Below are 1,153,433 nucleotides of genomic sequence, written 5' to 3'. Positions count from 1 at the left end.
GTCCACAGGCCGAAGCTCTATCCACTGAGCCAAACCAGCTAGGGCTATATATTGAATAATTATTAATTAAGGCACTGAGGTTTGAATTTATTTAGTCCTCATAATCTGCAAGTTAGTGTTCTCCCAATTTTACAGGTAAAGAAATTAAGACCCAGAGATATCAAATAATTTTTCTGAGATCTCAGAGCTAGAGAGATGAAGCCTGGATCCAGGTCCATCTCAGGCCAAATTCCATATTGTTTTATTCACAACCTGATGCATTTGTATTTACACATACATCACAATAATCAGATGGTTAATTGGAGGCTGGATTGTGGAAGAATAATGCAGAGAGGATAAGATGGTCTCACACACACACTCACACACTCCTTCCTCCCAATTCAAGGCCTTCACCAACAGGGACAATATCGTCTTGCAAATCCTTCATCTTCATGCACTGGATGCACCTGGTGAACCACACTACCATCTGTTTTCCTTGAATGCTCCTCTCTTTCTTGCTGCACAATGTCCCCCATCTCACACATCCTGCTCCCCACAGCGGGAACAACTCTCTCCCTCTCCCAAGCACACTGTCTGTCCTGGTCTTTTGCACAGCAGCTGTTCATGTACCTCTCATTGCCTCTTATGTCTGTTAGTAGTTTGATTGCCATTGTACACTCTGCCCTCATCACTAGCATGATGGCCCTGCATAGGATAATTGCTCATTAATTGTTAGTTGAATGAATACACATGCATGAGCATATAAAATGCCAACTGGTATATAGTTTACCTATAGTGATGAATTTCTGTTGTCAAATCCTAGATTTCACTTTTTTGTTATATTATGCAAATTTGTAAAATTTATGAATATTCTTTAGCTTTTTTCCTTCCTCCTCGTGACTTTTATAACTTAGTTTGATATCATAACAGTCTGGAGGAAACTGACTCTTCAGTTAAGAGTGCAGGATCTGTCATTAGATTACCTGGATCAAATCCTGGCCCTAACATTTAACATTGTGACTCTAGGCAAATTGCTTCATATTTCTCTGCCTCAGTTTCCTCATCTGTCAAATGGGATGAATAAGAATACCTACCTGCCTAGAAAATTGTCTGGAACATGAATAATCACAGAGAAAATATTAGCTCATACTGAAATGATTGTAAATCTGATTACCTTATTTCCCCACACTTACTCTTATTTCACTTTATTTATAATCTTTCTTTCAGGAAAATGGAAATCTAACGTAAGGTTATAATGAAAATTAAGATGGACTTGCTTTCCACATTGAGTTATATTAAGCTCACAAACAATTATTGATAACCTACTAGAGGCCAGTACTGCCTGGTGCTGAGAGATACAAAGTGGACGAGACATAAATATCTACTGCTGACCCTGGTGAACTCACGGCAGTTATAAGAGCAGAGAAGCAGCTTTAAAATAACACTATTTGGTGCTCTAAATATAGAACTGTTTAGAATATGTTCTCCAGATGCCAAAATAGAATTTATTACCAGAACTCAGTTTTTTACTAAATAAAGTGATTACTTTGTGAATCACTTCACTGCCTTTCACCCAAATATCAGCAAAGAGCAGAGTAAAACCCTGGGTTATCACAGCTTTTACCTGACAGCATACACTGGCCTTCAACTCTAGCTCAGGCTCACCTACCAGAGGAACCAGGGACAGTCCTCTGCTAAGGGCAAGCACCTACTTTGCTAAAAATATTTGGCTCTTCAACTCCTAATCTAGATTTTGTTCTCCCTAGGCTATGGAGGAGCACTCTATCCATTCTTTTAGACAGATTCTATGTGAAACATACTAAACCTATTCAAAAATTACTACTTAATGCATATCTTAAAAGCATTATCTGGAAGAGTATATTTGGAGAGCAATATATACATTTATTGGTAAAAGTAGTTTAGTAAGCTTCCTAAATAAAGTATACTGAACATATATATGAATACATAACATATTACATAATAATGTGGGACAAAGTTGTAACTGAATATATCAATATTTTCTTATATATTTTCTCAACTTCAAAGATAAATACAATGAAACATCTATGTGTGTATGCATAATTCCCCCATATATACATACACACACACATATATAAGTATATATGGATCCCCGTTTGTTTTAAGGAGTAAATTGCTATGTATTGCTTATTATGTTATTATGGAGTGGATACAATTTTATGAAAATTGTGAATTGCAGAAAGCAAGACAGATTGTACATGAGCACGCCTCTTGATGACCTTCCAGCGTGGCTGTCCTCATCTTCCCCTGACATCTCAGGACAACCAACACAGGTTTTAGATTCAAGGTCTCCTCTCAGGAAGAGATAAGAGGAAAATAGATAGTTTAAGTCTCATGTAGCTTATTACAAAAAGGTTTTATCATGTTTAACATCACTTAGTAAAATTGTATATTTCTTGTATGATTGCATAAAAGAGTGTCAGTGGCAAACATCTAGTGAAATTGTTAAAATATTTTATTTTTATTCTAAGCAATAAAAATAATTCTCATTATGGTTCCCATTGGAAAAAAGACTAAGGCCATATATATATATGAGAAAAGAAAATTAGTTTAATTTATCTGAAAACATAATATTCAGTGACTAAATTTAATTTCTGGTTAGTGACTAGTAGTGGTTATATCTATAGTATCAATATGATAATATTTGTCGAGGCAAGGCTAGCCCAGCTATCATCACTAATGTACATTGGACATTATTTGCTTAATGAGAATATATTGAGCAACATTTAAGACCAGGATTCTAATGTATAGGTTAATTATATTAATAATATTATTAAGGTTAATTAAGATTAATAATATTTCCTCAAGGAGCTTACATTTTGGTGCTTTGAGGAGAAGGAGGCACAGATCTCAACACAGATAACCAAATACAAGCCATGGTGACAGGTGTATTAGAGCAATATGAGTGTAGGATTTCAAATTGAGGAAGGAAAATGAGCTGCACATTAATAGAAAAATATTATGGAATGGATAAAAAGTTTGAAAGGGGGTGGAAGGAGGAAAATATAAGACAAAAGGAGGAAGAGAAGCTGCTTTACCAGCATTTATCTTTAAAAATAAGAAAAATATCTAGATAATGAACTCTTAATATATGTGCCCTATCAACTGTGCCATGAGGAGAGAGATAATGTCTATTTTTATTCCCAATCTAATCTTAAGCACCTGGTACAGTTTCTTGACATACAGAAATAGGCACTCAATAAGTTTGTTGAACGACTTCTCCGTATCTACTCCTGCTCGCTCTCTCTCAATCTCTGTCATGCTTCAGGACATTTACCATGTTGATTAAGCTCCCTATTTTTCTTTTCCTGTTTTTTAAAAAATATATCTTACTGATTTTTTACAGAGAGGAAGGGAGAGGGATAGAGAGTTAGAAACATCAATGAGAGAGAAGCATCGATCAGCTGCCTCCTGCACACCCCCTACTGGGGATGTGCCCGCAACCTTTCAGTCCCCAGGCTGGCGCTCTATCCACTGAGCCAAACCTGCCAGGGCTCTCTTCCTATTTTAATAAGGTTATATTAGGTTGAGCCAGATGAAATTCTGCTTTTAAGTCAATGGTTAAAAAGAAATAATTTTATATGGTTCAAGCTAATAATTCAAATGGTGTACAGGAGTTAATCTATTCACTCCAAGAAAGGTGAAGACAACTGACTATTGAACTAAAATAACATGATATATTTTCTCAGAAACAATCTTAACAGGAAGCCTTCCTGGAACCTTAATCAAAATGGCCCCATTGGACTAAGTGATAAGGCTATTACTAGTGATACTTATATCATCAATTGCATATTCCCTCCAAACTGGAGGCTTTGAGTATGTAACTGGGCCTGCACTAGAAATTGACTTCCAGCATGGTGACACTCAGTCTAGATCAGCCGTGGGCAAACTACGGCCCGCGGGCCGGATCTGGCCCGTTTGAAATTAATAAAACTAAAAAAAAAAAGACCGTACCTTTTTATGTAATGATGTTTACTTTGAATTTATATTAGTTCACACAAACACTCCATCCATGCTTTTGTTCCGGCCCTCCGGTCCAGTTTAAGAACCCATTGTGGCCCTCGAGTCAAAAAGTTTGCCCACCCCTGGTCTAGATGCTCTGCTAGGTGACCAAATTGATTGTGATGTCTGGTTTTGGTTCAGAATTATGATAGAGCCCTATATATTCTCAAGACAAGGGCTTGTGTCCTTAAGTGACAGGATGATGATATAATTTATCACCCAAATATAGACACCTTTTGAGAGTGAAAAGGTGACTTATTAATAATTTTATTAGGACAATAAACCTAAAAAGAGACCGTCTCAGGCAGAGACATATAGTTACACTATAATGTGAGCATTTCCTAAAAACACATTCTGTGAGGTGCTTTATGTATAAAATGGGTAATAAAGTGAAATGACTGATTCACTAGAGAGTGATTTAGATATCAAGAATGAAAAGTCAGCTCTGGCTTCTGTTGCTGAGTGGTCAGAGTGTTGGCCCAAGCACTGAAGGGTTTGATTCCCAGTCAAGGGCATGTACTTGGGTTGCAGGTTCGATCCCCTGCTTGGTCTAAGCATGTGCAGGAGGCAATCAATCAATTGTCTCTTTCACATAGATGTTTCTCCTCTCTCTTCATCTCTCTTCATCGCTCTTCCCCTCCCTCCCTTCCACTATCTCTCAAAAAAAAATCAATGGTAAAAGTATCCTCAGGTGAAGATTAACAACAACAACAAAAAAGAATGAAATGTCACATGTATTTATTATCTATACTAGAGACCTGGTGCACAAAAATTTGTGCACTCAGGGGGTCCCTCAGCCTGGCCTGTGCCCTCTCGCAGTCTGGGACCCCTCGGAGGATGTCCACCTGCTGGCTTAGGCCCACTCCCTGGGGGATCAGGCCTAAGCTGGCAGTCAGACATCCCTCTGGCAGCCCGGGAGCCCTCGGGGGATGTCCACTTGCTAGCGGGGAGCAGGCCTAAGCTGCATTCGGATATCCTTAGTGCTGCTGAGGAGGTGGGAGAGACTCCTGCCACCACCGCTGTGCTGGCAGCCATCAGCCTGGCTTGTGGCTGAGCAGAGCTCCCCCTGTGGGAGTGCACTGACCACCAGGGGGCAGCTCCTGCATTGAGTGTCTGCTCCCTGGTGGTCAGTGTGCGTCATAGTGACCAGTGATTCCCAGTCGCTCTGCAATTAGGGTCAATTTGCATATTACCCTTTTATTATATAGGATAGCTTAACACTATCTTTTTCAATTTCATATTCCTGATTTTTTTTTCTGTAGAACTTTGTGGTAGATTCTGCACATTTTGTTTCATGACTAATGGCAGAGTACTAATTTTTCCGAAAATTTTTTCTTGTATTTTCCCAATTCATTTGGAAGGGAGGAAATTTTCCTCCTTGAGATCATATATTGCTCTTTTACTTACATACCCCTTTGTCCTAGATCACGCTTCTTCAACTATAGTCCTTTCTAATTTGATTAGAAAATGAGTAAATTATAGTCATGTGAGAATATTTGGTAAATTATCTTTAATTGTGAGAAGCAAGGTATAGAGTGTACCAATTCAGGCCAAAAGTCAAAACTCTCATATTTTAATTGTATCTTTGCTGTTAATCATCTATGATGTTAGTTAAGCCCCCATATTCTCAAAGAAACACAGTAAAGGGAATTCCAAGTGCCTTATTTGTGCTAGGATTGTATGAGGCTGTGTATAAATCTTATTTCCTCCCTACAATAGACCTGTAAAAGTAACACTACATTATCGGTTTGCAAGTTCATAACTGAGGCTCCTAGAAATTAAATAATTTGCTCCAAACTCTCATCAAGTAATGGTAGGGCAGGATTCAAACTCATCTCTGTCTGCAAAGTCCGTGCTGCCAGCCAATCATTCATTTACTTACCTTAAAAATGGGAATCTTTTCCATGATTCAAAAGATTGTTGTAAAGATTCAAGGAATAATTGAATGCTAAATGTTTAAAAAATCTACTACATATTTGTGTATTACAAAATCCTTGTATGTATTACAAAATCCCTTATATTTTTCCATTCATTCTTAATTCTTTAATTCAGGATTTAAATACAAATTTTGAAAAATTTATAACATTTTATAACAAGAAAATGCCTCTCAAACATTTTCCAAAGTAGTGTTTAATTTCCTGTGATTCCAAGTCCAGGGCGTGGCCACCATGCTGGAACAGTATCTGTTCTTGGGGGCTCTGTGCCATGGACATTTGCATCTTTCTATTATCACTACCCCAGGTCACCTTGACATTTCAAAACAACTGCTTCGTCTTATGTTTTATTGGGATCCTTTATTAAACTAAGGTACAATTTGTTTTTAATTATTATGTCATTTGACCTTCATCTATGCTAGTTAGATGACATTCTAGCTAATCAGCTACAACATTACTATTAAAGATAAGAGAAGAAGGTGAAAGGAGAACAGGGCAATTACAAGGTTAGTCTCTATTTTCAAAGCATTACCTGAGGCTTCATTCAGGTAATTTTAATTAACTTTTATGGAAGTTACTCAGCTAAAACCCCAGCAAATGCTCTTGTAACTAGATTCAGTGCTTTAGAGCTTCACAACTGCTGAAGAATTTAAATTATAATTTTTTAAAATGTGCCAAAAATATTGCTCCCAAGACTGACCTATGTGACATGTTCCCCATGGTCTAATGTAAATTAAGATGATGGTGATATAAATATCTCGGAGACCAGGATCATAATACACACATTAGCAAACCCTTCACTGCAGAAGTCCTGCAGGGGGCCATTAAAATATTTTATGGAAGTGCTAGTGCCAGCCAGAAAGCAAATGACAAAGACAGGGAAACATAAGTGACTGTCCAAAGAAAACAAAACAAAACCCAACAAGACACAATGAAGACATCATTAAAAACATAAAGGCAATGAAAATGCCTATGGTGTGTTTTCCATTACCTGTGCCCTTGGGTTTCAGTGTTAGCTCTGTGTTCATTATCCATTTTACAAAATATTGCAGCCTGGCCGGCATGGTTCAGTGGTTGAGCATCAACTTATGAACCATGAGGTCTCGGTTTGATTCCCGGTCAGGGCATATATCTAGGTTTCGGGCCCAATCCCCAGTATAGGGCATGCAGGAAGCAGCCAATCAATGATGCTCTCTATCTTTGATGTTTCTATTTCTCTCTCTCTCCCTTCCTTTCTGAAATCAATAAAAATTAAAAAAAAAAAACACCTTAGACTCCCATGATTCCTTAGAAGAGGAGGAGCAAAGCCCTAAAATAGCTGTCAAAAAACAATTTAATATAAATTGTAAGAAGTAAAAAATCCTATAAGAGTGTTCCTCTGCAGTCTTCATTATTTTTTCAGAGAATTCACCCAGAAAGACAGAAAGATAAAAATTAGGCCTTTTACACTGTTTTCACTGTTTATATTTAAAAAGTTCAGTTTTCTACCTCATAAAGGCAGAAAATATCCCCATTTCTTCCATTTGCTTTGCATATATTAATGCAGTCTTTACATATTTTTTATAGAACACCAAGTTAAATGTGGCCAAGAATTCAGTATTTTTCCAATATTTAGTTGATATTTGATGAAAAATTTGGCAACTTAATTCTCATAAAAATGATTAAGTAGAATTATATTGGCAAGACTCAACTATGACATAATGGAAAAGTGGATAAAAAGTAAGATAGTGAATAGGAAAGTCTCTCTCTCTCTCTCTCCAAATAACATTTCTATAAAATTCTTCCATAGTGAAAATTTACATCCTAAAGAATTAAGCAAGAACGCTATTGGGATTTACTCATTGTGATTAGTCTAAAATAGATAGCATTCTGGTCAAGGGCATGTACCTTTGTTGTGGGCACATCCCCAGTGGGGGGTGTGCAGGAGGCAGCTAATCCATGTTTCTCTCTCATTGATGTTTCTGACTCTCTATCCCTCTCCCTTCCTCTCTGTAAAAAAATCAATAAGATATATTAAAAAATAAAAAAATAAAATAGCGTTGTTTTTCCTTAGAAAGTGTTACTTTCCAGGTAAATTGAATTATACTAATAATTTTCTACTGGTGTAACTCTAAGTAAAACATTTACTTTAAAAAATAATTATATTTAATTCAAAATATAAAAATTATTTGCAGAGACAATTGTATTTCTGTTCATTTTTAAAATCTTTCCAAAATGACCTATAGCATTCTTGAGGCTTATATTTAGGTAATATTTAAGGATTTCTCTTTGAGGTTCAGGACATGCTAATCTAAAAATATGTGGCTTGAGATATTGAATATTTTAAGCTGAAGGAGTTTGAAAAATGACAAAGGCAGGAAGATCACTCTGACCTTCACCTCACTTCCTCCCTTCTCCCCTGAAACAGGTCATAAAACCCTAATGTGAGAAATTCCCTCCCTGTACCCAGAGGAAAAGAGCGACCTTATCTTTAAAGTCAAAAGGATCCCAAGAAGAATCATAACAATTTCCCCAGGTTTACTACTTTCCTCATACTCTCTTGGGGGAAAACTTCAATAAAAGTCAAATAGAGAGACACCTATGGTCCTGGATAGAAGTTCATTACATTATGCAGATGACAATATTTCATATAGTATTCTAGAAATTGAATACAAACTCAATTTAAGATCTATTTAGATTTTTCACAAATTTAATTGAAAGTGACTTGGGAAATTGTGGTCCATATTATCCTTAAAAATAAAGAATAAAAAGCAAAACTTGTCCTACCATCTTTTAAGACATACATTCTAAAATGCAGGCCCTGGAACCTGAGCTAGATGTACCTTCCCAGGGTGAAAACATCCAGGTAAGGATCCTATTAACTTTCTTTTATGTCCCCAACAAGGGCATCTGAAGGAAAAGAGAGAATAAAATAAAGGCCTAAAACTCTGTCCCTAGTTGCGAGGTAAAGTAATTTGATACTAGTGAAACGGTAAACTAATGAAGATTGGCTTCTTACTGACAAGCTTAGCAACTCCTCCAAATAAAACACAGAGAAGAAGGCAGAGGTTCCCTTATAAGCCAAAGGGTGGAAAAGATGAGGGTGAGAATCAGAGCATGGAGAATAGGGAAAAGGTTTCCCATCTGTAAAAATATTCTATCCTGAGAACATATCTTTGTCTTTGAGCCATTTTCAGAATCTTAGAAAATCAGTCTGTGTCTAATTTTTAACACAAATGATACATTTCTATACTACTAAAAGCCTATGTGGTCATCACGCTCTCACGCCATGATGCCCTCATGCCCTTACACCATAACAATCCATCACCAGGAGGCTGCGTGCGCAGTGGGCACGCACAGGTGGGCAGGGACTTGATGCTGCGTGCGTGGCGCAGAGGTGTGCTTGGTGCAGAGGTGGGTCCCACAGCTCTGTGGGCGATGCTGGGGGCGGGACCCCTAGCTCCGGCCTACTTCTTTGGGGCAATCCATCGAGGAGCCCCAGATGGGTGGGCGGGGCCTACCTCTTTGGGGAGATCAATTGTGGGGCTCCCACACTGTGAGAGGGTACAGGCCAGGCTGGGGAACCCCACACAAGTGCACGAATTTCGTGCACTGGGCCTCTAGTGTAAATATAAAGCATTTGATACTTATTTCTATCTATCTATCTACCTATCTATCTATCTATCTATCTATCTATCTATCTATGTATCTATCTATATTTATCTATTTACTTTGCTTGCAAAAATGTATTTTTTAAAACCCTAAACATTTTTTTCACATAAGTGTTTGTAAGATGAACATTTACTTGCCCAATGAGCAGGCTCACATTTGCACTGAGGAAGACTAATGTACTCACTTTGCACCTTAGCTTTCTTTCCATTTGTTTACCATCAATATTGACTCTGAAGTAAATAGGATAGAGTTGACCATCAGTAGGCACCCTTTTGATTCACCAATTAGCATTTACATCAGTGGTTCTCAACCTTCCTAATGCCGCAAGCCTTTAATAGAGTCCCTCATGTTGTGGTGACCCCCAATTTCATTGTTACAAATTGAACATAATTAAAGCATAGTGATTAATCACAAAAACAATATGTAATTATATATGTGTTTTTCCAATGGTCTTAGGAGACCCCTGTGAAAGGGTCGATCAACCCCCAAAGGGGTTGCGACCCACAGGTTGAGAACCGCTGATTTACATAGACAACTGAGAACTGCTTGGAATCTCAAAATGTTTGCGATGAGAAGACAGGACTCAGAGAGGACACCTCCTTAAGGCCAATTTTCAGATTAAGGATTTTGCTATTTTTTCATCCTTGTTCTAGAGTTTGGCCTAAAGATTGCAGAAAAAAAAAAAAAAGTTCTTTTTAAAGGCTGTTCTATCCACAACTCAGTATGAAATTTGAGCTCAGATGGAAGCAATTGTAGTTCCCATAGTTATTTAAACTCCATGACTTTCTTTTCTCAATAATTGCACCCAAAGTCTACCATTCTCAGCTTCACTGTTTGTGGAAAACTATTTTTAAATATTCTAGAGGCTGCTTCCTGTTTGCCTTCTCAAACAGTATTTGTATATTACAATGGTGATTAGTTAAGCTATTAATACCTGTTTTTTTATTTCATTCCTTTACTAATTCATTCAACAAATATTTATTGAGGGCCTTCAGTTTGCCATTCAGCATTCTTGATCCAATGGTGAGGAAATGGGTAGGATCTGTGTCCTTTGCAGTTGATGTAAACCAATAAATTAATTATAAATTGTGATGAATGAGGGCTATGAAGTAAATTAAAAAGGAGTGCCATAGAAACTAATGGAAATAAATTACTCTAAATGGGGCTTTTTCATTGGCAAATCTAAGTGGGGAAGACTATGTGAAATTTTTTTATGCTAATACATACATTCATTTAAATTTTAGTAGCAAATCAGCAAAATGTGAATATAGTACATGCATATTATTTAATAAACTAGGAGAGAAAAAATCATTGCAATTCTATTAAGTCATCTTTGTGCATTAAATAAGTTTCAAGGTTCTAAACAAAGACTTGTCTTAATGGTATCATTATTAGTAACTGGCAATGGCAGATGTGGGCTGTCTCATTCTAGTCATGTCACTAAGTGGGACTCATTCTTCTAGAAGCTATCTTCTTGACGTGGAAGTAGCACCACGTCAAGAAGGTAGAACTGCTATGGGAAGGAATTCTGAGAATGGAACACCCAAGGACTAGGAGCCTAGATGTTTAGCAGAGAAGCTCTATGGCAGAAGAGCTAAGTCACCAGTCTCTACTTCCTAACCATGCACTTGAGGAGTGTGTGTGTGGATGCACACAGACAAGCCATTGGAACTATTCTCTCTAAGTGTCATCTGAAGGCAGTGTAAACCTGACACACTTTCGAAAAGACAGTGTTTCCTGTCTGCATCCAAAACTATTTTAGCAAAACAGTCATTTGTAGATAACAACATTACATCTTTCACAATTAATTTCTTTACCTAAATACTAAACATGAAGCACAAAAGATGCCTTAATTCATGCCAAATCCATTTAAAGCTGCAAAATGTCATTTTTGGAAGACAAATTACATTTGCTCTGGAGCTTTCCACACACATGCAAAAAAAACAGCCCCAGCAAATGTCTGCAGCCACTCAAACACAGAGCATCTCCCTTGTTTCTCCATCTATTAAGTGCAGCTAGGGTGATTTGAAGATTATTTGTTAAGAATGCATCTAGTCCACATTTTAAAAAATATACAAGGTCTATCCAATAGATAAGTGAAATACTCTTTATTGCCACACAGCTCTTGTTACCGCTCCTAGAAATCAGCAGTGTAAATAGTCCACCCTGTGTCAACTAACAGAAAGTGGTACAGCTAGGCTGCTGGAAACTTGGCATGCTGTGTAAATTCACAAAAATCCATCAAGCTCTTCTATTATTCATACTGTAAGATTTGTAGGTTGTCTATAGAGTAACAGGTGTAGCCCTATGGGTCAACAACTATCTGAATTATGCATGAGAAAAGGAAAGCAATACCATATACAACACAGTTTGGTGTTGTTCATTTGAGGGGGAATAACTTTTCCTATTTTGGCTGTCTGAAAATCTCCCTTAGTAGTGGTCGGAATGCTGTATGGTCATGAGTGATGATTAAGGCTATTTCCTTTGTGCTTGACAGACCAAGAGTTTAATCCTGGTGTCACCTTTAATTCTTTGCTGTTTTTTTGTTTTGTTTTGGTCAAGACATTTTAAATTTGGTTACACTAAATGTCAGTTTCATTATCTGAAGAATGATTAATTTATAGTTAGTACAATACTAATATCTGGATTCTATCATTATTGAATACATATCAAGGTTAATAATTAAATAGAAGGTACAGAAATAGAAAGATAGCTTTTGTTTGTTTTTTAGGATTTTTAAATTGATTTTAGAGAGAAAGGAAGGGAGAGAGAGAGCAACATCAATGTAAGATTGGAACATTGATTGGCTGCCTCCTATATACCCCCTATCCAGGATTCAGCCAGCAACGTGGGCATGTGCCCTGACTGGGAATTGAACCTTCAGCCTTTAAGTGCACTGGACAATACCCAACCAACTGAGCCACATAGGCCAGGGGAAAGGCAGCTGTTTTTATTTGGAAATTACTGCAGTCAAAACTATGCTACTGCCATGAAAGGTTGTATATTATAACTAGAGGCCGAGTGCATGAAAGTCATGCATGGGTAGGGTCCCTAGTGACTGCCAGCAGGGGCACCTCCCTTCCCCAGGCTGCCTGCCACCTCTGCTGCCGGCCCTGCCCCCTGGGTCGAACTCCTGGTTGAGGGGACGAGTTGCATATTAGGCTTTTATTGTATAGGATAAGCCATTGTGATTATGTCTTAATTTAGTATAGACCCTGGGTATCAACAACAGAAATAAGGAGAACCATGATACCTTGAAGTTTCTTTTTTAATTCAAACTTCTGACCAGAGAACTAGCAAATCAATCAACCTCTGTAATTAAATATAATTTGAACAACATAATCCTATCTCAAAATAGTTTACTGGGGGTTAAGTAGCTATTATAACCCACTATGTAAAAAAACAAAAACAAAAAAACCCTCACATATAAGAACATATATGAAAAATAAGGAAGGCTAAGTGACTTGACTTGGAGGAAAATTACACTGATATTCAGCAGTTACAAAAAAATGGAAATGCACAATGATCATAGCAATAACATTATCTAATATTTACTGGTAATTTACTCTGTGCCAGATATGCTGCTAAGTGTGCTTTATGTGTAATTTTCTCATTTTATTTTTATAATAACCCTAAGAGATAGGCACTGATGTTATTCATCTTCAGACAGAGAAACTGAGGCCTAATGAGATTGCATAAGTTGTTTAAGGCTGCACAAGGAACAAGGGACAAAACCAGATCTCCTTGACTCCAAAGTTCAGAATTGTGTGGCTCTTTCAAATTATTTAGTGTAAACTTAACAGGATCCTTTGCTTTTCTGTAAACAACCAGATGAACATTTTTGCCATGACACTCAATGCAATCGAGACAAGGACATACAAGAGAGATGAATGTCTACTTTCCTCCAGTAAAAGTGTTTCTTTTAAAAGTAATGGAATAAAATTTCCATAAATCTTGTCAGCTGTGTTTTTAAATTTTCTTACTATGACTTATAAGCATAAAAATCAAAGCTGCCATGAAGGATGGAGAATCTAAACACATTTAGAAAATATGCAGTTTTTGAGCTTCAACAAAACAGTTACTTGCTTTATTTGTATGACCTTGATTTCTCTAAGATATAAATATCATGTTTATATCTATATGGTAGGTACCACATAGGTGAGCCACATTCTTATTTATCTATTTTTATCCTCACGCAAGTATATGTTTATTGATGAGAGAGAAAGAGAGAGAGAGAGAAACATAAATGTGAGAGGAAAACATTAATCAGTTGCCTCCAGTATGTGCCCTGACTGGAGACTGAACCCACTACCTGGGTATGTGCCCTGACTAAGAATCGAACCTGCAACCTTTTTGGTGTATGGGACAATGCTCCAACCAACTGAGCTACCTTGCTAGGGGTGAGCCACATTCTTTATGAGAAGTTCATTTTTCCCCAAAATGATAAATTATCTCCTTTTTAGCATTCTCACTGATCTTTAAGTTTGAAGATTAAATTTCTTACAGAACCCATGCTATAGTTAGTTAAGAGTTAAGGAGCAGCAAGTTCCAAAGCATCATTTCTGTTCTAACTTCACATTTATGATGTCTGGCCCATTACCACTAGATGAGCCTTAAAGGCAAGGACAGGAAGCCCCCAGAGCTAAAGGCTGATGGTTTGCTTGTTTTTTGTATGTTTGTTTACTAGAGAGAAATGCCAAGAAGCTAATTATTTTCTCTCCTAAAAACAGTCTTGACTGAGAAATGATAAACAGCCCCTCCCATTATATTATACAGAAAGTTGGTGAAAATCTTGTAGAGATATAGAAAAAGTTGAGCCCAGGAGCCTGAATACAAATGTTGGACATGACAGCAGATGGAAGTGAGGAAAGATGGGGTCTTGGAGGGGGAGAAAGAAAAGAGGGAGAGGAAGAGGAGGAAGCAGTGATAAGAGAGGAAGAAGTGGCACAAGAAATAAGGAAAACAGTGAAGAAAATGAGAATAGGAGGTGCTTCAGGAAGAGAAGTGAGTCTCGATGCCCTTTAAAGATCTACCTTTGTGTGGTGCCTGAGCACTCTTGCAAAACACAAAGGCAGAAACATAGAGATTGTGAGCACAGCAGGAATCACAAAGATGGAATGAGACTTCTATAGAGCTCAGAAGAAACTAGCTGAGCAATAAATGTAGAAGGAGAGGCTAAAAATAACCATCCACTCAGGGGAGCCTGGATTAGTAAACAAAATTGAACTCTGCCATACATATGAAATTAGATAAAGCCTGAAAAAAAGCACAAGAAACCCATCTGTCTTAAGCATAGGAAACAGTTGATAATATGAGAAATAATTAATTAATTAGTAAACAAACAACCTTGGCTGGGTGGCTCAGTTGGAGCATCATCCAAACACCAAAAGGTTGCAGGTTCAATTCCTGATCAAGGCACATTCCTATATTTTAGGTCCTTATGGGAGGTAACCAAATAGTGTTTCTCTCTCACGTCAATGTTTCTCTCTCTCTCTGTCTCTCTCTCCCCTTTTTCTCTCTAAAACATATTTTTAGCTAAGGATTAAAAATAACAATAATAAGTTAACAAATAACTATAGACAGAAGGATTTCTACCTACTGGGTAAGAATCTTCCATTCAAACAAGAAAATACTGTTTTTCTCTTAAAGCCAGGGCAATCTATAAAATCTCTACCAGTAAAATTGTAATATGCATATGGGAAAATACTTTTTATTTTAATTTTTGTGATAGTTTACTAAAGACTTTAACAGAGACAGACATTCCAATTAGTGGAGACATTCACTTCCCAAAGTTCATGTTTTTGCTCACAGCTCACAAAAATAGAATATTAGAAATATAACTTGAAAACTGTAATTGAAACCTATCATTAAGCAATTCAGGCAATTAACTGTGCCATTAGCACCTTGGTTACCAGAAAGCTAACAGAAGTGGACCAATGAAGTCAGAGAAGAATAAAAATAGGATATTTTGAAAGAAAAGTATATTTAAATGTTGAATTCCAACCAATTGGCATTGTCATTATCCTGTCTTATATATGAAATTAGGTAGATAACACTGAAAAAAAAAAAAAAGCATAAGAAACCCATCTGTATTAAGCAGAGGAAACAGCTGATAATATGAGAAATCATTAATTAATTAATAAGTAAACAAACAGCCCTGGCTGGGTAGCTCAGTTGATTGGAGCATCATCTATACGACATAACTATGGATATATTGTCTTGACTTGGGCTGTCATAACAAAGTACCATATAGTGGGTGGCTTAAACAACAAAAATTTATTTTCTCCAGTAAGTTTATGGTCAGGATGCCATCATGGTCAGGTTTGGGTGAGGGTTCTCTTTGTAACTCGTAGACAGACACCTTCTTGCTGTATCTTTACATGTCCTTTCCTCAGTGAGTGAGTACAGAGAAAGAGAAATCTTCCTCTTTCTCTTTTTATAAGGCCAGTAATTCCATTTTAAGAGCCCCAACCTCATAACCTAATCTAACTCTAATTACCTCCCAAAGACTCTATTTCAAATGCTATCACATGGGAGATTAGGACTTCAGCATAGTAATTTGGGGGGAACACAAGTATTTGGTCCACAACAGATATCCTATATAATAAAAGGCTAATATGCAAATTTTCCCCTTGATGGGGAGTTAGACCTGGAGTTCGACCAGGGGTGGGGCCGGCCCGCCAACCGCCCACAGCCCCTCCCTCCCGGCCAGCTCTGGCCCTATTTTCCCCCCCACCACCACCACCACTGGGGGTAGGGCCAGCCCACCAACCTCCAGCATCCCCTCCCCCCAGCCAGCCTGGCCCGTTGGCCCCGATCGGGGCAGGCCTGCCGGACCCCACCTATGCAGGAATTCATGCACCAGGCCTCTAGTATGTTTATAATCATTCAATAAAAACTAAAATATTTTCATTGGTCTCTATAATTAGGAAATTATATTCCACTCCTGATACTTCTTATCCTTATACTCAGCATCTTACTTACTGTTTCAGCCATGATGTCTTTGAATCCTCTGAACACACTACAATTACTCTCATCTTACTGTGTTTGCACTTGCTGTTCCCCTAACTTGAACTGTTTTTTTCATAGGTAGTCAACTGACTCACTCTTACTTTCTGAAGATTTCTGCTCAAATGTTCCTGTATCTGAAGGATCTTCCTGAACATCCTATGTTCACCCTCACCCAACCTTGGCATGTTATCCCCTTACCTACTTCATTGTTTTTCTACACTTCTCAACATTCTGAGAGAGATATATTTGTTGATCATCTTAGTGTCCCATCAGAGACCAATGTATTTTGTTTACTGCTATATCTCTATCTCCAGTCCTATATTGGCTCACAATGTAGCATTCAAAAAAATCATTGCATTAAGTATTATTATGTGAATAAGTTATTAGCTGTGTGTATTTTACACACACATAATTAATGAATCCTTGTGCTAACTATTGTTACATAAAGGCCCTGGACTATTCTTCTTTTAAATATACCACTGTGCCCTGGGGAGTATGTTTTAGAAAGCAGTTTTTTCCCACATACCAATCTTTATAGCTGTAGCATGTTACTCACTTAATCAAAAAAGTCACCCAGGCAAATCAAAATTTTGTAAAGAGTGTTGTTTATGTGGTGTACCACTTTGGAAGCAACAGGTTCTTAACCATTGTTGTTATTTAAAGTTGAACATCCCATATAGTGAATTAAAGCTACTTATACTTAAAGTGTCTTTTAGTTCAAAATTTAAAAAGGATTGCATACATAATCAAGTGATGATTCTCTACACATACTTTATTAAGGAGGTAATAAATTATAGAAAACCACAAATACTAAAAAAAAATAATAATGATGAAAACTTGCAATTCTTCCTCCCAAAGAATGTGCAGAAACTCAGCTAGCTCAGGGTAGGTAAGTAATACCCTGTCAGTCCTGTTCTGCTTATCTATTGCTGCTTAAAGAACCAACCCTCCTCTAAACTTAGTGTCTTAAAATAACCATCACTTATTTAGTGCAGAATTTGCAGTCTGGGTAGGGTTCAGTGGAAAGGACTAATCTCTGTTCCATGTGCTGTCAGCTCAACTGGACATCAGATGATTTATCTCCAGAATGGCTCACGTATTTGGCTGGCAATTTTATGTTGGCCACCAGCTTGAGCTCAGTGAGGGTTGAGAGCCCAGATCTTCAGTTCCTCTCTGTATGGTTCTCCTCATATAAAGGTATCTGGTTTTAAAGAAAAAGTATCCTAAGAGAACAAGGAGAACAGGGCATTTTTTAAAAATAACCTATACTTGTAAGTCCCATAGCCTTACTTCTGTTATATTCTTTGAGAAGGCAGTCACAAAAGTCTGCCTGAGTCCAAGGGGGAGGGGCAGAGATCTTCCCACTTGATGGAAGGGTTGCCAATGTCATTGTAAATGGAGCATGGGGGATGAAGTCTACCGTGGTGTTGGTCTTCAGCATATACAATCCACTAGAACATATCCTGGTTTTTCTTCTTGCATTATTCAAATTGTTGTCTCTGTTGGTGTTTCCTGCACCATTTCTTTTCTCACACCTATCTGCTCTAGTGGTTGCTTACTTGTATATTGAGCCCTTATTATTAACTATAGACAATTCATCTTTTCCACTTGTAGGTATCAAACCTTTATCAACAGTGTTCCTTAGGAGGTTGGTTTTCTCTGTATAACTGGCAAGATTTCTTCCATTAAACACTTAGTACTCTGAGAATTGTTTATTTGTTTATTTTTATTTTTATTTTTATTTTTTTTGGTGACCCTAATATTCTACTTGATCTTTCCCTTCTTAGTTTGTGTTCTTTGGCTATCTGCTTCTGGGTTCTGTATTTTCTCTCCTCTTATAACAATAAAGAATGTCTTAATCTTCTCCTACATTGATGGAAAAATAAATAAAAAATACTAGGTTATTTGCTGATAAGGGCTTGAGAAGAAAATGAATGTTTCCCTCACATGAGCAGATATGTGGGTGACATGACATTGTCTCAGAAACTGGATTAACTCACCCATACTCAAATATTATGAACACCCCCACCGGACTGTTTGACTTTTACAGCTGACTGGACACCACAACATCTCTAAATTGAAACAAAAGAAATGGTCCAGGAGCCACCTAGCAGTCTCAAGGTCCACTCTTTTCTAGTACCCTTCATGATCCTTTCCATGAAGCTGTGGAAACCACTGGCGTCTGTGTCACACTATGGAGGATCATAAAAGAATTGGAATAGGGTAGGATTAGCACCATCTTCCTCCCAGCTACACTACACCACCATTCTTTTAAGTGTTGCTGATATGGATGTTTTTGTTACAGACAGCTAAAAACAACACTCCATCTCCATGTAAACTTCCAAACTTCAGAGACACATTTATTCTTCCTCATAGTGGCTAAAGAGGACAGCAAAGGATAAGGCTCTAAGCTTCAGATTTCCAGACACCCTTCCAGAGTCTACTCTCTCTGACTATGTTCAGCATTAATGATGGTACTTAAGAGGAAGTTTGGCCGAAACCGGTTTGGCTCAGTGGATAGAGCGTCGGCCTGCGGACTGAAGGGTCCCAGGTTCGATTCCGGTCAAGGGCATGTACCTGGGTTGCGGGCACTTCCCCAGTGGGGGATGTGCAGGAGGCAGCTGATCGATGTTTCTCTCTCATCGATGTTTCTAACTCTCTATCTCTCTCCCTTCTCTCTGTAAAAAATCAATAAAATATATTTTAAAAAAAAAAGAGGAAGTTTGTATTCTGCAGCCAGAACACATCCTGCTGAGATTTGGGTTGCCAGGCTCCCCTTGCAAGCACTGTCAACCATTATGAGATCCTCCTGGAGTGCTCCCATTGAGCTTGTACAAGGGGAAAGTGGTGCTTTCATTTCAGAGTTCTCTCCTCAACTCTGCTCCCTCCACAAGGCTTACCACCTCTCTCCCCACTCAATCTTCCTCTTACTTTGGGATGATGCTGGGGAGCAGGGAGAGTTGTTGGCTACATATTTTCTGAACTGACTCACTAATCCTTGGTAGGAAGATGCTGGGCTTTCTCAACATAGAATATGAGGTTCATTTGGCTTTGAATCTTAGCAAATATTCTGGAAATTGAGTAACCTATTTGACATCCTATTATATGTATTATAAAGTTTAACATACTGGTAGTACTAATCTATGTATTTTTTGTTAAGAATTTGGGCTATGAAACTACTAGAATATCTCAGGCAATATGAGTCTTTAAATATTCAAATGCATCTCTTATAACCATCATACTGGGTTCTCTTACCTGATTCCACAAACAAATACTTTGTTGTATAAGCTGCTTCTGTGGTTTCACACCTTTCCCCTGAGGTGGACACACCTCCATTCACAGCATTTCTTCTCATGCCTGAAGATGACTCCAGAGACAGTAGGGAAATCCTCTCTCAGATTCACTCAGGATCTACCAACTCTCTTCTTTATAGTTCCTAGATTCACAGTGTTTTTTTCTCATCTTTTCACACACATGATAATTTTGTCTTTTTATGAGAAAGGGTTATAAGAAGTTAGAATTTTCATAACACTACCCTAGAAACAAACCTAGTGAAACTTTTCTACCATATTTTCTTTTGGGTGGCATAAACATGGACATAGACATGAAGGTATGGGTAAAGATATAAATGGTGATGTGTAAAAAATATGCCATGAAGCTCACCCTTGTGTACATTCTATGTTGTTTGTCACATGATATTGATTTGGCTTTCATTTACCTTGCTATTGTTTTGTCTACTGCCACAAAAATTCCTTCAGTTTCTTCTAAAGGAGAACTAACTGAATGGGTTGAATTTATCCAAATTTGGCCCTGAGATCAGGCAATCTAGGATTGAATTCTGCTCTGCCTTGGAACCAACTCTACCCAATGAAGAAATAGTTCATTAAAAAGTTGTTTGCATGCAGGTGGTTGTTAGAAGTACCAATTTCACTTTGAAGTGCTCTCCTTGAACGTGTAATGGGAAAGTAGAAAGTGCACTGGGTAGATGCAGTTCTCTCACTCAACAAATATTGATGTGAGGCACACTTTGAGGGTTGAGGCAATAATAATGAGCAAACGAGAGAAAAATTCCTGCTCCCAGGGAGATCATGTTCCCACAGGAAGAGGTAAATAATAAATGAATTAAAGTAAAATATATAATGTGTTTGATAAAAATTAAACATGGGATCTTCACTGATGCTTATCAATAATTTGATGACTTTGGGTCTATCATGCACACTTTGAGATTTGTTTTGTTTTGTTTTTTTCTCCATGAAAGATTGTCTGTGTGGATGATCACTAGGTGGCCTCTGGCACTGACATCCAGTGAGACTTTTCTTTAACTCTTTTCTCATTTCAGATAGTTCTTTGGTGTAAATTCAGAATGGCCTCCAAATAGGCAACACTCCAGCTCCACTCACTAAGGGAGAGAGAAATTTAGGTCAGGAGACTGATGTCTGGGCAACTGTATGTGATTCATAAATTTTCAGTAATTTTTTGTCCTAAAACTCAGACCTGAATAATCAAGTAACTTTACCCAACAGACCATGGACCACCTGTCTGTTTCCTGTTTTCCTAGCCAAGTACCCCTTCTGGGAAAAGTTAATGGGAAACACAGCAGGATAAAACTCATTTCTCCCCTTTTTTGTTCCATCTGTCTCTCTTCTCTTCTGGGAGATCTCTTGTTCACTTCCCAATTACTTCTCACGTTTAAGGCTAAATTCTCCACCTGTGCTCCTGATCCGCTGCTTCCCATTTTCTTCCAGATGTTGCTCCTATGGCAAATCCTACTCTTCCCTATCTCCCCGCTATTTTAGCTCTCTCCCTCTAATGACTCCTTTCACACAAACTAAAAATATTACTATGTCTTTTCCATTGAAAAGCCCTTCATTCCCTCTGGGAGATGCTATAATATTAACTTTCCCTTCACCAAGCAAGTTCCTCTGAAAAATGGGCTGCATTTCACATGCCCTCCCACTATCATCTCCTATTGTCTTCAAAGCATATATGCAGGTCTCCAACTAGAACTGCATTTCAGACGGGTTTCACCAAGGTCTTTAATGATGTACCAAATATTGTCACTACTCTTGGCAGCATTTTGACATTATCAGTCACAGTGTCCTTGAAGCTCACCCCTTATTCATATCTGAGATATTATTCTCTCATCTGCATTCACTCTTACAGAGTTTTCTGTTTCCTTTCTGATTCTGTTCTCCCAATCCTCAGGACTTTTTATTTCCTAATTCCTTCTTTTCAAATTTTATCTACTTGCCCAACTCCCACTATTACCTAATAACTCTAACTCTTCAGATCCAAACTCCTTTTTTGAAATCTTTTTTGAATAGTCTGATTGCCTCCTGGAGAGTTGCATATATGACTATGGGGCATGGTCCTTTCCTTATCTTCAGTACTGCCTACTCCTAAATGAACTCATGAAGATTTCTTCACTCTCAACAAACGCAGTCTATTGTTATATTTCCTTTTACATTCATGATTAAGCTTTCAATATTTTCCAAACTGATGCATATGAATCAAATTTATTCATATTAACTGCTATTTAAATACAGGATTCAAACCTTATCTCTTAATAGATTTGTGACTGGGTAAATTATTTAATTTTTTTTGCTTCAATATTTTTCATCTGAAAACTTACACTTAGGTATTATATTAGATTTCTGTTTTATATATATATTTACATATATGTATATACAGAAACATACGTAACACATAGCTTTATGAACACTTTTTATTACCAGATCTTTCCATTTTGGCCTGGTTTATGGGTATGGAATAGGATGAAATTGCTGTCTCAATTCAAATGTCTAACCCACATAGGGCTTTTTGATGGAAAAATGAATATATATTGGGCAAGTGCTTAGCTGAATGCCTAGCACATAGTAATACATTCATAAATGTTACATATTACTCTTATTAGTAGTAGTATATAATATTCTATTATAATGCTATAATATAAAATGTTATCCATTTGCTTATTAATGAATATTTAGTCCAACTTTTTGCTAAAACATATCTTGCTTCAATGATTATGTTATTCCATTCTCTTTGTCAATAATTGATTTGAGAATGGGTGCATGATGAATGCTGACCAAAGAAACATGAGTTTCTAGAAATGGTTTCCTCAATCCTAAAAAGAGGTTACAGGAATATAGAGGACTTATTTTTCTTCTGAACATTGTCTGTCTGGATGAGATCTATGGAAAATCTGTGGCATTCTTATCAACAAAAGAGAGAGACTAGTCTGTGATAGGAGCTGATATATTAACAATTATAAGAAGAGAACTGGAAAGCACTCGGTTCTTAAAGACTTGTTCATCTCCTGATCATTATAGGTATGGTTTTTTCCTAAACTCTAGATTCAGGCAGTAATAGATGTTATGTTAAATAATGTTATAAATCAATTTGAAACAAGAATTCCATTGCCAAGAGTCAAAAAATTCTAACTACATACCCAGTGAAATAGTTTCAAAAATTTATATTCCCACTAGCAATGTGAGGGTTTGTATTTTTCCATGACTTTATCAACACTTTATATTATCAGACCTTTTAATTTATGACAATCTCATGGGTGTGAAATTATAGCTTATTATTCGTGTTCCATTGTTAATCTCTGTGATTTTCTATGTATATAATTATATAATTCTCCAAACCTCAATATAGGCATACTAGAGGCCCAGTGCATGAATTCATGCACCAGTGGGGCCCCTCAGCCTGGACTGCAGGATCAGGCTGAAACCAGCTCTCTGATATCCCTTGAGGGGTCCTGGATTGTGAAAGGATGCAGGCCAGGGTGAGGGACCCCACTGGTGCACAATAGGGGCTGGAGAGAGACGCAGGAAGTTGGCCAGCCGGGGAGGGACTGCGGGAGTGTTCCAGGGCACATCTGGCCCAACTTGCTCAGTCCCAATCAACCAGACCCCAGCAGCAAGCTAACCTACAGGTCAGAGCATCTGCCCCCTGGTGGTCAGTACACATCATAGCGACTGGTTGACTGTTCTACCTTCTGCCCCCTGGTGGTCAGTATACATCATAGCAACTGGTCAACCAGTCAACTGTCTGCCCCTGATGGTCAGTGTGAGCAGTTGAGCGGCCTTAGCATATCATTAGCATATTATGCTTTGATTGGTTGAATGGACAACTGGACAACTGGACACTTAGTATATTAGGCTTTTATTATATAGGACTAGAGGCCCGATGCACAAAAATTCGTGCAAGGGTAGGCCTTCCTTCCCCTGGCTGCCGGCACCAGCTTCCCTCCGGCACCCAGGACCTGGGTTTCCCTCCTCTGGCCACCCACAGGCACCCAGGACCCGAACTGGCTTTCCTCTGGCCCTGGCATTGACAGGAAGGACATCCAGAATGACGCCCAGAATGATATCGAGTCTAATTAGCATATTAACCTTTTATTATTTTAGATTATTTATAATTTATATCTCATTTATTTTTATTTTCTCATAATATTTGCTAGTACTTTCCAGTACAGTGTTATGGTAACAACGGCTTAAAGAAAACAGTTTATTTCTTAAATTTCAAGAAGTCTAGCAGCTGCGAGTTTAGAGCTGATATGGTGCTACCAGTTGTTAGGGACTCAGATCTTCCAGTTCTGTGAGCACCGAGGTTCTGAGCAGCCTCCACCTCAGCAGTGACAGGAAGGAATAGAAAAGAAAAGGACAAAAGCCTCATGCCAGGTATTTATTAAGGAAGGCTCTTGGAAGCTGCCACATAAAATTTGCACTTATATTTTATTGGTCTAAATTTAGACTTAGAGAGAAACATGTGGAGGCTTAATTAAGGTAGGAATGCTTCTAACATTTCAACATCATTGCATTTTCCTACTTTTGGGGTAGATATAGCAATCAATTTGGAAATTTACCTTGTATTACTTCTTTGTTCATTATTCTTTCATAAGTTGGTTTTGAATTTTATTAAATGATTAATGCATTTATTGATATAAAATGTTTCTTTACTTTGTCAGTTGTTATGTTACATTAATATTACCCTTTCTAAATTTATGTCATCTGAATATTCTCAGGATAAAACATATTTAGTCATGAGGTTGTCTTACCTGTGTACACATGTGCACACACCCAGTTTGAATCAGCTTACTATTTTATATTGTATTTTTGTGTCTATTTCATAAATTGTAGTTGCTAATAATTTTCCTGGCTCTATTTATTTGCAGTGTTGCTAGCAAATTCATACTAGTTTCATAAAATGTTCTGAACTCTAGAAGAGTTTTATAAGAAAAGGGTTATCTATTTTTTGATAACTTGACAAAGCACACCGATTAAAACATCAGGACTTGTTGCTTTACTTGTATGTAGATTTTTCTGTAATGATTATATTCTTCAATTGATATAGGTCTATTTAGATTTGTTATTTATAATGAGTACATTTTGTTAATTTACCTATTTTTAGATAATTAATGTGTCTTTAAATTTATCATAAAGCTTCTCATACTTTTAACAAGTTTGTAAAATGCTCAATATTCTCTATACCAGGGGTCCTCAAACTTTTTAAACAGGGGGCCAGTTCACTGTCCCTCAGACCGTTGGAGGGCCAGACTATAGTTTAAAAAAAAACTATGAACAAATTCCTATGCACACTGCACATATCTTATTTTGAAGTAAAAATACAAAACGGGAACAAATACAATATTTGTATTTGCATGTGACCCGCGGGCCGTAGTTTGAGGACCCCTGCTCTATAGTTCTGGACCTCTTTTCAGTATCTATCTATCATTCATAGTATCTCTCCCCCACTCCCCCCGCCACATTCTCACTCTCTTCCTGTTCAATGTTGGCAGACTTTTGTCTATATTAATAGTATTTTTCTAGAATTGAGTTTTTATTTAATTGTTCTCTATATTTTTTGCTTTCATTTTTTGTCTTCCATTAGACTAATTTTTCTTCCATTTGTTATTTTTTGTACTTTCTTTAGTTTCACTTTATTATTTTTCTAATTCCTTGATTATAATTTATATTGTTGTTTAACCTGTTAATTCATGTTTAACCTATTCAATTTGCTATTAGTTATGATTTGCTCTGGAGTAATACAATGAGAGAAACTACATTTTCAGAAATATTTTGAATTGGAGTCCAGGCTTAAAGGCTTTGGGGCCTGAGATCCTTCTGTTTTGCTCCCCTCTTATTCCTCAGAAATTGCCCTCATATGCATAGCAGAAGATTACTCAACAGCACAGCTGCATTTCAGCCTCAAATCATAACATCGCTTCTATTCACCGATATCTCATTCTCTGAATCTGGGATAACAGAACTATACTCTCTGCTCTTTGGCTGGCTTGAATAGGTTGCCCACCATATGTATGCACATACACACACATACACATGTACATATGTAATTTAAAACATGAAATAAATCATCATACATATAGAGCTTCACTTCTAGTTCCAGGTTCAAATCCTGGCTCTAGCATTGCAAACTATAGCATCCAACAAGTCATTTAAATTTTCTAAAACTTGGTGTTCTTCTCTGGAAAACAAGGGCAATAAAACCCAATTTAAAACGTTGTTTAAAAGCTTAAAGTAGGGAAAGTGTACAGTTGAGTGTCTAGCACCTAGTATCATTCAATAAAAGGGCACCACTGTGTACTTACAGGAAGTGCCTCAGTAAAGGGATCACCAAACATAATTCCAAAGAAGTTCAGGAGAAAATGCTTTGCAGTTTTCTTGTTATATTTCTGCTTTGGGCACAAAGGACATTGTTTTTTAAAGGTGACAATTCTCTAATGGTGGTAAAAGGAGATAAATACTCAGTTTCCCTTCAGGGAGAAAAAGAGATGCAGTAAATGTGTAATGGCATTTTCTTCAGTGCCACCAAGTTGGTGACTATAAATCTTGAACACAAGTTGAATTATTGTTGACTTTTTATTTCCTTAGGGTGTTTTTATCACATCATTAAACTGTATCACCTTCATTGACCTAATTTTATCATGGAGTTCAAGGCATCAAAGGGATACTTAAGTAAAATAAAATAAAATATAAAGTTTATTCCACGAGATAAATCTGATGTTCTTGCTAATTCCTATAAATTGCTATTAATACATTTTTTGTTGCTCAGAAAAGTATACATTAAGCTAAATTAGTTCTGGCTTTCCTTTCTGACACATTATCTCCCTAAGAGGAAGGAGGCTGGAGAAATTGAGATTAATTGTTTTTATTATTTTATTTAATATTTATCAAGAGCAATATCTAAGAAGAATAAAATGGGCGATGTTATTCTTCACGATGTCATTTCAAAGAATTTTGAAAATATAGGGGTGGGCAAAAGTAGGTTTACATTTGTTGTGAGTACATGACACAGTTTATTCTTATATTATTATTGATTATTCTATTTATTTGTATTACTACTAAAAACCTAGCTTTTACCTCACAGATCAGTATACTTAAACCTTGGAATTCAATGTCATCCCTTACACAGTGCTTAGAACAAGTGTTTACCACACAAAACATAAATCAGTTAGGATGTGACATTTTCCCCTTGACTGATTATGCAGTGAGGCCTGAGAAATATATCTTTACCAAGCCTGAAGAGCAAGTAATATAATGTTTTAACCCATAAAATCTTACCTAGAAAAATAATCAGTTACTTCTAAAGTTAATATTATTGCAGAGGAAATATGAGAAGAGACTGTGGAAGAAAGAGAGCCAAAACAAGAGAGAGAGAGTGACAGAAACAGAAACAGAAACAGAAACAGAAACAGAAACAGCCAATACAAATAGAGAACGAATCAGAAAGAGAGGTCACTAGAGAGAAAGGCATTTTCCCCTGACAACTACTTGAAGCCATCTGCTCATGTGGTTTGAATCTCCAAGATACTAAATCCAGAATGGAGAACAGAGAAAGTGTAAAAGAATTAACTTGACAAAATACCAGAAATTCGTTTTAATCAAAATTTAGCTCTTCTTTCAAAACTATTTTCTTCTTCTTAAGATGAGTGATATATTCCATGTGAAAAACTAAGACATTTAATGTTTGCCTTCTTTGCCTTCCTTATCTGTCTATAGGAAGGTGCTATTGCTCAAAGAAAAATGCTCAGTTCCCCCAAAAGAACAAGAAGAACAGACTCTACACAATGCCACATCCTAGATTATCATCATCTTACCAGGATGTTGGGTCTTTTTTCCCCCAATCAAATGTGTCTGGCTTCCAAAAGTTAAATATAGCTTATATAAGCAAAGTATGTTCTTTATTTCTTTTCCTCATACTTATTTTATATTCATAGGTATCATTACTTGATTTTCCAAACAAATCAGATTTTCCCAAATTAAATGTCAAGCTTTGTTGAGTGATATCTTTAGCACAAAATATCATAAAGGAGGCTATTTTTGAAAAATATAACTAACATTCCCAGTAGTGATGCATATACCTTGAATTAAAGAAAAAGTATACTTTGAGATAATGATGAAGAGGGGAGAACCTAAAGGAAGCAGTACTTTTACCTGGTAACTTTCTTAATTTGCATTCTCCTTTTGACACTATTTGCAGCTCAATAAATAGTTCTCTTTCATAGCCACGATGTCCTTCTGTTCATCCCTGCAGCGGAGGCAGAATCCTGTGTGTGCGACACTGCAATCTGTCACATGGCATGACTGTAATCCACAGACATTCAGCGTTAGCCATACCAAGTGTAAGGAAAAGAAGAACAATATCCTCCACACTTCGTTAAAATGTCATGGAAAACTGTGAAAAACACACACACAAAGTGTTCTGTGTCCATTTTTCAGCATGATGTATTTTTAGTTTTCTGCAGCCGGCAAGCCTTAATTCAAACCAAAGAAAAGTATCAATGGACTGCATATGACACACTTCTCAGACTCTGTAGACATTTTTGAACTAAATATCATCATCCTTATAGTATTTTCCAGGACTAAACTGCTCACGTTTGTAGTGCCAATTCAGGAAATGGAAAGGCACCTGGAAGAACCACTGATGGGTATTCCTATCTTTCTGGATGCTCTTTCTCAGTCTTTTTAAACATTCTTCCTCATCTTCCTCACCTCTAATTGAGGGAGTGTCTCAAAGTCCAAACCTTGGACCTCTTCTCTTGTATGGTCTTTCCTATTTGCACTCCCTCCCTAGATAATCTCACCTAGACCCATGTCTATCATCTGTATACTGATGGCTCCAAATTCATATCACTGGTAGAGACCTCTCCTTGAAATTTGCATTCATATATCCAGCCACCTCCTTGACACCTCCACTTGGATGTGTCAGAAGCAGCTCTAACTTAATATGTCACATATGTCCAGCCACCAATCCCCAAACCTGCTTTCCCATCAGAATTCATGGAAACTTCATTTTTTCTAGTGGTCCTGCCTCAAACCTCTTTACATTGCTTAACTCCTTTTTATTTTTCGACAACCTACGTCAAATCATCAGCAAATCCCATTGGCTTAACAAAATATATCAAGAACTCATCTACTCACAACTGATCTAATTGGTCTCTCTGATTCTGCCTCCCCCTACCCCCAATCTATTCTCATCACAGAATCAGTAATCATTTTAAATGTAAGTTAAATCATGTTGCCTTTCTGTTCAAAACCTTCCTTCACCCCAGTATCTTTCCAGCTCTTCCAGCCTCACTGGCTTCCCTGAAGTACATTCCCAATGTTAAGACCTTTGCTGTTCCTTCTGCCTGGAATGCCCATACCTCAGACATCTGGAAGCCAGTCTTTATTTCAGATGCCATTGTAATAATCTGGTTATTATTTAACAGAAAAGGAGTAAAAGGGGGAACCAAATAATATAGACAAGCCATTTATTCTGCTTTGCCAAAAAGCTGCATTTAACACTCCAAGTCTATTCCGCACTAATTGATGGGGGAAGGGACTAGACAAGGCAGTTTAAAAGCATGCCCAGTAAGGTCTAAGTAACGTGGGAAGGTGCCTACCTGCCTGCCAATCACACCTGCTTGTCAATCATACCTGCCAGGGAGTAAATGACTAGAATAAGCATGGCCATTGCAAGCTCCAGAAATCTAAATATATAAAATTTGAAACAAAAGAAATTTGCTCCCTCTTCTCTCTTCTCACTCTTGGGACTCCTGTGGCAAGGGATGCTCTGCCCTGTGCCCACAAGGCGCACAGCCATCTTGGACTCCACACATGAACTAATGGGCTTTAATCTGGCCTGAATGCTGAACCACACCCAGCTGCAACATGGAAGGAAACTCAGGCCCTGTTTCTCGCTCCACTAAATTCCCAGCTGCCCCTCTTTCAGGACTGGCTTGGGGGAAATGGGACATTGCAACCCAAGAAATGTAACTCCAGGCCAGTAGAATTTTCCACATCCTATCCTCCCATGCCAGTCTTAGAAAATTCATTTTCTGAATATAATCACAAGAACTTCATTCCCACTCATGTCTGGGAAGTCTGGCCGATTATTTTCTCAGGCATCAAGTGTTCCTTCCTTCCTTCCTTCCTTCCTTCCTTCCTTCCTTCCTTCCTTCCTTCTTTCCATCCTTTTCCAAAATATCCTTTCAAAAGTCACTTTCTCAATGAGGCCATTCCTTACCAACCTATTTAAATCCCACCTCCCTGCTCAGAAATGTCATATCTTCCTTCTCCTTTATATTTTTCTACACAAAACTACTATCACTTAGCACTAACATAATTTATTTATTTTTAACTTACTTTATTTGCTGACTATCCTTGTCAACACAAGGGAATATAAGAAATATGAAAGCAAATATCTATCTATCTATCTCTCTTTCTCTCCTCTCTCTCCTCAGCACTGAAAATAGTGCATGGAATATTATGAGAGAGAGGGAAAAGGACAAATAAAAAGAACAAAAGAAAGGGAAGGTAGGAAGGAAGGAAGGAAGGAAGGAAGGAAGGAAGGAAGGAAAGAAGGAAGGCAGGCTGAAATTATTTTCCTTTGGTACTTGAAAAATAGCCTACTAAGGAAAGGTGATATTTTAATTGGAGGTGTACTTTTCTTTACTTTTCCTCTTTATGAGAATATTCATGATGTTTTTAAATGACTATTATGTGTCATTTTATTTGTTTCTTCATTTTCCTCTCTTTTGTTTTTCTCTAACTTGTTTTTATCTCCTTTTCATCAGTCTCTCAAAATAGCCAATGAAAAGTGTTGGAGGATGAGGAGGGGCAGCAAAGCATGGAAAATGGTGCAGGGCTGAATGAAATTATGATGATGTAGTAAATACCACACACACACACACACACACACACACACACACACCTGATTCATTTTTCCATTAAGGCAAGCTCTATTCACAGTAATCCCTGTAGAGTCCCAAAAGTCTTGTTTTACTTCTAAAACTTCCATAAAGTCATACGTTTAAAATATATTCTTAGTTAGTAATCCCTGATGTCAAAAGCACTAGAATCATGTGTTCCAAGTTGAACAGGGAGCAACAAAATGGAACCCACAAACTGATAGGATTATTAAAGCACCCAAAGCTTAACGCTTATGCAGTAGGGCTCAACGAATGACAGCATAGATGAATAAATAGAGGACTGTGTATTTATAACATATTAATATTTAAAGTATAGTCACCATTTGACAACATAGAAAATGGATGTGAAAATGGAACAATTAGCCCAGTTGGTTGGAGCATCGTTCTGTACACCAGAAGACAGAGGGTTTGATTCCCAGTGGGATCACGTATCTGGGTTGTGGGTTTTATCCCCATTCCAGGCACATTTGGAGGCAACCTATCTATATTCTCTCTCATATGCATGTTTCTTTCTCTCTCTCTCCCCCTTCCTCTTTCTAAAATCAATGAAACAAATATATTTTTAAATGGAACAATTAAACCTCTACCCCTTAACCCAGGAAATCAAAAAGTATTTTACTATCATTTCTTTGTCTTATATTTTGAAAACTCAGCTGGAAAAATTGACTCAAATAAATGCATTTTTTTTCAATTTTGAATAATAGCTAGTACAAAGTTCGTAAATAAAAAACATCCCTTAGAAAGAAAAATTTCCCCCAAAATGCATACATTGCTTAAACTATATACCTAGTTAATGTTTATTAGTAAATTAGCTTTAAGAAACTATTATTTATCAGTATGTAGTTATTGAACTCACATGATAGTATATAATACATAAAAACTGGTAGAGAATTCTCCAAAGTGTTCCTTTGTCAAGGTAAATGTTTAATCACAAACATGTACAAAATATGTTGATAAGTATTCCAAACTGTAATGATTGGTTTAGGCCAAAAATAATTATCTTTTCAGACTGCTAAAGGCAAAGGACATTGGCTTAGAATAATGTTTTTAGTAAATAAAATAATACATTGCATTATATAGAAAATCTATTTATGCTAATTAGACCAGATGAAGCTGGGGCTTTGAGAGAAGCCTGTGCTGGCAGCTGGGGGGAAAAAAAGGCCTATTCTTGCACAAATTTCATGCATCGGGCCTCTAGTCAATTATATTCAAACTAGAGGCCTGGAGCACGAAATTCATGCAGGGGGGAGGGCCCTCAGCCTAGCCTGCAACCTCTCCAATTTGGGACCCTCAGGGGATGTCGCCGGTTTAGGCCCGATCCTGGGGATTAGGCCTAAACCGGCAGTTGGATATCCCTCTCACAATCCAGGACCACTGGCTCCTAACTGCTCACCTGCCTGCCTGCCTGATCTCCCATAAATGGCCCCCCTGCAAGCCTGATCACCCCTAACCGCCTCTGCCTGCTGACCTGATTGCCCTTAACTGCCCCTCCCCCCACCCCGCTGGCCTGGTCGCCCCCAACTGCCCTCACTGCCAGCCTGGTCGCCCCCAACTGCCCCACCACTGACCTGGTCACCCCTAACTGCCCCCCTTGCCAGCATGGTCACCCCACGCAGCCTGCCATTCAGTCATTTGGTCGTCCCTCACTAACCCCCCTGCCGGCCTGGTCGCCCCATGCAGCCTGGTTGGTCGTCCATTCCGTTGTTTCGAATGTGATGGCCCCTGGCTCTTTATATATAGAGAGAGGGTCAAATATTAAGAAAATACTTGAGACAAATAATTTTCCTTATTTAAACATTAAATAAAAAACAAGATCTAGCAGTTGGTTTAATAACTACCATAATTTCAAAATAGTGACAAGAATGAAATTTCTATATATCTATAATACATGTAAATATGACATTATAAAAATACTTTTAATTTTTGTTGTGGACAAAGTTGTAGATATTGCTAATAATAATGTAGTTGGTTGCCTACATTTATAATGGAAGGAGGTGCTAAAATTTGAGTGATAGTTTAGCAAAAATAAAAAATGTACTTTTTTTCCATCTAAATGTGCAAACCCCCTTGAGTACTAACAGATCTCTGGAGGGCAAATGGTCCCTACGTAAGAATGTGTGGCTTAGCTCTTCTAATTACAGGCTTTTAATGCATCAAAATGGTGTTTTATGAGCCTGTCAAATCATACTTATGTTTTTCTTTTTCTCTTTGAGGATTGATGTTAGGATAAAAAAATATATATCCCTTTTGTAAATATTAGCTGTCATCTTTAGCTGTGATGGATATTCACTGATCCCAGGATGGCATATCCATAAATATATTCATGTTTCTGTGTTTCTCCTCATATCCCCAATAAAACTTTTAGTCTACTGTGTTATTTTCAAAATTAGTTAGCAGACAGCATTTGCTCTAAATAAAATTCTCATTTGTTATGATTAATCAAAAAGGGGATTTTTCCCCCCATCTTTTTCCAACTTTACACAAGAAATAGCTTAACATATTTTCAAGGAGACTTGGGTTATTGCTGATAAGTATAGTGGGCTGCTCATCTGGGGGGATAGATAATTGCTTCTGGTGTATCAGGAAGGGGAGCTTTGCCAAATTTAGGAGTTGTTTCACCTTTATGTGGTTGGTAGTTTGGAACAGAAAAATGAGGCTTTGGGTGTATAAATTTGTTTGCACGTGGCAAAATACATCTCAAAAGACTTCCTAGAGATCCTATAAATCTTAAATATTAACCTTGATGACTTCAATGACTCAAATTGTATTAGAACTTTCAGGGTGTTTTTGCTTTTAATGAAGAATAATCCCTTGGCAAAATATGTATGGGCTTAAATCAAGCCTTGGCTGTGCACATGTTATTTTGAGATCTTCAGCATACCAACACAGTTCTAAGTCATTAACCCAGGGTTGATTTGGAGCATAAAGAGCTGCCCTCGAATTGAAAGACTTATGTATCATCTTACTTTTATATTTGCCTAGAGGCCCAGTGCACAAAAATTTGTGCACTCGGGGGGGGAGAGGGGTCCCTCTGCCCAGCCTGTGCCCTCTCGCAGTCTGGGACCCCTTGGGAGATAACGACCTGCTGGCTTAGGCCTGCTCCCGGGTGGCAGAGGGCAGGCCCAATCTTTAGGTGCAGCCCCTGGTCGGGCTCAGAGCAGGGCTGATTGGGGAGTTGGGGCGCCACCCCCTGTCATGCACAGAATAGGGCGGATTGGGAGGTTGCGATGCCACCCTCAGTCACACTCAGGGTAGGGCTGATCAGGGGGTTTGGGCGCTGCCCCCTGTCACCCTGCTCCAGGGGCCAGGAGGCCTTGTGGCTCCGCTGATCCCAGTGCTCGAAGGACTCGTGGCTCTGCTTGACACTGGGGCAGTGAGGCCTCACGGCTCTGCTGATCCTGGTGCCAGGAGGCCTCGCGGCTCTTCTGATCCCGGTACCGGGAGGCCTCGTGGCTCTGCTGATCCCGGGGCGTGAGGCCTTGTGACTCCGCTGATCCTGGTGCTGGAAGGCATATTACCCTTTTACTATATAGGATAGAGGCCTGGTACATGGGTGGGGGCCGGCTGGTTTGCCCTGAAGGGTGTCCTAGATCAGGGTGGGGGTCCCACTTAGGTGCCTGGCCAGCCTGGATGAGGGGATGATGGCTGTTTGCAGCTGGTCACACCCCCTTCAGGGTGGGGTCCCCATCTGGGTGCCTGGTCAGTCTGGGTGAGGGGCTGAGGGCCATTTTCAGGCTGGCAGGTGACTAAAGCTCCCAACCTCTCCTTTTTTTCTTTTTTTTTATTCTGGGATTTATTTACCTTCTATGGCTGTCACTGGAACTGAGAGCCAGCTTTAGCTCTGAGGCTCAGCTCCAGCTCTGAGACCTTGGCTGCTGAAAGCAGGTATCTGGTTTGTTTGGCTTCTATAATTGAAACACTGTTGCAACCTCAGCTCGGCCAGCTGGCTGAAAGCATGGGGTTTGTTTACCTTCTATAATTGCAACATTGTTTCTTAGAGTGCAAGCTCAGAGCCCAGCAGGCGGGGAACCTTGGCTTCCTCCTTCACTGGAGCAAGCAAGCCTCCCGTTTGCTTCAGCTGCCTGGCTGCTGGCCGCCATCTTGGTTGGCAGTTAATTTGCATATTGCCCTGATTAGCCAATGGGAAGCATGTCGATGGTAAGGTTAATTACCATGTTTGTCTATTATTAGATAGGATAGTCTTCAGGGCTTGTCACTTAATTACAAGGTGTCTTAAGTTTCTGTGATTGTAAAATAAACTGTATAAGGTCTGATAACTAACACAGTTTTCCTTTGGCAGCTCACTGGGAACTAACAAAGGAAAGGACTTTCAACACATACATCAGGGAAAGATGGAAGTTAATGTTGAATGAATATGACAATTTATTTAAGATCAATTATTTGCTGAATGCCAACAGACACAAAGTACTAATTGGGAGTTTTGTATATAACTTAAATAAGTTACAGATATCTTTCCAATGTATTCACTGTAGATTGTGTTTGTTTAAAAAGTTTAATGCTTACTGTCATCTTCATTCATTCAACAAATATTTACTGAGCACCTACAATGTAATGTCATAGGCATCAAGCCAGGTAGGCAAAATATGAAAATGGGAAACTTTGGCCTTTTTCCTCAATGAACGCGCAGTGTGTAAAGGATGTAACCAATAAATATTCTTTAAGAAGACTTGTTCTATTTTAAGGTAGTTTCCTTCCATCTTTAGATATAATATCCTTGTTTTTTCTGTCTTTTTCTTGGAACCAAATAAGAACTCCAAAAGAAAATTAAAGACATCTTTAGCACTCTGCTTTGTTTATTTCCAAGATAAAATTAAAGAATTAATACTAAGAAACACATTTTTCATTCTTATAGAAACTTATTAGTGGTGTGAGGCATGTACTAAGATAAATATTATTCTACCTACTAGAATCCTTTGACATAAAAAAGTGCTTCCTCAGTTTACTAGCATTCTTCCACTTTCATAACCAGTTACTTCTACATTCTAAGAAACAAAATTATCAAAAAGGAAAAAGAGTTGAAATTTTAATAAATTCAGTTCTTAAAAGGGGTTTGACAATGAGGGCAAAAACCTTGAGATAAACATTGTATTGTCAAGAGCGGATATTCTGCTGCTTTATTTAGTCATGCTTTGCTTTGATTTATTTTTTACCTAGACAGTTAATTAACAATTGCATTATGTAATCCAGCCTTAAAAAGCCTACTCATCCAAGAAAGACTACAAATTGTTCCTTACTGTTTATGAATTTTTGTTTTTTACCACAACAGATTACTGTCACCCTCTATAATAAGCTAATACTCTATGAAAGGAATTATGGGTGAAAATGATTTTGGAAATGCTTGAAATGGATTCTAGCCATGTAGACCAAAAAAAAAAAAAATAAGTATAAAAGAAGAAAGAGGGAAGACTAGGCCATGAGACAGGAATGATGGAAATGAAACAGGAATAAACAGAAAGCATAATGATGGAAGAAGAGAAGTGCAAAAAGAGAAAAAACAAACAATATAAATTAGAGCATTCAAAGTGCCTGAAATTAAGTGTTAAAACACAAGATGGAGTTTGAAAAAATTAATTTGGGAATCCTTTTACTATCATAGACTTAAAGAAGCCTTATAGGACTGAGAGAAATTAAGAAGAGCAAAGTTCAAAAGAAATATGTTTCTATTTCCCTTTCTTATGTAAAAAAATTATTTGAGAAAATCATTTCTTTAGCTAGATCAGCAGTTCTCAACCTGTGGGTCGTGACCCCTTTGGGGGTCGAACGACCCTTTCACAGGGGTCACCTAAGACCATCGGAAAACACATATATATTTACATATTGTTTTTGTGATTAATCACTATGCTTTAATTATGTTCAATTTGTAACAATGAAATTGGGGTCACCACAACATGAGGAACTGCATTAAAGGGTCACAGTATTAGGAAGGTTGAGAACCACTGAGCTAGATAATAAAGAACATTAGTAGTCACAGTGCTTGTAGAACAAAAGACAATTGGGAGGGTGAAAAAGTAGGGCGGTAAGGAGGAGAAACTGTGTGAGTAACTTTTGAAAGTTTGTTTTGAAGTACAAGAGTCCAAATGAAATTCACTTTTAACTTTATCTATATATATAAAAACCTAATATGCAAATTGTCTTCTCGAGAGTTCGACCAGGAGACTGGGAGTTGGATCACTCACTATGACATGTGCTGGCCACCAAAGGTGGTGTGGAATGAAGGAAGGCACTGGCCAGCAGCCAGCAGCTGGGGTAGGGAGACCCTGGCAGGTAGCTGGAAGGCCTGGATCAGCCCTGATTGCTGGCCAGGCCTAGGGACCCTACCTGTGCATGATTTCATGCACTGGGCCTCTAATTATAAATAAAAAGGAAGAGGGTAAGTTTTCTTGATTTTGAAGAAGCTATTAAAAGACTATGTGCCTCAAAATGAAATCAGTTTCAGTTAACATTGGGTCACTATGAAAAAACAATTATTTTGCTCTTTGTGTGGGGGGGTCTCAATTATTAGGTTGAAAGAGTGCAAAGTACATTTTTCAAATCATCAACTATAAAAATTTATATGTGACATGGTTTACATGGACACAACCCACATTTCAGTTTAAGTTATTGTTATCTTATTCCTTAATTACTTCTATTCCTTCCCATAGCTTTCAGAATAAAAAAAATAAAATAAAAAAAAAAAACCTGCTGCAAACACACATACACACACACAAAGTTCTGTGTCAAATAGATTTTCAAGTGCAAAGATAAAGAGAATATGAAAGACATTTGTTAGAAAATCTCCATTAGTTCTTCAGTGTCATTTCATGAGCATTACCCTGAGCCCTTCTGAGGTCTGGCCCTGTAGAATGGCTCTTATTTTGAGAGTGAATCAGTCTCCTCCAATGTTTTTCTCTCATTTTACATATTTTGTAATGAGCACTAAATGGATTAAGTACATTGGAGTTTACTAGCTTGGAGGGGGAATTTTAATTTACTTCTTTCAGAAAATAAAAACAACTGGGCGTGGTTTTCTACATGACTGAGGAACTATTGTGGTGTCATAGTCTGGGCTTCTGTAACAGAATGAAACAGATGTCTCTGGCCAGCTCTATCAGAGCACTGTCTTCCAGGGATCTGCCTATGCCAGCAACCTGCCTTGCCCTCTTCAAGAGTTGCTACTGTTGCCCTAACCCAGTGGTCAGCAAACTGTGGCCCCTTAAGTGTGGCTCTTCCACAAAATACCACGTGTGGGCGTGCACGTACAGTGCGATTGAAACTTCGTGACCACACTTACCGGGCCAAAGAGCCGCATGTGGCTCGCGAGCCACAGTTTGCCGACCACTGCCCTAACCGGTTTAACTCAGTGGACAGAATGTCGGCCTACTGACCAAAGGGTCTCAGGTTTGATTCTGGTCAAGGGCATGTACCTCAGTTGCAGGCTCCTCCCCGATATTTCTCTCTATTTTTCTCTTTCTCTCTTCCATTCACTCTAAAAATCAATGAAAAATATCCTCAGATGAGGATTAAAAAAAAAAAGTTGCTACTGTAAAGGAATGGCACATGAATTAAATTAAGTTGGTGTTCTGTCAACCTCAAGGACTCGGGAGGTAATTAGAACATTTGCCACTTCAGGTGTGGTTGTCAAGAATTTTGTACACTTACTTTTTATCATATCACATATATTAGGCTTAAATCCATAGCAGTATTTTTAATAGATTTAACCATTAGGACCAAAGGCTTATTTAAGGGGGTGGGTTTCTGGCTAGAGTGTAATTTCTAAGCCAGTTCACTCATAATCTGTCACAAGAAAGTGAAAAGTTCATCATATTCAACTTGAGCCTTTTTAGCTAATCCCTGGAGTGAGTCTTTTCACTTAGGCTCAACATTAAAGCTTAAACAAGCACCAACTGACATCAGTTTTCAACATAATTCTACTTAGAGAATGTTCTTGTGAGCAGCTGACAAGAAACAGAGGGAGTGTACCCTGTAGCTGCCCCTCCCTGCCTGCTCAGTCTTCAACAAGGGAAACTCATCTGACAGAGTTGTCTGTTTCTTTTCAAAATCAATTTCCCTCAGTGTCTTCCCATCCTTATATTTATAATTACATCTGGTTCATTAAGACATGGAAATCCATAGAGGATGTGCTGTTTTTCTCAGAGGGGAAAAGGCAGCCCCGTGCAAATACCAGCCTGTCTCTCCACTCTCACTTTGCAGTGAGGCGCTGGGAGTCAACACCTCGTCTGTAGTACTCAGTTTCTCCGTCTGTGATTTGGCCTCCATCCCGAGAAATTGCAACTCCTGGAATGAAAAAAATAAAATATCTGTGGAGTTATGATCTATGAGGGAAAAGTATTAGATATAGTTTGTGTTGGGGACACAGAGCAAGCGGGCATTTTAGAAGATGCGTCTATGTTTTGCTAATTTCAAACATTGTTTTCCATTGAAATAGGAACAAGCCCTCTTCTAATCCAATCACGGTTTGGCTACAGTTTATTGAATAAGTCACACCGTTCTCAGCAGATCATTTGATGGTTGTTGGAATGAATGGATGAATGGCATTTGTCAGAGTTCCCACCACTGCTGTCCCCCTCTCACTTTCCAAGCTCGGAAGGAAGATGGAGCTGCTCTCAGGATTTTCTCCTTCCACCAATTCTGAGCTAGATGATTGAGAGAGACAGAGGCAGAGGAAGACAGAGAAATTCCCCTTCCCCTCAATTATAGGCAACTAGAAACCGTGTCACCAAATGCCTATCATTCATACTATTCTGAGTCCTTGCAGCTGTGAGGACAGATCTCAGCAATTTTCAACTCTAAAAAATAGACATGCTGGGGGAGGGCAGGCCTAAGGTAACATTTTTATTCCCACCTTCACTGTCCTGTGACCCAGGCTGAACATGATCCAAGAAACACTAGTTTGTCACATTTATAACACAGCTGTGCATAAACTGGGCCAAAGCTTCATACATCCAGCTCTGGCCTCTCTCTTTGGAGGTCTCATGTTCTTATATCCTAACCTCCGGGACCACCCCTTACTCCCCTGAGCCATCTCACACAATAGCGGGACTGTGTCTTTCACATGGAAAGTTCCAATGCTTTTGTCCTGTGGAAAGTTTTGCATACAACATGGCTTGTTGTTTTGTTAAGAGCTGTGGATATATACAGTGACATAGCTTTCCTGGATTGTATTGGACATGAAGGTGGACTCTCTCACAGATACGTTATCCAAGACAGACTCTTATATAGACAAGAGAGCAGGAGACTATTTGAACTGTGTTCCAAAATGTATAGCAAAACCCTGGCTTTAAGTCAAGAACAGCAGGGGCTGAGGGGCAGGGGGGGGGGGGGGGAGTGGATGTTAGAAGGAGGTTAAAGCTCCCTCAGCCTTTATAATATAGACCAGATTTGAATCCATATGGCATTGTAGCAATAATCATTATGGTTTCATTCTCTAGCCATTTGTGATTTTAACAGGGAAGGAGTGTTTCTTTTGCTGGGTGGGGCCTTCTGTTTTCTGAACCTTGGGGTTTGTACTGCCTATCAAATAGTTGAAAAAGTGGAAATGTTTAGTTTTTGCTCCATTTCCATAAAAGTGTTGAAGCTATCCAAAATCTATTCAGTTTTTAAGAAACCTCTTTAACATTTATTGTTGAGGTTGATTAGTGATGATGAATTCCTTTAAGCTTCTGCTTGACTGATAAACTTTTTATCTCATTTTCAATTCTGAAATGATAACTTTGCTGGGTACAGTATTCGTAGTTGAAATTTTTTTTCTTTCATCACTTTGAATAGATTGTGTCACTGACTTCTGTTGAAAAGTCTAAGAGTGTTATGGGGGTGGGGTCCCTGTATGTAATGAGTTGTTTTTCTCTTGATGCTCTCTTAAGATTCTCTCCTTGTCTTTAACTTTTTTTTTCTTATTTCTTTTTTTTTTAAATTTTTTTTATTGCTTAAAGTATTACAAAGGGTATTGTCTTTAACTTTTAACGTTTTAATTATAATGTGTCTTGGTGTGGATCTCTTTAGGTTTATCACATTTGGAACTCTGGGCTTTCTGGTTATAAATGTCTGTTTCTTTCTAGGGAAAGTTTTCAGATGCTATTTCTTCAAATAAGTTTTCTTTCCTTTTCTGTCTTCTGTGAATGTTAACTTGCTTGATGTTGTCCGATAAGTCCTTTAAGCTATGTTCACTTTTTAAAAAAATCACTTTTCCTTTTGCTGCTGTGATTGGCAAAATTCTTCTGCCTTGGCTTTGAGCTCACTGATTCTTTCTTCTGCTTCATCTATTCCACTGCTAAACTCTACTATATTTTTCAGTGCCTTGTATTTTTTAATGCTATGACTTCTGTTTGTAACTTTCTTATATTTTCCATCTCCTTGTATGTAAACAGAAGCCTGCCTCTCTGGCTATAGCTATGGTGATGAACTAATAGGCTTCTTAGAAAGATTGATTTCCTAGGTCTCATGACTTTTTGCTGTGCCCTAGGAGTAGAACTGTTTTTCTGTTGGTTACAGCCCTGTGGGACCTGCACCTATGAGCCCAGCCCGTTAGTCTCAAAGCCAGACAATGTACAGGTGTCCCCTGGCAGCAGCCACAAAATTCAAGGCACTAGATCAGGGTACAGGCTTCTTTCTGTAAAACAGCAGAGTGTCGGGTGAGGCAGAGGGAGAGGGCAGAGATTGCATCCCCAGGCTCCATTCCCTAAGAGACCTTCATAGGCTCCTATAAGTGTGCCAAACCAGAAGCCTGTTCCTCAGGCCAAAGCTCCGGGACAGGCCCTGGCTGGGTACTGCAGTTGGTTAGAGCACTGTGCCAATACCAAAATTGTGGGTGTGAGAGCTTATACAAGAATCAGCCAATGAATGATAAATAAGTGGGACAACAAATTGATCTCTCTCTCTCTCTCTCTCTCTCTCATCCCCTTCCACTCTCTCTTTCAAATCAGTTTTAAAAAAGCTTCTAGACAAGCAAATAGGCCTCTTTCTTGTAAAGACTGAAGGTGCGTTTCAGTCTGCTGTCTGTGCAGTGCCCTGCCAAGAACTGTCTCTCCGATTGAGATGGTCCTCTGAGACCAAGGAACACAAGCCCACCTGTCCTCAAGAGCCAGGTGTGTGCAGAAGCTCCTCTCTGGAAGATAACGGCATGACCCAGTGTGCTGAAGGGAAGCAAGAGGATGGCACACTGCTTAGAGCTAGGCAGTGGTTCTCAACCCTCTGGCCCTTTAAATACAGTTCCTCATGTTGTGACCCAACCATAAAATTATTTTTGTTGCTACTTCATAACTGTAATGTTGCTACTGTTATGAATCATAATGTAAATATCTGACATGCAGGATGGTCTTAGGCGAACCCTGTGAAAGGGTCGTTCGACCGCCAAAGGGGTCGCGACCCACAGGTTGAGAACCACTGAGCTACATGGCACCTGGTGAAAAAAAAGAAAAAAATAAAGGAGAAAAGGAAATGAAAAAAGGGGGTGCGGTGGGGGTTAATAAGATGGCACCTGCCAGTGTTAGCAAGGCAGAGGGAGAGCCGGAAGACGGTCCAGCAGCCTTCCCCGCAGAGCGTATCCCAGCAGGCACCAGCTCCTCAAACCAATGCTTTACGATGAGAATGTGAGTCCCTTGCACAGGGGCAGGTGAGAGTGTGCGCGGCCCCTTTAAAAAACTGTTGCGTCCAGCACAGCCTCATGGGTCTCGCGGGCGCCATGTTGGCTCTCAAAGCCAGCTTCAGGGCTCGTTTCTCAGGCGCCGCCGGTCTTACAAACCGGGAGTGCCCGATGTGGGGTACGGACCCCTTCTTCTTCAGAGAGAAGCCGGGGTTTTGAGTTTGCTCGTGGTTGTGAGTCTGGGGGCGCTGAGGTGGCTGTGTCTCCGGCTCTCGCACCTGCTTCCATGGGGCTTCCCTCTCCTTGGCTCTGAGTGCGAACAGGCCCGGAAACACTGAGGTAAGATATGAAAGGACAGTCACGATGTCCTGGACGCACTTCCTCTGTTCTTGTCATGCCTGCGGGCATTTGAGTGATTGGCTATGGGAAGGAAACACCAGTTACTTGTTATTTGGTGAGAGAGAGGGGGTGGGGGAGAGAGAGAGAGAGAGAGGGATTAAAAGGGAGCCAGGCATCCAGGCTCAGAACAGGAAACAGAGAACAATGTAGCAAACATCAGCATTAGCCCAGACAACCCACTTTCCTGCTTAGACACTGCACAGCCTCTGTGCTCAGGGGAGTGGGAGGCCGCGGAGGGAAGAGACCGTCCCCAGGCGGGGGTGATAGCAGGAACCTTCTTAGGTCAGCTGGCAAGGCTTCCGAAGGGGAAAAACACGCATGCGCAGATCGGCGTCAGCGCCTGGTGCCACTTTAATCGCCCATGCTCTGGTCCTTTTCTGCCACCGGTAGGAGATAATTTTGTTTTAATATATATATTATTGATTTTTTTACAGAGAGGAAGGGAGAGGGATAGAGAGTTAGAAACATGGATGAGAGAGAAGCATCCATCAGGTGCCTCCTGCACACACCCCACTGGGGATGTGCCTGCAGCCAAGGTACATGCCCTTGACCGGAATCGAACCTGGGACCCCTCAGTCCGCAGGCCGACTCTCTATCCACTGAGCCAAACCGGTCAGGTGGGTAGGAGATAATCTTGTTCTCGAGGACTCTCTCCCGTCCCCTCTCCCCCTTTCTCTCTTTCACTCCCTCTCTCTCCCCCTCCCTTCCTTCTGCCCTCACTCCCTTGTTGTGTCCATGTGATCATAATTTTAACTTCACAGTGTGCTTCAAAGTAACCAACCACAAATTATTGGGTCAGCAATCATATCCATGCTAGTTAGAATATAGCTACCCTAACTAGTTCTGAAAGCTTTTTCTAAAAAAAAAAAAAAAAAAAAAAAAAAAAAAAAAGTCCTCAGGGAGCTTCATTGCCTGCTGATTTTTCACACTTGCTTGTTTAAAGGTCTCCAGGTGAGACAGGAAAGGGGGCATTGGTGGGACTTTTTAAAATCTAATAAATTGACTTTAAAAGAATTTATTTCAACCTGCCAAGCTTTTAAGAAAAATGGGGTAGCCTTTTATAATAGGCAACAAATGCTATTATTTCCCTGGGTGTTGCTTCTGAGAATCACATTACGCCCCAGCAGCTCTCCAGGTATTCACACAGCTGTGAGGGGTAATTCCATAGCAGTTTAGACACTCCGTTGTAATTTATAGTAACAAGAATTAATATTCATTTACTATGAAATGTTGATGAGAAAAATATATGTGGAAGCTTCATGTAGTACTGTATTCTTTAAGGAAAAAAAGAAAGCCTTACATACAGTACCATTTTCCCTGGTTATTCATATTTTCTTTTCCTTTATTCATAATGAAAATTTACTAAATTGCCATTTTCTAGCAAATAATCTGAGGTTACTTAAAGCTAAGGACACATTAACAATTGATGAGATATTGGCGACTTGGTAAAAATCCCTCAATTGATTGCATCAGTCAAATAATTAAAAAGAAGCAAAACAGAGTTGATAGAAGGTTTCCAGGACATATTTGATTGCAATGACTTTTGGGCCATCATAAAGTCTCCTTTTGATGCCTCTAGCGTTATATTCCAATAGAGCTCCTTCATATGCATGCCTACCCCATATGCATTGACTCACAGCATGGTCATGACTTGATTTGGCCAATGGATTGTGATAAGTGACCATGTGCCTTTTCTTTTTCCCTCTGTCATGAGTTCAGCAGTCCCAGATTGGGGCTGTTCAATCAACCTGGGTCACTGAATAAATAAGAGAAGTAGCAGAGGTTTTCCAGATAAGCCAACCCACAGTAGATATGGACTGAGAGCAAGCAAAACCAGATGATATGGACAGTTTTTCATTACTGCAGCTTAATTTGTATAAAATAAATGATACATACTATTTCAAAGAGGTGAAAATTCCTTCCACCTAGAAAAAGGAGATGATTTAGGTTGCAATCATGTTCAGTTTATAACACAAAAGGCCATAAATGTTTTCAAAATTAGCTGCCAGGGAAACCTTCTTAATATTTCCAAGACTACAAAAACTTCCTTTTGGCCATGTGCAATTTTTTTGTCTTTATTTCAACCAAAATATAAAAGGAATATAATTAATTGATAGTTGTGATGTTATCTGTGGTAAGATATTAGATGTAAGTAAGAATTCAAAATTAGATTTTTGTGTTAACAATGGAATTCACAAAGAGATTTCAGTTATTTTCATGAACAAAGAGCTGAATTCGGGGACAATTTAATTTGCCTTTTAGACAAGAAGGATAGGGATTAAAAACTCTAGGAAGGCTATAAAACCATGAAGCCCTAACCGGTTTGGCTCAGTGGATGGAACGTCGGCCTGCCGACTGAAAGGTCCCAGGTTCGATTCTGATCAAGAGCATGTACTTTGGTTGTGGGCACATCCCCAGTAGGAGGTGTGCAGGAAGCAGCTAATCAATGTTTCTCTCTCATCGATATTTCTAACTCTCTATCCCTCTCTCTTCCTCTCTGTAAAAAATCAATGAAATATATTTTTTAAAAAATTAAAAAAATAAAATCATGAAGAGCCTCAAAAAGGAAAAAGCTTTATGTTATTCTGGATGCAAAATGCTGGGTGTGTCTTTTAGGATAAATTTATACCTTAAAATGATATATTTTAAGGAAATTCCACATGTTGTTTCTACCAAATAATGGAGCCTTCTACTAATTTTTGATTTAGTTGAAAAAGTTATGAAAAAAGAACTATTCCATTGAATTCCAATAGGGATGTCTTTTCAAATAAGTTACCCACACACACCCAAGGTTATTACATTACCCAGTTTGGCAGCCTGGATGCAAATTTGCTGATCAGTTTTGGGGGAATAAATAGTAAGCTAATATCTGATACTTTGTTCAGATGTATAGGCCCTGATTCTTAGTCATTTCTGCAGCGTGAAGGGAAATATATTGCTGTGTTCGAGAAACCAGCATGGGAGATATGTTTCCACTGCAGCAATGAAAACCTGTGCTTGCCACTGGGCTATCCCTCAGATCTCTCTCTCCCCCTCTCTCTCAATTAAGTGCTTGATGTTTTCCAAGGAAATCAAACAAATATAGTTCATATTTCTAGTGAGAAGATAACTTATACAGTAGTAGTCTTTCATAGACAGGAACTTTAAATAAGAGTTGTTTCCCACCCTCTTTCCCCAAACAATGCTACAGTATCCCTGCAACCTGGATACTTGGTGTGCTCATACAGCTGTAAAGATTAGGAACTTAGTGTCTTGCATTTCTGCGTAGCTGCAGCTATAGGAAAATATTTCCTTATACTCAACTATCTCTTTTTTTAAAAAAATATATTTTATTGATTTTTTTGCAGAGATGAAGGGAGAGGGATAGAGAGTCAGAAACATCGATGAGAGAGAAACATCGATCAGCTGCCTCCTGCATACCCCCCACTGGGGATGTGCCTGCAACCAAGGTACATGCCCTTGACCGGAATCGAACCCGGGACCCTCCAGTCCGCAGGCCGATGCTCTATTCACTGAGCCAAACCTGCTAGGGCTACTTAACTATCTCTTGTTTTACACATTGACACTAGTATTATCCCTGCAGTCACAGTGAATAAGTTTGATTCCTCTTCCACACAAAGAAGCTGAAATATTTACTGCCATCTAACTTATCTTTGCCTTCATCACCAGGGACTCATGTTCCCAAACAAGTCTTCCATTTTCTAAACAAATAAGTCAGCATTTTTCTATTCGTTATTTGAAAGGGTTCATAATCTACTTGCTATTTTGACATTCTTTCTAGAATATACTAAGGTTTTTTTATTTTTCTTAAAATAGTAGTCTAATAATCTATATAGAACCCGAATATGCAAATAGATTTAACAGCAGAACAACCAAACAACCGGTCACTATGATATGCATTGACCACCAGGGGGTTCGCGCAGAACACGGCAGGCATTGGCCACAGCAGGATGGTGGAGCAGGTAAGTGGGGGCGCCAGACCAAGGTGGGGCACCAGTCGCTGTCATCAGCGTGAGCCACTGGTGGTTACTGAAAATTCTTTGCTCCCACACGCCGCGGTCTCATCCGGCACTCAAATTTGCTGCCAGCGCTGACCCCACTTGCACCCTCTGCTGGCACCAGAGCCGCCACTTGCTCCTGCTGCCAGCACCGAGCGCCAGCCCCAATTGCTCAGCGCTTTTGGTGGGTGCTAGAGGCAGCTTCCAGCCCCGATTGCCCCTCAGGGCTTCTCCACCTCCCCCTGTTCCTGAGGGGCAATCGGGATCAGCAGCCACCTCTTGCACCAGCTGCCAGTGCCGGCCCCACTCACACCCGCAGCCAGTCCCGATTGCTCATCACCATCAGTGGGTGTGAGCGGCAGCTGCCGGCCCCAATCACTCCTGAGGGCTTCTCCACCTCACCCTGCTCCTGAGGGGCGATCAGGGCAGCAGCTATTGCTCATACCCACTGACGGTGCCGGCCCTGCTCGAACCGCTGCTGGCCGTAATCGCTCTGCACTGTCAGCAGGTGGGAGCGGGGCTGGTGCCATCAGCACATGGGAGCAGCGGCGGCGGGAGCAGGACTGCCGGCAGATAGGGGATGGGGCCCACTGCAGGAGGGCCCCAGCAGGGCATGGAGGGTGAGCCAAGACTCACCCCCGTGCCCACCGCAGCCTCATGGCCAACAGTTCCATTCAACGTGCACAAATTCATGCACTGACCCCCTAGTCTATATATATAAAAGCCTAAGTGATCATTCAATCTTTCAACTATTTGACCGGTAGCTATGACATGCACTGACCATCACGGGGCAGACGCTCAATGAACAGGCATAGAAACATGGAATAGACTGATGAATCTCAGGGGGAAGGGAGGAGGGGGGAGGGTGGGATGAGATTAACCAAAGATCTTATATGCATACTAGAGGCCCGGTGCATGGATTTGTGCACCAGTGGGGTCCATCAGCTTCGCCTGCAGGAATTGGGCCAAAACTGGCAGTCTGACATCCATTGAGGGGTCCTAGATTGCGAGAGGGCACAGGCCAGGCCTAGGGACCCCACCAGTGCACGAATCTGTGCACCAGGCCTCTAGTAGTTTAATAGGTGTCTACTGGTTCCCAGTACTGAACCCAATTATCTGAAAAATGTAGAGCAAAGTAAGATCATACCCTTCTCATTTTAGGTATTTCATCAATGGATTATATGAGCAACCATATCACATTACTGATCTGTTAGTGCTCTTTATTAAGGAAATTCCTTAAATTACATTTATATGTATGGTTCTGAAATTTTCTCCATTCTAGGGTAGAAATTTGGGAATATTTTGATCATAAGTTTCAAATCTTAATTGAATAACATTAAACATGGTTGAAGAAATCAAAAGAGATTTATAGATAGCAATAATTCCTACAGGTCATTGAAGATAAGCCTTAGGTATTAGGTTCTTTAATGGTATCCACCTGCCCCTGTAGAATTATGGAAGGGAAAGCATTCAGATCTGTTATCACAGAAGGGCTATTCATCCTTCTTCAAATCCCTTGTACCCAATATAAGCAAAGCTCTGTTCACTTTTGTCTGTTTATTCCCCTCCCATGAAATAAATATTGTAAATGACTGGTAAGTCATCTTGTCAAGCCTCTGGTTAGACAAGGAACTCCCAGCAATAGCAAACCACTACTCCACAAAGAGAAAGATGACATTTTAACACTACTCCTTACCATCTTATTTCCTACAGAAATGTGTAGACACTGATTGTGATTTTGTAAACATGACAGTTCCTTCAAATGTGAGCTGAATTAATTGACTTATGAGGAACAAAATAGCTATGTGGGCTGGACTAAATTGGCTTATTAAGGATTCAGTTGCACTAATTGCTTGCATAGTAGTAGGCAAAAGAACAAAGGGAGGAGGGAAGGTGCCTGCCAGAGGGACCCTCATTAGTCAGCCCATAGTGAAGGAGAATAACCTATACTTTGGTGTGCTACCTGTCTCATCCTGTGTGTACAGATATTTGAGCACAAACATTGAGAAGAAATGGGGCTCACCTTTCTTATAAGAAACTAGGCTCTCTGAGATGAAAAGAACCTGGGCTCTGAGCTGAGGGAAGCAGGAGATCATTGGGTGACTAGGAAGTGTATACAAGCAAATTCAGACTTTCCCCAGACCATGAGATAATGGAGAATCCATTTACAGGTAGGCTACTCATGGATAAGAGCATAGGTTTTGGAGCCAAAGAGAGATGGGTTCAAGTTCTGGTTCTGCCCTTTTCTGTGTGTTTTAAGCAATTTATTTAATTTTCAGGTACTTTGGTTTAATTAGATGAGGATTATAACAATGACTAATTACAGCACTTTTCTGAGATGTATATAAGATAATATGTGAGGGTAGTTTAGTGCCTGGTATATAGTATGCACCCAATAGTTGGAATGTTTTCAAAAAAAAAATGCTTTCATAATTTTCAGGAGAATGAATCTATAACCCACTTCAGAATATCTCCTATATCCCAAATTCTATCAGTTTCTATCTTAGAGATAAAAGGGACCTTAGAAAGCATCTATTTAAACCTTTTTCTATTACATATGGGAAAATCAAGGTCCAGACCAAAGTTTAAGTGCCTTGTTCAAAGTCCCTCTAAAGTAGCAGTAGCCAACCTTTCAGACCACATGGACCACCAGTGGTCCGTGGACCACCGGTTGGCAACCGCTGCTCTAAAGGAATTCTTAACAGGAGAAGGTGAATCTTAAATTTTTACTAATTAAAGAATTATATTTAAATTTTTTTTTGCATGTACCATGTACTGAAACTTTTATCTACAGAGCTCTGCAAGCATCAGTCAATTAAAGAGCAAATCACCATTGCACTGTAGATAAGTATTAATTCTCATTACTTATTTAATAGGTATTCAACAGCCACAAATATAAATTCAAAACATAAAAAATTACCCTTGCTTCATGAAGTTTGCTCATAGATCTTTCTAGTTAACTTTGCCTTCTTCCCCTACCTACTGTACCAATATTTATCTCTATATAAATGAGCCTTGGTGTCATCAGGGTTGATAGTCCTTGCTAGTAATGATCACCTGTTGTGCATATTTGACTGCTGGTGCAAGACTGCAAATGGGAGAAAAGAACCTCTGGCCTTGCATTTAAACGTGGGTTTACACTGCTCACCTGTAATTATTGGGCCTGGTTATAGCTCTGTAAATAGTCAATTGAATAACATTTGCTTATACTTCATCCTCTTCAAGACTTCCGTGTCCACTTAGGAAACTGCACTTCCTGGTGTGCATCGTGTCCATTATGCTAATACCACATTTAAAAATAACCTGTGGGGATAATACTCAAGTGATGGTGGCCAGTTGCTCTCTCTCTCTTGAGAGGAGGATTTATAGAAAGCCATCTGGTGATGGTGAAAAGGATTCCAGACAAAACCAGGCAAAAATCTTAACTGTAGTGGACCAATGGAAGTTTTGACAACTTTGTACCCAGAATGATGAAAGTAGCTCTATTTGCATATTTTGTTCACTGTTTTGTACTCAGCCTGTTGAGAGATAGAGGGTGGATCTTGTTCCCTGGAGGTTTCCTTGAGCACAATGATTACATGACATCTATATATATAGAAACCTAAGCCAGTGGTCGGCAAACTGCGGCTCGCGAGTCACATGTGGCTCTTTGGCCCCGTGGCATGGGCCACGAAGTTTCAGTCGCACTGTACATGTGCGCCCGCATGTGGTATTTTGTGGAAGAGCGATACTCAAGGGGCCAGTTTGCCGACCACTGGCCTAAGCGACCTTTATGACCTGAATGTCCGGAATGGCAGGTTGACCAGTTGCTATGATGTGCACTGACCACCAGAGGGCAGGCACTCAATGCAGGAGCTGTCCCCTGGTGGTCAGTGCACTCCCACAGCCAACCTCCCATGGCTGGCCAACCTCCTGTGACCCCTTCCCCCAGCTGGCCAACCTCCCGCAGCCCCTCCCCTTGGCTGGTCGGCCCCCACATTAGTTCTGACCATGTGCATATTTGACTGCTGGCCAGCGATCGAGGCCTTTTGGGGAGCCAGCCAGCCAACCTCCTGGGGTTCCTCCCCCTGGCTGGCTAGCCCCCCGATAGGCCTCAGTCACTGGCCAGGCCAAGGGACCCCACCTGTGCATGAATTCATGCACTGGGCTTCTAGTATTATAATATCTTCAGAGATCTTGTAAAAATCAAACTATGTCTTGAAAAGAATTTTCTTTTTTTTTTTAAATATATTTTATTGATTTTTTACAGAGAGGAAGGGAGAGAGATAGAGAGTTAGAAACATCAATGAGAGAGAAACATCGATAAGCCGCCTCCTGCACATCTCCTACTGGGGATGTGCCCGCAACCCAGGTACATGCCCTTGACCGGAATCGAACCCGGGACCTTTCAGTCCGCAGGCCGACGCTCTATCCACTGAGCCAAACCGGTTTTGGCGAAAAGAATTTTCTTACCCTTGATTGCACCGAAGACAAATATGTCAACCACATCCTCCCTGGATATCACCCTTTTTTTTCCTGAAGAAAAAGAACATGAAAATAAATGGTACTTTCCCCCAAAAGAAAAAGGGTCTTTCTGTAAATGAAGCAGAGGAGAAAAGAAGGTGCTTATTATGTAAGATCTCTCAACCAGGAGAGATACAAAATGAAGGCCTTGGCCCTGATATGGTTATTGTAGAAATCCAACAGACCCAGGGCTGGCAGCCCTACCCCATGTGCTTTTGCTCTCTGGGGCATTGCAGGAGAAATTACAACAGAGAATGAAGGCTGGGTTGGATTCAGGGATTATAGTGGGTTAGAAATAAGCCAGTGTTTATATTGCCTCTGAAGAGCTTAATAGCTGTAGAACCTGAATTTTTGTGTTTGTTTAAAAAATGCCAGGGAACAACATTTTTTCATTTTCCTTTTGCAGTAACTGTTGGTTGCTTCAAATCCCTCCATGAATTTATTATGGAAAACTGGGACAGATTTTTCTCCTCGTTAGCCAAGTGCATGCCTGCTGAGGTTTTATGTTAGAAAATAATTTTTTTTAAAGGACATGTACAGTAGAAATTTAAGCCACCAAGCACAAAATCATGTTATCCAGAAATGCATGCCAGTACCTACCTACTTTTTGGCCAAACTCTCTTCTACCTTCCATTAATTTATAAAACACGATAAGCCAAACAATATATTTTATAATATTTTAATGGGTTCAAGTTTAGAGCATTTACCTTTCTGTGGAATTGAAATGAATTCATTTCACAAAAAGGACTCTATGCCCAGCTGGTGTGACTCAGTGGATTGACCATCATCCCATGCACCAAGAGGTCGCCCAGGTTGCAGGAGGCAGATGATCAATGTTTCTTTCTCATCATTAATGTTTCTATTTCTCTTTCACTCCTCTTTACTCTCTAAAAATCAATAAAAAAACTTTTTTTAAAAAAGTGAACTTTATTAGGTATTTATATGAATTTTTATTTTTTTAATCTTGTTTATAATTTGATGCTCAGAATATAGTTCTGAAAAAAATATATTGAATATTATATTTGCCTGCTTATGTTAACAAAAAGGGGGGAAAAATCTCTTAGTCTATAAAGCATGTTGAAAATACCCAGAAAGACTTCTAGTCCCTTAAAATGTATAGATGTTCTTATTTTGACAGCCTGCTTTTTGGTACCACATATTAGTAAAGAAGCTCTCAAAAAATGCATCGGTAAGGTAATGTAAATTGTTTAGCTTTCCATCCATTCAGACTCACTAAAAGAGGCATTGTTGCATTGTAGAAGTGCATGAAGTTTGGAGTTGGACTGAGGTTCAGGTCTTGTTTTGGTGTTCATATAATCTTGAGTTCCTAATCTATTAAGTATATATACCAAGACCTACCTCATAAGGTTGTGATGAGTATTAAATCAAGTAACTGGTACAGAGTTCAAACTCATTACTGGTACCTAATGGGCCATTAATCAATAGTAGTCATTGCTAATATTTCCAAAGATTTGCTCTAAGGATCTATTCTGAAACCTATGCATACTTCTATCTGCACAAACTCAGCCCTGCAATATGATGGAGAATGACTCATTAAAATATTCAGGAGTCCTTTGAAAGGGTTTTCAGTAATGGATGTTTAGAAGTCACATATCTGAAAGGTGTTTTTTTTTTTTTCCCAGTATTGGTTCCTCTAACTAATGAATACAAGCTTTTGTGTTATAAGTCACATGTATTCTAGCCAAATATTTCAGAAAAACAACATTGTAATAGTTCTTATTTTTCAACTCTATGATGTTTCAATTTTTCTGGTTCTTGGACAAGTTCATATAGTATTAACCACAAATAATAGTTCATGGAATTTTCATCTCTCCAGAAGAGGAGTAAACTTGTAATTGCTCTGTCCTCTGCAACTCATATGGTTAAAGAAAATCCTTCCTAGCCCCAGCCGGTTTTGCTCAGTGGATAGAGCAGTGGTTCTCAACCTTCCTAATGCCACGACCCTTTAATACAGTTCCTCATGTTGTGGTGACCCCCAACCATAAAATTATTTTCGTTGCTACTTCATAACTGTAATTTTGCTCCTGTTATGAATCGTAATGTAAATATCTTATATGCAGGATGTATTTTCATTGTTACAAATTGAACATAATTAAAGCATAGTGATTAATCACAAAAAACAATATGTAATTATATATGTGTTTTCCGATGGTCTTAGGCCACCCCTGTGAAAGGGTCGTTCGACCCCCAAAGGGGTCGCGACCCACAGGTTGAGAACCGCTGGGATAGTGTCAGCCTGTGGACTGAAGGGTCCTAGGTTTGATTCTAGTCAAGGGCACATGACCCAGTAGGGGGTGTGCAGGAGGCAGCCAGTCAATGATTCTCTCTCATCATTGATGTTTCTATCTCTTTCTCCCTCTCCCATCCTCTCTGAGATCAATAAAAAATATATCTTATTCCCACCAGCAGTGCAGGAGGGTTCCTTTTTCTCCACATCCTCGCCAGCACTTGTAGTTTGTTGATTTGTTGATGATAGCCATTCTGACAGGTGTGAGATGGTATCTCATTGTTGTTTTGATTTTCATCTCTCAGAATATTCATGACTTTGAGCATGTTTTCATATGTCTCTGGGCCTTCTTTATGTCCTCTTTCAAAAAGTGTCTATTTAGATCCATTGCCCATTTTTTGATTAGATCATTTATCTTCCTTTTATTAAGTTGTATGAGTTCTCTGTAAATTTTGGAGATTAAACTCTTATAGGAGCTATCATTGGCAAATATGTTCTCCCATGCAGTGCTAGTGCAACCACTGTGGAAGACAGTATGGAGTTTCCTCAAAAAGTTAAAAATGGAACTCCCATTTGACCTAGTGATCCCACTCCTAGGACTATATCCCAAGAAACCAGAAACACCAATCAGAAAGGATATATGCTCCCCTATGTTCATAGCAGCACAATTTACAATCGCTAAGATTTGGAAACAGCCTAAGTGCCCATCAGCAGATGAGTGGATTAAAAAACTGTGGTACATCTACACAATGGAGTACTACGCTTCTGTAAAAAGGAAGGAACTCCTACTATTTGCAACAGCATGGATGGAACTGGAGAGCATTATGGTAATCAAAATAAGCCAGTGGGAGAAAGATAAATATCACATGATCTCACTCATATGTGGGATATAATGGTCAATATAATTTGATGAACAAGAATAGATCCAGAGACAAATGGTAGGGGAGGGGGATGTTAGAGAGCAACCAAAGGACTTGTATGCATGTGTATTAGCATAACCAGTGGACACAGACACCAGGATGGTGGGGGCTTGCCTGGGGTGGGACTGGCTGGGGAGCGGGGGGAGGATCAGTAGGGGGAAAAAGAGACATATGTAAAACTTTATATATATATATATATATATATATATATATATATATATATAAAATTCCTTCCTAGAAGGCTATTTTATCAATGCAGACATATGGGAATCACAGTTGTCCTCCCACCTTAAAGAATGACTGGAATTTGACATAAATATAAGTTTATCAGAAGATTTTACCTTTTGAGGCAAGAAGTTGCTGTCATTTAATTTTTTAAAAATATTTTAACTTTAATGTTAGCTGTACATTTCACATGACTCCTGGCATTTTTGACACTCCCCTTCAGGACAATAGGTGGATAATTAAGTGATAAGATTACAGTGTGACTTTTTTTTAAAAGCACCATATATTCTGTGCATCCCAAAGACTTACCCTTCTAGAAACCATGATCTTTCTGCTAGAAATAAGCTCTATATAGGCAGGGATCTTTGTTTTATTTGCTGGTGTGTCTCATGTACCTGTAACAGCAGTTTCTAGCACATCATAGGTGCATAAAATTACTCATTGGATTACTAAATCATCATTTAGATAAGGATGCAACTTTATATTGTGTGTAAATTATCCATAGTCTATTAAGGGAAGGCAACAACCCTTGCTTTATTTATCTCTCTGTTCTTAAATTTTTCCTGCTATTGCACTTGAAAATAACAGAATGGAGATCTGTTTGGTGTGATCACACAGCCCTCCAGCTCCACTGTGGAAGTCATGCTCTGCCTATTCCCATCGTCATCCTGGGACCTAACTAACAGTTTTAGTTTATTTTTTCAAATTACAGATTCTCTTACCAAACATCCAATAGGTCTATTAAAGCACAGCAAAGGGTTGAAAAGCAAATTTGAATTTCCAAAAGCACCAAATATGAATCGAACTTTAAAAGGTTTATTTTTTATGCTTCATCCTCTGTCTAAATTCCACAAATTAATTTCAACATTTGCTGTAAACCAGACATATAGCAAACATTGTGCTAGACACAAATGAACTCCTATAATCTTAGGGGGAAATTTTTCTGTACATCTAACAATAGGCAATTTTCAGAGCTCCTTGGTGTTTAGTTGCAGAGTTTGATGTTGCCTTATTGTGTGGATGTATATTAGCAAAAGCATGTATATGCATAATATATATGTGGTTATTTCCTCCAGTTCCTCTGTCTAAGAACAGCTGATTTTCATGTTTCTTTTAATAAGTCATAAAGGTCCTCAAATTGGAGGGCTTCATATATTGAAATGTAGTGATATAGTGAAAATAAAACAAAACAAAAAACCGTCAACAACAAAGAAGCCATTTCACCAGCAACTTTAAATCTTAATCTTTAGGGTATTAGGGTATTTTTTTTTCCTCTCCTTGGTGTTCAAGACATTTGTATTCTTCTCACAGCCTCACATAATTTCCAGTACTCATCTTCTGTACTACCAAGCAGAGAAATGTTGGGAGTCCAGAATCATTAGGCAAACTACACAGCTGCTGTCATATCCTTTGCTCTATAATTTCCCTGATTGATATATTTGTGCTCAGAATGGGTAATCTATCATTGAAAAAGGTTAATATAAAGTGCTCACAATGGCAATTTTCTCTGTACTTGGGTTAATTCTATCTCCTCTTCCTCTTCCTTATTTTGTCATGTTCTTCAGGATTGGGCTAGCTTACCCCCTCTAAAAAGCACAGTTGGAAATATTTGGCTGTTGCCCATCAAATGCAATATGGTTATAGTGAAAACAAAGGACATTTATACACAAAGATGACTGGGACAGACACAAAGACAAATTTCTAATGAATTGGGACTAAGAACAGTAGAATAGAATGAGAGGGTTTTTTTGTGTTTTTTTTTTTTTTTTCAGATTGACCATGAATTACGTCAAGAATTTAGAATGCCATCTAGCCTCTTTCTCTTCTTTCAATGTGAAAATCTCATTTCCTCATGTATTCATTAATAAATCAGCACACTTTTGTGAAGTGCCTCTCTTGTATCAGGAATTGTGGAATATACTGGGGACAAGGAAAAAGGTAAATAGGATATGTTTCTACCCTTGAAGAAATCAAATTAGTAGGAGAAATACAGGGGTTGGCAGAAGTAGGTTTACAGTTGTAGGTATGTAAAACAGTTTTTTCTTGTATTATTAATTATTGTATTATTTTCCATATGAACAACTGTAAACCTACATTTAATCATAATATGATTTTATAAAAGCAATGGTATTGTAGTAAACTACAGGGACATTGTACCAGAAGTAATGAAATCTGCCCAAAGAAGTCAGGGAAATTGCCAGACAAGAGGTGGTATTGAAATTGACTTTACAAAGAAGGGAGAATAATAACGCCAGTAGAAATTGCTGGTGCCAGGCTGCTGAGATAAAACAGCTAGAATGTTAGTTTTGGGGAATGGACAGAAACGATGCTGGGAAGATGGAATAAAGCAGTATTGCATTGCTGAGGCATTTTGACTTAGATGCAAAATCAAAGGTTATGGAGCAGGGACCAATTTTAACTTTTCCTGGAATAGCTTTAATACTGGAAGGAGAAGAAAAGAGGGAAGGAATGAGGAACTGCTGGGAAGAAGAAGTGTTAGGAGGGATTCTTTTTTTTTCCAATGTTGCCATTCATTAATGAAGCATTCTCAGATGTTATTTTATCAATTTCAGTCAGTAGAGCCTTCTTGTAGAATAAAGCAAGATTGTCATATTTAATGCCCAAGCCTGTCATGGAAGAATGAGTTGTCTCCTCTAAAATTAAAATCTCAAGGTAATATATATATATCCATTAAGAACCATTTACGGATATTCGTCAATTCTTCTAAGGTAACGGCCTCTGGAAGGAGCATTGCACAGATCCTGTTTCTACTACCTCATGACTCCCTCAGGTAGTATCTGATATTCGCCAGGATGATCTACAAATTATTTTCAGGTACTTCCCAAACTTTCTCAAGGACCTCAAGAGACCTGTTGCAGGGCAGATTTAAGTCATTCTCCTCCATCTGCTCTGTCCTCTCTCCCCTTTCTTCTTTCCTGTGATTTTTCTGTCCTTCTTTTGTGGATTTTAGAGTTTCTCCAGCTTTCTCGTTGGTATTCCTTTGGGATCTCTTGACTGTGCTGAGCAGTAAGGCTTGAATATACACAGCATCGATTGGAGAAAAATGTTCTTCTTCCTTTTATTGTTTCTTTATATTTGTAGACCAAAGAATGCAATAGTCAAGGTTTCACTAGAGAGTTCTGTTAAGTGACTAACCATTACCCTATAAAAACAAAATGTTCTATGTAGTGGTTTTGTGTGTGTGTTTTCATATTTGCCCATCCATATCTGTTAGAAGATTTTTTTGAAATTTCCCTGGGGTTGATTGCATGCTCTGAAGAAGGGTATTTCTACCTACAAAGTTTGCCCAAATGTCTGCTTCATTATTCTGGGCTTTGAGAAGGGCACACAATGTGTGACCTCTCTCTCTGCTTCTGGAAAAAGGGAGAAGGTGCTTGTTCCCCTTCACCATTTCCTAAGAGCAAATCCTGAAATAAACAAATTGCTAAATGATGCAGCCATTTTGTTGATGAGAATTTCCTATATTGACCTCTCAGTGTCACAACATATTATTTATTGTCCTATTTATTTATGTTTGTGTTTCGTTAATTTTTCTAATTTAAACATCACAATCCTGTTTGCTGGAGAAGCAGTGTTTCAGTAAAAATCTGTATAATGCAATCACACAAATTCACAACTTCCCTTTTTTAATTATTAGGTTTATTATCAACAAAATTATATGTGAACATAAAAATGAAAATCAAACATTTCTTCCCAGCTTACAATGTGAAAACAGTGGTTCCCTCCCCCCAAGCCTTCCAAAGAAGCACCATATCAGCCCAGTGATCTTGGAAATAAATGAGAGAAATTTATTTATCTTTTACTTAAGTCATAGTAAGTATTCTTAGGCTTAGTGTTTTCATGGTATAATATTTTTCTGTTCTTTTCATTTTAACCTACCTGCATCTTCATAGTTAAAGTTCATTTCTTATAAAAAGCAAATAGCTAGGTCCTGTCTTTATATTCAGTCTATCAGTTGACTTTAAATTGAAATTAAAAAGGTAGAAAAATATAGCTCCTGTGGCTATATTAATATCAGATAAAGTAAACATCAAGAGCTTTGTCAGAGTATTACTGGAGACCAAAAAGGAATATTTCATAATGATAAAAGAGCAATCCTCCAGAAAGAGGTCATGATTATAAGTGCATATGCCTTAAAAGCAAAGCTTTAAAACACATGGAGTGAAATTTGTTAGAACTAAACAAATCACAAACATAATTGGCTATTATTTTTGTTAATCCTCACTTGAGGATATTTTTCCGATAGATTTTCTTAAGAAAGAGTGGAAGGGAGGGAGGGAGGGAGGGATGAAAGGGGGGGAAGAGAGAGAGAGAGAGAGAGAGAGAGAGAGAGAGAGAGAGAGAGAGAGAACGAACGAGAGAGAGAACGAGAGAGAACATTAATGTGAGAGATACATCAACTGGTTGCCTCCTGCATGTGCCCTGACTGAGGCTGGAATTGAACCTGCAACAGGGTATGTCCCCTTGACCACCTGGAATCAAACCCACGAGACTTTGGTGGGTAGATTGATGCTCTAACCACTGAACATACTGGCCAGAGCCATAATTGGCTTTTTAATACCCCTCTCTCAGAAATTAATAGAACACACAGACAAAAATCAGTAAATATTTAATATTTGAACATTATCATGCAAGTTGATGCAATTCTTCTTAAATGTGCATGGGATATTCACCAGAATAGACCATATGCTGGCCAAAAAGCAAATCTCAATACATATCAAAGAATTAAACTCATGCACACAATGATATCTAACCACACCTAGACATCAATAAAATAAGATAGGTATATTTCTATCTACTTAAAATTAAATTATTCCTAAATAATGCAGAGGTAAAAGTATTTTAAGGGAAATAACACATTTTAACTGAGTAATAATGGAATTAAAACTTACCAAATTTGTGAGAATTATAGAATGTTTCCTATAAAGAATTTTACAGTTTTAATATTAGAAAAGAAAATCATACAATCAGTTATTTTAAGTTCTCATTTTAAGATGTGGTTTTTAAAAAGGGGAAAGGAGAAGAGATTAGTGGTTGCCAAAGGTTAAGGAGGGAAGGGGGAGCAGAAGGATGTGGACTTAGTCTATAAAAGAGCACAGTGCGAGGTCCTTGTGGTGATGGAGATATTCTGTATCTTAATTATATCAATGTCAAAATCCTGCTTGTGATATTGTAGTATAATTTTGCAAGATGTTACTATTGAAGGAAACTGTACAGATACATGGACTTTCTCTGCATTATTTCTTTTTTTTTAAGTATATTGATTTTTTACAGAGAGGAAGGGAGAGGGATAGAGAGTTAGAAACATCAATGAGAGAGAAACATCGATCAGCTGCCTCCTGCACACCTCCTACTGGGGATGTGCCTGCAACCAAGGTACATGCCCTTGACCAGAATCGAACCTGGGACCTTTCAGCCCGCAGGCCGACGTTCTATCCACTGAGCCAAACTGGTTAGGGCATCTCTGCATTATTTCTTAAAACTGCACATGAATCTATAGCCATCTCAAAATAAAAGTGTAATTAAGAATATCATATGCAATATATTTTTGACTTAGGTATGATTGTAGGTGTATTTTGAATTCTGGGAACAAAAGAAAATGCCTCCACCCAAAAAGCAGTAAGTCATACTATAAAGTTTGTCTTAATGCTTTTCTGTTTAACTGAGAAAAATAGTATATATTCAGAAATAAATGCATAAAACATAAATATACAGTTAAATATTGGAAAGTGGAATACCCATATACTACCACTGAGTTTAAGAATTAGACCATTGCTAATACCCCAGAAACTATAGGTATCCACTCTTTGGATTACTATTGCATTGTCTTCTCTAGTGATGATCACCTCCTTGACTTTTATGACATACATTTTCTTTTTCTTTTCTCATACATTTCTTATCTGCTATACATCACTAAAGAAAATATTTTTATTTAGACTATTTTGAATTTTACTTGGAGTTTGTTAATGTGGGGTCAATATTATATATTTAAGGTTTCTACATTATTTTATATGCTATACATTTATTTTTAATTTCATTGCTGATAGTATTCTACCTTATTAAAAAGACCAAATTTTAATTCATTCTGTTGCTGATGGACATTTAAGTTGTCTTTCATTTGGGGCTAATGCAAATAATGTTGCTGTGAATATTCTTGCACATATTTTTAACAAGTATGTATGCCTTTCTATTATGTATGTAAACATTTCTATTTACCTGTGGGTAGAAATGTCTACTCATAAGTTACTTGTACTTTAAACTTTAATAAATAATGCCAACCTAATTTCCAGTATGGTTTCACTTGTTTATACTTCCACCAGTAGTTTATGAGAAAAATATTGATCCATATCCTCGCCTGTGCTTGGTATTAACAGATTTTTTTTCTTAACATTACCAATCAAGTAGGCGCATAGTATACCATGAAACTTAGATTCAAGAAGAGCAATAAAACACATATAGATTTCTATGTTGCCTTGATGGTTTGACTATTTCCCATAGAGACCTCCTGATAAGTTAATGTTTATTCAGATATCTCTTGGGGAATTTTTTCGTGCCCTGTTTTTTACTGGGTTCCACCTTAAAATGTTTTATTTATAGTCATTTTAAAAAATGGAAATTTTGTAGTTGAATTGTTTGAAGAAGAAAGCCAAATGTTTGATGAGGGGGACACGGTTCTGATTATTCATGGTTCCTTCCCTTATGCCCATCCTCTAGCTGTGCCTCCAAAGCATGGTATGCTGAACCCAGAGAGGATCACTTGTGAGATTGGCCCAGAGCATCCCAAGCACAGTGCATCTTTCCCACAGAAACTGCCTGCAACATAAGTAAGGTAGGGAAGTACTTCAGTTTTAAATTCTACCATTTAGGCTTTTGTCTTAGAAAGTCTGGATTCATAGAGGCGATATGAGCTGCTGACCTGGTAGGTGTTCATTATCTATAAATACAGATGCTCCCCAACTTATGATGAAGCTACATCCTGATAAAGCCATGGTGAGTTGAAAATATCCTAAGAGGAAATGCATTTTCTAACCTAACCTTCTGAACATCATAGTTTATCCTAGGCTGCCTTAAATGTACTCAGAACATTTACTAGTACATTAGCCTATAGTTGGGTAATTAACTTGAGTTTCATCTTAGAAGTAATTGCCTTCCTTTTCTTCTCACTAGATGCAGGAGACACAGGTAGGTGTTTTGTGGACATCAGAGATGTGAAAATAGAATATCCAAAAAACACTGGCAGTACAATACACAGTAGAGAATTGGTTGTTCACCCTTGTAATTGAGTGGCTGACTGGGAGCTGTGCTTACTGCCACTGCCTAGCATCAGGAGAGAGTATCGTACTGCATATCACTAGCCCAGAAAATATAAAAATTTAAAATTCCAGTTTCTATTGAACATGTGTTGCTTTTGCACCATCATAAAGTTGGTGCAAAATTATAAGTCAAACCAACCTAAGTCTGTACAAGATTTGCCTCAGGTAAACTGCACCAAGTAGACAACTTGCCTGGAAAGTCTGAGTTATCCAAACAAAACATACCCCCCAGACAAATATAACCCCTACCATAGAGCTATCAAGAATGAAAACATATTTTGCTAGTCTCTGAAAATTTCTATTGCTGATCTCAAGTTCCATTGACCCTTAGTGCATAAAACAGTAGCTTTTGACACAAAACATAGTAAGTGCTGAGAAAGGGTTACTCCCCATGATACTGATAGTGATCAAACTGTCGATGGATAGTTATACCTAAGAATGAAATCTCTCTTAGTTATTAATATATCCTGGTTTCATGTGTATGTGTATTATATTTGTCACATACTTTGACAACTTGGGGAATTTCAAGGAAGAAATATGTCATAGATATACTAGCTCATCAAAAGTTATCATGAAAAAACAAAAAGAAGCAATATGTTAACAGTAATAATAATTTAGTTATACAGTGCCTGTATTTTCTTTGCAATGTCTATCATTAATACTTAGCTCTAAAGCTATTAATGACTAACAATAATACTGATATCCTTTCTTCCTGAAACCATAAAATATAAATTTAAATTATTTAAAATGTGTAAAAAATTATTCCACCTTTGAACTAATTCATTTATTTTCTACATCATGTCTATTCCATAACCTGTTGCTCACATCTTCAGCCACTCAACTGCATTGGAGATGTTTATGCCTCTTCAGGATCAGAAAGAAAACAGCAGATTTCTTTTTAGCTTTTGAGGAAAACCTGTGTTTGTGCAACTTTGTGACATGGTTATACAATACCAAACTATTCTTTAACTCAATAACAAAAACATCAATAAAATTGATCTTTGATCAACTGCATTTTCAATTAAAAACATCAAGATGTTTAAATAGCATACAAATGCATCTTAGAAATGAGAAGATATAAAACTTCTACCTAATTTCAAGAAATTGCATGGGAAAGCAGCATCATGATACCTACACAGCCTAATTTTTGGAGGTTATCCAGGGTTGACTTAGTTTTATTGCTTGTTTCATTTCTGTGGATAATTTAGTAATCCTTTAATTGTCCTGAGTTTTTTTTTTTCTCTACAGTTTCCCTTTAAAATAATTTTGTGATGTCCATGTACACCAAAAGTTGTCTGAACATATATACATAATATTCTAAGATACATAAAAATGATGATGACATATTTCAGCTTGTTATTTTTTAGAAGTGAGAATGTTTTCTAAGTTAGAATACAAATGATGGAGTTTATATATAAAAAATGTCTAAATATGTGTTTTTTTAATGAGGCATTTCTGTATTTCCCATGGCAATTTGAGATAATCACTGTGTACAATCTTCTAAAACAATTTTCCACATTTATTTTTAATTAAACTTGAGTAGGCTGCAAAATTTCTCATTTTACCTTCAAATGAATGCTATTGAATTCAGCTCTCCCTCTCCTCCCTCCCCAACTGCTCCCCTACCCATCGCCCCCAACAATAAGGTGAACAACATTCTCATTAGTTTTTAAATATGGATGCGTGGACAGTTTATCTGCAGTATAGGAAAAGTTATAAATCTTTACTTCTGGAGTTGTGATAGTGATATTTTAAGGATTGTTCTTGAGTAGAATATAGCATATGATTTTTTGCCTCCTTTTAAATCAGAATTATAAATATTCTAGAGAAGTCACATGCATTTATTGTGACATTCTAGTCATATTTATTAATCAAATATGAAACATAAGTATAATTTTTGTTGAATTGACTCTATATTATTTTCTGTCTGGTTTTTATATACAAACTCGGGGGGCGGGGAGAGGGCAGAAGGCTCATTTGATAATTGTTATGTAAAAGGGAAGATCAAGGGGAAATTTTGATATTGATCATTCTTATGCATCATAGCTTTTCAGTGAGGTGGAAGTAAAAGCTCATTTAACAGGTGGAATAAATGGTATAGAGAATATTTGCAGTTGATGTCAACAATTTTAAGCACAAATTCTGAGGAGATAAAATTTCATCATATGCTATCCCTGTGGTCTATGTGGCTGCAGTTGGAAAACTATTTCTCCCCTAGTAATTACTGCCCCAAGCAGTACAGCCCTCTGAAACTAAATTCTATGATTTTCCTATAGTTCAGGAGAAAACTGGAGGCAGAAACATAGCTCCAGAGTTCACAGCCCATCCCATAGCCCAGGGAACCTCACTGACTTTCCCCATGGCTTGCAAAACAAGAAGTAACAGATCAAACCTTGCCTCACAGGTAATTGGTGTAATTACCTGTGAGGGCAAAGAATTGATGTGACTGACCAGGAGCCGCCCTTTGTTCTCTAGGACACGAATTGAAACAATTAATGTGATTTTTCTACATAACAACAAGGGAACCACTTTGCATTCAGAGAGGCTTTTTATCTGAAGCCCTCCAAGTGCACTGCTCCAAGGGAATGGCTCATAATTACTTCCTTATTATCCTCATGTCAAGAGAATATTTGAATCATGATCAAAGGGAAGGCAGGTTGGTAATTAATCCATATCAACTATCATCCAACAGATTCATGATGTAAAATATTACCTGAACTTTTAAAACAAATAACTGTAATTTCCATTTAATTGATTTTTGACCTTGAACTACGTTTTTTAATTGTCATTTTAACTGAAGTTAAAGCAAAACTGAGCTAGCAGGTGATTATGAACCAGCAAAGAGGGCACTGCAGGGAAGAAGAGACTCGATTTAAGCAGATGAACATTTCTCCACTTTCACTATTGCTTTAATAATATGTTTCCTTCTAACAAAATGTCTGTAATTAGTCTATCTATTAGTCTTAAAGCATAAGTTTTCATAGAGTAGAGCTAAAATAGACCATATAGTCACCTGATCTAAACCTTAACTCTGACAGATGAAAAGACCAAGACTCAGTTTTTTACAGTGTGCTCAAAATTACACCGTTAATAAGTGACAGAAATAGTAGTGAAAGTAAGTTCTGCTACTGTATAAAACTCCCCCCCCCCCTAAATTAGAAGTCATTTGTTCAAGCTTAAGTTCTTGGTGGAAGGGCCAAAACTAAAGCTTGGGTCACTTCCAGGCTGTTCCTGATATATTCTGGATTTGAGGCAAGAGTACATATGGAAGCTACAGGTCATAAAGCTAAAGACTTGAACATCATTAACCAAGCTCACAAATTGTTAAATGATATATGCTCTATACTTCTCCTTCAACAAGCATACCTCACCTTCACCTGAAATATCAGGTTTGAATGAAATTCTTAGTTGTAAATTCCTCAGAGCACATAATGACAACTAGTCCTTGGCATCCAGCTCCTGGTCTGCAGTCCACCACCATTTTTCATCCCTGCCTCCATCCCACATCATATAGGCCTCATAGACAGACATACTCGTGGACAACACAGTCTGCATATTCAGGCATGTCTGAGACCCATTTATACTCTCTATACACTCTTGGCTAACTGTAAGGCATAGGGGAGCACTTGACAGAGGTCGTCAAGTGGCCTGCTCAGTCCACAAGAGACAGCTCATAACAGGTGCTCTGAATATTTCAGAACCACGGCTAACCAGAATGCGGTCTAGTGGTGGTGGTGGGTGCTGCCTATGGCTGGGCACATCCTATTGGCCCTATGGACTATTTGTCTTAATGGCATGTAGACAGAGGAGAGCCAGAGTTGGTGGCTTGTGACATGAGAGGCTCCTGCTGTAGGGGCCTCTCTTGCCCTGATCTAAAGGAAACAATAGTATCTTTACCCCTTAGTCCTGTGTTTTTTTTTTTTTTTTTTTTTTCCAAAATATATTTTATTGATTTTTTTTTACAGAGAAGAAGGGAGAGGGATAGAGAGTTAGAAACATCGATGAGAGAGATCGATCAGCTGCCTCCTGCACGCCCCCCACTGGGGATGTGCCCGCAACCAGGGTACATGCCCTTGACCGGAATCGAACCCGGGACCCTTGAGTCCGCAGGCCGACGTTCTATCCACTGAGCCAAACCGGTTCGGCAGTCCTGTGTTTTTCTCACTTTACTTGAATAACCCTCTAGGACAGCGGTTCTCAACCTGTGGGTTGCGACCCCTTTGGGGGTCGAACGACCCTTTCACAGGGGTCGCCTAAGACCATCGGAAAACACATATATAATCACATATTGTTTTTGTGATTAATTGCTATGCTTTAATTATGTTCAGTTTGTAACAAGGAAGGTTGAGAACCACTGCTCTAGGGTATCATTATTCAAAATATTTTATTGTCCTTCAAAAAGAAAATTCAGAATATCTTAATTTCTCATCCCATTTTCTATTTTAATTGAAGCAGAGATCAACATTGTTGAGCTGATAATTCTCTAACTCTTCTCAGAATAGAATTTATTACACTTGCTGACAACCTTCTTTTTTTTTTAATTGCTTAAATACAAAGGATATTACATATGTGTCCATTTTTCCCCCCCGCCCTAGACAGTCCCCTAGCCTCTCCTATCCCCCAGTGTCTTATGTCCATTGGTTGTGCTTATATGCATGCATACAAGTCCTTTGGTTGATCTCTCACCCCCCTACCTCCTGTCCCCCAACCCTCCCCGGCCTTCCCGCTGCAGTTTGACAATCTGTTTGAGGCAGCTCTGCCTCTGTATCTATTATTGTTCAAAAGTTTATAATGGTCTCTATTATCCATGAATGAGTGAGATCATGTGGTATTTTCCCTTCATTGACTGGCTTATTTCACTTAGCATAATGCTCTCCAGATCTATCCATGCTGTTGCAAATGGTAAGAGTTCCTTCCTTTTTAGAGAAGCATAGTATTCCATCGTGTAGATGTACCACAGTTTTCTAATCCATTCATCTACTGATGGGCGCTTAGGCTGTTTCCAGATCTTAGCTATGGTGAATTGTGCTGCTATGAACATAGGGGTGCATATATCCTTTCTGATTGGTGTTTCTGGTTTCTTGGGATATATTCCTAGAAGAGGGATCACAGGGTCAAATGGGAGTTCCATTTTCAGTTTTTTGAGGAAACTCTATACTGTCTTCCATAGTGGCTGCACCAGTCTGCATTCCCACCAGCAGTGCACAAGTGTTCCTTTTTCTCCACATCCTCTCCAGCACCTGTCGTTTGTTGATTTGTTGATGATAGCCAGTCTGACAGGTGTGAGATGGTACCTCATTGTTGTTTTGATTTGCATCTCTCGGATGATTAGTGACTTTGAGCATGTTTTCATATGTCTCTTGGCTTTCTGAATGTCCTCTTTTGAAAGGTGTCTATTTAAGTCCTTTGCCCATTTTTTGATTGGATTGTTTATCTTCCTTTTGTTAAGTTGTATGAGTTCCCTATAAATTTTGGAGATTAGGCCCTTATCAGATATGACATTGGCAAATATGTTTTCCCACACAGTGGGTTTTCTCGTTGTTTTGCTGATGGTTTCTTTTGCTGTGCAGAAGCTTTTTATTTTGATGTAGTCCCATTTGTTCATTTTCTCTTTAGTTTCAAGTGCCCTAGGAGCTGTATCAGTGAAGAAATTGATTCGGCATATGCCTGAGATTTTGTTGCCTTTGGATTCTTCTAGAATTTTTATGGTTTCCTGTCATACATTTAAGTCCTTTATCCATTTTGAGTTTATTTTTGTGTATGGTGTAAGTTGGTGGTGTAGTTTCACTTTCTTGCATATATCTGTCCAATTTTCCCAACACCATTTATTGAAGAGACTATCTTGGCTCCATTGTATGTTCTTGCCTCCTTTGTCAAATATTAATTGAGCATATTGGTTCGGGCCGATTTCTGGGCTCTCTATTCTATTCCATTGATCTATATGCCTGTTCTTGTGCCAGTACCAGGCAGTTTTGAGAACAGTGGCTTTGTAATACATCTTGATATCTGGTATTGAGATCCCACCTACTTTGTTCTTTTTCAGGATTGCTGCAGCTATTCGGGGTCTTTTTTTATTCCAGATAAATTTTTGGAGAGTTCGTTCTAGATCTCTGAAGTATGCCGTTGGTATTTTAATGGGAAGTGCGTTGAATTTATAGATTGCTTTGGGTAGTATGGACATTTTAATGATGTTGATTCTACCAATCCATGAACACGGTATGTTCTTCCACCTGTTTATGTCTTTCTCTATATCTTTTTTCAACGTCCTGTAGTTTTCTGAGTAGAGGTCTTTTACCTCTTTAGTTAAGTTTATTCCTAGGTAGCTTAATTTTTTTGGTGCGATGGTAAACGGGATTGTTTTTATAATCTCTCTCTCTGAAAGTTCACTATTGGTGTATAGAAATGCCTCAGATTTCTTGGGGTTAATTTTGTATCCTGCTACATTGCCAAATTCATGTATTAAGTCTAGTAGCTTTTTGATGGAGTCTCTAGGGTTTTGTATGTATAATATCATGTCGTCTGCAAATAAGGACAGTTTTACTTCCTCTTTTCCAATTTGGATGCCTTTTATTTCTTCTTCTTGCCGAATTGCAATGGCTAACACTTCCAGTACTATGTTGAACAGGAGTGGTGAGAGGGGGCATCCCTGTCTTGTTCCTGTTCTTAGGGGAAATGGTGTTAGTTATTGTCCATTGAGTATGATGTTGGTTGTGGGCCTGTCATATATGGCTTTTATTATGTTGAGGTATGATCCTTCTACTCCCACCTTGCTGAGAGTTTTTATCAGAAATGGGTGTTGAATTTTGTCAAATGCTTTTTCTGCATCAATTGATATGACCATGTGGCTTTTTTCTTTCAATTTGTTTATGTGATGTAGCACGTTTATTGATTTGCGGATATTGTACCATCCTTGCATTCCTGGGATAAATCCTACTTGGTCATGGTGTATGATCTTTCTGATGTACTGCTGGAACCGATTTGCTAAGATTTTGTTGAGGATTTTGGCATCTATGTTCATGAGGGATATTGGCCTGTAATTTTCTTTCATTGTGTTGTCTTTACCTGGTTTTGGTATTAGGGTGATGCTGGCTTCATAGAATGAGCTAGGAAGTGTTCCTTCCTCTTGAATTTTTTGTAGTAGTCTGAGGAGGATAGGTTTTAGTTCTTCCTTGAATGTTTGGTAAAACTCCCCTGTGAAGCTGTCTGGTCCTGGGCTTTTGTTTGATGGAAGCTTTTTGATGACTGCTTCAATTTCTTCCATAGTTATTGGCCTGTTGAGATTTTTAGATTCTTCCTGATTGAGTTTTGGAATGTTGTATTTTTCTAGGAATTTGTCCATTTCCTCCAGGTTGTCTAGTTAGTTGGAGTAGAGCTGTCCATAGTATTTTTTAACAATCATTTGTATTTCTGTGGGGTCTGTTGTTTTTTGCCTCTTTCATTTCTGATTTTGTTTATTTGGGTCCTCTCTCTTTGCTTCTTGGTAGCCTGGCTAGAGGTCTGTCAATCTTGTTTATCCTTTCAAAGAACCAGCTCTTGGTTTCATTGATTTTCTGTATTGTTTTTTTGGTCTCTATGTCATTTATTTCTGCTCTAATCTTTATTATCTCCTTCCTTCTGCTCACTCTGGGGTTTTCTTGTTGCTCTCTTTCTAATTCTTTGAGTTGTAGAATTAGATGATTTACTACCATTTTTTCTTGTTTTTTGAGATAGGCCTGTAGAGCTATAAACTTCCCTCTCAGGACTGCTTTCATTGTGTCCCATAGGTTTTGGATTGTTGTGTTTTCATTGTCATTAGTTTCCAGGATGTTTTTAATTTCTTCTTTGATCTCATTGGTAACCCAATCAATATTTAATAGCATGCTATTCAGCTTCCAGGTGTTTGAGTATTTTGGGTTGTTTTTATTGTAGTTTATTTCTAATATTATGCCATCGTGGCCTGTGAAGATGCTTTTTATGATTTCAATCTTCTTGAATTTGGGGATACTTTGCTTGTGACCCAATATATGGTCTATTTTTGAATATGACTTATGAGCACATGAATAGAATGTATATTCCCTGGCTTTGGGGTGAAGTGTTCTGAAGATGTCAATTAAGTCCATCTGATCTAGTGAGTCATTTAGGATTGCCGTATCTTTGCTGATTGTTTGTCTAGAGGACTTATCCAGTGCTGTCAGTGGTGTATTAAAGTCCCCTACTATGATTGTATTGTTGTCGATCTCTCCTTTGATATCCTCTAGGAGTTTTTTTATGAATTTGGGTGCTCCTGCATTGGGTGCATATATGTTTACCAGGGTTATATCTTCTTGTTGTATTGATCCCTTTAGTATTATGAAGTGGCCTTCCTTATCTCTTGTTATGGCCTTCACTTTGAGGTCTATTTTGTCCGATATAAGTATTGCTACCCCAGCTTTCTTTTCCTTTCCATTTGCCTGAAAGATATTTTTCCATCCTTTCACTTTCAGTCTGTGTGAGTCCCTTCTAATGAGGTGGGTTTCTTGTAGACAGCAGATGTATGGGTCATGTTTTTTTATCCATTCAGCCACTTGATGTCTTTTGGTTGGAGCATTTAGTCCGTTTACGTTTAAAGTTATTATTGAAAGGTACTTGTTTGTAGCCATTTCTGTTTTTGTGTGGCTGTTTTCTTTCTGAGCTTTTTATTTCTTCTTTTTATACCAGTCCCTTTAGCATTCCTTGCAGTGCTGGCTTGGTGGTGATAAACTCCCTTAGCCTTTTTTTGTCTGTGAAGCTTCTTATTTCCCCTTCAAGTTTGAATGATAGCCTTGCTGGATAGAGTATTCTTGGATTCAGTCCTTTGCTTTGCATCACTTTGTAAATTTCTGTCCATTCTTTTCTGGCCTGATGTGTTTCTGTTGAGAAATCATTTGATAATCTAATGGGAGATCCCTTGTATGTAACTTTCCATCTCTCTCTTGCATCCTGTAAGATTCTCTCTTTGTCCTGAACATTTGCCATGGTAATTATGATGTGTCTTGGTGTGGGTCTTTTCAGGTTCACCTTGTTTGGGACACTCTGGGCTTGTGTGACTTTTTTCTTCCCCATCTCAGGGAAGTTTTCTGATATTATTTCTTCGAATAGGTTTTCTAATCCTTGTTCATCTTTCTGTTGTTCTGGCACCCCTATTATTCGTATGTTGTTTTGTTTCATCTTGTCCCAAAGCTCCCTTAGGCTCTCCTCCTGTCTTTTAATTTTTTTCTCCAATTGCAGTACATTTTGGGTGTGTTTTGCTCCCTTGTCTTCTAATTCACTAATTCGGTCCTCCGCTTCTCCTAGTCTACTGTTGATACTTTCAATGGTGTTTTTTATTGCAGCTATATCACTCTTCATTTCTTCTTGGGTCTTACTTAAGTTGTTGATTTTTTCATCTGTTTCTTCTAGTTTCTTCCATATGTTATTGATTTTTTTCATCTGTTTCTTCTTGCTTCTTGCATAGGTAGTTGACTTTTTCATCTGTTTCTTCTTGCTTCTTGTTGAAGTTGTTGATTTTTTCCTCCATCCGGTTTATGCACTCTAGGACCCTTATTCTGAATTCTTTTTCTGTCATGTTGCATGCCTCTGTATTACTTAGCTGCTTTTCTGGAGAGTCCTCCTTCTCTTTCTTTTGGGGGTTTCTTTGTCTACCCATGTTTGATCTCACTGACATATCTAGATGTTGAGTTGTTCAGTGGCTGCTCCCTGGGTGGCAGTGACTCCTTGGTCTGTGGTTGTTCTTCGGGCAGTTGCGGTAGCAGCTGCTCCTCAGTTGGCAGCAGCTCCTCTGGTGGGTGCTGTTCACAGCTGTGGTGGCTCTTCTGGCTGGTGGGGGGAGGCTTCACGTACAGCTGCTGTTCCTCAGCAGAAGGTGTGGTGCTCAGGAGGCTGCTGTTGCTTGGATCTGCTGCGTTGATTTAAAGGTACAAAATACAACACAACAAGGCACCACGTACCAGGCACTAAACACAAATATATTCACGATATTAATAATCCCAAATAAAGGTGACCACCCGAATTATGAGAATTAGGGGGTAAGGAAGAAGGAAGAGAAAAAGATAAAATAGAAAAAAGAAAAGTAGGGACCAAAAAAAGGAGTGCAAAAATGAAATTGGGAAAAAGGAGGGGGGGAAATAAAAGCAAGAAAAGAAAAGAAGAAAAAAAAGAGCGAAAAGAGAGAATGAAGTGGAAGAGGGGAATAGACTTTTTATATGCAGAGAATACTCCTATAGAACCGCCACTAATCCCAAAAAATTCCAGCAACAGCTCCCTGGAGATGGATGCAAACTAGAAACAACTAATAATATAACGATGAAAATAGAATGGAGGACACTAATCCCAAAATAAAATAAAGAAAAAATAAAATGGCACTTTAAAAAATGGTAAAATGGTAGCAGTAATAATACTGGTTAACAATAAGAAGGTAGTAATTAAAAGGGTAAAATCAGGTGATGGAAAAAGAAGGGGAAAAAAAAGAAAAGAAAGAAAAAAAAAGAAAAAAAATTGCTTTCTTAGTTAAAAGGTGAAAAAAGAAAAAAAAATTTGCAGTAGTGAAGGTCCTTCGGTTCTTCTATTCTTCAGTCTGGCTCGCCTTTAGTCCTGCCAGATATTCAGGAGAGTGTTGAGTTTCCCTGCGATACACTGTTCCTCTGTGTTGTAAACCACAGTCCTTATTTTAAAGCAGGTCGTATTTGTTTCCCAGACTGCCTTATTTTGTGTTTAGCAAAGAGTCAGTTTGTGGCTCAGCCTCTGGGTGGCAGTGTTCTGGGGTTGGCCTCTGAGGGTATATGGCTTCTTATCACATTTAAAACTGGTTTGGAGAGGTCAACTATCCAGAGCTGGTTCCCTAATAGTTACCCGCTCTGTGTTGTTGCTGGGATTGAAAATCCCTCTATAGGCCAGACCCTGTTAACTCCCAGGGACTGATCAGGTTATTTTAATCCTTGATCTCGTTCAGGGTGGAATCTGGGTGTGGCTGTGCTCCTTGCTTGGGGGCTGGGGGGAGGAGTCTCACTCTCTGGAGAGAATGGCTGCCCCAGTCCTGGGCTCAGGGGTGTCTCAGCGCTCAATTCGCTGCCACCTCTCCCGGCCCCCCTTCTCTCCTCAGTCTCTCCCCAGATTCCACTCCTCTGCACCCTCTCCCTCTCTTCAGCACAGGTGAGTGTCTGTATCCGAAATATCTTATGAACAGGATTCAGTGAAAACAAACAAACAAACGCCGGCTGCGGAAACGGGGAAGGCTTGGTTTCTGTAAGCTCTTCTCTTATGGGCACTGCATGGTCTGGTCAGCTCTTCAGGCTGCCCCCTTTAGGCTCAGTCCTCCGTGATCACAGATCCCAGCTCTCAAATCCCCTGGCTGCGCCAGCAATCCCGCGGATCTCCTTTCCCCAGTCAGGGGCTGTGCCTGTCCCAAGGGATGCTGCTCTCTGCCACTCGGTCTCCCTCCGACTCTCTGGGCTCAGAGGTCTGGCAAACTTTCCTGCCCAAATCCCTGGTTTTTTTTTACCTTTCCAGGGGAGTTCTGCCCTTCCCGGCTGCAAACGGTCTCACCAGCTGAGCATTTCGCCAATTCTGGGTGGGTGTTATTAGTTTCAGCTGCTCACTCCATTTGCTCCGGGACAGGACCTGGGACATGTCTGCCTATATCGCCGCCATCTTCCTCCGACAACCTTCTTAAATCTCAATTATATATACCGTTATCAAGAATATATCTTCTTTTTATTAGACATCTATGAGAAAAGTATGCTGATTTTCTATTTCAAATATTTAAAGGGATTTGTAAAACTTAGGAGTATTTTTAGAATATTTATTAAAGAATTTATAAAATATATAGTGAAAAGTAAAAGTGGTATTTGTCTTATCTTAGAGATAATGGGGCTAAAGATAAATTAGTAATTGTCTTCAAGTGTATGGTTGATACTAAATGAAGGAAGAGGACTAATTATCTCTCTGGTTTCAACTGTGGGTAGTGCCAAAAATTTGAAAAGCAAAAATTGAATAAACGATCTTGATTTTCTAACAGTATAAACATTTGTTATAGACATCACCCACTCATCTACACATACCCACACATATGCTCATATCTCAATAATTTAATCTGTTATTCTTTTCCTGAATATTTTCTGGTGTGTAGCTATTACTCTATCCCTTTTCAGATATGATTTCTTTAAAACATCCCACATCCTCTTACCTAGAGGGGATAAAAGTAGAAAAAAATGTATTAAAGATATTTTCTTCATTTCTTCCTTAACTTTATGATACCTTATGAAGTAAATATTGTTATTCCTACTAGTGGCCCGGTACATGAAATTCGTGCACATTAAAAGGGGATTAATTAGAGGAAATACTTTAATATTGCAAATATCCTATTTGCCCTTTCTCTATAATAGAAGTGTCAGAGATGAAAGAAAATTGGTAAAATGTATATGAAAATCTTCCTCCTGTCAGAGTCTGGGGCGTGCCACGGGACCCAGAGTCAAGTTCCTGCCCACCCATGGTGCCTCAAAATTGCGTGAGAACCAGACCCAGCCAGCCCAACCCCCATTGGGCGAGATCCAGACCCGGCTGGCCCCACCTTGTCAAGCCCTACTGGGCGGGGGGTGCAGCCTCAGGTTCCCCGTCAAGCCTCGCTGGGTTGGGGGCACAGTCTCAGGGCCCCCGTCAAGCCCTGCAGGGTAGAGGGGTGCAACCTCAGGTCCCCCATCAAGCCCCTCTGGGTGGGGGGCACAGCCTCAGGTCTCCCAGTGCACCCTCAGGTCCCCCAGCCTGGTGCTGGGGAGGGGGGTGCAGCCTGAAATCCCTCGGCCTGGTGCCATGGTGAGCAGTGCGACCTGAGGTACCCTGTCAAGCCCCACTGGGCAGGGGGCGTAGCCTGAGGTCCCCCATCAAGCCTCACTAGGTGGGGGGTGCAGCCTCAGGTCCCCTGGTGCTGGGCTGGGGGGCACGGCTTGAGGTTCCTTGGCTTGGGGTGGGGGTGCAGCCTGAGGTTCCCCAGCCCAGCACCGGAGCTGGAGGCACACCTTGAGGTCCCCCGTCAAGCCCTGCCGGGTGGGGGGGCACAGCCTCAGGCCCCCTGGCCTGGTACATTCTTGGTACACATATTTATTCATGGACTCCTTTTAATAGCTCTAAAATTCCATGACCTGCAGTTTGGATACTCCTAGTTTATAGGGAAAATAATGGCAGTATACTGAGAGGACTTCAATGATCATTTAAAACAAGTATGGCAACTTTGACTTCTAGCCATGATTGCATAACTGGTTTCAGACTTGCCTTCTCACCATAAACAACTGTAAAACTTGAAAAATTATATGAAACAACTTTTTCTTAGGGGTTGAATAATAGACAATCCAAGACTATAATCCTTTAGATAAGGAGACTACAGGCATCAACCCCATGTTTGTCCTTGCTTTTTGCCTGTAGGGGGGTAATTTCTGGAGGGGTAATCAAGGAAAGATCACAATTCAGAGCTACTAAAGTGCCAGAAATGTGTGGGGCAGGGTACCAGCATGTAGAGAACTGTGGGAAAGTTGGCCCAAATCCACATAGGATTTATCTTTGGGTCTTAAGCCCAAGGCTTGTCTGTGTAGCCACAAGTGCAGACAGTCTGAGGCCAGCAGCGTAGTTTCTAGGAGGTTGAGAACTGAACAGAGACAGAGGAGGTATGATAGAACAGATAGCAGAGGTAATGCAAGTTGAGAAGACATTTGTGTTCCAGCTTAACCAGAGTGGAGAAACCATATTGAGATTTTCAGTAATTCTTTTTAGATATCAGAAAGATCATGTCTTACAAGAAGCAAATCCTTAAATAAGGGCCATACCCTAGGACTAAGAACAAAAATCTAAAGGATTCCAATCAAACAAGCAATAAAACCAAGCCTGAAGGGCTCTGAGTAATCCAACAGTCATTTTTTAAAAATTCCAGTTTAATTAAGATTTAATGACATATAACATTGTATTAGTTTAAGGTATACAACTCTATGTTTTTAAAGGTCTCACATGTTTACGTTAGATCCAACCAGATAATCTTCTTTTTGACTAACTTATAGTCAACTGATTAATTACTTTAATTACATCTGCACAGTCCCTTTTGCCATTTAATGTCACATAATCAGAGTACTCTGTTTCATCCTATTCACGTTCCAAGAATTAGACTTAGCAAATCTTGGGAGGTAGGTGGTATTTTGGAATTCCACTACTAGTACACTACAAGCCAGAGAAATATTACATAAAGATCAGTAGTTATGCCTGATTCCTTATCAGAATAATGTGTGACAGTAGACAATGAAATGACATTTTAAAGACAAAAAGGAATAAAATAAAATAAAAAAATAACAACCCAGATTTCCCTATCCAGTAATATATTCTTTGAAAATGAGATAAAAATAAAGCATTTTCAGGTAACTAAAAGCACCACAAGAAGTGTTAAAGGAAGTTATTCAGGATGAAGGGAGATGATTGCAGCTTAAATTCACATTTGCAGGAAGAAAAAAAGAGCATTAAAATGATAAATATAAAATTAATTTTTTTCTTACATTAATTTCTTTAAAAGACAACTGAAATTTTTAGAATAGAAGCTGGCAAACTTCAGGAACCAAGGGCCAAATCCAACTTATATTTTATATGGTCTGATAGCTAAGAATGCTTTTTACATTTTTAAAGGGTTATAAACACAAAAGCTAGAATGAACCAAACAACAAAAAACAAATGAATAATATGTGACAGAGACCGCATGTTGCCCCTAGAGCCTAAAATATTTACTATTTTGTTCTAAAAGAAGTATGCTAACCTCATTTTTAGAGGGAAAAAAAGCATTGTATTATAGGATTTATAACAGATATTGTAGTTAAATATATGACAAAAGTAGTTCAAAGGATGGGGGAAAATAAATGGAATTATAGTGGGGCCTTGACTTATGAGTGTCCCGACTAATGAGTTTTTTGAGATACAAGCCGTCTCTCAGCTGATTTTTTGCTTTGAGTTGCGAACTAAAATTCGGGTTACGAGCCAGCTTCAGATACCCCACCGCTAGTTGGCGCAGTGAACGTCACAGTGAATGCCACAATATCAGCCCAGCATTTCAGTTCATTGTAATGGTGAAAATTGATTTGACATACGAGTAATTTGAGTTACAAGCTCCGTCACAGAACGAATTAAACTCGTAAGTCAAGGCCCCACTGTATATTTTCAGAGATTCATGCATTTTTTAGTGACTGTTAGAATAACAATATTAACTCTAGGAACATTGTAATAAGAAAGTATGCACATTGTACTCCTGAATAATCACTAAGAAATACTAAGTGGTATAGCTAGAAAGCCAAAAAAAGATTCAAAATAATCCTAATATATAAAGAGCTAGGGTTTGTCACGACCTAAATGTCTGGATGGATGGGCGACTGAACACCTGGCTAAGGTCCCAGCCAGTGCGACAGAAGTCAGTCTTGGGTCCCGGCGGCCTGCAGCAGGAGTTGGTCCTGGGTCCCGGTGGCCCATGGCGGGAGTCAGTCTTGGGTCCCAGCAGCCCGTGGTGGGAATCTGTCCTGGGTTGGCAGCGGGCGGTAGCTGTGGGCCCCAGCCACCGTGGCGTGGGGGCGAGAGGGGACTGTGGGAACAGAGCCAAGCTGCCATCAGACTGGCCTCTTGGTCCCTTCCCCCCAGCCCACAGGCCCAGGGAACCAGAGCCACGCTGTGATGGGACCTACCTGGGGGTTCCTGGACTGTGAGAGCATGCAGGCTGGGCTGAGAGACCCCTCCCGAGTGCATGAATTTTCGTGCACCGGCCCTCTAGTAAAAATTTTTTGAATAACAAAAATAAAATGCAGGATAGGAAGAAAATAGAAGACAGATTGGAAAATTAAAAAAACAAATAAAAGAAAAAAATATATATATTAAAAATAAAGATATAGAACTAAGTCTAGCCATAACAAATATTTTATTAAATATAAATAGACTAAACTGCAATTAAAAAGTAAAGATTATCAGACTGCATGAAAATTAATGTCTAATTATATGTTGTATACAAGCAACATGCTTTAAATGTAGAGGAATAAATATGTTGAGAGTAAAAAGTTAATGCTGTGGTTGTGCTTGCCACCCCTAAATTCATATGTGGAAGCCCTAACCCACAATGTAACTGTCTTGGAAAAAGTTATTTAAAGAGATGATTACTGTCAAATGAGGTCACAGGGGTGGGGCCCTGGTCCAATATAACGGATGTCCTTATAAGAAAATGAAGGGACACCTGAGACAATTTCCCTATCAAGGTGCCAAAGGAGTTAGAATAATATTTTTAATAAATAGTGTTTAAAAAATAGATAAAGCATATGGCAGACAATGAAACACAGATCTTATCATTTACCATAACCAAACATTAATTCCAGAAGGATTATGGATCTAACCATTAACTCTAAATCTATAAAATTTTCACAACGAAGACATAGGCAAATATCTTAAAAGAATTGAAGTAGGCAAATATTTCTTACGGAGCATGAAGAAACCAATAACTATAAAAAATGATTAATTAGATTTCATTAAAATGTAAAACTCTAGCCCAGTCAGTGTAGCTCAGTTGGTTGAGCATCCTCTTGTGCACCAAGCGGCTTTAGGTTCAATTCCCTGTCAGATCACATGCCCAAGTTGTGGGCTCAATCCCTGGTGGAGGCGTGCAGGAGGCAGCCAAGTGATGATTCTTTCTCACCAATGTTTCTCTTTCTCCCTGTTCTTCTCTCTCTCACTAAAAAAACCTATTTTTAAAAAATTTAAAGCTCTGCTCATCAAAAGACACCATTTAAAAAAATAGACAAGCCACTAACTGTGAAATACATATATAGAGACCTGAGAAAGCACTTTTACCCACAATATACAAAGAATTCTTATAAGTAGAGAATAAAAATAAAAAGAATAATAAAAATGGCAAGAGATTTAGACACTTTGCAAAAAAAGATAAACAACTAGTGGAAAATGTGCACAAAAATGTTCTCATTATTAGGGAAATGAAAATGGAAACCACACCTACTAGTATCACATTCTGCACACCTGCTCCAGAAGGGTAAAATTAGGACAAATTATATCCCATGTCAGTGAGAATGTGAAGAAAAACTGGACCATCCATTCATTGCTATTAGGAATATTAAATGGTACAGTTTTTTGGAAAATTCTTTGGTAGTTTCTTTCAAAATTAAATATACACTTACCCCATGACCCAGCATTTAAAATCTTATGTATTTACCTAAGAGGATTTAAAATGAATATCCAGAAGAAACTTGTGTATGAATGTTTATAACAATGTCATTTATAATAGCCTCCAACTGGAAACAATCCAAAAGGTCTATCAACAAGAGAATGAATGAACAAATTACGGTATATTCACACCATCTAATACTTCTCAACAATAAGAAAAGAATAAACCACAGTACCCAATAACATGTATGAATCTCAAAACTGTTATAACTAAAAGAAGCCAGGCACAAGAGTATATATATTGTTCAGTTACATTTATAGAAAGTTCAAGAATGTGGAGATATAGATCAAAATAGTGGTTGCTTATGAGTTGGGACTTTATTGAATAAAAAGTAGAAGAAACTTTGGATGGATGATGAAAATATTTTTTTATCTTGACTACAGTGTTTAATTTGTTGGAATGTGTTGAACTGTACACATAAGATATATAAATTTCTCTCTATGCAAAATTTACCAAATTAAAAAGACAGTATAAAAATTAAATAAGAACTGTCTCCAAGGTCTAAAGTAACATATTTAGACATGAGGATACATGTGAGCAAAGTAATAAGCTGAAAAATCTAAAAAGAGTAGGCAGGAACGTTAGCTAGTGTCATGCCAATACCGCCCAAGCTGTTTACAGCCTTTCTGTAAGAGGGTCTCACAAGTGGAAAAACAGACAGCCTTGCATTTGCACTGCCAGCTTTGATTATGGAGGACATCATGGGGATTGGACAACTGCTGCCATTATCATCCATCACCAGCAAACTACCTCCAGGATTATCCAGCAGGTAATCTTTGAATACAGAACAAACATTGCAGGAGAAACATTGACAGTTCTGGACCCATAAAAGGATGTATAATGAACCACTCAATAGGCAAAGTTGTTGATGAATTTAAAAGACTGTTCAGAGTATCTCGGGAGAACAGAGTGAGTCCAGACGGAAGAAGTAAATCAAAGTACATGACCAGATTGAGATTTTTAAACTCTGAACCATGAAGATGGCTTGAATCTTGACTTTCTTAAGAGAAAAGTGCTGTAACCAAAAAGGCCTCTGAGGGAAGTTAAAGACACATACCCAACTCTGATGAAAGGAATTAGCAAGAGAAAAATGTACCACAATTATTTTTGAATAGCTTTACCAGTGACATAGACATCTATTGTCACTTCAAAACTGTATTAAGAATATAAGGAACTTATTTGTGGGTGAGATCTATGGCAAAAGCAGGACATTTTCAAAACTGACTTAGATTAGTGCTGTGACCAGGAACAGAAAAGGATGTAAAATGTCAGGAGATAGTGGAATGCTGCAATCAAAGCATTTACTAGGCTAAAAAAAATAAGTAAAACAAGATGGTGACAAGAAGATCCTATATAATAAAGAGCTAATATGCTAATTAGACTGGACAGCAGAACGACCTTCCAGAATGACCTTCTGAAACGACCAGCGGGCAGGGCTTCGGGGCCCAGAGGCAGCCGGGGCAGCGAGGGCCCAGGCAGCCAGGGCCATAAGGGCCGACTTCCTTCCACAAATTTCATGCATCGGGCCTCTAGTCCATTTTGAAGAGGCTTTAAGTAACATTATTAGAGATCCACTGATAATGGGAGCAGTTTTTGATAACATGCAGGCAAGTTTGCATGATTTCTGGGTTTTGGATTCTTAGGGATATGACCCGGCTGCACTTCTTACTGGCCATGCTTAAAAAATTCACCTAAATGGTAGTCTACCTAAAGCTGTATTTCAGTGAAAATTAAAAAAAAATCATCTCTCATATCTTTTTCCTTTGCAAAGAAAAAAAAATCAGTGCATTTGAAGATGTAATCAGCACCAACAGGTTCAGTTAACACCTCTCCCATTCATTTTAAGCAAATCAAAGGAATAAGCTTGACATTAAAAATTACATTTGTAGCCGAAACCGGTTTGGCTCAGTGGATAGAGCGTCGGCCTGCGGACTGAGAGGTCCCAGGTTCGATTCCGGTAGAGGGCATGTACCTGGGTTGGGGGCATATCCCCAGTGGGAAATGTGCAGGAGGCAGCTGATCGATGATTCTCTCTCATCGATGTTTCTGGCTCTCTATCTCTCTCCCTTCCTCTCTGTAAAAAATCAATAAAATATATTTTTTAAAAAATTACATTTGTAGTGTTATGCAATTTTATTCCATTGTAATAATCACATTCTCTACATTTTTTAAATCTAAGCTCCTGAGCCACTAAGTGAGGAAGGACAGCTATACCTTATTAAAATACCTTATTAAAAAGCAAGCAAGCCACAAATGCATTGTCAGCACAGTCTTCATTTTGATATATTGTGTTAATGACATTTTAAATGGACATATAGATGCCATATGAATTTCAGGATAGAAGAGTTAGAGTTACTCAGCAGTCAGGACTCCACTGATGGAGAATGAAATATTTTATAGAACACAGGTGAATGTTTTCTGTTAGGAGTAGTGATTAGGAGGTGGCCCTCAGAAACCTTGGTCACAAGCCCTTGCCTCTCTCTTTCTTGAGGGCTTGAGGTTAAAAAAAAAAAAAAAAGAAAAAGTGGAGTGCCACTGTATGACCATGACCACTTGAATGTTCCTAGCCAGCCCACAAACTAATGAGGCTCCAGGAAACAGAATTGTAAGGCTGTCTCCTGATTTTCTCCACTACCAAGTAGGATGAATGCAGCTTTGAATTGTTCAGGGTTAAGGATGTTTTTATAGAGACTGTGTTAGGTGGTAGAAGCTTTCACTATGTTAAGAAGCTCAAAAGTGAACAACAGGGAGGTGGGAAGGAGGCTGATATTTTTTCCCCTTTATATCTTAAAACCCCTTCTCTTATACTTCAAGAGAGGTAAGGCAAGACCCCAGATCTGTTCTCTCTTGGAAACCACTTGTGTTTTATGCAGCCTGCTCTTGGAATCTGAGATCTCTCTTTCTCTCTCAATATTCTGTTTCTTTGCCAGCACTTGAAAGATGTGTTACTCCTGTACCATCCCCACCAAACATTAAAAATAATATTAGCCTAAGGCATGAAATTGGGCTAGCTCTGACCTAGACACTTAGCGGAAACTTTCTGATCTGCTTTCTCTCCTGCCTTTTGTCTAGTCTTCTATATGAATCTAGATTACCTCACTATCAAATTGCATTGAGATTTAGATCCCAAGTCTCAGTTACTAAAAAAAAAAGTATTTCTAGGCCTAGAGTATCCTCTAGACCTCTTATGTGAACTCCACAATTCGAAGGTTTAGTTCATCTTTGACATCTCCACTTGGCTGTCTCATGGGCACTTCAAACTTAATATATTAAAAATAAAACTCTCATTATCCCCACCCAACCTAGTTCTAGCTTTCTCTTTCCTATTTTAGTAAAGAGCATCTAGTTGTTAAAGTCAAACTTAGAAGTTGTATTTGATCTCCTTTCTTACCTACCCCATATTGAATCCCCCAATAAGTCCTGCCCAAAATACCTACAAAGTATATCTTGAATTTTCCACTTCTAGATCAGGCTTGTGATACATTTTCTCCTGTCTTGTCTTGACTATGGAAAAATAATTTTTTGTTATTTTAGGCCACTAATTTTTGTGGCAATTTCTTACACAGCGATAGATAACAGACACAGTTACTCACCTATAAAATGTGGATAATGATACTTAACTTGCAGAACTATTGTAAGGATTAAAAGTAATATATCATGATCATTTCACACATCATAGGTCTTCAAGGTCTGAACCCGAACATGGAATATATTACTGTGAGAAACTGGAAAGGGATGCCACCATAAAAATCAAGGGGTGGTCAATAATTGCTTTTTGATAGTATATAAATATTTTCCGTCTGGAAAGAAAAATTTAGAAAGTATTCTGAAAAGCTCAAGGAACAATGTGTTTTATTTTAGAATATGTGAAATAAAACAACTCTTTGGACATGATCATAATCCTATTATCTTCATCCTCACCATCATCAAGTAATGTCAGCAACAAATATTTTCTATTTTATTCATAGAAATACTTCAGGCTACCACCCAGCTCCTAAGTTCCTTCCACATTAAGAAAGCTCATTGTTGCCCTAGCTGGTTTTTCTCAGTGGTTAGAGCATCAGCCTGCCTGTGGACTGAAGGGTTGCAGGTTCAATTCTGGCCAAAGACAAGTACCTTGGTTTCAGGCTCAATTCAGGCTTCAGTGAGGACACTGTGGGAGGCAACCAACCAGTGTGTCTCTCTCACATTGATGTTTCTCTCTGTCTCTCCCCCTCCCTTCCATTCTCTCTAAAAATCAATGGAAAAAATATCCTCGGATAAGGTTTCACAACAATAAAAATAAAGCTCATTATTCATAGCTCATTTCCAACAACCAATATGTTCCCTGTTAAGGCTGTTTAAGACTAGTGGCAGTCAGTGAACTCATAGAAATTGTTCTCTTTCTCTTCCAAGACTCCTTCCATTTATTTTGGACAAGGCAACCTTTCTTTTGAGGGAATACTCCTCCTCCCACCCCTACACAAGTGTCGGCCTTTTTCCTCTTCCCTCAGCCGCGGTGGGAACATGACTTAGATGGATCGGAAGTCTCTAGTATTGACAATGAGACACAATGATTGGAAGGGACATTAAGAAAATTTCTCTGGATTAAGAAAAGAGGAAGAGAATTGTCTGGTATTCCTTTACTTGTTCAGTTTATATTTACTATTTATAATTGAAAAAGCTCTGTTCTAGCCATAGGGACTTAGCAGCCATCTACATAGCCAAAGCACTTATCTTCATGGATATTATACTCTAATAGAAAGAGGAAGATGATAAATAAGCAGTAATAACTTCTATGAAGAAGTATAAAATAAAATAAGGCAATGAGATAAAGAATAATGTGAGTGAATCTCAGAAGACCTCTTAAAGACAATGAGGGGATATGATGAAAAAGCTTTTAGCCAGAGAGACCAGCAAGTGCAAAGCAGGAAGGAATATGGAGTATTGAGGAGAAGCAGGGAGTTTATTGTGGCTTGGAGCAGAAGAAAAGATGGAAAGAGTAATTAGAGATTGCATTAGAAAAGTAGCCAAGAATTAGATCATAGAAGGACTGTAGATTATAGTAAGGATTTTAAATTTTATCCTGTCAGGAAAAGCCACATCAATGTTTTAAGAACTAGAATGACATACAAAGATTTATATTTTTAAAGGGTCCCTCTGGCTGCTCTGAACAGACGGTAGGGGGTCTTGCACAGGAGTGAGGAGACCACTCCCCCAGTAACTTCTGTTTGCTACTCCAGAGCCACTCTCTGGTTGGCTCCATTCTGGGCCCCTGGAACCTGACCTTTTCTGTGCCACATCAGAAAGTTTCTTTGACCACTAGCCTCCGATTCTATGCACCCAGAGGAGTCACCTGCAGACAATTAGGAATGAAGTCAGGATATTCAATTCTGTAGCTTCTACCTGCAGGGTTGCTGAGGGCTGACTGCATCTCTCTACCAAAGGCCACGGCTCAAGTCAGGTAGCGCCTCATTTCCCTGAATATTGGTACCTGTTCCCTCCCTTTGTCCCTTCAGGTCTTTGGGTGGAAATGACTCCCCATTAATGTCTTTGGGTGGAATGACCCCCCATATTAGTAGTTCTGGGTTATAAAAAATTTCTTTGTTGGCTTATCTAACCCTGCTTATACCTGTTCAAGTAATTTCTTACTTAAAATGTCTCCTAATTCATCAGTTTGAATGTACTACCTTTTATTCTGGCCAGATACTGACTAGTACAGTAATCTGATGTTGTCAAAGACTACCACATAAGGTAGTATTTGCTGTTTGGGTCATTGTTAGAGATGATATTTTCCTTTTATTATTCCTTTTCCTCACATCTCTACAAGGTTATACCATATTCAGCAGGTCTGCTGAGGCCTCTAAAGTTGTTTTTATTTGATTATTCCTAGAAGTTCCTAAATAAGTTGACTTTGTTCAAAGATAAAGTTTGCTGTTTTGATTAAGATCATTTGGAATTGATTTTGCAGATGGTATAGGGGTAAATTCTTAAAGGAAAAACAACTGAGAAAAAATATTCCAAGTTTGTTGTGATTGTCTCTGGGTTATGAGAAGTTGAAAAAGAGAGAAGAGTGAGAGAGCGAGGAAGAAAACAAAAGATAAAGCAGGCAGATGGGAACCACAAAGCCATTCTGTATACTCCATAAACAAGAAGCTACAATCTGTGGATCTGGGTTTGGTCTGTGCCTTAAAAAATGGAAAGAAACTGAAGTAGAAGGAAAAGACAGTTGACAATTTTAAATATATCAGACTATTTTCAAATTGATAAATATGAATATGTGATTTTAAACTGTTCTTCATACTGATTTAAGTAAAAACAGAAACTTAGCTGTATTTTTTATTCACTTTTTCAGTGTCCCTAATGATAGTTTTGTTTTCTGAAATTATACTATTCTTCTCTAGTTTGCCTGACAATAGACATATTTTACAGCATATTTCTAGCTGTTTCATCAGTAGGCAATTCTACCAGTGCATAATTTGAAAGCATAGCAGTTGTATCATTTTGCCTGTGATTGTTTTATAATTTTCTCTTTCTTTCTTTGTCTGGTTTTCTATTTTTTATTTTTACCCCCCCCCCCGATATATCTTTTTCTCCCTATTCATTCCTTCCTTCCACTCTCTCCTTCTATCATTCTGATTCCTCTCCCTTAATTTTTACAGTGATAAAATAATGTCTGATGCATTAGAGGCAAGCCTCTTCTTTTGCCTCTTGCTTTGCAGGAGGATGCAAAAGGGAAAGAGCTAGCAATCACCCATTACATTATGAGAATGCAGCTAATCACAGAGTTTCCTTCACTAGCAGCAAACATAACTGGAATTGTAGAGAATATGGTAAACTTAAAAAGAATACTTTCAAAAAGAGTCATGCTTTTATTGGTTGAGTTGAAAAGACACAGTATTATATATTCTACCATGGTAATTCCCTAAGGCACAGAGTAGAAATTCCACTTTTTTAAATATTGAAACTATCTCTAGTATTAAGCTATTTTAGAAAACTAGAGTTAAGCCCTTTATCTAAAGATTCAGTCCATAAAACATCCTGAGTCATATAGGATGGTCTCCATTGACCCCTTGATGGTGGAAATGTACAGTAAAAGGAGCCTGGATCTTGAGTTTGCTGCTTGGAAAAGAGCCACCCAGGAGAACCCCTAATCAGGAACATCATGAGACTCAGTGTGAGTAAGAAAGAAATCTTTGTTGCACTAAGTCTCTGAGAGTTTGAAATTGTTTGTTATAGCAGTTAGCTGATCCTGAATAACACAGATACAAATCATGGAAATACCAAGTTAGCCTATTGCAGTCAATTTCATTTTTTCTTTACTTTTCAGAGCTTACCCTTAGAAAAATGTTATGGGTATAATACCCAATGATTTCCTAAAATGTCTGTAGCAGAAGTATTATAACATGAACTGTAAAACAGTCTAATTGTTCAGCAATATGCATTGGTTAATACAATGATATATTTTTAGGATGAACTATTATACAGACATTAAAAATGGCATGGGAAAATGTTCACACATACTTGACTAAGTTCATGCTATCTAATGCCTTAAAATTACATTTACTCATGGAAAAATTATTCTAACTATGTATATGTAAAAATGTTAACTGATTACTCTGGTTGATGGACTTAGGAGTGATTTTTATCTTTGTTATTTGTTGAGTTTTCCAGTGTTAAAAATGGTAGCCACACACACACATGTAAATAATATCTATAATCAGGCATTTTATGTTATTTTTAAAGAGTCTCATAGACAACAACTAGTTGAACTTCAAAAGTTGACACACTACAGTAGCAAATATTCAATGTTGGGGAAATGGCCAGTGGGAATCCAGGACCAAGAAAATGCTCCCGCAACGAAGAGATATACAATGTAGGTGATCTGTTGCCTTCATCCTACCTGGCTCTTTGTTCCTCTCACTTTTAAAGTGTATACTGACCCAGTTTGGGCATTTGCTGTTGATATTTATAAATAGCTGAGTAGTAAATTTAGAGCCCATGATCAGACAATACTTTGGCAGAAGCATTTTCCTTAAACTAATCCTGCTTATGGGGTAAAAAGTAGGATGTTGGACGAAAATCTTGGAAGTCATTTCCACATATTGCCAATTATCAGTAATCTTATTTAATTCAATGTTTCTTGATCTAAAATGATAATAAACTTTTTAATGTCTACTCACTGGGATGTACACCTGAAACTAATTTAATATATGCCAACTGTAATTGAAAAAATTATTTTAAAATGAAAAAATAAACTTTGAATCTCAAAGGGAAACAGAAAACAATAAGAGATTCAAATGTTAGTTTTTTCAGTTTAATGCTAGATCAACAAAACAGTTTTTAAACATTCACTATCAGATTCATGTTTTTTAAGTCTTTCCATAACCTTCAAAATTTGGGCCTTTGCAATTTGGTTGCTTTAAGAAAATGAAATTGAAAGTTAACAAAAATGTCTCAATATTCCCAAATTGCATACATGGCACTTAATATATTCAGGGTTTCTTCGTTGTTTCCTTGTGTATTTGGGTATGTTTTAAAATTGATCTTCATTTGACTTTAGTTTTTTGACTAATAGGCTTTGTGCTTCCCATTCTTCTTTGACTTGTTAGAGGTTTTCAAAAGTGGTAATCCAGAAACAAAAGTCAGAGAAATCAGACACTCTAACATTTCAGTGAAGGATTTAGCTAATCCCCTTTCATAAATGTTCAGAATTCTGGCAATGAAGAAAGAAGCACTGCAGGCTGAATTTCACCAAGGAGGCATTTTTTAAAAAAATATATGTTTTATTGATTTTTTACAGAGAGGAAGGGAGAGGGATAGGGAGTTAGAAACATCGATGAGAGAGAAACATCGATCAGCTGCCTCCTGCACACTCCCCACTGGGGATGTGCCCACAACCAAGGTACATGCCCTTGACAGGAATCGAACCCGAGACCCTTGAGTCTGCAGGCCAACGCTCTATCCACTGAACCAAACCGGTCAGGGCTAAGAGGCATTTTTATAAGAATTATAGCTTGACTATGTTTGAGTCTTTAGTCTATCCTTCACTCATATGATTTCTGATTGTATAGTAGAAGATGCTTCATTCAGGAATCCCATCATGGGAAACATTCCAGACCAAAGAAACATATTCTTTAAAGCATTAGAATTTTGTTTGGTTTTTAAAAGCATCCTTTGTTTAAATACAACTTCTGTAATCATTTCAGAGAAAGTTTCTATAATCTATTATACATGGTAATGGTATGCCCCATCTGATGTACTAGTGGCCTAATGTTTTCAATAAGAATTATAGGAAGCAAGGTTATATAGATCCCCACTAAGCAATCTCTGTCATCTTGAGTGTATCTTATGATTTGTTAAAACAAATTGGGTGTTTTACTAGGTACCAATTGTTTTAAATCATTAAAATGAAATTGTGCCAACATGTGTACTGTCTAAATATATATACTTTTCAATCATTTTGCTCTTGGACTTAAAAAACATCGAATGTCCAGAAATAAATCCATGCCTCAGATATTTTTAATTTTGAATTCATTTCTAATGAAATTTAATGAAAAATTTAATCCATGCTACCTTATATAACTTAGACTGATCATTTCACTGGAAACAGTGTGGCCAGCTCTAACTTTCTGACCTAGAAGTATAGCCATTTTTTATTTTTTATTTTGCAGGGGAGGGGCCTGGAGGAAGGCTTTTCATTGAAACCAAAATGAACCATTGAGTCACTTGTCTGAACAGTGGTTCATGTCCAGACTTCAAAATAAATGTATTGACAGAACTAGGCTAGAATTCCAAGAAAATATAACTACAAGCAAGTCCAAAGTCATAGGGTCACTTTCAGAGTCAAACTGAAATATGTGAGCATACAGGGCAAATGAATAATTTGGCAATCTTTCAAAATAATATTATCTGAATATGAACATATATTGGCAGACAAGCTGAACACTGAGAAGGGTAGGAGTAGAGAAGTATTGGTTCAGAAATCAACCTCTCCTCTAATGTTTAGAGCAATTTAGCTTGCATTCTTCACTCAAGAAACATTCTTTACAAGGCATTTTAGAATGAGAGCAATGTTCCTTAGAGGGACCCCTCTTTAGAAAACATTTCACAGACCATAAAGTGATCATTTCCCTCTTGAACGTGGCTCTGGAGGTCATGCTTCCCATAATTTCTGCTTCATGATTATTATTTCTAGAATATTATTTAGCACCTACTTTGTTTTAAGCACTCTGCTTGGCTGAGACTACAAAGCTTAAGGAAGCACCTTCTTATGGCAATTATTTGCAGTTCTCTCTGAGAGGAGTCTGAAAAATGCAATTTGCTGCAGCTCCCAGCATTTTCAGTCACGTTACCATGGTCTCAGTAACATTTTATTGCCCAGGTGCTAGCTCTGCTGGCCTGTGATTCCTTATTCTGACTCTGAACTACTACATCCCTAAGGACAGAAATAGCTTGACCTTCAAAAGGCCATTCACATATTTCCTCTCTGCCAACCTCATTTTCATAACAACCCAGGAAAGAAGCACCATCCCTGTGTTTTACTAACCATTGAAGCTGGCCTAGCAAAGCTCCCTGATATCAGACGGCAAGGATGGAGTCCAAGGTTAAAGAGAGCCCAGGAGCAGAGCTCTGCCCCACCGCTGGCGTGGCTGGACTGTGTGGGGTGTGAGGGCTTGCCGATGTCCACTGCATTTTCTCTCCCCAGAAGGCATAGACAGACAGGCAATTTTATGCAAGTCACTGTTTAACTCCCCAATTATAGGCTGCTCCTTTGATGTCAACACTTTTACTAGAGGGAGACTTGAAATGTGTTTGTAAATTTAAAATCTGTAACTTCACCGAAACTCAGGAAGAATAAAACAAACAGATCAATAAACAAAAAAGCCTAAAGCCTATTCCACCCTTGTATTTCAGAGTTCAGAGCAGAAAAGTGGTTTACATAACAGGTGTTTTAGAGGTGGTAGAAATACTTTGTACTGTATCATATTGATTCATTCATAGAGTATAATACCAACTGACACTGTTTGCTAGAGTTGAACCTGTTTCTGAGGTGTCTCAAGCCATCCTGTAGAGCACAAATGCATTGTTTTGTGTTTCGCTATTTCAAGTACACTCTTTTAACCTTAAAGCAAAGGTTAATTTACTTCCTTTAGATCATGTAGTAATCATAGTTTTTTTATTGCCATGACTGAATGGAAGAAACATAAGGTTCCACATCAGCAGTACAGAAAATATTTTCAGTCTATAGAAGGAGGCCAGTTTTGTGTTTTTTTTAAACTAGTTTATCTGTACTACTTGGCTTGCTTGAAAAGAACAAAAATGCAGCATACCTATAAACTAGCAAAATTGGAATTTCCTCCTTCTTGAGAGAGTAAATAAAAAAATATTATTGGGCCCCAGGAATAAGTGTTGTATTTGTATTTTTAGCTGAAACACACCCCAGTATTGGTCATTATAAAGCAATAGGACATTACTATTACAGTTGAGTGATCTGCACATGCCTTATTTTCTGATTTCCACTAATGTCTCACCCAGTACCTCCCTTATTTCTCTCTTTCCTTACTGCAACTAAGGATCCAAGTTTTCCAATTGGGTTTTTTTTTTTTTTCTTCTGATTTCATATTCACCACTAGTACATTTAGCTTGAACTCAGAGGTCAAATAGAAATGTGAAGATTTGGAGACTGGGCTGGGCTATAGCATCAGGAATGTACATTATCAACCAAATGACAACTGTTAACTGAAGTTTCAAAGAAATTATGATTAACAGCTGGGTAGCTAATAACTATACTTATCTCAAGATGCCTCAGGTTTTTATTTTTTGTTGTATACATATAGGATAGGAACAATAGAAAACAATTTTTTTTTTTTATAATGTAGCAATTATTTTTCAATAGTTGTATTGTTCTATGTGTTGTGTTATTGTATTTCCCAAATTCTAGGTAACTCTGTTGATGTCATAGTAATGTTTTTTATGCAAACAGATGGAGTAATTGAAAGAATAAATAAAAATATTCAGTAAAACTTCCATGTAGAAGCAGCATGTTTTTCTTCTGCGAGGCTTCAATAATGATGAATATTATAAACTAGTGGCCTGGTGCACAAAATTTGTGCACAGGGGAGGGTGTGTCCCTCAGCCTGGCCTGCACCCTCTCCAATTTGGGACCCCTTAAAAAATGTCCTGCCAGTTTACAGGGATTGGGCCTAAACCAGCAGTCGGAGATCCCTCTAGTAATCTAGGACTGCTGACTCCTAACTGCTCACCTGCCTGCCTGCCTGCCTGCCTGATTGCCTCTAACCACTCTGCCTGCTGGCCTGCTCGCCCCCAACTGCCCTCCCACCCGCTGCCGGCCTGCTGGTCCCCAAATGCCCCCCCACCAGCCTGATCACCCCAAACTGCCCCCCCTGCTGGCCTGCTCTCCCCTACCTTCCATCCCCACTGCTCTGCCCATCCCCAACTGTCCCTCTGCTGGCCTGCTCACTCCAAACTCCCCTCCCCCCCGCTGTCCTGATCACCTCCAACTGACCCCCACTGATGGCCTTCTTGCCCCTAACTGGCCCCCCTGCTGGTCTGCTTACCCCCAACGGCCCCACCCCCCACCAGCCTGATCACCCACAACTGCCCTCCCCTCTTGGCCTCTAACCGCCTCTACCTCAGCCCCGCCACCATGGCTTTGTCCAGAAGAACATCTGGAAGGTCTCCTGGAAGGTCTCCCAGTCTAATTAGCATATTACTCTTTTATTAGTATAGAATATATTTGTCTGTAAATATGATTATGATTGCAGATATGAGTAGGACCAGGTAAAATTTTATAGAATAGGCCTTTTATTACAGATGGTTTGCCATGTATGCATTTTTTCTAAAGAAGTAAAAATTACTTTAAAAAATGTTTCAGGAAGACTTTGAAAAATTTACAGTATCTGCTTTTCTTCCAAGAAAGTTGTCACTTTTATGCCAGAGTGAGAATTATGTGTATGCTTTGTATGTTAGCATTGGGCCACTGTGACTGGGGGGCACTTAGCTTGACTTGAGAGTAATTATCTTGCTCACTGGCTGGGAGGGAGGGTGTGTGGCAGAGGAGATAAATACTCGGTTCTGGATTATTCATAGATTGCTGACTTTCTGGATTGATTGTGCAAGCCCCTCCTTTTATTGATGTCCACCTTCTGTTGACAGACATCTACTCTGGGAGAGAAATGAGATGAAACTCTCTTTCTTGTCATTGTAAAAAGCATTCAAATTCCTAAGGTGTGATAAGGCCACCCAGCCATCCACAGTCAAGGTACACATTTTCATAGAGGATGTTCCCACTCTTGAATAAATTAAAACAATTTTTTCCTTTTAATTTAAACTTTCTTCTATAACTGTATTCTTGTTACTTAAAAGCTAGTTTTTTATGAAACTACTTCCAAAGCTTTTCAAGCTGTGTATGTCCTTGGAATGAATTTATAAATAAGAATTGAGCCTGGCGGGTGTGACTCAGTGGTTTAGCATCGACCTGTGAACCAGGAAGTCACAGTTTGATTCCAGGTCAGGCCACATGCCCAGGTTTTGGCCTGATCACCAGTATGGGTTGTGTAGGAGGCAGCTGATCAATGATTCTCTCTCATCATTGATGTTTCTGTCTCTCTCCCTCTCCCTTCCTCTCTGAATCAGTAAGAATATATTTTAAAGAGAGAGAAAGAGAGAGAAGGGTGATATGTTTGTTGCCGGGGTCCAACCCCAGCAGGTCCAGGGGTCCCCAAAGTTGTGGATGGAGTCGGCGAAGAAGGAATGACACAGAGGCAGCGTTCAGGTGATCATCATAGCTGGGTTCTCTTGTCAGGGTCTCCAGCCAAGTTCTGTTCAGGATCTCCAGTGAAGTTCTGGTTAGGATCTCCAGCCAGGTTCTGTGTCCATGTTCTCTTGCTAGGTTCTCCAGCCAGGTTCTGTCACCAGGTTCTAGTCAGGTTCTCTTGCCATGTTCTATAGTCAGGTTCAGTGCAGGATCTTTTGCCATGTTCTCTCGCTAGGTTCTGTCTCTAGGTTCTGTTGCCAGTTTCTGTTCAGGATCTTTTGCCATGTTCTCTCCAGCGAAGTTCTTCTGTCTCTAGGTTCTGTGTAGGTTCTGTCTTCTAAGTTCTGTGTTGTTACATCTGTATTTATACCAGTTGATTCCAATCCTATCAATCTCTATTCCAAAGGTTAGGGCGTTTCTTATCTCCATTCCAGGGAGTAAAGATTATGTAGCTTAAGCATGATTGTTCATAGTTAAAGTGATTAATTACCCGCCTGACACTTAGTTAAGAGGTTTTATTCCCTCCCTAACTTCAGGGGAAAATCCCTACCTGGGGAAACAACCTTTCTCGGAGACCTTGGTTAAAACACATAGTGCCAAGAAGGTGAGCAAACATATTAAGAATAGTATGCCATATATGCCAGGTCCCTTGAAACAGCAAGCATGGACCGGCTCCCGGCAGTTTGTAAATAAGAAAACATGTATTTGATGCTCTTAGAAAGTCTTATTTTCTTTCATTAAAGCTTGTGCAGTATAGGGAACTCCATAGATTCTCTTAATTTGAAGAAAGTTAGAGGGAAAGGTACTAATTCAGAGTTCCTTGGGAAAATGTATCACTTATATATATATTGTTTATGTTTATTTTTTTAAAATCAAAAACTGAAATATTTTCTATTCAGAAAATATATTTGGATCTAAATATCTTCTATAATTTTAACCCTAAAATATCAATTTAAATATTTTAAAAATGGTTGGGATGTTTGTTTTTTTAAATAAGTTAGGTTACTGGAGTTCTACATGTTATTGGATCACCTGGGGTAAATTGGAAAATTAAGAATTATAGTCAGAGGGAAGGACATCAGAATTTTAAAAGAACATATTCAATTTACTTTAGAAGCCGACCCGCTCTTATCATGTGACTTGTTTTGTATGTCTGTTAAACTATATTATCACATAAGCATTGCTGCTATTGGGACAAACAGTGACAGTTGATTCAGGCTCTCTCTCCCTCCGATCACCATGGCGATCACAGGGCTGCAGGCCAGCCAGCAACCCCGGCCCCCGGGGTCTGGGGTTGCTGTCTGGCCTGTGCCCCAGCTCTCTCTGCCTCTGATTGCCATGGTGATCACGGGCTGCAGGCATCCGGCACCCCTGGTAGGGGGTATCGCCTGGCCTGCTGCCCGGCTTTCCGATGGCAATCACCGGCTAGGGGGTGGGCAAAGGCGGCCTTTGCCCACCCCCCAGCTCTTGCCTGCCGCCTGGGTTGCTGATCACCATTCTTCCATCTTTCCCCTTTTGCCTCCCATCATTGCGCATATGCAAACTAACCGCCATCTTTGTTGGCAGTTGACCGCCATCTTTCTTTCTTTTCTTTTCTTTTTTTTTTAATTAAATCTTTATTGTTCAGATTATTACATTTGTTCCTCTTTTTTCCCCCCATAACTCCCCTCCTCCCAGTTCCCGCCCCACCCTCCGCCCTCACTCCCCACCCACTGTCCTCATCCATAGGTGCACGAGTTTTTGTCCAGTCTCTTCCCACATCTCCCACACCCCTTTCCCCCCCAAGAATAGTCAGTCCATTCCCTTTCTATGTCCCTGATTCTATTATCACCAGATTATTTATTCACTTGATTCTTAGATTCACTTGTTGATAGATGCATGTTTGTTGTTCATAATTTGTATCTTTACCTTTTTCTTCTTCTTCCTCTTCTTAAAGGATACCTTTCAGCATTTCATATAATATGGTTTGGTGGTGATGAACTCCTTTAGCTTTTCCTTATCTGTGAAGCTCTTTATCTGACCTTCAGTTCTGAATGATAGCTTTGCTGGATAAAGTAATCTTGGTTGTAGGTTCTTGGTATTCATCACTTTGAATATTTCTTGCCACTCCCTTCTGGCCTGCAAAGTTTCTGTTGAGAAATCAGCTGACAGTCGAATGGGTATTCCCTTGTAGGTAACTGAGTTTCTTTCTCTTGCTGCTTTTAAGATTCTCTCTTTGTCTTTTGCTCTTGGCATTTTAATTATGATGTGTCTTGGTGTGGTCCTCTTTGGGTTCCTTTTGTTTGGGGGTTCTCTGCGCTTCCTGGACCTGTAAGTCTATTTCTTTCACCCGGTGGGGGAAGTTTTCTGTCATTATTTCTTCAAATAGGTTTTCAATATCTTGCTCTCTCTTATCTTCTGGCACCCCTATAATTCTGCTGTTGGTACGCTTGAAGCTGTCCCAGAGGCTCCTTACACTATCTTCGTATTTTCGGATTCTTTTTTCATTTTGCTTTTCTGGTTGGGTGTTTTTTGCTTCTTCGCATTTCAAATCTTTGACTTGATTCTTGCGCTCCTCTGGTCTGCTGTTGGGAGTCTGTATAGTATTCTTTATTTCAGTCGGTGTATGCTTAATTTCTAGTTGGTTCTTTATCACAACATCGAGGGTCTCATTAGTTTTCTTGAGGATCTCACTACATTTATCGGCAGCTTCTAGACAGTTCTCAAGAGACCTTAAAAGTGTGGCTCTGAACTCAATATCCTCCATTGACAGTTTTGTCCTGTTTCTTTGTCTCCGCATTTTTTTATCTTTTCTTGGTACACCCCCTAGTGGTCTTTGTGCGAAGTCTTGTTGTAGTTAAGCCTTGATTGTTGACCGCAATACTGGGGGTGATTTGACCTCCAGGGTAACTGGCTATGAGAGTCTGCTGTGTCTGTAGTGGGAGAGCTTCTGTGCTGGATCTCTAGGGCGGTGCTAATCTAGCGTTTGCCTGAGGCTATCCGGCAAATGGCTCTGCGCAGGGCTTGGGCAGGGCAGGTCCCAGGGGATCTACAGGGCGGGCCAGAGTGAGCAGTTATGGCTGCTCTCAGTTCCGTCCCTAGGGGCTCTGCCTCACAGAGTCCCAGCAACCGCTGCAAACCTCGGAGAGAATGCTGCCTTTGAGTTCCGACCGAAGCCAGACAGTCCCGCTTCTCCCGTTTGAGTCTGGGTCCCTAGAGACTCACCCGGTTCTGGAGCTCAGAGTCTGAAACTCCCTTCCGATTGAAAACAGCAACCGCGCCCTCCGCCGCCAGCCCTCTCGCACGCACTCCGCACCTGAGTATTTCACTTCAGCACTGTACCTCCTCTGAGTCTGGGTATGATATTCTCTTTCCTCCTAGTTGTAGAATTTCCACTCAGCCAGCCTTCCTGTGGTTCTGGATGATGTCTTTTCCGTCTTTAGTTGTTTTTTGAAGTGGTTGTTCGAGGCAAGAATCTCCGGCGTTAACCTATGCCGCCATCTTGGTTTCTACCGATTAATTCCCCAACCACCATCTTTCTTGACAGTTACTTTGCATATCGCCCTAATTAGCCAATGAAAAGCGTAGCGGAGGTACGGTTAATTACCCTTTTTGTCTTTTATTAGATAGGAGGATATCAGAAACGATGAGATCTTGTCAATAAAATAAAAATTATATTTTGCTTTAAAATAAGAAAAAATACTTTAATTATTTGACTTTGGCAGATTATAGTTAATGAATTTTAAAAATGTAACACAATATACATATTAAACTTGATACATGACCTCTGAAAATAAATAAAGCAGCCAAAGTACCCCTATATCTTCTGATCTCATGGCATAGGTACAAAATGCAGAGCAGCTGGTAGAAATATTTCATTGCTCCATATTCACTCATGAACAGAGGAATCCCCTGCACCCCAAGAAACTGCAGGACCAGTAGGCAGCCCTACTCTGTATTCATATTTCAGTAGGTTGATGAGTGTGTGCATGTGGACTCAAATTGTTTAAATAAACCATTCCATGCACTTAACACAGTGGCATATACCCAGTATGGAAAGACCAAGTAAAAACAATTAAGGTTGATGAGATGGATGGATACCAAGAAATAATTGACTGCTGATTAATGAATTGATGTCTCTGCAAATAGATATCTGGGGGGAAATGTATATTTCTGTGAATTAATATCTACATATAATAGCTCAAGTTTGAATCAGGATATTATATATAGTCAAATGGTATATAGTTCATTTTCATATTTCAAAAGTGAAATTTCTGAAATCCACTATTGTCTGCTAAAACTGAATAGGCATATCTTTTATAATAAAAGGCTAATATATAAATCGACTGAACGGTGGAACAACCGGTCACTATGACGCATACTGACCACCAGGGGGCAGACACTCAATGCAGGAGCTTCCCCCCTGGTGGTCAGCACCACTCAGCCAGAAGCTGGGCTCACAGCTGGCAAGCACAGAGGTGGTGGCGGGAGCCTCTCCTGCCTCCACAGCAGGGCTAAGGATGTCTGACTGACAGCTTAGGCACGCTACCCTGTGGTGGGCCTGTGCCGTCAGTTGGACATCCTCTGAGGGCTCCCAAACTGCAAGAGGGCACAGGCTGGGTTCAGGGACCCCTTTCCCACCTGGAGTGCACTAATTTCATGCTCTGGGCCTCTAGTAAGAAATAAAAGATACAGTCTAAATTTTGTAATTACTGTGCTACTGAATGTTTATGAATAACATTTAAAAAAACCAGATTTTCAAATAGATTTTGTCACAGCCTGAGAAATTTATGTGGTTGCATTTCTGTCATGTAAGGGAAATAAATGCTAAAATATTTCAAAATGTAGAAAATTTACATCAAGTATATAATGAAGAGATGATAGTAAGATTGTGAATTCATAGTAAGAGAAGTGTATTTTGTGAACAAAACAATCTTGAATTGCCTGGGTACTTTTCATGTTTGCCTCATACTATTTAAAACATAAGATTTTAAAGACAATGTGATTGTATCAGTATCTTTTCATAGATACATGTCATAACCATAGTATTTTAGGAAAACCTTTTATGTAATTGTTTGTGAACTGACAACCAATCATGTACTGAGATAATTTTAAATATATAAGCTTATTTTAAATAATATTCCTTCATAAAATAATCATAGGAGCATATGAGTGAGGGTTTATAACCTTCACTTGTGATCATTCTCAGTGTTTTGTATATTTAACATAGTATAAATGCTGGTTTTCACTCAGAAAAATTCAAATCACCATGAAATTACTATAATATGCATCTGTACTTAATGATGGACCCCCACTGTCTGCAAGAAACTGTCTGCAAGAAACATGGATGAGGCTTACGTTTTACAACTTGATGTCTTTGTGATTCACTTACTGCTCAATCCAAGTCATTGCAGAAAAAGCCATTTCCTGAATAGCACACACCTTCTGTGTGCAAGGAAAGCCCCTGTGTTGCCTGTGCTAGAAGTTCAGGTTGCACCACCTCATTGGCTATTTTGTTGTTGCTTTCCGTTCAGCTGTGTGAGCCATTTTATTTTGATGTTTTAAATATCAGCCTTCCTAAGACAAAATGTGACTAGGTTCTTTGGAGTGCTTCCTGGCATGGATCCTTTTTGTAAAATGGATGTGCATTAATAATATATACTATTATGAAGCTACTGCTGGGCTCCCACCTTTAGCAAACGTCGTAAAAGAATTACAGACCTTCAATTTGGTAGTTGCCCAGGCTGAGCACTGACCAACTTGGAGAGGCAAGGAGAGGTGGGGTATAAATATGCCATAGGTTTACTTACTTATTTATAAAATGGGAAGAAAAATACTATATAGAGTCCTAAATTATTGCTACATAAGACCAAGTGGCTGCTGCTCTCCAATTCAGCTTTTAAAGCTAATAGAAGCAATATATTTTTAGTCTGTTCATTTGCCTCTGTCTGGTAGTTGTGTGAATGTTCTCCTGTTTGAACCACAGAATCACTGCCTAATGCTGCAATGGGATGTCTGATAATATTCATAATTTAGAACCTCATATTAAGAGTAACGGCTTGCTGACACTGCTCACATAACATGCGTTACTGTATTTTCTGAAATATTAGTCTAGAAAAGCAGGTGCTGGAGACAGCATCCAGTGCTCCCAATGTGAAGATGACAGATTGCTCTAATACATAACTGACATGCAGTGTAATTTCTGAAAAATCTAATCTCATGCTGCATGTGAAAGGAGTATACAGGAGTTACCCAAAGGGCAAACAAAGAAAAAAAGAGAGGAACAAAAGAAAATCTTATGAAACATTTTTCACAGCCCTTTTTTGAAGCAACAGTAAGGAGAGAAAGCTATCATCCTGTCATGAAAAATAGGTCCAAAACAAGCAGTGGCTGTGGAGGGCTGTGAAAATGCAATAGAACATCAGGCATCTAAGGAGACTAGGGTAACACTTCTGGAATAGTAAGCAGATTGGTTAGATAGTAACCAAGGTATAACTGAAGACTGTTCTGAAGAGCCCACATTTTACTTGCTTCTGGGTTGCACTCCCCCTGTACAGAGCACACAGTCACCATTGGTCTGTGCTGAGCAGACCCAACACTCAGGTAACTGACTTTGACTTCAACTTTGAGAGTCACCCTAAGGAAGCTAATACTAGATAGAATGAAAAATGTTATCAACTCTAGATCTCACTGTCTTTTCTGTTTCTTATTTTCTTAACACAATAACTTAACACTGGAAGATTTTATTAACTCACTTTTCATTTTTAAAGATATGGATTATTTGAAACTATGAAAATATAGTGCCAATTTTCTGTTATAAATACTACATTTGCAAACATTTAAAATAAGCTTGTGAATCATGCTTAAATGGGTATTTTAAATGCAACCATGGGGCGGGAAGGGGAGTATTTTTATTAGTAATACCGCATACAATCAAATTGTCAAACATTTTTCAAGAAGAATTTGGGGCTAACAAACATAAGAGGGAGTTTGTGGAGAATGCAGAAACCAGGTATTAACAGATAAGAACTATGCAACTCACTTCTAGATTTCATGGACCTACAGATTTCTAAAACCCAAACTTGCATTTTAAAAGCTATTTATTTTCCATAGCCATCGTGGGTCATCACAGAGACTGGTGTCCTCACATACATTACCAGGAATTGATGGAACTGTGGGAGGACAGAAATGAAACCCACAGTCCTTTCAACCTCGTCAACCACAAGGCCGACAATCTGTTGATGGTTGAGCTTGGATCTTCCTAGCTGTCTCCTTGAAATGAAAAATCATTTTCATCAAAAAAGAGAAAGCATGCAGTGTTCATAGGGGAGAAAGGTGGCTACTAGAAAGTGTTTTCCTTAAAAATACAATTTGATCTCTAACAGGGGAAAAGAAAGGGGAATCAGATAGCTTTGATATGACAAGAAGAGGCAATAAAGCCTCTTCTAAATACTAAAAAAAAAAAAAAGTTACTTAAGGCATTACACTTTCCCTCAAAATTAAGCTCTGAGTTTATTTTTTATTCCCTACCTGTGGTTTGTTCTTTTCATTTGCAGTGGGGAAGCTAAGAGCTAAACTTTCTTTGGCACCTAAACACAATTCAAACATATATTGAACCAGTGTGCCTGGCAGGATGGAGGTGATGGAGGAGAGGCAGCCACAAAAGGGCAGGAAAATATACAAGAAAGAATAGGAATGATTAGTGACCTCATGGGCAGGTAGATCTCTGCCCAGATACAAAGGAGTCCTGTTCACACCCAAGTATATCAGCTCCTTCTTGACCAAGACTGACTCTGGAACTGTTAACCTTGGTTCACTTTTAGACTCTTGTTCACCTCAATGAAGGTGCTCAAAAGCTAGTTCCATGATCAGTGAGGAGGCTGTGAGATTAAAGGAGCCGGAGATCCTATTCATCCATAAATCAGACAAGCATTGTTGGAATATTTGAAATTTTTTTCACAGCTATTTTCCCCAGAATGATAGAAAGAAAACAGTTTCACATTTCATACATAAGTTTAGATTATACTGTTGGGAAGATTAAATATTGTAACAATGCCAGTTCTTCCCAAATCATTTTGCATTTTCAAAATGAAATCCCAATGGAATTTGTTTTGTAACTTTGAGAAAATGATTCAAAAATATATCTGAAAAAAATAAACAGTGGGAACTGTCCAAAAATAATTAATTAAATACTGGAACAAGAAGACTTATTCTATTATAAGAGCAAATGATTAAAAACAGTGTGATATTGGCATAGAATAAGCTGACAGATCAAGGAAACAGAGACGATAACCCTAAAACAGATCCTGGAATACAAGAGGCAGAAAATACTGCAAACTACTGGTGTTAGTTCATGGCCTCTTAGGGTAAAATAAATTGTGTTTCAGCCTTTCACCATACAAATTACCTTTCATCAGATAGATAGATAGATAGAGAGATAGATAGATCGTACAATCTGAGTTGAATTCATGATATTAAATGTGAAAAATAAATTCATAAAATTGAAAAGAAAATACCAGTGAATACTGAATTAATCTCAGCATATGAGAAAAAATTCAAAGCATGAAAGCATTTGAAGAGTTTGCATCTTACAACTAGATATGTTCTTAATTGTCCTAAAAATAAAAATAATACCAGTCAATCACTAAGAGAACTTAAGTAAAGATGTATAGTTTGCCAAGGACTACCAACTAGCCCTAACAAAGAAGTGCAAATACTGAGTACATGCCTGACGCAAAGGATATATACACAACCGCTCTGTGATAGTCGTGCTATAAAAATGCTTGGCCAAATCTGACACACAGATGAGAAGCCCAGATTTTAGTCTGTGATTTTCTCAGGGCCATGGAGTTTGCAATTTGTAGGTTATACTCTATAATAACAGTAGATACCTGAAAATAAGTAGAGCTTAAAAAAAAAACAGGGCAGAATCTGTTATTAATTGTTCAAGTATTTCTGAATCATGTTCTGAAGTAATTGATAACTGAGTACAGGATCTTGCTCAGTAAATTACTCCATTTTCCACTGACTTGGAAAGTTTTAGTTTGGCTGGAAAGAGATTCAGACTATATAAGCTGATATGTTTAGACTTACAGATTTAACACATATTTAGCATGTGAATAAAATAAATTTAAAATAATGTCATATAGATCAAGTTACTGACTTCCTAATGCAAGCCAAAAATTTGCATCAGTTGACATTGGTTTATAAAGTACAACAAAAGGAGAAATTTTAAAAAATGTTTCTATATCATGGTACTTACTAGTCCTACTTTCCTAAGAAAAATAGTAGGGAAGGGAAGGAAGGAAGGAGGAAAGAGAGAAAAGGGAAAGGAAGGGAAGAGAGGCATTATTATGATGATTCTTATGATTATGATCATTATTACAAAAATCAGTTAAGTATCTAGCCCTGAACCTGGCACATTTCAAGTACTGAATGGTAGTTATCCTTATTATTAGTGAATCAACAGACATTTATTAAGCCTCACCTCTCAGTTCTCACTATCTTTCACCTATCTAGTGAACTTGGGAAAGTCTACATAGTATCAGAGACAGAATCTGCCTTCACACTACTATCTCAGTCTTAGTTTATAAAATACAACACATGACATGAAAAACTCATTAAGCAGAATAAAATAAATTTAACCTGGGAAAATTATGTATTATTGGATGTTCTGAAGAGGAAAAAAACCCACACAAAACCTTAGATGTTGTGACTATAGAAATATGCCCAAAGCTATGACAAATGACCAAGGGGAGGAGGGAAAGGGCCATACCCCTGGAGGAGAAAGGTCTGAGAAAAGGTGGGGGAGTGGTATTGAGCACCCTGCAGGAATGCTGAGCATAGGTAAGTGGTGAAGGGCAGAGAAGTGGGAAGCAGAAGAGAAGTGAGGAAAGGGATGGAGGACAGGTCATGTGGGTAAAGGAGCTGTGGTGCACACTTAAGCTCTCTGTCCTTTGTCCCCCTGAAGGGCAGACTGTGTGGAAGTAGAATTATAGAGAGTTTCCTTCAGAGACCCTTTCCAATTTTTTCTTCACCATTTTATTTTATCTATCTGTTTTGGTTAAACACTGAAAAAAATTAAAATCCATTTACAATTATCAGCATTTTCAACAACCAAGCAAGATACTTCTCTGTTATATATATTTTTTTAGTTTATGTTATTGTTGAGGGTATAACAGATATTCCCCACTTTTATTTTTTAAATCTTGGACAAGGACTTTTTCCAGTTGCCTAAATATATGGCCCTTGAATAATGTGCTTTATTCTCTAGAACACTATTATATTCTAACACAAAAGAAGTATTCCTCTTCTTGTTCAGTATATTTACAAAGATATTATAAATATTCCCTTCTTGTGTTCATCTATTTAGTTTATAATTTGCCCCCCCCACATCCTCCTTTATCTTAAATTCTAAGGCTTAACGTTTTTATAGCTATTTTTCCTTACCAAATATACTTCCCTCTCTCTTTTCATAGCCTCTCTTACATAGCTTTATATTCCTAGTTGAGATTTTATATGCATATCCAAATAAAAAAGAAATCTGAAAAGGTAATAAATTTCTGAAAATCTGAAAAGGTAATAAAAATCTGAAAAGGTAATAAGAAATTATATATTTCTTATAATCTCATTTTACACTCCAGTGAATTAATTTGGGGCTGAAATAATCCTTTTTCTTGGCATGTTATATCATGTCTACCTCAAATTCACTATTGAAATTTAAAAATCTTATATTTTCCTTTAAAACATGAACTGGTGAATAGGGCAAACCATGTTTAGGAACCAGTGAACAAAAGGGACAGTGACCCTATTACCTTCTAGAGATCAGCTCTGGTGTATGTGCCCTCATATTGAATTTGTTCCCCTGCATCCACCACCTCCTGGCACTTACTGATCTTAAATGTCCTATTAGTGAACCATGTTTATTTCTTCTCAGTAATCTAACTGCTTTAATCCTTAATTACTGTCAAGTGAATAATTTGTTCTCTACAATTTTCTCTCCTTATCATGGTGGATCAGATAATACATAAAAATACAAACAGGATATTGTAATATTGTTGAAAATGAGTTTAGAGAATGACCCAGCCTCTTCACCACTCATCAGCTTGTACAGTTTTCAGCTATACTTTACCTCTATAGACGCCGTTACAGTTGCCACCATCAAAAGTGCTTTGCTCATGTGGCTGTAGGGCAACTGCTGGTGAAGAGCTGGTCTGAAGCACACACAGATATTTGAAAGAGTAAAGGTTTAAATACTCGTATCAAGGATTGCCTCCTTTTTGCAACCCCAAATAGATCTCTGCCTTGGTAATTAAACAAAGAAATATACTTTACCTGATCATAAACCTTCATTTTCCTGTAATTAGAAAATTCTCATTTTAATCTTAGTCAAAGATGCAGTTTCTCAACTATGGTGATCAATATATATATAAGTGTGCATTCAGGCTAGAAGAGCAGATGGAAAAAACTAGTATTCTTATTGCTGTAATCATGGTTTGGCACAAGCATAAAGCTACAGAAGTCCCGAGTGCTCAGAATTCCACTTTGTGGAATAAAGTAGCTCAAACTCTATTTGAAAAATAGAGATGTGTAGAAATTAAAACAATAGATTTGCCAGTTCTCAAAATACATTCCTTTAAATAATTTGTAATTAAATATCTTCTTATCTTACATCAAGAATTTCTTAATTTTCTTATAGCATTGAAATAAACTTTAATAAAATATTTTGTTGTTATGTATAAAGGAGCCACATCACTAATTATAAATTTGTATGGACATAAAAATTTCCACCATGCCCAAGGAAAGACATGCCTTATCTTCAACAACATAGAAAAACAAAGTTCAGAATTATGTTACATGCAGTTATGGACTGTGCATGCGACATAATTGGCAATTTACAGAGACAGTGTGGTCTAGCTGATAGAACACCAGATGGTAAGGCATGGGACCTGGTTTCTGTTCCCAGTTGTATCACTGTTAGAGATCTGGCAAGGGATTTCTCTCTGTGTCTGTCTTATGTCAAAGTGCTAATAATCCCTATTCTCACTTTTCTCCACAGGTATGACATAAAAGTTTGTCCAGAAATTAGCTAGTGGATCTCAGAATAATATTAATAAATAAATAAAAATGTTTTAGTGTCAGAGTGTTATCTGAAGCTGCCACTCACTCTCTTTGAGCTCCAAACACTTTCTTACCACAGCAGGTGGTTATGGTGGCTATTGACAAGCTTGGTCATGGTAACATTGGCTTAGGCTTAAAAATAGTTCTCAAAACTCTGCAGTCTTCAAATTTGTCTTATCCCTTACATTGCACTGTTTTTCTATCATCTTCATAACTCAATTCCTTTCTTTACTTACAATATCTTCCTTCAAAAATGCAAGCAGGGGAAGGAAGGTTTCTTTACTTTACAATCAATACTAAACTTACTAAGTTGTGCTAAGTCTGTGACACTGTGCAGATACACTAGGGAATACAAAGGAAGTCCAATATATGCTTTCAGTCGAATTTGAGAGGTAAATCTAACACACATGAAGCATTTAGATAAATGACCTGATATCAAATATAAAATATGAGGAGTCATAAAAGCAAAATTGGTATGGACTGAAACGAAGGCTTTATGAAGTAGTGGAATTTTATCTAGTCAAAGTTAATAGGATTTGGATTTTAAAAGAGAGCAGAATGAGGACCATTCTGAACGGGCAATATTGGAAGTAAATTCAGGATGGCAGGTATGGGGACGCTAACGTGATTGTGTGAAGAGTCAATATTAAGGTTGGAGGGAAGTAGATTGCACATAGATACTATAACTCCATTATAGAATGCCTAGTTAAGCATGGAGAGGCTTATATTTAGAAATTCCAGGACAATTAGAAGCTTTTGGAGCTTTAAAAAAAAAATGTCCTCTTAAAAGGATTGACTTGGGTAAATTAGCCTTGGGGAAGCCTGAATGTAAGGAGACCAAGCACAGGGGAGATGGAGAAGGAAAAAGAAATAGTCAGTAGACATTTTTAAAACAAGAAATGACCCTATCATTAGGAGGTGTATTAAAATAGAATGTGGCGATTCAGGAAGATGGCGGCGGTATAGGCAGACGCGTCCCAGGTCGTGTCCCTGAGCAAATGGAGTGAGCAGCTGAAACTAGTAACATCCACCCTGAATTGGCAAAATTCCTCAGCTGGCGAGACGGTTTGCAGCCGGGAAGAGCAGAACTCCCCTGGAAAGGTAAAAAAAACCCAGGGATTTGGGCAGGAAAGTTTGCCAGACCTCTGAGCCCAGAGAGTCGGAGGGAGACCACGTGGCAGACAGCCGCGTCCCTTGGGACAGGCACAGCCCCTAACAGGGGAAAGGAGAACCGCGGGATTCCTGGCGCTGCCAGGGGAATTGAGAGCTCGGTCTGTGATCACAGAGGACTGAGCCTAAAGGGGGCAGCCTGAAGAGCTGACCAGACCATGCAGTCCCGGTAAGAGAAGAAGCTTACAGAAACCAAGCCTTCCCCGTTTCCGCGGCCGGCGTTTGTTTGTTTGTTTTCACTGAACCCTGTTCATGGGACATTTCGGATACAGACACTCACCTGTGCTGAAGAGAGGGAGAGTGTGCGGAGGAGTGGAATCTGGGGAGAGACTGAGGAGAGAAGGGGGGCCGGGAGAGGTGGCAGCGAATTGAGTGCTGAGACATCCCTGAGCCCAGGACTGAGGCAGCCAATCTCTCGGGAGAGTGAGACTCCTCCCCCCAGGCCCCAGGCAAGGAGCACAGCCACACCCAGATTCCACCCTGTAGGAGATCAAGGATTAAAATAACCTGATCAGTCCCTGGGAGTTAACAGGGTCTGGCCTATAGAGGGATTTTCAATCCCAGCAACAACACAGCACTGGTAACTCTTACGCAGCCAGCTCTGGGCAGTGAACTTCCACTGGACAGAGAGGCCCTGTAGCCTCAGAGGCCAACCCCAGAACACTGCCACCCAGAGGCTGACCCACAAACTGACTCTTTGCTAAACACAAAATAAGGCAGTCTGGGAAACAAATGCGGCTTGCTTTAAAATAAGGACTGTGGTTTACAACACAGAGGAACAGTGTATCGCAGGGAAACTCAACACTCTCCTGAATACCTGGCAGGTCTAAGGCGAGCCACACTGAAGAATAGAAGAACCAAAGGACCTTCACTACTGCAATATTTTTTTTCTTTTCTTTTTTCACCTTTTAACTAAGAAACCAATTTTTTTTTCTGTTTTTCTTTTTTTTTTCTTTTCCTCTTCTTCTTTTTTTTTGCTTTTTCTTCTTTTTTCCATCAACTGATTTTACCCTTTTAATTACTACCTTCTTATTTTTAACCAGTATTATTACTGCTACCATTTTACCATTTTTTTTTTTAAAGTGCCATTTTATTTTCTCTTTATTTTATTTTGGGATTAGTGTTCTCCATTCTATTTTCATCGTTATATTCTTGGTTGTTTCTAGTTTGCATTCATCTCCAGGGAGCTGTTGCTGGAATTTGTTGGGATTAATGGCTGTTCTATAGGAGTATTCTCCTCATATAAAAAAGTCTCTTCCCCTCTTCCACTTCATTCTCTCTTTTCGCTCTTTTTTTTTCTTTTCCTTTCTTTTCTCGCTTTTACTTTCCCCCCTCCTTTTTCCCAATTTCATTTTTGCACTCCTTTTTTTGGTCCCTAATTTTCTTTTCTTTTTTTCTCTTTTCTCTTTTTCTCTTCCTTCTTCCTTATCCCCTAATTCTCTTAATTCAGGTGGTCACCTTTATTTGGGGTTATTAATATCGTGAATATATTTGTGTATAGTGCCTGGTACGTGGTGCCTTGTTGTGTTGTATTTTGTGCCTTTAAATCAACACAGCAGATCCAAGCAACAGCAACCTCCTGAGCACCACACCCTCTGCTGAGGAACAGCAGCTGTACGTGAAACCTCGCCCCACCAGCCAGAAGAGCCACCACAGCTGTGAACAGCACCCACCAGAGGAGTTGCTGCCAACTGAAGAGGAGCTGCTACCGCAACCGCCCGAAGAGCAACCGCAGACCAAGGAGTCACTGCCACCAAGGGAGCAGCCACTGAACGACTCAACATCTAGATATGTCAGTGAGATCAAACATGGGTAGACAAAGAAACCCCCAAAGGAAAGAGAAGGAGGACTCTCCAGAAAAGCAGCTAAGTAATACAGAGGCATGCAACATGACAGAAAAAGAATTCAGAATAAGGGTCCTAGAGTGCATAAACCGGATGGAGGAAAAAATCGACAACCTCAGCAAGAAGCAAGAAGAAACAGATGAAAAAATCGATAACATATGGAAGAAGCTAGAAGAAACAGATGAAAAAATCAACAACTTAAGTAAGACCCAAGAAGAAATGAAGAGTGATATAGCTGCAATGAAAAACTCCATTGAAAGTATCAACAGTAGACTAGGAGAAGCGGAGGACCGAATTAGTGATTTAGAAGACAAGGAAGCAAAACACACCCAAAACAAACTGCAATTGGAGAAAAAAATGAAAAGACAGGAGGAGAGCCTAAGGGAGCTTTGGGACAACATGAAACGAAACAACATACGAATAATAGGGGTACCAGAACAACAGAAGGATGAACAAGGATTAGAAAACCTATTAGAAGAAATAATATCAGAAAACTTCCCTGAGGTGGGGAAGAAAAAAGTCACACAAGCCCAGAGAGTCCCAAACAAGGTGAACCCCAAAAGACCCACACCAAGACACATCATAATTACCATGGCAAATGTTCAGGACAAAGAGAGAATCTTACAGGCTGCAAGAGAGAGACGGAAAGTTACATACAAGGGATCTCCCATTAGATTGTCAAATGATTTCTCAACAGAAACACATCAGGCCAGAAAAGAATGGACGGAAATTTACAAAGTGATGCAAAGCAAAGGACTGAATCCAAGAATACTCTATCCAGCAAGGCCATCATTCAAACTTGAAGGGGAAATAAGAAGCTTCACAGACAAAAAAAGGCTAAGGGAGTTTATCACCACCAAGCCAGCAATGCAAGGAATGCTAAAGGGACTGGTATAAAAATAAGAAATAAAAAGCTCAGAAAGAAAACAGCCACACAAAAACAGAAATGCCTACAAACAAGTACCTTTCAATAATAACTTTAAACGTAAACGGACTAAATGCTCCAAACAAAAGACATCGAGTGGCTGAATGGATAAAAAAACATGACCCATACATCTGCTGTCTACAAGAAACCCACCTCATTAGAAGGGACTCACACAGACTGAAAGTGAAAGGATGGAAAAATATCTTTCAGGCAAATGGAAAGGAAAAGAAAGCTGGGGTAGCAATACTTATATCGGACAAAATAGACCTCAAAGTGAAGGCCATAACAAGAGATAAGGAAGGCCACTTCATAATACTAAAGGGATCAATACATCAAGAAGATATAATCCTGGTAAACATATATGCACCCAATGCAGGAGCACCCAAATTCATAAAAAAACTCCTGGAAGATATCAAAGGAGACATCGACAACAATACAATCATAGTAGGGGACTTTAATACACCACTGACAGCACTGGATAAGTCCTCTAGACAAATAATCAGCAAAGATACAGCAATCCTAAATGACTCACTAGATCAGATGGACTTAATAGACATCTTCAGAACACTTTACCCGAAAGCCAGGGAATATACATTCTACTCAAATGCTCATAGGACATATTCAAAAATAGACCATATATTGGGTCACAAGCAAAGTATCCCCAAATTCAAGAAAATTGAAATCATAAAAAGCATCTTCGCAGACCACGATGGCATAATATTAGAAATAAACTACAATAAAAACAACCCAAAATACTCAAACACCTGGAAGCTGAATAGCATGCTATTAAATATTGATTGGGTTACCAATGAAATCAAAGAAGAAATTTGAAACATCCTGGAAACTAATGACAATGAAAACACAACAATCCAAAACCTATGGGACACAATGAAAGCAGTCCTGAGAGGGAAGTTTATAGCTCTACAGGCCTATCTCAACAAACAAGAAAAAATGGTAGTAAATCATCTAACTCTACAACTCAAAGAATTAGAAAGAGAGCAACAAGAAAACCCCAGAGTGAGCAGAAGGAAGGAGATAATAAAGATTAGAGCAGAAATAAATGACATAGAGACCAAAAAAACAATACAGAAAATCAATGAAACCAAGAGCTGGTTCTTTGAAAGGATAAACAAGATTGACAAACCTCTAGCCAGACTCACCAAGAAGCAAAGAGAGAGGACCCAAATAAACAAACTCAGAAACGATAGAGGTGAAATAACAACAGACCCCACAGAAATACAAATGATTGTTAAAAAATACTATGGACAGCTCTACTCCAACAAACTAGACAACCTGGAGGAAATGGACAAATTCCTAGAAAAATACAACATTCCAAAACTCAATCAGGAAGAATCTAAAAATCTCAACAGGCCAATAACTATGGAAGAAATTGAAGCAGTCATCAAAAAGCTTCCAGCAAACAAAAGCCCAGGACCAGACGGCTTCACAGGGGAGTTTTACCAAACATTCAAGGAAGAACTAAAACCTATCCTCCTCAGACTACTACAAAAAATTCAAGAGGAAGGAACACTTCCAAGCTCATTCTATGAAGCCAGCATCACCCTAATACCAAAACCAGGTAAAGACAACACAATGAAAGAAAATTACAGGCCAATATCCCTCATGAACATAGATGCCAAAATCCTCAACAAAATCTTAGCAAATCGGATCCAGCAGTACATCAGAAAGATCATACACCATGACCAAGTAGGATTTATCCCAGGGATGCAAGGATGGTACAATATCCGCAAATCAATAAACATGATACATCACATAAACAAATTGAAAGAAAAAAACCACATGGTCATATCAATTGATGCAGAAAAAGCATTTGACAAAATTCAACACCCATTTTTGATAAAAGCTCTCAGCAAGGTGGGAGTAGAAGGATCATACCTCAACATAATAAAAGCCATATATGACAGGCCCACAGCCAACATCATACTCAATGGACAAAAACTAACACCATTTCCCCTAAGAACAGGAACAAGACAGGGATGCCCCCTCTCACCACTCCTGTTCAACATAGTACTGGAAGTGTTAGCCATTGCAATTCGGCAAGAAGAAGAAATAAAAGGCATCCAAATTGGAAAAGAGGAAGTAAAACTGTCCTTATTTGCAGATGACATGATATTATACATACAAAACCCTAGAGACTCCATCAAAAAGATACTGGACTTAATACATGAATTTGGCAATGTAGCAGGATACAAAATTAACCCCAAGAAATCCGAGGCATTTCTATACACCAATAGTGAACTTTCAGAAAGAGAGATTATAAAAACAATCCCGTTTACCATCGCACCAAAAAAATTAAGCTACCTAGGAATAAACTTAACTAAAGAGGTAAAAGACCTCTATTCAGAAAACTACAGGACGTTGAAAAAAGATATAGAGGAAGACATAAACAGATGGAAGAACATACCGTGTTCATGGATTGGTAGAATCAACATCATTAAAATGTCCATACTACCCAAAGCAATCTATAAATTCAACGCACTTCCCATTAAAATACCAACGGCATACTTCAGAGATCTAGAACGAACTCTCCAAAAATTCATCTGGAATAAAAAAAGACCTCGAATAGCTGCAGCAATCCTGAAAAAGACCAAAGTAGGGGGGATCTCAATACCAGATATCAAGATGTATTACAAAGCCACTGTTCTCAAAACTGCCTGGTACTGGCACAAGAATAGGCATATAGATCAATGGAATAGAATAGAGAGCCCAGAAATTGGCCCGAACCAATATGCTCAATTAATATTTGACAAAGGAGGCAAGAACATACAATGGAGCCAAGATAGTCTCTTCAATAAATGGTGCTGGGAAAATTGGACAGATATATGCAAGAAAATGAAACTAGACCACCAACTTACACCATACACAAAAATAAACTCAAAATGGATAAAGGACTTAAATGTACGACAGGAAACCATAAAAATTCTAGAAGAATCCAAAGGCAACAAAATCTCAGACATATGCCGAAGCAATTTCTTCACTGATACAGCTCCTAGGGCACTTGAAACGAAAGAGAAAATGAACAAATGGGACTACATCAAAATAAAAAGCTTCTGCACAGCAAAAGAAACCATCAACAAAACAACGAGAAAACCCACTGTGTGGGAAAACATATTTGCCAATGTCATATCTGATAAGGGCCTAATCTCCAAAATTTATAGGGAACTCATACAACTTAACAAAAGGAAGATAAACAATCCAATCAAAAAATGGGCAAAGGACCTAAATAGACACCTTTCAAAAGAGGACATTCAGAAAGCCAAGAGACATATGAAAACATGCTCAAAGTCACTAATCATCCGAGAGATGCAAATCAAAACAACAATGAGGTACCATCTCACACCTGTCAGACTGGCTATCATCAACAAATCAACAAACGACAAGTGCTGGAGAGGATGTGGAGAAAAAGGAACACTTGTGCACTGCTGGTGGGAATGCAGACTGGTGCAGCCACTATGGAAGACAGTATGGAGTTTCCTCAAAAAACTACAAATGGAACTCCCATTTGACCCTGTCATCCCACTTCTAGGAATATATCCCAAGAAACCAGAAACACCAATCAGAAAGGATATATGCACCCCTATGTTCATAGCAGCACAATTCACCATAGCTAAGATCTGGAAACAGCCTAAGTGCCCATCAGTAGATGAATGGATTAGAAAACTGTGGTACATCTACACGATGGAATACTATGCTGCTCTAAAAAGGAAGGAACTCTTGCCATTTGCAACGTCATGGATGGAACTGGAGAGCATTATGCTAAGTGAAATAAGCCAGTCAATGAAGGAAAAATACCACATGATCTCACTCATTCATGGATAATAGAGACCATTATAAACTTTTGAACAATAATAGATACAGAGGCAGAGCTGCCTCAAACAGATTGTCAAACTGCAGTAGGAAGGCCGGGGAGGGTTGCGGGGCAGGAGGTGGGGAGGTAAGAGATCAACTAAAGGACTTGTATGCATGCATATAAGCATAACCAGTGGACATAAGACACTGGGGGATAGGGGAGGCTAGGGGACTGTCTAGGGCGGGGGGATAAAATGGACACATATGTAATACCCTTTGTAATACTTTAAGCAATTAAAAAAAAAAAAAGAAGTGGGGTAGCTGTGTTGTGAAGAGATTAACTAAAGGACCTTTATTCATACATACGTCGCCCTTGGACACATGTAACAGGGTGTTGAAGGGCCAGGGTAAGGCTGGAACCTGGCAGAGTGGACACTGGGGGCAAAATCGGGCAGGGGATCAGTAATATTTTCAACAATAATAAGGATACAAAATAAAAATACACATTGTTAAAAGCAAGCTTTTGTATGTTGCTTCACTTGAATATTTGAAAGGCTGTGTAATAAAAATTATGTTCTTTGGCTTATAACTAATAAAAAAAATAAAATAAAATAGAATGTGGCCAAAAAATGGACAAAGTGCCAAGAATTCCAAGGGAAGATGGGTAGCCTTTCCCATCAGGGAGATTATGTTTTAGGTAATGGTGTAAGGGATGGAGAACCAAGCTGATAAGTTTGGTGAGAAAATTTGATCATTGGCATAATCAGAGAGGGGCACTCCAAGGAAGTGTTCATCTGAGGAACAGCACTAGGTAGTGGTCTAGTGGGGAGCCATGCACGTGTACAGCTATCAGTATAAAGTGGACAGAGATTTGCAGGGTCACATGAGACTGAAGAATCCCACCAATGTGAAGTCAGTAGGAGCAATGACAGGGAAGTGATTCATGTCTTTCCTTGAGCATGAGTTCCTAAAAAAAAAAGCAAACCAGAATAGAAAAGAATGAAGAAAAGTCTGGTTGAAATTCTCTTAATCTAATACTTGATTCTTATTAAATTACCATCTTGATTTTACTGAGACCCTTTTAATTTCCTTTAGATCTTTTTCACAGGAGACAGATATATTTTGGTGAGAACACTGGCTGAACTGACACATATATATCTATATCTATCTATCTATCTGTCTATCTATCTCATATCTGTACATATATCTATCTATATTGTTACAAGAATCAGTGAATAGAGTTAAAAATGAGATTGAAAATTTAATAAGGCTGGGTAACAGCCATCCATCCACCCATTCACCCTGCTTCATTTATTCACAAAGCAGTTGTTACAGTCCATAAATATAGTAGTAAACAAGAGAAGCATGGTCCTGTTCTCATGGAGCTGAAATTACATGGGAATCGTTTTACAGAAGGTGAAGTGAAAATTGCTATAAGAATCTGTCAGCAGGATGTTTTTCTAGCCCATGGTTTCAGGAAGTGTTCCAGGGCAAAATATCACTTTTACTAATTACTAGGGAAGGAGATTAGTATAAGGACAGCAACATAAATAGAGAGAGAGGCAAAAAGAGAGATAGAGAGATAGAAACATTGATGAGAGAGGAAGTCATTGATTGGCTGCCTCCTGCGTAGTCCCCATGGGGAACTGAACCTACGACCCAGGCATGTGCCCTGCCTGGGAATCGAACCTGTGACATCTTGGTTTGATCAACTGCTGGGCAAAATCAGCTGGGCCAGCTATAGTCTTGAAGATCTATTCTTAAACATAAGGAAAGGAATTCCTCTTCTTTTTTCATATTTTGTATTTCATTGAAGAGGAGATTATTTTCTTTCTGTCTTTCACTTATACACAATATAGAATTTGAACTAGTTTGTATACATATGGGACATCTATTAACACATTCATTAACTAAAACCTTCTTTGTTGACTTATTGCTATATACTTTTAAAATATAAAGAATTTAAAGTATTCTGAGAGTTGTGATGAAAATACTAAGAAAACATCCTCAATAGGAACTGTAAAAATATTAAACAAAAACAACAAAAATTCTTTTCTACTGAGGTCAGTGAGGGTCACTAACTAAAGTAATAATTAGGATAAATTAAACATGAGTCTTAATAATGGTTTTATACATTGTAATTCTTCCTAAAAGGAGACCATACCAAATTACACTGTTAATTATAGTATCAGTTGGGGTTTAATCCAGAAAGCAGAGCCATTATGAGTGATATTGAAGTATAAATTTATTAAAGAGGCAAGATCATAATTGTTGAAAATATCTGTGGAAAGATATTGCTGCTGCATCGATTTACGGTTCTGAAGTAGTTGTAGGTCATCAGGGCTGGCAGTCGGGAAGAAATGCTTCATGTGAAGCAGAGTACAGCAAGGACCCACTGGGACCTGCAAGGAAGAACTGGAACACACATCTGTCTCTTACCACCTCAACCCTAAATGACCTAGGTGACCTGAAGAAGCAGACACACTTTCCCGCAGAGGTGCACATGCTCCTCACCCAGGACTTGGAGAAGCTGATGGAGGATATCCACAAGCCCAGTCGCTGTCCTCTGCCAAGATGAGCCAGCAAGGCCAGTGACGCCTGGCACCCTACATCAACATCAGTCTTGAGAGTGTAATGGCTGTTGCTTCCTTTTCACCTTCCACATCTTGTACAAATTACTCTGTGGCTAATCATAATCTGGAGCCATAAAGGCAAGAGCATCCTCAACAATGTATTTCCAGCTCAGTTAAGTTTTAACTGAACACAGAGCCCACTCCTTGTCAATTTGGTATCCCTACATACCTATTTTAAGCCTGTTTGACTCCCATGCTTTATTAGCTTTTAAATGAGTTTGTTGGTCAGAAGTAATGCTATGTGGACTGCCATGATAGTGAATAAAGTATATACAGATTATACTTTTTAGTAGAACAAATGTATACAGTGAAGAAAAATCCATATCTTGACCAAGTGTCTGTTTGAGTAAGGACAAGTACTGTGCCTTCTCTTATGGAAATAGTCCAGTATAATCAGCCTAGACACATAGCTGGCTGATCTCTCTGGAGAAAGGTGGTGCCAGAAGATATTGTAGGCTTTTTAGTAAATCAGATGCAAAAATGTTTTCAGTTTTGGCCAGAGGTAACTCATACCTATGGTTGATAAGGAGGAGGCCATGTAACAGGAGTATGGGCCATAAGCATCTGGGCAGCTTGCTCATGAAACTTACTTATGCCTTTATGACTTGCTCACATTGGATATCAAGTCTACTTGATAAAGGAGTGCTGCTGTATATATCCAACTTCATGCTTTGGTGGTCAGACAACACCCAGTTTATGCTGAGTACCTCAGGGAGCATGGCAAATTGATGATCCCTTGGTCTAGCTTTCCATCTCTTTTGGGACCCAGTAGCAGACCAGAAATTGGTTATTAAAAGGAAAATTTATGTCTCCATAATATGACATAGACTTATTCAAAAATGCTAAAGGTCTTCACAGTCATTTACCTATAAATTCCCGGTAATGACTTTCAACATTCCCCCATCCTACAAAGATACTTCAAGCACTGTAAGATGATCTAGGTCATATGGCCCAAGTGGAAGGGAAGAATGCATATTAGCCTGGACCTGTTGCAGAGATATGTCTGCTGTTCTAGGATTCACATAAAACGCATCATTTTGAAGTAATTTGCTAAATGAATATATGAAGCATGTACAAATGAAACATATACTTCCAATATCTAAAGAGATCTCATTATGCATTGTGTCTCTATTAGTATAAATGTAAGATGTAGAAACTTTTCCTTAAGTTTGGGAAATATATCACACTAAGCTTCAGACACTGTTTTCCTAGATATATCTAGGGATAGCAGGCCCTAACTTTTATAGGATTTCTCACTAACTGGTATGCATCTATCTTACCCCAAGTGTCTAGAGTAGATACCACTTCTCGTCAAGTTCAATCAGCATTATTTCAATAAGATAACGGTCTAGCATGATGTTCTTTGGAATAGTGAGGCAACTAATGCTTCCCTAGACTAGATTATGACATAGGGCTAAGGAAATAGTATAGCCTTAAGGCAGGATAGTGAAGATATAACTCTGGCCTATTCTACTAAAAGCAAACTGCTTCAGAGATCTTTGCTAAAAGGCATAGAAGATAAAGGATTTTTCAGAATAATAGTTACATACCTGCAGCTGAGTTTTGAAATAGCAGCTGGAATAGCTGTCATTATCTGATTTTGTGGCTACCCACTGCATACTTCAAAATACAGCTATCTTCTGCACTAGCCAAATAGGCAAATTGAATGGGGATGTGGTAGGAATCACCACCCCGGTACTTTTTAAGCCTTTGATATTGTCAAGAATTTTTATAATCACTGCAGAAAGTTTTATTGTTTTGTTTTACATTGTTGGCAGAGTCACTTCCAGTGACTTCCAGTTGGCTTGATTTATAATATCAGGTCTGGCTGCATGGGTTAGGGAATCAACATGGGCAGTCTGCTTGTTATTAAGTATATTAGTTCACCTATACATTCATAATCCCAGCATAGGTTTGGGGAAACACAGGGCCCACTGTGAGATGAATCTGACCAAAAGTGTTCACCTGACTGCAGCAGTCTTTTAATCTGACTGGTGAACCATAGCAACATTCTGTCTCTCCAAGAATTAAGGTCAGTTCACAGCAAGTAGCCAACAATTCCCAAAAAGTTTAGGTTGTTTCTTTATCTGAAATGCACAGTCACCTTGAGAAATGGCCACAAATTCTATTTATTTATTTATTTTTATTTTATATTTTACATGCAATCAACATTAATATTTCAAGAAAAATAAGTGTAAGTATAATAATGTTACATGCAATAAAATTAATATTTCAAGAAAAAAGGATTTTAAATATAATAATATTACCAAAACTGTACTAACATAGTATAATATCACAAAAGTTGTAGGAAATATTAAAAATCTGCAAATAACAGGATTCTATTATATTCTAAAATATTTTTTTTTCCTCTGGCTCTACTTGGGTTCATCCATTTATGTTGTTCATTATATTGCACAAATGACAGACCATGTGATATTTATCTTTCTCCGACTGACTTATTTCGCTTAGCATAATGCTCTCCAGCTCCATCCATGTTGTTGCGAATGGTAAGAGTTTCTTCTTTTTTACAGAAGTGTAGTATTTCATTGTATAGATGTACCACAGTTTTTTTAATCCACTCATCTACTGATGGGCACTTAGGCTGTTTCCAGATCTTAGCTATTGTAAATTGTGCTGCTATGACCATAGGGGTGCATATATCCTTTCTTATTGGTGTTTCTGATTTCTTGGGGTATATTCCTAGAAGTGGGATTACTGGGTCAAATGGGAGCTCCGTTTTTAAATTTTTGAGGAAACTCCATACTGTTTTCCACAGTGGTTGCACCAGTCTACATTCCCACTAGCAGTGCAAGAGGGTTACTTTTTCTGTGCATCCTTGTCATTTATTGATGTGTTGATGAGAGCTATTCTGACAGGTGTGAGATGGTAACTCATTGTTGTTTTGATTTGCATCTCTCAGATGATTATTGACTTTGAGCATGTTTTCATATGGCTCTTAGCCTTCTGTATGTCCTCTTTTGAAAAGTGTCTATTGAGGTCCTTTGCCCATTTTTTGATTGGATTGTTTATCTTCCTTTTGTTAAGTTTTATGAGTTCCCTGTAAATTTTGGAGATTAAACCCTTATCTGAAATAGCATTGGCAAATATGTCCTCCCATGCAGTGGGCTTTCCTGTTGTTTTGTTCATGGTTTCTTTTGCTATGCAGAAGCTTTTTATTTTGATGTAGTCCCATTTGTTTATTTTCTCTTTAGTTTCCATTGCATTAGGAGCTGTATCAGTAAATATATTGCTATGACATATGTCTGATATTTTGCTGCCTATGGATTCTTCTAAAATTTTTATGGTTTTTCATCTTAGGTTTAAGTCTTTTATCCATTTTGAGTTTATTTTTGTGTATGGTGTAAGTTGGTGGTCTAGTTTCATTTTTTTTGCATGTATCCATCCAATTTTCTCAGCACCATTTATTGAAGAAACTATCTTGACTCCATTGTATGCTCTTGCCTCCTTTGTCAAATATTAATTGAAAAATATGGCTTGGGTCAATTTCTGGTTCTCTGTTCTGTTCCATTGGACTATATGTCTGTTCTTGTGCCAGTACCAGGCAGTTTTGAGAACAGTGGCTTTGTATATAACTTGACATCTAGTATTGTGATCCCTCCAACTTTGTTCTTCTTTCTCAGGATTGCTTCAGCTATTAGGGGTCTTTTTTTATTCCACATGAATTTTTGGAAAGTTTTTTCTAGGTCTGTGAAATATTTCATTGGCATCTTAATGGGGATTGCATTGAATTTATAGATTGCTTTGGGTAGTATGGACATTTTAATGATGTTGATTCTACCAGTGCATGAACATGGTATATTCTTCTGTTTGTTTATGTCTTCCTCTATCTCTTTTTTTCAATGTCCTATTGTTTTCCAAGAATAGGTCTTTTACTTCCTTAGTTAAGTTTATTCCTAGGTATCTTAATTTTTTTGTTGCAGTGGTAAATGGGATTGTTCTTTTAGTTTCTCTTTCTGTGAGTTCATTATCTACATATATAAAAGCCTAAGTGACCGAATGACAGATTGACTGTTCGCTATGATATGCACTGACCACTAGCAGACGCTAAACACAGCAGCTGCCCCCTTGTGGTCAGTGCACTCCCACAGCCAATCTCCTGTGGGCAGCTAACCCCCGATGGTCCTCCTCCCAGCCGGCCCTGATTGGCCCTGATAGGGCCGGCTGGCCAACCTCCCGCAGTCCCTCCTCCCAGCTGGATGGCCCCGATGACCCCAATCAGGGTGGCCAGCCAACCTCCTGTGGCCTCTCCCCCCAGCCAGCCAACTTTCTGTGGCCCTGATTGGCCCCGATCGCCGGCCAGGCTGAGGAACTCCACTGGGGGCAGATGCTCAATGCAGGAGCTTCCATGATGCGCACTGGTCATTTAAAGAGACACAGCACTCCGGACCTGGTGGCCACAAAGCAATACTCGGCTTCCCCCAAGTGGGACACAGGCCCTGCCACCACCCTGGAGCCCATCAAATTACAGCCAACACTGCCGAGACCCCATGGCACAATATGCGGCCCACAGCCCAGCCCAGCCTGGAAATGGTGGCTGTGGGTGCCAGGTAATGATATCATATAGCAACACCTGGCTTCCTCTCCCTAGCAACGACCAGACTCCTTGCAGTTTCTTCATCCCAGGAACAAAAGTTGCTTTATAGCCAGATGGAAACATTTCACACTTTAACCAAATGTCTGTGAAGCATTTTCCCATGCTTCATCTCATGTAATCCTCACAGAAGTCCTGGAATAGGTAGATAGGAGACTCAGTGGAATCCTATTTTCTTTTCATTAGCCAGAAAATGGAGATTTAGAAAGCTTAGAAACTTGACCCGACTGAAAAGAAGTAAGAAATGGTGGACCTTGAAAATGACTTCAGGTTTTCTCACTGCGCAGGATATAGTCAAACACTGCTGCAGTTAAATATTTTACCCTTTGTTCTCCCTGCGTGATCCACAATAATAATCTGCTTCATGTTGATATTTACTACTGTGTTGCTGACAATTACCTGAAAAAGAAGTTACGGTAATTCACTGGGCTGGAAAAATTTTAGCTAAAAAAATCAGCAGGTCTAATTAAGCAAGTTTATATATCTATCTATCTCACTGGTGTGAATTGCATGTGTGTGTTTCAATCTGTCTTTGTCAATCGTGAATTTGGTTGACACTTTTATAGAGAAAGGGCAAATAGCAACATTAAAATATTTCTTCTAATTAATTTCCTTTCGATGTGCACGAATCCATGCACCATGCTACTAGTTGGTGTATAAAAATGCCAAAGATTTCTGGGTGTTAAGTTTGTATCCTGTTATGTTGCCAAATTCATTTATTAAGTCTAGTAGTTTTTTTATGGAGTCTTTGAGGTTTTCTGTGTACAATGACATGTCATCTGTGACTAATGACAGTTTTACGTCTTCTTTTCCAATTTGGATGCCTTTTATTTCTTCTTGTCTGATCACTATGGCTAGCACTTCCAATACTATGTCGAACAGGAGTTGTGAAAGTGGGCATCCCTGTCTTGTTCCTGTCCTTAGGAGAAATGGTCTTAGTTTTTGCCCATTGAATATGATGTTGGCTGTAGGTTTGTTATATATGGCCTTAATCATGTTGAAATATGCTTCCTCTATTCCCACTTTGCTGAGAGTTTTTATCAAACATGGGTGTTGGATATGTTGAATGCTTTTTCTGCATCTATCGATATGATCATGTGATTTTTTTTCTTTCAATTTATGTATGTGATGTATCACGTTTATTGATTTGTGAATATTGTACCAGCCTTGCATCCCTGGAATAAATCCCACTTGATCATGGTGTATGATCTTTTTAATATATTGCTGGATGCGATTTGCTAATATTTTGTTGAGGATTTTAGCATCTATGTTCATCAGGGATATTGGCCTGTAATTCTCTTTCTTTGTAGTATCTTTATCTGGTTTTGGAATTAGGATAATGCTGACCTCATAAAAAGAGTTTGGAAGTGTTCCTTCCTCTTGGATTTTCTGAAATAGTTTGAGGAGTATAGGTGTTAGTTCTTCTTTGAATGTTTGGTAAAACTCCCTGTGAAGCCGTCCAGTCCTGGGCTTCTGTTTGGTGGGAGTTTTTTGATTACTGCTTCTATTTCATCAGTAGTTATTGGCCTATTCAATTTTGGGAGATTGTATTTTTCTAGGAATTTGTCTATTTTATCCACATTGTCCTGCTTGTTGGTATATAGTTAGTTGTTCATAGTTTTTTCTTACAGTCCTTTGTATTTCTGTTGTGTCAGTGGTTATTCCTTCACTTTTGTTTCTGATTTTATTTATTTATTTATTTATTTATTTATTTATTTATTTAGGTCCTCTATCTTCATTTCTTGTTGAGTCTGACTAATGGTTTATCAATTTTGTGTATCCTGTCAAAGAACCAGCTCTTGGTTTCATTGGGTTTTTTTTTCATTTTTAATTTGAACAGTTTTAGTTTTAATTTCCAAAATCTCTAATAGTTTCTTATTGTATGACTAGGGGCACAGTGCACGAATTCGTGCACCTTGAGTGGAACTGTGGGCTGAGAGGCTGCTGTGGACACAGGGGTGGGTCTCGGCCCATCCTCCGGGCCCATGCTAGGTCCCTCCCACCACAGCCCACGATCCCCTGTCTGCCGGCAGCCCTGCTCCCGCTGCTTCCGCTCCCACATGCTGATGGTGCTGGCCCCACTTACACCCGCTAATGGTGCAGAGTGATTGGGGCCAGCGCCAGCAGTGGGTGCAAGTGGCGGCTGCTGCCAGATAACCCTTCAGGAGCAGGGAGAGGTGGTGAAGGCCTCAGGGGTGATCGGGGCTGGCAGCGGGTGAGAGCAGCAGCTCCAGCTCTGGCGGCAGCTGCACATGCTAATGGGGCCGGAGCCAGCAGTGGGTGCAAGACATGGCTGCTGGCCCCAATTGCCTCTCAGGAGCAGGGGGAAGTGGAGAAGCCCTGAGGGGTGATCGGGGCCTGCAGCAGGTGTGAGCGGAGGCTCTGGTGCTGGCAGCAGTGTGAGCGGGGCCAGCACTGGCAGCAGGTATGAGCTCCCAGTGGGACCACAGCGTGTGGGAGTAAAGAATTTTCAGTAATCACCAGAGACTCACCCCAATGACAGTGACCGGCACCCTGCCTTGTTTTGGTGCCCCCACTCACCTGCTCCACCATCCTGCTGTGGTCAATGCCCGCCATGTTCCGCACTCTGCTGCCAACATCCACCATGTTCCACACGCACCCCCCGGTGGTCCACGTACATCATAGCAACTGGTTGTTCGGTTGTTCTGCTATCCCGTCTATTCGCATATTAGAGTTTTTATATATAGATAATCTCTAATTAATGGATTCACATTCTTCATTTATATTTCTGAGAAACAAATGAAATACAATTATTTTAAAATTATTTCTAAATATACTCTTATTCTTCTTTTGCTTTGTGTATTTCTTTTTTTTTCCCTTTATTGATTAAGGTATTACATATGTGTCTTTATCACCCCATTGCCCCCCCTACCCACTCACTCATGCCCTCACCCCCCTGGTGTCTGTGTCCATTGGTTAGGCTTATATACATGCATACAAGTCCTTTAGTTCATCTCATTGATTTTTTTGTATTTTTTTTGGTCTCTATGTTACTTATTTATGCTCTAATCTTTATTATTTCCTCCCTTCTACTTAGTCTTGGCTTTTCTTGCTGTTCCCTTTCTAGTTGTTTAAGTTGTAGGGTTAAATAGTTTATTGATGATTTTTCTTTTCTTTTTTGAGTTATGCCTGTAGTTCTATGAAGTTCCCTCTCAGGACTGCTTTTGCTCTGTCCCAGAGATTTTGGGTTGTTGTGTGTTCATTTTCATTTGTTTCCAGGAAGTTTTTTATTTCTTTCTTGATCTTGTTGGTAACCCATTTATTGTTTAATAACATGCTATTTAGCCTCATGCGTTTGAATGTTTCTGGGTGTTTTTACTGTAGTTGATTTCTAATTTCATTCCACTGTGATCTGAGAAGATGCTTGATATGATTTCAGTCTTCTTGAACGTGTAGAGACTTGTTTTGTGTCCTAACATATATCTTTGTGAATGATCCATGTGCACTTGAGAAGAAGGTATATTGTGCTGCATTGGAGTGAAATGTTCTATAAACGTCAATTAAATCCATCTGATCCCGTGTGTCCTTTAGAATCTCTGTTTCCTTGTTAGGTTTTTGTCTGGAAGAGCTATCCAATGAAATCAGAGGGATGTTACAGTCCCCTACTATGACTGTATTTTTGTTGATCTCTCCGTTAAAGTCCTCTAGAAGTTTTTTTTATATATTTAGATGCTCCTATATTGGGTGCATATTTGTTTACCAGGGTTATATACTCTTGTTGGATCAATCCATTTAGTATCATGTAGTGACCTTTGTTGTCTCTTGTGATGGCCTTTATTTTAAAGTTTGTTTTGTCAAATATGAGTATTGCTACTCCAGTTTCTTTTTTCTTTTCCATTTGCATGGAAAATTTTTTTCCATCCCTTCACTCTCATTCTGTGTGTGTCTTTTGTTTTGTTTTGACCTAGGTCTCTTATAGACAGCATATAGATGGGTCATGCTTTTGTATCCATTCAGCTACACCTTTTGATTAGAACATTTAGTCCATTTACATTTAGGATTATTATTGATAGGTACTTATTTATTGCCATTATATTTCTATATGGCTAGGTTTCTCTCTGTGTTTTGTTTTCTCATTACAGCAATCCCTTTAGCATTTCTTGAAATGCTGGCTTGGTGGTGATGTAGTTCTTTAGCCTTTTTTTTTCTGGAAAGCTCTTTATTTGACTGTTTATTTTGAATGATAGCCTTGCTATATATTAGGCAGATCCTCTACACCTCTCAATCTCTAGTGCAGGACAGTGTTAAAGGCTTTTTCTGACTAATTAGATCAGGCAAAGACTCAAAGCCTCCAGAGCCTGCCTCTGCCTACAGACTGATAGGATTCCAACTTGAATTGCCCTCCAGGCAGTTGTCCTCAGGCCCAGTGAGAGGTTTTGTTTTTTTTTTTGTTTTTGTTTTTGTTTAACAGGGTGGGGCAGTTGCTTCTGCCTGGATGCTAATTGTTATTTTTAATCTCTTAAATGGCCTCAGGCCAAGGTGTTTTCAATAGGGTGTGTCAACTGTCTCTCCCCTCCACCCATCCCTACCACAAGGCAATGTCTATGTGGGAAAGATGTCCTTTGTTGCCTGAGAAAATGACTCAGCCCAGGAAATTTGGGGTGTCTACCCTCTGGGCTCTATCCCCTGAGTCCCCAGTCTTCGCTTCTGCCCTCACAGTTCCAGTGCACTTCACCCTCCCTCTGCCAGAGTACTAGGTGGGTTGCTCCACAGGGAATTTGGTGCATTGGCCCTTTAAGAGGGTGCCTGAATTTTCAGCTGTTACTCTCTGGCAGACAGTGTCCTGCTGCTTTTCACAGCCAGATGTTATGTGGGTACCCTCCTCAGTTTTGGTGCTGTCTTCTGGGGGGCCCAGCATGGGGATTAGGTCCCAAAGTTGTCATTGACAATGCCCCACAGCTGAGCTATTTCTCAGGGACTTCAGTTGCTGTCTGGGGGCGCCTGGTCAGCCCTTTCACACCTCTGCCCCTCCTACCAGTCTCTAACCAGTCTCCACTTTTGGTCCTTGGGTGTCATGGTTCTTTCCTGCGAGATTTCCATTGATTATTCAGTATGTTTTTCTGTATTTTAGTTGTAATACCAGTTTGTTCCTGGGAGCATGTCCATGCAGCATCCACTTACTCTGCCCTGGCCACAAATTTTTTTGCGGCAAAGCTTGATAAGAACATTTAGAGTTTAAATTTTTCGCTATGAGACAGGATCTTTCCTCATGTATGACTTGACCTCTGCTTCATTCAAAGAAATTCTAGGTTGTAATTTAGTTCAATGCTGAGAAGTGGTTGAGAGTTGTGACCATTATAATGATTAAAGTTAGATTTCCATTCACCAGGAGAAATCTGTACGTCTTATTCATATCAAGTAGTACTTTGAAGGCTCTCGACCTATTTCTGTGTTAAGGAAACAGTATTCACCAACCCACAGCTTTCTGTGGACCAAACAACCTGATTTCTAGCCATAGAGTGCCAAAATTTGGTCCCTACTATTGCAGTATCCCATTGTCCCTGCTGAACTCAAGGAGTCTAGTTTGATTGCAGCAGTTCCCACTGGACAACTTCCCTGTAGCTCCCTCACAAATATATGCTGGAAAGCTTTAGTGAAGAGGATGTTCTTTAAACAGTGATTAGCAAGTCCTCTATAGCATTATAACCTGAGTTGGGTTAGACAATTCAATTGTCTGTCTAATATGACTGTTAGCTAAAACTAACACATTGAATCTAGTATCTTTTTTAAGTACACTTATACCAAAATAAAAACCGGCCTAATATGTTTTTTCCACCTTTATCCATACAACTTAGGATCCACTCTTGTATATGTTCCCAGGCATGTCAATATAAATTAGAAAAATCCTGCATTCATTTTTGTCTTATGGGCAGTAATATTGCTTGTTTGTTGCTATCGGAAATCATTTTGTTCATCCTGCAGCTCTTGCCCAAGCTCCTCCTGCAACTCTTCAAGTTCTGAATTAGTAACCATGGTTTGTGGCAAAGCTTCTTCAGTGGGTAACCCACATTGTCAATATCAATAATATCCTCCTTTGTGTTCCTGCCACTTGAGTAAATCTATATTCTTCCAAAATGAGACCCTTTTGAAAGAAATTATGATATGTGGGTCCCCATCTATGACTTTCTTTATTCTTTGACCAGATCAACTATTTTGGCTATTAATTTATTTAGAAAATGAACCTGTTCAGGCAGAAAAAATTAGTTAAAGCAATAGACCTACTTAACTAGGTTTTTTTTTTTTTTTTTCAATTTTACATCTAATGTTTTTCAATTACAGTTGACAATATTATATTAGTTTCAGGTGTACAACATTGTGGTTAGACATGTATATAACTTATTAAGTTATTCCCCCAAAGTTTAGTACCCACTTTGCACCATGCATAGTTAATACAATATTATTGACTATGTTCCCTATGCTATTTTTTATCCTGTGACTATTTTATTTGTTGGAGAGTAAATATTATTTATTTTAATTCAGGAATGTTTCCCCAGAGTAGAAGAATTTTAGAGAGAACATTTCTGTAAGAGAGGACAAAAGTATTTTAGAGTGAAGATGGAAAGTTACCTTTATTTTTTAAAATAAATTAAAAAAATAGTTGATACATGATGTATTAATGGCATAGTATTTTTTTTTTTTTACATTTTCAGTAATTGTTATGTATTGGATCCTGGCATATACCATAACATAGTATTGGGAACAACTATTTCTTCAGCTATACAACTGTTCAACATAATCTTTAAAAAATAATTTAAAAAAATTAATTACAGTTGATGTACAATATTATATTAGTTTCAGGTGTATAATACAGTGATTAGATATCTGTATAACTTACAAATTGATCACCCTGATAAATCTAGTATCCATCTGCCACCATACATAGCCATTACAATACTATTGACTATAGTCCCTATGTTGTATCTTACTTCCCTATGACTATTCTGTATATCCAATTTGTACTTCTTAATCCCTTCATGTTTTCACCTATCCCCCAAACTCTCTCCAATCTGGCAACCAGGAAAATTTTCTCTGTATCTATGCGTCTGTATATATGCACCATTTCTTCTTTATTCATTTAGCTCTTGATGGACACTTAGGTCACTTCCATATCTTGGCTATTGTAAATAATGCTACAATAAATATACGGTGCATAAATCTTTTTTAATTTGTGTTTTGAGTTTCTTCATATAAATACTCAGAAGTAAAATTGCTGTGTCCTTTTTATATCGTTATAGCCTTTGTTTTAAAATCAGTTTTCTCTGGTGTAAGTATTGCTACCACAGCTTTTTCTTTGTTTCTGTTTTCATAAAATAATCTTTCTCCATCCCTTTTCTTTCAGTCTGTGTGTGTCTTTCAATCAGAAGTGAGTCTCCTATAAACAGCATATGTAAGAGTCTTGTTTTGTTATTCACTCAGCTATTGTATATTTTTAAGTTGGAGCATTTAATCCATTTTCATTTAATTGTTGATATGTATTTGTTGCCATTTTATTATTCATATTTTTTTAACCTTTTTTCTTCTTCTTTAAAAAGATCCTTTAACATTTTTTGTAATACAGGTTTGGTGGTGATAACTTTAGCTTTTTCTTGTCTGAAAGCTCTTTATCTGACCTTCAATTCTAAAAATAGCTTTGCTGGTTAGAGTAATACTAGTTTTGGTCCTTGCTTTTCATCACTTTGAATATAACTATTTTCCTCTTGATGTTTTGATGTTTTAAGATTATTTCTTTGTCTTAATCTTTGGCATCTTAATTATTATGTGTCTTGGTGTGCACCTATTTGGGTTCATCTTGTTTAGGACACTCTGTGCTTCCTGGACTTGTATGTTTATTTCAAGTACAGCAAGAAGGTGCACAGGTGGCCTGTGTGTACCCTCTTATGGTAGTTGAAATAGGCATACATGTCCAGGGAGCACAGAATTAGGGAATTTATCCATAATTATTTTTTCACATTGGTTTTCAATTTCTTGCTCTCTCTCTTCTACTACCAGCACTTCTATGATGTGAATGTTGGTGGGCTTGAAGTTGTCCCAGAGGCTTCTTGAACTGTTCTCATTTTTTTTGGATTCTTTTTTATTTTATTTTCTATGGGTGTTTTCTATTCCTTATCTTCCAGTTTGCTTATTCTCTGCTTCATCTATTCTATTGTTAATGCCCTATAATATATTATTAATTTCAGTTATCACCAGTCTTCATTCCTGACTGGTTCTTTCTTATGTTTTTTTTTAACTCCATTTTTATGTTTCCTATCTCTTTGTTGAAGTTCACATTGAGCATCCTTATCACAAGTGTTTTGAACTCTTTATCTGGTAGATTGCTTGTCTCTGTTTTGTTTAGTTCTTTCCTGGAATTTTAATCTGTTCTTTTATTTGAGACATGTTTGTTTGTTTCCTCATTTTGGCTGAATTTCTGTGTTTGTTTCTAAATATTAAGTAAAGCTGCTATGTCTCCAAGTTTTGGTAGAATGACTTACATTGTAGATGACCTGTAGGGCTCAGTGGCACAGCCTCCCCGGTCACCCTAACTGGGTGCTCAAGGTGTGCCTACCATGTCAGCTGTGTGCACCCTCTTGTTGTAGTTGAGCCTTGATTGCTGTTGATACATCAGTGGGAGGGATTTATACCTAGGCTGATTGGCTGAAAGGACTAGCTGCAACCTCCATGGAGGAGCTTCTGTGCAGGGGCTGATGCCTCAGAACAGGACTCACTTTAATAGGGCTCTGGTGCCTGATGCATTTATCCATTGAGTGTGCTTCTGATGGAGATGGTTTTGTGGTGCTCCAGATAGTCTGAATCTGGCCACAAGATATGCTGGCTGTGGGGCCTCCCGGAAGGTGCAGACCAATATCAGCTGCTTTCGGTGCACTGCCTGGGCAACCCAGCATGAGCTACAAAGCAATTTGCAAATGACTGCTGCTTGTGCTGGGTGTGGAGGTGTCCAGTAGAGGCCAAGCTGAGAACCAAGGCCGGTAACCATTATTGGTGGGCCTGGGATCACTTTGTAAGAAGTACAGGGTATGCTGAGGCCAGATGCTGCTTGTTGGGGATTCTGAACCCTTGAGAGGTTTTTAGGAAAGTCCACAACATGATTGTTTGGGAAAGCCACTCGAAACGTCTTGGGTGGACTGCAAGTTGGGTGGGCAGGGTTTCAAGGAGTCACCAGGGCAGGGTAACAGTGTTAGAAAGCTTGATGGAGTCTCAGATATGGCACCTGCCTGTGGGACCTGTGTGTGTGTGTGGGGGGGGGGGGGCGGGGGTTGGAAGGGGGTGCTCAGCAAAGGAACAATGGCCTGTGCCAGAAGTTTTGTCTAGGAGAAAGCTGGCCCTTCAGCCATCACCCTGAAGCCAGATAACTTAGTTCCTCCCCTGATTCAGCTTTCCAGCTGCTGCCCCAGAGCTGGATCTCAGAGTAAGTCCAAGTACACCATGCATGGGCCCTGTAAGAGGAACTCCTGGGACTCCAGCAGACCTTCCATGTCACTCAGCCATAATCTCCTCTGGTTTTTACAATTGTAAGTTATGGGGACTTTTCTTCTTGGCATTGGAACCCCAGCCTGGAGAGCTTGGTGTGGGTTGAGACCCCTCACTCCTTAGGGGAGACCTCTGCAGTTGAGATATCTCCTGATTTTTAACTACCACATGTGGGTGTGGGAACAGCCCACTTGGCATTTCCACCCCTACTACCAATCTCAGTGTGGCTTCTTCTTTATATCCTTAGTTTTAGGACTTTTGTTCAGCTAGATTTCAGGCAGTTCTCAATGATGGTTATTCTGTAATTTAGTTGTAATTCTGATGTGGTTGTGGGAGAATTTGAGTACCACATTTATTTATGCTGCCATCTTGACTAGAATTCACCCCCTATCCCCATGACTGTTTTGTAACTATCAATTTAGAGTTTTTAATTCCTTTACTTTTTGTAACTTGTTCCCCAAACCCCTACCCATCTGACAGCCATAAGTTTATTCTCTGTGTCTATGAGTCTGTTTTCAGCTACTTTTATTTTATTATATTTTGCTTTAAGATGGATTGAATTGAGCAGAGAACATATTTTGGAAAAATAGCCTAATGAGTAATAATGTAGGTTCTGTCAAGAGGACTTTTCCATGTAACACATATCATTTGTGCTAAACAGACAGAGTTTTTCCTTTGTTGTTGTTTCCATTCTTGAAGTAAATGAGCATGTCTACCCAACAATCCATATCTGTGGACAGAAGCAAGTCCCCAAACATCTCTAAGTCATTACTAGAGCCAGTGGGGATTGTCTCAGCCCTTTCCCCTGATGCCCAGGCAACTCTCCTGCCTAAATCCAAATGAGGCCAATTAAGTGACATCTAACAGGACTTGAGGATTAAAATTGATACTGTAAACCATGATAACTCATGCATCTGGATTAGTTCCTCAGAGACATTCCTCATAGATTTTCTGGTTTTGAGTTCTGAAGGGTGATTCCTTCAGTGGATGTTCACAAACTGCAGATCTTTTAAAGAAGTAATTGCTTTGCTCATAAGAACCTAAAAGAAGAAATGTCTGCCTTCTCTACTTGGCATCACTGCCACCTCATGGATTAATGATTTCTGTGTCCATAATTGCCTCATTACATCCTTCTTTTTTATACAAATAGCCAAATGTATCAGAATTCACTTTAATGAATGTGAGTCATTCCTTATATTTTTATGACTTAGTCTCACTGGTTTGTAAGTAAGCCATTAACTGGGCTAAAAATAATAGATACTACCTGCCGAAAAGCTGTGTCGTAAAAGAGCTCATTGCTAAGAACCCCAAAGAAAGGGGTGAGGAGAAGAGGGTCTATGATGCTGGAAAAAAATAAAAATACTCCTACCAATTTTTTTAAGGTTAAAAAAACAGTCCTTTTACCAGAAAGCTTAATTTTATAGTGCTGTGGATTCATAGAGCCAAACAATTTTGTGACCATATTCAGAACCACACTCAGTCTATTTTATAGTAAAGAATTCAAAATATCCATGTTTGTTTTCTCAGAAAAAGAAGCTCAGTCTTTCTATGCCTCTCCTGAATTCTTGTTAGGCATCCCCAAGAGGAGCAAACAGGAGTCTGTGGTCTGAATTAGGTGTTTCAGTATTTTAACAACTCCTTTAGATAAATGATAGCTTCTTCTTAATAGTTAGTTTCAACTTAAGCCCAAAGTTTATAAAATGCATTTCTTTAAAGAGAGTCTCTGTCTGTATATATTTTTGTCTGGTTTAGTATCAGTCTAACCCTTTAGAATGTAAGTTCCATGAAAGCAAGTATTTTGATTATTCCTAGTGCCCAAAGCAGAGAGGGTTTGGCACATAGTGAATTATCAATAAATATTTGTTAAATAATTGGCCAGAATATGGGTTTAAAATATTAAAACTATTAACATAATTTTATTAAGGTGTAAAGGTTTTCCTTAACTGGATTTTATGACATGGTTATAAAATATACAGTTTGTAAATGGAAAGCAGATAAATTAATTCCATGATTTTCATTTGAAAGGTGTAATTTAAATGGACTTCTGAGATCAGATTTATTTTTAGATAAAACACCATGAGCTCTCTCTCATTATATTGATTAGTTTCTTTGGCCAACTAGTTTCTGTAATGGTATAAGTCAAATGCATTAGCCAAATTCATTCATTCAACAAATTAGTATTAGTACCTCCTCTGTGAAACGTTCTTTGCTAAGTATTAGGCACATAAAGCTAAAAAAGATATGATCTTTTCCTCAGAGAAGCTTGTGATCTAAAAGAGACACAATCAGTCAAAATCATGGCATCACATGTTAATCACATGATAAATATTCATATAAAGCGCTACCTGAGCTGAGAGCGTTGCACACTAATGATTTTGGGGGAGTCCAGAGAATGCTTGCTTTCTTGAAGAGATGATGCTAGACCTTTATCTTGAAAAATTAGTAGAATGTGTTAAAATTAAGAAATGGCAAAGGGCACTTTAGGCAGAAGAGATGTTTGATGAAGGCAGAGTGGCCTGAAACAGCATAATGCAATTTGAATGTTGCTAGTAGTTGCCTGTGACTGAGAAAAGATCACTTCAACAAAAGAAAGGAGATAACCTCACGCTTCCAGTGTGTACAGTCTTCCATAATCAGTCTATGGGGCCCAAGTAGGGAACTCACAGATACATAAAGTCCTACTTTTGTTTGTTTGGGGTATCATTTATATAAACAAAGAAGGAAAAACATGCTTTTTCTCATTTTTTAAATTTTTGAGATGACATTATGTCTGAGGCATTTTATATGTATCATCTGTTGAAATATTGTTAGGTATTTAGTTAGAGCAAATAAACTTACATAAACTAATTCTACTGCAAAATCAGTGTACTATATAACTCAGAATGGACTTCACTAATAGGATATTAGGTCAATCTCTCCACACGGTTATTCTTCCAATCCAATTTACCAGTGTCCTAATCATGAGCTGATCACAAACTCTAGTTTTTCAGTTATAATTGCAACTACACTTTATATGCAGTATAAATGAATTAAAAAGACAATTATATTTAGTTATTTACAAATCATAAAATTATAAGATTATATTTAAAAAGAAGTGTCTTGAAACAGGAAAGAGTGTAGCAAGTATAGAAAATTTCTATCAAACTATGCAAAAAGGGAGAGAGAGAGTTAAAAAAGAAAAGAAAAAGAGGATGAATATAATAGATGGCAATCTGCATCCTGTATCCTGGAATAAAGTACATATGTGGTGTCCTGGAGGGAGGTTGGACTAGAGTTATCGTGGAGGACCATAGACTTCACAGCCATGGAGATAACTTATAGTGTCTTTAATCATTTGCAGTAGTATGCTTCACTGTTCATTTAAAATTCTAATGGTAAAAGAAAATGCTACCAGAAAATGTATTTCCATTAAATAAATTATTTTCAGCATTTTCTTTTACTAGTGTTTAACATCAGACAGCACTTGCCATTATGCACTACTATCTAAAGAATATAAAGTATTTCTCTATTATCCTTAATATAATTATTCTTGTTTTACATAGTTACATATGTATGTAATGGAATAATCCTATATAATAAAGAGGTAACATGCAAATTGACCATCACCCCAACACACAAGATGGCCACCCCCATGTGGTCAAATATGGCTGCCCCCATGTGGACACAAGATGGCCAGCAGGAGAGGACAGTTGTGGGCGATCAGACCAGCAGGGGAGGGCAGTTGGGAGGACCAGGCCTGCAGGGGAGGGCAGTTGGGGGCGACCAGGCCAGCAGGGGAGGGCATTAGGGGTGACTGGGCCAGCAGGGGAGCAGTTAGGCGTTGATCAGGCTGACAGGAGTGGTTAGGGGCAATCAGGCAGGAAGGCAGGCAGGCAAGTGGTTGGGAGCCAGCATTCCTGGATTGTGAGAGGGGTCCCAGATTGGAGAGGGTGCAGGCTGGACTAAGGACACACACACCCCGTGCATGAATTTTGTGCACCAGGCCTCTAGTACCTTTTATAATATCATATAGGGTTAATATTTCTTTAAGCTTTTATGAGATTTCTAAATAAGATAATTTGATTTTTTTGTTGTGGCAACATTCATGCCTCCTGATACATATATATTTGGACCCAAGCAATATCACCATTGTTTTTGTTTTCTTTAAATGCAAAAGGAGTTGGAAGGAAAAGCTCCCCTTCTTTCTGCCAGATAGGTGCTTTTGTACTAAAAGACATTTGTTGAAGCATCTGTAAAAATCTTATATTTAATTAAGCACATTTTCATCACAATGAATAAAACAGGAGAGGCAGGGTTTTTCAACCTAAGGAAAAGTAAGAAAATAATAAATAAAAACAGAAGCATAAAAGCTGGTCTTCTACCCACCCACCTAGGCAAAATACTAAAACAATGACAACTAATTAATGTTGGCCCTGGTACTGTTTTAAGAAGCCAAAAATGAAACACCCACAAAAGAAAATGATTATTTGTTCACTGCATCTAGTTTGTTTGTACTTTTGAATAATGAATAAATATGTTACAAAAGATAATGAAGAAAATATGAAAGTGGATTGGGGTCATAACAAGAAAATGTTAAAAACTCATCCTTACTCCATAACCAAACCTGTAAAAATTTTAATTGAAAAATTTAGCATGTTCTAAGATTTTCCAAAATGAACATTTCATACTTTTCTTTATCAAGTGATTTAGCAAAATGAAAGAAATTTTGGAAATAAGTTTTAAAAGGAAAGGAAATATATCACTCTTCTACATGATATAACACTAAAGAATATGGCTGTTCTCTTGAAGCAAGAACCCAGTTACCTTGGGCGCTCTCCTAACATACCTCACAAATATTGTGTATTTCCTGCCTCCTCTGTCAACAAACTGACATACCATGGGTGGTACACAGAAATCCTCTGAAAAGCTAAAAAATTGGATGACTTTAGTTATTGTGTCAAATGTATTACTTTTATTTCCAAGTGAAGGTCTGTATCCAATGTCATTTCCTGTTTGCATTTTGTTTCTTTTCTTTGGTCCCTGTCCCTTGTCTGTAACCCAGCTGAGGAACCTGCAAGTCAAAGTGGGGATAAGATCTGAAATTTTTAGAGAACAGAAGCGGCATAGGAAAGCAGTTTATTCACTGGTCCTAAGAGAAAAGTCAGTCACCTCAGAAGAAGATTAAATCTAAGGTGACATATTTGGGATGGATTCACTGGGAGATGGTATAATATACAAGCTTTAATTCATTTTCCAGCTGAAAGTGAGGATAGTAAAGAAAGTATCTTTATGTGTATATTGTCAACCATAGTAGTATACATTAGTTCTCTTTAAGAAAAATAAAATAAAGCACAAAAATAATTTTACAAATGAAATAGCTTCACACAATTGCAGGCACTCAGTCAGCACTCAATAAATATTGATTGATGATGCTGATCATCAGAGAAACCCACTTACACCAAACCCCAGGGGACTTAGGAAAAATAGCAATGTCTCCTTTGCCAGAAGCAGGTTAAATGCCATGTCAGGAAAAAGTATTAACAGTGCTAACAGCAGTAAACCTGAACATTGTATTTCATTTGAAATTTAACCACAGCCATCAGTAAAATACAACTTCCAGATTGTCATATATCCTAAGTGACAGGGACTCAGGTTTTATTCTTTAAATATACATATTTAAAGACTAAAATGAAATCAATATATATATATAATTGATTTCAGAGAGGAAGGGAGAGAGGGAGAGAGTGGAACATGAATGATGAGAATCATTGATCAGCTATTTCCTGCACCACCACCCCCCACCCTCACTAGTGATCAAGCCTGCAACTCAGACATATGCCCAGACCAGGAATCATGATCTTCTGGTTCATAGGTCAGTATTTAACCAATGAGCCACACTAGTGGGGCTTGGGTTTTATTCTTAATTCAGGTTAAGCATCAAACTTAAAAGGTTCTTATTTCCTATTATAGTTTTTTTCTCCCATCATTTTTTCCTCAGAGCTTTATCAATTCCTCCTTTCTCAGCTGTGAAAATGTTGGTTCTCCACTATACCAGCTAGTTCCCTGTTAAGGGAACACACATGTGGAAAAAAAGGGTATTTGCTCTTTGACAATTTTCTTTAAATTACCTGAAATGATTCTCACTATTGGCAGACAAAGAAACAAGCAATTATTAAAGCCATTTGCAAGTTTTTCCCCAATTGAATGAATAACAAAGATAGGTTGCCCTCTGCTGAAGGAGATAGAAAGAACTGGAAGTCTTGATGTTGAGAATTGCTGCAGCCATAAATCATTTTCATAAAAGAAAGACCCATTCTTCAAATCCTGCTGCCAACTCAAGTATGAAAAGGAGAAGCTCCACTCAGCAGACTACACAGCATGAACTATGAACCTAATGCAAAGTGGACTCTTCTAGAATGTATCTTTGTAGAGTCAGCTTGTCTTTGACAAGTTCAGTTTCCATAGATGTTAGGATTACTATGTATTCCATGCTGGTATCATAGCTTCAGGAAACCATACTGTATGTTTGAGAAAACCGTTACTCTTTGTACTAAAAAAATAAGTAGATCTGAGTGCAAAGGGCCACCTCGTTTTAAGCCCAGTGTAGAGGCTGTTTAGCTATGTTGGCTCTGAATAGTTTGTTTGGGTTAAACATAGTCTTGGAACTGTATTGGAATTTTCTTTATCATTTACAGATTTCCATTCTGAATATACTCAATGCTGTTTGGGAGTGTTTTCAATTCTGAGAAGCAACAAAATGCGAATAAATAAGCAATATGATTTGAGGTTATATAAAAAAGAGTGAAACAATAAAGCAAAGATTAAAACTGCAAATGACTATAGGGCTCAGCAGATGAGGAAGCAGGCCAGGTACGAGTGTGCGTGATGGCGTGGCAGAAGTGGTGTGGCCCACTGAGACCATCAGATCACTTGGACTCCAGCAACTGCCTCTTTAGACAGTTATTGCTATGTCAGATGCAGTGTTGTGTAGGAAAAAAATCTCCTGATATTTTAATATTGTGTATTATTTTTCTATTTCTGCATAACAAGTAACCAGAAACTTGGTGTGTTAGTTTCCTAGTACTGCCATAACAAATTACCACAAACTTGGAGGCTTAAAAAAACAGAAATATATTCTCTCACAGTTTTGGAGGCCAGAAGTCCAAAATGAAGGTGTCAGCAGGGTTGATTTTGTTTCTAAATTCTGAGCCAGAAACTATTCAGTGACAACTTCCTAAGAACCTTTAGTGTTGCTTGATATGCGGAACTTCAATCTCTGCTTCCATCTTCACCTGGCCTCCTTTCTGTTTCTCTGTGATGTCACCTTTTCTGCCCACCCTCATCCAGGATGATCTTATCTTGGGATTCTTACCTTAATTATATCTACAAAGACTCTCTTTCCAAAACAGATCATTCTGAGGTTCCTGTGGACATATATTTTTGTGGCCACAATTCAGTCCACTACACTTGGCAGCTTCAAACAACACAAAATTAATCTTTCATAGTTTCTGTGGGTTAGGATTCCTAACTGGGCTAGCTGAGTTTTCTGCTCAGGCTCTTACAGGCTAAAATCAAGGTATCAGCTGTGACTACAGTCTAGTCTGAGGCTTTCAGTCTTCTTCCAAGTGCACTAGATATTAGCTGATTTCAGTTTCTTTTTTAAAAAAATATATATTTTTATTGATTTCAGAGAGGAAGGGTGTGGGAGTGATAGAAACATCAATGATGAGAGAGAATCATTTATCAGCTGCCTCCTGCATGCCCCACACTGTGGATTGAGTCCACAACCTGGGCATGTGCCCTGACCAGGAATTGAACCATGACCTCCTGGTTTATAGGTCGATGCTCAACCGCTGAGCCACACCAGCCTGGCCTGATTTCAGTTTCTTGAGGGTGTATGACTAAGGCTCACTTTGTGCTAGTCTTCAGCAAGGGGTCACTCTTAGCTCTTAAAGGCTGCTTGACATTCCCTGCCACATGGTAAACCCCCAGACAAGGCAATTTCCTTCTTTAAAGCCAATAGGAAAATATCTGCTGCAATATGGACTCTGTCTGACATTGTCTCTGACCTCTAGACTAAGATTTAAAGGGCCAGGCCCACCCAAGGGAATCTCCCATTTGATTAACTCAAAGCAGGGGTTCTCAACCTGTGGGTCGCGACCCCTTTGGCGGTCGAACTACCCTTTCACAGGGGTCGCCTAAGACCATCTTGCATATCAGATATTTACATTATGATTCATAACAGTAGCAACATTACAGTTATGAAGTAGCAACGAAAATAATTTTATGGTTGGGTCACAACACGAGGAACTGTATATAAAGGGCCAGAGGTTGAGAACCACTAACTCAAAGTCATCTGATTAAGGATCTTAAAAACATCTTTGCCAAATAACATAATCTAATCCCACAAATGATATCTCATAATAGTCACAAGCCCCTTCATACTCAAGGTGAGAGGATTATACAGGTCTAAATACCAAGAGCAAAAGTCTTAAGGGCTATCTTAGAATCCTACTTACCAAAATGGGCTTTCTGTACATAAAGCAAAAAACTACATGCCCATTTGCTCTGAGATTTCCAAAGCAAAGACATGGGTTGTCTAATCTGCTTCTTTTAATATACTTTCAGGATTTCAAAAAAGGGAAGTATTGTAGAAACAATGTAGCTAGACTTCCAATGGACTTAGAATAAAGAGAACAATTTTGGATGATAATTAGTTTGAGAATAACTTGGAGTTCTGTAAATACTTTTTGGTACAATCTATAATTGAATATTATGATATGCCATTTGTCCATAATACATTATTGGGTGAAAAGCTAGCTGGAGGCACTATATTGTATAATTCCATTTTGAACAAAAAAATCCTAGTAACAGCCGAAACCGGTTTGGCTCAGTGGATAGAGCGTCGGCCTGCGGACTGAAAGGTCCCAAGTTCGATTCCAGTCAAGGGCATGTACCTGGGTTGCGGGCACATCCCCAGTAGGAGATGTGCTGGAGGCAGCTGATCAATGTTTCTCTCTCATCGATGTTTCTAACTCTCTATCTCTCTCCCTTCCTCTCTGTAAAAAAATCAATAAAATATATTTTTTTTTAAAAATCCTAGTAACAACACCACAGCCATACATATTTCTATATGGTACATGTGCTTGTGGTTATGTATAGAAAAAAAAAGGTTGGAATGCATGCATATTAACCTGATAACAGTGACTAAGAAAGAAGAAAAACTCTGTGTGTGCTGCATTCAGTGAGCATGGGATGTCCTGAGGCCAATAGATGGAGAATTACTTGATTTTTTATAAAAACGTATCTCATTGTTGGGGAAAAATTTTAAATACACAAAAAAACCTGCTTGGCCACTAGGACCTGCTCCCTAGAGCACCTCACAATCCTCCCAACACATTAGAGGATTATGAATTGTGAAAACTCTAAAGACCTTAGGAAACCTGATGGGTCATTGAACATTATTTGAAAAATAATGGCCTTTAAGTTACCACTATATATTAAGAGTTAATAACTAACTGAAACCTCACTAATCACCATGATTTTATGGGCAAAAATCTCAAACAGAAAATCAATTTTCTTGTTCAAGGTGGAGAGTTTGTTTAATTAGAATCAGCATTTAATAAGGGATAAACATTAACATCTTGCACAAGACCATCATTTTTAAAAGCCAAGCCAAATGAGTTGATTAAATGAACTTCCTTTCCAAAGGAAAATAATCAGAAGAGAAATGTCTCTGTCATTAAGCATCTTTATCATTGGAGAGCTGAAGCTTTCCCTGGGTTGGATATGGACAGTTTAGAAAGAGGGTCTCTGTGTCCAGAGGCTGAGCCTGTGAGGCACATTCTCAAGGCCTTGCCTTTCCCCACACAGGCAGGCTGTGTGGCACCCACAGCACAGCATGGCATTCCTCACCCTGCCCCCCATTCCCTCCTGCCCGGAAACACAGAGGCAAATAATGTGGCCAGAGGAGATGTCCCCAAAGTTCGCATTTGCCCTTTGAATATAAATGAAACTGGCAAATATTTTAAGAGGGTAAATTCTTAACTTAGGTGCCAGAAAGAAAAGGCAAACCAGATCTTGTGAAGGTATTTACAAAGTGGTCAAGTTTTTCATAAAGCCTTGAGTCAAACACTAAGAATGCAGATTGAATGGCTTTTCCCCTTGGAAGCTGCAGAAAGTGAAAGAACTCAGAAAGATGTAGTTGCCACTTACATATTACTCTGGAGAGTTCCTTGTAGAAGGGCCCTTCTGTCAGTGAAGTTATGTCACCACTGATTTTGGGTCTAATTAAAGTCCTGGACCCATCAGAGAAGTTCCCAGAAACTCTGGAGTGAATATATAGGCACTTTATACGGAAGCCTTGGCTAATACAAATCTAAGCAACTGCATTGTAAAGCAAAGGCCAAAGTCATGCATGCACAAACTTCTTAGAATTAGCCACAAATGAGAAGCATGAGGTTTTGTTTACAGAACACTATGTAGAACAACAATTCCTCATTTTTGTGACTGACATGACCCATTTTAATATATGTATGTCTCTAAGAACCAAATTAACCATACATTTTCCAGTTCCTTCTATCAAGTTGCTATGTACAGCTAAAGTCTGAAAGACAGCAAGTAAATTTATGCATACTTCCTTTGCCAAGTGTGATTAATTGATGTAATCTGTCAATTCCCTTTATGCAAATGTTAAGAATGCATTTTTACTTATATCCATATATATTGTAGATAAATGCTTTCAGAAGGGATGATCTCACTGTTGCAGTCGTGAGCAGTAGCTTCTTCACGGTTCAAATATTTATTACACTTATTATTCAAAAGACACTGCTTTGTGCTATGAAAGAAAGTAGATAAAGTTCTTCACTGCTCTTAAAGAGCTTAAAATCTAGTAGAAATTATCAGCTTTGCCCCTTCCAAATCTGAAGCCTGCATCTTCCTGTCTTCTCTACTACCTCAGTAAATGGAGCTACTATCTACTATGTTACTAATGCCAAAAAATTTAGGACTCATCCTTTAGTCCCTCTTCTTCACTCCCCAAATCCATTTTATCAGCAAATCTTATAGATTATATTTCCAAATAAAATATGAATCTTACCATCTTTTGTGTCACCAATTCATTTTCTATCTATTGATAAAAACAAATTACCCCCAAACTTTAGTTGCATAAAGCAACTAATTTTTTAATGTCTCTAGGTTCTGTGGATCAGGGCACAGCGGGGACAGGCTGGAGGCTAAAGCCATCTGAAGGGACATTCATTCACAGGTCCAGTGGTTAATGCTGGCTGGGGGCTGAAGGTCTCCCTTCCTGTCCATTTGGTCTTTCCATGTGGTCTTACTATATAAGGTAGTTTGGGCTTCCTCCCAGTATGGTGGCTGGCTTCCAAGAGAGTGCGCCAAAGAGAAAAAGCATGAAGGAGGCTGTATCCTTTTTATTGTCAAGTCTACAAAGTCATAACATCACTTGCATAATACTGCAATGTTTGGACCCATCACAAGTCTCTATTCAGTGCAAGTGGTATAATCATTGACCCAACTCTCCATTCAAGCAGAGTTAAAACATGTTTGATACAAAATATTGTCATGTAAATCTGTCATATGAGGATGACTATACCATCCTTCAATTTAACCTTCCCCATTCTCTACTATCTCCCTCAATCTATTTTCCCCATTAAAAACAGACTGATAATTTATTTTACGTTGCAATGATTAAAACAGATACTGTGTGTTCCTCATATAGTATCCACCAATGACTTCCCATTGCACCTATAATAAAATCCAAACTTCTTGCTTTGGTCATCAAAGCTCTGCATGCTCCCCTCTTGCTTTATACACAAGTAGTCTGTCATTTTCCTCAAGCATGCCAAACTCTTTCCTCCTCCTCACCTTTCTTTCTGTCTGCAATGTTCTTCCTCTGCTCTTTCCATAGCTGCATTCTTACTTATTGCTCAGATTAAATTTCATCTTCTCAGGGAGGCCCTCCCTGACTACCTGTAGTGGTTGTGTGTCAACTTGACTGGGTCATGAGATTCTGAGATATTTGACTAAATAATATTTCTGGGTGTGTCTGTGATGCTGTTTCTGGATGAGAATAGCATTTGGGTATGTAGACTCCTCAATGTGGGTGGGCATCATCCCATCTCCTGAGGGCCTGAATAGAACAAAAGGTGAAGGAAAGGAAAATTCATCCATTTTCTGCATGACTGATTGAACTGATTGAGCTGGAACCTGGGTCTTCTGCTAACCTTCAACTGTGATTGACTCCATCTTCTCCTCTGGTTCCCAGACCTTCAAACTCAGACTAAACTACATCATTGGCTTTCCTGGTCCTTTAGTGTGCAGACATCAGAAAGTGGAACTTCTCAGCCTCCATGATACTGTGACCCAATTCCTAATAATCTCTCTCTCTTTCAACTCTCTCTCTTCTGTTTCTCTGGAGAACCTTTACTAGTATATTCCTATCTAAAGTGTCTTGGCATCTGTGATAGTTATAATATCAGCCCTTTGTTTTCTTATAGCATTTCTTACAGTATATCATTTCTTTATTTCTGTTTATTTGTTTCTTTTCTTCTCTCTATTCTTGTCCTTTTCCCTCTACTTCTTTTTTTTTTTTTTCGTTCTGTTCCTCCCAATAGAATATAAGGTTGATGAGGTTGTTCTCTTTCATGTTCTAATACCAGCATTGTTCCTGGCATATAGTAGGCATTCAAGAAATATCTTTGAAATAAAAAAAAAATGTAAAAATATTTTTGACAATTATAGAAGAATTTATAATGTGAAAGTTCTAAAGAAAAGCATAAAGTTTAAAGTGTAATGGATTACATTTAACCAGAAATATCAGAGAAGGTTTCATGAGGATAGATTTGAGTTTTGAAGTATGTATGTGAGAGGAGAAGGAAGATATGATGGGGAAAGAGAGTCACTCAAATGGGGAAAGCAGAGATATTGAGGAAAATTCCAAGAGGCCATGTAGACAGAAAATAGGACAGTTAAGAAATTAGTAAAGGAAAAAATGAGGAATAGTAAGGAGCTAGATAATGAATGACCTTCAAGACTATATTAGGGAGTTTTGACATTACTCTACAATCAATAAGGTCCTATTTAATGGTTTTCAGCAGAGATTGAGACTCTAAGTAAATTGTATCAACAGACTGTCCTGGCAAAAAAAATAAATAAATAAAAATAAAAAAAATATATATGGCTAATACGCTAAGTGTCCCTCCAACCATCCAACCGGTCACTATGGCATGCACTGACCACCAGGGGGACACTGGCTCAATCAGGACACTGGTCAACGCAGGAGCTGCCATGATGTGCACTGGCCATTTACAGAGAAATGGCACCATGGACCTGGTGCCCACAAAGCAACACTCAGCTTCCCCTAAGTGGGACACAGGCCCTGCCACCACCATGGAGCAATAGCGCACCTAATCACAGCTGACACTGCGGAGACCCATGGTGCAAAATGCGGCTTGCAGCCCAGCCCAACCCCAGAAACGGTTGCTGTGGGTGCTGGGTAATGGTGTCACATAGCAACGCCTAGCTTCCTCTCCCTAGCGACTAGCCTCCTTGGAGTTTCTTCAGCCTAGGAACACGACTTGCTTTATAGCCAGGTGCAAACATTTTACACTTTAACTAAAGTCTGTGAAGCATTTTCCCATGCCTCATCTCACTTGATCCTCACAGAAATCCTAGACTAGGTAGATAGGAGACTCAGTGGAATTCTATTTTCTTTTCCTTAGCCAGAAAACAGAGATTTAGAAAGTTTAGAAACTTGACCCGACTGAAAAGAAGTAATAAATGGTGGACCTTGAAAATGGCCAGGTTTTCTCACTGTGCAGAATATAGTCAAACACTGCTACAGTTAAATATTTTACCCTTTGTTCTTCCTGCGTGATCCACAATAATAATCTGCTTCATGTTGATATTTACTGCTGTGTTGCTGACAACTACCTGAAAAAGAAGTTGGGGTGCTTAACTGGGCTGGAAAAATTTCAGCTAAATCAGAAAGCAGGTCTAATTAAGCAAGTTTATATATATAAAAGGCTAAGTTGACTTGCACATGTGTGATACATATACAGCTCTCACTGGTGCCACTTGCACGGGTGTGTTTCCATCTGTCATTGTCGATTGTGAATTTGGTTGACACTTCTTTTATAGAGAAAGGGTGAAGAGAGATATTAAAATATTTCTTCTAATTAATTTCCTTTCAATGTGCACAAGTCTGTGCACCAGGCAATTAGTAGTGTATATTTTAAAGGGATGAAATTAATTGTCATTCCCCGCCCCGCCCCCCCTCCCCCCAGATATGTTAGCTGCCAAAGGCCTAAGTTACCTTACAGTACTTTTAACTAAAATGCAACCCAGAAACCTGAAGCAATTATTCTACTCTACAAACTAGGAATATGACACCATTTATACTTCTAGAAAGCCAAGAGACCAGGGATATTCTGAAGTAGAACCTTATTTTCCATGGAATTAACCACCCAAATAATAAAATTTCTCCCTCATAACATGGGTAGGATTGGGTTCTAAAGGTAAACGTTATGATTTGACAGCTTTCTCTTAGACAGTAACATCATTTGCCTAAAGGAAACATGAGTTGTAGAAAATTATTCCCCTCAGCTTTAGGCTTTAGTACCTCACTGTAGGAAAAAAGCCATTCTGGTAAAAATAAAAGAGAGTGCTGACCACTATAATAATGAAATATTTTAAATAATTAATTTAAGGTAAATGATCTCTAAATTTGGAAACCATGCGATTTCCAAGTTCATGGAATGGCAATTTGTTATGTCCCATTTTGATTAAGCCAACTCAAGAAATACAGGTAGTGCTTCTTCCCATAAGGGACAATTCAGTTTTCTCTATTGCAGTTTCCAATGTAAAAACTTTTGCAGAATCTGTTTACCTAATGGTAGGAGACCTGAGGGCTTGGGGCAGTAATGACAATGCCAAAACTATAGATCTTCTCAACCAGGAAGATTTTGCCCCATGGTGCTCTTTTCTGAGGACAAATGTACATCCAAAAGGCAAAGAGGTACTCAAATACAACAACTGTGAGTAGCAGTTCCTGGGCAAAGCCCTATTGTTGGTCTCCACTATTTAGACCATTTTTATTGTCACACTTTGGAAGAATATTTTTAGATTTGTCTTCCCACTCACACTCATTATAGCTGTTGCTGCACTTGGTTTTACTCATAAATAAACTCATAGCATCATAAGAGGAAGTCAGCTAATATCTAACAAATTGGTGTTTACTGAGAAAATCTTTTTTTTCTAATTCCTCCTGGGAGAGACTTTTCTCTTACTACTAGTTTATTGGAAGAATAAATTTGCTTCTGGATGTCCCACATTTTGATCAACAAGGTCCTTACTTGCTTGTTGTTGGTTTGATAAAGAAATTTTAGAATCAGCCAAAAACAAAACAAAACAAAACAAAAAACCTGATTAAGTTGGAGTATAAAAACTTAAATTGGGGTATAAAAATTTCCTAAGATCATGTTGAGTTTAGCAAATGCCTTATTATCTTTTTAAAAATCACAAAACCTAGAGTATAATAAATTCTAGTGGGAAGCCTGGATTTCACAGTTAGGACTAATAATTATGGTAGATTTTGGAGCATAGTTGCTGACAGTATGGCTCTGAGTAAAGTTTCTCTGTGAGCACAGATCTCTATTGACATATGGGAAGCTCATTCTCTCAGCTCCCTGCCCCCGTGGCACCCCACAAATCACCATTATGCCACTATTATAGCATATTGTCTTAGAACTGTTTATTTGTCCATCCTCCCTACTAGATTGTGAACTCTGAAGCTAGATATTTAATTTTATCTATCTCTATAATCCTAGTAACTAGCATAAATCTGATCCATAGGGGAAAAAAAATTGTTACATACTTAACTGTGTATATGTGGTTTTTAAAAATAATCAGGAAAAATCATCTCTAAAGTTATACAATAAACTGCTTTTTCTATGTGAGATCAGTAACATTTTTAGTCCTGACTCATGTTATTAGGTATCTGATGAAATAAAAATCCAGGTAGAATTTCTTTGCCCTCAAAGTTGTTTAAATTTAGATGGATTTTAATCCTTGTCAATCACTTCCAGTAGTTCCTCAGGCATAGTAACTCTTTATTCATGCAATGGGTTTTTCTTATACTGTATATTTGCTGCATATTCTTTTAAGAGATTAATCTGTTTTCCACTTCCTAAAATATGAAATGAAATATTTCAAATACATCAATTAAAGTAGAGAATAAGTAAAACACCAGTGTATCCACATCCAGTAACAAATCCTCATATTGTCATACTTGTTTTTCATAATTCTTAAGGTAGACATCATATATACCTCTCCTAGTGATGTCTAGTGACTTCTCTCCTTCCCTAACATCCTATAGATGTTTTTATACTTTTCCCATATACTTTGTAAGTACTATAGCATAGTAATTTGTAGATTTAAATCTTTATATAAAATATAAGATGTTATATCCCATTTATTGCACACTCGTTTAATTTCTTTATGCAACTAACATCTATTGACTTTCTACTATGGGCCAAGCAAGGTCCTGAAGATAGAGCGTTAAAAAACATCAATAAACTCCTGCCTTCATGGTACATTCAAAATGGTAAAGAAAAATAATGAACAAATAAATATGCAGGCATCTACTATGTCAAATAGTGATACTATAAAGAAAAATCAAGCAGGAAAAAGGAAATACATAGTACTTGGTATGTAAGGTGATCCAATGGTTGTTTTTGCTTTTTAACGGAAAACCTTAAATGATGAGATATTAAAGCACAACGATAAGGCCATGAAAATATGAACCTGGAAGACAAAAGGAGAATGCAATTCCAGGAGAGAGTACATCAGTGTAAAGACTGAAGTAGAAAATTTCCTGGTATGATTGAAAAACCATAAAAATATATTGTATTTGGAGCAGGGAGCCACATTATGAAGGGATTTGCAGCCATTATGAAAGGACATGGGTTTTACCATGATGAAGCAGACAGACTTTGAAGAATTTTGAAGAGAAGTGATGTGATAATACTGGCATTAAAATGGTATTAGTTTGGCTAATAGAAGAGAAACGGCAAAAGCAGGGAAACCAGGTAGGAGGACATGTCAGTAGTCCAAGCTGACGTGTTGGTAGCTGATAAGAAGTGGTCAGATTCTGGATATATTTCTAAGGAAGAGCTGACAAAATTTGAGGGTGACTAGATAGGAAGTTTGAAAAACAGAGGGATAAAGAATCACCCAAGTTTGGGACCTCAATAACTATAAAGAGTGAGTTTTAATTAACTGAAATGAGAAAGGCAGTGAAAAAAATTACAACTTTTTGCAGATGTTATACTTGTATATCTAGAAACCTGATACAAACAAGACAACTTCATCAGGTGACTTAGCATAAAATTAATATTTGAAAAGCAGATTTCATATATACTGACAATCAACAATTTGGAACCATATTGAAAAAATACATTTTTCATGAGCCATAAAAAGTAAAATATCTGGGAATAAAAGGATATATGCAAAATTATATGAGAGAAACTTGCCAGAAGAAATATGCAAAACCAGATGAAGGAAATGTTGCTCAAATGAGTAACATACCAAACTCCTGTGTTAGAAACTCAGTGTTACAAAAATATCAGTTCTCTGAAAGTTAATTCATAAAGTTAATTCATAAATGTAATGAGTTCCCAATAAAAATATCAATGGTATTTTTGAGGTACTAGAAAAACAGATGCTATATTCATGTGGTAAAAATAAATAAGAATAGCAAAGAAATTCTGAAAAAGAAGGGCAATGTCGATTAGCCTAATTAGATATTAAAACCTCATATTTAAAGCCTCAATCCTGCAATTAAAACAATGTGATACTGGTTCATAAATAGGCAAACAGACCACTATATAAGAATAAAGAAATCTAGAAATAGCCCAAAGTTGACATTTGAAGGTAGAATCTTCTATAATAATAAAAGCATAATATGCAAATTGACTGAACAGCCGAACAGTGGAACAACATTCTGGACGACCTTCCAGAAGAAGCCAGGGCTGTGAGGGCTGAGGCAGCCAGGGCTGCAAAGGCCTACTCTTGCATGAATTTTGTTCATTGGGCCTCTAGTATTCAATAAATGAAATAACTTGGTAGCTAGCCATCTTAAAGGGGAAAAATGAATTTATATACTTATGCCATATTCTAAGAGTAAATTCCAAGGGATCAAGATATTTAAATATTTGAAATAACCAGTCAATAAAAGCACTAGAGGAAAGCTTAGGAAGAATTTATTTTATAACCTGATGTGAGGCCAGTTTTAACCAAGGTATAAAAGCAACAAGTAAAAAGGACAAAGAAACTTCTGCCTGACAGAAAAAAATAGTAAACTAAGCTAAATGCCAATGACAAGTTAGCCTTATCATGACCTACCCAGAACTAAAGACTATTTTTCTTTGTGATTGTCAGAATAAGGTATAACTCAGAGTACAGACGGCAAAGAGGTTGCTATCTCAGAGGGTTGAAGTGAGCCATCAAATATGTGTTTACTAGAAAAACTCATTACTGTCTTACTCATCAGACCTGTGTGTACAGGGGAGAGAAATGAGAAACATCGTCTCAAATTAGATATCCCAAGTTGGACAGAAGACTTTATTTTCTTTTCAAAATACGTATTTATTGATTTCAGAGAGAGAAAGGGAGAAGGAGAAAGGGATAGAAACATCAGTGATAAGAGAGAATCGCTGATCGGCTGCCTCCGGCACCCTCCTCTATTGGGGATTGAGCCTGCTACTCCCAGGCATGTGCCTTGACCTGGAATTGAACTGTGACCTTTTGGTTCACGTGTCAACACTCAACCACTTAGCCACACCCGTGGGGCTGAAGACTGTTTTTCTTAATGAAGATAAGAGGACCTTGTACTTAACATTATTTATTGCTATAGGCATTTGAATAATTTGAGAAATTGTATATATTTATTGTCCAATAATTGGTCAATTTGTGTCTATCACAAAGAAAGGCCCATTTAAGGAGAATATAGTTGCCTGTGAGGGGTATCTGCTCTGTAAGGATTTCTGGTGCTGTAGTCTGTACCATTGCACGCTTACACCTTATGCAATAAATGGGTTGCCTATATCATTGATTTTGATATTACTTGGCTTGTTGAGAATATCACCCAGATGCAATGCCTGTTTTTATGGAGAAAGATGTTGAACCATGTGAATAATATGTTTGCAGCAGCATCTAATGGAGGCTATGAGGAAAGTTTTAGAGCCAGTTGCATTTTACAAGACTCAGCAGGCTACACAAAACACAACAGATTCTTGCTCAGATCTCAGTGGGACTTTTCAGCTTGTCTTATAGAATATACAATGTGTGGTTGCATAGAAGCCCAAAATGTCAGATCAGGGACAATTGGATCACAATAGATGGCTTTAATCATATAAAATTCATGGGTCTTACTTTATATATAAATATACAGTGAAAATGTTGAATGTTTGACTATATTGTCATGAACAGGACATGACTAGGCTATGAAATTATTATAATTGGTTTCTAACTTGGAGCCAGGTTAGCAATTTAGAAAATTATATATAGATGATAACTTCTTGGCATTTAACTGACTGACAGTTTTTCTGGAGACTTTTCAAAATGGATGCCCTTAGATAAAATGTGATTTTTTAAATTGTTTTTCCTATTAAGTTACAACATTATTAGCCTGAGTTCTTTGATAATTGGCCCCACCATTCATTCAGATCATTAACTGTTTTGGGATTTATTCTGACCAAACCAACACTAACCACCATTGTGAATAGACAATGAATAGTATAAGGAAAAAGGAGAATATAAGTTTAAGTCCAAATTCCTGAGAATTTTTAATGAACTTATTTTTAAAGTCAGAAAGGTAGTATATGTTTATTTTAGACAAACTAGAAACAATGTATAAATGTTTAAAAATCAAAATCTCCCTAACTTAGAATTGATGCTCTATATTTTAGTACATTGCCTTTTGCTTATTTTTTAGTACTTTTGCACAATCAAATCATATAATGTACTCAATATGGTATCATTTAGGTCACTTAAAATAGTGAAGTATAAATCATAACCTTCTTCTTGAATATATTTTATAATTATAAGGTATTATTTAATTCTGTGGATGTTATAATTTTTTCAACAATTTTTTTTGGGAGGTGACTTTATTTTCAGACTACTTTTAGTATTATTCATTTATCAGGATATCAGGAAAAAAACAGGTCATTTTTTTATGAAATTTCAGGCAAAAGTGAGAACAGAATCTAACTTTAGAAAGAGATTAATTACCCTTGCACTTGACAAAAACATTTAATAGATTCTTTGGTTTAAGAGAAAAATATGTCCCCGCCAAAGATTAGAATGGAGATGTCAAAATTAAGATTTCTAAACTGCTCTTCAAAATAAAGTAAAAGTGCATTCTAGAGGCTAAAATTTTCCCTGGTACTTTATGAGGTAATGATTGCCCACATGTTCAGTCTGGTGACAGGATGCAAGTTTCAGGCCAAAGCAGGACAGAGATTTTAGTTACACTGTACTGAGAAGGTTTTGTTTCTTCCAGACACTCTTATTTAGAACAGCTTTCAGAAGAAAATAATCAAAGAAAGTGTTTTTTTAATGCAATGTCTAAATAGAAGGAAAAAAATGACAAGAAAACAATATTCGTTTTTGGGGAAACATATTTTTTATCAAAAGTTGTATGGTAATACAAGATAATGTAGACAGTTTTGTTTTAGCAAGAACAATTGTCAAAAGTTTAGCAACTTTGAACATTCATAAATCATTTCAGTTCCCCGAGGCTTTTATAAGTTTTGATTGTTCAAGGATAAGAAAGATCTGGCTCAACTCTAGAGACATTTGGTGTTTTGTATTTTGTTTAGTGTCTGAATGATAGATGTGTGAACATGGGTGGTTACTACAAGTCCCTAATCATGCATTTGGACATATGAATGGGATTTAAAAAATTGTCTCCCATGGGATGGGCATATTCTCATGATGCCAGTCCAATAATGGAGTTTCCCAGGATGCCAACTCACTGCTCTCTCCCACCCACCTCTGCATAAACAAAAATTGAGGTTGCCTTGTGGAAGAGGGGCAAACCTCAGTTTTCGCCCTGAGCCCCTTTTGGGTCTGTGATTTAGCACCAAAGAAAGAGATCCAAATAGTTTTGTATATGTCTGGGTTTTTCTGTCTTTATACATATCCATCCTCCTTCACTCACCACTTCCAACTGTTCTTCAGCCTCTAAGTTTCCTTGATATTCAGACCTCTCAAATGTCACTTATACAAGAAAAACCTGCCTTCCTCGTTTAAAAACAAATGTTCATATTAATTTTTTTTTAAGTCAGAGAGTAGATGATCTCCAGTCTTGCAAGCTATCATATTCTCTTTACTTCTACAGCATGAATCAGGGAACATATGCCCAAAGCTTGTCTGCACAGAAATGTTTTCCTTTAGTTTAATTTGTTGGTTTTTTGTTGTTGTTAATCCTCAACTGAGGGTATTTTTCCATTGATTTTTAGAGAGAGGGCAAGGGAGGGAGAGAGGCAAAGAGAGAGAGAGAAACATCAATGTGAGAGAGACACATCAATTGGTTGCCTCCTGCATGGGCCCCCAACCAGATCCCTGCCCTTGACTGGAATTGAACCTGGGATCTTTCAGTCCACGGGTCTATAGTCTATCCATGAATCAAACCAGCTAGGGCTCCTTTAGCTCTTCACTGTCGGTTTTTGTACAAAACTCAATAAAGAGTGATTGAATAAATTACTCTCATTTAATTTATTCTCTAGCCCACCAGAGTTGACTGTTCCAATTTTCTTATGCCACCATGTCCATCCTCACATTATATTCATCTATATATAAATGTATTTCTAATAGCCTTGACCGGTTTGGCTCAGTGGCTAGAGTGTCGGCCTGTGGACTGAAGGCTCCCAGGTTCGATTCCAGTCAAGGGCATGTACCTTGGTTGCAGAAACATCCCCAGTTGGGGGTGTGCAGGAGGCAGCTTATCGATGTTTCTCTCTCATCGATGTTTCTAGCTCTCTATCCCTCTCCCTTCCTCTCTGTAAAAAATCAGTAAAATATATTTAAAAAAATAAATGTATTTCTAATAAAGAGAATTATATTCACATTTTTAAAACCATGAAAGTTGTGCATAGAATAATTTTGGTATATTTTTTGTTTTCCCAGAATACCTCAAACAGAAAATGTCTTATTCATTCATTTGAATATTGTCTGTTCTAAATAATTAAATGTTTTACCTCTGGTATGCCAGGTTGTATTGAAAGCCATCATTGAGATGTTCAACCTGATAAGAATGCATATAGCAATTGAGGTTATTCCTTTAAGTTGCTCTGAAATTCTTGCTTTGGGAGGAGAGACAGTGAGACATCCAGGGGTTACAGGAATATGCTATGACCTAGAAAGATGGGCTGTTCAGATAAGTCTGTCAGCCTTAGAAATGTGTGGTACATCTGCCAGTACAGTAAATACATTCAGTTCCAATTTCCTCACATCATGCATCATTCTGTCTCCATCGCATGAGAATCTTCAACACAATGCTAGAAGTGCCAAGGAAATAATAAAAAGAGTGAGAGGGGAAACACCCCAACACCCAGCAACAACATAGCAGCCTATAAGTCATTGAAGCCTGTTTGATGAGGGCTTTCATGAGTGCTCCTGCAGGCGTGGACGTATCCACCTGGGAGTCTGGGACTTGACACAGTGGTTTATAAGCACAACCAACTCCCTTTGTCATTTTCTTGATCCAGAATAAAGAATGGAAAAAACCAAATGCACAAAAGGAAAAAAAATGATGATTTATGCCATCTTCAGACACCATATCCAATCAGTATCCCAGGAGTGTTAACTAAATAAATATGAAACTTGTTGACAATACCTAGTGAAAAATCTTGAGAACAATTTATCTGGAGATGATAGAGACCTATTCCACAGACCACACTTACTGGAGAACCTATAAACAGCCAAATGATTGACATTCCTTCTGTTTCTTTTGGAGATGGAAGCCCTTATTAAATTTAAAGGGATCAAATGTTAGTCTACTGATTGACACCAAGAACCTGAGTCTGAATATCTTCACCTCTCCCCTGTGTGTGAATATACACAAGCACATACCCACACAGTTATATACAAGGTCATTGCTTTTATTTTTACACTTCTCTATGGAGAGTCGTGAGAAACTGCCATTTTAGTCAAATTTTCTGTTCAGTTAACATACAAAATTTTCCAAAGGCATTGAAAGGTGAGGTGTTTGGTGATTGTTGTTATACGCATGTTCACATCAACAAGAGCAAGACCACTTTACATTCCTCTGTAGAAGCAGGAATTGCAGTGTGCACTGGTTCATGCTTAGTATCTCTTCCAGCACTTCTATTTCCCTGCTGCCTGGAATCATGAGCCAAGAGACTCCTGAAAGCCAAGAGCTTGCTGTTAGCTTGTTATTCATTTTCTTTCTTTTTTTCTCCATTTTACTTGAATGTGCTTAAACTGTTGCATAGAACAAGCTATTAGTTGTAAAAATGTGAAGACATTTGACCCGGAGTTCTTTAATTTATTTTTCCATATCATAAGGGAGAAGAATAGAAATATTAAAATAAAAAAATTGTTAAACTAGCTCACACAAGTTTGTGTGTGTTTTAACTTTCTAGATTAAGGAAGAGGGCATGAGCAAAATATCTCAACATACTAGCTAAATGCGATCAATTCCCTACAACTAACCTCAACAATAGATCTAACTGGCCAGAGTGAAGAAATAGTATGGGCTGGGACCAGGAAGTGGGTTTATCATTTATACTTGAAAAAAAATCTAGGCAGTATAATCATTTTATGTTTGAACTTCCCAAAAGTCATAAAGCATCCAGTTTAGCTTTCCAGAAAATAAAATCAAAAGCCATGCACAAAAGAAAACCCAAATGATTTAGACAGAATTTCAGGTCTTTTCCATCAGTAACAGAAATTGGACTCACTCACTTTTCACAGCTTTTCAGTGCTCTTGAGATTCCAGCTGTACTCCTTAGGAAAATGAATCATAAAAAATCAGACCTAAAAGTGGACTTAGAAGTCAGCTAGTCCCTTTCTCTATAGCTGGTCAGCAGTGGAACCTGCACTAGACTTCAAGTTCCCTGAATCCTGATCAAGGTCTCTTACCAGGGTGCCTTATTTTTCAATGACATTTGTTTGTATTTTTTTTGTTTTAAATATTCATGTCCCTTCTTCATCTCTTGGGTTTGCCTCCCATTATTGAATGTCATGACTCTTTACTAGATGGAATATGCATGGTGTATTTAAGTCTTCATGTGGTGATATCCAAAACATTCAAGACTCCGATGTCCTTAGGAATTTAGGGCATAGTTCTAGTTTGGTTCATTCACATTGAATTTGAATGAGAGTTATGACTGTTTTTTCATTTTCTTGGTGCAAGACTGCTTTCCCAGATAATATTTTGGTCAAATTAATAAGTTTCAGATATTGAGGGGGAGACAGAGCTCCTATTTTCACCGTTTAATTCCACCTTCGAGTCATGCTTCAGGGTCTTTGCTTTTGCCATCTCTCCTTGGAGTGGATGGCACCTGTACTTGGGTACTTCCCTCATCAAGGTTACATGCCCTCATGCCTATGGTCATAGAGTTTCACATCATACATCAGTGCCAGTCATTGAGTAGGGTCTATTTGACATGCTTATTCAACATGGAAGTCCTTAAGAATGCCAGTGACTAGCAAGGTTATGTTAAAAGTGTACTTTTTCAACTAGCCAAAATGCCCCATAGCCCCGTTACTTCCTATTACAACTAAATGAATTAAAATATATTTATGAACTTGGTAAATGAAATTTAGCACAGTAAGGAAAAAGGACCAGGATTCATTTGTAGCACAAAAATTATATTCTTGCTGTTTTAAAATTTGCCTGTGAAGCCATGCAATATCTTTGCTCCTCGCTTTTGTTATTCATGACATTTTCTCTACTCATTCCAATCTTAAACATGCCCTGATAAATCTTCTTTCCTCATTTTTGTCTCTCTTGGTCTCAGCTTTCGTGAACTTTCCTTCTCTCACTAGGTAGCTACATGCAGAAGTTCTCTGCCACATGGCACTCTGATGGCTTATAAATTCTGCTCCCTAAGTAAAGCTTTCAGGTCAAGATTCCCAGGCTCCACTCCAGACAAGCAGACAAAGCAGCTGAGTCTTCTGAATATCTGCTCCCACACAGATGACATTCTAAATTCCTAACAGGGTCAGCCGGTTACCAGGAAATGTTTCCCGTCGGTTTTTCTCACTTCCCTCAGTTCCTCCTGATGTTGTTTTTATAGACGAGCCAGATTTTCAGCTTTAGAAACATGTGTGACCTAAAGAAAAGCTGAGCCTGCATTCAGTTGCATATCCCACTCTTTCCCTGATCTGACATCTATCCTGACAGCTTGACAGTCATCCACAGTTCCTATTTCCAAAAGAATCTGATCACTGCAACCCAGGGCCAGGCAAGGGTCTGGTCAGGTGTTATATCAGAATTCCTGACCATGTCCCAGAGAAGAGACAGACATAGAATTCTCTATCATCAGGTTTCCTTTTACTTCTCTGCAACTCTCATTCTAACCCATACCAGAAGATTCTGGAAAATTTTTGGCTCTTCCAACAATAAAACATTTATAAAACATTCCTCCTGGGTAGGCTAAGCATCCTAGACTTCCCCAAGCCACATTTCTTCAGCTACTGTCAATCAATGCCCATGGTAGCCTGTTTTTTTGTTTGTTTGTTTTAAAAAAAAAGCAATGAATGAGGGAAAGGGATAGGGCAGAATCTGAAACCTGCCAAAGAATGAAGACACTGCTAAGAACTTCTTAATAAGAATAAATTAATGAAAGCAATTCAATGAGTGTTTTTCTGTATGTCACCATTGATGAGGTTTTATGGGTGTGATATCATAATTTGGCTGCCTTTGACCTGCCCCTCCTGGCTATTCTAAATTCTGCAGACATTATGCAGATATCTTGCCAGCTAAGAGAACTGAATGCCAAAGGCATGCTTTATTTGGGCAGAAATCAAAGGCCCTGTGGTTTAAGGAAAGGCAGGCACAGTTACTTTTCCCAGCTCCACACTGCTCAGCTGTGACTGGAATCTGTTTGTAAATATAGCTAGAGTTTGAACTAGTCTTCCCCCAAAGACAAATGAATTTCTAAGCATGTTTGTACTTGCAAATGCGTAGTGTTATACACTTCATGCCATCTTAATCCCTATTAAACTAATCTGAAGTCATGTCAGGCCAGCCTTCCACAGTCAAATGAATTAGACATTCCAATTGATCAAATATAGGAAAAGACTGAGCACTTTTCCTGTCTGGCATCCATGCCTTTAAAGCATAATTTTTACACCAGTATTTGTTCTTTTCCATTCTTTGGGAGTTTAGCGTATTGACAAATGAAATTTGTTCCTTGTGAATGATGACAAAAAAAAATAAGGCAGAGTCAGATTTATATAATTTTTAAATACTTATGAGGAAAATAAAAATATTATAAAACACTTAACTGGGTTTTAAAGAACTAAGGATATCTCATGAAAAAAAATTGGAAAACATTCAACTTAAAGCAATTTGGCATCTACCCCTGTATTTTCCTTTATTCTTCCAGTGCAGGACAATGGAAATCTGCAGGGATTTGGCAAGATCAGTGGTGAGTGAATCCAAATAATACAGTATTTTTACAGTAGTCCCTTTGTGTTTTGTTTTGCCTTGACTGTTTCCCTATATGTTGATGCCAGCACAAAGGACAAGTCAAAACCCATTTATTAGTGTCACAAGCTACAAATGCCATTACCCATGATGGAAGGTGTGTCAAAGCAACATGCACCTCACCATATTTCAAATTAAAAAAAATTATTGGACTTTTATTTAAAAGAATATTGTCCTCATCTCTGACTTATATTAGTTCCTACCACCTGATTTTTTTTTTTTTTGGCCTCCAACCTCTAAGCTCTCTTCCCTTCAGCCAGTTCAATCTGCTAATAAAATATTTAACTGCTGCATCACCACCTTGTCCCTAGTCCACTCATGAGGATTCTACTGGCTTTCCAATTAAAACCATATTTTTGTGAATCTCATGTATATATTCATTGTGGCCAACTGCATTCCCTAACTTATTTCTAACCCCCCTTTTTACCATTTGTCTTTCTTTTCCACACTTACTCTCAAAGGAAAGCTTTCATACATTATTATGAGTTTTGTTATTACCTTTCCAGATTGTAAGATCTTTGAAATAACTGGGCAAACCAGGAAATATGGACAATCAAAACTCTTTGGGGATTGAGCAACGGAGGAAGTGTCAGCAATCAATAATTTGAAGAGCCAAAGAAAATTATTTTAAGATAATTGTTAAATTCACAGTCTACCCCTCCCTGGAAAAAAGTCATGCAATGGTTAAAGCACAAAACCCAAAGCTGCCAATGACAGCTTTAACAACCCTGCTGCTGACAAAGCAGCTGCTGAATAGTGGAACCTAGGAAGTGCCTGAAGAATAATGGTATTTTACACATTTCACGTGGTACTGGAAGCCCTATTGAGGTGCCACTCAGCATAGAAGTTTTATTCTTGCATAAAGTTAAGAAGATATTTGAAGTCCCTTCTATCACTTCTGTGTGCAGACCAAGAAGATGTTCCCAAGCAGCATTGCCAGACATATTTGGCAGGGCAGGCTCTGGAGAAAAGCTGGACTTTCATTGATGAAAATTCTGTACTTTACAGCCTGATTCTGAAGCAATTATTGACAGATGCTTAAGCTTCTCAGCAGTGGATCTATCAGGCAGAGCACACGGAAAGGGTGAGGGTAGATCTGGGTGGGACATACTTTATCAAAGACCCAGAAAAGGATGAGTAAATGGCAGGACAGGGAAAGGAAAAGTCTGCTGCAGAGCCTAGCAGATATCCCTCCCTTTGCCAGTCCTATCTACACAATATTTTGGTGTAGCTGGCATTTAACAGGGGAATTGTATGTTTGTTTATTATTTGAAGTTGTAAAAAAAGTTTTTTAATAAGTCATGTAGGGTTCTTTCCATATGCTGTTTCAGATTTCAACTTCTTGCTTTTATTACCCCTCCAAAGTCCATTTTTAAGTTATCTCCTTGTCTCTGTTTAAAGTAAATGAGAGAATAAACTACTTGAATTCAAATTCTGACTCTACTGCTTATAACCTATATGATCTTCTACAAGTAATTGAAGCTTTATAAGCCTCAGATTCCATAAAATTGAGGTAATAATAGAATCTACCTCATATGGTTGTTTGAGGAGTAAATGACATAAACTATGTAAATTTCTAAGTACCATGCCTAGAACAAAAGTATGTGTTCATTCATTGGTGTGACAGATATTTTTTGAGTCTTTTCTACAAGCTAGATACTGGGCTAGGAACTGAGTCTGCAGTAATGGACCAGACATGCTCTCTGACTTGACAGTGCCTGTTAATTAGAGATGGTAATTATAACTTTGAAGAGAGATGATGTTTTCTAGGGAGACGACCTAACATGAGTAGAGAAGAGAACTTAAGTTTTTGCACTATGAAGATAAGCAGTCATTTCAAAAGTCTGGAACTTGAGCTGCCTTTATGGGCGTGTGACTTGGAGAGTCACAGGGGGGCCTAGTAGTCAGAAGGGCCCCATGCCTGGTTTTATGCTCTATGGTCATGATCTTGAAATGCTTACCAATTTTGTCTTTGAACTTGTGTTTGGAAACAGGTCTGATAGGACAATGTGGCATATGTGTGAGCAAAGGATATAAGTTCAATACATCTTTTGCCATTCCTTGCTGTCCCATTCACATACAGTGTTTGTGATGCCCCATGAACACAGAATTCTTGTGGACTTACAGTGTATAGGAGTTCAGTGAGACTCAAAGCAAATGCAAGTTAAGTATATAATGTTTTCAACTGAGTAAGCTGACAGCCCGTTTAGGCCATGCTGTCTGTTGGAACCAGATTTTATTTTTGTTTTCAAATACAAGCAAAGTTTATTTAGAAAGTCACAGAGGTAGAAGAAGTGAACCAGCTGGGCTATGTGGGCTTAGGAAACAAGTTACAGAGGCAGTAGAAAGGCAAAGAAAACACACCTGGAAGAAGGAGAAAGGGAAAGACTCGGGTGTGCTCCAGAGAGTGAATACTTGTTCTGGGTTCCTGGTCTTGAGGGGTTTTAACTGAAGGTGTCAGCGGAGGAACTCAATAGAATATTCATCAGCTTTCCAGATGTGTCCCCTCAGTGTTGTGATTGGTCAGTGCCAGAGTAGGGAGTCATTAGTCAATGCAACTGATCCTGAGTCAGCCATGGTGCTGCTGTTTTTCTGGGCCTAGAGCTGAAATACAACTGAGGCCTAGATGTTATCTTTAGGGCTAATGCTTAAGGCAATGGTCATGCAAGGGCTTCTATGGGGGTCGTATGAGGTTATCCTCTGGCCCCCTTTTCCTTCCCTTAGGGCAGTGGTTCTCAACCTTCCTAATGCCGTGACCCTTTAATACAGTTCCTCATGTTGTGGTGACCCCCAAACATAAAATTATTTTCGTTGTTACTTCATAACTGTAATTTTGCTACTGTTATGAATCGTAATGTAAATATCTAATATGCAGGATGTATTTTCATTATTAAAAATTGAACATAATTAAAGCATAGTGATTAATAACAAAAACAATATATAATTATGTATATGTTTTCTGATGGTCTTAGGCGACCCCTGTGAAAGGGTCATTCAACCCCCAAAGGGGTCGCGACCCACAGGTTGAGAACCCCTGCCTTAGGGGATCTACTGCCAGGGGAGGAAAGGTCAGGGTAGGGTCCAAACTGAATTACCAATGATATGAAAGGTCAAGGGGTCTAAACCACATGGCCAGAATTTGCTTCAAATACGGAAGAAGGCAGTGCTATTCTAGGAAACATAAATAGCCAAGGCACCTTATCAATCTTTTCTTATTTGTATTATTTCCTTGTATTAGCCAACCATTTAGGCTGAAAATGATGGCATAGCAGGAAAGGGAAAGATGGCTCCTTTTCCTTTCAGTCCTTCCTTATTCATAGAACGTGATTATATCACAAAGTAAGAAAAAAGATCAGTTGAGTTAGTTGTGTGCATCATTTCTACTGTCTGGTAAGTACAAAATACATATGCAAATACAAACCACAAAACAAGACCTGTGTAAATTCAGTGATATGACTTCAAAATGCCTTTAAAACTGGAATTGGTTAATATAAAGGTGAACAGTAATATTCTTACCAATTATGTTAAGTTTTAATTTTTTTCTCTACCTAGTAAAACATTGAATAACAAATAAAAAGGGCCATGACAAATTGAGAAGGAGTCTAGGGGGAAAATGCAAAAACTTTATATTGGAATTTTTTTAATGGCACTTTTTTTTTTTTGGTGCTTTTGAACAAGGGGCCCCAGGTCAAACTTATATAGAAAAGATGGACACCAACTATTTGAAAATTATATAGGCAATCTACAAAGTTCAGTACTCAGTAGAGTTTGGTGTGGCCAGGCTTAAAACTTTAATTAATTAAGACATCTCCAGAATAGTTGAAAGGGAATTTATGCCACATTTGAGAAAAGTGAAAATGACAAAGTAATCAACTCATCTAACTAGACAGTTGACATGTGTTTCTTGAGAAGTTGCATTTTTTTTTTATTAAAAGCAAGCAAAAATATGCAGTAGTCTATACAAATGCTAATAACCTAAATAATAAAAATGAGTTTAAATGATGGACAGCACAACAAAGTCTTAAAATAACTTGTTACTAAAGACTTGATATATGAGAGGACCCAGTTAGACCTGTTGCTATTTATTTACAAACTCTAAAGGAAAATTAGTAAAAGTTACATGTAAAGCACACTTCTTATTTGCATCATTGATGTTTTCCAACATCTGAGATGTTTTATTCCAGGGTACATGTGACTATTCCTCATTTTTTACAAGAAAAAATGTATAATGTCTACCTCTTTTGGTGAAGATTGATTGGGATAATTTAATAGGACAATAGAGTTTTATGGAGTTCTGCATGAGAAAGTCAGCAAGTTTACCCTCTGGCCAAGTGACTCACTTGTCACACCAGCCTTGCAGCACTGTGATCCTCTTTTAGGAATAAATGCATGCAAATATTTGCTACCAGGATGACCATTGGCACATTATTTTTTTTCAATAAATGAATATATTAATAAATATTTAAACAGGTGATCAATTAAACAAATACTGGTCTATCCATAAAATGGAATTCTATATCTATAAAAATGGCATTGTAGGTCATACAAAAGATATAATAGGAATATTTACTGGTTTCAAAAGATTTTATGCCCTGTTGAAAGTAAAGAGTAACTTAGTGAACATTATTTATTGTATGAGCACATTTTAAAAAATATACAATAATTTCATTGAAAGACAAAAACAAAACAAGGCTAAGTATATCTGCCTGCCCAAGTGTAAACAGATTATCACTTATGATAGTGTGATTAATGTGTATTTTCTTTCTTGCTTTTATATATCTTCTAAATTGTACACCATAAACAAATTTTAGCTTTATAATTTTTCCAAAGAATAAAAAAAAAGTATTTTATATTTGAAAAATATCAACAAAGTGCCTTGGTATTGTTTCCAAGGGCTACATATTTTTCAGGGTTTTTTTTTTTTTTATAAAGACTACAATTGCAAATATTAAATCCACAGTGGCATAGAGTTTTCTGCAGGAGTTGCAAGCTTGAATACCTATATGGGCTACAAAGATAGTAAGTGATGAATGTGGAGAACTAAAGAGAATGTGCCCTTTCAAAAAGCATTTGAATAGTAGCCCACTATGCCACCCCCAAATTTGCCATTTTGGCATAAGTATTATTTGAGCTGAAGGTAGTTAAAAAGAAATAAATACAAAAAAATCTCCCCTTATTTTCCTGAAAACAGGACATGAATTTGTAGAAGTCCCCCCTTCCATTTCTTCTAGGAAGGACAGAAGTTAATCACTAGAGATAGCTCTAGATCCTTATCACCCTAGGGACAGCACCAGATGAATCTATATAACAACATTTACCAACTAACCCTTACCTTCCATTAGTTTCCTCATATACTTACCTTCTCACAATGTCGCCACCCTAGAAAAACTTAGTCTTTTTCCTTTGTCTTATCCCTTTCACTTCTCTAAAAATGAATCGTTCTTTGTAAACCCCAGTTTTAACCATCCCTTTGAGTTACTCATCACTGAGTATGTATGTATGTACTCCCATGTCTACCTATGATGTGCATGTTAATGAACTTGTTTATTTTTCTCTTATTAGTGTCTTTTGTCAGTCTAATTTACATGGTTCCAGCCAATGAATCTAAGATGGGGAGAGGAAAAAGAAAAGTCTTCCTTTTCTACACATTCAAATTCAAATGTTGCTAAAATACTGAAGCCTAAAACAAATGTCTCATCTATACTGCTAATTCTCTCATCTTCAAAAATAAGTATTGACCCACTTTCCCATTCAGCCCCTTTTCTATATTTCTGCTCCTTTTGCTTTCCTATAAAGAATTTTCATACTTTTTGATTTCCAAAAACATATGACAAAGTTGATCAGTCTTTCTTGAAACATTTTTTCCATGGCTTCCTAAGTGTTTCCTCCTACCTCATTGGCCATTACTGACTGATTCCTTATAGCAGTGATTTTCAACCTTTTTCATCTAGTGGCACATAAAGTAATTACTAAAATTCTGTGGCAAACCAAAAATTATATATTTTGCTGATCTGACAAAAATACAGTGTAATTTTGATTCATTCACGCTGACAGCTATTGTGGTGCACTGGTGTGCAACAGCACACGGTTGAAAATTGTGGCTTTGTAGGTTTCTCCTCTTTTGGCTTTACAATGAAGCACCCCAGTGCTCAGTCTTCAGACCTCTTTTCTATATTAACATTCTGTCTCTTTTTAAAGTTTCCCAGCATCATGGCTAAAAAACCCAGAGGCTACAACAGTTCAAGCTCCAGATAATTCTTTTACCTGAACTCTAGTTTCTATATCCAATTGCCTATGTAACACCTCTACCTGCCTATCTAATGAATGTCTCAAGCTTACCCTGTGCCAAAGTAAACTCCTAATTTTGATGCCTTGCAGTTAATAGCTACTCTATTATTCCAGTTGTCCAGACCAGTAAAAGTTGGAGTAGTTTTGATTTGCATCTCTCAGATGATTAGTGACTTTGAGCATGTTTTCATATGTCTCTTGGCCTTCTGTATATCCTCTTTCGAAAAGTATCTATTTAGGTCCATTGCCCATTTTTTTGGATTGGTTTGTTTATTTTCTTTTGTTAAGTTGTGTAAGTTCCCTGTAAATGTTGGAGATTAAACCCTTATCAGAGATAACATTGGCAAATATGTTCCCCCATGCAGTGGTCTTTCTTGTTTTGTTGATGGTTTCTTTTCTGTGCAGAAGCTTTTTATTTTGATTTAGTCCCATTTGTTTATTTTCTCTTTAGTTCCATTGCCCTAGGACAGTGATGGCGAACCTTTTGAGCTCGGTGCGTCAGCATTTTGAAAAACCCTAACTTAACTCTGGTGCCATGTCACATATAGAAATTTTTTGATATTTGCAACCATAGTAAAACAAAGACTTATATTTTTGATATTTATGTTATATATTTAAATGCCATTTAACAAAGAAAAATCAACCAAAAAAATGAGTGTTCGTGTCACCTCTGACACGCGTGTCATAGGTTTGCCATCACTGCCCTAGGAGCTGTATCAGTGAAGATATTGCTTCAGCATATGTCTGAGATTTTGGTGCGTGTGGATTTCTCGAGTATTTTTATAGTTTCCCGTCTTATGTTTAAGTGCTTTATCCATTTTGAGTTTATTTTTGTGTATGGTATAAGTTGGTGGTCTAGTTTCATTTTTTTGCATGTATCCAATTTTCCCAACACCATTTATTAAAGAGACTCTCTTGACTCCATTGTATGCTCTTGCCTCCTTTGTCAGATATTAATTGAGCATAGTGGTTTGGGTCGATTTCTGGGTTCTCTATTCGATTCCATTGGTCTATATGTCTGTTCTTGTGCCAGTACCAGGCAGTTTTGAGAACAGTGGCTTTGTAATACAGCTTGATATCTAGTATTGAGATTCCTCCTACTTTGTTCTTCTTTCTCAGGATTGCTGCAGCTATTCGGGGTCTTTTTTATTCCAGATGAATTTTTGGAGAGTTTGTTCTAGGTCTTTGAAATATGCTGTCACTAATCATAGGAGAAATGCAAATCAAAATGACAATTAGGTACCATTTCACACCTGTCAGAATGACTATCATCAACAAATCAACAAATGACAAGTGCTGGCAAGGATGCGGAGAAAAAGGAACACTCGTGCACTGCTGGTGGGAATGCAGACTGATGTAGCCACTGTGGAAAACAGTATGGAGTTTCCTCAAAAAGCTAAAAATGGAACTCCTATTTGACCCAGTGATACCACTACTAGGAATGTATCTCAAGAAACTAGAAACACCAGTCAGAAAGGATATATGCACCCCTATGTTCATAGCAGCACAATTTACAATAGCTAAGATTTGGAAACAGCCTAAGTGCCCATCAGCAGATGAGTGGATTAAATAAACTGTGGTACATCTACACCAGGGGTCCTCAAACTACGGCCCGCGGGCCACATGCAAATACAAATATTGTATTTGTTCCCGTTTTGTTTTTTTAATTCAAAATAAGATATGTGCAGTGTGCATAGGAATTTGTTCATAGTTTTTTTTTAAACTATAGTCTGGCCCTCCAACGGTCTGAGGGACAGTGAACTGGCCCCCTGTTTAAAAAAAAAAAAAAAAAAAAAAAAAAAGAAGGCGTTCTTATCATTTGCAACAGCATGGATGGACCTGGAGAGCATTATGCTAAGCGAAATAAGTCAGTTGGAGAAAGAGAAATATCACATATCTCACTCATTTGTGGAATATAATGAACAATGTAAACTGATGAACAAAAACAGATCCAGAGAAGCATGGATCAGACTGTCAAACCTCAGAGGGAAGGCAGGGGAGGGTGGGGGTAAGAGGGAGAGATCAACCAAAGGACTTGTATGCATGCATATAAGCCTAACCAATGGACACAGACACTAAGGGAGTGAGGGCATGGGCGGGGGATGGGGGGCCGGGGCGGGCAATGTGGGGATAAGTACACATGTGTAATACCTTAATCAATAAAGAAAAAAATTGGAGTAGTTCTCTGTCCCACACTCTTTCCCCAATTCATCAGAAAATCTTATTGTCTCTCTCTTTAATATATATTTTTCCCCCAGCTTTTTAATTTCTCTATTGCTGCCACCCTGGTCCAAGCCACTGTGGTCCGTCACTTGAATTGTTGATGAAATAGTCTCCTAACTGATCATTCAACTTGACATAGCTCACACTTGAGTCTTTTCTCAACTCAGCATGTTACTTATCTGCTTGAAATCTCCACTCTCTCCCTGTTTCAGACAGAATCAAAGCCTCTCTTATCTTTCCCTCTTACACTGCCCCTTTGTTCACTCTACTCTGTCATCCTGACCACCTTGCTGTTCTTTGAAACCATTAGGTATGGCCCTGCCTTGGGGATTTTGCCCTATCTCTTATACATGAACTATTCTTACCTCAGATTCTCACATGGCTTACTCCCATACTTCCTTCAAGTCTTTGACCAAATATTGCCTTTTCAGTAAGGTCTGTCGTGCCCATGTAAATTAAAATTTTACATACATAGTCCCCAGCACTCTGTATTCTTGTTACCCTCTTTTATTACTGTTTATTGTGCTGTTAATATTCTTATATGTATTATATTTTTCTTATTGCCTTGCTCCCCCTCTAGAATATGAAGTCAATGAGGATAAAAATTTGTGTCTGTTCGGTTTAGTACTTTACCTTAGAGCCCGGAGCAGTGCCTGATACATATTTTTTATCATAAAAGTATTCAAAAAAACCTTAATGAATGAAATAATTAACTTACCAATTTGTGATACTTTAACTACTGTATATCTCCCAATTTAAACTTTCAGCTTCTTAATTTTAAAAAAAGGATATTTTCTCACATTTCTTTGTATCTCTACACCAGTGGTTCCCAACCTTTTTTTGGACATGTCCCACCTAAGCATCTCTAAAATCCTGATGCCCCGTCCCCATGACATATAATTCTTACTATTAAAAAAGTGAATTCCTATTCATGTGGAGGAAGCCTAAAAGGCCATTAACTTGGTCTAAACCAGCTTCCAAAGAACATGTCATCCATGAAAGAAAAATAAAAGAACGAAAGGACAATTGAAGTACTGAGGAATAAATCACTAAGAAATTGTTAAAAAATAATAATAGGAAGTGATATGAAAAAATAGCAAAGTTTCAAAACATATAATATAGAACTCAAATGCATAAATATGTCACAAAATATATTTACGCACTTTATATGAGCCCCCCTAGAACCATAAGAAATGCAAAAATTCACTGTTAATAACTCATTCTCTAATTGCCCCCCTTAAAAATCAAATTGCCCCCCTCTCCCCATGGGCCTTGTGCCCTATGTTGGGAACCACTGCTCTGCACACAGTACCATGGAGATCATAGACTTTACTAAGGGATATGTTGATGAGAATGACAGTGGAGATAATGCTGAAAGACAGAGTGAAACAATGTTTCATGAGAGCAAAACAACATGAGATTGCAGTTGGCAAAATTCCATTCTTAAATAATATGCATGTAATAATAGAACTAGAAATATTTAATGGGGTTGGGAAGGCTTTAGAATTTATCTTAGTAGTTATAATAGGGCATTTTAAATTGGAAGTAAAGTAGGTGACTGCTTCCTGTCAAAGCCAAAGTAAAGGGAAGATACTTGGCTTCTTAAGCAGTAAATAGAAACCAATAAAGCTAATAGCCCTGTATGAATCACTTCTTCAGTTTCCAATTTCCAAAAGTGTTTCAAAGAATATTGCCGATTGGGCGTTTGGAGTTCAGTAAACATCTGAATCTCCATTATTTAACTAATTCTCCCAGCTGTATTACTAATACTGTCCACTATCATTTCTCACCTGAATTGTTACAATAGATGGGTGATTTTGGAAGTAGTAATTTAGTTTTCAGGATAATATTTTTGTTCCTGGAAAATCAAACAGAGCTATTAATAAATGTTAAAGAAATTAAAGTTTAACTTAACAAAGTTGCAAAATCATGTGTATGGTATGAGTCTGTCTTTGGTTACATATACATGAAAAGGCATGGAAAGACAAAACCCCAACTGATAATAATGATGTTGTGGTGATGGGGTAAGGAAAATATTTAGAAGAGAGGGATAAAGGTTTTTTTACTTTTTACTTATATACAGGATGAAATGTCTACACATTTTAACAGCTGATAGCTCAATATAGAAAATGAAATGTATTTTAATAAGCACTGCCTTTATAATTATTCAAAGTGTGTGTATATATTTTTGGGGATACCCAATATGTCCAAACTTTTTAATGTTTTAACAAGTAGCATGTGTTACCTTTGTAATTGAAAGTAAAATAAAGTAAATATGTCAGAGTCACTCATAAAGAGTGCTCTAAGCACCCACAGTGAGTCAGGAATGTGGTCTCACAGGTTGGGACACCTTGAAGTCAAGTCAGAAAAAAAAGCTAATGAAGCCATGTTCTTAGAATTCAGTTCTTTGTTGTAGCATTTTTAGTGGACATTGACCATGGTGATGGGAATTTAAAACTTTGACACTTTCTGAACCAGGGTTATCACAGCCAGGTGGGGCAGGTGATAAATGCTGTTGTGGCAACTCTGCTGTCTTTTTATCTGCCTCCAAAGCTGATGCCTCTGAAGTTGAGTCCTCCTGTGTTTGCCTCAGCTCCTCATTAGATCCCTGTGACATAAGTGTCTCCTACAGATGGTGTAGTGACTTGAATTGTGGTCCCCAAAAATTTGTATCTCCGTCCTAATCCCTATGATTTGTGAATGTTATTTTATGTGGCAAAAAAATGTGATTAAGAATCTTGAGAGATGACGCATAGTTGGAATTACGTTGGTGAGCTCTAAATACAATCCATGTATTCTTATAAGAAAGAATCAGGGGAGTTTGTGAGATAAGCATGCAGAGAAGAAGACAACAACAGAGGAAGAGCTGATATAAAAGTGGAGGTAGGGATTAGAGGGATGCAACCACAAGCCAAGGAAGCCAAATCAAAATAGTTGCCATGTATATTTAGATGCTGTAGTGGGCTAAATAGCATCCTCTCAAATTCATATCAACCTGGAACCCTAGAATGTGGCTTTATTCAGAAATAGGGTCTTTGCAGAGGTACTTACGGTTAGCATTAAGATGGGATCATACTGCATTCTCATATCCAATGAGAATATCTTTCTAAGAGACAGAAAAGGATATGCAGAGACAGAGAAAAAGGTCTTGTGAAGGTAGAGGTAGGCAGAGAATGGAGTGATGCACCTCAGTTACAAGCTAGGGAAGCTGGTCCTTCCCTAAAACTTGCAAAGGGAGCATGGCCCTGCCATCACCTTGGTTTTAGACGTCTAACCTCCAGAACTGTGATAAAGTTCTGTTTTAAGCCACCAAGTTAGTGGTAATTCGTTACAGCAGCCACAGAAAACTAATGCAGATGCATAGTGGAGAATTACAGAAGCAAATACCATGCCATCAGATGCTCAGTTCCAAGTCCCAGATTAAAGAAATAAATTACTACTTTCTTCCATGCATTGAGCATAACCAAAGGCCATAGACAACTGAATAGTGAATTGAAGTGTCCAAAATTCTCTGAAATTCTCATTAAGCCTGTTATATCATTGATCCTCACCACTATCTTAAGTACTAACATCTCCCCTGCTTTTGTAGACTCTGGTTCCAATGACAATTTAATTTTTGAGCCTTTGCAGTGCTATTGTGATGTGTTTGGTTTATTTGGTGCTGTGAGGCTGCCACTGTCTTTGAAGATGCTGCTTGAGGAGAGAGACGGAGCTTCTAGCTGAGTCACCTGGTAGGGGAAGGATGTCTCCAGCCCACAAGCCAGTCTGTTTGTGGTGGTGGATTCGCCTTATGGTGCTGCCCAGTTGCTGGGTGTCTCTCCATAGGAAGAGGAGTCCCAGGAATGCAAAGACAAAGTCTTCATGGGCTGGAAACTTGCTGTGAATCCTCTCTTCTGACAACCCCTGACCTTGTTAGTGTTTCTCAGTGGGGAGGGAAGGATGGCACTTTCGGTGAAGCAACTTTTTAATTACTTAAGATAATCAGTGATATTGTTTCAATTGAAGTGTACTTCTTTCCAAAAATAAAATGATCTATTTCTCTAGATCAAAGTTAACGTTTTTTTCTGTAGAGGGTATGATAGTACCTAAATATTTTGGTTGTACAGACCATAAGGTCTTTGTCACAACTACTCAACTCTTCATGAATTTTCCAATTCATAAAGTTTTCCCTTATTGGTTTAGTTTCTGTTTTATGAAAGTTAATACCATGTTATAGGGGGAATTTTAGCATTAGCACTATAAGGTCTCCTTTTGTGTCTCTTAATGCATTTGGTCCTAATTTTACTTTCTCAGATATCTAGTATTTATCATAGTATTCAATTATAACTTGTTAATCAGTCAAAGTTTTTTTCATTTCACTGGATGAGTTAAGTTTATTTACATTTATTGACATAAATGTAAATATATATTGATCAATATATTACTATGTTTTGCCTTAGTTCTGTTTTATACAAATAAATGTATATATTCATATATATGTAAACACATACTAATATGTTCAAAAGCTTACTTTAATATGTTTTTATAGAAACCTTAATTTTATTTCTATTCATTTACTGATTCCCTACTTTGATCTATGTTGAAATTAGGCAGTACTCTTTCCTTCCATCTTACCCTTTGCACAATATCCTATATGAAGCAATATTATTTTCCTCTCAATTAATACTTTTAAAGTAATCAGCAAGCTTATTCATATTTTCATAAACATGCTCCATATTCTCTCCATTTTTTATCATTGTTCCACATCTGCATTGCCAGAAAATATAGCTGTTACGTTATAAATTCAAAGTCTCTCCAATCTTTTAGTTAGCTGAAGCTCATTCTTTAGTAAATTACTCAGGTTGAGCTCATGGTAATATTTCCTAAATTACTACATGATCATAGCCATATCTTTTCAGCCTTTGTGTTGATGGTTGATTTGCCTACTAGGAAACTCATTTTACATTTTCTTTCATTTGAGTATCTCAAATGTTACTTCATTGATCTCTGAAATAAAGTGTTGATGTTGAAAACTCCAATGACAATCTAATTTTCATTCATTATGCATGGTTTTGTTTTTACCTCAATGCCCAAGGGATTATTTTAATCCAATATTATTGCTAGACAATACCTTGATGTTTGTCTTTCTGTGTAGATTTTCTGAGGTATATATTTTTTATATATTTTAATACATTTCAAATAACTTTTCATTTCAAGAACTTGTTACAATTTTTAGTTGTTAGAGTATATTCTGTTCTCTTTTTTTTTTAAATATATTTTATTGATTTTTTACAGAGAGAAAGGGAGAGAGATAGAGAGTTAGAAACATCGATGAGAGAGAAACATCAATCAGCCGCCTCCTGCACATCTCCTACTGGGGATGTGCGTGCAACCCAGGTACATGTCCTTGACTGGAATCGAACCCGGGACCTTTCAGTCCGCAGGCCGACGCTCTATCCACTAAGCCAAACCGGTTTCGGCCTGTTCTCTTGATTTGCTTTTCATATAATGACTCCTATCAAAAATATGTTGAACCTTTTCTATGAACCTCTATCTCTATCACTTCTCTTGGAATTCATTTTAAATCTCCTTCCTAATTTATTTATTTTTCTCCTTTCTGTCTTCAAATTTCTATTAAGGTGATAACAGTAATTTTATTCATTCTTGTAATTTTTGTGCTGAATGCTTTATGAGATACATTTTTAATTCTTTATTTTTTCTGTATCTGTAATTATTTTTTCAAAATTTAAAAATGTAGTTTTTCTTTCATAGCTTCTATAATTGTATTACTTTATTTTAGATAATCTTGAAATATTCATGCATTAGCTTCCCAATCCTGCTGTAACAAATTTAATGGCTTAAAATAATACATATTTATTATCTTACAGTTCTGGAAGTCAGAAATCCTAAAGTAGTCTCACTAGGCTGGAATTAAGGTATAAGCCAGGCTGAGCTTCTTATGGAGACTCCCAGGGAAAATCTGTGTCCTTGTGTTTTCCCATTTCTAGAGCTAACCCACATTCTTTGGCATAGTCTCCTTCATCCATCTTCAAAGCCAGCAATGTTGAACTGAGTTCTCATGTGCACATCTTTTGGGTTTCCTCTCTTCAGCCTCCCTCTTGCATTTGTAAGGGCCCTTATGATCACACTAGAGGCCCGTTGCACAAAAATTTGTGCACTCGGGGGGGAGGGGGGGTCCCTCAGCCCGGCCTGTGCCCTCTTGCAGTCTGGGACCCCTCGGGAGATAACAACCTGCTTGCTTAAGCCTGCTCCCGGGTGGCAGAGGGAGGCCCAATCCCTAGGTGCAGCCCCTGGTCGGGCTCAGAGCAGGGCCAATTGGGGAGTTGGGGCGCCGCCCCGTCATGCACAGAGCAGGGCAGATTGGGAGGTTGTGATGCCACCCTCAGTCACGCTCAGGGTAGGGCCAATTGTGGGGTTGGGACACCGTCCCCTGTCACACTCAAGGCAGGGTCGATGGGGAGGTTGCAGTGCCACCCCCTGTCACACACAGAGCAGGGCCAATCAGGGGGTTGGGGCACCGCCCTCTATCACCCACAGAGCAGGGCCGATCAGGGGGTTGGGGCGCCGCCGCTCTCACACTCAGGGCAGGGCCAATGGGGAGGTTATGGTTCTACCCTGTCACACACAGAGCAGGGCCCGTGGGGGGGGGGGTTGGGGAGCTCCCCCCTATCAGGCACAGAGCAGGGCTGCTCAGGGGGTTGGGGCCCCGCCCCCTGTCACACACAGAGCCGCAGGGCGATCAGGGGGTTTGGGCGCTGCCCCCTGTCACGCTGATCCTGGTGCCGGGAGGCATATTACCCTTTTACTATATAGGGTAGAGGCCTGGTGCATGGGTGGGGCCGGCTGGTTTGCCCTGAGGGGTGTCCTGGATCAGGCTGGGGGTCCCCACTGGGGTGCCTGGCCAGTCTGGGTGAGGGGCTGAGGGCTGTTTTCAGGCTGGGAGTGAATGAAGTTCCCAACCGCTCCTTTTTTTCTTTTTTTTTTTATTCTGGGCCAGCTTTACCTTGAGGCTTGGCTCCAGCTCTTAGGCCTCCGCAGCTGAAAGTAGGTTTCTGGCCTTTGCTTACAATGTTGCGAATCTGCTGGCTGAAGTCCGGCGGTATTTGTTACAATGTTTCAAACTGCAGGCTCAGAGGCCTACAGCGGCAGGCGGGGAACGTTGGAGTCCTCCGTCACTGAGGCAAGCAAGCCTCATGTTAGTTTCAAGCTGCCTGGCTGCCGGCCGCCATCTTGGCTGACAGTTAATTTGCATATCTCGCTGATTAGCCAATGAAAAGTGTAGCGGTTGTACGCCAATTACCATGTTTCTCTTTTATTAGTGTAGATTAGGTCACGTGGGTAATCCAGGCTAAAGTCCCTATTTTATGAAATTTGAATCTGATTGGCAACCTTAATCCCATCTACATCCTTAGTTCCATATACAACCTAATTCTTTATAGCCGGGCAACCTAACATGTTCAGAGATTCAGTGAATTAGGATGTAGATATCCTTAGGGGTCATTACTCTGCCAACACAATTAGCATACAATTTTCAAATGTTTTGTGGGTTTGCCATTTTTGCATGACTTTATTTTCTGTAGGAATATTACACTCCTTATCTCTTGTTTAATAATTATATGGGGTCCAACCATAATCCTTTTTTGTAAAAAAGTTTTTGCAAAGGACGTGTAGGCCAGAGAACTCTTCTAGGTTCCTGGTTCCAGAGCTTCCTCTCTGTTGTTTTCACACAAAAACTATATGATCTAGTCCATTTTGAGATCTGCCTCTTCCCTCACCTTGTTCTGGCCTGTCTAGTCCTTTGGCCCCACTGTCTCTATCCTACTCAATTTCAATTCCAGTCCAAGCAGTTTTTCCTCAGTGCAGGGCTTTGTCTGGGAAGATAGATTTATCTTGATAATACTGAGTTTAATGGCCTCCAGCACCATTAGAATTGGTAGTAACGCAATCCATTGTACTCACCTTCAAATTGAATACTGCAAAAACCTGTCATAGTTTTTTTTACTGTTATTCTCAAATTAGCCCAATGCTCACCATTCTCAGAACTAACAGAATCCCAGTAATCTTTCTGCTTCTCTCCACACAGATATGGACACAACATATTGTAAATTGTTGGTGGTTTGTCACCACTCACATTTGGAGGTTTGGAAAGATGCTTTTTCATATAGTTTTGTATGTGGTCTTTGGTTTTGCTATAGTCATTGCTTTGTTTATTTTAATGGGTAGGCTGTGTGATTCTAAAGCTAGGCCACTGCCGCCTTAGATTCCTCTCTCCCTTTTAGGGATATCAGCAGAACTAGGTACAGCAGGTCCAAACTCCCTGTGAGCAATACAGGGAGTAGTAGTAGCTCTGTAATTCATGCCTGTTGTAATGAGGAGAGAATGGTATCTGTTATTATGGAGCTTCTATTTCTTTAACTCTGTCTTTTTTCTTTAAGGGGTGCACATTAAGGTAGGAGAACAAGAGTTGGCAGTTGTGGAGAGACAAACAGTTCATTCAGAAGGGATGCTTATCTGGTGTAACCTTCCCTCTTTCCCACCAAAGGAGTTCTTACCCAGTTCATAGCTTGGATTCGTTCATCAATTTGTTAATTGTTCATTTATTCAGATATTTATAATTTACCTCCTATGTGCTAGGTTTATTCTAAGACATACAAAAATGACTGAAACTTGGACCCAACTCTCAAATGTCTTAAGTCTAGTGTGGAAGATAAAATGATTCTACAAATAACTGTAATATAAAAGCTATAAAGGTATGTCCTCAGATGAGAGGGCTAATTAATAATAATAATAAAGCCAAAAGAAATAGCAAAATAACATTTTTCTCTACCTCATTTCCATCTGAATTGTCCCAATAACTCAAGGATTTACTTTTAGGTAGACCAGGAAGCCTTGGTTTTCAACTACCTCCAAAGAGGGGACATGATGGCTTTATTCATTCATAGGGATGTGCAGAATGGAGAATTTGTCCCTCAAGGAGTGCCTGTTTAACAGCAATTACTATGTGATTAATTCCAACATTCTGGCAAGAAAGAAAAACCAAAAATATTTATAATGAAATTACTCAGTTTCAGAAAATGGAATTATTACAAAATATGGGCTTTTCTTTAGGGGAAATAAAAACCTGAAAGAAATAGTTTTGAAGTAAATAACCATGAAGAAGCCTGGAGACTGTATAAGAATAGCTGATTGGAAACTCAGGAAAAATGTTTGCCTCAGCCCCAAAAGAAAAGGCATTTGAAAATAAACACTAAATGCCTAAGTGGCAGAGGAAAGAAGCTATTTTAAAAAAGGAGGGAGTGGGTGAAGGAATCTTTATAGGGAGGAAAAGAATTTTCCAGGAAGAAGAGTGGGAATCCTTTAAATGTGATAGGTCAAATTTACACAAAATTATACAGGTCAAAACTGCTTACCTACTTGCAAGAGAGTTCAAGACCAAACACAAAAGTCTTCAAAGAAGGAAATAAAGCCCATAGAGGATTAATGGAACTACTTGAGATCCCAGGTTTAAAAAAATTGTACTCAAGCACATGAAGGCAGTAGCAAAAAAAAATTTGTCATAGTATGTAATGTAAAAAGTAGATCTTATGGAACCTTCCCATTTTATTTTAATTTTTAATAGTCTGAAGAATTTTATAGATTAATGCATGTTATAAATGTTTCTGAGGGGACATTGTATATATAGCATATACTTTAATTTTATTTATATTTTATTTTTTAATATATTTTTTGTTGATAGTGTTACAGATATCTCCATTTTCTCCCCCTCCCCCTTCTGCATTTAACCCCAACCCCCTAGGTCTTCACCGCCCTATTTCCTGTGTATTTTAAACAGAGAATCTATGCCAGTTAGCTTTTGCTGCCTAACAAAGTACTCCAAAGCTTAGCTGCTTAAAACAGTTATTTAATAGATTATGAATCAGTGGGTTGGCAGTTTGGGCTGGGATCAGTTGGGCAGTTCTGTGGGTCTTCTCTGTGTCTCACTCATGTGGCTACAGTGGATGGTCAGAATGGCCTCACTCACCAGTCTGTAAACCCTCAGTTTCTTCTCCCTGGTTCTCCTTCATGTGATCTCTCCAGCAGGCTAGCTCAGGATTGTCATATCCTTGTTTGAGGATGACATGTGCAGACACAGAGAGCAATTCCTAATGTGCAAACATTTATGAACCTGGGTTTGGGTTTTATTTTCCTCATTTCCCATTACCCAAAGCAAGTTGTCTGGCTATGCCAAGATTCAAAGGAGCAAGAATGGAACTCCACCTCTTGTTTCTTAGAATGGCAGTTACCAAACAGAGAGATGTGTATATAAAGATAGAATTATTGTGGCCATTTCTGTAAACAATCTACCACAGTTTGCCCTCTGGCTACAAAATAAACTTCCTTCCCACATGCAAAATACATTCTCTCTCTTCCCCCCAAATTATATCTTATTATGGTATCAAGCTTGAAGTACAGGATCTTTATCTAAACAGGTACAGCTAGGGAAGAGGGTCTTCAGGTTCAGCTCCTCAGGTGTGGCTCCTTTTTATCCAAACATTTATACATTAAAATTATTCATCTACTTTACACACACACACAACATATAATAGTGAGAAGGGACAAGTAACACTAATAGATACTCCCACGCAAAATGGGAAGAACAAAAGTACAGAGCAGTCACACTGGTTTACAGTCGTGAAATCTTGTCACGCAAATATTAACAAGGCCTCTACTTCTAGAGCAGGGAGTGGTCCTTAGTTGGGGACCAATTATAATCCACAGGGATGGTTCCCAAGTCCATTGTTCTGTATGGCTCTTAGCTATGACCTCTAGAAGCCTGAGTCCTATTCATAGACAGTTGGGGCCCAGAAGCTTCTTTTGATTTTGAACTGTTTCTGTTATTTTCAGCCAAACCTTGCAGTGTTTTCATCAAGCTTTAGAAGTTCCCCCAGGAAGCAGAATAGAGCCCTCTCCATACCCAAAAGCTATATCCACAAATTCATTAGAAATAGACACCGTCTGTTTGAGCTGTCTGTGGAACTGATAGGGGAAAGTACTATTAACATTACTAAAACATCTTTTGTTCAAGTCTGTTAGGCACTACCTTAAACCTTCCAGAGGACTTTTAAAAGGATCTGTTAGCTGTAGCCTCAATTTAGCTTTTACCAAGAATCACTTCTTATTTTGAGAATCTTTTGCTGTCTGGATAGACTAGAGATGAAAAACAACTTTATTTTCTAATCCAGAAAATTTGGCTTCCCTGTATATCTCTAATTCTGCTTGCCAAATCTTTCTTTAGCTTATCTTTCTCTCGCAATAGCATATTCAGTGCCACTAGGAGAAGCCAATGGATGCTTTAACCATTTGGCAATCAAAGCATCTTTGGCATATCTACAAGTTTATTGGGTACACTTATTTTTATATGGTGACAGTTTTGCTGATTGTTTTGCAGCTACATAATATGGATCTCCATCTTCTTAGCCAGCTATTGCTGTTTCCTCACCCTTTTCCTAGCCTCTGCTCACACCTCATTTGCCTTTTCCCCCCATATTTTACCAGCAGTTTCTTCATTGCTTTTTCATACTCCATTTGCTATATGATCCCAAAGACATTGCTATATATATGTTCTGAGTTTTGTTACAGCAACCTGACACTTCTGGTCCCAATTTCCATATCAGTTTAATTTTACTGTATAAATAAACCACTCCCATAAAAATACTGGCTACTAGGAAACAAGAATTTATTTGAGCATGATTCTGTGGGTTGAGTAGGCAGTTCTTCTAGTCTCTAGATCAGTTCACTGGAGGCTGGAAAGTTTATGATGGCCTTCCTTAGATGACAGAGGCTGAGCTGGCATGGACCTCTCTACACATTGTCTTTCTTCCTCAAGGAAGTGAATCAAGCTTGTTCACATGGCAACAGCTTCCCCAGCACAGGGAAAGAAGATGAGCCCCAATGTACAAACACTTTTCAAGACTTTGCATAATTGCTATTATTCTATTGGCCAAAGCAAGTCACATGCCAAGCCATCTTCAAAGGGTGGAGAAATAAACTCTGTATCTTGAAGAGAGAAGCAATCAAGCCACTTTGCAAAGGGATGTACTTATAAGAATGAAAAGAATAATTGTGACCCTCTTTGTAAACAGTCTTCCACACAAGCTAGTAATGATAGTTCTAACAACAGAAAATACACACAAACGTGCTAGACTGGTTGATAGACAGTTGAGTTCACAGTTAGGGACACATAGGATCAATGAAAAGCAGTGTTTTATATGCCCCCACTATACAAACAGTCCCTTAAATGTATTCAAATGAATCAGGTCAAAAGCCAGATGAAGGGCACCTCAAAGAGAAAAGAAAACAATATATCCCAAAATGACAACCTGAAGTTTAAGGAATGAGATGTGTGGGTGTAGTTAACCTAAAGGAAGTGGAAGTCCTGTCTCCCCTGATATCCCTAACACATCAAAATTATATCTGCTAAATGTAACCATAGAAATGTTTTAAGTAATTTTAGCCCCTGTTTAGGATTAAATACCTCCTTTTCCTCTTCAGTTATTTATCATAAATTTCAGGAATTTGTTCTCCATTGAATTATGGATCTTCCAAGAGTATGAAGTCTAGAGTGATGACCCCAGTTATATAAACTGGGAACAGCTCTGAGCGAGAGCCATAATTAAAAGGTAGAATGTCTAAAAATGACTTGGGAGGAAAGGCACCATTTGTAACCAATCTAAAAAATGCTATATTCTATCTAATAAAGAGGGAATATGCTAATTGACCCTCACACTATTGCAAAGATGGCGGTGCCCACAGCCAGTAAGAAGGGAATATGCTAATGGATTACCCCGTCCTCGAAGATGGCGGGGCCCACAGCCAATAAGCCAATAAGGAGGGAATATGCTAATTGACTGCCACACCCTCAGAGATGGCAGCAGCCACAAGATGGCGGTGCCCAGTCACTCAGCACTGCCAGGGTGGCAGGCACACGGCAAGGCCAGGCCCGTCCCTGCCGTGCGCCTGCCTCCGGAGTCCCCCAGTCCCCTCAGCCCCCTTGCTGCCCAGGTCTGGCCCGAGGGACAGGCAAGCCTTGGATAGTGGCTTTCCAGCTGCCCACAGCTGGCCCGAGGGACAGGCAAGCCTTGGATAGTGGCTTCCCAGCTGCCCAGAGCTGGCCCGAGGCGCTGGCAAGCCTTGGATGGTGGCTTCCCAGCTGCCCAGGGCCGTCTGAGGCTCAGGTAACCAGGGCGGCTGAGGCTTGCACTGCCAGCAGTGGCAACAATAGAGGTGTGATGGGGGCATCGCCTTCCCCTGATCTCCGGGTCGCCTTCTGCCCCTGAGGGCTCCCGGACTGTGAGAGGGGGCAGGCTGGGCTGAGGGACCCCCCTCCAGTGCATGAATTTTCATGCACCAGGCCTCTAGTGTGTGTGTGTGTGTATATATATATATATATCTCCTATCTAATAATTGACAAACGTGGTAATTGACTGTATCTTCGCTACACCTCCCATTGGCTAATCAGTGTGATATGCAAATTAACCACCAACAAAGATGGCGGCTAATTTGCATACTGCAGGCAAGGCAAGACAGTTCGAGCCCCCAGCGCGCTGCCATCCAGGGCAGGCCCTACGCCGCCTTGCCACCCGAGACCAATCGGGGGGTCCCTGGTGGCAAGGCAGCCCCGCCACAGAAGCCCCAGAAGCTGCCTGATATGGTAGTAACTCTATCAGTAAGCACTCTGAAAGTCAGTGGCATAAATGCACCAATTAAAAGACAGATTATGAGGGTGAATCTAAAACAAAACCCACTTTAAATATAAAGACACATATAGATTAAAAGTAAATGAATTAAGCTGCAGCCTGTTTTGCTCAGTGGATAGAGCATTAGCCCATGGACTGAAGGGTCCCAGGTTCGATTCCAGTCAAGGGCATGTACCTCAGTTGATGGCTTGATCCCCAGTCCCTATCAAAGCATGTGCAGGAGGCAACCAATCAATGTGTCTCTCCCTTTCCCTTCACTCTCTCTAAAATTCAATGTAAAAATATCCTTGGGTGAAGATTAACAAAAACAAAGTAAATGGATTAAGTAACATTAAAGAGATTATAAGAAAAATATATTCCAAATTTTGTTAGTCGTATAATGGTTATGTTTAAATTATTAACACCTAAGAAATTGGGTGAAGGGTACATATAATATGCTGTAGTATTTTATAGTGTTTTTTTACATGTATGAGATTATTTCAAATTAAAATTTTACAAAATAAAAAATTAATAAAATATTAATTGAAAAGTATCTCCATTACATGAAAAATCCCCTGATTGCTTCTAGCATAATTTATTAAATTGTGCTAAAATTTACAAGGGTTCAATTAAAAAATATCTTAATTCTAAATGATATAAGAGAAAATATATAATGGTGCAGTTATAAGCACTTATCTAAAAATAAAAAATTTAAAGAAGTGAATTTAAAGAAGGGATTAGCCAAAGAAAATATATGCACAACCCATGGATATAGACAATAGTATGGTGATGGCCAGAGAGAAGTGGGGGGCAAGAGCTGGGTAGAGGGGGCATAAGGGGGGAAATAGGGACATCCTATCTAATCTAATAAAAGACAAATAGGGTAATTAACCATACCTCTGACATGCTTCCCATTGGCTAATCAGGGTGATATGCAAATTAACTGCCAACCAAGATGGTGGCCGGCAGCCAGGCAGCTGAAGCGAACATGAGGCTTGGTTGCTCCGGCGATGGAGGAAGCCAAGGTTCCCCACCTGCCGCTGCCGGGCTCTGAGCTTCACTCTAAGAAACAATGTTGCAATTGTAGAAGCTAAACAAACCCAGATACCTGCTTTCAGCAGCAGAGGCCTCAGAGCTGGAGCTGCAACAGTGTTTCAATTATAGAAGCCAAACAAACCCCAGATATCTGCTTTCAGCAGCCGAGGTATCTGAGCTGGAGCCGGGCCTCAGAGCTGGAGCCAGCTCTCAGCTCCAGTGACAGCCATAGAAGGTAAATAAATCCCAGAATAAAAAAAGAAAAGAAAAGAAGGAGAGGTTGGGAGCTTCCGTCACCTGCCAGCCTGAAAACGGCCCTCAGCCCCTCACCCAGACTGGCCAGGCACCCCAGTGGGGACCCCCACCCTGATCCGGGACACCCTTCAGGGCAAACCAGCCGGCCCCCACCCGTGCACCAGGCCTCTATCCTCTATAGTAAAAGGGTAATATGCAAACTGACCCTAACAGCAGAAAGACTGGGAATGACTGGTCACTATGACACACACTGACCACCAGGGGGCAGACGCTCAATGCAGGAGCTGCCCTCTGGTGGTCAGGGAACTCTCACATGGGGAGCTCTGCTCAGTCACAAGCTAGGCTGATGGCTGCCAGTACAGTGGTGGTGGTGCGAGCCTCTCCTGCCTCCTCAGCAGTGCTAAGGATGTCCGACTGCAGTTTAGGCCTGCTCCCCGCTGGCAAGTGGACATCCTCCGAGGGCTGCTGGGCTGCCAGAGGGATGTCTGATTGCCATCTTAAGCCCAATCCCCTGGGGAGCAGGCCTAAACCAGCAAGTGGTCATCCCCCGAGGGGTCCCAGACTGCGAGAGGGCACAGGCTGGGCTGAGGGCCCCCCTCCCCCCGAGTGCACAAATTTTTGTGCACCTGACCTCTAGTATATATATATATAGCTAATATGCTAAGTGTCCGACCATCCAACCAGTCACTATGATGTGCACTGACCACCAGGAGGCAGATGCACACCGCAGGAGTGGCGGTGACATTCACTGGTCATTTACAAAGAAATGGTACCATGGACCTGGCGCCCACAAAGCAAAACTCGGCTTCCCCTAAGTGGGGCACAGGCCCTGCCACCACCCCGGAGCAACACCCCACAAAATCACAGCCGACACTACCGAGACCCCATGGCACAAAATGCAGCCCCCAGCCCAGCCTAGCCTGGAAATGGATGGTCGCTGTGGGTGCTGGGTAATGATGTCATGTAGCAACGCCCAGCTTCCCCTCCCTAGTGACTAGCCTCCTTGCAGTTTCTTCAGCCCAGGAACACAACTTGCTTTATAGCCAGGTGCAAACATTTTACACTTTAACCAAATGTTTGTGAAGTGTTTTCCTGTGCCTTGTCTCATTTGATCCTCATAGAAGTCCTGGAGTAGGTAGATAGGATACTTAGTAGAATCCTGTTTTCTTTTCATTAGCCAGAAAATGGAGATTTAGAAAGCTTAGAAACTTGACCTGACTGAAAAGAAGTAAGAAATGGCAGACATTGAAAATGACTTGAGGTTTTCTCACTGCACAAAATATAGTCAAATACTGCTGCAGTTAAATATTTTCCCTGTGTGATCTACAATAATAATCTACTTTGTGTTTATATTTACTGCTGTGTTGCTGACAATTACCTGAAAGAGAAGTTGGGGTGCTTTACTGGGCTGGAAAAAGTTTAGATAAATCATAAAGCAGGTCTAATTAAGCAAGTTTATCTATATAGATAAAGCCCTCACTGGTGCCAATTGCACTCATGTGTTTTGATTTGTCATTGTCGATTGTGAATTTGGTTGACACTGCTATTACAGAGAAAGGGCTAATTAGCGATATTAAAATATTTCTTCTAATTAATTTCAATGTGCACAATTTCATGCACTGGGCCACTAGTAAGAATTCATGAAGCTGTTTCTTTCATCTCATAGTTACTGAGAAGACTAGAAAGAAATATATTAAAATAACACTTTTTTATCTTTGTTGTTTGAACTCCATGATAATTCAATTTTTCTTTGTATGTTTTACGTTATAATTCTCTAAAATAAAAGCAGCTTACACATTAGAAATGACATTAACTAGAACATGAACTTATTCAAGATAGTCATTAATGTACTTCAAATACTTTGTAATGAAGACATAATATAAAACATGCATCGTTCTGGGATTACCTTTTCTAAAGTTAAATAATAACACTTCTATGATTGGATAAATAGTCTTTCACACAGCAATTTGTCCTAAGAAACAAATTTTGTGTAGCACTTTTATAAATGATTAGGAATGCAGGGAGAAACTTTTCAATTGTGTAGATGGCTCTGGATAGTTAGCTAAATAAAAAATAAAATGGTGAAGTGTCACCATGGGAATAATTTGCAGAATGATCAGGAAAAGTTGAGGAGGCCTTTAGAGCTTGTCTGGTTGCTGCCTTTGAATAGATTACATTCCAGATAAAATAAGGCAGAGGACACTGATTAAGTCAGGGGTATGCATTTGATTTTACTATAAAAATACATTGACACGTTGGGCAAAAATATATTTATGGGAGACAGATATGAGTCTAAACTCACTTAGCATTCCTTATAAAGATTTCATTTTGACTTTGAACAAATCTTTACATAAACCTTAAATTAAATACCCTTTCTACTTATGATATGCCATGTTTAACTCATGTTTTCCAAAAAGTAGGGGATTTATGGGAAATAAATAGAACTACTACATTGCATACTCCTTACTTAATATATTATTATTACCCTCTGCTCCATAACTGTGTTAACATCTATTGCAGTGTAATGTAACTGTTAAACATTTAGACAATGAGGTCACCTGGCTGAGTCTTTATGAGAATTTCTACATTGCCAAACACACTAGGAACTATTTAAACTACATATAAAAGAAAAACGTATTCAATCACACAAACCATTCCAAAAAATATAAATAAAACAATATCAAACAATGTATCTATGTCTGTTCTATATACTAAAGTTCAATACTTCTGTAATCATTTTTTTTCTGTTTTGTTCGTTGCTATATCCCCAGTCTCTGAAAAAAATAGATGGCATAAATAGTAGGCACTTAATAAACAAATGCTAAATGAATTACTGAATAAATGATAAATATTTGTGTATGTAGAAACTTCCTAACTGAGAAGAGGCAGCTCCAGAGACACATGGTGCCAACTATTGGGTTCTTTCAATAGGGGACATCTCATCTTTATCCTTGTGTACATCTAAATTCCACTACTGTTCACTCCAGCCTTCACTGGTCAGCCCATCTTATAGGTATGTAGTGCTTTTTATTGTTTACAATTAGTTCACACTTTCTGAATGGACTGTGTATGTCCATTTAAAGCTATGTCTTCTCCCTAATTTGTTGATACAAAGATTAACAAGACATGGCCCCTGCCCTTGAGATGCTTACTAACTGGTGGGAACACACATCCTATCTAATAAAAGAGAAACATGGTAATTGGCGTACGTCCGCTACCCTTCCCATTGGCTAATCAGCGAGATATGCAAATTAACTGCCAGCCAAGAAGGCGGCCGGCAGCCAGGCAGCTTGAAACTAACATGAGACTTGCTTGCTTCAGTAACGGAGGAATCCAAGATTCCCCACCTGCCTTGCCGGCCTCTGAGCTTGCAGTTTGAAACATTGTAACAAATATAGAAGCTAAACAAAACCCCAGAAACCTGCTTTCAGCCTGCAGGGATCTCAGAGCTGCAGTTGATACAGTGTTTCGATTATAGAACCCAAACAAACCAGATACCTGCTTTCAGCAGCAGAGGCCTCGGAGCTGGAGCCAGAGCTAAAGCTGGCCCAGAATAAAAAAGAAAAAGAAAAAAAGGAGCAGTTGGGAGCTTCAGTCACCTGCCAGCCTGAAAACAGCCCTCAGCCCCTCACCCAGACTGGCCAGGCACCCCAGTGGCGACCCCCACCCTGAAGGGTGTGTGACCAGCTGCAAACAGCCATCATCCCCTCATCCAGGCTGGCCAGGCACCCCAGTGGGGACCCGCACCCTGATCCAGGACACCCTTCAGGACAAACCAGCCGGCCCCCACCCGTGCACCAGGCCTCTATCCTATGTAGTAAAAGGGTAATATGCCTCCCGGCACCGGGATCAGCGTGACAGGGGGCAGCGCCCAAACCCCCTGATCGCCCTGTGGCTCTGTGTCTGACAGGGTGCGGCGCCCCAACCCCCTGATCGGCCCTGCTCTGTGTGTGACAGGGTGCGGCACCCCAAACCCTTCCCCACGGGCCCTGCTCTGTGTGTGATGAGATAGAGCCATAACCTCCCCATCGGCCCTGCCCTGAGTGTGAGAGTGGCGGCGCTCCAACCCCCTGATCCGCCCTGCTCTGTGTGTGACGGGGGCGGTGCCCCAACTCCCCTATCGGCCCTACTCTGTGAGTGACAGAGGACAGCGCCCCAACCCCCTGATTGGCCCTGCTCTGTGCGTGACGGGGGACAGCGCCCCAACCCCCTGAGTGGCCCTGCTCTGTGCGTGACGGGGGAGCTCCCCAACCCCCTGATGGGCCCTGCTCTGTGTGTGACAGGGTACGGAGCCCCAACCCCCCTGATGGGCCCTGCTCTGTGCATGACAGAGGACAGCGCCCCAACCCCCTGATTGGCCCTGCTCTGTGCGTGACAGGGGGTTGCGCCGCAACCTCCCCATAGACCCTGCCTTGAGTGTGACAGGGGGCAGTGCGCCAACCCCTCAATTGGCCCTACCCTGAGTGTGACTGAGGGTGGCATCGCAACCTCCCAATCCGCCCTGCTCTGTGCATGACAGGGGCCAGCGCCCCAACTCCCCAATCGGCCCTGCTCTGAGCCCGACCAGGGGCTGCACCTAGGGATTGGGCCTGCCCTCTGCCACCCGGGAGCAGGCCTAAGCCAGCAGGTCGTTATCTCCTGAGGGGTCCCAGACTGCGAGAGGGCACAGGCTGGGCTGCGGGACTTCGTCTTCCCCCCGAGTGCACAAATTTTTGTGCACCGGGCCTCTAGTCCTATATAATAAAACCCTAATATGCAAATCGACCAAATGGCAGAATGACCAGTCGCTGTGATGCCCACTGACCACCAGAGGGCAGACACTCAATACAGGACCTGCCCCCTGATGGTCAGTGCACACCCACAGGGGGAGGGCCGCAGCAGTGGTGGGAGCCTCTCCTGCCTCCAATGTAGCGCTAAGGAGCAGCAAGCCGGCTTCTGGCTGACTGCGGTTATGGTGGCGGGAGCTCTCCTGCCTCTGAGGCAGTGCTAAGGACCCCTTGGGGGATGTCCACCTGCTGGCTTGGGGAGCGGGCCTAAGCAGGCAGGTGGACATCACTCAAGGGGTTCCGGACTGGGAGAGGGTGCAGGCTGGGCTGAGGGACCCCTGCCCTCGAGTGCACAAATGTCGTGCACTGGGCCTCTAATGTAAAATAAGTGAGTTCAGCATGCCAAATGGTAGATGGTTAGGTTGGGCCTCTTAACACCAATTCTACCCTTCCTCTATTTAAAGAGATTGGAAAGCTGATTCCTACATTTTTCATATGTGTTTAAAGCTAAGTGTCTATGTCTGAACTTAGATGCACCAGACATACTTGAATAACAGTTTAAAATGAATGTGTGTTTGGCAACCATCTTTCTGTCTCTATTAATACTAGCAAGCAAGGTCAGCAGGTGTGTTTGTGGTGATAGGACTCTATGCCCCAGAGTCTAGTTACTAGCATTATAGCCATGGGAGAAAGTATGATAGTCGCAGCAATTTCTGACCTTTGGGAAGCAGTTATGGTGGTGTGACCTTCAAAGCCATAGTCCAGTAGTGGCTGAATTAAACACTGCTTGAAATCACTAGTATTTCCTATCTTGCAATGATCCCAGTTGATCTACCTTGTATGGTACAAATACATGGATAATAAAGTAGGGACACTAAAAAGAGAGCAAGTGGCTGTCCCAGAGGTAAAGAGTATTTAGGAAAATATTAATGGAAAGATAATTATTCAACTGAGCCAGGCAGGTGATGGGAGGAAACATTCATTGTAACCCTGAGTGCTACTAGTAATTCAAGAATCAGAGAATGTTTATTCCAGGACACTTAGAGAAGATTCACTACAGCCCTTTACTTTAAACTGAAGGAAAAAGACACTTAGAGAGGGACTTTACCTGAAAACCAGAAGGTGTGAGTCCAATGGACAGCAGGCCCCAGGGGAGAACCAGACCTTCTGATCTTCTAGTCACAGCAACCCCCCCCCCCAAAAAAAAACAAAACAAAACACGGGAAATAAAAAAGTTTGTGTGTGTGTGTGTGTTTTTTAACTCACTGTTGTCATAATTTATTATTACTGAGTATTCATCACATGCATGTATTATATAAATAGAATTTTACTTAAATTATAAATCAGTTTAATTATTTGAAACTTTCAAAAGGAGAATTAAATTTTATTCCACTTGTGACAAATATTTTTGATCTACCCTTCATCTTTCTCATCAACCTATACAAACAAAACATTTTTTTAAAACAACAGGTTACCAGAATGTCTTTTGCATACTTTAGAGACAACTTATATGAACATATCAATGATTGTGCTTGGCAAAGAAGAGGCACATGTTAAAGATGTATAAAACTTTCTGGATCAAAAAAGAAAAATTAGCATTCAGAAAGGCCCCTTTGAATTTAGTCATTCATTTACTTGTATTAGTTACTGTGGTTGTGATTGAAACTATCATATCTTCTGGATCTTGAGCTTATTTACAACTGTCCTTGATTTTGAGCATGCAGAAAGAAAGTTATTGGTGATGTGAAATTGTTCAGGTTAATGAGAACATGATGGGGTCATTTTGAATGTGGAGAAAGGGGCTATCAAGCCAAGGCAAATGAACTTGAATCTGTAAAATAAAAAAATTTAAAAGAGAGGAAGAAAAAAGGAAACATGTATTACCACAGAGAAAGCCAAGAACAAAGACTGTGTAAGAGTAGCAGAGAAGCTAACATCCAGATAGGACTTTAAAAACAAAACTAAAGTTCACAGCAAAGTGAAAGTGGTGCCTGGAGACAGAGGCAGGGGCCTCAGGGGCACCTCCCATTTTCTCTGCAGAGTTCAGGATAGCTCTGTGAACTCTAAGTGACAGCCAATCAGATGGACTTGCAAGCATGGCCTAGTTTGACATTTGTATCAGTTACATGATTGGAAATATAGGGGGAAAGATCTATGAAATGTGGTGATGTCAGAAAGTTGTGATGGCTAAGAGAGGATTCAAGCATCAAATGATGGAAACAATTAAAAAGTATACCGGTTGGCCAGGTCGTTGTGTATAAACTTATACAAAGAGTATAAAGTTTCATATTGGGTTCAAAAAGTCAATCTCAGCATGGGTGAACTACTTACAAGAGACATTTATGTTCTTATTTATGTTTTACATGATCCCCAACTTATATAATAATTCAGGCACACGCGCACACACACACACACACACACTCACAACCACTTGAGTTTACATGTAAAATAAAATATTTCCCAAATTAAATCCTCTTATTCTACATTCATTCAGACTTCCTATGACTCTAGAGTGCCCTGTTCTGAATTTATTATGAAGTCCCCTGAATGATCTGGAAGCAAGGAGTTGGAAAGGTTTTACCCAGAGGAGAAATCAATGCAGGGAATTGGTAGTGTCCTCAAACAGCTGAAAGTATCACGTGGAGGAAGGATTTGACTAATTATGTTATTACGGAAGGTAGAAAAAAGACAATGGGTGAAAGTATAGGAGATACTTCACTTGTATATAATGAATCATATTCTACCATTAAAGCTGTTCAACAGTGGTCTGCTTGTCTTAGGAATACATGAGAGCTAGTAGGGGCTGGATGACTACTGACAATGAGGGAGAGTGGATAATAGATTCTTTATGTCATTTTCTGCTCTAAGGTAAATAATATAGATACTAGAAAAATGTGAAATAAGAGAAGCATATATTCACATACATACCATCTCTATAATGCCAGACAGCCTTTTAAATCTCTGTAAAAACTTTTTTCAAACCTTCTTTGTTTTTAGGAGAATTAGATTAAATAACCTCTATAAAGCACGTGTATATAGTGTATGCTAAATAAATCATGAAAAAATATATATATAATTATTTTGATAGTAATGATATAGTCTCTACAGAGTAAAACTGGCAAGTATCAAATATCTACCACTAGATAAAGGAAAAGAAAGACAAAGAAGTCAGGTAATGTTCTTGGTGTTTTCTGATTCTACCTTTGTAATACACAACTAAAGGTCACCCTCTCATTGCCTTCTGACTGCTTAACCAAGGGATCCTCTAGCTGTAGAAAACATTACATTTACTTGAATAAAAATATTCATACTTCACAGAGGAATCAGCTTTGCCTGTAGAAATAAAAAGCAAAACCAATAAACTAAGATTCAGAATTCTAGTTTCAGACAAGCACTTTAAATATAAGGACATAAAAAATATGCATTTGAGGGTGTGGATTTTTTTCTTAAATATTTTTATTCCTCAAAGCAGTATCTAAAGAAGGGGTCCTTTACAGAAAGATAAATTTATCATCCTATATAATAAAAGGCTAATATGGAAATAGACCAAACAGCAGAACAACTAAACAACCTAACAACCTGTCACTATGGCATGCACTGACCACCAGGAGGCACGTGCGGAACATGGTGGGTGTCAGCAGCAGGGGGCAGAGCACAGAACATGGCAGGCGGAACATGGTAGGCATTGGCTGCAGTGGGATGGTGGAGCAGATGAGCGGGGACGCCAGATCGCTGTCATACGGGCAAGCCTCTGAAAATTCTTTGCTCCCGCATGCTGCAGTCCCCCTGGAACTTATACCTGCTGCCAGCGCCAGCCCTACTCATACCTGCTGCTGGCACCAGAGCTGCTGCTTGCACCCACTGCTAGCGCCTGGCGCCAGCCCTGATTGTCCTGAAGGCTTCTCTATCTCCCCCTGCTCCTGAGGGGCGATCGGGGCAGCAGCTGCCACTCACAACTGCTGCCACTGCTGGCGCCGGCCCCAGTGGCTCTGAGCTATCAGTGAGTGTGAAAGGCACCTTCAGCACGTGGGAGTGGCGGTGGCAGGGGGAGGGCTACAGGCAGACAGGGGATTGAGGCTGTGGCAAGACGCCGGGAGGGGGCGTGGAGGATGGGCTGAGACCCACCCCTGTGCCCACTGCAGCCTCGCGGACCACAGTTCCATTCGTGGTGCACGAATTTGTGCACTGGGCCCCTAGTTTAAGATAGTCTTTTGAGGTTACCTAAACCATGAAAGTTGATGCTTGATTAATAACTTTGGAAATCTTTCTACCTTTTATTCTAGAGAAAAACTTGCTTGAGCACAGTGTTAAGAAGGAAAAAAAAACACACACAACAGAATTGCTCTAATATGGACAGAGTGAAAAATATAGCTTTACTATCTTTTAGCTATCCCTTAGAAAAAGTGGACAGTCTTTTGGATAGTTTAGCATATAGACTAATTTTTTTTAAATGAATTGAAATGCCCTTTAAGTGTTGGTGAAATATGATCTGCAATTAAAAGTATATCCTAGAGCAGTGGTTCTCAACCTGTGGGTCGCGACCCCTTTGGCTGTCAAAGGACCCTTTCACAGGGGTCGCCTAAGACCATCCTGCATATCAGATATTTACATTACGATTCATATCAGTAGCAACATTACAGTTATGAAGTAGCAACGAAAATAATTTTATGGATGGGTCACAACATGAGGAACTGTATTTAAAGGGCCAGAAGGTTGAGAACCACTGTCCTAGAGGGTCGGCCTGTGGACTGAAAGGTTCCAGGTTCGATTCCGGTCAAGGGCATGTATCTTGGTTGCGGGCATATCCCCAGTAGGAGGTGTGCAGGAGGTAGCTGATCGATGTTTCTCTCTCATCGATGTTTCTAGCTCTCTATCCCTCTCCCTTCCTCTCTGTAAAAAATCAATAAAATATATATATTTTTAAAAAGTATATCCTTATGTATAAGTGAAACTGTGCTGGGTGTTCTGATTATGAACATACCTAATAAATCATAACTAAAATACTCATAATAAAAGCATTTATTTTAGAGAAAAACTTGCTTGAACAGAGTGCTAAGAAGAAAAAAAAGAATTGCTCTAATATGGACAGAGTGAGAAATATAGCTTTACTTAGAGAATTTCACAAAACTGTCTAAAATTATGCACAAAAATTATTTGAAGAAACTTCACAAACTTTTAAAATTTGTTTTGAGAGCAGATGAAAGACATTTGCAATACTGAAAGCTATAGCTGATCAGTGTTCACCTGGTCTATGAACTCTGCCAATTCCAAGGTTCTAGGTAAAACTTGTGTAATGAGAACTGGTTCCTGGATAACAGAAGACATAAAGTTTATCCAGTGATCCACAGAGGCAGGCAAATAGGAAGAAAATAAGGAGGGAAGGTGCAGGCGGGAGGGGTACACAGGGGGAAGGGGGTAGAACAGTGACATTTGGTGATGAACCATATGTGCGTGGTTTGAAAGACATGACTGAATTGTTTTTGGTGCAGTATTATTCTGACATTTAGAATGAGGCAATTTTCCATTTCCATTAATGTACTGCCAAATAGAAGGGGAACTGTCGCGAATTAAAGACTAAAGAAAGCTGTTCCTCAAAGTTGTATTAAATCATTGCTGATGAACTCATTAAGAACAAATTAATGAGGTAAATTGTACTAGGATTAACCAGCAAGAAAACCCAAGTAAAATTCTACACCTTCACTAGTTGTTGAAGGGCCCCACATTAAGTACTGCTAGCACATGATGGGAAGTGAGGTATCTTTAGGCTCTGTAAATTTCTCAGTAGCCTTAGAAAGGGCAGGATTAGCTCAGAGATGAGAGCAAATTTGATGTAGTATCTCAACAGATCCCCTAACAACCAGAAAACATTAGGGGAAATACTCCCTGCTTCCAACTCACCCCAGGATTCAATAGAGAAATAAGCTAAAAGTTGCCTACTTTGTGTGCAATAAGAATAGAGGCAAAGGTAGGTTATGAGCAAGCCATGCACTCCACTCCTCTTTCTAATGTCAGCATAGAGATTATTATAACAAGTCAGTCTGCTCATCGTACTTGAAATCAGGTAGATGTAGTATTTTGCCTTCCTCAGAGGAGGGTGTAAAAATCTTCTCTGTGGTCTTCAGAGACATCTAATGAATTTCAGGTTTCAGATGGATGGCCTGAAAATAATCTTTAAGGTACTCCTGGTCTCAAGATGCAGGATTCCCAAATCCTCCAGCATGATTAGCCCTTTATATATCTGGGTACAGAGCAACTTAGACTTACCATTTCTATATTGTCCTCAGCATTGGAACTCTTCGGATTGTAGACCTGCTGGGGAAAATAGCAAAAAACACAACAGTTAGAACACGTCACAGTATGCTCCTTAATTTATTCATTGGCTACATTCCACATTTTCTTATCATGAGTCCATGCTCTAGAACTCAGCCATATAGTCCTGGAAACATTTCATGTGATGATGCTCTGTCCTCTTATATCATATTCTTCAGTAGTATTTTGATAGGTCTTCTGTCATGGGAAATGGGGACTCAAATCAGATCTTTATGATGGCCTGCATGTAGGCCCTAGGCCAGTGGTTGGCAAACTGTGGCTCGCGAGCCACATGCAGCTCTTTGGCCCCTTGAGTGTGGCTCTTCCACAAAATACCACATGCGGGCACGCACGTACAGTGCAATTGAAACTTCGTGGCCTGTGCGCAGAAGTCTGTTTTTGGAAAAGAGAGGAAACAAGTATACAAGATGAGTGTGGATGGGAGAGTTGGAAGGGGTCGACCTCAGCAAACGTACCTCAATCAGATTGAGGACGTTTTTAGCAAAGGCCAGCTTAGGAGTATCCTAATTAAGTTAATAACAATGTACCTACCTATATAGTTTAAGTTTAAAAAATTTGGCTCTCAAAAGAAATTTCAATCGTTGTACTGTTGATATTTGGCTCTGTTGACTAATGAGTTTGCCGACCACTGCCCTAGGCCATCTCTTTGTTTCCATCCCACAGTACTCCCAATGTCTTAGCATGTTGCTTAAAACACAGAAGATACATTATAAGTGATTTGTTAAATTTTAATGGATGACCTAAAAATGTTCTGTACTTAAATTATAACCCAAATGCAGAATTCTACCCACAAATCAACCATCATTTGAAATTTCTGGAAATACTGGTTCTAACTTGAGATGGAGAAAAAAACAGTCATATCTTAAATACAAGTTAATCTATTGTCTTTTATCTATTTTTTCATAGCCATTAAAGTAAAGCTTAGCTTCTCAAAAGTAATTCCTTCAGAGTATATTGCAATGTGTGCTTTTTTAATTTCAATTGATTCAATTCATTTATAACACCCCTTTTTAAAAGTATAATTTCAGTTGAATTTATTTTAAGTGAGTGAATCATTTTCATTGTTAATCTCATGATCTCAAAGTCCATTTACAAGTTATTTATTTATAACGTAGGGAAGGATGGAATTATTATTTCCATATTACATACACTGTATATAATAAAATACCTGTATATATGTGGCTTTCAGTAAATCACTCAGCCATGGGAAATTTAAAACGGAATCAAATCCATTCATTTTCTCCTAAGAAATCGCATTTCTGCCCTGGCCGGTTTGACTCAGTGGATAGAGCATCGGCCTGCGGACTGAGGGGTCCCGGGTTCGATTCCGGTCAAGGGCATGTACCTTGGTTGTGGGCACATCCCCAGTAGGGGGTGTGCAGGAGGCAGCTGATCAATGTTTCTCTCTCATCGATGTTTTTAACTCTCTATCTCTCTCCCTTCCTCTCTGTAAAAAATCAATAAAATATATATTAAAAAAAAAGAAATCGCATTTCCATCTCTTTGCTTCTTAAAATTTTATTCTTCTATTGTAATTTAGTTTCCCTCATAAAGCATCTAACCTCTGTTTACTAAACTTTAAATGAAAATGTGAATGTGAATTACTTCATCTACTCCTCACCAATTCTCAAGGTCATTGGATATGGTCAGTTGCTGTTAAACCAGTGTTAAAGAAAGTTCTGCTGTAGTCCACAGGACAAAAAAGCAGGCATTTGTTGAAAAGTTTGAAGCCTATTTATGATCTAGGCATCTGACTCAAAAAGCCAAAGCCCCTTTAAAATAAAATTTTTAAAATTATTGAATGCTGACAAAGACATGCTGCCTAGCCTTTTCCATATTGAGAGACAGCAACATGAAAAATTATCATATCTGGACATGTTACTCCAACTTGGTTTATAATAACACACTAAGTTTAATATATCATCATCAAAATGTTCAAAAACGAGATGACCCACTTTTGCTTTTCAAATAAGATAATTCCATTTGCTTTTGCTAGGGTTCATGGTTGCAGTTTACTGATCTGATCATTATACCAACAGAAAAAGTGACCTTAGCAAAGGAGAAGGTTCTAGAGAAGAAACCTAAAAAATCCCCTTTGATTTATTTTGTTTGATTGATATTTTTCAAACTATTTTTTATCATTTGTCTTACAGACAAACCCAAAACTGCTTGTTGAAACAAACAAACAAACAAAAACATTTAAATAAAAGAACCTAAGTCAACTGGACTGAAAATGTTCTGACCTACTAGCAAGAGTGCAGCTTTCCAGCTTCATTCCTTGTCTGCACAAGGGCAGGCCTCCTATTGAATGTTATTTCCTGAAATAAGGCTGCTTCATTTGTAATCTAAGTAAAGTCACCAAGGACCATAAATAGTCTGACCTCCTTGGGGCTGAGCTCCATGCTCTGTTTGCTTGCTAAGCAGAGCATAGTGAAGCCCCTTCTAACGCTGCATATACATACTTCCAATGATTATTGCCTAGATTCATGCTTACAAGGAGACTTGTAAATGGAAAGAGGATCCCCTTTGACTTTATAAGCACCATCTTCATCAATGCATTGCTACAATTAATACCTTTTTAATGACCCTTTTATACTTTTCTTCATGATTACATTTACATTTGCTTACTTTACCATAATAACTTTCATAATTTTAACAAAAATAAAGGTATTAGAATTAGATTATTTTTATTAAACAAAAAAGTGTATTTTTGCCTCTAGTATCAGATCATTTATACAACTTCATTTATATGTGATTGTTTCTTTACTTACATTATGAATGTAGACAGACCTCCCTCTAATACTGGACTTGGATTCTATGAGTTTAAGAATAAAGAATTTTTACTTTCATCTTTATAACTAGAGGCCGGATGCACAAAGATTCTTGCAAGGATGGGCCTTCCTTCCCCTGGCTGCTGGCACCACCTTCGCTCTGGCTGGAGCTGCCTTTCTGCCTTCGTTCTGGCCTGGAGCCGCCTTTCCACCTTCCCATGCTGCCCAGAGGCCCAGAGCAGCTGGGGCAGTGCAGGCTGCCCCACCCCCGGCAGCAGGGCACCTGTGCAAATTAAGCTGCCATCTTTGTTGGGTTAATTTGCATACTCACTCCTGATTGGCTGGTGTGTGTCACATGTTGCGGTCAATTTGCATATTTTTCTTTTATTAGTGTAGATAGCCCAACATTTACACTGATCCTAATGGTGTATATTAGTTGCAAATATTGAAGAAGAAACTTATGTCCATTAAATTTGCTCCTGACCACTTTGGTCTCCCCATAGACTTTCAGGCCAATTGCCATGGCTTACTGTCTAGCATAATTATATTCTATACATTTTTTCAACTTTTACAAATTAAGTCTCACCTACCTCTTCAAAATACTCTCCAGTCTTCTCACTAGTTGTAACAATCCCCAAAGATTTTTATATTCTTCTTATATCATTTTCTTTAACAAGTCATAGCTATTTCCATATATGATTATCATGTTCCATGGGATCTAAATTTGAACTTCTTTACAGAAAAATAAATTTTGTTTAGTTTCATGTTTGGGAAATCTGGTTTTATTTTGTACATAAGTTGCTGTGATTTTTAGCTGACTTTGGCACATAGCTTTCCTTCTGGCTCCTCTACAAGTACAAATCTTCCTATTGAGAGGCATTCCTTATGACAGAGCTCAATCTTGACTCCTCCCCACCTGAGACTGATGAATCTTATTCCAGGTATTTTATTTATGTCTCTTGATAACCACCAATTCTTTTCCTTAGATTTGGCTCATCATCCTACATCGTCAAGACAGCTCCACATTCATTCTTTAGTTGCAACCTCTATGTTTTCTAATCAGTACATACTATTTCTGCTAAAATAAATCTGCTTTAAAATCTAACATTTAGTTTGCTCCCCTAAATTCTTGTGTTATCTTTTCAACGCTTTCCCAAATTTATGAAACCCATACAAGTGAGGTTACTTCTTCCTGCTTTATATCTGCAACCCACTATCATGAACTGTCTTTCTAGGGACCATTTGTATATTTGCATAAGTCTATGGCTGTCATGTTTGTCCCACAGTAATAGAGATAAGAAGGTAATATCCTTAGAGATAGAAGAATACAGACCTCACTGGTTATTTGCTATTGCTAAGCATGGTGATAATGTACTACCAGCCCTCCTGCTTTGAGCTCCTCTGAAATGCAAGGCTTAGTTCTTTACAAATTGTTTTGCTCCCATCTCTTATTCTATATCTCTTTAGATGAGTAACACACTCAATAAAGAACCCAAGCCAGTTTCCTCAGCACACACTAGTAATGGACATGTGAAGCTCACCAGGTATCCAGAAATTGTCCTAAAGGAAGGAGAGGCAGAACGTTGAAAGCTATGGTTGTTAGAATTAGAAAAACTTCAGATTGAATGTCAGTTTTGCCACTTACTAACTATATGATATTGTGCAAGTGACTTAAATTTTCTGAGCTTCAATTTTTATATAAAATGAAATAATAAAGCCATATTATATGCCAACATTTTGCAGGTAAAGCACATTTAGCATAATACCTTCCATGCAATAAGTATAAACAAATATTACCTCTCAATAACATGTCATATACTACATTTTACCATCTCCCATGGATCTAAAGTCATATATTTTAGGGCAATTTAAAATGTTATGACCAAAAATGTTCCCAAAGGAATATTTTCAAAATAAATTAATAATCAGAATATCATGGGGGGCGGGTCAATGGGGGGTGGGTAGGAGACATATGTGCTACTATTTGTAGTACCTTAAACAATAAAATAAAAATAAAAGAATATTATGGAAAATATAGTTGAAAGAGGCTGAGAAATTAATTAATTAGCCATTTGAAGCTTTGTTATAGAGTCTGGACAAGAATTCAGAGTGCCTGACACCTGGTCAGCTGCTAAAATAAATCTTCTTTCAGATCTAACATTTAGTTTGCTCCCCTAAATCCTTGGTTTTACAGAACTGGAGGTGATCTACTTTTCCCTAAAAATTATTAATAGTTTTCATTTCAGGGAAAAGGACTTATTTTGGAAGTAGAAATAATTTTGTATTCTTAACCTGAAAGGCCAACTGAGTTTCTTGGAGGAAAAAAATAAGTCAGGTTTTAAGGTAAAATGCCCATCAGCTTCCAGAGCAACTTCAGCTAGAAGAAATGTCTGTGATCTGGAAAAGACTCCACTGTACCTCCTCCACTCAGCATAGACCTCTGTCCATAATAGAGTCATTTCTTCTCATTGAACTTTTCCTTTGTTGCTATTGCTGAGCATTATAATTAAACATTCCTTCTGAATCTGCTTGGCAGCTGCCACTGTGTTCTAAGGAACCATTCAGAGCCCTGTATATATATTATCCTAATCCTCTTTTATAAAGAAAACTACTTTATGCCAAAAATTAGATACAAATACTGAAAAGGCTTTATATTTTATTATATTAGAATGAGGGGTGGAGGTGGGTCCAATTCTTTAAGGCATAGGACCTCTGTTAGGTTAAAATAAGCATGCAATTTTGAGTTCTACTTGATTATATTCAGCTTATGTGTTAACTTCAACATAGATTGGGAAGTATTCACTGCACTGAATATTCATATGGCATGCATGATACACACATTAAACCCAATTTAGTAAATGAATACTTGTAATTTTACCAAATCCCCACCGAGATATTATTATGCAGATTTATGAAGGAATAGCACTGAAGCAGTTCTTGACTCTATATCTTCAGTCACCAAAGGCTCAAAGTATATAAACCTCAAATAATTTCCATGTATTTTCTGATACCAGTTTTATCTTCTGAACTTTTCTGACATTACTCTTGCTCTCTCTTTCATCTCTAATTTCCCTTCAGTATTCTTGCCCTTGAGCAAAGAGCCAGCATCATAACACCTATGAGCACTGCCAAGTTCCTCCTGACAATATCCTGGCTGCCATAATGCCAGCAATCTGTTCCAATCCTGTCACTGCAAAATCTTGTAAAGGCAAAAGGAGGCCCAGTCACAAGCATATAGGTACACAGTAAAAGTAGGCTCATGTTTCCAGGAAATGCTATGCCCTTTGCTGGGGCCTCCTGATGTTTTCCAAGAAATTATATGTTGGCAAGGAGTTGAGCTCAGAGAGCAGAGGCTGGTGTCAGTTGCACAAACTGTAATTTGGAGACCTAATGTACCCATTCCTTTAAGGGGTGTTTAATAGGTAATAGAGACCAAATTCTGGACCAGCACATTTTCCCAAAGGTAAGTACAAAGGGAGTTGCAACATAACCTGGTTGAATAAAACCTGGAGTGAATGTCACAAGACCAGGATTCTGGGTCAAGTCCCAAACAGTCACTGGTCACTGTAGAAAAGTCACATCGATTTTACCAGGCCATTGGGATATCCAGATATTCAATTCCATTATAATTTTCTATATGTTACAAGTGAAAAGATTAATTTTTAAGTGACAAACCCCCACTCATACTTCAAATTAGCAGGACACCCAAAAATGTATAATACCACCTCATGTAATTACAAACACTTAAATTCACATAGTAGTTCATATCTGAAAAAGTATCATCACATCTCAGTGAATGTATGTTAAAAGTTTATAGAAAACACCAAATACTTGGGGGCAAATCTCTTTAGTACAACTTACAGAAGTATTTTACTAACAACCATCTCTCTCTCCTTCTTTCTGCAGCCCACTGGAATTATCTTTATTTTTCTAGGATTAAAACAAAAAAAAAATATATTGTTGTAGCAATATATACCACAACATAGGGTTAACAGCTTGGGATTTGGAGTGAGACAGCCTATAATTCTAATCCCAGCTTCTTTTATTCCTTAACATCTCTGAATCTAAATTATACTATTACTGCCTCTTGGGTAGAAGTAAGATTAATAAGATATTGAGGATATTATAAAGTCCTCAGCACTTAGTAATGCTTAATAAACTTAAGTTGCTATTTTTGTTATTGTAGGCAAGCAATTCCATGACAGTCTTTGTGAAAATTGGGCTTGGATGTCAGGTGTGAGTACTGTTGCACTAGCAATAACCCTTAGGGGAAAAAAAGTTGAAAAGAGATTGGACAGACTAGTTTTTTTTCTTGGTTTTGATATGTATAGCTATGTAACCTTGTTTGGGTTATTAACTTCTCAAAGCCTCAGTTTCTTCATTGGTAAACAGAGGTAATATCATTAAAGTTTATTGAAGATGATGGTGGTAGATATGAAAGAAGACACTGAAACACAGTGAAATGATGCCATCTCTGAACCAAGAAGTGAGCTCTCACAAGTCACCTTGATCTTAGACACCTAATCTCTAGCACTATGAGAAATAAATTTCTATTGTTTAGAAGTCACCCAGTCTATGGTACTTTGTTATAGCAGCTCAAACAGAGTAAAACAGTCCGAAGAGGAATCACTTGAAAAGATTAGGGTCTCAACCAGAAGGGGAGTTGACATTTTATTTATTTATTTTTCTTTATTGTTAAGGTATTACATATGTGTCCTTAACCCCCCCCCCATTTCCCCCCTCCCCCCACTCATGCCCTCCCCCTTCCCCCACTGTTGTCTGTGTCCATTGGTTAGGCTTATATGCATGCATACAAGTCCTTTGGTTGATCTCTCCCCCTTACCCCCACCCTCCCCTACCTTCCTTCCCTCAGAGGTTTGACAGTCTGATTGATGCTTCTCTGTCTCTGGATCTGTTTTTGTTCATCAGTTTATGTTAATTATATTCCATAAATGAGTGAGATCATGTGATATTTATCTTTCTCTGACTGGCTTATTTCGCTTAACATAATGCTCTCCAGTTCCATTCATGCTGTTGCAAATGGTAAGAATTCCCTCTTTTTTACCTCAGCATAGTATTCCATTGTGTAGCTGTACCACAGTTTTTTAATCCACTCATCTGCTGATGGACACCGTTTCCAAATCTTAGTTATGGTGAATTGTGCCGCTATGAACATAGGAGTTCATATATCCTTTCTGATTGGTGTTTCTAGTTTCTTGGGATATATTCCTAGAAGTGGGATAACTTTCTGATCCATTTGTGACTACTTGACACAAAAAAGAATAAACTGAGAGGAAGTAGTAGAGTAGACAGGGGGATCACCCAGCAGGGCAGCTCCGTAACCTATATTTTGAGGGGCTCAGATACCTGAGTTTCTATATGCCAAGCAACACTGCTAGAGCTAACCAGGCTTGAGCCTCCATCTGCCATCCAGAGTGCTAGCTAGACACAGAGAAAAGACTAGGAGGTGGGAGCTGAGGAGTATGAAAGTTGTTCAGTCAGACTCAGTCCCTGGCTCTTCCACATCAGGGAACTCCATCATGGAGCAGTCCCTACAGGGCCTTCAAAAGAAGTCTCTTGAACTCAAGTTTGAGTTTTAAACCAGGAAGACATTTAATGAAAATAATCAGAAATTTACGGAATTTTCTTTGGATCTCATGCATAGAACTGCTGTGTAGCAAAGAACAAAGATCTAAAATAACAAGTTTGGGGAGAATGATTGCATAAAAATGAATTTGTTCCATGTCAAGACCTAGTGAGACTGCTCAATAAGCTTATTGTTTAATAAAGTGCATGGTAGGCTGTAAACAATTAATGGTATATATTATAAAAGTAAATGATTAAAAACTATTCAAATATAATTTTCAACAATAAGATATCAGCTAAATAAATTATGGTACATAATATAAAAGAATATTACACTGATCAATATTTTCATGAAAACTGACATAATACATGGATAGAGACAGAAAAAGACAGACTAACACATTACATATTTAAATAAATGGTTTGATATTTATCTTGGTATTTACATGTGCCTACTAAGTTTGTGAGGAGAGATTACATGGTATAAATATAATGTTATCAGTGTTTGACTTTTTGAATGGATTTTATTTTGTAATTTTTTTATCTGTACTTTTAAAATTTTTGTCAATGTAAGTGTTCATTTTGTAATTAGAAATAAGTGTATTCTCAGTTTTCAAATATCTTGCTATAATTTTAACTCTATCACATATCTTAGAGCATCCTCATTTGGACTCATAATTTTGTTTGTAGTTACAAAACATTCGTGTGCTGCAGGAAGGGACCAATAAGTAACAACATGAGAGTCAATGCATGCATAGATGAGATCCTTGCACCCCATTGTATGAAAAATAATCTGCTAATTTGCCTTTTGTTCTAAAATGAGTCCATTATATAGGCCATATCATCATTGCTTCTCAATATCTTTTTGTATCTCAATATGTTTTCTGTTTTAAAACTATCTGATTTGCCTTAGATTTCCTAGTTCTAGAAACACCAAACTTGGATAACTTGACCCCCATTTTCTGTTTCATCAGTAAAACTTCCTTTCCCTTCTTTTTCTACTCTTTGTGGATGGAAAGATAGGCTGTGTATGACCTATGAACCCTGTGAGTATAAAGAGTGTTCCAGGCTAACTGGGCCTTGGAAGGAGCTGGGAGAATTTTCCACTGGGACTTTGTCTGTGAACCTGAGGGAGCCAGGATGACTAAGCCTGAATTTTCCTACTTTGTTATGTTTGGTCATTTCTAAGATTTCTAGATTGCAATCCTGTATTAAAAGATGACATTGTTAGAAGTGAAGCAATGATTTAGTTCTCATAGTATACTGTACCACACCTAGCTCAGTGTTCGGAGTAAGCAAAGTATAGGCTAAATTGGTGTGAATTAAACTGAATTCTTAAGTATGTGAAAACATTAAAGCTTTGAAATTTTATATGACCCTGTACTAAAACAGATAAAGATCAGTATAAACATATTGAGAGTCTGGAATCAAAACAAGAAGAGATCATTATAGAGTAAGGGTGCAAATAACATTTTTATTTATATACAGAATGTTTTTAGTTTCTTCTTTTTATAACCACAACCTAATGGTTCAATGTCAATGGCCTTTACTTAAAAGTTGAATCCTTCAAAATCATTGAGTTATATTATTGCTTTCTGTCTCACGTGCAGGAAAACATATCTAGGATGAAGAACTCAGGAATATAAGGAAAGCTGTATTTTCAAAGGTCTCCATCACCTACTTTTTCTGTTTCCTTCCAAATCATAGATCCTGAATTTTGAATTACCAATAAAATAGAAGGAGCTCAACTTGGCTCTACAACAATAGTTAAAATAACCTTTAGCTAACAGCCCTTTAATCAACCTATGTCCTGTTGGCCTCCCTTCTGATATAACATGTTTAAGAGTAAGTTTGCAGAAGGATTGGCATGAATCAAAGACAACCCACAAAATTTGTTCTGCATGACACCATTTGTGAGCATTTCCAAATCTGTGAGGATACAGGAAATACACACTTCATTTTTAACTACTGTATTTTTACTATCGTTCTGACCCATTTCTACAGCAAACCATAACTTCCACAACCTTGCTGTCTTTGTCACTGTCTCTAACTGCATTGCATGATAAAACAGTAAGAGCAGAATGGATGTATTTATATTCTATTTTCTAGGACCCTCTATATTTGAGCTTCTTTCTTTCTCCAATAATTTCAGAACCTGCGCTTGGGAATTCCTGTCCCTCCTTTGTATTTACTGGGTGTGTGAGAGGGTGTGTGTATGATGGGTTGGTAGTGAGTAAGGGGGCATGGGAAGCACCCAGGAAACTGCTAACAATTCCTCTCAGAGCCACCTTTAGCTAAGTAGTAAAAAGAAACAGAAGATGCTCCACTTCCAAATGAGTGTAGCCTACTTATTCCGCAAGGAACTTTCTGTCCAGCCCACTCCTCCATGGCCAATTACAGAGGCCCTGCTAATGACTCTCAGAGGTTCAGAGCTGGCATCCAAGAGATCTCATACTGCTTATTCTAGTACACTTTGCTAAATACCACATGGATCCATACCCTTAGAGTCATATCACTAAGCAAATGAGAAACAGTCCCCCTAAACAGAAGTGTTTTAAACATGGGACAAAAGGGACTTAACAGAGCAAGTGCATAAGGAAAGAAGTAATTTATATATCTAGGGACACTGCACACACACACACACACACACACACACACACACACACAAATCGTTTTTGGAAATGTACAAGAAACTAATGAGAAAGAAGATAAAGGAACAAACTTGTTACATTTCAAACAAAGAGAGAGTGCTGAGAAAATTTTTAAAAAGCACAAAGCAGGGTTTTTAGTTAAAATGAGCATTTATATATAGTGTTCTTGACCTAAAGGAAATTGGTATTAAGGATGAAAAACATTAATTAGAGGAAAAGGAGAAAAGAAACAGGTAACTTTTTAATTAGAGATAGTTACTTATTTATGCTTTTATTAGTGACATTTTTCTTTACTTTTAGAATTCAGCCAGAATAAATTATCAGACAAGACCAAATTTAGAAGTAGTCTACAAAGTAATTGACCTGTGATCTTCAAAAGTATCTAGGCCATCAAAGTCAAAGAAAGACTGAGAAAGTCTTCCAGATTAAAGATAACTAAAGTGACAAGGTTCTTGAATGCAAATCACGATCTAGTAGTTTCTTTTGTTATAAATGACAATGTTGGGACAACTGGCTTTTGCCCCAATATGTCTATAGATTAGGCAATATTGTGTTGATACTAAATTTCTAAGTTTGATATTTGCACTATGGGATGTCCTGATTTTTAGGAAACAGAGAAGTATTTAGAGTAGAAAGAACACTATGTCACTGCCCTAGCCAGTGTGGTCCAGTTGGTTGGGATCGTCCCATGAACCAGTGGGTCTCTGGTTTGATTTCCAATCAGGGCACATACCTAAGTTTTGGGCTTGATCCCTGGTGGGGAGTGTACAGGAAGCAGCTGATCCACGTTTCTCTCTCTGTTTCTCTCTCTCTCTCTCTCCCCCTCTCTCCCTCCCTCCCTTCCTCCCTCCCTCCCTCCCTCCCTCCCTCTCCCTTTCTCTCTCTATGGAACCATTAAAAAGACATTTTTTAAAAGAACACTATATCACTGTATCAGCAACTTACTCTTGTAAAGTTCAGGAAAAAATATACATGGGTTGAGATGTATGTATGCACCTGTATGCATATAGAATAAAAGAGAAAGAAGGAAAGGAAAATGTAGTAAAATGGGATGAAATATATATTGGAATTCGGTATACTATTTGGGTGAATTTTCTGTGTGTCTGAAATTATATAAAAGTTAAAAGTAAAAATAGAAGATAACTTGAATATTCTGCATTCCCCTTAAAGCTTTCTATCAGGTTCTGTTGGAATTTTCAGGAAAATCAGAGAAACTCAAAGTTCTTGTCTCATCTCCCACCCAAGACCTAAGCTGCATAATCACAGCAAGGGATGAAATTTGATTGGCAATATGTGCCAAAGATGTGCAAAAATGCATTTTCCTCCAGTCACCTCTGTGCTCCAGAAGAGGGGAGGGAGAGCCAGCAAGGATGTCTCCTGTTCACATCAGACATATCCTGGCTGCCAGTACAGCTTTTCCCATGCTAACCTCTCCTTCTGCAAACAGAGAAAATTAACCTCATTTTGTGCTAGTCTATTTCCATTTTAAATGTTCCCCAGTTAAAAATCTATAGGTTTTACAGTGATGTACTCACTTAGCACTTTCTCTATGTAAGTGAGGCAACTGTGAAAAGGAATAAGGATGCCAGGCTTTGTTTCAGAAATCCTGAATTTGTGCCTTTTCATCCCAGCTGTTCATTAATGAGCTGTCTTGCTTTGTACAACTCATGTGACCTTTTTTAAACTCAGTTTCCACATCTGGAAAACAGAGGCAGCCATACCTATTGTTGCAAATATGAAATGCTGCATAAAAATGTATATGAAGCACTTCACAAACTGTAATATACTGTGTGTTACTATTTATTTATATGAGTGTACCAAAGAAAGAGCACTCATCTCTGTCACTTTTAACATGGTTAAGGAGAACGGTACTGCAAACCAGGTGTTCTACTGCTGGCTCTGAATAATGACCTTGTGGCTTTAGTTGGTCTTTTACATCAAGAGTGAGTAGGGGAGGAGGCAAGAGATTAACTGAAGGACTTGTATGCATGCATATAAGTATAACCAATGGACGCAAGACACCAGGGGTGGGGGGTGGGGGCTGTGAGAGCTTGTGCCAGGGGTGTAGGGGAGGCTGGGGGAAGGTCAATAGGGAAAAAAAGGAGACATATGTACTACTATTTTTAATACTTTAAACAATAAAATAACATTAAAAAAGAGAGAGAAGCAAATTACAATTTTTTATAACTTATAAGCTAAGGTAAGCAGTGTGTTCCTTAGGGTCAAACTTTCTCTCTTCTCTTCCTCTAAGAGTAAAATAAATCTTAGTGCACAGCTATTGCTCAGAAAATGTTATCACTTGAGCTAACAATTACCTGAGCTGGTCATCGGGTAAGCACTAGTGTTTTATGGTTCACTAAGCTGCCTTGTGAGGAGCCTCAAAATGGCCTTTGATGTCTGAGACAACAAAAGGTTCATCCAAGTTCAAGTCCACCAATGACTAAAGATGACTGGGAAAGATACCTTTAACCAGGAGATCCACTGGGCAATAGTGATTCATCATAATGTCACTGATATTCTGTGGACACTGATTTCATTCTCTTGCTTTCCTTCTGACAACATGATTTTCCAAAAAAATATTTTCTTGCCTCTGCCCAAGAGTTTTCACACAAAACAAAACAAAACAACCCTGCAGTTTCCAGGCACATAAATAAATAATATCAAGACAGAAAACCCAAGTGAGTGGCAATTGGCAAAGTCCTGCGACCTCAAAGAGCCCTGGCTGTACGTGGTAGCTTGCAGTATCCATGCTTTCTCAGAGCACATTTGCATTATCATAATGGTTTTTGGTCAGAGTGTGAGTAGGGCCAAATCTGCTAGGAAACTCAGTCTCTGCACCCTCTCCAGCCAGCTAACCAGCTGGTCAGCTGGCAGTATCCAGGTTTTAAGATAAGGAGCTGTGCAGGAGATTTCTCAGTCCTATGCAAAGTCACCTAAAGTGAGGTCAGGTTATTCAGCTCGGTCCTTGGCTGCATTTCTCAAAGCCTATTCCATAGACACAGACCTCTGACAGTGTTCTTCCTACCAAGGATTTATGCAGGCACTCTGGAAGCCCACGCCTTTATGACCAGTGGTATGGGCATACACATTTCCCCATCCTCTTTAGGCTGTCTGGGTCCTGGGTTTCAAACGCAGCAAATGCTCCCAACAGACTGTTTAAATGAACTGGCATCCCCACCACACTGCTCAGACTGGGAACCTCTTCTCACTAGACTGGAGAAGCATGGGTGTTCCAAGAGTTGGCACAGAGCCTTGTAAAACGAGGCTGTTTCTCTCTCTTTGACTTTAAATATTCTATTTGAATATCCTCCTCTCTCCCCCACTGACCCCCAAAATGTAATACTGCTGAAGAGACCATCTGCCACAAACACCCATACCCAGTGATCAAAATATTTTAGCTTCTTTCCCAGCTTGGTGTCAGCGACAAAATATGTGAGGTTTGCAAACTGGCCTATCAGTGTTTAAGCCTCTTCAAAAGCCAGGTGACAATACTATCCTATTTGGCTTTGCCAGCCATGTCCAGAAGACATCATGTTTTATGGTAAATTTCTCATCATCAGACAAAAACCAAGTTTAAATATGAAAGGATTTGAGAAGAGGCACAGCTGTGGTCGTGTGCTTTGCCATATTATATCAGGAAGATGAAAATGAAACAAATGACAAATAATGGTCCTGGCAAGCCCACAGAGCCTGGGAGGAATTTGGATGTCAGGGAGAGCCACTAGCTTTAGAAAGCCAACATCTGTTCTCAGATGGCCAGCAAGTCACACACATACCCCCATAATGTTATGCTTAGAGACGCCACAGCAAATGGGCTGCTCTCCTTCCCAACAAACACAGATGCCCATCAAAGCCTTTCTGCGTTTCTCAGTGGTCAGTGAATGTCAAACTACAGGATCAAGATCACCTCTAACTGGACTCCACTCTAACATTGTTCTTTTAACTTAAATATCTCCTTCTGGTACGAAAACTGTCATTTTGAACTTTGACCCCAAGGACTGGTCACCCTGGGTTATGAAACAGCTCTAACAGACCCTAATTACAGTGCGATGACCTCCACTCAGTAACATTTGAGGCTTCTCCGGGGCTTTCTCATTTCATCCCTGGACAGTGCCTGTGAGGTGGGCCTCACAGAGCATAATTTTTGACAATGAGGGAATGTATACAACAACAATTCAAATTAAATTTACTACATAACATCTGTATCAAACCCCATGAGGTATGCTGTTCAACATTCTCTGCCTGTTTTACAGAGAGGTTCCTGATGTGTAAACCATCATTTATGCTGTCTTGGATTCTTTTCCAATGACCTTTTTTAGAGTAGTGGCAATATAACTCTCTCACCATGGCAGTTTCCAACACTATTCCAGAATAGGTCTCATAAAGTCAGCCTTTTACATTAATCGATCACCTTATTATGGGAGTAAATCAAAGCAGTTAAGCCCAGGTTTCCCAGGAATTAAAGGTCAAATTGGGGGAGGGGAGACCAACCTTATTCTAATAGAAAATTCTGTAAAAAAAATTCTTTCAGGCATTTTTCCCTATGTCCACTGGCTTTAACAATATAATGTATATGACCTGTAAATAACATGTCTCAGACTTCCTGGATCACTTTTCAGGTAGCATGGGAGAGACAAAGTGTCATATAAGTTAGTCTACACGTGCTGATGCTTAGAACAGAAAATATGATTATCATCTGGGTTGTTGTATGTATTGCAATATATACTTTTCAGAAAAGTAAATGTGGGGCTTACCGTAGTTACAGTAAACCCTTGGATTCAGTTTCACCAGTCAGTTCAAACAACCTCTAAAGGTCCATGATGTAACAAAGTGTCATTTGGCAGAGGTTCACATGTCTATTTTATGATACAAGAAGTTGCCCCAGAGTCACTTAGCACTAGGAACCACTTTGTTAGTGTGGGAGCCTTGTGGTTGCTACACATCTCAGCTTGAAGAGTCTTTACATTGAAAGGCAGGTGAAAGCAATGGTTAAGAACATGCATTCCGGAGCCAGATTGTATGGAAAACTAGTGCTGTCTCAAAGTAACTTTGTGACCTTGGGCAAGTCATGTAAGCCCCTGTGTCTCAGTTTCATCATTTACAAAATGGAGAAAGAGTAGTGTCTACCTAAGTAGAGTTTTTACGAGGACTAAATCAGTTGATGTATAGATCTTAGCTGGAGTCCTCTGGGAAGATAATCCAGAGGAACACATTATGGTGAGGGTGCTCATGTGGGAGTTATAAGCCTGAAGTGGTAACAGTGAGGGTAAAAGGGAGTTGAAACAAGAGAAGGTACAATGCATTGCAGCTTGATGTCTTAACATGTTGGCTAATCCACCAACAGCTAAGGAAGCAGCACATTGCTCAGCAGGTGTTCTTTCCACACAAGACTTTAATGGGATTTGTGTGGAAAGGTGACAAAAAGGAGATGCACTTCACAGCTATCCTCAAATGACATAAAGGAAGGGGATTTACCAGTCTGGTTCCATTCTTGAGTTGCAGTGGTTCATAATGGATAACTCCCCTATTCTACCAATAGCCTCATCTGGTTCCTTGACAGGCATTTTTAGAAACCCCACCCTCTTCCCCAGCCAAGTCTGAAAATGAAGAGGTACCTAGTGTAAGTTGAATGTTGAAAGATAAATACACACACACACACACACACACACACACACACACACACACACACACGAGGCCCAATGCATGAAATTCGTACAAGAGTAGGCCTTCGCAGCCCCGGCTTCCTCAGCCCTTGCAGCCCAGGCTTTGTCTGGAAGGTCGTCTGGATGGTCGTTCTGCTGTTGGGCCATTTGGTAGATTTGCATATTACGCTTTTATTATTATAGATTAACAAGGAACTGTGTTTTTAAATATATTTTTTTTATTGATTTCATAGAGGAAAGGAGAGGGAGAGAGAGATAGAAACATCAATGATGAGAGAGAATCATTGATCGGCTGCTCCTGCACACCCCCTATTGGTGATTGAGCCCACAACCTGGGCATGTGCCCTGACTGAGAATTGAACCCCAACCCTCCTGGTCCAAAGGTCAGTGCGCAACCCCTGAAGCCATGCCTGACAGGCAGTGATTGAGGGATTTGAAGAGGCACATAAGCTTTGTACACCTAATAGTCTGCAAAGTACTTAGAACAGAGCTTGGCACATGGCAAGCACTGTCCAAGTGCTTCCCATCTTTGTACACTGCTGCTTGCCTCAGAGTAAACCACAGAGAGGTGAGACAAAACAAGCTCTGAACAGAAAGTCAACCGATTGTGCTGGTAATAAAAGAAAATAAAGCCAAAGATCTGGGAAAATGACTCATTCTTGGTGAGAAAAAAAATCCTGGATAAATTATAGAGAACATAGAAATCAGTAGCTGCTCAACTCTGTGATAGGAGCAAGTCCATCCATGCTTTACATAGAAATAAGAAGCTGCTCATAAAAACTTTTCAGGCCGAAACCGGTTTGGCTCAGTGGATAGAGCATCGGCCTGCGGACTGAGGGGTCCCTGGTTTGATTCCGGTCAAGGGCATGTGCCTGGGTTGCGGGCACATCCCCAGTGGGGGGTGTGCAGGAGGCAGCTGATCGGTGTTTCTCTCTCATCGATGTTTCTAACTCTCTATCTCTCTCCCTTCCTCTCTGTAAAAAAATCAATAAAATATATTAAAAAAAAAAATCTTTTCAGTACCTGCTTCTCCCTAACAGCCATGTGCTCTAGTGGCATTCATAAAAAAAAGTCTACATCAGGGATCACACTGTTAAGAGGAAAAAAGTGGTAAGATAGTGAAAAGGAAGTAGGAAGCTATAAAGTAAGGAAGGAATCCATATTCTTTCAAACACTCACATGACAAAAGATTAAAAAGTTGAAATGAAAATCTTTTTAAAATAAAATTACTGGAAATTATTTTAGGTGAATGTGGAGAATTTTTGTTTGGGGGGGCTGAAGGAGGAAGCAGATTAAACATTCACTCATGGATCAATGCAAAGCTCTTAGAACAATGCCTGGCACATACTAATGCTATGGGAATATTTGCTACTGGTATTACTTCCTCTACTTTATAAAAAAATCTCTTCCTTAACCCAAAATAACAAAAGCACATATCATTAGAAGCATAGGTTCTTAACAAAACAAGCAGCTTATATTTGGTGATTTGTCTACTAACATTCATATATAGGAAAATTTGCAATATCTTTCAAAATAAATGTACTTTGTGTCATGACTTAACAATTCTACTGCTAGGAATTTATCCAATTGAAATGGATTCTCACATGTGAATGAAATAACCAATGTGGAGAGTTATTTATCATAACCTTTTTTTTGTAATGTCAAGTGTTGAAAAGAGCATCTAAGTGTCTATTAACAGGAGACTGGTTAAATTATGATATATCCACACAATGAAATACTCGGCAGCCATTAATACATAAAGAACTACTTTACATAATGAAAGGAAAGAGTTCCAAGTTCTGTTATAAATTAAAAAAATCAAAGAGCAGAACAGCATGTATAAAATGCAATAATTTGTGAATAAAAGGTGAATTAAGTATGTGTGTATAAGTATATACATATATATGCATACACACATGCACACACACTAGTATATGTATAAAATAATTTTGAAAGAATGCATAAGAAACTTAATCTGCCTACAGAGTGAACTGGATGACAAGGAAGGAGAAACTATAGAGTGCTTCTTTTAAGTGAAAAAGTACAAGTTTTTTACTTATACGGAAAGAAAAAAAAAATTGTATTCTGAAGTTGCTAAGACCTAAGGTAAAATAAGTATTCTGTCTGTGAAACTGTGAAGAAGGGAAAGAAATTCATGCTAGTTTGCTGAGAGAGAGACTACCTCCAGCAACCCAGGCATGTGCCCTGATTGGGAATTGAACCATGACCTTCTGGGAAAAGGGAGGGGAAAGGTTCCAAGACACCCATTTGATCCCTAAAACTGCAGGTAGTACTGAGCCCTATATACAACTATGTTATTTTCCTATACATATATACGGGTGCTAAAGTTTACTTTATAAATTAAGCACAGTAAGATATTAACAACAGGCCCATCTTTTGTGGCCCAGTGATTTAGCGTCGACCTATGAACCAGAATGTCATGGTTCAATTCCAGGTTAGGGCACATGCCCGGGTTGCTGGAGGTAGTCTCTCAGCAAACTAGCATTAATTTCTTTTCCCTTTTTCACAATTTCACAGGTAGAATACTTTTTTACCTTAGGTCTTAGCAACTTCAGAATACAATTTTTTTCTTTCCTTATAAATCAAAAATTTGTACCTTTTCACTTAAAAGAAGCACTTTATAGTTTCTCCTTTGGCATACTTGAATTGCCAGAATCACTACTCTTGCACTTTGAAGCCATTATTAAGTAAAATAAGGGTGTCCTGAACACAAGCAATGCAATACTTGACACTCCTTAGTACCCAAGGAGGGTACTAAGTGAATAATGGGTGGAAGCATCTGCAGCATGGAGATGCTGGACAAAGGGATGATTCACGTCCCTGGCAGATTAAAAATGACAGCATGAGATTTCAAAATTTAGGAATTGTTTATCCCTGGAATTTTTCATTTAATATTTTTGTACCATGGTTTACTGTGGGTAACAAACTGTGGAGAGCAAAACCGCAGATGAGGGGGGACTACTGTGTACTTCATCTTATTTACTTTTCAATGTCTGTGAAACATCATGTGAATATATTACTAATGCCAAGTAATAGAATGAAATTAAAAGAAAGTGATTTAAGCTGAGACCGGTTTGGCTCAGTGGATGGAGCGTCGGCCTGCGGACTGAAAGGTCCCAGGTTCGATTCCGGTCAGGGGCATGTACCTGGGTTGCGGGCATATCTCCAGTAGGAGATGTGCAGGAGGCAGCTGATCGATGTTTCTCTCTCATCGATGTTTCTGACTCTCTATCTCTCTCCTTCCTCTCTGTAGAAAATCAATAGAATATATTAAAAAAAAAAAAAAAGAAAGTGATTTAAGTTGTTTATTTTAAAAATAATTAAAATAGAATGAATGTGCTTACAGCTCCCTTTCCTCACCTGGAATTCTGAGTTCCTTGGGGATTCTGAATGGGGATGAGCAGAGCCATGATTGCTTTGCTTATGAAGATGGATGAGGCATCTGAGGCCTGTGGGGATTAGTACTAGCAAAAGAGGGAACATATACATTTTATAAGATGGATAAAAACTTTATCTGCCCAGAAATAGTTTCAGATCAATGTTGAAGTTGGGTATAGGTCTCCACTAAGTTTCTTACCAGGTAAGGCATTTGATGATGATACCGGAGGTGAAAACTATTGATAACCATAGTCCAATCCATGGCAGAAGTCTGTATAACTCATAAAATGTAACTACCAGTATACTGCAAAATAAAACAATAATAGAGATGCTGATTTGTTCTTAGATTAACACCTTCATTCTGAGTCTGAGTCCTGTGAAACAATATAAGTATCACAAGCAGATATTCAAGCCCCAACTCAGCCCCTAAGTGCCTCTGTCAGTCCCTTAACCTTCCTTCTTCAGCCCAGCTTTCCTTTTAACTTGAGCTCAGCATACTCTTAATTATCAAAGAATCAATCACAAAATCAATGGTACATGCTTCCCATTAAACAAGAGCAAGCCCCAGCTCCCATCCAGCATTTATCCAATGCTCAATTAGAGTCAAATGGTGAAGTTTTATTAAGTCCTGAATTAACTAAAGGGTGCTGGACTGAGATCCCAAAAGCAACGGATCTCTCTTTATCCTGACATCACCCCAAATTCATTGGGTGACCCCAGCCAGTCACCCACTTTCCTTGACCTCAAGTTCTATAAACAGAATCAGACTGCATAAAGTTTCCTCCCATTTCTAAAATTCTAATTTTTGAGATACTTTTATATATTCATTTAACCAGTATTTTTTGAGTATCTATGTACATAGCACTGTTGCTTTATAAACCTCAATTCAAAGTGACACAGAGTTATAAAGGCAGTTCAATGAGTGGCAAATTTAAATGTAAATATTTGAATTTATCTTCTTTTTTCAAGTTATTTGAGAACTGATGATCATGGAAATGAGATTAAGTTACCAGTGAAAAAATATCAAGTACTCAATTATACCAAGAAACCACTTATTTTTAGAATATATTTATTATTATCATCATCATTATTATGTTCCTTTGCTACTCATTTAAATGTATTTTTAAAATGTGCTCTTTCTTTATTTTGCAATCACTCTCACTCCCATTTCCATTTGTGGAGGTGAAAAGGCTGTTCTTTTGCTTGTGCCTTGCTCTCTAATTGTTAAATAAACCCACAGGTGACATATTAGGCCTTGTTCTAGAGCCATTAATCTGTCATGGGGACACAGTGCTAGATCTGCTGTGCATACAGGAAGATGGATAGCAATCTAGTTATTAGACATATCTAAAGGAATGGAATGTTTTATGTCTTTTATCAGCTTTTTTTACTCATGATGTTCTAAGAGTTCTTTTGTGGCTTGAAATTTATGGCATAAACAATGTCAAGAGACAAATAAGAAATGCAGAAAAATACAGTTAGTATAAAAAAACAAAACAACATTAACACCCCCAAGTATTCAAAGAACTTCTACAAATTGATGAGGAAAATTCTAAATTTTTAGATATTTTTTAAACTGTTGGGAAATAGTTATCTTTTAAATATGTTTTTATTTCAGAGAAAGAAAGAGAGAGAGAAAAGGATAGAAACATCAATGATGAAAGAGAATCCTGAACACCCCCTGCTGGGGATCACGCCCACAACCTGGGCATGTGCCCTGACCTAGAATCTAACTGTGACCCCCTGGTTCATGGGTCATCAACTGACGCTCAGCCATGGAGCTACAATGGCTGGGCAAGATATTTTAATTTATGCATTCAGCCAGTATTAATGGAGACCCCATGTGCACAGCACTGACACTTTATAAAAAGGGTATGAATAATCAGCAAAATAGGAGAAGTAACTGGCCAATAAATGTGTGAAAGATGCTCAACCTCACTAAAATACAGAAAAATGCAAACTTAAAGTAAAATGAAATAACATTTTTAATGTAACAGATTGGCAAAATAATTAAACGAGGGATTAAGTTCAGTGCTGATAAAAGATGAGGGGAAAGAGGCACTCTTTTCCATTCTGGTGGGAATGTGAATTGCTATATACCACCCTGTAAATTTTTTGTTAATATGTATTAAGAGTAAAAAATTCACATAAAATACATAAAAAGTAAAAGTATATATTATTTTATCTACCTGTGTGTATACACACTAATACATAAAAATATATGAACAAGTGTGTTAATTACAGCACAATTTTATAGTGTTAAAAAATACTATAAATAGACTTAGAGAACATAATAGGTTGAACAAATAGTGGTGTATTATCATTGGATAAGGTAGAGCCATTAAAATAATACATTATTGTCCAAGAAGACCACTATGATTTCTAAGTGAAACAAGTAAATTGTAGAATGATGAGTTTAGTATAGTCCAAGTTTCATAAAAGCAAAACAACCCCGCCCTAACCGATTTGGCTCAGTGGATAGAGCATTGGCCTGCGGACTCAAGGGTCCCAGGTTCGATTCCAGCCAAGGGCATGTACCTTGGTTGTGGGCACATACCCAGTAGGGTGTGCAGGAGGCAGCTGATCGATGTTTCTTTCTCATTGATGTTTCTAACTCTCCGTCCCTTTCCATCCCTCTCTGTAAAAAATCAATAAAATATATTAAAACAAACAAACAAAACCCCCCCAAAAAAACCCAGCCCAAAATGAACATGTGTATATACATTTCCTGTACATATAGATGTATAATATGAAGAGAAGTATACAAAAGATGCATTCCAGGCTGTTAACATCACCACTGACTAAAAGTTGATTGTGGCCATCAAGAATGGGGTGCAGAGAGAGAGTGTGGAAGATATTAATTATTCATTTTCTTTATGTATAATTACATTGTTTCACTGATGGCAGAAAACATAGATTTCTCTTACATTTTTTTTCAGGGAAATTTGATAAAAGAAAACACAAAAATTACAGCAAAAATTAGCATAAGGGCCAGAGAGAAGAAGATGGGGTCTAAAGGACTTAAAGACAGAGGGCAGAATATAAGCTCTCACATGCATTGGCCTCCCAGACAAGATTGGCCAACACTCAGATATGGAGTAGAATCCTTGTCTGGCTATATATCACTTGTATAATATGTCCATATGACTTCCAAAGTATCTGCATCTGATTTAATAAAAGACAGGATTTCTTTCCACTGAAAATTTCATATAAACCCGGATCTATTTAACTATCTCCTGTTATCACTCCTGGCTCTATCCACAATTATATCCAGTGGCATTCCATTTGTAAAGGACTTTGTAGTTACGAACTGCTTTCATCATCATCCTGTTCCTGTGGGGGGATAGGCACTGTGCTTCCCACTTTACAGATTAAATGTAAGCTCTTTACTTAACAAACTACAAATGATAATTGAGTCACATTGGAACATTTCTGGGGTTTTTCCTCCTTTATCCTAAGGGGACAAGGAAACACAGCTTTGCATTTCAAGTCCCCACACTATGATTCTGACGACACAGGAAACATGGCAGGATAAATTAAAGGATAAACAAAGTGAAATCCATCAGGAAAGGCTGCTAGTTGAGCGATTTCAGATTAAAATCAATCACAAATTCTTTAACAGGTAGCTGTATTTTTCACGCCAAATATTACTCAGATATTTCCTGAAATCTCCACTTCATTTTATTCATACAGACTTGGACTCAAAAATTCTATAAGGAAGATGAGAAGCAATCCTTTCAGTTAATATATTATTTCTGCACAATTTCAACTATGAGCAGAGCATATTAATGCATTCACTCACCATCTGTGTCTGTTGGTACCATGGCCAGTTACCCCAGAGAACTAAGGCGCCCCACTTTGTGATAGGCATTTGGACAATAATAGGGACTCCCAAATGAACAATGTGAGGTCTACATTATGTGCAGATGGAAGATAGATAAATAGGCAGACACTGCAATTCAGCAGTTTACTCAGAATCCTCAGTCCTGGAGGATTAAGATAGGCACACAGAAATGTGTCAAAGCTGGTCTCCATTCTTATAAAACTAAAAGTCAAGCATAGAGGATATTTTTATATTAGCTTTTCCATTTGTACCAACAAAGAAAACTGTCAGATTATTTAGAAGTACTCTTTCTTGGGGAAAGCTTGGCTGCTTGCTCATTCACAATGTCCTTTAAACATTTTATTTTGTTTTCTCTGTGGGCAGCTTCAGGTAGGGGGAGGGGGAAACACCTCATTGATGGAGGAGCGTACGTACAAAGCATGAATGAAAGATTGGAAAACAAAATGGCTAGGCAGCTCTTCTCTTTTGGCATTTAAGTGTAAGTCATTTTTTTGGCAGATTCATCACTTTTAAAAGAAACGAGGATAATCACCACATTTGTATATTTTTTGTTTTAAAATGGTGAACTTCTCTGCTCTCGAAACCAAATGTTGTGCTACTTAGTCATGCATTGTTCTCATTGGCTTTGTAGAGAATTGTGTACAAATAATTAAGACCTAAGGAGCCCTGAACATTTTTGTGGGCTGCATTATCCTTTGCTTAGTATAAATGACTCACTATTATATTACTTGGTCCACAACTCCAAGATCTTTAAGTTTTTTGTTTACTATTCTATCAATTTCACATAGGTAAGTTATTATACTAGTAAAACTTAAATATGCATTTCACATAAATACTGAAGGTCCTCCCTGCAAGTTTTCAGATAGCTGGATAGAATGCTGCAGAGTTCATCTGCAGAATCTTCAATCCAGAGCAATGAGCCCTGCTTCCCCAAACGTATATATCTTATTCTCAATAGCTTAGTTATTCATTTATTCAATACGCATTAATTGAGTACTTATTATGTGTCAGACACTGTAAATATACTGGAAAAAAGTTGATAAATTACTTCACTTGATCTTAGCCAAAAGGCCGAGAAGCGATGATAAATTACTTATTATCTACTGTGGAATATCCCATAGTCCAGAGGAGGACAAAGGAAGCATATTAGATAAATTACAACTCAATGTAATAGGAACCAAAGTAGAGTTATATACAAAGTACTACTATGAAAACACTGCGAAAAAGTAATGGATCCTAATTGAGGAAGTCTGGTAGGGCTACATAGGAATGGCAAAATTTCACCTGGGTCTTCAAGGATGTAGAGAGGTTGGTCAGGCAATGAAAGAATGAATGAATGAATAGTTTGACAGGATGTCTGAAAAGACAGTCATCATACTGGTTTTGTTCTAGGCAGTCTTGGGAAGATTTTCCCAGTTAAGGAGAACAGCATTTGCAAATGATGTAGAGATGCATTAAAAAATACAGCAAGCTTATGGAATGGCAATATATTCAGCTTACTTGAACAGAAGGTTTGTGCAGAAGAAGATTAGATGAAATGAGGTAGAAAGCCCGGTTGAGGTCAGTATGCAAAGTGTCTTAAATCCAATGTTAAGATGTTTGTACTTCATCCTGAAAGAAATGGAAAGGCAAGGTAGATTTTTAATCAAAGAATATCAGACATTCACATGTATTTATTGAGAACCTGGTATATGCCGGACCTGTTCTAGGCTCAGCTTTAATAGCCATAAAGAAACAGGCAATGATTCCTGATTTCATGAAGCTGATAAGTCAAAGGGGGGATGACAAACAATGAGCAAAATAAAATAAGAAAAATATAAGGTACATTTAAAGCCAGTAAGTGCTAAGGAAAGAAATAAAACAGGAACAAGTGAAAAGAAATTGTTTAGAACAATTCTTTTGGATCATTTGAAGATATTAGAGAAAGACTGGAGACAGATATATAAGTTAAGATTCCATTAAAGCATTCACGCAGATCTGAAGAGGCTAAGAACTGCGATTATACAATGGGAATGAAGAGAAGGTGATGGACTTGAAAGGATCAACAGGCCTCCATTGGGGATGTATTAGATATTAGATTGAAGAAGAAAATGAAGGCTAAGGATTATGTTGTTTTCTCATCAGAATTTGAGTCATCATTAGAAAGTGAAGTTAAAGAATCAAGTTTTTGTTGTATAATTTTATTATAGTTGTATGTTGCTTGACTTCTGTTAGACCAATAGAGGATATTCCAAAAAGTACCAAATAGATTAAATTGCTTGAAATAGTTCAGTATAGCCAACAATATCATTGTTTCTGGGAAATGGCTTCTTGGCAGCTGAATGGTTGTCCAATGATGTTCATGGGTCATCTTGAAAGAAACATTTTGAATATTTTTGTACATTTTTATAATTATACTGTGAATCCTAGAGTTAGAGACCTTGGCCCCAAGAAGATACATTCTGTCTTAACTCTGTAAATCAAAGAAAGCACTAAAGTCTGGTGGTTTATAGCGAAAACTTATGGTAGATTTTCAGTGAATGGCAACTGATATTACATTTGTTAACATCTCTGTGAATGTGATGAGAACACTTTTTGGATCAGTATCCATCATTTGGCTCATATTTCCTTAAACGAGTCAAGATTGTGATGCCTTCAGATGCATCCCATCCCCATAATGTCTTCTCTGAATCTCCTTGGTGACTCTCAGTGCTCCCAACCACCTGTGTCGTCTGGCATCAGTGCCTGTTGCCACAGTCCTGGCTGCTGTATCAATGACAGTTCCGTCCTTGTGTGGGCGAACTGTGGAGACAGATGGTTACTCAGTACAGGATAGGGACTGTCGGGTGGGGAGGGGGGAGGGTTGAACACGAAGCTGGAGTGTGGCATGTGGATCAAGCGCACTAATATCAGAATATAAACTGGAGCAACTCCATGTCTATTCACTTTCAAAAAGTTCCTGGATCAATCTGAAAGACTGTTGAATTTTTCTTTAAACTAGAAGTAGAGAGAAATTAACAACTAAATAGGGACTACCCTGTTCATTGTGCTTCTCTTCTAGCCAGGACCCAGTTTAGATTTGCCATTCATTGGTCACTGAGGAAGTGTTGTTTCTAATGTAAAAGTCCACTCTGGATGGGTACCAGATTGACCGCATTTCTTCCCAGGTAGAAGGAATAACCACTCCTCTAAGGTGAGACCGGAGTCTAGAAAGGAGGCACAGAATTGCAGAAGAGAGAGTCCCCGTGGAGACTGGTTGCAACAGGTGTAAGAGTACATTCTATAAACTTTACCTGACTGAAGCAGTAGTAAGTTTTTTCTGAGGGGTAGGAGTAATTTGTAGTAGTGAAAGTAACATAATATTTTATTTCTTTTACTTAGGAAGAGTGCTTGAACCAAATCTCCTTTTACTATGACCATATTTTTTCACTTTCTGCTTTTGCGTATTAGTTATGGGGATAAGGAGAAGAGAAAGATTCAGGGTAACATAAAGACACCTTAAGTGTGAATATAGAAGTGCATCTGAGAAAACTCATTCTTGCTCTGGGTCTTCTTATAGCAGAATGAATGAATGAGTGAATGAATGAATAAATGAATGAAAGGAAAAAAGAAACTCATCCCTGGTCTTAGGGAGATGAAAGGCAGTTTCTACAGAATATTTTCTTTGTGCAGGGTAGGTCTTTGTCACCTATTGGTTACCTAGCTAAAGAAAGGCTTGTCCAAGGTAAAGTGGTTTTCTAGAGAGGAAAACAAGGATCTTGAGTAGAACTGAATTATCAAAGTGTCAGTTTGTCCTCAGGCTGGAAATTGTCTCTTCATTTGAGTTTTATCATCTCCCTTCTCTTTTTCATACATGTTATGTGTGTGTTTGCTTACACATGTATGCACGAAAACTTGCAGGCACATGCAAATGGGATTGGAGAACAGGAATACAGAAAGAAACATTCTGGGTGTGCACAGAGCTGCATAGACTAATACTCAAGCCTCTAACAAGGCCAGAAAGATATAGCCAAACCTGCCCTCGTGAAACCCAAAGCTCTGCTCCTTTTCACCATATAAAGATGAAGGTAGACACAAGAAAGTCGGACCTAGAGGAAGTCATATGAGTTTGGTATGCCTCTCATCCACCTTGAAATGTATTGCTTGTAAAATCCTGGTATAATCATTCAGCATTTAGGATTATTTTCTTCACTGAGAGAGATTGAGAGATCATATGCATGTAGTACTGATACCCAAGAGCAAGGCAAGGACAGGAAAAAGGCAAATTTGGGGCAGTAGAAACTGGCAAGGAAGAGGTGAGAGGGAGGAAGCCAGTACTTTACTGATTGTGGGACTCCCTGCAGCCCTCTCCAAATCAATACAACAAACTGAGGTCTCAGCAATTCCTTTTCTTGTGTTAATAAATGTACAGACCCCGAAGCAAGAGCTTTGGGAGGCATATTATCGGTTTAGATTCAACAAAAGGGACAAAATAAATTAAAACACACTCATATGTTGGCCAGAGTACCAACAAGAAGTCTCCCTGAGATATTTCTCACTTCCTTCCCACCTCATAAATTATCTGATAAGCAAGAACTTCAAGGATTCTGGGAAACTCCTAGGGAATTCCTGAGTTCTACCCTTGGAAAATACTTAGACTTTATTTGTTTCAAGGTGACAGAAAACAGTACTGATAAGTGCCTATTTGGTTTGCACACCCATTCTAAAGAATTAAGTCCAAATTCTGTACTGATTATTTAAAAATATTACAATAGTAATTTCAGAAGGTTACAGCCAGATGCCTCATTTTCTGTGCCATGGTGACTACCTGATTTCCCAGCCTTTTAAGAGTTTTTAAAAGGTAGAGAACTGCATATCATCAATCCTGAGATAACCTTTACAAGTCAATCCCTCACACAAGCCTCCTCTCTGGTAGACAGATGCATCATGGAGAATTTGGCAAGGTTCAATCAATAACTGCAGTAATGCAAGTAATGACACCAGTGTGAATACTGCTGGCTTAGATATTTCCTGTTTTTCAGAAGGAACAAATACCCACTATTCCTGTCATTTTAAAGGAAAGAAACAGGGACCATTTTTTCCTTGGCTTAATATTAATATTAAGTGGATGCCCATGGAATGTCATCAATGAAAATCTGTGTTTAAAGTAGATAATGTATTCTAAATGCTTGGCCCAGAGTTTTCTTAAGAAACGGCTTTTAAAATCATGAACTGTATGACAGCATTTCTGAACATCCTCAAGTTGTGGGCATTTGGGGAAGTTATCCACTTAATGTGGCTACTGACTGACAAATTAATAAATTAATGGAGATCCACTTTATATCTGCATCATTCTCATTGATTGGATAGGGCTCACAGAAATCTTACTGTTGAATGGAAGTCAGGAAGGAAGAGTGTGTGCTGTTATAAATGGTTGGCCTGCAGGGGGCTGGCCTCAGTCACATGCCAATGCTATTTTTATAGTTTTCAAAGTCATAAGAGTGGTTTTTTTCCATGAGGGATTTTTACTTTCTTTGTGGTTAGAAAAACCAACCTGCAAGATAGTCAAAAAAAGATTAAATTTTCAAAGAAAGCTGTCATATAAAACTAGGTCATCATTTTAAATTGATAAAAGGTTGTGAGTTTGTTTGTTTTTTCTTTTAGATGATAATTTTTGGGAGATAAACAGCTAAAAATTTCCTAGTTGGCAGGAGGGTTTTCTTGGACCTGTTTTTATTTCAAACATGGCTTGCATGGAATACATACATACATACATACATACATAAATAAAAACACCCTAAGTATTCTTATTCTAACTGGATGGGAAAAGGACATGGTGAAAGAACAATAATGGATGATTGACAAGGTGACTTAGGATGTACCTGGAATCTTGCTACCAAATTGTGGTTTGCAGATCAGCAGCATGAGCACCATCAAGGAACTTGTTAGAAATGTGGAATCTCAGGATCTACTATAGACTTACTGAATCAAAATCTGCATTTTAACAAGATCCCCACATGTTTTGTCTGCATATTAAGTTTGTGAGAATTTAATTCTACTGTTAGTGCTGTCTGTAGAGAAGAACAAACATTTTCATGTGGCATATAACTGAAGTCATTACTACCTGTAAAATATCTAATAAGGGAGAGAGAGAGAGAGAGAGAGAGAGAGAGAGAGAGAGAGAGAGAGAGAGAGAGAGAGAGAGAGAGAGAGAGGAGAGAGAGAGAGAGAGAGAGAGGGATATTCTGCAGGTCCTTTGCAGAGCACATTTTGCAGCAGAGCTAATTTCTTATGGTTCTAACTTTGCATAAATCTGCAGTGGCTATTAGAAGTCCATAGGAATATAGATATACAATTAGTGTAGACATTTACTTCTTTATCTCTTTTTATTTGTAAACATTTAACAACAATTGAGAGTCTCTGTAAATTAGTATAATATCCAAGTCCTCTCACAACTCTGAGGATAATCAGTAACTAACAGAAAAAGTAAAGAAAAATAAGATAAGGAACCAAGCTATAAAAGTGCAGCTCCTTAGCCAAAATTGGTCCTCAAGTTTTACCAGTATTTTGTTGAACATCAGCACCACACCACATTTTAAGTGAAAAAGGAATTAATAGTTATTGGGCATCTACTATATTCTGGGTTCAACTGTAGGCTCCAGAATAGGTTTGTTTGATTTTATTTATTTTTTTTAGGTCTCATAGCAACCCAAATAAGGAATAACTTTCCTAATGAGGAAATTGTGGCTTAGCAAAGGTAAGATAATTTCTCAAGGTCACAAAGCTAGTAAGTGAAAGAGTTTGGATTTTAAATCTATTTAATCTGACTCTAAAACCTCTCCCAACCATGCCATGCTGCTAAGTATAGTTATTGTATAAAAATGTTAAATATTTAGTAATGTATGAACAGTTATTAAGATGCTCTGATTTACATGAAACCAAACATTTCTTTTGCCTTTTTTATAGTCTTGAATTTTAAAAAAGTGTTCTGTATTGTTAAAAATAGATATCTGAACTAGATGGGCCCAAATGATAATTTTAGTAAAAACTCCAGTACCCACAGCCAGAGAACAGATAGACATCCATTAAAGCATTCTGCCTGAATCAGGCTTTCTCACAGTTAGGTGTACCACCCTTTATTTATGGAAGTGTGATCTCCAACACAATTTGAAGGATCATTATTGTTCACTACATCAATATTAACCCCCTTTCATTTTGAATTGTCAAAGGAATTTCCAGGAAATTGCAGGTGGAACTCTAAAGACCATTGTCATGTATAATCCACATAGGACATGTATTGATCCAAGAAATAGTTAATGATTTTAAGGTGCTAAAAAGATGTGTGTGTGTGCGTGTGCATGTGTGTATGGCATGCACTTGTATGCACACATTGGTGCACCTGCACTAATTGAAAGTTTGAAGGAGTGCCAAGCCTTTGACATAATTAACACAAAAGAGCAAGAAAGGTGGCTCTGGGCTTTCTGCTTTCACTTCAGTCAGGACAGTTTAGCTTTTAACTGTTTAATATACCCCTATTCCATGTAAACTATGTTGCTGTCATACACATAAAAAAATCTTGAACACTATTGTGTTATAGAAACTCCTCACTTCATGGGTGAGGAAACTGAAGAAGATTCAGAACCCATGACCACTTCATGTGTACCTGCTGTGTGCTAGGCGATGTGCCAGGAATTTCCAATGAGATCTCATGTCTTTGTCCATATGCTGACTAAGAAAGTAAATCTGGTAGAGATGAGTTACTTTTCCCAGGTCCCCCAAGTAGTCAAGATAGGCCAAAGGCTAGAGGCCAGGATTATTAACCACTGAATTCCATGCTTTTCCCAGAATACCTTATTGGTGGCATAAAGATAAGACACTTTGACTTTTTGATCTTATTCCCAGGTTGGATCATTGAACTCTGTTTTATATTCTTTCTCTCTACATAAAGGTTACAGTACTAACTGACAACCCATAGGATATACATATGCTTAGCTGTTTTTCCAATATTAAGCATAGATAATGCATAGAGTCACACTTGCCTATTTTTTTTTCCTATGGTCAAGAATACCAATTAACAGGATGGTTAGTTGATATCTTAAGCTGCCATTTTGACTCTGGAACATTTTTATTTTACCCAGATATGTAGAGATATACTGTGGGGTAGGAAATTCTTATTATTTCGATAGACCTTAACCCAGCGGTTCTCAACCTCTGGTTGCAACACCTGAAAATACATCCTGCATATCAGATATTTACATTATGATTCATAACAGTAGCAAAATTACAGTTATGAAGTAACAATGAAAATATTTTATGGTTGGGGGTCACCACAACTTGAGGAACTGTATTAAAGGGCCACGGCATTAGGAAGGTTGAGAACCACTGTAACCCATAATAAAATGGGCAATAAAATGTATCTCATCTTCTTGTTTTACATTTAAGCAGAAAAAGTGATTCTTCGCCATATGGATAAAACATTAAATACAAAGCTACTTTGCTCATTTACTTCACATATGGGAAATGAATAAAAATATGTGAATGAATTTCAAATATAGTCTTAAACTTGACCCATGAGCCTGATGTTACAATGGATTAAGTCTCTTCACACTATATTTTTCCATGAATTTTTCCCCAGTTAAACCATAAAAGAATCAAGGCAACAAGAGGGAAAAGGTGTCCTAGTTGGCCACCATTTGAGTTAACAGTCAGTGCAGTGTGAGATACAAGTTAAAGAGGAAGTGTGATCCACTCAATATTATTGGGTAGACAGTGATCAAATTAATTATAATCTGGTAAATTCCTGGTATATTTACCTTCTTTTAATGGTGCCTTGCAGCTTAAAGGGGTAAGATAATTAAGAGAGAGAGCAGTCAAAAGAGAAGGAAGAAGAGAGTTCTGTAGGAGATAAAATAATGAACTTTTTAAAGGGTTCCTTTTATTTGAAGTTTTGGAAGATTGAGCATTTTTGGTCCCCAAAATGTCTGGGTGGTTGACTAAATCTTCTGATTGCACCTGGATTAGAAATATACTTATGAGCTAATGTATTATATATATCCTTATATTCTGCCCAGGGGAAAAAGAGGAAAGCATATATGAGGGGAAGTATAAGGACACTAAATGAGATTTGGAAAAATAAGCAGTGAATAGCTCTTCCTTTCCAAAGATCAGCAACTAAAATTTTAATTTGACCTTCTTTCTATGATGACAATGACAAAGCATGTTCCAATTCATAGAAGTTTTGAGTGGCAGCAGTAATTGCTATTTCAAAGAAAAAAAATAGAAAATTATTAAGAGAAAACTGTTTTCCTTAATTTTTTTTCTTATTCATATTTTTAGTAGCAGGAAAGCTATACAGAAAGTTAGCCTAAGTATAACTTAATGTAATAGATGCTAATGAACTTAGAAGTTCATTGGAATTTTACAGATTTTCCAACATCTGTTAGTGGGCTATTGCCCCAAGTGTCTAGTGTTTCCTAAATGAAAAATAGGTCCTTGGAGGACTTTTAGTTACTTCTCAGCCATTAGGGAAATAAAAAATTATGACATGCTCCAGTGGGAAGGAACCTTTAGTATCATCTAATCCAGTATCCTTATTATCACATTACTAGAGGCCTGGTGCATGAAATTTGTGCATAGAGTAGGGGGTCCCCTTAGCCCAGCCTGCACCCTCTCCAATCCCTTGGGAGATGTCTGACTGCCTCTCGCAATCTGGGACTGCTGATTCTTAACCGCTCGCCTGCCTGCCTGCCTGATCGCCCCTAACCCCTCTGCCTGTCTGTCTGATCACCCCTAACCACCTCTCTGCCTACCTGATTGCCCCTAACCACCTCTGCCTGCCTGCCTGATTGCCCCTAACTGCTCCCCTACTGGCCTGACCGCCCCTAACCACCTCTGCCTGCCTGCCTGATCGCCCCTAACTGCTTCCCTGCTGGCCTGATCGCCCCTAACTCCTTTGCCTGTCTGTCTGATCACCCCTAACCACCTTTCTGCCTACCTGATTGCCCCTAACCACCTCTGCCTGCCTGCCTGATCGCCCCTAACTGCTTCCCTGCTGGCCTGATCGCCCCTAACTTCCTCTGCCTCACCCCACACCCAAGACCCTGGATTCCCTCCCTCTGGCTATCTGCAGGCACCCAGGACCCAGGCAGGCTTTGCCTAGGCTGGCCACAGCCACTGGCACCCAGGACCATGGGGCGGGCAGCTTATTCCTCTCCCGGCCCCAGGCACAGCTGCTGGAGCCCAGGACTGCAAGGACCGTGGGGCATGCAGCTTGTCCCTCTCCTGGGCTGGGCCATAAGCGCAGATGCAACCACTAGCATCCAGAACCGCGGGGCAAGTGCCTTGTCCCTCTCCTGGACCACAGCCTGGCTAGTCCCCATTCCTCTCTCGTGAGCTCATTTGTGCCTGGCTGGTCCCCATTCCTCTCACCCCAGTGTTGAGTGTCTGAGCTGTTAAGGCGTGAAGGTGTGAGGGCATGAGGACCATTTACATATTAGCTCTTTATTATATAGGATAACTAAAACCCAGGGAAGATAAGTAACTTGCCTGAAGTCAAACAGGATCCATTTTAAAACTTCTTCAGTTTTTTTCTACCTTTGTCCTCTGACTTATTTTATATTACCTGAGTGATTTATGCGAAGTTAGAGTTTGAAGAAAAATTAAAGATTATCTAATTTCTTCTTTCCAATGAGTAGCTACAAGCATTTGCTTGACAACCTTTAGTGAGAATAAATTCACTATCAAAAGATTGCAGGGCAGTTTTTATTACCACATTGAATGCTTTCTGAGAGATTCCTCACTATTATTTAAATATACAGGCATTATAAAAAGTAATTAGTTGACCCATTGCCAAATCATTTTTAACCTTTTGATTAAGATAAGAACAGGAGTGGTAAACATTATGATTAATATAAAATTGGAGGATCTAGTGAAACAGATCATGTTTAATAATGCATTAAAAGGACACTTATCAACCAGCAAGAGTTCATTTACTGTCCTAAAGAGTGATTGGGCACTGGGAAAAAAAGGGCTAAGTTAATAGGATTATTTAATGTCCCAAATTTTTCTTATTTCTATTCAGTATTACCAGTTTCTGTCTCTCTCTCCTAATTGAACTATGGAAACAGCAACTGCATTGGCAATAGATCAATATCTAATTTTCAGAAGTTAATTTTTTAAGAGAAACTTGGGTACTTTTAGGGGGAAAGGCATAATGATACATAATGAAAAATACTGTAACTATCCTGGCAAATTTTCTATGTGAAATTCCAACAGAATCCATCAATTATAGTAAATGACCAATAAAAATGTTCAATCAAAAACTCATTTTAAGATACATTGTTAATGAACTGTATATAATGGCGCTTAATCAAAACTCGACATGATTGCACAGGAGAAGTTCCTCAGGACCTCAGGAGCACCATTGTTCCGAACAAAGATAACCATAAAACTCTATAATTAATAGCCTACAGTCATGTGGCGCTCTCTGGGGAAACTCAATTTCATAACAAACTCTATTGTTTTTCAAAGCACAGGAATTGTGTTTCATAATAGCACTAATGCCATAAGCATCATTTTTCAGACTGTTTTTATTTGACATGGAGCTTTTGATGGTCTTTCCACAAAAAATCAGTAAATGAAGCTGCTGACCACTAAAGTTGAAACAAATAAATTCAGCCTCTTATTTTACATCATTTACAATCTAGAAATGACACACTATCTTTAAAATATATGTATTCTTAATAGTATATTTGTGTCGAATAAGTCTATAGGGAACATTTATCATTTCCTGGGTTGACAGTGTAATAGTGACAGGTAACATAGGACAAAATTTTGAGATACAGAGCCCTCAAGGTACAAAAGCATATACAAAAGAAAAGTTTAGAATAAGAAGCTGTAGCTTTCACATGAGGTACATTTGTTGTAGACTTAGGTCTTACCCAGAACTCATTGTGAAGCAAGCATGTTTTTGTTATCTCTGCTGCTACTATAATGTTCTATAGCAAATTCTCTGAAATGGTACCCCTTTTCTACTTCTGGCATCAATGTACAGGCAGTGGAAATAAGGTTGTTTCTCTGTTGTCCTAATTGTTTTTGTGGGTTTCTTGGTAGACCTATTTAAATCCACATTGGGGATACTTTTGTTAGTCGTTGCTTTTTTTCCTCCTAAGGTTGATATAGTGTACTATTTACCCATAGTAACCAAGGGCGATGGTTATTTTCAATTCTAGAACTCATCAGTTCTGCTTCTCCATTTTTTAACTATTACTTTTTATTCTTTCTGTACCCTGCAGCATCTCATGAAATATAAAGCATAATGAAACATTCAGACATTTGACATTCTCCTTACGGATTTTCAGAGAAGCAAAAGCTTTAGCTTTAGCTTTCATTTCATTAGTTACCTCCACTCTCTGACAGCATTCTCAGAATCGCAAAGCAGATCCACCTGTACTTGCTGGTTGGCAGGGGCAACCTGCTTTTACCATTGTCCTCATGGTCATTATCATCATCACCACCACCATCATTCTACTTCCTCTTTCATGGGGGATTATACAAAAGCCAGATTAGCTGTACTAACAACCATTTATTGTAAACCCCACTTCATTCATTCCTGGTTCCAGGTCAGCCTTAATGGAGGTGGAGAGATACAGACAGGACGTGGAAGGTCGGAAGGTGACCAGTGACAATGTGAGGGCACCTAGTTCCCAGGAACTTGTAATGCATAATGTTCTCTCTCCCAATTCTATGCTACAACTTTTAGAATTTCCCCAGAAAGAAATAATTTCATAGAAAAATTCGTGTGCATGCACATGATATTCAGCAAATAAAAAAATAACTAGTACAAAAATTAAAATGGAAAGTTCCTCAATTAGTGTCCTTGTAATGACCTCAATAAATTGGTACTTGGAGACATTTGTGCCCACACAGAGAACCAAGCCTGGGTCCTTCTCAGTCCATAATCCATAGGAAGGCATGCCAGGCTTCTTTAGAAATAAGGTAATTTCTCAAAGGCAGGATGGTGTATAGGGAAGAAGAAATATCAGAAGTCAGGAGACCCCTATGCTGAGGATCACTTCTGTTACTGAGCTGTTATTTCGACTTGAGGACCTTCAGGTCTCCTGCATGTAAAGAAGAATGGATTTTTCTACTAAGATGCTAGAATCTCACCTACAGTCCCATGGGTCCTAGGCCTCACCCTTGGCTTTTAGCCACAATGCAAATGTTTGCAGAGCTTAAGCTGGTATGCACCACTGCCCTTGTCGCACAGCTTTCTCCTACTTTCTCAGAAAAGAAAAGCCTTACTTTATTTGCTGCATTCCTGGCCTGTCTGTGGGTAGCAGGGATTTCCCAGTAGCCCCAACTATGCTACAACATTTAATGTGGCACTTCCAGGTGACCTTCAAGCATTTTCTCCTTCAAGGTGGCTTGAGGTTGCCATGAAGGATTCTGCAGTTGGTGTTTTCCTTCAGGACAGACTATTTGTGTCATTTAAGTCAGGATAGGGTTTTAATGTTCACCTTTGTCCTTTGTAGCATCTGAGTCTCCCATCATAGGGTCTTTTATTATCTGAGAGAACTCACAATTTACAGCTCAAGCAATTTGTTCATCATTATTATTTTCTGGCCAGAGTTGAGTGGTAACAGAGTCTTTTTCTCCTGGAATTTTCAACCAGGCATCTTAGATTCAGAAACAGTCAGCATCCTTTCTTTCTTTTTTTTTTTTTTTCCTAAAAAGTCTACAGGTGAACCAGTGAGAGAAATTGAGGCCAGAGCTGGAATGGAACAAGAGTGAGGGGGAGTGGGGGAGAGAGAGAGAGAGGGAGGGAGGGAGAAGAGAGAGAAGAGAGAGGGAAGAGACAAGAGAGAGTTATGCCCTGCCTGAATTTTAGTATTAACCATCCCACTGATCATATGCAATAGCTCAAATATTTTCAGTAACTTCCTCTTTTGCCTAAGAGGGCACTATTGGGGTCTGTTATTTGCAAGAAAAAAGAGTCCTAAACAAAACATAGCCAGAAGAGATACGTCATCTAGTCTGAAAAGCCTCTCAATGCCTAGATTTCCTTTGCCCTGCTTTCCAGTGAATGCCCTTGGACAAGAACTAGCTACTCCCTAAGGCATAACTTTCCACCCATTCTATCCTTTATTATTAAATTACTAGAGGCCCGGTGCACAAAAATTTGTGCACTGGGGGGGGGGGGGGGTGTCCCTCAGCCCGGCCTGTGCCCTCTCGCAGTCTGGGACTGCTCGGGAGAAAATGACCTGCTGGCTTAGGCCTGCTCCCGGGTGGCAGAGGGCAGGCCCAATCCCTAGGTGCAGCCCCTGGTTGGGCTCAAGGCAGGGCTGATTGGCGAGTTGGGGCGCTGCCCCCTGTCATGCACAGAGCAGGGCAGATCAGGAGGTTGCAATGCCACCCTCAGTCATGCTCAGGGTAGGGCCTATTCGGGGGTTGGGGCAGCGCCCCCTGTCACACTAAAGGCAGGGTCGAAGGGGAGGTTGCGGCGCCACCCCCTGTCATGCACAGAGCAGGGCCAATCAGGTTGGGGCGCTGCCCCCTGTCACGCACAGAGCAGGGCCCATCAGGGGGTTGGGGAGCTCCCCCCTGTCACTCACAGAGTAGGGCTGATAGGGGAGTTGGGGCACTGCCCCCCTGTCACACACAGAGCAGGGCGGATCAAGGGGTTGGGGCAGCGCCCTCTATCACTCACAGAGCAGGGCCGATCAGAGGGTTGGGGCACCGCCACTGTCACACTCAGGGCAGGGCCTATGGGGAGCTTATGGCTCTACCCCATCACAGAGCAGGGCCCGTGGTGGGGGCAGGACTTGGGGCACCGCCCTCTATCACCCACAGAGCAGGGCTGATCAGGGGGTTGGGGCGCTGCCACTCTCACACTCAGGGCAGGGCCGATGGGGAGGTTATGGCTCTACCCCGTCACACACAGAGCAGGGCCCGTGGGGGGCGGGGGGGGGGGGGGTTGGGACGCCGCATCCTGTCACACACAGAGCAGGGCCGAGCAGGGGGTTGGGGAGCTCTGCCCTATCAGGCACAGAGCAGAGCTGATCAGGGGGTTGGGGCGCCTTCCCCTGTCACAAACAGAGCAGGGCGGATAGGGAGGTTGTGGCTCCGCCCCCTGTCACACACAGAGCTGCAGGGCGATCAGGGGGTTTGGGCGCTGCCCCCAGTCAGTGCCGGGAGGCCTCTCGGCTCCGCTGATCCCGGTGCTGGGAGGCATATTACCCTTCTACTATATAGGATAGAGGCCTGGTGCATGGATGGGGGCCGGCTGGTTTGCCCTGAAGGGTGTCCTGGATCAGGGTGGGGGTCCCTACTGGGGTGCCTGGCTAGCCTGGATGAGGGGATGATGGCTGTTTGCAGCTGGTCACACACCCTTCAGGGTGTGGGTCCCCACTGGGGTGCCTGGCCAGTCTGGGTGAAGGGCTGAGGGCTGTTTTCAGGCTGGGGGTGACTGAAGCTCCCAACTGCTCCTTTTTTTCTTTCTTTTTTTATTCTGGGACAGCTTTAGCTCTGGCTCCAGCTCTGAGGCCTCAGCTGCTGAAAACAGGTATCTGGTTTTTTGGGGTTCTATAATCGAAACACTGTATCAACTCCAGCTCTGAGATCCCAGCTGGCTGAAAGCAGGTTTCTGGGGTTTTGTTTAGCTTCTATATTTGTAACAATGTTTCAAACTGCAAGCTCAGAGGCCGGCATGGCAGGCGGGGAACGTTTCAGTCCTCCATCACTGAAGCAAGCAAGCCTCATGTTAGCTTCAAGCTGCCTGGCTGCTGGCCGCCATCTTGGCTGGCAGTTAATTTGCATATCGCCCTGATTAGCCAATGGGAAGGGTAGCGGACGTATGGCTAATTACCATGTTTCTCTTTTATTAGATAGGATTATACCGATTTGAAGCCTTTCCCATGGGCACTTTCCTCGTATTATCCCTTGCACTATTCCTTAGACAGAATAAATATACCTTCCAAATGGCAGTTCTTTAAATATTCCAAGGCAGGTAAAATGACATCTCTTCCTCAAGGTGTTAACTTGCTTTTTCACAAACTCTAAATATCCAATTTCTTTTTATTTTAAATATATTTTTATTGATTTCAGAAAGGAAGGGAGAAGGAGAAAGAGATAGATACATCAGTGATGAGATAGAATCATAGATTGGTTGCCTCATGCACTCCCCCTTCTAGGGATTGAACAGGCAACCCGGGCATATGCCCTGACTGGAATCAAACTGTGACCTCCCAATTCATAGGTCAGTGCTCAACCACTGAGCGCCACCAGCCAGGCCAAATATCCAATTTCTTTCTCTCTTACTCAGATGATGTCTTTTGAAATTCCTCCTGATAACAGTTTTCAGACTACCCAATGTTATGGGTCCCAGAATTAAACCCAATACTCCAAGTAGGGTCTGAGCAGGGCAGAAAACAGCAGAATCCCCTCTTCCCTGATTCCCAGACTGCACTTTCAGCCTAAGTTTGTACTCACCCTCTGAACTTATTGACTAACATCTCTAATTGCTTTTACTCATGCTATAGATCTGTTCCCATCTCTTCAGCTTTGTGCTTATGAAGTTGGTTTTTAGGTTCAAGGGTACAATTATATGCACTGTCCCTACAAATTTTATCTCAAATCCAGTGAATCAGAAATAGAAGATGAAGATGAAAAAGTTCTAGTATTGGATGATGGTGATGATTGCACACAATAACATAGAAATATTGAATGCCACTGTACCATATATGTAAAAATGATCAAAAGGGCAATGTTATTTATAGTATGAATATTTTATCAAAATAATAAAAGGAAATTTGAATCTGGACTCGATATATTATCTAGGGAATTATTGTTAATAATTTTCTTAGGTATAATTAATAATACTAAAGTTATATTGGAGAATGTATTTTTAGAAGATACTGAGCATTTAGTTAAATTTTTTGTAACTTGCTTTCAAATGGCTAAAAAATATATTTAGGAAGATATATAAAGAAAATTGATTAAAAATGTTAACAGTTGTTTAAACTAAGTACTCAGTATATAGTTTTCATTATAGTATTATTTCAAACATTTTATGCATGGACTTTTTCTTATTAAAAAGTTGGAGAACTTTCAACTCAACTTTGAAAAACCATGTCAGTGTGTCTGCTTTAGAAACAGCTTATTTACATATTTCAACTAACAACAGCTAGAGCTCTGTGATGTTCTTGTAAAATCTGCCCAGTATCTGTGACGAGCTGGAGCAGCACTTTCTACATACAGCACGATAATCTTAGATTGTCCCTGAAGCACACACTAATTGAGATCACTTGAAAAATATGGCCACATTTTTGTGCCTCCTCTTCCCTCTCTTCTTTGAATGAAAGATGACACAGTGGCATATAAGACTTTCAAAAAGCATCATATGATTTGCAGATATTTCTAAGGTCAATTTCTCATTTCTAATATCCCCAAACAGTTGCATTTGCCACTTTGTCTAAGTCTACTTTTCTTTAAGACTTCTTAGTCTCCACCAGCTCAGATTGCCTTTTACATAGCCCATTTTACAGATAAGCTCTCCAGATCCCTTATCCAGTAGCAAAGCCCAAACTAGACTGGCTCCAGTAGGAGTTCCTGTTCGCTCCATAGACCTACTGCTCAATCTAGGTCACACTATAAAGAGCTCCCACTTCCTTTTCTGGTTGCCTCTAGTTATATTTCCAGTCTCTGTGTACTTCCCAAGTTTGACCCATATTGCTTGTTCTCTTTGTTCCACTTCCATCCCTTAATCTTTCCCTCTGCCAAGCCCTCAAGCCCAGTTTGAGATCTGGTTCCCTCAGTTTCCAAGAAGAAAGTTTCTACTTATTGCCATTGTGAAGGTATCTTCTCTGATTAGTTATACCTCTCCTAAAGGTTTAGAAAAGGCCAGTAAACCTTGGAGACATGATGCTAAGTAAAATAAATTAGTCACAAAAAAGACAAATACTATATGATTTCACCTATATGGGATATCAAGAGTAGTCAAGCTTATGGAAACAAGTGATTGGCAGGGGCTCAGGTAAGAGTAAAATGGGGAGTTGTTAATGAGCATAGTTTCAGTTTTGTAAGATAAAAGTTCTGGATGTCTGTTTCACAACGATGTGAGTATACTTAATGCTACTTACTAAACAGTACACTCCAAGCGATTAAGATGGTAAATTTATGTCCATTTTATTATAATTTTAAAAAGGAAAGAAAAAGGCAAATAAATTACTTGTAATTCCAGGCAGCATTTCCCAAAACTGCTACTTTTCTACCATTTGTAGCACCTCATTTTTGGTTTCCCTTTAATCTGTTGGAAGTAAATGGCTCTCACAAGTCCACCAGGGAAATGTATGACTTCAGAAGTCCTTCCTTTACTTGTGCCATTATTGTAACAGTGGAGTACACTATTTCACTTTGGAGTGATCTGTTACACTTTGGATTAGGATTTACCTGTTTGAACAATACTTCTTGATTCTTCTTTCCCTTAGATTCCTTTATTCCCTTTTGTAACTTTGCTCTGCTTCTCTGAGCACATGGGCAAACAGCCTTCTTCCTATTTGCATTCCACTTCCACCCACAGCCAAACCTTCTCCCAAGCTGCACTCTAAATGCAAAACATCCTCTCTGTCTACACTCATCTACTTTTCTCCCTCCCCTTACTTAAATTGCTCATAAAAAAACTATTTTTCATAAAGGCTTTCTAAAACAATGAATACTGTGTATTTATAGTTTATTTTCCAATGTCTCCCAAAAGAGAATTTATGGCATATATGATCAGTTGGGGAAAAATTATTCTTATATATAAGACAAATTATATCACACTATCTATTTACACTTTTCTCTCTTACTTAAGTAACTTAAAATTTCAGTTAATTATATTATTAATATCAATTTATTTATTACAGGTACCACTATAATCCCATATTACACATTTTAGAAGATACTATGGAATAATAAATAGCACTTATGAATATTTACAATGTGTTAAGTTATAGTGGTTATTTTATATAGTATCTAATTTTCACAATAACCTTTCAAATTTGGGGAAAATAATTAAATGATTAATTATATATCTCTTAATCTAAAAAATGAGAAGTAAAACTTTACTCATATTTGAAATACAATTAATACTAGTCTCTAGCTTAGATTTCTGAAGGACATGAGTTCTGTTTTGCTCTTTATTATGTTTAGCACCTAGCACATAATGAACATGTATTATATACATGGTAGATAAATTAATAAATAAGTGAGGAAAATTGCTTGAGGTTACATAAAAGATAAATACTAAAATTTGAATTAGTTCAGCCTTCTAAGACATAAAAGTTAATGTTTTTTTGTGTGTGAGGTTTTTTCCCCCCAGAAAGAAATGATATCCTGGTCCTTTCCATTATCATATTTATTACTACTTTTACCCAATTTTACTATACTATTACTAAATACCTTTAATTTTACAGATTTTGAGTTGAGTTTAATGACTCAAAATGATAGACCTACAAAATAGGTGAGTTTCCAAAAGGTGGCAGTAGCATGTCAGTCACATGACCCAAGCTTTAGGCTTTAAACTACAGGCTAATTTGCTTGACAGAGATAAGTAAACATTTTTCTTCTTTTTTGATCCAAAAGAATATAGTATTAAAATAATTTAACTTAAGCAATATTCACTACATAGTAGAAAATATTTTAGATATATTTTGAAAGGAAAAAAAAATCTAAGGTGCACTTTAAGAGCTTTTTCACTATTTCTACCCCTTCAGAAAGTCAAAATCACTTCTCAGCAGTTGGTTGTCCAATGTGAAGCTTGTTCTAACAAAGTTTTCCTGAGCTGCTTGTTTATTAGAAGTCTTGGTTTCCTCTCTTTTCTCAGCCAAGTCACCTTTCTTACACTGGCATACTAATAAAAGAGATACCCCCAGTTTACCTTTTTAACTTCCTTTTTTTAAAATATATTTTTATTGATTTCAGAGAGGAAGGGAAAGGGAGAGATAGAAACATCAATGATGAGCCCTAACCAGTTTGGTTCAGTGGATAGAGCTTCAGCTTCTGGACTGAGGGTCCCAGGTTCGATTCCGGTCAAGGGCATGTACCTTGGTTGCGGTACATCCCCAGGAGAGGGTGTGCAGGAGGCAGCTGATTGATGTTTCTCTCTCATCGATGTTTCAAACCCTCTATCCTTTTCCCTTCCTCTCTGTAAAAAATCAATAAAATATATATTTTTTTAAAAAAGGAACATCAATGATGAGAGAGAATCATTGATCAGCTGCCTCCTGCACGCCCCCTCCTGGGGATCAAGCCCAAAACCTAGGCATGTGCTCTTGACAGGAATCAAACCCGGGGCCCTTCAGTCCACAGACCAATGCTCTATTCACTGAGCCAAACTATCTGGGGCCTTTTTAACTTCCTTTCTCTCAGTTTGGTTTATTTTGTTTGTTTCTTCATTCCTTCATTCGTTTGTTCATTTGTTCCTTTGTTTTTGCACATTGCAGAATCAGAAATGGGGAAATAGCCACATAGTTGCATGACATTGTTGAGAGACTGTTTTTACCCAGTTAGAAGACAGTATTTACACCATACTCGTGTTCCTTTTCTTTATACCACCTGTTAAGATTCTGTCTCCCCAACCCACAATGAGCACAGCTCATTAAAAACACACATGGCCACGCATCTTGAATGAGTGCCAAGGCAGAGTTCCATACTGGAAAGGACATTGAAAGTTCAATGAAGTAAGACATTTATTGAGCCAAGTTCAAGATCCATTACAGAATGGAACCGGAAAAATCAGTGTCTACAAAGACACAGAGGAAAGAAAGATTGTGTCACCTTTAGGAAGCTGGAAATAGTTCAGAATATCTAGATAAACATAAGATGTCCATCAGCACCTACAAATCCACAGGTCCTTATTAGTGAGATTTCCATGCCTAAGGTCTCTTGCTGCCTAGTCGGCAATGTTTTGTACCATATAAACTTTTAATCCCCATTGACCAGAACTGGCCAAACCAGGGGTGGCACTATCTCAATAATAGCCAGATCTTCCTGCTAGCTTAGCATGGACAATAAACTGGACCAATAAGTTTCCTTTCTCAGAAATTTGAACCAAGAAACATTAGAAAATGAGCAAGATATGACTGAGAGTTAAAACTATGTATATGATTGGACATATACAAGGTAAAATTATGAAGGAATGAAAGTTATTAGTAACGATAAAAGGTTACTTGAGATAATAAAATGTAACAGATATGCAGAGAGCAATACACACTCCTCTCAATGCTTTCTCTAAAAAAAAAAAAAAAAATTGTATTTTTAAAATCTATCCCATAATTTTACCTTCATAAACATTAACAACAAGGCTATGTGGTTGACCTGGCCATGGTCCCTTTCACCACCTTTGTTTTTCCATTACTTTTATAGCAACATTCTCAAAGTGTGTTTGCATTTCTCTTCATATTCCATGGTCCAAATGAGCCCATTTTACAGATTGTAAAATTAAGCACTAAGTGGATAAGTGACTGGCCCAAGTTAATTTTTGGTGACCTTTCATCAGAATTTACATGTTTTATTCCTTTAGCATTATTTGCTTTAATGTGCCATGAATGAATCGCAAGACTATACATTAAAAACATTCAGACCCTACATTTGCACTGGCCAGATATTTTTCAGTTATTCCCTGCTTTTCTTCCAAATTTTAGTTGCATAGTATAAATTATTTATATACCTAAAAGTATAAACAATATTTTTAGTAGTTGCTTAATGACTTTCTAGTGTATGCCCCTATTCTGATGCTGCCATTCCACTGAGCTTCATTTAAATGGCATTATTAAATTGTACTGGCAGTATAAAATTACATTATTTTAAATCATATGCTTCAGAATATTTTATTTTAATAAAACCTTTGCAATAGAAACCTTCCACCACCCACGAAAAAATTTGCTCTAGGACTTTAAATGAGGGCCAATTGAAAAATTAATTATCATTGCTATAGTAGTGACAAAGTTGCTTTGAAATGCTTTTTAGTATTTAATTGACTATCCTTTGCAGTAAGCATCAAGTCATGAAGGTGTGATAGAAAGAGGAGGAACCTAAGTAAGTACATATCCTGGTAAATTTCAAAATGACAAAGGATTAGTTAAATTAATTTGTCAAATTTTGTTAATTGCTCTATTTCACCTTCAATTGTTGCCATGGAAACACATACATAACTAAAACACTTACACTTGCGAACACACAAACTCACAGTATTTTTGTACTTAGATGTTTTTCTACATTCCCATTATATTCAATATGTATGAAATATTCCTCAGGTGTCTCATTGCTGTTGCTATCAGATGTCTGTAAAAGGTAAAGTAAAATATGCAACTGGCAGCGAACCATAATGAATCTTTTAAAATGTAGCATATTACACAAAACTCAGATTTTTAAAATCAGCATGTGTTGATATATAATGTGAGATTCCAAATAATGTTTTATTCAAATAACCTAATTAGAGAAAGCCTTTGTGGAGTAGGTTGGATTTGAGTTACAGTATCTGTGTTTTCCAGGTGCATCTTTACTGAACTTGAAGGTAACAAATAGGTGTAAAAGACATCCAGGCTCCTCCACGCCCGCATTATGAGTTCTTTGTGATTGTGCAGGAGATGCATTAGCATGGCACTGTGGCTACAAGACTGCTACTGCAGGGGAACCAAAGGCCCACCTCTTTGAAATTATTGCATTATAGCTCTGGCTGACACTTTGAAGGCAGGAAGCTAATGGAGAACATAATATGTTTTTAAATTTCCAAAACTTCATTTTTCTCCCAAAGGGAGAAAGTTCTAATGAAGAGCCACCATTGTCTCTTCGATTGTTCCTCTGGACTTTCAAGGAAGCTGCTGGTAAACTGGCCTCTCCTATGAGCAGTTTTCAGTTCTCAGGAATCTTGGCAATAGAACAATTTGAGTCATTACTGTTCGAGGAAAACCTGGCTACTGCAGCCCAGCCAACTAAGCCAGAGATTGCCTTCCTGATATGGCTTGAGAACCCCAGTAATATTTTAACCCACGATTGCAGATAACCATTTACATGCCACTCACTTGGGGGTCAGTAGTGTTTTTGAGTTGGATACTTAATTTTATTTTTCTTAACACTAAAGCCTCCTGGCTATGGGGGTGACAGTTGGGGAAGACAGGGAAGAGGATGACTTGTTCTGAAGAGCTAGAGAAAGTTTATAAGTTAATGACATTATTAATCAAATCTCAATATCTCTCTCTCTCTCTCTCTCTCTCTCTCTCTCTCTCTCTCTCTCTCTCTCTCTCTCTCTCTCTCTCTTTCTCTCTCTCTCTCTCCTCTCTCTCTCCTTTCTCCTTCCTTCACTTTCTCATCAATTCTCATAGAATCTACGTCTTCTAAGAATGTTTCATTTTCAGCCCAACTGGTATGGCTCAGTGGTTGAGCATCGACCCATGCACCAAGGGGTCACCATTTCAATTCCTGTTCAGGGCACATGACCAGTTTCAGGCTTGATCCCCAGTGGGAGAGGGCTGTGTAGGAGGCAGCCCATTGATGTTTATCTCTCATTGATATTTCCATCTCTCTATCCCTCTCCCTCCCTCTCCCCCCCCCAAATTAAATAAAAGAATGTTTAATTTTTAAAGAATTTTCCACATATTAAATACATATGTCACCAAATTGTCCCCCAGAAAGATTGTGCCAAGTGACACTCCTGCCAACAGGACCTGAGAGGGCCCACCTCCCAGCAGTCTCCCAAGCTTTGTAACCAGGCTCTCTCCATGTTTGCCACTTTCATAAAGAGATATATTTATATGTTTAATTAGAGAGACCATTTCATCATTGGTTTAAACTATCCCATTTGTAAATCTAACTTTTTAGTGCTTATATGAATATGTTTCACAATAGTAAATCTATCTTGCATCCTTAGGATAAAATCTACAGGATGAAGATGAATGATTCTGTGAATACCCTGCCAGTGTCAGTTTGAACTCATTTCATTTAAGATTTCAACATCTAGGGAGATTGGTGTCTGCCAGTCTTCAGTAGGTGAGAACACTAAAGCACACAGTGCATAGAACACTTGGGGCCATACATTTCCTAGTTATTAGGTGTACAGTATGGTGTAGAAAAAATAAGGGAGGGTGTTTCATATGGTCAATAAATCACAGAAACTTACAATGCATTTTAGTATTCTATAGACCCTAAGATAGCCTGTACTAAAGAACTCTTGTTAAGATTTGCTTTATTCATGGCTTATTAAATTTATTTGGCTAAATATACAGAATGCTTTCTATATAGAATAACTGTTAGCCTCTGACAGGAATCAAGTGTTTCATTTAGCATTTGGAAAAGAGGATAGTTTTCTTTCTATTCTATGTTTGGCATAAGTTTTATGTTAGCTTCACAAAATTAAACCATCTTTTCCTGCTCTCTGAAACAGTTTAAATGGAAAGCATTTAATTTTTTCCTTGACAGTTTGAAAAAAAATCCTCTTATTAAATCAACTAGTCTCAGTGATTTTTATTGATTGTTTTGTTCATGTTTTTTTTTTCCAATTTTTTTTATGGTTATTGATGTTTATTTTTTTCTTCTTAATAATTTTGGAAATTCTTTTCTTCAAAAGAATATATACACCATTAAGATTCTCATATTAGTAGGAAAATATTATATACATAATGTTGTTTTTTTAAATATCTTTGTCACCCTGGCCAGGTTGCTCAGTTGGTTGGAGCATTGTCCCTATGCCAAAAGGTTGGGGGTGTGATTCCAGGTTAGGGCATATATCTAGGTTTCAGGTTTGATTCCAGATCAGAGCGAATAAGGGAGACAACTGATCTCTCTCTCTCTCTCTCTCTCTCTCTCTCTCATCAATAAAAACATATCCTCAAGAGAGGATTAAAATATTTAATTTTATTTGCCTCTTCTCTCTTTTTATGAGATTTTCCAAAGTGTTTTATTATATTTCCTTCTATATGATTTTATTATTTAATTATCAGTACTACTTAAACTTACCTATTATTATCCTTTTCTTTTTTGAATGCTAAAAAGGTCTTCCTTATTGGCTAATTAATATAAATTTAAGGCTCTGGATTTGCTTTAGAGTGAGATTTTGGCAATCTTTTATAAAGTTTGGCCTTGAGTTTTACTTCACTTGAATTTTAATATTGTACTCATAATTTGTGTTTGATTATTTTTAGTTTTTGGGTTTTTTTTTTTTTTTACCTGTAACATGTTTTTAATTTAATTTTATTTATTTTTAATTGAATTATTGGGGGTGGCATTGGTTAAGATTATATAGTTTCAGGTATACAATTCTACAATACAATACCACCCCAAACTGAGTCTCCTTCTTTCACCATTTATCCTCCCTTAATCCTCTTCTACAACCCACACTCCCCAACTCTGCCTCTGGCAATCACCATATTGTGGTCTGAGTCTATGAGTCTTTTTTCTTTTTCTTTGTTTAATCCCTTCACCTATGTTACCCAGCCCTAGCCCCCTCCCCCTGATAGCTGTTGATCTGTTTTCTATATGCATGAGTCTGTCTCCATTTTGTTAGTTTATTTTGTTCATTAGATTCCACATATAAGTGAAATCAGAACCAGCGATTCCACTTCTGGGAATTTATCCAAAGAAACCCAAAACATTAATTCAAATGAATATTTTCACCCTTGTATTTATAATAGCCAAGATTTGAAAGCAGCTCAGGTGCCCATCAGTAAGTGAGTGGATAAAATAGTTGTAATACATTTACACAGTGGAATACTACTCAGCCATAAAAAAGAAGGAAATCTTACCTTTTGTGATGGCATGGATGGACCTAAAAATTATTAAAACTTTATGTTTAAATCCATGAGTCTAAAATGTGGTCTAGGAACTCCTTGGAGTCCCTGAGACCCTTTCAGAAACCTCTTAAGGTCATTTTTTTCAGAATAATTCTAAGATGTTATTTGCCTCTTCACTCTCATCCTCTCAGGAGTGTACAGTGGAAATTTTTAGTCTATATGATGTATGGCTCTGATTCAGACATATAGCACATTCTGATAGCTAATAGTATGTGTGCTTGTATATTTTTGTGTTTTAAAATTTTCTCAGTTTCTAAAAACTTCTAGAAGAAAGTAATTGTGACCCTGGATTAGGCAAAGATTTCTTAGAAATGATGTAACAGTGTGAACCATAAAATTAAAAATTGATCAAATAAAATTCAATATTTAAAACTTGAGCTCTTTGAAAGATAGTGTTAAAAAAAGGAAGGAAGGAGGGAGGGAGGGAAGAAAGAAAAGAAAGAAAAGAGAAAGGAAGAAAGGAAGAAAGGAAGAAAGGAAGAAAGGAAGAAAGAAAGAAAGAAAGAAAGAAAGAAAGAAAGAAAGAAAGAAAGAAAGAAAGAAAGAAAGAAGAAAGAAAAAAGGAAAGAAAGAAAGAAAGAAAGAAAGAAAGAAAGAAAGAAAGAAAGAAAGAAAGAAAGAAAGAAAGAAAGAAGAGGGGAGGGGAGAGGAGAGGAGAGGAGAGGAGGAAGAGAAGGAGGGGGAGGAGGAGGGGGGAGGAGGGAGAGGAGGAGGAGGAAGAGGAGGGGGAGGGGGAGGGGGAGGGGGAGGAGGAGGAGGAAAGAAAAAAGAAAAGAAAAGAAAAGAAAGAGGAAGAAAGAAAAGACAAGCCACAGGCCCTAGCCGGTTTTGCTCAGTGGATAGAGCATCTGCCTGTGGACCAGAGGGCCTGGGTTTGATTCCAGGGTCTGGGTTTGATTTCAGTCAAGGGCACGTATCAGGCTCCTTGCCCTGGGCCTGGTCAGAGCTCATGCATGAGGCAGCCAATCGATGTGTTTCGCTCACGTCTATTATTCTCTCTGTCTTTCCCTCTCTCTTCTCCCTAAAAATCAATGAGGATTAATAAAAAAAAAAACAAAACAAAACAAAACAAAAAAACCAAACAAAAAAAACCAACTAGAATGGGCTCACTGCACAATCCATACCAATAAAATCATGCCTCTGATATTTTTCATTTTCTTAGTTTTCTCTTTAAAATATTTCCAGGGTCTCAAAATATAGATTTAGAAGAGAATAGTGATTTCTCTGGGCCCTGAAAAAAAGCAATAAGCAACCCCACAGAGGAAATATATGGAGGCTTATTTGTCATGAAATCATAAGACTGGAATAAAGCCTAAGAGAGCCCAAGATCCATTCCTCTATCACTAAGCCTTTCCTGGAGATAAGAAGTTATCTTACAAAGGAAGGTAAGAAGGCAATTTTGTATCTCTCTTCTCTGCTATCTGCTACTTGGAATTGCAAAGGAGAGAGGAAAAGATGTAAAGGCTGAGGAAATACATTAATAACGCTAAAAACCCACATTCATATGTTACAAAGTGATTTTTGTACCTCTTACTTTATAGTATCCTCTCAGCAGCACTATGAGGCAGATATTATTATTATCTTATTTTTACAAATTAGCAGACATGAAGCTCAGAGCTGGCTCAAGTTTATACATCTAGTAATTACCTGCTAAAACCTCATATTCTGAACTCCTAGCCCCAAATCTTATTTCCACCAAGACATGCTGGAGATAAAGGCAGCAAAGAGAAAGACTGGGTAATATAGAAAGGGAAGGGAAAGATTTATGTAAGGAAAGTGGACTTCCTCATCCTGGGAGCAGAATTAGTCTGGCCTGACCTTCTCTGCAAATAAGACTGCCAAGCTGCACACTTCCTTTTCAACTCTTAATGATTTTAGTATCATTATTGTCCAGCCTTCACTCCAGGCTTTATAATCACTTTCCCATTAGCATGTCTTCTTAGGCTTCCCTTTCCCACCTCTTGGCGTATTGTGTCTTTTCTCTGAACCTTCTGTATATTGTCTTTATCCCCCCTCAGATGTAGAAGTCAGAGCTGGATGACATCTTTCAAATCAGTTTTACCTTCTATCTATCACTTTCTACCTCAAATGAAAGTCTGTCAACAGATTAAAACATGATCTAATTCAACATACATCAGTTTTAAGTAAACTACATTTCAAGTAATGAGATGTATGCCTTGGGACCAGTGTTTTATTTAGCTGGTTTCATGTTAGCTGTCTCTCCACTTACTAATAACACCTGATAATCTCTCTATATAAAAGCCTACATGACCATCCAACCGGTAGCTATGATGCACAAAGACCACCAAGGGGCAGACGCTCACCACAGGAACTGCTGAACTATGGTGATTTGGCAGCTGAGATTCTCAGGTGACACACCTGGAACCAGAGAGGAGGGAGCCCAATTCCAGGGTGCGTCACCTGAGAACTGCCCTCTCCCAATCCAGGACCCCTCGTGGGATGTCGGAGAGCTGGTTTTGGCCCAATCCCCACAGGCCAGGCGGAGGAACCCCACTGGTGCATGAATCCTTTAGTTAGACCATAAAAGAGGAAAATAAATTATATTGATTCTAAACAATACTATGTATCCCCATTTCCCAGATTGTCTCTCATCTAGGGTTATTATTTTTCATTTCAGATAACAATGAATCCTAAAAAAAATAAAATCCCTTCTGATTTAAGCCTTGGATAACTTGGATTCTAAACAAGGTGATACTGCTGTCAGAAGATTATCCTATATAATAAAAGCCTAACATGCAAATTGTCCCCTCGACCAGGAGTTCGACTAGGAGTTCAACCAGGGGGCGGGGCTGGCTGGCCAACTGCCTGTAGCCCCTGCCCCCAGCCTGCCCTGCCTGATAAGCCATGATTGGGGCGGGCCAGCTAGACCTCACCTGTGCACGAATTCATGCACCGGGCTTCTAGTTTTCTAATAATAAAAGTAATTGTAAAACAAAAAACAAACAAAGTTAAGCCGAAACTTTCCATTAGTGATGGGAAAAAAGGCTTTTGGTCACTATGTTACACCCCCAGGATACAGGAGGTATACTGGACTGCCTAACCAATAGAGAACAAAATGCTGTTGTAAGGAAAGAGGAAACATATGTTTTAAAGCTTTCTAGAATCAATAATGCTAACTTTACAAATGAGAATATAAAAGAATGACAAGAGAAAATTTTTCTTTAGAGTATTGATGACAAAACTAATATGGGTTTGATAATTGGGTTTGATATATGGGTTTGATAATTTTACCAGACTAGTGTCTTCATCATCCTGTTTTTGCTGTCCCTCTCTGAACCATGATAGTGGGGCTCATATTTATGTCTCAGTTAACCAGAGCATAGAATAGTCAGTCTGGCTATTTTAATTAACTTTGATGGCTAAAGGGTAGGTCAGTTCAATCACTAAGCAATCCAGTTGATAGATGAGAGTAAGTAGCAGACTGAATGGCCATGCTAATTTCATAGTTGCCTGTTGATTTTTTTAGTAATTGACCTGATCTATCAGGCAGCTGACCTACTTGGTTGTTAAGATACTGGGAATACTGTGTATAGCGTTCTTGCTATTTCATTAATATAATATGGCCTTGAAATGCCTCTTTCTCAAAAAAGAACCAGCCTGGAATGAAATCAAATATGTATTAGACCTATCTGATTTTTTAATGGATTCTATATCTGAAATAAATATAATCTTTATCTTTTATCTCCAATATGAAAAATATGTAACCATAAATTAAATTGCCTTAAGTGATTGTCTTGTACACTAGAGTCCTTTGAATTGTCACACTGATAACTAACAAGCAATATTGGTTATTATTAATTAATTATTTATAGGGTTTTACCTGTTATTTTCACATAAGATATTCTACTTTTACCATGTTATTTTTCATTAAGACATTAACAAATCTCCATTATCATAATTCTATCTATTAAGGCTTCTGTGCAAATAAAATAAATTTATTAAAAACAACTAAAAAGAGTGGCTAATGATCCAATAAAACTACATGGTTTTATTTTTAAAATTTATCTTTATTGTTGAAAGTATTACAGTTGCCCCCCTTCCCCCGCTCCCCATGAAACCCTCCACCTTGCACATACCTCCCCTGCCAGGCCTTCACCACACTATTGTCTGTGTCCATGGATTATGTATATATACATATAAGTTAATCTCTTCCCACCTGCCAACCCATGCCCCCCTTCCCTTTGAGTCTGTTTCTTGCTTCTGTCTGCCCAGCAGCAGATAAGTGGATTAAAAAGCTGTGTTACATTTACACAATGGAATACTATGCAGCTGAAAAAAAGAACTCTTATTATTTGCAACAGCATGTATGGACCTAGAGAGTATTATGCTAATCAAAATAAGCCCATCAGAGAAAAATAAGTATCACATGATCTCACTCATTTGTGGAATCCAATGAACAAAATTGTTACCAGGGAACCCCCAAGTGGGCTCGGGCTGCCTGTCGCAATGTCCAATAATGAAGGCAGTGTTGAATCAAGGTGTTTATTGAGAAGGCCTTCAGGTGCTCTATGTATCAGATTCTAAGTCGCCTCTATCAAAATAAACTGATGAACAAAATAGATCTAGAGACATAGAAGCATGGAACAAATTGACAGATTTCAGAGGCAAGGCAGGGATAAGGGAATGGAAAGGGAGTAATTAACTGGGGAACATATATGCATATGCATAGCCCATGGACACAGGCAATATAATGGTGAAGGCCTGGGAGGGGTGGATGTGGGGTGGAGGGGGTCAATAGGAAAAACCAAACATACAAATAATGGGGACATCTGTAATACTTTCAACAATAAAGGTAAATTTTTTAAAAAAATACATGGTTTTAATGGAAAGCCCACTGCTCCACATTCAGGAAACCTAGATGATAATTCCACTACATCATAGACTCACTGAGCTCAGAGAAGCCAGAGTCAGAAGGAAATATATTCTACATGCTTTTTAGTTTAACCCTTCAAAGGAGAAATTCTGAGGCTCAGAGAAGTTAATTGTCATATCTCCTGATTCTTATACCTATAAAACGTCCACGTGTACAAGTCGGAAAAAAATCATTAAAAATAGAGAGTACATGTTACAACTAATTAGATTATGGAAATATGTCTTGATTACTACAAGTGAATCTTCAAAGTACACTATGATTAAGATTATATAGTTAGTGTTAGCCTTTAAATTTTGAAATATAAATGTAAACCCAATTTGTAAGTATATCTTGAGTGAGACCAATTATAGCAAGCCATTAAATTTTGACCCATATACTTTCATTACATATTCCACATTACATTTTTTTTGGTCCTAATATTACTTTTTAGTATTAATAGCTAAATAAGATTGAGTGAGTATAGTGAAAGTGGGTGGAGAGTATAATGTGTGAATTCATAGATTTAGATCCTGCTATCAATTATTTATTCATTGCTTCACCTAATTATTCCGTACATATTGATTGACTGTCCATAAACTCTAGGATACAGAAATAAACAAGACATGGCTACCTCCAGGTCTGGAGGAAACTTACATGCCAGCCTAGGATTACAGTGCGGAACAGGGTGTTCTGTGAGCAAGGTAAGAACAACGTCTGACAAGCACACAGGATGATGCCGATACAGGCTGCTTAGGAAAGGACAGGCTTCCAGGAGGACACAACACCTGGATTTAAAGGCTTAAAGGATTAAAAAGAACAATAATAACACGTAATATTTTATTGATGTTCACAACATGCTACGCGCTATTCTAAGCACTTTACATCTATTGATTTATTTAATCCTCACCACAACACTTTGAGGTAGGTCCTATTATTATCATCATTTTATACATGAAGCAGCCAAGATTCAAGGCCATAGAGTGATTAAGTGGCAGAACTTGAATTTGAACTCAAACAGATTTGGGATTGTGACAAAGAAATGGGAATGAGAGGGAGCAAAGACATAGAATAAGATAAGGTCACAGACTTCAGCAACCTGCAAATCACAAAAGCTTTGTGTGACATATGAACAACTGTGAATTTCTCCCCGGGGCTATAATTATGCAAGGCTCTTAAGTGTATCAAAAGTATAACTCAAACACATACTCTCTCACTTCCAGCCCTTTGCTCATGATGCTACCAGACTACACCCCTGCTCTTTAATTTTTTTCCATTCTTTACAGTTTATCTACTCTGTGACATTTTCATTCCATAAATCCATTCACTATTCAACTCTTCCAGCACATAGCCCTTATCACATAATCCAATAATTCTGTCTGTTATTGTGCACTAATTTTCACATGCATTAATCCAGTCACCCCTTTGTCCTATTCCGCTTCTGTATTCCCACAGTATCTAGTTCAGTTAGTGAGCATCTAGAAGTTACTCATAAAATAAAACTTACTTTTGAATAAAAACTGATAAATTGATAAGCTTTAGGAACAGTGCAATCAGTTGCTATTACTGTTGCTCAAAACAGAAATTTCCCAATCTCTCTACCAGGTCATTCTGGGTGCTTGTTGCATAATGAAGAGATTTAAATCTCAACAATAGATAATTGTAACTTGCTTGGCAAATGCCCAAATTGCTTCCCAGATTAATGGGGGGAAGAACTGTATAATAAGAATAAATCACAACACACATATTAGTTCTCAATGATTTTCTAATATCCTACTTTGAAACTATTATTATTTTTAAGATAATTATCATATATTCAGACTAGAAGGGCTCCTCAAGGTTTATGTTTTTCTCCTACACCTTCCAATTCACCACAGCTATTTAAAATTGAAATTTTTAAATTAGCCTTGACACTTGAGAGACTATTTTTAAAGATCTCCCAAGTAGGAAATTCCATATCCTTCCATAGTAATTCATCCCACTCAGCCACTTCTCCCCTGTAGTTAATCTGAATCCCACACATTGTAGTAGGGGCTCATTTCCTCTTGTTTTGACCCCTGCTGTGTAAATGGAGAATAGTGGTTACTATCAATTATTACTAAACCATTATTTTTTAAAGTACTATTAATAACCCAGGCCTCTCTTATTTAGTTAAGTGATCATTGTTATTTTAACCTGTATATGTAGATCTTATTTTCTCATTATTTTTATCTTTCAAAACTCTAAGTCCTCTACATTCTTTAGTGCAGAATTTAAAGCTTAAAAACGAGTCCTAGGGACTCTGGCTGCTAGTCATAAGCCTAACAAGAAAATGACCTTAGGTTTTCTGATTTCTGCACTTCTATTCCTGCCTCTCTTTATGGTGCCTCCACCTTTCCCTTACAAGGCTACTTTCATGTTTCATTGCTTGATTATCACCTGTAAAATATCCATCAGACAGACTGAGGAAGATTGTAGAGCAAGGATTCTCTCTTAGTAATTACTGCTCTGACACTCTTAATGGAAATTCTCAGTGAATCTCCTACCATTTTCTACATCAGCGGTTCTCAACCTGTGGGTCGCAACCCCTTTGGGGGGTCGAATGACCCTTTCACAGGGGTTGCCTAAGACCATCGGAAAACACATATATAATTACATATTGTTTTTGTGATTAATCACTATGCTTTAATTATGTTCAATTTGTAATAATGAAATTGGGGGTCACCACAACATGAGGAACTGTATTAAAGGGTTGCGGCATTTGGAAGGTTGAGAACCACTGGTCTACATGAATAAGGAATTTACATTAATAATGCTGATTCTATCCTTTAATATCCACACTATTATTAGCAGTAAATTTAGTATGTTTTTTAAAATTTGTTTCTATTGATTTTAGAGAGAGAGGAAGGGAGGAGAGAGAGACACACACATCGATGAGAGAGAAACATCAACATCAACTGGCTGCCTCCTGTACAACCCCTACTGGGGATCGAGCCCACAACCCCTGCATGTGCCCTGACCAGAAATCAATTAGAGACCTCTTGGTGCATGGGTAGACACTCAACCCCTTGGCCACACCAATGAACATTAAGTATGTTTTTGTTTTTTCTAAACTACTGGACACTTTGTCTTGACCACCCACCCCTCTTCCATGTATTTTCTTAACCACACTCTATGTTTAGTTCTCTGTTCAGTCAGCCTCCATACAGTTGTAATCTGATTTCCTAGTAGAAAAATGAGTGTATATTATTACATTACTACATATAATATAAGTATATATTATATTTCTTACAAAATGTAATTTTAAACATGTTAAAGTCAAAATAGACTGCGAGTCTTCCATAACCACCTTTGAAGGTCATAATGAATGAGTTTATAAAGTTTTTTTCTCCATGAGTACTCAGTAATCTGTCCAAGTTAAAACAAACAACAACAACAACAACAAAACTTTAATTGGTCACCCTTTTTTTACCTGAAAAATTGTATTAGTCTATTGTCTGTTAGGACTGTCTTAACAGCATGCCACAGATCATATGGCTTAAACAGAAGTTTATTTTCTCATTGCTGTTTAAGCTAGAAGTCCAATATCAAGGTGTTGGCAGGCTTGGTTTCATATGAGGCCTTTCTCCCTGGCTTGCAGATAACCATTTTCTCCCTGTGTCTTCACATAGTTGCCTATCTGTGTTTTAATGTCTTCTTAATAGAATACAAGTCATATTGGATTAGGTCCCACCCTAATGATCTCATTTAATCTTGATTACTGCTTTAAAGACTCTTCATTAAAATACAGTTACATTAGAGGCATTTGGTGTCAAGACTTCAACATATGAATTGGGGGCAACACACTTCAGCCCATAACAGAATACATACTTATTCATTACTATCTTTTTCCCTCTGTTAAGTTACCATATTGACAATTTTCTAGAAATATTTTTTGCATTGCTTTTCCCCCCACCCAAAATTACTTCCCAAGCCCTAACTTGGATTTTTGTTGTTGTTGTTATCCTTACAGGCCTCAGTAATTCTCTATTTTTCTTTTTTAAAATCTCTTCGATTTTTTTTTTTTTTTTTTTTTTTTTAATGACAGCAAAGCAGCTCATCAGTTCAGTCAAACTGGGCAATTCACTGAGAAAAAATGGAGCTGATTGGTCTACTTTGTCAAGATCTCTTACACCAGTGAAAATATAGCCTTGACAATGTTCCAAATTATTTCTATTTCAAATGTAGTTTTGTGTTCAGGAACTTCTTTTTTGTTTCCACCTTTCATTATGTTTTATGGCATTTTTAAAAGCTATGCTTAGCTCTTTTGTACTGCTTTGCTCCTTAAGCCCTTTCAGTATAGAGATTTTTAAACTAATTCCCTAAAATTATTGAAACCAGATTTCTGAAACACATTAATTTTACTTAACTGGTAGAAAAGAATCTGTGAAGTAACTGTAATCGCCAAAGATATAAATAATTGAATTACAAGACTAAGAGCCAAGATTCCCCAGTTACAGATCCACTGGAATTGCTGGTTAAAATGCTGAGAGGTTTTTTTTCAACATTGTCTGATCCTCTTCTTTTAACCAGTTCCCCTTTACTAATTTTTTTAATGCCCCTGTTCAGATTATTCAAGTCTTATCTTTAAAAAAAAAAAAATATATATATATATATATATATATATATATATATATATATATATATATTTCAGAGAGGAAGGGAGAGGGAGAGACAGACAGAAACATCAATGATGAGAGAGAATCATTGATTGGCTGCCTCCTAAACATCCCACACTGGGACTTGAGCCTGCAAACCTGGGCATGTGCCCTGACCAGGAATCGAACCATCACTTCCTGGTTCATAGCTCTATGCTCAACCACTGAGCCACTCCAGCCAGGCATAAGTTTTACCTTACATATCCATGTTTTTAGCTTTATTTGGGGCATCTCTAGCTAAATATCTCCCCACATCAATAATGATCATTTAAAATCTGCTTCTCCTGGAATTTCCATTTTTCTTGATCCCCACTCTCTTGGTTACCCAGGCCGGAAAGTTTATGAACCAGGCTGTGGGTTTTCTCTTCCTTCATTAAACAATCTTTCATTTTGCCTTCATTTCTATTGTCATCACACTCTTTAAAGTCTTCATTACCTCTGACTTAAACCATTTGTTGTTTATATAACAATCATCTTAGTTTGAAAATTCCTCTCCCACCACCATAATCACAAATTCATCCCAACTCCTATCTACACAGGTGTTTCCAGTAACAGGCAGCATAGAGAAAGTAATGCAGATAAAGGAAGACCACTTTCTTTGAGATGAAGGGAGATGTTAAAAGAAGGAAAAGTTGATTTCCTTAATTAAATACCTCCCAGTTCAAAGAGTATATACATAACGCCTTCTAAACCCTACTAAGTAAAGTTCATATTCTTAATAAGATACTCAGTGCCTTTCATATTATGGCTCTAATTACCCCACAATTTTTCTTTGATGTTCTAATATAATGGACATTTCATTATTCCTCCAGCATCCCCCGTGCTTTCATGACATATATATGCCATCCACCCTCTTCCAAATGCTTACTCTCCAGTTTCTACTCATCATCCAAAGTTAAGTTAAGTTCTTATATGAAGTTTTCACCAAGGGAATTCATATCCAAACCATCCTTTACTCTAGGGCAGCAGTTGTCAACCTGTGGGTCACGACCCCTTTGGTGGTCAAACGACCCTTTCACAGGGGTCGCCTAAGACCATCCTGCATATCAGATATTTACATTACAATTCATAACAGTAGCAACATTACAGTTATGAGGTAGCAACGAAAATAATTTTATGGTTGGGTCACAACATGAGGAACTGTATTTAAAGGGCCAGAAGGTTGAGAACCACTGCTCTAGGGTCTCTGAACTGATATGCACACACTCTAGGGCAGGGGTGGGCAACCTTTTTGTGAGTGTGTGCCAAAACCAGCAAAATCTCTGACTCAAAATTCTTCTGCGTGCCAACCCTAATTTTTTGAGAACAAGTTACGCCTACTTGATATCTCTTAAGGTGTATGTATGTGAAGAACCTTGAAGAAATAATAAAATTCATTCGAGCAACAAAAACACAGTATATGATGATGAAAAATACATTTATTTTTTAATGTATACATGTACACTGATAGTCCGACAGAAAACTTTATGACTCCGTTTGATATTATCAGTGGGACTTTTGCTGCTGCATCACTGATGACAGAGATTTTACATCAGGTTTATATTTCGTGACCTTCAGAGATATGCAAGAGCTACTACTTTCATCTGTCAGGCTACTCCTATTATGAGACTTAACAAAATTCATCACTGAGAACAAAGATTCACAAGCATATGTGGATGAAACCAAAACACTGGTCGGATCTAGGAAGGCAGGGGGAGTTAAGGCAGAGGCATAGAAATTGCTCTTCCCCCCTCTCGTCAATCCATGTCTATGGTCTTTAAGATAACTTGTTATGTAAAATTATTTATCTAAGATGCACCTATACTAAATTTATCTGAAAAATAAAAAAGTCTATATTGAGAAAAAAGTTGTAAATGGAAGATTCTAAGAGAGGGTTTCGCTTGCCAGCAAAAGTTACTGGTGTGCCATGTTTGCCACGCATGCCAGGGGTTGCCCACCCCTGCTCTAGGGGGAGAGCCAATGATCTACTAGAGTGTGGGTAGAAACTATTTGAACATCTGTTATAAGTACTTTAAAGAATAGGAAGTAAAGTAAGGATTACTTTTCTTTAACATACAAATTGTCATTAGGACCAACACCAGGCCCATGCATTAGACGTGGATGCCATGGAAAGTAGCCACTGGGAAGTCTGGAGTTCCACAGTGAGGAAGCATTTGCTGTGACACAGATCCATCAGTCATTTTCAGTATATTATGACATATTGCAGATTATGTAGGTATTCAAATAGCCTTACCTAGTTGTTAAACTAACTCTCACAACATGCTTTTTTTTCTCCAACAAGAACCTGAAATTTTAAAAATAATATTATATAGTGTAAGCACCAGCAAACAAGAAATGATGGATATAACATTCCCCATTCTCCTGATATGAACTTTATTTCAATCACATTAGATGCAAAGACAATAACTGTTGAATCATATCTGACATAAAAATCATATTACCATCACCAAAAATTTTAATAGTATATTAAAGAAAGTAAAAAAAATTATATTGCTCAATAAGATTAAAATAATTTCAAAAATATTATCTATTTCATATTACATTATCTTTTTAATTTATAGTTTTGTATGTAATCTTAATGTATGTAATATATTATTATAAACTACATACACATAATTTTATATAAATATGTATTATAGGTAGTTTTGCAAATAATAATTAATGGACTATACAATCAAAAGGTGTGATTACTCTTCTGACCTGATATAGCACTGTTTATACCTCTGTTATACTTTCTTCCTTTTATTATAGTCATTTAAAAACAGACATTGTTTCCTCCCTATCTCTTCTAAACTATAATATCTTGGAGAAAAAGGATATCTTATCTTATTTGCAGTTATTTGTCCATTATGCTTAGTACATTTATTAAGCACACTAGAGATTGATTACTCAATAAATGTTTGTTAGAAGGATGAATGGAAGGCTGGGGGAGTAAGTGGGAGGATGAGTATGTTGTGGCTTAGGTTTTATGTTGTTCTTAGTTGGATTACCAAGAAAGAACACTTAACATAGCACTCCTAAGGCAAGAGGGGTTAAAGAGCCCTTTGCGGGTTGGACTCCAGATTTCCCTGAGAACAATGTCACGTTTCAGGAAATAGAAAGAAGGTAGAGTCCAAGTTAGTAGTGGCAACAGTTTCTCTCTTTGAAGAAAACCAGGGCTCTTGGCATGTTCTCCATTGCCAAAAAGGAAAGTGCCTGGCAGCTCTCATCGTCAGCAGAAGTTTTTTGTTGTTGTTGTTTTGTTTTGTTTCTGACATATAGTCTCTGAATCTGCCATTTCTGCTGTAACCCAGGTCTAGTTTGTTACCTAAAATGAACTGACTCATCAGGAAATATATTTTCACTGCTCTTTTTAGCTGAGTATCACAGCTCTGTTTACAGCATAAATGCTCACCACAGCATCTACATTAAAAAAGAATCTCATGCAAGATAATCACTGACCATAAAACATTTTAATCACAAAAGTTCTTCACTGTAATTATCAAGGATTCAGTGTCTCCTGCATTTAAGGAGACACAGCCATGCAATAGTAGATGATAACATCATATGACACCAATCAACCTGAAAAGGAAGAGTAGGAATGAATCTGAAGGAGAGGAGGTTGCTAGGGAGAAGTGTCTTAATCTGATAAGAAAACTGCTGCACATAGTGCATTCAGAGAAAGGGATGAGGTAATAAGTGCAATAGTGAGGGGAAAAAAGCCCAACAACAGTGTCCACAAAGATAGAGCAAAAGGAGGGGAATGCACACTCCTAGTCTTGTGTAAGTGCTATTTTGGGGTATAGATGCTTTACTGTATTTCAGAACACTGAAGAGTTTTGCTTCTGACAATTCTTAGGTAAACACAGAGCTCACAAAGCCCAGACATCACAAAGACTAGAGCCAGGTTTAGCCATGAAGCAGCCTCCAATGGCTTTCCTGGAAGGTGACAAGAAAAACAAGTCAGATCAGCCAAAAGCAAAACCCTGCCCACTCACCCACTTCTCAGCACCATAGCATATCATGGTTGTAGAGGATTAAAATAAACTCTGAAACTATGAAGTCTCAGGAAGTCTGTGGAGGTAATAATGCTCCCTCACATATGTCAAATTCAGCTGCAGTTGAAGTATGACAATTCTATTAGATGTCAAGAATTGACAAGCTGCATGGTTGAAGAAGGGAAGGGGAATTTGGGATATAACAGGAACTCTGAGAGTAAGGATGTGGGCTTGTTATCACTTCGCTAAAGTTTACCTAGAAGCCTAAGAAGCCTAATCTAAGTAGTTCAGAGATCCCTGCGTTCCTTCAAGCCAATCCAGTCCTTTCTATGGAGGACACTCATACAGTGAAGGAGGCCATAAAGCCCCATACTAGTTACAAAAGAAAGGCATTAAAGTGAAGCAAAACAAAAACAGACTTGAGGCACAAACACTTTGACAAAAGACTTAGCAATTTCTTCTTTTAAAGTTATATATACACCTACCCATGCCACAGCAATTCCATTTGTGTATATCTAAGAGAAATGAAAACATATGTCCCACCTAAGACTTGTACAACACTGTTTGTAGCAGCTTTATTCATAATAGCAAAAAAACAAAACAAAACTGGAAACATCCCAAATATAACAGGAGACTGAATAAACAAATTGTAGGATATATAGATATTAGGAGATACTTCTCAGAAAAAGGAAAAAGAACTTTTGGTATACAAGGCACATATGAATCTCACAGAATGAGCAAAAGAAGCCCAACACAAAAGAATGCATATTGTATTATTTCATTATTTAAAGCTGTAGAACAAGCAAAACTAATATACAGCAAAAAAACTTAAAACTGTGGTGTTTTGGGGATTGATTGTAAAGGGGAACTTTCTGGGATAGTGAAAATGTTTTAATGTTTAATACCTTTATAGGGGTGTAGATTTCATTAAGTGTTTATTTATCAAATTCATTGGATTATACACTTAATATTTCTTTATTTTCCTATATGTAAATTTTACCTTAAAAGCAGCCAAAAAATGTTGAAGTCTAATTAATAGCTTTAGTTTTTATACTCCTCAGTAATACAGGTTAACAATTCTTGAACTAATTTTTATGTATTCTAATCTTGAGCAAATGAGTAAATATATTAAGGATAATGAGATTCCAGTTCCTCACTGTTATTAAAGAAAGGTAACAACTATGGAAAAGGGAAGATGGAATGTACATTGGAATTGGAGGCATCAGTATACTAGTAAACTCTATGTTTTTAATAAATGAATGAAAATTGAAAGAAGGAAAGAAAATTAGTTTCCCAGCTCTGTCTACTTGAAAGGACCTAGAAGCAATGACACTAGCAGCAATGAGCATATCTAGTACTCATTAAGCTTCGAAACAATAGTGGTTTCTACAGTAAAAGGAACCTAGGATCCATGGGAAAAGGCTGATTACAGAGCTGGAGCAGGGAAATTATTCTGGAATATCTAGTTATACAGAAAATAAGAAAGCGGCCAAGGCAATAAGCTGTACACCTGAAACTAGTATCATTTTAAATGTCAACTATCATTGAATTTTTTAAAATTTTTATTTATTGATTTTTAATGAGAGAGAGGAATGGAGGGTAAGAGAGAGGGAGAAATGGAGAGAGAGAGAGAGAGATTTGATGTTCCACTTATTTATGCATTCATTGGCTAATTCTTATATGTGCCCTGACCGAGGATTGAACCTGCAACCTTGACGTATCAGAACAATGCTCTAACCAACTGAGTTCCTTGGCTAGGGCTGAAATTTTTTAAATTTTATTTTAAAACAAAGAAACTAGTCAAAGAATGATGAAACTATACTCGTGGTCGGCAAACCGCGGCTCACGAGCCACATGCGGCTCTTTGGCCCCGTGAGTGTGGCTCTTCCACAAAATACTGACTTCTGCGCATGGGCCACGAAATTTCAATTGCACTATACGTGCATGCCCGCACGTGGTATTTTGTGGAAGAGCCACACTCACGGGGCCAAAGAGCCACATGTGGCTCACGAGCTGCGGTTTGCCGAGCCGCAGTTTGCCGACCACTGGTATTATACCAAAAGGACAACAAAACCTAATTTCCACTTCTACTTCTACCCTGATATCCTAAGCCAAATAACCTACAAGGTCATTTTAGTTTTTAGTAAGTCCATCCGTTAGCTGAGGATGGGAGAAACCAAAATGAACTAAGATCTAGAAAGTGACAAACCCCTCATAGGAAATGTCCTGTAGCTTCTATCATCTTTTGTAAGGCAGTGGGAAAAAGAAGCTAACATGAATGGCTTTAAGGAAAAACTAATTGAATATTATAGGAATTTTACAGACCAAATAACAGTTGGTATGATGTTTAGAATCCTGAGGAGTTCTATGCACAAAGAGAATCTACACTTGTTAATCAAATCTTCCCCAGGAGCTCTCACTAAATACTCATGCAAAAGATTAGGAACAGAGCAAGAGATTTGAGATGGAACCCCTAAAACACAGGCACTTGCTGATTGCCAAGTGAAGACAGGAGAAGAGAGAGGGACCCTCCAAGTCACTGTGGGTCCTCACTATATACTTCTTAGAGATTTCCCATAGCTGGAGGAAGGACAGGAGTGCTAGGAAAGACCACTTTGAGGAGCTGTCTCCCTGTGCCTGAGCGGCTCTTTTAGTAATACTGCTCTGTCTGAGACATACCATGCCCAGTCCCTTACAGGCACTCTAAGCATTCACTGAATGTACTTCTCAGCACTTGAAAGAGAAAGGCAAGGCAGAAGAGCAGGAAGAGATCCCTTGAACCACAGAAAGCCAGGGAGCAGAACTGGATAGCAAGGGCAGCTCCTTAGCAATATAAAAAGCTGGAAGCAACTTTATAGAGCAGAATGAGATTCCAGTTGGTTCAGAAAGCTGGAGAGGTCTTGCCCTGCCAAAGGTAAAGTACTGGCAACCCCCTGAAGCATTAATTTAATGGTGAACTAAATCTAATTAAAAGTTCTAGTCCCAGCTCAACTATGGTTTGCACAGAAAAAGTTTTCCTTTTCATGAGAAGAAATATTAATTGCTTCAGTCTCTGCTGGTTGTTTTACTTCTTAATATACACAACACCCTACATATAATCACAAATTACAAAACACCCATGGAAAAATAATATTTCCTTAAAGGAAATGGAAGCAGACTCAGAGATACCCCAGAGGTTACAATGATAAGACAGGGAGTTTAAACTAACTTTGATAAATATGTTAAAGTACCTAGGGGAAAGGTACATAATGCAAGTGAACAGATAGGTAGTCTTAACCCAAAAATAGAAACTATTTCTAAAAATGAGCCAAATAAAACTGTTACAAATAAAATATGGTATCTGGGGTGAAAAATCCATACAATCAGCTTATCAACAGACTGGAAACATCAGTGAAAAGAATAAGTATACTTGACAACAGGTCAATGGAAATCATCTAAATGTTAACAAAGAAAAAAAGTGAAAAAATGGAGTAGCAATATCAGTCTAAATTATGTGTAACTAGAACAGCCGTGGGCAAACTACGGCCCGGGGACCGGATCCAGCCCATTTGAAATGAATAAAACTTTAAAAAAAAGACCGTATCCTTTTATGTAATGATGTTTACTTTGAATTTATATTAGTTCGCACAAACACTCCATCCATGCTTTTGTTCCGGCCCTCCGGTCCAGTTTAAGAACCCACTGTGGCCCTCGAGTCAAAAAGTTTGCCCACCCCTGAACTAGAATCTCCTAATGTTAATTAAAATTATATTAATTAGGAAGGGAAAAATCATAACTTTATTGTAAAAACACCTCACAGACACTACCTGAATCACATTATCAGAGTTATCATTATCAATCTGTATATAGAAAATCCTAAGCAACCATTATGACCAAACAACTGAAATGATCCATTGACCAGTCACTATGACATGCACTGACCACCAGGGGGCAGATACTCAATGCAGGAGCTGCCCCCTGGTGGTCAGTGCGCTCCCACAGCTCACCTCCCATGCCCCACCCCCCCTCAGCCAACCTCCTGCAGCCCCTCCTCCTCCTCTCCAGCTGGCAGGCCAACCTCCCACAGTTCCTCCCTGCAGCCAACCAACTTCCCAACTGGCCTCGATTACAGGCCCGGCCAAAGGACCCCACCCATACACAAATTCATGCACTGGGACTCTAGTATTAGAATAAACCAATATTGTGCACCACCTGGTGTGATACACTGAGAAGGACACAATGCATACCAATCGTTAACTGAGAAGTATGTCAGTGGTCAGTGCATACCAACTTCAGGTGTATAAGTTCACTCAAAATGCATAATCTGAATCTAATTATAGGAAAACATTAGGTAAGCTAAAATGGAAGGACAGCCTACAAACATTTGCCCTATACTTCTTCAAAATTTTTTAAATCAAGAAAGGTTAAAAATGGCTAAGGAGCCATTCTATATTTAAAGAGACATTATAACTAAATGAAGTTAGGGATTTTGGATTGTATACTGGGCAAGGGAAAATATATGTAAAGGATATTATTGGCATAAATAATTAAAATTCAATATGGAGTGCTTATTAGATTAATATATATATACCAATGCTAAGCTTTCTGGTTTTGATAATTGGACTGCAGTTATATAAATATACAATAAACTACTTAAGGATAACGGGTCACAATTTTTCAACATACTCTCAAATGGTACTCTGTTTATAAACATGTAATATATATTATCCATTTATACACACAAAAAGAGATTAAACAAATGAAGCAAAATGTAAATGGTGCATCTGGAAAAAGTTTTATTGGAGTTCCTTAGGCAATTCATGCAGCTTTTTCATAAGTTAGAAATTATATCAAAACATACCCAAAGAGCATCCTTAAAAATAATTGATACTGCCAGAGAATACTATGCTGTTGAGAAGTGGTTATAGAGCGGGCAGGGAGCTGTTGGGGTCAGGCAAGCAACCTTGAATTTCTCTGGTGATCAAGGACATATGTCAGTTCTGTGCAGATTCTGAAATGACATTGGTTTAAAACCATAGGACTTTAAAACAGGAAAGAACCTTAGCACTGCCCCAGCCTACGCTCCTCTTTCAACAGACAATGAAACTGGAATTAGGTGTGGATGCAAGTTTCTCTGAGGAAGATCCAAGCCTTCTGATTCTCAGTCTTCATTTCTCGCACATTTCATTCTTCATTTATCCATCATGCTACCTTCTCAGGACTTTTAAGGCTTTGCTATCAGCCTTGCCACAGCCTCCTTCTCTTTAAGGCACTCTGAAACTAACCCTTGTCTGGGCCATCCCTATAGTTTGTCATACCTGCGAGGTGTGTATCTACTTAATGTCATGGCATTTCTCACAAAGGGAGATGTTGGAGTTGCAAAGAGCATGAAGGCTTTGCTGACTCCTGAGGGCAGCATAGCTCTACACCTTTCCCCCCTCTCAGGTTACCTCAGGTTACCTCTTCCAAGTGGAGATTCATCTTAATTACCGTCCCTCCTATTTTTATTGACCGGCTGTTGAGATTTATTGAACACTCAGTGTGTACTTATCACTCCCCTATCACATTGATCATATGACATATTACTCCCAATTTAGTTATTCCCTGATTAAGCACTCTTGAACCAAATAAAGGTGTGGTGTATGTATGGGGAGGGGTAGAGGGATAGGGAAAGTTGGAACTTCCTTTCCCAAGAAATACATTCAGTTATATGTGACTAAAGTAACTTCTGGTGGATGCACCATGTTAATAAGGAGAAATTTTGGATCCCAAGCCCATGTTAACCTATAGCTAGCCTGATTATTTTCTGTGGCCTAAACTTCATAGCCATATCATAATGAGACTCAACAGAAATTACTCCTCCCTGGAAAAAAATATTTTATGGCAATGATTCCACTAGAAGCCTGATAATCTCTTCTTTCTGTGTGAAAGCCTGTTTAGCTACAACTGTAATAATTATTATGACCATTAGTCTCAATAAGAGCAGTGTTTTCCTAGTTCATCGACACTAATAAAAGAGAAACATGGTAATTGGCGTACGACCGCTACCCTTTTCATTGGCTAATCAGCGAGATATGCAAATTAACTGTCAGCCAAGATGGCGGCCGGCAGCCAGGCAGCTTGAAACTAACATGAGGCTTGGTTGCCTCAGTGACGGAGGAAACCAACGTTCCCTGCCTGCGGCTGCAGGCCTCTGAGCCTGCAGTTTGAAACATTGTAACAAATACTGCCTGACTTCAGACAGCAGATTCGCAACATTGTATGCAAAGGCCTAAAACCTACTTTCAGGAGCTGCGGCCTAAGAGCTGGAGCCAAGCCTCAAGCTAAAGCTGGCCCAGAATAAAAAAAAAAAAAGGAAAAAAGGAGCGTTTGGGAGTTCAGTCACCCCCAGCCTGAAAACAGCCCTCAGCCCTTCACCCAGACTGGCCAGGCACCCCAGTGGGGACCCCCACCCTGATCCAGGACACCCTTCAGGGCAAACCAGCCGGCCCCCACCCATGCACCAGGCCTCTGTCCTATATAGTAAAAGGGTAATATGCCTCCCAGCACCAGGATCAGCGGAGCCGCGAGGCCTCCCGGCACCGGGATCAGCGTGACAGGGGGCAGCGCCCAAACCCCCTGATCGCCCTGCGGCTCTGTGTGTGACGGGGGCGGCCCCCCCCCCCCAGCCCTGCTCTATGTGTGACGGGGTAGAGCCATAACCTCCCCATCGGCCCTGCCCTGAGTGTGAGATTGGCGGCGCCCCAACCCCCTGATCGGCCCTGCTCTGTGGCCGATAGAGGGTGGCGCCCCAACCCCGCCCCCTGCCCCCCCACGGGCCCTGCTCTGTGTGTGACGGGGTAGAGCCATAACCTCCCCATCAGCCCTGCCCTGAGTGTGACAGTGGTGGCGCCCCAATCCCCTGATTGGCCCTGCTCTGTGTGTGACAGGGGACGGTGCCCCAACTCCCCTATCGGACCTACTCTGTGAGTGACAGGGGGGAGCTCCTCAACCCCCTGATAGGCCCTGCTCTGTGCGTGACAGGGGGGAGCTCCCCAACCCCCTGATGGGCCCTGCTCTGTGTGTGACAGGGGGCAGTGCCCCAACCCCCGATTGTCCCTGCTCTGTGTGTGACAGGGTGTCGCGCCACAACCTCCCCATCGACCCTGCCTTGAGTGTGACAGGGGGTGGTGCCCCAACCCCCCAATCTGCTCTGAGCCTGACTAGGGGCTGCACTTAGGGATTGGGCCTGCCCTCTGCCACCCGGGAGCAGGCCTAAGCCAGCAGGTCGTTATCTCCTGAGGGGTCCCAGACTGCTAGAGGGCACAGGCCGGGCTGAGGGACCCCCCTTCCCCCCGAGTGCACAAATTTTTGTGCACCAGGCCTCTAGTTATATATAATAGCTGTTAATATCCGTCTTCTATTTTTTTTTAATTTTTTTATTATTAGTTAAGGTATTACAAATGTGTCCTCATCCCCCCCATTAACCCCCAACCTCCCCCCCACACACACTCATGCTACCATCCCCCTGTTGTCCATGTCCATTGGTATGGCTTATATACATGTATACAAGTCCTTCGGTTGATCTCTTCCCCTTACCCCCGCCCTCCCCTACTTTCCTTCTGGGGATTGATAGCCTGATTGCTGTTTCTCAGTCTTTGAGTCTGTCCCTTTTCATCAGTCTATGTTGTTCTCTATAATCCACAAATGAGTGAGATCATGTCGTATTTATCTTTCTCTGACTGGCTTATTTCACTTAGCATAATGCTCTCCAGTTCCATCCATGCTGTTGCAAAAGGCAAGAGTTCCTTTTTTTACCGCAGCATAGTATTCCATTGTGTATATGTACCACAGTTTTCTAATCCACTCATCTGCTGATGGGCACTTAGGCTGTTTCCAAATCTTAGCTATGGTGAATTGTGCTGCTATGAACATAGGGGTGCATATATCCTTTCTGATTGGCGTTTCTGGTTTCTTGGGATATATTCCTAGTAGTGGGATCACTGGGTCAAATGGGAGTTCCATTTTTAGTCTTCTGAGGTAGCTCCATACTGTTCTCCACAGTGGCTGCACCAGTCTGCATTCCCACCAGCAGTGCAGAAGGGTTCCTTTTTCTCCACATCCTCTCCAACACTTGTTGTTTGTTGATTTGTTGATGATAGCCATTCTGACAGGTGTGAGATGATAACGCATTGTCGTTTTGATTTGCATCTCTCGTATAATTAGTGACTTTGAGCAGGTTTTCATATGTCTTTCGGCCTTCTGTATGTCCTCTTTTGAAAAGTGTCTATCTAGGTCCGTTGCCCATTTTTTTATTGGATTGTTTATCTTCCTTTTGTTAAGTTTCATGAGATCCCTGTAAATGTTGGAAATTAAACCCTTATCGGTGGTATCATTGGCAAATATGTTCTCCCATGTAGTGGGTCTTCTTGTTGTTTTGTTGATGGTTTCCTTTGCTGTGCAAAAGCTTTTTATTTTGATGTAGTCCCATTTGTTTATTTTCTCTTTAGTTTCCATTGCCCTAGGAGCATTATCAGAGAAGAAATTTCTTCGGCATATGTTTGCGATTTCGCTGCCTGTGGATTCCTCTAGTATTTTTATGGTTTCCCGTCTTACGTTTAAGTCTTTTATCCATTTTGAGTTTATTTTTGTGTATGGTGTGAGTTGGTGATCTAGTTTCATCCTTTTGCATGTATCTGTCCAATTTTCCCAACACCATTTATTGAAAAGACTGTCTTGACTCCATTTTATGCTCTTGCCTCCTTTGTCGAATATTAATTGGGCATAGTGGTTTGGGTTGATTTCTGGGGTCTCTATTCTATTCCATTGATCTATATGTCTGTTCTTGTGCCAGTACCAAGCTGTTTTAAGAACAGTGGCTTTGTAATACAGTTTGATATCTGGTATTGAGATCCCACCTACTTTGTTCTTTCTCAGGATTGCTGCAGCTATTCGGGGTCTTTTTTTATTCCAGATGAATTTTTGGAACGTTCGTTCTAGATCTGTGAAATATGCTGTTGGTAATTTAATGGGGATTGCATTGAATCTATAAATTGCTTTGGGTAGTATGGACATTTTGATGATGTTGATTCTACCAATCCATGAACACGGTATATTCTTCCATCTGTTTATGTCTTCCTCTATCTCTTTTTTCAGTGTCCTGTAGTTTTCAGCATATAAGTCTTTTACCTCCTTAGTTAAGTTTATTCCTAGGTATTTTAATTTTTTTGGTGCAATGGTAAATGGGATTGCTTCTGTAGTTTCACTTTCTGTAAGTTCACTATTGGTGTAAAGAAATGCCATGGATTTCTTAGCATTAATTTTGTATCCTGCTACATTGCCGAATTCATTTATTAAGTCTAATAATTTTTTGATGGAGTCTTTAGGGTTCTGTATGTACAGTATCATGTCATCTGCAAATAAGGACAGTTTTACTTCTTCTTTTCCAATCTGGATGCCTTTTATTTCTTCTTCGTGTCTGATTGCAATGGCTAGTACTTCCAGTACTATGTTGAACAGGAGTGGTGAGAGGGGGCATCCCTGTCTTGTTCCTGTTTTTAGGGGGAATGGTTTTAGTTTTTGCCCATTGATTATGATGTTGGCTGTGGGTTTGTCATATATGGCTTTTATTATGTTGAGGTATGATCCCTCAATTCCTATCTTGCTGAGAGTTTTTATCAAGAAAGGGTGTTGGATTTTGTCAAATGCTTTTTCCGCATCAATTGATATGACTATGTGGTTTTTCTCTCTCAATTTGTTTATGTGATGTATCACATTTATTGATTTGCGGATATTGTACCATCCTTGCATCCCTGGGATAAATCCTACTTGGTCATGGTGTATGATCTTTTTGATGTACTGCTGGATCCGATTTGCTAGGATTTTGTTGAGGATTTTGGCATCTATGTTCATGAGGGATATTGGCCTGTAATTCTCTTTCATTGTATTGTCTTTATCTGGTTTTGGGATTAGGGTGATGTTGGCTTCATAGAATGAGCTGGGAAGTGCTCCTTCCTCTTGGATCTTTTGACATAGTCTGAGGAGGATAGGTTTTAGGTCTTCCTTGAATGTTTGGTAAAACTCCCCTGTGAAGCCATCTGGCCCCGGGCTTTTGTTTGCTGGAAGCTTTTTGATTACTGCTTTGATTTCCTCCATAGTTATTGGCCTATTGAGATTTTTAGATTCTTCCTGGTTAAGTTTTGGAAGGTTGTATTTATCTAGGAATATGTCCATTTCCTTCAGGTTGTCTAGTGTGTTGGAGTAGAGTTGTTCATAGTATTTTCTAACAATCCTTTGTATTTCTATGGGGTCTGTTGTTATTTCTCCTCTTTCATTTCTGATTTTGTTTATTTGGGTCCTCTCTCTTTGTTTCTTGGTGAGCCTGGCTAGAGGTGTATCAGTCTTGTTTATCCTTTCAAAGAACCAGCTCTTGGTTTTGTTGATCTTTTGTATTGTTTTTTTGGTCTCTATGTCGTTTATCTCTGCTCTGATCTTTGTTATTTCCTTCCTTCTGCTTACAGTGGGCTTTTTTTGTTGCTCTCTTTCTAATTCTTCGAGTTGTAGAGTTAGGTCATTTATTCTCATTGTTTCTTGTTTCTTGCAGTAGGCTTGTAGAGCTATGAACTTCCCTCTCAAGACTGCTTTTGCTGTGTTCCATAGGTTTTGGATTGTTGTGTTTTCATTGTCATTTGTTGCCATGATGTTTTTTATTTCTTCTTTGATCTCACTGGTGACCCAGTCGTTGTTTAATAGCATGCTATTTAGTCTCCATGTGTTTGATTTTTTTGGATTGTTTTTGTTGTAGTTGATTTCCAGTTTTATGCCTTTGTGGTCTGAGAAGATACTTGATATGATTTCAATTTTCTTGAATTTGAAGAGACTTTGTCTGTGACCCAATATATGGTCAATCTTTGAAGATGACAAATGTGCACCCGAGGAGAATGTATATTCTGTGACTTTGGGGTGAAATGTTCTGAAGATGTCAATTAATTCCATCTGATCTAGTGAGCCATTTAGGATTGATGTTTCTTTGCTGAGTTTCTGTTTAGAGGATTTGTCCAGTGGAGATAATGGGGTGTTAAGATCCCCTACTATGATTGTATTGCTGTCAATCTCTCCCTTGATCTTCTCCAGAAGATTTCTTACGTATTTGGGTGCTCCTATATTGGGTGCATATATATTTACCAGAGTTATTTCTTCTTGTTGGACTGCTCCCTTTAGTATTATGAAGTGGCCTTCTTGATCTCTTTTTATGTCCTTCACTTTGAGATCTAATTTGTCAGATATAAGTATTGCTACCCCGGCTTTTTTTTAACTTCCATTGGCCTGAAAAACCTTTTTCCATCCCTTCACCATCAGTCTGTGTGCATCTTTTTTTGTGAGGTGGGTTTCCTGTAGACAGCAGATATATGGGTCATGTTTTCTTATCCACTCATTTACCCTATGCCTTTTGACTGGGGAATTTAATCCATTTACATTTAAAGTTATTATTGATAGAAACTTGTTAGTCGCCATTTTTGTTCTTGACCGCTGCGTTCCTTCTTTGTTTCCTGTTTTTTCTATTTACAGCAGACCCTGTAGCATTTCTTGCATTGCTGGTTTGGTTGTAATAAACTCCCGTAGACCGTTTTTGTCTGTGAAGCTCCTGATTTGACCCTCAATTTTGATTGATAGCCTCGCTGGGTATAGTATTCTTGGATTCAGACCCTTCCTTTGCATGACTTTGTATATTTCATTCCATTCCCTTCTTGCCTGGTGTGTTTCTGTTGAGAAATCGGTCGCTAGTCTGATGGGGGATCCTTTGTAGGTAACTTTCTGTCTCTCTCTGGCTGCTTTTAAGATTCTTGCTTTGTCGTTGGTGTTTGCCAATTTAATTATTATGTGCCTTGGTGTCGGTCTTTTCGGGTTCATTTTGTTTGGGACTCTGTGAGCTTCTTGGATTTGTGTGAGTTTTTTCCTCCCTATATCAGGGAAATTTTCTGTTACTATTTTTTCAAACAGGTTTTCTATTCCTTGCTCAGTTTCCTCTCCTTCTGGCACCCCTATGATTCGGATGTTGTTTCGTTTAGCATTGTCCCAGAGTTCTCTTAGGCTCTCCTCCTGCTTTTTAATTTTTTTTTTCTAGAAGCTGTTCTGTTTGGGTATTTTTTTCTACCTTGTCTTCTAGCTCGCTGATGCGGTCCTCTGCTTCTTCTAGTCTACTGTTGATGCTTTCTATTGAGTTCTTTATGGCAGTGATGTCGTTTTTCATTTCTTCTTGGTTTTTCTTCATTTCCTCTTGGTTCTTCTTCATTTCCTCTTGGTTCCTACACATATTGTTGAATTGGTCTTCCATTTTTTTCATCCACCTTATGACCATTACTCTGAATTCTTTCTCTGACAGGTTGCTTGCCTCCATTGCCTCCATTTCGTTTACTTCCTTTTCTGATGATGCCTGTTTTTCTTTCATATTTGGGTTGGTTCTTTGTTTCACCATGATTTCTCTTCTCAAGGTGTTTGGTTATGTAGTTCTCTCTCTGCTGCGCTGATTCAAAGGCACAAAATACAACACAACAAGGCACAACGTACAAGGCAACAAACTAAATGCATTCACGATATTAATAACCCCAAATAAAGGTGACCCCCCGAGCGAAGAGAATTAGGGGATATAGAAGAAAAAAGAGAAAGAGATTAAAGAGAAAAATAAAAAACAAAAAGGAGTGCCGAAATGAGATTGGGGAAAAGGGAGAGAAGAAAAAAAACAAAAATACAAAAAAACCAAAAAACAAACAAACAAAAAAACCAAAAAAAAGTAAGAGAATGAAATAGAGGTGGGGAAGAGGCTATTTGTATGGGGAGAGCGAGGGATTGGAAATTAGATATATAAGTAGGGTGAAATTTAGACAGTGGGTAGAAAGAAGGAATAGGTAAAATCCAAAGCAGGAATAGGGTAAGAGAAACAGGACAACAAAAGGGGAAAAGTGAGGAAGAGAGTTTTGGCTTAAGGGTAAATGTGAGCTAGAGAGAAATGATGCTAAAGGAACGATGAAAATAGTGTGTATAACACTAATCCCAAAATAAAATAAAGAAAAATTAAAAAAAATAATAAAAAATAAAATGACACTTGAAAAAATGGTAAAAGGATAGCAATAATACTGGTTAAAAAAATGTAGTAATTAAAAAGGTAAAATCAAGTGATGAAAAAAAAATAGGTTCTTAATGAAATGGTGAAAAAAGAATTTAAAAAAAATATATATATATATATATATATATATATATATATATATATATATATATATATATATATAAATATTCGGAAGTGAAGGTGCTTCAGATCTTCCACTCTTCTTTTTGGCACGCCTCAGTCCTGCCAGGCATTCAGGGGAGTGTTGAACTTCCCTGCGATACACTGTCCCTCCGTGCAGTAAACCACAGACCTGATTTTAAGGCAGCTTGTATTTGTTTACCAGACTGCCTTTATTTGTGATCGCAGAAGAGACAGTTCGTGGCTCTTCCTCTGGGTGGCAGTGTGTCTGGATTGACCTCCGAGGCTATAAGTCCTCTCTATCAGTAGGGTTTTTTTTTTTTTTTTCCTCTATGGTATTGGGAACTGATTCAGGAAAGACCACTGCCCAGAGCTGGTTCCTTGCCATTGCCCGCTGTTTCCCAGGCTCCCCAAAAAGAACTTTCCCCTACAGGCTCTGTGAATGACCCCAACTGGGGAATCCCATGCACTGGGTTTAATAATCAAATGCACGGATCTAAGGGGAACTGTAACAAGAGCCTGATAGTTGTGCGAATTCGCAAGCCTCCACCTTCCAGCTCTGCGCACAGTCTCCGCGCGCCCACTCGCCCCTCGCACCAAGCAGCCAGCAGATTGGCAAAGTCCAAGGCTGCTCCCTTACATCCAGTCCAGCTATGGGCTCATTTTTCGCGTTCCCTTCTGCCAGCAGCCCTGTGGGGCCCCTTCCCCACTCGCGGGTCACGCTGGTCCCAACGGCTGCAGACTCTGTGGGGCACAGATTCCGCCCCGCGCGCGCGCGAGCTCGGTCCTCCCTCCAACCCGAACTGCAAACCGCACCTTTAGGGGATGTCCAACCTTTCCGTGAGAAGAAGCAGTGCTCGTCTGAGTTCAGGCAGTCACGCTGCTTGAGATCCCTTGTTTCCAGGTTAGTAGCTGGTCTCTGGATGCCGGCAGCAACCACCCAAGATAGCGCAGTCTCCGCTGCTTAGCTGGCGCACCACGAGAGGCTTCAGCCGCAGTCTCCAACCGTCCTTTTTTTCCTGGGGGTTCTCGGTCTTTCCTAGCTGCAGACAGTCTCTCAGCTGAAAATCCTCTGCCTATTCGGGCTGCATGTTACCCGTTTCAGCTGCTCACCCTTATCTGCTCCAGGACAAGGCACAGGACACGTCCATTTATACCGCCGCCATTTTTCCTCCTCCAATATCTGTCTTCTAAAACATGATTCATCAATAGCAATATCTTTACAGTCATTCTAAAAAATGACTCATCACTAACAACGTGGAGGAGGGCAATGGGGGGAAAAGGGGAGGACATCTATAATATTTTCAACAATAAAGATAAAAAATAATTCGTAATACCTTAACTAATAAAGAATTAAAAAAATAAAAAAATAAGTAAATAAGTAATAAAAATAATTCATTAATAGCAATATCTTGCCCTGACCGGGTGGGTCAGTTGGTTAGAGCACCATCTGTGTACACCAAAGTTATGGGTATGAGTTTGATCCCAGTCCAGGACATATACAAGAATCAACCAATGAATGCATAAACAGACTGGAAACATTAGTGAAAATAATAAGTATACTTGATACAAAGAGGTTTGGAGTAAGGATATGTTTCTCTTGCAAATCATTGCACCCCTTAAATCTCCCTTCATTCCCCCTATCCTCATATCATCAGTAATCCTGCTTTTTCTTTACTTTTTAATGTTTCCTACATCTTGCTCTATCACTTAGTTCCAAATGAGAGTTCTCTGATGTATGCCCCCTATCACTTATACTTGAATGAAAAATAATTGCCTTGATGGATTAAATGAGCTGATATTCAAAGAAAAAGTATAAAGAGAACATTGAACAAGAAATAAAAGGGTGCTGTAGAGATACTGAGTCAAACATTCCAACTACCAGCTGGCACAAGGTGCTGAGGGTCTGTATAACTTGGCATTCCTGGACTCTTCTATCTCTTCATATCCTATAATGCTTTTAGCAGTATTTTTCACAGTCTTAGTAACTCATATTCTCAATAACATCTGTTAACTGAAAGACCTCTAATGTGTATATATAGAAGTGACTCCACTCAGCTTCTACTGGAACTATGAGAGGGAACCATTTTACAGGTTTTTATTCTTTTCAAACACTCTTCCCACCCCCTCAAACTGCCCCCCCCCCACATAATAATGTATAAAGATCAAGCATTTTGGAATCAGACAAATTTGATTTCAAAAATCTTATTACATTTGATCTTGAGAAAGTTACTGTATCTCTGTAAGGTCTAGCTTTCTAGTCTATGAGTAAGATTAAGCGAGATAATCTGAAATCTGGTAATATAAAAGCTAGATATTATTCCATCTCTTTCTCTAGTATTTTTCTTTTGAATAAATCATAATAAAGTAATTATTGATATTTATACATATTCAATTATTTTCTTCAAATGGCCAGTTTGGTAGTGGTTAGAGCACTGGCCCACAGATCGAAGGGTCACAAGTTCGATTACCTTTCAGGGGCATTGCCTCAGTTGTAGGTTCCCCAGTGCTGATGGGGGCATGTGTGGGAGGCTACTGATAGATGTGTCTCTTATGTGGATGTTTCTCTCTCCCCCCTTCATCCCTCCCTTATACTCTCACCAGAAATCAATGGAAAAATATCCTCAGGTGAGGATTTTCTTTTTAAAAGTATGTTTTGTATGTTCCACAAAATGTTATAAACTTTCCAGAAACTGGTTATACCATAAGCTCATGATCATATGGATACAGTTTCCATGAAGTAAGATTGTTCCACTATCCTCAAATAATGCCATGTCAATTTTCAACCATGGCTGTCTGGACTTAGAGAAGCTATGCACCTATGGGAAAAGTATTCTGCTCAAGGTTTTCCATGGTTGTGTACTCCTCTCCCTTCAGTCACTTGGTGTATATCGCAGCAGCCCAGGAATAAATTAACACCTGTGGCTAATATCATGCATGCATTTAATGTGTTGGAGCCAACACCCACCATTATTCATGGGATGTCCTCAGGGCTTCAAAGAGCCATGTTGGAAACCCATTGCTATTTCAGATAACCATAAAGAAATGATGAGAGAAGGCAAGTTCCCAGAATTATCCTGCCCCCAATATATTCAGTCCCCTGGAGTAGATAAGGGCAAGTGTCTGGAGTCAAAATGCCTGAATTCTATTTCTAGCCCTTCTGTTTCTTTTCTCTATGACTTTCGGGAAGTTACTTAGTCTCTTAGTGCTTTAATTTTCTCATCTGCAAAATAGGGATAATCATAGAACCTACCTCAAAGGAACAGTATGAGGATTAAATGCAGTCATACATAGACCACTCCTGGCACACTGGTAACTATCATCACAAGGTAAGGAAGACTTAGTAAAGGTCCTGGGAAAGATCAGGCTCTACCTGAAGAAACTTAAAATCTTAGTCCACCAATGACTTGTGTCACAGGTGATTATTTCTTAGCTCAGAAACAAGTACTTGTGTTCTCATCAGAAAGCATTGCTGTGTTGCCTAATCTTATTTATTACTAGAGTAAACAGACCAGCTGGTATGTCACAGGTATTAGTTGCACCAAAACCCATACAAGTTAATTCACCCCCACAAAGCACAGAGAAATACAAATGCTATAGGTGAGAACAGGGAACTCTGGAAAAGACCTAATTTTGTTCTTGTATGTAGGTTTAATAAAGACTTGTGACTTGAGGGGAAACCATGCCCAAGGAAGCTGGGAGTTGATTTCAGTAGCTGGTGAGAAGTACAGGATCATCATGACTCTTCCTAGCGAATATAACAGAGAATGGCAGCTCTGTCCTTCTCAGCATCATGATACCATCCAGACAGACACCTGCACACACTCCTTAATATTAGATTGTGACCATTTCTTCACACCCATAAGACTTGCTACTCAGTGACAACTCAGAGGAACAAAAGTCAAAACATTGGAGTATTCATCTAGGTGGGTGTTTGAAGGATAGATCAAGTTTGAAAGTGTTGGCTTTGGCCCTAACTGGTTTTGTTCAGTGGATAGAGTGTTGGCCTGTGGACTGAAGGGTCGTGGGTTCAATTCTGGTCAAGGGTGTGGGCTCAATCCCCAGTAGGGGCATGCAAGAGGCAGCTGATCAATGATTCTCTCGCATCATTGATGTTTCTATCTCTCTCCCTTTCCTTTCCTCTCTTAAATCAATAGAAAATATATTTAAAAAAGTAAATAAAGTGTTGGTTTTGTATTTGCAATGTCCTCCCCAAAAGGAAAAAAATGTTTTTCTCTAGAGGTAAACAATAACTATGCTAATCCTTAAATTCCTTTTCTGAAAAGATAGAGATAGATGATGATTAGATAGATAGATGATAGATAGATAGATGATAGATAGATAATAGATAAAATCTATACTTATATATTCTTTAGTATTTTTGTATGTATATATTTACATATACGTGTGTGTGTGTGTGTGTGTATATATATATATATATATCTGTATCCATGTCTATATCTATGTCTATATACAGGATGGGGCAAAAGTAGGCTTACAGTTGTATAAATGTTACTAATACCTGTGTATGTAGTTCAGAGTGGGAGAACTGCATAGTCATCTAGGGTTTGGTTATTTTTGGCCTATGAGGCCTTAGTGTTCTACAAAGAAGAGGTGAACTTACCTCATGAGAAAGAACATAAAAACAAAGCATAAGCAGACAGTGCAAAAGCCAAGAGAAAGTGATGAATTACACATTTCAGACAGGCAATACAAAGTGTTAACTGCAAAATCTAGATCACAGACATCCTACTGCAGTATTTCAATAACAGTTCATTGATCATTCATTGCCCACTTGGAAAGTGGGATAAAGAACAAAATGGCTTATGACTGGTGTTGCTGGAAATGAAATTGCCTAGAACATCTTTTAATAAGAAAAATAGATTCCATTAGCAGAAAAATGTAAAGAGAAAAATCCAAATTATTCAGTAAATAAGTTCCAGCCAATGTGGTTAGTTATGGGAAATAAGTGTCAAAAGCTTAAAGAAAAATACAAACAAATACAAGAGAAAATGCCATCCTTTGTTATTAGCAAAAGGGTTTGGGCATGGGAATTGAAAGTCCAGAAAGTTCATTTGTCTCTTTTTTGTTGTTTTAATTGAGGGCAAAATAGCCCCTTAGTTTAATGTAGTTCAATTAATAGGTATCAAACAATAAGTATAAAAAGTGAGAGAACCAAGGAGAGGTCAATGGGGGGGGGGGAGACTCATGTAATATTTTAAACAATAAAGAATTTAAATTTAAAAAAAGTAAGAGAAGTTAGCTTTTGAAGGAAACATAAAGAGATAATAAGAACTGGACACTTGAATAAGACACATGGGGAAGGCAGCTTGTCCTACTTCATCCAGTTAGTAGTATTGGAGGAAAACACTGCAAAAACTTTAATGAAGCAATAAAACGCATTTTTAAACCTTTTACATCCGTTTGATTCTTCTCAGAGCTGCTCACAACTTCATCTGTAGAAAAGGAACAGCACCCATAACTGACCTGTGATTGCTTATTAAACATTTGCCTTAGTAACCACACATAAAATAGTCAAATATAAAAGGAACTTTCAATTTTACAATTTATCTAGTGCACACATGGCGACCCCAAACTGCTAACTGTGCAAGGGACAGGAGGAGAAGTGTTCTCTGAGCCTTTGAAATCAAATGGCCCAGGCATTAAAATGCTTTAAGGATAGAAATTAGCAGTGATGTATGCATTGCCTAAGACTAACTTTGCTTTGCCCTCCAATTCTATGTGAAGCACCTTTGGGTACTGCTTCCACACCCAGGTCTCAAAGTGCAGCTTCTCTTCCATCTCTACAGCTCCCTTTATTCAGTTTAATGACAGATGTTTCTAACAAGCGAGTGTAATAAGGAACTTTAGCTGCCATCACCAATACCCACAGGAAAAATTACTACTGTGTATTTGTTGATCAGCCATAAGGACAAGGACTACATTTCTCTTTCAGCTCTAAAAGAAGGTATTATAGAACCAAAGAGCCTCCAATGCCAGATGATGATGTTACATAGGTAATAAAGAAGAAAAATAGATAGAGGGTGGGGAAACCAAATATTAAATTGATTAAAAATGGGAGAGGTGATATATGTATGGCATATATAAGAAGATACACACTGAGTGGCCAGATTATTATGACCACCTGATGTTTGTAGGCAAATTAGCTATAATTTCACACTGAAGTTGCTAGAGGGCCAGGCCATTATAAATAGGGAAGCAGGTTGTTTACCACGAAAGTAGAAGTGATTTTTTTCTGAAGATATGGGTAAACAATGCGATTTAACAGTCTTTGAACGTGGGATATAAATACATACATATATATATATACTAGAGGCCCGGTGCACAAAAATTTGTGCACTCAGGGGGGAGAGGGGTCCCTCAGCTCGGCCTGTGCCCTCTCGCAATCTGGGACCCCTCGGGAGATAACGACCTGCTGGTTTAGGCCTGCTCCCTGGTGGCAGAGGGCAGGCCCAATCCCTAGGTGCAGCCCCTGGTCGGGCTCAGAGCAGGGCCGATTGGGGAGTTGGGGTGCCGCCCCCTGTCATCCACAGAGCAGGGCGATTGGGTGGTTGTGATTCCACCCTCAGTCACGCTCAGGGTAGGGCCATTGGGGGGTTGGGGCACCATCCCCTGTCACACTCAAGGCAGGGTCGATGGGGAGGTTGAGGCGCCACCCCCTGTCATGCACAGAGCAGGGCCAATCAGGGGGGTGGGGCATTTCCCCCTGTCACTCACAGAGCAGAGTTCATCAGGGGGGTTGGGGCTCTGTACCCTGTCACGCACAGAGCAGGGCCAATCAGGGGGTTGGGGCGCCGCCCTCTATCACCCACAGAGCAGGCCGATCAGGGGGTTGGGGTGCCGCTCTCTATCACCCACAGAGCAGGCCGATCAGGGGGTTGGGGTGCCGCCACTCTCACACTTAGGGCAGGGCCGATGGGGAGGTTATGGCTCTACCCCGTCAGACACAGAACAGGGCCCATGGGGGTGGGGGTGGTTGGGGCGCCGCACCCTGTCACACACAGAGCAGGGCCGATTGGGGTTGGGGCGCCACACCCTGTCACACACAGAGCCGCAGGGCGATCAGGGGGTTTGGGTGCTGCCCCCTGTCATGCTGATCCCGGTGCCGGGAGGCATATTACCCTTTTACTATATAGGGTAGAGGCCTGGTGCATGGGTGGGTGCCGGCTGGTTTGCCCTGAAGGGTGTCCTGGATCACGGTGGGGGTCCCCACTGGGGTGCCTGGTCAGCCTGGGTGAGGGGATGATGGCTGTTTGCAGCTGGTCACACACCTTTCAGGGTGGGGGTCCCCACTGGGGTGCCTGGCCAGTCTGGGTGAGGGGCTGAGGGCTTTTTTCAGGCTGGGGGTGACTGAAGCTCCCAACCGCTCCTTTTTTTCTTTTCTTTTTTTTTATTCTGGGCCAGCTTTAGCTTTGAGGCTTGGCTCCAGCTCTTAGGCCTCCGCAACTGAAAGTAGGTTTCTGGCCTTTGCTTACAATGTTGCAATCCTGCTGGCTGAAGCCAGGCAGGTTTCTAGGGTTTTGTTTAGCTTCTATGTTTGTTACATAGTTGCTTGCAGCTCAGAGGCCTGCAGCGGCAGGCGGGGAACGTTGGAGTCCTCCGTCACTGAAGCAAGCAAGCCCCATGTTAGTTTCAAGCTGCCTGGCTGCCGGCTGCCATCTTGGCTGACAGTTAATTTGCATATTGCCCTGATTAGCCAATGGGAAGGGTACCGGTCGTAGGCCAATTACCATGTTTCTCTTTTATTAGATAGTATATATACATATATACATACACACACACACACACACACACATGCTGAGTGGCCAGATTATTATGACCACCTGACATTTATAGGCAAATTAGCTGTACACTGCATATTATGGGATATAAAAGCCGAAGGCCTGTTTGAACACCTTTGCTGTCTGCAGTTACCAAGATAAAACATCTCCAATTCACACAGGAACACTAGGATTGGACAGTTGAGCATTGGGAAAAAGTCATATGGTCAGATGAATCATGTTTCCAGTTGCATCATGCAGATGGCAGAGTGAGAATTTGGCGGAAACAGCATGAAAGCATGCACCCCACATGCATGAGTACAACCCTTTAAGCTGGTGGGGGCAGTGTTATGGTTTGGGGCATGTTTTCCTGGCATGATTTGGGCCCTTTAATTCATGTTGAACAACGTCTGAATAGCACAACATACCTAAGTATCGTTGCTGATCAAGTTCATCCTATCATGTTGATGGCGTATCCCAGTGGAGATGGCTTCTTCCAACAAGGCAATGCGCCATGCCACGGTGCTCGTGTTGTGCAGGAGTGGTTTCAAGAATATGAGGGAGACTTTACCTTGCTTAGGTGGTCCCCGCAATCACCAGATCTCAATCCAATTGAGCATTTGTGGAACGAAGTTAAAAGAGCCATTAGGCAGCTGGTTCCACAACCATCAAATCTCACGGAACTGGACAGTGCTATTCATCAGGCATGGTGTCAGATTCCTCACATCACCTTTCAACATCTCGTGGAGTCAATGCCAAGAAGAATCACTGCAGTATTGAAGGCAAAAGGTGGCCCAACAAAGTACTGATGTGGTGGTCATAATAATCTGGCCACTGTGTGTGTGTGTGTGTGTGTGTGTGTGTGTGTGTGTATACACATATACATACATGCATGCACACACACACATATATACATTTTCAACTAAACTGAGTCATTCAATTTTCAAAACCTCAAATTATATTTTTTAAGTGTTATTTTATATGTAAATTTATAGTTTAACATTTTTATTTCACTAAAAGTTGTCTTGATCATCATTATGTTGTATAAATTCAGGTACTAAGTATCCTGAAATAGAGGTTAGACTTTTCCCCACCCTCGTAGTTCTCTCTATGGAGCCCTATTGATTTAAAATTATGAATGCTTGTCTGACCAGTTTTGCTCAGTGGATAGCACGTCGGCCTGCGGACTGAGGGGTCCTGGTTCGATTCTGGTCAAGGGCATGTACCTGGTTGCGGGCACATCCCCAGTGGGGGTTGTTCAGGAGGCAGCTGATCGATGTTTCTCTCTCATCGATGTTTCTAACTCTCTATCCCTCTCCCTTCCTCTCTGTAAAAAATCAATAAAATACATTTTAAAAAAATAAAATTATGAATGCTTCCCCTATTTCTTTTTCCTCTGTCTCTTTCCCTGCTCATAACTTACCTCTATTTTCTTTCTCATTATGAGAGTGAGATTCTCTTTTCCTGGTTACTGGTTACTCAATATGAGAAATAGGGTTTTGTCTGGGAAAATATGGACATAAACAGGAATTCAGGAATTTCCCTTTTTAAAATTTAAGTTCTCCAGTCAAAACACAAAAGGTCTTTATTTCCCAACTTTTATAAAGATTTCTTTTCCTGGATTTAGTTTCCAAGCCTCAGTAGCTGTGGTTCTTTTTATCAAGCCCTATGATATAGTTGACTAATATTATTTTCACTATCTACTTAAAATGTTCTGTGAAAGTGTCATAGCATTTCAATTATCCAATGTTAGTTATTGATTTAGGGGAAATTTCTGGCACCATTTTTTTTCCTTAGTGGTTCATTACCAAGTCAAATTTACTAATTCCATTGAATTTGCCACAATTCTATCTTGGGAATTAATAACATTGCCTTTTACTTGAGAAACCATTTCTTCCAGCCACTTGGCAATTGTGGTTGCCATTATGTCTAGTGAAATGCCACTAAAAAAACTTCTACCTCTAAATTAAAGTTCTAAAAAAAAACTTTAAATAAAGAAAAAGATAATAAAAATAAGAAACCCAAACTTTTTTCCCCCTGTATTTGATAAAGATTCTCATTGTTCACAATACCCTCTAGAGCACTGGCAATGCTACATGGGCCAAATGTTTCTACTCTAGTGATACACTTGATTTTAGGAAGGAAAAAATATCTAGGAAAAAGGCCCTAGCGTTGTCTTTCATGGGGGGTCTAATATTGCTTCTCTCAGGGCTGTGGCCACACCCCAGATAAGACCAACTATCTGAGAAGGAGATTTAGTCATTAGCAGCAGCAGTCTTTTACGTACTCAGTGAAGAAGGGTGCAAGCATACGAGAGCTGTCCTCTCTTTACCTAATGTATTTGCTCCATTTTGGGGTTCTTGCTCTGATCCAGAGCAACATCAACCAGTGTTGAATTTTTCGTTTCTCTGATCATTTTTCTTTGTCTATCTTGTATCTCATAGTTTTTGAAAATTTAAAAGTCCAATAAATCTGTTCCTACATTAGTTATGATCTTGTCCTTACCAATTGCATTTAATAGCATAAAATTTTAGAATTCACATAGTATCAGTATTCTCTGGCAAGTAAGGTTGAGCAATGAAGAAATATACTAGACAGAGTCGAGGGTGGACTCTTTCTAAAAATAAAAATAATCTCTTATTTACTAAGAGATGGACCATTTTTGTTTGATAAGGTTTCAGAACATAGGAACTGTTATAAATCCTCCATGAAAGAACCCATAGGGGAGGCCAGTGATCAAGAACTAATTAGGGGGTAGGTAGGAAAATAGAATCATTTATAGAAGAGGGGTCTAATTAATGCATCTTGAAACATGGCATTCTCTGTGTGTGTATGTGTGAAATTATAGAATTAGGGGATTGAGAATCATGGAGCTAAAATGGTTTTTTGAGTTCTTCTAGTCCCTGCCTATTTAGGCACCAAGGAGTTACATGGCTCTTTTTGTGCTATGTTTGGCATCTCTAAAATTAACTCTGATTAACTCTGTGGTTTGCTATCTCAGAGCAAAACATATTTTTCCTATTCTTACAACTATGTATATTTAAGTCATAAAAATAATAGACCCACTTAGCTGAATATTGTGCCTGTCTTCTAAAGAACCCCTAATATTTTCTCCCCATTTCTCCTTAAAGAAATTAGGTGATTTAATATATGAGAAAATATTACTATTCTTATTTTATAAATTTAGAATTAAGTCTCAGTGAGATAATCTAAAAATCATTCCATTGTTTTCAGAAAATGAATCTAGTCACATAGAACTATGCAGGCACTTTGAGTATCTTCCTCAGTCATTGTCATGAGTTGTTAGTGAATTTCATAGCTATACTAACACACTCCTTCTTACCTAATACTTCTTGGGTCCTTTGGAGCTACTCTTATTTGTTATATTACATATATACACACACACACACACACACACACACACACACACATTTGCATATATATATATATATATGTATATATATATATGTATACAGACATATATATATTTAATGGCCTTGTGGGATTTGTACTGGTGTGTTCACAATGACCAGTTTCATTAGTGTTCTCATTTTGAGCATTACAGATCCACATAATGACTAGCAAGAATTAGGAGTTCAGTCTGTGATAATGAAACAGAGAAAAGTTCACTGGCCCACACTGAGATCAAATGGATAAACTTAGTCTCATTAATGTCCTTATTAATAAAGCTAACCATTGTCCTAAGACATAAACACAATAAAAGGTAAACACAATGCATGTAATATCTAACTAGTAGCTCTCGACTTTATCAAGTGGTACCATAAACTATACATTGAGATTTACCACTAATAATTACTTTGTTAGTCATTAATTTCAAGACCTCAATTTTTAAATAAAGCTAATATATATTTTGTTATAAATCTGCTACTTATAATTCTGCTCATTTGTCTATTTCAAATGGAATTTCCATGATTTGAGGACTTTCACTCTATAGTGGTAACTGAGGCATTTACAAAAGGTAAAGTAGTTACTCAAAGTCATATTTTAATGAAATCTAAAGGTATAATTGAAACCCATTTAGTATGTTTTGATTTAAAGTGTTAATTTTAGCTATATACAATTTACTTAGCAAGAAATTAGCAAATGTTTAAGAATTACTACTGTGTGTTCAGCACAGGCTAAGCTCTAAGTAATTTCATTATCTTATTTGGACTTTACAACAACCTCATGAAGAAGTTATTGAGAGATCAGTCTCGTTTTGTAAATGTGAAAAACAATAACTTAGGTATAACTAATCCCTGTCTTATGCATAACAATTAGGTGATCACCGGCAGAGTTTAAAGGAACTATTTACAGGCACATGTTCACATACACCCTACCTTCATGGGCATATTATTCCATCATTAAAGAGTAAGTCCTTTGAGCTTAAGCATGTGTCTTCAATAATCAAAAGTAAAATATAAATAATTCTAAAACAGATAGCTACTATCTTGAGTAGTACACCAGAAGCAGACCCTGACAAGGATTTATGGTAAAGATATGTATATACTAACAGGGGATATCAGTAAAGTAGGAGTGAACAGGAGAGATACAAAGAGGAAGCCACATGCTCCAGCCTGATTCAGCAGGGGAACCCTGAAGGGTAAGCATTGTTTCTGACCCAAGGTGAGAGAACTGAGCTTTCATAAACCTATACTTAGCTGTGCTTTAAAGCCTACTCCAAAATGTAAATTTCTACATTCTTGTGGGAAAAAGGGCTCCTAAAGTAATAGACACTGGCTATTGAAAGCTACCGTACACAAAGTCAGGAGGACCCCTAAGATAGGAGCAAGGCTTTGAAAGGGTCCTGGGCAGAATACTAATATTGTCCGCACATACATTGAGTCTGTTTATTCATTAGCATCTTCATAGGAAAGAATACAGTCCCTGGGGGATGGAGAAATGGGCTGGGAATTTCTGTTGGAGTCAGAAAGAAGAAATAGGAAGCCAGCAAGGGTCTTTGGTTTGCAAAGGGACATAGGGCATGGACAGAATGGTCCTGGGGACCATTTCTACCTTGGAGAAGGAACACAGCTGGGAATGGAAGTGAGAGAAGAAAGAACACATGCGGTGAGAGAATATCACAATTTGACTTAGTCTTCTGTGGCTTTCCTTTGGTGGAGAGGTTTTCTAATATCTCAGCAGCCTTCCAAGGAGAGTTATTATTCACACCCATGGGCCTTTTATTGTCATTGCAACTACTAATGAGGCCTTTTATATGTAGACAAAAGTCACAGTAGTTTAAATTTTAATAAGCACACATTTTTAAATATTATAAGCCTACTAAATTCTCAAAATAAAGAAAACTAAAAGACTAGAGAGACCAGAAATAAACTCGCATAAATATAGTTATATGTTCTTTGGCAGAGGAGGAAAGACAATACAGTGAAGCAAAGAGAGCCTTTTCAACAAATGATTCTGGCACAACTGGACAGCCACATAAAAAAATTAATCTAGACACAGATTTCACACCGTTCAGAAAAATTAACTCAAAATGAATCACATACCTAATGTAAAACATGCAATTTTTAAACTTCTGGAAGATAACATATGGGGAAATCTAGATGACCTTGAGTATGGCAGTTAACTGCCTACATACAACACCAAAGGAATGATCCATGAAAGAAATAACTGATAAACTACTTAATTAGAATTAAATCTTATACTCTGTAAAAGGCAATGTCAAGAGAATAAGAAGCTAAACCACAGACTAGGAGAAGATATTTTCAAAGACATTTCTTATGAAAGACTCTTATTCCCAAATCCTATCTAAGAAAGAGGGAATATGCTAATTGACCCTCATGCCATTGCAAAGATGGTGGCACCCACAGCCAATAAGGAGGGAATATGGTAATTGACTGTCCTGCCCTCAAAGATGGCGGCTCCCACAGCCACAAAATGGTGGCGCCCAGTCCCCTGAGCCCCACTGGGGTGCTTGCCTCCGGAGTTCCCCAGTCCCCTCAGCCCCCCAGCCACCCAGGGCCAGCCAGAGGCACAGGCAAGCCTTGGATGGTGGCTGCCCAGCCACCCAGGGCTACCCGAGGCTCAGGTAACCAGGGCTGGCCAAGGCTTATGCTGCTGGCAGTGACAGCAGCAGGGTTGTGATAGGGCGTAGCCTTCCCCTGATGGTCGGGTTGCCTCCCGCCCCTGAGGGCTCCCGGAATGTGAGAGTGGTCAGGCCGGGCTGAGGGAGCCCCTGCTCCAGTGCATAAATTTTCATGCACCAGGCCTTTAGTATATATATAAAAAAACGTATAGCACTCAATAGTAAGAAAATAAAAAAAAATACAATTAAAAAATTGGCCAAAGACCTGAACAGACAGGTCACCTCAACAAAGAAGATATACAGATAGCAGATGGCAGATAAACACATCACAAGATGCTTCACATGGTAAGTCATCAGAGATATGCAAATGAAAACATCAATGAGATATCACTATATATCTATCAGAATGGCCAAAATCCAGAACACTGAAAACATCAAATGCTGGTAATGATGGAGAAACTCTCATTCATTATTTGTAGGAATGCTAAATGGTACAGCTAATTTGAAAGTTAGTTTGGCAGTTTCTTATTAAACTAAACATACTCTTACAATTCAGCAATCACATTCTTTTGTATTTACTCAAAGGAGTTGAAAAACTAATGTCCACACAAGAACCTGCACATGAATATTTATAGCACCTTTATTCACAACTGCCAAAACTTGGAAGCAACCAAAATGTCCTTCAATAGGTGAATGGATAAATAAACAGTGGTGTATCCAGACAATGGAATATTATTTTGCACTTAAAACAAAAAATGAGAGCTATAAGCCATGAGAAGACAAGGAGGAAACATAAATGCATAATCCTAAGTGAAAGAAGCCACTCCAAAATGACTACATACTGTATGTTTCCAACTATATGACTTTCTGGAAAAGAAAATACTATGGAGACAATAAAAAGGTCAATGGTTGCCAGGGATTGAAGTGGGGAGAGGGATGAAGAGTTGGAGCACAGGATTTTTAGGGCAGTGTGATACTATATGGCGTATACCTGTATGATACTGTGATGGTGTATACATGTCATTATACATTTGTCCAAATCCATAGAATACAACACCAAGAGTAAACCCAAATGTAATCTACAGACTTTGGGTGATTATGATATGTCATTGTAGGTCCATCAATTGTAACAAATGAACCACTCTAGAGGGAGATGTTGATAATGGGAGGGGCTATGAATGTGTGAGGGAAAGGGTTATGTGGGAAATCTCTGTACCATCACCTTTCTATGAATCTTAAACTATTCTTAAAAAAATAAAGTCTCAATTAAATTTATATTTAAAAACCAAATTTCAAAAGTTGTTTTTTTCACTTTTAACTTCTCATTAAAAATTTTTTTTTGCCAAATATATCTGTAATCACTGGTTTTCATAGAAATCAACATTTAGAGCTTTTTTTCCTTGTCTTGAAATCTCAAAATATGGAATTGTTATAAAGCTTATGTGATGGTGGAAAAAATACACTGTACCACTATACTTTGTACCTGCTTTCAGAAACTCTGTTACATGTGCACATTAATCATGTTTGGGATGATTTATTTCTGCATTCATACTGGCCAATTTTATTAGTGTTTGGTTTGGATGAATAGAAGAAAATCTGCTTTCTATTTCACCTCTGTAAAAGAAGAGTTAGATTTGTTCTAATTTATATAAGACTATACCTCTGCTTTGTTCCTAATGGCAGGCGCTATCATATTTATTTTTTCTACATTCTCTCTCAGCAGTGCCATCTACTAAATCTCTTGATCTAAGTCTGCTCAAGTTATAACTTTGGTTTATTTTCTAACCCCTTCACAAATCTGCAACACCTGCTACAGGAATTTTTCATGTTCATCATATGTGTCTTGTCACAATCATTTCCCACTTATTACTTAGTCTTCAGTACTGACCTCAAATAATTTTACTATTGACACTGCCTATCTGTGTGCTCACCACCCACTGTACTGCCACCATTAGCTCTGCACAGCTCTATACACCACCTTCTTTTGGCCCCTGGTACATTAATGGTCCTTTATCACACCCAAACACAGCCATGTTCCTGTGGCCCACAAAGCAAATGTCCTTCATTTTTGCAATTGTTGTTCAACCCTACACATTCAGGAAGCTTTCTCTGCTCCCTGCCCTCAAAATATTACCTCAGACTTTTCAAAAGATCACATTTCTTTCATATTCACTACTACCCTGGCCGCCTTGAGGAAAGGGTTTGAAATCAGTAATTCTTAAATTCCTTTTACCAAATAAGAGTCCTTGAGCACTGAATAACTCTACTTGCCTTGACTACCATTTAGCCGTACAGTTTTGATTTTCTTTTTCTTGTGGGTACTTCTGAGACAGAGTTTTAGATATTCCCCCCAGTTCTGGTGTTCAAACTTCTATTTTCCAGACTTCTGCCCAATAGCAAATAATTTGGTGAAAATTCCGTCTCTCCGCTGTATATTTGTGTACCTACAATGTTTTAAACTTGGGACAAATATTTGGCCAACTATGCTGAGAACAATTTATTTAGATGCTGTCCTTTGATCCCTTTCTTATAGTAGGTCCATGTGGATAATGAAAGGTAGATCTAGATTCATATAACTCAGAATGTTACAAGTTACAAATTGCTGGCCAAGTTACTGATTTTAAATGGTTCAGACTATTTTAAAACATGTGGATGAAGAGCAAGACATCCATCTTCTGTATATTTAGTTTACACTAGAACACAGGTTATGATTTTGAGCTAAATTTTATATATTTTCCACAAATATCCCTGTAGCGATAGACACAACTATAGAGGAAGACTTGAAGTTTCCAACAGCATGATGACTATAATGCTTTCCTTTTTTCACACTTTGTTACAGTCTACTTCAGCTGGCAATAATGGGCATAAGAACTTTTGTTCCAGGGTTGTAGATTTTAGTGTATTAATTTGGAGCTTAGACTTGAACTGAAACATGGGCAAAAGTTTTGACTGCCTAGGTCCTAAGCCCAGGGCAAGTTACTTAGCTTCTCTATACTTAAGTTTGCTCATCTGTTAAATGAGGACAACATTAGTACCCACTTCACAAGGCTTTATAAGCATTAAATGAGATAATGGGTATAAAGTATATAATTTAGATAAATCAATGATTAGAAGTGTAAATTACTATGATGATTATCACTACCTTTATTCTATATGCACTACATTTTCAAACCTCAGTGAAGTTCTACGTAAAACCTGGTGGGAGATTTAAAAAACAACAGTAACAACAAACAAACAAAAAACTATGAAAACTGTTGATGGAAAGAAAACTCAACCAAATCAATAACTTGTTTCTACAAAATAAGGGCATGGATAGAACTGGAGAGCATTATGCTAAGTGAAATAAGCCAATCAGAGAAAGATAAATATCACATGATCTCACTCACTCATTTATGGAAAATAATGAACAACATAAACTGATGAACAAAAACATATCCAGAGACAAAGAAGCATCTTTCAGACCATCAAATCTCAGAGGGAAGGTAGGGAGGGTGGGGGTAAGGGGGAGAGATTAACCAAAGGACTTGTATGCATGCATATAAGCCTAACCAATGGACACAGACACCAAGGGGGTGAGGGCATGAGTAGAGGGGTTGGGGGGCAATGGGGAGATAATGACACATGTAATACCTTAATCAATAAAAATAATAATTTAAAAAATAAGGCAGAAGTTGACACATGACCATATAATTTAACATCCTCGTTGGGACCTTTAGGAGAGTGAATGGGCCACTGTTAGAAATTACTCCCAGACAACAGCATAGACAAAGACCATCCCAGGCTGAACCAGGAGTTAGGGTCACCCTTTTGTGCATAGCCTGGCTTCTGGTATTCTAAATTTATAAAGATACAGAGAAAGAAAACTGAGCCCTCTGCTCAAGGATTTTCTATGCGATATAATCCATGAATTCTTAGTAATTACAGAGTAAATAGTTGAAGCCAAAAAAATTAGCAAAAAGTCTACACATTTAAAAACACAGAATGGTTTTTCTCAGTGGATAGAGCATCGGCCTGTGGACTGGCGTCCCGGGTTCCATTCTGGCCAAGGGCACCTGCCCAGATGATGGACTCAATCCCCAGTAGGGGGCATGCAGAAGGCAGCCAGTCAGTGATTCTCTCTCATCACTGATGTTTTTATATCTCCCTCTCCCTTCCTCTCTGAAATGAATAAAAATATACACACACACACACACACATACATACACACACATACATACACACACATACATACGGAATGAACTTCAAAATAATGAACTTGGACAAAGGAGGCAAATTTTAACCTGAGTGTAACCTGAGGAAGTCACGTTTATTTACTCACTTGCAAATGGGACCAATGATAATATCTACCTAATCATATGATATATAAAAAGCTGCATTATACATTATAAAGTAACAACAGTTAGTTATGTGCTCCTATTTCTTCTCACTCTGGTTTTCAATTCCAGTAAACATCTGAATTGCTGAGGGGCTTTTAAGCACTAAAGATACCTTTTCCCAATAATTAAATCCAAAAGCCTGAGGTGTGGGGCCTAGGTTTTGATATTTTATAAAAACTTCTGGAGTGATCCTGATGGGCAACTGGGGTCAAATATGAGGAGAGAATTTAGAGCAACCTTTTATCCCCATGCTTCCAGGTGTTGCTCTTTAATGCCCCTTCATACATTCTTTCCTACCCGTCAGGCCTCAGAACCCCAAGACCTTAATCATCTCTTTCTCTACTTTTTTTTTCTAATTATGCGGGCATCCTGGTATAGTTAACAACAGAGTTGGCAGGAACCAGGCCCAGGATGCCAGCCAGCTTCTGCTGCTGTTTCCCAGCAGTGTAACACTTACCTAGCTTCGAGGCCACCTAGGCAGCTGCCTACGGCTGGGGTCAACTTTTTTTTCCTAATCAAATCTCTCCTAAAGAAGGTCTCTGATAAATCCATTCACATCAAAGGATAAGTATTGACAAGATAAAGTATTAGTCCTTCTAACAGTCTTTACATTTTAACAATGAACTAACACATTGAAGGTGGGAATAGAGATTATCAGGCCAGTATGTCAGGAAGTGATTTCTAAACATTTTCTGGACCTTTCCCGTATTCCAGAAATCACATCAAGGATGTGATACTCCACCTATCTATGGGTAAACCTGTAAAGTTGATGTAGGTATCAGTCTATAATTAAAATAAATAGTACAATTAAATAAACTAACAATATTTGATCCATACTTTTTATTTCCCAAACAATGACTTCTTCAATGGCTCACTTCTACTTCTGTGACTTTCTAAATAAACTTTCACTTGGCTCTGAATTCTTTCCCAGCCAAACATATTATCTTCAGTCCCGTTACCCTGATGGAAACGTAAGGGGTGGTCATCTCAATCAGACTTCAGACTCAAGCTTTTTCCAGTCTCCTATCCTTCTTCCCCAAAGGTGTTTAAGAGCAACCCCATTGCTTTGAGAAGTGATTAAGGCCATAATAAAGAGAATTTGGGAACAAATGGGGGGGGGGGAGATAACTATTAGGGAGGTTGATAAACCCTATAGAAATTTAGAGCTTTTTCTTCCATTTTCTGTATTTTAAAGCCAGCTATCTTGGGAAATGCAAACAGGTCAACCCAAAAATGTTTATTAACTTATTCAACCTTCACTGTTTCTGCTATCACTTTGATTAGTCAGCAGTTAGAAATGAGCAGAGTAGGAACAATAAACCATGTATGGATTGTCACATGGTGGGGATGGGGGGTTTACTTGGTGCCTAGCAAAGGACACTTGTAGGGTAGGACCTTGTCCCCAGAGTGATCTTCCTCCCCTAGCATATGGTTTAGACCCCCTGATCTTTCAAATTGCTGGTTATGTGGTTCAGACCCTTACCTGACCTTTACTCTCCTGGAATGGTGCTAGTCATGTGGTAGACCCCCTTAGAAGAGGAATAAGGGGGCCAGAGAAAAGTCTCATAGGACTCCCTTACATGAATACTCTCTTATGCACTAAGCGCTCAAGACACACATCTAGTATTCTTAGGCTCTGACCCACATCTAGTATTCTTAGGAACAAAGCTTTGGGTCTGTTGACCACAGTGACAATTTTTGTCAAACTAGAGATACCATCTAGGTCTCAGTGGTGTTCAGCTCCAGGTCCAGAAAAACAACAAGGCCAGGTGGAGTGACTGTGACAGCTATTGACCCCCTGCCCTAGTGCCCACCAATCAGTGAATACCACAACTTTGAGGAAACACACCTGGAAAGCTGATGCATATTCTATTGATATTGTCCTCTGAGACCTCCTGATAAAATTCTTTAAGACAAAAGACCCAGCTGAAGCTTGCTCTCTCTCTCTAGAGCATGCCTGTGCCTTTCCTCACCTCTGTCTTTCTTCAGGCAGCTTTCTCTGGAGCATTCCTTCCTTTCCTCCTCCTCTTTCCCAAGGCGTGTTTTCCTTGCCTTTCTTTCTCCTAACTCCAAGGGCCCTTCTTTTGCCTCTGTAACTTGTTTCCTGAGTCCATGCAGCTCAGCTGGCTCACTTCTTCAATGGCTCACTTCTACTTCTGTGACTTTATAAATAAACTTTCACTTATAATTAGAGTTCTTGGCTTTGAATTCTTTTCCAGCCAAACTCAAGAACTGAGGTTGCTGAACCGAGGTCCAACAGTCTGGTGCCATTTGCCTTTACCAGATATTGTGGGGAAGGTACCCTTGGCAGGAAAAGCCTTTGTGATGACAGAGTAAGTGTCACATTCAGTGCAATCTTATAAGAGCAGAAGCTAGAATTTGCATAATCTCAGGAATGATAAGGGAAGGAGTGATTTGTATATTACATATCTAAACCAATCTATTAAAGAGCATCCAGGTACACTTGATAATGTACTAGTTTCATATTTTAGAGAAAACATCGTCCATTCACCCAGATAATGGTTTATGCCAAACAAATCGGCTAGCATCGTGGCATAGTAATCATTTTTAAGGATAACTCAGTGAGTGGAAAATGAATGGGAATAATTGATGATAAATTGTGTTCTTATTTTATAATGCTGATTTAGGTTTGTAGTTAAGCACATGATACTGAATTTTCTAGTAATTGTTGCTAAAAATTAGATTTTGAAATCCCCTATGACATAAGTGAACTACAGTTAGATGTTAGATTACATTATAAGATTAATGTGCACATATAAGGACAGAAATTTCTAGACAAAATTATTTCAAAAGAATAGAAAGAGACAGAAGAAAGGAGGAGGGATAAAAATATTACCTGTTGGGCAAGGAATGAGAGGAAATAACTTTGGCCTTGTTCCCAGTAGGGAAAGGAGGATAGACTGCCTAGGTGGAAGACCAAGAGACATAGTAAACTTTAGTTATACAAAGAGCGAGGGAAAAGATGGCATAGAGAATGACAACATGCAAGCAACCAGTATAAATACATAGAACTAGAGGGTGTGGCAAAACAGAGCAGGAAGAACTATTTCAAATTATGTAAAGACATACAAAGACAGTGAGGTTGAGGTAATGTTGATTCATCATGATATAGAGTCACTGAGCATGAGTTTGTAAGTGCAGCTAGAATAGGAAACTACAGAGTAGGTGATGACAGAAATCTCAGTGCTATATCACAAAGTAAATGGCCTCAGGAAGGACCAGATGAGAACCAGGCATCAGGGAGGATACTGGAATGAGCCAGTGGCAGGAGGCCAGCTGCAAACATGTATAGTCCTGGTGGCAGCTGAACCTTCTGTGACTACCCATAATCTTTATTTGGGGGTAAAGCATAAGCCCAATGCCCTTACCCGTCAATTAGGTTCTTTGACCCAAAGAAAAAAGCAAATGATACCCATCTGGCAAACAATGCTGAAAGTTACTTTCCCTAATTCTATGGTTAAGCTACTCACTCAGAATAACATCACTCTATGGCCAGGCACTGAAGTCAGGAAGTAGTTTATTTTTGCTGAAATTAAAACGGAAGTTAGAGAGAAAAACAGCTGCAACTTGATCGATTTGGGAAAATGAGGTACAAAGAAAGAGAGCAAGTTAAAGAGAAAGCCAGCTCAGATTTTGCACACTAATGAAAGACAAAAATCCCAGTATTATTCATCTGTATTTGGTATGAAAGAAAAAAGCTGAATTGGGAACTGAGGCTTTATATATCAGCGGGCAAAGTTAGCTCTCAAAGTCAATAAGGTTATGAGTAAGACTCCTTGAATAAAAAACACAAAGAAAAATATATTAAATCACTGAATTTCTCCAAGTAGGAGTGGATGAGTGAGGGCAGCGGAAGCCAGGAGGAGTGGAGAGAAAATGTGGAATGGGAGGGGATTTGAGATGGAAGGCAAAGAATAGGGACAAAAGGAGAAAAAGCTGCTTGTTTTAAATCAGCATTTCTCAGAGGATGTCTAGTTTCCCCAGAGATATTCTGAGGGAGTCACAGGACCAGAGCTTCAACACCTCTAACATCTGTTAGGCAAGGGAAGCATTAGATTTGCAGCAAAACCTCTGCCTTTGCATCACCGCCTTCTTTCTCTTCTTCTGGAACCACAAGGCCTGGTTTCCTGTCCACCCTGCATTCCCTTCACTTCCCACCTTCCCCTGAGTGCTTTCCTCCCTTCTTCAGTGTCAAGAAAAGTAAAAATGTCACCTGCTTTTCCTCCCAACAGCTGAATTATTCTTTCACACTTTTATTTTGATAGCAAAGTGGTTCAAGGTATGCTTGAGGGTTGTGGAAACCCTCAAAGGGATTGGAGAATGAAAAGGTTTTCAGAACCCTGCTCTAAATAAAGAATTGGAGACGAAAACCTGTCATAATGAAAAATTAAACTAAACCGCCTCAAATAAAGCAAAAGAGCAACCATTGCCTTGGCAAGCAAGGAGAGAAATTCCTATAATGTGGGACTGGTAATGAGGCAGTTTCTTGCCAATATCTAAGGCTCCTTCTACCTGGCAGGTGCTAAGGAGAGAATTTATGGTCATGCAATGAAACATGCAAAATCAGAAAAGAGGAGCTTGAGTATAAGTTTACCCCTAAATTTGATTCCATCTCTACAATTTCCCTCTAAATAATTGCATGGATGAATGGATAGATGTATTGATGGATGGATGAAATGAATATCAATTCTCACTTTAGAGAAAATGAACCTTAGATTAAATAAATTACACAAGGTTTCATGGTTATTGAAGTAAGAGAGGCGCATAATCCCTGACTCTAATACTTTGCTCTGTATTTAACTATTACTATATTATTCTATTATTTGTATGCTGCATTTCCAATCTCTTTATGTATTCTCCCTCAATTCCGAAAGTCCTATCAGCATCGAGGATTTTCAGATTCTCTTTTGTCCTTCTCATCCCATATCTTTTCTGATGAAAAGACCTGAAAATCACTCTTATTCAACTTAGTAAACAATAATTGGGACAAAAGCAATGTGCCAAGCCTGGGGTTAGATGCAAGAAAGAAAGAATAAATTACATTCCCTACATAAATGATTCTCAAAGAACAAATCAAGCATAAAGGCTTGGCTCCTTCCTACCTCTCCAACTCCCCACTTCCTTCATCCTAAGCCTCAGCCCCTTCTCCTCTCCCCTCCTCCCCTGAAACCCTGCAAAGCTTTGGGCAAGAAGTCTACCAGCATATTCCTTTTGACAGAAGGGCCTTTTAGTTCTTCTGAAATCACACCCCTGAGTTAGGCTCTTACTCTGCCTGATCAGAACATCTGGTTTTCAAGGCAATTAATTGGCCTATGTGCTTGTAACCATTTGTGAAGCATAGCAACCAGGTTTTCCCATTGTTGAGTACTCAAAAGGCATGAAGAAGTGTTTCCAAAGTACTTAGAAGCATAGAGTTTCCTTTTAGAGAATTAGCCCTACACTAGGAAATAGTGGTCTTCTATGGAAGTAGAGTTTCTTGGAACAGAGGAAGACTTCAGATTCAGAAAGCCTGGTTTTGGAATGTCACCTCCATCTCTCACTACAAGTGAGATCATGGACTAATTCATTAACCTCCTTGAGAATCATTTCTCTGTCTTTGTAAAGTGAGCACAATTATACCTTTGTCTTATGGTTGTTCCCAAAATTCAATAAGATCATGTTGTAAAACACTTAGACATGTAACTGGTCAATAAATGGTAGCTATTATCACTATTATTTTCTATGTGGAAATCAACTAATCACACTTCTGAAGAGATTCTAGATAAACCTGTTCCTTTTATCCTTCTAAGTTCTTCTATACACATGCTTTCTCTGCATTTTTATAACACACATTTTTTTTTAAATCCATGATGGACAACTAACCTCTGTATTCTGGCATTGCCAGAATATTATTTTTTTCTTATTGGACTTTAATTATTACTGAATTACATTAGGATTCTCATAGAATTATTTATTATAGTCAGACAGTGCCAAAACGAGTTGCCATGGTTAAATTATTAGAATAACTACCAAGGAAGCTATGTATGAGTTTCCATCCGATAAAGTATTTGGTCACATGAAATCAACATCCAATGAGTAACGTCCCAGGAATTTTATGATATCATAAATAGTAAATTTGTAGTTTTATGCATCGAATAGGATCCTAAGTGACAAAATTGACTTAGGTCCTGTGGTGTACTTTGTTTTTATAACTTAAGATTAAATTAAAGATATAATATTTTATATGTGTATCTTTAATTATTCATATGTATCTTTTAATTTTAGGAAAGCCATAAAATAAATGAAAAACTAAATTCATTGACATATAATATATAATTATGTAGTACTAGATGCCCGGTGTATGAAATTCATGCACTCGAGGGGGGGTCTCTCAGGCTGGCCTGCACTCTCTCACAGTCTGGGAGCCATCAGTCAGACATCCTTAGCACTGCCGCGGAGGCGGGAGAGGCTTCCACCACTGCCGCTGTGCTCCCCAGCTGTGAGCCTGGCTTCTGGCTGAGCAGCACTCCCCCTGTGGAACTGCAGTGACCACCAGGGGGAAGCTCCTGCATTGAGTATCTGCCCCCTGGTGATCGGTGATTGTCATAGCAACCAGTTCTGCAGTTTGGTTGATTGGCATATTAGCCTTTTATTATATAGGATTATATAGTTATCCCAGACAGGGTTTGTGTATACATTACAAAAATGTATACACACTTTAACAGCTCATAGCTCCATTTTGAAAGTGAAATGTATTTTAATAAACACTGCCTTTATAATTATTCAAAGTATGTGTATATATTTTTGGGATACCCTATATTTCTTTTTAAAAATGTTATTTATCAATATAACCTATCCAGCAAACATAGAATACCAAGTCTGTCATGTATTTCTATGAAAAATAGTAGTGAAGTAATGAATAAAATATTATTCCCTTTTTTACAATTAAATTTTTTCCTAGAAAATTATTTTAAAATTCTATAAATGTACTCTATGGGTCTGTTTTAAAGCTAGCATATAAATTCATATTATACTGATGATTTCAGATCTTGGGATTCAGAAATAAGAAGTAATAAAAATAAAACTAGTATGAAGTTGCATATTGCTTGATTCCAGAAATATGTTAAAGTTAGCTTCACATTTCAATAATATTGCAACTGGGTTTGTATTAGTACGGCACTACATTTTATGGCATCTGTAGGACTCCCTGAAAGTTGGCTCCCATTTGCCTCTGCTGCTCAATGATAAGGTACCTCCTGAATCAGAGGAGAAGGTGAGCAGCCAGAGGCAGAACAAGAGAGATCGGAAGATATTGAAAGCAAACTCCATGGGAAAATAAGGTTTGCAGAGTCAAATGCTAGTGGCACCATTCTATAGTTTTATTCAATCTGGAAACTATAGAATGTCAATGTACTATATTTAGAAGCTACTATTTTGTGAAGTGGGTCAAGATCAGGCAAACCCCTGGATGTTTTGGTTTTGCTTTTTTCGTTTTCCAGGAGCAATCCTCCTTCCAGAATGTATAGGATAGCATAAGCATAGATTTAAATATTTTATATGTTCATGATTTCAGTTGGCTCTACACACCATTTACTCCATTTTTTTTCTGACTTCACATGTGGATGTTTACATATCTGAAGGCACTGAGCTTATTTTGTGTAATTATGAAATGTCATTTCTCAAAATAACAGTATTGTAACTTTTGTAATGTCATACCTTGTATTATTTTTTAATGTGAAGGATTTTTTTTCTGTTAATTTTAAGGGTGACAGAAACTTGGGTTAAGCACTCACAGCTGTCAAGTGAACCAATGGCAACTAAAGGATCAGACATTTTTCTTTTAATCCCTCCTACTTTGTCATTAACATAGGGAAATGCTTTCAGCCACTTTCGGCTTTCTTCCTTTTCTTCCACTTGAGAATTGGGTGCATTTCTAGTTTTACCTTTCTTACGCTTTCTTCATCCCCATCAAATTTCAAAGCAGATTACAGGAGGGAAACATGCTAATAGTCTGAGGGCAGAAATTACACTCAATGCAGAGTGCCTATATTGGGCATATTGGCATTACTGTAGCTTTCTCTCTATTCTCCCATTTATTTCCTTTTATTCTGCTTAAGCAAATCTCTTTGAGGGAACCCTAGGTCCAAGGAGGAAGAGCCTAGATCTTCATTTTGGGGAGACCTGCCCAATGCTTCAGGGCTACCTATTCACTTTCTTTCCTCATCTTTAAAATGAAGATGATATATTTATTTCACAGCACTCTTACAAGCACTAAATGCACTAAATATTATAACTATTTAGGCAGGAAGAAAAAAAAACAAACAGTCCTCATTCATAGTAAGAACTTCACAAACAGTGCAGTTGTTAAATGGTCCATAACTGTTATCCTCACTCTGACTCACATGTTCTCCCCTCATAGAAGTCCACGCTCCTTACATCAGCCAGGCCTCTCCAGTTACATCACTCTTTCAACAAAAAGTTGTCAAACACTATTATGTACAAGGCACCATACAGAGAATTTCAGAAAATGCCACTGTGTACGAGAGCCTTTAAATAATCAAGAGAGTAAACACACCTGCATGCGAGGTCTCAGACCAGGTGCTGGCTAAGTTCAGGCAAGTCACTTTCCTAAGGCTGATTCCACATATTTACATTGATTTTAACAATCTCTGTTATAATATTATCTTTTCTGACTGCTTTACTATATTGCATAAATCAGACTATATAAATTATGAGACTGGATTTCAAAACTATAGCAAGTAAATATAAAATGTTTACTGTAAATGTAAATAAATATCACAATTGTTATAAATCTGGGAGGATTTTACCCTCTCTATAGAAATATGTGGCTCATGCTTCTTTAATTGAATTCTTCTTATTTAAATTACAATTTTCACTAACATAGGGCTTTTGGAGAACTGACCCTGCCTGAAAATGTGGAAAGATTTTTTTCCCCTTTCTATTATCACATCATTGAAGTCTAATGTGATGAGGAGGGAAAAGAGGGTCATGTGTTGGCCTTAAATCTATTCCATATACATTATTGGAAGCAGTGAGTTAAAACCAGTAGTTATTTTCTAAAATTGTTAAAGAATAGGGATTCTTGGGTATCACTCTATTTTCAGTCTTTGAATGTCATTCTATTTTCCTTCTGATTTTACCAAAGTGTTCTAATGTCCGGCTCCAACCTGTAATGTGGTCCTTTTCTCTCCTCACCCCATTAGACTGGTTGGGTTAGGTGAACTGAGGTCCCACTGAGATCAAGTTGCTGGGAGGGGAACAAAAAGACATTACAAAGAAGTCAGGTAAACTGTGAATGGAGTCTTCTGTGTGATCTCTAAAATTAGTAAATGGGAATTTTTTTAAAAAGAAGAAAGAACGAAATTAACTACAAATAGTCCCAGGTGGTTTTTTGTGGTTTTTTTAGCCTCCAAGAATTAACAACGTTTCATTGTTATTGAATAAACTTGTGGGGTATATTTTTAATGACAGAATAGATGTTACATATACACTACATAATTCATTCCATTCTGGCAGGAAATGGCCTTCATTTTTCTCTGGGGAACTATAAAAACATCTGGATAATCTTGAAATCTTCTAATTGAAAATGTGGTAATTACCCCCCAAACTTAGTTCCCACATTTATTTCCCCTTTTACAATGATTAGGAATTTATTTCTCAATGAGGATTTAAAGATGGTTTATGAAGGAATTAATTTTTGTGATGTGTCCACAAAGGACACAATTCTTAGCCTGGCCCCATAGAAATTCACAGAAAGTTAATTTTTACCATTTTTCTTCAAGGCAGCCAGATTTCCTAATTTTACAGATGTTCATTTTTTAAAAATTTGACAACATAGTTTTCTTTGGTTTTGAATGTGGAACAGAAATGCCTTTTTAATGTGATGAGCAGTATTACATAGTTATTTATATTTAGCTCTCATTCATCACTAGCCTGTGGAAGACTTTTGACAAGAAATCTACCAGTGTGACATGGGTACTAAGCCATATCTCAGAGGTCTGGAATCTCTGGGCAAATGCTATGCTCAGTATAGTGCTGTGTAACTGGAGGAGACTCTCCAGTAAGTTACATGCAATATGAATCTAGCTTTGACATTTTACTCTGTAATGCTTTTTGCTTCCCAGAAAGCAGTGTGAGTCTTTTCCTCTCTTTCACTTTTTCCCTATATTCCCTTTTCCTTTTATGTTGTTCTTTATTCTTATACTAGAGTCCCGGTGCACGTCATTCATGAACTGTGGTAGGGATGGGGGGGTCCCTCATCCTGGCCTGTGCCCTCTCACCATCTGGGATCCCTTGGGGGATGTCTGCCTGCCGGCTTAGGGAGCGGGCCTAAGTCTGCAGGCAGACATCCCAGACGGGTCCTTAGCACTGCTGAAGAGGCGGGAGAGGCTTTTGTCACTGCCCCTGTGCTCGCCAGCCATGAGCCCCGCTTCTGGCTGAGCAGCGCTACCCCTGTGAGAGCGCACTGACCACCAGGGGGCAGCTCCTGCATTGAGCGTCTGCACCCCAGGTGTTCAGTGTGCATCATAGCAACCGGTTGTCCCACCATTCAGTCTATTTGCATATTAGGGTTTATTATAGAGGATACAACTCACTCTATTTTTTGTAACTTAGTTAGCAAAATGTTAATTCATCTCAAGTATTTTTCTTTCTTTTACTCTTTGCTTGTTATGTCTGACCATTTTTGTTTGTGTTCTCTTTATTAATAGTACACCTGGAGCTGTATTATTTCCCTGTATGGCCTACATTTGAGTTTCTTTATTTCTTTGTGTTGTTTTAGTGCTCTATGTTGAATTATGGGAGAGGAAAAGCTGACTAGTTTGGTTGGTTGCTGAATCACCATGCTCCATTTTGATATGAATATATTTTTTAACCTTTAGCCAGTCCAGGAATCATTTTGAACCCCAGATTCTGATCTGAAATAATAATTTATATGTTCTGTCAATGCATTGAGCATGAAATAATTAGATAGGCCTTCTTAAGTTTTTGAAGGCGTATATTGTATTTAATATATACTCAAATATTTAATAACCCCTAGTACATGTTTGGCACTGTGCTCTGTGCTGAGGGCACAAAGATGAGTTTGGAGAATCCTTTCATTAAGGGCTGTTTTGAGAGACAGGCTAATATAGAAGGATAGTCTCAATAAATCATGGTAAAGGATTTACCTTACTAGTATTCAACTCTTTTACTAGTACATGTTAATATGGTTTTGCACCACTATATTTTTTTAATATTTCATATTGAAATAAAAAGTTTGAGAAGAGAAATAAATTTCCAAAATAATCTAGTCTTTCTGGATTCAAGCAAGATTATCTAAACAACTTTGAACAAATTTTACCCAGTCAAAATCAATCATAAGTCTATATTTTTAAAAATTGTCCTAGATTTTAAGAAGTATTGACTTTTATTTCATTTCTATCCACATTATTTCCTGTTTTAAATAGAGAAAAGGAAAGAAGAAATTAACATTTGTTGGACACGTGTCCAATATGTTGCTAAGTGCTTTAAAAGTATTATTTTAGCCTTAGCTGGTTTGACTCAGTGGATAGAACATCAGCCTGAAGACTGAAGGGTCCTGGGTTTGATTCAGGTCAAGGCTCAGTTGTAGGCTCAGTCCCCAGCCCTGGTTTGGGCGTGTGCAGGAGGCAACCAATCAATGTTTCTCTCTCTGTGTCTCTCCCTCCGCCTTCCACTCTCTCTAAAAATCAATGGAAAAATATTCTTGAGTGAAGCTTAACAAAATCTATATATGAAAAAGGCTAATATGTAAAGTGTCCCCTTGGGAGTTCGACCGAGAGACAGGGAGTTCGATTGCTCACTATGACATGTGCTGATCACCAGGGGGCGGTGTGGAATGAAGGAAGGCCCCGGCTGGCAGCTGGAAGACCCTGATTGCCGCCCAGGCCAAGGGACCCTACCCATGCATGAAATTCGTGCACTAGGCCTCTACTAAATCTATATATATATATAAAGAAGTAATATGCAAATTAGGCCGAGATGCTGTAACTGTCACAACCAACTCAGGAGGAGGGGCCAGGTGGGCCTGGAGCCTGAGAGAACAACATGCAGGGGGGCATGTCCAGGCCGCTGCCTCGGGAGATAGCACCCCAGCAGGCCTGGGAGCAGGAGTGAAGAGGCAGGGGGGTGTGCCCAGGCTTCCGCCACTGGGAGACAGTGCCCCAGCAGACCCACCGCTGCACATGAGCTGCAGAGGAAACATCTTTTCTGACCGCTCATTGGCAGAGCTCCCTGTATGCCACTGGCACTGTTCTTGGTAACTTGGGTAATAAGAATCCAAGAAAGTGATCTAGGGTTTTTCCACCTCACTCCTAGAGGAAAAATGAAGGTCTGCTGCTGGAGGGGCTAAGAAATGTCATATCCTGCCCTAGCCAGTTTGGCTCAGTGGATAGAGCCTCAGCCTGCGGACCGCGGGGTCTGGATTCAATTCTGACCAAGGGCATGTACTTAGGTTGCAGGCTCCTCCCTGGCCGGGGCCCAGGTCAGGGCTCATGCAGAGGCAACCAATCAAAGTGTCCCTCTCACATTGATGTTTCTCTCTGATTTTCCCTCTCTCTCCTATGCTCTCTAAAAATCAATGAAAAAATATCCTCAGGTGAGGATAAAAAAAGAAAGAAAGAAATGTCATATCCTATGAAAGAGACTTCTTGAAAATGCCTAAAGAAAGTTGTGATTTTTTTGTAGTGTAGGGACTGGAGTCCGTGTTGATGAAAACACCTTGGCAGCTGACAGTGGTAGCAGCAGTGGGGTGATGGGGATGGCATCTTCCCCTGATCAGCCCACAGAGGGAGGCCAGACTGTGGGGAGCAGGCCTAAGCTGTCAGTAGGACATCCCCTGAGGGCTCCCAAACTGTGAGAGGGGGCAGGCTGGGCTGAGGGGGAACCCACCCCCCCACACCCCCCATGTACAAATTTCATGCACCAGGCCTCTAGTAAATAAATAAAAACCTTATTTCAGTAAACATCCAGAACAGTTTTCCAAGGTAGGTATTGCATATGGGAAGTTAGACTGAGAGATCAAGTGATCTTTCCAAGGTTATCCAACCAGAAAATATTAGTCAATATTCACACCCAGGTACACTCACTCCAAACCCATGCTAACCCTGCTACATCAGATCCATACTCCAAACAAAAAGTACTGAGTGGGAGGGAGTTCAAATAGCCCTTTAAACATAAATAGATGGCCTCTGACCCTAACTGCATCACCCTCCAGATGAAGAATATCAGGCCTGCAGAGTTTAAATGACTCACCAGAATTCATTCTGCCAGTGGATGTCAGAGATTGGAGTAGACATCATTTGTTTCTTTAGGACAAGTCCATGCTCTGGAACATTCTATCTAAAAATGAAAGGCTGAACTCCCTGCTGCAAGAGATGCTTAAACAGAAATATGATGATCAAAAAATATTATAGAATTCCTTTTTAATGGATGGAAGTTTGAAATTGAAGACCTAAAAACTCCCTTCCATCTCTCTAATTCTTTGAGTCTAATTGAACATACATTTTCATTATCTTCTCTTTAATAAAAAAAATAAATGATTGAATAGTTTTCCTAAAGGCTTATACTTTTGAGTAGACGTTATTTTTTTAGAACAGTTTTAGATTCCCAGCACGTTAGCAGAAGATGAAGAGATTTCCCATATACCTTCTGTCCTCACATATGCATAGCCTCTTCATTATCAACATCCTCCATTAGAGCAATACATTTGTTAAAATTGATGGCATGGTTGATTTGTGTCTTTCAAGAAATTGCTTCACATCACCTAGGTTACCAAATTTCTAGGCATAGAGATGTATAGTATTACTAGAGGCCCCGTACATGAAAATTTGTGCACTGGAGGGGGGTCCCCTCAGCCCAGCCTGTGCCCTCTCACAGTCCAGGAGTCCTCAGGGGATGTCCTACTGACGGCTTAGACATGCTACCTGCCATGAGCAGGTCTAAGCAGCAGTCTGGCCTCCCTCTGCAGGAGGCAACAGGATGGCTGATCAGGGGATGGCACGCCCCCCGTCATCCCACTGCTGCTGCCCAGCCTCCCTCTGCAGGAGGTGACCAGATGGACGATCAAGAGACGGCACCACCCCCATCACCCTGCTGCTGCCACTACCTGGCCTTGCTCTGCAGGAGGTGAGGACAGGGGATTAGGGGACGGTGCCGGCCCCCCCATTGCCCCTCCACCTCCCCATCGCTGTTCCCTCCCTCTGCCTCAGCTGGCATGCACCTTGGCTGGCCTGGTGCCACCTGCTTTCCGGCCCCACCCCCTGCCGACTGGTCATTCCACCGTTTGGTCGATTTGCATATTATGCTTTTATTATATAGGATTTTATTATCCCTTTAATGTCCATGGTATCTATAATGATGTCCCTCTTTCATTTGACATTAGAAATTTGTGTCCTCTTTTTTTCTTAGTTATCATGGCTAAGAAGGCTTATCTATCTTGTTCTTTTCAAAGCCTTTAGTTTTGTTGATTTTCTCAATTGATTTCCTGTTATCAGTTTCATTGATTTTTAACTCCAATTCTTTTCTTTTCTTCTTTGGATTTAATTTGCTCTCCTTTTTCTAGTTTCATAAGGTAGAAGATTTGGTTCTTGATTTTAGATTTTTCTTCTTTTCTAATACATGCTTTCACTGCTATAAATTTCCCCTTTAACCATTTTTTTTACTGCATCCCACAAATTTTGATGTTGTGTTTTCATTTTCATTTAGTTTAAGATTTTTAAAATTACTCTTGAGGTATTTTTCTTAATAACCCATGTGCTATTAAGAAGCATGTTACTTAATCTTCACATAGTTGTGGATTTTCCAGCTATTTTTCTATTATTGATTTCTAGCTTAATTTCATTGTAGTTTGAGAGCAGAGATTCTATTATTGCTATTAAATTTTTTAAGGAATGTTTTATGGTCTAAAATGTGTTCTATCTAGGTGAATATTCTATGTGAACTTGAGGAGAATGTGTATTCCACTGATGTTGGATGAAATAGTCTATAGATGTCATTGGTAGCCAGTTGATTAATGGTGCTATGAGTTCAACTATGTCCTTACTGATTTTATACCTGCTGGATTGGTCCATTTCTGATAGAGGGCTGTTGAAGTATCCAACTATAATAATAGATTGATCTATTTCAACTTGCACTTCAATCAGTTTTTGCCTCCTGTAGTTTGAAAACCTGTTGTTAGGAACATACATGTTAAAGATCATTATATCTTCTTCGAGATTTGAACCCATTAGCATTATTTTATGCCCCTTTTTATCTCTGATGAATTTTCTTTACCCTGAAGTCTACTTGATCTAAAATTAATATAGCTACTTCCTTTTGGTTAGTGTTGATATGGTGTATCTTTCTCTATTCATTTACTTTTAATTTACTTGTGTCCTTATATTTAAAGTGGATATCTTGTAGACAATATAGAGTTGGGTCTTGTTTTTTGATCTACTCTGCCTTTTAATGGTGCACTGAGACCACTGCTGTTCAAAGTGATTATCAATATAGTTGAAACAATATCTACCATATTTGTTTCTGCTTTATAGTTTTTATCTTTGTCATTTGGTTTCTATTTTTGCTTTCCATTCTTATTTGCCTTTTGTGGTTTTAACTGAGCATTTTATAGGGTTCCATTTTCTCTTCTTTCTTAGCATATCAATTGTACTTATTTTAAAAAATGTTTTAGTAGAGGCCCTACAGTTTTTAATATACATTTACAACTAATCCAAGTCAGTTATCAAATAACACTATACCATTTTACTGGTAGTGTAAGAACCTTATAATAATAAAATAATTTCTTTTGCCTCTTTTATTATTGTTGTAATTCATTCATTTCTCATATATATATATATATACACACATAATTGAATTCAGTGTTATTATTATTTTGAACAAACTATTATTGTCTTGATATGAAAAATAGCAGTGTGGTTTTTTTTTTAAATTTTATCACCACTTATTCCTTCTCTGATAATCTTCCTTTCTGTATGTACATCTGAATTTCTGATATATAGAATTTAAAGAACCTCCTGAATATTTTTTTTCAAATTAGGTGTACTGAGAAAGTATTTATTTCTAATTTACTTTTGAAGGATAATTTCACAGGGTACAGAATTCTAGGTTGGTGATGTTTTTTCTCTCATCATTAAATATTTTACTTCACTTTCTTCTTGCTTACAAGATTTTTGAGGAAAAGTCAAATGTAATTATTTGTGTCTCTATAAGTAAGGTGTTTTTTCTCTCTGGTTTCTTTCAGGATTTTTTTTTTCTTTTTAAAATATTTTCTTTCTAAAACCTAGGCTATCTGATAGATAGATTAATACAAAAGAAAATTTCTAATATTTAAAACTGCTGCATAGCTCTGAAGAGGGCTGCTGGATTTTGCTAAACTGTTTCAAGGAATTGGTCCTCTCTTTGAGCTTTTTTGAGAGTTATTGTCTAGGAGACATGACCAAAGGCAATTCTGAGCCATTCTCACAGTTAAGGAGGATGAGAGAAAACAGAAACTGACAGCTAATTAAAGGAGGCTGTTTCATGGCTGGCAGATCCAGACTGTACTATGTAGCAGTTGTATCTCTCCTGAGCCTCAGAATAAAATCCTGGGCCTCAGAATAAAATTCTGAATATTAAAGCAGTCAATAAATAAAGTGTAATTTATATTTAGACTTTAACAAAATTGCCAAGTAAAACTTCAGCCAATGATATTTTCTATAGATTTTATGCATTCCATTCAGGAAAACTGAAGAAGAATCCCAAAATGAATCATTTATTGATTCTTTCTTGGCAATTGAATTTTCACTAAAGAACTATTTTTCTACCGGTCTGGCTTATCTCTTCCTGCCTTATCTCTTTCAAAGAGAAAAGGAAAGTTTCTTTTAAAAAAAAAAAAAAAGAAAATGCACACACACACACACACACACACACACACACACATACACACACACTAGAGGCTGGATGCATGAAAATTCGTGCAAGAGTAGGCCTTCCTTCCTCCAGCTGCCGGCACTGGCTTCCCTCTGGCACCCGGGACCTGGGCTTCCCTCCAGCCTCACCGGCAGGCACCCGGGACCCGGGTGGCTTCCCTTCAGTCCTGGCTTTGTCCAGAAGGACATCTGAAATGACGTCCAGAAGGACGTCTGGTCTAATTAGCATATTAACCTTTTATTGTTATATATATATTACAGATGTCCCTCTTTTTCCCCCCATTAGCCCCCTCCACCCTGCACTATCACCCCCCCCCCCAGGCCTTTAACACACTACTGTCTGTGATCATGGGTTATGCATATATGCATATCGGGATTTATTCTGTATCTTTGCTTTTCTATAATTTGACAATGATATGTCCAAGTATAATTTTCTTTGCATTTTGCTAGTTGTTCTCTGAGCTCCTGAATGTGTGGGTTTCTGTTTGTCATTAATTTGGGGGAAATTCTCATTTCTCATTCATTATTGTTTCAAATATTTCTCCTGTTTCTTTTTTAAAAAAAAAATATTTTTATTGATTTCAGAGAGGAAGGGAGAGGGAGAAACATCAATGAGAGAGAATCTTTGATTGGCTGCCTCCTGCACACCCCATAATGGGAATCGAGCCCACAACCAGGGGTGTGCCCTTGATTGGAATCAAACCAGGGACCCTTCAGTCCGCAGGTCAGTGGTCTATCCACTGAACCACACTGGCTAGGGCTCTTCTGTTTCTTTCTCTCATTCTTCTCCTTCTGGTATTCCCCTTACAAAAATGTTTGTAGTTATCTCACAGTCTTTGGATTCTGTGGGTTTTCCCCTAGTCTTTATTCTCTTTGCTTTTTAGTTTTAAAGGTTTCTATTGAGATAGCTCCAAGATCACAGAGTATTTCCTCAGCTTTTTCTAGTCTACTAATAAGCCCACCAAAGGCATTCTTCATTTCTATAATAGTGTTTTTGTTCTCTATCATTTCTTTATTTTTAATTGTCATGTTTCTGCTTACATTGACATCTGTTCTTGAATATTGTATACTTTATCCATTGGAGCGCTTAGCATATTAATAAATATTTTAAATTCATGGTCTGGTAATTTCAGCATTCCTGCCATATCTGAATCTGGTTCAGATATTTGCATTTTCCAAATGCATTTGTCTTTCAGTTTATTTTGTGGATTTTTCTTGAGAGCTGGGCATGCTGTATTGGGTAAAAACAACTGCTATAAGTGGGTCTTTGGTAAGGTAGAAGGAGGGAAAGTGCTTTATACAGGCATACCTCATTTTATTGCACTTCAGAGGTGTTGCGTTTTTTACAAATTAAAGGCACGACCCCCCACCAGCAAAAAGACTATGACTTGCTTTATTGCTGTGGTCTGGAATCCAACCCCTTCTATCTCCATTGTATTTCTGTTCTTCTATGATTAGTTTTTTAGTACACCCGTGCCTCTGGACTATGAGGTTCACATGCAGTTCTCAGTGTCCACCATCCCCATCTCTCTTCAGTGGAAAAGAAGAGCAATTACAATTGGATATTTTATTTTAAAAAGTAATCATTAAGTAACTGATAATTAAAGGATATAGAGTAAAATATTTGTTTTTATGTGATAAGCTTTATTTTTTAAATTATCATAATATTTCATGCTCACTTGGAATCATTCAAACATTACCGAAGGTATTAAATAAAAGTGATAATTTTACTCTTCATATGCCCCCAGTCCCCAATGCTCCAGGGTAACCATTATTAACAGTTTAATTGCAAGACTTATAGACCCTTTTGATTTTTCATATACGTAAATGTTTGTGTACAAAAGAACAAAGTCATATTGTACGTGGTATTCTTCAATTAACTTTCTTCACCCAACATTATAGAAAGATTTGTATACTTCATACAAAGCTGCCTCATTTATTTTAATGTCTAGTATTCCATCTTAGTCATTTGTCATATTTATTTAATCATTCCCTGGTTGATAAACATTTAGTCTGTTTTCAATTTTTCACCATTACGAATAATGCCGCAATAAACATCCTTGCCCATAAATTATTATGATATGTTTATTTTTACCATTTACTCTAAAAAGCCTGACAAATCCACAATCTAGAATCATACTAGCACCTCACTATTCTTCCAAGGTTAAGCTGCAGAGTTCACAGCTGGGCAAGATCCTATAGAACAAAACCTACACCATGGGCTTCAGTATAGTGGGCTACAGCTGAACTTGAGATTCTGAAAATCAGTGGCTCCTAACATACTCTCAACAAGGAGAGAGATCATTTAGATACAGGCTAAGATTCACAGTTCATGTTTATAAAGGGAGAGGATAAATGGGAGGAGAAAATGAATGTCTCAAAGGGGAGTGCCCTAAATATCAGACACACCAAGGGCATTTACGGTCAGATTCAGGAAAATGAACAACTTTCCAAGTGCTTGCAGGAAGCAAAGGTCAAAGCACAGATAAGTTTACTGGCTCTCTAGGGGTTATACACCCTCTAAATTTCTATAGTCATCCTTTGTCATGAGTGTTAAGTAACAACAATAGAATATAATAGCAGATACCTTATATGAAAGTAGCTAATGTGCACTAGCACATCTAAGTAACATCTTGATCACTGGCAGAATGCTCAATCTCTGAGCACCACTGCATTTCTATCATATACAATCTTTGAGCAAATACAAGATGTCCAGCACTATGCTCAGTACCTTTTGAACATTATCTCAAGCAGCATTCACAACAGTGCTATGAAATCAATGCTATTATTACCCCCATTATGCAGATTCAAAGAGATCCCAGTGTCAATAAGTGGAAAAAACCAGGGCTCAAATCCAGGCAGGAATGCTCACAGGATATCATTTATTTTATTTAGAATGTTAAAGGAAGAAACCTTCAGATCAGTGTGATAGCACCCTATTAATACACGATAATGAGACTAGAACTACTCATCTTCCGTTGGCTTCTGACTTACTAGCCAGGGGATGTATTTCTCAGGTTGTTGGAGGCACAATATTCATGAAGAAATTCTAAAGCCTGAAGCAAGGAAGAAAATCTAGCCCTTCAAATGTGTTTGAGATCTCTCCAAAATCCTGGAAGAATACCAAATTAGACTGTGAAACCTCACTTGGAACCTTTGAGGGAATCATGGAGAATCAAGTAAATATGTTTATAATAAACAGAGATTTGACATTCAAAGAGGAGAAAGATTCTGAAAATGTATATCTAGGTGCATTTAGCAAACATGAGCAAGATTCCAGGGGAGATTATTAAAACCATTTCTAATTTAAAAAAAAAAAAAAAAAACTAGACAGAACTACAGATTTCAAAGAGAGAAAATCTGTTTCTTTTTGTTGTTGTTGTTTTGGATGGATCAATGTATATGAACATTGCTGAAGTTGCTAACTACCAATTTGTGGGAAAGTACTTAGCAAAAACTTTTATGGGGAAGGTATACAAGACAGAAAAACAACAACAACAAGGTCAATGGCATACACTGTGATGAAGAACAGATTATTTCAACTATTGAACCCAAGCCAATTGGTTAATTGTCCAAATGTGCCCAAAATTAAGAGTCTCATAGCAAGTTGTAGCAAATAGAGTATGTAGTAGAATCAGAATTTAAACATTTCACCACAGGATGTTCAGGCCTAAATGTAGAAAGATAATATATAATGTAGATAAATAGAAGTAAACTATCTGGCGCAATTGATTTCCCCAAGTAATACTTTAGATAATACTTCCTAATGATATGGTTGAGTATTCACAATAATATCTGAAAAATGGGACAAGCAAAGCAAAATTTTACATGAAATTCAAATAGCTCTACATTGGGCATGATAAAGCCTTAAGTTGATAGAGGACATAAATACATTAAAACAGTCGGACAACCTCAGGTTGCATAACTCAGTCTCCTTACTTCATCAGACTTTGTTTCATATCTTTCCTAGGTTAACTCATACTTGCTTCTCTCTTTATTACTCCTACTGCACTGAAAACCTGCTGCAAACCATGTGTATTGTCATCCTAACAGCCATTTGCCACCTTTCCATGCTACCAGGGCCCCAATTTGTTCTGAAGTATCCTTTTGCCAAGTCAACTGAGATAAACCTGGAAGGTTCACAGTCAATCTTCCTTGTCTACAATTGGTTTGGGGAAAGGGCATATGTAGTCCAGTCTTTATCCTTTCATTCCACAAATATTTACTGAGCAGCTACATGGTGCTGGGAAAAGAACAGAATTTTTCATAAGTGCAAAAAACAGAATTGTCTCTGCCCACATGGGCCCCAGATTCTAATTAGTGAAGAAATAAAATTATTAGAAAACATGGAGTATTAAAAGATTTGGGGAAAAGATTGTTCATTTTTAATATTTTTAAATGCCAAAAGAAGAAATTTTTCTGTCTCTTTCTCTGACATTGATGACTAAGATGTGATTCTTGGAGCTTCAGCAACATGGAGAGGAGCTAGCCAACCTGCCTAGGGCAGTAGTGCAAAGAGTTGGAAAGAACCATCGTTGAACTGCTAAGCTAATCATCCTGGCCACCATAGTTCTTAAGCCAATATACTTGAGTTTTCTGTTATATTCTACTGAGCATATCCTACTGATGTAGTATACAAGTTTAGTAGAAACCATTTGAGAGAATCTATCTGATCTCTGACCATTTTTTACTGGCAGAGTAGACTAGGCAAGTCATTATTGCCTTGGTGACAGATGACATTAAACAAAGAGGTAAATATATGCTCCATTTTTCTTTACAATAGCCTTGGAGAAAGGAAAAAAAAAGTAGAATGAAGACATACAGATAACCAACCCACTAAGATCAGAATATGCATCCTGTGTAAATATACTTCAATAAGGTCTAGATTGTTGTCTGGCACTGAAAGAATGCATATTTATACCCATAGGAAAATGAAGTTTACTTGAGGCTTTCCTTATCCATGTCTTATTGTAGCAAAGACCCCTCATAATCATTTGTCCTATCTATCTAAATTTAATTTTTAGAGGATGATTTGGATATTCTATCTGGAAGTCTTAATTACAATATATTTCATGATGAAAATATTGTGAGAAAACATTCACTTTTTGCATCAGTATAGAGAGGGACACCATGGCTGACAGGTATTCACCAAAAACTTGGTAAGAAGAAACTTATTTTTGCTAATGTTAAGATCATGAGGCTTATAGAAGGGATGTACTTTCTATAATTAGAGAGCAAAAATGCCTGACATACAGAAAAGCGGTAACTTAATATATACTTATTAAATGAATGAATATCTGAGCACCTATAATTCTGCAATGTATATTTGTGGTTTATTTTTGCACAAAGACTGATAGTCCTTATCTTTCAAAAACTTAAATTCCTGTTGAGACAAGAGATAAATCAATTATTCCCTCTCCCTTTATCTCACTCTCTCTTTTCCTCTCTCTCTTTTTACCCTTCCTTCTTTTCCTCATTTCCTTTCTTCCTTCCTTCCATTTTTTTTTCCAGCAAACATTGAGTGCCTTCTATAAATCAGACATTGTTTGTGGCATTTAATTATTTTTAATGTTGATTTTAATAATAAAAATCCTATTAATGAATTGAGTAGTTTTCTAGAAAACCTTTTATCAATCCATCACATACTATACCCATTAGAAAAACTTGAGAATGCTAATAAGAGAAGGAATGTTTTAATGAAATGAAACATCCTCACACAAAGCTACCCAGATTATGCTACTCAAAAGTCTCAATGGAGAAATGCTAAATATTATCAAAGGTCTCTCCAAAGCTAAAGCTCTGGGGCATAACACACTCCTCTAAGAATTGTGTTCTAAATTAGCTAGTGTTTTTCTAGATCGTTTATTAGAATTTTATAACCAGATCTTGAAATTAAAAAGCATCCATGTTGCATACTCTGTCAATATTTTATGCATTATATTAAGAAGGAAGAACTGTTACAGTTTAAGTTTATCATTGGCACTCTGCCTCCAAAAACACCAGTCTGGAAGGTATGACTCAGATTCTCACCTGCCAGGTAGAATACAGAATGTTCTCTTTTCACTCATGAAGACAAGCCTGGACTCATGCCAGGGAGAATCTCTCTGGCTAATGTATGAACTTTCATTGATCATATTTTAAATAGTGTTTTGTATTGTAATCATTTCTTTTTAAAAAATACTTTGTGAAGGTGAGTACTTATATAGGTTAAGCTTATTTAAATGACTCCATTTTGTAAACTGATATGAAAGTTTTCTCAACTGCTAATGATTGCACACCAAAGATAAAAGAGTATACTTATTATAGAGGTAAGAAAATAGGAATGAACATACAAAGGAGCATGTTAATATTCTGCTCAATTCTCCCCTCAAAGTGTGTAATTATTATACCCATGTAAGTTAGGAGACTGATGATGCTCTTCTTTTCACACCCTGCCATGTTTCTCCTCCAGTGTGCTTACCCTGGGTCAAGTAGAGCACTATTCAGCTAGAATTAACCATTAATGCAGCATTGATATAATGCAAGTTTAAGCTTACAAAATCATCTGTTAAAGGAAGGGATCGGAGAGCCATTGACAGCCCTCTCCTGATCTGGCCAGTCTACCAATCACAATTGTGAATGTTCACAAGAACATGTAGTGCACTGTTCCTACTGGTGGTTTTTTTTCGCCATTTCCTGTTTCCTCCAGCATAAGTGGGTTTATACAAGCCCATCATCCAATTCTGAATTACGATTTCAACTTCATTCATCCATGTTAGCACCTCATGTGTCAGTTTAACTGAATATACCTACTCAATGATAGATGTGGCACATATTATAGGACAGGTGAGACAAATTTTGCAGAGAGATTACACCAAATATTTTTAACAATACCACTGATTTGTTTTGTTTTGTTTTTCCAAAAGATTGATTATGTCATCACCTTGTTGATTGTTTTTGTTTTTAATTGAACTTTATAATTATCAGTTGGTCTTCAGGAAATTTTTAAGTACTGTGAAATTAAGGGACAAGTTTCAAAAAGAAAATTGTTCAGATAGAAGTTAATAAGGTATTTATTCATTAATAGAGACAAAATATAATTAATTCAATTTTTTCTTGACTTCTTTTAACCTCCTTATCATCCTGAGAGATTGCCCATAAACTCAGATAAGCATAGATCTGCCTAAAAGACTATTCAGCAATATCCAATAATGCTTTAGGAAAGGAGCTAGGGACAACAGAAGCTCCAATCTAGATACCTGTGTGTTGCATTTAATAAGGGGCATCGCCGGACCCTGTACACCATGAACTTATGGGATGCCTAAAGAGTGAAAGAATAAGACATATGACAAAGCTGTGACATTAGGAAGAAAAGCTAGAAGATAAAATCTTCCAGAGAAGGGTGGGCACACATAATTCCATCAAAAAATAACCATCTAATAAATTAAAATGTGTATAAATTTTTTGAAATATAAACATTTGATGTGTATTTAATTAATCATTTCTTTGAGCCCCATCAGAAAAAAAGATATATCCCAATAATACCTATTCCAACAAACCAGGCCAGCTTTTGACCCTATTGTAGGCATTGTAATTATTCCCTGTATGCATTGCCTTTAGCATATCAAGAACAAGTCATTCATATCCTCATTTTAAAAGATTTATATCATTGCTTGTCTCACTAGGATGCTGTCATTTTCATATATCCATCATTAAATAAATGGATATATGCCCCCATTTTATTTTTCATGTTCAAAGGAAGGGCTTTATTAGCATTTTAAATCTATTTTTCTAAAGGTAAAAAGATACTAAAAATCAACAAAACTTTTCCCTGTGATATTAAAAATCACTAGGTGGTCTTAAATTTCCTGCCTTTAATGCTTCTTTCATGTCAGAAACTTGAGACATATTTTGACTTGGCTTTTACCCAAAGAGAACTGAAGTTGGCTCACACAGGCAAACTGTAGTTTAAAATAAAACCAAAAAACTTTTTATAGCACTTTTATCTGACAACTCAAAAAATAGTATTAATTCATATTACTATTCAAAGGTATAAAACAAGTAAATGTAGTATATTGCTTTCTTATCTTTATACATAGAGCGGGCTTAGAATGAAAATTTTATTTAGAATCATACAAGTAGCCAAGGTGAATAAACCAAATTAAAAAACAGTCTGGATTAAATAGATCAGTTTAAAAAAATAGTGACAAGTCCTGGCCAGAATGGCTCAGCAGTTAGAGCATCGGCCTGTGCACTAAGTGTCATAGGTTCAATTTCTGGTTAAGGGCACTTACCTTGATTGTAATTCCGATCCCAACCGGGTCAGGGTAAGTGTGGGATGCAACCAATTGATGTATCTCTCTCATATTGATGTTTTTCTCTCTGCCTCCCTCCATTCCACTCTAAAAATCAATTGAAAAAATATCCTCAGGGAAGGATTAAAAATAAAACAAAACAAAAACAATAGTGACAAAAAATGTGAAACAAGAGGATCGTTTTATATGGCAGAGCAGTTAGTTTCATCCAGTTTGCCACTGAAAACTTAGTGTTAGCCAGCTGTCAAACAAATGGGTAGTCCATGACACAGCAGCCTTTAAGTAAGAATGAGGATGGCTTCAAAAAACAACAACAACAAAAAAAAAAACAACCTTCGTTGTCCATAAGAAAAGATGAAGTAATGCCATATGGGACAACATGATGGATCTTGAGAATATCATGCAAAGCAAAATAAATCAGAAAATGTCAAGAACCATATGATTTCACTCATATGTGAGATATAAAACTAAGCAACAAATGAATAAACAAGACAAATAAACAAAAACTTATGGACAAAGACAACAGTATGGTGGTTACAGAGGGAAAAGGGGTGAGGGGGAGGTAGCAAAGGTGGCCAAATATTTGGCGATGGAAGATTTGACTTTGTGTGGTAAGCACACAATGCAATATACAAATGATGTATTACAGAATTATACACTTGAAACCTATATAATTTTATTAACCAATGTTACTCCAATAAATGTAATTTTAAAAAACCCCTTCATTGTCTCTGGGAAAACTCAGAAGCACACAACTTAACTTGGTCATTAGCTTCAAGTTTACATGAAGGTTCAAGGACACTGAACATCAACATGAGATTCAAGGACACTGGTCCTATTATCTTTTTGATCCAACACCTTACTCTTCATTGGAAACCACTCCTAGTAATAAATACCTGTTTTGTTAGACTTGATATGGTGATTTAAATGCCAATTCCCTTTATTTGTGTATGTCACATACACAAAAGAGTTTTCTAATATCAGATAACAGAGTAAAATCATAATAAGCCTTAGTTAATTAGCTCTAATCTTACTGCAGCTTGAGTGTGGTCTGACATATTGAGATAACTTTTGTTTTTGTTCTCAAGATTCCTCTTTGTAAGCAAACTAAGAAACATGTACCTTTTCCAAGCCTGTATTTATAAATAAACTAGAGGCCCACTGCATGAAATTTGTGCAAGGGGCTTCGTCCAGAAGGTCATCAGGACAATTGCCCAGAAGGTTGCCCGGATGGTCGTTCTGCTGTTTGGTCTAATTAGGATATTAGCTCTTTATTACTAGTATATAGGATGGCTTTGTTACCAAGCACTAACTGTGTTCCTATTAAAAAAATCAGTTTTTGAAAATATCTCCTAAAAGAATAAAACACCTATCTAAAATATATTATACACTCAGAGTATATGAATTTATTTGTTTAAGTTGAAAGTTCTGCTTAGAGGTTATCTTATGTAAAATTTAATGTGAGTATTGGGTAATGAAAACAGGCTCATAAAAATCTGGGTTTGTGTCCTAGCATTGTCATTTGCTCATGCTCTGACTTTGGGAGATTTATTTGATCTTCAGTTTTATCATATGAAAATGGAGATACTATTCTCTATCATGGCAGATTCTCATGAAGATCTGAAGAAGGTTGCTATAGCACCAATTATAGGGTTTGGTCATAGGCAGTGCAGCATAGCAATTAAGAATATAAAATCTAGAGCCAGACTGCCTGGGTTCAAGTCCCAACCCTGCCACATGGAAGTTGTATCCTTGGGAAAGTTACTTAAATTATCTTTGCTTCAGTTTCCCCATCTAGAAAATAGGAATAAAGATAATATCTCCCTCATAAGGTTGTTATAAAGGTTGAATAACACATGTTGTTTATTAGATAATACACTTGTTACAGTACCCAGAATAGACTATATAACATGCAAATATTAGCTGTTTAAAAAGTCTAATAAATGACATGTATTATTATGATGAAGAGGAGGCCTAGAAGAGATAGAATGTGAGAGGAAAAACAGAACAAATGGCTCCATTCCAAAATCACTAGAATAATCCAAAACACCTGTGCCACCTTGACAATATTTAAAACAGTTCTCTCCATCACAAGGATTCCCAGTCTTCAGAATCTGAATAATTTTTTCAAATTAATGATAATTCTAACACGATTTGAAATTGTCCCTTTCATACAACTAGTGGTCTAATATAAAATTGTGAAGCTCAATTTTGTATTTAAACCATGTTTTACAACTTTAATGACCATTTTTTGGTTCATTTCTTTATTTTTTCTGCACACATTGTCTCTCCAACCACGTTATCAGTTTCTTTGATGGCAAGGATTTTGTGTTTTTCACCTTTACAGCCTACATTGTCACAAACCAGGAAGAGTATTGTTAAACATGTATGTTATTAAACTTAGATGTGTTGTTAAGCTTAAACAATGGAACTCCATGGCCAGTATTTTAGATTCCTGTATAGGACACATAATTTTATCATTACTCCCCATGTGTAATAACACAAAGCTTTATCTAGTGCTTTAATGCAAATTTAGCTCAAATTTATAAATCAAACTAGATGATATTTTAGTCATCTTTGTTTAACTTTGCTTGGCTTTTACACAAATAAATTAAAAAGCATCCAGATTATTCCAAAATTATAAAAAGCTGTACTCTTCTTGCATAACCAATAATCCACATAAAGTATCACACACTTTTACATAATTATACACATGAGATATGCGAGGATAGTAAGATATGATTTTAACAGTCATAACTAAAAAAGAAATAAGTAAGGTACATGGCTATTTCTTTAGCTCAGAAATTTTTTCTTTAGTATATCTTTGGTGTTTTCCCATTTGTTCAGAGATTATTCATTAGATGAGACTGGTTTTCTTATTTATTGTCTTGATTTCATAATTTTCTTTTTCTTTGTTGCATAAAAATATATATACATTTTTTCAGGATTTCTCACAATTTCCTCTGCTTCATTGATTTGATATTTCTAAGCATCAGTTCTGCATTTACTTGACTCCAGTGTAAATTTTGATTCAGTTACACATTTTAATGACCTCTCTTATGTATTGTATCTTTGCAGATGTTGTTATGAACTGACACAAATACTTTTGTTCTTTAGAATTCAAATATTATCAAATGAAAAAATTTAGAGAAGTTTTGAAATGTGAGTTATATAATTCTATTTATTTATTAAATTAATTTAACCACCTACTATGAAACACAATGGAAATGTAAAGATATATTAGATATGTTTCCTCCTTCAAGGAGCTTACAGTAAAGATGACAATAATGGTAATAAAAGTAACACATTTAAGGTGCATGTCTATGTACTAGGTACTGCTCCAAAGATTTTGGATGTACGGCTGTCACCCAATATCTGCAAGGGATTGAATGTAGGATCCACCAAGAATTCCAAAATCATTGGGTGCTCAAGTCCCTTATATAAAATGGCATAGTGTTTGCATATAACCTATGCATATCCTCCCTTATATTTTAAATCATCTCTAGTTTCCTTCTAATATGTAATATAATGTAAATTCTGTGTAAATAGTCATTATACCATATTGTTTAGAAAGTAATGACAACAAACAAAAGTCTGCACATATTCAGTACAGATGCAACTACTATAGGCCTATCTATCTACATAGTACAACATAACATTTTTTTCAAATATTTTTTTATTCAAGACTGGTTGAATATGCAGATAAGGAAGGCCAACTGTATTATCTAACACTCATTACTGTGAAAGAGGTACTGGTTTCAAAGATAAGAAACTAAAGCTAAAAGAGGTTAAGTAATCTGCTTGAGGTTACATAAATCCATGACGCCAAAATCTGTCTTCATTTTTATACCCCACTTCTGCATTGTTTTCTCCCACTTTTCATTGTTTCCTTTTATTAAATTAAAACCAACACACACCATAAACACAATCATAATTTAATACAATAATGCTTCTGTGAGACTGGTAATATCTTTCAGTTGCCAAACAATTTTATTTACAGTTGTTTCCTCTTTTTTTATGGTTTTACTTCCTCAGTTTCACTTACCTATATTCAACCATGGTGCAAAAATATTAAATGGAAAATTTCAGAAATTATTTATAAGTTTTAAATTGTGAACCATTCTGAGTAGTGTGATGAAATCTTATACCATTCTGCTCCATCCCATCCAGGAAATAAACCATCCCTTTGTCTGGCATATCCATGCTGTATACACTACTCTCTGGCTAGTCACCCAGTAGCCATCTCAGTTATCAGAGGAAGGGAGGGCATTTCATACAACTTTTATTGTTGTAATCATTCCATTATTACTAGTTATTCTTAACCTCTTATTGTGCCTAATTTATAAATTAAAACTTATTATAGGTATGCATGTATGTGTGTATGTTTATATGTATAAGTATATATATATACATATATACATATATAGTATATATAGGGTTCAGTACTATTCATTGTTTCAGGCATCACTGAGGGTCTTGGAATGTATCATCCACAGATAAGAGTGACTATACCATAAGTTGCATCTGATAAATGAGAAATAAAAAGTCAAAATAAGACTCAATTAAATATATATATATATATATATATATATATATATATATATATATATATATATATAATGTCTTTATGTTTTCCAGGCCTATATATGAATTCTGTATTTTGACCCCTTTGCAATTTTGTCCCAATTTGTTTTAGAGAAAAATTATTTTTGCCTCATTAAAAAAAAAAAAAAAGCTGTTAGTTGCACTGTGTTAACATAGATACTTTAATTCTCCCCTGTGTTTTCTATTCCCTGGGTACCTTTGCATCACAAATATTCCTGATTCTTGGGTATAGAATTAAGATGACTAAAAAATCCATAATAAAAGGAGAACAGTGGAAAGCCAAGCAATCTGATTACCAAATATAAGTATGGGAACTTCAAATGTGACTGAAGGTGAGGGAAACAGGCACGAAAGGGAATCTGTTGTTTATAATTTTTACTTATAATCCTAACAAATTTTGGGGAAACACTGTCAAAGTTTCACTGTATTGAAGAAAAAAAGCTGCAATCAAAAAAAGCTATTGATTATGTAGATCAAAAACAAAAATAAGCACAATTCCCTACAGCTCCAAAATGAAAAGACATTCAGGGGAAAGAAAGTCCATTTGATAATGGAATCATGTGCCTCCAAAAAGGCAATGGAAGCATCAACAGAAAACGTGTATGTGAAAGGGCTGAGACATTTATGAATAAACCAGCCAAATTAAATGTAATGTTCTGGACTACCCTTTTTCTATCTATTAGCTCTAATTCTGTAATCCTTCAGAAGAAAATGGACTGGAAGAGAAAACTCCAATTATGTACTCGGAGCCTCAGGCATATTCAAGCCCAAGTGATTCTCCTGGAATGGCCTTATAATTCAAAAGTAATCTATTGATGTCAATCAGGGCTTTCTCATCATCCTGCATTTTTCCTCCATCAAAGAAAGGAAAGAAAAATGCCTGAATACGATACAGCTCTAACAAAGAAACATCTAACATAGAGGAAATGCTATTTCCCCTTGACGCACTGTCATTACCAACAAAGGGCCAACTGGAGAGGCAGGTGTTTCCTGGGGAATAGGATGGATCAGGGAGGCCGTTCTCAGAGATTTAAACAGGAGGACGTCTTTATCTAGAGATTTGTGTTTTCGTTTTTTAAAATTTTCTTTCCTTTATTCCCTTGCAGAGAATCTGAAAGAGTCGTATTTCTTTATATATTTCCCCATACAGTTTATAATGAAAGTAAGATATCATGATTCACTCTTGTTTCCTAGTCTATTGGGGACAGATAAATGTGTATATAGACATTCAAACATTTATGAAGGACACTGCATGTAGCACCAGATAGATATTTGAGAACATGGAAAGATAAATTTCTTAGCTTTTGTTTTTAATGAATATACTTCATCTCAGTCCAGGTTTCAGTCAATCTAGGATAGATGACCTGGTCCTCTTCAGGGGGAAGACTGCTTGAAATCAGTGTTCCCATAGGCAGGGGAAAAAGCAACAATTATGGTGTGTGGATGAATATGAATGTGTTCTTATTAAATCACAATTAATGTATCTGTTTCTGTTGTGCTTTTTAAGCAAACCTTTTATGTTGTAACTTTGTTTTTCCCAACACCTTTGGTCCATGCCTTTCTGCATGGAGATACAGGGGAAAAGACCATTCCCCTTTGACTAGGCACTGAGCCTGTGACACCTCAGTTCTTACCAGAGAATGGGCCTTCCCAGCACTTGGGTTCCAACAGCAATGAAGTTGCTGAATAGCAGGCACAATAATGGGGAAAAATTCATTCTTCTTCCTGATAAACCCCTCCCTACAAGGTTTATGTCTTCCTGGCACAGCACAGAAGAATCACACAGCAAGACATTTCTCTCTTTGAAAATGTTTCATTAATCAATCTAATGACTTAAAGAGAAGCAAGAAGTGTAACTGGATTTTCATACCATTCTTTTGGGCATGTTTACAGGACCTTTGGCACTGATTGCTTAGTTCTTTTCTCTGAGGGTTAAAAGATATTTTAAAATTGCAAAGCTATATTAACTTTTTTATGTAGATCAGTTTTAACCTCAAAAATGCTTATTTTATACTTTAAAAGTGGGCAAACAGGTTTCCTATAAAAACTTTACCACTTTCCAAAACATATATTTAATATTACACAACCTTCACCAGACAAGACAAACTGATTTCTTAGAGTAAAACTATAATTTTAGTATAGTCCCATAGTGGCATGAAGATAAATCTGGTTGATTTTTACCTTTGCACTATCTTTCGAAAAAGGTATAGCTAAGCAAATTACTATGGCATGAGCAAACCCAGAAGGAGAATACTTACCTAAGTGAATCCATTTATATACAAATTATGTAAATAGAACACATGATGTGGCTGTTTTGGTATGTTACTTCCAAATGATATGTCTTTTTAGTATAAAGTTTCCCTTAGACAACACTTAGCATTCCATCTGTAATTGTGAGGACTTGAAGAACTTAATTTGGGGGTGGGGGGGGGTGGGGGGGCAGCATTCAGATGATGTTTTTCCTTGATACTTTGAGTCAGGAGATGCAGTTTTTAAATTCTTGGGCATTTACATTTACCAATGCTCACTTTCATTATCTGGAAAAAAAAATAATACTTTTTTTACAGTATCACTCTGAGGATTAAACTGGATGAAAAAGTAAGCATCTGCCGGAGTGCCTGGGACATGGTAAGTTCCAAATCAACCCCTTTTGAATATGATCATACACTTTTAACTAAATCAGACTTTTTTCCTAAATATTTTAATCACTGAAGGAATTTTATTCTGGTAAATATAGGAAGTTTATTTTGCTATCTCTCTTTAAGAGTTCCTTTAACAATATTCCCTTATATAAGTTATCTCTTTTTTTAAATTGTATATTCTCTATTAAAATATTATTTTTAATATAGAGAGTTGTTTTTTGTTGTTGTTATGAACACTACTTCTAGAGGCTTGTAACCATGGGGGATTTAAAAAAGCATACTTAAACTCCATTACCTACATATTTACAGTCCAAAAATGTGAAGTTTAAGAGCATGCTGGCTTTGGGATTCCTGGGGAGGGAAGAAGAGCAATGAAAAGGTGGAAAAGGATTCATTCCAGATGTCTGCAGATTTCCAAATACTGCCCACCACAGCCCTTCTAGAAATGTCTTCCTTTTCGTTGAGAGTGAAGAGCCTTTTCAATTTTGAATTATTAAAAGTGGAATTCTTGAAAGCTTTAGTTTAACTGAACTAAGAACATTTCTTTCATAGAGGTATATGTCTAACATCTTAATTAATATAAAGATAGCACTTTGGTCAAAGATAGAGCATTTTAATTACTATAATCAGCATCTGTAGATTATAATTTACAAACCATAGAATATTAGGGTTAAAAAGTAGGAAAACATCTAGCACAGAATTCTCATTTGTCAGAATGAGAAAACGGAGGCCTAGAAAAGTCTTGCCAAACATCTAATGGAAGTTTTATTTCTAGAATTTATATCTATTGACTAATCTTTGTCATTTTAATGGCACCTTGTTCTTCTATGAATGTAGTTACTTGAAGATTTAGCCCTTACAAATAGTTTAAGAACAGCTACATGAAAAGTAGGGCTCTGTCCTTTTGTCAAAATGGTATCATTAATAATTAATTGGGATTTCTGTTTTCTAACTGATCACAGTGGCAAGTGGAATAAAAAAGCAAAGAGTAAAGAAACAGTAAATACACAGCAACAGGAACTTGAAGCCTAGTTTACATGGACATTTTATTAAGTTTTAAGAACGAAATTTTAATTTATAAAAAAGTCACGTATCATATTTACCCTGGGGATGAGGAAATCAGGAAGTGAGGGTGGAAAAATGTTTGGTGGAAAACATAAAACAACCTCCTTTCTAACTAACAAACAAAACAGCTTAGACTTCTTTTCATGTTTGCCTGTTTTGGAATATTTCAGCTACCTACTCTGAATCTTAGGATACCTAGCCAATGTCCACATCACAAATTGAGAGTCAGAAATAAAATCTGAAGAAAAACAAAATATTTAAAAGGACCTGTAGAGGATGCAGTTGGTTGACCAGCATGCATACCAAACCCATAATCTCCCTCAATTTGTTTGTCAGAGTGTTGGAAAGAATTCCATATTCAGGGAAGGCATCTAAGTCCTCTCGGCTTAGGCAATGAAATAAAAAAGAGATGCACTATTTCTGTTTGAACTTTAAAATATAGTTAGGACACAACTCAAGAGCCCATTTTGGGCAGCTGTAATATATAACTTAAGTCCCTTAATATAGATTACTCTTTTTTTAAAAAATATATTTTATTCATTTTTTTACAGAGAGGAAGGGAGAAGGATAGAGAGTTAGAAACATTATCAGCTGCCTCCTGCTCGCCCCCTACTGGGGATGTGCCCGCAACCAAGGTACATGCCCTTGACCGGAATTGAACCTGAGACCCTTCAGTCCGCAGGCCGACGCTCTATCCACTGAGCCAAACCGGATAGGGCATTATATAGGTTACTCTTGTGTTGATGTTTGGTGCCTATTAAATGCTACATCATTATTCATTTTACATAAAATGTCTCTTCATAGTTGTTTCCAAGTTATCATGTCTAATCTTCAGTTGTTTCCACAAACATTCCTGAAATTTTTTCCTAAACAGCCAAACATCTCTGTAAAATAGCAATTTTCAACTGGTATGCCATAATAATTTTTTAAAATGCAATAATTGATTATTTAGTCAAAAAGATTAACTGAACTCTTCTCCCTTAGACTGTCAAATAAAAAAATGACAACAACCAACACAACAATAGCCATCTGCTGTGAATGTCCTGTCTTAAATCATAAACATACATGGTATTCCAAAAAATATATACACACTTTGAATGATTATAAAGTTAGTGTTTATACATACAGTTCATTTTCAAAATTTAAAATAATCTACAGAAATGAATAATTCTTTGGGTCAATGCATGTTTTCAAACCAATGACAGTCCTGGTCCAGGAACTGCTGATAATGTGAAGCACTGGAATGGCAAACATCAAGAATCATTTCATTTGGTTTTTCTGTACCCTCAATTCATCGATTGTTACTGGTTTTATACCATAAACTCTACCTTTTAAGTATCCCCATAAAAAAGTCTAGTGTCACTTTAGGATACATTTTATTTGTTCAAAGCTTAGTCTGGTTTCAGTCATTATTTTTCAAATCAGTTAAATCCAAAAAGGAATGAAAATTAAATGAGTTATCAGTTGTTCAAGTATATATACATTTTGGGGGATACCATATATAGGACACATAATAGAGTTGCAACTTATTGGTCACATCACATAATAAAGTTGCATCTAATTGGTTAATTCTTGGTATCAGAAATCCTTATATATAAGAATAGGCACCTGATTTTTTAAAAAGTCACTTTTGAGAAAAAAGGGTAGGTAATTACTATTGTTTTTATTATTTTTATAAACCAATCAAAATTATACCTACTTTTGTCAGATTGGCAAAAAATACATTTTCTGGTGTTCCAGAGAATATTAGTAACTAGTTTATGTGTGCCCTAAGATTAAAAAGGTTGAATATCGCTGCTGTAAAGCTTCCTTGGAAGTGATTGGAAGTGAATCCTGCCAATTACTTTCTATTTATGTGGTCTGCCAGAAGTAAATTTCATATTGGGTTGAGGTGGGACCTCTAAAGTACAACTAACTTCTCTGTAAAACCCTGAGAGACCTACCTACTAGGCTTCCAAACACTTCCCTTCCTGAAACTGATTAACCTTTCACAGTAATTACCCTCAATAAGCAGAGACTGACATAGTGAAACGTTAGGGCTCTAAAAATTGTGATCTAAAGGAGTTTTGCAAAAAATGTACTTCTAACAATTCAGCCCAAACTCTGGCTATTCATAATTTTTCTTCATTCCATGGATGGGTACAACTCCTTCATACTTGGCTCATGTCCAGTTCCAAGTTGATAGGTGAACTACTGTCACAAGCAAACCCCAGAACCATAGTCACTGTGGCCTAAAAGGGCAAAAAGGCAGGCCCACTTTTACACTATACTTTCCCTTTTTAAATCCTTGAAGAAAGTAAAATAATCTCAATAATGTTGGGATGAACTAAAGAGACAGAAGGCCTTCTGAAATCAAAATGGCCAGCCTAAAAAGTCTGAACAGCCTACAAAGTCAACAATGTGTTATTTTGGACAAAATAAAAACTTGTCACACTTTGACAAAGGAAAGCAATTGGCATTAATATTAATTGCACTGAAAATTTTTACATCAGTATAAAAATTCTCCTATATTGCTCTTTAAAAATCTCTGACTTCTGGAATGGAAGCTAAGTTGTTGGACTACTTGTCCAGTTCTCAATGGCTTCTCTTCCTTCACTGCCAGGACAGCAAGATTCTCTGCTCAAGTTAAAATCTGAAGATTGAGATTTTTTGAAAGGTATGACCAGTCCACTCTAAACCAACAGAAAGAGAATAAATAATTCTCCACCAAGATCTGGTACCGACCAGTTTATCTAAAACCTTGGATTGCTTCCTGCACAACAACAGAATCCGGCTTAAAATGTGCTTTGTACAAAACAGCAACCCTTGCCCAAAAGCTGGATTTGTAATCAAGAAATAAAACCTCTTTCTTCCAGAGAGCAAACCAGCCAGCTTAGTTCATGCCATTAATATCTTTCTTATGCAAAGAAAAGTATGAACTCATTAGTAATGAATTACAATATTAACTTCCTTATTTCAATTCCAATTTCAACATAGCTGCAATTACCAAGGGAATTATCTACACTAATAAAAGAGAAAAATGGTAATTGGTGTACGGCGCTACCCTTTTCATTGGCTAATCAGGGCTATATGTAAATTAACTGCCAACTAAGATGGCAGTTAACTGCCAACAAAGATGGCGGCTAATTTGCATATGTAGGCACAATGCAGGGAGGCGAAAGGGAAAGCAGGAAGAAGCCCCCTGCCACTGACAGTGATCGGAAACCAGGGGGGAGCTAAGAGGTGGGGGGCAGGGCAAAGGCGGCCCAGCCATGATTGGAGAATCAAGCGTCTTTGCCGCCCTGGCCAGTGATAGCAGGAAGTAGGGGTGGAGCCAGCGATGGGAGCTGGGCACGGTCGAAGTTGGCAGTCCCGGGAGCTACGGGTCCCTTGCCTGGGCCTAAAGCGGAGCCCACAATCGTGGGGCCACTGCAGCTGCGGGTCCCCGCTGCCCGGGCCGGACGCCTAGGCCAGAGGCGTTAGGCCTGGGCAGGGGCAGAGCGGGAGATTGCGGGGAGCTAGGAGTCCCCTGCCCAGGCCTAATGCCTTGGCCAGAGGCGTTAGGCCTGGGCAGGAGCAGAGCGGGAGATCGCGGGGAGCTGGGAGTCCCCTGCCCAGGCCTAATGCCTCGGCCAGAGGCATTAGGCCTGGGCAGGGGCGAAGCCTGCAACCGCGGGGAGCTGGGGATCCCCTGCCCAGGCCTGACACCTCTGCCGGAGGCCTCAGGCCTGGTCACGGGGCCGATTCGGTGATTGGTGATCGGAGGGTGATGAGGGTCAACTCCTCTGGCCGAGGCATCAGGACTGGGCGGGGGGGTCCCCTGCCCAGGCCTGATGCCTGGGCCAGAGGCATCAGGCCTGGGTGGGGGGCGGAGCCGGGGATTGGAGGGATATGATGGTCCCCTTGCCCAGGCCTGAAGCCTGGGTCAGAGGCATCAGGCTTGGGCGGGGGGTGGAGCAAGCGATCAGAGGGAGATGGGGGTCCCCTGTCCAAGCCTGACACCTCTGGCGGGGGCGTCAGGCCTGGGCAAGGGGCCGATCAGGCAATCGGAGAGTGATAGGGGTCTACGCCTCTGGCCGAGGCATCAGGCCTGGGCAAGGGGCAGAGCCAGCAATCGGAGGGGTCTGGGGATCCCCTGCCCAGGCCTGACGCCTGGGCCAGAGGCATCAGGCCTGGGCTGGGGGCAGAACCAGTGATGGGGGGAAATGAGGGTCCCCTGCCCAGGCCTGACACCTCTGTCAGAGGCGTCAGGCCTGGGCAAGGGGCCGATCCTGCGATTGGAGGGTGATGGGGGTCAATGCCTGAGGGCTCCCAGTATGTGAGAGGGGGCAGGCTAAGGGACACTCCCCCCGCACCCCGCCCACCCAGTGCACGAATTTCGTGCACCGGGCCCCTAGTCTAAAATAAGAGAGAGAGAGAAAAGGGGGGAGGGTCTAAAAATCACCTATAGATATATTATCAGGAGGACAAAAAAAAGAATGTAGGAAAAAAAATAAACTAAAAGGAGACATAAGGAAACATGAAATCTGGGCTAAAATATATGAAAAAAATTATAGAGTAAGAAATAGGACTCTACCTTCAGCCTGTAGGGTTACTGAAACATTTAGTTGATCATGGTCTCTCACACCTGCAACCTTTCTCTTTATACATAAATAAGCTCCTCTCAGCAATATTTTATTATGTAAAACCTAAATATAAAGAAGTCTTGTTTCAGAACTCACTCTTTTGTCCTTGGAAAGAATACTGATCATCATCTGGCTCAACTCTCCAAGAGGGAAGAGACTTGTTCATCTTTTCATCTTTGTAATTCCAGAATCTAGGCGACCACCTGGCCCACAACAGACCCTCACTACATGCTTTCGAGATGAACTCAGTAAGATTGAGTGTAGACCAGCCCATTACCTACAGAGCTTAAATACCCAACTCCCCATCAGGCCCTGAGGAGAGAGGCATGGTTGAGGAAAAGAAGGCACCACTGTTAGTACCAACACTGTTCTTGTGAGCTAGTAGTATCAACACTATTCTTGTGAGCTATTGCAACATCAAAAGCATTAGCTCTCAGTTAACTGGTGCCAATGACAATACCAATGCTTACCAACTATGTATTAATAATAAATATAACTTTACAGGTTTCACAGATTTTGATTTCTTTGTGTCTACAATTCTGAACCTGCTCCTAACCCCATATATCGGAAACCAACTAGTCCTCTGGAGATGAAAATAGCATTAGGCATCAAGGGTGTGCATTTGTGAGTGAGGTGGGCGGGTGGGAGAGAACCTGGACCTTAATGCATTCCTGTTTTCAATGGGGTGCAGTCATGAGAGAATTGTTCATCCTAAAAGAAGAGTAATATTTACCTTAAATTACCCCGTTGTTGTTGTTGTTTTTTTTGTTTGTTTTTTACTTTGAGGAGATAACACATATTGCCTGTAACCATGGCAATTGGTTCAGTTGTGAGCACCCTCATTTATTCAAGGTACAGAGGCAGTATAGGGAAGAATAATATTAATTCCATTAGTTTTAATTTCTTCCAGAAATAATGATGAACTTGTTTCTAGGACTATCTTGAAAGTGAAAATAATTTTTTTTTTGAAAAACATGTTCTCAACAATGTACTGTGTGCAAGAGTGCTAAGACAGGCAGTCAAAGACCAAAGAGCAATGTCAGTGTATACTTTTTTCAGTTTATCCTTTTTTTACATTGATGCAATTTTTTTTCAGAGCAGTATCCAACTTCCCTTGATAAATAATAAAGGATGTGCTTCAAATCTACTGCTTCTCCCTAAGTTTAGTTTCTTTATATCCCTGAAATTCTTTAAAAAATATTTATGGAGATCCTTTTACCCTATTTTCAAAGTAAAGTTGTTAAAAAAGTAGTCTTGCTTTTCAAGGAAACTCCTTATGACTCATTAATTAACTAAACTTCAGCAGTTCCAACATTTGTAAACTAAATCCTGATATTTCCACATATAAAACTCAATGTATTTCAAAGTCACATAAATATTAAACTCTGGGAAGAAGAGAGAAAACTACAACAGAATTTCACTATCTATGAGGCAAGCACTGCCACTTTCTCAGTGATTCAGTTAGTAATGGAGTTCCTACCAAGTGCAAGCAATATGAGATGTGGCAGAGCCATATCAAAGTTCCTACTAAGTGTAATGCAATGGGAAATATGTCAAGATGAAACAAAGGTCTTTATTTCAAAACACTTCAGCCTAGGAGGAGAAAAGTCAGTGGGAACCACCAAGGAAGTATTTTATCAAAACAAGATTTTGGAAATAATCCATTTCATCTGAAAATTATAAAAGTTGTTACTTTTAGTGTAGTGGTGATTGAATTGATTTGATTCTTAATGTCTAAAAATATTCATTGCAGAATTTGAGGTTTCATAAAGCTATAATTGGAAGGCTAATTCATTTTCCTAAGGAGCAGCCCATAAGCAATACTTTTAAAATTAAATTTATTGGGGTGATATTGGTTAATAAGATTATTCTATGGGTTTCAAGTGTATATTTCAATAACACATAATATGTATATTGCATTGTATGGCCTTCACCCAAAGTCAAATTATCTTGTCACCATATATTTGACCCTCTTTACCCTTTACTTCCCTCCCCTCCCCTCTTCCATCTGGTAATCAATGTACTGTTATCTGTGACTGTGAGTTTTTATTTTTTTTCCTTATTTGTTCATTTGTTTACCTGCAATACTTTTAATTCAGAGAGGATTTATGAATGATGAGAAATAATTTCTTTCAATGTATCAAGAGAAAGTATGTGTGTGTGCATTATGTTTAATTTTCTTTTGTCCCTGCGCTTCCCACTGAAACTTCTTTTCTCAAACTCCTTGGCCCAGGCTGTAAGTGACTACCATCGATACCAGCCACCTAACTTGTAATGTTTTGGAATAAACAAATTGAAGATAACTTTGCCATATGACCACCTGAAAGGAAGCAATAAATTTTAGAGTCACAATAAAAGCCTATGACTGTTTTTAAGTAGTGGTGTGTAGAAGACTGGCCACTGTTTCCTTAGAACTGAAGTGTACTATTGTAAAACTATTGTTCTTGTTAATGCTGGTTATCACTTACTTCTCAAGACAGTTAAGTAACAGCATTCATACCAATCCCCTTACCTTTTAGTGAACCCCAGCCAGGCAGGACTATGACTCATTTGTTACTCCACAGGAGTTTCTCCTTGTGTCAAATAAGCCTGTATTGTTTCTGCTTAGGCCTTTCCTGGTGATAATTATTTAAAGTTTGTATGTAGTAAGCATGGTTTGGTAGCTATCCCTATAACCTGAATATTTCCAGGCCTCCTTCCTATGTGGAGTCTTAATAACATTACTATCCAAACTACAGCAGCTCTTGTCCCGAGTTCATGATCATAGGACCTCAGCCTTCCCCAGCCTATCTTTCAGTTATTTCTAGGCATCTCATAATGGTTTATCCCAAGAGTTCAGGAATATGTCTGCTGATGTTCCTGTGTGCTCACTCCACCCCTCCAAGCCCCTTGACATAGCCTATTTGTGATGCCCTCTGTGGAAGCAGCAAGGCACACAGCCAAGATAGCAAGTGTTATCTTCATCACATTATATCAAGGGTACGCACTCTCAATGCGACATCACCATCATGTTAGCTTAGATCACCTGGTTGAAGTCTCTGAACACTTTTTATTTTATAGAAATTTTTACCATTGTATTCGTATTCCTATAATCATTCCAAAGATATTAATCAAAATAATTCATTTAACTACAGTCTCAAAAATAATAAAATACTTTGGAATAAACTTAACCAAAGAGGCAAAAGACTTGTGCATTGAAAACTACAAAGCATTACTGAAGAAAATTAAAGAAGACACAAATAATGGAAAGGTATCTCTTTTTCATAGATCAGTAAACTTAATATTGTTCAGATGACAGTACTACCTGAATTAGTTTGGTAGGGCTGCCATAACAAAATACCACAAACTGGGTAACATAAATTTTTTCCCTCACAGTTTGGAGATTAGAAGTCAAAGATCAAGGTATCAGCAAGTTTGGTTTCCCCTGAGGCCTCTCTGCTAGGTTCACAGATGACTGTCTTCCTGTGGTGTCCTCAAATTGTCTTTTTCTCTGTGTGCATGCATTCCTTGGATCTCTTCCTCTTCTTATAAGTAGTTGTATTGAATTAGGGTGCCACCCTTATGATTTCATTTAAAATTAATAATCTCTTTAAAGTACCTGTCTCCAAATCCAGTTACAATGGGAGTTAGGGCTTCAACATGTATATTGAGGAGACACAACTCAGTCTATTCCACTACCCGAAGTGATTCTATATATTTGATGCAATCCCAATGACATTTTTTCATATATAGAAAAATCCATCTCAAAATGTATGTAGAATCTTAATGGATCCCAAATAGCCAAAACATCAAAAGCACAGACAGCAAAAGAAAAGATAAACAAATGAGACATCAAAATGAAAACTTCTGTGCATCAAAGGACACAGTCAATAAGGAGAATGGGCAGTCGATGTAATGGAAGAAAATATTTGCAAATCCTGTATCTAATGATATATTAATGTCCAGAATATACAAAGAACTAAAACTCAACAACAATTAAAAACAACCCAACTCAAAAATGGGCAATGGACTTGGATAGACATTTCTACAAAGATGACATAAAAATGGCCAACAGGCTATGCAAAGATGCTTACCATAAGCATCAGAGAAATCAAAACAACTAATAGATTATATCACTTGCACTCTTTGGAAGGCTACAATCTAACAAAATCAGAAAATAATAAGTGTTGGTGAGAATGTGGAGAAAGAGGAATGCTTTTTCACTATTGATGGGAATGCAAAATGATGTAGCCTCTGTGAAAAATGGTTCCTTGATAAATTAAAAATAGAATTACCATGTGATCAAGTAATCCCATTTCTGGTTATATATCTAAAATAATTAAAAGTAGGGTTTCAAAGAGATATTTGTGTACTCATATTCATAGTAGCATTATTCACAATAGCCAAGAAGCAGAAGCAACCCAAATATCTATTGATGAGTGAATAAATAAACAAAATATGGTTTATTCATACAGTGAGATATTATTCATCCTTGAAAGGAAGGAAATTCTGTCATGTTTCTCTTTGTTGAGTCTCTCTCTCACTCTTTCTTTCACACACACACACACAAACACACACGTGTGTGTGCGCGTACACCATTACTCCCTAAGAACTGCCAACCCAAATAGGCAAGACTTCAGATTTAACCATTTGACTCTTTTTCTTCAGCTTGGCAGCAGATGGGGAGACATCAACCAGAGCCCAGAAATGTACAGCCCACTTGACTGTTACCAGGAGGCATTCCCGTGGTTACACTATTCCTGCTTATCAGTGGCCCTTGAGAATACAGAGTCAGCACCCAAAGTGAGCCAGAAGAGCCTCCCTCTCAAATGCCTGTCATGCATTATGAAACTTGCCTGGATTTAGAAGGAAGCTGCTATTCCTCAGAGAGGGCCCTGATCCCACCTTGTATAGATGCTTTAGCTTAAGAACTGGCCTCATGGGTTTCATATCCAGAGACATGATCCCATATGAAAACTTCCCGTTGATACTAGCAGGGCCTTTTCCTAGGACATCATAGCCCCAAAAAAGACATAGTCAATGAAGTCTGCACATTTTTTAGAGGGTTAAAAATTCACTACATTCTTTTTTTTTCTTTCTTTCTTTCTTTTATTTATTTTTTTTATTGCTTAAAGTATTACAAAGGGTATTACATATGTGTCCATTTTATCCCCCCGCCCTAGACGGTCCCCTAGCCTCCCCTATCCCCCTGTGTCTTATGTCCATTGGTTATGCTTATATGCATGCATACAAGTCCTTTAGTTGATCTCTTACCCCCCTACCTCCTGCCCCCCAACCCTCCCCGGCCTTCCCGCTGCAGTTTGACAATCTGTTTGAGGCAGCTCTGCCTCTGTATCTATTATTGTTCAAAAGTTTATAATGGTCTCTATTATCCATGAATGAGTGAGATCATGTGGTATTTTTCCTTCACTGACTGGCTTATTTCACTTAGCATAATGCTCTCCAGTTCCATCCATGACGTTGCAAATGGTAAGAGTTCCTTCCTTTTTAGAGCAGCATAGTATTCCATCGTGTAGATGTACCACAGTTTTCTAATCCATTCATCTACTGATGGGCACTTAGGCTGTTTCCAGATCTTAGCTATGGTGAATTGTGCTGCTATGAACATAGGGGTGCATATATCCTTTCTGATTGGTGTTTCTGGTTTCTTGGGATATATTCCTAGAAGTGGGATCACAGGGTCAAATGGGAGTTCCATTTTCAGTTTTTTAAGGGAACTCCATACTGTCTTCCATAGTGGCTGCACCAGTCTGCATTCCCACCAGCAGTGCACAAGTGTTCCTTTTTCTCCACATCCTCTCCAGCACTTGTCGTTTGTTGATTTGTTGATGATAGCCAGTCTGACAGGTGTGAGATGGTACCTCATTGTTGTTTTGATTTGCATCTCTCGGATGATTAGTGACTTTGAGCATGTTTTCATATGTCTCTTGGCTTTCTGAATGTCCTCTTTTGAAAGGTGTCTATTTAGGTCCTTTGCCCATTTTTTGATTGGATTGTTTATCTTCCTTTTGTTAAGTTGTATGAGTTCCCTATAAATTTTGGAGATTAGGCCCTTATCAGATATGACATTGGCAAATATGTTTTCCCACACAGTGGGTTTTCTCGTTGTTTTGTTGATGGTTTCTTTTGCTGTGCAGAAGCTTTTTATTTTGATGTAGTCCCATTTGTTCATTTTCTCTTTAGTTTCAAGTGCCCTAGGAGCTGTATCAGTGAAGAAATTGCTTCGGCATATGCCTGAGATTTTGTTGCCTTTGGATTCTTCTAGAATTTTTATGGTTTCCTGTCGTACATTTAAGTCCTTTATCCATTTTGAGTTTATTTTTGTGTATGGTGTAAGTTGGTGGTGTAGTTTCACTTTCTTGCATATATCTGTCCAATTTTCCCAACACCATTTATTGAGGAGACTATCTTGGCTCCATTGTGTGTTCTTGCCTCCTTTGTCAAATATTAATTGAGCATATTGGTTCGGGCCGATTTCTGGGCTCTCTATTCTATTCCATTGATCTATATGCCTGTTCTTGTGCCAGTACCAGGCAGTTTTGAGAACAGTGGCTTTGTAATACATCTTGATATCTGGTATTGAGATCCCACCTACTTTGTTCTTTTTCAGGATTGCTGCAGCTATTCGGGGTCTTTTTTTATTCCAGATGAATTTTTGGAGAGTTCGTTCTAGATCTCTGAAGTATGCCGTTGGTATTTTAATGGGAAGTGCGTTGAATTTATAGATTGCTTTGGGTAGTATGGACATTTTAATGATGTTGATTCTACCAATCCATGAACACGGTATGTTCTTCCATCTGTTTATGTCTTCCTCTATATCTTTTTTCAACGTCCTGTAGTTTTCTGAGTAGAGGTCTTTTACCTCTTTAGTTAAGTTTATTCCTAGGTAGCTTAGTTTTTTTGGTGCGATGGTAAACGGGATTGTTTTTATAATCTCTCTTTCTGAAAGTTCAGTATTGGTGTATGGAAATGCCTCAGATTTCTTGGGGTTAATTTTGTATCCTGCTACATTGCCAAATTCATGTATTAAGTCTAGTAGCTTTTTGATGGAGTCTCTAGGGTTTTGTATGTATAATATCATGTCGTCTGCAAATAAGGATAGTTTTACTTCCTCTTTTCCAATTTGGATGCCTTTTATTTCTTCTTCTTGCCGAATTGCAATGGCTAACACTTCCAGTACTATGTTGAACAGGAGTGGTGAGAGGGGGCATCCCTGTCTTGTTAAAAATTCACTACATTCTTTATGTTCTTCCCCATCCAAACATATTTCTTTGTCTCCAAGCTCTCGAACTTCTAGAGTATAAAATATATAATATATACTAGTCCCTCAGTAGCACTCTATCATTGAAAGAAAGTTCAAAAACCTCAGTCTGACAGAAAAGTCATTTTAAAATCAGGATGCTGCCCCATCTCTACCCTCATCTTTTACCATTGATGCCTTGGCATTCAGCGATCAGGCCATGTTTTCTCTCACTGCACTGCCTTTGCATGTGCTAGTTTTTTCCTTATAGGATTTTTCTACCTACTTTGGTCTGGATAACTTCTCATCTGCCTTCCGTCATCTTTTGGAATATGAGATTTGTGTCCCTCATTCCTGCTGCTATAGCCCTTGGACTCCTTTACATGCCACATGCAAGTGTGTTGCCATTGTCTACATCCCCAATCTCACTAACAGAGACCATCTCTTATTCTGGAAGGTTGTGGTTCATGTTGAGTGCAGCAGCTCAGCCATCCTTCTATTCTGCCATCCACAGTGTGTAGGCCTGCGTCCTAAGGTTTATTACCCTATGATTGCAAGATAATGACCACTTCAAGGAATCACAGATTCATTTCAGTATCTCAAGCAGGGAGGAACAAGGCAGCAGGTGGAAGAGGGCTACTATTTTTTAATTGGAAAGGAGGAGGGAAAGCCCATCATAACTCCTCTTATGTTTCATTGGCCAGAACTTTTTATAAGGCATCCCTCACTGCAAGGAAGGCTGGGAAAGCAAGTGTCTGATAAAGCAAAAAGGATTATCCCACATAGTTCAGTTATGATTCATTTCCTGGAGCTGATACATGGTCTACCTAAATGAACTTGGGATTTTGTTAGCCAGGAAGAGGCTTTTGGGCAGTCATATAATAGTATCTGTCACACTTAGATTTACAAAATAAAAATATTAAACACACTCTTGAATATTACACTAACAGAACTATAATAAGCAAGAAAAATTCTATAGGTGGTAATAAAATAGTTATATTTATTTGTTGGGGCCTCAAATAGGTGTTTTATTCTATAATTATCTCAAATCATCAAGACAACGTCAAACCTCTTTACCCATGCTTAGCCATTTATTCCGACTAGAACAATAAATGAAGATCCATACTTATACATGAAAAGATGAGCCTAGCTTCATGGAAGCACATGTATATTAAGCCTTGTTTCTACATTATAGATAGGAACCTCTTTTGGCTCATCAATTTGATTTGACATATGTGTTTAGAAGTTTGGCATAACATTAGTGAAAGCTTTGGAAAGAGTTGAAACTGCCATAATAATGTAATCCATTAGCCACAGATTTAGAAAATATTTGTTTCAAGGGTTCTATGAGTGACTCTCTTTTCTGAAGATATTGAATCTCAACTTGCATGTCAAGTCATTTATACTACAATGCATAAAGGGTATGGTCAGAGGTAATTCTTGTGCATTTATTTTATCCTTGTCTCTATTGAAATGAATTCACCTAACCTTAAAGAATATCTAGACTACTTAACCCAGAAGACAATTACACCAGATGAAGGAAAACAGCATCTTGAGTTGGATGCTCCCTGAGGGAAGCTGACATCTACCCTACCCCCTCTGCACTGGCCTATCTCCATTTCTACTATTCTTAATCCATTAATTATAGAATAATCAACTGATAACATTTTTGGTCCCTTAACTAATAATTTTCACAAGATTTGATAAGAGTTAAAATTTAAAGATACCAGAAGGTAAGGATTGGGGCACACAAGGCTCTAGGATGTGCTCTCTCTTGGAAAGAATACTAACACTTATCTCATTGTATTTGCTTCTTTCATGCATGATAAAATAGAATCAGGCCCTGTTTTCATTCAAGAATTAGTGTATTCCTTTCTATTCTGTTCCCACCTAGAAGCCACATGGGAACCAGAGAGAGGCAGAGAAAAAAGGATGCAACTTAGGCAGCTTTTGACCTAAGAAAAGACTTAGAGGTTTTCCACAAAGTCCATCTTACATACCCAAAGAAATGCACAAAACTGTGTGGTCAAATATTAATAAAGTACTCATCTTTGCCAGTCATGATGTTCTGTCCATGTATATCCTTCAGAGTGCTATTAGGAAAGTATGGTAGGCCAAGCACTATATTTAGGAGTTCTAATGAATTACTACTTCTTTTTCAACCATTTATTCCCAAGTCTCCCCTCCCCCTAGGCCAGGCACCTTTCAAAGTATATCCTTGATTATAATAGGGATCCACTGATCTGGATTTGAATCTCAGCACAGGTTCCTGAACTTAGGTCATTTATTTTTATCTCTGAGCCTCAGTTTTCTTACTGAGTTGGTGACACTTACCTCAGGAAATTAGTATGAGGGTTAAACATATAAGTAAAGCAATTAAAAGTTGATCAAATGTCCCAAACATCTAATGCATGTTTTCTATTACTAGAAAACTAACTCAGAACTGTGGTGATAGGTCAATAGTAAGATGTTCTTATAAAAAGACATTTATTACATAAACTATAGGAAAAGATGTAGATGATGAGCTTGTATTTCTAGGATAGTGATGTCACCTTATATAAACTAGTTGAAACAGAAAGAGTAGATAAATAAGGTATTTATTGCCTTTATTACAGGCTTTTGAAAAGCAGCAGGTTGAGGAGCTGACCAGATTTGAAAGACTAGAATAGCACAGGACTGATTAAAGGTCTGCCACCACAGATTGCATGTGTTGATTTCGTTTCCCAAAGGTATCCACATAGCAACTTGGCAGTACACAAATATTCTCAAAATTCTAACGGTCTTTACAGAAAATAATAATTGCACCCTTACTTAAAATGTTAGGTCCTATTTTCATTTGAAAGATTCACAGTTCTTGTCATAAGCTAACAATTTTGTTCATTCCAATCCTGTCATTGTGAATTTGAAAGAAGAGCTTAACAGATAGGGATTAACTAAAATGGGTGCTTCCTCTGGTGGTTTTATAAATCCAAACCTGTTGATTGAAGGGATATAATACAAAATCAGGAACTAAAGGAAACTACTCTCAATTATACTATAATTACAGCTCAGTTTTTTAATTCATCTATTGTAATTAGTTTAGGTTATGCCCATGCTTTAAAATCTCTTGTATCCTGTGCAGCACTTATCAGGATGCCTTGTATACAGTTGGTGCCAGTAAATGTTTGCTCCATTACACTGAGTTGATAATCCATCATAGTCACTAGATTTTTCTTTGAATAACTTACAATATTTTTTCTTCCCCCAAATTAAGTCCACCCACGACAGAAAAAGGCAGAAGGATGTTGTGGCAAAAAATGCTATCCTGGAAAACAGATCTTGGTTCTTGTCCCAGCTTTCCGTGACTTTGGACAAATCAATTGAACTTTCTAGATCAAGTGTCTCCATAAAATGGGGTTGTTAGATAAGAGGCATGTGCCAGACTGTAAGGTCCAGGCACGCTTAGAGATGTACATAAATGTACATAGAACTGTATATACTTGCAGAGAGATAGTATAAAAATGGTCCTCAAAATTTTTAGAATTATTGGGTTAAAAGCTAGCATTCTGAGATAACTGATCCAAAGGAAATAATGCTTTACTTTTATATACTTTTTCTGGATGTTTTGAGGGTTTTGATAGGTTTTTAAGTGACTTTACTGTAGAGTTACATGTTATATAATCATTGGAATTCTATTTAAGAGAGCAAACATCAACAAGGGTCTGAAGTTGCTTGGCATTTTATCAATCATTATTTAGAGTTTCCTCTTTTATTTTTTCTTAATGTATTTGGCTGGGGACACAGACATTTGTGTGATGTAATGAAAAAGAAATAAAGGAAGTTTAATCTACTGCTCTTTCAACCTTATCCACTCAACACTTACCTCGTGACAGACCCTGACGCTTTTAATGAATTCCCAAGGTTACTAAAGAACTTGAAAGACCTTAGATTCTTACAAGGAGATTAGAGAGGTTAACCTTTTGCCAAGTCATATGCAGGTGGCTAAAGAGTAAGTTTACTTTATCTACATTTCATGTTACACTTGTTCTTTTTATGAATGTTTCTTTAGTAGTCATGCAAAGCATTCAATAGGTAATTCCCCACCAAAATTATTGTTACGTAAGTGACAATGCAGCAATAGATATGTCATTTCTGATCCACATCAGAGAAAGGTCCCAGGTCTATAAAATCCACTCTCCAGCAGCTGGCACACTGCTTTGAAAGTGTGGGCCTTTACATTGTAGGGGGTTTATTGTGTTTGTTTTTTAACACTGCACATTAGTGTACTTCCTTTCTCCCCTAGTAAACTATGGAATAAATGGAATTCTTAACTCACACAGATCTCACTGTAGACCCAATGCATGGCATGGATCCCACACAAACACCCACACACTTCCCTCAGTTACAGATCCATGTGAAAGACTAGTAGGTGGCCATGGCTATGCTGAATACATACTTCTGTTGGATTTCCATGGAATTCAGTTTCATTAGATTTATATTAAGTTATATATAATGGAAAAAAAAGTTTTGTTCTTTCTACTTCATGTTTATGGTGAGTCAGAGAAGTCTCCAAGGGGAACAGAGCTTCCACATTAGTGTCCCGACCCCAGGAGCAGCCTCTCAAACCACCTCGGAGCAGCCGAGCCACAGCTTGATCCGGATCACTGTGGAGCAGGACCAATTTTTAAATGTCTTCATCTGGTCCCTCCTACTTTCATGGTTGATCTGGGGGTGGTGAGAATCAGGACGCAATGAAAGCTGCTGGGACATCTGACTCTTTATTTTCTTTGCTCTAAGTGCCTTCACTCTGCAACAGCCCTCCCGACTGTGCAGAATTTCACTTTTGAAAACAGGCAAAAGGAGACATGCAGAGAGGGGAGGAGAGGCACCATACAGTCCCACAGTGCTACTGGGTGCCCTGCCAATCAATACCATTTTCCCCACAGTCGCTAACCTGAACTTCCTCTCCACAACATGATGATGGGGCAAGTACTCAGAGGAAACTGATTTTGTCTTCTTACATTTTCAGAAGATACTTCCTAGTTCTGTCTTAACAGTGCACTTGGATTTCATGGATAGATATGGTAGTTGGGGGAAGAGGAGTGTGTGGAGAGAAATAATGTCACAAATATCTGGAAATCAGTTATGTGATTAGACTTGCTCTTTCCTGGACAACACCAAAGTAATGGTGGAAGTCATGAGGCAGGTTGGGTTCCATATGATGTCCTGCTTCTGGAGGTATTCAGGGAAGTTCTGGACAGTCCCTGGGTGTGGAAATTATACAAAGGGTTCTGTTGTCAGAAGGGAGTGTGGTGTTGGGGACAGGAACATTTCTCACTTCACTCCTGCCATTCCTTTCTCTGCTCAGAGAGAAGGAAATGTCTGCTCAAGCTTTAGCCCCTCCCATGCTCCAGTCTGATTGACAAAAGCTGGCATCTTTGGCATCACATTTGAACAGAGGGTGTTATTGTATCTTCAGAAGAAATGGGCATGTCCTGCTTCCTTCTTTTGCTTCCTGTATCCACTCATAGCAGGTTTTTCCTACTTACTTACTCTTTAAATTTTTCTTCACATATCACAGTTCAGGGCCTTGCTCCATTTCCTTTCTTGATACAGAAGGAAGTCAGGGTTAGCAGTGGAGCAAGTAGCCTAGGTCAGCAGCAACAAGCCATCAGTGGAAAGGGAACTCTCTTTGCTGCCTTCCCCCTTTTCCCCTGGCAAAAAGGGGTACCACAGACTCGCCTGTTTTCCACTGGAGGAAGGAAATCTTTTGGGTTTGAGATTTCCTTAAGAGGAAGCTAAAGGCTGCATCTGGGCTTCCAGTATTAAACTATGTTCTCAACTCTGTCTAACAAAGCCCAGTAGTAGGTGTGTTTCTATTTGCCAGCCATTAACCACTCAGCTATTTTCAAAACCACAAATAATAATTTGACCAAACTTATAGGCAGGGTGACACACGTAGGCAGAGTTGTCTAAAGACAACATGAGTTTTACATAACCATTACTAAAGCATAAGCAGAATTTTATAACTTTATACACTTTACCCTCATAAAAGAATCCAGGTTTTTTTCATTGTAAATGGTGACATAGAATATATGAGAATGTGAGAATCATCATATAATTTATTATGTCATTTAAGCCTAAGCCCCTAAGATTCAATAAATTTGGTGTTTTCTATTTAGCCTAATACTTTCTCAGTTCAGTCATCATCTATTAGGTTTAAAAATACAACTAAAATTTCTACAGATTCAGGGTGCTGTTGTGGAATTGATTTTATCTGTTGGTACTTTAATCAATCAATGGGAATTCTTTGGAACCTTACTGTAGAAAGTATAAATTCCAAATAATACCCAGGAACAAGTCATCAACACACCAATTACATACCACTACCTGCAGTTGCCATGTGTTACAAATTAACAATAAACAGACACTCTGTACCTTTTAACAGAAAATTTTTCCTCACCTTAATAAAATTATTCTTATAAAAATATGTCCCTCAAGTACTTTTCTTGTGGTGTTTCTGATACCAGTACAATCAGGAAGCAGTGAACATGTTTGCAGAAAAGCCAGTGTTCACTGAGCTCTGCAGACCAATGAGAATGAAGATTAACTCAAATAAACTTTGGAATGCCAGCCAAACCCCTGAAACTTGTCAGCAGTTCACCCACTAAGTTGGTTCTGCTTTTTCAGTAATACCTTATCCTGAAATGACCTGATGGAAAAGCCAGTGTCAGATGACATATGACATCAAGTGTTCAATAAGAATTCTGCTGGCATAATATTTCACTGGACTCCACATGCTCTTTGCCGTTCACAGCCCTCGGTGAGAACTGAGTACCTTTTTAATCTCCAACAAAACATACTAGGTGGAAATTTAATTCCTCAGGGAAGTAGCACTCGATGGCATGCAGAGATTTGATTTTGGATTGGAAAATAAGAGCCCCTAACTCAAATATCCTTTTTTTCCTTAAAGAGTATTTTCGCATCAATTTCACTGATATGTGATGGTCATTTTACATTTTGTTTTGTTACTGAAGATAACCAAAAGGTGTGTATTCTATTCAGAACTGAAATGGAAAATGTTTAACCAGTTGGCTTTTCTCTTTTTTTCTCAACAAATATTAACTTAATATTTTACCTAGCTTGACTTTTCAAATATGGTGTTTTATAGCACCTTGATTTATAGCTGAGGATATGTAAAGGTAATGTCAGCATTTACATTATAAGGCCATGTTTTTTTTTGGGTTTATAACTAAGTCATAAAAAATAATTCTGACTGAAACTCAAAATGCCAAGTTTTCACCCTGAAACACAAGTATGCTCCTAGATATAACACATACACGCACACATGAAAATTCAGCAACTACTGTTTCGTAAAATACATTCATTCAGTATATGCCTTGATGAAAATTAAATGAAAGAAAGTCAGGTCTATGAAGATAAATCAAACATAGTTGTCATCTAGTGGTAGCCAGTTATATACTAAGATATATTTTAGTAAAATCAAAAGGCTAATTTAATGACAAAGGAATTGAAGAATTTTCAAATACTAGTTAAAGATTAAAGGACAGAAAGATGAAGTAATACAGCCACAAAACTATAGCTTTTTGTTAAGCAGAAATGTTTCCAACTCCCTTCCACACTACACAGTAGTTATTCTCTGAATCTCTTTGCAGATGTGATCTAATGTCCTTGAACACATTTATTGCAGTTCATCATCTACATAGCAACAGACACGGCCATGCTCATAAACCAGAGCTGGCGCTAGATCTGGTAAGTCATTAAGCAAACATATTCGTATGTCCTAGGAGGCTTGCATGCCCACTCCCTGCCTATAAAAGGGAAATATGATTTCTGATACTGAAATTTCTTCCTAAGACATGTAAAACTATAGCCTTCAAATTACATTTTACCCATATTTGAATTGTTTCACTATTTTCAAATCCTAAAACATACCAGAATAAATTTTCTATGGTTCTCTTTACAGTTACTATTGATTTTCTATACGTGGCCATGAAATCTGTTAACAAGTAAGAAACAGAACTATTTTCACTGATACATAATAAAATTATTAAGAATTAGGAGGAGAACCAGAGTCCTTATCACTTTATCATAGAACTTACACATCCAAATAGGACTCAAGAAAGAATAAAGTAATTTAATAGAGACTAGCAGTTGTACTGCATGAATCTGTTTAATTGTTGACAAAAGATATGGCTAGGAGGTTAAGAGCATTGACTAAGCTGCTAGTAAGTTGTTGGGTTCAGATCCTAGCTTTAGCACTTGTTTTGGCTACATGGCCTTGGACTATCCATCCTTTCTGCCTCAGCTTCCTCATCTGGAATGTGGAGAAATAGTATCCTTTCCCTGGTACATCATAAGTATTATTATTAATTATTATTATTATTTGACCGAACTCAGAAGAAAAATTCTGTAGAAAAACGGCAACATCTTTTATTGTATCAAAATCATATCTCATCCTCCAATCCTGGTTCTTTACATTTAGAAATTTTAACAAAGACAAAGCCTATATACTTAGGAGAAAGTGGTTAAGAACAAAGACAATATTGTTATGAGAATAAAGTAAGACTACTTGAAAAAATATACCAAATTGTGCAGTGTTTAACACTGACCCATGATTGGCTCTACTGGGGAAAAATATAATATCACAATAATCACTGGATGAGTTTTGCTAGTGAAAATAGGAGGAATTAATTTGTCTTGACTTCCAATGTTGCTTAAAGGATCAAATAAAACTAAGATCTTAGGTATCCTTGAGACAGAGGAGCTGGTTTCATAACTGGGGATATGAGAAAAGCTGAGGTTATTCCAGAGGATGCTCCCAAGGGTTTGAATGTTACCCTAGTTATTTTGGAGAATGGAGACCATTACACTCTCTTCCCTGGGCCTGGATAAAGGAATCTGAGACTGCACAATGCAGTGAATTGAGGATGAATTTGGTGCCACCCAACCGAGAAGGGGACAGGAAGATTTTATCTTACCACTCCCTTTACCATAATGGTTTGTTCTGGGACTTGCTTTTGTTAGACTCAAACCATGTACCAGAAGTCAGGAGGAAGACAAGACAGGCTAATTTTATTAAAGTGTTCCCTGATGAATTCAAAAACAAAAACCAAACAAATAAAAAAGCACCCACTTCTTTTCTTAACTACTGTCAGTTCCATGGTAGCCTGAAGATATATTTGAATTAATTATCCCCTTTGAATGCCAGCAAAGGAGACTTCTGGGCACAAGAAGACAAATCTTCCCTGCTATCCTCTCGTAATTCTGTCAATGCAGGGTCAGGATGAGAATAGGTTTCTGTCACTAACCACTAGCAAAGCTTTGGTAAGCCCACTTGAAACAGAACTCCTTCCAGGGAGGTGACCAGTGGTAGATGTTTATTCAACAGAATTACTGCCAGGATATGGGTCACTCCACCCTGAGCTGCACACCACCTGCAAAACTGAGCCCTATGTGTGTGGAACCGCTTGAATATACTCTCTGCCCAGGGTTCTAAGAGCCATGCTGAATGACAGCAATGACAAAAAGAGGCAAGAAGCAACTTTGGGTTATTTTCTGTGCAATTCCTATGCTTGTCATTTTACTAGTAAACAATATATCTGTGGTAGTTCTTCCTACCCCCAATCCCTTATTCAATTTCACTGCATATTTTAGGGACTAACATGTTCAGTTCTCTTCCTTTCTCTGCTGTGTTATTAGAAAATAAGAAAAACACAGCTTTAAAATATTACAGTTGTTTTTGTTTTGTTTTGTTTTTTAAGTCTGTTTGAGGCTAGGCTACAATGACCTAAGTTCTTCACGTGGAGAAGAGTTTAGCTGCCTCACAATATCTCTTTATAGACATCAGAGGTGCCTAATTCTTGTGACCCAGTCCTTTCCCACTTGTTTCTCCAGCTGAAGTGGCATCCATAACAGTAAGCATCTGTTTCATTCCTGCACTAATGACACCAGTTGGTCAATGAAGCTTCTGGAGAGAATGTCTCTCCTATTTCAAGTTCATTAGACCTCATAATGGAAATATTAGGAGAAGACAGATGCACTAGGAATTTGGCTCCACTTAAAACGACTAAAGACCAGCATCAGTTTCACCTTTTAAGGAGAATCTCAGGTCCTGCCCCAGGCCTTCTGAATCAGAATTTGCATTTTAATAAGATAGGAGGTGATTTGCTTTTGTTAGGCTTAAACTATGTACATAAAGTTTGGGGACCATTATTAAAATAGTAAGAAATTCTACCAGGAATTATAACAAATCTGTTTCCCAATACTGGTTTTGGCAACAAACCACGATAATTTTCATGCAATTTAACTCAAAAAAATTTTGATGACGTACTCTTTTTTTTGCAATATGAAGTTACTCTATAATATATGTTAATTAGTTTAAGGATGTTTTAATGATTTTGACAGCCATGATATACAACTTCCACTGAATATGTAAACAGGATTTTAAGCATTTGCTTGCACATAAATTATAATTAGTTTTGAGCGTTGTTGATAGAAAAACTGAAATCTGCAGATAATTCTTTTTTAAAATATGTTTTTATTGATTTCAGAGAGGAAGGGATAGAAACATCAGTTGCCCTAGCCAGTTTGGCTCAGTGGATAGAGCGTCAGCCCCTGAGGACTGAAGGGTCCTGAGTTCAATTCCGGTCAAGGGCACATACCTTTGTTGCAGATTCCCCAGCCCTAGTTAGGGTGCTTGCAGGAGGCAACCAGTTGACGTGTGTCTCTCTCACATCAGTGTTTCTATCTGTCTCCCTTTCTCCCTTCCACTCTCCCTAAAAATCAATGGAAAAATATCCTCAGGTGAGGATTAACAAAAAAAAAGAAGAAAGAAAGAAACATCAATGATGAGTGAGAATCATTGATTGGCTGCCTCTTGCGTGCCCCCTACTGGAGATTGAGCCCACAACCCAGACATGTGCCCTGTCCTGGAATTGAACTGTGACCTGGTTCATGGGTAGATGCCCATCCACACTGTCTTTGACATCCTTCTACAAAGTCTTTCATTCTTTGCCTAATATTTACTTGGATACTCATTAGATATTTTTAATAATTAAGGTAAATGTTATATTATTTTGCAAAATTAGTTTATGTGAGATTTATATATATGGCTTTATCCTATATATATGTACTTTTCAAATGCTGATTTTTCACTGATTAAAAAATGTGCTAGGATTGTTGAAAGCATGTGACCAATAAAGGTGAAATCTTTCCCCTCTCTATAGAAGAGGAGATAAGCACTTGATAAAAACAAAAAGGTTATAGGTGTCATGTATTGATATAAGCACTATAGAGAGAATTAAACAGGAGGCAGTATAGGGATTGCTGAAGGAGGGGTGGGTTTTTTATTTTAAACAAGCGGTCCAGGAAGGCCCCATGGAGCAAGCTTTTTCCTTAAAGATTCCCAATGAGCTGGGTGGCCTAGTCTTAAGGATATCCAAACAGGGGGACAGCAAGTCGCATGGTCTGAGCTAAGAGTGTGCCTGTGTGTTCCAGGACCAGCCAAGAGGCCAACATGGTGAAGTAGAGTGAGCAAGGGCCAGAGCTGGAGGTGAGGCAGAGAGATGGTGGGGTAACAGGAATTGTGATAAGCCATTCCAAGGACCTTTTGCGTGGAGTGAGATGGAAAGATATTGGAGTGATGTGATCTAATTTGTTTGAACAGCATAAGCTTGTCAGCTTACTGAGGCCATGTGTATAAGGGGAGGGAGAGGAAGGAAGGGGGGCATACCTTGTCTATCCCCTCTTTCCAATGATACCTGACCTCCACCCCTTCCCAACCACAGACGCGCTTATCATCATCATTATATTAATTTCTTCTAATAAATATACACAGAATTGTAGATCTGGAGTGAATAAAGTTCAGATAATACAACCACCTAATTTTAGGGGTGGCTGAAGCTTAAAAATGTATATGATTTGCTAAGGTCATAAACCAAGTTTACTGCCCAAGCAGAACAGGAAATTTTTATGACTTCTAGTCTCATGCAGAAACTTAGTGTGGAATGATTAAAAGGCAAGGGCTTTGGTGCTGGACGACTTGGGGTTTCAACTTTGGCAAAAAATAGCTGTGTAGATTTGGGTGAATTACATCAACTCTCTGAACATCAGTAAACTGGAAATGCTAGTAATAGTGCCTACCTATAGGATTGTTTTGGTGATTAACTATATGTAAAGCAAGCCAATAGAATGTTTGGAAGGCAGTTGGTGTTCAAAATCAAGGGGGCTTTTACTCTCCTTTCCCACCATCACAGCATCATCCTGTGAAAGCTCCTAGAAGTCAGAGCCTGTATCGTCTCAAAATGCTGTTTAGCTCACTACACAGTACATTGCTCATGATGGTACTGATATTATCAGACAACTCTAATAAGGATTGAAACAGAAAACTAATAAATTCCCAGATTTAGCTATTTTGTTCCTGACTCATTAATATCTACATAGGAGAAACTATTGAGAAAAGACAGACACTAAACAGTGAATGATTTTGTTATATGAGATGAATTATAAATTATAACTGTAATAATAGTAACTACCATTGAGTTAATCCTACTATATATGAAACATTGAACAGGGTACTTCACAAACATTATTAAGTCATTTATAGTCCCTATAAAAGTTTATAGGGAGGTATAAATTATGCTCATTTGACAAATGGAAAAAGTGAAGCTCACAGAGAAGTCAGCCCTGATGCATATTTACAGTCAGTTGTTCATGATAGCAGTGGGCATGATGACCAACTAAGTCAACCACAGGAAGCTTCTTCTCAAGAGGCTCAAGTTGAGCATGAGAGTAGCTTTATCAAGCACACACACGAAGTAGCTAATAGTTTCCATTTATTAGATGGCTATGTGTGCCAGGCATTGTGTTTGTCAGTTTACTTGCCATGCTATTTAATCCTCACAGCCGTGGGTATTAATTTTCTATTCTATAAACAAGGAAACAGGCTCAGGTCATACTGATCTATGACACAAAACCAGTAGTTGAACCTAGAATCTTTGACACCAATACCTGGGTTTGGCCCACTGATGTGGACACATCAGTTAACTCTTCTGCTGATTATAGCATCCCCAGTACACCCTGGGAGGACAACTATGCCTTCTTGGTTATTATTTTCAAATGTTGGTTGTATCCCAATTTTCTCAGTAGCTATTTAAGGCTCAAACATTAAGAAATGAGGAAAATCCTTCCATTTTAGAGTGGAATTTAATAAATTTTAAAACAAAGCTCGTAAGTGTGATATGTTTCAATCAGAACTTCTCACATATCCTTTATGGAGAGTTTTATTTCTTCCTTAAATAGGGTACATTACCAGACTCAGTTTAGGTCAGCCGCGGGCCGGATCCGGCCCGTTTAAAATGAATAAAACTAAAAAAAAAAAAAGACCGTACCCTTTTATGTAATGATGTTTACTTTGAATTTATATTAGTTCACACAAACACTCCATCCATGCTTTTGTTCCGGCCCTCCGGTCCAGTTTAAGAACCCATTGTGGCCCTCGAGTCAAAAAGTTTGCCCACCCCTGGTTTAGGTAGTTTCCCAGATTGAAACAATCCTTCCAGGGTACAAGTCCCCAGTCCATGGCTGCTTGACCAAATAGACAGCCTGAGATTTCAGCATTGTCCTTTATCCCCACCATCTTAGCCTCTGCTACTATGGTGGTAGCCACAGTGGTTCTTGGAACCAGGTACAAACAGAATGGAGCTATAAAAGTAATAACTCCCCCAACATTTGCAAGCCCAAATGATACACCACACTGGTGTGTGTAGAATCTGACTCCTCAGGAATTATCTGGAGGGGCAAGTGACAAAAATCTAGAAGTATGAATGCTTCAAATAGTGAGAACTTTAACCAATAATAGAAGGAAGACAGGAAAGAGTGAGCAAGTAAATTTCTCTCCCTTTTCCCTCTGAAACAGGGATTGTCAAACTACAGCCAAAGAGCCAGTTTGGTCTGCTTCCTAATCTTGTAAGTGAAGTTTTATTAGAACATAGCTATGCCCATTCATTTACTTATATCTATGACAACTTTCATGCTACACCAGAGTTTAGTAATTGTGACAGAGACCCTATGCCCTACAAAGTCTAAAATATTTACTGTTTGGCCCTTTACAGAAAATGTCTGCAGGACCTTGCCCTAGAGGTTTGCTCTGAGGTAGACCTGTTTGGAAAACACTGTGAACCAAGTCATCAGCTGTGTTTCTTATGTAGTTATGGCCAGCTTGGTTATATAATTTTTGTGTCTACAGATCATCCCTCATTCCCTGCCTCACTGTCCTTTTTGCCTCAGACCTTCTACTCTAGGATTGCACTTATTAATAAAGCCTGAGCATGTAAACTTTGTGACAGATTCCATCTTTTAGAAAACCACGGAAAAAGAAAGCTACAGATCTAAGACCCAGATTTATGAATTTTTTTTTCCTAGATGTATTGGTTTACTTGTAATTTGCATAAGTCTATCAAAGAAAATGTGATCATTTCTAGTTCTTCCATGGGAATTTTAACTAGTTTTATAAAACTGTCATTCTTTTAAAAGGATCTCTGGTGAGAATGTATTAAAAATTTAGATCAATTTTACTCATATTGTGTATCTTTGGGCGTGGTTTTACAATCCAAGATTCCTCTTGACTATAGTCTCATTTCACTTGGTAGCATACAATTGGGAGCCACTAATGTTTTCTAAGGCCATCCTATCTAATAATAGAGAAACATGATAATTAACCATAACTTTGCTACCCTTCCCATTGGCTAATCAGAGAGATATGCAAATTAACTGCCAACCAAGATGGCAGCTGGCAGCCAGGCAGCTGAAGCGAACAGGAGGCTTGCTTGCTCCAGTGACGGAGGAAGCCAAGGTTCCCTGCCTGCCGCTGCCGGCCTTTGAGCTGCAGTCTAAGAAACAATGTTGCAATTATAGAAGCTAAACAATCCCCAGAAACCTGCTTTCAGCCACCAGTGGGCTCAGAGCTTAGAGCGCCAGTGATGGCAACAGAGTTTCAATTATAGAATCTAAACAAACCTGCTTTCAGCCAGCCACAGCCTCAGAGCTGGAGCCAGCTCTCAGCTCCAGTGACAGCCATAGAGGGTAAATAAATCCCAGAATAAAAAAAAAGAAAAGAAAAAAAGAGGCTGAGAGCTTCAGTCACCCGCCAGCCTGAAAACGGCCCTCAGCCCCTCATCCAGACTGGCCAGGCACCCCAGTGGGGACCCCCACCCTGAAAGGGGTGTGACCAGCTGCAAACAGCCATCATCCCCTCATCCAGGCTGGCCAGGCACCCAAGCAGGACCCCCACCCTGATCCGGGACACCCTTCAGGGCAAACCAGCGGGCTCCCACCCGTGCACCAGGCCTCTATCCTATATAGTAAAAGGGTAATATGCAAACTGACCCTAACAGCAGAAAGACTGGCAATGACTGGTCACTATGACACACACTGACCACCAGGGGGCAGATGCTCAATGCAGGAGCTGCCCTCTGGTGGTCAGGGCGCTCTCACATGGGAGGAGCTCTGCTCAGCCACAAGCCAGGCTGATGGCTGCCAGTACAGCGGTGGTGGTGGGAGCCTCTCCTGCCTCCTCAGCAGCACTAAGGATGTCTGACTGCAGTTTAGGCCTACTCCCCGCTGGCAAGTAGACATCCCCTGAGGGCTGCCGGGCTGCCAGAGGGATGTCTGATTGCCATCTTAGGCCCAATACCCCGGGGAGCGGGCCTAAGCCAGCAGGTGGTCATCCCCTGAGGGGTTCCAGACTGCGAGAGGGCACTGGCTGGGCTGAAGGCCCCCCCACCCCCCGAGTGCACAAATTTTTGTGCACCGGGCTTCTAGTCCTATATTATAAAACCCTAATTTGAAAATCAACCAAACAGTGGAAATACCAGTCACTAAAATACGCACTGACCACCAGGGGGCAGGCGCTCAATGCAGGAGCTGCCCCCTGGTAGTCAGTGCGCTCCCACAGGGAGAGCACTGCTCAGCCAGAAGCCAGGCTCATGGCTGGCGAGCTCAGCTTTGATGGCGGTGGCAGGAGCCTCTCCCACCTCTGCAGCAGTGCTAAGGAGTGGCCAGCCCAAGCGGTAAGGAGCAAGCAGTTGGGCTGTTAGGAGAGAGGGATCCCAGATTGCGAGAGGGTGCAGGCCTGGCTGAAGGACCTCCCCCGGCCCCCGCATGAATTTCGTGTATCATGCCTCTAGTATATAATGAGTATTATAGAGGGGAACCTGCATCTGTCATGACTCAAAGTCATCTCTTTGTATTTTGATTCCCCAATAACTAACACTACCCACTCCTCTAATTTTCTCTGTTCTTATCTGTCATATTTTTTCCTATCAATTTAAAGATTTGATTTACACATTCTATTCAATCACCAGCAAAGTACTCATTTTCAGCCGAAAGAAAAGCATTAGATACTGAAACTAATAAGAAATGGTGCACACATGATAGAAAGTTGGTATATGGCCAGGGAACCTCCAATACAAGTATGTCATAGCTTGTATTGTCTTTCTCCACACCCTGCTTACTAAGGAGCTTCCCTTGAGGAAGGAGTTGTACAAAAGGTAGCATCAACTTTAATTTGATCAGAACTCAGTCTAAGTATAACCAAAGATGAAAGAGATAAATGCTGTAGTTATTTATCTTAGATCTTTTCTTATCCCCACTCTGTATCTCTGGTTAAGATGATCTAGACCAGATTTGGTCAGAGAATGAGGGATCATTTCTACGTCCAGGACTTCTCAATCAATTTCAGTCTTGAGAGATCTTAGAATTGAAAAGGAATTGCCTCGGTTTCTTTGTCAGGTTCACCTCCAGTCTCTTGAGCCAAAATGAATTGTCTGCCATCCAATTATTAGAACAACTTAATGGTTCTTTGTTATCAGTTCGACATTTTTAGTTGTAGATGACCACAAAAGAAATCCTGATTAGACTTTGGAAATAAAGACTGAAGTGGAATGGTGGCAATTACATAGAAATCAGTGCTTCACTGTACAGAAACTACCTTCTTCCCAGCCTTCTCATCTTTTGCCTTTCATGCTTGGGGAAATTCATTTTCAAGGTTGGAAAGTAAAATAAAATCTAAACTTTACTAAAATGTTGTAATGCTTTGATTTAGCCAGAGAACTTTCTTTTTCAGTCAAATCCTATTTAAATATCCATAGCAACTCTACCTTTGAATATAGAAACTAATTCATAGATCACTGCTTTAGCTTACATTTAGGTACCAACCTTGAAGATGCCATAGCATTCTAATAAATTAAAACATTCTTTTGGTGTTACTATCAATGTTATACATCTGCTTCAGTCACAATATCAAACTAGCAATTATTTCTAATTATTTAGAACATTAGAACATTTAGAAAAATTTGTAAATGTGTAATGCTTTTGGAACCAATTGTAAGTCCTTAAAGTTGGTCACTTTTGTTCTGTGTGATTAAAATCTAGTAAAGATTAAATAATAATTGACAAAAATTATAATATTGGCTTTTCCTTGTTTATGTACAGTTTAGAGAAATAGAAACCCATACAAATCAAGCAAGAAAAATCAAGTGCCAATTTTAATTTTTCTTTTGCAATAATTATCTCTATAGTTCTTGGAGTTTAGAATCATCTTTTAGAAGCCTGTGTTGGGGCCTAAATATTCAGATTATTACAGACAAAATATTCTTATTGTTTCCAAATAGTATCATTTTATTCAGATATTTGAATAATAAATATCAATATAATTACAGCTTATCTTCTTCTAGCTAAGAAACAAACCAAAATACTAATTACAATTCCTCCTGGACTTCATTTCTAACCTCCATATTTATATGCTTCTGAACCTTTTCCAGTGCATCCAAATCTGTTGTAAGTTTTAGAAATAGTGCAGTCACTAAAGTTAGTATTAAATGTGGCAGGGAAAATGTTATCAGTCCAATTAAGAACATACTATTCATTATAAAATTTCCTAAAGCAACTGGATTGTAATAACTACATATAGTTATGCAATTAATAACAATACTTTATAAACCTTTAAAAGACATACTGTTTAATGTATAAAGCTAACTCTTTTTATTTTGGGGAGAAACACCATAATAATGGGCCATGGCAATTTCTAATATTGTACAATGCTTTATTTCTAATTGTAACAGATCTTTAAGGAGATCAGATTTGCAAACATCTCAGAGATCTTGTCCCACTTTCATATATTATCCTAAGTGCACTAAGATAAACTGTTTTGACCACATGGCAATGCCCACCCAAGTCCTTCACTTTAGACCCTCTCTCAGTGGGCCAAGACTACTGAGGTAACTACTGCTAGAGCCATAGATGCTGCTTCATGATTGGGGGTGGGGGGGGACAGTGGAGCCATGTTCACTCTTCGACAAAACCATAATGATGTATTTTAAACTGCAAAGAAATCCTACTACTTTGAAAACCAGAAGAGCCAGATGTGGTAACATAGTTGTCTATCCATCTCTTTGGCTTGCTGGCCCCTAAGCAGTGTGGATGGATTATACAGAACTGCTCTTTTTGCTCTGAGCCTTCTCAATGAACAATCTAAGTAACATCCATGCTGAACCCTTGTCCCTGACACCTAAAACTTGAAGGAATTTTCCATTTGTTGTTCGTTCATTGTTTCTCAAACTTTGTGTGAAGAGAAGCTATATTGAAATATCTGGATTCGAAAGAATATATGCACCTCTATGTTCATTGCAGCATTATTTACAAAAGCCAAGATTTGGAAACAGCCCTAGTGTCCATCAGTAGATGAGTGGATAAAAAAGTTGTGGTGCATTTATACAAGAGAATACTACTCAATCATAAAAAAGAAAATCTTACCCTTTGCTAGAGCAAGGATGGACCTATTATGCTATATGTAATAAGCCAGTCAGAGAAAGACAAGTATCATATGATTTCAGTCATATGTGGAATCTAATGAAAAAAAAAATAAACTTACAAAAAAATAGAAACAGACTCATAGATAGAGAACATATTTACAGCTGTCAGAGGGGCGTGGGGTTGTGGGGCTAGGTTAAAAAGATGAAGTTATTAAGCAAAAAAATATAAATAAATAAATAAAATTAAAAAAAAAAAAGCTGTGAAATACTACTTGGCCGTAAAAATACAGAAATCTTACTTTTTGCAGCAACATAGATGGACCTGGAGAATGTTATGCTAAGTGAAATAAGCCAGTCAGAGAAATACCATATGATTTCACTGATATGTGGAATCGAAGAACAAAATAAACTAATAAATAGAAACAGACTCATAGATACAGAGAACAGACTGACAGTTGTCAGTGGGGAGGGATTTAGGGGCTGGGTGAAAAAGATGAAGGGATTAAGCAAACAGCAACAACAACCTCATAGATACAGATAACAGTATGGTGATCTGTAGAAGAGGGGAAGGTAGAAGAGAGAAAGGTAGAAGAGGGGAAGGCAAAAGAGGGTAAATGGTGACAGAAGACTTGACTCTGGGTGGTGAGCACACAATATAATATACAGATGATGTATCATAAAATTGTATACTTGAAACCTATATAATTTTATTAACTAATGTCACCCCAATATATCAATATTTTCTTGAAAGGAACATTGATAACTTGGCTTTGACTATTAGACAGCCTCAGATCTTTTAATTATCCATTATTCTTCTCTCCTGTTCAATTGTAATTTCTCTCCGATCATTTTTTTCACAGTTTTAAATGTTCACACTAATATAATAGTACATATACTAAAAATAGAGAAAGAAATATCTGGATAAATGTGTGTGTGTGTGTGTTAAAAAGAACCTTTATTATACGTTTATAGTAGCCCCTCGTGTTCTCATGCTTTCTTGCCAGATGCCTTGGGAGCAGCAGGTGCTTTCTGGGCTGGGGCTTTCGGACCCTTTTGAGCTTCTGGAGGTGCTGCCTTCTGGCCTGCAGGTTTCTGGGTGGGAACCTTCTGGGCTGGAGCCTTCTTGCCTGCAGCGGTCACCTTTTTTGCTGGAACCTTTGCAGCAGCTGGTGCAGCTACAGCGGCACCTTTAGCAGCAGGTGCTTTTTGGGGAGAAGCTTTCAGGAGAGCTGCCTTTTGAAGCTTCCTAACTTCAAGTTTGATTATTCGGTTTCTCATTTTCTTTGCCTTCATTACTTTGTAACGATCAAAATCTGTCATCTGGCTTTCTTTTCTCTGCCTTCAATCTTCTTGGCCCATCTTGTGGCTGCCCATTTTGTATTGATGTCTGCCTTCTCCCAGGCTTGTCAAACATACTTCTGGAGGGCACTGTGTGGGAACTTAAGGATGAAGTCAGTGAGCTGCATGCATTTGAAAGGCATAGCCTGTCTCCTTACTTGAGTGCAAGGTCCATCAACCAAAGTCCTGTTCTGATCAATAACATCTACGATCGCAACCAGCTTCCCGGCATGAGGCCCGAAGGAGAGATAGGCCACCTGGCCAACCTCCACGAAGCGCCTGAACACCATGTTGGTGGCGCTTGGCGAGAGCATCTGGAGAAATTTGAAGGAAATAAAGAACGACTTCAATCATGGGGAGAGATTTGTGCTTCCCCTCTCCTAAATAGAGATGGTTCTTTCCTCTGCTCAGTCACATTAAATATCCATATATCTCCAAAGCCTTAAAAGCTTTATCGTGTACAAGTGTATTGGGTTAGGCAACATGGTAAGATCTTAGAATGCAAACTTAAGATCAATATTTTCAGCATTAGTTTGTAACCATTAAGAATTTGAGTTGGACGTAATGCAAGCTGGAAGCTTACTGATCTCATTTGCACAGCTAAGATCTATTATCTTCTACTTGTCACCATGTACACAGTACAAATCATGAGGTGTTACATATTGTGTTTCCCTGTGAAAAAATAGTCCTCAAATGAGAGGGAATTCCTACTTCTAGAGGCAGAAGTGAAAGAGAATGTGAAACAACCTAAGAAAGTCATGGGTCTTAGAATATAAAAAGTTCAGTGGGGAAAATAATTTGTTATTGTCATATTCAGAAATCTGAATATTTACAAAGCCTTGAGATGGTTCTCTTTTGAATTTAAAGTCTGTTGTGAAAGTAGGATTTTTAAGTAATCATAATATTATACCACAGCAAACTATGAGACTGAAATTTTAAGAAAGCAAGCATAACAAATTTTGTCACCACGTCATCAAAGAGAACAAGTTGCAAACATAAATGTTTTATGAGGAAACCACATAGAGATGGAATATCAATTTAGTCTCCATCCAGCTTTGGCTTGATTTTCACTCACCACAAGGTTTTGGAATCTTGTGTGTTAATACAGGTGAAATGAATGGATTTGGGGTATTTTCCATCAAAAAGATCTCTTGTACATTTGGACATAATTTTAGCTTTATCTATAGACTCAAAACCATGTATAAATGAAAGAAAACTCCAGCATTAAATCTGCTTACCATCTGACTGGTTTATTTTCTTTGGCTCCAGTGGTTACTAAGTGCCTTACCTTTTTTTATGTACGATCAAAAGAGCAAGTGTCTTTAGACATAGAATGTATATGATTATATCAATGGTAAGTCGCAGTCCTGAAAAGTTCTGCAGACAATTACAATAGGCGAAAAAGAGTACAGAAATTATTTGGAGAATTGAGAATATTTCATTACTCTTTGGAGTGAAGCCATAGCTGGCCAACATAAACCTTTTTGTGAGCGGCACCCATCTGGCCTTTATAGACAAGCACTGAATTCCCTGTAAGCAGTGTCATCCATCTGGCTTTATGAATGTGCGATGTGCTGGGTTCAACATAAATAATAACATCTGTCTACAAATAAACCAAAGCCAATTGATAAAGATATATCTACATATCTCTGTGACTTAAATAATGGGTGACATTACTGATAAAGATAAGTGGTGGTATTGCTTTATCTCCCCCACCACTACCATCATCTATAGTTATTTCAACATCTTCCTTTAGCCTTTACAAATGTTTCAGAAAATTCTAATTATTTAATGGCTGTGTGTGTGTGTATGTGTGTGTGTGTGTAAAGTAGACCATCATGATTTTTTTTCACCTGTTCTGTGATTGCTCAAATGTTTATAGTTGTGTGTTTTGTTTTTTTAATCTTGCAATGAGAGGAGGTTAACTTTCCAAAGCCTATGTTAATTTTCAACAATCTTTCTGGAAGTAAATAATGTTGAAGAACCTGTGTGGCATGTAATAGTGAGGTTCTCTTTATCAACTTGTGTGCTCTACACAAGAATTGAAGTATTTTCAATTTATATTCCTGAACACTCAAACAATTTATCAAAGAACATGCTCATTACCAGAGCAAGAAGCGATTAGTCATATTAAATGTTCAAGATATTGAATGAAACAGAGCAGTTTAGAAAGTTGTAATGTAAACACACAATAATTAATTCTTATCACTCTAATAGTTTAACTGCACGACATCAGAGCTTTCATTGGACAGAATATGCAGTGTTTGCTTTAGTAACTAAACCAAAGCTTTTTCACTTACAGAACAACTGCAGTGTTACATAAAATTAGTCATTTGTTAGAGGACTGAATAGGGTTCTTGTGTCACCCTCTCAAGGCAGTGTCAAAATAGACTACATTGGGTAGCCTGGAGTTTTACCACATAGTAATACACTGACCAAAATATTAAAATGAAGTATTAGTAACAACAATCAGAAAATGCTCCTTGATGGATAATAATCTAATGCACCCTGAATCATTTCTCCAGACCTAGAACCAAGGAAAGTTGCTCTGGATATGCTGACATGAATGATACATTGTGGTTCCTGGTTTTCTTCTCCAGAGGGGAAAGAAAACTGAGATGTTTGTTGCTGACAAAATTCTGCTTTTGATTTAAGGCAACACATACAATTATTCATAAATACTTTGTGGAATCAAGATAAATACATTTTCTTCTCCCAGCTATTTACTTTATTAAAATTAGAGCCCCTAAAGGCTATTCCTATAATACTCTCCTAGCTCTCTCAGAAAGGTGTCTTTTAACTAAAATGGTCAAGTCGAAGGATTTATTTCCTGAAGTTATTCCTTTGATTACCATTCAGTCAGCGCTGGGGTCATCTGTATCAAACATTTAGAGAACCACCACAAGAGAAAGAGTGCTACCCTTTCTCCTGCACAATCATTGTCTGAGAGAATCATTGTCATTGATTTCATACTCATTTAGGAAAACCATGGCTTTGCCCCCATCATCCTGGTGTCCTTTAAAACCACTGATGAAATAGGCAGAGGGTCACTTCTCAATTACATTGATTATTTCTAAACCATTCTAATAGTCTATTAATTCCCTTCCAGGAGGCAATATAATATGTCATGTAAATTACATACACAAACAAGAGCAGACTCACGCATACATACACATAGGAGCCACAGCTAATTATATTTTAAATACAGAATTCTTATTTTGCACAATTGAAAAGTTGTTCCAAAAGTTCAGACCAAACAATTAAAAAAGATAATGATATAGTCTACAGCTTTCAGAGGCAAACAATGGAATTTCTCCTATCAAACATTCCACTAATTTCTGTATGATTTTTTGGACAAATGAAATAAAAATGTCAATAGAGCCTAACTCCATAAAATCACAATACCTCTGGTAAGCATAATACAATTTTTAAGACCTTAAAAAATGTCATGAGTAGGAAATGGGTTTTAGTCACAAAACACACAATCAAATTAGCTGTAGAAAGACCTTTGATATTGGATTTAGGACCTGGGTTCTAACCTTGATTATTCAATTGATGAGCTGTCTGACTTTAGCCAAGTCATCCCCCCGCCCTTACTTGTTATATAATGGGGAGAATAATTAAAATATATGATGATTATGTAGATTAAATGAAATAATGCATATGAATCTGCCAACCATAATGGCAGACACATAATAGATACTTGGCAGGCATTAGTACCTTTCTCAGTTATTTTGGTTTTTATATCCTTAGGTTGTAATGGCTATAAAGTCTTCTAAAAGCAATGGATAGAAGCTAGTCTGAACCCAAAAATTTTTAATTGAAGTTAATTTTAAAATATCAAAATGAGAGGTGAAATTGTTCCTGATTTACTATTATTAAAAACAATAATTTAATTACTGTAGAGAAGAGGGAAAAAAACCTATTCATTTCATGTCCAGAGGATTTCAACAAAGGTTCTCACCATTTTTCATGCAATGACCCAAGAGAAAAAGAGGCTCCTTTCTACTCGGTGGTGTGGCTCGAGGCAAGTTTGAATTCCTAACAATGGAAGGCAGGCAGACAACTCCCCAAAGAAATAACCACCTCTCTACCTGGAATCCTTTGATGTTAACTTCTGATAGGAATGCTAGGCTGATCCCAAACAAAAGAATCAACTTTTTTTCTAATTTACATTTTACCCAATCCAGGTTATTTGCACATTAAGAAAGCCACAAATGTTCACTTAATATACCTAACACTTTGGATGAGTTGACCAAAATAAACCAATGAGTTTATTTTGCTGAGAAAGTTTCACAATTCTTTTATTGAAAAGGGAAAGGATAATGTTGTTGGTCAGGTCACTGGGAAGTGGACTCTGAAAGGACTGAGATTTAATTTGAAAGTTTATTGGGGAGTACCATGGGCATTACCCCACTGTGGGATGGTAAAAGAAGCCAGACTGGATAGAGAGAGAAGGTGAGCACCACAAACACCTCAGCCAATCTGTGGGTGCTCTGTAGCTAGGAGTGTTGATAGCAGAGTTGTCAAAAATTGGGCAAAGGAGTCTACCTTTATATTCTTCTCATCTACCATTTGACCCAGGCTTCCCTGGGAAGGAATGGCCCCCTTATTGAGGAGATGGGAATTTAGCTTTGCATTGTTGAGGGAGTGAGAAATTCAATCCCAGGAAGGAAAGATGGGGACCAGAGACTGTTTCTGAAGCTTGTACTTGGTGTTCTTCAATATGGTTGCTCTTACCCCACAGGCTTAGACTTAGTCACCAGTGTGGAGTTTCTTCCTATTACTTATATTTTTAGGGACTGGGGAATAAGCAGTGTGTGGATCTTTAGACTCCTTAAGCCAAACCTGAGCCAGGACTTTATTATTTCCTATGTACTCTGTATCCAAAATTCCTCAAAATGTTTGGGTATTTCCCCTATTCTCAGTTTATAGTTATTAAGTAAATGTCCATAAATTTCTTTGTGGAAGTCCTAGGAGAATTATTTCCATATACACTTGTCATGATCTTGCTGTATCCTTTCTTCTGGAGATCTAGTCTGTCCCGTGATGAGTTATGTATTGGTAAACTGGCTATCTTTCCTATCTTCAGATCAACAAAAAGGGTAGGGATTTTGACCTTTTATTGGGGAAGTTACCTAGCCTATTGATAATCTATTATTGATTTATTTTAATTGTGTAGATTGAGCAATACCTTTGCTGGTTTCCCATGTATCTTGCCCCAAGAGATGCCATATTCTATTAACCATCTCCTGAACTCTCTGCACATCAGCTACCAGTGCAGCCTCACATCTCATTAGAGTAAGTGTACCCAACTGTATTTTCACATTTAATAATTAGCTATATTATTTCAGGATCCTGTCATTACCTTCTGCTTTGGGAAACTCAGTTTTGTCTAGGGAACTCGTGGCCTATGAAGCATCGACACCACAGAGTTCCTCTATGATGTTGATGCCTCTTGCCAAAGCGTTCTTTACTGTTTTGATAAATGGAATGTCCTCTTGGACTTCCCTTATAACATAGTCATTAGGCAGGTTTTCCAGGCTTCCTTAGCATATCTACTTCCCTGAGCCTCTCGATCCCCTGATTACTGTCTGTTCCATAGCATTGGCATTCAACTTCACTTTATCTGGGCCATGATTTTTCTTAAGCTCTTAAGAGTAGTTTCTAACTGTATGACAGCAGCAACTCTCTGGATACTTGATCGTAGGAGAGTTCTCCCATATTGGTAAATTCTCCCTTAGGAAATTTTCTTCTCTCTCTTTAGGCAACACAACACAACTACATTTTAGAAAATTTGGGAATAACCAAGAAACAGAGGATCCTATCAAAAGATTCAAAAGATTCCCCCAAATTAGATGACTTTATACAAAATGGACTAGGATTCCTAAGGTACAACAGTATTGTGAGAAAAACATTCTGAGTTCAAACAATAAAATCATTTATAAATCTAATACTATCTCAAGGAAATGAGTGCAATGGATAGAAATATAATTGGTTCATACTTTTTGCTGTGATTTTCCTATCTTCAGGTATTTTTCTCTTCCTTTCATTTAATAACACTAGAGAGAGAACCTTGTCCCACTGTAGTTTCAGATGTACTAGCTAATAATATAACCACTTGACTAGCACTGGTCTGTGGATGCCTTTCAGGGCCCAACACTGGTCTGTGGATGCCTTTCAGGACACAGTTTCCAATAAGAGCTGCCTTCAATAGAATAGAAAAAGGAAATGTGTAGAGATTATCTGAGGTAGAAAGTAAGCATCTTCCTGAATTTTTCAGGCATGAAAAGGGAATTATATTCATCAAGGCAAGTCTGCATCGACACTGCCTGAGATAGACATTCACAGTCGCAATAGCTTCTAAAATGCCTTTGGAGCATTGCAGCTTTTTTCTCTTGATGACAGCTGCCCCTTCTGCCCCAAAGCCCAGACTATCAGCTCTGCCAATCTTTCCCATATGCTAGAATTAGAATGTGAATATTGAGGCCAAAGGGAGAGAAGAAAAAAAAAGGCCGATTTCCTAAAGGTCAACAGTATCGAAAAAGATTCCTTCTGAACCTGCAAGGAAGTACATATAGCAGCCTAAACCACTGGAATGGAATTGGCCTCTTGAATACATATTTATTCATATATATCCAAAGTAAATTTGTTTTTTTATTGTGCTTGGTATTTTGAGAAATTTAGTCTATATGCTCTTGAATCATTTATACTTAGATTATTAAAAAATGTTTTGCTAAATTAATTTGCCATTCAAAATCTTTAAAAGTATTTTTTCTCTTTAAGCTCCTTATTATTAAAAAATCAAATAAAGCAAACTATGATTTGAAAAGTATAAACAAGACTTGGAAACCTAACTGTGAATTTAGAGTAAAATCTCAACTTTGGTTCATGTTAAGCCCTCCTACTTGAGCCCTCCAGTGGCTTCTGGAACATAATTGCTGCTTTTCATCATGGACCCTTTCCAGCTCCCAAGACTCCTTCTTAGGGGGCTCCAATGTGGCTCTTGGGTTACCACACTCTTCTTCCACAAAATTACAAGTCTTTCCATCAACGTGGCTGGAGAAAGGAAGTTATACACGTGTGAGTCTCTGTCTGTGAGGAAATGCCAACTAATAATGGATGTCATCCCTTGCTATGAGCACCTTATTCCTCATTCTTTCTTATCACAGATTCTGTTTATATTTCCCACTCACCCTTCCATTTCTCTTTCTCCCTTAGTTTTCCTGACCTTTGGTCCTTTTTTCTAACATACTGACTTTTTTAGGACTTAAGAAAGCTACTGAGGGCATGTGGGTTTGGGGCTGTAGATCTTCAGAATGGTTTAGGTATGATTGAAGAAGAGTGTCACAAAAGTGACTGGAATAGAGTGTCCCCTCAACAATTAGTGGCAAGGCAAAGCATTGAGGCCTCTAGAGTCAGCCCCAAAGGCAGGTAAATAGTTGTCCTGGCCTTTCCCAAAAATGAAAACACTCTTGCAGTGGTCCACCAGTTCTATGAATACCTAATTCTACAAAATGCAACCAGAATTTCATCTTCAATCTCTCTGTATGAGATTGACTATGAATTCTCTGAAAATATTGAGAGCATATCAAAAGCATCTCAGTTCAAACCACCCTTAGCATTCATCTAGACAACCACAGAGCCTCTGCATGCACTATGGGCCTACAACCACTCCTTGCTTCTTCCGTTCCTCATTCTACACAGCATTTGGGGTATGTTTTTCACAAGGCAAGTTTTATGTCACTGCTCACTTCTCCCTCATAAAACTTATCAAGCCTTTGACTAGTTCTTGGAATAGAGATCAAAGTCCAGCCCCATGTTGCATCACTCTTCTCACTCTCCACACCCACCAGCTGCCCTTCTCTTTATTCCTCAGCCCTCCATGCTCCCTCCCATTGTGAGGTCACTACACTTGCAACACCTCCTTTGAGTACAATATACCCCCCAACTCCCACCCTCACTGCCTCACCTCTGCTCCACTCCTTACACTGTTAACTCCTACTCATTCTTTGGCTCTCAACTGAGGCATTATTTCCTAAGAGGAATTTTGGGCTCACTGTTAAATGGTCTTATTGTACAAATTCTATTACTTCAAAGTTCTTATGTTAGTATTAGTTACACCTTCTTGTGACTTACATCATCAGCATAGGGCCTAACACATAAGATTCACTCAGTCATTGTTTATTAAATGAATAAGTGAACCATATATTACAACATGGCCTCATTTGGCCCCCAGCTATTGTTATCCATATAATGAACTAGATATGGGAGTACCATTTCTGTGGACTTTGAAGTTTAACTTACATCTTGATAATGGTCTTTAAATAACAAACCCCAATGTTTTCCCTCTTTCCTCACTGAGGTATTGTTAAAATGATGTCAAGAAATTAAAAACTGTTGCTCTGTGAAAGGACATATGCAAAGAGGATGACATGTGAATATCCTAAATACAGGCAACATATTTGACAAACGATACAATCTAGATTATAGACTATATAAAGAAGTCTAAAAACTCAACAGTAAAAACAAAAACGAACAACTTAGTTAGAAAATGACAAAATACATGAGCAAACATTTCAGTGAAAAGAATGTACAGATGACAAGCACCAGGAAAGAGCTCTCTATATTACTTCATAAAACCACATGTATTATTTCATAAAATCACATTTATCTCAATAAAAATTAAATGATATTGAGAAATTTTATCATTTTGCTTATTTCACCAACAGATGAATTCTATGCATAATACATTGGTAGGCACTGGAAACCCAGTAAATGCAAGATAGGACACATCTGTAGCTGTTTCAAACATATATTTCTTGTGCAAGGATGGAGAGGGAACCAGCTTTCAGGCTGATTTCATGCCTGGACTTAAAGATAGGTGGGGCTACTGCTGCCCAGCACTCTCTGTGGCAGGTTATATATCCTTGGGATTCAAATGTAGGCAAAAGTAGTCCTAGGTGTTATGGTGGGGACAGGCCAGGAATTCCAGCATTAAAGGAAATACTAGATGGAAGAAAAACGAATTGAGTTGAGAATACTGATAGTGGCTTGGATTTCTATGGATTTGTGTAGCAGATGAAATAAATAGGGAGGGGTGGGTGGAGAAGGTGTTGATTACATGCAAGACTTGATGATAAGGTATCTGTATATCGATTTCAAGGCAAAGTCCCATCTGCTGCAGATGTGTGTATGTCTGCATATGTGTGTGCACATGGGTGTGTGTGTGAATTTATAATTTACATAATAGTAATCTCTATCTGTTTGGGCCTTGCTGTCTTAAAATTTTCATAAAGTGGTTATAGTTCAGAATTTTAGACAAATGCTGACAGTATTTTTGCTCTTTGATTTGGCACTAATTTAGACATTCACTTTTATACTTTTGATCCTGGGGCTTTTAATAAAGGCCCACATTCCCCTTAATTAAAAGCAGGATGGTAGGGCTTAATTTTACTACAGGGAATTCTAATAAGGCATCACCCAAATTATCATGAGCACTCATTAAATTTACCACAAACCTTTAAATATCTGTGATAATACTTCTCCTGGATTACATTCTGGTATAATGTTTAAGGAAATTCTGAGATTTTACCAGATAGTAAAACAGCAATGAAATAGCCACACTTAATTACTGAAAAATGATTGATTTATTTTCAGATGTAATTTCATGAAGTGAAATTTGATGGTGTGTTCTTAAGAGAGGCAAAATAACAACAACAACAACAACAAGAATACATGCTGCAAGAAATGGGAAAGCAAGAATGAGACTATCAAAGACTGCATAGAAAACATGCTAATTAGAAACTAGCTAATAGAATCTCACGGAAGGTCTCTGAAAGCTGCATCTTCTTTTTTCACAGGGCATTTGTAGCCCTGTGGCTACAGACTGTCAAAATGAGGGTAAGGAAGTTTGCAATGGGCACACAATGATTATGATGTCACAGCTATAAATATTAAATAATAATAATAATAATAAAACACTAAAGCAGTAGGGTGATATACACAGAGCCAGGACAGGATTTGATTTCTCAAGAGCTAAATAAGTACCAGCTGGGGAAAATGCCCGGGCCTTGAGAAAAGGATAGCAATGAAAAGAGTGTACTGCTATTATACTGAGAGCAGCTTTGCAAGTCTCACCATACTTTCACAGTGGAAGAATCAGGTTACTTCTGGAAGGAGGTCTGTGATGAACCTTTGGAAACTTAAGTAGGAAATAGATTTAATAACTGTTGACTGTAACCCTGGTGGAGGCTGCACGCTCTCTCTGTAATAAGCTTAGCACATACCCAGTGGTACATTCTGTCCCTCGAAGCCCACTGTCCATTGCTTAACCTATAGCACATGTTGCATGAAAACCTGCTTTTGTTTTCCACCTTATCTCTACCAATTTCCTTTAATTGATTTGGATTACAATACTGATCTTAGGAGAAGAATGAGGCCCAGAAATCAGGATTTTAAAAAGATTCCCAGGTGATTCTAATGTGCAGCCAAGGTTGAGAACCAGTTATCTAGGCCAGTGGTCTGCAAACCGCAGCTCGAGAGCCACATGCGGCTCTTTGGCCCCTTGAGTGTGGCTCTTCCACAAAATACCACGTGTGGTCGCGCACATACAGTGCGATTGAAACTTCATGACCCATGCGCAGAAGTCAGTTTTTGACCTAGGCGAGTCTATTTTGAAAAAGTGGCATTAGAAAAAATGGGGGGTGTCGGTTGGTCAGGCGAAGGGAGACATGGCGCAGGCAGGCCACGGGATAAGCAGCTGGGGGGGGGGGGGGAGGCACGGGCGATTCATGCACCATTTGAGTGAGCCAGTCAGTCAGCAGTCTCATTGTGCAGTGGTTAGTGCTAGTCGCGTCTGCAAAATTGTGCGCGGGTGACAAAAGTACCTACTCGAAGCATAAAGTTACCTGTATTTTTCCAACCAGCTGCAAATCCTACAGGTATTTTTGTCATCAATTTAAGAATTGTAATTATTTTGTGTTGGTGGCTTTATTATTATAAAACTAGAGGCCCGGTGCACAAAAATTTGTGCACTCGGCGGGGGGGGGGTCCCTCAGCCCAACCTGTGCCCTCTCGCAGTCTGGGACCCCTCGGGGGATAACGACCTGCTGGCTTAGGCCTGCTCCCAGGTGGCAGAGGGAATGCCTAATCCCTAGGTGCAGCCCCTGGTCAGGCTCAGAGCAGGGCTGATTAGGGACGTGGGGCTCCGCCCCCAGTCATGCACAGAGCAGGGCGGATCGGGAGGCTGTGATGCCACCCTGTCATGCTCAGGGTAGGGCCAATTGGGGGGTTGGGGCACCGCCTCCTGTCACACTCAAGGCAGGGTCAATGGGGAGGTTGCAGCACCACCACCTGTCACGCACAGAGCAGGGCCAATCAGGGGGTTGGGGCGCTCTCCCCTGTCATGCACAGAGCAGGGCCGATTAGGGGGTTGAGGAGCTCCCCCCTGTCACTCACAGAGTAGGGCCAATAGGGGAGTTGGGGCACCGCCCCCTGTCACACACAGAGCAGGGCGGATCAGGGGGTTGGGGCGCCACACCCTGTCATACTCAGGGCAGGGCCGATGGGGAGGTTATGGCTCTACCCGGTCACACACAGAGCAGGGCCCATGGGGGGGCAGTTGGGGCACCGCCCTCTATCACCCATAGAGCAGGGCTGATCAGGGGGTTGGGCGCCGCCACTGTCACACTCAGGGCAGGACTGATGGGGAGGTTATGGCTCTACCCCTTCACACACAGAGCAGGGCCCGTGGGAGGGGGTGGAGGGGTTGGGGCACCACACACTGTCACACACAGAGCAGGGCCGATCAGGGGGTTGGGACGACGCACCCTGTCATACACAGAGCCACAGGGCGATCAGGGGGGTGGGGAGCTCCCCCCTGTCACTCACAGAGTAGGGCCGATAGGGGAGTTGGGGCACCGCCCACTGTCACACACAGAGCAGGGCGGATCAGGGGGTTGGGGCTCCTCCCCCTGTCATGCACAGAGCAAGACGGATCGGGAGGGTGCAATGCCACCCCCAGTCACGCTCAAGGTACGGCCGATTGGGGGGTTGAAGCACCTCCCCCTGTAACACTCAAGGCAGTGTCGATGGGGAGGTTGCGGCGCCACCCCCTGTCACGCACAGAGCAGGGCCAATCAGGGGGGTTGGGGCTCCGTACACTGTCACACACAGAGCAGGGTCGGTCAGGGGTTGGGGAGCTCCCCCCTGTCACACACGGAGCAGGGCCGATCAGGGGGTTGGGGAGCTCCCCCTTGTCACTCACAGAGTAGGGCCAATAGGGGAGTTGGGGCACCGCCCCCTGTCACACACAGAGCAGGGCGGATCAGGGGGTTGGGGCGCCACACCCTGTCATACTCAGGGCAGGGCCGATGGGGAGGTTATGGCTCTACCCGGTCACAAACAGAGCAGGGCCCGTGGGGTGGTAGTTGGGGCACCGCCCTCTATCACCCATAGAGGAGGGCCAATCAGGGGGTTGGGCGCTGCCACTGTCACACTCAGGGCAGGGCTGATGGGGAGGTTATGACTCTACCCCGTCACACACAGAGCAGGGCCGATCAGGGGGTTGGGGCGCCACACCCTGTCACACACAGAGCCACAGGGCGATCAGGGGGTTGGGGAGCTCCCCCTATCAGGCACAGAGCAGGGCTAATCAGGGGGTTGGGGCACCTTCCCCTGTCACAAACAGAGCAGGGTGGATAGGGAGGTTGTGGCCCCACCCCCTGTCACACACAGAGCCGCAGGGCGATCAGGGGGTTTGGGCGCTACCCCCTGTCACGCTGATCCCGGTGCCGGGAGGCCTTGCGGCTCCGCTGATCCGGTGCTGGGAAGCATATTACCCTTTTACTATATAGGATAGAGGCCTGGTGCACGGGTGGGGGCCGGCTGGTTTGCCCTGAAGGGTGTCCTGGATCAGGGTGGGGTCCCCACAGGGGTGCCTGGATGATGGGATGATGGCTGTTTGCAGCTGGTCACACACCCTTCAGGGTGGGGGTCCCCACTGGGGTGCCTGGCCAGTCTGGGTGAGGGGCTGAGGGCTGTTTTCAGGCTGGCGGGTGACTGAAGCTCCCAACCGCTCCTTTTTTTCTTTTTCTTTTTTATTCTAGGCCAGCTTTAGCTCTGAGGCTTGGCTCTAGCTCTTAGGCCTCGGCTGCTGAAAGCAGGTATCTGGTTTGTTTGGGTTCTATAATCGAAACACTGTTTCAACTCCAGCTCTGAGATCCCGACTGGCTGAAAGCAGGTTTCTAGGGTTTTGTTTAGCTTCTATATTTGTAACAATGTTTCAAACTGCAAGCTCAGAGGCCAGCAGCGGCAGGCGGGGAACGTTGGAGTCCTCCGTCACTGAAGCAAGCAAGCCTTATGTTCGCTTCAAGCTGCCTGGCTGCCGGCCGCCATCTTGGCTGGCAGTTAATTTGCATATCACCCTGATTAGCCAATGAGAAGGGTAACGGACGTAGGCTAATTACCATGTTTCTCTTTTATTAGATAGGATGAAACATTTTTTTAGGTGCCCGGTTTGACATGGCTACAAAGAAAAAGCAAAGAAAAACGGAAGACGAAAACTGTGAATTTAAAGTTGAATGGACCAAGACTTTCACGTTTATTCAAAACTTAAATGGCCTTCCAACCTGTCTTATTTGTCAGGAAAAATTGGTGCATAACAAAAAATCAAATTTGGAGAGACACTTTACAACTAAACACATGTTATTTAGTACTAAATATCCTGTCGGTGATGCAAGGAAGAAAGCAGTTGAGGAACTTCAGAAGAGTCAAGAAAAATCAAGTTCTGTATTTAATTACTGGATGCAATCTTCCAACAATGTTAATATTGAAAGTTTTGTGGTTAGTCAAGAGATTGCTAAGAGAGGAAAACCATATACAGATGGCGAATATATAAAAAGTTGTTTTATAAGTGCATCCGAAGAGCTCTTTCGGGATTTTAAGAACAAAGCGGATATTCTAAAAAAAATTAAGGAGTTACCATTGTCTGCTAAAACAGTGAAAGATAGAACAGTCAAAATGTCTTTGAATATAATTAGGAGTACCCTTATTAAGTTAATAACAATGTACCTACCTATATAGTTTAAGTTTAAAAATTTTGGCTCTCAAAAGAAATTTCAATCATTGTACTGTTGATATTTGGCTCTGTTGACTAATGACTTTGCCGACCACTGATCTAGGCAGTCAGAAGGCCCACATTTCTCTTCAAACATTATTCTCAATTCAGACATGGAAACAGGATCCAGCTAGATGTATCGAGGGTCCCCTTGTCCGGTCTCAGAGTTTCCTTAAATCTTAGACTTTTTGTGGCTCTGATCATATTTTCCTGGCTTGAAACTGAAAATTTTAGGATGATTTTTTTTCTTTTTCCCTTCCCTGTCTTTCACACCCATTACTTCATTTGAATGTTTGCTTCTTTTTTCTTATATGAATCTAACCTGATAGGATTTATTCACAGAGTAAAGCTTAATAAAATTTCTGATTTTGTTTGATTGGGATATAATCACTCACTGACAGTTACTATGGGCTTCTGCATTGTTTGTGCTTTTTCTTTCTGGCAAATTTTGCACATGCAGAGGCTCACAGATGTGGGCATACAGACATGGACACACACATGAACATTCCATGTATTTATGGTTTCTTCATGAAAGGAGGACAAATGCTGACAGTATTTTTGCTCTTTGATTTGGCACTAATTTAGACATTCACTTTTACACTTTTGATCCTGGGGCTTTTAATAACAATAAACTACATCAATAGAGCATTTCTGGCATCAGGGTTCCATCACTTCACCCTTAACCAAGGACACTGTTTTATTTTCCCAGGTCCACTACTAACCTTCTGCTTTTGCATCTGTGATTCTCAGTCTGTATGTCAGAGAATTCAGGGTTATTATGCATTAGAGAGCACCCAGGGCTTTATTTTCAAGTAAGCTCTTACTATCATTTATGTACTAGAGGCCCAGTGCACGACATTCATGCACTGCGGGGAGGAGGGGGCCCGTCAGCCTGGCCTGTGCTCTCTCACAGTCCGGCACCCCGCGGGGGGCCTTGGTGCTGCTTCAGAGGTGGGAAGGGCTCCCGCCACCGCCACTGCCCTCGCCAGCCATGAGCCCAGCTTCTGGCTGAGCAGTGCTCCCCCTGTGGGAGCACACTGACCACCAGGGGGCAGCTCCTGTGTTGAGCATCTTCCCCCTGGTGGTCAGTGCACGTCGTAGCAACCAGTCATTCTGCAGGTTGGTCAATTTGCATATTAGGATTTTATTATATAGGATTAGCATTAAAACACCTTGGATTTTTTTCTTTGATATTGCTTAAATATTCATAAGATACAAAAAGCCAATGTCATATACTTTCTTTAGAGCAGGTATTCATGGAGCAAAAATTTAGGAAATAATGCAGAAAAAAGAAGGCTAGAAAGAACAGAGGTAAACAGTGACAACTTTGCCAAGAACCAGCCCCATGCCTCATGAGAACTGAGATACATTTACATTTGGCTTTTAATTCCTCCATCAATTTGGACTATGTTTTTGTGAACATTAGATAATATATGTGAAAGTACCTTTCTAAATTCTTGGGACGTGGCAGATGCCCAATAAATATAAGTTTTACTACTATATGAAGCATCTTCTTATCATAAGCAGGATTTAACCAGTTGGTAAAGAAAGTTACAACTTAGTTAAGCTAATTAGAATAAAACACTTCAAACTGAGAACACACACTTACTGTTACCATAAAAATTCTAAGCCTCACCTTCATCCAAGAATATAAAAAATCATTTAATTCAATTCTGAAAAACCTAAGAATTCCTATTTCCTGTCTCTAAGTCTCCCTGAGTTTTCATTCCAAAAGAAGCCAGGCAAATTTCCAAGTTATTTCATTTTCATTTGTTCCATGTTATCTTTCAGTGGAGATGAATAATCCTTAAGACAATCCCATATAAGATAATCTCTTAATGTATACATATTTATAGGGAATCTTAGCAAAGGAAAGTAGCAGTTTGCTTGTCTGAAAGTAAAATTCCATTTTGGAAAGTACATGTATAATGTTGGATGTTTATAAATGCCATTCATTGGCTACTGACAAGTATGGCAACAATCCTATGTCTCCATGTCACCATTGATAGAGTGTCAATAATCACCCATCTTTGAGGGATTCTGCACGGTGACTGTTTTGGACATTATTATGCAACAAATGAGTGGCAAATAAAATAAAAGTGGAACCCAATACTCTTTTTCCCAGCCCATGCCAATTTATATGCTCTACCAGTTTAACAATTAAAGCATCTAGAAATGCTATAATAATATTATTTAGCAATGCCATTGAGAGGTCTCAGAATTTTATTTATTATATTTTTATAGTTATTTCATTACTATTTCTTATATTTTTATATTATATTAGAAACTTTCTTCTTACTAAATTAAATTGCTGTTCTATTTAATTTTGGTATTTTAAGGTCATTTTTGTAGGTCTGTCTCTAGACACAGTTGTATGTATACATTCAATAACTGTTACACAAAATATTAAATATACACAAAATATGTGAATACTACATTACCAACTCATCATTTTTTTTTATCTTCTAAAATGTTTGAAGGAGTCATTTTTCATTTTCTCTTTATTCATTCTATTTTTAGCCAAGACAGTCAAGTGACCCATTAAGTAGAGATGATGGGGAGAAACTAGTCATCCTAATCACTTTGGAAAGAAAAATAAAAGGGGCATCTCCTATAACTTAACAAAGGCGTAAACTTAAATCTGCAGGAAGTGCTTCATGCATTTCCTACATGACTATTTTGTATGCCACTAATTTTATACACACACTATATGACATCAGGTAAAATATTCATTGTTTAAATTAAGTAAATTGAGACTTCAATATTATATATTATTTGTTCAAAAAATTATTTCTGTGTCTAAGAAAAAAATCCCAGTTCTCAATCCAGACGCCCAGACTCATCTGTTCCTGGAGACCATGTAACTTCTAAGCATCCCTTGGAACACTTAGGTCACAAGGTCAGTCTCTGCCTTGTTCACAGTGATTTAAAGTCATTAGCAGCTAATGATTACTTGTGTTGAACAAGAGCCCAATCACACTACAAGCTGCCATGGTTGGTATTAATTACCAACCTTGGTAGCAGCAGCAAGTTCAGAAATTGAATAATCCTACTAAGCACTGTCTGGTTGGTAGGAAGTTGCCTTTCACATCCCTGCATGTTCTGGGAGAGGTGCACTGATCTGGAAGAGTGGCCAGCATGAAATTTCAATCCATCTCCAGTCATGTTTACAAGACAGGGACAGATATAAAAGAGAAATAAAATATAAAAGAGAAAAAGAATAGGGTTGTTGCTCCTAATATTAAAAAAAAAAGTGATTCAAGGAAATAATATCCAAGAATAATTGAAGGCTTGGTTTAATCAAAAGCAGATTAAGCATGTCACTGAAAACACAGCTCTGATCCCCAGTTATTAATAGGCAGTGCCAGCAATAATAATAATAATGTACCTTGATGTTTACAGCTGGGCCATGCCCTGTAGGTGAATCATAAGATGAAAACCATTGTATAAATTAGAAGTGCTAACATTTCCATGAATAATAAATAATTGATTCCTATGACTCTATAGAGAAAACAATTTACTTGAAGAATTTTATCTTATTTCGATTTATAACTCTTCTTGACATTTTGTTCTAATATTCAAAATTATGTCAGAGTAAATGAACTATTATAGGAAAAGTATTAATTTTGCCTGTTGATACAAGCAAAGCATATTGCTTTTGATTTTTTTATGAAAAAGTAATTTTGTTTTTCATAAATACATAATGAACTCTTGTTTTTTCACCCATGAACAAAAAGGGGCTTTTGAATACATAAGACATAGCTACAAGGATGCCAATCTCCTTTTGTTTATCTCTGTTCAGCCAACACATTTGAAATGTTCTGAAACTGATTTTTCTTTTTACATGTAATAAAGTCTGTCACCAGCACAATAATGACAAGATTCACAACTGACCCATTCTTTATATTATGAGTCTTCAACCTCAACATGGGCATTAATAAAAAGGCTGTGATTAATACCAGGTTTAAGGCCTTTTTGTAGGAGCATATTGCATTTAGCCCTAGTAAGTATCCTTTCTTACTCTGGCAGTTGTACTGGTCTAACTGAATAGGAAAAGAGAGAATACAAATGGTTATATCTTTTTAGACTATTTCTTGGCTCTGTCTTGTGAAAGTTAAAATGATATTTCACTTGTCTTCTCTTAAGGTAAGAAGTACCAATGAATTTATGACATTGAACTTTTTGGGTAGGAGGGAAGAATGGTACTTTTTAAGAAGTCTTTCTACATCTGTCCACTTTGCTCTTACTCCACTCAATCAAACCAAGACAGGTTTTCATGCACCAAATTATTTCAGATGAAACATAATAGGCTGTCCAGATTTAGTCATTTTGGATATATTTCACAAATTAACATAAAAAGGATGTATATGTATATATTAAATAATTACACATTTGAAATTTGAAATATAAGTACCTTATATAACTGAAATTTGCTAAAAGTAGACCTTAAATGTTCTTACCAGAAAGAGGTGTGGGGAGGGGGGCCAGTAGGGAGAAGGAAGGAAGGAAGGAAGGGAGGGAGGGAGGGAGGGAGGGAGGGAGGAAGGAAGGAAGGAAGGAAGGAAGGAAGGAAGGAAGGAAGGAAGGAAGGAAGGAAGGAAGGAAGGAAGGAAGTGCCGGAGTCCAACCCCAGCAGGTCCAGGGGTCCCCAAAGGTGTGGATGGAGTCGGCGAAGAAGGAAGGACATGGAGACAGTGTTCAGTTGATCAGCAGCCTAGCCAGGATCTCCAGCCAAGTTCTGGTCTGGATCTCCAGAGAGGTTCTGCTTAGGATCTCCAGCCAGGTTCTGTGTCCATGTTCTCTTGCTAGGTTCTCCAGGTTCTCCAGCCAGGTTCTGTAGCCATGTTCCCTTGCTAGGTTCTCCAAGCAGGTTCAGTCCAGGTTCTCCAGCCAGGTTCAGTCACCAGGTTCTAGTCAGGTTCTCTTGCCAATTTCTGTAGTCAGGTTCAGTCCAGGATCTTTTGCCATGTTCTCTCAATCTAAGTTCTGTGTTCTAAGTTCTGTGTTCTAAGTTCTGTGTTCTAAGTTCTGTGTTCTAAGTTCTGTCTCTTGCTGTCTTGTTACATCTGTATTTATACCAGTTGATTCAATCCTATCAATCTCTATTACAAAGGTTAGGGCGTTTCTTATCTCCATTCCAGGGAGTAAAGATTATGTAGCTTAAGCATGATTGTTTGTAGTTAAAGTGATTAACTACCCACCTGGCACTTAGTTAAGGAGTTTTATCCCCTCCCTGACTTCAGGGAAAAAATCCCTACCTGGGGAAACAACCTTTCTCAGAGAGGAGACCTTGGTTAAAACACATAGTGCCAAGAAGGCGAGCAAACATTTTAAGAACAGTATGCCATATATGCCAGGTCCTTTGAAACAGCAAGGATGGACTGGCTCCCGGCAAGGAAGGAAGGAAGGAAGGAAGGAAGGAAGGAAGGAAGGAAGGAAGGAAGGAAGGAAGGAAGGAAGGGAGGAAGGGAGGGAGGGAGGGAGGGAGGGAGGGAGGGAGGGAGGGAGGGAGGGAGGGGAGGGAGGGAGGGAGGGAGGGAGGGAGGGAGGGAGGGAAGGAGAGCACCAACCTGGTGGTCAAATGATGCACTTATAATAAATAGCCTTATTTTGTTTGTAGTTGAATGTTGTTTACTGAGTTTTTTGTGATAAGTAACTTGTTTGTGAAATTGGGAGTTCTCTGAATTTAATATAATACAAATATTAAAAGCAGCCAACCTATTTTTGCCACTGAAGTTCAATGAGATGAATAGAGTTCATTTTTTATTTTTTACATATTAGAGAAAAGATACCCTTTAAGATAATCATTTCTGAATGGGACTGCTCATAGGTAGAAAAATAATCTTTGAAAATTTAGGTTGATGGATCTATGATATAGCCACTCATCAATTTTAAAAACAACCTTAAATTGAATTCTTGTTAGGTTCCAAATACTATTTTTTATTGATTTCAGAGAGGAAAGGAGAGGGAGAGAGAGATAGAAACATCAATGATGAGAGAGAATCATTGATTGCCTGCCTCCTGCACGTCCCACACTGGGGGTCAAGCCTACAACCTGGGCATGTGCCCCAACCAGGACTCAAACCATGACCTCCTGGTTTATAGGTCGATGCTCAACCACTGAGCCATGCTGGCCGGGCCCAAATACTATTCTTAATGCTAGGAAAATGCAAGTGGAAAGATACAAAATGTTCTAAGGAACACTGTTTAGAGGAAGAGATGCTTAAATAGACCAGTAATTACCAGTGTGTATGGGGCTATGATAAAATCTAAGTTATCAATCAAATGGTTTCTGCTCCAACTAGAAATTATATTAAAGTGCCTGACATAGGCATTTACTTTTAAATGGAGCACAGAGAAAACATTATTCTTAAATATTTTAAAGTGATATTTTTAGGTACCCATTCTATTTTCCTCACATAACTACTAGTGTACATGATATTCATAGTTGTCTGCTGTACAGAGTATATTTTGCTCAACCTTATATCTGCTAAATCCAATGAAACATCTTGGATTTAGCTTTTTACATAGTCGGTACTTGGAGAATACACAGCTAGCTATTCATGCAAGGCACACCATGGTTTAAAGCACTTGGCTTCATGTTCCCCATAAATCTGAAGCCCTTAAGAAAGACTGATAAAAAGAAATATCTACAAGATAATCCCATCATAAAACAACTCATACAACTCACATAGAAACATATACCGTACTTCTTAAATGTGGATGACACCCAAAAACAATGGTTTGTGAAGAAAAAGGCAGCTCAGTGTTTCCTATATAGTTGGTGCTCTGTAAGTACTAAATAAATGAGTGAATAAATAAATGAATGAATGAGAGAGAGATAATATATGGGTGGCACTGTTAACTTTAAAGCACTGTCTATGCAAACTATTGCTGTTTGTGATTATTATTTTGAAGCCTTAATAATTTCTAGATATTTTCTTCATCCCCAACCCTCCTTTTAAAAAAAAGTTGTTTAATTACCTTCCTGCACTATAAAAAGACAACATTCATTCTGTACATGGAGGTGAGAAACAAATGTCTTTATCTAACAAAGAAGTACCTTGTATCGCCATCAATCTATCAGCCAAGTTCATTAATCTTCTAAAGCAAAGCAAGTATCCTCAGATGTTCCATTATAGTAAGATATGAAATAAAGGTACCAAGTTTTAGAAGAAAAAGAAGCAAATCCTTTAGCCTCCAAATTCCAAGTCATCTGTTATGGAAAATCAAGTTTAGTATGTGTCAAAGAAATAAACTCTACTTCATTCTTTGTGTACAAGTCAGGATTTATCAAGTATACTTTATGAGTTAGAGATAACTGACTGTCCATTCCCTGGACTAATAGGTCATCTGATTTTTCTCTAAACAGCCATGGATCCAAGCATGAAGCCACTGAGGGTGATACTCATAGCTGGTCTCAGAAGTGCTGAACCAGACCAGAATCAACCTAGAAGAAAACCAGGTCAGAATTAAATTAATAAAATAATCTCATTGGAATAACTTGCTATTTTGTAGCCGAAACCAGTCAGCTAACAAGGTCAGTTATCCTTAGAATTTATTTTATTATCTGTGTCTACTTTTGAATATTCAGATACAAATGGCCCTATTCTTATTCTAATTTGGTGGTTAACTTTATAAATGTGCCAGAGGTTTACTCTACTGGGCATGTTATCTGAAAGTAAAGTAATGGTGCTATCCAGGCAAACAGCTTATTAAATAAAGCATGGGTATTTCACTTGTGCTTTTGAAGAGAACAAATGCCTTTTTCCTCTTTTAGGAATTCTATCTATGGGTCCCAATTATTTTGAGACATATTACAATCCAGTTTTTTTTTTTTTTCAGGAATGTTACCATTTTACTCTGGTCTAAAATATTCCCTTCAGATCTCTGGAGTGTAAAAAAGTACTCAGAAAGTTATAAATTCTCCCACCAGAGAGACTGAATCCCTCTGCAGTCGCAGTCGATCCAAGTTACCGATATCAGCAGAAAGTCATACAAAACTCGTTCTGAGCATCAAAGCTAGAGAGGTTGAAACAGTGAAATAAACAGTATGACCATAGGATAAGATGCATCCAGGATAGATAGGCTGTGGGCAAAGAGGAAATGCTGATCAGCAGCCCAGCTCAGCGCAGCCTGCATGACTTGTCTTCACCCACCCAGCACTGCCATGTCTATACCCCTGTGTCTGGCTGGCACAGTAGCTCTCCTGTCCCCAGTTATAACAGGGCAGGACCATGACTTGCCCCGCACAACATGAGGAACAGGAAAGGGCATGGCCAGAGAATTCTTCCTCTGCCACTACCTTTTTGAGCCCTGATTGTTTCTCCCACCAGCCTTACATTAGCTATCTCCACATCAAGACCCAACTATCTTCTGCCTCCCACAGGTTTCTCAAAGCTTTTCTTGTGGTGTATTACAATAGCCCTGAGATCCATCAAGCTCCCTCTATTTTCTCTGGCTTTAGGGTTGGGAAAGGATCCAAGAACCTGTACTGGTTCATTTTCTTTCCTAATTGTATAATACTTCTTTGGTAAAAATAAAATAATTTTAAAAATCTAGTTATTTAAAAAACTCTTCCTACCTATGAATTGTTTTTACATTCTTAGCTATTTTGGAAGTTTTCCAAGGATTAGAATATTTCAGCACCTGATTTGGCTTTCGAAGGAGAAAAGAGACCCCTTTTATTCCTTGTGACCACTCCCACTCCTTACCTGGCCCAGGTAACTCTGCTCACTCAGTTCCCCTGTCTATACTCCTCAATTGCTTATAGCCAGTTCTGTATGTTGTACTATATAGAACTGGCAACTTTTCAGTGTGACTCCTCACCAATTTGGAACTTTTGAAATGAGGCCAACTCCTAGAAGGTAAAAGACTATGGCCAGGAAAAGATACTTTTTTCAGAGACTTTTAGTACAGAAACAGGGTCTCTGTGCTTCTGAACTATACAGACAAATGTTGCAAGATGTGGAGATATCACTCATTTGTCTTCCCTGCAGACAAAGCACTTACACCTAATGAGGTGTTACTGACTTGATACCTTTCTGCTTTAAAAACCCTTTTACCTTTATCAGCACTTCCTTCCAGGGAGCTCAGGTGTTCCAAGAAATCAGCTCTTTAAATGCTGAATTCACTTTCATTATCTGATATAAATCATGAACATTGTCTTCTACATTTGTAAGGTGTATGAAATCCTGTGTAATTACCAAAACTAACATACTGGAGGCAGGATATTTTCTAATAATCGTACTAGTAGAATCAGTCAATGGGGAAGAATTAATCAAAGTAATAAAAGGGGAATCAATTTATTGTTTTACATAGTGTGAAAGTAGCAATAAGTCAGGTTTTCTTGACTTCTTTGAAATAAACCTTCAGATTAAAATAAAAATTAACAGAGATTCTAATTTGAACTTTCTCAGGTGGAACATATGGGGTCTTCGCTAGAGAAGTCAAATATTTCACAAATAGCAGGATATCAACAAATGTTTGTTGAGAACAATTGATTCTATTAACATAGTAGATGAATTACTAGAAATGGGAGGATTTTGTGACCCTTGACAATTTCACTTTTTTTTCTATTCCTTAATTTACATACATCAAAACATTAGTCTCTGGCCAGGTTGTTCTTTTATTCCCAAATTGGATGGAAAGCAATAGAGGAACAAGGATCCCTATGAACCTCTGTGTGATGGAAAGAAATAGAGGAACAAGGATCCCTATGAACCTCTGTGTGATGTGATCCAGTGTTCTAGGAAAGATTATCCAGCCTTGAACATGCCCAAATCCAATATTAAAACCTTTCATTTGTTCCCTGGCCCTCTCAGAATTAAATAGAAATTCATAATTATTTTGCTCTCGTTTGAAAAACATTTAAGTACCGACCATGTGGCAGATACTCTGATATCCTGATAATTAAGACATGAAGATAATACAATTAATTGTAAATGTTCAGGATTAGTTAGGGGGGGGAAATGTTTATCAGAGAGGCAACCTATGGTCCTACAGCAGAGGCAGCCTCACTGCCAACTACTGGGAAACTCAAATCCTGATACATTTCTAGGGTACCTAAGACCCTAGATAGCATACAGTAGCTGTCCTGGGTGCATCCTTTCTTCACAGGGCCCATTTTAATAGATTGATTCTGCATGTAACAACACTATAGGTATAAGACTGCAAGAATATCCTTCTAACTAATCCTATATAATAAAAGGGTAATATGCAAATAGACTGACGGCAGAACAACCAACCAACCAATCAAAGCATAATATGCTAATGATATGCTAAGGCTGCTCAACCGCTCACTATGATGTGCACTGACCACCAGGGGGCAGACAGTCAACTGGTCAACCAGTTGCTATGACGTGCACTGATGTAGGGCTCATGGCTTCCTCTTTGGGGTAATCTATTGCAGCGCTTGCCTCTCCCGACTGGGACTGATTGGGTGGGAGCCTGCAGCAGGCACAGTGGGGACAGGATGAGCGGGAGTGGCAGGTAGAAGCTGCAGGCAGCACTGGACTGTGCATTTCAGCCAGATCCCTGCAGGCCACTCAAAGGGACCCCACCCATGCACGAATTCGTGCACCAGGCCTCTAGTTTAGTTTATCTATAAAACTTCAGTGTCTCAGCCATAAATAATAAATGGCTTCATTCCAAAAATTCTGTAGACATGGTCTTTCCAAAGGCTCTTCCAAGTTTTGGGGGTTGTTTTTTTTTTCAAGCTCATGTTTTCCTAAAAGTAGTTGTCTTATAATAAAAAATAACTGATAATGATCCAGTGTGTTCAGACACACTGACTAAAAACAGCCATTTAAAACATCCCTATGTCTTCTACTATTAGACAGACTTCAAAAAGTTCTTATCTGTTTGTATTTCTATACAAGATAATTTTATCACCCTCCATTTCACTCTGCCTGCAACAGTAACACCCCTAAATAAGTGAAATTAAATAATATTGTCTCAGGTGCCCTTCAACTGCAATAGATGACTCCTACCCTAAGCCCACCTTGTAAAAAGAGAATCATCAAGGAAGGAAAATAATCTCCTCAAATATTTGGTTTGGCTCCCAGTTTTTCTCTTTTACAAAAGCTAATTAGAGTGAGGAGAATCATGGATCATGAAATAGGCACTTGAGAGAATCAGGCAACTGATTTTCTGTTTAAGCGGAATATGACCTTGAGCCAAGTACTTAATCCCCCTTGGCCTCAGTTTCCTCATATGTAAAATTAAGGTTAGAGTAAATGTTCACTGAGTTCCCTTCCAGCTCTAAAATTCTAGGATTTTGAATGAGACACTGGTTATCTCTCTTATGAGATTCCCTGGCTATTAACACACTCATTTACTAAATGACATTTTAATTTCAGCCCCAAGTGTCAGAGATTTTTACATGTTCAACAAATGGTACAATTCACTAGCTAAATGCTTTAGGTTTGATCATAAATTGCCAGAAGTCAGTTATAGCCCTGAGTCTGTGATGAGAAGACTGGGGATTTGTAATTGAAACAGACAGCAAGGCTTCTGGAGTGCCACTGGGGGAAAGGAATCTATTCCAAAATGAAACAGGCATTACTGGGTTTCTCAGAAAAATGTCCCAAGTCACAGTGGCCAGCCTATTAGGAACTCTACTCACTCTTGCCAATTTTTCCAGTGACTGATTTGTGTTATCATGGTCTAAAAAATAGGGCTGTATTTTCTTTCTTTCTTTTTTTTTTCACCAAGAGAAAACAAGATGCATTTGGTCATCAAAAGCAACCCTTTCAGAGAAGCAATTTAGAATGTGGTGGAAAGCAAATGCATGCCTGTTAAAGCCACAGTTATTCCCTCACTTGCCAGTCTCCATTACTAGTATTCCAGAAACAGCTGCTCTGAAGGTTGGCTGAGGTCTTGTTTAGAGAATCAATTAGCCAAAGAAGTTTGGGCCAGTGAAGAATGCCACTCAAGTAGAGAAAGATCTGGAAAACACTTCTACTTTTGTGTTTTCTTTAAGAAAACTTATCCTTGTTCTGCACCACTAAAATACTGTACAACTTAACAAAAAAAAACATGAATCAATCTAAAATGGGTTTTATGGATGACTTTCTTAGTGAAGAAGATGCTGACCAAACCAAAACTGGAGCATAATGATGAGCAAGTCCACAGAGTTATAGGAATGTATCACGACTTTCAGGATAGGCCTCAGTTTTAGTTCTACTTTAAAATAATGAAATGTTGACCTTCTAATAGCAGTATAGACTGTTTGATTCAACTAAAAAGTGTCTTTCAAGCAATGGAAATATTATGTATACATATCATACAGGCATTCTTCAGAATGTCTTGACATAGTAAACTCATATAGAAAATATATTTGATTTTGAGGGAAAGAGCAAGGCTCATTTCAGTTTCAAAATACTTAATTCCACACATTTATCATCATTGTCACTTTCCTGTATAGGAAACCGATTGAATATATTTAAAGGTGTGTGATATGATTACATTGTCAACTATATGAAGAAAAGGTTGGAGATATTGACACATAAGTTACAGATAACAAATAGGAGGTTATTCTAATAATCCAAGCAAAAATGATGAGAGACTGAATGAAATTGTTGGTAGTAGGAATAAGTTCCATATGGTAATTATCAATTATTTAAAAAAAAAACCATTTTATTTCTATGTTGCCTAGCCCCTTTTCTGAATAGGAGCAGATGGCTCTAAATATATTGTAAATATATTTTACATTGCAATAATTATTAAACAGATTGTGCTTATACTTCTTGAGGTAACTGAAGCCATGTGGCTGGAGGGATCATCAAAAGAATAAATCTAGGTAGAGAAGAAAAGACAGATAAGGGAAGAGAAAGGCATATCATGTTGGAGGCCAATCTTAGGACTTTGGGTTTTGCTCTGAATGTGTTAGCACGATAACGCAGGGTTTTTAGCAGAGGAGTAACATGATCTGATTACTCTAACAGGATCACCCTGGCTGCTGTATTGAGAAAAGACTGTAGGAAGGTAAGAGCGAAGCAGAGAGGCTATTGTTAGGAGACAACTGCAATAATCTAAGTGAGAGATTATGGGTGCAGTGAAACTGGTGAGAGATGGTTAAGTTCTGAAAACATTTTTAAGATAGAGCCACTAGGGTTTGCTGATAAATTGGATATAGAGTGTGTGAGAGAGAGCAGCTAAAGATGATATTTGAGTCTGAGTCTGAGATAAGGAGGGATACATGAGAAGTTTGCAGTGAAAGACCAGGGAAAGTTGCCGAAACCGGTTTGGCTCAGTGGATAGAGCGTCGGCCTGTGGACTGAAAGGTCCCAGGTTCGATTCCGGTCAAGGGCATGTACCTGGGTTGCGGGCACATCCCCAGTAGGAGATGTGCAGGAGGCGGCTGATCGATGTTTCTCTCCCATCGATGTTTCTAACTCTCTATCTCTCTCTCCCTTCCTCTCTGTAAAAAAATCAATAAAATATATTAAAAAAAAAAAAGAAAAGAAAGATCAGGGAAAGTTTAGGAGAAGTCACAGGTCATTTTGGACACGTTAATGTTGCTATACCTATGAGATATCCGTGTAAAAGTTTGAAGAGGCAGGTGGAACTTGGGGTCTTAGAAGAGGTGAGCCTGGAATTATAGATTTGAGAGTCATCAATATACAGAAGGTTACTCGGGCAATGAGACTAAGGAGATGATCAAGAGAATGAAGACAATCAGAAGAGGCAAGAAGTGAGCCCTGAGGCTCTCCAACATTAAGTGTCTGAGGAGGGTCAGGACAAACTCCTGAGAAGGAGCAGGCAGCGGAGCTGTTCTAGAAGACTATGTCCTCAAAGCTAAGCCAAAAACTTCAAAAAAGAGGGAGGAGTCAGTTTTGTCCAATGGTAGGTAAAACAAGACATAAGAACCCTAAGATAAGTGGCCCCCAGAGGTCAGTATTGGTAGAGCCGATTTGGTGCAGGCAAAGGTAGATGGGGGAGGGTTTCAGGGAGAATGTGGAAGAGAAATGAGATTCAAGAGGAAAGGATAACCTTTTCAAGGACTTTGGCTGTGAAGGTTGATAACTAAAGGAAGAAATGAGATCAAGAATTTGTAGGAATTGCTCATGTCCTTGTCACAGTTCTTTCATGACCTCCTGGTTCTTTTTCTATAAGGAAACCAGTCCCCCTGATTATTTCTGTTGATCATCTGTTTCTGAAGATGAAATAATCAGAATTATGTGCAGTATCCCAGGTGCTGACATATCAAGGCTTTATTTAGATTTTTTCTGTTTGTTTATTCTCTAAAAGATTAAGCAGTGATTAGGAAATCTAAATCTATTTGGAGGATAAACAGCGTTCATCCCCAAAACTGCATAATTTGCTATAATTTTAACATGTTAATACTAAAAACTAAATGATAGTTATTATCTTAAATCCATTTAACAAATACTGATTGAGCACCTGCCCTATGCTCTGCAAGGGGCAACACACAGCTTTATTGGGAAGGTATCTTTTCCTTGAGAAGCCTGTGGTGTATTAGAGAACATAAAATGTGTACCTATATAACTATGACATAAATACATACATTTTATCAACATGGAAATCCTCAACAGCCAGGTTTCTCTGATTTTGTTATCACACTGAGAGCCCAAGCTATTTAACAAGGGCTTTCCACTCCCTGAACTGCTTTCCTCTTTTTTCATGTCAATAAATCAAATACCATGGAATTTTTTAATAACCTAAGGGACTGGGGAATGGTGTATGTTTAGATCTGAGTAATGCCCTCCCAGGGAGGGATAGCATGGGTGCTCAATTGACTGAGAGAAGGGATGCGCTAACACAGCGGTTCTCAACCTGTGGTTCGCGACCCCTTTGGGGGTCAAACAACCCTTTCACAGGGGTCGCCTAAGACCATCGGAAAACACATATATAATCACATATTGTTTTTGTGATTAATCACTATGCTTTAATTATGTTCAATTTGTAACAATGAAAATACATCCTGCATATCAGATAATTACATTATGATTCATAACAGGAGCAAAATTACAGTTATGAAGTAGCAACGAAAATAATTTTATGGTTGGGGATCACCACAACATGAGGAACTGTATTAGAGGGTCGCGGCATTAGGAAGGTTGAGAACCACTGCTCTAACAGGTGCCCAAGAGACTTCTAGCCAGAGGAGACAGTTCTTAAGGGACTAGACACAGAAGCATTGGAGTCCTTTCCTGTCATCATTTCCTAAGGATTCACCTTTCCATAAACTTTTTTGGGTATGAGAATCAGTACTATTTCTACTACCGAGGTAGCGATTTTGCAAGCTCTGAAGTAACATTAGTTACACCAATAATCTCCTGATATTATTGAATTTAAAAATGAAATTACTGTGAGTGAATTTGCCAGTAAGGAATTTTTGTGGACTGATTGCATATGTGATACTGGGAAACAGCTGCAGAAACCTAAGGGAGTTTCACAAAGTCGTCAAGTACTACCAATAATAGATCTTGTAAATGTCAACAATTGGGACATTTTCTTATGGTGTATATCATAGAAAGCTCCCTTTCTTCAAAGGAACCGATCTATATGTCTCCATGGGGAAGTTGGAATATTCACGTAATAAACCCACTACATTTCCACTGGTTTGAAGTTTGAAATGAAACATAAAATTCCATTTTACAGAATTAATTTTTGGAATTATATTTGGAATTAATTATTAAATAATGGGAAGCTGGAAATATGCCTACTAAGTGCTCTACAGACTTAGCTTTTCTTAACTATTAACTGGAGTAGAATTTATAATTAGCACTTTAAAAAAATTTCTAATGACTAAGACTTTAAAATAGTAAGAAAACCTCATCATTTGCTTTACATTTCAGTGAGTCCTAACAGATAGCAACCTCTGAATAATGAGATTGCCTCTTTGCTTCAAGACACCTTACTCTACTCTTATTCCTGATAGCTACCCTGTGCATTTAGAAGCCAGGACACAGGTTACAACTGAAAGAGGTGGCATGGATATGCTGACCAGAGAGAGCACAAGTGACTTCTACTGTGCAGATTATGTTGTTTCTTGATCTAGGTGTTGGTTAACCAGGTATGTTCAATTTGTAATGTGCTCTTTGTGTGTATGTGTGTTTGTGTAATATTTCAATGAGTTTAAAACCCAACTATGTGAAATGCTTAAATTCTTCTGAAAATCATTAATATTGTTGCAGTTTGTGTAAAAAATCTCACACCAGTGAAATTTGTAATTTGCATTTTATATCACAGTTGAGATGAAGTACGATATCAGTACATGCACACAATTTAATTTATTTCAAGGAATTGTCATGAGATTGTGGGGTCTGGTTGGGCAAAGTTCGGAATTCATCGAGTAGGACTACAGGCAGGAAAGAATTGGGCAGGAGCTGGTGCATCGGACTGCACACACAACTTCTTCAGGGAAAACTCACTTTTGCTCTTCGGTCTTTCAACCAGTTGGATGAGGCCTACCCACATTATCTAGTATAGTCTCCTCCATTTAAAGTCAACCGAATGTAGATGTTAACCACTTCTCCAAAAGAACTTGACTGCCATACTTAGATCAGTATGTGATTGAAAGCATGGGTTTATAGTCTACATAAAACTATCTATCATAATGGGGTGTATAGGTTGCAGTTGAAACTTATTCTTCATTTTGTCAAGTTTATGTTTTCTCAGTGTGAGTTTTGGAAAGAGGAGAATACACAATAACCAATTATGAGAGGAAACTTTTCCTGTATGTTCTGTGCACAAACTCAGTACTTTCTAAACCTCTCCCAGCATGACCCTTGAGGAAGAAATTCTTCATCCTTATTGTCTTCTCAGAAATGAATTACATTTAGAAAGGCTGCAGAAATCTGTTCAGTCTTTTAGAGCAATTATAGCATTCCAACAAGCAAAATGTGTGTGTTTTTAACCAGCATTGAAATTTGCCAGAATTTTGCAAAAAAAAACACACCAAAAAACTAAAAGAATTTGAATTTTAAAATTTCAAAATTGGCCCATGTATTTCTTCAGTGAGGCATGTGGGTTTTGCATGTTTGGGATGGAGAATTGGGGAAGTGAGGAGGAGGGAGTCATTTAAGAATGAATGTTACCAATAAGAAAATAACTGATGGTTTTGGTTAAGTCACCAATATTTAGGGATATGGTGATACACTCCTCCTCCTCTTGGTTTTCCAAGATTGACCACAAGCATGAGAAAGAGAGGCACCCTTTGGTAGAGCCCCCATCAATGGTCCATTCCTTCCCCAAACCCCTGCAATGTCAAGGGCCCTAGCCAAAGAGCCAAACCTTTTCCTTCTCTTTGTTTATCAGCTTCATGTTGTGTTCACAATTCTCTGAGCTGATACTGGTAACTAGAGCTTATAATTACTGAGTACTTCCTATGTGTCTGGAACTGTTCTAAACACTTGGTATATTTACTCATATAATGCTCTTAATAACTATGAGATAGGTACTATGATTGTCCCATTTTATCATTAAGGAAACAGAGAATTAAGGTAATGTGTTTTAGGTCACATAGCTGTGAGTACTGGCCAAACCCAGGATTCAAACCCAAGCATCCTCGCTGAGAGACCAGCTCTGAACCACCTTGGTATCAACTGGAATGCAGTTGACCCTCAGGCACAAGCTGGAAAGTTGTTATTCTCAAAACCATTCAACTGTTAAAATATCTTCCATTTTTTAATGACAGTGTTAAAATAGATTCTGTGTAAGATGTGAACACCCTAAAAGTAAAACTTGATAATGAAATCTACTCAAACTAAGGTGCTGAATGGACAGTAGCTAACAACACCTACCAATCAGTTGTGGAGCTGGCTTGTTTTGAGTTTTGAATCTGTAGAGCTTCGGGTGACAAACACGATTTATAATGTTTAAGTCTTTCATTTGGACTTCTATCCCAGGGGAGCTTACCCAAGATTGCCCCTGGGTTAAACCATTATCAGTGTCTGTATTCCAAAATACTTGGAGGCAAATAGGCAAAGTTTTTTTTTTTTCTAATCCATTAATTTTTATTTGCTTATAAAAAACTGTGGGATAAGATTCTATGGAAGTGAATTCATAAGTTGCTTTTGGTAAAATTCCATTTTCTCCAACATTTTGTCTCTAGACCAACAAAAAGAGCACTGATAATATCTTTTCAGAGGCAAAATTGGTGTGGATTTTTTCCCGTGTAGCAGAACTCTAGACTCTGAAGAAGTATTTTGGTGTGCTTATTTAAAGAACAGTTAGATTTACTGCCAAATAGCTCTTCATGAAAGACATATGTAAACACAGCAGAGTAAATGAGATAATTCTATTTCATTTGAAAAACACTTTCTTAATTATGTGAACTTGTTTGGAAGAATATGAAATGCTCTGTATTTAGTTCTGTAAGATGTTTGGCTTTGATATTTATGATGTAGTCATAGCCAGGAGTTGAAAATTATATTAACATTGAATGCAAAACTATTTTCTTTTCTCCCTTCTTATATTTTTAATAAAAAATGCTAATTTAAAAAATTGATGGAAAAAGAAAATATCCTCTCTGGCACTAAGTACTGTCATTTAGCTTTATTTTATTTGTAATGTGTTAGAATTTACATTTATAATGTTCTAGTCTCTAAACTACTGTGTTTTTAAAAGCTGAATTAAATAGATTCTCTTGTTAACAGTGGCATTAAAATGTCCCCAAGGCTAGTCTTATTTACATACTAGGGTTGTGTACCAGAAATTTTTGCCCTAGTGCTATTTCCAACAAACATCTAATATTTTGTTTCTCATCGGATATGAAACCAGCATTGGAAGCAATTTCATATCAACTATCTAGTTCAGATCTTAAGACTCTGAAATAATTTGAAAGATGATATTATCTGTTACAAACAGGGACCTGAGGAGCCAAATGACTGAGTGTCTTGCCCCAAATCCTACTGTTAATGGTAAAATCTGTTCAAGGATATTAATTTCCTGTGTTCCAAAGCTAAGCTCCTTCTCACTCCCTCATGCTACCAACTCAAGCCTGACTTTAAATACTAATCTTGATGGTTAATTTCTCCCCTTTCATTGGTTTTAATAACAAGATACCACAATGCAAATTGTTAAAGTAGGCATTATATGCATTCTAAAATTGTATCTTCTTTTATTCTTGGAAACATTTGGTTGTTGTTGTTGTTGTTCTACTAAAGTTAAAGTGATCACTGTTTGCGTAGAAAATTGTCTATATTAAAGCACTAATGAGATTCCAAAATTGAACTCATTTTCACTCCATACTGAAGCCCCAACAAACCAGTTTATTTTAGTGAATGTCACACTCATTGAACCTGGAACATTAACTAAGTGCATAAGAATCATCCTAGATTGCTCCTCTTTTCCTTGTCCACTCTTCTAATCACAAAGTCTTTTGCATTTTTGCGCCAGGCTGTTACCTTATTATTGCTTGGATGATTACACTGACTTCCTATGTGCTCTTTTCATCAAGGGTCTCCAGCTCCAATCAAATTATTGCCAAAGAGATCTTTCTCTTCCACTGTGTCACACACCTGCTTTCAACATTTTAATGTTTCCTTTAAAATAAAGTTAAACTCCACAAGCAGGTTCACAGTGAGGAATCCCCTGACCTCCTCTCACCCACATTTCCTCCCATTCTTTCCTGTATACAGTCCATTCACACAATGTGCTTGCAATCCCCAGGCCCATGATGGTGTGTCCCACCTATTGGCCTAGATGCATGTTCTCTCTTCTGAGAACACCATCTTCACCCCCATGCTACAGAAAGAGATGCAATCTTGCAATAGTAATAGTTTGAATATTAATCACTGTTCACATCAAATTTCTTTAGTAACACTCAAGAGAATATCCCACCCTTCTTCTCACTTCTCTTTTACACTCATCCTTCCTGCTTTTCTTCTATTTATAAACAACTTCAATAATGTTCAACTGCTGTCAGAGTTATGGTGCAGGTGCAGTGGGGCATTGGGATATAGGGTCAGATCTAAGAAGGACAGAGACAATAACAACTTTAGAGCAGTGTAGGGGATTGAGGTTTTAAATCCACTGTTTCTAACAGAGGAGGAAATACATACATAATGCTTCAAGCTATTCAGGAGGAAAAGATTACCTTCCGAAGCTTGGCACAAGAAGTAAGAGCTGCTTTTACCATTCAGTAGAGTTGATGCTACTTGAATTACCACAATCCTCCAAAATCAGGCTTATGGTTGTACACATCACTTGAATATCAGTTTTAAGATCTAATAAGAAACATCTAAGCACATCTAGTTCAGTATGTTAATGACACACACTGGGCTTTTATTATAATACTAGAGACCCGGTGCACAAAAATTTGTGCACTCGGGGGGTGGGGGAGTCCCTCAGCCCGGCCTGTGCCTTCTCGCAGTCTGGGACCCCTCAGGGGATGACCACCTGCTGGCTTAGGCCCGCTCCCTGGGGTATTGGGCCTAAGATGGCAATCATACATCCCTCTGACAGCCCAGCAGCCCTCGAGGGATTCCCACTTGCCAGCAGGGAGCAGGCCTAAACTGCAGTCGGATATTCTTAGCACTGCTGAGGAGGCAGGAGAGGCTCCCACCACCACCGCTGTACTGGCAGCCATCAGCCTGGCTTGTGTCTGAGCAGAGCTCCTCCCATGTGAGAGCGCCCTGACCACCAGAGGACAGCTCCTGCATTGAGCATCTGCCCCCTGGTGGTCAGTGTGTGTCATAGTGACCAGTCATTCCCAGTCTTTCTGCTATTAGGGTCAGTTTTCATATTACCCTTTTACTATATGGGATAGAGGCCTGGTGCATGGGTGGGGGCCGGCTGGTTTGCCCTGAAGGGTGTCCCGGATCAGGGTGGGGGTCCCTCTGGGGTGCCTGGCCAGCCTGGATGAGGGGACGATGGCTGTTTGCAGCTGGTCACACCCCCTTCAGGGTGGGGGTCCCCATTGGGGTGCCTGGCCAGTCTGGGTGAGGGGCTGAGGGCCGTTTTCAGGCTGGTGGGCAACTGAAGCTCCCAACCTCTCCTTTTTTTCTTTCTTTTTTCATTCTGGGATTTATTTACCTTCTATGGCTGTCACTGGAGCTGAAAGCCGGCTTTAGCTCTGAGGCTTGGCTCCAGCTCTGAGACCTCGGCTGCTGAAAGCAGGTATCTGGGCTTCATTTAGCTTCTATAATTGAAATATAGTTGCTTAGAGTGCAGCTCAGAGGTGGGCAGCGGCAGGCGGGTAACCTTGGCTTCCTCCATCACTGGAGCAAGCAAGCCTCCTGTTCACTTCAGCTGCCTGGCTGCCAGCCACCATCTTGGTTGGCAGTTAATTTGCATATCGCCCTGACTAGCTAATGGGAAGCGTGTCCAAGGTACGGTTAATTACTATGTTTGTCTATTATTAGATAGGACTAGGAGCCCAGCGTGCAATTCAAAATTGCGTGGCCCATCCACCTGCAGCCCTCCCTTGACACCCGAACCTGTTCATGCCAAGCTGCAGCATGTCTGGCCCAGCCCCCAAACCCTCTGGCCTTCTCTGGCCGCTTCAAACCCCACCCCGCAGTCCCTCAAGTCGCCTCAGGCTGGTCCTGCTTTCTCTGGTGCCTCCCTGCTCCCACCCCATCTCCGGAGCAACACAAGTGCTCTACCCCGTCATGGCACCAGAGGAGAGCGTGGAAGCCTCCCGCCTGCTGTGCTGTGCTGTGCTCCTTCCCCTGGCAGGTGGGCGGTCAGAGTGCCAGCAGTGGGTGGCAAAGGACTGGTGAGGGGGCCACTATGGGCTCTGACCCCTGCCCTCCCCAGCATGGGATGGTCTCGCCTCCAGGAGCCTCCCCGCTTCCGCCCCAGCTAATATGCTAATGACCTGGTCCTTTCCCATTATATAGGCGTATCGACCATTAGCATATTAGCTCTTTATTAGTATAGATTAGTAGCTATAAATTAATAAAAATAGGAAATTTTAAGGGATTGGTGCAGAAGACTTGCTGTTATAACAACATATCACTCCATATTATCAGAAATTTTCTGAAAGCATGCTCTCTATTAGACAAACAAATAAAATAATATGACATCAAACTGAAGTAAAACTGAGCGTGATTGAATGCAGAATAGAGAGAAAGTCCAAGGATATGCCTTGGGTTGAATGAAATTAAGGAATAAGGGGAGAAAATGTGCATTTCAATAGAATTAAAATCTGTATTAAAATCAGTACAGTAAAATGAAGAATACAGTGATAATGTGTATTAATCTAAGGGATAACCAAATTATATATTTCAAGAAAAAATAAAACATTGAAACAGAAGAAAAAAATCAAGGACATAATTATAGAAAACCTTTTGAAACTGCAGTGTGCACACTATTGTTGCTCTACATGCTGCAGAAAATTTTACTGAAAATATGCCAACTACCTAAACTCTCTTGAAAAAAATTTGAATTGCAAATACAAAGTATAAGCATACAGGCAAAAAAAAAAGGTGTATGCTACATATAAAAACAAATTAGGAAACTCTTAGCTGTATACTCTGGAACATAAAATGTCAAAAACAATGGAGTAACTAATAATTTGTTATACATCAAAGTAGTCATTTTACATGAGAATAACAAAATGATAATCTAAGATATGCAATAGAGCAAATACCAAAACAGTGCCTCAGGATAAAATAAAACAGTATTCTAGAGCCATCTAAATAATGAATCAAAATTAGAAATTATACTAAAAAGTGACTGACATTACCAGGTATTTTTAAAGAAAAAATTTTATATCTCTCCCCAAATCTATACCAGCTAAAATATAGACTTGTATACTAGCAACAAAGAGAGAGCTTTAGACACATATACCTATGTTAGTTTATGCTCATATGTGTCCCTGTGTATATTACTGATGAATCCTTTTGAAAACAAAATATTTCAACTCTTATTTTAACCCACTAGGAAGAGAACCAAAACAAAGACCTCTGGAACATAGAATATGTTATCTATTAGGGAAAGATAGTACCTTGAAACCAATTACACACTGTTAAGGCTAAATACCTGTTGCTAATATAGTTATGGAGATGAATACAAATGTCATTAATAATTATTTAAAATAGGAGTATAATGCCAATTCAAACAACTTTATAGCAATATCCTAGAAATAAAACTCTAGATTAAATAGTTTTGACAAATTGAGTCATTTTAGAAAATAACATTGTTTGAAAACAGTATGTTCTCTCCAACCAAAAAACAAAGTCAAATTAAGAACTGAATATAATGTATAAAAAGTTTTAAAAGGTGGTATAATAAAAAACACCATAGAGGCACAGAGTCAAACCAAACAATGGCATCAGGAATGTATGTCCACAAATGGCCAAGTACTAACATAGTTAAGAATTCAGTGTGCAATAAAATAGTGCTTTAAATCAGGGGAGAAAGGACAATTTATTTAATAAATGGAGTTTAGAAAAATTAATTTATCATGGGGGGGGCGGGATTTGGATCACTACCCACAAAATATACACCACAGGGCACATTACAGATTGGGTGATATTGAAATAATGAAACAAAAATGTATTACAAGAAATTATAGGGGAACATTTATACAAATTTAGCATAGATAAAGACTGACTCTCTAACTAGAGCCATGTTAAAAACTAGACAAAATATTTTAAATATAAATGACAAGTAAATAGTTAATATTCTCAACATAAGTAATCCTTGGAAATCAATGAGATAAACAATTCAATTTTAAAATATGGGAAAAATTTTATCTGAAATTTATAAGCATATGTGATTTGTACGTTTAAAAAAAATAAGGAAGTAATATCTGTTACCTAACAAATTCATCAAAGATTGTTTTATTTGTAATGTCTAAGGTTAGCAAAGGCGTAAAGAAATAAACTCTCTGTACACTATTGGTAGTGTTATAAATTCATATTTTCTTGGGGACAAGTTTGTTCCAGCACCTTGTGAAAAATGTACTCCCTGTGACCCAACAATTTTACTTATAAGAATTATACTAGTTATAGACATGTGCAGGTGTGTATTTATAAGTATAGTATAAAATTCATCTAATACTAACCTATCAGATAGTCTTCATAATTTTAATTACCTGTATCCTGTAGTAATATTTACTCTTATTTGGAATTTAAAATGTTTTAAATGTGGCATCCGTTGAGTATTATTTGTTAATCATGAAAAACTATGTTTATGTAAATACCCTGAGAATGTCTTCAGGGAAATGTGTATGAAGAGAGACAAAGAAACTCCAGATGATTATGTTGAGCAAACGGGAAAAGAGATGGAGGATTTGTTGAATGAACAGGAAAATGTTGGCAGGGAATTTTTAATAAAGGATGAACAAGACAAGTCCGGTACTATTTCCTCACCACTACACAGACCAAGAAAAATTATCATGTTGGAACTGTCCCCTTTTTGTCATTAAGAAGTGGACAAAAAAAAAGGCCCTCTATTATTTTTAGCTCCCCCCCTAACCCCCCCACCCACCCCCCCCACACACACACATTATTCAGAACTTTTATAAAGGTGGTAGGTAAAAACTTAAGGAGCCTTTCCATTATCTTAGGTTGCAGAAAACTTTGTAGTTTTTGAGGATTATATAAAACAATCTTTTGCATTGATGCATTTTGTACCTCCCTCCATTAAAAGTGGAATAGCATGAATATCACCTAAAACCATTTTTATGTGATATTTATGAAGAGCAGTGAGTACCTAGCACTGTGTCACTAACGGAAGGAAATCCTGTCTGATAAGATGCATTTCTTCCCAGAGCTATATCTTTCCACCCTTGGGGGTCTCTGCTGAGAAATAGAATCAAACAATTTCATTTTAGTTGTATCTATAATATTATAGATGTAGGACAGTACTGTATCATACCTCTGTACCTGCTTATGATACATAGTAGTGACCATGCTTTATTAGAACTGTTTTTTTTTAAACTCTATTGTTGAGATTATTACAGATCTTTCCCACCTCTTCCCCCCACTGACCCTCTCCACCCAGATCCTGCCCCACCCGAGGCCTTCACCACCCTATTTATTTTCTGTGTGCGTGGGTAATACATGTATACACATAAGTTCTTTGGTTAATCTCTTCTCGCCCCACCTCCTTCCCTCTGAGATTCATCAGTCTGTTCCATGTTTCCATGCCTCTGGTTCTATTTTATTCAGTTTATTTGGTTCATTAGATTCCTTGTTCTTTTATTTTTAGATTAAATTGTTGATAAATATGTATTTATTGCCATTTTATTGTTAATATTTTCTCCTCCTCCTCCTCCTCCTCCTCCTCCTCCTCCTCCTCCTCCTCCTCTTCCTCCTCCTCCTTCTCTTCCTCCTCCTTTTTCTTCTTCTTCTTAAAGAAGACACTTTAACATTTCATGTAATATTAGTTTGGTGGTGATGAACTCCTTTAACTTTTTCTTGTCTCTGAAGCTCTTTATCCGACCTTCAATTCTAAATGACAGCTTTGCTGGGTAGAGTAATCTTGGTTGTAGGTTTTTGCTTTTCATCACTTTGAATATTTCTTGCCGCTCCCTTCTGCCCTGAAAAGTTTCTGTTGAGAAATCAGTTATTTTGTAGGTAACTAACTGCCAGTCTTAATATGGCTTCTTCTTTAATTCTCTAGTTTTAGGGCTTCCATTCAGCCAGATTTCAGATGGTTCTGAATGATGGTTGTCCTGTGGCTTAGTTGTAATTTTTATTGTGGGAGAATGTGAGTACCTCATTTACCTACACAGCCATCTTGCCACCATCTCCCCCCACCCCTCTATGATCTTATCTTAAGCCCAGAGCTGTTTTAATGACATTATTCTAGAATGTTTTCTTTCCACATGATGATGGAGAAGCTAATAAGAAAAAATGGTGCCAGGTACCACATCAGTAATAGAACTTTGCTATTTTCTGGGGATTTGTTTTTTACCTTTTATTTTTAATGCAGTGTGCTGGATGTCTCTATAATTTTGTTCAGATGACTGTAGAATGTGGGAAAGCTGTTGCTTTTTCATACATAACATACTACTATTGGTCTTTATATATAATTTGAATTTTTGGAAACTTTATTTATGCTGTCAACTTTGGAAAAACTATCCCAATTGTACCATGTTGGGTTAGCATTATACAGAAACTAGCAGCCACATTGGTCTGGAAACATTCAACATAATTTTTTCCCATTTGTACAGGGGTAATGCACTGTATTAAATATGTAAGGTCTTAATCTACATGGATTTGATTTCAGAAACTAATGAAGTATTCTCTAAATCATGAAAAAAAAAGCAGGACAACGGTTTAAAAAAAAAAAAGTGGAGAATCAAAAGCATGATGGGTTTACTGTCTCTTGACCACCAACCCACTTATCAATATCTCCCAGGACAAATGACTATGGGAGCCTAGAAAAGTTTGAATTTTCCCATAAAGAAAACATTCAGTTTTCCACATCAAAACAAGTAAAAGTTTTGCAGCAGAGTATATAGTAAAAATGAGTAGAAGTATAGTGGGTTTTATATTTAAATGATGCACTTAACTGGTAGTCTTTTTTAAGAGCCTGTTGTCAAGTGGACTTATATATTGTTCCGCCTCATTCAAATCAATAAGTACTTTGAGTAGTTAATCCTTCTTATTGGCAAGTTCAGTCCTAACAGGAATCATTCATTATTATAGTAGGCATTTGTCACTCTCCTAAGACTTCCTATATATGGGAAGTCCCACATCTTATGACTCTTGATAAGAGATAAGCTGGATTCCCTTTAGAGAAGTATATTGTCTCATCCTCCTCCAGACATTATTCTAGCTGTTGGGAAATAGTAGAAACCTTTGGTAAAATATACATTTGCCAGAAAATAGGATATAATAATATCACAAAATGTAGAGTCTAATTTTAATTTTTCTTAAAGATGTTTCCAATATCAAGGGTCCATTTTGTAAAGTATATGATTGTTTCATCACTGTGCTATACACATGAAACTAATACAAGGTAATATTGAATGAAAACAGTAATTTAAAAAAATTAAAGATCTTTTCAGGATAACATTGGCTCCCCCAAGCAAAGTGAATCATAAGGTGCAATAATTTGTATCCACTACAAAAGGGCATAATACATGAACCATTTAACTTTAGAAGAGAAAATCTAACCATTTTTGAATATCCTATCTGAGATATATTAAAGGTAACTCCCCAGAGGAAAAAAGGCATCAGCTGACCAGGCTCTATTGGAACTACCTCCACTAATTTGCTCTTATACCTAGGAAATCCAATGGTTAAATTGGTTGCCAGCCCCAATAGGAGAATCACAATTATTAGCTTTTCCTCAAGTGTCTATGTTTGTTTTGAATAATATGCCCTTGTCTCTGGTACCTATTTACAACTAAGCATGTGACCATGGGACCTATAACTTCACATTATGAATTTGATATATTTACCCACTGGTCTATAAAGTCAGCTGTGCCCCAAAGTTCTGCATCATCAAATGGAAATGGATTATTAGAACTGGACCTGATTAGGTTCTGAAGACTCAAGTGAATTTGGAGCCACATTACTACCCCTTCATCTATTCTTGCCTAAGGTATCATGGAGAGCCACCTATGATCAATTGACTGAAAAGAGGAAAAGATTTCCTGGATTTCAGATGGCCCTGCACAAAATACAAGCACAGTCAAAATTTAGCTTTCCATCCTTGAAACTCTGGTACAGTTGATTTGATTATCTCAGTAACCAAGGCAGGAATTCTTATATCAGAAAAAAACAACAATGGAATCTTAAGTTGGCAAATTTGTACCACCTGCCCAACTCGGAATCCTCACACTGCCATGAAGTGAACAAGCAATAAGGGGATTATGGTGCTGACTTTTGAGATTGATTCTGACTATGAAGAGGAATTAGAATCTGCTAAAAATTAGGAAAGTGAGAAATATTGATGGCACTCAAAATATGTCCTGGGATGCTTCCTGGTATGACTTGTTTATTGGTAAAATTCATTGGGAGACCTCAGAATCTGTGTAGGAAAGACAGCCAAAGGTTTAGATTCCTCAAGAATGAAGGTTTGGGACACTACACCAGGTAAAGAACCTTCAACATTTGAGGTGTTGGTAAAATTTCTTTTAAAGATACATGAAATGAGCAATAGAAGAGGAAAGTCATAACTACCAACTTCAACCTCATAACCAGTTAGAAAAAGAGGACTGTAACAGCTTCTTGTGTTTTATTTCTTGTGTTTATATATTTGTCTCTTCTTCCCTACTCTTTCCTCCCCTCTATTTTGTATAGGGTATGTTGATGCTGAGTAACTTTTCAGTTTGGCCCATAGTATTATAATGGATTGTAAAACAACCAGGAAAAAACGAATTTGTCAAAAGCAGTAATAAATGAGACTTTGTGTTATTCCCCTTTTGGAGAGGAGATGAATGCATTTTTGATACATGACGGTTAGCTGCATTAAGTTAAAGGGAGAATTTTTGTAACTATTGGAAGGAGAATTTAAGTTGATGTTACATGTGTCAACATGAATTTCAGTGGATATCTGGCACCCTTTTTCACTTCTCAGTATCTAACCCTGCTTCTCAATGAGAGACCCAACCTATCTCCTAGTAGAGAAAGTAAAATTGCTAAGTTCTTGTTCTTTCCTTTCTTCCTGGGAGGACATGTGCCTGTGGCAAAGGCTCTATCAGTCATCCCCAAACTCAGGAGGCAGTGGCAGAAAAAAGCAGAGACCAAGAATCCTCCCTGGCAATCCTGGCAGTTAAAACAGGAAGAGTTCCTGGTGGCGGCTGAGCCAGAGAAACCAGCAAGTGTTGCTAGTGTGTGGATCAGAATTAAAGGTTTTGAGGTGGATAGTGTCTATGGTGTTATTTGGATGTTTTCCATAGAGACTTCATATTTTGTTTGGATCTTCAGAGTTGTTGTTTTGTTTTTTGTGTTGTTGTTTTTTGGGGTTTTTTTTTGCAGGCTCTACTTTTATTTTTTTAAATAAACTTGCTATTGTTGATAATATTGCAGATATATCCCCTTTCCCACCCTTTACCCCCATCCTCTCAGCCCCTACCCACCCCCCATGTCTTCACACCCTATTTCCTGTGTCCATGGGCTGTGCCTATAAGTATAAGTTCTTTGGTTTATCTCTTCTAGTCCCCCGACCCCCACATTGAGGTATGCCAGTCTGTTCCATGCTTCCACGCTTCAGGTCTTATTTTGTTGGTCAATTCATTGTGAGTTTTTAACTTTTTATTTTGAAGTAATTTTATATCAAATCCTTTTAACTAAATCTTTTTTTTGTTTAAATCAGCAAGAAAAATTTTATTTTAAATCAACAAGAAAAAGCAGAAATTTTATGCTTACAATTAAGAGTCTTGACTGTACAGCTATATAGTTTATTACAGGTTGGTAATTATGAATAACTATACATTAATAAAATATCTAAAGTTTGGTGGTGGGTTCAAGTGAATTATATTTATACCACAGAATGCTAGTCATCATTTTTTTAAAATGATGTTATATTTTAAAATTTAACAACATACAAAAGTGTTCATGATGGAGTGGCAAACCGTGTTGCAAGCTGAGTGCTGGGTCACAAATTTGTTTTTATATATTCTTTAAAACATATTATCATCTATTTTTATCTATCTACTTATCTATCTGTCTATCATCTATCTTTCTATCCATATATCTAGATATCTATCATCTATCTATTTCTGTTATTTATCCATTATTGTATAACAAATTACCCCCAAACTGCTCTAGCTGTTTTTTGTTTTTTTAAAAAATATATTTTATTGATTTTTTACAGAGAGGGAGAGGAATAGAGAGTTAGAAACATCGATGAGAGAGAAACATCGATCAGCTGCCTCCTGCACACCCCTTACTGGGTATGTGCCCACAACCAAGGTACATACCCCTGACTAGAACCGAACCCGGGACCCCTCAGTCCGCAGGCTGACGCTCTATCCACTGAGCCAAACCGGTTAGGGCTGCTCTAGCTGGTTTTGATTAGTGGTTAGAGCATCAGCCCATGGACTGAAGGATCTTGGGTTCAATTCCGGTCAAGGGCATGTACCTCAGTTATAGGCTCAATCCCTGGCCCCAGTCAGGGTGCATGCGAGAGGCAACCAATTGATGTGTCTCTCTCACATCAAAGTTTCTCTCTGTCTGTCTCTCCCCGTCCCTTCCACACTCTCTAAAAATCAATGGGAAATATATCCTTAGGTGAGGATTAACAAAAAAAATAAATAAATAATTTACACCAAAACTAAGCAGTTTAAAACAACTATCATCTTTATTCTCTTCCAGTTATTTTGAGTCAGGAATCTGGGAGTAGCTTAGCTGGGTGGCTCTGGTTCAGTGTCTCTCATGAGGTTGCAGTCAAGCTATTGGCCATGGCCTCAGTCTCTAAAGACTCGACTGGGATTGAAGGATCCTCTTCTAAGCTCAGGAGAAGCTTTATTTCCTGACCTTATGGACCTGTCCATAGGACTGTTCACAACCTTCCTTCCTACTGAGAGAGTGGAGAGAGAGGCAGGGAGGGAGAGAAAAAGAGAGCATGCACACTTAAGGTAGATGTGTAATCTTTTAAATCTAATATTAGGAGTGACCGAGTAACACTAGAAACAAGTCACCAAGTCCAGCCCACATTCAAGGAGAGGGTAATTAAGCTCCACCTCTTGAATGGAGGTTCTGTATACACATATTTAAAACCACCATGTACACATAACATATACAAATAAAAGTATTTAAATATATATAAAATATTTCATAATAAATGCATCAAATTGCATGGTATATAAAATATTTATATTATAAAATTTATGCCATAATTATTCATGTGTGTGTGTAACCAAATACTGCCTGTGTCAGTTCTCCTCCTAACGAATTAAAACAGGGCTGAAGCACCCCCTGGGAATAGATTTATTGTGTCTACAATTGAGTTGCACACATATACAGACATAATTCTCAGATTCTGGGAGGTGTAGGAATAAATAGCACAAAGGCCAGATTTCAGGGATGAACTATTGGGTTCCTAAAAAGGATCCTAAGGAGAGAAGGAACTCAGTAAAACAAACAGGATTGAGGTCCCAGGTGATGGGAGAAAAAAGTAGGTTGGGTACTAGAGCATAGCAGCTGGCACTGAACCCACCCACCATGTTCTCTGGAGCAGTGTGTCCTCCCAGGCCCCCTCATTTCAATATGCCTTCTACCAATATATGAATGAGCAGCAAAAGTGAAGTTGATTTGCATTCTAATGTGAGGAGTGACCATAATGAAGAGGGTGGGGACAGGAGAAAGCTTCACAGAAGACAGGGTGGTCTAGAGCTAGTACAAATTTTGTTTTTATACTATTTACCTCATTTCTATCTAAAGTCTGTTTGAAAGATTCAGAGTGGATAGGTAACAAAAAGTTAATATTATTGTGACTTTATTTTTACTAATTGATATCTTCTAAATTTTTGTAATTAATATATATTTTATATTAATAAATCCAGTTTTTCAATACTTCTTCAAATATTAAAAAGATTAAAATATAATAGAAAGTGAAACTAGTATATAAAACTACATATAGTAGGAACCCCATTCATTGTTAAATGCAGATGTATTTTAAGACAAAGTATTAATGAAATTAAATACACATATACATAATAGGCATAACTATTTTCTTGTATCTATATCTATCTGTATCTATTTAGGAAGATAAAACCTAGAAGGAAACATAGTAAAATGTAGGTAGATGTTTTTCTGTGAGATTTCAAATTGTGTTTTTATCTCCTTTGTACTTTTCTGTATTTGCCAATTTTCTATAATGAGTGCTTATTACTTTTATAATCAAATAAAACCCCATTATTTTAAATAGTTTAAAAGAGAAATGTTATGATTCTTTCATGAAATGAAATAACATGTAACTATTAATATTTCATTTCCAAAGAAATTTAATGACCTGATTAAATGCTTATGATGTAAGTACAAAGAGTTAAAAAGTACTGCATAAGCAATGTGAAATCAAACACATATATATAAATATACAGGAATTTGAATAGGACCCTTCCTGTTGTCTTAGACCTTCGAATTTTGGCTGAAGCCCCAAAGCTGAGAACAATGAGTTATAAATAACAGTACATTCTAAAGAGAGATGCTGGACCTATCCAGGGAGGATTTAGTGAAGGGAGCAGAGCTGATCCAACAACTTTCAACCCCCACCATGGCTTCTAACCTACTTAAGAAAAGTCTAAAGTTCAAAAGTTGATTAAAGAGCACCTTTAATAGAGAAGAGTGATCAAACTCACAGGGAGTAGAGTGGTATTTTCCGCTTCCTTATTCCTTCCTTTCCAAGCCCTTCCTCAAATGCTCCAAAAGAAACACCCATATTAAGGATAGGATATCGCTAAGATAGAGATGCAGTCACTCATGTGTCCCAACCCTGTAGAATGGCAGTCCTCACTGCTGCACAGGACTGAAATACAGTGAGAGTTCTTAGCAGAGACTGATGGGTGTGTCTTGGGATCTGGGGAGACTAGAGCCTGTTTTTCAATCTCAAAGCAGGCAGGCTGGTCACTGAGTTGAGTTTGCAAGATAAGGACAAAGGACAGTTATAAAGAGCAGTTTGTAATTCAACCATTTTGCAAGGCAAGGATGCAAACGTCTCCTGAGGGCTAAGTGGTGTGATGGATGTGACCCACTCAAGAGGGACAGTAGGAGTCAGTGAGGTGTTCTGGTCAGGAGCTTTTGGTTCAATTAAAAAGGACATCTTAAGAAGTCACAGAGATGTCTGCATGAGGAAACATTGCAGAGAAGACGTTAAAGTGTGTGTGTGTGCGTGTGTGTGTGTGTGTGTTTGTGTGTGTGTGTATGTAGAGGAATAGATATATGGTTGATAATGAATGCATAGAGACTGATAAAGCTATATTGGTGTTGACACACAGATATCCACATCCTCAAAAAAATAATTATAAAGCAACATACCAAAAGTTAAACAATGGTTATTTAAAGTGATGAAAATGATATAATTTCTTTATCTTTATCTTTTTCCCCCCTGTATTTTGCATTAATACTATGTATTAGGTACAGGGAGTTACCTAAAAAATTTTGAGGAGACATTTTACTGTTCTACTAAAGCCCGCTAGACAGAAATCTTCATAATGATAGGGATCATTATTATCTTATTCACCATTGTATTCCTAGAACAGTATCTGGTACAAAATAGGTTTTCGATAAATACATACTGAATTCATTAATGAATTAATTCATTAATTCATTAATTAAGTTCAAACACCTACTTTAAAATTAAAGTGGAAGAAGTGCTTTTCTCCCATGCTACCAGTAACATCTTTCTGTGCCAATTAATTAAAAGCAGAGATTGTCAAAAAAGGATGCCAAATATAATCTGAACCTAAGTGGTATAGTGAACACAGGCCACGGATATTTTTTAACACTTTTTAACAGTCAAACTACCTATATAGAAGCACTGATAATTATTAAACAGACATCATTCTTAATAAGAAAAATAATTTTTGCAAAGATAGTTTTTGCATTATAATATTTGTATCTCAATTTATTTAATTTTCTGATTTTATTCTGATATTGACTGATTTGGCTTTTCAAATTGTATTTCACCCAGTTCCAGAAATGGAGCTTTCTAACCACATTCTATCCCAAAATTTTACTTTTACTGTTCTCAGTATATTTAATTACCATACTCCTTACCTCCCCTCATGTTTCCATCCATAGAGACTCTCTCGTTGATCTGTGGCTCCTGAGAAGGCTTTCTCTTGCAGAGAAAGGAAGTACCGAATGTAGTAGAAAGAGCTGTGGACTGAGAGCCAGGAAGTTACCCTTGATGTGCCAGAAATTAAACATTAATAAATTTACCCAGACATGCATTTCTTTTTGCTAAGCTTATGGTTTCCTCCATTTCATTGACATCCTTCCATGGTGGACCTCCTTCTACCTTAGGATTTTATAGTAGAAGTTGGTGCTGCCTTTCTGGCTGCAGTTTCCACAAATGCTGACATTTCAACAGTGGGCTGAATATTTAGATCTTCCTGAATCAACAGCCTTTTCACTTGTGGTCTCAGTCTGCATTCCACATACTAATCTGTTCCCTGACATGTTATAGACCCACCGCAAACTGGAAGAGCTCTTCTTAATTGAGTCAGAAAAGGGAATATCAGTTCAGGTTTCATAAATGGAATCAATATAAAGTTGCTAGTGAAAATATAATTGGTACACGTTTCGTCAGTTTGTTTTCCCCATAAAATAAGAAATGTTGGAGAAACTAAGATGGCGGCATAGATAAACACCGGGAAATTTCTGCTTCCCACAACAATCGATAAATGCATCAAAAACACAAGGTGGACATCATCCAGAGCTACAGGAGGGCTGGCTGAGTGTAAATTCTACAACTAGAAGGAGAGAAAAGCACACTGCGAGCGGGAGGAGCTGCGGAGGTGGCGTGCAGAGGTACGGGGGCTCGCGCGCGCGGAAAGGGTCTGGCACCTGAGGACGCGGCTGTCTTTTTGAATCCGGAGGGAGACACAAGCTCCCGACGGCTCTGAAATCCGGTTCCGGGAAGTCTCTGGGGACCCAGGGCTCATACGGGGAAATACTGGACTGTCTGGCAGCGGGCGAGCTTGAGAGCGGCTTTCCCTCAGAGGTGCTTGCAGCCGTTGCCGGGACACTGGGACTCGCGACTCCTTAGGGCAGGGCTGAGGCTCCGCCATAGCTGCTTTCTCAGCCCTTTGATTCCTTGCGACCCCGCCCCACCCAGGCTGCGGCAGAGGCTTTTGCATATGAATGCCCCGGCCATTTGCAACCTGTAATTACCTAACCGCAGCCGGGCCAGATAGACTCAGAGCTTCCAAGACAAGGCCCAGGCCCCACAGCGGCTTGCATTGCTACACAGCTGAGCATCATCAGGGCAGCTGATTCTCGCTGCCAATTGCCCTGGAGGTCAATTCCTCCCAGTGATCCTACAACAACCAAGGCATAGCTACAACAAGACTGTGCACAAAGCCCACGAGGGGGTGCACCAAGAGTGTCCACCTCAGGTAACTGGGGAGGCTGAGCTACTGGGCCCTACAGGACACCTAGCACACAAAGCCACTCTATCAACACAGGGAAGCAACCAAAATGCGGAGACAAAGAAACAGGTCACAAATGGCAGAAATGGAGGAAAGCAAACGATTGGATATAGAGTTTAAGGCCACGGTTATAAGGTTTTTCAAGAATTTTATGGAAACCGCCGATAAATTTAATGAATCCCTCAATAAGTATAGGGAGACCATGGAGGACATGAAAAAGGACCAACTAGAAATTAAGCATACACTGACTGAAATAAAGAATAATTTACAGAGATCCAGCAGCAGAAAAGAGGATCCCAAGAATCAAGTCAAAGATTTGAAATACAAAGAAACAAAAAATACCCAACCGAAAAAGAAAAAAGAAAAGAGATTCCAAAAATATGAAGATAGTGTAAGGAACCTCTGGGACAACTTCAAGCGTACCAACATCAGAATTATAGGGGTACCAGAAGGAGAGAGAGGGCAAGATATTGAAAACCTTTTTGAAGAAATAATGACAGAAAACTTCCCCTACCTGGTGAAAGAAATGGACTTACAAGTCCAGGAAGCGCAGAGAACCCCAAACAAAAGGAATCCAAGGAGGACCACACCAAGACACATCATAATTAAAATGCCAAGAGCAAAAGATAAAGAGAGAATCTTAAAAGCAGCAAGAGAAAGACAGTCAGTTACCTACAAGGGAGTACCCATACGACTGTCAGCTGATTTCTCAACAGAAACCATGCAGGCCAGAAGAGACTGGCAAGAAATATTCAAAGTGATGAATAGCAAGAACCTGCAACCAAGATTACTTTATCCAGCAAAGCTATCATTCAGAATAGAAGGTCAGATAAAGAGCTTCACGGATAAGAAAAAGCTAAAGGAGTTCATCACCACCAAACCAGCATTATATGAAATGCTGAAAGGTATACTTTAAGAAGAGGAAGAAGAAAAAGGAACTCTTACCATTTGCCACAGCATGGATGGAACTTGAGAGCGGATAAATACCACAGGATCTCACTCATTTGTGGAATATAATGAACAACATAAGCTGATGAACAAGGACTGATCCAGAGACGGAGAGGCATTGATTGGACTGTCGGGACTTGGAGGGAAGGTAGGGGAGGGTGGGGGTAAGGGGGAAAGATCAACCAAAGGACTTATATGCAAGCATATAGGCCTAACCAATGGACATGGACAACGGGGGGGTGAGGGCATGAGCGGGGGTGGGGGGCGTGGGGGGTAGAGGGTAACGTGGGGACAAGGACACATATGTAATATCTTAATCAATAAAAATATATTAAAAAATATAAAAAAAAAAAGAAATGTTTTGCCTTTCTTGAACATCATATGACCTAAAACATTTCCTGTTAGAGAATACCACATTACCTTTTTGTAAAGTTCTTTACCTCTTTTTTAGTGTAAATTGTAAAGGTCTTAATAGTTTCACTGGGCATTATTGCCTACATTAAATTTGCATTTTTTTCCTCAGGTTAAACTTTGACTTTATGAGACATTAATGGTGTCAAAAAATGAGAGTTATCATTCTTAATCATGTGCCAAATATCTCCTTCCACCAAATAGTAAAAATGTGATAGGAATTCCATATGCCAACAAATAAGTTGCAGGATTTCTTGTGCAGGGCTCATTGAAGTTTCTCATTGCTAACCCAATAAAAACATCACAAATAATAAATTAAGGGTATTTGTTCTTTTAGGAGGATTTTTTACAGCTAGCAGGATATGAAACATTCTCAAAATAGCTCCTGTAATAATCTTCATCACTTATTTTTTTCTTTAATTTTTAAGCTCTTTGAAATTATCTCAAAAGAAATAAATAAAAAGGTACTATCTTACCCCAATCTTCACTAACTTTGAATGGTATTTATATCTAAACAAATTAGAATTGGTATATCTCAGTAAAACCACTGTTTGCATATTGTACATACACATGTAACAATAGCTAAAATTTTATGCTGCTTTTACTCCTGAAATATTATTTCACATGTATACTTAGTTTCTAATGATCAATCAGACTTTTCTTAAAATGGCTACATGGACTGCTGTATGATTTACAAATAGATATAACAAAATGCAGGAACAGCTGAAAACAAGAAAGAATTTGTAGAAGGAAATAACTCTAAACTAGAAAGAAAGAATTAAAACTTTCTAATGTACAAAACAAACAAACTAAGATTTTAGATATTTGAATAATTAGCTTTAAATTACAACATGCCTGTTAAAAGTGACCCATCAGATCTGAAAAAGAATTAGATGTTCTAGAAATTAAAAAACAAACAAAAAAACACACACTCATTTATTTAAGTTTAAGAGTACAAGTAATGTGTTTGTGAGCAGATTGAACACGTCTGGTGAGAAAATGAAGAACTGGAAGATGGGTCAGAAGAAAATATCTACAATGCAATATGAAGAAATAAAGAAATAGGGGAAAAGCAAAAGGAAAGTCAAGAGAGATTGAGGATAGAGTTAGCATGTCTAACATATTTTCTATTAAAGCCCCAGAAAGATAGGAGAGAAAGAAAATGAAGTAATGACAGTATTTGGGAAGATAATGGCTGAAAAGATTCCTGAAATAGAGACATCAATCCACAGATTTAAGAAGCCTAATACATCCCTATCAGAAGAAATACTGATTATAATAAAGTAGTGAAACACCAGAGACAAAGAGATGGTGTTTAAAAAGCCAGAGAAAAAAAGAGATTTCTTGCCTGGTCCATGTTGCTCAGTTAATGAGTGTCATTCTATGCACTGGAAGTCGCTGGTTTGATTCCCAGGCAGGGCACATGCCTGAGTTGCTTCCTCAGTCCCCAGTAGGAGGCATGCAGGAGGCAACTGATCAATGTTTCTTAATCATCAATGTTTCTGTCTCCTTCTCCTTTCCACTCTCTAAAATCAATAAAAACATTTTTAAGAGAGATTTCTTTCAATGGAGCAACAAACTTACATTTGATTTCACAACATTTTTAAATAAACTAAAAGACAGTGTAATGATACTTTCAATTGGCTGAAAACAAGTGGCTGTCAATCTAGAATTCTATATTCAGAGAAAATATATTTTTAAAGGGAGGAGTAATGGCATTTTTTTTATATAAACATAAGCTGTCAATGTTTGCCACTAGCAGATCCTCACTAGTAAAATTTTAGAGGATACCTTTCAGGCAGAAGGAAAGTGATCCCAAATGGAAAGTCCAAGATAAGAAAATGAATAAACTACGAAGAAATTAGTGTTTGAGTAAATCTAAATAAACTTTGACTATATAAGACCAATAATTGTAATAATGTATTTTGAAGCATAAAAATATAATTAAATATCTAGCAAAATAACATAAATTAAAAGGAGAGCAAATGGAATGAAAGATTTTTAAGATTCACATTGTCTAGGAGATGGTAAAGTTATTGTTTGACATTAGACTTGGATGTAATTTCTAGAGAAAACACTAAAAGAAAAGAAACATAATATACAACTTCCAAATTAGTAGAGGGAATACTAGAATTTTAAAATACCCTAAAATTTAAAGAATGAAGAGGAAAGAACAATTTTCAATGTTAGTAATTCCATTAAATCTAAATGTACTACATGTTCCAGCTAAAGGTCAAAACAATTTTACATTTTAAAAATTTCAAAGAAAGCATAAGTAAAGATATGTCATAAAACACCAAAACAAAAATGTACTACATGTTCCAGCTAAAGGTCAAAACAATTTTACATTTTAAAAATTTCAAAGAAAGCATAAGTAAAGATATGTCATAAAACACCAAAACAAAGTTGGTTATCTCTCCTTTCCTCCTAGGATCTCTGACTTTTAAAAAGTGAACATATGCTATACAAATAAAAACGTAGGAATATATGGAAGATTTTAATAAAATGAACAAAAAATTGGAGGATTTCTCCTTCTGACCCAGTACTATCTGTTTCAAATTTTAAAATCAGCATATTTTATTCTTAAAATTTCATATTTGTTTAATTAAAAGAGCTACCATTTCCCTGGCCAGTTTGGCTCAGTACATAGAGCGTCAGCCTACAGACTGAAGGGTCCTGGGTTCAATTCTGATCAAGGGCATGTTACCTTGGTTGCAGTCTTGATCCAACGCATATGGGAGAGAACTAATGGATGTTTCTCTCTGTTTTTCCCCCTCCCTTCCACTCTCTCTAACAATCAATGGAAAAAATATCCTTGGGTGAGGATCAACAAAAACAAACAAATAACAAAAAAAGAGTTATCAGCAACTACTCTAGAACATAGTTGCTGACAACTCTTTTTTTGTTCCAGCAAACTTGTAGCTTCTTCCTGTATCGAGCACATCAGAAATGTTTTCATTCACACTTTACAGGTTCAGGAGCAGGCGCTAAGACCCTCCATGCCAAATATAAAGGCTAGCCAGCACCATCAGGGATGGCAGTGGCAAAGCTTGAGGGGCACAAGAATAGGAGAACAAGTCAGGTCTGTGGAGTTTAGATGGATGAGACTTACTTAAGTAAGACCTAAAACCAGGCAAATCTCATAAATACTTGTCAACATCCCTGGAAATTTCTGGAATTTTTGAGAAAAGAAACTCAAGGGAAAGGAACTTCTGGTTTAAGCAAATGAATATTAGGATTTATCAAGATTTGGCTAAATATGTAAATGAGTTGACATCTGTGCTCACCAGCTGGTAGTGCCATCACCAACTTCCCTAGAATGTATTTGGAGATATCCCAAATTACAAAATTTAAAACTATGGAATGAAAATGAAGCTCAGTCTGCTTGAACAATTCAGGTGAAATATGCTTGCAATTGGGATAAAATGCTTGCAATAGTAAATTAATGCATATTAAGTGTGATTTTTATTATTTTTTTTCTTAAGGCATATTCTCCTTATATCCTTTCACCTCCAAGCTTGAGCAAAGAGGCTGATGTCTGAAAAGCCAAAGCACAGTTTAGGACTATGGAGTCAGAGTGAGGAGCAGGAACTCCAGTAGAGGGGCAAAAAGCGACATGGGACATTTAGGATAATATATATACTTTCAAATGCTTACAACACATGGCAAAGCGTGGCTGGAAAGAAATAGAGCTAAGAACATGGAAATAATAGCCTAGTGCAGTTTACAAACTGGATTTTGCTAAGCTATTTGGTTGTTGTAAGAGAACCACTGTAGCAAATGAGAGTGGTCCCCACCCTCATTTCAACCAGAGAGATAGTCTGTCTACATGGGATTTCATTTAACAAAACTTGCACTGTTGTTTAAAGTGATTATTTTAAACTTTCAAAACATCTGTAACATGTACATAGGATAGATAATTTTTAAATTGCCCCAGCAACTGTGGAACCTTAATAAAATTGCACTGAACCCTCAACATCACTATTTTTTTTAATACCCTAGAAAATGTAATCCCCCATAACCTTGATCTCAAAAAAGGTTGAGTCTCTTACTATGTGCTAGAGCCCTGACAAGTACTTTGCATGCATAATTGCAGCCAGTACTCACAATGGCTGTGGATATCAATACCATTTTTATATTCACTTTATAGATAAGAAATTTAGACTTAGAGTGTTTTCAAAATTATCTAAAGTAAAAAAATAAAAAGTAATTGTCAGTGTCAGAAACAAAGTCAAGTCTCTGCCCTTTCAAAGCCCATGTTTTTAACAAAGTCACCATACTTAAAAGCTGTTAATAGTTGGCTTATCACATTTAAAGCTTCTTGGCTATATAATTCCATAATCCATTCTGTAATTTTTACCAGATCATGAACATAAATCTCACAGAAAGAATAGCAATATTCTGGTCAAAGGCACATACCTCAGTTTCAGGCTCCTCCCCAGCCCAGGCCTTAGTCAGGGCTCATGTAGGAAGCAGCCAATCAATGTGTTTCTCTCACATAGATATTTCTCTCTGTCTTTCCCTCTCTCTTCCACTCTAAAAATCAGTGGAAAAATATCCTCGGGTGAGGATTAAAAATATATATATAGGAGCCAATAAAAATAAAAATATTCAGCAACATTCTAAATTGTTTATTAATATGACTAATTTTTTTTAAGATTACTATGTCATTATGTATGTAACTATTTTCCTTCAGATCAAGAGTTTTATCTTTTTGCACTTTTCAAAAACTCCAACTAACAATTTGGGGGGTGGGGGGGATGGTCCAAAAAAAAGGAAGAAAATACCAAATGAAAACCCAGCAGGAAACTTGTACACTGTGTTTTATTGTCTTCAGAGGGAAAAGGGAGGGTCTTCCAAAATGCAAATATTGGTGCAGCTTTGTGACTCATCCCTTTATCCCCCACATACAGCACCTGGTGTATTGTTTTGCATATGTACATAATCAATATTTAAATGAATGGATGGAAGCATATGAAGCTCAGAGTTCCAAAATGCTGTATTTCAATTTTCCCCCTTTAATCTAACACCATACGCTAACTATATTTTTTTAAACTTGATCACATTGAAATTAAAAAATAGGGTTTGGGCCTATAGAGCATATATTGCTTAATATTTTGAGGTTTAATATATCAGATATATCTCTTTAGGTGAGTGTGTTTGCTTAAGTCACTATGATTTTGCTTATAATGCTGTTCTAGGTATCTATAGCAAACTACCCAGAACTTTGTGGCTTAAAAAAAAACATTTTATTGTTTTCTTCTGTTCTGATTCTGGAGGTTGACTATTTGTAACGTGGGGTTTCTTATGTGGTTGCATTGGCCACTGAGACTAGATTTATATGAAATTTTGACAGGGCTGGACATCCAAGATGGCTCATTCTCCTGGCTGGCCATTGATGATGGCTACCAACTGGGCTCTCCTGGGGCTGTCAGCTGGAGCTCCTACACACACTGCTCCATGTGGCTCAGATTTTACACAGTAAGGCAGATAAATTTTGAGAGGAAGCATCACAAAAGATCCTAGTTCTTTTGCCGAAACTGGTTTGGCTCAGTGGATGGAGCGTCGGCTTGCGGACTGAAAGGTCCCAGGTTCGATTCCGGTCAAGGGCATGTACCTGGGTTGCGGGCACATCCCCAGTGGGAGATGTGCAGGAGGCAGCTGATCGATGTTTCTCTCTCATCGATGTTTCTAACTCTATCTCTCTCCCTTCCTCTCTGTGGAAAATCAATAAAATATATTTAAAAAAAAAAAAAGATCCTAGTTCTTTAAAAAGAAAAAAAGTGTGTATATATATATATATATATATATATATATATATATATATATATGCCCAGTGCATGAAATTTGTGCATTCAGGGGGTTCCCTCAGCCTAGTCTGTGCCCTCTTGCAGTCTGGGAGCCCTCGGGGGATGTCTGCGCCCGGCTTAAACCGGCAGTCGGACATCCTTAGTGCTGTTGCGGAGGTGGGAGAAGCTCCTGCCACTGCCGCTGTGCTTGCCAGCTGTGAGCCTGGCTTCTGGCTGAGCAGCACTCCCCCTGTGGAAGTATACTGACCACCAGGGGACAGCTCCTGCGTTGAGCATCTGCCCCTTGGTGGTCAGTGCCCATCATAGTGACCGGTTGTTCCACCATTTGATTTGCATATTAGCCTTTTATTATTTATATATGAATGTGTGTGTGTGTGTGTGTGTGTGTGTGTGTGTGTGTGTTTATTGATTTTAGAGAGGGGAAGAAAATGGGAGAGAGAAAGAGAGAAATGCCGATTACGGAACTCCACACATACCCTACCTAGGATCTAGAAGAAACCTGTGCATGTGCCCTGACCAGAAATCTAACTGGCTACCTTTCGGTGCACAGGAAGACTAGTCAACCAATTGTGCATGGGACAACGACTCAACCAACTGAACCACACTGGCCAAGGCATCCTATTTATTCTGATTGACAATTTTACACACCTTATGAAAAGGAAAATATAGTCCTCCCACTTCTCCTGGATCTTAGTGGAAAAACGTAAAGAATGGCTTGCTTTGCTTTGTTAATGTATTCAACAATTAACAATTAGGAGAAAAGGCCACTTTTTATTGCCCACAATTTGTCAGGACCTATTTGTTTTGCATATTAATTTAGTCTTCATAGAATCCAAAAAAGGTAGATATGATTAACTCCATTTTGCAAATAAGAAACTGAAGTTCTTTGAGGTTTAGACACTTACTCAAGTTGGGATATGTATTTTTTTTTTCTTACAATAGCTTGTCTCATAAGGCAAAGTGAATGTATATATGTGTGTGTGTGTGTGTGATGCATATATACTATACATATAATATACATATTTTGTATAATAAATATATACATAATATATATATGTGTGTGTGTGTATGTATGTATGTATATGGAGAGAGTCAGAGTGTGTGTACACACACATACACACACACACACACACACACACACACACACACACATATGAAGCAAAGTCTCCATAAAGGAGAAAGTTCAACAACAATATATACCAATATAAGGAAGGGAGAAAATTGAAAAGGAAAGTATATTGATACTCCACTGGTCCACCTTATATATGAAAACTGAAAAAAAAGTATCTATATTCTATTCACATAGATACCCTAACAGCATTGCTTCACTTTCAGTGATCTGGGAAATATATCAAATTGGTGAAGACATTAAACACATTTCTTTATAGGCACATATTTGATGATGTGGTCATCTTAATCTTCTATCAAATACACTAAAAGAATACTATAGGTAACATTGCTTTATATTATTTGCCTTTATGACTAAGTCTTAATCTATACTAGTCAAATAAGTCAGTGAATAAATCTCAAGTAAGATTTGCACAATTTTTTTTCTAGCTGAGTAAGGCTTAGAGCAATACTCTCACCTTTCTATATTTCTTATTGTAGAGCTTTCAGCAAAATTCTAAAACCAAAGACCAATGCACAGAATCAGAGTTGGAAAGATAGATATACAGAATGGTTTATAGCTGTGAGTACATGAAATACAGAGATTATTCTTAAATTATTATTTATCAATATTTTATATAAACCTACTTTTGCTTTACCCTGTATTGTGTTATTTAAATATTAGCATAGATGCACTCTTGAATATGAAGCATTAAAATTTAAGTTGTTTATCGCTCAGATTTAATTTAATATCACACAAGACAAATCAACCTTTACTTATTCTGGTAAAGTAGTGCTGAATCAATTGTAGCCACTGCCTGCTAACAGAGAAAAAAGGAAAGGGGAAAAAATGTAGCAGCAATAATTTATGCACGTCTGAAGAACAAAGAATATTTAAAATATTTATGAAACAGGTTTTTTTAAATTTCTTGTGATTATAACCTAAAATATGCAAGTCTCGTAGGTCTTTGCTTTGATGGACCAATATCTTTTAGAATAGACGATGATGGCTAAAGTGGCAACCAAGGACAAATAACCCTATTTTGTTCTGAACAATCTGTCTCAATGGCAATGTTATGTTTAGTAAATATTCTTTTTTAAATATAGGATTGTTTTTCCACATACCTAATCCATAGTCACATCTGCAATGCCTGACATGAAATAGGACTCTAGATATATTAGGGATGAATTAAATGTGTCCTCATCTACACTATAGGGAAGAATATATGTAACGATGTCCAAGATTTCCTTCCAATTTCTAGATGCTTCGTGAATTGTGCATATACATACACTCCCTAGACTATATAAACATAGGTAGTTTATACAATGCAGTCTTATAAGTGGTTTTAATATTGCTATTTCCCTAAACTACTTGCATAGATAGGGTATCGTACTGTAACTTTATAAGGATTTTTCTGGAAAGTTGGCTTATAGATAAAATCACAAAGTATGTAGAACACCTCCTCTCTCTTCCGATGTCTAAAACTCATACAGCTCTATGTGATAGTCTGTGAGCACCCAGTGGTTTGAGAAACAAGTCTTACCTTTCACATAAATGTCTTATCTCGGTATGTACTCAAGGCCCAGGTCTCCTGCAAAGGCTGATGTCTAATACACGGTGTCACAATCTCTAAAATTGGAGTCATTTAATGGTTTGATCACGCCCTCTGTGAGATAAGAGATTGGCAGTGTTCAATTCACAGATAACCATTAAGGTAGTAATCCCAAAACACTGTTTCTAAGCAACCTGTATTAAAGTAGGGTGGCATTTGCTATACATGAGCTAGTCCACCTAATCAAATGTCCTGTCCCTAAGAGTAACCAATAAACAGGAATTTCAGAGGAAGAGACCTAACATTCTTTTTTTTTAACCTCTTAAAAACATAATATAGCATAGGAAAAAGCACTACATGGAAAGAACTCTCAATCCTAATTCACATGGACAATAAATCCATATTTAGAAGCATTAAATAACCTTTCTCTTATATCCCCACTGACCAAGTTACAAGTACCTAGTGGTGATCATAAAATTTTCCAGCACTTTTGAAAACCCAGACACATAAACTGCCTCAATAAATTTCACTCATGTCATACAACTTGCTCTCCAAGAACATTTCTTTCTCTTTTTCAATCTAGTTTTGCTTTCTAAAAGATATTCTGAGCCAAAAGATGTGTCTTCCCAGGCTAATAGGGTGCCAATTCATTCTTCTTTACATGTGAACCCAAACATCACAACCCTTTCTCTTTTGTAAAAATATATTTTTATTGATTTTAGAGAGGAAGGGAAAGAGAGAGAAATAGAAACATCAGTGATGAGAGAGAATCACTGATCGGCTGCCTCCTGTACACCCCATACCGGAGATAGAGCCTGCAACCCAGGCATGTGCCCTGACTGGGAATCAAACCATAACCTCCTGGTTCATAAGTCGATGCTCAACTACTGAGCCATGCCAGCTTGGCCACAACCCTTTCTTAAAGGGCATCGGTCTGTTTTACATGCCCTTGTTCAGATTTGATAAATGAATACTGGTGACAGTGAAAAACTCCACAATCCCAGAAGATGCAGATTTTCTTTGGCTTGGCCTTGTGACTCCACTAAAGGATTTTAGGAGATTGAAGGTATCTAAAGTTTAAGTGTAACATATTGTTGATAGGATTAACTGCCAATTTCAAATATTGAGGGGGCATTTAAGATTTCTACTCAAGATGCTTCCCTTTACAATCTGGTAATATGCCGACTGCCTTATATAGAAAGCTTTAGAATACAGTCTTACCTATTCTAGCACAATGTTCTATACAAGCTATAAATTCAGTAAGTTTTTTTTTTAATTAACTTAAAGCATGTGGGCATCAAGAATAACCTACAGGGAGCCCAGACAATAAGGCACTGATTAAACGTGCTAATGGTAAAAATGAGCAGTGTTTCACACATTTTGTTCTCAAAGCCAGAATAATCTCCTCAAAGCATCTTATTAAACTTTATAATTTATAAATTTTTCAAAGTATTCATAAAACTAACAGAAAAAGTACTGGTTGTGAGGTATACAGGAAATCAATAATTTATGTATTTATTCTATTCTTCATTAGCTGGAAATGTTTTAACAGAAAGAACTTAGTGATACTGAACACGATTCAAATCCTACCTTTTCCACTGAGTAATATTTCCTAGTGTTTATTGAAATGATAATACTGTGCATCAGGATGATAGGATTAAATGAGAAAAAGTATGAAAACTCCTTAGTAAAACACCAGCGTATAGTAGATCTCAATAAATTTTTATTGACCTTTACTTAACCAAACGTGAAGATGGAAGAAATATTTGAGATTTGTCATCCCAGGTGATGAGACAAAGGCCTTGGAGAGCCTACCTGGTTTTATAACCAAAATATCTGTATCATGTGGGATTTTCCAAGTCATTTTCACCATAGATTAAGATCAGGTGGGCATAAACCAAATTCAATCATCCTTGAAGAAGTATCTTCAAATTTATATCACTCTGAGGAAACATGTTAAAATTTCATATTTCTTTCTGAAGTCTTATTCTTACCAAGTTACTGAACTTGTCATCTGTACCTAAAGAACCTCACAAGGAGAAAGAAAAGTGCTCTCTTCCATCATCAGATACTCACCTCGGTACTCTCCCTAGTAACCTCGGCTGTGGCATCTCTGGCTCTGTAGCAACCATGTCTCACCAGCAGACAGCTTTCTGTGAAACACTCTTCACTGGGGGAAAGAGAAGAGAAAAAAGTCCACATAAAATTAAAACATGAAGTATCCACAAGGAAAAGTACAATGAATGCTTGACAATTTCCCTTATATAATATTAATGTAAAATTGAAATTAAAAGATCATAGATTTGTCAGAGAACTGATTATAGAGGGTGTGCCATAAAATGTATATACACAATGAATAATTATAAAGGCAGTGATTATTAAAATACATTTCCTTTTCAAAATTGAACTATCAGCTGTTAAAGTGTATATGCATTTTATTGGTGGGACATCCTGTACATAATTCATCAGGTGAGTACTTTATTCCAAATGGGATATTAAAAGAGCAGTATCATCAAAAGGGGAAATTATGTTCAAACTAGAAAGTTCTAACAAGCAAGATGCCAAATAGTTCCTGAGAGCTTTGTCTTACTGAACACAATTTTGATGCAACAACCTGTACTCTGAGTCTTTCTGCCCTACAGCCTCTAGGTAAGCTACTGGCTATATTGAGTCAACTCTCAGCATGAAAGTTCTGACCGAACATAGGAAAGTTTAAGCAAACAGTTCACTTTATTTGAAACGGATTTACTACTGGCATCAAGAACATTGTGTCCCTCATGGCCTCATTTTATGGCCCATGCACCTGATGGGCCAGTTCCTGACAAAGTCATTCCTCGCCAGTGCTCACTACCCGCCTGAACCTTCCCCACAGGCCCTCCATTCAACATCTGCTCAGCTCCTTGCTTCAAATCTAGTATTTTCCCAGCCAGAAGCAGTGATCACAAATAGCCAAACTTAAGTTTCTAATTTCCAACAGAGTATACACAGGTATAGAGAAGATAAAAAAAAAAATCATACTTTACAAAAATGATTGATATTTAAACCAGGAAACATTTTATATGAATATTAAACACAGTATCACCTAATTGTATATTAGGCCTTAATATCTTATTCTGCACATAGAAATATATCTTAGAGAAAACATTTTAAAAAATAAAATATTTGATGATAATTATGTGTTTACAAAAATATAATATCTTAAACTTTTAAAACTATTTTAGTATGTCTGATATAGAGTTATCTTGAAAAACCATGAGACAGAACAGGAAAACTATTACTATCCCCATGTTATAGGCAGTGAAACTAAAACAAGGATTTGTTTAATGTCACACAGTAGTGACAGAACACAACTAGAACCAAGGTCTCCTCTCTAAGCTCAGGATACTAAGGAAAATTCTGGACTTCCTTGAATTAGTATATACTCCAGCAGAAAGTCCTGTTCATGTGCTTCAATCCTTTCCATCCCAGGTCAGTCCCATCTGAATTTATATTCTTTTTCTCCTTTCAGGCAATGCCTATTGTACTTGCTCCCAATTCATAGAAAAACAAGAGAGGCTGTGTTAATTTAAACATCTGTCTTATAGCTCTACTTATAAGGAAAAGAGAAGGACATAACCATAAGATAAATGTCACTAACCAAGATATTTAACTTATAAATATAACATACAGTGAATTATATAGAATAGTAGGTCATGATGAATCCAGTGGGTTAAAAATAGGGCAGGGCAGGGCAGGGCAGGGAGTTGAGGAATGCTGCAGTGTGCATGGGGTGGGGTGCAATGTGAGGTGGATGGCCAGGGTATAGAACAAAGCATGGTGCACAGTCTCTTTCTCAAGAATCTAGCAAAATCTAGTGAGGGAAAGAGGAACGCAGCAGGAAGGACTAGCAATAGGATATTAACAAATAATATGCTATAATGAACATATTTAATCCAACCACATAGACTATGTCTAGACAGAAAAAGTCCAGAATGGCTTAACAGATAAACACCTAGTTTACTTCCCCCACAGGTTATGTCCCCCCTGGGCTCACCTATGAGATCTTAATGTATGTTTGCTCCTCCTCATACTTTTTATTATATCTTGCCAGCTCCTCAAAACGAATTGTGGATGCAAAAATTCTCTCTTTAAGCTATGTTCTTAGCACCCACCAAGTTCCGGGACCAAGTTCAGTTTGATTCCAGATAAACTGCCCTCTCTCCTCTCCATTCCTGCAGACTTCTCAACCAGGTGCTTCTGGGCTGATGTGCTGGAATTTCACCATCTGCCAGGCTATTTCACACTCCTTTCCAGAGGGAACAGGACACATTAACGGTTTAGAGTATTTTCTCTCACCCTATGTGCCTCCAGTATATTCCATACTCTGTCTTATCCAGAATATTGTTTTCTTCCTCTATTGGTCTTTTATTCTTTCCTCTAACCAATCTGTAGACTCTGTTCTCCATTGTAATTCACAAACTTCTGTTTTCTATTCGATATTTATCCAAATTGATTAGCACTGCTCAATGCTTCTCCTAATGATGTGTGAAACATGATAGCTCTTGGATACAAATTGCTTCCTGGTAGGAATTATTTCTCCATAATAAAAAATGTTTTTCTCAGCCAAGTTAAAGTAGAAGGTCAGACTCCAAGGTAGCCAGCTAATTTAGCCCAAAATTTAGGTTCTGGAAAGTTAAAATAAAATAATAAAGCAGAGTACCTAAATAGAGTCCTAACCCGCATTACCCTTTGTGCAGTCACTATCAAGGAGCATGGAGCCCAGGGCTAGTGCAACTATCATGGGTGAACAGAGAAATTTACCAGAAAAAAAAATCTCTCAAATGAAAAAAAATTACAGTAAACTGTTACCTATGTCTAATTTTTTATAGGTTTGGTTTTGAGTATATCATGAAGAGGCAGATATATTTAGACAAGGACTATTTTACAAAAGAAGTCAGAAAATAGAAGGACAGTTATTCACAAAGCTTATTTTAGTATGCTTTCTTTCTAAACATCAAAAGTAACAAATGACATTAAATAAGACAGAATTTATTCTTTTAAGGGAAAAATATAAAATCTATTTTAGTCTATCTTATTATATTTGTTTTATATGTTATGCTTATTTTTAATATGAATAATTTTAATAATGTTTTCTAAAATTAAGTTTTCATTATGAATAGCACATGCTCATTATAGAAAATATGAAAGATGCAGAAAATCATATATTACAGATTACATATATAAGGTTATTACTTGATTGCCGAAAGTGAGTGTATGCCCCAGGGCAGAATTTTTGTCATTCCACAGTTACCTTTGGCTTTAAACACCACAGAAATTATATTATAATGATAATAGCAGTAATAAAATTACACTGAAATTAAGAAGAAAAAAATATACAAGGAAAACTACATAATATATTGGGGAAAAGCCTGCCCTGGCAGCCATCACTCCTGGATTCTAGTGCTGGCTCTGCCATGAACCAGTTGTGTGATGGGGACCTTTGGGCAAATCCTAGATGTCTCTTAGTTAAAGTTCCATCATATATGAAATGAGTGTTTTGGAGATCTCCAAGTTTCTTCTAGTTCTGAAGTTGTATGAATTTCCAGTTGTATGTCTCAGATTAGAAAACTGTAGGTTATTTATAAATTATTAAATTATTTTACCCATGCCCCTTTGTTTCTAAAACACCAACCATTTATGTTATATCAATTTGAAGCATCATGTAAATTTAAATAGTCGTCCTATAAAGTAAAGTAAAAATAAATTAACTGGTATTACTCAAAACTATGTATCTGAGATACAGATATTTTTTTTTAAAATATATTTTATTGATTTTTTACAGAGAGGAAGGGAGAGAGATAGAGAGTTAGAAACATCGATGAGAGAGAAACATCGATCAGCTGCCTCCTGCACATCTCCTACTGGGGATGTGCCCGCAACCCAGGTACATGCCCTTGACCGGAATCGAACCTGGGACCTTTCAGTCCACAGACCGACGCTCTATCCACTGAGCCAAACCGGTTTCGGCGAGATACAGATATTTTAATTAAACAGATTAAATAGAAGCCAACTCTTCTGGAAAAAATAAAATAGTAATAAAATTTTTAATTATAAAAATCCAATTTGGTGGGGAGAGATTAACCAAAGAACTTATATATATTTTATACATAATCCATGGACACAGACAATAGTGTGGGGAAGGCCTGGGTGGTGGGAGGGCAGGTGCAGAGTGGAAAGGGTCAATGGGGGGGGGGGGACAAAGGACATATGTAATACTTTGAACAATAAAGATACTTTCTTAAAAATAAATTTTTACATCTCACAAATAATCTGTACAACTTACCTTACAAACAATAGCCTTTTTTCTTTATTATCTTAAAAGAAAATGAAATGTCTCATGAATTACTGTTTTTTCATGTTCTAAGAATTTTTTAAAGAAAATATTTTTAATATTATAATTAAATTTATTTTCTTGCTTGGTGACAGAAATAAGTACAAACCATATAATCCTAGCTCCTGTAGCTCAGTTGAGTAAGTTTAAGCAGAAATAATTTAGTCATTCAGACTAAATTTTCCTGAGAGTGTTATCAGGTTGAAGCTAGGGTCTTTGAATTAAGTGATTATGCTGAATTACAGGAACAACAGCAAAATATAAACTGGATTTTTCTCAAGACTGTAGAAACTGTCTTTCTCTACACTAATCAGTTCTCAAAATGTTACATATAAAGGACTTATCAAAGATACACCAATAAAATTAGCATTCTTCTAGTCCTCATTATTAATTTCACTTGCAGGATGTCTCTAGAAACCAGCCTAACCCAGCTCACTCTTACTTTGAAAGCCCAATCATTGCAATTCTGGGAATATTCAAAATTTGGTGATCAGCAAGAGATTTTTTAAAAATATATCTTTATTAATTTCAGAGAGGAAGGAACAGGGAAAGAGATAGAAACATCAATGATGAGTGAGAATCATTGATTGGCTGCCTCTTGCACATCCCCCACTGGGGATAAAGCCCGAAACACAAGCATGTGCCCTTAGCTGGAATCGAACCTGGGACCCTTCAGTCTGCAGGCTGACACTGTATCCACTGAGCCAAACCAGCTAGGGCAGCAAGAGATTTTTTGATATTGATACTTTTAGAGACTTATAGGCAATAAAATAAGCTAACTCAAGAATCTGTTATGGAATGTGTTTATAGCTTATTTCATCATTTATTCCCGAATATTTCTTTAGTGTTCTCTGTGGAGGCACTATTTTATGTCCTTGTCCTGGTGTCTTAGAGAATCTTACATTCTAATGTGGAGAAACAGATAATAGATCAGTGATGGCGAACCTTTTGAGCTTGGCGTGTCAGCATTTTGAAAAACCCTAACTTAACTCTGGTGCCGTGTCACATATAGAAATTTTTTGATATTTGCAACCATAGTAAAACAAAAACTTATATTTTTGATATTTATTTTATATATTTAAATGCCATTTAACAAAGAAAACTCAACCAAAAAAATGTGTCATAGGTTCGCCATCACTGTAATAGATGATACACATTATAAAGGAGTGAATCAGATAGTGTATTAAAGATAAGTGCTGTGGGGAAAAGAAAAAAATAGAGCATAATAAGAGGGATAGGGTAGACAAGGATGGGGTGGTTTGAAGTGGGGGGGGGCGGTTGAACCAAAGTTTTTGTACTATATAACTGGAAGGATGGTGTTGCCTTTAAAAGATATTAGGAAGGTGGGGGAGGGGAGAGCAGGTTTCAGAGGGGAGGGTCATGGGTGTGTGGGCTGGATTTTGGAGATTAGCTCAATTTTGGATATGCCAAGGTTGAGATAACTATTAGAAATAAGCATCTGATGATATATTTCACTGTACATTGTATTAAAATGAAGCAGGAGAGTGATTTCTGTCATACTCATTCAGAGGTTGAGGGGAAAATGGGAAATCTTTAAAGGAAAACAAAGATGTCCTAATGCACAATTCATTTTCTAATGAAAAACATGTATAAATATCTTAGATCTTTTTTAATGTTTTCTGTGTAACAAATTACTACAAATTGAGCATCTTAAAACAACATAAATTTATTTCTTGTAATTTCCATGGGTCTGTGTCCTCTGTAAGTTTGGGTACAACTTAGCTGGGTCCTCTGCTCAGGGTTTCATGGGCTGTAACCACAGTGTGGGTTGCAGCTGAGATCTCCTCTAAGGCTCAGAGACTTCTTCCAGATTCTAATGGTTGTTGGAAGAATTTAATTCCTTATGATTATACAACTGAGGTCCCTTTTTTTCTGCATCCTATCCAACTCTTGTTTCTTGTCTTTTGATGATAGTTATTCCAACAGGTGTGAAGTGATATCTCATTGTGGTTTTGATTTCCATTTCCCTAATAATTAGTGATGTTGAGCATCTTTTCATGTGCCTTAGGCCATCTGTATATCTGTTTTAGAAAAATGTTTATTCAGATCTGCCCATATTTTAATCAGGTTTTGTTATTGTTGTTGTTGATATATATGAGTTCTTTATCTGTTTTGGATATTAACTCCTTTTTGGGTGTATGATTTGCAAATATATTTTTTCCATTTGGTAGGATGCCTTTCATTTTATTGAGTTTCTTTTGCTGCACAGAAGCTTTTTAATTTGATGTTATCCCACTAATTTATTTTTGCTTTTGTTTCCCTTGCCACTGGAGTTGATTCCACAAAGCATCACTAAAACAGGCATCAAGGAACTTATCACTTATGTTTTCTTCTATGTATTTTATGGTTTCAGGTCTTATATTCAAGTCTTTTATTCATTTTGAGTTAATTTTTGTAAAAGGTTTAAGTCAGTAACCTAGTTTCATTCTTTTGCATGTGCTCTCCAGTATACCCAGCACCATTTACTGAAGAGACTTTTCTTTTTAAGATCTTTATTATTGAGGGTATTACAGATATTGTTTCCTTTATCCCCCATTATTCCCCTCCACCTAGTCCCCACTCCTGCCCCAGGCCTTCACTACCCAATTGTCTGTGTCAATGGATAGTTCATATATACATATTAGAGGCCCGGTGCACAAAATTCGTGCATGGGAAAGGTGGCCCCCTCAGCCCAGCCTGCACCCTCTCCAATCTGGGACCCCTCAGGGGATGTCTGACTGCTGGTTTAGGCCCGATCCTATATATTGGTATGAAAAATAATGATCTTCCAGTAAACTGCTTGAATACCTTTAGAAGGGAACGAATCAGTTCTGTTCCCACTGACTACACTGGCCCTTGTATAGCCAGAGGATCTTGTCTTCTGTGACACTCAGGACTTCCCAACTCAGACTGCCCTCACCTCCACCTCAGGCTTTGCCATAACCAAGTATCTGAAGGTCACACAATACAAAAATTCTCTCACATCATCTCTGGATTTAGAGCAATTTATATTTTAAAGTACCCCACAGATATTAGTATCTGTAAAGTCATGATGGGTTGGAAAGTATACACACACATATAGACACATATATAGGTATATATTATACAAACACAATCCTATCTAATAATAGACAAACATGGTAATTAACCATACCTCCCCTATGCTTCCCATTGGTTAATCAGCAGGATATGCAAATTAACTGCCAACAAAGATGGCAGCCAGCAGCCACACAGCTGAAGCGAACATGAGGCTTGCTTGCTGCAGTGATGGAGGAAGCCAAGGTTCCCCACCTGCTGCGGCCCAGCTCTGAGCTCCGGATGCAACAATGTTGCAATTATAGAAGCTAAACAAACCCCAGGTACCTGATTTCAGCTGCCAGCGGTCTCAGAGCTTAGAGCGCCAGTGATGGCAACAGAGTTTCAATTATAGAAGGTAAACAAACCCAGATACCTGCTTTCACCCAGCAAGGGTCTCAGAGCTGGAGCTGGCTCTCAGCTCCAGTGACAGCTATAGAAGGTAAATAAATCCCAGAAAAAAGAAAAAAAGAGAGGCTGGGAGTTTCAGTCGCCCGCCAGCCTGAAAACGGCCCTCAGCCCCTCACCCAGACTGGCCAGGCACCCCAATGGGGACCCCCACCCTGAAGGGGGTGTGAACAGCTGCAGACAGTCATCAGCCCCTCATCCAGGTTGGCCAGGCACTCCAGTGGGGAACCCCAACCTGAAGGGGGTGTGACCAGCTGAAAACAGCCATCAGCCCCTCACCCAGGCTGGCCAGGCACCCAATCAGGACCCCCACCCTGATCCGGGGCACCCTTCAGGGCAAACCAGCCGGCCCCCACCCGTGCACCAGGCCTCTATCCTATATAGTAAAAGGGTAATATGCAAACTGACCCTAACAGCAGAAAGACCGGCAATGACTGGTCACTATGACACACACTGACCACCAGGGGGCAGACGCTCAATGCAGGAGCTGTCCTCTGGTGGTCAGGGCGCTCTCACATGGGAGGAGCTCTGCTCAGCCACAAGCCAGGCTGATGGCTGCCAGTACAGCGGTGGTGGTGGGAGCCTCTCCTGCCTCCTCAGCAGAGCTAAGGATGTCTGACTGCAGCTTAGGCCCGCTCCCCGCTGGCAAGTGGACATCTCCCGAGGGCTGCTGGGCTGCCAGAGGGATGTCTGATTGCCATCTTAGGCCCAATCCCCCGGGGAGCAGGCCTAAGCCAGCAAGTGGTCACCCCCGAGGGGTCCCAGACTGTGAGAGGGCACAGGCTGGGCTGAGGGACCCCCTACCCCCGAGTGCACAAATTTTTGTGCACCAGACCTCTAATACTATATATAAACACATATATGCCATATTTGCATAGATAAACTATACATATGCTTATATTGTGTATATATATATACACATATATCCCTATCTTTCCAGTTTCTTAATATTCTTATCTAGCTACATGAGTGGAGACTCAGCAAATGTTGCTACTCTATTGATTGTCCCTAAGAGTGTTTGAAATTTAACTTACCTATTGAGGCAACATTGGGGATAATTTATCCTCATTTCACTTTGCTCCATAGGAAAATGACCAAAATGTTTAACATGATGGAAGAGATTAAAGTATATTAAAAATTATTTCTAAGTCTATTCTTCAATAACTATAAATTATTTTTAAAAGATAAATATAATTAGAAAAGAAAATTCCATTTGATTGATTTGTATCTGAAGCAGCCCTGAATCAGATTACTTGGATTTCTGGTCAAGATTTCTACCTGATTAACATTTTATGATTCATTTAAAACATCATGTAGATTGTAAAGCATTGCTGAGCCAAGCCAGATTTGATCTGTTAGCATTTTATATATCTGACAAACCACAATTTGGTTTGTTTTCATTTCTGTAGTGTTTAACTAATGTAAAAATCAAATTATACATGTGAGCCCTGATTAAAAACTTGCTATTAAAGGAGTTACCATCATGTTGCTTTAAGCCTGTTTATTGGAATACAATCCCATTCTCTAGCTTTTAAGGAAAAGAAGCAGCTATCTCAGTTAATTACTGTTTCATTGCTAGTGCCCCAGAGCAAGCACAGTTAAGTGTTCAATGTTCCAAAGTAATTGGCAAGAACTTGGAAGAACCAGGACATATAAATTTGCACTAACAACTTAAACTAATTGGCAAAATGGAAATAAATACAAGAATTTAGTGATTATCCAGCACTGCAATAAAAAACGACTGACAGTGAGCACAATCCAAGCACACAAGTTCAACTAAACCTGCGATTGTTGCAAGACATTTTAATTGGGATTTCAAGTGAAATAATGTGCTCAGGTACCCACTGTTTAGTCACTGTGCACAGGTACCTGAGAGGGAAAGATCTATATCAACAAAGGGCCACAGAAAGCAACAACTCTTTATGTCTTCACTTTCTCAAAAAAATATACACTGTTAGAGGAGAAGAATCTCTTTGTGAACACATATAAAAAAAATGCCTCAAAACATTGTTTGTCAGTCAATGAAGGAAAAATACCACATGATCTCACTCATTCAGGGATGATAAAGACCATTATAAACTTATGAACAATAATAGATACAGAGGCATAGCTGCCTCAAACTGATTGTTAAACTGCAGCAGGAAGGCCAGGGAGGGTTGGGGGGCAGGAGGGAGAGGGGTAAGAGATCAACCGAAGGACTTGTATGCATGCATATAAGCATAACCAATGGACATAAGACACTGGGGGGTAGGGGAGGCCAGGGGATTGTCAAGGGCGGGGGGAAAAAAAGGACACATATGTAATACCCTTTGTAATACTTTAAGCAATAAAACAATAAAAAAAAAAACATTGTCAGACAATTTGGGAAAATTGTCAGTACTGCATTGAAAAAGCCCCCAAATGCAGCAGAGTACTGGAGTGATGTACAGTGTAGGGAGATGTTCCTACCTATCTGAGAGCCAAGCATGAAACATGCAGCAGAGGGTGAAATACCTAGATCACTGGCACTTCCCTAAATATTAGCACAAAGCATTGTTATTGTGTGTTTAGCTTGGTTGCCTGAAGTCATTAAACAGAGCATATCCTCTCCAGAGTACAGTTTTGGTAGTGATGGTGGTATGTGTATATATGTATGTGTGTGGGTGTCGGGGGCATTCCTTTCTTGCAAACTTCAACTATGCAAATTATTTTTTAAAAAGTTGCTGTTGAAACCCTTGAGGTGGAGTGCAATAATAAATTGGAACAGATGCTGTGCAGAGATGGAAGGACAGTGCTGTAAGGTAGTGTTTACAGGGCAAACATCGCATCAGGATCCTGGGTGCAGCCTGCTCCTTTGACCACAGCTCTCTGGTACTAAGGTATACATGAGACAATCAGGAGCAGAGAAATCAGACACAATGCCAATATCTTAACTTTACACTTTCCTTATTTACGTACACATCAATAGTGTACTTTGTTTCTAACCTCAATTCCACCCCTCAACCTTTAACTTTTCAGCCCCCGCTTCCCTGCACTGGAGACAACGGCACCAGTTCAGGTGCCATCTCCTCTATGAAGTCCCCACAGTTTCTCATAAGGAGTGGTTTAGAGTCAGGAGATACACACTTGAAAAAACCAGTTGTGCCACTTACTTGGGGTATAATTTCTGTTCACAGGATGAGCCGTGTTTTCTCATTCGTAAAATGACAATATTAACATGTGTCTATCACTGTCAGCTGCTGCTCAGGGTTATTATTATTATTACTAAAATTCAATCTTTAACACAGTGCCTGGCACAAAGTCAGTATCCATAAACAACTACTCTAATTATCACCTGTTCTCTGAGAACACTTTGTCATAGTTCTTTAATAGTGTTTATCATATATAACAATTGTTCACTTGTCAGTCTCCTCAACTAGATAAGCCCTGCTCAGGTTTTTGTCTCCAGTGACCAGAGGAGGCCCAGCACATAATATGTGATCAACACATGTATGTTTAATTAGTGTATGAACAGTGAGGCAATCATCCAATGGTCATATTTAATGCTGTTTATAATTGTGTTTTAAAATATTCTTACTTGAAGTTTTCAACTATGTCTCTTTCTTATCCACAGCTATATGGATGAAATGGAAATAGAAGAGTATAGTTCCATAGTACAGTGGTTCAGAAATCAGTGGCACCAGTTACTCCCAAAGTAGAAATGAAGGCAGGTCTGAAAATGGGAAGGTACAACAAGGAAGGTAGAAGGGAAGGTACAAGAGAGTCTGAGGCTAGAGGAAGCGGGGTCCCACTGAGTGTTGAATCCCTCAGCCAGGGCGTGTGGTAGAATTTACATGAAAGAGGTGGTCACCATCAAAACTATACTAGTAAAGAGGAGGGAACAAACCATCATGGCAAAGAATCTACTGATGCAACAAACAGCATAATTCACAATCTAAGACTTACAGATAAAAAGCACCCTGAAGTGCTTTTAAATGTTTTTAAAAAAACAAAGGAAATGACATAATTTACAAGCAGATTTAAAAAGCAACTAAACATAAATAATAAAAATGAAAAATATAATCATTGCAATGAAAACCTTAGTGGACAGATTAAAGAACAGTGTGGACATAGGTAAGGAAGAGATTTTGTGCAATGGAGGATAGATGTGAGGGAAAAAATGGCCTAAAATATATCTGAAATTCTGAGCATGGCACAAATTCAGTACCTTAGGAAGGCACTTGGATACACAGAGGTACAAAAGTAAATTAAATATGTAATAAATTCTTCAGTCAAATGGACTCTTTTTTAACATTATGTAATGCTATATATTCAATAGCTACCAAATCATTTATTATTTCATGGACAGAACCAAATGAAATGATTCTAGTGACTAATATTTATATAAAACTAGAGGCCCGGTGCACAAAAATTTGTGCACTCGGGGGGGAGAGGGGGGGTCCCTCAGCCTGGCCTGTGCCCTCTCACAGTCTGGGACCCCTCAGGAGAAAACAACCTGCTGGCTTAGGCCTGCTCCCGGGTGGCAGAGGGCAGGCCTAATCCCTAGGTGCAGCCCCTGGTCGGGCTCAGAGCAGGGCCGATTGGGGAATTGGGGCGCCGCACCATGTCATGCACAGAGCAGGGCGGATTGGGAGGTTGCGATGCCACCCTCAGTCACGCTCAGGGTAGGGCCGATTGGGGGGTTGTGGCACTGCCCCCGTCACACTCAAGGCAGGGTCGATGGGGAGGTTGTGGCGCCACCCACTGTCATGCACAGAGCAGGGCGAATCAAGGGGTTGGGGCGCTGCCCCCTGTCACACACAGAGCAGAGCCCATCAGGGGGTTGGGGAGCTCCCCCCTGTCACGCACAGAACAGGGCCGATCACGGGGTTGGGGCACCGCCACTGTCACACTCAGGGCAGGGCCAATGGGGAGGTTATGGCTCTACCCCGTCACACACAGAGCAGGGCCCATGGGCTGGGGGGAGTTGGGGCGCTGCACCCTGTCACACACAGAGCTGCAGGGCGATCAGGAGGTTGGGGAGCTCCCCCCTATCAGGCACAGAGCAGGGCCAATCAGGGGGTTGCGGCGCAACCACCTGTCACGAACAGAGCAGGACGGATAGGGAGGTTGTGACCCCGCCCCCTGTCACACACAGAGCTGCAGGGCTATCAGGGGGTTTGGGCGCTGCCCCCTGCCACGCTGATCCCAGTGCTGGGAGGCATATTACCCTTTTACTATATAGGATAGAGGCCTGGTGCATGGGTGGGGGCTGGCTGGTTTGCCCTGAAGGGTGTCCTGGATCAGGGTGGGGGTCCCCACTGGGGTGTCTGCCAGCCTGGATGAAGGGATGATGGTAGTTTGCAGCTGGTCACACACCCTTCAGGGTGGGGGTCCCCACTGGGGTGCCTGGCCAGTCTGGGTGAGGGGCTGAGGGCTGTTTTCAGGCTGGGACTGAAGCTTCCAACTGCTCCTTTTTTTCTTTTTTTTTCTTTTTTATTCTGAGCCAGCTTTAGCTCTGAGGCTCCAGCTCTTAGGCCTCCGCTCCTGAAAGCAGGTATCTGGTTTGTTTAGGTTCTACAATCGAAACTCTGTATCAACTCCAGGTCTGAGATCCCGGCTAGCTGAAAGCTGGTTTCTGGGGTTTTGTTTAGCTTCTATTTTTGTAACTATGTTTCACACTGCCAGCTCAGAGGCCTGTAGCGGCAGGCGGGGAACGTTGGAGTCCTCCGTCACTGAAGCAAGCAAGCCCCATGTTAGTTTCAAGCTGCCTGGCTGCCGGCCGCCATCTTGGCTGGCAGTTAATTTGCATATTACCCCTGATTAGTCAATGGGAAGGGTAGCGGTCATACGCCAATTACCATGTTTCTCTTTTATTAGATTAGATAGGATAGTTACTTATATTTTGCCTAATATTAAAAGTAATGAATGTCCATAGTGGTATATAATGATTACAAAATTATTTCAAAATCCTTGGAGGCTACATAGTTGAGTCAGACTCTCCCCCTACAAATGCTATATGTATAACTTAGACACTTTAGGCAACCATCCAAGCAATCTCTGACTTTATGATTTAGAGTTTAAATTGTAAATAAAACATGATTAAATATAAATCTGACCTTTCATGCTGGAGTAATTTTAAAACATACACGATAAAAAAAGAATTTCATTTATTTTCTTAGACACACAACTAATAAAATTTGGAATTCACCATAAAGTAACATCTATAATTTTCTTCATTAGCAAGTGGGTGAGAGACAGTGTATGGGCAGCCATTTCTGCAAATCTATGAGGTTGCAGGCCAGGGCTGTATATACAACCCATGGGATGGATGGTGCCAGTTGTATAAACAAAACATACTTAGAACAGCTCCAAAAGAGCATGAATTTCAGGTGCAAATTTTCGGGAACAAGGGAGGAACCAAAATGGCAAAGATAGGAACAGAAAGACCCCATCACAAAGGTAAAAATAAAGGAGGGTCTGATTCCAGTCCTTTCCCCATGGATATCAGAAATGCCTTTCATCTAAATGTGATGCTAGGGAGAAGAGACATTTTATCTCATCTAACATCAATTGTAAAAGAAATTACTGGGAAATACTCTTTAAGACTTGGGGGGCAGGAGGGGGGGCTAAGAGATCAACTGAAAGACTTGTATGCATGCATATAAGCATAACCAATGGACATAAGACACTGGGGGGTAAGGGATGCCGGGGGAACGTCAAGTGGAAGGGGAAAGGAGACATATGTAATACTCTTTGTAATACTTTAAGCAATAAAACAAAATTTTTATTTTTTATTTTTTTTTTATTGATTAAGATATTACATATGTGTCCTTGTCCCCACGTTACCCTCTACCCCCCACCCCTCCCACCCCCGCTCATGCCCTCACCCCCCCGTTGTCCATGTCCATTGATTAGGCCTATATGCTTGCATATAAGTCCTTTGGTTGATCTTTCCCCCTTACCCCCACCCTCCCCTACCTTCCCTCCAAGTCCCGACAGTCCAATCAATGCCTCTCCGTCTCTGGATCAGTCCTTGTTCATCAGCTTATGTTGTTCATTATATTCCACAAATGAGTGAGATCCTGTGGTATTTATCCGCTCTCAAGTTCCATCCCTGCTGTGGCAAGTGGTAAGAGTTCCTTTTTCTTCTTCCTCTTCTTAAAGAATACCTTTCAGCATTTCATATAATGCTGGTTTGGTGGTGATGAACTCCTTTAGCTTTTTCTTATCCGTGAAGCTCTTTATCTGACCTTCTATTCTGAATGATAGCTTTGCTGAATAAAGTAATCTTGGTTGCAGGTTCTTGCTATTCATCACTTTGAATATTTCTTGCCAGTCTCTTCTGGCCTGCATGGTTTCTGTTGAGAAATCAGCTGACAGTCGTATGGGTACTCCCTTGTAGGTAACTGACTGTCTTTCTCTTGCTGCTTTTAAGATTCTCTCTTTATCTTTTGCTCTTGGCATTTTAATTATGATGTGTCTTGGTGTGGTCCTCCTTGGATTCCTTTTGTTTGGGGTTCTCTGCGCTTCCTGGACTTGTAAGTCCATTTCTTTCACCAGGTAGGGGAAGTTTTCTGTCATTATTTCTTCAAATAGGCTTTCAATATCTTGCCCTCTCTCTCCTTCTGGTACCCCTATAATTCTGATGTTGGTACGCTTGAAGTTGTCCCAGAGGTTCCTTACACTATCTTCATATTTTTGGAATCTCTTTTCTTTTTTCTTTTTCGGTTGGGTATTTTTTGTTTCTTTGTATTTCAAATCTTTGACTTGATTCTTGGGATCCTCTTTTCTGCTGCTGGATCTCTGTAAATTATTCTTTATTTCAGTCAGTGTATGCTTAATTTCTAGTTGGTCCTTTTTCATGCCCTCCATGGTCTCCCTATACTTATTGAGGGATTCATTAAATTTATCGGCGGTTTCCATAAAATTCTTGAAAAACCTTATAACCGTGGCCTTAAACTCTATATCCAATCGTTTGCTTTCCTCCATTTCTGCCATTTGTGACCTGTTTCTTTGTCTCCGCATTTTGGCAGCTTCCCTGTGTTGATAGAGTGGCCCTGTGCGCCAGGTGTCCTGTAGGGCCCAGTAGCTCAGCCTCCCCAGTTACCTGGGGTGGACACTCTTGGTTCACTCTTGGTGCCTTGGTTGTTGTAGAATCACTGGGAGGAATTGACCTCCAGGCCAATTGGCTGTGAGAATCAGCTGTGTCTAACGTGGGAGAACTTCTGTGCTGAAGACACCCTTCTGGGGCAAGACTTGCTTCAGTGGGGCTTTGGTGCTCACTGAGTCTGCTCCCTGAGTGCATCCCTTATGGATCTGAGGAGTTGCAGTCTGGATGGACCCCCTCTGACCACTGGGTACAGTGGCTCCTGGTTCTAAGGAGGTGCTAGTTCAGCCTCTGCCTGAGGCCACACAGCAGGTGCCACGAAGAGGCTCAGCTGTGAAGCAATGCAAGCCGCTGCGGGGCCTTGGGCCTTCTCTTGGAAGTTCCAGGTCTGCCTGGTTCGGCTGCAGTTAGGTACATTCACATGCAAAAGCCTCTGCCGCAGCCTGAGTGGGGCGGGGTCTCAGGGAGTCAAAGGGCGGATCAAGGAGCGTCTGCCTGGGCTGCAGTTAGGTACATTCACATGCAAAAGCCTCTGCCGCAGCAGCCTGGGTGGGGCGGGGTCTCAGGGAGTCAGAGGGCGGAGAAAGCAGCCATGGCCGATTCTCTGCCCGGAGTCGCGCGTCTCAGTGTTCCGGTAACGGCTGCAAGCACCTCTGAGGGAAAGCCGCCCTCAAGTTCGCTCGCTGCCGGATAGACCAGCCTCTCCCCGTATGAGTCCTGGGTCCCCAGAGACTTCCTGGAACCGGAGTTCAGAGCAGTCGGGAGTTTGTGACTCAAAAAGTCAGCCGCGTCCTCAGGTGCTACCCCCTTTCCTCGCGCACGCGCGCGCGCCGCCGTACCTCTGCACTTCACCTCCGCAGCGCCTCTGGCTCTCAGCGTGCTTTTCTTTCCTTCTAGTTGTGGAATTTACACTCAGCCAGCCTTCCTGTTGTTCTGGATGATGTTTGCTCAGTCCTTTGCGGTAATGTTCAATTGTTGTGTGAGGCGATAATTTCCCGGTGTTTACCTATGCCGCCATCTTAGTTGCTCTCTACAGTGTAAACTCTTAAGTGCCAAAACTTTCTCTCTTTTTTATTTTCTGCTGTATCCTTAGTTGCTAGAACAATTCCTAAACCATGGAATGTGCTCAATAAATATTCAAGGGGCCTGGAAATGAGTCCAGCTGCAGGAGACGATGAGCCAGGAGTCAGAATGCAGAAATCAGAATTGGAGCAAGAACCGAGAGGAACCAGTTAATTTTCTGAAAGCAGAGGAGCTATTGTGATGCCTGGGTGTGACCTCCCTGCTGCAGCCTGGAATGCAGGGTGGTTTTCAGAACTGCTACGTGGTGTACTGTTTCCCTGCTTCCTCCTTTGGCTTTTATCTGGCTGTTTGAAATGACACTGGAGAGGAGAATGATGCTGGGTTTCCTCTGAATGTGGCTCTTCCCTTCCTCCTCCCATAAAACAAAATTTAAAAAAAGACTTAATATTATGAAATAGTAACGAGAATAATAGCTCCTTGCATGTAGGTAGCATGGTTACAATTAGGATTCCATTTTATCATCTCTACTTCTCTGTGGGTAGGTGGGGCTTGCTAATTGTCATCAGTTTATGGGGAAGGAAGCTGAGAAACCTAGTGATTAAAAGACTGGCCTCAAGTTGCCCAATGAATGGGCCTACTAGCTTCTTCTCATTTCACCATTAATGAGGCTTTGAAATGGCCCTTGCTCTTAGAGAGGATTGGAGGCAGAGCAGGAGAAACTATCATTGCAAGAGAGTTCTCAGCTGGGGTTAGTCTCATTCCCTCTGTGCCCAGAACTCTACTCACCATCTTCCTGCCAGTGTTCACCATCTGTCCAACTGCCCACCCTTGACCCTTTCTTCTCCCTCACTCCCAATGTAATGAAACAAATCTTGGCAAGTCTACCTCCTAAATGCCTCTCAGTACTCCTCCTCACCTCCCCCTCCCCCACCCCACCCCACCCCACCAGCATAGCTAGACCTCCATTATCTCTTGCCTGGATTGCAGGCATCCTAGCCTGTAGATTTGCCCACTGCGATCTATTTCTTGCCTTTCAGTGACAATAATTTTTCTAAAACCACATCTGATCCGGATTGTACCCTGTAATGTCCCCTTCAATTGTTTTTCATGACCTTAGTATAATATATAGTCCAACTTCTGAAATACCTTATAAAGATCTTTTGGTTCTGGTCCCTGTTTATCTAATCAGTCTCATGTTTCATCACTTGCCTTCTTACTATATCTACAATGAAAAATTATTTCAGTTCCACTTTCATTTTTCTGAGCCACATTTATGCTGCTCCTGCTACCATGAACACTCTTTTTCCTCATCCCTTATACTAGCCAACTCCAGTTCACACTTCAGATCTCTTAGCAGCCACTTTCTCCAGGAAACCTTGTAATGTATTTGCTCTAACATCCTGTATTCCCCACTCAACTGCATATACAATGAGAGCAGAGTACAGGTGTGACTTAGTCACTACTAAATCCTTAGTGTCTTAAAAAAATCCATGAAATAGTATTTTTTTGTATAGTTTTTTTAAATTTATATGCAATATAAGATTGTTGCAAAACATGTTGAGATCATAAGTAAAAAAGCTCAATTAATTTTCAGAAATCAAACTCACTCAGTATCCAGCACCCAGATTAAGAAATAGAACATTGCTCATTCCAGGAAGTCCCCAATTGTACTCCTTCCAATAAATACATCCTCCCTGAGTAATTATAATCCTGGTTTAGAACAGCAAAGATTAATTTTATATATAATTCTGGGGTATTTGCAAGACCCAAAGAATGGAGGCACGGAACAGACTCCCTCGAAGGGGGGGTTAGGGAGGAGAAGAGTTAAACCCAAGAACTTAGATACTTATATATACACTAGTGGCCCGGTGCACGAAATTCATGCACGGGGGAGGGTGTGTTCCTCAGCCTGTCCTGCACCCTCGCCAATTTGGGACCCCTCAAAGGATGTCCTACTGCCAGTTTACAGGGATTGGGCCTAAACCAGCAGTCGACATCCCTCTCGCAATCGGGACTGCTTGCTCCTAACCGCTCACCTGCCTGCCTGCCCAATTGCCTCTAAACACTCTGACTGCTGGCCTGCTTGCCCCCAACTGCCCCCCCGCCCCCGCTGGCCTGCTCGCCCCTACTTTCCCTCCCCACTGGCCTGCTCATCCCCAACTGTTCCCCTGCTGGCCTGCTCACTCCAAACTGCCCCCCCCCCCCGCTGTCCTGATCACCTCCAACTGACCCCCACTGATGGCCTGCTTGCTGCCCTCCCCTCTTGGCCTCTAACCGCCTCTACCTTGGCCCTGCCACCATGGATTTGTCCAGAAGAACATCTGGAAGGTCTCCCAGTCTAATTAGCATATTACTCTTTTATTAGTATAGATATATTTGTCTGTAAATATGATTATGATTGCAGATATGAGTAGGACCAGGTAAAATTTTATAGAATGGGCCTTTTATTACAGATGGTTTGCCATGTATGCATTTTTTCTAAAGAAGTAAAAATTACTTTAAAAAATGTTTCAGGAAGACTTTGAGAAATTTACAGTATCTGCTTTTCTTCCAAGAAAGTTGTCACTTTTATGCCAGAGTGGGAATTATTTGTATGCTTTGTATGTCAGCATTGGGCCACTGTGACTGGGGGGCACTTAGTTTGACTTGAGAGTAATTATCTTGCTCACTGGCTGGGAGGGAGGGTGTGTGGCACAGGAGATAAATACTCGGTTCTGGATTATTCATAGATTGCTGACTTTCTGGATTGATTGTGCAAGCCCCTCCTTTTATTGATGTCCACCTTCTATTGACAGACATCTACCCTGGGAGAGAAATGAGATGAAACTCTCTTTTCATTGTAAAAAGCATTTGAATTCCTAAGGTGTGATAAGGCCACCCAGCCAGCCACAGTCAAGGTACATATTTTCATGGAGGATGTTCCCACTCTTGAATAAAAACAATTTTTTTCTTTTAATTTAAACTTTCTTCTATGACTGTTTTCTTGTTACTTAAAAACTAGTTTTTTTTAAACTATTTCCAAAGCTTTTCAAGTTGTATATGTCCTTGGAGTGAATTTATAAATAAGAATTGAGCCTGGCCGGTGTGACTCCGTGGTTTAGCATCAACCTATGAACCAGGAAGTCACAGTTTGATTCCAGGTCAGGCCACATGCCCGGGTTGTGGGCTTGATCCCCAGTACGGGGCGTGTAGGAGGCAGCAGATCAATGATTCTCTCTCATCATTGATGTTTCTGTCTCTCTCCCTCTCCCTTCCTCTTTGAATCAGTAAGTGAATTTGGAGTGAATGAAGAATATATTTTAAAGAGAGAGAGAGAGAGAGAGAGAGAGAGAGAGAGAGAGAGAGAGAGAGAGAGAGAGAGAGAGAGAGAGAGAGAGAAGAGTATATATGTTTGTAAATAAAAGAACATGTATTTGATGCTCTTAGAAAGTCTTATTTTCTTTCATTAAAACTTGTGCAGTATAGGGAACTCCATAGAGTCTCTTAATTTGAAGAAAGTTAGAGGAAAAGGTACTAATTCAGAGTTCCTTGGGAAAATGTGTCATTTATATATTTTTTTTAATCAAAAACTGAAATATTTTCTATTCAGAAAATATATTTGGATCTAAATATCTTCTATAATTTTAACCCTAAAATATCAATTTAAATATTTTAAAAATGGTTGGGATGTTTGTTTTTTTAAATAAGTTAAGTTACTGGAGTTCTACATGTTACTGGATCACCTGGGGTAATTTTCTGATTGTAAAATTAAGAATTATAGTCAGAGGGGAGGACATGAGAATTTTTAAAGAACATATTCAATTTACTTTAGAAGCCGAACCTCTCTTATCATGTGACTTGTTTTGTATGTTTGTTAAACTATATTATCACATAAGCATTGCTGCTATTGGGACAAACAGTGACAGTTGATTCGGGTCATTTGAATGTCCACTGTCTGTTTTAATTTGTATGTTCGTTTTGACACTGTCATATGCTCAAACTTCAGTGGAAGTCATGAGAACCTATTATTTTTGCCTGCTCCCTCCTTTACATTGGAAATATTCTTTTTTACTCAGAGGGACCTTAACTTTGAGGTAAGGGATTGTTTCTGTTGCCAACTTTTTTTTTCTTCCTTGCCAAGTAAGAGAGTTGTTGTGAACTCTTCAGTGATGCCTTCCCCAGGATATTTGCAGATGTGGTTGGGAAAAGTCATTTCATCCCCAACCTTTGCATGTCAGGTGCTGGGGTGCCCAGGTGCCGCCTTGCCTGTGCCACGGCTCTCCAATCACAATGGCAGATCACAGGGCCGCAGGCAAGGCGGCACCTGGGCCCCAGGGTGCCGCCTTGCCTGTGGCCCAGCTTGATCGCAATCGCAGATCACGGGGCCACAGGCAAGGCAGCACCTTTGATCATGATCACCAGCTGGGGTGTGGGCAAAGGCAGCCAGGTTCTCTGATCCAGGGCTGGGGGGCCCCCCTGGGCCGCCTTTGCCCTGCCACCTCACTCTTGCCTGCTGCCTGGGTTTCCGATCACTGTTCTTCTATCCTTCCACTTTCGCCTCCCATCATTGCACCTATGTATGCAAATTAACCGCCATCTTTGTTGGCGGTTAACCGCCATCTTTCGTGGCAGTTACTTTGCATATCACCCTGATTAGCCAATATGAAGCGTAGCAAAGGTACTGTCAATTACCCTTTTTGTCTTTTATTAGATAGGATAGCCCATGGATGCAGGCAATAGGGTGGTGAAGACCTGGGGGGCGGGGGGGGGGAGATGGGTAGGGAGTGGGGGGAGCAGGGTATAGGGAGGAAATGGGAGACATCTGTAATACTATCAACAATAATATATATATATATATATATATATATATATATAATTTGTATTTGCTTTTACTTTACATATAGTACATTTGCTTTTGTGTCTGGATTCTTTTGTTCAACATTATATTAGTAAGATTCATTCATAGTATTGCATGTGGTTATAGATTATTTATTCTCATTGCAGTAGTACCCAATAAATATTTATTAAATTAATACAGTATATGAAACAATGATCACTAAAATCCTAAAGAGGAAATAATTCTGTACGTGTCATGGAATGAAGGAAATGGACCAACTCCAGTCTTCAAACTGAGTCTCGTAAAGTTATAGTAGATATGAGATATGGCCTGATAATGTGTGTCCCATGGCCCTCCCCCATGTTGTAATAGTAAGTGGAAACAGCAGCAGCAATAGAACCATTCCCTCCTTTTCTGTTATTTTATTTTTAAGGTGTGTCGATTACATAATCAGAATCACAGAGCCAGGTGCAAAGGGTATCATTTGAATTACAGGACGATGACCACAATACAGCTTTCCTGGATCTTATAAGCAAGCACTAGAGACGTTAAATACTGAGTGACTTCCTGCTTTTTGTGCTTTACAGTGTCCCTTTTCATATGCCAAATGGTCTGTGAATCCCATCTGTCAGGAACTAGGGAGGTAGAAGGCAAGTAAAGGAAGCAGCAAACTGGAAAGAAAGTGCTAGAATGAGGACAGAATACAGGGAGAGGGGGAGATACATGAGAACATCAGGTGGAAGTCCCAAAAGGATTGCCATAGTTCTCAACTCTGGCTTCAAATGAAAATCATTTGGCAAAAATCCTGATGGCTAGGCTCCATCCTACACCAATTATTTCAGGATCACTGGGGGGTGGGGCCCTGGCAGCAGTTTTTCAAAGATTCCCAGGTGGTTCTTACATGCAACCAGGTTTGAGAACCACTGGTTTAAAACAAGGACCAGAGTGAGACAATAAACAGACACACCTGCAGTTGTTCTCAAACTTTATTATGGGGAAAAGTCATCCAGAGAGCTTGTTGAAATTATGGATTCTTCCAAACCCACCCCACACCACCCCCAGAAGATCAGATTCAGTTGGTCTGAATGAGCCCTAGGAATCTACAATCATAACAAGCTCCTCTGTGATCCGGAGGCAGGAGAAACCCTGGGGAGAAGACAACTGCTGAGGACGCAGAAGAGAGGTGGGAAGAAATGCTGAGGATCCCTCTCCTTGCCTTGGTCCAGAGTGAGGGTACTAAAACTCAGTCCGGAAAGAGGTAACATTTTTTTTTCCTAGAATGAAGTTTGGTATGGGATAACAGAAAATAGGGGTACTTATTAACATTTCATTTGCTCTTACATTTCAATCTTTCTGGAAGTTTTTGAATATTACTCAGGAGGCACCAGTTACCTCTTCACCTTTCTTTACTTTTTTACCCAGCAGCAAACCCACCAGGCTAGTGTGAAGGACACACTATTTGAATAGGTTCCATAATGCATGATTTTGTAAAATGAAAAGCTCTATAACCATGAGTGTCCCTGGATGTGATGATTATCTGATACTTAATAAGCATCCTTTAAAATTAACCTCCAGATAGCTTTAAAAAAAAAAAAAAAACTAATACAAAGACGTTACTCAAATGACCAAATGGGGAGGAGGCATTAAATGGTCTATACAGTTATTTTTTTTATATATTTTATTGATTTTTTACAGAGAGGAAGGGAGAGAGATAGAGAGTTAGAAACATCGATGAGAGAGAAACATCGATCAGCTGCCTCCTGTACATCTTCTACTGGGGATGTGCCCGCAACCAAGGTACATGCCCTTGACCGGAATCGAACCTGGGACCTTTCAGTCCACAGGCCAACGCTCTATCCACTGAGCCAAACCGGTTTTGGCTATACAGTTATTTTTATTATAAGAGATGAAAGATTCCATTTTAGCACACCAGGTTTTTTTTTTTCCCTTAACACCTGGTAAATCATCTTTGGCATTCAGTCATTTGCTTCCACATTCCAAGAAATTGTAATGTAAAAATACTACAGAAAGAAGCTATTGCACAAGATGTTACTCCATAAAATTTAAGTGAAGGGTGCATCTTTGAACATGCTCAGAGAGTCCCAGCCACCTAAATCAGGATGTGAATAAATCAGATTGCTAACAACTGTATGAAATTTAGCTCATATCTTGGACTTTCTGCACTGTGGTGGTTTTGCCTATGAAATGAAGCTGCTAATAATAGCTACCACTTACTGAGCTCTTGTGTACTATAACTTTTATGCATTCCTTTATACAGTAATTCTATGATATATTATTATCCCATTTTATAGAGGAGACTCCAAAAGGTTAGCTAACTAACCCAATGTCAAACTTCTAAGTAGCACAACAAAACACCAATTTCACTATCCTTGATATTCCTGCTGTTTAGGGGTCATGTCTTGTTCACCATCAAGTTCCTTGGGTCTAACACATGCCTGGCACATAGCTGGAGTTCAGTAAGCATTAATTCAGTCAGTCAATCAATCTAGCCCTAAAACTATGTTCTTTATCATTCCAGTTATTCTACTATATATGTATCTAGAAGTGGACATCGGTGTTAATATCGCAAAACAAATATTATATCCCAAGATTAGAAACATTTGAAAAGTTCAGTATTTTGTTCCAGGATTGTTGAGAGGAGGGGCTGCAGAGTCATGGATGGCAGTTTGCTATGGTAACCAGAGAACAGGATAGGACAAGATGGACGCCCCTTCTTCTTAGTTTTGTGATTTTGCCAGTTAGCTAATCTCAATTTCTTCATCTGTGAGAAGCAATGTGAATCCAAAGATCCCTGTGGTTCATGCAAATGCAAACTTCTGTTGTACACACTCCTTATTTTAATAAAAAGACCATTCGCAACTCTAATTTTAAATATCCTCCAACATTCACTTACCTGGGGGGAAATCTAACTTTCCAATTTGCACGGGAGTTTCTGTATATGGAGTTAACTATTCAGATATTTTGCAGATCATGTTTATCCAAGGATCTGCAGTCCTCCACTCTATTAACCTTTAGGGTGTAGATAGTATCTTTTTCAGATACCAGGGAGGGGCTGATCAAATATATTCATAGTGTGCAAAATACTTACATTTCACTCAACACTCCTTGAGTTTACTTTTACCAAAATCAGCCTACAAAGCATTTAGAAAAATGTGGGAAACTCTATGCAAATAGTCTACTCAGGAAATGGTAGCCAAAAATTATTCTAGACTTCCAATACATGTAATACATGTAATTGTTACACTTAGCAATAAGGTCATGGGGTAGCTACACAATAATTCTTAGGCCGGTCAGATAGATAGAAATGGGAATCTGGAGATGCCTACAGGTCACCTGGGAGAGGGAATAGTAAACCACACTTAGGTCAGACGTAAAGTCTTTGCAATCTGATTTCATGAGATAACAATTTCTTCTCTGTCATCCATCCCAGTGGCCTGTTATTTATCATTCCACTTTTCTCACTCTTTTGGTTAATATGCATTGTACTCCCACAATGTGCATAAGGTGGTAAAGAACAAAGAAGCAATAGGAAAAGGGACTTAACTTTTGAGGGTGAAGGGAGTGGAGAGATGATACAAAACTCAGTTGTCATAAAATAAGACCAATACTAGAAACTTAGACTATGAAAACACAGACATGAGTTTTAATCCCAAATCTAATAGCTATGTAAACTTGGGCAAGTTATTTGACCACTCTGAGTTTAGTTTACTCATTTGCAATTAATAAATGATTCTGTTGATGATATCTACTTCATTAAACTGCTATGGTGACTTAAATAGATAATATGTGAAGAAAGTCATGCACCTATTATATATTTGCTCCTCCAAAAAATGGTACTCTACAGGGTGAACAGAGATGAGGCAGCTGTGGTAATCAGCTTCCTAGATTCTTAACAGGCTCCACTGCCCTTGATTCCAAAGAACATTCCTTTCTTCTTAAAATTCACTGATTTAGTGTTTATCTCTTGATCTTGTCACAAATCCCTCTGGTTCTTTGTTGACTCCTTTCTCTCTTGCATCTTCAAGATCCCCTTCAAGTTCTAGTCCTTGAGTTTTGAATCTCTTGTCTTGACCATCTGTGCTTCTGGCCCCTTCATGTCTATCTTCAGAGCTGAGTGGAGCTCAACCCTGCAAGGGCAGAGCACACAAAGCCAGACATAGCCAGGGTGATAACATGCACCAGAGAACATCGTGCTGGTTATGAAAGGAGAACTTCTCAGCTCAGCTCAAGTGCAGGCCCTCTTTACTAAGATCTATCTCTCACATCAACTCCCAGGCTAGGGAAAACACTGCTGTGGAAATTTTCCCAAAGCTTTGCTTCTATTCATTTCCTCCCCCACACCAAGGTCCCCCTATTACCTTCTGCCTCAAATACAGCTCCTCCACAGGGGCCCCTTCTGTGTACTCTTCCACTCATTAACCATCTCTCCCCAAAGCTACTCTCATCAAGCCATCTCCTTGCTAGCAAGTTTGATAGCCTGTTTATTTCAAAGTATTAATACATGGGAAAGTGTCTAGCTTGATCTTTAGAAACCACAGGGAACAAACAGTTTTTGGTTGCATGATCCAGCACATGTGTGGGTCTGTTTTTGCCATTTCCATGTGGTGACTCTGTGTGTTCCTTGCTTCCTTCCCACAGGGGCCCCCAGAGATGGAACCTTCTTTGTTTTCCCTGTAACAAGGAAGACTTCTGACTTGCCTCTCCACAATCCCAAGAATCTTTAAACACAGGATAGAACCCTAAGAGCCAGAGGGGGAAACAACTGTAGTTGAATCGTAGGTCAGGATATTTATAGAGCGCTATATACTACATGACTCGAAACCTGTGAGATCAACAAGCGATATTCTAAACAGCAACCTTCTTCTTTTTGTAGAACATAGAGAATAGGCTTTTTATTGCCTAGTTAAATCTGGGCCTTTGAGTTAGCAGGGCAGTGAGAGTTATGCTTCCCAAAGAACTACACCTCCTTAAACTGCAAATACCAAGGCCTAGCTGGCATTTAGAGAGGGAAAACTGGTCTTTTCACTGATTCAACAAATATTATCTGGATTATGCTATAGCCACCGCCCTGTGCTAGTTCCTTTATGAGGAAAAGCCTTCAAGAATCTCTATAAAGAAGAATAGGCCAGTATGCAAATTAAGCTAATAATTACCTTCCTACAAAATACAAAGAGAAAATTATATGGTGCTAAAAGGACTGAGTAAATCAGAGAGTGCATGTGTTTGGAAAGATCTAAGTATCTACATGGGTGTACTGTTATTTAACAGGAAAGATGAGGTTGTTGACAGGTAGAGATCAGAAGGAAGATTTATAATCAGAATAGCATGAGCAAAGGATACAGGGGCTTATGGGAGGGGGTGTGGGGAGAAGTGAATAGCTTAGTCTATTAGGAGGTACAATATGTTTGCAGGAATAAAATAAGATAAATTTGAATAGAGAGGCAAAGATCAATACTTGAATGGCCCTAATTTCCAAGCTAAGGCATTTGGTTTTAGGTTAACAGTAAATGCAAATCCACTAAAGGATTTTGAACATCTGTGGTCTGCACTATGTCTTATTAAGCTAAACTTCAAGATGATTGTAGACTTTGCCTACGACTTGGCTAAGATCCTCACCCTTTTTTTGTTGTTGAAAATGCTGGCATAGTAACTGGACTCCTATCAAAAACTAATTGCCTGGGGGTGTTCATGAATAAGTATATGGTTATTGTGTAATACATCTATTGTCTAACATACCAAATTCTGTTCTGATCACATTATTACCTAATTTTCTCTCCTAATATATTCTAATATATTACTATATTGCACTATAATATCTATAATAATAAAAGCATAATTAGATGAGGACATCCTTCCGACAAAGCCAGGTCTGCGAGGTAAGCCTGGGTCCTTGGTGCCTGCCTGCCTGTGGCCGCAGGTAAGCCCAGGTCCAGGGTGCCAGAGGGAAGCCAGTTTCGGCAGCGGGGGGAAGGAAGGCCTACTCTTGCACGATTTTCATGCATCGGGCCTCTAATTACAACATAATATTGTGATGGCTGAGACTGTAGCTCACTGGTCAGTGTATCCCTGCCAATTAGCACATTGTTGACACATAATAGGTTCTTCATAACACTTGTTTGTGGAGTGAATGAGTGAAAGCATGCAGTCAGGAATACTACTCAGCAGATTACTGGAATGAACCAAGTGAGATGTGAAGGCTTGAGCTGAGGTTGCCATATTGGGAATGGACATCAAAAACACTGCAAAAATAGGTTAAGTCCTCAAAATTTTTTTAAAATGCTAGTGAAAAAATACAATCTTATTTATCTTTCATGATTTATAGGTCACCATAGTAAATAATGATTAGGCTTATTGGTCTACATATCCACCAAAGAAAACAGGGATAGGGATACTGCTTATAGGAAATATATTTTATTCTTTGTATAGGGAAACTGCTAATAAAAATATAGGAAATATATTTTATTTTCTCTTTGGATGCATACTTACGTATACACATGTGCATAAACACACACACATACCACCCTTGAGTCCTACTTTTACTGCCAATCCTATATAATAAAAGCCTAATATGCAAATTGTCCCCTCAGGCGGTTGTTTGACCGGGAGTTTGACTGCTCACTATGACCTGTGCTGACCACCAGGGGGTGGTGCAGAACGTGGCGGGCGTTGGCAACTCGGACTGCCAGCAGGTAGCAGTGGAGGCGCTGCCAGCCACAATGGGCCCCTATTGAGAGCAGGACTGTGGCGGGATGGTAGACCAGGTGAGCGGGCAGCACCAAGCCAAGGCAGGTGTGAGCGGGGCCTGATTGCCCTGCCAATCACCCCGCAACAGCAATCAGTGGTGGCGGTCGGGGGAAGGGCCACCGCCTGGTTCCCAGGCACTGAGGGAGCCAGGTGGGACACCCGGCCCCAACAAATTGCCCCACAGATGGCAACTAGCAGCTGGCAGGACCTGATCGCCCAGTGGGACTGGCCCCAAGCTGGGACAGGGAACTGGGGGTGAGTGGTGGTGACCAACCTCCCACAGCTCTTAGGCAGGGGGCTGCGACCTCTCACCGGCTACCTGGGGCCAGGGGTTTCAGGGACAGATGTGTGGTGAGAATGCAAGGTGTCTGCCAAGCTCGCTCTCACTCCGCCTGCTACCATCCCCTGGGACTCCAGGGCTCCTGCGCTGGGGAAGCCCCAGTGCTCAGGTTTCGGGTGCCTTCCAGGAGCTTGCCCCACACCCATGTGGCCTCTTTTGGGTGAGCTAGGACACAGCTGCCAGGACCACAGGGGCCAGTCAGGCTCCCCGTGGCTTCACACAGGAGCTGGTCTGCGAGGCCAGCCGGAGAGAGCGTGCTGCCCACCCAGCTTCTGTGCAGCACCAGTGGGCAGCCCAGAGCCCCACACTGCACCCTGACCCATGGTGTCTGGCCACACTCACCACATCTCCACATGGAGACTCGGGCGCCATGACTCAGATGGAGGGGGACGCGTGGGGGCCCGGGGGCCCAGGTGCTTCCCAGGGCCCAGAGGGCATCTGGTACCTGCCCTTCCACACCAGAAGCTCATGCTTCCATCACCAGCAGACCTAGGGACTGCACCCATGCATGAATTTCATGCACCAGGCTTCTAGTTAAGAAGTAAAATGCAGGAATAACAGTGACCAAAATAAGCAATAGGAACCATAAGAAGCAAATAGATATCAAGTTTTTCAAAACAACTTATAGTGATGATTAACAAAACATGCTTACAGATAGGATACAACCTCCAATTTAATTGTGTCACCACTGGAAGAAAATAAGATTAAGTTATTATCACATTGTAAGATATAAAAATGTCAAATCATTATATTGTACTAGAGGCCCAGTGTATGAAATTTGTGCACTGGTGTGTGTGTCGGGGGGTGGTGTCCCTCAGCACAGCCTGCACCCTCTCTAATCTGGGACCCCTTGAGGGATGTCTGACTGCCCGTTTAGGCCCAATCCCACGTCCCTCTCACAATCTGGGACTGCTGGTTCCCAACTGCTCACTTGCCTATTTGCCTGATTGCTCCTAACTGCTTTTGCCTGCCAGCCTGATCACCCCCTAACAACTCCCCTGCCAGCCTGATCAACGCCTAACTTCTCCCCTGCCAGCCTGATTGCCCCCAACTGCCCTCCCCTGCTGGCCTGGTCACCCCTAACTGACCTCCCCTGCTGGCCTGATCGCCCACAACTGCTCTCCCCTGCCGGCCATCTTGTGGCTGTGAGTGCCTCCATCTTTGAGGGCATGGCAGTCAATTAGCATATTCCCTCATATTGGTTGTGGGTGCTGCTATCTTTGAGAGCGGGTCAGTCAATTAGCATATTCCCTCCTTATTGTCTGTGTGTGCCACCCTTTGAGGGCATGACAGTCAATTAGAAATTCCCTCCTTATTGGCTGTGGGCGACGCCATCTTTGCGACAGCCTGAGGGTCAATTAGCATATTAGATAGGATACCTAAAACTAATATAACTAATATAATATTGTATGCCAACTACACTTATCATGAAATACAATAAGCAAAAAATTTTAAAGTGCTATTAGAATGACTAAAATCTAAAACACTGACAAGAAAGGCTGGCAAGGATGTGAAGCAACAGGAACTCTCATTCATTTCTGGTGGTAATAATGCAAAATGGTGCAGCTACTTTGGAAGACAGTATGGTGGTTTCTTACAAAACTAAGAATCATCCAGCATTTGTGCATCATCCAGCAATTGCATTCCTTGGTATTTATCTGAATGACTTGAAAATTTGCCCACACAAAGTCTGTACAGAAATGTTTATAGCAGCTGTCTTCATAAGTGCCAAAACTTGAAAACAGTCAGGATCTCCTTCAGTAGATGAATGGATAACAGACTGTGGCACATCCATACAATGGAATACTATTCATCAATAAAAGGAAATTAGCTATCAAGCCACAAAAGTATATGAAGGAAATTTAAATGCTTATTACTAAGTGAAAGAAGCCAATCTGAAAAATGCTCTAGGATGGCAACTATACGTCATTCTAAAAAGGCCATCTATGGAGACAGTAAAAGATCAAGAGTGCTGGGAGGGGAAAGGGAGGATAAGTAGGAACACAAGGGATTTTTAAAGCAGTGAAACTCTCTTCTAAGATGCTATCATGGCAGATACATGTCATTATATGTTTGTTAAAACATAGAATGTACAGTTAAAAGAGTGAACTCTAATGTAAACTATGGACCCCTTAGTTAATGGTAACATACCACTATTTGCTCATCAGTCCTTTAGAATGTACACATCAATGCAAAATAATAATAGAGGAAACTGTATGTGGGGGCAAGACGAGGATATATGAGGAACTCTGTATTTTTAGCTTAATTTTCCTGTAAGCCTAAAACTGCTCTAAAAATAAGTCCATTAATATAAAAAAATACAAGAGATAGGCAGAATTAGTTCTATACTATCATATCACATTTTATCCAAAGATAAACTGATGTTGCATCCAGATCTCAATCTGTTTCAATCTTAGTCCGAACAGGACAAAAATCACTGTAAATATTTATACCAGAGGGAATTTAATACCAAGAATTGGTTACATAGGTAAGGTGGGAGATGAGAAATGGAAGGGGGAACAGTGATTTCCTATAACAGGAAGCAGTTTCCCCCCATGCTGAAAAGACAAAGGGAGGAAGACATGGTATAACGGTCAGGGGCAGGGACATAGAGAAGCGGGACCCACAGTGGACTGTGGGCACTGGAGCTGAAGCAAAGGCACTTATTCCAACATAAATGATACCCGTGGATGCAAAAGAAGAAGGAAAACCCTTGCTTCCCCCTTTCACACATCCTCCAAACGCTGGTGGATGCCCTTTATTACCTAACAAAGCTTTCCTGCAAGGCTAAGCAATGGGACAGTGTGATCAGCTACCCCTGTGATGAAAACCAGAGCCAGGTCAAGGACAGTGAAGGTCTGGAGCAGCCTGGTGTAAGCCCAACCTATTATTAGAAAGGAAAACATAAAACAATTGTAATAAAACAAGGATGCTAGTGAGGTGACTTAATCTGGTTTTTAAAAATGCTTTAATCTTGGAAGTACATTAGGAAAAAAGTTATAAAATAAATATTAAGACCAAAATTCAAAAAGCAGAAATAGTCACTGACCAGAAATACCATCACTTCTGCTCGGTCCCCACTCTATTTCTTGTACTATCTGCTCCCAGCAACCCCAGCCCCAGGAAGGGTGACTTGATTTTGTGACACCTGAGCCAATCAGCCTCTCCCTCCTGGGAATTAGCAGTCAGAGAAACTAGCTGAAGGTATTAGATCTATAATGACAAGGAAAGAGGAAAATTCTGACTTTCTATCCCCCAGTGAGAGACAGTGAGGTACAAGCCGTGCATTGACTCTTGCTTGAGTGGGTTTCTATTTTTGCTAACATCATCCTTAAGAAAGTGGGCTATAAAAATTAATATTTCAAAATTTCTGATTGAAGCTTTTCCTTTCTGATTCTTGTGTTAACAATATGTGATACATTAAAAGAACATTTTTTATGACTTAGTATTGATTAGACCCAAGGAAGTTCTCAGAGTGCCCATGGTACATATTTGTACTGGATTCCAAATAACAGAGCTCAGACAGTGGTTGCCATCAAAACAATGAGCTCAAAAGAACAAAGTGAGGTAAGAGTTTTAAGGTTACCAGCTATCTCACAACCAAGAAAAACATTTCAAAGCCAGTTGTAAGAGACATTCAAAAACATAGGTGCAAGGAAGATGTCCAGGATGTAGGAGGAAGCATAGAAGATAGTCAAAGGCATTTTACTAAAAAGTCCTAAATCAGTCTTTTTCCAAGATGCCAGGGCTTGAAGAGGGCTATATATTTTATAGGTTTTAAAATAAGTATTTACAGCCCTAACCGGTTTGGCTCAGTGGATAGAGCATCGGCCTGAGGACTCAAGGGTCCCAGGTTCAATTCCGGTCAAGGGCATGTACCTTGGTTGCGGGCACATCCCCAGTGGGGTGTGTGCAGGAGGCAGCTGATCGATGTTTCTCTCTCATCGATGTTTCTAGCTCTCTATCCCTCTCCTTTCCTCTCTGTAAAAAATCAGTAAAATATATTTTTAAAAAATAAGTATTTACAGCCTTGATATATAATAAATTATTTCAACAGCAGCTTTTTATTACCCATGTTTTTCTATTTTACTTCCCTTAAAATCTTAGTCTGCTTCATCTACAAAGGAATTCTAGAGTGAAGTGGAATAACTGAGCCCTCAGCACCTATCATGTGGTGTCAGTAGGGCTGAACAAGGTAGATCCAGAGACATGGAAGCATGGAACAGACCGAGGAATCTCAGAGGGAAAGGAGGCAGGGGAGCAGGGAGGAAGAGGTTAACCAAAGAACTTATAGGCATATAGGCATTACCCATGGACACAGACAATAGTGCCATGAAGACCTGAAGGGGAAGTACAGGTAGAAGGGGTCAATATGGGACTAAAAGGGGGACATCTTAATACTTTCAACAATAAATTTTTAAAAGTAGGAAAATTGTTCAGAAATACACCTTAGCCTGTGCATAAATCAGTGTAGGCTCAGAAACTGTAGGCACATTGACTAAATTCCTGGAAGGATTTTCATTTGGTTCTGTTTTGAGATAAAATATGACTTAACTTATTTATATACTTCTATTCTCCATAGCTGTAAAATTATAAAAAGGTCTTTACTTCCCAATAGAGTTGTTGTTGTGTAGATTAAATCAAAAGGAAAATACCATTAGGAAGAGAAACTTGGTGTGATTATGTGGTGAAAGTTCAGATTTCTTTTGCAGCAAGTGGTACATGTATATATTGCAGCAAGATATGTTGTACGTATTTAGCTATTAACACCCACATGTGAACAGTTATGAGAACTATTAGAAACAGTGACTGCACCATTGACAAACCACACAGACGCACACACACACACACACACACACCACACTAGATGCAGCACATATATAGAAAAACTCACTGTCTATAGTATGTTTAAGAGTGATGGACTGCCTAGAATTAATTGAGTTACATCAGCAGAAGTTATATTTTCAACAGATATTTCTCTTGTACAGTGGTTTCCAAACCTGGCTAATCAGCAGAATTCTACTCAATAGGTCTGGGAGGAGCCTGCTTTGGGACTAATGGCTTAATGTTTCTTCCAGTTATAGGCTGATTAACAACCATATTTAATCAGGCAATTCTACAAAATCATCAGAATATTGGCTTTTGCAAAAAATAAAGCTTAACATGACAGAGAGTCAAACAATAGCCTCAATCTCTTCCTGACTACACAGGTGTTTTGAAGACTTCTTCCCTCTCAAGTGCTGTTTACTAGTACAAACTAAAACAGCTTATGCTTAGCATGAGAGACGCAGAGACCATCTGGCCACTCGTTTTATAGATGAGGGAATAACGGGTTCAGAGACTTTTTAAATGAAAAAGTGTTTTGAGTATCAAACTGAACATAATATATACTAGAGCTGAAATTCTTCAAATATGCACAAATATGTTTTTATCCAAAAGAAGGAATGTTCTGCCCTGCCAGTGTGGCTCAGTGGTTGAACACAGACCCATGCACCAAGAGGACACTGGTTTAATTCCTGGGATCTTTTTATCCCCTCCCTCACCACATAGAAAAATTCTAAAAGAACACATAAAAATAAGTAGTATTCTTTTTAAAATGATATTACTTTAATCAATTAGATTGCATGTTATCACTTTCTTTTTGTTAACAGAAGAAAAATGCCCAAGAGAGTTGTTTTTTCTAGAAAATCTTGATATAGAAGTTTTGGAATTAAAGACTCTTTTTTAAACTCATTTTTACATGGAGCTATTTTTGAAATAGTGTAGTATTCTATAGTCTGTCAGGTATTTAAATCATCTTTCAGCAGATGCCATTTTAAAAGTCATAAATTTGTATACGTTATCTCATCTGATCCTCACCCCCAAAAAAAAACCTTTGAAGTAGGGTGATATTTCAATCTTCATATTTGCAGATGAGCAAACTGAAATTTTACAAAGCTACAGTAACAGCCTAAGTGACTAAATCATCAAGGTCTACATCAGGATCATTTGATGGGAGAAGGATATTTAAAGTTCAGATTCCTAGGCAGTGCCCTCAATTTCTGAATCAGAATCTGTGGGATCAGAGCCCAGGAACCACTGTGATAATCTAATCATTTCCAAAAGGTTTTCTGAGTCCTAGGGTTCTGCGGGGGTGGTTCAGAGATTGCTATAGGAGAAAGCTTAATGAGTATCCCATCTGAGCTTTAAATCTTACATGTATTAGGTTTCAATTTACAATTTCATGTGGAGGAAAAGTAGGATGTTTAAAAAAAAAAAAAAGCACCTGCATTTTTCAGATTAAGAATCCAGTCCCATAAAAGTCCAAGGTCAAACAGCTCATGGAGACAAATCAGGGTTCTGACACGGATGCCTGTTCCAGGGTTTTTTCATTACAACACAGTAAATCTTCCTGCTATAGAAATGCACTCAGGCTAGAACCTTTGCTATGGCAGAAGATCTACAAATCCTAGTTTATTTACATAAATATAAAATTAGCACCTCAATTGAGCTTTTTTAAACTATAACATTATGTTTTTCATGTGAACCAGTTGATTAATCCGGCAGGCTGCAGGAACTCCAAAGCATGTAAACCAGGACTTCCCACTTCAGGTCCCTAACCTCTACTGCTCCATCCTTAAAAGCCCCCTGCTCTGGAAAGAGGTTGGCCTCTTGCTGTATATTCCCCCTGGCCCTACTGCCCCTGTGGCTCTGGGCCTGTGAAAGCACAGAGGTGCAGAGCCTTTTTCTTTTTATCTCCTTCATTTACTTTCTAAGCTTATTTGGAACAACATGGTCCTTGGGTTCCGGTGAAAGATTGCAATGGCACCAGGGACAAGCTAGCTGTTCAAGCTGTCCCTTCCGGGGATTCAAATGGAGGCAACTGAACATAGTTAGCTAGGAGGAGAAGGTCTCCGGGGAAAATATGCTAAGAATAGTCCATGGAGGAATCCCAGGCTTCAAAGATCATCTGATAAGACCCATCTAATATTTCTACCTTTGTGTACACACATTGATCAAACTGAACAAGCTTTTGACACTGAGTTCCTTGTTCCTCCTTTTTATGTAAAAAACTATGTATTCTCTCCCTCGCCCCACCCACCATGAAATTGTAACTAGGAACTCCTTAGATGTGGTGATGTGTAGCAACTGTGTATGTTGAGATTCATGCAATGTGTCTGGAGTACATAAAATACTGTAATAATACTTGGTAAGAGATTTATAATGAGTACCCATATCGTAGATAGTTGTACCCTACATGTACTATCACTTCTGATGCCATAGAATAATCCAGTGTGGTCTCCAATAACTATAATTTATGATGATCATATGGGCATGGTAATGTCTATGTATCCATTTGTCATTCCTGGTTAAATATGTACATAAGTACATATTTGTTCTAGAGACATAAAGAACTCTGTGTACCCTCCATCAGCTCTTGAAACTAAGGCAGTCATAGCTGGCACTACATGACCTTACTGGCACCTACCTAAAACAAAGTGCATCACTTGTGACCTGTGGGCGGGTATGTTCTATTTCCCAAGGATAAGGGTGAGATGAACAGTCATGATATTCAGGGAGGCCAGAGAGACTGCAGTGACCTTGTAACATTGAAGTAAGGAAAAGCCTTAAATATAAGAATCTGCTAGAAGGTATAAAGGAGCCAAAACAGACACCCAGAAAGAAGCTAAGACTCCATGAGTGAGATCTAGAAAGAGCAGTTCAGAGCTCTTCCTTCTCAATGGGTTTCACCCTCTGGTTCCAGACCACATGTATCCTCCCAATAAGCCCCCATGGCTTGTGTTGTTAGAGCAGTTCTCTTTCAGTCAAAGCAAAAATGCCTAACTAAATATTCAGGAAAAAAGGAGAAAATAGCAAGAAATACTGATTTGTGTTTTATTTCAGAAAACTACTGACTGTTCAGCGTTCAAAGGCTCTACCTAATATAATTTTGTGTATGTTTTTTGTGATGGTTTTAAAAGCAAAAAAAAATGGTGCTGGCTGAAACAAGAATAGGGGCCATGATGCTTATTGGTATTTTCAATTTTTTAAAATAAAATTACCTCTGGGCTTCAACCATGCATTTTTCAAGCATGGATAATTTAAATCTAAAACAGATTATTTCAGAAGGCTTTGAACAGCTGAAAGGAATGGCTTATAAGGAAAATTACTTTCTCCTTCTAACACAGCATTATATTGTAATGTGGAATTCTTACATACTCACCTGTAGCTATTTCCTCCTATGCTTCTGCACTACATAGAATCTAAATAGGAGCCATTATGGTTCTAAGAACTGAACCCTGGAACAGGAATTAGAATCCAGGATCCAGCTATAGCTCTGCTTCTAACACACTACATGACCTGGACCATAGTCACTAATCTCCCTAGTTCTATACTGTTTATCTGAAAAACATTGACTAAATCAGGTGTCCCTTATTACATAGATGTTTGCCTTTTACCTGAAAATTTCCAGAAGCTCATTTATAGATGGGAGTGACACTAAATATACTGTGTAGAGTAGCTAAGCTTTGTAATGACCTGCATTTCTTTTTTACAACATGGGCTTCGTGGGAGCAACCTGCTTGGAAAGCCACGGGGTAATGATTCTTTATCTATTGAGTGGGGTTTATTATACTAAATTATCTCTAAGGTAACTTTCTGCACAAAAACTCTATGATTTTAATTCCAAATAGACAAAGGGCATCATACTACTCCTATCAAGTGATGCATGGAGTAAATGGGACTTTTGACCCACTAAATGATGAGCAGAGATCTTTTAGTATCTAATAAAATGACATGTAGCCTAGCCTGATTGGTGGCTCCTTCATCTGAACTTAAGACTAGAAAAATACCAACATGCTCAGCCAGTTTGCTCAGTGGTTCTGCATCAACCCATGAACCAGGAGGTCCAGGGTTTGATTCCTGGTCAGGGCATATGCCTGAATTGTGGGCTCAATCCCTGTAGGGGGTATGCAGAAGGCAGCCAATTGATGTCTTTCTCTCATTGATATTTCTATCTCTCTCTCCCTCTTTTTCAAATCAATAAAATTTATTTGAAAAAAAATAAAAATACCAACATACAACATGATGGGGTGGCACATTGAGGGTTGGTAATAATAAACTAGAAGTAGTTGTATGTGTGTAAAAGTACTCATTAATTCAGGGGGAAGAAAGAATACAGAAAAATTAAAAATCAATAAGGAATATAAATATAAGAATGACCCCTAAGAGGAATAATATCCCAAAGAATAAAAATAAAAGTATAACTTTAAAGCCAAGAAAATGCAATGTAAGGCAAGAAAGGAAATTAATAAGAAGCAAACTGCAATATAAAATAACACAAAAGAACTTACATTTTAGCAGCAATATGATAAATATAATTGTTAAATTCAGGAATTAAAAGAAAAACTTTTAGATTGAACTCAGAAGAGCAACATTCAACAGTACATCCAACATAGGAGGAACACTAAGAATGTTATATTCTATATTCTCCTGAATATAGAAAGGCTGAAAACGATAGGGGGGCGAGGGGAGATGTATCAAATAAAGATGTAAGATAAGCTTTGTTTCAGCTCTAACTTGTAAAGTCCTGTTCTCACAATAACACAATACTGAACAAACAAATCAGAGAATTGAGTTTCCAGGGCAAATGGCTACCTTGAAATCTGGACAGGTAGGAAAACCCAGAGAGTCACCACTAAGATCTTACCTGGAACGGAAGCTGCTGAAGCCACAAACTGATAGGAACACTTAAGTGGTAATTTTGATGGATTTCTGGAGATTGAATGTGTACTAGTTTGAGAATAAAAAAAAAAAAAAATCCTAGAGCCACATGGTCTTTATCTCCAGAAACTCCACCAGGTTCTCAAGGTAAAGATCCAAGAAAGACCCCCTGGTGGCTCTACCAGGGGGAAGGGAGAAGCCTTCTCTAATTAAAATGAAGGTCTAGTCTCCAGAAGGAAATCCCTTACCAGAACCTGTGCAATACTTGTGGGGGGAAGAATGTTCCTCTCACTTAAGCCTCCTCTAATCTTGTTTCACCTGAGGGTAGGTGGTGGGGAGGCTACACAAGAAGAAATTCTTGTGAAGATCACAACCCAAAGACATTGACTCACCAAAAGACTGAGATATAATTGGAATATTATAAAATACTTTCCCACTCTCACAACTTACGACCATACCAATGGAGTTCCAGTGTAATAATAGTAGAGTACAGCTAAACAAGCTGCAAGAAACAGACTCTTTCTGAGGAGGAATACTTAGAGAAGCCAAAAGTCAAGAAAAGTGACAAAAATCAAGATACCATAGGGGTTTAAAGCCTCTGGCATCTATGGCTACAGAAAACATTAAACAAAGTACAACTCCTAGAAAGATGAACATAAATCATTAAACTTGAGGCCTATTTACTTCAGTTTCTGTAACTTACTATAACATGTCTAACACTCAACAAAAAATTACAAGGCATACCACAAAGCAAGAAAAATACAGTCAGACAAGACAAACAAACAAGAATGAAATATGACAGATTTTAGTATTATCTAACAGGATATTTAAAAAGTCTATAATTAAAATATAAAGAGTTCTAAAGGAAAAATTAGACAACACACAAGAACAGATGGGTAATGCAAGAAGATAGATGGAAACTCAGAAAAAAAATCAAAAGTAAATATGGAAAATTAAAAATACTGTAACAGAAATAAAGAATGCCTTTAATGGACCCATGAGTATACTGGACACAGCCAAGGGAAGAATCAGTGAGCTTGAATATTATCAAAATAAATTCTCTGTCCTATCTTCACAATAATTCTATAAATCTAAAGCTATTATAAAATTAAAAGTTTATTAAAAATGTATATGATGTCAATTTTAATATCATACAAAATTGAACTCAGTACCAAAAACAAACAAGAGACTAGGGGGAATATTATATGCTGATATAAAGAAACAAAGAACATAGCTTCATATTATATAAAGCATAAATTAATATAACTACTATCTAGAAAAGAGGATCAGTCAATAACTATAGCTGGATATTTTACCATAACCTTCTCAGAAACTCTTATATGCAGCAAGAAAAAAGTAAACAGAATCATGGAATAGCATAATTAATGAATAATAGAATTACTAATTATAAACAAATATTTAGAATTTTAGTTTAAACTAAATGGTGAACTAAGAAAAAAATATGATAATTCAATAGATGTCAAAACATTTGATAAGGATATATGCAACCCTATGTTCATAGCAGCACAATTTAAAATAGCTAAGATTTGGAAACAGCCTAAATGCCCATCAGCAGAAGAGTGGATTCGAAAATTGTGGTACACCTACACAATGGAATACTATGCTGCTGTAAAAAAGAAGGAACTCTTACCATTTGCAACAGCATGGATGGACCTGGAAAGCATTATACTAAGCCAAATAAGCCAGTCGGAGAAAGATAAATATCACATAATCTCATTCATTTGTGGAATATAATGAACACCATAAACTGATAAACAAAAATAGATACAGAGACAAAGAAGCATCAAACAGACTATCAATACCAGGAAGGCAGTGGGGCGGGGGGGGGGGGGGTGGCGGGGGACGGGGTAAGAGATAAACCGAAGGACTTGTATGCATGCGTATAAGGATAACCAATGGACACAGACACTGGGAGGGGTGAGGGCATGTGCCGGGGGGTAGAGGAGGCCGGGGGGAGGTCAATGGGGGGGAAAAGGAGATATATGTACTAATATTTGTAATACCTTAAACAATAAAAAAAGAATTAAAAAAAGCATTTGATATTGCCAATGTTATCACTGATAAGGGTTTCATCTCCAACATTTACAGGGAACTCATACAACTTAACAAAAGGAAGATAAACAACCAATCAAAAAATGGGCAACAGACCTAAATAGATACTTTTTGAAAGGGGACATAAAGAAGGCCAAGAGACATATGAAAACATGCTCAAAGTCACTAATCATCTGAGAGATGCAAATCAAAACGACAAAGTGGTACCATCTCACACCTGTCAGAATGGCTGTCATCAACAAATCAACAAACGACAAGTGCTGGCGAGGATGTGGAGAAAAAGGAACCCTCGTGCACTGCTGGTGGGAATGCAGACTGGTGCAGCCACTGTGGAGAACAGTATGGAGTTTCCTCAAAAAACTAAAAATGGAACTTCCATTTGACCATGTGATCCCACTTCTAGGAATATATCCCAAGAAAACAGAAACACCAATCAGAAAGGATGTATACACCCCTATGTTTGTAGCAGCATGATTTACCATAGCTAAGATTTGGAAACAGCCTAAGTGCCCATCAGCAGTTGAGTGGATTAAAAAACAATGGTACATCTACACAATGGAATACTATGCTGCTGTAAAAAGGAAGGAACTCCTACCATTTGCAACAGCATGGATGGAGCTGGAGAGCATTATGCTAAGAGAAATAAGCCAGTCGGAGAAAGATAAATATCACATGATCTCACTCATTTGTGGAATATAATGAACAACATAAACTGATTAAGAAAAACAGATCCAGAGACAGAGAAGCAATGATCAGACCATCAAACCTCAGAGGGAAGGTAGGGGAGAGTGGGGGTAAGGCAGAGAGATCAACCAAAGGACTTGCATGTATGCATTTAAGCCTAAGCAGTGGATACAGACAACAGGGGCATGAGGGCAAGAGTGGTGGGATGGGGGCGGGGGGGTGGGGGGGAACCGGGAGGATAAGGGCACATATGTAATACCTTAATCAATAAAGAAAAGAAGTTTGAAACCACATATTTTAATCTCATAAACCATGAATAGAAGATAGTTTTCACCACTTGAAAAAGGTAATACACCAAAACCTTCAGTAAATCTCACTGCATTAAATTCAAGAAAATTGTTTTAATATATTTAAAATATTACATTGTACTTTATATTTATCTAGTTTTGCTCATTTCTTATACTTAAGAGAGTTTAAACTTTTTCTTTATAAAGGTCATTTTCATCTATTGGGATAATTTCTAAGTTATTGTTTTTCTTGCTATTATGAATGTTTTCTATTTTATTTTGTAGTTATTTTTGAGATATAGAAGTTTTCACTTTTATAAGTTGATCTTTATTTTTTAATTGTACTGAATTATTTATTAGTTCATGTGGTATTTTTATTTGCTTTTTTAATTAAAACTTTTGTGTTGTGGTAAAATATATATAGTTTAAAATTTAACCATTTTTAAGTGCACAGCACAGTGGTATTAAATACTCCAGAACTCTTTTCATCTTGCAAAACTGAAACTCTATACCATTAAACATAACTCTCTCCACTTTTATTTTTATAATAGATCTCTGGGAATAGAAGTTTTGAGTAGAAGGAATATGTATACTTAATTTCCACACATGTTGCTATATTCCTTTCCCAAAATGCTATATAGCTTAACATTCCCACAATTATTATATATTATACTCTTCTTTTTAGCCTTGTTCAAGTATGAAATTATATTTCATTTGTTCTTTAATGTGGATTTCTTTTTTAAAATTTGTGCACCTTTTTACATTTGCTAGCTATTTAAATTTGTTCTTTTTCTGAATTGTCTTTTCACATCTATGTCCATTTTTAATTAAATCGTTCATCTCTGAATAATGTAGAAGTTAATACTTTGTCTGAGTTACTGATGTGTTTTTATTGTTTCATCGTTTATTGATTTTTTATGGAATGTTTGCCATATGAACATTTTAATTTTTATATAGTCAATTATTTACATCACCCATTTTATAGCTTCTGGATTTCCATTTGCTTGGAGATCTCAGTGATCTATCTGTTGTATTTTTATTCTCACAGATCTTCAGAAAAGTTTTATTTATTATTATTTCTAAGACTTCATTTTTTATAATAGAGCATATTTTTCTTATAAAAAAAATAAAACCAAAGGGCAGGGACTTTACTTTTAGATATTAAGGCATGACACAGCTACAATAATTTGAAATAGTGTGTGTAGATACAAAAAACAGTTCAGTGGAACAGAATGGAGTGTTTGAAATGGGCTAATATTTGTGTGACTTACTATATTTTAAAATTCACAGCAAAAATAGCTGGAAAAGATGAAAAGTGGCTTATTCATTAGATGGTCTTGAAAAAATTAGTTTACATGGAGAAAGGCAAAGTTAAAAACAAAGGTTTGTTTCAAATGGATTAAAAACCTGAATATGCAAGTAAAATGATAATGCAAATAGAAGAAACTATAGAGAAATACCTTAGTGATCATTGAGAAAAAATAATATATATCTGCATATATATATGCATATTTATAGAAAGTTAGAGAATACCAAGTTTTGAAGAAAATATAGACAAAAGCTTTTATGCAAAACTGATGGAATGGTAAGTGGTAAGATATTTCTGGAAGGCAATTTGACTGTACTTAGTGAAATTATGAATTCTCATATCTTAATCTCACTATCATAGGAATATCCTATAGAAACTCTTGAAAGACCTACAAAAACATGTACAAGCAAGCAATTTGCTAGTGTTAGTAGAATTTGCAGCTGCTTTATGTATTTATCACTAGAGGTATAGATGAATACAATAATAGTGGTACATATAGTGAAATGCTATAAAGCAGTTAAGAATATACTAGATATACAAGGGCCAATGGGGATAGCCCTTAAAAACATGAAGTTGCATGAAAACAATTTAAGAAAAAAAAAACCAGTATGAGATCAATATTGTAACACCAGACACACACTATATATATATATATATATATATATATATATATATATATATATATATATATTTATTTATATTTACAGGTATCTCCTGCATTTTGAAATTTCACTTTAAACCACTTCACTTTTACAAAGGTTCCTATTTTTACTAGCCAAAGGAAATCCTAAGAGGATTTTCACATTTACAAAGAAAGGCAAAAAGTGAAAATGGTGCGCAGGGTTTGTTTTGCAGCAAGCCATTACAGAGGCAGTGCACCCTGGTAATTGAAACTGCTTCTTCATACATGGTTTCTATTTATATCCACTGTATATGTATTATATCATTCCTGCTTTTACTATATGTTAGTGCTGTTATACATTTTGTGTGTTATTTGGTATGGTTTAGTAGGTTATTTAGGGGGCCTGGGAGCATTGAAAAAATTTCCCACATAAATTAATTGTAATTGCTTCTTCACTTTATGCCTTTTGGCTTATGAAAGGTTTCTTAGGAATGCTCTATTTCGGATAGTGGTGGTAAACTGTATATATTATGAACATGTACATGTATGTACACACACACCAGAAAAATCTACATATTATACATACACAAAAACATGTTTTGAAAATACTAGGATGGTTGTCAAAGTGGTAATAAAATGGAGATTAGATATAAGTAGAAAAATAAAGTAAAACAAGAAAGGCATCTTGCTTTAAAGAATGTGATGGTATACCACACACTGAGGTGCATAATTAATTCAATTTTGTAACTTAGATCAACAACAACAAAACAAAAATAAATGAAAATAAAAGACCTATAAATCCCCTCATTTTTCAACTTTGGAAACAGACTGTGAGAGATGAAGGTCCCTATCCAGGTCATACAGCTAATTAGTGGCCATAGCAAGGCAAACCCAGATACACTGACTACTTTACCCCACTGCATCCTTTACATACGCTTTCAGCAATGCATATAAAATATAGCAGAAACACTTCCAGGGAGTCTCATATGCTATAAAATATATTTACCACATTTTTAGTCAACTTTACTATGTCTTTGGTGGGTCTGCCAATTCTAGGAACCTCTTCACAACCACCACCACCAGCAAGATGAGCACCCAAACCAAAATAACCTAATTAAACCCTCACCCAAGGAAATGAATCTTGAGCAAAACACAGAAAGGAATGTGGGTATTAGCCCCAAGCAAGCAGAGAGCCCTGAATTCTAACTGTACAGATGGGAGCAGGTGTTCCTGTCTTTCTCAAGGTCTGCTGGTTCAGCTCTTTCTTGGATTATGTGGGTTACCCAGCTTTCCCCAAAAATAGTTCTTGTTGATTAAATTAGTCTATCTTATTTTATGTTAGCCTGTCAAAAAGTAGTGTTCTAATTACAATAAATTTCAAACATTCACTAAACAGACATTTTTGTGGTACTTTGGTACATGAATGGGCCAGGGGGAGGTTGTTCTCGATGGCCTATGTTTCTTAAAGTAGAATTTAATGAAAGTATAATTTTCTAAAAAGGGGGAGGGGCTTCTCATTCTGTAGCAAACAGAAAAATTCATATCCATTCCACCGATCAATCATTGCAAAAGAGATATATCAGTATCTTAATGTTTGGAGGCACATTCAGCATGCTGGGTGTGAGGAGACCTGGAATCAGATGAATATAAATATAAACCTCTCCACAGAAAAGTGTCTTTTCTTCACTTCCCCCTTCACTACCACCTCTCCTCTCCCAACCCCCTCCTCCTTGGAAGGAAAATATAAATCACAATAGACAGCCTGGTGGTGGTATGTAGACAGAGGGTGCAATATTTATTGTATGACTGTGTATTTCCACAGGAATTTTTTAATGCAGTCTCTTTCTTCCACTATTGAATCAGTGCCCATATGGAGTCTGCTATATAATTAATGAAGGAGTGAATGAACATGTTAAGTAAATGCTAATATAACTACATGGAACATAAATCATTACAGCTCAAATATATTTGCTATTCATGTTTCATAAAACTCAAAATATTTCACATATTATCTTCCTTAGTTCATGACATCCTCATAAGATAGGTAGATAACCTTTGCTATGCAGCGCCTTTACTCCAGATGTCTAGAACATTCCATGCACTTTCTCCTTCCTCCTCCTTAAATTCTTATGAGGCAGCAAGAAGACAAGGACTAGCTTCCTTGCTTTACAGTGATGGAAATGGATGCACAAAAGAACAATAGTTTGTCTGCTGTTAAATTATAGTTTGGCCACAGTAGATATGGTGGTACCCAAACTATGTTCCCTAAAAATCACCACAAGGAAATGAGAAATAAGGTGCTTAGATAAAGAAGAATGAAGAGTGAGAGGGAGCAGGTGAGAAAAGAGCTGGTGATCTCACCTGGCTGCTCACCTGCCCTCCCAGCGGAGTTCTCCCCCACAGTTTCTAACATCACTTTTACTCCACTACAAACCAAAATGTTGATGAATATATCAGCCCAAGGCCTGGGGGTGGGGCTGTCTCAGTCCATTTCCATGACCCTACACATCCTTTAGCAGTCACATCACTTCTGGGGCTCAATTTCTCAGTGTTTAGATTATGTATATTTCACATGCAAAATCTTCATCTGAAATTTGTGATTTGGGACTGGAATTTGGAAAGAAAAGGACAAATTGGTGAGGACAAACAAGGCCACGTTCCTTTCAGTGTGTGGCCCATTTTTCTAGGTTAAAGTGATCTGATATCAAGGGCAAATGAGAACCTAAAATGTTTTTCTTTTACCTTAAATGACCAGAGGATTAAAGTTAAATGAATGGGGGCATTTTCTCTCTGCATCCTCTACTTCACCTACATTTTGGGCAATAAGAAAGATATGAGTTTTAGTGTGTTTTAAAGTCATTTCAGTAATGACTATTTGGGGGGTGAGGGAAAACAGTTATAAACAAAAATAAACCTTATTGCTTCAAGCAAGTGATTAAACTACCTTCACAAAACAAACTAGTAAAATCCTCCTGGAAGCTAAGTCAAGGTCATGTGTCCTAGAGAAATGAATCCATTTTGCCTCCTTCTTCTCCCTTCTCCTCATGATGGAAAGGAATGAAGGTGGGGGGAGGGAAAAGTGCCAAAGGGACAGAGCAATTGTCCTGAAAGGGAAACCTGCCCTGATTTTAGGTTTGTTTTGTGTAATGAAAGGCCGGAGAAGCTAACACTGCCTTTCTGTACTAGAAATGACTGCCATTCTCCAATATGGTATGCCTGTTGAGCATGGCTTGTCAATAAGTTAGTGAAACCACAGGTGCTCTCATTTGAAGCAACAAATAGTGGCTATTATGTTAAGACTAGGGGCCCAGTGCATGAATTCCTGCACCTTGAAAGGAACTGTGGACCATGAGGCTGCAGTGGGCACAGGGGCGGGTCTCGGCCCATCCTCCTTGCCTCCGTCTGGCCCCTCCCACCACAGCCCCTGGTCCCCTGTCTGCTGGCAGCCCCGCTCCCGCCACTGCTGCTCACACCCACTGACGGCATGGAGTGATTGGGGCCGGCGCCAGCAGTGGGTGCAAGCAGCAGCTCTGGCACCAGCAGCAGGTATGAGAGATGGCTGCTGGCCCCGATCACCCCTCAGGAGCAGGGGGAGATGGAAGAGCCCTGAGGGGAGATTGGGGCTGGCGCCGGCAGCAGGTGCAAGCGCCAGGCGGGACCAGGGCACATGGGAGCAAAGAATTTTCAGTAACCACCAAAGGCTCACCCCGATGACAGCAACCAGTGCCCCGCCTTGGTCTGGCTCCCCCACTCACCTGTTCCACCATCCCACCACTGCCAATGCCCACCATGTTCCACACGCGCCCCCTAGTGGTCAACGCACGTCATAGCGACTGGGTGTTCAGTTGTATTGGTTGTTCTGCCCTTCGGTCTATTTGCATATTAGGGTTTTATATATAGATAATTGTTATGATATTCATCAAAATATGAAGTTTTTCAGAGGGCACTGGAATTCAGAATGTCCCTCTCATCGCAAAAGCAAAGCCAACAAGCATATCCTTTAAACTAATTCTCTTAATATTCTCAGCAGTTACTCCAAACCATGAAAAAACCTTTGTACCAACTTCCTTCTCATACTCTTAATAAAAAGAAACTAATCACTTAGAGAGTGCTATAAAGTACTTTTGAATTAATGCATCACAATATGCATTTATGTGGTTTATTTATCTTTGCAGTAACAAATATCTTAGCAAGGCAAAGATAAGGGAAGTGGCTGCCCTGAACAAAAGCAAAACAAACTTTGTGTGAATCTGGAAAAATTCTTTTGAATGAAAAAAAAAATGGTCACTGGTCAAATATGATACGGATGTTCTTTTGGTGAATCACATATCTATTTCTACTGCATATAGAATAGTTTGTGCTAGAACAGGAAGGGGGCCTCTCTATTTAAAAATGGAGCAATAAAGAGCATTTCCTTCTAGCTAGCTGGTGTGTCTCTAAATGCATTTCTACTTGGTTTTTGTCTATAGAGAAAAGAAGACATTTTTAAATTAGCAACCAAGCAACAAATGTACTATTGGTAGTTAATAAAACCTCATTTGTGTGGACTTTCAGATCACAAATGAAACTGAAATTAGAGAAATTTGGAAATTTTGAAGAAATTTGGTTTTGACTATATAAAGCATATTGTTGTTGCACTAAGATGATTTCTACCATTTCTGAGCCACCCTACTCTCACTCCACATCCAGTCCTTGTGATTTCAATGGCCAAAGCCCTATCCTCTCCTCAGAGCCTTGCCTTTGGGCTATGGGAAGCTCTGCCTTGCCTACATGCAGGAGAAGGAAGTTCTGAGAATGCATCCCCTTTGCCTGTCCCTCTTTCCCCACCCTCACCACAGCTTTCTTAGCAGTTCAGTTGATATGGGTCTAGACAGCCCAATTGTTTGCCTAGGACAGTGGTCGGCAAACTGCGGCTCGCAAGCCACATGCGGCTCTTTGGACCCTTGAGTGTGGCCACAAAGTTTCAATCGCACTGTACGTGTGCACCCGCACTTGCTATTTTGTGGAAGAGCCACACTCAAGGGGCCGCAGTTTGCCAACCACTGGCGTAGGGTATGACTCTCAGAGGTGAAGTAATACTCCAGAGCTTCTCTTTGGGTTCAAGCTGAGGCTAAGAAAGACATTGCCTAAAATCCCCTCTTTGCTTGACCTGGCCCTTCCCTACCCAGCTTCCCACTCCCTTGCCAGCTCCTCCCAAGTAATAAGTCACTTGGCCACAATGCCTCTTCTCTGAACCTGATTCTGGAGAAACTAATCTGAGTAGCTCAAACCAATAATAAAACAACACTATCTAAATCCCCTACTAATGTATAGTAAGATGCATAAGTGTATACTTTTTACAATGGTTCAACCTACAATTTTTTAACTTGATAAGGGTGCAGAATGCAACATGCATTCAATAAAAACCATACTTAAATTTTGAATTTTTATTTTCCCCTGGGCTGGCAATATGCAGTGTGATACTATCTTGTGGTGCTGGTCAGTGACAATGAGATGATTTGGCCCCAGTGTAGGCTAATGTAAGTGTTCTGAGCACACTTAAGGTAGGCTAAGCTAAGGTAGGATGTTCAGTATGTTAGGTGTATTAAATGCTTATAATATTTTCAACTTATGATGGATTTACCAGAACATAACCCCATCATAAGTAGAGGAGTGTCTGTATGTAATGTTCAAAAACAGAATTTTCCCTGAATTAATTTATATTAACCAATTAAAATCTATTAATTACATTCATAAACCTCTCCTTCAAAGAGAATATAAAACTAAACATCATCCTATTGTATATGAAAATAAAATTGAAAATTAGAAGAGTTATAAACTAGTGCAGATTTAAAAATCATATTTAGGTTTATAACAGTTTTGATTCTCTAATGAAAAAAGATGTCAAATTTCTTTCAAGTGATATATTTTTTTAAATGATCTGTAAAGTATTTCTTAGGACTATTGAAAGAGATTTGGCTACTTTCAAATTAATATAGCAGTTTATCAGCTCATAGGATTTAATTTTGATAGAAGACAAACTATGAAAATATTAGAGAGAAAGTCATGATAAATTAGGAGCAGTTTTAAAATCAGTAGTAAATGCTTTTTGACCCACTTCCAACTCATTAAAATCTTTCTGAATTCAACCTAAATCCTTGCCTCAGAGCCTTAATAGCCTTTAAGGGAAAATTGAATTAACTTTTGAATTTAACGTAAAGGTCAAAAGAAACATACTTCTGATGACATAGGAAATTAAGTATGTGCTAATTCATCATCCATCCATTGTTTAATGCATAATGTATCATTTATTTTAAAATGATAATGGGGAAAAACTTTTATCATGCAGAATAATACTCGTTTTTTAACTATAAAAATGTGATCATGTTCTTTTTAAATTAATTTTTTCTTAATTCTTTGAAAACCAGAGAAATATTTATATCTAATATGGGTTACATTTTGAATAATAAGCAATGCCATAGATAAGCAAGAATAAACTGAAGAACAGACAGCATGTTCTTCAAGGTGAATCCAGAATGTAAATCTATTTATTCATTTTACAAATATTTATTGAGCACCTAATATGTGTCAAGTACATATATGGTCCTTGCCCTAGTGGATGGAACTTAGCCTAGAAGTGTTTCTCCTAGGCTTTTTTGTTTGTGTGTGTGTGTGTGTGTGTGTGTGTGTGTGTGTGTGTGTGTGTTTATCATTCTTGACATCTTTGCAGTACTTAGCGCTGTTGACCAATCTATTCCTCTTAAAATTATTTTTTCTCTCTAAAGTCCACAGAGAAGAGAATCTAAACCTCTAAAATATTCTTTGCTCCTGATTTCCTCCTGTTTTTTCTTGTTTACTTTGGCTCCTTTCTTTTGTTCCTCTTCAAACATTTATTTTCCTCAGCTCATCTCTGGCTGCTTACTTGGCTTTATTTAGCTTCATTTAGCTGCTGGCACCAAATAGACATTTCTAATCTAGACTAATCTATGTTCTAGGTGCATATTTTCAACTGTCCACTTCACTGCTCTACCTGAATGACCCAGGTTCCTCAAACTCAAGGTGTCTATTCTCTCACCAAAAACCAGGCAAAGGAAAAAATTATCCTTCCATGTCCTCTCAAGCTCCATAAAATACAATTCCAGTTAGTGACAAAACCTATTGCCTTAGATCAGAAAACTTCTCATCTGGACCATTTTTATATACTTAATCTACTCTTTTCATCTCTAATATCTCTTTCTACCTTTCTGTCAAGTCACAACTTATATAATTCCACCAAAGTTACCAGTTATAAATCAGTTATGAACCATGTTAGTCCTAACTTTAAAATCTATATAGCCCCTTGTTAATTATAGCAGAAAATCCAAACTTCTAAATATGACATATAATGCTCTTCCAATCTCATCTCAACCTACCTTTTAAGATGTATCTCCACCACTCCTATCACACATCCAGCAGCACTGGATTATTATTGTTCCTTGAAATCACGGGCATTGTCAAGCCTCTGCGTTTTTGTCCAGGTAGTTCTCTCTGCCTGCAATGCATTTCTACAGCACTTCATATCTGACTCTTCCACATAACTAAGAGGATCTTAAAAATAGGTACTGACTTTTATGCGTTTTTTTGTCCCTCCAGAACATAGCCATGTGCTTGGATTCTCATGGATATTCCACTTATGTTAAATTCAAAATCCTTTGCAACGTGGTTCTGACTTTCCTTTTCTGTCTTTTCCTTAGCCTTTCACCTAACTCAGCCAACGTTCTAGTCAAATGAACTATGTAGCATGACTGGACATGTCATACTCTCTCTCGTTTCAGTCTCGTTAAAATCCTATTCATACGCCAAAAGCTCCTCCAAAAGGGAAAATGTCACTTCATCATTTCCTAAATACTTGTCACCCCACCATCAGCATAAAGTGTGTTCTTCCTTTGGGAAAAAAGAAGATAAATTTGAGGTCATGAGTTTATCAGATACATTTAGCAGGGAGCCATGCCATCAGCCAAGCAAGTATAGAGAAGGGCATCAGAGTCAAGGTTAAAAGGAAGAATAGGCTCCATGTCATGGCCAGGAAAGTGACAGGTGAGAGGTAAAAGGAATCCCTTTGAACAACTTTGTTATTACAAGTCTGTGTGATGGGGTCAGATCAAGAAATGGAAAGAGATGGAGCTTTAAGAAAAAAGCCACTCAGCTATGATACCATCATAGATAAAAGCAATAAAATGGATGAGCTATAGGTAAACTGGACATATTGTTGGGGCCATTCCTGCATAGTGCTTTTTAGAATCACAATTATCTTTGGCTTTGATTATTTAGTTGTTTAGATAAGATCTTGTGTCCAGGGAGAATCTTATTATTTAAAGACACTTTTCACACACACACACACAAAAAAAATGCTACTATTAAGGAATGGATTCCAACAGTTTAATTCTGAAGAGACATTTTTAAGCTCATTCATTTACTTATTCTGTATTTACAATCCCCCATGTATGGGGCACTGTCCTAGGTGCTGGAGGATACAACAGTGAAATAGACAAAAATATCTGCCATCAGAGTTTATATTCTAGTTCTACAATAATATGAGATTCATATGCAAATAAATTAATGTCCAAAAAGTGTTTCCTTTTCAGAAAGTGTCAATCCTGAACTCTTTTTTACCTCAGGGAGTATTTATAAATAAGTAGGATTAAGGATGCCATCTACATAGTTACAATATTATGTATCTTTAAAGAGAAAAATATGGATTCACAATTGATCAATAAGTTGTCCTTTTAAAGGGATGCCAGGCCGATGTGACTTATACTATTTTTATTTTGCCTCATAGTATTTTGGCTTACACATGTTTGAACCATTTAAAGGTATTGTTTGAAGCACAAAGATAAAAGACAAAGTGGATATAAGAAATGTAAAGTGTATATCATGATAAGCACAGTTTTCCCTACTACTATACAAATTTATTCCTATTTGAACAAAGAGGTGAAACTTGTCTTTGAATGTATTTTATAGTATGCAAGTACTTTCTACTTCATCAAATAGGTTCCACATATTGTCCATTGAACATATATCAGGAGACTTCTCTAAGTCTATTGAGAGTTCTTATTTCAGGAAATAAAAACATGATACACAGGTTCCTCCTGAGGGCTTGAAGAAATTATTTTACACACAATTAGAGGAAAGATACAATACTCCAGAGAAAATGCCAAGATGTCAAAATCTCTCTATAATACAACCCTATGGATAAAGCCCAGCTATACTTAATGGATTAAAAGAGTAGTTTATTATGACTCCAGATTGTAATAGTATTTTATATAAGGTAGATAAGCCTGTGAAATAAGATATTCAAGAAAAGAATTTTACTTATTATATAATAAAAATAAAATCAAAACACTAACATTAAATCTATAAATAGGGATAAAATTTAATAGAAATTGATTATTTTTTTACTCCACTAATTCAGAAGCCAAGATAATTTCACGTAGAAGAAAGTTTACCTTCCTGGTAATTTAGGATCTAGTTCTAGGTCAATGTTTTCACACTTTAATGTTCATAGGAATCTTAATGTTTTCACACTTTAATGTTCATAGGATCTGGGGATCTTGTTAAATGCAGGTGCCGATTCAATAGCTCCAGGATGGGGCCCTGCTAGTCTGCATTGCCCCTTGTTGATATCTATGTTACCGGTGTGCAAGTATAACTTTGAGTAGCAAGGATCTGAGCAGATCGGCATAGGTCTGATTGAGGGGGAAATGATACACCAACCAAAAAACATATCTTTACAATATTCTCAGGGTGGAAAATGACTACCTATAAATGAGTCTTTGATGTTCATTAAAACAGTTGTGGTAGGAGTTCTACTTGGCAACATGTTGTAAACAGCTAATTGGAGTTAATTCACATGGCTAAAAAATGAAAACAAAGCTTTTCTTTAAAAATACTGCACCTTGTCCAATTTTCATTCCAGTTTCATTCATTTATAGCACCTTCATTTTAGTTAATGAACATGAGGGATATGGACAACTAAAAGCAAAAAAAGTAATGATTACATTATCAATCTTTGATTCTTTTTAAATTCATTTTCCCATCAGGTTTGAGATCACCCCCACTTACTTACTTGCTTAGTTATTCAGAAGCGCGCGCACGCACACACACACACACACACACACACACACAAACACTTGCTGAAAGCAAGTCCTAAGATGGGCCTTCCCCTCTCTCTCCATCTTTGATAAGGTAAATAAGCAGGTAAGATTTTCTTAAAAGTAAATGTCATTGTATAGCACTCACTATAAGCAATAATGTATAAAAAGCTTGAAAGTAGCATTCTTTTTGTCACTACCATGACTGACAATTTTCTGAGTTTGTCTAAAAGCCTTTGATGTGCCTTGGTCCCTGCCACACTGCTGCAGCTAGGGATGTAGTGGTGATCACACTTTCCTATTTCAAGGAAATGCTAAAGAAACGTAGATTCTGCAGTATACCTGTCTTTATTTACCAATAATCATATGGTTTCATGTGGAAACTAATAGTCCCTCCCGCATAGGAAAACGGAAGCAGATGATGGGGTGGAGGTGCAGTGACAGGAGTCTATAGGGAAGCATGTGATGTTTAGCAGGACAGTGTCCAGGGGAAGGAAGAAGAGATAGGAAGATGAAGAAAAAGGAGAGATGGGCAGAAATGCATCATGGAAGCATCAAAAAAAAGAAAGAGAATCAAGAAGACTTAGAAAAGGTGGAAGAACTTTCAAAGCCATAGTTTTAGCCATATATACTGCCTGCATGTGTGCCTGGACAAGGTGGGTCCCCAAGCTCCACAGAACACACAGAACATGTACGATCCAGCATGGTACAAGGAGTCCCCAGTACCAGCATCTGACCCAAGTAGAAAGTGCTTTCCTGTTTTGGAGACACATGACATAAAGAATCCTATATAATAAAAGGCTAATATGCAAATTGACCAAATGGCAGAATGACCGGTCGCTATTTTGCTCACTGACCACCAGGAGGCAGATGCTCAATGCAGGAGCTGTCATTCAGACATCCCCTGAGGGCTCCCGGACTGCGAGAGGAAGCAGGCCGGGTTGAGGGACCACCCACCCCCACCCCCCCGAGTGTATGAATTTCATGCACTGGGCCTCTAGTCATATAATAATCGACTACCTTGTGTTTGATTCCATGTTCACTAAGCAAGTTTTCCTTTTTCCTACAGGGAGAAAAATTAACCAGTCTAACAAAATAAGAGCTAAATTAAACTTGACATTTATATTTCTCATTATAAATTAATAAATTGGCACATTTTATTAATGGGGTGGAGAAAGAAGAGCATGAGCCCAGCACTAAGAGACAGCACGAGCCTTGGGAATAAGTAGGACAGAGACCAGGATTTGTCAGTTTTGCCTTGGGAGACTCAACTTCATAGAGTGGGAGCTAAATTGAATACCAGATGAAGAGTCTGGGCGGTGCCACACAGCCAAGAGTGATCCCGAGTGGCGGGGATGAAAGGATTGAGAAAATACAGACAAGAGAATGAAAGCTGGATCTCGGTGGGACACTGCCTCCCTGATGAGGACACAACGACAGCACACACAAGCCATGTCTTTATTTTATAGCAGATGCCAGGAGGCAAAGTAGGGGCGTGATCAAGTTGTTTACAGCATTTTCGTGAGTTTCAACCCTACTCAACTACATGCACCTGAACTCTATCATAAGGCACATGGGGCCACGTGTTCGGACCATAGGTTCAAGCTTACAACTATAGCTGTTGGCTGTAATTGTGCTGGGAGGGCCCTGCCCTTCAACTGGGACTTGCACGTGGCCACGAGAGGACTCTGCCCTCTCATCAGTCCGAGGCTTGAACCTGTCCAAAACATGGTAGCCACGCCCCATAAGAGTCAAATCAGAAGTCACAAGAAACCTAGTGGGCATAAAAGTTAGAGAAATTTGAGCAGTGATGAAAATGGGGGTGGGGGAATATATAGCAATCAAAAATGAGAAGGCGAAGAGAACTGAGTGTCAAGAAAATAAGCTGTAACTATGAACATGCTTTTTCTGTGGTCTTAGTGAGATTCCCAGGGCTCAGGATGAACCTGAAGAGAAAATTCCAGACCTAACCCTTTAGGGCTCTTTTTTTCCCAGCCTAGGGATTCCCAAGGCTTCACTGGATACACAGACACACTTCTACCGGGCAGGTATGGACATTTGCTCAGTGAGTCTCCAGCTTCTCGCTTCCTGTAGCTCTCAATCTCCCCTGGCTCTGCAGGGGAGAACACAGGGAAACTTGTAAAAGCAGATCACACAGAACAAATAAGCACTCCTTTAATTTGCCTTAAGTCACATGTTCTAACACCTGAGACTATTATCACATTTGGAAGGATGGAGTCTGTCTCCAATAAATGAAAGTGGAAGCATTTGCAACTATAGAGGAGTTTCCTTGAGTCATGCTCTTCTGGGAAGTGCGCTTTCCGAGAATTATGCTGAGGACAAGAAAATAAGGGGCAGCCCTCAGCCTATGAGTATGCTAGATAAATCACGCTGCTATTGACTGCTCCCATCTTTAGTAAGGGGCATTCTAGACTAAGGTTCCTTAAAGAGAAAGAAAATCATAATGAATTCCCTCAGCCCTTAACAAGTGAGAGCTGGTAGGTATTCCTGTAAGTTACTCGGTGTGTTTTCCTCAGCAGTTATTACTATTCAATAGGAGTTCAAACCTGTACGTCAGTTTCTACTCACCCTCCACCCTCTCGTTAACTACACAGTCCTATGCTTTGACTGACCTTTGTACCTCTTGTTAGTGACTAATGATCTGTTGGTGAATTGAAAATATGGGTTCTATTCAGCCCTGAAAAAGACATTCCTTGGAAATGGATGAAAATAAAATATTCATGGAAGCACAATGTTCTTATAAATCTCAGTATTTATATCTTTAATACTTACCAAGTTATTTTGTACTGAAAGCAACACTTGATCTTTCTCCACAAGCACAAATTGCAGAGTCAACCACAAGAACCATGCAGAAGTATCAAGAGGAAAGGTGAAAAAAAAAAAAAAAAAAAAGCCTTGCCATTGTTGCTCAGTGACTGAACATTGACCCATGAACCAAGAGGTCACCAGTCCGATTCCTGGCCAGGGGCACATGCCTGGATTTCGGGCTGGATCTCCAATAGGGAGCATGTAGGAGGCAGCCAATAGATGCTTCTCTGTCAATGATGTTGCTAATCCTTCTCCCTCTCTCTTTAAAATAAAAAAAAATAAAAAAATAAACAGTTGTTGATTTGTTGTTGTTTTTAAAGATAACTGTTCTCTGGAGCTTTTCCTAAACAGAGGAGTGAAGACAGGTGGGATCAGGCCTAAACGGGCAGTCAGACATCCCTCTCACAATCCAGGACTGCTGCTTCCCAACTGCTCGCCTGCCTGCCTGCCTGATTGCCCCTAACCCAGTGGTTCTCAACCTTCTGGCCCTTTAAATACAGTTCCTCATGTTGTTGGGGGCAACCATAAAATTATTTTCATTGCTACTTTATAACTGTAATTGTGCTACTGTTATGAATCGTAATCTAAATATCTGATACACAGGATGGTCTTAGGTGACCCCTGTGAAAGGGTCGTTTGACCCCCAAAGGGGTCACAACCCACAGGTTGAGAACTGCTGCCCTAACCACTTCTGCCTGCCAGCCTGATCACCCCCTAACCACTTCCCTGCCACCTGATCAATGCATAACTGCTCCTCTGCTGGCCCGACTGCCCCTAACTGCCCTCCCCTGCTGGCCCTATTGCCCCTAACTGCCCTCCCCTGCAAGCCTGGTCACCCCTAACTGCCCTCCCCTGCAGGCCAGGTCGCCCCTAACTGTCCTCCCCAGGCCTCTCTGGCATATTATGAAAAGATGTTTTTTCTTCGTTTTGCTCAAGTATATCACAACTTGAGGAAGGGGGTCTGCTGCTGGCATATAATAGGTTTTGACCAAGGGTGCTGTTAAATATCCTACAGTGTGCAAAACAGCCTTCTCCTGCCCCTTCCCCTCAAAAAAGACTCATTTCTGTCCATATATCTACCCAGAGAAAGCATGGGATGCTTGTAGCATACCGTGAGTGCCAGCTTAACTAAAAGACTTTCAGGGACATGGAGACATGATGCCCAAATCCCCTTCTAGGAAGAAACTGTTGTCTCAACTGCTGGTAATACTGTCAGCAAATGGCCTTTGGTCTCCAGCTTCAGAGACCCTCCTCAGCTAAGCCATGTGCTCCCAGGAGTGATCCACAGCCAATGACTGATTGCAGCAAGTATATAAAGGCCTGGCCATTTCAGCCCACCGATGGACAACTCCAACGGAATATGTAAACTCCAGAGCTCCTCTGGCCATCACTGCAATTCAACTTCTCTTTCTGCCAAATCCTGCTTCCTTTCACAGGTAGGTGTTTACCCGTAATATACATCCTTTACTTCAGTCTCTGACTCAACACCTGCTGCTAGAGAACCCAACTTGGAAAAGGGCCCCTTTGGGTAGAAAGCAGATGAGAAAAAGGATTTGGTGGAGTTAAATAGGTTCTAACACTCCATACAGGACATAACTAGAAGGGGTTTGTGGAGCCCATAGACCCCTTGGGAAGAGTTCTGACAGAGGAAATCAATGAATGTCAGTGCTATCTTAAAGCATGAAGGGCTGTGCTATGTAGTAAATTAAAAATGCTCCTGAAACACTGAAAATGACTTATTCAAATTAAGAAATAAAAACAATATAATTTTTAAAACGAAAAAAAAAAAATCAGGACTGATAAAAGGCTTTCTGGGAAGTAAATTGTGAGATTTAAAAACAAAACAAAACAAAACAAAAAAAAAAAAAAAAAGCACAGTACTTTGTGAGAAACAAAAGGCAGGAGTTGAACAAGCCAAGGGAGCTGAGAATCCCAGCACCCTGAGGTCCCAGGCTGCCCTTCCTCACCTCTCACCACCCAGACTGAATCATCTCTGACCACACATTTACATCATAACAGGGGAGCTCAACAACAAGTCCCAGCTGTGATTGAATGTTGGCTCAAAAACTCTGGTGGGGACTCAATTAATTTGGATCACAGGAAGGAGACAGATATACCCCTCGGTGCTTTACAAGAGAATGAGATCCTGAACCAATAGGCCATGAAGCATGGCTATTTGTAGCAGTGAGTTATCCCAACATGGTGTTGGAGGAGAGCTCTACAGATACCCTGGGCCACCAGAAAAATGAATAAGTGGGTTCTAAAGCAAATTAAGCCTGAAACATTGCCGGAGGCAAAAATGACAAGATTGAAAGTATGCTATCTCAGGCATGTCATGAAAAGACAGGGTTCCTGGAAAAGACCATGATGCTGGGGAAAATAGAAGGCTGAAGGAAGAAAGGAAGACCAGATATGAGATGGGTTGACTCCATAAGAGAAACTGTAGGCAGGAGTCTGCAGGAGCTGAGCAAGGCTGGCCATCATTCAGAGAGTCGCCAAGAATCAGAGCGACTCAATGGCACGCAACACAAGCACATCCCAACATAGCTGAGCCATGAAACTTCGTATTTCACAAGTGATTTTCATCTCTGATAACTAAAAATTGAAATGCATTTATTGTCAGGAGAGGGTGGGCACAAAACTATTTAAAAGATATTTGAAACACAGTAAAGAGTTTGCATGTGATAGTGTACAAAGAACTATGTTTTATGGGTCACTATAATTTGTGTTCTTATGGAAACTCATTTTTCAAACACTGTATTTATTCTTCTATATCTTTGGTTTAGCAGTTATGTATTTATTTTTGACAGATTACTCCAGTCTTTATAATGCAAAACACTTCTGAATATTGTATCCTAAATAAATCTTCATGAAAATAAGCGTAAGTATTTGCATTTGTTGGTTATAAAATATTCAATGTCAGTGAGATTTTCAATAAATAAGCAGGTAAAGATCAGAAGAAATGCATGTGAATATTTATTAAGCAGTGTCAAACATGCAAAGCAGAGAAAAGTAGAGACCTTCTACAGTGCCGCTCCTTTTACCCATCTCCAAAGACAATCTGGTAAATAAGCATCAATCTAGAATCCAAATGTCCAAATACCCTAAGCAGTTTACACTCAACACAGCCATAGTTGTAACCATAAACCTAGTATTGTGGGGCTCAAGCTCCAATTGGGATGACTATTTTTTTTTTTTGGCAGCATTCCTGACCTATAAGGTCACCAACACATAAAGGCAGCCCAATAGCCCTAGGGAGACCTGAGCTTCCCCAAGGCCAGGGCAATGAGTGTGGGAGTTCAGGTAGAAAGCAAACTAGTTTGAAGAAGATGGACTGCCATCACAGACTAGATCCTAGGGGCAACAAGCAGAGAAACAAAGAAGGAAACAAACCTTTCGCTAGGGTCAGAGGGAAGGCAGGCTCCATCCTATCTATAATAATAAAAGCGTAATATTCTAATTAGACTAGACAGCCAAATGACCTTCTGGACGTCCTTCCAACAACCTTTCTGATGAAGCTGCGGTTTTGGGGGCCGAAGCAGAGGTGGTTATGGATGATCAGGCATGCAGGTGAGCAGTTAAGGGTATCAGGCAGGCAGGTGAGTGGTTAGAGGCGATTAGGCAGGCAGGCAGAGGTGGTTAGGAGTGATCAGTCAGGCAGGCAAGTGGTTAGGAGCCAGCGGTCCCGGATTGAAAGAGGGTGCAGGCAGGCTGAGGGACATCCCCCACACACACACCCCCATGCACATGTTTCGTGCACCGGACCTCTAGTAGATAATAAAGAGGAAGGTCTCATCAAAGGAATGAGACCACCAAATACGACAGACTCTGAAAAGGGAAAACCAGTCAGAAATTTCCTCTGTGTCTCAGATGCATGGTCCTGTTACATGAACTCAGGTCTCTATTATATAGTTCAAGCTAGATGAGATGGAGATGGAGATGGAGATGGAGATGGAGATGGAGATGGAGATGGAGAGAGAGAGAAGTTGGCTACCTGAACTCTTGCTAAGTTTTCCACAGTTTCTAAGCATGCTTGGTATTCCTTGAGTAAATGACAGAACAAGCAAAGATTGGCCTCTCATTATATATTTTTACTTTTCTATATTCTGTTCTTGGTGGTAAAAGTAGAAAGGGATTTAGGAGATGCTATGTTAACATTTGCATTAATTCACACTTTCTTGGGAAGCTTAGTCCTATCAGTCAGGAAATGCAAAATTTAAGGTTCTTCCATTTACGTAAATTAGCATGCCTTAATTGGCTGCATTTTTATATTTTTATTTAATTTATTGGGGCAACATTAGTTAATTAGCTAGGTTTCAGGTTTAAAGTTCTATAATTCATCATTGTGTTGTGTGTTCACCACCCCCAGTCAAGTCTCCATCCATCTTCATTTATAGTCCCTTTTACCCTCTTCTATCTGCCCACTCTCCTTTCCCTATGGTAATCACCTTATTGTTGTCTGTCTATAGGTTTGTTTTTGTTTTTGCTTAATCCCTTCACCTTTTTCACCCAGCTCCCCAACCCTCCTCCCCTCTGACAGCTGCCCGACTGTTCTATGTATCTATGAATCTGTTTCTATTTTGTTTGATAGTTTTATTCATTAGATTCTACATATGAGTGAAATCATATGGTACTTATCTTTCTCTGACTGGCTTATTTTACTAATTGGCAGTATTTTTAATTAATAAGGAACCATTATTATTTTATTGTCTCATTTTTACAAAATAGTAAATTCGGTATTTTTGTAGCAACTGACTGTTATGTAGTTCATGAATTATGAGCTCAGACTGGCTATATTACCAAAGTTCAATGCAAAAATGCTGTTTAAAACAATGTACATTCTGCACATTCAAAATAACATGCATGTACAATGATTTCACGACTTAAACAATGCTAAATGAAGTTATAGAGTGAAGAGTACAGATTGGTAAACCAAAAACCTAAAGCTTTTATAAATGCATGAATGTACCCTCCAATTTACCATATTCCAGACTTCTCCATCTCCTCTCTCCTTTGAGGATCTCAGTGATCTTTATCAACTCCATCAGAGAATAAACAAATGAAAAAGAAAAGGCACAAAATTCAAATCAACATGTTGCTTTTTAGTAGACGCTTTGAAAGCTTTGCTGGAGAAAAAATCAAAACTAATAGCTAAAATGAGGTTTGGATATTATGTTAGATTTCATTTCTGCATGTTCTTCCTCACTTGCCCAGCCCATTACCATTAGCATAGATAATTGAAAGTTGACTTTATTTATCATAGCACATTAAGCATGGCTGTCATTTTAAGTCAAGGCCACACACACACACACACACACACACACACACAAACCACTAGGATTTTAAATTGCTGCAGGAAGGACTATTACAGAAGTACACTAAATTACTTCAGAAAACAAAAGAACTAGTTACCTAAGGAAGTTAGGGAATCTACTTCCCCTTGGAAGATTAAGAGTCAAGCAAATACTAGTAACTCCTTCAGTGAGGACCTTCTTGGAGGCAGAGAAATCAATCTGTAATTTCTTAAGGTCCTATGCTCTATAATTTTATATTACCTTCCCTTCCCCAAAGTGTGATTACAAAATTTGATTGGGTTACCTTAAAAGTCCAAGCTACAGTGCCCCTTCCTCCATACACATACACATATTATGAGGGATCCCAGGCTGGTTTGTTCTGGTTTGTGAATCAGACACATTGTGTGTAGATCTCCACAACTGGTGTCTTCCAAAGAGCCTGACCCACTGATCTTGGCTCCCTGTGTTCCTTTTCTTTTAATTGAATTTATTGGAGTGACACTTGTTAACAAAATTACACAGATTTCTACATTTCTACATTTTTACATCTGTACACTGTATTGTGTGTTCACCACCTCAAGTCAAGTCTCTGTCATCACCATTTATCCCCCCTTTACCTTCCTCCACCTGCCCCTACTCTCCTCCCCCTGGCAATCACTGCACTGTCATCCCTGTCCATAAGTTCTTTCTCTTTTTTTCTTTTTTGCTCAATCCCTCCACCACCCCACCTAGCCCCCACCCAGCTGTCTCCCTTGTGTTCCTTTAATAGTAACTTCTAGAATCTGAATACCTGCAGAAATGGTCCAGTGTCATGCTCACTGTTTGCACAGCTACTAACAGAAAATTCTGTTGATTAACCTAGAGTTTAGTGGTTTCTTGAGATATAAAGAAAGATACCCCCTCCCCCAAGAATAAACAAAATCAAAAAAGAACTGCTTGGGCCCCACCTATTAACTGGTTTAGGAGCTCTTACTGATTTGTCTGTTTGAATTCATACATGTTGCATTTCTAGACAGATAAGTATTTTTCCTACCCCATGAAAACTATGCTTCAAATTAAGTTGTATAAAGGGGGTTCTTGTCAAGATGGCAAAATAGGTTGTTAACTTAAGAAAACATTCAAACCTATAAAGAATTTTTGTGAGTTTATTTGAGTCAAACTGTCAGCAATTGCTGGGAAGCAGGATCTCAACTTACTAAGATAATGCTCCCAAGAATTTCTGTTTTTCACCTTGTTTTATACATTACACTCAAAGGAGAAGATATAAGTGGGCTATATGAAATCCACTGGTGATAGATTAGGGAGGTAGGAGAAAGCAAAGGGTGAGGGAGAACCTCTGGGATTGGATAAAAAGTAAAATGATAGACACAGGCTTCTTTTACATAGGTGGGTACAGGATAGTTAACAGTCAACAATTAACCAATGAGGGAATTTATTATCTTGCCCTGGCTCCCTGGTGCATTGATTGTGCCCTGAGGGATCCTGAAAAAGGGAAATTACAAGTTACCCTGACATTCCAATGATACGTTATCATAAATGCAAAAGACAACAGACAGGCTTACAGTTAAGGTAAAGATTGACGTTCCTCAGGGAAGAAGCTAGCCTAGGACATAACTATCTGCCACAAACTGCTTTTAGTTAAAAAGTTTTAATTTCAGACCATCCTTTGTGGTAACTTTAGGTCTCTAGAGTTTGCAAGGCTGCCATGCAGGCCTTCCCTGATCTAGTCAGGCTAGCATGTGGCCCCTGTTTTTCCACAAGGTAGACATTGTGCTGGCCTCCTTCCTTGACCACATCAAAATTACAACTAAATTATAGAACAGTCATCCTGGAGAACCATCTGAAGACTAGCTGCTAGCTGAACAGATGTCCTATAATGAAGTTGATAAAGAAGCCGCATCAGACTGAAAAGAATAAAAAATAAACACTTTAAAGAGCAAATATTTAAAAAATCAAATTGTGTAAGAAACTTTAGCCTGTGCATATTTGGGCAGGAATATTTAGCCTCAAGGCTCACCTGCTTTCTTCCAGTTCCCACATGCCCTTTCCCACATGGTATACCATTACTGTCAATATCCAGTGTATATGTTTCATAAAGGAAATTATGGTGGCTGGACTTAATATTCTTAATTAACATTCATGAATGGATAGATGGATGAATATATAGGTGAATTATTGCACAATGCGTTTATAGTGAAATAATTTACCAAAACAAATAAAAAACCCTGGAACATATAAAATAGGCAATGAAACCCTAACCATACCCTGTAGTAGTTAAAAGAAAAAAATAAATCTTTATCCTCTCTAATAAGCTCTACCTTTTGGAGTTCAACAACTCTTTTAAGTGTGTCTCTGAAAAATATACTATGTAAACTGCCTATTGAGACATTGTTTCCTTCAAGACTCTTCAAAACCTTAAACTTGCCGAAACCGGTTTGGCTCAGTGGACAGAGCGTCGGCTTGCGGACTGAAGGGTCCCAGGTTCGATTCCGGTCAAGGGCATGTACCTGGGTTGCGGGCACATCCCCAATGGGAGATGTGCAGGAGGCAGCTGATCGATGTTTCTCTCTCATCGATGTTTCTAACTATCTCTCTCCTTTCCTCTCTGTAAAAAAAATCAATAAAATATATTAAAAAAAACAAAACAAACAAACAAAAAAAAAACCTTAAACTTTTACAGCAATGAGTTCCCATTTACCTGAGGAATAGGACAAGGGATGTACCTTCATATATTAAAACTTGAAGATAGAAATGAAAATACAGTACATTTATAGGGCAATGATCTATTTTTCCTTAGAAATCAACCTTACTTCTCACACCTGAAACTCTTCAAACCAGTTCTTTAATTAGAAAGAATACATTGTTTTTTTGATTAATTTCACATTGCAGATAAAAAAAGACTGTGTGAGGTAATTTATAGTAGCAATTTGAGGTGATTTTGTCGTCAACGTTCCATGATTCCATATTGTAGATTTTTGAAAACATAATACTTTGTCAAGAAGGGAGGGGAGTAGAGGAAGTAAAATAAATATTTAAGCCCAGTGAGATCCTTCCCACAAATGTTCATTCTTAGATCATCTGTTCTTCATTCCATGATATACTTTATAAACAAGAGCCTCACTCCAATTCTCACATGCTGCATACTTTAAAATTCAGCAAATATGTTAGTGTACATATATAATATATTGTTGTAGTTTGCCTTCACAGATAACACTACTAACGGAGTTGTTTGCCATATATGTGGATAAGGTTAAGAATCTCAGAAGCAGACTAAAAGTCTTGCCACAAGGGCAGATGCATGGGAGGACTGCCCTATTTTTGAAATTCTAGGGACCATTTTAGAACAAATCATTTCTCATGACTCTATCTCTATACTCAATGGGTTACCAAAGTCTTAGTTCCAAAAGAGCTACATGGACTCACTGCCAAGTGGGCCTTTTGGCTGCTGCTATACCCAGAATATCTTAACTATATGGCAATTCTTTACATTGTATTTCAGGATGTCAAATTAACATTTCTTCTGGAACCTCACTCATCTTCTGCTTCAGTTTTTTGAACAGCTGCTAAAGTTTTTCTACCTTTTGGTAGGGAAGCAAAAAATAATAGCATCAGTAGGGGTTAGCACATACTGGTCCATGCTTTAAGGTTTTGTGCTTGTTTTGTTTTGTATTTTAAGACTTTCTTTCTAGAGTAGCTTTAGGTTCACAGCAAAATTGAGTGGAAAGTACAGACTTCCCATATAACCTCTACCCCTACACATGTATAGCCTCCCCCATTATTAACATCCCTCGCCAGGGTGGTACAACCAAAGTTTGTAAATTACATTAGGGTCTCTCTTGGTGTTGCACATTCTATGAGTTTGGTCAAATACATGTCATGTATCCACCATTATATCATGGATTAGTTTTACAGATTATAGAAAACCAAACAAGCAGACCAAAAATACACACACACAGATACACACAATATTGTAAATTTTTAAAAAAGCTACATTTTAAAAACTAAACCTTATTCTGAAGTTATATTTTTTCTGCTAACTTTTTAATAAAATACACTTTCTCTTGTGAAATGATAGTGGCAAAGGGTAATGCATTGCACAGCAATCTTGTGGATTTCCCTTCTCCCCTTTGTTGTCCACTGTCCTCATTATGTGGCCTCGTAAGACTCCATTTGTACCAGTCAGATCCCTTTACTCCTCATGAAATCCCCACAGGCTCTCAGAGTAGTAAAAACCTAAATGCATTTTAAATATCAATTTACAAAGAGCAATGCCAAAGCCCACGTCAAAATGTAGTTCAAAGGCATAAAAAATGGAATGACAATATTATCTTAATATTGAAAAAATTAATATTTATCTCTAAGCAACACAATATGCCTATCACATCTATTGAATTAGCAAAAATAAAAAGAGGTAAAATTTGAAAAATCAAGACACACGTTTCTGGTATCAGTACATATTGTTACCTTCTTAGGAGATAAACTCTGGCAAATCTGGCAATACATTCCAAGAGTCATAAAGATGTTTGTAACCTTTGACTCAATAACCATATTCCCAGGAATTTAAACTAATAAAATGATTTTTTAAAAAGAGAAGAATGCTATATGGTCAAAAATGGTTCTGGCAAGAATGTTAATATAATCCTGATTTTAAAATCAGCACCCAGAAAAAGAGTAAATTATGATGATATCTAGAAGTAAATATGAAGCATATTTCCCATATTCTATAACATACAGCCATGTACATCATACGTAAATATATAATTTCATACAAATATATATAATTTTTCTCACTTTTTACCAAAATGTAATTTTTAAACTAGAACCATGTAGGTCGAGATACAAAAGGATTAAAAGAAAAAATTGAGAAAAATGTACAATTGCATAATAGATTTGCTAAGTAAAAATGCTTACAATATATAAAGTGAAATAATAATGTGTTTAATTTTTTATAATTTTTAAAAAGAAATGCCACTTTTGAATTTATATGTACACATATAGACATAATTTGACATAGATGCCTAAATGTATTTCTATTCTTATATAATGAAACTTTTGTGTATTCTTATATTTTCCTGTTTTATTTAGTATCCTAGTCAACATATCCAATCCCCCATCACTCATCCCAACATTTTATTCATATTTAAAATATTACATTCCTCACCCTAGCTAGGTAGCTCTGTTGGAGTGTCATCCTGTACACCAAAATGTTGCAGGTTTCATCCCCACCCCAGATGGTATAAGTACAAGATGTTTCTCTCTCACATTGATGTTTCTCTCTCTCTCCTTCTTCCTCTTTCTCTAAAAATCAATAAAAATATATCCTTGGGTAAGGATTAAAAATAATAATAATTAAAATAAAATACTACATTGTTTTTATTTTCTTACTAGAAGCCCGTTGCACAAAGAGATTCATGCAATAGGCCTTCCCTTCCCCTGACTGCTGGCACTGGTTTCCTTCCGGCACCCGGGACCCAGGCCTTCACTCCAGACGGAGCCTTCAGACTTCGCTCCGCCGCTTTGCCCCTACAAATGCAAATTAACCACTATCTTTGTTGGGTTAATTTGCATACTCTCCTGATTGGCTGGTGAGCATAGCAGAGGGACGGTTAATTTACATGTTTGTCTATTATTAGGTAAAAAAATATTCTTACAACACAGGCATGAACAATAATGTGGAAAGTACAGAGTTCCAATCTAACCCCTGACCCCATACATGCATAGCCTCCCCCATGATTAGCATCCCCCAACAAGGTGATACACCCAAATTTTGTAGATTGAATTAGGGTTCTCTCTTGGTGTTGTATGTTCTGTGAGTTTAGTCAAATGCATGTCAAGTATCCACCATTACAGCATCAGATCATGCATTAGTTTTACAGCAAACTTTACTCAATTTAAAAAACTAAATCTTATTCTGACATACAATTTATACAAATACACATGAATACTGAATTTTTCTTATTTTTTACCAAAATATAATAAAATATGTCTATGTCTTCCATTTCTCACTTACAATACTTTAAGTAAGCTTACATAGCTTTAATTCACCCTATTTAATTTTTGTTTGCTATGGCATGATGTAATATGTATCAAAAATTTTAAAATCAATTACTCCATTTGTACAACAACTTTGTTTCTGTTTTTACTCTCTATAAACAATGCTGCAATAAACAACTTTTATAACTACCAATCAAGTACTAGAACTTTTATTCTTTCCATGAGAGTGATTCTCAGATGTGATATTTTTGCTCTAAAGTATATATGGTTTTGGTTTTATTAGACCTTGCCAGTTTACATTCCAAGCTATTGTAATAATTCACATTTCTACCAGCAATGTGTTTACCTGCTTTTTAATTTTTTGGCAGTTTCATATGTGTAAAGTGATGTTTCATTGTTACTTTAACATGAATTTCCTTATTTGTACATTGAGCACATTATACTTTGTTGGCCACTTGGATTTGTTTTTCTAAGACTTTTCTGTTTACATTTCTTTAAACATTTAAACCAAATCATTACATACATGTGGTAGAAGCACAAGTATTGTGTGTACAGCTGGATGAATTTTTGCATAAGCATACCTCCACTACCAAGATACAAAATATTAACATCCCAGAAGGCATCCATGTGCCCCTTTGCAAATAATACACACTGCTCCCTCACTCCATACCCAAAGGGAATTAGAGCTTTGACTTCTAGCATCTCTTGATTGTTCTTGAATTTATGTAAATAGTTCACATAACAAGCTCATTATTGTCTACTTTTTTCACTAAATGTTACATATGTGAATTTTAATTATTTTGTAGAGGATAGAAGTTCTTTAGTCTTTTTGTTGTTTTTTATATATAAATGTTCTATTTATTTTTAACTTTGGATCTTTTAACTTTGAGACAATTATGAATACGCTAAAATTATTATTTTATGTGTCTTTTGGTGGGTATATGCAACCATTTCTCTTGGGTTTACTAGTATACTATGATAAGAGCTACTGGATAGATAAGCTGCTAGATACTGCAAAATAGTTTTCTAAAGAGCTTGTACTAATTTACACTCTCACAAAGTATACATATGAGTTCCAGTTGCCCAATATCCTATACCATATGTGGTACCAATTTGCAATCTTTTTAATTTAGCCTTTCTGATGTGTGTGTAATAGGATCTCATTTGGTTTTACTTTGCATTTTTTTATGAGTAATGATGTTGAGCTTTTTCTCATGCCCTTGTTGGTTTTATTGAAGCCAATTTTATGAAGTGTCTATTTAAATCCTTTGTCCATTTAGTAATGAGGTTATTTATCTCTTAATTAATGATTTGTAAGGCTCTTTGTATATCCTGAATTCAAGCCTTTGTTGGAAGTATGTATTATGAATATTTTTCTCCAGCATATGTCTTCCCTGTTCACTCTTTCAATGGTCTCTTTTGAAAAACAAATGTTCTTCCATTTAATGTTCAATTTATCAATCTTTCATTTTATAGTTAGTGCTCTTGCATTTTATTTAATAAAACTACATGCCTGAAGGTAATTGAGATATTCTTCTAGAAGCTTTATTATTTTGCCTTTTATATTTATGTTTTAAATTCGCGTGCCAGATATAAAAATGTCTCTTTTCCACATCCAGCATGGCTAGAGAACGGACAGGAGTCCTGAATAGGGGCGAGGGGGAATTGAGGAAATGAAAGAGACAAACACAAAGACAGTAGGGAAAGCTGGGATCCGGTGAGACAGCTGTCCTCTGATGGAGTGACAGGGATCCAGGGCCCATACAGCACATTTATTTTATACAGAAAGATACCAGGAGTTTTACTAAAGTTTAAGATAAAGAAAATATGTGCATTCTTGTGGCTTCTTTGTAATTTTCACTTCTGGGTGGGCCCGGATAATTGTGTTTGTTCCTAGTGTTTGGCTGGATTTAGATAATGAAATCCACCCCCAGGCACCTAAGCTAAAGGTCAGACTGACAACACACCTGCCTCTGGCAAGGTATGTTTCCAGGGCATGGCTCTGCCAGTCACTACTGGATGCAGATGACAATCAGTTCAAGGGCCTTTCTCAGGCGCTTTTTACATTTAAATTTATTTTTATTTTTAAAAGTATTACAGATTCCTCTTTTTTCCCCATTGACACCCTCAACCCTGCACTGGCATCCGCCCAACCCCCTGCCTCACCCATCGAGGCCTTCACTGAACTATTGTCTGTGAGCATGGATTATACATATATGCATATAAATTCTTTGGTTGATTTCTTCCCTCCATCCCCCTTCCCTCTGAGATTCATCAGTCTGTTCCATGCTTCTATGTCTCTGGATTGCCTTTTATATTTAGACCTTTGATCCAACTTGAATACAATTTTTTGTAAAGAGTCTTCCACTGCATGAAAATGGTATCTCATTCTACATACCTTCCTTAATTACTTGTAATAGCATTTTGTACTTTCTAATATAGAATTTCTATACGTATTTCACACTGCTAACTTATTCCTAGAAATGTTTATGATTTTTGATACTATTGTATTAATTATTTATTGTCAGAAATACATTAGAAATGCCAATAATTTTATATTGACAATGCATCCAAAAATCTTGCTAAATTTGTATATTAAATAGACCAGTTTGTAGATTCCTTTGGATTTTCTATGTACATAATCAGGTGATCTAAAAAAATAATAGTTTTACTTCTTTCTTTCTGGCATTTACACTTCAATTTTTTCTCTTGCTTTTTTTGCCCTGCATATGACCTCCAAAATAATGTTGAATAGAAATGGTGATAGGGACATCCTCTCTTCTTCTCTAAATAAGGTTGGGGGGAAGCATTCAATATTTAAACTAATTGTGGGGGTAGTTTGACATTTTTTATATATGCTTTTATCAATTTAAATTGCTCCTTTGTGTTCACAGTTTTCTTTGAGTTCTTATCATGAATGTGGGTTGAGTTTTATGAATTACTTTTTATATATTTACTAGAGGCCCAGAGTGTGATTGAAATCATGCAAGGAGGCACCCCAGCGGGCGGGGGAGGGAAGGGGGCAGGACCTGCCCCTGATCCAGGTTGCCCCAGCCGCCATGTTGTGTTGGCTGGGGTGGGGGCGAGCTCCGAGCCACGTGGCGGCTGCTCAGAACATGACCCCGGCCGCCGCATTGTGTCCACTGGGGTGGGCAGGCACTCCTGTGTGTTGTGTCTCCGCTCCGCCCGCCCCCAGCCCCAGCCTCCCTGCGGCCACTGGGATGGGGGCAGCATGCAGTCCCCTCCTGCCCATCTTTGTGCACAGCTCCTCCTGAATGGTCATGACGCTGGGCTAATTAGCATATTCCCTGTTTATATATATAGATTGAGATTATCATGTATTTTTTTTCTCATTCTGTTAATGTGATGAATTAGATTTATTTTTTATTGGTTAACTTTTTAATGTTAAGCTAACCTTGTATTTCTTGTATAAACTTCACTTAGTCATGAGATATTAGCCTTTTCCAATTTTCCCAGATTCAATTTGCTAATCTTATGTTTAAGAATTTCTCGCCGAAACCGGTTTGGCTCAGTGGATAGAGCGTCGGCCTGCGGACTGAAAGGACCCGGTTCGATTCCGGTCAAGGGCATGTACCTGGGTTGCGGGCATATCCCCAGTGAGAGATGTGCAGGAGGCAGCTGATCGATGTTTCTCTCTCATCGATGTTTCTAACTCTCCAACTCTCTCCCTTCCTCTCTGTAAAAAATCAATAAAAATATATTTTAAAAAAAAAATTTATAAAAAAAAAAAAAGAATTTCTCTAATTTTCCTTTCTCTTGATGTTTAATTTTAAGATTTTACAATTAGAATTATGTTGGTCTCATAAAACAGGAAGTGGTATCTCATTCTAGAATAGTGATGGCGAACCTATGACACGCGTGTCAGAGGTGATTTGTGAACTCATTTTTTTGGTTGATTTTTTCTTTGTTAAATGGCATTTAAATATATAAAATAAATATCAAAAATGTAAGTCTTTGTTTTACTATGGTTGCAAATATCAAAAAATTTCTGTATGTGACACGGCACCAGAGTTAAGTTAGGGTTTTTCAAAATGCTGACACACCGAGCTCAAAGGGTTCACCATTACTGTTCTAGAATCTCTGAAGTTTATGTTAAATTGACATTATTTTTTCTGTAAATATTTGGGAGAATTTGCCAGTAAGCCATCTCTTCCTGGAGTTTTCTTTGTGGTAATATTTTTAATTGAGGATTTAATTTCTTTAACAGATACAATATATTGAGATTTTTCAATTACTTCTTGTGTCAGTCTTGGTAAACTGTGTTTGTCAATATATTTTCCCATTTTATTTTAGGTGTTAAATTATTGTTAAAAAGTTGTGCAAAATATGCTTTATTATAATTTTAATTTAATTTCATACATCCTAAATTTGCACAGTTAAAAACATTTCATCCCTAAGTAATTATTATTTAAGTAATTATTATTTAAGTAATTATTATTATTTTAAGTAATTATTATTTTCTTTCTCTTATGCCTTGATCAGTCTTGCTAGGTGTTGATAAATTTTATTGAAGTATTCAAAGATTCAGTTTATTTTAGTCTGGGTTCTCCAGAAGAACAGAACAAATAAGGGATCTATATTTATCTTTGTTTTTAGCAGTTTGAATATGATGTACCGAGTTATTATTTCTTTGTATTTATTCTGTTTAGGGTTCACAAAAATGCTTTAATCTATAGGTTGATATCTTTCATCAATGTGGGAAAAATGTTTACCATTAGTTCTCAAATATTACTCTGACCTGATCTCTTTCTTCTTTCCCTGACTACAATTACATGAATATTAGATAATTTGCATCGATCCCCCATGTTTCTTGCACTCTTTTGTGTTTCTGTTTGTTATTTCTCATATTTCATTTCGACCGGTGTCTGAATTATTGTGCCCAGCCTATGGTTAACCCAAACAAATGCGTTCTTAAATTTAAATGTTGTGTATATCAGTTCTATAATGACCATTTAATTATTTTATAATATTGAGTTCTCTGTTGAAATTTTTACCTTTTCATCTTTTCTTCTATATTCTGTATCATATTCAAAATAGTATTTTTTTAAGTTCTTATCTGGTTACTGCACTATTTGAATTATCTCTGCATTGTATTCTCTGTCAGGCCTCATTTTCATGTATGTTTGCATTCATTATTTTTTAGGGTGATTACTATTTTCCTGTTTACTTTTTAATCTTTAAATTGGAGATTTAGTTCTATATAAGTTGAAGAGGGATATACAATTCCTTTTTTCCTCAGATGATAGCCATTGTTCTTTATTAAGTAACGCATCTATTTCTCCACCAATATGATGATACCTTGAAGCTAGTAAACTCTACTGCTCTCTACCATATTTTATCACTCAGTTTGGGACTAGATAATAGAAAATGTATATTCATATATATTTACATGTATATGTCTATGGTTTTTTTTCCTTTGAAACTACTAAGCATAAAATGTGTTTGATAACAATAATTTTCCATTTCATTTCCTATTTCCACATTCCTGTACATGGGTTGATTAATTGTACTAAAGCTCTGTAATAAATAGGTCAAATATTTAATTTCCTTCTTCTGTAGATGATAAACACATGGAGTCTTGATGTGCATTTTCCTTTAATATACAGTAATCTTCAGACATTATGTTTGGAACAAAACTTTTCCATGTTTCTGTGTCATAAAATAATGGCATTATAAATTCTTCACCCATTTCAAGCTCTTCTGCACAATGAAATTGTGAAATTCTGTGGGTTTAGAGATTACTAGATTATCATGACTACTTTATTCAGACTCTGATATATCTGCTATTACTTTTTACATTTTTTCCAATATCAATGCTAAAAGATACTGAAACTCTTTAGAAAAGCACTCTTGCTGAAACCAGTTTGGCTCAGTGGATGGAGCGTCGGCCTGCAGACTGAGGGGTCCCAGGTTCGATTCCGGTCAAGGGCATGTACCTGGGCTGCGGGCACATCCCCAGTGGGAGATGTGCAGGAGGCGGCTGATCGATGTTTCTCTCCCATCAATGTTTCTAACTCTCTATCTCTCTCCCTTCCTCTCTGTAAAAAATCAATAAAATATATTAAAAAAAAAAGCACTCTTAAATTTCTCCATGCCTAATTTCATAACAATTACCTGTTTGAACTCAGAACTCAGGTTTCCTTTACCTTCCCCGATGTCCATTTTTAATTCCCATACCTATTTTGTTAACCTGTTAGGAGTTATGAAGCAGATAACATAGAAGAGATGAGCAGCTGAGCATTAATAATGCTTTTCTCTACTTCATTTGCAAAGTTGATCCCATACAACTTTCTGTAGACTGTCCTGAAAAATCTCACCTCAGTGAATTAGACACCAATATTAACTCTGTCTTAGCGGGGGAAATAGTGCATAAGTTCTCCAAAAGGTGCTCATCTAGTTATTTCCCATTTACAAGTATTAATTTACCTGACATATCTAGGTAACACCTTTGGATCTGAGAAAATCAGAGTAGTAGATAATGGAAATAAATCTTCAAAGGTACTGGGCCAAGACATGAACCAGACCTGTAAAGAGATTGCCTAATATGATAACTAGGAAGATACCAAGAGCTAATTCACAATTTTTCTTAGACCAGTAGTAGTTATGAATAACTATCAGTATAGTTCCTCGGAGAGGATGGAAACATTATACCCAGAAAATCAGTGATGTGATGAAATGAGCACAAACTTTTTGGTTAGCTCTGATGCCAGACCTAAGTCCATAATTTATTAGCTCCGTGACTTAAAACAAGTTACTGAGCCTCAGTTTCAACAACTGTAAACTCTGTATAGTAATAGATGCCTCAGAGAATTGTGAAAATTAAGTAATGAAACACATCTAGCACATGATAAGGGCTCACTTAATGTTAGCTTAAAAAATCTACTTTAATAGGAAATAAATCCCCCAAAATTAGAGGATTAATTAAATTCCCTCCAGTTCTGCCTTTCTGATTGTATAATTCCAAATGAAGACAGAAGAATCAGGGAAACAATTCATGCTTGGCTCTTATGTGGAGGTTCAGATGCCACCAAACAACCCATCTATAGCATGGCGTGCTCACATACTATTGGTTTCAGCTTATGCACCGCAAATGACCATCCAGCATATTCACTAAAGCTCTGGGACAAAAATAAATACTCTAGTTAAGCAGACAGACTTTTCCTTGATTGGAATTACTGTATCTAAATTCAAACGTAATTCCCAGAATATATCCCTTTCCAACATGCCTGAGAACACAGACTGATACAGTCCATATATCTCCTACCTTAAAGGAGTCCCTGCAAACAACTTGTAAACACTGCTTTTTACAAATTTTAAAGACACATTTAATAATGACCTTCAATGTGTACTCATGGGAGATGCTGATGGGGAAAATGATGAGGTTTCTTCTAGTTCACTCCTGATTGAAAGTTTTTAATGGTTCTGTTTGGATTTACAACTGTTTTGTCAAAGCTTATTCTGTGTTTCTTATATGGTTTTTCTGGTATTTTTTTAAGGTAGGGGATTTAAAAAATAACAGTAATTTAGCAATGATATAGCCCCTGAGATTACTTGATGTTTCATTGGATGCCATCATAATCATAATAGGATGTATGTCTAAAAGAGCATTACTTTTTAGTGCCTTGTTTACCTGGTTTTAATTCTAATCCCACCACTGCTAACTATGTGACCTTTCACAAATGCTTAACTACTCTGACCCTCTGTGTTCTCATTTGCATAAAGATTGAATTAGTTCAGACATAGTGAAATTAAACCTGTGTAGGTGGAAAAACATTAGTTCTTACTTCCCATTGCTATATTTCCTCTGCATTATCATCATGAGACTTGAATCATGTTTAATAAGGAATAGCCTAACATCTCCCTTCATAGTATATATCTTTTACAGGTTTCTTCTTTTTACTTCCATACCCTGACACCACCAAAATGGTAGCATTAATTAAAGGTAAATAATGACTAAGGAAATGCTATAGATTAAAGGAAACTAAAGAGACATGACAACTAAATGTAACATGTGATTCTGGATGGCATCCTGACATATAATGGACATTAGTAAAATAATTGGTAAAATGTAAATAAAATGTCTAGCTGCAATAGCAGTACTTTATCAAGGTTAATTTATTCATTATGATCATTGTAATGTTGTTATCCTATATAATAAAGAGCTAATATGCAAATGGTCATCATGCCCTCACACCCTTGCACCCTTGTGCAGGAGGACCTAAGGCCGGGGAACCTGAGGCTGGGCCAGGAGACCTGATGCTGCGCTCCCTGCTCCAGCACCGGGCTAGGGGACCTGAGGCTGTGCCCACCACCCTGTGAGGCTTCATAGGGGTGGGGCCAGCTGGGTCTGGGTCTCGCGCGATTTCAAGGTGCGTGTGGGTAGACGGGGGCTTGACTCTGGGTCCTGTGGCACACCCCAGACTCTGACAGGAGGGAGATTTTCATATATATTTTACTAATTTTCTTTAATCTCTGACACTTATATTATAGAGAAAGGACAAATAGCAATATTAAAATATTTCCTCTAATTAATTCCCTTTTAATGTGCACGAATTTTGTGCCCTGGGCCATTAGTATAAGATAATATTCATGATTTTAGTTGCACATATAATATTCCTTTAGTCTAAATATTTTAGTATATTTAATATACATATATATGCCTATACATAGTTAACCCTTATTATTGATATGTTCCATTTTTTAATTACTTACTAAAATTTATTTGTAACCAGAAAATCAATATTTGTGATGCTTTTTCAGTCATTCAAGGACACATGCAGAGTGGTGAAAAGTTGTCACCAAACACACACTTCCAGTTGAGGTCCAATAAACGTTGCTCTGTCTTCTTGTTTTTTACTATCATACTGTAAATGAGTGTCCTTTTTGTGGTCAATTTAGTGCCACATGTTTTGCATTTCTGTGGGGGGGGGTTTTGTTGGTGATTTCGCTGTTTAAAATGGCCCCCGACATAGTACTAAAGTGCTGTCCAGTGTCCTTAGAACAAGGCTGTGATGTGCCTTACAGGGAAAAGACGTGTTAAATAAGCTCCATTCCAGGACTGTTAGAGTGCTGTTGGTCCTGTGGTCAAGATTAATGAATCAGAGTTAGCCTAGAGGTCAAATCACCCCCAGTATTGCCGACAACAATCAAGGCTTAACTACAACAAGACTGCACACAAAGACCACTAGGGGGTGCACCAAGAAAAGATAAAAAAATGCGGAGACAAAGAAACAGGACACAAATGTCAGAAATGGAAGATATAGAGCTCAAAACCACACTTTTAAGGTCTCTCAAGAACTGTCTAGAAGCTGCCGATAAACTTAGTAAGGCCCTCGAAAAGACTGGTGAGACCGCCGATAAATGTAGTGAGATCCTCAAGAAATCTAATGAGACCCTCGATGTTGTGATAAAGAACCAACTACAAATTAAGCATACACTGACTGAAATAAAGAATATTATACAGACACCCAACAGCAGACCAGAGGAGTGCAAGAAACAAGTCAAAGATTCGAAATGCGAAGAAGCAAAAAACACCCAACTGGAAAAGCAAAATGAAAAAAGAATCCGAAAATACGAAGATAGTGTAAGGAGCCTCTGGGACAGCTTCAAGCGTACCAACAGCAGAATTATAGGGGTGCCAGAAGATGAGAGAGAGCAAGATATTGAAAACCTATTTGAAGAAATAATGACAGAAAACTTCCCCCACCTGGTGAAAGAAATAGACTTACAAGTCCAGGAAGCGCAGAGAACCCCAAACAAAAGGAATCCAAAGAGGACCACACCAAGACACATCATAATTAAAATGCCAAGAGCAAAAGACAAAGAGAGAATCTTAAAAGCAGCAAGAGAAAGAAAGTCAATTACCTACAAGGGAATACCCATACGACTGTCAGCTGATTTCTCAACAAAAACTTTGCAGGCCAGAAGGGAGTGGCAAGAAATATTCAAAGTGATGAATGCCAAGAACCTACAACCAAGATTACTTTATCCAGCAAAGCTATCATTCAGAATGGAAGGTCAGATAAAGAGCTTCACAGATAAGGAAAAGCTAAAGGAGTTCATCACCACCAAACCAGTATTATATGAAATGCTGAAAGGTATCCTTTAAGAAGAGGAAGAAGAAGAAAAAGGTAAAGATACAAATTATGAACAACAAACATGCATCTATCAACAAGTGAATCTAAGAATCAAGTGAACAAATAATCTGGTGATCCTAATAGAATCAGGGGCATAGAAAGGGAATGGACTGACTATTCTTGGGGGGGAAAGGGGTGTGGGAGATGCGGGAAGAGACTGGACAAAAATCGTGCACCTATGGATGAGGACAGTGGGTGGGGAGTGAAGGCAGAGGGTGGGGCGGGAACTGGGAGGAGGGGAGTTATGGGGGGGACAAAAGAGGAACAAATGTAATAATCTGAACAATAAAGATTTAATTGGAAAAAAAAAGATTAATGAATCAACAATATGTTTTAAAAGTGTCTTTAAACAGAAACACACATTAAAAGGGCTTTGTATTGATAGGTTGAAGGAAATGTTATGAGCAGAGGCTTATGGAAACCCAACCTTGTCTTTCCCTAGGAACTCGGTATTTGCGGCGATTCATAGAACCAAACTACCATGAATAAAGAGGATACAGAGAGACAGGAAGAGAATAAAAGAGCAAATGTAGTACAATGTTAGTTGGGGGAATCTGGAAGAAGAATATTAGGAATTCTTTCTACTATTTCTATAGCTTTCCTGTATGTCTGAATTTTAAAGTGAAAAAAAATATCTGCACCCTTGAAGCAGAACCCTTTTTTCATGCCCAAGAACAATCTAGAGACACTGGGAAAGGATGTAGAATGTTACTAGACAGGCATCGATTTACTTGGGGTGGTATGAGCCACATAATTAGGAGGGTCTAACCACGGTCAAAAGAGAAGAGGTGTGTACCTCATGTTAGGAGCCCTGAATATGAAAAGAATCATGGGATCATAAGCCACTCAGGTTGGTAGAATATTGGAAAGCAAGGTATGGGATAAATTAGAGCCAGCACTTCAGGTTTAAAACCTTAAACAATGTGAGGTAATTGGAAGTGCTGCTCTTAAGGATACACACTGCTTCCATGGTGCTGGGTCAGCCTGACACCTTTAAAAGAAGAAGGCAGGACCAGATATCTCCTTCCTCTGTATTAATATTCATCTTTTCTCAACATTGTAATTCTGCCAGAGCCATTTGTCAAACTTCTTTTAATAAAAAATGAGGTACAGAAAACAACTGATGAACAACAAAACCATCTGTTCCATCTGAAGAAAAATGTTTATTTGTGTACTGAAATTGATAGATCTGTTTATTTGGTTGTGTGAATTGGGGAGTGGCTTTCTGCTTGTTTGTTTAAGAAATAAGTACAATTAACAATATTTCTTGGACATATTCTTAAATGTATTTTTATGAGAGCATAGCATACACACAAAAGAACGTATAAATCATAAATGTACAGCTTAATAGCTTTCACAAAGTGATCAACAGAGAATCTTGGTACAGCAGTAGTATTCTGATTCTCTCCCAGAGAGCTATTTCCCCCAAGCGCTCCACTATCCCAACTTCTATAAATTAGTTTTGCCTGTTTTTAAACTTTCTATAAATGCTATCATACAGTATATACTCTTTCTTATCTGGTTTCTTTTATTTAACATTATGAGAGTCATGGTTGTTTTATTATGTAACAATAGATTATTTTTTTCTCATTGCTATATAGTATTCTATTGTTTGAAGATATCAAAACTTATATAGTCTACTACTTAAGGATATTTGGGTTGTTTTCAGCTTGGAGCAATTATAAACAATATTGCTATGTATACTCATATTGTGTTTTGGTACATAGGGTTATACTTAAATTGTTGGGTATGTGTATATTCAGTATTTAGCTTTAATATGTCAGTTTTCAGAGTTGTTAGTTAAATCAATGTGTACATTCACCAGCAGTATATGGAAATTATTCTGGGAAACTTTTTATTGTTGTTTTTTACCTTTATTTGGTTGTATTCAGAGACCATTCTATGGGGGAAAAAACACCTATTTTTTGGAAGGTAAAAGTTTTTGATGACCAAGTACAGGAACAAATATTTAAAATACTCCATGGACATAAAATAAAAATTGCAAATTCTATACTTATATATACACACAATCACAAAAGTAGGACCTGAGTAACTGAGGAGATGTAGTGTATTCCAAAGGCAATGTCATACAATGCCTGTCTTCCACAAATTAATATATTTATCAAATGTATTGCATTTAAGTCACAATAAATAATTTTTGTAATATGAAAATTCTATTAAATGCCATGCACAAAGGCAATTATAAAAAATTGACAATAACTAAAAACTGAAAATAAAACAGTAAAGGGATTCTTGTCCAACTAAATACATTGCATTACCATCAAGTTACCATAAAACTTAGAATATGTTGGCACAGAAATAATCAGAGGAGAATATAGAGTCTACAAACTTATCAAATACATATGAATTTTATATATAATAAGTAATTTTACAGTATATTGAATAGTATGCACTTTATTCTCTAACTAGCCATCCAGAAAAATACAATTATACCTTATATGATACCACATTAAAAAATAAATCACATATGAATTTAAAAATTAAATGTTAAAATAGTAAGTATAGTATTAAAATATTTTTTAAATACTTGTGTAACTTTGTGACTTAAGAACATTGTGGATAGGATTTCCAAAGCTATGTTGAATAAGAGAGGTGAGAATAGATATCCTTGTCTTAGTTCCTGATCATAGAAGAAAAGCTTTCAGTTTTTCACCATTGAGTATGATATTAGCTGAGGGTTTGTCATATATGGCCTTTATTATGTTGAGGTACTTTCTTCTATACACATATTGTTGACTGTTTTAATCATAAGTGGAAATATAAACTGGTACGGCCAGTATGGAAAACATTATGGAGGTTCCTCAAAAAATTAAAAATAGAGTTACCGTATGAGTCAGCAAACCCTTTTCTGGGTTTCTGAAAAATTTGAAAACATTTATTTGCAAAAATATATGTACCCCTATATAAATTGCAGCATTGTTTATGGTGACCAAGACATGGAAACAACCAAAATGTTGTTCTAGCCCTAACCGGTTTGGCTCAGTGGATAGAGCGTCAGCCTGCAGACTGAAGGGTTCCAGGTTTGATTCCGGTCAAGGGCATGTACCTTGGTTGCGGGCACATCCCCAGTAGGGGGTGTGCAGGAGGCAGGTGATCGATGTTTCTCTCTCATTGATGTTTCTAACTCTCTATTCCTCTCCCTTCCTCTCTGTAAAAAAATCAAATATATATATATATATATATATATATATATATATATATATATATATATTTTAAATGTCCTTCTATAGATGTGGTACATATTTACAATTGAATACTATTAGAAAAGATGAAACATTGCCATTTGCAACAATATGGATGGACATTGAGAATATTATTGTAAGCTAAATAAGTCAGTCATAAAAAGCTAAAGAACATATGATTTTACCTCATGTGGGATATAACATGGAAATTCACAGACACAACCAACTGTATGATGGTTATTAAAGGGAAGGGGGGTGGTTGGAAGTATAGTAAAGTGTAAAGGGGGTCAAATATATGGTGACAGAAGATGATTTGACTTTGGGTGGTGGGAACACAAAGCAATATAGAGACCATGTATCATAGAAATGTACACTTGACATCTATATAACCTCATTAACCAATGTCATCCCAATAAATTTACTAAAATCAGTTAAAAAAAACTTTGTAGAACTCAGAAGCCTAAAGAAAATTATCAATGGATTTTAGTACATAAATATATAAACTTTCTGTCAAAATTCAAAAATACACTGGGAGAAAATATTTGCAATATATATGACAAAGCTTATGATCTAAATAATGGCTGAATAAATTACATTTTAAAACTAAATGTTACTCAGTTATTTAAAAATAATGTATTGGATCTATGTGCATTGACCTGGAAAATTTCCTTAAGAAGGAAAAACGCACATGCATTCTAGAAAGATGATGCCAGTGGTACAGCATTTGGATCTTTCTGAGTCCTCACATAGAAATAGTCAAAGAAGCTAGAGAGCTAAAACAAAATACTCACAGTAAAGCTTAAGGTAGCATTTTGAAAAGTTTTAAGTATTATCAGTAATCATAATTAGTAATATTAGTTTTATTATGAAACTCTTATATGTGTAAAGTACAATAAAATACCAAGTAGGATAAAATAAAAAAAAATTACAGTTAGGCATATCATATTTAAACTATAGTAAATCAATAGTAAAGAAAAAAATCTTGAAAGAAATCAGAGGAAAAATACTTTAGTTGCAGAAGAGCAAAAATAAGAATTACATGAAACAACTTCTCAAAAACCATGCAAGTAAAATAAGAGTGAAAGAGTGAAGTGAAATATTTTAAAGTGAGAGAGAAAAAAAACAAACACCAACCTAAAAGTCTGTAGTCAGTGATTTTATACTTCAAAAGTGAAAAACTTGGAAGTAAACAAGATGTTCTTTAGTAGGTGCATGGATATATAAAAATATGTTCAGATAATGGAATATTACTCAGTGCTAAAAAAAAAAAAAAAAAAAAAAAAAAAAAAAAAAAAAAGAATGACATTGGGTGGGTAGTTTGGAATCAGCCATGGTGGGAGCATTTACACCATGGAAATCAGCAAACAAATTAACACTCTCCCTACCACCAGAGCTGCATGTTAAACATTCTTCTGAACACTATATGCTAACAGTGGTTCTCAACCTTCTGGCCCTTTAAATACAGTTCCTCATGTTGTGACCCAACCATAAAATTATTTTTGTTGCTACTTCATAACTATAATGTTGCTACTGTTATGAATCGTAATGTAAATATCTGATATGCAGAATGGTCTTAGGCCACCCCTGTGAAAGGGTCGTTCGACCGCCAAAGGGGTCATGACCCACAAGTTGAGAACCGCTGGTAACAGATTCAATGTTTCATAGGATACGGGGAAGTTGTGCTTCACCTGTCTTCCTTTGCCTGGAATCTGGTTGTCCTTAATTTTAATTTTTTTATATTCTTCATTTATAGTCCATAAATAAATCAAAATGTTATTACTCTCCTGGAATACTAAAATGTGTTCATAATTATTTTTAGAATATATTTTATTGATTGTTTACAGAGAGGAAGGGAGAGGGATAGAGAGTTAGAAACATTGATCAGCTGCCTCCAGCACACCCCCTACTGGGGATGTGCCTGCAACTAAGGTACATGCCCTTGACCAGAATTGAACCTGGGACCCTTCAGTCCTCAGGCCGACGCTCTATCCACTGAGCCAAATCGGTTAGGGCTATTCATAATTATTTTAAAATCACTAAAAGAAGGTGGGGAAAGAGTAGAAGTTGAGAGGGTATAAGAAGTTAGAAAGTACTCCTGCAATGTTGCTGAACGGTGTAGAAATCTGAGGGCAGAACAAAACATTTATAGTACTTTCAAAGCAGAAGAAAGAGACAGTTGTAAAATTTTGCTTTTCTTAGGTAATATAAAGTTCTGATTGTTTTTTCCCTCCAAACCATACCTATTGCTAATCCCATCATATGGAAATAGCTGATTCCCCACAGGACAGCATATGAAAGTAGTTCTAGATTTGTGTATTTTTGGTTGAGATGACCAATGCCCTGAAGAACGTTGTCACATCTATGTTGAACCAGTAAGCAACTTTCTGTCAGACTAGTTTGAAATACGTTTCTAGGAAACACCATCCTTGCTGGCACACACATCATTCCTTTATCCTCTCTCAGCTACTTTTACATGAACTCCTCAGAGATTAAAACTTAGTGCACCCACAGAAGGGTGGGTCAGGGACCAGTGGTCAGAGATTTTTAAACAGGTGATGGCAAGCAAGAGTGTGACAGGAGCATCAGTAAAGTTCATCTTTATAATGGAAGATAAATATTATTCCTTAACCTTAAAAGAGGCAGATGTTATATAACCAGAGCCTCCCAACCCCACCCCTTGCCAAGCCTGGGTTGCTGGCAGCCGCCCTCCATAAACAGAATTAGAACACACCACACAGATAAACTATGTAACATGTGTCAATGGAAGCAGAAGTGGGAATCCCAGCAGCAGAAAACAAACCCTGTTGCCCAGCAACACTGTGGCCATGTGCTGTACAGTAACATCAAGCCCAACCCTTGAAGCAAGACTCCAATTCCTCATCCGTGGAGTCATACATACCAGAATTACAGGCTCGCATGCTATAGGCTTCTGAGTGAAAGGGGACACTCTGATTGTGAATTGTACCATGGGCTTTCTCATCATGCCAGTGGGAGAAGCAGATCATGAGTTCAACTAGAATTTTCATTGCTACGTGACTGTTCCAGAAATGATGCAGGGCCACTTAACGATAGCAGTAAATCACTGTGAGAATAGAGGCAAAGTATGTTACCAGGTTGAGAATAGCATTCACACCATTGTTATATTTATATATTTTTAATTTATAGCACACTACATCCCATTTACATTTAATTCTGGGGAAAGCGGAATAAACAGTTGCGTTTTTATAATTTAACAGCCTCATAACACACATACATGTTTACATGCAAAAAACTATGAAGATGAGTGAGGGTTACAAAAGTCAAACCTGCTTCTAGTCATTTCCTCCTCTGTCAAAACATCTTGGACTCGTAAAAGCCTCATTTGTTTCCAGTAATTATTCTGGATGTCTCCATCCTGACAGGTGAGTTTCAAACATCTTCTTAGGCTTATGAGAGAAGCATACATCATTCTTATTTTATAATGAGACAAACGGGACTTGAAGATTCCATTCCCTACGGAGTTCTTCGGCCTTTTTTACATTCTTGATCGCTACCATTTGCTTGCAAAGTTTTTAACTCTTTGTTAAAAGCATAGCTATCCACATCCAGATTTCAACTGAAAGAGAATATTCTAATTTCCATGACATTTTTTAGCCTGATCATAATAGCTGCCACATATTGTATACTTTTTTTTCAGGTTCTTAATTTACATCATTTTATATATTTCTTAGAATGATTTTATGGAGTAGATAGCTTACAGAAAAGTATACTAACAATCAGAAAAACTGAAGAACTTGCTAAGGAGTGCATAGTTAGCAAGATGTAGAGCTAAGATTTTTAACTGTCTTCCTAAAAAGCTGTTGAGTCATCCTACTTCAATATTCTGCCTCAACATGACACAAAAGAGTCACTACTCTTCATTCTTGCTGCTTTGATTTCTTGAGTCAGCAAGATGTACACACTGTATTCCAACAATTTTTGTGAAAATTGAGAACAGGAAAGTAAGTATCCTAGTTTGTTCCTGATCAGGTATTTCTGCTGGGAATGAACCCAATGAGAAAGGTCTGAATTGCCTCTCAGATTCCCTCCTGAAAGTATACTGTAGTTCCAAGGAAGACGGCCATTGCTGTTGTAACTGAGACGGGCTGACTTTTGTGCTGTCTCTGTGAGATCTGCCCTGGCACTCACATTTCCTGGCCCTTAACTTGATGAATGTTGGCACAGTCCAGTGGCTATTGCTTGCAGGAGTCTTAATGAATGATTGCATTCTGATTGACTTCTAGCCCAGACAAAATGCTGAATATACTCATTTTTAGTACCCAGTGGCTCTTCCATTACTACCCAGCTGAGTTTTCTATGTAGACCAAAGTCCCTAATAAATTTAATGTTAAATTCAGTCACAAAAGTGCAAACTAGCCATTGTGACTTGCAGCCTGTAGAGAGACATCAAGATTATAGTTGTAGTACCTTCCTCTCCATTTTGCTGTACATCTAAAACTGTTTTAAAAAATAAAACATGTATGCCTGCATATAAGCCTAACCAATGGACACAGACACCAGGGGGGTGAGGGCATGAGTGTGTGTGTGTGGGGGGGGGGGGGCAATGGAGGGATAAGTACACATATGTAATACCTTAATCAATAAAGAAAAAATAAAATAGCAGATAAAATAAATAAAAAATAAAAGTTTTTTAAAAACAGATAATAGGTGTAAATTTACAAGCATACTTCAATTCTATGTGCCTCAAAATCAGTAGGTCAATGAAAAGTAAAACAAAAGGAGTATGGATTTTTCTTAGAAAGGTAACCAACCTCAATTTTGTATCACTAATTTAGTTTTTTATATTACTCTTAGAAATAAGTTTCTCCATCTTTGTATACTCGATTGCAATATTATGTGATACTAAGATCCTAATAAAAACACAAGAGGAGGAAATACTGAAAGTACCAGACTGCACATTTGGATATCTGCATAAACAGTGCAGGTGGAAAGAGCTGGAGATAGTATCTGTGTGCCTATCTTTTCTTAGGCTGGTAACTTTTATCTCTCCCAGTCTCAGTTTCCTTACCTGTTGGTTAGAGATAATAGAACTACTTTTTTTTCTTTTTTTTCAGAGAGGAGTTGTGAAACTTAAATAAATAAGATAATGATTGTGAAAGTGTTTCCTAATACAGAGTTCTATATAAATGCTAATATTTAGTAATATGATAGAGAGACGTGATTATTTGGCTGATGATCTAATTTTTCAGTTTTATAGGTCTCAGGAAAGGAAGACATTAGAGTAATATGTTTGTTTATATATACTATTTCTTTAATAGCAAAAAACATGAACACATTTCAGAAAGTACTTTTCAAAGCATCCTATTTTGCACATTTGTTTGACAAAACTCTCCTTGCTCTTTCTATTCAAAATGTGGGTTGTTTTTTTTCATTATGAGTGATATATTCTTAATGAAAAATTAGAAAATATACAAAAGGAGTATGAAAAATTACCTATAACACCACTCAGATAAAAACACTGTTAATATTTAGTCACATTTATTTTTTTGTGTGTGGGGGGGGGTATTTTCCATATAATTCTACTAGAGGCCTGGCGCACAAAATTTGAGCACGGGTGTGGTCCCTAGGCCTGGCCATTGATCAAAGTGCAAGTGTCTGGTGTGGAAGGGCAGGTCCCAGCTGACCTCTGGGCCCTGGGCAGCACCTGGGCCCCCGGGCTCCCAAGCGCCCCCCTCTGTCTGAGTCACAACAGTGAGTGTGGCTGAATGCCGTGGGCCAGGGCACAGCATGGGCCTCTGGGCTGCCCAGCAGCACAGCACAGAAGCTGGGCAAGCAGCACGCTCTCACCCAGCCAGCCTCACAGACCGGCTCCTGCACCAACCCACAAAACCACGGGGAGCCCAGCCCCTGCGATCCCGGTGGCTGCGGCCTGTCTTACCCAAAAGAGGCCATGCAAGTATGGGGCAGGATCCTCAAAGGCGCCCAGGGACTTCCCCAATGTGCGAGCCCTGGCATCCTGGGCAAAGGTAGCAGGGGGAGTGAGAGTGAGCTTGGTGGACTCCCCGCATTCTCACCACACATCTGTCCGGGTCACCTCTGCCCCCAGGTAGCAGGTAAGAGGTCATGGCACATCGCCAATGCCCACCATGTTCCATGCCGCCCCCTGGTGGTCAGTGCACATCATACTGAGCATTCCAACTCCCAGTTGAACTCCAGATAGAGGGGACAATTTGCATATTAGGCTTTTATTATATAGGATATTTTAACCAAATAATAGGATTGTGCTATTTATTGAATCCTGTCTAATAATTTTTCTTTTATAATAGTAACAAATGTTATTACAATTTTTTTCTTTGTGTCAATCAGTATTATCCAATAATATTATTATAGTCTATTTTAAATATGACAAAAATAACTTATTATTACTCTACTAATGGGTATTTTATTTACATTGTTTCTCTATTCAAAGAATTCTGCAATTAATGTGCATAAATACAAATCTTTGTCTAACCTGTCCAAGAATTGAAAATACTCTGACAAAGAACATGAACTTTTCTAAGGCTCCTAGAAGATCTGAACAAGTTGTTTTTCACATAAATTGCATCCATTTACACATGCACCAGCTGTAAGAGGGTTCATCTCAACAATACTTGTTAATATTGGTTATTATATTTTCAAAAAACATTTGCTTAATTGAAAGCTAGAAAAAAAGGTACCTTATTTAAAATCTTTTTATTTATAATGATACTAAGTATTTATGTGCTGAATAATTCAACTAATTGATCTATCATGGTAGTTAAAATCTCTTACAATAACTAAATTTGCTAAAACTACTTGGAATTCCCAAAAGCATTTACTTCTCTATTCGTATTACTATATTAATCCATGCATAAGGATTTTCAAATGTTTTTATTTTTGTTATGAATACCACCACCTGTTGATTAAAATGCATTTCATATTTTTGCTTTAAATTCTACCATATGTAATACTAATGTTGCTTTTTTAAAATCAGTGTTTGCCTTGCATTTATTTGCCAATATTTCAAAAACGTATTTTAGGTGAGGAAATTATAAATAGCATATCACTGGATTTGCTCTTCCATTGAGATGTTTAACTAATAGACCTTTATTGATCTAACTAATACTTGGTCATGTTTCTATCAATGCATTTTTTTTGTCCTTTTAAAATATTTGCTTGCTAATTTTCCCTATTTATTTTTCCTGAATTGGGTTTAGTTTTGAGGTTTGGGTTTTTATTTTTTTCTGTTGTTTATTATCTTTAATTGGGAAAGAAGAAAACCTACACTTATTCCTTAACTAAATACCTTGAAGCTTTCAGAGACAGCATAAAATTATAGTAAAGTAACCATGAGTTCAGGGCAGACTAATTATTTGTTGACTACCACTGATGAAAAGTAATATGCTTTGTGCCTTTGATTTCAAGTACTCTCTACTTTCTAGATTTTAACTTAATAAAGAATATTAACCCCTAATTTTCCCTTTTTAATATCTTATATAGTAGAAGGTATGTATTTTAAAGGGAAACCAAATTTTATAACTCATGTGTTACTTTAAAAATTATTAGACTAATAATGATTTAGACTAGTGGCCCTTTTCAGCCACACTTTCCCTTGTCAAGAATTCCTGTCTTTGACACTATTTGTTTTATAATAACTCAGATTTCAAATTATTTATTTACATTTCCTGGATAGCTTATTATTAATCTATACTCATCAAAGAATGCCTTTCTGTTGCTTTCACACATTGATAACTTGATAAAACCCTATAATAAAAATATGAAGAAGAGGGGGGAAACCAAGATGGCGGCATAGGGTAAACACCGGAGATTGCTGCCTCGCACAACCACTTCAAAAATACAACTAAAAGACGGAACGGACATCATCCAGAACCACAGGAAGGCTGGATGAGTGGAAATTCTACAACTAGAAGGAAAGAGAAAAGCATACCGAGACTCAGAGTAGGTGCGGTGCGGAAGTAAAATACAAAGGTGAGGAGGTGCATGGAGAGAGGGCTGGCGGCTGAGGTCACGATTGTCTTTTTCAATTGGGAGGGAGTCTCAGGCTCTGAGATCTAGTTCCAGGCGAGTCTCTGGGGACACAGACTCATACAGGAGAAACAGGACTGTCTGGCATCAGTTGGAACTTGAGGGCAGCTTTCTCTTGGAGGCACACCCAGAGATAGCCAGGGCCTCTGAGGACAGGACTGAGAGCAGCCATACTGCTTGCTCCACCCACCCAGTTGATCCCCTGGGGCTCCGCCCTGCCCAAGCTGTGCATGGAGGCTTTTGCATATGAAAGGCCCGGCCCTTTGTAATCTGAAAATTACTTAACAAACTGCAGCTGCCCCAAGGCCTCAGGGCAACTTGCATTGCTTTACAGCTGGCTTCTGCAGGGTAGCCTCAGGCAGAGGCTAGATTAGCACCTCCTTAGATCCAAGAGCTAGTGTACCCAGTGGTCAGAGTGGGACCATCCAATTATAACTCCGCAGATCCGTAAGGGACACACTCAGGGGGCAGACTCAGTGAGCACCAAAGCCCCACTGAAGCAAGTCTTGCCCCATAAGGGTGTCTTCAGCACAGAAATTCTCCCACCGTAGACACAGCTGATTCTCATAGCCAATTGGCCTGGAGGTCAAATCCTCCCAGTGTTACCTACAACAATCAAGGCTTAACTACAACAAGACTGTGCACAAAGCCCACAAGGGGGTGCACCAAGAATGTCTACCTCAGGTAATCGGGGAGGCTGAGCCACCGGGCCCTATAGGACACTTAGCACAGAAAGCCACTCTGTCGACACAGCGAAGCATAAAAAAAGCCGAGACAAAGAAACAGTACACAAATGACAGAAATGGAGGAAAGCAAACTACTGGATATAGAGTTCAAAACCACACTTTTAAGGTTTTTCAAAAACTTTCTAGAAACCTCCGATAAATGTAGTGAGATCCTCAAGAAATCTAGTGAGACCCTCGATGTTGTGATAAAGGACCAACTAGAAATTAAGCATACACTGACTGAAATAAAGAATATTATACAGACTCCCAAGAGCAGACCAGAGGATTGCAAGAGTCAAGTCAAAGATTTGAAATGCGAAGAAGCAAAAAGCACCCAACCGGAAAAGCAAAATGAAAAAAGAATCCAAAAATACAAAGATAGTGTAAGGAGCCTCTGGGACAGCTTCAAGCGTACCAACATCTGAATTATAGGGGTGCCAGAAGAAGAGAGAGAGCAAGATATTGAAAACCTATTTGAAGAAATAATGACAGAAAACTTTCCCTACCTGGTGAAAGAAATAGACTTACAAGTCCACGAAGCACAGAGAACCCCAAACAAAAGGAATCCAAAGAGGACCACACCAAGACACATCATAATTAAAATGCCAAGAGCAAAAGACAAAGAGAGAATCTTAAAAGCAGCAAGAGAAAGTCAATTACCTACAAGGGGGTACCCATACGACTGTCAGCTGATTTCTCAACAGAAACTTTTCAGGCCAGAAGGGAGTGGCAAGAAATATTCAAAGTGATGAATAGCAAGAACCTACAACCAAGATTACTTTACCCAGCAAAATTATCATTCAGAATTGAAGGTCAGATAAAGAGCTTCACAGATAAGAAAAAGCTAAAGGAGTTCAACACCACCAAACCAGTATTATATGAAATGCTGAAAGGTATCCTTTAAGATGAGGAGGAAGAAGAAAAAGGTAAAGATACAAATTATGAACAACAAATACACATCTATCAACAAGTGAATCTAAAAATCAAGTGAATAAATAATCTGATGAACAGAATGAACTGGTGATTATAATAGAATCAGGGGCATAGAAAGGGAGTGGACTGACTATTCTTGGGGGGGGGGAAGGGGTGTGGGGGTTGCGGGAAGAGACTGGACAAAAATTGTGCACCTATGGATGAGGACAGTGGGTGGGGAGTGAGGGTGGAGGGTGGGGTGGGAACTGGGAGGAGGGGAATTATGGGAGGAAAAAGGAGGAACAAATGTAATAATCTGAACAATAAAGATTTAATTAAAAAATATGAAGGAAAGAAGAAGGAGGAGGAGGAGGAGGAGGGGGATAGGGACAGAGGAGAAAAAGAAAAGGAGGAGGAGGGGGGAAGCAGAAGAAAAAGAACATATATTTTGCTTACTATGGTTCAGGGACTCTTCTAAATATTTTAAATACATTCATTTATTTATTCTTAACAATACCCATAAAAAGTACATTTATTATTTGCATGTACTGTTGATGTTTTCTTTTTCCATAATGACTCCTATATCCTCATTCTAATTCATATTCTCTTTCTTTCACCTTCTCTTTCCTCCTTTCCCTTCTTTTTTCTCTCTAGGTTTCAATGATTTTCCATAAGTCTGATGGTTTTTCTACTTACTCATCCTACAGAGCAGGATGCTCTCTTAGTAGTGGCTTATAATCAAATCAAATACTGATGGAATTTATATGGGTCTCTACTTAAAGCTTTCACATTTTTAAAGACCATACTTTAAGGCAAAAGAAACAAATTAAAAACAAAGGAGAAATTACATTCAGGGCAAATTTTCATTATAGGTTCAGAGGTTCTTAATTCTAGAGGTATTGGATAGGAATTAGAGCCATATGTAATCACAACAGAGGACTTCATTTCAGTTTCTGAATGAAGGCCCTTACTTGGTATGACCCAGATCTCTCAAGAGTTGCAGCTTCTGTCCTGTTTCAGCCACTTCGGACAACTTATTGCTTGCTGTACTTGACACTCTGCTCACCAACCTTCCTGCGATGTGCTGAACATTGAGCTAATCCTGGAAACATGAGGGGGACTCTTCCTATTCTCAAGGGTCTGATGGGAGATACAAACATAAAAATGGTGTGTCTTGACATAAAATGATATGGGATATAATATGTAAATATTGGATACTCTGATGGTTTACTTAGGAAATGGACAAATTATCAGGTTGTGATACAGCACAGGTAAATAAAATTATTTCTATAGAGCTACTAATGGAACTCACTTTGAATTGATCATTGCATGTGTTGAGACAAATCTATTTGTTAGTTTGTATTGGTTTGATTTTTATTATATCATTAGCCAACCTTTGGGTTATTTTGCTCTTAATAAAATGTAGCCTCTTTTAAATTCATTTTATGCCAAAATCGGGCTATTCTTTTTTCATTCCATCTTCATGTATATTCGTATCTCAAAAGCTCACCCAAAACGTTACATTCAGTAGAGACAGAAGGCCAGAGGGAAAACAATCAACTTGTTCTACTCATGCACAGATAAAACAATTTACACAGTGAAACAACCATGATCACCAAACTGTATCTCAGCCTATAGACCATCTCCTCACTGTGTGCAGAGACTATTATGCACAGATTATTATGCACACTGAGCAAATTCACCTTGAACAAATTCTTTAAGAAGTTAAACTAAGCATGAATTTAAAAAGAGAAAAGTATTGCCCTAGCTAGTTTGGCTCAGTGGATAGAGTGTCAGCCTGCGGACTGAAGGGTCATAGGTTCGATTCTGGCGAAAGGCACATGCCCGGGTTGTGGACTCGATCCCCAGTGGGGGGCATGCAGGAGGCAGCCAATCAATGATTCTCTCTCACCATTGATGTTTCTATCTATCTCTACCTCTTCCTTCCTCTCTGAAATCAATAAAGAAATATATTTTTTTAAAGTATTGCCCAGATAGTGTGGCTCAGTGGTTGAGTGTTGACCTATGAACCAGAAGGTCACAGTTAGATTCCTGGTCAGGGCACATGCCCAGGTTGCAGGCTCAATCCCCAGTGTGGGGTATGCAGGAGGCAGCCGATCATGATTCTCTCTCATCATTGATGTTTCTATCTCTCCCTCTCCCTTCCCCCCTAAAATCAATAAAAATATATATTATTTAAAAACGATTGCCTGATTTTAAATATATATATATATATATATATATATATATATATATATATAAAATAGTCAATATATAATACATTGAAATATATATATTCCGACCATCCAACCGGTAGCTATGATGTGCAATGACCACCGGGGGCAGACACTCAACGCAGGAGCTGCTGAGCTGTGGAGACTTGGCAGGTTCTCAGGTGACACACCCAGAACCAGAGAGGAGGGAGCCCAATTCCAGGGTGTGTCACCCAAGAACTGCCCTCTCCTGGGACCCTTCAGGAGATGTCAGAGAGCCAGTTTCGGCCCATTACCCACAGGCCAGGCCAAGGAACTCCACCAGTGCACAAATCCGTGCACCAGGCCTCTAGTGTTATATATAAAATATTATAGACCCAGGTGGCTCAGTTGATTAGAGCATTGTCCCATACACCAAAAGTCATGGGTTTGATTTTTGGTCAGGGCACATTCCTAGGTTGCATGTTCAATCTGTCAGGGTGCCTACAGGAGGTCACCAATTTATTTTTCTCTCTCACATGGATATTTATCTCTCCTTCCCTTCCTCTCTCTCGATAAGTCAGTAAAAACATATCCTCAGGTGAGTATTAAATTTTTTTTAAAATATTAGGTATAGATATAGATACACATATATGTCAGTTTCAGCTTGAAATTTGACAGTTTATTGGTGGGAACATGTGTAGAAGCATTTCCATGGGGAACCCATTCATTATGAAAACAATTATGCCTACATGACAATAAGGCAAACAGCAGAAGACAAATCAGATAGGAAGAGTGAAGATGAAAATTCAAAGGCTTGCAATAAGAGATTCTTTTCTCAATTTGCTGATGGTCTGTTTCTCCAAGTTAATAGTAATCCGATACCGTATGTTCAGTTCAGCCCCTGCAGCTTTTAGTGCTTGCCTCTTTCAAACGCAGGCTGCTAGGTCAGCGGCTTCAGCTGCTTTTGGCAGTGTTTTGATTTTTCACAAGAATTGTTACAGTAACTCAGAATCTAACTGAGTTTCTTAGATAAGCTTTTAAGCTAAGTACTTTTATCTCTTCACTAGGATATCAGACTGCCAAGAAAGCCGACAATGGTCATGCATATTTATATTTATTCAGATAAATGATTAGGGTTTATAAATAACTTTCTGACAGTTTATAGAGAAGTTTGTAAACCTGTCAATTTATTATGACATTTATTTTTATATGTCCAAGTTAAATTTTTAGCATTTCTTTACATATAATTTAAGGCCAAATCTCAAATGCATAGAAAAATACTATATACTCTGTACATTTCATTATAAATTAAAGCCCATTCTTAGAAACAGTATTGTTTGCTTTGGGGAAGATTAAGATATCACACACAAGTAAGTGAAGAAAAAAAGTGAAAAAAACAAAGGCTCTAATTTATTTTTAAAATGTGCCCAATGATTTTTAATAAGCAAAATGCCTGTAAGTGGGTAAACAAGTAAACATCTAGAAAGGGCATAGTTTGGAGTTCTCTGGAAGACATTGGCTATTCTCAATTTATAAGAAAAAAAAATTATTTTCTAATCTGTTTACATTTTTCTCATCATTGTGTGGAAGTATCACTGCATAGCATTCTCTGAAAAGCTTTGAGCTCTGTAATGGGAATCTAAAGGGAACGAGGGGAGCAGACATAGACCACGACTTCAGTGTTTTCAGGGAATATTTGCTTCCACCTTCAGAAGTGGACTCACTTGGAAGGACAGATATTCTCTTGGACAGTTTTTGCCAACTCCTGGGGTTTAAAAATACTGCTTGGAGAAGTTTCCCTCTTATATTATCTCTAATAATTCATTTAGGGAAAATGACCTTGTTGTGCAACTCTGCTTGGAACTGTTAATTAAAACTAACGAGGATCTTGCTGTTTTGCACTGGCTTGTTTCTCCCATCAAGCTAGTTTAATCTGGATGGGTCTGACGTCCTGCCTGGGCAGATCTGACATTCTGCCAGGAAGCCAGCAATGGGCTTGGGAAGGTTGAAACGCCGAGCTGGCAAGCAGCAGAGTTCTGAAAGTTGAATTTGGGGCACAAACAACAGAAAGGAGGCCTGGCGCCCAGACGTAAAGGTGACAAAACTCCAAGTTACCGATGTTGGAGAAAGCCATTCCCTCTATATCAGAAAGATTTATACTTCTTTTCAGTTATCAATTAAAAACTAATCATAGAAATTCAGGAATTTCCTGCACTTAGCATTGCCACTGAGAAATATGCAGACTCAAGAAACACTGACATGTCCAGTGCCAGAGACCTGCACTAACAATGATCTACTTGCCTATTCTACATTTTAAAATAATAATAAGCTAGATTTGCTTCCTATGAGAGACCCACTTTTTGGTTTTAGGAGTAGGGACTGTTTCAGTTTTAAAACATATTTTAAGAAGTAATGATTTTTTAACAACGCACTAGATTCCCTAAAGACTTACAAATGATATTTAACTTATATTTGGCAGATAGAGATATTTCAGTCACACAGGAGGGGACACTAGCAACGTTGGAGGGGCTATTGCAACTCTCAAATATCACTGTTCCCTCCAGATTAACACACACTATTTCCTTCTCTAGACAACAACACAAGGTTGCATTATTTTCTTCATATATATATATATATATATATATATATATATATATAAAATTGAAACAGTAGTTTGCAATTTCCTAACTAGTTAGGAGTCACACGTTAATAAGCATGTCTTCCTTTCATATACTGCTTATGTTTAGTCCCTCTATGTGACAACTAATTAGTAATAAAATAATAGAATGAGGGGAATATTGCTAAGACGTCAGTTTGACTCCCCCAAAGCTTTGTTGTCCCTCGGTATCCATGGGGTATTGGTTTTAGGACCCCGTTGGATACCAAAACCTTCAGATGGTCAAGTCTCCTCTATAAAATGATATAGATCAATGCATATAATCAGCATTATATGGACTCCAGACATAGTCCATTATATGGACTTCAGAAACATTTTATAGGTATTTATTTTAAAAAATCTGTGTATGTGTGGACCCTCTCAGTTCAAACCTGTGTTGTGCACGGGTTAACTGTATGAAAGTGATGGTGGCTATTTGGCTGTATGTTTGCCAAAACTTGCAGAATGCTGTACTATAAAGAGTAAATGGGGGAGAAAACTGTGGAAGGAGGAATTACCAAAAATTAGTAAGAAGACAGAGGGCAAAGATTAGAGCCAAACCTTTTGCCAAAGGGTGAAGTATAGTGGAGCTGGGGATGTGGGTATGATCTTAGGCATTTGATACATCTGAGTTCCTGAGCAAGTTATTTAGCCTCTCAAAGTCTGCACATCTCCTGTGAAATGCAGACATGTACTAGTAACACTCACTCCATGGGGGAGCTAACTAATAAAATGTATATGCTTTTTCTGAGCTCAGTATTTGACACATAATGATTATTCTGAGTAAATGGTAGTTGTAGCAGATGCCTGCAATGCCCTGTGTCCCATCCCCCAGGCTCACTCTGATTTCAGGCACAGATGAGAGGGACAGGTTTATGTGTCAGCCTCCTGAAGCACAAACAGCACCCCATCTCAGTACCTCTCTGCATTCTGCCCCAGATCCTGGGAGCACTGCTGGGCCCGCTGAACGTGCAACCCAGGAATGTAGGGGAGTTAAGACCCCTGAAAAAAACCTCAGTAAGTAATGGATAGCAAGCAGCACCTGTCCAGCAGAAGGCGAACGGTGAAGGTTCCAGCAGAATAGAGGCCCCATGTTCATACCAGTGACCATAATAATGGACCTTCATATTATCTTCCTTATCTCCATTTCATAACCTTATTCTCTCTCTCCAGCTTTCTGTGATTACTGCTCAAGTAAACTGTCTGCCTCGATGCCCCATAGGAGGTTCTGCTTTCAAGATAACCCAAACCAAGACCATAACCATTACCAGAAAACTGCCTTTTTCAATCAGATGCAATGACTCCATGAAATGTCCATTCCTCATGCCCCCAACCATATCGGCTCCTCTTCAGCCAATGCTTTTATGTGATTTGTAATTTGCTACATACATGTATCTATATTAGCATACAACCTCATGTGGCTGTGGAGTACAGAATTTGTGGCTTTGTGTCACAATCCTATTACACCTTGGCTTCTCCATTCTTTGCTACCCAACAGAAAATTCCTGCTTTAAAATGGGTGGCACCCCTGTTCTTACATCTCCAAGCCCACTTCTTTCCAACACTTGCCTAATCATTCCCTATTCACAATACTATTTCAGCCTGGCCAGGTGACTCAGCTTGTAAGTTCAATTCCTGATCAGGACACATACCTAGGTTGCAGGTTCAATCCCCAGTCAGGGTGCATATAAGAGGCAACCAATTGATGTTTCTCTCTCTCTAAAAAAATTCAATAAAAACATCCTTGGATGAGGATTTTTAAAAGTACTATTTCATTACTGAGACACTATAAAACAGGCTGTGTCAAGCCCATGGGCTCCTATGGCACAGACTTAACTTCAGTGCTCACAAGAGGCTTTCATTCTCCATAAAATATTCTATTTTTCACACTCATAATAAGTAGTTAAGCCCTTGCCATCACTCAGTTTTTTTCTATGCTTTTATGGATTGCTTTGCAAAGCACCCATGCATAAAAATTGCTTTATAGCATTTGTTAATTGAGCACATAATAATTTCAAGACACTATGCTAGTCTCTATGGAATGCATTGGTAGATCATTTCCATGATGATAATAATAATAATAATAATAATAATAATAGTAGCAATAATAATCATAATGATAATTGCCAATAGCTGTTGAGCACTTATGATGGGCCAGGAACAATTCTAAGTGCTTTGTGTGTATTCTGACTTTCACACAGAGATACATATAAACACCACACAGTTAACAAACAATGACAAGTGTGTGACATGGGCAATACTTGTTTCTGAAGGTCATAAGAGGCTTAACACCTGAAGGGTAAGAGAAGGTGAAGTTCACATCAAGGAAAAGACTCTTGACCACAAAACTGAGGGCTGTAAAGGTGTTACTATGTAAGTCAATGGGTTCCATTGAAGGTTTTGGGTAAGGGGGAGGGATTTAAAAGTAATGCTTTTGGAAATATGGTAACAGTGCAAACTGGATTAAATGGAGAAAAAGTAAAATCAGAGAGACTAATGAGGAGCTGACATAAAAAGGTGATGATAGGAAACTCCCTTTGCCATCAGACATGAGGAAAGAGGAATCAATGATGACTCAGATTTCTTCAGCAAATATCAGGAGAGGGCTTGTTTATGGAAGGCTGGTGATGAGTCAAGTTCTAGAGACGTTAGATGGATATAGCAGTGAGATGTCTATTCACAGGGGATTGAAAAACATCTTTTGAAATTAATGGAGAGCTAGGTTTTGGGACGCATTAGAACTCAAGTAAAATGACTGACAGGATAAACCCAGACAGCAATATCCTGCCCCATCCCAAGAAATTCATGCTTAAGGTTCTTCAAACATCTTTTTTCAAAAAAAATGAATTTATTGGGGAGCCATTGGTTTGCAAAACCATACAGGTTTCAATTGTACAGCTCAACAAAATACCAGCTGCACACGACATTGTGTGCCCATCACCCCAACACAAAGTCTCATTCTGTCCCCATTTTTGCCCCTTTGCCCACCTCCACCTACCCCCAGCACCCTTTCCCTCTGGCTATCACCACACTGTTATCTGTGTCTAGATGTTATGTGTATATGTTTTTTGGCCAATCCCTTCTCCTTCTTTCATCAAACATCTTCCTTTGCTGTTTCCACTATCCAATGCCCCACCCTCACTTCCACTCATGGTTGTTTGGAAAACAGTTCTTATTATTTGCAAAAACTACTTATACTATAAAAGAAAATTTAGCCCAAGACTGTGTAAGAAATAAGCCCCCTTGCAATAAGATTTAACAAACACTAAAGCAGTATTGAAATATTGTTATATCCTTTAAAATGAAATTATTATCTATATATGCATCTGGTTATGATACCTGGCTGGGTTTTTGATGGTTTTATAGCTTATATCAGTGCTATCTAATAAAACTTGCTCTGGTGATGGAAATATTACTTATCTTAAAATGTGGTAAGTGCAACTGATGAACTGAACTTTTAACTTTAATTTTAATTAACTTAAATTTAAATAGTCATATTTGGCCACTCTCTAAACTTCTACTGAACAGGCCTATAGTTTCATCGCCAATTAACATTAGAAAGCCAACCTGTATCACCTAAAAATGTTCTTTTTCTAATTTTGTGGGGGTTTTTTTGGTTTGGTTTTGTTATTTGGTTCAAATTGGCAGAATAGGATATTTGGGAGAAATGCTGGTACTTGAATTTCAATCCCTTCAAGTGAAATTACTAGTATATTGAAATACTTTCATGCTTTTAAGTTTGTCAACATCCTAAGAGTCATAAACAAGACATATTTTGTTTTAAATAGTTTTAAGAACAACCCTAACTGGTTTGGCTCAGTGGCTAGAGCGTTGGCCTGTGGACTGAAAGATCCTGGGTTTGATTCCTGCCAGGGGCACATGCTCAGGTTGTGGGTTCGATCCCAAGTGGGGGGCATGCAGGGGGCAGTTGATCAATGATTTCTCTCTCGTCATTGATGTTTCTCTCTCTCTCCCTCTCCCTTCCTCTCTGAAATCAATAAAAAAAATATATTTTTTAAAAAAGAATATAAATAAATGCTAAAGACCTCTTAAGTAGGAGGACTTTCCTCAAAAACTAAATACTATATGGTTAGACACTAGCCTATATATGCTCTCTGGCTGCCTTAGGAAGAATAGTTTTAAGCAGATTATTAAATAAATCTAAGCATCTCACTTTATTTTGTTTTCTAATGTGGTAATATAAAGGATCTCCAGTAGTGCCCTGTCCTGTTCCTTTATCTATTGTCCACATCACTGTTGAAACCCTGAAGACATACATGTGTTGGTTTTTTTTCTAGACAATCTAGTCTTATTAGAAATCACCAAAATGCTACAGCTAATAACATCAAGTAACTTGTGATTAATAAAAATATACAATATTGCCCAATTGTGGTGGCTCAGCTGTTTAGTGTCAACCTATGAACCAGGAGGTCACAGTTCAATTCCTGGCCAGGGAACATGCCAAGATTGCAGGCTCAATCCCCAGTAGGGGGTATGTAGGAGGCAGCCTATCAATGATTCTCTCTCATCATTGATGTTTCTGTCTCTCTCTCCCTCTCCCCCTTCCTCTCTGAAATCAATAAAAATATGTTTTAAAAATATACAGTGTAAAATAAAGTCTTAATCCCCCTGGTTCACTATTTATTCTCAGCCACATCAGATATTACTCAAGACACATTCCTTCTTGATCTTTGCTCCTCCCCTGCCTTCCCATAACCAGTGCTATCTTTGTTTCAGTCCTGCGTCTCTAGCCATTCTTTATCTTATTTTCTCTTTGGTTATTCTTCTAACTCCACCATCACTCAGGTTTTCTCCTTAGTCTTTCACATGTCTCACTCTATATTTCTTAAAAACAGAATTTTTCCATCTCTCCAATTTAGCTCTTAGCTCTAGGCTGGTGAGTCCCAAAACTTAGTCCCTTCCACAACACCAGACAATGTGTTCTACAATTCTCTGTGCATGGACATCTCACTGCTACATCCATTTAGCATCTCTAGAACTTGACTCATCACCAGTCTCCCATAAACAGGTCCTCTCCTGACAGTCATCTAGACCAAGAAATCAGAGTCATCATTGATTCCTCTTTCCTCACCTCTGATGGCAAAGGGAGTTTCCTATCATCACTTCTTTATGTCAGTTCTACAAATTCAATCTCTTCATTAGTCTCTCTAATTTTACTTTTTCTCCATTCAACCCAACATGCACTGTCACCATGTAAATCTTCCAAAATTATTATTTTAAAATCACTTCCCTATCAAAAACCTTCAATGGGCCGAAACCGGTTTGGCTCAGTGGATAGAGCGTCGGCCTGCGGACTGAGAGGTCCCAGGTTCGATTCCGGTCAAGGGCATGTACCTGGGTTGCGGGCATATCTCCAGTGGGAGATGTGCAGGAGGCAGCTGATCGATGATTCTCTCTCATCGATGTTTCTAACTCTCTATCTCTCTCCCTTCCTCTCTGTAAAAAAATCAATAAAATATATTAAAAAAAAAAAAAAAACAAAAAAAAAAACAAACCTTCAATGGATCCCAAAGACTTACATAGTAGCAAATCTATACCCCTTAGCAATGAGCTCAAGACCCTTAATCCTGACACAAACCCCACCTTTTTTACCATTACTTTCTTCCTAATACAAATTGTGTTCCTGCATCCACACTAGTTTCCCACTTCTAAGTTCTTGCTCACAGAGCTTCTCTCCAACACCTGCTCCCAAATGCCTTCTCCTCTCCATGCTATTTCTCAAACTTGAACTTCTTTCTGGTCCTAGCTCAGTCTGTCTTTCCATGTGACCCTTCAGATGTTAATCCTCTTCTGATCTTCAAAAACAAGTATTGCCCACATCACACACTTGTCATTTGTTGTTAGTTGACTGTGTGGTGTGTGTATGTGTGTGTTTGTGTGTATCTGTGTGTGAAAGTTAGAATATATGTAAAGCAGTTAGAATGGTTCCCAGCCCATAATAGGTGCTCAAGAGCTATTAGCAATTATCATTATGAGTATTCTATGGTTACTATTACTATTATCATGGAAATGATATACCCATGTATTATATAGAGCCCAGCATAGTGTCTTGAAATTAGTATGTGCCCGATAAATACAAATTCTGTAAAGCAATATTTATGCATGGATGCTTTGCAAAGCAATTCATAAAAGCATAGAAAGAAGTGAGTGATGGCAAGAGCTTAACTAATCATTATGAGTGTAAAAAATAGATTTTGCATAGAAAATTCTTTTATGAAAATTTTTATCCAGTTTGTGTATACATCCAAATTGTAATATATTTAGTCTCTTCTCGAGGATAACAGCCCTCCTCCTACCCATCTGTCATATCAGGTTGCACTGAGCAAATGCTAATTTACCTTTTTGATAAATCATTTGACAATTTCTGGTTGCAGATATCACATGCAAGGTTGCACATCAGTGAATCAAATTTGAATCCATATTGTCAAGTTCATGTTTAGAATAAAATTATGTTGCATCTTTCATATAAACTTTAAAAAGAAGTTGTATATCAAACGAGTACACACATGTAACTTGAATGCAAGGCAAAGGAATATATTATTATCTTATTGGCTATGAAATTACTGAACCAACCTAGTGATTTATGGAAGAAGGATTAAGCAGCTTTGGTTGAACTTGTGCAGTGCAACTTCTAGATACCCAGTCCATTAATTCATTAAATAAAAAGAGCATTCTTTTCATTCTGATTATCTCAGCTGCACATGTTAAATATGCTAAAAGCTAAACACAATAATATTCCTTTTTTTTTCATCTGCCAACTCCTCAGAAGTAATTAACCTATATTAAGAGAAGTAATTCTTCACTCAAAATTATTTTTACCAATGCAAAGGAAGTAACATGCAAGAAAAATTCATATAACCTAGTCATTTAGTACAAAAATAGAACTGAAAAAGCATTAACATCAATTTAGTTCAATACAAAGGAGAAAATTGCCTGTGTTTACTTTAATTTCATAGGATAAATATATATTTCAGATTTTCCATATTCTTAAGGGCTTTTGTTGACATTTTAGAGACTAATTTTATTATAATCAGGAGTATTTGAAGGTGCTTTAAATTTTCAAGAGAAAAATATTAATTTTTGAATATACTTGAATTGAAAAATATCAAAATGATTTTTGACCTCCAAAGTCAGCAATTATGGCAAAGCATCATAGACATGAGGAACAGCGTTGAGCAGTAAAAGATCCAAATGGGAGTTTTCTAATATGATACACTGAGAGAGGAGGGGGTCATCATTTTCTGGGCACTGAGAAAGACATTCTAAAAACATTCTCAGTCTCTCATGTTACCTAGGTAGGTAGGTAGGTAGGTAGGTAGGTAGGTAGATAGGTAAACAGGTAGATGATAGATGATAGATAGATAGATAGATAGATAGATAGATAGATAGATAGATAGATGATAGATGGATAGATAGATAAGAGATGAAATATTAACGGACTTGGGGTCCAGTGCACGAATTCATGCACCTTGAAAGGAACTGAGGGCTGCGAGGCTGTGGTGGGCACAGGGGCGGGTCTCAGCCCATCCTCCGCACCCCTCCCTCCCCAGCCCCAGTCCCCTGTCTGCCAGCAGCCCCGCTCCCACTGCTGCTGCTCCCATGCGCTGACTGTGCTGGCCCCGCTTGCACCCACTGACAGTGAGGAGCGATTGAGGCCGGCGCCAGCAGCAGGTGCAAGTGGGGCCTGTGTCATCAGCAAGTGCGAGAGGCTGCTGCTGCCCTGATCACCCCTCAGGAGAAGGTGGAGGTGGAGAAGCCCTCAGAGGCAATCAGGGCTGGCAGCCACCACTCGCACCCATTGACAATGCCGAGCAATCTGGGCTGGTGCCGGGCACCAGTAGCAGGTGCAAGGGGGCCATCATTGGCAGTGGGTGTGAGAGGCAGCTGCCGGCCCCAATCACCCCTCAGAAACAGTGGGAGGTGGAGAAGCCCTGAGGGGCAATCAGGGCCTGCAGCCATCACTCGCATCTGCTGACAGCTCCAAGTGATCTAGGCTGGCACCGGGTGCCGGCAGTGGGTGCGAGCACAGGTGGGACCATGGTGCACGGGAGGAAAGAATTTTCAGAAACCACCAGAGGCTCGCCCTGATTACAGAGACCGGCACCCTACCTTGGTTTGGTGCCCCCACTCACCTGCTCCACCATCCTGCCGCAGCCAACACTCGCCTTGTCCTGCGCTCTGCCGCCCTCCGTGTTCCGTGCTCTGCCACCTGCTGCCGAGGCCTGCCATGTTCTTCACATGCCCCCTGGTGGTCAGCACACATCATAGCAACTGGTTGTTTAGTTGTTCCACCATTCAGTCTATTTGCACATTAGCCTTTTATTGTATAAGATGGGTGGATGGATGGATTCAAAGTTACAATTAGTAGATTCTCTACAATATGGCAGCTTATACACAAAATTCACTTTGTTTCATACATGAATTTTCCCAGTCTCTTATTATTTTGTGTCACCTAGTAACAATAGCTGAATACCATACAATAACAGCTCATTGCAGGAAGCTGCAAAAGGAAACAGTACTGTCCCCAATGAAAGAAGCACTATCTTGGAAGCGCTTGTTGGGAGGTTTTCTCCTTATGTGCATTTTGTGCAAAGCCTAAAACTGTTCCCCAACCTGTAAGTTATCTCTCTTCCATAATTCAGAATCTTCATCCCTCTCTGACATTCACTTCCATTCAGCTTCATTTTCCTTTCTTATTTACCACGGGTGAAATCTAAAGTTTACTGTAGCATTTTTAAAAAGTATTTCATGTCTTTTTAACTGCATTAGTGTTAGTAATTAGAATTGCTATTTTTTGTTATCCACTGCTTATGAAGTTGTACAGCTTTGGAATGGCCTGCCCCAATTCTATTTTTTCATTAAGCTTTGTTATTTTTTAGAGATGATTCTGCCAAACATAAGGTTTTTCAGAAAAGCATATATCATACTATAGCAAAAGAAATGTCTATATTCTGTTTTTAAATGTTTCAATAAAATATTTAATCCCTATAGATGAAATATTTATTGCCTATGTTCAAGTTTTATATTGCCTAAAAATTATGTTGCTATTATTCAAGTTTTAATTTATCATACATATTTGTGGCTAAGATCCCCTGAAGGCATTTACAAATATGCCTTTTTCTCATAATGCAGTTTAACTCTAGATTATGGGGAAAACCTTCAACATTTACAAGTATTAATAAATCTACTTTGCTTATGTAGAGTGCTAATCAAAGGGTGATTATAAAATTATTTTTAAAATATTATTTGATATTAATTGGTTAAATCATTAAAATATTTTACTCTACTAATAATCTGTGATTTACAATGTTCTACCTATCTAATTACAGTACTGTGACTCATCTCTTCTATTTCATTGCACAAGACTTCTTTTTAAAGATAAAAGGTTTTTGTTCACCTGTCATCTTTCTTTTCATTGCCTTCCCTTTGTTTCCCATGTTGGCCTCAGTCTTGTGGACTTTGGGGTACTAGTCACCTATCTGCTATCTTTCTGACATATTTTTGCAAGTATTTTTGGCATATCACTATATGCCAAGCTTACCCTTTCTCTCACACGGGCTACATACTTTAATACTTCATCTTTTAACTGAACTCTTCCATCTGTCTAAGAAGCAATTAATTCCATTGACAAAAATATAGGCATCAGTGGTAGATTTTAATATATTGGTTTTTCATATTTCAAGAGAATGCCTTAGTCCAAGTCAAGTGGTACTCCTTTAGTTGTTTTATTCTTTTTATTTTCTTTTGTTTTCAAATCAATAGATTTTTTTTTTCAGATTGAAGGAGTGGAATGTAAAATGTAGACTCTAGACCAAACTTTGACGTTTATATTCCTTCCACTGTTTACTCACCATGCAGTCAAGTGCCTTGGTCCTCAGTTTCTCCATAGAGTTGTGAATATATAAAAATAAGTAAGTGTGTATGACATGCTTATACATTGCCTGGAACATAGTAAGAATAAGTAGGTGTATGTTGCTGTCACTATGACTATTATCTTATACTAGAGGCTCGGTGCACAAAATTTGAACACTGGGCGGGGGGGGGGGCAGTCCCTCAGCCCAGCCTGTGCCCTCTTGCAGTCCAGGAGCCCTTGAGGGATATCCAGCTGAGGGATAGCCGGCAGTTGGACATTCTTAGCACTGCTGTGGAGGTATAAGAGGCTCCCACAACCACTGCTGCGCTCGCCAGCTGTGAGCCTGGCTTCTGGCTGAATGGCACTTCCCCTGTGGGAGTGCACTGACCACCAGAGGGCAGCTGCTGCGTTGAGCATCTATCCCCTGCTGGTCAGTGCTGTCATAGTAACTGGTCATTTCACTGTTTTGGTCAATTTGCCTATTAGCCTTTTATTATATAGGATCATTGCTTTAATGCCGTGTCTTTCCTCAATGCCCTTATACTATACTAGGGGCCCAGTGCACAAATTCATGCACCTGGAAAGGAACCATGGGCTGCGAGGCTGTGGTGGGTACAACAGGGGCAGGTCTCAACCCATCCTCCGCACCCCTGCCCGGTCCCTCCTGCCACGGGCCCCTGGTCCTCTCTCTGCTGGCAGCCTCACTCCCACCACCACAGCCCTGCTTGCACCCGCTGACGGCACGGAGAGATTGGGGCCAGTACCAGCAGCAGGTGTTAGTGGGGCCGGCACCAGCAGCAGGTGTGAGCACCAGGGAGGACCGCAGTGTGCAGGAGCAAAGAATTTTCAGTAACCACCAGATGCTCTCCCCGATGACAGCGGCCAGCACCCCACCTTGGTCTGACGCCCCTGCTCACCTGCTTCACTATCTTGCCGCAGCCAACACCATGTTCTGCGCACGCCCTATGGTTGTCAGCATACATCATAGCAACTGGTTATTCGGTTGTTTGGTTGTTCGGTTGTCCACTATTTGGTCTATTTGCATATTAGGTTTTTATATATATAGGTATTTTCAGGTGTTGAACTATGAAATGTATGTTGGAATTTCATGTACCAAGATGTGGCAAATCAAAGTTATCATCTTCAAACACATGTGTGTGCATGCACATGCAGATGTGCACACACGAGGCAAGAAGGTTTTAAAAATCTTGCCGGCCACTCACTTCACCACACTGAAACACTGACTAGGCACTCAATGCATTCAACTCTTGATAAAATGGGATCTCACATCCTTGGTGAATTCTTCCCAAAAAATATCTAATAATCTGTAACAAGAGGAAATATGACTTGGAATGATACTGTCTAAGTGACAGATGTGTGAGAATAAGACATTTCATTCAATCATTTGTTCACTGAGAAAATAATAGTTTCTATCCTGTGCCAAACACAATGCAAGTTTCTGAGGATGCAAAGATGAACAAAACCATTGTAGGTCTTGTTATCTCAGAGTTTAAAATCTAGTAAATAGAACAATGTAGCATAAGAGCTAAAAAGTGGATAATGCAAAGTTTTATGAGAGTACATGAGAAAAGCAGGTCTACTGAACTTGGCGTTCTGGGGAGGCTTCCAGAGAAGAGCTATGCCTAAATGAAGACATAACGAGTAAGAATAGTAAAAGTCTGCATCAGAGGTTTTTGAAGCAAAAGGAATAGCATATATGAAGACTACTGTATTTGTAGTAGTCCTCAAACACGTAATGGTTCTCACTGTCCCTCTGGTAGAATAAGGGCAGAGATTTGTCTGGTTCATGCACTGCTCTATGTCCAACCCCTAGAAAAGCACATATACAGTAGAGCCCTATAACCATTTGTGGAATGAGCCAATAAATTTCAGCTCAGCCCTGTTATTTTCTACTTATGGCTTCCAACCAGGAACTCTGTTGATTAAAGTTGTGGTTTTGCATTGGTACCATTGATGCATGTCAAGAACCCACTGCTTATACAATAGTATATGTCACCCCTGTGTTCATATCAGATGCTGTGGCTTACTCTTCAGTGTTATTAGCAGACAGAGACAATGAATATTATCCACTTCAGGGAAAAAATGATATTACTATTTCTTATCTCTCCATAAACTTTATGAACCACCATTAAGATTCAGCTACACAGATATGGGTGTGGGTGTGTTCAAATGTTTGCACACTAGTATTTAGTACAGTTTCTCAATTGTTCTTTGATCCCAATCATAAAAAAAGTGAATAAGAGGAACTCCCAAAGTCTTAAATACTGGTTAAAAAAAAGTTTGCATTCAATATTGGTTTAAAATTCTATCATTTCAGCTCTGGTTTACAATTTTGCTAGTATTTCCGAGTCCTAGTCTTTCTGAGGAATCACAGTAAAATATCGAACTGAAGTAAACCTAGCAAATGTGAAAGGTAGATGAGCTCAGTTCTAGGAATTGGTAATTCAGATACATATAGGCACAGGGGAAACGTAAGTCAACAAGTTTATTTCTGGCATCTTTCCACTTTCCTTTTCAGAAACCTTTGCCTTCCCTCCCAAGCCAGTGCCTCATTGCATGGCTACGTAAGGTTGATCCTCTCAGGCAACACCTCGTGCACTCAACTTGTCTTTATCCTCTTATTTTTCAAAATCCCAGCTACCTTAAAGACTTCATTTCTCTATATTTGAGGTATTCATGAAAGACATTCAGAACCATTAGCTAGCACAGGCATGAAAGCTCATTTAAACCATCTACGTGTTGTGCAATATTGGCCAGTTTCATAAGCTCTCTGAAGCTCTGATTCCTCATCAGTTACAAAAGTGTGCTGTAAAAAAAAAAAAAAAAAAAAAAAAAAAAAAAAAAAAAAAAAAAAGCCTTATTTGCTAGTTCATTGGGAAAATGTAATCAATGATTCCATACTGGAGAGTGAATGGTTAAAACATTCAATGTATCCCTCCAAAAATATCCACATGTTCAAAGGACATCAGGCCAAAGGAAGAAAATGCTTACCTGAGATTTTCTGGCATGATCAGTAAGAGACTAGTAAGGATATAGACTTTACAGGAGCATTTTAACCCACACATGATAGGTAGCTACATACTCCAGCTATTCCAACTGGTCGAATGAGGTACACACAGAAGGTGATTACCAAAAAGAAACTTCTAGCTAATTAAATGGTTCCAGCTCAATTATTAGACCAGGATTTAGCCCGGAGCTAAGCATATTTTAAGTGCTTAATTAATTTCTAACTAAATGAAACTGATCACTGCATTATATGGTTTAGTGTGTGGTTGCCTTTTAAGTATATTTGTATACTTCCAACAGTGCTACTATTTTTCATTAATTCTTGAATGCATATTTTTCCTCACTTTTATATCCCTGAAATCAGAATACAATTTACAACTTATTGCAATGAATTAATCTCTTTCTTTTTTCTTGGTGGTACATAATCAATGGGATCTTAGACTCACTAAAATGTTAACCTATGGAATTCCAGATAATGAATATTCGGTAATTCCTGATTGAAAGTCCAAAGTCCAGTACACTTTTTTGTAGGCCAAATTGATCTATTTGCTTTTTAATTGTTTAATCTCTGAGCGTCAACTTTAAGACAGGGATGAACAAGGTGCATGCGTAAAAAGGAGCGTGCTCCAAACTGCTTGATGCACAGCTTCCAATAGATGAAGATGTCGTTCAAGCATTATAAAAAGTGGACATTCCGGCAGTTTTTGTTTCATATCTTGGTAATTTTTAAACAACAATTAAGGCGGATACTTTTAAAAATTTGAAGTTAATATATAGTCATGTTATTTGAGATTTGCTCATGCCCCTTGAAATAATTAATTATATTTCTAGGTAATCACAACATGTATTTATCAATATTTATGTAAAAACTGCCCCAAGTATTGTGCTTCCTTTAAGCAATTTCCAATTGTTCATTCTATCCAAATGATTTTAGGAAAATTATGAATGAAAGAGACAGCGAGAGAGAGAAGGAAAAAGTGAAGAAGGAAAGCCATGCATTAATAACATAAGCACAGCAAATGTATACTTAATTTTGGAGGGTTAATGTAGACACAGCCATGTGACTCCCACAGCATAATTAATATGCTGGGAGGAGGATATCACAGTGATCAGATGTGTATTTCATGAACTTACCTTCTCTAGGAAATTATTTGTTTTTAACATGGCATTTTTGTGTGGGTGAAGACTCAAACATCCTTTTCTTTCTTGTCTTTCTATGTTTTGATTTTACATTTTGATTTACCATCCTAAATGCAGTCATCCACAGATTATATCAGAATATGTTATATTAAAGATATATATCTATACACCATAAAAAAAACTCCAGCCATACACCACAATTTAACATATCTGTGCCAAAGACTATAATCAATTCCAGGTGGCCTAGTCTATAATATCTTCCGTAGTCATGGAAAGTATTATTGGACAAACCTGTTTCACCAAGTATTTTCAAGTTTAAAGTTTCTGAGACATCTCAGAATGGTACAGCTTGACAAAATCTGCAGTTGCTTATCACAATACCCAATATACCTCTGTATTTACTTAAACCATTCCCACGTGAAAGAAAGCATTTAGATGTCTGACAGTCAAACCTCAGAGGGAAGGTAGGGAATGACGGGGGTAAGAGGGAGAGATCAACCAAAGGACTTGTATGCATGCATATAAGCATAACCAATGGACACAGACACCAGGGGGGTGAGGGCATGAGTTGGGGGGGGGGGGCTATGGGGGATAAGGACACATATGTAATACCTTAATCAAAAAGAAAACAAGGATAGATCAGGGAATCCACTGAAATTTCAAAAAAAATATTTTTAAAATTATACAACTATTAAAACAAGAGGAGCATTTTCTCTGCTTTTTCTATAAAGCTTGACCATAGACCATAAACACAAAATTGATGAAAATCAATTTTAGAATGTTGCTGTGGCAAAAGTCAGTGAAAACAACTCAAATGTCCATCAACTGATGAATGGGTAAACAAAATTGGTATATACAGGCCACAGTGGAATAATATTTGGTAACAAAAAATAATGCAGTGTGATACATGTTACAACATGGATAAACCTTGTAAATCTTTGCTAAGGGAAGAAATTCAGTCACAAAAGACCGTGTATTGTATGATTCCATTTAAATGAAATGTCCAAATCCCGACAGATAGAAAGTAGATTAGTAATTGCCTAGGGTTGAGGACCTATGAGGGATGGAGAGTGTCTGCTAACAGGTACGAAGTTTCTTTTTAGGGTGATGAAAATATTTTTAAGTCAGATTGTGGTGACAGTTGCACAACTCTGTGAATATACTAAATTGTGCACTTTATTTTTTTAATTCTTTATTTTTTAAAGTATTACATATATCTCCTTTTCCCCCTTGACCTCTCCCAGGCTGTTTCCACCCCTCTCCCCCAGCACAAGCCCTCACCCCTCTATTGTCTGTGTCCATAGGTTGTGCTTATATGCATGCATATAAGTCCTTTGGTTGCGCTCCTATCGCCCCTGCCCCCGCCCCCACCTTCCCTCTGAGGTTGGATGGCCTGTTCAATGCTTCTATGTCTCTGGCTCTATTCTTGTTCATCAGTTTATGTTGTTCATTATATTCCACAAATGAGTGAAATCATGTGATATTTATCTTTCTCCAACTGACTTATTTGGCTTAGTATAATGCTTTCCAGGTCCATCCATGCTGTTGCAAATGGTAAGAGTGCCTTCTTTTTTACAGCAGCATAGTATTCCATTGTGTAGATGTACCACTGTTTTTTAATCTACTCATCTCCTGATGGGCACTTAGGCTATTTCCAAATCTTAGCTATGGTGAATTGTGCTGCTATGAACATAGGGGTGCATATATCCTGATTGGTATTTCTGGTTTCTTGGGCTATATTCCTAGAAGTGGGATCACTGGGTCAAATGGGAGTTCCATTTTTAATTTTTTGAGGAAACTCCGTACTGTTCTCCACAGTGACTGCACCAGTCTGCATTCCCACCAGCAGTGCACGAAGATTCCTTTTTCTCCACATCCTTGACAACACTTGTCATTTGTTGATGATAGCCATTCTGACAGGTGTGAGATGGTGCCACATTGTCATTTTGATTTGCATCTCCCACTTTAAATGGGTAAATTGTATGGTATGTGAATTATATGTCAATAACGCCATTTCAAAAAACAAGGCAATAGTTTAAAGGCAACACTTTTTTCCCCTAGTAACTGACAAAATCTTTCTCCATGGGAACAGACAAAATGGTCTGTCTGCTGCAAGCACTGAAAAATGAATGTTTGTAAGGAAAAAGGGGAGTCCTTAGCAGAAATTGACTGAACAGAACTCACTATGGAGGCAGTTACCCAGGTCTGTCATCTGTGTTTAAACAAATGACTCCAGTAACCAGGAACGAGTTATTGGGCCTGAGTAGGATTGTCAGATAAAATACAGGAAGCTCAGTTAAATTTGAATTCCAGACAATGAATAGAGTTTTAGTACAAATGTCCCCAGATATTTATAAAATATTGAATTAAATGTTATAAAAATATTACTTAACTGGGGACATAATTATACTAAAACACCATTCATTATCTGCCTAAAATTCAAATGTATCTGGGTCCTGTACTTTTTGTTGTTCTTATTAAATCTGGCAACTTTGGTGATTATTATTACTATTTTTAAAACGTTTTCTTAAAGAGCTCAGAGCAGTTGAAACTAAAACCAGGTTAGATCTTGATAAGAATGGGGGAAATTTTTTTCAAGCCCTATGTCACCCATTCATTTGTTCAGTTTTTATATGTCCAGTACTGGAGTCTGTCAGAAAGACACAAGTGAAAATCCATTAACAATGCAGTATGATAAATAATAGAGGATGACAAGAAGCTAGCAAATGGAGAGGAAAAGTCAGATGAGAGGGGCAAAGGCTCAGAGATGAACAAGAACATGGCTAGTTCAAAGAAACAAAGAAACTTCACATGAAAAAAATATATAGCAAGGGCAGAATGAAGCAGAGATTATTTAAAGAAGTATGAAAAGCCAGACCATGGAGGTTGTGTGCCTGTGTTTTAATAAATTTTATTTTTTAAAGAAGTTTTAGGTTCACAACAAAATTGAGCAGAAAGTACAGAGTTCCCGTATACCATGTCCTCGCATGGCCACAGCCTCCCTCACGATCACCATCCCACACCAGAGTAGTACACTTGTTACAGTCAGTGAACCTACAGTGACACATTATTATCACCCAGAGTCCGTAGTTTGCAATGTTTCCCTCTTAGTGTCATACATTCTATGGGTTTTAACAAATGTATAATGATCCGTATCCACTATTATACCACCATATGGAATAATTTCACTACCTTAAAATATCCTCTATGTTCTGCCTATTTATTCCTCTCTTTCCCCAACTCCTGGCAACCACTGATCTTTTTACTGCCTCCATGATTTTGCCTTTTCCAGAATGTTGTATAGTTACAATCAGATAGTGTGGAGTCTTCAGATTGGCTTCTTTAATTTAGTAATATGATAAATATGTAAGGTTCCTTCATGTCTTCCCATGGCTTGATAACTCATTTCTTTTAAGCACTGAATGATATTCCATGGAGAGTTTTGAATCATGGTAAACGTATTGATTTTAAACAGGGAAACAGGGAGAAACAGGATCACATTGCTTTTAAAAAATCACTCTGGTGCTAAGTTGGAAAATAGACTTCAGGGAAACCAATTAAATTATTGTAGTAAATTGGAAGATAAATTATGGTGGCCTCAAACAGTGTTTTAGGGCATAAAAGGAAGCAGATTCCTGGGACTTGGTTATTGGTCTGACAATGAAGGAGTGGGAAAGAGGTATATCAGTATTCCACGTTTCCAGTTTGGTCTATATAGTGTCATTTACTAAAATAGTGAGAACCGAGGAGGGAGGAAAGAGTTGTAGAGAAATATACTGAGACCATTTGAGGGCACACTGAGCTTGAATCATCTCCTGGTATCTATCTGAGCAGTGACTTCCAGTAGATAGTTGAGCATTCTAATAAAGAATTCAGGAAAGTGGTCTACTCCCAGATGAAGATTTGGGAGGCATATCACAGAAACAAAAACTGAAGCTTAGATGTGGATGAGCTCATCCAGAGAGAGTGGTCAGAGTGAGAAGAGAGGGGGTGCTAGAACCCCAGTGAACACCAACATTTAAAGTCCCTGCAGAGTAAGTGACAGCAATCAGAGATGTTAATGAGAAACTAGAAGTTGGTGGAATTACAAAGCACTAGAAAAGAGTTCCAGAAACATTTTAGAGATATTAAAAGATGGTGGTATTTTCTCTCCCATAAGGATGTGCAACTTACATATACTTTTATATACATGAATATTAAAATTAAATTATTATATGATTTATATATATTCATAAAGCATGAATTCACACATGTTGAAATTAAAATGTTTTCTTTTTAGAAATTTGGGTCAGGAGGAAGGAAATGGAGACTATGTATATACCCAACCCTATCAAGAAATTTGGATCTGGAGCAAAAATGAGAGTTAGTGCAAAGGCTGGACTAGAATGTGAGGTTAAAAGATGGGATAGTCTTGAGTGTATTTAAATACTGATAGAGAGAAAGGTTCTAGACAAAGGTGCTACGTCAGGCCTTAGCGGGGATGAACTCCTATTGCTTTGTGAAAGGAAGAAGGAAGACAAGAAAGAGTATAGTCACTGACAAATTTATACATTTAATAGCAGAAAGTTAAAAGTGTTTGGTCTAATAGCTTCACTTTCTTATGAAACAGAAGAAAAAATAATTGCCTGAGCATAAAGGAAAAAAAATGGAGCAGTTGGTGGTTCAAGGTGAATGGGGGAGAAATGGGCTGGGAAGAATGAGGAAGTTGACTTGGAGCCTATTATGTCTGGAAACGAAAGACAGTAGGACAGAAAGTTAGTTACAGAGCTCTTCTTTCACTGAGTAGGTATTCTTAAAGTAATATAAGATGACTTTTATACACAATGTATACAAATGATAGAAATATCCTCTTAACAGCACTTTTGATGTATTATAAAGATGCAAATCGAAAGAACTCCATCGATAAAATAATAATCTCTCCTTCAAAGTAGAATCGTCCAAAATGAGAATTGAGAAACATCAATTGCTACCACCAAATGCTTATAAATGTAGAAAATTTGGTTCAATTTACTATTCACCTACAAATACATTATCTATGGTTAGATGCTAGAAGCATTGATCTGAATAATCTGAAACAGCAGATATTCCAAAAGGATTCAATTGGGTTTTGAAAAAGCGTAATTATTTACATTAAATTTACATTCCTAATACGCCTTCTTAGACAAGTATTAAAACTAGTTTGAATTCTCTAGGAAAATACTGAGTACTATCCAGGGAGAAATGATTATTGTTTAGAAAGAACCCAAAGAGATGGACAGTTTGTAGCAAATAATAAAGAAAACAAATTTTCTCAAATATATTGAGACAAATTTCTAACAGAGCTCTTTTTTTCAATTATGAAATAATTGATAAATAAATGTTCCCCAAATTTTTAGAAGCAGAGTTATTCCCATCTCAAACTGATCTCACTCTCACCCTGAGCTTAATCTTGACTTAAACTCTAAATGCATTCCTTCCAATATCCAGGCTTACATAAATTATCTCTTAATAATAAATAGTTCCATCGTGTGTGTGTGTGTGTGTGTGTTGGATGAGGATGTAACCAAGAGAGGTGGCTGACTCTAATCTAATTATACCCCCCTCATACTGTCATCTACTCATTCATTCAATCAATTCATTCAATCGCAATAATCATTAAAGTACTGAGAACTTACTTTGTGTCAGGGACTGGGTTAATTGCTAACATCATACAGATAAACAACAGAGATGACTTAAATAAATGACAATTACTAGCAGGTTATATGAGATATGATATGTGATAATTGTGTATTGTAAGGAAAGTAGTGGGTTACCCACCTGTCCTGTGTTAACCTGGTACATGAAATTCGTGCACTGGGGGGCGGGGATCCCTCAGCCCGGCCTACACCCTCTCAGTCTGGGAGCCCTCAGCTGCACTCACCATCCATAAGCCCAGCTTCTGGCTGAGCGGCACTACCCCTATGGGAGTGCACTGACCACCAGGGGTCAGCACCTGCATTAAGCATCGGCCCCTGGTGGCCAGTGCACATCATAGCGACAGGTCATTCCACTGTTTGGTCGATTTGCATATTAGCCTTTTATTATATAAGATGAAATTTATGTTTTAGAACAAATGCTCTAGATGGATTAGGGAGTTTGGATAAAACTTAAAAGCAGGGAGATGAGCTGAGGAGCCTGATGGAGACAAATGGAGTAGAACTGTAGGAAATGAAATCAAGAAATATTAAATGGTCAAAACCACTGACTTGGTGATTAATGAGAAGGAGGCAATGATTGAAGAGAAAGAAGAGCCTAAGATAATTCTATAGTTTACAGTTTGGACGTGGAGTGAGCTTTGGCATTACCACTGTCAACACTGTAGTAGGAGAAAAGGGTTTGGGCAAAGGCAATGAGTTCAGATTTGCACAGGCTGAGTTCTGAATGCCTATGGAGATAGCGTTCTAGAGATAATCAAGGAGTCACTAAATTAAGTAGATCTTTCACTCAGAAGACAGGTCAAAGTTGAACATTTAGATTGGGAATCATCATAATATGGGTGAGTGTGGATGAAGGTATGACCCACAGAAAATGGAACAAAAAGAATAAGCAGAGAAAAGAAAAAAACAACAGAGACCTATATATATTATACAAACTAAAAGATAGTGAGTGTCCTACTAAGGCTGAACGGGCTAAGGTTAAGTTAAAGTTCAACCTTTCTTTATCCCAATCAACTCACCATGAGTATTACAGTCAAAATAATTTTTAAATTTTTATTGTTTTTCTTAATAATGTTTCTTAATATCTAATTATAAGTACTGCTTTTTAAAAACAGCTCCTAGATAAATAATATTTGCTGACCTTTTAAATTTTAAGAACTGGAATTAATCTATAGATTATTTAATATGTAAATATATTCATTGACATTCCTTGGCAGAAGAGAGGGAAGTTGATTATTGTAGGACACTCTATGACAGATTATAAGTAAATGTCTATAAATCCCTCCTATTTCTGTAAGAATAGTTCTGTGCAATGTGGCTTCGCTGAGCTCCCCACAAGAGGGAGAATTTTTCTTGAATTGTAGGGTTTTGTTTTGTTTTTACTTGGTATGGTCAAAAGGCCATCAGCCAACATAATAGCAGGCAGAGACTAGAATAGGCCTTGTACTTTGATGCTTGCCCTCTTTTGCTTCTGGGAAATCTTCCACCACCCTGTGAAGAAGTCCAGGTTATCCTACTGGAGAATGAAAGACCATCTGGCACAAAAAGGAGCCATGCAAAGGAATTATCTTAGACCATCCAGCCTCACTTTAACTGCCAGCTCTGTAGAGATTACCAAAATTGTCTCAGGATATAAGAGCCACCCACATGATCAGGAAAACTGAACAAATAAAATCATTTTTTGTCACAAAGTTTAGGGATGATATGTTAAGCATCAATAGGTAACTGATATTACCAGCTTCTACAGTTGAATAAAAAATCATTTTATTTGTTTTAAATAACTCCTAAATTATAACCTTTGATAGAGGAAGAGAACCTTATAGCAGGCAAACTTTACCATTTCTATAACTTTAACCAGAAAAATATACTCCACTTAAGCATATTTTAGAGTGCATAGATATATCTTAAATCATGAGAATTAAGTATCTTGAGTTGTAATCATAATTAATAGCTTGGATTAAATCTGACTTGAGAAACAAGAAGTTCTAACCAGTTTTCACCCTGTAGCTACACATTTTTTCAACTTCATAATTGTAATGAAGACAAATAATCAGTTTTTTAATACAAATAGCACACTGATACTTATTGTTGGCCTTTTATTTTATTTTTATTTAAAATCTAATAGATGTTCTAAAACCTGTTTTGAGAAGGATGCCATAGATGTTTCTAAAAAAACTAGGATGAAAATATTTCATAACAGATATTAATATTTACACAAAAAATTTAACAGAGTTCTAGAGTACCAATCTCACACTATAAAACTAGTTTTCTTGGGATAATTGTGGACAAAGGTTATGAATTATTCATCTTCTTGTTGCTCATAATCCCTCCAGTTTAGGAGGCACTTGATATGCATTTGTTGAATGAGTGAGTGAATGAATTATTGAGTGAGTGAATGATTAATGAGCCAATTGCATTGTTTCAGGCTTTACGATATGTGGTTGTTGTACTTCAGGGGATGTGATCTGATCCATGATATAACTGACTCGATATAATTAATGAGTCATTTCATAACAAGGTTCTACCGGTATTGTACTCATAAATGAGATCGCGCTGATGACTGAAAGCATCAGCTCAACTAAGAGATCCCACTACATAAGTGAGATTTGCCAGTTTCTATCCAGTGTCTATAATGGATTTTAGTCTTCTTTAAAAAGAATGAAATTAGCCAATCTAACTCATTTATAAGTTGTGTGTATAGATGTAGACATATATACTATCAAATATATATATTTACCTTTATATTTAGAGATAATACTAATGGTGGTGATTGTTATCTGAGTGAACAGGTGTGGCTGAAAAAACCTTTCCATGACCAACTGTTCTTTCCACACTGCACACACATAAAGACTATTCTATGGTTGGCAGCTGTAGTCCTATTTGCAGAGACCACAGCTATTTGTGACTTCATCATTTAAAATCATACTCTACCCATTACCATTATTCATAAATAGCTATACTCAAGTAAAGGTGTTCTGCCTATTAGCACTCGGAATTCCAGAATTACACTGAATCATGAAGTTTTAGTTTGTGAGGATTTTATAGTTTTCTTCTGCTCACTCCGTTTTTGCTTGTCATCCTTCAGTTTAGCAAACGGCCTCTATGTGAGTCTCCTATTGTCATACAATATTTTAGTTGTGCAGGTATGAGTTCACAGCATGATATCATTCATTTACCTATTTTTTATGCCCTATAGCCTCAAGAATCTTAGAGGTTTGTTGGTCAGTTGGCTCTTTATTTCCAAGACTAGAGTTTTGGAATTTCCATATTATTTTCTAGAGGTTTTAACAGGTTACTTATCTCATTTAGATTTACAATCTATTTCTCTGTGTGTGGTGTTATGTTTTCTATGGTTAACATAGTATAGCATTCTAGTGGCTATTATTGTGTTTAGGATTTTGCCTTTATGTTTATGAGTGATAATATTAGACTGTTGATCCTTATTTTTTTTGTAATGGCCTGGTAATTGGCTATTGGTAATATTTCTTCCTTAAATATCTGGAGCATTCACTGGGCTTGGATATTTATTTCTGGGAATGTCTTAAATCAGAGATGCCATCTCTTGAATAGAACTATTCATACTATCTTTTCTTGTTTCATTAGTTAGTATATAAGGATAAATGTTTCCTTTTTCTCCATTTAGATATGCAATCAATCTTGTAGCATTTAAAAGGCTTTTCTTCTCATCTCTGTCTGCCCTATCCCTACCCCCACCAGGAGCACCTTTAACATAAATCAGTTACCATATATTTGTGGTAGATTTTGGATTCCATTATCTTCTTCACCTTTTAAAGTATCCTCACATCAATACCTCACTATTTTAATTACTGTAGCTTTATAATAGGTCTTCGTACCTGATCATGTAAGTCTTTTATACTTCTTTTTAGATTATCCTGGCTATTCTTGAGTCTTTACATTTACACATTAATAGAAAAGCAGCTTGTCAAATTTTCCAGGGCAAACAAACAAAGATAATTTTTTAAATTTGTTATTGAAATTGCATTTTACTTATATCTACAGACAATTTTGAGAAAAATTAATAGATTTACAATATTGAGTCTTACAATTACTAAACATGGAAAATTATTTAGTTCTTCTTTAGCTTATATTGGTAGCATTTTATAGTTTTGGGTGGAAATTTTTCTCATTTTTGGTTAGGTTTATTCCTAGGTATCTGTTGATTTTGATGCTATTTTCCATAGTATTATGCTTTAAATCTTATTTTCTAGGTTTTTTGTAGCTGATAATGAAATTTGTTTTTTATCAACCCTATATTGTGATTTTTGTGAAATTAACTTATTAATTCAAATAATTTATATGTACATTCTATTGGATTTTCTATGTCAACAATCATTTTGTCTGTGAATAAGAGTTTGTTTCTTTTGTGCCAATCCTTAATTTTTTTTCTTGTGTTATAGGACCTCTAGTGCAATGTTGAATAAAAGTGGTAAGAGCAATATTTTTGTCTCTTAGCTTAAGGAAATAAATATTTCATTACTAAGAAATTATGTTTACCATAGGATTTTTCTGTATGTATTATTTGTCAGATTGATAAATTCCCTTCTCTTCCTAGTTTGCTAAGATTTTTTTTTTATCATAAACAAGTATGGTTATGTTGAAAATACTTTTATTGCACCTATTAAGATAATTGTATGATGATTTTTTTTCTCCATTCTGTAAATGTGATGGATTAAACATTGATTTTGGGTTGTTAAGACTACCTTGTGTTGTTGGAATAATCCAACTTCATTATTGTCTTAGCTTAAGCTCCCCCAGTAGCAGACCCCGAGTCAAGGATTTGGTTGTCAGTAGTTTATTAGGGAGTTGAAAAAACTTCTGATAGTGGAGAGAGTGAGACAGGGAAGGGAAGGAAGCCAGCAAAGGGAGAATTATCAAGCCAGTGACCATGGTGGGGTGACTAGAGCTTAAATCCGCCAAGAAACTCTGGGAAACGGTGTAGCCCATGTCTCAGATTTATCCCACCTCAGTTGAGGGGACTGAAAAATGTTAAAACCTATACTACCCCACCAATCAATCAGTTGTTGAGGACTGTTCATGGCAAGTATTAATTCTCTGGCATCTGTGGCCTCCACACATTGAGGGAGAGGGTCTTCTACAGCTCCAGAGAATGCCCGCAGGCAAGAAATGCATATACTCAAAGGGGCAAGTTGACCTTCCCACAGGCCACGTCTGTAACACTGGTGAAATATCATTCTTTTAACACACTGTAGATTCACTTCCCTAATATTGTGCCTGGGATTTTTACTTTTATGCTCATTAGTGAGAAAGGCTGTTGATCCATTTTTGTAATGGCCTAGTAAGTGGCTGTGGGTAATATCGCTTCCTTAAATAAATGGAGCATTCACTGGGCCTGGATATTTCTTTCTGAGAAGATTTTATAAGAGGGATTCCATTTCTTAAATATAACTATCCAGACTTTGTTTTCTTGCATGTTTTAAGTTGTGGTTTTAAAAGTACTTATTTACTCCATCAGAATTTTCTAATTTATGGTCATAAAATTTTATCAGTAGTATGTATATTGACATAAGAAAATATTTTTATCTTCTTAAACAGAACACTTGACATATCTCAGATAGACAACTTCACTATCATTCAGAGCCACCCCAAGATTAAATATTAGCCTTATCCTATATAATAACGAGCTAGTATGCTAATTAGACTGAACAGCAGAATGACCATCTGGATGACCTTCCAGATGAAGCCGGGTCTGCGAGGGCTGAGCCCCTTGCACGAATTTCGTGCATTGGGCCTCTAGCAGTTGTATACTTAAGAAGGCAAAGATCTTCTTCAAAGTTCTGCTTCCACAGCTAAAAACTACTAGTGACTTTTCAATGCAGTTTACTCATTATAAATACACTTTACCTCTACAAACACAGATTACAAAAGTTATAGACATATCAGAAGCAACTGGAGACTCAAGAGTATAACTCTGATATCAAATCAGAGCCAGAGATTCAATTTAGAATGATCATACTAGGAATGGTAGATGAAGCCATAAGAAAGAGGTCACCTTCCAGAAATATGTGGAGAAAAAGTGTCAAGTTTGAAGAGGGAGAAAAGTAGAAAAAAATTTTCAACAAAAATAAAATAGGAAAGGTGAAATGTAAGGATAAGAACTAGAGTAATGATGTTTGACATATGAAAGAAGGAGAGTTTCAAAAGGGAAGAACTTGGAAGAGTTCATCAGCCAAGTCCAGTTTGAATAGTGGTCCTAGAAAATTAAGATTGATTAAGATCATTGGCTTTGAGTGATACTTAAGAAAGTTGCTTTAATAAAGTGGTAGATGTTAGGAAACAAGCAGTCAGAATTTGTGGATAATGGACTGTTTCATTGATTTCAAAGAAATTCCCATACTCAATGTCTGTGGTGCCAGGTAGTCAAGAGATTTTGTAATATTTCTGTGCAAAAAAAGGTTAAGTTCTATACTGTAGCCTCAACCAATCAAGATGCAAGTATAAAAAGCAGTTACAAGTGAGCTATGCCTAACACCCAATGGTCAAGAACATTAAACTCAAATTAGATATTTTAAATCCCACAAGTTTTAATACTAAAAGAAAGAACTGCCTCTTGTATCACTTAAAGTGTTTTATCAATCTCTATAATAAAAGGAAAAATACAACAATTCTGGAAAGAGTCGTCACACACTATCATTTCAGTTATGTTTACATGAAACAATGAAGTAATATGCACCCTGGGAAACTAAACAGAATGAACTTCTGTTACCCTCACTTTGCCTTTAATGACAGTCCAAACTCAAGTGACATCTGGAAATCTCACACATGCGGACCATTGTAATTCCAGAATCTCGCATAGCATGTGGATGAGTATAGTTCCTATAATGAAATTATTGCCCAACCCTGCCCCAGAAAGAAAAAATTTTGAGAGAAAACCCCTTACTTTCAGAAAAAAAAAATTGTATTTCTTGGAAACTTGCAATATCTTCAAAGAAAATAATTTTTTTTTATTTTGGTATAAGGAAGGAGCTTGGCACATAAGCACCAGGGCAAACATTCTCTTTGACAGGATATTTCTCATGACATTGCAGAGTAACTTGGTGCTTCAAAGGACTAATCAAACTGCATGAGTGTGGGGAGGCTAATTACTTATAATAAATCCTTGTTAAACATTTACTAATTGCAGAAAATACAAGAATTTCGACAGGCCCAGTGTTTCAGGATATTTTTTAGCTCTCTCCCACATTCCTTCTCTAGAACAGAGGTTTTCCTTTGCCTTCTGCAGTAGAGATGAGCACATCTTTCTTGGACTGATGTTGTTAGGGAGAGGGTGGCAGAGAGCGTAGAAGAGGTGAATCCTCAGACTCCCTCCTTGGGAAGATTTAGTGATGCCTGGCACCTCTATCCATTTTAGTAGGAAGATGGGGAAACATTAACTGTTAAGACTGCTTTTATTTTACTCAGTCTGCTGAAAATAGTTTCCTACAACTGAGTATATGCACTAAAGTGAAACACTATAGTTGGAAGGGACTTTTAAAAGGTACAGGCCTAAACCCCTGATGAGGAAATGGAGGCCCAGAGTTGTGGTATTTCTTGCCCCAAGGTCACACAGTTACTGAAAGATTAAGGAATGAAATGCTAATTATGGCCTACCACACCAAACTTCCCTCCCTCCCCCCCCCCACCATATTGAGCACTTATTCTGTTGGAGAGATATTTTCTGGGGAGAATTAAATTATTTTTCAATTACAGTTTACATTTAGTATTATTTTGTATTAGTTTCAGGTGTACACCATAGTAATTAGACAAGCATGTACTTTACAAAGTTATCCCCCCATACATACCACACTCAACTTTTCTTGCATCTTTTTGTCTTTCTTTCTCTCTTTCTTTCTCTTTCTTTCTCTCTTTCTTTTTCTTTCTTTCTTTCTTTTTCTTTCTTTCTTTCTTTCTTTCTTTCTTTCTTCCTTCCTTCCTTCCTTCCTTCCTTCCTTCCTTCCTTCCTTCCTTCCTTCCTTCCTTCTTTGAATTGAATAAAAATTGAAACCAAAGATTAAAAGTATTGCATTCCTTAACCACCAACCTGTCTAGTCTCTCAAGCACCATTAAGAAGCTTTCAACAGTTTCTTTGAACTAAAACTTGTCGTTCAGGTTCTCAGCCTAGGTACAGCCTCATGCTTTATATTTTTATAACTTGAAAATAATTCCTTATATATTTTACATTCTTTAACTTCACAAAACTCAGGTTTTCTTTGTACTATCCATTTCAGATTGATTTGCTATAGATGGGTGGCTAACACAGTTATTGATTTGCTATAGATGGGTGGCTAACACAGCTATTCAATTCATTTAAAATGTATTCATTGAAGCAGTGAGTGAAATTTTGTGACATAGTCAACAAAATTTAGCACAGTTTCATGCACCCAGACTTATTTTTAACATGTTATATATAATTTTAACTTGCCTCTATACTACTAGAATTTTGAAAGCTAATCAGTTTTATGAGTAGCTGGTACCCAGAAAAGTTCAATGGCACACATGCCAAGGTCATATAGTTAATTAACAATGGAATCAACACTAGAACCTAAGTCTACTGGGTGACAACCAGTTCAATTGTTTAATGCACCACAGCATGTTGCCTCACCAAATGCAGTTTACAGATTAATACAGAACTATGTGCTTCTTTCCAGTCCTAAATAAACTTTGTTCTTTGAAGGGTTTTTTTCTATAATTCTTTTTATTTGGGGATGGGGAGAAAGGAGAATGTTTTGATTCGGTCTTCCTTTCTTGGGTTCCACCTTTCTTTCATTTGCGGGCCTTTGCTTCAGTTACCCTACTGAGGTGGTAAACAAACCTCCAGGTTCTTTTCTGAATTCATAAAAGAAGAAATAAAGGAAAAAAACAAACAAACACAGTTCCTTCCACTTATGAAACAGTTTCCTTCCTGGTTGGCATAAGCCATCAGTTCTTTTGAAAGTAGCTGTAGCTCCGCCGCCATGTCTCAGTGGTTGAGTGTCAACCTCTGAACCAGGAGGTCATGGTTTTATTCCCATTCATGGCACATGACCAGGTTTCAGGCTCAATCCCCAGTGTGGGGCATGCAGGGGGCAGCCAATTAACTATTCTCTCTCATCATTGATGTTTCTATCTCTCTCTCCCTCTCCCTTCCTCTCTGAAATCAATAAAAAAAATATTCTTTTTTTTTTTTTTAAGAAAAGAAAGTAGCTGTATCAAGAAATCTGTACAATTCCTTAAGGATTGGGGCATAGTAGTAGTGGGTGAAATTAGGCTGAGTTTATAGTATATTTATCCCATGTTCTAAGGCTGTTAAATCACATTGTTTACCCATATCTTCAGGAAAAAAATCACTTCTACTGTCGTGGTAAACAACCCGCTTCCCTATTTATAATGGTCTGGCTCTCTAGTAACTTCAGCGCAAAATTATAGCTAATTTGCCTACAAACGTCAAGTGGTCATAATAATCTGGCCACTCAGTGTTTGTTTCAACCTTTTCAACCGTATAACTTCACCGTATAACTTTCAACTGCATTATCCTAATTCAGGTGCTAATAAACTCTTTGAGACCCAGACTCTTCTACTGACCTCAAAATGTCACCCTGCCTCTGTATTCTCTTAACTTCAGTCCTTGCAAAATATCTCCATTGTCCTTAAATGTCCAACAGCATAAGAATTCTGATTACTGTTAAAAGCACTCCTTTCTTGACACTCAGTTTCTTTGACTAGCAAATCAACTCCCTCTCCTGAGACTCTCCCAACCCTTTTACTAACATTTAGTCTCTTCTTTGCAGGTTCCTCTTCCTCTGCCTGCCAATCTCTTAAATATGGCACCCTCCTCTCTTCTCAGTATACAAGCTCTGCTGGCCAAATGCATTTACTCAACCAATACCCAACTGGTCCTTCACAAGGCTACATCTCCAGGCCAGATCTCTCTCTCATATCTTACAGATAAAGAGCTAGGAGTTACTGTGTCTAGTAAAGAAGCCCTGGTCCACGGAGCTATTGAAATTCAAATCTAAATTAAGTAAAATTTAATATAATTTAAAATTCAATTTCACTAGTTTTCACTAGCCATGTGAGGTTAGTGAAAACTACCACATTGCACAGCAGAAATATAGAAAACACGTTCATCAATGCAGAAAGTCCTATTGCACAGTACTGCTCTAGAATTTTCTACAAATTACATCTGAAATTTCTCTTAGTTGAATGCCTAAATCTGTTCTTCTATATGAATTTTCTCTCCTGTCTCCTCCTTCTCTAACGCTAGTGCTACCAACTTAGTGCCCATAAACTTTGCAATAGTATCCTAACAACCACCCTGCCCACATTCCTGCACACTCCCTCCACCCTCCCAAAATTCATTTTTCACAATGCAGCCAAGAGTCTCTTTCCAAAATGTAAATCCGGTTGTGTTGACCTCTTAGTAGTAAGTTTTCATTGGTTTCCCAGTAGCTATATAGATAACCACATAACTTATCACCTAAATCCAGATAATTTTGATAATAAAAGGGGATGCTTTTAATAATTATGCTGCTAAAATAGGACTAAACTGGGGCTTTCTCCAGTAAATCAGTATGTATGGTAACCCTGCAAACATTTTGAATTTCTTAGCTTAGTTGATGAGCTCTGGCCCTGTCCATCTCTTCAAGTCTATAGACCTACTTGCCCTTCACCAAACATAATGTACTGTTTTATACTTTTGTGAATTTACTTGTTCTGATCCCTATGCCTACATTTCCAGTACTCGGTCATGCCTGTAATGTAAAATTTTAAATGTCATATATAAGCACTATATACTCTATTATGTTAAAGTATATGTATTTCCTGCTTTTGAAATAATATATAATTCTCAAAGAAATTTAGGAAATGTAGAAGAGTTTAAAAAAAAGCAAAAGCATTCACATTCCTACCAGTCAGAGCCAATTACAGTTAATATTTCATTGTGTATTTTTATCTATCTGTGTATACACATATAATTTCCTTTCCAAAATTTAATTTTTACTATTTTGCAGCCGGCTTTTATCATGTAATATATTATTTGTTTTTTCTCATGTCACTAATATTCTTTATAACAAGAGTTTTAATAACTGAATATTTTTTCATTGTATGAAGATGTAATAGTTTTTAGCTAATGTTGTGTTGGATATTGCTTGGTATTTATAAAATTGATAAGATAATTAAATACATTTTCTCATTAAAAAAAGCAATTCATATTAACTATACACTTCTTGAAGGAAAATACACAAAGAAAAAAAGAAACTTATATCACATTCTAGAAAGTGACTCATATAATGTTTGAAATGTAAGCTTGTATGAGACATATTCCTGAAATTGCTATTAACTCAATGAAAAAGCATTGCATTCCTAGAACTATGGACACTGAAAATGTCAAGAATGCAAATATTGTAAAAAGGTATATTTTTCTTCACAGCTATGGATATTTTCCTCTTCATATATACTACTGCCACTAACATGTTAAACATGTTTGTAAGAAGTACTTTGTAAGATGTGTAGCAGCATTCCAGAAATGCTACCCATGAACAGTAAGATAGAATGTAACCTTCTGAAAATTTCCACTGCATTTTAATGACAGATGAAATAGAGATTTATTTTTTAAGTGTTATGTAAAATTTCTGACCTGGGAATTTTTGAAAATATAAATATTTCCTCCCCAAAATTTAAAACTTAACCAAGCATACTTAGACCCGAACTTTTAGTTCCAGGAAACATAAATATGATCAATAGATCACAGATACATCACATTTGCCATTTCAGCAAGTGAAAGTTAGACTTGTGACTATGTGAACATGTGCCAAACACTACCATAATTTTATTACTTGTTGCTGTTCTGCTAATTTTAAAATGACTTCATTCAATCTCAATTAAATTTTTAATATGCTATATTGTGGTACTCATTTGGCAGGAAACTGTCACAGATTTATTCTGGTGGGCTCTGCACACTTACCATTGCAAAGGTATTTTAAATACATTCTTTCAAAAACAAAGATATCAAAATGTTTAAACAGCATGCCACAGGCAAGAATACATAGTGACTAATACTAATATGCAATTGGATTTTGGAAGAAGTAGTTCAGAACTGAAGAAATACCAGTAATTATCCTCTACTCTGAGCCCTAAACATACACATAGTATAAGACCCACAAATCATGGCTGAATAAACACCACCTCCAGAGATTGAGCAGAATGTTAGCAAACTCACACCAGCATATAAACATCAGCAGGCAGCAGCCATGTTTGCACAGGAGACATAAGAGGTACAGTGACCCTTGCCCATTCTGAACTGGGCTTTGAACAATCTGTCACTTACCTTTGTGGATGGTGGATAGGTGTATCTGGAAAACATCGAGAGGGAGAGTATAGCCTACAGGATGCGCACACTTGTACAGGCTGATTACAGCAATATAAAAGTGCCCACAAACACACGTGGGAGTCTTTGGTCAAAGAAGGAAAGCAAGCAAGCTAAGGTGAGTGGCCCAGAGCAAAGCTGAAGGCACTGCAATCTGCTGATTATTTCAGGGGATGTAGCCTTTGTATATTTAATAGTGAATCGAGTGTGGCATGGGAAAAGGTGCTAATTCTGATGTCTAGTGGTGAGTCCAAACCAGTGCAAATAAATTACTCTGCCTGAGTGTTCAATTTAATTGATGTCATTTCAGATTGCCAATATATTGATAGTGTTACCAGACAGGGCCAGGCCCAGAGCAGGTCTGCGTTGGGCCACTGGTAGTGTGTGGGTTCTCAACTTCAGGCAGGAAAGATTTTACAAGACGAGTGCAGGTGATTTTGAGAGCACGTTTATTAAAGCTGGGGACACTGAAACAAGGAAGGGCTTAGGGTAGAAGAAGCAACAGGAGAGAGAGCCCAGGCAGCACTGCTTTGGCTCTCTAGAAACGTTATCGGAAAGAAGTGAGCCTAGGCAGGGCTGCTTTAGCTCACTGGGAAGTCAGAGAAAATGGGACCTTGGAGACAGGTTCAGGGGGTTAGCTGGGGACGAGCTGCCACTGCCCATTGCTCCCCTGGTTGCAAGTCTTGTGCCTGTTGCAAGTCTCATGGAGTCCCTTAGAGTTTGGGAGATGCACGCCTGAGAGGGAAGAAGAGGGAAAACGGAAAGGGTTGGGTGTGTTCCTAGGAGGGTGTGTACTGAGTCCTTCTGTTTGCCCCCCTTTTTAAAGATGGGGCATTTGGTAGGGGAGGATCGCAATAGAATATTCATGCGCCAAAATAAGATTTATTCCGTTAACTTCATCTGTCCTTGGGTGTGGTTGGTAAAGGGCACTAATTGGATTTCTGTTATCTGTCTCCCTGAGTAGGGTGATTTAAGCTATTTACCCTCTGGTTGGGGAGAAATGTAAACTATTTACTCCTAAGTGACCTTGGTTAGGGAAAACAGGATTTGCAATTTACTAAATGGCTGTAAACTGCTTAGCTGTTTAACTCTCTGTCTCAGTTTTCCTATTCCACTTGTCCTGGTTACTAGCCTGTCTCATTAGGATAAGATCCAAAATACAGTTCATTGTAGGTAGAGCCTCTCAATGACATTCAAAGACAGCAGAGGGAGGAGCTGGCTATGATTAATAAAGAGCAGAGCCAATACCACTTGGCTGGGCTAGAAAGACTAAACACACACCTGTCTTAGCCCCAATGAACAGGCATCTCTCGAGACTTGCACTTTTCACCCTTAAATGTGTAATTATTCCCTTTACTGGGGCATAATGCTAATCTTATTTTACTACTTCATTTATAGTCTTCTATGCATTATTATTTACACACATGCATTTGTTTGCTCCTTGAGCTATAACTGTTATATAGACAAGACAAATATTTTTTTAGATCAAATCACACTTTCCTTTGGCTCCCAATATAAATTTCGTAGATGAAGTCCTCAAAGCACACAGGCTAAGCAGGTGACTACTGCAGGCAAGTGAAAGAAGGTGTTATACCTAATAATAATAATACTTTGCTGTTGTATAGGGCATCACAGGTTTTAAGTCACTTTTGCATATGTTGCTTTATTTCATGCTCATAATAATAACCTAACAATTTGGACAGAAGTTATTGACATTAATATACTGATGAGTCAACTAATCTGGTCTTAGAGATATTTCATACATTGCTTACAGTCCCATGACTATTGAGTATCCAGGTTTTCTAACTCAGATTTCAGTGTTCTTTCCTCTACAATGTAGATTGGATTGCTGTCATATTTTTTCAAAGTTTCAAAAAATTACATAGATTTTAGATAAGTTTCTTATATATTTCTATAGAGACACATAAATAAGATTTATATAGCAAACTATATATAGAAATTTAGGTAAGGTTCTAGAAAGAGACATTGTTTGTCTAAATTCCCTAATTTTACCCCATCCTGATAGTAGGAAAAAAACAGGAATATAGCCATTTCTTTAAAGTCTGGAAGGAGTGAGAGGAGAACCCTCTACTCTGCCCATAAGGGGAGTAATGCAGGAGGAACTAGCTTTCCATCCTGGAAATCCACAAAGAATGACTCATCATTTTAATGTTATGACAAAGGTCTCTACACACTGAAGTCATTTCTTACACTTGGAGAAAGTTGGTGGGATAAACTCCAACCTAAAATTCCGGAACTTGGGCTATTAAAAGTTTTACTTAAATGAACTTTCTCGTTAGCAAAGTCTGAATATAGGGCCTTCCACTCCTACAGACCTCAGGCAATAATGAAAAACAGAGTAAATAGAGAAATAAAAATGTCAATAAGAATTGAGTAAATAATGGAAATGTTGGTGATCATACCACAACAGATGACAGGAAAAGGAAGTTCAAGCACGAACAGGTCAAGAGAAGTGAAGCCAAGATTTATCTCCAGTAATTTGAATTTCTAAATGTCTTAGGAATGATTTTTTATTAGCTGCAAAATCTTAAGAAATATGGAGCCTGGCTGGCGTGGCTCAGTGGTTGAGCATCGACCTATGAACTGGGAGGTCACAGTTTGACTCTGGTCAGGGCCAAGAGATATACCCAGTTGTGGGCTCAATCCCCAGTGGGGAGTGTACAGGAGGTAGCTGATCAATGATTCTCTTTCATCATTGATGTTTCTACCCTTCCCTTCTTCTCTTAAATCAATAAAAATATATTTTATAAATTTTTTAAAGAAATACAGAATTGTATTTGTGCAACATTCATTGGAGCTTATATCTGGTTGTTTTATTTGGCACTTCAGTAAGACACTTTTGTACAATTATGTCCACACATTGAGTTAGCCCTTGTTAAGAAATCCTTGAATCCTTCTCAGTCAAGCATTTTAGTTTTTAAAATGGATCTAGAGTTAAGAACATTAGGCAACTATTCTTGGCTTCATTAGTACCTTTATTTTGATCTTCTCCTTTTGACACTCTTTGTCAGGCACACCTGGGCAACTCTAGTTACACGGAGCCCCATTTAACGGAAGCTGAAAATTTTACAGTTAAGTTCTCCACTTGACCAAAAAAAATTCATTCTCAGAAAGAATGAAAATTGACTATGATTATCTTTCACTTTGAGATTCACTTGTAATTGTAACAGGTGCATCAAAGCCTGGTTGGGGTTAGTAATGCATGAAACTACAGGACTGTTGGATTTAAGATGTGGCCAAGTTTAGCATGAGTAAGGCAGAGAGGTTGATAAAGAGATGAGATCAAGAATAGATTAAATCTCATTAGTTGATACATAGGACAATGAATAGTAGAGTCTGTTACACTGTATTTTGAAATGAAAGAAAATATATTGGGGAAGGACTATAAATTTTAATTATTAGTTAGATATATAAATGCTACGCTTCATTTATTTCATATTCCCCAAAGTAAATAAACCCTCAGAGGTGATGTTTAATTCTTTACCAACTAATAACAATGCAGGAAATGTTACCAAAAAAAAAAGTCAATTCCTGAAAATAGTATCTCTGTCACTCTCATGGTAGCAGTATTTTTTAAGGGCTTCCTTGCAAAAACAGAAATATTCTCAATTACTTTAAGTTATAGATGTAGTCAGAGACCCTAACTCTCAGGGAGAGGGGTTAGGGAGACTACCTATAGTGAGTTCTCAGAAGGAGTCCTCAGTGTATATGTGGGGAGGAATGACTGTATCTGAAAAAGGGTAAAAAGAATATCTCCATAAGAAATATCTTTGCAACCTTTAGAGACAAAATGCAAGAATAAAAATGGCTGCATTATATTCTTATTTTTCATAATTTTTACTTTTTCTGTTCTTACAGTAAGCATTTGGGGACTTGAAACAGAACTTATTAATACCAACTGTTTATGTTCTCCTCCTTACTAGAACAGTTACTAACAAACTCTTCTACAACATAGTAAAACTCCATGTGGATAGGGGCTCCTTGGTTGTGTTCATTCGTGTAGACTGAGCTATTATCACAACACTTAGAATATAATCAAAATGCAGTAAGTATTTGTAGAATAAATGAGTGAAACATACTATATATTTAAACTGTCTTCTTCAATATGAAACATCTCTATACACCTTTAGTATGTGTATGGTAAAGAAGGAGCACAGACTTTCCTGGTAGACAAGACTGGATTCTAATCCAGGCCAATCACCAAATGAACTGAGCCTCACAATACTCTGCCTGCCTGTAGTGTAGATTACAGTAATACACATGTGCATACACACACAGTCCAATATATTATATACATATTTTATGTCCGATATCTGATATATATATCCACTAATACATACATATAAATTATCAGATATGTTACATATCCAATAAACTGAAGTTATTTTTCCATTTAGTACCTAGATTGCTCTGTTAAAGCAATTTTTAAATAAAATGCTAAGCTAAAGTGTAGTGCCACCTCTCATAAATAAGGCAAATTAGTCTAAGAACAAGTGATTTGCTGAAGAGTACAGTATTAGTGCTCTCCAGGGTGGTGGGGGTCTGTACCAATTCTTGCTGGAGGATTTAAGGACAGATTTCACTTTCTTCTATTTTTAATTGCACCTCTATTTTTGGTACAATTCAGCATATGCTTTCTTAGGCTCTACAAAGCTAAATCGATGTGGATTAGTTACTGTAATCTCTCTTAACACTAATTTTAGCCCCTTATATTTTTTATACCTCCTCTTTGTTTGTAACAAGGTAAACTTAGAAAGCCTTCATGATGAATCAGTTCTCCAAATGAGTGTAGCATATATCTATTTAGACAGTCACAAACATTGGTTGAACTGGATCATTTCAACCTTTTTTTTTTTTAATGTATCACTTTAACTTTTTAGAGTTTAATTAAGAGCTAAGTATATTTGGTGAAATACTCCCTCATCTTACCAAAGCACAAGAAAAACTTTGTGCCTGAGGGAAGATGTGATACTGTTAGGTAGCATCCTGCCACTTTACAGAGGCCTCAAATCATGTTATTCTTTTTAGCAGATTAAAATTATTCTGAATGGCTTGTGAACATCCGGAGAAGCCTTCGGCTCATCCACCTCTTAGCTCCCAGCACTGCAGTTTCCTCCTGTGTCTGCTTCCACCATGCCTCCATCACACCAGCCTCCTCCACCTTCACTGCATGTCTTGTTTCTCTAATTACTGGCCTCCTGACCCACTGTGTGTAGTTAGGGATTGAGCCATCAGCATATTCATCTATAGTCAACTGCATACTCCAGCAGTGAAACACTCAGAGCAATGAAACGTAATAATTAGGGACAGACTCTAAGTCCTGTTATGCAAAGGCAATAGGCCTTGGCTATCTTAACTCCTTTGACTGTGGCTACCTCATTTGTATGCTGTGGGAGGTGAAAGCATTGACCATTGCAATTCCTCAAGGTTATTCCAAGTCTGTGAGAGCACTCTGAAAAGTATATGTGCTCTCAAATATTGGTTGCCTGCAGGATTGTTGCAAAAGGACCTCCTTTCCCCTGGCTTACTTTCTGTGATAAAGTAGGAGTTGCTGGCCTCTAAAGAGGTGAGCTACAACATTAGTGAGCTCAAGTACATCGAAGTAATGTGGCCTAGTCAGCTTAAAATGCTATACAAAATACCATAGATTGAGTAGCTTAATCAAACAAACATTTGTCACAGTTCTGGGGACTGGAAAGTCTAAGATCAAGGTGTCAGCAGATTTGGTATCTGGTGAGAGCCTCTTCCTGGTTTGCAGATGGCCACCTTCTTGCTGTATCCTCACATGTTGAAGAGAAAGAGCTTTGGACTCTTCTTATAAGGGCACTAATCCCATCATGGGGGCCTCCACCTCTTAACACTATTATATTGGGGATTAGGCTTTTAACTTATAACTTTTGAGGGGAACACAAATATCCATCCAGTCCTTAACATCGCAGGTCAAAATATTCTGAAATATCTGAGACGGGAATTTAGGTATAAAATTTCAATTCAGGCTTTATACCTTGCTCTATAAACTGGGAAAGTCACTTAGCAAATCATCAATTAATTACGTGTCATGCACCATGCTGGGTATGTGTTATTTTGGGGGGCTCTCCTTCATCTAGATCCAGTGTAGATCCTGAAAGTTTTAGTTGGCTGAGAACATTTGGAGAAACCCAGTGTTTTTCAGCCCATACTGGTCGTTGTCATTAGTAGACTGCTCATTGTCCAAACCACATGGTGGCCCCAGATGGGTGGTGGGGTTTTGCTGAGACGGAAACCTATCACCAAGGTCCTACCTCCCTAAGGTCAGTGATGGAGGAAAGAGTGCAGAGAGTAAGACTACTCTTCAACCCCAAAACATCTGCTTTCCCCTTCTTCTCACACCTAGCACTTCTATTTTCCTCCTCATTTACCTGTCTGGGAGAATCTCCCTTCAGTGGGGTTTAGGAATGCAGCCCTCTCTTTACATCAGTCCCTTTTTTTTTCTTACTATTACAGAAATAAAAATAGCAAAAGGCCTGAACTAAGCTGTCTTGCGGGCTGACTTATTTAGCAGAGATGACAGCTGAAGTCTACACAATCCAGGAAAATAGAAGTTCCACATTTGTCTCATCATAGCAACCAGGAGGAGAGCATGAATCCTTTCTAAGAGACAATGAGAGATGTCATAGACGGAAAAGATAAAGAAATTGAATGTGTTTCATTACAGGCTCTTGAAATGTCTTTAAATTGCCTATGTTTTACTTTCTTCACCTGCCCTGCATTCTAAGTTCCTTAGGAGTGTCAAATGAGCCTCTGTTCTCTTGTGGCAGGAGGAAACCTGACATGGAGGAAGAGTTGATGGGGGAAGAGCTGTGACTCTAGCCACCAACATATTCTTCCTCATTACATATGACCCTGTTGTTCTCATTAGATCCAAAGATCTGAAACACTACTTACTTGGGGAAAACACAATAACCCAGTAACCATTCTGGAGTCAGATAAATTCTGCAGATGTATTGCTCAGGACTTATGTTGGCAGAATATAAATACAAGAGTTATGTAAACAAATTTGGAAATGTGTTCCAGCTAAGACACCAGATGAACATTTGTACTAGTCGGATATTTTACTTATTTTGCTAGCTAGCCTCCAATATTTGAATAGGTTGAATACAATTAAATGTTGTCTTCTTTGATATTACTCAGGATTTCTATATTTAGAATTTTTTAATAAAGAGATCAATATAAACCAAATGTCATAATTTTTTAAAAAATTGTCATGTAAAAAATGTTATTACTAAATGTTCCCTTATTAATTCTCTTTTGTCAAAAATTTACTTTGTAATATTTTAGAAAGAAGTAAAGAGTTCTGAGGTTTGTCTCAAAATAATCCAGAGCTGGAGGAGCAATGAAACAAGATTGACCATGGGACGTTAACTTTAAATATATTTTTTAATTTATTTTCTGAGAGGAAGAGGGGGAGAGAGAGATAGAAACACCAATGATGAGAGAGAATCATTGATCAGCTGTCTCCTGCATACCCCACACTGAGGACTGAGCCCACAACCTAAGCATGTGCCCTGATGGGGAATCAAGCCATATCCTCCAGGTTCATAGGTTGATGCTCTACCACTGAGCCACACTGGCTAGGCTGGGATGTTAACTTAGAAGCTTCTCTCTACTTTTACATGTATTTAAAATATTCTGGGATAAAGAGTTGAAAATAGGAAGTAAAACCTCAAAACAGCATTTAATACTTCTTATGAAAGATAAAGGCCAACAATAAATATGATAGAAAGATAAACATAGCTTTAGTGGAGAACACTGGACATGTGTCAGGGTGATTCAGAAAACTTGAGCTTCTTTTCCAGTTAAAGTGTTAATAATTTCCAGGGAACCAAACTCTTTTGTCTTCTGTCATTACTGTGAAAGCAGATGGGTGTGTCAGTCACCCCTGAGAGTGGTGCTTTAGGGAAAGCATCGTGTGTCACCTAGTGCCAACTGGTACTCATACTGTTTTAATATTCTCTGAGGTCTTGTCCATCAACAGCTGTCCTTTTGAGAATAATTTAAAGCCAAGCCCTAGTGGCAGCTCTTCTTGCTCTAATAATCTAATGATGGGGTAGAGAAATAGGGAGAGGAAGCATAGCTGGCTATTCCCATCTTTTAACCTATTAATCTTATGAGCCCCACTGATGAACATATGTACTGATTGTAGAATTATCTATTAAATGGTTTAAGTGTCACAAGGCATACACAAAGCATCAACCATTTTTTTTCTTTGAAGTGCTTACAACTGAGTTAGAGTTTAAACAGATAAGGGTGAAATAAGTTAAAAATGCAAGGCAGAAAACCATTTCCACTAAGAACAAGAACAAGACAGGGGTGCCCACTCTCACCACTCCTGTTCAACATAGTACTGGAAGTACTAGCCATTGCAATCAGACAAGAAGAAGAAATAAAAGGTATCCAAATTGGAAAAGAAGAAGTAAAACTGTCCTTATTCACAGATGACATGATATTGTACATAGAAAACCCCAAAGACTCCATCAAAAAACTACTAGACTTAATAAATGAATTCGGCAATGTAGCAGGATACAAAATTAATACCCAGAAGTCTATGGCTTTTCTATACACCAATAATGAACTCACAGGAAGAGATATTTAAAAAGAAATCCCATTTACCATTGCAACAAAACAATTAAGATACCTAGGAATAAACTTAACCAAGGAGATAAAGGACATGTACTCAGAAAATTTCAGAACGCTGAAAAAAGAGATAGAGGAAGACATGAACAAATGGAAAAATATACCATGTTCATGGATTGGTAGAATCAACATCATTAAAATGTCCATACTACCCAAAGCAATCTATAAATTCAATGCAATCCCCATTAAAATACCAATGGCATACTTCAAAGACCTAGAACAAATTCTCCAAAAATTCATCTGGAATAAAAAAAGATCCCAAATAGCTGCAGCAATCTTGAGAAAGAAGAACAATGTTGGAGGGATCACAATAGCAGATATCAAGCTATACTACAAAGCCATTGTTCTCAAAACTGCCTGGTACTGGCACAAGAACAGATGTATAGACCAGTGGAACAGAACAGAGAACCCAGAAATTGACACAAGCCACTATGCTCAATTAATATTTGACAAAGGAGGCAAGACCATACAATGGAGTCAAGACAGTCTCTTCAATAAATGGTGTTGGGAAAACTGGACAGATACTAGTAAAAAAAAAAAAAAAAAATGAAACTAGACCACCAACTTACACCTTACACAAAAATAAACTCAAAATGGATAAAGGACTTAAACATAAGACGGGAAACCATAAAAATCTTAGAAGAAGCCATAGGCAGCAAAATAGCAGACATTTGTCATAGCAATATATTTAACAATACAGCTCCCAGGGCAATGGAAACTAAGGAGAAAATAAACAAATGGGACTACATCAAAATAAAAAGCTTCCGCACAGCAAAAGAAACCATCAACAAAGCAAGAAAGCCCACTGCATGGTAGAACATATTTGCCAATATTATCTCCAATAAGGGTTTAATCTCCAACATTTACAGGGAACTCATACAACTTAACAAAAGGAAGATAAACAACCTAATCAAAAAATGGGCAAATGATCTAAATAGACACTTTTCAAAAGAGGACATTCAGAAAGCCAAGAGACATATGAAAACATGCTCAAAGTCACTAATCATCCGAGAGATGCAAATCAAAACAACAATGAGGTACCACCTCACACCTGTCAGAATGGCTATCATTAACAAATCAACAAACAAGTGCTGGAGAGGATGTGGAGAAAACGGAACTCTCCTTCACTGCTGGAGGGAATGCAGACTGGTGCAGCCACTGTGGAAAACACTATGGCGTTTCCTCAAAAAATTAAAAATGGAACTGCCATTTGACCCAGTAATACCACTTCTAGGAATATATCCCAAGAAAACAGAAAAACCATTCAGAAAGGATATATGCACCCCTAGGTTCATAGCAGCACAATTTACAATAGCTAAGATTTGGAAACAACCTAAATGCCCTTCAGCAGATGAATGGATTAGAAAATTGGGTACATCTACACAATGGAATATTACGCTGCTATAAGAAGAAGGAATTCTTACCATTTGCAACACCATGGATGGAGAGCATTACGCTAAGTGAAATAAACCAGTGAGTGAAAGAAAAATACCACATGGTCTCACTCATTTATGGATAATAAAAAACATTATAAACTGATGAACAAAAACAGATACAGAGGCAGAGAAGCATCGAACAGACTGTCAAACTATAGCAGGAAGGCTCAGGAGGGTTGGGGGCAGGGAGGGGAGGTAAGAGATCAACTGAAGAACTTGTATGCATGCATATAAGCATAACCAATGGACCCAAGACACTGGGAGCGGGGGGTGAGGGCATATGCTGGGGGTAGGCAAGGCTGAGGGAAGGTTCAAATGGGAAAAAAAGGAGACATATGTATTACTATTTGTAATACTTTAAACAATAAAAATAAATGCAAGGCAGTGTAGGATATATGCCCACTAAATAGTACAGGTACCAATATTGTAGCAGTTCAGAATATAGAAAGGCCCACAGTTGAGGAGGGGAAGCTTATTGAAAGAATAGGATTTTAACAGTGGCTTTAACCATATCCAAATTCACACACAGAATCAAGGACTGAGCTAGAGGCACATCTATAGGTAGAAAGAGCCAAGAATTGGAGCCAGACAGATTTACCTCCAATTCCAGCTGTTATCTCTGAACTCTGTTCTCTCATTTGTAACTTGTGGCAGCTTGTTATAGAGTTTAAAATATTGATATTTGGAAATAAACCTGTAAGTAATTAGGGACCCACATAATTGCTTTTTATTCTTTGGGGAGGAAGCCACAGAATACAAATGTATAAACAAAAATTATATAGTAATTTTTGTAGAGACCTTGAGTATCAAACTAAGGAATTGAGTGTTTATCTATAGGTGTTCAGTGGCTTTAAACAAACAAGGTCATGGTGAAAGCAGTATTTGTGGAAAATTTATTGCAGCTCTTATGTAACCTGGGAGACTTGATCCAGAGAAATTCATTAGGAGGTCAATACAATGATCTCAACACAAGGTAATAAAGACTAGAATTAGGGTCGTGGCCAAAGATGAATTTACCATAAAGCTAATGAAACTTAATTTTAGGTCCCTTATTTGCATTGGCCTCATCCAAGGCCTCAGAAAGGACCGTAATTCCCTTGTGTTCTGGAGAAGCTATGGGCATTTTGGGAAACGGACTAAAGGGAATGGTTTCAGAAATACTCCTATGCCCCAATGCAACCTTACCTGGAGCCTAGACATGAAGGTACAGGGCCACAAGTTGTATAGCAACATAGGATACCCTGCATTTCTTAGGCCCCAAAGGTGTGGGTGGTAGAGAAGAAATATGTTTTAAAGTGTGTGGACCCAAAAGCAAGCCTATGAGAAATTTCTATCAGTGATCAGATGTGTCATTCCCTGTTTAGTTTCCTCTACTGTGTATCTCTTCATCACAAACCCTTTTGCAAAGGGGGAACCATAACTATCTAATTCATCATTCTATTCTCACTGCCTAATACATGTTGGGCACTCTGCTAAATGAATAAGTCAATTAACCACTCATTCAGCATGAACAAAATAGCAGAAAATGAATAGCAGATGAGATAACACCCATGAATCCATCCCCTTTCTTAGAAGTAAAGCACCACTACCTCAAAGCTTGTTTTCCTTTCTCTCATTGGCTAGCTCTTTCTTTAAAGTCATACCAAATATGTAGGTAAGCCTGAACCATAAAAATGTGTGCTTATTTTTAAGTATTTTGAACTTTATAAAAATAGTAGCATAGTTTATAAAAATAAAAAATATAATCTTCAAGTTGTACTTTTCACAACACCAACCTGGTATTTCTAAGCTTCCTCCTTGTGAATGTATACAGCTGTAGTTAACTAGTTTTCACTACAATATAATATTGCTTTGGCTAAACTTACTACTATTGATTTGTTCATTTTGTTCACATCCATCCAGCCACTCAACTTCCTAGATTCTGGCAGTTTTTATTTTCCAAAGATGGTACATCAATATTTTTCATACCATGTGCTCCTTTAGTTTATGACTTTGCCACTACCTCATGAGGAAGTCAGGTTTAATTCTCCTCTCCTTGACTCTGGTTGGGCTTGTGACTGCTTCAACCAATAGAGTACCACAGGGTTGACACTGTGACTTCTGAGGATGGGCCATATTCTCATGAAGATGCAGCTACCTCATTTATGAGAACACTCATGCTCAGAGCTCGGGGCCACCCTGTAACAAGTCCAAATGCCCTGAAGTCGCCATATGGTGAGGAACCCAAGTTACACAGGAAATCCACTTGTAGGAACTAGAGCTGGCAGTTCTGCATCTTAGATCAGCACAGTCCAGATACTTAAGTGAAGGAGCCTGTTGATGGTGCTGGTCCATCTATTGAGTTACCTCTAGCCTTTGAGTCTTGCCAGGTGACCCAGACCTCATTCTGGAGCAGAGACTAGCTAGTCCCCATGTGCCATATCCAAGTTCTTAATCCATGAACACAATAAGGTGGATGTTGTTTTGAGCTAAGTTGTGGGATAGATTGCTGTATAGCTATAGTAACCTGGACAAGCTCTTTAGTAATTGCCCCTCCTCTGGGCCCCATATTTGCCTGGGAAAAAAATCCTCTCCTTGTCTTGAAGGCTCTTCTAACTCAGATCAACCAATCTCCTTTTTTTTTTTCTTTAATACCCACCATTGCTTCTTCTAACCAGATCAATTAATAATTATATATCAAAATATTATAAAAAGTATCTGTTAAAATTCTCTGTCCCCCTACCAATTTCATAAGACTCCCAGGCTCCTACTCAAGCAGAACCACCTGTCAACAATTTGCCTCTTACTACAACAGTCAACTTCTTGAAAGACCTCTTTACCTTTGAGTAAATTTGCCTAAACAGCGTTCCTCACAGTGTGGTCCACAGACCATCTGCATCAGAAGCACCTGGGTCTTTATTGAAAATACAAATTTTGGGCAGCACCCCAGACACACTGAACCAGGATCTGTGTATTTGTAGCAAGCACACCAGGTGTGCCTTAAGCACATTCAAGTTTAACAATCATGAGTCTTCTGGGACCAGTTTGGGTTGGGGGTAGCACTTGGTGCAAACTTGAGAAAAGAGAAATCCTTTTCTCTTTGCCAACTAAAGCAATTAAACCCCAGTGTTCTATACCTCTAAAACCTGCTTCTCTTTCCCAGGCACTGTAAAACTATGACCTCAAGTTATACAGTAGATGCTCAGAAAGCACAATAAATCTTGAACTTACGATGACTAAATCAAGGAATAAATGAGAGGGCATAGCATTTATTGTCTATAAATCATTGTAAAAATGATTCTGATTTTCAGATCATGGTAGGGGTTAGTGTTAAGACTGGGGAATATGCTTGTAATATCCAATGATAGTTAAAATACATAATAGTTACACTATAAGCATATATGACTAATTATCACATGACTTACCCTAGGAATGGTATTTCAATTAATGTGAAATAGTCCCCCTGTGGAATTTCTCTCTCGTTGTGTACCCTTATAAATATTCTTTCAATTCTATCTCTCTGTTTCCAAAGTTAGTTATTTATGTGTTTGTATATACCCTGCCTCACTTCACAAAGGATTTTGAAAATTTATTCTATGTATGTATTGAAACAAATACAAACAGCTGTCAAGAGTGTTCCCATTCTCAAGCCAATATTTGGAAGAGGAGCAAGGAACCATCTTCTTTCCAGTCCTGTTTACCTGAGATAATTATAAAAATTTGCCTAATGCTTAACATGTCATGAAAATATCTAATAGTGTTTGAATTTAACATTAAGAAGTATGTTCTTAGCTATAGTCATATGAATATTACAAGTTCCTCTTTCTTAACCACTGTTGTTCATTTGTATTCTTCACATAAGCCACCTCAAAATCTGTATGTAGGAGGCAGGAAAAATAAGAAAAAAAGGAAAAAGAAAGGGAGAGGGAAGGGGAAACCTGGAGTAGAGGAAAGGGTTCCTAGTGAGAGAACTGTCTCTCCAATGTTGTAAGAGTGATTGGATTCTTGATTGGCAATTCAGAGATGATCCACTGGACTGCAGCATCAGCCTGACACCTGCCTTGCATTATTTTCTTTTATATGCTGCTTCCCCCCAAAGACAACTTCTGGTCATTTATAAATGCTTTGAAGGTAGAGGTAACATATATTTTTACTAGTGGAGGTAAAGATTATGGCAGTTGCTTCATGTGCTTTATATTTTTGTCAGAATTTCTCTTTTTGAATTAAACATAAAATAGCTCATTTTGCAATAATAACCTATAGAAATACTAACTACCACAGCAGTGAAAATGAATATAACACTGAACAATATGCAGATAACGTATACTATTTTATTTGAGTCTCATTGTAACCCTATAATGAACATGAAAAAAAAATTATTATTATTCTCAGGCTTTTTACATGTGCCCTCCTTTCTTCATGAAACACACTTTGCTCTGATACACACATGGCTTTTTCCTCCATTTCTTTCAAGTTTCACCCTCATCTTCTCAGGTCCCTTCCTTGACTACCCAAATAAAATAGTGTCTTGATCCCCAATAGCACTTTTGCCATTTGACAAAATGTGACTTTTTATTGTTTTTCTGCATTTGGATATAAACTCCTTGCAGGTGGGAATTTATTTTGTTTGCTGTATTTCCCAAGTCCCAAGAAAGTACCTAGCACAGTGGTTCTCAACCTTCCTAATGCCACGACCCTTTAATACAGTTCCTCATGTTGTGGTGACCCCCAACGATAAAATTATCTTTGTTGCTACTTCATAACTGTAATTTTGCTACTGTTATGAATCGTAATGTAAATATCTGATATGCAGGATGTAGTTTCATTGTTACAAGTTGAACATAATTAAAGCATAGTGATTAATCACAAAAACAATATGTAATTATATATGTGTTTTCTGATGGTCTTAGGCGACCCCTGTGAAAGGGTCATTCGACCCCCCAAAGGGGTTGAGACCCACAGGTTGAGAACCGCTGACCTAGCACATAGTAGATGCTCAATAAATAAACAACTGAGTGCATTATGCACATTTCATAAACAAAGAACAGGAGGCTTAAGAGATGTCACCAACACAGCACATCTAAGGAGTGGCAGGTGAAGTGCTGAATGGCAGGTGCTAACAAGTCACTCTGTATTCTCAGGACCATTACCCAGATATTGTGCTAACTTGACCTACACAATTGACTTCAAAGCATAAGTTCTGGAAGAATGTGAGATCTGGAACCTTCTTTGACCATTTTATGAGTGTATCTGAAGCAACAAACAAAATTAAAGTGGGTCACATTTGCTGTTTCTGCACAGGATGGTAGGAAAACATCTAAGCTATGGTATAGGTAGAGCAGTCTCTGACACCCTGAAAACTGTTGCACATTTATTGGGTGCTCATCTGACTTGCCTGGGCCTGGAACAAGAGCATTGGAAATCCTTCCGGACTGCTCTTTGTCAATAAGCAAACAGTTATTTCAGCTACAGTAACAGCACCTTGAGAGGTGATGTCATAAAGATAGCAATAAGCCATTGGCTACTCAGTGGCAGACCATTTAGCAGTATGATGAGTAGGTGACATCACATGAGCACTGGAAAGGGGAACAGCCTTTGCAAATGGGCCCATTAATTGCAGTGTTTCAGTCTGATTATAACATAGCAATGAAGAAGAGTTTACGTAATTTTAGATAGTACCTTCCCATGGCTTTTCAGGATGATTGATACACTTTTAATACTAAACACAATTTTGTTTAACTTAACTAAGAAATAGTAAACTCTTCATTGACTGCCATTCTATTGGTCTATTAACCACCCTGTCCCCTATTAACTAGCACTTTCTAACAGATCCTAAAAGTGAATGTTATAATTGCAAGTGGCCTGAAGTATCAACCATTAAAAACCCATTATTTTGAAAGTGAAGAAATGTAGGCTAAATTGTCTTATCAGTCATACCCAGCCAGGAAGTGATACCGACAGAACGTGAATCCCTAATGTTCTCTCTATAACACACAATTGGATCACATTTTGTACAAGGTCTGCCATTCCCAAACAATCTATTAAAGAATTCTGAAATGAATGACCTTGAAGCATGGCAACATTGTAAAGTAACTGAATGATTTATGAATCATTGTGGGAAATATAGATGAAATTATTTCATTACACTTTTCATGTTCTTTGGATAGTGGTCTATCTCTGAAAATTGTAATGTCAATAAGGGTTATATATTATAAATGAAGGGCTTCCCAAAAATGTATACATACTTTGAATAATTAGTCATTCCAATGGGTCAAATCTGAAAAGAAAGAAAAATCAATTGACCTATCAGTTGTTAAGTATGTATACATTTTGGGGGGATACCCTACATTTTGCAATTATATTGCAAATATTTGATTAAACAATAAAATCAATTTCCTAACCAATAGTATATTGGGTCTTTTGATATGACTGTATAGTATAATGTTTATTTAGGGGGAATTACAATAACAACTCTGAAAGGGATGTACATTGATAGAGAATTGCCTCAGCTAATGTCCATTTTATAATAATTCATTAATTTAATTTAAAATATATACTAATCGTCTCCCATGCACTTGCTGTTCACGAAACCATTTCTCAGTTCCTCCTGGGCACAGCAAGACTACTGTTCTCAGCCTCCATTGCAGTTAGCTACAGCCATGTGACTGAGTTCTGGCAGAGATGTATGCCCTAAAACCCTCCCACAGGTGATCCTCCATTTACTTGCATCATCTTCCAACCAGATGCAGAGGATCTAATGGAACATTAAGAGCTCCAGAAGATAGAAGAGCCACAAAATAGAAGGAGGCTGGATCTCTGAATCACCATTTGGAGGAGAGAAATAAGTGCTGTGGGAACACAGCAGAAAGTCTTAGGAAAGGCTTGTATCAGAGATGTAGTTGTATCAGAGATGGACATTGATTTAAGGTTTAAACTGGAAGAAAATAAAAGAAAGTCTCCCTGTGAAAATAAAGCAGAGTCAGATGTGAAAACATTGGGTTAAGTTGCAGAAACAGCAAGTTGTCCAATGCAGCTAGAACACATAGCAGAACATAGGCAAGCCTTTAAACGTCAAGACAAAACAGGAAGTGGTGTCAGATTATGAAGAGGTTTGTGTGCCAAGCTAGACTGTAGACTTTACCATATAGGCCATAGAATCCAGAAAAGATTTTAAAGTTGCCTTGTGCCATAAACAGAACTCTCCATTAGAAGACAAATTGATGAAGGTGGAAAATGACTGGGAAGGGGAAGCAAACATGAAAGGGAGACCAGTTGCCAGACTATTGGAGAAGTCTAGGCAAGAAGCAATGCAAGGGCTGATCTAGGCTACATTGGAAGAAATTTATACAAAAACAGGACGAGACTATTTAGAGGAGGCATTTCACAAGCAGGCATTTCAGAGGCATAGAGTTCAAGTACCTGTTAGATGTTAGATGTCAGAAATTAAAGTAACATTAACCAAAGTAGGGAACACAAGAGAAGATGCAGGCTAGAAAAAAAAAATGATAAATTTGCTTTTAAACATGCTGAATTCAAAATCCAAATTAAAGAAGCCATCTAGTGTGCAGTCTGAGTTTACATATATAGAACTCAGAAAAAAATCCAAAATTGGAATTATAAATTTGGGAGTTGGCAACATAGAGATAATGGCTAAGCCATTGGAGTGGATGAAATCTGCCAAGTGTATAGAGAGAAGGGAGAGAATAACACTGGAGACATGAAAGAGCAGTGAGAGAAGTATAAAAAGCATCCGGAGAGGAGAATATCATGAAAATCAGGGAGGAGACTCCCACCCACGCAGAAGAGTTTAGACCAGACCAGCAGGGAAACAAGAGATGCTAACCAGCCATACAGTAGGATTATAGAGCCTGGAACTATGTCAGATACCGTGGGCATGTTCCGAAGATTTGCCAGAGAATGCAAATCTGTCATCAGATTCAAGTGAAAAGTTCTGGCTGGAAATCAGAGATTCAGCAAAAGGTCAAATATCAAGTAAATGCAGAAGTAGGGAGGTGGAGAATCAAAACTGGAAAAAGGCAAAAAAGGTCCAGGATTTTTGTAGAGCTACTTCTTATCAAGTTCTGGCGAGATGGTAGTCTGGGTCAGAATAAACACAAGTGGTGGTTGGTCGTTTTCAGTAACAACAGGCCTGAAGGGCCAGGGAGGGCTGGCAGTTAGCTGTTCAAACAATTTTGTTGGTTTTGGAGGCGGATGCCACATTGCAGTGGAGTGAAGGCGAGGTTACTGAGTGAAGATGTTGTCTCAGAATTGCTGAACGTTAATGGAATTCTGTGTTGGAAGCTTAAAGAGTACACAGAATTAATAGAAAGCCTATATAGGATATCGGTAGGCTGAAGGCAAGAGTCTATTGGGGAAGGAGAAATGAAAGACTAAAAGAGAGTGTAATTTTTTTGTCTAAATATATTTTTTAAATTGATTTCAGAGAGGAAAGGAGAGGGAGAGAAAGAAAGAAGCATCAATGATCAGCCCAGCCGGCGTGGCTCAATGGTTGAGTGTTGACCTATGAACCAGGTGGTCACCGGTTCAATTCCCATTCAGGGCACATGCCTGGGTTGTGGATTCAATCCCCACTGTGGGGCATGCAGAAGGCAGCCAATCAATGATTCTCTCTCAACAATGATGTTTCTATCTCTCTCCCTTTCCCTTCCTCTCTCTGAAATCAATAAAAAAAAATATATTTTTTTTTTTAAAAAAAGAAACATCAATGATTAGAGAGAATCATTGATCGGGTGCCTCCTGCAAGCCCCCTACTGGAGATGTGCCCTGACTGGGAACTGAACTGTGACCTCCTGGTTTATAGGTCTTTGCTCAACCACTGAGCTGGGCAAAAGAGTAAAATTTTTATAATGGTCTCTATTATCCATGAATGAGTGAGATCATGTGGTATTTTTCCTTCATTGACTGGCTTATTTCACTTAGCATAATGCTCTCCAGTTCCATCCATGACGTTGCAAATGGCAAGAGTTCCTTCCTTTTTAGAGCAGCATAGTATTCCATCGTGTAGATGTACCACAGTTTTCTAATCCATTCATCTACTGATGGGCACTTAGGCTGTTTCCAGATCTTATAAAGATTCAGAGTGGAAGTCACAGGAGATGAGACCAAAGTATCTATGGAGAAAGTAGCTACACAAATTATGTCTTATCTTGCTTTATCATACTTTTTAAAAAAAATCTACACTAATAAAAGACAAAGATGCTAACTGACCATACCTTCGCTATGCCCAAGCCATGCTCACCAGCCAATCAGAGCAACTATATGCAAATTAACCCAACCAAGATGGTGGCTGGCAGCCACGGAGCTGGAGCAAGCAGGAGGCTTGCTTGCCCCGGCGATGGAGGAAGCCAAGCTTCCCGCCTGCCCTGGCCAGCTGTGGCCTCCGCAAAAAGGCAACAAAGTTTTTCAATTATAGAAGCTAAAGAAATCCCAGATACCTGCTTCCAGCCAGCCTCCACTGGGAGCTTGGGTGGTTGGGGCCTGTGGCCAGCCTGCAAACAGCCATCAGCCCCTCACCCAAGCTGGCCAGGCACCCCAGGGGGGACCCCCACCCTGAACAGGCTGTGGCCAACCTGCAAACAGCTATCAGTCCCTCACCCAGGATGGCCAGGCACCCCAGTGGGGACCCCCACCCTGAAGGGGCTGTGGCCAGCCTGCAAACAGCCATCAGCCACTCACCCAGGCTGGCCAGGCACCCCAGTGGTACCTCCACCCTGATCTGGGACACCCTTCAGGGCAAAGCAGCCAGCCCCCACCCATACACCAGGCCTCTATCCTATATAATAAAAGGGTAATATGCAAATTGACCCTAACAGCAGAGCAACTGGGAATGACTGGTCACTATGACACACACTGACCACCAGGGGGAAGATGCTCAATGCAGGACCTGCCCCCTGGTTGTCAGTGTGCTCCCACAGGGGGAGCTCTGCTCAGCCACAAGCCAGGCTGATGGCTGCCAGTACAGTGGTGGTGGTGGGAGCCTCTCCCTCCTCCTCAGCAGCGCTGAGGATGTCCGACTGCAGCTAGGCCTGCTCCCCGCTGGCAAGTGGACATCCCCCGAGGGCTCCCGGGCTGCCAGAGGGATGTATGACTGCCAGCTTAGGCACAATCCCCTGGTGAGCGGGCCTAAGTCAGCAGGTGGTCATTCCCCAAGGGGTCCCAGACTGCAAGAGGGCACAGGCTGGGCTGAGGAACCCTCCCGAGTGCACAAATTTTTGTGCACCGGGCCTCTAGTAGAAAAATATGAATAAAGTACAGATGAATGGTGAGGAATATTGAGTTAGTTTATAACTGGTAGCCTCTATTTTCTTAGTGAAGCAAGGCTGGGTCATCCAGTGAGGGAGCAGGGAAAAACCTGGGGAAAGAGTAGAGTTTTGCAATGGTGACTGCAGAGATGGAGGGCTGTCAGGGACTGTGAGAAATTAGAATTGCACTGAAGACCCAGCTCAGGCGGGGAGTCATAAGGAGATAGGACATTGTCTAGCAGTGATTAGAACCAGAGATCTAAAACCAGGGAGAAACAATCAATAAAACAGATATTTTTCCTGGTGGAAACAAAGAAAAGAAAATGAGATGAGCATTCCAAAGGTGTTGATGAGTATGTAATGAACAGGACTGAGCAGTCTACCCTGCACTGCTTCAGGGCTAAGGTAATGACCTATCATAATTTTTACCCCAGTGCCTGACATATAAAGAGTATTCAATAAATGTGGAATGAATGAATGAGTGAGCACATACTTGAAATTCAGGCTGGTTATGAGGGAAATGAAGTGGGAGAACATTAATATACTAAAAGAGTAGGAAGGGTTTGAAAAGCAAGAGTGTGTGATGAGGCAGCAGAACAGGTTTTGTGGCAAGGGAAGAGTTTAAGAAAAAGAATTCAAGGTTGTGGTCAGAGAAAGTCAGTTCAAAACTCAGATTCTCGGAGGAGCAGTTTCAAGTGATTCAAAAGTCCCCAATGTGCTTCTGTAAATGGGATTGGTAAAGTGGAATGGAGGTAAATTTCAGTTTAGGGCAGGCTGTTAGAGGGCTCATTAGTACTGTTCACTGTATCAGAAAGTCACTTAAGATGACAGCCAATGCTGGAGTAAAGAGAGACTGAGGCAGGTTCCAAAGTCCTTGCAGATTAATAAAAAAATGACCTGGAGGGAACAGTAACATGAACCCCTATCATCGAGATGATATTGGCGCTCCCAACCACCCAGAAGTATTGTGAAAAAAAGAATATTTGTTTAAATGTTCTTGTTGGGAAGGAAGATATACAAGTATGTCCCTCAAAAGAGGAGAGGCTAAATGAAAAGGATATAAAATTGTCAGGGAGAAGTTGCAGGAGCCAAAATAATCCTGAGTCCTCTTCAAGAAACCAAAATACAGAAGCATCTAGAGCAGTGGTCAGCAAACTGCAGCTCGCGAGCCACATGTGGCTCTTTGGCTCCTTGAGTGTGGCTCTTCCACAAAATACCGACTTCTGTGCATGGGCCACGAAGTTTCAATTGCACTGTATGTGCGCGCCCGCACGTGGTATTCTGTGGAAGAGCCACACTCAAGGGGTCAAAGAGCCGCATGTGGCTTGCCAGCTGCAGTTTGCCAACCACTGACCTAGAGTGTTGTTGGAGAAGCAGTGTCACTAGAAGTAAATCTGGGATTTGGTAAAAGGAAACAGGCAGAGATAATGAGTTTAGATGCTAATTTTGTGCTATGTCTGGGAGCTTGAACTATATCATCTTGAGCTCCTCACAACAGCCATGCAAGGTAGGTATTATTACCTTCTGATGACAAATGAGGATCCAGGAACTATGGTTAAGTAACTTTCTCCAGGCTGCACAGTTGGTAAACAGAGTGGTCAGGATTTGAACCCAGCTCAGACAAATCAAATCTCATTCTTTTCCCAATCAACTGCATTACAACAAACTTTGATGCATCCAGTGCTTTCTAGGGGAAATGAGAATATAGAGCATCTACACTAATAAAAGACAAAGATGCTAATTGACTGTACCTTTGCTACGCCCCAAGCCATGCCCACCAGCCAATCAGAGCGACTATATGCAAATTAACCCAATCAAGATGGTGGCCGGAAGCCATGGAGCTGGAGCAAGCAGAAGGCTTGGTTGCCGGGCAATGGAGAAAGCCAAGCTTCCCACCTGCTCTGAGCCACTGTGGCTTCCACTCATGGCAGCAAAGGTTCAATTATAGAAGATAAATAAACCGCAGATACCTGCTTCCAGCCAGCCTCTACTGGGAGCTTGGGTGGCCGGGGGTCGTGGCCAACCTGCAAACAGCCATCAGCCCCTCAACCAGGATGACCACACCCTCATGGTGTGAGGGTCCCCGCTGGGGGGCTTAGCCAGCCTGCAAACGGCCATCAGCCACTCACCCAGGCTGGCCACACCCTCATGGGGTGAGGGTCCCTGCTGGGGGGCATGGCCAGCCTGAAAATGGCCCTCAGCCCCTCACCCAGGCTGGCCAGGCACCCCAGGGGGGACCCCACCCTGAAGGGACTGTGGCCAGCCTGCAAACAGCCATCAGCCCCTCACCCAGGCTGGCCAGGCACTCCTATATAATAAAAGGGTAATATGCAAATTGACCCTAACAGCAGAACAACTGGGAATGACTGGTCACTATGACACACACTGACCACCAGGGGGAAGATGCTCAATGCAGGAGCTGCCCCCTGGTGGTCAGTGCGCTCCCACAGGGGGAGCTCTGCTCAGCCACAAGCCAGGCTGATGGCTGCCAGTACAGTGGTGGTGGTGGGAGCCTCTCCCACCTCCTCGGCAGAGCTAAAGATATCCGACTGCAGCTTAAGCCTGCTCACCACTGGCAAGTGGACATCCCCCAGAGGGATGTCTGACTGCCAACTTAGGCCCAATCCCCCAGGGAACGGGTCTAAGCCAGCAGGTGGTCATCCCCCGAGGGGTCCCAGACTGCAAGAGGGCACAGGCCGGGCTGAGGGACACTCCCCAGTGCACAAATTTTTGTGCACCAGGCCTCTAGTTAGAATGATAAAGACCTAGCAGAGGAGAGAGACCATAGATAAGGAAAAATGAGTTGGACCAAGGTAGCTAACAAGGGAGCTGCAATTACTGATTGATGACATTGGGGATATAGGAAGTTAGGAGGTGGGCAGGAGGAGAGCTAATGAAACTAACTAGCCTTATGTTTCAACTGAGACATTGATGTTCAGTGGTTGTGGGGTCTGTATAACATTCTTTCCCACCATGGAAATTAACTGACTGTTGTTGTTTTTTTAATTTACATGAACAGTCAAGCAGTCATCTTGTCACTTTAACCGGCACCCTTGAGGAATCAATTAAAACTACCATCTCAGAGAACTTATACATGTACATTTAGCAGCTTTGGTTAATTTACTAATTCATCTTATCAGCCTGCCATATTATTAGCGAATTTCCCGAAATCTTGTTATAATATACACATTAAAAAGGCAATGTCTTCCCATTGTCTTTCTGCAGAATTAGAGATAAAAACATTCTTTTAGAGCATCAGTCATAATTTTAACATATTTTATGGGGGACAACTATTAAATCATGTTCCTAAAGTATTTAAGGTGTTTGAAAACAGCTCTTTCAAGCATTTGGAGTGTTATTTTAACAACCTGGTTAATGCCATCTATTTCCTTGACAAATCCTTTCTTTATATATAGCACAGAGATATACATTAGCCAGGTCTCAAATGGCTCATCAAAAATTCTGAATTAGAGAATTTGGAATAAAGAGAAGTGTTATTTAGTATAAACGCTGTGAAGCAGCAGCAACTTTCACAGCCAGAGATTTTTGGACCTGCAAAGAATCTTATGTAACCCAGTATGACTTGGCTTGTGGGGGGCTTCGTTTCTCACTTCTAGCCCATGTCAGAGCCCCTAGGTGCATTTAGGTGTTGTCCTCAATCTGCCCCCTCCTCCTCCCCCTCCCCAATAAGTCCAAAAGTATTGCCAAGGTTTATAGAGAAACTCACATGCCATTCCAAAGAAACTTACCCAAATTCTTCCAGTAGACTTTGTCCAGTGACATCGCCCCTCTCTCTTTCCTTAAGTGGCCTCTCAAAGACCTTCTCTGTTGTCCTTAGCAATTCAGTTCTTCTTAACCACCCTTTTAAATGCAGAGAGGAATACATTTTTAATTGCCCTCTTCACACAAAGAAATTATATATTCCCAAACCATCATTTTACTACTAAAGACTATTGACTAAAGAAGGTAGCACAGTTAGGAATAGACTAGGGTTCTTCATATGTTATTGCTCTGTTCACCACCCCACTCAGGAACTTCTAACGTTTCTTTTAACTTTAAAATTTTATCATTTGCCTGTTCTGTGGCTCATGATGAATTTGGGTAATGCTATATAATGGCATAAATAAAATTATAATAATGTGAAGGGTTTGGGATGGGAAAGGGGCACTTCATGTCTTTACTTTGATACAATGGTTCTTGACTGATGTAAAATGCCCAGATACAAAGAAGAATTAATGACCCTGCCTCATATCATGTACATAAAGGTATATAATTATACACAAAGCAGCTTTATTGTTTGCTTTTTTTGGTAGGTATGTGGGTCTTGTTAGGTTTATCTCTTTTGGGTTTTTAAATTTAAAGTTAAAATTAATTAAACACAAACACACCTTTTATATAGTTCCACACAATGTAAGAAATGTAAATGTGTTTTGATGGTAAATACATTTTTAAAAGTTGCTGAAAGACAGTGACTACCTGATTCCTGTACAGCTTTGCAAATGCAATATGTCAACAGCTTAAAGATGATAATTCATATAGAGATGTGGCTTAATGTGTTTGTCTTTAGGTCCTGAATTTATTGGCTCAATTCTCAGTTGCTATTCTACTAATTGAGAACAATGGGGTATTATCAAATGACAGTTTAGTTGAATCCACCAGCTACTTATTTAGCTCATTGTAACTTGGTCTGAGCTCAGCTGGGCAATTGTTCTGATCTCAGTTGAGGTCCATCATGAGTCTGTGGTCAGCTCTAGATCAGCTTCAGGTCATATCTGAAGCTTCAGGGAAGATCTTGACCTTGGCAGGGCTCTCTCACATCTGGGGATCACTAGTGGGGTAAATGGGCCAACTTAGTTCTATGCTTCTGGCCTCTCAACCCTTGTTTACCTGATAGAGGAAAGGGTCCCAAGAAAGAAAAGCCTGCAAAGTTTCTTAAGGCCTAGGCTCAGCACTGCCTAGTAATCATTTTTGCCCCATTACACTGGTCAGGTGGCAAGGTGAGTGCTAATTAAAGGGGTGGGGATATGGACTCTACCTCTTGATGAACAGATCTCCAAGATCACATTGCTAAGAGGATGGGTACAGGGGAGAATGACAAGGATACAATCAGGCTTAGTGTAGTGCTTGGCTGTAGTGAAAAGGTGTTTGACTAGCTAATCCTATATAATAAAGAGGTGATATGCAAAATGACCCTCATGCCCTCACACCACAAGATGGCCGCCCCCCCGTCATCACAAGATGGCTACCCCCACGTTGTCACAAGATGGCCAGCAGGGTAGGGCTTTTGGGGGGGACCAGGCCTGCAGGGGAGCAGTTAGGTGTCAATCAGGCCAGCAGGGGAACGGTTAGGAGGTGATCAGGCTGGCAGGCAGAAGTGGTTAGGGGCAATCAGGCAGGCAGGCAGGAGAGTGATTAGGAGCCAGCAGCCCCAGATTGTGAGAGGGATGTCCGACTGTCAGCAATCCCCGGAGGGGTCCCAGATTGGAGAGGGTGCAGGCTGGGCTGAGGGACACCCTTCTCCAGTGCACGAATTTTCTGCACCGGGCCTCTAGTTCATTCAAGAAATGTAAATGACCCTACTACCCTAGGATTACCTAATTAACTAGGTGATCTGGACTAAGTAAATTCTTCACTACTATTAAAGTGAATTCTTTAATTCTTCACTCTTATTTTATACTAGAGGCCCAGTGCATGAAAATTCATGCACTGTAGGTGGGGTCCCTCAGCCCAGCCTGCCCCCTCTCATAGTCCAGGAGCCCTTAGGGGCAAGAGGTGACCCAGCAATCAGGGGAAGGCAATGCCCCCATCACACCTCTGCTGCTGCCACTACTGGCAGTGCAAGCCTTAGCCAGCCCTGGTTACCTGTGCCTCGGGCCAGCCTTGGGTGGCTGGGCAGCTGTCAGCCGAGGCTTGCCTGAACCCTGGGCTGGCCCTGGGTGGCCAGGGGGCTGAGGGGACTGGGAGACTCCAGAGTCAGGCGCGTGGCAAGGCCGGGCCCACCTGAGGGTGGGTCCGGCCTTACTGCATGCCTGCCGCCCTGGCAGGACTGAGGGGACTGGGCACCTCCATCTTGTGTCTGTGGGTGCCACCATCTTTGAGGGTGGGGCACTCAATTAGCATATTCCCTCCTTATTGGCTGTGGGCACCACCATCTTTGCAATGGCATGAGAGTCAATTAGCATATTCCCTCTTTATTAGATAGGCTATTCTGAAATTTATAAATATATATACATATAAATTTATATACTCTGATATTCTTTACTCCTACTTTACAAACACAATACAGAGGCAAAATCTTAGAGAAAATGTATACAGTCATTTAAATTCCATTTTCTTAGACTTTGGGCAGCTGGGCATTTATTTAAACACTAGAGGCCTGATGCATGAATTCATGCACAGGTGGTGTCCCTCAGGGTGGCCTGCAAGGATTAGGCCCCAACTCATGCACCCAGGCTCACAGCCCCAGCTCGCGTCCCCAGCCTCACAGCCCCGCAGCCCTGCCTGGCACCCCACCATGGCCTGGCACTGCGCCCTCACCTGCTCCCACCATCCTACCTATGGGGTGATCAATCGGGGCTGGCCCAGCTCCCTCAGCGCCTGGGAGTCAGGTGGTAGCTCCACCTTCCACCGCTGCTTCTGGTCACCTTCTACAGGGTGATTGGTAGGGCGATTGACCCCTGCTCGTACCTGCCTTGGCCTGCTGCCACCCACTCACCTGCTCCACCATCCCACCACAGTCCTGCTCTCATAGAAGCCCATCAGAGCTGGCAGCACCTCCACTGCCACCCGATGCCCGCCATGTTCTGCACCACCCCCTGGTGGTCAGCTCATGTCATAGCGAGTGGTTGAATGACAGCCCGAGGAGACAATTTGCATATTAGGCTTTTATTATATAGGATTGCCTGTGGGGTTGTTTTATGATTTCCTGGAGGTAGTTCAGAAAGAGCAGCAGCAGTGTTTGATATGATATGAATTTGGTGCTAGAAATGTCTAGGTAGACAGCCTCATAAGAACCACCCAGCTTCTTCCTAGATGGTGGTCCAATCATTTTAATCAACCAGAGGTTGAAAGAATTAAAGTAGCTTCAAAAAAACTTTATTATCCTTGTAATAATGGGACCTCTGATTCTTCATTCTGTAGTTTTTATCCTACCTAAATGCTGTTTGAAATGACTATTTCATTAAGTGCTCTATGATAAGCAGTTTATTCAGGATTGGCTTTTGAATTATTTTTATTCACATTCATATGATGAGAAAGATAAACTTGAACTTGATTTTTAAGAATCTATTTCTGTATCATATAACTTCATGCATCCTATTTTTGCCTATAGAAATGTCAAACCGGTGATATAATAACACAAATGTCTATTTACCTGCTATTCGAAAATGCTGTATTCCTTTCACTTTTTGTACAAAAATATGAAATGTACTTTTCTAAGTAGCTTGTCTTATATCTTTGTCATTTTTGAATTCTCACTTTATGGAGTTTTTTGGGTTGTTTTTAGTTTGTTTGTTTGGTTGTCTTATGTACTTATTTTTTATATTCAGATTTAGATCTAATGATGTTGAATTCAAAAGCCAGAGTTCTTACCAAGATATTCAGGTATGAAGAGATATAATGACCTTTGTTTGACTTTTTTGATAGACACTGAATTATAAATTAGGAATGGAGAGTAGCTGTTTGCTTGGGCTTTAATTAGCATCTCACTTATTGCCTAGTTGTCTTAATAATTAAATGCCATCTAATTTAATATACGAAGTTGGCAAACTAGCTGCTGATTTATGAATGTCCTGAACTATTTCACCTTTAATAATGATAGTATAATAAATTGTATTTATGTTATAGCTAAACTTGAATTACTTTTACTGTATTTGAAAATAGTTGCACTCCATCAGATATGTAATGTTACACAAGAAAGAAACAATAGAAAATCAACTATAAAACAAAACTATGACTTAAGATTTTAACATTTATGTATGCAGGTATCTACAATACAGCTTTTAAAAAGCAGTTTAGCCCTAACCGGTTTGTCTCAGTGGATAGAGCGTCGGCTTGTGGACTCAAGGGTCCCAGGTTCAATTCCAGTCAAGGGCATGTACCTTGATTGCGGGCATATCCCCAAGTAGGGGGTGTACAGGAGGCAGCTGATCAATGTTTCTCTCTCATCGATGTTTCTAATTCTCTATCCCTCTCCCTTCCTCTCTGTAAAAAATCAATAAAATATATATATATTTTTAAAAGCAGTTTAATTTTCCTTATCTGTTTACATACAGTACATTTTAAGAAAAAAGCAAAGCATTTATTTCAAAGCAATATTGTCTCAAATGTAATCCTTAAAGTTACTTTTTAAAAAATATTTATTTATTGATTTCAGAGAGGGAGAGAGAGAGAGAAACATTAATGATAAGAGAGAATCATTAATCAGCACACCCCCTATTGAGGATGGAACCAGCAACCTGGGCATGTGCCCTGACTGGGAACGGAACCATGACCTCCTGGTTCATAGGTCGATGCTCAGCCACTGAACCACACTGGTGGGGCAAAGTTAACTTTTAATATAGGAAGCATTGTTTTTCATCCTTATAAGATTTTTTAGGAAGAAAAGTCTCGAAATAAAATTAGAACTTTCTAAGAATTGTTACTAATCAAAAACTAAAGTGATATGGGGAACTTGAGCTCAGTATAACCATTTTCTCCTTTTTTTAAAATTAAAAAGCTGGATCTATTCAGCAGACCAAAAATCTGGAAATTGGGGGTTTGGAGGGGAAGTGTTGGAGTGGGGAAGAAAGAAGGTGTTAGAAATGGTAATGTAATGTAAGCAAAGGTAATCCAACTAAAGAAATTAATTTCTTCAATTTACAAATAATGGGGTTCAGACTTTTATTTCTAAGGAAGAATTCATATTCTGGCTTGAAGACAATAGGAATGATTAACTACAGTGATAAAAATCATGCTCCACTCCAAATCTGAGTAACTGTTCTTCACAATTCAAACCTCTTATTGACAGGATATTATTTGATACGTGACGTAAAAGTACTTAATATATTTGTGATGACTGTGAATTTTATTCTTTGAAATTTACTTTTGGTTTTTATGGCATAAAAGTCTCTTACAGAACACAACTTCAAGTCAACATAAAATATGCAGATTTCTAAATCCCAGAGATAAGCCAACTAAACAATCACAATGACTTTGAACTCTTCATCTCAAAGATGCATTGGGTGCATGTTTTATAAATTGAAATAATAAATAATAGATTGGGTCTAAAAGTAATTTGTGTTTTTGCTGAGCCATCTACTCCCAAAATATCTAGATTCTGAGTCTTTAATATATTATATTATGAATTTTATTCCTATCTCAATAGCAAGACTTTTGTAGTATTTTGTTTCTTTTAAATTTTTTGTCTTTTTTTTTTTCCTGTCAACTATAATAGATTCCTCTTCATTCAGAACACATAAAAGTGAAGAAGAGGAGGTTAGAAATTATATAACATTGTACTCCATCCAATCCAGGTTGTTGACCACTCTGATTTATTAAAATGGTGGAGTTTTCATTCAAAAGAAGTAATTCCTTAGTTCAACTAAATTGTGTAAGAAAAAAAAATTATAAAGGCCAAGGGAGACATCTGCCCTGTCTCCTCATTCTGACTGGGCCATTTTCTCAGCCAGCATGCAGTGCTATAATTTGCTGCAATGAAAGCAGGCAGGCATTCTTCTTGGACTTTGCTAGATTGGGAAACTGGCAAATATCCTTTTGTTTTCTGATGCTGTGATAGAAATATACAGACATGCTAACCACCCTTATTGTTTGTGCCTAACTTTTAAATTCTTATATATCACACTTGAATAAGAAGAGACCCAGAATATTATTGACGAGTAAAGGTTCTGTGACTCAGTGAATCCTTGTTTCTTAGATTCACTACATGGAATGTAGACTACCAGCTGTGGCCTTCTCTCATTGAGTGATGTTTGACATCCTCAGGGTTCTGTCTACACCCACGCATCTGAGAGTGGTTATAAACATTTGTTGGTTTGCATTCTATGAGTCTATATATTATCTTTGCAAACATATTGCTAGCCTTAGGTGACTAAGGACCACATATCTAATACATATTTGTGTTTCTTACTCTGTATATCCTATGTGTATGTTGATTGGTTTTGAACCAATAGAATGTTTTGCTATATTTTTACAAATCAGTTCTATTGAAATGTTATGCTTATAGAAAGGCTTTTAGTTCTTGAATTCATTGTAAATAAGTCCCAGGTCCATTCTCTTCACTTTCAAGTAGAACCTCTGGATATGTTTAATTTGGAATGGAAAGAGAAAGATTGCTTAGGGCATAATTTCCAAAAATGTGTTCCTCTGTCAGATGTTAGTAGATGTTATTTTTAGGGTTCCATAGTCAAATGCATTTGTGAAATGGAATATTGAAATTAGTTAAAACAGATTTCTTTATGGAAAGACTGCTCTGGAAACTTAATATGCTAATGAGCATTTATAAATCCTTGAGAGAGTGATAAAGTATGTGGTTTCCTACCTAGTTAACCATAAAAATCGTGATTTTGAAGAGCGGCTCATAAGGCTACTTTTCTGCAAAACACAGTTACTGAAAACCTGATCTAGGAAACAAGACAAGAAAGGCTATTAAGTAAATATATACAGCAAGAAGCAGAGAGCTCAAAGATGGCAAAAGTGATATTTGGATCCCAGAGCTGGTATGTTGTGATATCTAGGTTCTTATGCTGCAGTGACGAAATCCCCAATATATTAGTGACTTAAACCAGTGATCATGCCTCACGTTGGTCAGAGGATGGCCGTGTGCACTGCTCCACATTGCCTTCATTCAGACGGGCAGCTAGAAGAGGCTCCACAGAACTAGAATGTCACAGGTCACCATGGCAGTGGAAAGTCACCTGCACACTATTAAAAGAACCTGCTCAGAAGTGACCTATACAACTTCTGTTCACATTCCATTGGTCAAAGCATGTTACATGGCCATGCCTAACTCAAAGGACATAGGAAGTATAGTGCTATCATGTGGCTAAGAGAAGAAAACCCAAATATTCATGTGGATGTTCCTAATGACTACATAGGTGATGTGCCTTCCCACATCCAGTGACTGATCATTGCAGGCCAGGGCCTTCACCCCAACTCAGGACAATTCTGAGGGGAAATCCTAGTTTCACAGGCTTTCAGAGGGGTTGACTGAGGCCTTTATTAAGACTATATCATGGCCCAAACTCTCCCTCCATCAAGTCCTGCTGTCTTCACTTCCTTTCTGCAAGATGTTCCCAAAAGCACTTTCTCAAGAACCTCCTGCTTGGTAATCTCTGTCTCAGAAGCTGTGTTATGGGGAACCCAGGGTGTTATACTATACAACATATGTCCTTGCATAATATGAAATCTTGTTTTATGTGGTTTAAACTTTATGTAAGAGGAATTGTACAATTTGCTTTCTTGCCTTCAAATTATATTTTTTTGGTTTATCCGTGTTTATTTATGTAGTTCTACTTTGTTTATTTTAACTTTGTTTAGTTTAACTTCTTAAACACTTGCTAAGTACTGAGCACCCAGTGTATCAATCAAATCTGTAATTGTGGATTTTGGAAAATACCACAATTTACTTATCTATTACCCTATTAATGAGAACTTGGTTTTTTCCTAATTTTTCACACTTATAATTTTGCTGAGATTTTTTTTGTACATATCTACCTGTTCACATATACTAGTATAAGTCTCCCTAATATATGTACACACACACATACACACACACACACACACACACACACACATCTAAACACTTGAAATAAAAATAGCACATATACACTCTTTACATTCTCAATTTTATTAGATGTGTTTCCCTGAATACTGATAGAGTTGAATATAAATGGCCATTTTTATTTTACTTTTCTGTGAATTGCCTATTCATCTCCTTGCCCAGGATTTTTTTATTATTGAACTTATCTTTTTCTAATTGAGCTTTAAAAAAATGTATATTCTTGATACCATTCTTTGTCAGATATATGATTAGAAATATTTTCTACAAGTTTGTGACTTGCCTTATAAGCCTCAAATTTTAATGCAGTCAAATTTATTCAGCATTCTTCCCTTTATTGCTTATGCATTCTCTGTGTTATTTGGAAAAATTTTTCCTACCCCAATTCTTTAAAATATTCTGTATTTTCTTGAAAATATTATGGTTTTTGCTTTTTACATTTGAGCTGTTAATCGACCTGAAATTCATTTTATTTTGTATATGATGTAACGGATATACTTCTTTTTCATGTGGTCAGTTGTCCCAGCACCATTTTTTCCCCAACACTAATTTGTAATGTTATTTCTCTCTGCTTGGTTGTCTCACGCTCTCTCTCTCGCTCTCTCTCTCTCTCTCTCGCTCTCTCTCTCTCTCTGTGTTTTAATTCTGTTAATTAGTCTGTTTGTCTTTATCTGCACTCTCATTTTGATTTAATTACTATGGCCTTATAATAAATCTTGATATCTGAAAAGTCAAGTTTCTTTTCTTTATTCCTCTTTATAATCATCTTGGCTATTCTCATCCTTTGGCCTTGCCTATTCTCAAACTAACTTTCATCAAATAAAATTCTCTGTTGGGATTTTAGTTGGAATTGCATCAGAATTTTTATATATTAATTTGCGGATAATTAATACCTTTATGATATGAATATTTTCATTTATGAGAATGGTATATCTCTACAGAGATTCATTTTTACCATACACATGTCCAAATTCCACTTTTTCAATATTATGATACACTCAAGGGATCATGAAAGTGAAGGAGCAGGCTACTCATGTTTTCTCTTTAAGTTTTCTCTTTAAGTATACATAGATTAAATTCAGCACAAATGTGATTTGAAATAAGTGAAGTGCTTTAAGAATGACTGATGCCACACTATAGGAGCTATGTAGCAGCATCTGAAATTATAAAAAAGACTGGGAAATCTAACAACGGAAGTACAGTTATTAGATTCAAGAGATTGAGAAAAATGCCTTAAACATTCGGTGGGAAGAAAAAGTGAAAAGATTGGTCTTTGCTACTGGGAGTCATAAAGGTTGGTAGACTAATATTCATTCATTCATTCATTCATTCATTCATTATTAAACAAATATTATATACCCACTGTTTTCCAGACAATGTTTTAGCATTGAGGGAAGCATAGGAAACCAAAGTCCCGCTTGTTGTGAATCCATTTGGGGGAGGAACTTCTTAAACACTTGCTAAGTACTGAGCACCCAGTGTATCAAATCTATAACATCACTCCTTCAGTCCTCAAGGTGCTTATGAGAAGATTAACCAACATAAAAATCACTAGAGCAATAACTGGTGTTATGTGACATGGCACAAATGATAGAAGATAATTGGAGAGTGATTGGTAGCTCTAACAGTTTCTGGAGGAACTGTGTCTTGTGCTAGAATTTGAGAACAAGTAGGATTTGGTAGGTAAAGAGGAGAATGGAGAGTTTTTTAGGTAAGGACAACAACATAACAAAAAACAGTGAGTTGAGACTCCATGTGCTGTGGGTAGACAGAGAGGAACTCTGGAAAAGTGAATCATGTTGGGTAACAGGAAGTGAGATCCAATAAATCAGTTGAGACCAGATAATGGAAGAGTTTGTTCACTAGCAGAAGACTATTCTCTCCTGTCCTCCTCTTCCTTCTCCTACTTTTACCGTACAGCAGAGAATTGATAAAGAGGAAGCATTGGAAGTGAAAAGACAGGGGATGAAAACAGTTACTTTGAGCCTGACACAGCATGAGCATCTGTGAAGTAGAAGACAGCATAATCCCTGTGTCATGAAACTTATCCTCAAGGTGGAAAAGCAAGACTAATGTGATTAATACTAAACTAATGATCACTTGTAACCCAAATGTCTGCTGGGACCTCCTGCCCCCTGGCTTGAATCCCCAGGTGCAGACCTGGTTGAATTTGAAAACTCTTCTCATGCTTTCTGCAAATACCCAGGAGCTATAGCTATATCTTTCATGGTTACTCTCTCTAGCACCTGCATATATTGGGTTGCTTCTGTTTTTCCCCTTGATAATCTATACCCAAATCTCTATCCCTTCACCGATTTCCAGGAAATATATATATATATATATATATATATATATATATATATATATATATATATATATATACTCTCCATGGATTCTATGACTTTATTTCAATTTCCTGAGTAATTGAGGATCCTGGAGGATGATCATATTGGCTTATACACAACCTTCTTCTGCTTCACTGCTCTGCTGTCCCCTCTCTCTCCTCCTCACTTCTCCTTTTCCAAATTGCTTGCAAGAGCCTCATATTATGCCCTCTTTTTAATGTAGACCAATTTAATTCCCCTTCAATCCTCACCCCAAACTGTCCATACTCAAACAAATCAAGGTGCTAACAAACAAATGGGAAGATGCTGTTTCTTAAAGATAGTTAAGTTTGTAAGTAATAAACAAAGCAAAAAATTCTCTAACACAAAAAGCACATAAGAGAAGAAACCAAAGCAGAAAAATAAATATGTTTCAGACAGCATGGTAGAAGATGGGGATATAAGGGCTACAATAGTTCAGAGAAGAAAAAGATCAATCAAGAAGGTTTTAATAGAGGAGATAGATCTTGAATTGGACCCTGGAGAAAGGCTAGAATTAGTATTGCAGGGAGAGGAGGCAGGAGGTCATTCAAGGTAAAGAAATAACTAAGAAAACCACAGAGGAAAGAATGAGCCTGGTGTCTGGGAGAAGGCAGCTCTCCACTGAGAATTTAGAAGCAAGATAAGGCTGACTGGGTGCTGGAAATGCTATATTGTCAAACTCAAGGGTTTGGACTTAATTCAATAAAAATCAAAAGGAGCTCTAACAAATATGCTTTGAAAGGCAGGGGATGAGGGAAGTTTTAAGGGTGATTTCTCAGAAATAAGAGCCAGTGGTTCAAATACCATCAGAATTATCTCTGTGTTTCTGACCTCTGCTTCTTTCTATAGATTGGCTTCTTCTCCTGAAAAGTCAGCTTTCTCTACCCAGGGACTGTGGTGATTCAGCAGATTTCTAGCTTACCATCCATGGAGAAAAGGCTCTTACGTTTTGCTCCAGCTCCAAATATCCCAGAGAAAGATGTGGGTTGGCTGGAGTCCAGTGCCCATGCCTAGAACCAGCTCTGTGGTCAGGAAGGTATGGTTGTGGAAGAAGATGGAATTTTCTAATGGACCACATAATAAAGCATGGCCAGATTTTGGAAATGGAGAAGATAGGGAGTAAAGAAGGGGATGAGGTATGGACATCACCACTGAGACAGAGTTGTGAGTGAGAAAGCAAATACAGTTTGTTCTAAAATTGAACTAACTCACTGGCAATTCTTATTAAAAATTGATTTACTTTTTAGCAAGCACTTATTAATAATCTACTATTCTTAAGTTTTTATTATCTCTCTCTCTCTCTTTTTCTCACTTTATTCTAATTTAAGTCATCAGCCAGTATTTAGTGTCCTAAGCCATCTTAAATTCTTTTAGGAAAAAAATAGAAAAAAAATAAATCAACTACTTAACAACTGTTGTGAGCCAATTATTATGTTAAGATATAGTTCCTGCTTTCAAAGAGCTCTTCATCTAAGGGTAAATATATTATGTACACTCGTTATTACAGTGAATAGAAAATGATAACTGCCCCTAAAGAGGTATAAATAAAATGTGTTGAGTTCAGAGTTTATCTTACTGTAAGAACTAGTATTATTGAACCTATATATTGAAGTAGAATAGACTAGATTAAACTAAGATCTGAAGATATGGTAATGAAAGACTCTATTCTCTATAGGAAGGAGCATCTTTCGACCAGATTACCAAGGGAGCAATAAAGAGCAGAATGTGTTGAGGAAATAATTTAAACCTGACCCAAAAAGGGGAGTGGGCTGAGAGAAGAGAAAGCCTTCCAAATCTGTACCCAGCTAGTGAGGTAGCCTTGGGAAGGTGGCAAAGGGATAAAGCTGAAATTTTTATAGAAAAACTAGGAGCCCAGTGCACGAATTTGTGCATCTTGAAAAGAACTGTGGGCGGCAAGGCTGCAGTGGGCACAGGGGCGGGTCTCGGCCCATCCTCCATGCTGCCTCTGCCCAGCCCCTCCCACCACGGCCCTCGGGGCTGACAGCCACCACTTGCACCTGCTGATGGCGCTCAGTGATCAGGATTGGCACTGTGCACCAGCAGCGGGTGCAAGTGGTGGCTCTGGTGCCGGCAGCCGGTGTGAGCACCGGGTGGGACTGTGGTGCATGGGAGCAAAGAATTTTCAGTAACAACCAGAGGCTTGCCTCGATAACAGCAGCTGGCATCCCTGCCTTGGTCTGGTGCCCCTGCTCACCTGCTCCACCACACCATCCTGCCACAGCCAACTCCCGCCATGTTCCACGTGCACCCCCTGGTGGTCAGCACACATCATAGCAACAGGTTATTCAGTTGTTTGGTTGTTCCCCCGTTCGGTCTATTTGCATATTGGCCTTTTATTATATAGGAGGATATATGGGACATTGTGACAAGGTAGTAGAGGAGCATCTAAGATGGAGAAGCAAAAGAGACAATGAGGTTTTTGAGGGTGAGGGAGCAGGGGAATGAGCAGTGCCTGGGAAAGATTTATATGACACTAGAGGCCCGATGCATGAAATTCATGCAAGGGTAGGCCTTTGCAGCCCCAGCTGCCTCAGCCCTCACAGCCTCAGCTGCCTCGGCCCTTGCAACCCTGGCTGCCTTGTGTCCCTGTGGCCCTGCTCCTCGCCCCCGGTAGTTCTGGAAGGTTGTTCCACTGTCCAGTCTAATTAGCATATTAGCTCTTTATTATATAGGATAGTAAAGATCATCCTCACAATGAGAAGTGACCACCTCCCATTCCTAGAGGCCCCAGATTCTAATCCTAATTCCCTGAAAGACTTGGGAGAAGAGATGAGCATCTTCTCCTCCCACACTAACCCTTTTCAGGGTTGGTAGTGCCTCTGTGTGGCTCAGGGAACCCACAAGTCATAAAACCTTTGAGAGGCCCTTGCCCCCTTAAGATATAGATAAGAGTTTTTTAAACCCATAGTCCACTTTTTGTGCAAATCCAAAGATGTTTGGAAGGCTTACTTTGGTTCCCAGATCTCATTTAGTAACATTGCCATGTGGACGGTCCCTGTTGCACAACATGTCAGCTCAGGTAGGGAACTTATTCGCTAACTGCTCTCACATGGTGTCGGAGTTTACAATTGACTTTACTGAAGGTTTGGGGAAATGAAGGGAGTTCATATAACAGAAAACAGATTCAAATGGGAGTTTAGACATATCTGTCTTTTAAAAACCTTCAACCATCTCATTACTAAGGATTTTTCAGAGGTTACTTTGCCTCATAGTGCCTAGCCTTGCACTATCTAGAAAGCTTCTCCCGCCACCATCCCATATTGCCTCTTTCACTTCATCTATCTAGAATTTCCTCCCAAGATTTTTAAAGTCTTTCCACCCTATCATATAGAGCAGTGTTCCTCAGTCAGGGATGATTTTGCTCCCCAAAGGTGATTTGGCAAGTCTGGAGACATTTTTGGTTTTCTCAGCTTGTCGGAGGGGAGTGTGGTCATCACAGGCACCTAGTGACTTGAGGCTGGAGATGCTGCTAACCTTCCTAAGTGCACGGGAGAGCCCACCACAACAAAGAACTATATGATCCAAAATGCCAATAGAGAAAAAGTTGAGAAACCATGATATACAGCAAGTCAGCTCTCCTGAGCTTCCATACTTCTTGACCCAAGTAGACATTTTTGTATGTCCATAACCTGTAAGGCAGTTCCCTCTGTTATATTGAAGGGGCTACCAATTGCTGTTACAGCACATGGGAGCAACAGAGTCCTGGAATTCCCTTTAACAGGAGCCGCCCTTTAGAAAAAGTTGTGGTTCTGAGTAGGATTTTTCCTTAATACATATAAAGTTCTCGTCCATACTCAGCTCTACTTACTTTTCCAGAAGGAGAGAGAGGGAAAGAGGAGAATGTAAACAGTGTGGGAGATTCTGTCCCACATTCCGCGGAGCATATGCCCCAGGGAGCGCAGGAAGAGAGATGTGAATCTCACGTTCCCTCGGTTGGTCTCGATTCCTGAATCGCGCTCATAGTATGAGCATCTCACCATGCAGAGTGTGATTCAAGTGTTTAAAGATACATTTTTTTTTTTTTTTTACAACATGGCCCCTAAATGCAAGCCAACTACTTCATCAGGTGTTTAACTGAGAAAACAGCAATCTGTTCCTAGGCTCGAGGGGAAAAAAACTAGCTGAGTTGGACCATGTATCAGCCTCAAATGTGCATGCAAATGGTCATGCATATTGTACTTTAAGTGGGAATTAAGGGGGTTTTTTTTCCTGAGGAAATTTCTCACTTTATATGACTTTTCAGCTTGTTTATTGACTTCAGAACCAAACTCTATGTAAAATGCAATGCCACATTAGGAGGGGGGAGTAAAGGTGTTGGAATATAACTTGGAGGGAAATTAAAAGTTGGGATGGTGAGAAGAAAGAGAAAAGAAAAGAAGAAATGGTGAGTGAAGGTCAGAAAGCAATGAAGACCAAGAGGGCATGTAGTTTCTCTGTCCATTTTCAGGGACATCTATTTGATAATTGATGAGAAGAGTTTACTAATTTTATAAAAGGAAAGCTGTGTCATAGAGAGCTTAGTTTGTTGCAATACTGATTTTTAAGATACATTACTATGCTCTGTAGGACTAAGATCTGTAAACTTACAATGTAATATCTCCTGAATTTTTAATTTTCCTTTCTTGTGTGCCTAATGTAAAAATTTGCCATATTTTCCCTTTAACTGAATAAGTTATGTGTTAGCTCGTGTTTTTTCATTTTAAAAGTCACCAGTTTATATGGCATAAACTCTTAACAATTTGTTTAAATATTAAATAGCAGGTAACAATGGCAACTCTCACAGGTGTGCCTTTGAAGTGTACGTTTATATTGAGTGTCCCAGTAGCATTGTGTGTGTGCAAACAGAGAAGCTGAAAAATAGGTGCCACTCAGTATTTCTATCTTTACTGGTGTTCATTCTGCCAATGGCACACCCCCAATAATTTCAAATAGAGACTGTTCTTCTAGTTGTTAAGATGGGATGGGGAAAAGGAAAATTAACTCATCAATATTGCATGGGTCAAATTTTTATGTAAGATTTTGAAATATAAATTGTATAGTAATCATTTCAGAAATTCCCTTTTTAATTAAATACAGTATTTTCACAATTGTGCCATGGTGCCTGGCATAGCTTTCTAACTTGGAGACCTTCTGAATAATGCACTAAATAAAGGCAAAATTGTTCTCTACTAAGTACTACTTTCAACACATAAAATTTTATAATGATTTTCTTTTATTTGGACACAAATTAAGGATATGGATATTTTCTCTTGACCAAATTGCTACCCTTTATTGTCAAGACTTTAGTCCAGCACTCCTATAAAGTCAACTTTATGAAAAGCAGTCTAGAATGAAGAATCACAGAAATTAAATACTGGATTGGAAATATTGGAATTTTGGAAAGGGTACAGGGATAGAAGAGAGTCACCTAATATGTTTTAGTTAACTTACACAATAACACTATGAGAAAATGTATTATTTGGATTCCAGAGAATGAACATATTAAAGTCAAATTTATAAATGCTTGAGACAAAGTTTGAATCTGGTTCTACGGCATTTTACAGTTCCTATCCTTTTCTCTACAACATTCTGCTCAGTTACCTACTAGTAAACTCAGTAATGAATTCAGTAAAACTCTACATTCAAACTCTACTATAATACTATTCACAGAAATTTATATTCTGTCCAAATACTTATATTCTGTATAATCTAAATTAATTGAGGCAATACACCCAAATATCATGAGATGTACACAGTTAAGATTTATTTCTGACATTATAGTCCAATGTAGTTCAGGTAACTTTCCTCGGTAGCTTTCCTCCAAGAGGTGACTCTAGGATCCAGTCTCCTTCCTAAACTTCAGGCCCCCTAGGCTTTCAAGGGAAGGGAGAGCTTGGACAATCACTGAGGGGGATTAGACCAGTGGAACACATCACCCCCACTGCACTGGGATCCTGACCCAGTCATATGGACTCAGCCTAAATGAAAGGGAGGCTGAGATATGTAGCTTTTCTGTGTCCTGGGAAAGAGAAAAATAAAATCAGATTTGGTTAACCCATAGCCTTGTCTCTTAAATTTCACTTAAGGGAATTTACTTCTTCAAGTAGCAAAAAGACCTTATAAATAGTATGTAAAGGTCCAGGTCAGGTTTATGCCATGAGCACTAGGTTACAGTAGGGGGATGGAACTGTGCCACAAGGGTGGCATGTTTTGTGATGGGAGGCTTGAGATAGAAGAAGAAATTGTGCCTGAATATCAGTGGAAGGAAGCCAAGGCAGACAGCTCTGAAAATCAAATAGCCCAGTAAGAAAAATACAAAAAAGGGAGAGGTGATCCAATAAGGTCAGATGCCAAGTGCATGGAGAGCAGGGAAGAATATAGGTAGAGAAATGGGTAGGAGGAAATGGTTTAGAATTAAGAGTATGTAAAAATAGCATAGCTAATATTTGTTATTTACTATAAACCAGTTATCATTCAGGTTGTTAAACCCGATGAGGTAAGTTGTTATATCTCATTCTGTAGAAGATGAAACTGAGGTCCAGAGTTCATGTAATTTACCCACAGTCACACAGCCACCCCAAGGCAGAGCTGGGGTCCACATCTGGGCTAAGCCTGGCTCCAGGCTCTGCTTTTAAGCTTTATGTTTTACTGTCACTCTAACCCACAAACAGCGCTGAATTTCCTCTTTTGTATGATACCTGGTTCAGGACATAGAGGCAACTATTCAAAAGAAAATGTAAAAGGCTAGATGTCAAAGTTCCAATGTACTTTATCACCCATTAATTCATCAGGCTATATTAGGCCTTTCTTCCTGATCTCATTTCCTCTTTGTAAAATAATTATTTAAAAGGCCAAACAAAACTGATAGATACTTTACTACATTGCCCAGCTTACAGACCCCTGCCCTTGCTATTCCTGATCAGAGGAAACCCTACTTACAAATTCCTCCAGAGTAGGAAGTTCACAACTTGCTTTGTAATCTGTCTCAACATTTTACAATCTGTAAGTAGGGTAGATAAATATATGGCATCTGGAATGTATGGAAAATCTGGAATTCTTCATCAAAATTCCAGGAAGGCCAGTAAATTCTAAATAGCATATGAACCCCAAATGGCAAAATGAATGCCTTCTGCAGACCCTCTACACTTATCTCATATAGAAGTTGACAAATCAACCTGGGTATTGTCTCGTTCTTCATTTAATCCATCCCACATACAGAATTTTTGCAAATTGGAGGAAAAGAAACTACTACTTTTATTGTAGGACTCCTTCTTTCTTGGCTCTTTGTGATCTGAACATGTCTCAAGCAAATTTTGAATAGTCCCTGAAAGCAGAAATAATGCTGGTAAAGTTTAATGACCTGTTTGGCAGCATTGACCAATCAGGCATGGGTATCAGCCAATCAGAAGGAACAGGGCTGTCAGTCCTGCCCTTAAGGAAAATGTGCTCTGCACATTCCCCCTGTGCTGACACACCAATGGCCACATACTAGCTCTCTCTGTATTAGGCATAGGTTAAGAGCTGAGCTTTATTGGCTTTCTATGAAATAGTATTACTTGCATTTCAAAATCTGTTGGTTTATCTCACATGAATAAAATTCTTGTTATATTTTAACATTTTTTGAGATTGTTTTATATCCAATGTTTCTTCTAGCTTTAAAAGATCATTAATTGTAAAAAAAAAAAAAAAAAAAAAAAAAAAGTGCTTTTGTATGAAATTAAAACAACAAAGTGTAAGTTACATTTATGAATGTATAAGGAAAATCCCAAGACTTGAGGTATTATTTGGTCCTTTATACAAGCAAGCAATCTCTACTGTCATCATCCAGCAGCAGGCTAACTCTACTCAGCCTCCACTTAGAGGACATGGCTCCACCACATTCATGGCCAAGACCATTAAAAAGCATTTTTTTTAAAGTAATGAACTAATTTAAATGGAAACATGTCTACTTGTTTTGATAAAATATTAAAGTCTAGCTATAATTAGCACTAAGCACTTCAAAATAGATTGTGGTTTAAATATTAATAACTGATGTGGATATACTTTCCACATAGGAGGTGTTTTTTACATGTTTCATTTTTATATGTGGATATTTAATGTCAAAATTTTATGCACTAAGAAAACCATATAATGCTCTGTGAAAAACTGCCAACACCAAAAGATTTGCATCTAGCAAGGGTTTGTGCTGGGAACGAGGAAAGGAGATCTAACTTCAATTTTTTTCTAAAATTTCATGTCTGATGAAAAAAGTCCTACCAGGCAATTGAAAATGCTTCATATTGAAAGAGCTAATAATTGGTGCCCCCAAAAGGATTAGAAGAGACAAATGCAATATAATAAAAATATCATTTGATATAAGAATGCATTAATTCCCCACTGTGCCAGCTCGATGAAGTGGGAAATACTCAGCTGCCTTTGTTGGGACAAACTCAAAAATTGGATTAGGACCTTGAAATGAGCAGATGACCTCCGGATAAGATGATTCAGTAGCTTCTTTAATATTATACCATCACTCTACTTCCCTGGAAACCCAAATCATTCAATTTGGGGAGACTACAGGTGAGAGAGAAATTTGACACTTGCAGAGATTTAGTTTTAGTTTGCTTTGTAATGCATTATCCATAGCAAATTTACCACTATCTTTAGGAATAAAGATGACATCTGTCATGAAGCTTCTTACATTTTTCTGTCTGCCATTTCCAGTGTCATATATCTGACATGTGATAACCTCCCTTTATAAACGCCAATGTTAAGGAAAAGATTTTATTCATTTCAGATGCCCACATGGCTATTCTTGACCTACTTGCAAATTATATGACAAGATACCCTGCACATTCTCTTATTCTGGCATTTCTATTTCTGACATTGAACACACCTTTTAAGAATAAAATAATCTTTATTATGTGACATAGGCATCAGAAAATTAAAATTTAAAAATTCATTTGGCCTCATTTGATATAAATACCTTATTGTCTGCCCTTGATGTGTTAACATTTTATATCATAAGAAAATACCTTTTTTTTTTTTGCTTTCATAGCTCAACATTTAAATCCTAAAGCATTTTATTTCTTTGCAATCATCTCTGTTAGAATAAGAAAAAATAGTGTTGATCAAAATGTTGTCTTGGTTGTTACTGACAGCTGTTAAAATGCTGCTAAAAATACAGTGCCAACTACTGAAAAGCTCCTGTGAAGTCCTAATGAGAAATTCTAAATGAGTTTCTCACCAAGTTCAGCAGAGACTCTTGTTTCCCACACCTGACCCACTGGATTGTTTCACTTTTCTGTGGTTGTTATTGCACATCATATCAGAAAACAGTCTCGATCCATAATCCCAATGAGCACTCAAATCATGCAGTTATGTACTTAAGATTAGCACAGTTATTTAAACGTGCTGAATTTCCAGTACTATACCAAGAAAAAGAACAGAGAAAAAAGAAAAGCAATAGGAAATATCTTTATTTTTATTAAAAAATAAACTGCTCTAAGTCTCTCCTCCCACCCCCATTTTCAACCACTGTACATTATTTCTAAACTTAGAACATCGGTGTAGGCACAGGGAAATCTGATTTGCTTTTAATAATATGGCATGCTAATTGTGATGCATAGGCTGTTTGGTGCTCTGTCATCTCAAAATCCGGCCATAGAAATGTAGTAGGCTTGTGTATTTTCTATTCAAAATGACTATAATGAAATTAAGGTAGACAGATGAATAAATAGTTAGGTAAACAAATACAGAAATTAATGAATAACCAAAGCTAATAAAAATATTCCAACTTGTCTCGAATATTGAGTTTGGTCTATTTGGGATATTAACAAAAATCCTGATATGTTTTGTATTTATCTTCTGGTCCACAATTTCTTATTTGCTTGCAGTGTTTATAAACTGTAACATGTGTGTTTTGCAATAAACAAAGAAGTTCTATCTTATATTTTTCCCGGATTCATCTTCTCTAACAACCCCCTCCTTTCTCTCTCTGACTCTCTGTCTTTCTCAACTCTTCCCAACAGCTGGTAAGAGACAGGGGGTGGGGGTGGAGGGAAGCCTTGCTTTTTAGAAAGAAAGAAAAAAAAAAAAGCCAGCGTGGCTAGGCTTATTAATGAAGTTAACTATGACCAAATGCTTAGCTTTTAGCTTTTAAAAATTATTGAATTAAATTATATGATACTTAATGGTCTTTACTCTCTGGTCCATAGTAAAGATATAAAGGAGAGGTATTTAATACATTTCAAAATATATTCATTTGGGGGGGTTATGATTTCATGGCTCAAACAACTCAGTGCTTATCAGCCCACCCAAACCCCCGTCTCCTCTCTTCCCCCCTCCCCCACTGTTTGAAGAAATGGGATTAGAATCATGGAACCAATGGTTGACTTTGCTAAAACTTAAAGAGGAAGGGAGAATTTTTTTCTGACACACACTTAGATTATATTAGGCTTTGTATCTGAAGTTATATAATAGAGGATGTGATGTCACATGTCAATTGCAAATGCTGAGTCCTGCACTTTAATGTGGCAAACCTCAGGGAGTTTGACACTAATGGGCTGAGGGAAGGAGGTGTCCAGTGGTGCGGAGACTGGAACTAAGGGTGAACAATTGTCAAAAGGGAGATATCTGATGCCACTTCAAGATTTAAGACTATTTGGCAGCTGTAAGTAGTCTCTGACCATTTGCAGATGAAGTTAATGTCCTTTTCTGTGCTTTTCCTTTCATTCTTATTTCTCTTAAAAAAAAAAAAAACACACACACACAAACATTTCCTTTCTTTTGCAAAGAAAAAAATATATACATATCTAAAAGGATGAAAAGAACAAACTTTTTTAAAGGACAGCCTTAAGAACAAGTAATGACATTTCTGGGTGTACACTTTTTAAAGTTGATTGGGTTCTTTATTAATGAGCATTGGAATGGAAAGTAATCCAAATAACCAGAAACCCCTGCATCCCTATCTTTGATTCTTAGCAAAATCAATGTTACCTTCTCCTCAGATGAGGGAACCACACATCTTATCCTGGAACTGTTCTCCCTTCAAGAGTGGCACAGGGCCACCTCTTGTCTTACAGCCAGCAAAAGAAAATGAAGAGAAGATGGAAATTTAATTGTTGAAATGTTTGGGAAAATATTTAGATACTCAGATATCCAAAAGCAAAGTTTTACCCATTATTAATTGCAAGACCCCTTGACATCTCTCCCAAAGGATAGTAGAAGCTGATATGGATGGACATATGGACCATCTCCTGAAGCTATTTTGGTGTGAAAAAGTTTCAAAAGAATATCCATAGATGGTGAAGAATTCAATCTCAGTTTTATAATAAACTTTTAAAGGCAGGGAAGATAAAAAAAAAAATGAGAATGGACACGAACATAAAAAAAAAACAACACAAGAAAAATCTTCCAAATTCTAAAATGTTCTAGTTATAATACAATAGTCTGATCCCCACCAAGCAGTCTGTAATGGAATTATTGACAAAGTAGCAGTGGGGTACCTAGGTATAGAATGTGTATGGTAAATCATTTTGTAAAGAGGGAAGAACTACTAATTGATCAATTTTCTAAACAGAAATTTACATTATTTGTTTACCACAAATAAGGGTTTTCTCTAGCATTTCATTATGAAAAATTTCAAACTTACAAAAAAGTTGAAGGAATTTTACAGTGTATACCTGTATACCCACCACTTAGAATCTACCATTAATATTATACTATATGTATACTTTATCACATATCTATTATCCCTCTGTCTACTTTATCAACCCATCAATCTCAATCCATCTAATATTTGATGCATTTCAAAAACCAGTTTTTGTAGTCAGTAAACTTTTAAATAGTGCTTCTTTTAAAACTTCATTGAATATATGTTAATATGCTAATTTTAAAATACATTATTATTATTTTTTTGAGTTCACCTAAAAATGTTTTAAGGATTCTACATTCCCTACAAATATGGAAACTGAGGCAAAAGGTCATTTTGCTAGAGGCCAAAATGCCACTTTGAGCCATCTAAGAATTAAGTACTGCCAACACTGACTGGGTGGGTGATGGATGAAATGGGAGGTCGATATTCAGACAGTCGGAATGTGGTCAAAGAAAGGTAGTGATTGTTTCAACAGGGCAGTTGGGTATTTAACAGGGCTTAGTGTGGGAAGGGATTAGCAATTTTCACAGCTATTTCGAAAGAAAACGTGAAAGAACCCAGAATTAGGCAGGGTGGGGGGCGGGGTTCCAATACAGCCTGTGGAAAAGGAAATATTAAACCTGAGCAGGGGTGTATGTGGTCATTTCTCTGGGTTTACCTAAGTCATAAAGGACAGCAAGCAGAGGAGGCTGTAAGTAGTAGTGACATGCATAAGGCACCCCCTATCCCCATCCCAATCTTCCACCAAGGGTAAGTGTACCAGTGCGGTGGAACAGTCTGGGCTGACCCATATCGCGCACAAACACATACATGCCCAGATGGGGTGATCCGTGAAGCGGGGTGTAGGTGACCTGGGGTTGCAAGGAAGCTTCGAAGCAAGGAGGCAGCTCCGCAGGGCAGTGGGAGCAGGAGAATCCCTGGATCGCTCCATCCTCCGCCCCGCCACCCCACCGCGCGCTCCCGCCGGCGCGCGCCACCCGCCGCCCTCCCAGCTCGGTCGCCCCCCTTTCACTTTCGCGTCTGCGTAGGTGTTTGCCCCGGCAGGCGCGAGGGCGCGCGGGGCGGCGCGGGGGCGCGCGGCGCTCCGGGAGCCGAGGGGGAAGGGGTCCTGCCTCCGTTAGCTCCCGGGACCCGCGGCCGTCCGCGTTTCGGCGGCTGTCAGAGCTAGGGGACCAGTGGCGGCCGTTGCTACTCACCCCTCCCCCAAAGCGCCCCCGCGCGCAAAAACGCAGTGGGTCCTCGGCGCCCCCCCATGGTGGGGGTGGGGCAGAGGCGCAGAAAACCCCAGAGGAGGAGGAGAGATGCTGCCTCCCCGGGTGGGCAGCGAGGGAGCAGGAAAAGAAACTTTTCCCTCCCGCCCCCAAGGCGTAGTCCTGAGTCCGCGCGGTCCCCCGCAGGTGGGAACTGCACCTGAGGCTGGGGCTTGAGGTCAGGGCCGGACTTGGGGAGGGGGGGGGACCTCGAGTGAGGGGTGGGGTGCTCGTGCACTGGGGTTCCGTTTTCTCTAGGCCTCCTCCCTACCTGAAGCCGGGGTGGGAGGGCGGCCCCTGCCACCCCTAGCCCGTTTCCCACCAGTCGGTGTCTGTACGCTTTGCTACCTTCTCCTGCTGGTGAGGGCTTGACCCGCGGAGGGGGCCGCGGCGCCGAGAGCTCCCCTCGCGGCCTCCCCCCCCACCCCCCTCACACACACACACACACACACACACACACACACACACACACACACTCCGACGTCCGAGCTGTCACTGGCCACCCCAGGCCCGGGGAGGGGGCGCGGAGAGCCGCGCTGCGGGGCAGCCCACTCGGGATCACCCCGCGGAATTTCCAGGCTCCCAGGGCCGCCGTCAACGCCCGGGAGACCAGAAGCCCCAAAGAGGCGCCCGCCTGAGGCCAGCCGCCGCTGCTAGGGGCGCGCGGGAGCCCGCGTCCCCCTCTGAGCGATTTGGCACCGGCGTCTCGCCTGCTCCTGCGGGGTAACAACACTACTGCTCTATTGCTCTACCCACCGTCAGAAGGGCGACCGCCGGGATTACCATCCTCTCCATCCTTATTGCCGATCTGCTAACATTGGACTTGCTGGTGGCGGCAGCAGCGGCGGCGGCGGCGGGAGTCTCGCTGCCCCCCCACCCGCGCCCCAGCCTCCCCACCATGTCCTAGAAAAGGTGAGTGCAGCGAGTCACTGCACTGACAGCAATGGGAAGGGAACTGGGGAGCTCAGGGGCGACCCTGGTGAAGGCTGGGTCCACGCAGAGGTGGGCTGCGGGCAGACGAGGTGCCCGTTGGGCCGCCTCTGGGCAGGGTTGCTGGGCGCGGGCAAGCAAGCGATCGCAGCGGCTGTCCCTGCACGGTTCTAACCTAGATTTTGCCAGAAGCTGAGATCCAGGGTAAAATGGGCTCTCCGTAAAGGAGGTAAAAACTTAGTAAAACAGGCACGTCCATTCCTTTAATAATGAATAATTTGGCAGCGCAGGCTGAGCAGCCGCCTCCTCGCGTGCCCGGGCGCCAGCTCCGGGACTCTCCTCGCTCCTGCCTGCCGCCTGTGCTCCGCCCGAGTGCGATCGACGCACAACTGCTGCCGGGCTGGGAGAGCGCGAGTGACGGCGGGCCCCTCGGGAAAGTCGGGACTCTTGGCCGGGACTCCCGGCACCTGGGGCACCGGGGGTCGCTTTGCGCAGGGGAATGCCGAACACCTGAGGAGGCGTCGGGACCAGCTCTCCCGCGCCGTCTCCGTCGCCTCCGCTAGCAAGGAGTTCCCTGCCTGCAATGGCTGGAAGTTTGAGTCTTCTTGCTTTCAGGGTCCGAAATCCCGAAGCTTAATTAACTGTAAGGCGAAGAGGGGCCTTTGGGCACAGGGTGAACGCCTTCCCCACGACTTAACGCGGGCGCGGGGCGAGGGTGAGGCGGGAGGCTGAGCAGCTGCTGGCGCCCGGCTGCAGGCAGGTCGCCGAGGGCCAGGGTACCAGATTTAGGCGTGTACGTCACTGGTGCTGATTTGGAGCCAGCTGGGAGCCTAAAACCGAGCCGCACACGCGGACCCTCAACGTCCTTAGATATCGGAGTTAAGAAGTCCAGAGGTTGGGTGGGCGGGAGGAGAGTTGAGGTAGGGGCGGTTGGAGGGAATCGGACATTTCTTCTTGCAGATGCCATATCCTTAGAAAACAGTTCGGTTCCTTCCCCCTCTTCTGTATGTTCCCCCTAGTTATATGCAACCACTGCCACCCATTATAAAGAAGTGAATGTCCTCGACCGAAGGCTTTTCTTTCTAATTGAACTAGTGGAAAAATCCAACGCTAAAGTAGTAAGGACAGTAACAAAATTGTAAGGAGAGAGAGCAGCAGCTCCTGACCCTGGTACTTTTTTTTTTTTGGTTGGGGGGGGGGGTGAGGAAGTGGGTGAGAGGCTGTGTTTAAAAGGCTCGGCGACGCTGAAATCACCCACTTTTCCTGCACGGTTAAAACAAGGAAATTCAAATCAAGTGGGAACGTGATCCTCTTGCAAGCTGGCAGCGGACACTGCGGCTGCTCTGCTGAGAGGTAACTCGGAAACCCAGGAAAGGGGCGTGGAGAGGACCTTGGGGGTCGGTGCGGCCCCCGCGGGAGTCCTCCCCTGCGAGCGGACGCTGCGGGTGGAGTCTGGGCCAGGGCTGCCCTTCACCTGGCGCTGCAGGTGGAGAGCGTGAGGGGATTACACCTTGACTGGCTCTCGGAAAAGCCGACTTTGACGCGTCACCACACTTTGCATGTCTTTTCAGCTATCGTAGGGTGGGCAGGAGAGCCAGGTGGCGCGAGAAAGCTGAGGGCTGCTGAGCGAGGGGCGGGGGTCAGCGTGCGCAGGGGGCCTGCTGCCTGGTGTCGTAGCCGCTGCTGGGCACCCCAGTCGCCCGTGCGGCTTTAAGGGAGCCGCCGAGTCCAGGCTGTGTCGCAGCAACTTTGTATCAGTCATGTCGTCCTCCTGGTGACTGACAGCCACAATTGCCCAATGAGAAGCCATCCTCGCCCAAGCAGCGTGGAGCCTGGCTTCCCCCTGGGCCAATAGCAAGGGCTCAGGGGGCGGGATAGCAGCCTGAACTTTATCTGGACATGTGACCCGCTTTAAAAAGGGCCCACTCCCCCTCCGGGCTTCCACCCGTCCTCTCTCCTCTCTCCCTCCCCATTTCGCCCGCCCTGGCCCAGCTCCTACCTCTGGCCCCGCCGGGTCCTCTCCGCCCCTCCGCGCCCGGGGTGTCATTGGACGGGGGAGACGCTAGCCAACTTCAGGCTGCTGGAGGAAGCCCGTGCAGTCACCTGGGTGCAAGAGCGTTGCTGCCTCCTCGGGCGCTCCCGCTACAGGGGAGCGGCAGTCGCTGGCCTGGATGTGGTTGGATTTGGGGGGGCTCCGCAGCTGGAGTGTCGTGGCGTTGGCGAGCGCTGCAACAGGTAGACGCCGAGACGGACCCCGGCCGAGGCAGGTGTGTGGGGGTGCGCGGCGGGGCGCCGCTTGCCGGCCCGGGCGTGCGGCCGTGGCGCGGGAGCGTGCACTTTGCTGGGAGAAGTGGCTGCGTAATTCGGAGGCACGGTCGGTATGGGGCTGTGTGCTTGTTGTTTTGTTTTGGTTTTCCACTTTTTCCCCCCTTTGGCTGCCAGAGGACTATTTTGGGAAAGTTTGGCCACTTTGGATAAATGCCCTCTAACAAGCGGCTTTCAGCCGCTTTTGGCAGTGGGAGGTCTATCATCACCCTTCTCCTTTTCCCCAGGATGAATTTCGGGTCCTTCTCCTTGTACAGTTTTTAAAGGACCTTTGAATGATATTTCTCTCCTCTATCAATTGCAGAAACACCCAAATCATAGCTGGAGGTGTAGCTTATTAAGGGCAGTTGAAGGAGATAGAGATCCTGATAGATCCTGCATGAAGGAGGCTCTGGAAATTCGTGAATTCCCCATTCCTGGGTATTCATGAAACTCTTGAGAGAGGCTCTTCTTTCTGTGGCATCAGTTGGAATTCTGAAGGCAGGGGAAAAGGGATGGAGCTTCTTTTGGTGTCACCCCGGACCCTTCTACTGGATTTAGGTGCATGACTTCTCCTACTGAATTTTTAAAAATCAGGTTTAAATCATAATGGTTTATGGCACCCTCGGTTTTAACTATTTCATAGAAGTTAGGAAAACTTTTACTTCATAGGAGGCAAATTTTGGAAAGTGCTGAATTCCAAATGCACTATTTCCATTTCTCTAGGTGCTGTTATTGATGATATTTACATAGTAATGATAACAGCGTTCTCCATCTGTGAAGTTCTGCTGTGAAGTTTTAATTTTATGTGTGACTTCATGGCATGCTATCATGGAAATGGTCGAGGAGAGAAGTTTTTAAAAATAATCTAAAGGCGAGCTTTTTCCTTTAAGGGAGAAGAAATAGTTTTGTTTGGGGATTTTGGAAAGATCAGGTGGCTCAGTGAATTAGGTGAGTGAATAGAAATCAGGTGTGCGCAGTTCTAACTGGTTCTCCTGCTCTCTTAGGTGACCTTGGGCAGGTTTCTATCATTTACCTCATCTGTAAAGGAGGGGAACATAATCATGGTTCTGTAGTGGGAATGACAGAAAAATAGTTACATACAACAAACTTACAACTATGCAACCAGTGAAAATTGTGTCATTCTTAAAGATTCTGGTCTTTTAGATGCCTTGTTATAGTGAAATAACTATAGAAAATGATGCATTTAAAATGGAACTATGGGGGATATTAAAAGTGAAAATGTTTTCAGATAAAATACAAATTTGCAGGAGTTTCTGTTAATATTTCTGAAAAAAAAAAACTACTTCCTTATGGAAAAGGACAATTTAATACAGGGTATAAGACAAAATTTTAAAGTCAGATTTTTCCTTTGCAAAAATAGTATTTAAGAGCATACATATGGCTTAAGGTAGAACTTCTAGCAGAGCTTGCCCTTACTTTTCTTATGTGAAATTTCCATTATGTTTTGTGACCTGGCCATTCACATGAAAATTAAAGGGTTCTAGTCGTTTTTTTACTTTGTCCAGAGAAGGTCTCTGTTGTAATCTTCATTGTAAGGGAGACAAATTTTATTTTATATAAGCTAGGTTTCTATACCAGTATCCTATAGGCTAGTAATAAAAAACTGTCCCTTTACCCTGTGGATAGTAAGTTAGTTCTATGAGAATCATATTCACCAACTAGTATTTTTAGTATTCACTAGTAAGTTTGAGTTGACCGAAATTCTCTTGAAACCACCATGGTCATTATGCCAATTCCGAAAGGACAAAAAGTTGGGTTTCCTGGACAACATAGGAAACAAATTTCTAACCGGATACATTTCTTTACAGAGAAGATGAATTAAAATAATAGGGAGAACTCAGAGTAAAATATTTCAGTAAATCTATTTTTTGAAAACATCTGATCTTTAAAAGTGTTTCCAGTGGAAGCCATACAGGTGCTTGATGCCCTCTATTTTTCTGTTTGACTGTTGCCAACCTTTACTCTGTTTTCTTTGTTGAGAGGTGCCTTAGGTTGATAGATGAGAATACCTACAAAGCTAATTTGGATTTCAGCAAAGCCTGTTGCAAATTCTATAATGATAGCCCTGTCAGTAACGTAGTGAAATGCAGGCTATATTATCTTATTGTTAAGGGAGTTTAAGGATGGCTAAACAGGACTTGAAAAGTTGTGCTCAGCTGCATGATGTTAGCTGATAAGGTGCTTGCTTGTAGTTTATGATTGTCCTTGCCTGCCATCTCCCATATAGATTCTCTTCAAATCTTCATGAGGATTCATAAATCTGAGCTATGATTCCTACTTTAGGGCAGAGTGATGAAAAACCTCCCTTGGAATATCAGTAGGTGTTCTGGATTCAAAGGGAAACAGGTTTCTGCACTGTGGAGCTGCCCGGGAGTTTTAGCTGCAAATTTCCACTGGGAGCCTTTAAAAATGCAGTAAGTGATCATCCTTTCTGAAGGAGAATTTGAACTATGGAATTTTGGAGAGGGATCTGCATGGAGATTTCCCTTCAGACTCCGGGAAGGTAGGCCCGTTCCCCAGGACCTGGGGAGAGGCTGTCAGTGTGGAAGTGGGGAGGGGTGGGTCTGTGGAGGCCTTTAGTAAAGGTACTTAGGCAAGGGTGAATTCCAGGCATTTGGGGAGAGGGTGGAGCAGTTTACCAAACAGGGATCATGGGCTGAGGGACTGGGTTGAGGAGCGAGTGGTGATACACAGAAGGTGTTCAGTTTTGAACACGAATAGACAGCCATGTTACTTGTGGTGTTTAATGAATTTGGAGCCAAAACATCTATACCTTAGATATACATCCCTTCAAGTTTGGTAAGGGGAGGACAGAATATTCTTAGGTAGAAGTTGAAAAAGCATATGATGTTTTCTGGTCCTTTTCAACCTGTGACTATGACTAAATGGTTTTTTAGTAAAGGAGAAAATGCCAGTGGTAGCCATTTCTATCCCATTTCACTAGTGGTAGTTTTTGTGTGTGTTTTGTTGTTGTTGTTGTTTTTTCAACTTTTACTTGGCTTTTATCCTTACTGAATTTTTTGGCTGGAGTTACCAGATAACCACCTCAGCCTCTGAAATTTGATTTATTTTCCAGTGTTTTGTGGATTCATTTTTTATTAGGAATTTATAGACTAATGCTCTTTAAGTAAAAGGAGGCTACATAATTGGCAGGCTTTTATGTATGGTTTTAAATTAGTATTGATTATAATGGTTCCGTTTTTTTTGTGTGTTTTTGTTGTTGTTTTCACTGTACTATTAGCTTGGGATGCACTGGTGAAATTTATAAATCTTCTGCCTTCTGGGACCTTACATTCTACTGTAGAATACAGAAAAGTTAAAGTAGTTACAATAGCAGACGATTTGGGCATTAAATTTCATTATAGAGCCCTCTCATAGCTATTGCCAATTTATTTGGTAGAGTCAGCATTATTTTTGCGTGTCAATTAATACAAGTTCTGTAACAAAAGGGCTCCCTAGTCTCTTTGTAATGAGAGGAAGGTAGGAAGAATGAAGGTGTGAGTGGCAAAGCAGGGGAAAGGATGAGAGGCCTAAAGTAATGCTTGTGCACAGATCTGTAGAAACGGCACGTTTAAGATCAGGACCTTCACTTGGGTCATAGTTTGTTTACACAACTGAAAGGATTTGAAAAATGCATAATAATTTTAGGAGGTTTATAACAATGTACAAATGAAATTTTTACTCAGAATAAGTTAGTTTTCTTTATGTGGCAGTTCTCAATGGTGAGTGTGGAGGAATCCCCTCTCCCCCCATTCCAGGAACATTTGGCAATGTCTGGAGACATTTTTGGTTGTCACAACTGGGGACAATAGGGACTGCTACTGGCATCTAGTGGGAAAGGGTCAGGGATGTGTTAAACATCTTACAGTGCATGGGGCAGACCTCCACAACAAAGAATTATCAGGCCCAAAACGTCAGTGGTGCCAAGTTGAGATAACCATGGAGAGAGGACATGGGATCAAATTCCAGTTCTGCCACTTAGCTGTGTGCCCAGTGCCTCAGTTTCCCCACTTGTATCATTTGGATAATACTTTTACCAATTTTAAAGGATTGTTTATACTTATAAGGGTAAATAAGTTAATGTTTGAGAAAGGCTTATAATATTGCATTGAATTATGTGATGCATAAGAATTATATAAATATAGCCTATTACAATTATTATGTCAATGAAATATATATAGAGAGAGCCAATGGATATGATTGTATAGCTACAACAATCCTGCGGGCTCCCTGAGGATGGGGACTGTGCCTGTTTTCTTTAGAACCATAGATTCAGTGATTGGTTGTAGGCCCAGGATGTAGCACACCCTTGGTAAGTATTTGTTGAATGAATGAACACATAAGTTGTCAGGACCCATCTTGAACTTCCTCCATTTACAGTGGAGACTGAAACTGTCTGTCTGTTGGGAGTCTTTTTAGAAGGAGGAACACCACCAGGTCAGGGTGCACATCAGAGTCCTCACCTGGACTGAAATACAGAGAAGAGTCCTGTCATTCCCGACATAGCCCCTCTGAGCTTTGGACCATCTTAATTAAACAGGATAGATGAATCTTTACTTTTTAGACTTGACATTAAATTATCTTGATCACAATCAATTTTTTAAAAATCTTACTGTTTTTCCTGTGATAATTTACTCCATAACTTTATATTGGGAAATGGTAGCATTAATTGCATTTTCTTATTATTTTTAATAAAGCCATGTTTTAGATATGGGAAGTATCTTCCATATACCCCAAAGATTCAAAAGGCTTTGGAGTTAGAATATTTAGTTTTAAACCTGCCTTTGTCACTTATTATGCCTTTGACCTTGGGCAAGCCACCTACCTCACTAAGTCCTCAGTTTCCTCTTTGTTTACTTCATGGTCCCCAGGATTACTTTGAATATTAAATAAGTTAGCATTTGTAAATAGTCTTTGTGAACTCTAAAGGCTGTGTTATAGAAATATGTTACTCTTACTTGGATGAAAAGTAGTTTCATATGTGCTTCTTATAGTCAGGTTACTGGCTGTAACTTGGCTTCTGGACAAGTTACAGTCAGTACTCTGTTGTATCAGCACCTAGTCAGGTAACAATTTTAATACAAGTGTTGCTTATAATAAATAGAATATGCACTTATAGCTTAGTACAGCGATTTGCAACCATTTTCATCTCCTGGCACACATACTAATTACTAAAATTCTGTGGCACACCCAAAAATATGTTTTATTTTTGTCTGTCTCTATCTGATAAAAATAGGTATAATTTTGATTCATTCACACTGGACGGCTGTTGTTTTGTTGGCTGTTGTCATGTTTTTACTTGACAATCGAATAGCAAAAAAGGTCAGGGCCCCTGACAAAATAGTCAGGTATTGCACGTTTTAAAAATTCTTGCGGCACACCAGTTGAAAATTGCTGGCTTAGTAAATGGAATTTAAGAATAATGTTAGAGTAATGTTATAAATGACTCTAATTCGATTTTTTAATGTAAATTTATTTGTTAGCTATGGAGACCAAAGGCTACCACAGTCTCCCTGAAGGTCTAGATATGGAAAGACGGTGGGGTCAAGTTTCTCAGGCTGTGGATCATTCATCCCTGGGACCTACAGAGAGGACCGATGAGAACAACTACATGGAGATTGTCAATGTAAGCTGTGTTTCCGGTGCTATTCCAAACAACAGTACTCAAGGAAGCAGCAAAGAAAAACATGAACTACTCCCTTGCCTTCAGCAAGACAATAATCGGCCTGGGATTTTAACATCTGATATTAAAACGGAGCTGGAATCTAAGGAACTTTCAGTAACTGTAGCTGAGTCCATGGGTTTATACATGGATTCTATTAGAGATGCTGAGTACACCTATGATCCGCAGAACCAGCAAGGAAGCCTGAGTCCAGCAAAGATTTATCAGAATGTTGAACAGTTGGTGAAATTTTATAAAGAAAACGGCCATTGTCCTTCCACTGCAGGGATGAACAGGCCCTTGAGATCGTTCGTGGCTGACTCGGGGAGCTCTGTAAATGGCGGGGTCATGCGTGCCATCGTTAAAAGCCCTCTCCTGTGTCATGAGAAGAGCCCATCTGTTTGCAGCCCTCTGAACATGACATCTTCAGCGTGCAGCCCCGCTGGACTCAGCTCTGTGTCCTCCACCTCGGCCAGCTTTGGCAGTTTCACAGTGCACAGCCCTATCACCCAGGGGACCCCCTTGACCTGCTCCCCGAATATCGAGACTCGAGGTTCCAGGTCGCACAGCCCAGCGCATGCTAGCAATGTGGGCTCTCCTCTCTCAAGTCCATTAAGTAGCATGAAATCCCCAGTTTCCAGCCCTCCAAGTCACTGCAGTGTAAAATCTCCAGTCTCCAGCCCAAATGTCACTTTGCGATCTGCAGTGTCCAGCCCGGCCAATATCAACAACTCAAGGTGCTCCGTTTCCAGCCCTTCCAACACGAATAACAGATCCACGCTTTCCAGTCCAACTGCTAGCACCGTGGGGTCCATCTGCAGCCCTGTTAGCAATGCCTTCAGCTACACTGCTTCAGGCACTCCTCTGGGATCCAGTGCGGCCCGGGACGTGGTTTCCAGCCCAGACACACACGAGAAAGGTGCTCATGAGGTCTCCTTTCCCAAGATAGAGGAAGCAGAGAATGCCACCTCCAACGGTGTGACGGGCCAGCTGAACATCGTCCCGTACATAAAACCAGAGCCAGATGGAGTTTTTAGCAGCTCATGTCTAAGAGGAAATAGCAAGATGAATCCCGCTTCCCCATTCTCAGTACCAATAAAACAAGAATCAACCAAGCATTCGTGTTCAGGCACCTCCTTCAAAGGGAATCCGACCGTGAACCCATTTCCATTCATGGATAGCTCCTATTTTTCTTTTATGGATGATAAAGACTATTATTCTCTATCAGGAATTTTAGGCCCGCCTGTGCCCGGCTTCGATGGTAGCTGCGAAGGCAGCGGCTTCCCCGTGGGGATTAAACAGGAACCAGATGACGGGAGCTACTACCCAGAGGCCAGCATCCCGTCCTCTGCCATTGTTGGTGTGAACTCAGGTGGACAGTCCTTTCACTACAGGATTGGTGCTCAAGGTACAATATCTTTGTCACGAGCGGCTAGAGACCAATCTTTCCAGCACCTGAGTTCCTTTCCTCCTGTCAATACCTTGGTGGAGTCGTGGAAATCCCACAGTGACCTGGCATCTCGGAGAAGCGATGGCTATCCGGTCCTAGAGTACATTCCAGAAAATGTATCAAGGTAAGTTGGCTTTTTCTTCCCTTTTGAAAATCATGGCTTTATACAAGGTGAAAGGCTAGCATTTCATTTACAGTTGACAAATGAAGCACATTTCAGTTTACTGTCTTATTTATATATTCAGGATGGTCATTTAGGGTGTGTCTCCCCCCACCCTCCCCCTTGCTTGTTGGGAGAATGTTATTACTTCTTTAAAAATGGAGAAATAAAAAGTTCCTAAAATCTCTGAGAAAACATTTGTGTTGGTTTTGAAGGAGCGTATATAGGTGTTTCCCCCGACCCACTGCTGCCACGCTGCCTGCTGTAGGTCTTTGGAAAAAGTTTGTTTTCTGCTGCCTGTTACTAGGTTTACTTTAGCAAACTAGCGCCAGATTATTTTTTTTCTTTAGCTGTGTACTGGTTCACTAAAGTTGCTTTAAATTAGTTTCTTTGTGGTTTTAGTCTTCTTTTTCTCTTTTCCTTCTTCTTCCTCCTTTTTTTAGCTTTCTTTCTTAATCACTTCATTGGCTGTGAAAAATGAAATTGAACCTCAAATCTGTTACCCTCAAGCTCCCCACCCTCCCTGTCCTTTTCTGGTTAGGTTAATTGTATGTAAGTTGTGGTTTTTTAATATAAATAAACCATTTCCTTAACATTTGAGGGCTTTAAAGACTCAGCACAGCTAAAATTACTAAGTGGACAGTCTTGCTTTCTTACTCATATTGGAAGAGAAATATGTCACTGCAGTTTTGAATTAGTATATTTATAATGTAAGATCTGCAAGAAGACATACATAACTTACTGTAAAATATCTCTTGGCTTTCCTCATTGCAGATAGCATACTGTATATATTTAGAAAAACAAGGAAGAGGTTGTAGATATGACTAAAGGGTGGTTCTAAATTATATAATGAATGCTTGCATTGGACTTTGCTTCAGTACTATTTTTATTACATGGTTGTAATAAATGATTCCTTTATTGGACATATAAAGAACGGAGTTATTAGATATAGTTCTTTCCTTTGGCATCTAGGAATATATGGATATTTTCCTAAATAATTAATTTCGTGGGTAATATGACCAGGCTATAGGTTATGTGTGTGTTCCTGTGTCTCTGTCCTTCTATTTTGTTTTTGTGTTTTTGCAAACCAAGAGCAAAAACTTTAATTTGTGCATTCTTTTTCTCATCATTGTCTAAAACCTGATTCCTCTTGCTTTTATGGAAGCAAACATTCCATAAAAGATACATTCTTACATTTTAGCACTGCCTCTCTCTCTTAAATTCAAATTTTAACAGGAGACAGGAGCTAGCCTAGCGTTCATCAGAACCAAACTCAGCCCATGTTCTGCTAGTGCTCTGATTTACTTAAGGAAATTTGGTACATAATGTAGATATTTAGGTAAGCAATGTTATTTTCAGTGGGTTGGTCTGAGGGAATGTAGCCTGGTAGTTAAGAGCTGAGCTGCCCTGGTTGAAATCCCAGCTGTGCCACTTAACTGCTTCACGTTCCTGTGCACCTCCCTTTACCTCCCTGGGCTGTAGTTTTCTTATCTGAAAAAAGGGAATTAAATAGATTTACTTTATGAGAAGCCCTTTGAATATCACCTGGTATGTACCATACCTTATACTAGTATACATTTTAGCTATGACTGTTAATTTAGTTAAATCTTAAGTGTTTTCACAACCTTTAGTTTCCATTTTTTTTAGTTTTCTTTTTCTTCATGATATGAAATTTGACAAAAATTTTTAAAAAGTATTATGTACATAGTTAAAAAGTATTTATTGATAATTCTTATGAGTAAGTTCTACTCTGATTAAAACACTTGTGATTGGGCACCAAAATTTTGCTACTGCATTTCTATTTATGCTTTTTTAGTTGACTGATGAAGCACCTCCTGATGGCCTAGCCCAGTGGTTGGCAAACTGCGGCTCGCAAGCCACATGCGGCTCTTTGGCCCCTTGAGTGTGGCTCTTCCACAAAATACCACGTGCGGGCACGCATGTACAGTGCGATTGAAACTTCATGGCCCATGCGCAGAAGTCGGTATTTTGTGGAAGAGCCACACTCAAGAGGCCAAAGAGCCGCAGTTTGCCGACCACTGGCCTAGCCTGAAACATGTTACTGTGAATCAGTGACCTTGAACTTACCCTGCATTTGTGGGCACTGGAGGTGTTATCTGGTGTCTCTTTGAGTATTCTTTGAGTATTCTAAAATTCTCTCTATATGTGTTACTATAGTCAGAGTGTATTCATTTACATATATGCTGGTATTGTGTGCTAGTTAATGTTTTCCAAAAATGTTAATATCAAAGCTCTGTTATTTGAAGTCTCTTTTTTTTTTCTTTTTTTTCGGTTTTCACATTTTATTGGCCACCGGGGAGGGGACCTCCCTGTCAGTGTGTGGGGGTTGGGGGGAGAGAAGGAGGGGAGTTCACAGTTTCTTCAGCCACTCCAGGCTTGGGCCCTGGGGGTCCTGGGGGTGGCTGGGCAGTCAGGCATGTTCCCATCATCTCGGACGGGCACTGGGTAGTTGTAGGGTGTGACCTTGTTGATCATGACGGCGTACTTGGTGAAGGGGCTGATGAAGGGCAGAAGCAAAGAGAGGCTCCCGATGACGCAGGACGCGACCAGCACCGGCTCCTTGGCCCAGGCATCCTTGATGAAGGTGGCGAGTCTCCCGGCCATCTTGGTCTCGGCGGCGGCGGCCTGAAGTCTCTTATAGATGACTAATTCTTTATAGTTTTTCCCTGGTGGATATTATCCGAATCTATTTGTTTTGATCATTCTCAGCATAAAGCTCAAAGATCAGAGGAAATTTAGGTCTTTTTCTAGAATTTAGTCTATGTTGTAATATTTAATTTAACCTCATCCAAGCTTCATTATTTTGTGTCTTTTGGACCAAAATCCAACATTTTTGCCTACTTCTTAATATATAATGATGATACCCCACTCCAGAGAATGTTGAATAAATTAATGAACTAAGGGTTGTAAAGGATCAAGGCAGTGTGTAACTGCTGTAGGTTTTATAGCATTCTTAATCTTTTGGTTGAACTCTATTAAACTGTTTTCTAGTAGACCTCAAAATACAGTTTGAGGTTCCTGAGACCTCAGGAGTTTCATGAGGTCAAAAGTTATGCATCCTTTGAAGACCCATTGAAAATGGAAGATAGACCAATGAATTTTAATGGAATAGTGTAAGAAAAGTTCAGAGATATCCATGTTTTCAGATTCCACATTGCACCTCACTTTTAAGAAACTACTTACTGTCAATTTTCACTAGAGTGTAAAAGAATCATATCTGCGCTTATCTGAAAAGACCATTGACATGCTCCTTCTTTTTCCAACAACATATCTGTATTGGGCCAGAGTTTCTTTATATATTTGAGCCAAAACATATCATGTCACCACATACAATGTATTTGTTAACATGTAATGACTTATTTTCAAATTATTTAAAATAAATATTAGCTATAATTTCTAATCATGGTAAATATTAGTAGATATAATTAATAGGAACCAAAGTTCTTTGGTATCCTCAGTACATTTTAGGAGGGGAAATGTGTCTTGAGTTCCAAAAGTTGAAAATCACTGGTCTCTGCTATTGGATACACCCAGTGGTAGTTAACAAAACAGAAAGATATTACTTTATTTGTGTTAGCCTTCTTGGCTGTTATGCCACGGAAGGAGTGCCCTATTCAAATAAGAAAAATGATTCTAATCCAGATTAAATTTTCAAGCTGGCAAAAATGAGTAATGGCTGAGAAGTGTGTGTTGCACTTTGCAGGCTCTGGGCATTCTGTGGGAGTGGTGACAAAAGTCATCTGTCTGTTAATAATTTCCAGTGAATGGATGTCCGTCCGCGTGCCACATTGTAAAGTAAATTATGGCAAAAGCTGAATGTAAAGTTCAGGGTGGACACTGGACCTCGTTGTGTCATGTAGATTGGCATTCCCCTGCCAGCTTGGACACAACAGAACTAACCTTGAGTGAGTCAGAGATCTCCCAGCCTCAGTTTCTTTAAAGAGAATGACTTGAAATATATGCTCTCTAAGGGTCTTCACCCCTTAACACATTTGCTACTAGTAATGTAGTTTCAAGTATGTTTTAATCACAAGTCTAGCTCTGCAGTTTCCAGGGCGGTCCGTATAGAAAAATCACTTACCATTTAAAACTAAAAGCCAGTAGGCGTGGCCTATCATTTTACTTTGAAAAGCAGGATTTTTAAAATCAGATCTTTCTTTTTGCAAAATTTGACACTTACTATGAATTTCTTATCCTTTTAAGTTACACCATTCCTTTTGGAAACAGGTTTTTCTGTTGACATAACATTGGGTGTTTATGGTGATGGGGTAGTCACTTTGATAGCATCATAAAAAAGTGCTAACATAGACTTAGACTTTTGAATATAAAGTTCACTATTTCAAAGGGCATATTTCGGTAGCTTTCAAGACAAGCAGTCAGGTATTTATCTTAATATATGCTGCATTTTTTTCATGATAGAATGAAACAATTTAGTAAATAACCTACAAATATTTTTTATTTTTCAAATGTCCCTAGAGTTTTTTTGAAATTCCCTTTCTATAATAAACCCAAACCTGCAGAATTCCAGAAGCTTGTTACAGAGATTGCCCTGACTCTTAGTAAACTTTTTGAGTAAACCCTTGAGCTTTAAATATCTCTTTGTAATGAAAAGGATGAAAGGTTGATGGGTTTGGGGTGGAGGGAGAGATTGATTGATTATTGGTGCTTACTATAACAAATAAATCTATTAAAGATTACTTAGGTCATTTGGAAATGAAAAGATGGAATTTTCCTTTTCTTATTATTTGTTTCATAATATTTTGATTTTGAAGTTGCTAGTGTATCTGGAATTCCTGCAAGTTAGTATTCTAAATATTATTAGAAATGATCTTCAAATGAGACTTGCTTCTCCTGATGATTCATTCACTTTCATTCATCTGTGGTATTTCTGGTTAAAAGTGGTGATACTTTTATTTAAAAAACAACAGCAAACTTTAGTGTATTTTAATCTACAAATCACTATGTATAATGTGCTTTTATGCATTTTGCTTTTAACATCACAAGTATCCTCGGTTTATATGTTAGTATGCCCACCTTTTATGATCTAAACATTTTGAACTGTTTACTTTGTACCTTAGAAAGTTAATAAAAGTCATGGTTTCAGTTAAATCAACTCAAAAGTATTCAACTGCATGCAGTTTTCATCCTGGTGACACACTGAAAAGAGGACCTGGAGATTTACTTTTTATTGATTTGATGCCTTTTGCAATATTGAAGTTCTGGGTGTGTCTGACCTTTTCTGTTCTTGTTATGTTTAAAGTAATAGCAGATGTCATATTAATCACCGAAATTTAGGAGTAACACTTCACTTCCCCTAATGCTTTGCTGTCATTAATTTTTTTCTCTGAAATAATACTCCCCTACCCCAGGCTTTCAGCTATTGCTTTAGGTTCATATCACTTATTTACTGATAAAATTTCAGCTCTGTGGCTAAATAATGTATCATTTTATTTACTAAGTTCAAATCAAGATGAAAATATTGACTCTTTGCTTATGTTTAAATATAGCCATTAAATTGTATATTTTTGTGGACCACTTTCCAATATTTATTAATGAAAGTCCAGGAGATATAAGCATGTTAAATGGGTAATGTCTTCACCTTAAACTTTAGAATTTCTAGTTTTAAACTTGTCAAGCGCAGGCTTTGTTTTCAGTTTTAAGAGTTTTATTTCGTAAGGTAATGGTGAAGCTAAAATGTAATTGCATGTAAGTAAACCTCTGGATTTATAATAAATATTGATATGGCCAAGACTTAATTGATCTGTAAACCTCTGGATTTATGATAATTGTGGTATGGCCAAGACCAAAATTTTATGTAGAAAAGAGGTAGAAATTGCTTGTACTTTATGCAAGAAATAGGAAAACTCTAGTCTCAGGAAGGAAAGGTGACAAAAGGTAATTTGAATATTTAAAAAGTTAATACCTAGCGAGAGAGTGTGAGATAATAACTGGGGGTGTGAATTCATAACCGTGGCTATAACTTAAGTTTATTAATGATGAATACTTCATCGGTATGAAACCTCACCTTATACAGGGTGGAGCAAAAGTGGGTTTACAGTTGTTCCTATGGAAAATAATAAATAATTAATAAATAATAATACAAGAATAAACTCTTTGTTTCACATACTCCCAGCTGTTAGCCTGCTTTGCCTCACCCTGCACATTAGGAGTTGTTGAAACAAATACACAAAAATTGCCACCTAAAACAGAATGACGTATGTAATAGGCAAAATCAATTTTGGGTATTCTGACAGGCAAAGATTATCTAGGCAAGTCCTGAAAAATGGGGCGTGGGGAGCAGTGGTGGTCAAACTTGGTGTTTATGCTTAGTCTTGAGCAATTTGCAGGAGCTGGGGGTGGGCACTTCCTGGTGAAGGGAGTTATTTGAGCAGAACCCTGAAGATGGACAGAAAACATGGCGTGGTCCAGCTGAGTTGTGTGATTGGCTGTGATGGAGGAGGTTGGGGGAAGAAAGCCTGGAAAAGGTTAGTTGGAATTAGTGGAACTTGAAAGTCACACTAAGAAATTTGTACTTGATTTGGTAGATAATGAGGAGCTATTGGAATGTTGGAACGGGAAGTGGCATGAGCTGAAGTGCTCTTTGGAAAAACCTTAATTGGCAGTGGGGGTGGGGTGGATGTGAGCAGCAAGAGCCTTGTTAAGAAGTTATGGCAACAGCCCAGGAGGATGGGAACCTGCTTCTCTGGAGCAGGATGTTGGGGGTAATGGAAAAAGGAGACAGATGTGAGACAGTACAGAAGAAGCCTTTGTAGGAGTGAATTTTGTATAAAAACTTTAATAATCACACACAGAAAAGTTGAAAGTCTATTAAAAAGAAACAAGGACATTCTCACACATAAACACAGTAAAACCATCAAAGTCAAGAAATTAACATCTACTTCATAGTCATCATTCTGGTTGACTATGCCAGTTGTCCCAATAAAGTCTTTGCTAGTTGAAGGGTCTAGTTCAGAATCGCATCTTGTGCTTGCTTTTCATGTCTCTAGTGTCCTTCAGTCTGGGACAATTTCATGACTTGACAACACTTTCAAAGATTAAAGGCTAGTTATTTACTAGAAAGTCCCTTCATTTGGGCTTATCGCATGTTTCCTCATGATTAAATTCAGGTGATGCAGTTTTGGCAGGAATGTTACAGAAGTGATGCTGCATTGTTCTCAGTGCTTCCTGCTAGGTAATAAGCGATTTCCCTTTGCACCATTACCTGTCCACTTGGATCACCTGATTCAGGTGCTGTCTGCTTCTCCACAGTGAAGTTCCTCTTTTCCCTTCACAATTAAGGAGATATTTTGGGAAGAGGTACTTTGAAACTGTATAAACATCCCATTCTTCATCAAACTTGGTTGACTTAATAACATGTCTGCATGGCATCAGTGTTATCTTTTTATAGGTTGGTTATAGTTAGTCACTGTCCTCATTGTTGATGTTCACATTGTTCTGACTTAGCCAGTGGGAACCCATTCAGGCTGCTTTCTGTATCCTTTTGCCATGTTCCCATCCTTCCCTGAACATTTTCTTGCGTAAGGTCCATCTTGTATATTTCCCATGCCAGTCCTAGAATCAGATCAGCCATTTCTCCAGGGATCCCCCTCCCCGCAACCCGCCTCCTCCACCAGATGCTCTACTGTCTGCGATTGGGGTCTAACTCCGCATGCTAGGTCACAGGGCCACACTTCCCCAAAGGATTCCCTCCTTACCCTACTCAGGCGCTGACTGTCCCTGCTGGGCCGTCCTCTCCCTACTTGGGTTGATACCTTACACTAGACCACGCGAACACATGAATGGCGCTGCCTCTGCTCTGACTCACACTCTCCACATCTGGCATCAGAGCCACCCTCAGGCTCATGTAAGTGAAGGAACAAATACTTGACTTAGAGAAGAAAACCGAATGTCCTAAAGCTGTGGTCGGCAAACTGTGGCTCGCGAGCCACATGCGGCTCTTTCGCCCCTTGAGTGTGGCTCTTCCTAAGTCTTAGGAGTACCCTAATTAAGTTAATAACAATGTACCTATTAAAGTTTAAAAAATTTGGCTCTCAAAAGAAATTTCAATCATTGTACTGTTGATATTTGGCTGTGTTGACTAATGAGTTTGCCGACCGAAACAAACTGCCACGTGGACCCTTTAACAACATACATCAGATTATGTGACTGATATAAAGCCCTCTGGCTGCTTCTCACTGCAAGCAGCATCGAGTGGAGTACCTGAGGGTCTGTAAAGTCCTCACTTACCAGGCCCCTGCCCACCCTTTTTAGTATCTGTTTCCTCCCAGCTCATTCCGCACACTGACCTTTCTATGGCTTCAGCGGTTCTCAACCTGTGGGTCGAGATGAAAATACATCCTGCCTATCCGATATTTACATTATGATTCATAACAGTAGCAGAATTACAGTTATGAAGTAACAACGAAAATAATGTTATGGTTGGGGGTCACCACAACATGAGGAACTGTATTAAAGGGTCGCGGCATTAGGAAGGTTGAGAACCGCTGGCTTAGATGAACCATGCCCCCTTCCCTCTGGGGACCTCAGTACATACTGTTCCCCCTCCCAAGAAGTCTGCCTCCAGATTTTGGTTTCTTGCCCCTTGTTGTCCCTTATGATTAACTTGCATGTCACTCTCTCAAAGAGGTCTTCCTTGACCATGATTTTTCAAGTGACTACACTTCAACCTTCTAACACTTTTGTTGTCTTCACACATTGTTTGCGGGTAGTTTTTATCGCACGCTAACAGGTGGCGTGGGCCATTTTTGCGCAAATGGCAACGTTCAGTAAAATTACGATAACTTTAGTTTACGTATTTATACGTTACCCGCATTCTACCGCTAGTCTATAAAAAACGTATTAATACGTGTCCCGCGCTCTACTACCAGTCAACGTAAAACGTATAAGTAAAACGTATAAATACGTTTCCCGCATACAATGTGTTCATAGCACATAGCACATGCCTATAAGAAATCACCTTGGTTTACTTACCTCTCCTAATTAGAATGTAAACTTCTTGAGAGTAGGGACTTTATCTGTCCTGTTTGCCAGTATACATTTGCCATCATTAAAGCAGGGCCAGGTACATTGTTGATGTTCAGTAAATTCTGAATAAATGAATGAATGAATTGGTTAGCAGAGGGACATGGGAGTGGGTATGTACCAGGTGTACTGGTTACTAATGTGGATTTTGTAATAAAAGAAAACACAGTAATTTCAAGAGAAACATCAAAAGTGCTTTATTTAAAGTAATGTCCATCGCTAGCTACACATTTCCCCCATCTTTCAGGTGATTTGTGGATACCGTCCCAATAGAACTTTCCTTGTTTTGAGGCAAACCATTCAGAGACCCAATTTTCCACTTCTCCATAAATTTTGAAGTGCTGCTCAGAAAGTGTGTGTGCCATCAATCGGAACAAGTGGTAATCTGAAGGAGCAAGGTCTGGTGAATACGGCGGGTGGGTTAATACTTCCCAGGCAAGATCTTTTAACATGTCTTTAACTGGTTTTGAAGTGTGTGGTGGTGTGTCATCATGAAGCAAAATTACTTTGCCGTGTCTTCTGGCACATTCTGGTTATTTCATGATCAAAGCATGGTTCAAATTGATTATTTGTTGTCGGTAGCGATCAGTATTAATGGTTTCACCTGATTTTAGATTAGAAGCTCATAATATACCACACCTTCCTGATCCCACCAAACGCAGAGCATTGTCTTCTTTCCGAAGTGATTTGGCCTTGCAGTCGATGTTGATGGTTGACCTGGATCAACCCATGATTTTGTGCATTTGGGATTCTCAAAATATATCTACCTTTCATCGCCAGTCACAATTCGATGCAAAAAAAGACTTTCTTTTGTGCTGTTGAAGCAACCTTTTACTGATGAGTTTTCAGTTTTCCATTTGTCTTTTGTTCAGTTGATGCGGCACCCATTTTCCTTCCTTTAAAATCTTTCCCATTGCTTGTAAACGACTGGGAATTGTTTGCTGACAACGTTTAATCTTTCTGCAGGTTGTTTTTGAATTTGACATGCATCTTCATCCAATAATGCTTGTAATTGTTGGTCTTCAAACTTTTCCCCTTGACCTAGACATTCTTTGCCTTTCACATTGAAATCATCACTTTTAAAGTATTTAAACCTGCGTTCACAAGTATCTTGAGATGAAGCATGTTCACCATAAGCTTCCTGAAGTATACGATAACTTTCAGCAGCACTTTTCTTCAAAATAAAGTAATGAATTAAAACTTCCCTCAAATGCTCTTTTTTTTTTTTGGCATGAAATTCAGTATTTTTAAGCGTAAAAATATCTGTGATGTTAACACCTTCAGAAAATTTGACATATGAAGTTTTGAAGCTTACTGTCAATACAACAAAATAGCATACGTATCAAATCGCATATATATGAACATATATGTGTAACTCCATCTATTGAAAAAAAATTCTCATTATTAACCTGATACCAGTCACCCCTGGTATCTGGGGTGACTAGGTAAGTGTAGGTGATTGTGTAAGATTAATACACTTATTTTTAAATACTAGTAACAGTGGAAATTCTGAGTTTAGCAAAAAATTGTGACCTCTCTCAGCATATTTTAGGATTGTCATAAAATAATCAACAGGTGCTATTCTTGCTTTTTCTTATCTCAACATAATAGTGTGTAATGGTGTATGCAAAGCTAAATGGTGACATAGTCTTTATTATGAGGTCATTTATTTCCTTTAATTTACAAACTGTACAATTCACTTTTAGGTGTATAGGTCTATGAACTTTGCCAAATGCATAGCCATGTAATCACCACCCCTTTTAGATACAAAATAGTTCTATCACCTACCAAAATTCCCTTGTGTTGCCCATCATAGACGCCCCCTTACCTCACTCCCAAGCCCTGGGGACCATCCCTATTATTCTGTTTTTCTGGATTGTCCTACATATGGAATCCTACTTTATGTAGCCTTTTGATTCTGGCTCTTTTAATTTAATGTAATGCATTCGAGATCCATTTAGGTTGTTAAACATAACAGAAATTAGGTTTTTTAGTGCTGAGCAGTATTATATACCATGGTTTGCTCATCTCTTCCCCTTTTGATGGACATTTGTTGTTGGTTTCCCCCCCCCCAGTTTTGGCTATGACAAATACAAAGCTTTGTAAATATTCAAATACAAATCTCTGTATGGACAATGCTTTGTTTTTCTTCAGGAAATTCCTACAAGTGGAAGAGCTAGATCATATGATAGGTATAGGTTTAATTCTTAAGAAACTATCAAACTGTTTTCCAAAATGTACCATTTTTAATTTCCACCAGCAGCCTGTGAGCTTCCTCGCTCTTTGTCCTTGCCAATACTTGAGATAATCCATCTTTTTAATTTTAGACATTATAGTAGCAGTACTATCTCATTTTGGTTTAAATAGAAATTTCTTTAATGCCTAATTATACTAAATATCTCTTTATGGGCTTACTTGCCATCCATATGCTTTCTTTTCATGCTTTTAACTTCCGCCCTTCCCCCCCCCCCCTCTTTTTGAGTCTGTTATCAGTGTATTTTAATATAAGCTTTTTGATAGATGACCTTGGACTAAAAGAAAAATAACTACTTAATATTCAATATTGACAGAGGGAAAAATAATAGGCAATTTTCAAACTATTTAGTACCTCCTGTCATCTTAATGTGGGTTAAAAAACAAAAACAAATGAATGTGAAACAAACCAAATGACTCCACTATAGTTCCATTTAGGAAGGAGATGACTCACATGAGTGTGTACAGCATTTTATGTGTTTGGTCATGTGATGCAGATAAAAACTGTTTCCAAAGATTAGGAAAGGAAGAGTTCTATGTGGGCTAAAATAGTCAAGGAGAGTTTCATGTAGGAGGTGAGATTTCCACTGACATTTAAAGATTGGTGGTGTTTAGTCAGCAGTATAAGTAATAACACAGGCCAGGTGTCTGGACAGAGGACAAACTAAGTCAGGGTGGAGGGGTTTATTGGTAATCGGGGAAAACTACATTATAGAAATCTGTGAATGCTAATAAGTGTTTGCTACCCCAAACAGCGTCCAATCCCCACCCTCCCCGAGCTGGATTCCCTGCTAGATATTCAGTTGAGCTGAAAAGCTTTCTAGAAATGGAGAGGGTCTTTCAGCCTTAAACTGAAGTGGCCTGTAGCTTGGGCAGCCTCCCTGTCCTCCAAATAAATGCTTGTGTGCAGCTTCCCCCAAACACACACACGCACACACACGCACACACACACACACATCCCTATTAACTATGTATTTTTAAAACCAAGGAATGACATAAAAGGGTAGAAAGGTCAGCCTGGTGAGGGAGATTGGAAATAGTGACAAAAAAAAGCAGCTAAGGGGTAATTTGGATGGAGAGGGTGAGGACCAGAGTGGTTGGAGTGATGGACAAGGGGTAGATATTATAGACATTTTTAAGAAATAAATAATTGAATGCCAGATTAGCTGACCCAAAGCCTGTTCCTTTTCCACTATTCCACTAAGCCATGTGTGTTAACAGCCCACAAAAAGTAGATTGCCAAGGAGTTGGAGGGAAGAAAAATGCAGTTTCATAGTAATAAGGAGAAAATATAAGCATAATTATGACTCTAAGAGAAGTGAGATCATTTTGTTATTTGGGTTAAGTTAAAGCCTGGTAATTTTGATACCAAAATAGAACTTTTTATTAGACTTTGGAAAAAAATACCCCCTGGGGAAATGGAAACAGGAAGAATCAAGTCCTGGTTTGACAATGCTGGAAAGCAAACTGGTGAAAGATTATGGAAATGAATTAGAGAGAGTGGCATGCGGAATTCTGATATGCGTCCCCAAAGAGAAGGGGACAGAATCTCAGTTCGTTTGGAAGCCCATTTATTGTCTTCCAGTAAATGGTGCTTCAGTTCACCGTTCTTTTCCCAAAAGTGGAATGGGGCTAATTTTCTTCCATCACATGTACAGTTTGAAGTTACCTAAAACTTACTTTTTTCTGATAAGTTTGAGAAGAGATTCCAAGTGTAAAATTGGGAGTTTTGAGATGTAATGGGAGCTGACACTCTTTAATTTACTCCATTTGGATTCTCACTGTATTTTTTTAAGTGGAGATTATGTTCAGAGAGGCCTTCATTCTTAGAAACGTGAAGATATGAGAGAAGAATTTATGGTCACACAATTCAAAGTGTTTTGTCCTTAATTTATCCCTTATTTTCAGACCCCGTTGAGGTTAAGTGTACATTGAGGTATTCTTTTGGGACTTCTAGAAGCATTTTGAGTTTTCTATATGTGGTAGAAATACAATAATTTTTTTGGCCATGGACCCTGTATTCTGGCTTTGGTTGCTATGATTCAGGTGAAAACAGCACTTCCCCGCCCCCCCCCCCCCCCCACCCGTTGAGTACTGTGTTTTTAGAAAAATGAAGAAATTGACAGATGCTTAGAGTAGGGGAAGGAGGAATTATAAACACAGCGACCTTTCATGGTGAATATCTAAAGCTGATAGCTCTTATATTTGTATGACTTCTGAAACACCATGATGGTTCTTCGATGTCCGTTAGCAGGTATCCCCCTGTTTTTGAGCTAATGTTCATTTTAAAAGCCAAAGCTACTTTATAATAGAGTATACTTACACGAACTGTGCCATTTTTGAAGGATGGATTTGTTGCCATTACCATAGAATGGAAGAAGTAAAGAATAGAAATCTAACTGTGAATATGGCCTAGCCTGTGTGATTTCATAACACATGATGAAATGTGCTTTAAAAATTTTAATTCTTGCCAATGCTACCCTAGTAGAAATAATCAAATAGAGTATTATGAGATTTTTAAGGATGGTAGACATTATAACAAGTTTTTTTTTAAAAACAACAACAACAATGTTTTACTTAATAGGGAAAATGACTAAGTTTTCACAAATATGTCAGAATCTGTGCACATTTGGTCTCTTGTAGCACAGTGAGCATGCTACTCTGAGTTATTCAACGTCCCTAATCAAAGAAGAATGATAAAAGTTTGCTTGTCATACTATGATGTTTCCATTGCTTGATTTTAAAAGTCGGGGTGTCCTTCCCTGGTCCTTGGTTCAAGAGAGGATAGAGATGCACTATTATAAGACAGAAAGTATGGAGAGCTGTAAGAGGAATACACTGCTACCTATAAATAACTAAATAAAATACCAGTTCTATTTACTCAACTCTCTGGAATCTATAACAAAAAAACACTGCGCATTAAAACACTTAATCTGAGAAGTTCTAGAGATGCATGGTGGTGATGGTTGCACAACAGTGTGACTGTACTTAATGCCACATAATTGTACACTTAAAAATGGTTAAAATAGTAAATTTTATGATACACACACACACACACACACACACACACACACACTAGAGGCCCAGTGCACAAAAATTTGTGCACTTGGGGGGAAGGGGGGGTTCTTCAGCCCGACCTGTGCCCTCTCGCAGTCTGGGACCCCTAGGGAGATAACAACCTGCTGGCTTAGGCCTGCTCCCGGGTGGCAGAGGGCAGGCCCAATCCCTAGGTACAGCCCCTGGTCAGACTCAGAGCAGGGCCAATTGGGGAGTTTGGGCGCCGCCCCCTGTCATACACAGAGCAGGGTGGATTGGGAGGTTGCGATGCCACCCTCAGTCACGCTCAGGGTAGGGCCGATTGGGGGGTTGAGGCACCGTCCCCTGTCACACTAAAGGCAGGGTCAATGGGGAGGTTGCGGTGCCACCCCCTGTCACGCACAGAGCAGGGCCAATCCGGGGGTTGGGGCACTGCCCCCTATCACGCACAGAGCAGGGCCCATCAGGGGGTTGGGGCGCTGCCCCCTATCACTCAGAGAGTAGGGCCGATAGGGGAGTTGGGGCACCGCCCCCTGTCACACACAGAGCAGGGCGGATCAGGGGGTTGGGGCGCCGCCCTCTACCACCCACAGAGCAGGGCCAATCAGGGGGTTGGGATGCCACCACTCTCACACTCAGGGCAGGGCCTATGGGGAGGTTATGGTTCTACCCTGTCACACACAGAGTAGGGCCCGTGGGGGGAGGGGGGACGTTGGGGCGCCGAACCCTGTCACACACAGAGCAGGGCCGATCAGGGGGTTGGGGCGCCTCACCCTGTCACACACAGAGCCGTAGGGCGATCAGAGGTTGGGGAGCTCCCCCGTATTAGGCACAGAGCAGGGATGATCAGGAGATTGGGGCGCCTTCCCCTGTCATGAACAGAGGAGGGTGGATAGGGAGGTTGTGGCCCCACCCCCTGTCACACACAGAGCCGCAGAGCGATCAGGGGGTTTGGGCGCTGCCCCCTGTCATGCTGATCCCGGTGCTGGGAGGCGTATTACCCTTTTACTATATAGGATAGAGGCCTGGTGCATGGGTGGGGCTGGCTGGTTTGCCCTGAAGGGTGTTCTGGATCAGGGTGGTGGTCCCCACTGGGGGTGCCTGGCCAGCCTGGGTGATGGGATGATGGCTGTTTGCAGCTGGTCTCACACCATTCAGGGTGGGGGTCCCCACTGGGGTGCCTGGCCAGTCTGGGTGAGGCGCTGAGGGCTGTTTTCAGGCTGGCGGGTGAGGGAAGCTCCCAACTGCTCCTTTTTTTCTTTTTTAATTCTGGGCCAGCTTTAGCTCTGAGGCTCCAGCTCTTAGGCCTCTGCTACTGAAAGTAGGTAATCGAAACAATGTGTAACTCCAGCTCTGAGATCCCAGCTCGCTGAAAGCTGGTTTCTGGGGTTTTTTTTAGATTCTATATTTGTTAAAATGTTTCAAACTGCAGGCTCAGAGGCCGGCAAGGCAGGCGGGGAACGTTGGAATCCTCCGTCACTGAAGCAAGCAAGCCTCATGTTAGTTTCAAGCTGCCTGGCTGCCGGCCGCCATCTTGGCTGACAGTTAATTTGCATATTGCCCTGATTAGCCAATGGGAAGGGTAGTGGTCGTACGCCAATTACCATGTTTCTCTTTTATTAGATTATATATATATGAGACAATAAAAATAGCACCTAATCCTAATAAAAGTGGGAGTGCCTTGCATTGATGAAACTTGGCACAAAATAAAATATACCCCGTTATGCTGAAAGTCCAGTGTGTGAGCCTTTCTAAGCAGAGACCATGTCATACTTAGCTTTGACACTTACCTAGTAAGTACAATCTCATATACACACTATGTTCAATACTGACTTTTATTCAACAAGCATTTATTAAGCTCTTGATTCTGTCAAAGCACAATCCTGAATATGTGGTCAGAGCAAGGATGAGAAATTTCTCATCATTTAGGATACCCAATCTAGATACAGCCAAGATCTCATTGCAGAGTAGATTGTGGTAAGTGTTTTTCTGGATGTACCAAATTAGGTTTTGAGAACATGGGGAGGGAATACTTAGAAATTAATTATGGCCATCATGTTATTTTATTAATGAAAGTAATAAGTGAATTGAGTGTGATTAGTCAGAACTCTTGTTTTGTAAACAGCACAGAAAACCATCTCTTACTAGCTTAAGCAAAACAGAATCTCTTGGCTCACAAAATGGGAGAAGTTCAAGGGGTAAACCTCAGGCTTGGCTAGATCCTAGGTTTCAAATGATAGTGTCATAAATTTCTTTGTCTCTGTCTATTGGAGCTTTTCTCTTTCTGTTCAACTTTGGTTCCTAGTAGCCAGTAGTATTACTTTGGGCTTGCATTTTCATTAGTTATTGATCCCCATGAAAGGAACAAAGCCTCTTCATAGATTCTGATTGGTCTGACTTGGGTCTCATGTCCACTTGAGTAGAGATGATGCGTGTGTGCACATGTATGCATGTGGTGTGGGGGCTGTTTGCCCTCACCCAACCCTGTGGACTAAGAACACTGTAGTCTACCAGTAGTTTCAAAATCTTATCATGTAGTTATTTATTATCCTTTATATAAACAAAAATTAACCACAATGATTGATTCTCTAAGCATTGTCCTTAATAAGAACTTTACTATCATTGAAGTGAACTCTACCTAGTAATATTGACTCTTTGAGGAGGATGGAAAATTGATGGTTGGGAAAGGTTAATGCAGCCTTTTTTTTTTTTTTTTTTTTTTTTCAGAGGGAAGGAAGATCTGCTAGTCTATTTTGTGGAGTACATATACAGATGCTGTAATGATGAGAAACTTTAGTAGTAGGCAGAATGTGTTCCAAGAACAGTCCATGCAAATTCAGTCTCATTCTATGATATGTAGGGAAACTGGCATTAAAATAATTCTAAAAGGCACATTGAATTTACCCAATTAATAAACATGTCCTTATCCACCCAGAGATGTTTTTCCTTGTCCACCTAGGAGCACCTAAGAAGCGTCTGATATAGTATTTTCTTTGGCCTGTTTATTGAGAGCTTCTGCCATTCTTGGTACAAAGATATTTTCTTAGTGTGGGAGGATTACTAACAAAATGAACTTATATCCCTGCTCACCAGTACAAGATACATACATACTTACAGAGGATTTTTTTGTATATGACTTCAGAAAATTGATGGACCTTTTCATGAACCCATGGATTCCAGGTTAAGAACCACTCCTTTTCGTTATTATTAAAATATTAGAGCCCTGGTCACAAAATTTGTGCATGGGTAGAGTCCATAGGCCTGGCTGGTGATCAGAGCTGACCTGTGGGGCAACCAGTGGGAGGATACGGGACCCGTTCACCAGCCCCGCCCCCAGCTGCCACTGCCAGTTGCAGCCTGTGGGCTGGGGGCAGCTCCTGCATTGAGCGTCAGCCCCTGGTGGTGAGTGTGTCCCATAGCGACTGGTCGTTCTGCCTTTTGGTCCATTTGCATATTAGGATTTTATTATATAGGATAACTACATAACTGCATAAAGAGGATTTTAGTGATCAATTGCAATAGAACATTTATAGTTGAAAGTGCAATTTGAATAGTTTGTTCAGCAGTAGTGCTAGGTTATACATTTGGTCACATCATCTTGCGATGCGATAAATATTTATTCAAGATGGCTATCTGGGCAAAAAGAATCCCATGAAATAGGGGATGATGCTCTGTGTCTCATAGACATAGGCCAGAGATTTCAGTTGATCTGAGTAGTTGATATCTGATAAGTTGAAAAAGATGAGGATTGGTAAGCTTCAAGATATTGACAGAGGGAAAAACTAAGATGGCAGCATAGGTAAACACCGGGAAATTGTCGCCTCACACAACAATTGAAAATTACCGCAAAGGACTGAGCAAATATCATCCAGAACAACAGGAAGGCTGGCTGAGTGTAAATTCTACAACTAGAAGGAAAGAAAAGCACGCTGAGAGCCAGAGGCGCTGCGGAGGTGAAGTGCAGAGGTACTGCGGCTCGCGCGCGAGGAAAGGGGGTGGCGCCTGAGGACGCGGCTGTCTTTTTGAATCACAAGCTCCCGATTGCTCTGAACTCCGGTTCCGGGAAGTCTCTGGGGACCCAGGACTCATACGGGGAGAGGCTGGTCTGTCCGGCAGCGGGCGAACTTGAGGGCGGCTTTCCCTCAGAGGTGCTTGCAGCCGTTACCAGGACACTGAGACGCGCGACTCCGGGCAGAGAATCGGCCATAGCTGCTTTCTCCGCCCTTTGACTCCCCGAGACCCCGCCCCACCCAGGCTGCGGCAGAGGCTTTTGCATGTGAATGTACCTAACTGCAGCCGAACCAGGCAGACCCGGAACTTCCAAGAGAAGGCCCAAGGCCCCGCAGCGGCTTGCATTGCTTCACAGCTGAGCCTCTTCGTGGCTCCTGCTGTGTGGCCTCAGGCAGAGGCTGAATTTGCACCTCCTTAGATCCAGGAGCCACTGTACCCAGTGGTCAGAGGGGGGCCATCCAGACTGCAACTCCTCAGATCCATAAGGGACACACTCAGGGAGCAGACTCAGTGAGCACCAAAGCCCCACTGAAGCAAGTCTTGCCCCAGAAGGGTGTCTTCAGCACAGAAGTTCTCCCACTTTAGACACAGCTGATTCTCGCAGCCAATTGGCCTGGAGGTCAATTCCTCCCAGTGATTCTACAACAACCAAGGCACCAAGAGTGCACCAAGAGTGTCCACCCCAGGTAACTGGGGAGGCTGAGCTACTGGGCCCTACAGGACACCTGGCGCACAGGGCCACTCTATCAACACAGGGAAGCTGCCAAAATGCGGAGACAAAGAAACAGGTCACAAATGGCAGAAATGGAGGAAAGCAAACGATTGGATATAGAGTTCAAGGCCACGTTTATAAGGTTTTTCAAGAATTTTATGGAAACCGCCGATAAATTTAATGAATCCCTCAATAAGTATAGTGAGACCATGGAGGGCATGAAAAAGGACCAACTAGAAATTAAGCATACACTGACTGAAATAAAGAATAATTTACAGAGATTCAGCAGCAGACAAGAGGATCCCAAGAATCAAGTCAAAGATTTGAAATACAAAGAAACAAAAAATACCCAACCGAAAAAGAAAAAAGAAAAGAGATTCCAAAAATATGAAGATAGTGTAAGGAACCTCTGGGACAACTTCAGGCGTACCAACATCAGAATTATAGGGGTACCAGAAGGAGAGAGAGGGCAAGATATTGAAAACCTTTTTGAAGAAATAATGACAGAAAACTTCCCCTACCTGGTGAAAGAAATGGACTTACAAGTCCAGGAAGCGCAGAGAACCCCAAACAAAAGGAATCCAAGGAGGACCACACCAAGACACATCATAATTAAAATGCCAAGAGCAAAAGATAAAGAGAGAATCTTAAAAGCAGCAAGAGAAAGACAGTCAGTTACCTACAAGGGAGTACCCATACGACTGTCAGCTGATTTCTCAACAGAAACCATGCAGGCCAGAAGAGACTGGCAAGAAATATTCAAAGTAATGAATAGCAAGAACCTGCAACCAAGATTACTTTATCCAGCAAAGCTATCATTCAGAATAGAAGGTCAGAGAAAGAGCTTCACGGATAAGAAAAAGCTAAAGGAGTTCATCACCACCAAACCAGCATTATATGAAATGCTGAAAGGTATTCTTTAAGAAGAGGAAGAAGAAAAAGTAACTCTTACCATTTGCCACAGCATGGATGGAACTGGAGAGCGGATAAATACCACATGATCTCACTCATTTGTGGAATATAACGAACAACATAAGCTGATGAACAAGGACTGATCCAGAGACGGAGAGGCATTGATTGGACTGTCGGGACTTGGAGGGAAGGTAGGGGAGGGTGGGGGTAAGGGGGAAAGATCAACCAAAGGACTTATATGCAAGCATATAGGCCTAATCAATGGACATGGACAACGGGGGGGTGAGGGCATGAGCGGGGGGGGGGGGGGGGTAGAGGGTAACGTGGGGACAAGGACACATATGTAATATCTTAATCAATAAAAAATATATTAAAAGATATTGACAGAGATAGCATCTTATAGGAAGGATATAATTGAAAGTTGGAGTAATGTTGGTAGATTGGAGATAATATAATAAATAAATATGAAGGAGGATGGTGATTGAGAGGAAGGTCAGCTTTGGGGTCACACTTCCACTTGCTTGTTGTATGACCCTGAGCAAGTTGCCTGACCTCTTTAAGAGTTTCCACATATTTATAATAGTGATGATTATCATCCTTACCTCCTATGGCTATTCTAAAGTGCTGGCATATCGTGAGTGTTCAGTGAAAATCTTAATTCTTCTTATGGTTGATATTTATTATTACTTTCACCTAGAATTAACATAGAGGAGTAGGAGCTACCTGAGTAAATTATTAACCATATGAAAGTATGATCTAAGTGATTCCATCATGACAGGAATTAGCAATTCAGATTTAATAAATTCTAACACAAAACTAACATTATTTTAGAAAGAGGAAATCCTTTCAATTCTTGTGCCCTCCTGAGATCCTTAATTGGGAACTCTGTTCTTCTCAAAATTCCTAAAACAGAGATAATATAGTGAAGATAGTTTGGTGATTCTCATTTATTTTAGAGCAGTACAAATGAAGCTTAATATTTGCATATATCACATACTTCATGGCAGATTTGATTTAAAAGCGTGTGGGTATGTGTGTGTGGGAAGTAAACCCAATAGTACAGCTTTTTGTTTTGGTGGTATTCATAAAAATTAATACTTGGCATAAAAATACTCTTCACTAAGAGTTGTTTATTATGGGCTGTAGCATAGGTAAAGTAGGCTGCACAGTGATATACTGTGATGGTTTTTAACTCCCACTTCTTCTCCCACTTGAGAAAACATTAGCATGTAAATGAGTGAATGGCTGTATTATGGGAACCATGAACCTGTTCTGTGTTTCCGGTTTAAAAGAAAATAATTCACAAACATCTCTGTCATTACTTTATGAATAAATTACTTGGCACACAGGATCACACCCTGTTATATGGTATTGTATGGTACTCTAGTTACTGAAAGCCTAAGCAGTGAGTAAAAATTTCTAAATCTCTCCTCCTCCATACAGTTAAAATTGCTAACTGTAATAATACCATTTAAATATAAGCACTATTAAACTGATGATACCAAATATAGAGTCACTATCTCCTTTGGACAGCAGAAAAAAAACCAAAAGGAAACCCTGTTAGGGATTTAGATTGGCTATGAAAAATCTGATGACTTTATGTTATTGTTAAACGTTGGGCTAGAATTACTGTTCAGGGAAGGCCCATGGCAGCTTTTAGTCTGAAATTTTTTAAAGGTAAGAATAATTTTCATGTTTGAAATGTTTTGATGGGCTCTTACCAGAATAGGAGACTTAGATTATGACTTCTCCTTGGATTGAGTAATTCTGTTGTAATAAGTTAGCATATGTTGCCCTCTCGTCTAAAAACTACCTGAGGATAAAATCATATTATGTAACCATCTATAATATCAAGTCATTACAGTTCCACTATGTTTAAGATTCAATGCAACACCATACACCAGATAATTTCCAGATGGCTTCAAGAGAAAATCTAGAAAAACATTTAGTTGAACACATATCTGATTCCTGAATAAAGAAATAGTTTATAAGACCAGAGCAGTGGAAGAAAGCACACATACATAAACTCAAAATTTCGATTAAAATTATACAAAAATTCAAAAAGCCTGCATGCCAAATAAATTTAAGACAGAATAGGGGAAATGTTGATTAGGTTGATTATCTCTACGCAATATGAACAGCTAATCCAAATTAACAAGAAAACCACGAAGATTTCCAATAGGGATGGGGGAAAAAAAAGCAAGCAAATAACATGGGCATAGAAAAGCAAATACAAAGAATATAGAAAAGCAAATACAGATGGGGTGTGAGAACTTCTAAGCTGTTTAGTCACACTAGTACATAGTGTGCTAGAAATTAAAGCAACAATTAGATAGCATTTTTCACCTGTCAATTTTTCAGAGAAGAGAACAAAAGATAGATGGATACTGCTGAAAGATGTCAATGGGGGAATATAAAAGAGAGATAATTTGTCAGCATGTGCCATCAGAAGTAGTGTAGTATGTAATTCCAGTGCATGAACTCTACAGCAAGATGGCCTTATATGAATCTCAGCTTTACTGCTCATTAGCTGTGTGACTTTGGGCAAGTTACTTAACCTCTCTGTGCCTCAGTTTTTGCACAGGTGAAATGGAGATGACAATAGAATTTACCAAATAGAATTGCTATAAGGACTCATTGAGATAAGACATATAAAAAGCTTATAAGAGTATTTGGCCTGTAGTAGCCCTACATAAGTATGCTTGCTTTATTATTGTTATTATTAATTATCATTGCCTTTATGAGTCTCAGAAGGTCCAGTTTCTAGGACTATATCATCAGGAGATTATTTTACACGTGGAAAAGATTTGTGTATAATGGTGTTTATTTTGTCATAACACAAAAAATTAAATAATTTTTCCAGGGAATTGGGGATAAGCCAGGTCCTGGTAAATTTATTATTAATGTGTGATTTATGCATTTTTATGGAGAAAATTTAATAACATGGGAAATCATTAAAATCTATTTTTTTTCATTTAACATTATATATACTAGAGGCCAAGTGCACAAATTCGTGCATGGGTGGGGTCCCTAGGCCTGGCTGGCAATCAGGACCAATCAGCGCCGGGCTGATCAGTTCCTTCCAGCCAGGGGGAAAGATGGGGGGAGGGACTGCGGGCCAATCAGGGCCTGCCAGCTAGAGGGAGGGACAGGGCATGGCAGGTTGGCTGCAGGCCCTGAGGAGGAAGCTGGCCCTCGGCCCCTCTGGGAAAGGGGCCATGTTCACCGCCACCCATCCCCAGTTTCCTGTCCCTGCCTGGGGCCTGAAGGCCCCGGCAGGGTCGGGAGAGGAGACGATGGTCGCTGGGCTGGGTGCTGAAGGAACAGGTGCCATACACTGGCGCCCCACCACCATACACTTCCCTGCCTCCCCCCTCCTCTTTCCCTCACCACCACCAGTAGGCGGGCAGTGGGCCAAACAGGGCCTGCTGGCCTGGGGAGAAACTGGGCATGGGAGGTTGGCTGCTAGCCCCAAGGAGGGAGCTGGCCTTCGGCCCTCCTGGGAAAGGGGCCGCATCCGCTGCCACCCATCCCAGTTCCCTGTGCCAGCTGGGGGCGGGGGTGGGAGAGGAGGCAACGGTTGCCAGGCTGGGAACGGAAGAAAAGGATGCCAGACGCTGATGCCGCCGGCAGGCTATGGGAGGTTGGCTGTGGGAGTACACTGACCACCAGGGGGCAGCTCCTGTGTTTAGCGTCTGCCCCCCTGGTGATCAGTGAGCATGATAGAGACTGGTTGACCAGTCGTTACTGTCATTCCAGTTGTTGGGTCGTAATGGTTGCTTAGGCTTTTATATATATACTAGATGCCTGGTACACAAAAATTTGTGCACTTGGGGGTAAGGAGTCCCTCAGCCCGGCCTGTGCCCTTTCGCAGTCTGGGACCCCTCGGGGGTGACCACTTGCTGGCTTAGGCCTACTCCCTGGAGGATTGGGCCTAAGATGGCAGTCAGACATTTCTCTGGCAGCCCAGCAGCCTTCAGGGGATGTCCACTTGCCAGCGGGGAGCAGACCTAAGCTGCAGTCAGACATCCTTAGCGCTGCTGAGGAGGCAGGAGAGGCTCCCACCACCACTGTTGTACTGGCAGCCGTCAGCCTGGCTTGTGGCTGAGCAGATCTCCCCACATAAGAGCGCCCTCACCACCAGTGGGCAGCTCCTGCATTGAGCATCTGCCCCCTAGTGGTCAGTGTGTGTCATAGTGACCAGTCATTCCCAGTCTTTCTGCTGTTAGGCTCAGTTTGTATATTACCCTTTTATTATATAGGATAGAGGTCAGGTGCACGGGTGGGGGCTGGCTGGTTTGCCCTGAAGGGTGTCCCGGATCAGGGTGGGGTCCCGCTTGGGTGCCTGGCCAGCCTGGATGAGGGGCTGATGGCTGTTTGCAGCTGGTCACACCCCCTTCAGGGTGGGGGTCCCCACTGGGGTGCCTGGCCAGTCTGGGTGAAGGGCTGAGGGCCGTTTTCAGGCTGGAGGGCAACTGAAGTTCCCAACCTCTCCTTTTTTTCTTCTTTTTTTTATTCTGGGATTTATTTACCTTCTATAGCTGTCACTGGAGCTGAGAGCCGGCTCCAGCTCTGAGGCTGCGGCTGGCTAAAAGCAGGTATCTGGATTTGTTTAGCTTCTATAATTGAAACATTGTTGCCATCACTGCCGCTCTAAGCTCTGAGGCCGAAGCTGGCTGAAAGCAGGTATCAGGAGCTTGTTTAGTTTCTATAATTGCAACTTTGTTGCTTAGAGTGTAGCTTAGAGCAGGGCAAGGCAGGTGGGGAACGTTGGCTTCCTCTGTCACTGGAGCAAGCAAGCCTCCTGTTTGCTTCAGCTGCCTGGCTGCCGGCCGCCATCTTGGTTGGCAGTTAATTTGCATATCTTGCTGATTAGCCTATGGGAAGGGTAGCGAAGTTATGGTTAATTACCATGTTTCTCTATTATTAGATAGGATATAGGGATATAGATATATAACTGTATTTACAGAATTTGTGTATGCATATTTATGTATGTGTATTTCATTCTCAGAGGAAATAAATGTGTGTATTTCCATGTAAGGAAATACCTCAAATCAGTAGAAGTTATCTCAGAATACTAATTTTGAATTATTGCTTTGTTAATTTTTCTTTCTTGTATTTATCAAATTTTCCACACTGAGAATGTACTAATTCTGCGACATGAAATTATTAAAACAGCACCAGTAATGATTTCATTTGAGAGTATGATAAATCTCTCACTTGTAAGAACAAGATCATCTTTGCCTCCAGGTGGCACTGCCATTTTCACAGAGAAGTAAAGAATTCTGGGCTCATGGGCATTTTGTTTCCTTATGATCTGTGTTTGAGGAGTATGTTTGCCTTGCTTTCCAGACCAGCCCTAGAACACCTGGGTGGGTGTAGGAGGAAGACTGTGGAGGAAGAGAGGAGGGAGGGCCCTGCACACACCCACCCCTCAGAATGTTAGTCTGTTTTTTGCAGGTTTTGCCTACTTATGAATTCTTTTAAGATTGTAGAACCATTTGTTGTAACATCCATTAAAACTACTTGAGAGTAAATTAAATTGTTATGTTTATAATTATCTGAATAAGCAAGCATGATGAATAAAGCACGTTTTTCATAATATAGTTTATTTCCTTAGCTAATAAAGGAACTTAAGAGCTATTAGGATTGAATAAAATATTGCATTAAAAATCCATTATCCTCCCATGTATTTCTCCTCTACTTTAATGGTCATTCTCCTTGTTCCACTATGGGGCCCAGTTTTATTGGGCCTGAGACCTGGCTCCTTCGGTTCCTGTACTTCTGTAAGAAGGGTTCTTTCAGGTGCTTACATTAGATAGATAGTATTTTAATTTTTCTTTTTCTTTCCATTTGTGTAAAACTGTGCTGTTCTCACATAATGAGCTTTTAATTTAATAATATAGAAAAGTTAAATTTGAATAATTAGGAAAAGTTTTCTTTATTAATTGGTATCAGGTGAATGATTGGAAACTTTGTAAGCTAATTAGTTGCAAAATATTTTAAAGATTGGCTTTTATATATACACCATATAATTCTTACTGTTTAAAAACACCTACTATTGAAATTGGTCTGCTGACTAGATATTCTATTCATGGAGGCTCTGATGACCATGGAAATAGTGACTTGTCTAGATCTATAATTACTCAGTTGTTATTGCTAAGTAGTATTTCTTGACAGTAAAAACTAAATTTCCATTAGGCAAATTAAAGGAAAAATAATTTATGTGTAAACTTCCTTTCAGAAGTTATGTATTTAATGCCAGCGTATATGACAGACTATCCTTTGACCTTAATATATTTAAGTTTTATCCACTGGTTATCATATTTGGGTGTATTTTTCGAAAAAGGCATGAAGTTTAGAGTAGAATGACTATCAAGGTGGATTACAGTTACCTCCCCGGAAGCTGAGGCAGTTGAACCAGAAGCCAAATCATCTACACAGGATTGAGGCATTTCCACGTGATGCCTTATTTATCCCGTTGTTTATTATTATTTAAATTAAATTACCAAAGACAATAATAATATCCCTAGTTTGCCGCCCAGAGCTAACACTAGTTAGCCATTTGTTTCAGAGCTTTCTTTTAATTAGAGAACAAACTATTGCAGATGAAGTTTAAGTCCTATTTGGATCCCTTCCCTGTCTTTGCAGAGTCTGTCTGAGGCAAGAATGTCATGTGTACTCTGCCCATATTTTAATCCTACATTTAAAAATATATGCATATACTTCACATCTTGGAATGAAATCTTACCATTGGGAAACATCTGACAGTTTTGAACTCTAAGTATGGTGATGCATTTAGACTTGGTTCATTCCACTTTAATTGCTTTATAGTGTCACTTATCTGACTCCCTATTAGTGGGCATTGAGGTTGCTTCCAGTTTTATTGCTAACAAAAATAGAGTTGCAAAGATCAATTTTGTAAATGTCCCCTTATACACATTAGTGAAGACTTATCTAGGATGTAGAATTAGAAGTAGAATTTTTGGGCACTGAGTAAGGGCGAATGTATATATCTTGAATTTTACAAGTTTTGCATGAAACCCCTATGGATTTCCATTGTAAACGGCATGTGGAAGGTACTGGCTTCCTCACATCCTTATTGACACTGTATTGTGAGTAGGAACTAGTGTTTCATTTGTAATTGAAATATGAATCTCCTCATAATAGTGAGATTGGGCCTATTTTCAGGTTTATCGGACTCGGTTTCCTCTTCTGTATATTGCTGTTCATATCCTGTTTACTGAGATATCTTCTGGCTTTTCTTCTGTTGAATAACTTTCAAAAGCAAGTAATCCTATATTAAAGCTTTGGGTATGCTAGTTGGAAATATGATCTATTCTATGGCCTGTCCTTTCACCTTGTTCTGGCATTCTTTTTCATAGGGATGCTTTAAATTTGATGTGGAATTTCCATTTTTCTTAAGGTTTGTGCTTATTATGCCTTCCCCCAGAAATCCTTCCCCACCTTACATCCATAAAGATTTCCACTCTGGACTTTCTGTATCATTTCTGTTGTTCTTTAAGTCTCAACACTTTTCATATAGTAGTTGATAAAATAATTTATTTTTCAGAAACGGTTACTCTAGGAAATGATGTATTGCCACTACCATCCACTAAAATAATCATCAGCAATAAGAATGATTTCCTATGATGGTTAAGGAGCTAAGAGAGGAAACTTACACACTGACTTACAAGGGTGACTGCTGCATAGCTATTTAGAAGCTTTCATTTAACACAAGATAAAACACGTAAGTCAGGGTTGTTTCATATTGGTTTTGAGGTTCAGATATTTGTGAAAATAATATGCTGATATGGGAAGATGAAATAAAAAGACTTCTATTTTTGATGATCACTTATTCAGTGTAGATTTAGATTATCTTAAATTTGAAAATAAATATAATGCCACACAGACTGGAAAAGCTCAAATGATATGAATGTGTGCTCAGTACTCTCAACACAGTTGATGCCATTTGTATAAAAGCACAAACTATAGTTACTATTCATATGTTTGTGTATGTAAAGGGAATATAAAATATGGAACAAAGTTATCATACAAAATTTATGGCTTTCCCCTGAAAAAGGAAGGATGGAGAGAGACATTATCCTTGTCGCTAATATTTTAATTTTATATTTGAAAAAGATCTGAGATAGAGTTCATAAAAAGTTAACATCTTTTAAGTATAAGTGGTAGGTATCTGAGTATTTTGTTTTATGCTTATATTGTTTCTTATACTTCTCTGTGTTTATATCTCCTCCACCTCTACTCCAAATAATCACATCAACAAAAAGTGGCCATAAGCTGGGATGATTTGCTACTAATTCCTGTGCCCCCAAACAAAAATATTTTGGAACCTACAACTAAATAGTTTCTTTGTTTCTTTATTTGGAGGGGGAGGGTATTGGAAAGAGATGAACACTAATGCTAACAAGCAAAAAGGAGAGGCATTAAGCTCTTCTTCTTTTTTATTTTTAATCCTCACCAGAGGATATCTTTTTATTGATTTTTTTTAAGAGAAAAAGGGAGGGAGAGAGAAAGACAGAGACAGACAAACATATCGACATTGATATGAGAGAGAAACATCAATTGGTCGCATCCCCTATGGGTATATGGGGCGATGCTCCAACCAACCATGTCGCTAGGCCAGGGCTTAAGCTCTCTTGCCAAAATGAAACATAAGCAGTTAGGACTACAGGTTAGAACTCTCAGTTGTGTACAGTGAGATTGAATTGAGAATTGGAATACTGAAGATTACCTGAGGTTTCTTTGTATGACTTGTTTTGATTTATCCTTGGTGCTGAATATATCCTGTATATATGTGAATCTGGAAGTGATCTATAAAAGCACATCTTATCACTACAGCTGTGGGCACATAAGTGATAGAAGTACCTCAATTGCTATAGATAAGAAAGAAATCTGGCTGGCCAGTCTATAAGTACTTATTGCTTGGGGTAACTTTTTTTCCCCTCTCAGTTTAAGATGTTCAAGTTAACTCACAGATAGGTAGGGAAAATAATTTCTCCAGGTGACCCTGATCCTTTGAGCTATAGTGAAAGGTTCCCAACCAGGTAGGTAGGTCATAAGACATTAGCTTGTATATTAATTTAATTTCTGTATCTTAAACCTTGACTTAAACTTCCGTAGTTAAACTAAAATGTGATTAAAAGTTTCCTGAAGTCTTTCTAAATTGGAAGTTCATAAATTCCTGTTATTGCTCAATTAAAAGGAAATATGGTATTAACTGAGGAGTTGAGAGACTTAATTTGTTACGTTTTGGAGGATGGTCTGATTTCTTGGAGCTTTTCTGTCCATTGCCTCATTTTAAGAATAGACTTTTATTTAAAACTTCATTAAGAGATTATTTAAGTGCTGTTTTATTTATTGGAAGCATAGGTGGCCTGATTTGGAATAGTATGGGTGAGAAGCAGCCAGCTGGTTAGAGCTGAACTTAGTTTAGAAAGCAATTTGGTTAATATTCATATTTCATCATAATGGAAAATTTACACATATAAGATTATTAGCATGGTTTCCAAAACTTCAGACATAGTTTTTAATTTGACAGTCCATCAATTGAGAAATTAATAAATGTAGGTGGTTCTTTAAAGTTTTATTTTCTTACACAGTATAAATGGCTAATGAAAATATGAATGTTTTATCTCAATATCAAAAATATATAAATTGAGACAATAATAAGAATCTATTGCTTGCTTTCCATATTGATACAATATTAAAAATAGGATTTGTTTTCTTAAATGAGAAATGCACACATATGCTTGTAATGAGAGCAGAAACTGGGATTTATTTTCTGGAAAGCAGTTTGGCAATATGTTAGCAGCCTGCTTCTCTACCCTTTGACCCAGTATCCCCACTTCTAGGAAGCCATCCTAAGGGAAATGTGGACAAACATTGACAAAGATTCATTGCAATGTTAGCATGACCTAGAAAACAACTACTAATAGCATACTTATGCAACAAAATTTGGTACATTCCTTTTATATTTAGAACTTTATAGCTATAAGTATTTTAAATATCTTCTAATATCTTCCAATACATACAAGATGAGTGAAATACATACATACACTGAGTGAAAAAAAGTAGGGTATAGGCAATGTATAGCACGATCTTTTCATATATTTATGTGTATGTAAAAATATACCTTCTTAGATGTATTCATGGATGAAATAGATTCATAGATGAAATATACAATGTTAATTTATTTCTCTGAGTGGTGATATTATGAATGATTTAATTTGTCTTAACATTTTTGAAAATTCATGTTATTGAGAGTATTACAGATATCCCTCATTTTCCCTCTTCACCCATCTCCCACCCACCCCCAGGCCTTTACCTGTCTATTGACTGTGTCCATGGGCTATGCATATATGCTTATAATGGAACACTATGCATGCAGCTATAAGAAAGAAGAATATCTTACCCTTTGAGACAGCATGGGTAGACCTGGAGAATATTATGCTAAGTGAAATTAGCCAGTTAGAGAAAGATAAGTATCACATGATCTCACTCATATGTGGAATCTAAGGCACAAAATAAATTAATGAATAAGATAGGACCACAGACATGGAAGCATGAAACAGACCACCAGATCTCAGGGGGAAGTCGGGAAGGAGGGCAGGAAGAGACTAACATTTTCTTTTAAATTCTCTATATTTTCTACAATTAGTCCACTGTTTTTATAAACAGAAAATTAAGTAGTTAAAACAGCTGCCTTGTTTATAAGCAAAAAATACTATCTACTTTTTTTTTTAAGAAAATTTTCTTTGGATTGTAAGCTGTTCAACTGAGTATGAAAGACTGAGTTTGATGTCATGGAGCATAATGAGATATGGAGTGATTTCTGCCTTCCAGATGGAAGAGGCAAGATGAAACTCCACTGAGTTTTCAGAACTTACTCTGTAGTTACATTAAAATTTAGGACGGAAATCTGGTTTATGTTCTTATAACTATCTGATAACTGACGGTAATTAATACAATTAATGATTGTGATCATTTACGCTAATTCATTGAGGCCTGTTTTGGAGCATCTGTGACTGCTGCACCCCACCTGCAGGTACTTGGTCCCTGCTAGTTCATAGGTGACAACTAATAAAGGAATCTATTTTTTCAGCTAAGAACATTAATTTAGCTACATGTTGGGTTGCCTCCTGGTACAGCACAATAGTGGGAGGAGGGAGGATTCTCTTAAGATGTGTGTGTTTTTTTTAAATCTAAAAAGTGTTGCTTTTTAATTTCTAGGAGGGTATTACTGAGGAACTGTCGACCAGGTTGCTGGGATTCTTTTTACATCAGTTTGCAAACATAAATTGTTTAGAAGAAAATACTCTAATATTAGTATTCATGTTCTAGATTGAGCACTATTCCAGTAGTAAATAGTGATGGGGCAAGGATATTGATCTTTTATGGAAATACGTGTGGTATTTCATACTACTGTGGTAATGCTTAGAGTTAAAAGAGCTGCTAACTAATGTGAAAGCAGGATGTGAAATAATTTCTTTAGAAGGATGTAATCCTAATGAAGTGGGACCTCTGATAGATTTGAGTGATTTACATTCATTTAGATTCATTATGTGCATATGCTTGCAAATCATATTCTAGAATTATGAAAAAAGATAGTGGGCATATTTGGAAGTCTAGTGAAATCCTGTCTATCAGTGGTAATTTATGCAGGATTTAACACTGTTTTCTATGAAGAATAAGCTGCTTAATGAATGGATCAATACAGTTTCACAAAAGTAATCCATTCAATCAAAACTAATTATATGTTTGGGGGGGCATGATAAAATCATTTAGTATAGAAAACTCCAAAGGGATACATTTTTATGACCTTGTATGCAGTTTATGGCCATAGACTCCCATTTTAAGACTTTCTTTAGTTAAATAAAATATTATCACCTGAACTCTATGTGTAACAGGGTTTTTGTGGTTGTTAATGGGCCACATTTCTCTTATAGATGTCATCTTCCTCACAGGCATTTATAACTGATCACTGTGTAGTGGCAGTAATTGAAATCACACTGGCTTGTATTTGAATTCTGGTTCTGAATGTTTGGTACTATTGTAATTTCTGCAAGCCTCCGTTTCTCTGTTTCTGATCATCTACTTAATTAATGGGTGGTTGTGAAGACTAAAGAAAGTACACACAGAGTAAGTACCCTTAGCATAATGCTTGGCACTTATGGAGTTCTTAACTCTATGTAATTGGTTACCATCTATACCAGCGTTCTCAACCTGTGGGTCACGACCCCTTTGGGGGTCACCCTTTCACAGGGGTCACCTAAGTCCATCGGAAAACACATATATAATTACATATTGTTTACAGTAGCAAAATTACAGTTATGAAGTAGCAACAAAAATAATTTTATGGTTGGGGGTCACCACAACATGAGGAACTGTATTAAAGGGTCGCGGCATTAGGAAGGTTGAGAACCACTGATCTATACTAATAAAAGGGTAATATGCTAATTAGATCAGACATCTTCTGGGCATCCTTCTAGACAAAACCACGGTGGTGGGGACCGAGGCAGAGGTGGTTAGGGGTAACCAGGCCAGCAGGGAAGGGCAGTTAGGGGGATCAGGCCGGCAGGGGAGCGGGATTGGGCCTAAACTGGCAGTTGGACATCCCCCAAGGGGTCCCGGATTGGAGAGGGTGCAGGTTGGGCTGAGGGATTCTCCCCCCCCCCATCCATGCACAAATTTTGTGTACCAGGTCTCTAGTTATTAAATAAAAATACATATTTTTTATTACTTCATATTACATTGTCTTAGACTAAAACGTATTAGCCCAATAATTATGAACATTGAATTTACATCTCTCTGTAACTGTCAATGGTCAGAGTTCATCACTGAGATATGTACCTATTCTTGACCAGTTCATAATATTGGAAAAAGTTTTCCAATGATCAAAAACATTGGAGAAAAGTTTTCTTAACAATTATTTTGTAGAATAATGAAAAGTCTTATTTTAAAATACTGAGAGTTTAGTATCTGAAAACCCCTGAATGTCAATGACTTCTCATTGTCCTTACAATAAACATTCCAAACTCTTTAATATGGCCTACAAGACCCTACTATGACCCTAATGAGCCGCTTTTCTCAGCTCTTACCTTCTCTCTCACAACTTAGTCCTTGCAGTGCTGAATTTCTTCCAAGTTTTCTGACAGCATGTACGCTTCTCTGTGGGAATTTTTCTTCACAGGGCAATTCTCTTTGTATGCCTTTCAATCACCACAACTGCCTTGCCCCATATATGTGTCCTACCCATTAGTACTTCAGAACTCAGCTTAAACATTTCTCCATCAAGAAGGCATTTTCTGTGACCTTAAATTCTCCTTTTATATATTCTTATCACTCTTCAACTTTTCTATCTAATGTCTACATTATTAGTATAGTGTTATTAGTACTACTGCAGTTTTATCATTTTTCTATTACCTATTTAACTGTCCTCCCTTCTGGAATCCATGCCCCGTGAGGACAGTGCTGGGTCTCTCTTGCTCACTATTATCTTCGTACAGGGGTCAGCAAATAGTGGCAAGGCCAGGGAGAGCTGCTGGGGGTTTGGGGGGTCTTGGCGCCTGTGGCACAGCTGTTGTGTCTGCAGGTATACAAACAGGTGCCTCTCTCAGCCTGCCCTTTGAGTATGAAGCAGGGACTTCGCTTTAGAGACCTCTAACTTCCCAGTAGAGACCTTACATATGTGAAATGCTTTGTGAATCCAAAGGTCTCTCATTTTTTACTGGTACAGAGTAAGCTTTGCTGGAACTATGCCAATTCTTCTTAGTGTAGGTAAAACCTAGCCAAGACTCATTCAAGACCAACTTAGTATTTTGTTAAATTTGGTAGCTTCAGGAGTAAAATCCTTCACCAGGGAGAAGTGAATGATATATTTTCTCCTTTGCTTGTGAGTGTGTCTGTAAGAAGAGATGATGTGATCTTGGTGGTTGACAGGCATGCCATGGACCTACTCGCTCATTTCTAGCCCCAGTTGGGGAATGTGTGAGGATGGTGTGTGTGCTTTTACCCCATGCCTGTGTGTAGTTGGTAAAAGATTTGCAAGGCATTTTTACTCTTGACAACTGAAGAGAACGGGTAATGGCTCTCCATATAGCTTTTGGTGGGAATAGTGTGTCTTTCTGTACAGAGACATAATGCACGACAAATTGCTCCCTAACATGATTTGCTATTCCCATCTACTGCATTTTCTTTAAGCTGAGTAAGTCTAGTTTGGATTTTGACATTATGTGAGAAGACAATTTCTAAAATGTTACCATCTTACTAGAAATTAATCTTCAATAATATAAAATATTTGAAATGTAACATTCCACTGACTTTATATGCTAATATAATTTGCTAAAAAAAATCCAATACAATAATTTGGAATAATTTAATTCCTCACATGCATTTTAGCTGATAAGTTTAGAAGATTCTGCTAAATATATGCTTTTATTTCTGGTTAAATCAGTTGCATTTGATTATAATTTTTTCCTTCAGGTAATATTCTGAGAAGCAAATATTACAAATAAATTGTGAATGTAAATGAAAAACATTACATTGACTTTCATTGTTACTGAAAGTATGCCCCTAAGTATATTTCCTCCTTTTTATTATATTTTATTTTGCTTTGCTACTATGTTTTAAAGTCATTTAATCATTTTCCTACTAAAAAATTCATCAAGATCCATGTTTATTAGTTTGGATTTAAATTTCTAGATGAGATGGTACATCGTAAGTGTTAGAAAACAATTCCTTGAAATTAACAGAGCGTTATAGCAGCATCATACTTATGCTTATGGCAGGAGACATGAAATATTTTCTGTTTGAAGTCTGTGCATGGTGCACATATACTTGTCTCCCACCCCCACCTCAAACAAAAACAAAAACAAAACACAGGCTCTGGGAGCTGGAAATGGTCTTGTGCCAGTAACAAAGTTTTGACTGATAATAATGAATGTACCTCATTTAATATGTGTCTTATTCCTCCTTTATGAACGTAAGTTCCATATGTGACATTTGAAGTTGATTCAGAACTTCAATTTTAAACCAGTTTTATTCTAAAGAAAAATATTACCTAATGTAAATAATCAGTGAATAGTTTACTGCTTTTGTAATATCCATTTCTATAGAGTTTTTAGCTATTTTATGCAGGTGTACTCAGGTGTCCTAAATCGTTTGATTTAGAAAATGAAATGAAGACAAATTGGAGATGAACTTTACAAAATAGTTCTAAGTAGAAAGCATCAGAAGCACAGATTTTTATATACCTTAGTATAAAATCGTATACTCTCAGAGTGTGAGACTAAGCTCTGAGCTTGAGCAAATTCTATTACTCTTAAATTCTCTTCCAAGAAATGGAGATGACACTTTAGACAAATAAGTCCTAAAGTTCATAGTGGAATGTGAAACTTTATGGATTTAACAACTTATTAGTGACCTCATCTCCTCTCCATAAATAGTTCCCCTGGTACATTTATATAAAAGAAAACTTGAAATTTTGGGACATTTTAAAAGACTTCAGAAAATATTCCTTCATTTAAAACATACTTGTTATCAGAGGAAGTATAAAAACTGCTCCTCATTTTTAGACTCTGGAACTTCTACACAGGTACTTATTTTCCACTCTGTTATTTAGAACATTTAAATTTGCAAATTACCGTGATCAAATCTAGTATAGTAAAAAGTTCATCTGAATTCTATGGCCTCATTTTGCAATCAGTATCTCGTTTCTGTGTGAAAAGGGTCATTCTGAAGCATGAGAGTAATTTGTAGACTTTTCTGAAACGAAATTGAGTACCTCTGAGAGGACACGCATTGAAAACTGCTAGAAGTCGGTATTCTTCTCTCAGTTCTTAGAAAATAGAACATTTCCCTAAATTTCTATTTTATTTTGTGTCTGATCACCTTCCTTTCAACACTTGACTACTTTCTAAGGGAAGATTTCCTTTTGAAGCCAGCAGGGATTTGGGCTATAATAGAGATATTATTACCCAGTAGATGGGAAGGAGACCATAACTAAGTCTAAAAAATTAAGGGCTGGTACAATAGAGAGAACTCTGTCTCTTCCCCCCGCCCCCGCCCAGCATCCAGTATACGATTTGGATCACAAATAGTAATTTATTTAAACATACAATTGAATCTTTATAGTAATGGGAGAGGGAAGATGTAAGGATTTCATACTACAGACCTTTTTTATATTTGTGAATTACACTATTTGGGTTATACTAATTTTTCATTTAGATTTCACAAGTAATTCTAAAAATAATTTTAATGCCTTATTATAGAATACATGTTTAAAAATATGTGTGTATATATATGCATGTACGTACAAATATATGTGCATATATAACTAATACAGAATTATATAGAGTAAAAACTTGCCTATTGTTCCCCACTACCAAAAAAACACACCCCAAAAAACAAAACACCCGACCCCCCAGGACCAAAGGAGCCAGTAGTTGGTGTATATCCTTTCAGAGATTTTTTTAAATGTATTTACTTGTCATTTTTGCAATTTTTAATTTAATAATAAAGTTTGGACTTATATCTGTGTCCATCAGGAAAGCCTTTTAAGCCTGCTTTACTTTCCATAATATGTATATGTTTTATTCTTATAACTTAACTAGATAAATTTGAGCATTTATTCCTTCATAAAATAACTATTGAATGCCTATCATTTGCCACATAGGTACTAGGAATATTGAAATTAATATATAGTTCTCTGACCTCAAGAGCTTATATGCCATTTTTTTAGTCCTTTCACAAAAAAGGATATAAATATTAAAGACGCCTTCTAACTGAAAATATAGCAGATCTTACTAAAGAGAAGTCCAGTAACTCTAGGGTCACTGCCTCAATCTCTGAGGTGGTTCACTCCCAGATACTCCATGAGAATTTTATGTCTATTGCAAAACCTAAAGCTCAGCAAATACTGGCTTAATTGATTTAAGTGTAATATACAGTATCCTGGCCAGATATATCATGTTCATATGTCATCAGCTACAGTACAGATATAGTTACTGATTATTTTCCCTTATTAAATATTAGATGGCTTTGTTTTTAAGACGTTCACCTTGATTAACTCCTCCTGTCTCTCCTATTTTAAGTTATTTCTAGACCAGGATAATTACTGAAACATAATTTAGTCTGGCGTTTATTATTAAGAATTCAAAGCCCAGAAGGTAATTGTTGTGTCTGCCTATTGTCCATGAAGCTTATTACCATATATAGAACACTAACCACTCTGCCAGGCTCAGATTAAAAACCTGCACATAGCCTGAAACCCATACCCCATTTTGGAACCTACAGCCTGGACCAGTGATGGCGAACCTATGACACGCGTATCAGAGGTGACACACAAACTCATTTTTTTGGTTGATTTTTCTTTGTTAAATAGCATTTAAATATATAAAATAAATATCAAAAATATAAATCTTTGTTTTACTATGGTTGCAAATATCAAAAAATTTCTATATGTGACACGGCACCAGAGTTAAGTTAGGGTTTTTCAAAATGCTGACATGCTGAGCTCAAAAGGTTCGCCATCACTGGCCTGGACACTTCCATACTTGAAAAATAGTGTTAGGCGTTAAAGAGTATGTGAATAATAATGACATTCAGTGGGGCTTTATGTTGCCATCCTATATAATAAGAGAGGAATATGCTAATTATCCATTAGGCTGTAATGTCATGACCAATCTACAAGTGGTAGAGAGCTACAGGAGGGCGGGGCAGTGGGCAGAGAGCTACAGGAGGGCGGGGCAGCGAGCTATAAGCAGTGGAGAGCTACCAGCCTTGGTGGGCGGTGGCCAGCTGAGGCAAGAGGCAGCGAGCTACTGGCGCCAGATTCGTACGCAGGGCTACTAGTTTTAACATAAGAGCGAAGTTCATGTAAGTGTGGAGAACGTTCACTATATATAAGAGTGGAATAATCTCATATGTATCCTAAATATAGGCAGGCCATTAGACAGGAGGCCAGGGTCAGGAGAGGGTAGGCTGTTTGAGGGACTGAAAGTGGTTCTGAGGGGTGACTGGAGCGTAGGGTGTTAGCTGGGCAGAGTGGTAAGAAAGGACCCTGAAGAGAGAGCAGGAGACAGCTTAGAGTCTTGTCTGTGCCATCCTAAATAAGCATTTGTTCTCTTTTCCTAGAATGTTCTTCCCCATCTTTTTCTATGACTGCTTCACCTCTGCTCAGACTGTGGTTCAAAGCTTAGCCTCTTCATAAAGGTCCTTCCGCTCACTATATGAACTTCTTGCTCTTTCTCCCTTTCCCTCTCTTTCCCCTTCTCCAGCTCTCCCCCCATCCCACTCTCCCCTCCCCACCATACGTATTTCTGTCATATCCTACCACAATTGGTAATCATTGTGAATTTAACTTTTTGTCTCCCTAGTAGAATGTAAACTCTATGAGGGCAGAGATTATCTGTTATATTTACAAATTTATGGCTGCTATATACGGACCATTCATTAACTATTTTTGAAGGAATGAATCAGAAGTTTAAACTCTCTCCCCAACATGATATCCTGCTGTGTGGCCATGGGCACATTCTTTAACTTGTTGAGTCTTTCTCAATATGAATTTGGAATACTTATACTTTGGGTTCTTGTCTCAGATTACATAATGTAAAATAGATTACATGATGTGGCTAACAGTGTGGCAGTAAATTTTGGTAGCACATGAGATTGGTTGCTATGCGTATCCACTGTACAGAGGCAATGGGACTGGCTCAGGCCACATTGCTCTTAGGTGATAGAGCCAGGATTATAACCCAAGATTCTCTGACTCCAAAAGTATTCCTCTTTCCATTGCACAGGGCCACCAAAAAGGGGTCAAGGTGTGAGATCAGGCTCCCCAGGGGCAGGAGTGGGGCTGCCCTGCCCTTCTGGATGCAAGACCTGGCCTGGTCTTGGGGATGGAAAGTACAGCATAGGAAATATAGTCAAATATAGTCAACAATCTATATATATAAAAGCCTAAGCGATCAAATGACCACCGGGGGCAGATGCTCAATGCAGGAGCTGCCCCCTGGTGGTCATTGTGCTCCCACAGCCAACCTCCCACAGCCGGACAACCTCTGCGGTCCCTCCCTCCCCTGCTGGCCCAGATAGGCCCCAATCAGCCCCAATCTCCTGCCAGGCTGAGGAACACATCCGTGCACGAATTTGTGCACTGGGCCTCTAGTATTGAAATAACTATATATGGTGCCAGGTGAATACTAGAAATATTGGGGGGAACACTATGTAAAGTAAATGATTGTCTAACAGCTAAGGGTACACCTGAAACTAATACAAAATACTATTGAGTGTAAACTTTAATTTAAAAAAAAAGAAACATTCTTAGATTTCTGAAAGGGAAGAAGTGAGTAGAACATCAGCTTCTGTAAATTGATGTGTGGATTAGAGAGAATCACCTTGCCTTTTGTGATATACTTGCATTTGTAAGGAAATGTTTAGAAAGTTAACAAAAATATTAAAAATTGCTTTAAAATTATTCAAAGTTTATTAGAGTATATTAAGTTTTCATCTAATAAAGAGTAAATTTTACGTTATGGAACACATTCCAATGAGCCATTGTGTGATTTCTAAATGAATTAAAAGTATCTTTGAGTTCCTACAGTGTTCTCTAAGGAAGTAGTTTTATAGGAACCTGCTTCCAGGAACTTACACATTTTTGTCCCTATATTATCATTATGGTTGAAAAATATCAAATTCTTGGTATGAAAATTGTATTGTTTTTTTATGATTTAATGAAACTGTTTCCAGGAAAGTATTCAGTTAACTATAGAGGGAAATAATTTCTCTTTTTTATGCAATTAAATTCAAGTTAGGCTTCAGTTATTTTTCTCAAGTCTTTATTGGTGAGAGGTGAGTTATACAATGTTGAGGGTAATTTAGATGTACACAGAATGGTTGGATATACATTTTTCTCAAATTACCTTGAACTTTTAATGGAGAAAACGAAGAAACTTTGCCCCAGGGAAAACATAACCATTTCAAGTTTTATTATGCTTAAGTATTAACATATGAATTCCTATTCTCTGTTTATATATGTAATTTATTTTATGTGCTGCTTTATATTTATATGATGTATCGTGAAATATTGCATGTGATATGTTCTGTACAACTTAGGCGTTGGGATTGTTCCAGGGAGTGAGAATTTGCTTAAAATTCAAGACTGTTTTGTTTTAGACATTTGGAATGGAAGTCTGTCTAAAATAAGTTGCCCATTTTCCTGTCTTCTTAAATAGATCATATTGAGCAAAAACCTTTACTTTATGAATGATCAAACTGTGGTTTATTTTAAGCTCCTGGAGAGCTTAGCTACTTCTGTAAGTGTTGTAGAATGCTTTGTCCCTGGTATGGCAACCACTTCTACCTGCGCATAAGTTCTCCAAGGGCAAGACTAACATTATTAATCCCCAATAGGACACTCGGTCAATCATTTAGTTGAATGAATGAAACTATTATACCAAATTATGATGTCCTTCATACCAGCTGATAGATTTTGAGTGCACTTTGCCATTAAATTAAGGACTTCAGACTGCTGTCGCTGCTTCTTGATTGGGGGTTGTCTTCTTGTCAGGCTTGTAGAGCTCATCCTAAATACCTTTCTCCCTTTGTCACCAGTCTGGACAATGTAATTGGGGCTGGTTCAATATTATGTACAATGAAAGCAAACAAGTAAGAGTAAGAGCCTGACTGGCTGGCTGTCTCTGACTGTACAGGAGCACTTTTGCCGCATAATTCAGGATCATCTGTTTTAATCACGAAGGTCTGTGCTTCTTATTTTTTCCCCTCCATGTTTGCCTCAGTCCTTAGTCTTTTTTTGGGGGGGGGAGCGGGGGGACGGGAGGTGAAAGGGGCAGGGACTGGATCTGCAAAGGTTGGATGATCCTTGTGGCACAGTTGTAATTCCACAACTCCTTGTGGTCATATTCCCACCTTGCCGAGACCTTTAACTGATGCCAAGTTTCCAAAACGTGTGAAGTGAGGACTCACCTGGGTGGCTTATCTCACTGCTGCTCCCCCTTTTCCACCAAGTACCCCTAATGTAATGTAAGACACTATGATTACATCCCATATAATAAAAGAGAAACATGCAAATTAACCATCCCTCTGCTATGCTCAAGACACACCCAGAAGCCAATCAGGAGTGAGTATGCAAATTAAGCCAACTAAGATGGCGGCAGCCACAGAGCTGGAGCAGCAGGAGGCTTGGGTTGCCTCCAGCAATGGAGGAAGCCAAGCTTCTGGCCTGCCCTGGCCGGCCTGGGCTCCGCTCAAGGCTACAAAGTTTTAATTATAGAAGATAAATAGCCCTAGCTGGTTTGGCTCAGTGGATAGAGCGTCAGCCTGTGAAATGAAAGGTCCTGGGTTCGATTCCAATCAAGGGCACATGCCCGGGTTGTGGGCTTGATCCCCAGTAGAGGGCATGCAGGAGGCAGCCAGTCAGTGATTCTCTCTCATCACTGATATTTTTATCTCACTCTCCCTCTCTCTTCCTCCCTGAAACCAGTAAAAATATATTTAAAAATAAAAAGAAGATAAAAAAATGCCAGATACCAGCTTCCAGCTGGCCGGCTGTGGCCTCTGCTCAAAGAGGGGCTGTGGCCCCTGGCAACCCAGGCTTCCAGCAGACCTGGGCTCTGCTCAAGGCTATAAAGTTTCAATTATAGATGATAAATAAATCCCAGAAAAAAAAAGAAAAAAAGGAGAGGCTGGGAGCTTGGGTCACGGGGGGGCATGGCCAGCCTAAAAACGGCCATCAGCCCCTCACCCAGGCTAGCTAGGCATCCCAGCGGGAACCTCCACCCTGAAGGGGATGTGGCCAGCCTGAAAACAACCCTCAGCCCCTCACCCAGGCTGGCCACACCCCCATGGGGTGAGGGTCCCCGCTGGGGGTCTTGGTTAGCCTACAAACAGCCCTCAGCCCCTCACCCAGGCTGGCCAGGCACCCCAGAGGGACCCCACCCTGATCTGGGACACCCTTCAGGGCACACCAACCGGCCTCACCTGTGCACCAGGCCTCTATCCTATATAATAAAAGGATAATATGCAAATTGACCCTAACAGCAGAATGACTGGGAATGACTGGTCACTATGACACACACTGACCACCAGGGGGCAGATGCTCAATGCAGGAGCTGCCCCCTGGTGGTCAGTACTCTCCCACAGGGGGAGCTCTGCTCAGCCACAAGCCAGGCTGATGGCTGCCAGTACAGCAGTGGTGGTGGGAGCCTCTCCTGCCTTCTCAGCAGCACTAAGGATGTCCGACTGTAGCTTAGGCCTGCTCCCTGCTGGCAAGTGGACATCCCCTGAGGGCTCCCGGGATGCCAGAGAGATGTCTGACTGCCAGCTTTGGCCCGATCCCCCAGGGAGCGGGCCTAAGCCAGCAGATGTACATCCCCCGAGGGGTCCCAGACTGCGAGAGGGCACAGGCCAGGCTGAGAGACCCCCACCCCCCAAAGTGCACAAATTTTTGTGCACAGGACTTCTAGTTAACGTAATAAGAGAGTAAATGCCTGTCCCAGAGGAATTAGGGGTATATGCCAAGCCACGAGCCACAAGAATAAAATTTCTTTAAAGTCTTATATTTTATCTTAAAAATTAATGCCAACTTTGAATCTATACATAGTCTATTCATTTTATAAAACAATATTTTAAGTAACTGATAGGAAAATATAGTATACACACACATACACATATATATTCTGTTTCATACGTACTTATGTATTCATACGTACTTACATATTCTGTTTTTTACAAGTATTAATGCCCCACAACCACCACCACATACACAGTCACGTTGGTTGTCTATCACTTTGAAAAGTTTGAGGATGAGAGACAGATTTATTTCAGACACACCAATTCCTGGGCTCTCTATTTTTCCTTTAAATCCTGCTTGCAAACTGAGCAATTTACCCCACCCCCCTTTGTGCTTTTGCCATAGTCAGCTTAAGGAAATCAAATTATATTTTCAGCATTCTTTCTAGAGCTCTTAGCCAGACCAGCAAGTTTATTAGGTACATTTTTATCTTCCAGGTTATCACAGGCAAATATGTTGTCAATTATTTCACCACAACAGGCTGCTGTTTCTCCGACCTTTAATTATCTCTTTATTATTTTGCCTGTTTCTGTCTACCACCTGTCCCAAAACTGATGCCACATGTTTCAAGTTTTTATTATAAGTGTTTAGTGCTGAGTTTTATTATGGAAGCATTCTACCTTCAGTACAGTTTCTGTGTCAGTTTTCTGTTTCTGCTGAATCAACCTCCTGAAGCTCACTGGCTGACGTGGTAGCTGTTTGCTCATGAGTCTGCGTTTTGGGTGGGTTTGGCTGGGTACTTTTCTGGTCTAGCAGGGCCCACACAGGAAGCTATGGTCATCTGGTCACTTGCCTGATGATGGCTGGAACGTTTTACTTTTATTTACTTTTATTTTTAAGTTAAATTTATTGGGGTGACAATGGTTAACAAGATTATATAGATTTCAAGTGTACATCATGATGCATCATCTATGATATATCATCTGTATATTGATTGCATTGTGTGTCCACCACCCAAAGTCAAATTTTCTTCCATAACCATATAGTTGACCTCTTTACCCTTTACTAGCCCATGCCCCTTTTCCTTCTGATAACCACCATACTGTTGCCCGTGTCTACTAGTATGAACTTTTGTTTGTTCATTCGTTGCTTTCAGTTTCATATCCCACATCTAAGTGAAATCATATGGTTCTTAACTCTTTCTGAAACAATAATTTTAGTAGTGATCCTTTAGCACCTGAGTTTCTACCTATTGAAAGATACCTTTATAAAGATGGGAGAGCTTGCCAGCGTTAATAGCTTCTGATGACCTGTAGAAGATAACTATGGAGATAATACCATTTACCTTGAAGTTAAGGTCAAGCCTTAAATTACTACAGGGACGAGGAAGCACACAGATTGTGTCTTCTATGCCTCTCAAACAGCAGCTTCTTGTGTCATTTTCTATTGCAGTAAAACACTTTTACTTTACAATAATAACATTTATAGTTTCTAGATGTGGTTGGTGCTTATTTGAGAGGTTTTCAAGGTCAGCCTTTGTTTTCCTTGACCTGCCTTCTCGGTGTTGTTAGCCCGGTCTTCTCTGTGTGCAGCACAGATTCATAGAATCCTAAGCAAATGCTGGGCTGGGTTCTGGGGACACCAGTCCCCAGTGAGCGCAAGGGGAGACTTCATGAAGAGAACATTCCTGGTAGCTGTTCCAGAAGTTAGTGGGAGAAACACAATTGAAAACGTGCTTATAGCAACCATTTCAGAAACACAGTAGTTCCCTAGAATGAGTTCAGTGAGGTCTGAACCTTAAAAGGGGCTAAACCTGTTATTATCTTTCTTATTTCATACTTTAAAGTATTCAGAGAAAATCTGAATGAATTCTATCACCAAAAAGAGTTTCTTTAAAATTTCTACCCAGGTCTGTCTCTTTTGATTCAGGTTTCTCTGTTCATGTTTGATAAATGCATCTTATTTGTCCTGTCAGATGGTTGAAATTCAAGCATTCAGCATATTTGGATGACCAGATTCTTTTCAGGCCTTAAAAATATTGCTTTACATTTTAAGTACAGTACTCCCTGTTTAAACCAAGCACCTGGCCTTATTATTGATTTTTTATTTAGAAAGTTACTCTCTTCAGGTATGTACTTTTCTTCTACTTCTCCAAAGGTTTTCTAGTATTTTATTAATTATGATAGTTTATGATATAAGAAATTCTCATATAGCCTCAAGTAAAGGGACATTTGACCTTTTATGAGTACTAAGCATATTATTTATTAGTATGTGGTTTGTCAGCATCCTGCCACATCTGGATCAGGGCCATGGAAATTCTCTCATCCCTTTGGACAGAAGTCTCTGCTGTACTTGTACCAGCTATCCACTGGATGGGCAAGGTTAAATAAAATATCATGAAGGCCAAAGACAATATTTGTAGGAGTTATATAATACTCTATTAAAAGATTTTCTAAAATTAAGAAAACTGTGGTGTTTTTTTTCTTATGTATTATTATGGCTCACTTTAAATATGTAACTCCCCAATTGTGAATCAAAGTAAGAAGAACAGAAAACCATTTATGTTAGCTATTTCATGCATTGCTACATGTGGTGGTTTTGTGAAATAGATTTTATAAGCTTTGGGATCAAATAAGAGGCTAAGGCACTACTTGGTTTATAAATATGTGTGGGATATTATTTAGGTCTTCAGAAATAAAAGCAAAGAATCATTTCCTTATGTTATCAATTCCTCTATGGGAAAGCATATTAAAATATAGAAAATATAATAGTATGTAATTTTGTGACATATTATACAATGTGGGTTGAGAGACAATTATAGTGTTTTATTTCCCTGTATTTTCCATTTTAACTGAATGTATTTTAGCAACAATTGGTTTCTGGCTGCAACATTATGTTAGCTGTTTCATAAAGCTTTATAGCAAATTACTGTGGTGTACCAGATAAAAATACATTCCTTACTTCACTCTTAAAAGTTATATTATGAGCAGTTATAAATTTTTACGTTTATAAGTAAGTATGTATTTCATACCAATTTTTTTTTGTGTGCATGCCATCAAAATCTTTGTTCAGGACTGTTGTTCCTAACATTATTTTAGTGGTTTCTTCTGTATTTAAGGTTTTCTTTTATGCAACAAATCAAGCATCTTCCTATTTGGTTCACAGTAAGCTGATATATACAGTACTGAATTCTGGGGTCACACATCACCGAGTAAACAGTGTCTCCTTGAATAGGACCTTGTTGTGTCTCCCATTCACACAGTGCCTGTAGTGTGCTGTCTCCCCAGACAGTCAATTCCACCTGTCCTCCTTTCAGGTGACCCTGGCCCTACTTTGACCCTTCTGAATACCCTTCCGGCCACTCTCACCAAATCATTTGAATTCTCATTACAGTCTGCCACTTCTTACCTAAACCCAGATCTCATTTGGTAATGTTTTCACCCGAGAATGTTATAATTCCACCCCAAGGGTTTTTTTTGTTTGTTTGTTTGGGGGTTTTTTTTGGTTTTTTGTTTTTTTGTTTTTTTGTGGTTTTTTTTTTTTGTGTGTGTGTGTGTGTATGTGTTTCCCCATATGGAAAGACTAGAAAATAATAGAACAAATTAACAAACATTCATGCATTTGTATCTCTGATTTAATTATCAACATTTTGCATCTTTCTCAGATGTTACCACTCTTCTGGCATAATTTATACTTTTACCATATTCCTGTAGACCCACAAACAATGTGAACTATTGTATTACATGTTCTTAAATTTGTTTATGTAAAAGGTAGTAATTATATAAATTGAGGAATAGTGTTACAGGTGAATTTCTTTAAAGACTTTTTTTTAGATCAGTTTTAGGTTCACAGCAAAATTAAAGGCAGCTACAGAGATTTCCCATACATCCCTTGTCCCTGTATATACACGGTCTTATCCATTATCAAAATCATTCACCAGAGTGGCACATTTTTTTTGCCAAAGATGAACCTATACTGACACATCTTTATCACTCAAAGTCCATAGTTTATTTTAGGGTTCACTCTCAGTGTTGTATTTTGTGGGTTTGGACAAACACATAACGACATGTATCTATCTTTGTAGTACCATACATAGTATTTTTACTGCCTTAAAAATCCTCTGTTCTGCGTAGTCACCCTCTCCCCACTGCCTATGAACTCCTGCCAACTGCTGATCTTCTTACTTTCTCCATCACTTTGCCTTTTCCAGAATGCCATATAGTTGGAAGCATATAGTCTGTAGCCCTTTCAGATTAGCTTCTTTCATGTAGTTATATGTATTTAAGGTTCCTCTGTGTCTTTTCATGACTTTATAATTCATTTATTTTGAGTCCCGAATAATATTCCATTGTCTGAATGTACCATAGTTTACTATTCACCTACTGAAGGATAGATTGTTTCCCAGTTTGGGCCATTATGAGTAAATCTGCTTTAAATATTCGTGTGCTGTTTTTCATGTGGATATAAGCTTTCAACTCACTTGGATAAACACCAAAGAACCTGATTGCTGGGTCATATACTAAGAGTAGTTTAGCTATGTGAGAAACTGCCAAAGTGTCTTCCAAAGTGACCGGGCCATTTTGCATTCCCACCAGCGATGAAGGAGAGTCCCTGTTGTCCCACTTCTTTTCTAACGTGTAGAGTTCTCAGTGTTCTGGTTTCAGCCATTGTAACAGGCATGTAGTGGTATCTCATTGTTTTAATTTGCATCTCCCTGATGACATGATTTGCAGGTGAAATTTTTTTAATAGTGTAATTATATTGTTTAGAATTTAATTTTCTTAATTCACATTTAATATGAAAAAATAGCTTGGGAATATAGGTTCTTAGCCTCAATAATATTCTTTATCCTTTTAGTGTTTTTGCCCTTAAAGCTCTGTTATATTTAAATGAATTAATAAACATGTCACTCTTGATTAGCTTAGTTTAGTCATTATGAAATGCATAGAAGATTCAGGCCATATCTTTATCAGTCCAAAGAAACTATGTTTTTTATATAGTTTAGTTTCTTAATTATTATCTGCAAGGACTGTCTTATTAAAAGGTAAACTGACGCCCTCTCTAATGAGGGCTTTTTCCTCTAATTATGAAGAGAAAAGTAAAGCTAGGAGATAACTGAGGAAAGAAAAGAGCAAAGGACAAGAAGACTTCTAAAAACTACAACACAGTATATTTTTAAAATAAACTGGGAAGATGAGGAACAGGTAAATGTCCCAAATCAGTGTCCTGAAAATAGTGCCTTTACATTTGAATCTCTTGTCTGCTGAGTCCTGCCACTGAACCACCTTGTATCCATGCACTTAGAATCCTGGCAAAGCAGGGAGGCCACGTTCTCTGCAGTGAGCCCTTTATTACCTGGGCTCTGCTCTTTCTGAAGGAAATGGTCTGGCCCTTCACTGCTGCTAGTTGCAAGTCAGATTGCTTCAAAGACCTGGGTGCAGTGAAGGAGGCTTTCCTTGTCTTTGGAAGAGCCACGCAGAATGCTTTGGTAGATGTAAGTGGAAATCTGAGTTGAAAAATGGACCTCGAAATTGACCATTGAATCAATTGAGGTTATAACATGCGTCTTCAAAATAAAATATTGATATGTAGCACAACTTAATTATGATCTATTAGCCAAGCAAAACTTTCTCTAATACTCTGTAGGGTGGCCTGCAAAGGCAGTATGTATGATTGCACATGTCCCTTTCAGCCTGCTTTCTATGGTTATATGCCACCCAAGGTCCCTGACTGAAGTTGGCTGAGCTTCTAGGGGGCCAGAGAAACTACACTTTCTCATCTGGGTCTTCAGTAAGCCCCAGGTCTAACGAATGCCTTTCAGTTGGCAGCCATCCCCACTCGTTCTTCCGTGTATTTGACAATACAGTTATGAAATGATAAGCATTTTTTAAAAACACGTTTGTTTAGTTCCAAATAAATGACCATTTAATGTTCTCCTACTTATATCTAAGCATTTTGTCCTTTTATATGTTGAAATTGTTGTTGATAGTTGATACATTTTATGTGAAGTTGCAAAGTGATATAAATATACCTTTTGAAGAGTAATATTTGTGTAATTTTATAATTTATAAGAGTGGCTATCGGAGGCTGATGTATCTCTCAATACTTTATTGTTTCATCCTAACATATTGGACTTTTATTTGCTTGTCTAATATTCAGGGGGAAAAGGAAAGAAAGCTTACTGTAGCATATAATTATTTTGTGAAGCCATTTTCTCATTTCAGCTTATTAGAATTTGCAAATGAGACAAGAATAAAATTGAATGTGTCTGGCAGAGGCGGAGGTAGTGGCAGTTCATATTTCTTATGTAGTCCCCGGAATGAATCTGGACAGAGAAATGGCTTATCAGAAATGTTGTGTGGATAACAGAATTTTCAGTGGTGTGTTCATATTCTGGCTATGTTTCTGGCTGCAAAGTATGTGAAAGGAGATAGGTAACCAGTTGCCTAGATGTTGCCTATAGCCCTGGGAAAATACTGCTTGCTCTATATTTCAGAACTAAGGCATTGAGATATCAGCTGTTCAGCATAAAAACACATCCTTTAAGAAAGCAACATCCTCTGTTCATATAGGAGATGTTGCTGTTACTGTTAAATTCTTAGGGAATACCACAAGTGACTGACACAATTTCTACTTTTCTCAAGATACAACCATTTTTAGCACTTTATGAATTCAGATAACTGGGTTTTTTTTATAATGGGACATACTGCTGTCTCTTGCAAGTGCCATCCACCTCTCCTCCACAGACCGATGTTGTCACAGGTAGCATTCATTGGGTGCTTGGTTTAAACATGCTACTATAAAAATGAAATATGCAATTGAAAATATATAAATGTTACTTTCTTTTTTTTCATGGCGATATTCATTGACACCTGATATATAAGTCAGCAATAGCTGCAGCTGTATATAATAGAAAACTCAAGCCACAGTTGCTTAGTCATGTAGGGGTCTCTTTTTCTCCAGTCTAGAGGGAGGCAGCCCCGGGCAGGGTACAGGTAGCAGCACATCATCCGATCTGAAGATCTCTCTGGCCTCCTGTTCGGTTCTCCTTTTGGGTTGTCCAGCTTTCATCCTCCTGCTTGTTGCCTCATGATGACAAAGTGGCTGCCACACCGCCAGGATTCTCTTAGCAACAGAGAAGGTGAAAGCCAAAGAGAAATAGCACAAACCCATCAAATCTGCTCCCCTTTAAAGAGCTTTCCTGGGAGTTCCAACTGATGGCTTCCACTTATATTTCATTGACCAGAGCTAGGTCTCTGCCATCCATAGCTGTACCAGGGATTAGATATGTAGTTTCTTAGCTGGAAACTGCTGTTCTGTGCACAATAGGGTTGTGTCACTAAGAAAAGGGGAGGATAGACTAGACTAGACAGTTAGAAGGATCCACCACACTTATGTGCTAAGGTTGCCATGGTAGAGAGATCAAGTCGTATATGAGAGAACTACTTTTTCTAAATCATTGATATAGGAACAAGACAGAGCTCTAAGAAAAAATAAAGAGAAGTTGGCATTCTGTAGTCCTTTCTTTTGAAATTGACCACAATTTCTTTTGCAATTTAGAGCAAGGGAGTTCTTGAATTACAGCAATTTGTAGAGTAATAGAAATGGTACAGACCCAGCATTAGGGGACCACAGGGTCTGGCCCTGGATCTGCCCATGTTTGACTTTGTTATGCTCCGCAGACCACTTAGTTCTTCCTGGCATAGGGTTTTCGTCCCTTCATCTCAAGAATGAGGGAGTAGAACTAATCCCTGTGATCCCTCCAATGTAAAAGGCTTGATTACCTGAATCTGTTACTTACAGGAATGCAGGTGTGTGTGTGTTGCGGGGAGGTAGTGTGCAGGCAACTAGGGTGCAGAAGGAGGATCCCTGTGGAAAGTCTGGTCAGAGGTGTATGTGATTTTAGGATGATGAAAAACTGTATTATCTCATTCTTTCTTCTCCCTCTGTTTCCTTCTGTCTCTTTTTGGCTTTCATTTAGTATTTTATTCTAAACAACTAACTCTGTATTCAGTTGAGAATAGTAGATAGAAATTTCGGTCTCTTAAGTCATTTGCCCTTGAGTAAGAAAAAAAAAATCAGATAGAAATTTGAGCAACCTGAGGTTTCTGTATGGAATATAAGAAGAGTTGCAATGAATAATTAAACAAGTGATAGCTAATAAAATATACAGCACATTGCTTCCAACTAAAACATTCTAATTCTGCCTCAGGGATGAATGCTTTTCATTATTATTTTTTTTTAATTGTTGCCAGGGTTGACCTTGAAGGTCTTTTTTGGCAGTTCATTTGTTATGGTAAGAATGAGATCACTAAGCCTTTTAGCACAAGCCGCATGGTGCTTAGGGTTGCTTCCTATTATATAATGGTGATGTGATAAATCTGTTTTGCTGGGAATTTGTTCTTTCATTTATATTGCAGCTTATTTCTCAGATCCTGGCCTTGGCGATCTGTGCTACTGTCCTGCACGGAGGATCACCATGGTCACAATGCAGGTCCCTGAATCCATGGCATATTTGTACTTAGGTGCTCGCTAACCTCCAAAGGGCCAGGGAGCACCAGAGGAATGTTCTCCCATTTTGATCAAATAGGCGTGGGAGGATCTAGGCTCTCCTTTCTACCCTTAGGGAATGTGGCATCCTGGGAGTTCATTCCTCCATGAATAGAGTTGTACTTTTGCCCTGATGGCTGTGGTGACTTTTTAGTCTTTCTTTGCAGTTATGATAGAACTCTAATTACAGAGAGGTTACCAATATGTCTCCGTAACAGTATTTTTACAATGGATTTTGAAAAGGAGCAGTAAAATGCTATTAAACGTTTTATTAAGTTCACAATTCTCTATTTACCATGTATCTTAAAAAGAACAGATAATGGAACATTTTGGCTGTATTGATGCAAGCATAGGAAAAATATGGTTTTCACCAAACAGAACAAGACAAAACTTTTGTATTCAGAGGGGGAGTTAAGTTTGGCAAATAAAGTTTCTTGTTTGTTTAAAATGTGTACTAAATTTTAGTGTGGTTTTTTCTTTTTATAATCCTCACTGGGATAAATATTTTTACTGATTTTTAGAGAGAGAGGAGAAAGGGAGAGAAACATTGATTGATTGCCTCCCATACAGGCCCCGAACCAGGAAGGAAACTGAAAACTAGGTATGTGCCCTGATCGGGACTTGAACCCACAACCTTTTGGTGTACGAAATGATGCTTCTACCAACTGAACCACTTGGCCAGGGCAAATTTGTACTGAATTTTAGACTTGAGTAATAAGTTCAAAACCATGTGGTATTGATGTGCACAATATTAGTAGGATTTGTGTGTATAGTTTGAATTTAAAAAATTTCATTCATTTGATTAGACAATATGGAATGTCTTTATTTCCTTGTCAGTAACAGTTAGAAAAAAATAAATTACTAATTCAATTCTCATAATTCTTACTAACAAAGAAAATCTGGTTTGCTTTTAAATAAACAAAGATTTATACTACATATCAACATATATTTAAGAATAAATAAAATTACTTCTAAGTATTCACACATTGATGCGAAAATTTTTAGCTTCTATTATTACATATAGAAAATGTTTGTTTTTACATTTTTAATATTTTTAGTAATAGAAAATACATGAGTTATTTATCATGCATGATCATTTGAATTCTATGTTGAATATGTAGAATAATGGATGCCAAGTGTGATCTGTGTAAAATTTATTGTTTTTCCCTCCCAGAAATTCCCAGTGAATCTTGGTTCTTAAAAACAACAACAAAATGCTTCATTTTACTAAGCTTGTAGTTCCTAATTACTGTCATTTGACTTTAAAAGGTGCTTTTTTATAGACCTGGTGAGATCAAACCGTGTCCTTGCATTGTGGTGTTAAACTTGTAAACTTGGGCCCTTTGCACTGGTGAAGTTCATTTACATTTTGATATGGAAAATTTCTAGTCGAACAGCTATTGTTTAACATTTATAAAACTTCATAAAATTGTGACAAAGCTGTTGTGTTTAATTTCAGATCCATTCAAAATATAGAAAACACATAATTGTTAACCAAGGGCAAGAGTGTGAAATCATTCTAAAAGAAAGATATGATAGATTTCTAGGCTACTATAGATTGGTGCATAAGAAAAATATAACTAAGTTGTCTTGATTTATGTGAAGGTAAAAATGCCTCATACAATAGAGTTACCTCCATCCTCATTGCCTAAGGGCTTGGTTTTCTCAGCTCAGAAAGGAAAATGCTAGAAAATCATTCACAATTGCTGCTTTAGTTCATATTATTGTCATCACATTTTATATAATGTAACAAAAACTGCAACATGATCATTTTTCATGCTACCCTACACTTTATCATACATTACTATAATCAAGGTGCAAATACTTAACTCTTTACACAGTTTATTTTGAGACTATATTGAATGTGTTTACTTATTGTCTAACTTATAGGTCTTATTGCACTTTGGGTAAATTATCTTTATCTTACACTTATAAAGTGGATTTGAATATATTGTCTCTGAGAAAATTGAGACTTTAGCCTTTTACAGTAAGAAGTTGATAACCTATGAATAATGTTGAAAAATCTCTGCTAAATTGATTTCTGTCATTAATTGCATATTTTTTTAAAACAAATTATTTATAAACTCGAATAAAATACCTAGACTAGCTTATTTAATGTATAATGTCATGGAAATTATAGACATTAATTTTATGTGCTATACATACCAGATGATTGCATCTCTATAATATGTACCTTTTGCCTTTCAAACACTCCTCATTGATTGAGTTGCTTGAGGCACTGAGGTTGGCTGGCTAGGAGTTGGACACGTCTGTCGTTTGAACTTGGCTTCCGTGCTGGTTCGTTTGGAGAGCTTGGACAATCTGTTTTGTCTATGCAGTGGGTACAATAGTAGGGTCTTTTGTGAAGATTATAAGTAATATTGCAGATGTGGACCAACTGTTACATAGTGAGTGCTTAAGTAATATTATTGTTTATTCAGTGCTTGGATCAGCTTCTTATTTTTATCCTTAGCACAGAGTTAAGGGTCCACTTAGGGGAAGGTGGAATAAATATTGAGTAAACAGATGCATACAACTGGCTCATTAGATCTTAGAAAAGACTTCTAATTTTGTGCCTTCTAATTGGGAGAGTGTTCTCTTTGACTTGACTCACACCTTATGTGGAAGGGGATGTGGCCTTCTACTCAGTCCACCCAACTGGAAACATGGGAGTTATTCTTGATTCTTTGACCCTTCTCTGCATCTCATCTTTCTCATTATCACTGGCATCATTAGAAAATCAAAGTTGATGCCGTGGCCGGTTTGGCTCGGTGGATGGAGCGTCGGCCTGCGGACTGAAGGGTCCCAGGTTCGATTCCGGTCAAGGGCATACACCTTGGTTGCAGGCACATCCCCAGTAGGAGGTGTGCAGGAGGCAGCTGATCGATGTTTCGCTTTCATCGATGTTTCTGGCTCTCTGGCTCTCTCCCTTCCTCTCTGTAAAATCAATAAAATATATTTTTTTAAAAAAAGAATATCAAAGTTGCTTATTTAGTTGATAATATGGGAGAATACTATAAAATTTTGTTTTTGTTTTTAATTTCAAAATTGGCCCATCATCTCTTCTCCACTCTTCTGAACAGAAGCTTAAAGAGTTGTTACAAAGTGATCGTCTCTAGACCCCTTTGAAAATCCCACATAGAGACCCTTCTGTGCATTGCTGGTGCTTCTTCAGGACCTCGATTCTGAAAGCAGAGATTGCCTGGCTGGTCAGCAGTGGGCCTCTGGGAGGGATGCTGAGCTGGGTGCACAGGTTGCTGTCCCATTGCGCAGTTCCACTCTGCCTATTCGCACACCTTAGTTTGAATCCTTTCCTCTCTTCCTTGTGGGAGGTGGGCAGGAGGTATATCCCTGCCCAGATTCATTAATAAATTCCAAACCACCTCCATTTGATAATTTCTGGTATAAAGAATGCTTGTTTACATTCCTAAATTGACTTTTAAAATAAAAGCTATTTTAAAATAAAAATATGAATGCTCTGAAAGAAGTATCAGACATATGATTAAAATGGGAGATAAAATTTAGATCCCAATCCTTTATAATTAAATGCTTAATCACTCTCTAGTATTGTTTTCCAGCTTTTAATCTCCATAAACTATATTGTACTGTGAATTCCTTTGTGACTTGCTTTATTCATCTTTTTGGGGATTTTTGCTGATACAGGTTGATTCAGTGAATCTATTTTCATTGCTACATAATATTCTATTGTATGAATACAATTTGTCCCTTTACTTTTTTTGTTGTTATTAATCTTCACCCGAGGATATTTTTTCCATTGATTTTTAGAGAGAGTGGAGGGGAAGGGAAGAGGGAAGAGAGAAAGAGAGAGAGAGAGAGCAGCATCTGTGTGAGAGAGACATATCAATTGGTTGCCTCCTACAAGAGCCCCAACAAGGCCAGGGACCAAACCTGCAACCCAGTTACGTGCCCTTGACTGGAACCTGGGACCCTTCTGTGTGTGAGCTGATGCTCTAACCACTGAGTGTGCTGGCCAGGGCTGTTTCTTTACTTTTGATGAAAATCCATTGTAATTTTTTTTTCTTCCAAACCATAATGCAGTGAATACTTTTATGTGTTTCCTTTTTTTAAAAAAAAAACAACAAAACAAAACAAAAAACAATTTTTTCTAGGTATATTCTTGTAAATGCAATTTACAGGGCAGGGAGTATAAATATCTTCACTTTTTTCTAGTTGTTGCCAAATTCTTCTACAGTTTTTACACGGCAGTATGGGAGAGTTCTCCTTGTTTCACATTTTTTAGAACACTGTTATTAATAACTTTGAAGTTCTTGCTACTCTGGTGGGTATGAATGTTTCCTTATTGTTGTTTTTCACTTGCTTTTTTTTCTTTCTGAAGAGCCCTTAAGCACCCAGAATGGAGGGAAATGGAATCTTCCTAGCTCATATTTATTATTATTCCTCTAATTACCTCCAGGGCTGAGATGAAGGACCCAGTAGAATATTGGAGGAGGGCCCTCTGATTGTCATTCTACATCCCACTATCTGGTGTATCTTTCACCCAACTCCAGGGAACCCCCTTACGTGGCACTGAGCCTCAGGTCGTGCCCGCAGGGTCTGTGTTTGTGCCACACACCCATCTTTTTCCTCAAGTCCTGTCCCCTGGGCACTGGCAGGCCCTGTGGCCTGTATCCCAATGAAGTCCCCTCCCCCGCCTGTCCCCACACGGAAGGAAACAAAACAAAACAATGGAAATGGAACAAAAATAAAAGCTCAGTAAACTAGCCTGCTGTAGCGGTATCTGATATTGTCTTGGTGGTTCCTCTATTAAGCTAATCCGGCTATCAGGAGAAACCTCTTCCAGGCTATAAGAGTTTATACACTCTCTTTCTAAATGATTAATACCCAGCTATTATAATAATATTAATGTTTAGGGCACTGCCTCAAAACCTTTTCTTTTCACACCATCCCCAATTTCCCCTTGCTCTGCTTCTCCTTTACGCGTCTGCTTTCTTCTTACCATCTCTCCTTGGTGCATTCTTGCCAGCTGCTGGTGCTGTGTCGGTCCCTGAGCCAGGCCTTAGGACAGCATCTGTGTTTCAGTAAAACTCTCTTGCTGTCTCCCCACCTTAGGGAGGAGCTTCACAATAGTGGAGAATACATAGTTATTCCTCAGGAAACCCTGTCATTTGCTAGTAAACACAGCTAACGTCCTCTTCTCACTGACATCCACAGGCCGGTCCCCTCCCACCTGGCAGGTGTAGGGTCCAGGTTCACCTTCCTGGACACCTTTGCTGACTCCTTATCTAAAATGTGCCCAGCTGGTATGGCTCAGTGGTTGAGCATTGACCTATGAACCAGGAGGGCACAGTTCAATTCCCAGTCTGGGCACATGCCTGGGTTGGGGACTCAATCCCTAGTCGGGGGGCTGCAGGAGGCAGCCGATCAATGATTCTCTCTCATCATTGATGTTTCTATCTCTCTCCCTCTCCCTTCCTCTCTGAAATCAATAAAAACATACATTAAAAATTTTAACCTCTTCTTTCTGCCCCACTGAGTCCTATCACCTCATTCCTTCCTTGTTTTTTTTCTCTTTAAAATTTTCGCCATCTAATATGTTGTATATTATACCCATTTGCCTTTATTTTGTTCTCCTTCCTCACTAAATTAGGGTTGTGAAGTCCATCACGTTGGTATTTAAGATGAATTTTTTTTTTTTTTGCCTCAAGAGAATATGTAACTCCAGGCATATATAAAGAAATAGACATTTCAGTATACTTAATTTTGAGTTACATTATATTTTTACATAGTTTCAAAAGAAATACAACTGAGGGAAAATAATTCTTATTGATTTCAATATGTTGGTCATAAACTATAACTTCAAATTTTTATTTACTTCTGGAAATAAACTAGGAATGTACTATGTTAAAATACTAATTGAGTGCCTAATATAATTTTTCTGGTATTCAGTCTATTCATGCGCTAAAACTTTGTAATAATGCAATGGAAGGAGGAGGATACATTAAGTCTCACTAAGAAAATTGTGTTCAAGGCCCTTGTTTCAGCTTTAACTAAGCTTGGAAGACAGGATTACCTGTATATTGTTAAACACGGGCTTTTAAGCTTTTGAAATTTAAAAATTCAAACTAAATGACTAGAGATACTGCAGTTTTTGTAAATAAATAAATGGTTATTTAAAGTTTAAGCTAAAACTCTGGGAACGGTAAGCTGTCTGCTGCCCTTTTATAGACTTTTTGACCATGTTTTGGGAGTCATTGAGGAGAGAGAGCTGTGAAAGGCAGGGGTCTGTTGCATGTGGGGCTACATTCCTTCTCCTTACAACAGTTGAAACACACAAACCCAGCAGCACTACACTGCGCCCTTTGTTCTTCCTGTTGGGCAAAACACTAGATAGCTTACTGTAAATATGGCCGCCTGCCAAGCTGTGGCGCAGATCCTTTTCTCAAATACTGTAAACTGGCCCCGGCTCAGGAATTACAGTTCTTCTTTTTATTTACTTTCTCCCTCTCCAACCAAGAGTTTCATCTGTCGTAAAATAGAAAAACAGTTGTTGTGGCCGGGGAAGATGCCCAAACAGTTCATTTTTTTCTTCTTCTGCCTCACTCTTCACCTTGGGTCGATTTCTGATGAAATAAGCAGCATAACTTCGCTGCTCTTAAATGCCAGAGCATCCCGTCCTCTCCTGACAAATGAAAACTTGAGTGTGAACGCAGTTGCGTTAGGAACACTTTTTAGTTGCATGCCACGTTAAAGACGGATTGCATGTTGGTGTTTTCTGACTTCTCTTTGATACCATGGTTTTGCTTCTTGTTGTCCTGGGATATTTTTGGTTTTAGGCTCTAGTTTTAATCTGCCTGCTGTATTTCTGACATCCCTCAGTTGCCTTTCCCTGGTGTTGGAATTTGTGTGGCTGCAGCTGAATTGAAAAGAGGTAGAGGGAAATGAAGGGTGTGGAATTCTGCTTTCAACTGCAGGGTGTGTCCCTTTTGAAACTCTTTTCTAATATAAGAAAAAGCTTGGATGTTTGGTGTTTTTGCAAGAAGTATTTGTTCTTACGTTAAAATAGAGATGCCAGAGAGAAATAGGTACTTTTTTGCCATCAATAACATCTTGTAAAAATTTTTAAATTTTGCAGTTTCTTTGACAGATTAATTTTGCACCTAGGAAGTTCTTCTAGACCCAAGTAGATGTTAAACATGTATTGTGATTATTTTTCACAAAACATCAAACTAAGATTGAATATCCTGTACTTGCCTACTTTATTGACATTAAAGTTCTTTTATGTGATAGACACATGTCAACATATTTACTTCCCCCCCTCATTAATTTTTTTCTTATGCAAAGGAAATGTCACTAGGCTGTAATTAGAGGATTTTTTCTTGTTTTCAAATGGAATTAAAGGTAGAGGATATTATACTTATAATCAAATAACTTTTATGACAGTCTACTTAGGATATGTGGAGGATCTAAGAAAACCGAGGTGATTAACAAAAGATAGGGAGTCGCTTCCACAAAGATGCTTTACCAGTTAGTTACTGTGATAAATCTTCTTTTATCTCTTAATATATTTGTAATTTTTTTATTGTTTAAAGTATTATGTATGTCTCCTTTTTCCCTAATTGACCGCCCTGACCACTCCTACCCCTGAGGGCAAGCCCCCACAGCCCCAGTGTCTGTGTCCATTGGTTATGCTAATATGCATACATACAAGTCCTTTGGTTGATCTCTAACCTTCCCCTCCCTGCCTTCTCTCTGAGGTTGGACAGTCTGTTCAGTGCTACCTTGTCTCTGGATCTGTTTTTGTTCATCAGTTTATGTTGATCATTATATCCCACAAATCAGTGAGATCATGTGACATTTATCTTTCTCCGACTGGGTTATTTCACTTAGCATAATGCTCTCCAGTTCCATCTATGTTGCAAATGGTAAAAGTTCCTTTTTTTTATAGCGGCATAGTATTCCATTGTGTAGATGTACCACAGTTTTTTAATCCACTCATCTGCTGATGGGCACTTAGGCTGTTTCTAAATCTTAGCTATTGTAAATTGTGCTGCTATGAACAAAGGATATGAACATATCCTTTCTGATCGTTGTTTTTGGTTTCTTGGGATATATTCCTAGAAGTGGGATCACTGGGTCATATGGGAGTTCCATTTTTAGTTTTTTGAGGAAAGTCCATACTGTTTTTCACAATGGCTGCACCAGTCTGCATTCCCACCAGCAGTACACAAGGGTTCCTTTTTCTCTGCATCCTCACCAGCACTTGTCATTTGTTGATTTGTTGATGATAGCCATTCTGACAGGTGTGAGGTGGTACCTTATTGTTGTTTTGATTTGCATCTCTCAGATGGTTAGTAACTTTGAGCATGTTTTCATATGTCTCTCGGCTTTCTGTATGTTCTCTTTCAAAAAGTATCTGTTTAAGTCCTTTGCCCATTTTTTTGATTGGATTGTTTATCTTCCTTTTGTTAAATTGTATGAGTTCCCTGTAAATTTTGGAGATTAAACCCTTATCTGAAATAGCATTGGCAAATATGTTCTCCCATGCAGTGGGCTTTCTTGTTGTTTTGTTGATGTTTTTTTTTGTGTTGTTTTTTTTGTTTGTTTGTTTGTTTTGGCTGTGCAGAAACTTTTTATTTTGATATAGTCCCATTTGTTTATTTTCTCCTTAGTTTCCATTGCCCTAAGAGCTGTATCGGTAAAGATATTGCCACAACATATGTCTGATATTTTGCTGCTTATGGAGTCTTCTAAGATTTTTTATGGTTTCCCGCCTTACATTTAAATATTGTAAATTTTTGAGGGGGGAATTTTCATTGGATTTAAAATAATTTTTAAATGTGAAGTCAATGAAGGAAAAATACCACATGATCTTACTCATTCATGGATAATAGAGACCATTATAAACTTTTGAACAATAATAGATACAGAGGCAGAGCTGCCTCAAACAGATTGTCAAACTGCAGAGGGAAGGCCGGGGAGGGTTGGGGGACAGGAGGGAGGGGGGTAAGAGATCAACCGATGGACTTGTATGCATGCATATAAGCATAACCAGTGGACATAAGACACTGGGGGGTAGGGGAGGCCAGGGGATTGTCAAGGGCGGGGGGGAAAAAATGGACACATATGTAATACCCTTTGTAATACTTTTAGCAATAAATAAATAAATAAATAAATAAATAAAGGCAAAATATATTGGCTATTTGTGTCTCAGTTTTCTGATAGGAAAATTTAGGTTGTAGACTAAAGTCTATTGATCTGTGAGGTTCTTTTAGGCATTGTCATATGCAACAAATGATTCTTATTTTCAGTGTTCCTTTAGAAATATGGTATATAACTCTACCAGTAGGATGGAAAAAGCAATTAGGCTGAGAGTTAAGAGGTCAGGTTCTTCTCTTGGCCTTCATTTAATAATATTGTGACCTTGAGGATATTGAATCATTCTGGGCCCAGCTTCCTCATCTGTAAAATAATAAGTAGAATTAGATGTTCCTTCCAATGTGAAAATTCTAAACAAAATTCCATCATCATTTTCCTTTTTTTACAGACTGGAATTTTTAAATAATTAGGATATGATATTCTAATGTAGGGTATATTTACTTTACAATCATAGAATATAGGTATTAATTTTGTAATGTTAAATGATTTGCAGGGTTTTTTATCTTTAGTTTCCACTGACTTTGGATTCCTTTGTCTTTTGTTTATGATAAACTATTATCATTCATAGAGAGAATGTGAGTAAAATGGCTTATGGATTAGGTATGGGGTAATTTTAAAGAGTTCTAGTGCAGATAAAGCCTTCAAGGTACAGAATACATTTCGTGTCTTGAAAGGCAGCTGTAAGGCTGAGTCCAGACCCCAGGTTTGAATTCTGGTTCTGTCACCCAAAAGTTTTGATCTCTGGGATAATTCATTGAAATGTTCTGATTCTGAGTTTCCATAGCTCTAAAATGAAGATAATGATGACTGTTTCACAGATAGATTGTGAGTCTTAACTGAGTTTAGATTAGATTGTGTGTGTGACTTCCCTTAACTTCAATTTGAACAGTTAAAAATGTCATCTTTCAGCTCAAGTCAGCAAACTTTGCGAGGTAGCTAAGGCACTATGCTCTCATTATCTGGATAATGAGAATGAAATGCTTTTATGGAAAAGTTAGTTGTAAAACAAGTGAAGAAGAGTGTAATAATGCACTTGGAACAGTGGATTTCAATGAGTGAGTGGATTGGAGCTGGGCTTGAAGGGCAGGTAGGATTTTACCAGTGGGAGGAGAAGGCAGAGTGAGCTAGGACGGGCTTCCAGTCAGGAGGAAAAAGGCCATCAGTGTTAGAGGGCTTAGTGTGTGGATGGAACTTGGTTTGCTTTGGAAGGAAAGACAAATAAAAATTACTTCAGGAAGGAATCAAAATATAGCCTTGCTTTATGTAGTAAAAAATAATGTTTAATCCCATTAGAAGTTGGAAATTTGTATAAAGTGATGGTTTATCCTACTTACTGTCTTATGAAAGAACATCTACTGATTTTTTTCCTAAGTTACATAATAAGTATATATAATCAGATATTACGCAAAAATCTTTTAATTAGAAGTGATATTTAAATTCCTCTGGTAGTAGGAGAGTGTTGTACTCCTGATTGGAACTCATTAAGATGGAAAAGTTCTTTAAAGGGATTAAACTAGCTGAAGCATACTCAGAAATCAGTGAAAGGATTGACATGTTTAATCTTGGTTATTGTCCCTTAAAATCATGCTATAACTTAATAACTTCCCTTTGGAATTGATCCAGTGAATAGCTCAGTTTAAGTGTTAGTGACTTTGACGAATAAAATTTATCAGCTTTTTTCTTTTATATACCTTCCATTTGGTAACAAACCAGTTTCAATAAAATTTTACAATATATTATTTAAAGTAACATATGATGAATTAGATTGCTGATAGGCACATTGTGTTTCTGATTGCCAATAGGGAATATTTTTCTAAAACCTTGAGTCAGATATTTTCTTACATTTAAATTGTTCATATAAAGAATACTTCTTGAGCATTTGATCATATCCTTTCAGCTTTTGGGGATGCTGAGATTACCAGTCACATCATTTTTCAGGATATGAATAAAATTTCTGAGAAGTAGTGATCAATGCCAGAGCTTTTGTTGGAAGAAAATATTAACAGGACTTATAAATGAGAGGGGAGAAAGCATATTTTAAAAAAACAAAGTCACAGTTACAGGATGTAGAATTCTGTTTCTACATTCTGCTTGGGGAGATTTCTATAAAGTGAGACATATTTTTGTTTTGGATTATATATCCATAGAACATTTTTTAAAGATGGAGGATATTATTTGATGTTATTATGTTTTATCAGAGAAATAGATCTTAATTTAAATACGGTTGGAATGCTAGTCTTTATTTGCTTTAGATATAGTCTACTAAAATTGTGGCTATGAGTTTTTTGTACTTGAGCAATATTCATTCCTTGTTATTTCTTTCCTGACTAGGGGGCCAATAGTAGTTGGCATATGATAATATCAAATGTATGCAGAATGAATGAATGAATGAAAATTTAAGGGGAAAAGTTGAGTTTCTCCACCTTCTCCATTTAATCTTATACTATTTGGGTGCAATCACTCATTAATTTATGACTGTAAGCAATGACCTTATTTAATATATTTTATCTGCAGTTGATCCGTCTGTATAATCTCCATTATAATACCTTTCTCTTGGGTTAGTGAAGATTAAGTTAGGTAGTATTTTCATTTTAGGAAAATTTTAAGGAAAATGTTCAGTGTAAATGTGTTTGGTATCTGTCCTAAAGTATTGGTACTTTTGAATGTCTTTTCCTCTACTTTCCCCCTCCTCTGGTGAATTAGAGATCACATTTAAAGGGACTGCTTATCTATAAGGTTACTAGGTATAAAATGTTTAACGTTCTGTAAAACTGGACATGCCTCTTTGATTCTGTGGTGTCCCTGGGCGCCTCTCTTGTCTCTGTATATTTATAAAATTGTAGAATTCTAAAGGCATCAAAACACGGGGTCTTGGGCATTTATCCAGTTCCCTCTGCAGACTCATTGAAACCATCGCTTAGCATTTTTACCGGCTATTCTTTCTACCACATGATTATGGGAATTAAAAGTATAAAGGGAATTTGACATTTATAATTTATTTCTAAATACTTATTAATAAGATTGATTCTCCTGCTTTATTTTAAACTAAACCAGATTGTGGGCATGTCTTCTGCTATTTCCAAATATCTAAATTTCAGCACTACCTCACATTCATCCATTTCAATTACTTATAAACTGCATAGTTAGGGAATTTCTTACCTAAACCTCTTGATTTTGACAGCATTCCATGTAATTTTACCCAAAATAATGCACATCTGTTTCTTTCACGTGTAGACATACAGAGTATTGAAAAAAGTTATGTAGGAAGGCTAATTATATGATTCTTCTAACCATACCACTTTCATGAACACATTCACAAGAAAATCTTCAGTAAATAGCAGCCTTTTCATTGCTTAGAAAGTTTTTTAAAAACTGTTGCTCTATTTTAATTGGTTTGCAGTGAGGTTGCTCCAAAAGTGGACCCGCAGGAAAATGAGTATTTAGTGTTTAGACAGCAGAATTGCACTCTGAACCCTGGTGTTGGTTTTGGTGTCTGTTTTAGCCTGTTTGAACAGTCAGCCATTGGGTTCATGGGGCCCAAGGTGCAGGTTTCCTTCCAGAGGGAACAGGAACTCGGTTTTCTTCTGTGGGTTGCATGGCTGACTGTGGCCAGTTGTCTTGCACCTGTCATTGGACGTCCATCCCCATGGGACAGATCTTACCGTCGTCACCCCTTTAAGGCATGGCACGTGCCTTCCTCTGGGTGGGCTGGCCACATCATGTCGGTTTACCAGAAAGTACATGTTACAGACTTAAACAGTACTGCTTCTAAGGTGGTGCTTAGTTCCAACCCCTCAGTGCCCAACCATCGTGTCCAATTCTGTGTGGCGCACGAAGAGGCCAGGCTTGCTGCTTTTGGCAGGGTAGCTCACCTCTGCCACCTTGCCATCTGCAAAACTATTGTGCTTGTTTGGGCTTGTTCTCCTCATTAACCTCCTGCCAAGAGGTTAGATAGGTGTGTCTGGATACAGTTCATACAGTGACATCAGAGTGGGCACAGTTCATCTGCTGTAGAGAAATGGTTTACAATGTAGAGAAATTGCAAAGAATTTAGGGGAAATGGTGAGCGTGATGATTGTACTCAGTGTGGTAAAGACCTGTTTAAATATCAGTTTTAAGATCTATTATCAGTTAAGTGCTGTCAGTTTTAATTTTTAGTCCAACTCTAATTTTTCATGCTTCAAGTGCAGAGTATATATGTTACTGATAATGCTGCCATTTTAGGCATTGAAATTTCTGTGGGCCAACACAAGAGTCATGAAATTAGGGGGTAGGTAGAGGCATATTAGGAGCAACAGGAGGTGGCTGATATATGTTGGTGGGAAATTGTATTCTAATCTATTTTTAATTTTGTTTGGGGCACCTTAAACAAAATTTCAAAAGAGCTTTTATCCACCATAGTAAACATTTTAAAACCACATTAAGTCATTAATGCCGTGCCATGTATGGAATCACAATTTAGATAACTTGCCCTCATAATCCATTCTGGATCATTTTTGCATAAACTCTATTAAGGAAAATATTTTTTCCCCTGCTAACAGGTAATTGCCAGGCGTGACCAGATCCACTACTTGCAAAGAATTCTGAAGTGCAGACTCCATTTTTTGCAGCATGCAGTTAAGCTGTAGCAGGATAGGCCCAGAAAGGAGCTGCATCTAGGAAGCTGCATGTAGGAAAGGTCTAGAAGGAGAGTCAGTGAGCGCCAGGTCAACGTCCCCAGTGTCGTGTAAAGAAGCTCCATCTCCACAGGGCACTGTCTTTTGGGACATAATGCTGGACAAAGCGGAACGGGAGTCTCTCGAATAGAGGTTACCACTTTCTGAGGTCTCTCTGTGGATATCTCCTAAGTATTCATTTGTGCCTTATATATTACCCTGTCATTTCTTTTAGTCTCCTTGCCAGGGCCGGTTTACATACCAATCCTCTCTTCAGCTCTCTTTCTGCTGCTTCCTCTCATCCAGACTTAGCGAACCTTGATATACTGGTAGAATGAATAGGACCCTGTTGTGTTCCATATAACTAGGACCAGTGAAGAAATAAATTTGTGATTATGTATGTTGAAGCATCATATTCACTTTATTAATAAGAAAAATATACCACTGTTGGTTATTGTTATTAATAATGATTATGTAATAATAACAATGTAATAACAGTAGCAGAGATTGCGGTGAGGGTAGGAGGGAGATAAATATCAGCCCTGATATTTAAAACAACTGCATAGCTCATTATTCTAATCCCTCTCCCTGATTCTGTTCTTCGAGGAGGTAATAATTTGGTTGGAACACTTATATTAACGCACATCCCACCAAAGAAGTGAGTACCAATTGTTAGACCTCTTCCTCCTCCCGCAGTGACTGTAGTGAAACGGGAAGTGTGCAGAGGCTCCGAGGTCAGAGACCCCGCAAGAGTCTGAGCAGGCAGTGATGCCCAGGGAGGCAAGGCCATCAGGCAAAGTGATGGATCTGGGGCCTTTGGCAGAATCATTGGGACTTGGTGATTGATTGATGGTAGGGATTCAGGAAGAGGAAGAGTTCAGGGTGATACTAGGACCTGCTTTGTGCACCTGTGCAGATGGCAGAGATGCTGCAGCGGGCAGGCAGGTTTGTGGAGGAAGAATGAGTGTTGCCTTGGTGCACCTCTGGGTGGAAGCATGCTGGGTCATTTGCAGGGTTCGGTTTTTGCTTTTTTTTTTGTTCTGAAGGGGGATGCATTTCTGTTTTTCAATATGTTGGCATTGAACATAAGAAAAACAGGTTTTTAATGTTTTTTTAAAAAGTTAATTTCTTCCTCAAAGACTGTTCCTGGTTCTCTCTTCACTGTCACTAGAGTAATGCTGAGCATAAATCCTTCACGAGGTGAATAATGAAAAATTTGTGTAGTTCTCTAAACTTAGGAGGTATATTACACTTGCCTTTGTGACTTTATGGATTTTAGATTGGGATTGTGGTTAAGCTAATGAGCTGAAAATCTCAAGCTGATGGTCTCATCATTCAATCCAGCAGCTTGTCTTAAATTTCAGGCTAATATCTATGTTTATACATGATTGCTTCACTGGAATTCTTTTGGTACGTTAACATTTTTCATATTAAACCCAAGCTGAATTTTAATAGACTTTTTTTTCACTTTATTTGACAGTACCTTTAAACTTTTAAATATTTTATAATTTCCACTTAGATGCTGACATTGTTGATTTAACATGATGATAGTATTTATGGAATATGATGTGTAGACCAACAGAATAATTACAGTGTATTGAAAGTTTATGTCTAATATTTGGGTTGCTGTATTAGCTCAAACAAGTGTACTCATTGAAACCATCACTTAATTTTTAGGTAGCTTTGAAATGTAGCAAAGTCTTTTGACAAATCTATTTTATTATATATCTTTTTGAACAGCGACACAAATGTAGAAGTACTGAAACCTTTCTTCATTTTTCAAGTGATGTGGACTTTATTTTTTTCAAGGTGTAACCATGGGGGGTGATATAATGTACCATACTTCTTTCTAAATTTTATAGAGGCTGCTTCTTACTTATCAATCATACAATGTTAGCACAACCCCATAGAAAAAACTTTTGTAGGTTGGCACTATTGAAATTACACTGCTAGTATAATTGTACATCTAGCTCTTGTTTCCTTAATCAAATCCAAAGGTCGTTTCACTGAAGACTTGATGTTCTAGAAAATTCATTTCTATTGCAGTTCTCATAAAGATTTATTTTCTTATTTTGGGTTCAGAAACTGGTCTCTAAAAAATCTTGTAGACACAGATAACAGAATGATGATTGCTAGAGGGAAGGGGGTAGGGGGAAGTAAAAGGGGATAAAGGAGGGATAAATGGTGCTAGAAGATTTGACTTTGGGTGGTGAACACATAATACAATATGAAGATGATGTGTTATAGAATTGTACACTTGAAACCTGTATAATTTTTTTTTAGCTTCACCGAAGGATATGTTTATTGATTTTAGAGAAAGAGAGGGAGGGAGAGAAAAACATCGATGGGATCCCTCTCATATGTGCCCTGACCAGGAATCAAATCCACAACTTTTTGGTGTACAGGACAATGCTCCAACCAACTGAGCAACCCAGTCAAGGTCAAACACATATAATCTTATTAACCAGTGTTGCCCCAATGAATTCAAAAAAATTTAAAAAACACACAAAACTCTGTATTTACAGGAAATGAATTTGGGGCTATTCTGAGTTCTCCCTGCATGTCGTACATGGTACCAGCTAGAGATGTACAGGATGACACTGAAGTCAGGGAGCAAGCAGTGAGTACACAGAGTTTTGGGGGAAAGCTGCAAACAGTGGGATAGATCAGGAAAAGGTGTGGAAATGTGCCCGGCTTCATAATTTTTAAGATCCTGCATGTTGATATACCTTCTACCTTATCATTTTCTTTTACTTGGAAACCAAAGTAAATTTATCCAACATACAGGGTGGAACAAAAGTAGGTTTACAGTTGTTTGTATGGAAAGTAATACAATAATACAAGAAGTAATAATATAAGAATAAAATCTGTTTCACGTACTCACAACTGTAAAACTACCTTCGCCCACCCCTGTATATATTTTTAGAGACTAGTTTTTAAAAAATTCCTTATTTCCTGAAATCAGTTTAGAGATTTATGTCAAGATTTGGAATATTAAGATTGGTGAAGATTAGGCAATAAAGCTTTGATTTTATGAAGCACAATTTCTGGCCTTTTTATTTTATTTTTAAATTTATATTGCTATTATAAGGACAACTTTTTTATACATTGAAACACATTAAAATTCCGGTGGCTATCTTGTAAATTGGTGAACTTCGTTGTGAACATTGGCAGGGGTCACAATGGATTTCCAGGAGTTTGTGAGCTTGTTTGGGGAAAAATATTGCACTTCTATTTTCACTAATATCTAACTAAAAATTTAGCATTTCCTTTAATTCTGAATGTAGGCAATTAGCCATAATATTATTGGCAGCCTGTAACTTTGCCACTGACAGAAATAAATCACCAATTCTCATATCACATAATAGTTGTAGACAACTAAATATATTGAAGCTTATCACTTTAGTTATTACACCCACAGCTAGATCTTGTTACTTAATACATTAATAAAGTAGTCCATTGCCATATCACATTTTAAAATATTTTGATACACTGTCAAGCTAAATATTTGCTATGTAAATCTAGTTGTACACACTGGAAAACATCATACTGAGAAAGAGTCCATAGACTTTGCCAGTCTGCCCAGAGCATCATGGCACATGGCAGATGGGTATTCTAGAGCTGGTTTTATATGGCCTCTGTGAGGCCATATGATGACATCCATTGACTAAGTAAATTATTATAAAGATAAAACAAGGGAAATAGTTTTGAAAAATTATGCAAAGGGTATTATATATACAGTAAATGCTATTAAATGAATTTTTTGCTTTTCTAAGAACATGGTGTATATTCATTTTTAAGGACATATGTAAGGCATCTCATATAAATTCTGCTTTCACTCTGCAATTTCCGAGTATGGCTCAGTGTCATTACACTTTACAGTGAACTGCTACAGGAACATGCCAATATCAACGTAGCTCCAAAAACATTACCATTCATGGAAGCAAAGAGGATTACTTTTCCCTAAATATTTCTTCTAAAATGGAGTTCTGTACTCTGCAACCCTCTGGTCCACACTGGGGGCTTCACGTTGGTCAGACAAAGCCAGGGGAAAACGGCGGGTTCTGTTTCTACCAAAGCGTAGCAGCCTGGTATTTTTTGTGCTACGTATCAAGGAATATAAGTGGGGAAAGGGAAGAACCAAGGTATTGAGCATTGAATTGGATGTTTTACAAAAGCTTTATTTTCATGACAACCTTATGTAGTTCCTAACTATTAGCCTTTGTAAAAGGTGAGTAAACCAAAATAGGTATCACCTTATTAATGGTCACATTATTCAGAAGTTACAAAACTTAGATTTATATTCAAGGCTAATTGTAAAGCCATGTGATTAAATTGCAGCATAATTACTGAGTGAAATTAATTAGGCATTAATGTTGAAATGTGAGAATTTGAAAAAAGAATTTTCTATCTCTGAAGCACCATTCATTATTTTCATGGATGCTTGAGATTGAACATACGTCTGGGAGGAGAGTATTTTTACCCCATTGGAGGTGAAGATGACACTTGATATATATATATGAGTGGTCAACAATAATTATGAGGAGTGCCATATTTTTGTTTTTTTAAATCCTATTCCCTAGTGCCTGTGACTTGGATACGTAACAAATGTATTTCAAAGATCTGGTAAGTGAATGAGTGACAGAAAACCAGGAGGAAGTTATGTTGTGTTGTGCTGCATTGTGTTGTGTTGTGACTGACCAAAATTCTGACTGGAAGGAAAACAGAGCATTGACTCAGGGTAGCAAAAATATCTATGCTCTTCAGAGAATGCTAACCGCAGTGAAGAGTGCACTAAAGATAACAGGAAAGCAAGAAAAAGGAAAAATGTAATAAGAAAAAAATAAGTCTACACTGTTTAGTAGCCCTATCATCATTTAGAGCTTTGACGTCTGTCATTTCACACATAGTCCTCATTCACAGGACACCAAGATGCGGAGGGTAGGTGTCTCCCCCAGTTTACAGATTGAGCCCAGGAAGATAAAGCAACTCTGTCACCTGATTCAAAATCTGGCCACCTTCCAGCCGCACCCCCTGTTGGCGGTGTGGGAAGGGCGAGAGCATGGGGAAAATAAAAAGCTGTAAGAAGAAATGTAGAAAGATGTAGTGAACAGCAGCACTGTGCCATCCCAGGTGTGAGGACCTGATGTCCTTCTGTCCCCTGCTGAAGTGTCCATTCCTCACAGACCCTTCCGATCTCCCTCGCTCCTCCACCCAAACCATTGCCAAACATGGTTTAACTTCCTGTGCACATTTCTCCCCTGCTTTAGCCTCAGAGTATAGTGCCTGGTACTCTGTGACTTTTGAGCAGATGAAAGCAGGACTGAATACACAAATGACCCTTGGACAACATGAGGGTTGAGGCACTGACACCCTGCATAGTTGAAAATTTGTGTGTAACTTTTGACTTCCCAGAATCTTAACTGAAAGCCTACTATTGACCAAAAGCTTTACTGATAACATAGTTAATACATATTCTGTATGTTATAAGTATTAGACACTGAATTTTTACAATAAAGTAAGCTAGAGAAAAGAAAATGTTAATAAAATCATGAGAGAAACTACATTTACAGTATTTATTTTAAAAAAAACACATTTAATGAATCCGCACAGTTCAAACCCATGTTGTTCAAGGTTCAAATGTATATGATTTTATGAATGGAAATAACAGAGTGACCAATGCAGAGATAAAGACTCAGGCAGAAATAGTGCAAATAGCTTACAATCTTGTGGTATTCCCTGTGTCCTGAATTTTCCAGGAAATCTGTATTATAAATATTAGTCTATGTATGTGGTTATGCCCCTCAATTTTTCATTCAGGAAATATTGGTCACCTATACCTTAGTAACCACTAAAGGTAAGGTAAGTTTTGTAAGAACAGAAGAAGGAAGGGCTCTGAGGGTAGTGTGCACTCACTCTACCTCTCTAATAGTCCCGTGGTAGATGGTTCTAATGTAAACCTAACAGTTAGGTGGTGAACCCGAGAAACTTAACTGGTCCAAGATTCAGATGATAAGATAGGTGTCAGAGCTGAGATTAAAACCCAAGCTCATCATTGTCCATTAGTTACATTGTGTTTGAGGAAGATGGAAAAGGACAGTGTCCAAGGCCACTGAAGGCATCAGCTTGCAGACCTGTTGCTGGGGCAGGTGTCACTGTGGTTCTTTACTTCTTTGCCTTGTGTCATCTATACTTACAGTTGCTTCTAAAGTCCTGTATAGAAACTGGCTCGCAATAATTACTGAGTTGTTGACAGAATGAATTGTATTCTATTTAAGAAAGAAAAGGAATTGTAGTCCAAAGGTTTTTATTCAAAGTGATTAAAGGTTTAGCACTTTAATTCTGTTATTGAGCATTCTCATGTCTAAATCGATGCTGCGTAACTGTTGTGTGCTGTCAGTTTAGAGGGTGTTTATTTTCATTAAAAATGTACTCTTGATTTGCATTCTCTTTGCGTTCTTTAAATTCCCAACTTCTGTTAGAAAATCATTAGTAAACAAACACTTTATTTTTTTTATTCAACATAGATTTGTTATCAATTGCCAAAATACACCATTAGTAACATACTAGAGGTCCAGTGCACGGGATTCATGCACTGATGCCGGGGGGGGGGGGGGGGGGGTGGGGAGAAGGAGGGGTATGGCCTGCAGGGATCTGCCTGCTGTTGGAGCACTGCTAATCCTGTCAGCTGAGCAGCTGTGGACCTGCCCTCTGAGGAGCTGCTCCTGACCCAGCATCTTCCGTAGAGCCAGAGCACTCGCCTCTCCAGGAGACCCAGTCGGGGCCAGGCCCAGGGACAGTAGCACTGAGAGGCGGTGGAGTAGGTCTCAGTCCCACGGCAGCCACGTACCCACCTCCTAGCCTCCGGGGTCAGCGCTGCGTGGCCTGCAGGTGTCTGGAAGAGGCAACAGAGAGCAAGGAGGAGGAGCCTGGGGCGAGGAGGTCACAAGCAGCCCAGATTCCTGCCTGTTGGCCCAGGGTTCACAGCGGGAGCAGCTGCTCATCACAGTCAGCCGAGCAGTGCTCTCACTGTGATAGCACACTGACCACCAGCGGCTGCTCCTCTGTTGAATGACCAGTCATTCTGGTCGTCCGTGCAGTTGCTGGGCTTTTATTATATGGGATGGCTTATCCTTCTGGGAGCTTACAGGTCAGTGAGGGAAAAAGTGCTGGACATAGACAATTACAGTCCAGGGTATCCACACTGCCTTCCTGAGGAGGCTGTCTGCAAGGTGAGAGCCGTGGCTGGAGCCGTACACGCCAATGCCACCGAGCCCCAGACTTTATGGGTCTAAAATAGACTTTACCACTACTATTGCTTGCGAGTCCACATTTAATATTGTGTGATAAAAGATGCTAACATAATATAACTATATTAAGGTGAAAACTTACATGAAAGCTCCATTTACATCCCTGGCACGCCGACTTAAAGAATTTTCTTTTTTTTAATTCTCTTTTATAACCCAGTTAATTACTATATGAATTGCAATCTTCCAGAATCTGAGAAATCATGTTTCTGACAAACAGTGATTCAAAAGCATGATTCTGTTTAAAACCAAAACACATCCTAAATCTAAACACGGGTGATTAATCTGTAGTTCATATGTCAAAGGCTTATAAATTTTTAAGTTTTTTTAGAAAACTGTGGGCTTTGTTACTGAAGAAACTGTAATTTCTATGATAATACTGTTTTTGTCATGCTTTTGGCTGAGTTGTTTGCCTTTCCTATGAGTACCTAGCTTCATAATAAGATCCTTTACAACCCATAGCACAGAGTAAGGAACTAATGGGCATGCTCAATGAGGTGGCACAGTGTATGGGTCCTGGCCTACGTTACTGTGATCTTGTTTCAGTTGAAGCTTATTTTTGGTTTTGCTTAAAGAAGAAATCAAACACTTTTATGTGGAGAAGGAATATGTGTACAGTATACTCATATTTTTGTGTACATAACTTTAGTGTTAATTATATAATTTTTTTATTTTTATAAAGTTCTCTACAGTTCTTGATGCTAACTTAGCAAAATGATGATGAAGCATGAAACGGGGATGTAAGAAACACCATTGTGGTGCCAAGATTGTACTAAATGACTTACGATACATCCCTTCTGTATTTTTGTGCTTGAACAGGCTGCCTTGAAAATGCAGTGTCTTTCTAGCCACTATCACCCAGAACTTCCTGTAACTTCCTTTCGTTACCTTTGCTTCGCGCTTAACAGTGAACAGAGTGAACAGTGGCCCTGGTCATCGGTTCCTCATTCACACCTACCTGCCTTATTCTCTCATCCCAAATGCTCACCTCTCCCCAGCCCGCATAATCAGTTGGGATAATCAGTTACAGAGGTTGTTTGTATGTCAAGATATAGCTCCCTCTCTATATGGCATTGCCATTTTTAAAGTTTCATTTTGTATATATGTGCATGTGGGATAGGAATTAGGTGGATAGCTGTTTCTCAAAGGAATTTGGGACAAAAAAATATGGAAAAGAATAAAAGGGAAGGGAGCTAAGTCTTAGATTCCCACCAATATCACACACACAAACAAACAAAAACTGATTCTTAAAACAGCAGAAAGATGTAGTGATGGCTAATTTATTTTGGCACATGCAAAATTTATTGGTACTCAATTATTTTTCTTATAATAGTTTTATAGTTATATCTGCCCACTGTGAGTTGGAAAACCAAGGTTACAAGAATCCTTTTGTTGTGTGGGAGGTATAATTATCCTATATAATAAAAGCCTAATATGCAAGCCCCTACCGCCCCAGTGTCTTTGTCCATTGGTTATGCTAATATGCATGCGTACAAGTCCTTTGGTTGCTCTCTAACCCCCCCGCCCCCTCCCCTGCCATTTGTCTCTGGATCTATTCTTGTTCATCAAATTATGTTGACCATCATATCCCATATATGAGTGAGATCATGGGTGGGGGCTTGCTCGGGGTGGGAATGGCTAGGTGGGTGGTGGGGGGGGGGTTGTCAATCGGGAAAAAGGAGACATGTGAAACTTTAGACAATAAATTAAAAAATTAAAAATCCTAATATGCAAATCGAATGAAAGGCGGAACAACTGGTGGAATGACCAGTTGCTATGACACGCACTGGCCACCAGGGGATAGACACTCAACACAGGAGCTTCCCCCAGCTCGCAGGCCCCAGGCCAGCCAAGGCAGGTGCCCGTGGGGGCCCCCCATCACTCCACAGAGGGAGGCAACTGGCGGTGGCGGGGGGTGGGGCCGGCGAGCGGGTGGGGCCTGGCCAGCCAAGGCAGGTGCCAGTGAGGGCCTCCTGATCACCCCGCCAGTCACCCCACAGATCGGCCCTGATCACCCGCCAGGGATAGGGACCCTACCTGTGCAGGAATTTCATGCACTAGGCCTCTAGTAAGTGATAAAAACTTCAACTTCTATCAGGAACAAGTAAGAACCATATGATCCAATAAATTCTAAAAGTTTTATCTAGGTCAGTGGTCGACAAACTGCGGCTCGTGAGCCACATGCGGCTCTTTGGCCCCTTGAGTGTGGCTCTTCCACAAAATACCACGTGCGGGCACGCATGTACAGTGCGATTGAAACTTTGTGGCCCATGTGCAGAAGTCGGTATTTTGTGGAAGAGCCACACTCAAGGGGCCAAAGAGCCGCATGTGACTCGCGAGCTGCAGTTTGCCGACAACTGATCTAGGTTATGAGATAGTTAAATTATTAGTTTTTTAAAAAATACCTGTGGTGAGGGCAAGGCAGAGAAACCAAACACATTTGGTCAGATGTTGGTTGCAGTTATAGGAGAACTGACATATGATCTTTTTGGGATGTATCCAAGTTGAATGGTCCAGAAAAGAAAATTAATAGACAAAACTGAATAAGGAATTGGACTCAAGTTACAGATTACCAAAAGCAATCCATTTATCAATTTTTTTTTCTAGAAGGAATTATCCATTTACACAGCTCTCTTTGGCATAATGGTCAAAGGAATGATGCTTTTATGACTGCAAGTGAATCACATGTGTAGAATTTTTATTTGTTTTTTTGTTGTTGTTTTTTTGCAGTCTGCCTGTTTTGTGAATTGTGGTGAATTACTTTATTTTATATTATCTACTTAGTGTTTTTCTAGGTGCTTTCCCTTTTTCAAGAGCAAATGTGGTTTATGGAAATACTATTATTGGGATGCTGTTGTCGTGTTTTAAGGAAATTGCCAGTTAAATATTAACTTACCTGCTATGAGTGTCTTGAAAATAGAACCTTTTTTTCTCTCTTGAGATTCTAGGTCCTGCTACTTTTAGAATCCCAGTGATTAAGCAGTTTCATATAATTTAAATTTAGCAAACAAAGAGTTGATGCATGACATTTTAATAAGGGGTTTACTTTGTATTGGGAGCGCATAGTTGAATAAATATAGCCCTTTTAAAAGAGGGTACTTTCAGTGCATTTTTATAATTTAAAGATATTTGTGTTTTCCTCTTATCATACTCTATAAATGCAGAAGTAAAAATTTCTGATCTCACTGTGTTTATTCCTTTTTTGACTTGTTCCTCACCTCATAGACTTTGTCTCACTTTTAATTTTAATATGCCAGGAACTGAAGTGGCTTAATTCTTTTTTAATTTTCAAAAAGAAAATATATAATGGAGATTGATAATTAATTTTAAATTAATTTAAAAGTCCTCAGTGGAGGTCCTGTTGTATTTAACATGAAAGCTTGTCATGTTAGCATTTTCCTAGATTATTCTTGGAAGAAATTAAAATTTTTTAGATATCACAAAAATGTTTTATATTTGGAGCAATATATGTGTATATTATATTTGCTTATATTTGGTAAAATTATGACTTGGAGAGACTTCCATGTTTAAACTACATCTGTTTAAGAAGAGATAGTCATTTAAAAGGACGTGAATGTGTATTGGGAAATATACCCTGGAATTCAGTCATCTCACTACAGAAGAGGAGGATGATGACATTGAAAAGCTTGTCTTGTATTATACTAATGGTTTCACTATAAAAGTGAAGGGATCCTTATTTTTAAAATTTACAAGTGAAGATTTGATCAGCGTTATAAAGTTATGACCAGCAAGCTGTGGGAAAGTGAAATTTTTATTTTGGCAACAATACTTTATTTTTACATACACACACATATGCTACTGTGCCAGCATTTTTGTAAATGAGTCTGTTCTTGGGATATGTGCCATATGCATAAGGCTACTTTAAGAAGTGGCCTTTTTGTTTGTGAAATAATGTGATAGTTATACATGGTCCTAAATATCCTTTAGTACTAAAATTCCAAGTTATAGTGGATATTTTTACATTAAGCTTCCAATAGATTTACTTGTGGAAACTGTAACTCAATAAATTATAGCATAGATCAACAACCTTTATGACTGACACTTCTGAAAAAGTATTCCTTCTTCCTCCCCACCCCCCACCCCCAGGTTGTCTCTTTCACTGGTGTTCATTATCAAATGAAAATTCACTGTTTTCCCATTCATACTGTTTTCTTCAAAATTATGTAATATTCATATATATATATATATATATATATATATATACACACACACATATATATATACACACATATACACATGTACATATACATGGGACAAATAATTGAATGGAATTTGCAAAATCATTTGTACATTTATAACAGATTTTCATTTCCACCAGTATTTTAAGTACTTTGAAATTTTCTTAAATATACAGAGAGCATACTTTCATTATTATAGCAACAGTGGCTTCCTTTGTAGGATAAATATAAGATATAAAATACTTTTGAATTTGTTTCTTTTCATGCTATTATTCTAAATATCTGAAGTTTGCATGTGACTGTTACGTGATTTTCACATTCAAGATCTTGATTGATCGTGGCGCTTGTGAACACTAGCTACTTGGTGGGTACTATGCTAAGACCTTCAGGCTCATGACTCATTTACTACACTAACCAAATGTGATGGGTATTAGCGCTGTTTCTGTTTTTAAAAACAAGGAGAAATAGGCTCAGAAAAGGTAAGGAATTTGGCAGAAGTTGGATAGCAGGACTAAGATTTGATCTCCAAAGCCTAAACTTTACTTTTCCTCTTAAGATTTCTGACACAGAACCCCTTTATTCAAAGTGTTGTACTTAAAAATGGAACCTTATTAGGGGGCCTCCCAGGGATCATGTTGGACCTCTAAGCTTTAGATCAGCTGTACAAAGTGTTTTGTTTTGCCAGTGTTATGCCAATGATAGACAACTAGCAGAGCATCCCTGCCCTTCCCCTGTGGGGGTGGGAGAGGCGCTTGCCATGCTGCCCTGTGGCAGGTGTGTTGGAGGTGTTGTCCCCAGGTGCCTCGGGAGTCCTGCCCCAGAGGGGACACTACCTGGGAAGTTCAGGAACACTTTCTTCTGGCTCTTGAACCAGGATTAAAGTTAAACAGTCATTGATCTGGAAAAGAGTCGGGGGTGGGTATAGGGTTGGATGTTCTGGGCAAAAGATAGAAAAAAGCAAAGACTGAGAGACAGAAGAAACATGGTGATAAACGCAGGCTATAGGCATGATGGGCTTTTGTCTGAAATATTTTTCTTTGAAGCATTCTGCTCATAAAGCAAACAATTTAAGGTGTGACATGTTATATAGTTTTTCTTGGGACTTCTAATCTCTGGCACTCCCCAAGCAGTATGTTGACTTCGCTTTGAGAAGTTTGGTATTAGATAGCCAACTGATATATTGTGGAAGGCGTGGGAACAGTGAGAAAAATCCTTACTTGGTGTAGAGCATTTATATCTAGAAAACTTGTGACAAAAGCTCATTTTAAGCCTCTGATTACTTAAGTAACGGATAGTTTTATTTTGCTCAATTCCAAAAAAAGTTATTTTACTGTCCTCCCCTCATTGAAATAATCTAGTGATATTAATTATGTGATAGAGGTATTCATTTTTTTAATTGCATAAAATCATCAAATTACTTCTTACTTTCCATTGCTAATTTGGAGTATAGTGTTTTTGCTCTCATGCTAGTTTCTTCTAGCTATAAGAGATTTGTTTAATTTTATACTTCTAAAATGAAACTATTCTTAATTAAGATGAATCTGTGTCATCCATAGTTGGGTGTAGTGCTGTTTTATGATATTTTTCATAAAAAAAATTCATGAACTGTGTTTCTTTTGGAGATACTTAGTATGCCAATAGCACTGGGGGGATGGGGATCTGTCTTTTATTATAATTATTAGCTTTCTACCATTGTGTTGTACCAGGATGTTTTTATTTTAAAATACCTACCACAGCCCTAGCTGGTTTAGCTCAGTGGATAGAGAGTGGTTCTGTGAACCAAACGGTCCCAGGTTCGATTCTGGTCAAGGGCGTGCACATACCTCAGTTGCAGATTCCTCTCCAGCCCGAGCCCAGCCTGTGCAGGAAGCAACCAATCAATGTCTTGTTCTCACATCGATGTTTCTCTCTGTCTTTCCCTCTTTCTTCCACTCTCCCTAAAAATCAAAGGAAAAATATCCTCGGGTGAGGATAAATAAATAACCACAGGCTTGAGAAAATATATATGCCTTTACAGTTATTTATCCTATAGGATAATGTAATTGATTTTGTAATATCATCATTGAGAAAATATATTTCATTTCTTTTTCCAATTATTTCTCTTTATTGGGTGAGTGGATATTTGAAAATTTGTAAAGATTTAAAGTAATTTTCACATAGCCCATGTGTATAACTTAGGACTTTTGACTTGTCTAATAGTATTCAAGCTGTATAATAATTATAATACTAGTTTTTAAAAAATGGTGAAAAGTTTTTATCCCTAAATGAAAGATGTCATTAAGTAGAACCCATTTTATATGCAATGAAATGTCTCTAGGATATGGTTTCTTATTTACAGTACATGGATGACGTAGGGTTTTTATTTTATTTTATTGGGAAACTGCCCAATAAAACAATAAAATATTGATAAGACATGTTAAGTCAGTAAAAGGAGTGATAATAGATCCTCTACTATTACTCATCTGCAGGGAGTCTGTTGTTTTGAGTAGTAATGGTCTTTTCATATAGTGATATAATCATGGAACAATATGCACTAGTCTTAAAAGTATATGTTTTGACTTTATGGAAGTAAAACACATTCATTATAGAAAACTTGGAATTCCAATTTTTACTTTCAGTCTTTTCTTTAAAAGTAAAAATAGTATTTCTTTGCAACCTGTTTTTTTGTAACCACTTGCATTTATCATATCTCATGAAAAGGTTTCCAGTGTTGTTATATAATGACTATATATTTATATATGTAGAAAGGTATACATATAAATATCTCATGTTGGTGAATTTAAATAATCCTCTATTATTAGACATGTTGCTGCTTGTTTTGGGGGGATTTTTATTTAATCCTCACCCAAGGAGTGAGGATATTTTTTTCCATTGATTTTTAGAGAGAGTGGAAGGGAGTGGAAAGGGGGAGAGAGAGAGAGACAGACAGACAGACATTGATTGCTCTCACCCCAACCTGGGCAGGGATCAAACCTGGAATCCAGGGACATAACCAATACTGGTGATTGAACCCGCAACCCTCATTCACTGGCCAGCACTCTAACCACTGAGAAATTGGTCAGGGCTAGATATGTTGCTTCTTATTGTGGTTTTGACAAAGTGTAAATTTAGCTTTGACTCTTGAATTTCCATAATTCAAAAATTAAAAGAAGTTAGTATTAATGAAAATATATTGTACTTCAATTGTATATTTTATCAGCATTTTGGATTTTAGTGTTTTTATTGTAAGCCTCCTTACATTTTTTAAAATAAAGCAGAATAAAGGTAGATATTATAATATATTATCTTTATTAATTATATCTTTGGAGCATTTTGAAATTGAGTTTACTTATTTAGGCAGAAAAATAAAATATTTCTAGTTTTATGAAAACGGACCGATTGCTCTACAGTGAGGACTTTACTTTTTTGGTATTTGTAATCCATGCAAACCGTTTCTGAGGAGTTTTTGTTTGTTTGTTTGTTTTTGTGTTTTGTTTTGTTTTATGTTAAGACCTGTATCATCACCTCTCGTGTTCTCATTAGTGTTTATTCATTGTTTGACTTAGTATCTTACCTTATGTCAGAAAATGTGTTAAAAACTTGTTAGCGACACTACATTTTTAAACCACATGCTATAAGGATCTTTATTTTTTAGGAGTTTGCTTTGTGGTTTTGCATTTATGTTATTTACATATCTATACTTTTGAAAAAGTCAAAATAACCTGGTTGGTTGGCATTTCCAAAACATTTAGTAAGATATGATTTTAAAAATATGAGGAATCTATAGTTTGCTCTCTACAGATTTCATTGTGGAGGAAGCTTGTTGCTGACTAATTTTAGAAATTAGGTAGTGATCAGTGACCACAGAATCTCATCTAATGGCCTGAAGAGGCCAGTAGGGAAAATACTCAGTGTGATATCGGGCCGATAGGGGCCTTTCACTTCCATCCGAGCAGCAGCCTGCAGCGAGTCACACGCCCAGCGATGCCAAGCAGCATTTTTGCTAGATGAACAAGGACATGTATTGTCAAACTTCTATGTAGAGCAAAGATTTATTGTTTTAATTAACACGGAAAAGAGAAAGCGGATACTCTTGAGTGACCTCAAAAATTAAGTATAAAGTAACATCCCATCAGTTTCACACCACAGATCACCCTTTCTCAGCATGACTTTCAAAACCTCAGAGAGGAATCTAGAAAAATATTTTCAAATGTTTCATTCCTGGAAAATGGGTAGAACACTATTCTTCCAGGAGGTTTCCAAAGGAGCAGATCTGATTCTTCGTCAACCCTCCTCACTCCAGCAAGTCAGGAAGATGAAATAACATATATTTCCCTCGGTTAGTTAAGAATAAGATTCCAAAGTTCCTTTCTTTTTTAGCGAGAGATTATCCACCCTTTCAGTATCCTGAGTTTCAGACACTGAGGAAAAGCATCGTATGTGGTACTTGATCAGCTGTGGCTTACCAGACAGAACAGAGACTGGCATCGATACAGAGAGCAGCTTGGTGTTTACCAGAAGTAGAGGTGGGCATAATGGATGAAGGAGGTTCAAAGGTACAAGCTTCCAGCTATGAGAGAAATAACTCCTGGGGCTGTAATGTACACCATGGTGGCTGTAGTTAACAATATTGTACATTTGAAAATTGTGACAGATCTCAAAATTTCTCACCACAAGAAAAAAAATCGAAAATTATGTGTGCTGATGGATGTAACTATTCTTATTCTGGTCATCATTTCACAATATGTACATATATCAAGTCATTATGTTGTATACCTAAAACTAATGCAATGTTATATGTTAATTATATCTCAATTAAAAAATAAAGAAATTCTGGCCAGCATGGCTCAGTGGTTGAGCATGGACCTATGAACCAGGAGTCACGGGTTCGATTCCCAGTCAGGATACATACCTGGGTTGCAGGCTCGATCCCCAGTGTCGGGTGTGCAGGAGGCAGACGATCAATGATTCTCTCTCATCATTGATATTTCTATCTCTCTCTCCCTCTCCCTTACTCTCTGAAATCAATAAAAATACATATTTTAAAAATAATAAAAAGAATAAAGACTGAATCTTGAGAATGTCTCCCATGAGGCAGTAACATCACCTTCAATATGTCACCTTTTAGGTAGACATTTATCATCCTTTTCTGACTGGGGAAACCTAGAGTCAGAGTTGGACACCATGAGTCAATTTATTTGCTCTTTTATTCACTCATTTACTCAACAAGCCTTTGCTGCTCACCTGCCAGCTGCCCCAGGAGAAGCTGTCCTTGTTCCGGGGCGAGGGGCGGGGGGGAGGGGGCGCTGATAGCTTCCCCAAGGTTGTCATTAAGCAGTGGGGCCAGGGACCCCTGCAGGACTCCTGCCTCTGTGCCACTGCTGAGAAACATAACAAGTGGGGTGCTCACCGACCAGGAAAAAGAAACAGGCAAGAGTTACTAGAAAAGACAAGTTAGCCTAGAACATGAAACTGATGTTCAAACACAAGCCTTGGATTTCATTACTTTTTAAGTATTAACTGAAAACATTGAAACATAAAAACATGTGCCTGGTAGGGATTTTATTTTTATAACTTTTTTTTTTAATTGAACACCTACTATAGCACACCAGATACCTTGGCATTCAGATATGTATAGGTTCTTTCAGGATAGGAAAAAAGAAAACATGAAAAAGGACAATAGAAGAATATTTTGTGCCAAGTGTAAAGCTATTAATTTAATTCATCTCAATAAACATTTATTGAACTAATAAAACTTGTTCGTTTCTTGCCCTTGAGCTCACAGCCATTTAAGAGGAGTGATGGATGCCAGCCACTACGGGCTCCATATTTCATTCCAAGGAGATGGGAGTTTGTTCTGCAGATGATGGACAGGCAGTTTTAAATTTGCATTTTAGGTGTTTTACTTTGGTGGCTATGTGAAGAATATTTAAAGGCATCTGTTAGGAGACTAATCCAGTAGTTTGAGAAAATAGCATGGCCTGAATGAAGGTATAATTTAGAAACTGATTTTAAGAATTTAAAAAATTAAGAAAAATATTTTAGAGGTATTTCCAAATCTTTGAGCTTTTTTCCTCAATGCATTAGCACTAGTTATTAGAAAAGTTAAGTAAAGGGTATATAGTTGGTCTTTTCTATTCAAATATATAACATATTAAAAGTTTTATTCATATGTTATAAATATGAACATGGGATTCTAATCCCCCTCTTGAAATTTCTTGGAAATTCCCATATTCAGCAATTAAAGGTCAGTGTACAGGTGATTTCACCAGCGTCAGCTTGCAAGGACACCAACTTTGGAGTCAAACAGCCCTTCTCTACTTTGTAATTGTGTTTCTTGGGCAATTTAATCTTCCTCAGCCTTAGTGTTCTCATCTATTAAATGGGCCTGATTTCATGGACAACAGAGTCAGTGAGGATCATGGAGATAACAAACATAAAAGATCTAGCACAATGCTAGCTCAGATTCTAAGTAATAAGTAAATTTTATTTATTTATTTATAGTAAGGTACTTGTCTTCCAGGGGAAAAAAAATACATTGTAATTTGGGGCTGTTTGGTTTACTTTGCCACTTGTACAATAGGACCCTAGTTTGCATATTTCCTCAATTTTATGTTTATATATCTTTTATTCTTCCTCCAAATGTTTTCCGTCAGCCTCATAACATTAACTTGAGAGCAGTATGCAGTAGTGTTCTTTGATGCCAGCAATATACACCATAAACCTTTCTTTTACACTTTTCTGGGGACTCAAATTTAGCAAATAATGAAAAATTGCCTAATGGGAAATGGAAGTCTTGAAATTAACTTGGAAATTGTGTCATACATTACCATTAACAACAAAAATCAAACGTGTTGTAAACATTAAGGAAAGTGGTCATTATGAACTTTCCCCCAAGCTACCCACAGAGCCTTCATAGAAGGGCCATGGTTATCATTCCCAAGGTTTGCTGGGCTCTATGTCGGTATTGCTAATCCCTTTTTATAGGAACCCTTATAGGGTTGCCGTAAAGAAGATGGTAGACATTCGTCATGTGCCCTTCCTTCTCTGTGTACGATTTCTGTTATTTTGGGCTTGCTTTCCAGCTGGCCTTAACAACATTTCCAACAGGCAAAATTATGAGCTGTCCCTGTAAAGTTGATGTATCTCAGACTCCGATTATAGTACAAGAGAGACATAATGAAACCAGAGGGGAAATGTAGAGACAATTAAAATGATCACTGTAAAGGAAGAACTCCTGTGAGAGAAAGCACTTTGAAAACCAGAAATATGAAGGCTGATTTTGCATATTATATAATGGAACTTTCTACACCACAAGGGGACAGGTTCTGAAACCATTGTTTTTTATCCACATCAGGTTCTAGGTTAATAGTAAGTAAGGCCTTTTGAGTTGTTGCCACTTCTGTGTAACAAATGGGGAAATTAACTTAGTACACGTTCAGCTATTCCAATCTCTTTCTTGTTATTTTCTTTGTGCTTGGTAATATTGCTTTGAATGTAGAAAAAAAGGTGGAGTAACAAGTTAAACTGAAGGCTTGGAAATGGTTGAAAAGCAGAAGGAAGAAAGGAGAAAAGTTATTGTAGTAGTTAGAATAGATATAACAAAGTCTCTGCACTAAAACCCATGCTCTTTTGATAAGGCCAATAAATATCAGGTTTCTTAGATTATTGTATATTAGATGCAGAAAATTAGGGGAGAACAAACATATTGAAAGTGGTGGGATAGGACATTAAAACCCTTACAAGCACTTAGCCCAGCAATTAGGGAGCTATCTGTCATCCAGGCAAACGACCCTATAAACCTCATTAGCTCCCCGATGGCATCCCTGCATTTACAAGCAAGTACCGAAATTCGAGTTCATAACGATGACCCTGGGAGCTACAGTTACATTTATTCTGCATTAAACCAGAAGACAGACAAGGATGCGGGATTTTTCTTTGGTAAAAATAAAAGTTTGGGCCTGAATCTGCACAGTTTACTTTTCATTTATTGACCTAATATTTTCTGAGCACCTCCTGGGTCCCAGGTATTTTCTAGGTGCAGGGGGATATAAGAATAGAGACAGTCCCTGCCTTCATGGAGTGGACAGATCAATAGGTGAATCAGCCATAAATCACACAGTCTGAGTTACCACCATGGTAGGCGCTGCTGTGGGAGAACAGAGAGTGTCGTAACATCAGGTTTAAGGTCCATACAGCTGGTGGGAATGTCACTTAGATCCCCCGCCAAGAAATTAGGTTTACCCAGACGGAGTGTGGCTTGAGTACTGGCTGTTCTCTCTTGATTTTTTCTTTTTTCACCGGTAGAGCTGGCCTAAAGGATGACATAACTCTTGAGTTAATTATGAGCATCCAATACATATTAGGTTTGAAAGGCTTAAGGACACAGTTAGTGGCAGTTGTAAGCCTTATATACCACTGCTGCTAAAATGGTTGTTATTTATTGTTGTTATTACTATAAAACAATGTTATTCATTTCTGTGCCACTAGATTCTAAGCTCAGTGAGGGCAGGATCTTCGTTAGGCACACTGATATATCCCCATTGGGGTGCACAGTAGGCCCTCGATAAGTATTTGTTGAGTAAATCCTTGTATTTCGTCTTCCTACTGGACTCTACACCCCAGGAAGGAAGGACTAGGTCTCTCCTTTGGTCTACTATAATGTAGTGCGCAGTAAGGTGCCTGGCCTTTGTGAATGCTTGGAAGGATGAGTGAATGAACAGTTCCAAGAAGAAACAGTGTGGTGGTTCCCAGGTTTAACAATTGCCTTTAGAACATCCCAGCATCTGCCTGAATTCTAGTGATGGAAACCTCACTAACTAGATGGGCATTTCTCCCTTTGAATAAGTCATTGTTAAAAAACTGATTCACTATATAAAGGAAGAATTTGTTCTATGTAAGAAAGTGACTTGTCAACTTTCAAGCAATATAGCTCTCCCTCCCTCTCCAAAAAAAAAATGATAAAGGTTGTATTGTCCTAAATATTCTGTTTTGACTTTGGCGTTATTGTTGAGTTTGGTTAATAGTTGAATCATGCATTTCATTTTCCATTGAAAAAACAGAGCAATGTGTATATTTTTTACTCTTGCCAAATAGTGTCTACAATGAAGAGAAATAAAACACATGTCAATTAGTTTTCTGTCTTGTTTACGTGGGTGTGTTTGCCTATGCATTCATATACACATGTGTGCATCTACTGTCTATTTCTTGCTGGGGAAAAAGTGATCTTTCTAACTATAAAGCATCCAGTGTTTTCCATTAGGTCTCATTTGTTACACATTTCTGCTTTTAAATTACTTCTGAACCACAGAATCTGGCAGGCCTCATTGGAAGGCATTTGAGGATAACTACTCTATCTGGAATCCAGCCATTTACAGTATTTGAAAGCAAAGAACAAAGCAAAGCAAATAGAGATTATTTCACTGGATGTCTTAACGTTTTGGAAAGAACAATTAAATTGAAAAAGAAATCCTTCATTGGTGCATGCTTTGAAAATACCACGTTTTCTCAATCTTCAATTCTGTGCATCTGAAAACCAACTTGAATTTGTTTGTCTTTAATCCTTTGCTATTCAGTGGAAAGTAAACTGGCAGAATTGCTAATCTTATATGGCCTTGGAATAATGTTAAAAAGAACCAGATAGTTTAACGTGTTGATCATTCTTCTTTCCACTCTTGGAGTCAGATGCAAGTCCACCAGAAAAGCAAATCTTGATCCGTGCATATTATCCAAGTTCTTCCACCAGATAATTCAGATTTGATCATTGGTTTTAAAATTTCTAAACCTCTTAATAATGTTAAGCATGTTGAGCAATAGTAGCAATGTTGACCTCAGACTAATAACAGAGAAGCAGCGGGAAAAACTTGGGCTTTGGAAGTAGACAGCTGTAGACTCAGATTCAGGCTGGCCCCTCTGTTCTCCCTTTAGCTCCTGCTGAGAGCAGCTAACATGGATTAGGACTCAGCGGTTCTCAAGCTGTGGGTCGCGACCCCTTTGGCGGTCGAACGACCGTTTCACAGGGGTCGCCTAAGGCCATCCTGCATATCAGATATTTACATTACGATTCATAACAGTAGCAACATTACAGTTATGAAGTAGCAACGAAAATAATTTTATGGTTGGGTCACAACATGAGGAACTGTATTTAAAGGGCCAGAAGGTTGAGAACCACTGGATTAGGTGTTGACGAGCTTCAAGCACTGCTCTGCTGGGTCCTGCAGGTATCTCCTTGAGGACAAAGTGCTCCCTCCATTGTATAAATTACAGAGGTTGTGTTATTTTTGCCAAGTTTAGGTAGCTCCCAGAGGAGTTTGATGATCTGGGCTTTAGCACCCAGGCCTTTTCCAACCATGTTGTCTCTGTGTAACTCAGATTTCTTGAGTTATTGGCTTTGTCATTACCTATAATTCCAATATTGCAGTATATGACATAATTTATAATAATATTTTAATGGAACTGAATATAAAGAATGCATTGGCGTATTTTCAAGAAGTTTAAAAAATTCTAGTTATTAATATTTCTGAAAATGTCAACCTGCAAGTAGCCATTTATGTTACTTTCAGAGAGAAACTGGATGGAAGTTTTTGTTCCTTGATGGAGTAAATTCCATCCTAGAAAAAAGAATGAGGGCCTCAGAACTATTCTTTGTGAAATTTTAAACAAAAATCTGGTCTGTCATCCTTTCCCTAGATATAGCTTATATCTTAGTTGGCATTTGGCAGTAAGTTTAAGTCTATCTCAGGGGTGGTCAGCAACTGTAGTCCTGTAGTCCTGAGGCTCAGCAAACAGGAATGCACCTGCCTCGGCATTCTTATAGCTGAACCAGGTGCCACTCTGCACCTGTCGTTCTATGGAGGAGTCTAACCCCCAAATTCTGAAGGGAGAAGACTGGTACTTAATTATTACATTTACTTTTTTCCCTTTGCTGTTTTTTTGCAATGTGTGTTTGTGCATACATAGGTTTAAATCACTCACTGCCTTTTGCTACTTAATCTGACTTTAGCTTTTCTCATATACATTGAAAGTGCTCCTTTTTTTGCGGGGGGGGGGTATTTCTCTGTTATAGGACGTTCTAGTCCTAGTTTCTAAAAGCTTAGGTTGGCATTGCCTACAGACACAATGAGAAATTTGGAATTCATACCATCCAACTCCTCCCTAAATCTTAAGGATTAAAAAAAAATGAACCTAGTAAAAGCCTGGTGACCAGTCAGGTGGGTGTCATGGGAAGGTATCGGGGAAGGCTAACCCTATCTCCTTGAAGTACTGGTAGGTCAGAAAGAGGGCTGTCCCTTGCAGCCTTGGTGTTCAGTCAGTGAGGTAAAGAAACCCTGAGTTTGGGCTATAGGGAAGGGGTTCAAACATTTCTGTTGCTCATTCAATGACACTGAAACTGAAGAAGGCAAAATAATTGAATTTAAGATTAAATAATATGGGCTGAAGATTAACTAATATGGGCTGAGGGAATGGGAAGAAGGTGGTGGGTTTTAAGAAGTTACCCATGACATGAAGGGTTAGGTACTATCCATTTGCCTCTTAGTCCTGCAGGGCGTGGGGTCTTGAGTGTGTGTCTTTGCAGTTCCCAGAGTTTGGGTTCTTAGTATTCTTTCCTAAGTTTAGATTAGGGAAAGAGCTGTGATATGTAATTTAACAATTAGCATGGATGTAGATGAATTCCATTATGTATCCAACTACCAAATCTCCAAAATGGCTTCTATTTTTCTTTCCAGGAATGGGCTGAAAAATATGCCCTCGTATTTAGTAAACTAAAGAAAGATTACTTAATCTGAAGTAGTTGCATTAGTCATGGGTGAGTTCCAGGTACTTTGAAGTCACCTGCAAGAGAAATCAATTAACCTTACAGCTGAAGTAATTTACAGTAAAAATACAGACAAAACGACTGAAATGGTATTTCTGTGCAAATCTTACTGTTAATTCTCTTTAAAATGGTGAGATTTAGAAATAAAGTAAGGTTTTTCACAGTTCTTTAATGCTACAGCATGATAATTATATGTGTTAATAATAAAAGCATAGCAGGGGATTAGAAGTTTTAGTCATTGCTAATAGCAGTTTAAAAAAATCCCACAGCAGGTTCAGATACGTGGGAAAGGATTACAGTGAAAGCGCAGCTTAGCTGTAAGGGGCTTATGACGGATCAGGAAGCCAGGGCCTAATCAGATATGAAATACAGGTGTATTCTTGGAATTATTTTACTTTGTGCAACTTGATACCTATCACAATACATGTACAGAGCACCCTAATGGAGATGTTTCTATTGTGCTTTCAAATGTTTAATCTCTTGCTAGTTGGTGCTTTTAGGTAGCCATGACATTCAAGAAATGGTAATGTGTAGTAGGTTTCCTCATAGGCTTTTCCCTTCTCTCCCTTTCTCAGCTGTATTTTCTGTTTCATTGAGAATTCCTCTTTCTGAACTTGAATCTCATTCCTTGTATTGCTTTAGATGGCCCCTTGCATATGTCCCAAAGCTTGACTCAGAGAAGCTTTATCTGGTAAGCACTGCCATCTTTGTTTTGATGCTTCTAAAGGCCTAACTTGGAGTTGTTCTAAGCAGTATGGGAAATGCAGACTTTCCTCGCTGTAGTATCTAATTTATTTGAAATCTAAATCTTGAGAGTAAAATAATGCAGAGAGCAAAAATTTTTAAATGCAACAACTCTATATAATACTGAGTAGTGAAGACTGGAGTTCATTTAAAAAGGCAGCTACAACTGTTACGCGCTTGCTTAAGAAGTCACTAGCTCTTGTTTTCTCTAGGATTAGAAATTGGGTGTCTTCGAGAAATAAATAGCCACAGCCTCCTATTGGCAAAGCTGTGCAGCGTCCGTTCCTAAATGCGAACTCCCTGGAGGCTCATCAGAGCAGTGCCAGGACCACGGGTGCTGCAGAGCTGTGCGCGCACTGAGCTGAAGGGTGATTGTGCCCCTCACTTCCTTGACACTGTTAGCTAAGAGGGAAGGCTGCCGATATCAGTCATAGCAAAGGTGCTGTTAAACTTCGCCCAGAACTTTCCCATAGATGGACTAGACTTTATTTGAGTAAAGTAGTTTTTGTTCAATTCCTTGATAGCTAAAATCCTTAAACATCACAGAGTTTATGGGTTTTCTTAAGTGACTTGTTGTCTATAGTTATTGTTCTTATTTTTAAAAAAATCCTTAACTCTCCCATTAGGAATTCATAAATATTCAAATTTGATTTTCTGGATAGCGCCAGTGGTTCACCCCTTAGGAGAAAAACAGACTGATTCAGAGTTTACTGTATTCAGAGATGTTGTCTCACCTGTAAGGATGCATCAGCTCTTAAAATAATTCTTAGCAAGTATTGATAATGGTCCAATGCCTTGCGCATGATAGATTTCCTATAAATCTTTGTTGAGTTAAACAGATACCTTTCTGAAATGTAATTCCGACCATCATGTACCTTTGTTTTAAGAACCCAGAGCCATGATTGTGTGTGTGTGTGTGTGGTATTATTTATAGTGCCAGTTTGAACTATTGTGCTGTATACAAAAGCCACCAGGACCCTTTGGTAAAGTACCTTTCAGCACTCTGAGTTCTGTGGTCAGATTGGGCAACATGACCCTTCCTCAAGGATCTCAGGCTCTGACACTTGACAACTTGTAGCTGTTACTTTCTGAGTTTTCCTGTCATTCATTTCACTCCTTGAGATCTGCTGTTATGAGTGGGACTGGCATCAGCAACCCCAGTCCTCCCTCAGACTGATTAAATAAAACATGTGTAAATAAAACATGTAAAACCAGAATAGGAAGAGTTAGAGGGGGCACCAGAAGTATAGTGTGTGAATTTGTGACAGTGTTTTCTACTCAGAAGCCCATTTGCTTGTTGGTTAGCTTTTGACTATATTGTGAATAGGCAGTGGTTAGGGGTATCCCTGTTTCAGATAAGTGAGGAGTTATTCTAGTTTTCAGATACTTTTTCTTGACTGAAAAAGTAAGTGGATATATTGAAATGGGTGTGAATATATAATGCAATTTATTAATTAAATTGTATATTTTTTCTAGTTGAACGCTCCAAAAGGGATGTCACTGAAAAGGTTTTAGTTGATTGGGAACACTTACATCATAGGTCACAGACTGGCACCCGCGCCAAGTTTGGCCCTGCGTTGTGTTTTCTTTGGCCCCTATATTTTTTAAATTAAATTAGTCCCTGACTCTTAAATTGAGTTGTTTCTGGTTCTTTATGGAGGGGGCAGGGGGACCAGCCTGTCTGGCACTATTGGATTTGAATTCTGCTTTGTCAAGAGCAGCTGCCTTTTTCGGACGGGATACATGGCGTTAGGTGACCACACTTGCCACTGTCCCCCGTTGCCCCCTCATGCTAAGCCCAAGGGTTGGTTGCCTTTCAACATCAGGCTTACCCTGTCCCACCGTGACATGCTCCTTCTTTATCTTATCTGCCTAACGCCTCTGTACCACTTTAGTTTTGACCCATGACTTTTATAAGAATAAATCAATCGTAGATAAATCATAACACTTTTATACCACGAGCAAAGTAAAATATGCAGATAAAATTCCTTCATCTCCACTCTTTAAAAATAAAAACATTATAATTTTGTATCTTAAAAAATAACACTATTTTTTTAAATATATATTTTATTGATTTTTTACAGAGAGGAAGGGAGAGAGAGAGAGAGTTAGAAACATCGATCAGCTGCCTCCTGCACATCTCCTACTGGGGATATGCCCGCAACCCAGGTACATGCCCTTGACCAGAATCGAACCCGGGACCTTTCAGTCCGCAGGCCGACGCTCTATCCACTGAGCCAAACCAGTTTCGGCATAAAAAAATAACACTATTTTAAAATCACGTTACATTTAGTTCTTAGATGTTTTACTTTTGATAATTAGTCTATACGTGCATGGAGCCCTGGATCTGCTAAATTTGTCAGTTAACATTTCTTTCTCAATTGATTGGATATTAAATATTGTATACCAGTAACGAGGAACAAGTGTATAACTGAGTTTTCTTTCTAAGGTTGTCACTATAAAGAATACCTGCGGTTTCCAAAGGGAAAGTGGCTTCTGTGAATGACATTGTAGTTTTGCTGTTTCCCGTAGTGAAGGAAAGCCTTCCTTTCTGAGAGCAAGTACGATTCCTAACAATAACAGTAAAAGTAGAGTCATATATTGGTGCTCACTCTGTGCCCATGTACCTTACATATAGCATTTCATCCTCACAGTCTCAGTAACACCAGTTCTTATATTGCCCCAATGCTACAAGTGGGGAAATGAGTTATATGAAGTTCAGAAAAAGTATAAAGTCACAAAGTTGGTGAGAGATCCAGGATACAAATTCAGGTTTTTATAAACACTTAACCACCATGCAGTTTTCCAAAATTAAAAGGCAAAACAGCCTTCCCAAAACTCTTCTTCCTCATAAAACTGAAACAAAAAAAATACTGAATTTTTACTTTGTATACTAAAATCATTGCATTAAAAGTGTATTAATGAAAATACTGATTTTCTTTTCTTGAAATGTTTACTTACTTTTGGAAATGTACCATATATGTCTGCTTCTTCAGAGGTGCATTTTTAACATTAATTTTCCTTTCAGTTGTTAAAAGAAAAGGTAGTCAAACTGAAATTTTACTCAAACTGAAACCAAAGCATTTTAGGCTCAATTAAATCCTGTATAAAAACAGATAAATTATGTTTGGGCTTATCAGTAGCAAATCCTAATTCTTAAATATATTTGAAAGTTCAAGTAAAACCTTAATATAAGATTTTCTTCCTAATCTTTCTACATTGCACTGTAGCTGCTCAAATTCCAGTAGACTAACTGCTAAACTATAATTTCTGTGTTATAACAGGAGATATCATGAAAGTCAGCAATCATAAAATAACTAGTAGAAGGCTATAGTTGAACCAAAAATGAACTTAGTTCAGGTTTGAAAGGAAAGAATAGTCTAGTCACATGTGATTATTTTGAATTGTTTTTCCAATTTAAAAGTAATATAGCCATATTACAGAAAAAAGAGAAGCAATATCCCCTCTTCCCATGCCACTGAAAAAGAGGAAACAGTAGCTATTGACATTTTGGTATATTTCTGCACAGGTTTTTTTCCTCCATGTACTTTAAAACAATTTGTATATGTGTTATCAGACTTCCATATAGTTTTGTATTCTATCTTTTTGACGTAACATATTACAAACACTTCTTGGCATAATTATAATGTTTTCATACTATTTTAGTGACTGAGTAATACACAAGATTCTTCACCCTCAACCTGGGGTGTGTGGATTTTTTTCTTCTCAATCTGAGACTGCTCTGCCAGGTAAGGACAGGGACACTCAGTTTCTCACCTGTAGCTCTCTCCTCCCCAAGCCTGGCAAGATCCTATGGGGTGTGTATGGGGGGGGGGCGGCGGGCAGCACTGCAGAGGTCCCCCAGGTTATGGTTCCTCATGTGCTTCATTAACATGCCCATCATCCAAGCCACTGTGATCCTTCAACACTTGGTGCATCTACATCTTCTTTGCTTTGTTGGGTGTGGGAATCCCATCAGATCTGCAACCTCTGGATCTTGGGGCTCTGCCTGTAACCTGTGTAGACCCACCCAGTAACCTTTTCTCCTAGGAGGCCACACACTCCCATAGGCCTGCCCTGTTCTTGGCTTGAATAGGGTCTCTCATGCTGTCACCCTCTTGCAGCTCTCAAAGGCTTGCCTCTTTCTTCCATTCCCACCCACAAGAACACTCGGTCTAATCCCTTTTCAGAGCCTGGGCTTCCAGACGATGGGAAGGAGTGAGACTGTGATGACACCAGCACCTGAGGCAATAGAGGGGCTGAGGGGCTGCTCCTTTGTGGGCCTGTTTTAGATGTGGGCCCATTGTGCACATCTCCACACATTTTTCTCTAGTCATTACTACCAAGAGCATTTATTTAGATAAACTTTAGTGCATTTTTTTAAAATTTTATTTTATTTTTGGTTATTTTTGTAATCAGATACTTTGTAAATTAACATGTTTCACAGACATGTATAAATAAATGCAAATCAAAAGCAATGCTAAATGGTGCAGGTGTTAATATCCACATGCTTGCATCCATGTGTAATGGGGGAAGAATTTGATTCACCTTAGTCTCTTACCAGTTGTTATGGGTGGACTTGTGTCCCACTGAAATTCAATATATTGAAGTCTTAACCCCCCCACCCCCCCCACCCCGGTTTTTCAGAATGTGACCTTATGTGGGAATAGTCAGCACAGATGTAATTAGTTAAGACAGAATCATACATGATTGGGGTGGGGTCCCTAATCCAATATGACTGGTGCCCTTATAAAATGGGGAAATTGGGATGGACACACACACACACACACACACACACACACACACACTGAGAAGGCCACGTGAAGAGATGAAGGCAGACATCACAGTGATGCAGCAAAAGCCAGGAAAAGCGAAAGGCTGCCAGTAAAGACCAGAAGTAGGGCAGAGGCCTGGAACACATTCTCCTTCTCAGTGCTCAGAAGGAGCCAACGCTGATGACACCTTGGTCTAGGACTTCTGTCATTTAGACTATTAAACAGTAAATTTCTGTTGTTCAAGCCACCTAGCCCATTATACATTTTATGACAGCCTAGCCAACTAATACACCAGTTCAAGAATGTTTCACAACATCTATTTGATAACCAGAGGTACTTTTTTCCCCTTTGAGGTTGGTTGCTTTTTGTCTTTGTCATCCAGAGCAAATTATGGTCACATTAATGTCAAAGTTTCTGTTATGTGCTATTTCCTACCTACATCCATTCTGTTACTGTCTTAAAGGGTGATTTAAGCAAACTTTATGTGCTTTGTGCTTACTCTAAATTTAAAAAAAGCCCTCTTATTTTAGCCATGAAGGTTTCTCATGTTCTTTATAATATTCCTGAAGGTTTGTATGACCTTTGTGCTCAGTTCAGCTATGACATTTCACGATGTCTGGCTATTGCAGGTCCACTTTATCATTTTGTGTAATCTCCCTTTTTCCAACTTCACAGATTTGTTTTCTAGTCATCAAGCCCTAAATTTAAAACAATTTTGATTTTTAAAGTATAAAATAAGAAATAAAAGCAAAATACGTTTTTATCCAGTTTTTCAAAGCTACTTTAAAAGCAGTTTAGCTGTGTGAGCATCCTAGGACCAGAGCTGAAATCATGAATTCTAGCTTTTCGATTCCTTGCACTGTCCTGGCCCAGTGGGCAAGGTCCTGGGCACAGTCTTTTCTTGCGACAAAAACTTACCTGTTTTATTCTGACACAACTGTCACACTAATAACTATCTTCCTTTTCCTCATTTTATGTCAGCTGGGTTTAAGTTTAATTGTGTGTGTGTGTGCACACACACACACTGGCTTGAATAAGATTTCTCCTTCTTGTAACAGAGCCTAGAGCAGCGGTTCTCAACCTGTGGGTCACGAACCCTTTGGCGGTCGAACGACCCTTTCACAGGGGTCGCCTAAGACCATCCTGCATATCAGATATTTACATTATGATTCATAACAGTAGCAACATTATAGCTATGAACTAGCCACGAAAATAATTTTATGGTTGGGTCACAACACGAGGAACTGTATTTATAGGGCCAGAAGGTTGAGAACCACTGGCCTAGAGGGTGGCTTTCTGGGGTTATTATGGTGACTCTACATGGTTGGCAGAGACTCACGAAGAGATTCATGGTCCTCTCAGGTTTGAATTCTCCTATCCCTAGGGAAATATTAAGATTTTTTAGAAGGTTCATGAAAAAGTTCAGCTCATATCTAATTGGCTACAACTTGGTCACATGGTGACATTTAACTGCAAAGGAGACTTGGAAATGTAGTTCTTTGGTTAGATAGCAGTGTGCCCAGTTTAAAATTAGGGTTATTTTACTAAACTGGAAACTAGATATTGGATATCCTCTGATAATAGAACACCAACTTTTCTGGTTTTCACAACATATAAATTTTTTTAACCCTGAGAGGTATTTTTTAATGAAAGATATACAAAATTAGTTTATATGGAAAAGGAAGTTTCTATAGATTTTGCTTGTAATTTTATGTCAAAAAAAAAAAAAAAGACAACACAAAAACAAAATACAAAAAAGAATCCCAAACAACCATTTGGAAAAGAATTAAAACCTTTTTCTAAAATTGACATTCCAAGAAGACATGCCACCATATTCACCACGTGCCCTTTGGGAAACCAGGATCCCAGTGTGAGAAGCAAGGCTTTAAGGTCAGATGCCAACATTATCCTACTTGCTGGCTGTAATGAATGTTTTAACTAAGATATTTGCCACAGCCCTGGCTAGTTTGGCTGAGTGGATAGAGCATCAGCCCATGTACTACTGAAGGGTCTTGGGTTCAATTCTAGTCAAGGGCACATATGTAGGTTGCAGGCTGTATCCCCGGCCCTGGTCAGGGTGGGTGCAGGAAGCAACCAATTGATGTGTTTCTCTCACATTAATGTTTCCCTCTCTCTGTGTGTGTCTCTCCCCCTCTCTTCCATTCTCTCTAAAAATCAACGGAAAAATATCCTCAGGTGAGGATTAACAAAACAACAAAAAAGCTGGATAATTGATGAAAAAGAAAAAAAAAACCTCTTTAAAAAAATATATATTTTGCCACAGACATTGGCATACTGAGGACAGTCTGATAGCCATTGTAAAACAGGAATTTTGACACAAATCAAATAAGCAAAGGAACCTCTTGGAAATAACTATGACTAACAATGCTTATGTACATTCTTCCAAACTTGATAAATGGGAGAATATATATTTTGATAGTTATCACATAAGTATTAAGAAAAAACTACATTCTCAATGGAATTCTGCTTCAAAGGTTATAATGGTTAAAATATTAAAGCATATTTTAAAATGGCCTCCTGAAAGAGTAAATCAGTTTATCAGTGGCAGTAGGCATTACATATATTGCAATCTTGGGCAAAAGGTCATTACTTTTATTTGCAGCTCATTTCTTGCCATGATTATCTACTTGCATAGATTATCTTTTCTTTTTTTCTTTCTCTTTGCAGAGCTTTATTGAAGTATAATTCACATATCATACAATGTACCAATTTCAAGTATATAATTCAGTGGTTTTTAGTAAGTTCACAGACATTTTTAAACAGATTTTTTAACCCTTTGGATTTCTTGTTTAATCATATTTGAAAGAGTTTGGACTTTAATTAGCACAATATGTTGCATTTATACTGTTTTCAAGTTTATAAGTTGTCAGTATTTTTAAAGTGCTTTTTAAAAAATAGTAATAATAGCGATGAACTTTTATAATTTGTGTTCGTAGTGATAGACTTGGAACGATCTTTCCAACCCAAACTTCATAGGACATTTCTAAATTTTCTCCTGAGACTTTTACAAACCATCAAAATTTCACATTTTTCTTTAACAACAAATGTACAAGGCCCACATGTTTTCCTCGGCTCTCCAGCCTCATGAAATGGAGCTGTGAGGAAAATGGATGAGCCCCAAGGTGAGAGCTGGCAGTTGTCCTTATTACTTAGTAATTAAAGATGGTGTGTTACTGGTGACAGGGTCAGCTGTCCTCTGAAAAATGTTGTTTCATTTTCTCATGCCCTTTGTTCACCTGGATCAGCATATCAGATTATAGCGATACCGTTATTTCTCTTTTTAGTGCTACTACTCCTCTTTTTACTAGGAAGCTATCTATCTTCTTTTGTTTCCAAAAATCAAAGTGTATCTACATATATTGATGAACAAGGCAGTTTATCCCCAGGGTTCATAGAAGATTTGTGTAAGTGTGGAAGAAAAACAAGTTTAAACGGTTTCTTAGAGGCCTTGTAGATGGTGCAATTTATATAACTTTCATCCTGGGAATACCTTTATATGTAACGTTTTCTAAATGTCATAATATACTTTTGAATGAGGAGAGTTACCTTGGTCCTTAAATGTAATGTTTCCACTAAAAGATGCTGTCACCTGTCTGGTGCCCCCTTATGTCGATGTGTGTAGTCCACTAGGGCCGTGGTCGGCAAACAGCAGCTCTCGAGCCAAATGAGGCTCTTTGACCCCTTGAGTGTGGCCACGAAGTTTCAATCGCACTGTACATGCACACCTGCACGTGGTATTTTGTGGAAGAGCCACACTCAAGGGGCCGAAGTTTGCCGACCACTGCACTAGGGGGCTTTCTCCCAAACCAGTGGTTCTCAACCTTCCTAATGCCGTGACCCTTTAATACAGTTCCTCATGTTGTGGTGACCCCCAACCATAAAATTATTTTCATTGCTACTTCATAACTGTAATTTTGCTACTGTTATGAATCGTAATGTAAATATCTGATACGCAGGATGTATTTTCATTGTTACAAATTGAACATAATTAAAGCATAGTGATTAATCACAAAAACAATATGTAATTATATATGTGTTTTCCGATGGTCTTAGGCGACCCCTGTGAAAGGGTCGTTCGACCCCCCAAGGGGTCGCAACCCACAGGTTGAGAACCGCTGTCCTAAACCCTTATTCAGCTGATTCTTTTTGTTTGGGGCAATATTTTTCACAATTATTTTTGTGGGTTTTTTTTTTTGGTTATAAAATTCCAAAGACTTTATGCTACTAGGAGAATGATCCACCCCCCACCCCCACCCCCACATCTATGTTATGAATACCAAAGATTAGGATCAGATCTTTCTTTCATCCAATTTTGGAGAATATATGTATCTCATTTATATACTATAAGTGAACCTTTGAGTAGAAAGTCAAATAGTAGAATAGGAGCACCTCGGTATTTTGTGTGTGCACATATGACTGAAGCTTGGAGTTTAGGAAATAAAACACAAAAGCATGTGCTAAAACCAGAGAAAAAACTTTATTAGCAAGATACAAAATATTATATGCAATAAAAATTAATAGTTTGGTGTCTAATTTGGGTAGCCTCTGCTGTGACACCAAAGGAATTGTTTCCTTGGATGCTGTGAGATTGGAGGCGGGGGTGAGGGTGAGGGTGGGGGTGGGGGGCGGATAGCCCAGTGGAACCTCGTGAAACACTGGCTGATAAACTGAGGAGCTGGAGCTCATTATTTCATCAGGACTTAAATGGGCCAGTTGTGAATCTGCGGCTGCATTTCATCATGTTTTTTTGAGCCGAGGACCTCATAAATTTTGAAACCACAACTTGTCTAGTTTATAAATGCCTTTTGAGAAGGAATCTGACCTCATGCGTATTGTGGGGATTTCACTAGGATTAATTAGCTAATAGTTGCCAAATTTTATGAAGATGAAAAGCACCTGTAGGTGCTAAGAGGCATAGTCATTTTTCCACTTACATTAACACCGTAATATATTTTAGATAATGAGAGATTAACTTTAGAAACTCACCATTGAGTTTTCAACCAAATTACCCATTTTTTAAAAAACTTTCCCTGAAATTAGAATTGCAGAAATCTTGACATGGTGGGAACACGGTCTGTCTGCCTTGTCAAATAGATAAGAGATGGTCTGTAGCCAAGCATGTAAAGGTAGCAGGTGATCACAGAGTGAAAAGCTACTAAGTACCACTTTGTGGCTTACTGGTAGGTATCAGGTTACGTAAAGAGTTGAGTAAAACTTTTCCCAGTTAACAGACCAAAATTCATTTAAGAATCACTCAGTAATTTTCATTGAATTTTAATCTTTTAATTTAATTTTAATAATCCCTTTTGTTAATTGAATGAATAACTGACTTTAGAATTGGTCAGACTTCAAATCCAGTCTTCACTGCTTTAGGCAAGTTACTTAAACTTTCTCAACCTCAGTTTCCTCACCTGTAGGTTTTCTAGTTTTTCAAGAGTCGCCTGAGCGTGGTTTGCTTAAGTCTACGAGTGTGCTGCTGGGTACATGGTAGGTGTCCAGCAAATAGAGGTTATCTTACTACCTCCTTTCTATTTTATTTAAAATATCACCATTTACCTGAGAGATCTCTTGTGTTACTAAATTGGTATTGTGGCAGAAAGGGACATGAAAGTTTTAGAACCAAAAAGTATAAACTCTGGAGGCAATGTAAGGGAAGAAATCCTGACTGTTCTCAGGATTGGAAATTGGATGGGACATAGGGCTGGTGCTCCTCATTCACCCAGGCCTCTGAAGGTGTTGGCAATTTTGGCCTCTGATAGACCTTCATTTCTTCATTTTATTGTCTAGTCCAGTGGCCGGCAAACTGCGGCTCACGAGCCACACGCGGCTCTTTGGCCACTTAAGTGTGGCTCTTCCACAAAATACTGACTTCTGCTCATGGGCCACGAAGTTTCAATTGCACTATACATGTGCACCTGCATGTGGTATTTTGTGGTATTTTGTGGAAGAGCCACACTCAAGGGGCCAAAGAGCCACATGTGGCTCACGAGCCACAGTTTGCCCACCACGGGACTCTAGTCTTTTATAAATCCAGGGGTTTAAAATTTCTATGGTATTGTGAATGAAAGGGGATAACATAAAAACTAATTATACAGTCAAGAAATCTGGCAGAAGTATGGTTGGAGACTATTTGAGATTATGTGCTAAAGTAAGATTTAGCACATAATTGATTGGCTGCCTCCTGCATGCCCCCTATTAAGAATTCAGTCCTCAACCCAGGCATGTGCTCTGACTAGGAATCGAACTGTGTCCTCCTGTTTCATAGGTCGTTGCTCAACCATTGAGCCACACCAGCCAGGCTAAAGTGAGATTTCAAAATAACAGAGAATGCATCTGGAATCACCATGTATTGACTGTGGGGCCTTGGATAAATTCCCTGAGCCAGCACAGCCCCTGGTTCACTGGTGGCATGTTAAGCTGTTGTAAGTTTCTTCCTTTGTGAATTGAGAATGGAATATAGTTCTGATTCAGTGATGCCCTCTTTACCGTTCACACTACAGGATACAAATTTATGAATCTGGATTGGATGTGTCGATAACTCCTAAACATTGAGGACAAGTAGCTTTGTTGCCTTTACTTAGGAAAGAAGCCTTTTTTTTCCCTTATATTTTGGGAGGATGAGGAGATCTACTCTCATTTTCTTTACACTCTCATCTTGGTCATCATTGCTGTTTCTTTGGTAGAGGAAGATAAGGGAAGATGGAAGGACCAACTTCAAAGGCAGGGCAATGGCTTTGTGTCTTTCTTCCCTTTGACACACATGATGTGTCCACTTTGCAAGCAAGAGAAATTGTAGAGTGCTAGGTGAGGAGCAGGTCTGTTTTGTGCCATAGAAATGTTCCTCTTTCCTGGAAGCTGATTCTTCTTCCTTTGACTTCTCCCCTCCTGTGATTGGAAATAGAATCTTCCCATCTGCACCCCTTAATGCCACTGTTCCGTGCAGGGTTAGTTTCTGCAGGCAGACACGGAAGTAGAACAATTCATTCCTCCCACAGCTGCTGCCACCTCTTTCCTTGTCACTCCAGTCATTTCTGTAGCAAATGCAGCCCTCCCTCCGAGTGGCAGAGCTCTGGCGGGAAGCCAGTGTTGAAATAAAAACCCATCGCTCTGGGCCCCCACTGTTGCCTCTGGAAAAGGACACGCTGGGGCATGGTATCAAGGCAAGAAAAGACAACTGCAAAGTCCAAAATCCTCCCACAAGAAAAAAGAGGCTTTAGGGGTTGCGAGTGGGAAAACAGGTTGCCTTTACCATGTGGCTAAGCTGTGCAGCTCTGCATGGGGGTAAGAGAGTGTGTTTGTGAGAAGGCAAATTGCAAGGAAATGGAGAGGGAAAGTGAAGTCTAGCAGGTTACACCTGTGCTGAGCGACGAGCCCAAACTATTTTTTCTCAGTTTGGTGATACTAATGTGACAAACAGTAGCAAGAACACGTTTTATTTGACTTCTGTGGCAGAACCCATTCACCTTGCCCCTTATCCAGGCACCCATCCATTCCTGCCCCATGGTTCTTTGGTAAAATCCACTCCCTTTGGTAAAATCAGCAGAAGGGAACCACAGAAGGGACTTGGGGAGCTCCAGTGCCTGGAAGTTGTCAGCTGATTATTGACTGCGGGGAAGAACAGCCTTCCAGAATCCATCAGTATGCCCCATAGTATGCTCCTGATTGTGAGTAATAGCACCCAGGATCCCACAGTAGTCTAAGGAACCACTGTGGTGAGTTTGAAGAGTGCATGATTAGGATATTTTTTAGATTGGGGCTACACAAAGTCGAACTTGAATTTTGAAGATTCATATATCCTAAACAAAATTAACTACAGAGCCTACATTTTAAAAATACTTCTTCTCCTGTCCACTTTTTGAACTTTCAGAAATGGAGCTGTATCTTACTAATGAACATGAATTAAAATTGAGGAAATTAGCTTTTTAAAAATATATTCCTAATTGAGCTACATTGATGTTGAAGATTATTGCCCGAACCCCACTGACATCTTTTTCACTTTAATTTAAATTTATTCCCATTACGTAGCTTCTCTTTATGTAGACTTGAAAATCTAGAACTGAATTATCAAAGATTCTTATTCAGCTGTGGACTTGTCTTAGATGGTACAGCAAGACCCCACTTAACATTATCCATGAGTTTCTGTGACTTTAAGTGAAATCATGCATAACAAAACCAATGTTACCACAGGCTAATTGACATAAATAAGAGTTAAGTTCCTGTGGCATCTCATCAGTGTCATAAAGAAATGATGTTACTCGAGGACCTTCTGCATATCTGGAAAGAAATATTTAAGGTAGTATTTTAGATCCATTATGTTTTATAAATTTAATGTATTTTAGTGGTATTAGTAAAGCTTGTATTATATTACTGAGCTCTTACTTCTCCTGATTGTTTTTGCTGTTGTATTAATTTACAAGGCAGACATCCTTTTAGAAGAAATTTAACTGTAAATGGTGTAAGCATTAGGCAGTGGGATTTCTCACTCCCTCCAGGAAAGGTAAACATTGTCAGGAGTGGTGAAGCATCCCCATCACAGTTTAACGTTGTCAGTCCTTGTTCTAAATGTATTGTTTAAATGGCTATGTTACATAAACAGTTGGTGTGCAAATCCTTCAATCTCTGAAGAAAAAAAAGCAACACCTGAGAAGCACAAGTCCTTCAAAGATTGACAGCTTGCATACTAAAGCAACAAAAATAATGGATAATACAACCCTTACCTGCACCAATTCCTAGTTGTGTTTTTCTATAAAGAACTCTCTCAACTTGAAATACTAACACTGGCAAACTTGAAGCTTCACATAAAGCTTATACAGATACTTTGGGGAAAAATATTTAAAAAATGCAACGTCTGTAGTTCTTATGACCACCTGAGTCCGTGGTCTTGCTGGTTAGCGTCCATATCTAAACTGAATTATAAGTTAAAAATCAAGTGTGTTTTTGGGATCAAACTTATTTGTCCACAGACTTGTTAATAGTGGTATGATTCACTGAACAAAATAAAGGAAACTGAAATTTATAGAATCTTGATAAATGCAGCCAAACTAATACGTGTGTATATGTATCTCTTACTTAACAGGCAAAACAAAACAAGACCTTATGTAGCATCCACTACTGTAAGGATTCACCGTTGCATATGGGAAAAGATAATTAATCATTTGCTCTGGTTATTACATAGGTAGGGGAAGTATTTGGTTTTGTTGACACTTTCGTTGTGGAAAACTGTTACCACTTGCTATAAGCTTTCTTGCTTAACAGCAATAGTAAAAGTCTGCGTTCTCTCTCCCAGATGCATAAATTATCTATTGTTTTTGGTCTGTTTTGATCTTACCCTTTTTATGCTGTATTACACTTGATAACTGACCATCACGCGTATGAAACCTCCATCTCTACTGTCATGAGAGGACACCCAGATTTCATGCAGTTCCTGTACTTCACATGTCATGACTTCCTGCTGGCACACATGCACCTGCCCTCCTTGCTTAGTCATAGCGGCACACCTCACGGTGCTTGTGTTAGAGAATTATCTTGGTCAGTGATACTTATTAAGATGATTCCTAATCTGTAGATGTCCCTGCAATATGATACTGTTTTCTCTCTCATACTCATGTGCATTTTGAAATAACATTTGCATTTGGCACAGGTATTTTGCTATGTCTTTAATTTGCAGGCTTGTGGCAATTAAAAAGAAAAAAAAGAGTTCTACAATAGTTGTTATGGAAGGTAGGGTTATTCTTCATCCAATTAAAGATAGCTAATCTCTCAGGGTTGCAGTATTTTCTCTGGTTGATATTAGAGCATCCTATGAGATGACAATGGAACGGTGGGCAATGCTGGTCTCGCCAGCTAGTGTCATTCTGCACTGGGATTTAGATTTGTTCTTGTTAGAGCTGTGTAGTGGTTGGAAGTGAAATGGAAACAAATGCAGACATTTTAATTGATAAAATGTGTAGAAAAACCTTGAGATGGAATATTTTTGCAAAAATGAGATGTAATTTTATTTTTTTGCTTTTCTAAAGATTCATCAGGTTTTTATTTTTACCATAACACTTCTCCATTTGTCCATCTATTCAAAATAATGCCTAAGTGATTTATGATGCATCTTTCAAGGACAAATATAACTAAATACATTTCCCTCTGAGGTCATTATTTGCCTTGTTTCTGTTTATCATCCTCAAACTCCACACTCCCTCTCTGCTATTGTATTACAACTATGCTATTGTATTTTTTTTCTGTAGCTTCTTACCTTTTTGTAAGCTGCTCAAAATAGGTTCAAAGTAACATGGTTCAGTTATATTTAGTTGAATTATTGCAGTTATGAAGAAACTAATAAGCTGGAATTGTCTTAATTTTTATACTAGAACATTTTAAAGTATATTTTCCCCACTCAAAGAACTATATTTTATTATAATCTTTCTAATAATTATATAGATTAAATTTTAGTCTTAAGTCAAATTCTTACACCTTAATAAATCTATGATTTTTCTTTAAAAATATTAATAAAGAACATTTAATCAGATTGTTGGAAGTAGAATGAATGTTGCAGCCCTAAACACATGTTATCTAAAATAGTATAAATGTATAGTATGAAATTGGAGTCACATCCATAAATCAGAACCTATGTAACTCTAAGCATACATTTAGCTAATTATAAAAATTTACTTCACAAAACAATTTGAAAGAGTGAATTTCATAAAAACTTACTGATTTGTATTTCTCTAAATTCTGATTGATAACTTTATATGTCAAATTATACCAATTTCTCCACCTTGTCCTTTTTGTAAAAATGTATAAGATAATATTTGTCCCTTAGGTTCCATTAAAATTGGCACTGGTTTTAAGTCAGCATCTTACAGAAATTTGTGTACAGAAAATTAAAACTACATTTACATGGGTCATGGCTTCCCCAAAACTAAATACTCTAATTTCCCCCCTTAAAGAAGGGATAAAAATAAGGTCTCACTATAAATATGTAAATGTTTTTTGTTTTCAATTATTGTACACAATAACTATATATATAACTAAAGATTAAGCAAACCAGTATTATTCAACCACACCAGAGACAACCACTATGAACATTTTCTATATTTCCTTCTAAACTTTTCTCTGTGTGTGTGTGTGTGTACACAATGCAGTATCCTATCTAATAATAGACGATTGAAATTGATCGTACCTTCACTACACCTCCATTGGCTAATCACCGAGATATGCAAATTAACCGCCAACAAAGATGGTGGTTAATTTGCATACATAAGCGTGAAGCGGCGGAGCAAAGACTGAAGGCGGCTCCAGCTAGAGCAGCAAGGGCTGTGAAGGCAGCTTCGTCCGGAGCAGCAAAGGCTGTGAAGGCAGCTCTGGCTGGAGCGGCACCGGTTTTTCTCCAGCACCCGGGACCCAGGCCTATTGCACGAATCTTTTTGTGCAGCAGGCCTCTAATTGAATATAAGTGTGATCGTGTTTTTTTTGTTTTGTGATCATGTTTTATATTATAACTAGAGGCCCAGTGCATGAAATTCATGCATGGGTAGGGTCCCTAGCAGCTGCCAGCCAGGCCTTCCTTTATTTCATGCCGCCCCTTGGTGGTCAGTGCACATCATAGCAAGCGATCAAACTCCCAGTCGGTAGAACTCCCGAGGGGAGACTTTGCATGTTAGGCTTTTATATATATATAGATTCTCCTCTGCTTTTTTCAGTTTCCATATTGTAAGCATTTTTAATATGGGAAATATTTTTCGTGTTTGATTATAGTCCCAGCCGGTGGTCTGCGGACCACTTCTGGTCTGTGAGGTCCAAAAGGTTGGCAACTGCTAGCCTATGTTATAGTATGTTTAAGTTTTCTTTTATTGACTACTAGAGGCCCAGTACATGAAAATTCATGCACTGGAGGGGGGGTCCCTCAGCCCGGCCTGCCCCCTCTCATAGTCCGGGAGCCCTCAGGGGCGGGAGGTGACCTGGCAATGAGGGGAAGGCAGCACCCCATCACACATCTGCTGCAGCCACTGCTGGCAGTGCAAGCCTCAGCCGACCCTGGTTACCTGAGCCTCGGGCGGCCCTGGGTGGCTGGGGAGCTGAGGGGACAGGGGGACTCTGGAGGCAGGAATGCAGCAAGGTCCCGGCAGGGCTGAGGGGTCTGGGCACCACCATCTTGTGGCTGTGGGCACCGCCATCTTTGAGGGCAGGGCAGTCTATTAGCATATTCCCTCCTTATTGGCTGTGGGCACCGCCATCTTTGAGGGCGGGGCAGCAATTAGCATATTCCCTCCTTATTGGCTGTGGGCACCGCCATCTTTGAGGGCGGGGCAATCTATTAGCATATTTCCTCCTTATTGGCTGTGGGCACCGCCATCTTTGTGCTGGCGTGAGGGTCACTTAGCATATTCCCTCTTTATTAGATAGGATTCAGGTTCATATTTTTTTCCCTTCTCATACAACTTCTATAATGTGCATATTAGTACTTCAATCTTCATCGAATTCTGACACTTTAAGATGAATTCCAAAGTTTAAAAAAAGGTGATTGTAAAGTCAAAAGAGTAAGAATTTTTGAAAGTATATATTATAAAACTTTTTTATAAATGTAACACAACTTACATACTCTAATCATTGATTTTCAGTTATATAAAAGCAAAACATCCTATAAGCTTCATGAAGAAAACATGTTTAATAATCTTGTTTATCTTTTCGAAGAACCAGTTTTTAGGTTCTTGTATTGAGGACAAGGGAAACACAGGAAAAGATAAACAAATGGGACTGGAGAAAAGGGAACCCAAGTGAACTGTTGGTGGGAATGCAGACTGATACAGTCACTGTGGAAAACAGTATGGAATTTTTTCAAAAAATTAAAAATGGAACTGTCTAAAAGATATATCCCACTTCTGTGAATATAGTCTAAGAATCCCAAAACACCAATAAGAGAGAATATATTCACCCCTGTGTCCACAGCAGCGTCATTTACAAGATCTGGAAACAGCCCAAGTGCCCATCAGCAGGTGAGTGGATAAAAAAGCTTTGGTACATTTACACAGTGGAATACTACATGGCTGTAAAGAGAAACAAAGGTACTCCTACCCTTTATGACAGCATGGATGGACCTGGAGAGTACTGTGCTAAGTGGAATAAGCCTGTCAGAGACAGACAAATACCATATGATCTCACTAGTATGTGGAATCGAATGAACAAAATAAACTGGTGAACAAAATGGAACCAGAGCATGGACACATGGAACAGACTGATGAGTGCCAGAGCGGGGCCGGGGGGGGGGGCGGGTGGAAGGTGGGGTGACTGGCTAAAGAAGGTGAAGGGATTAGCTAAAGAACATATATGCATAGCCTATGGACACAGACAATAATGTGGTGAAGGCCAAGGGAGAGGGAGGTGGGGATGGTTGAAAGTGGACAAAGGCTGAGAAATGGGGTACATCAGCAAGAATGTCAACATTAAAATTTTTAATTAAAAAAAAAGAAAAAGTATTCCGAAGGTGTTACAGAATCTTACAACCTGGGAACATCGTTGTGAAACAGCATTTCTTATTGGTTAGATAGAAAGTAAAGAGTGTAGGGCTTTCCAAAAGAGTTTATTTTTATCTTGCTCAGGTTTTGTTTAAGTGTTGGATAATTGGAATACTGACAACTGAACATAGTAGTTCTGAGGTGACACTGAAGATAATTTTGCATGACAGGTGGGCTCAGACACAGTGACAACTTCAGACCACCTAGAGCAGTGGTCGGCAAACTGCGGCTCATGAGCCACATGCGGCTCTTTGGCCCCTTGAGTGTGGCTCTTCCACAAAATACCACGTGCGGGCGCGCACATACAGTGCGATTGAAACTTGGTGGCCCATGCACAGAAGTCGGTATTTTGTGGAAGAGCCACACTCAAGGGGCCAAAGAGCCGCATGTGGCTCGCGAGCCACAGTTTGCCGACCACTGACCTAGAGTGATTGTGGTTAGCTATGGAATGATTGACTAAGTAGCTAAGAGCTGGGGATGGCCAACCCTGGGAAGACCCTGTGGAGCTTTGGGAGTGATTGGCAGGTCAGAGTGACTAGATAGTGAGCCCTGATGCTGGAGGACAGAGAACGCTGGCCCATGACACTGCAAAACTGCTTTGTAAATACTCATAGTAACGTTGATACTGTCAGAGCATTGGTTACTTAAAACTTCAGTTTGCCTGAATTATGGGGAATCAGGGTTTTCTACACTAAAAATAATCATCTTTTATTGCATGATGTTTGCAGAACACTGTTTTCACGGTTAGATTTTGTATAACAGAGATTTTACATCATTTAGATGGAAACACTCAAATTGTTTACCATGTTAAAGATTCTGTGTGATTGCCTGCATGTTTTTTAGTTATAAGAATGTTATGGTAATTTACTTTGATATCAGAAATAGGTGTAGAATTTGCAATTTATATGAGATGTAATAGAAGGCTTTTGGATTTTAATTATTCTTTGAAAATCTTCTGGATTATTAGGAAGTCAGACACTTAGTTTTCACATCAGAACCAATGTAGACATTAGATACTTTCAAAATGAGTTCATTCTAGGAAATTACAAAACCATTTGCAAGTGATTAATAACATCAATTATGTATACTATATGGGCACACAGGTAGTTTTATGGTATTTTATTAAAGTACTGTATCGAATGAAGGTCTTCAGGTACTTACTTTTTATTACTATGTACTTTGTATCTATAAATGTAAAATATAGTATACCAAGCAGACCACTCATGGGAAAACACCTCTAAAGCTATGTGCACAGAAGCTTGCAACACCTTTTTCATGGAGACTGAATAAAGCTCTTAACTATAGAAAGGTATCATATTTTAAGCATGGTTATGTATCTGAAAGAATGATGGTATTGTCCACAGAACTAACAAAAAACCCAAACTTTAATATTGTTCTGAAATTAGTGACTTGATCTGATGCTGCCGTGGTTTCTGGGGCATGTGGTCAGGTTGCTGCTGCATCTCTTCATGTCACACTTGTTCTTTTTCATTTCCTCCTCAAACTACGCAGTCATATTACTTTTGAAGATCGCTTTCCCCATGTAGTCCTTTTGTTGTGCCTTTTAACTGAATCCATTTTTCTTTGTTCTCATGAGGGTTAGACTCCTTAGTCAGGATTGGAATGGCAATATCATGCACTTGATCTTACAATTAAATACATGTCTTTCAAGTAGAAGCTGGAATACTTGCTGCTGCTGTCAATGAGACCCATCACTTGCTTTCCTGATAGAAATGATGTGAGGCACAGTTATGTTGGCCTTTTTTCATAAAACATGCAAGTGTGTGCGAGCAAGGAAGGCTCGCGGATGTTCGTGTTTTTTCTGTTGAGCTTTGCAAGAAAATTGCTTTTTCTGAAGGTGTGTTTGCCATCTTTGCAAGACAGGATGCATACAGGAGAGGGAAAGCCAGGCTGCAGTAGGTAAGGAAGGTCAAAGCAAATGAAATTTTAAAACTGGCATATGAAGTACATTTGAAAACTCAGCGGAGTATAATGGAAAGGGCAGAGAATTCAGAACCAAAACCTGGGACCGAGTTTCCCACCTTCCTGTGTCATCTTGGAAAAGCCACTGAAGTTCAGTTTTCTTTCATTTTTAAAATGGGGTTAACTATAATCTATCTTGCAGGTTTGTCCTTGGAATTAGAAGGATTTTAGCATTTTGCTTTATTTACAGTAACAATATTTTACTAGTTCTTCTTAGTTTACAAAGTGTAGATTAAAAAAATTTGAACCGATGCAAGGTCTAGTAGGAACCATACCAAAGTGTATTATTGTTGTCCCTCAGGTTAAAATATTTTTATATATTAAAGCTTGCACTGAGTGAGATGGACTTATTACAGATTTGAAGTTTTTCAGGACTATGTTAAAAGTGATCATGTTTTATAGTTATTTTTTAATATGTATATATATTTATTGATTTCAGAGAGAAAGGGAGAGGGAGGGAGAGATAGAAACATCAATGATGAGAGAGAATCATTGATTGGCTGCCTCCTGCACACCCTCTACTGGGATTGAGCTCGCAACCCGGGCATGTGCCCTTGACCGGAATCGAACCTGGGACTTTTTAGGCCAACGCTGTATCCACTGAGCCAAACCGGCTAGGGCTATAGTTATTTTTTTTTAATGCATTGTTGTAAATCTGCTTACTACTCACAAGATAAAGGTTATTGGATTGCAGCCCAAAGACTTTCTAAGGACTGACACATTTCCTAACTCCGGTAAATTATCCAACCTGTTTTATCTTATTTTGGTATGGCTTATTCTTTGAAGTTGGTAAGAAAAGAGTCCAGGGTCATTTAAACAAGCAATTAAGAGGACAATTTAGTATTTATTGCCGTTGAAAAGTGTTAATCTTATTTGTTGTGGATTAATGATGCGTTTATTGTCTATGCTCACAGCTTCTAGTACTTTAAAGCCAACCATTCCAGTAGTTAAAATGGTTTTCTCTAATATTTCATTGTGCTACAGATCTTTAACTAAAATTACGTGCTTTAAAATTTTAAAGCCTTTTTATAAATTTGCTTAATGCAATACTAAATGGAATTCTGAGGGAGTAATATGTTAATTTTAAAAGTATGATTATTTGTTTTGAAAAAATGCCAGCTGTAGCTAAGTTGAATCATCATTTTATGAGACATTTATTTGAATTAATGTGACATTATTTAGCAGAGTACCATATAAAACTGTATGTGACTTGTCAAGTAAGAATACATTATAGTTCTGCAGTTTCTGTCTTCTTGGTACACTCTTGCAATGGACTTTCAGAGAAATTCGTTTTCTTACAGTATTTTAGTGCCTACTGTGTGCCAGGCACTGTATTAGGTGCTGAGCTTACAGCATAATATAGTCAGACAGACAGTTAGCACTGTGCTGGTAAATGTTAGCAACTGGCTTTCTGGGGTGGGGCAGGGAGGAGATGAAGGGCCCCAACTTCTAGTGATTGCTGATGTCTGTGGTGTGAATACTCCCACCAAGACCAATTGCAAGTGACAGATGGGATGTTATTGAATGTGAACTTGGGAAAAGATGCTAAATACTTACTATACTTACATAGTATTCTCACCATACTTGATAGAGTAAAATGTAAAACAATTGGGAAACAAGGCGTTTTTAGTATATATTACCTTTTTAAGGTAATTAATTGCAAGCTTATAGACAGTTTTGCATATTAAATAAATATAAACATGAGCTCCTGAAGCAAAATTCCACGTATGTTTGGCTTAGTGCTTTGTATCTAAGGGCATTCGTAAAGTACAATTTCTTAGTGATTTTGGTATAAGAGAGATTTCAGTGGATCCTCGGTGTCATGCACACATCTCTCGTGTTCTGAGTCTCCATTGTCAGATGTCACCCACCAATCTCATTTCATCCTCATACGAATCAGTAAGTTAATACTTCAGGCAATTATGTTGAAAATTATAAAGTACAATAGAAATATACAGAATAGCGATTGATTTCTAGCTCACTTTCTAATAGACAATATGTTTAAACTGCAATGTTAGGTCTGAAATCACAAAAAATGACTGCCCCTAGAGATTATCCCACAAAGCCATGTTATGTAGGAAAATTCCTTCAAAGTAGTTGTCATTTCTCTTTGCCAAGTTTTATCTTTTTGCATTTCTTACCTAAAATGTTACAATAATTAACGTTCCTACTGTCTGAATATAACTTGGTTCCTTATAATGAGGTAGAAAGAGAAAAAAATTTAAATTAAAAAACCACAAACTGTCATAAAAATGTTTTTGTTAAAGTGAAAAGCCTTTTCTCTTATACTGTTAGGATATTAACATGTAAACTAGGGAGATAGTCTTAAATGTTATTTATAAAGCTGTTGTATTTAATCCATTAATTCTATTAAAAGGGACACACAGTTGTAAACAAGTATTATCTCTTAACTAGGAGCTTACCCACTACAAAATTCCTTTTATCTTTTCATTTGCCCCATAAGGCATATGTGTGCTATAATCTATTTTTAATGTTTTGCAGCATATTTATAGGGTGAAATTATACATTTAAATCTATGGTATGTGTTTGGAAGCCATCTGTTAGAACTTATTGGAAAATAGAAACTTCCTTCTTTAATGTGTTTCCTTATTTGGGGGATTTAAGCATTTAATGTTATCCTTTCTAATCCATGACTGAAAGAATGAGAAACATTGAAAATGAGATCTATTACTTTCCCACAGGGGTATTCAAACTCTACTGCTTTGTATTTTGTCATATTTCAGAATCCTATATAATAAAGAGGTAATATGCAAATTGACTATCACGCCCGTGTGGACACAAGGTGGCGACCACAAGATGGGCAGTAGGGGGCGACCAGGCCAGCAGGGGAGGGCAGTTGGGGGTGACCGGGCCGGCAGGGGAGGGCAGTTGGGGGCGATCGGGCCGGCAGGGGAGCAGTTAAGCGTCGATCAGGCTGGCAGGGGAGTGATTAGGGGGTGATCAGGCTGGCAGGCAGAAGCGGTTAGGGCAGCTGTGGGCAAACTACGGCCTGCGGGCCGGATCCGGCCCGTTTGAAATGAATAAAACTAAAAAAAAAAAAAGATCGTACCCTTTTATGTAATGATGTTTACTTTGAATTTATATTAGTTCACACAAACACTCCCTCCATCCTTTTGTTCCAGCCCTCCGGTCCAGTTTAAGAACCCATTGTGGCCCTCGAGTCAAAAAGTTTGCCCACCCCTGAGTTAGGGGCAATCAGGCAGGTAGGCAAGTGAGTGGTTGGGAGCCAGCAGTCCCAGATTGTGAGAGGGATGTCTGACTGCCAGATGTCAAACCAGCAGTCAGACATCCCCCGAGGGGTCCCATATTGGAGAGTGTGCAGGCTGGGCTGAGGGCCCCCCCCCACCCCGCATGAATTTCATGCACTGGGCCTTGTTGTTATGATTTAGCAAGGCAGCAAAATTTTGTGTCCAGTTAATAGTAAGTTTTTAAATGTGAGGATATGTTAGAGCAGTGGTTCTCAACCTCTGGCCTTTTAAATACAGTTCCTCATGTTGTGACCCAACCATAAAATTATTTTCGTTGCTACTTCATAACTGTAATGTTGCTACTGTTATGAATCGTAATGTAAATATCTGATATTCAGGATTGTCTTAGGCGACCCCTTTGAAAGGGTCATTTGACTGTCAAAGGGGTCACGACCCACAGATTGAGAACCACTGTGTTAGAGGAATATTCATTATAGACTTTCCGAAGATATAGGAATAATCTATTTATTTGAAAATTTACTCAGCCAGTTGGAGAAGGGGAAGTAGGGGTGGATTCAGAAATGAATTCAGCAGAGACCCTGATTTCAAGGAAGTTTCATAGAGCTGTAAATATGCATAATCATTGATTACCAAGGGACATAATGAGTCTGAAAATAGGGGTACAGAATTTTGTACAAATTGATCACAATTTGTTTGGGTGTAGTCAGTCAATTTATAGGTAAATTAGTAGGAAATTTATTCTCCCAGGCTTTCATCCCTTTAGAACTGAATCAGTATTTGTTCTCTTTCCTCAAATTTTGTTTAATATTATCTAGGAAATTTTACCTCTTTAAAAAAGTATATGAATCCCCCCTTCTCAATTGTGAAAACTTTTATAGATGACTTCTAATACTGTAATATCCTCCCTCAAGAATTACAAGTACAGATATTTCACTGACTTACTGCAGCGATTTGCAAAGGGTGTGCCACAATAATTTTTAAAACATGAAATACTTGACTCTTTAGTCAGAGTCACCAGCCTCTTTTCCCTTAGATTGTTAAAAAAAAAAAAAAAAAAAAGTGACAACAGCCAACATAGCAATAGCCATCTGGTGTGAATGAATCAAAATTATACCTTTTTTCTTTTTTTGTCAGATTGGCAAAAAATAATTATGTATTGGTGTGCCTAGAATTTTAGCAATTTGTTTATGTGTGCCATGAGATGAAAAAGGTTGAAAATAACTTACTTACTATAAAAGGTTAGGGCAGGAATAGGGAGGGGGGCTCTTCTGGTACAAGAGCTATAGGTGCTGCCTTCACCATTGCCTTCAAACCACCAACAAAGGAAGGACAGACAGACACACTGAGCACCGCTGGCTCAAAATCCGTGTTGGCACATATTTCCAATTCATATTTAAGTTTTTATAAGTGAAATAATGTGTGGACATGTTGCATAGAAAGTGATGACAAAATACTTCCAGGTCAGCAAATCCTCAGTGTACATCTTAAAGTGAAATCATACTTTCTCGAGTTCACTAAAATCAAGAATCTTGTGTCCCAGAAGTTTTCATTTAACAGATACTCAGTTTTCTTTTTTGGTTAGTATTCTTCCTGTATTTATTCTCAATATTAAAGTATAATGTACTAGTATAAAGGAAAGTGAAGTAGAAACGTGTTTTATTTGTGCCATAGTATAAAACAGTCATTTCATGCTATTCTCTATAGCAGTCACTAGCCATATGTGGCTGCTAAGCATGTAAAATGTGGCTAGTGCTACTGAATAACAGCTTTTAAAATTTATTTTGGTTTAATATGGGTAGTGGCTACTGTATTGGATAGTGTGTCTAAATAAATATATTCAGGTGGTATCTAGTCTTATATAGTAAAATAAAGAAAATGTCCTTTGCATTTATGTATGAGGAAGTGTAAATCTGCCTGTAATCATTGCCTTTAATGTCACTTAAATTTTCGATTTTAGCAATTTTATTTTTTAAGTTATTTTTAAGTTAAGGTTGTATTGAGATAATTGATACACATGTAGCTGTAAGAATTAATTAAGATCCTGAATGTCCCCCAGTTGTAACATTATGTAGAATTATAGTACAATCTCACAACTATAAGATCAATATAGCTACAATGAAACCCCTAACTCCCCGTATTGTGAAGTTATATTTTGTGTGTACTTGATCTAATGCTTAGGTTATTTAGAGTAATAGCCACCTATAAAAATATTCACCCTGCTGCTCAGTTGTTTCTGTGCACACAATGAGATGGGCAGCTGGTTCAGACCCCCTTCTATTTGTGATGTTAGAAACTGTCATATGTTGTTCCATTTATGTTATAGGCACATGTGTGTGTTTTTAATTGGTTGGATCACTACTGAGCATATTGAAGTCATAAAGACAGTGCATCATTAAAAACAATCCCGTTTTCTTAAGAATGAAGTCATTTGGTTTCAATGATTATGTGATTATGAAGGTATAATGTTCTCAGTGTGAAGAAAGAAAACAAATAAAAGATCCTAATTAGACAGTGTTCTCTTCTACTATTAAATATAATGGGATAAAGTAAAGTATTACTTGTTTGTTTTATCCAATCTAGAATCTTTTATAGATCTTAGAGAATAACTGTGAATATGGCTTTTTGAGTTAATTCCCAGAAATGTAGTAACATCTTAAGTGATGCTGAAGCATAGATAAGTAAATTGACAATAAAAATATTACTTTCATCCTTCAAAATAATATTTTAAAATAATAGATGTTTGTTTAGATAAATGGTTTAAAGAGAAAGTGAATCCAGTAGGATATTTTTTGACCTTCTTAAGCTCATCCTAAGGTCTGCCAAGCCCTGTTTTGGTGAACCAACTTCATTCTTTTTTTAAAATCAGCTCATATTAAGAATCCCTCTGCTTGAACAAATTGAGCTATGTTTTGTGTGCCTGCTGTATTTCTGGATGAAAATGGGTTGACTCTGAAAGAAAACATACACCTTTTCTAGCTCCTAATAGGCTGCAGTGCCTGTGTGTCCTGAGTCCTGTGGAGATGGGAAGAGGCATGGGAAAGCAGAACAGCCTCTGACCCACCTGCTGATGCTCTGAGCTAGTGCCTCTGCTGGGGGTGCGGTGAAGTGAAGATGAATTAGTCAGTGGGACCATTTCTTGTCCTTGTTGAGCTTAGGGTCTAAGAGGAGAGTAGCACATGTGCAGGGGTGGGCAAACTTTTTGACTCGAGGGCCACAATGGGTTCTTAAACTGGACCGGAGGGCGGGAACAAAAGCATGGATGGAGTGTTTGTGTGAACTAATATAAATTCAAAGTAAACATCATTACATAAAAAGGTATGGTCTTTTTTTTTTTTTTTTTTTAGTTTTATTCATTTCAAACGGGCCGGATCCGGCCCGCGGGCCGTAGTTTGCCCATGGCTATTAGACGCATTCAGGGTGAGGGTGTAAGCGAGAGAGAGCCTGTCCCTCTTGGTGTTTGCTGGCACTGGGGCATGTCCTTACAAGATAGGCAGTATCTCTGTCAGCCAAAGATGGCAAGAGCAGGCATTCTAAATGGAACAGTTGACAGGGACAATGGCCCAGGCCAGAAATATCAGAAAGGTCTGTGTGCTTAGTTTCTGGAGTAGAGGGCACATACAGGGAATTAGCATGAGGACGGAGAAAACTAGGTACCGCCGGAGCCTGATTCGGACAATCTTCAGTCAGGGCCACAGCTTTTGGGCATTTCTCAGAACAGTGCTTATTTTCATGCTTAAACGTCCTTAATTCACTCAGTCTTCTGTATTTTCTACAGATTCTCTTCCCTTATATCAGCATATCTGAAACATTAATCGCATTCCAGAAAAGATGACCTTACAGTATATCTTATTTTAAAGATAAACTTTCATTTTGTGGGAGGTCTAAAATCAGGTAGAAGTTCATGATCCTCCCTCTCTCTCTTTTATCTTTCATAGTTTTCATTTTTGTGGATATGTTTAAATAGATTTTTAGCTATTTCATAATTTCATCAGTATTTAAATCATATGAGACTTCTTATTTTATTGTCATTTGATTAATGGTGTTACAAAGCAATATTTTTAAATGTAATTGAAGAGCTCTAAGAGGAAGTCTTGAACTAGAATGAAGGTACAGATAATATAATACTAAATTTGAAATTTAGATTATCCACAGTTTAGGTGCTGCATTACATTACAGTAGAACACAGGATCAAGGACTGTTTGGTGAGGGAGTAAGTGATGATATGTCTGAATTCTTTCCAGATCATTTAAACCCTGTACTGTAAAAAATAGCAATGCACTGGTTGTCTGTATATGGGAAAAGAAAACACCACATAGTTATATGTATGATATACATTAAATTACTAGAAATTCACTTACGGAACTACCACGCAGGACTTATCCAATGCATGATATGTAATTGGAGATTAATACTGAGTGCTGAACATGTCCCTAGTACTCTGCCAGCATTTATCTCAGTGAATCATCAAAACTATAAAGCAGGCACGCTCCCATTTTACAGGTGAGGAAGCTGTGGCTTGAGCCAGTACTTGTCTAATTCGAGTTCGCACACTGCTCACTGGGACACCTCCATTTGAATCTAGTTCTGTTTGCCTGAAGAGATGGGGCTCATAACCAGCAGTGATTTCACTGGATCAGTTTTTGAAACCGTGTGCAGGTACCTAGGAGGACAGCCAGTAGGGCCAGATCCTGCATCTGGGGGAAGGTTCATGGAGAAGAGCGGCTTTGAGTACCAAAGGCATCCTGAATGACGCTGAAGATGGGCCCAGGTCACATAGGGAGGACTTTGTTCTGATGCAGGTCGGGGCAGCCAACAAGCCAGGGCCATGTGTTGGTCTAGGACTTTTGTAACCATTACTTCTGGAAAATCTGAAATGATGATATCTAACAGGTCACCAGAGTGACGTCTTCCTTCACTAGAGGCAGTGAGTGGGTCCTGTGTCAGGGGTGTGGCTCTTCCTCCTCTCCTTGCCTCTGAGACATGCTGAGTGTACATCCCAGACTCTATGCTTTACGACAGACATAGGAAGCCCTCACATGGAACCAAACCCTCTCGGAGTAGAGGTCAGTACCAGTTGTGATTGTAAGAAAGTAACTTAAAATGTCAGCATGTTAGATGAACATATATTGTTAAGGCATTTTCGGTCAGTAGTGGTTGGGAGGAGAGAACACATACAAACACTGAAGGGACCTTACCATAGGTAAGCCCCACCTATGGGATAATAGTCAGTGTCTGGAGGTTCCCAAACAATCTTTTCTTAAATTCTTAAATGTTCACAGCACACTTTGATGAGCTGCCCTTTTATTCAGTGGATTCTGATACTGAGTTTGGTCTGAGGACGGCCATAACAAAATCATTTTCCTGCACATGCCCGAGGGAGGAATTTGATCTAATAAATGAATGGTTATAAATTAACTGGTTGGGTGGTTTTACGTGTGTGCGTGTGTGTTTTGTTTGTTTGTTTGAGAAGGGTTTATATTTAGTTTGATATTCCTATAATCAATCTTCTGATATTATCCATCTTACATATTATCCATATAATATATATTACACATACTCATATGCATAGTATGCTATAGATGGCATAATATATGTACATATTTTTTTCTGTATTTGCCAGAGAAGGGTATAAATTTTTTTTCATTAAAATTGTAAGTGAAGTAAAAAAAACCAGAAATGCTTGCCATGAGTTCCAATGTTCTTTTTGTTTATTTTTTAATTCTTACCCGAAGACATGTTCATTGATTTTTAGAGAGAGAGAGAGAGAGAGAGAGAGAGAGAGAGAGAGAGGTGAGAGAGGTGAGAGAAACACTGATTGGTTGTCTCCCATACACACCTTGACTAGGGATGGAACCTGCAACCTAGATCTGTGCCCTGACTAGAAATAGAACCTGAACCCCTTTGTTGTACAGGACGATGCTCCACCACCTGGCCAGGGCTCAGTGTTCTTATTTTAAGATTTTTCAAGGTCTTTTAATCATGAAGTTAATTGTTATTCTGTTTCATATCCTGCAGTCTTTCAAAAGCTCTAAATCAATATATATTTTAGTATCTGTTCAACTGTTACTCGGTATAATCTCCGTATCCCCTTTACCTATCATAGCCCTGGTATCTAGAAGTCAGTGAGTACCTTTGAATTTCTTGTTTAAGAGAGTATTATAAAATAGATTCCTCCTAAAAGGTTATCCATCAAATACAGTTTTTCTATAGATATTAACCCTAGCCTATCAAAGTTACGGCCAGTTCCACTGCTCAGTGTCTGGCAACAGCCCTGAGTAGTCCACAGATCTTTGCGAGCTGGGATACACTTAGGAACTCAGTGTTTGACTATTAAAATTCTCTCTATTCTGATCCCTTACCCTCATTCAAACCACAATCCGAGAGAAACCTCCTACCCTGGCCACCAACCCGGAATGGATTACTTTTGGACTGTAAAGATTCTTGGACAAGGATTGAAGATCTTTACTTTCCAACTTTATAAATTAGTACAGAAAATGTTGTTTAAAATATTAGAATTTTCTCTTTTAGATCCCTTTTTAAAAAGTGTTGTGTATCATAATAAGGCTTTAGCAATATACACATGACATTTTATGCCTGTCTTCTTAAAATATGATTACATAAAGCAACAGATGTTTAGTGGGCATTAATACATGCCAGACAGCATTTCAGTTAAGAAACCATGAGAGGTAAATCTAGAACGGGAATGATTTCTTACAGACACTATCAGAATGGTAGCTGATTTGCATGAATGAAGTAGTTCATCCTTTCTATGCTAAATGAAATAGTGGTAATAGAGTATAATGCCAGAAATAATGCTAATAGAATATAATAAAGACCAAAAGAAGACAACTTTAAAAAATAGGAATGTAATAAGAAAGTATATTCAAGAAAATTAAGGTTACTCCAAATAGAGAAAAGAAATACATTACTAGGAATGTAGCAATACTTCGTAGGAATTACTACAAAGTAAAGTTGAGAATAGCAATGCTACTGTAGGATTTGTTCAATGGAAAAGTCAATGTTTTGAAAAATTTTAAGAAAGTAAAGAAAAACTAACTAAACATCACTAATAATAGTGTGAAAAGGTCAAAGAAAAAAACTCAAATAGAATCACTTCACTATGTATAAATACAGGTGAGAATTGAATAAAACATGCTTGCAAATAAAAATTGGTTATCAACTAATAGTCACATAGTGAAATATCGATAGTAACAGGAAAAGATATAAATGTTTTGTCAGACTTCAAAAGTAAGATTAATACATATAAAAAGTATTATAGTAAACTAATTCATATAAAAAGAGTATAAAGAGCAGTCCTCTAAGATTTCATCTCCTAAAACATAAGCACAGATACATCTTTGGAAAATAATATGTCAAAAGGTTGAATTTGGGATATTGTCCATATTCTTTTCCTTATAGTAGAGCAAACTTGAAATAATTGACATAAAGACTCAAGTTGTTAAAACTGTTTTAGAATTATTAGAAAAAAGTTCCAAGCCATAATGTAGTTATAGGTTTATAATTTGCAGGGGAAATAACTTTTTGGAAATAAAATCAAAATCGAAGAAAGCACGTTTTTGCCTTTAGATAATGTGGATTCTTCAACTTAGTTAGAAAATGGCATAAGAGTATATGTCAACCTAGAAAGCTGATTTGTTATACGTGTCATCTTGCAATAAAATGCTGACTGACTTAATTTTTAAGTAGACAAGTGTTAAAGGCAGGTAATTTTTAAGTAGACAAGTGTTAAAGGCAGGTAATTTTTAAGTAGACAAGTGTTAAAGGCAGGTATACTAAGTTCTAGGAAAGGAAATAACATAGAGATAAAAAATCATTTTTTTGCTCAGTAGGCATTGAGTATACCTCATTTAAAAAACGTTTATGAAATATATCAAATTTACAGGAAGTCAACAGAAGCATGTCATGCACACTCGTTACCAAGATTTAACTGTTGTTGACTGTTGTATTTATGTCATCTTTTTTTTGGCTGTAAGAATTAAAGGTGCCATTACTAATATGATGGTTTTTAATCTCTAAATATTTCAGTACTCATCTTTTAAGAAGCATTTTTTTCTACATAATATCCTATATAATAAAAGGCTAATATGCAAATAGACCGAACAGCAAAATGACCAGTCGCTATGATGCACACTGACCACCAGAGGGCAGGCTGCCCTCTGGTGGTCAGTGCTCTTCCACAGGGGGAGCGCTGCTCAGCCGGAAGCCGAGGTCATAGCTGGTGAGTGCAGAGGCAGTGGGGGGGAGCCTCTCCCACCTCTACGGCAGTCAGACATCCCCCAAATGCTCCTGGACTGCAAGAGGGTGCAGGCCAGGCTGAGGGGGAACCCCCCCCCCCGAATGCACGAATTTCATGCACCAGGCCTCTAGTACTATTATAATAATACATGATAAAATTATTAATTATTGCATACCCAGTTCACATTTAAATTTTCCATGGTTGTCTAAAAAATGCCTTTTTACTTGTATAGAAGACTTGTACACACCAGGATCCAATCACAAGCCATATATTCTATTTGGTTTTTATGTCTTGTAAGTTTCTGTTAGTATACTTGTTTCCCTACCCCACCCTCATTTCTTTTCATGTACATTGACTTGTTAAAGAGTGGGCCAGCCCTAGATGGTTTGGCTCAGTGGATACAGCATAGGCCTGCGGTCTGAAGGGTCCTGGGTTTAATTCTGGTCAAGGGAATATGCCTGGTTGCAGGCTCGATCCACAGTAGGGGGTGTGCAGGAGGCAGCCAATCAATTATTCTCTCTCATCATTAATATTTCTATCTCTCCCTCTCCCTTCATCTCTGAAATCAATAAAAATACATTTTTTATAAAAGAATGGGACCTATTTTAAATCAGTGATCTTTTTCTCTTCCCCAAGCATTCTGTTAGCAATAAAGTTATTTATACACACTAGAATCTTGCACCAGAAGCCTAGTATATTAAGTAGAAGGCATGAAACAGATAAAGGAAACTGCTCTGATTTAGGCAGGGCTGACACACCTGTCTCCCAAAGACACCCCATTTCTAGTCCCAGCCATCTTCCTGATAGGATCCCAGGATTTGGCACAATTTGAAGTACCCAGTTGTAAACCAGAGAAGCAAAGAAAGGAGCAGACAGAGTGAACAAGAGAGAAAAGTAAAGTAGCTAGGCAAGATTCAAATCTTAACAACCTTTTCTGCTTTCCAGCGCAATTGGCTGGTGCCCAGAAACCCTGTGCTGAATGGAAGCATGAGGACAAGTTGACTGAGGGGCCACTTACTGGTCTTTATGCCACAAGTAAACCCCTTTCTGTTTATTCCTAGTAGCATGACAGCTCCACATGGGCAGTGTCTAACAATGCCTGGCATTAGGCATGCTCAATTAATGTTGGCTGAATAAATGTATGAATGAATTATGAGTGAACCAGTTGTTACAGAGCACCGATGTTATGTCAGGCTTTGTGGTGCTCACACAGTTAATAAGATGTTCATGCATTACTATGTCCTTAGGAGGTAGGTATTACTATCACCCTCTTATAAACAAACTGAGCTACAGAAAAGTTTGTATTTGCCTAAAATTATTCAAACCAAGGTCTGGGAAACTCTAAAATTCATACCACTGGTTTTTGTGCAGCTAGAAATAGCTGGGGGAGCCAGATTTTAATTTTCTGCATGCTACTTATAGACTCTTTCATTTTATGGAAATTATTTTTTTCTGTTTTTTAATCTCTTTACGAAAAATGTAGTTAGTTAATTATGTTTTCATGGACCAATTATGAAGATAATTTTGATATAAGTAAGTAAAACTGTTGTAGGAAAAAACTCAATGTCTATCCCAAAGTATTATCTACTACTACTATAATGTTTAGCATGTAGGTGGCACTTTTTAAAAGCTTCTTGTCTGACAATAACAACTTCTGAATGATAGAGTTTATACATGCTATTTTGTGCATGCTATGTTTTTGTAGGGCTATGTAACCAAAACCATTATGTAGTATTAATAATACACACCCAGGGAACTGTGTGCAATATTTTATACCAGAACTTAGTTGACTATACTAGTGAACTAAAGTGAAAAAAAAAAATGTGGTACCTGATTTTTTACCACATAGTTTTCTTTTTAATGGTGTCTGCCTTAATGGAGTTTGAATTTTTTAAGTATAGTAATTTTATAGGGAAACTTTGACAATTTAAGTTGGCAATTCCAAATCGGCCCTCTCATTGTGTTCACTAAAGTGTTCTTCCAAAAATAAATGAGTAGGCTGGCATTGTGTTTTAAACATCAAGCTAATTTTGGTTAATTATATAAATCCGAAAAAGCCATGGGAAAGGCAGCTATCCAGTTTTACTAGATGATGATCAGTGAAATTGTAGGATCGCCTGCTGAATGGGGCCTATCAGGCTAATAACCTGAGCGCATTGTGTCCACAAGGACAGTGCCTGGCCGGGCATCAGATAGGAAGCCTTCCCAGCGCTTAATGAGGGGCTTGTGAAAGCTTGCAAAAGAGGGTACAAAGTTAGAAACAGTAGTAATGTCTCTGATCAGAATTCAAAAACATCAGAGGGGGGAAATGGTTACCATGCATAGCTAGTAATTCTCTGTTCGGTAATGGAAAGCTGGGGGAGCGGCCTCCTAGCCATCCCTTACATGCTCCTTGTCTCTCATTTTTGTTTTATAAAATGAGGGTGCCACATTATGTGGAGCTTTCATTTAAATTACTTGAAATTAGCATTCTGCCACCAGCAAGCAGGAAATACAGATGCAGAATGAGAATGTGGTGCAGGCAGGAGAGTCTGGGGCCCTTGATTCTCTAAGGACTTTCACATTCAGAAAAGAAACATGACTCCCTTTGTACAGCGTTGTATAGTAATAATGGGCAGAAGTTATGCTCTGCACTTTCTGCTGTAACTGAGTTCAGTTGGTGGATTTATGTTGCTATCTATAAAATAAGAGGTTGGACTTATTAAAATGCTTTTGTGAGATGACGGAGATTTCTTGAGTCCTCTAGCCCTTCTGATGCCCAGGAAAAGTTGTGTGCAACCTTTGAAAAAACATCCTTGTGCTTGACAATTGTGTGATTTCCTCATCTTGACTGAGTGATTGGTGGTTGTCTCTTGGATTTATTCAGGAGAAGGGCACATTTCTCCTCCATCCAGATTCCATTGGATGAGCCAAGAGTGACTATTCAGGCTATTTTATTTCATGAAATTACAGATTTGACTGAACTTTCTTTCAGTGACCATCTGGTCATTGTGAACATCCACGTTGTTAATTGTAGAAGTGAGTCACAGAGAATTTCTATTGCTGTGGCCTCTAAACAATTGATTTGTATAATTGGATTATTTTCATCAGCGTTGTGCAATCTGATTTTTACTCACCTATACATTCATGAGCACTTGCATGAAAATACCCCAGAAGATAGCAGAGACAGATTTAAAAGCCTTTCACAGTAGCTGGGATTTTTTGTTGTTGTTAATCCTCACCTGAGAATATTTTTTCCATTGCTTTTTATAAAGAGTGGGAGGGAGAGGGAGAGAGAGAGAAAGGGAGTGAGAGAGAAACATTGATGTGAGAAAGACACATCAGTTGATTGCCTCCCACATGCTCCCTGACCAGGGCCAGGGATCAAACCTGCAACCCTTTGGTGTACAGGCTAATGCTAACCACTGACCCACACCCCAGGGCATAGCTGAGATTTTTAAAGGTATTTCCTAGTTTGCTCTGTTATGATTATCAACTGGCTTTGTAATGTTCTAATATCTTAGCAATTCAGCATATCCTAAGAAAATGTATTCCTGTTCACTGAGGTCGTTTATAGAATTTAAACTGCTGGCAGAAATTTAAATAACAGAATTATTTATGCTACACACCCAGGCTGGTCCTGCAATGTCACTTTAAATAAAGCAACAACAAAATCCCAGTTATACCTACTTAACATATCACTTCCCAACTCTCCTGATCCTGTGTTATTTATAAAACAAATGATATATGACATTTCACGTGTTTTTAATCTTTTAAAACACACATGGTAAGACCATTCTTTGAATTAAACTAACATGTTGTTAGTTTAACATGAATTTATTCCTCTACAAAAAATTCCATGAAAGATAAATGTATTTTATAATATGCCATAAGTGTTTAATAGATTCTCAGAAATTTTACGAGGAAGCATCAGACTTCTTAAGGTCTCAGTATCTTTGACTGTGACTGACGTTAGCTTGTCACATCCCCAATGGAAAGGACAGCAGGGCAACTGTAGTGTGTGTGCATGGAAGGAGTCCTTTGATTTGAAAAATTGAGGTACGCTTCCTCTGTTGCCTCTTCAGTGAGTCAGGCTTGTTGCTTCTCATATTGGCACCAGTAGAGTCTGCACAACCTCAGCCTCATTCTTCAGAAGGGTCTGTTTTTCTTTGTCTTCAGTAATACAAGTCAGGAATTAGAAAGCCCAGAGCAATTTTGAATACACCCATTCCAAGACAAAGGCTGCTGCCAGGGAAAATCACTGTGTTCTTGGGGCAGAAAACATGCTGAGCTCTGGTGTCCTGCCCTCCTGGGTTCCCCTTTTTGGTGTGATAATGCCCATGACAACCCTAGAGTAGGACTCTCAGGGCTGCTACACCTCCCATCAGAGATCTGGACTCTGGAAATGAACCATATGTTGTGTGATCCAGAGAGACAGTTGGCCTCTGAGTCTGACTAGCCTGGGTTCAAGTCTGCTTCTGCCAGGTACCCGTTCTGTGCCCAGAGGGTAGTTATATTTTGCTTTTTCTGGGCCCGAGTTTCTCATCTGTAAAATGAGAACAATGATCTATAGCAGGAAGACTTGTTTGTAGAACAAGGCTCTAGAGCCCCTCAGTCTGTTAGGTTCAGCACATGCTAATTTCCTTCCTCTTCCCTTTGAAGGTCAAAAGGTTTGGACAGTGGCCTGGGATGACTGAGCTGTGGGCCAGTGTGCCATCTGATGGCAGACAGCACGAATTGGAGCTGTGCTCGTCAGTATAAAATAAAGAGTGGCTCACAGGATAGAAAGTCATGGGTCTTTTCACCTCCTTTGCTGGTCAGAAGGCTGTAACAGTAAGATTCCTTACGGCGAGATAAACTAGCAGGAATCATTATAGTAAATAATCTGAACCTATTTATTCACTTACCTGATTTGTTACAGAAAGAAAGCAATCTATTATTTCTCTAAATCAGCAGTTATCAGCCTTTTTAACCTCATGGCACCCATACACTAATTGCTAAGATTTTGTAGCACACCAAAAATATATATATTTTGCCAATCTGACAAAAATATAGGTATAATTTTGATTCATTCACATCAGACAGTAATGTTGTGTTGGCTGCTGTGATTTTTTTATTTGACAATTGAAGGATAAAGAGGCCAGTGCCCCTGACTTTATAGCCAGGTATTGCGTGTTTTAAACATCCTGCAGCACACCTGTTGAAAATCACTGCTCTAAGGAAAGATCACTGACCTGTGTCCAGGCTTGGTTCTGCCATGAGCTGTCTATGAAAACTCAGACATGTCCATCGGTCCTCTGGTTTATTCATTTGTGCATTTACATCAGCAAACATACATCCTACTTTTTCCTGGGGACCCAATAATTAGTGGGTCAACCCCGTCCTCTAAAGGAGTGAAAATGCTTACAGGGGATACATGTGTGCAAGATAACCCAAAGGAATAAATATCAGGAGAAGTTTTCCACACTGAGCCCTCCTCGGTGCTCCTTTAGTGCCCCATCCCTTCACCTTTACATCGGCCTATTCTTCTTTACAGCCCTCCCTCTCAAGTGCTATAAGTACATGGTAGAAGGTCAGTTAATTATTTCCTCAATGAATTTAATTGGCATAGGAACATCTTCAAAGTAGTCATTCCCAACCTGGGCAGAGATGGGCTGGTAAGCAACCTTGGCCTCAGTTGTCTTGTGACATGAAGGGATCTGTGTCCTTTTGAATTTCAATGGTTCCTATGATTAAAAATTGAATAATGATTTACTAGAAACTGATGCAATCAAATATGAATTAATGAACTAAGTTATTTGTTGTCTAGGCAGCAGTTAGGAATTAACCAAGAATTGAATTACAAGTTGCTGTTTTTTTATTGTATAGATTGCATAATTAGCATTTTTTGTTATATTCTGAAAACGGGGAGAAAAACTTTAAGCACCTTTTGCCAATTGAGCTGCAAAAAAGGTCAGATAAGGAACTGCATATATGACTACAAATGCAGTTCAACTTAAATCATCTGAATTTGAAGCTAATACTTTTTAGATTTCTTGATAGTCTTTCAAGATTCCTAAAACACTTGTCAGTAGCAGTCACAGTGGGAAAACACTGGGAACTCTTGGAGTCATTGTCACTTTTGTTTCCCTTATCAGTGGGTTGTTCTACAAAATATTCCTTGACATGAAGGAAGCAATACTTATAAGTTCTAAGGGTTACAAACTTGGTATTGGTTATTTAAAAGCTTAGTATTTGGAAAACCTCATCTTTTCTTGCAGTGTTGTCATTTCTATAGAAATCACAATTTTCTGATCTTTGCAGTCATGTGTAATGGCTAAAATTGGTTTACCTGACCATACTCTTAAACAAGGCTATTTTAATTTTTATTTACTTAAAGTTATCTTCTTTCTTCATGTGCTTCTTCTTATGGTCAGAATGATGCAATTATTCTGATTCTTTCCTCCTTCTGGTGCTGTATGTTTGCTCTTGTAGCACATAGAATGCTTAAAATAATTTTTCCCTATACCTTGCTAGGTATGATTTTTTTCACAACTGTATGTTTTCTTTCTTTTGCTTCAAAACTTTTCACTTCGTTGCTTTCTCTCCCTTATATTCCCTACATGGTTCTTCACTTTCATTCTCTTTTGTTTCTCTTATCAGCTTTTAAATCCTCTTCCCATTAATGGCATGTATACTTATATTTCTCTTCCATCTATCTCTTTCTTAATATTCTGTCTTTAATCTACCCCTGTCTTTAAACCTTCTCAGAAGACAGAGCTAGGGATTAAATGAGATGAGAATTATTTTTTAAAAACTTTAGTCTACAGGGGATAAAGAAATAATGTCTGTTATGTGTATGATGCCATGACATTATACAATTCTTTAGAATTACTCTTTATTAATTCTTTAGATTAATCTTTCCAAATGGTTTTTAGGCAGTTACCTGGTATCTCTGTCCTTTAGGGCGCATGTGTGCGCACGCGCGCGCACACACACACACACACACACACACACACACTCCAGTTATTTGTTTCTTTGCTGCTTCTCAGCAGGGTCTTTGTCACTGTCTTCTCTGTGTTCCCTGTATTCTCCTGACTTGCTCAATAAATGTTTGTTGGAGAAATAACCTACATGACTTCTACCTTTATCCCCTACTGCACTTATTCATACTGTAAGATATGTTAGGCTTGTGTGCAGTATTTATACTGAACACATTTCCTTTTGATTTTCCTATCATAAAATGGTTCTATTGTTTCATTGTTGTCCAAGCCTACCATGTAGTAAACAAATCATCTAAAAGAGATATTCATAAAAGTTTATGAAAACTTTCAGGTGTTAAAATGTTATCTGTACTTCAAGATCCACCACAAGTATTACTGCTTCTAAAATGAGTATTATTACTGTTATCTCTGCCTATTTGCTTCCATTGTACAATTTCTATACATTTCATAACATTAATCTTATATATGGTTATCTTCATATGTGTTTGTGCTTCCCTATTCCTTTCTTAAATCATCTTTGCATCTCCGTAAGCATTTAGCATGATGACGTCCTAATTAGCATAGATACCTGTTGAATATTTGTTAGACTGAATTGAGAGTTGTGAAGAGTAGAAAATGAAAATTCAGAGAATGCTGATATTGAACCAGATCTGTTCATAAGGCAGAAGGCAGAAGAAGCAGTGAAAGCACAAAGTATAGGACATATCTCAGAAAACACTGATTTTTGAACCTTTAAAATACATGAGCATTTGAATGCTTTGTGATTGAATTTTAATTGTGAAAGAAAATGTAAATAAAATATACTATAATGACTGAGAGTGTGTAAGTATATATAAAGTGCTCATTTTTTTTTAATTAGGAAAGGACACAGAAGTAATATAGAACTATAGAAGTGGTTGATAATGTTTGAATGGATTATAACTTTTGTTTCAATTAAGGATAATTAACTACAGTTCAAACAGTTATTCTTGCATTTGTATGTATCTACATGCACTAGCGTGATGGAGGAAAACTTAAAAAATGTCTTCTGTTCTCTTTTCCCCTTTTTTCCCCAGGGGGCTAACTGGCTAGTGCCACAGTCTCTCTTCTCTTCTTTAGGGATTGTGATGAAAAACGAGTGGAGAAAAGAAAAAACAGAGGGGAGGGTAAGGCCATGACAGCCTGGACATAGAGCCTTAGAGAGCAAAAAATAATGAAGCATCAATGGGAGGTGAAGGTGGTCACAGACTGAGTCCTCTTCTTAAGGAAGTGACTTCGGAAGTGCCCACAGCTCTGGCCCCAGGAGCACAGGTGGCCTGGACTCAGATTGCTCCTCACGCTTGCTTTTCCCAACTGATCTCCACCCCTTCTCTCAAACACCTTTTAACAATTAAACATTGGCATAAGAGATAAATTAGTGCACATATGAGTCTGTTTCTCTTACCGTAACATGGGTTTACCAGAGAAAATATGTACCTATGTATACTGTGAAACTATTGATTCTATTCTGTGATACACTGCACAAGGTGAAAGCCCTGTCTTGTTATTTCTGAGCACCCTGGATGTTTCTCTTTTTACCATTGACATTCGTTTTGGTATTGTTCATGCCTTTCTTCCTAGTTAATCCTCTAGGTGAACAGATAACTACATTTACAAGCTGAAAAACTGCAGTCAGTTTTTTTTCTCCAGGGAAATAGGATCATATTAATTCTGAGAGTAGTTAGCAGAAAATGCATTTCAAAAAAATTGTGAGGATACATAATGCTTTAAAATTTCTTTGAACAGTTGTGGAAAACTAGATTTAGTCTCCCACAGGAGCTCAGTGAAATTCTGTTACAGGATAGTGTATCTACTATTATTACGTTTGCATGTTTCCTGGTATAAACAGATTATTTTAAGGTAAAAGTCAGATAAAATTACTATTCTACAAAGTGTGGTAAAGAGTGAATGCAATGCTTGATTTGATTCAAGTTAAATTCTTTCTTTGTCCTACATCGAGGATGACAGTGTATTTTATGTTTATATATAAATTTGTATATGTGTGTGTGTGTGTGTGTGTGTGTGTGTGTATATATATATACATATATATATATATATATATATATATATATATATATATATATATATATATATCTTTTGTAAAGACTCTGAACCCTTTTGGGTGATAATCTGAGCTGGAAGACTTAGGGCTTAGCTTTGCTCAGATTTTATTTTTGAATTACTAGTCATGAAAATTGTTGTTTCCTCTTTCCATAAGCCTGGCAGAAATGCATATTCTTGATCGTTACAGCACTTCCAATAACAGGAAGAAAAGGAATGAAAGATTGTGTCCATTTAAAGCCACTCCCCACCAAGTTTTGGGCTAATGTAATCAGTTATTACTTTGCTTTAGGCTAACAATTTCTGAAAATTTTCTACTAACATCGTAGGGTGAAATTTAGCTATTTTACAAGCCAAGAAATCAGTCTTGATTTTTTTTCCCCTTTGACTGTACTTGGGTTCAAAGTCCAAATGATTTGAGAGCCAGAGGGTAAAAAATAATAATAATTGAGTCATTCTCATTTTAAAGAATACTCACTTTGTCTCTTTACATAGTAGTATGAAATATACTAGTCTGCATATGTTATAAAAGTGTGTATACATGTATTTTAAGTTTAAAAATTCAGTGTCTTTATCCCCAGATAAACTTTCTTAGGGAGGTATTTCTTGACAATGTCATAAGAAACACTAAGCTTTCTTGAAGGGTGAAGCCTTTTCACCGTGGTAAGGGATAAGAACCAGGTGTTATCCAGAACTTTAAGAAATGTTGTACTTATGGTCATGGGTTCAAATTTAGTCTTCCCAGCTTATCATTTCTAACAGACAAGGGTCCTCAGAAAGTTGCACTTATCACTTATAAAAGCCTACTACATGCTGTCTTCAACTTACAAAACCAGATGTATTTCTAACTTTTTATTTTTTGATTGATTTTAGAGAGAGAGGAATCTGTGTTTGTGTGAGAGAGAAACATCAATTTGTTGTTCTCCTTATTTATGCACTCATTTGTTGCTGCTTGTATATGGCCTGACTGGGGATCAAACCCACAACCTTGGCCTATCAGGAGGACACTCTAAGCAACTGAGCTACCCAGCCAGGGTCAACATCAGTTGTATATAAAGACGTGATTCTGTAAGTCCTTTGAAACGTGTCTGTAAGGATAGTTTTTTAACTAGATAATGTTATTCCCAGCACAGAGTTCCATCTTGCAATGCTAAGAACCTGTTTTCATTTCCTCAGAGAGTACGCTTTGGCTGCCAGGAAGGCAGTCTGTACCGTGACTGAGTTGTGGGCTTACCTTTCCTGAGGTCCTAAGGTGTAGAGCTGCCTCCTGCCTTCCCAGGTCTTGGCCTTTGCAGTTGACTTTGGGTGCCAATGACCAGCGCTACCTCCACAGAGCTAGCAGGAGTTCTGGCGAGAGTGCTTGGGTGGGGTAGGGAGAAGGGGAACAGGCTTCCTGAGGTGTGGATTATTTTCAGCCCGGGAGCCATTTGCAAAACTTTTATTTCCTGTTATTCTCTTGAACTTTACAGCACACACAAAAAAACCAAAAACATAATTTTAAGTTAGTTCTTTAGAAATTTGGACAGCTTATTATGCTATTGAAAATTATGTGGGACTTCATACGCCTATGAGGACAACCCATTTCCGTGAGGATTCCAGGGAGTATTATTTTCTATGCAGTGATGATTCGTGTCATTTTAATAGTCTTTAAATGTCCTCTTTAGGTACTCATTATCTTGCTTAATATTAAAAAATAACAGACTTGAATTTTTTAGAGCTGAAGTTTAAGTTTTTATTTATGATAGTATTCCATTTTGTAGGATTTCATGCTAATGCCTATGAAAAAAATAGGTAATTTTTTTATTTTTTTTTTACCCTGCGGATGTACAGTAGAAACTTCTTTCTTTCATCCAAACATATCATTTTTCCTACCTTTATTTTTCAACTCTTGTCACTTACTAATGATCTTTCTATTTAGTGTGGCTGTAATTATTTCTGTTAATGAGTAGTCTATTTTGCCCAGAAGATAAACAGTAAACTTAGATGCATACTTCAGAATTACGTTCCCTCTGTCTCAAATTTATTTCTATCATTATTTTCCTGTTTCTTTCTTGGAAATACATGCCATTTTTTAGGTAAAATTTTTATTGAATTTGTGTATATCCACTTCTCTAGGACTCCAATAAAATTATTTGCCATTTGTCTCTTAAGAGTGGACTCTTAAAACACTTTCTATATTTAGAAAGTTTATGCTGTTTCTAGCTACTTGTTGTTTTTTCAAAGGTTTATTTTTCTCCCTTTCCTTTCTCAGTTGCATTAGCTTTCCTTTTCCCATGAACTGGCTTTCTGTTAGCTATTGAACATTTTTTGCTGTGTGTGTCCTGGTCTGGGCTGAATACACCCATCGGCCAGGGTAGGGCTTCAGTGCCCTTGGGCAAGCCAGGCCAGGGAGGTTCCTGGGGTGAGGTACCCCAACTGTGTTATCTATGTCTGTCCCCCACTCACACCAACCTAGGCCAGCCATCTTGACTCTTGTTCTGGGGCTTGACCCTGTGTCCCCTTCACAGATGGCTATGATTCTGTTACCTGGTTGCCCATAGCCTTGCTGACTCATACCATTGCCTTCTTCATAACTTCGGGCATCACTGACTCTAGCTGGTTGCTTAGCCTTTTCTTGCCTTTCTGTTTCTCATTCTTCTGCTTCCTGACCACTTTCTTGTCCCAGCTCTGTGTCCCTTCTTAGGTGTTCCTGTTGGGCTCTCTTGTAAGCTGCCTCCTGTCTCAGGGACCCACTGTGCTGGGGGCACAGCACAGCACAGCACCCTAGGGGCTGACTCTTTCTCTTCTGGCTCTTTAAAAATTATCAGTTTGGATAAGTTTTACTAAATTAAGAGGAGGGGGGAGGCTAAGATGACATCCTGATTCCTAAACATTATTTTACTGTATTAAAAAAAATTATATTATTGACCATATTTCTTTAAAGTATGGTAAAATTTGCATATATAAAGATATATATACATATTTGTGTTACATTCCTTGTATTAGAAAATATTTTGCATTTATTTCTCTCTACCAAAGGGTGCATATTGTCTATACATTGTTTCAAACTCTACAAAGAGAATATTAACGTACATTTCAAAAGTTTTATTGCAAATAGGTGTTGATGGTACAAGTTTCATTGAGGACATACTAGTATGCAGTGTCCTTGAAGTCAAGTCGGGACTTATAGCACTCCTGGTTTCAGGACACTGAAATTGAACATAAGATGTTTAGTAAAGCTTATTTTGAGGTTCTCATGAAATAGAACGGAAAGGCCTGGCTCGCATATATTTGGTGGTGGGGTGTCAGGGTAGTATCAGACGGCCGTCCTGTTTCTCCTCTGGCAACAGTGCATGGCAGGAAGCAAGCTGGATCTAAGTAACTTCTACACCACTTCTTGCCTTGTTGCAATTAAAGCCGAGGAACGCCCTTCCTCAACTTCTTCACCATCTTTCATCACTATTTATAAGTACACTGAAAGCTTTTTCTTTTTTACAAACTCCAGTGAAATTATTTCTGACCACTAAACAATGTCATATTTGCTTTGATATCTGTGCCATTTGCCTTTTTAAAAGATGGTGGTTGTTGTTTTTTCATCTTTCTCAGATCTATTCCAAAGGCAAAAGCCTAACTTAATTTTTAAACTTTTGAGAAAAGCTTCTGTCATTGATTTTAGAATGTCAGGGAAATCATAAGAATTGTTTTGGTGTAAGTCAACAATTGTCTTTTATAAGTACACACACACACACTACACAGGACTAGCAGTAAAAGTCAGCATCTAAATCCCGAGTTCAGTACTCTAAGGAGCACTTTCTTTAATTAATCTCTGTGATTCTCCTCTCTTTGATAAGAAACAGAAGTCACATTATCTGAATCTAGAACTTTCATTTTGGTTTTTCTTGCTTTAAAGAAGAGCTGTTTTCAGTAGGCTTGGTATTTTTTTGTAAGTGAGAAAAATTGTTTCAGGAATCAGAATATTAATGTTCCTTTACTTTCCAGTAGGGATTTGTCTGTACTCCTACCCTCACCCCATCCTGGCACTGGAATATGACCTCCAGTTGTACGGAACTTTAGTGTATTTTGTTAGCTTATGTGTGTCAGAGACCTAGAACTGTGGGTAGGTGCTCAGGAATGGTATTCAGTAAAAGAGGGGCAAAACAGGTGTTTCAGCACCTGCTCATTGCTCATAGCACACAACCTAAAGACTGGGAGAGAGATTTGGAGGGAATTGTCTCTGTCCCTTAGTATCCAGATAGCTACAGAGACAGGATGAGGAAGGAGGTAAAATGAACTAACTAGAAAAAGATGGGTCCTGATTAGTTCTTCATTCTTCCACTCTAACTACCAGCAAATACCTAACCGGTCCTTTAAATTTAAATGAAATATTTAAGTTGTAATGTTTACTCTAATAAGGAATACCCACACCTCTGATAATAGTGGTAGCTTTTATTCTCAAAGCCAAAATATGAATGAGCGTGGAGCAAGAGGTAGAGGGACAGAGATGAGAAAGAGGTAAAGGAAATGAGGAAGAGAAAGAGTATTCGGTAGATACTTCTTTTTCTTGATTTTTTTCTTAAAAGTAAGGTAGCATTCAAGATAATCTGACAAAGATGGTAACTAATGAAGTAAATAAGGACTGCATTTTTATGTACCTTTGGACTGGCCACATGGAACAGCACTTTGTCAGTGGCCGTGTTTTAGCAAGTGTGTGTTTAATGTTTGATAGCCAAAGAACACCCTTTCTAAAACCTTAGGTTTCAAATATTTTTAGTGGGAGGAAATCAAAGAAACAGCCCCAAATCTCAAACCCCAAGAAAAATAAAGACCTCCAAGAAAGTACTCAGGATTCTCTCATTGTTCTGTTCACGCCAACTCAGAAAGTGAATATACAGTTTGGATTATTAAATCACTTTTTTTAATCTAACATTTTTACCTAAAAGTAGGAGTAATGAAATTGATCAGAAAAAAAACAATGAGTACAGTATATGACAGCAACCACCGTTTTAGAAACAATAGCCACATCTGGTGGAGAATGTGGTGATGGAAGGAACTCAGCGGTCGGATAACAGCACCTCCGCCCTCTGAGTTGCATTGAAGGCCTGAGACCCCGTCCTTAGCATAGCGTGCTTCTGCCCACGGAATAGTCAGTGGTCATTTCATTGAGGTGAATTGGAAATGCTGTCCTATGGCAGACCCTGATTTTATCATTCAAGCCAGAGGCCAGGTTAAAAGGAACCTTAGAAAGTCCCGATTTTGCAGGTCAAAAGCAGATGGAAAACAGTAAGCAATTTCATATGTGGCTTAACCCTCCAAACAGTGCTTTAGCAGGAGCATTTGAAAAGGGAGCTGTGTAGGGAACGTAATAGGTAAGCATAGGCAACTGTTGACGGAACGTACAGCATTGCCGCATCAGTGCTGGAGGGGTGAGGTGGAAGAGGTGCCTCTGAATTTCACTAAGTCATCCAAAATCTACTGACTGCAGTGCCCTCTGGTTGCTCCTGCTAAAAGCCGCTGCCTTTTTCTTCTGAGGGAATTCTTGATGAAAAATACCTGAAGAGCAGCTCTTGACCCTGCAGATTTTTGCATGTGTGAGCATACGTGTGTCCTCTTCAGTGTGTGTGCAAGCAGACCTTATTTCCCAAGATTCCCAGTGAGGCTGGCCTTGCCCCTGAGCCGCCTTTGGCAGCTCTGACAAAGCCATTCTGTTTGGTGAGGCCTGCAGCCAGAGCCCAGTGCAAGTGAGGCTGCCTTTAAGCAGGATGAGATCCATTGCTGTTTTGTGTGCGCGGTTGTGCGGGAGGCTCCCATTGAGAAAACCCTATGGATGACTTGAAAAATTCATTAATGTTTTGAAAAGGGCCATGATTTTTTACCTGTTGTAAGCTAATGTGTGAACAGGCAAGATATCTTTATACTTTCACTGAAAGATAATTTCAGAGTGTTAAGCTGACTGGAAAACTCTGATATTATTTCATAATTATGGAATTAACCCTAAGAAAATAAGTTTATAACTTGGGATTTTCCCTCCACAATTTTTCTCTCAAGTGGTAGCTCATTGATTATTCGGAAACTGAATATTAATGAACAGATTTATTTAACCCTTTTAATATAAGCATTCTGTAGGACTTTGTCATATTAAGATGCTGTGTTTAATATTTTGAAGTGTGGTAACTCTACTCAAAGTCAGAGTTGAGGTAAATCTGAAGTAAATGTGGTAGGTGTCATGTTGACAAAAGTACTGACATTGCTCTTGATGTCCTTATTTTGGAATAGGCTTCTCTAAACCTCTCACATGTAAATTCTTGAAATAACACTATCCCTTTATCCTATGGGAACAAACTTAGTATAAGGCAGGAAGAGAGGAGGGTACGAGTTGATACGAAAGCCCCTGTGACCTTATGTAGGAGTCAGCCAGCAGCAGTGAGAGTTGAGTTTGCGAATTAGAGGGCAGTACCAGAGGCAATGAAGGCATTATTTCTGGAATGCAGGAAAAACCATCAGGGAAAAAGCTGTTTGGAGGTTTGACTCATTAATTAAATTGATAGAGAGGAGCCATATTCTGTTGCTCAGAAAGGCCACAGTGCAGCATATTTTAGATCCACTTTTTGAAAATGTGGTAAACAAAAAGCATGCTGAAATCAGTAACGTCTAAATCACTCAGGTTCAAGGTCCGCAGCTAAAACTAGAACCCATCAGCACTCAGCATCTCATGCCATCTGCATTAGCATCTATGTCTGCATCTTAACATAAGGATAGTTCCTGATCACCGGGAAAGTTAAATCATGCTTAGTATATATAGGACATTTCAAAAGCAAAGTCACTGTCATTAAAAACACTCAAGCAAGCATTTGGAGATAATCTCCTTAAAATATACTTTAAAAAGAACTAACCCACAGATGATATAGTAAGTTCATGATTCCTTCTCAGAGGATTCTAACCAACTAATGTATATAAATACACTCACACATGCTAATGACTGCACAGGCAAATTAGAACGTGGAGGCATTTTTTAAGCACACATATTTGGCCATTGTCTTAGCAACAACTGATTGGCATATCGAGCTCCATAAAGGTTTCTGGAGATGATTTGATGTTGGATTTTTTTTGGAGACTCTGCGTATGTTTAAATGGTAATACTAGATATAGTTTTATGATGACAACTTCCCTGAATATGGAAACTCCTTAATAAAAAAATGGCGAGTGCTTTCCATTTTAATATGGCTTACATATGAATCTTATATGCATAAAAATGACTGTAGCTAACGTCAGGGGTACCAATGACCTTAAGTCTTGTCCTCTTGGTGGCATTTGACACTGTTAATATCCCACCCACCCCTTTTATTCCAGGATTCTGCATTATCTTGCCTTCCTGCCTCTTTGGTTTTTCTTCCTTAGATTGACTAGTGAATTCATCCTTCCCCCTACCCCCACCTCAGTAGAAATGCTAGTTTTCTGTATATTTCCATCTATTACTTTGTTTTCTCCTTATTTAAACTTTTCCCTGAGTGAGCTCATCCATTCATTTTTCCATGCATAAAATCTAGAATCCTTGTTCTCTAGTAATAATCTATCATATACGGTAAGTCCCAACCTCTCTCTTATTGTACATGTTTTTTTTTGCGCTTGCCCTATTCGGTCGTACATAGTTGTCTTGCAGTTAGTTCATCAGACTTTTTAGCTTTCATTTGTCTGTATTGTATGTATTTAAAATTGTGATCAATAACTTTAATTATGTCCTTTAACATGCTAAATTTTGTACCTCTCTCTCTACATTTTCCTTGCCACATTTTTGGTTGCTCACCAGATTGTCCTAGAATTATCTCAAACTACTTCACCATGTGTTAGAGACCTTTTGTGTTTAATAAAAATAGATTAATTAAAAGAATTCATTAGTAACAAAGTACCTAGTAGTTAAATTGTTTATTTCCCTTGTTTTGTTAGAAAATTCATTTAACCATGGCTCAGTGGTTGAGAGTCAACCCATGAATCAGGAGGTCACGGTTTGATTCCCAGTCAGGGCACATGCCCAGATTGCAGGCTCGATCCCCAATAGGAGGCTTTCAGGAGGCAGCCGATCATTGATTCTCTCTTATCATTGTTGTTTCTCTCTCTCTCTCTCTCTCTCTCTCTCTCTCTCTCTCTCTCTCTCTCTCTCTCGCTCTCTCTCGCTCTCCCTCCCTCCCTCTCTCTCCCTCTCTCTCCCTCCCTCCCTCCCTCCCTCCCCCCCTCTGAAATCAATAAAAATATTTTTAAAAAGACATTTACAATTAAATGTTTTTCATATTTTTCCAAAAAAATAGATTTTACATATTTTGTCAATGGTAATCCCTCTAGCCATAGCTTATGTTTATGGAGAAAAAGTTACTTGAATGACCTCCTAACATAGATCCTTATTTTTTAAATTCTACACATACTAGTGTGGGCTTCATTTTCTTGTGATAGAAAATATTCTCCCCCGCCCCCCCTCCTTTATTTTTTCTTTTAGCTCTGTGTCAGGCTACTTTTCTGCTGGGCTGCAGCTAAGCTTTCTTAATTATAACTTTGAGTCTTTGATGGTCAAATTGCACTCATTTAAATGAAATTTAGTGTAGAAAGTACATACCTCATTAAACAGAGCCACTTTAATAAATATTATTAATGGTATAAACTGTTGTGAAAACAAACAAAGAAAGTAAATTGGAAAAGACTAATCAACCATTGCTGTGCTTTAAATTACATTTTCTAAGCCAGTTATGTCCTTGAATTTTCTGTATCTGGTAACTTTAGTTATAACTTTACTCATACAGCTAAGATTGTGAAATAAATACCAGTTCTTTAATTCCACTCTGTGATGCATCATTGATTGGGTTTGAGATGGTGGTCCTTATTGAGTGAGGAATTATCCCCTAAAACATTAATGATTCACTTATCATCAAACGTAACACCAAAAAGGCTTTTGGGTTTTTTAATTTTATGTGTGGGTAAAAATAAGAATTTTTTTTTATTAAACATTGATTTATATTTGTGAAATTTTTATTGAGTGTTCTCCAAATCCTGTTTCTTAAATTGAGTGTTCTTTATATAAAAGAGTATGTATTTGAATCTCAATAATTGTTTATCCTAGTGATTTAATGTGGCTGTTCCAAACCTACACACTGCAGACACCAGGGGAGCCAGAATTCTTACCAGAAATGCTCAAATCATATGCACACAAAAGATTGCCTATACAGTAAGTGAACACTACGGCTGTTGAAGTACCACTATGTCATAGTATATTTTTAAAAACCTTTTCTTCTGGTGCTTTCCAATGTTATATATGCTTATATAAATTAAAAGCAGTATATAAAATATAATATGGAAAGGTAGAACTATCTGTAGTTTCACTATTATGGCAGTCACTGTTAAGAATTACAGCTACAGCCCTAACTGGTTTGGCTCAGTGGATAGAGCATCGGCCTGCAGACTGAAGGGTCCCAGGTTCGACTCCAGTCAAGGGCATGTACCTTGGTTGCGGACACATCCCCAGTAGTGGATGTGCAGGAGGCAGCTGATCGATGTTTCTCTCTCATTGATGTTTCTAATTCTCTACCCCTCTCCCTTCCTCTCTGTAAAAAATCAATAAAATATATTTTTAAAAGAATTACAGGTACAACAGTAATACTAATAATTGCCACAGTGTAAAGAATATTTAATATGTTAGACACTGTTCTCAGTGCTCTTACATATAGTGAGTAATTTAATCTATAACAACCCTATATGGTAGGAACTTTGTTATCACTCTGATGAGGAAACTGGCCTAGAATGCTTACATAAACCTGATATATATTGCTCCAAGTGTTTCCTTTGGGTAGATTGTAACTTAATCTTGTGGTTATTATTTTACTTACAAAAATAGGAACATATTTTGCAATAGTGTTGTAACACTATCAAGTTCAAAACAAACTCCCCCTAACTCTCAACCTGCTCTTCCCCCATTTTACATGTTAATTAATAGCACTGCCATGCAAATTTTCTGCAAGTCCTCTCAATGCTATCTACTTGGAAAAAATAGAAGAAGAAAAAAAACCCTATTCCTAATGTAGCCACTTCTCACTGTTGTTACTACTTTATTTGTAATCCAAGCCATTATCATCTCCTGCCTGGATAACTGCAGGAACCTCTTAGATCATCTCTCCACTTCCAACACACCCACTCTTACAGTCCATTCTCCACACAACAGCCAAAGTAAAAGTCTTAATATGTCAATCAGTTTCAAAGATAACTACATGATAGGATGTCAGTAGAAACTGGAATTTTCCTGACCCACCCACAGTCTGTGGACTATATTGTGTGATAATGCGTATGTCCCTGAGACAGCTGGCTGAGCTTTTGAGAATAGTCTGTGTCCCTGGATATTTTTTTTTTCATTCCTCTGTTCAAAGTTAAATGAACCATATGGGAATTGAACCTGTAACCTTGGCCTAACTAACTGACCTTCTATAAAATCGCCTTTTAGAAATGTATGTTCTACTGTAATGAGATTAGGAGTGCAGTTTCATTCATTCAATAAATAGTGCCAGTGCTGCCCTAATGGCAGCAGAGAGACCAGAGATGTGTAGGACATGGTTTCTGCCCTCAAGGGATTAGGATAAGTGCCCAGGTCACTAATGTAAAGGGAAAAAGTGATGACTGCTGGAAAGGAGGCATTAGCCAGATGCCCAAATGAAGCAGGTGACAGGACAGTGATGCTCCCTGCTGGAGAACGTTACAGATCCATGAAGGATGGACAGGGTTTCCAGGAGGGAGTAGGAGAGAGGTAGTGCTGGGTTGAATGTGTGTGGTGGCATCCGCACCTTGACAGGGATGTTGGAGCGTGGCGAGCACAAGGTCAGGCAGTAGGAGAGGACCTGCAGGAGAAAGTTGATTTGGAGGAGGTACTTAAAGGTGCTACCAAGGCTATCCTACGATGGAATTTGGTAAGGACAATTGAAGATTTCTGAGCTGGGAAGCAATAGAGTCAGAACTCTTTAACAGGACATTCATTTGTCAGCCACTATAGAATGGAGTGAGGAGAGGCTGGGGTTAGGGAAGAGCCCTTTGGAAGTGATGAGCCTGAAGCAGTGGTACCACCTGTGTGGTGAAAGCGATGCAAGGGTGTGCAAGGCTGAAGCGCTCAGGACTTGGTGACTGATTAGATGTGATAGTTAATGAGGGGTCTAAGGCTTGAACCTGGTGACTAGCAGATGGCAGGAACCTTCCAGAAGTTGATAACACGTAGATCAGAGAGGTAATGTAAAGGTAATGAAAACATGACATTGGAACATGGGGGAGAGGCCAGAGCTGGGTGTGAAGATTTGGAAAGTCAGTCACCAAGAGAGCTGTTTGAGCTGGGTGGTGAACGAGGTCATTAGAGAGAGAGTGTAGAAACAAGAAGAAAGACGGCCAAAGGTAGAACTAAGAAAATCCATATTGGTGATCAAGAAAATAAGAGACTATAAAGTAAAGGAGGCATTAGGAGAATGTTCCAGAAATTGAAGAAGGAGGCACTGCTGAAAGGCAGTTAGAAGCAAATTTGCCCTTTTGTCATTGAAAGATGTTGGTGAACAAGAAGGAAAAATAATTCATGTTTTTTTTTTAATTTTATAATTAAACAAATATATTGCTTTCATTTGTATTTCTCACCCTTTTTATACTTAAACTTTCTCTTAAATTGCTCTTAACTTGTTTCTGCTACATACTTTTCATACTCCAGACAGTTAAAAACAAGTCACATTTCTTTATGAAAGGAATGCAGTGCGCCTTCAGAATTGATCACGTGGTGGGTTTTATGGTGATTGCTGTGAAAATGCCACTTAGTGGAGATCACCCATTTAGTCAAGTGTCGATTAAGTGCCTGTTGGGTACCAGGTACAGTTCCATGCACAGTGGTGAGTAACACCAAAGAAAACCCTGGCTCCTGTTGAGTTTCCTTTCTTGTGTGATGACGTTAACAATAAAAAACCCGAAGAAGTAAAATATGCCACATGTGAGATGGAGATATGCACCAGGAAGGAAGCTACAGCACAAAGTGGGAGAGGGAGAGCTGAGGAAGGGGTCTGTGAGTAGAGGGGTCAGTGAAGAAGGCCTGATGGAGAAAGTGTTGTTTGATGAAGCCCAGAAGGAGATGATAGAGGGGGTTGTGTGGATATCTGGGGGATGGCGGGGCTGCAAGTGCAAAGGCACTGAGGTGTTGTGCTTTGAAGGCTAGCGAGGAGGTCACTGTGCAATATGCAAGCAAGAGATCAGAGACATCTCAGGGGCCAGATCGTGGCCCTGTGGTCATACAGACTTTGACTTCTGCTTTGAGTGTGAGGGAATCCCTTGGGTGGTATTGAGCAAATGAGTGAATAAGGTTCATTCTATTACAGGGGAAGAAAAGGGACAATGAAAAACAAAATCTGCTAGGAGGTGTTGATAGTTTGGACTAGAGTAGTACCAGGAGAAATTGTGGGAAGGGATCCGAATCTGAATGTATTCTGAGAGTAAAGTGAATTATATGTAACCGATTAATGTGCAGTGTGAGAGAAAGGAGAGTCAGGGATGAGTCCAAGTTGCTGTGTTAGTTTTCTAGGGCTACATAACAAAATACCACCATCTGAACTGGATGCCTTAAGCAAGGGAGATTCATTATTCTGTAGTTCTGGAGGCCAAAAGTCCAAGGTTAATGTGTCAGCTGAGTTGGTTCCTTCTGAAAGGCTGTGATGGAAAATCTGTTCTGTGCCTCTTTCCTAGCTTCTGGTGTTTTCTGGCAATCCTTGCCTTGTGAAAGCACCCCTGGCTTCATCTCTGCCTTCATATCTTCACATAGCATTCTCCCCACGTGTGTGTCTGTGTCCCAATTGCCCCTTTTTAATAAGGACACTGGTCACATTGAATTAGGGGCCCACCCTACTCCAGAATGACCTCATTAATTAATTAACTAATTGTATCTGCTATGACCCTATTCCCAAATAAGATCACATTCTGAGTTCCTAGGATCTAGGATTTCAAGATAGGAATTTGAGAGAGGACATCATTTACCCCATAACAATTGTCATTAGCTGAGTTGAGCAAGTCTGTGGGAAGATGAGGTTTGGAGGCAGGGAGAGGTCAGCAAAGTGGTGCACATACTAAGTTTGAGGTGCATATCGGAAATGTTGAACAGGCAGTTGCATGAATGAGTCTGAAATTCCGGGGAGGAGTCTGGGCTGGTGATAAACATTTGGAAGTCCAAGGTGTATTGATGATATTTAGAGCTGAGACAAATGAGATCACCAAGTAAGTGAGTTTGAATAGAAGAGGGAGTGCCAAAGACTAAAGGGAAGACTATTAAGTATCGGACCAAAACCAAGGCTCACAAGAATGTTAAATACAAATCCCATGTATGCTTGTAGTTGTGGGGGGAAAAATTACACTTTAATGATGATTTTAACTTATATTTTGAATGTTTACAAAGTCGTATTTTCCTGTGAAATGTAAGAGAGTCAGTCAGAGTATGGGTTGAGTTTCACTGGCTGACATGCTAAAGAAGTCATTGGTGCTGAAATGGAATGTTTTGAATGCCATAAAGAAGTCAAAGGACAGTAATAAAAATAATAAAGAGCTCTTTTCTCAGAAGGAGAAACAACTTTGGAGAACATTGTTTCAGCCCTTGATTTAAGAAGTCATTTTCTAGAAAGCTGGTCATGCCACAGTGCTCTGAGCAGCTGAGGAGTTTGTTCCTTCATCTATTTCTAGTGAGATTGGAGTTTAAACATTAAAATTGTGTGTGTTTTTTTTAATTATCATGGCAATATTATCACATTTTCCACTAATTTGAAAAACAGAAATAACTGTATCACAACTGTTCAGTCCTTTTGGTATATTTTCTTTGTTTTTTGTTTCTTTTTTGTTTTAACCACATGCCTGCTGGTTCACAGGGACACAGATGCCCTACAGGAAGGTGGAGGCGGTGACATAACAATCCACCCAAAGTTTTCTGGGCGTGTCCAGCTAGAATTTCTCTGCGCCATCGCACTTCCTGCTTCCTCTGCCCTCTTTCCTGGCCTGGCTGTCATCTGGTGCTGCTTTGAGACTCAGGGCTGCTGTCACCTTTCCGGAAATGCTCTCTGACTAGTCTGTCCCCACCCTTTCCGGCGTGAAGGCTGAGCCCACACGTGCCACCATACTTCCCCACACCATGGCACTGACTCTGCTGGTCCACAACCCCACTATCTTGGAGGACAGCCTGGTTTTTAAAAATATACTGATTTTTTCAGTACTTTGCAAAGCACCTATGGGTAGCTAGATTTTCAAAAACAAATGTTTGCAGCCCTAACCGGTTTGGCTCAGTGGATAGAGTGTCGGCCTGCAGACTGAAGGGTCCCAGGTTCGATTCCGGTCAAGGGCATGTACTTGGGTTGCGGGCACATCCCCAGTAGGGGGCGTGCAGGAGGCAGCTGATCGATGTTTCTCTCTCATTGATGTTTCTAACTCTCAATCCCTCTCCCTTCCTCTCTATAAAAAATCAATAAAATATACTTTAAAAAATGTTTGCAGACTGTGCATGAAAAAAAAAATTAGCTTCTCTGCCTACTCAGTACACATCTAAACGGTCACAGAACTGATTCCTTATTAGAATTGAAAATGTTTTGTTCAGACTGTGCTATTAACTAACACAATAATATATTATATATATTGAAAAGATTTCTTTTTAAAATATATTCATACAGATTGCTGCTTAAAGGGTTAAATTTGCCCCTAAAAATTATTGCCCAGAACCTGTCAGTTTCTTACTTGAAAGATACCTGAGATATTTACCATGTATGGCTTTAAAAATATATTGACTGTGCCCCTTTGAACTAGCAAGTAAAATGAGGTAATATACCTAAATAAGGTAATATGGAAAAAATGCAGAAGCTTCAAGGGGTTGGGGTCAAGTTGCTGGCGGTAGAAGCAAGATTATTTTTTTAATTTTAATTAGCGGATTGTTTTGGAAAGAGGAGTTGGTTTTTTTGTGTGTGTTTATTTTTTTTAACCTGGCATAATTGAGGTATATAATGTGAGTCTGGGTGAAGAGAGTTGAGAAGTATTATAATTGTTCTTTGATGCCAAAAAATACTTTCATGATGACTCAGCTCAAGAGTCTTCTTCTCCCTGCCCACCTTGAATACAGATTTTTGGTAAACTTTCTCGAAAACAGGGGAAGGAAGAAAGCAAATGGTGGTTACTTATTATTTTTCTATACTGAGAAGAGGCTTTGCTCTACAGAATGGTTGATAGCATGACTCCACTGATAGAGTTTACCTTCATTATATAAGTCCTCGTATGTGACCATTACATACTGAATTCATTTATGGAACCATGATTTATGATAACGTTTGAGCTAAGCTGTACAGCATATCAAATGTGCCATTACAGTGTAGTTACTTAAATCTTTATTTCTTTCCCCAGCTCTACGTTACGAAGTGTTTCTACTGGATCCTCAAGACCTTCCAAGATATGTTTGGTGTGTGGAGATGAGGCTTCAGGCTGCCACTATGGGGTAGTAACCTGTGGCAGCTGCAAAGTGTTCTTCAAAAGAGCAGTGGAAGGTAAATGTTCATGTGGGTGTTCCTTTTACACATTTTTCTCCAGTGTGTAGACTTGCACAGTTAACTCTATAGCATTATTGGGAAATAATGCAAAAAGTATTTTGATGTTATCTGTCAGTAATATACCGTATAGTAATAATGCCTTCTCTAAAATGCACCTGAAGATTTTCCACCAAGCAATATTTAATGGGAATGATTTGAAAATGTGAATTTTTTGTGGTTGGTTGGTTGTCTCAGTCTGTTTTTCAGTGAGACATAGAAAAATAATTCTGTCATAAATTTCATTTGTATAATCTGAAAGAGCATTTGTAGTAAGAACACACAAAATACATCATTTCTGCCTTTTCCGCATTTGTGTACAGTTGACTCTTGAACAATGTGGGGGTTAAGGCACCGACCCCCTGAGTAGTTGAAAATCAGTGTAACTTTTGACTCCCCAAAACTTTACTAATAACCTCCTGTTGACCTTACTAATAACATAAAAATGTGTCAATTAACACATCTTTTTATGTTATATACTGCATTTTACAGTGTAGTAAGCTTGACAAAAGAAAATGTTAAGGTTCATAAGGAAAATACATTTATAATATTTATTGGGGGAAAAAAGTCCACAAATAAGTGGACCGTTGCAGTTCAAACCATGTTGTTCAAGGGTCAACTGTATGTATGTATGTATGTGTGTGTGTGTGTGTGTGTGTGTGTGTATTTATAGCAGATTAAAACATGAATATGAGGATCACTTCTGTAATTTAGGTTGTGTTCAATGCAGAATGATTTCATTTCACAGCTACTTCAGATGCCAGGACCCTGTTTCAGTCCTACCTTTATTCCTACTGAAGGTTTCCAAATGGCTAATTAAATTAAAAATTTGAGATCCTCTTTTAAAATGAGTTTTTCTTCTGTCCAAGTAATTATACTTCCTAAGGAGAAACAGTCTTTTAGTTTATTTTTGCCTTCATCACCCTCCCTTATAAGCAATTAATTAACATCAAACTTAGGCCAGATGGTTTTATTAATGTTGACTGCTATGGCTGGTCAAAGTGTAGAATTTTTGCTATTAGTAAAAGTAATATTGTATAATTGACACTTATTTTCACTAACGAGTTCAACATGAAGATTCCCGCAGGTTTATTTCTCAGGGCAGTTTTCTGAGAGATAAATGGATGCTTTGGAGATGTAAGCATACATGACTCAAATGTTTCACCTTTGTTTTGCTGGAGACCACAAGGTAATATCCTTAATTCTGAGATGAAAAAGCTGACTGATTAATTATTTCTTTGCTTCTTGAGTTTCTTTTGCATTATTGAATTGATATTACATGATTTTACATTATTTACATTATTAAGTATTTAATAGTCCCTAAAACCAGCACTGAATCGATAATATGAGTTCCATATTTCTTTCTCCATATATGATCTCTGGGTAACAAGTGACAGAAAATTCAACACAAACTGGCTTGAGCATCAATGTAAATTCATTGTCCCATACAACTTTTCCTAGTATAGGCGTGGCTTCAGGCAAGCCATGGTCTTAAGCCAGGTCATTAAACTCAATCCCATTCTCTCTGTTGCTGGACTTTGCTCTTGCTGTGTTCTCATGCAAGTTCTGTCATTGTGATGAGACTGCCAGATCACCATCAAAAAGAGGTTTTCTGTTCCCAGCAGTTCTTATAAAACCCCACTATTGAATTTAACTTGACTCACATGCTCCACTCCAAAGCAGTCTCTGTGGCTGGGGAATGCAGTGATCCAATAAGCTAGTTCTGGCTGGAGTCAGCCAACTTGAACTTCCTAGACTGAGTGTGGGAAGGGAAAAGGTGGGTGCTGTTACCAGAGGCTGATTTCAAGAAAATAGGAAAAGTTAATTTGTACAATACTGAAATCAGTTTATTTTTGAAGCCCCCCCCCCCCCCCCCGGCCTCTCTCTCTTTTCTTAACTATCTGATTAGCTCAGTAGAAGATCAATAGGTGAAATTTACTTCTGGTACCTTTCTAATTCCTCCCACACCTTCCAGTTCAAGAACCCCCCTCCTAGGCTCACTAGTTAGAATAATGTGATATATAAAAATAAAGTGACATAAAAAGGGCATTTGGAGATATTCAGTGGGAAGCTCGGTGTTGTACTACCTACAGGTTGGCCTTCATATCAGAGCCCACTTTCCATTATTTATAGAATCTGCCCTTGTCTGCTTCTGAAGCAGAAGGTTTTCTATAAGTTTTTGTCTTAGTTTTTGTGTTTTGTATAGTTTGTATGGAAGTAGCTGAGGAAAGAGGTTTTTTTTTTTGTAACTGAGGTATACATGAATATAGAAAAACCTAATTGTCCATCATTTTCCTGCATTGGAAAGCTGATTAGTAATGGATAATGAAAGTTGATGAGTGCCTCTTAAGACTTTTACTAATATAGCTTATTTACTATTTATTTGGCAATTAGCATTTTAAGGCTTACATGCATGAAACAAGGCTGTATATTTTAAATATAAACTTTCTGTTTTACTTTGTGTGTCTCTGTGTTTCTGAGAGACAAAGAGAATAAATATGTGAAAAATATGGCTAGCTTTGTGATTTAATAATAACAAATCATTTATTAATACTTTATACAGTTTGAGGCACTAATTTCACAAAAGTATGGTCTATGAATATTATGTTTATTCCCCTTTTACATATGAACACATTTGGGATAAGACGCAATCAACTAATCTATTCAGAATCATAAGGCCAAACCTAAAGCCATGTTAGTCTTATGACTCCTAACCTAGACTCAACCTAAAGTTTCACAACTCCAAATCTCATAATTTGTTATTTCTATTTTCCATAATTCTCAAGTTCATGAAAATTCTACCTATGTATCATTTGTTCATGCCTACGTAATGGTAATGAAGGAAGTGATATAAGCATTGTGAAAACACAATTTGGTACACTTACTGTGCACACATGGGTTAAGTGTGTGCCTGTGTGTACATAACATATACAAATGTGTATATGTTTTGAATATTTACTAAGTTTGTTTTCTGGTTTCCCTTGATAACCTGAAGCTCCTCTGATTACAAAAGCAGAGAATTCTAAGGAGCAGCAGGTACAGGGAGCTGAGATGAGAGGAGCCCAGTGAAGACGAAAGGAACTAATACCACCAAGGGCAGAACCAGATATGACCACTGGAGAGGAGACAGGAGGGAGCACATCACAGTCGGAGCTCTGAGTTTATTGGCTTTAGGCCTTATGCCCAAGCACAGCACTGTAAAGCTTGGTAATAGCATAGTGGTGACTGTGTAAGGAGACTACAGATCATTTTTTTAAGTGTAAATCATGTTATTTGTTCTGTTTAATGGGATATATATGTGTACTTAGTTTTTTCTTCTTAAGCATCTATACTAATAATAGCCTAGGTGGTCATCATGCCTTTACACCAAGATGCCCTCACGCCATTACAATCCCACAGCCCATCACCAGGAGGCTGCATGCACAGCGGGCGCACAAGAGTGGGCGGGGACTTGATGCTGCATGTGTGGCACGGAGGCGGGACCCCTGGTTCCAGCCTACCTCTTTGGGACCATTGAGGAGCCCCAGATGGGTGGGCGGAGCCTACCGCTTTGGGGCGATTGATCACAGGGCTCCCGCACTGTGAGAGGACACAAGCCAGGCTGCCCTCCCCTCAAGTGCACGAATTTCATGCACCAGGCCTCTATTTTAATATAAAAACACTCAGAAGTCTCATCAGAATACATTTGCCAATAGTGTCAGTTAAAAGCCATGTTATTTTACCTTACATATGGAAGTTTGTAATTTCTTTTTAAAATTTTACCTGCTCATTTGCCTTGAAGTTTTTCAGTACCTTTTTTGTATTTGCAAAAAAGAGTGTGTGTGTGTGTGTGTGTGTGTATTATTATTAAATTGGGTTCTCCTTTGTGGTGGAAACTGAACTGGCTTTAGGGTCAGAAGACTTAGTTTTAATTTCCGGTTCTGCCACTCACTAGGTGTGAGATTAAGGCAAGTTATTTAATTTATCTGGGTCTCTGTTTCTTTGTATATAAATGGGAAAAGTAGTATTTCCCTATCTTAATATTGCTGTGGAAAATTACATGAAAAAAAATGGGCAGATTTTATGGTTGTAAAATGAATTTGAAGTATTAGATCTTTATTATTTTCTAAGAACAAAATGATAAAGTTTTTTGGTCATGTCTGTGCAGAGAGATCCTGTTAATGACACAGTAATTTTGCACTGTTGGGTCTTCACTTGTAAACCCTTCATTTTTTCTTCATTAAATTTTCATTTTTCCTGTAATATGTTATTTTGTCCATAAAGCCACCCTTTGAGGTTGTGACATAAAACAGTCAAAACTAAATGACCTCCCCCCCAAAAAAATCAGTAAATGAGCAATGAAGCTGCCTCTAGAATTTATGCAAGCCCTTTGACTTCTAATCTGTAATGTGTAATTCTAGTCTTGATTTTTTACTGTCTCAGTCTTTCTCCAATTGTAAATTGCCATGTGTTTCATCTCATGTGTATTTTACTTTGTGATCCCTCAATGAACAGAGCTGACGACATTCAGCACACTATTTTATAACCTAATTTCCTTTTGGGATAGTCAGTATATAAGCTGTATCTGGAAGACACAGCCACCACAAATCATTGAAGAGTTATAAGGCTATAAAAGAAGAGAGTTCATTATTATGTAAAGTCAACTGTATGTATATGTTTGTAAGCAGACCTGTTACACTAAAGAGGCCAGAGCTTGCTAAGGTCAGCCAAATTGTAGCATGTAAGTTTCCAACTCTGACATTTCCCTTTAAGTAAGAGACTTATAAATCTATTTCCTGAAATGAAATTGCTTTAAAACATATAATTGTAGATTAATCTCAGGGTTCCTCGCATAGAGGTGGTATTTTAAGACAACCAGTCTGTGATCCTATACCTCATTCCTTTTGCATGCAGTTCATAGGCTTAAAAAATCTTTACATTATAGATTATTCCATGGGGAAAATGTTTTTAAGAAAATGTAATGGTAAAATCATAGTTTTCTTTGCTTTTCTAAAGTTAATGAGTCAACTGAAGAAGCCCAGAGAAAAGCGTCTCACCATGTCATACACCCCAGTTATCCTATCAGTGCTGTGTGTGCCCGTGATAAAAGGAGTGTGAGCACCTTGGAGGTGTGGGGGACTGACAAAACAGTTGTGCTGCAATAGGAGAACTTAAATTCAGGGGACACAGGCTAAGTCAGATGGGGTTGTATAATAATTGAAATGTAGCCATCCCTTTATAATTGGCAATGTAAAATTCAGGAAATGATAAAGCAAGGAAATAACTTAATGTATATTAATGGATGTCTTTGCTTTATGATATGATCCAGCCCTCAGTGTTCCCATGCACCATGTATCAGAAGCTAATGGACATCAAAGTCCATTGTCACTGCTGCAGAGCTGCTGAGTCAGAGATGGAAACCGAAGGCTGTTCCCGGTTACATTTCTCTCACGAAATACTTTAAAGATTAAATATTTTTTCCTTTACCAGAATGTAGGAACCAGGTAACCTGATTCTTTCTAATTACTTACCATCAGCGCCTAAACAAATACCTACCCAGTAGATTAAAACTATCATTTTTACAAGAACTCCTTTCCTCCCTACATAGGCATAAGGCTATAGTGTTCATTTCAAATTATTGCCCAGAATTTTTATATCCCTTCAGTTGGTTACTATGGGAACATGCAGAGCCCTGACATTTAGGCCAACCTGGAAGGTCAAGGAAGGCTTCTTAAAGAATTGACCCCCAAACTGAATCTTGAGAGATTAGAATTGGCAGTGCTGAGAGGAATAAGACAGGCTGTCTGCACAGGGAGCAACTTCATGCTTCCACTGTGAAAATTTGCAGTGTGAGGTGACAGAAGATAAGGCCAAAGGTACAGATGGGGTCCAGGTCCTGTTGACAAAACATAACCTCTGAATGTTTTCATGCAGCAGAGTGTTAAACTCCACTTTGCAATTAATATTGGACTGCATGGAGGTATGCTCATTTATAGGGGCTGTTTTAAATCATTTGGGGAAGAGATGACCAGGCATAGAAAAGAGGAGGGACAGTGAACAAGACTATCTGGGAAGTATCATTGGCAGTTCTGGACTGAAAGTGAAGAAGCAAAAAATCTAGGAAGATTCCCCAGGCTCGGCTGCTGAGATCTTTGCTAAGATTAGGAAGACTGGAATGGGAGCAACTCTGGGAGCATGGGAGCAAAGGTTCTTTTACTCAGCAAACATTTATTCATTGTCTCCTGAATAAATGCCAGACACCATTCTAGGCAGACTTAGGGACATTTTGGGTGAAGATCAAGGGAAAAAACAGACCAAGATTTCTGCTCTGGTGGAGCCTTACATTCTAGTGAGGGGTAGTGGAAATATTAAGCATAAGACATGAGTTACTCATGTTGCCTATGAAAAGTTGATAAGTTCTATAGGAGGAAAAAGCATTGCCAAGATCAAGGAGATTCAAATGAGATTTGGTTTAAGACAGTGCATTTGAAATGTCTACTAGTATAGGACAGTCAAGCGTGTCTAACAGGAAGTTGGATGTGCGATTCTGAAGCAGGGGGAGCAAGGCAAGATTGAAAAGAAAGATTTTGGAATCATCATCCATGAGAGTAGATGTGTTTTCCCAAGAAATGGGTATTTTTAAGAGACAAGGTTAGAAGCTTACAGGACATATATCTAGAACACTGTGTGTGTGTGCGCGCGTGCGTTACGTGTGTGAATAATCTTTCTTTCCTTCTCCAAGTTGCACGCAGAAAAGTCTTAGTTAGTTTGTCTGGTTATTCCTAGTTTAGCTGAAGTTCAGACAGTATTGCATCTGTGGAATTTTCAATCCCAGCTTTTGGTCTTTGTCCTTCATTAAGTATTGATTGTTATTAAATCTTAGCCCGTCCAGTGCCCACAACCAAACTGATGGAAGCATGTAACAGGTGCTCATACAACATTGGTTGAGTGTTTGATAACTATTTACATGTATGGATGGGATTCACCCTCATTTCTGTCACTGTTTCTCTGAAGTAGAAATTGTTGACATAATTTATTAGAAAATGATTTGAAAGTAGGGACATTTGGGCCAAAAATAAGTAGACATTACCCAAAGAGAGCTTCTTGTGGCTTAAATTTTTGACTTAAGGTACACTTAAGGTTCACATAGCAAACTTGAAAAAAATATAAATTAGAAGCACGGTACATACTTTTCAGAGTTACTCCCCATGTATATGTGTTTATTTACAACCCATAAAAAAATCCAAAAGCAGTCAACAGCTTTACATGAGTCAAAATGAAATTTAAAATAAGTGAGATGCAAATCAAGCAAAGGGACGATGAGAGCAAGAAAGAAATGGAGAGCCAGGAACAGGGATGACAGAGAATAAATGCTCCGAGACCTTTATAGAGATCAGCCACTGACTTGGCTGTTAGCTTTCTAGCAGCCAAACCCAGGACAAGTCACCTGACCTATAGTGTTCTTACAAACTAGTTTAGGGATTTGTCTGTTGATAAGAAAATGTTCATGAGCTACTGTATTTTTAATGTGCCTGGTCTTTCCATGGGAATTATAACCTGGAATTTAAAAAGTCTCTTTGGTACTAATGGAATAGTTTGTTTATCTTAAGGAGCAGAGCTGAAAAAAATGTTTTATTCTGTGACTCACCTGCTCCTCTACTAATAGCTGCTGTTTATTGAGCAGTTACTAGATGCCAAACACTGTGCCAAGTACTCCATGCTTTATCTCATTTATTCCTCATAACAGGCTTCTTAAAACTGAACGTTTTGTGAATTTTAGATGGTAATATCTTTCAATCTGCACTCTCTGAGCAGTTGTTGTGACAAGGGAAACATGGACTATTTTTAACAAGACTTAATACTATGACTCTTTACCACTTACAATTAATAGCAATATTTGTAAATATCTGAGTACTTACTTTTGAGCTCATTATGCTAAGAACTTTGTATATTCTCATTCTTCATAATAACTCTGTGGAATAGCTAGGATTATTATCTATCCTCATGTTAGAGATCAGTCATCTAAGATGTGTAAAACTAGCCCAAGGTCACCTGGGTCGAAGGAAGTGGCAGAGCTGGGATTTGAACACAGGAAGCCCAGGAATTCTGACTCTGTGTACTTAATACATAAGCCACAGTGCCTCTCACAGAGTCATATCAAATCCTAACTATTTTTACCCATCAAAAAGTAGGGCAACATCTCTGCCTTTTTAACACTTATGAAGAGCACATTATAATTTAACAGTTATCCCGCTATACTCTAAATAATTAACTTCTAGCCATTCCAACTTAAAACTCTAATTCAAATTTCTGTGGCCCTAATGGGAAAGAAATTGGGTAGTCTCTATTTTTTCTTAATGGGTGAACTCCATATTTTTTTAAATATTACCATTACCATCTTTAACATCTTGATATTAATTTAAGCTTTATTTAAAACTTTTATCTTCCCGTGTCTCATTTCCTGTGTGTGATAAAAATTAGATGTAGCCTATCAGGCTCAGAGGACCATTGCAAGAATGGCCTTCCTCAAACAAAGCTGAAAGCTGCTAACTCTTCAGCTTTTGCTATCTGCCTCGTGCCAAATGTTGCTCTCATGCCATTTGTACTTCTAGTGTAATTAGGATCAGATCATGCAATTTATAGGATTTGATCCTCTTGAGAGTGATTTCACACCACAAATGAAAATCACTAAACTGACTGAAATCAAATGCCAAGATAGCGCCCTGGAAGGTTGAGGAGGAGGAGGCACTTCGGAGGAAAGGGAATGGGAGGCTTAAACCGGAGTCCACAGGCTAAAGCAGGCCCAGTTCAGTGAAAGCCTGGCCTGGCTAGAGCTGGCCTGTGCCCAGAGGCGGAGGAGGTGTCTGAACAAAGACACTGGGGGCAGAGTGTGTAAGGTCCTCATATTGGAATGAGTAATCTCAGCCCTTCTCTTAAACATAGCATATCTTTTTATAAGGTTCTTTACAGTGGAAAGATTGGACACAGTGGCTCAGGTGGTATTTCTATCCCGTGGTGTTGTGCAGGGGCTCACGGCAGGGGCCCCCTAGAGGAGGAGGAGACAGTTGGGGTGGGGGGCTGGATGACAGACTGGAGAAAGGGCCGGCCTGGTTACAACTGAGTGGGAGGCCTGATTGAGGAAGAATTGGCAGGCCTGGAGGTGGGTTAGTTCTGGAGAATGAGGGTGCTCTGACAGAGAACTTTCAGGATGCAGATGAGGAACAGAGATCAGGACTGTCGAGACTGTGGAGATAGGTTCTCAAAAAGGGATAATGTTGCATTTACAAAAGCATCCCCTTCCTGTGTGAGCTGTGCTGCTAATTAATAGTGAGCTCTTATACCCCACAGAGCAAGGAGCCATCCCCAAGGAAGGGTGAGAAATGTGTTTTCTCCAAACAGGTAGAAGGCTAAGGCTCCAATAAATCACTGGCATTTGACAGCCCAGTGCATCTTTGCAGAAATGTTTTGTTTATTTTTCTAATGGTAAAAACATGAAGTAAAGCAAATGAAATAAAACAAAAGATTAAATAATATAAATCTGGAAGGATAGCACAACTGTCAATAAGAATTGAAGTCACTTATAGAAAATAAGCTGAGGAGTCAATGGGGTGAGATTTTTCTTATGAAGTTTAATATAAATTCATACTTACATATAGCACCACAAATAAAGTACAGGCCTATTAAATTGTATTCGTTTTAGTAGAATTAAAACTATGTAGTTTGGTGAAAAATAAGTAAATACTTCTTCCTCCCTCCTAATCTCTTCTTATATTTTCATTTTCTTCTCCAATTTGGAAGGAAGAACCAGGACTTGAGTTGGGAGAGTCGCTCTACCATCTTAGAAGCCATACTGACTACCTGCTAACATTTTAGTGAAAGGCTTGATGGATATTTCCCAACAATTTAACACTTACTGTAAGAATTTTCCAGTAAGAAATCGTATAAAAAGCATCACTAACATAGGTTCCAAAGTCATTTTATGTAGAGTATAGTGTGAGTAGAGAGAGAATTGGCCTTGGGGTCAGACAGGCTGGACTTCAGTCCAGAATAACTCTGCCCACTCTGAGACTTCAAGCAAATAATTGAATGTCTGTTCCCCCTTCAATACACAAAGAGAAATCTTAAAAGTATCAGTTCAATCCCTCTCTCAGAGTTAAGAGGCCAAAAAGCTGTACACATACGTTTGAACTGCTTTATAAACGACAAGGGATTGCTTTACAAACATTATATTTTTAAAAGAATTTTCCCTTTTTTTAGGAACTAATGTGATCAATATGCCTTTATTCTCAAGAAAATGTGGAAAATTTAAACTGTAGCTACCTTATGTACATGTTAAATATTTGATTTGAAAAAAAATAAGTAAATATTAAAGGAAAGCTTATATTACTTTAGGCCAGGCTTGGAATTTTGAGCTCCTCCTCCCTGGTTTAGGCAGGTCTGTATCGTGCCTGAGTACTGTATCAAAGGGCTGCGATGGGGAAACCTTTAAGTTTAATCTGCCTGAAAACATAACCAGACAAAGAACAAAGACAGTTTGCACACTCTTTCTGCATCTTAAACAATTTGGAAGGTCACAACTACTTTTTACTTTCTTCTTTTTTTAATGAACTGTACCAAGATTTTTCAAACACCCTGTGTTCTCCTACCCTCCCACTCTTGGTGAAGGACTTAATTGGAAAACCAGTGCAGAATGAGTCTAGGTTGATTGTTTTTCATCTAGCCTGCATCATAGCATTTTCCCAGTTGAACCAGACTCAGCAATTTGATATTGCTCACATTACATAAGTAATAATTGTTTTGTTTTTTACTAACCAATATGAACTGAAGTTGCATTCCAAAAGAGAATAAGAATGAAGAGTATTAATTGCCATTAATTAGAAATCTTAAGCACTGTTTTTAAATAAGAAGAGATGGAAAAATTATTAGAAAAACATTATTATTAGATAGAATTGGGTAAAATATTCCTTCAAGCAGCTTTCCCTTTCCATTTTTAAAATTAAATGTGCTTCTGACTTTTCTGATGAGGATTTAGATTTATTTGAAGAGCTTTAGATACTATAATTGGTGATATTTAAAATAAAAAAAAATATTTGTTACATCTCCCAAATATTGAAATAACTGACTTTTGCCTAATTTGACCATTGTTTCACAAAACAAAGCGTAATAGACAAGATGTCACTGACACCCAAAAATCCAAGTCCAGAACTTGGAGAATCAAGCCAGGAACAGGTGCTGAGAAGACAAATGAAGAGGCGAGGAGCCAGCAGGGCCAGAGCCGATTAGGTATGAAGTGTCATTGAAAATAGGAGGAAAAATGCCCCACATGTGCCCATAGGATAGAATCAGACAGAAACCAGGCACCTTCATTCAATTCTGCAAACATGTGTTGAGTGCTTGCTACGTAGGAGGCAATGGGTGTGTGTGCTTCAGTCCATTCCCAGCAACGAAAAGGTGTGGGGATTCCATTTACTTTATTTCAAGCAGTGTAAGTTTTGGGTTGTTTTTTTTTTAAATCATATACTGCATCCTGAAAATTACTTGTAAAGCAGAAATAATCACATTGAGCCTTAGGAATTAACTTCAACTTTTTCAGTGAAGCAGTACAAGTTGCAGAAAAATGAAATGGAACCAGGAAAGATTTCCCTTTTTACAAAGAGTCTCACTGCTGAACTCAGTCTACTATGCAGAAAATTGGAGTTTTCAAGTACTGGTAGCTATTTTCTGTATTAGACTGAGTTGTAATTTATAGTTGTGACTCACAGGGAAGGGATGGGAAGGAAAAAGAAATTATTTTAGCAGCAAAAATTGACCTCTATTGAGCCATTAACTCACCATTTGTAAAACAAATCAGAAAATTAAAGTAATTTTTAAATTACTTGAAAAATCAAGCAAATTGTCCTTCCAGTAGTTAGGGGAGCCCATCATAAGTGTAACAGAAATGTCTGTTTCTTCATTTATGTCGCAAAGCAGAGGACGCTTTCTGTTTTATCTTTACCATAGCTTATTGCATAAATACTAATTTTCTCCCTTGTTCCAGCTTCCTTCCCTTCCTCTCTCCCTCCCTCCCTCCCTCCCTTCCTTTTTCCTTCCTTCCTTCCTTCCTTCCTTCCTTCCTTCCTTCCTTCCTGCTATCCAATATGACTGGAAATTATAATTTAAAAGAAATAGTAATTTTTAAATAGCATTAATTGGAATTAATAAAAAACATGATGGAGAAATAATTATATAAAAATGTTTTAGATATGAAATTCCTTAAAACAACTTTCCCTTTAAAATTTTTTAATTAACTATCCTCCACATACATGATTATGACTTTTTGAAGATTCTTACTTGCTAGCTGGACTACAGAACTATATCGTTTCAGATACTTGTCTCTGTGGTACTTTCAATAAATTTTTTTTAAAAATCAACCCTATATTATATCTTTTTACAGTTACTGAGATATGTTTAAGATTTAAATTGAGGCATTAATGAACATTTTTTAACATGTAACAACACGAAAATAAAAACGTTTTCCTTTAGTTATTGCATTATGATATCACTCTACTATAAGTTACAGATAATTTGTTTTGGGAAAAGCAATTACTTAAAGGGGATGTTATTGTGCAGAGAGGTGTGTGCCTGTGAATAATTGTGCTGCCTACTATAGACCAGTCTCTTTTAAAATAGAAATTGCTGTATACAGAATTATGGGAAGGACCTTCTGCTTTCTTTCACATCATTTGAAATAGGGACACCAGCCATTTTCTTACATTCAGGTTTCTAGAACAGGTTGCATATACCTACTCATTCTTATTGAATGACTAATTATGAAATCAATCCCAGGCAATGACTTACTGTATATTACACAAGTAAAACACAAGATAAATAGTCTTCCTACTGTTTGATCCTATTGATCACATAACAAAATGTATTATCATATGTGAAATAGATCATAATTCCATTTCTTACACAAAATCTCCATTAAACACAGTATTTCCAGATTCAGTCTAATAAATATTAATGCTTATTTTCATTTTGTTTTTATTGTGATATAATGCACATAACATAATATTTATATCTTACCATTATTAACCATACAGTTCAATGGAATTAAGTACATTCACATTGTTGTGCAACCATCACCAAGATCCATCCCACAACACTTTACATGTTATAAAACTGAAAGTTTACACCCATTAAACAGGAACTCCCTGCCCTCACCTCCCCTAGCCCCTGACAACTATCAATATACTTTCTGTCTTTGTATTTTTGTTTTCTTTAACATATGTCTTTTCCTAATTTTAATTGTAAGTGAAAGTAGATGATAGTATCTCATTTTCAAGATGACGTTTAGATGTTCCATGTTATTGTCAGAATCATAACCTTAGGGGTCTGTATTCAAATTCTAGTATCACTGTATATATACTGTTCATCGTAGTTAATATTAAATCCCACTGTGAGCTAGGCACTGAAATGGACATTCTGTGTGTGTGTTTCTGTACAGTTTCTATAGGAGTTAAGTAGTATCCTTATTTTTTTAATGAGGAAGTTAATTAGAAGAATTAAGCAATTTATCCATAGTCACACAGTGAAGGACAGAGTTTGGGATTGCATGCAGGTCTTTCTGACTCCACACACTCCTTCGTTTGATTTCACAGTGTTGCCCTAGGATCTGGGGCAAGATTCCAGGCTCCCCCTGATTCCTAGCTGTGCAATGAAGATAGGATGCTGGATCTGCCAACTACTTAGTACATTGTGGACATTAAATAAATGATAGCTGTTCGAGGTGTTCTTATCATTTGTCAGACTGGACATATGTCACAGAGTATACAAAGCTCAAAGTGGTTACTTGATGGAATAGTATAGAAAATGTCAGGGGACCTATAATTTTATGTCAGATTCCACACACAGGCACTAAATATAAAATGTGTATTTGAAATCAATAAGGGGCTGCTTTGAATCCTGGTGAGAATAAATACCATTGAAATTGGATGTAGACCTAGGGGCAAGCAGCTTTCCCAGTTGTTAAAATAGTTCTGTTTTATTGTCAAATAGGGCAATGGGTGACATTAAAAGCTATAAGACAATTTGATACTATTTTGCAGAAGGTGATTCACTGCATGATGTTATCTGTGGGCACAGATCATAAGTCCCAAGCTGTAATTTTTCTAAAAGGAGTAATTTTAATTCTAAATTGAAACAAAATTTTACTAAATGTCTGCCCACAAAAGCCTAATGCTGAAGTATCCTTTAAGAAAAACTTTTCAAAGAGAAAGGAATGCAATAATGGATGTAAAAAAAAAAATACTTGGCAGTTTCTCTCCCTTCAAGATCAGCTCTGCAGAAACCAGAATACACTGGCAGCGACAGCCAGGATCCCGTGGGCTTGCTCCTGAGAAGTGGTTCACAGCGAAGCTCACCTTCCTTACTTCATGTGCCATTGTGACAACAGCTTCTATTTGTATGTGTGTTCACCGCAGTGAACAAGTGCAGTGAGGACTTAGCAAGCTCCCACAGCTTCCACTCAAACCTGAATCTGACTCCAAAGCCAGTACAGTTCCCTGACAAAGTAGCTAACACTTTGAGTGCGGCACATTGGAGAAAAGTGGATTGCCCCTTGGTTAGAGATTGACAGTGGAGTTGATTTACATTGTCCAAACATTTTTTTTTAAACTTCTGTTTTTCCCCCAGAAATAGCTAGGATGCTTATTGCTCTCGTCCCAAAATTTATAGCTGATAAGTAAATGTATAGCAAATATGTAAAATAAGATTAAGAGGGTACTTTTCACTGGTGATGGCTGTTAAGTCATTGGCCTTTTAAACCAAGGGAGTCAATAAATGTCTCAGGATAGGACTCTGGGCCCCATCTGTCCAGGAGGTAGTTTGTCAGCAGTTAACCACCAGCTCCACCTGTATATGAGGCGGACATGTTGGTACATATTAGCCAGAATTTACTACGATATAAACTCATTCTCTTACGTAAATGACTGTCTGTGCCTCAAAGCAACCCCTCTTAATAACTCTGTACATAGCGCCAGTTGTAAATGATCTAATCACAGGAAACTCTTCTGTTGCAGAATTACAGTGGTAATCATACAGCACTTGTCTGCAATAAACTGGCACCAAGGTCATACTTGGCACACTGTTAAATTCAACGATGATTTGCTTTCCAAGACTTTTAAACGCTCGACGCCATTGTGAGAAATCGGAATGGCCTTGCGTTTTCGATCTGTGACTATGTCATTGTAGAGTCATGAGCACTGTTGCGAGCTAGCCAAATGAACCCCATTTATCGAAAGCTCACTAAGTGGCAGTGTGTGTTTGTTGAAGTGAAAATGATGAGATTTTGAGGGGTGTATTTTACTCTTCGGTGTGTTAGGAGGTGCTATGGAGCCCTTTGAAATCCAGGGAAGTTGGTTTGGATTCATATAGAATTCAGAAAGGATGATAAGTGGATATTAAAAAATCCTTTTTAAAACTATTCATTGAGGCAGTTAAATAAAGTAAAATTGACTTTGCTTTGAGCTGTTTTTCATAATAATAATCAGCTTAGTAGTAGCACTTGAGGAAATCCTGTTGATCATGGGACTATCCTTCCCAATGTTAAAGAGATGCCTTTATAGCCAACTGTCTATCTTGTTTAACATGAAAAAGAAAAAAATCTGGAGAAATCATGCTACCTAACATGCTAACCTTCTTGCAACCAATTAATTTTCCTACTTTTATTAAATAATTTTAATAGTATTTTCTTTTTGCCTTAGTCTCATTGAATAGCTATACTTTTTTGGCACAGTGTTTAAGGAAGGTAAATGTTAATGTGATTTACTTATATTCCTCAGTTTCTTATATGCAAGCAGGATGTTTTTCTTTGTTGTAGATTTTTACACTTACAATCCTAAAATATAGTTGATTGGATGACAACATTGTATTGCCTACCCAGCATTTTAATAAGCAGTCGTTTCCCCTGCTGTATAAGAAAATATTTTTTGTAAAATTTAAGATAAAAAAATGAAGAACACAGAACTCTTTTCATCTTCCCCACTGAAATGCTGTATCCATTAAACACGAACTCTCCATTCCCAGTTGCACCCCAACCCAACCCCCGGCCCTGACCAAACACCCCTCCATGTTCTGTCTCTGAATTTGCCTGCTGTTGGTACCTCAGAGATGTGCAATCATGCAGTTTTTGTCTTTCTGTGACTGGCTTATTTCACTTAATGTTAATAAAAATATATTTTATCTCCTCAAGACATGATTTTTCCCTAGTGGTTAATAATAAAAATCTGATTCTGAACAGCATTCACTCATCCCTGTAATCCTGAAATATTTATTGAGGATGTCCCGTGTGCCCATGCTGTTGTAGGCACTGGGGCGGAGTGGCACTGCACCCTCACACATTCTCGTGAGGGAGACGGGCAGTTTTATAAATAAGCCAGTAGGTAAGATAACAGGTGAGGGGAGAAAAGAGTGCTAACGTGGAGCAGGGAGTGGTTATGTGAGCGTTGTCTGGAAGGGCTCCTTGGAAAAGTAACTGAGACTTGAAGTTTGAGATGGAAATAGGAGCCCTAAGTGTTCCCTGGGACAGTACAAAGGCCCCGGGGCAGGAGGGAGACTGAAAGGATGGAGGAATAGGCGGCAGCTCATGGGGCTGAAGAATGCACAAGAGGGAGAAGCAATGAAGGTGGAAGAGTTAGGGACAGAGACCGGTGAGACCAGATCATGTAGGACCTCAAAAACCATTGTATGGAAGTCGGGATTTTTGCGAGAGACACTTGGAGGCAACCCATGAAATGGTTTTCACCTGTTATAGTTCCAGAGAAGTACATTATTTCTACCTAATAGTAAATCCAGGAGAAAGTGAGACCCGCTTAGCCACTTAGCCGGGCACAGAATTGCTTCCCTCTGTCTCCCTGCAGAAAAAAAAAAAAAAGCAAGATAGATTCCTCCCAGACCTTTTGTCTTTTTTTAAAAAACCACTTTATTGAGGTATGATTACCATTCCAAAGTTTGTATCCAGACCTTTGTCTTAAATAATAACTGTCCATGGAATGGTGTTTTGGAAAATGGTGTAACAGATTTTACATCCAGAATAGCATTATTGCTATAACGGAGTTACAGATTTTAGGATATTCAAGCCCAGCACCCACTGAGCCTCCTCACACACCCTAACCCAGACCCTGTCACTAAACCTTTGTTCCCCTGCCCTGGGTGTCTGGCATGAGCTTGAGGAAGCTAGCGTCTCCTGGCAGTGGGATCCTCTTCCTAATCGTTGGCCAGTTATTTCTGTCAGGAGAAAAATAATCTGTGTATTGCGACTGCTTTATGTATGTGGCAGATGGGACATTTAGTAAAGTACTCTCAACCTGCACTGTCCAGTATTCTGGGCCCTGGCCACACCTGGCTCTCAAACCCTGGCAGTGAGGCCAGTCCTAGGTGAGATGTGTTGTAAATGTAAAATGCACCCAGGATTTTGAAGGTGTGGTATGAGAAAAAGAATGCGAACTTTCTCATAATTTTTATACTGCTTATAGGTTGAATGGCAATATTTTGGCTAAATTGGGTTAAATAAAAGACATTACTAAAATTAATTTCACCTATTTATTTTTTTCTTTTTTAATGTGGCTACCAGGAAATTTAACATATTTACCTCAGTGCCCTTCTCTTTTAACTCTTATTGGCTTCCTTCTCCTTCACACATGCACACACATGTGCACATATGTTCACATTGCATACACATGTTTTCACAGTGCACACACGAAGACACACGTGCAGACACATGCACTCATGTGCACATACAGAGGACCTGTGCAGGGCTATTCCACGGATCGTCCTATGTGTACTAACTGAACACCATCCTGATGAGAAGGGGGGTTGGCAGCAGACCCCATTATGGTATGTTCTCTAGAGCTGCCCAGATTTGACTACTGAGGAAAAAACTTGGAATACTGTCCATAAAACTTTGAAAGCCCCCATGTACGTTCTCCCAAACAAAGGCGAGTCTCTCTCCTCACACTTCATTATTCACATGGTGCTTTCTTCCTCTCCCCAATATACCAACACACTGGTAAAATATCGCTAGACACTACAGATCTTATGCAGCTCCCAACAGTCTTATTAGAATTACTAGCCAGTTTTAAGAACTGTGCCTTCTGGCGGCACTTCCTGACCACTGATCAGTTGCCCATCCTCTGAGGCTGTGTAGTTGTCATTACTTTTCACATGTTAGAAAGTTAGAGAGCACAAAAGACTCTCAGCATCCCCAGTGTGCTTGTGGCATTACTCTCTAGTCTAACCCAGAGGCAGACTCACATATCCTCAGAGGGTGGGCAGGGAAGTGGAGTGTAAGTAAGCAGCTAGGTAAAGGGGAAGGTGGGGCCCAGTGCTGAATCAATGACACCACGCCTTGTATAAGGCCTGCAGGAACCAAAAGGCATGAGTCATGTTGACCAAAGTCATCTTGGTGGTGGGAGCGCCTGGCCTTAATTAGAAGGTGCATTACACTGAGCAGTGTTCCAGAAGCACCACTTTGAATCACTGAGAGTGAGGGGGGCATTGGGAGTAGAGAACAAATGGACCTATCTAGCATTCCCCTCTACTTGGCTTTGCTCTTCAGGATTCCTCAGGATTCCTCGGCATTATAGAACTTGGGACTCTGCACATGTCTCTGGCTTCATCACTCATGCCTCAGAATCCATTCTTCAGCCACACTTAGTTCATGAACGTGTCAATCCCTCCTGTGTGGCTGGCTGTCCGCCCCCACCCCCCAACCCCCCAACCCCTGCCGTGGCCTTTGCACACACAGTTCCCTGTGTTTGATCACTCTTGTGTCCTCCTCTCTCTGCTCTGCCCCAGCTAGCTCCCCTGGAGGGCTAGTTCTCAGTGGAGAGCTGGCTCCCTCTGGGAAGCTTCCTTGACTCCTGTGTGTCCTGTGACACCTGAACTCGCCCTATCACAGGTGTTAGCGTGCCCTGTTGAAGTGGCCTGTTATGTCTTCCCACGAGACTGCTAAGAGCAGGGACTGTGCCTCTTTAGTCATTTATTCCCACAAGTAACACAGGACGTAGTGCACTGTAGGTGAAGAGATGAATGAGCTGTGAACACAGATCCATCGTCTCCTCAAAGTCATATGGAGTTGTTGAATGTTCTTCTTGTATCAAATCTTGGGAAAATGCAATATTTAAAAGTTTAACTATAGGAGAAAAGTGCAAGCTTATTATCTTTTGAATTGGGTTCCTGCAGTGCACTGTAATTCAACACTTAATGATGGTCTTTTGATGCAATTTATAGCTATTACTCTTTTTAAATTGTTCTCACACTTTTGATAGCTTCCTTCAGTGTCAGTTCTGTGTTGGTTTCTCTGACCTCTCCTTGGCCAGGCAAAATGACTTTTTTAGTTCCCAGAGTTTATCGTAGTGATTTGCTCAGAATTCTCATATTCTGCAGATGACATAAAGAAAACTATAGTCGGTTTTTTTGTGTTTTTTTTTTACTCACAGGACCAATCTGACGGTAAAGTTTGGCGGAGGGAAAACATGGTTTTGGCTTTGGCACAACATCTTAGTTAAACAGATGTCAGAGATAAATGTGAGTGTCATTTCCGCCTGTGACTGCAGAGTTCTGTTCTGCTGAGAGGCTTCTTAGGTAGCTAAACAGTACCAAGTGAGGAGGCCTGAAAGTAGATATTTTTTGTAATTTTAAATACAAAAATATAAAATAATACTAGCAGTAATTGTAGTGATCAGTTATGGAAAGGGAAATGTATTTGGTGGAAACCTCAGATGGTTGGTTGATTTTAAACATTAGTAGAAAAGTTATATTGAGGTTTCTTATTTGGGACCCCAGAATCTGTCTAAATTTCTCCTTGTGATATCTTCTATAAATGGAATAAACTATCAGAACCCATATTTAAGCTGCTAGCATTTTAATATCCAAGTATTTAAATGGATGATGCTAATATTTTTTGGAAGTTCATTCAGAAATCTATTTAACATGTATATTGCTTGTTTCTTGACAGGGAAATTCACATTGGTATTAATCACCTATTATAAACCATTTAGCTTCCCTAAGAAATATATAGCACTGTTCAACTCTATAAAATGCACTAACTTTATATAGTATTCTTAATCTGACTTTTAAAGCCATGTTTTGTATTTGGTAATTTAATTTTTAAATATAAATCATTTTGACTTGTGTATAAAAAGCAACAAGAAAAATTTTCCCACTTCATTTTTGGGCAGTGCTCCAATTTCTAAAGTTACAGACGTGCTACAGAATGTAAATTCATTTAGTGGGGCTAATGAGTTCATAAAATTGTGCTGCACTTCATTATCATCTCTTTACCAAAATAGAAAATCCTTTTGGTTTATAAATTCCAGCTGTTTTTAATTTTTTAGTTTGATTTGGATTTTAACGTTCATAGGCATAAGTGCTGCTGAGAATTTTAATTATGACATTTTTAGTGTGAGGAAACCTTAAAAGAAATTGAAATGTTACTCAAATTCTAGTACTCTAAACGATATAAATAGTTGTAGGGAGCACATTTAGGTTCACTCTTTTTACACTTCCAATATAAGTATACACTCCGCGTCTCAAAATTGTTGTCAATATTTTATACTGCTAGTGGTTTTGGCAATATTTCTTAAAGAATTAATCCAGTTGGAAAATGAAAGTGTCTTCCCTAGAATTGGATGTTATTTTCAAAATTTTACAATTGGGTGACTGTCATGATTCTCATTTGATAAATTGTAATCTATTTTACTATGTTCAGTATTTATTGAAGTTCATAGTTCAGTGGTATATATTATAAATATAAAGATGTTATGGGTACAAAGGTAAACTATCAGAGTCAAGGGATGGGATTATAAAGAGATTATTTTTAGTTTCTCCCATACTGATGGCCAAAACTTTCCAAAGGTAGAAGTTTGAGAATAATTATTGGAGATTTTATCACAGCCCTCAAGGAGTGGGAACTCTCGCTAATTAATTGTAAATGTTTTTGTATTGACTTATAACTAGAGTGATTTTGTGTTCCAGTTTGCCTGCCATAGTTTTGACTTACATCAGTTGTCCTGGTGTAATTTTTATTTAATAGCGCCTCCTTTCACCCTCAGAAGTTTTGGGACAATAAATTGCATGGTTACTCTATGTATGATGCATTATTAATTATTACCAGGAGTGTCTGGCTCTGTTTAGCACTGACCTCTTTTTCCTTAGATTATCAAATAAAAACATGACATCAGCCAATACAATAGCCGTTTGGTATGAATGAGTAAAAATTACACCTAAATCATAACCTCAATGAAGCAGTTAAAAGTGAAAAAAGTAAAGTTAGATTTGACTGGTTTTGTTTTATTTATTTTTTTTAAGAATTCTGAACCATCTGCTTTTAATTCCTTTAACTTAAAAAGGGCTTTTAAAGCTTTATTATGGAGAATTTTTTAAATTCACAAATGTAGATAAAATAGTATAATGAACCCTCATATATCCATTGCCCATGTTTAACAATTATGAGTATATCCCTTTTCTGCCTCTTTGGATTATTTTTAAGCATGTCCTGGGATCCATAAATTCTTTAATACATACCTTTAAGAGATGGGAGGCCTTTAAAAATATTAACTGAAATATAAATGTTCCTTAAAATATAACTATTATTACACTAAAAGAATAATCACTTAAAATTTCCTTAGTATCATATCGTAAATGTCTTGTTAAGTCAGGAACCAAGCAAGCTCCACAAATCTTAATGTCCTAAATACCATATCACATAAAGGCTAGGAGTTGTAACTTTAAATGTGATTTATTAACCATCCCAGAGGTCTTGTGTTTTCAAGATACCATAAAATAGTACATGTAGTTTAACCCAAATATCCTGTGAAAATATTTTCATGTACAGCTGATCTCTCTAGTTTGTTTTAAAAGCCATTGATTATTATGCCACCTTCATGAAATCTAATCATGGGAAAACTGCACATATTGGTACACATTTTCAGTAGGCAGAAGACTTCCACTCTTGACTACATATAATGGGACCAGACTTGCAGGTGGAGATTGCTTTTGGGGCATTACTTGGAAGATGGTCAACCTCATAATTTATATATATATATATATATATATATATATATATATATATATATATGCCTAAGCAACCAGTCGACTGCTCAACCAGTAACTATGACGCACACTGACCACCAGGGGGCAGACACTCAATGCACAAGCATGGAAACATGGAACAGACTAATCTCAGAGGGAAGGAGGAAGGGGGAGGGCGGGAAGAGATTAACCAAAGATCTTATATGCATACTAGAGGCCCGGTGCACGGATTCATGCACTGGTGGAGTCCCTTGGCCTGGCCTGCAGGGTTTGGACTGAAACCGGCTCTCCAACATCCCCCGAGGGGTCCCGTATTGCAGGAGGGTGCAGGCCAGGCTGAGGGACCCCACCAGTGCACAAATCCGTGCACTGTGCCTCTAGTTTAGTAAATATGGACCATTCATTTCAAGTGAATTATAGGTAGATTACTTTTTCCTCACAATGAATATACGTACAAGTATTTGTTAGCAGTTGTGGCAAATCTTGTTTGCTTTTTGTTTATTGGGGCAAAAGAACTGAATTTTAGAAGTCTCCTTTAGTTGTGCAGATTCATTATTAATTGTTTATCTGGACCAATAATCTAGATCTTTAGTTGCAGTATAGAATTGTATCTTAGAACGTGGCACCTTCATTCATCACTTTAGAACCCCGCACTGTCAACAGAAGACTATTTGAGATAATTTGCCATAGGAATTGAAATATTCACCAAGGGGTGAAAATTACCTTGCCAGATAAAATCTCAGACAGCCTTTAGAGCAGTGGTTCTCAACCTGTGGGTCGCGACCCCTTTGGGGGTCGAACGACTCTTTCATGGGGGTCGCCTAAATACATCCTGCATATCAGATATTTACATTATGATTCATAACAGTAGCAAAATTACAGTTATGAAGTAGCAACGAAAATAATTTTATGGTTGGGGGCGTCACCACAACATGAGGAACTGTATTAAAAGGTCGCGGTATTAGGAAGGTTGAGAACCACTGCTTTAGAGGGTACTAAGAATAAAAAATTCATCTTATTTGTCAGGATGTAGGACCACCACGCACATTTATGAATTTCACATCTTAGAATTCACCTTGAATTTACTACGTGTACCAGTTAATAATGCAGATTTTTTTTTCAATAGATGGGGTTACACATACGTTGACATGTATGCAATTTGATATGTATGCTATTTTGTTGTATTGACAGCAAGCTTCAAAACTTCACATGTCAAATTTCCTGAAGGTGTTAACATCATAGATATTTAAAAATGTCGAATTTTGTGCCCAAAAACAGAGCATTTGTGGGAAGTTTTAATTCATTACTTTATTTTGAAGAAAATGTTATCGTATACTTTGGGAAGCTTATGGCGAACATGCTCTATCTCAAGATACTTGTGAACACTGGTTTAAAAGCTTTAAAAGTGATGATTTCGATGTGAAAGACAAAGAAAGTCCAGGTCAATGGAAAAAGTTTGAAGACCAGCAATTACAAGCATTGTTTCTCAGCGAACAATTTCCGATCTTTACAAGCAATGGGAAAGATTTTAAAGGAAGGAAAATGGGTGCCACATCAATTGAATGAAAGACAAATGGAAAATCGAAAACCCATCAGTAAAATATTGCTTCAATGGCACGAAAAAAAGTCTTTTTTGCATCGAATTATGACTGGCGATGAAAAGTGGATTTATTTTGAGAATCCCAAACACACAAAATCATGGGTTGATCCAGGTCAACCGTTAACATTGCAAGGCCAAATCACTTCAGAAAGAAGACAATGCTCTGCATTTGGTGGGATCAGGAAGGTGTGGTGTATGATGCGCTTCTAAAACCAGGTGAAACCGTTAATACTGATCACTACTGACAACAAATAATCAATTTGAACCAGGCTTTGATCGTGAAACAACCAGAATGGGCCAGAAGACACGGCAAAGTAATTTTGCTTCATGATGACACACCATCAGACACTTAAAAACCAGTTAGACAGGTTAAAAGATCTTGCCTGGGAAGTATTAACCCACCCCCTGTATTCACCAGACCTTGCTCCTTCAGATTACCACTTGTTCCGATTGATGGCACATGCACTTTCTGAGCAGCACTTCAAAGTGGAAAATTGGGTCTCTGAATGGTTTGCCTCAAAACAAGAAAAGTTCTATTGGGACGGTATCCACAAATTACCTAAGGCTGAGGGAAATGTGTAGCTAGCAATGGACATTACTTTGAATAAAGCACTTTTGATGTTTCTCTTGAAATTATCATGTTTTCTTTGATTACAAAATCCGCCACTATTAACCGGTACACCTAGTATATTACAAGAGCTTATTTTCAGTAACTGATATTGAAAATTTGCTGAGCACATGTTTCTCATTCTTTAACTGTTGATAAACTTTAATGTGACACTAGGAAACTACATGGTCATTTGAATTTAGGGCTTAAAGCATAATTACGTTCCTTTATTTTTATGTGGAACTTTTATTTGCTCTTCATTTGAGCACATGGTTAGAACTGAACATACAAGCTTAAATGAAACTCGGAAAGAAATTAGTTAAATAAGACAGAGGTATTGGGTGTTAAGTAGGCTATTCTATCATTTAGGATGCTTTTGGTTGCAATTTTCAGAAATTCAATACTAATGGACATCAGTAATATAAAATATTACTGGCTCATCATGATTGCAAATCCAGAGAGAGGGCAGGTATCCGGATTGGCTAATGAAGGTTAGTAAGAATATCAGTATCCAGGTCTTCTTATCTCTCTGTTCTCCCCTCTAAGTGCTTATTTTAATCCAACACTGACTTCCTGTAACAGCTGGAGTTACATGCTTTCTCATTTATGTATAAGAAGAGAGAAAGAATTCCCTGATTTTTTTAAATGGATTATTTTACTTAGCACAGTACCCTCCATTGTCAAAATGGCAAAATTTCATTCTTTTTTGCCTGAGTAATATTCCATTGTATATTAATGCTACAGTTTTGTCACAGAAAGACACATACCATACAATTTCACTTTCATGTGGAATCCAAAAATCAAAGCAAATGAACAAAAAATAAACAGAAATGAACTCATTCTGTAAGTTATATAAATTTCTAACCACTATACTGTACACCTGACATTAATATAACATTTAATGTCAATTGTAATTAAACATTATTTTATATTTCTAATTAAAAAAATAAAAAAGGGTAAGAAAGTCTTAAAAAATAATAGGGGCTATCAAAGGCACATAAGAGCCAAATTGAAGGAGTACCCAGTTGCCAATAAATGAGTGATGGTAATGGATTATAAGTTATATCATGAATTAAATATTCATAATTTCATACATAATAAATATATAAATGAGGAGAAAGGAATAATTCTTTTTTGAAGTAAAATTCCATTAATAAATATAGCAGAAATGAGGGAAAGAGAAAGCCACCACTTAACCAATATTACAGTAATAATTGCTGCAAATAAGAATGGTTAATGGATGTTAAACTTCTGGGTGAAATTATAAGCAGTATATATGCCTAGTATTGAAATATCTATATATCTAAAAGCCTAAGCAACTGTTATGATCGAATGACCGGCCAATAGCTATGACACACACTGACCTAGACCTTGCTGCTGGGGCCTTGACAGCCCAGAATCTGGTTCACCTGCACCCTGGACCCAGACAGGAGGGAGGAGGGAGCCTGATTCCTTGCTGAATTGGTCATGGGTTAGCTTGCTGCTGGGGCCCTGACAGCCCCGAATCTGATTCACCTGCAACCCGGAACCAGACAGGAGGGAGGAGGGAGCCCGATTCCTCATGGAATTGGTCACTGGTTAGCTTGCTGCTGGAGCCAACTTCCCATGGTCCCTCCCCCTGGCAGGCCAGCCCCTCCCATGGCCACGATCACTGACAAGGCCAAGGGACCCCACCTGTGCACAAATTTGTGCACTGGGCCTCTAGTTTAATCATAAACTTATTAATAACAAAGGGGAAATGATAACATTATAGAGAAGAAACCAGGCAGACAGCACTGAAACCAAGTGATCAAGTTTCATATCCCCAGTAATGAAAAACTGTATCATGTACCACCTGGTATGATGCACTGAGAAGAACACATCACTCTTATGATATTCTTGCCAAAAAATGCCTAACCTGAATTTAAACATGAGGCAGGATCAGACAATTCAAACTAAGAAACATTCTACAAATTAACTGGCCGGCACTCTTCTAAAGTGTCAAGGTCATGAGAAATAAAAATTGGCTGTCTCAGCTTGGAGGAAGGAAACTGAGTGCAGTGTGGAATCCTAGGCTGCATCTGGAACCAGGAAAAGGACATTGGTTGGACAATTGGTGAGATATAAATAAGGGCTGTGGATTAGTTGAGAATTGTATCATAACTCAATGGCAATTATACTCTGGTTAGATAAGGTGTCAGTATTTGGATAACCTGAGTCAAGGATGTACAGAAACTCTGAGCTTTCTTCAACTCTTAAGACTGAAATTATTTTAAAATAAAGAAATTTAAGTATTAGCAAAAAGGCTTGAACATAACACTCCATCAAAGATGCTGGCCAGTAAGCATGTGGAAAGATATTAACCTCACTAGTAGAGAAATACAATTTGATGTCAACTGCATGTTCAAACCTCACTGAGATACTATTTTAGACATAAAGAAATTGATGATGAAGAGGGATACCACCAAATAGCAGCAAGGATGTGTAGTAGCTGGAACTCTCATCATCGGCTGGTGGAGCATAAAATGGCTCAACCACTTTGGAAAACAGTTTTTCAGTTTCCTATATAGTTCATATACACCCTATGCCAACCTAAGATATACCTACCCTATGACCAGGAGTTCTCTTTCCAAGTGTTTATCCAAAAAGCTGAAAATACATATCCACACAAATATGTACATGAATATCATTATTTATTCATAATGATAAACTATATATATTATATATTTATATACATCTAGTGGAATGCTACTCAGCAGTCAAAAAAGAACGAACCAACATACAACAGCATAGATGAATGTTAAAAATTTATGTCGAGTGAAAGAAGTCAGACACAAAAGAGGGCTTACTGTGCGATTCCATTTATCTAAGGTTCAAAAAAGGCAAAAACCAAACTATGATGATTGAAATCATAACAGTGGTTGCTCAGTGGTAGGTAGAGATTGGCTGGAAGGGTTAAGGTTAGGGGAACTTTATGGGAAAATGGAAATATTATGTGTCTTGATTTGGTAAGTGTATATATGTATCCAGACTTACTGAATTACAAAATAAATGTCATCTCAGTTAAGCACAAGGCCTAGAATGGAGTGGAATGCCTACTGTTGAATTAGCTGTTAATAAAATTTTGAAGGAATTATAATTTAAGCAAAAATGTCATGTATTAAACTGGAACCTTAAATTAATATTTTTGTATGAAAAACTTTCAGTAACTTTCTGTAGTTGGTGCCTTAAGGAAATTTTACTATATTTTCTCATTGAACATGTCTTAGGAAAGAATAAAGCAGTGGTTCTCAACCTTGGCTGCACATTAGAATCATCTGGGAATCTTTTTAAAATCCTGATTTCTGGGCCTCATCCTCCAGAAATTCTGTTTCTTTGTTATGGGGTGAGGCCCACAACATTAGTAACAAAGAAACAGAATTTCTGGAGGATGAGGCCCAGAAATCAGGATTTTAAAAAGATTCCCAGATGATTCTAATGTGCAGCCAAGGTTGAGACCCACTGGCATAAAGGCTTACATTTTTATCTAAATTTTATTGTATATTATGGGTTGCAGGTTGAAAATATCTACTCTTCAGTAAATTTCTGTATAAAGGGAGGGCATTAATTAGTTAGTCATAAGCATGCTTTTTGAAAGGAGAAAATGACCCAGTGATAATAGAATAGAATGCCAGATGTTTGAGTTAAGCTTAAGTAAGGGTGAAAAAATATTAGGATTATAATCTTTTAGATGAGTCTTCTGTTAAATACCTTGTGCTCATTTCATTTCCTTGGGAAGCTGTTTTTTTGTTAATAAAAATGTTTTTCATGTGTTTTTAAAATGACATTTTTCTGGAACTGAGTAAATCTGTTAGTATAGAAGTGATATTAAAATTTTCTTTTCAAAGGAACTCTAATTATTTCAAAATTAGTCAAGTTTTAATATCCACAAATTATATATACTTCATTAGGAGATGATGGGAGTGCATATTTTCTAAATGAATATTCCTGTCAGTTTCAGCAGAGAAAAAATTAAAACTCCTACAGAATTCATACAATTATTATGTATAAACTTTTGAAAACAAAGTTCCAGAGATGAGGGAATTTATATTTTTATATCTATCTTTTGAGGCATGATTTTATGTTGTTTCATAATGAATTATCTTGGCAAACATTAAGTCACATTTACTAATGTGTAGGTGGATAAACTTTTCTAGAAACTCACACAGCATTTTATAGACTACTGTGTTATCAATAATTCAGCAGAAAGTTTATCTTGTCAAGCCTCATGTTTTTTGTAGTCCAGCTGATTTCTATGGACTTGATATCAGGATTCTCCAGAATCTTCTGTCAGCTTGGGTAGAAGGTTGAGGAAATTGGATTCCAGTTAGAGGAAGAGGACTTCAGGACAGAGAAAATAATTGATGTTCCATCAATCTCTTCATGACTTCTTGTCTGCCCAAAGAAGACTTAAGGTTCCAGTTTTACACATAATCTAGCAATAAGTCCCTCTTTGTTCATCACTTTTGTCCTGATTCAGCAGGAAGAAGAGATACTTGATTAAAATGGAAATAAGATGCTAGAATTTCAACTCTAAGAATTTTGGGGTTTTGTTCTATTTGCTTTTTAAGGTAACTTTCCTGAAATAAGAGGAAAAATAAACTGATTTCTTCTTATCATTATTGAAGAATCTTCAGAGTTTTAAAATAAACTAGAGGCCCAGTGCATGAAATTCGTGCACGGGTAGGGTCCCTAGGCCTGGCTGGCAATCAGGGCCGATCAGGTTCCTTGCCTCCCTGCCTTCTCCTTCCCTCCCTCCCTCAGCACCCTGCCGCCAGGACTGGTCACCCACCATGTTCTGTGCTGCCCTCTGATGGTCAGCACACATCAGAGTGAGTGATCAATCTCCCGGTCTCACGGTCGAACTCCTGAGTGCACACATTGCATATTAGCCGGATAGATAGATAGATAGATGGATGGATGGATGGATGGATGGATGGATGGATGGATGGATGGGAGAGCTGGGATTCTAAGCCACATTTTTTCAATGCCAAAGCCCAAACATTTCCCACATGCCACCCTATCTCTTGAGGTTTAGAATCTGTTGAAATCCATAAAATGTAAAAGATTTCAAATGATTTCCAGCTATGGAATATAAATGTGGGTCTCACTGCAGAGTTGCAGGAGATCCTCATTTCCCATTGTCTCTTGAATCCACCCTAGACTCTGCATCACTGTTTCTAAATACAGAGAGACATTTTGTCTGTGTGACAAACATTTATTCATTGTTTGCTTTGAACTTTACTCTGTATTAGGGCTCAACAGGTGAAACAGATAAAATCATTGTGCTTTGAATGTCACATCATAAAATAATATAATACATTCGATTTTGGCTGGTGTATGTATATAGATTTTTATAAAATCTTTAACATTCAGTTTGTATCTTAATCATAAAATTCTTGACTGTGCAACTCATTAAATTTATTGTAAGGTAACCTGCTCCTTCCTGAGATTAGGCACCCCCATGTTGTCTGTGCTAGTTCACTCTTTTTTCCCCACTCTCCTGCCCCTGACACCCCATTTTTTTCTCTGATGGATATTCTCTCCACCTAACTTAAGGTTCTTAACTCTGGTCTTTTCCTTTTATCACTTAATCCCTTTTGTATGTTCACAAACATAGGCTGAATTAATATCTTCCAGGTTAGTATCTTCCTCTCTCCAGCTTCAGTTCTAAGATGTGTTCTATATGTTCGTTTGCCTGTAGATTTTTTTCTATGTGTATGTTTTGCAGATGCCAAAAACAGAAAATGAAAATTTAACTACAAACTTGACAGTTTTCAAACTTCTGCATTACTGTTAATGTGAACTCCATTATTATTTCAGGCACTGCGGTTTATAACCTTACAGTCATTTGGATTGATCTCTTGCCTTTGTTCTTTATGTAAAAGAAGTCTCCAAGCCTTACTAACTCTTCCTTCAAAATATATTTGCTTTCCCTTCTCCTGTCTATTCTGGCGTTTATTCTCTATCTCTTGGCAGAGTCCCTGAACTTCCCATACTACTATTGTGCAGCTGGTGTTTCTCCCATGCTTGTTTCTTTGTGCCTTTCTTTAGTAAGAGCTTAGCATAGCTCAATAACAGTCTGACTTTGCTCTTAAATTGGATTCTACCTTCACGAACTACCAAATATTTATTGAAAGTCTGACAGGCACTGTAGTGGTACACAGATTTGTATGATAGACAGTCCATGTGCTCAAGCAGTGTGTAGTCTAGTTGGAGAATTATAACATGTGTGGAAACAATACTAACAATACATGGTCATACTTACTGAGGACCAAATGGGTGCTTCCCTATGGATCTTAAACTGAGGCTTGAAGAATAAAAAGGGTGAGAGAAGCAGGGAAGTAGGCGTGCATGCAGAGGTTTGAAGGGGACCTAAGTAATGTTGGGAGCTCAATGCACAGCTCCCTATTGCTGAAGAGCAGTGTTTTTGTGGGGCAGAGTGGATGATAAGGCTGAAAAGTGGACTGGAGCCAGAATACTTTTCCTTTCTTTAGCTACTCAATTTCTATCACCTTTTAAATATTATTTCTAAAGCATTTCTAAGGAATTGTAGTTCGCAGTATTTGTGCCCTTTTACCCAACCACCCATATTATCTTTACCACACGTTTTTACCCTGGTGTCTTTCTCCCTCCCCTCCCCTTCTTTGTCTTCCCCTCCCACACATTTCTGGATATATAGGTCTTGTCACACCCAGTCTACTCCATGAGCTCTGGACCGCACAAGTTTATCTGAAATCTTTATCTTTGTATTCCCATAGCATCCAAGAAGCTGGTAGGCACACAGTACATGATGTATAAACACTTATTGAATTGCATTAAAATAAATGGCAAACGTCTACCTTCCTGCTCCTTCCTAGTGAACATTTCAGATGCCCAGCTATAAAGTTTTCTGAAATAAGGGATCTCAATCAAACAGAATGCATAACTGTCATTTTAAGTTATGTCGCTTTAGTATATTTGGTTAATTTTTTAAATGCTACCATTTGTAATGGAAAAAAGGTATACTGAAAAGTTTTAAGCATTCAGTAGTTAATAAATATGTTACCTGTGAGAAAATCTGTGGTTAATTCTGTAGCATTTTAATGCCCTTAAAACAGCTTTTTCTATGATTCTGCAGAATTGTGCACCATTTGTGTGATGAACTATTCAACTAGAATCCTTTTTGTGCTTGAGGATTCCCTTGGACCATGTTCTCAAAGTTTTGTTTTTGCTATTCTGTTTACATCTATAATTAATATATGTAGTTTATATTTATACATATTAATATTATATGTATGAAATGTATATATAATTGTCTATATTTATATAACATTTATATTTATATATAATAACTTATATATGTTTATCCTATCTAATAAAAGAGAAACATGGTAATTGGCGTACAACCGCTACCCTTCCCATTGGCTAATCAGCGAGATATGCAAATTAACTGCCAGCCAAGATGGCGGCCGGCAGCCAGGCAGCTTGAAACTAACATGAGGCTTGCTTGCTTCAGTGACGGAGGACTCCAAACGTTCCCCGCCTGCCTTGCCGGCCTCTGAGCTTGCAGTTTAAGAAACATTGTAACGAATATAGAAGCTAAACAAAGCCCCAGAAACCTGCTTTCAGCGAGCCCGGGATCTCAGAGCTGGAGTTGATACAGAGTTTCAATTATAGAACCGAAACAAACCAGATACCTTTTTTCAGCAGCAGAGGCCTCAGAGCTGGAGCCAGAGCTAAAGCTGGCCCAGAAAAAAGAAAAAGAAAAAAAGCAGTTGGGAGCTTCAGTCGGCCTGAAAACAGCCCTCAGCCCCTCACCCAGACTGGCCAGGCACCCCAGTGGGGACCCCCACCCTGAAGGGTGTGTGACCAGCTGCAAGCAGCCATCATCCCCTCATCCAGGCTGGCCAGGCACCCCAGTGGGGACCCCCACGCTGATCCAGGACACCCTTCAGGGCAAACCAGCCGGCCCCACCCATGCACCAGGCCTGTATCCTATATAGTAAAAGGGTACTATGCCTCCCAGCACTGGGATCAGCAGAGCCACGAGGCCTCCCAGCACCGGGATCAGTGTGACAGGGGGCAGCGCCCAAACCCCCTGATCGCTCTGCGACTCTGTGTGTGACAGGGGACGGGGCCACAACCTCCCTATCCGCCCTGCTCTGTTCGTGACAGGGGAAGGCGCCCCAACCCCCTGATCGGTCCTGCTCTGTGCCTGATAGGGGGGAGCTCCCCAATCCCCTGATCGCCCTGCGGCTCTGTGTGTGACAGGGTGCGGCGCCCCAACCCCTCCCCCCACCCCACGGGCCCTGCTCTGTGTGTGATGGGGTAGAGCCATAACCTCCCCATCGACCATGCCCTGAGTGTGAGAGTGGTGGCGCCCCAACCCCCTGATCGGCCCTGCTCTGTGGGTGATAGAGTGCAGTGCCCCAACCCCCTGATGGGCCCTGCTCTGTGCGTGACAGGGGGTGGCACCACAACCTCCCGATCGCCCTGCTCTGTGTATGACAGGGGGCAGCGCCCCAACTCCCCAATCGGCCCTGCTCTGAGCCCGACCAGGGGCTGCACCTAGGGATTGGGCCTGCCCTCTGCCACCTGGGAGCAGGCCTAAGCCAGCAGGTCATTATCTCCCGAGGGGTCCCAGACTGTGAGAGGGCACAGGCTGGGCTGAGGGACCCCGCCCCTGCCGGGGTCCAACCCCAGCAGGTCCAGGGGTTCCCAAAGGCGTAGACGGAGTCGGTGAAGAAGGAAGGACACGGAGACAGTGTTCAGTTGATCAGCAGCCTAGCCAGGATCTCTAGCCAGGATCTCCAGCCAAGTTCTGGTCTGGATCTCCAGCGAAGTTCTGCTGTTTATTGTTTTGTTACATCCGTATTTATACCAGTTGATTTTAATCCTGTCAATTTCTATTACAAAGGTTAGGGCGTTTCTTATCTCCATTCCAGGGAGTAAAGATTATGTAGCTTAAGCATGACTGTTTGTAGTTAAAGTGATTAACTACCCGCCTGGCACTTAGTTAAGGAGTTTCATCCCCTCCCTAACTTCAGGGAAAAATTCCTACCTGGGGAAACAACCTTTCTAGGAGAGGCATCCCCTCCCTGACTTCAGGGAAAAATTCCTACCTGGGGAAACAACCTTTCTCTGAGAGGTGACCTTGGTTAAAACACACAGCGCTAAGGGGAGCAAACATATTAAGAACAGTATGCTATATACGCCAGGTCCTTTGAAACATATGCTGTGCAGATGTTTCTTTCCTGCAGCGACTGTGTCAAGCAGCAAGGATGGACCGGCTTCCGGCACCCCCCCACCCCCCCGAGTGCACAAATTTTTGTGCACCGGGCCTCTAGTCTATATATATAAAAGCCTAAGCGACCATTATGACCAAATGACCAGAACAGCCATAATGACCAGTCTCTATGATGTGCACTGACCACCAGGGGGCAGACGCTCAATGCAGGAGCTGGCTCCTGGTGGTCAGTGCACTCCCACAGCCAACCTCCTGTGGCCAGCCAATCTCCCCTAGTTTCTCCCCCCGTCTGGCAGGCTATGTCCGGGAGCCGGCAGGACTTGTCTCGCAGCCGGCAGGCCCCAGCCAACCCAATCGGGACTGGGCGAGACAGCCCCAATAGGCCCTGATCGTCAGCCAGGCCTAGGGACCCCACCCATGCACGAATTTCATGCATCAGGCCTCTAGTATCTGTTTATAATGATGTCCATGCATTATTACTAAAATATTCTCTTATTTCCATTTTTCTCAGTAACAAAGCACCCAGTAATGGTAACTTTGATATTTACCCTTGTTTGTGTACTTAAGCTTATTTCAAATCCACAGCCTTACACTCCAGACACTGAACTTTTAGTGTCTGAATAAGTTAAGATCAAATGTTGGTAACTTTCTTTTGTACCATTCTGTTGAGGTTATATGCTACTCCTTAGAAAATTAAAACAAGGCAACAAAACTATTTATCTGAATGAGTAAAACCCCCAGCAAATAAAGACATGTAGCTGCGGGGGAATTGCCCTGGTTTTAAGAGGTGTTTTGGTTTTTTGTCCTTTATATTCAAAAGTGCCATTATTGCAGTTTCGTGCTAGTGGCAACCAATGTTCATTTCTAGGGCCGCAGTCCATTACAATGGGCTCTGTCTGACCCTTTAGATGTATAGTTCTGTTCCATATCTGACTTCTCTGTGTATAGCTCTAAGCTTCTTGAGCTCTGGGAAGTATTTAAGACAGGCAGCAAGTACTCAATTCCCGTGAGAGGGTGAAAAACTTTAGGCCAGGCCCCTGGGTCCACATGTGGTTTCTGAGACATGTAAGTGAACAAAAGGAAGCGTCAGCAGAGATAGTAGCAAGCATATCAACATGGGTCATCCGAAAGAAAAGATGACGGAGGCAGCAACTCCACCGGAACGGTAAAATTATAATAGGAGAGTGGATCTGTGCTTAGAGGACTTCAGGAGGACAGTCACATCATTCAAGCAGGCTCCAAATAACCTGTTGCATTAATGGCCTTTGACAAGGGCAAGTTCAGGAAGACATGACTAGCCCTGTCCTCGGGTTGAAAATCTCAGGTGTGAAGTACCAGGTTGGACTCTGTGGGCCCTTTGAGCTTCTTCCTGTGCATGTCCTAGGGGCTTTCTGTATTTTTGTTCTGAAGTAGAAGCACATTTCCTGGGCAGATTGCCTTCCTGTGTGGTTTCCATTGAATTGGATCTAACAAGGGAGATCACAGAGTTTCATGTGGTGAGGTTTTTTTGAGCTAGAAACTTAAATACTTCCCAGAGCTATACAAGGGAATTCTGACCACAGGAACCCATTGCAGTCATGCAGATAAATGCTTTGCCCCCAATCAGATTGGTTTATCTGGGCTTATTCTGTTTAAATGTATTATTTAAAGTGCTTGTGTGATTTGTATTGTCTTTTCTAGCCATCTTATCACTTTTTGCTCTTGATATGAGTTAGACACCCAGTTTTAGTTCAGCTCTGACTCATTTCCAGTTCTGTGGTGTAGTTTTCAGTAAATATGGCTTTGGTAATAAGACTCTAGGCACCATCTGGGACTTAGCTTCTGGTGAGCCTGATTCCTTTAAGAACTTGCCTGTGATTGTGAGCATGAACTAAATAACAGGTCCAAATAGCAGGAAGATCTACCTGCAAGATGTACAAGCCCTTTATCAGTAGGACCATGTTCGGTAATACTCAACCCCACAAAGCAGGGGTCTAGGCATAGGCCCTTATCATACTCCAGAAATATCTGTGGGGGAAAATTGTTTTAATATAAAGATGCTTGGGTCCCATGTCCAGTGATTCTGATTTAGTAAATTGGAGGATTCGGGTACCTGCATTTTTTAAAACTTTCTCATAAGGGTCTGATGCCTAGCCAGGGTCGAGAACCACTATGTGCATATGTGGCCCCCAGTTTGTAGCATGGAGTCCACAGCCAGTGTGATGGGTTCTAATCCTAGCTAATCGCTCCCTGCCTGTACACACTTAGGCAACAAGTTACTTGACTGTTCCAAGCCTCAGTGTTCTTATTTACAAAATGGACATAATAAGAATATTCCTTAGAGTCATTGTCCTAGTTAAATGAAGTGATCCAGTAAAATTCTTAGCAGACTTGGTTTATGGTAATTGACCAGGAAATAAATACTATTTCCTCTTATTTGACTATTTCTACACATCAGGGGCCAGATCTGGCTTACTGAATGTTTTTATGTGGTCTGTGAGCCAAGAATGAAATGGGAAGGCGGTGACAGGAAGAAAGTAGGATGGATCAACAGATAAATAATATTCTGTGATACTTAAAAAAATACACGAAATTTACAATTCAGAGTCTATAAAGTTTTTATTGATTTTTAGAGAGAAAGAGGAAGGGGGGAGAAGAGAGAGAGAGAGAGAGAGAGAGAGAGAGAGACAGACAGACAGACAGACAGACAGACATTGATTTGTTGTTCCACTTATTTATGTATTAATTGATTGATTCCTGTATGTGCCTGACCAGGGATTGAACCTGCAGCCTCGACATATCAGAACAATGCTCTAACCAACTGAGCTACCTGGCCTGGGAGAGTATATCGAGTTTTATTGGAACACAACCATGCACATTTGCTTACATATCTTCTGTGGTTGCTCTCACACTACAATTGAGTAGTTGTAACAGAAACTGTCCTGTAAAACCTAAAATATTTATAATTTGGTCCCTTTACAAAAAGTTTATCTAGCTCTGCTCTACGTCCTTTACAGAGCTCAGAGCCCAGCAGGTTAATCATACCCTTTCTCAAATGGGCCAAAGAATGAGGAAGCCTTTTTGCCTTGACATTCTTAGAAGTTTTTCTGATGCCCAGTGTTATTTTCCAGGATATGTCAAAGGAAGCACAAATGCAATAGCTGTTTTAATCCCGATGCTACAAATGCACATCTTTGGTCACATGTGGCATTGCTGGGACTAGAGTTAATAAATTACTCCACCCTTTTACCTTTTTGTATTGTTTGTCCGCAGCATTTGCTTCGCAGAAGGAAGGCCTGGGTCAGCAGGTCAGCGTCCGTCAGCTTGCAGGGCACAGTCACAGCGGTTCTCAGCTAAACGCCTCAAGGGCATTTAATAACATTTGCAGCTTAGTGAACTGGAATGATTTTCCAGAGAACTCAGTCAATTTGAATGTTTTTCCCGATACTCTATGAAACACCGGAGGCGTACAGCACTGAATCCCAAGGACATGAGGGTAACGAAATTCAGGGACATGCCTGGATTCTAGCACCCCATTTTGCACCCTCATACCCTGAATCAGGTTCATATTATCTACCCTGGTGCCAGCTTCCAGGATTTGTTGTGAATTTGTAGGCATAAAAATAAAAAGTCCAAATATAGAAGGCCAAGTTCCTGCCCAGCCATGCTCGGTGAGGAGTTCGCTCCTCAGTCCAATCCCCCATCGGACGTTAAAGGCTGGATGCTCCAGCCCCCACACCTGGGTTCCCTTGTCCTTTGAAGGGTCTTACACTGATTTTCCCTATTGCAATCCAGCCTGTTGAGGTGTGTTGTTGGGGGGGGGGGGGGGGATTAGTTGCCAGCATTCAAAAATCAAATTTCCTGTGAAACATGGACGCCCAGCCTCTCCCTCAGCAGTGGAGAATCTGGCAGCACCTCCGCCCCGCATGCCTAATGCCAGCAGTTGGCAAGCCCCAACCAGCAGCTGGAGCAGCTGCTCTCTCCCAGAGCCAGGGCCTGCTTGCTGTCTCCTGTGGCTTCCCTCCATTATCTCCCAGCCTCTCATTATCTCCCACCCCAGCCTCCCGCAGTTCAATGGACCTCACCTTTTCTAGATGAGGCCCATGTAGCTAGCTCTTCAGTAGAGTCTTCATATGGTTACTTTCAGTTGTCCACCTGAAATACTAAATTATGCTCACAGAGCCCAAGGCATTCTGTTTTAGACCTAGACTATGATTTGGGAAATCTTTCTGTTTCATTTGTTTCTAGCGTTGAAAACAACTACCCAAATTATTGTGGAATAATTTTTCTGTATACTTTTTACAGCAGAGCAAATGAAAACAACCAAGACAATAGGATGTGTTGACATGCAGAGATCTGGCTTGACTCAGCACTCAGCTTTACCATCCATATTAAGGCTGAGCTGCTTGCACACCCACTCTGCTCAGCATTGTACTTGGCACCTTAAATATGTCTTTTTTCTGTTCTTCACAGTAATTTAGCAAGGCAGTTTATATTTTTACAATGGCACAGATACATTGACCCGGAAGAAGTAAAGTAACTTGCTCCAATTCACACAGCTAGTGACTTCAGCTAGTGGCTGACTTTACGATGGTGCAAAAGTGATGTGTATTCAGTAGAAACTATACTTCAAATTTTGAATTTTGATCTTTTCCCCAGGCTAACATATTTACCTCTTGTGATATCGGGTAACAGCACCAAGATGATTTCGCCCAACTATGGGCTAATGTAAGTGTTGTGAGCATGTTTTAGGTAGCCTTGGCTAAGCTGTGATGTTCAGTAGGTTAAGTGTAGTAAATGCATTTTCAACTTAATGATTTTTTAAAATTTATTTTTGTTTAATTACAGTTTACATTCAATATTATTTTTATTAGTTTCAGGTATATAGCATACTAGCTAGACAATCATATACTTTACGAAGTGTTTCCCCCAATATTTCCAGTACCCACCTGGCACCATACATTGGCATTATAATATAATTTTTATTATATCCCTTATGCTGTATCTGTATGATATTTTCAACTTACAGTGGGTTTATTGGAATGTAACCCCTTTGTTAAGGAGCATTGTGGACAAATTTGATTTCAAATCCAGTTCTCCTGATTTTTTAGCCTAGCATCTCTCTGTTATCTCTGTGACCTTGGGTTAAATTCTAGGTAGGAAGGAACTATTTCCCTCCAGCTCTAAAATGATATAATTTCCTAAAGTAAACAGACAAGAAACTCTCTATTTTCCTCTGTAAGAAATAGAGATTTCAATTCAATGATTCCAGGTAGTACGTAGTATTCAGACATCAAAAAGAATGGTTTGCACCATCCCCATGCCTTTCTAGAGTTCAAGGGCAAGTTGCAAAGTATTCCACAGACAGCCATCGGGACTGCAGCGTCATGACATATTCATTATATGGCTTTACTGCATGAAACAGAATCAAATTACAAAGATCTCATTTGCAAAAGTTCTAAGAACCTTGCATGCCCTGTTGAATAAGATTTTATTTTAGCTTTAATCAGAATTCAATTTAAATAATTTAGAGTGTTTTTAGGCAGAATGGCTCTCTGAAATCTAATGTCTTTTTTCCTTAAACTATTAGATTGTATTGACTTAAAGGTTGAGTACGTGTGAAAGACCATATCCTTGTTGTATAAAAATGCCCAGCTTTAATTTCATATGGGATAAATTTATTGAGTTCAGAGTACTATAAATATTAAAGTGGAAAGCTGGTTCGCTTTAGTAAGTTATCATGTAAATCCAAACCTACAGAAGAATTCCATAAGTTTTAGGGGTCAGTTTCGCTCACCTTGTGTTTGACATTCCTTGGGCGTTAGAATCAAGTCTAATGATTTCTACTTTTCCTTGGTTTGGGCAATAATTGTTTTTATTAATATTTTTGATATCTGTATTATATTGATTTTCAGATTAATTCTATGACTTCATTGGAGTTTACTGTACACTTAAGTGATTTGTCGTGAGTCCTATGCAGAAGACACTGCGTGTGCTGTGGGGCATTGTTGAGGCAGCTGCGACCCAGGGAGGGATGGTCTTGGCTGACAGAAACCATCAATGTCCTTCCCTCTTCCTTCTCAGCTTGTAGAAATTGCATTTCTCCTTTAAGGCCCAAGTGAAAGATGGCCTCTTCCTCAAGCCTCCCTGATCACCACTTGCTATCTCCCCTCCTTCCCTCATTAATTTTCTCCTCATAACATTTTTCAACTTTAATGAAATGTAATTGACAAAAATTATAGTATATTTAAAATATACAACATGATGATTTGATACATGTATACATTGTAAAAGGATCCCCACCATCAAATTAACACATCCATCACCTCTTTTTGTTTTTGTTCTTCTTTAGTTCTGCTCTCTTAGCATGGTACAATACAGTAGTGTCAGCTATAGCCACCATTAGGTCCTCAGACCTTATTCATATTGTAGCTGCAAGTTTGTACCCTTGCACCAGCTTCGCCCTGTTTCCCTCGCCACCCAGCCCCTCGCTAGCAACCACCATCCTTCTCTCTGTTTCTATGATTTGACTTTTTTTTGATGTTGTCATTTCATATATAAGTGATACCATGTAGTATTTGTCTTTCCCTATCTGGCTTATTTTACTTAGCATAATGCCCTCTGGGTTTATCCAAACTATCACAAATGGCAGGAATTGTGAGGCTGAATAATATTACTCTGTGTATGTATCAAGGTAGCTGATATATACACACATGTATCACATTTGCTTATCCATTCATCTGTTGACAGATACTTAGGGTGTTTCCATACATTGGCTTGTAAATATTGCTGCAATGAACACGGGAGTACAGATATCTCTTGGAGATAATGATTTCATTATTTCATTTCCTTTGGATATATGCCTAGAAGCAGCGTTGCTGGGTCATTTAGTAGTCGTATTTTTAATTTCTTGAGGAACCACTATATTGTTTTCCATAGTGGCCGTAGCAGTTTATATTCCCACCAACAGTGCACAAGGGTTCCCTTTCCTTCACATTCTGGCCAACATTTATCTCTTTCTTTTTTAAAATAGCATCCTAGCATTTTATACCTGAAAATGAACTTAATACATTTTATCACCATTGTGTGTAGTTTTGTGAACTCCTACGAGCAAATACTTTCTTACACCCCATTGTGTGCTCAATCAACACATGCCGTCACACAGCAGGTTTTATAAAGGGACAGAGTCTGGAACGAGGCAGTTAGAAAATATGTTTGTTTTTATCACAAATCATTTTGTATCATAGGATTAAACTATGAATCAATGAGAATTAATTGTTTCTCTTGTTGCACATGACTAAAAATATTCAAAATGTATTTTTTATTTAAATGTTCATTTTATTCAAATGAACTCTCTCATTGTCAGGTCTTTTCTTGGCCCCCTGCATATATTTGCATTACTCTATAGTGATAGGATTACTGATGAGTCTCTGGAGGGAAGGTTCTAAACATTAACTCCTACTACTCTGCCATCCTGGGCCCTCAGAGCCGTGGGAGGAAATGCAGCTCACAGCACAGGCTGGTGCATTCTCTGAGACCAAGGCGTTCCTGCCCCAGGCCCGAGGCTGTTGCTAAATGGGACACTGGAGTTCTTACTCCTGAGAGGAAGGGTGTAACTGCCCTACCCTCGGATGTTTAACACTTGTCGTGTCCTACGCACCATGGGGCTCTATTGATGCATAAGACCTGCTCCCTGCCTTGCAGGTGTTCTGATATAGACAGGAAGAAATGACACCCAGACACCCTGCCTTACAAAGGGAAGGAAGCGATAATTGCTGGTAAGAATTTGCCAAGGCAATAAGAACATAGAGTGGGAGTAATTTTAATAGCGTATGGTATTCTTGCACATCTTAATTGAGATAATAGTGCTATGGGGCCCAGCTCATAATAGTTCTCAGCCAATGTAGATTGGATGTTTCAGAGGGTGTTTCAGACACAGGAGAGCTATCATTCAAGGTCAGTGAAAGTTTCAGGAAAGTTGATCCTGAGTCAGGGTCTTAGAGAGGGGCCTCAGACGTGTAGAGAGGGTGTCAAAGTGCTCTGACTTTAGTCTCTAGAAGGGAAGAAGAATAGGCTGATGATAATGGCCACGCCTTCATAATACAAACAATTTCATTAATTGATGGTTAGTTGTTATTATGAATAACAAAACAAAGTCCCCCAGAAGATTGAATCAGTTCAGCTCTCTGTGCACTGCTGCTATCTGGTGAATGCCATCCACCTCATTTTGACAGATGGAATTCAGAGCTGGGAAAAACTGGGCTATTTTTGGCCTACAAGCTGCAGTTTGTTTATCGCCCTCCTGCTTCCTACAGGCACATTATCTCATGTAACTTGATCTAAGGTGTTAACCACAGAGCACCTCTTTAATATTCTCCCAGTGGAGCCACAGCTTATCAAGTGTAATAATCTCAGGGTTTTGGGGCTTAAAATATTGCGTCTAGATTTTGCCCACCACATTTAGTCAGTTTTATAATTGCAGCGTAAAGATAAATACACAAATGACCTCCTTAAAAACTTGTGGGCCTGCAGTGCACAGGGAAAAAGGGGAGTGAAACTTTCAATTCTACTTTTTTTTTTTAATCTTGAAACACCTAATGAAGATTTCTAGATTTGTTTTGAGAACATAGCTTTGATTATAATGTGATCTCTTGCTAACTTTCAACACTGTTGCAGTTATTTAAAATATATGTATGAATACGTATCTATACACGTATGTACACAATCTTCCTTTTCTTAGGCTTTTATCTCCTAGGGTACTTTGCTTAGAAGTATTTCCAAAAAACTAATTTTCCTTATCTTTGACTACTTTTCTCATCAAAGGACATAGTGACTGCTTTTTAATTCTCTTAACTGATTTGCAATTCCGAGACTCTTTGTCGGGTGAGGACAGTGATTACAGCTTGCTCTCCTGTCTTTAGCAGTTTGCTCTTAGTATGGCTTTGCCAGTTGCACTGTATACTTACACAGGAGACAGGGTGAGTCTACATTGCCCTATTTACTGCCTAGTCTTTCTAATGGTGACTTTATATCTTTTCCTTCACTGTTCTTCTCAAAACCATAGAAACAAAGAGATAGAGAGATCAACACAATAGAGATCATCCAATCCCATCTCTGCATTTTATAGTTAAAAAGAGGGATTTGGAAAGGCTGTGACTTCACCAGGATGACCAACAAGGTAGTGATTTACAGAGGAACCTATATATGAAAAAGCTCAATATATATATATATACACATACACACACATATACATACACACACACACATATACATACACACATACACACACACACACATATATATGAAAGTAATAATTTATCAGTACTTGTGGATAGAAAGGCTTAAAATCCACATTGTGATTGCTTTGCACTGTTATCTCAGGGTTTCTTCATTTTCATGGTACTGTCCTTATGACATAGCTTAGGACAAATTGAAATAAGTTCAAGAGTCAAAGGGGCATAGTAATCCCCAACCTCAGTCCAGGCAAGTGGTTGGCAAGAGGCCTCAGAGACCATGTAACAGATGGACCAGGGCATAAAAATGAGAATCCAGGTAAACAATTGGCATGTTGGAGCTATGCCCATGGTTTGTAGAGCTTAAACTGTATATTACAGGGACAAAGGATGGGGACCAGTAAGGGCACACCAGCAATGTCAGACAGATGCCTGGGAAAGCAACCGAGATGGGGGACCAAAACCAAGGCCAGCCCTGCTTCAAGTTGCAGTTCTTTTTCCCCATTAGGAGTTTGCATAGAAACACTAACAAATGAGGAAGCAGAGTACCTTGCTGTAGTGCTCTGGGCTTGGGTCCATGCCCCACTGGAGAGGATTTTAAAATTTCAGAGTTAGCCAGGCATCACACCAAAGCAGACTTCCATCTGCCCACCTTCATTTTCTGTTAGCAAAAAGGGACCATCTTCTTGAAGTAGACCCTCCAGACTCTCCTCCACAGAGAGGAGGGTGCAGAACAGAGGACCTGGCTTTGCTGACTTTGTGATTTGGGGCCCGGTAGGGAAACTCTTGTTCAAGAAGATAACATTGTGCAGCTTTGAGCAAACTGAGGAGGCATCATGGATTGTGGAGTAGGAATAGGGAAGGGCTGGAACATTCTAGGAACTCCTAGCCTTAAGATGAAACCTGAAGGTGGGAGACCTGGAGGACCAGGGAAGGGCCCAGACACTTAAGGGCTGGGAGCAACTGCCACAGGCCTGCTTAGTTTCTCTGAATGAGCTAAAAATCAGCTGGCAGGTTCCAGTTACATAAGACACTAGAAAGAATATGTGTGTCTCGCTCTCCTTTACAGATGACTGCAATGATAGGCAATCCATTTGTAAATCTATATATTTTCTTATCAATAAAGCAGTTTTTGTATGTTTCTCATGACAAGCTCTTGGTTTTGAGAGAGAGAAAAAAAGCATAGTATAGTTGCAAATAAAAATGTTATTTATTTCCATATGTGTCTTAGCTCTTCTGTGTAAGAAAATAGTGACAGGAATCAGAGAAAGAAAATATGTCTTTGGAAATTAATGAATGCAGTGATGGGACCAACTGGAAAGGCCTGGGATAGTAACCTAGTCCTGGTCCCCAAGGTGGATCAAGAACTGGACCATGGACACAGGTGCCAGCAGAAGGTACAATCCAGAAGACAGAGTGAGAAGCCCATGTAATCTGGGCAGGACATCATGAGAGTGTTTGGTGCAGGAGGAGACAGGTGGGCTCTCGAGAAAGGCAGGTGTCAGAGCCCAGTCTTGGGAGCCAGGGTGTGGGGACTTTGGTTGTATAAGAATGGGGGGTACTGTGCAAGCTGCAGTACAGGCAGTGGGACACGGGAAGGAGGCATAAGCCCAGTTAACAGAAAGCAAACCTGAAATACAAGCACAATTAGCTGAAAAGTGACTTACACAGGGGCCCAAGATTTGGAACGGGGACAAGATCCTTCCTGTTCAAAGTCAAGATTGGGCTGGGCAGGACCAAACACTACCCTAAGGGAGAGGTGTCATCACTGTCCCGCGTACAGATGGGGGCACTAAAGCGTCATGAGGCTGGCTAGCCCAGCTGGCACAGGGAGGGAGCGGTGAGGCCAGGTGGGAACCAGGTGGGCTGCTCCAGGCACAGGGCTCTGTTTCTGGGGAAGAGCAGAAGGTTGGTGGGACGCCTGTTGTGTTCCAGGCACCGTGCTAGCCTTTTTAAACAGACTGTTGCTTTTAGTCTTCATAATCCCCTGTGAGATACATTTTTTTACCCTAACTTTATGGATGAGAAGACACAAGGTTAAATGGCTTGCTCAGCTTTACATAGCTGATAAGTGACCGAGTCTGGGTGGAACCCACATGTGTCCTGCCCAAAGCCCATTAGGACATTATGAACTACATTGGAACTTTTCTTGTACTGAGTTTCAGCTGTAAATAAGGGCTAAGCTGTTTTCTAAATGGGAAATGCTTTGATTTTAAGCAATTTAGTCAAATGGTCAAATGTACAAGGTTAAAATGTGTAAGAACAAAGTTTTCTTAGAAAGCTGGAATTAGATCTTTATGTGCATGTTAGGATTGCAGGATGACTTTGGAGTGACTTGCCCAGTGAGCAGGGGCTTTTGTGAGACCTGGGTTCAAATTTTTGTGTCACCATTGGCTGTAGGAAGCACCATGGACAGCTGCTCATTTCCTTGGCCAGACCAGGATGGTAATAGTACCTCTCAAAAAGGTCATCATAAACGTTAAATATGATCATAATATAACTTTCCCAGCCTAGGAGCTTACAGTGTAGTCTATACTTAATACATGTCAGTCCTCTTCACTTCCATGTCATGCTGTGTCACATTCCCAGGGCTGCTCTGGACAACTTATGATCTGGTCCCTCATCCACCCCTCCCTTCTCATTCTCAGCTGACAGCTTGTCCTACTTCATACAATGATTTCCCACAGTTTCTCTCTCCTCCTCCCTCTCTCATCTGATTCCAATCTTCAACTCCAGGTTCTAGTGTACACAGACTTACATCTTGTACCACTTTTCCCTCATGAGTACAAGAATTTTGATTCAAACATACTAATATTGCGAATCATTTCTATTGGGAATAATTGGACAAAGGGGACTGGCCTGTTTAGAATGTTAAAAAAGAAAATATTTTCTCTGCTTTGGCAAGCTAAGTAGGTAACTCCAAGCCTGCCATTTTTATCTCAAGCATACCCATTATCTGCTTCTTTGAGGTACTGATGGGGCCTCAAAGAGGCAGAAGTCAACAACTTTGTTACAAAATCGAAAAGGTGTGAAATATGACCAAGGAGGACCAGAAAGAAATACGTGGTTTTACCTGTTGTCACTTGGATAATGAGTGGATGTTGAAGCAATTAAGATATGGAAAGAACACATTTGGGGCTAGGGAGTAGCAGAAAGGAGGTTGATGGATGGGAAATTGTCCCTCCTAGCCACCTGCTTCCGAAAAAGTCATCTGAGTTCCGAGCATGATTCCAGGATATCTTCCTCTGAGCTGCCAGAGTGAACTTCCTGGAACACCAGTTAGCCCTGGAACGGTTTCCCCGTTGCCTAACACTCATGTCCAGACTACAGAGCATGGCATAGCAGGTCCTCACAGTCTTACTTGTACTGCCTCTACATACACTCCCTGTGCTCCAGGCGCACCGAGCTCACGCATCTCTAAATAGATGATACCCTTTGACAACATTCCTTCTGTAGTTTGTTCTTTCTCTAGTAAGAAAACTCCTCTGACTCCCTTTCCATCAACAACCACCCCTCAAGAAGCTGGCCGGACGTTGTTTCTTCTAGGAAGATCTTTCTGACTGCCGAGGCGATCCTGTCCTCTCCCGTGTCCCTGCCGCAGGCTGCCCCTTGTGCTGTTCTTGCCCTGGGGTTCGAGCTGCATAGACCCCCTGTCTCCCACACTAGACCACGCACGGCCATGACGGATAGGAATTGGTCTCATTCATGTCTAACTCATGTGCTGATCACAGTAACTGGCATGTAATAGCCACTTAATAATAATTTGTTGAATTAATTAGTAAAAGAACAGACAGATTGCACTGATAGGGCCAAACTTAGCAAACAGAATATATTTATTGTAGTTAAAGAAAAAAAGTGTCCCAGATACAGGGACACTGACAACAGTGGTTGCCTTTAGGGAGGGGAACTGGGTGGCTAGGGGATCAAGGAGGGAGAGAGAATCTCTTTAATATATGCCCCCTAGTACCTGAACTAGGCTAATTTCATATGTGTGTGTATGTGTGAGCAAAAGTCCTCATATCAAATGGTTTCACAGTATTTTTCTAGCAGAGATGCAGATTGTCGCTAGACGTATATGATGCAGTCGTCCTCTGCCACCAGTGCAGCTCTTATCTGGGCTGAGAGCTGCTGGGTCCTTGGACACCAGACTGTGCCTGAGGTGGCAAATAAGGCCCACTGAGCTGTGTGGAGACCTTCAACTCGTAATAAACAGTGTGAGTTCAGTGGCTGAACAAGAGTCCCTGTGTCTGTCTGCGCCTCGTTTCCTCTTTTGAGATCTCGGTGGATTTGCCGGTTGGGCAAAAATGAATGAAATGTGATAATTAAGGACCCAACACACAGACACTTTCAATTCCGCAGGGCTGTGTACGTGTCTGCTTCGAGGCCTGGGGTTTAGAAGTAAGTACATTTTGGATCGGGAGGAAAGTGGTGGCGGAGGGGGTATATGAGGCTGCCATCCATGCATATTTCAGCTGAGGCTTAGCTTGTAGGTTTGCCTCATTTCATGCAGTTTCCTCTCCCATGTGTCCCAGTGGTTAGTGGTATTTCAGTGTCTGAGTAACTCAGCAGCCTAAATGTTTTACTGCAAAGATTCTTAAGGATACTTTTTAAATCTGTGTGGAGTTGTAGAAAGAGTCGGTGCTGTAATGAAACCACTCCAAGTACGCATCCCAGCCACTCTGGCCACTGATGGAACCTGCATGTGCCCTCATTGACAAAACAGGGATGATATGACCTATCTTACATGGTCCACCCCCAAATGATTTTTAAATTAAAGATTAAATTCTATGATTGGTAAAACACCTGTCACATAACAGGAATTCAACAAATGTTACTTCCCTACCCACTGCCCTGAATAACTTACTAGTTTATCTAGATAACAGATGTTTTTGCATAGTGAAGTGCAACTCTGTTAAATTCCTACTATTGAATGCGTGTGGGACGCGAGTCACTCCTCCTGAAAAAATGTTCCTTGTTCCTTGCTGATAACTTGCTTGTCTTTTCTTATTCACATCCTAATCAATGTTTCTCAAGGTTAAAAGCTTACAGCAAGCACTTGGCTTTTGTCATATAATATTTTCTTTTATTATCTTTCACTAAAATATGCAGAGCACCTAAAGCTTAACTTCTATGATAATCAGAAGTTACATATTTTCGTAAATAAAAGACGAACACCTTTCCCAGTGAGAAGAATGTTTATCTGGGAACTTTGTGCTTACCCACATGGGAAGACCTCTTGAAACACCACACGGGAAAAATTAAAATCTTAGAATCCTGAAAGCAGAACTACAAAAGATCTGTGTTTCAAGGTGGCAAAGGCAACCTATACTTACTTCTCCCGTGAGTTTCCCCCTGGCACTTGAAAGCATGTTAATCCAGGCTCACTCATAAACCCCAGCAGCAGGGGAGCCCTGCTCATATGGGTTTATTACGGGCAGACTGGACTGGTTCAAACCAAGCAAAGGAAGTTAATTATTTTAGCTTGCTCTGACAATGAATAACCAGTTCTTGTTGGACACCCTCTTACTCACCCTGCAACATTATAAGATGGGGTGGGGGAAGGGAAAATCACCCATCAGAATCTGCAGTGCAGGAATTTGCTGGGACTGCCCTAATCTGTTTCCCAGGTTGTTCGAACTGGTTCAAGAGCAGTTAAACAAGGTTATGTAAGTGACATGTGATGTAGCCCAAAATAGTGACTGCAAACACAGGCTGCTGTTGCTGGGCAGTTGTCAACTGCTTGAAGAAAAAAAAAAATCCTCTAGCAGGACAACAAATGGATCTTTAAAAATGAAAGAGGGATTTAAACAAGTTAATTTGGAGAGCAATTTGGTGACATTGCCTTTCTGAAAATGAGTGCATTTTTGAAGAAGGAAACTTACATTGTGCATAAAGTCTGTTATTCTTGAGTGTCCATCAGGGGAAGTTAAGTGAAGAGGACTCTTCAAAAGTTTGGTTTCCTGCTAAAGTGCAGAATCCCCATGTTTTCATGAAAAGTAACAACAACAAAACCGTCAGGCTTGCTAATGGCTTTGGGCATATAACACATTATTGAACAATATATCATTCAGGAAATGATAAACATTCAACTGTTTTCTAAGTTATTATCTCTTTTAGTTAAATTCTCTTATAGATTCATGCTCGACTAATACAAAAATAGGTGATAGTGGGTGGAAATGATAAATAATAGCCACCAATAATAGGGGTTGTGATTTATGTTAGAACCGGACAGAATTTTAGAGCTCACACAGTATGTCCCCTCATTCTACATACAGGACTCTCCATACTTATAATGATGGAAAACAGAAATGAATATTAATTCACAAAGAGTACAGTTTGTGGTTTGTTTTCTGTTATTATGCTAGAGGCTATTTTTTGTTTGTCCCTGGATGTGAGTATTCTTGCGTATGTTTGGGGAATCTGCAGCAGTACAAGCTGAGTAATTAAGGAACAGAAAGGCCACTATGTTAGATCTGATTCAGGAGAATGGCTTGGTCTCACCAAGCTTATTCCTTCCTATGCATTTCAATCAAGTAAGGTCAGTTCAAATGAACTTATCAAGAATCTAGCACAAATTCTTGCCCTATATTCTAAGGTGCTCTTTATCCCATGGGAAGTAGGATCCTCAACACGAAAAATCAGAAAGCAATGTCAGAGTTCAAACATGGGATACAGACAAAAGGCACCAGAAAGATATTCATGCATCTTTATGGCCTGAAGAAGGCGATTCTCTTATTTGTAAAATAAAGATTTTGGGTTAAATGTGAAAAATAAAATTACATGTCACATAATATGGTAAGCATGAAAATAATGTTTTAAAGGAAAACAAGATTCTGAAATTTCTTGATAGCTTGTTTTTTTTTAAAGGAAAACAACAACAGAAAAGAGTTTGAAATAAGTGTTAACTATCACAGTTCTGTTCCCACAGTGACCACCCCCTCAGGGTTCCCTGCCTTTCCACAGTTGCAGACCTGGGGCATCAGGAATCAGGGAGAGACATTCCAGGAAGGGGGCAGAGGAACCACAGGATCCTTGTTTCTGGATCCAGTCTTGGGAACTTGCTTGGTATTTGTCCCCATTGTGGAGTGGCAGGGGCTCTGGTGCTGTGGGCTCTCTCTTCATCTCTAAGGCACCTGTGAAATATCACCACACCTCCCCACCAGATTCTGAACAAACTGAGAGGTAAAACATGGCAGTGGCTGGTATACGACAAAATATCAACTTTCGGGTGGGGAACTAAGTTAAAGGACATGGCTGAGTGGTCAGAGCAAGATAGGTAGGGGCCTGCTACCTAAGCTCTAGAATTAGATACAGGTAGAGGCTCCTCAAGACTGGAGGCTGCATCTGCCCCCAGGGGAATCCTCCTCCTCCAGGAAGAGGGGACCAAGGAGGCAATCAGGTCAGATTTATTCTTCTCAGACTTACTCAGCAAGGCCGTGTGAGGAAAGGGAGTGGGGGGCGGAGAGGGTGCCTGGAATATGGTATCCCTCTGAGGAGGAAACATCATGGGGTGGGGGACAGAAGTGGTCCCCTCTAGAAGCACAATCTGAGGCCCCAGGCACAGTTTCTTCAGAGAGATGGGAAAGGACCTGGGGTGCTAGACAGGGGCAACGTCAATTCTTATTCTCTCCAGTTAGCCAACCCTTCCCCCCCTCCCCCCTCCCGCCGATATAAAAAGGGCTGTGCTCCCAAAGTGTCTTGGTAAGTCAAAACGTAGAATTTGAGGCATTCCAATTAGTCTAGAATCACTTTAATCTCCTGCCTGGTTAATGCCTGCTCCTTTCTTTAAAGATTCTAAAAGTTGTTTGTAGGTGTTCATCATAGTTTTAAGGCTTCTAGAACCTGGTTCTTTCCATATGTAATTTTACCTGAAAATTTGAGCATTTTACTTGATGAAAGGGGCTACCCTCATTATCAGCCATGCTTATGACTTAGTTCCCAAGTGAGATAAAAGAGGAGAGCAGATTTTTCCACATAGAGTTAGGGGTGCAGAACATTGCTGTGGAATTGAAGGACGTGTGCATATCTCTATATGTCACTGAATATGAAATTAGCGGAGCCAGAGAAAGGCAGGGACAGGACTCCTTCCTGAGGTCAAACATAAAGAGGTATTGGGAAGATGTGCTCAGTGCTGCCTCAACCTCGGGCTGACCTTCAGCTGGGCAAGGGACTGCTGGCAGCTCCCAGCACTGCCCGTCCTCAGCTATAGGATGTCTCTGAGTATGGTGCAAGGGATGCAGGACTGACCTGTATGTCTGTATATGTGAATAGAGATACAGCTATGCAAAGTGACCAATCATTGGAGTTTTTCCATTCTGTGAAAAATAAGGCCTGGCTCAGTGGTTGAGCATCCACCCATGAACCCAGAAGTCACAGTTTGATTCCCGGGCAAGGGCACATGCCTGGGTTGCGGGTTCAATCCCCAGTGGGGGGTGTACAGGAGACAACCCATCAATGATTCTCTCTCATCATTGATGTTTCTCTCTCTCCCACTCCTTTCCTCTCTCTGAAATCAAAATATATGTTAAAAAAAAGTAAGCCACAGAATTCATTATCTTTCACACCAATAAAAATAAAGATAAAATATCAGTAATAAAAGCACCAGTAAAAATAATGATGCAGCATTACTGTATCCGATGCCTCTGATCCAAGCTTTGCTTACGTTTGCTGCACTAGCCATGCGGTTGGCTAAGAATATGATCCAGTTACTCCCCCACCCCTAAGTCCAAAAACTCACAACCTATTTATCAGTGTAAATACACTAATACTCAAGAATCTGTACAAAAAGTTGGAAACTAAATAAATCAAAAACTTATAGGGGAAATACAAATGTCCCACAATTTTCAAGTTGATTATAATTAGTTTCTCTCATAAAAACTTAGAGAAAGTTCTAACTAGCTGGTAGCAAGCACTGTAATGGATTCTCCAAAGGAAAAAAGTGCACCTATCCACAACATGGAGAGAAATCACAGCTTAAAGTAAATGGGCTATGATTTGAAGATTCCAAAATATTCATTTAAAATGAAACTTTTGTACAGAAGTGCTGAGTACCCATTGATGGGCACTCTGACCCTCTGCTGGGCACCATGAAGAATCTGTCTGTAAGGTAATGGAGAAAGGAGAGATGTGGTACAAACAGCATACTGCCTGGCAGATAGTTGCTAGTGAATAATGCTGAAAGAAGGAACGCATGGTTACCGATAAGTTAAATACATGTATGACATACAGAATTACATGTTCATGCAGTATGTTGCGTGTAGACACAAACCCATCCAAGGCCTTCTGGCTTTTAAGAGGCTCACAAAAGATCCATGTATACAAATCATTTCTGCCTCATCTCCAGTAGCATACCTTTCAGTCCCTTCTCCACATACACATCAAGGAAAAGAGCTCTGAGGATTTATTTGCAAAGAAGCAGCAGAGGGTTCTGGGAAAGGCAGGGACAGCTTAATCCAGGGTCAGAAAGCCAAGCAGGACCCTCTCTTTACATCTCAGTTTCTAGCTGGTATTTTCCTTCTGCATGAATAACTTCCTTTTTCATTTCTTATAATGTGATTCTGCTCGCAACAGGTTTTCTTAGCTTTATCCTAAAATGTCTTTATTTCTCCTTCATTTTGATAAAGTTTTCATTGGTTATTCTGAGTTGACAGTCTTTAAAGATATTATATGTTATCTTCTAGCTTTATTTGTTTAAATCAGTTATTACTCTTATTCTTGTTCCCTTTTGTGTAATTTTTTTGGTTTTGCTTTGACTGCTTTTAAGTCTTAAATTTTTTTTTTAGAAATTTTACTATTTTCTGTCATAGTGGGTTGTTTTAGGTTTTTTTTGTTTGTGGTATTCTTTTGGTATTTATCTTTTGGGGCATTTGCTAAGCTTTCTGGATTTTCAAGTGGTGGTTTTATTCAAATGTGGAAATCTTCACATATTTTTTCTCACCTGTTCTCTCATTTCCTTTTGGGACTCCAACCACACATACTTTAAATTACTTAATGCCATTCCACAGTTACAGTTTTTACCTCTTGATTTCCTTTGTGTAATTATCTGCACCTCATCATATTCACTTAGAGCCTTCATTTTTTAAATAAGTCATTAGATTACTGTAATGGTGGGGTTTCATTTCTTCACTTTGATAGATTTCCCTATGCTGTTGCTAGCATTTTATTATTATTACTAATATTTGCCATTGTGTTACTGAGAATGTGCTCTGGATTAAATTATTTTAATTGCATTAAGGACTGCACATTGTTTTTATTGAGTATAATTCTCAACCAAGGGAGTGTGATGGCACTAGGCTGAAGGGAGTGCTTTGAGCCTGTTCACTCCCTGGACTCCTGTCTGCATGTTTGCAGGGACCCTGGCCTCAGTCCTCAGACCCTTCTCTTCCCAGTTTTGCCCACTCTCCCTATGATCTCATCCAATCTCATGGCTTATTCAGGGGTGGGGAACGACCATGGGCCATATGAAGCCTGCAAAATAATCATTTGGTCTGGCCCTGCAAAGGCATTAAGGGTGAGTTAATTAAATGTTTGACCAAATATAGCAGGCTAATTTTTAAGTTGATAATTTTGCATGGTCCGAGAATGATGTGATACATATCCACATGACCTTTGGCAGAAAAAAGGTTCCCCACCCCTGGCTTAAAATAATGGCCACAAGCTGATTCCATCTCCAGCCCAGACCTCTCCCTAACTCCAGACCTGTGTATTTCGCTGCCAATTTGACACCTGTACTTAGATAGATACCTCTCAGGCCTCTCAAACTTGACAGTTACCTGTAAATCACATGCTCCTCCTGTGTTCTGCATCTTGATTTGTGGCATTTCTATTTTTTTAATTGTTCAGCCCAAGCATGTTTTTTTTAAATATATTTTATTGATTTTTTACAGAGAGGAAGGGAGAGAGATAGAGAGTTAGAAACATCGATGAGAGAGAAACATCAATCAGCTGCCTCCTGCACATCTCCTACTGGGGATATGCCCGCAACCCAGGTACATGCCCTTGACCGGAATCGAACCTGGGACCTTTCAGTCCGCAGGCCGACGCTCTATCCACTGAGCCAAACCGGTTTCGGCAGCCCAAGCATCTTAATGCCTCTAACTATGCTTTTCTGATCCACAAATCCTAGTAGCTGTTGCGTTTCAAATGCATCTAGACCCTGACCACTTCTCACCACGGTCATTGCTACCCCACTGACCCACCCTTGGATTCCAACCTCCTCCCCTGCTCCCTTCCCTAGCCCATTGCAGTCAGTGCTCAAAACAGCAGCCAGCAGATCCTGTCAAATTTAAACCACATCAGGTCATTTCCCTGCTCAGAGCCCTTCCCGTCTCACTCAGGGTAAAAGTCAAAGTCAAATGTGACCTATAAGGCCCTACATGAGCGGACTTACCTTAGCTCTTTCTCCTCGTCTCCTCTTGTTTCCACTCAATCGTTCTCCTCTTTCCCACTTGGCTATTGCTTAAACATGCCAAGCAGCCTCCCCGCCCCTGCCCCCACCTCATTTGCTTTTCCCACTGCCTGGTATATCCATACAGCACCTTCATTTCCTTCAGACCTTTCATTTAAAATCACCTTCTAGTGAGCCCCGCCCCGCCGCATGCACTGTTTCTAAAATGCCAACATCCCCCGTGCCCTCCCAAGCCTGCATTGTGTTATATACCCCTTCCCTTCTTTTATTCCCTAGAGTGGATTGCTGTACATTTGTGTATTTTACCTAATTACCTCATCTGTTGTCTATCTCCCCACAATTGAGTGAAAGTTAATGAGATCAGGGATATCTGTCTTATTAATTATTGTATCCCTAGTGTTTCTAATAGTACCTGGTACCTACTGGATGTTTTGTAGATATTTTTTTGAATAAATAAATGAGTGATAGAGCTAGGCTACAAGTTTACCTGTTGCCAGTAGATGCCACTCTCTAAACATATTCCCACATGTGAATGTTTTTCCAGTTTCGTCAGCAGAATGGAAGTTAAACATGTGCAATAATTACTGTATAATTTGAAAGTTTTCTGGTTGAAATCACATTTGTAAACTGTTTGTAGGCATGGCAGATTAAACAGCTGTGGCAGGACCTTCATTCAGATCAGTGTTGTTGTGATCCCTGCATATAATTTGCACATCTGAAAGCTGCATGTAGCTATCAAAATATTTAAACAATGGGGGAGAGCAGCTCTCCTTATATGAATGAGGACCTTTTGGAAATAAACAAATGTTGTGTTAATCTGATCATCTGTAATCCAAAATCTCATCTGTGTTCAGCTGACCATCCCTGTGCCTGTATTACCCATAAATCCTGTTTCTCTTCTGCTTCTTTGAAAAGGAGATTTCAAGGAAGGAAAAGGGAAACTTTATATTCTGAGTATGCTGAGTATGCATGTTAGTAATTTATATCAGTATAATAATCTTTGTTTTAATAGTTGCTTTTTAAATTTTATTTTATGCAGGGCAACACAACTATTTATGTGCTGGAAGAAATGATTGCATCATTGATAAGATTCGACGGAAGAATTGTCCTGCCTGCAGACTTCAGAAATGTCTTCAAGCCGGAATGAATTTGGGAGGTAAGTTTTGTGGTTTTTAGTTCAGGAAAAATTGTTACTTTGTAATATAATACCACTAGGCTCTATGTACTCCCAAAATTTAAGATGAACTGACATAGAGCAAAGATTTCCAAAACTCTAACAAGTTCTGTATTCATGCTAAAACATTTTTGGAGAAAAGTATGTCTTAACAGGAGTTAAAAAGAAGCATGTCATGTGGCGTTGGTTCCAGTGATGTTTTCACACCTGAGTTTGCCGAGGTTTCAAGAACAGAGCACATAACCAAACAAAAATGAATGACACTTCCTAAGTATTGTAGCTAACAGTTTCTGTTACCACATCTGCTTTAAATAATGCACACATGTGATAACATTAACCATATAGAAATACGTTCCTAACTCCTGGAGTAAATGTAATAAAGGAACACTTATATGAGCAAAACTTTAAACTGTTATAGGAGCTCACCAAACAGAGGTGGGGAGGAAGTAAAAGACGAACCAAACACAGAAGTACACACATTCATGGATGTTATTCAGCAGAGGACTCAACCTCCTAATGGCATCAGTTTTCCCTAAATTAATTTATGAATCTAACACAATCCTAGCAGAAATACCAGTTGATGATTCTGAGTTTCTAAAGGACAGCCAGAAAAATTCTGGAAAAGAAAAATAACAAGGGCAACCAGCTCTCCCAAATGGTTAAACATATGATACTGCTACAGTAATTAAATAGGCTGTGTATTTGTTTACTGATTGTCAACAAAAAGTCAAGAAATAGATTCAAATAATATGAGAATTTTGTGTATAATAAAGTTGGCATTTCAGATCAGTGGGGAGAGGTTAGATTATTCAACAGAAGTTATTGTGACAACTGGGAAGCCATCTGGAAAACAAAGTTGAATCCAAACTCTTACTATCCACCAAAATAAATTCTGGGTATTTCAAAGATTTAAACTTTGAAATATAACTACAGAATTACCAAAAGAAAACATGGTTTTAAAAATATATATATTCTCCAAGTAGAGAAGACCTTTCTAAGTATTTAATAAACGGAGAAGCTATAAAAGAAAAGAACCGAAGAAATCACCACTAATTGCCAAGTCAAATATTACTGCAAATAGTGGCTGGTCCAGAGAGGCCCAGGCCAGTTAAGAGGCAGAATGCCTGCTTGGGAACCCTTGTTCGGCCACTTTCTAACCATGTAACCTCAGGCAAGTTACCAAGTTTCTGTTCATCTATCACTTGCATCGATCACAATCAGTGGTGTGATGGGTGATGGTAATGCTCATTGCAATTTCTATAGCACTTTCATACATTATGTGGAAGACAGTATTTCCCCATGTTTTGGTGATGGTAAACCTCATGTGCTTAGGGAAGTTAAGTGACTTGCCCAAAGATGCCCAGCCAGTAAAGTGATGAAGCTGGATGGTGGATCTGTGGGCTCCTGGTCTGATGTTTCTGGTATACCACACAGCTCCCTTGTTCTAATAATCCAAATCATCGCAGGTGTGGCACAAAAGATCGCCTTCTGGAGCAGGTGAGTGGGGATCAGGAGAGATTAATACTTTACCATCTGAATGGCACAATTGTATAGCCACTGGTTGTAAAAGGAATTCTAAATCAAGTTTGTCAAGTCCAACATCAGAGGTCTGGTAGGATGTGACACGGCATTCATGTGATCTGTTGTTGGTTTCTGTACATGTGGGATATGTCTGGTTGGTTTTAGTAAACTATTTTGATAGAGAGAAAGCTTGCTTTGAATCTTGAGATCATTGAAAGTAGTGAGTCAAAACGGACAGAGTGGAAATTAATATTTATGAAAGTAGTATTTTATTTATGGTCAAGTTATAATTTAACCACTTCTGGTTCATGGATTAAATAATTAACTTTTACTAATTATCCAGTTGCAGTAACACACGTTGTAATTTTCTTTTTCCTTTACCACTTATTCTGAAGCCTCTCTTTCAGTTTCCAGTTAGGCCAAAAGAAATGCTAGCCATTTTATTATATTTTTTTAAAAGGTAATGCAAAGTTTAACCTTTTAATGCAAAGTGATTTTTAAAATAAAAAATAAAAATGTGAATTAAAACCTTTTCAGACATGTTCCAGTATCACCCCTGCTTTCCCAGCAAAGCAGAGCTGACCATTCCCTTCTCATCCAGCCCTCTCCCTGCCACCTCTGGGGGATAAGGCAGATGACCACCCACTGTAATACTGGGGAGGCATTTTCTGTTAGTGAATGATCCTGACTCCCAGAGCAGAATTAGCCAAACCCTTCTAAAGACTTCACAGGTCCCAAACACTTTAAAATGCTATTTTCCCTATCCTGTCAGCTGGTTACAGCGTAATCCTGCCCATGCTTCCAAAGCAGGCTTCCTTTAGAAAGTGGAGGCAGGGGAAAGAGTGATAGGTTTGTATTCCTCAGAAAATAAAGCCATAAATGTGCCTCTTCCCTTTTGTCTAGATCCACTCCCTTCCTCCCACAAATACTCTTCTTTTCTTTAAAAATCCTGCTGAGCTTTAGGCCGCATACAAAGGAAAATATAGCAGGAGATGTGAGCATGTCAACAGAGAAATGGAAAGGAAAATAGCAGCTTTTCTGGCCCCAAGCTGGGCCTGCCATTCTTAGTATAGCCCCTATTAGGAGATCTAAAAAAAGGTCCTGGTTCTGTATGCAGGAGCATTAACCTCCTTCTCCAAAGGAAGGAGTCACTTTACTGTTACATGCCAGTATCCTGAAGAGCATGATCTAGTCATGTCTTTTAAAGATTCTCCTAAAAAATATAAAGCACAGCCTAAAAGCTAAGTGGCCCTCAGATCAAAAATTGGTCCTTTGGTGTGTTTCTGGCTTGTCTGTACTTTGACCATAGAATGTAGAGGGGATCTTAGAGGTGTTTTTGTTTTGTTTTGTTTTGTTTTGTTTTGTTTTGTTCCGTTCCTATTCCAAGCCTCCCATTTTACAGCTAAGAAACTTGGAATTCAAGATCCTGTCACTAGAGACCTGGAAAATGCGTTGTAGTCATGGTGACAGGATGATTGCTAGACTTGCTGCAGTGATTACATTGTCAGGTATATAAATGTGGAATCACTATATTGTACACCTGAAACTAATAGAATATTGTATACAAACTATACTTAATTTTTTAAAAAATTTTATAAAGGATTTTAATTCAGTTGCCTTTCCACTTTTTCAAAGCACCTCCCCATGTCTCATTTTTCACTAGATATTCTAAGAAGTCCATTTTTACATTCCTTTAATGAAGATTCTAAAATATTAAAATCTTGCTTCCTGTAGCTTTAAAAAATGTAGACTTCAGAACCACAGGATAATCCTAATTCTGGTTCCAATATACTTCCATCACATACCTGCAGCTTTCCTTAATCCCAGCAACCACTTTTACTCAGTTTACCTGGAGCGTTTCAGCAGGGGTGGGGAACCTTTTTCCTGCCGAGGGCCATCTAGATATTTATAATACCATTCCCGGGTCATACACAATTATAAACTTAAAAAATTAGCCTGCTATCGTTGGTCAAGCATTTAATTAACTCACCCCTAATGCCTTGGCAGGGCCAGGCCAAATGATTTCTTGGGCCTTACACAGCCTGTGGGCCGAACGTTCCCCACTCGATTTATTGGGTAGCCGGATCGGGTCCACCCTTTCCTCTTGGAATGGAACATGTCATGTGGAAAGAAAAAGGAAGTCAGATACAGGAAGGAGTAGCCACAGCAGACATCAAGGTTGCTTTTTGGGAGGCAGAGAAAAGGCAACTAGGTTAAAAATTGAAGGGACACAAAGCTAAAATGCTGGGAGTCATTCAAAGAAACAGACGCTCTTGCGCATTATTAACAAGAATGGAACCAAAGAGAGGAAAATATTTAGATTAATGGTCATCAACATAATGCAATATTAATCAGCCAATAAAATCACAGCAATGAAAATTCATAATGACATAGAATACTTTCTGGAAAACCAGTAATAAAAAATTATTTTGGTTATTCTGTGATTACAACTATACATGAAGAGACTCACGTGAGTCAAAAGATGAGAAAGAAATGCTAAAATAGACAAAATGATTGTGTTAGTGAGGATTATGGACAAGGCTTTTCTTCTCTTTTTTTCTAGTTTGTGAATAATATGAACATGTTTTATAACAAAATTTAAAGAAAATAGAGTTCATAATTTTGGACAAAAGAGAAGGGAAGCAGAAGATAACTAATAGTGCTGCTGAAAACTTAAAAGAATTAGAAAAAGTAAAGAATTAGACATCCGAATAGCCAAAGGAGTAGATTTTCCTGAACAGGAAGGAGTGTTTGGGGTGTGGGGAATAAAATGATTGAGACATCAGTAAGTCCCCTGCTGTGAAATGCTTTAAAAACTGAAATGAAGAAGTGAAAAACAAATGACCCAGAGACCAAAGAGTGACAGAATCATGACTGACACGCCAAGCGCAGAGAGAAAGATCTTTTTACTTGAAATTGGCTTTATCTGCCAGCATCTTGCTGCAACTGGTTGGCTTGGTCACCTGCAAAACTCGGGCAGTGTAGGTCTGGTGAGAGAAATTACAGGATCAACTCCGGTGAGAACGTAGGTTTAATATCAGAAATCAAATAAAAAAAACAATTTTTGTATCTCTAAGGGTCTCCTGAGGCAGGATATACAGTAGTCTGTAGAAGTTTAGAAAGCCCAAGTGTAATGACTTTTGTGAAGAAATACCATTCCCCAGATATTTTTTCTTCCTTTCATTCCTCTTGCTTCTAGGCAGTAAGAATTTCAGTGGGACTTTTGAGCAGGAAAGAGGAGGGGGAAATAGTACATTTGTATAAACCGATGAAATTATGTTTTTCAGAATCTCCATATATAAGTTACGCTGTATTAATTGTCACAGTGATATGATTGGATTAAGCAACTGGTATTTTTACCCTACAAATTTTATGGAGGAGAGTTCAGAATTGGTACCAAAGCAGGTAGAATTTAAAGATGTTCTGTATTTCTTCAATTCCAAGTCATTTTCTTCCTTTCAAATTTTAACTGTTATGATTATAATTTGCAGTCAATATGTACATTTGGTTTTTATCTGTTTTCTTTGAAATTCTAATTGATTTGGTTTCTTATCCTAAGACTGTGACATCTCAGAACAGAAGCAATTCAGGCCTGTGCAGAGGGCCATCCTCCCTAGAATGCATGCATCTGTGGGCACACTCCTCAGAGAGCTGACTCAAGCAGGCTGCCATTCTTGGGGCTTTTAAAATACATAACCCAGGGATGCTGAAATGTTCTTCTTGGGCCTCAGATATTCTTTGGTACTTCGATTTTTCCTTTAACTTTTTCATTTGTCATCCCAGTCTTACTTCCCAACCTTATGGATATCCTGTTATTTGGCCTTGATGGTCTCAGGACACCTAGAGTCAGAGCTGTACTTTCTCAGTTTTCTTGTCGCTGGTTCATCGGCAGCCTTTTACCTCCACACAGTTCCTGATGTTCTCTGTAACACAAAATTGTTACCTAACTCTCAGGTGAAATAATGGGGCTGTTTGGTTTTGGTTTTGTTTTGTTCGTGGCATTTCACATCATTGTTACACTAGAGGCCCGGTACACGAAATTCGTGCACAGGGGGGGGTGGGTCCCTCAGCCCTACCTGCACCCTCTCCAATCTGGGAGCCCTCATGGGAGCCCTCTCCAATCTGGGAGCCCTAATGGCTTATGCCCACTCCCTGAGGTTCTCTGTTCTCTGCAGGGCCTGGCCGCACTGCGCCCACTGCCCAGAGGCTCTCCGCGGCCCAGAAGCCCTCCCTGTGTGTGCGCTACCCAGAGGCCCTCTGCAGCTGGGGTGGGACATTTGCCTTGTCACCACGGCAACAAAGCAAGTATTCCACCAGGCCACTCATGCTACCCACTCTCAGCGGCTGCCCCCCCTCCCCCCCCAGGGCTGGAGGACTCTGGCTGGGCTGAAGGGACTGGCGCCACCATCTTGAGGCTATGGGCGCTGCCATCTTTGTGATGTAGTGACAGTTAATTTGCATATCCCGTTTTGTTAGATAGGATTCTTTCAGGTCACTTCAGATGATAGAGTTTGGGGGGGGGGGGGTATAAGGATATTGTTAATTTCGCAGATTTTGTGAAATACTGAGAGGTCATTTAGAACACAACAGGTTTTCAATTTCTAGAATTTTTCCGATATTTTTTTTCTCTTTTTACCTACTTCTTTGCACTGAGCTCTCTCCTCCCTACCTGGTTTCTTTTGCTTACACCAGGTTTTCACTCTCCTGTTTCTACCTACTGTCTTCTCTCTGTCAGCTTCAATGTCAGTGTCCTGCATTCAGACTTCCCGAGAGAGGGTCAGGCCAGTTGGTGGGCCACTGCAGAATAGAGCTTCTTACTGGGTTGAGCCCTCCAGGGCATACCAACAAACACTTGCCTTTGCCTCTGTTGCCCTCCAGGTCCCTGTGCCCAGGTTGTAGGTCCTTGTGGCACAAACTATGACCTGTGCCAAGACAAACGTTGACCCCATTTTTCAGAGAGGAGCTCTAAGTATAGGTAGCAGTCAGAGAGATAATAGATGCACCTCCAGATGAACTCATAATAGTTAGTCATGTGTTCACTGTGGAGCATTCTTAAATCACAGCAATTGTTTCAAGCCCAGATTTTTATTCACATGTTATAAGTTGTCCCTATATTTAGGAGAAAAAGGTGTCAGTTTTTAGTAAGCAGATTGACAAAGCAAAATAATAGCCTTTCATGCTTCTTGGATCAGAACGACTAAGGCTTTATTTTAGAATTCAAGGCTTTTTGATATGGCTACTTTGGAAATACACAAACCAAACCAAACTCAAAAAGCATGAGTAAAGCAAACCTTAAGCTTTTTTTTATAATCACCAATTATAGGTGGACATTCTCTTATAGAGCATATCTCTATACTTGAGTTGTTCTCTTTCCCTAAGATCGAGGATGAGGGGTAAGGAATATGGAGATGTTAGGAAAGGAGAAGGAACCACTGATAAGCAAGCTGCCTAGGTTTACCGCCCTCAGTCATCTTAGAACATTCGAGGGGAAATCTCCCTGCCTATCCTATAGGACTCAGTTGTCCTGTCTACCTCAGACTCTGATGTCCCAAAGTTATAATCTCTGAATTCATTTACTTTCAGTTAACAGACCTGTTCACTGGGGAGTGTACAGCTCAGGCTTTCTCCACTCAAAAATCTAGAGACTAATGATCTGCTGTGTGTTGGCTTTCTGAATAAATATCCTCTTCTCTCCATTTTCTCAGTAAAATACTGGGATTGTGAAGATGGGGAGAGGCAGCTATTTATGTTACAATAAATCTTCTGTTCTCACCTCTAGCATGTACAGAAAACCATTCAGCTAACTTTCTAACAGTCCTTCAGTCTCTGATAGTAAATATGTATGATACTTAATACAATTAGGGTCTTTTAAAGTGATGATTTTGGGGCAACAGATAGCATACCTTTTAAAGACTAACCCAGTCTTACTAGATTTTAAACATATTTTTAATCAGCCCTGGCCAGGTAGCTCAGTTGGTTAGAGTGTCTTCCATTATGCCAAGGTTCTGGGTTTGATCCCAGTCAGGGCACATACAAAAATCAACCAATGAATGCATAAATAAGTAGGACAACAAATCACCGTTTCTCTCTCTCTTCCTTCCTCTCTCTCTCACATCAATAAAGAAAATTATTTTAATAATTTTTTATTGATTTATCAAATTATAAAAGACATCACAGTGATTAAAAAAGGAATGTAAAAGTTCTCTGTAATAAATTGGGATGGAAGAAGAGTCAAGATATTTTCTGAGCCCTTTATTTACTGATTCAAAAATAATTTACATTTTGACAGAGAGGCTCTGTAAAGCTGAACTGGCAGAGCTAATATAAATAGCTTCTTCAGAATGTGATGCTTCATTATTTTGATCTGTCAACAGCAATATAAAGGCAGTTGCTGAGTTACATCATAAAAATAAGGAACTCCAAAATGTAATCCTATATAATAAAAGAGAAATGTGTAAATTGACCATCCCTTCGCTGCGCTCACCAGCCAATCAGGAGTGAATATGCAAATTAACACATTGTTTGCGGGTAGTTTTTAATCGCGCGCTAACAGGTGGCACAGGCCATTTTTCCTAATTTTTTGCGTAAATGGCAACGTTCAGTAAAATTACGATAACTTTAGTTTTACATATTTTTTTCAATGAAACTTTGTGATTTACTATAAAATGTATACTGAATTATTTTTCTTAGAATCGCACTGAATGCGTGGCGAGGCAGAGAATTGTGTGAAGGGATGACTCTACGCAGTTGAATAGATTACCGTTACACGTGGAAGTACATACATAATTCACCATTGTATGTGTTAGAGACCCAAATTTTGTCCTTTGGAATTCATATATCTGCATGTTAGCATCCCTTTAGAGCAATAAAAAAGTATAAAAATAAGTATTTATATGTTACCCACATTCTACCGCTAGTCTATAAAATACGTATTAATACGTGTCCCGTGCTCTACTACCAGTCAACGTAAAACGTATAAATACGTTTCCCGCATACAATGTGTTAACCTGACAAAGATGGCAGGTTAATTTGTATACACAGGCACCGGGCGGAGAGCAGAAGTGGGAGAGCCGGCAACTTGGGGGGACGTGGCTCCCTTTGTCGCCGGGCAGAGAGCAGAGCAGGAGAGCCGGAGGCTTGGGGGGCTCTGGCTCCCTCAGTTACTCCCAGCGCAGGGAGCACCAGGAATTCTGGGAATAGTAGTTCTGATGGCAGCCCCAGGCCCGGAAGCAGAAGCCCAGAGCACAAGGAGCACCAGGAATGCTGGGAATCTAGTCCTGGTGGCAGACAGATCTCCTAGACACTAAAGCAAAGTGAGCTTGGAGAAAGTTACTGTTGCGGTGGGGGATGGCGGGAAAGCAAAGATGAGAGACAAGTAAAATCAGAGTGTCTAGGAAAAATTAAAGGGAAGATGTCCTAAAACTTCCAGGAAATCTCCACCAATGAAGCAAAGAAAAAAAAAAAGCTTCTATTATTCTGTGAGCAACAAACCAAACTGGGTTGGGGGTCTCAGACAATTCACTCATATGATTGCAAAGACAGACAGAAACTCCCAGATTGGAGAGGGCTCCCCTGAGGGCTCCCAGATTGGAGAGGGTACAGGTCGGGCTAAGGAACCGCTCCCGCCCCGTGCACGAATCTTCATGCACCGGGCCCCTAGTTGTTCTATATTCCTCCTTCAGTGTTTTATGTCGTATTTATTTTGAAAGCATATCTGAAATATGTTTAAATAGTGATGAAAATAAGCATTCTGTTACTATATAATTTTTATGCTGAGATTAATTTTATTTGTATAGGAGGGTGTCACAGTGTTTAAAAAGTGTTCACTCATCAATTCCACATCGATCACGGCATGCCTCTGAAATTCCAGGTGTGCCGTGTGGTGTTGCCAGTGTAGTGATGATGAAGCAGGCACTGGCCTTGCTTTAAAAGATCTAATCTTTAAGAACAAAGAAATGTATTTAGAGCCATGTAGGCATTGGACATTTAGCAAGTGGGTGCTTAAGCTCACCCTTAGAGTTGACAATGGCCCAAATCCCCTGAGTCCTTTCTCTTGGTTTTTGAAGGGTATCGGCAACTTCTTGACTTGAATCTGTAGAAACAGGGCAGTGGCACCTCAGGATGGCTCTTTGTGCCCCTGTCCCCTGATATTTGGTTGGTTCATCCTGGTTGCTCCCTTTGTGTACTGATCCCATCAGATGGCCCGTGGCATCCACCTGTACTTGGGTAGGACATTGTCTGAGAAGGAGCAGCTCTGCTCCGTGAGGTCCTGCAGAGGCCATGGCTCCTTCCTGATTGCTCACCTCAGTTCCAGCTCCAGCATCTCTCCACAGACAGAATCCTCTCCCCGAACTTGGATTCTGAAAACCAGCCCTTCACATTCTCACCCCAAAATTGATTGCAACTTTCCTGTAAAGATTTCTGGCCGCCTTAGAGTTTTTAAAGTCACTGTAGTCTGAGGAAGACTGAGGCAGCTCTGGTTGACCTCCTTGGAATGCATGCCCTGTCCATCCCTCTTGCCACTTTTGTAACAGATACTAGGAAATCCCTGTGAAGGAGGACTTGCGACTCGGAGGTAACTTTGTAGCAGCTGGCTTTCTGTCATCTCCTTCCATTTTTAATCCACCCCAGCAAACTACTGTTTCCCTAGAAACTTCAGAACTCATCTTCAGCAGCCACCAGAGAAACCAGTAGAAACTCATATGAATAATCTTTTTAATGTTAGTAACTGAAGATTTCTTTTAACATAGCTTTCTTAATCTAGCAATCTTCAAAACAAGCCATTCTTTTTTTAATATATATATTTTATTGATTTTTTTACAGAGAGGAAGGGAGAGTGATAGAGAGTTAGAAACATCGATGAGAGAGAAACATCGATCAGCTGCCTCCTGCACACCCCCTACTGGGAATGCACCCGCAGCCAAGGTACATGCCCTTGACCGGAATCGAACCTGGGACCCTTCAGTCTGCAGGCCGACGCTCTATCCACTGAACCAAACCGGTTAGGGCAAAACAAGCCATTCTTAATTCTAAAATTATACTGATTCATCAGTGAAAACTCGGTTTCCTCTTTATTTGCTATATAAATGAAAGGAATTACACGTTAATTACTTAGAAACATTTGATACGTTAATTGGCTCACTTTTTAAATGTATTTTAAAGCAAAAACTTAAATCCCATAGAGCAAAAATTCCTTTCCATTCTGTATGTACTCATATGTCTGGATAAATGAAGTTGAGTCAGATTAGAAAGTTTAAGCCACATTCGAAAGATTACACCTGAGAGTGGTGGGAAGCCTGGGGGGACTGTGCAGTTAAGCGGCCCTGTAGGACTGTTCTCAGTTCTCACTGGGGATCGGATGCGCCTGGCAGGGCTTTGCCTTAAGCACACTCACGATGCCTTCCTCCCTGAGACTCTCCTGCAGTAAATGGGATTGGAAGGTGGGCACCTTGGCTTTCACGAAGTGCGACCTGTTGTCTTGAGTTCACTAGAGCTGAGAATCCCTGACCCGGTGGTTGCTGTATCATCGGCAGCAGTTTTCTTAGGATAAGAAAGCATTTTTGTTTATTTTTTTAAAAGCCCTTTAGTTTTAATTTTTTTCCTATTTAATGTTATTTTTATTTTTCTCAAGGAAATCGCTAATCAGCATTTGGTATTTCTTCATCAGGAGATGTCTCCTAAAAATGATATTTTAAGTTAATATATTTGTGTTTTCTTGCCATACAACATAGCTTTACAAAGGACCAGGTTAGCTTTTAGCCTACTGACAATAATAGTTATGATGCAATACCGTTAGGTATCTTTGACAAGCTATACATTTAAATGCTGCATATATTTGGAGCAGAGTGTTCAAAGCTGAAAGAGGAAGGTGGTTCCTTATCCTCAGAGAGGACAAGTATCAGACCATGACCCTTCATTTCTGGGTGGGAACCTAGGGTGGGGAACAATTTTGAAAGAACATTGAGCAGGAAAAGAAGGGGGCCCTTGAGAGGTTTGTGATCTGTTATAATAGAGGAAGCAAATTTAGAAATGCCACCCTAAGAGTACCCACTCCTGTTTGCTTTCCCTACCTCATACCCTGGACGCGTGTAGACATTTGTATCCAGTGGTGAGAGGGGAGAGCAGAGAAAAAGGTGCCAGGGCTACACCTTGCCATCCCCCTTACCCCACACACACACACATACACACACAAGGTGCCCTGGGCCCTGGGCCTCGCCCTGGGTGTCCTCTCTCGTGCCTGCAGTCAGTGGGTTAGAAGGAAAAGAGAAGTCTGTGTCTCCCAAGTTGTCAGGATGGATCTCTCTTCCTCCATCCTGGTTATTCTTCAGGGTAAATGCCTCTGGACCCATTTCTCATCCTTGCTCAGTAGATGGTGTGGGTCACTTTTTCAGTGAATGTTAATGGTGACACTCTTGTTGGCTTTCTAGTTGTTTTATGGTTAAAGCAAAGTCCTTATCAGGCTTTCAATATTATGTAAGACATTTGATTAAAATACTCTGGAGTTAAAAACAGATTCAAAATAAACTGAAAAGAGCTTGATTTGACTTTATTTATTTACTCTAAGGCTCTCTGAATGTCCTATTCCCAAACAGGCTTTTATATCTACTATATTGATTTTTCTAAAAATATTTTATTTAGTTTTTTAATAAAATCAGAAGCCTCCCCTTAGGTTATTTGAAAATAAGTGGAACCCTATGACTGGACATAAAGCAGTGAACACAATGCTGGTTTGATTTCAACTCCCACACCTCCCCCTTTCCAGCTCTACCTGCTCCCCTCCCCTTGAAAGAGTCTGAGCTTCTTGTGGGATCATCCTGTGTGACTGACTAGTTAGGCCACCTGCTCTGCTTTCCCTACCCTCTGCCCACAGCTTCTCCCGCCCACAGCTTTCTCTGGCCCAGTGATGTGGGCAGCTTCTATCAAGTCAGCCTTGCTGGTTGAGTCACAGGGCCCCCTTCGTCAGGCACAGCAAAGGCCTCTCATTTGCACCAGGTATAGGAAGGCTGAGAGGGAGCCAATCATATTCCTATGGATATGAGCCTCCTGTTGCTGCTATAACACAGTACTACAAGCTTAAAAAAACACAAATTTATTATCTTAGAGTTCTGGAGGTCAGAAGTCCAAAATGGGTTCCTGTGAGCTCTAATCATTGTGTCAGCAGGCTGTGTTTTTTTGTTTGTTTTATTTTTTTGTTTTGGTAGAGTCTCAAGGAGAGAATGTATTTCCTTGCCTTTCTGTCTTCTGGAGCCTGCCCACATTCCTTGCGTCCATCTTCATAGCCAGATTAAATGCATTGCTCCTGTCACTGCTTCTCTTGTCTCTTCTCCATGTCTGCTTATCCTGCACCATCTTTCACTTACAAGGACCTTTATGATTATATATTCAGAATCATTACCTTATCTGAAAATCCTTAATTAAATCTGCAGAGTCCCTTTTGCCCTGTAAGGCAAGACATTCACAGGTTCTGGAGATGAGGAATGTCTTTGGGGTACCATTATTTTGCCCATCATACTATGACCTATGTTCAAGAAAACATATTGCCAAGCTGGCATTTAGGATGTCTTTCTGATTTGGGACCGTGGTCTGCTCAGTCACCTCATCCCCCTCTCTCCTGATCCCTGCCCCAGCCCTCCTGTTCCTAAAGCCACTGTGATGTCTTGTTCACAAACTTCCAGCTGTGCCTTTGTCCTCACAGTTCTTATATGGACCACATATTCCTCCCCTGGGTTGAGTTTCTATCAGCTCTTCCAGACCTACCTCAAAACCCTTATCACCTCCACAGTCAGGCACTCCTCGCAGATCAGACTTACACAGAGGGAAGAGCTTTCAGTCCCTAAGGTGTTACGCATGCATATAATTTATTAAGACTTCTCCTATAAAGCTTTTTATAACTTCCTTAGAGGAAGTTAATTAGTACCTCTTCTGTGCTTCCAAAGCCTCGATTGTATCACTTATCAGGTTTTATTATAATTATTTGTTTATAGTTATTTCTTACGAAGTAGTCTTTGAATTTCTCAGGAACAGAGGTATTCTTTTGTATTTATATTTAGAGCACTTAGAAAGTAGATGTTTAATGTTTATTGAACGAAAGAATGAACATGAAGTTAAACCGTGCTCATGTATTACTATGCTGAATTTACCAAAAATTTTTAAGTTTAGTTATATAGTTACTAAAGGCATAATGGACTTTGTTTCCAAAGTAGTCCCATAATAGAGTCCAAGGATGATATTTTTTAAAGTTCATGTATAAATATTATTTTTCCATCGTCAGGAAGGTGCAGTTTCCAAAACTAAGAGAGTCTTGATCTTAATATTGGCTTAATATAGTAAAATTTGATAACTTCTTAAATGATAATATATTACAGACAACGTTTTGTATATCTCTTCATTCGTTGATGAGTAATTTAAAGTGATATTTGGACTTCCGGATTATGCTTATGTAACTGCATTTTTTTCATCAGAATAGGAGAATGCCATGCATTTTGGGATAGCTCTTGCTGCTGTTAAGGTGGGAATGCTATCCCTGGTCTGATGGTTTGTGGTGAAGCATCAAGTTCAAGATCAAGGGAAGTTAGGATGAGTTGACCTTATAAAGGGCTGGAGGAATGACCCTCCAAAATAAACAGGAAGTAATGAAAAGAAATGAAAGGAGTAAGGATTAAAATAATATTTGGTTGAAGAGCTTAGAGGAGTGCCACACTTTTAAGAGGATTATTAACAAAATTAGTGGAATCTATGGTCTCTAGAACAGTTGTAAACCAAGGTCATAGCCAAAGGACATATGCAGACCAGGTGGGAGAAGAACCTGTCTTTCCAAGAACTTCATCAAGATTGACAGAAAAGCTCAGCCCATGTTTGGGTGGCCCATTGAGTAAAGTGGAAATAAACATTGCTGAGTTCATGACCATCAACACAAAGACAATATTCCAGCCCTATTTCTGCGAAATAGAGAATCCCACCAGCTGAAAAAGGAGAATGTTCTTCAGGAGGCTCTTTAGGACCTTCATCATGTGAAAAAAAAAAAAAAATAGGTGCCTACATCACTGAACCCTCATCACCTCCACACTCAGGCATTCCTCACAGATCAGACTACATTCATGATTGAATTAACTTTGTACAGTTTGTACCTGGAAATTCTTTCAGATTGTCATCATGTTTAATTGAACACTGACATTCGCTAGGTGCAGGGCTACCATTCATGAGACAGGGAAAAGGGAGCAACTTACGAAAATGAGAAATGAGCTGTAAACCTAGGGGTGTGGGCCTCTTTCCCTCCAGGTGGTGTCAGCAGGAAGTCGACCCTGGGGAACAGTGCCAGCAACACAGGTGAAGAAAGATTAACCTTTGGGAAGGCCCTGTTTCACACAGGAACACATGTTCTTCTTAATGGATGCTTAGTAAGGAAGCCTATCATATGAAGCCCAGCTTGAATTTTAACATGGGAACGTTGAAATCAGGCAGTCATGACTCACTTTTTTATGAGTGTAATAACATACAGGATATGCACTTGTCGGTCAGTATATACACCCTTTGGGTGTGGTAGCATCAGTCCTTGGCTGTGACTAGTGGACTGTAAACCTGAAGTTACGATTAGACCAAACTTCGGGACCTTCTCTAGGGGGCTGTATGTGTATGCCTGTGTTGCCTGTAAATTATGTTTGTAGTTAAAAAGTGTGGCACTGATCATGAGATGTGGATTTCTAGGAAACTAAAGGTAAATTTCAAATATATGGCCAGGTTCTCATCCTTTACAACATTGATGACGTATATAAGGGATTTTAGTAGAATTCGCCTGTCAGGCGTAGGGGGAAAGTTCAGGGCTTCATCTATGGGAAGGGGCTCCTCTCAGCTCCAGCCATGTGTTGTCATTGGGGAAAACAGGCAAATATTGCCAGATTTTAAGATTTCTTTTTGAGCTATGAGAAATACAAATTTTTGCATGAAATATGCCAAATTCTGAAAGATGAAAATGAAGTTTTTAAATTATCCTTAGCTCACTTTCCAGTTTATGACTTCTGCTATCAAGGAAACTCACTTTAGGAGCATAATGATTATGCTTCTTATTTCAGTTCTCATTTTATTCTTTTTAATATAAGTCTAGGGATTTAATTATCTGTCTATCTTAGGCTTCTTCTTTTTATCAACTTCCTTAGCAGAGACCAGTGGTCCTCAACCAGGGGCCATTATACCTCCAGGGGGGTCATTTGCCAAAGTCTGGAAATATTGTTGGATGTCACAACTTGAGTGGGGAATGCTACTAGCATCTAGGGAATAGAGAACCAGGGACGCTGCTAAACATTCTTCTACATTGCAGAGGACAGAACCCAGCAAATGTTATCTGGCCCTGAATGTCAATAATGATGAGTTTGAGAAACCCTGGTGTAGAAGATACTTTTATCCCTGTTTATAACTCCTTCCTTCCCTTCCTACCTCCTTATCTTTCTTAACATAACCTTTTTCCAGGGTCTCTCTGTCTCTCCCCCTTATTGTAATCTCATTCAGAATCTTTAGGTTGGTTCTCTATTTAAGAATGCAGAGGGGGACATCACATGGGACTTTGTTAAAAATGAAGACTTGCAGCCTCCATTTGTAGATATTCTGATATCTAGATTTGGGGTGGCCCCCAGATAATTCTAAGAAAGACCAGGCATGGAGCACAGAGAATTGGCAGGAGAGTCTTTGTTTCATAATCTCTGGCCCTGTACTTGTCTTTACTTTTTAGGTCTTTTATTAGTTGAACTCTATTATATCATTACTTTTATTAAGCCTTTAAAATATACATGGCTTTTAATAATTATTTATACTTTGAGAAATAATATGTATTTAGGGATAAAGCTTTGAAATGATATATAACCATATTTGGATCTTGTAAGTATTCCAGCTAGCAGCATAGTATATCTGATAAGTGTTTCTTCCCCAAATTTCTAGTCTCTTCCCCCTACTTTTTTATAATAAACTACTAGTAGCCCATCGCACAATATTGCGCGCAGTAGGCCGCCCACCGCTTCCGCAGGAGCTGGTGGGACCCGCAGCATGCCGCCAGGAGCCGTGCTGCTTCCACGGGAGGCAGGAGGGACCCACATTCATTCTGCCGGAGGTGGGAGGGAACCGCACTGCTTCCATGGGAGCCGGGAGAAACCTGCGCCGATTCCACGGGAGGCGGGACACCATCTCCTCTCCGGGCCTGCGCTTGGCCGTGGAGGCTGCGGACCAGCCCCACTGTTTCTGTTCATGTCTACTCTGGCTCCAGGGGGGCCAGCCCAAGCCGGCACGGAGATGAAGCAAGCATTCCACCAGGCCGCTCACGCTGCCTGCTCTCAGTGGCCCCCACCCCCGGGACTGGAGGACTCAGGTGGGGCCAAGAGGACTGGGTACCCCATCTTGTGGCTATGAGTGCCACCATCTTTGTGACAGAGTGATGGTTAATTTGCATATTACCCTTTTATTAAATAGGATATGTCTTCCTCATAAGAAGCAAGTTGATAGTGGGTCCCTGAAAATAACAGATTAAAAATTTGTTTTTTGAACATCTGAACCATAAAACTCCCTGGAGATAGTAGTGAATGCTATGTACTTGTATCATGAAGGCAAACTGATGAGGGCAGTTCTAGGTACGTAGGAGCCATTCCTACATATGCTACCTGTTACTGAATGTCTGTATAATGTCATGACTTGGAATCATAGGGCTTTGGTAGGTCTGCAGCAGTCACTCAGTGTGCTCTTGAAATTTAAAATTAGAATAATACATGGTAGTTATTGTGTCATTTATTAAGGTCTATCATATCTACTGTCATTACAAAAATGTAGATGACCTTCTACACAGGTAAGACCACTCACAGTCATACAGACACCGGTGGTCGGCTAACCAGCTTGCCACCAAGAGTCATGGATAACTTTGTTATCCAACTTTGATCACTTCTCATGGTAATCCTAAAGAAACTATTTTGAGGAAGCTGGAATTCCATTTGGATGGCATTGTGTTTACACCAAATTAAACAGATATTAAAATGGTTGTCAGATGGCCTAGAGAGAGGTCTTTAGCCTCTCCCTCATAATTTCCATCTAATGCCTTCCAGCCTGCTATAAATAAATAGAAACAAATGTTTCATTGACCAAATGTGTTTTCGTGGGTTTGCCTAAGCTGATCCTCTATAAAAATTCTGATCCTGGCACTGCTAACAGGCCATTAAACTTGAAATGATGAGGCTGAGTGCATATACCATCTCGACCAGTGAGAATCCTGGGCAAGCCAGTTTATCTTTTGAGAACTTTATTTCCTGTGACTTAAAATGAGGACATTAAACTGTATGGGGGGGGGGGTGTGTGTGGGGGTGTGTGTGTGTGTGTGTGAGAGAGAGAGAGAGAGAGAGAGAGAGAGAGAGAGAGAGAGGGAGAGAGGGAGAGAAGCGTCCCTTCTGGTTCTAGAAGGCTGCTCACAATGTTGCTATCAAAATGTTGAATTGCTCAAAACTTGGAGGGAAAGCAGGGGAGGTAGGGGTGAGGGGGAAAGATCAGCCAAAGAACTTGTATGCATGCATATAAGCATAAGTGATGGATGTGGACAACAGGGGGTGAGGGCAGGATTGGGGGGATGAGGAGACATTGGGGGGATAAGGACACATTTGTAATATCTTATTCAATAAAGGGGAAAAAATAAAAATAAATAAAAATTTTAAAAAAAAATTTTTTTTTTAAAGTTGAATTGATGACACTTATTTGGGCCAGGAGAATATCACAGCTTTTCTTTGCATCCCCGCCCATTCCCCAAGGATGGGCCAAGATCAAGGGCAAGTATGTTTCCTGTCATTCCAGCCACAAAAAGTGTCCCATGCTGATGTGTCTAATTCAGTGATACTAACTGGATCCTAAGATTAAGGAGGCAGCAGAGTGCCTCTTCCCTGGATTCTATCTGTAGAGTATGCTTCTTCTCTGAAGTCAAAGAGGTAAAAAGCTGCTTGCTTTTTAGCTTTTCCTTTTTCCATCTCTCTTTAGACTCTCTCAGAGTCAGAAGTGATAGGGCTGCCTGCCCTCTAGGTCTGGACTTGGCTTGCTGCTTCTTAGAGAATGACTGCTATCAAACTGAGGCTGGGTTGAGCCTTGGCTGGCCTTTTTTTCAGGTAGACTAGCATGGCTCATTGGCATTTGGAATGAAACCTAATATGCTCTCTCTCTCTGTTTCCCTTAAAAGCTTTGTTAGAGAATGGTCATCACAGTAATCCAACCAGTTATGCAAGGTCAGCAAAGCATTCATATAATATTTATTTATTTGCACTTTTCTTTCCCTTCATTCAATAGGCACTTATTTAACACCTACTGTGTGTCATGCAACAAAATGCTTAGACAAGCTCTAAGCCTGATAACCTAAAAAACAAATACAGAGTGCATCATTATGTTGTGCATGGTCTTATGATCTTTGTTTTCTATTATCATATCTGTAAAGGGAGAATATTTGATTCTGAAAGGGAATCTCTAATCCTAACTATGGGCCCAAACAAAATACCATTAAAGAATAAAAATTCTAGGCCTGACCGGTTTGGCTCAGTGGATAGAGCATCGGTCTGCGGACTGAGAGGCCCCAGGTTCGATTCTGGTCAAGGGCATGTACCTTGGTTGCGGGCACATCCCCAGTAGGGGGTGTGCAAGAGGCAGCTGATTGATGTTTCTCTCTCATTGATGTTTCTATCTCTCTATCCCTCTCCCTTCCTCTCTGTAAAAAATCAATAAAAATATATTTTAAAAAAAAGAATAAAAATTCTATACAGGGATTTCATCCCCATTCATTTATGGAGATTAAGAATGATTATGGGTTATGGCTGGCAGGGCTTAGTGGTTGAGCATGGACCTATGAACCAGGAGGTAATGGTTCGATTCCCAGTCAGGGCACATGCCTGGTTGTGGGCTCGATCCCCGGGGGGCATGTAGGAGGCAGCCGTCCAAGGATTCTCTTTAATCAGTGATATTATCTCTCTCTCTCTTTCTCCTGTCCTCTCTGAAACCATTTTTTTTTTTAAAGGCACCACTCATTCTTCAGAGCTATGTATGCAAGTATTAAAATCGCAGCACGCTAGCAGACTGTGTTTTAAATGAAGGGAAACCTATCTTTGGGACAGAAGCAGAATACTAATAACAATTTGTGAGAAGAAACAAGTAACTGTTATTGTTTAATCTCCTTATTGTGAATGGAAAATTATTAACAGTGTCTTAAATGTGAATTGTGGAGTTTTTCCCCAAAGAAAGACTTTCAGAAATGGCCCAGTTATCCTTCCTGAAGTACTCAAGTCGTCTCCAGGAGAACTCCCCAGGGCAGCTCATCCCAGCTCTGATGGAGGGCTGATTTGTTTCCAACTAAATCTGTTTCCATCCCATATGGGAAAGAAAAACTGCAGAACACTAGAAGTAAAAAGGATTTCATGGTTATATATCCTAAAAGTCTCTTTTTAATGAGTTAGCATCCTATTTATTAAGAACTTAATTCTCTCTTAGACCTTTTTTTTTCATGTAGCTAAATAATATAAATTTGAAGAATACTTTTGAAACTTAAATGGAAACCATATTCTTCTAAGGATGTTATTCAACCTGCTGTGCCCAACTAGCTTTATGGGAGTCCCAAAGCTCTGGCATTTGCAGGGAGGCCGAATACCGCATGAGGGGCAGCAGTCCCCCTTCTCACCAGAGCTGAGAGGTCAGGCAGAGTGTCTGCTGGTTGTGGCTCTGCTCACCGCCAGACCACTGCGAAGGTTCCTCCTCAGCAGTGACCTGGGACCTGCCAACATCGGACATCACCAGAGTGCCTCAAGATGTCTCAGCACCAGCCCAGTGTACAGAGAAAAGCTAGAATGAAAACCTGAGAAGCAAACGCAGGAGAAAAAGCCATGAGTCAGAAAAAGCCATTTGGTTTGGCTCAGCTTTCTCTAGGAGTTTCCAGAGCAGGTCAGCCTGTATCCCGAAGAGATCCCAGCCTAGAAAAATAACTTAACTTTTCAAGTACATGCATCATTGGCTACTATTAATTCTTAAGTTAGACTCGTTCTAATAATGTCAGTGAAGTAAAATGTGGGTAAAAAGTTTTTAAATAGAGTAAAATAAGAAGCAGTAATATTTATTTAAAATGCATAAAATCTATAAACATGGACCTTTCTTTTTCCCCAGACCTACTTAATTACCATCCTCCCCACCCCCAACATGAGTGGCATCTTGTTGACTCATTAACATGTGCTTATTATACACATCCTTTTTGATGTTTGTGTTAGCTTCTAACCTGAAGATTTTTAAACATTCTGCTTGGCTTCTTTTGTCTTGCTTTTGGAAAATGTTCTGAATACTAGAGTAATAGTACACAGAAATACAGAATATCTCCTGTGTCATACAAATTGTGAGAAATAAGTTTTGTATCAATTCATGGAATTATTACTTTATGTGTGGTTACCTGACTCACCAGTTCTTCTTCGTACCTAAGCAAAAATTTGAATAATTTTTAACATTCAGTTATAATCTCAACATTGGTAGTCTCAACTAAAACCTAGTCAATTTACTTTTCATATAAATATCATGACTTATAATTTTATTTTATTTTATATCAAATATATTCCTAAATAAGTTTTTTAAAAATTAAAACTATGATGAAGCTCTAAGTAATTATTTTACAAAAGAATATCAAGCTAAGGGGTATGAAATATTTTGAAGAAAATTGGTATTGGAGATAAAACTAGTCTGTATATTTTTTCATTCCACTCCATAGTTTTTTCTTTCTCATGTACACAAATGCTAAGCAGGAAAAAAAAATGAAATTGAATTTAGGCAATTTCTTTCATTGCATTAGAATTCTCAGACACGTCCAAGTTGTAAGGTCACTGGACAAAATTAAATGGGCCAAGACGAGGAAACCATTGCGGTAAAGTAGCAGCAAACGCTGAGAGGGAAAAACAGTAATTGAAACAGGCCTAAAAAGTGATGTGCACACAAATGGTCAGCATTACCTGTTAGATGTTCTTTAAGAGCTTATTTAAGGAGTCTTCTGCTGAAAATTTTATAAAGAAAAATGCCATGACCTAGTGTAAATAACTTCTTAATATATCTGTTGGGTAAACTCTGAAATATAATATATTATGTATGTAATGTTTCTTAAGGGTAGGTCCTGCTTAGCCCACTTGCCAGTTGGGGGAGGTAGGCACGGGACTCTTCCTCGGTTTCCTGCCCGGCGTGTGCTCCAGCATCTGAGGAGTTCATTTCAGCCTGAGCCCATTGAGGATCACACTTGGACTTGGGAAGGCACAGTAAATTAAGCTGGGTGCTTTGGTCTAGTTCCGGGTCACTGTCTTTTGACTCTTTCTCATGCCTTGTTCACCCCTTGACCTTGTTAGAACAGTAATGTTTCTTCATAAAACATTCTTAATGAGACTATTTACCTTGCATAGCCAATAAGATCGTGCTTCATGTAATAAACTCTCTGCTCAAACATATGCCAGGAGGGCAAGCAGCTCTTGCAGCTGTTAAAGAATTAACTTTTTAACTGAGGGAGGGACCTTTTGCTGGGCGGCCACAGCTATTTTCATAGTGTGTATTTTCCTTATTTTAAACATACTATAAAACTAAATGAAGGCTTTTCTCTCTCTCTCTTTGGCTTACTTGTTTGTGTTTTGTTTTATATATACTCATAGTATAGTTATTTCCAAAGAATAGGCATTTACAAAGCAGGTAATTTGTACAGTTGACTCTTGAACAATGAAGGGGTTAGGGGTCCTGACCCCCTGCACAGTTGAAAATCCACATATCACTTTTGACTATTCAAAAACTTAATTACTAATAGCCTAACATTGACCAGAAGCCTTACCAATAACATAGTCAATTAACACATATTCTGTAAGTTATATGTATTATATACTGTACTAGAAGCCCAGCATACGAAATCGTGCGGGTAGGGTCCCTAGGCCTAGCCTGCAGTCAGGGCCATCTGCCCATTCGCCAGTCCCCAGGCCAAATGCCGCCTCTGCCACTGGGGGCAGGTAGGTCACAGGCGTGCCCTGCAGCTTCCGTCAACACCACAATTCCCAGCAGCAGCGGCAGCAGCAGCAGCAGCACCCACGTGAGCAGCCCTGAGTGGGCAACGCGTTCCATCAGCGGCCGGCCCAGCCACGTGCATGGAGGTGAAGTCACCAGCACTCGCTTTCCTGCCGTCCTGGGCCCCCAAGCAGCTGGGGATGAGCTGTGGATCCCAGTGGCCTGACGGTCAGCCGGGTCCTCCTGCCACCCACCCGCTTCCCTGTGGTTCCCCATTAGCCTGCAGGCAGAGGTGGGGGTGTAGGGGAGATGAGGGATGGGAGGGACCGAGTGGTGGTCAGTGCACCTCATGGCGACTGGTCGAGCGATCATTCCAGTTACACTTATGGTCCCTAGCCTTTTATTATATAGGATTATATAGGATTCTTAGAATAAAGTAAGCTAGAGAAACGAAAATGCTATTAAAATCATAAGAGAAAATTACATTTACAGTACTGTATATATTTATTGAAAAAATTTGCATGTAAGTGGATCTGTGAGATTCAAACTCATGTTGTTCAAGGGTCAACTCTATTTTCTAAAGAATTATCATTGGGTTTTAAAAATATGACTGCCCTGGCCAGTGTCAGTAGTTAGAGTATCCGCCTGCGCACTGAATTCAATTCCCTGTCAAGGGCACATGCCTGGGTTGCAAGTTTGATACCCAGCCCTGGTCAGAGTGTGTGCAGGAGACAACCAATTGATGTGTCTCTCTCACATCAATGTTTCTCTCTCTCTCCCTCCCTCACCTTCACACTCTCCTTGTCTCCCTCCCTCAACCCCCCTCCCTCCCTCCCTTCCACACTCTCTAAAAATCAATGAAAAAAATAGTCTCAGGTGACAATCAACAAAAACAAAATAAAGAAATAAAATATTTATATATTTTTCTGAAGAACTCAACTAATATTTGTAATGGAGCTTACAAACTTTATTTTTAATCGTAAGTAGCAAGTTCTTCCCCAAATATATTCTGTTATTTATACAGACTGACTGGTTTGATTTCTTCCTTCTTTGGTTTCTCCTCCCATCAGAATTAAGGTGTCATAACAGGAGCAAAAGCAAAAAGCCTAGGTGATCTTATACAGCAGTAGCCCCTGAGTACACAAAAGTTGAGTGTTGTGCCAGGGAATTAGAGAGAACACATGCATTGGGACAGGTTGTTATGCACCTCCTATTAAAAAGACTAAGCTCTTCAGTAGAGGTGATCCAGTGGTAACCTTGCTGATAATTTAGAAGTCATTTGAGCTCTCGGTCCTGTTCACAGCCCTTGGACCTTCTGATTCAATATCATCTTTAAGTGTAACGGGGTTTCTCTATTTTTTTTTTCCATGTCATTACAATAAGTCACCTTCTTCTAACTCAACCACAGTAACTGTGAGTATATCCTTTGGACCTTGTGCAGTGGTGATAACAGTGGTACCCACTCCTAGGGCACTTAGGAGGATTAAAGGGGATGGTATTTTTAAAAGATGGTGTCCTAGCCCATGATACACAGATTCTATTAATAATAGCTCTTTACTATTGCTATTGTTCCCACTAATAAAATTATATAGTCTCAGGATTAGGAGAAACCATTTTAAATACAGAACTGAGTAAACAATCCTGTAACTTATAGCGGTGAAACTATTTATTAAAAAAGGCGGAGTGACTTGGGGCGGGGGGGGGAGGTGTTTTTTCCATGGTGCTGGACGTTCTTCCAGGCATGCAGTCTGAGAGCCCCGTATTTGCTCTTTGAACGTATTTTGGAAAAATATTTCTAAAATTGTCTCTTACCAGACTTAGAAGTGTAAGGAATTTATTCCTGAACTAGAGAAGTGGCGGGACTGTACCATGGAGGTCTTACTCCCATAGTAGGGTCACTGGGTCCCATTCTCCTGCCTTAGGGCAGGACCACACTCAGGCAGGCAGGGTATCTGTCCCCCTGCTACTTTCGAGTTTTTAGAAGAGGATATTACATGTTCTTGCCAGTAATGCATTGAAGGCTCTCTCTAACTTGTTCCAGAACACTTGGAGGACATTATCCCAGTGTCTGATCTAAATCCTGTCTTCTGCCCTTTGAACACGTTATATCTTACCTTGACTTCAGTGGAGATAGAAAAGAGATGCTCACCATGATTTGGCAAATGCCCGACATTTTTGAAATTGCTGGTTGGTTTCTCATATCCCTCCCCTTCTGCCTTAGGATAAGTCAGTCCATCTTTTTCCACCATTCTCTTCCATAAGCATCATTTTGTCCAGAGCTTTGTGCGTGGAGGGTTGTCATTTTGTTGCTCCCTTTCGAGGTTTCCCGGAGATAGAGATGGGCACAACAATGGCGAGGCCTACGTAGGAGGGGGCCATGTCACAAACCTGCTGGCCACACAGGAGGCCTCAGCTGCCTCTGCTTCGCCACGGCCTGCAGTTCTGCAGAAGCGGTGCCAGGAGGAGCTTTGGAATTACTGCTCAGCCCAGTGGCAGTCTCTTGATTTAATACAATCCAAGCTAAGGCTGCGGTAGAAGAAACCTCGGGCAGGTTTCTCCGTCACCCAGAAGCTGTCACCAAGAGGCCATTTCTCTGCATCCTGCTTCCTCTTCTTCTGAGATTCTTTCTTGCTTTAATGCCATCCCAGCCTGGCCAGAACTCAGAGACAGGTTGCCTCACCTTTAAAACCCTTGTCTGGCCAGTGTGGCTCAGGTTGAGCATCAACCTATGAACCAAGAGATCACTGGTTCAATTCCTGGTCAAGGGCACATGCCCAGGTCGCAGGCTCAATCCCCAGTGGGGGCATGCAGGAGGCAGCCAATCAATGATGTTTCTCTCTTATCAGTGTTTCTATCTCTCTTGCCCTCTCCCTTCCTCTGTCTCTAAAAATCAATAAAAAATATTTTTTTAAAAAAAATTTTAAATAAATTAATTAAAACCCTGGCCCAAAGGAACCCTCCCCACACACATTCTAATGTGTGCACACATTCCTGAGTCTGACTGGCATAAAAAGGAAAAAAAAAAAAAAATGGAGGAAAAACTGTTGCTAAGTATTCGAGGAGGAAAAAAAAAAGAATATAATTACAGAAAATATGCAATCACGGTAATTATCTGTCTAGCCCCAGAAGTACCTCGCAGATGCATTTCGGCTTTGCCCCTTTCTGACTCCCTGTCTCCAGCAAGGAAGGTATCAGGATCCGTCACTGAGGATTGTCTTCCGGAACCGTTACTTTCTCTGAAAAGCCAATGGACCCTATTGCAACTCCCTAAGATTCCCTTTGGTCTTTCTGCTCAGATTGGCTGCAGGTCTTACAGATTCTCCTCTTGGGGATGTCATTACTTTGGGTGGATTCCTACTCAGGAGAATGGCCCAGTCTCCACATGGGCCATCGGTGTGATCTGAATCACAACAAAAGCAAACCAGGGCATGGTGAGAATTAATACGAGCTGTACAGGGAAGTGTGAGCTCCCAGGAACATAAAACTTCTTCACCCTTCCATTGTCTGACTCTGAATATATTGTTAGTTCCACTGACTCACTACATATTATAGCTTTATAAACCCAATTACCTTCTTCTGTATTGATCCAACATCTCTGAGACTGGGATCTCTGGTACAGACCTTGTTACTCAACATTGCACTGCTCACAAAAGCAGGGCACTGTCTACACAGCGGGTAGACAGTAGTTATGTGCCTAAGTAATGGACAGATGTATCCTACAATAATAGCAGCAAAAGTATTTTTATTAAAGATATAAAGGTACCTATGAATATCTTTATATACACATTCATATTTAATATATGGAGATCCATTAATTTGGAATGTCTTTTCCCCCCTGTTTATGGAGGTTATGGTTGACAAATAAAAATGGATATATTTCAGGTGTATAACATATTATGACATAAGTATGCCTGTGTAATAATGACTACAATCAAGCTGATTTGTAACATCTTCATCACCTCACATAGTTTACCACTTTGTGTATGTGTGGTACGCAATGTCTTTTAAAGAAGTCAAAGGTTGGGTTTGCGTTGCCTGCGCATGTTTTCTATGCTAATAAAATCAATAATGCCTGTTAATTTGTTACATAACGTAGATTAAGAATATTTGGAGGTACTTTTTAAAATGCTCTATTTTCAAGTTTCTTAACCTCTCGAGGAGTATTTGTAAACAATGGCAGTGCCTTTTCAGTATTATCGATTGAGACATTAGTTATTTATTCCTGAATCAGTGTGCCCTGGACCCCCACCCCAGTTCTGTGGTGTGTGTGACCTTGAGAACCATAGATGCCCATTTGATATTAGTACAAATGAGAGAAGTGTTGCTGCAAAACCAAGTAAATTTGTAGAAAAATGACATTCCTTCCTCTGGTGTCATGACAAAAATACTTGGTTGTCTCCTGAACTCTCCCAGCATTCTGCCTCTGGCAATAGAAAGGCAAAGAGAAGTCCTCAAGTAAAGAGGACGTGGAAAGTAGGAACTCCGGATCTGGGTGAGGGGCTGTGAGAGAGAGAAGAAGGGGTGGATGCAGATAGCGGCCTGTGGGTTTAAGCCAGTGATTACACTTGGCCCATGAACAGAAAGATGCGTGTTTTCATATAACATCCATATATCTTCCTCATTATAATTACTGCCAACACTGAAAATGTCAAGACATGGCAGGAAGTATGTCTAAAATGACAGAATTCTTTCTCACTTTAACTTTTTCCTGTGAAATGTTGTGATTGAAAACATTCCATATCGGTGTTTTATTCTACTCCAGAAGAAAAAAAAAAAAAAATCTGTGCTGATTCCCTGCTTCTGAATCTAAAGGATCTTTAATTGCGCACACTTGAGAAAGTCATGATGGAAGGACCACAAGAACCCTGCTGGTCTCGTCATTTTACTGGGGAAGCAAGAAAATGTAGTTTCTAGTCAGCCACCTTTCTGCCACACCAGTAATTTGCCAAAAGGGTATGTACTGGGTCATATCAGCCTCAGCAGGTGGAGCAAAGCGAAAGGGAAGGGTTGTCATGCCACGTTCACGGCCTTTGTGCATCTAGAGATCCCCACTGGGAGCTTGCCACCATTTTTATAGGGTCCCACCAGAGGCTCACAGCTGGGTGCATTGCGCATGTCGGCAGGATAGGAAGCAGGGCCTCTCCACCCCACAGCTCCAGAGGAACAATTCTTGAGAAGTCAGTACAGTTCTGCCTCCCAGCAAGGCCGGGAGAAACTGGCTGTCAGGATGCTGCCAGTAATTAAGGATTTGGCCCCAGAGGGCAGCCACTACCCATGTGCTACTGACTATGGCATCCAGGTAGGAAAAGTGAGACTCCTCCAGGCGTACGTGGGACTGGGAGACATTTAGTCAGATTAATGCACGCCATACACGCACACTCGCGCAACTGTGGTTGGCAGTGGAGAAATAAAGTGTGGCTCTGGCCACGTGGGAGCTTGAGTGCCCAAGCCTATTAACTCCACACTTAAGGAAGGTGGCAGGTAGGGATAAGGCCCAAAACTTATGTTCACTCCTGCTTTGGATAATGGAAACCTGCTCATCAGGTATCTTTGGCTAAAGATTTTTCCAGTGTAATTAGCAAACTTCTCAATTATACAGTTGGATTTGAAGCTCCTGCTAACCTTAAAGTGTAAATAAATACAAATTAAACAAAGAGAAAGGATTAGCAGAGAGAGCGTGTGGTACAGAGGTTAAGTGTAGGCTCTGAGCCCAGGCTGTGGCCTTGGAGGGCGTATCTCTCTGTGCTCCAGTTTTCTTACCTGTAAAATGGAAATAATATACTTAATCACAGTTTTGAACTGTGCTGAACCCCTAAGTGCCCAGTACATTTAGTTTATTGTTATTTGAGTGATGTCATTTTAAGAGTAACAACTCTACTAGTACAAATGGATCAGTAGACACTTTGAAAAGGAAGAATAATAATTCAGAAATTGAATATCAAAATCTCAGAAACTTGCCTATGTTTCCTATATGGAAGTAAACAAATACTTAAAATTTGAAAATGAAATAAATTCTGTCAACAAACATTTATTGAGTACCCATAAGTATCATGAAGAATGTTGTAGGAATACATAAGACCTTATCAACTTCCGGGAGCTTTAATTCTAGAATACAGCAGGTGTTAGAAAAACAGCATAGAACGGTTAAGCATTTTAGGAAGGCTGCCTGGAGCAAGTATAATTAATATGTAACCTTACCTCCATGCTCTGAGAAAAGATACTGGATGAAGAATCTGCACACTGAGAGTACATATTGCCTTGAAGTATTTAAGTAAATACAGATTATTATTCAATTCCAAGTGCCCTATATATATTCATAAAACCACAGCATGAAATTAAATATGACTGACATGCTAAACAGAATGTTGATAATCTGCTCAGTAGGTTACATTCTAGGCCACAGTTTATAACACTAGAGGAAATGTTAAGGGTCTTTTTTCATGGTATTTCATTGCACTGACCTTAAATAGACCATGAGAATAAACACAGCATTATAGACCTAAGGCCTTAAACAAACGTGAATTTTATCATTAATTTGCAAGCAAATATCACTCTTAATAAAATTTGAGAATATCACCCAGAGCTATATCTAGTCAATCAAATTGTGGTTATTATCAGATGTAGTTTTGTACAAGGTGAGGACATTTTCATGAATGGGGACATTTTTAATATTTGCGAAATTATGGGAAAGAATGGAAGTAACATTGAAATACTATTTCAGATGTTAGTAACAACTTTCAACAGGCTTTTATTTTTCTCATCCATTTAGCTCGCTGTGAGATAGGAGAGGGCAGCCCTGCTGTCTCCATTTCTCATATGAGAATCAGTTGAGGCTTACGCAGGTGTATGTGGCACAGGGGCAGTTCCAAGTGTCTGGTTCCCGATGACCAGGATACGCTTTTAAGGATTTTCCCAAGCTCTTCCAGAGTCATCAGTTGGCCAGCATTTTGGATTATCTACATGTTTGGTTCTTTTCTTCTCCTCTGTTTTGCCTTTTCTTTTTTTCTTTTCTTTCTTTTTTTTTTTTTCCATTTAGCTGCTGTTTTTTCTTTTGTTCATTCTTCAGACACACCTTGGTTACCTCCTGTATGCTCAGTGCTATTGGACAATACTTTGTTGCAGCTTCCATTAGTATTCATGAGATTGACACATCTGTTTTTTATTCAAAATAATCAGATTTTTCTGCCTCAACTTTTTATAGGAGGAAACGGTCTATAAGAAATGAAATTATTTGAAATTATTAGAATTTTAAAGTTACTTTGCTGATTTTAAACTCCTTAAAATAGGAATTATAGCTTGTTCATCTTTTAAGCCCATTCCAATATTTAATGAATGTGTGGCCGGTACTTCTATTGTTGGATAGTGGCTTTTATCTGAATTGGTAAGTGTTTCTGTGGTGAATGTGGTAAATGTTAATGGCTGTAATTGTAAACACGAATGGTTACTATTAAAATCAAGTTCATTGGTGTGGCATAGTCCTACACAGTGTTACATTTATATCCTGTAAATTCCCCACATATGTTAAACTAAGTAGAAGTTGTCTGGGTCTTCAAGAATTTTAAAGCAAATTCTTTTAAAAAATGGAAAACCTTCCAATTGCAAATTGAGTTATTACCACATCTCTAAATTCTGGGCTTTCTCTTCTCTTTATCCATTCATTAATCTTCCCTATCTACTTACCCACCCTACCCACCTGCCATCCACCCATAACCCTCCTATCTGCCTGCCAATATCCCCTTCCACCTTCTCACACCTTCATTTCCATTATCTATTTTAACAATAATAACCTTGAAAGGAGTGTGAAAAAAAGACAGTTGCTAATAGAGTTAGCACTGTTTTTTTGGTTTTAATGAAGATGAGCACAGCCCTGACTGGTTTGGCTCAGTGGATAAAGCGTTGGCCTGTGGAATCAAGGGTCCCGGGTTCGATTCCTGTCAGGGGCATGTACCTTGGTTGCAAGCACATCCCCAGTGGAAGGTGTGCAGGAGGCAGCTGATCGATGTTTCTCTCTCATCGATGTTTCTAACTCTCTATCCCTCTCCCTTCCTCTCTGTAAAAAATCAATAAAATATATTTTTTAAAAAGATGAGCACAGTATTGATTGACCAAAATCTGACACTTTTAGGAGTAAGCAGGGCACTATTGATAATCATGCTGGGAAAACAGGCATAAACCAGGGCTGTTCTGGGTACATCAGAGCATATATATGGTCACTTGTTCTAAAAGTCTAAAGTGGGACTCATATAGTATTATGGTTTTTTTTAATTCTAGGCTATATGTTATGTGAATTCCTTACTTGTATTAAAAACAAAGAGTGGACAGACTTTTAAAGATTGTATTTTGTATGTATTGCTGTAACTTGCACCTGATTTTTTGTGTGGCATCAGTTCCTGTGCATTTACTCGTTAGCTGTCCATTTTGAAATCATCCAGATATTTAATTTCTTCCCCTTTGTTACGTTGATTTGGGGTTGATTGCTCTCCCACTCATCCTGTGGAAATCTGTGAATCACTTGCATTAGGTATAGCCTTTCCCAGGGTGCCAAAGGGGCTGTAGCAGAGGAGGAACACCCCATATTTGTGCTTCTGCGCCCACAATAGAGCTGGGGATGCTGGGCTGGCAGCATTTGCACAAAATAACCACTCTGCATAAGCAGGTGATTGTGCAGGGGCCACAACAGGGGGAGGAAGCAGCACCAAAGAAGCTCCTAGTCAGAGGGAGCAGGGACAGCACGAGGATAACAAGCTCAGTCAGGCCATCCTGGTGCTTGCTGGCAACTCTTCAGTGGATAAGAAGTGGGAATTACTGACGTATGGAAGGCTTAGCTGAGGCATATGTCATTTATTAACCCACGAAATGACTTTTTCCTCTGAACTTGTGTCTCTGTTTTACATACACTTGCTGTGCGATCTTAGGCAGATCTCATAACCCTTTTGGTCTCAGTTTCTTCATTATAAAATGAGACTAAGAATAGTGCCTATTTATAAAGTCATTAAATTGGTTCACTTATATAAAGCATTGGGACATGGTATTCCAAAAATATTTTAAAAGCTACTATTTCTGTTAGTATCGTAAGTCACCTATAGAGGAAAGGCATGTTGTAACCAATGAAGGGTGGGGCAAATGTAGGTTACAGTTGCCAGTACACAAAGCAGATCTTATTCTTGTATTATTATTTATTAAGGATCCCTTTATTTTCCACACGAATAATTGTAAACCTTCTTTTGTCCCACTCTATATAAATCAATGTTTGATTGTAATTTAACTCATATGGTGTATATCCCTATCGTCATTTTAATTTGCTCTCATCACTTATGATTTTTATACAGCCCGGAAGTCAAAGAAGTTGGGAAAGTTAAAAGGGATTCATGAGGAGCAGTCACAGCAGCAACAGCCCCCGCCACCACCCCCACCGCCCCAGAGCCCTGAGGAAGGGACGACCTACATCGCCCCCGCAAAAGAGCCCTCTGTCAACACGGCACTGGTCCCTCAGCTCTCCACAATCTCACGCGCACTCACACCCTCCCCTGGGATGATCCTAGAAAGCATCGAGCCCGAAATCGTGTATGCCGGCTACGACGGCTCCAAACCGGACACCGCCGAGAGCCTGCTCTCCACGCTGAACCGCCTCGCGGGCAAGCAGATGATTCAAGTCGTGAAGTGGGCAAAGGTAATTCCAGGTAGGCTTGCCTCTCCTTCCATGGTCTGTGTCCTGAACTGGACAGGGCAGGGCAACCTCTTTCACCACATCCAACTGAGTGATCAGAGTTGGCTTTCTCTTAAATCCCGGGAGCAAATTGTAAAATTATCAGATGAATCGAGTGCGTCGCGGAATTCTGGTTAGTGTGCTCACTTCTGCGGAGCAGTTAGAGTTGAAGGTTCTCTTGGTAACAGGTCACACATTTCCTGTGGATGACTGCGATGGCAATGTCATCCCAGAGAAATGGTCGTGAAAGCAGAACAGCCTGTTACTAGCAGCTTGTAACCAAGGCTGATCTAACCAGAGGCCAAGTACACCAAGACCTGTCTATTAAGTTGTAGGAGCCCCTAAAAATATGTCCTTTCAAAAAATAACATCTTAACCTCTAGCACCCTTTAAATTGTCCTTGAAATTCCTACTTTAGTCATTTTTTATGCCACAGGATTTTATGAATAAGATCCCCATTAATTTACAGAAACATCACTTAGAATTGCTACCATAACAGCCCAGTACAGTTACCCAAAGCAGTTTGTTAAAGGACCTGTGGCCAACCAACAGCCATAGGAATGCAGACTGGGGAAAGCTCGGTGACGGATTTTTTGAAGAGGAGCCTAATGTCACTGGGAATACAGGACCTGGGAAAAGGAACAAAAGAAGGGCTTGAGGCCCAGAAAGGAGCAGGGGACAGGTGCCAAGAGTGCTTATCCAACTTCAGAACTTTGTTGAAGTCCAGGGTTATCCCAGACTATGGGGAAGCAAGGAATAATGCTTGTTCAACCACTGCAAACTCATGAAGAGTAAAAGCTACATAATTGCAGATAACACAGTAGCTGATGTTATTAAATTACCCTATATGTTAATATTATTAACTGGGAGTAGGATAGAGATGTTTTACAGGTTAATACAGAGTCTTTCAGGCTAACCAAGGATTTTAGACCATCATCCAGCGAAACGCCCTGAATTCCCCAGTCTTATTGGCCCTGGCTATTCACCCTCATTGAGAATTTAGAGTGAATTGAAATGAGGCGTTAAACAGGGCCAAGCCCAGGGTGGGTACTCTGTAAATGACTGTGACATTGATAGGAATCTTAGGGGAAGGTGGCTGTTGGGAGGTTAACTTAAGAAGCTTCTTCCTGGAATGTACTCAAATGCTAAGTGTATTTCTGTGTTTAATTGTTCTGTTCTTCAGGATTTAAAAACTTGCCTCTTGAGGACCAAATCACCCTCATCCAGTATTCCTGGATGTGTCTATCCTCGTTCGCCTTGAGCTGGAGGTCGTACAAACACACGAACAGCCAATTTCTCTATTTTGCACCAGACCTGGTCTTTAATGAGTGAGTACCTGTTAATTAGCCTTCATAAAGCAGACTGCAGCGTTATTTCTTATGTCTTTATGATTTCTAAACAGATGTATGTTTGTGAAGGAATCCACTGCTGCTTGCAATTTTTAGGAGTTAAAAAAAGCTATCATTTGAGAATTTAAAAATTACTCTTTACCAAATCATCGTGCACATGCCTGCATATGTATAAATCAGAATATATAAATCTCACATAATTGTATGTGGGAATTGTCCCAAAAGAAAGATGATCCAGTTGGCTCCAAAAGCTTGACTGGTACAAAGCCACAATTAATAGAAAACAGCCGCTTTTGGTATCTACACTCAGACTGTCTAATTTCTAGGAAGTGTGAGTGTAGAAGCACCTACTTCTGTGCACATTCATGTAGTTCTTCTGTTAAGGCTGCACAGCTGCTTGGGGTGTTTTCATGACAATTTTATTTATTCTTCTTTGCAGTCATAGGAGAAGCCAAACTGTTAGTTTTGTGATGCACTTTCAAAGATTAAAAGAATTGCGGTTGGTTTTCCTTTGGCCGTGAATTCCTTCCTATGTTTTAAGTTTACATGTTAATGCTGTTTGTATTCCACATGCGCGCATTTCCTCTGTGTCTCTCCAGCAGTGCTTCTTTGTATTTGTTGGGTCAAGAGATACAGAAAATAAACTGGAACGTTGGAGTGATGAAGTGAACCACAGCCATATTCCAACAGATGGCTCTCCCTGGAGATATGAAAATAGGGGTGTTCAGTGGGGAAGGAAGCAGATGAAAAATAGATTGATGATCAAAGAAACAAAAGCAATGGAAGAGATTAAAAGTGGACACAGAGTGCCAAGATACTGAAATAGCACCAGCACTATTTACCTGGGAGGACTGGTTCACCCGAATACGGTGACCTGCAGGCAACAGTATCCCAAGATAAATCAGGAACGGCAGTTGTTGGCTCTCAAGGTGACCCTTCTCTTGGCAATTACAAAGAATAATTCTATTACTGCATAAATCTTCACCAAAAGCATGAAGTGCGGCCAAACAACTGACGTGCACATTTTAATTTACTTGTTGTCCTCAGTAATTAGTTGATATTACTAAATAATAAGCCTGTTTTAAAATATGGCTTATAAGCCAAAGAAAAACATAGTAAGGAGGGTATTTTCTTTAAAAAGAAGTGAGGGCAAGAGGCTGTTGGTGTCATCCAGTGTGTCTCCATTTCTTTTCAACAGGAGATTAAAGTGATCCATTTAATTTCATTTAGCACATACATTTTTGTCATAAAATATATGTAACAGAATTTTCCGTTTTAATTACTTTAAGTGTACAGTGCAGGGGTGCTAATTGCATTCACATTGCTGTACAGCCCTCCCCACTGTCCGTCTCCAGTCCTTTTTCATCTTCCTTAACAGAAACTCTGATCCCAGGGAGCAGTAACTCCACATTCCCCCCACCCAAAACCCTGATAACCGCTAGTCTGTGAATTTGCCTGTTCTAGGTATTGCATCAGACAAGGTGTGTCCTTTTGCTTCTGACTTATTTCACTTAGCACGTCTTCAGCGTTCACCCTTATTGGAGTATGTATCAGGATTTCATTTGACGGCTGAATATTACTGCATTGTATGTATATACAGTGGGTCCTCGTTGATAACAGGTTTTGCACTTGTGAATTGGCCTCTTTCTACCTTTATTTGTCAACCCTTGCAGCACTCTCAGGGCTGTTCGCAGGCCTGCACAGAGGCAGTGCGTTTCCGCGGCCCAGCCTGTGTGTTTCAGCTGAGACTGTGTCCCATGTCAGCCTTCATGTTGTAAACAAGTGTCCTTCTCATGGTCTACTTAGTGCCATAGGTTGGCACCATTGGGCTTTTTGTTGGTGATTTCCCTGTGAACGTGACTCCCAAGCATGTGCTGAAGTCTAGGGTTCCTGAGAGCAAGAGGCTGTAATGCGCCTTAAGGAGAAAATCTAGGCTCTAAATCAGCTTCTTTCTGTGCTGTTGGCCGTGAGTTCATGAAACAACAGTATGTGTCGCTAAGGTGTCTCTAACAGAGATACACATAAAACGGGAGTAGGTATAGGTCAGTTGATGAAAATGTTAGAGCCAGTGGCTCTTGAGAGCCTCATGCTGCCGTAGGAGGAGCAGTTCAGTGCTCGCTAATTCGGTCTTTGCTGCCACCTCCTAGAACATAAGACCTTATTTATTTTCACCAGATTGAGAGACTTACCCACATTTTGTTTACTCTTTCATCTGTTGATGGACATTTGGGTTGTTTTCCCCTCGGGCTACTGTGAATTTTGCTGCTATCCACATCGGCGTATAAGTATGTGTTTGAATCCCTGCTGTCATTTCTTCTGGGTATGTACCCATGAGTGGAACTGCTGGGTCACATAGCGATTCTAACTTTTGAGGAGCCACACAACTGTTTTTCACAGCAGTTGCACCTTTTCCCTTTTCTGGCAATGTAATGAGAGTAACAAGAGTTCCAAATTCACCACATCCCTGCCAGCACTTATTTTCTCTTTTGTTTTGTTTTTAAATAGCTATAGTAGGTGAGAAGTGTTGGGGAGAGTTTAAAATATACTCCATATATAACATCATATAGATTTAAAGTGTATAGCATGTTGATTTGATACATTTATATATCCTATATTTTAATAAAAGCCTAATATGCTAAGTGTCCAGTCGACCATTCAACCAATCAAAAGTGTAATATGCTAAGGCTGTTCAACCACTCACTATAACGTGCACTGACCACCAGGGGCCAGTCTACCAGTCAATCAGTCACTATGATGTGCACTGACCACCAGTGGGGGGCAGATGCTCCAACTGATAAGTTAGCTTGCTGCTGGGGTCCAACTGATCAGGACTGAGCGAAAACGGGCCAGACATGCCCTGGAGCCCTCCCGCAGTGGTCCCTCCCCGACTGGCCAACCTCCTGTGTCCCTCCCCAGCCCCGATCGTGCACCAGTGGGGTCCATTGGCCTGGCCTGCACCCTTTCACAATCCTGGACTCCTCGGGATGTCGGAGTGCTTGTTTTGGCCCGATACTGCAGGCCAACCTGAGGGACCCCACTGGTGCACAAATTCATGCACCAGGCCTCTAGTTGTAATATGATTGCCATTGTGCCTCTAGCACCTTTATCATGTCAGATAATCATCATTTCCTTATTTGTGGTGAGAACAAATAAAATCTGGTCTCTTAGCAAGTTTAATGGTTATAATACCATTGTCTGTATTCACTATACTGTGCATCAGATCTGTAGAACTTGTCTACTAGTTGAAAGTTTGTGCGTTTAAACAGCATCTCTCTTCCCCTACCCCTAACCCCTGACCAGACCACCATTTTACTCTGTTTTTGCAAGTTTGGCTTTTTAGGTTCCACAGACAAGTGATATCTTAGTGTGCTTGCTTTATCTGTCTGACATATGTCTTAGTAGGTATGAAGTGGCATCTCCTTGTGGTTTTGATTTGCATTTCCCTAATGTTGGGAACCTTTCATGTGCTTAATTAGCCATTTGTATGGCTTCTTTAGAGAAATGTCATTCAAGTCCTTTGCCCATTTTTTATCAGGTTGCTTGCCTTTTGTTCTTGAGTTGTAGGAGCTCTTTACATATTCTGGGTATTAAACCCTTATCAGATACGTGATTTGTAAATTTTTCCCATTCTGTGGGTTGTCTTTTCACTTTCTTGGTATAATATCTTTTAATGCACTTTTAAAATTGAAGTTTTTAATTTTAATGAAGTCCATTTTATCTTTTTTTTATCCTTTGTTGCCTATGTTGTCATCAATTAATTTTTAATTGTGTGCAAACATTCAACTTTACAGGTTCCAAACAAAGTGCGAAATTGTAAGAATCCTTCTTAACAAATGAAACTTAGGGTCAAGCACCTTATATTTGAAGCCTGGGAGAATTAATGTCAATAAAGAGTTTGGAAAATAAGGAATAATAAACCAAAAAAAGAAAAAGGAAAGGTCATGTAAGTTCTTTATGCATTTATCTGTTCTAGAAATAGTAATAGAGATAAAATGGAACCAACAACAAAAGTTGCATTCTAATGTTATAAGTAGTTTAAATGTTATGAAATCACATAATATTTGAATGAAAAGTTTGTCTCTTTTTCTGAAAACCATTGACCTCAACTTGAACCTAGACTTCTGTAAGCTTTCTCTCAACTAGAAAGAAAAGGGTGGAGCTGTGTCTTTTTCAAAGGACTGGGAAGGGGGAAGGCTACTCCCAGGAAACATTTGGGGATGGCATAAAGCCTTTTAGGCAAGTTGAGCTTGATGCGGTAGCTCTATTACAGGGTGCTATCACAGACCCTGTATTTTTTAGGGAAACTACTAAGTTACAGAGAATGTCCTGCAACTAAAGTCTGAATGTGGATGCATGCTTCATCCTGCATGTATTCAGTGTTCTAAGCAGCGGTTTTAGAATACTGGGGAAAAAATATATAATTCCTGTCTCATGGAACATAACAGTCTAGTAGGGAAAAAGAAATTATTTAAAGGATCCCAGAGTTATTATTGTGATAAGTATCGAAAGGAAAATTGCTTTGAGGGCAAGCAGTTCATGGGAGGTGTTGATCTAGTCAGGAAAGGTTTCCCTGGACTAAATTAGTGTCAATCAATCAGGTTAAGGAAGTATAAGAAGAGGAGAGCTGATTTAGGCTGAGGCACCAGCATGTGCATAGGCCCTGTGGCAGGGAGGGCCTGAATGAAAGACATTGTAATGATGGACATGGAGAGATGTGAACAGGTGTTGAAAGCCAAAAGCACCAGCAGTTGCCAGTGGTTGGATTCTGGTGGGGTTTGGAGGGGAGGAAGAAGTCAATGTCTAGGATGACTTCCAGGTCTGTGCCTTAAGTGCCATGTAGGATTTGGTTGGTGTGACTCCCTGGACTAGGGAACAAGGACAGAGGACCAGGGTTTAGAAGGGAAGAGTAAGGGAGGCCAGATTTGGACATGTGAGGGTTGAATAATCTTTGAAACTGTATCCAAGAGGAAATATTAAAGAGGCAGCTATTTATACAAATCAGAAAGTTAAAGAGAGGTCCAGGCCAAAGGTACAAATTTGAACATATTTTGCAGTAGAGTCTAAAGAAGGAATCCCACATCTCCCTGAGATTAAATGCCATTGTAGCCCCAGGGAGATGTGAACTGGAAGTCTGGAAGCACGCCCACTCATTGCCTGCCAGCACCTTGCACATTTGTCCCTGCTGAATATGCCCTCTGCTTTCCCCTGGCAGTGCCTGCACTGCTGCACCCTTCCACCAAAGTGCAGGAAGCGACCTGGCATTCTGGGCAGGGGAGTCACGCGTGCCATTCCGCAGAGCGTAGGACCCGCTGCTGTGGTCCTCTCCGCTCTCCACCAACCCTCTACTGTTGAGACCACCTCTCACCTGCAATGATGGCTCTTTTTTAGGTGTCTGTATCGCCCACCCACCCTTGTCTAGGTGGCACTTTCTCATTGAAGTCACAGACTCGGTCTCATCGTTTTTCATTTCCAGCACCTACACTGTCTAAGGCACAGTACGTAAGCTTTAAATATTTGCAGAATAAATGAATTATTGAACAAATGAACCAAATAGTCTGTTAATCAGTCTAGAAGGGGATTTCTAAATTATCCTTTCTCGTGATGAGGATGAAGTTTAGAGTAAAGAATTGTGACATGGGGTTTCATGAACGGAGGCACTGCTGTGTTTAAAACAGTGGACAGAACTTCAAAAGGCAGTCATTCTGCAACCTCCCCCTCCAGCTGTGCACCAGCAGTGTTGGACCTGGAGGAAAGGCAGGGAGTAGGGAATAATTAAGGAAAACGTTCTTTCTAACTTTTTATTAAACATTGGGGTGAAGATATGAGTTAGTCCTTTAAATTAGCATAGAACTTTTCTTATAAACTCAAAACTTTTCAAATATATATTAAATGATTAATTATTCCATTTTTACCTTAAAACAGCTTATCATATATTGTACCAGATCCCTGCAAGTATTCACCTTTCTTACCAATTCAATACACATATTTAAACTCCCATTTAAGCCTGTAATGAAATTTCTTTAGAATGTTTTTTATTAACTTCTGAAATGAAGGTTTGGTCTGCACTCTCTTTGGAGACTCAGCCAGTACTTCAGAATTAAAGTGCGGTTAAGAGCAGATTTGTATTGTCTCAAGTTGTAGCCCAATGAGAAATGTGTTTTGGGTGACCTTTCAGTGCTCCGTGGCTCTGAACCTTTCCTTGTTCTGCCTCACAGGTTGTTGGTAAAGTAGAGAAGGTGTAAGTCTTGGTGTCCCTTTCGGACCCTCCCTGCGAGCGCTCTGATGTGGCTGCAGGAGAGGAGGGGAAGTCAGCCCACACCATCCTCGGGACCAAGTGCTGACTCTGCGATGGTGGCACCATAGAAAAGCCACGTGAGACGCAGTCAGTCGTCTCAGGTCATGTTTCCTGGAGTGCGGTCCATCCCTGTTGGGTGCCCAGCACGGGCTCTCTGTGCTGTCGGAGCCCAGTCGTCCTCAGAGCTCCCCTGCACCCAGCTCTGCCCGCAGGACGGTGCCCTGAAGGCCCCTCTGTGTCTAGGGTCCCCCAGCTCCTGGTGGCCTGGCTCTTATGCAGGCTGCATGTTCCAAGGCTGTGTTGCATGGTTCAGGGGGGATCTGAGCGTCCTCGTGGGAGGCTAAGCGTGGTTGGAGGTCCACTGTGGCATGCTGTGCATTCCGTCCCGAGGCTGGGCATTGGTATTCCTGACATAGGGGCGACTTCTGTGCCTGGATTCCTCCTCCCGCAGAGCCAGAGCCAAGGTCAAGGCCAGAGTCAGGGCCAAGGTCAAGGTCAAGGCCAGAGTCAGGGCCAGGGCCAAGGTCAAGGTCAAGGCCAGAGGCAGGGCCAGGGTCAAGGCCAGAGTCAGGGCCAGTAACAGGTGAGGGACAGTAGTTCTGATGATAGGGACGAGGACGAGGGATGAAGTCTGGGCCAGCTTCCCCTTCACTGCCCCAGCCTCTCTTTCCCTCCTCTATTCCCTTTCTGCTTCGTTCCAGTAGGATTTATTACTTCCCATCAGCTCCCTGGGACCCTGCTCTCTGTTGTTTCTAGTCTCTGGCCTAATCCCTTTCCCTTCCCCTGTGTCACTTGCTCCCTCCTCCTCCAACTCCCCTCCTCCTCCTTCCCTCTTCCCTGTCACACACACCTCTTCTCCCATCACTGAGATGCCCCTTGTTGGATTTTTTTTTTACTTCTGGTTTACTACCAGGGGATAAACTTTAAAAGAAAACAAGTCCGTTCTGTACCTTATCTCTGCCTTGGACCCAATGAAAGCCCAGGCCCTGTACCAGCAGCTGGAGGGCCCGGGTCTGCAGCAGAAAGTGTGAGCATTTTGCTTGTTGGAAGGGAGTAGCAGCTCCCCTGAAGGGCACCTGTGCAGACTGACCCACCACCCACCGTGGCTCCCACTGCTGCCTGCTGCTTTGCCTGGCCAAGCAGATGGTGGAGTTTGAGAGTCCTGAATTAACAGAAACAGTGTCACTAGTAGGAAATGGCCCATTCTTACCTGCAAAGGGCAGAAGCATTGCAGAGTGGAATTCTCTTACACAGAGGTGGGGTGCAGAGGACACCTGTTACCTGAAGGAGGCCATGGTGGGCCCTGGGGAAGGTGCAGTGTGGCCTGAGGAGATCTGATAAGCTGCAAACTAGAAACAGTCATTCGCTCAGTGTGTATGGGGCCGAGGAGAGGTAGGTACAGTCCCCCCAAAACAAGAGCTATTTTCTTTTTTAAAAATTTTTAATTCTAGTTGACATTCAATATTATTTTAGTTTCAGGTGTACAGCATAGTGGTTAGACATTTACATCGCATACAAAGTGATTCCCCCAATAAGTCTAGTACCCGCCAGACACCACACAGTTATTACAGCATTATTACTGCCTGTAGTCCCTATGCCATTTACATCCCCATGACTATTTTGTAACCCCCCTTCTCCTCCCAATAGTATTTTATTCTTCAATGAACCTAGCGTAACGGTAAGAAGTAGAGTTGTAGTAAGTAGATACTTCCAGACATTTCCAGCAGAGGAATTGAGAGCAGGGACATTCTCAATGAATTGGGCACACTTCAAGGAAAGGTCCGGAAATGAGGGTGCCAGGGACAGGGAGTGTCCGTACCTGGGGAAGATAACCCTGAGGAGAGCGGGTTAGTTTAACACCAGAACCACAGGCAGACTTCCTAACTCATTTCCTGACCCGCTTGCTTTTTTGCCAACCCCTGCCTCTCATGCAGGACCTCTTGGGGGAGATGGGGACACATGTTATTCATTCAGTTGTTCATTCAACTAACTTGAGTCTACTAAGCACTGATCCAAGCACTGGGAATACCACAGTGACCGCAACGTGGAGCTCACGCCCCACGGAGGGTGGGTGCCCGGGACAGTGGGAAAGTGAAGGCAGCTTTGTGAAGAAATGCACGGCTGTGTCCCCAAGGCCCACGGCTTTAGGCAGCACGCCTTCATCCCTGTGGTGGCTGTATATACCTGCAAGAAAGTGGCATTTCCCATGGTGAGGTGGGGTGTGGATGTATTCTCTCAGAGGGCGAGCGAGGTATATAGCTACACCAACCTCCTGGTGCTCTAAAGCATCCAAGCTCATTCTTGACTCAGCCTTGGCATTTGGTGTTTGCTCTGTGCAGGAGGACGGCTTTTCTCACCAGCTTGCCTCAGCCCCAGATATTCCGTATCCATCAGCTTTTGCCTGGCCACCAGACCTGAGCAGGCCTCTCTGCCCGGTTCCTCCCCGTGGCATCAGGGCTTATTTCCTTTGTGGGGTAGGTCTCCTGCCCCCGTAATGTCCACTGGAGGCAGGGACAGGGGCAGGACCTGGCCTGTCTGGCTCACCTTTGCGTCACCAACACCTAGGATACCGTCTGGCATTAGTAAGTGCTTGACGAACTGATTAATTTCAGAATGCTGTTTTCAACATTATTTCCTGCTGCATAAACTCTGTGCTGGACAAATGAGCATTTCTCTTCCCTGGTCCTGTCCTCCCCCACTGTGTATTCTCTCCTCACGCTTCCTTTGCTGCTTCTCCATTCAAAGTCACGAGGGACTTTTCTCCCAAACTTTTTTTTTTTTAATATCAGTTGTTTGGTGCTTTATGTGTTTTATGTACATTTCACTCCCGATAGACCATAAACTCTGAGAGCACAGAAAGTATGCATTTAAATTTTTTCAGAATAGCCAGCAAAAGGCTTTCTACGCAATTGGCACTCAGAGACGACTTTCGCCTTGTTAATGAGGACTTTTCCTAGCGTGAGGGTCAGAAGCAAGTCCCTGCGGTGGGTTTACCCTACAATGTTTTTAGGGCTTAGCATGTGAACTTAATGAAAAGGATTCATTCTTTATGGAGTTGTTTTCAAGTTTCACTTCAGGAAGGCTGCTGTATGATAATATGTCTTGCGTTGTAGTGTACCTGAGAAATACCCTAAGTCATTAATGAAGCTGGTTAGTTGCCAGTAGAGTATGAAATTAAAGCAAAGCAAATAGGAAGGAGCAATCTAAACCATATATAACTGTATTGGAATAACAAGGGAGCTATTTTTCATTTTGAATAAAAGTCAAAACCAGTTTAAGATCATATGTTATCTTTAATGGCTTAGGGTGGCTAATATTAGCATATTTTTAATTTCAGTTAGCATGCTCAAGAACTTTGGTCTCCAGCTAAAATACTCTTCCCTTCCATACGAGATAAAAACCACAGGAGTGAATTTCTTTATTGAAAAATTGATAGAGAACATTGAATTCTGGTGCAGTGGTTGCGTTGCCAAAGTGGGCAGGTGAGGAATGGATTGATTGATTAATTACAGGACCAAGGAGGCTCCAGCTTCTCCCATTGACACTTGTCACAAGACAGGATGATGGCGTGGTTGGTGCCCTCCGGATTGAAGCAGGAGAACACGCTCGCATATGTCTTGATGTGTAAAGTGTGTTCTGAACCGGTGTCTTTAGACACTTCTAGAACCAGAACTGAGCCACATGGTTATCCATTTCCATTGTATCACAGCAGAACAATGATTTGGGTTTTATATCCCTCACTTCCAACCATGAACCCTAAGCTACTTTAATAGGACTGTGTGTTTGGAGGGCTCTGAAGAAGTCATTTAATTTCGGGGGGTTCTGGGATTGATACTTTTCTGAAAGCAACAGTGGATAAGGGCAAGAAACAAACTAAAAGAATGTCCTGTTGGGAGACCCTCAGCTTCCTTATTTACAGGCTCACTCTATGTCTGGTTCCTTTGAGCTACAGTTGGAGTGTTGTCCCAGCCAATGTACAAATTTACATTATGGCCCACATCTATGCCCCTCCTCCTTCAAATCGACAGTGCCTCAGTAGAATCCATGGAATTGATGGTTTATAAACTCCCAATTCCCTTTTGGTGCAGGTATGATACCCCTCTCTGTCTTAATTAACTCAGGCCACTGTCACAAAACACCACAGGTGAGGGGCCAGCACGGGCGGTTCTGGTGACGGCCTCTTCCCGGCCTGCAGACAGTGCCTCCTCAGTGTTCTCAAGGGCAGAAAGGAAAGGCTGTGGTGTCTCTGCTTCTCCTAAGACACTAATCCCATCATGGGCTCCACCCCACCGAGCGACCTCCCAAAGACCTCACCTCCTGATGTCATCACAGTGAGAGTAGGGGTTTCAGCATATAGATTTGGGGGGGATGCATACGTTCAGTTCATACCAATCTCCATTTACATGATCCTAGAGTTAAAGACTAGTCCATAGCCCAGTGGTTTAGAAGGGGGGTTGAGTGATGCGAGCTGACGCTGAAAGCTTGTGAAAGCTGTGCTCTGCGCTGTCTCCACTACGTTATCCTATTTACTCCTCCCAGCTCTGTGAGGCAGGAATTTATCATCCCTCTTTTAAATATGAGGAGGCAGCGGCTCCAAGCTTTGAACCCAGATGTCTCTCAGTCTAAAACTCAGAATTTTTCAACAGCATCAAGGCTGGTACATTGACTGTGGGACTTGGCTTTCAGCCGTTACACACAAAGGGGACCTTTGGAGCCAGTGGTCAGTTTCATTAAGTTGGAGCCTTCACTATCCAGTCCCACATCATCTTTCATGCATAGTGTGTCCAGTGTGTAAAGAACACAATTGGGAAGTAAAACGTTGTTAGAAAAATGGAAACTTTGGTTCAAAGTTTGAATTATTTCTCTAGATCTGTTTTCCTTCCTTCCCTATATGACGATATTTAAGAGCTTAATTGTTGAAGATCCAGGGCTCAGTTCCTAACTTTGCTGCTTACGAGCTTGATGTTGTCAAGTGAGTGAGTTAGAGTCACAAAACCTTCATTTTCCTTGCTTAGAATAACGACTAGATCAGCAGTTCGTACACATGTTGTTCTCAGGACCAATTTGTGCTCTTAAAATCATTGAGGACCCCGAAGAGTTTTTGTTTATATGTAATACTATTGGTATTTATCCGTATCAGAAGTTAAAACAGAATTTTTAAAATATTGATTACTTGATTCATTTTAAAATAACAGTAATCATCTCTTTCTTGTAGAGTGAGGCGATATCATCAGACATTGCATTTATTGCTTTAAAGTGTTACATCCCATTGTTTTAACATTGAGGTTACATGTTAAGGCTTTTATACGCTTTTCCAAGAGGAAGAAAAGTGACAACCCGAAGTTTCTCCTGTACTTCAATATGACCTTTTGTTCCCTTTCTCCCTCCCTCTCTTCTCTCCCTCCCTCCCTCCCTCCCTCCTTCCCTCTCAGAGCCAGTGTCTGACCAGGGACTGGGGGTCCTGTCTGCTCAAGCGATCTCAGGGACCTAACACTTTTGAACTGTTGGCCTTTAACACATTGCTTCTGGGTTATGGGCACACACCCCCAAAGACTCATTTACTTGTTGTTAAAGAGAGACTACATGGCCAGTGCCATCTGCTTACAGGAAGTTCAGAAGTTCACAGAATGAAAAATAGACGTTTACAAAATGTCAGCCATGCCCCTCGCTGCCTTGACTAGTAACCTGCAAGCGGGTGGAGAAGAGAAGGCGCTCAGGCTACCCTTGGACTACGCATTGTGCTCATGTCATTTCATGTGCGTGTGTAGCGTGTTTCTGTGCTGACGCTTTACGGGAAACAGGTGTCCCTGCTGGTGGAGTGGCCTGGTGGTGTGGTACTCATTCCACGCAGTCATGAATGATGTAGATGTTCAGAATGTCCTGAACAAAATCTGCTCTGTGACAGATGTTCAGAATCAGTAATAAGGACACGTGGCCAATCTCTAATAAATTAATCGAGTTGAACATCATAATTTTTTAAGGCAGATGATTTGTCAGCTTTCAGAGTGACTACAAAAGAAACTACCTTTCACCCAGAGTATGGTGCCCGGAGATGTTTCCTAGGACCCAGTTGATTAATGTCCAGCGTCTGTGATAACGGTCCCTAGAGGTTTAGCTATTTTCCTCTTCCGAAGCAAGACTTTCACGGTAGAAGAAGGAAACTGTTATCTTGCAAAGTGAGCACAATTGCTGTGCACCTTCCACACCCCCACCCTGGCACATTCACCCCCTGCTCCCGTCACCTCCGCGGGTGTGAGCCGTTGCTATGGAAGCACAGCTGCACCTTCATCAGAGTGAACGTCCTCCTTTATACCTGTGCCAGGCTGTGACTGCTAGAACAACGTCACTTTTGCATCAGGAGGAGTATGACTCCACAGGTGCAGCTTGATACAAATCTTGTATTGCACTAGGAAGAAGTGATTTGCTCTCACCCTTCACCCAAACAAGAGTCTATCAACACTTCTAATTTCAGCAGTTAACTTTCTTCACATTCTTGAAACTCACTAGTTATCAGGCAGGAATCTTACCTTTTATGGCTCCTTTTTACAATGAGGAAACGGTGGTCGTTTGTTAAAATTAGGCAATGTCTTTAAGTATGTATCCCAAATGTCCCTATTTAAAGCCACCGAAGGTTTTCTGTCTTCTATTGAACCACCTGTGGTCTGCATACCATGAAATTTCCAAAAATTAGTATTTAAGTCTACAGTCTACAAAAATGAGGCTTGAAGGTATTAAAAAACTCCATCTTCTTTGGTCTCCTTTCTATGTGCAGGGCGATTTTGGCCATAAATCTTAACAGTCGTAAGTGCTCGTCCGCTGTTAGGTGTTTTGACTGTAGTTGAACAGTGAAGAGTGCAGGCTCTGAGACCAGACTCAAAAGTCACTTTATTGAGTTAGGAACTACACCTGCTCGTCTGTCAAGGACTCATACAAACTTCCTTACCAAAGCCTACAATCAAAACATGAGGCTCGCTAGGTCTTAACATGTCCGGCGAACAAACAGGCCCGCCTCTGAGCCCGGGTAGGAGGGCCGCTGGTGCAGGCCCCTCCAGCAGGAACGGGGTGCAGTGGTGTTCAGGTAAACCCCTTTGCCAGAGACCCGCACTATCGGAGGAGATAGACAGTGAGCTAATCCTCTTTTTTAAATTTTCTGCAGGTTACTGTGTTCCTTACCTTATCCCAGAGTGAGAGATTTAGTCACATATCTTAGGGATAGGTGTTCCTTGCATGATACCATAGGTAGAGTCATGAAAATGTATTTAGAAATCACTTTTTTAATGAATTACATTGTCATTAGTCTGTGAAGTTCACAATTCAGTGACTACTAAGATTGACCCTTTAGTTAAGCCAGAACATCCTTGTATTGTGATTTACCAGCGAGACCCTCTCTCTCAAATCGGAGTTTTCACAGTGGGTCACGGCTGCCTGTTTTCTTTCCTCTACCAAAAACATGCGTCCTTGTACCCAAAAGAAACTGTGCTAAGCATGTAAGTATTTAAAAATCTAAGGTACAAAGCAATGTTTTACCAAAACCTTTATGGTAAAATACATTTATTTCCTGATTTCTAAGACGATCCATAGTCAGATATGGTTGCCATGTAACCAGGCCCCTTCTAGATTTTTAGATCGTCAAGTGTTATTTTGATCTGTGTAACATCCATTAAAGCCAGTGGAAATTGTGATGCTGTAGTCCAAGGGCGGTTCTATGAAAACATGTCCCTTCTGGAACATCAATTAAGGTGACAAACAAAACCCTGAATTGGCTGTTAACTATTACTAGGCTTGGCCATGTAAAATGGATGAGAATAGATGGGTGTCATGGAGACCATGGGACACCACTCTCTCTGACACAGGAGTCCAGTGAAGCAATGACCACAAACAACGTTCGCCAGTGATCCGGAGATTGAAGCTGCTGAGTTCTGCCGTGGCTGTAAATAAATGACGTAAATATTATAAAAATGAACAGACATCAACCACAACTAGGAAAATAGTACTCCTACAGCGATATCTTGTTTGTCGAGGATAAATCTAGTAAGAATATGAAAAAAATTAAAAACCATAAACTGGAATAATTTGAATGCTCAAATTGAGGTCATTTTTATTCTAATTAAGGTTTGGGGGGGGAGGGGGACCTGTTTCTGCATCTGTTTTTTAGGAAAATAACAAGGCTGAGACAGGGACCATCTGTTACACTGACCATATAACAAGATGTTAGATTTTCTCGGACATAATGATGTGGTTTGCAGTATCAGATGTGAGGAAGGGCTAGTCTTTTAGACCTGCCGTGATTATGTGTGTGCACCACACCACTCAAGCTATTTAACTCTCATTGACACTATCGCTGCATACACTCTAGCAATCACTCACACACACACACACACACACACACACACACACACACCCCTAGGGACAACTTATGGCAGTAATAGCATATTAGCAAACCTGTTCATAAAGGGGCCTCTTCTTGAGATCGCAGGGACTTCAAAAGTGAGCATAGCTGTGTGTTGGTTATATCTGTATTTGAAGAGCAACTCAGAGTCTGTGCAGTCACTGAATGTGCCTGTTCTCAGTAGCGACCAGGTGTTTATGAAGCACTCACATAATTGTGGACCGATGCATCGTAAAAAATCAGTCATAGACAGATACGTACCTTATATCTGGAAGGACACAGCCCTTCCAAGGGACGAGAGCTGCCTATTGTTTAAACACTTCACAGGGTTATTTTTGGAGTTCCTTACTACATAAAGTGATGTCTTACACACCTAAAGTAAAAGGTGTTTGGTACAATACTGCTAAAGGGCCTTCAGTTAAAATGTCATGGTACCATCGTGGGTGCCGGAAGTGAGTGTCAGGACCCTCTGTGCTCTGGCATCATCTCTAAACTCGGCCCATGTGAGATGGTGGCATCTGGGAAATGTGAATTTTCTGAAAGAGAAAGGATTGATAGAGAGTTCTTCTATTTTTCCTTCCCCCTTCGGGTACTAAAACTATAATAGACAGGCCTTTGGGGCACTGTTTCTGACTAAGTTTTTGAAATTATGGTTCATTAAAGGACTTTTACTCTTCCTGTTTTCAAAAAGCATTTAGTACCACTTGCCATAAAAGCATGGACACAGCAAGTCTAAATATCCATCAAGACACAAAAAGGCGAAAAAGACAAGTCATCAAAATAAAGGATAAAGGAGGTATTTTATATATTATAAAAGAAGAAGACTGAAAAGCCTGGACCCTAAGAGAAGTTACATAATTAAACACAAATCTTAGTTTTTTAATCCTTATCAAACAAAGGATAGGTGGGATCATGGGTTGCAGAAATTTTTTTTAATTTAAAAAATTTAATTGTACTTAAAATATCAATAAAATTTACCATCTTAACCATTTAACTATACCGTTCTGTAATGTTAAGTACATTCACATTGTTACATAAACAAGTCCCCTCCACCCCCTCTTCCAGCCCCCAGCAACCACCATTCTACTTTCTTTCTCTGAGTTTGACTACTAGGTACCTCATATAAGTGGAATCATACAGTATTTTTCTTTTTGCAACTGGCTTATTTCCCTTAGCAGCACGTCATTAAGGTTTAGCCACGTGGTAGCATGTGTCAGAATAGCTGTTAAATAATATCCCATTGAAGGCTTTTACCGCATTTTGTTTACCCATTTATTTGTTGATGGACACTCGCGTTGCTTTTGCCTTTTGGACATTGTGAATAGTGCTGTTGTGAACATGAGTGTGCAGATGTCTTAGAGTCCAGTCTTAGAGATTCTCTGCATAGAAGTCAGTTTGCATTCTCCCTGCCTAGGGCCACAGCTTGAGTTCCGGGAGGCGGTCAGGCTAGGCTGGATGCTTTGTGGGCTTATCAGATGTGGTATCTACTTATCAGTGTCTACCTGTCAGAGTAGAAGATGAATATGATTCCTGGACTGCATGTAGCCTGGCGCAGTCATTTCCCAGGTCAGCTGCCTCCAGATGGTCCTCCGGACAACTAGAGGACTAACCCTTTCAAATGTGCTTTTTGCTAGTGTCTTGGTAATCTAGTACTTGAATACTAACACACTAGCATGTTCCTGCAGACAGCGGTGGCCAATAGGTCCAATAGGCTGTTCTCCTAATCTGAAACCTGGCAACACTGTTAACATGTACTGATTGCACATACAGACGTTGTTCAGATTGTTTAGCTACTAAGTTAAAAAACGGCAGCTAGCATACAATTCATTTAAACTATGACTATCCTTCCCACTGTGATTTTAACGGGGGCTTTTTTTTCTAATTTCCTATCTTATGTGAATAAACTCCATTTCCAATTCTACATTCCCTCAAAAGCCGGGGGGTGTGGGGGGTGGGAGAGATGTTTTCTAACTCTTAAATTATTCACTTTGGTCCCAAATGAATTGGGTTTGGAGACACGAGATTATTTTAATGTATTATTTTAAAACTTTTTAAATGATCATATGATTGTAGTTTAGTGTAATGGATGTTCTAAGAGAGAGGACAGGATGAAGTTATAGCTATGAATAAAATTGGTGTTCTAATTGGAGAAAATGATAAGTTTACAAAACTACGGAAACATTTCTTTTTCTGAAGGGTTTCTCTAAAAATATTTTTAGAACTGTTTTTCTCAAAGGTTTTAACCAAGGTCTTTGGAATGGGACTGGGTCTCTACGCACATTTCGGTGGTTGTGTGTATTATTTATCCAAAAGCAGAAGTTATTCTGTTCCTGCAAATGAAACAATGTTTAGAAATGGATGATGTGCTCATGGTTCACAAGTAGAGACAGGTGGCTATCAGTTATTCAGGTCTGATGTTCACGTTAATGTAGGGATATTACCTAACTCGGTAATCTCCTTCAGCCTTTACATTAGTCCACTGTCCAAGGGTGACGTTTGCATTTACTTTCATCTTTTAGAAGCATTATACAAAACTCATCTCTTTCCCAAAGTAACCCATATTTTTTCACATTATTCTACTCAAAATGAGGTAAGATTATTAAATGAATAAAAGCATGTAGCAAAAAAAAGATGTCTGTGAGGTAATATTGCAAAATTAATATCAGTATCATGCCAAAAAGATTGTCCTTGATTCAGCTTCTTTGGATGTACATTTCTGTGCATTTAATCTAATTATACAGAAATGATGTGATGCAAAATGTGTTTTTGAGATGGCCTATTTTCTTGAAATTTCAAGCTATATTGAGTACACAGTACCCTTCATTTAGAGAACTCAATTTCATGCCGTACAAACAGCAATGGAATTTGAAAACACAAAATCTTACCACATAATGGGGACCAAAGGATAAACAATTGAGTGAATATAACAACAAAACATATGAGGGATCAAATATCTTTATAGCTGTAAAGAGATACTATGGAGAAAAGAGCTAAAAACTGTTGGGCTGATAGATGGAGAGGAAAAGGCACAAGGTTTTAATTTTTTAATTCTTTCACTATTGTTGACATATAATATGAGTTTCAGGTATACAACAAAGTGACTCAGCACTCATACGTCTTATGACGTGATCACCACAGTAAGTGCAGTAACCATCTGTCACCCTCCATGGTTATTACGATACTACTTACTGTGTTCCCTGTGCTGTCGTGACATCCCTGTGACTTATTTTATAACTGGACGTTTGTACTTCTTACTTCTCGCCCCCTTTCTTCCTGTTTCCTCACGCCTCTGGCAGCCACTACTTTGTTCGTATATGATTTCACTTATATGTGCAATCTAAAAAAACAAAACAAAATGAGACAGAAACAAACTCACAGATACAAAACCTGGGTTTGGATCCTGGTTGCATCCTGGACTTAAATGTTCTTATCATGACCTTGATGATGATCTTCACAAGGCATTGTGCGAGTTAGCAAGAAGAAAGGGAGATGTGGTGTGTGGTAGGCGTTCCATGAGGGGCAGCACTGAAGGCCACGGGAGTCCCTTGGCTACTTCCTCAAGACCGAGAGATGCTATTCACACTGAAGGGCAGAGCATGCATTCTTCAGGTGTGTGGTCACATTAGCGTTTACATCTGCTTTCAGGTAGCATCTGAGGCCTCTCTTTAATTAGCCTTCCATCTGTGTGTGGTGTTCAGTTACCACATCTGATAACAGAAACACGGACACAGAGGGGTTTAGTTCTCATGCTCTAAGCCAATCCCTCTCACCTTCCCAAAAATCAGCATTCTCTCTGGTGGTTCTCTCGATTCCCCATCCGCACATGGAAATATTAACAATAATAACACGATATTATTTTCCTGAAAAGTCATTTTAAGAATTTGATTCTGCCCTAACTGGTTTGGCTCACTGGATAGAGCATCAGCCTGCAGAATGAAGGGCCCCGGGTTCGATTCTGGTCAAAGGAACATGCCCAGGTTGCGGGCTCATCCCCAGTAGGGAGCATGCAGGAGGCAGCCAATCATTGATTCTCTCTCATCATTGATGTTTCTCTCTCTTGCTCCCTCTCCCTTCTTCTCTGAAATCAATAAAAATAAATTTTTTTTAAAAAAAGAATTTGATTCTTGGTTTATTTTATTCAAATGGTCATTGGTTGAATTTCGAGAAGCCTTTTATTCTCTCCATTATTAGCATACCTACAGCACTCTATAGTTTACAAACCTCTGTAGGCTGGTTCCTTCATCCCTGCAAGGGTGGGATTGCTGTTAGTATCCCTGTGTTACACAGGACAAGCATGGGTTCAGGAGCCACACAATCACAGGCTCACAACACCAGCACGTGGACGAGCTCCTGGGTTCTCCAGGGCCTGTTATGGCAAAGCCAAGGGCGGCTGTTCCGCCTCCAGCACAAGGTGTCTGAAGGGATCAGAGGCACCTGAGTGCACTGTTAAATGCATGGTGCCAATGCACGATGCATTATTATCCATCACGTCCTGATTCACAATCTGCCTCCCCCCATTTAGGACCTAAATCTCTTCCTTTTTTGAGAACTTCACAGATGCCTCATCTGTTATATTAGCCATTTAACCTTTCTGTAGATTTTCAGGATTATCTCTCTCTAATCATCATCATATACAAATTTGTGTCTTCAGTTCTTTTTGTGGCCTTCACTTGATCTCTCTCCTTTTCCTTTTCCTTCTCTCTCTCATTCGTTCATGCAATATTTATCAAACAAAGATTTTACTTATGGTGCTCATCCATCATGCTCTCTTTGGCATTCAAAAAGGTTAGCCAGACCTGGAGCTTGCCTTTAAGAAGCTTGTAGTTCGCGATCAGAATGGTGCAACTGAACGGAGCCTTTTTTTTTTTCTAAACACATAGACATTCTGCCCTTTTTAAAAAAAAAAAAAAAAGGGCCTTAAATATATAGCCAAGCTCAAAAGAAAAAACAAAAAAGTGCAAGAACAGGGAATTCACAGCCAGAGTGGTGTAACTTGGAGCTAAAGCTACAGTTGGCCCACAAACTCCTGGATGTGATAAATGCCTCCGGGTGGGTATCAGAACACCAACGGGAACAGCAGACGAGAACTGGAGCTCCAGCAGGGCTGGGGCCCGAAATAGAGCCCCTGCATAGAGCCAAGGCTCTGGAAAGATTGTTCTGTCTACTAACAAGGAAGGAAACACTCAGCAAGCTGGCCAGCCAGCAGACCAGGGACATGGCAAGGAAGCTGAAAGAAATAAGAAACACAAGCCTGCACCACGTCAAGTGTGGGGTCTAAATTTAAACTACACAAGTCTCGCAAAAAAGCATTCAAGCCGAGAAATTAGCATAAAAACTGGTCCAGAACAAGTGAAATGCCTCTACCCTGACAGTTACAAATGCTAAAACTTCCTACAGAGTCCCTCCCACAGACAGTACCCCTGGGATTCACCCAGAAGACAAATATATGCCAAAACAATACATGGTAGACCTGCATATTAGCATCCAGAAAAAAAATGAACAAAAAAAATCGGAGAAACTATAAAATAAATACATTAAAAGTATTTAGAAGTATAATAAGTAAAGATATAATTTAGAGAAAGAAGATACAATAACAATAAAGTAAGTATATCATGCAACATGAATGTTTGAGAAAGAACTAAATATAGCATTTCTAGGAACCTAGGCATGAAAAATATTACCATTATAATTAAAACACTATAGACATTAAATAGATTGGACACAGGAAAAGAAAAAATATTTGTCAGGAACTAGATCTGAGAAAATCACCTAGAATGCCAGTACAATGGTAAGAAGATAACTAATATGAGAGGGAAGTTAATGTGGAAGACAAAATGAGAAGGTCCAACACACTGCTAATAGGAGTTCAACAAGAAAAAAAATAGCATGAATGGGAAGGGAATGATACTTAAAGAAACAATGGCTAAGGACATTTCAGAACTGAAGAAATACCTGCATTCTCCAAATCAAATGCAGATATTGAACCCCAAGCAGAAGAAATAAGAATCAGTCTGCACCTCGGTACTTCATAGTGAGACTGCAAACATCAAATTAACACAGGAAAATGTTTTAAGCTAGCAAAGAGAAAAATGCAAGTCACCTACAAAAGAACGACGATTAGACTAAGAGGAAATTTCCCAGAGGCAGCACTACAGGCCCAGGTGTAGTGGAATACTGTCTTCACAGTACTGACCGTCCTTAGCTGTCAAATTAGAAATCTGTAACTTTTAAACTATCATTCAAGAATGAAGGTGAGATAAAGAAATTTTTCAGACAACTTACTAGTAAGATTGAAAGATAAACATTCAAGGACTGAAAGAATTCCCCCCCCCCCCCAAAAATGGTCCTCAAATAGAAATTGAACCCAGAAGTAAGGGAAATGCCAGAAACAGTGGTGGCTAAAGAAACATATTGGTAACTCTAAACAGACATGGGGTGTGGATATGTAGGAGAGACAAAATTCAGGGCCGATTTGAAAACAAGCTGGAATTTAAATACTAAAGAGCAGTAACATGGAAGACGGGGAGCAGTAGACCAAAGATAAAGTATACTACGTTTCTGTTGCTCATGGAAAGGCTACTGATTCGCTTTAGCTGTCTAAGTATGCAAGTTCACAACTTATTTAAAGAGTAAAAATACTGCAGGTGATTTTTAACTTAAAACACACTGAGAAGGATCCAGAAAATCAGCTGGGAGAAACCAAGATGGCGGCATAGGTTAACGCCGGAGATCGCTGCCTCAAACAACCACTTCAGAGATATAACTAAAGGACAGAACGGACATCACCCAGAACCACGGGAAGGCTGGCTGAGTGGAAATTCTACAACTAGGAGGAAAGAGAATATCATACCCAGACTCAGAGGAGGCGCAGTGCTGAAGTGAAATACTCAGGTGCGGAGTGCGTGCAAGAGGGCTGGCGGCGGAGGGCGCGGTTGTTGCTTTCAATCGGGAGGGAGCTTCAGACTCTGAGCTCCAGATCCGGGCGAGTCTCTGGGGACCGAGATTCAAACGGGAGAAACGGGACTGTCTGGCTTCGGTCGGAACTCGAAGGCAGCTTTCTCTCCGAGGTTTGCAGCCATTGCTGGGGCTCTGAGAGGCAGAGCCCCTGGGGAAGGAACTGAGAGTCGCCATAACTGCTTGTTCCGCCAGCCCTGTAGATCCCCGGGGACCCGCCCCGCCCAAGCCCTGCGCAGCGCCATTTGCCGGATAGCCTCAGGCAAACGCTAGATTAGCACCGCCCTAGAGATCCAGCACAGAAGCCCTCCCACTACAGACACAGCAGACTCTCATAGCCAGTTAGCCTGGAGGTCAAATCACCCCAGTATTGCCGACATCAATCAAGGCTTAAAGGCAACAAGACTGCGGACAAAGACCACTAGGGGGTGCACCAAGAAAGCATAAAAAATGCGGAGACAAAGAAACAGGACAAAACTGTCAATGGAGGATATTGAGTTCAGAACCACACTTTTAAGGTCTCTTAAGAACTGTCTAGAAGCTGCCGATAAACTTAGTAAGGCCCTCGAAAAGACTGGTGAGACCGCCGATAAATGTAGTGAGATCCTCAAGAAATCTAATGAGACCCTCGATGTTGTGATAAAGAACCAACTAGAAATTAAGCATACACTGACTGAAATAAAGAATATTATACAGACACCCAACAGCAGACCAGAGGAGCGCAAGAATCAAGTCAAAGATTCGAAATGCGAAGAAGCAAAAAACACCCAACTGGAAAAGCAAAATGAAAAAAGAATCCGAAAATATGAAGATAGTGTAAGGAGCCTCTGGGACAGCTTCAAGCGCACCAACATCAGAATTATAGGGGTGCCAGAGGATGAGAGAGAGCAAGATATTGAAAACCTATTTAAAGAAATAATGACAGAAAACTTCCCCCACCTGGTGAAAGAAATAGACCTACAGGTCCAGGAAGCGCAGAGAACCCCAAACAAAAGGAATCCAAAGAGGACCACACCAAGACACATCATAATTAAAATGCCAAGAGCAAAAGACAAAGAGAGAATCTTAAAAGCAGCAAGAGAAAGAAACCCAGTTACCTACAAGGGAATACCCATACGACTGTCAGCTGATTTCTCAACAGAAACTTTGCAGGCCAGAAGGGAATGGCAAGAAATATTCAAAGTGATGAATACCAAGAACCTACAACCAAGATTACTTTATCCAGAAAAGCTATCATTCAGAATGGAAGGTCAGATAAAGAGCTTCACAGATAAGGAAAAGCTAAAGGAGTTCATCACCACCAAACCAGTATTATATGAAATGCTGAAAGGTATCCTTTAAGAAGAGGAAGAAGAAAAAAAAAGGTAAAGATACAAATTATGAACAACAAATATGCAGCTATCAACAAGTGAATCTAAGAATCAAGTGAATAAATAATCTGGTGATCATAATAGAATCAGGGACATAGAAAGGGAATGGACTGACTATTCTTGGGGGGGAAAGGGGTGTGGGAGATGCGGGAAGAGACTGGACAAAAATCGTGCACCTATGGAAGAGGACAGTGGGTGGGGAGTGAGGGCGGAGGGTGGGGCGGGAGCTGGGAGGAGGGGAGTTATGGGGGGGAAAAAAAGAGGAACAAATGTAATAATCTGAACAATAAAGATTTAATTAAAAAAAAAATAAATAAAGAGTAAAAATAAAACGTATACCTTCAAAACCCAGTCCAGGAGCAAAGAGGGGGATTTTAAAAAACAACAAACTGCATCAGTCCAATAAAAGGAAGAAAAGCAGAAAGAAAGAAGCAAAGGAGGGGATAACATTAAAATGGTAGAAAAAAATCCAAATATATCAGTAATCAAGATAAATGAAAACAGATTAAAACTGAGCTATTCAAATCCAAAGACTTTAAGATTTTTTTAAAATCTAGCCTTTTGCTGTTTATAAGAGACATGTGTGAAATATAATTGTGTGGGAAGTTTAGAAATAAGGAACTTTACAAAAAGAGCTTACCAGGCAAATTCTAAAGATGGAGCAAAAGAAAGAAAGAGATATGAAAGAAGGGAGGGAATAATGAAGGAATAATATGAGTGTCACTAAAAAATTTTAAGGCAAAAAATATTTGGACTAAAGATGGTATTAGTGTCCTGACTGGTGGTTCAGTTGGTTAGAGCCATGCCCCACACAGCAAAAGGTTGCAGATTCAATTCCCCATCAGGGCACATACCTAGTTTGTGGGTTCAGTCCCCTGTCAAGGTGTGAAAGGAAGGCAGCTGATCAAAGTTTCTCACATCAACGTTTCTCTCTCTCTCTCTCTCTCTCTCTCTCTCTCTCAAAAAAATAGATATGTATGTATTTGGAGGATTAAAAATAAAATAATTTTTTAAAAAAAATGTTATTAGTAACAGCAAGAGAAAAAGGCTTACAATAAAATGAGTAAAGATATTAAGAGACAAATTTCCAAACAAAAAAACCCACATCTTCAGAAAACATTTGAAAAATATTCAGCCTACTGGTGATAATGGAAATGCAAATAGAATCAGCAGTGTGCTACCCTTTCAACCCCCCTCAGATGGCAAAAAATTTTAAATTGGACAATGACAAGTATTGGTGGGGAAGTGGAATAAAGGGACATTCTCATCTCCTGCTGGTTAGCAGGAAAGCGACGTGCACAGATCTGCAGCTCGTCGTCTTCGTTCTGTCCCAGAGGAGTGCTCAGGGATGTGCCTTGAGCCTCACTGATAATAGCAGTAAAGAGGAAACAACCCAAGTGCCCACCCGTAGTGGAATGGATTAGCGAATTGTGATACAGTCACACAAGTGAAACTTGTAGCAGTGAAAATGAATGAACTCAGGAGTTATCTGTGCTAAGATGGATACATCTCAGAATTATAACACTGAATAAGAAGTTGCAGACGGAGGTACAAATCTAGTTTCAAATTTACTAAAACAAAGCAGTGCTGTGTGCTATGTTTATAGATACATACGTGTGCAGTAACATAGACACATCTGAGCGGGAATGATAACCAGCCAAAGTGAATGTATCCCTTGAACGAGCAAGACGAATGGGATCAGGGAGGAAGACACAGCAGGCCTGAGCTCTGTCATGTTCCATTTGTAATGATGTGAATCAAATATAGTAAACATATTAGCATTTATTTGCATTGTTAATTCTGGATTGTAGATGCATAGGCTCCTGCTGTTATTGTCTGTGGGTGTGTTTGCGTGAGTGCATGTATTTTAAATACTCCCTTCATTGAAAATAGCTTCCGGCTTATGAGAGAGGAAAGAGGTCATCATCATAATGCAGAGCAGAATGTTCTGGGTTGCATTGTGAGTTCTTTACAAACGGCTTTCAGAGTTGAGATGAGAGAGATTTCTGCCAGTTGAACCCAAGAGTGCTTCCTGGGAGAGGTGTCACAGTGTTGCTTTCCTACAGATGCCCTGCCTTCAGTTATTCATAAACATCTATCACCCACCATGACCTTTTTTGTTCATTTCTTCGGCCTTTGTCAAGTCCTTTCCCATTTTTCACTGTTTTTGTTTTTCACTAATTATATTCTGCTCAATATAAACTAGTAGTTACCCAGGGCCTCCCCCAAATTACTATGAGCCAATAATCTAAAAACCTGTAAGTGATGCCTTATTTTAATGGAAAGAGGAAATAATGCCTTCTGTCGTAACATAATGTGGATTTTTATGACAACATTGGATTTAGTGGTGGAAGAGGATTGGTTGGTCAAATAAATGGAAACATTTGGCAAACTCTCACATCGCTTTCTCCCTTTACCAGAAAAATTCCAGTCAAGGTTCTCACCTTTTCAAATTGTGTCTAATTTCCCTTTTTAAAGGTGCTTCTTCAAACAGTTAACAAACTTATTTCAAGACCTCTGTAAGTGTATGTGAGGGGGGAGGGGGGGGGAGTCCAGGTGGAAACTGGATTTGGTCATCACTATCCTGTGTTCATAGCATCCAGCACAGTCCTTCCAGACAGTGAGTGCTTGGTCTCTGCAGACACTGAACGGATGCTCTCTGGATGCCCTCACCACAATAGCGCACACCACAGAATGAAAGCACGGCAAGCCATTCCCAGTCACGGGGCAAGGCACCCAGTTTGTTTTTTAAAATATATTTTATTGATTTTTTACAAAGAGGAAGAGAGAGGGATAGAGAGTTAGAAACATCGATGAGAAACATCGATCAGCTGCCTCGTGCACACCCACTACTGGGGATGTGCCCGCCACCAAGGTACATGCCCTTGACCAGAATCGAACCTGGACTCTTCAGTCCACAGGCCGACACTTTATCCACTGAGCCAAACCGGTTAGGGCCCAGTTTGTCTTTAAAATACACATCTGCTCCGTGTTGACACCCAAAGGAAGACTCTGACTTAAACAGAGCTCGTTAGGGTGCCTGGAGCTGCCGGACTGGGTTTGACAAGGAACCTTGTTTCTCAGACCTTTTTTCCCTTTTCCTTGGCAGAGAGAAGATGCACCAGTCTGCCATGTATGAGCTGTGCCAGGGCATGCACCAGGTCAGCCTGCAGTTCGTCCGACTGCAGCTCACCTTTGAAGAATACACCCTCATGAAAGTGTTGCTGCTGTTAAGCACAGGTAAGCGATGCCCGCCCAGGCACCTTTCCACCTGGTCAGGTTATCTCCCCTTTGGGGAGTAGCCTACGGAGAGTATCAGGTAGTTGGTATAAAAAGGAACAATTTGAGGAGCTGGGAGGAGGGCTTTGGTCTTTGATGAGCTAGGTAACTTGCAGAGGCTAAGACTTGGGACACATCAAAGAGCACGTGCCTTCAGTCCTTCCTTCATCCGACCTCAGATGTTCACTAGGTGTCTGTGATGTGTGTGGTGGGATTGGGCAGGTCAGGAACGATTGGGTAACTGAGGCAGGGTCTCTGCCCTTGGGGAGTTTTACTGTAAGGTAAGTTTAGACATCACTGCAATACATGTGGGAGGGACTGGCTACTATGATAGAGTGTCATGGTGGCTCATGGGCGGGAAGGGCATGGTCAGCTCTGGGGGCCAGGGAGAGGGACTCAGGGCGAGCGGATCTTGGGGAGCTTTGGGAGGGTTCTGGGTTGGCTATGAGGAAGGAGATGGCATTCCCGGCAAGGAACCGGGTGAGCGAGTGTGGAAATGTGGCAGAGCACTTCAGGCAATAGCACTTACTTCTGGGGAGTCGTGTTGTTAATTTTTAATTTTTATTGTACTTAAGTCTTTAATTTTCCAAGGTGCACCTGGTTATATTGGACTGGGGAGGAGCGGGGAGTGAGGCTGGGATGTGGACTGGACCCGGATACTCGGTGCCTGTGGGAGACACCTGGCCTCTGCTGGGCGGGCCCAGAGGACAGCCCTGAAGGCTGAGCAGCGGGGAGACATGATCAAAGCTGTATTTGTGGCTTTAGGAGGAGGTGTCTGGTGGTGGCCTGGATTTGAGAGGAAAGGAGGTGGGAGAGGCCAAGACAGGATCTATCCTGTCTGGAAGCACAGAGACCTGTGAGGCTGTTGAAATAATGGACTGGCTAATGGTGGTTGGTTGACGAAGGACAGGAGCAGGAAGAGCAAATGAACATGGTCTGGGTCAGAAGTGAGCACAGAGAAATGACCAGGATGGCAGTGATACCATTGAGAGAAGTGTGTTAACATTGATACTTGGAACAAGTTTTATGGAGTAAAAAATGAATTTTATCTTTGGATTGATTCATTTTTACACATATCTTAAGAGAGAGGCCAAAAGGAGGAGAAAATTTGGGCCTGGCACTCAGAAGACTGGTTTGGGTATTGAGATATAAACTTGAAATTATCTTCACGGGAAATTGTAGTATGGACTCAGCTGGTGAGCAGGGTTGCCGTGCCACAGGAAGAGGAGACCAGGTCCAGTTGGCCACGTGAAGGGGGATGGCACGGGCGGAAAGGACAGACACAGCTGTCAGAGGGGAGATGTACAGCGTGGAAGCCAAGACTCGGTTTCCAACAGGGGCGAGACGAACCACCTGCCTTGCACAGAGACGCCTGCCAGCATTGACCATTAGGCGTCGGGCAGGTGCCAGATGGCCAGCGACTTTCAGATGGATGGGAAGCTCCTTTACGCTTCTGGAACCAAGTAGGACTTGATGGCATAAGATGCCAGAAGAGATGGGTCAGGATTAGCCTTGGCAAAGACAGGGAGCACCTTTCCTTGGGCAAGGGCATGTTCAAACAGGGGAAGGAATTTGAGGAAACTCAGTCAGATGAGGGGCAGACCAAGAATGGTGGCAGGAGACCGTCTGGAGAGGTAATCCCTCCGCCACATGCCATGGCCACTGAGGTCACTCAGACATGTTCTGGATGCCAGCGGTGCCAGGGCAAGTGGCGTGGACCTCAGAGGAGCTGTAGTTGTTGAGTGACCGACCAGCTCTGGCATCCGAGTGTGCCCAGCCCTTCCATGGCCAGTGAATCGGGCTGGAGAGAAGGGCCATTTGCAGCAGAGTCATTTGGAAGAAAGGGGCATCAATAGCCAAGGTGACAAGGACACAGTGGACAAGAAGAGACGTATTTCCAGCCAAGAGTGCTGAGCCTGTGGAAGAGTGAGCCTCAGACAAGGTCCAGCAGGAGCAGGGATGTAGTGGTGACCACACATCAGAATCCACTTCACATATGTTTAGCACCTTGCAGTTTTACATGATCTAACTGAATGCTAGAACAGCCCTATGAGATTGATACCAATTCTGGAGTTGACAGAACAGGCACACAGTGTTACTTGTTCAGTATCCTCTGTGAGTTAGGACTCACCCAGGACTGTGGACTTCGTGCCCAGGGCTGCCCGCACTGTCCCAGGAGCAGGGAGCAAGGGCTGCAGAGGCAGCTCGTGGCGCCTGACAGCCTTGGGGACAGTGGGCTGTGAGTGGGCTGAGTGGACTCCGGAGGGGGCATGGGCAGCCTGGCAGGGGCGTGCCGCACCTCACGGCTGTGTTTTGTTTGGCCAGGACAGGGTTTTTAGGTTGCTTTTGGCCTTTTGTCTTTTATTTTCATAGAATTTGATCGCCAGGGGCTGGGCATGTTCTCTCCTTTGCCACAGTCCCTGCCATCCCTCACTGTTTACATTCAGACCCTCATCTGCCTGCAGGGCAGGATCCAGGCTCTCGGTCCCTCCTCCCGGATTCCTCCCTGGAATGTAACCTTGGAAATTGAGACTCAAGTCAGTGATCTCATTCCTCTTTCCAATCTCTGTCATTAACCATCACCGGTTAGAAACGTGTTTTAAATACACACACACACACACACACACACACACACACACACCCGAGATGATAGAAAATTTAAATGAAATCTTTTTTCTAAAAATTCACGTGATTCTAATTCTTTATAAATTTTGACTACTCAATTGGTATCTGACCCTATTATATACGGGAGTGGACAAAAGTAAGTTGTGAGTACACAAAAGTTTGTCCTTGTATTATTTATTAGTTGGTATTTTCCATATGAACAACTGTAACCTGTTTGCCCACCCCTGCACATTTAATCAGCCAGCCTATAATCAATTCTGATATGATTTTGAAGCTGTCCAGGGTGATGTATTAGCTTCCAAGGAGCTCAGTACTTTGATTTCTGATTTTTCATAGATGCCGGAAAAGCAAAATCAAAAGGAAGAACAAGAATTTTATGAATCACAGGAGCTGTGGGCTTTAGTTTGCTCATTTTGCAAACCTGTGGAATGCCTGAGCATCCTTCCTCTTACTTAGGGTGTGAGGTTGCACCCCTGATGTCCAGCGAATCAGGAGACTGTTTAGCAATGACAGCAAGAGTTGTGTGCTCCTTCTGCTCGCAGAGGAGAGCAGACAGACTTCCGCCCGTAGTCTCTGCTCTTCTGCAGCCCGTAGGTTCTGGACAATTTCCAGCAGCTATGCTGCTTAATAAGTAAATTTACAAAATCTGGGCAGACCTCCAAAACCTGAGGTTTTGCTCAAGTTCTCTTTATTTGTGGGTTTGTTTCAGCTTCTAAAAAATCTCCGTAAAATTGGTACAATATATTTCAGCCACTACAGTAATGTATAAGTAAAATTTGACACAGGTTGTTCATCTTTTGAGAACTTCTGATAACACAGCTATCAGAAATATGAAGGTCTTTGCTTAATCTTCTATTATGTGTCAAATAGTATTGAAATATAGTTGTGAAATGCATTCACTTATTCTAATTTTAGGCAAATTTTTAATGTATAGGATGACACCCATAAATATTTCTAGATTGAAAAACAAAAGTTTTACTCCATAAAATGTCATAACTTCAAAAGTTAATATGTGGATGGGAAATATAGGCTGCTATTTGCAAACTTTCAGTTTCTTTTAGAAAGTTTTAGGTTAACATTAAAATTTTGGTTGAACCAGATCTATAGCTTTAATAATAACATCCTGGTTATTACCATCCTTTTTTAGTGTTTTTATAGCAAGTTTTTAATTTTAAGAGAAAAAAAGTTATATAATGGATGGTATTTAATTCTTAATGTGAATGTCAAATATTTGAAACCACAACTAATATTGTGAAAGCCTCAGGAATTTGTGCAGTAGCTATTAGGGACTTATTTCCCCCCACAAAAATAGACAAATCAAAAACCTCACCAATTCAACTCAAGGAGATGATTATTAATATGTGAAGTTAATTTTGCAAGATAATCCACATCTTTATACAAAAGCACAGGTTTAACTGCAAACAGTGGCATTCCTGGCTTCCAGGTTTGCACGTACTATTCAGAAACATAGCCATTCTAAAGTGCTGATGACCCTGTCAATTATCATGTATACAGGTTATGATAAAGTAACAAATGCGCTGTGTAATTAAGTGACGGTAAGAGCAGTTTCCAACTCAGAATGTTGTTATCAGCTAGTCACTACATAAAAGAAAACATAATCCTTTATTTTCTACCTTACCAAAGATAAAGATGAACATGGTATTTTCTCTTTCTAAGTTTTAGATTTTCCCTTGGCTGCAGACTGCCACTACATACACCCCCCCCCCACCCCCCCTTTCAGGTTATCTGAGAGGTCACATGACAGTGCCTCATTGTCATGTGGCCTGGTATTGTCATGTGATCTGGGGCAAAGAGAATGGAAAGTGCTTCTTTGTATGCACATTCTTCCATGGGTAGATGGCCAGTTTCCCCAAGTGTCTTTGATATTTGAACTTGAATATGAAAACATTGCTTTCTAATTCTAGCTCCAGCTTAGATTGTCTGTGGCTCTTCCAGTTGTTCTGGAAAATCAAAGTATGTTTTCCTTCCTCAGAGGTGTTGGCAAGTCAGGATTCATAAAACACTTTGATGACAAGCCACAAGGCCATGAAGCATTGTGGTCAAGAGCCAGGCTTTGGAAACAGACCAAGCTAGGTTTATATGTCTTCTCTGCCATTTAGTGTGTCCTTGGACAAGTGTGTAAACCTCCAGTCCTTAGTTTCCTCATCTGTAAAATAAGAGTAATATAATGGTTATGTCATAAGACTGATGTCAAGATTAAGTGAGTTGATATATGCAAAATGTAATAACATGCTCCTGATAAATAGCAGTTATTATTCTTTTGTATATGTATGTGTACAAGAGTTACCATAACTGCCATATTTACTGATAAATGCAATTAATTGAGATTCAGTGTCAATCTAAAAGTGGGAACCTAACAATCTCAAAATATCGTAGGCCATTTAACTGCTAAGATGTGAAAACTGTTTTTCATCCTGGGATTTTACATATCTGTTCTCCTTAAACACAGTTCCCAAGGATGGCCTCAAAAGCCAAGCTGCATTTGAAGAAATGAGGACAAATTACATCAAAGAGCTGAGGAAGATGGTAACTAAGTGTCCCAACAATTCTGGGCAGAGTTGGCAGAGGTTCTATCAACTGACCAAGCTTCTGGACTCCATGCATGATGTGAGTATTGTCCTTTGATGCCTCTTCACTGAAGGGTCAGCAACCACACGCTGTTCGCCAAATGAAGTAGGAGAGTTGAGAAAGTTCTTGGGACTTGGGAAGAGTAAAGGTCTGTTATCGAGTGGGAGGCAGCAGGAGGTGAGAGCTGACCAGGAAGGAAATTTTCCTCCAGATCACGTTTGTAACAAACCTCCTTTCAAGCCAAGGGTGTGGCTTTCCCTGGGAGCAGGACCAGAGGTACGTGCACCACCAGGGCAGAGCCCGTGTCCCGGCCCAGGGTCGGGTCAGGTCTCACATTTCTGTGAGCGATTTAGGAAATGTTTGGCTAGTAGACCTGTTTGCTTTCACACTGCTCAGTGTCCATCTTCTACAACTGTTAATCTAATAACCCAATCTTTTAAAAACATTATTAGTGGTCCAGGGCCAGCATGGATCATCTCAACCTTTGCCAAATTTTGAATCCTATATTCACTGTTCTTCATAGGAGTCACCTTTCTTGTCTTAATGTAAATACAGAAAACAAATTCTGAGATTGTTTTTTCTAACTTAACCAGTTATAGATGCAGCTGAGGTGGTGGTTCTCACCCTTCCTAATGCCACGACCCTTTAATACAGTTCCTCATGTTGTGGTGACCCTCAACCATAAAATTATTTTCGTTGCTACTTCATAACTGTAATTTTGCTATTGTTATTAATTGTAATGTAAATATCTGATATGCTATATGTGTTTTCCGATGGTCAAGACCCACAGGTTGAAAACCGCTGGTAGAGGTTTCTACAAAAGATTGATTTGAATCACTTGCTTTATGTCATTTAAAATGTGCTTCTTGTTTCACTTTGTGTCTTCTCCCAATCTGGCTGAAAAAAAAAAGAAAGTTGTATACAGTCATGCTAATTTAGTTTTTCACATTTATGAGGTTTTCATACTTTTGGGAGGTAAACTGTATCACCCAAGATTTGCATAAGAAATTCATCTCCAAATATTTCTCTGTTGAGGAAAATGTTGCAAGCTTGATGACTAATATTAGTATTTCTTTTGAACTAATGGTTCATCCTTTAGAAATCTGTTTATGCCAGTGGAACCTTGTTTCTGCAGGTTCTTTGATAAAAGAATGTCACTTTGCAGTGTTTTACATGGAAAACCCATTGCCTATCAGGTTGACCTTTGCTTTCTCTGAACTTTTCGTATGGTCTCAGTAAGATGACCAGCAAGTGAATTCAGGGATGGATAGTTCTGCTGATTACCAGTGTCCTAAAGTGTGTGCTTTACTGGGAAATGAAGAATAAGAGAGGATGGCAAACAGGCTTTTGGGAGTCACAGCAAAGGACATGAGGAAAGCAGAGCATGGATACAGACCATCTGAGAACAAGGGCACAGTTACTTCCTCCTGGTGGTTGTGTCAAAATCCTTCTGAGTGGAGCTTAGAATAGGGCTTTGTGGTTCTTTCTAGATGAATTCTCTAGTTTGTTCAAATGTACGGGCAGGCACAAGTGCAGTATCAAAATGAGTATACAAGTGTCATCACAACATATGACAATAGATGTGTTTTGAAGCAACTTGCATGTAATATAACAGAAGTTACAACTTTTTTCCAACAGCCTTTCAGAATCTTTATGCCTTCAGCAGAGCAGCACATTGGAAACACTTAGGGGCCAGCCCAGGGCTCCATGTGTCAATCCATCCTCTGCCAGCTGCTTTTGTGAGCCAGCACAGTGCTGGCCACCAGATAGGAACTCAAGTTGCCAACTGGTTGTATTCTAACTGATGATCTTCTGCAAAATCCCCCAGGGCAAATCATTGTCCTTTATTTTTTAATCAAGGTATAATTGATACACAATAAGGTGAACATATTTAAAGTGTACCATATGAGAAGTTTGACCCATATATTCACCAAGACAACAAACATGTCTATCACCCCAAAACTTTCCTTGTGCACCTTTTTAACCTTTCTTCCTACCTACTGCTCCCTATTTGCTTTCTGGCAATGTAAATTCATTTATATATTCTGGAGTTTATATAGTAAACTCGTTCATATATTCTAGACTTTCATACACATGGAATCATGCAGTATGTAGTCTTTTCTGCCTGGCTTCCTTCACTTAACATGATTATTTTGAGATTCATACATCCTATTGCATACGTTAGTATTTAGTTCTCACTCATTGTTGCGTAGCACCCATGGCACAGATATTCCACATTTTGGTAGTCCAGTCACCCAAGGGTGGGAGTGTGGGTCGTTCCCAGATTGGAAACTATTACAGAGAAAGCTGCACTGAACATGTGTGTGCAAGTCCTGAAATGGACGTCACTCTCTTTTTCTTGGGTGAATCGCTGGTAGTGGAATGCCTGGGTCATACAGGCAACGTGTTCCCATTTTTATGAGACTGCCAAACTCCTTTCCAGAGTCGTTGTACAACGAATCGCACACTCCCTTGACAAGTGAGTTCGTATCGCTCCGCATCCTTGCTAACACTCGGTGAGATCAGTCTTCCTAGTTGTAGCCATCGCAGTAACTGTGCGGTGGTGTCTCACTGGTTTTAATTTGCATTTCCCTGGTGACAAATGTTCTCGTCATGTGCTTACTTACCATTGTTATGTCTTCTTTGGTGTAGTGTCTGTTCAGCCCTTTGGCTCATTTGAAAAAAAGAATTGCTTGTTTTTAATTAGAATGTTGAGTTCCTATAGTCTAGGTAGAATTCCTTTATAAGATATGTGATTTGCAGTCTGTGCTTCTCTTGTCATTCTTTTAGCAATGTCATTGGAAGAGCAGTTTTCCATCTGAATGAAGCCCAATTGATTATTTTTTCTTTTATGAGCCATGTTTTGGTGGTGTATCTCAGGAATCCTTGTCTAAGCCAGTGTCACAAAGCTTTGGTCCCAGATTTTGTCCTAGAGATTATTGTCCTCTATTGACTGATATGTAGCTTGAAAAGCATTTTTTCTGAGTTTTGGTTGTTTCTGGTGGCAGGTAAAGCCAGTCCTTCCTACTCCATTTGTCTGGAAAGAGAATACTCTTTGGGGAATCATTTTAATTCTAAAACCTTTATTTTAAATTATAAAAAATGTTTGCTCTTAGAAGTAGCCTAACAGGAGCATCTTGAAAGTTCTATTTATAGTCCTATTCCAGACAGAACATTGAAAAATGCATTGTAAGCCCAGAGGGGCCTTTCTAACATTCGCGCTTACACAGACCTGAGAATGCCTCCGGCTTCTCATTAGAGGGAACCAGTGAGTCAGCATTTGTGGATTCTCTTCCAGGGAACAAAGGGCTGCACGGGGACCTGCTCTGTGTGTAGAGCGAGTCCTGCTCACTTTCGGAAAAAGAGCGCTTGTTCCTAGGAGCACCACAAGTAGGATCCCTGTGGACGTAAATCTAAGTGCTGCTTTAAAAAGCAGCACACAGGCCACCCTTCAGGACACACATCGGTAGATCCCGGATTGTCCTACACGGTGCACACGCGCGTGGGCAGAGCTGTGCCAAGGGGAGTGAAAACAGCATTCTCTGAAAGAACAGGTTGGCAGTTGAGTATCTGAATTGGTCAGCAACTTTAATGAATCATAAGCCCTCTGAGCATCTATTTTTCAAAAAAAAAAAAAAAAGTTTCAAAGAAGCAGCCGTGGTTGGGCTTCTAGGGGTGGATGTATTTTTGCATTGCAAGTGTTAATGCTGTTTGATGGTGGCCCTCCTCATGGGTAGTAAGATGGTATCACATGTGGTTTGGTTTGCATTTCCCTAATGATTTGTGGTGTTCAGTATCCTTACATGTGTTTATTGGCCATCTGAATATGTCATCTTTGGAGAATTGTCTACTCAAGTTCTTGGCCCATATTTTTGTTTTTATGTATGTTCTGGATATTAACCCCTTATCTAATATATGATTTGCAAACATTTTCTCCCATTTCGTGACTTATGTTTTAGTGTCAAAGTCTTCTCTTCTGAACTTGTAAGTCAGTAGTTTATTTCTTTTAATTTTGCCAGTTATGGATAAAATTGTGTCTGATTCCAATTTATTTAAAGAGAGTGGAAAAGAGCATTTTTCTTGTAACTTCTTTGACTTCATTATTAATTAACGTTTCATACACTGCACATCTACAGAATATTGCCATTCATTATTCATAGCCAGTTTCTCAAATCTCTCAGAGAATAACTTTTTATGAGAATGGTGGGGGAAACTAGGACCTGGCCTTGTTTGGGGAGGTATAAAGGAATTGTGCATTCCATTCCCACCTGAATCTTTGGGATTTATGATGCCACAGGGTGAGCTTTGTGAGGGAAAAAATACCCTGAAGAAAGAAGCACTGAGGGTCCTGGAAGCTCGCGCATAGAAAATCACATCTAAATCTAAGCTGACACACAGGAATCTCTCTCTAATCTGAAATATATCTAGGGAAGATTTTGGAAAACTATCTCATTGTCTAACACCTGTGTCAATAAATTCCTCCCTCTTTTGCTGCCTAAATCCCTCTTCTTACAATATAAAATAACCGTATAATGCCTGGGGTTTACCCAGTGCCTTTCTTCCTAAGTCCCATCATTAAATCCTTCTAATATCTCCATGTGGTAAGGATGAGTAAATATTACTATTTACACTTCATCACCTCATCTTAATTCCTTTCTCTATAAAAGAGGAATAATAATATTTACTCCTTTTTTTACCCTTTCATGGAGAAAAGAATTAAGGCGGGGAGTGATTAAGTGCATTTTCCCTGGTTCCTAAGGGAGGCGGGAGCAGAAGGCAGGAATGGAGAGGACACAGCACCTGTGAGAGGCATCTGTGCATAGCCAGCCCTGCACCTGGTTAGCTCCTGGGCTGCTGGTCGGTGAGACGAGGTGTCACTTTAGCATCCCGCATGTACTGGTAGAAGGGTCTCACTCTTAGCTTCCTGTTCCGCTGTCTCCATCTTGAGGTCCTTCATAAACTTTGAACAAGGGGCTCCACTAAGTAAAGTCCTGTAGCTCAGAGGGCATGATGAATGGGAGAGCAGCACCTGTGGCAGCCGGTGCGGATGTGGCCATGGACCTTGCAGGGATGGAAGGCAGAAGCCTCAGTGGAGCAGGGTGTCCAATCGAAGGAAACCGGAGACGCGTCCACACACTCAAAAGGAGCCTTAAACCTCAGGTCTAATTTAATACAAAAAGAAATAGTAGCCAAAACCGGTTTGGCTCAGTGGATAGAGCGTCGGCCTGCGGACTGAGGGGTCCCAGGTTTGATTCCGGTCAAGGGCATGTACCTGGGTTGCGGGCACATCCCCAGTGGGAGATGTGCAGGAGGCAGCTGATTGATGTTTCTCTCTCATATATGTTTCTAACTCTCTATCTCTCTCCCTTCCTCTCTGTGAAAAATCAATAAAATATAAAAAAAAAAAAGAGTGAAGAAATTTCTTAAGGGACACAGACATTGTTAAGCAACAGAAAAGAGGAACGTTATTATCAGTGCCATTTTGGACTAGGGCAGATCCTATGAAATGACTGACATTGAAGATGCCAGTTGATCAAGGTCATGGCTAAAGAGAGTAGAAAGTGTATATAGCTTCACACACAGTCGATCATTATTTGCAGATTCTGTATTTTTGAGTTTGCCTACTAGTTAAAATTGTACCTCCAGCCCTGGCCGGTGTTGCTCAAGAGTTAGAGCATGAGCCAACACACACAGGAGGGTCACGGGTTCAATTCCCAGTCAAGGGCATGTACTTGCAGGCTCGATCCCAGGCACCTGTACATGCGGGAGGCTACCAGTCCAATCGATGTGTCTCTCTCTCTCCCCCTCCCTTCCACTCTCTCCCAAAAAACAATGGGAAAAAATCCTCAGGTGAGGACTAACAAAAACATTTAAAATACTTGTAACCCGCACCCCCCAAATCAATACTCTCAGCACTTTCACAGGCATGAGCAGAGTAATAAATTGAGTCATGTTCCCCATGAAGGTCAAGCAAGGTGACATTCTCCCTTCTTGTTTCAGCTCATACTGAAATAAGTGTGCTTTTCATGATCTACTTGGTAACACATTTCTTGCATTTTTGTTAGTGATGTTGCTGTTGAAAATTGTCCCCAAATGTAGTGCTCATACACTGTCTTGTGTTCTTAAGGGCAGGAGGCTGTGATGTGCTTCATGGAGAAAATGAGTGTTCAGTAAGCTTTGTTCAGGCATGCGGTATAGTGCTGTTGAATGTGAGTTCAATGTTAAGGAGTCAGCAGTGTACATTAAATAAGGAGTCTTTAAACAGAAATACACATAAAACAAGGTTAAGTAGAAATCGTTTTATGAAAATGTCTTGATCAGTAGCTCATGGAAACCTAGCTCCATATTTTCCCTAGGAGTGAAGGTTCAGTGTTTGGAATTCACTGTTCCCAATGACTTTATGGACAATGAGAGTCAGCTGTAAATGGGTATGATCTGCAGGGGCTATAGGATCAAAGGGAAATGGCTCCTGAGGGCACAGTCAGAAATGGGAGGCGTAAGTGATGGAAACTCTCCCTTTGAATGACAGATTCTAGAGCCTGTAAGCTAGATAACCTCTTATCTAGCTCAGCCCCTATACAAGGGTTCTCCCGAAAGCATTTCCTAAAGGCTCAGAAAAATGGATAATATTTGGAAAGCCAAATCTAGCTGGTGCCGTATGTCCTGATTCACAGACTTAAATCAGGAGACATCGTACACTTGATTTATATATTTTAATAAACAACCAAAACCTCATTAAATCCATGGCATGCCTTCCAATCCAGGAGCCAGCAGATGTTTTTCCCTAAAAGGCCACGTTGAAAGTACTGTAGGTTTTGTGGGTCCTGTGATCCTTGTCACAACAACGTGGCTCTGCCCTTGTAGTCTGAAAGCAGCCGCCGATAATAGCTAAATGAATGAGCATGGCTGCGTCCCAGTAAAACTATTTCATACAATTTCCACGTCACAAAATATGCTTTTGATTTTTTTTCCTCAACCAATTAAAAGTGCACAAAAACGTTCCTTGGGCCAGATTTGGCCTGCAGGCCATAGATTGCCAACGGATTCATTCAATGGCATCACTGAATCACAGGAGTGAACTAGATCACCTTGGTGTCAGGGCCTTGGATCTGCAGAGGCTGCCCTTGGCCACTGTGGCTTCCCCTGGTTGCTGCGTGTTCCTCTTCTGTTTGAGACTGACATAAGGATTTAACTGCTCAATCTTGATTAAACCTGATATTAGAGTTGGTAACTTAGGAACATGAATTGGTTTAGATTTTTACGTTGCTTGGTGTAGTGTGCTTCTGCAAGAAGGATCTAGGAAATATTGAAAACAAAATTGGGAAAAGTTCATACTTCTATATACAGTAACATGCCAATGCATTTCAAACACAACCCTTTCATTAGAATTCCTTTGTGCAGCCATGTTCTAATTATCCCTTTATCTTGAAACTCTACTTTCTTCTTCTCCATTGTGTCATTTTTCTTTGTGTTTTTCACACATACAATAGACCTTATTCACAAGAAGGCGGAGCTGCAATCTAGAACAAGGCTTGTAATACAAGGAAACTTACACAGAGTAGGAATTAAATAAATTTGAGTACAAAAAAAAAATCAGAAGGGAAATGAACCCATCTTGCTTAGCACAGCATCCCAACAACATATTTTGAAGATTAAATATTCATCACTGACCAGATATCAGTGATTGGTTTTTGAATGTATTATAAAAACGGCAAAGAAGAAATTAAAATGTGACATCTCAGATAAGTAGATGCTAATGGATGGAAATGCCCTTGGTTTTTCATGAGATGTTGAGTAGCGCCCTTGTCTCAACCCAGAACCACTGCCTCAGGCAGTCTCTCTGGAAACAGGTACATTCTGGCCTGCAGTCCTGGCTTTGGCCACACTCACTGGGGTTCCCCTTACCTAGAATTTGTAGGCAGAGCTCACAGCCCAGCCCTGTTGAGTCCAGATGGCCCCTGCCCATGCAGACTGGTCCTTGGCAGAGGAGGGCAGCCTTTTTAAATGGGGCATCAACAAAAGAGTCCCCCCTTCTCGATGGTGACTGTGCTATCCCAGAGCTCCCAAGCATCCTGCTAAGCTTCCCACAGGCTTGTAAAAGCCTCAAATTTCACTGACACACTAGCATAGCTCACCTGTTAAGCTTTGGGCTATGAAATGTCTTTTGGCAAATGTTTGAAAACTAGTCTTCTAGATATTTTTCTGATGGTAACTTCCTTTACCAAATATAATTGACATATAAAGCATGTACATTCAAGGTGTACAACGTCTTGCTTTGATACAATTATATATTGCAATGTGATTACCATCTCTATCACGTCACATAATTATCTTTTCTTTTTGGTGGTGGGAACAAGAAAGATCTAGTCTCTTAGCATCTCTAAAGTTGATAATATAGTACTGTTGTCTGTAAACCTAGGATTTGTTTGCAAGGTTATAACTTCAACATCTCCCCACCCCCCTAACCCCCGGTAACTACCATTTCTGCTGTTCTTATAAGTTTGGCTTTTTTGGTTCCACATATAAGTGATATTTGTCTTTTTCTGTCTGACTTCTCTCACTTACCATAATAACCTTCCAGTCCATCCAAGTTGTTGCAAATGTTCTTTCTCTTGGCTGAGTAGTATTCTACTGATGGACACTTAGGTTGTTTCTGTCTTGGCTACTGTGAATAATGTAATGAACATGGTAGTGCAGATATCTCTTCAATAGCCTGTGTTCATTTCCTTTGGACACAGACCCAAGAGTGGAGTTGCTGGATCATATAGTGCTTCAATCAATTTTTAATATTATTAGGAATCTCTATTTTCCATAATGGCTGAACCAATTTACATTCCCACCAACAGTGCACAAGGATTCTATTTCTCCACATCCTTACCAACACTTATTTCTTATCTTGATGGCAGCCATTCTAACAGGTATGAAGTGATACTACATTGTGGTTTTGACTTGCATTTCCCGGATGATTAGTAATGTTAAGCATCTCTTCATGTACCTGTTGGCCATCTGTATATCTTCTTTGGGAAAATATTCAATTCCTCTATTTTTTAATTGGATTATTTATTAGTGAGATATATGAGTTCATTATATATTTTGAATATTAACCCCTTCACCAATATATAGTTTGCAAATATTTTCTCCCATTCTGTACATTGCCTTTTCATTATTTTATTGTTTCTTTTGCTCATAGAAGCTTTCATTTTAATGTAGTCCTACTAGTTGAATTTGCTTTTGTGCCTTACCTGGCTTTGGTATCAGGGTAATGCTGGCCTCATTTAATGAGTTTTGACGTGTTCCCTTTTCTTCAGTTTTTTGGAAGAGTTTGAAAAGGATTGATGTTAATTATTCTTTAAATATTTAGTAGCATTCACCAGTGGAGTACCTGGTCCTAGGGTTGTGAATATCAATTTGAATCTCCTTATTCATTATTGGTCTGTTCAGATTTTCTGTTTTTTCCTGATTGGGTCTTGGCATGTTGGTATATTTTATTTAATTCTTTATTGTTTAAAGTATTACATAAGTCTCCTTTTTCCCCCATTGACCTCGCCCCAGCTGCCCCAAACCCAGTCTGTGTCCATTGGTTATGCTCATATGCACGCATACAAGTCCTTTAGTTGATCTCGTACCCCCTCACCCCTCGCCTTCCCTCATAGGTTGGACAGTCTGTTCGATGCTTCAATGACTCTGGTTCTATTTTTGCTCATCAGTTTATGTTGTTCATTAGGAATTTATCCATTTCGTATAAGTTATCCAATTTGTTAGCTTCTCACTATTCAGTCTCTTATGATCCTTTGCATTTCTATAGTATCAGTTGTAATGTCTCCTTTTTCATTTCTGATTTTATGTCTTTTTTTTTTCACGGTCTAGCCAAAGATTTGCTTCTTTCTGGTATCTATTTATTTTGTTCCCACTCTGTTCTTATTTCCTTCCTTCTACTAATTCTAGGCTTAATTTGTTGTTCTTTTTCTAGTTCTGAAGGTGTAAAGTTAGGTTGTTTATTTAAGACCTTTCTATTTCTTAATATATGCACTTATCACTATAAAATTCCCTCTCAGAACTGCTTTTGCAGCATCCCATAGGTTTTGGTATGTTGTGTTTTCATTTGTTTTGAGATGGTTTATTTTCCTTTAGATATCTTTGACCAACTGATTGTTCAGAAGTATGTTTAATTTCCACATGTATGTAGATTTTCCAGCTTTCCTCCTGTTGGTTTCTAGTTTCATAGCATTGTGACTGGAAAAGATGTTTTCTGTAGTTTACATCTTTTTTAATTTTTACTAAGACTTGTTTTAGGTCCTATTGTATGTTCTGTCATGGAGCATGTTCTGATGTACTTGAGAAGAATGTGTATTCTGGTCCTGTTGGGTTGGAATGTTCTATGCATATCTGTTAGGTCCATTTGGGCTAATGTATGGTCCAGTGTCTCCTTGTTGATGTGCTGTCTGGATGAAAGTGAGGTATTAAAGTCCCCAACTAATACTATATCGTCTGTTTCTCCCAGCTCTGTTACATATGATTGCTTTGAATTCATTTTCTTGATGAATTGTCCCCTTTACTATTATATACTGACCTTGTCTCTTATTACCATTTTTGGGTTAAAGTTTGTCTGAGTATATTTACCTCACCTTCCATGAATGTCTTGTTCTGTTCCTTCACTTGGAGCCTATGGATGTCCTTAAAGCCGAAGTGAGTCTCTTGTTGGCAACATATGCCTGTAGTTTTGGTTCTTGCTTTTTTTTTTTTTTTAAATCATCCAGCAACTCTGTCTTTCAATTGGTATATTCAATCCATTTAGATTTAGAGATGTTAGTGATATGTAAGGACTTACAAAAGCCATCTTATTGTGTTCTGGTTGTTTTGCATTTGCATTATTTCTTTTCCCTCCATGTAAGCCTGTCTTTGTAAGTTGTTGTCTTTCCGTAGTGGTATGCTCTGTTTCCGTTTTCTTTATCTTCTGTGCATCTACTCTAGGTTTTGGCTTTGTGGTTACATAAGACATCTCATGGGTTAAACTTAAGCTGAGAGCAATTTAAGTTCAATCATCTATAAAAGCTTTACCCTTTTACATCTTTGATGTCATTATTTACCTCTTTATATTGTGTTTAGCAAATTATAGTAGCTGTGACTATTTTTAATGCTCTTTTTCTTTGAAATCTGTATTGTAGTTAAGTGAGTAACACACAACATATTACAGAATTTGGAGTTTCTATTTACCTTTACCAGTGTGTTGCATACTTTCATATGTTTCCATGTCACTGATTGGCATCTGTGCATTTCAGCTTGAATGTCTTGAAAGGCAGGTCTAGTGATGATGAATTGTCTCAGCTTTTGTTTTTCTAGGAAGGTTATTTCTCTTTGATAGCTGAAGGATAATTTTGCCGGATACAGTATATTTGCTGGCATTTTTTCTTTCAACACTTGGACTATCTAACTCCACTCTCTCCTGGTCTGCAGGGTTTCTGCCGAGTTCCAATGATAACTCCACTGGGATTCCTTTGTAGGTTATAATATTTTTTCCCCAGGTTCCTTTTAGGGTTCTTTCATCTTAAATTTTGACAGTTTCATTACAATATATTTTGGACAAGCTTTCTGTGCATTTATATAATAGGGTGTTCAGTTGGGTTAGTTCTTTCTAGAAGACAAAGGGATATATTCTATTCCTTGTTGTTTTGATGAAATCCCACAGGCTATGTAGGCTTTCTTCACTCTTTTTATTATCTTTTCTTTGTTCTCCTCTAGTAGGTTAATTCACAATTCCTGTCCTCTAACTCACTTATTCTGTGCTCTACCCTTCTATATATGCTATAGCATATATATATTTTTCCATTTCATTGAATTGTCTTTGAGCTTTCTTGTAGTTCCTTGAGTTTCTTCAAAACAGGGATTTTGAATTCTTTATCAGCAAGATCACAAAATGCTGTGCCTTTGAACTGAGATGGTAGAGGATTATTATCTTTCAGTGGTGAGATTTCCTTGGTTTTGAATGATGTTTGTAGTTTTGCATTGCTGCTTTCTCATTGGAAGTAGCAGACACCGCCTTGAATATTGTATTCATTGGTGCTGGTGTAGGGGGGGTTCTGCCTTTGTATGTTACTCTGGTCTTGCTCCCTCTTGTGGCCTAATTCTTAAGCTTTTATGCCTCTGGTTCTTACCACTCACCAGACTGCTGGCAAGAAACCTCTTTTGTTTCTATAGGTGGTGCTATAGCTCAAGTTTGTGGTTTCTCTCTTGCCCATAGACCCTGGCCAGTTTTCTGCGGGCCCTCCCTACTGGATCTTGTTCTTGCCTCCACACTTAGAAGTGGACACAGAGTGGGGGGAAGTGTGGACTTAAAGCATCAGGTGCGCCCCGAGGTTCCTCGGTAGACTTTCTGCTGAGCAGTCAGTCAGCAGGAGCCTTGGCCCTGTAATGCCTTTCGATGCTTCTTTCCCAGTCTCCTTCCTCCTCCTGGTCATGGAGTTCCCGCCTCAGAGAAAGTGGCTTCTCCAGCGCTCCACTGGGCAGCTATGGGAGGTGCCGCCACCACTGATAGTTCATCTAGTGCATTGTGGCTGGGGGTTTGCTGGTAAAGTTCTTGCTGTCTCTGCTGCATTTAAATTCCTTTGGTTTTTGCTCTGAGGGCATACTGGCATTTCCCCTGGGGAAGGGTAGATAGACCTCTGCAGTTCCTTTCTTGTAGTTCCTTGAGTTTCTTCAAAACAGGGATTTTGAAGTTTCTCTCTTGGGTGTCTGCCCAAGCCAGACTCTCCAAGTTCGCTGCTCTGCTGGGTGCACAGGTGGCAGGACGCTTCCGTGTCCTGGGTATAGTGCTGGATCCCATGGCTGTTTGTTGAATTGTGGGGGACAAACAGGGTGAACCATCTTATGCCACTGTCACTCCTGATGGTATCTTTTGATCCTTTTTTACTTGGTCACATCTGGGAGGCCTTCAGCTCCTAAGCACAGCCTCCAGGAGCATAGAGCAGGATGAGCTGGGTTTGCAAAGGGATCCACAAGTGAAGGGTGGCATCACCATGTTACTATCGTGTCTTATTGAGGCAGCACCAGCCAGACTGAAGCAGGTTAACTCGCCTGTGCTGCGTGGAGGTCGGGGGTTTTGAATGAAGCCCTGGCTCCTTTATAATCACTGCAGGACACTTTCCAGTGTTCACACCTATCATGGTATGGGAACACCTGGAATATGTAACTACTGACCATTTGAGTCGAAGTTCTGTATCTGCCCCTAACCCCATCTTATAGCTGCCTAAAATTCTGATCTTTGAAAACAAAGCTTCAAACCTCCCCCCAAGGCTTATTTCAAGCAAAAAAAGCTTGATCCTAATCAGCTGAAAGCTTGAGTCAGCAGATAACTTGGGAGACGGGAGCACACTATTGAAAACAGGTGGGACCTGCTTCATGGAGGCAGTTATCCGCCAGGTGCTCGTCCCCGCCGAGTGGTTCTGTAACCTTAGAGCAGCAGCGCCAGGCCCACCTGTAGGCACCAAGGGCCCTCGGTCTCACTCTGACCTTGCCGGCTCATCTGCCTGTGGCAGCTGTGGCCCAGCGGACGGAGAAATGCTGAGCATCGAGCTAAACTTCTGTGATCCCAGCAGATGCATTTTGTACAGACTAAAAAGTCACTGCACAAGACTTTCTCTTTTTCCTAATAATGCAGGATTCTTAATACTGATTATAATTAGGGTTCTTGCCTCTCCATCTAGGCTGGTGTCACCAGGAAAGGCCAGTGGGAATCAATAACGAGATGGCTGGCCTGTTTGTCTCACTGCAATTAAGGCATTCGTGCTGACAGGCGGCAGGGCAGAGCTTTTGTCCTTGCAGCCGTGACGTTCCTTGGACCCCAGTCCCTCTAACTGCAGGGGTGGGGTGCATACAACCTTACATTAAAACCCAACATAAACAAGTCGAAGGGCATTGGACTGACGGGAAAAGATGGAAGGGGGTAGCTTCATAGATCGAGTTCTGCATTCTTTACTCAGACTGCTAAAATGAAGATGCCCAATTACATTAGCCAGGTTTTGTTTTTGTTCATTGATTAAGACCAGCAACAGGCTGCTCTGAAAAAAAATACTGGGAACTTACAGTCAGAGAAAGGCAGGAGTCAGAGCTAGCAGGAGGGCCTCTCCCGGGTGCTATGTGGCTGCATCAGTACTTCCTGTCTTCAAGGAGCTTGCAGGCCACTTGAGGAGCTGCAAATGTGCAAAGTTACACCAGTAGGAGGTGGAAACCACAGGATAGAAGAGGAGGGGTGTCACCTGGCTCTAATGTCAAGGAAATCACAAAGACAAAACATGGCATCTGTGAGTTCAGAGGAGAGCAAGGGTCCTCAGGCCAAGGTTCCAGGTCTCCGGGGGTGGGAGGTGACTGCAGGGAGTGGGGTTCCGTGAAAGGAAGAGCCTGGGAAACCTGCAGAAAAAGCCAAAACTCCTATCATTTGAAGAGACACTTTGGAAAAATCATTCCATGCTAGTTGAGTGTCCAAGAAAACTTCTGGACTATCCCTGCAGGGCTGTGTGTGCCATGGACCTGGAGTGATTCAATTCTAAAGGCTTGGGAGAAGTCTGGCTTTCCCCCCACGACACACACCAGACTGGGCGAGGCCCGAGGCGCCCTGCTCTGCCCTGGTGGTTTGGGGTGTAAGTAGAAACTCCCTGTGGTGGTTTAGTGACGCACAGCCACCTTGCAGGGTCTGACGACAGCCTGGCCTCACTCTGCCAACTCTCTGATCCTGGGAGAGTGTGCAGGGATGACATGTGCATTGTACCTGTTTGGTTTTCTGGCTCCTCTGGGCAGGGGCCCACCTGCTGTGTTCCTCTGCATGCGCCACTCATTGCTCCAGGGTGATACCTAGAAGACAGCATGGAGGTTAGACACTGTGCCTGCCGTGACACAGCAGTTTGGTGCACAGACAGCGTCCATTCTGGCTGGTCAATGTCCCTGCCACCCAGTTCTCAGGGCCTAGTTCCCCCTCCTCACGCTCTGACCTCCTGCAGCCACACCTTCCAGGAGGGCTGGAGACCTTGTACTGCAGCACCACCAGCCCGAGCATCTGCAGAGGGTCAGGAATGTTCTCACCCAGTGACTGGGAGCACATGCCTTTGTCACAGGTGATGCCTAACCTGCAAAGGTCTTCAGCCTTGTCCCAGGGCCCGGTGGTCATCCAAAGCAGCCACCCTGAGAGTGTGTGGGTGACAGGGCCTGATGCCTCACCTGGAGCTGCCCAGGCCGCCCCTCCCGCTGCACTCGCTGAACAGAGGTGGGCAGGAATGGCAGCCCGGGCTCAGGTGCATGGTTAGGGAGCAGTGACCGGGCCCTTGTCCCCAGCCAACCTGCAAGGAAACACAGCCAGCCTCAGGCCTGTCCCTTCTGGGTTCCTCAGCATCTCCTAGGTGATGCTCGGTGCTGGGAATACAGGTGTCACAGTCAGGGACAGAGGTGCTGAGAGGCGGGGCCCTGTCCCCATTCGCAGTCACAGGGGCGCTATGCACACTGCCTCGTGGTGAGACTGATTGATTCTGCCTGCATCTCTGTTTGTGTGTGTGAGCGGCACTGCTCTCGCCGGTTTCAGGTGTCAGTAGGTCTGCGCAGAGCTTCCCCTGTTCCAAACCCCCGAGGGACCCCCCCACTGAAAGGAGTGGCACCATGTGGGGAGAGTGAGGCCACGGGTGGCTTTTAGCTCGCACAACCACTGGCCCGCCATCCAGTTAGGAAACCCGCCATCCCGATTCTAGTTTAAGAATCTTTTTTCTGGAAAAGCAGAAAACAAAGCCCTCCTGCCCTTCACTTCATAGAAGGGGGACCCAGTTCCATAAAGATGACTCAGCAGGTTTGGTAAACTGTCCATAGAGGAAAATGATGGAAGGAGCTTGGGACCAGTAGGAGGGCAGCATGAAAGAGGCTCCGCCCTAGCAGGGCATCCTGGCCTTGTGACTGAGAGTAGGCACCCTAGAAAGCAGGTGCTCTCCTCACCCTCATTTTACACATCTGGAAACTGGCACCACATCCACAAAGCCAGCACGTGCGTGAACTTGCCCTGAGCGGACGGGGATGGAGGCTGGTGCTGTTTCCCAGCTTCTCTGGCCTCCACGCCCAGTGGCTGCAGAACACGTACCCCATGTCACAGTGTTTGGAACCTGCCTAGGGAACAGCACTCTGCAGCCACCAACAGAGCCGGTATCTTTCCGAATGCGATTTTCTTGATTTCTGGTTTGTAATGAAGGCCTTTGCCACACAGTTATTTACTATCCCACGCAATGAAAGCTCGCCATTCGAGTTTAAAAAAACCTGAGGGAAAATGACAGATGTGTTTTCATAAGAATCGTTTTTCTGACGGATTATTATTGCTTGCTTTACCACAGAGGGAAATGACCAAAAGTCTAGGCAACTAAAAAAATCAGAATGTGTATATTGTGATGTGAAATGATATTCCTAGTAAATAGAAGAGCAACCAAGAATGCTGTACTGCACTTGTGGTTATTGTCTCCTTACCTCACAACAGTGGTTCAGATCCAGGAGGCTGAGAAGGTCCTTGGGTGACAGAGGAGGGAAAGGCTGGATGGGCGAGGGGACTCAGAGTTGTCCTTGATGCTTTTACTGCAGTGGAGCATGGATGACAGTGGACGGCTGCATGGAGATGCAGTAGATGCCCTCACACTGCACAGCTGTGAGAAAGAGAGAAATCCTCCATTTGTGACAATATGGACGGACAGTGAAGGCAGGCATTATACTAAGTGAGATAATCCAGAGGGAGAAAGACAAATATTCTCACTTTCCTGTAGAATCTAAAAAAGCCAAACGCATAGAAACAGAGTAGGACAGTGGTTACCAGGGGCTGGGGGAAATGTTGGTCAAAGCGGACAAATTTCTAGTCATCAGAGGAGTACGTTCTGGGGATCTAATGTACAGCATGGTGATTATAGCTAATCATACAGTATATCTTAAGTACTTGCACCACAAAAGAAATGGTAATTATGTGACATGATGCAGGTGTTAGCTAATCATTTTGCAATATATAAGTGTATCACATCAACCCATGGTACAGCTTAAACTTATATAATGTTCTATGCCAAGTATAACACTGCAGATCTCAAAAGCTGGGGGGAAATGAAAAAAGTAACTGAGAAGTCTGAGTCTGCCACCAGCTAAGGGCCAAAAGCCTGAAGGAGGGAGGCCCGGAGGTGGAAGGATGAGAGGAGCTCTGCCTTGTCCCTCCCTCACTGTCCCGGGCACCTGCCCCTCCAACCCCAGCCCACCTTACAGTCTTGGGATGGCCCATCACCCAAGGATACATGCTCATGCTCGCCCCACCCAATTCACACGTAAGAATCTGAGGACAGCAATTCAGTGACTATGAACTTGGTTCCACTATGAACTTGGTTACTGACCCTGTTACCACTGATACATTTAATCCTGAGCAGTTACACAGCTCTTGGCTGAATTTGTTTTGCATGAAGGCATAGTATGTGCCCGGTGACATGAGCACCCTCCTTCCTCCCCCAGGGCAGGTGACTTACTAAATTCATCAGGCAGCATCACAGACAGGATTTCCTGGCTGGATTTCTGAACGTTGCTCTGAGAATTTACACAAGTTGTAAATGCAGAGCGCGCTGCAGGGACAGGGATGGAAATCTGACCTCTGTGTCACGTCCCCTCTCTGTCTGTGTTGCAGCTGGTGAGTGACTTGTTGGAATTTTGCTTCTATACCTTCCGAGAGTCCCAGGCCCTGAAGGTGGAGTTCCCCGCGATGCTGGTGGAGATCATCAGCGACCAGTTGCCGAAGGTGGAATCCGGGAACGCCAAGCCGCTTTACTTTCACAGGAAGTGACGGACTCATCGTAGCGGAAGAACTTTGCCTTAAGTTCCCCTGTGTTGTTCCACACCCACGAAAGACCCAAGAAATCATATTTTTAGCAGGTGATGGTTGAGTCACACTCGTTCAGCAGTTTCTGGAGTTTAAGGTCATGTTAAGGGTTTGGGGCCGGGTTAGAAGTTAGACGTGGATTTGGCAAGACCCGAACAGTCTAAACTCTAAAGGACTCTCCCCTCTCCAGTCCCCAGCGCTTAGAAACACGTTCCTCTGGATGAAAAGCCATATCTAGTCAATAACTCTGATTTTGATACTTTAACAGATGGAAGTTTTAACTATGCCATGTAGTTTCTGGTCTCAGCCGCTTGTTTTAAAAGGGTTCAAGGACTAATGAACTTTTTAAAGCTTACCCTTGGTTTGCACATAAAACGTATAGGCTATATGGGGCATTAATATTCTTTTGTTATTTAAAAAAACAACAAAAAAAGAAAAAACCTATACAGACTCCCATTGTGTAATAACAGAGCACGCGGCGTGGGAGAGCGCCCCCCTCTGGCTCGCACTCGCCCATGTTCCTCCGCATCACTGGCGTTCCTCCCCCTTCAGCGTCCATTGGTTAATTAGAATGGATAAGATGTTAAAAACAAATGCCTCGGTTTCAATTTCTAGTATCTATTGTGTTGGCTTTACAGATAATTTTTTGCAGTCTTTTGCTGTGCTGTACATTACTGTATGTATAAATTGTGAGGGACTGAGTTATATATGGTATAAGGAACTTTTGTAAATGAGAAAAAAAAGATACAAAAAAAACTTCAATGGTTAATAGGAAGAATGGGAAAGTATTTTTGAAAGAATTCTATTTTGCTGGAGACTATTTAAGTACTATCTTTGTCTAAACAAGGTAAAAATTTCTTTTTGTAAAGTGAGATGATGCTCTGCATGCCTAATGAACCGTTTACAGTGTATTTAAGAAAGGGAGAGCTGTGCCTTTTTTAGCTTCACATCTGATTTACCATTTCCCAGTCTGTTGTAAATAGCCACACTGAGACCTCTTCGGTTGTCCTTAAGCCTTTCTACTTTGTCTGCCTTTGTTTTGTCTTTGGTCTCCCGCCGGGTGCTCGTGGGACGTGAGCATGTTTTCCGGCAACGGGCTGTGGTGTCCAGAGGGCCTTGAAGGCGTCACCTGAGGACACACGTGGGAGCCGGTCCAGAGCGCGGCTTTAGCACCGCCGCCCCCGTTCCTCAGTCCTCAGGCAGCAGAACCAGCCGCAGGCGAGGAGAGCCCATGGAAACGCAAGGGCTCAGCGAGCATAGTCCCATCCCATTTTAGAGAAATGCATCTTCTCCCGTGGGGATGAGAATCCCATGCACTCGCTACACCTGTGAAAGGTGACATGTTCACATCTGGTCTTTGGAAGGGGGCTCGCACTCCTGGCACCGGTCATGGGAACACGCAGGTTTTGCAGGACACACTGAGAAGATGCACGCGGGCACGGTCAGAGCAGCGTGGAGACCGCAACATCATTAGAGAGTTTTTAGATTTTTAAAAGGTAGGTTTTAACAATAAATTTTATACATAAACAGTTTTGGGGGGGAAACTACAGATCATATAAGCAAGACAGTGGCACTAAAATTTGTAATTCATTCATCTGTTTGGCACTAATGCAGTTTACGGCTTTTCTCTTGCCCCAAATCACAAACATCTCTCTTTGGGGACGCTTAGCAATATGATTGCACTAAATAAGCTACTTTGAACAGAGGCCAAATCAATCTTTAAAAGTGATGATAATCATCAGGTACTCAGTGAAATCACATTATTTTCCAAAACCTACAAGCGGTAGCTGGAGAGGCCCACGGCCAGGAGAAGGCAGCGTCGGATCCACACTTTTCTCCAGGGTGCACTGTGCAGGCAGCATTACCTTGTCTTTCCAAAGACACCGGCCTTATGCAAGGGGAAGCCTGTGAAAGTGCTCTCGGAGGGAGTTTTTCTTAGTAACTTGCAATTTCGGGAATTTAATTTATAGGCAGATCTTTAAATACAGCCAACTTACTTACCTGCACAGCAATATGAACGCCACACTTGGAAGAGGATAGATGCACAGCATGCAGACTGGGAGTTTCTAGAAAAGAAACGGCTTCGGAGAGCAGCTTTCAGCTCAGACTTACTTTTTACGCAGTCAGAATTTCGACGTAACCAGGTTTGGGATGGAGGTGGTCTGCATCGGCTTCTCGTATGAATGGTGGTCCTGGCTGTTTGTGTGTCTCCGGGTAACTTTGCTTGGTTCAACAGCAAAGCCATATTCTAAATTCACTGCTGAATGCCTGTCCCGATCCAAATGGTCTGTCTGCTCTTATTTTTGTACCATATTGCTCTTAAGAATCTCAGTTTGGTACAATTCATAATTCACCAGAACTTCTTCATATAATTAAAAAGAAAACACACTAAATTAGTTTAAAATGAAGCAATTTATATCTTTATGCAAAACCATATGTCTGTCTTTGCAAAGGACTGTAAGCAGATTACAATAAATCCTTTACTTTAATCACCTGTTGTTGGGAAACAGTTCATTTGAATGTCTATAGGAACACCTGGATTTTGTGTCCTCCTCAACCTTGATTACATGTGCTGCTGCCTACATCTAAGATGGAGTATCAGGTTTTTGGGTTTTACCCACCATGTTAGAGACCTGTGTTAGCCACATGTTAATTATACTCTTTGGGAACTGGTTAGATGCCTTGTTTCTTAATATTTGGCCCACTAAAATACCCTATAAAAGTATGGTAACTGCTAGCCACTGTATCCGCACATTGCCTCGTTTATCTTGACAACTACATGAAAGCCTGTTCATTCTAGAGACTCACATGAATAGACCAGATGCCCCATCTGACTCAGATGTCTTCCTCCAGTCGTCCTGGACTGTCAAGAGACTCAGGTCCCCACCAGCCACGATGTTTCTCACACTCCTTACAGACTCCCTCAGTTCTGCTCATTAATATGAAGCACAAAAGAGCAGTAAGCAATTACCAGCTCCTTTTAAAACTAGAAAACATTTTCTTCCCCACAAGATAAATTCAAGCATAGCCACGCACGGCTTAATGATGGAGGTATGTCTGAGAACTGCATAGTCATGCAGTGTCATTATTGTGGGGACATAGTAGCACTCACACAGACCTAGACGCTGTAGCCTACTACACACCCAGCCTATCGCTCCTGGGCTAAAACCTGTACAGCATGTTACTGTACTGAATCTATGGATAGCTGCAGCTCAGTGTGAAGTATTTGTGTATCTAAACATAGAAAGGGTGCGGTAAAAATACCGTCGAAAAGTTGAAGAAAATATTATATTCATACAGGCCACTTACCATGAATGGAGCTTGCAGGACTGGATGATGCTCTGGGCGAGTCAGTGCGTGGGTGGTGAGGGAATGGGAAGGTCTGTGACGTTACTGTATATGCTGTAGATTTTATAAACGCTGTGCACTGAAGTTACACTAGCTTTATAAAGCCTGAGGTTAAATCAAGCATAAGAGAAAATGGTGCAATCAAGAGAGAACAGTAAACCCGAGATAGTAACAGCATGCTGTTTCACAGCAAACAATTTATACGTAGAAAGAGTACACTCTACAATAATGATAAAAATTAAAGTATAGTAAATGCATCAACTGGTAAGAAAGACATTTATTGTCAAGTAGTATGTACTGTACATAACCACCAGTGCTGCTCTGTTACACTGCTGACAAGTTTGTGTACACCAGCATCACCACAAGCAAGTGAATAATGCATTACACAATAATGTTACCATGGCTACGATGTCACTGGTGGTAGGAATTTTTCAGCTCCATTATAATTGTAGAAACCATGGTCATTTATGTGGTCTGCCATTGACCGAGAGGTCATGTAACTGGTCATCGTTCAAATCATTTGCTTTGGGAAAAAGATTAGACTATTTGAGAGTTAAATAAATTCAACTTCACTTAAACACAGTAGATATTTTTCTGTAACACCTCACAATCATTAAACACAACAGTAGAAAAAATTCATTTAAAAGACTAAAGTATATACAAACTTGTAAAATATAATTGAAGATAATTTTATATATTAAAATTTATGGAACTTGACATATTAAGGAGTAGGGCTTTTCACAGAGAACTCATAACTTTAAACAAAAGCCATCTTAGGCTGTAAGCCCACCAAGGCTAGCAAGAGGCCACACCAGTTGGCACCCTTGAAAAGAGTGGGTGCCCTTTCTGAATAAAGCAGGCTCAGTCTTAGGTGAAGTATGACCATATTTCTAAGAATTTCTAAGAGTGCTCTCAGGCCCAGAGAATCCAGCTGCACATCTAGGAATCAGCTAAGAACTAAGACTGCCCCTGTGACAGCCACCACTGTGGGCCAGAGCAGCGGGAATCTGCATCACGATGCATATGTAGTTAGGGGCTGGTTTGCTCTCCTATGTTGAATACCCCTCAGGCAAGTAGACAACAGTGTCCTTTTATGTTAAAGTCAGGTCTAACATACTTCTTGATAAACCACAAGTGTACACAGACCAAAAGGACTTCATTATAAGTATCTCTGACAATTTAATTTCAAGTCATCCAATTGCCAATGCTGCATTTTTCTTGGAAATAAAACAGTGGCTTCCCAAACTGGATAAGAGGAGATTAAGATATGATCTGAATGATCAGCATGGATCAAGATTGTACCGGATGCAAAGTAAACCATGGGGCAGAGTAGCAGGTAGATAGCTGCAAACCCCCCACCCCCCCCCTCAACACACACACACACACACACACACACACACACACACACACACGAATAATTAGTGGTTTACATCAGTCACCATGGATGATTTCTCATGACTTTGAGTCAGCCAGGAGGGTTCTGCTGATGTGGGCCAGGCGGGGCTGAGTCAGGCTCATTTATGGACCTTGGGCAGCCAGCCTCTCCTGTGGGTCTAGGACGGGTTTGCTCCATGTGACGGCCTCATCCTCCAGTGGGCTAGCCTGTGTGTATTTTCATGGTGGAAGAAAGGCTCTAAGAAAGACAAGGGAAGGTCTAACAATTTTCAAGCCTTGGATGGCATCAAGTTTGCTCCAGTCTCACTGGCCAAAGCAAGTGACCAGGCCAAGCTTAGAGTCTGCATGGGAGGGCCCCACAAAAAGGGCCTGGGCAAGGGAGGAGTGAAATTGGGGTCATTAAATCCATCTGCCACTAGCAATTACTCAGATATTTTCTTCATAGGATTTATGTTGCCAAAACAGTGGTTCCCAAGTTTTCATGGTTTAACAAACCCATTTCTTTGGATCTCTATGCCCTGGGCCCGCCTGTCCAGAGAGATCATGGCTCCCTCATGACTGTGAAAACGCGTGACTAGATCAGGCCACGTTCCTCCCACTCTGCTTGCTTCGCCTACAGTGTTTCTTCCGAGGCTAAACCCTCTGAGGAAGGAGAAATCCATACATTGACTCATGGCGTTGAGCTGCCCCCATGCCTCTACTGCCCGAGTCCAAAGTGCAGGTGTCCTGTTTGGGGCAAAAGCAGAAGTCTGCCCTCCAGTCGAGTTGATCTTCTGATAGGAAAGAATTCTCCAAGGTCTTCTTCCAACCAGGAGACTGAGATATTTTTAGCCAAGCACGAAAGCACTGGGACAATGGGCCAGCTTACCTCGTGGGGTAGCAACAAATGACCGCCCAGGCCGGTCAAGGGGAAAAGAGTGACAAGCCTCTGAGAAGACAAACACAGGAACAGGACAGCCACTTGAGGAGGCTCTCCTGGAATAGCATCCTCCTACGGGGGTGGGGAGGTGAGGGAGAGAAAGTCATGTGGCTGAGAAAGGTTTAGAAAGTCATGGGAAACATCTGGCTGAGGAAGGGCTGACCATGGTTGCCTTTGGACTTGAGGGGAGAACCAGGAAGAAGATGAGAAGGCGCCCAGCACTAAGGTGAATGGGGAGCCCAGGAAAGGCCAAAACTCTGCTGGGCAGAGGAAAAGAGCAGGGAATGGCCATTGGAGAAGGGACACTGGAGAGAAGCGGGGAGGGGAGAAGAAAGGGGACCGACTAACCCGCACCAGCACTGCACCCGCCTCCTCCCATCTTCTCCACGTACTAACCGTACGTCCCGCCATGCACCCTCCAGGCACTTGCACGCGTCACCATTTGCCATAGCATCTCAATGAGGCGGGTGCTACTCTCTCCATTTCACAGAGGGAACCGAAGCCTAAAGAGCCCGAGTTAACATGCCCAAGGTCAGCAAGGCATTGGGGGAAAAGGACTTCAAAACCAGCTGTTTTTAACTCAAATCATGCTTTGAGCCACTGTGTGAGCTCCCCCGGGCTGCTGGGACAAGCACCACGAGCTGAGTTGACTGAAACAACGGAAAAGTGTTGTCTCACGGGTCACAGTTCTGGAGGCGGGAAGTCCGAGCTCCGGGCGCCAGCCGGAAGGGTCGTGGGGAAGGGCCTGCCCCGGGCCTCTCTCTGTGGCTTGCAGATGCCATCTTCTCCCTGTGCCTCCTCACACGGTCTTCCCTCGGCACGTGTCTCTCAGCAGCTAAGTGATACTGAGACATTGAAGGACACCGGTCAAATTGGATTAGCGCCCAACCCCATGGACCTCACCTTAACTAACTACACCTGCAATAACCCTATCTCCGAATAAGGTCACATTCTGAGGTACTGGGGTCAGGCCTTCCACATACGAATTTTGGGTGGGGTGGAGTTACAATTCAACCAGTAACCACCATTATCCCCTACTGGGCTCCTGGAGCAAAATGGTGCAGCAGAAGGAACAGGTGAGCAGCCCAGTGAAGCGGACGCAGCTCTTCGCCCTGGAGTGCCTCCCTTTTCTCATCAGTAAGACAGGATCCTTCCCGGCTCCACAGTCACTGTGAGGAAAAAATGAGTTAGACATCGGTCACTGGCGCAGACGATCCGCTGCTTTCCCCACCTCCACCCTCAACTGCAGACGTTTCCGCCACGACAAGGAAGGGGGTGCAGCCCGCACAGGCCTGTTCTCACATGGCATCTCCTTCACAGGCGCAGAGACCACCAGGCAGACCCTTGGGTGACACCATCAGATGCGGGCCCACTGCCCCACTGCAAACAGGGGCCGTATCCGGGTGCCCTCTGAATGAGCACAGCTGCAGACCCCTCAGCCGCTGCAGCTGGTGCTGAACCAGGGGTGGGGGGCGGGGCCTGCGCCCTGAGTGAGGCAGGGCCATTGCCCAGACAACCTTCTGCAGATGCTTGGGATTAGCCACACCCAGGCAGCAAACACAGAGAACAATGCACCCCATTTTTCTTCTGGAGAAATGAAGGTGATCTGCCAAATGTAAGAGAACACCTCGTGATGCTGTTAGCAAATCTACTCTGGGCCTGGCCTAGGGGAGGCTGCCCACCTGAATTCCCCGGCAAGCCTGGCACAGTGCCTGTTCGCAGAGAAAAACACCCCTGGCGCTACCCTGCTCTTCACCAGGTACCCCAAGAAGGGTCTGCAGGGTGTGAGGCTGTGGGACCCTTGCAGCTGGCCCCTGCCAGGGCCTTGCTGCTCCCACACTGCCCCCCTACAGAGCACGATTGGTCCTGACAAAGAGGCAGGTGACAGAGTGCCAGCAGTTCCGTTAGCTGAGCACAGACTATGTCCCTGGCATGCTGTATTCGGTCATTTCCACCCCAGCTATCATTTTTTAGGAGGCAGGAACAGAACTACAGAGTTGATTTAATTTGCCCCAAACCACACAAGTAGCCAGACTTAGTGGCAATTTCCTCGACCAGGTAAGTGGTGGGATATACCCTTTAGGGGGATAACAGCAATTTTGGGGTAACAGCATGCTGGGTACACCTCAGTGTGGATGATGGAAATCTCTCAAGCAAACACACAAATCAAGTCCAGGTATGGTGGGTCTTATTTTTCAGTGCCCCATGGGGACCCACCAATTAGGAATACTGCCTGGAAATCACTCACAGTGCCCACCTGAGCCCACACACCGGCCCATCGGCTTCCATTCTTCCACAGAGAGGCTTCTTAAAGCAGCAGTCGCCAACCTTTCAGACCACCAGACCACAGGTTGGCGACCGCTGTTTTAAGTGGGGCACACCATAATCTCTTTTCATCAGCCAAGTGCCCCTTCTATACCATAAGCGCAGGAAATGACAACTCAGTAAGCAGAACACGAGGGGTGTGGCACCCGCACCCCCTGGCCAAGCTGGCCCACACCCCGGCTGGCTGCTGTCCTGTGGCCTGGGCGCCTTGGCAGCCCCAGTCGTCTCCACTGAGCCCACAGTTCCGTGTTTTAAGTTACGCTACACCAACACTGCTTATTTTTAGGTGTAACAGTGTAATTTTTCAACAGGCCCACTGCCACACACACCTGACCCCAAACTCGACACCCACCTGGTCCAGGGGAGGCACTTCAAACCTGAGGACCAGCAAGCTCTTGAATCGTCATCTAGGCAGAGGCGACCACGCGTTCTTCCTGTGACAGTCTCTGGAGAGAGGTCTGCCATCACCTCCTGTGGGGACAGAAACACACGGAGGCCGGAGCAGGCTCAGGCCCCTGAGACCCGGGACAAAGGGGTAGCCTTTGCCCTGAGGGGCTGGGTCAGCCTGTGCTTGGGAGTGGGAGGCTAAGAACAAGGAGGGAGCGTCACAGCAGGGCTTGCCCACAGGTAGGGGGCCATCACGTGCAGGGTCGCCACGAGGCTCCTCCAGGAAAGGTCTGAATGCCCGACCTGCTGCTGCAAAACCCAGCCTAATCCAGAGACTTAGTGCCTAGAAAACAGAAAGCAGAGCTGTACAGCCCAGGTCAAGGGTCGCGCAGGCCCTGGGGAAAGGCTGTTCTGGAGGCTGGAGAAAGCCCTCCCGGACCTCACACATCAGAGAGGCGCTGCCCCCAGGAACGCCGCCCGGCATATAAGCAAGGCTCCTCCTCCATGTCGCCTTCCTGCGAGCTAGCGAGTGCCAGGTCAGCAGGAAGTGCATTTCCGTCACTGGCTGGCAAATCATAAAACATCACAGGGGGAACACACTCCAGCATCCTCCCCACATTATGACACACACCAAATAGGAAATTACATTTTATTTCATTTACAGAGGCCTTGGAGCAAAAGGGTGGTGTCGGGGAAACAGCACACGGGTGAGCACCACCAAGGAGAAGCCTGTTATAAATACGCGGGTGCTCTCAGCGTAGCATGAGTGTCGGGTCCAAGGGGCCCGTCCAGGGAGGAGCACCTGCCCGCTGGGTTTAGAACAAGTCACTGCCCTGACCCCCGGCAGCAGCGCCTCCACACGCCCACCGGAGCCAGGAGGCCTCTTGCAAACACCACCATGAGGACAGTTCCCTATAAAACCTCAGCAGCAGGGTGGGGAGGTGTCTGGCGGGGTGGTGGCCAGTGGGGGAGGTGGGGCTGGCAGGTGGCCGCCACCCTCCCTCCTGCTCTCTGGATAATTAACAATCACATGTCTGAGGCTTGACAAGTGAAAAGTCCATCCCGACACTGTTCTCCTGCTCCACAGACCTACACAGTTCTCTGCGGTGTGTCCCTCTCCCCACCTCTAGCAGTGTGTCCCCCTCCACACCCCCGGAGTGCCCGTCGTGATCTGGAATTCCCGTGTGTCCGGTGGCTGTGGCTTCGCTGCCCCAGGCAGGGCCTTGGGTGCCGGGGTCCGTGGGGCCCTCACAGGACGGGCGCTAGAGCAGCTTGACGTAATTCTGTGGAATCAGCCCCCTCTTGCCATTCAGAGTCCCTTCTAGCCAGCCAGGTTCCCTCGAGGTTTGTACTGAAAGGGAAGAGAAATCACTTTTTATCAAAATACCCCAAGTACTTGCTCCCTGTGAATTCATTGTACTGCTGTGTATCTTTATATATATATATATATATATATATATATATATATATATATATATATATATAGTTTTAATGATTTCTAAGAGGGAGAGGGAGAGAACGAAACATCAATGATGAGAGAGAATCATTGATCTGTTGTCTCCTGCAAGCCCACTACTGGGGATCAAGCCTGAAACCCAGGCATGTGCCCTTGACCGGAATCGAACTCAGAACCCTTCAGTCCGCAGGCCGATGCTCTATGCACTGAGCCAGAAACAGCTAGGGCTGCTGTGTATCTTGAAGGCTCAACCAATAGTGAAGATGGCCACAGTGCTCCCAGGTCAGCAACATCCTCCAACCACAGAGGAACATGTGCTACATTCAAAGTCCCACCTTCCATGACCCAAAACGCTGTCTTGACAAACATCAATCTGTGGACGTCCTTGAAGATCAAGATGAAAATAGCATGCACAGAGAACTTACGGACCAAATCCAGAGTCACACAGAGAATGGAAAAGCCAGGATCTGATCTCAGACTAACTTCACAGTTTACCATCCGTAACTACCTGCCATCAACCTGTCCTCCCCCAAACGCACTGAGATACTGGTATCTGTGCGTGTGTGTGTGTGCATGTGTGTTTGTGGCGAGAAACACACACACCACATAAACAGTCACGCACACCCACTTTTTTAGGATTCCGGCAAGTCATTGAAGACTTCAGAGGTGGAGAACTTCAGTCCCCAGTGCCAGACATCTACCATCCTTGCTCACAGAACTGACCCTCATCCCGGTGTCTGTGGGCCCAGAGGAGATGTCCCTGTCCCAGTGTGGTTCTGGATTTTGCCAGTAACTGGTTCAAGGTGAGTATATGATTCCATTCTGGCTATCAAGACAGGAGGGCAAGTAAACTAGGAAAGAAGTTCTGGAAAACTTTTCTCATTCTAAGAAAAGAAAGGGAACACAAGCAAGGAAGAGGCACCCTTCTGCTAGGGTTGTGTGTGGCCACGGTGCCTGCACCTGTGCGGCCATCCTGGCTGCACATCCTGGCTGCGTGGGGAAAGCCAGCCAGACGCCCCGCCCCGAGCTGAGGATGCGTCAGCAGAGGGGACACTGTGGCGGTGGAGAATGTGCGTGAACCAACCCTAGAGCTCCCGATGCCCAGGCTTCCTGCAGTGTGAGCTAATCCATCTTCATGAATAATTTACCTCCTGTGTCAGTTTCTGTTACTGCAGCACAAGGCCTCCTAATAGATACACCCCTACCCAGGTAAATATCTCAACAGTCCTGGGAAGGGATTCCAGAGGCTCCCAAACAAATCTAATCACACAATGCAAAAATTTGCCATCCTTCCTCAAATGGGTAGGTTTCAATGCTACATCCCAGCTTCCTCTTCTGCCATATGAGGTGCCAACAAGTGGCAGGCCCGGAGCAGGGCGGCTATGTCACCACACTCTCTGCGTGGATGTACGCGATGGTGGCAGAGGGATGATCTTGCTTACGCTCCAAGATTAAAATTCCTCCACAAAATATAATTCTGTCAGATGTGGAGTTTTGTTGTGGTGGTTTGTTTTCTGTCACTATCAGGAGTCCCGGGCCCTCAAGAGTACACATATATAGAAATCTCTTCTAAAAGAGGCAACGTGCTTCCTAAAAACACAATCACCAACAAATGCCGCATTGCTGACAATATACCACTATGCACTGTGCTGATACATTCCACGTATTCCAAATATTCTGGCTAATCAACCATTCCAGAACTAAGGTTCTGTTTCCCCAGAACTCTTTTGGGCAGCTCCACCCACACACGACATCACTGTTACCACAGCAACCAATGAATTTCATCATGAGCTAGACTAGAGAAGAAATAAAGGGGGGAGAGGGGGAGACATATATTCAACCATCAGGGTAATTTGTGAAATATTAAGCTGGGCATAGTTCCTAAATGATTGTGTATGAATAATAAACACACATAAAAAGGTGCACCCTTATTTCAATGTGAAAAGTCAATACCCATATCTATATTCACACATTATTCAAATCAGCAAAAATCATGTAGAGCAGAGGAAGAGTAAGGGAATTATAAACCAAAATTTTTCTATAATAGTTCCCTTTCAGTAACTCAGATTTGGCAAACCTGATTTGGGAGGCTTGGTTGGGAACTCAGAGAAAAAACAATGGATGCAAAATCGGAAATATTCTTACCCTGGCCAGCGTTTGTAAGTGGTTAGAGCATCAGTGCACAAAACCAAAGGGTCTCTGGTTCCATTCCTGGTCAAGGGCACATAACAAGGTTTGATCCTGGTCCCTAATGGGGTGTGTGCAGGAGGCAACCAATCAATATATCTCTCTCACCTCTCTCTCTCTCTCTCTCTCTCTCTCTCTCTCTCTCTCTCTCTCTCTCTCTATATATATATATATATATATATATATATATATATATATATATATTCCTCAGGTGAGAATTAACAAAATAAAAAAAGAAATATATTTTAATTCCACTGGCACTAGCTTCTCTGCATCAGGAGATTAGGAGAAAGATGTCCTCAATGAAGACCCAAAGAGTTAAAAGGGTTGGAGAATAACCAAGATGAAGGCAGGGGTGGGTGCTAGCCATCCAAACAGCTGCTGGCGTCCCGTTCCGGGGGGTGGGGGGTGGGGTGGGAGTGGGGAGGACCAGCTCTCTCCTGTCCAGAACATAATGGGAGAGTCTTGTGCTCCTGACAATGCTCCAACCAGGGACCACCTGGTCTAGGCGGTAGACATTCTGGGTTGTAGACAGAATATATCCGATCACAAAGCTCTCAGAGCACTCACCATCCTCAAAAATTGCTCCTATTTCGAACGATAACTCGGAGCTGTGTTCTGCTTCACACGGATACACCGCTCGAGCCTTCCGACTGGTGACGCTGAGAAGGGACAGGGACAGACACAAATTAACACGTGGAGAAACTAGGGGAGAGAAACCTCACCTCCCGCCACCTCCCATTTCCCAGGTCTCATTTCTATGTCACTGGTGGGACAACTTCCACCAAAGAAAGTAGGGAAGTGAACATCAGGCACAAGCACAGCACTTGATTTTCAAGTAAATGATGGGCTTCAAATTCAAACGTTTCTTTAGGGAGCCTCTCTGAGCAGCTTTCACTGAAACGCTTCCCTAGTTCTCCTCTCCGCCTGGCGGGACGCCCTTTCCGATCCTTCCGTGCCATCAGCACCACCGGGCATGTGTATTTCCTAAGCACTGTGGTCCATCTATTGGGAAAAGCTCCAGTGTCTTGAGCCAGAAGACACAGCAGCGACAGGCAGAGGCACACATGTGCTCCGTGGCTTCCACAATGCCCTGCGGACACTGATCTGTCTGGACCGACGGTCAGCTTCCATGCCCTCTGGAAGGGGCCTGTTCACCACTGTTCCCAGTGTCCCGTGAACCCTCCTTTAAAACAAAGCATGTGCTTTATAGTCATGTATAAAAAGTTGTTCTAAAATGAATGAATAGTTTCAAAACTGCAACATCGGCACCAAAAAGAGTAGGTTTGAGCAGGTCTCAGATGAGGTAAATTTCTCCCGAGAATGTCCTTGCTCAGGAACAGGGGTTCGGCCCTGAGACAAGGTTGTAAGTGTTGCCCAGGAGGCCGGAGGAGCCCAAGCCAGCCTTTTCCAGCCGAGGACACGAGCACCTGCTCGGGTTAAGGAGCCCCGTCCATGTGCTGTCACCGTCCTCTACATCCCTTCCCAACCATGTACCTTTCAGGTGGCTTGTCCGCTGGGGTGGCAGGAGGACAGGAAAGGAAAGGTGACAACTTGGGTGAAGGAGGGGTAACAGCTCGGTTGCAGCTCAGTGTGGTCGGAGACTGCGGGTTAAGCCACTGGACCATCGGTGGTCGGGTCTGGCTTGAGCTAAGGATGGAAGTTTGAAGAACCGGATTTAATAGTATAAAGGCCACAGAACCCCAAACACATGACACCTCAATCCTCAATAGCTAGGATGATGGCTCCCTTGTCTCTCCAGATGAACAGAAAGAGAGTCCTCTCCACATGCTGTTCGAACCCCAAAAGCCACACCCCAAACTAGCGGCACCTTGTACTTCTCCAGGTTAGTGGAGAAGGTCGAGTCTCGTCCAACCTGGCCAGGTATCAGCTCACTAATTAGGGCACCGGAATCCAAGTGCCCAGAATAGTTGCTGGGACTTTTGAGGTTTTCTGTTTATGAGGAAAGTCAAATGAATGTGCAGCAGACATGGCAGCCTAGAGCTCCAAAAATTCAGCATGTGGCCTTTGGATGTTTAAAGCTTTTTTATCTGGTCATAAACATGTAGCAACTCAGAAGAAAACGCAGTGGGAACCAAGAGCCCTCTGGAGAGGACTAGACTAGCTTTAAAGGAGAAAGCAACGAATAGCAAAAACCTTTGGTGACCTGAACATTCCCTAACATTTGCAAATTTCAAAAAAAAAAAATTAATGGAAAAGGTCAGTGAACAGGCTCCTGGAGGGGCCTCTAAACACAAAGGGAGAGTCCATACAGGTGTGTTGACCTGAATTACATTCTTCTCCAGGCATCCACGTGGGAGGCGTGTGGTGATGGTCCCTGAAGCTCACTTTACAAGCCCCTCCTTCCATTCCGTCTCACTTTCAGCACACACGTCTTCCATAGCTGCTCAGGCCCAGGTGCTCCTCACCTCAAACTCACCCTCTTCAGCTAACACGTTTCCACGAGCAGCTGCTTCCTGTCCTTCCACACTCCTGAGCATTGCTTTGAGTCTTCCTTCTCTAGAAAAACTAATACCACACTCTGTCCAGTTTTACTTCAAATTCTTCCCAGGCTGTTCCTCTGCCCACCTTCTCCTCATTATCAGGAGACCATCCCATTCTCACCACCTTGTGTCTGTTACCACTGTGGTCTCTTGGCTCATCTCCAGCCCATTCCTCCAACCCTGCCAGCTCAATCGGACACATTCAGCCACCGAAGATCCAGTCTACCCAACCTGCCTCCCCCAGAACCAGTGTGCCCCCACCTGCCCTCCAGGGGCTCTCCTGCCCTCGTAGACTGCCTGTTTGCCTGCAGCCCTGCTTCCCTGAGTTTGACACACACTCTGCCTCCCGTTTCTCCTCAACTCTCAGCCTCCCCAGTCCCTCTGCCTGGTCAAAGCTGTCTCTAGCTCAGCTCAGCTCAGCTCGTCACCCCAATACTTCTCCTTTGGCCTAAGTCACCGATCTTCCCTAAGGCCCATCACACCAATAAACAGGAGGGCAGGTTGACCTGAGCTGTTCTGTGATAGTTTCCGATACTTCTCTTGCCTTCTGGGCAAGAGCAAGTCTTTAGCTCTTTCTGTATACTTCAATGGCCCGGAAGACTGCTAGTCACACGAAGTCTTTGACCAACATCCGAACAATAAATCTAGGTGTTCTATAACTAAAGTTGGATTTTATAAATCAGGTACCTGAAATATTCCACTATTGACTTGATATTTAGCTCACAGGTTTCCTATCCTTTGATCAGGAAAAGGGGGTAGGGGATGTGCTTTTAAAAAACATTGTTCTTTGAATGACTTATTTATAACACCCCTATCCAGCCGTTCATTTGGAAGTCACAAAACCTATCTCGTACACAGCAAAGACACCCATAACTCTCAAAGTGATCTGTGTCACCAGCAGCAAAAGTCACTCCATTCTTCACCTGAAAATGTCTTCCTAATCAGGAAGGGAGAGGAAGGGTGAGTGGAGCTCTGACAGAGAATTTAAGACTGCCATTAGCCAAACAATCGCCATTTTGTCTCCTAGCAATGATTCAAGGTGCTTGAACAAGGGCGGTGGTGGTGGTGGAAGATGAGATGTCTTACCACACCCCCGTCAACTCTTTCTGGTCATAAATAGCCAAGCGATTAAATGATGGTCATCCATCTGCTCAGAGGGAGGACAGTGATGGGATAAAGATAAACAATGTGACTATATTTATAAGGCTCTTTAAAAACACAGATCATAAATTCTATAGTTATCTACGTAATCATCACATCTTTCTTTTAAAAAAAGTCTGTTTGTTCTGTTGTTTTTTTTAAATAAAGGGAAAATAACATTTTCAGAAAGCAAAAGAATTGTTGGAATGGCGGATGCAGAAGGTAAGGGCCGTAGCTGGGCTTTCTCCTTCTTGTCCCAAAGCAGAACTCAGAATCAGCAGCCTTTTCCTGGGTCCAGTTCTCGACCTTTTTTGTTCGTTTGTTTGTTCTCTGTGATCTTTTTCTTGTCGTTTAAAATATAGATGTGTTACATGACCCAACACTGACCAGCTCACCAGGACAGCCTGTCAGACTTCCCACTTAGACTTAAATTTCTGTAGTGGAGTTTCCGTCTTCTCCACAATATCTCAGAAGCCTCAGCTAGTGCCTCTCTGGATTCCAGAATCCCAAGTGGGCACAAACATTGCAAGCTGGGACGTTCATAACAGGCAGCAAAACACAGGTCTGGAGACGAGGCGTAAGAAGTCACGTGGAGAATCGAAGTCCTATGGAGGAGGAGACCCACGCGAACAAAACAAAGTTTGGAAACAGAACAGAGTAGCTGCTTGGATACAAGAAACTTTTCAGAGACTTTTTCACTGGGAAGGAATGGGAGGAGCAAGAAGTGGTTAAATAAATACACTGAAGACCTGAACATGAAATCTTACCTCAGACAGCAGCGGTCGGGTGAGGGTGTATTTCATAGGCTTCTCCCTAAGCAAACTGGCCATATTGTTCTGAAGCCAAGCAATTATAAACATGAGCTTCTTTTTGTAAACCATCTCCTACCTTCCAGAATTTGGGTAGGGGGTGTGTGTGTGTGTGTGTGTGTGTTAATAAGTATCAACATTTTTTTAACAATTTAATTCTTTAAAATATAATACTTATATTTTCTCAAAAAGCAGTAGAGGAAAATTTCTAAAAGTTCTGATACACTCTTCCTTTCTCTTCTTTGATTTAAAACATTGTAGAGGAATACTAAGCTATTTTGGAAATGGTGGCCCATAGCAAAGGTTTAGCACAGCGGTTTTCAACCTGCGGGTCGCGACCCCTTTGGGGGTCCAACGACCCTTTCACAGGGGTCGCCTAAGACCATCGGAAAACACATATATAATTACATATTGTTTTTGTGATTAATTACTATGCTTTAATTATGTTCAATTTGTAACAATGAAATTGGGAGTCACCACAACATGAGGAACTGTATTAAAGGGTCGCGGCATTAGGAAGGTTGAGAACCACTGGTCTAGCAGTTCTTCTCAACCTGTCTGCTAGGAGCGAATTAAGCTCCAAGGCATTCACAATGAATGAGCATCTCTCCTGTACATCTAGAATGTTTCTAGCCACCTATATGTTGGGAGACAATTCTCTGTGTGTCTCTCGTGTTTCTGCATATGTTACAAACAGAGGCACTGGCTGCCTTTGTTCGGGATTATAGAGCAAACAGGGCAGATCGAGATTGTGACTTTCCTGGAGCAAAGGGCAGGTTTACTGCCCTTCCTAAAAGATCTGGGTTTCCTAAACTCCAGGTTCCTCTCCTGTCACACTCCATGGAGGTGTTGCCTGGCCCAAAGGCACCAGCTGAGGGGAATTGGGACAGGAAGTGACACGCCTGATAGGCACTGCTATGATCAGTGGAGTCCGCTGCCAGCATCCACGACACCACCACCGGCAATTAGGGAAGCTGGCAAGCAGAGTACAATTTCGAACCTCACAGTTCCTTACATGAACACCTTGGGAAAACTGAGAAAATACTGAGGCCATTTTCCTATTCTGTGGCTTAGCAGAGAATCCTGGCTAAGAAAGTTTTTGGGTTAAAGATCAAAAATGATGGATGACATAAGCATAGAAATCTCCTTACCTAGTAGAACATAAGGAAATGGTTTATTGTGTTTGTTTTTTTTTTAATATTTTTTAAATTGATTTCAGAAAGGAAGGGAAAGGGCGAGTGAGGTAGAAACATCAATGATGAGAACAATCATTATTGGCTGCCTCCTGCACATCCCCGGCATGTGTCCAAACCGGGAATCAAACTTTGACCTCCTGGTTCATAGGTCAACGCTCAACCCCTGAGGCACACCAGCTGGGCCATAATGAAATGTTTTGAGTGTCCTCTCCTACCACCTCCCAAATTTAAAACTGTTGTTTAAAATCTCCTTATTTCCTTCTTCCTGCTGCCACTATAACGAAGGATTTTTGATGAGTAAGACCGGCATGATCACAAGCCACCAATTTTATTTAATGATGAGCTGCTGACCAATTACAAAAAAAACGTGCCTAAATGCTACATGTTTCCTGAAAGGCAACTTGTGCTTTGCAAAAATGGAGACAGAGTAGTCAACTCCTCCTGAAAAGCTCAGAAACCACATTCACCAAAACAAAAATAGATTCCAGAGAAACAGTAATATCTGTTTGTTTGCTATCTTCCTGATTTCACACACTAAATGGCAAGAATCTTTTAAAAAAGAAAGCCTCTCCACTCCACACGGGGAAGCAACGTCACCACCTTGCTTTAAGGAGAAATGTTTCCTTCTGAAAGACAGGGACAAATGGACAAGAGGGTCTCACTAAAAACACATAGAAGATCCATATCACTAACTCAGAAACTCAGCCTTGAAAGCACTTACACTGAAAGTCCACCTGGTCTGGCCAGCGTGGCTCAGTGGTTGAGCCTCGACCTATGAGCGTCAACCTATGAACGAGGAGGTCACAGTTCGATTCCCAGTCAGAGCACATGCCCAGGCTGCGGGCTTGATCCCCAGTGGGGGGCGTGCAGGAGGCAGCCGATCAATGATTCACTCTCATCATCATCCTCTCTCTCTCTCTCTCTCTCTCCCCCTCCCCCTCCCTCCCTCTCTGAAATCAATAAAAAAAAAAATATTTTAAAAAAATAGCCGAAACCGGTTTGGCTCGGTGGATAGAGCGTCGGCCTGCGGACTGAAAGGTCCCAGGTTCGATTCCGGTCAAGGGCATGTACCTGGGTTGCGGGCACATCCCCAGTAGGAGATGTGCAGGAGGCAGCTGATCGATGTTTCTAACTCTCTATCTCTCTCCCTTCCTCTCTGTAAAAAATCAATAAAATATATTTTTTAAAAAAAATAAAATAAAATAAAAAAAATAAAAAGAAAGTCCACCAGACTATTCCCAAGGCAACAAAGTCTCTTGTGTTTGTGCGGGGGGGGGGGGGGGGGGGGGGGGGGGGGTTGGGAAGATCAGCAGGGAGCGGAATAGGCATTTGTGAAAGTGAGGAGAGAATGCTCTTCTATAAAAAGCATCAACACACTTGCTTGGGAAAAACAGGCCTGTATTCCAGGCCAAGACCCTATGGCCTCTGCAGTGGGGAGGAACCGCTCTCAAGCACATGAAATTTGGACAGTAGCTGCATATGCTTACACTCTGCAGAGTTTATTCTTCTAAAATGTAACAAATCAGTGCTATGTGCTGCTTCTCATTCACACTGTGCCCAACAGTCTCCAATATCAGGCTCTACACTCTATGCAGAATAAAAACTTTTTGGCAGCAACAAAGCAAAGACATTTCAGAAATGGGGGCAGCGGTTAGGGGCCTTAACTTTTAAAATTGGACAACAGCTGCAGAGTCACCAGGGGGCTTCTGCACCTCACAAACATTTTCTGGCAATGCACAGCCAGGTCAGGCTCTGGGCAGCAGCCTTGAGCGCTGAGCGTGATTTAAAATTCAAAGGATGCAGAAGAGGGAGAATGCAAGTCAAGAAATGACTGCTTATAGGAAGTAATTAAATCCCCCAAATAGCAAGATATCTGATGGCGGTTATATGATGTCAGAATCCAATCAGAAGTTTTCGCTGGAATGAAAGATTTTAAAAACTCATTTATTTGCAAGGTCTCTGAGCAGAAACTAACACATTAGTGGAATGATCTTTCATTTCAGCCTGAGAAACACACAGCATAAGTCTAGAACAGCTGTCCTGGGCAAAAGTGTTTGAAAATGTTAATAAAGACAGAAGGAAATATTGTAGATCTGTATATTATGGGAAATCTCTGTTCCAATAAGTGCCACAGTTATTCCATAAGTGCCGGAGGGGGAGAATTCCACAGCCAGCACGCCGCTGGCTCCTACTGAGCTGGCAGAGGGGACAGCAGTGAAGAGAAGCAAACAGTCATGACAAGAGAGTCACCATCACCCACGGGACTGGGCAAGGAGGCCTTCACTGCCCCGGGAGGCTTCCAAACAAACCCTGTTTGCTCATCATTCATGGTCTGGGAACTATCAGTCAGGCCCCATGCCGGGCCTTGGGGACACCCAGGGGACTGTGACATCTGCTCTCCATGAGTACCCAGGCAAGGGGGCGGAGACTGACAACTGATCCTCATAATGCAAAGTAATGTGTGCCGTGTAGAGAGGTGCCCATGGCCCTCAGAGAACAGAGGAGGAAGCATCTAGCTACCATCGGGCATCCAGGAAGGCTTTCTAGAGGAGGCGGTGTCTGCCCTGAGCTGATGCTGCCATCATCAATATCACCCAAGCTCCTGCTGGGCACAACTGCACAGTCCAGCACTGAGCTAGACACAACTCATACAGGAGTCCATGCGTTCCTGACACACTACTATTCCACAGTACACGTGAGAAGACAGCCTGAGAAAAGTGAGAGTGACTTACAAATCATTTTATTTCCCGGAAAAAAACCCACAAAAAAACAAATAATCTACACCCAAGGGGAAAATTACTGATATTAAGTGGATGTCACCATTTTTTTAAAAATTGTGTGTTCACCACCCCAAGTCAAGTCTTCTTCCGTCACCACTTTAAATAAAAAAAATAAAAAAAAATGTTTTAAAGTTGCTAAATGCAATGTAGTGGGATTCTAGATTGGATGCTGGAATAAAAGAAGGGCACGAGTAAAAAGCCAGTGAAATCTAAATAAAGTTTGTAAGTTAATAATGTTGGACCGAGATAAATCACTTACTTTAAACAAAAGTCCCGTGGTGCCATGTAAGATGTTAATAGCGGGGAAAGCTGGGGAAGGGTTTATGGAAACACTTTTATTTATTTGGTGTTTCAAATCTGTTTTCATTTATTTTTTTGAGAGAGAAGAAGGGAGAGGGAGAGAGGGATAGAAACATCCATGAGAGAGAAACATGGACTGGCTGCCTCCTACACACCTCCTACTGGGAATCGAGCCTGCAACCGGGCATGTGCCCTGGCTGGGACTCGAACCTGGGACTTCTTGGTGCCTGGGGCAATGCCCAACCAATTCAGCTACATCGGCTGGGCTGTGGGAGCACTTTTATACTACTTTTGTGACTTTTCTGTAAATCTAAAACTATTTGAAAATACACTTTTAATTTTAATCAATAGGTTGTAAAAAGAATGACCCCAAATAAGCATTTTAATGACTGAAACACTAAAGGCCTCTTGAAATGACAATCACAAGCATAAGAAAAATGTTTGGTTGGTTCAATGACAAGAAAGAATTCCTGAGGGTTTCTTTAAAAAGTCACCTGCGCTGCCCATCTGAAAAATGGCAATTCACCAGGAAACTGACTTCTAAGAAACGGGACTCTTCCAACTAGGCTTGTTCTGTTTACAGGGTAGGCTGAGGTAAAGGGCAAGGCAGTGAATACTTTAGGGCAGTGGTTCTCAACCTCCTGGCCCTTTAAATACAGTTCCTCATGTTGTGACCCAACCATAAAATTATTTTCGTTGCTACTTCATAACTGTAATGTTGCTACTGTTACGAATCGTCATGTAAATATCTGGTATGCAGGATGGTCTTAGGTGACCCCAGTGAAAGGGTCGTTCGACCGCCAAAGGGGTCGCACGCGACCCACAGGTCGAGAACCGCTGCTTTAGGGTCTGAAGGCCACACATGGCAGGTCTCAGCTCCGCCAGCATTGCATCTAAAAAGCAGCCACAGACAAAATGCAAATAACTGGGTGGCTGTGTTCCAATAACACTTCAGTTATGAAAGCAGGCGGCAGTGAGCCATCGTTTGCTGACCCCTGGGTTAGAGGTAGGGATGACAGCAAATGCCCCTGCGCCCCCCTCTCCATCTCCACGGGCTTTGTGGCAGGGGGTCCCGTGTGCCCGGGGCCACCTGCACACACCGGGCTTCCCTGTGGAGAAGCTCTCTGCACCACTGCGCGCCTCCCGTGCAGGAGGGAGGCAGCCGATACGTCAGGCCGGCACGTAAAAGCAATAACTTGTTCACCCTAAAGAAAAAATGTCTTTTACAGGAGGCAGGTGGCCAGGGAGAAAAGGGCACCACAGGAAATGAGTCCCACACAGATAAGACAGAGCCTGTCGAAGAAGGACACGGCCACACTGAACGCTCAGCCTCGCCCTGTGAGATGTTCAGGCTTCTCGGTGACTTTCCTCCTTAACATGAGTGGGCCCCACCAGCCAGTCAGCTTGAAACTTACAAAAGCCACTCCTAGGGCGATCGCTTCCTGGGGTTTCGCTATAAAAGAACTGCCTTAGCATCCCACCTGCCCAGCCTTTCCCTCAGAGCATCCCCTGAATTCCACCCGTCTCCTTCCAGACGATCATTGCGGAATCGGGTACGGGGCCTGAACCGAGAAGGAACCATGGCTTCATTCCAGCCAGTGTCAGGGCTTTAGAGGTCTCTGCATAACTCACACATGTTCCTACCAGCTCAGCCCCCCTGTGAAAACAAGCTGCCACCCGACCTGAGGGCTGAACAGGGGTTGCAGCTGGGAAGGGCAACAGCATCACTCAGCTAAGAAAACCCTCCTGTTTCACACCAAACTGTTTGATGGGTTGCCTGTGGTGATAGAAGATGAGCCACTCACACTGTTCAGAATATGGAGCTGGTGGGGCCCCAGGGGGAACCCCAGGCCTTGGTCACGCAATATCCAAAGGTCCTATTCACAGGGGCTTCTACAAAGTAGATTCTGACACAGAGAGCTTGGCGAGGACCCAGGCTGAGTCCTCCTGGAAAACCTACAGCAACTTCTGGAAACAACACAACTTCGGGTCAACACCTAAGGCTTCTGCAGGTCTTGAGAGGTTCTGCAGGTCTCCCTGAGCTGTTAGTGAGGAGATTCTATAACGGACGAACCAGGAAGTCAGGGTAAGTGAAAATAAGAATATCAGGTTAGGTTCTCCAAGGGAAGGGAATGCCAAGCAGGTGGCTGCCCAGAGCTCCCGGGGGAGCAGGAATTGGGTTTTATTACATGTGGTTCCTTGAAACCTCACAACAGCCCGGAGGGGCGGGTGTTGTTATTCCCCTTTTACAGATAATCTTGCTAAGCCTTGGTTTGCTTACAAAATTGATAGAAGGCCCCCAAGGTTTTGAGAAGCAGAATGAGGCTTCACTGATTCTAAAATCAGTGCTTTTCTAAGTCTGGACTGTCTTCCAATGTGCAGGGAGCTCCAGGGCCCTGCCTGCATTTCAACACTGAGACGGACCCAGCCAATGAAACGAAAAAGGAAAACAAAACGAGACTAATGGGAAGACAATTTTTGAGTCTGAGGCAGAAAAACAGCTACTATAAAATTCAGACGTGTCTCTTTCTTTTGGAAAATCCACTTTTCATTATGGGGCTTTAATAAACACGCTAGCTTGAAAATAAAATCTCTACATTTATTTACAGCACAGCAAAGGAAGACAGGAATTAGGCCACACATCAGTGCAAAGTACACAATAAAAATATCAAAAACACCCTAGCAAGACACAGGGGGCGTTAAGATGTGAGGGTGTCTGGCCAGAGTGGCTCAGATGGTTGAGCGTTGTCCTGGGCACCAAAAGGTTGCCGTCAGGGCACATACCTGGGTTCAGTGCCCAGTCAGGGCCTTTACAGAAAGCAACTGATCAATGTTTCTCTCTCACGTGGCTCCCCCCCAACACACACCCCTCTGCCTTCCTCTAAGAATGTCCCACATGAGGATTTAAAAAAAAAAAATGTGAGCATACAAGGCATAATTTCTATACGAAGTTGGAGAGAAGACTCAAAGAAATACACAGGACAAAAACTGTGCCCCAAAGAAATGAATGTAAACAGACATTTGTGGTCCATGGCCAAGTATGTGGGCCCTGAGATTAGTTTCAAGAGCTTACTGAAGCTGAAGGGAGACAACTGGCTATCACGTTAATCACAGAAGATTATGGATGCTGCCTTGCTGCCAAATATCAAATGTCCAGGTCTCCCAGCCCTGTTTCAGGGGAAGATGCCCTCGTCCCCAAATCTCAGCCAAAGGTGTTGGATGATGAATGTGCAACAACCAGATTCAAGTGTTTATTCCCCAGACGTAATTATAAACCACAGCCACATGACAACGTAGGGTCACTGCGCCCTATTCTAACTAAGGGCAGCGACCAGCTGACAGCCAGTTACCTCACTGAGTCTCAAAATTGGGGGACACCTATAATTTGAACAATCTTCCCATTAAGCAACTAATTTCAATCCCAACAGTAAAACAAGTCACTGTGAGAGACATCCAACTCTGTCCCTTACAAGTCCTGAGGCTCAGGGCAACTTTCCTACCCTTCTCTGTGCCTCTGTTTCCCTCTCCAAAAATGAAGGTATGTCTATGGGGATTAAAATGAAATGTCATTTATAGAGCAGGTAAAACAGAGTCTGTTGACCACCAATAATTAAAGTTCCATGGTTTCTGAGAAACACAACCTATCGAATCAAGCCATCTCTGCAGCCACTGACCACCAGCACTGCTGAAGCAAAATTTCTCCCCCTGTAGGCCCCAGCCCCGCCACAGAAAGTCCAAAAAGAGCTAACTTCTGAGTAGCATTTACAAAGCTACTGTAGGCTCACAGCAAGGTGCTACACTTCTCCTGCTCTTTGGCCCGATTCCTTCTTACATTGGGCTATCTTAGACTTTAAACTTTCTGAACCCACCCAGGGACCTTACTGCTCACTTAGGTATGGGAGAAGGAACTGGCTTCCACATCATTCTTCACAGCACCCAGCACCCGAGAACACACCCTTTCCAATGCAGGCAGGAGCTCTACCAGAGATCTCAATGTACCCCACCTTCTGTAACCAGTCTGCAGGTGAGTAGAGCAAAGGTGCTAACCTTACTAGGATGGGTCCTCCCTATTGGCCAAAAAAATGCTAGGACAGGGCAGTTCATTCCTTTAGGTTAATGATCACCCTTGCCTGATCTCTTTTTAAATCTGCATAGCTTTCATCCCCTTGTTACAAATGCAACATAGGTTCATTTTAGTCAAATTAGTAATAAAGCAGATGTGCAAAAAAAAAAAAAAATTAAAAGTTTTAAAATATAAACTCCCTATTTGTTCTTCAAACAATAATCATAATAAAAGAGGTAAAAATATAGGCCACCAACTTACAGGGTGAACTGACTGCCCCTGGCAAAAGGGTTGGAGCAGCAAAGTAGAGGAGGGATGGGCTGAGACACCCTCCCTGAAGTGGGGGAGGGGAGGGAAAAGGGAAAGAAACAAAAACAAGGTGAGCACAACGTTTGCCTATCACTGCTGCCACCTTAAAATTTCTAGCTGTGAGGCAGATTTCACAGATATGTTAAAAAAATATTTAAGATGATTTTTTTCTGAACTTTAAACAAATCATTCATGGCTTGTAGAATACTAAGCCACAAATCAAGTGTAAGGGGCACTTTGATATTTCCCGGGAAAATCCATCCACTTCCTAAAAAGCAATCGTGGAAGCAACATCAAGTGATGGGAAATGCCAAGTCACTGTCTATGGGAAAGCTCTGTGTTTGCCCAGCCTTAAGGAAGCAGGTTATTTCCTGCACACACAGTCCAGGGGTGACAGGTACCGGCTGTCAAGGAGGATGGGATTTTAAGCAACTAACATCAAGTCTGGGTGGACAGACATCTCTGCCTAGAAGCAGATCAGGGCACCCCCGGGAGAGATGCGTCAGGAATACCTGGACATTCCGGATAAACCAGGCCAAGCCTCTCATCCAGGGAGAGAGGAATCCGCCACCCTCCTGGCTTCCCAGAGCACCCACATCTCCAGCAACTAAGAGCTTCTCAAGATGCTGCCATCCAAGCATGGGAGCTGCCTGCAGAAAAGGCGGTCTTGCTTCTCTTGGGAACTCTGTGGAGGCAGCTGAAAGCAATGCCCGAAGTTACTTAAACGAGATTTGCTTCTGTGGCAGGGAACTTAACAGGATTACTTGTCAAGGACCTGCCCCTTCACTTATAATGGAAGAAAACCTGTTCAGAGGGAACTACTTCATTGGGGGAAAAATGACCTGGGAACATCTGAAATACCTTGACCTATGATGTAATAATGTCCTCCAAGGAGACTGAGCCAGCGATTCTTCACTGGCCATGAAGTCACCTATCACCTCGCTGAGTGTACAGGTAAGTAATAGCTCCAGATTGATTGACTGCAATGAATAACACCCGCAAGTCATAACCATCAGCAGAACCCAAGAAATCCAATTCTGCTGCACTGTCTTCTACCTGTCAGAGGCCACAGCTATGTTTATGCACAGCCTATACTTCAGCTTCTCGGCTGCTATAGGTTTCCTCTGCCAATTGGCTCTCTGGTGGCTGGGGTCACGGTGTTTCTGTGCAACAGAGCTACCGGGTCCCAGGTGTGATCACAAACATTTTGGACTCCACTTTTCATGACCTGAGATAAGGCAAGTGTACATTTTGGAACAGAGCGTCACACCAGGCAGCCCAGGCACTGCCTCCTTTTTAAGCCCTGAGCAGGGTTTTAATGCCCCCACAGCAACATTGGGTTTATTAAAAGGGATCTTAATCGGCATTTGCTCAGATCCAACTATATTTCATATTGTACGGTGGTATGCAGAGATAATGGATTAAAAAAAGACCACTACACACTCAATGAAAACTAAATTTACAAAAGCTAAGGAAAACAAAGAAAAATGTTATAAAGAGAAAATGGTGAGATTAATACTGGGTAATTTCTAGAGGAGTTTTGATGTTTAGAAAAAAGGAATATGGATCAGAAACCAAACATAGTTGCCTAAGAGACATTTAGTGATATGCAGAAAGAAATGAGATTTCCAAAAAGAAAAGTTTTGTTTAATAATACATCATAATTAAGATGGGATATAAAATGTGTTTTGATAACTACATCAATATCACTAAAATGTTCAGAGTATAAGCCCCAGTTTCTATCACTAAGAACTTTACAATCTTTCTTGGCATGAGGGAAAGATTAGAGAGTGCTATGGACTGAATGTTTGTGTGCCCCCCCCCCCCAAAAAAACACAAACAAACAAGACTTCTAGATTGAAACCTTACCCCCTACCGTGAGATGGTGAGGAGACAGGGCCTTTGGGGAGGTGATCAGGATTAGATGAGGTCATGAGAGTGGAACTCTCACGAGTGGGATTAGTGTCCTTTAAGAGTCGTGCAGCCAGCAGTCTGTGGAAGAGGGCTCTCACCAGAACCTGGCAACCCACCCTCCACAGCTGCGGGAAATAAATTTCTGTTGTTTACAAGCCACTCAATCAAAGTATTTTTGCTATAGCAGCCAGAATTGACTAAAATAGATAGATAGGCAGGCAGAATGAGATTTGATATAGATATACAGGTACACACACACACACACACACACACACACACGTAACTATCAAATAACACTAAAAGGTAAATATTAACTCACACTAGAAGGAATATTTTCCTATTGTCAAGTAACGGGTGTAGACAGATAAAAGTAGTATTTAGAATCTTCCTGTAGACAAGAGGGCTAGAGAAAGCTTCCTGAAGGTGAAAACAAAATTAGACCCTGAAGATCGGTCAGATTTGTCTTGAGCAAAGAAGGAAGGGAGACATTTCAGGCAGAGAGAATCAAAGTATGTGTGACGCACACAAGGGCCACTGGAGGATTAGGTTAGAAATGCAGTTTCAGGCTCCCCCTCAAACCTAAGCATCACCCGGGGGTGGGGCCCAGCAGTGTGGGCTTAACAAGGCCTCAATGGGGTCCTGACATGAGCTCAAGTTCAAGTCACACCCATGACTTCATTATAAATCTGGACCGCAATATGCTTTCAAGTAAATGCTTTAGGAAATATACAAACAGACTGGTGGTTGCCTGGGGGTGGGGGGACTGGGTGAGAAAGCTGAAGGGATTGAGAAGTACAGATTGGTAGTTACACAATAGTCCCAGGGATGGAAAGTACAGCATAGGGAATACAGTCAATAACATTGTAATAACTCTGTTTGGTGCCTGGTGGGTACTGAAATATCAGGGGGATCACTACGTAAAATATATGATTGTTTAGCACTATGCTGTACACCTGGAACTATTATAAAATAATACTGACTTTCAACTGTAATTTAAATAGAGATAGACAAGAAACACTCTATAAATTTAAGAGAAATATGCGTCTATTTTATCTAATGCACAGAAAAATTCAAGTTCTTGATTCCAGACTTCCTTCAACTTCTATTTTCCGCTCTTCCTTTTTGGCCTCTGTGTTGGAGTGCTTTCCATGACATTTTAAAATTGGTGTGAATGGGAAGCTGGGGAATTCACTCCTCATTTGATTTATGACCAAAAATATCAAGCTCTTCATGTTTCAGGCATGGACGTGCTATGAATTGAGCACCGGCTATACTGTGGCTCCTGTCCCTTTTCTACAGAATCACAATGGAAGAAGGATGCCTGACTAAACTGTACTCCACTGACTGTGGCAAATGCTCACTGAAAGGAATAATTAAGAGATCTGGTTTTTGCTTTAAACCCACACACGTGCAACGAATTCCACCTGGGAGTGCCCAGGATTACAGATTCCAGGTTCCTATGTACCCACTGTCACTGTTGCTAGGATTACTAAAGAGAAAAAAATATATTCATTCAGGAAAAATGACAGTAAAAATGACAAGCAGGTTTGAGTAACATCTAATTTAAATCCACAACACACAGTCTTCAGCATGCATAGATGACGATTTTGGAGGGGATTTCATCTGGAGACTGTGATTCCTACTTTGAGTTTCACTTTGCTTTTCAGTTAGATTTTTCAAAGTATTCAGATGACCCCAAACTTGAGCATAACAAGTTTCTCCAGTCCCTTTTAATACATAATAAGTTCCTAATGATTTCACATGAATCCAGTAGTAACTATTAAAAGCCATGTAATGTGACGCACACTTTCCAATTCCATTTAAAGTCCCAAGAATGCCCGCCTAGGGTTAATGACATCGTTATCTATGAGTTATCTTAAGCAACCTTTATTATTTATTAATTTATTTTTTTATCCTTACTCGAGGACATGTTCACTGATTCAAGAGAGAGACGGGGGTGGAGGATGGGGGTGAGAAAGAAACAATGATGTGAGAGAGAAACATCGAATGGCTGCCTCCCAACTGGGGACTGAACCTGAAACCTAGGTATGCGCCCTGACCAAGAATCCAACCAGAAACTTTCCGGTAAATGGGATGATGCTCCAATTAGCTGAGCCACCAGCCATGGCTAAAAGTTTTTTTTAGCTTTAAACACAGGATACCCTAATACTCTCAGTCTGAATTATAAAATGAATTTTGGGTGCAATTTGATTGAATATTCAAGTAAGGAATGGAATTATTAGCGGAGTTCTTTTTTATCTTTCTGAGCATTTGTTTGAAATTTGATGCTCTTTTGATGACCCTCCACACCAGCAATCCTCATTCACTCCACAGCCTGGTAAGCACAAAAAGACAGACATTTATGTAGTCAAACCAGGTCCATGGAATTGTGTTTGTATTGGTGTTGGTTGTCCTAATATCCCTAAGCTGACCTGTACATGTTTGGCATGAAACCAAACTGAGAAGATAAAATCAAATATTCCATCCATCAACTGTCAATTATGCAGGGTACCATGAAGTAAATAGAGCAGAATGCTAGCTATAAAGCCCTCAAAAATCCACACAACTAAAATATCCTTCTACCAATAGCTTCAACAGTCTATCGATCACAATGCACGCATTCTCATATCTGCAGAAGTTTGCATAACCAGTGGGAACTCATCCCGAGGAGGACAATAACAAAGCTCCTTAGTGCAACCCAAAACTGACATGAGCTGAACTTGAAACAGACGGGAAACAGCACCCATCCACCCCTTCCATACCCACCCCTTCCATACCCACCCCTTCCATACCCACCCCTTCCATACCCACCCCTTCCATACCCACCCCTTCCATACCCGAAACACAGACACTGCTCAGGAAAGGCCTTTTGTGGGGACCTTTCTCCCTTTGGCAGCCCCGCTGACTAGAGAACAAAGGTTCTCAGATCTAACAGCTTCAGTACCCACTGGCCATGAAAGCTTCTAAACAAGTCGCACCAAAAGGTCAAAGAGGGAAAAAAGGGGGCATGTGTAATACTTTCAACAATAAAGATTATTTTAAAAAAAAGTCACAGCAAAGAAGCACAGTGAAACTTACGCCGCGGATGCCCAGTCTCCGTCAGTGACAAGGTGGTTTTTGTCTGGTCCAGGAAGCCCCTGGACAGTGGCAGTCGTGGGAGATGGGGAGGAAAGTGAGTCCAGACTGCTGGTGGGGGTGTCCTCCTTCGAAGGGTTGGGGCTGTCACCTGTGCAGGAGAAAAATAAGGCATCAACTTTCAAATGAATACTCAGGGGGGTAAAAAAACAACTCCACAAATAATTATACCACAGCACCTGATTAGTCAATCAAATTATATCCAAAATTACATTTACAAAGCAGCTTGAGAGTACTGGGTGTCCTGACTTTAAAGATTTTGTTGTCTGCTTTTTCAATCAAAGATGCTTAAAATGCGTCATAGATAATACACAGTGCGGAGTGTTTTCCCCAGGAGAAAACACAATGATCAAAATCAGATCAAATGGAAGATGAAAGCCTCAATAGCGGTCACAATGACTTCCTTATCTCTGAGGAGCACTGTTATAAATTACAAGGGTAACCTCAACAAGTCAGGGCAGCACACTGGCCCCACAAGGTCCAACCTCTCACTTCCTAGTCACCTGATAGTTCTTCTTAAATATATGTTTTTATTGATTTTTTTTAGAGTTAGGAAGGGAGAAAGAAGCATAGATGTGAGAGAGAAACAGCAATTAGTTGCCTCCAGTTTACACCCCAACCAGGAACCAAACCGGCAACTTGGGCACATACCCTGACCGGGAATTGAACCGGCAACCTTTTGGTGCACAGGTCATCTCTCAACTGAGCCACACTGGCCAGGGCACCTGATGGTTCTTTAAGTCATTGCCAGTCACCACGTAGCACTTAATAAATTAAAAAATTAAAAAATTCTAAAGGGACCTTGTCTTCTGAGCTGGATTACAATTTAATAGCCCAACTTATTAAAATTCCAGACACAGAGAAATTCCATTTCCCTGTGAACATTAGGGAGGATGTGACACAAGAATCGAGCCCAGGCAGTGACTCCAGAAGATGACATCAAACCAAAACTAAAGAGCATTTCAAAAATGGGTTGCATGATTCATTCATTCACAGAGGACCATTTTATGGAATACGGTTAGCATCATTTGTACACATTATGGTAGAAAACACAGAAGATGGAAAAGAGAGGCCCCTAAGAGCAGTGGTTTCCCTCAACTGGTCTTCTTGCTGTCATAGTATCCCAGCTACTACAGACACACCTGAACAGCACCCATCAGGGCTTGAAAACCCCTCAGCCAGACTGACACTCCCCTAAATATTAACCATTCCACTGCCTCGTAGAGGCAGCAATGTTCTATTAAGATGGCCCAGGTTTGGCATTTGTTTTATAGGTGATGGGTCTCAATAGCTGGCCAACAAAGTGCACCATGGAAGCAGGTAAGACATAAGGTGGAAGCCCACACCATCAGGCACAAAGAGCTTCTAGCCAATCAAACCTTACATTTCTCCTCAGCCCGAAATCCTCGAAACGGAGCATGCAGGAATGCCAGGAGCAGCAAGGAACTTGCTCTCAGAAAGCCATCTCAGACAGCTTTCACATCTACGAACAGGAAAGCACATGAGAAATGCTGGGCTCTGATTAAGCTAGATCCCAAGATGCTAATCTTGAAAATTGACTGTATGAAATCATTCTTATTTAACTCTGACCCAGCTTGCAACTAAGGCTAAGGGAGAGAACCTTAGAAATGGAAACCTAGAAAAGCTGATTTCAGGGAAGTAGATGATAAAGGGACATCGAGCTCATTTGCAGAAAAGAGCTGGATGGGCTTGAGCTATCCAGGCACCAGGGAAGAAGTAGCCTGCGTTTCCTAGTGGGCTGTATCCCGGAACAAAAATAAATCAAAAGGAAGTCATAGTGGCCTATCATTGGGTTTAAACTTGGCCCTTCTGGGGCTGAATGACTCTAATTAGCTAAATGCATTTGTAGTGGGGGGCTTTAGAGCTGATGGTAAAAGATGGAAGGAGGGATTCTTTATGGGGACAGTTATGGGAAGATACCTGGATGATCCTGTGAAGAAGGCTCTGGGAAAGAAGAGTTTTCTGAACCTTTTCTTTCATGAGTGTGCTGTCGGGGAAGGTGCAAGATGTGGTGGGGCGTGAGATGACCTGATGTCTGTGATCCGGTCTTCTCCCTGGTCTGTGTCGCCCCATAAAGCCTCACTCTGTCCCCATTCACAAATGTGCAACATAGTCTATGGCATGATTCCTCATTCAGTGAAGTCACCTTTCTACGGCCCTTCACTACAAAAGTGTTTAACTAATCAGAGTCATTCAGCCCCACATAGAGGGGCCAAGTTCAAGACAAAAGAACTGAAACCCAGTGTAGACACTATGACTTCCTTTTGACTTATTTTTGTCCTGGGACCACCCCCCCCCCGACCCCCCCAAACACAGGCTACTTCTTCCCTCGTGCCTGAATAGCTCAAGTCCACCTTGCTCTTCTCTGCAAATGAGCCCACGAATAAGGGCCTTGACTGTCAGGCCGCTCCCCAGTGTTCCTCAGTCATCATGAATAAGGGCTGCCTTCAAAATTAAGAACATTTCAAACAGAAGCCCAGCATGGGGCCTGAAGTAAACTCCTGAACATTTACCTGCACAACAGCTCCCACTTCAGGGCCTGGCTAGAAGTAGCAAAATAGGTTCAGCTCTGAAGCAGACAGGATAACCTTAACATGAGTCAGACGCACACAGCTTGCTGGCTCCGGAGGCTGGATGCCAGCCCTCAGCTCTCTGGGCCCCATTCCCTGACTGCAGGGCATGACAGAGCAAAAGCAGCAAACAAGGGCCTGGGACCAGCTTACACCCTGATTCACTCCCACAGGGAGAAACCTGTCAATGAGAAGCAACTGTGGGGAACTGGAGAGCCAGGGTCTAATATTACTTTCAAAAGACACCTGAACTGTGTTTACAACCAGATACCCCAGCTCATCCACATTGCCTCCAACCCTCTCCCCAAGCCAACTGACACAGCATAAATTGTCATTCAACATATTGCATCCCATCCTATTAGAATTTCTGTCTTCCTTCCTGCCATACAGTGGCGATCTGAACCCTCAAGTGAAAACAATACTGGTAGAAGGGAATATGTTTACACAAACTGATACCTCACCCTACTTTCTGTGGGCAATAAAGGGCACAAAATTCCTTTCGCCTTCACTATTCAGGAATAAGCTTATTTACCTGAGAATCGTGGAACTCAAGGGAACACCAACACCAAGCACATCAACAATAAATACCCATGCGCATGTCTGAAACTTTAGTTCCCCAAAACCAAATCACTACTTTTTACCTTTCCTGCCTCTTCTCTCCTTTCTTACAACTGTAAGTAGAAATCAAGTTCGCATCTCACTGTCATCTAATAGTTCCCTGACCTGGTTTTAAATCCCCATTTCTATTATGCATTTTTTGAGGATGGAAACCATGTCTCAATCTTGGTAATCCTTGAAGAACACACTTGGCAGAACCAAACAAATCACGAGTCTTCAGAAAATAGCAACAGCGGACTCACGTTCACGCAAAATATCATGAACACAGAAAGCCAATGCCCGTAGAAATTAAGAAGTGAAAATTATCTACAAACCTCAAAGTAATGTTACAAAATCTGCACCCAGCTGCCAATTATCATCCTCTCCCCGTTCAAGCCACACATGGAGCGGGCCTAAGCCATTAGTTGGATATCCCCCGAGGGGTCCCGGACCGTGAGAGGGTGCAGGCTGGGCTGAGGCCCCCCCCCCCCAAGTGCACAAATTTTTGTGTACCAGGCCTCTAGTATCAAATTTAAAAAAGAAAACCTGAAAGAGCAGATCACATAAAACAAAACAAAAAAAAAAACACACACACACACAAAAAAAAAAACACCAGTCTGACATCAGAGTTCTTAATAGCATCAATGAATGCACAATGTTGAAATAATATATTTAACGTATCAAAAAATTTTGAACATAGAATTATATATTCAATCTCACATTCAGATGTGAGGCCATAAAAAAATTATTACACATAAAATACCCAGGTTTGCACACAAATAACTATATTGATAACACACAAAGAAAAGTAATATGAGATGTTCAACAAACTTGATAATGTCTATTGTTGTCTTTTTTTAAAACTCTAGGGCAAAAGAAAAGGTAAAAACACAACCAAAATTATCCAAAACCCAAATTCTGGAAAATGTCAACATGATGGGGTGGACAGCCCAGAGAGAGATGACAGTGGAGAGAGAAATATAAATTATTTAATTTAAGAAATCAACAGATAAATGAGATTATAAATCCCCAAATAAGGGAAAACTTAGAAACAAAACAGAACATATGTCATTGGAAATAGCAGAATAACATTTGCTTTTTTGAAGAGAAAGCAGGAAAGAAAAAATCATGTATCAAAATTCATTAAATAAACATAAAATGACAGAAATCCAAACATAATAGTAATTACAATATATATAAATGGATTTAACTCACCAATTAAAAAAGCAGTGACTCTCCAAATGTATATTTTAAATCCAACAATATGTTACTACAAGAAACATGCTTAAAACAAAACAAAGATAGAACAAAAAATAAAAGATAGAAATACCAGGCAAATGTGAACCAAAGAAAGACAATAATCTTAAATAATCTGCATGAGAGACAGTCATTTTATATTGATAAAAAGACAAGATGATCAAACAAGAAAGAAAACACCTAAATGATACAGCCTCAAGGAACAAATAGAACTATGAGGAGAAACAGAAAATTCAACAATTGTAATTGGAAATTTTAACACACTCCTCTCAGATACTGCTATCAGCTAGGAAAAAAACACAAGGTCTCTGTAATCAAAAATACAAAGCTGATCCACTTTTCACACATACCATATACCTAACACATCGAATATTTATGAAGGAAGACTAAAGTCTTAAAGAATTCCAAAGAATAAATATCATGCATACCAGACAAAACATTCTCATGCCAAAATTGCAAGTATTTAAAACCTAAATACTTAGATGTTACATTTTCCATATGCTGATAAACTAAGTGTGGTTAATTAGAGAATCACAATAAAAATTAAGAAAAAATTTATAACTCAGGACAATAAAAACATTTCTATCAAAATTGTGAAGCACAGCAAAATAATACCAGAGAATTTTATAGCTTGAAAAGAAAACAGAAAAGGTTCAGAATATTTTTATGCCGCATTTAAATAAGCAAAGTTCCTACATAATAATAATCAAATAAGAGTCACCATGACTGTTTAGGTACTGAAATTTAATTCAGTCAGGGTGAATTCTCCATAAAATTTACTAAAATGTATTTGATATCTTTTTTATTTTAGTTTATTTATTCAACAGGGATTACTTGAATACTATAAATAATTATACACAGGCTATTCCATAAAGTAAAAAGCTAATATGCATAACTATTATTTTTACTAGAGCTGTGGTCGGCAAACCGGGCTCACGAGCCACATGCGGCTCTTTGGCCTTCAGTGTGGCTCTTCCACAAAATACCACATGTGGGCGCGCACGTACAGTGTGATTGAAACTTCGTAGCCCATGCGCAGAAGTCGGTATTTTGTGGAAGAGCCACACTGCAGGGGCCAAAGAGCTGCATGTGGCTCATGAGCCTCAGTTTGCCGACCACTGTACTAGAGGCCCGATGCACAAACTTCTGCAAGGAGTTCGGCCCTCGCAGCCCCAGCTTCGTCCGAAGGTCGTCCGGAAGGTCATCCAGACGGTTGTTCTGCTGTTCGGTCTAATTAGCATATAAGCTCTTTATTATATAGGATTATCTGCTGATATGTAAGACTTTCTCCCAAATCACAGTGGACATTGATGAGAAAATGTGGTTTAATGTATAAAAACTCACCCTAAGTACAGAGTAATAAATCACAAAACTAAACATAATCTACTTTACTTTTGAGAGTAGCTTCAACTAAAATCAGGTGGGCTTTGCCCAGCTGGCGTGGCTTACTGGTTGAGCATTGACCTATGAACCAGGAGGTCATGGTTTGATTCCCAATAAGGGCACATGCTTGGGTTGTGGGTTTAATCCCCAGTGTGGGACGTGCAGGAGACAGCCGATTCTCATCACTGATGTTTCTATCTCTCTCTCCCTCTCCATTTCTCTCTGAAATCAATACAAATATATTAAATAAACAAATAAATAAGTTGATAGATAAATAAATAAAATTTAAAAATCAGATGAGCTCTTGGCAGCAGGGGGTGTTCAATGCTGCTCTAACTTCGCCCCATGCCCCTCTCCCCTTGTGCCTGGACTCATGCTCCTGTCATTCTGTGTTTTCCATCTTTTAAATGGGGCTGACCAATAATCACCAAGGATGTCTTGCTTAGAGTAGTTCAACTTCTCCTTTGCCCAAATGGTGTGCCTGCTCTGATGATGCTCTCTCTACCGAAGGGAAGTATATCCTTAAAGACAAGCATTCTCTGGGTAAAAGTCCAAGTAGCATAGAGACTAACAGATCTGGGAACGAAGCGGAAAGGAAGAGGTTTAAAACTGGGAGAAAATTATGAAATGCTGCAGTAGGAGCAGAGTTTTATTTTTTTGTTTTGCTAGCTTATATAAGCCTATTCAAAACATAACCTCTGAACTAAGCAGGAAACATTCATGCTGCCCTAGTTTCCAGCACCATGTGGCAGATGTTATGACATCAATAAAATCTCCTTCAAACCATAGTGGTCTTTCCTCCAAATGTTGCCTAGGACATAGGGTGTACTAAAAAGGAGAGGGATGTCTGGGATCAAGAACAACACTCCAAAATTCATGTCATAGATACTCTGACTTACTTTGCTATAATAAAGTCTGAGTGGCTGTATTTTACCATGTCAAAACTGGTTCCTGATGCTACACTGACAAGTGCAAATTAGAATGAGCCAACACTCATTTCTCCTCCCCTCACCTCAAAATGCTGTTGAACTTGACATTGTAAATAAAACGGAATGCTGAACAGCCAATGTGGAAGTGATCTGTAAAAATAAAGCTAACTCTATCTAGAAGCTAGTGAGAAGCTCCAGATATATGAAACAGTAGCAAGAAAACATGTCTCCACCCATTTCCTTTTTTTCTTGTTTTTTTGTTAATCCTTACCCGAGGATATTTTTCCATTGTTTTGTTTTTGTTTTTTTAGAAAGAGTGGAAGGGAGGAGGATAGACAGAGAGAGAGACACATTGATGTGAGGGAGACACATTGAACAATTGCCTCCTACACCCCCGACCAGAATCAAACCCAGGACCCTTTAGTCTGCAGGCCTGTGCTCTATCCACTGAGCAAACCAGCTAGGACTCTGCTGATTTTCATAAAGTCAACATGATAGATAGGATGAAACCAAAAATGGAATCTGAAGGCTGATGGAGATCAAAGGCTATAGCTATTCATTCTTCAATGATCAGTGCATGGGAAGAGTAGCATGCACGAAGTAAGGCTGTTCCCTGGAATATGGTTAATAAAGGTCAAATTGGATTGCCTGAGTCATGAGAACTAAGACATCATAGAACTATCAGACCAGATCAGAACAACAACTCATCTTTTAACAAGGAATTCCAATTTTACCAAGGACACCCAAGGACACTCTAGTTGTACATGGCCTCACCCTTCCAACCCAAGTCTGCCTGCTTTCCCATTACGGGTGAAACTGTTGTGGACAGTGAAACATCCAAGCGTTCCACCTCTGATAAAGGAGCTTGGCTTCCAGAGCAGCTTGCCACTCACTACTGCTCCAAAGGGAGGATCACAGTTGCATCTGGTATGTTGTTTTGCATCTTATCCTTGGCACAGGCATCCCATAATTATTGACTTACAGACAGGGGGGTGGCCAGATGCCAACTTTCCTGCAAGGTTGAGGAAAAGGGGGAATGGCCACACCCAAACCCCACAGAAGACAGCCTGCCTTGCCTAGCTGGATTATCTCGGAGGGCTGCATCCAAGTAGGCCACTCCTTGGATACGGAAGAAAGGTGAACAGACTTGTTTCTTCACAGCCTACTCTCGTGCTTTGCTTGGCTGGGCCAGAACCTCGTGGAGTTCATGACCTTCTCTGACTGAAGCTGTGATGTGCATGCAGAATGGCTGGTGCACAGCACAGCAGCCTTTGAGCAGCAGGCCTGACAAAAGGCATGACCAGATCCAAAGCCCAAGAGACACCCAACCAGCCAAAGAAAATCTAGCCCTCCCTCCACATCTCTCTACATGCAGTCGACTTGAACTCAAATGGCCAGGTAATGGCAATACTTGCTTTAAGAGGCACTATCACCCTGGCAGGTATGCTCAATGGTTAGGGCATCGGCCCACATACCGAAAGGTCCAGATTTTATTCCCTGTCAAGGGCACTTGGGTTTCAGGTTTGCTCCTCAACCCTGGTCGGGGCACCTGTGGGACACAACCAGTTGATATGGCTCTCTCACATCGATGTCTCGATCTCTCCATGCCTCGATCTCTCCCTCCCCGGCCCTTCCTCCCTCCATTCCACTCTCTCTGAAAAAGCAATGGAAAAAATATCCTCAGGTGAGGATTAACAAAAAAAGAGGAGGGGGAGGGGGAGGAGGAGGAGGAGGAGGCAGCACTATCCATGGTGGCATTAAACAGATGGTGGTATTAAACAGGTAAGATCTATAGAAGAAGAAAAAAAGTCCTAAGTAAGACAAAAATTAAAGTTAATATATTTTTAGGCCAAAAATCTATTCTTATCCTTCTCAAAACATAGCCCAGAAGATTTACATCATAGTATATTGTACATTAGTTTCCCTTAAATGAAGAAGTATACATGGAAGGGGAAGGGGGAAGGGGGGGGGGGGGGAGAGAAGTTAGTTCCTTCCTTAAACTAATTAGAATAATAAAGATAGGTTAGGGAACTCAAAGTTTGACTTGAAAAGTGAGCTTTTGAATTGCTAATGTAATTGGGTACCTCTCTTTAAAGGGCAAACCCAGCACTACCACTCAAAGGGAATTCTTTACTTCCATAAGAACAGTAGGTGGTAAATGATGACTGTTAAAAAAACAAAACACAGTCTAGATTCTTTGATCAGAAAATCATCCCTAAGTTTTACATTAGGGAAAGGGGCAGGGGGTACGAGAAATTATCCTGCCAACTGCCCATTAAGGAAAGAAAGCTAATTGTGTTTCTCAGCAGTGGGAGGTGCATGAGAGACAGGTTATAATTGCCGAGTGGAAGGAAAGGTTCCTAAAGTCCCACTTAGCCCCATTCTCAGTTCCACTGCAAGTGAAAGCTATATCGTGCTGGGTGGGGGGCAAGATGTCCCAGTTCCTCTCATTCCATTTTGCCCTCCTCAAACAAGACAATCATAAGGAAACTAAGTAACAGGCAGATCCATGACAGGCAGTGGCTAGATGAGACTAATTGAATCAGATAATACAATTTCTCCAGCTGAAATCACAACTGCAAAAGGGAAATTTGACTCTCCGTGGAACCTCTCACCTCAATCACAAAAGCACAAAAACAAAACTACATATAGATACGTATCCCCCTCCCCCCAAAATAAAACTGAATAAGAGAAAAGGCAACTCCTGGACTAGAAATTAACATGTCTCATTAAGACATGAAAAGATGTAATGATATTGCCATAAAATGATACTGCAGATTTTTTTTCTATTGTCCAAAGGTTTAAAAAATTAAGCATAATGCTAGACCCCAAAAGCTATTGCAGTGGTTCTCAACCTGTGGGTTGCGACCCCTTTGTGGGTCAAATGACCCTTTCACAGGGGTCACCTAAGACCATCGGAAAACACATATATAATTACATATTGTTTTGTGATTAATCACTATGCTTTAATTATGTTCAATTTGTAACAATAAAATTGGGGTTCACCACAACATGAGGAACTGTATTAAAGGGTCGCGGCATTAGGAAGGTTGAGAACCACTGAGCTATTAGCTAGCTAAGATGTGCCAAAAGTGTACTCTAGAAAGAGCTGAGGAGGGAATTAGCTGCATTATAATCACATGGCATAAAAACAGATTCTGTCAGAACCTCAGAGCAGCAGCTAACAGGCGTAGTTTACAACTCCAAGAACCACCTCTACTTCTTGGGAAGGTTGACTGAAGTCTGTAGCAATTCAATTACAAGATGAATAAGACAGGTTCGGTTGCAATGTCAACAGAAGTCAAAGCAAATTGCTCTCCTCTATAAAGCAGAGAGCATTTTTATATCGTAATCCCAGACCAGAGGCATTATTTACAGACTGAGACTTCTGCCCACATAAAGAAACAAAAGATATAACAACCATGTACTATTATGCTTAGGAAACAAAAAGTTAATCAGATACCATCTTCCATAAACTTCTGAGGGAAGCTGACACTGTGACAGCCCAGGAGATTTAGGACAAGTGCTAGGAACAGACTCCAGCCCAGGGAGACGATGAAGGCTACTGGACTCCTAGCCATTTACCTATCCTCCTCCCACTATTCTTCTCACATAAGAATGTTAATTACTGCCCGGCCAGTGTGGCTCAGTGGCTGAACACTGACCTATGAACCAGGAGATCATGGATGATTCCTGGTCAGGGCACATGCCTGGGTTGCAGGCTCAATCCCCAGTGTGGGATGTGCAAGAGGCAGTCTATCAGTGATTCTCTCTCATCATTGATGTTTCTATCTCTCCCTCTCCCTTCCTCTCTGAAAGCAAGAAAAATACATTTTAAGAAAAGAATGCTAAATACTATCAATTCTCAGATTAAGACACTAGTGACCAATGAACCTATTTATTACACTGGACAGTAACCAAAAGACTCAGTTTCATCTTCTATGAAAGTGTATGTTTAAGCCCTCTGCTTCAGACATCAGGCCCTCAGGAAAATAGAAGCTAAAATTCTGGAGGATTTACTACCTGGATGGTGTATAGCCATTAACACATTTGTTCTTGGCAAAAAAACACATAAAATTTTATTGCCCCAAACTCATGAGGCGTAGAGGAGAATTTGTCGAGATCATAAAAGACAGCAAGAAGTGACAGAGATTTAAATTCAGGTTAGTCTGAATCCAAACTTAACCACAAATAATTCTACCATTCAATAAAATTCTTCGCTGCCTAAGTACTTCCAGTGATAGAGGTTCCCCAAAATGCTAGGACAACGTGATTCTGAGAGAGCAGCCCAGGTAGAAGGCAAAAGACATACTGCTCAAACAGGAAATCGCTAAGCAGCAAGCGCTACCCTTTCTCAACGTGGCGCCAATAGAGTCTTTTCATGTCAACTCATGCAAGAGGGACTCCATGCCCCTCTTACGAGGGCTCTGCTTTAATGCGTTCCACTTGGAATTGGCCACGCTGAGATAACATCTTCTCCAAGATTTCTGCTCATCTTCCTGGCTACCAAAGAGAATGTTTCAAATCAGTCACTCTTGACAGCCTTTAAAAATTCTATTTCGTTCAGGATAAACAATACTTCGGTTGGTTTGAAAAGATGTTTCTTAGACAGCCTGGCTACCTCCTACGCCGTAAGAGTTTCAAAGAGGGCTATAAAGAGAGTGACAGCTGCCTGCATTCAGAACTAGAAATTAAAATACAAGCTATTAGAAGTGAAGAAAAAAACCCACACTGCAGGGAGACAAGCTTTAAAGAATTTCTTTCTCTCCTATAAATCCCAGTTACCTGCCATGAACTTATTTTCACCACAGAAGCAGCTATGTACTTTATAAAGGCGTTAAATACACTTTCTCTTTCCCCCTCCAGAGACAGGGGGAAATGTTCATCCCACGCAGAAGCAGAGTGAAGATTATACAGGAAGTCATATAACAAGTTGCCTTGTGCTTTGTCACTAACGTTGAGGGGCTGGTGTTCTGGAAGGTTCCTGGGGGAGGGCGGTGCAGGGGAGGTGGCTCCCATGATGTATGGGGGCACACCACAACTCAATTCCAGCCCTGAAATTTCTGAGTGCCTTTTCCAACCCATTGATCTCAACATTGTAAAATCGAGTTAAGAAATAATCTGTCTACATATACTGTCACTGATTCAAACCCGGTCTTAGACTTCATTTCACAACACAGTAATTCCATGTCAAGGAATCATAACATTGCAAGAGGTCTTAGCACTCAGAAAGTTATTACCCAGAGCCCACCTTTGAAGTGTCATGCATAAAAAAAAAAAAAGGATAAGAATCAGAAGAAGATTACCAAGCTTAAAACAAAGATATGCTTCTGTCTGGGTACTTGGGTTGATTATAATTCTGTGTCAATAGGATGAGATATGTCTAAAAGGAAACATCCATCGCTACAGCATGTGTCACTAAAAATCCATGTCGACAATGGTTTTAAAGTGGTTCTTCTCATACATAAGTGTCCTGGTAACATTTTGGGGAGGACAGGATAGTTGCAGTTCAGTTACAAAAGCATGTTTTCAGGAAGGCAATTTCTAAAGATCTTGGGAACTGAGATTAGTGAGTACCCAGCCTGTTACCATGGCCTTCCTGACTCCTACAGACAACATTTATCCTGCTCTGGTTTTAGAGACTGATCCCTATCAGGACATGTTCCTCCTCGGGACAGACGGAGGATGATCATGCTTCACTGCACATCGACAGGTGCATTTTCACGTTTTTGCTTATAAGGCTCTGCATCCGCCGCTGCAGCGCTACAATAACACATGTTCAACAAAATGTGCCGCAGTTAGCACATCCGAGATTAGGGTGGGAAAGTGCCAATCCAAGGGTACCCAAGTCAGGCCCACTCTAAAATAGCTGAAATCCTGCCAGTTGAGTTGCAAGAGGAGTTTGGTTTTGATTCACTATAAATCATATTTTGACAATGCCTAAATAAATAAACAGCTCCATCATGTATTTAAAAAAGATGGGCACAGAGTACATAATTACCCAAGCAGATACAAATAAGAACAAGTCCTGTGACTGTCTAGCTCTGTTTAAAATTAAAGCTAGTATAAAAGAAGGGAGAGTTTAGTCAAAATTCAGATGGTAATATTCTCTTTCACTTCCAAAAACTTCTTTAAAAAAAAAGTTTCTGCCTTGAATGAAAAATAACAAAGAATAAATTTCATCGAGCCTCACGAGCTTTCCTCGTATTGGGGGCATTGCAATGAACACAAGCCTCTCTTTGCATAGAAGCAGTAAGGACAAATTTGGAGTGAACAAAGATACAACATACACTGAACATTTTCAGAGTTGCTTCACTACCAGCTCAAGAGAAATAAAAACACAACAAGGTAACTTCAGAATGAAATGAAAGCAACCTTTGACTCTTCATCTTCTTTTTTAGCAGACAGAGGTCTACATCATATTATGATATTTCACAACTGACGTAGACAAATCAACTCAGCTTTGAAGTTTATGAGATTATTCAATGCTACGTAAAAATGAATACAGCTTCTACAAAATAATGAAAGACAAGAATTTCAGTAAATATTTAACAGCTGCTCTATGTAAAGAAATCTAGCTAGATACTATATCCTTTTAAGACCATAATAATCAACAAAGATCCATAGGTAAGTACCTAGAATTTTAAAGTCTTAATCATATATTACAAAGAAGAATAATGTGGTATATGTGGTATGGCTAAATGTGTTAAAGCCAATTAAAGTCTTTATCAAAGTAAAGATACTAAGTATGGTCAATTAAACTGATCACCTCTCAATGGGGAGTGCAGTGGGGTTAAATGTGACATAATAAAAGTCATGTCTAAAGCAGAGTTTCCTACTTCACACCAGTTTGGATTCTCTGATTCCAGACTCATGCTAATAGGCTTGCTGAATCTTTGCAAATAATGACCTTTTGATCCTTCTGATGTTAAGCTAAAACCAACTGAGTGTTGTCCAGGGTTGGCTATTTGGTACATCACAGTTCCACACCCTACCAAAGCAGAAGATGAAATAACACACCACAAACCACTTCTCTCAAAACCAAATCTGTGACCAAATCATAGTGCTGAGAAAATTCCCAGTTATCCACTCTAGGTTCCTGAATCTTGGCAGATAATCTACCAAAGTTTTAAATAAAAATTATTTGTCCTGGATTTTATTAAATTGAATTTACCTTATACTACAGTGAATAAATGTGTGTGTGTGAGCGTGGGGGGAGGGGGGGCGGGGGGGCCGTCAGGGGGAAGGACATATTTGCATTTAAATTTTCTACCAGACTGATTAAACTAAAACATTTGGAAAAATAATCAACCAAACTATATATGGAAAGTAATTCTACTACTATCAATTTTAAAAAATACAATAAAAGATTAAACGTTTTGAAACCTTCAAGTAGAGTTGACATTAGCTAACTCAGGCTACAAAAACAACATCATTTAAGTTCTAGTGATAAGAATAGATGGTTTTTCTTGAAGGGGTAGAGTTTTCAGTATGCTGAGTCATATTCAATAACAGTCTTTTAGCATCCTTTCCCTGTATGCTTCCTTTCAAAAGCATATACACCACTTCTCTTCATTTATTTCCCTTTTTTTAGAAAATGCCAAACATACCCCTATTTTGATCTCTCTGAAATAATTTTTTTCACACAACTTAAGTGTAACTAACAAATAATTGGGGGGGAGGGGGGTAAATAATAGTTTTAATTGCTTGATCTTATGACCTCTAAGGTAAAATAAAATCACCCCATGACCAAAATCATGAGCTTTCCTTATTCTGACAACTTAAAAAAAAAATCTAAGAATTAATGTAAAGTTATAAAGTACAAAATGTAGACTGAAACATCATATAAATGATGAACATAAAAACAGACTAGAGAACTGAATATCTGACGATCTCTTTTCCCTTACAATCAAATAATGTTTAATCATTATATAACCTAAATATTATAGCAAACCATCTTCAATATTCCCATAAAAGATGTTCTGAATACCACTTCAACAATTTCTTACCCTTTAATAATCACTTAGCAACCCAAAGATGAAAAGATTAATATGCTATGAAGTTGTGATTTAGTATTATGATTAAAGTCCTAAAAATGTCAAAAAAAGTAGATGTAATTCTAAGACAAAAGGTCCCTCTTTGGTCATTTCCTTAATGAAATATTGTCTATTCAGTTTGAGTCAATGCACATATTATCAATGGCTTCTTGATTTTCCCCCCTTTACTTCTCAACATTTGCCTCTTTCACTCTTTATCAACACTTCCACCTGAGAACAAGTGAGGTATAAGAAAAGGTGCAATTTCAACCAGTTTTACTCCTTATTAGCAACTCTACTGAGAGAGAATGAAAGTGAGAAAAAGAGAGAGAACAAAAAGGTTAGGCGGGTTCAGAAGTTGAAACTAATGTCTAAAAGAAAGCTCTGGAATTATAGATTCATGCCCCTCTTCTGGAAAACAAGGATCTGACTGTAAAACTAATATTTGTATCATATGAAATATGTCTTAAACAAGCCCCCAATAAAGATTAAACATTAATGGGCAAGAAAAAATTTCTACAAAGGAGCCAAAAACACAATGAAAAAAAGAAAAGCCTCTTCAATAAATGGTGCTGGGAAAATTGGAAAGCCACATGCAAAAGAATGAAACTAGTCTGCTCTTTGTTACCATATACAAAAATTAACTCAAAATGGATCAAAGACCTAAATATAAGACCTGCAACAATAAATCACATAGGAGAAAATACAGGTACTAAATTTACAGACCTTGGTCTTAAGAGAGGATTTTATGAATTTGGCAAGGGAGTAAAGCAAAAATTAATGAATGGGACTATATCAAACTAAAACCTTCTGCATAGAAAAAGAACCTTTCAACAACAAAAAGACAACTAACCGAATGGGAGAAGGTATTGCAAACAACACCTGTGATGAGGGGCTAATATCCAAAATATATAAAGAACTCATACAATTCAACAACAAAAATAAATAATCTAATTAAAAAATAGGCAGAGGACCAGAACAGACACTTTTCCCAAGAAGGCATACAAATGGCCAACAAACTATAAAAAAATGCTCAACTTCACTAGCTATTCGGGAAATGCAAGTCAAAACTACAAAGTGACACCAATTCACACCTGTGAGAATGGCTATTATCAAAAAGACAAGTAATGAGTGTTGGAGAGGTTGTGAAGAAAAAGGAACTCTCATTCAGTGTTGGTAGACATGGAAGTTAGTGCAGCCACCATGGAAAACAGGAGGTTCCTCAAAAAAATTAAGAATAGAGTTACCATATGACCCAGCAACCCCTCTTCTGGGTATCTATCCCAAAAATTTGAAAACAAATATTCATAGAGATGTTCATAGCTGCACCTCTATGTTCATAGCTGCATTGTTCATGGTGCCAAGTCATTGAAGCAACTGAAGTGTCCTTCAATAGATAATTGGATAAAGAAGATGTAATACTCAATCATAAGAAAAGATGAAATACTGCAATTTGTGACAACATGGATGGATATGGAGAATATCATGCTAAGCGAAATAAGTCATACAGAAATAGGCAATAGCCATAGGACTTCATTCATGTGTGAGATATAAAACTGAAAGCAACAAATGAACAAATAAGACAGACAACAGTATGGTGGTTACCAGAGAGTAATGGGGGTGGGAGAGTAGTAAAGGGGATCAAATATATGATGACAAGGGGATTTAACTTGAGATGGTGGGCACATAATGCAACATGCAGATGATGTAGTATAGAACTATACGCTTGAAACCTATAATGTTATTAACCAATGTCACCTCAATAAATTTAATTTAAAAAAATTTTAAGAATAAAATCACCCATAAAAATTAGAAATCTTTAAAATTTTAAAAATCTTTAAAAAATTAAAACCTCATAGCCCCCAATGTTATTATATGAAGCATTCTGAGACCTTTTGTAGACACCCCCAAGTCAGCTGAGTTGAAGACACTGTCACTTGCTTGCACAGATCTTTGGATATTAACAACCTAGACCCGTGGTCGGCAAACTGCGGCTCGCAAGCCACATGCAGCTCTTTGGTCCCTTGAGTGTGGCTCTTCCACAAAATACCACATGCGGGTGCACGTGCAGTGCGATTGAAACTTCATGGCCCATGCGCAGAAGTCAGTTTTCAGCCTGGGCGAGTCTATTTTGAAGAAGTACTGTTGATATTTGGCTCTGTTAACTAAATGAGTTTACTGATCACTGACCTAGACATTTGATTACATAGCTGCTTATGATAAAGATACTGTATTGGTTTCTATCTTCATTCCCTTCCTCCCTTTGACAACAATCCCACACTGCCAAACCAATATAACTTCTGTAGCTTTAAAGAATAATAAATGAAAGATGCCAAAAACAAAGAGGATGAGAAGAGGAAGACAAATGAAGACTAATTTCAAAATCAGAAAATGTCCTCAGCAGGGGTGAAGTCCCACAACAAAAGTCACAGTTGCAGACAGGCACACTGAAAACACAGGCTTTTGAGACCATGATCATTGCCTTCTCCACATCCATAACCATATGGCTACAAAATCAGCAGTTGGTGTTCTCTACCTGGCTCACCATCTTGTTTTGCAGGAATTCATGTTTAAAATTCAAATTTCCAGACTCTCTATAAAAACTAGGCAATCTGGCCAGTGTTGCAAGGCGGTTAGAGTGTCGGCCTGCACACCTAAGGGTCGGGGGTTTGATTTTTGGTCAAAGGCACGTACCTGGGTTGCAGGTCAGGGTGTGCTCAGGAGGCAACTAATCGATAATCAATGTGTCTCTCTCTCAGATGTTTCTGTTTCTGTTTCTCTCTCTCTCTCTCTCTCTCTCTCTCTCTCTCTCTCTCTCTCTCTCTCTCTCAAAAAAAAAAAAAAAAAAAAAAAACAACTAGACAATCTGGCAACATTGAGACAACATGATTACATGACAAGAATTAGCCTGGCCCTATCCGGTTTGCTCAGTGGTTAGAGTGTCAACAACCTGCAAACTGAAGGATCATGGGTTCGATTCCCCATCAAGGACGTGTAACTTAATTGCAGGCTCCGTCTCCCGCCCCTACTGGGATGTGTGCGAGAGGCAACCAATCAATGTGCCTCTCTCTTTCTGTCTCTTCCCCTTCTTTCCATTCTCTCAAAAAAAAAAAAAAACAATGGAAAAAAGGATTAATTAAAAAAAAAAAAATCAGCCCGAACATCGTAGCCCAAGTGGGACTTGAGAACTTACATTTGCCAGAATCCGACTGCAGCTCAGTTCACTCAGCCTAGCCCCTAAAAACAGGTCAACCTGCCACCCCTGCCATATGATTAGATACCTGCCTTATGAGAAAGGCAGAAACATGGAGCAAGTAAGGTGCATAAGCCATAACCCCTGGGCTACGGTGAACTGTGCCTTCAATATAAATGCATTTAACATCAGACTCCTCTCATAAAAGATCTGCTTTAATTTTAGTTCCCCTTCCATTTGTCTCAGGATTATATAACCTCACAGGAGGTCACACAAGTCTCCCAAAAAAGAAATTTAAGCTGTCTTTTAAAAATATAAAAAGAACCATGCATAACAAAGACAAACACAAAACTGAAACTTACTTCTCTCCCAGACAGGAAAGCATTACCCTCCCTGTTAATCTCAGAAAAATCTTCAGGGAAAAAGAAATTGAAACACAAAGAATGGCCCTGGCTGGGTAGCTCAGTTGGTCAGAGCGTCACCCCCAGACACCAATATTGCGGGTTCAATCCCCAGTCAGGGCACATTCAAGAATCAACCAATGAATGCATAAATAAGTGGACCAACATATTAGTGTTTCTCTTTCTCTCTGTCTCCCCACCCTCCATCTCTCTCTAAAAAATCATTTAAAAAAAATAACACAACCATACACAGAATGGAAAACCATGGCCTTGCCAGAGGACATATGATATGCCATATTCTCAACATGCTGTCAAGCAGAAAAATATAATGAACATCTTACCATCTTCCAGCTGAAGACAGAGATTATACACAGCCACAGGTCTCTTGGTCCTCTGGCCTTGTCTCTTCGATTGTCTTGGTGGAGCATTTGGGGGTGACTGGGAGACTGACTCAGGGGGTGTGGCATCAGGCAGCGTCCGAAAAATCTGCCATCAAAGTGCAAAGGACATTAATTGTTTCCCTTGAACAGAAACCTGTGTACTCCAACAGTAAACCAGCACCAAACAACATTTGATCTGGAGCTCATCCAAAACAGGATGCAGCCAAAAATCCATTCTTTCAAATTTTGGGTATAAGTCGTAAGTCTTTCTAAATAAAATTTAGAAAGCAATATCAAATCATTACATTTCAAAATAAATTAATCCCCAAACTAAACAACTATAATTATCTTTACGAGATGTAGACAATACCACAGCTCTTCACCCATAAAAAAAGTAGCCAGAAAAAATTATTAAGAACAAATATCCCCTTAAATTTCACACAGGGTTATATTTATGCCAAAAAGCTTGTCTCAAAATTTCAAACTACACAAACAAAAACATATGACTGCAAATATTTTTTACATGTTTAAAAATAGCTGGTGCTTATGAAATTACCTTTCAGATTCCCACATACATTTTTCATAAACTGTTTTATAGATCTTATCAATTCACTTAAATTCTCTCCAACTCCTCTTAATAATTCCCCCTCCACTTATGAAACCTAGAATATTAGCACCTTAATTATCCACAGTGACATTCATATATCAGCAAGACAAAGCAATCTGTGCCATAAAGGGAAGTATATCATACAGGTGACTTCTAACAGAGCTTTCATGGCTGCTGAGAACTGAGTTCAGAGGCTTCCTGTCCCCCCAAACACTGAAGATCCTTCGGCCTTCAGTAAAGTCATAAAATAAAATATTTAAAGACAACAAGCTAACAGACACGGCATCCTTAGAGGGCTGATGTTCCTCAAGTGGAAGCAAGAAAAGGGAAGAAAGCCAGCTAGCATTCAACAAAACATAAATATCTATAATAATTAAAGGGTAATATGCTACTTAGACCAGATGTCATTCCGGATGTCCTTCCTGATGAAGCTGGGGCCGGGGTGGGGAAAGCCAGCCTGGGTCCCGGGTGCCTGTGGGCAGCCCAGGGGAAGCCAGCCCGGTCCCGGGTGCCTGCGGGTAGCTGGAGGGAAGCCAGCCCGGGTCCCGGGTACCGGAGGGAAGCTGGTGCCGGCAGACAGGGGAAGGAAGGCCTACTCTTGCACGAATTTTCATGCATCGGGCCTCTAGTAAAATACTAAAAGGCACGGTGTGAAAAGTGCCACTGTTGCAAGGAAATTATATTTGTGCATTTGAACACAAACAGCCATATGACCTGTGTGTATGAATGAGGGTATCACATATTGGTATCATATTTAATAACAGACAACCGTATCTAAGTTACAATCATAGGGTCTAAAAGTCCTCACCTAAAAACTATTATATGCCAATATAAACAAGCACTTCACCAGAACATTTGCTTTATAGTACCATACTGCCCTCTCATGTGTGAACAGAATAAAAAAAAATGATTTAAACTACTGTCAACAAATATTTGCTAGTGAAAATTTAATTTAGTGCTCCAACTGGTAACCTGCTAACACCTATTTCCACAGAATCTGTGCTCCAATTGGGTACTCTGGAAAACAGCACACCACTTATCTGTCTTAAAAAATCCTCTGCATTCTAGACTATTGGCCACAGTTGGTTGGATTTATTGCCCTCTGTCCCTGTTCACATGAAAAAAGTCTGCAGAGTGGTGGGAACAGGTGACAAGTTAAGTTGAACAGAGTAGGTTGAAGGCGAGAAGAAAAGATGGGAAAACTTAATTCCACTGAAATAAAACAGCACGTGTGTGTGACCAACATTTGAAATAGCCCCTTGACTTACTTATGTTTGATCTTAACAAATATAACAAAAGCCTCTCGGATGTTCCTGGACTAGGAAACCAAACAAAACAAAGAACCAAAACCTAAATAAATCGTAGAAAAGTTGTATCCCAAGAACTGGCACTGCAGAGCTGATAACCTTCCAAGCAGAACTTCCTTGAAGATCACCAGTCTGGAATGGTGCAAATGGTGACAATTTTTCCTCCTGCAATTTCTCCTCCTCCAATTCCAATTCCTCCTTCAAATTCCAATTTCTCCTCCTCCAATTCCAATTCCTCCTTCAATTCCAATTCCAACTCCTCCTCCTCTAATTCCAATTCTTCTTCACCTCCCCCTCCTCTTGGTCCTTCTCCTTCCCCGCCTTCCTCCTCTTCTGCCACCACCACCACTTCAAAGGGCTGGGGTGAGTGGGATGAGAGAGTGAGGAGTGAGGCATGGTGGTGGTCCCAATTTGCAGAGTCGGACTACAAGCACAACAGGACCCAGGGTTGTGACTCCTACCAATACAACAACCTGGAGGCACCTCGAGGGCACTATGTTAAGTGAAATAAGTCATACAAAGAAAGACAAAGACTTTATGATCCACTTACATGCGGAATCTAAAAAAAAAAAAAAAAAAAAATCTCATAAAAATAGGGAACAGACTGGTGGTTGTCAGAGGCAGGCATTGTGGGGAGAGGGGAAAAGGGGAAAATGGGTGAAGGTGGTCAAAGGTACAAATTCTTCCAGTTATAAGTTACAGCATGGTGACTATAGTTAACAATACTAGCATATTGTACATTTGAAAGTTGCTAAGAAAGTAGATCTTAAAGTTCTTATCACAAGAAAAAAAGGTGGCCCTAACCTGTTTGACTCGGTGGATAGAGCATGGGCCCACATATTGAGAGGTCCTGAGTTATGATCCCAGTCAAGGGCACATACCTCAGTTGTAGGCTCAACGCCGAGCCCTGGTCAGGGCGTGTGCAGGAGGCAACCAATTGGCGTGTCTCTCACATTGATATTTCTCTGTCTCTAAAAAAAAAGAGTCAATGGAAAAATATCCTGGGGTAAGAATTTTAAAAAATGTGTAACTATGTGAGGTGATGTTGACGGTTAACTAATCTCAATGTAGTGATCATTTCTCAATATATACATATATCAAATAATTATGTTGTGCACCTGAACTAGTACAATGTTGTCAATTACATTGCAATAAAACTGGGGTGAAAAAACACACACAAGAATATCTGGGAACGGGCACTGGGCTTTCCAGTTTTTTGTTTTGTTTTCTTGGGTTTGCATTTTAAAACTCCCCAGGTGATTCTTTGTGTAGCCACTGGTGAAAACTGCCCATTTAGATGTCATTCCACTGCATTCGATGCTTGTTTTGGATGGATCAAAGTCCAAATCAAAACACCAGAAAAATTATTTCAGAAAAATTGGCACTGGACATATGCAATCAGTTCCTTGGACCTTCCCAAATCTTGATTAGGCTTAAAATGTTTCAAAGATTCTAAAGACCAACTACTCCTTCAAGAAATTCTATGTCATGTTGCATTTCAAAGAACTAACCTATCAGTCAGATTATGTGGTAGCAAAGCAAAGATGATAATTTGAGAAGGAACTATCCTGGCTTTTAAGTCTTCCTAGCTATGGAAGCTTAGACATATTAAAACACTAAGTACCTCATTTTCTCATCTGTGTAATGAGGACCATAAAGCCTACATCTTAAATTATTTTAGGGATTAAATGAGATAATGTTTATAAAGTGTTTAGTACAGCACTTGGCACATGGTAACCAGAAATAAATGGTAGTTACTGGTATTTGTAAAATGCTCACATCATCTATAATAATAAAAGCATAACACACTAATTACACCAGACATCCTTCCGGATGTCCTTCTGGGCAACCTTCTGAACAAAACCGGGGCTGTGAGGAAAGCCTGGGTCTCGGGTGCCTGCCAGTGGCCGGAGGGAAGCCCAGTTCCCAGGTGCCTGCCAGCGGCCAAAGGGAAGCCCGGGTCCTGGGTGCCAGAGGGAAGCCGGTGCCGGCAGCCAGGGGAAGGAAGGCCTACTCTTGCACGAATTTCATGCACCAGGCCTCTAGTGATAATATAAATGGACACAGACCTTCATTACTCAATTTAGCCACTGTTTTGAGAAGGCACTAATCTGTTGAGATTTTAAATATTCCTCAAATTCAGTGTTTGGTTATTCTAAAGGTTGTTATTCTAAAGCAGCCGTGGGCAAACTACAGCCCGTTTGAAATGAATAAAACTAAAAAAAAAAAAAAAAAAAAGACCGTACCCTTTTATGTAATGATGTTTACTTTGAATTTATATTAGTTCACACAAACACTCCATCCATGCTTTTGTTCCGGCCCTCCAGTCCAGTTTAAGAACCCATTGTGGCCCTCGAGTCAAAAAGTTTGCCCACCCCTGTTCTAAAGTATTTGTGGAAAAAAAATTCATCAAGCACTGAGCCAAGAGAAGCAATAGAAGAGCATCTTTCAAATTTCCCAAGTCACCTAGAATCATACAATTGTTTTGTGTATTTATTTCTGCACTTCAATGCTGAGAGATTTTTTGTTGTTGTTGTTGTTAATCCTCACCCTAGGATATTTTTTTCATCGCTTTACAGAGAGAGTGTGCCATCCGTAAATATAACATTGATTTCCCAATTCTAGAACCACTGTGTGGATGCAAATGCCTCTGCCACTCAGGTCTCTTGCCAAAATCTTTTGACTCCCCTAACTTCCCTAGGACCCAGTGTCGTGTTACCTTTGTTCTAGGCCAGATGAACTCATCTCAACCAACACTAAGAATCAAGAGATCAAGTCTACTCAAAACTTATTCTTTTTCAGGGTAGCAAGTCCCCTCGCTGCTCCTACGTATTCATAACACAAGAAAAACTCAAACCAGACAATCCAATGACAAAAAACAAACCCCACGCGTAGGTGTGTCAGGGAAGTAGGCGCTGACTCAGGTCTCCTCAGGGTGTGAGCGCAAACACAAGTCTGGCACCACTGTTCGGAGTCACAGATTCCTCAGATTCAACAAACTGGATGCCCATGCCCATGGGACTCAGCCATACACAGAAATATCTCCCCAGATCCCTCACGCTCGCTCCCGGGGGCCACGTGTGGAGATGACTGGGGCCACTTCTGCCAGAAATACTTTGCAAACAATAGGAAGTAAGGATGGTCTCTGGAAATGTGGCTTTGTACTCAATTCAAACCTGCAACGTTTGAGTCAGCTGAATGAATAAATACTGTGGTTAAAAGAAACTAAGGAGGATGAGGTCATTCTTTTTTTTAAAAAATATGTTTTCCCGAAGAGTTCACTGTCTTCATTATAGTGAGAAGACCGTAACTACGCTTGTATATTCCTATCATCTTGAATAATGACAGTTGCACCCACTGGATACTTGCAATATGCCTGACATTACGCCGTGTTTTACCTACAAAGATTTGAATCCAGATTTTCTGATTCCAGTGTGCATGTCTTAGACACCACACTCCCCTGCCTCTGATGTTACCCAGTCATATTATGCCCCATTCACTTTAGATCCTCTTTGGTGATGCTGTATCTAACGCAACAGACAGAGGTGTAACCAGAAGGCAGCTGGAAATCAATACACACTTGCCTTAGTAAACCTTTAACATAGAAAGGAGGGACACAAAGAGTATTTCCGATCTCCTTTCTAAAACATGTCACTACAAAATGGCCACATATTACTTTCAGCTCCAAGGCAGCCTCAACCTCCATCCACAACGTAACCTCAGAGTTAAGCCCCCATGTGAACAGCACACAGAGAGCTCTGAAAACTCTCCAGCCATCTGTTCCTGAATCGGCACTACCCCATGACTAAATATGGGTCTTTTATGGAAAAGTTAACTAGATTTGGTAATGGGGACTGACAGTAAAATACCAGTTGGGTTCAGGCTTGGTGCTGGAAATGTACTAAGTTTTCATGTTGGTTCTGGTTCATTAAAATTCAGGACCTCAGAGCTGAAACTTAGCCTAGTTATCACTTAAGCCAACCCCTCTATTTCACAGTTGACTAAACTGAGGCCCCTATGATTACAGATTTGTTCATATTAACACCACTAGTTAGTGGCTTTCTCCCCAGACCAAGGTCTCAACGCCAATGCTATTTCCCCTCTTGCTGGCTCTGGCCCTTTCTAGCAGACTACTTTATGCATGTACTTTCTCATCAGGGGAAGTTTTGCTCAATAGTTGAAATTCTTCAAAGCGCTTTCAGACGCATTATCTGATGCAAGCCTGGACACAGAGACCTGTGAAGCTGACACTGAAGCATGTTATAGGATCTTGTTCCACTGCGTCCCAGGAGAATGGAAGGGGGCAGGAGACATTCCCATTGTAACAGTCATTCATCCAGAGGTTCAGGTTTGATTATGCCCCGACTTACAATGAGTTTTTTAAAAAACAACTTCAATTTTGGCTTACAATAAAATAAAATAAAATAAAATAAAATAAAATAAAATAAAATAAAATGAGAAGAAGAAGAAAGAAAAGCAAAAGGAGTACTTATTGGAATTTACAAAACTGGTAGGCTTTCTGGTTTTCTTTTTCTTTCAAAGCTTTGAGCTTTGATTTCAGGAGACATTTCAGACCCTTTCCTAAGTGCCAGTGGGTTAGACCACATTGATTTCTATGGCACTCTATTCAATGGAGTAACACATACCAGACTTTGGTGTCTGGCTTCAACATTTCAATAAATGACAACTTATCAACCAGACTTTATAAAATTAAAATGACCCCAAAACTACCTACCCCAAACCATGAGCATTTTCAATGGCATTAACTGTGGTGTAACTGGTTTCTCAGTGCCCTGGTTTTTCTAATGTTAAAAAACAACAACCACCAAGGAATAAGAATACATAACTGTAATAGTATAATGGGAACCCAATGGCACTAAGTAAGTTTTCTACTCCTCACTAAATAACATCCTCCCCAACAGACATAAGGTGAACCTCTCCTGATTAACCCAAGGCTACATCACTCTTACATTTGGAGTGAACATATAACCCCAATTATAAAATGTTGTTTTCTGGTGTGCAAACCTTTAAACACGCTGAGTGCAATTTTATCAATTTGCACCTGCAAACGTTTGGAAAATGCAGCATACACTTTCCAAAGTCAGAAGAAAGCACTTGCCCAAACATAGCTGTGGCTTTGACTTTCATAAACCAAATGTCTACAAGTATCCTTCCCTGAATAAAGAGCTGATGCTGAGCTAGAATTGTGTTCCATTGCTATGTCCTCTGCTAACAAGCAAACAAAGCTTGCAATTCGGCAAAGCCTAGAAAACCATTAAAGAAATATAGCTATTCTATGTCAACTAGAAGACATACTCCATGCACGATATTCCTTTGTTTTTTCTTTTCCTCCTCATCCTTCAACTTGGGTGAACAACTTCTCCCAAGGTTCGTTTTCTTCTCCCCCTTTTCCATTTCTTCTTTCCAGGACTCAGGCCTCCCTTAAAAGTCACTCAGTCCTATACCAGCACAGAGAACCATAACACAGGAAGCCTACCATTTACAGTCCCCAAAGGCCTGGGGACCCACAGGGAGAGGCCGCCCCGACCCAGGGGTAGCTCGAGCCATGAGGAAAAGCAGGATCCAGTCTCAATGTTAACTATGAAACTTTAAACTGAATATAAGTAAACGCATTTAGAATGGACTCATTATCTTTTGCAATTTCCAAGGAAGATGACATTTTTCTTTTGGAAAATAAGCGATGACCCCACAGGGTAGTTATCAGCCTTCATGTTTAATCACTGCTCCTAAAATTTGGTTGGTTTACATTTTTTATTGACAATTTTTCCCCAAAATTATAATTTATTCACGTTACAAAAGTGATAACTAATACACTTATATTCCTTGTAGAAATTTTGGTAAACACCAAACAAAGCCCTTTGAAGAAGATAAAATCTAAGAAGGTTAATGTTTACATTCTTGGACTTACACGGCAGCATGGAACTCACTGATTTGCAGGTAGAGTAGCTGTATCTGAGCTGCCAACATTAGGACTTCCTCCACCTGATCCCACCTCGCCTGGGACCAGCTCTGACCCATATTTCCATATGTGATGAATGGTGCAGACCTACACGTCTAGAGAGCAGCTGCAGGATGGCTTGCAAAATGTGTGCTTGGCAAGAGCCATGAAAAAAGTCAACGTGGACGGTAAGGCCACCACCACCACCTATCACGACTGGTAAACTGATGACATCTTAGACAGGACGAACTGAGTACACCTGCAAGGAAGGTGATGCTACTCCCGACTGCGCTCCTCACTGACTGAGCCACACAAGGCATTGCGTTCTATTGTGCGGCAAAGTCACAGAGAAACAGAAGTGTCTGCAGTGGAATGTGAAAATTCTAATCTCCAGCGCCAACAAGTAGGGTGATTCCTCACACCAACAAGCAATTCTCCAACACAACTGGGTGTCCCAAGGTTCAACACAACTCTAACACTCTACCTAGAGATAGCATCAGATCCCACAGGTTAAGTGCTCAGTCCCCACAAGACTGCCCCCGCTCAGATGCCAGTCACAAGCCCAAGTTGTTACCTGTGCTTCTGATCAACTGGCTGTGAATCAGAGGTTCTAACAACCTCCTCCTTGGGTTCAATTAACCTGCGAGAGCAGCTCATGGGCCTCATGAAAGCCAGTTCCTCACGAGATACTGGTTTAACAAAGGATATCAGAGAATATGAATGGACAGCCCAACGAGGAGACATACAGGGTGAGCTTCTGTCCTGGTGGAGTTTGGGGACTGGCACAGCAGCACTTAGAAGACTCTGGTTCCTCAACATAGAAGCTCTCCAAACCCTGTCCTTGGGTTTTTATGGAGCTTCATTACTCAGGAATGATTAAATCATTATTGCCCATTGGAGATTGATTCTACCTCCAACCCATCCCTCCTCCCTCAAATTAAGGGGTGGGGCTGAAATTTACAATCTCCTACTCAGGGTTGATTTCCCTGGCAACAAGCCCCATCTTTTGGTGCCTTCCAAAGTTATCTTATTAATCTAAACCCAGTTGTGGTGGAAAGGAGCTTGTCATGAATATTAAGACGCCCATTTCATTCACCTTTATGGATCTGAAGTGTTTTCAGGCACTGAAGACAAGAGACAAAATATAGCAAAGATGCTCCCTTTGCTCTTATCGCTGAGGAAATTATAAGGGTTTTGGGAGCTGCGAGCCAGGAACTGCGAATCTATGAGAGAAACTATGTATGAAATCCCAAAAGATGGCCTCATTCACCAAACTAGCGACTCCCTCTTCTCAGAAGCAAGCCCGTCAAGCTGATCTGCCCCCTTTTCTGCAGGACAAGAGAACCTTTCCCCACCTCCTGATCACTGCACCATGCTGAGACCTGAGCTTTCTCCTTTCCCGACTTCAAGTCAGCCATACTCTGGGTTCTGTGGGTTCCCATTACATTTGCAATGCATGGTTGATACGCCACAGGGATGCCCTATTTAGGGAGTAATCTCCAGAATCTTAACATTCCTTTTATTCTGGTTTTCTCTTTCCAGAAAAAACACAATGTGTCAGATATTAGCATGTGCATGAAAAGGCTTTGTAAACTGTTACCATTTCATAAATACAATCGTAAAAAAAATAAAGCCATCCTTTTTTGGCTCCCAAAATACTATAATCTTATTCTTCCACAGAAGTTTTTTGTAGAAGAATGTGGTAGTTAGCTCCCTGAAGTTTACTAAGAGCCACAGCACCTACAGGCATTTTAACCTCATTTTCCTATATCCTATTATGCAAATGTATATAAACAAACAAACAAAAACTATGCAGGTACTATAGCAGTACTGAGCCAGTTCCCAAAAAGGCCAGAGATTCCCATGGATAAGTCAACTGTGTGTGTTGGGGGAAAAGAGAGAGGACAGGGCAGGTAGAACTCTGAGCCAGGTGGCTGAAGCTCTACAATTGCTATCAAAGTGGGGAGAATAATTAGTCACCTACACACCCTGCACTGTATTTTCTTTGTTTTTAAATATTTTTTTATTGATTTTTAGAGAAAGAGGGGAAGGGAGAGGGATAGAGAGATAGAAACATCAATGAGAGAGAACTTCATCTATCAGCTGCCTCCTGCATGCCCCCTCCTGGGGATTGAACCCACAACCTGGGCATGTGCTCTGTCCTGGATTCCAACTGGCAACCTCTCGGGTCTTGGGTCGATGCTAACTGCTTAGCTACACTGGCCAGGCTGTATTTTCATTTTTAGACTTTTTATTGTGTGGAAAAAAAAATTCAGATAGCATGTTGTTGCTCTTTAAATACATAACCTTTAAAAAAAAGTCCCTTTCCCACCTAAAAAAGTACTCCTCTGGAGGTCAACAGGGAAACAGAATTCACTGAACAAAAATTCATTTTCAGTGAAATAGTGGGACATTCCTTCTGTTCACTGCTGCGTAACAACCTCTCCAAAGCTTAGCGGTATCAAACCACCACCATTTTATTATGCTCGTAATTTCCTGGCTCAGGAGTGTGGGCAGGGCATAGCAGGAATGAGCAGTCTCAGCCGGGGCCTGCCAAATGGCTGGAGGTGGCTGGGAAGGGAGCCATGGGCCTGAGCTCAGTTTTGGTTGTCAGTTGGGTTCCTCAGTTTTGTCTGCTGGAGTCTGGGAAGACCAAGCTGTTTTTCCATGCGTCCGATGCCTGGGATGGGAAGGCTGGGACAGCCAGGACTGGCTGGGCTCAGCTCCTCCTCTCCCCTGCCCAGCCTCTCTACCTGGCAAGTGTGGCTTCCTCACGCTCAGGGTGAGTGGACTTCTGCAAGGCAGCTGAAGTCCCCTGGAAGGAGTGGCCCAAGAGGAAGGAAGTGAAAGCTGTCAGTCTCTTCAAGCCACTGTGAAGAGTCACTCATGCCATAGTCTGATGATCAAAGCAATCTCAGGGTCCACCAAGATTTAAAGAAAGGAGACACTAAGGGAGGGATGTGAAATAATCCCTAACAATCTTCAATCTGCCACCAACAGACACGTTTATTTCAGTTCTTCATCTGATACCATGTGTACTGGTATAACCAGATGATAGTTTGGATAGGTGCAAAAAACATGATTCAAAGTAACTTCAAGATATCAGCGCTTCACAAGAAATAGAATGTGCTCAATAGATCATACAAATACTTCTCCCACCACTGCTTCAGGTTTTTGTCATTGAAGGACAAATGGCCACACAAGAACTTCATGCATCAGAAAGGAAGGGCATGGAAGAAGGCAGGGAGCTCAAAGTCAAAAACAATCAGACTCACTGTTAAAAGTTTCTTCAAACTGAAACTTTTCAGGGATCTCTCCAGCGATTTCCAGTTCTTCCCAATAGATCAAATTGACAGATATTTCTACCCTCTGAGATACAGAACTAGCGTATTTGATTATTTTGTAATGTAAATTTAAGTACGTGGTAGTTGGTTTAGTTTTTTTAAGTCAAATAAGAAAACTACATATGCGCCATAACCTCCTCATCCTGAAAACAATGTTGATGATACTGACACAAAGAATATCGGAAAAATAGAGTCTCTTCCCCAGCAAAATAATCATTGTCAATAGTTTCTTTGATTCCTTCTAAGGAAATTTTAAGAGTTGCCTATGTATTTGCCTACATATATGTACAATTTACACACACACACTAGTAATTAACACATGAAGGATAATAAAGATACGGTTTCATATCTGTATCTTTAATTATCCATTCAAATATTAACTGAATGCCTACTATGAGACAAGCAATGTTCTGGACATTGGAAATAAGTGCTAAGTAGCTGTGTATCAAACTAACACAAATTCAGAGGCTGAGAACAGCACATCTACTGTTATATGTAAGAAAGCTGTCAATTATCTCAAAGTTTCTATGTGTCAGGAGTCCAGGCACATCTTAACTGGACTCTCTGCTCCCATCCTCAGCTCACAAGACTCTAATCGTGTCATTTTGGAGGATTCAACTGGGGATGGATCTGCTTCCAAGCTCATTTGGGTGGTTGGCAACATTCATTTCCTTGCAGTTGCAGGACTGAGGAGGGTTCTGGGTTTTGCTGACTATGAGCTGGAGGCAACCCACAGTTCCCTGCCACGTGGCCCTCTCCGTAGGCAGTTCACAACATGACTATTTGCTTCTTTCTGGCCAGTAGGAGTGTCCCTCTCTGCCATCTGCTCCAACGGAATCTGATACAACAAAACAATCATGAGAGACATGCCACGCCTTTTATTATCCTGGTTAGAATCAAGTCACAGGCCCCACTGGCACTCCAGGGCCTGGGTCACTGGGTCACCATAGGGTGTGCCCACCACAATTCGAACCAGTATTTACCACCCTGCCTCATCCTTCTATGGTCATCACATAATTTATTTAACCCTCAATGGCAGGCTATTTCCAATGAGAGACACATGTGGAGGTGAACCCACTCCCTTTTTTGCAAAATTTTGAGTGAATACCTATGGAGTATTTAGTAGCAGAGAGATTACCTTCAAAGCAAACATGCATTTAAGTTTTGCTGACACTGCCTAACTGTCTCAAAAAGGCTGCTCTGATCACACCCCACCAAATAAGACCACTTATTTCCTCCTCTCAAAGTGACTTCTCACATCTCATTGCGGTGGAACAATATGGCTTTCTTCAAATATGTGTTCTTCCTCTCTTGATTTAGGCTTATACTCAGGAGATTTATATTTCAGATGACATTGATAATAAGGCCTATTTCTCACCCTGTATTATCTGCTTCTGGTTGTACATGAGCAAGTTATTGATTCTGGTGATTACTTTTAATCCTACATCCCAATAAATCCTGCTAGTGTATCTACTAGCTCATCACTCTGTTCTCTTGGTTATCTATATTATACAATCACTTCTCTAAATAATGCGCAATTTTCCCCTTCCAGTTTTCATATCATTTATTTATTTTTCTTCCTTTCTTTGCTAGTAATTCTAGGACAATAATTAGTAATAGTGAACTAAATCACAATTTCAGCATTTTAAGCATTTCAACAATTAAACAGGATACTAACTTGAGGGTGAAAATATTGTTAAATCATTTTAAGGAACTATCCACAATTGCTGTTTTATTAAAATATTATATTGGGAATTATGTAAATTTTGCCAATTGCTTTTAGGCATCTCCTGAAAGATTTTCTCTTTTGACTTAATAATATGGTACACTACATTAATGTATTTCCTAATATTGAGTCACCCTTATATGTCAGGGATGAACTCAACTTAGATGGAAATATTATGCTGTTAAAGTAGTGTTGTTATTTGCTGATGTATTATTTAAGATCTCTGCATAAAATTCTTAAATAAAATTGATCTACAGCTTTGTCTCTGCCAGGCTTTGGCATTAGTGCCCTACTGGAGTCATAAAAATAATTTGAAGTTTTTCTTTATTCTGCTATGGACCAGTTTAAACGCCAACAGATCTATTTCTTCCCAGTTTAATTCACCTGTGAAAATATCTGAGACTGGTGCTTTTTTGGGAAATGGATGGCAGCTGTATTAAAATTGTGTCCGTTTCTGAGGAGAACCAAGATGGCGAAATAGGTTAACGCCGGAGTTTGCTGCTTTGAACAACTACTTCAAAAGTAAAACCAAAAAACGGAAGGGACATCACCCAGAACCACAGGAACGCTGGCTGAGTGGAAGTCCTACAACTAGGAGGAAAGAGAAACGCATAGGGACACTCAGAGGAGGCGCAGTGCTGAAGTCAAATTCTGAGGTGCGGAGTGCGCGAGCGGGCTGGCGGCGGAGGACGCGGTTGGCGTTTTCAATCGGGAGGGAGTCGCAGACTCTGAGCTCCAGATCCGGGCGAGTCTTTAGGGACCCAGACTCAAACGGGAGAAGCAGGACTGTCTGGCTTCGGTCAGAGCGAGTGCAGCTTTCTCTCTGAGCTTTGCAGCGGGTGCTGGGACTCAGAGAGGCAGAGCCCCTGGGGACAGGACTGAGAGCCACCATAACTGCTCTCTCCGGCCCACCCTGTTGATCCTGTTCTACCCGCCCCGCCCAAGCCCTGCACAGAGGCATTTGCCGGATAGCCTCAGGCAAAGGCTAGATTAGCACCTCCCTAGAGGACAGAAGTTCTCTCACTGCTGACACAGCTGATTCTCATAGCCACTTGGCCTGGAGGTCAAACCCTCCCTGGAATTAGCTACAACAATCAAGATTTAACTATAAGACTGCGAACAAAGACCACTAGGGGGTGCACCAAGGAAGCATAACAAAATACGGAGACAAAGAAACAGGACAAAATTGTCAATGGAAGATATAGAGTTCAGAACCACACTTTTAAGTTCTCTCAAGAACTGTTTAGAAGCCGCCGATAAACTTAATGAGATCTACAAGAAAACTAATGAGACCCTCGATCTTATATTGGGGAACCAACTAGAAATTAAGCATACACGGACTGAAATAACGAATATTATACAGACTCCCGACAGCAGACCAAAGGAGCGCAAGAATCAAGTCAATGATTTGAAATGCGAGGAAGCAAAAAACACCCAACCGGAAAAGCAAAATGAAAAAAGAATCCAAAAATGCGAGGATAGTGTAAGGAGCCTCTGGGACAGCTTCAAGCGTACCAACATCAGAATTATAGGGGTGCCAGAAGATGAGAGAGAGCAAGATATTGAAAACCTATTTGAAGAAATAATGACAGAAAACTTCCCCCACCTGGTGAAAGAAATGGACTTACAGGTCCAAGAAGCACGGAGAACCCCAAACAAAAGGAATCCAAAGAGGACCACACCAAGACACATCATAATTAAAATGCCAAGAGCAAAAGATAAAGAGAGAATCTTAAAAACAGCAAGAGAAAAAAACTCAGTTACCTACAAGGGAATACCCATACGACTGTCAGCTGATTTCTCAACAGAAACTTTGCAGGCCAGAAGGGAGTGGCAAGAAATATTCAAAGTGATGAATACCAAGAACCTACAACCAAGATTACTTTATCCAGCAAAGCTATCATTCAGAATTGAAGGTCAGATAAAGAGCTTCACAGATAAGGAAAAGCTAAAGGAGTTCATCACCACCAAACCAGGATGATATGAAATGCTGAAAGGTATCCTTTAAGAAGAGGAAGAGGAAGAAAAAGGTAAAGATACAAATTATGAACAACAAATATGCATCTATCAACAAGTGAATCTAAGAATCAAGTGAATAAATAATCTGATGAACAGAATGAACTGTTGATTATAATAGAATCAGGGACATAGAAAGGGAATGGACTGACTATTCCTGGGGGGGAAGGGGGAGTGGGAGATGCGGGAAGAGACTGGACAAAAATCGTGCACCTATGGATGAGGACAGTGGGTGGGGAGTGAGGGCGGAGGGTGGGGCGGGAACTGGGAGGAGGGGAGTTATGGGGGGGGAAAAAAAGAGGAACAAATGTAATAATATGAACAATAAAGATTTAATTAAATAAATAAATAAATAAATAAAAAATAATAAAATTGTGTCCGTTTCTTTCATTATCATTAGTTCACTAATTTCATTCAGATTTTCAAAATTCTGTGCACTGAGTATTTATGGGTTATTTCCACATTTGTTCCTCTTTATATAGATGAGCCTTCTCACCATCCCTTTTTTCCTTGACTAGCCTGGCCAAGGAAATCTGTTTTATTTTATGCTCCCAATCCACCAAAAATGTCAGAGGTATTTAAAACAAAAAAACAAAAAACACCTTTTGTTTCTTTTCTCATTAATTAATTTCATCTTATATATTTTTTATTTTCTTCAAATTTGGAGTAAATGGGTAAAAGCTTAACTAATTTCATTCTTTCTGGCTTATTCAGTTGTATAAGGTTATAAATTTCCTAGAGACATAATTTTTACTCTGTTCTTTCAGTTTTGATATGCATGTTTTCATATTTTTATAGGAAGTCTACAATTTTTATTTTGATCTATGAATCATGAGAGCTTCAAAATTTCCAAATAGCCAAGAACTTTTTTTCTTTTGAGGAGGGGTGGGGGGCTTCTGTTATTATTACTGTTGTTAATTTCTAAAGCTAGAATATTATGGACCAGAATAAGTGGTCTGTATTATTTCTGCAGTTTGAAATTTGGAATTTTTATCTGAGCCCAAAATAGATACTCAAGACTTACAAACATTGCTTTGTGGTCTTCAGAGCTGCTGTAAGGAAACATGAGGCTACCAGATGCATCTTCCTGGTACAGTTTTTTTTTATTTTTCCCTCAAAACTCCTACACAGTAACCGAGCCACAGTATGTCTCTACATGGATAATTCTGAGTGACTTAAAATTCAGAATTGATATTTCCTAAAATTTAGTGATTACACTGATCAAATGAAGGTCTCACTGTAATTTAGATAAAAAGGTCTCTGTGTGATCGTTACAAATGATTGGTTCAATGCACTTGGTTTGGTGTTCCCATGACAACAATGTCTTGTGATGGGTCATGTCTGCCCTCCACGTCCACAGTTTTCTCTGACTTCTGTCATCTCTCTTTTTCATCCACTGAATGCGACTGCTTCATCAATCATGGTGATTTGTTTTCCAACTTTTGACTCTATTCATTTCTGTTTTTAATCTGTTCATTTGTTTGGATGTTGTTTTAGGTGCCAGTCTGCTCTCTTAGCTCAGCAAGCACCTTTTTTAAAAATCCTCTTTAATCACTTCATTTTTAAACTCCCATTTTACTGAATAAATATTTAGTTCTTCTATGGAGATGGTTTTTAATAAGTTCATTTATTCTCTTCCTTAGATCAGTTTTTCTCCCCCCAAAAATTCATCTACTACAGTTTACATTTTTCCCCTCCTGTTGCAATACATTCACATAGACCACACACTGGATTATTTGGAAGTGGCTGATTTCAATGATACTAATGTCTCCAATGGGCAGCTGTGTCAACACTTTCTGTACACACCACTACAGTAAGGGTGACATCCTGAATCTCTTCCCAGGTTTTGGATGTGTTTTCTGCGATGCACTACAGTGTGCCTGCCCAGTGTTCTGAGAAAACGTCTTCGTCTGGTAGGGCTGCCACAACGGAACACTGTAAACTAGGTGCTTAAACAACAGATACCTATTTTCTCACAGTTCTGGGGGATGAAAGTCCTAGATTAAGGTGGCGGCAGGGTTGGTTTCTCCTGAGCTTCTCTGCTTGGACTGCAGATGGCACATTTCTCTCTGTGCCTGCACATGGCCTTTCCTCTGTGCATGTACATCCCTGGTGTCTTTTTTCTTTTTTTATAAGAACAGCAGTCCCCCCAGACTAGGGCCCCCAACCTTATGACCTCATGTAACCTTAATTACCCTTTTAAAGACCATCTCCAAAGAGAATCACACTGGGGACTAGGGCTTCAGCTTCTGGATTTTGAGGGAATACAATTCAATCCATAACCAAAGGGTTTGGGCGGGACCAAGGATGCCACCAGGATTGTCTTCAGCCTGGTCTCTGACCTCATCTCTGTACTTTTGCCAAAAGACGTATCTGTGTTCATACCTCCTGCTTGGGCTGTCCACAGTTCCAGCCCCTGCCAGGAGTCTCTGTCCTAGGCGGCCAAGTTAGCAACCACTTCCTTCCATTCTCCAGGCAGAAGACAGACCAGGAAAGAGGATGGCTTCTAGATGCTCAAGTTGGAAGTTATAAAGGTGGGAAATGACACTCCCCCCCTTTAAGGGGCTCCTTTTTCCCATCCTCCTCTCCTACAGAAGCTCTTCCCTTAACTCAGTTTCGGTTTGATGGCCTTTCAGACACTTTTCTTGCTGGAGATCACTGACCCTGGGGTGTCTGAGAGGGAGTCACACTCCTGCTAGTCTCCTTTCTCTGGCAGGAGAGCAGGGTGGTCAGGAGGAGCTTCTATCTTGGTGGAAGTTTCATCTTGACCCAAGGCCGCCCCACCACCCCTCCACCTCCCTCGGGGGGGGGGGGGGGGGAGATCCCTGAGGAAGGCACATGTGCCTGTCCCATACCGCCTCTGTGGAAAGTGCAGTCAGGAGTAAACCAGAAATGGCCTGTACCCATTTTCAGAAACATCCCTTGCTGTTCTCTAGCCTTTCCCTCCATTGACTGATACCAACCTTTCTTTTTTTATTTTTTATTTTAACCCAGTTTGGGTTTGTACTGTAAGACTTTAAGCTCTGTCTTTGCCATCTTAAAGCGTATGTTTGAGATATTTGTTTTAGATAAGAAAATGGCAATAAATAATACTGATAAATACATACTGAAAAGTACTATACTATCACATATAGAAACCTGTAATTTGATAAATTTCACTCCTTCTCTCACTCGCCACATGTGTAAATGAGCCACATATTCTTACAAGTTATTTCAATATCACCTAAGTTTATTTCACCAAAGCAGAGGTTCCTCACTGAGCTCTTCAGAATTAGCATATGCCTAAAAGTCAGTTGTAAATGGTGCATATGCCTTTATGTTTTTTCAGAAAGTGAAAATATTATCTTTCAAATTCTCAAAGGGGTATGAAACATAAACACTGGTTCAGAATCACTGATCTAGAGTAAAGAACAGGAAAGCTGCCAAGAACAGGAAACAAGAAAGAATCAGAAACAATTTACAGCAGTTTGGATTCCCCTGAATAATAAAATCAAGTAAGAAAAAAAAAAAAAGTTTTTAAGTTACATGGAATTTAGATAAAGCCACAGCTGACTTCCAAAAAAGTTCCACTGTGGGTGTGCTTGTGGCCCTGGGCATGGGAGGAACGCAGTCCTGCTGGATCACGGGAACCAAATGATTAAACAGGAGAAACAATGATAACTACAAGAACCTTTCCACATCAATCCATCAATGAGGACAGCTTCCTCCGGGCTCTTTAGCGCATTAAGCACAAATGACCTAATTCCTTCATTAAATTCTGAAAATGACGACTAAGCCTCTCAGTGGTCATTCCCCCATTTACATCTAAACAGAAAAGACCTTCTAGAGAAATCAAGTGCTTGAAGCCTTCCCTGGAGATACACTGTCTCCACTTTTACTTACTGCTGAGTAAAAGAAGAAAAACAGAGCCTATAAATAAATTCCATTTTCAAAATATACGAAAAGCAAAGTTGGTTCGGCAACAAATTAAAGAGAACAGAAGGTAGATATTGAGAACAATACACTAGAGAGTACAATCCGGATTCTGTGTGCGTTCCTGATGTGCACTGTTTCTTTATGTGAACACGTCTAGAGTGACTGCCGTTTGCAGAGGATTATAAATCTTCCTCAGAATCTATGAATCCAGCCACATTAGAGATCTGGTTTGGCACAATCGACAGCTTGTGGCCCATGTGCACTTTGGTAATTAAGAATAAGTAATACTGATGACAAACACCACACCAGCTGTGCAATGATGAATAAGAACTTCCTTGTGCACACAACCAGGCCCTGGCGTGTGCGACTCCCTCGACTCTGTGGAGCTCCCGACTTGATGAAATCAAATAGAGATTTCCTTTCTTACTCCCACACATTCCAACAGAGCCATACATAAGCACTTTTGTGCAATTTAAACTTGGAACTATTCATGTAGTAATATTGACTGAAACACTATGCATCGTTTAAGCTTAAAAAAAAAGAAAGTATGGGCTTGTTTTTCTTGGGACAGTAGAAAGACCACAAGAAACTTTCTCACTGTGTGGCTTAACTGCTCGAAATCCTTTTTGGAACAAGTCAGGCTGTAAATGAATAAAGAAAGCTGTGTGACCTTGGGAGAGTTCATTTCAACCCTCCAAAGATGTGGCCTGCTGCACTCATCTATAAACTGCAGACAAACCAATGCTCCCCACCCTCGCGGCACTGGATGGTTGATTCTTGGCTCTGGTGAACGAGAGCTGGCCAGTGTCTGGAAGATGAGGCGCTCAGGAAGCCCTCCTGCCGAAATTCCTCCCAAAGCAGACTGGAATACTCAATGCTTAGGACAAGGGATCTTCCATTTTATAATTATATCCATTCTACCCCCTGCAGGCCTTCCTCACTGCTGCGAATGGAACAGATAAGTATGTTCTGAAAAAACAATGAAGTTGGTTCACAAAGGGATGCCCAGTAAGTACATTTAAGTCTTTAAAGTGCACATGGCTTTGGACAAAGAAAGCCAACGGCTTCTCAGGGGTCAAACTCTAATACACAATCTTCAGGCCCTGTGATGAGATTTCCACTGTCAACACTTGCACTGTTGTCTTTCTCACTAAACACTGACTTTCTCAAGAGCAAGACTGCTTTTATTTTATTAATCTTTTGTGCCTGTTCCATGGAGGAACAACTTAACAAATGTCTATTGACTGAATTAAGAATTGCATTAAAAGAGGGTGCCAATGACAAAGATCACTTAACTTTTATCAAGAATAACTTCAGATACATATTTAGAGAGAGAGAAAGAAACAGAGAGGTAAAACTAATATAATGAACTCCTACACACACATCAATCTGAGTTCATCTCCATTCCCAGATTATATGGAAGCAGATTCCAGACAAGCGCAGTGCCTTAGGAAGCTTTGGGTCATTCGGTTTTACTCTGCTCTAAAATTCTAGGCATTTGTACAGCAGGTCTTCAAATAATGTTTATTATAACTTTGAGGAAATGCTATAAGGACTTAACTCTGCTTATATCAGTTAGCCCATGTTAAAACTGGTTTCCTTATGTCATTGCACTTCTAGTTAAGTGAGGCCTTATTGTATCTCTATGGTAACAAGAACACACAATACTGCATAAAGATTGACAAATCAAGAGAAGATCCGGGACAGGAACAAAAATAAAAAATCAGCCTGACTGGTGTTGCTCATTGGTTGAGTGTTGATGTATGAACCAGGAGGTCACAGTTCCATTCCCAGTCTGGGCACATGCCCAGGTTGCAGGCAATAGGGGGTGTGCATGAGGCAGCCAATCAAAGATTCTCTCATCATTGATGTTTCTATCTCTCCCTTCCTCTCTGAAATCAATAAAAATATATATATTTTTAAAAAATGAAACACTTCCCCTAAATTGCTACATATTAGTGTATTAGGGGATACTTTTAGTATGACCACCTAAGATACTAAACTAAAATAGAAAATATCCTATCTAATAAAAGAGAAACATGGTAATTAGCGTACGACCGCTACCCTTCCCATTGACTAATCAGGGCGATATGCAAATTAACTGCCAGCCAAGATGGCGGCCGGCAGCCAGGCAGCTTAAACTGAACATGAGGCTTGCTTGCTTCAGTGACAGAGGTCTCCAACGTTCCCCTCCTGCCTTGCCGGCCTCTGAGCCTGCAGTCTGAAACATTGTAACAAATATAGAAGCTAAACAAAACCCCAGAAACCAGCTTTCAGCGAGCTGGGATCTCAGAGCTGGAGTTGAAACAGAGTTTCGATTATAGAATCTAAACAAACCAGATACCTGCTTTCAGGAGCTGAGGCCTCAGAGCTGGAGCCAGGCTAAAGCTGGCCCAGAATAAAAAAGAAAAAAAGGAGCAGTTGGGAGCTTCAGTTCCAGCCTGAAAACAGCCCTCAGCCCCTCACCTAGACTGGCCAGGCACCCCAGTGGGGACCCCCACCCTGAAGGGTGTGTGACCAGCTGCAAACAGCCATCATCCCCTCATCCAGGCTGGCCAGGCACCCCAGTGGGGACCCCCACCCTGATCCAGGACACCCTTCAGGGCAAACTAGCCAGCCCCCACCCATGCACCAGGCCTCTATTCTATATAGTAAAAGGGTAATATGCCTCCCAGCACCGGGATCAGCGGAGCCGCGAGGCCTCCCGGCACCGGGATCAGTGTGACGGGGCAGCGCCCAAACCCCCTGATCGCCCTGCAGCTCTGTGTGTGACAGGGGGCGGGGCCACAACCTCCCTATTGGCCCTGCTTTGTTCCTGACAGGGGAAGGCGCCCCAACCACCTGATTGGCCCTGCTCTGTGCCTGATAGGGGGGAGCTCCCCAACGCCCTGATCGCCCTGCGGCTCTGTGTGTGAAAGGGTGCAGCACCCCAACTCCCCAATCGGCCCTGCTCTGAGCCCGACCAGGGGCTGCACCTAGGGATTGGGCCTGCCCTCTGCCACCCGGGAGTAGGCCTAAGCTAGCAGGTCGTTATCTCCCGAGGGGTCCCAGACTGCAAGAGGGCACAGGCTGGGCTGAGGAACCCCCCTTCCCCCCCGAGTGCACAAATTTTGGTGCACCGGGCCTCTAGTATCCTATCTAATAATAGACAAACATGGTAATTGACTGCACCTTCACTATGCCTCCCATTGGCTAATCAGCATATATGCAAATTAACCAACAAAGATGGCGGCTAATTTGCATACTGCAGGCAGGGCGGGACAGCGCCATCTCGCCTGCCCTGCCACCATCCAGGCCTGCTAGCTGCGATCCTGGGCGGGGGGGTCACATGTGTGACCAGACCTGGGGCGGCCGGGCAGGGCAGCAGTGATCCGCCGGCCCACCTAGGTGTCTCGTGTGCGACCCGGGGCGGGGCCCCAATCCCCAGATCCGTCCTGCCCTGTGCGTGACCGGGGTGGGGCCCCAACCCCCTGATCGACCCTGCCCTGTGCGTGACCGGGGCGGGGCCCCAACCCCCCGATCGACCCTGCCCTGTGTGCAACTGGGGGCAGCGCCCCAACCCCCTGATTGGCCCTGCCCTGTGCGCGACCCGGGTAGGTGGGGCAGGCACCTAGGGATCGGGCCTGCCATCTGCCACCCGGGGAGCGTGCCTAAGCCAGCAGGTGGTTATCTCCCGAGGGGTCCCAGACTGTGAGAGGGCACAAGTGGCACTGAGGGACACCACTCCCCACCCTCACCCCCCCCCACCACCAGTGCACAAATTTTTGTGCACCGGGCCTCTAGTCTATATATAAAAGCCTAATATGCAAATTGTCCCCTCAGGAAGAAGTTCGACCTACTGGGAGCTCAACAGCTTGCTATGACGTGCGCTGACCACCAGGGGCAACATAGAATAAAGGGAGGCCCCGGCCAGCAGCTGGCAGCCACTTAGGGACCCTACCCATGCATGAATTTCATGCACTGGGCCTCTAGTATATATATATAAAAGCCAAGCGACTGGAATGATGGGAACAACCAGTCGCTATGACGTGCACTGCAGCCGGCCAACCGGCCTGATCATTAAATTTTCAAAGTGAGTCCTAATGAAATAAAGCTTCAAAGTTATGGCTCTGGATAGGGGAAAAGGATGTCAGATGCAGGAGTGGACTCTTAAAATGCTAACTGCTAACTGAAGGGCAACCCAGTGGATCACCCAGCCAGGAGACGTGGGAGAATGCAGTGGGGGGTGAAATGGATATATCCAACTGGAAACGAAGAGATAGGAAACAATTATCTAGAAAAAAGAAATTATGTGAAAGTTGAGAGAAAAAGCCATTTCTGGCCTGTGAAGAGAAAACTGAAGAAGAAAGTTAAAGTAATTCTAGTCATAAAACTATGGAATACAGCCACAGGTTCCGGTTTGGGTGACCTTAAAAGCCCAGTTTCATCTAAAATTATGTTGCTCATACATACTCAATCTATTTGCCTAAGAACTGGGCCTAGGAAGCAGCCAGCCTTATACGGACATGCAGGATACACTGAAATAGAAACTTAACGGAGTTAACTCAGACAGTGCAGAAACTGTATCTGTCAATTTATCAAATTGCAGGTACTTTATACTCTGTCTTTTCTCACACTGTCCAAAAATGATTTGGTTGCAATCAAAACATTACCAAGTTGACATAAGTAAAAATGGAGTTATTAAAAGGAAATGAGCAGGAAGTGAAAAGAGTCAAGACTGCTCCAAATTAGTAAGTCGAGGCCATCGACAATCAACCAGCAACTCTCCATTTCTCACTTCTGCATTTTCGAATCCTCCCTGGGCACTGGCTCCCCGCCCCTCTGCTCTGTCCCACCTGACCCACTGCAGGGGGTTCTTCAGCCCCTAGTCTGGGGACAATCTCAGAGTAAGTGGCTGGGTTTCTCCACATCCCGATTCAAATCTCTAGAAGAGACTATTCTTATATTTTAGCTGCCTCTGATCAGCAGATCTAAGGGGAGTGGACATGCTGGAGGGTCCATTTCCCCAGTGAGCAGTTCTCAGGGGGGCTGGGCTGTCTGCTAGGACATGTTTGTACTAAATGACATGGGATGCTACCGATGGGGGGGCAGGGGGGGAGGAGAGGGAAAAGGGGAAGAGGCCGTGAGTTCAGAGTCTAGAAAATACCCTTCTCCCAGCCCTGTCTGTCTGCAAAGTAGCAGGACATCTTCCCAGGAAAAGAAAAAAATGTTTTCTCTGCAAGAATCCTAATCTGATGCAAATTATCAATGTGTAGGCTTCAATGGTATACGTATTATATTAATATAAACTTACATCATTTTTAATTCCAAGGTTTTTGCTAAAAGCATGTAGTTTATCTTTAATACTCTGGCTTACAGTCAGAAAAAAATCATTCTACATAATACTGAAGTGATGCTACATCCTGTTTCTATTGTCCCACTTATACTAGTTGGTGTAATTTTCAATTTCTGAAAAAAATATTTTATTTTGGGTGACTCAGTGCAATCTACATATATTCCAGATCTGCTATCTCTGAGGATGACAATATAGTGGTCCGGGCTATTAGACAGTGGCTGTGAAGACAGAAGCCTTCCACTTACAGCCATTTATAGTCTAAGGCTTATCAGCTCCACCTCCAGAGCCAGACAGCCCTGGGTTTGCATCCCAGCACTGCCATTTACCGGCTGGGTGAACCTAGAAGAGATGCATCTCAGAAATGAGGCGTATGCACAAAAGGACCAGATCCCTCCTCATTTTTAATTCTGTGAACACTGAGTGCCAAGCTCCAAGCACTGAGCTTCGCTCTGTCTTTGCAGCTTTGCATTCCCAGAGACTTTGGCGGAGAACTTCAGCATGGATCAGACCTCAGAGGTCTGCTAGCTTTCCTCTAACACCTCAGTCCCAACTCTAGCATGAACACATTCTCATTATTAAAAAAAATATTATGAAGTCCTTCCTTCTACTGAATCAGAAACACATTTCCTGGCAAGTTATGCTAACTTGTACCGAGTATGCGCCCTTAGATAACAAAGAATAAATCTATTCCAATCTTCTATACTGCAGCTCCTCATTTTTCTTGAGACAGTCCCGATGCTTTCTCCATACTGGACACAAAAGCACTGCAGGGGGAAAGATCTTTGTCTCCCAAATTTTCTCTTATCAAACCACTCCTGTTCCCGGGGAAAATACTATCTACCCTCTACAGAGATACACAAAAGCACAAAGCCGAGACTTCCTATGTTGTCGCTCATGAAAAGAGCAGAATTCGGAAGACAATGTCTTTGTTACTTTCTGACTCTCCTGAAAAGATGCAGAGAGGATGACACCAAGTTTTCTGTGCTTTTAAAGCTTCTTCTTAAACACTCTAGAAAAGGCAAGGCCCTGCTGAGAAAAAAAAAAAAAAATCGAATAGAAAGTAAATTTTCGTGGCTATGTCAAGGAGGCCAACATTCATAAAAACTGGAAGAAGAAGAAAACAAAAAACACCCTCTGAAAATCTGTCAAATATTCTGGTCTTGACTTCTACAATGAACAGTCACTACTCAGGCAAACATAAAGCTTTGAGTAAACTTTGGAGTTTTATTGTGTTGCTTGTGTTTAAGACATTTATTTTTCTCTCTGAAAACTGATGCTGCCTAGCAACCCAGGGCCAGCAAAGCTAAATCAGGAAGCATTTAGGCTGGTTTGTTTTTTTTAAAGAGATTTCTATTTCCCATTAAATGATAAGCACCTTCTAAGACTGGGAGGTTCCTGGTACTGGAAGAAGGAAAATTTTGCATACTACTCACTTGGGCCAGCTTTTCATTACAGGACGACCAAGTGACAGAAGAGGGTGAGGATGTGTGTTGTTTTTGCAGCAATGAAAATGGAGAAGTGGGCTGCCCAGTGTCAATCAGGGTCCACATGTGGCCACTGCTGGACTACAAGCTGGGACTGAACAGGGAATCCATTCCACCATTGAACCTGGGGGCAGGGATGCACCCTTCTAGCTCTTGGCAAAGACAAGTGGTCACAGATCAGAAAGGTGGTCCCAAGGTTAACAAGAGTAATGCACAGCACCATTGATACTCTTCTTCCAGTGCCTGTAATTTAATAGTATGGCGATGGCACTGGACATCTGTGGGGAAACACACATGCCCGTCTCACCTTTACTCTTTCTAGGCTCTTCTATGACCAGAGGGCACTGGCTCTTCAAGGACAAGGACTTGGCCACATGTGACAGGAAGCTGTGGAGGCCCTGGCTAGCACTGCTCAATGGTTAGTGTGTCAGCCCAGGCACCAAAGGGTCTCAGGTTTAATTCCCAGTCAAGGGCACGAACCTGGGTTGTAGGTTCTATCCCCAGGTGCATGTGGGAGGCAACCAATCGATGTGTCTCTCTCACACTGATGTTTCTCTCTCTCTCCCCTTCCCACCTCCATTCCACTCTTTCTGAAAGCGAAAAGAAGCCCTGGCGCAGAAGTATGGCATCGGCCTCTTCCACAAAGCATGGTCATCAGGAACTGGCCTCCACTTTCACACCAGGAAAAATGAGACGGACCAGGGAGCCCAGCTCAAAGCCTAAAATGCTCCTTTTGACAAAGTTATTAGACTCCTCATTGAGGAAAAGGTTTATGTAGACAAAATGTGATTGTCCCTCGGCACCTTGTGGCCCACAGACACTGTAATAAAGGCTAGAAAACATATGACCCACAGGCCCTCAGACAATCAATGATATCAGAACGTACCGAAGACCATTCAAAGCTAAGATCATCCCAGAATTCCACATATGGCATAGTGCACTGAAAATAAATATAATCTGGATTGTAATTATATTATTATGTGTATTACATAAAGCGATTTGGTTGGGAACATTGTATGCCTTACTTTATATAAACTGCCAATTTAAGTATTGACATAAGGCAGATATTAAAAGAAAATGACCCTGATATTAATGATTCCTTGATATTTCGCAAATGTTCATGGAATTTTCAAGGGCCTTCATGGACTGGGGAAGTGACACTTTATAGCTATCAGCTAACAGGTCATTCGAATATGAGATTAGCAAGCTATATGCAACTCATGTCCTACTCTGTTCTTCCTTCCCTATCGCGTCGATTCTGACTCTTTTTCCTGAATATTTTTCTGTCATATGGGGGAAAAGCATCTAGACCAGTGGTTCTCAACCTTCTGGCCCTTTAAATACAGTTCCTCATGTTGTGACCAACCACAAAATTATTTTCGTTGCTACTTCATAACTGTAATGTTGCTACTGTTATGAATCGTAATGTAAATATCTGATATGCAGGATGGTCTTAGGCGACCCCTGTGAAAGGGTCGTTTGACCGCCAAAGGGGTCGCGACCCACAGGTTGAGAACCGCTGATCTAGACTCATTACTGCCCAGTCCTTAACACTCACTGAAGCCCTTCAAAGTTGACTTCAGCCCTTGGCTCTCTGCAGACATTTCACTCTTGGAAAGAACATGTGCCATCTCCCAGTCCTCAGATCCTCCCATCCCGTGACAACATCTGGCATCACTGACAATGTCCCTCAACAACCTGACAGTGAACTTGCCTGCGTTGCTTCTGGCTCCACTTTTAATAGTAAAATCTCGATGTTTCTAAAGTATATTATTCTTACCTTCTAGTGATGGAAAGCAAAGACTTTGGGGTGCAACAACTCTTAGTTCCAACACAGGCATTTCCACTTACTAGCTATGTGCCTGTGAACAAGTTAATCTCTCACCCTTCAGTCGTCTCATATGCATAAAAGGATAACACATGTAATAAGAACGTTGTACGTACATAAAAATACTGTGAAACATATGTGCCATGGGAATTGTATATATTTTAATATATATTTTTAAATATATTTTTTAAGTGTGTATTTATATGCATGTGAGATAAACACTATGTATTAGATTAAAAGTATATAATGCAATGAACATCCATTAATACTCTCACATGTCAATCTCATGTCTCTTTATTTTTATGTTACACTTTCTACCACTAAATTCTCACAAGGCTGAGCCCCATGCCTCCAACTGTCTGCTGGACATCAGACCACAACTAAAATTCAGCTTCTTATAAAGTGAACTCACTCGTACCCATTTTTTCTTTCCTATTATTATTAATGGCACTAATACTCCCCCGGATCGAGTCCTCAGCATCACTTAAAAGTCCGTCCTCTGAGAAGCCCCACAAATCCAGGCCCTGGATGCTGACTGGTCCCCCTCACAGAATGATGCTCTCCAGCTGTAACTCCCGCTCTCACACTGGGCCTTAATCTGCACCATGTGATGCCTCCTGGTCTTTTATTCCTCTACTTCCTACCGCAAACCTTGCTGCCAAACTAAGCTTCCTGAAGCAGGTGACCTGAAAACCACGAGAGGCCCTGGTCCCTATAAAACTAAGCCCAAACATCCTTGGGTGGCATTCTCAACCTCCCTGCACCTGGCCTGACTCTCCAGTCTCACCCCGCACCACTCACCCAGGTTCCAACAGGAGCCACTTTTGCAGAACAAACACCCACTTTCTGTGCTTTTCTGATTACATGATCCCCCCGTACCTGAAATGTCCTCTTAAAATACCTCCACCTATTCTAACTTCATTCCAAAACAACACACCATTATTCAAGACACTTTCCAATCCCCCACACCGGGATGGAATCCATCGAAAGTCTATTCAGCTTCTCTCTGTCTCTCTACTCTTATTCTCTGCCATCTCTTGGAGTTACTGTTGGACATTTCTTCTTTCCCCTACTGGACTCATGGTCCTCCTTCCCCCAAAGCTCATGGCTGACTCAAAGCTGGCACTGTACTGAACGAATCCATAACACGTACACTTTGAGGACAAAATGCATGCACAGTTCACAAATTCTAAGGCACAACCCTCGCTTGAAATTCCTTGTGAATTTCCCAGTACCCCTTTCCACCTGGGAAATACAATTTTCTGGTTTACAAGGGAAGAGAAGACCTTGATAATATTTTTGGCCCACAAACACACCTTTTAAAACAACATCTTCATGTATTATGTGGAAATGAAGCCAAAACATATGGGTTAAGTTTCCTATAAAGTCCATATGAATTTTATGAAAACGGCAAAGAGGCTGGAATTAAATGTGATCTCCAAAGCAGATTCACTAGGGGTCCTTTTCTAACTCCAAAATGAAGCCAAATCTGTCTTGCTTTCATTACATGTTGAAAGTTTCTTCTTCTACTTTAGTGACTTTCCTAGTCAGTCAACATTTTTCACATTCCAACGGAGTAAACATGACAGGAAAAGAATACATCTTTCCATTATTTTTCCTTCATAGACACTACCTGGGTCTCTCCATTTCCTTTCTAGTTTCCCTTCCTTTCTGTATTAGAACTTTTTCCTTCCTCGCTAGACAATTCTTTTTTACCTCCCCTATCCTTACCTCCTCTCTTTCTTTTCATTCTCAATCATATACTACAAGAATCTCTAGCTCTCCCACACCATGTTCAAGGCTTTGGGTGGCATCTGTTGTCAAGGCAACCTGTGGCTCACATGGGTACAGACATCCATATGAAGTTCTCCTGCACGACCACCCTCGTCAGCAAAAATATTCCTCCTCCTCGCAGAGCCTCAACTCTCAAGTGAAGCCCAGCCAAGCAGGATAAAGAGCTGGGAGTAAGAATGAAACGAGACAAGGATGAAACTGGAGAAGAAAGATGATATTATGGGGAACTACTTTCTCAGAAATAGTAACTAATCCAGCGAACTGCTCTTGCCTCCCTGCACACCAAGCAACTCTGTGTTTCCACCCTAACCCCATGCACTCAGCAAATAATCTGAAACTCAGTATCCCCCTGCCTACCTTCTTGGTAGGAAACCTCAGTGCTTCAATTGTACAGGTTGTGTATCCATAGCATTATCTAGCCTGGCCACAGAACGGGAGAGGGGGAAACTGAAAACCCTCTCTCTACTTAGCTGTGCAAAGCTCCATCTCTGAGAATGGGTCTGGTTTCATCTGTTGTAGCTATTATCATTGGCTCAGCAACCACTTGGAAATTCCTCGTAGATTTGTTAACAAGGTGGAACCTGCACTGTCTACTTCCCAGCAGAAGAATCATGCACTTATCTTCCCAGCTTCAAATGAGACAAGAAAATAGGAAGCCATAGCACTCCACGGAGATTCTTCTATCTGAGAGCAAGTCCAGGGCCAGTGTTTTCTCAAACAAATGGGATGAAAGTTTCCTAATTGGGAGTCGATCTAATGATAGTCGCATTACTAAACACTGTTGTAAAGCCTGTAGTCCAATTATTTCTTTTTCAAAAACTGAACAGTAGCCACCATTCCATGAAGCTGTCTGGATAGCTGAGTGCACACTAATGAGGTTCAAGGACAGTTTGACAGGAACATAAAAGGAGACATAAATTCACCATTAGCTACTAACCACACACACACACACTCACCGCACTAACTTCCCATAAACACGTTGCTTTTACTATGCTGGTAACCAGCTTTACCTGTGACCAGCTTTCAAGCTTTTCAGTGGGAACCAACACTAGCACAAGCTAGACTTGTTTTAGCAAAGAGCAAATGCAACAAGGACCCAAGAAATGCTCCTTCAATGCTCTGCTCCGAGGGGCCACACCTCTGTCTGATCGCCCCTTTCCCACTTTTCTAACCCCCTCGAAATTTATTGAGCTCATGAATTAATCCAATAAATATGAACTGAGCTTCAGATATGTACCAGTTTTATTCTAAGTGTACAAAAAAGATCTCTGCCCTCAGGATCGAGCAGGGAGAAATAGATAACAACTAAGGAAATAGGTAAGTGAATTATATAGTATGTTAGACAGGGATGATGCCATAGGATACAAGCCCTTAAACAGGCTTCCCAACCCCAGACTGTGACCTGCTTTCCATCAAGGGCTGTGATGTTCCTCTTCGCATCCCCGCACCGAATACATGCTTGGCATATAATGCAATGTCAAATTTTCTAAAAACTTTTAATGAACAAATGAATAAGCAAGAATTTTAACAGTTGTCTTGGAGGAAAAATGATCAGCAAGGTCCTGATCTGTAAGTGACAGAATGAGAAAAAGAAGTCTAAAGGTCCTTGAAAGAGTCTATTGTATTTTGAAAAAGCATGTATTCCCCTTGATTATATAGAACAAGTAACAAGCTGAGTCACCTAAGAGATTATTCCTTTTAAATTAGAGATTCTTAACCTGGGGTTCCCCAGATTCGGAGATACATGTGAACCCCCTGAAATTGTGAACATGCTTGGGGTAGAGGGGAGTTATGTGCGCATCTCTGGGGAGAGTGTGACACAGATCAACAAAAATATTATCCTTGTGTCATGGAACTAGAATTTGAGATAGGAATGAAGGCAGGAAAGGAAAAAATAAAAATAGAAAAAAAGAACCCTGAACAGTCACAACTGCAGGGCCAATATCCATTTGCAACGGTGTTAAATATTTCCTCCTTAAGCCAGTTAGATAACAGAAGACCCAGCAGGCTCCCGATTTATGAAGCTCCATCAGAAGAGAGAAGCTCAATGCAAATTTCTCAGAACCAAGCTCATCATCATGACAAATTTAAAAAGAGAAAGAAGGAAATACTTTTACATCACAAATTGACAAGCCAAATACAGCAATTCCTTTAAGGAAAAAATATTAATATGGTTTTACCTTTTCATGGTTTTCAATTAAGATTTCCACAACAATGTTCTGGAACTTCAAGTCCATGATGGCAGCAACAGTTTCTTCCTGTGGCCTCATCAGAGTTGGTCCAAACACCACTCCCAAATTTGCCACGGTCATCAGGTTCTGCTTGGAGTGGTTTGAAACACTAACGTTGATGAGGGCAGAAAGAAAGGTCTCTGGTTAGAAGGTGAGCAAAAACTGTGGAATGTACAGTATTCTGCAAGATATTTCCCTAAACACCAGGACTCAACTATCCTCAACGTCTGCCTCTGAAATAACAGGATCCTCCAACAAGACCACACATCATGAGGCCCCTGCCTACCTCTCTGCTTCTCTCTGATACTCTCCGCTCTAGACACAGAGGCTGGCTTAATAACTCCATCCACACGCCAAGCTTGTGTCCCTCAGAGGCCTTCATTTACTGTTCCCCTCTACTTAGAGCACCTTCTCTGTCCCCAGATTACTGAACTCTTGTTCCCAGGGACAATGTGACTTGGCAGAATTACCTTCACAAGCACATAGGACTTGGACAGAGCACCCAAGTCCTGGGAACAAACTAGACAACTGTTCTCAGCAACTCCAAGGTCTCATCCTCAAAGAGACTTTCCATAATAACCCTCTTTGTAGTCCCACACCCAACATATATTCTCTCCTCCCTCTCCTTTTTTCCTTTTGACCACTCATCACCTCAATTTATTTTATATTTTTATTTGTATTCTGTTTGCTGTCTTTTCCCCTTAGAAAAACAGAACTTCCTGAAAGTATCCTGTTCAACTATGTGTCTACTAGCACCTAAGAAAGGTCAACCCTAGATGGTTTGGGTCAATAGAGTGTCAGCCTGAGGACTGAAGGGCCCCCGGTTCAATTCCAGTCAAGGGCACATACCTAGGTTGCATGCTAGGGGCGGCTGCAGGAGGCAACCAATCAATGTGTCTCTCTCACATTGATGTTTCCCTCTCTCTGTGTTTCTCCTCCCAACCCCTCTTCCTTTCAGTTTCTCTAAAAATCAATGGAAAAATATCCTCAGGTGAGGATTAATAAAAAAAATAAAAAGGGCATTTACTAACAACTATTTGTTGGCCAAATGAATAAATGGCTATACTAATACTAGGACTCTACACAGGTCATAATATCCTCTGGCCTTCAGTTCCTTTTTCTGTGAAACAAGGGTTCTAAAACATAGTGCTCCTTAGTTTCTTCCCCCCTCAAAAACTCCATAAATATAGTGATCAAGGAGTTATATATTTAAAAAAAGAGCTAACTTCTCTACTGGATTATTAGATTTTGCTTGCTTTTTTAAAGAGGGAATAAAAAGAATAGAATGGATCCTATGAAATACCTACCTACTCCTGGATTAAACAATCTTAAAGGGCATGTTCAAAGTCAGAGTTAGGTAGGTGTGAAACCAGGCTAAATTTGCTAACAGACTAATAATCACATTTCCAGAATCAGTGTGCAGGGAAGTGTATAATATTCTCTTCTTCTACTTCAAATCAAACCCCAAGTTGTTGGCAGTGATGTTAAGCAAATAATTACACGACTTCATGAAAGCATCGTGTTTCAACAGTCTTGTCCAAAACACACACAAGGAGTCAGATGTCCAGCCTGCCCTTCAAGGTGTGGCCCCTGGTATTGTGTATACAGCCCCAATTCTGACCATTACAAAGGCAAGAACACCCCACAACACCCAAGCAAAACGTTAGGAAGGAAAAGAGGCTTACTTTGTTAAGTGTTTCACCAAAATGTCCAACATCTCTTTATTCTTCTCTGGAAGTTTATGCACCAAGAAATGGATAGCATTCACACGAGATTCTGGACTCCCACTTTCTTTAAAAAGGAAAAAGAATAGTTAGTAGTGTATTCGGAATCAAATATATTCCTAAAAGTCAATACATGCAATATCTCACCAGTTCAACATCTTCAGAGAAATTAAACATGTTTTGCCACCTTTCAAAGGAAAAGAAAATCTCTCTCTCTTCCCTATTCTGAACTTCTCCGCCTCCCTGGTGGGGTGGGGGCTTTCCTGCCTTCCTCCCGGCTGACACTAGAACAGCCAGCCCAGCTTGTCCCCTGGCACGCTGCACTCACAGTGTGCTCATCGCTCACTTGAAGGGGTCTAGTCACCCTGTCCTGCCCACAATGGGATGCAAATAAAATATCAGCAAATAAACTCTTCCCTCTTATGGGTTGAATTTCATCCCCCACAACTTATGTTGACATTTACCACCGCCCCCCGCCCCCCCCCACCCGCCCCCATGTCTCAGATGTGACTGTTTTAAAACACAGCCGGGATTTGTTTTAATCAGGTATGGTGAGACGTGCAGGCATTGAAATGACTGTCATCAAGGAAGTTTATCCTCACAGATTCTGAGAAAAAAGAGGCATGTCATGCCATAAGCTTCATTGTGGTTTTGCACAGGAACGGGAGAGGCAAGATAAGCAGGCTGAGGATTGGTTTGGATTCTTTCAGGGACTCTGGGGCATAGGGGCTGTCCTCAGTTGTCTGGTACCTGGCCCCAGGTGATTAGGGAAGAATATGGCTGGAGTGTTAAGAGTCCAAAAGAGGGGGTGGGGAGGAGGAAAATGAGCTCTGGATTGGTTAGCTGGCATAGAAAAAGCACATTCAGGTTTACTATCTTTAGGAATTGGTTAGCCCCAAGAGGTTAGTCTCTCGGGATCAGTTAAGCCCCAGATGTTAAAACATCACAATAAAAAAAGACGGGCTTAACACAGTGATCTCAGTGGGGAATATGGCCCTTGCAGATGTCATTCATTAAGATAAGATCATGCTGGAGACACACTAGAATGTTCATGGCAGTAGCACTCTGGGTAATAGTCCAAAACTGAACCACCTCAAGTAGCCATCAACAGTAGAACAGTAAATAGATTGAGGTATGTTTATACAATGGAATACTGCACTACAAGAGTGAATGAGCTACTGAGTCACCCACCAAGGATGAGTCTCGCAAGACGAGCCAAAGAAGCCAGACGCAAACGACTATATTTTGTTAGATTCCATTTGTATATGGTTCAAATGCAGCAACCCTAACTTGTGACGTCAGAAGCCAGGCAAGTGTTCATGTGGCATGGGGTGGATGGTAACCATGGTGGGTATGAGGAAGAGTTTCTGGGTTCTGATAATGTTGTATTTCTTGATCTAGGGGCTGATTACATGGCGACCTTCACTTGGCAAACGTCCATTAGTCTGTACACTTGTGATCTGTGCATATTTCAGCTGTGTACCAACAAAAAGTTCACTGAAATTAAAGTTATCCATAATCAATATCACCCGAAGATAAGCTAGTAAATTTTAGTTTAATGCCTTTCGTGTGTTCCACCCGTTTTAAATAATGAATGTGCACACAGCCTATTGCATTTCATATATCATGGACATCTCTCCCTGTCATTCAAAGGCGCTCCACACCATCAACTTTACGATTAGCTAAGTTGCCTCCAAAATTAAGGGGCTCCAGTTTACTCTTCGGGTAGTAGTGTTTAAAAGTGGGGAATGAGATTTTACAGCACAGGACACAGTTGTGGCTAAAGAGAAAAAAAGCAAAAAAAGGCTAAGAAATGAAAAGGCACAAGATAAAGTGGAACACAAACAATCAAACTACATAATAAAAGACTTAGATATGGATTACACTAGACACCGAAAACAAAAGTACAACTATCTAAAGTTAGGTGATATATTATAGTCAAATTATTAATCTGGAGTTAAAACCAAGATCTTACTAAATCAAAGCTGGGGAAAAAATGAAAGCAATAAAAATATAGAAACATTTTCAATTCACAGCTTTGATTTTAAAATTAAAGCAGGGACTCTGAAAAATAGTCTAAGATTCTGAAGGGTAAAAAGATAACTGCCTATGATAAGAATTCTGTACATTTGAAAATTTAAAAAAAATTAAAAACTTTGCACTGAACAGCTACTTCTAACTCATGTGTCTATTTTGTCATCTTTCCCCAAGGGAAACCTAATGTAATATTTTTGGATTTATTACTTATTCAGAAACCCAAGACATAGAAATAGTTTTCCACCCTCGAAGGATAAGGGTCTTCATTTCTAAAAATAGGGTAGGTTTTGAAAGATAATCAAAACCTCCCATTTTCTTTTTTGAGTCCCTCTTCCTCTCCAATCCCATATCAGTTGAAATCACACACACATTTTTTCCAAGTCTGCTTTTTCCTCCTTCTTCCAAATAGAAGAATTTTTGAGATAATGCTTTTAAAGTAACTCTACCTTTTTCTCCATTTCTTTTTATTTTGATGTTAATCTATTAATGGGCATTTCCATGTAGCTACAACATACTGACTTAAGGTACTCAAAAGTTTTCTAAACTAAATTATCTTCCGTTTTCACTGATATAAATGAACAAAGAATGAAAGGTACAACTTTTTAAAAATCTAGGATACTGAATTAACCATAACACCAAATTCCTAACATATGCCAAGGAATTGGGAGTTTACTGTAATAGCAAAAATATGTTTAATTGTGTAACTATAAATCAGCATCCTCAACACTTCACATCTATCTGCTTATTATATGAACTGTGCCAACTAACGGAGACTGGAAAAGATACGATCTTAGCTTACTGGAGCATATCAGAGATACACGGGCAGATAAATGTTCAGTTATGTTAATATTTAAATGCCATAAATCAATAGTACTATAATTTTAGGAAAGCATGAGCACTTCCCAAGGAACAAGGAGTATCTTCCCTCAACAGACACCAAGTATCCCAGTTCTTCTGCGGAAGCTCCTATCGACTCAGAAATGAATACGCCAGGCTCAAGTAACTTGATGTCAATAGCATTCGATTCCTTTAATTTCCAGATTTCCGACTCCTTCCCCACCAAGACCATATGACTTTGTCTGTTTACCAACAAAAACAAAACATTCTGGGTAGGCCAACACCAGTGCCCTGGAGCCTATAATTGTTATATTTTTCATCACATGAATATGATTTTGCTTCCTATGTAACTTGACTAGTGAACCTAACAACACAAGTATTCTGGTTTGGGGGACTGAGATTTCCTGTGTGATACCTTAGCAGGCATCCAGGCTTCAGCTATCATCTTCAAACTAAGTCTAACATGAGTCCAACCCTGAAGCATGGGTCCAATTCTTACCAATGTGACATATCAAGAAATCCAAGTCTAAGAGGCTGAGACACAGGCCATGGACTACAACATTCTCAAAGGTAGCAACCACCATGCAGTAAGAGCCTTCCCCAGGTTGGTACCATCTTTTGTATTCCTGTGTAGACCAAGTAAACTGTTTTTACATCTTATAAATTTCTATACTAAAAGTCCATTATATTCTCTCAAAAGAATGATGTTAAATATATATATACTAGAGGCCCGGTGCACAAAAATTTGTGCACTCAGGGGGGTGGGGGGGTCCCTCAGCCTGGCCTGTGCCCTCTCGCAGTCTGGGACCCCTCGGGAGATAACGACCTGCTGGCTTAGGCCTGCTCCCGGGTGGCAGAGGGCAGGCCCAATCCCTAGGTGCAGCCCCTGGTCGGGCTCAGAGCCTGGCTGATTGGGGAGTTGGGGCGCTGCCCCATCATGCACAGAGCAGGGCGGATTGGGAGCTTGTGATGCAACAACCCTCAGTCACGCTCAGGGTAGGGCCGATTGGGGGGTTGGGGCACCGCCCCCTGTCACACTCAAGGCAGGGTCGATGGGCAGGTTGTGGCACCACCCCCTGTCACGCACAGAGCAGGGCCCATCAGGGGGTTGGGGCACTACCCCCTGTCATGCACAGAGCAGGACCCATCAGGGGGGTTGGGGCTCCGTACCCCGTCACACACAAAGCAGGGCCCATCAGGGGGTTGGGGAGCTCCCCCCTGTCACCCACAGAGCAGGGCCCATCAGGGGATTGGGATGCTGCCACTATCACACTCAGGGCAGGGCCGATGGGGAGGTTATGGCACTACCCCATCACACACAGAGCAGGGCCCGTGGAGGGGGGTTTGGGGCACCTCCCTCTATCACCCACAGAGCAGGGCCGATCAGGGGGTTGGGGCGCCGCCACTCTCATACTCAGGGCAGGGCCGATGGGGAGGTTATGGCTCTACCCCATCACACACAGAGCAGGGCCCGTGGAGGGGGGGTGGGGGGGGCGTCGGGGCGCTGCACCCAGTCACACATGGAGCAGGGCCGATCAGGGGGTTGGGGCGCCGCACCCTGTCACACACAGAGCCGCAGGGCTATCAGGGGGTTGGGGAGCTCCCCCATATCAGGCACAGAGCAGGGATGATCAGGGGGTTGGGGCGCCTTCCCCTGTCATGAACAGAGCATGGCGGATAGGGAGGTTGTGGCCCCGCCCCCGTCACACACAGAGCCGCAGGGCGATCAGGGGGTTTGGGCGCTGCCCACTGTCACACTGATCCCGGTGCTGGGAGGCCTCACGGCTCCACTGATCCCGGTGCTGGGAGGCATATTACCCTTTTACTATATATGAAAGAGGCCTGGTGCACGGGTGGGGGCCGGCTGGTTTGCCCTGAAGGGTGTCCTGGATCAGGGTGAGGGTCCCCACTGGGGTGCCTGGACAGCCTGGGTGAGGGGATGATGGCTGTTTGCAGCTGGTCACACACCCTTCAGGGTGGGGGTCCCCACTGGGGTGCCTGGCTAGCCTGGGTGAAGGGATGATGGCTGTTTGCAGCTGGTCACACACCCTTCAGGGTGGGGGTCCCTACTGGAGTGCCTGGCCAGTCTGGGTAAGGAGCTGAGGGCTGTTTTCAGGCTGGTGGGTGACTGAAGCTCCTAACTGCTCCTTTTTTTCTTTTTTTTTTTTATTCTGGGCCAGCTTTAACTCTGGCTCCAGCTCTGAGGCCTCGGCTGCTGAAAGCAGGTATCTGGTTTGTTTGGGTTCTATAATCGAAACACTGTATCAACTCCAGCTCTGAGATCCCGGTTGGCTGAAAGCAGGTTTCTGGGGTTTTGTTTAGCTTCTATATTTGTAACAATGTTTCAAACTGCAAGCTCAGAGGCCGGCAAGGTGGGGAACATTGGAGTCCTCCATCACTGAAGCAAGGAAGCCTCATGTTAGCTTCAAGCGGCCTGGCTGCCGGCCGCCATCTTGGCTGGCAGTTAATTTGCATATCGCCCTGATTAGCCAATGGGAAGGGTAGCGGATGTAGGCTAATTACCATGTTTCTCTTTTATTAGATAGGATTTATGTGTGTGTGTGTGTATGTGTGTGTGTGTGTGTGTATGTATGTATATATAATCTGTCCTCAGGTTCCTTATAAATAGGGGTGCTCAGATCATCTTTTGTTCTAATATTAACTGTCTTTGACCCCAGATTCTGACACTTATGACCAGAATCTTACGACCTCCATCCATAATTTATCGAGTGTTAGGATGTCTGACACCAAGCTCCTAAGTCCCTTGGAATTTCCTGGGTGATAAGAACATCTTTCGTTTTAATGAGGTGACTTTGGGTGGGCCCTTGAATGGGGACTGATCACCAGAAAGATCTAACCATGATGAGAAGCTCAGATTTTTCAGTCCCATCCCCCATTCTCCAGAGAGGCAAGTGGAGCTGGAAGTAGAGTTAATAATCCATATTGCATTCATGATAAAGCCTCCATAAAAATCCCAAACGTACAGGATTTGAAGAGCGTCTGAGTGCATGGACATTCCCACATGCTGGGGTGGTGGAACACCCCACTGCACAAGGACAGCTCCTGTACCAGGGTACCTCCAAACCTCGCCCTATTCACCTGGCTGTTCACCCGTATCCTTTATTGTCTCATTATGTTATAAGCTGTTAACCTACGATGTGTTCCCCTGAGTTCTATAAATCTTGCCAGCAACTTACAGATCAAAGGGAGGTTATGAGAACCCGGAATTACTGGGGGTAACCTGAGGCTTCCAACTAGTGTCTGAAGCAGGGGCAGTCTTGTGGGACTAAGTCCTTAACTTGTGGGATCTGATGCTAATTCTAGGTAGAAAGAATCAGAATGGAACTGAACTGCAGGACACTCTGCTGTTGTTCCAACACTGCTTGGTGGGGGGGAGCCCACACATTTAGTGACCGGGAGTGTCAGAAGTGAAGTATTGTGTGTGTGATGGAAGGAGAAACACAGGAGTGGTTTTTCTATACAGATGGTTTCTAGTTCCTTTCAGCAAATTTAGTTAACTCTCTTAGCTGAGAGGGTTTAGTTAATGCTCTTAATTATCTCTAAGAAAGAAAACTATTTAATTCCCCAATGCATAAGTCAGTATTTCTTAAGAATGGAAAAATAAAAAAAATGTTTGCTTCCTGTGGTGACAACCAACAAAACTCATATTTGTATCATGCACGTCAGAAATTAACTCACAGGTTCTCAACGGAACTCTACGGGAAAGAAACGTACAACAGGAAACGAAAGGACCAAGAGCAACCTTCAGAGCTCTCAGCAGGGAGGGTAGGAGAAGAGACTATCTCAACACCATGAACAGATGGAAACTACCACACATGAAAAGAATCAGAACTCTGTTTCCATGCTGGGGTGAGAGGCGGTAACAAAGTCTGGTGATGCTTGGTAATTTTAGCAGTGAGCTCAGCTAACAGACACTTCAGCACAACAGGGCCATCTCTGACATTGGTAATGGACAATGAGAGCCCTAACTGCAATCCTAATTTTCCAACAATATTCAAAAAGGGAGACTAATTTTGGCCACCTGATTTCTGTAGCTGTTTTATTCAATACTTGAAAGTACACATGCAAGAGATTAGAGGACCTGCTTCTGAGAGGAAAAGTAAGTACAGAGAACGGAACTCACAAAACTCAAATAAAAAATTAGAAATGTTGGCCTCTAAAATACACCTGGTTCATAGATGTACTTTTTCCTCATTAAATATGGTAACTACAGGTCCATTCCAACCGCAACTCCACTTAGGTGCAAATACGTGCCAATAATTACAGGAGCTACAGTTTTTCTTTGGAACAGGCCTGTTATTCAAATTGTTAAGGCTCTGTAACAGCATCCCACAAAATCGGGAAGCAAAACACAAGGTTCTGGCCTAGAGGGTGGTGATACCTTTTGTATTTATACAATCTCCTCTATCACATTGCTCAAGGATACCCTCAACAAACTCTTCCAACTCATCCCCACCACCAATGACTCCAGGACCACTTGTAAATTCCTCCTCTTAGGAGGCCTTCATCTGGTAAAATACACTGACATTAGAGTTTCAAACACACTGGCTTCAGTTACCAGGCCTGATAGTAAGAATAATGATACTCCCTTGTGGTGACTTAAAACTTATTCCATAATCACTTTATCTTTCTCCAATTCTCAAAGGATCCCAGATTAAAATTGGCACGCTCTGCTTTTTCCAGTCCCCAAGGCGCACAACATGAAACAATGGTCCTCCAAGTGGAGTTTAATTTCTCTTTCCCCTGTGTGCCAAAAATGCCACAGGGAAGAAATCAAAACAACTAAGCATTTGCTTGAGTTTCTGCCAAGAAAACTTTCCCCCACTTCCTTGATCACACAAATTCTCTTTAAAAAAAATCCTCTTCCCACATGAAAACAAAAGTGAATAGAACCATACTTTCCCCCATTACTGAAAGCCTATTTTCCATGGATATTCTAACCAGGCTTATACATGGCTTCTTCCTGCAACATACTAGGAACCTTCACGTGGGTCTGAGCAAAGAACTCACAAAAAGGCAACATTTAAAGCAATGTTCGGGCAGCAGTGACACAGGCCCCAAAGGGACTGCTCGACGTTTTCCAACAGCAGATTGAATTATGAAATACATCCAAGGGGGGAAAAAAAAAGTAAATGAAAATACAATTATAGCTACTGTCGGTGCACCTGTGAAAACCAAACTGCAGGTTTTAGCTAGTGGAGCCAGGGCTTTGAATTTAAAGATCCCTATAATCTGGCAAATTACTTAACATCTCTCCACCTTCATTTCCTTAACTATTAAATACCTAACACCAGTGTATTTCAGAAGACTGTAATGATTGAACACTATGTGTCGAATATAAAAACAGGTGTACGATAATAAAACAGAAAACAAGAACACTTCAAATAAGTATAACTCACCCAAAATTTCATCACAAATTAAAATTCTACCAACTATGGGCCTTTTTCATTTAACATTTTATCACATATAATTCATTCTCTGTCAAATATTGTGTGGGCTTCTGGCATTATCTCAAAGTATTTTTTCTGCCTTTAATTTCCATCTAAATATCTAAATGAAGCCATTTCCAAACTACTAATCTCTCCATATCTGCTCATCTCCCTAACCTTCTACAAGTTAAATACATCCATGTTCCCATAGCATTGTGCTCATGCCATTATTATATATTTTACCTATAGTGGGAGGTGTGTATGCACCAATATTTGCTAGAAAATTGATTCCTGGGGCAGAAATTCTTTCATGGCTCTACTTACCCAGTATCTGCAAAGGACTAGGGCACAGTAGACAATGAGTACATGTGAATGAATGAATTTATTTATTGTCCCTTTTTTTCACCTTTTAAAAGAGAAAAGAAACCCAAGATCTTCAAAAGTGATTTCTATTTTTAAATTCAAATTACAGTAATGAAGTTCAATGTTCATGTGGAAATTACAGTTTATACACACTACCAACCACAACACTGTATTTTGCACCTCTACGCAATACTTACTGGCTGGAACAATGAAATCCCCATGTAACTCATAGGTCATAAGAGGCTCCGGAAGACTCCTGTGTGAAAAGGACAGCATAGGATTACCAAACAAATCCACATTGGTCACTGCTCTTTGTGTCCATTCTTTAATAAAGGATATTAAATATGTTGTGTATTTCTTAGTAATGCGTAGGACTTCCCTAGGGAATACTTTTACATATCAAAAAATACATATATCAAACAGATTATTTTATTAAGGGCTATCTGCACCGGGCACTATCAAAGTTAAGCACCCACAAATTCCTATCAGACCTAAGCACATGGTATTTTATATTTAATCTTGGTTAGTACCTTTACAAGATTTTATATATAAAACTTCCTTCCACTCATTAACTTAAAGTCAAACCTTCTATTCAATCAAATAGGCACATAATTTTGCAAATCATCTCTAATATATTAATTGAAAATGCCACAAAAATATAGAAAAGATAAGAAATCAATCCTTTCCTCTTACATATCCCTATTATAAGTATATGATATCCATTTTTGGTTTATGCCTATGAAAACAATAAAACATAGGTAAGAAGTGAAATTGAGGACAACTTGAAAATATCCACGCCAGCCCGGCCGGTGTGGCTCAGTGGCTGAACCAAGAGGTCACTGGATTGGTTAGGGCACATGCCCGGGTTGTGGACTCAATCCCCAGTAGGGGGTGTGCACGAGGCAGCTGATCAATGTTTCTCTGTCATCAATGTTTCTATCTCCCTGTCCCTCTTCTCCCTTCCTCTTTCTCTAAAATCAATAAAAACATATATTTTAAAAATAAATTATGGCCCTAACTGGTTTGGTTCAGTGGACAGAACAGCAGACTGCGGACTGAAGGGTCCCAGGTTCGATTCCAGTCAAAGGCATGTACCTTGGTTGCGGGCACATCCCCAGTAGGGGGTGTGCAGGAGGCAGCTGATCGATGTTTCTCTCTCATCGATGTTTCTAACTCTCTATCCCTCTCCCTTCCTCTCTGTAAAAAATCAATAAAATATAAAAAAATAAATTATAAATAGTAAAAAACACCCACACCATTTTAATTTTCTACAAAAAGAGATTACAGAAATGGCCATATATTTTATCCTATGGTCAACACAATGCTACAGTTCTACCATTATACAAATCTAAAATTTTAAAAGACCAGATCTCTGAACTCTATAAACACTTTGAGAACAAGTATAAATCTGTACAGTTTCTGGAGGGCAATCTGGCAAAATGTTAAGAACCTTTAAAATATTTAAATCACATAATCCAGAAATTCCTCTTCAAATGCTTAAAAAAAAACATCAAAGATACACACACACACACAAAATGAAAACATATTCAAAAGCCAAGAAAAATACCAGGAACAAAGATCATTTCATATTGATAAAGAGGTCAATTAATCAATAAGACATAAGAATTCTAAATGTTAATGGGTCTAATAAAAGGAGCTTCAAAGTACATGAAGCAAACTGATGAGACTATAAGGAGAAACAGACAAATCTACAACTATAGCCAAGATTTAAATACCTCTCTGTCTCAATAACTGATAGGACAAGGAGGCAGAAAATCAGTTAAAATACAGAAGATTTGAACAAAGCGATCAACCAACTTCGTCTTTGGTTCATCCTTTACCTAAATGACACTCCACCCAAATGCATTCTTTCCCAGGGCACATGGAACATTATCAACCATATTCTGGGGCATGAAACAAATCTCAATAAATTTAAAAGGGCTCCATTTATAGAGGGTATTGCTCTGATTACAATAAAAATGGAATTAGAAATCAGTAACAGAAATATATCTGAAAAACCCCAACGAAGATAAAATTAGGAAATATTTTGAACTAAGTGCACTACACCACATATCAGAATTTGAGGAATGTTAGTAAAGCAGTATTTGAGAATCAATGTTTACTGCTAAATATCTATATTAGAAAAGAAGAAAGGTTTTATATCAATTACTTCATTTTTCATCTCAGCCAGAAAAAAAAGAGTAAAGTAAGCCCCAAATAAATAGAACAGAAAAATAAATAAATAAAAATTACAGCAGAAATAAGTAAAATAGAAAATAAAAACAAGACAGAAAATGAATGAACTCAGTCAGTTCTTTGAGATAATCAATGAAATTGATAAATCTAGCCAGAATGACTAGGAGATAACATAATGAAATCACAAATTATCAATGTTAGGAATAAGAGAGGTAGTTGCAGAATTGATATAGCCTTTAAAGGTATTAAAAAATAAGATAATATTATGAACAGTTTTAATTTACACAAATTCAACAACTTAGATGAAATAGACAAATGTCTTGAAAGACACAAATTCCCAAAGTTCCCAAGTATTCCCACATCTATTTGAGAAACTCAATTTGTACTTTAAAATTTGCCAGTAAGAAAACTCTAAGCCCAGATAACCTCACTGGGGAATTCTAGGAAACAAAAAAGAAAGAACACCAATTATATACAAATTCTTCCAGAAAATGTGAGAGGGAATACTTTCTAACCCATCCTTTGAAATAAGAATTACCTTAGTTCCAAATTAAAGACATACAAATAAAACTACAGATCAATATAATGAATATAGATGAAACTATATCCTATCTAATAAAAGAAACATGGTAATTAGCGTACTTCCGCTACCCTTCCCATTGGCTAATCAGCGAGATATGCAAATTAACTGCCAGCCAAGATGGCGGCCGGCAGCCAGGCCGCTTGAAGCTAACATGAGGCTTGCTTGCTTCAGTGACGGAGGAAACCAACGTTCCCTGCCTGCCTTGCCGGCCTATAGTTACAAATATAGAAGCTAAACAAAACCCCAGAAACCTGCTTTCAGCCAACCGGGATCTCAGAGCTGGAGTTGATACAGTGTTTCGACTATAGAACCCAAACAAACCAGATACCCACTTTCAGCAGCAGAGGCCTCAGAGCTGGAGCCAGAGCTAAAGCTGGCCCAGAATAAATAAATAAATAAAAATAAAAAAAAGGAGCAGTTGGGAGCTTCAGTCACCCGCCAGCCTGAAAACAGCCCTCAGCCCCTCACCCAGACTGGCCAGGCACCCCAGTGGGAACCCCCCCCCCCGAAGGGTGTATGACCAGCTGCAAACAGCCATCATCCCCTCACCCAGGCTGGCCAGGCACCCCAATGGGGACCCCCATCCTGATCCAAGACACCCTTCAGGGAAAACCAGCCAGCCCCCACCCGTGCACCAGGCCTCTATCCTATATAGTAAAAGGGTAATATGCCTCCCAGCACTGGGATCAGAGGAGCTGAGAGGCCTCCCGGCACCGGGATCAGTGTGACAGGGGGCAGCACCCAAACCCCCTGATCGCCCTGAGGCTCTGTGTGTGACAGGGTGCGGCGCCTCAAACCCCCCCCCCCTCTCCAGGCCCTTGCTCTGAGTGTGACAGGGTAGAGCCATAACCTCCCCATCAGCCCTGCCCTGAGTGTGAGAGTGGCGGCGCCCAAACCCCCCCTCCCCACGGGCCCTGCTCTGTGTGTGATGGGGTAGAGCCATAACCTCCCCATTGGCCCTGCCCTGAGTGTGACAGTGGCAGCGCCCCAACCCCCTGATCGGCTCTGCTCTGTGGGTATAGAGGGTGGCACCCCAACTCCCTGATCCGCCCTGCTCTGTGCGTGACAGGGAGGAGCTCCCCAACCCCCTGATCGACCCTGCTCTGTGCATGACAGGGTATGGAGCCCCAACCCCCCTGATGGGCCCTGCTCTGTGTGTTACAGGGGGCAGAGCCCCAACCCCGATTGGCCCTGCTCTGTGCGTGACAGGGGGTGGCGCTGCGACCTCCCCATCGACCCTGCCTTGAGTGTGACAGGGGGCGGTGCCCCAACCCCCCAATCGGCCCTACCCTGAGCGTGACTGAGGGTGGCATCGCAACCTCCCGATCCACCCTGCTCTGTGCATGACAGGGGGCGGCGCCCCAACTCCCCAATCGGCCCTGCTCTGAGCCTGACCAGGGGCTGCACCTAAGGATTGGGCCTGCCCTCTGCCAGCAGGTCGTTATCTCCCGAAGGGTCCCAGACTGTGAGAGGGCACAGGCTGGGCTGAGGGACCCCCCTCCCCACCGAGTGCACAAATTTTTGTGCACCAGGTCTCTAGTATATCTATAAAAGTCTAAGTGACCAAACGACCAGTCGACCAGTCACTATGATGCACACTGACCACCAGGGGGCAGATGTGCAATGCAGGATCTGCCCCGTGGTGGTCAGTGCGCTCCCACAGTGGGAGTGCAGCTCAGCTTACCAATGGGCACCAGCTGCCAGGCTCACAGATGGTAAGTGCAGCTACAGTGGCGCGAGCCTCTCCTGACTCCGCGGCAACACTACTGAGTGGCGGTGGCAGGCACAGCGGGCCGGGTTTAGCTGAGGATCAGGCCTAAACCAGCAGTCTGACATCCCCCAAGGGATCCCGAATTGCGAGAGGGCGCAGGCCAGGCTGAGGGACCCCACCGGTGCATGAATCCATGCACTGGGCCGCTAGTTCTAAATAAAATATTAGCAACTCAAATTCACAAAGATATAAAAGGATAATACAGCATGACCTTATAACAAAAATTTAACTGCCTTAGTATTAAAACAAAATCAATGCAACTAACCATTCTAGAAAACTATAAAAGAAAAACTCTATGATCATCTCAATAGGCAATTCAGGGAAGAAAAAGATAATTGTTCCTACAAAAGGTACTGGAACAACTGGACATCCATATTCAAAAGTGAACTTGGATCCACACCCCATATCATCACAAAAATTAACTCAAAGTAGACCACAGATCTAAGTATAAAACCTAAAACTATAAAACTTCTAGAAGAAAATAGAAAACCTTTGTCACTTTGAATTAGGCAGATTTCCTTGATACATCCCATAAAAAGAAAAATTGATAAATTGGACTTCATTAAAATTAAAAACCATTTAAAAGATGCTCTTAGAAGAATAAAGACAAGCCATAGGCTGAAGAAGACATTTAAAAAGCACGTTATGTGAGAAAGGATTTATATCCAAAATATATAAACAATGACCAAAACACAATAGGAGGAAAAATAGCCCAGTTTTTTTATTTGTGTGAAAGACACAGACACCCAAGAATACATATAAAAAGCAAAAAAGCACATACAAATGTCTAATACCATTAGTCATTATGGAAGCATCAATTGAAAAGCACGATGCGATGCCACCACATCCCTGGTAGAATGGCTAAAATCCAGAAGACTGACCATATCAAGAGCTGGCAAGGATGTAGAGAAAATGAGACTCTTCCATGATGTTGGTGGAAATGTAAACAAGCACAACCACTTTGGGAAAAAGTTTGTCAGGTTACCAAGAAGTTAAAGGCACACCCACCATACAACTTAAATGTTACAGACAATCTGATTTGCCTATGAGAAATGAAAGCCTATGCTCCCTTAAACATTTCTATTGTTTTTAGTAGCTTCATTTTTAATAGCCAAAAGCTGCAACCCTAATATCCATCAACAGGTGAACAGATTAAAAAAACTGTGAGATACCCATATAATAGAACACAAATTACCAACAAAAGGGAATGAACTATGCTACAACATAATTCACATAAGTGAATCTCTGCTGAGTGAAAGAAGAGTTGAAGGAAACAAATAGGACTGTATGACGATATTCTATATATGTGAAATTATAGCAAATACAACATTTTTTATATAGTGACAGAAAGTAGACCAAGGTTGCTTCCTGGAATGAAGGAATGAAGAGAGCGGTATGAGAGCAAGGGGTTTCAAAGGGGCATGAGGAAACTGGGGGGTGATGAGAGGGTCCCTATTTTTATTATGGTGATGACTCCACAGATACACACACGTCAAACTTATCCAAATGTACGCTATAAATATGTGGTTTATTGTATGCCAATTATACTTCAATAAAACTGTTTACAAACAAAATAGATGCAAACATGCATTTATAGGTTATGTTCCCTACATACAATTTATGATGGTGCAGCAGACACACACACACACACAGAGGCACAGACGCACTGACAACTGTAGACTTTGAAACTGAACTACTGAAGGAAACTGTTCTCTTATTTCCTTCCCTTCACCCCCTACACCAGCAGTCGCCAACCTTTCGGACCTCACGGACTACCAGTGGTCTGTGGACCAACTGGTTAGCGACCGCTGCCCTACACTATCATTTAAAGAAGAAAAATAAAATCAATTATACCACAGCCTAGATAAAGGGACAGAAGTAAATTTATTGGGGTTTTTGTTTCAAAATGAGGACAAGCAAGATGAAGCAAAGAAGGAAAACTGTTACTGGGCAAAGAGTGAAAGTTAAAGGGTGCTGAAAAGAAAAGTGGGGAAAATGAGAACACTTAGAAAAACCATCAAGGGAATTTCATTTTCAATAAAAATGAATTTGTATCTGAACAGCTTCTACACGCTTCTTACATCATAGCCATATGTCTGCTAGGCAATGAAGCATAAAAAGTAAGCATTAGAGATCAATGTTACTCTCTCAACTTCCATCTCTCTCTCTCTCTCCCCCTCTCTCTCTGTCCCTCACTCCCTCTTTCTCTCTCCAAAAAGCCTCAGGTGAGGATTTTTAAAAGCAAACATTAAATACTGTTAATACAAATGACAAGTTCCCCATACAAAATGTATTATCCTGAGCCACAGCACCCCTCAATTTTCCAACCCAATGTGTTTCTGAGCTACATCTCTTTGCCACCCATTGCAAACTGTCTGGGACTATACGTCGTAATATTGACCAATGCTGGCAAATTCTTCCCCTCAAGTCCCATTCCAATTTGCAGGCTTTAAAAGTTTCCTCTAGGTGAAATCATTTTACTAAAAACATCACAAAACAGCTCATTGGTCCCCTCACATGGGAAACTGTTGTAATGAACACACTGCTGAAAGTCAAAAATCAATCAGAGGGCTGGTATTCAGCCCTCTAAGTACTAAAGTTAAAGGAAAGTTCCCTCAAGTCAGTAGAAGAAAGAGGGAGACACCAAATGCGTGTCCACTGTACATCTTTTTTTTTTTTTGTCCAGTCCCTGGGAGGGGTTTTGCTTCTTATGTTAGTTTGGCATTTGGGGGTTCTGTTACTTCCCTTCCACAGCCTCCAACCTCCCATCCCCTAAGGTGGCAGGGTTACTTGCAGCAGAATTCAAGGGCAATCGTGAGAAAAGCTGTCTGCAGCTCTGTGCCATGCGCTTGTGCCAGCTGCTATTCCAGTCCAGGCAGGCTGGCTCTAGCGCCCACGCTCTCGACCATCACAATGTATTTATTACTCCTTGTGCTGAAAGAAAAGCATTTGCTTAGGCCACAACTGGGTAGTCAAAATGAGATACATTTGGCACGTCACCAGAAAAAGTGTCAAATCTGAATGACTACACTTTCAGTTGCTAAACATAACACGGGGGAAAAGATCAGCAACCTTTCAAAGCTTCTGAGGCACCTGCCAGTTCATGTTCATCACTTCATCACGTTCACGCAGAAGGTGGGTATTGTTAGGAGGGAAGTTGTAGGACACATACAGCGTCTCATAATGTTCTTCTGTAAGTGATGTTTGCTTCAAAGTGGTATTTGACAGGATGCAGCAACGTGATGAGGGAAAAAGGCAGAGAACGCAACACAAGACCAAGGCCATAAGGAACAAGCTACAGTGTGTGTCAAGAACCATTAAACTAATTCCTCACACAAGGGGTTAAAAAAAGAACTATGTGGAGCAGCAGGAAAACATGCCATTCACTACAAAATAACTGGATTTTTGTCTTTAGTTATCCCACCAATAATTGAATCACCTCGGTCAACCCCTTACCTATACCAGGCATGAGTTTACCAAATAGTCAAATGAGTTTAAAGCTTCCCCCTGGAGTGGCAGCTCCCTTTGCTAGTCAGTAACATGCAATTCCTTCTATGCTCATATCCCTCTCCCCTTCTTTCAGTCATGCACCTAACACAGGCTCTCTCAACCTCAGCACTATTGGCATGTTGGCCATCTGGGGGAAAGAATGGGCTGTCTCCTGCACTGTAGGATGTTTAGCAGCCCATCTCTGGCCTCCACTCATCAGATGCCAGTAGCACCCCCCCTTTCTCCTGCAATGGTGACAACCAAGAATGTCTCCAGATATTGCCAAATATCCCCTTTTGGGGTAGGGGTAGGCAAAATCATCCCCAGCTGAGACCCACTGCTCTCATATTTGAATGACAGGTACAGCTCTAGATACTGGGAATTCTGCAATGAGCATGAAACATAAGACGTCTGTCTTCAGGAAGCTACATTCTAATCCCAGGGTGGCTAACGAGATTCATTTTTACTGTAGTCCTCATCTATACCTGTCAAGCAACATTAATGACAAATTAGACATAGGCAGGTAGATTTAACTTGTGTCCTTCTATAGACTAGGGATAATAATAATGTACTTCATTGTTGAAGAAAAAAAGTTTAAAGTGACTAAAAACATCTGGCTTAAATAAAATACTTGAAAATATGTAATACACACCGGAACCTATTGATATATTTTAATTTCATTAAAAAGAAGAACAGCCAGACAACACAGGCCACCTGATGCAAAAAAAAAAACAAACAAAAAAAAAAACATAAAGAATATAGTGCCACTATGATGCATTCTTGCAATATGTAACTGTTCTTGCAATAAATAACCTTAACCTGAATCTAATGAAGTCTATAGATTTAACTAATAGTTTACAGGAAATATGACAGCTAGGGAAACATGTTAAATGATACCATAAGGACACGAAATACAGCCATAACTAAAAAACAGAAAACTCTTTTAAAAAATGACCCAGGTTCACCAAAAAAAAAGCTGGGGGGGAGGGTGAGGGTGCTGAGGGAAGAGAATGTGCAGATTAAAAGCAACTTACTAGGTGTAGCAGTAAATAATGTGGATTTTTTTCAATAGATGGAGTTACACATATTTTGATATATATGCGATTTGATATGTATGCTATTTTATTGTATTGACAACAAGCTTCAGAACTTCATATGTCAAATTTTCTGAAGGTGTTAACATCATAGATATTTTTACGCTTAAAAATGTCAAATTTCATGCCAAAAAAGGAGCATTTGTGGGAAGTTTTAATTCATTACTTTATTTTGAAGATAAGTGCTGCTGAATACTTCGGGAAGCTTATGGTGAACATGGTCCATCTCAAGATACTTGTGAACACTGGTTTAAACGCTTTAAAAGTGATGATTTCGATGTGAAAGACAAAGAACGTCCAGGTCAATAATTACAAGCATTATTGGATGAAGATTCGTGTCAAACTCAAAAACAACTTACAGAAAAGATTAAACATTGCTCAGCAAATAATTTCCTATCGTTTACAAGCAATGGGAAAGATTTTAAAGGAAGGAAAATGGGTGCCACATCAACTGAACGAAAGACAAATGGAAAACCCAAAAGTCATCAGTAAAATGTTGCTTCAAGAGCACGAAAGAAAGTCTTTTTTGCATCGAATTGTGACTGGCGATGAAAAATGGATTTATTTTGAGAATCCCAAATGCACAAAATCATGGGTTGATCAAGGTCAACCATCAACATTGACTGCAAGGCCAAATCGCTTTGGAAAGAGGACAATGCTCTGCGTTTGGTGGAATCAGGAAGGCGTGGTGTATTATGAGCTTCTAAAACCAGGTGAAACTGTTAATACTGATCACTACTGACAACAAATAATCAATTTGAACCACACTTTGATCATGAAACAACCAGAATGTGGCAGAAGACACGGCAAAGTAATTTTGCTTCATGATGACGCACAATCACACACTTCAAAACCAGTTGAAGACACGTTAAAAGATCTTGCCTGGGAAGTATTAACCTACCCACTGTATTCACCAGACCTTGCTCCTTCAGATTACCACTTGTTACGATTGATGGCACATGCACTTTCTGAGAAGCACTTCAAAACATACGAAGTGGAAAATTGGGTCTCTGAATGGTTTGCCTCAAAACAAGGAAAGTTCTATTGGGACAGTATCCACAAATTACCTGAAAGATGGGGGAAATGTGTAGCTAGCGATGGACACTACTTTGAATAAAGCACTTTTGATGTTTCTTTTGAAATTATCGTAATTTCTTTGATTACAAAAATCTGCCATTATTAACCAGTACACCTAGTAAAACACATCAACCAGGTTCTGGTCAAGCAGCTCAGTTGGTTAGCGTGTCATCCGCACACACCAAGGCTATGGATATGGTCGGACACATACAAGAATCAACCAATGAATGCATAAATGAATGAAACAACAAACTGATGTTTCAATGTTTTCTCTCTCTCTCTCTCTCTCTCTCTCTCTCACACCAAGGCTATGGATATGGTCGGACACATACAAGAATCAACCAATGAATGCATAAATGAATGAAACAACAAACTGATGTTTCAATGTTTTCTCTCTCTCTCTCTCTCTCTCTCTCTCTCTCTCCCCCCCCCCTTTCCTTTCTCTCTAAAAAAATCAATAAAAAAAACCCTCACATATCAACCAAGTAAAATGTGTTGGCACTGTTTAAATCCTGTAGTTATTAAAACAAATATAAAAAGGCTTTTTGAAAAAAATTAGTAAAAATGGAACAAAGACTAAGTACTTGATGATATTAATTTTGTTAGATATAATAATTATATCCCTCTTATCTTTTCTATATGGTCTTTTTTAAAGTATATTTTTATTGATTTCAGAGAGGAAGGGAGAAGGAGAGAGAAATATCAATGATGAGAAAAGATCATCAATCTACTGCCTGCTGCAAACCTCCTACTGGGGATCGAGCCCACAACCCAGGCATGACCTGGACTCGAACCTCAATCTCCTGGTTCATGCATCGAAGCTCAACCACTGAGCCACACCAGCGGGGCAGCTGCCAGGACTTTTTTCCCAGTGGCTTATTCACTTCTTTTTGTACTTCTTAGGTATTTACTTTTTTTATCTAACCTTAAGCTTTTTAATCATCAAATTCCTCTACTTCTTAGGGAAAGTTTAATGACTCACGGAGATGATGAACCTTTTTCTAATTCTAATCCTAAATATTTTCTATAATAAATGGAAAATTGAAGTTTATCTTAAAACCTCAATAAGTAAATTTCTTTTCAAATAGCTCTGCATTTGTTTTATCATTTCAGCCTTTAAGATCAAATGGTTTAAATTTAAGCTTTAAAAAAATCATTTTAGCCAGAAAAAAAAAATTCAGTGAATGCAATAGTGTTCTTCCTCTATTGTTTCATAGCATTTACATCCTAAAACTCACATTTACAATAGACATCTATTTCTATACCTCAGTCTGCTCCCTCCAATTCTCTTCTGTTGCAATTTACCTACCTGATGTTCCCCTACTTAACTCACTTTCTAGGACATTATTGGCTACCTCATACATGTTCTCCTTTTAATAAGGTTTAACTTGACTATTAAGATGCAGAGTTGGCATCTGCTGGGTTGGATGTCCACATCCCCCCTGCTTCCCTCCTGGTACTCAGAGGAGCTTACCTCAAATACTGCTTCAGGGCACTCGTTATTGTCTTCACTTCCCAATCACTGGAATTCTCCAGGTCCAAATCATTGCAGGTTTTTACATCTAGTGAGCAAGCAAAAAAGAAAAAATAATTAAAACTTTGAACATTCAAAGGCCCTCTTGACTGGCTCACAAAGCTTTCATTTATAAGTGGCCAAACCACAAATAATTAATTCTGTGGTTTCCTATAAAAACATTATATACCATTTCTTATAATACTGTAAGCCATGACCTAGCATTAGACATTTCTAACACTTCAGAAAATCTGTCGTGGAGATCAAAATAAGAGGATCGGGATTGGACCGAGAGTAGGAAAGAACTGGACATAGTATAGCATTTCAACAGTGACCACTGCAAAGCATGGATAGCTGTTGTTATTATTATGATCAATATTATTATCATTATTCAAGCTGGGACTCGGTAGCCATGGCTTAGAGAATGGGGCATTTGCAGTGTCTGTACACTTTTGGTTGCTCAGGTGGCACTATAGCTGTCACACTGCATTAGGACAGGAAACAGGCAGTGTTGTTAATGGCAAGATGACTATTAGAATAGCGAAGTCAGTGGAATGAAAGGATGAGTTTGGTCCTACATGTCTAAGATTTGTACTCATCGTATCATATTTCTGAAAATTAATACATGATCAGTCAAAATAGAAATATGATGACACATAGACTTAAACCGTCATTTGTGGGTACTCTTTCACATTAATATTAGAACTGATACACTCATCCAGGAAATATTTATTGGGACCCCCTGTGTGACATTTCTGACATTCATTCTAAAATTAAACTAGTTTTCTTTGTCCTAAAAATGTGTTAATGATGTGTTCTACCAAATGGCCTTTCAAATAGCTAATTAACTCAAAGAAGACATGAGGCTTTAAAAAAAAAAAGAAAAAGAAAGAAGAGGGAAAGAGGGAGAAAAAGAGAAAAGGAGGGAGGGAGGGAGGGAGGGAGGAGGGAGGGAGGGAGGGAGGGAGGGAGAGGGAAGGGAGGCAGTGGATTCTGAAAAGGAGAAAGTCAGTCCTGGATGGTGGGGAAGGCCAGCCCCCTGAGCTGGGTGGCATCTCTGATCCTGGTAAAGGCTGGGCTACCATGGCTCGTGTGGCATGGCCACAGGGCAGAGTGCAGCACTGGGATCACAAACCCGGGCGCAATCTCTGTGGAAACCCCACTGCACACACATCAGTTCCAAACCCATCTGAACTTGAGGCCCTCACCTGCAGAAAGGGGTCAGGCAAAAGCTCTCAGAGAGCATCAGAGCAAATCAGGGATGTGTATGGATTTCCACAAGTTATTAAATTAAATGACTAGGTAATTACCGTCACCGAATCCCTGCAAGTATCAGCAGTCAGCGGCGGTGCCGGCCTCCGCGGGAGGGAGGAGCAGATGGGTTATAATGAATGATCTCAAACAATCACTATAAGCACGTCTGCCTTTCTGCACTCCCCTCACGGAAAGGAGAAAAGAGGAGATTCGTGGAGGGGACTTTCTTTCTCCCTCGCTCCAGAATGAGGAGTTTCAACCAAGACAAAAACAAATAAAAAACTCGTCCTTTCTTTTCCTCCCTTACATTGCACTTGTCCATACGGGGGGTGGGGGGGGGGGGGGGTAACATCATGTCAGTATTTCCTCTTTAAAAGCACTAAAAAGACAAAGCTGTCAAAATGAGACCACCACATGATGTCACCCATGCCTCTTAAAAAGTTTTAGGCTTGGGTGTGAAGAAGGATGGATGACAACTCAATGTTATTCTCGAACTTTTTGAAAATCAAGTAAAACAGGAAGTGATGGTTATTTCACAGCCATAACAGCCTACATATGAAGTCAATTACTCAAAAGTCTGGAGACTTTTTAAAGCGCTTCAGCAGTTCTTGATTACAGCAACTGACAGCGGCATGCAATAAACTACAACAATGGCAACTGACACAGATTACATTTTGATCAGTTCCTACCATTCAGGACTCATTTGTTACTGAGCTTGTCAGACAAGCCACAGGTACATTCGAGAAATCAAATTAGGCACCCTGATTAAAGGTGCAATCCTTTATAACTGGGGCTAAATAATTCTGTTCTAAAGGCTTGCCAACCAATTACTTCAGTAACTGAATATTCTCTCTCTCATTACATCAATTATTTAAATCTCATTTTAACATACAAGTCAGATAACATATTCAATCAACTTGCTCCCAGAAAATCACCATTTTTAAATCCTTCTGAAGGAAAGGCTTCTAAATGAAATCTTTTATTTTCAGCTTTCTACCAAATTATCATTCTATATTTTGAGAATCTTATTTTTTTCAACGAGAAAAAAAAAAGCCATCCTTTGAATTCATGGACTAAAACGTAGCCGCCACCTCAGGAGCTAATAACTACATTGTGTCTATGGTACTGATCCTCTCTTAAATGTTACTGTTTTCAAATAACTCAATCATCATAGCAGTTTTTTTACAATCAGTGGATGCACTGGGACTAGATAAATGTGTTAATAACTTATTTGGGATTCAAACTTAAAATGCATTGCACTGTTACATGAGAATATATGTCCTATTGTAAATAAGGTAAACATTTTGCTTCCTTTCTGACCAAGGGAACCACCTGGTGGATTACTTAAAAATTTAAATTAACAAGCACAGATCCAAACAGTTGGCTTTTTATTTGGATTATGTTTCATAATTTTATAACTAACCAGTGGTCATTTTTTTGAAACAGGAAATTTCCAGCCCAACCTAAATGTAAGTGTTGGCACTCACTGGGGTCTCATTTGAAAGTACTTATGAAGCATAGTGGTTGAGTGAATTCTGAAAATGAATTTTTTTTCAGCTATTAGTTTACTTTTTCACCAATCTATGTGGAAAAGTTGTTCTACAATGTAAAGAAGCTAATTTTTTAAGTAAAACACTTCTAAATTAGTTTTACTTGTTTTCTATGGTTCTCTGTCTAAATTTAAAAGCATTCAATCTTTTTTTTGCAAATTCTATTTTTGTAGAAATAACCACCACATTCACCAGCACACACAAGCTACTATCACCTTTTCTCACAAGTTTCCCCCTGCTCTGGTATTTTCATTCCAAGTGGGGAAAAAGGCAGAACATGTGAAATTCTAACTCTTCTCAGTTCTAAACTACCCATAACTATTGTAATTAATCTGTTATATTCTCACCCCACTTACTAAAAAAATGACTCACCCAAAGACACCTCATCTGATACTTCTCCCTGACTTTCCCAACTGCTCTCTCTAAAAATCAAACCAACAAAAAACCCAAAACTTTTTTTGAGACCAAGTGCGCCCTCTGTTGGAGCCAAAGGGAAGGAAAGGAAAATCATCTGTGAAGGGAAGGAAGTCACCTGAACATTTTCTCTTGGGAACTTAAGAATTTTTGTCCAGGGAAAACTAGGGGGCCGCTGGGAATCCAGCAGACCACTACCCTCTGTGCCCAGGCCTGGAAGGGTACTACTGACTTTCCATTGTCAAATGCCATTAGTATTTCACATTGGCAGTCAGACAGGAGAGAAGGGGTGGAGAGAAGGGGGAAGGGGAGGGGGGAGGGCAGGAGGAGAGGAGGAGGAGAAGAAAGAATAATAGAAAGATTTTTTTCTCTTTTAATCTTAAATATGAAGGGTGGAAACATACGGAAAATGGGAACAAGTGAAGAAAACTTGCAAGATTTGAGCAGGCATCCTTTCTTTCGAAATCATCCAAACTTTTACATGTGAGTATTAAGGAATACTCAAAATATATTAAACAGTACAAAAAAATGTATGTAAAAATGGCAATAATAGAAAAATAATACCAAAGTAAGAATTCCTTTCCAAGAACTAGAAAATTAAGTAAATCAAAGTTCTTCTTAAAAAGTATAAGATGACTTGGAACTTTTTCTCAGATACTTAAAAATTATATCATTTTTCATCTGTACAAAGAAAAATGCATTACAAACAAAAGGTGCTTTGAAAAATTCAAATTTGAAATAAATATTACCTGGAGGAATAGTAATATTAAAAACTAAGTGCACAGTACTACAAATGAGCAAACTTATCAGAATTAATTATCTAGAGAGGGAGGAAACATTGATTGGTTTAAAAGTGCAAAGTTAAACATCTGGCAGACTCAGCCAATTTTTTTTCACTAAGATATATAATCTTAAAATAATGTATAGAGATGGGGAAGTTGGAGAGAAAGAATGTCTATGAAATAGTTCTATACACGGCTATTCGGAAACTCTAAAATCCTTTTTTTTTGGAAGAAGTATAAATTATTTGAATTTGAACACTTGCTGAATCAGAATGAAAGTAAAGACATATCTTAAAGAAACTGTAAATTTATTAGGAAAATGGGTAAATCTATTTTGTTAAGAGCTAAAGTTTGAGTTGGTGAGAAAGTAATAATAAAATAATATTAATGCTAATAAAAATCCAAAATTTGTGACTGACAATCTTAAACTTATACCAGGAATTATTTATAGATTAAATAAAATAATTTATTTTACAGCCCCTTTAAATGAATTAATACTTAATACAAAACGAACAAGCCAGCACCTTTCCCTCACATCAATGTTCTAACTTCCTCTGTTTGCAGAATACCACTGAAAACACAGTCTTTCCTTTGCCAGCAACATAAATGAGGCTGTCACACTTGGGTCCTGGACTTCTCTGTTCTGAGTCTCACGGAAAGCAAAAACAGTTTTCCAGGTCATGAGATTTTGAGGGCTTCGATTATTTTTAAAACACCTTGCAAGTTAAGGACTGTCAATGAGACATTTCCCAGGAGCAGAGGAAAGAAACTACCCTTGGAGTTCAAGGATACAAATCACGTGGGATTTTGTGAGACTAAAAACAAATGTACAAATTTGGGGGCAATTTAACACTTCGGGGTGGCCACAGAGACACCCTGTTGGAACTGACCCTGAATATGAACAGGAGATAATAAAAATAGTGGCAGGATCCTTAAGACCAACTGACTGCCACAGTGTGTGCCTGTCAGCCAAACCCCCCCCCCCCTTCTGAGAGCAACAGCCTTCCAGTTCTAATCATCATAACACCATCTTGGAAATGAGAAAAGTGTTTCTAATTTTAAAATGAACTAAAAGCAGATGCTATAGTCCCATTAAACTCTTCCAGCTGCTACTGAACCACTGGCAACCTGAGCCTATTTAATTTGGAGACCGCTAATAGCAAAAGGGAAAATCTGACTGCCAAAATGGCAACCCAAGTTAAACCAGAGAGGCAGAAAATAAAGCAGCTCATGGGAGTGGATGTATTCTAATGAGGTCTCCAACTGATGATGGGAAACTTCTACCTGTGGTTAATAGCTTAAAAAAAATAAAAGGTTGTTGCTTATTAAATCCTTAATTCCAATACAGCCAAACAAGCAATCCTATCTGTGACATCTCAATTGATGGTTTTATTTATCCTGGTTTCTGCTTCCTAAAAATGAGTCTTTGCTACAGTGCTTTAAGATGCAGACAGGTTTTAAATGCATCGATGGTACGCCTGAGGGCACTGTGAATGTTGATTAATTAAGGTGAGATATCACATTAATTAATATTTAGCAAGGTCCTAATGACACGCAGGCCCTCAAGCTAGATGAGCTAGTATCACTCCTCCAGAGGCAGTCTGCTCTGGGGTGGGAGGAGAAGCGGGCATCTTACAGGTGGCACTGCACTGGCAGCCGTGTGCAATGGAAAAGCGCTTTGTCATCCCAATAACGTCTGGGGTGATGAAATGCATTCACTTTCTGGCTTCCTTTGGTCTGTGATGCCAAAGAACACTGTGTTATCAGCACAGATGGGGCGTGCATGGTTCTGGAGGAGAGCCTGGTGCAAACTACAAACAAGTCCCTGTGAATACCAACGGACCCCTGAGAACCAGACTCTTGCTGTCAAGTGACAGTTTGGGAAGCTCCATAAAAATCAGCACCTCCCCGTGGTCTTGTCCAATCACATGGACTGTCAGGACTCTCGACAGCCAATTTGGAAGCCACACAGAGGCCTGGCTGCTACTTTCCTGTGTGATGTGGAAACGTAATGCTTTTCTTTTCTTGCATTTTTTAGTAAGTCAAGGGGAAGAGGGTAATCTGTGCTGATGCAAACACTAATCTACCTCTCAGAGACAACTGGGAGAAAACTAAGCTAGGCAGCAGAAGAGAATGGATTCGCAAGTATGCTGGACGTGACTATGAAACATTAATTCATGACGTCAATGAACATAAACAAATCATGCATGGAAAATGATTAGAAAAGAGGCATACCCATTAACATACTGAGAAGTCTCTGGACCTTTGAACTCACCCCCACAACTCTGTACAATCCTTGGTCATTTATACCTATTGGAAGAGACAAAACATTAACAAAATACGAGACTGTCATGTTTTAAAATCTGTCAACAAACAGTTGCTTTCAGAAATCTTTGCTAACTCACACTAACAGCATTCCTGTTGAGTATAAAAATAACGTTTGACAAAAGCAAGTGTTTACTAACTTGTTTAGCAGCTTGGTATTCATGAGTTATGGTTGGAAAATCATGTCATAAACAATGTTCCATGTGGACAAAATGTAATGAATTCATGTCAATGAAATTAGTTAAGCAGTATTCATGTATACCAATATAGTATAAAATACACAACTTTAATGTTTATTATGTGTACTTATTCTTGACATTTTCTTCTTTAAAACTTCAGCCTTTTATAAGTAATATGGTGCTGCCTCGGCCACTGTGGCTCATTTGGTTGAGAGTCGTCCTGTGCACAAGATGGCTGGCTCCATCCAGGTCGGGCCCAGACCCAGAGTTTCAGGCTCGAACCCCAGTAGGGAGCGAGCAGGAGGCAGCCAATTGATATTTCTCTCTCATTGATGTTTCTATCGTTCCCTCTTCCTTCCTCTCTCTCTAAAATCAATTAAAAAACCTAAAAACTTTTAAATATATCCTATCTAATAAAAAGAGTAATATGCAAATTAACCATCACTTGGCAATAAAGATGGCAGAACCTTCAGCCAATAAGGAGGGGATATGCAAATTGACACGACAAAGAAGGTGGCACCAGCTGCAGCCATGGAGAGCGGATGGGAGGCGGAGGCTTGGCTTCCTTGGTCGTCCCAGCCGGCTCGTGGCCGCCGCCCAGACAAAGCCATAGTGGCAGGGCTGAGGCAGAGGCAGTTAAGGACGATCAGGCCAGGAGGGGAGGGCAGTTGGGGGTGATCAGGCCAACAGTGGGAGAAGTTGGGGGTGAGCAGGCTGACAGGGGGGGACAGGTGGGGGCAAGCAGGCCAGTGATGGAGGGGGGGCAGTTGAGGGCAATCAGGCCAGCAGGGGGGGCAGTGGGGGCAAGCAGGCCGGCAGTGGGGGGCAGTTGGGCATGATCAGGCCAGCAGGAGGAGTAGTTTTGGGCAAGCATGCCGGGGCGGGGGGTGGGGGGGGGCCGCAGCTGGGGGCGAGCAGGCTGGTGGGGGGGGGGGGGGAGTTGGGGCTGAGCAGGTCAGGGGTGGGGCAGTAGGGGGCAAGCAGGCTGGCAGGGGAGGCAGTTGGGGGTGAGAATGTTGGTGGAGGGGCAGTTGGGGGTGAGCAGGCTGGCAGGTAGAGTGGAGAGTGGTTAGGGGTGATCAGGCAGGCAGGTGAGCGGTTAGGAGCCAGCGGTCCTGGATTGCAAGAGGGATGTCTGACTGCCTGTGGGATCGGGCCTAAACTGGCAGTCAGACATCCCCTGAGGGTTCTCAGATTGGAGAGGGTGCAAGCCGGGTTGAGGGACACCCTCGCCCCTGCACAAATTTCGTGCACTGGGCCACTAGTAAAAAAATAAAAATAATAAAGTGTCGATTAATACTCAGCAAAAAATCACTGGTTGGATGATTCTTGAAGACCATAGATACGCATTCAAAACTGCGGCAGAGCTGTTTTTGTTGTTCAGAGCTGTTAAATGCACCGTCTGATGAGAAACTCTGAAATTTTAAATAAGCATCACTCAAACTCTACATCAAAACAAACCAAATCGCTGCATTTTCTCTCTGTAGAGAGGTACAAGCAAAGTATCCCTGAGTACAGCAGGCATGAAAGAAAAGCAAGAAAAGTTACTGTCAAACATTAAGTATGTTGAACACATGACCTTGTTCTGATACTGAGTTGAATAAACCAATTTTAAAAGGACTTTTGGAGGCAATCAGGAAACTGTGAGTGGCATTAAGGTTATGTCAAAAATAGTTTATATTTTTTAAGTTAGATACTGAAAGGAGTGACCTGTGTTAGATTCACTTTAAGAAGGGGAAAGGGATAGATAAAGCAATTGCAGCAAAATCCTGGTAATCACCGAGTCTGAGTGACAACAAAAATGGGAGTTCATTGCACCACTTTCTCTACTCTTTTTATGCTTAAAAACTTTCATCAGAAAATAATGACTTCCAGAACATGTGACTTATTTATTTCTACAAAGAGTTGTAGATTTCTGCCTATGTGTTTACTTTCTGCACTATGCATGTTGAACACAACGGGCTGACGGGCTGACGAGGAGATGATGCCTCTAATCTCCAAAGTTTTCAAAACAGAAAAAAACACCAAACAGGCCATGAAATTTGCCCATGGGAGTATACTTTTTTTTTTCTTTATTAAGGTATTACATATGTGTCCTTATCCCCCCATTGCCCACCACCACCCCCGCTCATGCCCTCACCCCCCCCCCCATTTTCTGTGTCCATTGGTTAGGCTTATATGCATGCATACAAGTCCTTTGGTTGATCTGTCCCCCTTCCCCCACCCTCCCCCACCTTCCCTCTGAGGTTTGACAGTCTGATCGATGCTTCTCTGTCTCTGGATCTGTTTTTGTTCATCAGTTTATGTTGTTCATTCCACAAATGAGTGAGATTATGTGATATTTATCTTTCTCTAACTGAATTACTTCACTTAGCATAATGCTCTCCAGGTCCATCCATGCTGTTGTGAATGGTAGGAGTTCCTTCCTTCTTACTAGTACAGCAGTGTAGTATTCCACTGTGTAGATGCACCAGTTTTTTAATCCACTCATCTACTGATGGGCACTTAGGCTGTTTCCAAATCTTAGCTATTGTAAATCGTGCTGCTATGAACATAGGGGTGCATATATCCTTTCTGATTGGTGTTTCTGATTTCTCGGGATATATTCCTAGGAGTGGGATCACTGGGTCAAATGGAAGTTCCATTTTTAGTTTTTTGAGGAAACCCCATACAGTTCTCCACAGTGGCTGCACCAGTCTGCATTCCAACCAGCAGTGCACGAGGGTTCCTTTTTCTCTGCAACCTTGCCAGCACTTATCATTTATTGATTTCTTGATGATAGCCATTCTGACAGGTGTGAGATGGTACATTATTGTCATTTTGATTTGCATTTCTCAGATGATTAGTGACTTTGAACATGTTTTCATATGTCTCTTGGCCTTCTGTTTTTTCAAAAAGTATCTATCTAGGTCCGTTGCTCATTTTTTGATGGGATTGTTTATTTTCCTTCTGTTAAGTTGTATGAGTTCCTAAATATATTTTATTGATTTCAGAGAGGAAGAGAGAGATATAAACATCAATTATGAGAGAACATCATTGATTGGCTGCCTCCTGCACGTCCCTACTGGGGATCGAGCCTGCAACCCGGGCATGTGCCCTTGACTGGAATCGAACCCAGGACCCTTCAGTCCGCAGGCCGACACTCTATCCACTGAGCCAAACCAGCTAGGGCCATACTTGCTTTTTGTCTCCCTGCCTGGGGTGATGAAAAATAAATACTAGACAGAGTCTAAAGAACTGGATTCAAATCACAGCTCAGTCACTCCTAAGCTGAGAACTTGGGCAAGATGCGAAAGCTCCCAGCCTGGATGCTGCCTCTGAGATCACAGACAGTAGCCTACACCCTGTGTTGTGATGCGAGGGAAAAGAGGTGATGCCCACACGTGTTCTCTCAATTACTCAACAGAGCCAAGAACCTGAGAGCAAAGGCCACCCCTTCTGTCTAGACAAGTCTATTCAGAACGCTAAAGAACCTAAGTAGCAGAGACGCACCTTCCTCATGGGGAATGCTCACCAACTACAGGGAGGAGGAAAATGCAAGTCAGTTCTGCAAGGAATTGAAAAAAAGAAGGAAAGAAATTTGTCAACTCAGAGTGTGAGCCTGCTGAGCTTCATTCCTTCCTCCTCCTGTAGTCCAGAAGGCCATGGCAGTTTAAAATACCAGAGGATTCCCACCTCCCCTCCACCCAATACTACTCTATTTGAGAGACCTAAAACAGTCTGACCTCATTGCCAGAAGCCAAAAGAGCAAGCCATATTCTACAGTCAAATAAACGTGCCTGAAATACATGGAAAAATTAAATAAAAATGTTACTTCAGCAATAACAATCACTTTGTACTGGCAATTACTATCAGATAATTGATCAAGTTCAAATTCATCAGCCTGCGAGAAGTAGAGTTAATTGCTAATGCGTAATAAAAAGGTGCAAGGGGTAATTAATGCTACTCAGCACAGCTTTTATTTTTTTTTAATGAAATTTAAATAAACTTTGTACAAAAGCAGCTAGGAAGTAGCATGTAAAACACATACACTCAAGTTGTGTAAGATTTTCTGTTGCATTGTTCTTAGATGCTATGGACTATGGAAACTGGAGCATGCTTTATATCTACAAACACATCACACAAAAAATATTAATAAAGACTTTAAGGAATACAAACCACTCAATATGCCAAGTCATGTCAGTGGGTTTAGCCTATTTTCTCAGCTTCTCTCAAATTTCCCTCTTTCAGCCAAAGGGATCACTATTTGTAATCACCAAGTATTAGGATTTTGAATTTTTTTTTTTATTTCCTCCCTGTCACTTTCCAAATTCAACAGGTCAGCGTCTGCATTTTCTTCAAACTCAGAGTAATCTCTGTTTCTTGACAGTTTTAAATGTGGTACACACACATTTTTTTAAGGCACCCTTAGAGGAAACACATATACCCATAATCCATTCGGAACATCATCTCTGTTTTTTTAACTTTTTATTTTCCAAACCTCTGATTATCTAAGTTCTCTTCCATCCCTATTTAAGAGTAAGCCATCAATACAGTCTAAACTCCTCAGATGAACAAGTATGTAAGGCATAAACACCGATTATGGCCCCCACGTCACCTACCCAACATGTACTGTGTGGAGTATTCGCTTTAATCAGAGCAGACCACTGACTGGCCCACAATAACCAAATGCATTCCCTTCTCCACATCCACGTTCAAGTGGCAGTCTCCTCCCTTCTCCTCATAAATTACTCATCTGTCAAATATTATTTATAAAATATGTGGCAGGTGCGAGTCTAGCTGCCAAGGATTCAACAGTGAGCAAAAATAAAGTTCTATCCAGACCTTCAAAACCAGATAAAATACCATCTTTCTGACACCATAGTGATATTCCCTTATTCTGAGAGTGGCTCCTAATTAATCCTTTTAACACTTAATTATGTTTTAAAATTAACCAACAATCTCTTATGCACAATTCATAAAATCAAAAAATTTGAATGCCTGACCTGACATCAGGTTGAGTTTTTATTTTCCCCACTCAGTGTGAATATTTGTATTTCACCATGTTAAAAGTAATTTCCGCCCGGCCGGTATGGATCAGTGGTAAGCCTCAACCTATGAACCATGAGATCACAGTTTGGTTACCACTTAGGCCCATGCCTGAGTTGTGGGCTGGATCCCCAGTAGAGGGTGTGCAGGAGGCAGTCAACTGGTGGTTCTCTCTTATCATTGAGGTTTCTATCTCTCTCCCCCTCTCCCTTCCTCTCTTTGAAATCAATAAAAACATTTATTTTAAAGTTATTCCACACCAAACCTATCTGGAGATGATAGACTGTACAGTATATGTCCCTTATTACCTTTTTAAATTTAAAAGAAAATCTAAATTCTGAAATACATCCAACTTCAGAATTTTCAGATTACAAACTGAAGTCCTGTGTCCTGCTACGTTCTCTCCCTGAATGCACAGATATTTTACCTGAAAAGATGCGCAGTCAACCTTGTTTTTTGTTACTGTTGTTTTTAGTAGCTTTCATGGGGCCCTGCATAAAATAGTTGAGTGCAGAATAGACTATAGCTAGGCTGATTTGACTTGAAATTAATGTAGAACTACTGATATAGATTGGACTTGGGTCAAAACAGACATTATAGTTAGGAAATGAAAAGTTAAAGTTAAGATATCCAAATTATTAAAACTTTTTCAGAATATCAAGGCCCACTGATTTGCTATCATTACTACAACACTTTCTAACTTTTAACAAAAGTTGTCATCTGCTCAACATGTTTACAGGCCCAAATATTTTTTCTTCTGATAACTAAGATCAGTTCTGATCAGCAGGAAAGAAAAGGGAAGCACTCTCCATTACAGTGATGGGCGGGTGATGACAGCTGTCCCTGGGCAAAGTGAGTAAGGTGAAATCAACTGTGTCTGACTTCCCACCACCTGCCTCCTCCAATCTCACACAGCGCTATCACAGGACACCGCCCAGATCTTCCTGGAGGAGAGGGTTAGAAACGGGAATGAGTCAGGTTCCATCTCCATCTCTGCCCAACTGCCTCCCTCTCAGAACCCAAATGACTGGAGCAGCACGAGTCTATTCAGCACCAGAAAACACCTGTGTGGAGCTACAGACCTGCCAGGGGTCCCCAGAGGCCCTTGTAGGTGGGCTGGAGAAGCACAAAAGCAAGTAAGATAATCTGAAACAATAAGATGATCTGAAACAATAAACGAATTAGAGGCAAAAAGAAAAATTAACAGGGTTGACAAATTCGGTTCAATAACAGAGGTGGAGGCAAAGTCTGGCAAGTAGATGTGGTAAGAAGGAAACAAAGTGGCAATTCCAAGAAGCAGAAGCGAGAAGACAGGTCATTAACACACACACACACACACACACACAAAGACAAATGGAGAACATAAAATGAAAACCGGAAATAAATGAGAAGATAACAGGCTAAAAATTATATAACAATTTCCTGTTAACTTCTTAGGAATTATTGAGTGCTGACTGTATTTCAGGCACTGAGGTCGAATAAAGTGAAAAATGGGGTAAAATTAAAAAGAAATATAAAGTGAAAAGAGAAAGCAACTTGGAACCAACTGAGCCACGAAGTCTTTCCTTTCCTGTAAGCTTCAGAAATAGATTCTGTACCTGACAGCTCAGTATTCTTAATGCCTTGCACAGTCCTCAGCACATAGTGTAGACTTAACAAATGGACTGAATAAATTAGTGAATGAACTGAATAAATGAATAATAAGGTAATGACTGATTAGCAAAGAAATAAGGAAAGAAAATTAAGAGAGACAGAAAAGGTTATTTGTAACTATAAAATACAGATATAACAATATGAAGGGGTAAGGCTCAAAGTGGAACATAAACACTTGCTATGGTAACAGGCACACAATCATTTTTTAAAGTTTTGCAGGTGTGTGATTTTACAGAAATAAATGATCAATTTCTATGGGTCTGTAAACTAACAGATTCAGCTCTTATTTAGTAACTAGAAGCCTGGTACACAAAAATTTGTGCACTCGGGGCGGGGGGTGGGGGTGTCACTCAGCCCGGCCTGTGCCCTCTCGCAGTCTGGGACCCCTCGGGAGATAATGACCTGCTGGCTTAGGCCTGCTCCTGGGTGGCAGAGGGCAGGCCCAATCCCTAGGTGCAGCCCCTGGTCGGGCTCAGAACAGGGCTGATTGGGGAGTTGGGGCGCCACCCCCTGTCACACTCAAGGCAGGGTCGATGGGGAGGTTGCGGCGCCACCCTCTGTCACGCACAGAGCAGGGCCAATCAGGGGGTTGGGGAGCTCCCCCCTGTCACGCACAGAGCAGGGCCCATCAGGGGGTTGGGGAGCTCTCGCCTGTCACTCACAGAGTAGGGCGGATCAGGGGGTTGGGGCATCGCACCCTGTCACACTCAGGGCAGGGCCGATGGGGAGGTTATGGCTCTACCCCGTCACACACAGAGCAGGGCCTGTGGGGGGGTTGGGGCGCCGCACCGTCACACACAGCAGGGCCAATAAGGGGGTTGGGGCACTGCACCCTGTCACACACAGAGCCACAGGGCGATCAGGGGGTTGGGGAGCTCCCCCCTATCAGGCACAGAGCAGGGCTGATCAGGGGGTGGGGGTGCCTTCCCCTGTTACGAACAGAACAGGGCGGATAGGGAGGTTGTGGCCCCACCCCCGTCACACAAGGAGCCGCAGGGCGATCAAGGGGTTTGACCGCTGCCCCCTGTCACGCTGATCCCAGTTCGGAAGGCCTCGCAGTTCTGCTGATCCCGGTGCTGGGAGGCATATTACCCTTTTACTATATATGATTGAGGCCTGGTGCACGTGTGGGGGCCAGCTGGTTTGCCCTGAAGGGTGTCCTGGATCAGGGTGGGGGTCCCCACTGGGGTGCCTGGCCAGCCTAGATGAGGGGATGATAGCTGTTTGCAGCTGGTCACACACCCTTCAGGGTGGGGGTCCCCACTGGGGTGCCTGGCCAGTCTGGGTGAAGGGCTTAGGTCTGTTTTCAGGCTGGCGGGTGACTGAAGCTCCCAACTGCTCCTTTTTTTCTTTTTTTCTTTTTTTCTTTTTTATTCTGGGCCAGCTTTAACTCTGAGGCTTGGCTCCAGCTCTTAGGCCTCAGCTGCTGAAATCAGGTATCTGGTTTGTTTGGGTTCTATAATCGAAACACTGTTTCAACTCCGGCTCTGAGATCCCGGCTCGCTGAAAGCAGGTTTCTGGGGTTTTGTTTAGCTTCTATGTTTGTAACAATGTTTCAAACTGCAAGCTCAGAGGCTGGCAGCGGCAGGCGGGGAACGTTGGAGTCCTCCGTCACTGAAGCAAGCAAGCCTCATGTTCGCTTCAAGCTGCCTGGCTGCCGGCTGCCATCTTGGCTGGCAGTTAATTTGCATATCGCCCTGATTAGCCAATGGGAAGGGTAGCGGATGTACGGCTAATTACCATGTTTCTCTTTTATTAGATAGGATAAGAAGAGTGTTTGTCATAGAATGAGGTAATTGATCAATATTTGGGGAGGGGATAAATCGTGTTTGCACTTGTGCATGTTGACAACAGGGGTGAAAGGTCATTAATGTTCCTTCTTGTATTCACAGGATTTACATCAAAAGTCTGCCACATGGGAGTTCCCTCAAAAAAATAAATATGGATCTGCCATTGACCCCATGATCTCACTTCTGGGAATATATCCTAAGAAACCCGAGCACCAATCAGAAAGAATGTATGCACCCCTATGTTCATAGCAGCATAATTTACAATAGCTAAGATCTGGAAACAGCCCAAGTGCCCATCAGTAGATGAGTGGGTAAAAAAGCTGTGGTACATTTACACCATGGAATACTATGCATAAGTAAAAAAGAAGTCTCTCTTACCCTTTGAGACAGCATGGAGGGACCAGGAGAGTAGCATGCCAAGTGAAATAAGTCAGTCGAGAGAAAGACAAGTATCACATGACTGCACTCATATGCGGAATCTAAGTAACAAAATAAACTAATGAACAGAGTGGATCCAGAGACATGAAAGCATGGAACAGAGTGAGAAAATCTCAGAGGGAAGGAAGGGGAAGTGGGTAAATGGGAGGTAATCAACCAAAGACCTTGTATGCATATCTGCATAACCCATGGACACAGACAATAGGGTGTTGAAGGCCTGGGGGGTGGGGGGGCAGGGCGGGCTGGAGGGGATCAATGGGAGAAAAAGGGGGACATATGTAATACTTTCAACAATAAACAATTTTTTAAAGAAGTCTGCCATATGTTATTACTAATGGGGCACATGTGCATATTTATACATGTGTATGTATAAATACAAATACAGGTTACATATCCCACCAGCACTGCAAAGGCAAATTCTCCTATGGGCTATGGAATGAACAAACATGATTAATATTTATATATGCATAAAACTGTATTACTGTAATGTGTTTTAGAATTATATATTTATATAGTTATAAATATTAACCAATCTTGAAAGATTCTTGAAAACAAAAGAAAAAATGCACTATAGGTAAAATGATCAGGAAAAATTTGTGAGAAAATACCAAACACAAAGGTGAAGAATGATAAGCTATATTAAAAGGAAGCAATGATGAGACTCATGAATATTGTTTCGGGTCACAGGTGAATTACAAAACATTTCCCAATGTGTTCCTCACATGGTGTATAACCAATCCTCAACAGGCACTATGTTTAAATGTCTACTTGAGTCCAATAAGCACTTCCCAGGCTACCCACTGTGCTGAGTGACATAAAAATAAACAGGTTCATAGGCAGAAATCCTTCCAAGATACTGGGCAATTCATACCATTTTAAAGGTCTGCAAAAATGTGTGTTCATATTGAATTATTTTTAAATATAAGCATGCAGACGCCAAAATGAGTCCCTTAATCCAGTGATGGCGAACCTTTTGAGCTCAGCGTGTCAGCATTTTGAAAAACCCTAACTTAACTCTGGTGCCATTTCACATATAGAAATTTTTTGATATTTGCAACCATAGTAAAACAAAGATTTATATTTTTGATATTTATTTTATATGTTTAAATGCCATTTAACAAAGGAAAATCAACCAAAAAAATGAGTTCGCATGTCACCTCTGACACACGTGTCATAGGTTCGCCATCACTGCCCTATTCCATCAAAGGGACATACCATTCAGCATGATACCTTTAAGGTGTTGTATTATAGAATCAGGATTCTAAACTTTGGAAGAAGAATGCACTGTTTTCAACACATACAATGCACTCAGTACTGTACGAAGCAAGGTAGATGATATCTAAACACTGGGAATGTTAGAAGATTATAGCTGTACAAAGATGAAAAGCCCAAAATGAGATAACATTTTAAACCGTGTAGATAGATTATATATATCCTAGAGACACAAATTTGTTGAGTTTGTAAGATATAAATTATTACAGGTTAAGGTTACTGATAGCCTGGAAACTTCCAACTTGACCACCTCCCAACTGTATGACCTGGTAAGTTACTCGGTCTCCCTGTGTCTCCGCCTCTTTGCCTGATAAATGAGGTTAATGAAGGAATGGGGTTGTTGTGAAAATTAAAGAAGGTAATGTTTGTAAAGCGTTTGCATCAGCCCCACATACCACACATTCAAAGCTTTAACTGAGCATAAAATTCAAAATTAATATCAAAACAGCTAGGCACAATAAACATAAAAGTCATCCTATCCTAACCAAGGCATGCAGTCGACAGCCCACTTTCATAAAAATAAAGCACATGTTGGGAAGAGAGTCAACGTTCATTTAATATGAATGACTCATGGAAAATATAAAATTACTGCTCACCAATAACATTTGGAATTTCTCCTCTGGATCATAATTATTTGGGCAGCGGAGAGAAAAACATTACAGAGAGCTTCTATCTGCCAGGAACCAATCTGCATTTTCCCTTCCTGCGAAGTGTTGCTTTCACTTTCAGGTTGGCCTTCAGACTCTTTTCATATAAATCCACATCTGCATGATGATGAGTCGTTTCCCCGCTGTCAGGAAAGGGCTTATGATTTCCTTCAACCTGTCTTCCCACATCCAGACCAACCAGAGACTGAGCTCATAAATCCAACCCCGTGGCACATGAGGGCGGCTGCGCCACATCTACTTCTGTTACTGCTGCCCATCCCAGGCTACGTGAGAAATATGGAAAAAGCAAAAGGCTAATATCCATGTCCGGCCTAGTATTTCTGAAAGTACTGGTGATGTCAGGACTCCGTAAACACAATCTATACTTAACTCTAAGTCTCATCTCAAATTCAAGTCCAAATACAAGCAGTGTTCGGTTTATTAGCTTCTACCTTTGTGTCAGGGTCAGAATGGACTATATATTCCCAATGCTCTGTGTGGCTGGCTTCGTTTCCAGTTTCTAACCAACACAAGTGAAGGTATTTTTGCTTCAGATCAGACAACCTTAGACTTGTTGCTATTCCTTGTATAACCACCCAAGCCTGTGGGCAGGCTGCCTAGACTGGGGCTGGAGGCAAGTGACAGAATAACAAGGAGTTTCTTCTTTCTCTGGAACACTTGGGGTCCCAAACTTCCCCCAGTTGTCAGATGTCTTGCTGTCCCAGGATTTAAGAGAGGCTGTAGCCACAACTCGTTCGATGTGGCCTTCAGCCTTCCTCTCAGTGTGAACCTTAGGGAAAGGAGGATCTCACAGCCTCTGTTCAGTTTCCCTTAACTTGCTCTGAATCGTAGACTTCTCATACGCACTTAAGGCCTAATAAATAAGATATATCTGCTCAACTACCTACTGAGTAGTATAAGATTTGGCAGCTAGAGTACAGGAAACACTCAGGAAATGCTGCATGTTAGGATTTAAAATACTGTCAGATGCAGATTCCACACGTCATTATGTCTACAACTAAGAGACTTCCCACAGTGTTGCAGAGATTCCCAGCAAAGCAAGCAATTCTTTCCTGGGCAGATGGTGCACCTGCAGAGGTCCTTGATTAAGTTGGAATGGAAAGCAGACAGGTAGGTGTGACTTTAGAATGGCTTCATCCCAAAGCTAGAGGAGCACTTCAGAGATACTTAAATCTTCCCTCCCCACTTTCCTTTCCTATTGTCTACAGTTTCAAATCACCTCTGTTCTTTGAAAATGTGTGTCCTCTTTATTTTGTCCATCGTCAACATCCTCAGAAGATCAGCCTGCTGCATCTCCATCTCCTCCCTTTCCTTGTGGCTGAAAGCACTGGTATGAATAACTCAGTCTTAGATTTGCTTTTCGGTCTACTGCTTTCTAGCTCTGAGTCTTGTAAAAGTCAAACCATGTCTCTGCACTTCAGTTGCTCACATAAATGCCACTGTCTCAGAGGGTTCTTGTGGGAACAACACATAAGTACAACCTGTACAACCTGGCTATTCTCCAGGTTCTTGCCTTCACAACCACTAAACCCATATATGTCCTATGTGTCCATTCTTCTTCTTCCCCTCTGTCCCTGAATACAAAGATCCTCAGATTCTTCCTTTTGCTCCCTTACCTTCTTACCTCACCATCCACCTGAATGACTGACATTCAAAACCTCACTCACCTCTCTGAAAATGATACCCACCATCTCTCCTGCTGCCTTCGTTCTACTTCCAAAAGAAAAGTCACAGGTACCTAGAATTCGGGATTTACAAAACCAGTGTACATTCCTCCCAAACCTATCTCTCCTCGTGCATTCTGTCTTGGCTCACGATGTTGGCAATTACCTTAGCTGGAAAGCTCTGAGTCTATTTTTACATTCACTTTTTACTTACCCGCTACAACCCACAGGTCGCGGATTCTGTTTTTTCTTCCAAGTCTCTGTTCCTATCCATCTCTTCTTTCCATTGCCAAGGCCTTAGTTTAAACCTCCACCATCTCTCATTGGCATTATTTCTTTTTTTAAATCTTTATTGTTGAGAGTATGACAGATGTCCCCCTTCTTCTCACCAATGATCTGCATCATTTCTAAAACCCAACCAGTGATCCCACCTTCCATCTCCCGCAGCCACACCACTCCCATCCATTCCACTTCCTGTCAGAGATCTGAACACACTGCTTCTCTAACCTGTCAGTGTCTTACTACTTCCCACAGGACCGAGGCAGACACACAGCACAGCACCTGGGATCTGCCACAGTGGCCTCCACTGCTCACAGAGCATCTGCTCATATCATACCACCCACCCACTCCCCTCTGCCAGCAGCACCCAGAGCGGGCAGACACCCTCTACTCCAGCATCTCCCTCTGGAGCAAAAAGCAGGTTTATGTGTAATTTTGGAAAATAGAGATTGGTGTCTCCAACTAGAGCAAAGAGCCGACATGCTTGCCCACCTTTATAGAAGAGTCTGCTTCCTAAATTCAGAGTTCTTCTCCTATAATGCAACCTACTATGTGAGAGTAATAAGCTGACCTTCCTCTATGGCCCAGGAGTCTTATGTCTTCGACTATATTCATGAAATGATGCAGAAAATCTATAAAAGCAGCATAAAATCTCAAAGCCTTTACTGTCGTGAAACTACATTGAAGCTACCCTTTAAGAAAAGGAACCATATCTCCAGCATTTTTTCCTCCAATCTCTTTCCTGTAGGAAACATCCAGAAAGTGTTGACTAAAGCCCATTTAACATGTCCATGTCCCGGAATAGGTAAGTAATTAAAGTAAGATGGGATGGAGGGGACAGTTAAATCAAGGTATGTCTTATTTTCAAATTCATCATTCATGTAGCTTAAATCATTACAAAATTTTACTTATATAAATCAATGAAGAGACTCAAAGTCAAGGCAAAAGTTGGCCGTTGCATTTTGCAAGGTTCCTGTCATCCCCTCTCTACAGAGGCCAGGACGTTAGAAAAGGCTGGATCATGTCTCCTTGCTGCCACCTGCCTCCACTCAGAGCAGCTGCGGCATCGGGACTAAATTTTAGGCAACGTTGGAGGATCTCTTTCTTTGGACAGCTTGAGATCATCCTTGCTGAGCCTCTTCCCTTTTCTTCACTGTCCCTTGGCCATGTGACTGCTCCCGTGTCTGCAGGACACTGAGGAACAGAAGGTTGAGTGCCAAACCAGGTAATTTTGCTGCTGGTTACAAGAGCCACACAAAGTTACTAGATAAGTAAACTGAGGTGATTTATTTCCCTATGTAACTTACTTGTTTTTAAAAACTAAGCAAGGTTTCTCAGTGCTCCCAGACTCTTGAAACAATAATAGGACTACTTAACTATGACTGGGCTCACTTAATAGATTTATCTCTAAATAAGCAACTCACATTTACTAATCATTTAATATGTGCCAATGCCTCAAGCATTCTTAAAGCAACCCTGGGAAGGAGATACTACCTTTAGCCCCTATTACACATGATAAAACCAAGAGATGAGGAGGTTAAGTAACTAACTTGGTTGTAGAGTTAATAAGTCTTACAAATAAGGCTGAGTTCTGAGCTCACGCTCTTCACCATGATGCTAAGAGTGCCTCAGAGCCTTACAGGGACCTCATCACAGAATTTGAACCAAACACAAAATCTAGCATGCCTACTCTGTAGCAAGACAGTTGAATAATTTGTCTCTATTAATCTTATTCAACCATTCATCTGGCAGCTAATAGCTTTGGAAACTTATTTGTTCTTAAAGCAAGTAAGATGACTAATTGAGAAAATGAATAATCAGTCCCGACTAGCCTGGATTTATTATTTCGGTTTTGCATATGCATTTTTGCAGACACCACAAGACTCCTGAGCTCCCTCCTCCCACATCAGACTGTCCTCTGTATCCACCCACACTCATCTCACACCCATTATATTATGATTAAAAAAGAGACAGTGAGCAAAAAAACTTTCATTTACTGGCTGTAAAATTTCCCAGGAACAGCTGTTCTTTATTTTCTTCATTTTGCACGTAAGTTGCCCTTGGCAATTTAAGATTAATGTGCAATCATGCCAAAATATATTGCGAGTTCACTTTGGGCGTCTTCCCTCCCACAAAGATTAATTCTAAAACTCTACATTATTATCTTCTTCCAGCCCATCGTGAGACTCTATATAATTCCGGAAATGCTCTGGAAACAGAAAAATCCTCAACCCAACCTCAGAAAAATTTTCCAAAAACCTAAAACTACTTTTCAAAGAAAGAGAAATACACTTTTACATGTGACAAATCTAAGACTGTGACATCTTAGGGATGGCTTCCTACTTCTAGCCCGTGAATTCACAGCTTGTTACAAGGCTGAATCTGATAACTGACAGCTTGCCTAGACCGACATTTTAATGCCATACTCTAGAAATTAAAGTGAATATTCAAATTATTCACATATGGAAGATTTTTTAAGGGAAACTTCATAAACAAAAGTTGCATACAAATTTAATTTTAAATCATGATAACTATTTAAAAAATAGCAACTAAAAGAAGTTTTTAAGCAAAAAGAGTCTTCCTTGGTTTTTGCATATTTTACAATACAAGTACCTGAAAAACTAGGTGTCTTGCAGTTGCAGACTAATACAATGTACTGGGTATGGGAGATGGTTCCTTTTTAGGAAGGGGAGTTATTTACTTAAGGAAATTAGGTAGTGAATCCCCAAGATCTGAAACCATTAAGACTCTTCCACATGTATTATGATACAACTTTCTATCGATATCTAAAATATTACCCAGAATGCAGAAAGATGCTGACAAACTGATACAGCAGTAAAAACCAATCCTTCATGTTATTTGAAAGTACTAATTCCAACCACATATAGAAGAATAAATTCTTCCAATAATTTTACAAACTGTTGGGACACACAATGGTGCTAAGGTGCCATTTTAATCAAATCTCTGAATTCTCAAACAGAAAGCAGTTGCTTACTATATGTGTAAGACACTGACCAAACTTAGAAATGAAGAAAGGCAGGCAAACACTAAGACGTTTTCTCTACTTAAAGGAAAGAGTCAAGTTTCAGAAACAAGATAAATACATGAAATGTAATGAACACACCCTGCAATATCGTAGTTAAAGGAAGAACATGGACATTTCACAATTAAAAAGAATTCAGGGGAAGGATGGAAAGAGGACAAATATAGTTAATGAATATCTACTATGTACAAAAATTAGCTCTTTTATCCTCACAAACATGCATGGAGCTAGACAGCATGAATGAAATTCCGAGTTACATTCTTTTAGAAATCAAGAGTCCCAGAGGTTAAGAATCTTTCCAAGATGCCTATCTTATCTCACCACTTTGGAGCTTAAACCTGACAACTGCTTATCAATTCATGAATAAGTAAACCTCCTTCAGAGTAACGGTGTCACCCTTCCTCCCACGATCCTCTCCTGTCCTTCCTCTAGTCTCGACCATTATTTTTTTAAAGTTTTTTAAGTTATACTTGACGTACAACATTGTATGAGTTTCAAGTGTACAACATAGTGGTTCAACATTTATATACCATGCAAAGGAATCACCCTGATAAGTCTAGTAACCATATATAATTATGACAATATTATTGACTGTATTCCCTATGCTGTCCACTACATACCCATGACTTATTTTATAACTGGAAGTTTGTATTCTTTAATCTCCTTCCCCTTTTCCTCCCATCTCCGCACCCCATTCCCCTCCAGCAACCATCAGTTGGTTCTCTGTATCTGAGTTAGGTCCCAGGGGCATTGCATTCTCTGCCCCTCCATCCCCACTTTCCAGCACTGTTTCCCGCAGGCACAGCAACCAGGAACCTTAACTTCTTTGGATTGCAAAAGGGACCAGGCACCTTTAAGGCCAGGTATCAGTGATAAGCAAAGCCCTCCTACCCATACCTGAGAGAAAAGTAAGTCCTGCTGTTTTAAACCATAGACACTTGTGGGTCTCTTGTTAGAGGAGCATACCGTAAACTAGCTTTATTCTGACTGATGAAATAAAGTGAGACAACAACACCTGTAGCACAAAAAAATACCAACAGCAATTACAGCTGACTGGGGGAAATCATTAAGACCAAATTCCTTGAAAGAGCTTCCAAATTTAGCATAAAAAGCCTCAGAGATTCTCTAATGTTCCTCATTATCTACACTAATAAAAGACAAACATGCAAATTGACCATACCTTCGCTATGCCTTAAGCCATGCCCACCAAGCCAATCAGAGCAACTATATGCAAATTAATCCAACCAAGATGGCGGCCGGCAGCAACGGAGCTGGAGCAAGCAGGAGGCTTGGCTGCCCCAGTGGAGGAAGCCAAGCTTCCCGCCTGCCGCGGCCGGCTCTGAGCTCCACTCAAGGCAACAAAGTTTCAATTATAGAAAATAAATAAACCCCAGATACCTGCTTTCAGCCGGCCAGGGCCACGGAGCTGGAGCGAGCAGGAGGCTTGGGTTGCCCCTGGCGATGGAGGAAGCCAAGCTTCCCGCCTGCTCTGGCTGGCTCTGAGCTCCATTCAAGGCTACAAAGTTTCAATTATAGAAGGTAAATAAATCCCAGAATAAACAAAGAAAAAAAGGAGAGGCTGGGAGCTTCTATCGCCAGAGGGCTTGGCCAGCCTGAAAACGGCCCTCAGCCCCTCACCCAGACTGGCCAGGCATCCCAGTGGGGACCCCCCACCCTAAAGGGGGTGTGGCCTGCCTGAAAACAGCCATCATCCCCTCACCCAGGCTGGCCAAACCTCCATGGGGTGAAGGTCCCCACTGGGGGGGTGGCTTGACCAGCTTGCAAACAGCCATCAGCCCCTCACTCAGGCTGGCCAGGCACCCCAGTGGGGACCCCCACCCTGAAGGGAGTGTGACCAGCCTGAAAACATCCATCAGCCCCTCACCCAGGGTGGCCAGGCACCCCAGCGGGACCCCCACCCTGATCAGGGACACCCTTCAGGGCAAACCAGCCAGCCCCCACCCACACACCAGGCCTCTATCCTATATAATAAAAGGGTAATATGCAAATTAACCCTAACAGCAGAACGACTGGGAATGACTGGTCACTATGACACACACTGACCACCAGGAGGCAGATGCTCAATACAGGAGCTGTCCCCTGGTAGTCAATGCACTCCCACAGGAGAAGCTCTGCTCAGCCACAAGCCAGGCTGATGGCTGCCAGCACAGTGGTGGTGGTGGGAGCTTCTCCCGCCTCCTCAGCAGCACTAAGGATGTCCGACTGCAGCTAGGGTCTGCTCCCTGCTGGTAAGTGGACATCCCCTGAGGGCTGCTGGGCTGCCAGAGGGATGTCTGACTGCCAGCTTGGGCCCAATCCCCCAGGGAGTAGGACTAAGCCAGCAGGTGAACATCCTCCGAGAGGTCCCAGACTGCAAGAGGGCATAGGCCAGGCTGAGGGACACCCCCGAGTGAGTGCACAAATTTTTGTGCACCAGGCCTATAGTTTTTAATAATATCATCTGACAGTTGATTCTTTAACTATTTTTAGTCTATTAATCCATTAAAAACAAAAGGCTTTAATAATGGAAGCCCTTGGAGAATAAAAAATTTGAAAAAAAATGTGTTTTTTTAATATTTAAATGGGAAAACCTAATTTAACACATTGTATGCGGGAAACGTATTTATACGTTTTACGTATTTATACGTTCTACCAGTGTAGTAGAGCATGGGACACGTATTAATACGTTTTTTATAGACTAGCGGTAGAATGCGGGTAACGTATAAATCCGTAAACTAAAGTTATCATAATTTTACTGAAGGTTGCCATTTGTGCAAAAAATTAGCAAAAATGGCCCACGCCACCTGTTAGCGCGCGATAAAAACTACCCGCAAACAATGTGTTAAAAGTGTAGATTCGTTCTTCTGTTAAAAACATCCAGCCCTGGCCGGCTTCCTCAGTGGTTAGAGCACTGGCCTGCAAACTGAAGGGTCTCGGGCTTGATTCCTGGCCAAGGGCAAGTACCTGGGTTGCAGGTTCAATCCCCAGCTCCTATCAGAGCTTGTTTGGGAGGCAACCAATCGATGTATCTCTCTCACATCGATGTTTCCCTCTCTTTCTCCTCCCTCGCTCCTTCCCTCCCTCACTTTACTCTCTCTAAAACAAGCAATGGAAAAATATCCTCGGATGAGGATTAAAAAAGAAAAAAAATCCAACAACTTAATATATTTATAATAAAAATACATTCCATATATATAGGTTCTAATAAATACAGGGTGGGGCAAGAGTAGGTTTATAGTTGTGAATACACAAAACACAGAGTTTATTATTCTTGTATTATCATTAATTAGTGCATTATTTTCTACACAAACAATGGTAAACCTACTCTTGCCCCACCCTGCATGTTCTAGTCAATGTACAGAAGATTCCCAAAAGCTACACATATCAATAAGAAAGAGTTCTACACAGATTTTTATCTATTCAGAAAATGTGTAAAATATAACTTTTTGGGGAAAGAATTCAATGATCAAAATAATATACATACAAGTAATACAATTAAGGTTCTTAAGAGGCTCAGGGAAAACAGAAACATGAATAAGAAGTGAGAGATATGAGAATCACAGTATTTTCCTGAAGTCTGAAAATTCTGGAAGCACGAGGAAAATGAAGACAGCTGTCAGCTCAACTTCAGCGCAGGTGGACATGAAGGAAAACTGTCAGAGCCTCCATGGCCACTGTAACAGAGTGTGGGAGAAAAGGCTCTCTGTGGCTGAGGTCTTTGTAATTGATGGGCAAATCCCCAAATCACAGAACAGCTCATATCCCACAGGCTAATTTCACAGGCAGCAGTTCTGGCTTGTATATAACAAAGGCCTTGTTTTGACAGAAAACATGAATGCAATGCTTCATCTCACTAAGTCATCCAAAGTAGGCCTGGAATGTACATGCATGAAAGTGAATTAAGTTCTCAATATTCCAGTACCTCACCAGATTATTTCTCTGAAGTCGGCTGGAAGGGCTGCAAAGTGCCACAGCCCTGTTTTTCCTCAGGGACTGTAAAGAAATGCCCGTGAACTTTTGGTTGGGGAAAGGATTAGCTTCCCTTCAATTTAGGATGGAAGCAACCCAAATATTTATCAACATGTGAAAGGATAAATAAATTCAGTTCATCCATGTCATGGAAGTCTACCTAGCAATAAAAAGAAAATGAGCTAAGGATACACCCAACAAGGTGGATTTCAAAAGCATTAAGCCAAATAAAGAAGCTAGGCTCAAAAGATGATATACTGCATTAATCCACTTATATAAAATGCTATTTTTAAAAAGAACTAGAGTGCAAAAAAGCAGCTCAATGATTGCCAAGGGCCAAGGAAGGAATAGAGATTGATTGCAAAGAGGCCCAAAGGGATTTTGAGGAGAGAGAGCAATCTATGATTGCAGTAGTTCTACAACTGTATACACTTATCAAAACTCATCAAGCTGTACTGTTAAAGTCAGTGAACTTTATTATATGTAAATGAGACACCAAAGAAACTTATTTTTTCGATGGAGGCCAACATGACCATGGATATGGGAATATCTCAACAGTGCATGAACAAAAGGTGATTAAGATTGGCAGCCCAACACTGCTGATTCTTCCATGATTCTTCCTTTTCAGTGCTGGGAGGAGTATGTAAATGAAAAAGAAAACCCCATCCTGACACAATAAATGAACAACGGAATCTCTGACATGGAGAATGTGCCCATTCTTTTCTGTATTTCCCTTTACGACACTCAACCATGCAATGAGCATTTTAAACGTCTCTCAGATTTCACATACCTGTCAACTTTCAGGAATAAAATGACTCAGATAATCACATTACCTCGTGTTTCAACTGCACTGATGCACTTTCTGAGAATTGTGAATCCCATCTTATCCAACTGTGCACCTAAAAGAAATAGTGATAAAACATGAAGGGCACAATTAATTACTTACATTTCTCTTCCTTACAAAAACAAGAAAATTTATTTAAACTCAATTTAATTTTTATTTTCCTATTAAGAAAAAGAAAACCAAAAGCCATGTACTCCCTGTTTAAATAATGTAAATGACAATTTCAAATATTTAGAGGACCGCTCAATGGCCTATTAGGCCACCTACTATCAATATCAATAAATTTACTGTTTAAAACAACATTTATACTAATAAATACAACTTACATCACAAAACGGAAAAGAAAGCGATACAAAACCTTTAGGGGAAGCTATCTGGAAATAGTTAAGATACATTTTGCCAAAGTTCCAACAACAGCTTTTTTTAAAAATTATATACGAGTGGAGGTTTTAAAAAGTTATATGTGAGGAAAGGTTTTTAAATTACTTGACAGTTGGAGAAATAACACACACTATTTTTTTAAAACCTAGGGGAAAATATTTAAGAAACACTTTTTAAAAACATTATTTGGGTCATGATCTTCAAAAAGAATTTCATATTTTATTCCTTGCTCTAAGCATTTAATATTTTATTGTTTTCACAATGAATTTAGAACAGATGATTCGTGTAGTAGATAATTTTGAAAATATATTAGTTTTTTTCTAATACAGACTCTTGCCTATGGATTAGGCTGGCATATTTTGAGCACCTAATAAAAGACAATTCTTGTGTCAAAATGAAAACAGGGAAAGTAAATACTTTAGTTCTGCATTTAGAACTAGGGAACAGTAATGCTAACTCTTGCCTCTCAGCGGGGATAGCATGAACAACCCATGAATATAAATTTTGCAGGTTTTATGCTAAGCTTCAAAATAATTTTAATGAGGAAAATCGGGCAGTGGTTTGCTGAGAAAATGCAAGTGATTCTTTCTGCTTGGCAAAACTTTTTTAAAGGCATGTTTCCATTTCTCTATTTAAAAAAAGAAGAAAGAAAAGAGAGAAGGAAAAAAAGAGAGAGATAGGGGAAAGTAGGTAAAGAGAGGAGAGAAAGAAAAGAGAAGGAAAGGAGGAAGGAAGGGAGGAAGACAGGAGGGAAAGGAGGAGGAGAAGGAGGAGGAGAGAGGGCAGAAAGAAGTTAAGAAGATGCTGCAGTACATTTACAACCTTGCGTGCACACTGTCACTTTCCAGTGCCAGGCTAGAAAAGATGTCTTTTATTCATGTTTGGCTCAAGTGATATGCACATCATGGTAATTCTGAAATTGTACATTATGTGACATAATGTCTCCAAACTGTGGACATGTGAGAAATGCAGTCTTAATTTCTCCAAAGATATCAAAAGTAAATTCATAAAGAATCTAGCAAATCTGATCATATGTTTGGTTTACCTCAGTAAAATCCAGACTACAGAGCCAAGCAGTACTTCATTTTCCTTTAGTGCATACACACAATGCATGTGAAATCACTGTCCTAGAATATGTGAGTATGTTCTAAGGTGTCATGATATGTTATTTGTGGAGCCAGATGCAGAGACTCTAAGGATAAAGGACATCAAGGGTGAGGGAGCGGTGGCCAATAAGAGACCTGATAAACAGCTCCTACCAACAGGAACTTACAACGGAGGAAGCTGAAAGACGCATACCTGAAACTCCTATGTGTTCATGTATGGCTATAGGAATAAATATCAAAATGAATTTTGACAGAGAATATATTTTGGGTTTTTAGAGAAAGTAACTGTAGAGAAAGAATTTTTTTTTTAATGCTCAGAGATGGGATCAATGAGGGTTACAAAAGCCCAGGAAAATCTGAACAGGTCCCCAGTGAATAAGGCAGAACACATAGTACCTGGAGGGCTAGCATAGAGAGGGTGCAGAGAGTGAGCACCCAGCAGCAGTCTGACATCAGTAATGAAAACAGAGACATTCATGGAAGAGGGAGGCAAACAGTCTGTTTTATAAATTAGCACTTACTTCCTTCTGGTCTTGGGACGATGGCTCTATTAAAAGTATGGAGCAGCTGGTAAGAGAGAAAAAAGGGGAAACAGTATTTTTAACAAATCAATAAAAATGATTCAGTAGGCACACCTAGGGCTTTGCAAAAAGTACACTGGTATTGGAGAATTCCCATCATCTGCTCTAATGTAGACAGCTAGCCCACTCCGTCTCTCACTGAGGGAGCAAAAACAAGGTGAAGGGACCACGATTCCTAGGGAACTCCTTTAAAAGTCCATGCAAATATGAAATGCTCAGCCTGACAACTCTAGAAGGACAAAGTCATTGCTGCATTTTGATCCGTAAGGTGAAGCTCATTTTTGCGCCACTATTTCTAAAACCTGGTTTCTACCTAATTCAGAAAGCGATGACTCGGGCCCATCATGTAAATAACCACATCTGAAATAGACAGGTGATCATTCCAGGCTGCCTCTAAGAATTCTAGCGCCTCCCCATTATGTGCAAGACATACATAGCACCTGCAAAAACTACACAGTACCTGAACTGTCGCCATATAAATACACAGCTGAACACAGTTATGTGCCGCTTACCAAAAGGGGCTATGTTCTGAGAAATGCATTGTTAGGTGATGGTATCATGGTGCGAGCAAACACCTAGATGCTGTAGCCTACTATAGTAATTGTAAATGGGACTATACTTTAATGCTACTGGCAGCACAGTAGGTTTGTTTACTAAGGCATCTCTGCACAAACACATGAGTCATACCTCACAAAGGCTACGGTAGACACTGGGAATTCTTCAGCTCCATTATAATCCTGTGGGACCACCATAGCATATGTGGTGCATATCTGTAGTGCATGACTGTATTTTCTTTCTGCACATTTGCCTTTATCTGTGTATCTCAAATGGATGACTTGACTCTTTACTCTAAAGAAGGGTTATACATGTCTTCAAGATGAGACTGCCTTTGGCAACAGATTTATTTCTATATAGATTTGTTTCTATAATGATCCCAAGTCCCCAATTCAACGCGTGATCTGCCCAATCTCAATTCCCAAAGGCCACTGAAATGAAAGTCGTGGCAAACAGACTGGATTTCTGTGCCTCTGGATCTATATTCCTGACTTTATTCCTCAAACCAATCCAAATACACAGGCCCATTCACTAGGGCTTCATAACACTGTGTACAGTATTCCATTAGGCTAAATCACAAATTGTTAAAGCAAGCAACATAATTACAGCAGTGGCTTATAGGACTGCCCGCCCTGCCTCATATTTACTATCCCACCTCCACTGAGATCAAAATAAATTGCAAGCCTTTATTGTGTTCATCATCCAAAGTACTGTCAGGTAGGAGAGAAGACACGGAGAATTCAGATGACTTCCCCAAGCACAGCAAATGAGAGTGGCAAGTCATAAAACATCGAAAATAAAAACTAATGATACAGCAGTCTCATGTGTGCTGCTGCCACCTTAAGCCAAATTACTCGAATTCTGAACATGTCTGAGATTAATCCAAGCGCCAGTTTCAGCAGGGGACTTTTTTCAAATATTATAAAATAAAAATAACAGGAAAACGAACACAAGTCAACTCTATGGGATTTGAAATAAAACTCAACCACTGATTATTCTTACAGCTTCTTTTCCACCCAGAGCTTCCAGCCACTGCTTCCTCTCCTCTTCTGAAAACGCCTGCATGGTCAGGGCAACGCCGGGCCTGAAAGACACAGAACAATCAGGTTACCCCTCAGCTGCTGAAAACAAACCTCCTTTTCTACTCTCTAATGTTTCATGGTGGTGATTACGTTGTTGTTGTTTTTTTAAAATTTTTTAATTTGGAGAAAATACACATCATAAAATTTACCATCTTAACCATGTTACCTGTATAGTTCAGCAGGGTTGAGTACATTATTGAGCAGCTAAGCTTCAGAACTCTTCCTTTTCTAAAACTAAAACTCTGTACCCATTAAAGAACTCCCCATTCCCTTTCCCTCCCAGCGCCAGACAACTATCCTTCTACTTTCTGAGTCTAGGAATCTGACTACTTCTGGTAACACTTATAAGTGGAATCATACAGGGTTTTGTCTTTTTGTGACTTGCTGATTTCACTTGGAATAATATCCTCCATTTTCATCATCGATAGAGTAGCACATTTCAGAATTTCCCTCTTTTGTAAAGCTGACAAATATTCTGTTGTATATTCTGTTGTATGCCTACGCTCATCCATTCACCCCTCAATGGACACCTGGGATGCTTCCACCTTTGTGTTATTGTAAACAAGGCTGCTATTAACACAGGCATACAAAGATCTCCTCAAGACCCTGTGCTCAATTCTTTTGGGCATACACCCAGCAGCAGAAGGGCTGGGTGTGACATAATAATAAATAAATATGGTCTCTGATCCCATTTCCTAACACACAGCTCCAAAAAACCTTTGGAATCTCTGTATCTTTTTGCACACTACTGAGATGATGAGGGTGGGGGCTCCTAGATAGCCCCATGATGGGGGCTGATTGCCAGGGGAACCAACCATAGGATTGGAAAATTTGAACTTTAAGCCCTATCCTCCCCTACCCTTCTTGGGCAAGGAGAGGGGCTGGAAAATGAGCTCCATCACTAATGGCCAATGATTTGATCAATCATCTGCTACACAAGGAAGCCTCTAGAAAAAAAAAACAAAAAACAAAAAACACACCTAGGATTTGGATAGCTTCTAAATTGATGAACACATGGAGGTGCTGGGCGGGTGGTATGCTCACAGAGTATGGAAGCTCCAAGCCTCACCTCCAATGCCTTGTCCAATATATCTCTCTATCTGGCTGTTAACGTACAGATTTTTAAATATCCTCTTCTGTAATAAATTGGCAATAGCAAATGAACTATCTTCCTGAGTTCTGTGAGATCCCAAAATATTTTTTTTTTTTTGGTATTTTTTGTTAATCCTCACTGAGGATATTTTTTCCATTGATTTTGAGAGAGAAATATTAATGTGAGAGAGACACATCGATCGGCTGCCTCCCACACAAGCCCCGACCAGGGCCGGGGATCAAACCTTTAACCCAGGCACATGCCCTTGACCAGGAATGGAACCCGAGACCCTTCAGTAGACTGGCCAATGCTCTAATCACTGAGAACACTGGCCAGCTCCCAACTTACTATTGAACCTGAGAGGATCACGGTAACCCTCAATTTATAACCAGTCAGCCAAAAGCACAAGTGTCGACCTGGACTTGTAAATGGCACCCAGATTGGGAGAGGGCAGGCTTATGGGACTGGGCCCCTAATTGGTGGGATCTGTGCTGACTGGTTATTGTCAGAATGAGTTCAGTTGTAGGACGTTCAGTTGGTCTCTGCCGAGAATTGGAGAACTGTGTGGTGTGGAAAAAGCATCCTAATGGGCGTGAAATGGTAGCAATGATTAAATTTTTATTTATGAAAGAAATACATGTTTATTGTTACAAAACCAGAAAGTCACTTTCACCCCCATCCTAACTCCACTTCCAGGACCGCACAGTTAACTATTTGGTCTGTTTCCTTCACATTTTGGTTCTCAGGACCAAAGGTCGATCTCTCTCTGTTCAGTTTTATGCAGACATAAGGAGATTCTACCAGAAAATTCTTAATATTGCAAAAGAATACTAGGCAGAAAAGCTATTTGTCAGCTCATGCCAACTGAATTGACAGCCTTGCACATTAGTAGCCTGATGGAAAAATGGACAAGTTCTTTATCGGGTATAAATATTACTTTAATCTCTACAGCTCTTACACACAATATCTGGCATTCAACAGCCCCCCCCCCAAAAAAAAAAAAAATACGAGGCAAGGAAGGAAGAAAATGTAACCCAATGCCAAAAGAGGAAGTAGTTAAGTCAAGAGAACCATACCTAGAAATAACCCAGATATGGGACTGGAGAGATTGGACAGAAACCTAAAAAAGGTGGCCAGCATGCATAAACTGAAGAGAATTTCAGCAAAGAATTGGAAACTATTAAAAAGAGACAAATAGATATGCAAGAATGGAAAATAAAATAATGATGAAGACTTCAGGAAGACACCTTTCGTATGCAAACCAACCAATCCTTTTACTGAATTCCCACCAGCCCAATATTTCCCCTGCCCTACATCACCCCAGGGCCAGGTACCAGACAACCAAAAACCACCCCTATAGCCCAGTGCTCACCAATATTATTCAAACTAGCCAATCTTGATTCCTGACCCAAACCTGATGTTTCCACACATGGATCTTTATGGCGTGACCTGGCTTATTCTCTCAGAAACTAAGTAATAAAAATTCTCTTCCAGTGGCATCAGCCTCACCATCTTGTCACTCAGTCACTTCCATCAATTAAAATCCTGCAGGACTCTCTGAAACAATATCAAATAGCCTAAAATGATGCAATCAGAATCCTAGAATGTGCAGAAAGAAAAAATGGAGAAGAACGATTTGAAGAGATAATGGCTAAGGTTTTCCAAAACTGATAGGAAATATCAATTCACATACCAAGAATTTCAATGAGCCCCAAGCAGGAAAAAACAAAGAAAACCACATTTAGGCACATCATAAAAAGAAAATCTTGAAAGCAGCAAAAGCAAAAGACAGCATATAGGGGAACAATAAGAAAGATGGATGACTAGCCATGGGGGGAAAAAATGGAGGCCTGAGAAAAAATGGTACAACTTCTTTGAAGTGCTGTGAGGAAAGAAACTATCATTGTAGAATTATATATGCATCCAAAATGAAGGCAAAATAAAGACAGTTTCTGACAGACAGAACATTAAGAATTTTTCTCCAGCAGTCCTGCATTACAAGAAATGCTCAAATTAATTTAGCCTAAGGAACTTCGGGGAAATGGCACAAGATAAAAATTCACTTCTGCTGAAAAGTATTAAAAAAATCAGAGTGGATAATAAACATGTTGGTATAAAAAAGAAAAGTCAAAAAAAAAAATCACACACACATACACACACACCCCCCTCATATATATGTGTAGATATACATATATGTAAGTAAATGTTATATTTTTTAAAAAGATTACTGATTATTGATTTCATAAATTAGAAGTTATAGAGTATTATTGGGATCATAGTGTAGGCAGAATTAAAATATAACAAGGGCACAGAAGCAAAAGAGATCATTAGAAGTCTACTGTTATAAGGTTCTTACATTATTTATGAAAAGGTAGATACAATGATAATTTTAAAGTTGATGTTACATCCTCTAGGATAACTAGTAAAAATGCACACACAGAGAGGCATAATGAAAAATCAAACAGGAGAGTATACGAAATACTACAAAGATTGAAGCCACTGAAAAGTAAAGGAAGAATAAAGAATAAACAGGACCAATAGAAAACAAAACCAGTGGTAGGCTTAAACACATACAAATTATTAATTACATTATACATAAATGAACTAAAACTCTGATAAAAAATCAAAAGACTGGATTTTTTTTTAAAAGCAGGACTCAATTATGTGCTATTTATAAGCAACAAAGTTTAAACATAAAGACAGGCAAAAAGAAAGTGGTGAAAGAAGATTTGCCATGTATGCTGTAACCAGTTTGGCTCAGTGGCAGGGGTCCTCAAACTTCTTAAACAGGGGGCCAGTTCAGGGTCCCTCAGACCGTTGGAGGGCGGGACTATAGTTTAAAAAAAAACTAGTCGGCTGCTAAGCAACAGGCGGCGGCGGCAAAAACACCCGGCGGGCTGGATAAATGTTTTCGGGCTGAATAAATGTTTTCAGCGATGCGGCCCGTGGACCGTAGTTTGAGGACCCGTGGAGAGCGTTGGCCTGTGGACTGAAAGGTCCCAGGTTCGATTCCGGTCAAGGGCATGTACCTTGGTTGCGGGCACATCTCCAGTAGGGGTGTGCAGGAGGCAGCTGATCAATGCTTCTCTCTCATCGATGTTTCTAACTCTTTATCTCTCTCCCTTCCTCTCTGTAAAAAATCAATAAAATATATTTTAAAAAAAAAGATTTGCCATGTAAACACTAAGCAAAGGAAAGCTCATGTGGCTCTATTAATATTGAACAGATATATTTCAAGATAAAGTTTATTAGCAGAAACATTTCCTAATGATAAAAGGGTCACATCATCAAGAAGATATAACAATCCTAAATGGACATGCACAAAACATTATCTCAAATATTCAATACAGTAAATAAAAATTGACAAAACTAAAGGGAAAAAGACAAGTCCTAACCATAGTTAGAGATTCTTGCATCCCTAGTTTAGCAATTGATAGAGTAATATCAGAAATCAAAACAATACAGGATATTTAAGCAACACTATCAACCTACTTGATAAAGCTGACATTTAGAGAACACTACATCCAACAACAGCAGAAAACTCATTGTTCTCACGTACACTAGGATCATTTACTAAATAGACCGCATTTGGGGTATGAAACAAGTCTAGTAAACTTCAACGTACTGATAAAACACAGAGGATGTTGTAGAAAAGCAATGACAATATTACATGTAGAAAATCCCCAACCATTTGAAAAATTTAAAACATATTTTAAGTAACACCTGAGTTGTAATTCAATACCTATGCCCTAAATCACAGGAAAAAAAAATTTTAAAGTACAAAGAAAACACCAAACATCAAATCTGTGGGATGCAAGTTAAGCAGTCCTTAGAAATGTATATGTTTAAAAAGTCTACATTCAACAGTAACATGGAAAATCATCCTTCCATCTTAAGAAGTGGTTAAATGAAAAACAAAATCCAAAGCTAGTAAAACTAAATAAAGATAAAAGCAGAAACCAATGAAATATAAAATGGACAATATGATGTATCTGAAATAAAAATCAACATTGAAAACCTAGGCAAGACTTACCAAGAATTTTTTTAATCTCCAGTATCAAGCTTGAAAAAAAAGTTACCATTATAGATCTTATAGATATGAAAATACGTGGCCATTATGAAGAAATGTATGCCAGTAGGTCAACAGCTTAGCAGAAATAAACAAATCCTTTCAAAAACCAGTTTATCAGAACTAACAAAAGAAAAATAGAAAATCTGAATGATCCTTTACCCACTAAATAAACTGAACTTGTAATTTTTAAACTTCACACACACACACACACACACACACACACACACAAGCGTGCACACACACAAATTCAGTCCATCATGGCTTCACTGGTAAATTCTCACAAAAATTTAAGAAAGAAATAATTTCAATATTACACAGACACGTTCAAATAACAGAGCAAAACTGAAAACTTCCCATGTCTTCTGAAGCCACCATAAGCCTGATATCAAATCCACACAAAGACATTACAAAACAATGCAATTAGACCAAAAAAAAGAAATAAAAAGACATACAGAACGAAGAGAAAGCTGCCTTTATTCACATATGATACCACTGTGTACATAAAATAATCCTGAAGAAACTACATAGAAAAAAAACAAGTAAATGAACTTAGCAATATTGTAGGACACAAAAACCAACTGCATTTCCATGTATCCAGAGTATTTTGAAAAATGAAATCTAAAACACCTATCTTTCAAAATAACATTTGGAAACATAAAATACTGAGGGAAATTTAACAAAAGATATCCATGAACCATGTATTGAAAACAATTACTGAGAGAAATTAAAGACTATATAAACGAAAAGGCATACTCATGAATTATCAATGCTCCACCATTGATAGTATTGGCCTGTAGCTATTTTGTGGAAATAAACTGATTATGAAATTTAAATGGGAACACAAAGAATATAGAATTGCCAAAATTATTTTGAAAAAGACCAGAGGAGTCACACAACTCGGCTTCAAGACTTACTCTAAAGCCACAGTAATAGTGACAGTGTGGAACTGACAAAAGGACAGAGCAATAGATCTCTGAATAGAATAGAGAATCTATTAACAGAAACAGACCTACACATACACAGATAATTTGGGACAAAAGTGCCAAAATAATTCAATGACAAAAAAGCCCTTTTCAACAAATGGTGTTAGAGATATTGAATATCTGTGTAAGAAAAAATAAGTAACACTCGACCTCCACAGATCATACCACACATCCTCCTCAAAATTTTCATGAGTCATAGACTAATGAAAAAGCTTTTCTATGAAAATATGGAGAAATATCTTTGCAACCTTGGGAAGAAAAGATTTCTTAGAGCAAACAGTTCTACCAATAAAGTTTTAAAAAACTGATCAATTCCATTTCAGCCAAATTAGACTATTCTGCTCATCAAAAGACACTATGAAGAAAATGAACAGGCAAACCACAGATCTGAGAAAATGTTCACAATTGATATATTTGATAAAACATTTGTATCCAGGTTACTTAAAATAAAATAAAAAGACCAACAACATAATTTTTTTAATGAGCAAAATATTTGAATAGACACCTCACAATGGAAGAAATAGAAATGTCCAGAAAGCACATGAAAAGGTGTGGTCAACAAACTAGCCATGAATTGCTAAAATGGGAAAGAATACATAATGAAAAGTTGGTATGAGGTTGGAAAACTGGAACTCTCATACATTGCTGGTGAGAAAATAAAACTACTTTAGAAAACTGTCAAATTCCTAAAAAGTCAAACATATAGATATAAATATACACACATACATACCTATACTAATACACAAATATATACATACTTGTATGTACACACACATACACACCATAGACCCAGAAATCCCACTCCACAGTATTTATCCAAGAGAAATGAAAACACATGTCCACAATTATTTATTAGAGCTTTATTCAAAAGCTAAAAACTTTTCCATGACCCAGACTCCAATGTCCTCCAGCATGCATTTTAACAACAAATTCATACTAATGTCAATTTATATTCTACTTAAATATTGGAAGCAATATAAAATGTGGCTTTCAGTATCCACTACCAACATCATCATTTATAGGGCAAATTCTTACCCTTCTGAAAAACACAGAAGCCTATAGACATGAGATGCTGTTTCTAATTCTATTTGTTCCATGTTCTACCAATCCCATCTAAATTCTTAAAAAAAAAATAACTTCCTTTCGTATTCTCTCCACCTAACATCTCAGAGTTCTTGGAGGATGCAGCATTCCTGACAGGACAAAGCCACAAACCACCCTTCCCATTCTGGCTTTAAATCATCCCCTGAACTATAACTAACTAAGCTACTGTTACACTTTTTTTTTAATTAAAATATGCTCCTCATAAATATATTCATGTAAAAGAAAACTGTACAGTTCCATTTGCTTCCACCCCCATTTGTTGGAGATGTTGGTCCTAAATGCATTAAAAGCAGGGCTTCCCAACAGCAACACTACTAACATCTGGGACCACATGACCCTGTGTTGTAGGGGGTGCTCCTGTGTTAAATACTTAGCAGCACTGCGGCCTCCATCCACGAGATGTCAGCATCCATGGCCTGCCCAGTCCCTCCCCACCCCAGCTGTGGCAATCTGTAAAATTTTGTTAACCAGTGTCACCCCAATAAATGCAATAAAAAGGAAAAGAAAGGTTCCCAGACAGAAATCGCTCACAGTTGAGAACCTCTGACTTAAAGAATTTTCTCAACATATTTTCTCAAGACTTCTATAATTCCTTTTGCCTTGGGCCTCAGTTCCACTGAGCTTCCAAACACATACTAAATCTTCAAAATTCAATTTAACGATCCATTTTTCTAGTAAAGCTTTCCCAGCCAACCCCATTCCCAATTGCTTCTGAGCTCCCAAAGGACCTTAAGCAGATTTCTGAACTACTATTTGTTTGTAAACCCTCCTGGTCTGTAAGTTCTCCAAGATCAGACCTTTTAGTGTCTGGTTTAGTCTTGCATCCGCAGTGCCAATCACAGTGAACAACTGTTCAGGTGCCTAAATGCCATGCACTATAAAACACTTACAGATACTACTACAGCTAATATGCAACAGTAATATTTTTTAAATATACTTTTATTGATTTCAGACAGAAAGGGAGAGGGAGAAAGAGATAGAAACATCAATGATGAGAGAGGATCATTGATTGCCTGCCTCCAGCATGCCCTCCGCTTGGGATTACGTCTGCAACCCAGGCATGTGCCCTTGACCGGAATCCAACTTAGGACCCCCAAGTCCACAGGCCGATGCTCTATCCATGCAGCCAAGCCAGCCAGGGCTACAGTATCATTCTTATTATTCAGTCCACTTGCATGGGTTTCTGGAAGCAACACATTCTTAACTCACCCTTTCAAAGTGACAAACAGTACACTTTCATGCACACAGATGATAAAGTCACTGGTATAAAAGCATTCTAAAACGCACAATGCTTCAAATACACAGTAGACTTCATCCTCCCACCATTTTCGTTAAGATATAAAGGGGTGAATTACAAAAGTAAAAAGTATCTTGCCATCCTTCCAAGAGCGAGATACTAGGAACAGGGCAAAATCAAACAAAAATATAATATTTGAAATGTCAGATTAATGAGAGTGAAATGGGAAGAAGCACATTTTCTTTCAGCAGTGCCTGAATATGATGTGTGGGAGAATTTCAAAAGAATGATAATTATTTATCAGGCAAATGTGTGGGGGTCACAGCACAATGGGACATGTGGCAAGCTTGCCAATCAAGTTAAAAGCACATTATATAACACAATTGTTAGAGGTGGGAGTAGCGTTGGGGTGGGGGGGCCAAGGTTTCACCCTTCAGAGAAGACAGCAGCCTCTCTGAAAGACTACAGCTTGCCATGGGGAAAACAGCTCCACACAACACTCCTCTACAGCCTGCAGTGAGTGGCATGGCCGTTCACAGCCCCAGGTATTTGAAGTGTGGCTGGCCTGGAGTCAATGTTTATAGTCATTTTTAAGAATCTTGTTTTAGTTATGGTAAGTATTCGTTTGTAGCTGTGTTCCCTTTCATTTAATTTTTATGGAGATATCATTCACACCATGCATTTTAACTACTTCGAGTATACAATTCAATGGCTTGTTAAAAATATTCACTCAGTTGTATAACCAACATCAAAATCAATGTTCAAATGTTTTCATCATTCCTCCCCCCTAAAACAAACCCACATTCATTAGCTGTCACTCTCCACTTCCCTCCAAGCCCCCTGGCCCTAGGCAGCCACTAATCTACTTTCTGACTACATAGATTTGCCTGTTCTGGATGTTTCATACAAATGAAATCATACATATGTGGTCTCTGTGATGCGTTTATTTCACTTGGCGTACTGTTTTCAAGGATCATCCACGTTGCAGCACATGTCAGTTCTTCATTCCTTTTTATTATAGGTCTTACTTGATTGTACGGATCTTATCTATCCATTCATCAGTTGGTAGACACCTGAGTCATTTCTACTTTTTTGGCTAGTATGAATAATGCTGCTAGGAACATTCATGTGCAAGTTTTTATGTAGAAATAGGTTTTCTTTTTTTTTTTTTTTGCATATACAGCCAAAAGAATTTCTAGGTCATAGGGTGACTTTATGCTGAACTTTTTGAAGAACTGCCAAACTGTTTTCCAAAAACAGTTACATCACTTCAAATTCCCACCATCAGTGTATGAGAGTTCTAATTTCTCCACAGCCTCACTCACCAGTACTTATCATCTGACTTTTTCACAATAGCCCTCTGAGTGGGTGGGAAGTGGTATCTTATTGTGGTTGATTTGCACTTTCCTGATGGCTAATGATGTTAAGCATCATTTCATGTACTTATTGGCCACATATACTTTCTTTAAAAAAATGTCTAACTCATATCTTCTTCCGATTTTTAATTGGGCTATTTGTCTTTTTATTATTGAGTTACAAGAGTTCTTTATATATTCTGGATACAAATGCCTTATGAGATATATAATTTGTAAGTGTTTTCTCCTAATCTGTGGGTTTATCTTTTCATTTTTTTAAAGCACATGTGTGGTTAAAAACAGTATTTTAGCTGAAATAGTCAAAGTAATCTTTTAGTGAATTTAGGGGAGGAAAATGAAGCACACATCCATCTAACCATTGATAATGAAAGCAGCAACGGTTAATTGGGCACACAGACAGACGCACGCACACACCAGCCACTCTTCTTTCATTCTCAGTAGTGGATTCTCCAACTATTAGAACAGCATATGGATGCCTGGAAACAAAAGATCACAATTTCTGAACCGCCCTTGCAACTAGGTGTAACGATACAACCCCATGTAGCCCAATGGAATGTGAGCAAAAGTGGCGTGTAACCTCCAGAAGGTGTTCCTACAACAAAAGACAATGCCATGTGATCAACGGGAGCAGGCACCTTGGGCCTGAAGTGAGTAGGAAGGCAAACCATGCACAACAGGGGGCAGCTTATCAGCCACTGCCTGACCACCTCTCTAGGCTTCCTGAACACGAGAAAACAATCAACTTTCACCCGATTTAAGCCACCTTACTTGAGTTTTTCTGTTACATGGAATCAAATCGGATCTGAACTCGTGCAACAACTGAGGGAAAGCTCTGTATTTACATGCACACACACCAAAGCAAGCCCAGGCTCCATGCTGAGGTTTATGAAGTATCGCTTATTGCAGGGGTGGAAAACGTCTAGCCCTCGAGCCGTATATGGCCGCGAAATCATTTGGTCTGGCCCTGCCAAGGCATTAGGGGTGAGTTAAGTAAACGTCTGACCAAATATGGCAGGCTAAGTTTTAAGCTGATCATTTTGTATGGCCCTCGAATGGTGTTATAAATATCCAAATGGCCCTTGGCAGAAAAAAAGATTCCCTACCCAAGCCTATGTTACTGACTTCTTTTCCAACACAAGGGATAAAAAGCAGCAAAAATTAATACCAGAAGAGAAGACACAATATATTTAGAGTAAACATGTGCAATCAACTGTGAAATTGCTATATGAAGGTGCCCAGTAAGAACTCTGTACAAATCCCATCAGAAACCCATTCACAAGCCTCACATGCTCGGAAATGGGTTACGCTCACTTCCTTTAAGCAGAATGAACACTGTGGAGCTCGGTTCTGCGTGTGGTCCAGAAGAAAAGGATGGTTGACTGACAGTTGCCTGACTGAATCTAATCCCAATTCTATCTTCTAAGCAACAATTCAATGTCATTTAATCCAGAACAAATTTGGTGAATGCCCGCCATACCAAAAGCATTGCATTTGGTTCTCCAGTACCAAATGATACTGAGATGGGGTATCCACCCACATGGAATTCATGATCTAATAGACAAGGGACAAATTACCTATACTTCCCAGTAGTCCACTGGCCAGGAATCAAGGTAAGAGTCAAGAAAAGAGCCTACTTCGTTCAAACTTTTCATTAAATATGCCTTCAAAGCCCCAGAATTAGAGTAGAGACCTCCAAGCACAGGCCCTGCCTTCGCCAGATTTTTCCTGTTTTATATACACACAAAATTTTATTTGAAAAGAGGACTCCTTATTAACCAGTTTGAACCACTAGGATAAATCAATTCTAAGGTCTTCCAAGAGTCCCCTTACAAGGTATTATCTTCTCCAGATAAAAATAACTCCATACGAGCCCAACTCAATCTTTGTGAGGGGGTGAAGAGGTCACAGTCATCATCAGGATCGTGGCTGATGAAGAGCACTTGGTGTGATCAAGGTTTTAGAGAAGATATAGAGCTAAGCAAAAGTAATATAAATTGTATTAGAGCAATATATATGAAGAACTAGAAGGAGTCTGCTTTTAAAACAAATCAGATTAACCTCCTGCAACACATTTTCTAGTTGGTGGCACTGCTGACTCAACTTCCTCAATTATGTAGGACACGTCAGGATTACAGTGGTTAAGGGCTTGGCTTGGAGGCAGAATGCCGAGTGTCTCCACTCTTCCTTCCTAGCTCCGTGACCTTGGGAGGTCAACTAAGTTCTCTACGTCCAAGGTCCCCACCATCAAGGGGAAGGATAATATCTACCCGATTCAATGAGAAAAGGCGCAGAAGAACTCGGAAGGAACACTGTCTGGAGCTTAGAAGGGCGCAGCAACCGTCACTGTGGGTGTTTGCACACAGGAGTTGGACTACGCAGCTGGAATCTCTTCTTGAAGTTTTGAACCAGTCCTTACTGGCTTGAAATGTAACTTCTTTTGCTCATTCTCCTTCACTTTTTTTAATCAATCCTGGCAAAATACTTACTGTCTACCCTTTTCATGGTAGTGCCAACTGTATCCTGGCGCTTAAGGGCACATCTTTATCTATCTGGTCTCAGTTCATTTATTAGAAAGTGAAGCACAGATGTCCCCTCTCTGCACCAACCCCACAGATTTAGTTGTATCATCTAAAGGAAGAGGAAGCATGAGTTATTTTTGTATTCTTAGGTCCTGACCTGAAATGAACTTTTACTTAAAAAAAACAAACAAAAAAAAAAAACTCATATGTAAAACTTTCATGATACAAATATGCAACGGCCCTATCTGAACACCACTGTTTCCAAAACCAGGGCTTGCAGCGAGCCACCATACTGTCCGCCTTGGAAACAAAACAAAGTAAAACCCAGGACCACGAAGTCCCTCGGTGCCCCCGGAGGACACAGAAATAAATGCCAGACACGAAGTAATATGAACGGGTGAACTTTTTCCTTTCTCTTCCTTCCTTCTCTCTGGCAAAGATTCTTTTATAAGTAAACAACAGAAAGTCCTACCATAAGAAAAATACAGTAATCTTTTAACAGAATATCCTAAGCCCCTCCCTCACATAAAGAGCAAAGACAGTGAAAATTCCCACACACAACGACGAACACTGTTCTGTGTGAAGTCACCAGCACCTCTTTTTAGCTTCGCCACCCATATATTCCTTACTTTCCCCCATTATTCCTTTAGTGCCACATCTTCAGCACGGATCAACAATGAAAGGCCAAGGTTATTTTTTTATATATATTTTTTTTTATTGATTTCAGAGAAGAAGGGCAAGGGAGAGAGAAAGAGAAACATCAATGATGAGAATCATTGACCGGTTGCCTCCAGCACGCCCCCAACTGGGGATCGAGCCTGCAACCCATGCATGTGCCCTTGACCAGAATCGAACCCGGGACCCTTCAGTCCACAGGCCATCACTCTATCCACTGAGCCAAACCAGCCAGGGGCCAAGGTTATTTTTAAGTGACAACACTGCTTAGAATGACTCCAAATGTCAGCCACGAATGACCTATCCCTCTGCAGCTAAACGCAGGGGCCCAGACTAACAGCTCACAATGAATAGCACACAGGCGGGACATGTAACAATGCCTCGGAGAGTGGCATTCTCTTCCCATCCTGGAAATAGCAGTTGCAATTTATCTTTATTTTTTTAAATCATTTTTTCAAATGGTTCTTTTAAGAAGTCTAATAATTCCAGTCACTTACCTGTCAGCAACTTCTACATCAAAACAGAATCTTCTGTCTATGGAGTCTGTGTGCCTCTTGGTACATTCTCTCAAAAAGAACACCTCTCCATCCCCCTGCAAAAAATCGTTTTAAACACTCTCAAAAACCACAGTATAAACATATGCACACGGAGGCACCCTGTCTGGGAGCAGGGAGAGAGAGAAAGATTTTAAGTCTCTTTATCCTACATATTATCTTCCAAACTAGTTTCCATTTAGAATCTTAACCATTTTTGTCCTTCTCCTTTCCTTGGGGGTTTCTAGGCCCTCTTTGGTGACAACAACATTAAGTAAGACCTCAGGAGAGCTCATTTTAAGAGCTACTTGAACAAAACATTTTCCGCATGCTAGAATATGTATTACTATCTTATTGCATTCTTTTATAAAGAAGAATAGCGTGTTTTTAATGCCCAGTATAGTATACCATATAAAATAGCCAGTATGTGACCATTTTGACCTATAAAAATTTGATTCTAGCTACGGGAACTTGGAGGTCACTTAAATTCTCTATGTCCCAGTTCCCCCATCATAAAGGGGGAAGGATAATATCTACCTGACAGAGGTGTGGTAAGATTACATGAGAAAAAGCGCAAAAGAATTCAGAACAGTCTGGAACTTACCTAAAAGTCCACGAAGGGCCCTAGATTAGCAATCCTGGTCATCTAAAACTAGAACCACTCAATCTACACAGTTTTTCTGTTTCCTAAGTGAACATCCTGAATTTATCTTTTCTTAATTTTTTTATGGTACTTGTTTACCTCCCTAAACCATCCTCTCTAAAAGCATTAAAAAGAGGCAATGCAGGAACGCAGGTCCTCGGTGAAGAACTGTGAGAAGTCGGGCTACTCCTAGAACATTTTAACATTTTCTAGACTAAGGATCTTCAGATAATATTCAACAGTCAAATATACAAATATTCAAAATGTCACAGTCACTATGGATACAATGTATTTTTTATTTGGTGGCTAAAACAGACACCACTCAGCAGACAGGACCTGGGACTTGAGTTAGCTCTGGAAGGAAACTCAGACTCACCTCCGGCTCCATCCTAACCCCGTCAGCCTCGGAGAGTGGCATATCACTTCCTCCTCTTGTCCATCAACCTGATTTTCCATGTCTATTTCATTACCACAGAAATGTGTTTGTATTATAAGCCACCTGAACTATTCTCTTTCATGGGTTGGCTCTGCAGTCACATAAGCAAAAGCATGCCTGTCCACCCAGCGAACCCTTCTTTCTTAAAATGTGTTACCAATGATGTTCAGCGCTGGTGGGAAGACCTTTGTCCCCAGACCCCTGACTACTGCTCTGAGCTGCAGCTTCTACTGAAAACACAAATGAAGATCACCTTTCCCACACAGCCAGTGCCGGGGGCTTCCTGCTCTTTTCTTGCCAGTATGAGGTTCTGCCGTTCCTTCCTACGGGAAGAGGAAACTAAGTGGGGCCTCCCTACGTCAGAACTTGGAAAGTCTAAGTGAAACATAGTGAAATTCATTACAGATCTTCCCCTCTATCATGTTTCGGGGTGCAGATACACGTGCGCAGGTCAGATCTGCGTGTAAACACTGTGATGACAACTTGTGGTAGGTTCTAGGTTTATCCTCCAACCACAGTGACGTGAGAGGATTCTACTCTCTCTTAAAGACACAATACATCTGACCATAGATACCCATGCAGTCAAGTAAAAGACCACACACACAAAAATAATAATAATAATTTTAATCCTAAAAAATTAAATAAAATGTATTTATCATCGGCGAATATGAACGTCATTGAAGCAACACCCTCAAAGACTCCCACAGAACACAGTGTGAAATCAAATACTTACAAGTTTCCCACCAGATCTGTGCTCAAATGGGATCATGTTGAACTTCTTGGCCGCCTTCCGATACATGCAGTAGTGTTTGACCCAGCTGGACCCGAATGGGGCAGGCCCTGACACAAGAAATAGGAAAACAGGACTTTCTATGTTTCCTCAGAAATAAGCAAATGTGCTGAGTTCCACATTACTAAAGAGGGAAAACCCAGTAAGCCGCAGGTAAGACAGCTCAAGAAAACAAATCAGCAAAAACCACTCATCCTAATAAAAGGGGGAAACCAAGGAATTGAGACGCAGAGAGCTCATCTGAGCAACATGGAAGGAGTTAAAGACACGCTTCTCAAGCAGTTTGCTGGGCTGTTACCTCAGACCTGAAAGTCTTGTAGTTGTAAGCTGTATTTATTTGGGTCTAGGTATTAAGAGTTCATGCCAGTTTCAAACATTCTATTTAATATATGCGGCTATTAATATTTTTGTTAATCTTCACCTGAGCATATTTTTCCATTGATTTTTAGAGAGAGTGGAAGGGGGAGGAGGAAGGGAGAAAGAGACAGAGAGAGATTAGAATTAAAGAACCAATGTGTGTTGTTATCAATAGCTAGCTCTAGTTACTTTTCATTGTATCTGTCTCTCCCTCTCCCTTCCTGTCTCTGAAATGAATGAAAACTTTTTTTTTTAAATGACTTCAACAAGAAGTAAGGTTGTGGGACGGAGGAGATGGGAGGGTGTGCATATGTACTAGGCTTTGTTTTACCCCATTTTATATATGGACTTGAGCATCCGAGGATTTTGGTATCTGTGGGGTCCTGGCATCAACTCCCCTGAAGATATTGAAGGACAACTATATGGCGGGGGGGGGGAGGGGGGGGAGAGATAGGGAGAGAGAAAGAGAGGTGGGGAGAGAGAGGGAGGGAGAGAGAAAGAGAGGGAGGAAGAGGGAAAAGGGAGGGAGGGAGGGAAGGAGGGAGGGAGGGAGGGAGGGAGGGAGGGGGGGAGAGAGGGAGGAGGAAGAGAGGGAGGGGGAGAGAGAGAGAGGGAATAGGGGTTAGGTGAAAGGAGAAGACCCCATCTCGTTTTCAGCCTTATGCCGAGTTCTGGCTCCCTTGGGAGCTAGTTTAGCAGAGCCTGGTGCAGAATTCAGGGTGTTCCCGGAAAGCCCAGTGCTCACAGACCCTCCCTGAAGCAGGAATGTGTTTCCCCCAAAAAAATGCAAATACACCTTCTAGATGGGAGGAGGCAAAGTGGTAGGAACGATTATTCCAAAGATACAGAGTCATTACAATAAGAAGTTTTAAAATAATTCCTAAGGAGTCATCCCTCCCTGTTAGCGGCCTCTTACTTTTCTCCTGCACATACAGGTAGCCTTCGGCCGTGAACTGGCTGGCTCGCTTGTGGTCCTTGGGATTCTGTCGGATTTTGTTCATAAGCTCTTCCACTTCCGACCTCGTTCCTTCAAAACGATTCCGAGTCTGAAATGGATAAAAAGCACAGACATGTTTTAAGTTCTCCCACGAGTTTTTTGTTATTTTTTTTTTCATGTATATTTCTACGTCTCTGGACAACTATAAGTAATTCATAGCATTTTTCTATAAGTTTCTCATATACCCAGCCTTTCCAGTGTGCCTCTTTGTTAAGAAAAGGGGACGGGGTGGTGGTAAAATAACAAATAGAGGCGTCAGAGTAACCAGAGATGACTTACTTGAGCAGCTTACCAACACCAAGAATAATTCTACTACTCAACATAAGAACGCCTGCGTCCACTTCTCACAATTCTGCTGAATCTTAGAATTTGTTACAGCGCAGGTCATAAAGCATCCGTCCTGGAAGTCTTTCCCTCACAACAGTCAACCTGAGTCCTTGTCACGACGATACCAGCAACATGTCAAAGGGTCAGAATCTGAAAAGCTTCTTTCTTTTAAAGTTAAATATGAGCATCGTTTTTCCAAGTCAAGGTAACTGCACTTGAAAATGACATTTCTTCTAAGAAATGGGGGGCGGGGGGGGGGGAACCTCACCTACAAATATTGTCTCCTAGAGCTGAGGAGACAAATCTCATTTCTGAAACCCAGTATCTCTGCCAAGCGGCTACACTAACAAAGCACAGGAAGGGGAGGTGACAGCACTTCCGAGGCGACTGTGAGGAGTCAGCACCAGCGAGTGCCTGGACCTCACTCTCGTCCACACTCAAAAGTAACTGTATTAACACGAAAAACTGCTGATGTGGCGCTGCGGAGGCGCGGAGATGAAGAATTACTATTGAAATTTCTCCTCTCTCCTCCCTGTAATGAAAGGGGTGACCAAGGGTCCAAAGAGCAGAAAAATGGAAGAAAGGTAGACATTTTTTAGGGGGATGGGGAGTCCAACAGAAGTGGTTGTAAAGGGGAAAACATGTCTGCAGAGAAATGCAATAGGGAGGTGAAGCCCTGGGGCGAGGCAAGAACCGATGAGGGGAGGGGGGACATCTGTAATACTCTCAACAATAAAGATAAATAAAAGAAAAACAAATAAAATAAAAGATCTGTGTATGTGTTAAAAGACCTTACAAGGCTGCAAAGCGGGTGGGGCTCGTGTGTTAATGGCCACTTCCCATTCTCCTGAATCCAGGGTTTCTTAACACTGACCACACCCTGGCTTTATTCGCCTTCTTTGTCACTTTGCTGAAATTTCTTGCAACCCTCACTTCTTTCCATCTCTACGTTTTATACATATACATACATATATACACACACATATATATACCCACACACATATATATGTGCATACCACATATAGGTATGTACAGACGTGAACATATACACACTATTTACCTCCTATTTACCCAATACTCTCATTATTTATGTTCAAATTGTCCTGGATTTGACCTGTGCCCCCTAACCCTCTGAGCAATCCCATCCTTTCTGATCCAAGGAGCCCGGGTTCACCTCGTGCTGACTCAGGCCTAAAATCAGCCATTTCCCCAACAGGGCCCTTGCTCCCCTTAGTGGAGGGTCGTATTTAGAAACCAAGATCTGGGCAGAGTCCACAACATCATAAAACCAAGAGAGGGACAAAAGGAAAAGGAACAACAAAGTAAAAAGACGGTAAGCCCGCCCCTCAGAAATAACCACGTTCGTATTTTTACGTGACCACTCCAATCTTTTTTTGTAAAAAACACAGTTTATTGTTTTGATGGTCTACTATTCTCACAGCACTGTGACAAAGACATTTCTGCATATTCTTACATTTTTTTAACCATTCTTCCTATCTCCTAGGGGGAAGGAGAATCCTAAAATTTCTCAAGTTGTGCCTTCCTCCAAGAATTCTATTCTACACTCCTATCCCGTATTTCCCAGGGGAAAGAGATCACAGAAATGTAAAGTTGATTTTTTAAAATATGCTTTAAATTTTGATGAATTTTACCTTCTTGTGCATAATCTATTTCTTTTTTATTGTTATTAATCCTCACCCAAGGATATTTTTTTCCACTGGTTTTTAGAAAGAGTGGGGGGGTGGGGGGGACTGAGAGAGAGAGAGAGAGAGAGAGAGAGAAAGAGAGAAAGAGAAAGAGAGACTTCGATGTGAGAGAGACACATCAATTGGTTGCCTCTTGAACATGCCCCGACCTGAGGGGGGGGGGGGGGGGTGAACCTGCAACCCAGGTATGTGCCCTTGACCAGGAATCAAACCCGAGAACCTTCAGTGTGAAAGCCAACACTCTAACCACTGAGCCACCAGCCAGGGATACATAATCTATTTTCTAAAAGCCATCTTGCTCTTTTTTGCTTTCCATTTATTACTCATGGAAAAATAGATATTCAATCTCTCTCTCAAAAAAAAAAATCTAAGCATTTTATAGAAAGTGAAACCGAATTAGGGGAAATAGGTTGTTTTGCCTTTTAAGTAACTTTTACCTTTTTCCTGATTATAAAATAGCATTGCTATTTTTATTGCAGTAAAATACTAAAAAGTTGGCCAAAGTTATCTATGATGTCGTATCACACAGGTAGCTAACTCTAAGATTCGGTTTTAACATGTGCGTGTATTTCCTTAAATACATAAATATGCACAGCAAAGGAAATAGCACACAGCTTGGATTTTTTTCTCAGCAATATGTAGTTTTCCCTTCAATATGCTAAAAGCTGACATGAAGAAATGAAATGAATGGCCTAGAGATGAGTAGGCCACAGCAGTGCTGAAGTATAGCAGATGAGATAAAATGGGTGACGTGTTTCAAGGTGCTGGTGTGATGTTTCTATCTCTCTATCCCTCTCCCGTCCTCTCTATCTAAAAATCAATAAAAACATTATGAAGAAAAAGAATTAGCTAATAGCAAAAATGAAGAGTCAAGAAGACACCTGGATCAGGTGTTCTCAAAACTGAAGGTGAGCCGAAACCGGTTTGGCTCAGTGGATAGAGCGTCGGCCTGCGGACTGAAGGGTCCCAGGTTCGATTCCGGTCAAGGGCATGTACCTGGGTTTCGGGCACATCCCCGGTGGGGGATGTGCAGGAGGCGGCTGGTCGATGTTTCTCTCTCATCGATGTTTCTGACTCTCTATCTCTCTCCCTTCCTCTCTGTAAAAAATCAATAAAAAATATATTTTAAAAAAAAACAAAAAAAAAAATGAAGGTGAAATGAAAAGCACAGCCTCTCCCAGGAGCAGCTGCAGGAGTGGCCTCAGAAACAGCTGGGACAAAATGGAGAGGGGGAGGGGGAGCGAAAGGGGGAGGGAGAGATTAAAGAAGCAGGGTCATTCGTTTACCGATGACAATCCTTAAGTTCCAAACCATACAGAAAAAGGAAGGGGTTTTTTTGTTTGTTTGTTTTTCAGTAAATTGTTCTTTGGCCACTTCTCTACAGGAAATGAATACTGTTACCAAATGTGTGCTAAAAGTTCTCAATATATTAAGGATATCGACTGGGTCATTTTGCAAACCATTTGAAATGACAGCTTGTCTTATAATATTTTACGACTGCACATTCACATTGAAATCCTTAATCTCTCAGAAGCTATTTCGGCATATGTAAGGCGACTATATCCCCTGTCCCCATAGGTGTGCTATAAAAGTACTTCCACGCCTAAGCAGGCGTTGCAAGAAGAGTTTCACTGAAGGCCCCAAAAGACACAGATTTGTCCCCACACCTCACCCCACACTTCACCAGTAGTATCCTGTCACACAGGGCCCTGTCCTGGGAAGGTCATGCCCTCAGCTAAATGTCCTACTGTCCTGAAACGCCCCATTTTGATAAGGGGCCCTGCCTTCCCATTTTACCCTAGCCCCACGATTATGGATCCAGTTCTACTTGAGGGTTCTCATCCAGGCCAGCCCTGCCACTGACAGATGAGGTCCAGACAGAAAAAGTGAATTTCTACAAGTTATACAGCCACTTAGTAGAGGAGAAAAAACAAATCAGGATTATAATCTATTCTTCTAAGCTAACTATATAATGTTCTTTTTACAACACTGTGTTCTGCTGTCTGGAGAAGTATTCTGAAAAATCACAGTATCATTAGTCTAAACATTCTACCGCCTACAGAGATCATTGTTTAAGTTAGGACTAACCTATACAGATACATTTCATATTTTTAAAAACTCTATTACATAAAAGAATGCTAGGGGAAAGGGAACTTACTCTTTTAGGCATTTAATTCAGCTGAATGTTTAAACAATCTTCACACACACATTGACACAAATGACAAAACACAAGAGATTTCATTATCTACATTCCTAAGTGTAGGGAACTATACATGAAAAAAATAGAAACCAAATCTATACAAAAAACACTCATCCTCAATTTCTAAAACTTCAAGAAATGGAAAGCCAGGCAGCAAACATCACAGAGACTCCTACCCTCCAACATGTATGCCTCTGATTATGTGCTAGCAGTGTGTCCCAAAGCTCACTCACCATGTTGCTAACAAGGCCTCAAATTACACTAAATAGAACCTGAATGGTTTGTCCATGAGGACACTTTCAAAATCGACTTAAGTATTGAGAGACTCAACATCTAACCACCTGATCGAAATCACACACATTGTACTATTTAACAGATAAAGTTCTCCTAAATCTCTTTACCCAAGACCTACTGAAAGCATGTGCTTTCCAGGAAAATAACAAAGCAAACAGCCACTGTGAACCCAACATATTAGTGACGAGGCTTACAAGCCAGGAAAGAAGTTCCTCATGCGCCAGAAGTCTGCCTTGGAATAAAATCCAACTAACATATACAGGTCAGAGAGGAGCAACTTAGATCCTTACAACTGCAATGCCTTAACTCTACAGTGCAGTGCTCTTTGCATTGTACACAGAGGGCTCAGGGCTGCATAACAAAGGTTATCCTCAGAACTACCCCACAGAGTGTGGGTGACTACAGTTAACACTGCTCTCAGATATATGTAAACGGTGGTAGGAGAGGAGATCCTAAAAGTTCTCATCACAAGGAAAAAAAATACTTTGGTAACTATATGAGGTGACATATTAACTAAACTTATTGTGGTAATTATTTTGCCATATATGTAAGCCAAGTATCTTCTACACCTTAAACTTACACAGTGTTGTCTGGAAATTACATCTCAATAAACCTAGAAAAAATAAAAATTAAAACATACTGGGTGACTTTTCAGAAAACAAGGGAAGAAAAATAAATTGCATGAAGTTTTAAAAAGAGCCACCAGGTGGCAGAATTCCCTGAGCCTCACCCAGTTAAGAGAGCAGTTTGTTATGCTCATTGACCAGAAGGTGGCAATGTAGCCTCAGTTTCTCAATACCAACAGATCAGGCTGGTCTTGGGTTTAAGATTTTGCATGTAACAAATACAGATCAAAAGCACACATCTCTAACATCTTCTAATACCAGAAAGCTTTCATTTCCTTACATTCTGAATGTTGATCTGTAGTTCCATTTTGTAGTGATTGAAGTCTTTGGCAAGTTCATGGCCCTGATGATAGAAAGTAAACATTCCCTGAAAAAATGACAGCATCTAAGACAAAAAAGAAAGAGTCACTTTAGCACCAAAAAACTCAGGAGGAAAAAAAAAAGAATAAAAACAGCCGAGTTATTTCCCCTTATCTCACTGTGATTCTAATGAAGTAAAATAATTAAAAGGAAATCACTCGAATTCAATTAAATCCAAAAGCATCTTACTTAATTTGCCCTTTAAAAAAGAATTTGTGATTTTTTCCCTTTAAATATCAAAGCCATGAGACAGTGTTTATAGTAAAATGTGTAAGAGAAAAAGAATTCTACATCCATTTGTTCTTTTTAGTAGAGAAAATTGCTGTATTTATCATTGAAACGTTATCATTGTAGGTCAATAGAATCTATATAGAAAGTGAAGTCACAAAATCAAAGAGCTAAATGGCAGCCAGGGTAGTGCCACCTGTTTTGTCGAAAAGGACTTTCAGTCACTGGGCAGAGAGGAGCAGTAATTAAGCCCCGGGTTTCCTACCAACTCTCCACCTGCCCCTCTCGATTAGAAGGCAGTTGCTTCTGCCCCACATGTGAGTAAATCTTAAGTGAGCAAAAGTGATTTGGGGTGAGAGTTGAGGAAATCTTGAAATCCATCTTCTTCAGAATGTCACGCAGTGAATAGTTAGGAACTTGGGACTCTGACCTCCATTGGCCAGGAGGGGTCAGTTCCCAACTTCAGCACAGTTAGGAGGCCTTGGCCAAAGTACTGAAACTGACTCTACTTCAATCTGCTTATTTGCTAAGTGAGATTATAAACATATCTCCTCATCGAGTCATTCTGTGGAATAAAATTGCATGAACACAGGAAAGGACTTAGAACACTGAGTTGAATAATGACTGAGCATTGCAAATGCTAAATAAATGTCCATTGTTATCTCAGATGAAAAGAAAGTTCTAAGAAAGAAAAATTTTCCTCTAATTTAGGTTAATTCTATTATTCCAACTGGACCATACCTCCCATGAATGCCAATTTTTCGTTAATCATTACTTGATTTTTTTTTTTGTTTCTCAAAATTATATACACAATGGATAAATTGTAAGGCATGTGAAGTTATACCAATGAAGCTGTTTAAAAAAAAATCAGATACAAAAACATCTACATTAAAATTAATACTGACAAATTCTAGTTTCTTGATTTTTTTGCTAAACCCCACAGTATGAAATAAAGTTTACATTTTATTCAGAAAATAAATATATTCATGTGCATAACCTTTAATACATACAGAACTGAAGCTATTAGAATATCTATAATAATAAAAGCATAATATGCTAATTAGACCAGGCATCCTTCTGGATGACCTTCCTGATGAAGCCAGGGCTGCAAGGGAAGCCCAAGTCCCAGTTGCCTGCCAGTGGCCAGAGGGAAGCCTGGGTCCGAGGTGCCAGAGGGAAGCCGGTGCCGGCAGCCAGGGGAAGGAAGGCCTACTCTTGCACGAATTTTGTGCACCAGGCCTCTAGTATCTATATAAGCACAAACAAAAATCATGTGTTTCTCAAATAAGTATAAAGCAATCTCAGAATAGCACAAAATAGTTTCAAATGTTCCACACACTGGTTCTTAACTTAGGTTGACATTAGTATTGGGAATTGTATTAGAAATAATCTGTTATCAATAATTGTTGAAAGTACCCAAGTTTGGACAGGTGTACTTGCTTTGGAAACAAACTTGAGTAGAGTGAGTATTATCCCTCTCACTCACATTCCAGTAGCATTTCTTTCACAGGGATGTTCATTAAAGGTAACCTCCACCTCATGGCAGAGTCCTGGAGACCACGCAGCAAAAGAAATGATACCCATCACATGTTGCTGTGCAGATGAGGCTAAAAACCACTGACTGATGTGTCAGTGATTCATTCCTTGACCTCACAGCTGTGTCCACCCTTTACAGTTTATGGTGCCCCGCTTCATAGGTGTGCACTACAGCCTCTAGAAACCATTAATGAAAGCTAAAACAAAAAACATTTGTGTCACACCACAAAAATCCAGCAGAACAACCAGCTACAATACTCACAGGTTCCACGAATTCAAACTTCTTTCTTTCTTGGATTTCCTGCAGCTTACATACATATTCGAGAGACAGTTCGTAAAAGTGCTGCCGGTTTTGCTCCACTTGGACGTCTGCCTACGTTAAAATAATTGAGGCTGGTCAAATTAGAGGCAGCAAGGAGTGAAACTCTTGATCACAAGTCAGCAAAACGATAGCCACAGGCCACGTATGGCCCGCTGCCTGCTTTTTCTAAATGAAGCTATATTGAAACAGAGTTATGGCTGTTCCTTTATATACCACTGACGGCTACTTCCCTGCTACAACAGCCGAACTGAGTAGGTTACAACAGGGACCGCATGGTCTACAAAAGCCTAAAATATTTACTAGCTGACTCTTTATAGAAACAGTTTCTGACCCTGGTCTATGTATTGACGTTGGCCCCAAAGGACTGAAGATGAAACAGTAAGAGTCTTCATGAAAAACCCAAACAACTGAAACCCAAGGCTGAACCACACACACAGAAGTCTGAGGCCGGCCAGGGAAAGAGGTTAGGGAAACGCCAGTCACCTCAGCACCCACGAGGGAAGGCAGCAGGTGAGGAAGTCGCACTCATGCCACCATATCAAGAGCCGGCTCTCAGATGGATCAGGCTGGGAAGCCCATGCCTGGTCAGTCCTGCTCCTGAATCCTCACAGTGCCTCGTCCCCAGGGAAGGACCAGGCACCCGATGGTCAGGCACTGCTCTTAAAAAGGAAGGTCCCAGGGTACTCAGTCTAAGCAGAAAGGAATTGGAAGAGGAGCGCAGTTCCACGGAGGAACAGCAGAGAAAGAATTCCGGAACCATTCTTACAAGCCAACGTGTAATATAGTCCCGAATTTGGCTAATTATAATTTTAAAATTATTCATCCAGACATTTTTCCAAAAAGATATACAAAGCATATACTCATGAGTACATAAGACAGTCAAATTAAGAGAGACAGAGCCCAGCCAGTGTGGCTCCGTGGTTGAGCACCCAGGGAACCAACAGGTCCCCATTCGGTCAGGGCACATGCCGGGGTTGCAGGCTTGATCCCCAGTGGGGGCGTGCAGGAGGAGGCAGCCGATCTATGACGTTTCTTTCTCATCGATGTTTCTATCTATCCCTCTCCCTTCCTCTCTCTCTAAAAATCAATAAAAACATATTTTTTTAAAACAAGATAGAGAAAATAGAATGGAGCTTGCCAGGGTTTGGGGGTGGAGAGAATGGGGAGTTAGTACGGAAAGAGTACAGAATGTTAATTTGGGAAGATCAAAAAGTTCTGAACATGGATGGTGATGGTTGCCTATGTGAATAAACTTCATGCCACTGAATTGTACACTTGAAAATAGTTAAAATCATAAATTTTAATTTTTGTCTATTTTACCCTAACAATGTTTTCTTAATTTTGAGGAGAAAAAAAATTAACATATAAGTTTTTCCTGTCAAATGATTTTTAAGCAAAATAATGTTAAGATACAAAAAGTATAACTAACCCCAAATGAGAATTTCTACCTCACACTCATCAGAATCATGATATTTTTATACCTCTAATTAAACTAGAGTTTGCTAGATCCATCACCAGCAGTTAACAGGCACAACTCCCAGCAAAAACAACGTAATTTTGTTGAGTATTTAACCAAATAAAGATATGAGAAGCTATGAATAAATTCTTCATGTTTCTGTTACTGGAAAATGTACTTCAAAAAATTACACCAGGGTCAGATTTACCAAGTTTGTTTTTTTACGTTTTTGCTGATTCTCTCTCCTGGCTGTTCATGATACTGGAATCATCCTAGTATTGCCAGTCAAATGCTACCCATGCCCCTCTAATGGTCTGATTATTCATTAATCAAATTAATGAATCAAATTAATGAATAATCAGAACATTAACCCAGGATTAAATCACCAGTATCCCTGATAATGTCAGTAGCCCATCATTTACAACAACGCCATGGACACCCATGTATACCTTGCAGCACTCTCCTTGGCCTGACTCAAGTCTAAAAGGCAATCACTACATGTGGTGCAATAATAACTATATTTGGTCTGTGTCTCAGATTCCTAGCACAACGCTCCTAAAACCCATGAAATTTCCTGAGTGACAGGAGTGTCTTTGACCATACCTAGCAGCCCCTTGAGAGCACACCAGAGATTATGCTAATGAGGGCATGAGAGGGGGCCCTAGACAGTGATGGAAAGACCTGGTGATCAGAGGGGTGACACTTTCAGACCCGCCCACCACCTCTGGGACAGGAAAGGGGATGGGGAAGGGGACATTACAGATTAGGCTCCATAAAACTCTTACATAGGAACTGATGAGCTTCCATGCTGGTGAAAGCATCCAGGTGCCGGAGAGTGGCACACCCCAGTTTCATGGGGAAACTTCTGCACTCGGGACCCCCTTCCAGATCTCGCCTACGTATGTCTTGATCTGGCTATTCATCTGCATCCTTTCCATTATTCTTTATGATAAACTGGCAAACTGGAGTAAATGATTCCCTGAGTTCTGTGAGCCACTCCAGCAAATTAACTGCAGGAAAACTCCTAATGAATGGAGAGTATTTGAAAAAGTATTTGAAGGAGTGAGGCCTGTGGATCTGGGTTAGAAACATACCAGGCAGGAAGGAGACCAAATGCAAAGGCCCTGTGCATAGAATCCACCTGTCCCAGTCCAGCCAGAGCCTGGCAGTCATGTGGGTGTGAGCACAGGTGGGGTGGGAGGGGGCTGTGGGAAGGGTTTGGAGAAGAGGAACCATATGAAGGTTCACTCAGCTTGTCCTATAGAAAATAAACTGTAGGAATACATTGGTGGAATCAGGAGGACCAATTGAGAGGATGCTGCAGAAATCTGCTGAGGGATGCCAGCAGCTGGGCCAGGGTGATTCTGAGTATATTCTGCAACTAAAGAAGACAGAGGCTGGCAGGCTGGGTGTGGATGTAAGGGAGAAGGCCAAGGACGACTCTAAAGACTTTATCTAAGCAATGTTTAGAATGAGATACGCAATTCGATAGTGAAGTGGAAATGGAAATTAACTCGGGGCATGAAAATCCCTTCAGGATACCAGAAAACAGAGATAAGGGGAGAAGAGAGGCAGCATAAAGAGAACCTATGAAAACAACAGCTGTCACTTCCAAATTGACAGAGGGTAGGGGGGTGTGGTTTTCTATATAATATGGAACAAAGTAGAGAATGAGGGGAGCCCTACCTGCCTAATACAGTCTTGTAGTTCGGATTAAGTGATATAAAAGCACTTTTCCATACTGTCAAATGCCATCCAAATGTCAGTCAAAGGTATTAAAGAGAAAAAAGGAAGTGTGACATGTGGGTAAGGTCAAAATGAACACACACAATTTGCAACTACATTCTGCTGTTTAAAAATAACCCAGGTTTGTACTAGAGTTAATGTTGCTAGTGTCTTTTTTATGCTACTTCAGTAAAGTGTATTTTGTAGTGGTAAATTATGTCAGGATTCCTTATGTGTTTAAAAATGAACAAATGAAAAAAAAATCACACTTTTATAGGATGAGTCAAGAGCCTAACAGCTGCACACAGCATTATTTTCAAGGAAAGCATATGTTCCAAAATGAAAACCACTGAGTTTGCATTCAAGTGTGTGTGAGAGAGAAAAAAGTGGCCGGAAATTTAGAAAAGAGAAAGAGAAAATGAGAGAGAAGATATAAATTCCTTTCTCCTTACGTACAACTCCCTCAAAAAACAAAAAACAATGAGTCTATTAACAAAAGGAAAACAGATGTTCTCTAATGAAATGGAACCTCCTGAATCTTCAGCATTAAATAAGATTAACGCTGCCTTCACATAAGAGCAAAATGGCCTGTGAGCTTGTTAGATTTAATTCATTTCTTCAAGAAATCTTGAGCCCTGACTGGTTTGGCTCAGTGGATAGAACAACAGCCTGCGGACTCAAGGGTCCCAGGCTCGATTCCGGTCAAGGGCATGTACCTTGGTTTCGGGCACATCCCCAGTGGAGAGTGTGCAGGAGGCAGCTGATTGATGTTTCTCTCTCATCGATGTTTCAAACTCTCTATCCCTGTCCCTTCCTCTCTGTGAAAAATCAATAAAATATATTTTTAAAAAAAATAAATCTTGAAAGCCATTCAATAACTCAATTCCTAAAAATAACAACTGTTCTTCAGTAATGCTCTTTAAAACTGTTCCTGTGAATATATACTGAGAACCAAAGATTGTCATACTATGAATCCACACTGAATTGATCACTGTAAGATGTATTAGTTATTCTGTGTCTTGTTCCACAAAAACTCTTTTTCCTTCATTCAGGGAAGTACATATTCATTTTTTTCCATCTCTAATATCCTACATGGAAAGTTTTTAAGTTACATGCACCAAAAGATTGATAGATTCCCCAGTAGGGGGCGTACAGGAGGCAGCCGATCTACCTTTCCCTCACATGGATGTCTCTCTCTCTCTCTCTCTCTCTCTCTCTCTGTTTCTCTCTCCCCCTCTCCCTCCTGCTCCCTCCTTCTTTCTCTAAAATCAATACAAAATATAAAAATATATTTTTTAAGGTTTTTAAAATAAAAACACCTTTTAAAAAAAGCTATACAAATCATATATGGTGACGGAAGGATGCTTGGCTGGGTACTGAACACACAATGTAATATACAGGTGATGTATTATAGATTTGTACACTTGAAACCTATATAACCTCATTAATCATTGTCACCCCCAATAAACCTAATAAAACTTTTAAAAAGACATACACTGCTTATTCAATTTTAGAAATGAATGAATAGAAAAATTAAAAATAATACCTCTTGTAAATGTGAGTCTTTCTTTTTTGCTGATAAATTCAAATGTTTATCAATTAGGGTATAGTTCTTCTCTGTCTCTTTGTCAAACTTCTTTTTTTCTTCCTACAAATCAGAAAAACACAGACAAGTATGATTAAACAGGAAAGGAAATGCATACACATAGTAAATTCACTGGGAAGTTCAAAATATGAAGAATAATCTGAAAGTAAAAGAAGTGCCACTGAGAGTGAAGTCATCTGAAAAATCTATCTGTACTCAGGCCACAGATTATTCATCAACAAGACAGCATTAGAATTGAAGAGCCATTTATCTTTTTTTCCCCTTGAATGGGCTTTATTCCAACCCTGTTATTTTCCAACTCTTCATACTTATCAGTGTTTAGAATTAATGCCATGTCACTTATCCCGTATTTTTTTAAAATGCAAAAGAAGGATATATAATAAGAATATAAAGGTTAAAAAAAGCTAATTTGCACCCGGCCAATGTGGCTCAGTGGTTGAGTGTCAACCCATGAACCAGGTGGTCACAGTTCCATTCCTGGTCAGGGCACATGCCAGGGTTGCAGGCTCGATCCCCAGTAGGGGGCGTGCAGAAAGCAGCCAATCAATGATTCTCTATTATCATTGATGTTTCTATCTCTCTCTCCCTCGCTCTCCCTTCCTCTCTGAAATCAATAAAAACATTTTTAAAAAATCAAACTTGTTATCGATTTGGCACAGAAATGGAATTCACTTAAAACTGAGTTTTTTCTCTATATTAATAACAATAATAATAATCACATTGGGGGGAAAAATCTTAGGGAAAGTTCTGCCTAATTGTCTCCAGTATGGATATAACAATAAGATCCTCTGACCGGAAATGCCATCTGAAGGGCCTAAAATAATACTGAGACTGTGGTTAATGTTATAAACATCTCTCAGATACTACCTACAATTAGCATTTGCTGTCTTTTGCTATAGAAGCTCTTTGAGAAAGCAAGTGACCAACATTTTAATCGCTGAAAAAAACTATCTCCCCTCACTTGCCAACTTAAGCAGATTTTTTAATAAATATTTTTGAGCACCAATGAGAGCACGCTATGTCCTCATGCTGTCAAAATGTTTCCATTAACTGCAAGCTCCCCGACTCTCCAGTGCCTCCTGGAAAGGAACATTCTCTTCCCTGTTTTCCAACTTCCCCTTTCTAAAGCAAAAATAATGAACCAGTCCAGCCCTTTCTGGTATGATCTTGCTCGGATTAGGCAGGAGCCTGAATAAAGCACATACAGTCTATCCCTTTGCATTGGTCATTATTTTTTTCACTACGTGGGAACTACAAACTGCTCCTGTGGGACCCTAGGTCAGGAGCTGCCAGCTCACCTGAAGAACATACACTGCTGGATAAGAGACAGGCGCAGGAACTGAAGTTTATTACAAACTAGCTGCACAACTTCACACACAAAGTTTAACACCTTGGTTTTCTTATCAAGAACATCAGGAAGTATTTTTTGCGCTAGCTCACTCATAGATCCAATCCTAATGTTCCGTATCCTATCCTATACCCATGTGTACGAATAAACTTTTGTTGAAATAGGAGCACTTTTTCTTTATGCCCTAGGTTAATGTACAACCATTTTTTTCTTAAGTTTAAGGCATGAATATATGGTTACTCTGTCTTCTGCTTTTCATAATTATACTCTTCCTCAACTATTGTAGTAACAGAAAAATAAAGTAAAACAAACATGTGGCCATTACTACAAAAATCTACGCTATTTAAAAAAGCTGATATAGCCCTGGCCAGGTAGCTCAGTTGGTCAGAGCGTTGTCCCAGTACGTCAAGGTTACAGGTGCGATTCCCAGTCAGGACACATACAAGAAGCAACCAATGAATGCATAAATAATTGGAACAACAAATATCTCTCTCTCTCTCTCTCTCTCTCTCTCTCTCTCTCTCTCTCTCTCTCGCTCACTCTTTCCCCCCCTATCCCTCCCTCATCCTTCCTCTCTCAAATCAATCAATTTTTAAAGTAAATAAATAAAAATAAAAACCAGAAAAGCTGATATTGTACAGGACACACTGGATTAGGTGTCAGGAGACTCAAGTTCTAGTCATGGCCACTTAGGACTCTAACTGCCCGGAGTCCCAGCATTCTCCGAGCATGTCTGCATAGTTTAAAGAGAACAGGAATGGAAGCCATGCAGCTGCATTTACAACAAGATTACTGCAATGCAAGGTCACCAAGTAAAAAAGGTTCACTATCTTTGCAGATTTCTTCTGACCAGGAATGTGGAAAACATTTCTACTCATGATTTCTTCTGAATCACAACATGGGACAAAAGAAGGAATGATGCTAAAATCAGCATCAAAACACCCAGCATACTCAGCAACAGTGGGGATGGAAATTAACATGTGGGTCAAGTTTGGAATGAAAGAAAAGGGTGATATCAAGGCTCTGTGAAGAAAGAATTTAGCCAAGAAACAACATTACACCCTCCACTGAGAATGGAAATACATTCACTGACACTGAGTATGGTATTATACAAATGCTGCTGTGTTTTTGTTTTTGAGTCATAAGACTTACATAATTATTTCTTCCTGCATCTGTTCTCAATGCCCTTTAGAGTATTATTGTTTCTTTGTGCTCATATAACTTTTTGTACTGAAATAATATGAATTATTTCTTTAACACTGCAATATAGGATATATATATATATGTGTATGTGTGTGTGTATATATATAGATATATGAATTATCCTATCTAATAAAAGAGAAACATGGTAATTGGCGTACGACCGCTACCCTTCCCATTGGCTAATCAGCGAGATATGCAAATTAACTGTCAGTCAAGATGGCGGCCGGCAGCCAGGCAGCTTGAAACTAACATGAGGCTTGCTTGCTTCAGTGACGGAGGACTCCAACATTCCCCGCCTGCCGCTGCAGGCCTCTGAGCTGCAACTCTAAGCAACTATGTAACAAATACAGAAGCTAAACAAAACCCCAGAAAACTGCTTTAGTCCGCCAGACTTCAGCCAGCAAGATCGCAACATTGTAAAAAAAGGCCAGAAACCTGCTTTCAGCAGCCCTCAAAGCTAAAGCTGGCCCAGAATAAAAAAAAGGAAAAGAAAAAAGGGAGCAGTTGGGAGCTTCAGCCCTCAGCCCCTCACCCAGACTGGCCAGGCACCCCAGTGGGGACCCCCACCCTGAAGGGTGTGTGACCAGCTGCAAACAGCCATCATCCCCTCATCCAGGCTGGCCAGGAACCCCAGTGGGGACCCCCACCCTGACCCAGAACACCCTTCAGGGCAAACCAGCCGGCACCCACCTGTGCACCAGGCCTCTACCCTATATAGTAAAAGGGTAATAGGCCTCCCAGCACCGGTGTCAGCGGAGCTGAGAGGCCTCCCGGCACCAGGATCAGTGTGACAGGGGGCAGCGCCCAAACCCCCTGATCGCCCTGCAGCTCTGTGTGTGACAGGGGGCGGGGCCACAACCTCCCTATCCGCCCTGCTCTGTTCGTGACAGGGGAAGGCGCCCCAACCCCCTGATCAGCCCTGCTCTGTTTCTGATAGGGAGGAGCTCCCCAACCCCCTGATCGCCCTGCGGCTCTGTGTGTGACAGGGTGCGGCAACCCAACCCCCTGATTGGCCCTGCTCTGTGTGTGACAGGGTGCAGCGCCCCAACACCCCCCCCCCCCCGGGCCCTGCTCTGTGTGTGACGGGGTAGAGCCATAACCTCCCCATCGGCCCTGCCCTGAGTGTGAGAGTGGCGGCGCCCCAACCCCCTGATCGGCCCTGCTCTGTGGGTGATAGAGGGCGGCGCCCCAACCCCCTGATGGGCCCTGCTCTGTACGTGACAGGGTACAGAGCCCCAACCCCGACTGGCCCTGCTCTGTGCGTGACAAGGTACAGAGCCCCAACCCCCTGATGGGCCCTGCTCTGTGAGTGACAAGGGGCAGTGCCCCAACCCTCTGATCCGCCCTGCTCTGTGCGTGACAGGGGGTGGCGCCGCAACCTCCCCATCGACCCTGCCTTGAGTGTGACGGGGGCGGTGCCCCAACCCCCCAATCAGCCCTACCCTGAGCGTGACGGAGGGTGGCATTGCAACCTCCCGATCCGCCCTGCTCTGTGCATGACAGGGGGCAGTGCCCCAACTCCCCAATCGGCACTGCTCTGAGCCCGACCAGGGGCTGCACCTAGGGATTGGGCCTGCCCTCTGCCACCCGGTAGCAGGCCTAAGCCAGCACATCGTTATCTCCCGAGGGGTCCCATACTGCGAGAGGGCACAGGCCGGGCTGAGGGACCCCCCCCTCCCCCCTGAGTGCACAAATTTTTGTGCAACGGGCCTCTAGTCCTATATAATAAAAGCCTACTATGCTAAGTATCCGGTCGACTGGTCAGCCATTCAACCAATCAAAGTGTAATATGCTAATGATATGCTAAGGCTGCTCAACCACTCTTTATAACATGCACTGACCACCAGGGGGCAGACAGTCGATCAGTCGCTATGATGTACACTGACCACCAGGGGGCAGATACTTCAACCAGTAGGTTAGCTGGCTGCTGGGGTCCAGCTGATCGGGACTGAGAAAGACAGGCCAGACACACCCTGGAGCCCTCCCATGGTCCCTCCCCAGCTGGCCAACTTCCCATTTCCCTCCCCGGCTCCGATCGTGCGCTGGTAGGTCCCTCAGCCTGGCCTGCGCCCCTTCACATTTGGCACGACAGCAGAACGACTGGTCATTATGACACACATGGACCACCAGGAGGCAGATGCTCAACACAGGAGCTGCCCCCTGGTGGTCAGCGCACTCCCACAGCAGAGAGCAGGCCTAAGCCGTCAGTCAGACATCCCCCAAGGGCTCCTGAACTGCGAGAAGGTGCAAGCTGGGCTGAGGGACCCCCCAACGCCCACCCCAAGTGCATGAATTTTGTGCACCGGGCCTCAAGAGCAGTGGTTCTCAACCTTCCTAATGCCGCGACCCCTTAATACAATTCCTCATATTGTGGTGACCCCCAATTTAATTGTTACAAATTGAACATAATTAAAGCATAGTGATTAACACATTGTATGCAGGAAACGTATTTATACGTTCTACCAGTGTAGTAGAGCGCGGGACACGTATTAATACGTTTTTTATAGACTAGCGGTAGAATGCGGGTAACGTATAAATACGTAAACTAAAGTTATCGTATTTTTACTGAACGTTGCCATTTGCGCAAAAAATGGCCCACGCCACCTGTTAGCGCGCGATAAAAACTACCCACAAACAATGTGTTAATCACAAAAACAATATGTAATTATATATGTGTTTTCCGATGGTCTTAGGCGACCCCTGTGAAAGGGTCATTCGACCCCCAAAGGAGTCACGACCCACAGGTTGAGAACCACTACTCTAGAGAAAGAGAGAGAGAGAGAGAGTGTGTGTGTGTGTGTGTGTGTGTGTGTGTATAATTGAGCAACATAAGACAAAAGGCTCTATCAAGGTTCAAATTAAATACAAATGAAAGCTTTTTTATAAAACTGCATTACAAACTCAAGTACTAATATAATAATAAAGATTGGGTAGCAATATAATGACTAAAGCAAGCTAGAAGAGGAACTCATTAAGGCGGGTGGAGCAGTGGAAAACCAGAAAGCCTATCTACTCTGGAGGGGAAGGCAGCCACCACAGCTCCAGCACATTTCTGCCTCATGGAAATGTAGGCCCAGCCTAGAGGCCGTCCTCTGATTTTTTCTGGAAGAGCTGAAAAACCCAGTGATTTTTAAATAGTGGTAACAAATTTAAAAATGTTTTGACATGAGTAAGCCAAACAAAATTATGTTCATAGGTTAAATGTAATTAATAATTAATGGGAAGTCAGCTTGTCATTACTAATAAAATCTCACATGCCAAAAAAAAAATAGTGAAGAGCTATTACTTAAAACAGCAAAATTGGTCAAATAAGATGCACACTGTGTAACTGGTAAAGGAAATTCATAAAGCTAAGAACCACAATTTAAACAATCAGATCTTCTGAGTACATTAGAAATGATGTGTGTGTGTGTGTATACATACATACATATATATACACACAGAGACACATATATACAAATATATTCACATACATAAAAAGGTGTCATTACAAATCACTGAGGAGAAATATATATATATGTTATTCTCTCTCATCATTGATGTTTTTATCTCTCTTCCTCTCCTTTCCTCTCCAAAATCAATTTAAAAAATAGTAATAAAAAAATTAATTCCAGGTGGATTGAACTAGTAACAGTAAAAAATGAAGTCATAAAAAAAAAAGTATTTTCACAGACATCAGAAGACAGAAGGGCCTTCAAGTCAAAAAGCAACAGAAGAAGCCTTTGCAGAATAGCATTTAAATAAGTTCTATTATCACTAGAAGTTTAGCTCTGGCTGTGCACCAAAAGTTCGTCGGTTGGGCTCCTGGTCAGGGCACATGCCCAGGTTGTAGTTTCAATTCCTGGGGTACATACAGGAGGCAACCAATCGATGTTTCTCTCTCACATCAACATTTCTCTCTCTCTTCCTCTCCTTACCTCTCTAAAATCAATAAAAATGTATTAAAAATAATAGTAAGCTTTGCTGTACCCATGTGGTTTCGGCACACCCCTCTTTACTGGAAGCCACATTTTCATTACCTGATTGCTTGAAAATCTGGAGGAGCGATTCTAAATTCTCCCACTGTAACTCTTACAGAGATCGGGCATTTCTCCGTGTTCTTACACCTCAACTTGGCTTCTATGTGGGTTGGGACCTGTATTCGTTTCCTGCACCTAAGTCAACTATTGACAGTGCAGTGTGGACACTTGGGAATAAGCGACAAACCCTGAGGGAGGCAACAACGCTTCAGAGGAGATAAGAGTTGAGCTAGGCTATGAGGGACACTGACCAGCAACCTGGTGTGACACAGCAGAGACCCACCTGTGTCCTGCGATGGAAAATGGGGCTTTTTCAACAGAGATGAGAATGTGGTAAATAAGAAAATGCAGCAGAATCTACAGAATGAAGGGACACGCCCAGAGTAAAGAGAGATGACTGAAGGAACATACAGCCACAGAGAAAAAGCAAACAGTAGAAAAGATACCTTGGGGCTTTTAAAAAATCCAATTTACAAAACCACCTAGCAGTTTAGATGACAGTAAAACCACAAGTTAAACATGTAATTGGGATTGTAGAAATTGGAGAAAAGAGTAAACAGAACTGAAAGAGCTTCGAGATGAAGGCGAAGGGAAGGGCAGCACCAGATGGGAAAAAGGAGAAAAGACAAACATTTTGTCATTCACATCCAAAAAAATTCTGCTGTGGTCAACTTTTAAACACTTTTTTTTAATCCCCACATGAAACTGCCTTATGCTATTTCAAAGAAGATCCTTAACCTAAGAGAATCAGTTGTGTGTGTGTGTGTGTGTGTGTGTGTGTGTGTGTGTGTGTGTTTTCTTAAGTATCCCAGGTAAGTAGATAAACCAGTGGAACAAGACCAATGTGCTTGTCAAAATATGATTAAATGTTTAGGAAGCAGAGATGTAGAAAATAATCAAATGCCCCGATTACAAAGCCTTCTAGAATTCTCAGAATTGGTTACTTATTAGATACCTTATAGAGTAAGACGGAGTAGAGGCTACTAGGAAACAAAGAATCAAGCATAGTCTTTTCTCTTAAAGGTTTAGCAATCTAATAAAAGAAGCAGATGTTTATCTATTACAAGAAGATCACCATTCTCTATTCTTTATTATAATATACAAGACTGCTGGTAAAACAAAAATAAAGGCTTCTGCCTATGACCTACAGTGACTGGCCTGCTCAAAGGTAACATCAATAGGTATAACAGGCAACACACATACTGTACAGCACAAGAAGGTAGGATGGATCCTTCATAAACTTGAAGCCAGAAGAACAATGAGGAAATAAAAAAGGGGGACTTTGGGGTAGAATTTGGCCACTAACCAGCTCCAGGCATAAACCAAAACTATTAAAATAATTTCTCATTTTCATATGGCAGTTTCTTTTGCAAGTTGCTTTATAGGCTATACTCTGAACAAGAAGCTGGGGACATTTGACAGAGAGGAGTCAATGGAAAATCCAAGGTGAGGAAGGAATTTAGGAGAACCAAGCAGGGTGGATAGTAAATAAAAAGAAAATATATTTAAATCACAATCATGTTTCTTTTCCAGAACATAATCCTTGCCATACAACTACCATCATTGCAGTAAAATAAGAAAAATAATAAATGGACATTTGTTTGCATTCAATACCTACCAATGAAATGTTAAAAGAGAAAAGAACTAAGATGTTCAAGTTTTAAAATACCCTAAGAAGACAAGATCATAAAACAGATAATAAAACAACAAAACAGAGCAGTCAGAGCCCCCAAGTCCTTCATGTTACACATCAGAAACTAAAGCCCAGTACTTGTCCACGTCTCAGGTGGGAAACCAGACCACCAGTGTCCTGCTTCAAAGCCAGAGAACACAATTCAGCTTCATGAAGCTCAGCTAAGGATCCCAGGAAGGAAACTGGAGACACCCTCCCTGACCTACCCTCCCTGACCTCGCCTCAAAACATAGCGTAGCCCTGGCCAGGTGGCTCAGTTAGTTAGAGCATCACCTATACACCAAAAAGGTTGCAGGTTCGATTCCTGGTCAGGGCACATACCTAGGTTGCAGGCTCAATCCCCAGTGGGGGTATGTATGGGAGGCAACTGATCAATGTTTGCCTCTTTCCCTCCCTCCTTCCTCTCTTCCTCTCTCAAATCAATAACCATATCCTTGGGTAAGAATTAAAATAAATAAATAAATATAAATATAAATATATATGTATATGTGCATATATATATATATATATATATATATATATATATATATATCCTAAGAACTGTAAAATACTATACCAAAAAGAAATGTCTAACAGTTTAACAAATGGCTTAAAAGAAAATTGATTCCATAAATAGCAACTAAAAACTTGGTGCTCTTTGGGCCCATCTGCATAGCTACAGCCACTGAGGCCTCAATGTTAATTTGTTTTTTGTTTATTTTCAATTTAATAGTATATTTAGGATGATAAAGAAAAACACTTCACATACCCAACACTTCACATGGGGGGGGGGGGGCGGGTGGTACAAATATAAAAACTCTCTTCCCTGCTTAAAACTGATGTTATTCTCTTCTCCTTGGGCCAAGCCAAAAATGGTTAACCACGCCCAGAATGTTACTTTTTCTCCCTGGAGTACATGGCACAAAATTCAGAGGAAAGGTTAGTGGAATTTATTTCTCTGGGATAATCTCAAAGCTCAATTCTAAGGAAAACTTTAGTAGTTGCTAAATATATCCCAGGCCCCCTGTGGCAGCATCATACATTATTCCCAGAAATCCTGGCTCACTCCTCCAACCCTGAGCGCAGTGTACTTCACTCATCCTGGATGACCCAGCTCCTATAACAACACTGGCAGCTCAATAAATGGAAGGAAATCACATCCCAATAGCCTAACAGCCTCTTCCTAGTTTCAGTGGCTTCATGGTAAGTTTCTAAATAGCTCTCTAACCTCATGGCAATGCTCCACTCCTCCATACAGAGTTAGGCACTTCCTATCTGGGTAAACGTGTTGCTTGGTTCAAGACAGTCTTAAAACTCTATATGGAATAGTGCAGCCCAAGAAGATTACTAGACGCTTCATGGCCCTGTCCAGGTTTTTTGTTTTGTTTTTCATTTCATATCCCCCCCTCCCCAGGGGAAAATGCACATTTAAAACATAAAACAGCAGATGGTTTATTCCAACAGCTCCTGCGAAGCTGCCAAGCGTGCGTAAAGTGCACACGGAGGCACAGAGGCACCGACGTTTTCTGTTTACAAGTGTACTCAAATTAGACACCAACCTTTACAGCTCCCAGCTGCTCTTTCCTGAATTTTTCCAAGGGTTTAATCAGGGTTTCAGTTACACTTAATGCCTAGAGAACAAGGGTGATAACAAAAGAACATCGGATTAGTTTTCCCAAAAGGAAAAAGTTAGTACTGCATTTCCCTCTTGCATCCCACCCAGAAATAAAATGAACAACACTTTTAACTGCTTTATCTAGCCCCGCCAATGCAGCCATTGAATCACTTCTAAATTTATGGACACACTAGGTTCTCCACAAATATTTTCAGGGAAGAGGAGGTGGGGCGCCACGCCAGGGAAATGCACCACCCAGCCCCACACAGCTCGGGGAAATAGCAGGAGGGTTGTCTTTACATAACAACGGGGTCTGTCACATCCATTAACAGAACACTTCTGTTTAAGGGTGTTCTTTCCCCTCCCTCTCCTCAGAAATTGAAAAGTCAATTACATTCCTTTATTAGTTATCAGACTACATTATGTTCAGGGCTAGGTTTGTGGCTGCAAGTTTAAAAACACTCAGTCTGCCCTTCACAGCTGAAAATTCCTGGAGAGGATTTAAGGTGCCAGCGAAGCAGCAACCCCAGAGCTCATGGGTTAGTAAATATTGGGCGTGTTGGCACACGGCACAGAAGACTGACAAGACAGCAGCCACACACGCGCTCTAACCACAACTGCACTCACTCTTACACTGGCTGGGGAGGGCTTTTCATTTGAAGACAGAATCTATAACAAGCAATGCTGAAATGCAAATAAGAGGGAACATTTACCTAAGGAGAGTGCATTTAACATCAAGTTAACGACTTTCTTAGCCTCTCTTTCCAGGAGACCAGAAACACCCAGAATTGTAAAGTGTTTTAAGGTTCCCTTTTCTATAATGTGCCACCCCTATTTTTATCCCAAACAAAAGCCCCTAAAAATTAAAACTAAAAATCACAGGAAACAAATACATGGCTTAGAATAGGAAAGGATATTTTTTTAAATCCTCACTGATTTTAGAGAGAGAGGAAGTGACAGAGAGAAACATCCATCAGTTGCCTCCTATACACACACCCTAACCAGGGATCAAACCTGCAACCTGAGTATGTGCCCTGACAGGGAATTGAACCCATGACCTTTTGGCACACGGAACGATGCTCCAACCAAGTGAAACTTTAAGCAAAGGTTCATTTGCAGTGTTTCATTGTGTAAAGGTTTCTCCCAAAGAGGCCATTCACCCTGTGTGGTAGGGAATCCTCATGATGCCCGGAGTTTGAACTCTCTTCCCCTGCCTTGTCATGGACAAAATAACCATCTGGGAGCACCTCCCTTCGCTTCCCTTCCTGAAATCTGCAGGCCCATTGTACCAACGCTTGTTTGCTCTTGATGTCCTACTGCAGGGAGTGAAGGGTCTGTGCTCCTGTGACAGTTTAACACTGGTGCATGGTCAGTGTTAGGTCGGAGAGAGCCCAGGATCAGATACATGCAGACATGTGACGAGATAATGGACTCCCCCTGGCATTTCTGGCAGATCAGCGTGCCAGACACAGATACAGGCTTCTCTCTGAATCCACAACGACCCCCACACAGATACTGACTCATTCCTGAATACCTGGCTGACCCCTCTGCAGCTGAAACTTCCTCAACTGAATACCTCAGCTCATGTCCCCGCCCCTCACCCAACTGCAGTACAAAAAAAGCGCCACCCTCCCTGTTGGTGTGAATCCACGTGCCCTGTCCTTGGGGTACGTGGGTCTCCCGGGGACGGGGGCGCAGAAATAAACCTTTTCCTTTCCTTTCTTTTCTGATTCACTGGACTCTCTATTTCTTGCGCCGCCTCCTGAGCCACCTAACCTAACAGTCAGCACCCCATCTCCTCCCACGTTAGAGATGGTGAACCATGACTTTTGGTTCACATGACCCTTTAGATGTGCTCTCATCTCTTAAAAGCTGATCCATCTTAAATCCATCTTTAAAAAAGAAGAAACATCCCCTCACTTGACCTTGTGTTCCCTTCCAGCAGACATCTCTCTGCTCTGTCTTCATGAACAGCATTCTGAAGGGTTATTGCCACAGAGGTCTCACTTTTTGGTCATTAACTACCTGCTTGTTAGTTCTTTCTTAGATATCGCTATGGTCTCATTCCTTCTTTATCCTCAGCTCACAGTTACACAGCCTTTCTTCTTTCACCCAATGCTGTGATGGCTTGTTTCAATCTTCATTGCTGTGTTCCCCTCCTAAGCTTCCCTTTCCTGACCCAAGTGCTGGGACCTTTTCCTTCTGTCCTCTACCCATCCTACCTACGGCCTTCCATAACTTCAAATGCATCCACTGCAGATGTCTTCCCGCTTTGTATCTCTGATCTACACTTCTTTTTCAGGCTGGGGACCTGTCTCTGTTTCCCTAATTTTTTGGGTATCTCTTGGAGAGTTTGAGCATGGGACAAAGTTTGAAAAGAGAGGAGAATGAAGGGAGGATCATTACAAACAGTGGCCAGCGCACTTCCCACAGAGCCATGAACATTCCTGAGCAGGACGGCTGGCCCTTGGAGACAGGGAAGCAGGAGTTTCTGAAGACGTTCATCTGCCTCGTTGTGAGATCCTTCTTTAGCCATGCAAGGAGAAGGTGGGTGGTCCCGTTCATCCTGGGTGAGAGTATTGCCAACAGAGTAAACACACCAGCATAATATGACACTGTATGCACAGTGCTGGCAAGCTGCATGGAGCAGGCACCTGAGTAAGAGAAGACTTCCTGAAGGGGAAAATGCAGGGCTGGGCCCAAACAGGGTACAGGAGTTCTCCACACAAAGGGTGATGGTACAAAGAGAGGGGGAAACAACAATTTCAGGGCATGAGACCACAAGCAGCTCAGTGTCACTAAAGCAGCTGAAGAAGTCGAGTCAGGATCAGGTGGGCACCTGGGAAACGCTCAGAAAATGCTAATGTAGGCACCAATAACATGGTATATGAAGGGCTTTTAAAAATGTGAACCTTGCCCTGGCTGGGAGGCTCAGTTGGTTGGAGCATCGCCCTGTACACCAAATGGTGGCAGGTTTGATTCCCTGTCAGGGCACATACCTAGGCTGCGGGTTGGATCCCTGGTTGGGGTATGTATGCGAGGGGGCCAATCAATGTTTCTATCTCACATCAATTTCTCTCTCCCCCCCACCCCCACCCCTTCTTCTCTCAAAAAAAAAAAAAATCAATAAAAACATCTCCTCAGGTGAGGATTTTTCAAATGTGAATAGTAAAAACCCATACTCTGTCCTTCAAAAGGGACCACACCACAGAGATTACACAAGAGCAATTTTTAGGTCATTATATTTTCTTTCCACTTGGAGAATTAATGTGATGCAATCTCTAACTTCCCAGGGCTAACACTAGTGTAGGAAAAGAATATAAGGGGTTTCTGTCTTATTGTTTGTGGGTCAGTAAGTAAATCTTCAAAATAGGAAAGTTGTAGCTGTGTCAGATAACACTATATCCAATTCTTCAACAACAATAACATAAAAAACCATTTTAACATAGAATTCATTACCATTTTTCTTGAAGAAAATCTAATTGTGTAACTTGTGAACTGAACTTTAAGCATTCTATTCAAGAACAAAATAATGTAGCTACTAAAAGCTTCAGTAAGGCAATGTGGGTTGAGCAATAAGGATTGTTTTCTGGAGTCTCTCACTTCCTTTTATAATCTCATAGAAGTACTGTATAATATTTGTTAGTAATACGTGTCACTGAAGTTTTCTAATGCCAAGACAGGATTCTTCGCCCCCAGAAACAAATGAATGCCAAACACAGCTCCCCCTAAAACTCTGAAGGCAAATTTCTGCTGATGGCAGTTTCCCAATTTAAGAATTAGCTAAAGTAATGATGTTGGGGAAAGCTTTCTAAACCAGCATAATAGAAATCAATCAGATAATTTAAAGCGAGAGGAAGCAAATATAGAATGATTTAAACATATACATATAAGGTTACATAACCATATTTTTTCTCATAAAATATTTGAACCAGACACACACACACACACACACACACACACACAAAAGGAAGCTATGGAAAGCCTTTGCTAATGAGCTCTCGAGAGGGTTCTGGATAGTCCAGCTTACAAACAGACTGTGTCCACACAAACAGAAAGCATGTGAATTAATCAGCTGCTCTCACCTTGGAGGAGGGGTCAGCCAACTTTTTCTAAAAGGCCAGCTGGTAATTAATGTAGACTTGGCCACCACACGGCCTCAGCTACAACTACCCAATCCTGCTGTTACAGCACAAAAGCAGTCATGCACAGTATGGAAGTGAATAAGCATAGCTGTGTCGCAACAAAATTTCATTTACAAAAACAGGAGGGGTAATGGGTTTGGCCCATGGGCCACAGTTGACTGAGCCCTGCCTGAGAGAATCATCTTGAGGACAGAGGCATAAGATGTTCTACTCACTCTTATCTGAGTGCATATTTTAATATATATTTACCAAATTTGCAGAGGACCAAAAGTTGGGAGCAAAGGTTGAAATATTAAATGGGAAAGAATCTCAGTTCTACTAACTCTCAAGCTGAAAAGAGAGATTCCAAAGTAGTGCCATAGAATTTGACTGGGACAAGCAATCTATCGTTTCAATGCGGAAAGGCTCAAGTGTAAAAGGTATCTTAACAACAGTTTATGTGAATGTAATAGTGGGCCTTAATAGGGGCTTTAATCCCTAAAAATTTGTGTTAACTGAGGTTTAGCATGTGCCAAAGTCGTCATAAACTGGCCTAGAAGATTAATGAACACATCCATACATCGGTTACGTATATACTATTTGAATCCAAACAAGGTGATCATTCAATTGTGTTCCATTAGATCAGAGCTTGTCTCAATAGTATGGCTACCACATTTCAAGAGGGACATTTTCTAAATGGGGCAAAGCAGGAATGTGCCTAGAATGCTAAAAAGGTGTAGGAGGAACAGGTAAGAAAACCAGAGGTGTTTAATGGGATTGGGGATAAAAGAACATTTAAAGGGACTGTGAAAGCTGTCTTTCGATATATTTAAATGAGTACTGCTGGGAGAAGTGAAAAATCATTTTGATTTGCTTGAAGAGGACACACCAGGTCAGACTTGGGTTTACTCTCAAGAGGAACTCACTAAGACCAACCAGGGGTCACGCAGTGTGGTGACCTATAGCTGCTTCTGCATAAACAAGTGGAAGCTAGATGACCAATGTCCAGGGACACTCTGCAACAGATTGTTGTACTGAGAGAAAGCTGGCCTGAGACCTCTGAGGTCCTATCCCTCCCTCTGATTGCAGGACTCTGGAAGAAGTGGAAGTACGAACTACATATCAATGTTGCCTTATCATGTATGATGGCAAACCACAGAATCCACTAGAATTTCACACCTCAACATAAAAGAACGGGATTATCATATAACAGCCTGGAGGACTAAATTTTTCTCCACTAGTCAAGTCTGAAGTCCCTTTTCAGTAGACATTTGGATATAAGAAATTGCATGTCTGAAGAGAAAAGGCTGTGGAGGGAGCAGGAGCGGGAGCAGGGTGGAGAGGGTCAAAGGGAGCATCTGTAATACTTCTGTTGTTGTTGTTAATCATCACCCGAGTATGTTTTTCCATTGATTTTTAGAGAGTGGAAGGGAGAGAGAAATACCAATGTGAGAGAAAGAAATATCAATGTGAGAGAGAGACACATCGATTGGTTGCCTCCCACATGAGCCCCGACCAGGGCCTAGGATCGAGCCTGCAACGAGGTACTGCCATTGGCCGGAATAGAACCCAGGACCCTTCAGTCCGTGGGCTGATGCTCCATCCACTGAGCCAAACTGGCTAGGGCTGTAATACTTTTAACAATAAAAACAAATTTAAGAAAAAAGAAAAGGAATGGTAGGGCGGTCGCTTTTCCTACCTCAATAGTTTGAGCTGCAGCTGAGAAATATGCTGACAATGTGGCTGATCAGCAGAGAATCAGACCCCACTGTGGGATGGAACCACTGCCACTACTTTAGACTCCCCCCTCATCCGAGACCAAAGGCCAAGTCCCTGATCTAAATTCTAAAGAGAATGGGGCTTAGGGACAAAACCCATAGTCAGTAAAAAGGCAACAAAGGCAAAATTACATCCAATGATATCTTTAATACAATAAAGACATGAGTAAATCTGTATAAATACTAATCATGCCTTTCTTCTTTCTTTCTTTTTTTTCTTTTTGGTTAATCCTCACCCGAGGATATTTTTCCATTGATTTTCTTTTTGAGAGAGAGATTGGAAGGAGAGAGAGAGGAAGAGAAACATGGATGTGAAGAGACACATCCACTGGTTGCCTCCTGCACATGCCCTGACTGGGGCCAGGATGGAGCCTGCAAAGTAGGTATGTGCCCTTGACCAGAATCAAACTCTCGACCCTTCGTTCCTGGGGCCGACACTCTAACCATTGAACCAATTGGCTAGGGCTAATCATGCCTTTCTAATCACTCAGTACTAATGAGACCAGACTGAGTCTAATAAGACAGAAAGATTTATGTCTGTTCTCCACGGCCCTCAGTATTTTAATCCTGGATTCCAAGTCTTCTTGACCCCAGAGGAATGCATTATCTGAGAGCAAACGAGAATTCCACTATTTTCTCTCATGACCTTCCAGACACTTCCCATTTCATTAAAGGGAAAACTCTACTTTCCAATCCCAATGTCAAAAAAGCAACAAAGTAACCATTTGGCAGAGACATATTCCTTATTTTCCTTGAAACAGAACCCTGAAAAAGGGTGCCAAAGGACTATCATGACAGCACATCTCCAAACACAGGGAATATCTTCCCCCAAACTGTCCCTCAGGGAAAAGGGACCTGCTCATATAAGAATTCTTAGAGTTTCCTTAAGGAGTGCACTTCCCATTATTTTGATCAACAAAGAACTCTAAGCAACTGGTTTCAGATGCTTAGAGATCAGGAACAGTTCTGGGTCAGAAAAGCAAGGGCAATCTAAGAAACGTAAGATTCAGCTGTCATTCTGAAGATGCCATCAAAATGATCAGGGCTCCGTGTTTTCGTGAAGATCGCTTTAAAAGGTGAGTGGTCACATTAAGCAAATCATGAAAACACAGCTCAGTGATACTTTTTTTTTTAAAGACTGTCCAAATTTCCTGCAAATGAGTATTTGTGGCTTGAGATAAAATTTCCAAATTTTATCATCAGAAAGAGGTTTCAAACGGTGCTGCTGGATCCCAACGAACCCAGACAGATATGCCAGGAGGCACTGTGCAAAGCGGTGCTGAAAAGTTCAGAACGTAGTCTGTGATAAACATGTCTAAGGTGTCAGGAGTTGGAATAACTTTTTCATGAAATAAGTGGGAAAACTACTCCTAAATTATACACTGGTGATTTCATTTTAAAATGCGGACACATATGTAAGCAACTAAATAATGAAAGTAGGCATGTGATTATCTAGCAGACATACATATGCATAACTAAAGTAGGAACATTGAAGCTCTCCAAAAATCTTTTTTTAATCTTGTCATGGGAAAATGGCATTGCCGTGTAATCAGGCATGAACAACACAGGTAGGGGACATCTGTCCTTCTGGGCTACGAGGCACTTGAAATCCCTCCCTATGTTTGAGGGATTCTCCTTCCTAATGAGGCAGAAGCCACTACAAGAGGTGAAAAAGCCACACACTTGCTTTCCCGGAAGTCCTGCAGTGAGTGTTGACATCTGAGCAGACTTCCATTAATTACATGCTCCCACCCAAGATTTTGATTTGGAAGCTGGTGTGTCAAAAAACCAGTGACCAGAGAGTCTAGTGGGCGCTAGCCATTATGCCAGTTCCTAGAGGCAGCAGCTATACCAACAGCCACCAGGGGCTGCGGGGGTGTTGCTGGCGCAGGCTGTAGTGTTTACACCCAGTGGCAAAGTGGAGATTGTCTCCTCCAAGCCTAGGTCTGTGGCGTGATCTGAGACATCATTCTTGGTTCCCAAGAACCTTATGAAGACACTGCAATCTAACCAACATTCTTTAATAAATTAACTTCCTGAATAAAACAGCCAGTCCTTGCACATGAATATCTAGACTACTATAGGATATTTCAACCTTTTCAGAATCTTAATCTTATCAAAATGGTTCCAGTACTATCCTTCTTAATATTCCTACATAAGATTTTTTTTCCTGATTAAACTAACTTATTTTTACTTAATTAGATTACTCTCTATCCACACTCATCCTTTGCTACCTCTTTGTCCATCAAGCAGGTCTTTCCCTGTCCTGTGCCTTTCCCCATCAATCAGGACTCCAGTTTTAATAGGAAAATTTAAATGGACAATGAAGTCCTCCCACCTTTTTTTTTAGTGATTGAAATAAGATGAGAAAGAATAGAGTCAAAGATTCTGATATGACAAGAGTGTGAGAATGGACTAATAATACTCGCACACTACCTACTTAACACAATTAAGTAAAAAGAGGAAGGGGGTGTCACAGTAGAAGCAATTCTAATTTCCAAATAAAGAAATCCCTAGAGGATATTTTATTTTTAAGCAAGCTAACCTAATCCTCCTGATAGAAAAAAATAATGTAAAAATGAAATTAAGTTTTTGGTAATAGCTCAAACACACCAGCTAAGAACTAATGAGAATCTTAATGAACCCATCCCCAAAGTGCTAATTGGGACACGGGTACAGAGATGCTACAAATTAATTAACCTAAGTTTAAACCTAAAAATTAGAAGCCAATTAATATGAAATGGTTTCTTGAATGTCTGATTCTTTCAAAACCATGGCATCTCACTTAATGCCTAGGAACCATAACTTGTAAAATATATATTCCAAATTCACTAATTCAGTTACTACACTTCTGCTTTTCTTCAGACAGTCCAAGAATAAGATGTCCCCAATAACAGTTTACATCAACTTTCAATCCTAAATTCTGAATAGCTTAAAAGCTAACAAAACTAGAGGATTTGATCTAAAGTTCTGACCACTTCTGCTATCTGACTTTATTCCCGCAACATCTGACTATGACTTTTCTCTGGGGAGAAAAAAATAAGTGTATCACAGAAGTTTAAGATTCCCTTAATAAAAATATCTTTGGGTTTGTTTGAAGGGAAAAAAAAGAGTTTGCATCAATTTTGAAGAACATTAATCAAAAAAATAAAGTAGTCATTATATTTAGATTATTTACATCAAATAGACTCTTTTTATTATGCTTAGGAAAAAATGAAAACCTTCAAAACAAACTATTGGCTATATTAAGAATGAGTTAACCTAACCTAATAAGGATGTGCAGAGATTCATCCTTGATCTTCTTTCCATCCGTGTATGAGAGACAATACAGAACTAACTTCTATTTTTAAAACAAAATAAATACTTGGGCAGAACATTATGAGAAGGAATAAAAGCCCACAGAAGTAAATAAAAGATAAGCCTATCAAGACAGCTGTGAAAGTATCATGAGAGAATTTGCTATTTTGTTTTTTAGGCTTAAGTAAGAGAACATTTAAGTGAATGGTATAATTCAGTGGCATAGTAAAAAATGGAACCTACTGAATAATATAAGGCAATAAACTGTTGAATCAAGAAAATATGAGAGAGAGAGAGAGAGAGAGAGAGAGAGAGAGAGAGAGAGAGAGACTGTTCAGAAAAGAACATCTAGGCCTTTGACCAAGGACAAAGAGATCTCCAGCCCTTCTGTGTTGCCTGGGCTATTTGAGAGAGAAAAGGAAGGACATGGGATAGAAAGGCTCTTGCCTACTCATTCTCTCCCACTCAAACTGGACAAAAGCCTAACTCCTCACTATATCCTTATACTAGGCCTTCAAAAATATTTTTAGTAATGAAGTGGGAATCTCCTTTAAATTTCAATAACATAAAGAACAGAGTTTCCATACAAATGCAGCATTTCCTGCTGACAGTGGTAACAGTAACCAGGCAGCATTTCCTGCTGATGGAGATAACAGTAACCATAAATACCTACACTGAGTCTCCTGTATCCATTATCTCTGACTCAAAACAGTCAGTGTCTATACTAATCCAGGTCTCTCTAAAAAGCAGACACCAAGACAGGATTTAAAGTACAACAAATGTAATAGAGAAAAGAGGGAGGGAGCCAGGGAAGGCTGGAAGAGCTGTCAGACAGTGATGCAGGGCTGAGCCCAGGGGAAGGAGACAGGAGAGGAAGGCTGGATGGACCATGTTAGACTGAATGCAGTTCCAGGGAAAGTTTGGCAAGGCTCTCAGGGACTCCCTGAGCCCAGGCTGCCTGTCAGAGGATTCCAGAGTCCCCAGGAGTGAGCCAGGTTTACCACCCCTGCTGTGCTCACTGGCTGCAGACAGGCATAAACAGCATGGCCATGGCCTTGGCCTTCGCACTAATGCAGTGATGGAGCCACAGGGCAGCTGGGCCTGATGGTCAACTACGCTCTCTGTAGTTGGAGATCTGAGAGCAGCCTCATGGCTGCCAAAGTCCAATTCTTCCCATTGCATCATCACGGCCACTGGTATTCCTCCGGACCCCAGCACCCTTTTGGTACTGCGTTTCCTTAAATCTAACACGCCATTACATAATAGTAAAACACTCCATCATTTTATAGACTGTGAAGAAGAAATGCTAACGAAATCTTGATTTAGTATCTTTTTTTTTTAATTGATTTTTCACAGAGAGAAAGGGAGAGGGACAGAGAGCCAGAAACATCGATGAGAGAGAAACATCCATCAGCTGCCTCCTGCACACCCCAAACTGGGGATGTGCCCACAACCAAGGCACATGCCCCCGACCGGAACCGAACCTGGGACCCTTCAGTCCGCAGGCCAACGCTCTATCCACTGAGCCAAACTGGTTAGGGCTTGATTTAGTATCTTAACATTTGGAGCTTTTATATGTACTTAAAAAGCTCTTGGAGGGTTACATATTTTTACCATGTAACCCTCTTGTGCATGAGCAAAGAAGAAAACAAGCAGTATTTCTAAAACAACTTCAGAGTCCAACTCCTCTGAATCCCTTTTCCTTTCAGCCAGTAATACCTGGCTTTCCCCACCTATTTTTTTCCTCTGTGTCGTCAAAAATATTAGTGATGCAGTATTTCCTTAAGGAGTGCTCCACTGTGGTCTCCAGGATTTTCCTCCAAGACCATGGCACCCACTCGCTTGAGGCTGACATTAGCACTTCCTTGACCGAACCAGGTCTCACTGGCAGATCTTTAGACACCCACCAGGATTCATATTTCCTCTTTAACTGGTCCTTACATGGTTTGGTGACTAAAATATTGAGAGACTACAGTTGTCCAAACAGGCCAGGAGAAAATAGAACAAAATTCATGTTTCTTCATGACCGCTGCCTGGTGGATAGCAGCTATAAAGACACATCTCCATTCACCCATGCTTAAAGGTGGAGGAAAGGGCATTGACTCCTACAAGGAGCTAAAGGCAAGGAATAATGTCTTTGGGATCCCACAGCAGAAGATTTGATTTTTAGTCTCTATCACCAACTTATTTTGTGATGGAGATCAAATCATTCCACCTCACTTGTTCCAGTACTAGCTTGCTTGTTTGTTTGCCTAAGTCAAGTGGTTAAGTGTGAATTATCCTAAATTCTCTCTCAGCCCTTTGTTTTAAGAGCCAAGGCCACACCTCTGAGTACATCGTGACAGGATCTTAAGAATGATTTGAGATGCGCAGGCTAAGCCCACAGTTCTCTCATAAAACTGTACATTCAGCTGAACTGATTCCCACTAAGGGAACCACGTCTCTGGATCAGACAATGAAGCAAGCAGGCTGGTTACAGTCGGGTGTCCCTTGTTCTGTGGGCAGAGGAGGAAGAGTTCATGTCTACTCTTTGCTCTTTCATGCCAGCAGTCTGTTTAATCAGAAGAGCTAGCTGATTCCTCAGAAGCAGGGAACACGCCCCAGGATATTAAAATAGGAAACAGAAGTTTCAGTAGGGAAGTAGGATCTGGGATGACAAGGCTGTGTGAGGCCACAGATGATAGTGAGTCACCGAGCGAGAGCACTGAGTCAGAGGCACGGCCCCACACAAATGGGGTCCAAGGAGGAGCCCGGGCCTCCTGCGGAAGACATCCTCACTCACTTTAGAATTTTGATTTGAGTTAGTCAAGACCATGATGTCCATAGGATTCTGGGCCAGTCAAAACCCAACTCTCAAAAGGTACATTCTCAAAAAACAACACAGGTCTCATGTGTGACAATAACCTGGAGGCTGATGAACCGCGCCCCCCCCCCCCCCCCGAGTTTCTGACACAGTTGGTCTGGGTTGGGGCCCAAGAGTTTGCATTTCTAGCATGTTCCCAGGTGATACTGATGCTGATGGGTGAGGGGCCAAGCGTTGAGGACCACCGCCCCAGGGTGCACTATGGAAAGATTATCATGAAAATGTCTACCAAAGGATCAACGTGATTTAGTTCATTTTAACCAACATGCATTTTTCTAATAATATGATGAAACTTTTGAAAGTAAAAAAACACAAAAAGAATATTTGGGACAAAAACCAGTGTAAAAAACCCCCCAAAAGATATAGAAACCACTTAACGACATGACTATAAGATATCCGAGACAATGAGAGAAATGATGAGAAAGGAGTGAAGGAAATCAGACAAGGATTGAGGCAATGCTAGTGTCTTGCCTGGAACCATCTAAACTATTAACAAAAAGTGTTTGGTTCTCAGAAGCGTAGGGCCTTCCTTATCCAGGCATAAGCTCACGGCAAATCACCCAGCAAGCTTTCCCCAGCCCAGTGTTTTCACAAGAGTAGAATCTGCGGTGGGAAAAACAACATGGAATAAACAGAAGAGGGACTCCACCGCCTCCAGAGTCTGTGCAGGCAAAGGGTCATCTTGCTCAGGTGGGAAAGGGATGCAGCTGGTGGAAGAGACACCCCTCTCGCCTGCTTGCCAGCCCAGTGGCATGGGGAAGAGGGCACTTTTGTGCATCATCAGGCAAGCTAGACCTCCTCTCTCCTGTTATCCCCCTTTCCCAAAGTTTTCCTGGGCCTCTGGGCCTCGCATAACCCCCTGAAACTGAGCGGTCATGTTTCGGAGGACAAAACTAACCCCTATGATAAAAGGATACATGCAGAGAAGTAAATACAGGATGAAGCCCTTTTAAACACTACAGCACTATTTTAAAAGTCCTTAAATTCCTGGCCAGCAGCCTGCCTGGGATGAGGACACCCTGTCCTGCCTCACCAGAGAGAGCATCTCCGGAATGCTGGCGGAGACACCACGCAGCGGCTCCCTTCGACAACAGGCACAGAAGACTGCAGGGCAATGCTGGCCACTCACGGCACCCGGCTCCTCACTTTCACAGTCAAGGGTGGCAATATTTTCAGCGCAAACTACTTACTTGAAAACACTGTCCTGAAAAAAGACAACATTGGCCTTTTATGGGGCGAGGCACACCCAATTCATAGAAACTGGGCTTCTGTGCACGGAGGAAAAACTCTGGCTGGCTAGACGGGCCTTCTTTCCACTTCCCTTTCCAACACTTCAGTTAATAGCTACAGAGCTGGACACCAGTGGGGGGACAGGCAAACACACTCCTCCCTTTTCCAAAATCGATTTGTTTTCCCCAAGGAGGAAACTACTGCCTCACTTCCCTCTTTCCTTACCTGACTAACTCTGATTCACCTGTAAATGCAGCTCAGGAATGGTGTCTCCAATTTTAGAATATTTCTATCTCAATTTACAGCTGTCATTTCCCATTCCTTTTTAAATATGTGGCTATTTTAACATGCTGCTGGTTTGCAATATTTGAAGTAAAATAAGAGTTTTTAAAAGTTCGCAGAATGAACTGGCATCCACCTGTTTAAAGACCATCCTTACCGCCTTGTCACTGTGTTGGGGAGGTGAGAGCTGGTGAAATGATACAAAGGCCCTCCTTGGCATCTCTGTCCCCTGCACTCCAGCTCAAATACCACCTCTTCCAGACTGTCTTTCCTGAGCAGCAGGGGCTTAGCTGCTCCCCACTCCTTGCAGCCACACTCTATACCCCTGCTCCTGCACTTACTGTCATGTATTTTAATTAGCTTTGTACCAGTTAGTCTCCACAACAACACTGGACACTTCTTGAGAGAGGTATCTTTTCTTCTGCAAAAGTTTAAGGCTGGTGTCTAGCAAAGCATAACAAATTTTGTTCCCTAAGTATTCAAAGCAACTTAAAGGAACAAAGCTAGCCATAATAATTCCTTACAATTTACATGCTTAAAAAAAAAGTGATCAGTAACTATTAAGATTAGACAGAAACACCCAAATAACTTCACTAGAGGCCTGATGCACAAAATTCGTGCAACAATAAGCCTTCCTCCCCGCCCCCCCCCCCCCCCCCCCCCTCCGGCAGCCGGCACCTGCTTCCCTCTGGCACCCGGGACCTGGCTTCATCCGGAAGGTCTTCCGGGAGGATGTCCAGTCTAATTAGCATATTACGCTTTTATTATAGAAGATTATCACTGTTAATTCAGAAAATACTACCATAAAGGTCTTTTAAAGCTAATAAAGCACCAGGAATTCCTGTCAAGGGGGAAAAAAGGAGGAAGGACCTATAGATTAAAAGAGACTTAGAAACTTATCAATCAAATATATTGTGTTTGGATCCAGATTCAAACAAAACCACTATTAGGGGGGCTGGGGAAGGGGCAACAAAATGTGAATGAATATCAGAAAAATTTGAATACAGCCTAATTCTTTGTAATATTAATTGTTATCTGTTTTTAGGTAAGACAAGGATACTGTGGTTCAAAGAGTTATCTTTAAGAGCTACACACTAAGGTATTTATGGATGATACAGGGCTTTCAACCAAAATAATGGGGGTGGCAGTAAGAGGTACAGAAGAAACAAGATCGGTTGTGTGGCAATGGTTATTGAAGCTGGGTGATGAGTACGTGCAATTTAATTATATTTTTCTCTCTACCTTTCGTACACACTCAAAACTTTCCACTAAAACGTTAGAGGGGAAAAAAGATCATTCGATGCCCAGATGTCCTGTTAATTCTGTGGTTGGTCACAGCTGCCCCCACTGCTTGCTGGCTTTGAATATTTTCCTGCTATCCAGCAGGTATTACTGTTCCCACAGAGGGTTATAACCTCTCTGAGGTTCATGGCCTTATACGGACAACATCCTATTCTTACTTTTACCCTGCAGTGAAAGCCTAGCCCAGCCATCCTCCTCCTATCTAAGACAGATACCCTATCAACTCCCATCACAACTGAAGATTAAATCAATAAATCCCCTAACTCAGCTTGAGAACCATGCTATCTCTGTCAGACAGCCTGGAGCGAAGACCACGTTCTGGTTTTTTGACCTAGTCATTTCACCTCGGGAACATAAATCGGAAACAGAATATCAAGACAGGGAGCAGTGCCCTGACTGAGTGGCTGAGCTGGTGGAGTGTCATCCTGTACAATCAGGGGTGGGGAACGTCCAGCCCTCGGGCCATATAAGACCCTCCAAATCATTTGGCCTGGCCCTGCCAAGGCATTAGGGGTGAGTTAATTAAATGTTTGACCAAATACAGCAGGCTAATTTTTAAGCTGATAATTCTATATGGCCCATGAATGGATGCTATAAATATCCAAAGGCCCTTAGAAGAAAAAAGGTTCCCCATCCCTGCTATACACCAAAAGGTCGCAGATTCGATTCCCAGTCAGGGCACGTACCTACATTGTGGGTTCGATCCCAGGGTTCAATCCCTCATCAGGGCATGTACAGGAGGCAACTGATCAATGTTTCTCTCTCACATCGATATTTCCCTCCTTTCTCTCCCTTCCTCTCTCTCCAAAATCAATAAAAACATATCCTTAGGTGAGGATTTAAAAAAAGACTGACTGTGGTTACACAGTATTTCTGCAGAGCTAAAATTTAGCACCAATCTGACCAGTACTCTCTTCCCCCAGATACCTGGAGTTCTCTGTGCAAAGGCCTTCTCTCCCCACTCTAGGTGTAACAGTACCGGGCCCTACTCTCTGGCTACGTACTCTTCCTTATTAAGTTCTGTAGCACTTATCACTACCTGACAATGTATTATATGTTATTTTTTAATTATTATTATCACCTCCCCTTTCTAGAATGTAACCTCCCTGAGGGCAGGGACATGGCTTTGCCTCTGTGTTCAGATTTTAATCAGTCACTGGAACACAAAAGGCAAAAGGTGATCTGATACATATTTGCTGAAGGCTCAGGATCCCAGGAAAGTACAACTAAATATCAAAGAGAGTTGAGACAAAAGTCCACGGCTATTAACAAAGACTAAGAACATGCAGTTTCACCATCAGCCACACACTCACACCCACTTCATGTAGCAGAAAAGTGATGTCACAGTACTACTTTCATCCACTACCACATTTAAACTTGCCTAAACAGCTGGAAAATCAGTGACTACAGCATCACATAAATAATGGTTGAATATGTCAGTTTGTGCCAGAAAAACCTAAGAGGACCACAGTGCCTTCACAAGCCCTCTGAAAGCCTTAAAATATGGTGAGAATAGTATGTCCTATTCCAGTGCCAATTCTACTGTAAATTTTTGTGCAATGATTATCAGTCACTTGGTGGGAAATGCAACTTTTAAGAAAGATTAGCCGAAACCGGTTTGGCTCAGTGGATAGAGCGTTGGCCTGTGGACTGAAGGGTCCCGGGTTCGATTCCGGTCAAGGGCATGTACCTGGGTTGCGGGCACATTCCCAGTGGGAAATGTGCAGGAGGCAGCTGATCGATGTTTCTCTCTCATCGATGTTTCTAACTCTCTATCTCTCTCCCTTCCTCTCTGTATAAAAAATCAATAAAATATATTTAAAAAAAAAAAAGAAAGATTAAGTATTATTCAATACACTCAAACTGCATTGCTGGGCATAAATAAGATGATCCACTCAATGCACTCAGCATAGCATGATAGACATGGAGAGCACCCAATGAAGTGTAGCTATTATCATTACTGCTGGCATCACGATTCTCAAGGCAAAGTGGGGTCTTAAAGACTTCCAGGCCTGCCCTGGCTGGTTTGGCTCAGTGCATAGAGCGTCGGCCTGCGGACTCAAGGGTCCCAGGTTCAATTCTGGTCAAGGGCATGTACCTTGGTTGCAGGCACATACACAGTAGGGAGTGTGCGGGAGGCAGCTGATCGATGTTTCTCTCTCATCGATGTTTCTAGCTCTCTATCCCTCTCCCTTCCTCTCTGTAGAAAATCAATAAAATATATATTTAAAAAAAAAAAAAAAAGACTTCCAGGCCTGAGTTCCCTCCCTCTCCACACAGCCTAGAAATCGACAGATATAGCTCTAACATTGCCCTGCTGTCCTTGTGCTTCTACATAAGCTTTTCTGCTTTTATCTTTTTGATACATGCATGAGACTCAATTTAAATCAGGGGTAGGACACCTTTTTTCTGCCAAGGGCCATTTGGATCATTCACAGGCCATACAAATTTATCAACTTAAAAATTAGCCTGCTATATTTGGTCAAAGATTTAATTAACTCACCTCTAATAACTTGGCAGAGCCAGACCAAATGATTTCCCAGACCTTACACAGCCCGAGGGCCGGGCATTCCCCACCCCTGAATGTAAAATGCAAGTGCTGACGAAAATCTAGATGGAACTGATATAGTCTGACTATTTTACTGATAAAGAAACAGGTCCAGAAGTCCAGCAACTTATCTAAAATCTTGCCAAGGTCAGCACCACTGAGGAAATAGAAACCTGATTTCCCCTGCTCAAGTTAGATTTATTCATTTACATCCCACAACTCACCATGATTTCCCTCTGCTCTTCCAGGTTCTTCAAAAAGTTAGAAAATTCACGCAAGGAAGCATCTGTCAAGAGAAAGGAATCGTTATTTGGTGGACAAAGCAAAGGAGAGCAGACCAAACCCTCCCCTCCACATACCTATGCAGCGTTCATCATCGGTCTCCGCATCACCAATAAACTCAAACTTAAAGTCTCTGAGCGAGTGAGCAAACTTCCGCTGGGCTGCTGAAAGACCTAGGAAGAAAGATTTAATCATGACATGGGTCGTTTTTTGGGTTTTTGTGTGTTTGTTTTTTATATTTTATTGATTTTTTACAGAGAGGAAGGGAGAGGGATAGAGTGTTAGAAGCATCGATGAGAGAGAAACATCGATCAGCTGCCTCCTGCACACTCCCTACTGGGGATGTGCCCGCAACCATGGTACATGCCCTTGACTGGAATCGAACATGGGACCCTTCAGTCCTCAGGCCAACGCTCTATCCACTGAGCCAAACCAATCAGGGCTGGGTCCTCGTTTTATGTCAAGGCCTAGAAGATATTTATTCCTCGTCAGGTCAAGAGAGCTAGAGAGCTCTCCTCCAATCAATCTGGGAAGAGGCACAACCCAACTGCTTTGCCAAGGGGCCCAGCATCCCTGGTGCTCTCTCCAGCAGCTTCTGTCTTCCACTCTACATTCTGGCAGAGAGCAGGTGCTGGAGAAATGTTTATTCCACCCCCCAGTCTCTTCTTCCTCAGAGATCGGACTGCCTCACCTAGTTCCCTAAAACACTTTTCCTTTCTCTGCTTACTCAGGTCAGAGCTTGCCCAAATCAAAAGTGAGGACCGTGAACACACACCCCTGATAGTATCTCCCAGGGCTCCATGAGATCCGGCTGGCTACCAAGGTTTCAAATATAAGTGTCTGAAGTAAAGATTGGTAGTTACAAAATAGTTGGGGATGTAAAGTACAGAATAGGAAATACAGCCAATAATCTAATAATCTATATATATAAAAGCCAAGCGACTGGAACAGCAGAACACCCGGAACAACCAGAATGACTGGTCGCTATGACGCGCACTGCAGCGGCCAACCAACCCAATCGGGGCCCCGATCAGCCCCCCACAACCTCCCGCAGCACCCCCCACTCTGATGTGCAGCCCCTCCCACCAGCTGGCCTCGCCCCCAAGCAGCCCCCCCACTGCCTGATCGGGGGCAGAGCCAGTGGCCAACCTCCCACAGCCCCTCCCCCCCACCAGTCCAGCCCCAATCGGCCCCCATTGGGTAGGGCCTGCCAGACCCTACCCATGCACGAATTCGTGCACCGGGCCTCTAGTATTATAATAACTATGTATAGTGCCAGCTGAGTACTGGAAATATTGGGGTGAACACTTGGTAAAGTATATGGTTGTATAACCACTATGCTGCACACCTGAAACTAATACAAAATAATATTGAATATAAATTGCAATTGAAAAATTTAGAAACACACACACACACACACACACACACACACACACACACACACACGGGTCTCAAAAGCTTGATGTCAGCCAACCAGATGCACTTAACTGATTGTCAAACTCCAGGCAGAGAACCCAGAAGATGATGAAAGAGTTTTCACAGAAAACAGCCACAGGGAGGTAACTAAGGCCAAGCTTAAATGTCAGAAATAATTCATTCTGCAAAAGACTTATAGAGGTCCTCATCTTTTCTTACTGGAGATTAACGGAAAATAGTGGAAAACCTATTTCTAATCTAGGCTAATGTTTATTTTATGGGCCACATGTCATGCTAGGTAATATTTTTTTTTCTATCTCATTCAATACTCTTGAAAGATAATTAAAAATGATCTCCATTTTAAAATGCTGACTTAAAGCTCAGAGAAGTTATTTGCACAAAGTTGCACAGCTACTACGACAGCAAAGGCTTGATTCTACTCTAGGGCCATGTGTCCAAAACCCAGGCCCTGGCCAGGATACAATCCTACCTCTGGTCTAAAGCACTTTCTAAGAAGCTGCTCACTGACGCCTGCACTCCTTATGCCTCTGGTCTCAGTACAATGAGTACTGACAGACCGTGTTCAAATAAAACTTCATGTTAAGAAAATTAAAAAGTTGAAAAAATAAAATGCAATCCATTACTGCTGATCGGAATGCTATCTTGCAACAAATAAATATAGACAAGAAAGTGAAGCAAATAATGCAAAACACCAAGGGCAGTTTTTAATAAGATGGTAGGATAGTAAAAGCAAGTGTTCTTTTTAATGTTCTTCACTGTATTATAGCTAACAAACAAACAGTGAATGCTCACCAGCTCTTTCAGCTGTTGTCATAGTTTTGCTTTGTTTTTTAATTTTTCCTAATAGACTATGGCTTAGAGCAGTTTTAGGTTCACAGAAAAACTGGGCAGAGAGTATAGATTTTTCTTTGACCCGCGTCCCCTGCAGATGCACAGCCTCCTTCATTATCAACATCCCCCACTGTCATGATGTTTGAAACTTCATTCTTCCTCTAATTCATGTTTCTCTTGCTGTTCTCAAATTCTTTTTCCTCTTCAAAATAAATTTTTTTTAAAAACCAACATTGAAAAAGACTTTGATGTGAAAGGGAAAACCCTTGTAACTTTTAGAAGACACTATAGGATTGTATTCTTACCCTTGGAGTAGGGGAGAAAAGCACAACTATAATGTAAAAAGTGGTGGATTGCAAGCATGGTCACAACTCTTGCCCCTGCCTGCACGCACTTCTCTTTTCAAGGACACTCACAGCCTCGCCAACAAGTGGCAGGGTCTATGTCATGTCCCCACCCCTTGAATACCAGCAGGGTTTGTGGACAACAACGGAACGCAGTGAATGTGACATCTGCTATTTTGGAGCCTCCACTTCAAGAAGCTTGGTACACCTTTGCCCGATTCCATGTGAACAAGTCCAAGCTAACCTGCGGCTGATGAAAGACTTGTGGCTCAGTCACCCCGTTATCACCCCAGCAATCAGACAGCCAACCAGCAGAAGCAGAGCTTCCCTGCACAGGCAGGAGGCAGGCAGTCATTGCCTAGTGAGCCGAGTCCCAACTGAAATAAAGTTGTTTCAGCCATTAGGTTTTGGGGTGATCTGTCACAAAGCAATGGATAACTAATATAAAAAGATTATTAAAATTCGTCTCTGTTTAAGTTTTAAATATTTAAAAAGCATAAAAAAGGGAGGATAAGCACACAGAGAGAAGGTATAAATGACTGCTATACGGTAAGGCAGAACCAAGAAAAAATTGGGAAAAACACCTGAATCAGCCTTTCAGAAACATAAGTGAAAGAAATCCATATGGCCTATAACCACATGAAAAGGTGCTCAAACTCATTAGTGAGAATAAAAGTGAAAATTAAAACTTCAAGATACCTGGACACACCCATCAGACGGGCAAAAATTACTAAGTCTGGCAACGTCCAGGGTTGGTGTAATCCTGTACATGCAGCAACAGAAAGCCTCGCACACTGCTAGTGAGAGTAAAGACTGGTGTATTTACTTTGGAAGGAGTTTGGCATTGTCTAGTAAATTTGGTGATATCTTACAACCCAGAAGTTGTGTTCCTAGGTAAATTACATCAGACCTTATTACAATAACAGCCAAGCACTGGAAAAAAAGAACAAATACTGATCGACAGAACAAATAACTATGTTACAGTGTATTCATATACTATAGAGTAAAAACTAACTAAAAACTCACAGATCAACACAAAGGAACCTCAATTTGGAGAGAAAGAAGCAAGACACAGAAGAATACACATACCATGGATGTTTTATATAAAATTCAAAACAAGCCACACTAGACTACATGTTTGGGTTGCAAATATAGGTCACTAAATCCAGACCAGCAAAGGAATCCTTATCTCAAAAGTCACACAATGTTTATCTTACCACCAGGAGCCAGGGAGAGCAATGCAGTCCAAAAGCTACAAGGGGATTATAGCATTTTAGGTCATAACTGGTGGTGGGTCTGTGGATGTTTGCTTTGTCATTCTTCTTTAAAACATACGTTTGTTTCGTATACTTCTGAATTTTTGCCATAATTTTCACAATCACAATATAAAATTTTTTAAACCGTAAGGAAGTAAAGTCTAGCTATTTTAGGCCATTCAAAATTAACTCAGTTTCTATTGTAATCTAGACAAACATACACTTATTCTCTAAGCTCTAACCACTCTGGCCTGCTCTTGGCTCACACCTGCTGAACTCATTCCAGTCTGAGAGTCCTCAAACTTGGGCTCCCTCAAGTGCTCCTTCCCCACCCCCACTGTCACCTGGCAGGTCCTTCTCAACAAGGATGACTCAGCGAAGAATCCCCCTCCTCTCACCATCCTCTCTAAAATAATGAACCCCCTCTGCCCTAAGTCCCTCTCTAGTCCTTTGTTCTTTTATTTTCTTCATAGCACTTATTACCTAAAATTACCTTATTTCGCCAGTATTGATACTCATGGTGATCTATTTTCCACTCTAGAATATCGTGTCCCTGAAGCAGCAACTGATTGTGATATCTTACAACCCAGAAGATATCCCTGAAACAGGGACCACAATAGGATTTTTCTGTTTTAATTTATATCCGGCACCTATTTCCAAATATTAATAGAGTGGGCTTATTATTATCTAAATAACTTTGTATTATTCTAGCTTGCTAATGGGTGCTCTGCCAGTACTCAATAGGGTATGAAGCTGGTTCCATTTATGTTTATATATCTGTGTGTACTTATATGTTTATATTTACTTATATACATTGTATGCATGTATATATTAGTAGTTATATATATATTAGTAGGTAGATATATATTATATATATATATATATGATCATCAATGCTGGTATAAATTATATTTTCCCTCTGGAGCTGTTTCCTTTGACTATTTTATCCAAAATTCCAAGTCAGGATACTTTAAAGACCATGTTTCATATGATCAGGACAGGATGCCCTCCAGGAAGTTAAAACTTAAATACATCAATTTTCCAACATGTACTTCATCGTTCCTAATTTTGTAAGTTGAAATGTTTATGATAGCAGATTAAATTTGAGTTCATCTGCACAATTATTATATTTCTTTTAGCATGTTCTTATCTAACCTCTGCAGTATTATAATTACATCAATTTATTTTAGAATATACCATTTTCCTCACTCATTTTTCCTCTTTGTTGACTTCCTTCTGGTGTTATTAGAGCTTATTGTGCAAAATTTTTATTGTTTAAAAATTTGACCATACCAAACAAACTCCATTCCTTTTAAGAATCACAAACTTATCACCTTCCCATTACCTGGTACATTTTAAATTTACTTCTCCTCCCATGCAGTTTACACTTTTGCTTATATCTTCTGCCTTTCTAAACTAATATAAAATCATAAGACAGCTTACTAGATTTAGTACAGTTCTATGAAATAAGCACAATGATGCTTGTACAAAGGATAATGTTTTTTCTTTCCAATATAATTGCACATGAAACTCAACCAGTCTTAGTTCACTAGTTACAAAGACTGGAAAAGATAGTGAGGGGGCCCACTAGACAGAATTATCTTTATTGAGTGCTTACTCTATGCTAATTGACTTAAATATCATTTACTCTTTATAATCAGCCTGCAGGGTAAGTGCTGGTGCCACCTTATCGTAAGTAGGTTCAGAGGTAGATTAGTGACTTCATCAAGGTCACACACTTCTTTAGACTGCTGGTAGTAAGCCCTAGAGGTTCTCTCAAGCTTCCACAAATGTCCTTTCTACGACATCATTCCAGCTTTCAAGAGATTTAACATTTTCCCCAAATACTTTGCCCAGATCTCAACTAGTTATCTGAATGGCTCAAATGCAGAATTCTAACCAAATGGAAAACTCATATGCGTGGGCCTCCATGCCCCCATCCTCTAATTCCTGAGTTCTCCGAAGCAGCACTGCTCTTTGAAACACCTTCAAGGCTGATATGACGCCAGCTGGTGGACAAGGCCAAGCCTGAGTTGAGCACAAGAAGCTCAGCTAACGTAACAGATTTAATGTGATTTGTGCTATTCAAATGACCTGGCCACTTCAGAGTCTCCCACACTGGAATTTTTAGGCCCTCGATCTGTCAACAAATAGGAGAAAAAACACAAGCAAGGCCTTCCCAGGGACAGGAGCAAGCAGTCTGAGAGGTGAGGGTTTATATGGGAGACCTGCTGAGTTTGAGATGGAGGACACCACATGGAAAGATTCAAGCACAGCTTTAAGCCAGATTTGGAGAGCCTCCGGACACCGGCAGAGCTGCCTCGGATCACCCTTGATGATTTTCACACATGAAAATCATTTGTGGTAGCAAAGCCACCTATTAAGAGTTTTCAGTTAAGACCAGGAACTATCACACACGTAGAGGCACGTGGGGGTAAATGGAATACCTCTCCACTCAGGTTGCTCCACTCACGTTGAACTTCTAGGCAGCCTCCTGGGTGGGTTGGCCCCTGAGGGGACAAGCCTGGCCTGTCATCTCCTGCAACGTCCTACCCCATCAACCAAGCACTAATGGGGACCCAAGAAGATGCGGCATGTTCTTTCATTCGGGGCATGAACAGGAAAAAATGAAACCAGAAAATAAATAAGCCTTTCTCACTCATTAAATTTAAAATACGGGATTCTTCACAAACCACACTGGATTCTGAAACCTTTTTCTCAAACAGGCAAAGTACACCTAGAAGCGCACATTCCTTTGCATGTAGAGACCCAAATAACTAGATTATCAACTATGCAAAAGCTCTGCCAAGGTACCTCTGCCACCCGTTCTGCACATCAAAACATGTACCAGAATTCTTCCATGCTTTATTTAGAGAAAAGTAGGGTACGGACTCTAAGAACTTAATATCCTTCACGCCAGATTCGTGCCAAGGAAATAATACTGATGTTAATCCAAGTAACTTGGAAGGGAAACAAAATTCCTCTGGGACTGCAGACTGGTTCATATTTGGCCTCATGTTTTCCAGATTTACAAACCCAGCAGCTGTGCTTTACACAAGAACAGCATTGTGGCCTCTCTGCACACAAAAAAAAAAAAAAGAAAGAAAGAAAGTAAATAACTTACATTGTAGATTTTTAAAAGCTGTGCTAACATCTCACAAGCCTGAGATGCACTCACTGCTGGGCTAGTTGAGGCCTGAAGGGAAAATCACAGGCTGTTTGTTCTAGGAGCAGCTCATGGCCCTCAAGGTCTCTGGAACTGTTAGGTTAAAGCAAGCATGTCAAACTCGCGGCCCATGAGCCATATGCCTCATTTACTTGACCTGTGTTAGCCTTTGAGCTTGGGTTAAGGCTTTCCTGGCCCTACTTCTTCAAATACAGCCCAACCAAGGTGCCTGTAAAGTGAGTTCTTCTTAATCATAAGAATAAGCACTGTCTATCTGAATGGATGAATTTATGGGGTAAAAGGAATATAAGCTGAATCTGAGAAGGCTAACCCCATTTTGTAAAACTACTGTTTGGAATTCTCTGCTATTATTTAGACGGCCTCTTATTCTAAAAATAAATAAATAAATAACTTTGCTTTCTAGCCTGCTTTAGCCTGCCTGAATAATGAGGAAGATAAACTTAGCTGTCTGACCTCATAGGCTAGAGACTAGATATGCCCATACTCTCGATGCCATGCCAGGTGTATTTTTTAATTGGATAGAACTGTGTAGTTTTCAAGGCCACCAGCGAGATAACCACTAAGCACACATAGATGGGGCTGGATCTTTAATGAAAAGGGAAGTTCTGCTTGTAGCTCTGCTTAGAATTTGAACTCATTTTCTCTAAGCCCACCGCAGTAAATAAACTGACTCCAAACTCTCTGAGCACTTCTTGATTTATTCCGGTTCTCTGTAACAAATTCACAAAGACCCTCAAACCCCAAGCAAATGCATAAGCCTGGATGGATTTTGGGCTCTAGACCCAATATGGCACATAACCAACACCCAGATCCTGTTTACCAAAGCAGTCAATTAATTAAGAAGACCCCTTCAGAAATGCGTGCCCTGCAAGGAATCCCATGGGCAGGTCCACTCTGGAGAACACCAACCAACCTTCAGTCCACCTAATGCAGACGTCAGGTGCACTGTACACATTCAGCAAGGGAGGAATCTGCTCGGGCTAGATGCTGTGTAGAGAGAACAGAGAGAACCTTCCACAACAGGCTGGCAGATGAGAAGGGCATGCTGGCGATCACCTGGCCCACAGGCTTTCAAACTGTCTTTGGCCACAGATCCCTCTGTTCAAAGAGAATCTTATTTACAGTGAGAACAGAAAATACAGCTAACATTTACATATTAATTTCCGATTATCGCTATAACGAATTTCTATAAGCTTAGTGGCTTAAAACAACACAAATTTATTATCTTGCAGTTCGGGAGGTCAGAAGTCAACATTGGGTCTCACAGGGCTGTGTTCCTTCTGGAGGCTCTAGGGGAGAATCCATGTCCTGGCCTTTTCTAGCTTCTGCAGGGGTGGGGAACCTTATACCTACTGAGGGCCATTTGGATATTTATAACATCACTCACAGGCCATACAAAATTATCAACTTAAAAGTTAGCCTGCTATATTTGGTCAAACATTTAATTAACTCACCCCTAATGCCTTGGCAGGGCCAGACCAAATGGGCCGAATGTTCCCCACCTCTGTTCTAAAGGATGCCCAAATCCCTTGGCCCATAGCCCCAGCCACCAATCGAATCACTCTGACTTCTGCTTCTAACATCATATCTCTTTCCCTGACTCCTTTAAGGGCCATTGGTATTACAATGGGCCCAGTGTGATGACCCTGGAGAACCTCAGCATCTCATAATCCCATCAGCAAAGTCCCTTTTGCCATGCAAAATAACATATTCACAGGTTCAGAGAATTAGAAAGGGACCTCTCTGGAGGACCATTATTCTACCTGCCAGGTGTATTTGCATTTATTGATTCATTTAAGTACCACAACAACTCTAATTTATTATTATGCCCACTTTACAGAGGAGAACATGGAGACACACAAAGAGGTTAAGCAATTTGTCCAAGATCATACAACTAGTAAGTATTACAACCAAGAAATCATCAAAGCTGCTCAGGTAGAGGTAGGATGAAGAACTCCACCAAATTGGTCCCTGCCTCCCACAGAGTGGTCCGCAATGAGACTGCACCCTGCAGATCCCAACCTGAAAACCCATGACAGAGGCTCTCACCTTCACTTTACAGCTGGGATATGAAAGCACAACTTTGGACAACTAGCTCAATGTCACACACCCAGTTCAAGGAGCACTCTAACTAGAATCCAGGTTTTAGCCTAGAATCCTAGTTTTAGTATAATCTTGGGAGGCACAGGAGGACAGTAACAGGTGCACATGTAAGTGAGGAACACATGGTCCAGCAGTTGGACAGCATGTCCCAGAGAATGGCTGCACAGGACACAAGGGGACGTGTGTATGCGCGCGTGTGTGTGTGTGTGTGTGTGTGTGTGTGTGTGTGTGTGTGTTGGGGCGGGGGGCAGGGGGGAGCGGGGAAGGTAAGGGGAAGTGCTTATGTATGGAAAAGTATACCCAGGCCAACACACTCCCAACCTGTACTTTCTCTAATTACACTTTATTGAAAACACGAATGGCTGATAGGCTGACAAACATTCTAGTTGACAAGACTGCATGCTAAAAATTAGGCTGGTTTGATGTCCAGGGAAGTGCCTAAATCTGAATGTCAAAAACTGGTGGTCCTACAGACTTACTTATTTAGCCATCCCTTTCATTAAAATTTTAATTTCAATCTCTCAAACCCTCTGGTTACCATTATTCCCTATTGTCATTGGCCTCACTTAAAATATCTTCCTGACCCCTGGAATCATTTGGATATCAAGTCTTGGCCTCAAAGAACTGTAGCAAGGAATGTAATCATAGAGACAATTTAGTCATAGATCCCATTTTACAGATAAGAAATCAAAGGGACAATAAACTAGAGGCAGTGTGGTTTGTCACAAGGAAAAAGGCTCTATAATCCTGCAGGCCTAGGTTCTGATACTGGCTCTGCCATATCTAAGGTAGTAGCTTTGGGCAAGACACACACAGTTTGCACTGAAATTCTCACCTACAAACTGAAAATAAGAATATCATGTCTAACACGTGACCTCTCACTTTCCCTTCTCAAGCAAACTGCTTGATCCAGAGTCCCCATTTCCTGAGCTGGTGGGGGTTAGCACACAACCCTACTCAAAGTTCATTAGGGCCTAATGAATAAGAATAGGCAGCTGACCCAAGAACAGCCCCCACAGGCCAGCCAGAGACACAAACACAATGTAGAGAGAGAAAGAGAGAAAGAGATGACTTAAAGGCCACAAAATATTAAACAATTGTTTTTACAGATCCGGGATTTAAGCTCAATGACAAAACATAATATTATTCACACATTTTGCTACTGAATATAGTAACTTGACAAACAAAGCGGTTTCCAAAATGTCTTCAAGAAAGGGAGAGAAAAAGAAAAAGAAAACCACATACAGAGATAATGCCCAAACAAGCTACCTTATTAACCACAGTACATGCCTCAGGCCCAAAATAAATATTAGTAGGGATTTTAGATGTCAGGTGTTATTCTGGCTTACTACATATGAGCTTTTCCATTGTTATGGCATAATGAGAAACCTAGTTGACCAATAAAACCAAGAGTCACTGTATAACTACACCATTTCTCTCAAATGCTTTAATATTTATTCTCTTTAAAACAAAAATATTTATTCTCTTTAAAGTAATATAATACTAACTCAAAGGAGGGGCTAAAGCCTCCCCTTCTGTGCCCAAGTTAAAGCAGGATCACAGAGTTAAGAGAAATGCCACCAGAAATGACCAATGACTTGCATCTACCACTCAGGCATCAGAGCCCAGTGTGCACTATAAAATTCTAACAGGTCGGGACCGCTGCCCTAGGAATTCATGACCTCCACCCATGAGAGACAACTATCACATACTGCATAGGAACTGAGGGGTCCAGATTACAAACTACATAGGAGTTCATAGGAGACAAAACACACACACACACACACACACACACACACACACACACACTAAAATCATCAGGAAAGCATGGCATGGAATGGGGGGGCTTGAACAGGATCCTAAAAGGTCTGTTTGTTTTAAGTCACCGTAAACTATAGAGGAGTTAGTCAATGTACTAGGAACAAAATGAGGGAATCCTTTAGATGGGAATGAGAAGGACAGTTGATCCTTGAACAACATGGGGGTTAGGGATGCCAACCCCTCCCTTCATGCAATCGAAAACCCACGTATAACTACTGACTCCCCAAAAACTTAACTAACAGCCTACTGTTGACCAGAAGCCTTACCAATAACAGAGTCGATTAACACATATCTTGTATGTTACATGTATTCTTACAGTAAAGTAAACTAGAGAAAAGAAAATGTTATTAAGAAAATCCTAAGGAAGAGAATACAGATTTACAGTACTGTACATTTTATTGATCACCCAGTTCAAACCCAGTGTTCAAGGGTCAACTGCACTATATGACCTATATGCATGAGGGCCTATGGAATGCAAGGAATAAAGACTCAAAAAGAGTACAATACAAAGAGCCTAGAAAACAACGTGAACTGGCTTTACAGCCAACACCAGGATCTTCTCTCCTGACCGCTGCCATTAGCACAACTTGGTTCTCTTTGAGTTTACTTTTCTCTCTTGCAATTGCTTTTTTTTTCTTCCATTTCATATCAACTCTTGCTGTTGGTACTGCTGCTTACGTGGAGGGTTTGCTGCTATGCCATTGCCTGGTAGAGCCCTTTCATCATCCTTACATTAGTTTATGACGTTCTTTCAACGTCAACTCCCACTGCTTTCCCCTTATTTCCCAAAATAAAATTATCTAGAGAATCAAACTGGCTCAGCTCATTTTTCCCACAGAAGGCCATGAAAAAAGTAGCTGTCCCACCCCAATCAAATCAGCCAGTCCAGGAAGAGGACAGAGGTTCCCGAGTGCTTTTTCCTCAGCAGGGGCTGGGTGCAGAGCCGCTTTCCCTGATTGGAGCTGTGAAGTATGAGGTCAGCAGATGCCATGAGTGACAACCCCGTTTCAAGGCCAGCGAGTACAAAAAACATCCTTTCAAGGCCAAAATTATTTCTGAAGACTTTACTATGCTAACACACAAAATTCCATAACCCTAAAGGCAGAAACCAGTCCTTCTAAACAGCTGCAGCAAGTAGGGCCTGAGTCCATTTTCACATAATGAACTATGTATAAAGTTCATAAAAAAATTTAAACACTCATCAATGACTACAAAAATTCTTTCAAATCCAGTGCTTCCAAATGGTTTAGGTATGTGCAACAACCATCTGATATTCATTTAGCACTTCTTATGTGCTAGTCACTGCTCCTAGGAATACTTAGCATAAATAAGATCATTTAAGCCTCATCGAACCCAATTAAAAAAGCATCTTTTACTGCATTTTATAAACAGACACAAGAAGATACAGATAGGTCACACTATGTGATCTTATCCTGGAGCAATCTAACCCATTGGACTATGAGGCCTCACCATACGGAACAAAAACTACACAGGCCACAGTTGGGCCACAAAGACTCTCTGCTTGCAATGCCCTAGTAAAATGGATGTAAATAATCAAAATGCCTTGCTCATGTTGAAATGTTAGAGAAAAGGTCAGGAATAAAATTTTTTTTAAAATAAAGCGTTGTAGATAGTCCCTGGGGAAGGAAAGTTTCCCAAGAAGAATGCAGGATAACAGAGTGCTACACTGAGGAACACACAGCCAACAGGAAGAAGGAAACGGAGCAAACTTGGAAAAGTGGCTGTTAGAAAAATAGTGTGCGGGCTGGGTGTTGAGGTCTGCCTCTTGGTTTCACGCTTTTCAAGGGCAAGGGCAATTTTTATCAAGACCCCAGACAATGTGCGCCCTGACTGGTTTGGCTCAGTGGATGGAGCGTCGGCCTGCGGACTGAAGGGCTCCAGGTTCGATTCCGGTCAAGGGCATGTACCTTGGTTGCGGGCACATCCCCAGTAGGGGGTGTGCAGGAGGCAGCTGATCGATGTTTCTCTCTCATCAATGTTTCCCTCTCTCTTCCACTCTGTAAAAAATCAATAAAATATATTTTAAAAATAAATAAATAAATAAATACCCCAGACAGCACAATCAACACAACCCATGCCTCTTGGGCAGACTGGCAAACTCTGGACCTCCTGAAAACTACCCATGTTCGAGGAGGGAGGGAGTGTTATGCAAGTAAGACACATCATCAATCTGTAAAATCATGGAAAGCATGAGAAAAACATTTTAGTGCACATAAAACTGTTTAGAATGCAAGTTCCCCAAAGTCTTATCCAATGGTTCTTTGTCCTTTAACTTTTTCTGTATTTTCTAAATAGTATTCATTCCGCATAAATTATGATCAAAATATTAAAGCCAAAACAAACAAAAAAATTAATGACACCCAATTATAAGTACAGGCCGAGGTGTAAGATAATGTGGCTATAAAGGTGTGTTTTATGTGGCAAACTGAGCTGGTTAAATTTGATTTGTAGGTGTGTCTGTGAGGCGTTTCCAGTAGAGATTAGCATCTCAATTGCTAGACTGACCAAAGCAGATGGCCTTCCCCAATATGGGTGGGTATCATCCAACCCGCTGAAGATCCAAAAAGAACAAAAAGATAAGAAATTTTAACTTCCTCTCTTGCTGCCTGTTTGAGCTCAGAGATCAGTCTTCTCCTGCCCTTGAATGAGGGCTTACACCATTGGTGCTCCTGTTTTCATTCTGAAGTTTTTGAATGACCTTATAAAATGTTTCATCTTGTAAAAGAAAGTTCTATCACTGAATATCATTACCATTCGTATTGTTTCAAAGAGAGTGAAGAATATAATTAAGATTGGTGGCACCACCCAAACAAATTAATACCATAACTTAGCATTTCATGTGGCTTTTTATCAAATAATCTTTGTGTACTTCACAGACATTAGATACTTCTCACAGTATTTCCCCCTGTAGTACAGCACAGTGACGGAGAGTATGGATTCTGGTGTCAGACTTAGGCTCACAGAGTAGTGTCACCAGCAACCAGCTGGGTGACCCTCCCTGAGCAGGTGACAACCTGTCTGAGCTCTGATTTCTTCCCTGACAATTTGGGAAATAATACTGGATTTTATATAGCAAATTGCAGTATAGGAAAATAATGAATCAAAGATTACTAAGTTATCCTGTCTGGGTGACAGAAAATGGCAGAACCATGAAAAAGAAAAAGGGAAGTCAAGAGAGGAAGCCAATTTAAGGTGAGGAAACAACTGCATTTTAGGTATTTCAGAAAGTGTCATATTAGCTAAATAGAAATTCTGAAAAGCCGCTTCAGATAGTGGTCAAGACCACAGGCTTGGTTGTCTATCTGCAGAGAAGTGAGTAAAGAGAAATAATGAGTGTTTTTTTAGAAGGAAAAAGTATAGAAATGCTATAGATGAAAAAAGTGAACTACAAAGGTGACTCACAAATGGAGAAAGGGGCAGGGAAGGCCAGAGGGAGAAAAGACCCAGAAAAGGAAGCCAAATGGGGGGTAGGAAGAGTGCAGCTTCAGAGAAGACACTGAGAATGCTCAAAAGTGCCAAATGCTTTCTGAAGCGGTCAGATTTTGGCAAGAAGCAGTCCTGTGACAAGTCATCCTGATTCCTCTCTTTCACTTAAGCCCCTACATCCACTCCCCACCCAAAATATCCCAGGGAGCTGCTCACTTTTCTGTCTCCACTGTTAGCCCCACCACCATCATCTCCTGACTGGCCACTCTGCTTCCACTAATCCTCTATCAGTCCAAATTCTATGCAGGAGCAAAAGTTAACTGAAAATAGCCCTGGCCAGGTAGCTCAGTTGGTTACAGTGTTGTCCTGACATGCCAAGGTTGCGGGTTCAATCCCACGTCAGCCAAAGACAGGAGTCAAACAATGGGAGTGTGAATGAGTGGAGCAATGGGTCACTGATTCTTTTTCTCCCTCCCTCTCTCTTCCTCTCTCTCAATTTGTTTTTAAAAATTAATTGAAAATATAAATTGGATCTCCTTACTGCCCAGCTGAAATCCTTCAACATCATTCTGTTGTCTTTAGGCTAAAATTCAAATTCCTCACCAAATCTCTGAAAGACCCTACATGATCTGGTGGCTGCATGGCTCTCCAGCCTCATTCATTCACACCCTAAGGTCACTGAATTCCAGTTGTTATCAGTCTTCCTTGTATTCCTGGAAGAAAAGAACAAGGCCAAAGTGCTTTCCTTCCTTGAGGTCTTTGTATATGCCCTGCCTTCTGCCTGGAATGCTCTTCTCCCACCTCCTCGGAAACAAGTACAACCTGTATTAGAAATTCCGCTCAAGCTACAGAGGGGTCATCTGATGGCTTTTAGAAAGAGGGCTCCAGGTATTAGACATATACTACACAGCAGGATACATGTAGCTGCACTGCATCCTAACTTCAACTGGGCTTCTTTTGTTTGTTTTGGTTAATACTCACCTGAGAATATTTTTTCCCTTGATCTTTAGAGAGAGAAGAGAAGAAGGGAGGGAAGGAGGGAGAGAGGGAGAGAGGGAGGGAAAGAGGGAGGGAAAGAGGGAAGGAGGAAGGAGCAATAAGCATCTAGTGTTATGGTGAACATTTTATATAAATATTGTCCAAAACCTTTGAATTATCTTATAAGGTAGATATTCATTCTATCCCCCTCTTATAAATGGACGGTGGGTACTTAATAGGTCATAGATTAAAACCAGAATTAAACCCAGGTCTGATTCCCAATTCATGATCTTTTCATCCCCAAATAGCTTGTTTGACACAGCAAATTCATATAGCATCTCTTCACCTGATTTTAAATCTACTGGAGGCTTGGAAACCTGATAGCCTCACTGCTAAGAACTGAGGGGCCAGGGACATTTTGTGGTTCACGTGGCCAGTGCTACTCAAATTGCCAGACTGTTTGTCACAAGGTCTCTGCAAGACAAGGAATTTGAACAAAATATAAACTAACCAAGTCCCAAGCACATTGTTCAGCTTGGCTGACCTTTTTTCACACCAAGATATTATACCTCCATCTTATAAGTGGTGGGGGTAGTAAGAAAGGAAATTTCTTACTCCTCATAACCAACAGTCTGCAGACACCGGACACATGCTGAAAAATGCTGCTCTAGGACTGTGACTTAATGGGTGATAAAATCAATACATTAAGTCATACCAGCAGGGTTTTTTTCTCAATTAGTTTACATTCAATATTAATTTGTATTAGTTCCAAATGTATAGTATAGTTGTTAATCATATACTTTACAAAATGTTGCCCCCAATATTTACAGTACCCACCCGGCACCATACAAAGTTATTACAATATTATTGACTGTATTCCCTATCCTGTACCCCAACTTCAACTTTTTCTGTTTCTGTTTTGTTCAATTATTTGTTATTTAGATTCCACATATAAGTGAAATCACATAGTATTTGTCTTTTTCTGGCTGATTTATTTCACTTAGCATAATACTCTCTAGGTCCATCCACACTGTAGTAAATGGTATAAGATTTCACTCTTTTTTATGGTCAAATAATATTCCATTGTATATATGCACCACCACTCTTTTATCTACTGATGTGCTCTTGGTTTGCTTCCATGTCTTGGCTACTGTACATAACACTGCAATGAACACGGGAGTACATATATTCTTTTTTTGAATAAGTGTTTGGTTTCTTCAGATATATACCCAGAAGTGGAATCACTGGGTCATCAGGCAGTTCCATTTTTATTTTTCTGAGGACCCTCTATATTGTTTCCCACAGAGGCTGCACCAATCAGCATTCCCACCAACAGGGCGTCCTAGCCAACACCTATTGTTTGTTGTTTTATTGATGACAGCCATTCTGACAGGTGAGATGATCGCACTGTGGTTTTAATTTGCATCTCTCTGATGATTAGTGACATTGAACACTTTTTCATATGCCTATTGGCCATGTGTGTCCTCCATGAAGAAGTGTCTATTCAGGTCCTTTGCCCATTTTTTATTGGATTATTTTTGGTGTTGAGTTGTATGAGCATGTGGGAGGCAACCAATCAATGTCTTTCGATATGTTGATATGTCGATGTTTCCCTCTGTCTCTCCTCCTCCCTTCCACTCTAAAAAAAAAAAAAAAAAAAAAAAAAATCAATGGAAAAAGTATCCTCAGATGAGGAGGATTAAAAAAAAAATCCATGTATTCTATTTAAGTTTGAAGAGTCTAAGAAAATTAATCATGTTCCCCAAAAGCATAAATCATAATATTATGAAGGTCAATCAAAAAAGACAAATCTGAGGTTGCAGTAGCTCCTCATTTGTAACCTGTGCATTTACTGAGGACCTACAGCATGCCAGGCATCACAGTGAACACTGTACAGCTCCTGCCTTCCAGGAGCGCACACTCCAGAGTTGCCTTTGTGAGACGCTGCATGGGAGGATGTTTCATGAAGAAAAGCCTATCACCTCTGAATGACCAACTTATGGAGAACCCACCGCCTCAGACTCATCAGGGGCCAAAAGGAGAGCCACCTCTTGGGCAAAGGATATAATCTTGGACTACAGCAGAACTGAGATGACCTAATAAAAAGTTTGCAAGGAAAGATAGGAGTAGGAAGACAAAAACACAATTAGGATAAAAGGAAAAAAGGCCAGTGAGTGCATCCTTTTATAAGGCACTTTCAAAAGGCAAGTTGATGACAAAAACCGCAGATGCCATCCTTGACTAGCAGCTGCTACCTTACTTACAATGAAAGCCACGGGGAAATTAATATTTTATTATCGGCTGTATTTATATGGAACTGATTATAGTCAATGGCAAATTAGCTGGAAATTTAAAAGCGTACTTTAAATATTGAAACTGACTTTTTCTTTTAGGATAAAGTATAAATGAGTCATGATAGAGACAACCCAGATATCCATCAGAAGGGGATTGGTTAAATTCATTGTGCTGTACTTACATAACAGAACACCATACGATCATTAAAAATCATGTTTCGGAAAAACACTTAAGGGTACCACAATATGTCAATTACTAGTTACGTGATCTTGGGCTACAATGACCTCTCAGCCTCATTTTCCTCATCTGTAAAATGGGGATAATGGAATACTAGAAATGAATAATCCACAACTACATACAATAGATCACAACAAGAGAATATGCACAGTGTGATTCTATTTCCAGAAAATACAAAAATGGGGAAAAACTTGCTGCTGGAAGTAAAGGGGGCATTAGGGGAACTTCTAGTGTGTCTGGAGCCTTCGGTTTGTTCTTGCTTTGGGTGCTGGTTCCACAGGTGTGCACAATTCATGAAAGTCCATCCAATTGTACATGCATGAAAATGTATTCATATATATATGTGTGTGTGTGTGTGTGTGTGTGTATGGTAAATTTCAATTAACAGTTTCTCAAATGAGGATAATTATAGGATCATCTTCATAGGAATGTTGTGAGAATTAAAATTATGTTGCAGAGATTAACTATATATAAAATTTTGGCTGCCTAATACATGGGTACGCCCACAGTAAATATTAGGTACTCTTATAACCCTCGCTTGTGCTGACCACATAAGAAGCACTATTAAATATTCACTGAAGGAACAAATTTTTCAGATGAAATGAATCACTCACCACAACCTCTGCATCCCAAAACTACTTTAAAATTTTACTATGTCACTTATGTCACACTTTGCATTATAAAGATTTATGTCCAAGTTTGTTGCTCCCCTCCACTTAGAACTTCCTCAGGACAGAACAAGAGTCTGTCTTTGTATCATTCACAACACACTGAACAGCAGAGATTCTCAATAAATGTCTGATGATTCTGTGGGTTGCAGAACATTCTAAGAATGGAAGAATGATGTACAGAAAACTTTAACTGCAAAATAATATCCTTTCTAAGCTTTACACTTCAACATGTTTGTGAGTGAACTTGATATTCTGTTTAAAAGGCACATGTTTGACTCATATATTCGTTGGGAAAATGTGTACAAAGGTGCATAGGATCAGGTCCCCACATTCCAAGAAGTTCACCACTAAAAGGGGAAGACATGGAAACTACTACAGATTTGTTTCCGTGAGGCACCTCAACAGAGGGGCGTCACTGACTCTGAATTGGTTTTTAGGCTAATTCCTGGGCATACATTTGAACCATAAGAAGTGAGGAAACACCTACGCTTTCGAATTGTAGGACCAAGTCAGAGCACTTTCATCTCCTACCCAGAGCCCAGGCTAAGATACACAAACTTCTTTGTATTTCTATGCTGGTAGGGCAGGCTTTTTCTGGTCCACTCCTTCCTCAAGGGTGCAGCCACTGGAGAGTCGTGGCTAACTAGATATGGAGGGAGATCCTAGGTCCAACTCCTTGCCCAAGGCTCTATTCTCTCCCCCCAGGTTGGTGTTAAGACTCCAAGCACCTTGTTTCTGATCCTCCTGAAAGTTCAACTCTAACCTACTGTTCTGGAATGATGTCTTTTGATCTTTGTCAAATTCTGGACATTTTCCATACTTTTTTTTAAATAATCACAGCTGTGCATTTAAAAGGATATGTGTTGTATTTTACCCAACATGGCTAAGTATTCTGTAAACTAAAACCCCTACTCTATATTTTTAATACACCTTTAACCCAAGTCTCCTGAATTCCCACCTAAAAAGCTCAAGTGAGTAACAGTGCACAAACCAAAACTAAAACACACACAAGGGGAAAATCCACTATGAACCAAACAGAGAAAATATTGTAAAAGAGCAGAGATTGGATCCACTATAAATTTTAGATGATAAACCTTTGAGAAATACTATAAAACAAGCAAATTTAAAATGATTACAGACATAAAAACAATAATCAAATACACATGAAAATAAGTTTTGCACACTAACCTAAGTCCCCTTGGCCATCCAGAAAATGTCAAGTTCTTTTCATAAACACTAATACTAATAGCCTCCAACGTGAGCAGGATAGGCTTGTGTATTGCTCCACCATCCTCTCCATATCAGCTACCATATTACAAGAAAACCAAACCTTGCTACCCAATTCCACCAAACCAACAAATGTTTACTAATGAGAAATGCACACATGAAAAGAACTACAGATTGAGCAGAAACTCTGGAGCAACCTGATCCACTGTTTATAGAATACAGATGGTATACGACTTTGAGAGAAAAAAAGTGGCATGAGCTAACAAAGTTAAACATCAGAACACCTAACCCAACATTTCTAGTCCCAGGTAGTATTCAAGAGACCATCATGATGGTGGTCCACAAGGTTCACATGTGTGAATGCTCATAAAAGAACAGTTCATAATAACAGACAACTGGAAATAAGCCAAATACCTATTCAAAAGTGAAATGATAGAAAAATAATACCACCACCAGAGAATGTTCTATGATAGTGAAAATGAGTGGACCAAAGCCAATGCAACAACTTGGATAAATCATAATAATAATGGAGAATGAGAAAAGCAAGGCCCAGAAGGTAGACAACATACGGAACTAGATGATAAAGTTCAGGATAGTATTATGGGGGAAGGCACAGGGACGAAATAGGGAAAAGCACAGGCAGATGTAAGCTGGTAATGTTTCAGATGTTGATGAGCTCACAGGTATTCATTATATTAAAAATATGAATAAGAGGGCCATGCAAAACCCACTGATGGCAATATGTTATGAATCAAGACTATGATCAATCTGCTTCTCTGCACCTGAGTCCCACCACCACCAGTAAAGAAGTGGGGGTATGCCCTAACCGGTTTGGCTCAGTGGATAGAGCATTGGCCTGCGGACTCAAGGGTCCCGGGTTCGATTCCGGTCAAGGGCATGTACCTTGGTTGCGAGCACATCCCCAGTGGGGAGTGTGCAGGAGGCAGCTGATCGATGTTTCTCTCTCATCGATGTTTCTAACTCTCTATCCCTCTCCCTTCCTCTCTATAAAAAATCAATAAAATATAATTTAAAAAAAAAAAAAGAAGTGGGGGTATGTTATGAATAGGCAATTCACAGATGCCAACTACCTAAAAGGCCAACAGACATGTGCAATGAGGGAAATGCAGCATTAAGCTAGAAATAACAAGTTATCACTTTATACCTAACCAATGGTCAAAAATTCCAGTTTGATAATACCAAGTATTGGAGAAGATGCAGATCAACAAAATCACTGATACAGTGTGGGGGGAAGGTAAACTGGTGACTGTGTAGAGTACCCTGGCACAATCTAGGAAAAGTGGTAGATAAGCTTGGAGTTGAAGATACTCACATCCTATCATCTGCAATTCAGCACTTACATCCTTCCCCACGGAAAGTCACAAACACACATCAGGGGACAAGAATGTCCACAGCAGTGCTACTTACAATAATGAAAATCTGGGAGCATTCCAAAAATATCTGACAACAGAAGAACAGACGAATATAATGTAGAATAATCATACAATGAGATACTATATACATTAGTTTTTTTTTAAGAAAGAGCTAGACCTAAGTATCAAGAGGAATAAATGATACGGCTGTTTACTTTTCTCTCAAGGTATAGAAGAATATATACAGTTTGCTTTTTTATAAAGTTTTTAAAATGATATATTTTATATTGTTCATAAACTCACACATACATAATCACAGTATAAAAAACAGGCATGGTGATATTCCATAAATCAAGGATAGTGGCTACTTATAGAAAGGGAAAGAGAGGGGCATACAGGGGTCTTCAATCCCCAGTGATGTTTATTTGTCATACTTAAAAAAATAATTTGAAAAGAAAAAACATATATTTTAACATGTTTTCTTCAAATCAAATACTGTTACTAAAATCTGATAAAGCCAAGTGTGAGTACATAGGTATTCATTATATTATCTATATATTAGGTTTGTAATGGTTATTTTAAAAAGGACAAGATTACAACTTGATAAAATGTATTTGAAAGAAGACTGGAGGAAAACAATGGTATAGAACTTTAATACTGGCTACTGTACAGCTCAAGTAAGACAAATGGCTCTATCTCATTATTACTTTGGCCTATGACCCAGCACAGGGCCTGACTCATAAAATGTGCTCAAATATTTGCTGAACACACTGGACAAACATGTAAAAAAATAACACAAATTATTAACCTAGCCATCTCTGAATATTTTCAAATACATCTAACCACATCTTTGAATGTTTGTGAGTATGAATAATAATCACTGACACGTTGGATCATCTCTTAAATTGAAAACATACTTTCTGCTAGACAGCTCACTTAAAAACATAGTATCACTAGGTGTGATGGACTGAATGTTTGTGTCCCCAAAAATTCCTATGTTGAAGCCTTAACCCAAATATGATAGTATTTGGAGATAGGGCCTTTGGGAGGTACTTATGTTTAGATGAGGTCATGAGGGTGGGGTCCCATCATGGGATTAGTGTCCTTATAAGAGAAAGAGAGCAGGAAAAATCTGCTGGCATGTTGACCTTGATCTTCCCAGCATCCAGAACTGTGAGAAATGTCTGTTGTTTAAGCCACTCAGTCTACGATATTTGTTATAGCAACCCAAGCTATGACTGACACTAAGATTTAAAAAAAAAAAGAAAACTTTCTGTTCTTTAAGAACACAACTTGCCCTAATCAGTTTGGCTCAGTGGATACAGTGTTGGCCTGCGGACTGAAGGGTCCCAGATTGGATTCCCATCAAGGGCATGTACCTTGGTTGTGGACACATCCCCAGTAGGGGTGTGCAGGAGGCAGCTGATCAATGTTTCTCTCTCATTGATGTTTCTAATTCTCTATCCCTCTCCCTTCCTCTCTGTAAAAAAATCAATAAAATATATTTTAAAAAGAAAAAAAAAAAGTCAGCATGCTAAATTTAAAAAAAGAATACAACTTACTAGTAACTGTTAACAGAAAAGCACCTGATGGGAGCTCTTCTAAACCCCCATCAGGGAGAGCTGATGAGATTCCCACTATATCATTTGAACCCTTTCTCCCAGACAAACAGGAGTGCTGTCATTATAAATGGCTTCATCACTGTTTTATAGAGAAAAACTTTATTGAGGAAAGCCCTACATAGGAAGGGAAAATACCAAATGTCCGAGTTCTGATACTGCCTAACTATATGACACAGTTCATCTCTGTTTACCTGACAACCTTACTGAAAACATAAGATTGGCCCAGGTGACCCAAGTCTCTTCAATTTCAGAGTTAGGTATTACACTAATAAGGAACTTCTAAACCTCTCGCTTAAAATATGAGGAGACCATAACCCACTTGCACAGAAGTATTCCTTGACAAAATATGACTTACATGACAATTCCACTAGGCTGGTTTTAACAGGATAGGTAAACTGTGGAAACAAAGTTGAAGGAAAACAAGATGATGCTTATAAAAGGAGCCCCTTTTCCCAGAGCTCATTCCCAGAGAGGACGCTCAAGCTGCTAAGAGGGGAGACCACTCTCAAAAAAAGCAGTCACCACTTTGGCAGTTCACACTGATGTCACCAGGTCAGTGAGAATGTCATAGCTGAGGAAAGCTGCTGCTCCAAGTGCTGAATGGATTTATGGCATCAACTTCATGTGTATGATTATTTAACAGATATTAATGGACATTCTAACATAGACCCAGTTTGAGTCACTTTCCAGATGTTGTTTCATAGCTTATAAATAACAATGAAGCATCAATATTTCCTCAAGCCTATGAAAATATATTGCTTTCCTGATGTCACAGGAATCTACCAAAACACTTATAAATCATAGTTATCTAAGAATATCTCATAATGATCCTTTTTTTTTTTTCACTTTTACCAACAAGAAAGATCTGGCACAGATGCCATATGCTGATACAGTGATTGTTTATTACCCATGCTCAAGTCATTGGCACAGAACAGTCCCAAATGCGTGTCAAGGACTAGAGTTAGCCATTAGCCGGTCCAGACAACGTGGAGGAACTGCCCTTCCCAGCCTGAGGTGCTCATCACACACCCTTGGTCCTTGCCCCAGCTCACCAAGGTTTGCACAAACAGAAGTACTGTCAGAATGCTTCCTTCATGCTTTCATTTGACCTCTGAAGTACTTACACTTATTTTTAAAAAATGGAGTCAATATGGGGTACTGGGCGTGTTTGATTTGTGGATATGGGGAAAGGAGGCCTGGAGAGCAAGAGCTGATAAACTCTAAATTCTCAGGAATTTTTTTATATATGGGAACTATTTGGTGTCTGACAAACAATTAGCCCTGATTTTGCCCTAAAACCCTTATTCCTAATCCTATCCAAGGTGCCCACCTCACAGCCTCCTCACTCACTTTCTAAATCACAGATTCTTTCACCCTCACGGACCTGGTGCTTCCCACTAACTCCAACCACAATGCTGCTGTGCGTCCCCCTGAGTAGGATGACTTCTCCTAAGGTTCCTGGATTAGCACTTGTGCTATCAGGAGACCTGAGTTAAGGCTGCTGTGACTCGATATGTTGTGCACACAAGGTGATAGGAATTCGATGGTCACTGGTTACGGGACCACAACTCAGGTGAAGTGACCAAAGGACACCAGGGAGTCATCCATGAGGACTGAGACAATGCAGCATGAAGGCAGTGAGTGCTAGGATTTGGGCCCCCTGGGGAGCAAAATGCCTCAGAGGAGTCCAGAGCAGAGATCAAAATGAGAATTTTCTCATACTGTTTCCACCATTCAACCCACTGCCATGGAATTAGTCTTCCCAAATCCAACCACCTCTCCAGCTCAGACTCCTTCCAGTCCACCCACTGCCTGACAAACACAACCCAAAATTCTCTGGCTGGTATTCCCAGCCCTCCACAGTCTGGCAAGAACACACACTTGCTCTCCTCCTGCCTCACCCCCTTCCATCACTCCACTACCACCAAGAGAATGATTTTCATTTTTACCTTTACCACCTCCATCTTCCCCTCTGCTGACGTTTTGCTCATGCTGTTTCCTAAAGGGAACATACTCTTTCCTCATCCAATCTGTCTGTTTAAAACCTGCCTTGAGATTCATTCAAATATTGAGGCCCTACTGTGCTAAGTGCATCTCAAATGTCACTTAGCCAAAGAAAGCAATTCTACTACTTCTGCCCAGAAATCACACCTGACCTTCCAGCTTCCCTCCTGTCATCTAAAGGCCCACAGCACCGTAGATGTGCTACAACCCCGATCTTCCAGCTTCGGTAATTTGTTGGGGAGATAAGACTAATGAACAAGAGCCTAACTTTCTTCAGCATAAGGACTGAGCACTCCCGGCCCCTACAGAATAGGGAAGGAAGTGCTTTAAGAACAAAGGAGTGACTTACATCAAATGCTGCCAAGGAGTGAAGATAAAAGTAAAAAGCACCCACCTACACTGAGTCCAAGGCAATCAGAGGTGTGAGCCTGCGGAATACCTTGTCACTAGAGAGCAAAAAGACTATAGTGGGTTCAGCCAAGAAAAAGTAATAGAGACTGAATGTTCATTCTTAAACCCACTTCTCCTCCATCTATACACTCCAAATAACTTTAACAGGTCTTATGCATTCAAGACAGAAATCACTGATGAATAAAGTAAAAATTCAAACACAAAAGCTAATTTGTACCATCCAGTATACAAGACCTGCATCATATCTACCAATTTTTATTTAGCAATGATTTATTTTAAGTTACCATTTTATCCTCAGATATCCCTTGTAATGTTACAACTTTTCCCCTACTACACTGCAAACCAAAATGTTTCATGGAGCCCTGGCCGGTGTGGCTCAGTTGGTTGTACTAAAAGGTTGCCAGTTTGATCCTGGATAGGGCACATGCTCAAGATGCGGGCTCCATTCCCGGTTGGGGTCCTTACAGAAGGCAGCTCATGATGTTTCTCTCTCATATCAACGTCTCCCTCTCCCTCTCCCTCTCCCTTCCTCTTTCTCTAAAAATCAATTTAAAATTTAAAAAAAAAAAATTTTAAAAACGTTTCATGGAATCTTTCCTCCTTTTGCTCCTTCAGATGGTACAGTAACTAGGTTAAGTGAATGAAATAATGGGAAAGAGGGAGAAAACCCTTTCTATAATTTTGAGGCACTACTTTTCCCTGCCATTGATAGAAATGGATGTTCTTTTTATGGATCCCTCAGTAGGTTCCCACACTTCCCATTCTCACATAGGGCAATCATTCAGGAGTCACACAACTTGAATATTGGTATTGCCAGATTCACAAAACAAATACATTTAAAGGCACTGCTTGGTCTGCTTTCCATAGTGACATGAATGCAAATCAATTACCTGATATGATGCAGCTGCTTAAGAAAGGCTTATCGGCTCTCCAGCTGCCTTCTCATAATAATTAGTTCCACTTAATCATCCACTGACTTTGGGATCCATCTAGAACAGAGGTGGGGAACCTTTTTCTGTCAAGGGCCATTTGGATATTCATAACATCATTTGCAGATCATATAAACTCATCAACTTAAAAATTAGCCTGCTATATTTGGTCAAACATCTAACTCACAGGGCCAGGCCAAATGATTTTGAGGGCCTTATATAGCCAGCGGGCTGGACATTCCCCACCCCCGCTCTAGAACTTTCACAGCTCCTTACCCTACTAGGGTCAGCCTCTGCCTTATCTTTAACCAAACAAAGCAGCTTTGCACATGAAAATTTAGGAAAGCAACAGCTTTTAAATGACTCATCTCAGAAAAACTCTTGTCCATATCATGAACACACCAACCTTAATCTTCCTAAAACCAGAAACAAATTTATCCTGTATAAAGAATTCATAAGTTCAGTTGTTTCACTACTATTTTGGGAGGTAAAAGGAAAAAAAAGTATTCAGTGACAGATTATGAAAACAGGAGTGGTTTGCATCCCTAAAGGATTAAAAAATGAGTGCCATTGAACAGTCATCTAGGAACCAAGCCTTTACAGTTATTTTTCAAACCTAGTGTAATATTTAAATCTTAGAGTACAACCTTCCTGGTATGAAACTAGAGGCCCAATGCACGAAATTTGTGCAAGGGGCTCAGCCCTTGCAGCTCTGGCTGCCTCGCAGCCCTACCGCCCCACCCACTGGTCTTTCTGGAAAGTCGTTCCACTGTCTGGTCTAATTGGCATATTAAATCTTTATTATATAGGATGATTGCTGAAAATCCACACTAATTGGCCAAAGTCATGGCTAAACTATGGCAGAGGGAAAATCAAAATTATGTCCTCCTCTTCCATATCTTCAGCAGACTTCATATTCCATTGTAAGAGTGAAGAGCTCAAGTTATGATGACACTGCAGGGGGAGGGGAGGTTGTCTGGATGACTTTTTTTTTTTTTAAGGCATAAACTTCATGTCATTTATGTCCTAGGCACCAGGCACGTACATCCATTTCAGGGCTGTCCAAGAAATTTGAGGAGGTGCTTAAGATATCAAAAAACATATCCGCAATGCTCAGTTCTAAAAGCTACATGCCATTTCATCTGAAGGGCTTAATACAGTTGCTACTTATGCCTAACATTGTTAAGTCACCTTTCAAACACAACTGGGACTCTGAATTGATAAATGCTAAACTGGTGCCAGAGAAGAGAAAGAAGCAAACGGGAGCACTGAATTACAGACACAGCAGAAAAAATGAAACACCACAGGCCATCATTAGAAAACTGGGAAACTTAAAAAAGCAGAACTCCAGCCCTGCGAGTTTTATTTTTAGATTGAATGATGCTTCCAAAGGCATAAACCCTCATTTTCAGTCTTGATCAGAAAGCCTCGGGGAGCCAAACAAGTCAATAGTCAAAGTTATCCCTTCCCTTTAGCTTAAGTGTTATTATCTGCAGTCATACAAGAACACTTTTTTCCTGTTAGAAATTAATCATCTGTGCATTTCATGCTTTTGGAATCACTGTAATCTATCATATGTAAAATAGGAGGAAATCCTCTCTGGGTCTTTTGGATCTTCACAGACCAGTAGAGCTGGAAACAACTCAGGAATGCTTTCAAACTAACCAGGAAGTCTTTTCACAGAAGTTTCTTCTTTCCTGTTTGCAAACTGGTCTGACCCCTCAGAGCAAGTTGTAACACAGTCAGTAATCAGCACCTCAGATGCGCGGCTGGCACGCAGTCTTCAGACTCTAGTGAGTGACGACTGAGCCAATTACCACACAGGCTTTTGCAAAGCACCTTCCTTCACTTCACTTGACCCAGTGATCTACACATATGGTTCTCTCAAAGCCAATTCCTCAGCCCCCCCCCCTTTTTTTTTTCCTGCTGACAACCATTTCCACAAAGTTGTAGCTGACTCACACTGGAAGAACCCACTCCTGAAAATGTGCTAGTTTCATGCTGATGATCAAATGCAGATGCCACGTGAAAAATGCCACGGGCACTCCATTCTGTTATTCAACTGCCATCACAGATGTAAGAAATCACATTCCTCATGAAAACTACACACACTAAACACACCCCAATAGTTGATCTTTCCATCCTATTGTGCAAACTAGCAATATAAACATAAGGATTGTCATAGTCAAATACTTCTATGCCCACACCCCCCACGCCCATCACAACTGAACTGAGTGTGATCCAGTCTCTATAAGACAGCCACTCTATGGCAATGTGAAAAGTATTGCATTAGCAGTAAAAATGGTTTCTTCCTGCATGTTGTTCCTTCCTCATAATACTTCCTTTGTAGTCCAAAGTCACAAGAGAAATACTGTGATAAAAACTATTTAGTGCCTTTATAAAATATCATTTTTTGCCACATTTCCAAATCAAAACGGCTCAACTGTGTCATTTGTTCAATTTAGGAGTCCACATTTAAAATAAATGCCTAGAATTTGGCAATGTGGATCAAAAAGTATAAAATCTGACCCAGTTATTCTATTTCTAAGAATTTGACTTCTCTGGAAATACTGAGTTATACACAAAGATCTGTTTATTTTGTTACCATTCATAGTAGCAAATAACTGAAAAGGAATTTCGATTGGTAACATTATGCAATTAATAAAAGTCTGGTGCATTTATGAGATGGAACACAATTAGCCATTGACAATATTCTTGGCAAAACATTTAGTATGGCAACATAGTCCTAATGCAATAGGGACTATTATCCTTTTTCTTAAGGCAGAACAAGAAAGTTAAAGTCTGAAAACAGTTTAAGGCTTTGGGATGGCAGTACAGTACCTAAGACATAAAGGCAGTTCTTTAGGTGTTTTTCCATGTGTATAAGTAACCTGAATAGCCCCAATATCTGGGTGATGCTACCTCCTGGCTTGCCAGGTGAGTCCTAATGTAAATATTAAGTTCCCCATTTTGGTCAACAGAATAAATAAATGGTCACCATTCCTATTTCCCCAATAGTTTTGGGGTCCTAAGTACAGTCACTCACAGTTATTCCCTAAATCTGTAGGGTCAATGGCTCCTACTGCCAAATGCAAGGTATGAGCCCTTCCTCCTTTTTTTCTCTCTTTCTCTGGAGTTCCGAGGTGAGCGATGGAGGGGGAAGGTCTTTACCGCACACAACAGCCAGGCAGCTCTTTGTGCCTCTGACTCTCTAGGCTCCAGGTGCTGCTTTTTTCCTTAGCCCTCCCATCCTCACCAAACTCCCACTCATGGGATGTCACTCTAGCAACACTCCTCTGGGCCTCTGCTCACCAGCTACGCCTTCAGCTCTGCCACTACCTGCCTTCACTGTCTTCTGGGCTGCCCCACCCATGGCTGCTGCCCTGCTGGGGCGGTCCACAGGATAAGGTGGGCTGACCTGTCACTAACCTCAAATGTTTCCTTCTCTCTGCATGATAGGCAAGAAACTTCCCCTTCTCACTCCCTTTCCCTGGGTCAGGCAAGGAGAACCCCACAGCAGAGCTAGTCTGTCTCCCAGCCTCTCATCACAACTATAAACGCTGCCCTCTTCACTTCCGGCCCTGTCTACCAGACTCCTTTCTTATCAATGCTGACATTTCGTTTCATTCTCATGGAGCAGAGAGTGGCTACTGTCATTCCCAGGAATCTGGCCCCATGCAAAATATGGACTATAGCCAAATCCTGGGTAGAGGAGCGGTAGGAGGGAGAAAACCTGTCACCTAAGTCCACACCCTGGCATAAGGAACCTCAGCCCAGCCATGAAAGGGAGTGAACTGGATGAAAATGTCACAATTTATGGTAGTTCCCAGCTGATTCTTACTTTTATTATCCATAGATCCTCCAAATTTTCTGCAATGAGCATGTATTACTTTGAAAAACGAGGAAAAATTGAACTAAAAGCCAATTTGTGGGTGTTCATAATGATAAAATGATTAGAAATTGGTAACTTACAGAAAAATTAGAGATACTGAAACCCACTATAGTTAGAGTTATATTGTTGTAAGTCACTTGTGTTTTTAGCAACACTATTTCAGTTATACTTAGGCAAGACTATACGAGTGTAAAAGTCTAGAGGTAATTACAGTGAAAGGGCTAAGAGGTATTTTTAAACAATATTCTTCCACTTAAAGTTCAGGATAAGAGGAAATTATTCTGGGAGACAAGTGACTGCATGTTTAGACTCCTGAAAAGCTTAGACGTTAATGACATAAACGATTTGGAAGGCATGGAAAATTATGTAGACCCTTCACTTAGAAAACAGGCTAGAGTAGTCCCCTTGGAAGAGAAGATAAGCACTTTAAATTCAGCTTAAAAAAATTACTGAGACGTTTCCCCAAAAGCAGCCCCTGTCGATTTCCCCTTTCTGTCAGTGTGAGCACTATTTTCAGGCTCCCAAGCTGAAGGGAATGCTGGGTCATCTCTGTATTTGTCCTCTTTCATACCTTCCAGGTCTTTCTCCAAAATTCACTCCTGAAATAACCCAGACACGGGACTTATCTCCCCACACCTGACCCACCTTCAGCTACCAAATTAACTGAACAGAGATGCCAATAATATTATCCTGGTAAAATCCTTCCCTGGCTTCTCACTACCAGAATCAAGTGCCAGCTCCTTAGGCTGGGCCTCCAGGCCACAGTGGGGCTGCTGCTTGAACGAGCACACGCCACACGCGGGAACAGGGACCCCTGGAGCTGGGAGCACGGCTGCCCCTGGCACCACCTCACCCTAATGCAACCCAAGCAGCAGCTGATGCATTCCCCTCCAGCAATGTCCAAGGGCAGCCCTTGGACCAGTAGCATCAACGCCACTGGGAACATGTTAGAAGCGCAAATGCTAAGGCCCCATGGCAGACCTTCTAGAACAAACTCTAGGAATGGGGCCCAGCAGCTGACCGATAGACTGAAATTGAAAACCACTGCCCCACAGAAACCTCCAAATCTATCAAACCAGAGTCCCCATCCCCAGATTGCGGCTGGTACTTTCCTTTCCTGCTCCTTTATTCGCAGGCCAGCTTCCTGCCCCCACCTGTCTACATCCTACCCATCTTCAAAGCACAGACCCAGTCCTTCCTTCATCATAAAATCTTTACTTATCACTGTAACTAACATGTTCTTGTCGTCATTTGAACTCCAACAGAACTTATTCTCTGTACCACTCCCTCAATGCTCATTGATACCACAACAGAACAAAAAGATCCACGGCAGGGATTTCATTAAATATGCAATTTTAAGCAGAGTAGTGACAGCCAGGAACCATGTTTTAAGATTCTGAGGCTACACTGAGGTAGGAAAACGACATTGCAATTAGGAATGTTCCTACGAGTGGTTCCTTGGGGAGAGTGGGGGAGAGCAAAGGCATACTTACTACAAATGTCTCGTATCTGCTCCAGGGTTTTAACCCAACTGAGATAGGTGGAAAGGGCTGAGGAAGGTCCAGAGACAAAACAGACTACACTAAGCTGGTTTTTGATGACCATTTTGCTGCTCTGTGCACCTGACAGACAGCTGCACCATCCAGCATGTCTGAGAAAGCAGCCCAGATCATGGCAGATCTCAGTATGTTATGACCCATTGTAAACAACGCATACCTAATTTTTTCCGCAATTCCAGTTGCATGATACCAGGTGGTGTGAGGGACAAAAAGACACCATTTCCTGTCATATGTCAGACAACACCCACTTCTCTAAGTTAAAAAAAAAAAAAAAAAATCACACTAAAAGATATACCTAAGCCAGGCTCAGAGGATATGGATCCATCTATTTCAAATCATTCTGTTCCTCCACGTGCCAACTGTAACATTAACAGACATTTCTAACAGGATCTTGTGCGTTACACAACTACATAGTTTCCACCTCGCTTATCTCCACCCAGAGCTGTAAGCAACTTGAAGACAGGAAGCAGGACTTATTTTGACCTCAAGTTATCTAGTTCAGTGACGTGCATAGATTATGATGAAAGGTAACCCACAATGGCTGGACCTGCAAACTCCTTTTCTAGTTTTAGAGTTTCAATTTCTCAAGATGCCTCCCCCCTATAGGAAACAGAATCTAGTTCAGAAACTTAGATCATTAAAAGCACAGCATTGGTGGTACAATAAGGGTCCCAAGGTGCAAGTTGGGGCAAAGTAGGTTTACAGCTGTGAGTACACAAAACACAGAGTTTATTCTTGTATTATTATCTATATGCATAAAAAGCCAAGAACCAGAACGCCATAATGACTGGTCGCTATGACCCCACTGCAGCCAGCAAACCGGCGGATCAGGGGGTGGGCCAGCCAGCCAACCTCCCACAGCCCCTACCCCCAGCCGGCTTGGCCCTGATCGGGCTCGGGGCAGGCCCACCGGCCAACCTCCCACCATCTCCTCCTGGCTCTGATCCACCGATTGGGGCCAGGCCGGCCGGACCCCACCTGTGCAAGAATTCATGCACTGAGCCTCTAGTTTATTAATGACTGCCTTATTTTCCATAGAAAAAACTGTAAACCTACTTTTGCCCCACCATATAACTTCATGTGTGTTACGCAGAGTGCACGCCAATCCACATTCATATCACTATTTCAAGAAGCAAAATGTCCCTACCAGAGGCAGAGTGAAAACACAGTTGGAAACGACAGGCACATGAATCACCCTTGAAGTCCATCCACTCAGTGTGATTCATAGGTCTGCCTGACAGGAAGGTTACACCTCCAAGGCTCAGGTTCAACATGAGGTCAAGTTGGACAAGCACATCCCAGCCAGACAATTCTATCCAGCCACACAGACCTTCATTCCATTGGCAAAGCAAGAAAACCCAATTTCCTAATGGTGAACAGCCACAGACATGGAGATGAAACTCAAATCTGGCACATCCATCTTAAAACAGTGTAACATTAATACGTACTTAGGTCCAAAAGAAGAAAACGGATCATGACAACAGCATGTCACACACAGTACTTTCTGCTGCCAAGTCGAGCGCAGCCAGAGCTTTCCTGGACTCATTGGTGATGAATACAGCCAGACACCTACCCCCAAGCCTCCATGTGACTGCAGGCTGCTGGGGAGGGAAGGCATGCCCTCCCAGAGCAGAGAACCTCCCCGGAAGCTTCCACCAAGCCCTGGCAAAAGTCCCCAAACTCTTAGCAGGGTAAGATTGAGCCACATTATGTCACCTGAGCCTCACAATAGATAAGAAAGCTATCTCTGCTCTGCTGGAAGCCCCAGTGCTGAGCTCCCAAAGCCACCCATGACTGCTCCGTACCCAACCTTCCCTCAACAGCAGCAGCAGAGCTCCGAGTCAACTTGGATTAAGCCAAAAAAAAAAAAAAAGAAAAAAAAGAAAAGAAACCAAAAGGGTTTGGAGCCATTCCTTTCCACACATTTATCAAAAGCTATAAAACCATGATTCTTAGCCTGCTTGCTATCTGTGTAGGCACCAGAGGTCACTGAGGGGAGAAATATGCTTCCCACTGAACCACAGCAAACATTAAACTTCATCCGGAACATCTGCAAAAGGACAGTATTCTCATTTGTATGCTGAAGCTGTTCCGTTCCCCTCAGGTAGGTCTGCAGAAGGTAAATGGACCAGCCAGTGAACTCTTATGCAGAGACTAAGAATTTAACAGTAGCTATATTTTATATTATCAGAAGTCTTGAAATTATTTTTAAAAATTATATATCTGGACAACTGCAGAAGCAAACTTTTGAGTGTCTAGAGTAGACCCAGATCTGTGCTTCAGTGCCCATGTGTTCAACATGCTTCACTTCCGTGCCTCAGTTTCCTAGTATATAAAATGAAGATGCTGTGGTGAGGATCACCCTACATCGTAGGACAAAACCTGGTACACTGTGAGCCTGACCAAGGTTAAGGATATCGTCCTCATCTGCCACTATCCAGGTGTGCTGCGTTTACACGTTTTACGCCATAATGACCCTAAGCAGGAGGAATTAGAATCCCCAGGCCCCAGAGCAGGAAACCAAGGCTCAGTGTGAGTTATTCACTTTATTGTAATATAGTGAGCAACAGAGCCAGTACTCAAACCCAGGTCAGCCTGACCGCAGAGCCTGGGATCCTTCCATCTTCCTACACTGCCTTCTGGGTGAACCAAAAGGAGACAAAACCCAAAGGTACTTCGAATAACCGCCCTCTCCCACCAGGCCACATCACAATAGGCCACTTCAGCACCCAGGAGAACAGGTTCCCACTACAACCTGGATGAGGCTCTGAGAAAAGGTCTCAGCCTTCACTGTCCCTGAAGCCACCCCCAAACAGGCTGCTGTCCTCCACCCACCTCCCAGCTGCACAGTGTGGCCCTTGCAGAGGCATCCCCATCCGCCTGAGACAGAGGTGAAGCAGTAAATGGCAGGGAACAGGCCTGGAGGAGGGACATAAGCTTTTCACCTGGACTCCATTTGTGGGGATGTGGAGAGCAGTTAAGGACCATGTGTAGGGGCACAAAAAAAGGAATTTCCCTTCTACCTTTCTAAGTTCTTCTGGCTGGGCTAATGGTCAAATTAACATGAGACAGATTAACGGGAGAAAATGTCCATAGTGTATTATGGATGCACATCTGGGGGTGCCAAAAAATATGAAACCCTGGAGCATAGGGCAGTTGAGGATTTTATGCCATTTTGGGTAAAGAGAAGAGGGGCAAGGGCCTGGGATTTCAAAAGAAAAGTAGGCAATTTACGGGTAGTTGGGAGAAAGAACAAACACATGGTAAATTCTTGCTGGGCCACCCAGAAACAATGGGACACAGAGAAACACAGATGTTTCTCTTTCTCTCCCTTCCTCGCTCTCTAAAATCAATAAAAACATATTTTTTTTAAAAAAAGAGGAAAGGCTAATAAACAAGCTTTGTTAGATTTCTCATAGCCTGCCACATTTATTTTATATTTTAATGCTAAGGTGATTTCCAAATGAATTCCTTTAGGCAGGTAAGGGGGGGGAGGGAGGTCAAAGGTTCTTTCTGAGTCTTTGTTTCTTAATAACCAGATTAAAATATCCCTAAAGGCCTGTTTGGGGGTAGCAAGACTTGGTCCCCCTCACCATCAAGGGGCAATGGACTATGGTGAAGTATTAGCATGGAGAAGATAGAGCAAATGCTGTTGACTTCAGCTCAGAGTCCTGCTGGGACCTGATAAATGCCAAAAGGTTTCTTTTATATCTGCCTCTTCAGGTAAGCCCAAGGGAAAACAAATAAAACACCCACAGTGGCTAGGTAAGAGGTTAGTGCATGTTACACAGCCTTCCACAACACAAAAGCAAGCTCTCAGATTCTCTGGGGTCCCAAACACATACAATAAAGTCACAACAAGAGACTGAGCCTTAAAAGGTAATTTAAAAAAAAAAAAAAATCCTATTATAGAATGGAGAAAATCTGGAGAAAGAGATGTTTTTAAAGTCATCCTCTCAAAGTCACCCTCATAAGCCTCACCCTAAACCCTACAGACTCAAACCCAGGTCAGTTCTCCAGATGCACACTCTAGTATACAAACCAGACTTGTCACACAACATCGGGTGCCTACAGAAACAAATTCGGCCACCAAGATTCCACTGAGAATGAGGGTTAATGTTTACCTAGTCGGGGTCTCAGATTTCAGCTGGACAACCCAGGAAAAACTGAGGCAGGTTAGTAAGAAGCTAGGAAAATTCCTTGGCAAGTGGAATGGGGAAACTGAGACAGGTAGCTGAACAAATTGGCCCAGCAATTTACAGCCAGATACAGAAGGTCACCAGGGTGGAAAACCCCGGACGCCTAGCAACGGGCAAAATGGTTGCCAGATCACCCCAGGGTAGCTTTTCCTCCCCTGGCATATCTCTGGTCATGGGATTTAGACCCCTGCCTTGGCACTGACCATCAGTGGAGACCACAACCCTGAAAAAGTACATCTGGAAAAGCTGGTAACTATTCTATTAAGATTTTCTCCTAAGACCTGCCCTAAACTCCCAGCCTTGGAAGCCCTGGAGAATAAGGAGCCAGCAGGCATTCTCTCCCCCAGGAGCATGCCCAAGCCTTTCCTTTCCTCCTCTTCTTCCCCCACAGGAGTGCATCTCCTAAACTCTAAGGAGCCCCACGGGACTTGCAACCAAGAGAGCAATGGGCAATGGCAGCTCAACGCTGGCTAACCCCCTGAACCTGTGTCCAAGGCCCCCTTGCCTCTGACTTCTCAGCCTGCCTAGGCTCTCTCCTGTTGCTTCTTCTATCCTAAGCGCTTCCTTGTTTCACTGTCCCTAGCTTTAAGAAACATACTCTCAAAATCACCTGGACTCCTATTGTGAAGTCTTTCCTGCATACCAAGTGGCCTGGGCCCCGTCCCCTTTCTGGTAACAAAATGACTCAGGAATGGAGAACAAATGGAACTGGACATCAATCTGGTCAGACCAGGGTCAAATATGGGAATTTAATATGTACTAAGATGATAATGACATTCAACACTTATACATGGCGATGTGCCAGGGACTATCCTAAATGCCTTCCATATATTAACACATTTCATTCTCCCAATAACCCTATGAATACTATTATGCCCACTTTACAGCTGAGAAACTGGGGCACAGAGAGGTAGGTAACTGCCCACGATCGCATAGCTGGAATGGCAGAACCAGGTGTGAACCATCTAGGCGCTCAGGTTCTCCAGCTTCACAACTGGCTTCAAGACCTGCTGCAGGCTATGCTCTACAATTCACCAGCCCCTGAGCGGCTGAGAAAAGGAAACCACCTATAAAGGGGCTTCCAGGCACTCTAAAGTATGCCCGTGTCAGAGCTGTCCAGGTGCTTATCGTCGTGGTGACTCATTCTTAAGACCTGAGGTGGAGGACCTAGAATCCCCTTGCCCTATATACCACGCAGGAATTTTTAAAGGCTTCCTTGTGACTTCACAGCAACCCAGGAAACTACACTAGAAAACATTACAATGTCAGTGCATGTTTTTACTCCGAATGAAACCCTCAAGCCCACATATGGATCTGAGCTGACATCTAATACAAACTCTAAAACATAACACTGCTTCCCAAGCTGTCACTGGGCAGCTGGAATTTTAAAATATGAAGCCTGGCACTGCCCCTTTTATTATGCTGGGTAACATTCCAAGGGAAGTTGATGTTAGCCAGCCCAAAAGCCGCTTTCCACTCAATAAATATAACTCCTCTTCCCACAGATATATGGGACACGGCAAAAGTCAAACTTGGGTGGAATTACTATAAATTTCGGAAAGTATTTAAAAGAAAAAAATGATAATTGTATTGTACATACAAATGGACCTTCATGAAAATAAGGTCATACCCACAATAAATAAGCAGTTTGGGAAGGAAAATGTTATTTTAACTATTTTCAAAGAGGGCTGTCTTGACAACATATTTTAACAGTTTCTTAATATAAAAAAAAAAAAGTATTCCTGCAACCCACCCAAAAAAGGAAACTAAAGCAAAATGTAGAAGACAAATATTCAGATGCTTTGTCCATAAAGTGTTCTTTTTACCACTTAAGTCCAGAATGTAGGATTCTGTCAAAAATTCTCCCCTAGTAAATTCCAGACCTTCTACCTAACTGCCTGTATGTATTGCTTTTGGAATTCTAATCAGTTCCGCCCACCCAGTGACTCAAACTGAACTACTGGGAGATAGGAACAGCTGCACTCATCCCCCACACCAAGAATAGCTTTCAGGAAACCGAGGTCCACTTGGAAAACTACATTTAGTCACCCTTCTCAACTCCAGAAAACACTGCAGGAAACTGCTCAGAATGAAGAAAGAAAACGCCTGGGAAAGCTCTTGAAATGACATACATAAAATACATATTTTCTCCTAGAAGTAAACAAGTGAAATGATTTTGTGACCATTTACACTCTAAGATTTTAAGCTGTGTGTGTGCTCATTTGGAATTCCCTGGATGGCAAATGCTTGCTAATGCCTGCCCAACATTAACCTTCCAGAGAACATTCTCAGAGGAATTACAGCTCAGGCCACGTGGTACGGGTCCGAACAAAAACGAAAAGTCATTCCAAGCCTGTGCTCATTTTTCTTTCGTGTTAATTCCTCATTTACTTATCCTGCCCTGCCCTAAATCTCCAGTCTGTGTGCGGAAATGTGGTAGGAAAAGAATATATAGCTGAGGGCGGCAGGCAGGGGGGTGGTGGGGGGCTGGGGTGTTGACTAGGCCTAAAAAAACACAAACCCTGGCATTTGAAGAGAGTCATCTAACAGATACACACTACTTCCAGGAAGAAACACTGAGAGAACCCTGGGAGAGAGGGCTTCAAGGTCCAGGGCTTTTCTCTGGAGAGATTTCTGACATTCCTAGCAGCTGGAAGGAAAGACAAGCCTAGCTTAGTTTAAAAGTGGAGATGATGATACCTGGTGGGTAGGGAGCAGAAGCAGAGGGAACTTCCTAGGAGAGACTACAAGTAGCCTTGAAGCAAACCACTCATTCAGTTGCATGAATGAGGGTAAAAGATAATGAGAATCATGTGGGGGAAAAAAAAAACCCAAACACCCAGATTGCCCTGGCCAGTGTTGTTCAGTGGATGGAGCACCAGACCAAACCAAAGGGTCTAGGTTCAATTCCCAGTCAAGGGTACATACCTGGGTTGCAATCCCCATCCTCACGGGAGGCAACAAATCAATGTGTCTCTCTCACATTGATATTCCTTCCTCTCTCTCTCTCTCCTCTCTCTTCTCTCCTCTTCTCTCTTCCCTCTCTCTCTCCCCACCCCCTCACTCTCTCCCTTCCACACTCTCTAAAAATCAATAGAAAAAATATCCTTGAGTGAGGATTAACAACAACAACAAAAATCACACCCAGATATTCAAAATATAATTCTACCAATGTTCACTGTTTATACTTGAGGGAAATCTAAAGAAAACTAGATTCTATCCCACCTCCGGTAAGGAGAAGTTTAACAATGAGTAGGCACTAAACTTGTGCCAGGCCCTTGCATATCTTATTTAACTTAATCCTCTCAAAAATACAGTAATATTTGATTATATATTGTTTTCATAGCTGTTATGAGCTGCTGAACTGTGTCCTGAAAATTTCATCTTGAAGTCTTAACTCCCAGGACTTCAGAATGTGACCATATTGGGAGATAGGATCTTTACAGAGATAATTAAGTTAAAATTAGGTCATTAGGGTGGGCCCTAATCCAACATGACTGGTGTCCTTATAAAAGGAGAAACTAGGACAGAGATACATACACAGAGGATGATCCTATGGGGACACAGGGATAGGGCAGCCATCTATAAGCCAAAAAGAGAGATCTCAGAGGAAACTCTGCCAAGAACTTGATCTTGAACTTCTAGTCTCCAGAACTGTGAGAAAATAAATTTGGTTGTTTCAGCCACCCAGTCTGTGGTACTTTGCTATATGGCAGCCCTAGCCAAGTAGTACAGCTGCTATAAAGAATAAAGATACTGAGGCTCAGAGATGTTAGGTCATTGGCCAAATGGGAGTGGCTACTGTAAGGGTATGAACATTTGGGAATACATAATCCCCTAAACAAGTAAATTCTCGATCTTGGCACATTAACTCCTGCTTCCTTCCATTCACCCAAATGGCCCACAGCCATGCAGACCCCACACGCAATGGACTGATTGATAGACTGCAGTTAGCCTGATATTGAACTAGACCCTGCCTCCAACACGGAAAGGAAAGTCTAGGCAACAGCTCTGATTTTAGTTCTATATTAAAACCCTAGCGCCAAAACCGGCTTGGCTCAGTGGATAGAGTGTCGGCTTGTGGACTGAAGGGTCCCAGGTTCGATTCCGGTCAAGGGCATGTACCTGGGTTTCGGGCACATCCCCGGTGGGAGATGTGCAGGAGGCAGCTGATCGATGTTTCTAACTCTCTATCTCTCTCCCTTCCTCTCTGTAAAAAATCAATAAAATATATTTAAAAAAAAAAAAAAAAAACCCTAGCTACACTTCTGTGACTAGACTAAGGGAAACGGGACTTTGGAAACCCAGGGTGTAATTCCACGCAAATAAAAACACTCATTCCCCCTTAAGAGTCTCCTAAAGTTCCTTTTCTCAGGATATCGCAAGGACTCTACCCCTCAACAGCAACCAGGGGAAACGAGGCACGTTTTTCTCCAGTAACAATTCTATGGACTGGGGTTAAGTTCAAAATCGAGGGAGATGCCCCGCTCACATAGTTAATGAGATGGTGCAGGTGAGACCTGATAATGACTTGACCTAGGGAAGCTGGAGCAAAGACAGAGGAAGGGCTGATGTACAAACACATATTCCATCTCTAGGTGATCAAAGATGACAACTTTACAATAGTTTTCTTCCTGCTTTCCTCGGTCTTTTATGTTGTTACTTGCAGCACAAAAGCAGGATGACTTTTCTGTAATCCTCACCTGAGGATATGTTTATTGATTTTTATTTTTTTATTTTTTTTTTTTTAGTATTTTGGGGTTTTTTGAGAAAGAGAGAGAAACATCGATGTGAGAGAGAAATCTCAATGGGTTGCCTCCTGTCCCTGCTCCAACAGGGGATCAAACCCACAATCTAGGTATGTGTTTTGACCAGGAATCGGCCCCCAACCTTTTGATATAGGGGATGACGCTCCAACCAACTGAGCTACATGGGCCAAGGCAGTATGACTTGTCAACACCCCACATTTAAGGCAAAGGTGATGGTTACTTCAGGCTCCTCTCTTTTTCCTCCCCCAACACATTTCTTAATTCCAGCCAGTGGTTTTTAAACAAGAATAACAAAGAAAAACAGGTTCTGTGATAAGGTTTCTTATCTGAAATGATCAGGAAATGGGACATTTAATCAAATATAAAAATATCTCAGATTCTCAATTTCAAACTATTAAAAGACAATAAATATGTGACAAAAAAGGTATATTGACTATAATTTAATCGTTGATGATGTCAGAGGAGCCGGCGAGTAATCGTTGTTAAATATTAATCATTGCAGGAGAAAGAACCTGTTAACATAATGGGTAACAGAAGGTCAACTAATAGGGAGCTTACTATGTACAAAGAAGCACTATGGCACATACTTGATATAGTCTTTATGCATGGTTTACTTTCAATGCTTGTACTATGACTAACAGGGACACAGAATAACCTAGATGCCTATAAAATTTAAACATACTTATTTTCTAATTAGGGGTTTACCTTAAATTTGAAATCATGACCATGATAGATAACTTTCATTTTTTCCTCAAGAACATTTGCTGAAGTTATTTCCCTAAAGTCCAGAACTACTCTACATGGTGAGAAAATACATCATCATTGAAACAGATCAGTAGGACCTTACCTCTTATCCAGTTCTTGAGAGCACTAATGATGGTCACTGCATAATTTATTTCCCCATTTCTAAGGACTTACGTATTTAAATTAAAACTTTCAATAACAAGCCGAAAGCAGTTTGGCTCAGTGGATAGAACGTCGGCCTGCGGACTGAGAGGTCCTGGGTCGATTCCAGTCAAGGGCATGTACCTTGGTTGCGGGCACATCCCCAGTAGGAGGTGTGCAGGAGGCAGCTGATCGATGTTTCTCTCTCATTGATGTTTCTAACTCTCTATCTCTCTCCCTTCCTCTCTGTAAAAAATCAATAAAATATATTTAAAAAACAAAAACTTTCAATAACAAAAGGCTTGACATTAAGTACATTCAGTTTCTACAGCTTACTTAAATCCATTTCTACTTTAAACAAGCAACAAAAAATGGGAAACTTGTCAGAGGTTTTCAGAATGGACAGTTTTGAGAATATGCTGGAGTCTCTTGTGCCTGAGAAAACTTTAGTTAAGTAAAATTCATTAAATTCAAAGCTTGCATGGCTTTTTCTTCCCTAGGGAGACTGCTATCATAGCAATAAGGAGTTGCCAAGTAAGTCACTAACAAGTCTTCAAATTGTTTGCTACTAGTGCATTCTTTGGGGTTATTTGGCAATAGGTTGACAGTGTTTCCAAACCCCAGAATCGCATGCATGTTCTTATCAAGAAGTGCTTTACAATGTAATAAGGCAACATGAGTATTGCTGTGCTCAGCTCCGTACTCCACTCTACCTGAAATTAGGCTACAGCAATAGTGCTGGGGTTGGGGACAGGAGAGGTAAGGAGGAGAGAGGTCCCGACAGGGGGAAAAATGCAACCCAGAGGAAAATTGCATCAGGAAAGCAAATCCTCCAAACTTAGGAGCTTTTTAAGGGCAGCAGTCATATCCTATATCTTTTCCTGAATATTCAGCAATTAGGGAACTGGGCAGTCAATGACATATTTATTCAGTGTTTGATATGTGGTCTAAATCACATACATATTTTCAAATAATCCTGAATCAGTCGAGTTATTAAGAAGGAATAATCCATTAGTTACACTACAATTGTCATATCTTAAGACATACCATTTTGGAGAGGAAAGGGTATTCTTCAGTATATTCATATATAATGGCCTTCATGACTTTATAACACTTCTTTTGGCTCTAATTTATCTGTCCTATTTATTAAGACCCATCCCCTTGATCATTCAAATATGATATTCCCTGGCTCTCCACCCACACCATGACTGTTTTCAAATCTGCAAGTTACACTGAGGAAAGGACCCCAGCTGAGCAAAGTCACAGGGTAGGAGAAGAAAACTGGAAAGTTTGTTTCTTTTATTTTCAACATGATTCTCAATAACCTCTTGATACATTCTCAGTCTTCTTTTATAGGAACAAATATAGCTTGTTTTTAAAGGTGCTGTACAGGCAGATTTCACACATCTCACAATGGTTTTCAAAATTCTGACAATAGATTTGCAGAGTGCCTACATTATTCTTTCCAAATGGGTTTTTTAAATAAGGGGGGGGGGGGGGGGAGGATGTGGATTCTTCAGCTCACACACAACCTGGCTTCGTTTATATTTCACATTCAGCCAACTTTTATTACAGTGAGCTAAATTAATGTTTCCTAATATTTACCTTTGAGAAGTTAAAGAGTACTTTGAGAATAGAGCTCCTGGTTAAACAGAGTTAGGAAGTGAATTTAAACAAAGCTAAACAGGTTTCTTTAGTGCAGTGTGTCTTCCCAGCAGGACAGAACATGTCCCGAGTTACAGGAAGATTTGACTTCAGATACTGCTTTCATGGAGCTTCTTTCTGTCAGCACTAGCATTTCCCAGAGAACCCACTGGAAATTGCTGGATTAAATCCTATCTTGTAACAATGGACACGCCCATTTCTCTGCAGTCTGTCAAGAGTGAAAATGGATGTGGCACATTAACACACACACACACACACACACACACACACTCATCGATCCCTGTTCTGATGTGTACTTTAATTATAGTACTACTAGAGGCCCAGGGCACAAAATTTGTGCACTGGTAGGGTCCCTAGGAGCTGCTGGCTGCCAGCAGGGGCCTCCCTCCCTGCCCCTGGCTGGAATCACCCCCCCTCCACCCCCCCCCCCCACCCCTGGGTGAACTCCTGGACGAACTCCCGGTCGAGGGGACAATTTGCACACTATACTTCTATTATATAGGATGAAATGGAAACATTTGGTTATGGGTTACACAAACTTCATCCAAAAACTACTTGCTAAACAGATGCTGAATTACTCCTATGTCATGATGAATTGTGGCTAACAATTAAAAGAGCAGAAAAGATCTGTATATTCTCCTCCCCAAAACGTAATGCCATGCATCACAGTTATTCCACAGTCTATTCTAAGGATTATCTTGGAGTCCATAAACACCTACATGGATTATGAATTGACTTCCAAAGGCCTAAAATTATAAGATTACATGTATCTGTACATTTTTGTGGAAAGGAAGATCTTGCTTTCATTAGATACTCAAAGGGTTCCATGGCCCAAACTATACTTTTTAAATCCTCTCAATGAACCAGTCTTCCAGCATTACCCTGATATGTGCAACACTAAACAACTGTATTTGTCAAATCCCCAAGATCATCCAAACCATTGCAAATTGTCCCGATTAAAACATTTCCAGCCCTAGCAGGGTAGGGTCAGTGGACAGTGTTGGCCTGCGGACCAAAGGGTCCCAGGATCAATTCCAATCAAGTACACATACCTCAGTTGCAGGCTCCTCCCCGGCTTGGGCCCTGGTCAGGGCGCATGCATGGGGGAAACCAATGGATGTGTTTCTCTCACATCGATATTCTCTGTCTTTCCCTCTCTCTTCCACTCTCTCTAAAAATCAATGGAAAAATATCCTCAGGTGAGGATTAAAAAAGAAAAATTCCAATGAACCCTGACCATGATATTAAAATTTGTGCACATATGAAAGTCATGATTGCTTTTTCTCACGCTGGTCTGATGGTACTGGTGAGTCTGTAAGTTTTATATAAATGTGTTGCCAACAAAGCATTCTAGCATAAAAAAAAAAAAAACCTATATCCCCAGCATATCTATCACATAAAATGTATTTAATAAATGTTTGCTAAGTTTACTCCAAATTTAGAGAATTCGGGCTCAAGTATCACTATTTCATTACTGCATGGAAGCCGACGTGGAATGAGATAAGCAATAGTACCCAAGTCACCGCCCATATAGCAATCACTTCCTAAAGTGTCAAGGGCTTTTATTCTCTAGACGTGTTTACTTACCTGGCTTGCTCAGACCCTCAAGTCTCTCCAAGCCTAACAATTCAAATCCTATGCTCCATAAAGTGGCAATGAAGGCCCTCTACCTCCCCCACTAAAACCAACTATATCAATGCCCCAAATATACCTTCTACTTTCTCACCCCATTTTCTTCTGAATCCTATACTTTAGACACTTGCTCATGTCCCAATTTCCATGAAACCTGTCCAATCCCATTCAGTGCCCACTGATCTTATTACCCAACATCCTACACCTTCCATAGTGTTTCTGAAAGGATAGCCCAAGATACTGCATCAGACCCCAAAATTTGAGTGGAGACCGGGAAACTGTATGTTCAATGGACACCCTAGGTCTGTGATTGGCACACTGCGGCTCGCTAGCCACATGCAGCTCTTTGGCCCCTGAGTGTGGCTCTTCCACAAAATATCACGTGCGGGCGCGCCTACAGTGCGATTGAAACTTCATGGTCCATGTGCAGAAGTCGGTTTTCGGCCTGAGAGAGTCTATTTTGAAGAAGTACTGTTGATATTTGGCTCTGTTGACTAATGAGTTTGCCGACCACTGCCCCTAGGTTAATCTGATTTCCATTAAAGTTCAAGAATTACTGCCTATGTAAGGCTTAATTTATGGTCTATACCAGCCATTCTCAACTCTGGCTGCACATTAATATCCCTTGGAGCTCTCAAATATACCGATGCCCAGCCTTTATCCCAACACAAGTAGAATAAAAATCACTCAGTCATTTTGTAAAGGCATCAGCATTTTTTTAAAAGTTTCATATATATATATATATATATGCCTAATATGCAAAGTGTCCGCTCAGGAGTTCCCCCGACCGGGAGTTCGATTGCTCACTATGATGTGCGCTGACCACGGGGGAGTGGGGGGGTTGGGGGCGGCACAGAATGAAGAAAGGCCCTGGCTGGCAGCCAGGGAAGGGAGGCCCTGGCTGGCAGCTGGCAGCCAGCAGCAGCTAGGGACCCTACCTGTGCATGAATTTCATGCACTGGGCCTCTAGTTTGATTATAATGAATAGTGGGAATTGAGAATCACTGTTCTATAATATCCACCTTGCAATAAGTCTTATACATCCTTATTATGGGTCTCCTGTCTCTGTATTCTACCATTAGTTAGCTAACTAATTCTGATTTTACTTTCCTTAGGTTTACGTCCTATCTCAGTCTATCTTGTCTCAATTGTTAAAATATGTTGTTCTCTTTCATAATCCTTAGCAAATGGGATAGAGAATAGGTGAGTAGCAGCTATATGTTCTTTTATTAGTAACAGTCCACCCTACTCCCTTCCACAGTCCATACAGTGAAGAAAATAGAAATAGAAATCATTTCTCTTTTTGGCTGTCGCAACAACTTCAATACTCATTTTTCCTTTTCCTACACCCCTACCAGGTTACCATCCCATATCTGTTTCAACTAGTGCTTATAAAATATGTCAATGCATCCTTTCATAATGTATGTTTATGTATTGAATCGTCATTTGCACACTTTAGATATCTTACAACTCTATTTGTCAATCATACCTCAATAAAGCTGAAAGAAAAAATCCAATGCTAAAGAGTATAATCCATTAGAAGATAACATATTAATTGGTATCATATTTATATTTCAAAAGGAACGAATTTCTAATGGTGGAGAATGTGGTGGTTTCTGACCTAGGTGTGAGCATGAAAACCAAATCAAGAGAATGAACACAAGATGCTGCTACAGAGAATGGCTGAAGCAAGTGGCTACTCATTTAATCCAATTCAGCTTTTTTCCTTCCTTTGTTCTAGTTATGCCTTCTTAAAATCACCTTAAAAGTTGCTTAGCACCAAGCAGCACAAAATCTTAAGAGCTCAGTACTAGACAAGGTAAACTAGCCCACGTATTCTGAATGGACAGATTTCCCAATTCATATGGTTTGCCCTTATTTGTTTCCAGAATTCCATGCAGTTACTTTTTTAAAATTAATCCTCGTTGGAGGATTTTTTTCATTGTTTTGAAGAGGGAGGGAGGGGAGGAGGGAGGGAAACACCAATGTGACAAAGAAACATCCATATGTTGCCTCCCACATGTGCCCCAAACAAGGATCAAACCTGTAACCTGGGTATCTGCCCTTACCAGGAATCGAACCCACAACCTTTTGGTGTCTGGGAGATGCTCCAGCAAACTGAGCCCCTGGGCCAGGGCAATGCAATTACATTTCATAATGGATACACTTAAAAGCCAGATGTAAAGGCTAGCTCCCCAACAAAAGCACCCCCTCCATTCATGAAAGGCTGCTGCCTCTCCCATGGAGAGCAGGGGAACAAATGCAAATACCAAGTGTTCAATCAAAGAGGAACACTCGCAATTTTGCAGACTCGTGCAGTTTGAATTGAGCGCTGTTGCCACACCCACTCAAAGAACTCGCATCCAAACACAAAACACACAGAACACACCTGCTGTCAGTGAAGAAATTACAATTAAAGGTGGGGGGTGGGAGGGGGGAGAACCCTAGAGATGACTTAAACCACTTCAAACAAATTTAATGCCAGGAAACTATAAGGAGGATAATCTTAACAAACTGCCTGTCAGAAACTGTACCTAAATTCTTTCCCAGTCGTCATTCCAGGTTCAACTTCACACCAGACTTTGGTTCCAACCCAGCAGGGTTTTCTATCACCCCCCCAGAAGAGACTAACATAGCCCTCTTCCATTGGGACAGCGAGAAACCAGCCACAGGTGAGAACATCTTTTCTTCACCTAGTTCTGTACTGGCAACCAGTGAACTGGTCCTGAAATAATCAAATCAACCAAGTCAACAAATTAAAAAAATTCGGGGAGGAGGAAGTTATTTATCATGAAAGGGACAGGACAGGGAACTTCCCAGGGGAGAATCTGGGGAAATAAGAAAGTCTTAAAAGGAACCCAATCTGAAAGAAGAATGAATTTGGGTAGGGAAGGAGGGACAGTGTCCTAAACAAGAGGGAACATGTGAGGGGTCAAAATGATGAAAGGCTGAAATCGGTGACAAAGAATCTCTGGGCATCTCTGACAGAGTTAGTCTGTGAGAAGGCCAAGCACGGACTTGGGGGACAAACACACAAACCTTCATGTTGAAGGGCTAGCCCATGCCTCCTGGGAGCTGGATTCAACTCCCAGCCCTGCCAAGTGGAAGCCTGGTGAATCTGGACGAACTATTTAAGCTCTACATATTGTCATCTAGAACAGCGGTCACCAACCTTTCGGACCTCATGGACCACCAGTGGTCCACGAACCACCATTTGGCAACTGCTGATCTAGGGAATTTCTACGCTAACTGGATAGGCATTGGGACCAGACATACTTACCTCCTGGAACTCTTGTAATAATCTAAGGAGCTGGGCATGTAAACTAAGATCTTTGTAAATGGTCAGCCTCTACAAATGGAAATATTACTACTATCCTCCCAAGCTGGAGGGGCGGGGGTTGAGGGAAGGGGTGCAGACTGAATACTGGGCAGCAAGATGCAAGGCCACAGGACTGCTAGTCAGTTAGACCCAGGCTGACAACAAAGCAGCCACATGGGGCCACAGAGCACTTGAAATGTGGTTTGTCCACATGGATAGGTATTGTGAGCATAAAATGCACACTGGATACCAAAGATCACATTTGAAAAAAACTGCAAAATATCTCACAAATAATTTTATACAGAAAATTCTTAAGCTGAAATACTATTTTTATATACTTAATTATGTAAAATACAAGGGGCCCAGTGCACGAAATTCATACACAGTGGGGGGGGGGGGTGTCCCTCAGCCCAGCCTGTAACCTCTCCAATCTGAGACCCCTTGAGGGATGTCCGACTTCCCTCTCACAATCCAGGACTGCTGGCTCCCAACCACTCACCTGCCTGCCTGCCTGCCTGATTGCCCCTAACCGCTTCTGCCTGCCACCCTGATCACCCCCTAACCACTCCCCTGACAGCCTGATCACCCCCTAACCCAGGGGTGGGCAAACTTTTTGACTCGAGGGCCACAATGGGTTCTTAAACTGGACCAGAGGGCCGGAACAAAAGCATGGATGGAGTGTTTGTGTGAACTAATATAAATTCAAAGTAAACATCATTACATAAAAGGGTACGGTCTTTTTTTTTCAATAGTTTTATTCATTTCAAACGGGCCGGATCCGGCCCACGGGCCGTAGTTTGCCCAAGGCTGCCCTAACCACTCCCCTGCCAGCCTGATCGTCCCTAACTGCCCTCCCCTGCAGACCTGGTCACCCCCAACTGCCCTCCCTTTCAGGCCTGGTCCCTCTAAACCACCCTCCCCTGCAGACCTGGTTGCTCACAACTGCCCTCCCCTGCAGGCCTGGTCCCCCCCAACTGCCCTCCCCTGCAGGCCATCTTGTGTGTTCGAGTGATGGTCAATTTGCATATTACTTCTATTAGGATATTAAAAATAATTTCACCTGGTTCTCCTTCCTTTCTTAATGAGGTTATTACAAGTTTTCAAATCATATATATATATCCCATCTAATAAACTAGTAATATGCAAATTGACTGTCACTCCAACACACAAGATGGCCGCCCCCATGTGACCACAAGATGGCCTGCAGGGGAGAGCATTTGGGGGCATTCGGGCCGGCAGGGGAGCAGTTAGGCATCGATCAGGCTGGCAGGGGAGTGGTTAGGGGCAATCAGGCAGGCAGGCAGGCAGGCAGGCGAGCAGTTGGGAGCCAGCAGTCCTGGATTGTGAGAGGGATGTCTGACTGCTCATTTAGGTCTGATCCCACTGGATATATACATTTTGAATCGTGTTATCTTCTTAGGGCAAGTTATTCCACCTCTGACTTCAGTTTCTATGTGAGTAAAATGGAGATAACAGCTCTTAGATGAGTTAACGTACAGAGTTCTTAACACAATACCATACTAAATTAGTAACTGGAAGCTTCACAAATTGATTAATAGTCATGGTAAGACAAAAACTCTGTCATTAATAGTCATGGTAAGACAAAAACTCTGTCTCCATGAAGCTTACATTCTGAGAAAAACAGACTATAATGCAAATAGATACATAAAAATACTGAGGACATTAAGTGAGAAGTGCTCTGTTGTGCATAGGCAGGCAAGGGGGAGAAAAAAATGGAAAGGGATGCAAATTGAAACATGGTGATCAGAAGACCTCACTGTGCAAAGCACTGAAGCATCATTTTCAGCATCAGAAAGTATGAGGCCAAAGGATACAGATTTCTTTTAGGGGGAGGAGGGTTTGGAAAAAATTCTAAGTGATAGTGGTGATGGCTGCACATATCTGCAAACATACTTAAAACTCATTGAATTATACTCTTTGAGTTGTTTGGTGGGTAAATTACATGATTATAGAACACAAAGGAAGCTATGGCACATGTATGAGGTTCCTACTTGTATTGTGCCTGCCCCTCACTCAGCCTGTTCTATGCCACAGGTTACAGATCCTGGACTGGGACAGGCACCAGAACCAAGAGCACCCAACAGGGGGGCTGGCCAGTGATCTCCCATGAGCTGGGCCAGACAGACTCTCCCCTAAACAAGGGGCAATGCCTATGATACAGACTCTTCCTCCTTCCTTCTTCTTCCTCTTTCTTTTCCCCTAGCAAGGGGGTGTAATGGCTAGGCCATCTTGCAACCATGAGGAAAAGGACAAGAAATTGGTAGAACCTCAGCCTTGACAACCAGCCAGCAACCACCTCCCATGTGACTTGTTATGTGAGAATAAAATCACCAACTTGGTCAAGGTCTGTCAATTGGCTTTTATATGCAGCCAGTTGCTTCTTGCATTGCTCCTCAACACAGAAGTGGGATAAATACCTCAATATACTCAAGGACAACATACACAGAACACAGCCACAGAGGCTGACTCACCATATACTTACTACCTACGCACCCACACCCACACACACACCTGCCTTCTTTAGTGATGGCCCAGCTTCTGAAAGGGACAAATAGAAAAGTGTCACCTACACAATATAAGGACAAGAGGGTAGTTATACACTTACTGTGTTTATAAGAGCAAAGGTAAAGCTACTCCCTAAAATATACTTAATCAGCAGCTTGTCAAAGAAAAGGCCAATGATAGTAGTGTTTTCAAAAAGAGCCCTCCTCTTTTCTGGATGACATGGTACTGATATTCCTATAGCTGGTGTCCCTTCCTGTTTACAGTCAAATGGAATGGAATGCCCTGCAGTTATTTTCTAAGAGAAATGAAATGGGAAGTGATGCCATGAACACAGAACGTCCAGATTGAGTTTATCCCAAGAACTGGTTATGCAAGAAAAATTTAATAAGGAAAAATATGACACTGTGTTCTTCTTAAAATAACAAGTACTTCTAACATCACAGCTTTGTTTGTGCTTAAATAATAGGTTTGCTTGTATTTTGTCATTACTGCCTAGGAATTTTTTTTAAGCTATCGTTTTGAAAAGATTTTAGTAATCCTTCAGGAACCATGCCCTATTATAAATCTAATACTTAATAGTGTAGCAAGATCACTATTTTTATTTGTCTCTATCCTGTTACTTTTCTTTACGTGAAACAAAGTAAACACAAGTACCCTATCTTTACACATGTACAACTGTGAAAATTCACTAATACTATTTATCACTATATGAAGACAGGCTAACTTTGTATACAACTTTCAGCATATTAAATCATTAAGGAATGGCAACAGAAAGCCAACCAAAGGAAATAAACTACTGTCTAACAAGCACCACTCTGAGTTTTTTGTTCCATCCAGAAGCAGTTTGGGGTCCTCAGAAGGATCTGAACACAATGCCAATGGTGCCCTAACTCCTCCTAGGCCTGTCTTCATGCTCCCAAGATTTGTCAACTCAACTGAGCCAAAACAACGTTCTAACCAGACTTTAGCCACTTTCACCTCCTGAGTGTTATGACTTGACTATTTTCATCAGATGCAAAGTACTCAGCAGGGATGTACAAGAGGAGCTGGGATAGCAGCAGGTGGTACAAAGTTACAAAAGGCCTTTTCTGCCTGCCTAACATCAGGGTCTCAGGAACAGAACAGGAAACAAAGGCATTGGACTCTCACATCCTTATTGCTTCTTTACTGGTGTCACCCAACCTCTCGAGATTTGAAGGACTTCCAACATTCCAACATTCCAACAGCCAGACAGGCATTGCTCAGCAAGCATCAATCCAAGAGGGCCAGGCACTGTTGTAGACACTAGTGGGGGACTAACAACAAACTCTGCTCTTGAGGGGCTGAGAGTCTACTGGAAGCTGGAACGTGAGCAAGGTGAGGGGTATCAAACTTTTTATATATGTTCGTTCTTTATTAAAACCTAGCAGTGGATGAATAGAAGCCCCGACCTCCAAAATAATGTCATATCAACTTTGCTCAAGCCATTAATTTTTCTTCAACTTCAAATGAAGCATCAAGAGGAAAGACTCACTCATGTGAATGATTAAATAAAGGGTTGAGTCTTAATATTTTCTGTCATCCTGATGTAAATTTTCAACATACATGAATATGATGTGAACATCATGAAAATAAGCTCAAAAGGAAAAATATGATCACCATTTAAATACTATTTCCTCCTTTACTTGTTCATTAATATTACAAATAAGAAAAATGTCAGAAAGAAAAATGACTTCCTGCCCAGCCTGTTTCAGTGGTTGAGAGTCAACCCATGAACAAGAAGGTCACAGTTGGATTTCAGTCAGGGCACATGTCTGGGTTGCAGACTCCATCCCCAGTAGGGGGCATGCAGGAGGCAACCGATGGAATGATTCTCTCTCATCATTGATGTTTCTATCTCCTTTTCCTCTCCCTTCCTCTCTCTGAAATCAATGAAAACATGTTTTTCAAAAACGACTTCCATATAAGCGCAACACTACAAATGAGCTTCATGGAACCAAGAAGCAAAACAAGCAGATACCTACGTGGAGGCAGAGGCGTGTTTTCTCATCTAGAGTAAGAGGGTTGGGCAATCCTTTCAGCTCCAATGGCAGGAGGCAGGAGACCAGGACTCTCTACTCTGGCTTTCTACACGGAAACTGCAGTTTACTAAATTTAGTAATTATCATATAAACTCTGAAATATTTTTAAATAAACTACAATGTCATCACAGACGTTGATGATATCTTCACTGAGAATGTCTATGACTTTGCCATTTGGCTTTGAACAAAATGCTTAAATGTGAATTACAAATTCCTAAGAGGTGAACCAAAAGAAAAATTGTTTCAGGGTAAATACATTCAGAATAACATCACCAAAAAGAATGAAAATACATCAAGAAAGAAAAGGAATAGCTATTATTTGTGAACAAAATAAGATGGCAATACAGTTTGGGGGCATGAGATAAGCAGCAAATTCAGCCAAAGTGCAAACTGGCAGCTGGGTTGGTTAGACATTGTCCCAATACACCAAGGATGCAGGTTTGATTCCTGGTCAGGGCACATACAAGATGGCAACCAATGAATACACAGATAAGTGAAGCAACAGACCAATGTTTCTCTCTTTCTCTCTCTCTCCCCACTTCCTCTCTCTTTAAAAATCAATCAATGAATAAATTATTTTTCAGGTTTTTTTATTTAAATTTTTTACTGTTGAAAGTGTTGCATATGTCTCCTTTTTCCCCCATTGACCTCTTCCTGCCTACTCCCACCCCACAGCCCATGCCCTCACCCTCCTACTGTCTGTGTCCATTGGTTATGCTTATATGCATGCATACCAGTCCTTTGGTTGATCTCTTACGCCCACTCCCATCTTCCCCGTGCCTTCCCTCTGAGGTTTGTCAGTCTGTTCGATGCTTCTCTGTCTCTGGATCTATTTTCGTTCATCAGTTTATGTTGTTCATTATATTCCACAAATGAGTGAGATCATATGATATTTATCTTTCTCCGACTGGCTTATTTCACTTAACATAATGCTCTCCAGCTCCATCCATGCTGTTGCAAATGGTAAGAGCTCTTTCTTTTTTTTACAGCAGCATAGCATTCCATTGTGTAGATCAGTGGTCCTCAAACTTTTTAAACAAGGGGCCAGTTCACTGTCCCTCAGACCGTTGGAGGGCCGGACTATAGTTTAATAAAAAAAACTATGAACAAATTCCTATGCACACTGCACATATCTTATTTTGAAGTAAAAAACAAAATGGGAACAAATACAATATTTGTATTTGCATGTGGCCCGTAGTTTGAGGACCCCTGGTGTAGATGTACCACCGTTTTTTAATCCACTCATCTGCTGATGGACACTTAGGCTGTTTCCAAATCTCTATTGTAAATTGTGCTGCTATGAACATAGGGGTGCATATATCCTTTCTGATTGGTGTTTCTTATTTCTTGGGATATATTCCTAAAAGTGGGATCACTGGGTCAAATGGGAGTTCTATTTTTAATTTTTTGAGGAAACTCCATACTGTCTTCCACAGTGGCTGCACCAGTCTGCATTCCCACCAGCAGTGTATAGGGTTCTTTTTTCTCCACATCCTCGCCATCGCTTGTTATTTATTGATTTGTTGATAATAGCGTTCTGACAGGCGTGAGATGGTACCTCATTGTCGTTTTGATTTGCACCTCTGGGATGATTAGTGATTTTGAGCATGTTTTCATATGTCTCTTGGCCTTCTGTATGCCCATTTATCAGAAGTGTCTATTTTTTTTTCTTTTTTTTTATTCCTTAAAGTATTACAAAGGGTATTACATATGTGTCCATTTTTCCCCCCGCCCTAGACAGTCCCCTAGCCTCCCCTATCCCCCAGTGTCTTATGTCCATTGGTTATGCTTATATGCATGCATACAAGTCCTTTGGTTGATCTCTTACCCCCCTACCTCCTGCCCCCCAACCCTCCCCGGCCTTCCCGCTGCAGTTTGACAATCTGTTTGAGGCAGCTCTGCCTCTGTATCTATTATTGTTCAAAAGTTTATAATGGTCTCTATTATCCATGAATGAGTGAGATCATGTGGTATTTTTCCTTCATTGACTGGCTTATTTCACTTAGCATAATGCTCTCCAGTTCCATCCATGTCGTTGCAAATGGTAAGAGTTCCTTCCTTTTTAGAGGAGCATAGTATTCCATCGTGTAGATGTACCACAGTTTTCTAATCCATTCATCTACTGATGGGCACTTAGGCTGTTTCCAGATCTTAGCTATGGTGAATTGTGCTGCTATGAACATAGGGGTGCATATATCCTTCTGATTGGTGTTTCTGGTTTCTTGGGATATATTCCTAGAAGTGGGATCACAGGGTCAAATGGGAGTTCCATTTTCAGTTTTTTGAGGAAACTCCATACTGTCTTCCATAGTGGCTGCACCAGTCTGCATTCCCACCAGCAGTGCACAAGTGTTCCTTTTTCTCCACATCCTCTCCAGCAAGAAGTGTCTATTTAATCCTTTGCCCATTTTTTGATTGGGTTGTTTATCTTCCTTTTGTTAAATTGTATGAGTTCCCTATAAATTTTGGAGATTAAACCCTTATTAGATGTAACATTGGCAAATATGTACTCCCATGCAGTGGGCTTTCTTGTTATTTTGTTGATGGTTTCTTTTGCTGTGTAAAAGCTTTTTATTTTGATGTAATCCCATTTGTTTATTTTCTCCTTAGTTTCCATAGTCTTAGAGATATGTTGGTAAAGATTTTGCTACAAGATATGTCTGATATTTTGCTGCCTATGGATTCTTCTAAGATTTTTATGGTTTCCCATCTTATGTTTAAGTCTTTTATCCATTTTGAGTTTATTTTTGTGTATGGTGTAAGTTGATAGTCCAATCTCATTCTTTTGCATGCATCTGTCCAATTTTCCCAACACCATTTACTGAACAGATTGTCTTGACTCCATTGTATGCTCTTGACTCCTCTGTCAAATATTAATTGAGCATACTAGCTTGGGTCAATTTCTGGGTTCTCTGTTCTGTTCCATTGGTCTATGTGTCTGTTCTTGTGCCAATACCAGGCAGTTTTGAGAACAGTGACTTTGTAATATAGCTTGACATCTGGTATTGTGATCCCTCCAACTTTGTTCTTCTTTCTCAGGATTGCTATAGCTATTCAGGAATAAATTATTTTAAAAAACAGTAAAGCATCCATTCCACAAAACAAAGGATTTCCTTTAAGGAGAGAAATTTTTGCCTATCAGTGATAAGTCAGGTACGCTGAAAATAGCATTAATATTGGTTGTCAGTACAGATAAAATCTATGCACCCTCGGGATCATTAACAATTCCATTACTTTTTAAATTCTGCTTTGATTTTGGCAAACAGCAATACTTTTTTACTTTTTGTAGAATAATATAACCCAGATCATCTGAAAATGACTTCCTTTCCTGTGACTTTTATATATATATATAATTATTTTTTTTATTGATTTCAGAGAGGAAGGGAAAGGGAGAGAGATAGAAACATCAATGATGAGAGAGAATCATTGACTGGCTACCTCCTGCACGCCCCCCGCTGGGGACCAAGCCTGCAACCCAGGCATGTGCCTTAACTGGAATAGAACCCGGGACCCTTCAGTCCTCAGGCCGACGCTCTATCCACTGAGCAAAACCAGCCAGGGATCCTGTGACTTTTCATAGCTTTTAGGAAGTTTCTATCACTTCTTGGAAAATTTAAAAATTCCCTAAAGTAAGCTTTACAGACATAAGCCTCCCTTTGCACCTTTACACAAGAAAATGTGGCAAATCAAGTTTGTGAAATACTTTAATAATGAAGGAGCATCTAGAACACTACAGACTTAAGAGAGAATATGTCACTGGCAGAGGCTACACAGCTTTCCAGGTGAGTGGCCTTGGGCAAGTAACAACCTATCTTACTCCAGGTTCCTAAGTTGCAAAATAGTATTTACTATAAAATAATAAGAGTAATTATAAGAGTAACTATCAAATAGGCTGTTGTATAAAAATTTTTTTAAAAAATACCTTTTACCTGCTACTGCTACTACAACCAACACCATTATTGTTATTACTTCTAGTAAACTTACGAATTCGTTTTCATACATCTCAGAAAATGTTTACCAATACCTAAACTTATTTGTAGATTATCAGGTCAATTAAAATAAAATCTAAGATTTCTAATTTAAGAGTAATCTACTCATTGCTCTTTTAAATTGAAGATATTTTATATGCACCTTCATTTAAACAAATTTATCATATAAAAATGGATATTAACATGCACACACAAAATAGTTGTGAGATGACAATTCACTTTAAAGGATTCAACACTGAGCCCTCTTGCATAATAAACAAAATTTACTTATATCTAAACTTTCATTAGATTAGTCACACACACACTTAATGAAAGCCAGAGAGCTCAGTGTTATTAATTCCATTCCATTCTATTCTAACTTTTCTTTCTAATATAAACTCTTTTGGGCATCCATTCATTAAACAGATGCCAAAATCTCACACCCTTCATTCTAAAGGTGGCCCTTCGACACCTTCCAATGGTCAAATGCACATTGATGCACTAGCTTCCACCATGAAACCAACTCCCTCTCCACGCCTCTCCATTCTGTTCTCACTGTCATATATTAAACTGAGGAAGCCCATTCACTGAAAACTATACTTTCACCTTTAAATAAAGCTCTAGGAAACTGAAAACTTCAAAGTCAAAAATTTGAAGGTCTTTACAAACTTGCTTCTTTGTTCTCTGGACAAAGAAGCACTTTTTAAAGCCTTTTTGTGCTGTGATTGTCAAGATAAATCAGACCTGCAGACACTCTAGTAGTCACTGCCAAAAGGCACTGAACCATCTCACAGCAAACAAAAAAACTGTTAACTGTGGTTACATGATATATCCTGTTTCTGGGTGTCTGACTGTTCATCAACAGGTTGCTTTGCATGGCATGCAAGCCTTCAGAGGATATCAATGAAGACACAGCAGTCAAAAAGATTTCAGAATTCACAGTGAATATTATTTAACCATCTCAATTCCCTAGACAATCAATGAAAATACTCCAAATAGGTCACTTACCTACTTTCAAAACCTTACTTAAGATAGTAGCCAGCATGCCCAATAAAATGTAGTAGGAAAATATTTCCAGAGACTAGCACACAATTTTAGAAGAATATAACTTCTTTGGACACCTTTTCAGGATGTTTACAGGATTTCTCAATTGATTTTAAAATTAAACCAGGAATATATAAAATTAGAAAGAATAAAACTGCTCTAAGTTCAATTTTCTTTAACCACCTCAATAAACACATTTGTATAAAATAGTACTTTCAAAATTACTTTTGTTTTAGCAAAGCTATAAATTTTTCCATAGATTAATTATCTCTATTTTTCTCACATGTAAATATTCTGCCATTTCCTTGAGGTTTATCACTATGCAATTTTAAAATAAATAACAAAATTTCAAATACTCTACTATATTTTCCAATTCAAGTTATATAGTTAACTGTGCATCGAGAAAGTCAAGCCTATAAAGTTTTCTAACAGAGAATAAGTATAGAATAAGTATAGAATACGTATAGAATAAGTATTGGGAAAGCCAATATATTGATTTCCATATCTTACATAGAGTAAAGCTTTCAAGTAAGTCTTCAAACTCATTCTTACAAAAAGAAAGCACTGTTATCGCAAAAAGAAAAAAATTATAAACAATGATCATCAGAAGAAACGCACACACACACACACACACACACACACATTTCTTTGTTTTAAAGGAAAAAGAATGGTTCAGTGGTTCAGCATCAACCCATGCCCCAAGAGGCATTTGGTTTGATTCCCGGTCAGGGCACATGCCCAGGTTTCAAGCACGATCCTCAGTAGTGGGCTTGCAGAAGGCAGTCAATTGATATTTCTCTCTCATCCATGTTTCTATCTCTCTCTCCCTCTCCCTTCCTCTCTAAAATCAATAAAAACATTTTTTTAAAGGAAAAAGAATGTAAAATTAATCTACTCTGTTGGATGAATTAAGTTTTTTTCAGGAATACTTTATTTCTCCAAAGATCAGTTTTTTTAAGCAATACTTTATTTCTCCAAACCTAAACAGGAGCACTGTTAGTGTCAGGAATTTAAATGAAGCCAGCAAATCACTATTTACTTAGGTATTTTCCTGGCCTACAACAAGTTAAAATGTTATAAATATTTACTATTTTAATCTAAGCTTTTTCCACAATGATCAATAAAGTGTCACGGTCACTCCATACTTCAGAGGTTAAATACTATAAGGCGCACACACTAGCCAACACCTATCAACAACCTTGACCTTGTATCCAGGCAAGTCACACAGACCACAGTCTTCATTTCCACCCTCCCATCTCTCCCACACTTCTCTATTCTGGTTAAAATTAATCAACTAAGCAATGGGAAAAAATAGAAGGCACACTTATTTTCACTTGCTATCTTCTCTTACATATGGACATCATCTTTTTTTTAATGTTCTCCACCTCTCTTCGTTATGAGCCTTTATATTCTGTTGAAGCAGATCACCACCTGCTGCCTGCTTCTTCATCCCAGTGGTTGGTGCATCACCAGGCTGGCTGAAGTACACCATCTGCCATGTCTCAGTGGTCCAGGCTGGCAACTGATCGAGCATTTAGTGAGGGCAACCAAATGTCCAGGTTTACTTGGGACAATCCCAGCTTATGCCTGTTGTCTTGGCATAATTTTACTCTGAAAAGTATCCTGATTTAGACTACATGATCTCCCTACCTCTAAAGCAGGGTTTCTCAACTTGAACACAATTAATACATTGAGCTGAATCATTCTTTGTTGTAGAGAGGCTGTCCTGAGCACTGCAGGGTGTTTAGCACACCGTTGGCCTCTACCCACGAGATGCCAGTAGCACCTCCCAATTATGACAAGCCAAAATGTCTTCAAAGGTGTCAAAATCATCTATTTGAGAACAACAGCTCTGAGAAAAAGGAGGCGCTCTTCTCTAGAATTCTCAGAACAAAAAAGAGATAAACCTTAAGCTATCGCCATCATGGGAAGAGTGCTATTCTGAGGGTCAAACCAATGGAGGGAAATGCCGAAAAAGACCTACTAACACTGTCTGAACCCTTGGGTTCCGGTGCATGTAAAGCAAGGCCCTCTCTTGTATTTCACTCATTGGAGCGAAAAATTCCCTTTTTTGCTTCAATTAGTTTTCATTGGGTTTCTCTCACTTGTAACTGAAGGAAATGAATGAGTATATATAGTTTGTTTTATGCCAAAAATTTGACCAAGAAAAAAAAAAAGTGTTCAAGTTAATTTTAAACCCTGTCCTATGCTTTTCACAAAAATGGGCCATCAACTCTAGCTCCAGGGTCAAAAGCAATGAACTCCTCTACTGCAGTCCCAGAATCCCTCCCTTTGAAGAACCTGAAAACCTCCACATTGCATCTCCAGGAAGGCACACTGCATGCCTGCAGTCAGTGCATCCAGATGGAAAGGGAAGAGAAGGGGCATCTACATACCACTGCACTTGTAAAGTTACATCTTTCTTTCTTTTTTAATATATTTTATTGACTTTTTACAGAGAGGAAGGGAGAGGGCTAGAGAGCTAGAAACATCGATGAGAGAGAAACACTGATCAGCCACCTCCTGCACACTCCCTACTGGGAAACCAAGGTACATGCCCTTGATCAGAATTGAACCCGCGACCCTTGAGTCCACAGGCCGACGCTCTAAGCCAAACCAGTTAGGGCTAGAGTTACATCTTTCTTAAGAATTTCTTTCCTCTAGCAATCACTTCTTAAACTAGTTAGAACCTATTCAGTTAGCTAAAAGGGGGAAGAAAAGCTCTTTCTAGATCACAGAATATTATTGCATTTTTAACTCTTCTAGGTTCCATTCCCTCCTTTTCTCTCAGACAAAAAGGCAGAAATTTTGAAGTCCTAGACTCTTCCCAGATGTTGCCAGAAGCATTTTCTTCTCTATGGAATACAAAGAGAACCAGCACGATTCCACGAAGATAAGACACGAAAATCAGCAGTGTCTTTCGGTGAAAAAGAAAACAAAACAAAACATGTTTTTGTTTAACACATTTTTTAAAACAAAGAATAAGGAATATTTTAATGAAGTACTCAACTTTAAGTGCCAGCAGAATAAAGTCTGAAATAAAAGTTTTTCTTGGTGCTTTGAGGGTTTGTTTATCCAGACATTTTACTCCATTTTTTCCCCTTCTCTCATTACTTCTTCTTAATAGTTAAACATCTATATTCCATCCCATGCAGTTCAAACTGACTATGATACAACTCTTCCAAGTCACATATTCACTAACCAGATAAAGAATGTGTTGGGGGAGAAATTAAAACAATTAATTACTGAAAACTATCTTGCCACTAAAAAGCATCAGTTAATCATTGGCTCAATGTCCTGAAACAAATCTGCAAATCTTCCTGGGTATACACCCATCATTTCCACCCCTTCTGTTATTTAAATAGATGAAGGGGGTTTTCCCCCATCCCCTGGAATCTGAATCGCATCTTCTTCTCTATTCAGAACCACTTTCTACTCTGGAATATTCCCTGAATTGTCACTCTCCTCTCTATTGGATACTTGCTTCTGCTTGTTCAAATCTCACCCATTAACCAATGACTTGGGAGATCTAGCTGTACCAGAGGCTCATGTCTTTTCCTTGCACTGTCTTCTCAACCCTCTGACACTGGGTTCCACTCCCTGCTGTGCCATAAACTACTCTCCCAGCTATTACCAAGGACACTGTCTTGCTAATGCAGCCGTGGGCAAACTAAGGCCGCGGGCGATCCGGCCCTTTGAAATGAATAAAACTAAAAAAAAAAAAAAAAAAAAGACCGTACCCTTTTATGTAATGATGTTTACTTTGAATTTATATTAGTTCACACAAACACTCCATCCATGCTTTTGTTCCGGCCCTCCGGTCCAGTTTAAGAACCCATTGTGGCCCTCGAGTCAAAAAGTTTGCCCACCCCTGTCTAATGCAATGTCACCTGGACTCATCATACTTGACCTCTGTAGCTTCCTTGTCTGCTTCCTCCTACTTCCAAACATTCTTTCTCCTTGGCTTGTGCAACCCCCTCCCCGGATTCCACCTCTCTGTCAATGGCTACTGCTCTTAAACATCCTTCTCAAGTTCTTCTACACCCTCCTTAAAAGCTGGTGTTCCTCAGGACTCGCCCTGAGCCACTCTGCCTTCTCTTACATTCTCTCTCTGGGCAGGTTTGCCATCCAGTTACATGGTGTCAGTTCCTACTTATATGCTGTGTCCCAGGAATCTTCTAATTTCTCCAGCTCTGTTCCCTGTTCCTGACACACTCATAAAACAAACACGCTACTGAATATGTCCACTGGATATCTCAAAAGCACCTCATTCTCAACATATTCAAAACCCAAAATGTATCCTCTCTCCCAGAAAACCTATTCTTCTGGCTGGACTGCCTCAGTCGACACTCAGCAGCCTGAGGCAGGGATTGAAGAATCATCTAGGCCCCCATACCCAACCACCTGCCAGAGCCTGCAGCCCCTCAATCCTGACTCCTCAAGTACCCGCCTCTCCTGCCACCAAAGTCTGGCCTAGGTGACTGACCTCCAGTCCTGCTTTCCTCAAATCCATTCTCACAACTGCAGCTTGAGGAAACTTTTCTAAAATATCATTCAAATGATGCCAATCTCCTGCTCAAAATGTTTCAATCACTTCCTGCTGTCCTCAGAATGAAGTCTAAAGTCTTTAACTTGCTTCCCCAAGCCCTTCCCAGCGCTGCCCCCACCCTCTCTGTAGCAGGGTCCTTCCTGCTCTGCACTGGCTCCCTGCCCCACTCCCCAGCCCACCTGAGCTGTTCTTCCAGCCACAGCTCATGCTCCCTCTGGCCTCCTGGCCCCATGTCACTGTGCTTGGAGAATTCTTCTGTACCCTCAGCATGAAACGCTCCTAAGACTTCCTTTTGGTTTCAGCTTAGAAGTTACTACTTCCTTGAAGTCTTCTTTGAACCCCTAATGTAGTTAGTCCTGTTAACTATGGCCAACATCCCACTCTTAACTCCACAATGTGAACATCATTTACTTGTTTAACTGACCTTCTGTCTCTACAATTCAAATTCTAACTTCTGCCAAGACACAGGATCTCATCGCACTGTTAAACCTCTAGCAACTAGTCCACAATAGGTGGAATTCAATGACCTGGGAATGACACGTCTCCCCGTTGTTATAAATGGCATTACAATACTGATGACAGAACAGATTTTTAACTTGGTTTCTACACTTCGCAAACACATATAGGGTTCACACTATTTTCCAAGTGCTCTCCAAATAATTAACAATTTAATGCTAGCCAACATTTAGGGAGATAAAATTAGTACCCACATTTTACAGAAGAGGAAATCAGGGCACAGAGAAATTAAGTAAGTTACCCAAGGTCTCATAGTATGTACATTTGACTTCAAAGGCCATGGTCTTTAACATCTTTGCTGTGTTCCCTTTGACTGCACTTCACAAAAGAAAAACAATACTGTGTGTCAGAATGGCAGAAGTACTATCTGCCAGATTCTCAAATAAAAGTAATGGCATGTCAGTAACACTCCACCCCCTTGTACTTTTTTTGGCTTTGTCCCCATCAAGCAAAGATCTTCAGTAATATGCTGGACTACAACACACTATTACAGATGTTTTATCCTATTTAATAAATGAAAGGCCTATATTCAGCCCTGTGCTTCAAAATAATTGTTAGCTCAAAAGGGAAAAAGAATGTGTTCACAGACTATTTCTACTGTCACTAGTAGTAAAGCTATAACTGTGTTCCAGTTCAACAAAGGAAGTCAGAAAAGCATTCAAACGAAGAAGAAAGAAGCAGCTCCTCCCCCTCTGCCTCCCGTTCCTCCCATGGGCCAAGCATAGTTCTAAGATCTTTGAATATATAGCATGAAGAATAAATAACACACCCCATGCGGTATCTTACTATCTCCATTTTACTAATAAAGGCACTGAGGGTTTAAGCAACTTGCTCAAGGTCTACTACTGCTATTAAGTAGCAGAGCCAACTTTATAGTCAGAGATAAAGACATCCGTTTTTGTTTGTGTTTTTAGAGTATGAAGCATCCTGTATTCAGACCTGAGGTGACAGTACTCTGGCCAAACTGACTTCCTCAGCCACACGCCTCACCATAATTCACGGCTGGATGGTGCTGGAAGGCAGACAGTGCCCGTGGGTGAACAAGTCAACAAGGAAGGAGAAATCACACTCAGCACTGAAATATTAAGTGGCACAGAATTAACATCTTCCTCAGGAAACATGGGGAGGAAATTCAAGTTCAACCTGGGAAGCAGGCGTAGCAGTGGTAGCAATGCAGATGTCATTCCCGTGGACCTTGAAGCTTAGAAAGATGTCTGCCCTAAGAATGTAAAGCATCAGGAGTTTTTTCAGTGTGTTTGTTTGTCTGTTTGTTTAAAGAGGAGGATGTCAAGGCCCTCTCATTACAAAAGCATCCCCTTGGCTAGTCTATAAATTATGCTCCTATATTAGGATAATCAAGTAAAGCAGGCTGTGGTTCCTGTTTGCTTTGAGGCCTATCGCTAAATGCCAACCAATCCCTGCCTAAAAATCACGTTCATCTGACCTAACTAGACTGACAGTGCTTAATGCGCAATTTGTTTATGAATACAAACATCTTTTTTTCTCTACCTACTATTATTGGAAGACTAGTTTCAATAAAGCAAAAAGGCTTTTTAAAGGTTTTTTTGTTCTTGAGTCAGACCAATTATTTCTTACAGTCCTGAAATTTACCCTCACTTGCCCTGATGATCAATGCTAAGCTTATAACTCAAAATATAAAGAAATTTTCCTAAATGTCTTCAAAATTCAGATTGTTGTCAAAGCTAGTGTTTGAAATTTTATAAAATTAATTACAATAAGGCTTTCATACTGAGTAAATTCTCCAAATATATTGTTTCACAATCAAAAAAATGCATGAAATATAAGGTACATCATTGAACTCACGTTATTTACAGAACATCAATCAACAAAATCTTTTTAAATGCCACTTGTAGGAAAAAAGAGTTTTACCTAAATTAAACAGAGCCACATGCAGCCGCATGGATAAATCACACAATTATGATGTTGAGGGGAAAAAGAAGTTGCAGAACACATAGCATGAAACCACTATATAAAGTCTTAAAACATAACACATACTATTCTTTAGGAATGTGTTCAGATGAATTAAAATGCCTGAGAACAGTAAACACCAAATTTGAGGTAGTTGTTACTGGAGAAGTTTTTATTTCTTAAATTGAGAGGCAAATACAGAGATGTTTATAATGAGTTTCTTAATATCTTTTCATATTACTAAAATATCTCACAAACTTTTAAAGGAAAAAAGCCTAATACTAAAGTATGAGAACAAAATTAAAATTTACTAAGGTGTAAGATGCATACTGAGGAGGAAAGGAGGGTCTAAAGAAGGGCAGAGGTGGATGTAAGAGAGAGACTGAGGGGAAGGAAGTTCTTTGTTGTTGTTGTTGTTTTTTTAAGTGAGCAGTTCGAAACCGACCCAGTCCCTGATGTCTATACTATACAAGTTAGCCAACAGTTTTATTTACAATAATCATCTCAGGGTGCCTTAAAATTCATATTTTAAATCATGGTCATTGTGCTGAGCATATTATAAGAACAGTCTCCTAACTAGATCATGAAATGTACACACATTCCTGATAACCAGGATTTATCATCTTAACTTCCCCTAACAGAAGACCACAGTTACACCCCTTTATGGAGACAACTTATAATTGTGGTTAAGGGTTTTGGAGTCAGACAAATGTGGGTTCACATTCCAGCTCCACCACTGACAAATTCAGTGATCTGAACAAGCTATTAACATTTCTAATTTCTATATCTTAATCTCCAAAATGGGGTAAATAATAACATACTTCACTAAGTCTTCATGCTAAATAATATAATGCCTTCCCTGAATTTAACACAAAGTAAAGCAAATAGTAAATGCTTAATAAAAGTTAGCTACTGTTATTACAATTATTTAAATTAAATACACCTTAAATAATATAAAACCCTCTTCAGATGCAGTTTGGAATCACCTATTTGTCTCTGGAATGGAATTTCACTGACAGGAAACTAGTAAAACAACCAAGACACCCTTAATCAGATTTATAATCTAGAAATGTCTAAACACTCTTCTACAAATCCTGAGATAAAGCCAACTTTTCTTTAAACAAGACGTATAAAATCAAAGGCAATTCTAGACAATACAGAATCTCAAACAAATTTTTGAAAGTTATGTTTCTAACATCAAACTGAAACAGCAACGAAAGACACCATATATTATTAACTGTGGTCAAATGTAAACAGTTTACTTAATCCTGCCACATGCAGTCAGCAATCTCTTAAAGCATGATTTATAGCAACTTGCAGGCTACACAATATTTTTTATTTTTTGTTATTTTTGCCTCTCTTTTGATGCCAAAATAAAAAAAAAAAAAAAAATCATACGGTGATATGAGGCTATTAGAGTCACAGAGGGTCAAACCTTTAGGAAATTTGTCCCGGGGACTTTAATGATTCTTTTGTAGAGAACAGGATTACCTAATAGCTCTTCAGAATAACCACCCCTGTTACCGATGTCTCTGGGTGCCTTCTTTTTCTCATTGTGAATTTCCCATAGCAAGCACAAGCACTGTCCATTAATTTGTTCGGGTTTCCTGCATGTTAAACACTAAAGTTAATACCCTCCAAAAGTATCACTGTAATGGTTAAGCCTCTGAAGGCTCCCGTCATTGATGGTGTCATCTGAAGATCTTGAGCAGAGCTCTCTTGATCATCTCCACTCTTCCTCATCATCCCCTGGAAGAGAGGAGATGACCAAGCTGCTGCTGCTAATTGGGTGAGTCTCTGCTGCAGGCAGCCCATTAGATTGACAACAGCCTTAGTGACACCTTCTATTTCATCTTCAAATCTTTGTGAATCAGAAATTATTTCTGGGAACTATTTTTTCCAAAATGCCACTTAGCTCTGGTCTGTCAACTTAACCTTCAAGATTTTCCAGCATCCTGAACTACATTCAAACCTTGGAAGCTTTTCCATAGTTTGACAAGTTTGTCTATCTTCTTGGTCACCGGTAAGGATGATTTGGACAAATGTACTCTTAGGGTAAATAAGCACTAAAAGGTTAAATACTAGTCTCTGGGCCACAGCAGTGATTCCTCAAGCAAGAAAGGAGCCTCGATATTAAAACACATACAACAATTTAGAGATAATGCATCACAATGGTTAACATTTGAGTACTTATTCTAAATACTTTACACATATTAACTCATTTAACCCTTTATGGTAGAAAGAATTATAATCTCTGTTTTACAGATGACAACATCGATACTGAAAAGCTAAACACCCTGACCACAGTCCCATTGTTAGTGAGTGGTTGAGCTATGCTATGGACCCAGACACACTAATACCTCAGTCTATGATCTTAATCTTCTATATCATTCTGTCTCATCAGCTTTTTTAAAAATTAAACATGCCCTGGCCGGTATATGGTTAAGTGGTTGGAGTGTCGGCCCTTGGACAAAAGGGTCTCGGGTTCCATTGCCAGTCAAGGGCGGGTACCTGGATTGCAGGTTACATCCTGGCCCTGGTCAGGGAGCATGTGGGAGGCAACCAATCCATGTGTCTCTTTCACATCAATGTTTTTTTTCTCTCCTCTCTCTCCCCCCGCCCCCCGCCCCCTTCCCACTCTCTCTTTAAAAAATGGCTCCATTGGCCTTACCTGATTTGGCTTAGTGGACAGAGTGTCAGCCTGCAAACTGAAGGGTCCTGGGTTTGATTCCAATCAAGGGCACATGCCTGGATTACAGGCTCCATCCCCAGTAGGGGGCGTACAGGAGGCAGCTGGTCAATGATTCTCTCTCATCATTGATGTTTCTATCTCTTTCTCCCTCTCCCTTCCTCTCTGAAATAAACAAGAATATATATTTTTTTAAATGGCTCCATTGGTTGGTCACTGTCCTGTGCATGGAAAGGTTGCTGGTTCAATTCCCAGCCAGAGCTCATGCTGGGATTTCAGGTTCGATCCCCAGTAGCGGCATGCAGGAGGCAGCTAATCAATGTTTCACTCTCACATCAATGTGTCTCGCTCTCTCTCTCTCTCCCTTCCTCTCTCTCTATAAATCAATAAAAATACTTATTTTTTTAAAAGGGAAAAAAAGATTAAGCACAAAAATATCCTCCTCTTCTGAAAGTCAACGATGCTCTCTAGTCTCCCTCACACACCCCGCAAAAGAAAACTAAGCAAAAAGAAGGTGGTGGGCCCTAACCGGTTTGGCTCAGTGGATAGAGTGTCGGCCTGCGGACTCAAGGGTCCCAGGTTCGATTCCGGTCAAAGGCATGTACCTTGGTTGCGGGCACATCCCCAGTGGGAGGTGTGCAGGAGGCGGCTGATCGATGTTTCTCTCTCGTCGATGTTTCTAACTCTCTATCTCTCTCCCTTCCTCTCTGTAATAAATCAATAAAATATATTTTTAAAAAAAAGAAGGTGGTGGAAGAAACTCGAGCAGTTGAGAGGAAAGGGAAAAGGCAATGTATCAGAGAGATCCAGAGGACATCAGCTAACTGACCAGTAAACTGACCAGTAAAAAATCTAAATAAGCACGGCCCCAGCTACTGGAGGGCTCTAAATGAGAACTACTCTAAATGGAATCAGGGACCACCTGCGTGTATCAAGTAAAGCCTGCCTGGGTCCACCGCCCAGCCTCAGTTTGATAGCAATTATTTTTACAGCAAGTCTACATTCATGTACAAGACCGGTCCCCTGTAGTAAAGCCCCAAGGGAGAGTCTCAGACTTATCCCAGGTGATGGATGCCCTGAAGTGTGGAGGGAAGGTGGTAGCGGGGGAGGGGGGTTGTCCGTGTGATTTCTTGGGGCAAAGAATATATATGAATATCCTTTCCCATTTAGAGAAAACTTATATATTTAAATAGCATTTTATTTCTATACCTCTCTAAATTCTACTTAATAGGAGCAGCAGTGCAAAATTTCCAATTATACCACTCCATCAAAATTAGGGTGCTAAACAATTTACAATAGCTAAGATTTGGAAACAGCCTAAGTGCCCATCAGCAGATAAATGGACTAAAAACCTGTGGTACCTCTACACAACGGAATAGTACACTGCTGTAAAAAGAAGGAATTCTAATCATTTGCAACAGCATGAATGGACCTGAAGAACATTATGCTAAGCAAAATAAGCCAGTTGGGGAAATATAAATATCACATGATCTCACTCATTTGTGGAATATAATGAACAACATTAACTGATGAACAAAAATAGATCCAGAGTCATGGAAGCTTCAAACAGACTGTCAAACCTCAGAGGGAAGGCAGGGGAGGGTGGGGGGGTAAGAGATCAACCAGAGGACTTGTATGCATGCATATAAGCATAACCCATGGACACAGACAGTAGGGGGGTGAGGGCATGTGCTGGGGGGTGGAGTGGCCGGGGAGAGGTCAATGGGGAAAAAAGGAGACATATGTAACACTTTAAACAATAAAGAATTTAAATAATAAAGAAATTAGGGTGCTAAGTAGCAGAAAACCCTACTGAAACTGGCTTACGCCATTCAACAAGATATCCATAGGTGGGCTTCCAGCACAGACAATTCATGGCTCCCACAGTGGCATCAAAAATCAGACTCAGTTACCTCTCTGCTCCACAGTCCTTGCTTTGGCTTCACTCACAGTTCCAGGATGGTGGCAGAGGCTTTAGACAACACAACCAGACACCACAGAAAAGTGAAGAGCCCTTTTTATGAGACCCCTCACACAAAAGGAAATCTTTCCTGAAGTCTCCAGCAGACTTTCCACCATGTCTCACTGGCCACAACTGAGCTACTTCCTCACCTTCAAACCAGTTACTGGCCTAGAAAGTAGGTTTACCACAACTGAGTTAGAGTTCAGTGATTCTCAACCTCGACTGCACATCTTTTTTACAGTTTCCCACGTGATTCTAAAGGTCAGCCATGATTGAGAACCACTGAGTTAGACTAATCAGAATTAGCCCTAATCACTTTCCCCTGAGTCATTTGGGGAACGGTATAGACCCCTGCACAAAATTTGGATTGTCAGAGAGAGAAAAAATGTTGGCTGGGCAAACAACAGAATCTACACAACCACTTAACATCTGTGTTTTCAATGCACTTCCACACCATTTTAGTCAATCCTTAAGGCTTTCTGCAGCAGTCCCATTTTACAAACGAGGAAACTGAGTTTACGAAGTGAAATTCTTTTAAGTCTTCCAAATTTCCCTATGTTTCGATGCAACAGCACCTTAAGAAACTTCTCCAAAAGGAATCAGCACATGAACCATTTCTCGGAAACAATAAACAGAAAAACAGCAAAAGGGAATTTTTATGTTGTCCTGAGGAAAACAGGGTCAAAATCATTAAAATAGCAAAGCCTAAAAGAAGTACTAAAACCAAGACTTGGAAGACTTAAATTCTAGTCCTGGCTGCCACTAACATTCTTCCCATATCTGTGATAAGAGCAGACTCACATATGAGGGCCCCTCCAGCTTTTCTCCCGCCCCTCCGTGTTCTTTCTTTCTCTCTCTCCCTCTCTCTCTCTCTCTCTCTCTCTCTCTCTCTCTCTCTCTCACACACACACACACACACAGCCAGACAATCTAAGTTTACTAAAGAGCATTTTATATACCCATGTAAGTGCTTAATAACTGTAAGAATTATTTGTTTTAAAAATATGTATTTTGGGCCCTGGCCAGTAGGCTCAGTTGTTTGGAAAGTCATCCCATGCACTGAAGAGGTTGCAGTTAGAGTTCCAGTTAGGGCACATACTCAGGATGCGGGTTCCAATCCTGGTCAGGGCGAGTATGAGAGGCAATCAATCCATTGATGTTTCTATCTCCCATAGATTTTCTTTTTCTCTTTCCTTCTCTCTCTCTCTCTCTCTCTCTCTCTCTCTCTCTCTCTCTCTCTCTCTCTCTTCCTCTCTCTCTCACACACACATCAATAAATATGTATTTGCCTCCAGCACAAAATATATCCTCTCAAGAATGCCTAACATAAAATTTATGAAAAAAGCATATATGGCTTATGGTTGTTTCTGGAAAATATGCCACACATTTCTACAGATCACAAGTCTCTAAACTACACAGTTTAAACTGTATTGAAAGAGGACACAGGATGGGACAGGACAGGAAAGGAAAGGGGAAAAAAGGAAAGGGAACAAAAGGAAAGGGGGGGAAAAAAGGAAAGGAGTAGGGTGAAAAAATAAAGTACTAAAAACCGTTTAAACAAAGACTCCACTGAATTGAGTGAATGATCTCCACTCTACAACATAAGTCAAGGATCCTAGACTCTTGTCTCTGGAGCTCCTTCCTACCCTCACTGCTATCTCCATCCCACACAGATGTCACATACCATCTCTCAGCCATCTCTTTCCCACTATGTCCAGCTTCTGCTGAAAAATTTTCAGCCATTCTCCACAGGATATAAAGTCCCCATTCCCAACCTCGCTTTCATGGACCTCCATAATCTGAAACTGACCTTTCCATTCATCCCATTCTACTACCCAAAATGAAATCTCTATTCCAGCCAAACCGGTCTCCTCATCGTCCTCAGACACTGTTGGTATTCTGGTTTCTTCTCGGCTGTTTTCAATCTGACAAAGTGCTATTCCTTCCTTAAAACACCAATGAGTTCCCAAAGTCCCAGCAAACCTTCTCTACTCTAACCTACAACCAACTCTTGTTCCTGGCAAAGTCAGAATACTGACTTGTCACTGAATTGTTAACTTTTACCATGTGTGTCTGCGTATCTTTTGTTTCTTCAAGAACTTAGCACAATACAGAGAGGACATGTCCCCTAGATTGAACTTTATTCAACTCAAGGACAATGAACTCAATTACCTCTCTTTTATCTCAACTCCAATATTTGTAGGTGCTAAGTATTTTCTGATTGCTACATAACTGAACTCAGCAGTAAGCCTTCAGGTCCCACAGAACCCCCTCCAATATCTTTACACATTTGTGGAATATTCAAAGCATCAAGACATCACAATTACATAAACCTAACGATTATTTAGTGCCTGCAGGAGGCATCTTACAGGGCAATTAAAAACAGAAATCACTAAACACACAATTCTAAAAATGCACAAAATAATCCCTGTTTGCAAAAATAATGTAAACACCTTAAAATATAAGCAGTCTGCCCTAGTTGATTGTTAATTCTTGCTGTAGCTCTTCCCTCTGCCTCATGTCCTTCCTGGACTTCTTGACTCTCAGATGTTATGGAAAGGCACAACTAGTTAGGCAAATGATTGACCTAGGCTGCAATTTCAAATGAATTAATCAAGCAATTTCCAAACACTGCAGAACCTTACTAATGTCTCTTAGAAGTAGGACAAGAGAAACTGGACACAAAAGAATTAAAGTGACCTGCCCAACTGTCATGTAGCCAGGCCCTAACAGTGAAGGCGAATTAACTCAGATGTCCTGACTTAAGTCCAGTGCTCTTAATCTTCTAGAGCAGTGGTTCTCAACCTTGGCTGCACATTTAGAATCACCTGGGAATCTTTTTAAAATCCTGATTCCTGGGCCTCATCCTCCGGAAATTCTGTTTCTTTGTTATGGGGTGGGGCCACAACATTAGTAACAAAGAAACAGAATTTCCGGAGGATGAGGCCCAGGAATCAGGATTTTAAAAAGATTCCCAGGTGATTCTAATGTGCAGCCATGGTTGAGAACCACTGTTCTATAGGAACTAGAAGTTTAAGGAGCAAGCTGGGTAAAGGCAGTGTCTTCCTAACTTGACAAAAGCTTGTAAGCGAAAGCTGTGCTCTTATCTTCTGGGAAAGAATTTAAGTTAATTAAACATGGTAAGAAAAAGGATACTTTCTGGTTGCTCTCTTAAGCATGATTATAAACTATGTTTCCTATGGTAAAGGACGAGAATCAAAACGAATACAATACCAATTCACAAATTCACCAAAGTCTATATTCTGGGGAGGAAGGCTGACAGCTGCCCTCCCCCCACTTCCCAGATGCACTAGCTGCTGCTGGAACACACCAGGCATGTGTCCTGCTTGGCAGAAGAGCTAATATGCAATCACATAAATAGCTTTCTACCAGTGGCCAAACTGGCTTTGCCATCTGTCTCTCTGCACACCAAAGCCTCTCTCCTCAGCTCCCCAGCTCCTGAGGGAGCTGCTACAGTCAGTAAGGGAAGGTACACACCCCCAGCCAGGGACACTGGTTAACACCAGGCTTCACGATCACTGTGTGCCCTTCTCCTGGCCTCTGCCTTTCTACACTCACTCCTACATATTTTCAGTCCCTCCCTACTTCCCACCCATACCCAATGCCATGGATACTGGAGAGCCACCAACCAAATAAGCCCACTTAGTCACATCTCCCAAACAAAGTGATTCCCAATCCTCATTTTGCAACATCTAAGAGGTCACAGAACCAAAAGGGAACTTGGACATTATCCAAAGCAGCTTCCAAAATTACAAGGATGGCTTACTAAATTCTTCTCATTAAACCTTATTCCAACTTATTCATTAAATGGATATTTACTGTTCAGGCACTGTGCTGGGTTTAATCTTCCTTAATGAGAAGGAGAGGAGACAGTGACAGGGGTATTTTTCATAGAGGTGACGGCTATAAACACACAAGGGTCAAACTGCCAAGGCTGAAAATCACTGAATTGAGAAGCCAGGGAAGAGATAAAGACCCTAGCACAGATTTGCAAGACTGGATAACTGCCCCCACCTGTCTGCTGTATGAGCAGGTGTTTTTAAGACAGAACAGGGAGCGCTAGAGACATCCTCAGAACAGGCTATGAGTTACAGGTGTAGTCAGTCTGCCCAGCTTCTCACTGTAGTTCAGTGGTTCTCAACCTTCTGGCCCTTTAAATACAGTTCCTCATGTAACCCAACCATAAAATTATTTTCGTTGCTACTTCATAACTGTAATGTTGCTACTGTTATGAGTCGGCATGTAAATATCTGATATGCAGGATGGTCTTAGGCGACCCCTGTGAAAGGGTCGTTTGACCGCCAAAGGGGTCGCGACCCACAGGTTGAGAAGCACTGCTAATACCTCCCCATTAACAGCAGCATCACCAACTCAGTGTTCCAGCATGAATTTCGGCCCACCTTCCTCCTAGAAAGCCTCTTCTCAGATACTCAGACAGATATAAATACACATACACACAATTTCTTCTGTGGCCACTTCACTTCAAGTCTTCCAAGATAGAAAAAAGCCCCGCTAGTGTGGTTCTGTGGTTGAGCGAGGACCCATGAACCAGGAGGTCATGGTTGGATTCCCAGACAGCGCACATGCAGTGGTTGTGGGTCTGATTCCCAGTAGGAGGCGTGCAGGAGGCAGCCCATCAATGATTCTCTCTCATCGTTGATGTTTTTATCTCTCCCTCTCCCTTCCTCTCTCTGAAATCGAGCTATATACATATAATATATTTAAAAGATAGAGAGGAACCAGGGAGGAAAGCATCCAGCTTGACCGAGGTGGAATTCCCTATTTGCAAGCAGCGCTCCCTGGGATCAGAGGGCAGGCTGGCTGGCTGCTCACCCTTACAAGCCCATCAGTGCCCCTCTCCTCAGCGCAGGAGGGAAGGAATGCGCGGAAAGCAGCACAACGCCAGGTGGACTTTCTGGTTTAGCCCAGGGAAGGACCCGAGTCTGTCCCGGAAGATCAGAAATTGACAAAAGAAGGGTGCAATTCAACACCCACCAGGTTTTTCAAAGAACCCTTAGGGAAGTTCTTCTGAAAGATCACAAGACAAAACTAGTAAAACTGATGGTTTCTGTTTTGTAGGAGACGGTGAGCAGCTTTAGGGTGCATTGAAAATTTCTCTTGGGCAGTCCTGCGGGGAACGCAGACACCGAGGGACGCCCGTCTGCAGCAGGCGGGCTCCCGGACGAGTCTCTCACGCATGGCTCCTGGCCCTGGCTACCGAAGAGGGGTAGGAGCGGGAAAGGGAACTTGCGACCAGCTGCCTGGGAGCCAGGGAGAAAAGACCCCAGGCCCTCCCGGTCCGACTGAACCTCCAGTTCCTCCGGTCACTGGCCTCGGGCAGGGGACTGGCCGTCTCCCCCGGGGAGAGGCTCCTCCCGGCCCCGCCGCGCCGCAGCCCACGGGCGCCCGGGTCCCCGCTTACTTTTGGTCGCCGCGATGAGGTTCTTCCCGTCCTTGATGAGCTCTTTGATGAACTTGTTGGTCCTCTCGAGCTCCACTTCGTGGGCGCGGATCCTCTCCCGGAACCACGGACTGTCGAGGTAGCAGTCGCTGAATTCCAGGGGCTGCAGCCCCATGACTGCAGCGGTCCGCGCGAACCGCCGGCCAACGAGCCACCCGCCCGCCCGCGGCGCGCTACAGCCCGAGCCCGGCCTGGGGCCGCGGCCAGGTGCGGGGCCGCGCGGGCAGGAAGTCCCGGAGAAGCTAGCAGCCTGGGGCGCGTTGCGAGCACGGCGCGGACATGTCCCTCGGAGCCAAGCCTGGACGCAAGGACGACTGGGCGCCCCACTCCCCGCGGCCCCGCCGAAGCTCAAGTGCCCGCGGCCCCGCCCCGCGCGGCCCCCGCGCCGAACACCCTCCCCGAGGCGAGAGGCTGCCCCGCCCCGGGCGCCTCCCCGGCCCGCCCCGCTCGCCCCCTTGTTTTTCCCCCGCCTTCTTTCTTCCTCTCCTCCACTCCCTTCCCTTCCTTTCCCCGGACGCCTCTTCCTTCTCTTCCCCACGCGCAGTTGCCCCTCCTCTTCCTTCCGAGGCTCCCTGGCTCAGTTTATCCCGCGGCTCTCCTCCACCCCCGGGGCGCGTGCCTCTCCCCTTTTCTTCTGCTCCCCTTTTCAGGGTGACTCACTGTAGGCTCCCCGGAGCAGGAAACTGGACCGGGTCAAGGAAGGGGAATCTTAATACAGTCTCTAATCCTCCGCAGCCGGACGACATAATTCAGAGGTCTGGCATGCTAGGGGAAATGATTGACTCATTTCATTTATCCTGGACTGGGCCTCACCTGTAAATGAACGCCGGGCTCTCTTTTCTTATTCACGTTCTCCTCCACTTAACGTAAAATGCATGTCAAAGCTCCGCTTTACATTGACAGCCTTACCTAAAACAAATCAATTGTTCAGTATAGTAACTTTTAAAAATGACAATTTATTACCCAATTATTATGTGCCAGGCACATACTAGGAACATGATTTTACAAGTTCACAATACATGTTTACATACACAGTTTTACTAATGATGTTAATATCCACAAGAAACTTCAAAGTGATTGTTCCAAACGTTCAGTCTAGGAGCTGGGAAAGTAAGAATCTGTTGGGACAACATGTTGTAGGAGTGTGACCCTCAGGGCCAAGCTAAATAAGCCTCCTACTCAATAAGCTCTTTTGTTACAAAACATCATGGTGCTTAAGCCAAAGATAAACAGATAAACATTATAACTTTAATGTCCATCCTCCAGAGAGCTCAAAATGTTTTACAAATAACTTTTAGGTGTTGAAAACTTCAGTCCCCTACTAAGATCAGCAGGGTGGCTGGAGGCTAAGGAGAAAAAAATAAAGGAGGTAAATAAAGGGGGAAAGGGACACTCAAGAATAGAAGGGATGTAAACAAACAAGGAGGGCCTTGCAAAACAGCCAAACACAGGCACTCAATCTTCTGGGCAAAAACCTAAACTTTTCCTCATAAGGAAAAGCTGTTGACACTTCCTCAAAGTGTTAACCTTAGGGGTTAACAAATGAGCCAGCAACTCCACTCCCCAGGTAGAGATACCCAAGAGACATGAAAACATACATCCATACAAATCCTTGTTCATAGTAGCATTCTTCATGATAGCCAAAAAGTGGAACCAACCCAAATGTCCATTAGCTTACGAGTAGAAGAACAAAATGCATGTATCCACTATAAAAAGGGATGAAGTACAGCTGCATGTTACAACACTATGAACCTTAAAAACATGTTGCTAAGTGAAAGAAACCAATCACAAAAGACCACATATATTATTCAATATAAAATGTCCAGAACAGGAAAATCTATAAAGACAGAAAGTAGATTAGTGGTTGCCAGGGGCTGGAGGGTGGCATAGAGTAAGAGGTATCTTTTGGGGATGATGAAAATAATTTAAACTTAGATTTTGGTAATAGTTGCACAACTTTGTAAATATACTAAATATACCCATTAATTTTATACTTTAAATTGGGTCAATCTTTTTGGTATGTGAAATATATCTCAATTTAAAAAGAGGGTCTGCTTCAGAACTGTCTCTCCTTCCTTACCACTTTCCAGCTCCCAGCCACAAAAACTCTGGTTCATTCAATGTGGTTGATTCTTTAATATTGAGACCAAACTAGTTGTTTAAAATAATTTCACAGCATTGCAAAAAACATTGTTATTGTGCCTTTACACACACACACACACACACACACACACACACGCACCCCAAACAGCAGGTCGATATGAACCTTAATTAAATACTAAATAAGTCTACTGTAATTGACAAAAGTGGGAGGGCCTAATTAGTTTTGTTTTATTCAATTACACCTTGTACTGTGCCTGGTAGGGATTATCAGTAACTGTGGAATGAATGAGAAGTATGACCAAGTGAAGAGAAAGCTTATGGTACAGTGGAACGATAGAAATTTAAGAGCTCCAAGTCAGTTTCACTATTTAATAGTTGTACGACTTTGGCTAAAGTCCATTTTCTCTCGATCTCAGGCTTGCCATCCATGCAATGGAGATTGCAGCTGCAGGCTATTTGAGAAGATTTAATGAAACTGTTTATAAAGCACCTGTTGTAAATTATGATGATGAAGATGAGAACAAGAAAGTTGTGGGGGAGGGAAAGGAGAGAGAGATGGAGATTACATACTATCAGTATGGAAAAGATTGGGGGCAGGGGAGCCTCCCCCTGAAATCACAGCATTAAACAATATAAGACAGAATTCAAGGAGGGTGGTTACAAAAGCAGATGCTACTGAGTGCCCAGGTCTCATCTTCGGTTCATTAATTCATTCATTCTTCCCACAAATGTCTGTGCGTTTCTATATATGTTAAGCACCACACTGGGTGCTGGTGATACAGCAGTATACAGAAGAGTGTCTGTCCTCACTGTGCTTTTGGTCTCTGGAGGGAGATTGACATTCTATCCCCCAAAACCACACAAATATATCATATATATATTATATATATTATACATATATGTATATTATATACATATATATCCTATATAATAAAAGCCTAATATGCTAAGTCGTCCGGTCAGCTGTTCAAACAATCAAAACATAATATGCTAATGATATGCTAAGGCTGCTCAACTGCTCTTTATGATGTGCACTGACCACCAGGGAGCACACGCTGCAACCAGTAGGTTAGCTTGCTCCTGGGGTCGGCTGATCAGAACTGAATGAGATGGGCCAGACATGCTCTGGAGCCCTCCCACAGACCCTCCTAGGCTGGCCAACTTCCCGTATCCCTCCCTCGCCCCGATCATGCACTAGTGGGGTCCCTCAACCTGGCCTGCAACTGCTCGCAATCAGGGACCCCTCAGGGGATGTCAGAGAGCCGGTTTCAGCCCAACAGCAGAACAACCAGTCGCTGTGACACACACTGACCACCAGGGGGCAGACATTCAATGTAGGAGCTGCCCCCTGGTGGTCACAGGGGGAGCGCCGCACAGCCAGAAGCCGAGCTCATGACTGGCAAGTGCAGCAGTGGTGGTGGGAGCATCCTGCCCCGCCCCCCTCCCCCCCCCCCCAGTGCACAAATTTCATGCATTGGGCCTCTAATATATATATATATATATATATATATATATATATATATATATATTTTTTTTTTTTTTTTTTTTTTTTTTTAAAAACACAAAAAAACTAGCGGCCAGGTGCATGAATTCGTGAACATTGAAAGGAAATTAATTAGAATATTTTAATATCACTATTTGCCCTTTCTCTATAATAGAAATGTCAACCAAATTTATGATCGACAATGACAGATGGAAACACACGTGTGCAATTGGCACCAGCAAGAGCTTTATATGTATTGTGCATGCATGCACGAGTCAACTTAGCCTTTTATAGATATAGAATAAACTTGCTTAATTAGACCTGCTTTCTGATTTAGCTAAACTTTTTCCAGCCCAGTGAAGCACCCCAACTTCTCTTTCAGGTAATTGTCAGCAACACAGCAGTAAATACCAACACGAAGCAGATTATTATTGTAGATCACACAGGGAGAACAAAGGGTAAAATATTTAACTGCAGCAGTGTTTGACCAAATTCTGCACAGTGAGAAAACCTGAAGTCATTTTCAAGGTCCACCATTTTTACTTCTTTTCAGTCGGGTCAAGTTTCTAAGCTTTCTAAATCTCCATTTTCCTGCTTATGAAAACAAAATAGGATTCCACCGAGTCTCCTATCTACCTAATCCAGGACTTCTGTGAAGATCAAATGAGATGAGGCATGGGAAAATGCTTCACAGACATTTGGTTGCAGTGTAAAATGTTTCCACCTGGGTATAAAGCAAGCTGTATTCCTGGGCTGAAGAAACTCCAAGGAGGCTAGTCACTACGGAGGGGAAGCCAGGCATTGCTACATGATGTCATTACCCGGATAGACACTTAGCATATTAGCCTTTTATATAGAGAGATGCCATGCAGTTCACGTAAGGGGTGTTTAAGAGATTATAATTGGGAGATATAAATTGAGAGTGGGGTCAAGGAAGACTTAATGAAGAAGTCATTTCATCAGTGACCAGAAGAATCAATAGGAGTTGACCATTAAATAGGGAGTGTGAGCACAGTAATCCAGGCAGGGAAACAGCCTGTGAAGCCCCTGGGATGGGAAAGGATCTGGTATATTGAAGATATCAGAAGACTTTAAGGAGTTTCTAGCTTGGTGGTAGTAGGCTCTAGTTTGTATTTTCTTTTCTTTTTTTTTTAGTAAATCTTTATTGTTCAGATTATTACATTTGTTCCTCTTCCCCCCCCCCCATAGCTCCCCTCCACCCAGTTCCCACCCTACCCTCTGCCCTTACCACCCCCACTGTACTCATCCCTAGGTGCACAATTTTTGTCCAGTCTCTTCCCGCATCTCCCACACCCCTTTCCCCACCAAGAATAGTGAGTCCATTCCCTTTCTATGTCCCTGATTCTATTATAATCACCAGTTCATTCTGTTCATCAGATTATTTATTCACTTGATTCTTAGATTCACTTGTTGATAGATGCATATTTGTTGTTCATAATTTGTATCTTTACCTTTTTCTTCTTCTTCCTCTTCTTAAAGGATACCTTTCAGCATTTCATATAATACTGGTTTGGTGGTGATGAACTCCTTTAGCTTTTCCTTATCTGTGAAGCTCTTTATCTGACCTTCAATTCTGAATGATAGCTTTGCTGGATAAAGTAATCTTGGTTGTAGGTTGTTGGCATTCATCACTTTGAATATTTCTTGCCACTCCCTTCTGGCCTGCAAAGTTTCTGTTGAGAAATCAGCTGACAGTCGTATGGGTATTCCCTTGTAGGTAACTGAGTTTCTTTCTCTTGCTGCTTTTAAGATTCTCTCTTTGTCTTTTGCTCTTGGCATTTTAATTATGATGTGTCTTGGTGTGGTCCTCTTTGGATTCCTTTTGTTTGGGGTTCTCTGCGCTTCCTGGACCTGTAAGTCTATTTCTTTCACCAGGTGGGGGAAGTTTTCTGTCATTATTTCTTCAAATAGGTTTTCAATATCTTGGTCTCTCTCATCTTCTGGCACCCCTATAATTCTGATGTTGGTACGCTTGAAGCTGTCCCAGAGGCTCCTTACACTATCTTCGTATTTTCGGATTCTTTTTTCATTTTGCTTTTCTGGTTGGGTGTTTTTTGCTTCTTCGCATTTCAAATCTTTGCTTTGATTCTTGCGCTCCTCTAGTCTGCTGTTGGGAGTCTGTATAATATTCGTTATTTCAGTCCGTGTATGCTTAATTTCTAGTTGGTTCTTTATCACAACATCGAGGGTCTCATTAGATTTCTTGAGGATCTCAATAACTTTATCGGCGGCTTCTAGACAGTTCTTGAGAGACCTTAAAAGTGTGGTTCTGAACTCAATATCCTCCATTGACAGTTTTGTCCTGTTTCTTTGTCTCCGCATTTTTTATGCTTTCTTGGTGCACCCCCTAGTGGTCTTTGTGCGCAGTTTTGTTGTAGTTAAGCCTTGATTGTTGTAGTTAATACTAGGGGGATTTGACCTCCAGGCCAACTGGCTGTGAGAATCAGCTGTGTCTGCAGTGGGAAAACTTCTGTCCTCTAGGGAGGTGCTAATCTAGCCTTTGCCTGAGGCTATCTAGCAAATGGCTCTGCGCAGGGCTTGGGCGGGGCAGGTCACACGCGATCAACAGAGCGGGTGGAGTGAGCAGTTATGGTTGCTCTCAGTCCCATCCCCAGAGACTCTGCCTCTCAGAGTTCCAGCAACCACTACAAACCTCGGAGAGAAAGCTGCCCTTGCGTTCCAACCGATGCCAGACAGTCCCGCTTCTCCCGTTTGAGTCTGGGTCCCTAGAGACTCGCCCAGAACTGGAGCTCAGAATCTGAGACTCCCTCCCGATTGAAAACGACAACCACGCCCTCAGCTACCAGCCTGCTCCGCGCGCACGTCTGCACCTTTGTATTTTCCGCACTGCGCCTCCTCTGAGTCTCGTACTCTGTTCTCTTTCCTTCTAGTTGAAGAATTTCCCCTCAGCCAGCTTTCCTGTGGTTCTGGGCGATGTCCGCTCCATCTTTTAGTTGTATTTGTGAAGTGGTTGTTCAAGGCAGGTAACTCCGGTGTTTACCTATGCCGCCATCTTGGTTTTCCCGTTTGTATTTTCTAACTGCTGTGTGGAGAATGGGAATCCAGAAGGAAGTCTTTGGAGTTGTCTGGGCAACAAGTGGTATAGCTTTACCTTCCACGTGACAGTGGAGATAGAAAAATAAGCAGATCACAATATATTTTAGAGAGAGATCCTGGGACTTGACAGTGGCCTCGATATAGAAATGAAGAAGGTATCAAAGATGGGTCCAAGCCTGACCAGTGTGAGTCAGTGGTTGAGCATTGACCTATGAACCAGGAGGTCATGTTTTAATTCCTGGTCAGGGCACATGCCCAGGTTACAGGCTTGATCCCTAGTAGGGAGTGTGCAGGAGGCAGCCAATCAATGATTATCTCTCATCATTGATGTTTCTGTCTCTCTCTCTCCTTTCCCCTTCCTCTCTGCAATCAATAAAAATATATTTTAAGAAAGAAAACATGGACCAAGGCTTCTGGCATGATAAGGTAGGTAGATGGATATGAACTTAAG

At 39.8% G+C, this 1,153,433-nt stretch overlaps 2 protein-coding genes, 1 long non-coding RNA gene and 2 pseudogenes across 9 annotated transcripts; 1 reads left to right on the top strand and 4 right to left on the bottom strand.

The window, feature by feature from the left end:
* Positions 1-350,773: 350,773 nt before the first annotated feature.
* LOC118658365 lies at positions 350,774-351,438 on the bottom strand (annotated as a pseudogene).
* Positions 351,439-590,038: 238,600 nt separating this feature from the next.
* Positions 590,039-883,753, top strand: NR3C2 (nuclear receptor subfamily 3 group C member 2). Of its 3 annotated transcripts, XM_036311916.1 has the most exons (10): positions 590,039-590,402; positions 595,947-597,699; positions 736,553-736,657; positions 742,858-742,997; positions 798,199-798,315; positions 830,181-830,531; positions 831,741-831,885; positions 858,024-858,154; positions 863,289-863,446; positions 881,073-883,753. In XM_036311916.1, exons 2-10 carry the CDS (start codon positions 595,949-595,951, stop codon positions 881,226-881,228), a joined length of 3,054 nt encoding a protein of 1,017 aa, XP_036167809.1. In that variant the 5' UTR covers positions 590,039-590,402; positions 595,947-595,948; the 3' UTR covers positions 881,229-883,753. The 3 variants fall into 3 exon arrangements, with proteins under 3 accessions (XP_036167809.1, XP_036167810.1, XP_036167811.1); XM_036311917.1 differs by lacking the exon at positions 736,553-736,657 and having other exon boundaries at positions 742,858-743,009; XM_036311918.1 differs by lacking the exon at positions 736,553-736,657 and having other exon boundaries at positions 590,040-590,402.
* On the bottom strand, positions 600,091-600,375 carry LOC118657640 (annotated as a pseudogene).
* Positions 868,832-881,218, bottom strand: LOC118657641. The gene is made up of 5 exons (XR_004968063.1): positions 881,108-881,218; positions 879,893-880,065; positions 878,169-878,251; positions 877,487-877,810; positions 868,832-870,703 (listed from the first exon to the last, which is right to left on the bottom strand). It is a non-coding gene; the product is annotated as an uncharacterized LOC118657641 (long non-coding RNA).
* A 6,520-nt stretch (positions 883,754-890,273) lies between the features above and the next one.
* Positions 890,274-1,146,724, bottom strand: ARHGAP10 (Rho GTPase activating protein 10). 5 transcript variants are annotated; one of them, XM_036312230.1, is made up of 23 exons: positions 1,146,280-1,146,433; positions 1,071,577-1,071,672; positions 1,071,442-1,071,503; positions 1,053,738-1,053,809; positions 1,043,877-1,043,978; positions 1,039,090-1,039,200; positions 1,036,984-1,037,088; positions 1,031,470-1,031,599; positions 1,030,140-1,030,246; positions 1,028,292-1,028,386; positions 1,014,656-1,014,737; positions 1,013,039-1,013,084; positions 1,011,020-1,011,085; positions 990,114-990,188; positions 983,840-983,927; positions 972,353-972,411; positions 963,430-963,535; positions 961,694-961,853; positions 930,160-930,304; positions 911,375-911,522; positions 894,779-894,931; positions 893,852-893,943; positions 890,274-890,989 (listed from the first exon to the last, which is right to left on the bottom strand). In XM_036312230.1, exons 1-23 carry the CDS (start codon positions 1,146,431-1,146,433, stop codon positions 890,901-890,903), a joined length of 2,343 nt encoding a protein of 780 aa, XP_036168123.1. In that variant the 3' UTR covers positions 890,274-890,900. The 5 variants fall into 5 exon arrangements, 4 of the variants coding, with proteins under 4 accessions (XP_036168123.1, XP_036168124.1, XP_036168127.1 ...); XM_036312231.1 differs by lacking the exon at positions 1,053,738-1,053,809 and having other exon boundaries at positions 1,146,280-1,146,722; XM_036312234.1 differs by lacking the exons at positions 1,071,442-1,071,503; positions 1,071,577-1,071,672 and having other exon boundaries at positions 1,146,280-1,146,390.
* Positions 1,146,725-1,153,433: the final 6,709 nt, after the last annotated feature.

The sequence above is a fragment of the Myotis myotis genome, unplaced genomic scaffold, assembly GCF_014108235.1.
Source record: "Myotis myotis isolate mMyoMyo1 unplaced genomic scaffold, mMyoMyo1.p scaffold_m19_p_6, whole genome shotgun sequence".
Taxonomy (NCBI): Eukaryota; Metazoa; Chordata; class Mammalia; order Chiroptera; family Vespertilionidae; genus Myotis; species Myotis myotis.
Note: the sequence above shows the minus strand (reverse complement) of the source record. Positions and strands in the feature narration are given on the sequence as shown.

Excerpts from the sequence above, each read along its gene's own strand:
- NR3C2 (XM_036311916.1), top strand. The coding sequence starts at position 595,949 with ATGGAGACCAAAGGCTACCACAGTCTCCCTGAAGGTCTAGATATGGAA. Across the intron at positions 742,998-798,198 it reads CTTCAAAAGAGCAGTGGAAG|GGCAACACAACTATTTATGT; the intron begins GTAAATGTTCAT and ends TATTTTATGCAG. Across the intron at positions 831,886-858,023 it reads CCAGACCTGGTCTTTAATGA|AGAGAAGATGCACCAGTCTG; the intron begins GTGAGTACCTGT and ends TTTCCTTGGCAG.
- ARHGAP10 (XM_036312230.1), bottom strand. The coding sequence starts at position 1,146,433 with ATGGGGCTGCAGCCCCTGGAATTCAGCGACTGCTACCTCGACAGTCCG. Across the intron at positions 1,071,673-1,146,279 it reads CCTCATCGCGGCGACCAAAA|GTCTTTCAGCAGCCCAGCGG; the intron begins GTAAGCGGGGAC and ends CTTTCTTCCTAG. Across the intron at positions 1,039,201-1,043,876 it reads AAGACTCACATTTACAAGAG|GCAGACGTCCAAGTGGAGCA; the intron begins GTATTATTTTTA and ends ATTTTAACGTAG.